This window comes from Pithys albifrons, chromosome 1 (genome assembly GCF_047495875.1).
Source record: "Pithys albifrons albifrons isolate INPA30051 chromosome 1, PitAlb_v1, whole genome shotgun sequence".
NCBI lineage: Eukaryota > Metazoa > Chordata > Aves > Passeriformes > Thamnophilidae > Pithys > Pithys albifrons.
The window spans coordinates 36420690-37574122 of NC_092458.1; the positions used below are offsets into that span (position 1 = coordinate 36420690).

At 36.7% G+C, this 1153433-nt stretch overlaps 1 protein-coding gene and 1 long non-coding RNA gene across 2 annotated transcripts; both read right to left on the reverse strand.

The window, feature by feature from the left end:
* Positions 1-13727: 13727 nt before the first annotated feature.
* Positions 13728-636776, reverse strand: GPC5 (glypican 5). Its single transcript, XM_071570483.1, is given in 11 exon segments — positions 13728-13888; positions 299852-299956; positions 299959-300010; positions 441342-441462; positions 526396-526518; positions 529423-529530; positions 530515-530648; positions 545656-546350; positions 620459-620497; positions 620500-620604; positions 636568-636776. Coding segments are annotated over 11 exon segments (1794 nt in total). The 5' UTR covers positions 636719-636776.
* Positions 636777-667731: 30955 nt separating this feature from the next.
* Positions 667732-697986, reverse strand: LOC139679089 (uncharacterized). The gene is made up of 4 exons (XR_011699130.1): positions 697888-697986; positions 685310-685385; positions 675168-675281; positions 667732-668103 (listed from the first exon to the last, which is right to left on the reverse strand). It is a non-coding gene; the product is annotated as an uncharacterized lncRNA (long non-coding RNA).
* Positions 697987-1153433: the final 455447 nt, after the last annotated feature.

A 1153433-nucleotide genomic window follows, 5' to 3' on the forward strand; every position in this document is an offset into this window, starting at 1 on the left:
TAGACTTAAAACAATCTATTTCAATTAAAAATTCTATATTTCAGGAGGTAGTGGTAAATTCACGTCATGTTTGTTATGCAAGCTGATCTTGAGTGTTTACAGAGAAAACTTTTTGGAGGTACAACACAGAGTGATTAAAAAAACTACAAGGCTCCCTTTGCTCATTTCTACTCTGTCCTAGTAAAAAAATTGGTTAATATAGAAAGCTTCCTGTTTTAACTTTTATATTCTTCTTCTAAGAGGGCTTATCCTTCAATAAGGGTAATAATAGTTGACAAAATTATGTCCCACAGAAATAAATATTTTATTTACCCCTTGAGCATTATTAGTGGGTATTTGTATAGTATGTTTTTCAGAAAAACTTTTGTGTTTACAAGATGATACTCCATTAGGTCTTCTTCCTTCTCTCAAGGAATTAAACTCGAAGAAGATGCTACAACAATCTTGGATTGCGATTTAGTCTTCTTTACTCTTCATTTTTATATCCAAGCAAACACATTTCCTTGACGCAATATGTTGAAAAAGTTTAACTTTCATATCTTCAGTGATAAATGTGAATTGCAAATAGTAATCCTGTCACAAAAGCACTTACAGTTATTACATTTTTATATGACTTTTATGCAGCAATTGTTATTTCCCTAGAAGCAAGACTATTGGAATTTATGAGCTAATGAATGAAGAAAAGTAGCCAACAAATTAGTGGCAATATAGACATATTGTTAGTTTAGCCAGCGGCAAGTAGTGTTTTCAGTACTGGCAACAGGCTTATTAGCCTTTGTATAAGGCATCTGTGATACTGGGTCATATCTTGAGGCAGCATTACCTTGTAGTCCTGCCCTCAAGCAGAAGTTTACCAACAAAAGCCTTTTCTTGCTACTAATTTGTTGTTGGTTGTGGTGGATTTGGTGATGTTTATTTTGAATTTTGGAAAACAGAATCAGAGATGTTCAGATCTTCAGATTACTACCCAGTCCCACTTGTCTGTTTTAAATGGCATCTGAAACAAGCATGGAACTCATCAATCCTTTGGAAATGGACTCCTAATGTAATATTTAATCCATTAAACATTATGGTTTTGTTCATTAATTTTATTACAAAGATTTAAAATGCACTAACCTTTCCTTTTAGATCCAGACCATCTCCATTAATATCCCTTGGAAATGAATTTGTTGTTTTAAAAGTTTACACTTAGTTGCAGAAATTTGAATTTTTGCATGCTCCTGTCAAATTAAGTTTGTACCAAACTCATTGTTAGCTGGAAGGCCAGGTTATGATGCTTTCTGCTCTCCAAGAAATTGGTTTTTTCCTGGTCCAATTGTGGCTTCATTAATATAACCAATCCAAAGTCCTGTTGCCAGTTAATTACTGTCATGGGTCTGATATAGCTGCAGAGTTGGCTGGTTGAAATGAACATATTGGAAAAAACCTGTATCTGCGATGTAGTTAAGTCAATGCTTTTTATTTAGTCTCTAAACCTTGGAAAGTCATCAAAATTGTTAAACTGTGTATTTATCATCAATTTAATTTCCTTCCATAATAATATTCAAATTCTAATAAATAGTTTAATAATCATAATTATATTCAGAATTTCTTGAGTTGATTAAGGCAGTCTTCTTTCACTCCAGCTGGACACCTGAAGTGGGGAAGAGTCATGTTATTTGCTATCTAAAAAATTCAATGATCTAAGCTCTTTTTATAGAAAGTTGAAGAACATATACGTCTCCAGGAGTGGTTCATTTTTCCTGTCATATAAGCTGATAGTAAAATGACATGTACTGCAAGTATCTCACAGATGACTAAGAGGGTGTTTGAACACGCTTGGACCAAACACTTTTTTTTCAGAAGACTGAGCTGAGGTGAGATGACTTCTATCTCTTCTCCCAGAACTGCAACTTATTTTACATTCTCATCAAGGTCTTTGACTGGATATTCTTCCAAAGATTTCAAAATACAAGTTTTTTTGTGGTAGTTTTCTGTGAATAGTATGCTTCCTTTGAGCAAGGAAGATAAAAATCCGAACCACCTTTTTCAATATTTCATGGAAAAGAAATGTGACTTTTCCTTTTGGAATTGATTTCTCCAAGTTTTTGTTCAATAGCTCAATTTTTTTATCAATGGAATAGCAGTTTTCTTCTAAGATGCTAATAAATTTCTATATACACCTAGTTTTATGATGAAAAACTCATGTAATTTAGTCAGGTTTGTTTTCTTCCAGATGATTTTTGACAGAACAGATGAATTTCTACACTAAAAGTCTCCTTCAAAGGAAGCAGGATCTGCTGTTACTTCTAGAATCAATGACAACATAAGTAATTTGATCTCAAATGGTGTAACTCTTTCTGAATAGTTTTGGTGAAGAAAAGTTATTCAGAATAAATAATTATTTCCTTTATGTGGGAGCTTATAGCTGTCAGCACTTGTAGAAGTGCAATAACTGGGATCCTAAGGTGTAATAGGATATTGGTATCTGTCTTACATTTGTTACATAATTTTTCTATATTATGATAAAACTTTTAAATCAAGATTTAGCAACTGGACAAAATACTTTAGAAGAGTGTCTAGACTGTTCTCACCTCTTTCAGTATAGTCTTAGGGATTTACTTGGGAATGTGACATAATCTCATTCAGGGAAGTCCTGCTGGGTGAAGCTGGAGATACATCAATTTAGGCTAATTCATCACCATTTCCTTTTTTTTTTTTTTTTGTGATAAAGATTAGGAAGAAAAATTAAACTCACTTAATTTCCCCTGCCCCATTTTTTTGAGCTTATGATTATAGAAAGAATCATCTCTTTAATGCTAAAGCATAAGAAGTAATTTTTTTTCCACCTTGGAACTCAACAGTTTTCTTAACTTCACTGCTAACGAAGTTATTACTCTCTATTACTTCCTTTTTGAGAAAAAGAAGACAGGAAAAAAGGATATAATTTAAGATGACATTTCTTTTTTGTAACTGTGGATCTTCTCACGTGTTTTTCAGGTGTATCAGTGTAAAGTTATATGCCTTTGACAGTTTGTATACACTGTTGTTAGAACAGACAGAAAGTTGAAAGTGAGTTGATCTTCACCTTGTGCATTGGAAGATGTCCAGTTTAACAATATCTAGGAAGATTTAGTTTAGTATGATCTAGTGTGCACAAGCCTGAAAGCCAGAATTGTTTTACATTGGTCCTGTTGCCCTGAGTTACTTTTAAAGTTATTTTCAAAGAAATAGTTGATAAAGCTTTTTAAAACTTTTACTTCTCAAAAAACTTTTTTGTTGTAGTTGGGATAGGGGAATATTCTGTAATTCTAAAATGGTCATTCATTCACAATGCCCAAGATAAATGTAAAATAACATTCAAAGGTAGAGAGAAACGTTAGCATACTTTCAAATTTTTAATTAACACATGAAATACAAAACAGATTAGGAGGTACAAATCCTGAGTACTGATTAAATGCACACAGTGTTAAGGGTTAAATGTAATCTCGATTACACATACACAATTAATAACTTTCCAATCTTTTCATAGGAGAAACCACCAAGTGTTCCATACTTATGTCTAAAGACTTCACACAGAATCACACAGAATATGCTGAGTTGGAAGAGATAGAATATGCTGAGTTGGAAGTGATCAAGTCCAACTCCTAGCCCTGCACAGGACTGTCCTCCAGAGTCACACCATATGCCCGAGTGTCATGCAAACACTTCTTGCACTCCATAAGGGTTGGTGCTGTGACCACTTCCCTGGGGAGCCTGTTCCAGTGCCCAACAACCCACTGGGTGAAGAACATTTTTCTAATATCCAGCCTAAAACTCTCTTGACACAACTTCAGGCCTTCCCTCAGGTCCTGTCACTAGTCACGACAGAGAAGAGATCACTTAATCAGTTCAGTAAAATTGCAGACCCCACACTTAACATTTTAGTTCCTTCATACTTCCTGAAATAGGCAGTTAGTTAAATGCCTCCCTGACATCCAATCCCATCAGATCTCAGAAGCTAAGCAAGGTCAGCCCCGGTTTGTACTTGGATCAGAGACCTCCTGGGAATACCATACCAAGTGTTGTAGGTTCTAGTCCTGAGGACTTCACTGTCATCATCCAAGCTCACTCAGCCATGGCAGATGAACCTTAGGAGTTAAAGGGTGGGGCCAGTTCCACGCATGCTGTGCCCCACCTTAAAAATCCACTGTGCAGGCTCAAAGGACACATCCACATGGGGAGAGTTCTTCCCAAATCTTCATTCATGAAGCCTAACCATACATACATACATACATACTTCCTGAAATTAATAAGTCTTTATTAAAGGCATTGCAAATGGGAAAACCCCATATATGCTATAATGTTCTTTGTGACCTCCTGGATGCTTGACTGGAGTAATTTTATAAATAACTCTTTTCATCATCTGAACCTGGGCTATGTATCTGCATGGTATCAAGGAGTGAAAGTTTGATAGCTTCTTTCCTTAGAGGTCATACGATGCTGTCTTAGGTGTTTTTATCTACTACAGGTTTTCTGCACAAGAAATTGGCAATTGCTTACATTGTGTCATGGATTTTCTATTTTGAGTTGATTCTTGTTATGAAAAAGGGAATATAAGATCTCACAATGTACTTACTCTGCCATAAAGTGTAGGGCAACATTAAATGTGATATTTGAATTTGGAAAATTCAATTTAATTCAGAGACTATTTTTGAAGCTTTTTGAATAAATGAGAAACAGCTTGAAGGGCAGAGAAGTGAAGGGCAGAGAAATAAAGGGCAGCACTAGGTGTGCAAGAAAGAGTTTTGTTTTTAACCTCATACTCTTGAGAGACTCTTCATGCACATATATCAAACACCAAAGATATAATTTGGTAAAGAGCCAATGTTAGGCTTTGATGTAAAGCCATTTCAATACTGTATGTGCTGCAACTCCCAAATCCTCAAGAGCATTATATTTAAACCATCTAGCAATGTTTGAGAAATTACAATTATTAAACTTCATGAAATGTAAATTTAAGTTTGTGTTAGCATTTGATAGCTTTGTGGGTCTTTTCTACAAGCCATTTTTGTATTTCTGAAATGTGTTGGAGTGACAGTGCAAGAATCTAATGCATTTTATCTTGACACTGAACAAACAACACCCGCAGCAGCACTGCAGTCTTCCTGACATTACACTGTCAAAGACTTGCCTTCAGCTCCATTTTGGAAGAAACAGTGATAGGAGTTGGTGAAGTTCAGTTTCTGTTTGTTCAAACCTCAGCCTCTTTGCTGAAATTGTCAATCAGATAATGTACTAGTCACAGAATGCCTAAAACTGAAGTGTTCTTCAACATAGTCCAGCAAAAATCTATCGAAAAAAGCAAAGAGTGGTGTTGCTTATTTGCCTAAAATTGTATAATGAATCTAAAACTGAAACATCTCATAATCAGAACCTTATCAGTTCTTTGGCATTCTCTGCAAATGGTTGGCATATCATAGAAGTAAATTTGCCTTTCTTTTCTAGGGTCTCTGATAGAAGAGGGGCTAGGTTCTCTGATAAGATATGTGCTATCATCCTAATAAATGAAAGTGGAAAAGATGACTGTGAAGAAGATAGTGTATAGAAACAGAAATGCCAACCATTACTGCCTACAAAAATGTGTATGATGGATATATAGAGAGTGTAACCTATCTAGCCACTTAGCAGTGAATGAATAAATGTTATTTTCCTTTTGAGACTGAAAAGTGTTTGAACTGATTGGAATTCCTCAGCCTTACTTGATTTGTCCTCAAGGGTTCAATACCTATTTAATTATGGATTTTCTAAGCAATTATGAGCAGTAAAATATACTGTGACAGTCACTATAGGAGAATCAGAAATTGCAAGATGGATGTGGTGAAAAGCAGTTTTGAGCAGCTGGGAACGGGAGGGAGCTCTTGCTTCATGAAATGCGGTTCCTCACTAGTTCAGGCCATACAAATCACATGATTACTTCTCTAAACATATCCAGGTCCATCAGGAAAAAGCAAGTTTGTGTTTGTGGTTTTATTGGGTTTTTTTTCATTTCCGTCAACAGGAAAACTGATAAATAAATTTACGGTTCTATGAATTTAGATGATTGTTCTAATTTCTTGTCTGAAGTCAGTTAAAATTACCAACTGATGTTAAATAAAGTATCTGTCTGAAAGTAAAAGATGAATTTTTCACACCAGCAATAATATCTTGCACTTGATGTCTAGATTGGATTCCCTCATCATACTAATTTTTTGAGCATAAATTTTTGAAGCAGACTCTACAGATCTGAATAGCATTGGGATTCCCCTTCAGAAGGCCATGAAAAAAAACTACAAAGAAACAGATCTGCTCTGCACTTCTACAGCTGGATTAGGAAAAAAGCGCTAAAATTTACAATTACATAAAATTGTAATTAAAATTAGCATGCAAAAGGAGCAACAGGTATAAAGTGAGAGAGACAACAAAATGGTTATGCAGTTGTGGGGATGAACTTTATTCATACTAGTTAATGGTTATACATCTGTGCTTTCATCTGTATTGCCAGAGAACTAGACAGAGTTCATATTTGTGCAGGGATTTAGGAAACATTTAGGGTAATATTTTTTTGCATGTGAATTACTACTTTGACCTGCTGTTGTTTAACTGAGAAAAACAAGAACAATTGATATTGATAACACTGGATCTTTTTCAGAGTCAAATTATGGTCTTTGGAACCAGATGTTTTCATGCACAGATAAGCAATGTTTCTTGATATAGATTGGTACACGGACTCCTGATTGACATAGCTATGAAGTATGCTTATTGCTCTAGAAATGAAAATGCAACAGTAAATGTTCATGTCATCTTTCTTTCCTGAGTCTTCAATAAGTTCTATGTTGTCTTTTGTTTTTAAAACAGAAAGATGCTCTTTCAAAACCCTCTTATGTCTTAAAGGAAAAGAAACCATGTTTGTTAAAAAAAAAGGTAAAAAAGGAAAAAAAGGGGGAAAAAAAAGGAAAAAAAGGACTTTGCTGGTGATCCTTAGCTGATATATTAGCACATGCCTGATTATCTGTAAAGACAAGCTTCTATGATTAATGTAACTTGGCACACAATTTTCCGTTTCTAATTTCTGCTGAAAGTGGTACTTGACTAGAGTTTCAACACTCAGAAAGAACACTGATTCCCGTTAACAGAGAGTTTCCACGTTAACAGAGAGTTTCCACTAGGTCCAGGGAAGCTATTACTGGTCTTGACTCTTCTTTCCTGGAGATTTCTGTCTTTACAGCAGTTATATGAGTGTTTCTCCTTGCCACAGCAATTTAGACCATAATGTGTTTCTACAAATTGCTAGGCTGTAAGCTGTGGCAACTCAGGAGCAGATGTGATACCTTCTAAGGGGACAACAATAACTTTTAGAGACAATAACAGGAAAAGCTGCTCCACCATCAGAGCTGAAAGACAGTGAAACTGCTCACAGAGAGTCTGAAATCTTACTGTCTCTCTGGACTATGTCAGGATTTTATCTGGGAACAATTACATTTAAAATGGATAAGCCCCTTAGGGAACAGGAATGAAATTTGTCAGGACTTCCATCACAAGTTTCTAACTATTGGGCTAATGACATATTCTCCCTCTTTTCTACTTTTTTTCTTTAAATTTTTGTTTAGTTGGATTTTTCTGGTTGTGATTTTATTGAGTGACAATCAGTAAATTTGGTTTCAAGCTTTTACATTAAGAAAAAAGCTGAAGATAACATCTTAGTAGACAATCAAAATAATTTGCATTTTCTTGGTAAACCACAGAAAGTGACATGATCTATTTTCTTCATTATTAAACTATCTACATTTGAAACAGGACTGATCATTGATCAGATTAGCAAGTATGTTCTTGAGTTTATAAACACTCAAAATAATATGATTTGAAATTCCAGTAATTTTCCAGAAACGTATGGAGAGTGCCTCTCCCTGGCTTTCTCCACAAAACCCAAAAGAAAGAAACTCTCATAACTATTTTTACTAATTTTCAAGGCTGCAGGTTACCCAGTTTAGGCCTATGCTACTGAAGAAGACTATGCAGCAGATCTAGATGGTGACCAAGTATCAGGTCATGTAGAGGCTCAGTACTGCTAGTGCAAATATCCAAATGCCCTGTGCAGCTAATGAAGAGAGATAACACTTTAGAAGTTGTTTTCCTTATAGGAAGAGAAGCTGGAAGGAGTTAACTGGATTGAATCCCATGATAAAAGTAAATTTCATCTCTTGTAACTTCACATATTAAATATTGGATCTCCTTGAACTAATCTCTTCTTTAGCTGGAGACCTACGTGACCCTAGATACCTTTCTCAGGATGAGAGAAATCATGATTTCAAGGTGATCCATTGATAGCCACTCTAAGGCTGTGTTTGCATTTGAGATGGCCTAAGGCATCTGCTGGGAGGTGGCAGAAACAGGGAAGGACATGGCTAAGAGGTCCACTGCCTCTGCAGCACCAGACAAGGGCAGGTGTCTCAGACCATCCTGGTGTAACTGCGTAGCCTTGTAACATGGCATTGCCAGGGGTAGTTACTGGCCATGATTGGTTTGTACTGAGTTTTCAAACCCTCTGGACTGGCACTCATCAGACCCACTGTGTGAATACTTCCTTACTTGTCTGCAGCTTTGTTTTGCTGTTTAGCTGTGACAAGAGAATTTTTTCTGATTTACCAGATGACTATAGCAAATTTGGTTTGCTTTCATTTGTCTTTGCATGAGACAACCATGGTTTTATACAGATAGCAGTAACAAGCAGTTATTCCATGTAGAATGAGATATTTATTACGCTCAGATAATGATGTAATGTAGAGAAATACAGGCTTAGTGCAAGAGCAGAGAACTGCAGACAGGGTGTGGTGTAAAGGAGGACAGGCACAGGATTCTAAAAGGCAGGGCACAAGGCTGGTACTGGGAACCCCATGGCCATAAACAGCAGGCTCATGGGCATTAAAGAAATGCAGATGTGGAACAGGACAAAAGTGGTTTTAAGGGTAACAAGGAGAACCAAGAGGTAGTATCTAACATATGTAAATGGCACCATATATAGTAAATTCAAGTGTAATTTGGAACAACAGAACAATGAATGAAAAGCAAAGGTATAAAAGTGCATTAGCACACATACAAAAATTACATAAAATTAATCCTGAGGTGAGGAAGAATAAAGCATCAATGTCATATTCCTCCCTTTGATGGTTCACAGATACTGACAACCCAACATAATCCCTCTTCAACTGTCTGAAATTTCTAGTTTTAAGGCCCATACAAACAGTGGAAGGCTAAGTATAAAACTAAAAAAGAGAAACTACATAGTTCATGTGTTAAAATTTATGTGCATTGTGACTCTTATTGAAGGTTTTTGTGTTGAAATATTTTAACCAAGTCAGTCTGCTTGCTTTCTTTTTCTATATTAGATCTAATAATGATTCTTGAATCCTACTGGCAGTAAATTCTTGACCTTCTAAGTATAGTGCATTTTCTCTTTATTTATAAACAAAAAGTTAATTGTAAATCAGGTCTCTATGTTTCACAAACTGGGCTATTCCACAGCGCAGAAAAGGCTCAGTTCCTGAGTTTAAGTTCTAGACTCAGGAGTTTAGACTCATTTTCCCCTTTGCCTAAATAAAGAGCTAGATCTAAACCACTTCTACTTTATGATTTTTATTAATCCATGGGTTTGTAGTGTTTTCTAGGGTTTGAAATTGCCAGCATACTTACTGTTTTCCATAAAACTGATATTTTGTATTTTTTATTCATAGATCACCATAAATAATGTACTACAGTGTAGAAATTTTTTGCCTATCTACACTATACCTCAGCATTTTTTGAAGAAATTCCATTGTCAATAGCTGTCCTCAGTCTTAGTAGTTTCCTAAAATGTTATAAAGAAACAGGATTTTCAGGGCAAAAGATTGGACAGAAAAATTAAGACACTATTTCAAAATACTCATTTTAACCACTTATTAATGTGCAATTATAATTGCATATTTGAGCACAAGTAGTTTCATTTTACAAATGCTGTTTAGATGACTAAAATGCTGAACTTTTTATCACCAAGATATATATTTCATGTTTTTTCCTCAGTCATAGAGGTAAGAGTTCACAAAATAAATCTTCATTTTCTGAATTATTTTTCTATTTGTTATCGTGTACATAAAAGAAGCCTAGAGAAGAGAATTACAAATTGCTATCAGCTCTAATTTTGTGATGCTTTTCTGAAAACAATCTCATTATATTAAGTGTATCAATTCAATTTTGCATGCAGATAATACAAAGTCAAGTTATACTTGTAGTTATATCCATGTGATGCCTAATGGATAAGGCATCAGTAGTATCTCAAATGTCTAAAAAAAGGACCTAGCCCATGCACTAATTTTTAGTCTCTGAAACTAAAAATCCCATATTTTTATATCTCACTAAAGAAATATATGACAAGCAACTTCTATGCTTTGGGATCATGTTGCTTTTTACCTTTTTGAAGGCCTGGTATGCCATATTTTGTTTCAGTCGATAAAACTCTGATCTTCTTTTTTTAAATATAAAGGTGAAAGTTGCAGGTTTCGTGAATACTCCTGTCTGCCAAAAACCAGTGATGTGAACAGACATGAAAACTATTTTTAACAGTCAGCACAAAGTTGTTACTTATAAATAAAAAAATAAAAGTAAATAGGAAAACACATTCTATACACTACCAGTCCCCTAATAACAGGAGACACAGGAAACAAAGGAAAGGAAACGACTCAGGGTAAGGTATACTGCATTATGTATTGAACAGTATGGTTTTGCCCATCAGCAAAAGAGATCTGTTACACTTTCATATGTGGCATGTGTATGAATAAAATCAGACTTTAATAGTATTTTTAATGGCCATATCCCGCTTGAGATACTGAAGTATGAATCCTTGCACCAGGTGCAATTATGAAAACAACTTTGCCTTATGTGTTTATGCCCTTCAATGTTTTGTTGTGCCTAATGGTGAGTCCACCCACTATAAATATGTGGCTAAACTTCCATGAGCATTATGGCCATGCCAGTCATTGTACCAACAGTATTGCCTTTGAAGATGTAAGGTGACCTGGATTGAGGAGATTTTTGGGTTGGAAAAGCAGTTTCACTGCATGATCCTGTAAACTCTTGTACCAGCACAAATGGGAAAGAGAGTGACATTGAGAGAAGCAGGAAAATCAGCAACTGCCACTGAGAAAGACCTCTATATGACTTACATTCAAGGGACTAACAATTGATTTAGACTACTTGACAAATCTGGAGGGACTTTGTCGTGACACCTAAATTAGGCATGCACAGTAGGTGATCTTAGCACAGCCCTCTGAGCTGTGAGGGGTGATGAGATGCATCGACTCAGTCCTCCCAAGCACAGAAGCTCAGCATGAACTTCCTCTTCAATGTGAACTGGAAAAGAGCTTCACGAGCTTCATATATATTGTTGCTAGCATTTCACATTAAAAAATACCAAAATAAAGTGAAAGATAAAGTTTCTTACTGCAAGATACACAAATTTGTCTAGCAACATTTGTTCATGTGTCACCAGGAACTTAATTAGAACTTAATTAATACATTGCTGACATTTTCAAGAAGAAAATCTTGGTTTTGCTAAGTCACATGAGATTTTTTCAGTGTGATATAGTTGGAAACAACCTTTATTTTAATTCCTATTATAGTCAATTTTGACTCAGAGCACATAGAAAAACACATCATTTTCTGGATAAGATTAATGTTTACACAATTATTTCAGAGTAGAACTGAATTTAAAAAAAAATAAATAGAGATAGCTTCAACCACATTTATTTCATTATCCTGAGAGGATGATATGGAAATACTAAGGTTAATCTGAAATCTTTTATAGGTTAATCTAAATCCTGTTATAATCCGAACACAAATATTATCTTACTAAAAATATAAACATACAAGTACAGAGAAATAAACAAGGTATATGTGCATCTAGTTGTCTACCTATGGAAAAAGAGAAATTCAAAGATAACATTTACACTGCTGTAGTAATGCATCATACATTATTAGTCATGAAAGGAACAACGATACTTGCTTCCCAAGGAAACAGATGCTTTTTGTTCTTTTTCACCAGCTACACATAGGAAAGCTGTCACCTTGAAATGTTTATTTAAAGTGCTAGGACATTAGTTATGAGAATAAGTACTTCCGTACCTTTTCCCCAGGAGATACAAGCACATTTAAAAACACAAGTACATCTACAGAAAATAGAAATGAACAGTCAAGAATCATAGAATCATTTAGGTTGGAAAAGAACCTTAATATCCTTGAGTCCAACTGTTGTTAACTCAGCATGGCCAAGTCCACCACTGAACCATGTCCCTAAGTGCCAAATCTACATGCCTTTTTACATATTGCCAAGGATAGTGACTGCATTGTGTCCCTGGGAAGTCTATTCCAATGTTTAACAACCCTTTCTATAAAGAAATTCCTTCTGATGTCCAACCTGAACCTCCCCTGACACAGCCTGAGTGGCTATATCCTCTCATCCTGTCACTAGTTGCCAGGGAGAAGAGGCCGACCTCTGCCTGTCTACAACTGCCTTTCAGGTAATTGTAGAGTGATAAGGTCACCCCCGAGCCTCCTTTCCTCCAGGATAAACAGCCCCAGCTGCCTCAGCTGCTCCTCATAGGACTTGTGGCCTAGATCCTTCACCAACTCTGTTGCCCTTCCTTGGACATGCTCCAGCACCTCAATATCTTTCCTATAATAAAGAGCCCAGAACAACACAGGATTTGAGATACAGCCTCACCAGGGCTGAGTGTGGGGGGAACGATCCCTTCCCTGATCCTGCTGGCTACACTATTTCTGATACAAGCCAGGATGCTATTCACCTTGTTGGGCACCTAAACACATTTCAGGCTCATGTTCTGTGGGCTCTTGAGCAGCACCACTAGGTTCTTTTCCATAAGGCAGTTTTCCAGCCAGTCTACTCCCAGCCTGTAGTGGTGAGTGGGGTTGTTGTGACTCAAATGCAGGGCAAGAGAATCATGAACACAGTGGATGGAGTCCTGCAAAGGGCAATGAAGATTTTTATTGGAACAAATCTTATATAAAGAGACAGTTGGGCCTGTTTGGCACAGAGAACAGAAGATAAAGAGTGGGGTTTTATCAAAGTGTATAACTACTGTAAATTACATAAGAGGAGTAAGGAAGATGAAGCCAAACTCTTGTCACTGGTGCCCAGTGACAGGACACAATCCTTACAATGGGCACAAACTGAAATACAATAGATAACATTTAAATGTAAGGACAAAAAATTCTGCTGGAAGTGCTCAAGACCTGGACCAGTTAGTCCAGACACTCTGTAGAGTCTCCACCCTTGGAGACATTCAAATACCAAATGGAGTTGGCCTAGGACAACTTACTCCAAGTGAGTTTGTTCTGAGCATAGATCTAGATGATCTCTAGGGGCCCTTTTCATGACTTGGTGATACTGTGATCTCTTTTTACAACTTGCTTTTAAGAGAAAATTATCATAGACAACTTATTTTTAACATTAAATATTATAAAAGAAAGCATGATTTGTGTGACTATACAGGTGTTTAAAAAACCCACTGGTTAAATTTATTACAAAAGAAAATTTGTTAATATTTACACTTAAGATCAGAGGCTGATATTATAGAAGATATCATAAATATTGCTATATTCACCAGATTCCTTATTCCAGGCTTGTGAGTGGAGATAAACAGATGACAATGAGATACATATATCAAGGCAGAGCTAAGCAGTTACCAAAGACTGAGAAATAGTGTTACCAAACTAATCAGCTTAAATGTCATATAATCAGCCATTCTTCTACATCCTGCTCCAGTTGTGTCTAAAGTGCTGCCATCGTTGATTTGATGAATTGTCTTTACGTCACTGAGGTTCATCTTGTTTGGCATCCCTGCTGAGACAAATAAAGACAATACAGTTGATGCATGCCTTGTCACTACTTGGCAACATGTTATAGCTAGAACAGATTTAAATATCCTCAGCACACAGACTGTCACAGTTTGGTTTCTAGTTCTCATGTTACTGCCACATTCAAAATCCTTTATAACTGAACTTAGAAACATGCACTGTTCTATACGACTATTTATCAGTGAAAGCAGTTCAGAGGTTTTCCAGCTCTGAACAAGGTTGTTCTTGTACAAATATATCTCAATAAACAGTTGCACACTGAAGTGTAGTTTTGCAAGTCCAAGTAGCACCTAAAAGTCCACTGCTCACATCTTTCTTGGATTTGGAGAAAAAGGGAAATAATTTAATATTAAATTTCTTGTGTCTGAGTCCCAATATTATTCCAAAATATTGTATACTTGATGGAAGGTATTCAGAAAGATGTAGTAGTTAATTATATAAAACATCTCTTTTGGCACAATTTAAATAGACTTTACAACATTGTAAGGCAAAACTGCAAAGCTAATTTTAAACAGGAACTCTTTCGTTGCGTTCCTAGATGAATTTTTTTACTTTTTTTTTGGCCTGGATAAATATTTCTCCACCTCAAAAAAGTACTTTATATGGAACAAGGATGTAATCACCCATTATGATTCCCTTGGCCGGTTAAACATCGGAAACAGAAGGTCTTGGAGACACACTGAAATGTGGTAGTGTTGTCAGATGCATATATCAGTTATGCATACTTCTAGACTAGCTGTCTTATCCTATATAATAACTTGTGGCATGCCACTATCAATCAAAATTAACAAGTCTAAATTCAGTGTTATTACATACAACAAATATTGACATTGTAATTACACTGAGACTGGAAAAGGCTTCATATAAAGCAAAGTCAATATTTATGTAATTAGGTCAATACATATATAATTCAGAAGGTAAACTCTACTGCTGGAACAGCAGCATCAGAAAGAAGCTCAGCTCTACTGAGCTGACATATTGATTTTACAGTCTGAGCTTCTGCATTAGTATTCATTGTTTAGGTGCTTCTTTCCTCTCTATATCATTAGGAAAGATGAACAAACTAATGAAAGTTTTTTAAATTTTTATTATTCAAAGGGACTATGATGAAGTATAAATATTTTAGTCATGGTGTTATCTTTGTTAAGCTGGTTTAACAGAAGCTGCAGAGGATAGTAATTTCTCAAAAGAACAATTTTTCTTGGTGCTTGTGTTAAAAGTACTCTTTTCTCTAAAAGATGTTTGAAAGATGCTCTTTGTGAACTTGTGTTCTATGTACTCAAATATCCTTACTGCAGCTTTAAAAAAATGCATTAGGGGAAGAGTCAACTAAAGTCAAACATGTCTGAAAAAGCCTGCTACATGTTGTCTGAAAAATCAAAGTCTTCTTTGCTGCTGTACTGAGCAGAATATACTGCTACTTTGTGTGGATTTATCAATCCAATTCTCTTGCCTGAAATTTGTGAAAATTAGCTCTGTAAGTACAATGCAAGTGGGTGCACCAGAAGGGAGAGTGACAATAGATGTAACGAAGGAGGGAATACAACTTTTCCTCATAATGCACATTTGGTAACCTGTATAGAACAAGGGCAGTCACTGAATACATTCATTGAATGTATGTTGCGTGGATCATCAATGACAAGGTATATCAAGGTGGTTTTTTCCAGGAAGTTTTGTAAGTAGAACAACAGCACAAAACCAAGTTTGCGTAATTTGTCCAGAGTTTTAGTGAGGTTTGATCATATTTCAAAAGACTAAATTCAACAGACAGTGGAAAATTCAACTCTCACTTACACAACTAAATAGTTCACTTAGTGCTGTAGATATAACAAAGCACATTTTTTCCCAGTGTATTTACAGATATGTTATCACAGTTGTGAAAGCTAGGTCCTTATCCAGGACATAATTTATAAAAGCTAATTATCATAAAAATTAAATATAGTTTCTAGGTCTTGCAGTTGAAGAAATAACCAGTTGTTAGAGTATGTGTTCTGAATATGAAGGAAATGGGATTAGATATTAATTACAGACTGCAGAGTCAGGTTTAATTTGTAGTGAAAATTTAATTTACAGTATTACGGAAAACAGAGATTTCTTTTGATGGGAAAATTTTTTTTGTTTTCTTTCCAGCCTCAAATGAAAACTGCAGACTTTGAAAGTTGCCATGAAAACAGAAAAGAGTGTTTTTAAAAAATGTTGAAACGTACCAATATATTTTTATTTGATCAATTTAGAATGTCAAAAACCTTTTAACATAATCTCTGATGTTATATGAATACACTGTTAGGATTGTTGTGTAAACACACAGCAAAACTTTATCCTATTCAGCCCCATATGTCTATGCTACAATTTTGATTTTATTGAAATAAGAAATTCAAAATATATAAAGAGATATAATCTTATAAAAAGAATCACTGAAAAGAAAAATAATAGCCTATTTGACTAGAACTGTGTCTTTTACTCCAGAATACTATGTTGTTGGGGGTTTTTAGGTAGTTCTAATAACTATCAATTTAATTCTCACACATAGGCTATATTTCTATTTCAATAAGTAGATTCTGTGGTCCATTATGCATCAGGATTTAAACATATATGCCACTTTTCATCAATCACAGTCAGTGATGAAAGTGATCCCTTCCTCTTAATGAATTTAACTTCCATAGTTCACAGCATACTCGCAATGAGAACTATTTGTAACAGAACAGATCAAAACCAGAGCAAACCTGTTTGTTTTTAGTCTCCTCAGATGCCTGAAGATTGAATTACATAATAGAAAAGGCATTAAGTTTTCCCTACTATTTCAAATTACCTCTGGTAAATGTCTAGTTTAGTATCAAAATCATACCGGAATTAATATTTCAACTGGAAAATGGTAACATTCAGAAGTCTCAGCTGAGATTCAGAGTGGTATTTTTCTGAAGAAACGTTATAACTTCAGCAGAGCATAAGATAAAAGACTTGAGAGTTAAAATCCAAATATAATATTAGCATAAGCCTATATTTAGCAAAGCTGACAAATATCACATACCTGTCCCCAACATCAGCTCTGAAACTCACTAAGTGGCTGCAGTTTAAAGTATTGACCTGCTCTGGTTTAGAAAAAAAAAGTCAGTAAAAAAATGTCAGCAAATGTTGTGGTAAATATTACAGCATCTCATTATACTGTAACAGTTGCAGATTATTTCTAATGCTTTTTAACTTCTTCTGAAGATATTTAAAGCTTGTGAGAGGTAGTGGTACTGGCAGTCTTGAGAGATGACCCATTGTGTTCTCCAGAATAACTACAGCAACAATACAATTTCCTTCCAATATTCAGCAAGAACCTTTAACTTTTGTTTGAAAAGTCAAAGGTAAAGTCATGGGATATTTTCATTTGACATGGGGCATATCTATTGAGATTGTCAAAATATTACAAATATGGGCTATGACTTTGGAGTAGTAAATGCTTGCCTATCAAGGGCCATGCTGGGACTTCATAATTTTAAAGGTTTTAAATGAAACATCTTCTGACAATGGCCCGGTTTGAAATCCTACCAGCAAGTTTGTGTGAGAGTGTCTAACCGCTTTGCTGTTATCTTTTGTCTGCTGAGTAACATGTAACAGAACTCTCACGGATTTTCAAGGCAAACAAAAGGTGCCAAATATGCTGCTGCAGATATTCTGCTGTTCAAAAACACAGAAAAAGAGTTAGAGAGGAGGAAAAACTGGATTTCTTTCAGTGCAATATTCTTATGCTCTGGAAGATTCAAAATACAGAATTTCCCACAAGCGTCAAATATGAGGAAAAAAATTGGGAAGGATGGGATAGTGTTTCAAATAGGAAAAAATGTGGAATGTTGCTTTTATAGGACAGCACCGTGATACTGGAGGCAAAATTCTTCTTAGAAGAAAAAATGATTATTTAATTCCTATATAATTGTAATTTCAGGATCTTTTAACACATGAGCCATGAAGAAAAACACTGATAACTACTTAAAGTTCTATCCCAAAATTTTTAAGAAAGGTCATGAGGAAGCTCTATGAGAGGTTAAAAAACGCATAAATCTCAGATGAATAGGCCAGTCCTCTGATTTGACATGGACAAATTTTTAAATATGAAGTTGAAAATGTAATTTAGAATAATGAGATACCTGGAAAAAGGTGACCTGTAGGTATGTTTGTCATGAATTTATAGATGTCAATAAAGACCAATAGTATTTTGGGGAAGTAGAAAAAATAATGTGGATGAAGCTGATAAACTAAACTGAAGAAGTTGTAGGGAAAGGCAAAAAGAAGAATAGCATAATGATTAAGTAGAATGAAGGGCAGTGATGTCAGAGCAATGGGCTCAGGAATTTGCAGCAAACAAGGATTAGGACAATCTTAACGTGTCAAGTAAACATCAACACTAATTAATATAAGTGTGTTTTTGTAGTATGAAGGAATTTGGTTTCTGATAAATAATAATAAATAATAATAACAACAACAACAACAACAACAACAACAACTTTATGTAGTTTAACTTAAAAATGCATTAATTTATTTTAACAACAAGACAAGGGAGAAAAATAACTATTTGCTGTGCATTTTCATTCCATAAATTAAAAAAACCACATTAGTTCACAATTTTTTTTTAAATTTTATTTTTCAATCATTTGCCATTTGGAACTTTAAAGCTTCTAATGGATATCTCCTCCCTTTATTTTGTAAAGGTTTTATTCCTAACTATAGGATATCATGAAAATATTACAAAACATAATCATAATAACTAAATCACACAGCTGTGCTTAAGTACCTCAGAAATACTTTAGTCATAACTAGTGATTCCTGTGAAAACTTTCATTTCCTACTTTATATATATATAATTTTATATGTGTGTGTGTATATATATATATATATATATATATATATATATATATATTCATCTACTGAAGAGCAGCCATATGTGAGAAAAAAAATACTGAATATATGTCAGATCATTCCCCAGCTGGCATATTTAAGCCATTATTCTTCAAAACATCACAAAATACTTCTGAGTATCAAGTGCTTAGAAACAATGGACTATCTGTACTATTATTCAAAGACTCTTCCATGTGAAGTTTGTGTGATGTTGGCCATGAAGTCTTAATGAGGAGGGGAAAAGATGTGTGAGAACTCTGTTATGCAGGATACCTGGCAAAGGATGAATTTCTGGAGGCTGTTTTCATGTTTTTATGACTGCATCCATACTTAGAAAACCTAAGGGATGTCCCTAAAAGGAAAGCATATGCTATATTATGCTTGAACATATGCCCTTCTTATAGTAAACATATAGCAGTGCATGTATACACCCTCTTCAGGAAATCTGTGTTTTTATGATGCAATGCAACTTTCCCCCTCTCCGTTACATAGTTCAAGTGAAACAGAAAAGAGCAGCATCGTTGGAATGGATGCCTGGAAAGGTTCTTTCCAACCTCAACAATTCTCTGATTCTGTGATTCTATGAGTATTAAGTGTTTCACAATTCAGGACTAGCATTTTTCCAGTGAAATTTTTGGGATCTTTAAGCTTTAATTTTAAAAGAAAGTAAATTTTGTAACATTGCACATATGTTTGCTATATCTGAGTTATAGATCAGTTTACTCAGCTGAATTTCTTAGTACTTCAAACTTGTCTTTCAATGAAGCTCCACTTGCTCCAAGGTTCATGATACAAGAACAGAAGACACAACCTTATTCATTTAGAAGTCTTTTACACTATGCAAGCTACTGCTACATAAAGATACATATAACTGGTACTCTGTCAATGCCCTAACAATGAAATAAATGAATTAGCCCAGAAAACAGCCTTCACTGATAATAAAATTGCATGATGTAAAATAATTTTTACTCCTCTCATCTTGTGTCTTTCTCTTAGGCCTAAAATCTTAACTTGTGGGCAGTCTCTTGTGTCAATTCCAATAGCTTGCCAGTAAAGGTAAGGCGCATAAGAAAAGAAGGTTCAAACCAAAAATAAATAGATTTTGCCAAAATAGTAATGTCTTTGTTTCACTATTTGAGTCTGCCTGTGACTGTTGCCTGATGTTTTTGAGTGGGAGAAACAATAAATATAGGGAAAAATTAAAATAATCAGTCCATTGGGATCCTTTACTTCTGGCATGCAGTGATTAATTTGTGCCTTTGAGCACAGGAATATTGATTATCTTTATAAAGTAGAGTGAATAATTCTCACAATTCTCATAAATTCATCTACAGCCACTTTGCCTTATGCAAGAAGAAACCAAAACAAAAGTGATGAAACGCCAAAATTAAAAAAAAATGTAGCAAGCTAAAAATATGCTTATGCCTTCTCAGTTGTATGAGATCATTTTTAAATATGAAGGCAAGAGTCCTTAAAATACATCCATTAACAACAATTCAGTAAACTTTTTTAAAAATCAAAAATGAGTTCATGTTTTGGCAGAGCAAAATTTCATCCACTTTGTTATAGTGGTTATTTGTTTTTGTTTGTGTCAGAAATTTAGGCTTAAGTGTGAGCATTACCCCAAATGCAGCACAAAGTAACATGATGTTGATGCTGAAGTGGTGAGCTTCAGAAGGATAATAAGAGATGATACATAAGGTGCAATTAATTCCATTTAGTTTTTCATATCTATAGAGCCTACATTTACACCTTGGGTTCATTTGGTTAAACATAGACACCTACAGACATTTTAATTGTAGGGAAGAGAGGTATCACACTTGGCATACAGCTGTTTATCCAAAAGCAGCCTGATGCTTGTAAAACCCTTTAAGGATATCTCGGACATCTTAGAGCATCTCCAGTGGCTTTTGACTCTTCCTTGCATCAAAGCTAGTTACAACATTTCCTATTAAAAAGAATGAAGAGAAACAAGTAAATGCAGAGGAAGGAAACAGAATGCTCCGATGTAGGTATTTACTCTGAATTTGGACAGATAAATCCTACAGTTAATCACTTAACAAGTTCAACAAGAAGTGACCAGTGAATTATTTTCCAAGATATTCCCTACCATCATGCTTTATATCTTTGATGGAAAACTCTAACTGAATGCCAAATCATGCAACCCTTACAAATGCATTACATTGTAGAAATTCTGGGTAGGAAACACAAAAATAAAATAAAATTCAATTTAAAAAGTGCAGTATTGATGGAGTTCATATTTGCTTCACCTGTAGTAGAATATTTTCACTTTTACACCTTAGCCCCTGCCTTTAATCAATTTAGGTTTTAGCATCTGGTGTTGAAGTGCAGGATGAAGGGCTGCATACTGCCATAAAAAATAGTCAATGTCTGATGTGTGCAAACATTTCTGAGAAGCCAGTGCTTCATGAAACTGTTTCCTGCTAAAGTACAGAAAACATCATTGGAATTATATTTACATAGATAAATATACATTCCAGAAGTAGATCCTTCAGGCAAAGCAGTGTTGAGTGGCTTATGTCTACTGTGTTCAGGGACAGTGGTACCTAGAAGAAACTGCTGAGCAGATCTCCGCTACATGGTACATGCCCTGCATGTCTTTTAAGGCTCACACAGTGATCTCCCTGGCTCAGAGAGCCAGTTATCATTTTGATTGTTTGTTTTTAGTTCAAAGTGCATGAAAAAAACATGAGAGCTGTGCTACAACTCACCAGGTGGTGTTTTTATAACATGAAACTGAAGGAACACATTACAGGCTCTCAGTTATGATACCCAGGCATGGGAAAGTGTTTTGAAAATAAAAAGTCTGCTGTTGAGGGACTCTGTAGGGCAGAGAAACCCAAGCCTTCAGCCGTCTGGTTTGTGTTGCCTTTTGGAAGAAGTCTTTGGAATGAATTATCCATGGAACTTGAAGTTTATTTTGGAGTGACAGACATAGTTTTCCTTAATGCTCAGCCGTTGAGTGAACAAACTGTTCATGCAATATGGGTAACAGGAACTGAAACCAGAAGACAACTCACAAGCTAAGTTACTTGACAATGCAGACATAGCCAGTGAAATCACTTAGATTTGGAGGGTTGCTTAGTATCATAGGAAGATTCTGCACTACGATATAAATCCTAGCAGCAAATTCTTAATGTCCCCATAAGTCTCACCTCTGAAATTGGTCAGTCATTTCTTTCAGTGAAATGCAATCATGTGGGTTTTCATGGCTATTCCTAAAAAAGTAGCCCATGAAATCCTAAGAATAGTAACCTGAGTATGAGTACCAAAAGACTGAACCTGAGCTATACACCACAAGGTGATGTGGAACACAGAGATAATACTTTAGGACCTAAACTAATTTCAAATTTATGTTTAGCTTGCCTCCACAAATGTTTGGGATTCTTGTGTCCATATGTGAAGTGTGATGACAACTAAACCACCATTAGATTTCTTTATCTCTCAGGGTAACTTTTTTGTGCTTTATCCACTGTGTTCTTAAGAGAAAGAATTTTCACCAGTTTTACTATGAAAACCATGTCACTGTACATGTACACAGTGCACTACGTTACATGTACACATATCACTGCAGCAGGATGAAAGTAAGAGGTATTTGAAACACAGTACATTGAACTGACAGTTTTTGCTCTGGGTCTATGCACTAGATATAGACACTGTTATGAAGAAATTTTCTGTGATGTGTACTTATTTGGAGGAAATAATTTGAAGTATAATTCTCTTTTTTTACTCCATATATTCTAACAATTGTAATAATACACAAGTCAACACAAATAGCAATTATAACTGCACAGAGAATATCAAGATGAAAGGAATCTCACCTACAAACAAAGGAATAGTATTACTGTTATTGTTAGAAAGCAATTAAGAAACCAGCCTAATGGCATTAGCTAAGAGAATTGTGCGTGGCTAACCATATATTAGAAAATGAATCCAACAAATGTTTAACTGCATGTATTTCATGAAATCTGTATACACAAGAAATAGAGTGTAACCAATAATCTTAACATAAGTCTGGCAAGTAATTTTAACTACAAGAGCAGCAGACATGAAGTCTCTAGTCCAGTATATGAAAGTTTTCTTTCAAAGTTGTCAGTGGCATTTGTTTCACATTATACTTTAATGAACTCAGTATTTTCATTGAGAAAACAAAGCTTTTATGAGTAAATGTAACACAAACAAATGGTGTCACAAACCAAAACATTTATATTTGTTTCGCATTCTTAAGAGTCAGAAAGAGATAACATTGTTTGTTGAAATAGCTAATATGTACTTTTTTACTGTGCATCAGTTTTAGCATATATAGGATACATGCTAAAACTGTATTGCTATAATAGCAAGTATTAGGTGTCTAAAAGACTTAGTTTTATTTTCCATACAATGCCTATGATAACTATGTCTGAGATGTCCGAGGTAAAGAGAACCACAATAACCTTCATTAGGTCTATTCCTATTGCTTTCTTGGGCAATAGCTTCTAAATTCATGTTCATTATAAGACATGTTCATTATAACTTCAAAACCCTAGGGTGTTCAAATCAGCATTGCCAATACTGCCTGTTTTAAATGAAGAAATCCATCTTTCCAATTCTTTTCGCTATTGCAGGAGTTTTAACCTTTGCCATTAACCTATGCAAAAGCTTTGTAATCAATACAAAATTAAAATAATGTAAAGTCCCATAAATCAGACTCTGTAAAAGTAAGCAAATTCTTCATCCTCTGAATTTTCATCTGATCAGTACTAGTTTCCTTCCCAGGAGTCACATGTCCAGATGTCCTATATAAATTACTGTCCTTTGAAACAGTTTACTCATGATTTTTTTTATATTCTTATTTTTCATTTTGCTGTAGGAGAGTTATAATCAACAATTCTGGTTTTCACAAGACTACGATCTAGAAGAGGGAGATGAATTTGAACTGAAACTCCTGAAAGTAATGGATGATCTTGGGTTGAGGAAGGATGTTATCAATTAGATCTATTAAAAAGATGAAATGTTTTTCAATTTTTTTTAATCATTCAGATTCCCCAGATTTATGGCTCAATTTCACTGTAGCAATTCATCATTCTACTGTTTGTCTGGATGATGTTTTTAAAATGAAAGTTTAAAAAAAAAAGTTACTCTTTCTTGGAAAATAAATCTGAACTAAATCAATTTCCATTGTTAAGATGAAATAACTTTGGTAATTTCTTTCACATCAGTCCACCTAGAAATTCCAGTCATTCCACTCTCTGTTAAAAGAAACATAACGTGTAGATTAGTTTAGTGCCCCCAAATATTGGTACATTAAGTACTTCTCCTGAATTTTTGTAGTAGAGAAAATTTAATGACATATTTCTACTATTTAAGATGATTTGAGACGGAACTGCTTAAAGCCATTCCCTTATCATGTCTGTCAGGCTGTGGCTATTAAACTCACCTGTTCCCATGCAGTGGCATATATGATCCCCACTGTGAACTCTTCACAGAGATGAGAGATTAGATCTGTGATTTTTCTTGATGATGTAGTTTTACTGCAGCTTGAACTTGCTTTTAGAACTACTTTAAAATGGGATCTGATAAGTGTTGGCAAGAGGAAGAAGGATCATACTGTTATAATCTGGAAATGTACTTAAACTGGCAGCTAATCATAACATCATAAAGCACCCAGAAACAGACTGAAAAAAAATGTATAATCTGCTGTTGATATTTGACCCAATCCCACATCAAAGACTGGATTACTGACAAAAGAAGGAAGTGTGAAGCTGTAAAGAAAGTAGATGTCCTTGACTCAATTCCTTCACTATAAACAAAAGCACAGCTTTTCTCCTTATGAATAAAAATGGAGTAAAGATATTCTATTCAGTTGCTCCTTTCTCTTCCTTTCTAGGTTTACTTTGGTTTACTTTTGGTTCTGCAAGTTTTAGCTCAGCTATTATGTTGGAAATATATGAAAAGCATATGACTGAAAAGAATCATCTTTTGGATGTTTTAGACATGCATTTTCTAACTAGATTATGAGGTTTTAAACCCCACAATTCTTCATAGAAGTTTTTCCTCTCTGATTTTCATTTCAGAAACACTTCTTTCTGGCAAAGTATTTCAGTTTATTCAGTCTAGATGAATATTAGTGATAAATTCTGTGGTGCTTACTGATGAATATTGATCTACATCCCTCAGTGTGTTTAGTGTTATGAAATGCCATAGCAAGTCTTGTGTTTCAGTGCATCCCAAAAGTAGAAGATCTTCAATCTGAAGTCACTAAACCTAAACAGTTAAATATCACAATAAGTACCTTCTTTAAGTTAAGAGATAACTGTTGGGCAATTAAAAGATTCAACCTGATATCTGTAGCAGTTTTACCTTTCCCTAGGAAAGCTGGCCTTGCAGAATTCATATCACTATGCAGATTTCACGCAAATATGCAGGTCCAATTCAGCAACACATGAAGAGTGTTGCTTCTGTTTGGCTCCCAAGCATCTGTCCCTAAATAGAAAGAAACTGCTTACCCCTCCATGCTCCCACAACCTATCAAGGCTGACCATTGACTTGATTTGCTCTGGTTGACTGACTGGGGGAAAACAGTTTCCAACCAAAGTAAGATATCAGTCTGTGGTCTTGCAACAAGGTGAGTAATGTAGTAACAGGTCTAAAGACAACACATGGGAAAGAGGAAAAGAAATAGTGAGGAGAAAAAGATTATTTCTTTGTTTTCCAGATAGGTAGCATGGCCATGTGGGATGCCAAAATAAAAAGAAAACCTGTATGGTTTCGAGAGTTTCTTTTTAAAAAATATGTTAGCTGTGCCTCCTCCATGCTTCTGACTGAAGGGGAAGGCCCGTTTATGCTACCTTTATTAATTAACTTAAACATAAACAAAGAATCTGAACTGCTATTTCTGGTTAATTTGATAATTTAGATATATTTTCAAACAGATTTTTAGTCACAACACAGGTCTTCAAAGAGAAAAGGAATAGGGATGAGAAACTGCTGAACTTTTACAGTTTAGGTTTTTAGCCTGGAGATATTGATCCAAGAATGAAAGAATTGAGTAAATAATGGATGAGGGTTGAAAAGCAAAGAGAAGAGAAGGGATAAAGGTGACCTCTATTTAATGTAATTCTGTGTGGACCTGTAAGTTAAAGACACTATAAGTTTGTTCTTTTTTTATGAGTTTTGTTAAATATAATTATTTTTAATTTTTTTAGTGCTTTGGAGGCACTAATTCTGGCTTTAAATTTCCTTCCAGTGGGACACGGTATGTTGAGCTCTACCACTGTCAGTGAAGAGGCAAGTCAAAAAGGTACAAGTGCTAATTTTCCATGCATCTTCCAAAAAATGTCAGCTGAATAAAAAGACCACCACAGGTTTGTTTTTCAGTCTGACACCCAGGAGTTTTGATTTTATAGAGAGATTAGAAGTCATGGCATAAGTTTGAATGATTTTTCATGGTGGTAAAAGAAAAACCTTGTTCAAATTATACCTATTTCTTATGCCTGAAGCAGTCCTGAAGCATTATCTTCTTAGGACAATTGGCTCTTACTTTGTTGAGGGACTCCAAATGGAATCTCTGAAGGAAATTAGCATTTGTGTAAGGTGAGGAATTAGAGTGTCTGGCTCCTAAAGAGAAAAAAAGAGTTCACTATTTAGTGAAAAAACCCTACATATTAGGAAAAAGTGAGTTAATTACCTAGATCTCCTCTTACACACTCAACGTTAAAATAATTTCTTGTATACTTTAAAGCATTTGATTTTAGAAAGTTAGATTCAGCTAAATCAGGTTTGTTTTATGTTACCACTGATACATATATTTTCAAAGGCTTATGGAAAAATTTGCCACAGCTTAAGGTAAGGGAGCAACAAAGACATTAAGAAAAGTAGACCACTGAGTTAGTACCATCAAAATCTGCCACCAGTGTAAGAAGAGCAAGATTGAATTTACACAACCTAGAAATCTGGCATGAAAAGACAGAAGTAATTACAAAACTAAAGCCATAGAATTGGAGTAGAATGAATGAATGAATGCATTCAAAAGCTGTTATAAGTTAAACAACAAAGGAAATTCTCCAAAAATAGTTCAGCAGAATAAGCAGATGAATTAAATGGCTGAAAATGCAGACTAGGTTTTTAGTAACTCAAAAAAACTAGAAGTCTGGGAATGTAATTTAAGTGGTAATCATGAAATCTTTTGCTGTGTGCTGTGCCTTCCTCCTATGTGCCCCCCTCCCCTTTTTTTTTTCATTCAGGCTCATGGATGAGTTGCATCATGGCATGCATCTCCTCCACACAGGAGGAATTCCAGGACATGTTCTGCACACTCCAGTCATATTCCAACAGTATCCGCAGTCAGAAATTAGCCAGTCAGGTAATTAGGGAGGAACAGAGGTTCTCAATGTATTTAATAGGGAGAAAAGTGTCAAATTCCACCTTTCCAGATACCAAATCAAAATTACATCTCCTCACTTGGCCAAGAAAGCTATCAGTAAAAATGCTGATTTTGGAAACAGTTACAGAAGGGTGAAAAGGGGGATGAATTCTTCCAGGGGTTGCTGCTGTATCTATCTGGGCACTGAGGGCGACTCTAGTACAGTCCATGATTTTGCTAGTGAGGTGTAGCCCTTAGCACCTGAGAAGTCTGGGGTTGGTGACAGAAGCAGTTTCTGTTGATTGCTCAGTGATACCCAGGCAAGTTGAGTACTGAGTTATATATACATAGTGAACAAAATTGCTAGGTGTTACTGAAAGCAGAGAGATATCTTGCTGTTTAAACCTTTTATTGTGACAGTGATCAACTTGCCAGATGTAAACTATTTTGAGTGGCTTTCTCTGCATATGGACTGTGAAAGCATAAATAAAAGAAATTTTCTTCATGCAGGTGGTCTGATTTATAAATAGGCAGTGAATAACTGATATATTTTTACACCTTATATTAGTCAAAATCCTAAGGAGGTATGATTAGGCATTGTTACAAAATTGTGAGTTTAAGGACTGATTTAATTCTAAATATTAAAAAACTCATTCTTTTACTTCTATATTTAGTGAATTGCAAGGTTGGTATTCTTTCAAATCCATCAGTAAAACCGATTTTGTTCCTTTTAATCTGGGACATGGAAAATTCAAGAATAAAGTATTATAGATGCATTGTATTTTGACTGCATGGTATTTAAAACTGCCTTTTGTTTTACACTTGAATTGCAATACCCAAAATAGCATGTTAGGGACAGTTAGTCAGTCTTATTCAGATTTTTGTCTGACATGAAAAGAAGTTGTAAACAGGAAAAAGAAGAGACACAGACTTAAAAAACAGTCCATTCCCTAACATATTTTTAGATGACACATCTGAACTGTGTATGGATATCTTGGTACAGTGAAGTTCAGTGGCCTGCATTATGCACAAAATCAGAATAAATGCTCAAAATAGAATCTTTTAGGCTGTAGACTTGATAGTCTATGTGCAGATTTAAATCCTCTTGAAGTGGAATTAATACTTATTAGCCAGATTTCTACATTATCTCTCCAACCAGCAACTCTCTAATTATACTGAATCAGATATAAGTGCTGACAAACAGGATATCCTGACATGATGAACTTGTCTTTAGCAGACTTCTGAATGTGATTTTTAATTCTTGGAGTATTTTATAATAATTTTCTTTTTGAAAATTGAAAGTAATTCAGTCATTTTAAATATTTAATATTCCCCATAAATTTCTTACATTTACTCAGTTTGCTATTTTTTTGAACTTTTAAAATTTGCAAGTGACAATAATTTTTTTCAAAGCTATGCAAAATTAAAACTAATTTAAAATATTTCTTATCATGAGACACTATGTATGTCAGAAGAACTTTTGTGCAAAAATGAATTTATCAGTTCAGAAGAGGTAAATTTCTGAAAACAGGACTAATCTAGCTGAATGCTGGCACTTAACTGAACTACACTCAGCACTGTCATAGACACATGCCCAAGCAAGCCTAGGTACTAGAAATTCTGTACCTTGTCTCCTCCCCATGCTTTGTATTCAGGTAACATTTTTCAAACTGTTCCTCTGTGCAAATACTTTTTCTGGGAAGATATTGTACCTCTGGGAGTGTATGTGATTTCTGCAGATTCTTTATTGGTGACAAGAACCTGAGAATCAGATGATAAAATAGAAGCCTTCCTCCATGCCTATTGTGTAACTGTTCTACACCTTTCTGTCTATTTCTAAAGGAGTATGTCAAAATAGTTCATGATCTAAATGTTCAATAACAGTATTAAAACTACAGCAAGGCTGTGCTCAGCATTGTTGCCCTGTGGGCTGATTATGAAAAAAAAAAGTACAGCTATCCAAATCTGCATCTCCTAAACCACTTTTTCAGCTCGTATAACAGAAGGTATGTCATTGTTGTTGATGTTAATATCTTTTCCAGTATACTGTTGTCCCAACGTTACTGTGATTTATAATCTAGCCCAGGTTTTCTGAAATATTTGGCTCAAATTAAAGTGCAACTAGAGGTGACCATTTGGCTTAAGAGGATTCATCATGCTAAATATGTAATTAATTATTTCAGAGTTTCCGGGCATGTTTCCAGATATTTTGAAGGAGAAAGAAACAATCATGTTCCTTATTTTATACAAATATATATATATATATATATGTAAAATCAAAGTAAATATTAAAGATGCTATAAATTGAAAGGTGCAAGATTAGCATGAACAAGTTTGCTCATGTTCATATCATTTGGTTTAGTTATGGCTACTCTTTACAGCACTGTCCCCACAGAGAAACAGTACAGGTATTTAGGGACATCCTGCCTCTAACAGTTTTGCATGACACTCAAGAGACTAAAAACCCAGAAGTCCCAGCCCAGTGGTCACTCTGCTTCCACGGAAAGTCAAAGAAAGTAAAATATGTGCCAATAAGCCTACCATAAAATTGATTACATCCACATTTGAGTATACCAATGATGGCAAGACTGGATTTACAAGGTCAGTGATATACTGACTGCCTCTGAGCATTAAGTGTGAAAATGCTAAAGTTTTAGGCAAGCTTGCTCTTAGGAGAAATATCTGATTTCTCTGAGGTGAGTTACACTGACATTCCATCCTTGAGAATAACTGTAAATTTTTCATGTGGCAGAAATACAGTAAATTTACATTTTATTTCTTAATGCACACATTTAGTTAATGATATATCAGTAGCAGATATATTTTTATGTCAAGATATATACTTTCAATATCTACTTTTCCAAAGCTATTGAAACCCTGATGCTGACATTTAAAAGCCTTGATTATGGTGCCCTTTCTGTGCACAGTACAGATTTAAATGCATCTGTATTTATTGATATGACTTTCCTATAAGTTCTGTAAACAAAGAAAAAAGAGAAATACATAACATTTTCACCATAAAACAAGTTAGAAGGCAACACCTAAGTATTGTTGTTATGAAATATTTAACTGCAAAAAATTTCGTTATTTTGATTCTATCCATAGAAATAGTCACTCTTCACTTTAATGTTGTGCTGCAAAACATTATAAGATCTATTCTGAATTATATAGACATAACAATATGCCTGCAATGTTGTTATAGGTCACAGGTTGAGACATCTTTGTATGCATGTTGCTGTATTTCACTGTTACAGAAGTAATGTTCTGAGACGGTTCTTTAACAGACTCCAAAAACAGCTACTAAGAGGAATAGTTCAATTAAAAAATACATGTAGGTTATCAGAAAATATAGTGAGATACTAATTTTTCTTGAAATATTTTTTTGTTTAGAAATAATTTTTGGTAAACCAGAGTAACATCAAATTTAACCGCTTTCATTGTGAACTCACTGTAATTAAGAAATATCATCATTACAGAATCACAGAATCATTTAGATTGAAATAGACCTCTGAGATTGTCAAGTCCAACCTACAACCTAACCCTACTATGTCAACTAGACCATGCCAGTAAGCGCCAGGTCCAGTCTTTCCTTAAACACCTCCAGGGACAGTGATTCCACCATCTCCCTGGGCAGCCCATTCCAACATCTAGTCATTATTTCTGTGAAGAAATTCTTCCTATGTCCAACCTAAACCTCTCTTGGTGCAGACTAAGACTATGTCCTGTAGTCTGGTTGCCTGGGAGTAAAGGCTGCCCCCCACCATGCTCCAGCCTCCTTTCAAATATCTGTAGAGAGTGAGAAGGTCACCCTTGAGCCTTCTCTTCTCCAAGCTAAACAGCTCCAGCTTGTTCATCTGCTCCTCATAGGACATATGCTCCATACCACCATTGTTGCTTTTCTCCAGACCTACTCCAGCACTTCAATGTCCTTCCTGAACTGAGGGGCTCAGAACTGGATATTGAGTGGAAATCTCATTGCAGTCTACAATTTCCTCATGAGAGGAAAAGGAGGGGCAGGCACTGGTCTCTTCTCTGTGGTGATCTGTGAGGACATGAGGGAATGCCCTGAAGTTGCGTCAGGAGAGGTTTAGGTTGGATATTAGGAAAAAGTTCTTCACCTAGAGAGTGGCTGGCTACTGAAACAGGCTCCCCAGGGAAGTGGTCACAGAACCAAGCTTGAAAGAGTTCAAGTGTTTGAATGGTACTGTCAGGGATATGCTGTGAGTCTTGGGGATGGCCCTGTGCAGGACCAGGAGGTGGACACAATGATCCTGGTGGGTCCCTTCCAACTCAGCATATTCTGTGGTTATGTGTCACCTCTCCAGTGCTGAGTGCAGGGGAAGAACCAGCTTCCTAGTCCTGCTGGCCACACTATTTTTGATACAGACCAGGATGCCACTGACCTTCTTGGCCACTTGGCACACTGTTCGCTCATGCTCAGCTGGCTGTTGACCAGCACCCACAGGTCCTTTTTTGCTGGGCTGCTTTCTAGCCACTCTACCCCCAGCCTGTAGCTCTACATGGGGTTATTGTGACTGAAGTGAAAGATTCAGCCCTTGGTCTTGTTGAATATCATGCTGTTGGTCTTGGCCCATTGATCCCTTTCTACCTTCAAGCAGACCGGCAGTCTTGACCCAACTTGGTGTCATCTGGAAATTGTCTAATGGTGGACTCAATTCCCTCATCCGGATCATCAATAAAGATATTAAACAGAACTTGGCCCAACACTGATCCCTCAGGGACATCACCAGTGACTGGCTGCCAACTGGATACAGCACATTCACCACCAGTCTCTGGTCCCTGCCATCCAGTCAGCTCTTAAACCAAGCAGGGAGTGCATCTGTCGCAGCCATGGGCTAGCAGCTTTTCTGGGAGTATGCCATGGGAGACAATGTCAAAGGCTTTGCTGAAGCCCAGGTAGACAACATCCACAGCCTTCCCCTCATCCACCAAGCAGGTCATCTGATCATAAAAGGAGGTCAAGTTGGTCAGGCAGGACCTGCCCCTCCTAAACCCATGCTGATCACTTGGTTGTCCTGTATGTACCATGTGATCATACCCAAGATAACTTGTTCCATAACTTTGCTGGGCACCTACTTCCTTCTGGGTTACAGGGGATCTATTCTTCTCATCCTTGTCTGGAAGGCCAGTTGTCCTGAGGATAATCAGTCTTACTGTTAAGGATATAATGTAACATCACTCTTCGTTGTATTAAATCCAAGTCATTTAAATCTATTAGGGATAAAGAATTTCTCATGTTACCTCATGAAACCTGAACTGAATTCTCCTTTCCAGACCAAATTTGAAGACAAATATTAGTGATAAAAACTTTATAGAAGAAGTATTTTAGTGTTATTTGTATAAACTTTTTTTTAAATTACCACTTCACCTACAAAATGAGTTTCAAGACATAAACCTAGAAGAAACATGAGACTTGAAGACCTGTTCAGCTTTCTCAACAACCAGACTTGTTGTGAAGCTACCAAAACACAGTTTAATGAAACAGAAAACTCATTTTTTCAAGAAATATTTCTTTTTTTATTTTTTCCTGTGTGAAATCTATTTCATAGTTCCCTGACAAAATTTATTTTTGTTTTGCACAGCAATGACTAGTTGATGTGCAAGAATTATTAACAGCTGTCATTTGTTTGTTTATTTATTTATTTACAGACTCTGATTGCTTTTGGTTTTGCACTGAAATCTAAACAAGAAAATTTCCTGACTACGATATTTGTGTTAGATGTAAAGAAAAGCTGAAAGGTTATTTTAATAAAACTTTTATTAAATGCAACATTTATGTAAGTATTTATGGATGGGCACTATTGAAAAATAGTATATTAGAAAGAACTCTTGCCCTGAATATGTTCTGTTCAATTCCAGTACCAAGCTGACTTCTCTCCAAGACTGGAATTCTTTTGGGGTCTTTTAAAAAATGTAAAGTGTAGTAAACCCAGTAACACTTGAAGGTTTTCAGAATCCACTTAAATATTCAGAGAATAATTGTTTCAAATATGTTTAGATTTTATCAAGTCTACTTTAATAATATCTAGCTCAAGACAGTATTTTGTCTCTCTCTTACTAATGATATCCAAACCACTAAAGTATCCCAAAGGGAGAAGAGCTGGAAGAATGCAAGACTGTCATGAACCACTTATTACTGGGCAGACTGCTTCATATCCATGTGTTCAGCACATCTATTTCCATTTGTTTCTGGCAAGAAGTAATCTGAAATGAAGTATTCACATAGAGGAAGAAACAAGAATAATATTCAATGATTTCAAAGTACGCAATAAACCAATTTATTCAACAGTACAACCAGAGATGTTTTCAACTGAATGTAATTATGTCAGAGCATCTGGAGGAAAATTCTAGGGGCAAGAGAGATTTCTAATATTTAATCCAGGTAATTGTGTAAATCTATGTATAACGTGCCTTCTGGGAGTACACAAATACATTAGTCAAATTATATACCTATCTGAAAAAGCAATATATTTGGGTAAAGGTTTTTTGCATTTGTTTCAATACTAAATGAAAGTGGATATAGAATGTCCTTCAACTGGAATACAAATGTAATATATTTTAAACTTACAAAACTGCTACCTTTTTGGTTGGTTTGGGGCTGGAATTGTAGTTGGTTGTTATTTTGTTTGTGGGTTTTGTTTGTTTCAAGCACTTACAGATGTAAACTCATAAGCTACCTGTGAGCTTGATGCAATCAGACTAGGCTGCTGGGAGCTGGGTAGCCAGTAAGAGCATGAACATCTCCAGTGCTGCCTCCCATCTGTGCCAGGATTATAATGAGGTTAGGAGTCCATACACACTACAAAAATTGTATAAATGAGGGAGACGGCTGTACAGCCAACAAGTTTACAAATTCAGACCTTCAAAATATCCCAGATGAGGGGATCAATTTTGCCTAGAGCTCCTGGGCATTGAGGGTACCTTCACAATCGATAATAAAGGTAGTTTGAATGGTAAAGTTGCCTTGGAGCCTTGGCTACAGTCCTTTGTTTTTAAAGCAATTTCTGAATAAAATGAAGGCATTGCAGTCTAAGGTGGACAAATTTCCAAAAGAAGGTCTTGTAACACAGCAAAAGTAAAAAATTGAAGATTTATGATATTCATCTACAAAGAATCTCATCCCTGTGTGTATAATTCCTAGCCTCCCATGTTCAGAGGTCTCTTCCATGACACATGTGATTCCTGCATTTCCAGCACAGCATATGCAATCCAGTACCTATGAATTTAGTGGATAATTTTGGTACGGGCTAAACATGTTTTAGGTACTGTTCAAATAATTTACCTATACTAATCTCCAAATTATACTGACCACCAATGTTCCTGATTACTGTTGATTTTACTGGTCACCAAAGAATCCAGATGAGAAAACAGATTCTTGAAGCATTTCTTCTCAGTGCATGAGAGATTTTTTTGTTGTCTCTCAGACTTGAAGAGGCAATGTAGAAAGATCACAATGGCCAGCAATAAGAAGAAATTACATGTCAGCATATGCACAAGTAAAGTAATGTACCTAGATAAAAAGGAAAACCTCATTCAAGTGAATACATGCTTGTGAGCATATGTGGGGCTAAATAAAGTGAATTTACTGCTCAGATAATGGGAAATAATTGACAAATGGAGCTAGCTTTGTTGAAAATACTTTAGATGAATAGAGGCTTCAGAAATTACTTTCAGCTTTTGCTATCAGTGTGGCTGTTCTCACACCCCAATGCCAAAGAGTAGGATGTACTTTTCTGCCAGACCTCTTTAGCTGCGGGAGTTTTCAGATCTTGAAATTTCCAACAAAGAAATTAGACTTAGTGCTTTTAAGCAACTGTCTTAGTGATTCATTTGAACCTGGACATAATACATGTTTTAGATGTATACATGCTTCTATATCTGCTCCAGCTATAATAAGTTTCCCTGCAATTCATTGCTAGGTGTTTTTTGGTTGCTTTGGGGATTTTTTATTCTTTTTCCTAGTACATCTGCTTGTACACTCACTCTCTGCCATTTTGTGAATGAGTATTCTCATTTCAAAAGCAGTACCTTAGTTTTTCCAATCAGCCTATTGCACTTAGAAGGGATGATAATGGAGCTGATGGGACATGGATTATAAACGGAGCTCAGAACAGAACCAAAGAGAATATGGATTTCCATGTTCCTCATGTGCTTTTGCAATAGAGGTCTTGATGCATAGACCAGCAAGCTACAGTGGGAGGCCTTTCGCATACTACCATAGGAAATTCCTTGCATGTAGAGCCATGCAGCATGGAAGAAACTAGAGTAAGGGATGAATTCCCTTGGGGAATGAACAAGTCTCCAATGCCTTTCTGATGTTATGTGCATCCCAAACTTGGAACCACTTGTCTGGAAAAATAGCAACAGCATTTATCTCCTGAATGGAAATATGTATGTGATTCATTTCTGTGTATACAGATGTGAAGGGCTATTTCAGGCACTGTCAGGTATCCTGTTTAGCTACTGATTGTAAGTCTAGAAGAACAGTTACTTCCTCTGAGACCTGTATTGTAGCTATCAGCCTCCTATCCTGGATATGTTTGTATACCTTAGAAGATGTTATATACCTGTCAATATAGAAGAATCCCAGTCTGTTGTCTTCCAGTTCTGGTGTCAATGAAAATTAGTTTCAGTTGGCATCTTTACACTTCATGGTCTATCTCTGCTTACCAATGTTTAAGGGTATCAAAGATATTCCGCTCTTTAACACAATCAGGTTTTAATTGAGCTTGCTCTTTACCTGTGAACAAATCAATTTTATCAAATGACAACTTGAAAAAAAGAGATGCCTCATCCAGATGAATATCCAAAGGAACATTTATCAGAAACTAAATGTTTCTAAATTTATTTCAAGTCTATCAGATCCAGATCTGTCGAGTAGAATGTGCAGTTCTGTTGATGTCTGACTGCTGATGTCCTTGGCTTTTATAAATGGGATGACGATGGATGCTGATGTACACTTGCAAAATCATGAGAGAAAAATAATACACTGGTTGTCTGAAAGTGTTAAGGTTGGCTCCTATTTTTCTTCATTTCTAGATTGTGTCATAATTTGAAGATATTCACTTGTATTTATATGGAAATGTGTACAACAAAGCCCTTCTCTTTCATCTCTTTTTAGCTCATATATTTCTCATTCTTGGATTGCAATGTATGTGTATATTATGTTTCTATGTCTATAGTTTATAATCCATTGCTATAAATCACATATTACACCATTACAGTTTGGACAAAGCATTGATATGAGTTAAAAACTTGGATTTTGTTGCATCTTCCTAAGTGGTGTATGATGATGACAAAATGAAAAATGACATTCTGATGTATATATGTTACTGAAACACAGATTTTATCCCAATATCCATAACATGTTAATTTTTTTTTCCTAGACAACTGTATATTGTGTCTAGTTATCACAGAAGTACATGAGGACATGAGGCACAATAATCAGGCACTGGTCATTCTGCCTGTAATTGAAATTTATCCCACTCAAAATTTCTGGAAAAAAATGAAATATTTGAAACTAGTCCTTTCCTTTTATTTTTAATCAAAATAAACTGACATTAAACAGAATTGACACTGTTTCTATCCAAATCAATTCCAAGAACTGTTGAGACCTGTATTTTCATCATAATTACCTTCAGTCAATGTGACTTTCAGCAGCAGAGAACTGAATAATGGATGCTAATGCATCAGTCCATCTCTACAACTCCTACAGCCCATTAATGCTACATTCATCCCCTTCTAGAGGTTGTACCTTTCAGAACATAAAAAGAACATTTCTTTTGCAAGTCCTTTCAATCTCCTTGTTTTCATGAGTATGTGTCTAGTGTTATACAATCCTATCTCATGAAAGTTCAGAACATATGTTGTAATGACAAGACTGTGCTCTTTAATCTACAATTCATTACACATTCTCTGATAGTTTTATTATCCTTTTGAATTTTATACCTGCACAAGAAACATGTTTCTTCTTTTTTATTTATTTTTAAGTACTTTGTGATACATATATTACAGTAACTGATTTACTTCCTGCTCTCTCCCTCTATACTCCATGTCAAAATATTGTGTGCATCATGAACAGTGGATAGTAGGATTATTAGAAGCAAAGTGAGCATCTGAAGGTCTTGTTTTATTTCTGCTCCAATTACTTGACATACAGGTCAAACCTGTGTTTATAGTATTTTCTTCAATATTTCCTGTAAATTTAATCTCTGCAGGGGGTAAAAGTAGTTTCATTTTCCACTGCCTTGCACACTATTTTTCTCTAGAATCATGTTGATTTAAAGCATAAATGACATTTCAAGTTTATCAGAATGCTTTTATTGAGATATCAAATTTCACATATTCATTAAAACTGAGTAAAAGTGTTTTTCTTGAATACATATCAAATAAGAGTGTGTATCCTGAGAAATTCCTGAATAGAAATATATGTTTTGGATGGAACTTAATATTTGCTTCTATCAGATATTCACTGGTGTTAGCAATATCTTCTGTAATTAAGGTTTTCTGAACCTTTTATTAATAGTGACAAGCATCATTCTTAAAAAAATTGGGTCATTCATACTCATAAATCTCTGTGGAATGGAGCCTAATTCATTTATTTACTTTTAAATGTTCAGACATAATAATTTAAATATATGTGAAAGAGAAACCAATAAAAAAATATGTTACTTCCCAAACATTTGCATCCTTTGCATTTACATCTTCTCTCATGGGATCATCAGTCCAGTTTGTTATGGTGGGGTTCCACTGGCTGAAAAAATGCACTTCTAGTGATTTGCGATGTCTTTTTTTCTCCACTGCAAATCTGTAACTATGCCCAGTTAGATAGCTTTGAGTACACTTACTTATAAAGTTGATTTTGTTGCTTAACATTTCTAAAGAATCCATTCTGGTCTGGGTCTCCTTGTTACAACTAAACTGCCTGCACCATTGCAGTCAGTTATTACTTACTGCTTAACGTGAGTGCAAGTACAAAACTTCTAGACTTTTTTACAAAACTGCTATTCTTAGAGCACCATTAGTGAAAACAAGGGCAGTCTTCCCTCTATAACAGTGATGGCATCAGACATCATATATTTGTGACAGAAGCAATATCTGATTCAAATGCAATTGGAAATAAATATCTTCTTGAGATGGGAATTCACTGGTTAAATTCACAGATCCAAGACTGTGAAACTAGGGAAGGCAAAGAAAGAACTACATGAAGAAAACACAGGGTGAAAACTTTGTCTGGAAAAGGGCATTCAGCTCAAAAGAAGAAAATGACAAGGGAGATTGTGGTACTGAGAAGAAAATCAGGTTTGTGAATGAAGAAAGTAGCTGAGCAAACAATGATAGAGTGGAATCTGATGAAAAGGAGTAGATCAGTTGGTGGGGCAAATTAACCTTGACATTAAGGTAGAAAGGAAAAGGTGAAAGAGTGGGAACAATGTTGAAACTGGAAGAGAAGTATTTTAAAAGTGTTAATTTTTGATAGCTCAATCAAAATGAATTACTACTGAGTTCAATAAGTAGCAAAAGCAGCACTAGAAAGCAGAGTTATCTTCTGGAATTGAAGAGACAGTGGGACTGTATAACTGCTGCTGTTGAGAACTTGTTTACTTTATTCTCATTTTAACCTTTAGTTGAAACAACAGAGTTTTTGCAGTGAACCTGAAACTTCAAGACCCATTGATAGTCACTGTAAGTACCTGTACAAAAATGAGGGGAAAAGCTATAGGGTTTCTTTTTATTCTGGAGCATTTTCTTCAACTTCTTTATTTAGACAAAAAAAAAAATCGCAAAAAAGCAACTCATAAATATTAGAGAATTATTATCTGACTGAAAAGTCAAACAGTTAAAAATAAAATATGAAAATCAAAGTTGTTTCTAATTAAGCATTGCAAGGGAGTGTTTTAAGCTACTGAAAAGAGATCATTTGTAATTCTCTATTGTCAGAAGGACCTGTGACCAATGGTCTTTCCAAACCCATTTTGAGCTACAGGCTGTAAAGCATTACAAAGCAGGGTCATGTAAGTAAATAATCATTTGGATCTGGCTTAAATTCTTCTGTCTGGTTGGCTTTAGTGCTGTTTAAGAATCCTGTGCATATTTATTGAACGGGTGTAAACAAATCCTTGCTTTCTAACCTAAGAGTTTTTAAAGTTCAAATTCACATGCTGCTCTTTTTCTTTGCCCGAAGTCAGTTAAAATTTCTCATTATTGCAAAGACAAGTAATATTCTCTATCCTGAATAAGTAATCATTTGTATGTGCAATTTACCACAAAGGTGCTTCTAGAGTTTTCATTGCTAATAAACTAATTCAAGTTTATTTTTAATAATGAAACATGCTCAGAAATCAAGAAAAACTATATTTACAGTAGCACTGATCAGACTAGTTTATCACATATACATGTCAAGTATGGAGAATCCTAAAGACTTAGATGTCAGATCACATTTGAAATTTGGAGCCTTTGTAGCCCTAAAAATAAATCTGTTCCTCTGTTATGTGCTTTTCGTAACAGTCTTCTGTTTACCATTGCAAGGTGACAATCAATGACACTGATCTGCCTGAAAATCCTGCACCCTGTTTGAATGTCTGCAATAGTGATAGAAAGCATGGGATTGGATACTATATGCCAACTGCAGAAATTGGATAAGAGCCTTTTTCTAAACTCAGTGATAAATAATTGCTCATTGCTATCCAACTTAGTCTGTTACTTTAGAAGAAAAGAAAGCTAAGAATAGGTCTATAAAATAGATAGTAACTCTCCCCTACAGGCACTAAAGAGTTCAGGCATCTAAATATCTTCAAAAATCTGGCTGAACACTCAAGGTAGACAAAAAAATTATGCAGGCAAGTCTATACAATTAGAATATTATTTTGTTTGAAATAAATCCCCAAGTTTATAATTGCTTTCTTTACTATGCTTTGAAAGAAAAATAAAGGTTTTGGGGCCAAGGCCAATTGTGTGAGGTTGAAAAATGCCAACACTTTGGCCAAAACAACCCCACACAGTGCTACAGGCTGGGGGCAAAATGTCTGGAAAGTGGTGCAATGGAAAAGGACCAGGGGTGCTGGTAGACAGCCAGCAGAACATGAGCCAGCAGTGTGCCCGGGTGGCCAAGGAGGCCAGTGGTATCCTGACTTGTATCAGAAATAATGTGGCCAGTGGGACTAGGAAAGTTATTGTCCCTCTGTACTCAGCAGTGGTGAGGATGCAACTTGGGGTCATGCATTCAGTTCTGGACCCCTCACCACAAGAAAAGCATTGAGATGCTGAAGCAAGTCCAGGGAAAGACAATGAAGCTGGTGAAGGGTCTAGAGAGTAATTCCTATGTGGAGTGGCCAAGAGAGCTGGGGTTGTTTAGCCTGGAGGAAAGGAGGCTCAGGGGTGGCCTTCTCACTCTCTACAACTATCTCAAAGGAAGCTGTAGCCAGATGCAGGTCAGCCTCTGCTTCCAGGCAACTAGTGATAGGACAAGAGGACAGAGTCTTAAGCTGTACCAGGAGCAGTTCAGGTTAGGCATCAGGAGGAACTGCTTCATGGAAAGTGTTAAGCATTGGAAAGGATGGGACAGAGATGTGGTGGAAGCACCATCCCTGGATTTGTTCAGGAAATGACTAGACTTGGCACTTTGCACTCTGGTGTAGTTGACATGATGGTGGTCAGTCAAAAGTTGGACTTAATAAACTTAGAGGCCTTTTCCAAGCTAAATGATTCTGTGATCCTGTTATTATCACTCTTAACAATTACCCAAAAGGAGTTCTAGCAAGGTGGGGGCCAGTCTCATCTCCCAAGTAACAAGTGCTAGGAAAAGAGAAAATGGCTTCCAGTTGCACCAAGGGGTTTAGATTGAATATTAAGAAAAATTTCTTCACTGAAATCTTTGTCAAACATTGGAACAGACTGCCTAGCGAAGTGGTTGATTCATCACCACTGGAAGTATTTTATGCATGTGTAGATGGAGTGCTTAGGGAGGAGGTTTAGGGTTTGGCAGTGCCAAGTTGACTGGACTCAAAGAACTTAAGGACCTTTTCCTGCCTAAATGATTTTGTGAGTCTGTGATCCTGTGCTTTGAGGTTTTTGTTATTTTTTTTCCATAAAAAGTAGCAAAGGCATAAACACCAGGATAAATATAAATAGGTAGGTTATTTCAAAAGAGGTAAAGCCAAGTTCAATTATCTGCCCCAAATATAACAGGGACTTGAAGCTTAGCATCCATCAGCCCAATCTATAAGCTATTGGTTTTTTCAATCTTTGTCTTTCTTTAAACCATTATGAAAACTCCAGTAATATCCACTTTCCATCATGTTTCTATTCTTAGCAATAGCATTTACCATGGAAAATATCACAACCAAGGCAATATGGCAAATCTTAAAACAATTTCCTCAGAAAGTAATAAGGATGACAGACCTAAAATGATCAGAGATGTCCCATTTCTACAAATAAATTACCTTGTTTCTGATATTGATTACAGTTTGAGGAATGCTTAGTTTCTTCAATAAATAAATAAAAACAGTTGAAGGTTTATATTTCAGAAAATTAAAGAATTATTTTTATTATTTTAATTGTTTTATTGTTTTTACTTTGCTCTTCAAAAGTACTGTTGTGAAACCTTAAACCTGTCTTAATATAGGAAAAAGTGACTTCTCATATGTGAACTATCATTTCCCCGGTCACCCTGAGTGATATTTTTCCAGAAGGAGAAGTAATAATTTTTCATCTTCCAAACTGGTCAGCCTATCCTGTAAACAATTCACAGGCTGAACTATCAGCCCATTCGGACTAAACTTCATTATCACTGTATTTCTCTCAGGAACAGAATCATAAAACAGTCAACATGAGCAATACTGTTGAAAGTAAACCCCACAAAGTAATAGATTGCCATGGCCAAAACATCTTAAAAACCATAATGAAAATGACAAGGACTAATTTTCATTGTCTCGCTGTTCCTAAGCAGGTTCATAATCTGAAAAAAATTCCAGTAAAAACTGATAATCTTTTTAAACTAGTAGATATGAAATCTAAGTACTGGAACCTAAAACATATTTTAATTCAGAGATTAAAAAAATAGAAAACAAAGCTACAAGCTACAGAGGAACAGTAGATAGATGTGATGACATTCTCAAGGCTAGATCCTCAGCACAAGATTGAGAAACACGAAGGCGTCTTCTTTCAATATCAGCCACTGAAGTGCAACTTTCTTTTCCATTGCTTTTAGAATGATAGACTCATACTTGGTCACATCTCTAATATTACAGGAATGAAAAAAAAAATACAGATTGTCCCAGAGAGAGAATTGGAAAAAAAATAATGCCACACAGAATTTCTTTCTCTATATTCTAGTTCACCTTCATGGAACAATAGTAAGGAGTATTCAAAAATTTAGTGTGGTTTGGTTCATTACTCTCAATAAGTAACTTTGTCTCTTGTGAAAATGAAAAGTGCACAGAGTTTTCATGAAAAGAAACTTCTGTACTTACAATGAAGTTTTCCTTAAGTTTGCATGAGTTTTATTTTGGTTATTGTTTTATTATTCAAAAATTGAAATTGAAGGATCTAGGAGAAATAGCAGTTTGGAATGACTGCTAATTTAAGCTTTTTATGTGCTCTGTGGCTAGAATATTTGGTGAGAATTTTAGAAAAGTTATTAAGTTAAATCGTATTTTTAATGAATTATTTTTCTTCTGAAAGTCTAAAATACTTCTCATTCTGCCCCAGTTATATCCTTGAATGAAGGAAGCTCTACTGTTCATCAAATATTTCAAGCTCTTGCTATCAACTTTCTCTGCTCATTTACTGAGGGTACTCTTTAAAAGTATGGCTATCACAATTCTATGTTGTCAAAGACAAAAATATTCAAAATTAACTTTGAAAACAGGTTTTTATATACGGGAATGGATATTTTGCAGCTGCGTAGAGTTGTTATGATCTATTCATTTTTTTATCTCTTCTTACTATAAAAACTGAATTTCCTCTCAGTTTTACTCATTAGGAAGAATCAGATTTGCATGTGGAAATTTAAAGCAAAATACTTCCAGTTAAATTTAAGTACATTTCTCCAGGTAAATTTAGACATTTCTGTGAAACAAAAGCATTTCTGTCAATGTCAGTGCTACAACAAACAGAATGTTAGGTGACAAATATATTATTCAACATTGGTCAAGACAATATCTCATTTGAGAGTAGAGGACCTATTCATTACACTTTACTGTACATTTTTTTTCTGTAGTGTCTTGATACATAAATCCATCCAAGATCCATCTCTACAGACTTAGGTAAAGTTAAGCTTTCTGCCTTTTCAGGGTAAACAGTACTTCTTGTGAAGGGATCTTAGCATTCTCCATATTTTTATGCTACAGAGGAAAGTGAATGAAGAAATACACATATGTAATAAACAAAGCCTCTCTGTCTTTCTTAGGAATGAGATATTTTTGTACCTTCCTACCTACTTATCTATTAGATGCACACAAATATGTATGTATATATGCATTTATACATATGTACATATATGTAGTTATGTATACATATCTATGCATAGCTGAAAATACGTATATACCTATTTATATATGTTATTTATTTTGTGTGTTTCATTATTTTTGTTCTTTAGGGAACACACAGATTCAAAATTTCATACATTATCTGTCCTGGGTTGAGCTGGCAAAGTGCCAACTGTCCAGGACAGAGTGAAAAGGGTTCCTCCTCCCCCCAACAAGCCAAGGGAAAAAAGAAGAGGGAGAGAGGGAAAAAAAAACTTCCAAAGCCAGGTCTATGCTGAAACTAACTACATGTATTTATACAGAAAAGAGAAAATTAAGAGGAAACTACAATGTAACACACACTTACACAAGTCATGTATAACAAGAAATAACTTCCCACTTCCCAGTAAACACAAATTCTACCATTTTAACTACAAATCATTCTAGAGAAGTTGGTTCTTCAGAGACAGACTTAAGCAGAGAGAAAAGCTAGGAACAAATATTTTACTTCCCTCAGATAACATGAAGTTAAGCCGGCGCTCTGGGCTTGGGCCTCCCCATCCCTCCTGGGACAGCAGAGTGTCTTGCTGGCACCACAGCTGTGAAGCAACTGCCCAAGCCACACCCACACACCAGCTCTTACCCCTTTTGAGATGATGCAATATGGTATGGAATACAATATTATTGGCTAGAAGAAGTCAGCTGTTAGCTAGCTCAGCCCAGCTCAAGTCAGCTGACAATTCTCAGGCCTAGCTGAACTTTAAAACCTAAATTTAGGCCCACCTGGCTAAACCCATAACAAGTATTTTTCATTTGAAAAATATTTTATTCTAAATATGCTTTTATTTTTTTAATCTATCTATAAGAGCATGAATGCAATGGCTCTGGGCTCATTGCACATATTTAGTCAGGCTGACATAAAATAGAAAACATGTTCTTTGGTAACCAAGATGGCAAACCACATTCTGGGGTGCATCAAACACAGCATACCAGTTATTCCTCTGTATTCAGCATTGGTGAAGCCTGAAGCGCTGTGTCCAGATTTGGGCCCCACTACTAAAGAAGAACTTGAACATCCTTGAAAGTTCCAGAGGAGGGTAAAACAAAGCTGGTGAAAGGGCTGGAAAGAATGTCCTATGAGGAGCAGCTGAGGAGTTTGGGCTTGTCTGTTTTGGACAGAAGGAGGTTGAGGGCTGACCGCATTTCTCTCTACAGCTTCCTGAGGAGAAGTGGAGAAAGAGGTGCTGATGTTCAATGTAGGTTCTTTCCAACTGAAATAGTCTGTTCTAAAAATATTGTTTGGACTTTGAGGTATAGCAATCCAAAGGATGGCATAAATTCTTACTAGATCTGTATAAAACTTCTCAGGTATGATTTTTTCTGAATTTTTAATATCTCTTTCCTCCTCATCACAGGTTCTATGGTTTTAAAATTCAGCTGTTGCTTTGCATTTGCTAACTACCTGAATACATGTCTTCCCGAGCATGACTAATGATTTGTCTGGGTTAATTTCATTAAGTTTTGCTGTCCAGAATATATTTTTTTCCATGAGAGTCAATCTCTTGTTTTCAAAATACATGCTTGCATAAAGAGGCAGGAAAAAAGATGTTTTGCTTTGTTGGAATTTCCACAAAAGATGCATGGGCTCCAAAAGTTGCATCTATGCCCAATAACTAGACCATATTTTAGTTAAAACTAAGTTTTAATTGATTTTCAGTTTAAATGTCTTTCTATCTTGAATATTTGTGAATGTAATGATGATTTTATTGCAAAAATAAAATAGAACAGAATTAGAAAAAGAAAACATGTTGCTTGAGAACACTAGCAGTTTGGGCAACATTTCAGAAAAGCACTTAAATGTGTACTTAAAAGGAAAGTTAATTCATTGAAAACAAACAGGCAGTAGACAGTGGATGAGACAATGTAGAAGACTGTCTCAAAAAGGGAAAGATCCCAAGACAGTTAGAATTTGGCAAGACAATAAAGCCTCAAAAATCAAGCTGAGGGAAATTGACCAAGATGGAATGAGCAGAGTTTTTAAGCAAGTTGTTTTGAAAGTTGTAATTGAAATTACAAGGTGTGCTTTGAAGTTTACAAAATAAATGTCTGGGATGTTCTAGATGTGGTTATTCTTGTGCAGTCCTACTAGCTGGAGAGATCATTAGACAATAAGGCAGTCTACAAAATCATGATTAATTGAATAGAAAGCAATGGTTAAATCTTCCTGCTGAAAAGGATGCAGATAATGGAATGAAAGTCATGATTTTAAGACAAAAAACAGAGAAGAACAGAAACTAAGAACCAACCAACCAAACAAACAAAAATCACACACAAAAATGAAATGTCCTAGCACAAAACATAAATGAGCCAGGATGCTGTGGACTTGATGAAGTTCAAGAAGCAAACCTGCAGAAGAAGTCCAGCTGTAACTATTAAATACAAAAGCCTCAGCTTATTTGGTTTGACATGTAGTTCTGTTTCGGACACCCCAGAAACTAGCAAGTGAGTGTTACGATTGAAAAAGACCTTTGCTTTCTCAACCAGAGATAAACTTGAGTACTTCAAGTGACACTGGGTATTCATGCTTATGCATTGGATGTTTACTTTAGCATGAGCTGAATCTCTCTTGAGGTTCTATTGACTGTCTTGGCTAGACAGTTCATTAACCATATTTCAGTCCATTACCTATAATTAAAGCTTAGACATCTAGCTCACAGCTGAGTAGTAGCATGGAGACATCCAAATGAAACTCTATTAATGTTTTGCTAAATACCAAAAGCAACTACTTCTGGCTCAAGAAACCCCTGAGTTGCAGACTGACAAGAACTGGGAAAATATTCCAGGAAAAGAACAATGATAATTTTTTTTTTTTTGTAAATTCTTACTTAAGCAGCTATTGTTTGTCATTGGAGATAGATGATAAGTCAAACAGATGAGATTGAGGGGCCCTTAACTGTCTTAGTATAACAACATAGGTGTCCTTATACTGTTCTCTGGGAGCATAGTGTGTTACGTATTGTTAGGAGTTAAGATCAAGTCAACATAGCCAAAAAAAAAAAAAAAAAGAACAAAAGAAAAAAGGATTGTCAAGCAATCCAATGAAATCCAGGTGAGATCAGTAGAAAATTTTCTTAATGTCTCCTGTGTAAAACAGTCTTCCTTGTGAAAGCATTGGAGGCTTGTTAAAATAAAGAACTCACTAGCTTCATGTAGTACCTTGAATTGTGTGATCTACTTTATATGAAGGAACAAACACATGCAAAATATCAAGGCACTACTAAGTCTAGGTATCTGAAACAGATTATTTTCCCCATTCTATGTCAGTATTTACCTCTATACTGAAAACTTAAGTCTTTACCTCACTTTCTTTATATGATCTCTCAATCTTCCCTACTTTCCCACACTTTCTTCACATGATCCCTCAAGCTCCATTTACAGAATAAATTTACAGAGATCCAGAGCACAGGTTTGATTGCTAACACATGGCTCTCTCTCCTTGGTAATGGCTGGCACACTCCCTGGCATGATTTTGGTCCACATTTCCAGACACAACCAGGAGTCATTTGAAGAAGAGAATACAATGCAGACTGTTCTCAACTGGAAGGATGATTAATACCCTTTTCTTCTAAGGCTGAAAAGGAGGAAGAGTTTGCTTATCTGACTTTAAAAATCCTTGATATTTATCTTCTAATCGGACCTATTCAGTTTTATTTACTAACACAGATGTAAACAAGTGTTTTTTTTTTTTTTTCCCCTCAGAAGATTGTTTAAATCAGTCCTCAAGCAAAGCTCTAAGCTACCAGGGTATCAGAACATATCACAGGTTTATTATCCTTTCTGTCTTATATTTGTCTTGTGCTTATTTTCACATTTATGTTTTAACTATCATCTGTGTCTGACTCTTCCATGAACTGCAGGTGGTTAGGTCAGTCTAGGTGTTAATACAAAACTCCACCATGTTTTCTGTGAAGCAGCTAGTTCAGGCATAGATCCTATGGATTCTGCTATTGTAATCTTCTCTCCCTGCAAACATAGACAGTTTCTAATAACAGCTGCATCATGATGGAGTACAAGGACAAAATATTTCCTATAAATAATGCATGGATCCTCAAAAAAATTTGTACCAAGAAGAGTTAAAGCTTTATCTTTAGAAGAATAAAAAAACCAAACCCTTTGGAGGAACAACATATTTTTATTCTTTTCTCATAAATTGCCTACCCCACTGATGTTCACTGGAATGGAAATAAAATAAATTCATGTTACTGTGTTACAACACCAAAATCTACACTGGGTTCTATGCACTAATGTGTGTTACACAAATCTGATAGTTAATCTATGAAATACAATGTCATTGTCCATGAATACTTATATTTTTGCAGTGCCAATTGGCATATTTGATAGTAGCAAAGAAAACTTGACATTTCAGACAAGATTTGAAGACTAAATAATGAATTAAAGCCTTAAAAACCTGACATAATGGAAGCAATTTCTCAGCTTGCTACTAATAACACTCTCACAAGTCACAGATTTTTAACTCCAAAAATTTAGGAATTTGTGACTGGGAGTTAAAAGACAACTGTATTCAAATTCACACTAAGGAACTTATTGCATGTTCATTTCAGTTTTAATAAATTGTTTTTTAGAAGTTACCAATTACATACAATGATTTCTATGGCTTTCTGTACCCTAAAGGAGAAATGTTAACAAGGTCAATCCTTTTTTTTCCTTTACTTTGCTAAGAGCTATTTAAACTACTAGCACATCTTAATTCAGCCAGGTCTCCGAGTCCATGCAAAATAAAAATTTCAAGCAGATAAAACTGTGAAATTTTGAGATATAAAATCTAAGTGACTTGCAAGTTGACTTTCATTTACACAACTGGAATAATGATTTTCTTTGAGAAATTATGTGGTTGGACTAATGAAGTGCATTTTAGATCCACAGGGAATGTGTCGCTTTTGCTTTAATGGAATCAAACATTTTCAGCGAGGCTTAACATTTCTTTCTTTGTGAATGCTGCTTTATGGAAAAGAAGATTTCAAAAAAGGAGGAACATAGCTAAATGGTATTTCCTCTAAAAATATCAGGTCCAAAGTAAAATAAGAGGAAATTCAGAGTTAAGGAACATTGCTCCAAACATTCAGTTGTGTTATTGGTGTAGCTGACAGGTGGGAAATAAGCAGTCTTTTGCCCTTTAAAATAAATGAGTTGCATGTAAAGAATGATATCTAGTGATTTAATTCCTTTGTGTGCTTCTTCCTGACAACAGACCACCTATTAAGTCAATAGATGAACAGACCTAATGTGAGCTGGAGATGAATTCCAAAGGAAATAGAGAGCCATAATTTACAACAAAGTTTAGCAGAGCACATGCAAAACTGCTTTCATTAATTTTTTTAACTGCAAAATATAAATAGGCAACAAATAACAAGTTACAGATGAAATTGCATTATTTATTCATTCATATGTTTGTTTACATAGAGATCTGAATATTAATCAAAGAAAAGAGATTTTGGAGGTGAAAGTATTCAGTGAAAACTGCTGGTACATATACATGTGCCAAATTAATATAAAGTGTGATAAACCCATTGTTCTTTGATATGCAACAGAAATATTCAAATAGTATATATATACCCAATTTAAAAATAGATTTACATATTAAAGGAGGAAGAATGTTATTTGTGAATGTACTATTTTTTGTGTGTGTACTGTATTGATGTCCTATTCAGTACATGGAGTTAAAACATTTTAGAAACCTTAACAGTCTGAATCTCCAGATAGAACTCTCTGAAAATATATGTGCATAATGGATAAAATATTTAGAGCAGATTGAAATTGAATTTCTCCCCAAAACTTGCAAAAAATTACAACATCTAAAAAAGATCACACTTAAACAAACACTGTGTAATTATTCTCTCATATCAGATGGATAAAAGGGACTTCTTTCTTACAATTCCCAGACATGTCAATACTATCTGCAGAACCCACGCGGTTACAGACATGCCATTAGAAGAAATTCAGGGGTGTACTATTTGCTCCTGTGCAAACTTTTTTGGGGGACATATAAAATTACTTATACTTTGTCTTCTTTATCAGTGAAAAGCAATAGCTGTTTGTTGGGGGTTTTTCCTCCTCTTGCTTTGTTTTCAGAATGAACATTTTTTTCTGGAATATTGTTTTGCTCCATGTGTCACCACGTGACAATTTATGATAGCATTAAGTTAAAGACTTTCCTTCTGACAAAAGAACAATTAATCAACCCAATTTATTTTTATCAACAGAGGGCAAAATAAGCAAATATTTACTTCAATGCCTTATATTTATAGAAAAACAGCTTGATAGGAACTATGAAGATGTGCCGATACAATTAAGGAAAAGGCCTAGTTCCTGAATATTCATATTATTTAATTCCTAACATGGTTCCTGTTAATGGTTTTGGTCTTTGCCAGATATTACAGTCCCAGATGATTCCTGGGCGTAACTCCTGAGATAACTTATCACAGGAATATATCCCATAAATTTGGGCACAGTCAGTCACCATCTCTTTTGGGTGTAAGAGAATTTAGTTCTGTGGGTGTGAGCCAAGTTGTACCTGTGATTTTATGCCTTGCTGTTGTTTCAATTTACAGTGCAAACATAGCCAGAGGGATGGTCTCATCCATCTTTGTATCCAGAAGAAAGAACAGCTAAATGTAAAATATTTCTTGAATGTATTTGTGTAAAGTGGTGTACTGGATCTGGCTGAGATGAAGTTAACTTACTTCATAGCAGCGCATATGTTACTGTGATTTGGATTCATGACTAAAACAGTGTTGATCACACACACCAGTGTTTTAGATATTGCTGGACAGTGTCTGCATAGGTCAATGCTTTCCCTGTTTCTTGCTCTTTCCTCACAAGTAAGTAGGCTAACGCTGACAAGAGGCTAGTAGAGGACACAGCTGGGTCAGCTGGCCCCAGCTGCCCAAAGGGATACCCACACTGTGTGGGATTGTGTTCATCAATAAAACTGGGTGGGTGTAGGGTAGGGACTATTTCTGAAGTAGCTATTGCTTAGAGACCAAGTGGGCATCGTTTGCTGATAGGAAGTGGTGAGCGATTGCCCTTGCATCACTTGCTGGTTTGTGATGTGTCTATTTCTTTTTTCTTTTTTTCTTTTTCTTTTTCATTTCCTTATTAAACTGTAGACTCACCAGTTATTCGCAATTTTACCCTTCTGGCTCTTGTTCCTATCCCCGTGTGGGGAGAATGAGTGGGCAACTGGGTGAGGGTTTAGGTCATAGTCAGAATCAACTGATAACAACTGTTTTCCAAACCCTGCAATAACAGAATTGTACAACCTGTCCCAACAGAGAAGCTGGGTTTTTCACAATATTACAGTTAATGTTGGCAAATGTTCATTTTGCAGTCCATAATAACCCTCAGAACTTTTTCTGCAGATCAGGTTATTTCCTGTTTTGAATTTGTATCACCGGATTTCCCTACAACCCTACAGTCCTCCTTTCCTCCTGCTGACTTATACTTTACTTTATACTATCTTCCAAAATATCTGTACACCTGATTCATAACATCTGAAAATTTAACAAAGATACTCTTTCTTCTACTCTCATGAGTGAAAAACATGGCACACCTTTGGATAGACTTTTGTGATACCACACAAAAATTTCTTCACTCTGACAAGGAGCCCTAAAATATTTTTTCTCTAATTTTGGATAACATTACAGGTTTTTTAATCTGTACAATATTTCCCTTGATTGTTTATAATACTGTCATGTGATAATTTTCAAAATCCTTTTAAAATAGTGCAACACTCCTTATATTCATAAATTGCATTCCAAATGTAATAGATGTTTAATTGGAGAGTTCTAGTTTCTGTTCATATCTTTATTATTACCAATTACAGAATGGTAGACTTCAGTATTTCTGAAAATTCACGCTTTCTGGAGGTATCTAATTGAATTTAAAATTTCACCATTATTAGCTATGGTAAAGATTAATAGAAAGTACTGCTTGTCTCTGAATTAAAAGCAATTTAGCAGTACAGGATGCTGACACAATTTTAGTTCACTTTAACCATCTGGAATTCAACAAAGAGCAAGGTCCTGCAACTGGGAAAGAATAACTCCATGCACCAGTATAGGCTGGGGGCCAACCAGCTGGAAAACACCTCTACGATGGAAGACCTAGGGGTCTTCCTGGAGAAAATCTGTCCAGGATCCAGCAGTGTGTCCTTGTGGCCAAGAACACCAATGGTATCACAGGGTGCATCAGGAAGAGCACTGCCTTGGGTCAAGGGAGGTGATCCTTTGGCAGAAAGAAAGGCACAAGAAAGCCATTTGCTCTTGAGTTAAATTAAAGGGCAAAAGGACAGAGCCTTTTTATTCCATGGTGATTATTCCCTTCATTCCCTTGCCTGTTACATGTCTCTTTGGTAGAGAATGAAGAGCATATACACGTAGCCCATCGCTACACTGCCAGTTGCAGGCATTGATCTTCAGCAGTGCTACTGGTACATTTTCCCTGAGCTTCAGCTCTGCTCAAGTCCCCTGCTGTGTCCTTCCCTATTTCGATGGACTACCTAATACTGAACAGACTGGGAAAGGATACTGGGAGGTGAGGTAAAACTCCTTACCTTCCTGCCTAGGCATATCCAAATGAGAATTTAATGCTTTCAAAAAGGCTTCCTGAGGAAAACTGCAACTATAAAAGAGAACGAAAATGTAGCAGTTTGAAACTGGTGATAACCCACCTTGTCTGATAACACAGGATTTCCGAGGCTTTTAATGGGGGCTAGGCTTGCCTCTGCAGCAATGAAAAATGTTAAAAGTTGCACCTTAAACATAAGCATTTTTTTAGAATAATGCTGGTAGATCTGCTGGCAAAAATACCCAAGTGAATACCTTCTTTTGGGACATTTGTTAAAAGAAATGAGTGAGGAGACGTATTTAATGTTTCGTCTTGTTTTCAGTCTGTTTTGATTATAATAAAGGGGATTTTTTGGTTAAAGAGCATAGTTACTTCTGTGTTTTTTTTCCTTCTAAGTAAAACTGATCCCACAAGAAAGGAAAGGATGGTCCTTTTACTTAATTTCCAATGAATGGCTTACTTTGCAAGGAAGAGGTCAATACCTGCCCCAGTGGGCCCAGTCTCACAGTGCAAGAAACATGAATGTGAATGTGGTGGGTAACAAGGGCAAAGGTACCTGAAATAATGCATCTTTCTGCGGCTTGTGGGATGCATTTTGCAGCTCAGCATTCACATATCATGGGGTGCTGAAAACTACAGGAAATCAGTTAATGATGTGGGGGTTTTTAAATTTTCTCACTGGTAGGGACAAAGATATACTCAATAAACAAATGGAAAATTTCTGTATTTCTATGAAAAATCTGTTGTCAATGTAAAATTAAAAAGAAGAGGAAGAAGAAAAATGATCCAGAGATATAGATCTGCTTCTTACTGTTCAGTTTTCCTATTAACAAGAAAACAGAGAATGCTGTCATCTCATCTTTGTTAGGACTTTGCTGATCAATTGCAACAGTTGTAAGCATTTGATAGTATAGCTTTGAAATAACCAGTCAGAATCACTCACAATTTCTGAAAAGGTGAGGATGAGGACATAAAAAAGCCCACCACTGAATTTTCCCTAGTGGATTCTTCTCATCTCCAAGTCCTTGCTTTATTTCTGACACTTCAGAAACTGGAAAATCACTGAAATCTGTGTCAAGATCTGAACCCAGATCCGTTCACTCAGTGGTCAGGTGCTTCTGTGCATTCCATCCATTGGAGCGCCATTCACTTCACAGGAAAGATGCAGCTCTGCAAGCTGTCTACTGTATTCCTGCCCTACAGGTAAGGGAAAGAAAGTTCTATAGTAGAAAAACACTCTGGCACTATATAGCACCACACAATGTTTTTGGCAACAGTTTTTAAAATCAGGCTTGAATTTTCAAAGCCAAATGGTGCAATAGAATTGTGTCCTGAAAATATCCCAAGACAGTGCATTAAACAGTCCATCCCATACCTCAATATTCTTACCAAAATAGCTAATTTTGTTGCAAAAGTAATGTTTGTTTTGGACTTAAATGCTTACTGCAACCAGTCCTGGGGTCCCCCCTACAAGAAAGACATGGACTTGTTTGAATAGGTTCAGAGGAGGGACATAAAAAGTTATTAGAATGTTGGAATCTACTATGAAGACAGGCTGAGGGAGTTGGGGCTATTCAGCCTGGAGAATAGAAGGCTCCATAGAGACCTTAGAGCTGCCTTCTAGCACCTAAAAGGGGGCAGCAAGAAAGCTGGAAAGGGACCTTTTATAAGAGCATGTAGTGATAGGACAAGAAGATATTGCTTTAAATAGAAAGAAGGTAGATTTAAATTGCACATAACTGTGATATTTTTTTAAGAGGAGGGTAGTGAGAGGCAGGGAAGAGGTTGCCCAGAGAAGTAGTGAGTGACCCATCCCTGGAATCATTCAAGACCAGGGTGGAAAGATAACCCTCTCCATGGCAAGTGAGGGTTGGATTAGGTGATTTTTAAACATTCCTTTCAATCATCTGAAATTCAACAAAGAGCAAGGTCCTGCAACTGGGGAGGAATAACTCCATGCACCAGTATAGGCTGGGGGCCAACCAGCTGGAAAACATCTCTACGATGGAAGACCTAGGGGTCTTCCTGGAGAAAATCTGTCCAGGATCCAGCAGTGTGTCCTTGTGGCCAAGAACACCAATGGTATCACAGGGTGCATCAGGAAGAGCACTGCCTTGGGTCAAGGGAGGTGATTCTTTGGCAGAAAGAAAGGCACAAGAAAGCCATTTGCTCTTGAGTTAAAGGGCAAAAGGACAGAGCCTTTTTATTCCATGGTGATTCTATGGTTCTATAAACATGAGGTTATAGACTTGCTCCAAGAATGCAATAAGAAATAAGCATTATGCCTCTAGAAGTTTCCGTCCTCTGGACTTATACTACAGTCACCCAAGTAACTGTTTTGAAACAATTCTGGACAAGGATCAAAAAAGAATAAAGTGAAAATTTTGCAGATGATGGTTAATGAGGAAAGACCAAAAAAGCTAGTAGGTGTTATAATTGAACAGGGGAAAAAAGCTTATCTAATGATATTTATAGGAGAAAAAAAACTTGTTAGCTGTCTATATATCTCAACACTAAAGAAGGCTACTTAGCAAAGTATATCTTTAAAGTCCAAAGATACTGGATTATTGGTGATCAGATGTCAGGATATATCGCCTTAATACCACGGAAAAGCTTCCTTACTCATGGAAAGGTGCGCATAACAGAGTGACAGATTTGGTTTTCCATTTAAAAAGCAGAATACTCTCCTTGTAGACAGATGCAGCAGAAAGATCTCAGATGGGTAGTCTGAAGTGTTGCTCACACTCAGGTTGCTGCATAGTTGAGGTTTGATTCCTGCTTCCAATTTACACAAGTGTAAGCAAAGAGTACTCCAGAAAAGTTCACAGCTGCTGTTAACTAAATTTAGCTGAATCAGGCTATATTTACTAAGACCTTGTCCACTATTGTTTTATTGCTAGTTCTCCTACTCTACTAGAATTTCTAGCTTTTTTTAACATGTGTCTCAAAATCATAGAACAATTTTGAGATGACAGAGAACTCTGTTAGCACTGTCTAAGGAATCAATACTTTGTCACAAAAAATAAGGAATAAAACCTTCCAAAGACAGATTTTAGACTGACTCCTAAGAGGGAGCGTTTGTCCCTTTGAAATTATTTTCCTTTATCTATTGATTTTGTTGGATTTGTGTCTCAGGATATCTTTTCCACACCAACAGACCCTTTGAAAGAACTGTTTTGTCAAATTGTATAAAATTATTAATTTGATCTAGGATCATTAATTTAGAGCATTGCAAAAATGAGATCATAGATATATTTTGGAAACTGAGATTTTCTTTCATTGACACAGTATTCTTGCTCCAGGAAATCATTCAGAATGTGAAGAGCTCTAGTACAATGTTCCAGGAAAGGTTGCTTAAATACTTTTAAATAACAAATGATCCTTTGGAAAATTTGGAGGTTTTATTTATCATTTAACAGTCAAATGGAACCTGAAGCAGTCAAGCCAGGGCTTTAACCTGTCTAGCCAAGTTGTTTATACATTATAGATGTTTTGTTCAATCAAGATGAACTTTTTATTTTTTTAACCTTTCATCCTTTACTCTTGTGTCTAGTCTGCTGAAAACTTTATTTTAAACTAAACCTTGAAGTGATTATGCAAGATTCAGGTCAATTACTTTCAATTTTAAAGTCAGTAAAAAGCTTCTTTCAGCACCACAAGAAAAAACTGAGTTTTACTTTCCCCAGCATGAAGGCCAAATAAGCTTTTTCTCCTCTTCTTGGAAACAAAGTACAAATCTGTGGCAAGAGACCAGGTGTAGAGTTCAAGTGAGTGGGAAATGGTGAAGGATGGCTGAAAGGAGTCACACAGATTTTGAGAGGTGTTTGGCCAGGTTGGGAAGCTATGGTGAAAAGTTCATGGCAGGGAAAGTAGGTTTTGGATCCCTGAGGACACCAAGCATCCCCTGAGACCTCTGTCCATAGCCCAGGGACTCCCAGGGGCTCAACTTTGATCCATGGCTTCTTAGTCCCACAAGACACCCATGAAGACCCTTGTGTGCTGCCCTTGGCAGCAGTAAAAGCAAAGGACCATGCCAATGGGAAAAGGCTACCAGAATTTTAGGCAGTGCACAGGGATAAATCATCTGATGTTCAAAGCTTCTGGCAAAAGAGAAAAGGTCACCTTTGGTGCGAGCGTCCTGCTTTTGACAGTGCATATGTCTTAGATTCAGCGCGATGAATGTAACCAGGGGAAAATCAACACTTTCAAAATATTGGTTTTTCCTATATTAATTTTTGAAATAGAGGTTGGCAGCAGGAAAGAGTTGACTCAGAACTTCTTAAAAAAGTGTTTAACAGTTTTAGTGGTGATTCATTTATTTGATGATAGAACACTTTTACATATTATACTTGTTTTCCTGAGGATGATCCTCTAAAGGCAGAAGATTCAGACCTATGTTCCATATAAAGAGTGTTTTCTTAATCAGTCCTTTGCTGGGGTGGAGATGGAGGAGTGTGGGCAATGCAGGGAAGGGGAAAATATTGCCTGCTTTAATGCAAATAACAAACTTTCTGAAAGCACAAACAAATACCAACCCGATCAATACTAGGAAAGTGAACCAAGAAATCATGCCCAAAGTCAACAAAGGGAGTTGAACCTTCATAATCTCAAAGTGAATCCACCTATAGTATTCTTAATTACGCATTATATCCCAGAGCTGCTATTCAAAACAAATATGTGAGGTTAAAGTAGGTATAAGTTATACTTTTAGACTAATTGATTTACACAATGTAGTATTCAAATTGTACTGAAAAAACACTGATATTTCTATAAATATACCACTTGTGTAGGAAGCTCAATCCTAGGTATTATTAATGTGGGACTTGAAGATCTATCTTTGCTGTTTACATTTTGTGACCACTGAGGACAGGACTGAAAGGTTAGAGCAGGCAATCACTTGCCAGTCACTGCTGGCATCTCTTCTGAAGGTTCCCTTCATCTCCTTCCTGACTGCAGTTATGAAGGAGAGCTTTGTTACAGGTTGTGCTTCTGTATTGCTTGTGGACTTCTTTCAATGTAAGCTGTGTGTACTGTCCAAATTTATAACTTCTGCCCACTTCAAAATGAAATGAAATAATCATACTAAAGATTTCTTTGGGTTCTCAGCCATGTTCTGAAGCATTTTGATATTTGCTTTTCTTCCTTCCTTTTTATTGAAAATTCCACCATTTTAATACTTACTCTGGCACTCCAGAGTTCACTGAATGAATTCATGCTTGTGATGCTTTCATCTTACTTTTCTGGCCTCTGTCTACTCTCTAACACTTGCCAAAACCTTTTATGACCCCATGGACTGAACTGCTTGCCTGTCTGCTTTTGACATTCCCAAAAGTGCTGTATAAGTGCTTTACATATGTCATATTCTCAGAAATCTCAAACCACATTACCTGTTCCATGTACTTGACTGTTTGGTCTGATTAATTTCACCTATTTGTGGCAAGTAACATAGACCCTTAAGACAGCAACGAGGTCACCCATGGCTTCATTTATAGTTAAAGGGAGGTAGCAAGGACCTCACCAGAGCAAATTAGGATGCTGTAAAAGTGTTTTAAGCAACAGAGGATTTTCTTTCATCAAAGCATATCTGAGAACCTAATATGATTGCAAACCTAAGTAAAATCCCTATAGTGAAGTGTTATGAATGAACTAGCTACTGCTTGATTTGGATTTTCTTCTAATTTACTTCATATAATGAGGAAAGACCTTTATGTCCCCAGACCTCAGCTATATATTCATGAAGAATGACTGTACTTGTTTGGTTGTTAGGACGTTTCTTTCCAGATGTCATCACATTACCTGCTCCTACTTTACTTGCATTATTAGTAGAATTTGTATTCCTATTTGCCTTAGCATCAAAAATTTAAAAATTGCAAATAAAATCATGGGATTTTTATATTGCTACATAATGGGGGAAAAATAAGCATATATCATGGATTTATGTTTTATTTTTTGTAGCACGAGTGTCTTTTAGCAGACGCTGAAACTAAAGTATAACATTTTCAGGTATATTAATGCAAGATATGAAAGTCACATTAGCAGGGATTTTGATGAAACTATCTGGAAGAATTTACCTGAATATATATTTCCTGAAGCAATCTCATCATATCACAATATTTTGGTCATGTGTGAATACACTCAGACACTTGTGTTTGAAATACATTTAATAATGTGTAATTCCATTGGTTTTCAAAATAACAAGGCTGAACAAATAGAACAGGAAAATGAGCTCCCTGGTTCATATGTACAGAAGGACTTATTTCATGTAATCTACAGAAATCTAGGAATAGATGTATATATATACACATGAATACTCTTTGGCTCATTTCCTTTCATTTACAAATTTATATTTTATTTTGCTAAAAGCAAGACTGCTACCACAAACTGCCACACTAAATGCAAAGTGCCATTCAACATCTGCTTTGTTTCACTGTCTGACTGACAATGTGTTCTGAAGCCCATACTCTCTTATCCAAAGCACTGTATTTGTATTCAAGGAGTATACGAATCATCTTAGGCTGTTAGACTTAGGAACTTAACACTTCCTTTCTTTTTTAAATAGATATGTTTGGCAATTTACAAGTAGCCTGGAAATACCTTGTTAGTAGAAAACAGTTGTCAAACATAAGTTCAAATCATCAACCAGAATGTCATTAATGCTGTTCAGGGAGAGTGGCAGAGACTCATGAAAAAATGATCAGTTCAGCAAAATGTGCAGCACCTTCACTTTCTTTTGAACAAGGTGGAAGTTACTTAAGCAGATCACTAGAAATACTCAACTTGTAATAGAAGAAGTCCAAATGGAAGAACTATCAATGATCTGGTAATTCATTTTACTTGTGCTGAGAATGTTTGTCTCTTGGTACCCCTCAAATGATGTTCCAAAAAAACTGGAGAACAACCCCAGGATAATTAGTAAGCCAGCACTACAAAGGAGTAAGCCTTTTAGAATATGTATAAAATTAGTACCTCTGATCCTTTAGCCAATCCATTAATTCTCCAATTAAAAAATGAAGCAAGGGTGTTACTTCATTAAAGCTTAAAAACAGTGAAATAAAAAACTGCAAAACCTTCAAACAAACAAAAAGCCCATTGCCTTGAAAATCAAAGACAAAACATTAAATTAGTTTTGTAAAATAACATTAATGTTCATGAAATATGTTTAAAGAGGAAATTGCTTTGGGAAGTTGGGAAATGTTCACATACTGCTGAATATCACATGAGAAGATGCAAAGCATAACACAGTTAAAAAAGACTAAATGGATCAACAACAGAGTTTAAGTGAGGACACTATTAAAAAAGTGTGGAAAAAACCCTTCTAAAAGGCCCTGAAAATGATATTTTACTTGGGAACTGCAAATCTTTTTCTATTTTCAATATTACTTTTGGTTGCCAGACCCTTTGACCTTTTTCAAAACAAACAACAAAAGAGACATTTAAAACTGGCATTACTCTTATTTAACTTATTTGAAGACAGGTACTCTCTGCTTTGTTTACTTTGGGAAGGAGGATGTTTCATTAGGATTTTCAAACCAAAGAATATAACTTAAAGAATATAACTTTTTTGACAAGGAATAGTTTTGGACATTTTTCTCTTTGCATTAGTTTTTCAATTGCATTTCCCATTTGTGTGATAATCTGGAAAAAGTATAATGAACAGGTGACATTGTTTGCATGTTCAAATTCACTAGAATTCTGTGAAATAACTAAAACCCACTGATTGAGGGCAGAGAAGCCTCTGTTCTGGCTATTTTTTTCAAGTGTAGCATCTGACATAATAATAGATATTCCCCCTACAGCCTTTCTTGCATTTATTTTTATATTATATCAGCTACAATAACACTGTTACTAGAAAATATTATTGTGTCAAGGAAGTTATTTAGATCCTCCCTATTTGTCATAGTTTTGATCCAGGCCTTCCTCGGTAACCAGTGGTAACTAAGGAAAGGCCCATTTCCCAGGTATTCCACACTTGGTTTTTTCCTACATAACAAGGGAATATAACTAAGAGAGAGACAGGAAGTTGCCTCTCTTCTTCTTCCAGCGAGGTCTGGAAGGAGTTGGTCTCATCAGAGCCTGAGTCCCTGTTGCAGTGATGGCTGTGATCTGCCACTTTGGAGATCAGGTGAGAGCTGGTTTTCTCTTGAGGAAGTTTTGTTGAGATTGTGTTTTGCCAGTTTTTAGGAGATTTGTTTGTGCTTGTCTGTTCCATTTCTGTTTTGTCCCTCCTTTGTCCCTATATCCCACTCCCTTTTCCCTTTTCCCCTCAAGAGCCCCCTGTTGTATATGTAGTTGTAAATGTTGGAAAATTTATACATTCTGATAAATATATATGTTCTGATTTAATTAAATTTCTTTCAAATTTTCAGTTTCCTGAGAGAGGAGTGCAGCTTGGCTCTTGGCAAAGAAACCAAGTCAAACCTAGACACTATTATATGCTATTTAGTCAGCAGAAAGCAACAGACACTGGTGTAATTTCACCAACTGAGCATCCCTTTTAGGTCTTAAGGGCAAAAGGGTGCCTTAGGCTCGCTCAGGTGGCACCTGCCCTACCAGCCCCTAACTGGCTGCATCACCTTTGCGGTGAAGATGAAGGGGGAACTGCCTGGAGGGTGCACAGGATGACCTGGCAGTCTTGTCAGAGATTGAGGGAGCTCCTACTCATTTCAGACCCACCTTCTCAGTGGGGGCAAATGCATGCATTATTTACTGGTAAATCTTTAATTATTGGTAAAATATAAAAAATTGATAGATCTTCTGTTAACTATTGGTAGATGCCCTGGCATAGTTTTCGTCCATGAGACTGGATAACTCCCAGGAATGGCTGGGAGCAGCGAAAGCTCTAGTTGCTGCTTCCTGAGAGCAGCTTGGATGCCTGATAAAAAGTTATATGGGATGTGAGACAGAATGACACTTAACTCAGATATGATTCTGGTGTGATCTAGGTGCAGGCAAAGCAAGGATGAATCCAGCTGGGACTATGGCTGGATGAAGAGGCTTCAGGTTTCCATAACAATAATAAGAACCCCATGTTTCACACCAGAAAATCCATGCTGAATTAACACATGCTGTTTACAGAATGACAATCTCTCTCACATGTGTGCAGTACACATTGCACTGTGTGACAAACTTCTGAAATGTATTTGTAGATGAATACACTATGCCACCTGGAGTTTTAATAAACCAAACCAAATTATTTTCTCTCCATCTCATATAATTTTATTTATGAATAAAGTGTTCAGATTTTGAGCAAGAGTTTATTTCCATGAATCATGAATAAGGAATTCATGAATAGATTTACAAGTGCTCTGAGGAAGGCTCATCAGCTATCTGGAAAGCACTATTAACTCTATAGTTTGCCAGTACACTTTGGATACTGGGAAAAGGACAAAGAAAAATGAGGTAGAAATGGATGCAAGAGCATTACACAAGTTAGTCTTTCAGAATATTTTTGAATGCCAATATTGTGGGTAACATTCATGAGAACTACCATTGCAGAGAAATCCACAATTGTCGTTCAGGGTTTTTTTCATTTCCTTTCCTCCCTCTCACTTGTGCCTGACTTAACAGCTATTTTGGCTGTTGCACAGCTTTACTACATCTTTAGAATTCTGCCAGGCTAAAGTACATTTAAACAGATATATCTGAGAGTTGAGGTCTTGCTATGTTGCTCCTGATGCAATTGCCTCTCTTTATGGAACATTTACTCTTTTTTTGTCCTGCCTTTTTATCTGGAAAATACACTGACACAAGAAGGCTTCTGTGGTGAAAGTGTATCTATAGATTTTTATTTTATACAGAAAGAACAAATAGCTACACCTATGGTTAAAATACTTATCCTTTAACAACACAGAAATGTAGCAAGTCAAAAATCTGAATATAAATCACATTTCTTAATAACAAACAGAATATGTCTGTTTTAGTCAAGCAAAGAAAGATTTCTACATTGGCAATATGAATGGGTCTTGAAATTGATAAAGGCTTTCCAAGATAAGAATGATTCCAGCTGAACCTGAAAGAAATCCATCTATCCAGAAAACAGTATGGCTTTCAGCTTTGTCTATCCACTAAACAAAGGAAAAATAAAAATAAGAACTACACAACCTGTGAGGATCTACAAGCATAAAGCAATTTATTCTTGCCAATGCTGTGAGAATGAAAGAAATCTCACTTGACTGTCATTCTATGTATTCTATTTTTTTTCCTCCTTGTGAAAGCCAAGTTACTACTAGTGTCAGTAAATTTAGAAGAAACTTTAAAAAAACTCCACTAGTTTGATTTTCAATTTTTCCTACAATATTAATTTAATTTATGTGAAATTTTAATTACACACACAAAAAACAAAAGTAAGAAAACTTACACATTGTAATGCTGCTCACGAAAAAAACCAATTTCAACACAAGCATCTGCTTCTGACGTGACGAAGTATTACATGAGACCAGTAAACCAGCTATGTGGCCTGCCATATGGAGTCTCATGTTTGCTGAAGCCTTGATTTGAGTTGTTCTTTTTGTTCAATACTATATTAGTTCTTGACCATGAGTCAAGAGGCCTGTGGTCCTGGATGAGTTGGTGTAGCAAGGCAAAGTTACCCCATGTTTATGTCCTATACAAGTACTTAAGCCTGGGGTTTGGGATATGAGCACCAGTTTCTTCTTGCAAGTCAACCATAGTCTGCTTTCCCAATAGAATTCCTTGCACTAATGTATGGATAGGTTACTTAGTAAAGTCCTTAAATTAAAATAATTTTCAGAAAAATGTGAAGGTTTTTTTTTTCCTTTTGAACTTTTTTTTTCCTTTTGAACTTTTTTTCATTTTATTTGAATTGCAACTGAAATGGAAACCATTAAAAGGAGAGTAAGCTGCAAGAGAGAAGAGTTACACATAGGTCAGGAGAAATATCCCATGGCTATCACTGTCTTTGTAGATGATTATATAGGAAATGTAAGAACAGCCATTTCTTCAGCTATTAAAAATTATTGAAGGATACCTGGAAGCCTGGAAAGGCTATGAAACTTCACAGATGACCAAAGGATGTGTGTAGATTCAAGATCACTCCATAGAACAATGAAGAAGAGGTGCTGCTTCATTACCAGCTCTATTTAACACTTAATCTCTGATTATATTTCAGACAAATGCTCATTAATGTTACATAGCAGAGACATTCTGGCTTGCATGAACATCAAAGGAAAAGTAAAATCTATAGGATATGAAGAGGATCTGGTGATTAACAAGGGTGCCAAGCTGTCCTTCCCAGTGTGCACACATATGAAGCAATCCCTGAGCCAGCTAGCACATGCTGCTGCAATCCAGAAAAGACAAACAAGAAGATGCATCTGAAAAAGCTAAGGAAATCAGAACAAAAGTACCAGTCCTGAAATCCTACATCCCTCTAATACAGACCCAGACATCTTGAAGGAGCTTAGAAAAAAGTGTACAGGTAGTCCTGAATCAAAAAGCCAGTAGCCCTTAGTAATTGGTTCACCAATCTCTTGTGCATGCAGGGACATTTTCACCAACTGAGGTGGTTGTGCCCTGGGCTCACTGCATGTCTCCACCAATCCCTCAGTATCACAGGACAGGATGAGCACAAGCCCTTGGAAAACCTCGGGATGAACCCACTGCTGAGGTCATATTAGTTGATCCAGCTCTGTGACTGAAGGGACTGTGGTCTGAGGGACAGAAGCCAGGGAAGTCAGCAGTGGTGGCAAACACACTGAGTGTGCCATTTTTCTTGTACAACCCACAACTGCTACTTCTGCAGAACAAGGGAAAAGTCTGACAATCTGCTACAGTAAATCCCCACCTTTGATTCATAGCAAAGCATCTAGAAAGCAGGATTTCAGGGCTGGTAGATTGTCTGGGACCAAGTGCCACAAGTGATGAGGGATGATGGATGTGTACAGGACTGGACTTTGCAAAAAAGTTGCTGAGCAGAAATCTCATTGGATTTAAGAGAAGACATCTGCATTCCAGGTGGAAGGTAAGCTGTTGCTAACAGCTAGCTGTAGTGAGGTGTTTTGGCATCTGCCAAGATGACATGCACAGGAAGTTTGTTCATTTATCTTTGAAAGGGGCAAAGTGAGGAAGAAGGAAGATGACCACACTGTGTCCAGCTATGCAAGCTCAGTACTTCAGAGCTTGCTGCATTTTGTAGCTCCATAGTCTGGGCTCCCTCTCCATTTGGTTTCTCACCTTATTACTTACTCCCATATACCTGGATCCTGCTGAGCCCCCAGAGCTAGTGGGAAGTTAGGGCTCTCAGTTGTGCTCACCTGGTACCACCTGTGAAGGTCAAAGTTGCTGTCCCTGCTGAGATATGGCCCCCAGTGAGGCTAGGTAAACTCCTGCTGCTACTTTCTAACAGTACTCCACAAAATAGTTTCTGTGTTTTCAAGAAAATCTTCACCTGTAGACAAAAATACATGGAGCAATCAATTTAATGGTGTCATGGATGGAAAAACACTTTTCATCACTGTTGTTCCAACTTCTATTTCCTTCTGTCACAAAGCAGCAATAATAATGTTTTCTTACTAAGGGCTTAAATTAACTTTTTCAGGCGAATAGAAAGTATTATTTTTATCAGATACATTTAACAGAAAATAATGTTTTTGACAATTGGTCAAGCAAGACATTGTCTCCTTTATTTTAAACGCCATTTATTACCTATAGAGTTTAGTGGTTTCAAACATAAAATCATAAATATCATTTAAGTTCTTTCCTCTTAATATTCGCTTCATGTTATTTTCTCTGGTGCAAGACTGACAAACCATTTAGCAAACAGTGAAAGGGCTGGTTTTAACTTTAGAAGTAAAAGCAAGTTCATGAATGTAAAAATATGGGAAATCTCACCCATATTTTATTAAAGAATGTGTTAATATGCCTCCAGGTAATTTTCCAGTGTGAAAATATGCAACTTCCATTACTTATAAAAGCACAAAAATAACTTGATGTACACTGATAAAAAAACAAAGCCTTTCAGAAAATAACAGCCAACTCACTGGGGCATCACTGACCTATTCTTTTCTCACTTATTAAATGAATCTGAGGACCATTTTGGGATTGTATTGATCGTGTTTTTAAAATGACAGGTAACCTCCAAATCAGTTCACAGACCAGTGTCTCTTAGTGGAGCACAGAGCTGCTTGTCAGTGGTGCCCTCAGAATTGAAATGGACATTGATGGACAAAACCTTCAACTGGCTGTTTAAAACATGCAGATTTCCCCGATTAGACTGGTCTTGTTTTTGTTGGAATTTTGTTGCCATTGCTGTTGCTTGGGTGTATTTAATGGGATCTTATTGATTAGCTGTTTAGTGTTACAGTGCATTAAAAGATTGTTTACAATGCCATAGTTAAGAGTTTGTATTCACTGAAACTGTAATACAAAGGTTTTTCATGCAAGTTTGTAAAGGGTCTTATGTTATTAGCCATAAAGATATTCTTCTCTATAATAGTACTCAGTGTACAAGCTTGAATTATTTCTGTTTTGAAAAAGCTTATACGAAATTTCTGTAAGTTAAGCAAGATTTTCTATTAAAATATGAATATTTTGCTACTTACAGTACAACTCAGTGAGATTAGTTTTACGGCTGTCAGTATACTTATAGTACCTCAAAATTTGCTGCAGCTTTTTAGTATGAGAAAGGTGAAAACAAATTATGATCAATCTTTTAGTCAGCTTCTATGATAATTTTATATTTGCCTTCATGTTTTATTTTAAATACAACAACCATGTAAAACGAATGTTTTCTTTAGAAATGGTGGGTGTTACATGCATTTTCTCAGAGACTGATTTTGCTCTTGTAATATGTCTACATCATACTTCACTATAAAGTGTTATTAAAAAATGAAATCTTGATCCCAATTACAGCAAATGTTTATTGAATATGAGTGAAGGAAGAAAAAAAAATTAAATCATGTATAATCATTCCTTGCTTTCTAACTTACTCTGTAATGAAGTTTTCTTGGTTTCGATTTTCATTTAAGAGAAAAGTGAATGTTATAAAATTGTAATTGAATCTAGATTCAACCACATTAGCAACTTCACCTTACCAAGATGATACGTTTCTAAAGTTCTGTCATTAAAAGCATTTACTTCAAGAATATTTGAAATTTCCTCTCCATTTTTTCCTCTTTGAATTAAATTACTCTCTTCTGTGTTTCACTCCAAAAGGATGTTAAATAAAATAGTTCTGGGCAGAAAACAGACTTCTGTGTGAGGTTATAGCACATCACTTTCTGCCTTTTTCTGACAATTTTTATGTGACAATAATTCTGTGTGTGATTTTGCCTTATGTCAGTTTCACATACCTAGTTTTTCACATTGTACATAATTATGACCTCCTTCAGTACTTTTTCCCCCATTTTAAAGTTCAACTCTCATAATTTCTGAGTGAAATTATTCACACCATTTGACATGAATCCCATTTATCCTTTTCCCAAATCCCATATTTTTAAGAGTTTAAGTGAAGCTGTGAATTTCATATATTGTCCTACAAAGGGAAGAGTATAATCCCGAAACTCTAGAGGTGACATTAAGAGTATCATATTCTGCTCAAGTGTAATACAGTCAGACTTCAGGCACATTTCTTTTGGCTAGGATGGACATAAGATTCTCTCTCTGCCATTTGAGCTGAAGAACCACTGCCCAGCTCAAAAGTCAAACAGTTGCATTTATCCTGCTCCTGGGAAAATGATTCTTGCCTCTCAGTAAAGAATATACACTCTGTTGTTGTGTGTGGAACATGAATGATACTCGGTTTAAGTTCAACCAGCTTGGAAAAATTTACTTTGTCTAAATGAATTCAGAGCTGCAGAAAGCAATTCAGACTACTTATTTTTCAAATGTCACCATTAAAAATCAGATGTTAGAAGTATCCCCAGGCAATTCGGTCCAGGTGAGCACTCTAGAAACAAAAAATTGTGTTCTGACCCACCTTTTTTCAACTTGAGAGAATTTGTATTCATGGTCACTGAGAGCATGTTAAACTGCATGCACAGAGCCCAAATGCTTGCCTTTTCTTATTCCAGACAGGCATCATTTCAGTCCAGAAGTGTTGGGTAACCGTAAATAAGGAGCCTGGTTCTATCACCTGATGATTAAGACACATGACAGGAGGACAGCACCAGGTGCTGTGCCAGGTACTGTTGTGCATTTTCCTGTGCCATTACTATGTAAAAGAGATTTTGAACAGGAATGGGAAAGCATGATATTCATTGTCCTTACTCCACTAGAAAATACAACCAGTTCTCTGTCACCTGGCACAGATTATTTTCTGATTAAGTGAAATAAAATTACAAGAGTATCAGAAAATAAATGCCACTGTAATAATACCTCAGTATTATTTGTGATGCATAGTTGCATCATTAGCAATCTATAAATGTCTTGTTAATCTCATAATGAAAGTCCAGAAACAAACTTTGGAAGTTAGAGGTGCTCTGAAATTCAAATTGCTCACAAATATAGTAATATTGAAAAAAGAAAATGTACCAGGATTTAGCCATCTTGAAATCCTTCAACCAACATCCACAGTGTTGGAAAACAATTTTGTGTCATCAGAGTGCCAAAATGGTGGCCAAGCAGAAGTCCTCTGACAAAATGTTTTGAAAGTGTAATTTTTTAAAACTTTTTATTTGTGAGGAATCTGTGCTCTTGAATTTTAAGGTCAGTGAATCAATTAATTGTCAGGTTTCTATTATTTTCAGGGCATGCAATAGTTGGGAAGTTACTTTGGAAAATTAAAATTTTATTTAATTTTATTTAATTTTATTTTCATTTAGAAAAAAACAAAACAAAAAATCTTTTCTTGTTTATTTTCACAATCTTTTCTATACAGTTTTTGAATTTGTTTTTACATTTTTTGTCTTGCGCAAAGAACTTCATTCAAGTTCTTGACAGTGGGTGAGAAATTTATGCTGCGTTCTATTCCATTGTAAGATGATGACCAAAGTGTAAGACACTTGATTTTAACATAAAAAGGGAAAACCTCAGTGGAATTTTCTACATAAATTAATTTTAATGGTTACTCCATCTCTTATTGCAAGTTATTCCCACACCAGTTTTACATCTTCCTATGATATATAGACCTTGGAGTTTTAACAATTTTGGGGAGGAAGGGATTGTGTCTTAAATTAAAGCCATACAGTTATTCTCGTGAGTGTAAAGTGTTAACCAAAGCTGCTGTTCCTAGTGACATAATAGCTTCATTCTATCTAATCTTTGCAAGTGAAGGGGTGGTATCTATTAAAATGATAAAATGCTTGGTAAAATTACATATTTAGAAAAGTTCCTATCAAAGTACAGGTGCTATAAAAATATGTCTTAGATGTATTTATGAGATTACAATGAAAGTAAGGGAAGAGACAAATTTCCTAGTTGTCTTCATTGTGTGCCTCTGAATAAAATTTTGAAGGTCTTACTAGCCAGGAGTGTCATAAATACAGAAGAACTTGAGACAAAAGCAATCCATGGCAAGGGCAAGTTTTCTGGTAGGTGACTGTGGTTTCACAATCTGACAGGACAAGAAGAATAAATAATCTAAGGTGAAAATAATATTCAACTTTTAGTTTTAGAAGGAAACCCATTTAAGTATTCCTTTCCTTAGTCTATAGGAGAACATCTATGGAAATCAATACAAAACTAATGAAGGTGATCAAAATTTGTAGCTTCTGAGGTAGCATGCTTATGCTCTTCATATAATAAATTAACAGCATTGTTGTACCTGGTAAGGCTGTCCTTCTGATTGCAGCTCTCATATTTACTAATCTGATGCACACTTGTAATGAAATGTATTTCATAATTAAATCAGTTAACTTCCCACAACAAAACCTTTGGGATGAAATCCTACCCCAATATATTGAACAGCAAAATGTCCATTTATCATAATGCAGATACTATTTTACCCTTTACATTTTAAAAATCTCACATTATGATAGCATAACGAGAAGCTGATTTACCTATACCATTAGCAATACAATCTTGTTCAGAGTTTTATGCTAATGTCAGCTTAATGTTGGCATCAGTCTTGAGGTTTCTTCCCATTTCAGTGAAATAAAATAGTCCACATACAATAATATAACAAACCCTAAGTAGGATGTTGGGAAATAAAACATGATTCTGTTATTTCAGGAACCCAAGCACCTTTTAATTACTCTATAAATACAACAGGTGCATTATTTAGATGGAGACTGACCTATTAAATGATGCACTAAGCCTTTACATACCACTCTGTCTTCAAAGTCTTAAGCTAACACAGAATAAGTACACTAAGTATGCCGATAAATTTGCATTAAATGAATAAATAGGTTTTCTTTCAAGGACTAAGAGACTGGGAAGGAAAATTTCCATGGTAGTGTGAGCTATATATGAGTCAAAAATGAAGGCTCTAAAAAGGAGATGGAGAACTTGACTGTAGAAGAAGAAAGAAAAAAAAACCAAGACAAGATAGACTTTGTGACTAAAAATTGAGTGGATAAATAAGTGTGAGAATAGCTTTAGCAAACAGGGGAAAAAATTTAGTATTTGAACAATTCTGTTTGTAACAAACCCTTCTAAACATCTCAGTGTGTAAGCTTCAATTCCCCTGCTTCATTTACACTTCTAGTTCCTAATGTGTGTTTGTTTGCTTGCTTATTTTTTTTTGGCACAACAAATGTTATGGGTCTCATCAGGAAAATCTTTCATCACAGCTTTATTGCAGCTTCATATTGACAACCTGAAGCATTCACAAATAGAGAATGTGGCACAAAAAGTCATAACATTGTCTTTAAATAGTCAAGAAGTGACATAAATAAATAGAGGTTTCTGTGCAGGCTGCCATCTAATTTCTGAGCTGTTATGTTATGTTTGCTTATACATAAGGCCTTTTTTTATAATCATGAGAACTCTAAGTGCATTTGAAAAATAAGTAGATAAAATATAAGATTCTCAGGTTACTGTGTCAGCAGCTAAGGTTTGAAGAAAAAAGTTTAATTTTATTGACACACTAAAATTTATGTGTCGATAATAGAGATTACTGGAAGCATCCTGTTTACTCCTGGGTATTTCTTTGAGATATGGAAGAATTTTAAAGATCAAAAAAATATGAAGACTTCACCTAAGAGCTAGACGACCATATTGGTTCAAAAGGACCAAGGTGAACATGTACTGCTAAAAGTATCTTATCCGGAAGTCACTGTAAATCTGTAAATAATTACATTCAGGTTATTACTGAATATTAAGTTACTATTTTTGAAAATTGTATACTGAGATTGACTATTTTAGAAAGAAATGGTACAGTAATATCTATTATGTTGCACTTTTTAACTATCTCTTCCAGGATACAAAAGAATTGGAACAAGCTGTGGTAAGTGATTCAGTGATTTCCCCAATGTCCTAGCGTGCATTTTGTTTACAGCTAGGCATCACAACAATCAAAGCTTTTATTTTACTTTTTTTCTTTTTTCTCCTGGGCAAACCCACTACAAATATTCAGCTTTTTGAGATGATGAGAAGGCATCCTGCAGTCCAGGTTATAAAATTTCTTCATCTATTTCCATTTTATAGACTTCAATAAAATTGGCTGCAGGTTGTAAAATGTAAGTCCTGAATCCTCCTCTTATGATGAAAACTGCACAGCTATGCAATGCATATCTTGAAGCCATGCTAAGCATCTATTTATTTATTTGTTTAAATAGCTACACATGTGGATTCAGACAACCAGTATGCAACCTGTGGTAGTTAAGAAGTACTTAATGGAAATCTCCATAGAGCCTCAGGGTGGTACATGTTTCAGCACCCTGGCAGAATTCTAAATTTCATGAACAATACTCATCAGACATTGGTTTCCTAAGTTAAGCTGTAATTGTGGAGCTTTTTTCTCTAAATCTCTTAGGGACTAGCATTTGCCATATCACAGCTTGTTCCTTCGTGCTGGTGAAAATGCCATAGATAGATTAAGCAATCACAGCCAAGCTTGCTTATAGAAAAGCATGTTCTTTGCAAAGGACTGCTGCATTTGGCATGTTTCTTACCATGGTCTAAAATATTTTTTCAATCAAAATGAAAAATAGCTTTTGAGCTTCAATGACTGTGCAAGCAACTGAATGTGGGAATTTCTGATATGATTGAAACACAAATGCCAGTTATAAAATATGCTCGAATTCTTGGTGGAAAGACCATCAAAAGAAGGGTTTCCATCTTTTTCTTAACGCACTCATCTCTTATGTTTTTCTATGTCAAATATTCCAAGTGCTCTGGTAGCACTGTGGTAGCACAGCTTGACATTTATCAGAAGTCACAACCTAAATAGATGTATGTAGTTTATAAACATCATTTATGTGCTTTTGAATTTAAGTCTTAACTGACAAAATTTATGTCTTTCGCATGGTGTTAAGTAAATCACTAATTCTGAACAACATCACATTTATTTCCCTGGAGTAAAACCATCATTTTGACATTAAATACACTGGAACATTCCTCTATAATATCCTTCTATTTTCAGCCATTCTTTGAAGTACTATATGGTTATTCAATTTAGCTGCACAGAAGCTACTGTAAACACCACAATCCATTTATAGAAAGTAAAAATAATGCATGGCGTTTCTAATCCAAGAAAGCGAGCTATGGTCATTGCAGACTAAGACATATACTATAGGTCATGTTGTGTTAAAGTTTTACTGTAAAAAATAATAAAAGGAAAATAAATTTTAAAAAGGTGGTTTAAATAGTTACTGGTCTCCTGAAAAAAATTTGTCTGCCAGGAAATTTGTCTGGGGAAGTTGAACACTTTCCCATTTAAGCTATATGGGCACAATTCTTATATTTTGAAATAAATCATATATAGAAGTGTCTTTGCAGAAAAAAAATCTTTACAGTGATTAAAATGTAATTGCTCGCTGGGAACTTGTTGCATAATTCAGTATCTGTCTCTATAATGGGAACAAACTGTAAGGCTGGAGCATGCTTTTAGATGCAGATTGAGCTCTTTTCTATATCCAAGATGAAAAGAAGCCTTGGACTTGTCTGATAACTACATTTGATTTTAGAACGAAAGAAGGCAGACAAATTGGGAAAGTTAAAATTCAAGATCAAAGCTCCATCACAGAATCTTTTACAAGGCTGAGAAACAGAATACAATGGCTAGGATGCTTTTATTCAAAGGTGTATCAAAAGTGGATGCTTGATTTTAGAGACAGTTTTTCTTTATTCTTAGCCTAGCACAGAAGGGATGCAACCTAGATGTCAAAAAACTAGATTAGAGGAGAAAAATAGCTGTGTTCAGGAAAGCCTTTTACTTGCCCATTTCTGAGGTCACTGAAGTAAACTTCAAAAGAAGATATTCGTATCCCTTATACTTTAATATATTAGTGTTGTCTTTGTAATCTATCTGCCAAGGATCATCAGGAGCCAAACTCCAGTAATGCTCAAAGTAGCTCCATTAAAAAATGAAACAAAACAAAGCCCCAAACACATTTTTTAGGCTTGGTCTCAGTCTAACATCTTTATTTTATATTCCAAAGCTTTAGAAAATTTAAAAAAGCAAAGGGGAAAGGTAAGGGATCTCCGATAACCCCTTTTCACCTAGCTGCTCTAGATTACTATTAAATCAGTGTTTAGATAACCTTAAGCACTCACTTTTATTGCTATTATTCCCTTTCTGGGTAGTTCTAGTGAACACAAAAAAAATTTCTTTTGTTCATATAAAAAAGAAATTTAGAAATAAAATTTCAGAGAAAAAAATGGTCAAGATCCTCAGCATATAGACACGACTTATTTATGCAGATCATACTCTTTTTGGACCCAGTGCTCTTGTAAAATTTTCAGCTTCTCAGAAAAACTATTAGATCACTAATATGTAGACTAAACTCCATAGCTTTCCATCCACAAAGATGATGTTACCTTAGCTTTCTCCATGATCAGTCAGAGCGGCTTCTCAAAAAACTAGTTCATCGGGTGCAGTGTCCCTCCCAGAGTTCTGGGAGTTCCTGTTTACATTACTCACCTTGATCATATTTCAGTATTCTGAGAAAGCAAAAGTATATGAAAGAATTGGCTGTGTTTGCAGTTGCTGATTCACCTGGTGAGAGGATGTGCCATAAATTGTGAAGCAGGTGGTGTTTCCTACTGGCTGATGGTTTGATGCCCAGGTATGTTGCATTGTCTTAGTCCAGATGGCAAACCCCATATATCTGAGAGCAGGGCATAGCCTTCTAGGCTTTGAGCAACTGGATGTAGCGCATTCTTATAACTGTCGATGTTCCTCAGAGAGCAACCTAGCTGCCCTCCCAAACTAATTAACTGTTGCCATGAAGCACCCAGCTGTAGCTGCAAGCACAAAACAAGCATTTTCTGCATTTGACATATCCACTGCCCTTTTTACCTTCAGTATCAGGTGCTTGATTTTTTTAATCTGGGAGCTGGTAAGGACTGATTTATTTTGTCTTTGTTATGTTGTGTGAAAAACAGACAGAGGAGTATCTGTGGTACGTGAGAGATGCTTGCACTGAAGTCCATAGTACTTCACAATACATAATTCGTGGTTACATAGTTGTTACATAGATCCAGATATGCCCAGGGCTCAATTGTGCTATCTCTGCTGCCATACTATGCATGTTCATGTTTGTGAATACAAATATATTCAAGTCTTTAAGATGATGAAGAATATATACCACAGTTAATGCCTCCTCCACAGAAAATATTTGAATTTCAGTTTCCAAAAGGAAGTCACTGAACCTGTGAAACAGGCCAGGAAGAAACAAAAGGGAAATCAGTTCCCTTGAACTTAGAGAACTTCAGCAAAAGACTATATAGTGTCAGCATAGGAAACATGATTCAACCAGCCAAGAGGGAAAGGAAAAATAAGAGAAATGTGGAACAATCGTGATAAACTTCTTCCCAGAACATTTATTTGTTCTGCTACATCTTTTCAAGGCAATTGATGACTAGTTGTTCAGGCTACCTACTGTCAATTTTTAGAGCTCTGAAAAAAAAATCAGTGTAATTATTCTGTGACTTTGTAAATGTCAGTGTTGTATAGGAAATGCTGTGGCTAGAAGCACTTCAGAGGACAAATCATAGCTGATTTTGGCTTAATAAAATGAACAATTTATTTAATGAAACAGAAAATGTGTTTTAAAAAATACAGTGTGTGGCAAACTATAAAATTCCACATTTGTTTTTTTTTAAAATCAAAACTTTCATTACTTTTTTTCTAAATCTCAGTTTGAAGTGTACTGTTTACTCAAATGTCTCCTCTTTTCTTAGTTTTACTCCTTTCCATGCAACAATAATGATTTGAGTCACAGCTGTTTTGCTGGAAGAACCTCCTCCATTTCAATTCAAAGAAGTAAATCTGCTAAAACAGCTTCAGCTTTAGATTAAACTAATCTATTTCACTTTGCACAAAAATGGACTGGAAATTAGCATGATCAGTTATGACGTCTCAGCTGCAAGGCTGGGAGCAAGCAGCTGTGAGAGATAATTCCATAAACTATTTCATCCAGAGACATAAGAGCAATTCTGTTTGTACCATAACATATGAGAAGACCTGTAAACTCTTAATTCATGGGCTAGTTGCAAGGAATATGAGTTTGTTTGTGGCTAATAATTAATAAGCAAATCACCACAGGCCTATTGTGAAAGTGGATTGCACCTTGCAAATAAATTACTATGGATATTTGGATACTGAAGAGTTTCTGTGCTAAAATGCATCTGAATGCAAATACAGAAAAAGTGAAATGCAAAAGCAGCTTTCAACAAGGCAAAAACTGCTAGCATAAGTAGAGTGATAGAAAAGCAAAAATCAGTGAGTGATCTATCAGCTGTTGAAAGGGCCATTTGACTGTTTACCAACTTAATGGTTAAAAAATTACCTGAAAAAGCAAATCTCAGTTGTTGAAAGGGCCATTTGACTGTTGTTTACCAACTTAATGGTTAAAAAATGACCTGAAAAAGCAAATCTCAGTTATTGTCAGATAATTGATGTCTAACCACAGATGCCTAATGATTTGAGATGCCTTAAGATATCCTCGCTGGCATTTCAGCTGCTCCTTCCAAAGAGTGCAGAATTCCCATGGCTTTGTAATTTTTGCCAGTCTTGTGTGATTATCTTAAAAACACTACAACATCTCAAGTGGTACTTGGCACATCCATTTAGGTAAATGAATTTAAGTATCAGAGCAGAATTCTCTCTGTAAGGGAGAAATACTTGATGAAACCATCAGCAAAAGATACAAAGTAAAGACTTTTGGACTTCTCATTCAGGCAAGGTTTTGACTTTGGTAAATGTTTAATCTGAGTGACAACAGCCCTCACCACAATTACTTGAACCAGATTTTGCGGGTCCTTTTCTGTGGAAACAGTTTAGTCTATTACTGTGAGCAAATACTACAAAACATGCAGAACTAAAATGAGTCTGTGAATTTCTAGCTGTGTGACAAAAGACTTGTTTGGTTTGTTTAATGCATGCACAAAACAAGAGTCTCTAAAAGCTTAGTGCATACAGTTTGAAACAAATGCTAAACTCCAAATCTGATGTCATTGCCACTATTTTGCAGATAAAAGAAGCAGCAGTGGCATGCACATGGTTCTTCTTAACCGGCTACCAAACTGTTTATTTTAAGGCAATAATTCTACTTTTAACATAAAAAATAGACCTTACTGGGGGTGATTAAAAGTAATGTTAGAATGAGGAAAAAAATAGTTGCTAGGAAATGCTAGTAATCGTATAGTAAAACTCTTCACATATTATTCTCAGCTATGCTTAAATTGTTCCTGACAGATTTGCCTGATAATGAAGTCTATATAATCTTCCCAACCACCTATTCAAGTAGCTCACTGCTCTTACAATTATAAATGTTTGATTGATTTTTCTAATATATCTTTCTTCTTTTCTGTTTTATTTGCTATTTATATGGGAACATAATATTCCCTTGCTCTTAACTTGTTCCCTCCTCATTGTGATAATGAATTTTCCCCAATACTTTAGTGCTTACAAAGGAAACATGAGTTTATCAATGAAAAGTTACCATTCACTTAGAAATAGACTGAGTGTATCTACAAAAATATAGTCTTCTCTCCACTGAGAACATCTAACACATTCTGCTACTTCAGGCTGTAAGACAATTAGTAGTAATACTCTTCTAGATGACTGACTAACTGCACCTATTAATGGTGTTCTGGTATGACTTTATTGATAACAAACCATAGCTACAAACAGTCATGTATTCAGCAGTTGCACCAATGGATATCTGCCTTAAATGACCTTTATCATCCTTCCAATTTGATGAGAAAATTTTGAAAGAAATACCTATACCTACAGGATTGCTGCATTTTTCTAGAGAACAGTATCTCGAAACTGGATGCTTTAGTGTATATACTTTAAACCAGTTGAGGCACATTGGATTGCAGCCTTCAGTGCTACATAATTTTTAACTATTATTGTCCAATATTTTGTCTTTAGAACTGAATGTTCAGATGTATTGAAATGCTGCTGTAACAACAGGTCAAAGTACATTATTCCAGAATATAAGGTGTTATAAAAATCACAAGAAAAGCTATGTTTGAAGAGGGATAAGTCAATAAAGCTTTCCAGAAGGAGATCTTGCATAAGAAATCATATGAACGTGTAGTACCATACATTTTAAATTTTCCAAGAGAAATTTCAAGGTATCCTAGAAAGGCTATTTAAAAAACCCAGACCAAACCAAACAGAAAAAATGTAATTATATCAGTCAGAGTAGATTAAAAAAATTGAAAACAAACCATAAAATAAGCAGTCTTCTTCCCAATAGAAGGCATTTAAATTAGGTCCCTATTTCTCCTAATATGTATTGTTCAGCATGATTGTTAATTATGTGAAAGAGAAGGTAAGTTGTGAGAATAAAATTTTCTGACAACCTTAAATTATTCATGATAATAAAAGAAAAATGTAAGTGTAAAGGTGTGCAGAATGATGTCAAAATATTGACTGACTAGGTAATAAAGTGACAAATGAAATTCAGTGTTGATTAGTGCCAGTTAGCCTGCATAGGAAACCAAGCCAAACTATATACAGTGACTGATTTTAAACAGCTCCAACAGAGGGCTGAGAGCTATAACTTAGTAAAGATGGTTATATGAACATTTTGATGTCATGTTCATCATTTAACAAAAATGAAATCCTAAGAACTATAAGATAATAAACAGGAAAAAAAAGCTGAAATAACTTTCATAAAATAATAATGTGTTGAAGTTTGTATATATGGACTTCTGTTTTTTCTTCATGAAATGAGTACAGTAGAACCAATAGAGATAGAGAAAAAGTAAACAAGTTTTATTGAAGGCTTCTACACAATGATGTCTGTGTAAGGTGAAGTTAAATATACTAGAACTAGAATTGAAAGAGGGAGCTGGAGAAGAATGTGAAATAGAATCATCTATATGAGAAATAAAATTGGATATCCTTATTCAGTGAAGGAAGTGGGGTCAGCATGATTTTTGACATGATGGGGGACTTTAAAAAATACATGATTAAACCATTGCACCCATCATTCTAAGATGTTAAGAAATTATTCAACTCATGAAAGAAAAGCATATTATCAGTCATTAAATATTAGGAAACATCACTGGACTGCTTCAGCCTGTCAGAAGTGGGGACTGTTCATGCAGGCAAGCATCACTCTATACATTCTGCATCTTTACATTTGCCTAAGCTTTTCACAGGAGACCCTTTTAAGAGATGAGTTACTGGATTAGATGGGCAAGGCTATGAGCTCAGTGGAAGTGCTGTAGAAACTCTTGTATTCTCATATCTGCATTCAGAAAATAACTATGATGGCCATGGTACTATCCACCAGAACATCTTCTTGCAGGAAGAAGTTTCAGGGAAGGAAAATGATGATTGATGATGATGATGATGATGATGCCACTTTTACTTCATCTGTTTTGTCACTACTCTGGGCAGATTCAGCCCCCTGAAGGCCTTAGAAGAGAAAGGCAGCTCTTTTTGATGTCAACCTCAGCCTCCCTATTTTATGCCTTTCCTTACTTATCCTCATTCCTTTTTCAGTTTAGGGTCCAACTGATTTTAAGCTGCCTTCACATCCCAGAAGACTGGTTTGAAAGCGTATCCAGCATGTCTGAAGGCAGCTGTAGAGCATTAGGACGTTCTCCAACAAACATGCCAGTGCTGAGACTTGAATGTTGTACAACTTAACACTGCTGGCCATGTGTTACAGGATCAGAGCCCGCAATGAAATGCTTTACTAGTCCTCTTTATGAACACAAAGAAAAATACCAAAGTGTTTTGGCTACAAAAATTTGTCCTTTTAGGAGGGATATTGGAATGCATGTTAGAGATTGGATGTAATGGCCTCTACTTCCTTCTTTGAGGGATGACAGGGCTTGCAGAAAGCAGGCAAATATAGCATGTCCGCTGGAAGCCTCACAAATTATAGGAGCAATGATTTTGTAGCAAACACAATGAAAAGCAGACTGCAAAGCCAGAGAAGCTTCTTGTACTTGCAGTGCTGGTTATTTTAACAAAAAGCCAGTTTCTTTTCAGAAAGAATAAGTCCTCTCACATTATTAACCAGCAGGTGGTACATATAGCAACACTGCATTCCAGGAATGGAGAGATAAATGTCATTTTTTGCTTTGTAAGAACAACCAATGGATCTTCCTTTATGCCTGAATTTAAAATATATTAAATGAAAATTGTTTTCACTGTACTTATTACAAGCAGAAACCAGAACAGGAACCTTTACTTTTGCTTCTGTTTTAAATCTACCAATTAAATTGTCTATTTCCCTGACTCAATTTTGTTATGTTTATTATACAAACACTGTTTTACTTCAACAGTAATCATGTTCCATTTCCTCACTTTTCCATTTTAGGATTCTTTTTCTCTATATGTTTGATTGTTTAAGTATATACATGGATATATAAAGTAAAACATAAGCAAATGAAACTCGAGATAGTGAATCTATGTTTGCATTATATAAATGTTCTACTTAGGAATGCTCCTGCCACAGAACTGTGGTACAGGGTTGGCTTTGTCTGGGATGAACTGAATTTTTAGAGATTAAATTCCTTTACTGGTCTATTTCACAGATGACAATTGCTAGGAAAGTACCTAAAAAAAAATCCCTTGCTTTGGACTACTTGCACTTTGGTAGCCAGTCTGCCCCATCTGCCACAACTTAGGGACAAACAGTTCCCTAAGGATAAGATCCTCTGAACTTGCAGTAATTTTTCACTGAGACTTGGTGCAACAGTTTTATGTGACATTTTAATTTAGACAGATCTGTTCATAGTCCTACTTGCAAGAAGTAGAGAAAGACAAGCAAAGACTGGAAATATAAACTCAAACAGTTGCTCTGCAAGCCAGTTTTCATTCTAATATAACCTGTACATGCAGCATACTCATTACCATGGTAGCAATCTGGTGCAATGCTCAAGTAATATTGGATTTGGTGTGTTTACCAGAGTGCAGCAATAGGCTGGTAAAGGCAACATGCATTTAAGGGGCATGCTGCTAAGTATACCTGGTGTAACACTGAGCCTAATAAATTCAATCAGTTCTGTGTTTGCCCGGTTGTTCTTGTACTGCACTCTGTTATGAAGTGTAAGCATAGACCATGATTTTTCCCTAAAAACTAGAAATACTCTTTTTAAAATCAAAGGTAGTGTACTTTCACAGTCTTGCACCATCTTGTATTTATGATTATGTTCCAAATTTATGTACCACCATAAACCCTGTTCATATTATGAACCTTTTTTATACACCAAATTCCTTTTTTATGCGTCATTGATCATGCTCCTTCAAGAGGAAAAAAATTAATTTTTGTCATCTTTTTAAAATGTTATCATATGAAACTGAGTCAGATATTCTATACTTAATATACTCTTAGTACAGTTATGTATGCTGTATTTCTGTAATTGATTGCCTGTACTGATAGGGCAGTAGCAAACTACTAATACCACATAGAGTATAACACAAGAATACTCTGTTAAACAGATGGTGCAGAGAAATGTTCTTATCATGTCACAGGGAAAAAAAGAGGACTTATTACTAAAATATTAAGAAGAATATCAGTATGCCTTCAATACTACATCAAACTTTTAGAGCAATGCAATACTTTACATAGTTGATCCTTTATCTCTGCTGTCTACAATGTTTGGGTAATATTACAAATTCAAGACAAAAAACAATTGAGCCCAGGGAGGTGTATGAACTCTTACCCTTTATGCCTCTTATTTCACAAGTACTTTCACTCTGAAATGAGCATGTGGGTACACCTAAAGGTAGGATGAAGAATGTGATCATATACCAATCCTCTACTAGAGACAGCAACACTTTATCCATAGGCTGATATTGGCTATCTCCTTAATGCTCCAGGTTCTGTAATCATGACAATCTCATTTTACATTAAAAGAAATACCTAACTTTCACATGACACAAAGTCTCTAATGTCTGAAGGATGTTTTAATGAGTGCTGTTTTTAAGCTAAACTTAGTGAGAACCCAATCCATGGTTATTGTATACTATATTGTCATGCTAATAATTCCTGCATGTTCCCATTGTTGTTTACTTAGCTTTTTAGCTTGTCGTTATAGACTAAATTTACTGCTGTATTTTAATTTGGGTACAACCCCTGTGCTGATACAGTCTTAGGAGTCAAAAATTTGTCTCAAGAGAAATTTTACAGTTGAGTTGCTTGCAAAGATTTCAGATAGTTATTTCTGATGAAGTGGCATCTTACATAACTTGGAATAACTGAAAAACAAAGGATAAACTTGTCATACTGATAGTTTAAATTAATAAAATGGAAAGCTTCTAGCCCCTGAACTCCTGTTGCTGCAAAAGGGCAAGATTTCCTGTTATTCAGGAAGGTTCTGAATAATCAGATAATTATTAATTCAAATCTAGCAAAAAGTAAAAGGGTAGCACACTTTTCATGTACATTCTTCATCAAAAAGGCACTAAAACTCAGATTATGAACCTGATGTTGGTTTAATATGATTTGAATCAAATGTGGGATAAACAATATATCTATGATTTGTCAAATTCTCTACCAAAGATTTTCAAAATATTTGAGTAGGGAAGAACTATTCCTTTGTCTCAGAATACCAATAGCTGGAAAGTAGAATTTTTAGAAAATAATGCATCAGAAGAATAGATTTTTTGAGCAATATGTAAGTGTATACAGCGGTTCCCTCTTTAAACACTTGACACCATGCAGTGGTGCACTATACCTGACAAATAAAAGAAGGTGCAGTATGAATAAAAATACCAATAAACTTTGTGGCTAATCCTTTCACAATGCAGACTTTACCTCCTTTTAAAACACAACTAGTGAATTCCACATACTCATCTTCTCTGGTGTTTTCAATGCTATTCATTTACAGGGAACATTAATTTCTTGAGAAACAGTGTGCTGCTTTTCTCTGTATCTTACTCTAGGTGCCTGTGAACTATTAAAATGTGCTTATCAAAGTTTTATGGGGAATAGTGCTGGAGGTTAACTTTATGTAATGCTCTGATAAGTCCTGAAATGGCAGAATTTTGGCTTGTCTTTCAACTAAGAAGTAAGTAAGCTGGCATTAAAAAAGAATTTAAACAGAGCTATGCACAAGTCTGATTCATCATTGACCTTATATATGAGCAGCAGAGAATGGGTACCCATTAGTGTATGCTCCCACCATTTGGCTGTGCAGCAGACATTTCAAATAGCAGTGTCTTAGCACTATGTATTATTGCTGGCATGCTGAAAGAAAAGAATATTCTATAAGAGGAGGTAAAAGGAAAAGGGAGTTGGTTCATGATGCAATATTTTTCCTTAGTCCACAGGAGCAACAAAAATGGGTGTCAGACTTCCCTGCAGGGTGAATTCTTCTTCCTGCTCAAGCCATTCCAGGAGAGATCATGGCATGCAGACCTGGAAAAGACTTGCTCTTATAAACTATGTTCCTTCAATCACAGTGAGATAGCTGACTGTTTTATGTCCAATAAACTGTGACACAATCTCCTTTCTTTATTTCCCAATGTGATAAAAGGTTTTCATAATGCACCACATAGTGTTAGTGCAGTCTCTACCACTGTGTTCTGTACTTTGCATCCCAGAATGGACTCCAGCAAATGTAAACAAGCAAACAAAACCTCTTTTTATCCTCTGGCCCTCTTCCTTTAACAGAACACAAATGCCACCTTTTATTGAAACAAAACAAAACAACGCTGTCAGTAAAAGTTGCTGTCTGTTGTAAAGCTCATGGTGTTTTGAACTTAACAAAAGGACAATTAAACCCAGTAAAGGAAATCATGGGGAAATTTACCATGAAAATAAAAAGCAGTTGAGAAACCTCCATATCAGATTTGTAATGGAGTTTGCTCTCTCTTCAGGGGAATGCAGTCAGTTATATGAAACATTCACACAATATTCTGAAGTTCCTTTCAGTAAAGTACAGGAATTGCAAGTGTCTTACTCAGTATGGAAGAATCTGAGGCTATCAAATATCTCAAAAACTATGCTTAGCTTTGGCAGTATAATAATTTCAGAGTTCTCATCTATTAACAGACACAAAAATAGTCAGGAAAAAATTTATTATTGATTTCATGATCAATGCAGCCTCCTCTAACAAAAACCCCCACAACTTCAGCAAAGATGGTCCTTCTTTGAAATGCCTGCACATAAAAATGAGTCTATTTTCAGGACTGTAACATGTTGCACTTGTCATGGAAAATAAAATAGTAACATACAGTATCCTGTTGAAATAACTTGTGAACAAGATAATAGAAGTATATAGGTGAGGTGAAGTTGTAGATAAGAGTAATAGTAAATTAACGAAGCTTTAAAAACTACAGAAAAACATTTAAACTTGCTTGTCAACTCCATTGGCACCTTTGTTCAGTTTGTATTTTAATATGTCCAGCTACACTTTGTGTTTCTTAATCCTTTTATTATGCCACAGAAAACTTGAATTTATTGTTTCTGGACTGGCTCTAAATTCTTTACTCCAACATCCTGCTTCCTTCCCACTGGTACTACATTAAGAATTAATTAATAAAGCAACATAAGCCTGAAAATGGAACAAATCACTCAACAAAAAATATTAATTATATAGGTCAGAACAAAGTTCATATGGTGTGGAACCATTAATCTTGTAATGGCTTGTAGATGATATTTAGGAAGAAATATGGAAAGCATGATACTTTTCAGGCTATTTTCCCAGCTTTAAGCAATCTATAACACAGGGACTTCCTCAAGCATAAGTGATATCTTTGTGTTGATAGATTTTTCTTCCACAATTATCAGAGGTCAACCAATCATTTATTCCAAATGAGTGACTTGACTGTTTGCAAGGAGTTTATTGACAAGAAAGTAAATGTCACAGTTATGGTTGAGAATGAAGTAATTAGGCAGTACATGTAGTCTAACCAGTTTCTGCACAGGTCCTTTAGAGGAAAAATAATGTGTTAGGCTGAGCTGGCAAAATTGAGCTGCCAATGTCCCAGTACAGAGTCAGAGTCCCCCTCACAATCCTAAGGGAAAGGGAGGGAAAAAACATCAAAGTAACACTTAAAATAGCAAGCTTTTTATATTTACACAAAATAGAGAAAATTAAAAACATAATACTATGTAACACATATATATACAAATGTGGGAAAAGAAGAACAGTAACTCCATCGATTTGCCCACTCAACAACACATGACCTTAGGCCACAGAAAATGCCAAAACACCCCAACAGACTCCCTCAAAGGACACCTGGTAAGAGAGGAGAAAAGAACGACGACGGAAAAATATTTACTTTCCGAACCAAAGAATTCTGAAGTGGTGGCGAGGCCTAATAATCCCAGCACAGTAATAACGTGTTGACTCAGCCTCACCCTTGAAGGGGACTGAGCTAAGCACTTTCCCACACTGTATTTATATTTGAGATGATGTCAGAATATGGTATGGAATACCACTGGGCAGTAGAAGTCAGAGCTGTCAGCTGGCCTGACCTAGCCCGAGTCAGCTGATAATCTGAGGCTTACTCTAAAATCAAAGCCTAAATTAGGCCTAGCTAAAACCATAACGAATAGAGAAAGTTATTTTTGTTGTTTCTCAACATAATGAGCTTATACAGTGTGACTTGGAATGTGTAATTTCAAATGCCAGGACACAATAGGGGCAAAATGTGCTTTATATTGCTTTGACTATCAAGAGTAGACTGTGTTGCATTTTATCAAAAAGGACACCAATGTCAGGAAAATGAATGAAAATACCTGTTAAAGTACAGCCCATCAGAGAAAAAAACTTTGAAAAAGAATTTGAAACCGTTATACATTGTAAATGAAAGACAAATTTGTAGTGACAGACTTTTTTACATTGTGTCAGAATAAAGCTATCTGTTTATTAAGGAAAAACATGACAAAAGAAGATCTAAATCCAGGATCAGTTCTGTCCCCCAGATTACATCAAAATCTTGAAACTCATATGGAGTGATAATATGTAATAAACTTTTGTTTACATATAATCTACAGAATCATCTAACAAAATCATAACTTTTTTTCATATTATGTGGTTTGTTAAATAAGTGCTCATATTTTTTCACATCAAGAATCTTAAATCCTAGAGATCACATGTTATAAAACCAATAAGCCATTACAGTTCTTATTTGACTGCTGTGCAAGCCAGGAGAAATATTCATTAGTTCATTTTTATTGAATCCCTTTGTTCATGCATAAAATCTCACTTTCCCACTTCTTTCCCCAAGGAGAAGACTAAAAGGTAGCTCTCACCAATCTAGCTTCCTCACCCTCATTAAAGCTGAAAGAGAAAGAAAGTATATTGTGCTTTCCCATAATCATGAACTAGCATATTGTTTCTTCCATATGGCTTACAGCCCTATCTCAGGAACATATACATTTGTTTGACCGCTGGATGACCTGAGATTAAACTGCTTGAGGAAAAAATAAGTAACAAGGGACAGCTTAAAGTTTAAAGCTAACCATACTCCAGGCAGGGGGATAGAGGGCCTGGTAGCACATGCAGTGGAAATAAGCCGACTGAATAAACCTTTCATGGAGCAAACTGATGACACTTTTCCCTCCCCGTACAACCAACTGCATAAACTTTCATCATTCCTGCAGACACTGTGCTTATAAGCAAATGAGCTCTCAAAATGTTTCAGGGCTTTTATGATAGAAACTTCTCAGGATATTTATCCAGAGAATATACATCCCCTTTTAAATGGTCTCCTAGAAAACAGCGCAAAACCAGTGCAGGATTTGCTACCAGACCTTGCTTCCACTGATGAGTGAATAAGACATAACAACTCCTTGAAAATCTCATCAGAAACCAGTGATTACTCTTCAAGATCTCTATGCTTGAAATATATGTCAAAGAAAGAAAAACAAGATGAGAATATTTTTACTGTTAGATTTTGGTGTATAATGTACCAGCACATTTTGGCAGACATGGAGATGTGCCTGAATGGAGGCACCCCAGAGTTATAGCTTGAAACAGATAAGAGAATTTGCTTGGAGTTTGTTTTTATTTTTCTTTTTTGAAACTTTTTTTGTTTCAAAGTTTGAATTATTTCTTGTCTATTTATTTTGAATATTTTCACCTCTTCTTTTGTGTGTGTGTGTGTTTTTATCTCACAGATCCCTACTGTTCTTCTCCTCTGTATCTTCCTTTTTTCTCCTCTTTGATGCTGAAAAGGAAAAGGAAGTGAAGCTAGTAAAGAAAAACAGAAAAAATATTCTGTATTTTTAAAAAAAATAATTACTTTTACATTTTATTTTTGGTAATTTTTATTCCTGGATTACAATGCATCTAATTTTTGTTGCAAGCTGTACTCACTGTTCCACTTTTTCTATCTTGTATGGTGTGGTATATGTGTTGTGCTAGAATGTCTTTGAAAATAGATAAAGCTCTTAGGCCCCTATATCTCAAAAACCTGAATGTATACAAGGATAATCTGAATTTATGACCACTGAATTTATTAATATCTTCTCCTCCTGTTAAAAGAATAGCAGTCTCTAGAAAACGGGACAGAGAGTAAAGGGGAAAGTTAAGCCAATACTCTCTCTTTGAAATACAGTGTTGAATCTGTAAATGAAATGCTGGCATCATGAAAAAGAAAGGGAAAACTATATGATTTCAGCAGAGTGTGAATTTTATTACTGCTTTAATGAGATAGCTAAAGAGAATTACATTGAACCCATCTTTTCTTTTCAGCAATGCAACCTTTAGACTCACTTTTACATATCAATGTTTAACCTATCCTTGTTTTATCATCTCAGAATATGTTTCACTGATGGCAGCACTAAAAAGGAGCGTAGAATATCATGCGGATCACAAAAGTAAATGCCACAGAAAAAAGTAATATTTCAATTTAAAACAAAAGTATTTTTTAACAAACTGCTATTCCCAGCTTTTTTCCTTATATCTCTGATCGTGATAGCGAACCTTATTTTACTGTGATATCTTCCTAAATGGTTGTAAATAATTGTGAATAACAGTGAATTTAAGAAACACTATTCTATACCACTTGATTTTCATATTACAGCAGGAAAGGGTTGCTAGCAACTCCCACATACAATTTTCCTTTTGTTCATTGTTTTTAACAAACTTCCACAGTCCTGTCCGCTCTCATGCTGTTGTCATAAATCTCTTGATAGCTAATATTTTACATAACTATCTAGCTCTTGAAAGTGATGATTATGTTAATAATTTCATATTTCATTTAAAAGTATGTCTAATGTCTAATCTTCACAGCTCTGAAGACCTAAGTAGGCCCCGCTTCACAAGGAAGAATTAGAGCCTTTTGCTGGCTTTCAAATCTCATTATTTTTAGACATTTGGGATCAGGAATTATGAACATTTGGGCAGTCTTCCCCTATATCGTAAGATCTATTTTAGTAGGACTCTGACAATTCTTTTTTCCTGGATGCCTTTTTTTTCTCTGCCTATAATTCATTTTCTTCCTCCCTACACCATTTTCCTTTTAGTTACAGTTCAAAAACTTGACGAGGTGCCAGTATCCACTTCCACAGAATTATTCATCTTATATTCACACTGATGTTACTAAGATATGGATCATGTCATGTGAGATGACAGTTTGGAGAGAATGGGAACATCCAAATGACTCCTCATCTCTTTCTGTCTTTTTATCAGCTTATTGATACTCCAGCTCCACTGGTCAAAGGAGATTTTTTTTCTAATTTGCAGGATGTCTTGTCCTTCAAAAGTGCATAAAGCTTCTCTAGCCAATAAGCTAATAAGCTTTTTTCTAGTCTTTTAAATTCATAATCACAGACTTTATTCCCTATAAAAACTTGCTTGAAACAAACATAGCAAATTTAAAATTAATAGTTAACTCTTTAGAGCTTGGGGTTAAAAAAAATGTAGTAGTAATAGTAGTAGTAGTAATATTAATAATAACAACAACAATAATAATAGTATCATCTAACAAATTAAGGAAGAAAATCTGTTGTACTCTGTTCCCAGATGTATCTATATATAAATCAACAGAAAGAAAGAAGTGTTCAGTATGAGGGAATTAGCAATACACAATATTACACAAGAATAATCTTACTGTACATTTTATTGGCAATAAAAATGTAATAAAACTCAATAAAAAGTAAAATGATTTAAAAAATAAAAGCCTTTTCTGTGTGCTATCTTGTGCAGTATCATTAGAATTTTCATTTCTAGACAATGAGAATGACTAAAGAAAACATTTTCTCACGTGTCAACACTCTTTTGTCAATATGTTTTTCTGGTGTATGACATCTTCTAGGCATTCTGCTAGATGGAATATGTAGACTATTATGTAGAAAGGGCTTCTGTTTTGTCAAATAATTTATTTAAGCAAACAAAAGAACAATCTATCATTTTGTATCCTTATCATAGAAGCGCGCACACACACACACACACGTATATATATACACATATATGTATAAACACAGATAATCTTTTTTCAATAGCACTTCAAGGCATTGTTCTGGGAAGATTGTTTTCTTTACCCTTGACTTATGTTAAGTATTCCACTCAGGTTATGGAAGATGGTTGTCTGATTGCCTGCCCTATTTTTCATTGCCAGAACAGATAGACTACGTTTATCTATTAAAAGCTCTCTGGAGCTACATTAAGCTTGGATACCTGTGGAGTTTGTCAGCACAGGTTCTCACACAGGTCACTGGCTGCTGGGGCAGCCTCAAGAACAGAATAACAAGCACTATTTGATATGGGAAACACACATCTCTGTGTCTTTTTCTTATCAGCATACTGATGAGAAACCCTTTGGATAATAAAATAGAAAAGCTCTCTAGGTAATTTTGGTGCTTTTTTCCCCCAGTTTTTTAACTTGTTTTGTCTTTGATACAAATATTTTAAATTTAATACATTTTTAGTGGTTGGGATAGTTATGTATCATCTTCAGTTCTTGGAGAGGTAACTCTGTCCAGAAAAGAAAGCTCCTAAGTACATAAATAGTTGACCACATGAAAAACAAGAAAGTGGAAATAAGATCCACTGGGGCCAATTTGGCATCAAATCATACTATGACTTTAAGTTTCTAGGGATTATATTGATGTTCAGGCATAGATGCCTACCAACTTGAAGCATCTGAGGAGGCAGTTTAGATATGTACTAAGATTTGAGTTTAGAGCTATAGGAGGCTCTATAGATGGAAGCTAGTGGGAGAACTCTCAGTATTTTAAAATGCACAAGACACTCATATTCAAGAAAATAAACTTCACCCCATTAATTTCTGGGGTTTGTTACTGTATTGTTATTTAACAATTCAGGTGCCCATGTAGAGGTAATGATTAAAGGTGGGATCCCCAGTGACAGCCTGCCTAGATGGTCCTCTGATGATAGTAGGTTCTCATACAGAACCTGTATTGGAGCTGGTAAACCCATACAGCTGTCTGATCTTCTCCAGAGCATCTCAGATATTACCATATACTTATTTATGGACAGCTGCATCAAACTTCTGTGCACACCTCTCTATAAACTGTCCATAAAGAAAGTAAACATTGTGAAGATACTGGTATTTTTTTCAGTATTGTGTTAGATGGTATCTCTACCATAATGAGCCATTCTTGCACAATAATAGGTGCAGGGGATTGCATTAAATTCTCATGATACTGGAACTTCCAAATTCCTTCTTAACTGAAGGCTTTCATTCCACTTTTGTACAGAAAATTTACCAGAACAACCAGAACTATTGTATCATCTTGTAGAGACCAATGTATACAATATTTTTATTTTCAGAACGTGCTGGAAATACCATACTGTTTTTGTTTTGTATATGCCTGCTGCTTTAAACCCTTGACATTTTAAAGCAAAAAGTGCTATAAATTTACCCATTAATGTATTTTCTGGCACTTTCCTATTAACATAGGACTCTTACTTCCACACTGTGCAACTTTCAGAGTGTACCATAATTTAGTTATAGATAAATATTTATCTGTATAGCTATAAACCATGGCAGATGTGCTATCAGTCTATGCATTATAACCATGGTCTTAGACTACTACCTAAAACAGATTCAGTAACTTGCCAGTATACATTGTGTAGTGTCTGGTTATCATCTGAATGACATTCCTTCATTTAATCTGTCTGTTTCTTGATTCATTAAAAGTATTCTGGGAAATATTTCCCAAACTAGAATTCCATTAAGATGACAATGAATAATTATGACAAAGTAGACATAAGTGAATCTTCATTATCATAATTTTATGGGGGTCTTTTTTGGTTGGTTGTGTTTGTTTTTGTTTTTGTTTTGGTTTGGGTTTTTTTTTAATTTTAAAGAGCTAGCCAGTTTGACTCTTCTTTCCCTCAAAAACTAGGCTTCTTTGAAACACTAACACTACTTCTAAATGTTGAGAATAAACACATAAACTGTATGGCTGTACCTTGCCATTTTAGTCAACAATTTTTTTCATCTTGTTTTAGACACTAAATTTGAGTGTCTAAAACCACACATTTGTGCCTTTTGACCTCAGATTTGTCTTCAGGCAAGATTCCCCAGTAAGAGAATATACTGTCCTCTGTAGGTGTTGCTAAGATGAATAGAAGACTATGGTCATCTACCCTGCAAACTACTGGTTTCAAGATGGCACAGAGCTTTGAAATCTAGATAGATTCTGTCTGTTCCAGTAAATAAAAAAGGGGTCAGACGTCAGTCCTGGGGCTTGGAGTCAAGTACAATAGGCTTGACCCATCCATCTCCTACCTACACTGCTTAGACCTATTCTCATCTACAGCAATATTTTCTTCCAAAAGTGGTCCAAACTAAAGTTAAGAGAGGGACCTAAGAGTTAAGAAACAAGTTCAGTCGAGCATCCACTGCTCAGTTTCGCTTCCTATACTCCCTGGTAGTGTAGGTGAATGCATTCATAATGAAACTGAAGGTATCACAGATTTGTGCAAATGCATTAAGTGAAGAAAAGAAAAAAAGAGAAAAAAAAATCAGTTATTTGTGTATACCTCCCCTATTCACAAATAGATGGTTGATGATATTTTTGTGGAAAGTGATGATTTAGGGAACCTTTTTGTTTCCTTCCTACTCCTAACTTGTGTGAAGATATTATTTGAAATTTCAGGTTCACAACTGTGTTCCACTACTTAGTATTAAGCAAAGATCATGTGCTGGACATGGTCTCTGAAAATGCAAAGGAAAAGCCCGATCACACTTATATTTACAATCAACTTTTTAATTAAATAATTGAGAATTAAAAGATAACTAGTAACCAACTAGTAGAAAAATATTTGAAAATTTCAGAACATGAATAATATAGAGTATGACACAGAAAATGTACAAGTGTTAGTGGGACAGTGCTACTTTCTCCTGGACTAAAGACTCTTGCCATCCTTCATAGGGTTGTTGCTGTATCCCTCCATTTCTCTTCAGTTTTTCCTCCCAGCTGACAGACTCAAAGGTCAGCTGAAGGATAGTTGCTTTAAACAGTACATAAGGCATCTTGTATGGAACAGTGTTTCCTATGGTGAATCAGGGACATCTAATGTTTTTTCTATACAATAATAGTATACATTAACTTGCTAAATATTAATAAATAATGACTTCTATTATGAGATAAAATGAGGATAAAATAAAAATATTAAAATATGTTTAAGGAAGCAAGTTGCATAATCTTTATTTGGATAGGAAATTTTAAAGTCTTCTGGTCATCAGGTCATCATAGGCTTTTCAGGTCATCAAGTCATGGAATTTTAAAATTCTGTTTCTGACATAATTAGATTTTAACAACAGTCTCCTACCTTCCTACCTTCTCTCTCTCTCTCTCTCTCTCTCTCTCTCTCTCTCTCTCTCTCTCTCTCTCTCTCTTTTTTTTTTTCTTAAGTTGTGGTTGTGCTTTTTAACTTTTCCTTACATGCCCACACTTACTATTACATGATCAGTCTGGGAAGAGAGATCTATGAGATCTGAATCCATTTGAATCAGCAAAGGAGCTTCTGAAGTGTGAAGTATGAAATGTGAAACTTTACACAGTAGTCATATATCAGAATGCACAGATCTAAGAAGCAGCATCCCACCTCACCCTTCCTTCTCAGCATATGCATTCTAAGCAAAGTATAGGCAAAATCTTACCAAACCAGAGCAGAAGTAACTATTGCTCTAGGAATATTCCCAGAAGGCAGAGGTAAGTTTTCTAATGAGCACGTGCCAAACACACTTCGTACCTTAAGACAAAATTGAAGAAAACGTTGGAAGAGTGAAGAGACATATATTAAGAGATTTTTAATGTTATTTTTGAGTCGTAATACCCTGTGAATGGATTTGATCTGAAATATGTTATGCAAATGTTTATATGACCCTATTAGCAAAGTTTATCTTAAGTTGAGAATTTGTTTCTTCTCCTGAAGTATACGTTCCTGATTCTTTATTTTATAAAGGTCAGGTCATAGTTTCTGGCATTTTATTATCATTCTGGCATTCACCTTCTATGATACTATTTAAAAGTGTTTAACAGCTAGAATACTGTTCATATTGAATTGGAGATGATGAATAATTCATATAGTCTGATCTAACTTTTTTTTTCTTGACATTAGATGATAATTTAGCTTAGGGTGCAATTAAAGATTTCTTAGATACTGATGTCCAAGGTTGTGGTTTGTAACATCTAGCAAATGTCCCAAAAACATGCTTTCACAGTTAATTTAATCCAGTAGCTACTCTTTGCCACTCCTATGGTATATGAAATTGCACTGCATGTGTTCATGGCTTCCCTAGATATTTAGCGTCCACTCATTAAGGCTAGCATGGAAATTTAAGCTGAAAGATTTCTTAGTATCCCATCATCAGGTTTGACAACCTTGGCATTTCCACATTGGCTTTGGGAAAACTTCCAGACTGGTAATTTTATTTTATGTCTGGGTACACTGCCTTTTCTTTTTAGCATAATGATTTCAGATATTATGTCCTATACAGTCTAAAACCAAGGCCTAAGACTGAACTGAGATCTACTATGAAACACTAACAATAATCTTATCAAAGGTGATTGGTCTTTGCCACTGTTTTAAACTTTGTCAAGATTTTATTCCTTTGTTCTGTTTCAGATTCAGTCACAGATTTCACACATAACCTTAGGAAAACAATTTGAGGGTAATGTTTCCATTTGGAAATGTAGGTATGTGCCTATTGTGCCTATTTCTCTTAAATAAAATATTTATAATGCCTCGTACCCCTGAAAGTGTGAGGCCTTGAGTGTTTAACATTTGCTGACGTCTGACTGAACTGGGGCATCAGAAGGTACTTGTCATTAGCAAATTCTAACAACCTTGAGATTCAATGACAGCTTTACTCCCACAGTTTTAAACCCATTTCAATTATCTGATTTTCATGTTGCTGCTAATGGATCCCACTGGCAGAATTAAGAATTGTGGCCTAAAATACACTTCTTTATTATTCTCTGAAGCTTTCTACTCTGGGACGTGTCAGTAGGCAGCAAATTTTCTTTATGCTGTTGTGATGCATAGATCAGACAACCGTATTGGTTTAGGGAGTGTCATGATGTTCATTTTTTCTTTCTGAAATCTCATTTATCTTCAAGGAGTCAACACCTTCCTGAGCTAGAGTCAGTCAATTAGTGATTGTCATCAGAATGCTGCTGATCTAGCCTAAGTCTGCTATCTACTTGTTATACGAATTATGATGAATGCAATGTACTTCCTGACAGTAAGTCCAATGATTTAAGGCTGCAACTGCTTCGAAGGTTTCCCAGATAATTTTTTTGCAAGTTGACTTACACTATTATAAACTACAGAATCTCAGAATTTATTTGGTGAAAAATCCTACAGTCTTTATTTTACTCTCAAGCAAAATAGTGAAATATCACACTTTTTCTTACTTCTCACATTGCATGGAAAACAGAGGTAATTACAATATAATAATTTATAATAGAACAGTGTATCTTTTATGAACTGCAATTTATACTACACGTATGACACAATTAATAATAAAATTATAATATAAAAATGTGCTTTTAATATAGTGTATATATACATTTTTTTCTGAAATGTTAGAAAGCCTATTCTCCAGATTCTTTTGAAAGCATCACATACACACTTGTTTTTTACAAAATCCCTCAACCTTCTGGATTTGCTTTCTGTAATTATAAATCATTCCATCAGTACAGCAGAAATCATCATAGTTTCCTTCCCTACTGTTCAACCTCTTGTGCTGCCTAACAAACTATATCAGAATAGCTGGGAAAATAGGAAAGAAAAGTGATTACTGGAGAGCAGACAATACTTAAGAAGGAGGATCCAGTTTAATCAGAAAGGAATTTTGAAGAAATTCTAAGTTTGGGAGGTGTGGGGTTTAATCTGCAGGAATTTGTAATGTGCTCTGAGGAAACAAAAGCAATTGGAAGTTTATAATGTAGATAACCAACAGGACTGTTCAAATGAAGGCATAAAATGAGTTATGTTAAAAGCAACAAAAACATAACTAAAAAAAGAAACCAGTCAACATAGTAGTTGACATTTTTTGAGCATTTGCTGATATTATGTGTCTCCAATGATTTGTCAGATCTTCAAAGAGATTTACAAACTTCAATTTTTGGTCCAGCCCAACTTTGTTGCCATTTAACTGTTAAGGAGTTACAGTGTCAAAGTCTTTTAAGTGCAGAGTGGAAATTATAGGGGTGAATTAATATTGATAAATTTGATCAGAGTTGGTGTAGGGATTCATTATGCTAAATTACACCAAGTGGAACTAAGTTGACTTTCACAAATGAACAGAAAGGTAATTGCTGCTTGTTTAAATGACTTACTCATAAAGCATATAGTCATGTCCCCCCTAAACTCCAGGTCAGAAATAAAGTCAGACTTAAACTTTTAAATCTGTGAGGTTTTGATCACATCATCCTCACTTACTTCAATAGGAGTTGGACTGTCAACCCAAAAGACGTCCTGCAGTTTTAAGAGATGGGCTACATAGAGAATTTCTAAAATCCTTTGTAACAGGTCTGCATCTCATATTTTAGCTGAAAGTCAAGTAGTGTAAGTAAAATAGCTCAATGGGTACCATGAAGAAAATTTCACATGCTGGTGAGCTTCATATATTCCAAAGTCTAAGGGAAGGTATAAGAGGGGGTAAAATGTATTATAGATAAGGAAGTCTGATCAAAATAGAAGTTATGGGCTCATTTTTTCAAGGCATTCTCTGTGCCTACTGCAGATAATATTTTGAGTTATTTCATACATTAAAATTACAAAATGCTTTATACTCAACAGAGGTCTCAAAAAAGTGCTTTGTGTACTCACCCAGGAGGCTATTCTTGCTGTCTTGGCAACTTCCCAGTATAGCACTTTTTTTCTCAGTGGAGGTAAAAAAAATTGTGTAGGCATAAATATAGCAAAAGGTAGGCAAGTCTCATAGCAATATAGACTGACAATGAGAACGGCAAATGAGGGAAAAGAATTCCCCAGTTGATTTTGAAGTCCTCCTAAGCAACCTGCTCTATCTGAACACAGCTAGTGAATGAAGTCTGCCTAAAATTAATTCTAGTGTAACAACAGGAGAGGAGAGTGGTAGTAATCTATGGCTTTGCACTAAGGAAAATGTGTCACCAGCCCTATGACATTTAAACTAAATATAGAGGCTGTCAGTTTAAATGCCTCAGCTGATCTCAACTACTGACATAAAGCAAAGAGACAGAACAGGTCTCTAAGATACTTAGGAGTCAAACAGTGAAAGGTTTTACGGGCAAAATACAGTATCCTGAACTGTACTTAGAAAAAAATTGGAAGACAGAAAATGCTATAGGACTGCTGGTGACAGAGCAAGCATATTCTTCCATAAATATACCTGAGAGGTTTTCAGATGCAGATTTCACTTCAGTTGTATACATCTGTAAGTTCTCCACTGGTGACTCTGGTACTATTTTGTGAAAAAAAAACCAACCCTTTAACACATACTTGCATGAAGACCACATGTATTCTGATAAAAGCTGATTCAAACCTTGAAGGTACTTCAAGTAATAAGGCAAACTGAGAAAAATTGTTTCAACACACTTCTGAAACATTTTTTAATTCTGTTTTAATTAGATATATGACTTCTCTTTGTTTCTGGGATAAGACCAAGGTATATTTATTATATCCATATAGATCTCATGTATCTTGCATTTGCATTACTTCAGACATGGTCTCATGTTGCAATGAGTGACCAGATGCATAAAAGATTCTGATGTGTAAATATTTAGATAACAATGAATTCATTCAGCTCTAAAAATCCATGATAAATGTCACACATAAACCCCCCAAACATTTAAAAATCCATAAAACTGTTTATTTAAGAAATCAAACAAAGAGAATAAATATATGTAACTTGTCCATCTGGACTGTTTACATCCTAAATATTATTGTAACTTAGTGATGATTAGCTGCAAAAATATATTCTTTTTAATTATTTGAAACATCCACCTTATGGCTTAGTGTATAATAGTCTGTATCAAAAAATTGTTTTTCTGAAGACATATTTTGACAAAATGCCTCAATTTTAGAAATAAAAAATAAATAAAAGTAGCTCTGTCAAATGCTGGCATCAATGAGTGAACTAGAAAGAAATGTCTTGAAGTTTCTGAAAAGCCTTCAAGTACATTCTTTAAAAATTCAACAATTTCTTCTAGAATTCTTTAACTTGCTAAATAGTTCTTCTTTTTCCATATGTCTAGTATTCTTCATTAGTATGTGCTTAGCAAACCTGCTTTTGAATGGTTATGAATCCTAATTTTTCAGATGAGAATCTTAAAGCACAGAAAATCTCTCATCAAGTGTCCCATCTTAGCAGATAAAAATTCCTATAGATATCTTGAGTTCTGTTCTCCTTAACCCTACTGAAAAACAATTTCTTTCTCTTTACCAATATCTTGGTGAATAGTAAATGATAACTGACAGGAAATGACAGATCTATTCAAATTTCCATGCACTGAAGTATCTACTTAAAAAGAAATTCCAGTTTAAGAATTGTTTTAAAGAGTTTTTAAATTTCCTGATTTGCTAATTAGTGAGTTCTGGTTGTTGATTTTCTTTTTTCATTTTACTTAGGTGACAAAAGGTCAGTGAAATGTTTTTTTTCCTCAAAAGCATAATGTTGTCTCCATAGAGTAATTCATGATAATTCATGGTCACGTGGCCTCTCAATCCACTAATTAAATTAATGAGACTTCACTGCTTTCACCCATGAACCCTTAATTTAAAAAGCTGAAAATGAGAGACAAAAACCCCCCAAACATATGGCATTATCAGTGTTTTACCCAAGAGAACTATTTAATAAGAGCTCTAGTTAATTTATTGTTAATAAAACCTAGTCACTTTCTCAAAATGCACATGATAATGTAGACAATCTGTGAATATTCTTACTTATAAAACTTATTCACCATTCTCTGCTTCAGCCTTGATGACTAATGCTTCATACCTCCAGTAGCAGTAAGGTGAAATATTCAAAAGAAAAAACTTTCCATTGCCATGCAAAGAATAAGAAAGTGAAGGTATTTGGAATAAAGCAAATGGTTCCTGGAGACTCCAGGACAGTGAAATTATTGAATTCTCCTAAATTAATGGCTTATTCTGTTCCAATTTCTTTAGTCTTAAGAGAACTTAGGGCTCTGCACAAGCTCTACTTTAATCTTTAATGTTCATTTGCCACCATTCAAAATAATTCCTGCTGGGAATGTATCAGGTGGCTTGTGTTGAATCCCTGCCTGAAGTGCCCTTCAAGACATCTCAAACACAGCAGCAGGGACCAGTCAAAAGTGGCACAATCCTGGAGGTACTTAGATAACACAAAAAGAACAGCTAGAAATGGCAAGTCTTTTATTTACAAACATCTAAATTATCTGAGTTTGCCAGTGGTTCCCTGCATGCAACTGCAGATAAAGAAATATTCAAGTGTTATTCACTGGAAAAACTCTTAATTCTTGCCATTTTGACATGAATAATAGAGCTGTAAGTCACCACAATCAGTCATTTCTCAGTTGTTCTCATTCACACAGCATCATCTGATTCCCTCTTGGTAGGAGTTCCCAGGTTTTCCCTTTAGGAACTAAATTAATGCTCTGCAGACGGATTTTAGTGGCTTAATTCCAAGCTCTTTGTGTTCACTGGCAATGCATTATATCAGTATATATCCAGAATAACTTCATTCAACTCCATGACTAGTTTTCTTTGAATGTTTTAAATAATCTATACTGTTTTACGTTTCTACTAATAAGAAAAAGGTGTAACCTGTTCACACAAAACAAATATAATAATACATGGAAATGGGGAGATTTAACTAAATGAATATATGAAAGCAAAAAAAATAACAGTTAATAATCAATTCAACTGTCTTTATATAGTGGATATATTGCAAAATGTTTATTTTTTTCCAAAGGGTTTTATTGAAAAATATTTCTTTATTACTAATATAAAAATTATAGCTCATGGCAGTTTTAGAACTGAATGATAGAACACTTCTTCCTACTTTCAATTCCTCCACCAGCTTTCCAGTGGTGGCAACTATGTAAGTCTTGCTTGCCATTTTGCATCCCTTCCATTAATAAAAGTTAATAAAAATGATGACAAATCATGTTTATTTTTTCACAGCCATGTGGGATTTTTCTCCGTATCATGTTTACATTCACTTGTTAAAGTTTAATTTATCCTAGATGAGGACACTCCTTGAAAATAATATGTGTCAGTAATTCATCCTGGGTGTTTTAATAAAACTAAACCATAATTTCTTTAATTGGATTATTCCAACATAATCTTCCTCCTTCTCAACACTTTGTTTATTATTCTGACCTTTCAGAGTGTGGGTTTCTGGCCACCCAAAGCTTAGCTTTCTTTTGCTTTAGTTTCCTGAAATAGCCACAAATAAGGACAGAAGAATGTCAGCGACTGCAATGCAAGGTCAGAAATGCAAAAATAAGTATAGAAAGGAAAAAGTAATTGCAGCAGCACCACTTTAAATCATCTGAAAAATTTGCAGAACTTTAAGCTGTTAAAAATAACAGTATTATACATATTTTACATGCACTTTTAATTGGCATCTGGAGAAGCTAGACACATTAAGCCATTTTATGTCTTTGTTCTGCATTCATTTCTTTCAAACCCTTAACCAAGTCATAGTCATTTTGCTTCTTTTCAGCAATTTTTACTTCCATTAAAATATTCACAACAGCTAGGGAATTTCCTCTACAGAAACTTACTAATACTTATTGTAATACAACTAGTACAACACCTGGGTAATTTGCATGACATTCAAAATAGGCCTCTTCATCACTTGAGATTTTAGGATGAATTCTTTGAATTACATTAGAAGAGCAAAGAGAGAATGAGAGTATTAATAGAATTTGATCTCCATTACCTTGGATCCAAAAAGAGGATCATATTATGCCTATATTAATGCTAATTTTTTATCTGATCACTTTCCTGGCATGAAGTATTTTAGTTACATCCTTATAGTATTTTAATGTGGATTTTTTTAGCTTCCTATTTCAAACAGCTGTTTTGAATAATATTTATTACTTAGTGCAAAACAAAATTAGTGAGAGTCCACAAAATCAAAAATTTGATGGCACCATCTGCTTTGGAGACTGAGTACAGTTGTTTTAGGAAAGAACTCATGCTGCACTGTGAAAACCCAGAATAACTTTTTTGACAAATACACAAGGTAAATGTTTATGCTATGCAATATATGAGTAAGACAGAAGCCACTTCCAGCAAACACCTTGAGCAAATCAATTGGACAGTACCAGATTTACCTCCTGCTTTACCATGGAAGCAAGCCAGGATCCTGCTACTTAGCCACCTCCCTTTCATCCCTAGTAAAACATACACAGACATAACAAGCAGCTCTTTGTCACCCTGACTTCCATAAAAAATAATTTTAAAAAAATTGCCAAGTCGACTGGAAGATTCCACTCAAATTCTAGTACTGTTCTCTTGTCTTATTTGGCTGGAGATAAACTTGGTCTCATGCATATCCACTGAAAAATAATTTAAAAAAAAACAATGAAAAGGCAGAGAAAGGGACTTGTGATAGTAAGCAAAAGCATTTTAAGCTAGTTTTCAGCATCGGCTTCAATGCAGCTATTTGCTCTACACAATACCTGTATTCAATTGGCCTAACTAGTTCAGATCATTAAGACAGGTCTTTAAGAGGTTTACCAATTATTAAAGAGGCATAATAAATGTGCCAGAGGAGGAGAAGAAAAAAAGAGAAGTAATGTTTAGAGCTGATTTACAAGTGGCAAAACCTGTGCTCCAGGTCTTCCTTCTCTTAAGCAGGTTCAGGTACCTTACTCTTTGGTACTGTGAAGACTCAAATGAGATGATTCTTTGCGCCTTTCACTTACGATGAAAGACTGTACACCATAAGCATAAATCCAGGGATATAATACAATAGTGTAGATTTGCTTCAACATCCCAGTGGATTAAAAAAATAATCATTTTTCTGCTTTATGTTCCAAAACTTGGGGTTTTTTTAAAGAACAATGAACATATAAACAGTATTTAAAGCACAGAACAGCATGTAAAGAATAGAAATATATTGTAAGGACAGATCAAAAGTTTAATGATGTCAAGAAATCATTTTGCCACTGTTTGTTTTCTGAGATTTTGAGCAAGACCCCACAAAAAGAATTTAGATTCTGTGGATTTTTCATCTCAGATGTTCTCAGCATTCATATCACAATAAACTGTTTTATAGACAGATAAACTGATAAAATTTTTGTCTTCTTAATACATAAATACATGATTTTATTATCTTTTTCCTTGTGCTGGTCTTAAACTCAGTCATTTATGTATTCATTCACTTCTATTTTATAAAAAGCTCTTTAGTTTTAAAACTATGCAGATGTTAATTTTGTGATTAAAAGGTAAATATGATATTCCTAACCCCTAGTGCATTATTTTCTCTTAGCTGAAGATCATAAAAAAGGGACAGTGAGGGATATCTGAACTTAATTTTGTAAATTAAAAACTTAGCAGTTCACCTTTTAATAGATTTACCTATGCACAGGGATTTATATATATATTCAGTAAAGACATAAAAGTGGAGATGGCAATTAAGAATTGTCCTATGGGATATTATCATATGCAGCCTTCTTTCCACATCTGCAAAAAAGCAAAGAGTTTCCTATCAGATGTCAAACACCCTAAGCACCACTGTCAATAGACATTAAAGTAGTAATCAGTTTTTAAGACATGCACAGCTCTGTGCAAGATTGGATTGTAGATACAATGAATAGTCTTCTCAGATTGCAAATTATAGCTGGGACCATATAAAGAAAACAGAGACAGAGACAATTTTACTGTTCTTCTGCATGTTGGCAAAAGTCAGAACTGACAGTACCCCCCTGAAAATTTGACCCTGCAACAACGCCATCGAGGGAGCTGAGTAGAAGAGAAGAACTGATAAAAAGTTTATTTGATCAAGCTAGCCTGGGATAAGTGACTCAGGAGAAGACATTCAAAGCACCAAATCCTTTTGTTTCTTAAAATATAGATGGATGACTGTACAATATTAAATTAAATGTCTAGGATAGAGGATGGGAATCACATATCTTGTTAGTACAGCTGGCCATCTTTCAAATTTGTGCTAGGTGAGGCAAAATTTCCTTCAGAACAAGGCAGAACAAAACTCCACTTCTATTGGGTCCTTAGCTTTTTTTAATCAGATCTTTAATTTACCCTTTGTAAGCATTTTGCATAATACATCAGAGAGGGGCTGATTTTAAGACACATAAACAAAGGCATCCAGTAAAGCATTAGTGCAATGAAGGGCTCCTAGGCTGAGAATTAGTCTGACCTTTATGAAAAGTGTCATGGCCAAGCCTTCAGTCTTGTAATTACAGGAACAGCTGAAGAATTAGCCTTTAGGACAAAAGTAATAATTCCTTTTTAATCACTAATCTTCTTAAATCAATAGCATCTTTTAGATTTAAGAAGGAAAATTTATTATTGAAATGCAGGTTTATTATTACAACACTAATGAACTCAAAATGGGGACAATCAAAAGTAATGAAAATGATTTCACAATATTATTTTCCTTAATGTCCTAATTTTAGGAATTGTATTTAAATGTTTGATTTGAGTAATCTATATCTCTGTAACGATATGTTTGATGTATTGGTTGCCTCAATATCTTTTTTTAAAGTGCCATACATACATGACAACATTCAATGATATTTTTGTTTGTTTGGTTTTATTAGAACCAGGATCCTTGTATTCAGAAAGGCACCTGAAGTAATTCTGAACAATAAATAGTTTTACAGGGAGTTAATGAAGAACTATGAAGTGGAGCACAGACATAACAAAAAAAGATATCACAATAGATAAAAAAGTAGAGCAGTGCTTTTCTCACAGGGATTTTGAAAAGGACTTGAGTTCAATTAGTGTTATGCACTTTAATCCTCATTTTCTATTTGCTATAAATAAATCAGAAAGAAATTTATCAAGTCAACTGATGAACAGCATAGATCACTGTAGACAGCACTAACCCCCAAACCTCTACAGGGATAGCAGTCATTCACCTCTATATGTCCAACTGAAAGCCATTTCTAAGAGCTTTAGAGCAATATAAAAAAGAAACATATGTGCTTGCACATGGAATATTCTTTGTTTATTTCCATGCACAGAGAACAAAGGACCTTTTCTTTGCTCCATATTTCTTTTTTAAAAATGAAATCTACAAAAGCTTTTATTATTCATATCTTATCAGATTCACCATCATTATTTTCAGTACAAATAAGGTTTGGAATCTAGAGTTGTCTTAGACTCCACCGTACAAGATAGACACGGACCTCCAAGACCAGATCCAGCAGAGAACCACTGATCTGGTCAAGGATCTGGAGAATCTCTCTTATGAGGAAAGGCTGAAGAGGCTGGGCCTGTTCAGCCTCAAGAAGAGACAACTGACAGGGGATGCATATAAATATCTAAAACATGGGTGTCAAAAGGATGGAGCCAGGCTCTTCTCAGTGGTGCCAAACAATACGACAAGAGGCAGCAGGTAGAAACTGATGGACATGAAGTTTCACCTGAACATAAGGAAGAACTTCTTCAGTGTGAGAGTGACCACATGTTGAAACAGATTTTCCAGAGTGGCTGTGTAGTCCCCCTCACCAGAGATATTCAAGAACTGTCTGGACACAATCCTGTGCAGCGTGCTCTAAGATGACCCTGCTTGAGCAGGGAGACTGGGCCAGATGACCTCCTGTGGTCCCTTCCAAACTCACTGATTCTGTGATTCTCAAGTTCATGTGACAGTGGTGCACATTTCTTTTGAATCTTCAAAAGCACTCAGCCTCCCCTCCACCCCTTATGATTTGAAGTGGTGGATTTCACAGGTTCTTATTATGCACAACCATGTCATGCCATCTGCAAGAGAAAAGCAGACAAGTTGGCTTAGCCCTTCCTTTAAGACCAGAGCATTTCTGGTCTTAAGAAAAAAGAACATTTCTTCAGGATTACTGGACACCAATGACCTGGCCTGAGCAGTCGGTGCAGCTTTGATCTATGGCCAAGTATTTAAATGTTTTGAATAACAGACTGCAGAGCATATGCAATCAGCACAATGCATCCAGAACATGTAAAGCATACTGTATGTGTTCTGGCCATCTGTGCTGCTCTCAGGCAAATGCTCAAGGACATCCCAATATGTCAGGCAAACTGTGTGAGCCTTGTACATCACATACTCCCAGCTTTCTTGAAAGCAACACTCAAAAAGCAGAAATGGAAGAGATCAATCTCGTATAACTTGATGTAGTTATACCCGTGTTACAATCTCCTTGCCTCCATTAGATTGCTCATTACCTGCTATTGTTTTACCACCATCAGAAAGGGTCATACATGAAAGACTGTAATATAGCCCAAAATGTACCATCTGTGTAGTTCACATCTCTATCCAGTTTATTTGCTTCTCCTAATTTAAACAGTCAAAATAACTTAAATATTTTTTTCCCTTGGAATCCTTTGTACTTTTCTAAATATTTCTATACAATCTTTCTGGAAGCGCACACTCCAAAGTGCTGCAAGAAGGTGAATGACTTGTTTTTCAGAACAGACTACTGTCTTGTTCTCAGCAGTGTCATTTGCATCCAGATCCTGATTGCTAGGACAACTGTTTCAGTGGAGAGGTTGTGAAAAGCCCAAGAATAAGAAGACAATACATCATTAATATACCTTGAGGATTCTATTAGTTTCTGGACCTATTCAGAATGAAGCCTTTGGGTATGACTGGAATTGATTTGTTTAACCATTCACCTTCTCTCAGAAAGATTTCCTGTTAGACTTGCATCCAGACCAGTTCTATAAATATGGTGCATACATACTGCTACCACAAGGCATGGGAGAGAATGCAAATGATCTCTTGAGACCAAGATGTGTATACCCACTGCATGCACTGCAGTCAGTCGTAAGATGTTGGCCATGTATTCAACTGAAGAAAGCTGATTTATTGAAAGATACATGGAAACAAGCTCTTTAAAATAGTTGGCCATACATGAAAGATGACTTACTTCTTAGATTACAGCTCTTCCCTTTTGTGAGATTGAATTTTTTTGTTTCAGATGTCACCATAATTTTATAAAATAAGAAGGCTTTATGTACATATCCTATATAAGAAGTGAATGTAGTTTTCAAAATAAAATCCAATTATTCCTTGCTGCTTGCTAACCAGAGCTTTACTGTCTTGGAGCTGTTTGTGATTCTCACACTATGTCATCAGTTCTAGTATTGCTGGAATGGAAGCCACGTATGTGGGACTCTGCCCAAGCTGTTCACTTTTTCCTACTTTTAAAAATAGAAATGGAAAAAAAAATAACCAAACCCTACCTAGGTGCCCATTTAATTTTTTTCCTACTGCTCCTCATTGTTTGTGACTCCTCAGAAATAGAGTAATGAAATAAAGGAACTGCTCAGGTCTTAAGGGACCTTGAAAGATCATATGGTCTAACCTTCCATACAAAACTGATTGAGACTATTTAGCACCCTGTCTAGTTGTGTCTTGAACCTCTAGTAATGAGGACTCCACCATATCCCTATGGAAGTTGTTTCAGGGGTTGATTTTGTTACTGTAAAAAAATTTCCATATTATATCCAGATGAAACCGCTCTCGATGCAACTTGTACCCATGTTCCTTGTCCACTCTATATGGCTTCTGTCATCTTGGTAGATGCCCTTTAGGTACTGGAAAGCTGTGATAAGATCCTCCTGAAGCTTCTCTTCCCTGTGTTGAAAAGACCTGACTGGTATCTTCACTTAGTAAGTATACCAAAATATGCAGCCATTATACTCTGGACTATCACTAACTTGCAGACTGTAGAACATCATTTGTCCTTCACACCTTTGAAAATCTCTTCTGTCTATTAAACAGATTTATTAACATCTTGGGCAGCACAGCATCTCATCTGACTGATTTGCATGTTAACTTTACCTTTACAGGTTTTTTTTTCCTTCCTAATGTGCTGGTTCAAAGGCGAACCAACAGGGGAAATGAACTCACCACGAGAGAGAGATTATAAGTCAGAGCTAAAATTTAATAATAATATTACAATAAAAACACTGACACAAAAGGGAAATTGCTTTCAACTCACAAAACCCCAGCAGTATAACCCAGTGTCCTGGGGCACAAACCCAAGGGGGTTTGTTTGCTCTTGTGCTGAAACCCCTGTGGTTCCTCCAAGTCCAGAGCAAAAGGAAATGAAAAACCTGTTGGTGCAGGCGAGGGCTATGGTCTGGGTGAGAGCGGGGATCTCCTCCTGTCAAGGTCCTGCTGCTGCTCTGGATCTGACGAGAAGTTCCCGAGGTCTTCTTACCCACCACTTATGTACCCTCAGGGAGCACCCAGTCCCTCCCCCTGGGCGGGGACTCACACAATGGGTGATCAATTCTGGGAGCCAGGGGGTATTGAACTGTTGATGGCCCACTAGCAGCTCCGTGCCCCTCAGGCTGGGTGTGAAGGTGATAATGGCTCCCTGGGCAGCTGCTGCTAATGGCCCATTGTCCTTGGGGAATGAATAGAGGGGGTAGAATACACAGCTTTGATCACCCCCCCACAGGGTTAGCTGGTCCCTCCTGCTGAACTAGGACACCTAATTATTCATATTACTTCTTTTCTGAAGAGAATTTTCAAATTAAAATAACATCAGCTATTTTTTAAAATTTTTTCATTGCCTGCATTATTTCATTAGATCTACTTTCTCCTCACTAATTCTTTTACTACTGATGTATTTGTATAAGACCGTCTCTTTTCCATTGACCTCTGTGGTTAATCTCAACACATTTTGATTTTTTGCTGCCTCTGTCTTATCCTCAATAGCAATAATATGCATAATATTACCTGTAAATCCAGATAGCATTATTACCATTACAAGTCAATGAATGCTTTCACCTTAGATAATAGTTTTTGCTGGGAAGTAAATTCAAAGATAAATGTGTTAAGGATGCATAAATTATTTTGCTTGAAGCCTCAGCAGGTACTGAGTCACAATCCATTAATCTTTTCATATACTCCTCAGCACGAACAATTACTATCCCACTATAATGAGTCTATAAAAGCAAGTCTAGTGATGGTATACATTAAAATTTAAAACAAGCAGATAATCAAAATTTTAGACAGTATTCAGAGAATCTTCTGGATTGATAGCCAGAACTAAAATCAATTTAGTACATATACAAAGAATCTTACCATAAATAGGAAATAACGCATTTTTGATTATGAATATTATCCCATAAGATCTAAATTACAAATGGTGATAAACTGATTTATAATGATGTAACTTCATTGACAGCAGAATGGATACATCTGCATAAACCTAGAATAATGCAGTATTATATTGTTCCTTTTACTAGCAATGGACGTAGCTATCTCTGTAGCCACTGGTTCACTTACAGAAAACAGAACAATGGAAAAATCATATCCAGAAAGATGCTTTATTTTATAAAGCATAAAGACTTTCTTGTGAACCCTCATGACAGCCATTGCTGCACTTCTCATAAAACCTAAGTGCGCTTCAACCAGGCCCCAGTGTGGGCCAATCCTGTTCCAATAAATATTGTTGGATAATTTGGGTGAGCTGCTGTTGAAAAAATAAAAAGTTATGTATTGTGAAATGTCTCTGAATTTTAAAATGTTAATAAACACTTTCTTTAATTATGTCTGTAAAAAATCAACCTCTGTCACTACATCAAATTGGTGCATAAATCTGTATGAAGTTGGTGTGCAGCAGCAGTAGAGCCATTGGAAGCACACTCTGGAATTAAAGGTTGCCATTTACCCTTTTGCTCTTGAAATGTATTAATGTTTTGATAAATAGGAAATTGGGTCTGGTCTTCTCTAATTTTGTCTCTTAATTGAACTTACAATAAATAGGCATAGTATCGACATGAACTAGGAGTTCCAATTGCTTGTTTCATTTCACAGATCATGGTTATTTCAACAACTGTAAGAAGCTCAGTTGTTAGAGAACTCAGTGTTTAAAGGCAATCAGAGATCCTTAAAGAAGAGCTCCATCCCTTTTCTATGAAAAAAATGAGTTAATCACTTAAATTTATTTCCTAATGTTCATTAGTTTTTCGATTATGATAGAAAAGCTATAACAAATAAAATGAGGACTAAAATAAATTTCTGAGTTATTTTGGATAGATTAGGTAAGTCTTATGGAATATTTCTTTTCTCTGATGAGATGAATCATGATGAGAACTGATGTGTTCATGGGTCTTAATATGAATTGGAAACTCACTTCCTGCTTGATTTATATGAAACAGCTAATTTGCAGAAATGTCTGAAAATGGTACATACAGAAGTAACTAGGACTTTGACAAATTAGTTCTGTAAACCACATGGTTAAATTTTTTAGGTTTATTAAGCACAGAAACTGACTGATTTGTTTTAAGATATTATTTATAATCATTTAGCTTCTGCCCGTTCATCTCTGTTTTAGCTATAATTTCCCCATTTTCTGCAAGATTTCTTTCATCATCAGGAAAAAGTAAAATTAGTACTAGGGGTTAATTAATGACTGTGTGTATAGCACAAGGCTCATGAAATAGGATAAGGAATGAATATGAAATCACTTAAGACATATAAACAAAACATTTTCTATATTAAATCATGTATTTCGGAAATATTTCACTTGCCAATTGAATAGACGGCTGCTTTTAAATGTTATATTTATCAATAAAAATGTTTTTATTGTTCTGACATTTTAAACTCTCTCATGAATAGTAACTCAAAACAATAATACAGAAATAAAGATCATAATATCCCAATGTTCACTTACTATAATGTGAATTTGTCTTTGTTAAAAATCTAAAATAAAACTTACTCTTTACAAGCATGGCTGTTTCACCATTTCTATGTTTTCATCAGTCATTAAACTGGTAGTCAAGTTCTAAGTGGGCCTTACTTTCAAAGAAATGAGTACCAAGATGGATAAGTTAAACTTTGCAATATACATAGGGGCTCATGTCAAGACACAGCATATTACAGCTTAATTTATGCTATTCAGGAAAGACCTTTGTTCAGCAAACAGGAAAACCTGGGTTTTGGTGGTGTTTTTTCTATCTGTGATTTGTCGGATAATTGTTCTAGTTGTTCTAGTTCTGTAAGTCACTTCACTTTGTTTTCTCCTGCAAAAGATAGATGAAATCCATAGGAGGTTTCACGCAAATGCTAGAAGTGCGCAGCACAGATGTTATAATGCTCAGCAGCACTCTGTGCACGCTACTTCATCATTGACAATGCTGCATGGACCAGAGATCATTACTGAACTTCTAGAAAGCAAAGGCAAAGGCACAAGTAGAAACAAAATTTGAAGGCCTGTCTGCTGCTGTACAAAACACTTGTGACAGCAACAGAGAAACCTGCCTCCATGCTCAGGCCAGGCACCTTAACAAGGGAGGAAGAAAGGAGATGCTCTGCCAAAATACGTGAGTCCTAGGGAAAAAAAGAGAGAAATATATGCAGAAAACCCAGCCACTTCACTGAACACACTGTGCAAAATGGATAAGATTAGTTGAGATCCTGAAGACAGAGTTGGAAAATGGTTCAGTGGAAAGATATGTCAGTAATAGCCACTTGACTGGTTACAATAGTACTGAAACCTTCTGCTCATCATCTTACTCAGAATACCTCAGACTTCTTCAAGACTAGGTGCTGTCCTCCCAAACACTGCTTGCTTTCTCAGATACTGGCATAATATTCCTAGCAGTGTGCCCATACTTCCCAGCCTCCTCAAGTGTAGGATCAAGTCAGACATGCTCTTTATTTCCCTCTTTTAGTTTGTCTATTCATGTAGATCTTCCTCCAGTTCTGAGTGGCATTAAACAATTAGTATTTTTTCCTCAATGGGTCTCCATTTCAGCAGTACCAGGCTTTTCAATCAGCTGCTGCTGCTCTTTGTGCTGCTGGCCCTGATCTAAAACATGTGAATAGATTAATCCCGGGATGAGCAGGGAACCTACAGAAAGGGTAGCACAGAGGTGGGACATAGAGGAAACGAAGAGCAGAGACTGTGGACAAATAATTTAAACAGAAATCATACCTGGTAACTTCAGAATGAGGATACACAACTCATTTGGAGCTTTTTGGGATAAAAGCTCAAATCACTTGCTGAAAAGGAGAGGGAATGCAAAAGGTTTAATTACTATTTCCCAGCACAATAGATAGAAATGTTGGGCCAATGTTTAGGTCTTCTGAATTGCTGGTTACAGTAGATTGCACTAGCAATGGCAAAGAAAAGAGATATATACTAATTGGTGCTTAAAAAGAATTTGTCCCCAGGAGCTAATTTCACTATTTTTAAACTAAGGGTAATAATAACTGCTGCTCAGTTCTGACATATGTAACAGCATTACACTAAAGAGATTCATTTGGCTGGTGTTACCATGTTACATGGTCTGTGGCCATTAGTAAATAGATGTAAAATTTCCAGTTGGAAAATTAAAGTGGAGAAATAAAGATGGAGTTAAGTGAACAGCATCTTTACTCCTGTGACCTTATTTCTGAAGTGATGTAAATGCAAGATTTATTTAAACCTTGAAAATCAGGATTCTCTATTAATTGGCAAAAAACAATGAGTGTGGGAAAATCTGTTATATAGTGACTGAAAATTTAATATCACTTAAACATGAATACAGACATCAAAAATGTTCACTTCACATGTTCTCAGTGTAAGCCCTGTAACCAAATGGAAGAAAATGAGGACATACATCAACTGCCTCTTGAATATGATAAAAATGAGTGGAGAAAATTCATGACTAAGATGGTGAAACAAGTCTGATGAGAAGCCAGGAGTTTTAATACCTTCTTTTACCCCTTTTATCTTTCCACTGCTTTTAGCTGAAGTGCCCCATATATATGAGCTGCACGGGAGTTTCTTTCGTATAATAACTCTAAAGGGTATTTTATACAGCCAAAATGAATAAACCCAACAGAGGGAAAAGCTGAAAACCAAGAGTTCCCATAGGAGGGAGGCTGCAATTTGTAAATACCTTTGTTGACAGAATTATAATGTTAATTCAATAAACAAATTGCACCAGAATAACCCTCATTTTGTGGCATCATTTTTCCCCAATAGAAATATTCTGAGAAAAGACGAAATAACTACATCCAGCATGTGGACTTCAGATGTTGAAATTTATATATAGACAATATCAGCTTGTTTTCATGACAGCAAATGAATGCAGAACAAGCTATTTCATGTGGTATTGTGAGAACAATCGAATGCAAGCAGGCACGCAGAGGCCTCTTTCAGGGCTTAGTAGGTTTCACCAGCTGTACCCACTTTCCAGTTTTGCAAGAAACACATATGAATATGTGTCAGCATATGCAGAGGCATCCAAAGTATATTCTCTTATATATAGACCAACACACTAGGAAAAGCCTTTGCCTTCTTCTTCCCTCCTCGAATTAATAGACATATTTTTCAGACCATAATGCCCAGAGATTCCATCGAGGAAAGAAAAGGATTAAATGAATAAAACAGGCAGCCTATACTTAGGAGCTTTTCTGTGTTAAGAAATATAGAAGCATTCTACTTCATCAAGGAGAAGCAGTGAGGGCAATGTGGAAAGAAATTCTTCATTGTTCCCTTAAAAGTTTTTATGACCAAAGTGAAAATAAGCTGTTAAAAATACTAGTCCAGATTTATCTAAAGAAACTGTATGAGAACACTGATGTCTTCTGTGGAAAGTGTTGTACTCTTCTAACTGCTGAAAACCCAAAATAAACTCCAAACCTTCTATTATTTACTAATTATATGCTAGTAGGAAAAAAAAAATGTTTAAGGCATCTGAAGAGTCCATGTCTCAAAGAACCTCCAAATTAAAATTACTTGTGACCTCACTAAACAAATTCTAGGATAAATATGTTCTGTGCTGTTTTCTTACACTTAGAGCAGCTGCTCTTGAGTCTGTGGACTGCACAGACTGTAATAAAGATATGAAATATACATCTTATCCACTAAAAAAGCTTTGTATATGTCTTCATAAATGCTATATAAACAGAATTTGTATTGAAACAAATGTTCACCCCCACTTTTAAAAAGCAGTGTATTTGTGAAGTCACTAAATACCTTTCCTTGTGGTTTATGTTGATATTTTTAGAAAAGAAGATTGACTGTATAGTTTGCTGCAAAATTTCCTTATAACCAGATGCTCTTTTGAGACCAGAGTCCTGCTGACTGGCACAAGAAGCATCTGGCCAGCTGTCAGGATTGATTTGGCTCAGTAGAAACCAGCAGCAATAACAGAATGGAGGAAAGCTGCAATTACACTAGGCAGTAACACTTCCAATTCCAATAGTTGGGAGCATAACCAAATATCCTTGACACCTGGTAAAAAAGAGCTGATAGAATTCTTGGTTCCTGCACTAGTGATAAAATATTTCATATAGTTGCACCAGTACTGCCTTGTCAGCACCCTACAAAAATCCTGCAGGAGTTAAAAGTGGAAACCTGAGAATAAAGACATTCAGAGACAAATTAAAACAACCTGCATTTCCTCCCTAATCCTTTTCACTAACTGTTCACACATAAGCCTTCACATGTTTTATTCTGTCTATTCACAGTGTCCTTGTAAGACATTCTTTTGGAACTTTTTGGACTTTGTTTAAAGTACTTAAATCCTCACAAGACAGAAATCACAGACTTTAAAGAGAGATAGGTTGGAAGGAAATTTTCTGCTGCCTTCAGTGAGAGCTGGCACCAGCTGCAGTTAGCTGGCACATGTTGGACTCCATGGCAGTATGTATGTGTCACTTGTTTGCTGTCAGCTCACACTGACATTAACCAGACTGCAAGGTGAGAAGATGCAAGGGGAGAGGAGAAAGAACATATCCATAATACTTCTGTCTGCCATCCTATTCAGCTGCTTCTATTTGTATTAGAAGGCCATTCTATTCTATGGGATTGAGAACACCTGTATAAATATGACTATTTAATCTGTAAGACTGCAAGATGTTGAGAGGATTTTAAAGAACAGAGCTCCTGAAGACAACAGGAATGTAAAATACCACCAAACTATCTTTCAGAAATCTAGATCCACCACCTAAGCTAAATTGAATTATTTCATGCTTAACTAAGTTTCAGTCTGTGTTATGGGTTCACCTAGGTGGGCCTAGATTTGGGCTCTGAAGTCTGGACTAGGCCGAAGCTGTCAGCTGACTTGAGCTGGGCTGAGCTAACAGCTGACCTCTTCTAGCCAGTAACTTTGTATTCCATACCACATTATGACATCATCTCCAGGGAAGCAGGAACCAGTGTGGGAGTGGTTAAGGCAGTCGCTTCTCAGCCCTCCTCTTGGGAGGACGCACGATGCTGTCCCAGGGGGGATGGAGAGGACCAGGCCCACCACTGGCTCACAGGGTACCTCAGGAAAGTAAAATGTGTTGTTCTGGGTCTCTCCTTTCTGCTTGGGTTTGTCTCCCTGGGGAATAAGCTTCTTCTTAAGTAATGTGTAGTTAGGACAGTAGAATTTGTGTGTTCGTTAAGAAGTTGAGGTGGGGAACTTGTTGTTGCAGACTCGTGTGAGTGTATATTTGTACTCTCTTCTAATTGTCTCTTTCTTTCTGTGAAAAATATATGTAGATTTAGCATAAATGCAGTTTGAAGTGTTTTTTTTTCCTTTCCCCTCTCTTTTCCTCCCTTTCCCTGGTGTTAGGAGGGAGGCTTTTCTCTCTGTGCTTGGGGGGGTTGGCAGTTGCTTATCTCAAACCAAGACAGTCTGTCACAGAGCCAATAGCAGCATAGTAACTTCACTGAGAACATGTGCTTAAGTGCAAGAGACTGCAAACTTCCTCTTGTCCTACAGTGACTACTGCTCTTTCAGTAGAAATACTACATTTTTTTCTGAATAATGTAATGTGGAGGATATGGAATTTCTTACAGAACAAAAAGAAGTGTAAGACTCCTGAAAAACTTAGAAAAATATGGAACTTGGGTAAAGAACAAGATTTTCTCCTCTAAAGAGTAAATTTATATCTTTTAAAAAATAGATAGCTTTCATATCATATGTATATATTATGGTAAAAATATTTCCCTACTGCTGTATATGTGGACTGTTTTAACTTTAATAGACACATATTTGTTATGCAAACAAACACATCCCAATACATCTCTACTGAATGCCTAAGTAGCTCACTATTATTTTTCCTTGTTACTAATTGAATATTGCTTTTCATTAGAATATTTTCTTGGACTGTCCTAAACAATCCTCCTTTACATATATAGATGCATCATTCTTTGATAGTCATGCTGGAACAACTGTTTAAAAAATCATCAAGAAAGGTGATGAACCACCCTGCAACCCTGAATTCTTGTTAAAACAGTGTGCTTTGATGGTTCCACTACCATTGTCATAACAGACTTGGTGTTTTCCATGGCTAAGCATGCAAGGGGTTAGATACTACTCAAAACATCATTACTTTTATTTATTGGCACTAAAAAGTCAAAGTAAAATTATGCCTGTCTTAATATCATCTCTTACTATGGTTGTTTACTTTAGCTGCTAAAATGCTCATGACAGGAAGCTGTCATTGTGTTTCTTTCTAGGGTAATGCACGATAAAAGTTTGGATTGACTCTGCTATGTATGATAACTCATGTGGAAAGAACAAAGACTTCCCCAGACTGATAAGAATTAGTATTATCTTGAATGAATGTGACAGCTGAGTTTTCTCAATAAAAAAATTGTATGCTCATATTATACAAAAGTGAATTTTCATTACCTGCTTCACAGAATTACAAAAGCAATTACAGTTGGATGGGACCTCTGGAGGTCAGCTGGACCAATCTTCCTGCTCAAGCAGGGCCACCAAGAAATGGTTGCCCAGAACCATGTCCAGATGGCTTTTGAAGATCTTCAAGAATGGAGAATGCACAACCTACATGGGCAAGCTGTGCAAGGGATCAATTACCCACACAATCAAAAAGTGTTTCCTGATGTTCAGAAGGAACACCCTGTGATTCAGTTTCTGCCCATTGACTCTGGTCCTGTCCCTGGGCACCACTGAAAAGAGCCTGGTTCTGTCCTTTTTTATACTGTCCCTTCAGGTTTTTACATACATTGATGATATTTTCCCTAAGCCTTCTCTTCTCCTGGCTGAACAGTCCCAGGTCTCTCAGATTTTCCTCACATGTGAGATGCTCCCAACCTTTAATCACTTTTGTAGGGCTTCACTGCGGTCTCTCCAGTATGTCCATATCTTGTGTAACATATAGCCTGTATGAAAATTTCAGTAGGTTTTTGGTATGTAGTCATATTTAGAATATTTAACTTGTTATAAAAATGTTATATATGAATTTTAAAAATCTGAATAAATCACTTGAAGGTAAATAGAGAGAAAAACAAATATGTCAACCAGAATTACATCACATCTAGTTGTTCTGTAATTTGCTATTTGTTTTAGGTTTTACAGAAAAAAAAATAAAGTTGCAGAATAGGACCTATTTTTTTTTCTTGAATGGATTCTATTAAGCAAAGAATAAAGTGTCTGTTTGTACCCTCTTAATGGATTTAAACCATTGGATCAATAGTGAGGGATAAAACTAAACCACTTAAGAAGGCATTTTGTTAATAAAATCCCTTGCACCTGTCTCTGTAAAAGAGGATAAACACAGCAGAGTTCTAGGGGGTGATTAAGAGAGCATCAGGTTGCCCTGAAAGGCTTAAAGGGGACAAATTAGCCTTTGCAGTACACAGAGATAAGGCAAAGAGTTGCAAGTCTGAGCTACACATTACAAGCTTTTACAGGCAGATTAAGAGGTTTTGGGGTTTTTAAAGATACCACAGGGATATCATATGACAAAATATCTTGAAGCTGTTTATATAACTAATAAAAAAGATGGCAAACTGCTGTGCTGGAGATACCCTTAGGGCTGCTTGTTGATCTTATTTATTGCATCCAGAATTATATTTGATTCATAGTTGTTGTATTCATTCTGTAGAAAGCCTTCTGGGATATGTGGGGAAAATGTGAGGATTCAGTATGACTTTACTGCATTTTAATATTAAAATGTACTGCTTGCATACTTTTATGAGCTTGTTAGTTTATAAATACAATCAGTCACCAAATCCCCTATGTTCATGCCCTTCACATTCTTATTCATTCTCAGATGGCAGCTGTCTTCAGAGTTTTGCAGAACTCTGGGACAAGGAAGCCCTTTTATCACTTAATCTCATGTATTATACATGGTTATTGACACCCCTATGTCGTCACAACTAACTTTCTGTGTTATGACAAGCAAGTGCTGAAGGAGCTCTGACTCCCTATGTGTGTCACAAAAGGTTATTAGGTAAACTAAGAGTAACAGGTTGTTAGTATTTAGAGAGGGTTCTAAAAGAGAATCAGAAAATGGCAGTAAATTGCAAGTTTTCACTGTGGGTGGAGAACGTCAATGATACTCAATAAGAGTTTCTGTTGGGCCCCATATCATTCAACATATTCATAAATGACCTAGAATATAGGTGAAAAGTGAAGAGAAAATATAGCTGATGATACTAAGCCATTTGAAATAGCAAAGAGCAGGACCAATTATGAAGGTTCCACCAAAAAATCTTATGGAAATGGGGTAGAAAATAGCAAAAAAAAAAAAAAAAGCAGTCAGTTTAGATAAAGTGATGCTCGTGTCAAAGAGTCATCTTACATTCTGGATTCTGACTGAACCACTATCAATCAAAGAAATGATCTTGAAATTATACTAGAGAAAATCATCAAGATATTATGTGAATCTCAGTAACAATAAGTACTGAGTTTTTCGAAATGAAACACAGAATAAAATGAAGAATGCCAAAGCTGTATTAAGCATTTTGCTTACTGTCTCTGCTGTAGGTACCCAGAAAGCAAAATGATATAGAGGAACTGGATAAAGTTGAGAAGGGCAACAAAGAATATTAAAAGCATGAAACAGTGTCTTTACAAGGGATAAGTAAGTACTCTGGGACTCTTCAGCATGAAAAAGAAATGACTGAGGGGGAAATGATAGAGCATGTAGAGAACTGATCTATTGTTCTCCGCCCCTTGACAGTAAAGGAACTAGTAGGCATCAAATGAAGCTGTCAGCTGTCAGGTTCAAAACATGGTTACAGATAGACTGTGCATTGCCTTGACACAGAGTGTTGTAGGTGATAAAAATGCAAATGGGCTCATAGGAAGAGCAGACAAATTCATGTCAGAAAAATCCACACAAACCTCTTCTGCCTCTGGTAGTCTAGTAGGATAGAAGAAGTAGTACCATATGTTATTGTGGTTTTTCTCAGGACATTTAGTACCTTTTGGAAAAAAGACATGCCAACTTAATCTTTAGTTAATCTTGTTTGATGTCCTAGTATCAATTCCCCCAGTGATGCCTATGTCTACAAGACCTAACAAGACAGCTGACAACAAAGGAGGAAGACAATGAAGGCATTTATTGGAAAAAATGCCCAACTCAACTTTTATCTTCCTTTTGATCTGTCTTTGGTGAACTGTTTCACCTAAGGTTATCTTCAAATCACTTTATACCTATAGGATTAAATTTTGTAGTCTAATGTGAGTAATCACTCTTACCCAACCAAATTTTCAATCAACTACATCGTATTGTAGGAATTTGAGAGATTAGTGATAACATAGTATTCCTAGGACAAAGGAAACAAAATTCTTCTGACTTCAGCTGTAGGTGACATGAAAGAGTACAATGGTAGAAAAAATACTCAGTGACAAGCAGTGGGCATGAGGTTCAATCTGCCCTACTACTAAAAGTGCAGATGTTTACATGTGAGCTGTACTTGTTTAAACTACCACTACAGTTAATACAGACTCAGGGAATACCTCCATGAGGAGTAAGGGAATGATTCAACTAATGGGAGTTTTCTTCAGATACATAAGCAAAACCGTATCATGTATTTGTAGTGCCCAGAAGCATTCTCTCTGAAGTGACAGATATTATACTAGATCTACAACTGAACTGTATTCTTCTGGACTCACAGCTGGAGGCCTGACAGCATGCATGAAAGCATCTCAAATATTTAAGCAACTTAATCACATCCTGTGTTTCCCTGAGGATGACGTGATCTGTCTCTACACTTCATCAACAGTAGCAATTATATTTTCATTCATTAAGAATAGAATAGCGTAGTAACAGAATAAATGAAATAGTTCCAATTGAAAAGGATTTACAATGACCCCTTAGTCTAACTACTTGACCAATTCAGGGCTGACCAAGTTAAAGAATGCTATTAAAGGCATTGGCCAAATTCCTCTTTAACACTGAGTCATTGCCCATCTCTCTAGACTACCTGTTCCAGGGTTTGACCTACCTCTCAGTAAAAAAATGTTTCTTGATATCTAGTCTGAACCTTCCCATGTGCAACTTTGACCATTCACACACAGCCTATTGCTGGATCCCAGGGAGAAGAGATCAGCAACTCCATCTCCACTATCCCTCCCCAGCAAGCTGTAGAGAACAATGAGGTGACCCCCAGCCTCCTTTTCTTCAAACTAGACAAGCTCAAAGTCCTCAGCCAGTCCTCACAGGACATGACTTCCAGCCCTTTCAGCAGCTTTGTTGCCCTCCTCTGGATGCAGTCAAGGACCTCAACATTCTTCTTAAATTGTTGGGTCCAGATCTGCACAGAGTACTTGGGGTGAGGCCACACCAATGCTGAATACAGAGGAATGATCACTTCCTTTGACTGGCTGGTGATGCTGTGTTTGATGCACCCTAGGATAGGATTTGCCCTTCTGCCAGCCAGGACACACAGCTGATTCACATTGATCCAGCTGTTGACCAGCACCCTGAGAACCCTTTCTGCAAGGCTGCTTTCCAGCCACTGCTCTCCTTATTTTCACTTGTGCCTGATGTTACTCTGTCCCAGGTGCAGAATATGGCATTTGGACTTGTTATTTCATCCCATTAATCATAGCCCACTGTTTCAATGTATCCAGATCCCTGTGCAAGTTCTTTTGTCCCTTAGAGTGTCAACAGCACTTCCCATCTTGTATCATCAGCAAACTTGCTAATGGTGTGTTCCAGTCGTGCATCCAGGCTGCTGATAAATGCATTGAACAGGTCTGGGGCCCAGGATTGAGCCCCGAGGAGCAGTGCTGGTGACCGACCGACCAGGTGTAGCCCCATTCATTACAACCCTTTGGACTCTGCCTTTCAGCCAGTTCTTCACACATCAGTTACAGTATTAGTAACATGTAAAGGTTTGCAAATGGATATAAAAATAGTCAATCCCCTGAAACTATAATTCTAAACATTTATAGTGCACTTAGGGTTGACACAAAATTCCACTGTGATAACATAAATTATATTTTCATGTTTCACAATTCATTGTAAATGCTTTAAGTATATTTAGAATCTATGTGTTATGGAAATGGCATATTCTGAAAATGAAGTAAGAATTGTTGTAGTAGTTTGTGCTAGGTTAGAATAAACCTTAACACATTCAAAATTAAATAAAGAGGTATAGAAACTATCTCATTATTCAGTAAGCCATTTGTAAATGAAATACGCATCTTTTAAATGAAGAGAATGCATTTGCAGTAGTTAATATGTTAAAATTATTTTTTCTCTAAACCTGTTTAAGTTGTTCATGTTTATAAATGTGTTAACTTTTCCTAAGTTATTGACGGACAATCCTTTAAGACACTTTGAGAAATCTATTTCTGATTTAAGTCTATTACCTTCCAGTTAAAGTAAGATTGTGTAACATAAAAAATGGCATAATTTTCTAGATTGCATATTTCTTATTTTAAAAATCTATAAAATATGAAAGATAGAACACAATTTTTAAATATTTATAACAAGGCAGATAGTGCCATTATACTTTGAAAACAAATAAATTTTCTGTCATAATTTTTATGGTAGAAATCCAATTTTCCAGTTCTGAAGGATACATATAGTATTGATACATTTTGAGATTCTGATGTCAAGATACTCTGGAATATCTCCTTCTGATTCCTGATAAAAATACAAAATGTTTGCAATGTTCTTTATTAGGACATACAGTCTTCACATGTCAAAGTAATAAACCCACAATATTTGTAAAGCTGCCTTGAGAATCTTGGAAACTGATATAGAAACCTGGAATATGTCACTTTTTATTAGGTGACTTTGCTGAATATACCCAAGTTCCTGTCTCTTTTTTATGGCACAATATAATTTATGGCTTTTACTTTTTGCTATAGATACTGTGTATTAATAGGACTGCAAAAGCATTTTGTGAATTATGGTGGATGCAGAATTTCAGGAACTGAAAATGCTTCAGGACTATATTTCCATGCTAGGGTTGCCTGCCATGGGAGATAGATTTCTTCTGCCCAAGCCCTGAAAGTGCTGTTTGCAGGGCCCCACCTACAGGCTTTGGAAAGACGCTTGTCTGCCAGCAGGGCTGCTCACCACTGGACAACATAAGCACTCCAGAATTAGGAGCGAGGAACTAGCAGGAGTACAGGGATAGGCAGGCATTATACCATGAGCTATCGAAAGGTAGCATACCTTATGTTTGTTGTATGCAAGATATACCCTTCCTGAATTGGTTTTTCATGTTACTTTCCATCTTCTACTTCCTGTCTAGAGTCTTTATTACGCAAGTCCTTGGGACTGTGAGATAAAAGTCACAACAAGGCAAAGATAGAATGGAAGGGTTCAATACTTTACATACACTTTGAAAAAGGTGTTAAAGCTGTTTTATAGAATAACAGTCACATATTTATTTATAAGCGGGGGCGGGGGGGGGGGGGGGAAATTTCAATAAAAAAGGAAGAAAAAGTCGTACCACACAAATATGTTTGGGGTTTTTTTCATAGTGCTGATATTTTCAGCCCTGTCCTTTGTTAAACTATTGTAACCTAGACCTGAAAGAGTACTGGTTTTATATATTTAATTATTTTTATATTAATATTTTTAATGACAGTAATTGCATATAAGATGAGCACCCTTTATGTTCTTCACTTCTAGTTTCCTTTTATAAATCACATCTCTGAGTTTGTTCTTCATATATATTAGGTCAAAATGTCTTCCTGATTTTCTTCATCCTGCCTCAAAGGTCACTGAAGAAAAAGTAGGGATTTCATATCTTTCCTGTTGAAAAGTACATAGGGACTGACACTAGTATTTATCCTCTGTAATGCATTGAATAATCAGGGAAGTAACTTTCCTCTCAGCCCTAAGTAGAAGACTTAAAATTAGATGGCAACAAAAAGATACCCAAAGAATTTGCTTACCAGTTTCACCAGTACAATATTTGCACAAGGACTTAGATCTTATTTTCACTATGACAGCCTGGACTGGCTGTGTATAGCAAAGTTACAAATGATGGGGTTTTTACTGACATTGCTCTTTCCAATGGAGGAAAAATGCACATTTTTCTTAGCTAGGTCAGTTGCCACTTGAATCTTAGAGAAGGAGGGGAATTAGTGTTAGTTTTTAGGGTCTTAATTATTGCATAGTTTCATGTTGAACTTCTAAAGCATCAGGCACTGCTGTGACAACATTAAAGTCCTTTTATGATATCTGTGGGGTGAAAGGTGGTAAAAATAAAATCAGATACTTCTTTTACTTAAAGTGATTCTTCTTAGGGAAGGAAGCATTTGATAAGTGCAGATTCATTGAGCTCCTCTGTAATGTAGATGGATCAAGAATTACTTGAAGGATGTGGAGGATGTTCATCCATAGGGATTGTATATACCATAATGAGACTAAGGGTGTAAAATGAGAAGCTAAGAAAACAGTGAAGAGTGGGATTAATTTCATCCACCCTCAAAACATGTTATAGATGTGTCATTGACTTCTCCATATGAATTAATTGATAATTATTGAAAGAAAGACTTCTGGTTACAGTTCCGTTCACTATGTTAAGATAATAAAGTCGCTTGATATCTAAGGCTAGATGATGTGAATCCCATCCAATCAATCTCATTAAAAATTTTAGTGGTCAGTGTATCTAGTTTAAGAGTAAGACAAATTAATGTGGAAAATAAGTAATTAAAATAGTAAACAAACAAGTAATCTAATTTACTTTCAGGAGCATTGTCTACATGTTTTTCTACAGCATGTGTGTGAGTTTGCAAACTGGCAGGAGCCAGACCAGATGGGGAGCAGGTAAAAAATTATATGGACAATCGTTGGACAGTGCTTGAACATGTTCACAGACCCTGATTTGTATACTAGTGCAGACATGGCTAAAGGTTCTTCCAGATGCCAGTGCATGCCCAAAACGTTGACAAAACCCCAGAGATGTTGGAGTCAGGACACTGAATGAATGTGCAATGAATGAATTATTGTGCTATGAACTGCAGCAAACACCTGTGCCCTATCTTCAGGGTATGGACGATTCCCTTAAGTCTACACAAAGTTTCTTTCACAACATCCTATTACTTAGATTTTTGTTATGGATGCTGAGAGTTTAACAGATTTCTATACATTTCTGTTATGGATTATTTCTTCTTGATAATCTGAGATACAGATGAGACTTAGAAGGGATAACAACCTGGGGAAATGTTATCGTTTTCCTTACCTCAGTGAAGAAGGCTAAATGGCTCTGCACAGCCTGGCTTAAATATGTACTGCACACTGTCCTGGATTGAGCTGGCAAAACGCCAACTGTCCAAGACAGAGTGAAAAGGGTTCCTCCTCCCCCCAACCAGCCAAGGGAAAAAGAAGAGGGAGAGAGGAAAAAAAACTTCCAAAGCCAGGTCTATGCTGAAACTAACTACATGTATTTATACAGAAAAGAGAAAATTAAGAGGAAACTACAATGTAACACACACTTACACAAGTCATGTATAACAAGAAATAACTTCCCACTTCCCAGTAAACACAAATTCTACCATTTTAACTACAAATCATTCTAGAGAAGTTGGTTCTTCAGAGACAGACTTAAGCAGAGAGAAAAGCTAGGAACAAACATTTTACTTCCCTCAGATAACATGATGTTAAGCCGGTGCTCTGGGCTTGGGCCTCCCCATCCTTCCTGGGACAGCAGAGTGTCTGGCTGGGACCACAGCTGTGAGGCAACTGAACAAGCCACACCCACACACCAGTTCTTACCCCTTTTGAGATGATGCAATATGGTATGGAATACAATATTATTGGCCAGAAGAAGTCAGCTGTTAGCTAGCTCAGTCCAGCTCAAGTCAGCTGACAATTCCCAGGCCTAGCTGAACTTTTAAAACCTAAATTTAGGCCCACCTGGCTAAACCCATAACATATTCCACCCCTTATTCCATACCATATTACATCACTCATATCTTCAATCTATCTATTCCCGCGCTTAAACAGTCTTTGTTCTTTCCAGGGCCATCTTCCACCCCTCCATATTGTAGGCAATAGTCCATTAGGATGGGGTAGGTACTTCAGGCAGGAAAAACAGTTCATCATTGGACACCAACACCAGTTCAGCTCAGGTCTTCTCCATCTGATGGTCTATGTCCTGCAACACAGAACTCGAAATGCAAGTTACCTTTTTTTTTTTTCTCAAGGTTAAATGTCCTTGAGGCACACATTGGGATTATCCCATCCCCTTCTCAGGGGTCACTATACCCTCATTAGGGTCACCATACCCACGCTGGGGTCACTATCCCCACACTGGGGTCTCCATCCCCTTCTTAGGGGTCACTATCCCCTTCTCAGGGGTTTCACAATAGTGGATAACCTGGGAAATAATGTCCATGGTTAAATCCACCCCTCGGCCTCGTCCACCTGCAGGTGGCCTGAGGCATCCTGGGCCCATTGAGCCAGGAACAACTCTCCCTTATGCTAGTCCAGGTGTGCTGTTCTTTCATTAGCTCAGCCTTTGGGCACATGAACATCCACATGATGAATCTCTACAGATTCTACTCAAGCAGCAGTGTCCTGCCACACACCAAAAGCCCACATGGGCCTTTCTATGCTTCAAATAATCTTCTTTTATCGGTCCAGCCACCCTCAGAGGGGCATTGGCTGTCATCTACAAGTCAGTGTAGAGGTACAGTCTTGGTTAGTTTTCTGGTTCAGCAATGTCCAGCAGACTTGGTCGTTCTCCTCCTCCTCTCGGCTGGAGGCAGGGCGGCTTAATTGTGGTTCTTGGCTCTGTTCTGGGATCTCTGTTTCAACATGTGGACAGCTTTATACCAGCTTTCTTACGTTTTGATTTCCATACCTGGACTTCAAGCACAGAAGTAGATGCACTGTCCCACCTTCTCATGCCTTTCCCCTGGTCACACAGGAAGGATGACAGTTCACCATGTGACTCACGCTTGGGGTTTGCTCTCTGTTGAGGTGAGGCAGGAGAGAAAGACAGCTCGCTTTGGCTGTAAGGCTTCTCCTTGCAGTGGCTGCATTCACAGCAGGTACGAGTTGAGCTGTCTGAACTCACAAAAACAGTCAGTACAAGGAATAAAACAAGTATCCAGTAGCAAGAGGACATTGTTTATATTAGATGTACCCAAGCAATGTAGATATCAAGGAATGTTTCTATAACAAAGCTCCCGGGAGCCCTGCCAACCTTCTGGGACACTTGCTAGTGGCCTTCAGTTTCCCGGCCGACGCACCAATTATCTGTCCTGGGTTGAGCTGGCAAAACGCCAACTGTCCAAGACAGAGTGAAAAGGGTTCCTCCTCCCCCCAACCAGCCAAGGGAAAAAGAAGAGGGAGAGAGGAAAAAAAACTTCCAAAGCCAGGTCTATGCTGAAACTAACTACATGTATTTATACAGAAAAGAGAAAATTAAGAGGAAACTACAATGTAACACACACTTACACAAGTCATGTATAACAAGAAATAACTTCCCACTTCCCAGTAAACACAAATTCTACCATTTTAACTACAAATCATTCTAGAGAAGTTGGTTCTTCAGAGACAGACTTAAGCAGAGAGAAAAGCTAGGAACAAACATTTTACTTCCCTCAGATAACATGATGTTAAGCCGGTGCTCTGGGCTTGGGCCTCCCCATCCTTCCTGGGACAGCAGAGTGTCTGGCTGGGACCACAGCTGTGAGGCAACTGAACAAGCCACACCCACACACCAGTTCTTACCCCTTTTGAGATGATGCAATATGGTATGGAATACAATATTATTGGCCAGAAGAAGTCAGCTGTTAGCTAGCTCAGTCCAGCTCAAGTCAGCTGACAATTCCCAGGCCTAGCTGAACTTTTAAAACCTAAATTTAGGCCCACGTGGCTAAACCCATAACACACACATAAAAAAAATTTAAAAAAATTGAAGAGTTTTTAATTTCATGATGCACATATGGTCAATGGCTCCTTTTGGCAGTTACGTTTTCTTTGTGAAGTGGTCTTTCCTTTTAGAAATGAACTCAGGCTAAATCTAGATATTTGAATAACAGTCTTGACCCATTCTTTTGGATGCCTCTGATACAAAGATATTTCATTCTATTTCATTAACCTTATTTTGCAATTTACTTTCTTTACATATGCACCCTCATTAAAAAGAAACCAGATATGTATTTGGAAAATGTTAATAACTAAATGATATTTCTATTTGCTTAATTCTGAAAAGTAGATAAGGAAGAAATAGTGCTAGAGATAATTACCAAATTTCAATATTTATAGAAACCAGGCACTTCTGTAGATAATAAGACAACTCTCAGTGTGCTTTGATGATGATGAAGTGCCAGTTTTCTGTAAATATTGAAACAAGATAATTATTACTTGAACTATTAATTATTTGTCTGGTTTAAAATCACAATGAATACAGTAAAATTGCCATTTTTTTCATAGAAATGTGAACCTAAAAATAAGTGTTATATTAACCTTTTGTATACTTTCTTTCTGGAAGTAGTTTGAAAAGTATTTTACAATATGTAATGAGATAGAATCTTTATAACACAGGCAAGGACAAATTTGTCAGTTTAGTTTTGAAGTTAAGAAAGCAGGTTTCCTATAAAATGAACTGTCCAATAGCTATTTAATCTCTGATCCTGCAAGCACAGGCAAACAAAGATAAATCTATTTGACATTTATGTGCACAAGTCTAGGTAAATAAGAGCACAGGACACATCCTGAGTCATTGAGTTCTGTGCTTTACATGCCTGCAATTACATTTGTCAATCTGAAAAGTATGTAGACTCTTTTTAAACCAACTGCCTTTTTTGTTTCTGCTAATATGATGAGAAGGCTATTTCAGAACCTACTTGTTTAGAAAGGAAACTCCTAATTTATCCTTAAAATTAATCCTGAGTACTTGATAAATATTTATTCTCATGCAATTATTGTTAAATACATATGAGATAAGTGCAATAATAAATCTTGGCGTCTACTATGCAAGGACTATATATTTGTTCTTTATATGGTTTGACATACAACAAAATTAAATAATTTTCATTTGTACTGAGACACTACATCCCTCTCTAAATGTATTTATTTTCAGAATGTCTGATAATGCATCAAGTTACACACAGAACTGCTTGCAGATAATAATTTGGAAACATAGGAAGTAGAGAAGTATTGAAATGCAAATTAGGACACCAAAGAAAATTTTACTTATGATAAAGTGATGCCTACAACACATTAACCTTTGTATTATTTTAGTGTTTGAGTATACTGCAGTCAGAATTATATTTTATTCATTTAAGACCATACAGACCACTTGCATTTAGGTCCAGACCCAACAGTATATTTTTCCCAAAGGCTGGAGGAAAGCAAATGTCACCCTCTGTCTTCAAGAAAGGTAGAAGGAGGACTCAGGGAACTACAGACTGGTCAGGCTCACATTGTTCCCATGGAAGATGATGGAGCAGCTAACTATGAAAACAATTTCCAGGCATATTAAGAACAGAAAAATCTTCAGGAGTAGTCAGCATGGATTCACTAAGTGGAATTCATGTTTGACTGATCTAATAAACTTGTTGTAATGGTTTGACCCATGGCTTTGGCCGGGAAACGAAGGACACTAGCAAGTGTCCCAGAGAGTTGGCAGGGTTCCCGGGAGCTTTGTTATAGAAACATTCCTTGATATCTGCATTGCTTGGGTACATCTAATATAAACAATGGTCTCTTGCTACTGGATACTCGTCTCATCCCTTGTACTAACTGTTTTTGTGAGTTCAGACAGCTCAACTCGTACCTGCTGTGAATGCAGCCACTGCAAGGAGAAGCCTTACAGCCAAGGCAAGCTGTCTGTCTCTCCTGCCTCACCTCACCAGAGAGCAAACCCCAAGCGTGAGTCACATGGTGAACTGTCGTCCTGCCTGTGTGACCAGGGGAAAGGCATGAGGAGGTGGGACAGTGCATCTACTTCTGTGCTTGAAGTCCAGGTATGGAAATCAAAACGTAAGAAAGCTGGTATAAAGCTGTCTACATGTTGAAGCAGAGATCCCAGAACAGAGCCAAGAACCACAATTAAGCCGCCCTGCCTCCAGCCGAGAGGAGGAGGAGAACGACCAAGTCTGCTGGACATTGCTGAACCAGAAAACTAACCAAGACTGTACCTCTACACTGACTTGTAGATGACAACCAGTGCCCCTCTGAGGGTGGCTGGACCGATAAAAGAAGATTATTTGACGCATAGAGAGGCCCATGTGGGCTGTTGGTGTGTGGCAGGACACTGCTGCTTGAGTAGAATCTGTAGAGATTCACCACGTGGATGCTCATGTGCCCAAAAGCTGAGCTAATGAAGGAACAGCACACCTGGACTAGCATAAGGGAGAGTTGTTCCTGGCTCAATGGGCCCAGGATGCCTCAGGCCACCTGCAGGTGGACGAGGCCGAGGGGTGGATTTAACCATGGACATTATTTCCCAGGTTATCCGCTGTTGTGAAACCCCTGAGAAGGGGATAGTGACCCCAGTGTGGGGGTAGAGACCCCTGAGAAGGGGATGGAGACCCCAGTGTGGGGATAGAAACCCCTGAGAAGGGGATGGAGACCCCAGTGTGGGGATGGTAACCCCAGTGTGGGGATGGTGACCCTAATGAGGGTATAGTGACCCCTGAGAAGGGGATGGGATAATCCCAATGTGTGCCTCAAGGACATTTAACCTTGAGGAAAAAGGTAACTTGGATTTTGAGTTTTGTGTTGTAGGACATGAATCATGAGATGAAGAAGACCTGAGCTGAACTGGTGTTGGTGTCCAATGATGAACTGTTTTTTCCTGCCTTAAGTACCTACCCCATCCTAATGGACTATTGCCTACAATATGGAGGGGTGGAAGACAGCCCTGGAAAGAACAAAGACTGTTTAAGTGCGGGAATAGATAGATTGAAGATATGAGTGATGTAATATGGTATGGAATAAGGGGTGGAATATGTTATGGGTTTAGCCAGGTGGGCCTAAATTTAGGCTTTAAAGTTCAGCTAGGCCTAGGACTGTCAGCTGATTTGAGCTGGGCTGAGCTAGCTAACAGCTGACTTCTTCTAGCCAATAATATTGTATTCCATACCATATTGCATCATCTCAAAAGGGGTAAGAGCTGGTGTGTGGGTGTGGCTAGTTCAGTTGCTTCACAGCTGTGGTGCCAGCAAGACACTCTGCTGTCCCAGGAGGAATGGGGAGGCCCAAGCCCAGAGCACCGGCTTAACATCATGTTATCTGAGGGAAGTAAAATGTTTGTTCTGAGCTTTTCTCTCTGCTTAAGTCTGTCTCTGAAGAACCAACTTCTCTAGAATGATTTGTAGTTAAAATGGTAGAATTTGTGTTTACTGGGAAGTGGGAAGTTATTTCTTGTTATATATGTAACTTGTGTAAGTGTGTGTTAATATTGTAGTATCCTCTTAATTTTCTCTTCTCTGTATAAATACAAGTAGTTAGTTTCAGCGTAAAGCTGGCTTTGGAAGTTTTTTTTCCCTCTCTCCCTCTTCTTTTCCCCTTAGCTGGTTGGGGGGAGGAGGAACCCTTTTCACTCTGTCCTGGACAGTTGGCGTTTTGCCAGCTCAACCCAGGACACTTGTATGATGAAGTGATTGGCCCATTAGAAGAGGGTAGAGTGGTGGATATTACTAGATCTTTGGCACTGTCTACCACAAGATTCTCATAAAGAGGCTGTTCACTTACTGGTTGGACAAGCAGACTATGAGGTGGCCTGCAAACTGGCTTAAAGTGCCTGGATCCGGACAGTGGGGATTGGTAGCGGAAAGTCCAGTTGAACACCAGATACTAGTGATCTACACCAATACTGGGTACAGGCCTGTTTGACATCACTGATGATCTGAATGATGGATGAGAGTGTATCCTCAGCAAGGTTGAGAGAGCTGGGACTGTTTAGCCTAGAGAATGAAGACTTGGGGGAGGATCATATTAATGTTTTTAGTGGTGCCCAGTGAGAAGACCAGAGGCATTGGGAAAAAATGGAAACTCAAGAGGTTCCCTCTGAACATCAGAAAATGTTTTTTGGTTGTGAGGGTGACAGCACTGACATAGGTTGTCCAGTGAGTTTGTGGAGTCTCCATCCTTAGAGATATTCGAAATCTGTCTGGACATGGTCCTGGACAACCACTTCTAGGTGGCCCTGCTTGAGTAGAGGGGTTGGTCCAGATGAACTCTAGAGGTACTTTTGAACTTGAACCATTCTGTGATTCTGCTTCTGTGATTTTTAAGCAAGTAAATGGACCGGTTTGCTGTGATATCAGATACAATGACAAAAGGTCATCTGATTTCCCTTCTTCTCTGAAAATCAAATATGCTTCATATTTAAAAAAAAATATTATCCAGATCTCTTAGAATATAGTGGTTCAGAGTTAAATTTGCAGCAAGAGGAAGGAGTGGCTGAAGGCCACATGTGCAGGAGCACTCTCTTGGGAAGGCATTTAGCCATCTTGGAGCCTGGTGTCCTCGGAATGCTGCCTCTGCAAGGGTTGTGCATCAGCAAACCATGAATTTTCCTGCACTCAGCAACATTCCATTTTTCACAACAATATGCTGTTCCTCCTATGCTTCTGAAGCACATCAGTGTGGGATTCTCATCTTACTATCAGTGGATCCCTTGGAAATGCAGTATAGTTAAGATGTGGCAACATGAAAGTTGGACACTGAACAGCCTTGATCTAGCATTTTATTAAAGCAAGGATGAGTTACTGTCAGTCTAAAAAGATGACTTGAGATGAAATATTCTTCCTTTTTGTTTTATATGAAAGCAACAAACTTTATAAGAGTTTACTTAAAAGTAAATAAAATATGCCTGCAAACTTAGGGTCATAAAATCAACTTCTTTTGATGATAACTATGTTTATGTGCAAATTAGCAAACCAGTAGACACCTTAGCTGACTCTTATGAGATTCTTTGGATGCAGGCTATTTTCAGTTTCTGGCTACAAAAGGTAACAGTTTTGATGGCAGAGGCAGGAATTATGCATCTAAACATAAGCAACTAACCCCATAGTACCCAAAATATCTGTCCAAAGCTGACAATCACACAGGTTTTAAGACAGAGCTATATTCTGCTGACTCTGCAGCTGGAGATGTATACCACAGACTTAAAAAAATGTAATTAAAACAATGTACATGGCACAGAAATAAAATCCTATGGTTATTATATGCAAAAGGTGGCAGTTTGCTTGTAAAACCAACAAAAAAACACAAAGCCAAACCAAAACAAGAAACAGTACATAACAAATATTATCACATCTCCAGCACTTTAAAAACTGAGAGCTTTGAGCCATTCATCCTAAGCACTACTGTATTATTTTTACTCTTGTTTAAATGGTTAAAATCCTAGTTCCACGTGGGCTGCCTGGAGCTGAGATTTGTGCCAGATCCTACCAACTTCAGACAAGGATCATAACTGTTCATAGTATGTTTGTAGTACTATAGTTTACTACAGCATATGTATTATTCAAGTACTCATAAAGAATACCATTCATCCATCAGAATCAGAATCATTACTGACCTCATCACTGTCTAGAACTACCTGAAGGGAAGTTATAGCCAGGTGGGGGTTGGTCTCTTCTCCCAGGCACTCAGCAATAGAACAAGGGGGCACGGACTCAAGCTCTGCCAGGGGAAATTTAAGTTGGAGATCAGAAAAAAATTCTTTCCAGAGAGAGTAATCAGGCATTGGAATGGGCTGCCCAGAGAGGTGGTGGATTCACCATCCCTGGAAGTTTTTAAATTGAGATTGGACGTGGCACTGAGAGCGATGACCTAGTAAATGGACTAGAGTTGGACCAAGGGTTGGACTTGATGATCTCGGAGCTCTTTTCCAACCCAATCAATTCTGTGATTCTATGATTATTTTTATATCATGTTGGTTTTAAGTATACTATGACAAATGTGGTAGGTATGAATAACAACACTAAAACAGATAGGTAGCACTGTTGTTTGATCTTACTTCTGCTTCTTTCATTGTTATAAAATTTTGATTTAATACCTTTGCAATTATTTTAAGCCTTACACGTGCCTATCTGCTTTTCTAACTCAGAAAATGCAATGCTTAAGACTTCATAGAATAGTAACAAACTGTGACGGGAGTTTGCATAACACTGAGCAAGAAGGATATTTTTTTTAGTGGGCTATCCCCAAGAAAGATATTATTTAGATGGATCCAAGCCACTAAATTTACATTATTTTCATTTTCCAGATGTATACTTGACCTTTTATGTTTGTTTATGTGCATATGTTATGTTTAAAAATATAAATTTCCTAAGCATGCACATGAGACAAGAGTAATAGGTAGTGTTTCTCTGGATTCACTCATGGGCACCAGAGAAATTTTCTGGCTCAGTTCCATCCTTTCTATGTTAACAAATCTAGACAACACCATTCATGTTAGCCTAAGAAGTAATAGGGCTCATCTGCCTCTGTTTCTAGGTGAGGAAGTAAGCAGCACAAGGCAGATTCAGTGTGCACCATCTGATGGAGCTGACTGAGCATGCAGTCTTGCTTCAGACAGCCTTCAGAAAAGATATCAATATGATCTGTAAATTAAATTGTTTTAAAAGAGTGGTTGTGTCTCTACCGTACATCTATCTCTGAAAATTAAAGCATAAATAGCTACACATAATCAAACCTTAAATCAAAATTTTCTGCATTTAATTTTTTGAAACAGAAATGTTGTAGGTGTTTTTAATAATAAAAAAATGTACTTATTGATTTGTCAAGCTTAAGTTTTAATCAAAATGTTTTTTTTTAACAATAAGTGTGTGGTAAGGAATCAGAAATTTTGTCCTTGCTTATTTCACTGAAGAAATATGAAGTTGAATTGCTTATGCCTTAGCTTTATATTTTTTTTCTGACTAATAGCTCAGTGAATCAACAGAACTGCATAGATATTTACTGAAAATTAAGAAATATAGTCCCACTGAATCAGGTAATCTATTCTCTGCATCCTTCTCTTTAGGCTATGTATACTGTGACAGTTAGGGGTCACACTACCAATTTGTCTATTCAGACCATGCTGTATAAAAGGGGACTAACACAAAAGAGAATAGAATTATTCCTCTGTAGAAAAGGACCTGAGAGTGTTGGTGGATAAGTTGACTATGAACCAGTAGCATTGCCTTGTAGGCAGGAGGGCCAGTATTACTGTGGGGTGCATAGAGAAGAGTGTGGCCAGCAGGTCGAGGTAGGTGATCCTCCCTTCTACTTGTCCCTAGTGAGGTCACATCTGGAGTACAGTGTCCAGTTCTTGGCTACTTAGTAAAAGAAAGACAAGGAGATACTGGAGAGGGTCCCATGGAGGACACAAAATCATTAGGGGTCTGGAGCATCTCTCTTATGAGGAAAGACTGCAGGAGCTGGGCCTGTTCAAGGAGAAGACTGGAAGGGAATCTCATTAATGCATATAAATATCTCAAAGATGGGTGCTAAAAGAATAGTGGCAGATCCTTTCAGTGGTGCTCAGCAATGGGATGAAGGGCAATGGCCATAAGCTAAAACACAATAAGTTCTACCTCAACATGAGAAAGCTACCACTGAGGGTGGCAGAGCACTGGAAAAGGCTGTCCAGGTTAGTCATGGAGTCTCCACCTCGGGACATCCAGAACCCACATGGGCACATACCTGCATAACCTGCTCTGGGTGACTGTAATGGTTTGACCCATGGCTTCCTCAGTAACCATTGTACCTAAGGAAGTTACAAGTATTCCACAGGTGTTTTCCAGGTAGCAGGGGAGGAGTGTGTTTTTGTTTTGGTTGTTCTGGTCCTTGGCCGGGGGAGCTGGTGGGAAGGGCTGGGGTCTGATCCCTCCAGTTGTTGGTGGTTCTCCTGTCCTGGGTGACATTGTTTCATGCTTGTTCCCCTTCCTTGAGGTTTTTAATTGTGTTTGTCTGTTTCATTTGTTTTTTGGGGTTTGGTTTTATTTCTTCCTAATTTCTGGTTAACCAGTCCCCTTTTCCCTTTCCCCTGGGGAGGGGAACCTACGTACTGTGTATACAGTGTGGTTGTGAATGATAGAAAATATAATTTCTTCTTTTTATTCAGTTCGGTTTTCTTTTGAGTTTGTTTCTTTTCAGGTTTTTTCCTTCCCTTTCCTGGGAGAGTTCTGGGAGGGGGGCCAGTCCGGGGTTGGTAACAGTTAGGCCAAACCTGCGACATGACCCTGCCTTGGTAGAAGGGGTTAGATTAGATGATCTCCAGAGGTCCCTTTCAAACCTAACAGTTCTGTGATTCTGTGTTAATATTATAAAATGAAAAACAATAGAATTTTGTGTGACTTGACAGCTCTTATTTTATTATAAGCCCATAGGTGCCCAAAATCTCATTTGGAAATTTACATATATAGCCAAGAGGTGCAACAAAAACATTTCCCTTGAATAACCCATTCACATGAAAAAGAGGTGTATGGCTCATTTTATGAGCTGGTGCTTGCTGTGGCTTCTTTGGCACCTCCTGTAAATTTGAATTGTGAATAAAATGAATCCAGTAGTAGGTTCAGTTGCCTAAGAATAGGTTTTGAGTGCCAGTTTAGATGCTCTGAAGTGTCCACATGGCCTCCAGCTATGTCTCTGGAAGGACATAAAAGGAAAGTTCATAGTCACCACAGGGGAAAACTAAAATGGAAATTGGCTATTTTCAAGCTTATGTAGTGCTATTTAATGTTTAAAAAAGAATATAAATACCAGGAACTTCTTAGATACTCACAGACATGTCTCATCTCTAAACTGTGTGGAGCTTATCCTATTCCTATGTATCTCACTTGAATTTGCATAAATTGCTGGAATCATCATGTCCAAATTCAAGAAAATGTCTAGTAACGTAGGCATCTCGTATTCAGAATTGTCCTGGGCATAGTGACAATATAGACAGGGTGTTTTGAGATATGGTATAAAAAATCAGCAGTTTTCTTGAAATTTTACCTGCTAGTTGTTACAGATGGATCAGCCAAAAGTGTAAATATGGTTTGTTCTCCTTCCTTTGAGGTAAAACAGGGTGTATTATAAAATCTATTTATCTCATATGATTTTTATGACAAAGTTAAATTATCTTAAATGTGTTAATTCATATTTTTTTACATTTATAATTTATGTATGTCTTCAGGCCACTTCAAGAGGTGCAAAAATATACATAAATGATGGTTCTTATAGCCCCTGAAGAAAGATAGACACTTCTAGCAATTCAGAATACAAACCTATTTTAAAAGTGATGAACTCTTTCTTCAGTATTCCAAAGAAGAGCCTGTAGGATTAGCTGCTTGAGATTAGTCCTAGCCCCTTCAGTCAAAGTTCCTGGCCTGATCCTGGCCTTTCTGGTCAATGTGCTTCTGGGCAATGCTCAGGCAGAGTTCAAGGGAAACTACTTGGAAGAATTTACTATCTGTGGGCAGTTTTGGTCAAAACTGGCACCCTGTCATTATTTCCAGTCCTCCAACACTATTATAGCAGTCTCATGCCATATTCAGAGCATCCTGCACACCCTATCCTATCATCCGTTTCATGATGTGCAAGATCTTATTGTGGTGAGCGACAAGACAGTCTTCCAACTACCTTAGCAAAAACAATATGCACAAAAGATAACTGCCCGTTTCAGGGTCAGAGGAGGTCCAGGGTTAGATGCAATGAGGGTAGAACATGACAAATCTGTTTTTCCTCTATCTTCAAGGCCAGTAAAAAAAAACATGTGCCTTATCTATTAGCACTTTGCTCCAATACTGTTGATTCTCTCCTTTAGCTTCTGGTCTACTCTAGTTTTGATAAAGAAGGCCATTTATATCATATTTCTGTCTCTTTGTTTATAATGCAAATTAAGAGACTTGTGCTGCACTGATTTCAGATCTTGTGAAGGTGTTTGTAGAGCCATGTCCAAAAACACTGCTAGCAATTCTTCCTAACAAATTCAATTGAAGCTACCTTCTTCACAAAATTTGATTTGTTCCCCAAACTATTTCACTGATGAACGTGTATATTCATAATATTTCAGGTTCCTGTTTTGAGAATAAATGTATACATATATTTATTAAAAACCAGTAACAGAAATACTATAGCTTACCATCAAGACAATATTTTTAAAAGATCAGCATGCACTTCTTTCCCCTCCACTTTCATAATATCTCTTTTCCTATTAGCATATTTATTTCTTAAAAAAACCAAAACAATCTTTCTCGAAGTTTCATATATTTACTATCACAATGCATCTGTCAGGGGACAACATTGGCACCACTCCTTATTGGATTTTTATGAAAGAATAAACATACTACACTGAAAGAAATGAGACAAATATTGTGCCCTGTATTTCTTCCAACATTCATTTTATTCCCTTAATTTCCTCTGAAATCTTCTCTTCGCAACATGAGCATATCATTATTGGTAATCCTGTTAGACTGAATATACTTCATGCATGACAATCTCTTCAGTGTCTCACTTCCATCTAGGATTTCTTAATCAGAATTTACCTGAAACTTAATTTTAGTTTATAACTTTATCTAATTTCAAACACTACTTTTCTTCTTATTTTTTTTAAATGCCACCTTTGACTAAACAACAAAAAAAAGGTTTTTATTCTTTTTTTAAAAGTGAAATACATGATGTTTATAAATTTTAAAGACTGCATTTTAAGTGCTTTATGCATATACAAGCATGATTGACTGGGAAAACATTATTTGAAACACACTCCTAATGGAATGGAATTAAGTTTACCCTTGTTGGAGATGCAAGTGAAGTTAGAATCAATAGGTATGCCAATAATTTTTTTTTTTTGTTAGTAAAAAAATCAGATAAGAGATACTATTTCTTCTTTTGAATTTTTGTGCATTTTGTAATGCTGGAGTTGTCGCTGTGTTCTGTTATTGTCACCTTGTTGCAGTTTTACAAAACTTTACAGTTAATAGAGATCCAAATGCTAATTTGTTTTGCAAGCCTTTCTGATAAGAGAATGGTTCTGCAGGATAAGTAACAGCAGGAACTGTATTTTTACTATTTGTGAAGTACCACTTTTTGCCAGAACAGATTGAACTTCAAAGCCTGGCTAAAAAACCATACGTAGTTTATTTATTTGGAAGATATAAGAAATAAAAGCCAGAGCAGGGGTTGCTACAATGGTATTTCAAATAAACTATAGTGACAGCCAAGTATTTATCAAAGGCTGAATATGCTTTTCATCACAAACTATTTCTCTGTTCCTGAAGTTAGTAATTGATCCCTAACTTAACTGCTTTATTGCTGATCAAACAGTCACACTTTATCCAGACCATGGAAAGAAAAGGATTCATATTTATGGATCTATTCCATCTTTTTATTTTCTTTAATAAGCAGTGTTTTTAATGGTTGCCTAATCATAAATTCTAGTCAGACTCTTTTAATTGGTTTTTGACCTACATTCTATTATGGGTCTGATTAACAATTCCCTAATCAAAGTTGCAAAACATTCTTCTTTGTGTTCAATAATTTAGAGATCCATGTGGGAGTTGTATTGTTGCTCTTAGGCTCACTGTGAATTCAGTTCATTCTATGCATGTAGTCTTGAAAATCACTTGAGCAAAAGTAATTTCAAACTCCAAAAAACCCCAAACCCTAGTACATCTAAGAATGCAATGGGTCTCTAAAGTGTACTTTTTCATTGTTAAAGAGACCTACAATTCAAACACTGTATATTTTGTTAATTAGCAAAATGACATATTTGTTCTACTAGAAGCTCCTAGGAACAAGTCTTAGGATTATTACTCTGAACCATGTGGCCAGAGTGCTTTTGGGATTATGAAGTTGTAACGGGCAGGTTTAGGAAGAACATTACCATTCATGAACAAGCCACAGAACATGACAAATAACCCTCCCTTTAGCATCCTCCTCCCTAGTGCCAGGAAAACAGGAGAAAGCTGAGGAAATATTTCCTGGTCACAAAATACTGCAGCATTGTGATTAAAGGTTTTTAAGGCCAAAGGTCTGCCTAAATCCCACTGGCCTCTAAATCACATTCCTTAGCCTCCAGAAAACAAGTCGGTGATGTGGACAGTCTTCTTGGAGAAAAAATTGCCCTATCAGAGAAGGTTTATCTTTCAGTACCACTGAGAAGGAAGAAGGAAGCCTGGAAAGCACCTCATTGGTCTTAGAGGCCTCAGTGACTTCTACCCTTGGTGTACTTCTTGATCATCTGAAGCTCTTCCTAAATCAAGGAATCTAACATGACAAGAGCCTCCTGATGTCCCTCCAGCCTTTTTCCTTTGTCCTTAATCCACACAGGAAATTGCTGGCTGGTTTAAGAAGTGCTTTAGGGAATTCTTTCACAATACATTTCAGTTGTCTTCTGGTTTATGCCTTGTTCACTATAAACGCAGAAAATCATTATACATCTGATCACTGTCCTCTTGGTGATTCATTCAAACAGTTAGACAAGAACTATCCCAACTTACTAGAAAAAAAACCCAAACAGTGCTGTAACTCAAACTGTCCCTCAGTATACTGACCCATTAATAATTTGGCGGAAAACATGGTAGTGCAGACAAAACTTTCCTCAAAAAAATTCACACAGAAGGCTAAACCCAAGGTATTTCAACTAATTTGCTGATGACCTTAGCTCCCTGGTGAGTTAAAGCAATACTCAAACCTTAGAATTACTTAATGAGCATTCTAAGACTAAAGATGAAGGAACAATCCCATGTGCTGATAAACCTGTGACATATTTTTCATAGCCAGGGAACTTTATGTATCAGAATAGACTTTTTTAAGGGATAGAAAATCTACCTTACATACATATTCAGTCTGGTGCCTGATGCTATGCCAGGCAGTTTCTCCTCAGGGAACTATGTTGAAATTAATTATAAATATTCAGCTTCTGACACATCTGCAGATTAATTAATACAATCCAGTAGATATTTCATTTTTGCAAGAACCAGACACAATATTTTCATTATCAAGAAGATAAAAAAGTATTTTTTAAATATATGCCTCTTGAATAGCGCATAAGCAGTAACACAATATGATTGAAATTATTTTAAAGAGCTATTAGAGCAGAAAATGAAAGCTGAAGAGATTTTGTGTCCTACATTGCATTATAGTCTTAATTTTCTGCAAATTTTAAAAGCATTACGAGTTTATTCTCATTCTGTACCTTTGTACACAAGCATACACATCTACTACTACAAAACCGCATTTGGTCCTTAGTGTTATTTCCCTATACTGCAACAGAAGCAAAATTTGTCACAATTTTAACAAAACCAAAACTCACATCTTACATGGCTATAGGGATTCTAATGCTATTTATAGAATCAACAGGGATACAAAATAAATACAGTACAAAATTCAGAATCAATCTGAAACTCAGCAGAAAGATTACACTAATAAAATTTAGACCAAATCAGGTAGACATTATAAACACAAACCTTACCAGGTGTTGTTTGAATGTTTCTACTAAAATCCCCAAATTGCATGCAAATGATAGAAACCGTTAGAGAAGACAAGTGGAAAACTCAGCATGAAATGTACTTTTATGTCAAGGTTATAAAAGCTACCCATTTATGTGACATATTCACTTTGTCAACAATAAATTAGATGCTATGTAATTTAATCTAAAACACACATTATGATTTCTGAAGCTAATAAAGGATCTGGAAAAAAAAAAACTTCAGAAAGCACACACAAAAATTGCCAAGAAATCACTAGGGGTCTTAAACTACAGAAGGAAGTGAACTCTAATTGCTTAAAATCTTTATCTACATGTTTAGCTGAGAAAAATGATCAAGACTGCAAGCTCAAAGGACATTCCTGCCTGTTGGGTTTAAAGGCAGGTTTAGATGCCAGCAAAGCAGGATATGATCACTTTAGAACAGCAGCTGTAGTGATACATTCTATTCAATTACATAATGAGAAAACAATTATTCTAATATGTGCCATGTTTCAGTCAATATGTTGCACACAAATGCCATTGAGCTATTTACAGTGTAACCTTTCATGGAAGAAAGTTTAAAAATTTTAAAACTATATAAACATGAAAAACAAACAAAAATACTCATTGTCAAGAAAGACAAGCATCTGAATTACACCATGGAGTGGGACTATGAAGTTAAATGTCAAATATTTTGAGGGAAAAAAAACCCTAACAAAACCACAACAAACAAACAAAACCCTCCAGAGCACCTCATAATTTTAAGAGTAGCTGCTGCTTAGAATGAATACACTAAGCAGAAAATATATGTCTTCATCTATATTAAAATAGATTCTTTATTCTTCCTCAGTACTCTTAATTTACAATAAATATTGTAACAAAGTGATAGTAAATTTGTACAGATGTAGTGAGTTGTCATCTATTCCTGACCCTGCTTTGGAAGTATATTACTGTCTTTATACATGAAGAGATGAAAAAAAAAAGATTAGGTAGGTATAATATAGCATAGATCATCCCATCTTTGGGTACAATCATCACTTGCAGTCATGACAACATTACCTTTGTGAGGACAAATGGTATCAGTATTAATCAATGTTGAAATTATATAGATTTGTCACTGGGTTCTCCAAGAACTCAATATCTAATATTATTTCTCTGTTTTACCCTGTCCAGTGGTGGACTTTGTAAGTAATGGTATTCTTAGTAGCATTTATGTGAGAGATATCAGCCCCAGATCTGAAAAATGACAGCTGAGAATTCCCCTCTTGTAACCTAGCCAGTGCTGCTTAATGTCCCTGTTTGCGACTGTAAGATGTCATCCTAAATAAGCCATGCTCCATCTGCTTCCAGAGAGTGGACCATTTTACAGTGGAAATATGCCTAGATCATAGAAAAATAGGATGATTTGGCTTGGAAGGGATATTAAAGATCATCTAGTTCCAACTCTCCTGTCATAGGCAGGGAAATCTTCCACTGGTTCAGGTTACTCAAAGCCCCATCCAACTTGACTTTGAACAATCACAATGACAGGCCATCCATGTGTTTCAATGTTCCACCATCCTCATCAAGGCAAAGCATCTTCCTTATGTCCATTGTTATGTCCCTCTTTCAGTTTAAAACCACCCCTCCTTGTCCTATCACTATGTTCCGTGATACCAAGTCCCTCCCCATATTTTCTGTCATACCTGTTCATGTACTGAAAGGCTGCAATCAGTCACCTTGGTGCTGACTCTTCTCTAGGCAGAACAAACCCAGTCTCTTAGTCTGTCTTCATAAGAAAGGTGTTCCAGCCATGGATCACATTTTCCGTCCTCCTCCAGACACAGTTGAGCATGTCCTTGTCTTTCTTATCCTGAGGGCCCTAGAGCTGGACACGGTACTCCAGGTGGATTCTCAAAAGAGCAGAGTAGGACAATCACCTCCCTCAACCTGCTGGCTACAGCTCTCTGGGTTGTGAGTACACATGGCTGGCTCATAATAAGTTTTTAATCCATTAATACCTCCAAGTTCTTCTCCTTAGGTTGCTGTCAATTCACTCATCACTCAGCCTGTTTCCGACTCTCTACTCCAGGTGCAGAACCTTGCTCTTGGCCATTTTGAACCCCATGAGGTTTGCACAGGCCCACCTCTCTAGGCTGTCAGGGTTCTTCTTGAAGGCACCCTGACCCTCCAGTATGTAGACCACACCACACAGCTTGGTGTTATCAGTAAACTTGTCGAGGGGGCCCTTGATCCCTCTGTTCATTTCCCGAACAAAGATGTTAAAATGAAAGAAAAAAAAAGTGTTTCTGTGTGCTGGAATTTATATTAAGTATGAGGTTTACTATTGTGATAAAACTTTCATCTTCTTTGTATTTTTTTTTCAGAGAACTAAGATATTCTTTACTCTTTCCTTTCTGCTCCTCTTCAGGCATTCAAAATCTGTTCTGTAGATTCCCTCTTTAAAAAAATTAAGTTTATTCTAAATGGGAAATCTAGGCTTAAAAATTCTGGATATAAAATTTCATTTAGTATTTATCTTAAAACTTGGGTGACTGGTCCCTGAAAATCAGTATTTGAATAGAACTAAGATTGAAATATATTAGAACTAGTGACTGGGGAAGCAAAAATACTTTGCTGTTGTTTTGTTTTTAGAATCAATAACTGGACTTTCACAAAAACTGAGGAAAACAAAATATTTACTGCTCAGTCCAGCTACACAACTTTTGCCCTGGTACTGTAATTCCCATTGATTTAGCAAGAAAAGCTGTCAAATTTTATATAAGTATAAAAATGAAGAATAGAAAATCCTCCAGCTTTCAGGAAGATTAAATAATAACTTTGTTTCGACTGTTCTTTAATTTCAGCTATTTCACACTAATGGCTATATTTTCTTAACTCACAACAGTCCAGCTAGGACACCTCATAGCACTGGGACAAAATTGAACATGGAGTCTATTTGCAGATTAGTTTTCTGCTTGGGGTTGGTAGGTACTGTATTTTTCATAAATCACACACAGGCCATACTGATTTATTTTTTCCCCCATGTTACAAATATTTTTCCATACACTTTACATATCTTGAACTCTAAAATGAGGACATCATGCATCATGTGTTTAACTGAGAAAAAAAATCTATCAAAGTTCTACACTAAGGGTCTCTTTATAGTTTGATAAAAAGCATCTTGGATTTAGTTTAATGCCACAATAAAAACGTTTCCTGCAGAAGTGTCACAGTTTATATCATGAAGTGCTATCACAGAGTGCAAATGGTTCAAGATTTTCTGCTTTTCTGCTACGTTAAGAAACATATCCATTACATTTTAGAGAGCTGCTGCTCTTAGGACCTTCTTTAGAGGCTAAAGAAGCAAGACTGAGCAGGGTCGCAGTATGCAGAACTACATGCTTACTAGAACACTCCTCTGAGTGCATCTTCTGCACCTCGTCTGTGTTACAAGGTTGCCAGAATACAACCTGGCAGGAACCATCCTAGCATGCTGCTCAGGACTAGGTACTTTTCCGTCACACAGTACTTCTCCTGAGCCTCTTGTGGGCTTAAGATATGATAATTATTCTGTGTACTTCTCCAAATGTTCTGTTACTCTGGGAGCAGTGTAATGAAGCTTGCCAAGCTAGGTTTTATTGAGTGAAATGGAGGACATAAATGATTCACCAGAGATATAACATGAAGACATACTATGTATTTTGCAAGCCTAGAGGTATGTCTTGAAAGCCAGAGGACATGAGTCAGTGCTGTCTCAATAATTTTGACTGTAAAAATACTCAGGAAAAAAATATTCTCAAACTCTTATGGTGGTTTGAATCACTGAGAAAATTAGCAATTCTACTCCAAATATTTTTCTAGGGACCTAGTTATCGAACATATCCAATTTTGCAAGAACAGTCTAGAATTGAACAGTTATGATGGCAGTTTATGCTAACCATAAATCCTAGAGATTGTGCCTCTGCAGGCATAGCACAGAATTTGAGTCTGTTAAAAAGCACGGCCTATCTCACTCACACAGAATCACATCTAACCACATCTAACCCTACTGAAATCTGGTATGCCTGGTGGGCTCTGGTTACCTCTTCTAGCAGTTTCTGCACAACTGCTAGGCTAACATGTTAAATAATTTTATCTCAAAGGTGTTCAAGGCCACAATGAAACCCTCATTATCCATACTATTTTGTATTGTATAGATTACAACTCACTTCTTCAGATAACAGAGAGAGAAGTCATATCTTACCACATGACAAATACTTGTTTCCTTTTACAGCAGGCTACTTTCTAAATATTTTTTTAAATAAAATTCCCCTAAAATTTGAGGCAAATATATCCATAAAAAAACAAAACAACCCCCCCAACAAAAGAAGCAAACATAAAACAAAAATTGCACAACCAACTATATTGTTCCATATTTATTTAATTCTGTCTCATGCAGTAAAAATGCCACCAGCTAGCATAAGTCAGGTCCAGTTGCTTCTAACTAGCTTGTCTGGCTTTTCAAAGTAACTCTATAGATGAAATCAATTTACAGAAGTACTTAGATAGCTATTTAAAAATAGCAATATGTTTAATAAACCCTAATTAAAAAAAACTAAAATGGCAAATCATGTTTATAATATTTTCAGAATCTATACTAGCAGTTTGGCTGTGTTGAAAAAAAGGTCATTTGGTGAACTAAATTTCACAAGTATCCAAATATACAGGGAAAGTAACTGTGAAGCTAACAAACAATTGTCCAACAGATGTGACATTTAAAAAATATCTGAATTTAAATATCCACTTCAAAGTAATTTGAATATGCCAGAATTTTCCCTGCTGCATTTAGCGGCACACTGAAGGAGCCAAAGTTACTAGAACTTGCTATAATCAGATTTATAGGGGAAACTTTTGTTAACTAGACTGTAAAATAAAGAAACTAGTGTTTTTGGAATTATATTCCATAGATAGATAGATAGATAGATAGATAGATAGATAGATAGATAGATAGATATAGATATATAGAGATATATTGTATCTGCTCATGACCACATAATTGTTAAGTGCGAAAAGAAAACATGCACATTGATCATACTTGTAACTTCACTGACATACATAGCTTTGTATCAAGAAATTTTAGTTGATAGCTACAACATATGAAAGTTGGAACATAATTATTTGGGATGCTCTACGTTTATTTTATACCTTTATGAAAATGCATAAGCCACAGAAGGTTTCTGTTCCATAGTCTGATCTGTACTTAACTGCATAATTTCTCTACAAAAAAATGCTTAATTCTTTTAAAGCTGAAAAGGAAGACTGTACATGTTGCTGAAACACCAGTTTCTCTTTCTTAATTTCTTGATGAAGGTACCAAACTTATATAGAATAGAAAACTTCATCCTGAAGAAACTGCATTCTCCAGAAACAGAGCTAAATATTTTCTGACTAGAAATATTTTTACTGAATTAGACAGATTGAAAACCATCTATTTAAATTTGCAGTAAGGGATGCACTCACTGGTAGTGAAGGTGACTTAATTTTTTTTTCCTCTATTTCCCTCCCACTCATTACTATCTACATATACAACAACAACAACAACAACAAGAATAGTGGATAAGTGAAAATGCAAACAAAAGCTTATACTATGTGTGCAGACTCTATCCTGACCTTTGAAGCATGTTACCAGCTTGCTATGAGAAGTGGCTGTGTGAACTTGAGCTTGGCAGCAGGTGTCTCTTGTTATGACATAGAGTTTAAACATGGGATAATAGCAAGTGCCTTGAAAACCTATTTGAAAACAGAGGACCTAGACCTACAAACAACCCACAGATGGTTAATTAATTACTGGTCATTAAGGAAGTACAACGTTGGCAGTGGGGAAAAGACTGCTTTCAGCATACTAAAGAAAAGAAAAAGGTAAGCAAGAAAAAATAGCTGAGCAACAGGATAAGGCACCTGTGTATGAAAGTAACACCCTCACTCTGTGTTGCAGTCTAGTGGGCAGAGATTAAAGGCTAAAACTCCCAAGAAGCAAAACACTGTCTAAAATGACAGGATTGGGAATGGGGGTATGGAGGAACAAGTATTTATCACAGGAATTATTTCTGAGGAATTGATGTGACATCACGGGAGTAGTGAGGGATCTTGTCTTCTTTTGGTGCCTGCTCCCTCCCTCCCTCTGTCTGTTTCAGGAGCCCTTTTTTCCTTTTGACCTGCTAAGGCAGTTATCAGGCTTGTGCATGGAAAGATGTACATGTGCATTCACACATGTGTGTGTTGTCCTTCCCTGCAATTTCCATGTATTTCTTCTCTGCAACACTCTAACTTGCTAGAAAAGCCTTGTTACACATGAGCAGTTCTATTGTTTTCTCTGCTGCCCTTTACCTTACTCTGTTCTCTTCATGTAGCCTAATATCATATAGTTTGACAGTGCCTACACTATTTTATAACCCATAATACATATTTGCTTGAATCTTAGCATCAGTCAAAAAATTCTACATGCTCTGTGCCAGGAATGTGTTAGAAATGGGTGATTGTATGTATATCTGTCAGTTTGGTATTTTCTAGTCAGTGGTCTAGTAATGTGTGTAACTACTATCCTCATCTTTGCCCCTGATCCATTAATTTGAAAAAATAACAACCTATTCTGTCACTTATGGAAGTTTGTTCTCTCCTTGGGGTTTAAGAAAATAATAGCTCATAAAGGTTACAACATCTTGATACACTTTATTTGTCTTAAATCTATTTTCTCTGTTTTTAATAAGTTTGACTTAAAGAAATTTGATGATTATGTGGATATCTCAGCAGTTAATTTTCAAGGGCAGGATAATTTTGCAACTAGAAATAAATGTTAAATAAGAGCTAACTAATATAGTAAAGAGGGAACAGGTAGGATTTACTTTTACCTGAGGAAAATGGGATTAAAAATGCAACAGCAAATTTCACAGGAAATCAACACAGTATCACAGAAGGAAGGAGTTTTTTAAGAGATATGACATCTCTGCTTTGTAGTAAGCTCTCTTGCTAGCTTCTAACCAATAAATATTTTTGCTTTTGTTATGTTTTTCCTTTTTCCCATTTTAGAGAAGGTGAAATATTTTACTGTGATTGAATAGGGTAAAGATTCCCAATAGTGAAATCTATTACACGTTGACACAGTCTCCAAAGGAAAGTAGTAGAAGCTTTATTGCAAAGTACATTTAAGTCTAGATGAGACAAAGCACTGGAAAATATTCTTCAGGGAACAATCCAGTGACTACATGAAATAGAAGACCAAATAGCTACTTCGGCTCTGATTTCTACCATTAATACCCATGTTGAATGGAAGATTTGTTACAGACCTGCTAGATCAGGTTAATAATGTAAAAAATCTTTATTTGACAACATTTTGCTCATTATTATAGATTCCAGGATTAGTAATTTAACCATACTTTAAAGAAAGCATACAATAATAAGGACTGAGCCGTAGCCAAAAATATCCACCTGATTCTAAGTGGTTGCTTTTCACACAGAACTAGAAAATCACATCAATGACCTGACTATTCTTCATAATCATAGATGCTGCCTAGGAATAACAATTCAAATAGCATGTCAATGAATATGTCCAGTGATGTTCTAATAGGCTGGAAATGGACAACAGAGACAGAAATAAAATGTTTTCAAATAAAACATGTTGATGTACCAAGTTAATTCTCTACTGACATAAGTATAATGCTAGTCTATATTAAATGCAGAGGTGATGCTAGAAGGATCTGGAAAGAACTCTGTCAGAAAACATGGAGATCTCATTCAGAAGAACAATGTTTACAATTTATCTTCCAAAGAGAATTTTAAAATTCTTATTGTTTGAGAGGTATACCTTCTTTCTTATTTTTTCCTTATTATTTCCACTTGCATTTGAGACTGTGGATGAAGTTACTGAAATGACTCATCTGTACTTATAATAATTCTATCTAAATACATAATAAATGGAAGTGGGTGGGAACACACAATTAGAAGCTTTAATGTCAGGATAGATAGAAACATGTCAGACAGTAACACAGATGCTCTCATTCCCCATCCTCAACAGAGCAGGGGAAGAAAATAGCATGAAAGATAAACAACGTGATATCACTTACTAATAAGTAAAACAGACTTCACATGAGCAAGAGTCTGTGAATGTTATCAGAGGGCTGGAACACTTCTTGAAAGAAAGACAGAGGGTTGGGGTTGTTTAGGCCAGAGAAGAGAAGGCTCTGGGGAGGTCTAACAGCCTTTCAGTACTTAAAGGTGGGCTTATAAGAAAGATGAAGCAACACTTTAACCCAGGGCCTGTAGTGACAGGACAAGGGACAATAGTTTTAAATTATAAGAGGGTGATTAAGATTGGACATAAAAGAAGGCAGTTTTTATGAGAATAGTGGAACACTTAACAGGAGAATGCCCTGTCACTGGAAGTGTCCAAGATCAGGTTGGGTGGGGGTTTGATTAACATGAACTGTTGGAAGTTGTCCCTGCCCATGGCAGAGGGGTCAGACTACATGATCTTTAAAGGTCCCTTTCAACCCAAACCCTTCTATGATCTGCAATGTGGGCACATTTCCTCTGTAAACTGGCCCACTCTCAGGAAGCAGATGGAGCATGGCAATTTAAGATGTCATATTACAGTCTCAACCAGGGCTGTTAAGGGGCACTGGCTGTTACCAGAGGTAAATTCTTAGCTTATTTTTGAAAATTAATGGAAATCATTGGCAATTAAAATAGATTTGGATAGTAAGAAATAAAGGCAAAATTTAAAACAGCTTCCTCCCATCTTTTTCTCAGATCCAACTGCACTCCTTCACTCCCAACTTCTCTACCTCCCCCTGCCTCAAGTAACAGAACAAGATGAGAAATGGGAGCTCATGATCAGTCTGTAGAAGTTTCTTCTTCCTTACATCTTTCCCTTCTCATAAGGGGTATTTCTAGGGGCTTCAGGCAATATCCGGTGTTCTGGCATAGGACTGTCCACTAGTTGCAGTGTGGATATCTGCTCCAGTACAGTTCTTCATGGCTTACAGTGAGACAACCTGCTTCATCATGTTCTTCCCCACTGTCTGTGGGGCAATGTCTTTTCTGATACCTAGAGCACCTCCTTCCCAGCTCTTTCTTTAATCTTGGCATTTGCACTGTTGTCCTTTCCTTTTTTATCCCCCTCACACTGCTCTTTGTATGGCAATATTTTCCTTTCTTAAAGATGTTTTCAGAGGCTCAGCTGATGTGCTCAGCTGCCTCCTGCAGTGGGTGTGTTGTGGAGACAACTGGAAACAACTGTGGCTGGCACAGGGTAGCCCTTGGTCTCATAAAGGTCACTCTGCAGCCCACCCAGTACTAAAACCTTATCACCCACATCCAAGTAGGAAGTAGTGTAACCAGTTTGAACTTCTGACCAAATATAAGTTTTAAAGTCCATTCATTTGAAAGGATACCACAGTGTTTCAAGGTCTGTTCGCTTCTCAGAGCTCTGTTTTACAGGATATACATTCCTGATCTTGCCTTATATATGGGTAGACAGAGTTACAAGGAGGGCAAACACTGACATTTGTGATGTTCCAAGCACTATTTGTTTAAACACTGCTCATGTACACATATGTGCCTTTTTCTGAAAAGGAAGGACTAGAATACTGAAATACATCTACAGACAGAATTTTACGCTGTATTTCTCAGTGGTATAATGTAACAGGACCAAAAGCATTCTTGAATGCTATGTACAATTCAAGTCCACAAGTTGAGATACCAGAAACTCACTCTATCTAATACTGCAAGTAAGGATTTCTATCTTATTGGTTATTGTTATGAAGGAAAAGCAGTGGGAACGTACTTCAGATAGAAACTTGTAATATTCCTCATCGTGTGATCATGAAAAGAAAGTTAATGTAAATTTTGTGTCTGTTCCCTGCCTAAATACTTTTCTTCTGTGTTCAGATATCCAAAGCTCCTTTGAATTCAGAAAATAACTTGAAATGCATTATCTGCCTAGAAATTTACAAAGTAAGCATCAAAAAAGGAGAAGTTGACTTTTAGCTCTCAAGGGCAATGCCATAAAAGCAGTAAAAGTCATCATGCAAAAAATCATAAGTTTATATCTGCATAAATTATTATATAATTCCCAGTCATATTCTGTATCATTTTGCTTCACCTTTTCTAGAATGTAGTTGGGTTTTTTTGGTTTGGGGTGGTTTTGGTTTTTTTTGGTACTTGAATTATTATTAAGATTACCAGTTGTATTTTTGGCATACTGAAAGGTATTATAAAGAGCTGTTTAATGCAAAAAGTTTAGGAAAATAGATATTTCCTGGGAACATGTAGTTCTTTCAAAGTAATTTGAAAATGTACAGTCATATAAGTCCCTTATCTTCTTGCTAAGATTTATGTTGAAACTGGTCTTTCTAGAAGATAATGAAAGAATGAGCTAAACCAATGAAGTATTTTTTAGAATGAAAACATTCTCTCTCCGTACCACTTTAGCAATGCAGCTATAGCATGAAATACTCCATTAGACTGCTTTTTCACTCTCTTGACTTCAAGTTGGCATGACCATGGGTTTTGTGTGAGGAACTGTTTTCTGAGCCTTATATAATTTTGGTTTACTTTTTGGGCTATGGAGTCATGGCAATTGGAGATAAATTTGTTCTTTGATATCAAAAGAAACTCTGTTTACTTACAGATTATGCAAAAAACTCTAAACCTAGAAAATATAATGTATGTGGTGGGGTTTTGTCGCAGGTTTGGCCTAGCTGTTGCCAACCCTGGACTGGCCCCCCTTCCCCCTCCCAGAACCTTCCCAGCAAATAAAAAGAATAAATTATATTTACTAACATTTACAAACCACACTGCGTACACAATACATAGGATCCCACCCCCCAGGGGAGAGGGGAAGGGAGAAAAGGGGATTGATTAGCTGGAAAATAGGGAAGACACCAACCCAACCTAAAGAAACCGAATGAATCAAAACAAACACAATTAAAAACCTCAAGGAAGGAGAACAAGAATGAAACAATCTCACCCAGGACAGGAGAACCACCAGGGACCGGAGGGACCAGACTCCAACAACCTCCCACCAGCTCCTCAGCCCAGGAAGGGAAAGTCGCAACAAGAACCAACCCAACCCCCCCCCTCCCCCACTACGTGGAAGACACGTGTGGAATACTTGTAACTTCCTTAGATACAATGGTTACTGAGGAAGCCATGGGTCAAACCATTAAAAGGTTTTCTTTTGGTTTGTTGTTGCTGTTATTTTAAGTCACTCATTTATATTTTTAGAAGCAACCTGGATAAAAAATTCATTTTTTACCCTTAACATGAATCTTTCAGAAACCCCTTTTTTGTACATTTAAATCACTACAAGGTAACTCATAGGAGAGGAATAATATCTATTGAGTAGCTAAGTATTTCACAGTCCTTGGAATATTTGCAAACGTACATTTAAATCTCTCTAGGAATTTTAGAAACTCCATGCAATAAATTCCTCTAATACTAGAACTATAAATATTACCTTATGAAACATGGTTCTGCCTGTGTTTTATAGCTTGACCTGATTTAGCTCTTGACAGTTCAGATACTACCTGTGAAAGACATTAGGCCTTTCCTTACTAAACTTGCGTATTGAGAATCATTCCAGAGATATAAACACAAGTGTTAATAAAAAGGCTTTAAACTGATAAAATAAAACTGAGCTCATTTTAAGTCAATACAAGAACAGAATTAAGTCAGACAGTACTGATAAAAACTTCCTGTAGTAGAAATAAAACAAAGTTTTACCAGAAAATTATCATCTGAAAATCAAAGATTAGTTATTTCCAAAATAATTTTTCAGTTCTGGGCTATCTAAATTTTGCCAAGTGTATAAAACAATAAGTGCAATACCAGTAAAGTACAGCACATCTAATAGCAGGCTGTAACTTGTATGTATGGAAGAATATAAACCAGGATGTCCATAGGGCTGGTCTTGCTCTTCCTCTTCAGAAAACTGCAGTGCGGGTCTTTTACAGCTGGAACTTATATTTGAAATGTGATGTCTGATGGGTACAGACAGACCATTTTTCCATTAAGTTGTTGAAGTCTTTCTTGACTTTTTGGAAAGTACTCTAGTGAGTGAAAAAGTATTGAAGGTTCTTATTTTAAACCTATTACTTGAGAATTTCTTTAGATCCTTCCATGTTCTCATATTGTATGATATAGTGCTAATATTCCTTATTCACCTCCATGATTTATAACACTTTTATATACCACCCGGGGTTATACAATGGTTTCTAAAGGAGATATAGAAGAGAAATATAGTATAATAGTTGCAAAAGGGAGGCTTTAATCTCAATCAAATGGAGAAGTTTTACCATATGTCTTTTTTAGGCTCTCTGTATAGAAGCCAGCTCAACAAAGAATAAGTAGTAGCAACTCCTTGTCAACATTCTTCACTATTTTATAAGTTTGGGTTTATAGAATTGTCCTTTTAAGTAAAAAAGCCCAAAGCCACAAACCATCCCCCTCCCCAACTCAAGTCAAAATTAAACAACTGTTTAGCATGCAATCTCTACAAGTACTTTTAAAACATATAACTTCTTACTCTTTTTGCTTACTGTCATTCCATGAACTCTCAGCTCCTGAGTCCATTTGCCATTATCTACTCTTGTCTTCAGTGTTAGGTAATGTACTCTTTGCTTAGAAATCACAGTTTATTTTTCTCATTTATTTGTTCTACACTCTTTCCCCCATCTTCCAATATTTTCTCTTCCATCTCTGTTATCAGCTTGATAAGGGTACATTGCTATCCACCCACATTTGTCTCCACTGTAGTCACTCAAATTTTCATCCTTACCCCCATGCATCTCAGGTGCTTTAAGAGATATGTGATTTTCCTCATGGAACTTTTTCTTTATTTCCCATCAATTTCTTAATGTCTAGTTTCTGGAACTTTCATGTCATCTGTCCACATCATTTTTCATTATACCATCTCTGCTCTGTCAAGTCTTGTTTTCTTTAATCATACAGTAATGATGTAATCCGATATTTTGAAATCATAATTCCTACTTTATTTTCAAGCTTCAGCCAGAGAGACTGTAAATATTATCCTGCAGTTCATCCTTTTAGAAGCCATGTCAAAAGTGTCTTAACAAAAAGAGTGAAATATAGGTATTTAATTTTTTATGGCAGGTTTCAGGAGCACCCTTCAATTCCTAATACTAACTAGTCACTTCATTTTACATATTCAATGTCTCATCATTTTATATTTTGAGATGGAGTCAATGTAACAGATCAACATGTTATTATTCCCTTGTTATAAAAGTTAATTTAAAGTACTGAAGGAAAGCATACAGTTGAGAAATCAAAAAATAAATACTAAAATAGAAACTTAAGTTTAGTGGTGTGTCATAATTTGGGTTTTGCTTTGGAAGAATATTTGAGACATGCTAGTACAAGAAAAGAAAAAGGTTACTTGAAGTGTTGTTTTGTTGGGTTTTTTTTTTTCTTTTCAAGCAAAACATGTCTCAGTTCTCTGGAAATGTAAGTGCAGACTCCTTTATGATACTACACAGAATGGCAGTATTTTGTTTGATTTGTTTGGTTTTTCTTTCTGGAATAAAGACAGAGCTTTTGTTTTGCATATTATTAGCTCCTTGAAATACTTATATAACTCACAACACAGTGCAAGAGTACTACTTTCCTATCCTTTCCCCTTTTGTGGTTCCTCAGTTTTCTACTCAGTCACAGGTCACCCTTTTTCAAACAACAGTTGAATTATTTCAAGTTTAATTCTGTCTTTTTTATTTTCTAGACTGCCAATAAACTTCTGTCCTGGTTGTGAAAAGAATGTGGTGCATTATCATATAACTTAACAGCTTGAAGACAAAAATATACGTCATATGTTTTGCATCCAAACATAGCAGAAGAGTAGTCACTTGTACAATTTACTGAATAAAGACTCGATTCTGCTATTTCTATTTGCACTGAAAGGTCTGTCAGTAAGTTGTAAAAGTACTGCTAGCAGGCTCTATGGCAATGACACTACATAACTTTCTATAACTCAGCCATGAAGACTATCTTATTGTCACCACAGGTAAGGAGCATGATGTCTACTCCAAAGAACTGAAAATCTGAGGCAAAATATGGAAGGCTTACTCTGCACTGACTTCTTTATTTCCTTTTCTGCATAGTTATTTTTCTGAACAATAAAGGATTTGCTCACTCTAATGAGGAACTTTATGTTTTCTTACACACTGAAATAGTGTAGCAGTGGATTCTCAACAATATGGATCCACTTAATTAATACTGAATTACTCTGGAAATCCTACCAAAGGACTTAAAACTGTTACAACAAAAGCAAATGAACTCATCACTAGTAATGTTATCACAATATGCACTAAATTAATAGCGGTTGGACACTCATTTTCTACAGATGCTGAACCCACTGTAGGATATTTCAGCTGAATCAAAAAATGGAAAATTAGAAATGTTCATTTAACTTATGATGGGACCAAACACCATTTTCATTTATCATCTGTAGAAAAGCATGTAAATTAAAACTTACAACAACTATGTAGCAAACTGCATTCATATTTCTCAGTGAGGAAGACTATGACAGAATAGAGTGGATTTTAAGGTATTTTCAATGGTAAAAAGAAAGATGAGTTAGAAACATCAGCTTGGAATTTTCCTTAAATAACAAGTGCTTGAGAAAATAAGAATTTTTTGTTAATCTACTTCTACTCTTTATAGATGTGGCCATAAGAAGAGCAGCTGCAACCCTGTGGGTAAAGAATGTCACGCTTTCCATCACTGCTTTGCAGCTGGAGATATTTAACCTGGTTTTGGCCTGTAGAAAAAAAAAAAGTTTGTGTAAGTCAGTTGTCTTTCCCTATCTTTAGTGTGTAGGAATAACAAAACAGAACAACAGTAATTACACAGACCAGAATACAACATCCTTCATGCAGCACCATAAGAAAGGAAGATAAAGTGGTAAGTCATCTAAGAATATATTTTTAATGCTTCACCAACAGGCACAGGTATTTTTGATAATTTAAATCTTGTCTGCAATTGCCTATATATAAAAATTGTCCATTCCTGAAAGCAGGCATTCTTTCCTATATCAACATTCTGCAAGGAAATTTTCCCAGACATTTATTTCCTCTCTACCTCCACCTAGTATTAATAACAGAGTATTTAGCAGAAGAGCTGGCTCTGCAGGAAGAGGCTAATTTGTCAAAAGTTTGTAGGCAGAAGCAAGATCTTTGGAGCCTGTCATCAACAAGGGACAAAATTACAGTCAAGCTGTGTATCGTAGTGTGTTCATTGTACAACATTTATAGTGGGGATGAAAAAGAATGTGTGGGGTTTTAATAGGTCTCCCTCAAGAAGATTGGTGGGAATAAGCAAAGTAAAGAGGGAAAAACTAAGCCAAAAGACTGGAAATTCAAACTGCAAAACAATGAAAAAGTATCAAGTCAAAAGCCAGACAAAATAAGCCCATTATGAAAATTCAGACAAAGTAGTCCTTAGCATTTCCCAATTGAAGTCCACTATAGCATGATGTGCTAACTATATAGAAACCATGCTAAATTAAAAAAAAAAAAAAAAAGAAAAAAAAAGAAAAAGATTTTTTAGGTACCTAGGTGCAAGTTAGTTGCCTAAAATTAAAATATTAATTAAAATTATTTAAAAATAAAAAATATATTTAAAGTAAGAATTCTACTTTTATAAATTCTCAATGTTACTTACATGATGAGTATTGTCAGGAAAGCTGGATTCAATACACCAGCTGAATGTTTTTAACATTTAAATGCGAAAGATACTTTAAGTACATTTACATTTTCCTATTTATTTTTACTATTTCAACTACCACTGAAATATGAGCCAGATAAGAAAGAGTAAGAATATAATGGAATCTATCTTTGGACAGGACAAACTATTACAAAAATTTCAAACCTATGTCTTTGCTGAGTTGATTAAACATCCTCTATACATTTTCAATTTACCATGCTGTTTTAATGCCAAATAATTCCAGACTTACCATAGCACTTTTTGTCATGGGAACTGCTACTTATCTTTCAGTGCAACATAATTTAATAAAATTATATTTTCTTCTAAATTGTCTAGCAGAAACAGATGGCTTAATACAAATAAGCCATTAACAATTAAATAGGGAATGCCAGACCAAAACATGAGGTATTTCTTGATAATGAGGACACCCAAAAATTCTCCAGGACATTTGTGGCACAAAGTGCTTTTCTTATCAAACAAGCAGGGAATCTATTTCACTTAAATTGATTGACACTCCTCAAAGGGAAAATATTGACTTTTATTAGACTCTTTTTCCTTTTAGCTTTTTCTTTCACTCTCAAAGCCTTCAAATAAATTGTTTCAATTGACACAAGCAAGAAAGAAATAAAACTCCTTTGCCCTGTGATGAAGCCTTTGCTACAAACAGCAATATTCACTGCAGTCTTAATGTGGAAACTCCAAAAGAGTAATAATTCACATTGAATTATTAATTTCAAAGTGCCCTGAAAATTAAAAAAAATCAAATTAAAAATACAGAAAGAAATAAAGTGAAAAAATTCAGTGGAGAAATGGAGCACTTACTAGGTATCTATCAAGTTTTCAGTATCATTTTGACTTTCTTCCTAACACAGAAAGAAAAAGAAAAGATTACTCTTTTTGTTTTTTTTTTCTTCCCTAAAACAGGTAGTTTAGTGGAAGTGCTTATAAACATTAAAGAACTTAAGAAGTGACTTTCAGTTAGCTGCCCTTCTTAATCTGCACCTGACTCATGTTTAGGTCATTTTTATGGTGCAGTATGCATGTGACTGGCAATGACAGTATGCCTTATGCTTCCTGACCATTTAGAATCCCTTCCTTAAAAGTCTGCATAACAAGGCTAAAGTTTAATTTTTTCTTTTGCTAATTAAGGGTACCAAGTAGTTTGAAGACAACTGCCAGATATGTGAGGACCAGATTTTTATACTGTTACTGATAATGAAAGCCATTTTTTCTTCAGTGTTCTGTTCACTGTCACTGTTTACCACAGGTGATGCTACTAAAAATGACAAAATGTTAAGAGCCATTCAAATGAGTCTGTAAATGTGTCCAAATTTTTTTTCTAAAATACACATGATTATGAAATATATTTGGAATAACACTTTTTCTTGGTTTGTTTCAAGTGCACATGTTTTCTTTCTACATATTCTATGCTTTAGTAGGAATGAAACAAAGACCAAGGCTAGTTATTTTTAGTAATTAAACCAAACCAAAATTATCAGAATGTGACAGAAAGACACTTTGGGTAGATACATAACAGGAGAAATAAACTGATGCATTTCTTGCTGGTTTTTTATCAGTTTGAGTGATTTCTTTGTCCCTGTAAGAATCTCTGATAAAATTGTTAGAATTTGAATGACAGCAGAAAAGGTGACTCAGTGTAGTGAAGAGCCCTGGATAAAGAACTTACATTCAGCTCCAGTTAACTTGTTTCCTAGCATCTCCTGCAATTAAAAAGTTCCAAAGAGAAATTTGAGACAATACATTTCAAAATGCAGTAAACATTTCAGTCTAAAACATGGGTAAAATCTCTTTTTTATGTCTTTTTTTATTTGTCTGAAGAAATGGAAGACATAACAGTAGTAATTTTCTAAAATATGTATGTTCTGTGATACAAGAAACACTCTCTGATGGTTCCTATGCTGTCCTTTCGAACACCTTCATTTGAAGAAGAATAACAATTTCCTTCTTATAATAGAGAATATTTTGTAATAGTTAAATGAAGATAAATTCCCCAAATAATACATAAAATTAGTGTCATTACTTGTAACATGTCACAGAAATCCTTTCTGAATTCTGCTGTATTAGACTATGGAACAATATATTCCATAGTCTAACAAGAGACTGAGGCATGTAACAGTAAGAATTCTAAAAAAAAAAAAAAAAAAAAAAAACAAACAAAAAACACAAAAACATTTTGATATAAGTATGCTTCCTCCAATCAAAAGACTTTATGAAATTGTCATAAGTCTGTTCTAATTCAATGTAAAAATGTCATGCATTGCCCTCCTTCATTTTTAATTCCTTTTCTATGTCTTTTTTATTAAAATATCTCCTTTAATAATTTCTTAAGATAGCAACATTAATTTTTCATTGCTAACATGTATAGAATTTAAAGCTACACAAAAGAGTTTAAAGTGTTTGCCAGGTTCTGTCAAAAAGAATAAATTACAGTTATTTCTACTTCCTAAATACTTTTTTCAGCACTGAGAAGAGGTGGAGCTTCTTTTCTATTGGATGTCAGAGTCTCCATCTGAGTAAATTCAACCTGCCATTATCAGAGCACCATAAGGCTTCCAAAATACTGTTGTATACCTTTCTTTGTAATATAACAGATACCTTGGCACAGTAAAAGAGACTAAAATTTTCATGCTTTTAAAATTAGGTCACAGACCAAGTCCAGTGTCCTAGTTCAGCAGGTGGGACCAGTTTATCACTGTGTGGGTGTGACCAAAGCTGTTTATTTTACACCCTCCATTCATTTCCCATGAACAGTTAACAATGGACCATTTGCAGTTGCTGCCCAGGGCACACCCAACCCCTCAGGCTGTGAGCTGGGTGTGAAAGACACCTGTGAGATAAGAGCTGTGATAACTCCCTTCCAGGAAGTTGTTAGCACCTCCACACCCAGCCTGAGGTGTCATGTCTGCTAATGGGCCATCAGTGATTCCAAATACCCCATGACTCACAGAGTGAGATTAGTCATTGTGCAACTCCCCTCCCTGAGGGAGGTACTGGGCGGTCCCACCTGGACCTGAGGGGATATAATCTTGGGGGTTTGGGGATTTGGAGGACCATTCGTTGGATTAAGAGGAGGACCAGAACCTCGACCAGACCACAGCCGCCATCTGCACCAACAGGTTTCTCAATTCTTTTTACTTTTGATTCAGGGGGAACCACATGGGGCTCACCACAGGGTCTAACAAACACCATTGTGTTTGTGCCCCCTGGGGCTGGGTTATACTTCCGGGTTTTGTGGGTGAAAACCAATTTCTCTTTGTGTCATTGCATTTATTGTAATATTTTTTAAATTAAATTGTAACTCTGACTTATAATCTCTTTTGTGTTGGGTTCATTTCTCCTGCCAGTTTACCTTTAAACCAGCACATCCAGCTATATAAAGGAAGAGATGGAATTAAAGAAAAAACATGCAATTATTTTGTGCCCTTGTACTGCAAAGAACAGTACTTCAAGGAACAGTTTTGCATCAGGTTCTAGCTCATGAAATATCCGATTCCACAGACTTACCAGCCAACTATCGCCTGATTTATGCTTTTTTTTATTCAAAATTGTTTGCCTTTATCATCCCATAATCAGAAAAGCTGCTATTACAATGACAGGGAAGTCAGAGCTATCATTTTAAAACTGAAACTATTCCTAGGTGACAGCCACAAAACTGCAATGGAACAGTGATTTTTCATTCAAACTTTACTTTTTTCCTTTTCAGCATTAATTTTAGACCCTCTTATTTAAAACTGTAAAACTAAACCCCAAAAGTTTTAGTTTCAAAATAAGGAGGTAATATTATAAATATGCTTAGTTTCACACATTATAAAATTGTGTCTGTTCAAGAGATAATAGACTTTCTTTTGGATGTATAGAGCAGTTGACACAACTGACCTCTTCCAGAGCTGTCACAGCTTGCAATGTAAATATGCATGAGATTCACATTTTTAAGCTGATAAAAGGCAAATTCAACATATTTGAAAAGTAAGGCTCAAAGGTAAGTGCTGAATCAATGAAAAGGCAAAGATCATCACAAAGCACAATGAGAACAGAAGAGGCCTGGATTTTGTGCAAGGACAAACTTTTAGATAAAATGAAGGACATTATAGTGGCAGTGGCTAATTGTCAAAAGCCATAAAGTGCACTTGTTCCCTTCTAATTTTATACATTCAAAAATATTCTTTCAATTGCTAAAAGTCATCTTAGCAGAGAGGATGAAAATGTGAACAAGAAGTTATCCCACAATGACAGCACAATAAGATCAGCAGAGTAAACAATATTAACATAATTATTACTGGTTCCTGCTGAGTTTTATGCATTGTGACAATACTTTTTCTAAGTGTCATCTGAGTGGAATCTCAGTGACATACTAGATGGAAATGGCAGTAGAAACAAGGGGGTTTCATTAGTGTGGTTTTTCTAACAGAGAAACTGGAACAGGGAAAGTAAAACTTCAGGAACCTTATTATAAACATTAACAACAATAACAAATCAAGCACAGTCACTGTCCTAAAAACAGACAAGAAAGACAGACAGATGAAGAATAAGGACAGCAAAAATATTATATAAACAAGATAGACCCAAAAAACGTGTAAGTGACTTTCTGTGACCTTGTCTTTATCTGTGAAACAAAGCAGAGAAAGGTAATGGAAAGAAGAAAAACTGCAAAATATTATCAGTTGGTAGAGAAAAGATAAAAAATAACAAAGAATGAGGAAAGGGATTTAGTGACAGAAAGGAAGACATGAAGATGTTAAGGAATGCAATAGCAATAGTTTTTGATTTTTGCTATGGAGAAATTAATGATATTATTAGAACAAACATATAATGTAACAATACGAGAACCATGGTACTGGATCAGAACAAACATCAGAATTTGGTCAGTTGCAGCTATGTAGGTAAAGAATGTAAGACACAGGGCAAACATGGAATAAACTGTATGCATAAGATCACTGCTCTGCAAGATGCTTCTGCTTTTGTGATCACAAACAATGGGGAGAAAATAAGCAGGAAAAAGGGTCAATGCAAATATTTTCCTCTAGTTTTCCTTTCTTCTATACCTACCGTGTTAGAGGTCAATTCTAAATCACAAAGTGCAGTCAGCAACTGGCCCTGGGAGAATGATCGGCGTGATGTGCAACCTTTGTTCTGGCAAGGAGGCAAAGACATGAGGAGAAAGCAATGAGCATAGAATCCATATCAAACCCAGGAGCCCTTGGACTATTTTTTTTATGAACCAGTTCATCAGTCCACTTGCTTAATGAAAAAAAAAAAAACAAAAAACCCCAAAACCTTCTTTCCCACAGTACTTTTGATATACATTATTATGTAACTACTGAATCTGTGACTACAGGATAATGTTCCCTGAATTTCTGCCATACTGAATAAAACTCAAACTCAGAACTTGATTTGCTGGAAACCCACACAATTAAAATTATTTCTATCCATATGTTTTATGATAATTTCCTATGTGAAAAGCCATAATGTTTTTTTACTAATTTTTCATTTAGCGATGTAACCTTTTAGAAATCTGCTTTCAATTCCCAAAATACATATCCTCCATTGTAAGAATAGCATGTTCATGATATCTGCAGACCCAAGATTTAGTACAGTTTGAGAAAATCCGGAAAAAAAAAGCACCATAAGGGTTACAGAGTTGTAACTCCTATGGCTCAGTAAGAGAGTTTTATTAAGAGGAGTTTCTAAAGCCTGAAGAAAAAACTGAAGACATGATAACTGCCCTAATATATGTAAAAAGCTTCTATTCTCAATGTCCATCGTGGAGAAGTCAAAAAGTATCAGACTTAAAATAAAGCAAGAAAACTTTAGGGTAGACTTTGAGAAAGATTTTCTGTCAGTAGAACATCTAAGAACTAAACAGGTTACTGAGTTAAAATGTAGAAACTCGAGATTGGCAGCTCTAAAGACCAGATCTGAGAAATCTGTCAGGAATGACCTTGTTAGAGTTGATAAAGATTAACTCAATAAAATAGAAGGATACCCCTCCAATGCTGTAACTCTGATTGCAGCTCATTATTTCAGCTGGGAGTAGATTGCACATGACTACTGAGACAGAGAGAAAAATGGTGTTAAGTATGGCTTGGAAGACATTAGTGTTTAAATACTTAAACACAGTTTTCACAAAAGAGAATTAATATATTTACATACGGACGTTTTTTATCTTGTTTTCATAAAAAAAAAAAATCAGTCTCTGAAAATAAATTGCTATTTGCAAACAGGCTGACCCTGTAGCAAAAACTATTCAATGAATGTTATAATTGTTGTATAACAAGAAAATTCATGTAACATTTGTAGATTAGCAGCATGTCAGGGCTGTGCCTATGCACACACCTAGCACACTCAGTCATCCATTCGCTAAATGGTTCCAGAAATTCACATCTTTTGTCAGCAAAGGCCAGACAAGGAACTGATGTGAGTCAAGGTGGCTGACTGAGCTGCTATTTGGTTTCAAAAACTGCATTCAACAAATTGTCACAGAACCTCTTCAGGTTTTAATTTCAGACAGTCTTGCCATCATATCCTTCCTCTAGGAAGCTCTTGCTGAAAGCAGACCAATAGTTACACACTGTATGTATGGATAGATGTCTTGATATACACCCTGACAGTCACAGGAACTCTCCCAGGCAGGTCCTTCCACGTGTGCATAAGATATTTCTAAAAAGTAATTTTTATAATATTTTCCTGAAGATATGAAAATGTTAATTTCATAGAATCACAGAATTAGTAAGATTGGAAGGCACTACAGCAGGTCATCTGGTCCAACTTTCCTGTTCAAGCAGAGTCACACTAGAACGCACTACACAAGACTGAGTCTGGGTGAGTTTTGCATACCTCTCTGGGCAGCCCATTCCTGTGATTCACCACCCTTACAGTGAAGAATTTCTTTCTAATATTTAATCTAAACCTACCCTTTCATTTAAAAACCATTCCCTCTTGTCCTATCACTACATACCCTCATAAAAAGTCCCTCTCCTATCATAGCCCCCATTTAAGTACTGGTAGGCTGAAAGATCTTGGAGCCTTCTGCTCTACAGGCTGAACAACCTAAGCTCTCTCAACCTCTCTTCATGGGATGGATGCTCCATCCCTCTAATCACCTTCACGGCTCTCCCCTGGACTTGATCCAACAGGTCCGTGGCCTTCTTATGCTGGTGGTCCCAGACCTGGATGCGGCACTCCACGTAGGGTCTCACGAGAGTGAAATAGATGAGAAGAATCACCTCCTTTCACCTGCTGGTCCTGCTTCTTTTGATGCAGCCCTAGATATGGTTAATAATCCTCAGCAATGTTCTAGACTACTTCATCTTTGGAAATATTCAACAGGCTATTTCTGAAAATGAAAACCTGCTCTTAGGTGCATTTGTCCAAGCAGAAAACAACATTACTGAGAGGATGGAAGCAACACGACATTAGATACCTGCCACTAGCCATACACTGTCACTCCTTTCTCTTGCTCTCTGTTTGTGTCAATTCTTGGTCTGCAAGCCCCTGGCAGAGTCACAGTCCTCTTATGTACTGTGTTTCATTTCAGCATTCAGTTGAGCTGCGTGATGGCAGGTGGGAGGACACAAGCACTCACTCCAGGGTCTGGTATCTATGTCCCTTGTTCCTCTCTGATGCTGGGGCCTGGAGAGCTCCATGGAAACTGGCCAAGGACACATGCAGTCTCAGGCCCCTGAGTGCACCACTCAGACTGTCCCTGAAAGCCTCACCCAGGACTGTTTGACCAGGGTCCACAGACCCCATTTTGGTTCTGCTGGACATTACCCTGACCTGTGAGAGTGCCTGTGTCTAGTACTCCGTGTGTGATGGCTCCAGCCAGGCCTGGACCAGATGCTGTGGGAAGCTCATTTCCCTCTTGGGCCCATACAACAGCTCAATTTTAGCCTCATCGCTGACACTATCTACCCCCATAATGCACCAGTGTTGTGGGCTGCTAGTGGTTCTGCTGCTGGCCCCAGCTTTGCCTGCTGAGCTCAGACCCTGTGGAACAGTGCTCACTGAGGAGGTCCTGACCATCCTTGGGGTTCTCCATGGTGCTGTTGACATGCACTTTTTGTGGACATAGCTGGTCCTCATGGCTGCAAAGCTCAGGATAGGACTGTTTCCTAGATCAGTCTTATTTTGTGATCTCTTCACAAAGAAAGGCCATGAGCAGCTGGAAAGGGAAGAACTCCCTCTCCACAGAGCTCTCTAGCACTCAGCTACCAAAAGGACAGGCTGCAGGCTGCTGAAGGTAGTTCATGGGAGATGGGCACATGGCCAGGTATATGCTGTGCTATCATGGTGCTTGAGGGCAACACAATTGCTTATCCCTGTGCTGGGGAGAGCCACATCCAGCCCCAGCTTTTGTTTTGCTTTATGGTGTATGTGGTTTTTGCTTTACCTCTTCAATTGTCTCTATCTCAACCCACAAGCTTCCTCACTTTTACCCTCCTGATTCTCTCCTCCACCCCACTGCATGGCAGTGAGTGAGAAGCTGTAAAGGACTTAGCTGACTGTATATGTGTATAAATATATACATATATATGTATAACAACAAACCTTATTTTGACCAAAAGAGCTGGAAAAATTCTTGGGTTCTTAGACTAACTCTATTTGTTTGTATGCGTTATTTCCAGCATATTAATACTTCCATTTTAATTTCTTACTTGATTTTGTAAATAGTGAAAATACAGCTCCCGCATGTCTAGAAAAGTATTATTATTTCAAAGTATTTCGTACATTGTGGTAACTTCATGTACTGGGCTTCTTGTAGTGTAGCTCTTGCAACTGTTGTGTTTTAAGCTTTTTTGTTTAACCCTGTTAGGCTGTAGCAAGTCATGGCCTTGTTCTAACATAAAGTAGTCACGTGCTTAACTTTGAGCAAAAGAAACATAAAAATCAATGAGCTAGGCAGATGTTTAAAATTAACCATGACAATAAATTTTTGGAGACTTAAAGCCTTTAAACTATATGTACCAAAAGTAATATAGTAACTTTCAAAGAATGACAAGAATTTTAATTAAAATAAAAATATTAGTAGCATCGAATTACTATCTCTGTTTATATTACTGAGTAATAACTTTGGACATTACCTTTCTCTTAAAAATTGAAACCCTAGACCCAGCCAAATGGAGTTTCTAATTTCTAGAAGGAAAAACCCTAATTAAGAAGCATATGAGGTGAAGGGAGCAAAGCAAGAGGGAATAGTACTCAGGGGTCAAAAATAAAATACTTTCTGAGCACAATGTTATTCAGAATACTTTTAGGGTTATATTCAAAATTGTGTTGTAATGAAGAAGTGCAAGTTATACAAAATTCAACACTTAAAAATATGATCCAAACACCTTCACCCACATTTTGTTTGAGTTTTTGCAGGTGCCTCAGTTCCTACTGTGTCAAATTACTCACATAGTTTGAACAAGAGTCACAAAATAAAACTCATAAATGGATTAAAAGAAACAGTCACAACATAGAATCTTTTCTTATTCCTGGTATCCCCAAGGCCTGTCTACAATGACGTACTTATGTTTTCTTTTTTTCTATCTTGCTGGTCCAGACCTTCCTGTCACTATTGGTTGTGCAACATGGTCCAGGCTCAGCCTGAGAGCTTCATCTGTCCCAGTCTGTATTCTAGGTGGAGAGGTAGGAATTGCATGCTTGGGTCAAAGGAGGCATGGGACTTGACCTTTTAATCCCTCCTCTGTGACCATCTAGTGAGTGTAGAGAACAATCTGGCAATACCTAAAAGGGTTGTCTGAGCTACATCAGTGAGTCAAGCTGAGTTAACATGACAGAAGGCCAAGCTGGCAGAAAAGTTAGTTTCAGCCTGAAAATCCTGTAGCTGCACTCTTGAGGTGATAGACACAATAGTGACTTATTAAGGTAAGTCTGGGGGATCTATATGCAGACACAAACTTGGTGTAATCTATTTTTTGACTGAATCTATTTTCCTCATAGTGTGGGTGAAGACCATGTATCATGCCTCTACCTCTCTGGACTAATACGCCATGAGATGTCACAGTTAACTAGTTACAATAGTCTTCCTGGGCAAGGATTTTGAGAAACATATCTGGTTTCATCGATTCCACTCCAGAATCCTAAATACTACATGCTGGTGCAGTATTTTCTTATACATAAACTCCTGGGGCTTAATTTTCTTATTACTTCATAGAAGGTATTTTCCCTGATCACAAGTAATTAGGGAATTTTGTTGAGGCCACATATATAAGACCAAGTCTTCACTTCTTCATACATTGAAAATTCTTCTCAATAAACCACCCTAGAGCAAACAAATTAGATAACCTGGTAGTCAAAATTAGAGAAGCAAACAAGTCCTGAATTCTTAATGGACTGCCAATCCTGGGAAAACAATTTTTTCCTTTAAACTTGGTCCGCAAAAACTATAGTACCTTTAAGATTACTTTGTTATGATTTTGAGGATTGCAAATCTTTCTTCTACTCTCCCACCTCCTCCTTTTATGGAGAAAGACATGGTAACACTGGCCTTAATCCTTCAAATAAATCAACAGGTCAGCCTTTGCTATTAAATAGAGCAATTTTAAATCTTACATTTTAGGGATAAACAAGTATCTCTGGAAAGTGACATTAGGAAAGCATTTTCAAATTCAGAAAGTGTGATTTGTTCTTTTCCATTGTCAAGACAATCCTGATAACGTGAAGGTGTTTGCTACTGCCCTGTTAATCTCTTTTTACAAAGAGCTGTCCATTCTCTAATCTTGTTCAATTTAGTGAAGGCATTCTGCTTCTTCACTGCAACAATTGCATTTATACAGAACTTTTAGGTCACAACAAAGTTCTTGGTACTTTCCTTCTACCTTTTCAATAATCATACCTACATGGTTGTACTCACATCGAACACTGATTGATCATGGTCTTAGCATTACTTGCCTAACACGTTTTCCATATAATTCATGTCCAGTTTCCTTTTTTGTCTAAATATATACTCTTGCAGGGATCATACAAATCACCTTCCATAATGTGATGAAAATCAGAGGAATCTCTTGATCTTCAAGCTCTCTGTGACAGAACTCAGGGCTAAGCTTAAGTCTGCCGAGTACTTTCCTGGCTCTATTAGTCATATTTGCTTCTGGCATACTATAAGCAATTCATCTGCCATACTTATCCAAAATTATCTTGCTAGGTGATCTGCCTGGATCTGGTCACAGATCCAAAATTTTGGGGTTACATGAACTAGGAACTTGTGGTAACCAGACACTGCCCAAACCCCAGAAAGGTATGGGAGTCTCTGGTCTAGGGTAGCTAGGAAAGAATGTGACCAAGAACGACTTCAGAAGATTATTATAAAATCCATAGAAGTAAATAAGCTAATAAGATGCAGAAATTTAAAAAAAAAAAAGCGGGCTCAGCAAATAAATTTTCTGCTGAAAGCTGTCTCAGAAAATATCCATTTAGTTTTGTTTGTTACAGAAATCATCACGAAGCTGTGTACCTCCTAGTCATGGAATACAAACCAGATAAGTCTATGTGAAAATAAGCAGATGTCTGATACATGTATGAGGCATGTATACTCTTTTATTACAATTTTATATATCCTTTAATGTGACAGAACTTGTCCCAAATATGGAACTTGCAAAGTCAGTAGGAACAGACACACATATAAAAAGGTGAATATAGGTAAATGGTATGTTCAATTAGGAATAAAAATAAAAAAAAATCAGAACTCTGAAGCAAGCCTTGCATCTTCTAAAAGGGTAATACAGTTTCAATTGACAAAATGTATTGAAATGCTTCTCAACATTAATCCATTCATCCATGAGTTTAGTCCTGAAACAAACACTTTCCTATATGGTTCATGATTCTAAGAGAGGCTGCATATTCTCAATATGAGATTTCAAGGCACATAAAGGATCCCTGGAGTAAGTACACATGTTCTAATGAAGTACATTAAGGCATAGAAAATAAGCTAAGAATAAATTTAAAAATATTGATTGCTTACAAATAATTCCACTCAAGTACTACTCTGGAATTAGGATGATCAGTTGTAACTAGCTGCAATTTCTGACCCATCAGCTAAGTTGTACATAGACTGACACAAGGTGAACAACAAAACTGGCACAGTGTGCAGGTGCATTTGGCAGGGGAGGCAATTCAGAGCACATTCTGTTTATATTAAAAGTCTGATGCAAAGCACAAGCACAGTGCTCAAAAACACTCTGTGTGAAAGGTGCAACATAGACTACAGAATCCCTGAGGGATTCTGGAAGGGCACAGTGGGCACTGTCCTTGTCTTATCTTACATAGGTAGTATCGTGGTCCAAGGATCTTGACTATCATAGAATCATAGAATGGCTTGGGTTAGGAAGGACCTTCAAGAATATGTAGCTCACAGAATCACAGAATCTATTAGGTTGGGAAAAGACCTCTGAGATGACTGAGTCCAACATATGACCTAACACCATCACATCAACTAGACCATGTCACTTAGTGCCACATTAAACTTTCCTTAAACACCTACAGGATTGTGACTCCAACTCTCCCTGGGCAGTCCATTTCAAATCCCCTGCTGTGGGCAAGAGCACCTTCCACTAGAGAAGTTGTTCAAAGCCCCATCCAGCCTGGACTTGAATGTTGCAAGAGATGGGACATTCACAAGCCCTTTGGGCAACCTGTTCCAGTGCCTCACCACCCTCACAATAAATAATGTCTTACTAGCAAAGAATTTCTTCCTATGATGATTTTGTTTAACTCCTAATCAATCAGGGCAGCAGTGGAGATATATTTGCCAGAGCACTCTGCCTGAACTTGACTATCTAGGAATGGTGAAGGAAACAAGAACTCTGTAAGAAGCTGAAAGGAACCAAACAGAAAAAATAGCTGATTCACTGAATTGTGAAATACCTACCTTAATGTTTCTTTGCTAAAAAAAAGGACATAAATGATAGTGGATACTATAGCTTCAGAGAATACTTTTTCTACCAATTGCTTAAAAACAACACACAAGAAGCAGATCCCTACTTTAAGGGGGAAAAGACATGATTTAGGCTGCCTTAAATGCAAATATTTGTGTTTGATGACATTAGTAGGTCTCTGCCAGAAATACCTGTCACAGACATCATTAAAGAAAATTAAATCAGTGACCTCCCTATTCAGTTGTAGAAGGGAAGACAGATCTGCTTTATAATGTATTAATTTCTTTAAATCACAGTCCACAGACAGTTGTAACAGCATATTGCTTCTGTATAGTGCCCTCTCAAAAATGTTTCAAGCAGAAATGCCATTATTTTTACGATTATTATTAGACTCTTCCTCTCTGCCTCTTGTGGGAAGGAAGTGCAGGGAGTTCATTCTCCATATGTTTGGCAAAACCTCATGGGAAATCTGCCAGCATTCATTTTCTGTTACTTTATGCCCCAGGACGTACTCTGATATACAGATCCAGAGTGGAAAGACATGTATTCTGAGACATCCTATTAGTGCACTGCTACACAAATGAGGGTTTATACAGTATTTTTTAAACCATGATATCAGCAAATTTGAAATATCAGATCTCAACTAGCAAATCTTATGAATTGATTTTTAAAACATGTAATTATAGGAAGCACAAAAGCATAGATTCTGCAATAAATATAGACCACAACATTACAGATGTATAATAATTATGGGCTTGTAACATTATGTACAGAGTAGAAAATCTTTTCTGAGTTAATGTAAGAAAGAAAAGCGGAAGATTCAGTTCAAGTATCAGAAAAAATTTAGACTGATTCCTACTTTATCCATGTAAGTTCAGCCAAGCATAATACATCCTTCACAAACTGTAAAAGCATGTATAAGCTCACTTTAGTGAGAAGAATGGTATTGCTGCTTGTCATCATAATAAAGGATCACCATAAGTTCATTTTCTTCTTGAAGCCTTTGGACATGCACTGTAACCAAACCTCTGGATGCCTAAGAACAGGATGAAGAGCTTATAGTAAGTTACAACGTCTGCAATGGGTAGAGAAATTTTAAAGCAGTAGATTTGATTCTATTAAAATAAACATCTCACATCGATTCAAATCTGTTCCACTTCCGTTAGTTAAAATTTGCTTAAATTAATTATAATGGAGAGTTTTCTAGACTCTCAGAATTTAATTTTGAATCCTGCCCACAGTCTGAAAATCTTCTTTGTAAAATCGTCATTTCCAAGATTTTATGCAACAATCAGTAAACTGTTAAGTCACAATCCATGCAGCATATAAGAAAAAACTTTTGTTTTTCTTACTGTAACTTTCCCTCAGCTACAGAAATCACTTTTTTCCTCTAGGGTGCTCTCCACTTTGAGTCTTCACTGTGTGCTTATGTAAAGAGAAATAGTAATAGAAAATGTTATTCCTCATTTAATTCTTATGTAAAATAATTGTGATTTTTATAATGTCTCAATCATGAAGTGCTAACTTTAATGCTCTAGTTGCAGGGTAAGTTAAGAACACCTAATGCAATAATTAATGGAGTGTAGGTAGGTAGTACAAGAATAATTCAACCATCTATTTTTTCTTCAAAATAGCTGAGGTGAACTGGCTCCAAAAGCCAGTGCAACACTGTAGCAATGTAACTTCCTTATCATGACATCCAAAGACTAAACTTTTCTGTCCATGTGCATACTATTCCATGAAGCAGTTATTTGCCCCTTTTACATGGAAGGACAACAATGAAGAATTTACCTTATTTTACTTTGGTCTTGTGGAAAAAATCACCACTAGGGAAATGAAATGCAAATTTGAAGAAAGCAGGGAAAGATTTTGAAGAGGTAAGATTTCTATTCAAATTTTATTAGAATTACTACTCAAACTAACCTGCTTGTTTTAGGCAAATGTACAAAGATGAAACAGTAGTCTGACCACTCAAAGAGGTGTGCTGGGTAAGGATGTACCAAATATGATCAAAATAAAGAACAGATCTGATACAAGCATCTTTTAGACATTTAGATTACAGTGCCTTCTATCTTCTGTCTTTACTTTTTTGGCCAGTTGACCCCTGTTCCCAGGTAATACCTCCTTGCCAGCTGATTTTGCTGCACCCAGAGCAGCCTTAAATATGTCCTTCCAGCTCTTTGTAAATGGTGGGATATGTGACTGTGGAACCACCTTTTCCAAAGAAAAACTGCCTGCAAGACTTTTGAGAAGAGTCATGGTCAGGTTAAACACAGCACTCAAACTGTGGCTTATCTTCTAGAACAATCTGCTTCTTACTGAAATGATAAATTCAGATACAGTGAACTACACTTGTAGCTAGAACTATATAAGCATAGTGAATTCATTATTAAAAAATGAGTAAATTAATGGAAGATCTAGATAATTTCTACTGGAGAAAATTGTGTAGTCAGTACCTCACAAATTACATTATTCATATGTGTGCATTCGTAGAGACAGTCTACAAAATTACCTTTAAACTTTTGCATATCATATGCTTTAAAAAGAGTCCAACAAGATCAAGAGTCTACAATGTGCTTCAAAAGACTATATTCTGCCTCCTTTCTTCAGAATGTTTCAGAAATTTTCATACTTTGTCTACATTCTAATGTAGCAACTAATGCTTCATATGTATTTCTAAGGTACATCTGGTCTACACAACTTTTATCTTTTGTTTTAATAATATATTAGGAACACTTCTGCAAAGCCCGTCTATAAACATTGCAGTGTTAGAACAAAAGTAGATCCAAGAAAAATACATCAGTTCATTTCACTAAATTGTTCTCATAAAGAAGGCTTTTATTTTCATACAGCTTCCAAGGTTTATAGGGAGCAAGCATCCAACAGCAAAAAGCATGTAGAAGCTGTGAAAGAAGACTTTGTCAAGTCTTTGTCATAGATCTCTAATATGTTCGCATATCATTTTTCTTCAGTTCCTGGGCTCTGTTCTGCCTCCTCTCTCACCTAAGAGCAGCCTTTGACTCCTTCCTTTAATTGCACACTGCCCTCTGTGTCTTCCAATCTGTTTACTGACCGAAAGTATGTGTTGGCATTTTGCAGCTTTTGAATAAGATTTGTGAAAATACTTGCAAAAATTCCTGCATCAGTGTTGTATAACCAACTGTATGAAGAACTATTTGCATTCACAGGCAGAAAAATTATATACCTGGTAACCTTTCCAGCTCTCCTATTCTACATATTCATTAAGATTGTTAATCATTTCTTCGACCTTCCCTCTTTCTTTTTTAAAGGTCACATTTGGTTTCAAATTGAAAAAGACCCTTTCTTAAATATATACGTGTATATATATTTGCATATATAAAATTTATCAAAATTTGTAAGTAACATGTTCTATGTCACTAGCAAAGAGCAAGCAGTATTTACTTACTTTTCCACTCTTTCTCAGACCATAACACTTTTGTGACTGATTTCTAGGTCTGTGTGATCCAACTCACAGGCATAGTAAAGAATGCCTGGAATAAATCAGTAACAAGTACTACAAATCAAAATGAAAAATTGGGTACACATACAAATATAATTTCAAAAGTTTTGGCAGCCTGCAGGATCTCAAAAATATATGTATCATGTTTATATTAGGAAAAACATTTTCCATTAGAATGAAAAAAATCCAGTTGATGTCTGTTTTTTCATATACAATATTAATGCCTTCTTTTATCTGTAATGTTTTATACTTTTTTTGTTTAAATCTCCTTAGCTTGTATTTAATCTTCTTAACTGAAGTGTCTAATTCACAATCTTAATTACCAAGGTTTTCTTCTCTAGCCAGTCACCCCTCCAGGGAATAATTTAGTAGACCTAAAGTCTCTGGAGTGGTTTATCACTTCCAATTAGCTATTGAGGCAGCTGAAAGTGCAAACTTTCCAAAATTACATGAGCTGTACAAGGAGTAACATGAGTTCATGCCTTCACATTTAAAGAAATACACATATCTGTTTATTCTCCTAGAAAGAGCCTTGTGGCACAAAGCAAAAAGTACACTAGAAATTTTAGAAGAAAGACAATTGTCATGAAGTTGTCTTGAAGTTTTATGAAGTGGTCATGTCAACAGTAAAATGTCAAAGGACTGAGTTTTTGAATGTGCTTAACACTGTCAGTGAAAGAAAATCTCCAAAGTCCCTCATCCCATCATTTTCTTTGTGCATGATGTGCATGGAAGCCAAGTAAAAGCTTCCAGTTTCAAGTAAGAGATTAAATCAGAAAAAGAAGAGAGCTTCTCTCTGAAAGTCTGGCTGAAGATGCTTAAAAAGATTGCTACTCTGTTACAACGCTGGCCTGTGGGACCTTTTGCAATTTTATGGTCATGATAGAAGCTAGTTTTTTTATACTGCTATTTAGGGAAAATATTAAAAATTAACCCAGTGCAAAGAACATGGTTTCTAATGACGAAGCTGATCATTATCCCTTTTTCATCCTTGAGAAATGGCTCATAGGTAGTGCTAAATGTAGTCAATTGCTACCCACTATCTTGTGCTGACAGATAGCCACTCTGCTCTGGAGGGCACTTGCAGAGAGAAGAATTATTTTTAGTTGCAGATACTTGGGAGCTTCAAGTCATTATTATGAATCATGTGACATTAAACACCTGTGGCAAGCTGCCACCTCTGACAAACCATTTACTGTGACCCATGAGTATATGCACAATTAATATCAGATTGTACATCATTAAATTTTACTGTCTGACTTATGAATGAGTTCTGCCCTACAGGCAGGGAAAGAAGAAACAACAATGATCCTGCTTACCTGCCTGGGAACATATAACTTACTTTTGATATGTCTTCCCTCATGACTTATAAAAAGACTGTTAATTACATTGGTGATATATCACCATACATTTTTTTTCCTAATAGGGTTTCAGTAAAAACTTACAGCTATTTATAGCAAATATTACTTCTACCATCACTGACTGAAATTTGTGTAATTTAATTAACTTATGCCTCAGTGATATTTTGAAAATGAAGTAGCTCTGAAGTAGCCATTGAATGGAACTTAATTAATATTCTATCAGAGTACACTGGACTGTAAACCTAATTCTCTCAATAAGATGACACTCTCAATGTAAAAAGGGAGGAAAATTGAACCTGTATTATAAAGTCCATGCAGTTCAGACACCCTGGTAAAGTAATTGTGTTGAACAATAAAGACTGATGGAAAAATAAAGTTTACTTGAAGATAGGTGTCATCCAGAGAGGGTAGTCTGAGTGACAGGGATGGTGCTGCATGTTTTGGGTACTCAAACTGTCTCAGAATTGATGGGTACTACAATTAATTCTCATTATTATGGCACATGTTCATCACAGCTAGTTTCCTCATCTTCTTATAATCTACAGCCAGCAGTCAAAATACTATTTTTGTTTTCACATTTCTTTAAAATTTGCTCTTTTATTTCTCTAAATGTAGACTTAGCCACCCCAGATGCACCTGCAATATTTCCTCTAGCTAGTGATCTAAACTACCTTTTTATTTACCCAGTCATAAAGAGCCTTTCTCTGAATTTACAAGGAGTTTTGTGTGACTAGGTAAAGGCTGCAAGATCAAATTTCTTCTTTCTTATCATTAGACACCTATAGAGTACCACAAAAGTGATGCAAGTTCCACCAACAGTAAAACCTTGATCTTAATTTCTATAATTTCAAGGCATTGTATTAATGTTTATATAAAAACAATGCATATCCATGCAGAATCAGGCATTTTGGGTGTTCCTACAGTATATCCATTCTACTTCACCAACATCAATATGAGACATAAAATAGATAGCCTATTTGCTTACAGATAGCATACAGTGTGGACTGATGTAGCCCAAGCCTGCTGCTGCCACGATTCAGAGAGTCAGGCTCTAGCTACTGTTCTTTGACGTCAACAGGAAGCTAAGGCATACTTAAAGAAAGTGCTATGTGATGTGTTTTTTTTCTTAAATAAGATGGGGTTTAGTATTATGTGAATCAGTCTCACAGCTTGTGATGGGTGCAGAGTGGCAAAAATGGTAGTTATGATTATTGCAACTGTTTGTATCCTCAGTGAGAATTGTTCTGTGGCCTTTTTTCATCTAAATGCTATGTAGAAAAGGTTGACACAACGGGAGTCTATTTTTCATCCCCTCCACACCAGGGAGAGAAAGTACTGCATCTTTTAAGCTTTGTTACAGGAATTTTAAGCATTTTTTAAAACATCAATATTGTTGCATAGAGATTAAAAATGGCTGAATTTTCAGAAGATACAGAACAAGACATATAAATGTTTGTTTAAAACAAACTTGGAGGGTGTGAGACACTGGATTATTATATGGGGTTAGAACAGTTCAAGGCAGGGGTATGGAACGAGGGTCAGGTCAGATCTCATGAGGTGAGGTCATGCCTGGTCCCACATGGCAGCCCCTGCAGCCTCACCACGTGATCCCAGAGCAGCCATCAATTCAAGGCAGCCCAGGAGCATGGCCTGCGTCACACTCTGGAGACACAGTGGCCAGTGGGCTGGAAGTCTCACCTGGGAGAGGTTGCCACAGGGGGCCAGAGCAGATAAAAATAATGACATGTGGTCTCCACATGCTTGAATCCACTATATCTAGACTCCTGTAGCTAGATCTGTGCTGGATCTAGGAATGGTAGTTATAGTTCTCCTTTTTCTTCTAATTTATTTTCTTAATATTTTGGGTAGCTGAATGGATTGGTTTCGCTAAGTTGTATGTGTTAGCACGTGCTAAGCCAATGCTTTGTGGAGTGCTTTGTTTTGGTTGTATCTCATCCCTTAAACTTTTGTGAAATACTCTTATCTTCCCTAAAGTCTACCAGTAAAAGTACTGTCTGATAAAATGTGTGTGGCTTTTCTCCTATGCACTCTCCCTTAAGGTGTTAAAATAACAGATGGTTCTTCTAAAGATTTGCCTGGTGAATTTTTGGCGCCTTGCATATTTTAAAGTAAAACTTTCTTGGTAAGCTAATAGCTCCAGTCTTGGAGTCTTATAGACAGGAGATAGGCTTTGCATGGGCCAAGTGTGGGCCATGTGCACTAGGTAGAATATCACCCAGTGTGAACAGGCCTCGATATAACTCTGCTTCTTGGCAGGAACTTTGCAGTGTTCCCTGTTGAGGTAATTTCAACCCATTTGGTAAGTGCGAAAGGACAGCTTCCCTCTAAATCAGGGAGCAGAGTTAATGAAGTCTACTGCAAAGGTATCAGAGCCAGCTTGGCCATGGGAGGAAAAAAAGCATTAAGTCATTTCTGATATGACTCAGTTTATGGGTAATTGGTAGTTACCCTCTAAACTACCTGGCAGTCAAAAGACAACATATTCTAATTTTCTGGCAGCCATTAGAATGCTAATGTCTAAGGTTGGCATAAATTAGACTTACCTGAGCCAATGTATTAAACACTGCTCTTACATACTTCAGCTGAATTGTTCATGTTTCTGTTACTGTGGATTGCCTTTTTTTCCTTTATTGCTGTGCTTCAATATAGATGCATTTTGTTTTAATTAAGTCATTACTGCTATCTTGTAGATTTGCATAGCACTTTCAATGTTCAGCTGTTATCTACATCTGTAATCCTCATCTCTATAATTAATGTTATTTTTATGATATTTTAATGTGAAATCACTTTGAAAAAGACAACTTTTAGCTGTTAATATAAGCTTTAAAGACATAAAGCTCCAAAGACTGGAAACTGCTGTGAACTTCAAGGCTTATTAGTGACAGCAACACACTTAGAGCTATGCTTACATATTCAAATATTTTCAGATATTCTGAACTGAGTATCAATGCTGCACAAATTTGCCCAAGTGGTTCAAATTTCCAAAAGCTCTCATAAAACTAGTAACCTTTTGGAAAAACTTGAATTTAAAGTGACACAAGAGGGATGATGCTGAAGTTTCAATAATTTCAAATGATCCTTGTTTATTTTTTTGACCAATAAAATGAATGAAGAAGTGGACAAGTTTAGATTTTCAAACAGAATAAAATAGAGCACAGAGACAAATCACTGATCCAGTATCTGGGAAAAAAATAGAAAATATTTTGATTTTGAAGAAGAACTTTTGGCTTCATAATCAAAACTACCCTGCTTTGCATAAATACCAAATCATTTATTCAGTTATTTCTGATTCACACTTTGCAATAATGCCACTGAAATTCACTAAGGGAGAAACCATGGACAAAATGGCAGGCAATGGAATGAACTCTGTGTGTATTCACTGGCACAGACACAAATGATGCAAAAATGTGCTCACCTTTTGCAATTAGTTCTTTTGACTCCTTTATGTACCTTCACAATAGTTGTTTTCACTTTCATTTACTTAGCACCATATGCCTGGGGATCTTTTCTCTTCCCTCTGAACTGCTGTAATTTTTTTCTTAAAATGTTCCCTGGCTTTCTTACCTTTTGATTCTATTAACTATAAACCAGATTGAGCATTAAAACTGGTATATAACATCCGAATTCATTAGGTATTTCATGTTGAAATGTAATTCCAATTGATTTTACACTGTAGCTGTCCTAGAAACTTTAATCAGATTTCCCCCTGCCATTTGTAATATAAAACTCTCTATTAATAAATAAAAGAAGACAAAAATACAGCAACTTAAGATCATACATAGGAACTCTTTGCAACCAGCTTATTATTTTTGAAACAATAGAAAACCTTCTTATACTATACAAGACTGTTTTTTCTTTCCTGATGGCAACTGTTCGAGTTTACATTAAATTGCATCTCCCTGTAACGAAAATCCCTTGAAGACAAAAAATGTAGAGTGCTTTCTTCTGAGATTAAAGGAGCCGTTTTCTAGGCTGATGCACAATCACATAATAGTATACATTTATTTTAAAACTTTATATTTCTGTACAGTTTTGTCATCAATTTTAATAAAAATTTCACTTTGGAATCTAAATATTATGAATAGATAACAGTTTTTTAATATGTCAGGGAAGATGAACTTGTCTCAAGTTAAAATGGAAATGAAAGTTTGAAATATATGTCTTCTAATTCAGTACTACCAAAAATAATTTACTGATAGAATTTGCTATTTATTTTGAAATTAAATTTTAAGTTTACCAAAATGATAATTTACCAAACTGCAAACACAAAAACATTTAGAATGTGTTTTCAACTGCTTATCTAAATACTATTTTTGGATTTTTTTGAAGACCACACAAATTAATTAAACTGTCTATAATGGAACATTTCCACCAATTAATTTCTCTATTAAGCTTTCAAAGGTGCAGCTAAGTAATGCAAAAGCTTTTGCAATTGTTCTCTATGCAATAATGAAGGCATATTGTTATTTGTTACTCAAAAAAATTGTAAAAATAATATAGTCATTGGCAAGCAAACAAACAAAAAAGCAGATAACCTGAATTTCTTTGTAAGAAATCAGATTTTTTTACTGAAGTGCACTGTTGAAAGAAACTTGAACAATTTTTACTATCACAAAAGCAATTTCCCAGCATGTGAGAGTACTTCATAGCATTAATCGGTAATAACCACATAGCTGCTCTATACTATTACTTAACAGTTTTCATTTTGAGTATTTATAGTAGGAAGTAGCAGGTGTTTTGAAAGTTAGGTGTCTTGGTCTGCTTGACATACATTCAGATGGATAGACCTATTTTAGTCTATCTGAGCAGGAAGCCTGGTCACTCAGCAAAGAATGGTCAATAAAAATGGTGAAATAGGTTTTCTCCCAAGGACTGATAGCTGGATAATTTGAGAAAAGGATGGAAAAGAATCATGAAATACCTCTGGATCGATGGCTATTAATTTAAGAGCAGCACATTTCCTGGAATGAAACAGTTGATGTTGTTATGTGGAACAATTACCATTTTCAATTAACTGACATTTCACATAGCTCTGAGACTAGGGGAAGACAATAACCCTCAGCACCTAATCTCAGCTCTGCTGTTAGGTGAGCCTTTTGTCAATACCTCTGTGCTATTATTTCAGAGGCAAACCCAATACACTCTGAGCAGTTACTTTCTTTGTCCCCAAACACTAAGAACTGCACAGAAACAGTTCAGGCACAGTTCAGATGCAATAAGCATTAAGAAAATAACAGTCTGCCATGCTAATATGTGTGTATATATGCATATATATATATATATAAATACATGTGGGTGGTTTTAAATATCTATATAGGTGGACCTTTCTTGCCATTTCATTAACAAGAGTAACTCAGTGAGCTTATAGAGTTATTATGGCGTGTCACAATAAAATGGTAAAGAACTATCAGTGATACAGCAAGCTATCTCAATAGAGTGCAATGAACTAGTCTTCTCATCAACACTATGGTTTATATCCCGCTGTGTAAACCACCATTTAATTTCCTAGGCTCATTTCTTATCACAATTTGAGATGTCCAGATAAGTCTCTATAATGACATAGCTCTTTTAAGCTGACTTTAGATCCCCATAGAGGCAAAAATTCAAGAGGAGAGGAGAACAATCAAGAAGAGAGTGATACAGGCTAGGAGTCAAAAGCTGCCAGTGTTACAATTTTGCACTAAATCAAATCTCAAGTGTGTGTGGGTTGGTACATTTTTCTTGGTACTCAATTTGATTATTGTTGGTTCCTCCTAAGAGCCAAATAGTGATTTTTGTGACATTGAACACAGGACATGTGAATGAAGGGCCCAGCAAACCCCAAAGCAGCTCATGAAGAGATGCAGCAGAGGATGGGTCTTCAGCAGCCAGTTTTAACATTGGCTTAAGCTGCTGTAGAAATATAGGTTTAGTAACGTAATATTTACACAACTAATCTAGGAAAAAAAATCAAAACCAAAAGCTCACAGTACTGTGCTAAATTCCTTGTGCTTTCAGTTACTTCTGCTTTTTATCAACTGATTTATTAGAATGAAAAAGACAAACAACCCAAGGACCAAGACAAGAATACAGAATTGTTCTTGTTATTTTCAGTCATTTTGAGAAGCACTAGAGACTTTAAATTTTTTAGAACCAAATGAAAGTTAACATACTTTAGAAATTTATCTATAGTGAGCCATAACATAGGGGAAAAATCAAAGTCACAGTAAAAAAATATGACGAAAAATTATAAAAATAATTAGCTGAATTGAAGAATAATTAATAGGATTGTGAAAGTACAAAAGTGGATGGGGTTGTCCTTTTAGCTTCTGACTAGAGTTCTGGAGAATGCAGGTATATGTTGATGCAAGGTTTGACTACCAAGAGATAAGCAATATTTTTTGTTTTATTTTGTAGCAGGGCAACTTAAATGTCTTTTTAACATATTGGACTGACCTAAAACGTGTAAAGGCAGTAGCTCTTGGCACAACGTAGAAACTATAAAAGGTTAAAAATTTCATCAGGAATTGAATAAAATGTTAAAGAATTATGAGGAATAAAAATAAATATCTCACTATTTCCCTAAGAGGTGGAACAGTTTTCAATTTTGACCTGTGTGAGATTAAATTATCACCCTAACCACAGATGTTAGTTTCTCCTAAAAACAATCCCTGGAATTATTGTTACTTTTTTATATATGTAAAATAGATTTTGCAAGTAATAGATACAGAATTGTCAGAAGATACAGCAAGTATTTATTTAGACTGGATATAGAGCTTAAGGAAATTGTCTGACTAATAAACTAATTTTCATGGAAGCTCATTAATCAGTATTATCTTGGGCTTTAAACATGTGGCTACTGAATTGAAAAACATATTTATTGAAGAATAACAATTAAACCGTTTCTGTACTTTATGCATTCCTATTTTTTTATTCTTTTTCTTTGTATCTGTGTGTGTCCAATAGTATTCTAAGCAATGGTACTAACATCTGTCACAAATGTGTTGTTCACAGTTGCGTTGTCTCTCTAAGGAGAACAGCCATGGGCTGTTTTGTTTTGATAGTTTCTAGTTTTGTTCCTCTCCAAAATCAGCAAGACAAACACACTTTTACACTGAAGAAGTCATTCCGAACTGCAGGTGACCTTCATTTTCAGGAATGGGTGGCAAGAGTTTGTGATGATTTGTTATCACTGCTAGTTATTAGTACCAGAATGCCTGGAAATTTTGTACCCAGCAGAAATTATTTTCCTTTTTGAGAGGTTTCTGAGTGTCAGAATTGTGCAAATATCAGCCCTGGAATTCTTAGATATCATTGGCTTGGTTCACTGAACAAATCTTGAACATCATTAAATATGTGTAACAGAAAATGGTTTCAATAAGTAAAAGACGTCTTAGATATCCTGTAATCCATATACGGTACATGAATCTTTGTAATAAGGTTCTGCACAGATATTTCTTACTGCAGTTAATGAAAAAGAATAATGATCTCAAGCTTGTTGGCTTCTCTCACAATGGGTTTGGTGCTGTTCCTGGGAATTTGGTACAATTTGGCTGTTTTCGTAACAAAATCAGGATGTCAGTTGCCTGAGAATTGGAAGACCTATCTTCAGAGGTCAATATAGCTTCTACACATGTGGTATAATAAATATTGAGCACTAAACTAAGTGACAATTTGTTTCTGCATGTTAATCTTTGTCCTAATATTTCTATATTTTCTGTTCCATTTTGTGTCTAAATTTGAGAAAGAAATATAAAGTCTCTAGCAAACAGCTAAAGGATCATTTGTTTTCAACTGTTAAGCACATCTCCTTGATGTTACTCTGTTTTCTTTATTATTGCTGGTCTTCTGATCCTCCATATTTGTATAATGCAACTATACAAGTCAATGCAAGGGAAATAAGGGAATTCTCAATGAGAATTCTCTGAGTTCTGTGGAAACTCTACCAGACAAAGTTACTTGCTTCTTGTTCAAGTTTTTTAAGTAACCTATAGCTCAATTACTTGGTAAAATGTCCAACAACCATCACTGGTTGATTTGTCAGATTCTTGAACTAGGAATGCTGTTATGTAATTACAGTAAAATTCTTCCTGATTGAAACTAAACTAGCATTGAATGTAAATAAAAGATATTATCCATAAGATCTAAAATACGTTAGTGTGCTCCAAATGTATATCAAATACTTTGTCTCACCCTTATCTATCTGACTTTCTGCCAGTACTCATGGCTTGAAGGCATTCTCTCCTTCTGCACTAGTACTTTTTGCATTAACTGGGGATTAGATTTTCTTGTTGAATTGAGGTAAACGATCTCACTTTTGAAATCCTCTAAGGGTCCAAACAAATTTAATCTTTCTATCTGAAACTTTTATTTCCTCATCCAGGAGGCAGTTTGCTTATTCTTCTTAATTAAAGTAAGCATTATTTCACTTGCTTAGGGATCTCACTTTATTAGATTAGATAACATCACCTGTAATTTAGTGACTAATAAATGTTTCCTCAATGAATTGTAAAAAATCTCATTTATCTTTCTACTTTGTCAATGAAGACTTTCACAAAATAGGTTGAAAAAAGTCACTAATTTCATGTGCTTATGATCTAGCTACGTGTTATTGATGACAAAAGAGAAAGTCCTTTCCTCATCTCCTTCCTTTTTTTCTGGTCCTTGTCCTTTCCTATTCTCCTCTCTCCTCCTTTCTTCTTGCCAAGAAATATTTTCCTTCTTTTGGCTTTCACAGGCCCTTGTCAGAACCTTTATTGAACTGACTTAACTCCCTAAAACTGTAAAAAACCCCTTCTGGAATAGTTTTAGAAAACTAGATCAGGTAACAATGTGGTCAAATGAAAAAGGTAAGATGAGGAGAGAAGAAGGGAAAAGCAAAACCTCTCATTTGTGGTGTCTGTGGACCCTGTGTCCTTGCTAAGAATTACGAGAATCATGTTCCTTATTAAATTAAACTACACTTCAAAAACTAACCTTTCCCTCTCCCTTCTCCCTCCCCTTCACTTTAGCTGCTGCATCTGACTCTTTGGATTCCTCTGTGAGTTTTCTTCATACATTAAATCAACTGAAAACTAAATTGGAAGTCAAAACTGGATCTTTTTTTTAGCTGAATTAGTAATTTTGTTTAAATTCTGGCAGTGCCTGCATGTACTTGGCATGGAGGAGGAGGTGAAACTGGAAAACCAAAAGAGAAAGTAGAAGGACAGAGGAACAAGGAGAGAGAAAAGGAACAAGAACCTCTGTTGCTAGCAGCAGCAAGCCATTAGAGGCATCCATGAATGCACAGATTTATTTTGCCCATTTCAGAAGTAAATGGCTCTTACATTGAATATTACTTTCTGTACCATCTGGACATTAATGGTACACATCATATAAACATCTAAGTAGAAAAAGCACCTGCAACATGGCAGGCTTTTTCTTAAGATCACCCGCAACCAATTTGAGGTGATTGTTCTCTATTATCTGTCTTCTAAGTTGGCTCTAATTGTGGGTGGGATTTTTCTTGCTTTAATTTACATGACCACATTGTAGGTGTCTATGTGTATTAGAGAGTTCCTTTCTGCCAGGTAATCTTAGGTATCTGGTAGTTTGAAGTGATATATGCTGTCTGAGATATTCACAGGCAGCACACAAGACATAGGACCTACAGAAGTTGTGCCTGTACACCAAGACACTAAAAATGGTACTAGTGACATACACTTAGACAGCTGAATCTCATCTCTTACAACATTATTGAAACACTTTCTTGGAGTATAAATCTAATCTTCATTTTAGAAATTCCTACTTTATAGGCCCATCTAAGTCTTCTGTTCCTCATAAATAGGACTGAATTAACAGCAAAGATGTGAAAGAGATGCTCAATAGCCCTGACTCTAGAACATGCTTTTTTCCAACTAGCTGGAAAAATTCTAGCTAGGGACAAGGATTTATGAACTTAAATGTACCTACAATGTATATTAAATGCGAGCATACTGTGTATCAAATAATAACTAATACTCTGTCCCACTGTACTTATTCAGGTTTTATCTGACATACACATGTTTTTGTATTTTTATGAAATACGAGTAGTTAATTTTATGCTTGAAGCTAATCATATGTGAAATATGTTGCAAGATTAAGATCTTTCACAATAGGCACTACCATCTCAGAATCTGTTTTGCTGAAGTCTAAATTAAGATAAGGGAACCACTATATTGAACTGTAGCTCTAAAAAGCAACGTTTTATATAAACCTCATGTTAAATGACAGGGTCAAAGTTCTTCATGATATACTTAAATTTATCTCCTCTTTAGCATTGAGCACCAGAGTAAATTCCATGTGAGACAAAACCAGTCACCTGGTCCATTTCTTAATATGAATTTCAGTTTCATATGTTCTGTAATTATAGGAAGTAAGCTTAGAAGCCAATGCATTTCCGAATTTTTCCATATTTTAGAAGGCATGATTTGGTTTCTTAGTAAGTTAGACATCCACTCCAGAGTTCATTTGTCAGGAGGATCTGATGTTCTTTGTAAATCATAATTTCTGTGAAGATGAATAATAATGTCTCACTACTATGATACTTAAATTCTTCCTTTTTTGCTCTAACTAAATAGGCTTTTAACATTATAATTGTTTGGATGAATGCTCCTTTTCAATCTTTCCTCTTTATTGAGACTCATACTATAAGTCTTTAATGAAACTGCTGATTAAAGACTATATATATCACCATAATGTTACGTCACAAAGGTTCTAGTTCTATCAGGAATTCCTCAAAGACTTTACATAGTCACAAATGTTCTATGTTATTTAATTGCCTTTTCATAAAGTTATTTTTACTGGTACAGATGTTATCTTTTCCGAGTATATACTTAGGGCTAAATCTTCCACTGGGGCCAAATCAACCAATAGGTTATTACACAGTGTGAAAGAAAACATTTCCAAGGAAATAAATAACAGTATACTTAATCTGAACATCAACACAACTGAATGTTGTGTACACAAATGGTTCCAATAAAAATGTGAAGGCATTTTTTATTATCAGAAGCCGTTACATTTAGCTGCCTGAACTTCTCTAAGATGATGTATTTGTGCTGTTGGAATAGAGCCATATCTAATGTTACAAATGCACTCCAGGTGTTAGAGGGAAAATGACTCTCAGGAATTTACCCAGAACTGCTAGAAAAAAAAAAAAAAAAAGGAGGAGATGGATAATTTCCTGTATTACTTGGACAGATGTTTAAGTCCAGTTGTTCTGGGAGTTTGCAATTTTCATTCATGCCACTGCAAAGGCTATGTCCTCAAAGTTATACAAGGAATTGCCAGACAATACATAGGCAAAATTAATTTATCAGGTCAGTCCTCCATACTGAGAATTAAGAGGAAAATGGGTGAATCTAATCTCTAGAACCCTTTATAGAAGATACCAGATACTACTAAGAGCCTCCTCACTGGAGAATTACTTGGAAAAAAAAAATTCAAGCATGATACAAAACCAAAGGGAGTCCAAACTATTATTTTATTATACTTGTAAGTTGGGGAAATGGACTCTTTCCTTGCTTTTGTAAGACCATGGTCAGGATTTTGGAAAACAAGATGCTCTATTTTCAGAACAAAATTATACAAGTCAAGACTTGTTTTAGCAGTCTGCAAGTAGGTGGGAGGTGGCAAAATACATAGCAGAATAAATATTGTGTGTGTGTGGCTCAGCTTCGCAAACAAAGATTTGGGAAGGGCTGTCCCCACGTGGGTGTGCCTGTCCAGCCTGCGCAGTGGATTTTAGGTGAGGCTCAGCATGCGCAGAACTGGCCCCACCGTTTCAGTCCTGAGGTTCATCTGCCACAGCCGAGCGAGCTTGTACAGTGACAGTGAAGTTCTCAGGACTAGAACCTACAGCTCCTGGCATTTCCCAGGAGGTCTCCCATCCAAGTACTAATCCGGGGCTGATCCTGCTTAGCTTCCGAGATCTGGCGGGATCGGATGTCAGGGAGGCATTTAACTGCCTAAGAGCAGAATAAATATTAATTGATCATTTGTTGTTCCGTATGGCACATTGTCTTACAGGAATAGCCAACCTTTGGCAATAACTGCCTCAAACTTACACTGCAGCTCCAGTTCACAATGGTTAATAAAATACAATAGGCAGAGAAAATTTGTATCATTCAGCTAATTGTCCAAGTGTATACATATAAGGCATACTATCATACAAACAGACTGGCATGGCAACTGTAATTTATTGCAAGTCTTAGTACCCTTACAAGCAACTAAGACTTTCAAGAAACCATCCAAGAGGACCTGATATATAAACAATCCCTGTTCTGTTATCAAACCCATGAGTGACTGCTAGAGGAAGAAGCTGACATCCTTAGTCATATTTTCACAGGTCAAAACACCCTATTTACTGTTATAATAAAATTCATGGTTAAAGCTGTGCTTTATATGAGCTGCCTGTTTTCATGTGTATGTAATGGTCTCATATTTTTTTCCTCAGTGACTGATACTTTTCATATCCATTTCTTTATATTGGAAATCCAGCCAGTCTTGGACATCAATACCTAAAATCCACATCTCATATTTTAGGCAGTCAGTCACCTATTGTCCTGCACAGGTCAGTAAGGTTCTGCTGTAATGTATTGAAAGTAAGGCGACAACTAATAAAAGTCTTAGTAAGAACTAAGAACTGAGTCCACAACCAAAGTGCAACCAAAATATTTCTCACATGAAAAACACTCTATTTACAAAATACCTTCCCATTTCACTGAATTTCCAAAGAAACTCAAAGATATGCTTCTGAACATGCCCTGAGCAGTCTCAATTTAAAAATCTGTTTCCCATCTAAACGGGTTCCATTAAGATGCAGTAATGGGGAGAAGAATACTGCCTAACTTGGGCCTTGATTTTATGGACCTAAAACAGTTGAAGGCAGTTACTCATGCCTTGCACACTCAGCCTAAAGGCTTCCCTTTAATGCTACCAGAGGGAGGGTTTATTCTCCTAACTTAGATTTTTAAAGTTAGGTGAACTAGATTTTATTTTGGGGATGACTTATTTATCATCATCTATTTACAAACATTTGTTTTATCAGGTGATGAACTATGCCTCAGAGCAATAGATTTCTTCCTATTTACAGCAATGACAGCTTCAGGTAACTGACTTAGATGTGGATACCTACACTATCAATTTAGTCAATGAATATCACCTTAGACATAGCTCTCTCTCTTCAGAGTACCTAATACACATCAGCAACACATGGTTTCCTGTAGAGATGAACATTTTCTTTCAAAGGGAAAGGTAGAAAGGGTGTTCTACCCAGTCATTATTAGGAGTATAAATTGGTAAATCTGAAATAAGTGCCAGATCAGCTCCCTAATGGAAACATTGAATCTCTTTGGCCAAGATAATGTTTCATTATGTGTTATATCCTAAAGCAGATGGATGGGGAGTGCAGCATGATCAGCTGGAGGTCAGGACACATTGGTAGGGAGTAGGAGACACAAGGATCTACATAGTGAAGACTGTGCTGAAGCAGAAAGCTCTCCTTTTCTCTTTCCTGTTATTCTCGCCACTATAAGAGATGAACAAAATCATACTACCTGTCTACCCTTATGGTAAAAACCAACATTTTTTGGAACCTGATCCTGTCAATCTTCATTAGGCATCCTCAGCTTATGCAACATGCAAGGCATTTGAGTGGAAAAACTGCTAAATCAGACCCTAAACTTAGTTGTTGCCAGATCGCCCAGCTGACATATTCCTGTTCTATGTCAGAGACTGATGTCTAAATACAGTGATATCTGAGATATCTGTGAGTTTTCAAGATACCCACATAATGCTACCAGGTTTGCTGAGGATATGTGGGGCAATCTGTGACCCTCTTGAGGTAAAGACTGAGGTTACCTTAGGATGTCTCAAATGCAAGCAGATGCCCAAATTGAGGCTACTGCATTAAATTGTAGATCTCCATTGATCAGGGCAGTTCGCATGTAGATGTCTAAATCTGAGCATCTTAATCTCACAGATTAATCTCTCTTTACATTCTGAAGCAAAGAAGTAATGGTGTTATTTTCAAATGTAGGTAACATCCATTCAAGTCTGCACTGAGTCTACTCCTAGATTCTTGCATCTTAAATGAAAGCTTTATGATACAGATTCTGTATTGAGGTAGAGTTTATGGTCTTTCTATGAAGAACTTTGTGTTTTTAGGTGGTGATAATATTTGATTTGCAGTGTGGCAGTGTTTATGGATGGGGTACATATAGAACTTTATTGTACATATTTGTGATTGCAGATTTGATCCAAAATATTATCTAAGATCAGTCTTTAAAAAAGCTTCCACACATACTTTCCACTCACTATCAATGGGTGAATCTAAATGAAAATATTGAGGGGAATACTACAGAAAGGGTAAGTGGAATTTGTTTGGAGACGTGAGTATCACCAACAAAACTGCTTGAAAAGCTAGAAACATGCATAACTTTTGTTGGGGGAGATATTAACAAGGCCAAATAAATTTATCCCATGAACTGGACTGGAATTTATTGAGGCTTAACTGTAGCTGGGCTTAGTACCACACTTGGTGTGCGAACTCATTAGGGAAGCAATACAAAAGAAGCTGGACAATCACAGGTTGTAATTCTAAGTGGAGAAGATTCCTCTAAAATATATGGCCTCGGCACATTCTTCTTACTCTTGACAACAAACAGTATCATCATAGGGGCTTTCTATCAAAGTAGTTAGGATTCAATCTACCACACTTTCCCTAACTCAGCTTTTGTAATGAGCTTTGAGAGAAATTAATCCATTATGGTCTATGCAAACATCTTCCCTGTCTTTATATTGAAGGTAAGTCCCCTAAAATGTGGTGAGAACAGGGCTATGACATCATATTGCCCAATCCTTACTTTCATGGAAATTGATGGATTTTCATTTTCACTTTCTTCATTTGTGGGGAAAGGGCTTTAATGATTTTCCAAGGAGAAATAAAATGGCTTTCATGCCTTAGACCTTAACTATCGTTACTCTTGCAGAAAGAGGAACATTAACACTGAAAACAGTGTTTAAGCACTTTAACATAATCTTTAATGCATTAGGCATTTCACTAACTCACTTTTCATGAAAATTAATTAGAATTTGGAAATAAGTATTAGATTAGGAGAATCAAGAATACTTTTCAAATTTCACTTTATATTGTGTTTTAAATTATGTGGGCCAAATCCTGGTTGCAGATTGAAGTTCTCCTGTCAAAATCTCCCTTTGATAGCAATAAAACATAACTGCATTTAAAGAAAGGATGTAAATACCAGGACTAAAGCCAAACCAGCAGATTCCATAGTTATTCCAAATGTGCACCTTCACAGAGAGCTTATTCTTAATCTTCTTTTGTCTGCAAGCATTTACAATTTTTTATCATGAATAATTTCTAGAGTTGGAGTACAATGGCAACGAAGGCACATATTTTATTTGATATAATGTCATGCCTTCTGGAGAATTCTTATCAAATGAATAAATTAATAAATACAAGTCCTGACATAAGGAATACTCCTTCTAGGAAATGATGAATCAGCAGGAAATTCTTGTCTCACTAGTAGTCCTCTATGAAAAACATATGAAACTTCTGTAACTTCAACAAAGTTAGCAAATGTTTGTAAACACTCTAGCCATCTTCCATGGAGTTGCATTCCTTTAGCACTTGTCTTTCCCAGAAGCATTCCCTCCTATTTAACAAAATATTTGATTTAGAAATCACAGCTGTTTTAGTAAATAGAAAAATCTGCATCTAAGTAACAAATGGTGAAATTGAGTAAATATTCACAATGTGCACTCCACTACTCCAGTCAATATCATAAGCATCTGTAATTTAAACATAATCAAGTGTTTCTTTTGTCGTCTTTGTGCTACAAAGCCTAAAATCAATTTTATCCATCAATGAGACAGTGAAGAATCTCATCTGAAAAATTTCATAGTAGATGGTTTTTTGAGTTTATTTTTCTAAATAAGTGTAATTAAAATCTGTCTCTAGACTCAACACTTCCTTCAGGAACTTTGTCTGCCATAGATAACTAGATACCCATACTTTTCTCAGTAAGGTACTTGAATTTGCAAGTTCCATTGAACTTCATTTCTTTGTATTGCTCAATTATATGACCAGTTTTCTGGATGGAGCTGCATGAAGATTTTAGTTACAGAAGATTTTTAGACGTATATGTGAATTTTTGCACCCCAAAAGTGTCAGAAATAGTAGAAAAAGAAGGTAAGTATTTGATCAGGATACATATTGTGTTTTTGTCCTTCACCATCAACTTTGCAGACTGGTATCATAGAGAAATTAGGCTCATAGATCCTTGTTATACACGTGTGTGTGTGTGTGTGTGTACAATGTTTTTAATTGTGCTGTATCCAGCAAATTTTTCATCCAATCATACCTTCAATAAAAAATGTTGAAAAGGTTTTAAAGAAGGTATTGCTTTAATGTTTTGAAAAGTAGCGAATGGAAAGAGGAGGAGGAGCCAAAAGCTGCCCTGTCTCATAGAAAACTAAGGCATGCACAAATACTTTCTTCATGAGTTCATGCTTTAGAATACCTCTCAGTTAACCTCTGATGTACACTAGTAATTCATGATGGAAGCTCTTTGGGATACATACGAGGTTTTAATCTATGCAGATGACTGAGTGAAGAAAGCACATAGCCCTTATAGAAAATGATGATGAACCCAGGACTGCAGCCTGTGAAGCCTTCCTTGCTTCTGGACAAGATGTCATCTAGACACAGCTGGAGATGCATTATAAATATTTCAGTCAACAATGGAAATTTCAATCAACCACAAGACACAGAATTGTAGGAAATAGACTTCCTTGTTTCTCATGCTCATAGAAAAGAAAATTGCCTGTATTTTCTTTGTGAGAAGTTTGGTATATTTGCTTTTAGAGAAACGGGGCAATTTCCCTCTGCCATCCAGGCCTTTCTCATGGGAAAGGAAGAACTTTACTTGAAATGTACAGCAACCATCATTTATATTAGAAGTATATCTTTGCTAAAATGTGGCTCTGTGCTACACCTTTTACATAACATATTTACCCCTCTCAAATGTTCAGTCCTTTCACTCTGTTCACTGCCTTTTGTAACAACAAGTGTAAGTAAGTATCCATAGCAAAGTTTTGTGTGCAAAATATGTATAATTTTTTTATTATACATGTTATAGAATTAGAAGAAAGGGATTTTAATTCTCTCAGGTATCTGTTGGTTTTAGCTCTTTAAAGAGATTTCAGGTTTCTATCCCTGTGCTAAAATAGTTAGGCCAGTTAGGAAGCTTGATTATTGACATCACTGTTATACAAAACAAAGGTAGCTGTTTTAATCTGTAGTAGATATAACAAAGGATTTTAATAAGTGCATACTCTGTGATAAGAATATAAAACCAAATGAACTCCATCTATGGTGTCTGTTCTTTTGATTATAGACAAAACATTTTGAATTTTTTGCTTCCCAGGCTTTACGTAGATATTTATTTCGATTAGAGCTGAATCATTTTCCAACAAATGAACATTCTCTTTGATACTTTGCATGACCACTGTCAAAGTAGTATTTCTATGTTTCACAAATATTAGACTATTTATTTTTACAAAATCCAATGGTGACAGACAAGTTATCATCTCCATTTCTACAGCTATGGCCAAAACCTACACAGTTTACATTACATCAGCACCTGGAACTCAACTAAAGGCTCGAAGTTCCAGTCCAACACCTTCCTGGTAAGATTATCCTTATAAATTTCTTGCAGACTCCCTTTATAGTTGCCATTTAAATCAACACTCTACAACACAAAGTGATAATTACATAACCTTATTTACAGCTCATCAACAGCATCCACAACTTGAAATAGGGAGCAACATTTTGTTTAGTATAAAGGAAATCTGTATCAGATGTTTTTATCTTTCCTAGAAGTTAAATCCAAGTAAAAATAATGTCATCATTGCTGTATGATATTAATCCAATATAGCTGATTATCTGGAGTGTGTATAGCATGATATGACTTCTAATAGAAAGTGGGGAGGGCATTTTAATAGATGAGCTGTTAGATATAGCCACTAGCATTCTTACCTCTTGAAATCTTTCATACGTATCCTCTTGTGATTGCATTTGATCGAAAGATCTGTGGGACTATTAAGGTCTTTTTTAGCAAAAGAACATAAGAAAGCACACTTGCAAAATAGACTTTTTATGTTCTTTCATTTTTAAAGATTATATTTTTAATGAAAGAATTACATTTTTATATATTAGGAATTTCCTAGGTAGTATATATTAATAATTTATATATAATTTTATATTAATATTAATATATTTGCATATACATTATTATATACCTAGTAATTAGATGTTTAATTCTGAACAAGTTAATAATGTCCCCTTGTACAGTCAGTGGAAAAGAATCTGCAGTTGATTATTCATTTGATCTCTCTCAGAATGAAATTTATTCTTGAAATGGTTGCACCTTTCCATTAAGTAAATTAAAATACTTTTTCAGACTTAGGTTTTGATATTTTTGGAGGCCTAAATTATGACAGATTAACTCTACCTATGCCTGTAAATATAGTTATGTCTGATCTGAAATAAATATTCTCATGTTTTTCCACTCCAATGCTATTTTGCAAAACAATATATATTATGGTACTGAATAGAATTATCTTTTTTTTGAACTGTACTGATAGCTAGTATACAAACACTTTTTTTGGGGGAAAAAAAAGGTATTTTTTAGCTATTTCTTTTTCTTTCTTTCTTTTTATGTGTACAATATTTTAGCTAATTCTTCTCATATTCTTTTCATTCTTTCCAAAATATTATACTACACCCTAAATTAGCATCAAGAAAGACTGTCCTCCAACTTGCATCTGTCACATGATGTAGATAACCTCATAGTTCTCATCTATTTCAATTAAATTTAAAAAATAGAAATTCTTTAAAGAAACTACTTTTAAAATAACACTGGATTTAGATTCCAATATCGTCCTGTGAGGATAAGAAACACTTTGTAACTTAGTACTTGGGTGCATCTGTCAGGCAAAATTGAAAAAAATACTTTCTGTAGTGAACAGCTAAGACTGTGGGGACATTTCAATGTGTTAGGATGCAAGATCGTCCAAGGAGATCTAAGTCAACCTAGGAGATATGGTTCATAGCTCAAATTTAGTCTGGAAACCACCACAAATTTGTAATTAATTCTTGATAGAAAGCGATTTTTAGAATATTATCCACAGGACTGGTATCATTTAGTGTAAGTCTAGGGGCTGATCAGAGTACTACCAGGGTAATTTAAATAAATGCATTTTATTTACAAAGCAATAGACCATAAGAAACCCACATTTGGCAACTGTGCTTTCAGGAACAGTAGTAATCAGAAGATGTTATTAAATCATTAAAAAACCAGTGTTAATCTGACCACAGCCTAAGAGGGGCCAGCAAGTACATTAGGATGCAAATTGGAAATTCAGTCCCATCTGGCATTTTCTGGGCATTCCCACAGAAATAAGCAAATATCTGTCACAGTACCTTGAGTGGTACATTTTCAGTGGTGTAGAGCAGTCAGAACACTGGACTCCCCAAACTGAATAACATGAATTATCCATCAGTTGTCATTATCACCTTTTTCATCTCATTCAGGGCCTGTGCAGGTACTGAAACCCTCCAGTGGGAGAAACAAGAGGCACAAATATAGAGGATTTTTTTCTTTCTTGAAGGCAAATCTGAGTATAACTGCTCCCATGAAAAAGATGTCCACTGTTCACAGGCATTATATAAAGCTGTAGCATGTATTTCACCTTACCACTTTATATTGTAAAACTGATGTGTTCTTGGTCTCCTACATGTGGCTATAGTATTGCCTTTCAACTAATAAAGACAAATTAGTTATTTGAGGACAAAAGCTTGGCCAAAATACTGAATGGTCAGCTGAGTGTTGGATATCTCCTTTACTAAGGTATTGCTGGTGTAACACATATCCTATAAGTAATATATCTAGTGTTATGTGGTATCAGTATTTAAATATATTTCATTTACTGTTTACCAACTTTCAAGATTTTTTTAATATAAAATTTGTGTTGCATTTTCAGGTTTTCTGCCTATTTAATATAGAATTATGCCTCATTTCAACACTTGGAATCTGAGTTAGTCAAGTATCTTATTTAATTACCACTGTGGGATTTTGTCCACCAGTTCTTAGAAACAGTAAATAATCTAACTACTTCTCAAATGCACTTAAAGATAATGCATCTGATAAAAGCCAGCGGTTTCTAGTTATCACCTTATGTACTATATGTGCCATGAGCACATACCTTTAAACATATTTTACAAATGGTATCTGTACTTGTGTTATGCTTTCTGGGTATCATTACAAAGTAAATTATGAAATTAGTTGTTAAACTGTGATTGAGTAACAGATTTCTAGCCTCTTGGATAAATGTTTATGAGTAGGTTTACCAAACATTATACTTTTATAAAAAAAAATTATACTCGACTACAAAAGAAACCCAGAACCAAAACCAATCAAACAAAAATGACCCCCAAGTTAATTGATTGCAAAGGCAGGGCATCAAAATAGTTTAAAATCTGTGCTTTCAGCTTTAGGGCTTGCATCTTCAAATACTGGGTAATTTTCACTTGTCTAAATACTAAAAAGCAATATACAGCATCTGCCTCGGTGTACCTGCAGCCTTTATTTTTCATGTAAAAGATGTTCATTCACCAGCTCTTAACCCATTTACATTAAGGAGCTTTACAGATTTGTTACATTTGGGAGCCACGTAACTCTAAGGCAATTCAGCCTTATGTTAAAGTATTTTATCTCTTTGCACTATCTGTCATAAGGTAGAATTCCATAAAGGAAGGTGTGCAATTCCCAGGGATTTCAAGGGCACTCAGGGTTCTAAATAACTTAAGGCATTTGGATCTTATTTTGTAAAACATTTAGGGATGAACTTTAACATTCTGCTGAACCAACACCTAAAGTCCGACTTTTTCCCTTTTTTTTTTTTTTTCCCCCACTTAATAGTCAACGCAAAGGATGAATAAGCAAGATTTTGTCAAATAAGGACAGTACAGAAGGAGACTGAGCTCCTGCAATAGTGGTCACTTAAGTATCAAAATTTAGGTAGGATGAATTTTCATTAATGTCAAGCAATATGGATCTACTGAGTTTGCTGTACTTTTAAGTAACCACTTCATCAACAGAAATATGGAAGTTTGGTTTGGCAGAAGCAAGTAATGGATCCTCTCCCTTTTTTATTTTTCATACAAAACAAAACTATTGTTGTAAGTAAGGAAGCAAAAAAGCAGCAAAAATCACTTAAAAATATTGAGTGCCATAATGAAAAACTTCAGTTAGAGGAATTTCTTTCCAGAATAATTTTTCTTCAAGCAGATTGAATATTAGTAGAGATTTGCTTGTAATACTTTTTGGCTAAGTGATATTTTATTTAACACATTCATTTATCCTCTCCAATTTCATCAGCCTACACAGTAATAAATACCAGATTATTTTTCATCTCCATAGCATACATGTAATTATTTTTCATTCACAGTTTGCTAACAATATAGGTTTTTAATGCAGCCTCCAAGAAGAACCTTGGCAGTTTACCTAGGAAAATCAGTTTATGTGGCTCTTGACAATAGTCTCACTTATTTAAAAATTAGTCTTTCATTGAAAAGTTTAATTCCTGTAAACAACATGTATTAAGTATATTTCAATTAATTTAAATGGTGGTATGGCAAAGACTGCAGACATATAGGAATGCTATGAAATAAATATTAAAGTTTACTTTCTTTTGAGAATAAGAAATCCAAGAAGCTTTTATAAAAAATTTAAATGGTCACTATTCGGTTCAAAACATAACATTACACTCAGCAAAGGTTTTATCTTCCAGTACTTGAATTTTAATGAAGTCATTGTGGTACTATTAATATCAATATTTATTATGCTACACTTCTAAGGAAATATATAAAAAATTAATTTAAAAGGGTAATTTTTCTATGTTTCTCATGATCATAGGCTTTTAGATGATCTCATGGATTGCTGAATACAGCTTCTTTCTGTTACATGTACCTCTATCCAAAATGTGTGAGACCTTACATAACAAGGAATTAGATTTCCAGTTGTTGCTGCTTCTATTGCAAGGATATTCTGGAATTTTACTTACACATCACTGACAAACCATCTCCTAAAATTCCAGACTAAATTTATTCATGATCAGTGACAAATGCTTGTTCTCATTCAACACCACCCTTTAGCTTAACATCTTCCTCTCTCCCTAGTGTTTACTCCCCTGATGTCTCTGTAATTTAACTATACTTCTTCTCCTAATCTTAATTTTGGTAAGCTAAGTAAATTAAATTCATTTGCTCTCCTTTTATACAATAAAATGCTCTCCTCTTATACAATAAAATGCTCCTCATCCTCCTGATTGTGTTGAGTTGTTTTTGCATCACCACATTTGAAAATTAACCTTTTTAGATTATGAATGACACACAGGACTCTAGATGAAGTCTTATGAGTGCAATGCCTTGCATTACAGTATTGCTTTCAAATTAGCCAACAACAAATTTCTTCACAGTTTTCCTGTATCCTGTATTAAATTCTTACTGAAAAAATTATGTAAGGTTATTCTCAAGGGTATTCTTAAGAAACACCATTCTTAAAATTTCAGCTCTGTATATCTCCGGATTGATCTCACTAATTTTTTCATCTCTACCAATTTTATGACAATTTATCAATCCTCATTTTTCCACCTTGAGATATGAAATCACATATAGCACCAATAAAATGTATTGCTGATAATGTTTGCTGCATTTGCTTGTTCTAGAGACTCAACTGATATATATATATATATATAAACTCGATTATTTGGAGATTATATTTATAAATGAATGCAGTATTTATCTTTTCAGGTCTTTGATTATTCTTTTCTACCTAATGTAATCTAAATCTTATAGAGGATAGTCTAATGTAATTGCCTGCATTGCTTTCCCTGACTTCTTAAGCATTTGCAATTCTTCAGGCATATGATAATGCTCCAGATTTAAAAATTATTCTATTCAAACTGCTTTTCATTTCAAATGTCAGTTGTGTCAGAATAGTCAGTAAGATATAATTCATTTTTCCAGAGAAAACTGAATTTAAGTGCATTGCATTTTAGTTTTATTTCTGTGTTAGCATTGGTAATTTTCATTTCTATACATTTATTCCTCTTAACCTTATTGTCTTTTTTCCCACATCTAACATCAACTCCTTGGTAAAAACTGGGCCATATTTCAGCTAGGAATAAATGGACACTGATTTCCAGATTACATACCATGTATCAGATACAAGTCAGAAGGAATGAATGAAGAAACACACATATGGGAAAGATGAAAATGTTTTAGCTGGTATGAACTAAAAGACAAGACATTTGTTTGGCTTACACAATGAGGAGACATTTTCAGAAATTAAGAAAAATCTTGCAAAAACCTATTTCTAGATTTGACCATGGGTACAGCAAATAGGCTTATTGTAATGAGTACTCACTTTAGATGAGACACTTTAAAAGCAAGGAGAAGAAACAGAATCAAACAAATTTCTGAGAAAGAAAACATAATATCCTTGTTAGAATCTAATAACAACAACACATCTATTGTTTGCTTCCTTGGTGTTTCTTTTCCTGGTAATATTACTGTACTTCAAGCATTAGCAAGTGTATTTTATACAGTATGTTCTTTGTCATAGTTTACCAGTTACAGGATTTTTTGTCTAATTATCAAATAACAGTCATTCAGTTTTATAGATTTTCAGAAAGTATGTTTGTACCTGGTCTAGTTCCCTACAAAGAATGCAAATAGCATTCTGGAGCTGCATTTTCATTACATATTCCAGATACTTTGTTTAGGACAAAACAGGTGGTTGTTTTGTTTTTGTTTTTTTTTTTTTTAACTATATCTTCCTATTGCCTATATATCCTATAGGAGTAATTTGGTCCCATATTTTCAACACCCCTGTGTAAGTATATATGTACAAGGTTTTCATGTGAACTAAATGACTAATCTTTTTTTACTGTAAATGGAGATTTACTCAGGAATACAGTCTCAGTGGTGTTGGGTTGCAGAACTCTAGGTATTCTCTTTAAAATCAACCAAATCATTTCTGCTCATGCTTTAGGCTGACTTGCATAGTATCTATAATCTAAAGAAACTAGCCATAAATAACTGTTGGTCATGTAAATCTAATGAAGTGCCATGATGTAGAATTGCATCATTCTTTTGTTTAATGTAGTACTGCTGAGTCATGTTCATGTCACCTTGTTGCAGAAAGAACAAGATGGAAGCAGAAAATGAAGTGCTATAGGCAGGGTAAAGTGCATGCAATGCCCATGACAAACCCTTAACGTCTGGATTAAGCCTGAATAAGAAGGTCTGATATTTATTTGTATATAAATATAAACAAATGAATATGCATATAAATAAACAAATGTCTGTATACCTGTTTTGACAGAAATAAAGCCTACAGAATCATGGAATCACAGAACGGTTGATTTTTGGAAGGGACCTCTGGTGGTCATCTGGTCCAGCTGCACTTCATGGACAAATGATGGAAAAGAAAGAAGTCCTATTAAGTTAAATAAACTATTTTTAAAAGGCCTGAAAAATGGGACCTCCTGTCTGAAGGCCTATCTGTTGCCCAACTTCTCCCTCAGTATTGAAGCAGAATACCATATTACTAGGAGCCAAAAATCAGAGGTAAATTTAAAAAATAATTAAAATTATTTATTTAAATAAATTAATATTAAAAATAATTTTAAAAGCATCATCGCCTCATGCATTTGACAGCCATATTATTAGTGTGGGTTGTTTTATATTTTATTTTATTATCAAGGGGATTCACTCATTTGAGATTTATTTATTTGAAACTAATTTATTTGAGAGGTCTTTCTCCCACCTAGAATACCTAGAAATTCTACTCTCCTCAGCAGCGATTTCCCATGTAAATTCCTATTTTAATACTTTTGATCCTGATATAATCCAGTACCTAAATCTCTGATTTTGTCTTGGCTCCTGAAAAAGATATTTTCAAACACTGGGTCTTTGAAAATGGACCAGACATTCTTAGCCTAAAGTTATATGTGTGCTTTTTAAAGATAAATATAAGGTTCAGATGAGAAGTAAAAGTAAATAACAATGAACCCTTCCAGAAATAACAGCCAAAACAACATTACAAGAGTATAACTGAAGATCCTTGACTTGAAGATGTTTTAGAGTGTGGGGGGTGGTGGTCTTTGCTTTGTTTTGTTTTCAAGAATAGGAAGCATTCCAGTAGGAGAAAGTAATTTTATACCAGCCAAACAGAAATTCTCACAAAGATCCATGGAATTATAACCTATATAGGGATTAAATAAGGATTACATCTAGCCCTATTTGAGACTGAAACCTTGATTTTTAAATTAATACAAAAATAGATCATGTTATACTATATGATGTATGGGAGAAACTGAGAATAAAACCGTGTCTTGGAAGAGGGGATTAATAAAAAATAATGTGCATATTATGTATCAAAAAGTAATTTACTTTCTTTTCTTTGAAAAGAAGTACATTTATTAATTATTTAGAAATGAGATAGTATTTTTGAAACAAACATGGAACAGAACATGTTTATGCTGAAAACAATTTCATTGTTTTAAAAAAAAAATCTTACTAAAAGCTCCTAGAACAAATTTCTCAAGGATCATAACATACTATTTTATCAGTTCCTTGGGAATTGAGAAAAAAGAACAAAGCAATGAAAATATGCTCTGATAAAAATACACTTTGAATAAGGCTGAGCACTTCCAACAAAAAATGCACCAATACATCCCTGACATAAAGACAAGTCCTGAATGTCTCAGTTGTGTGCACTCATGAGCCACAGCATATTTCCAGAATAGAAAAGTTGGGTTTTTTTCCAAGAAGTAGTAAGTTGTCAAAAGAATATTAATGAAGAATAGCTAAATGTATACAGTACCTAAATGGCAGGCAGACAACTTTAAAGCCTTTCAGAAATTTACAGAATATTTTATTTGGAAAAACAGTAACACTTTACCAGACTGCATAAAAGGTTAATAAACCAGGGAGATATACAGATGAGGAAGCTAAAGTTCTGCAAGTCTCACATGATTATCAGGATGTTTCCCTATGCTTTGCCTTTAGCTAATATAAGTTTTTTCCCCAATAGGAAAAGAAAAATGTCTTCAGTTTATTTTACTAAGTAAAAAATCCCTTGACCTCTAGTGTTTCAGGAGGGAGTAATTGTATCGATTTCAGAAACTGAATTAATGATGACAATTTATATGCATAACTATCCTTTAGTGCATTTCAGCACAACACTGCCATTTCTGTTCAATGCATTTGCAGTGTCCCCTGTCTTTTGTGTTAGGCTTCACCACAGAATGTATACAGCAAGGAATTGGATCAAAAAAATATTTCACGTTGCTTGGATAATATTTGGGAGCTCACTGCCAGGATAAGGATTAGAAAATGCAAATTGTCCCAGAAATACGTGTTGCTTCATCCAGAAATATGTAGCCAAATATATATTTACATATAGAGACATAGATATTCTATAGATAGATTGATGCAATATGTATGATATGTAATATGTATAATACATACTATTTATGCAAAGCATATATTTATGTAACAATATATATCAAGTGTGTGTATATATATGTATGTACATATATATATATGTATGTATGTAGATCAAAAAATACCAAGTTAACATCCTTCTGCATCTTTAAGCTAGTTCCCACGTTAAAACATAACCAGATGATAGGGATTGACAATGAGTGTATCTTGCCACAATAGAATGTAATCTATGTATTTATACAACTGTAAATTATGAAGAAAAATTAAAATATCCTGAGGGTATTTTGGAGAAAAACACAACCTTTCACATTATTCAGGTGATCCCATGTTTAAAGCTGAAAAAAGAAAAATTATGCAACTGGATAACTTAGCTTAAGCTTGCAATATACCCAGAAAATTCATTAATGGTCACATATTTTGTGACCCAAACAGGATCATCCTGTGCTAATGCCCTTCACTTGGTTTTATAAACTCTAATTGTCTCATATTTTTGTATGTTTAGTCCCACCAAAATCCCATCTGTATTCCTACTCTTTCAAAACCCCAAGACCTTCTTTTCAGTGCTTGTCTATTTCCCAAAGAGTTAGCACTTTAAAAATCCCACAGAGATTTCCAGCATTCTTTCTGAGCTCCTTAATCTCTGCCTTTTGACTTAGAAGTGCTGCTCAGGCATTTAAATCCCTATAGAAGAGGTTATTTGTACCAGTGATTGCTTTTCAAAAGAGATTCAATACTGGTCCCTAAAATTATATTACAACTTTGCCCTTTTTTGGAGTGAAAGGAGTAAAAAAATCTCACAGCATTTGGTCACAGTGCGGAGAAAATCATTAGAAATTCAGCATTGAACTGAGATCAAACTCTATAAAATGGTCATGAATAGAGAGCATTTCATACAACATACACCTTTGAAAGAATCATGAATACTTTGAAATTCCATCAAAACGTTTACATATCTCAGCCTGGCACTGAATTCCAAAAAATAAGGATTATATTTCATTAGGTACAATATCCAGATTCATTGTTCCTAGATCTAGATATATGACTATGAGAAGATGAGGTATCTCAATTATTCTTACTGAGTGACAGGCAATTTTTAATAAAATAAACACCTTTCTAAAGGATTCAGAAGTACAAGGAATGTACATAGGTTGTTTCCATATACTGCCTCAAGTGCAATGAGGTGAGTCACTAGTCTAGCGATCATCATGCACAAACACTATGGTTTTAAACTGTAGACTACTTCTTAACATAGCCCCATAATTACTCTTGTGCTGAAGGCTGTCAGTTGAAAGTAATGTGCAAATGCAAGCTCTGAAATGGGTATTAGACTAGTGCACAAAAATAAAATATATTCCAGTTCTAAAATGAAGTATTTAAATATATATTTAATCAAGGCAGTTAACCAGTAATGACACCAATTAATCAAGAACTGGAAGCACATTCACCGTGTAACCCCTCCCCCACACCAAATCCATTACATTTTGAAAGAGATTGATTGTGTTTATTAAAAAAGCCAACCCTGTAATTTAATTATTATAAGACAATGTCAAACAGCTTGTAAATTCTGTGACAACCAAAACTATGATCCTTTCCCAGACTTATGTCTTGTACGGTTAGTAGACATTTTACTGCATAAGGATTACAGGTTTGGGCACTACATGAAGAAGTAGGAGTTACAAATTAGAATAGGAAGAGGAAAAAAACCCATATTACCCCTACTTCTCCCCTAAACCCCCCCCCCCCCAAAAAAAAAAAAAAAGAAAATAGGAAAGTCCTGATCTTAATTTTTTTTTAAGTATTCTAAAAAATAGATCACAGAAACATATAGGCTCATGGAGACACAGGTCTCATTTTGAGATTCATTTTTATACAGATAACCAAAAGTGAGTTTACAAGACCAAATCAACTTTTCAGACCCAAATATGTTATGAGACGGAGAAAGATAAGATTTAAAAATAAATAAATAAAAGAAGACTTGACTTTACTAATGAGTCAGGTAAGAAAATAGACCTATCTATAGAAATTACACTAGCACCAAGTCTGTCTGGCAGATAATATGAAGCTATGTTCATGGGAAACACAATATTTAAATTTCAGTTTATTGTTTCAGTGACTAATTGGCTGACATTGTCTAGTCCTTTTTCTCCTCCACTTAAGTTAATTAAATCAGGATTATATATTTATTTGCACATATCTCTCTTTTTACAGAAACACTATGATGACTACTTAACTTCTTCCTCAGAGTTTTACTTTTTTCATAATCACTTATGATCACAGTGTAGTCCTGTGACACAAGGAAGAACAAGTAGCACACAGACTGATGTGGGATTCTGACAGACAGAAGTGTCCAGGACTGGACAAGAAAGAGAATATATAGTCAGATTACATCAGTTTGACACACAGGTATGAGAAAAAAAAAATCCAAGGACACAAGTAGGACAATTATCCTCTCCTCCATTTAGAAATTTTTTGTAATATTTTATAGTTTGCAGCATGTTATCCACTCAGGTACCTAATAAGCAATGCTTTTAGACAGAGGAAGCAGCTAAACAACAGATATTTGTAACAGAGGTGAAGATTTTTGAGCTTCATGAGAAGACCATGGGCTTGAATCTAAACTGCATTCAGCATCTCAAGAAAACCCCCAGTAATTTTATCATTAGTGTTATAGTTTTAGTTAAATGGGAAGGACTTTTTGTGAATGTTTACACACTACCACGTAATTTGGAGCATGGGGGAACCAACTCCCATCTGATCTGGATCAGAGGAGACTGTCCTTAGCATCTCAGAACCTGCCAGAAATGTAGGTCCCTGGAGTGGTACATCCCAGGAACTCGGGAGACAGGAGATAAAAGGTAGGTACATGCCAGAATTGACTTCTTTGTGTCTTTTTTTGCCCACTGAAGCATCACAAACTCTGGGAGCCTTTTTCCAGTGACTGCCCTGCCTCCGCTGTGGCCATATTTTTGCCTCAGTTGCTTCATTTTGACATCAGACCACAGTCACCTTGGCCCCAGCCAAGCTGCCCTGATGCAGCCAGCCACTGCCACCAGCTCAGAGACTTCCCCTCTGAAATCGACACTGCTGGACGAGGATTCCCCTCTTGAGAGTTGCCGCTGTCTCAGCCACAGCCATTTTTGCTCTCTTGCCTCTATAAAGAGCTGCTGCCCCATGGCCTGAGCCCACTGAGCCTCATCAGGCCCCAGCCCCAAGGAAGGTCGTCCCTGGCCCCGCCAGTGACATCCACATGGTCTGCTATGTCAGAACCCACGCCATTGCCTTGGTGGCATAGGACTTTTCTTCTGACAAAATATTCTTACAAGTTTTGTTTTAACCTAGTTGGGAGTTGGGCAGCTAGGTAATATTTTCTACTATTGTTGGTGGTTTTGTTTCTTTCCATTTTTAGTAAAATTGTTATTTTTTCCTTCTTCATTCAGATTACTCGCAATTTTTACCTTGTCTGAACTGGGGGGAGAGAAATAAAAAAAAAAAAAAAGAGGGTTCATCTTATTAGTGGTGTGACCTTCCAGACATATGGTCATTAAACCAAGAAAACTGGTCTGTATTGTTAAGCAATTAACACAGAAGGAAAACTCAAGCACTCTATTTCCAAATAAATATGAAGGATCTTAGGGAGTCATTATTATTCATATTTAAGATCATTATGGCTTAATTATTTTGAGATATTTGAATTATTAGGATATTTTTACTATTATAAGATATTTGGGAGCCTTGATTTTTCAGAAGTTTCATTAAGCACCTCAAAAATTGAAGAATTGTCAGGACATAATCTGGTGCAACGTTTTCCATGATGACCCTGCTCGAGCATAGTGGTTGGACCAGATGACCCAATGTGGTCCTTTCCAACCTGACCTGTTCTGTGATTCTGTGAAGGTCTTCTCCAACTCTGCTTTTTTTTTATATGACATACAGTATAGGAGAGATCTGGATAGACAAAAGAACTCAGCAATCACCAATTGTATGAAATTTGACAAGTGCAAGGCCAGATTCTGCACCTGGGATGGGATAATCCTGGTTATACCTACAAACTGTGAGATGAGAGGCTGGAGAACAACCCCCTGGAAAGGGACCTCTGGGTTCTGGTTGATGGCAAGTTGAATATGAGTCAAAATATGAGTCAATCGGCCAAAAGGGCCAGTTGTGTCCTAGAGTGTATCACACAAGGCATCACCAGCTGCCCAGGGGAGGTGATTGTTCCACTCTACACCATACTCATGTGGCCTCACCTCAAACACTGTGTGCAGTTATAGCCATCACAATGGAAGGACAAAGAAGTGTGTCCATAGGAGGGCAAACAAGATGGTGAAAGGCCTTGAGGGCAAGATTTATGAGGAACAGCTGGTTTGTTCATCTCAGAGAAGAAAACGGTGACCTCACACAGCCTACAGCTTCCTCAAGGTGGGCAGCAGATAGGGAGGTGCTGATCTCCTCTCTGATTACTAGTGATAGAACATGAGGAAAAGTAATGAAGCTACATAAGTGAAAGTTCAGATTGGACATTGGGAAAAGGTCCTTCACTGAGAAAGTGGTTGGTCTCTGGAACAGGCTCCTCAGGGAAGTGGTCAGACACCAAGCGTGTCAGAGTTCAAAGAATGTCTGGATGATGCTCTTAGTCATATGATTTAGTTTCAGGTAGTCCTGCAAGGAGTAAGGAGTTGGATACAATGATCCTCATGAGGCCCTTCCAACTTGAGATATTCTATGATTCTATGACTTTACTTTGAACAATTTTAGATTGCAATTTTCCTGAGGATCAAAAGGTGTCTCTACTGAGCTAAACAGGTTTTACTCCACACCACAAAACTCATTGATGATCGCTATGACTTCAGAATGAGCCCTTTGAATACAATTTGTCAGAGTAAGCTCTAAATCTACATCAGAAAAAAATTTAGGAAAGACACTGAGCAGGCTGAATGCCTCTTTCAACCCCTAAAACAACTGGACTGCTGCCAAATTTAAGATAATTTAAAGTCTAATAGCTCTTGACAAGAAGTTTGACATATTCTCCAGCTATTACAGTAATTTAATTGTAGTTATCTTACAGTATTAAAGTGTACTAGGCAATTTCCTGCAATAAGCTTGATTAAGATACCTCTCTTACATCTACCATCAGAGTTTTAAGTCTGCTTTAGAAGATGAATCATGCCTCACATGACCTGTTTCTTTTCATTGCCTGCAAAGAGTGTCCAGATGATTAGCTCATAGGTAAAACATTACTTTGTAGACAGATATATTTAGCCAGGTGAAGATTATGCTTCATAGCTACTATACATGTCTGGACAAGAATGATTCTCAGACTTTCAACTCACACTTTGCCTTTTTTCCATTTTAAGAAAAATCAGTGTTACACTGCAATATGATTTGGAACAGGAACTTCTCTATTTCCAAACATACCACTTCAAGTCACAGAATCATAACATATAAAAGTAGTTTCAAGTCACAAAGAAAGAAGCACAAAGTTGGGGTATGAGTCACATGGCACACATAGGTGGTAGTAGTAGTAGTAGTAGGCAAAAAGCCATATCAAAAAAGTAAATAATCTCTTCTGAGCATTATGTTCTTGAGCTTCTGCTTTACCTGTGGTATTTCCAAAGCATAAATTTTGGTACCAACTTAAGCACAGGGCCATGAGGCAAATACTAAACAATTTATTTAAATATTCCAAGTCTTCAGAGGCCAGACATTTTTAGTTGCAGAGAAGCACTAAGGCTATTAAGGTCTGATGGAAAAAAAACAAACCATAGAAACATAGAACTGTTAAGGTTAGAAAATATGTTTAAGATCGCCAGGTTCAATCATCAGCCTAGCATAACGTCCATGTTCACCATTAAAACATGTCCTCTGGTACAATATCCACACATTTTTTGAACACTTCAACAGCTGGTTACTTCACCACTTTCCTGGGCAGTCAATTTCAGCGGTTTAAAACCCTTTCCATGAAGAATTTTTCCTAATATCTAAGCCTCCCCTAGTGCAACCTGAGGCCATCTGTTTTTGTCCTGTCACTTGTTATCTGGGAACAGACACACACTTCATTACAACCTCCTTGCAATAAACCAGTAAGTTTTCCCCTCAGCTTCCTTTCCTCCAGGCTCCCTCAGCCACTCCTCATAAGACTTGTGCGTCAGTCTCTTCACAGCTCTGTTGCCCTTTTCTGGACTTGCTCCAGCATCTCAATGTCTTTCTTATAGTGAGGGGCCCAAAACTGAACACAGTACTTGAGATGTGGAAAATCAGTTTCTAATGACTTTAATTATTAGTTGAACCACAGCAAAATTCCAGTCTTGACAACACCAAGGACAATAATTCTGTTTCAAAAAGCACTTATGTGGAAAGCTTAATGAATACAAGTTTCTATGTTCTTCTTACAAGTCCCTTTCTTTGCCTATCAAACACAGTTACCAGCTAGTCTGTATAGTAGATCATTCTTAAATCTTGTGTTGATCCTATTTTTAGCTCTTGGCCTTATTGAACTTCATCCCATTGGAATCAACCCATCTCTCAAGTCTAGCCAGATCCCTCTGCAGAGCCCTCCTGCCTTCCAGCAGATCAACACTCCCTCCCAGCTTGGTGTCATCAGCAAATTTGCTGATGATGGACTCAATCCCCTCATCTAAATCATCAATAAAGATGTTAAACAGGACTGGACCCAACACAGACCCCTGGGGAACACCACTGGTGACCGGCCACCAGCTGGATGCAGCTGCGTTCACCAGCACTCTCTGGGCCCGGCCCTCCAGCCAGCTCCTAATCCAGGAAAGGGTACACTTGTCCAAGCCATGGGCTACCAGCTTTTCCAGGAGTACATTATAGGAGACAGTGTCAAAGGCCTTGCTGTAGTCCAGATAGACCACATCCACAGCCTTCCCTCATCCACCAGGTGGGTCACCTGATCGTAAAAAGAGATCAGGTTGGTCAGACAGGACCTACCCCTCCTAAACCCATGCTGGCTGGGTCTAATCCCTTGTCCACCCTGAAGGTTCTGTGTGATTGCACTCAGGATGAACTGCTCCATAACCCTGCCAGGCACGGAGGTCAGGCTGACAGGCCTGTAGTTGCCAGGGTCCTGCTTGCAGCCCTTTTTTGTGGATTGGGGTGACATTGGCCGACCTCCAATCATCTGGGACCTCCCCAGAGAGCCAAGACTGTTGGGCACACTATGAGAACATAAGCGTTTCTATAAGGTATAAGGTGTACTCTTGTTTCAAAATGAAAATTGAAAACGGGACACTTTCTCTTAAAGTATATGTAATGCCTCACATTGACAGTTAACATTGCAGTCCAGTATATACAAACTAACATTTTGTGATTCAAACCCTTCTGGTGGAGAAGAAGAAAATATTTATCTCTACATTTTACACCCATTCCTAAAGAACCTACCAACCCAAGTTCAGTTGTCAAAAATGCATTAAAAGCATATTCCAGGAGATGAAAATTCACCAGAGTATTCAAAGAAAATAAAACATCAGAGCAAATCCTCTCACTTTTTGACCCACCTTTATTCCTGTCTAGTATAAACAAAACTTGATGTAGGTCAAAACACTAAAATTCCATTCCCAGTAAGCTTCACTTTGGTAAATGGGATGCTTGCCTTGAATATTTTTGTTATTTTTCCCTCGTGCAGGATACTCTCTCAACATGTAAATATATATGTTGGGGTTTTTTTCATAAATCCAATGTGGATGGTTTTAGTTCAGCTAAAAAATGTTCTAGTGTTATTTGAATACTCAGGATCTTCAAGGTAATAATAATAACAACCTTCTTTCTTATCCTTATTGTAAAAATGGCTTTTCTAGTCATTTTGCCACTTTAGCATTGCAAGCAAAGCTAGGACCAGCTTCTAGCAATAGATAAGTTTCAACTGTTTTATATAGCCAGGTAGCATAAAAATTTGTATGTATAAATATGTCAAACACTGCTATTTTTAATAATATAATGTGAAAAAAAGAACAAGCAGTCTCCAGTGAACTTGTTTATGCATAAGCTGATTTTCAGAAGTGCTAGCCCTAAGAATTGCTGTTTGACAGACCTGCTTCTTTGAATGATGTAAATATTTATTTATCAAAGGTAAATTGTGAAAATGTGATTCCTGGCAATGGATGTGCTACAGTTCAAAAACAATTTCTCACAGGAGCTTTTTCACTGTATTCAGACTAATGAGCTTTTTCACAGAAATGCTTCTTTATACCTGAGGCAACAGAAAAGAAGATGGTAAAAATAGAGCTTGCACTGTATTTAGAAAGTACTATTCATGACTACAATACAAGACCATCTTTAATTCACAGAATTGACACAGATACATGAGATTTGAGACATGTTACTGAAGTCAATTAATTTAAAATAATTCGAATTAAAATTTGATTGGTTATGGTATGCAAGTGAGAAGTCAATTTTTCATCTCCATGATTTTTCCTCAGAGATTATAGTAATTCTGCTATACATCATTACAACTTTGAAGAGTGCTGCTGTTTGATGAGATCAAACATAATGATACAGAATAAAACAGAACACTCTAAAATGCAGGGTGGCTCAATAAAACAGCAAAATACTTCCATAGTTTTCAAGTGAATGGAAAATCTGATTTGGAAAGCTCTCAATTGGTTCTTCAACTGTTTTGGGGATTTTTTAAGGTATAAAAATATTTAAAGCCTACAACTGCATTTTTTTTACATATAGAAAAAGTAAATGCCAAGTAATTTTTCTAGGATTCCATGGAACTGCAAAAGCAGGTTTTGCCTTGAGAGATGAGTGTTTTGTAAGTAACTACATGAATTTAAACCATGAAACCTATTCTGCTACTATGTTAAACCAATAATTGGTACTGAGACAATACTTGAGGTTCATCCCACCAAATCTTGGACAGTTAATTAATTGGGCTATTTTTCTTTAGTGACTGGACTGGACTTTTTGCCTTCATCTGGATGTCAAGGACAAACTACTTAGCATCCTTGTCTGACCCAGGGCTGGCACTGCTTTAAGCAGCTTGGACTGGAAAGCTCCTGAAGTTATTCTAGCCTAAACTAATACTGGGGTTTAGAGATGTAATAAGAGCTAATAGTGTTTGCAACAGGATATACCACAGAAAATTATGTATAGCTGGGACAACCAATTTAAAGAAACCAGCCAAGCAAAGTAAAGAAACAATGAAGAAGGGAACTGAAGAAGATAAGCAAGCAACACTGAGTTGCTCTATAACCAGGAGTATTGTCATAAAAAAGTTTGTAAGACCGTCACTTTGAACTTTGGGTGCTCCAGACAGAAATGACCACCAGAGACGCTAGGTGAAGCCCCTCAGGGATCTTATAAGGATATGTATATATTCTAATTAGTCCTGGGAAATGTCATGAATATGTAACAAGAATGTGGGTAATGAAAAATGAATAACATGTAATTCTAATATATAAGCTGTAGTTAAGTTACGTTAGTGTGCTCTTCGGCAAAATGATTACCAATGCACCTGGCACACTGCAATCCACTAGTGCACCATAATGAAATAATGCCTGCCAGCTAAAACTCAAAAATTGAGTCTTAGAGAGTTTTTCAAGTGTCAGTTTTAGGCAATAGAACTATTTTGTTATTCTGATTGAAGAATGATACCAGATTTTCATTGGTTTAGATTCACAGAAAAATATTTTTTTCCAAGATTTTTAACATGGAAAATAACATTAATTTAAGTCATAGGTTTTTTCTTCAACATATTTCTCATTTTAATAATTCAGACATTTTTTAATTACCAGCTACAGAGGTTGTGTTTATGTCACCTACTTACATTATGCACTCTATATTATGCTATTACAAATGATGATGTTACCATATTAAGCATTAAGCTTAAAGTGTGTTCCCTCTGTCTATGGCATCCTTTTTGTTTTAGCAAAACATAATCATCTAAAGAAAGATATATTATGTCTTACTACATAATAGGCACTCTAAAGAAGTTTGAAGCACAGGAGAGGACTTTCCCAAAGCTGCATGAAGCCTATTTTGAAGGTTCGCTATGGCATTCATAAACATCCGAAATTTATTCTTCTTGGCATCCAAAAATTCCCCAACATTCTCAAAAAAATTACAGCATAAGTTTAGGAGAAAAAAACCCTTTCTTTCCTCATCTAGCCAGAGAACAATACACTTCAAACAGTAACAAACAGAAACATAACAAATCTCTTGGTTTTTCCGGAGTTCTATTTCCCCCCCAAACGTATCTCACACACAGCTGCTTTCCCAATTGTCACAGTGAGACTCTAAGATTGCTTCTCACTCAATCCTTCCTGACAGAGCTGACACTAAAAATCTGTCTTGTCCTATGACAGAGAATAAAGAAACTCATACTTCTTTCTTTGTATGGGTGATAGGGAGAAAAAATTAAATAAAATATCTCAAAAATAAAGATAATTAAAATAATAGCTTATGCCTAGCCACTTCACTATCAGTCATGTCACAAGTCCTGCATGCCATCAGTGCCACAAATCATTAAGACAGACATCTGTACTTGACTTTTATGGCTGACTGCATTGATAATAGCTCTTGTGATTAGCTGCAATGCTGTTACGTTGGTGAGAGCAGAGATATTCACTAGAAGGCTATTAGCACATTGAGCAGATTGTGGTTACTAATTTCAACTAACTTGTTTTCTAAAAGTCCTGTTCTCCCTTTCACCTGGATTTTAAAACAGATAAATAAATCCTGTCTCTGAATTTTCTACTGTCACACATAGGAGTATCAAGAGGATGAGACAGAACAGGATATGACTAGAGTAGAAATTTTGCAGGTGTTACAGAAATGAGAGTCTATCATGCCAGTTCATTTAAGCTCCATTTATGCTCAAAGTACTTACCAAGAAACTAAAAGTGAACAAGCCCTGCAGGGCCTATTCAAAAGGATTAGCAATAAACTAGCCCCCACTGTGTCACTTAAAAGTTACAGGTTCTAATTTCATGTGGGAGTTATTGGGAAAGTTTGTCTCTACTATGATTATATCAGCCTGATTTTATTCCCCTTGTCACACAAAGTCTTCTTTTTTTCTCATGCATAATTGGCACACGTCGTGGGTATGTCGCTAATCTGCACAATTATCTACCTACACTGCTTTTCAATTAAAGGATCAGAGTGCACAGAGCGATAGCATATTCTTGAAAGGCCGCAGTCTCTATATGCAAGCTAAGAGTTTTGCTGTTAGAAGAGTATGCACTCGTTTTTACCTGACATTTTGCCTTTGGTGTAGCTCAGCATGTACAAGAAATATGAAAAGTAATTCTCGTCTCTTTCACTGACAAATATTTAACAGAACAGCAGGGGATGAAAGGGTTGGTGGCCTTGGTTCTGAATTGAAATGTCAATAGTAGCACTATAAAGCAATGTCTGCGTCTTCTCACACTTCAGAGAAGGAAATCTGAGTGCTATCCTTATTGCAAGACAATTTAACATTTACCAGTGCACACATGGACACAGCAAAGAAACAAACGGCACAAAAATGTTTGATTTATTGCAAGAGGTTTTGCAATATATTATGAGCTACATTTTCAAAGGTCAAAAAGATATGCATACTGAACACAGAATTACAGACCGTACAGTACTACATGTTAATAAAATAAAGCATTTTTAATATCACATATTTTGTCCTTCCACAGAAGAAATCTATATTCTAGAAAGTCAGTATTTACATTTTGGAGGAAAATTATAAAGAATGCTTTTTAATTTTTCTTCAGGAAAAATAGGCTTCTAAATTTTTCTAAGTCTAACAAAGATAAGGCATTCTAAACAATTAGGCATTGCTTTAGTGCCATCTTGCTTTTTGCTTGCGTTGTCATTTTGATGACAAATCACATTTTTCTATATGATATCCAGCTCAGGACTTAATTCCTTTTGATTTCACTTCCTGAGCTGGTCAAAAAAGCAGGGTCTTACCCATATTCAAGCACATCAAAGTCCAGTCTATAAACACACTCTGTATGAATCCACAGGGAAGAGTGTCTGGAATTCCATCTACTATGTCATTTGGGGAATCACAGACACATAACCACTGTTTCCTATGTTCTTACCCCTGTTTTAACAACTGATCTACATGGTAATTTGCTTGCCTAGTCCAGTCTTGTGTACATGCAATAATTAACTTCCTAGTTTTTTGATTTTCACTAAAAAACCCTCTTTCTGTAATTTCACTGTTTATCTATACGTTCTCCTCACAGCCATGTGCTTCTCAACTTAAACTTCAGTTTCTGCTGTACAATGTATCATACTTTTTCACTTTTCATCTGAGCTTTAATGTTGCCTCTGCTTTACATCACCAGTAAAATCTCTTCCTCCATCTTTCTGCTTAATCTGAGTAAAAATTGGTCCTTTTTCAATAAATTAATTTTATATTTCATTTTGTCTTCTGTGGCATATTATTTAATAAATAACATACCTATATCTTAACTAGGTCTGGGTACTTTTAGACCTCATAGAGTTAAAAGGGGGTCTGGGATGTTAATATCACACTAACCATGTACAGATTGGATTACTGTGTGTCAAGGAGTTTTATGTTCCCACAGTCTTACCCCTATCTGATTTATTTTTTTATGAAGATTTGACTTAATTCTGCCTTGACCACTGTTTTTATTCACTTTTTTATTCAGCTATGTTGCAATCATTTCAAAAAGGAGTTTATTTCCTCTGCCCACTCTCTCACCTTCTTTCATAAAATTTCCTGTTATTATATTCTCTTGCCTACACATTTAGCATGGACTTTCTCTTGAAAAGTCATGAAGCAGTCCAGTAAATTTTACCTTCCCGTCCTAACCCCTTCACCTATTACCAAAGTCAATGCTTCTCATCTGCCTTTTTAAAGAGGTTTTATTCTGTTCATCTGAATTAAAGTAAAAGATTTCAAGGCACTGTTAAATGAAGGGCAGATGGTTTGAATATTCATCCATTATGAATCTTAGCAGTAAATTCTAATGTATTAATTTAATATCGCTCTGTGGCCCAGAGAACAGACATAGATTATGTAGATAAAATATGCATAGTTACCATGTCACCCTCTGCAGGTTTTTTTCTCCAATTTATTATGCTGTATATATTGTCATATATCACAAGGCAATGAAAAAAGAGTGCTATAAGTTTCCCCTTCAGAGGTCTTGGCAAGTAGATTCTAAACCTCACAGTTAATTCTAGCTGTTATCTCCATAAACTTAGTATTAAATAATGAAAAGCAATCCAAAGCCTGTTCTTTGTCCTAGATGAATGTGTATAAGGTTAGATTCAGTCCAGTGCCATCAACATCTAAGTGCCTGGAGTTTGACTCTACACAAATTATCTATGCATCTATCACAGCCAAAAGGCATCTGGGAATCTGTTCAATTTCTTTAGTAGAGACATATTGTGTAATTTGATATGCTTGACTGTCATCATAGCTTATTTTTCATATCTAATATCTTGTACTGGACCTCAATATACAGACTCTTTGGCTTAAATAATTCCAAAAACTCCAGATTCAGAAGACCAATTCTAGGGATGGAGGAGTAGTTCTCCAAACTCTGCTATGCTCACCTGTTAATATTTTCTTAGGTTTCACCAAAAAAACCCCTATTATTCTAGGAAGAGGGAAAATGGCTAAGGAAAGCAGGGTGTGAGAGACACATGACAGCATGCCATGCCTATATCCTTGTGGAGAACCAGCATGGTCTAGGCAGGATATTTTAGGGTATCTCAAATGGCAGATTTAGGTAACTAAATCCAACCCTATGCTGTTCATCTTCATTGACTGTAGTGGCATGGAGTGGGTTGGGTTGACCCTGGCTAACAGTTTGCTCAGTCTCCCTGTCTCCAGCAGAATGGGAAAGCTAATCAGAAGAGCAAGAGTGAGAAAAATTAATGGATTGAGATACAGACAATTTAATAAGCGAAGGAAGAAAGGATGGAAGGACAGAAGGAAGGAAGGAAGAAAGTAAGTAGGAAAAAAGGATGCAGTCTATGTAAAATATGTGTTTTACTGGGGCTTTCACCACAGGAATTTAAAAAAACAAAGGGAAAAGGAGAGAGAGAAATGAATGCTAGGCTGTCTTAGTGGTGATTTCTCCTGGTTAATTTATCTGTATAAGCAAAAGCAAAATTGTAAGAAATAAAAAAAAATGTAAATTAACCAAGTGAGCTGGGAAATAGAGAAATAGAGAAAGTGAGAAAGAAGGAGAGAGAGAAAGAAAGCTACCATACATAAAATCTGTTTCAGATGATTGCCTCAAAAGAATAATAATTGATATTATATTTTAAAACATAAATCAGTTCTTTTAATTGCAGGTCACTGTCAGAGTGTGGCTATGGTGGTCAGAATCACATAATTGTTTCTATTGCAAACATAAGTGAGATCACTGGGAGGAAGAGTTAGACTCTCTGAAGAGAAATGTATTGTTATAAGAAAACTTCAGATCCTTATGTGCCTTTTTTGTGTACCTTCAGAACCCTGATTTTTTTTTCCATAGCTATGATTATAATTACATGGACAAACAGTACCAAAGTATCCTGTTCTCCTGTAAAAAAAAAAAAAAATTAGAATAAAGAGAAGAGAAAAATACTTTTTTTTTAATCTCTTGTGGCTATAACACCTTGAGTACTATATTCAAAAAGAAGCCCTGTTAAAAAAAACTGTTAAAAAGACACTAAGGAGAATGAAAAATGTTAAAGAATCAACTAATGTATTATACAACCTCTATATCTTTGTCTCATGGTGCTTTTCTTTGAGTCTGGATGTGGGATTGTTATGACACTACTCCAAGTTATCTCTCTGTTTTGTCTGGTTAAAGATGAGTGACCAGAGTTTGCTGAGCAAATCTATGCTGCTCCATGTCAAGCGGGGATGAGAGATAAAAATCAACACACACTTTGGCGAGCCATTATTCAACACAAAGTTTGGGACATTCTAGGAGATTTTAAAACTCTACAAAAATAGTGAAGAGGAGACTGGCGTAGAAAGGGAAAGTTGTTATTTCTATAACTGAGTGAGAGATGAACACATTTATTGGTTTCTTTCATATCCAGAAGACCTTGTTTGTTGCTTATCTTGATAGGACTTGCCTTAGATAAAGCCATTATGTTTGCATTTGCCTTGGATTCCTTGTAGATTCTGTGGGAAGAGTAGATGTTTCATGCTGAAGAAGGTTATTCCTAACTCAGCAGGTCTGTCTGCAGTATAAGTTTATCTACATAATTTACACACTTAGTGTTACCAGAGAAAAGCTCACATTTCTGTCCCTTCCATGTGTCATTCATGTTTGATTCCTTTGTAAGCACTCCCTCAAGCTCCAGGAATTATTTTAAATTAAATTATTCTTTATTTTTAAATGTTGTGGGCTTCCACCTTAATTTCCTAGTAAAGGTGGCAGGGTTATTCCAGCTCATCATCTATCTTACAACTTAGCTTTGTGACGAAGCTCTCACATTTGTGTCTATAGTAAATGTGACTAATGATCACTTGGCAAAACTGTCTGGATTAATGAACTTGATTTTTTTGCAAAGTATCACCTCTGAATATGATAAGTATACATCCAGTATAACCATGTAACTAGGTATAATAGTGTATTTTAATAGTGTATTTTCTTATTGTATTAGTGTATTTAATAGTGTATTTTCACCACTACTTGGAGAACTGTAGTGATATAAACATTGTTATATCAAGTTTAAAGTATAAAAGCCTGCAATCTACATGAGAAGTTGTCTCAAAAACAATGCACAAAAAAAAAACACTCAGAGATACATAAATGCAGCAATGAAGAGGTCAGGACCATGAAACTAAAGCTTGCTACTTTTTCACATACTTCAAGAAAGAACTATTGACTACAAATTTTTAAGATTGGTAAAAAACTGTTGTGACAAGCTGAAAAAATTAGATTTCAAAAGGAATTAGACAGTATTGTTATAAGTATCTCTGATAAAATATAAATTGCAACATAATATTTTAAAAAAGCTTGCTGTTGTCCAAGTTGTTTTAGCTTTAGCTTAGCTTTGTATGAACAAATACTTTTTTGTTAGAATAATTTTAGTATATTTCTGTAACTAACAAATTGTTTAAAAATAGTATTTATTCTTTGTAGTTATAACACCATGAACTGCAAGAGTAATATGTTAACAACTCCCCATTGCAGCTGGGCATTTCTGAGTTATGGGATCCTACCTCCTATGATGCTATTTTCACTTCTTGCATAGCACCTTGTTGCTGGAAGACAGTGAATAAAGTCACTTTCCTGGCCCATTTAGAATGGACTGTTGCAATACTTCTGAAAGAAAACTTCTGAAGACATTGAAGGGACTTTCAGCATCCAAGGAGAACAAAGCAGTATTTACTCCTAGCTGCTTTTTAAGACAACACAAATGCAACATTCACTAAGAAAAAAGAAAAAAGCCTAATAATACAGGCATCAGAGAATTCATTCCCTGTAAATACCTAATTTTCAATGTCTTAACTACCTGCTAAGAGTTAGGTACTTTACAAAACTAACGAACATAACTCCATTTGTGTAAACTCTTGGTGATAAGCTCTCCAGTAAGAAGAAACAATTCAGAGACCAATTCATCTGGTCACAAGAGTTCTCAGTTCTTTTCATTGTTTATGCAGAGAGGCTATGCAAACAGTTGAGACTGGCTGCCTGTGCTTGAGATTATTACTTAGATATCATATCTATAGCAAAGAGCATTCAATACCCAGCTTCCCCCTACATTCACGACAGGTGTTTCTGTGTGTTTTTGAGTACCCCTGAGCACATTTTATTTGAATGCTACAAAAAAAAGCTAAATAGCTTTTTCAAATTTGGCTAATTGCTAATTTTATTATTTGCAACAAAGGATCAGTATCAGCTATGTCCTTTTCTCTACAGACATAGGGCAGAATATATTTTTTATCCCAGAGAACTTTTAGTACTTTTTGCTCCTATTTGGCTAAAACTACTGAGTTTATATTTCTGGTTTTGGAGTTGGGTTTTTTGGTTATGGGTTTTTTCTTGTTTGTTTGTTCGTTCATTTTGTTGTTTGTTTTGTTGTTGTTTTTTAACAGATCTTCTTCTAATGTTCTGGAACAAAATGTTTTCCAGTTCTGATGCTGTGGTGTAAGCTCTGGAAATTATAGTAACATGAAAATAATTTTGTATCTATTGTATCAATAAATTTTCCCTTGAGTAAAGATATGCCTCAGTTAAAAAGTTTAAATCAGAATCTTGATCTTCCCCATGTTCAAAAGTTTCTGACATAAACTTTCAGAACAGTCACATCAACTTCCTGAATACCAGTATTGTTGATCTGGAAGCATTATGAAAAGTGAAATTACTTTAGATAATTAGTAGTTTATCTCTAGCAGGAAACTAACTAGCTCACACTCCAGCCCCTCCTCATTAGGATGGAGAGTAGAACTGGAAACAGGTAAAACCTGCCTGTGGGAAATAAAATATAATATTAATATTTATTTAACTGCTACTGTTAGTAATAATAGTAATAATAATTTTGATGATGAAAAGGAGAGAGAGACAAATAAAACCCAAGAGAGACAAATGATGCACAGTACCATTACTCCATTACTCCATCCATTCACCAATGGCCATCCCATCCCTGAGCAACTCCCCACAGGTTATATGAGGTTCTACGTGAAAAAATAATCCCTCTGGCCAGTTCAGGTCAGCTGCTCTTGGCTGAGCTCCCTCCCATCTTCTTGTGCACCTCTTTGCTGACAGACCATGGGAAACTGAAAAGTCTTTGGCTTAGGGTAAGCATTATTTACCCACAATTAAAACATTAGTATGCTATCAGCATTATTCTCATCGTAAATCCAAACCACGACACTGTACTAGTAAGAAAATTAACTCTATCCCAGCTAAAACCAGGACAATATGAAAGAGTGAAAAAAACAATAAAAGTAGCAGAATCAGTCAGGAGCTATTAATCTGTAATCATCTGCCAGAAAATAAGAAGTCAAATTCATACTATTACTAGATTGAAATTATACAGAAATAAAATCGAAGCAAAGTTCTATCTATAAAATGAAGATATAGAGGAAAGATTAATTAATGTTAAAAAAATTGCTATCTGATAATTGTTCATAAAATCATCAATCAAATTTAGGAATTTTACAATTATGATTTACATATTCTAAGTACCAAAAATCATTTTTGCATATGAAGCATTTTTATTCTTTCTGCAAAACTTCACACAGCAGCAGTATGAATGGTATTTTTTTTCAAAAAACAGCATAGTATGAAATTTTAACAGAAAAAGTAATTCAAAAATTCTGCTTATTAACAGAAAGTAATTATAAATATGAGAAGCACACTACCAAAAGAAATGGGGAAGATTTAGGCCACATAAGAAAAAACTGCATGCACAATTTCATTTTTTATTAATGAGTAGTCTATTGGAAGAGATTTCAAAACCAAGAAAATACTGTAAGGCAATATTCCTCTCATTACTTTTATACAGTAAGCTCAAATTGTACTGGTTTTTATATATACATATTTTTATTCCAGATACGCAAAAGTAAAGATTTCCCTTTATAAAGCTGGATAGCAACAGTTTTAACAAGTCCCTACATTCTTATATTTAATTTCATATTGTGATTGATTCATATGAGAACTTTTCAGTGGCACAAAAAAGTAGTCACTGACTGACTTAGGCATACTTTATACATTACTAAGAAAATACTAAAAATACAAAAAAGTTAGAGATTATGTCCACCGTATTCTACTAAATTGTATTCCCTATTGCCTTCAATAATGATTTTATTTAGGTTTGTTACTAACTTGCTTTAGAGAAATTACTCTTAACAGTAATAAGTTGCAGCAAATACATGACTTTCAGTTAATAAAACACATCCTTAGTAAGCCTTTTCTCATTAAGCAAATATATTTAAAAGCACTATAGATCACAGATTACCAAAGGACAGCATTTTGAAGTTCTTTCTGGTTTTAAAAATGCATATGTAAAATACATGTGAAATCAAAACGCAGTGCTGTTACAAAATAATAGTGCTATTCTCTGGGGTTCCAGTGTTTCCCCAAAAGATAAGGAAATAATTTTGTGTGTCTTGATTTTATTACCTCATCTGTTTCTTCCTAATTTCATTCTACTTCTTTTTTTTTCTCTTTTATTATGCATTAGGAAAAAAGTAACCCCCTTTGTTATTATGTGTCCAGAGCATTTACAGATGCTTTCAGAACTCTTTTTACAGCACTTTAAGGATTAGAGAGTGTTTTTATTTCTGCTATTTTAAAGACAATTTTTTCCATATCTGGCAGATATTCTGCTGATCAGATTCAAACAAGATGAATAAAAGTATTCCCTCTGTTACAGTGACTCACAAGGTTTATCACTTAACTCAATAAACTCAGAATATATCGTGTATCTTATTGAACATTGGTGAATTGTATGCTATGAAGAATTTTCTCCTAGCTAGTTTTATACTATTCAGTTTAGAGACAAGAAAAGTTCAGTTTCATCAATCTGTCGATTTTTACTTTATTTAAACCAACCATTTTGAGAAGTATAGTGTTGTAAATTTGGACACCTACTTTTAAAGACTAGCAGTTACCTACAAGAGTGATAAGTAAAATGGTTAAGAGGGCTGACATACCAAAAATGCTTATATTATAGGTGTGTGTGTGTGTCTATGTGTATATTTATATATATATATATTTTTATATATATATATATATATATATATACACATATATATAATATCTCTTTACAGTGGGTCCTAAATATAATCATGGAATACAATTTTAATGTCATATTTAGCTCCCCTTAAAAACCTGCTTAGAAAGTGATTTTTCACGATAACTCAGTATGCTACATCAGTTCATAAAAGGATGGATTTTCACCTTGGGACATTTTGCAAATGCAATTTTGCAAATGAAATTTTGTTCACAAGACATGTATTAAGACAATTAACTTATTCACTGTTACCTATGAAATACTTGCTACTATCCTTCCAACTATGTCAAGTGCGAAGTCTCTGAAGTTGATTACTAGTCCATTGTGCAACAGCAAATAAAAACAAAACCAAAACCAAAAACAAACCAAAAAACCCCCCAAAAACCCCAACCAAAAAACCAATAACAACAAACATATATATTTATATGTAATAGGCTGGTAAAGCCCACCTTAATCCCTGGAATGTGACAGAACACCTTATCCTGGAAACTAATATGATAACCTTCTCTGATGAAGTTACTGGCAGTGAAGCAGGCACAAACTGAAACACAGGAGATTCCCTCTGAACATTAGGAAACACTTTTTCACAGTGAAGGTGAACAAGCATTGCCACAGGTTGCCCAGGGAGGTTGTGGAATCTCTATCCCTAGAGATATTCAAAAGCTGTAGCTGGTGGCTCTGCTTCAGCAAGGGAGTTGGTCCAACTGACCTCCACAGGTCCCTTTGAATGTGAAACATTCTGTGATAAAACTGACTAGTAGCAATGAAAGAATTTCTGCTTCTATTAATTTATTTCTCTCTATTCTGTTCCACCTAGCTCTATTTCAGTATCAAATTTCTGTGAAGGTGATTGTGTCTAGAAAACATAGTGTTTATATCCCAAAATGCATTTATAAGTCTTCCTGTCATTCAGGTCTGTCCACTTTACAATTAGATTTTTTTCAGAAATTGTATGGTCTTCCTACCCCTTCCAGTTTAGGGTTAGCAGAAAAGTTCTGACATCTAGTATATGTCTATTCGGCTGCAGTTTTTCCATCTGTCTTTCACTGTGAGATGAAAGAAGAGATGGTCCTGCAGATACCTAGAGGATAGATTATCTTGATCTTTTGGGTTTTTTTCCAAACTCCTTTTACTTGACTTCAGGTCAGGTGGATGCAACTGAACTGGGGGAAGCACTCTAAGAGTGCACCTAGTGTATTCCAACAACTAATCACTGAATAATAATAATAGTAATAATACTAACAATAATAGAAGTAGACTGGAGCTAGACTGCATTAAAACCCCTCAAATAATCATAGTGCTGATCCTGGAAAATAAATGCTTTTCTCTACAGATCTCCTCTTACCAGGTCACATTACTTGCTCCATTGCAAAGTAGTATTCCACAAGGGCCAAAAGAGTGGTTGCTGTCAGGCTTAGAGGAAAGGTTAGGTGGGTCATAACTTTTAACCTTCTGTTAATATAAGGGCAGACTTTTCACTTATTTTGTAATGGCTCCTAAAGAAACATGTTTATATTACAGTTCTAGCAATGAAGGTTAAAGTACGTTTTCCTTTTACATAAATTTGCATACTTAACCAGTGATGACCTGGACTGGAATTCTTGGAGAGCCCCACACATAGTGGCAGCATGTTCGCCCATTACAGGCCTCTTGGATCACCCAAGGACTCTACTGCTAAACAACAGTAGCCCAAGAGGTCTTCTAACTCAATTTTAGACATTCTGTAGATAAATAATAATTTTTCTATTGCAAACAGATGAGTAGATTATCATGCATCTTCTTATTTTTGTGTATGAAATTTTTAACTGTACCTACTACTTAGCTGTGCATTGGAACTCATCTATGAAAATATAATGATGCAATTTACCCAAGAGAACCATTTATTTTAGTCTCCTTAAAATAAACATTACTGAAAGATCCTTAGTATTTACTCACTAAGAAACCAACCTCATTTATACATGTTTCTATACAATAATGTACGGTATGCAAAATAGATTAAAACTGAAATAATAATGAATTAGTCTGAGCCAAACTAAAAATGCATAGCTCCATTATGAAATAATTCAACATGTAATTGTACATACTCTACATATTCACAGGGCGGTAGGATCGATGAAAAATATATTGTTTTCTTCATGGGTGTCAGTTAAACACTGTTTTAATAGTTAAGTTTAATGTTTATACATGCCAACCTATGCCATATATCAGTAGCTCAAATTCTTTAAGTTGTTTAGACTTCTCTTCAAGGTAGAAAGCTGAAGGATATCAGAAGGCCTGCAGAATGAGACATAAACTTAAGCCAACAACCTTGAGTCTAAGAACATTGGAAGAAATCCAGGAGACTGAGGAAGAGGAGAACTGATGAAGAGAAGGTCTCATCGACCCCAAACGGGAATCCTAAGGGGGTGGAACAGGGGTATGACCAGGGGTGGGACCAGGGTTGGACTGAGAGATGTGTGAAATAATGATTGGGTGGGGATTATTATAAAAGCCATAGAAATTAGAGCTTGGGGACATGCATGTCATCATGTATTCCTGTGGCCCCTAGGCCTGCTATTCAAGAACTTTCACTTTTTATCTTATCCAACACTAACTTGGCTCAGAGTCCTGCTTTGTTGGGGACTCTCATGGCACTAGTGTGTACATTAATTTAGGTGTCTGAAGACCTTGTCTACCAACATTCAGTAAATCCATGATATTATAACCTCTTCCATTAGTCATATTTCATAGTAAATACAGTTAGAACTTTGGAAAATTAGTTAATGCTGGGCAAGGAGTCAGTGTATTTTGATCTAATCTCCACTATTTGAAATGCTTTCTATCTCAATTTTTGTACCATTTTACAACTGAAGTTACAATGACTGCTCAGATACAGAAAGATAACTTAATGATTTGTGAATAAATAGTTTACTTGCATGTTTTATGTAGGTATCTGTTCAAATTTTCTATTTATCATCTGTCAACCTATTCTGTAACAACCAATGTAGAAATATACTGTTAATTTTTTGGTTTTCTAGAAAGATGAGTTCCCTTTGTACTTGCAGTCTAGCGTTGCTATGAATTCTACTTTATTCAGTTTACAACTAGAAACACATTGACCACTTTTTCAAGCATTTTGTCTCCTCCCATTTAATTCCTTTGACTCTGCACCTGGAACAGGGCAACTCTGGTTGTGTGTACAGACTAGGGAATGAGATAGTGGACAGTAGAGCTGTGGAAGGGGAGCTGGGACTCCTGGTCGATGGCAAGTGGAATACGAATCAGCAGTGCCCTGACAGCCAGGAAGGTCAACCATGTGCTGGGGGACATCAGGCACAGCACTGCCAGCTGGTCAATGGAGGGGATTGTCCCACTCTGCTCTGCACTGGTGGCCTCATCTTGAATATTGTGTGAAGTTTAGGGCACCACAATATAAGATATTAAGCCATTAGAGAGCATCCAAAGGATGTGCATGATGACTGCCTAGACTTGAGCAGTTTTCGGTATTGCTTCTATTGGTGGTGCTTGTAACAGGGAGACTAAAGAACTAGAGCAAAATGGCAAATAGACCATCAGTATTCCACTTTTCTTTCCCTTACCATGTTTAGGACACCCCCCTGCCAATTACTGCAAAGTTTTCTATCATCTTTGTGGCTGCATCCAGCCTGTGATGCTCATCAAATACTTCAAGAGTAAAAGAAGATAAATGATTTTTTTTTTTACCTCTACAGCTTCACAGTCTGAAAAGAAGTAATTTTAATTCAATTCAAAATTACCATTTTAAAAACCAAAATGTGCAGGTGATGGGTTCTTTTTAACCCATAAGTTTTTAAATATTCATTGATGCCCAAGTCAAAAGACCCTGAGGTTACCACAATAAAATAGAAAGACATAGAAAAGAGAATTCTTCAGAGTAATGCTTTCTTCATGGAATAGTTGATATGTTTCCTTAGGCATTTTATTTTGGCTGTTAGGACAAGCTGTAGAAGTAAAGTTAGAAGTGTGATTTTGTAGGCTATCTCTAATTGTTACTTATTGTCTGTCTCTTACCATAGAAGCAATTACTACTTTTACCTTCCTTTCTATTGCTGTGCTTGATAATGTATCACATGCCTTTTTCCCTTCTGGAGTTCAGCTTAAGATGTGCTGCATTCTTTAGCCTAATATTATGCTGAAGTGTACTGGATATTAATGACATAAGTTATCATTCATTCAGACAGCTGATATTGCAACATCCAAATTGTTCTATTCTTGCACTATGTTTTTATTTTTTTTCCATTAACATTCTATGATTATCGAAAAATATCAAACTGAGACATGTCCTAAAGTAATGACTGAATTTTAGGGGTTTAGAGACTAATCACTTCTTTCAAATTCAAATCATAAAAAAATACAGAAAGGAATAGCGGTGAAAACATTAGGTCTTGTTGGGCACAGCTAGGAGTCCTAATTACCAGCTGCAGAAACATGTTGCCTCATCAAATCTTCTCTAGAATTTTGTCAATCTGAACTCCCTGTATGCAAAGAGATTTGGTTTCAAAGGGAAACAGAGAGGCAGCTCCCACTCACTCCACCCTAATGTAGAGCAGGAATTGCCAACTCAGTCCTGATTTAGGCTGAGACAAAACTCAGACATCCACTCTTGAATAACTGTCCAATCCACAAAGTTACTATTCAACATTTTGGCAGTGTAAGTACCATAAAGATGCCTTTTCAATGAAATAGAGTCAGCAATTGTAATAGAGAACTTAGCTGTCTGAATGTAGGAGTGAGTTTCAGAGACTTGCAATTGCAAATTCAGAGGCTAAATCCACTTGAACCACCACTTCAAGAATACCCCTCTCTGGTGTCCCTTGTGCTTCTATCTTTGTTATCATGAGGATTGTGATGATACTCCTTGGGACTTCATTTCCCCATTTATATGCCATATGTTGAACTTAATATAACACTGAAGCTTCATCTTACGTTTTTCACAAACAGCACTCTATATGGAATATAGTATTATAAAACAAAGGGAATCAGAAGAAGCAGGAAAGGAATTGATAGTCTTGTGACAGAGTTCTAGACAAGAGGCCTGATTCCCTTAGAGTAAAGATATGAGGTAAACGTGATTCCAGTGCAGTAACGAATTAAGGCACACATACAAAAATCACTTTGATCACTTCTCAACTTTAGAAACAATTTTGAGACTCTTCCTTCCACCAAATAATTATCAAATTCTTCTGAAGAGATAGTGTTTTCTAAGTCATATTATGCGTTTCACTCCTCATTTGCTAAAGTTCTGATAACAGTTCAGACCTCTTAATCTACTCAAAATCTACTCTGGCTTGACGTTTTCTATTATGCCCAGGAAAAAAGTTAGAAATACAGTTTTATAAGAAGACACTGTGATGATCAGGCCCAGGTCTTGGCCAGAAAACTGCATCAATCAGCAGTTTGTTTACATGCACCTGAATACTTTTATATCCTGTCCTCTGACATTCATTGCCTTCAGTCTAGCTTGTCCTCTCCCTTACCTTCTCTTTAGCCTTTCCTCTAGGCATTCCATAGTAAAGTTTTCTTGAACCTAATAAATGCTTTCAAATATCCCAGTACAAGTTTGCCTTTTTTTCCATGAAACTCATTTTATTCATGCTTCCCTGTTTTTACTGTTTAAAAAGTTGTGGTTCAACCTCCTGAAGGTTCTGGGTGACCCCTTCAAAGACCTATAAGACAGTGATCTGAGAGCTCTGGTCTTTTCCAATGTCTCTGTTATCTTCTGGTACTTAGTTTGTGTATCTGGCTGTTTAATTTATTACTTTTCATGGTTCTTCATACTGAGCAGCCCATTCACAAGCTTGCCCCACAAACCAGGTATCCTTGCATTGCACTTACATACCCTTACACTCTGAGGCTCCAGATCAATCTGCAGATCTATCAGCTGTTGAGACTGGATTGTCACTCAAATAACTTACCACAGGACAGTGTTGAAAGAGAAATCTGATCTAAATAAAACCAAGTCAAGACAGTCAGTGAAATAAGCAACACTGTCCACAGGCCCAAGACCCATACAACATAGGAAATAACAGAATCACAAAAACAATTGGGTTGGAAAGGACCTCTGAGATCATCAAGTCCAACCCTTGGTCCAACCATAGAAGGGTCCCTGGAATTGAGTACAAAATAATCTTTTAATATCTAAAAAATTTACATTTTTGAAAAGAAAAAAAATTGACTTTTTTGTCAATTACCATTTAGCCAACAAAGCTATGTAACAGATCACAAATAAACTTTTCCATTTGATTGATAAATTATTATTTTACTTATATCACTTTTTATGGAATATTTATTTTTATGTGTATCAGTTTAGTGCATATATATTTCAGAAGTGGAAAAAAATTCTATTTTTCCATTTAGAAAAAGAAGATGGTGTAGGAAAATACCTTTTAAAGCAACAACACTTCTTATGAAATGTACCCCTTCTGTCAGAATCTGAAATTTAAATATTTTAAAATGAAGGAAGATAAATACCAGTGAAGGCACTGCAAAAAACACAAATAGAATACTATAAGCTCAGGATGAAATTTTTCATAATATATGGTGAAACTTCCAAAATATAATCTATATTTAAGTATGCTGACCTTGTGGAAAGTGCTGTTTGTTTTTAGCAAAGGTGCACTGCTTAGTTTTTTTCACTAAAGTTGCAAATGGAGAAATGTGTGTGAGAATTATTTATTAAAACTAGTTAAAAATGCAATATTCTAGTTTATTTTAATAAAACAGTAAGTTTTCTAAACAAAAATATCCAGAAGCAATTCTATTTTTTTAAACAGTAACCCACATTTTAAGCCATTAGTTCTTACTACAATTTTTTTTCAACTAACTCAGTTTTTGCAAGGAACTCATGTATAATAAAATGTGGATCTGTTGATTTATTGTAACTTTGACAATCAGCCTATATTTTCTACCTGCACTATCAATTTTTATGTCTAAAAATAATTTTAAGGCTATGCAAAGTGTTAAACATTACTAAAAAGTAGTACTGAAACTGTATTTACTTCTCCAAAATAAAAACAGGAGTGCTGCTAAATTTCAGAAAGTTCCCAATATTTAGTATGTTTATATATGTATTTGTCTAGATAGCTTAAATTTATTAAGTGCACTGTCTCTGAAGTCAGTTTTATTTTCCTGTTGAAAATGCACATGATTCTGTGGGAGGAAGCTAATGTCGAAAGACAGAGCAGTATCTCCATATTGTACATTAACCTTGATGTGCACTCTATCACAAAAGTCGTATGAAGAAAATCTGAATAACACTAGATGAGATCAGGTCATGATTTTGCAAAATGAGCAGAACTAAATTCTATAGGTATATTGTAATTAACAGTACTTATCAAATATATGGTGCTCATATGTAGTTCAAAAACACAATAATGCAATTTTAAAATGTCATCTTTGGGTTTCCCAGTAAGTAAATGCAACTGAATAAATGCTGTTTTTTGAAATAAGAGGCATTGACTTTTCACTGGATTATGAACTTCTGTTCCAACTCTGTGAATTAACCTGTGCAGAATACCTGGTCAGTAAATTACAATTCATTTTTTCACTTCCTACTAAATATAGCAGTGAAATGCAAATACTTATACTTAGATTTAAAATGTTTTTTTTAGAAAAGTGTACACTAACGGTTGGTATCATAGAACAATATCAAACTCAGCAGAATTTTCATGAAACTACATAGGGCACAGGAAAGAGTGTTATGGGGAAATGTTGATTTGAAAGTGTACAGGTTAAAGAACTCAGTGCAACTAGCATAAAATATGGTTTCAAGAAATACTTGCCATCGTCATGTGAAGTTCTGGACTTTCATAGAATCCTTTGGTGGTAGTCATGCACCTCTCTTATTCTAACATCTTTCTTTACTCCTTCTCTCTTCTTCTCTCTTTCTTTCCTCCTTCTTCTCTTCATCTCTTCCATTCTTTACTCTTTCCTTAATCTCTTGTGGGTAACTTAAAACTGATGGGTTGTGTTTTACTAAGTGTTGTGAGGGTTGTGCTGGGTATGTTATTGAGATGTTTCTGCCTTGGTTGTATGTTACTCCTGTGAACCTTTTGTCAAAATGCCTGTTTTCTCACTAAATTGAAAGAAAACTCTTGGGAAATGCATGCAGCAGATTATGTGACTTTAAGATATTAAAAACTAAAGGCACTGCAAGAGTTCAGTGGGAACTCTGGGACCCTTAAATATAAGTAAAATCCCTGGGCAGCACATGACTTAGTCCCAGTTTCTTACAGGTGTTTCCATATATCAGGTCAGAACCGTATGATCATAGAACCATAGAATTGTTTGGGTTGGAAGGGACCTTAAAGTTCATCTAAATATAATCCCCCTGCCATGGGCAGGAACACTTTTCTTTAGACCAGGTTGTTCAAAGTCTTATCCAGCCTGGCCTGAACACTTTCAGGGATGGGGGAGATGAAGTGTCCACAACTTGTCTCAAGAACCTGGTCCAGTGTCTCACCACCCTTACAGTAAAGAATTTCATTCCAATATGTAGTCTAAGCCTACCATCTTTCAGTTTAAAGCTGTAACCCCTTGGCCTGTCACTAAAAGCCCTGGGAAAAAGCCTTTCTATGTTTTTCTAGAAGCTCCTTTTATATATTGAAATTATGCAATCAGGAGTTCCTGCAGTCTTCTTTTCTCTGGGCTGAACAGCCCCAGCTCTCTGTCTGTCATCACAGGAGAGGTGGTCTATCCCTCTGAGAATGTTTGTGGCCCTTCTCTGCATCCACGCCAACAGGTTTATGTCTTTCTTGTGCTGAGAATCCCAGAGCTGGATGCAGTACTCAGGTGGGGTCTCACCAGAGCAGAGTAGGTGGGGAGAGGCATATCCCCCCATCTGCTGACCGTGCTTCTTTCAATGCAGCACCACACATGCTGTGAGTGCGTGTTGCCAGCTCATGTTCAGTTTTTCATCCCCTAATACCTCCAAGTCCTTCTCTGCAGGACTAGTCTCAATCCATTCATCCCCCAGCCTGGATTCTAACCAGGCAGAAATTTTGAAACCTGTATATTCAAATGCTGCCATCTGTATCAGGGCAAAATCAACTACAGCAAAAACCTTTTAGGTTAATCCTGTTTGACTTACCTGGGAAAACATATAAAAAGCACACCTACAGGCACAACAGCTGAGAGGCTGACATGGTGCCTCTGCTGTGAGTCTATCAATCTAGAGGAGGTAAATGACTACAGAAGCATTTCTAGCGTGCACCACAATGAAAACAAATACATTCATTTAAACCAGTAAGTCGTCTTTGCCTTCACATGAACTAGGAGAGCTCATATAGTTACAGAATAGAGACATTTTCAGAAAAAAATTTCCTCACTGCCTCTGAGCAACTGCCTCCTAGCTGAAGTGCAGTAGATGAATATAACAGTGCAAATTATTTTAGAAAACACTAACATATGAAATAGGGATATAAATTAGTGACTAGTAATAAGCTATCATAAAAAGCATGGTTTAACACATTTCCAGACTTATTGTCAACAGGTCAATAAAGTAGTTTAACTAATTCCAACAATACAGATGTCTCGCCTTTAGTGCATAAAAAACTCTACTACCTAAATTTTCCATACAATCAGTAAAGACAAATAGCCATTTCCAAAGATCTCTTGTTGACAACACAGTCAATTTAAGTTGGGAATCTCTTTCTACCTATTAATCATGTAAGTATACAGTAAAAGTGTTCTACCTTCTATCAAGCTTTAAATCTTTAAGGGTCAGAAACTAATAAATCAGGGCTGGTTCCTTTAGAAAGAGAAGAAAACAGGCATGTTCCCTCTCCATGACATTTGCATAACTATTGACACATGCACTTTAGAAGTGGGACACCAGGTCCTCTGTAGCCTCAAAAGCTAAAACAGGCCTCTGAAGAGACTCCTAGTACAGAGTATGTACTCTGCATGTGGCCAGGCAAGGGGCCAGCAGGAGAGCAATCAAAAAGGATCTGTGGCTTTTTTAAAAGGAAATTCACAGAAGTGGGATTCCAATCTTTGCTCTTTGGAATGTGGATATGACACTCTCCTAGGAGAAGGAAATTGTTCATTTCAAACAGTCTTTGTGCTTATGCATTCTCCACCAGCTCAAAACTTGGACTCTTCTCATGGTGTGTCTGCTGTAATTACTGTAGCAGGCGTTTTGGTGGCCAACTAAGGACCTTCACCCAGCCCAGACTGAAGAGGTTCAGGTTACACCTATGCTCCTAGGTACTGCTTGAAAGTTCTTTTCCGGGACACTTTTGGGCCAGTGAGGTAGGTGCCTTCTGGTAGGTGCTTAAAGGGTTGGGTGCTGCTGGAAAGTAAATAGAGTGAAGTGGTGGCTGGAACCCAAATGAAAATTTAGTTATCCAGTGTGTGTGTCATGCAGCATTTAAGGAAATCAGGCTTAGTCCTTCCCTCCTGTACTAACAAGTAGAACAAGCATTCCACAACTTCAATTTCTCACTTCAGTTTCAACACATAAAATTGGTTTGGGCTGGTTTGGAGCTTGGGGCTTGTGTGTGAGTGTCAGCCTCTAGAGAAACTGTTTCTCTGATGAGGAATAGACATTTAAGAGCATCTGTCTAATGCACTAGCTTCAGGCTAACCTGGATGCTGATCACACACAATTATTCGCTGAATGACTGGATGAGGGGGCCCTTCCTCTGATTAAAGAGGGATTCAAGACAAAGTGTTTTTTTGCATGTCAAGGGTCAATATGAAAGAAAAAGCTTCTTACAGGACTCAAGCTGTTATTCATTACAACCCTAATAAAATGCTCATGAGAGCGAAAAAATGTATTCAAGTAAGGAGGACAGTTCCACATTCCTTTCAACAACCAAGTTAACATGTAACAAGATTTAATGGTAATATGGAAAAAAATACTAAAGAAGAAAAATCAGCTAGAAAAATCACATATACAAATTTTACCTGTATTCCTCAAGGAAGGTCTACAGAGGTTTTAGGGCAACCCAAATATGCCATATTACAGATGACATATTTAGTGAATGTTCATATTTGAACCAATTTATGTATTTGGGGTTTTTCATATATTAACAGGATTTCTTCTTCCCTAAAAAAAAAGAATATGCTAAATTGTTCACTGTATTAGAAGGTCTGCAAATCTCGCTTTCTTATAGCAATTGGAAGAAGGAAAAATAACACCGTGAGATATCAGCCTTCCCTCATATCTGGGAAGAATTGCTTTGAGTCTCAGCAAGGGAAAGTCTTAATGACTCTCACTCTAATCCAGGTATAATCAAATTCGTTTACTCTGTGCAGCCTTGTCTTGGAGAAACACTTTTCTACTGAAAAGCAGAATGCAACTAATTAGATTGGAATTAAAGCTTAATATTTTCATCTACTAGAGAACTGTAACTCAAATTGAAGTTAGAGAAATTGGCAGGGTAAGTAAAACAAACCTGGTGTGGTTCTCTGGGCTGGGCAGTAGAACATCAAGCAGCAGCTAGAATCACTTTTTAATACATGGAAATTCATCTTAGAAAAGGTAACCCTTAACATCTCATTTTGTAAATAGATATGTTCTGAACACAAGAAACTGATTATTTTATGGTCAAACAAGCACTAAATTTATATGTGTGCCTGGGTTCCAAAAACATGGAAAAACAATGAGAAATTGTATTATTTGTATGTGGGACACTGATAATTGATATGACATTTAAAAAAAACATGGAAAGAATGGTAAATGAGAAGAGCAACTCATTTATTTACAAGGACAATTCTGGAGTACCGTTAATGGCTACTTTGCAATTTTAACTGAGAAAATAAGGTCTTTGATTTATTTAGTATGCATTTGAAGTTTGGACATTCTTTTCCCCATATTTAATGTGCTATTTCATTATTTGGAACATAAACTAAAATTCACTAAAAAAGTAAGAAGGACATTGAGGAGAAACTTTTATCAGACATTTAGATAGCAAGCTGAAAATACTTAACAGTTCAGACTGAATGGAAGTTTACGTTCAAAAATATTTTAACATCATATATTGAGGAAACCTTGTGCTTCAACTTCTATGTTTTCTTTACAAGCACTTTTAGAGATAACAAAATAAAACTGTTTATAAATGCATCCTTACTCCAGATTTTTTTTAATATTTTTCTTTGGATTCCCATTTAGCTCACTATGTTCTGTTTCACAATAAACACACCATTTTTTTTTAATGCTTGATATTTTCTGTCTTCAAATTAAGAAATTAGAAATCTTATTCTCCCTTGTTCTTCCAAACCTGTTCAGTATGAACCTCTATTTCATGAATTTCATCAATGCCCAAAATCTGAGGATGTTGGTTGAATTTCTGGGACTTCATTACAAGACTTATTTTTGCTCTTTCTGGTAAGGTTATCTGCAACTAAAAGCAAACAAGCTATGAAAGTCACACCTCACTAAACTAAGGGTTCTGATGAGAACATAAAATTATAATAAGGTTTTACAAGTGTTGGTTAAAAGTATGAGAAGAGAATGAAGACAGTTAAGTTTGTACATTTTTTCAAGGTTAGATCAAATATTAAAGAAAAAACCTTTAAAGTGTAGTAAGGCCATATATGATGGTATAGTAAATAAGAATGAAAACACATCAATTTGCAATGCAGTCTCATAACAATTGGTTATATTGTGTGAAGTATTAAAAAGTAGGTTGATGGAATTGATCAGCTGAGGGGAAATTGAATTAATAAAAATTTTCACTGCTAAATGAAAGATTGCCATGTTTCTACCTTCTCTTACTTCTGCAGTCTAAAGGGACATAAAGGAAGTCATAAACTAGGTTTAAACCAGCCAAAATGAGACATTATAACCGCATTTTTTCAGTATTTTTTTATGTGCTGAAAAACTATGAAGTCCGGAGAGAAATGTTTACAGGAGAAAGTCTGCCTAACTAAATTGCTATAAACCATTTATTATTACAGCAGTAAATAAGAAAAGAAACACCAAATTTATTAAATCATCTCTCTTGACATTTCATAAGCTCTAAGTATGACATCAAAATCAAGGTTTTATAAAATATTTGCAACCTAAACTATTGGTAGCATTGCAGTGTTATTTCTCTCAGAAAGAAAACCGGACAGTAGTCAGTAAAAGGAGCATTGCAATAATGAACTGGTAGGGAATACCTGGGAAAGTTACTTCTAGCTGGAAAAATGCTGAGCTTCCTCGGCCTAGGAGCAAACTCTTGTTAAACTGATGAAGACAGAAGAGGAAGGGCAAAAGAGTGAGGCTAGCACACTCTCCTGAGAGTTGGAAGAGGTAGCTTTTTGACTTTTGGTATCACATCTCCAACACCTGCTGTGCAAATAAGGGTGCTTCCAGAACCTTTTGCCTCACCTACTCTTTTGAGGTTGTTATAGGATAAAATATTATTCTCCTCCTCTGAAAAGGCTCAAATGCTTATAGTAAGGCAAGTAATAATGTTTATATATGATCTGCTGACTCAGGTCCCTGGAGAGGTGCTGCAAACATTTCTGTCACCATCCTCACAATTTTTAATAAACTCGTTTCAGCAGCTCACTGTTCTGTGTTGGATAATGTTAATATTATTCTAACTTCCAAAGGCACAGTCTACTCTGCAGCTGCTACACCCCTCTGGTTTGCATGTGGGAGTGAGAGCAATCTTCTGGCTGCTCGCCCTTGGTGCAGAGTGGGCACATACCACTGCAAGACAGAGATGTGAGGCCCAGATATAGAGCAAATGATTTTTCCTAAGGCAATTGCTGATGGCTATTCCCCTCAACTTCCCATGGTGATGATAATGAATCTCTAAATTGTGGGAAGGTCCTGCTTGGTTAAAATACAGGACTTTAACTGAAACTACTTATTCAGGAAAAGTCTTAAATACTAACTATTTTATAATATAAAAAGTTAAATTTCTTAAGAGTTCTAAACTACTCTAAAATGTTCTGCAAGTTAAGAAAAAAATGGTTTTCTCTTACAAAAAATCTTTAGCAAGAGAACAAGTTTTATTTGAAAATTTTATTTTCTCTTGCAACAGAGTTTTCTATAATCTTCTCATCCACTAGGTAATATCAGTTGCCTATTAACAAGCATTTTATGATAAATTGAGCTTCACTTGAAAACTGAGGTGGGTTTGAAGACACAGAAGTATGACTACTGCACTCATTCGGCAGAAAATAGAAATGAATATGACTGTTTTCTGGGCAAAGATTTTAAAACAACTTCTCATTCTTTACCCAAACCCAGTAAATGAATACAAATAGCTTAAATCATCTCAGCAAGGACAAATCAGATTTTTCATCCTTCTCAAACCATTTTACATTTATCTTGTAACACTGATACTCTATGATTAATTCAAAACAAGAAATTTAAACTATAATGGTCTTTTTAATAGGAACTTGCAGGAAATTTTTTAAAGGCTGCTAGCCAAAGGCAACATTGCTATTTTACTCTAATTTGAAGTTTGTTTCTCTCTCTCTCTGGATTAATTTAATTTTGAATAATTCCAATATGAATTAATGAAGGTATTTGTAAAATTAAATTACAAAACATATTGCACATGTCTTCCGTCATAGTCCTTCTTTTTCTGTTACTTAGACTTTTATCAGACCTAGAGAGAGTGCAAAGTGTGATGAACCTGTCCTTTGGAACATGGAATGCATTTGGCTTGCAATCAGTTTGAAAACCTAATACAAATTTTGCTTCTGAAATGGTTCCAAACTGTTGAGAATTTATAATTGCATCTGTCTGGAACATATTATTATATTGCCAATTGAATAATGTTGATCCGAGTTGGATTTCAGACCACTTTTACTTTGGGGAAAATCTACAGATACTAAATATAATTGTCAAAGAGTATAATTAAATAAGCACATCATTAGATGTCTTCATAGACTCATTTAATACAATTGAAATATTCCATGTTGAAAAAATATTTAAAAGTATCAGAGAGAAGAGAAAAATTTTTAAAATTGCCTCACTATATTGCTGGCAGCTTTATGAATTTTATCAGCTCAAAATTTTAAGCAGAGAAGTCACAAATTTTTTTTGTATTAATTCATGAATATGCTCAATGTTTACAAAATTGTTCCTCACTAAAGATTAAAGAATGAATGAAGAATAAATAAATTGTGACCTTCCTGCAAAACATTACTTTTAAAGATGGATCATGTAAGGTGATGCTCCACTGCATCCAACACATTAATAGTTATTAAACTGATGGAAAATCGATTGCATCATAACTTGTTCTGTACCAGAAAGCAACAGTAAAATGAAAAAAGAAAAAAAAAAAAGGACATTCAATTCATGCTTCCTGTAAATGTCAATGTACATCTTAATAGGAAAACCTTCTTCACAGACTTGAATGAATGAGTTGTGTACAAAAATTTAAAAACCCCAACAAAACAAACAAAAACCCCAACAAAATCCCACAACTGTATATATTCTTATAATGCACTGGTTTAAGAATTCACTGATTTCCAAGTTCACCTTTGAAGTCATGCAGAACAAGGGTCTTCAATATCCAAAAGAGCCTGGCAGGAGTATGATTTCTTCAAGTCTTAAAGCAGTACTAGGAAAACATGAATTCATATTACTGTAACTACTGTACAGGTATTTAGAAATAATTGTAAAAGGCAGCTAATGCCATTTGCCATGCCTGTAAGTTATTGCCTATTTACAAGAGTATACAAAATAAATAATATTTGACAGAAAACAAAAGTATTATGTAATTATTCTTAAATACAAGAAAAACCCCCAATAATAACCTAAAGACACACCAGAAATATAGAAAACAGGACATTTTGGATTCTGGGAATGAAAAATACCAGACACACTTACACAAGGATTGCTTTCAGGTAAAAGTTCTACAATAGTGGGTACTAATCTCTTCAAAACTATTCCTGCAAGGATTTTACCAGCAATGAAGAGCAAAGTAATACCTCGGTAATTTGAGCAGTCTGATTTTTCTCCTTTCTTCTAGTACAGGGTGATGATGACACTACCACAGAGATCTGGTGGTAGTTCTCCTTGTTCCCAGCAATCCACGACAAGCTTGTGAAATTTAGCATGGAGTGCTTGACCTCCATGCTTCCAGATTTCTGGTGGAATTCCATCAACCCCAGCTGCCTTGCCAGTTTTCACCTGTTGTATGGCCTTAAGTGTCTCTCCCATAGTAGGGGCTATATCCAATTCATGTTTCACCAGTTGTTGTGTAATGTGCTGAATTGCTGAGCCTTGGACTACACGACTGGCACTGAAGAGAGTCTGAAAATGTTCAGACCATCGATTCAGGATGGATGTTTTATCTGTGAGAAGTATTTGGCCATCTGCACTGAGTAGGGGGCTTTGAACCTGGTGTGTGGGTCCGTACACTGCTTTCAGGGCCTCATAGAATCCTCTGTGGTCACCCAAATCTGTGCATAGTTGAGTCTTTTCTGCAAGGTTGAGCCACCATTTGTTCTGGATGTCTCAAAGTTTTTGTTGGAGCTTACTACATGTAAGATGAAAGGCAACTTTTCTTACAGGGAGAGATGGCTGAGCAAGGTGCACTTGGTGAGCTGTTCTTCTTCGACAATTCTTAGTTCTCTTGATTGTTTTCATCAAATTAGTCTTTGTTTTTCTTGGAGGAGAACCCTAAGGACTCTTCAGAGGACTGCAGGATGCTATTTTTAGTATGTTGCCAAAGTGCTTCAGGAGAGGGAACTATGGGGTTATCTTTAAGTCTAATTTGAAGGTTTGCCTGGAAGCTGTCTCTCACTGTGGCTGTTTAAAGATTGTTACCTTGGAGCCTGTCTTAGGTTTGGGCTTAAAATAGAGATTAAGTTTGCAACGCACAAGGCGATGGTCTGTTTGACATTCTGCACTAGGCATCACTCGGGTATGATGGACATCACTAACATTTCTCTGTTGCACTAAGACATAGTCAATGAGGTGCCAGTGCTTGGATTGAGGATGTCTTCAGGCTATCTTTCTGCTGAAAGATAGTTTTGGTGATGGTGAGCTGCTGCTCTGCACAAAACTCTAGCAGGAGGCATTCGTTGTTGTTGCAGTTTCCCGACACTGTGCTTGCCTGTACTCCTCTCCATGCTTCAGAGTTCTTTCCTACTCTGGCATTAAAGTCACCAAGGATTATGATCTTATCATCTGCAGCAACCTTTTGGGTGAGGCAGCAAAGGTCGATGTAGAATTTGCCTTTTTCCGCCGGGTCAGCTTGGAGAGTTGGGACATATACACTAAAAAGAACAACATGTTGCTTGTGTAGTGGGAGGCATAAGGAGATAATGCAATCGCAATGACCTGTTGGCAGCTTTTCAAGTTTGGAGGCAATGGAGTTTTTAATTATGAAGCCAACTCCTAAAAGGTGATTTTGGTTTTTGGTTTGCATGACCAGTAGAGTGTGTAGCCAGCACCATGTTCTTTAAGGCTGCCTTCCTCATGAAGATGAACTTCACTGAGAGCAGCAATGTCAATGTCCAGTTGTGACAGTTCATGGGCAATTAGAGCAGAATGATGCCCAGGATGTCCACTATCCACAGTATCAAGCATGGTTCTGATGTTCCAACATGTGAGTGTCAATTTGAACACACCTTTGGAAGCAGGTGTATGCCTTTGTCCCTTTGTCTTTGTTTGGCCGCATCAGAAGATAGAGGGTGGCCGCAGTTATCCAACAGGGTGTGGAGATGAGCTTTGGTTTGGCCAGCTTAACAAGGCCCCTCTCCGTGTGGGGCAAGCAGTGCTCTCCTTAAAAAAGGCTGCTTGATCATTCAGGATGCTGCCAAACCAGACTGTCATCTCTGGCCAGTACTCTGAACCACCTGCATGCAGGGTTGGGTCTGCAGCTCCCAGCACTTCCTTTCACCTGCCATTTCGACCCTTGCCTGTCACTACACAGGGCTTTGCGCTGCTCTTCAAGCCTGCGCATTGCATTTTTTAGGTGAGGCACAGTGTGTGTGGAACTCGCCCCTCCCTCTACTCCTAAGGTTCGTCTGCCAGGGCCTAGTGAGCTTGGATGGTGACAGCGAGCACCTCAGAACATAGGTTTGGTTAGAGTTTCATTCTCTTAGATGGATGGCCTTACAGAGCTAAGTGAGCTCCATCTGCCTGGGTTTTGGAGTTAGAGTTGTTCTTCTCCTAGGATGGTTGCCCATCCTGCTTATGGACACACTTTGTCTGACTCTTCAGCTAACACCTGTCTGGCGTGGGAGACCCTACTGGACGCACATACCACACAGCACACAACCAGCATAGCACACAACCTCATGAGGGCATGCAAGCGTCTCCCTTGTGACAAGGTGGGGTTTGCGGAGAAGAATGTGAGTATGTACTGAATATATTTCCAGCAGTTCAATGATTTTAACTGATTGAACATATGCTGTGCATAAGAAAATCTTATATGACATGGTCATCTAATTGTCCAGAGTATTATATTAAGATATAATTACATACTAAGAACACATTAAACTTAAACAAGTAATACCACAAGTCATGCACTGAAATTGAGATCCTACTTTAACTCTGCTTAAAACAATAATCTGAAACTAATCCTTTGTGCCTGGTATTGAAATATCAGGTTTTCACAACTCGGGCATCTTGGAGTTGTTTGCTTCTAATGAGATGAGTAACACAAGCTGTTCACAGAGATCATAAGATCTGAGCTTTTCCATATGGAAACTTTAATTGCCAATCTAAATGCACCTTGATGAACATTGGTGTTCCAGGGGGTCCAAAAATGCCTTACAGAGAAGGGAGAGAGAAGTATTTCACAATTCTGTATGATTCAGCACTCCAAAAATCTATTTTGCTCAGAAAGCACAGGCATTTTTAGAGTTTGAGCTAAAGTGATAAACACTGTCCTAAATGCTGTTTCCTAAGTGTTACTTAAAGCTTTACTCTTTCAAGATATCTTTTTTGGTGCACACTTTTAAACAGCATATATATTAGAGATATGTCCTTATAAAGCAACTTACATTACATAGAGATTTATAATTTTTTTAGGCAAAAAATACAGCACAATGTAGTGATACTGACTTGCAAACAGAATAATATGGGGCATAATAAAAAAAGATAGATAGCAGGAAGTCCATTGAGAAAAATGGCATTCACACCAAAATCCTGCAAAGACTCCTACAGAAAGTGGAAAATCCCATGCCATTTAGACAACAAAAAAGGCCAATCTGAATTGCTTTAAACAATTTAACAAAGAGCTTGCTTTCTGTCAAATGTTATTTATTTCATATGCCCTTGTAATTATTTAGTAACTTACTGCAGAGAACCAGTCCTAATCATGTTTATTCTTAAATATTCTGAATATTGCTACAGGAAAAGCGATCGAAGGAGAGAGTCCCGCAGAGGTGGGGCAGTGCTGTTTTGAGCCAATCTCCTGCTCCACCTTGAGACTGGTGCTCATTCCACCCCTGCTAGCTCCCAGCTTACTTCTGGGAGAAGGGCTGGCTGTGCATATGTGAACAAAACAAGGAAAAACTTTAATTTACATAAGAGGTGTGTACCAAGTTAATTATAAAGGACACAGATTGGGCCTCATTCTTTTTTAACTCTGTCTTCTCTTTTTTGTCTCATCTCTTTCTCCCCTCTTTCACTGTCTTTGTTTATAGAGCATTGGCAGTGCATAGATTTGAATACAAACTTGTTGATGGCAATACTGGAAAAACAATAAATTATTTTCACATTGAAATGACTATAGCTAGTATTACCCCTTTTTCAACTTGGCAAAAACACGACATATTTTTGATAGCAATTAAGTGCTGTGTATCTGATCTTGTTCTCCACTATACTTGAACAGAGGTAGAAATGTGCACATAACAGCATCCAGCATTTCTCTGTTCATCTTCTCTCTGTGACACAATGAAGTTGTGATACTGAAAAATATTCTTTAAAGTACATCTTCACCATAGTCTCAACTTTTAATATGACAGTGAGAGTTAAAATTCTTTATTATTGGCTTATTAGAAATACGAGTACATATCAATTTTCTCCTTCAGTTCATCTGATCTGTCTAAACAACTAGATAACACATCAAGAAGACCACTATGTACTATATTTATGCAAACCTTTGCCCATAGGGAATTGTTTCGTTAAGTTTCCCTGAAAACGCTAAACATTTTTGATTAAATGCCCTTGGCACAAAGACCAGGACTATACTCAGGAGATCTACTGATGACATTCTCATCAGTACACAGAAGGACTGGCATATCTCACAGGAATAACTGGATGTTTCTGATGTATGAATAACAGTAGATTAGCTCAGCTGGTTAGAGTATGGTGGTAATAATGCTAAGGTTGTGGGTTCAATCCCTGTATGGGCCATTCACTTAAGAGCTGGACTTGATGATCTTTGTGGATCCCTTTAAACTCAGAATATTCTGTGAAACAAATTAAGTAATCAGACAAAAATCACCAATAGTATAGACAGACGGAAATACTTAGGACTGAAGAAAAATAATTAAGAAATTAATTTCTTGTATTAGTTAACTACATAATAACTATGAGCCATCAAGATAAGGCAATGGTGGACAACAGCAAGTAATATGCTGGTTATATCACCTGAAATATTTTTAAACTAACTCTACAGGGCTTCTGTTAGACCACATTTCAAATCATTACAAATTATTACCTTAGATCAGGCTTTGTACAAAGTCAAGTGAAAAAAACTCTGGTATAATCTACCAGTATAGGTGGTGGATACAAACATGCGCTACAAAACCAATGAATTGTGAATGGGCCATAAGGTAGCCTTTTTCTGCCCTCAGTGTTCCCAGCAGATCTCCAGCTTATGCATTTGGGGGTAAATAGAAAAAAACTGGTTCTAATTGCAGCAGAAATGGCACAACCTACCTACACACAGTGAAATTCTCCTCCCTTCTCCCAAAAATACTTGGATGCAGATGGCCTATTCAGACTTCCCCACATTTTGAGTCTACCATTAGCAAATTTGTGCATGACACGAGATTGGGTCAGTGTCAATCTGCTGGACGGTAGGAGGGCTCTGCAGAGCTGCATAGGTAGGTTAAATCCAACAGCATGAAGTTCAACAAGACCAATGCTGGGCTCTACAGATTGGCCACAATAACCCCATGCAGCACTACAGGCTGTGGGCAGAGTGTCTGGAAAGCTGCCCAACGGAAAAGGACTTGGGAGTGCTGGTTGACAGCAGCTGAACATGACCAATGGCATCATGGCTTTTATCAGGAATAGTGCAGTCTGTAGGATCAGGGAAATTATTCTTCCCCTGTACATGGCACTGGTGATGCAACACTTTGAGTACTGTATCCAGTTCTGAGTCCCTCAACTCAGGAAGGACATTGGCATGCTGGAGCAAGTACAGAGATGGGCAGGAAAGCTGGTGAAGGGTCTGGAGCACAAGTCCTATGAGGAGAGGCTGAGACAGCTGGGGTTGCTTAGACTGGAGAAGACATAGCTCAAGGGAAACCTTATCTCTCTTTACCTGAAAGGATGTTGTAGCAATGTGAGGGTTGGTCTCTCTCCCAGCATCTAGTCATAGGACAATAGGACATAGTCTTAAGCTGCACAAGCAAAGGTTTGGGTTGGACATTAGTAAGAAATTCTTCACAGAACTGGTGATTAGATATTGGAATGGACTGCCCAGGAAGGTGGTGAAGTTTCCTTAAACACTTGCCAGAAGGTGCCAACTTGTATTTAGTGCCATGTTCTAGTTGACATGGTGGTGTTAGGTCATAGGTTAGACTTAATGAAGAAGTCTTTTCCAAAATAATTGATTCTGTGATTCTGTGGTTTGTGCTAACATGCAAAGCACACCCAGAGTATGATTTGTTTCAGGCCCAGATTGTCCTATCCTCATGGTAGTAATTCATGGACAGTCAAGTGACAGTGTCCCAGACCAAGTTTTGACCTTATTTAGTGTAATACATAAAAATAATTAGTGGAAACTGTGAAGCTTTATAATTAACATTGCAACACAAAGCAGAGTTGCTACTCCATCCATGACCTTCCTAATATACTGGTTTTAAGACAGTATTGTATGTGTGTTGGGAAACTTATTAAGTCTTTTCATTTAAGCAAGAAACTTCCAGACTCCAAAACTAAAGAAAACCAAGCAAAAAACAAATTAGTATTTGCATATATAAACCAGCAAAATTATAGATCCATATCTACAAAGTATTTTTATTAGATACATGATTCCCTATCACTGAATCCACACCTGAGTGATCTGATGTTATGTCACTGAAAGTTTCTTGAATATGTTGCATAGACATCTGGCCTATGTTCTTCAGTTAACTAGTCACTAGTTAAAGTTCATGATCCATTGATCTTCTTTTATTAGTTAAAATATAATGAAGGACATCCTTCCAGATTTGGTTAAGGCAATTTACTGTGACTGTCCCTCCTGGTGTCTCTTTGGCACACGAAGTAGCTCTTTGAACTTGTTTCCTCAACATTTTAGGGGTGGTGTTGGGAAAAATATGTGTTTATATATGCAGTTAATTGAGACCAACAAAAGCTTTCAGACAGAAAAAAATGTCTTGGATTTTTGAAACAGGGATAAATTAAATACAGTAAGTGCTATTCTGCACAGTAATAGCATTCTCTTTGGTTTTGCTCATGGAATAAAATATTGTTATGAATAAGAATATAACCTGTGGTATGAAAAGTAATATTATTATGCTGACTTTCATGAACGTGAACGCTAATTATAGCTGCTAATCCAATGAGACACATTTCAGAGGTGTGGATAATCACTACAAATTTCACCTTTCTGTGAATATATAATGAAGCATCAGAGACTTATTTCTAAGCATATCAACTTCTGTCAAGAGATTTTCATGACATCAAACATTGATTAAGCTAAACTTAGGTCTACCATACAAGAGATGGCTTTGAAGTGCTCGTAGGCATCATTTAAAATGTATCTTTGCAGAGACCTCTACTACAGTGTGTGAAAAGAAAATAAGGGAATATGTCAACTTGCATAATGTACTTGGAAAGTACAAAGTAGAAAGTTTTTGTGCTTTTTGTTAATTTAAATCTGGAGACTGTGAAGGAGCAAAGAATAAACAAGGGAGATTATTATAATTAATTCTTTTGATGCTCATTGTTCTTACTCATGGAAAGCTTCTGTCAACAAACTGGGATAAACTTGACATGCTACTAGGATCTATGTGTGTGAGAACAAAAGCTCATGCATGTACATGCACTGTATGCACACTGTACATAAACATACACCAATACAGAGGTATGCTTCCCATTAAAGAGAAAGTCTTCAATATTTTTGCAAATTTTATATATTACAGACATAGAAAAATGCTATCCTAGTATCTAGTCTCAAAGTGCACATATGTAGCATATATACATTTATCTATTTCTGTCTGTTTTATCTCATGCAATAAAGTATTCTTTACATCAATTTCATTTTTCTGCTCCATGACCCTCCACTTCACATGAATCCACCTCATTCAACCTCTGTGCCATAGCGTGTATATATCTGACACCACAATTTCTGCTCATTTACTGAACAAAATACAGGAATTCTATCTTTGCCTAGTTCTTCCCAAAATCCATGAGAATGATAGTACATTCTTAGGATTTTGCAATGCTATATATGTAATAGTGTCTTTCTCTTTCAGATGGCCTGGTTTTGGCCAAGACAGAGGTTTCTCTTTCCAAGTTACCGTGATGTGTGATGGAGCCTGACTTTCCTGGAGATGGCTGAACACCTGCCTGTCCACAGCGAATCGTGAATAAATTACTCAGTTTACAGTAGACTTTAATAATAAAGTCAGTATAAGAACCCAAATAACATAAAAATGCTGCTCAGTATTTCATTAATGCCCAGAGAAACTCCTGTATTCGAATGCAATAAATCTTTTGGAAGAAAACAGAATAGTTCTTCAGTTTGTAGGAGGATCCTGTGATAAGTTCAGCTCATTTCTCACCGTATCAAGACATCCTCTTTTTTCACTATTTGCATTTGCAGTTAAGAGCACACTGTCTTCCAGGAACCATTGCTCCAAATTTTTACTAAAAGCCTTTTCTACACAATACTTTGCTCTGAGGAGTCTTTCAGCTCTCAGTATGGTCAACAGAAAACTGAGGTGCTCAAAAGGAAGCCTTTAAAGTAGTTATAACATCGGGGCCTCACATATCATTTTTTACATTGAATAAGGTTGCTATTTTCTAGACCTTTACTGTCACTATCCTGCTGAACTGCCACATGATCACTTGATAAAATTTTATGCAGAGGTTTTCTAGTATCCAGTCCCTGATGTTCTTACAGTCCTGAGCAGCTGACAGGGATAAATGCAAAGGTAACTGAGGAACTCAAGGATTGTGCTTAGGAGGGTCATTATGCAGCTTCCAAGGAGGATTCATGGGATGAAACAGACATCCAAGATGACTCCAAAAAGGCTCCACAGGCAATGGAGAGAAATATGCTCATCTAGGAAATGATTCACCTCAATTCCAGGAACTCAGTGAAATTGCCTAAACAAGTCTAGTGACATTTGGGCTAGGATATCCGACATGATGTTCCGCTGAGATGCCAGAAGGGCAAAATCCTGTTGCAGAACCCATAATATGTAGCAGGTGGGTTGAGGCATCAAGGAAGCAATTTTAAACATCTGCCAAACCCACAGTTTTGGATGCCTATGTTTAAGACCTCCAATTAGTTATAGATGTCAATGTGAGAAAAGATGTGCCCTAGGAATGTCTATTTCTTTCCTTAGCAAAGATATTCAGGGGCAATTAGATCAGATACGATGACTGCAGTCAAGTGAGATGAATAAAATTCTCAAAGGTAGTCAGATACTGCTTTGAAAAAGAGCAACCACAAAACATATAGGAGTTCTATTACTACTCTCTTACCCTGCCTGCAGGTACAGTGTAGCAACTGCAAAACTTCCAGGTCCTAGGGAAATCACGGGTTGTCTAAATACTCTGGCTTGGGGGCAATGTTCCTCTGATATGGTGTATTTCATTTTAATCACACTGTAAGGGGTGTAAATACTACTCATCGTTCTTTTTACAGAAAGGTTTTATTAAGCAAACCATATTTGAAGTTATGTGAGAATGGCATAGACAATTTACTAGCAATAACAAGGCTATACAAATTTCAGTCAGAAGATGCCTTTTTCTTTTTCACCTCTATACGACCTTTTTAAATTTAACTGCAAATCTCCAGTAAATGCAATGCTCCTCACTGTTGCTTTGAATTAATATTGTAATTTGTTGCAATTCCATTGATCTAATAAGATTGTCTGGCCAACACCATCAAACAACATAGACAGGAGAAACAACAGAAATAAAGTCAAGCAGAAAAAATTTAAAGGAGGTAATTATGATGCTTATAGATAACACTGTAATTTTTGGTTTTCTACTATTTTAAAGACCATACAAAAACATGTAAATGGCCTTTGGTGTCTAGGAACACATAAGAGGGTGAAACGGAGTCATTTATCAGGTCTGTTTGTGTAACTCTACATAACACATGCCCTTCAGAAACTGAAGCATGCCAATTGAGCATTATGTTTTGGGGATGTAATTTCAGTTCATGAAGTTTGAATGGCAGACCAGATTTACTGGAGAGATCATGCCTGCTCCATGAAGTGTTGCCACAGCTGAGAAAGGATTGTTCAGACCAGCTTCAAATAAGCAAGGCTCCCCCTTTAGCAGGACAGTTTCTGGTTCTCTAGAACTGTTGTGCATGATCCACAAAGGCAAATTAAGAAGAGTTTCAAAAGAAATTTCCAAAGGATCTTTATTTCCTTGGATATTTGGAATGCAGGCACCTATGAATAAAAACTATAAATATTTCTTTCTCTCTTTTTTTAATTATGATTCTTATGTAGGGAGATTGCAACCATGTTCGTTACACGATAAGGTCAGTTTAAGTTTTGTTTTTTACTGATGAATTGTTTGTTTGTTCTTGTTTTCAGTCCTGCCAATCACAATCTCAAATTAGAAAATTTATATTTTTATGTAAATCTAAAAATATGGTGTAAAACTAAAATTAATCAAATAATTTCCTCTACTAAGTCAATAATATACTATTTTAATAGGATTCACACTACAATTGAAGTGCTGAAAAATGTCCTGAACACTAAAGTGACTTTTTTTAACTGAGAGACATCTCCTTAGAGGATAATATCTCTGTTAAAAAAAAGGAGATAATTAAAACCCTTACAAGGCAACTGACACCGAACTGTACTAATTAGGAATTATAAAACCCCACAGATTATAAAAAAATAAATCTGAAATTTCCTCCCCAAAATAAACCAGAAACATTAAAGACAAAATATATAATATTCTAAACTTCACATACAAGCACAGATGTATTAAACAAAAAAACCCCTCCAAATCTCCAACTTTGAGTACAATTCTGATGTGTAAACAACACAATCACCATGTAGCATTTGCTGAGAAAAAACAGAATGATGAGATACAGTGTGGATCACAGATTATTGCACTTTAATTTCTAAATGAGCTTAGACATCTGTGAAATTAAAACCCCAGGGCGGACAATTTATGTGACACTATGTTGAGAAAGGAACAAAGCTTTGAGATGCAAATTTCAGCTTTTCATTGCGTCAGAGCAGGTAACCTTGCAAACAACCTTCACACAGACCAGTCTTCTCCACTCTGACTGATGTCTCCCATATGTATCTATTTCTCCTCTCCGTTTTCCAATCAAGCTGACAGCAAGTCCCTGTTCATTTTCTAAAGAGACTGATAAAAGCCAGGCTGGACCTGTACCTGTTATTAACCTCTCTTGTAACATTATTACTTATTTTTCTCCTCTGAGATAAGCAGTTACATTGCACTTGCTGATTTTTGCATGTGATGTGTTATTACAAAAAAATGGTACTCCAAATGTCAGCCTATTACTGGGTCATTAAAGTCAGGTCATGATATTTGAAAATTTGATGTTCTTAACCTTTTCAGGAATTAACCAAAATATATTATAGGATTATTTATTTTTGTTTGTTGTTTTTGTCATCCTTGTTGTTGTTGCTTACATCAATTATTCATGATACAAGGGTATATATTGTGCTATAAAAAGCCATGAAATCTAATTGATTTATTCACATTAGTGAATAAACTATTATTAAATAATTTATAATCTTTACATAATTATTTTCACTGGCCCCTTTGAGTCTTACTGATCATTGTGAAGGAATATTTTTGAGGTCCATATATGCACAAATAGTTACTCTAATGTCTTCTGCATATATACTAAGGTATGAGATAGAACAAGATGGGAAATGGCCTCAAGTTGCAACAGGGGATGTTTTAATTGGATATTAGGAAAAATTTCTTTACCACAATGTTGGAATATGATGCCCAGGGAATAGGTGGAGTCAACATCCCTCAAAGTATTTAAAAGATGGACATGGTTTAGTAGTGGACTTGGCAATGCTAGTTTAATGGTTGGATTAGGTGATCTTAAGGATATTTTTCAGCTTAAATGATTATATGATACCTTCATATTTCTTGCAAAATAAGACTAAATAATGGATAGCTCCCCTTTTATATTGTAAATTAAAATATTTGACAAATTATATATATATATATTTTAAAATGGCCCACCTTGGTATTTTGCAGATATAAGTGAAATGCAAATCTCAGATAGTGCTTGAAACACATTATGTGACAGAGAGGCATTCTGAGATGCCAGTAATTGTGATGATCTCTCAGACAGCTGCAGAGTCCAAAGACAAATATCTCTAGAGTTCATTAGTTTTTGCAATCCCAGCATCATTTTGTGCCAACAGCTGGGGAAAAGAAAAAATGGTGCTCAAATATTTGCCATGTTTCCTTTGAATTGAAACCAAAATTCTTCTGAGAAGCCATTCAAAACAGAGTTTATGAACCTAGACTCCATCTTCTACTCACATACTTAAAGTCAAATTCTCTAAATAAATCAGTTCAAGAATTTTTTTTCTTGACTTCTCTGCATAATACAGAAGTATGTGGTTTCTGCAGATAACATATTAGTATGTCAGTTGTCTTCTTTTTGGGTATCACATTAAAATATTCTTATATAAACAACATACAAAGAATAAGTTTTCTAAATGTATAGCTAAAATTTTAATTTATACGTATTTATTTTAATTTATTTATTCAACACACTTAACAGAAAAAGGTCACCTAGAAAGTCTTCTATGAGAACGTTCTTTGGTTACCAGCATAATAATTGTGGGGAAGTTACTAAAAAGCTCTGTGTATATATTTTTCACTAGATTTTTATAGATTTTTTTTTAGAGGAATACCAATGGCACATGGGCCATCTGCTGTCCACTTTTAAGAAATGAATTGTCTTTCCTCAACATTAAGGAAATATCACTCTTTTCCTAATATATCCTTCATGGATAAATGCTCTTGAAAACTTAAGACAACTCCCAAAGGTACAAATCAGTTTTTACAGTGACAATATTCAAACTCGCTTAAACCATGCAGCTGACAATACCCTGTTAGAGAAAATGGTTTGTGTGTCTTTTTTCAGACCCCTGAGAATCACTACTGAAACAAAATCTTCACAGATGCAACCATGTAAAAGGGCAGTTTTATAAAACATTGGTTAAAACAATCAGCAGTTCTTAAATTATGAACTGCATAAAACTGTGTTATTATCATAGCAATCACTCTCCGTTATGAGAAAAACAGCAAAAAGCCTTCATAACTTGTAAGCAATATAAGCTATATAAAAAAAATCCCAAAGTAATGACCCTAGCAGTCATGAAGATCTAAGATCCAGAAGCGATTTATTACCTCTCTGGGAAAGTGAACGGGCATGGTGTGATAAATTAATTTTAAGAAGAAATATTCTTAAGGAAAGCTTTCGCTTCATGTTAGCACAACAAGCTGTTGCCTCAGTTGCTGCTGTGACACAACCAACCAGGAAGAATGAGAGCTGCATCAGAAGGCCATTCACAGAAGGAAATATAAAATTCTTCCTGGTAGTCCTGTAGTGGGGAAGCAGGCTCCAAAATGTCAGCAGTGTGGCTCTTCAGTGAAAGCAGAGTATGCCTTTATTCATTTTCCTGGAGCATTTTGTATAGTAAATTTCTTTTGCCTTTTGTCATTGTGTTATTGCTACCAATGCAATCCAAAGTCAATGGAGGGCTCATTAGAGACACTCCTATATTTGAACTTTTTTTTTCATTAAGAAATCCTCAACTTTTCAAGTTTGTCTTAGATCTATGGACCAAGACTATATAGTTCTCTGGTGGCTTGATCCAATCCATCTATGAAATATTTTGGACCTTTGAATTTCTTTTTAAGACAGTGTGTATCTTTAATTGACCTTTACTAGGACAAGGCTGCATAATCTACGTTTACTTTTGAAATAAACATTTCTCCAGAGCTTTGACCCTTTCTTCAGGGATATGTTTCCCTGACACATATGAGAGATAAATTGTTTAAATGAACTTTTTAATACACAGTATCTAATTGTGGACTAGCCTAGCAGGCAGCCTCAGCAGGTGCATTTCTATCAAAATAATTTCACTGCATTTTCTATATAATTGAATTGACTAAGTTCTGCTGCATCATGATGTTTTCTTTCATTATAATGACAGCTGTGATATATTGCAAGTTAGTTGCTTGAGTGGAAGAAAAAAGTAAGAAGAAAAAATATGCATTTTAACCATAATTCTTCAAACAAAGCATCTGAGGGAGAGAAAAATCCAGGAACAAATCATTAACCCTGATAGGTGGCAAATAATCTGAAATGTTAAATATTTTTGTTCCAGAAGTACCTAGAGTGTTTTTGGAACATTCACCATATTGGGAGTAAAAAAAAATTCTTCTAACATTACTATGTGCACTCAAAATATTATTCCTTGCAGTAGAAGAAAAAAAATACTAATACCTTAAAGAAGCTCATGTGTTCTTCAGTTCTGCCTGGTAGTGAAAATAAGGTTTTCTTTTACCTTTCTTATCAGGAACACCCATCTCAAAACATGTATTAAATATAAGCAGAAATTATCGTATGAATCATCTGAGCGACATACTGTAACTGCAATTTTCAGCCATTTAGAAAGTGCCCTAAGAATAATTTGCTCTTTAAAAAATGGAGACTATTCACTAAACAAACAAACAAACAAACAAAAAAACTCCCAAACCCCAAACAAACCACAGAAAAAGAGAGTAAAATTACTCTGTATCTACATTTGTTTTCAAAAAATCACAAAGAGTGATATGCAATCGTCGGGAAAAGCAACTACAGAATTGAGTAGCTTTTATACTCTGCTGTATTGAAGTGTGTTGAATTTTCTAAAAATTGGAAATGAACTTCCTCAGATAGGACTTATTATACTACCATAATTGTGATTTCTTAATCTGAATATTAATTTATATTTGTAAACATATATGGCACAACATATAAACAGTTAATAAAATTATGGGGCTATTGACTGAGTAATTCCTTTCCCATTACCAGTTCTCAAAGATTTCACCTAAATTGAAAAATTCCTGTTGTTTCAAACACCTTTTTAATGCTTATTAGAAGAAGCTTTTATATTATTATCTTATACCCCCTCAAAACATGTTGCTTCTGTCAAAACCCTTTAGATACATGGAAATACTACTTTTTACCACTCACGTAGTACTTTTCAGAAACCAAATGTTGACCTTAGATACTTAATGGGAAAAATTTAGTTGTGGCAGAAAGGTAGGCTGAAGGAAGGAAAATGTAAATTAGTAGCATTCACCTTATGTAAGGCCCTTTGCTACATGTGGCAGAGCGTGTAGTGTGTGTGCTTCTATTACAGTCCTTCATCTGAATGACATACAGATCACATGCCCTTCTCAATAGTGAACAGCCCACTCCCAGCTTCTCTTTGCCTCTAACGTCAGCTAAAGGTTCAGGTATAAGATGGTGGAAGGTGAAAGAAAGCTCTCAGGAAACAAAAATGCATACCTATTGGGAGATTGTTGCCTCGAGGGTAATTCATCAGATTTACTGCCTGTTAACTGCACAGACTTTTTTTTTAGGACAGATGACAGGAGGAGCAGGCTTCAACATGAAGGCTATAACACTGCATTTAGTGGCAAAGCCCATTCCAGCCTGGAGAGTGAACCAAGCCCTTTATATCCATTGACCCAGAAAAAAATTTGCAAACCTGACTTACACCTAGACCAAAACATCAAATGTCTTTTGAGAAGTCAGGAGTATCCAAAACTTCCCTTGGGGGTGGTATATATTGTAGAATTCTTACAAGAGTACTGTGTAGTTCTGGACCAGCAGAATGAGAAGAATGTACTGAACACCAGAATTAAAGAAACGGAACTATGTCATAACTGTTAATCAGCAAGTTGGGTATAATAACTGGTATGACCAGTGGCTTTCCAGGATCCAGTTCAGCTGCCCACACACAGACACGATGTGTGGGCACTGCCTGATTAGACTGGGAGGAAGGCATCAAGGTTCTACATTTAATTACTTCATTGTAGATGTCTACAATCTGGACTTTTACTTGTGTCACAGTTTATTCATTTCCTTGACTAATCACTGATCTTACTTTCAGAAAACATGAATTCTGGCTAACGTTTCTTAAAATTCATTGGGGAAAAAAAATTGGAATACTATTTCAAGTATTCAAGTATTTCAAGTATTCAAGTACTCAAGTTCCTCAAAAGGGAAAGGGACGTACGAGGAAGAAAATATATTAAGAACTGCATTTTCAAAGGTTTTGAGAATTTTTTTCCAACTAAGTATCCATTTGTTTCCAAGCATATATGAAAGGTTTTCACAGATTTGTGCAAGTACATTGTATAGGAATCAGGGCAAACTTCAAGGGCATCATTGTTCATCCTTTACAGAGAGTAAAATTTATAAAAGTCACCTATCAGTCCTTACTCTTGAGCTTTAATGAACTCACAGAGCAGAAAAGTACATTTAAGTGAAAACACAAACATTATTTAATAAAGTTTTGGCACAAAGCTTAATATGATACTTAAAATTTACTATAATCTCAAAAAATATGGATGAATTCAAAACATCTATTACTTAATGTTGGACAAGTTATTAATGTAGCAGTAAATTAGCTATCAGAATCTGGAATCTTTCTGGTATATACTAGTATTACTGAATGCTGTAAAGGAAACTATTGTTCTTTAATTTTTGTCCTTGCCAGTAATACTCTTGCTGTCTTTACCTCTAGCTATTACCTCAAGGAAATGGATGTCATCTCAGTGAACATTGTGTTGCATATTAAATAATCTCAACTAAAAAACAATATTTACTTAAATGCACTTTGTTTATTTCTAGTAGTCAGCATCTATTTTTGATTCTTAGATAATAAAGGCATTGTCTGAAATTTATGTGCTTGTATCTAATCATCTTGGAGAATATTACCTTAAAAATTGCATGATCATTTACCACTTTTCTCCAATGTATTTATAGTTGCAACCCTATTTCAGAGATGCATTTACCTATGTGTCATGCATTTCCCAGCTCCATGCATTATGAGGATTTCCGGAGTTGAAAAATCACTGTAACATAGAAATTCCACTTCACATGAAAATCTGAATTTACTTAAAAGTTTTACCCGTCCAGAAACTAGCTCCAGATATAAGGAAATGAAAGGAATACAGGAGTTGATATGGCTCTATGGGACCTACATATCATGACCTGAAATTCAAATGGATTTATGTAAAATTCAGTGGAGGGGAGTCCAAGAGGGCACATTCACCTTACCTCTCAGACAGTAAGTATGTGGTTCATCTGACCTACAGCAAAGGTGTCTAAAATTTGCTTTTATATGATGCATTGGGGAGCTTTTGGATCAACAAGACAAAGAAATCATGGGAACAGAAACAAAACACCAGCTTTTCCATCTTCCATAGGAACAGCTACATTATCTAGTGGAACTATCAGGACTTCTGTTCCTTGATTTCACTTTTGGCTCTTCTGCCTAACATTGCTGGCTGTGTAGTGGTATGGCTTTAATAGAAAGATGGCATTTGCCTGTGTAGTCCAGAACTTGAGAACTGTCAAAACTCTCATAAGGATGCAAGCTTAAAACCCCTGGGGACAGGAATGAAAAGTTCCAGATATTCATGTCCTGAAGCTCTATTCCACTACTCAGATAACAACTGTTTGTTGAGAAAATGTTGGTATGTCAACACATGTTATAATGTCTCCTAAAATGCAAATTATGTCATAAAAAGTGAGATGCTGAAGAAACTCCCTGAGTGGAGATAGGAACAAGATGATCTATGTGACCCTATCAATGTATCTTAAAAGCTTATGTGCCATTTCTTTTCACATTTTGCCACAGACCAGATGTGCTTTGATATGCAAGATGTTTGAACAGCTAATTAATATTTAAAAGTGTCATTCTGGCATAATCTTTACAAACATACATTTGGAATGCACAGCAACCTGTCAAATACAATTTAAAAATAATCATATTCCATAAAATGGTTATGAATGCCTATATGGGTTGCATATGATGCAAATACTTCTGGCTTTATTGAAGACAACATATTTGTTTCTTTTTTTTTCCTTTTTTCTGTTATTTTTGCTATTTCTTCCTTCAGAAAATGAGATTGACCTTCAAATGTAGTGAAAACATATTCCCAAATAAAGGCCTTTGGAAAAAGATCCAGTACATCTATTTTCTTTAAAATACAAAGTTTATTCTTCAAAGACAGAAGTCATTCATAAAAACTTGCAAGATTAGTTTGTGGTTTAATTTAAATATAAATTTTAAGATTAAACAGCCTCCCACTGAAGAAAAGGAAGGCAGTAATTATTTAGTTTTTTAGAAAAGAAAAACAAAATTATATTTCCAACTCTAAAATATCACTTAGCTTGAATAAATATTCAGGATTTATTTAATTATATTTTCATTAAATTATAATTAAAGTTTTTGCATTTAAAACCTCAATGGTACCATTTGTATAAAAAGTTTTTGTAAGAACTTTTCTATCTACCAATTTTATTAACATTTATTTGGCAATTAATTTCAATTTCACTTTATTTTGGTGTTGACACAAACTGGACCATTTGTAACGAAATCTTACAAGGTTATGTTACAGATAAAATTTACAAAACAGAATCTTTCAGCTGCCATACAATTCCAAGCCAGCAGCCTGCAATCACAGCTGGAGTTATTATGACAGTACAGATCAACAAGAGACCAGCAATGATTTTTTCTGGAGCTGAAACTGCTATTGCTTTTATTTGAAATTGCAATAGGGTAGCCAATGCCATAATGCTTAGCAGTAGGTTTCCTTTTAGCTTTATCAGTTCTTTGAGTTTAACATCTCATTGAATGGAAGAATGTGGATGTTCACAAACTGACGACTTTTATAGCCAACACTTTCAGGAGCTTTTCTGCAACACTGGGTACAGTACAGTTACAATCAAGGAACATCATCTATAACATTTCCTTTTTAATTCATTAGCTAACATTGAACATGATAAGCCATTTATGTCTTTGTAACTTTTCTCAGACACGTATATTTAAATTTTCAGAAAACATAATAAATATTTATGTTTCTGTAAGTATAAGTTTAATCTGCAGAAATTGAGTTTGTTTTGTTCTTTTTGTCCTTTTTTTAATCCCAAAGTACCAATTACTAATAATATTAAATTACAGAATCTGGATGATAAGGCACCTAGTAGCTTTTCATTAAATCAGGACAGTTTGTGAAGCTTCACATGTGAAAAAAATACTTTGTAATGAAGACATCAATGGTGTGAGAAAAAAAAAGGTGTGATCTATTTTAATCGTAAATTGATCTCTTTTATTCAGGTCATTGACAGTGGCTTTATAAGTAAAGGTGGCATAGCTGAATAGCTTCGTAAGCTAAATATTTTCCATAAAATACAAAAGACACTGAAAAATGAAGGGTGAATGGAAAATAAACATAAATCAAAGATAAAATTAAACAATTGTATTTTAACAATTAACCCTAATAAAAAAGCATACTTTGCTAAAGTATTTAATGCAACAGTGGTAATACATAGCACATTTTACAAAAATAATAAATTGCAATTAGTGATGTTTTGTGTGAGAACGAGTACAAGTAATTTGCCCCACATCATACATGTAGGAATTTTAGAACTTTTCTTCCAAGTACTGTGCTAAAACTTTGTCTTTCTTGTAAGATGTTAAATATGTCAGATGAATCATTCTCTAAAACCCTATCCATACCTATAGATTACAAAATAATATACGTTATTTAACATTTAGATATTCTATATTGTAGCCAGTAGCTTAGAGAAATAAACTATATCCAATTTTCTCAGATAGCAAGTCTTAGTTAGTCAAAGCTTTTCATTTTATGATGGTTGGAGTTAGCTTTGCAGTCAGATATTTCCTAACAAGATCTTGCAATCAAATACGTATTCTCCTTGGCATGACTTCATACTTTCCAAAGTCCTACTTGAAGCTTGTCAGCTGGTTTATAGTTCTGTGAAGGCACTGAAAGATATGCTGTCCTGCCCTTTTCCAAGTGTATTTTAAAATCATTTTTTCCTACGCAAAATATAATGTGCCTAATTATGTAGGTGACTCCTATATTTAATGAAGCAGCTATGTATGGCACATAATGGTTAACAGCAAAATGTTGATTCATTAGGAATGACACAGTATTGCTGACTTTCAGAAAGGCATTAAGTTATATTATTTTTCATTAAATATTTGTTAAGATCTCTACTGTAGATATTTTATTACTAATCTAGTCACAGTGCATAATAATTTTTTAGGATTCAATCATTACTACATGCCATTTTTTTATAGTTAATGAGACATTATATTGTCCTTTAAAATGCACAGGCTATTTTATAAAAAGAATCTTAATATACCAGATCACCAAAGGGTTATTCATATGAGCATCATATTCTGCAATTTTTAAATTTCATGTATTTTTCAGTGAAAAGGAAAGGAAGGGGGCAACAGCTGACATACCTCAGCCTAGTGCTTCAGGGCATTTTTCTACAATTTATTAGTTAGAAAACTTCCACAAAAGAAGAGGACATTTTTTCCCATGAAGATAAAAAACCCCCAACATATTTTTAGTACATGTACATCTGTGGATACATCCAGTCTGAACTACAGATATATAGATATATAGATATATGAGTGAAGCAAACAGCACCAGGAAAAAAAAATTCTCTTCAGTGACACAACTCTATTTTCTTAATGGCTCTAGGAACGCCAAGTATGAAAAGGCTCTAAACTATACATAAAGAAAAGAAAAAACTTGAAACACATCTTTTGTAAAATCCCCCAACATTATAAAGGAAGAGATGTTGACATTCAGTAGACTATTTTCTCTCTGAATCTGCTGTTACAGCAATGTAAATTATAGCATTAGCTCACTAACTCTTTCAAGAGCACTTTTTCAAAGGTGATCACTTGAGTTTATTAAGGACATTGCCACTGTTTTCAAACTATGTTTTGCTGCACAAAATTGCGGTTTAAGAGGTTTTGTCATTGAAACAACTGTGTGCTTTCTGTCATAAAGTTATGTATTGCTCGGCTGCTATGTTGAAAAGTTTATAACTTTCATCTCTGATGCACTTGCATTCCTGAGAAATGTGAACTCTATTTATCATATGAAGTTTCTAAAACACTTCCCTGTGGAAGACAGGCAGTACATAAACATAAGATGTTGTATCACAAAACAGGAGAAATCTTTCTTTATTCGTATTCTGCTCATATGTCTGGGGGAAATCCTGGATGATAAAGAAGTAAATGGGAATGTTGCCACTGGCTTCATTGAATCTGGAATTTGACTCCCTAAATTTGTCTCCTCTTATCTTCAAGAGTCTCAGAACATTCTTGTACCTTTTTCTCAGACTCCTACTTTATTTCCTGATTATTGTTCTTCCTTTACAAATTTCCCCTTAGGTAGAAAGATGGCAGTGTATCTGCAAACTCATTTTGTGTTTCCATTAACCTAGACCACAATGGCATTTGGTAATGTTGCCACTTGTCTGTATCCCATGTAACTTTGAGGTTCCTCCCCTCAGTAACTTACAGCCCTTAGCTAGCTTTGAGCTAAACCCTTTTTCTTGATTTTAGGTGTAAATTGCTCCTTTGGGGAAAGAAAAGGCTCTGGAAGAGCATTCTCATATTTTTTAATGTCATCACTTTGAAAAGGCTTAATCGGAGCAACTGTAGCAATATTACATTGTAAATATTTCTGTGATAGTTCTCTGTAGCACCCATGGAGACAAACAGGTTTTGCCAGAGTCCAATTTATTCTTCAATGGATGTCTAAACATCTATTTGAGAGTTAAAGAGTCTGGGTAAGATAAAAGTGAGGAATGTTAGTACACACCACATAGTAGACTAAGGATGTGGTTTGCTCAGTCCTGTTACTTTTGAGTTCCTGTAGCAGTTACTTGCAGATCTGTAGCTTACTCTGACACAAAGTCTTAACTAGGCTTGTGTTACTACGGAAAGGATCCTCAAAATATATGGTGTGTGTCACATATACTAACATGACAACATTACCTATCACTTTATCAAGACATGTGCAATAGGTAGGCACATGGCAAAGCTCAGGCAGAGCTCTCTTCTGTATCCCTATTTATCCAGCATCACTGTAGCTAAATGTAATGTCTCAAATTTCAGTTGAGCTGTTGGCCTCTAATTTCATGTTATATGAAAAAAAGATGAAGATCCTGGAGATATCAGACATGACAAATTACTTTATATACCTGGAAACTTGGAAGAGCCTATGAGTAATAAGGCCCCATGGACCCTTAACATCAAAAGGAAACCATTTGAGATTTCTGTTGTAAAACAAAGAACAAATCTCTTTTTAGTTTCTTGCAGTCCATGAATTCTACGTGCATTATTAATATTTGTCCTTTTGCTTTTGGAGCAAGTACTCCCAATAATCATTCAAGTCGCTATAATAAAATCCATATAAAAAAGAAGTAATAAAAAACACAACATAGATAAAAGGCACGCTTAAAGGAAATGCTGGATAAAGTCTATGCTTGAAATCCTTCCTCCCATTGTGCGTTTTACTACCTTTTGCAATATCAATGACCTAATAATAAATGTGTAAATCTCTGCCCTCAGTGTAATATTCAACTAGGTAAACAAGAAAATTTGAATTTTCTTTCAAAAAATGGTAAAACATGCCTGTAACTGTTATAAGGATATTATTTGGAACAGCTTTTATAAAGAGATGTACATTCAAAAGACAGTCAAATTTTGAAGGATAAGTAGTTTCTAAATTCTACCCTTTACCCATTTATTTTCTCCTTTTTTTTCACTGCCATTTTCCCCTTCTAGTATTTCCATAATAAATATACTACCTCTAAGAAAGAAAAGTCTTTTAGTTCTAAATTTGGTAACACAGTTTTTGATTCAGTTTATCTGACCACTCTCTCACCTCAGGTCATCTAAGGTCACTGCTGCCCACTTATCCAGCTGGTCCACCCTGACTATGAGGTACTTTAAAAGCCTTACCCACCTTAATGGCTATGCATGCATTGCTAGATGAAACGGACAAACATGGTTCATTTTCTAAGCCTAAGGCCAAATAAATGGCCTAAGAGGGCCATGTCTTATGCTTAATCATACCTGTTCTACATCTCCATCAGATTTTAATTAGAAATTTCTGCGTTATGGTTTTTTTTTTTTCTTTTTAATGGACACAAATATATGTGCTGGAGCCTGTGAGCACAGCTTTCTGGTAGCATGAAACTGAGAATGTGGGTGAATACATTCAGGGACAGTTCAAGGTGCAAAGCCCAGAGACAGCACTGAACCACTGGGTAGTACACTATACCATGGCCAGGAGATAAATGTGCCTCCACTGTCCACTGTTCACACAGCCTAAGGGAAGACCAGCACAGCCTCTGCCTAAACTGTGACTGAATGGGATGCTGGAGGGTATGGTGAGTCCTTGCTTCTCAGGTAATTTTTAGCAACATAGATATACTCTCTGGATTTGTATAATTTCAGAGCATGCATTTGTGTTCAGGAAGAATAACTCAAGATTCTATCTTTTAAGATGTTCCAGTTACAAGATAAAATATCTATTCAGGAGAAGTAAGAACAATTCTTCAAAACATATAGGAAGACTCTCAGGAACTGCCAGGTTTTCCGCTGCTTTGCACCTTCCCTGAAAGTAGATGGCTCTAAAATCAGCTCAAAATGTGCCTACAGGATAAGGGATTATCTCATTTTTCCATGGAGGCAAAATAAAATTAGGTCAATTTTATAAATCACAAGACAACACATTCTCTTTACATCTCACCACTCAAGAAATTATTAAGGCACTTTCAGATACAAATTAAGAAAAAGTAGTGCAAGATATAAATAGTCCAATTTCATCTTTAGATCACATAAAATGTTGAACCTCTGAACTCCAAATTGTTAGAATGTCTCAAGGTCCATCCATCATTGCTTACATAACAAAAATATTGAGCTGTCACTTCCATACCTGAAGGCAATTCACCTCCAGTATAAAATTTAAAAAAAAAGTACAAAATTATTCATGTTGGCCTCTATGTAGCTTAATCACAACAAATCTCACAGATACATATTTTTTAACTAACTGTGATAAACCAGGTTGACATTAAGTACTTCTGCATATTTCTAGGAAGCATCATGGCTACTGATTTTAATTTTTTTCAAGAACAGACAGTTGGTGGCCCAGCTTTATTAAGGTCTACAAAGCATATATATAAACCTTTAAATACAGATTGCAATCCTGAAGTTGAACTGGCCTGCCTTATTCCTCCCGCATGATCCTATGAGCCTAAATGACATCTGGTAACACATCAGCCTGCAGAACTGGAACTGAAAATGCTATGAAATCATAATAGTGAAGACATCATTAAATGCTGACCATATGCACAATCCTGTATGCAGGTTTTGCTTGTTCTTTAAACAAAATCATTACCATATCGCAGGTGGACAGAAATATGTACCAAGACTTTTGTAACATTTAGTCTCAGCAGTCTCTTCTTTTCTGGCTTTTGCTTATCTAGCTTCTGTTTTTCACTGTTCAAGTCCTAATACACCTCACTAACTTAACTGAAATGTACAAAAATATGTAGTGTGATAGAAAATAAATTCTTCTCATTTCAACTTTCACAGAATATCTGTTTTATTAATAAGTGAGTAGTTATTAGAAGATATATAGTCATCATTTATTCAGGAACATATAAATGTATATGAATCATGGAGGGAGGAAGGGAAATAATTCCCATTTCCACACTTTCAATTCTATAACACTTTATCAGATTTTATAAATCTAAGCCACTCCATGTTTTATTTCTTCTCAACTGTTCATATTTTCTTGGAATTAAGTTTTTATTTATATATGAATCTCATAGCAAGTTTTGTTACCTTACAAAAATAAAAGTTGCCATATGCCTTCATAAACAGAATGAGTCACACTTTCATTTGCTTTTATGAGTTTGGTGCATCAACATTGTTTTTGAAAGGTGCAGTTTCCTACTGCCAAAGAAGTTTCAGAAAAGAATATATCATTTCAAACTAAAGTCCATTTCATGAGGAGCTATTCTTTAACTGAAGTTCGATTATTAATGTCAAGACTCTCAAAAATGCTGGAGGTTCATACAACCATTTTAATATTTTTTCAAAAGGTATTATAACTGGAAAAAGATGAAACCATTATAGTAAAAATCACATTGAACATAATAGTGACAAGCATACTGAACTATCTTCCCTTTACCTGTCCCCTTTTCTGTTGCTCTATGTTTTTATTTATAATATTTTAAACATTGAACTCCAGCTCTTTGTATCCTGGAAGTTACAGAAAGTTTCTCAATACAGTATCAAAATAGATAAAAGTATACGCATTTGAAATGGATATTTCTAAAAACTACATTAGATTTTCAATAATCTCACTGGCATATATCTATTCAGAATGCAACAATTCATAAAACAAAGCACAACTTCAGTCGTATTTAGATTCTTAAATATTCTAATCTCTTTTTCACAGGTGAATAGTGATAAATATAAACTGTTAATGTAATTTAGGATTCTGAATTGCTAATGTCAATTTACTTTACAGTACATAGGGTAATATATTCTTTATTATTTTGGGGGGTTTGTACAGGATAATTTTGGTTAATAACTGCAAAGTCATTCAAACTTGAATGAGGAAGATGTGATACACCTTAATATTATTCTTCATAATACATTATTGTTTACATAGATTTCTAAGTTGCTCAAAAACTCATTGAAAAGCTATGATTTCTTGATTTTCTTTTTTTTTTTAAGTAATAATAAAATTGGAGAACAGGAATTAGAGTGTTGAAAGCTCAGGGATAATTATATTTTTATGCTGGCTGCATTGGTGTAGAAGTACCATGAAAAATCACAAGTAATAAGTTTTAAAGATTCTCAATGCATATGAATTAAACAGAAGCAATATAATTTAACAGACTATTCAGTAAAACATTCTTACAGAAAAGGAATATTCACATCATGCCATCATCCCAGAGAATAAACTATACACCAGACACTGAAAATTTTAGTGTTGCCATTTAATGAAAAGATAAGAATTAGTGTACCAAATCTTCTTTAATTAAGATGAATTAATTTAAAAATCAATGATAAAAACTAATGTAATAAACTTGTAATGTAGTGGAAAATAGCTTTTTCTAGCCAGAGATTTTATAAATTAGCATTTTCTGAATCCTTAACAGAGGAGGGTTTGGGGAGTTTGAAAATATATATGTAACACTAAGCAAAATGCTGATCTTAGTTTAGAAGTCAAAACTTAATTTCTGAAATTAAGTGTTAGATACTATACCATGTTCAGAGTTAGTGAAAATACAAACTATTCAGAATTTCTGTGTGTAACAAAATACCTCTTTTACTGAGCCTCTAGAAGTAATATCAAGAAGAGCAATTAAGTAAACAATAAATGGGTGCGAATAACAAACAATTAGCATAATAACAGCACATTTGGACTTTATAAAACTAAAACATCAGAATTCTCTAGATGTATCCCACGTGCTCCAAAAACACAGGTTTCTGTTCAGTGGCAGTTTGAATAGCTGCCCCTTAGCTGGGTGAAGTGCCCTGTATTCACCTGGAAAAGCTGTTTGTGTGAGTGCATAGAAGAAACATTTAATTGAATGGTTGTCATTTCAGACAAGTCAGTTTCCCAATCCCCATTTCTGCACAGCTGCACAAATGTCTGTGTTAGCATAGAACTGATGCAGAGCCAGGAAAAGGTGGCTGAGGTGGGGCAATAATTCATAGGATGAAAGATACACCAAAAAAAGTTAATCATGAGCCACAGCTAGAATCACCCAAAAGCCCCACCAACACTGCAATAAATTGGGGTTGCAATTTAGGTCTCAGAGTGAGATACACACAGACATGTAGTTACAGCATTCCTGCCCTTTCCTTCATAAAGTATACATTTAATGTAAATAGCGTAAAAGTCAAGAACCAATTGAAAATTCTCACTGTTTGTATGAACTAAGAATTCTTCTTCTAAAAAGCACTCCATAGAAATGAAAGGCATGTTTTCAGGTATATCTAGCAGCAGAAATTAAAATTAAAAATGTTTTCTTTTTTTATTTAATACACTTTTTAGAGACTACCTTTTTTCCTCTCTTTTTCAGCCCAATAATGATGATGATTTTGTCATTTCTTTCTAGAAAGAAGCAAAAAAGAACACAGTAACATTTTTTTCACATTGCAGTGTTGCTTGGGGAACTAACAACAAACTTTGTATTTAGACACGCATCTCAATGTTTCTAGTATGAAAGTCTTCTGTGTTTTGCATGGAGAGTCTCTGTTACAGAGACACCATTTTATTCATGATGTTTTGAGCTTCTCCCAAGGCTAATAGAAAAAAGTACCCATATGCCAAACAACACAAAATACATGATTTAGGGATTATATTTGTATTTCCAATAAAACCACAGTAGCAATGCCTAATAATCTAGAAACAGAGAGGGAGGGTAGCAAGTCACAAAAGAAATTACAAGCTCTTTTGAAACACCGTATGTCCCAATCAGTTTGCATAAGGATTTGGGGAAGTTGGAGCTATTCTTAATCTCAGGTAAGAGACAAAGAAACAGCGCAGACTGAAACTTTCCTCTGACTATCCTTATTCTATTTCTAGCCCTTTGGTTCAGATACTCAAATGGCAGATGTAGCATTGCTGTTACATACGTGAAAGTAATGTGGTGTGTAGGGCAAGGGGACTCTTAAATTACACATAGGAGATGTTTACTATTTTTCTTGAGAAATAAATATTAAGAAATTGCCCTGAAATTCTACACTATAAAAGCTATGCAGCACAGGATAGTAAGTTTTCACCTTATGGGCATTTCTACAGGATCCCAGCACATTCAAGCTCATTCAAGCATATAGGACAAAAATTAAGTTTTAGCTCTATTTTTCCCTAGCTTCCATGTGCTTGACTTTGAACATATCAATTTAATTATTTTAATTTCTTTTTATATACAATATAGCAAAAAAGAAGTAATTGGATCAGAAGGCAGCTAAAAACTAGATCATTGCAACTTGCTTGCTCCTGGGCACTCTTTGCATGTAAAAGTGGAAATAGTTTAATTTCATTTTGGACAATTTTTCCTATTACTGAATGAATCACAGTATTAATGAACAATTTAATTGATTAAATAATCATACAAGTCATAATTTTTTTACTTATCTTCTATTTCTAATATGTAAGGAATTTTTATTTAGCTCTTCCTTATAACAGAAGCTTTATTTCATCTACAAAACATGATTTCCTCATGTATCATTGGCAAAGAGAGACTAAGAAAATTCCCAAACTCTGTGAGATCTGAAATAGAATCAACAACAGCAATGACTGGCAGGTTCTCTGACAGAAAATGCAATATTCACATGACTTCTGGAAAGATGCTGATCCAGCACAAATGAATCATTAAGTGAAATAAAGTCTTCACTGGACTAACATATTGACCTCAGTTTGCTCCCTCAGGGATCTGAATGTAAGACAGGCACTCTCACACTAGAGACAAAACTCCCACAGCTAGTATGAAGTTGGACCCCATCTTACCACAGATATTTGAAGTAGGAAACTTTCTGTCCTCACCAAGTAGGATACTATCAAGGTCTGGCTACACATTTATTAGCTTGACCAATCTGAAACTGCTACTCTGAAAATACAGTAGGTCAGAAGTCGAGTGAGTGTTTTCATATCAGCCACATGTAAAGTAACTCATAACTTTCAAAATGGAGCTAATTAAAGAAATTATATCTTCCCGCAAATCTGTCTTTCTTACACCCTTAGATCATTCTTTATCAGTTGAAACAAAACTACACTACAGAAGTTTTCACTGAATTGAGTCTGGATGACAGCACTTAGGAAGGTTGTCTTCCAGCCCCAAGGTATTTTGGGAAAAAGGAAGAACCCAGACAAGTAATTCAGAACCACTATGTTTTTTTACTTTTAATTGATCCAATTTTTTCAAGTCACAATTGGATTAATTTTATGTCTTCCTGTGTTTGAAAGAAGGCAGCAGGATCTGGCTTAATTCTGGATGTCCTGGGAGAGAAAGTAAGAATCTGCAATGATCAACATATGGTCAATGCCAGTTATTCCTTTAAAAGATGGGGTACAAGTAATCTATATTAGAAAAACTTCATACATAATTAAATTGTCTTCAAAGGAACACACGACTTATTTAAAATGACTTAGTTAAATGAAAAGCTATTTTAAAGGCCCTATGGCTGAAAAAGAATGAAATGAGAAAATACAATTCATAGTAAGAAAAAACAGACAAGTAAAGGCAGCATCGCAGTGCTTTAGCACTCTCTGGAAATACCATACAGGACCACCTTAAACTTACTTCTTTCAGTTCTGCAGATTAAAATTCTCTACCAAGCTCTCTTAATGTTGGAGAATGAGAAGGCCAGATTCCGAGCTCCATTCTAGTGATTTGTCACAAGCAGTTATGCTGTTTTCCATGGGGGTTTTTAAACCTTCTAACGTTATCTTTCTGGGCTTTGTTTTCATTTGTCTGCTTTCTCTTCCACTGATGACTTCAAATGTAATTTGTGTGAGGAAATAATGTAGTATTTGATTCACAGCCCTTAAGGCTTTGACAAGAAAGCCTCTGAAATGAAAGATTAAATTATGATGGTCTAGAAATTCAAGCAGGGAAAATGCAAATAACTATTGTTTCAAATCAAGTTTCACATTTAAGAAAAGCTCACAAACTCTGCTACATGCTTCAAATGGACAGAGATATTAAATTCTATAGGGGCATCTGGGAAAATGTCTCACATTGCAGTAGTGCAATACAGGAATGCATATCTAGGTAAAGTGTAATTCTGCCCACATTTCTATAGGGACAGATAAATATGAGGTGTTCTTGAAGGAAATCACTGTAGTAATTTAAAAGTAATTACACACTGTACTGAGGAAAACTAGGAGACAAGGACTCAAGCCTGAGAAAAAGAAAGTAGATTATCTGGCTTCTGGAACCCAAATGTCAGCAGAGTTAAAGGACCATTTAACACATTTGTTTCCTCCATGAAGCCCACTGGTGAAAGAGGGTCATTACCTAAGGATATCTTCCTTTCTCTACATTATATGTAAATCTATTGATGTTCTATAAGTAGAAACTTTTTTTAGAAAGCGTTTATAAAATTGGAGACCACTCCTTGCCTACCATGTCAAATTAAACAAGATGAGCACTTAATGAGTAGAAAAACTGAGAAAGGCAAGTATAATTATCTTATCTTGTCTCCTGCTCTGGTCTGCTTCAAATCCAAAGAGTACTCCTCCAGAACAAAATTCATAAGTATTTATACTTAAGTTGCACAATGTTCTGTTTGGAGAATTAACTTTGCTTCTATATACATATTAAGAGTACACCACTAGAAAACTTCTGCTACTGTGTTGAAATTTAATGGTTAGGGACTTAACATGTGTCAAGAGCTTAATACTTCATAATCAACACATGAGCTGCTCCAAACTGTGGACATTCCTCACAGACATCTTTAAGCAATAACTGAAAAAATTCTCATATTTTATAACTGTCTTGGAAACTACTGAAAGTATTCTTTTCCTTTAAACTTTAATCAGAGAAGTAGAATCTTTGCTAAATCAATAAGCAGGTAAGAGCTTTGATTTGTAACAAAAATTACTACATAACTGTGATTACCTATGATTTGCAAAAGTGAAAACTATGGAGATTTATAAATAATCTAGGTTAATAAACTGTCTTCCTCCTCTTCCCATAACATATTCTGAATTAAGATTATACATTAGAAGCAAAAACTCTATAGAAAGTTAAAACCAGTAATCATAACTTGTTTGTATAGGACAGATCTTTCATTTTTACCAGCACCTTCCTCTGCAAATCCTTAAAATTATTTCCTTGGGATTATGGTGGATTAAATGACTGTTCAGGGTAAGACTGGCAGAATTAGGTCCTAAGAGATTTCTTATGCTGTGATCCCTCAAGAAGGAATTATACTACTAAAATTATTAAAGCCAAATGGGATTTATCATTTAATATACACTTTAAGAAACATTCCTACATTAACATGAATACAGACAAGATGACTTAGAACTACATGCTTTACTTGTGTCTAATTTGACACCTTCAACTTGATCTTTGACAAAGGTATTACCGATTAATTTTATTTTTAAATCCAAGAAAGTATACTTATTTATATTACTGGAATATATTAAAATTATCAGCTCATAAAGTAAACCCATTAACAGAGGGGTTGAGTTTTTTTCATTGCTTGTTTTCCTTCGGGCTTTTTGCAGGGAGGTGTTGTTCAAATGCGGGAAGAGATGGAAGAATACAAAACTGTGGCCTATGTGAAAAGTAGAAACTGAGAAAGTAAGCTGTGATTTACTTCATGAAAAGAAACTATAACTTCTCATTATACAGGGAAAATGAGACATTTGAGATATGGAATGAAATTAATTTGCTTAATACAGCACATCAATAGAGATGATACCCCAGGCACTGTAAATATTATCCTTTTATCTACTTCTGCAGTACATAGTTTCCTACCAAAATGTTGCCATATTCAAAAACCATTCAAAATGCTTTCTGTGAGACTTTTTTTCAATAGAACAAATAAAGTATAGTACAGGTGCATCAAGAGCACTCTGGAAATCTGTGAAACTATAAATATTCAAATATAAATTTCTGTGATCTTGATTTCATTCATATTTCTTCACGATTATAATTAAAGGACACAAAAAGGTATGCCTTGCAACCTGAGATATCTGCCACTGGCAAGTCTATGAACCTAGGTGACCTAAAATTCCCTTATTCTTGTTTTCTTTTCATTTATGTCACTGCTTTGGTTTTGCTTTGGTTTGAGGTTTTTGTTGTTGCTGTTTAAATTAGCCTGCTAGTGTTTGAGAGGCTATTTAAAGTTTCATCTACAATATCACATAATGCATAATCTACAAGATACTAAACTGCATTCAAGTCTGAGATGGTGTTGGATGGCAGCATTTCTGGAACCACTGCATGACTTAGTTTTGTGGTGTGACTGAAGATGTAAAATCAGGGCCTGTGAGGAGCAAGGAGACTGGCATGTTTAAGGGCACACGTTTCAACAATAAATACTATGATGATGAAGAAGCACAAAGTATGAAAAGTTAACCTCAAATCATTTTTATTTTCAGTTCAGCTTCCTTAACATACCTTGGTTCAGTTCAGTTTAAAAAAAAATCACAGTATTTATATCAAACTGAAGGAGATTTGTAAAATACAGATATAGAGCATAATGTATGATGTAATTTCTGCTTGCACAAGTAGAAAGTGTTCAGAAAACCTAAGACTTATTGCATCATCCAGCTAGTAATATAGGTAAAATATTGCCTATAATCATGAGTGTATGCCACCTGCTATGTGTTCAGGACCACTGTTACTGCATGCAAATCAGTCGTTATTGTAAAATGACAACTTTGAGTTTGCAAGTTCCTCATCTGCATGTACACACTAGGGTCTCAAAACATACAAAGCCTTTTTTTTTCAAAATGCAAATTGGATTCTCACACCTGCTTGGATCTCTCACCTTCTTTAGAGACCTATTTGTTTCTTTTTATAGCCTCTGCCTTTATTTATTTTATTCTCACTGCTCATTATTTATATTCTTTCCTTAGTTCTCTGTCTCTAGTTTTCATTTTTCTCTGCTGGTTTCTCTTGTTTCCTTACTTTTTCTCATTCTTTCTTAGAGTTCTGTCATGCCATGTATCTTCTACTGACTGTGCTTCCTATTTTTGGTCAAGCATTGCTGGAGGCTTGACATGAGATGCCATGTGGCTACAAGAGGTTTCAGAGATATTAGCCAGGTCCCAGGCTATGGGAGTTCTTTCCCCTGGTAACCCTGTTCCCAGAAGTCATTCCACCTCCTACATCTCCAAGATATGTCATTCTTTCATCCTCTCCTGAGGATCCACTTCATCACAAAAGCCTACTCTTCTCCCAGACCTTTCCAAACCTGCCCAATAGATTATATGGACACTTTTCCGCTCAGTTTCCCAGTACAGAGCTGCTCAAATGTGGCTAAAAGGGAAGGTCTTGGTTCAAGCTGTTCTACTCAAGGAAATGAGAAGGATGAATAGGCTGGAGACCTCATGAAAGGATTTATGAAAGCCATACAAGATTGTGAATCTATGATCATAGTGCCATCAACCATTCACCAAACCCGTGGAGAAAGCCAACAAAATAGTCACAGGATTATTGCTACTTTAATCTAGATTCACCTTGTCTGTATAAGCATGTTGCCTAAATATACGGTGGCCCTGACTGCATTAGTAAAATCTTGCCACAACAGTAAAAGAGGTGGTGCTTTTAAGGTTAATTAGTCTATTTCCAAGGCAAAAATACAAAGAAAAAAAGAGCTAAAAGTTATGCCACTGACATACATGTGATTACCCAGGAAAAAAAAAAAGCTTATAGTCTTTCTGAAATCTTTTACTATGGTTTTTCTGTTGAAAGTAAGTTATGCAAACTATACATAAAATATTTTTGCATAGATTAATGAACTACAAAGAAGTGCAAAGTGGCCTAAATTGCACTTTAACATATTACTATTTCAATAATAAAATTAAAATCCTGGCAAGGGGATAGATGAGTAAAGATAAAAGATATCTTTGGACAAACTGGTTAGGAAAGTCAAACTTAAAATCTTTGAGGAGAGTGACTAACCAGATATGATTTGCCTCTATCTATATGTACATTTTTCTGTATATTTATGTCTTTGTGTCACTCTGATAATCACTGTCCATTGAACTCTATTTTGAAATATACATAAACAAACAATAGGGAAACATTGCTGACATGAATGTTTAATAACAGTCCTATAACTGATCATGACAAGCTCAAATCATCTGCCAACAAAGATGTTTCCCAGACCCAATGGTTTCAGGACTAGACACATGCAGAAAATAAAGGAAATTAGTTCTGGTTTTACTTCCAAGACTGATTAATAGGGTATCCAAAATCTCCCAACCAGCATCAAACAGTTTTGAATCTTCACAGCTCATTTTCCTTAATTTTTATTTCCTTCTCCAACTCAAACACCTTACTGATGACACAGTTCCCTCAAGAACTGTTCTGGCAATGTTCACGTTTTTCTTTCCTTTCTAATTTTAGTTTAATTTGCCTTTAGAGTACTTACTTTGAATCAGTACTATTTGATTAATAAAATAACATGCCTTCCAGAAACCAGAGCAAAACCAGGAAAACATGTGAGTGAGAAAAGCACTCACAGTAGTTAGGACAAAACTGTTAGCAAGAACTACTGAAACAAACGGTAATATATAATTAGTAGGTAACAAATTCTAGAATCCAAGGAGGTTATTAATCCTATAACTTCATAAAATAACTAATGTAACTCCAAAGTACTAATCATAGGTAGTCATGGGATAGGACAACCTTTTTTTTAAGGCACTGTGAATACAACTCACTGTTTCTCAGCTATGTAGCCTCACCCTTGGCCAAGTTAAAATATCAGTCAAGTTTTGACAATATGTCATCCAAGATGATGTAAATAGTTGGCAAGTAAAAATAGTATTACAACAACACATCTAAAGTTAGTCAAGTTACCATAGCTAAGTTTTCTTTTCTTATGTCCCATTAAAGCGAGAAGTGCAGACATACATATTGTGGTTTTCTTACCAAGCATGCAGCTGTAAAACATTCAAAGAATTCTCATAATATAGTATTACAACTTACTTATAATCAAAACATGCAAGAAAGTTAATGATTAAGAGAAATAATTATATGGAAACAATATAAGGAAGGTCATAATTTAAAAAAGGTGTTGCGGCAGTTGACAAGAGCAGGCTTAGTCTTGGCCAACAGTCCTCTTTCTGTTATTTCTACAAATGTCTTAGGAGATACTTTAAAGTATTTTCATTATGAATAAAATTATTATGAAATTATTCACTCTACTGTAGTTAACACTGAATTAGCAGTTTTACTGTAACCCTTGATTTCACAGGTTCATAAGTGTATAGTAAACGTGGCGTTCAGACTGAAGCTTGCATAGAAAAGAGAAATCATAAAACCAGTAATTCAACTATCAAGAAAAATTTATTCATTTGGTTTCAGATTTTGAAAGAAAATGAGTTCAGATAAGTATGGTAGTCTAAAAATTATTTTACTCTGGAAACTAATAAATACATTAAGCTTTAGTGTGTCTTTTTATGGTTGTCCTGTTTTTTAATGAAAATAGGTTCAAAATTACAGACTGATGTTATTTCATAATTTTCAGAAGTATTTTAAATTATCCATAGTCCTTTAGACATGAACACATCTTTCTGCCAGCAAATAATGTGCAGTGACTTTCAGTCTTTTTTAAAAAAGCCCAAGTGTACGAGGAGTATTTTGTCAAGGTTGACCATAGCAACTTTAAGTCTCTATCATATAATTTGTTTAATTAACAATTTAAAAATAACAATAACAGTAAGTAAATGCAGAAATAAAGATGTAAAGCTTTACAGAAGGAATAATGGCTTTTCAGAACTGATACTACTGTTTTGCCATATTGATCCTCACAGAGCCACTAAAGCTTCATCATATATGGTACAATAACTGTACCACCTACCATAACACAGATGAGAACTCAAGGTAAATAAAGTAAATAATTACCTGCTAAGGAGTTAGTTACAGCCTTGAACACTCAGTGGGTTCCAAGGCATGTATGTTTTGACTACACTAGAAGCCTTCCATTGGGCAGGAGGGGAATATAACCGAATTGGTCCTATTCCATACTCTCCTCAGGTCTCTGTTAAGAGACTTTTTCTCTTTCAAAGAACACAATTTGCCAAAACAAAATGCATAGCAACTTCTCTGTTGTGGTCAGTCACACTGGGGAGCTTCTTTCAGTGATAAACCTCTGTCCTCCTATTAAAGCCCAGTGAGTCTGTGGTTTTTATTTAATATGTAATACCACAGACCTGTGCCTGCTGCATGACTTCCTATGAGCTCCATCCCTTTTTTTTTTTTTTGCTCACAGTTCAAAGTCATGTATTTTGAATGGAGGTTATGGATTTCTGTTGAAATGCCATATCACAATGCACTGGTCATTACATCCTCAACTAGGTTTACATTGCACTGTCCCCAAGGAAATATGGGCCTGCAAAATTATAAACTGGTTCCTTTTAGTTTAGTTATTCATTGTGTAAGAGCGATGAATATTTTAAACACCTCACAAATGTTAAAGGAGGGACATTGCTTAGAGTAATTCTTGTTTTCAAGCTACTTATAAGTTTCCATCTGAATTATTGCTTGAAAATCACTGTTCAAAAATCACCCAAAAGGAAGGTCACAAGACTTACTTTCCTGTACCAATACAGACAAAAAAAGAAGTTGCAAAATACAAGGTAAAAGGACACCGGCAGGATAAATGTCCTTTTTTTTTAACTGGATGTTAGTTCCTTAGCTACTAATAACATTAGATTTGTAAGACTAAGCAATAAAAAGGTAATTTAATTTTCACCATTTGTGTTGTATGTTGCAAAATGTCAGTTTCTTCACAGACCAAGATCTACCTGCATCTGATAGTATGTAAATCAGTTCACAAATAACTCCCCAAAAGAAACAAAGAAACACAGCATTGAAAAATAACTTTATGACACAACTTATAAGTGAAAGGAGAGATGCAGCTTTGTGAAGTATTGAGCCTTGGAGTGAAATAAAGTAAGCATACTGAGTACAGGGTACATATCCACAAGGAACCAGCAGGGCTATTTGTTTAGTAATAACAAAATAATGGAAATTGACAAATTTTTCATCTCAGCAGAGCTTCTACAGTAAAAGAGCTACTACAGCAAAAGAACTCTTTCTTTTTACCACAGCAGCTGGAGGTGTCCAGACAGTTTAGAAATCCTGGATTAATGACGATTAATTCACCCTAGACTGTCTTTTCTGATTATAACAAATGTATTTGGAGTGAAAGAAATCTTATTGCTATCTGGCTACTTATAATTACTGGTGTTATAGTATGTGGATGATGCTAAGTTAATACTAAGAAAATAGATCACTTTGTTGTTCAGTGCTTAAGTAGTAAGGAACTGAAATGTATTATAGCAACCAGTCAATAGGTATTGTGTCTCAGATCATTGTTCAGAAGTGTCAAGCTACTCTAACTTAAAATATTCCTTTCTCTACTGAAGAGTTAAGGCAGTTATTAAATGTACCAGAAAAGATGACAGCAGTACAAGACAAGTTGTGAGAGCTCTTGGCAGCAAAAATGGAAAGAATGAATACAGAGAGACCAGTGCTGCTGGAAGCACAAGGCACAAGAACATTAAAATTGTTTAAAATATCATTGCAACGCATAGCAGGATCCAGGCAGAATGAGAGCCACCAGAATAGAGCTAATCTTAATATAAGAATATAGGAAAATGCACTGCTCTAAAAAGATGACCAGTTAAAAGTCTTGTGCTCCATGTTGTTTCTTCACTTTTTACAGAGCACTAAAGCTTCTAATAATAATTAGATCTACTATAGGCCACTATGGGAAAGGATGGGCATTTCAGTGCAGTTGAACAGACCTTTAGATCAGAATCATGGAATCATAGAATATCCTGAGTTGCAAGAGAACCACAAGAATCATTGGTCCTGCCCAGGACAACTTCAAGAATCACTGCATGTGCTGAGAGCATTGTTCAAACACCTCCTGAACTCTTTCAGGCTTAGTGCTGGGACAGTTTTACTTGGGAGCCTGTTTCAGTGTCCAGCCACCTTCTGGGTGAAGAGCCTTTTCCTAATACCTAACCTAAACCTTCCCTGACACAGCTTCAGGCTGTTCCCTTGAGTCATGTCACTGGTCACCAAGGAGATCAGCATCTGCTTCTCATCATGAGGAAGTTGTAGCAACAAGGTATCCCATCAGTCTCCTCCAGGCTGAATAAACCAGGTCACCTCAGTCATTCCACTCCAGACTCTTCACCATCTTCATAGTTCTACTTTGGATGTTCTCTAATAGCTTCATATCTGTCTTACATTGTGGCACCATAAACTGCACATAGGTGATTGCCAAGCCCTCTAAAGTGAGGCCACAACAGTGCAGAAGTAGAGCAGGACAATACCCTCCCTTGACCGGCTGGTGATGCTTTGGCTGATGCCCCCCCAAGACATGGTTAGCCCTCCTGGCTGCCAGGGTACTGCTGACTCATTTAACTTGCTATTGACCAGGACCCCCAGATCCCTTTCCATGGCACTGCCTTCCAGCATCGCATTCCCCATTCTGTATGTACATCCAGGGTTGTCCCATCCCAGGTACAAAACTGATTTCCCTTATGGCTGGTGATTGCCAAGCCCTCTAATCTGTTGAGGTCTCTCTGCAAGGCCTCCCTGCCTTCCAGGGAGTCAACAGTTCTTCCCTGTTTTGTGTCATCTGCAAACTTGTTTACTATGCCTTTGAGTCTTGCGTCCAGGTCATTTACAAAGATGTTGAAGAGCACAGGGTCTAACATGGAGACCTGAGGAACCCACTAGTGACAGGTCACCAGTTTGATATTACTCCATTCACTCTTACCCTCTGTGCACAACCCATGAGCCAATTGCTCAACCCCTGCATGATGTGTTTATCCAGTTGTGGGATGGACATTTTGTCCAGAAGGATCCTGTGAGAGACAGTATTGAAAGCTTTACTGAAATCCAAAAAGATTACATCAAGTGGCTTCCTTCGATCAGCTAGGTGGGTTAGCTTGTCATTAAAGGAATTTAAGTTTGACAAGCAGGACTTTGCTCTCATGAAGCCATGCTGACTAGAAAATAAGTTTTCCACATTCACTGTTGGCTAGAGTTAAAAATGGCAGTGCTTCCTTTCACAATAGACAAAGCAAAACCCTAATCTCCACTCCTCATATATTCATCACACAAGCATTAGTCATCTTTCATGGATTAGAGGTCATTGTAGTGGCTCTGATCCATAATGATGATATAGACTTCTTCAGAAAAAAAGAGAAGCTTCATCCCTTCGTTCCAGTAGTAGGATCATTGAGAAATTCTGTGACCAGCCACAAGATGGAGGACCTTGGTTAAGTGCTAGGGTTTTAAAAAAGCACCTAAGTTAATAACCTCACTTTAAACCAGAGAACTGGAGGAAAGACTCAAGACAGACGTTTGATTTACGAAGGAGCAAGTTGTACCCATACAGATAAAGACACTGTAGCAAATCTTACAAATAGAGTAAAACTAAAGCTTCTATCAAAACCCCTACTCTCATTCTAAACAAAATAGTCTAATTGCTGGTTACAGAGCAAAAGCTATAGAAATCTGACTGCAGTGTAACTGATACCTAAAAACGTTCTTTTTCTCTAATCTCATAGCATTGTCTGAGTTTCTTTTAAATAGATATTTTAATAGGAAAGGAATTTCAAAATTGAAAAATAACACATTGCTGTTTTTCAAAACTTAATTTAAAAATTTTTGAGACAGTCTTAAGTTCGTCACGTCTCTGTAAGTAGAGAAACAATTTCTGCAGAGGCTATGGTTTGCATTCAACAAAAACAGTTAAAAAACAAAATGAAAGTAAATTAAACTCTATGGGAAAATAAACACATTTTAAGACTTTATTTATTTCATCGTTCAATTAATTTATGTTATTCACAGAAGGCATGTTTCTTTTCATTGTCTCTATTGGGCATCCCAACTCTTAAGTATGAAACATTTTCTTTGAGCAACTGTTTTAGATAGCTAATAATCTGCAGGTAATTGACAGGGGAAATCTCTAGGAGTACCTCAGATGTTGTAAAACATTCTTCTACATTTGTAATAATAATGCTGAGTTTATACTTGCAAAGAGACAAAGATCTTTCCGGTTTAAGTTAGAAATTTGTTTTTTCAATCAATTACCTGAGTATTTTGAGTTGTCAGCATAGACTGGCATTATCCATGATGAAAATGGAACAGACTGAATTTGATTTACTAGGTTCATGTAATAATTGCTCTTAATCGAACAGGGAGAACACGTGCATGTTTAGACTGTGAAACAAGAAACGAAAAATTATACCAAAAGTATGAAGAAAATTACATGCAACCATTATTATATGACACAAAACACTCTCAAGACATTAATAATTTTTCATCTGTTTAGTTACGCTCTTAGAATTTTCCTCATGAATGTACTAGAGATTGAACTCTCCAGTGTTGCTAAGAAAATTTACATAAAAGTGAGTTCTCAAAGGACTTCTCAGATGCTAGAAATGAAAACTTGGCAAGCATCCCCACTATCAGAGTTTGGTAAACTAAATGCAAATGTAGTTTGTTGTTCTGTTTTTTGTTTTTTTTTTCAAAATGGAAGAATGAAAAGTTATGTACATAATCATATAATGCACTTTGTGCAAGGTATTTGAGTTATTACTTTTAAAAACCAAGAATTTCCTTTGGCCAAAGTGCTGTATCATCTTCACTGAACCAGTAGGCAGTGCTTTACAATCAAGTAGTTTTCACAATATCAAATTCTTTTTTAAAATAGGCACAAAACTAACCAAAAGCAAAAAAACAAAGACCAGTGATATGTATTACTGACCTCAACATATGTTTTGAAGTTCAAATCTCCCAAGTCTTTTCTAAAAATGCATTTCTATGTTACATATCTATAATCTGTTTATCAGCCAAACTCAACCCTTTTTCAGGTTTAAATTTTATTTATTCCTTTAGTTCATCAGAAATTAAAATACATTTTTCCAGTGTTCTCAATTATTTTGATGTACAGAACTTGTTAATTCACATAAAAAACTTTCAGAAAGAAAGAGGATTCCTTTCTTCAAAAGTAAATCATATTTAGACACATATCTCTGAGGTTGTAGTCTTCAAGAATCCTAGTTTCCATGAAGAAAACAAAAAACTTGGTCAGTTAGAAATTGCAAGAAGTTTGTTTAAAGTGCCCAACCTATTTTTGAACATCAGGTTTATTCTTGAGGCTGGATTTCCATGCAAATATATTTAGATATCCTTCAGTTTTCTGAGTCATCTCTTGTAATCATAGACAAGTAGCTACGTACAGAGAAAATTTCATCCAAGTTTTCTTAATTACATAGGGTTTGATCAATAAAATTTTCTTTGGAGTTATCCAATTTTTTTGATAGAATATAAAGTAAATATAGATTATTCTAGAATTAGGAATTGACTTTTAAAGTGAGACAATTCCCTTGTTATATCACTTATATTCATTGTTTGAACAAGAACAGAATAGGAAAAAAGTCTGTATTTCTTTAATACTTGAACTGAAGGTTAATTATATGTATAGCCTGGATAATAATAAAATTTGGCCTTTGTATTTCAATTATATATTTAAGGAAAAAAAGTGTTGATAAATGAAAAAAAATCCATTTTCTCTGAGCATAAAAGCTTAGGACTCTTTATAGTGCGACACATTGCAATTTTGGACATTATTTTTTCAACACAAAGAAAAGATCTTTATATTGTAGGCCTTCATTAGGGTATAGTAACTTATCATTCCATCTCCAATGGCTACACAGAGTTAAATTCTAGAGTGATGCAACACATGGCCTTATTTATTTAGTAAGCCAAATAAAATCTTCAAGAAAATAATCTTTTCCCTGTAGCCAAAGACATACAGTAACATTAGGTACGATATTGTCTCTCTTTGATAACTCAAGATTCATTATTAAAAAAAAAAAACAACAAAAAAGAACACAAAAAACAAAACATGAAGTAAGAACTTGTCCTGCTCATGTAAAGCAGGTCAGAATTTTCCTTGTGGGACAAATGACCTTGCAAGCTAAGTAATAGTTTTAAAATTATAATATAAATGCCATTGGAACGGATTTTAGATATTATATGTGTAGCATTTATAACCAGTGTGTATAGGTATAATAATCTGTCAATGTATATGTGGCAGGTGGACCTTTGTCAACAAACACCTAAGCCTCTCCCTCCTCTTCCCACAGGACAGAGAGAAAATAGAAGGCAGGCAAGAAGCACAGGGTTTATGGCAATAACGATATATAAATCTGGTTTCTTTGAACACAGTGTCTGGACAAGTCTACATGAGTATCTATCTAGTGAGTAACTGACTTTTTCTTATTTCAAGTTGTAGGCAACTCACTCGTTATCAGCAGAAATGGCAGCAATTAACTGGAAAAAGCCATCAGTAAGACTATTATAATATAGTGACAAATATTGAGCTATTCAACAGTCAGAAAACTGTTCTAGGAAAGATGTATTTTCATTTTATTCAGAAACATTTCTTTACATGAAAAGTAGATTTTCAAATATATTTACATGATTTTCCTTTTTTGAAAGATAATGGTGCCTTAAGACCTTTGTAAATATAATAAAAAAAATATAACCACTTTGTTCAAAGACAAGAATGTAGAAAAGAATCCAGAGAGAGATTAAGCAGCAAATAGAAAATTCTCAGTAATAGAATCTGAGACAATTATGGTACCAGTGATTGAATAACCTATCCATTTACCCTTTTAAAGGATCAAAAGAAAGAAAATAGTTTTAGAAGCTGAACACTTTTAGATATTATATGTAGCATATTAAATTAAGATCTTCCCTTTCAGACTGCTAAATCCTTTATGGCAAATACTCTATCTCATTCATATTTAAACTTTATGAGTTCATAGCAACCTCAGAAAAATCAGAATTAATTTAGGGGGTTTTAACGTTTGCAAAATGCAGGTTATATCATGGTCCTCAAGTCTACTAAACCTACAGATCATTATGGCTCTGAACACCAAGCAATCTATTTACACCACACTTCAACTGAAAATACAAAATTCAGCTTTTCATATATTTCTGAGTCTGCTCTTACACAGAGTTTCATTATGCTATACTTTACATAAAATGGAAACAAATATTAAAAAAACAAAAGCATTTTTCCAAAAAGCCTGCGAAAATATTTTTCTTAATCTGTGTCTGTATGTTTAAGAATGAAATACTGAATTATAAAGCCTTGTAAAAAGAGTATTGTTTGCCACATCACATTTCTGCAATGTAATCCACAGCACCTATAAACAGGACTACAAACAGAAACATTAACATTTCCCCATTCATGATTTTTTGTTTCTGATAGCCTAATACAAAATTAAATTTATGTTTATTTATAGATTTTAATCCACTAGTTTGTACAATTTAAAACAAAATAATTTAATGATTATTTGATTTTCTGATGTAATTCTTATGCTTTATTAAAAAAAGATTAAGAATATAATGACGTACTACTTATAAAGTATAATAGGACGATTAATCTCATTACAATTTTGAGAACTGATGATGCTTCTTTTCAAATAGCCTGAGTTGTTTCGTATCCATACGAATTTCATAAGTCCTGTCAGTCAAGGCTCAAGTAATTTTTTCAATCTAAGTTTTTATATTTATTGATATGGTTGTTAACATATATGTCTTTTCTCTCTGGAATTCAATTACTTTAGGAAAAAATATGTTATTGGCACTGTATATGCTGGCATATAATGCAGGACTTCAATAACTTCACTTGTTTGAAGACTTTTCTCTGTGATATGGATAGACTAAAAAAAATATCCTGTTGGGATAAGACCATATTGGAACATATAAAAATAAGATAAACTCAATTACTCATATTTAGGAGATCTCTGTTGTCTCTCAAAATGGTCTGTTTAATACTTTTTAGGCTTGGCGATAAACAAGAGGATTTTACCATCATAAAAATATGTATTTAATATGACATTTGCTAAATATGCAAGATGTTAATCCAAAGTTCTGATATAGGGAATAAGTGTCTTTTATACTCAATATTTATTACCAAATACATTTTGTGGAAGCTCTTAATATATTTGATATCTTTAGAACTATGAGCAGGTACATCAATGCTCTATCTTTGCTTTTCAGAAATTACAAAAATAAAATCCTGCTATGAAAATTCACCCTATGTTTCTATACGAATAATATATATTTGTATTAAATTTAGTTGTAATTTAATTTATCTATACACATAAATTTGAATTATAGGGTGTTTTTAGCAGTGGTTTTCTTTCTTTAGCTTTTAGTTCTGATTACTACTCAATGCTTAATTCCTTTCTAGAATTCCCTAACTAGACACGCTTTAGCAAAACAAGAATGTCAGAATGTCAAAAGCACATCAATCACTACGAATTCAAATAAAACAAATGGCAAGTAGGATTCAGGAGAAGTCTATCAATTGGATTTAAGAATAAGGGATATTTTTTTAAGAATAACCTAGAATATAGGAAAGGAGGCTAAAGAAAAGGAAGATATAGGAGGCAAAGTCTGGAAAGCAGACAGCTATTTTTTAACAATAAGGCAGAGTAAGATAAGTAATGCAAGATTTTGAAGCATTAGGTGATTCAGAGAAGTTCAAAGTAGGAAATATAACTTGATACCATGGTAGTACAAGGTTGGCACTGTTTTACTGTACTTGAAACAAAACAAAGGGGTAACAGAGAAGGAAGTACATTCATTTAATTTCTAGTGTGGATGTATTCATGTGTGTATGCACAATAGTTTCTGAGGGAGAAACATCGATACTCGAATTACAGATAAGATGGTGAGATCCATAAAGTGATTTACTGTAGAAATAACCCATAGTCTGACTAGAATGTTTTTCACAACATTGAAGTACATTGTCCTGCTTGTACCAGTGAGCTGTAGCACATTCTGTGTTGTGTAAATGGACAGAAAAAGCCCAAAGAAATAAAACAATAAATAAACCAGAAAATGCTAAATGATCGAATAATGAAAAGATACTGCATTCTCTAGAAAAAGCAAAGATTCCTCCTAAAATGCCAGAACTTGTCTTTGAAACCATTCCTTATTGGTAGCATAGCCACCTGGAAGATTTCTTCTTGACTGATAAAAGATGATGTGCCAAAGTAAGGATGTTTCTGAAATTAGTCTAGGTTCAAAACAAGTGATAGTATCTTGTAATTGCAAGGGGCTTACAGCCTACTCTAAAAAATACCTGCTGAGACTCAGATGTGAAGTGATAACATGTCAAGCTCCTAAAACTCAATTATGGCTTATAAATGTCACTAAAGGAAAAGATGTTCACTGATTTGGTTAAAAAAAACCCCACCACTTAGTAATTTAACATCCTCTGTTTCTGCATTTTCCTTTGTAGGCATTTTATTTCAATTATTCACCAAGGAAGGATCAGCTCTTAATTTTATAGGCAATGAATGTTAACACTTTGGAAGTGAAGATTTGAAAATCTCTACAGACCTTCTCAGAAAAGATAAAAATAAATCTAAAATATATTATTCAAGACTGCATTTCTTTAATTATGTATGTTGGACAATTTCATACCATTCTGCAGTTGAGGGATTTGGTTGGGTTTGGTTTTGAATAGGAAAATCATTGGCAGGAACAGTTATTTCTCTGAAATAACTTAGTGTGGCCATAATACTTCCTCACATCAATTTTTACCCATTCTCATTTCTAATGATCTCATCTGACTCTTTTTCTCTAATCATCTTCTTGCTATAGGAGAGTTTGAAAACATAGAGGTGTCTTCTGTTTGGATGTAAAACTATGTGTTGAACTTTATAGAGTCCTGTGAAGAGGTGATGGATAGCAGGCCTTAGTACACCTCATGTTTTTTATTTTAAGCACTGCATACATAAATTGGGACAAGTATAATTTTATTTTCAACTGAGAGAGCTCCACTAAGCACATAAGTCCATTGAAAAATTCTCTTTAATGACAACCCAGAACAAAATTACAAATCATGCATTCGTTACTATCAGTCTTTGAGCTTTTAAATTGACTATATATATTGTAACTAGCTGTGGAAAATAAGCAAAGATCAATATATTCACTAAGGAAGTAAATAGATAAAATTTCATACAGGTGTGTGGTCTAACCCTGGCCAGGAGACACAGCTTCACATAGATGCTAGCTCAACCCTTCCCAGATGAAGGATGGAGAGAATCAGAAGGCTAAAACTGTCTTTATCTCATAGATTGAGATAAAGACAGTTTAATAGGTTGAGCAAAAGTTGCACACACATGCAAAGCAAACCAAGGAACCGTTCATCACTTCCCATGGGCAGGGATTTCAGCCATCTCCAGGAAAGCAGGACTCTGCAATAGTAACTTTGGGAAGACAAACGTCACCATTTTCTCCTTATTTCCCTTCTGCACCTCTTTTGTTGTTGAGTGTGGTACCATACAGTACAGGCTATCCTTTTGGTCACTTGGTATCAGCTATCCTGGCTGTGTGCCCTCCCAGCTTCCTGTGCACCCTCAGTGCCCTTGCTGATGGGGCACATGGAAAAGCAGAAAAGGCCTTGACGTTGTGTAAGCACTGCTCAGTGATAGCTAATATGTTGCCGTGTTGACAATATTGATTTGGTCACAAATCCAAAATACAGTACCACACAAAGTATTACGAAGAAAAGTAATTCTATCCCAGCCAAAACCATCACAACAGAAAACTTTTTTTTTATTCTGGTCAGGGGAGAGATGTTGGAAGGATATATGCAGTTCTAATCTGATCCCTCAGAAGTCTCAGTCTTACTGAAATCCTTAGCCAGGCTGGATAAAGGGCATCAGAAGTACAGCTTCTCATACTTCAGATTTAAGAATCAATTGTTTGACCTTGGTTTGCAGAGAATTAAAAATTCCAGTGTATTCACACACTTCATGCATGAGGAGAGAAGGGAAAAGCAAATATGATGTGACAGACTATTAATCATGTTGCTTAAGGTTTCTATTGACCCTGAGGTGATAACCACAACACAGAAAACTTTGTAGAAGATAAAATCATTACAAGCTTTCTTTTCAATAATTAACTAGTTGAACAGAATTATCTTCTATCTATTTTTATCATAATTTTCCTCTTACATAGTTTCATCAGACACCATGCAACCTGAGATGATTCGCATAATTTTACAGTACAGAAAAGTCAAGTCTTGCTTTTAGTCTTAGACTGACTTTCCTTAAAAAATACATTCCTGTTCAGTGTGGGTCTAGTTCACATAAAACCACCAAGCACTGCCTTACTTTTATTATAAAGCATCATACTAATTAATTTCATGTGTTTATCTGAGCCATATAAACCCAAAAGGGTGTATGTAATTAGTTAATGTATGCTATTGGATACATGCTGCAAAACCACTACTACAAATAGGACAATAATTTCAATGTAAAGAATAAAATAATTCCATTAAATACAGTTGATTCAATTAAATCTTTAGTAGTTTATTTATTTATATTGTTATGAGGCCCCATAATTAAAGAATCAGAGCCTGGTAGTGGGAACAAATTTAGTGGAGGAATCAATATTTTATGTTAAATGTTCTCAGAAAACAATTTTGCTGCTTTTCATACAAGTAAGTGTACTCAGACCTAAAAAGCTAACTCTGTTCATTCTCCATACTGTATGACTCACGGCTAAATACTCTACTACTAAAAGAAAACTACAAGATCTGGTCACTTTTACAAAAGCAGTCTCCAGTCTCTGACTAATTTTTACTCTTCATTGTCTCAGAAAAGTATGAAAAAAGGAGCAGTAATCCATTAGCTGTTTCTTTGGCTCTTAAACTCTTGGCAGAAAACTGTAATTTTGTTTATACAGATTAAGAGAAGGAAAATAGAAGACGTCTGTGTTCTATATTCACTGAATTCATCAATATGATCAATATAACTTAACTTTTTAGACCAATATTTACTAAAACTGGAGATGGTCTCTTTGGTTTTGGAATGGGGTTTGTGGCCCACAAATGAAAATATGGTAATACCACAGTATGTAATATCCCCTTTCTCTTTTCTTGTCCTTGCTCTCACTCACTGGAAAAATGAACTTGGGAATAGGAATAGATACAGTAAGAGTTATGATGTTGACTATATTTCTCTACGATCCCAAAGTCTGTTGAAAGGATTAAGTCAGCTAAAGTTGTGTCAGCTGTCTCAAATTATCAGCTTCTGAATATTTCCTGCCCTTGTAAAGGCAGAGCTTCATGAGTCATGAGATTACATGAAAATGTCCTTTAATATATTTTTAGCTATGCTTACAGTTCTAGAGAAAATTTGGAAATGTAAACAGCTTAAAACAATAAAAGTGGAATAAAAGAAAACAAAATGCATAAAAATACTCAGGAGAAAATTCAAACCTATTCAAAATCCAATTCTGGAGCCATTAATTTTTACAATGTATATTCAGTGAAACCTTATTAAAGGAGCATGAGGGACTCCTTGTGCAAAACACAACAGCAGTGAGATTTTGTCCAAAGTAAAGGAGAGCTAGTAGCTGGCTTCACTTAGATGGGTGAAAATGAGATGTTCTGTGGCAAGAACATTCAGAGAGGACAGTAGGAAAACAAAGGATATGGTGAGGAAAAATACCATAATACACTTCAGAAAAAGAACTAGGTGATAGAGCACTTTTGAGACAGATGTTCTGAATTATGAACAAAACAAACAAATCTGCTATTTGCTTCTCACTATATTAAGGAAAATAATGAAACATGTACTTCTGTTTATTAAAATAAATTTTAAAAAAAGGTTATTTCAGTATCAATTTATCTGCTATGTAAAAATGAACACAAACCTGAAGACTCACTAAATACTTAGATTACAGTGAGAAATGAAGCACAGATCATATAATGAAAATTGACATGTCAAAGTTCGCAAGACAAATTTTCCAGTTTTCTGTAATAAGACAAAAAAATCACATTGCAAATAAAAATAGATAATTAGAGAATTTTTTTTAATTTTCTGAGAATGGTCAGAACTGAGGACTGCATGATCTACTAATTGCTAAATCTGCTAGTATGCTAAATATACTATTCAATCAAATAATTGATATTTACAATTTTTAATATTGATTTAATTCATTAGTGGATTACAATGACTGTAAACAATCTAAGAACACATTTACAGGATATCTTTCAATGAAAAAAAAATCAAAGGAAAAAGGCATTCTTAGTGCAAATTGAACCTTTTCAAACAAATAGCAAAAAAAAAAAAGATGGAAGTCTGAAAAAGCAGTATGCTTTTGCAGATAATGCCCTTAGATATTGCCACACACAACTTTAATAAACTATGCTGTGGTAGTTTTTATTTCGATGGCCATACTTCAGATGCTGTCTTATACATAAACTACTGATTTAGCTGAGTTATCAAAATTGAAGTATGTGAGAGGAGACACTCCCAATCAAACTGCAAAATTAACTAAAAGTACATTCCTGTTGTTGTGGTTTCTGCTTTGTTTTCTGTTGTATTTTAATAAAATACTACTGTATATTGCGTTTGCATGGCCAGGGTTTGATAGCAGGCGGACACAGCCGTGGCTGCTGTGAGCAGCTGCTAGAAGGTTCTCCCACTGTCCAACAGAGCCAATGTGAGCTGGCTCCAAAACAACAACAGTGGTAGCGCCTCTGCAATAATGTATTTAACAGTGAGGAAAAGAACCACTGTAATGACATCCAGAGAGGAGGGAGAATATGTGAAAGAAACAGCTCTGCAGACATCAAGGTCAGTGCAGAAGGACCAGGAGGAGGTGCTCCATGTGCTAGAGCAGAGATTCCCCTGCAGCTTGTGGTGCAGACCCTGTAAGCCAGGCTGTGCCCTTCAGCCTGTGTAGGTCCATGGTGGAGAAGCAGATACCCATGGGCAGCACATGTAGAAACCCACACCAGAGCAGGTGGATACCTGAAGAAAACTGTGACTCCATGGGAAGCCTGCACTTGAGGAGGCTCCTGGCAGGTCATGAGGTCCCATACAGAGAGGAGCCTGTGCTGGAGCAGGTTTGGTAGAAGGACTTGAAACCCCATGGGGGATCCAAGCTGCAGCAGTCTTTTTCTGAAGTACTATGGTCATGGAAGGGACCCACACTGGCGCAGTGGAAATGTGTGAGGAGTCCTTCCTCTGAGGAGAAAGGAGCAGCAGAGATAATGTAATTAATTTATAGCAACCCACTGCATTGCTGGAGAAGTGGGAGGTAGAAAAAAGTCAAAACCAAAGCTGAGCCCAGGAAGAAGGGAGCTGGGGTGGAATTTGTCTTAAAATTAGGGTTCATTTCTTATTACCCTACCCTGATTTCACTGATGTTAAATTTTAATATCACTAAGTCAAGTCCATTTTGCCTTGTCCTTATCTCAATCCACAAGCCTTTTCTTATATTTTCCTGTCTTCTGTCCTCATGGGGAGACGAATGAAGAGTGACTTGGTGGGCACATGGTATCTATGCATGATCAACCCACTACATAGTGAAATTTATATAACTTCATAAAAAGGAATATTCTGGAGTGGTCCATCAAAGTCTTTAATTTTAATTGCTGTCAACATTTTCTCAAAATATTTGCCAGTGTTGTTTTCCAAAATGAGAGATGGGCACAGCTGTGAGTAAATGCTTCATCAAAAATTATTTTGGATCCATTATAACTTTTTTATAGAGAAACATACAGATGAATACCATGCAGCAAAAGCAAAAATAAGAAGTTTAACACTGCAAAACTGATGTGCACACTGACATAATATTCACTGGCTGTATCACTAACTCTACCTATGAGTCATCAAAAAATTCCCTACTGTATACTAAATGCTTTGACTCATAGGTACCTAATATTGCTTCTGAATAATACATGTGAACACCAGTAAACATGAAACCCAGGGACTATGGTAGAAATTGAGTTAGGTACTTGTTAGTATCAAAATCAGGTTTTGATTTGTAACAGATGGGATACACAATTTATATACTTCACCTTTTTTGCCAAAAATGGAAAAAAAATTTGTGCATCAAAAAGTTTCTGCCAGTTGCATTTAAGATGTATTTTCACCTTTTATTTATATAAGTTAAAAATAGACATGTATTTTATAGCCTTAATTTTAGGGGGTGTGCTTAGTATTCACAAAACCAAAACATGCAAAGATGACAGACTAAGGAGAAGTACTGAAGAAAGATTTACAATGATAGCAAGCAAAACAAAAAGTCTCAAAGCATAATTACTACATAACAATTTTTGGTGAGTCTAGTAAGAAGACTAAGGTTCAGTCCATATGACTGACCATTTGCTATTATGACACCAATTTCGTAAGTGTAATAAAATCATTTGATAATTTCAGTAAAAACTTTTGATAGAAGAATATTTAATCAAAAATAATAATAGGCAGATATGTGAGTTGTAATTTTGGCTCATAGTAATCAGTTGTTCAATATTCTGTCACTTGATTAAATATCCTTTCTGGTTCCTCCCTACACACTCCTTCAGAAATTTGAAAGAAAGGACAGAGTGATCAGCTAGTGTTTCATGAAAAAGGCATCCCCAATTTCCCCATCACCTGATAGTGCTCAACATGCCTTTCAAAACCATAGCACAGAGACCAGATTTTTAATCCATAAAGTAACTTCTGAATTCTGATGAGAAATTCTGTTGTTACAGCTGAAGCCATGAAAAATTATTACTAACAGAGGAGCTACTAAACATAGTAAACAAGGAGAATAGATGTGCTGGATGTGGAAACACATCACTTTTGACCAGTGGACTACGGGAAGGCAGTGAACATGGGCATTTGGGATTTTAGCAAAGTTTTTGATATTATGTCTTACAGAGTTTTGGTAAATAAAATGTCCAGCATAGAGCTAGACATGTATGCAACATAGTGGGTGAACAACTGGCTGAAGGGTCATGCTCAAAGTCTTATAGTGAATGAGGTGACTTCCGTCTGGTGGGCAGTCACTACAAGTGTTCCCCAGGACTCAGTTTTAGGCCAAGTGCTCTTCAATGTTTTTATAATTGACCTGGCCACAGGAGTTAAATGTACACTAATTAAGTTTACTGATGATGAAATTAGGAGGAGCCATAGATTTCCTTGAGGTTAAAGAGGCCTTTCAGAGATATCATAGTAGAATAAACTGTTGGGCAATGACCTATTTTATGAAATTTAATTAAGACAAAAGCCAGATTCTGCACCTGGGATGATGTATTCCTGGATGAATGTATAGATTCAGGACCAATAGACTGGAGTGCAGTCTTGAAAAAAGGGATCTGGGAGTTTTGGTTGATGGTAAAGTTCATATGAGTCTGTGATGTGCCCTGGCAGCCAAAAGAGCCAACTGTGTGCTAGGTGCATTCAGAACAGTGTAGGTAATTGTTTTATAGAATTGACTGTCTCACTGTACTCAGAATGGATGCAGCCTCACTTCAAGTGCTGTGTGCAGTTTTGGGGTCCAGAATAGAAGATGGACATGAGAATATTAGGAATCTGTTCAAAGGAGGGTAACAAAGATAGTGAAATAACTGATTTTAAAAAACCCAAACCCACCTCTCTCTTTCCTCCAACCTCACCAAGAGTCAAATTGGGCCTTCTTCTAATCACATAGAAGTATCAGAAACTCTAAACATTAGCTCATAAACCTGCTTAACCTCAAGACACAAAGTCTCTAAATATTAACTGAAAAAAATTGATAATACAGGGCATAGAATTTTGCATTGTACAGTGCTTGTGAATAGCATTTTCCATCTTTTGTAGCAGAAAACCCTGCACAGCTTAAATTTCACACATGCACTCTGATTGTCCATTTCATGACATTCACATCTGACAGCAGACTGGAGTGTCCCACTGGAAAGCATATGTGCACACACTGAACATATTTGCTTTCTTTTTTATGTAGGCACTACCCTACTTCTGAGGACAAAAAATTAATTGGGAGCTTGTTCAAAGGAAGTGCTTTTAAAGTGCTTCCTCCTATTGTAATTCTTTTTAGATTATCAATTTGAGCCTTTTTGACTATCATGGGATGCACAGTAACCTTCTTTTCTCTTCTCCCCTGTCAACCGCAAGTAGCATAGGTGTCAAGAGGTAAAATGTTCAAATTGCTCCTAAAATAAAACAAAATAAAAGAGCATCATTTTAGGTAATTCTTTTGGGAAAATATTTTTTGGCTGCCCTGTTTCTTCATTGCCTGGGGAAAAACCTAGTTTCTAAAGCTAGTGATGGACTGCTCACTACAAGAATCTAAAAAAAAAAATTAAAAAAAGAACCATGACACTGCAGTAGATAGATGATCTCAAACCTCTCTGCGATTAACTGGATGTAGAAGAAAATTAAATAGCAACCTAAGAAGACTATTTTTTCAAAATGATTTATACAGTATATTAAACAGTGGGGAAATCCTTTCTAGAAAAATCCTTTGGAGTAAAACCAGGTATTCTTATTAATGTTTGGTACACTGCTGTAGCATATAAATATTCAAGGCAGCAAATACCAGACTAGGATGGCAGTTAATGAATTTATGCCATAAGATAACTATTTCCTTTCATTCCCAACATGTAGATATTGCAGAATCTCATTCTCTTCCCAAATTAAGACCCTGTATTTTTAGGATACTCACAGTAATACCTTCACAGGAGCAATCAATCAGATGCTGTATCTGATAACATTCTTGCCTGTCATCACTCTACTGTTTGTAAGCGAGTGCTACAGTGGCATCTTCTGGCATAGAGAAGAATTAATTGCCTTCTTGCCATGAAAGAACTTTGCTATTAAAAGGGTAAGTTAAGAAACAAGATTAAAGAACTGAAATAAAAAGCACCTGCTGTTCTTCAATGAGTCTGTTTAGAGCAATTGAAACAGCAATGAATGGTGAAAAATTAAAATCCTCTTCTTTGGTAAGTGGCCATTTGGACATGAGAGTTTATGTGTGAGGCAACTGCTTCTCAGGCTATTAGCATCCTACACAATGACTTATAATTATGTCAGTTGATATAACATGACAAATGCTAGTTAGAAAAAGAGAGGAACAGTAAAAAAGGATGAAATAGAGCAATAGATAGGACTAACAATAAGAGATATAAAATCTGATTATTCTCCTTTTGAATCCATATCTAAACACCTTTTACATTTTATGACTTGCATTTCTTAGAAATTGCTGCACAGTACAATAAGTTCATATTTATGGACTTGGGGATAATGAGAGTTGTTAATGAACTGAATATTAAATTTGAAATTTTAGTAGAAAACTACTTTATAACTCCATAAAAATGTTACTGAGCTCACAATTTTTAATCACAATCTCTTTAATTATATATTTTATTTTCCTTTTCTAAGATATATGCTATGTCATTATGCATCACACGTCTTGCTCAGTGCATTCAAATAAGAAAGGAATTTTGAGATGCAGAAGCAGCAGCTTCCCAAGTCCACTGACAATACCCTTAAAAGGCCATTGCTGCTGATCACAGATCACGAGAAGTTCCCATTTATTTATAGTGTCCATGTAAGTTTTTCTTTTGTGGAAGCTGTTAAGTATCAATGATGGGATCATTTTTACAAAGTGAAAGTACTGGGATTTTGGTAGTTGGTGATTGTGTCAAAGGATCTAATCCTGAATCTATCAAAATACTTGGCACAGGAACTAGAGCAGCTGAAAGGTCCCAACTCTACAACCAGATTTACAAGCAAACAGTTGTTAACTTACTGCAGACAGAGATGTAGAAAAAATAACAGATTTTGCAATCTGACAGGCCAAACTGTAGTGTGCGTATAGCAGGAGACCCTCATTTGAGCCCAGGGCTCTCCAGGGTGCTGCTTCATGACCAGGGCTGGATTAAAAAACAAGTGATTAAGCTGTGTTGGGTACTTCCTCAGACTATCCTCTTGACCTCACTTCCAAAAGTGATTCCCCCTTGATAAAGACAAATTAATCCCCCGTGGCATTTGACACAACAGTGCCCAGTGTGCTATTGCACTGGGTTTGTGTGAGAGACTAAAAAAAAATTATTAATGGCTTGAAATCACTCAGTATGTGTGTGTGAGGGGACAGATCAGGTTCTGCCAAGGTGGAATGGTGCTCTGCCTACCCCCAATAGCCCCACCTCCTTGGTGCAGCTGTCAGTCACTGGTACACAGTGAGCACTGCCCCACACCACACCCCTAATCCAGCCCCAGAGTGGCTGGCAGACCAAAAGCCCCATCTGGGTTGGGGTGGCTACAGTGGTCCTCTCGCCCTCTCCCTCCCCCTTTCTTTATCTCTGTCTTTCTCTCTCTTTCTTCTTACGTGGGTAGGAATTTGCTAAGTCAATGCTTTGTGAAGTTCTTGATGTTGATTGAATATTTGCTTTATTGCCAAGTTCCCTTATATTCCAAACTGTACCAGTAAAAGTGTGTTATTTTGACCTACTGAAATAGTTGCTATGTTTTTTCTCTGCATGGCCTCCAGGTATAAAATAACTGAAGGCCCTTTTAATAAATCTGTCACATGGTTTTGGGGCCTTACATTTTTTTTTTGGTATCACATGCCTTTGATGAGCTTGTGGGGTAAGCCTGCTGTCTTACACTGGCACTAGCTGTGGAGATTGTAGGGCTGGTCTCTGTGAAGAGAGACTGAGATGCCTCCTGTGGATTCACCACAGGGCATGGCTGAGGCCCATCAATCAAGATGGTGGTGCCTTGGAAAATGTATTTCACAGAGGGTAAAATGTTGCCTGGCACTGTGAGGAAGGAGGTGAAAAAAGTTGCCAAGTGTTGTAGTTTCAAAATCTGGCATGATTCTTTTTTTTTTTTTGGGGGGGGGGGGTGGCTGGAAGCCCGAACAAGGTGGCTTGTTGGAGCTTGGTTTTCTCACTACCTGCCTGAGCCAGCTAACCATCTAAAGCCTAAACAAAAGGAGTAGCTAATAGCTTTGCATTCCAAAGTGATGGCTGGGGACAGGACTGGGGGGGGACAGGTTTGAATTTGGTGAGATGAGGTTATTTTTTATTTTGACTTCACTTTTCCCTGGCTTGGGAAGTGATACAGAGAGGTTTCCTCATGTTCATTTTTGCGGGTGCCCCAAGCCTTTAGTTCCATCTGCTTTGGGTGCCCAGATGCCACTTTGCTGGTCTAGCATCAGCACTGGGAGGAGTCCCAGCTCGCTCTTGACTCTGCACATCCAGCACTGTTTCCTGCTGAGGACTGAGGATGGCCACCACTGCCTGGATTTTGCCTCGGACTCATCAGAGGCCAGTACCATCTGCAGAGGCGTTTCTAACCCCCCAGTTCCTTTAGAAAGATGGTGAGAGGGTCCTTGTGCTGCCCACAGGAAAGGTCCCAGTCCTTACCTGTGGCTGTCATTCCCAGGGGAACTCCAGAACCAATACCTCTCCCTGTCCATATTATTGCCCCACCAGGGACCAACAGCACTCCTGAGGTGCGACAGCGCCCCCTGCTCTTTGCAAATACAACTGCACCAAAGGGCAAAACTTAAAAGTGTTTATAAGTTTTGGTTATAGTGTTGTTTATTCTGTTCTGGTTTTGTTATATATATATATATATATATATATATATATATATATATATATACATACGTATAAAAATATCTCAGTAAAGAACTGTTATTTCCCTTTCCTAAATTTTGTGCCTGAAGTCTCAACATTCGTTGAGGGTGGGGAGTAAGAGAACAGCTGACTGGCTATCTAGCAACCAGTAAATCAATACAACACATCTCTATTAACATTCAGGACATGGAGTATGCCTCAAAATGTTGGTCCCTGTTCAACAGTTATGGTGAAGGTTGACCATCATTTGTGGTTCAACTACAGGGGCTAGAGGAGATACAGCTCTAGAGATGGGCAAATTGGGCAGCAGAGGCCACCTTCTTAGCTAAATCAATCTGCAAATAATAGTCTGTACTGTTAGCTTGCCTATATTTGATGTATAAGTATCTTTTGTATCTGAGTCTTAAAACTACCAGGGACAAGCCCATTGTAACCTGCGAACCTATTCAAGTTCCTTATTATCTTCATTTAAATATATGAGCATGCATGTTCAGTTATCGAATAAAAAATCCCAGATGTGTGCTTTTAACTATTCCATCCTTAACAAAGTTTTCATAAATCCCAAGTTCATCTGCATGTCATAATGTATGATCAATATTTTTGTCTATAACTAGATTGTGATGAACAATTTTATTAGGAAACTTCCTTTTTTTTATTTCAATCTATGTAAGACAACAACACAATATGTACTAAGTGATTATTTTGCAGCTATTTAGCTTATATGCAGCTTTTTCCTTTAAGAACAATTGTCATATTCTGATTTTGCTTCCTGGTATTTCAAAACCAGTGTTTTTTAACACTCAGCTGTCTCCAGTCCTTCTGACAACTGACATGTTTTCCAAATGTTGCTGTTTCAATCCATAAGGCTCTATTAAGAATATTATACTTCCTATATCACATCCCAAAGCTGATCATATAATGCACTCTTTGGCCTTGGAGATGTAGACTTATATATATGAGCATTTCTATTTAAGACTATAAACAGTCGGGAAAAAAGAAAAAAAGAAAAAGTGGAACAGAAAAAACTGTACAAGGACAGTTCTGCTTCTCTCTCATACATTCTTCTCTATTCAGACTTATTCAGATATCTCCATCAGACACTTTCCTCAAAAGTCTTCTCTTTGGAACTAGTTTCTTATTTTCAGATATTTTATTTCATTCTACCTCTGGTGTGAAGCTTATGTTTTTGCATTTTTGTTTCTCCTGGTTGAGTCTTAGAGACATTCTGGTCCTGAATTAAAATTACAGTGCTTGACTTATGTCCATAAATGGTTAGAGCATTACTGATAATAAACTAAAAACAAGGGATCCATGCCCTTTCTAGAAATTTGACTTATCTGTCCATAATATCTGTTCATGTTCATAACAAGCCCAAATAAATTGTCTTTATGAGAAATGTAACAGCTACACAGGAGACCCTTAATTTCAGCTTGTGCTGCAGAAGCAGTTACCTGGGGATGACCTCATGCAGCACAAACTTGAGAAGGAAGCCAAATGGAAGGAAAGATCGGTTTCAGGGCCCTAATGGATTTGACATAAAAAATGCCAGTGACTACATCATTCCACAAAGGATACTTTGATGAAGTCTATGTCTGTTGAGTTGTGGCATAACCTGTTTCTGCCACTGGGTAAATCACAATGAACCGGGAGATTTTCCCTTCCTTAAGCACGTCTACTGGCCTTGAGCAGTGTTTGCTTAATGAGGCTCTAAGTAAGAAAAATGAGACCTGTTTAGCCCATCTAATCTCACTGCTACTGGCCAGCATCTAGCAGGGTTGTTCTAGTTAGTCAGCCTTTGAAAACCAAGTGAATTTATCTCCAGCTTAGCTTATCTAAATGTAGATATCTACAGTACGAAGTTTAATGTGAGCTAGCTCCTGCTACAGTGACTGGAAATAGAGCTCATACAGTCAAGGAGATTCTTACTAGATTATGATAAGACTTTCAAACTGCATAAAGGCTAGCTTTATATTTTATCTCACTCAACATAATAAAAACAGTTAATTTCTACAGAAAAAAACCTCTTACATTTTATTTGAGGCTTTATTTCAGTAAGTAGAAATAAAAAACCCTCATGGACAGTGTTAAAAAAAATCAGAATTATGAGTTAAAGGAAGATCTCCTGCACATAGCAAAATCACAGATGAGGGCAACTGGAGATCAGAAGGTCTGTTTTTAAAAAATATCTTGACTTTTGGAATGCTTATTTGAAGCAAAAATTGACAGGTCTTTGAGGATTAGACATCAGTATTTAAAGAAAGTTATTGATTTATAATATAATTGCTTAAAAGGAACACATTTTATGGGAAACTGGTAATTTTTATTTTGTATAAAGGAAAACAATATAAATTCTCACCCACTGAATTCATGGAAGTATATGATAGGACAGTAAAGGTGGTTTGAACCCAGTGATCAAGAGTTTTAAAAAAATTTTCTCTTCATATCATCAATACATTGTTATGAAACACATTTCAAACAAGACAATAAATAATAAAAATATTTATTTATTGAATTATAACTAATGAATAACCTGATATAATTAGAAAAATAATAGTTGATGTGGGTTCAATGAAATAACACATGCAGTAAAAGGCTCCAAATTTCTGGTAACTTCAGAATTAGTGATCTTATTACAATGTAATTCCTTTTAAAATATAATTAGAACTTCATAACTTCTATTAAAGTCATTATATGGTCTCTCTGGAAAATATAAACTCATATGAAGTTGGTGAAATGATGCCTACAGACTCCAGGAAGAAGTTGATCAGAACTAATTTCAAATCCAACATATTAGCCTTATTATTTTACAATTAACAATACTTTGCATAAACTAGCAGTGCATTTTACCTTGATTTTGCATATATCAGATGCACATGCAAAAATAAAGAGTACGTAACCTAATATAGGGTAGATAAGGATTTTTGATGTCTTGTATGAAAAACAAATACATAAAGGTACACTTTTCTTTTTCAGAAGTTATTTCCTTGACGAAAATTTCAAAGCTCTTGTCTGTTAATGGGATGAAACATAAACCTTTTAAATTTTTATATTTTTTTTTTAGGAAAGGAAAGACCAAAATTCAGGTCAGACACTAGTGAAGTGGTTATTCTGGTTATGACCCACATGACAGCTGTATGGCTTTAACCACAGCTCTAGAGACTTAGCGTGATTATTTTCTCCCTCTAGTTTTTCCTGTTCTACCTAGATAACTACACAGGCTTTGAACCAGAGGGAGACAAAATAGGTAAAGCTAAGAGACAACATACATGGGATAGTATGATGCTTTTTGAAGGTTTAACTTTGACCAATGTTCCACTGGCTCATTTGAGGGCATTGGATAAGTAAATAGCACACCTTTGACGGTGTCATATAAAACTTACAATAACATTATCATAAGCTATTACTAATTGGGAGGCTAGCAGCATCTCATCCTTTTCACAGAAAGACTTATAATATGAGCTCTTATCTTTTCCTTGTCTTTTATGGAACTGAAAGTCTTTTAAAGAGAAAGATCTATTGTAATGACCATGAAAAATTTACATTTCAAGAAATTAGTAGTTACTTTCAGAAAGAAGGTACATATTGCCAACACATATGAAGTTCAAAGATTTTTGTGGATGCACGATCAAGTCTTGGCACAGAAATAGATAATGATTCAAATTATTGAAGCATAAGCAAACCCCAGTGATAAAAGTTTCAATGATTTTCACAAAAAAAAAAAAAAAGGGGATTTGTGGATTGCCCAGCATAGACCTTCACCAATGAAAAGAGTTTGCACAGGTAAAGTTGCTGGGTATATAATGACATGAAGTAGTTTGGTGGGCTTACTCTGGCTGGACACCAGGTGCCCACCAAGTTGCTCTATCACTCCCACTTCTCAGTTGGACAAGGGAGAGAAGATGGAAAAGAACTCGTACGTTGAGATAAGGCAGTTTGCTAAAGCAGAAGTAAAATGTGCGTACACATGCAAAGTAAAAAAAAAAAAATCAAAGATTTTATTCTCTACTTCCCATCAGCAAGCAATGTCTAGGCACTTCCCAATAAGCAGGGCTTCAGCATGTGTAGTGGTCATTGCAGAAGGTAAGTGTTGATAACAGAAAATGCACCAATCTTCCTCCTTCTTTTCCTAGCTTTTATATCTGAGCCAACATCATATAGTATGGAATACCCTTTGATGAATTTGGGTCACTGGCCTGCTTGTGTCCCCTCCCAAGATTTTGTCTACCCCCAAACCTGAATGGGGGCAAGAAAGCTGAGAGAGAGTGTTAGTCCTGTGCCAGCACTGCTCAGCAGCAACCAAAACACTAGTGTGTCATCAACACCTTTCCAGCTACCGGTGCAAAGCACGGCACTGTGAGGACTGCTGTGGGGAAAATGAGCTCCATCTCAGCCAGACTCAATACAGCCAGGGAGAAAAAACCCTAAGTAACTCCATTTGAAATGCCATGTGAAAATTTAGAAAAGGCTACAGCACAACTTTCTCATATATTATTTTGCAAAAAGATGTGACCTAAATATGCATATTATACATTTGAAAAAAAATTATGACATTTCAATTTTTAGTTGTTTCTTATTAAAAGAGGATCTATGTGCTCTCTCAGCACAACGTTTTCTTGTGATTCAACATTTGTGCTCATGTGAAGAATTTAACCTGTGGAACAGATTGAAGCTGTACTCTCAGGTTGAATCATTAGTTCAAAAACAAATAAGGGGAAGGGTTACATAAAATTTGCTGAGGGAATTCACATAGACATAAAGTCAAATATAAAATTTAATATTTTGTAACAGTATTACCTGGTATTAACACGTTACACTCCACATGAAGATTTTTATGACAGAACCTACCAAAACACAAAGAAGTACAATTGCTCTTCAAGGGTTTAAAGTTATCATATAACATTTAATGAGCACACTCACTAAAACATGGCCTAAACAGAGCAGTGCAATTATTACAAATTACCTGCATTAATAACATGAGGTTATATTTCGCTAGGAATTACCTTATAATAACACCACTAATTCTGAAGTTACCAGAAATTTGGAGCCTTTTACTACATGTATTATTTACTTGAACCAATGTATAAATATTTGCACTTGCAGTTACCAGTAAAGAAACAAACTTAGAGCAAAATACTACTGTTTATTGTTCTCACATTCATTTTTATATATTTCCTGAGGAAAATGAATAAGATAATAGATGCCACAGCTATTTATCTGGATGTCCTAAATGCTTTCTTATTACACAGCAGTAGAATGAAAAGTAGCCAGTGCCACTCTTACAAAAGTCCTAGGGAACAGCACAGCCTGCTGAACAAATTCCTACTTATTGCTTCCCAGTTTTAAGAAACTTCCAAAAAACGCCTACTGCTTACTGCTTTATGCCTCCCGAAGTTGACTACAAATGATATATTCCAGTTTTCTGATCTGGATTCTCTTGTGGAGGCTACAGCTGTTCAAGAGCTCCTTTTTGGAATAATCAGAGAAATACAGTATATGATATTGTGTAGTCAAGGTAACATACAGGTTGTGTGTCATCTGAACTACATTTAGCTTAATTTGCTATACATCAGAATAAAGTTGGTGTTGTGGTGGAGATGGACACTTCATGTGGTAACAGAACAATAAAAGAAAATTTATCAGCTGGAGAACACTAAGGGTCCAATGAAGAGGCAGGAAGGAAAGCTCACTCCTCTCCATGGATTCATGCATTTTCTTCTAATTTTCACCAGCATGGACACCCTTCCAGCTGTTTCCTTGAATAGAGAGAGGGGAAAAACCCCCAATTCCTTGTGACTGTTCTTCCAGATATGTATACACTTGTGAGCTGTTTGAATCAACAAGTTATATAATGAATGAAGAAATAATATACCATTTCCTTGTTTCACCTAATTTTAGGCCAAAAGCACAGAAGCAAGTACAAAGGTCCAGAAAGCCAATTAGAGACACAGTTCTTGCTCAAACAGATCTGACAATGAATAATATATCAAGTTTCCTACTGTGGACTACAAAATTATTTTTTAGAGGTACTGTTAAGGAAGGTGGAGGATAAAAACACCTTCTGTGTGAAAGTTTTTTGGCCTACAATGGGACAAAGCCATATTCTCTATTTCAAAAGGGGTGCATTGTTCAGTGAGTTCCCATATTTCCCACTTCTACTCCACAAAGATCTTTAGACATGTCTCAAAGACAAACCACCAGCTATAGACAAAATTTTGAGATGGGGAATACAGACTGTTTCTGTTTAATCCAACCCGTTCCACAAATACAGTATAATATCTGAGTGCAAAGGTTAAAAGTCAATGCAATATTTTGACCAAGTTTGGTGATCACTGAAAGAACTTTTATTTTCCTTATTTGTTTTTAATAGAATTGATATATTCTGTACTGAGTGAACAATAAACAGTGAAGACATGTAGCCCATCAAAAGATACCTGGATAAGAACACCTCACATTAACATTCAGGAATTAGGAAGAATACTCTTGTGTGTAAATAAAACCTGAAATCCTACTCAGACATAAGGGATGTCTGTCTTTACTGAGGTAGCACAGAATGCAGATGAGAGTTTAGAACAATGCAACAGATGGCAAACATCATAATGGAAATTTTATTGCCAGCTTTAAGTAGCTTTGGTCACAGAATATGCCATCAGAATCAGATTTAGAAGTGAAAAAACCAACTATACTGAAGTGGGTGAAGGAGCAGAAAGAGGAGAAAGGATGTTTGAGACTTGAGAATGCAGTATAATGTCATATAAGAGACAGACTGGTTTATTTACATGAAGATCACAACATAAAGCCTTTTCTAAGCTATTTTACCTTGATTGCATAACTGAAGAAGAAAATAATAATCTGTAGATTAAGTAGTCTGAGAAACAAAACACTTAGGAGACTTCTTTCTTCAGACAGGATGAATATCAGGTGAGATAAAAATCAACAAATATTCATCTGTATATACTTTAAGCACAAGCACATCCTTAGTATTTCCACATATTTGTGCCCTGAACTAGGAGATCTCTGCCTGTAGTAAAGAAACACCTGTGTTGCAATTGAAAATGAGCAAAGAAAGACAAACCAGTGGTAGAGCACTTTTTCAAAAATTAGTGATCTTGCTAAAAGTCTTCTGAGAATTTTGATAGATAGTACTGAGAACCTCAGAGGAGTGATATCAGGATTAACCCTTCCTCACAGAGGTATTTGAAAACAGATTCAAATCGGTATAGGTGATAAGTATTTGTTGTTATTACTGCTTCATTCTGCAGGGATTTTCAAAGAGGAAATTCATTGTGGCGCATGAAATAGTCCTGTGGGAGCTCCTGGGTTAGAGTAGAATAAAGCTAGCAAATGAAGTGTCAAGACTTTATACTACTGTTTATTTCATACATTTAAAGGGCACTATCCTTTCTAACATTATTTCTACAAATAACTGCACTAATTTACTGTATTTTAAAAGTACTTATGAAAGAGCACAGCAGTCACCACAATTGTAGCACTTTGAAACATTGAATGTAATGTAATGATTGACTGTTTGATATGAAACCCAGATTTTTTTCAAAATATAATATGTTTTAAGTACTAGTGTAATACTAAGGCTATTACTTCTGAATCACCAGTACCAAATCTCTTCATTGGCCTACTGAAGCCTAAAGGTTGTCATCACACATTTGTCAGTCTACAGCACTAAAAGGAATCAATTCTTAGTGGGGAAATAAGTAATCTTTCACTTCAGAAGCTACATGTACGCATAAAATTGGTACAATTTTACCTTAGCAGAAATATGTGCCCACCCTTCCTCTCTGTTCCTTCCAAGTCTGAGTATCATACGCATATTCAAAAGGCAATGACATGGCATCAAAAAAATCCCAACACCAAATAAAGCAGATGGCTCTTTACACTTTACATTTTTACAAAGCAATGCAAAATAAACTAAAAATGGCTAGTTTTGTGTCATACTTTTTCAGCTTATTAGGATGATTAATTTTTTTCTGATAAAGTCAGACACTTGGAGAAAGTGTCTGCAGCAGCTAACAAAAAAAAGACCTGCACTTCAGCTAGGACCTCTAGACTCTATTATAGTAAAAAATAGGTAGAAATGCCCCTTTATTCCCTGACTGGTTATGAGACAAAGTAATGTTGTCCAAAAATAAAGGAATGCAAAAAGTTTTCTTGATAAGGAATATAATGCTATCTGTATGTCACCACAGAGAAGCTAATGCTGAGGATCAAACATACTGTGGTCAATTTGTAGGCTTAGCTGAAGTTCAGACATACTTTTTGAAGAGCAGTAAGTAATACCACCAGAGTGAATATAACTTTTCAGTTTACAAACAAGGAGTTTATGATTTGACTTATCCTGAAATTGACACCAATCACCTGAAGCTAAGAAAATTATCTAAAATGTTACATAAATTGCATAAACATATATATTAAAATATCAGCTTAAATTATGATTCTATTTTATTTTTTAATTCTAGTTTGTCACATAAAATCATAAATCTTGAGAAGATAATTTTGTTTGCTTACTAAAATATATTTATTTTACTTTTTTACATTTTCAATTCAACCTTAAATTTGCAAGATCCTACTGAAGTGAGTGGGACTAAGTGATACAAAAGAAGAGTATTTCAAGTAGCTGTTTCATTTATCTTAAACATATGTTTAAGGGATTTCTGAAAAAAAATATTCTCTTGATCTATATTCTAACAAAATTCATACTCATAGAAAGTTTTAGTGGTTCTACGGACAGTCCACACCTGACACCACAGAAGAAAGTAGAACACCTTCTAGTGTATATTCAAGACAGATTTTAAAGTGAATTCCAAATAATAATTGCATACCAGCATAAGTCCATAAAATCACAATGGCTGGAAGGTACTAGAAACTCAAGATTTATGCACAAGTCAAAATATTGAACAGTATGGAATCATATTTTTGTTCTATATCCTAGAAAAGTTTAAAATGAAACACCATTACATGCAAGCTTCACTATGCCTAATACATAGCTTATAATTCTAGCAATTTACAAGACATGTAGTATAAAGAGAATATGAAGGCTAATTATAATTTTGACATTTTGAAAAGACTGCATTAAATATATCAATATGAAGAAAATTCTAATGCAGTAGAATAAAATATACTGTTCTTGCAATTCTTTCATCATTTAATACTTTCTTAATAGCTCTAGTCATATTCTAAGACTATTTTACAGTCTTTCAATACCATAGAGTGTCATTATCAAATAGATATAATATATCTAGCATTCAAAGAACATCTGGTTTTAAATATTTGATCTCTAGCTTATTTTTTCAAAGTTAAATCTTCAAGGGCACTCTCAGGAAGTAAGTATCCAAACTTTTTTTGAGATCTCTCAAAATCCCATCTGGAGGACCTCTAGCAGGGCTTGAAAATATGTAGACTAGGTATCAGTGCAAGAGGATCTTAGGCTGATTCCAAACTGACTTGTTAAGGCATGGCCCAGAATGCTTAGTCTCATTTTTCCAGCTATTCAAACAGAATTAGGCAACCATATACTACAGACTCTCTATTTAAATTGCCTCTTCACTGTTGAGTCAAGAAGGACTTGGGGTTCTCATCTAAGCCTGAAAACATGTAGCACACTCAAATTCAGTAAATATAGATACATTCAGGGATTTACAACAACCTTTACTTCTTGTCTATTAATACTGAATTTTGCAATACAAAATCCAAAATGGAGAAATACAATTTAGATGAAAAATTGCTTCTATTCCCACGTTCTCTTCCAATATTTCTACACTGCAAAGAGAAAGAAGACATGTAGACAAATGTCCTGATTCACAAAAGTAATTAATTTACTTGTTTGCTCATGATTGGAGTTCCATGCCACTGAAGTGCACAATAACATGATGTTTTAAAGAAATTTGTTCTAAATGTGTTTCAGAAAACAAAACAATTCAAACAAAAAAAACCCCCAACCAACAAACAAACAAACAAAAAAAAACCACCACCCAAACAAACAAACTAAACAAAACCCCCCACAAACCTCAAAAACAAACAAACAAAAAAACACATCAAAACATAACAGTAAGAAAAATGGAAAATGTGTAAGAAGCAGTAGTGGCATTACTGTTGAGTGCTTTAGTATGTTGGTTCCAGTAGTTTTCTAGGAAATGCAGCTACCAGCACTGAGCCTCATATTTCGCCACAGTTTAATCAAAAATGTATCTTTTTTAACTGCCAAATCTCTTATGTTAAAAGTATTACCTCACAGAGACGTCACTGTAACACCATTATTTGACTAAAATACTGTGTTGAGGTCAGTCTATATTATGCCAAATAAGTTTTAACGTGTTTTACAATGAAACTGATATTCATATTGATCCTGCGCTCACAGCAATCCTACAATTGCAGGCCTATTCCTGCAGATCTTGGAAACATTATGTAGACAATTTTCCCACATCTTTTCCAAGATAATTCAGTGGTTTGTTAGTGGAAAATATGCCAGTTCATTATTTAAATGCATGAAGAAAACAAAATCATGGACTTGCAGTCTGTAATTTTCGGGGTTCTTTTAAATTCTCCACTTCCAGATCCTCTGCAACCATCTTCATCATCACAATCACCACTGCTTTGTTCATCTACACCTCCACCCCTGTTTGTTGGAGATCCCATTTATCATATTTTGGAAAAGATTTGACCTGCAACAGCTGAAGACAAGATAAAGTATGAAAGTTAGCAGTACATATGGAAAGCACCAGTGATTACCGAAAATTTCATGTATGTCTATTCTTAAGGAAATTCCAGGGTCAACAAAATCAGAATTCTGATTCATTTTTTCACTCTGGCTTATAGACAGATTTAAAAGTGTGGTATCTGAAGATGTATAATTTATTTTTAATTTTTTTTTAAAGTACAAAATTTTTGTGTCTTTATTACTATAAAAGAAGATCAGGCACTGAATTCTGGCCCAGAGGCGAAGTGCAATGGATAGGTACAAAGAATCACAGAATTGTTAAGTTTGGAAGAGACATCTAAAGGCCATGTAGTCCAACTTTTCCTGAAATGAGACAGGACATCTTCAACTAGACCAGGTTGCTCAGAACTCTATCCAACCTGACCTTGAATATTTCCAGGGATGGGGCATCACCTCCTTGGGAAACCTGTTCTAGTGCCTCACCACCCTAACTACAAAAAACTTCTTCCTTATATCTGGTCTAAACTGACTTTCCTTCAGTTTAATATCATTACTTCTTGTTCTATCACAACAGGTTCCACTAAAAAGTTTGTCACCATTTTTTTTATAGGTACACTTAGAACAGACAGACAGCATCTGTACTACCAAGCAGCTGTACCTGGATCTTTTAAAGATCCATGTGGTCTCTACAGAGGCTTAGGGTACATTTATTATTTTGTGTGAATTTTTCAGTTTGAAATGTGTGAAATAGTATGACAGCTGTATTGCAGCTCTGTATTGGTGAATACAAAACATATCTGTGTGCTCTGCATGTGTCATACAGACATGTAGTAGAAGGAAAAAAATGTGTTAGGACAATATCAAATGCTTGACCAAGGAGCAGCAGACCAAACTAGTACAGTCAGAGGTAGAGCCAGCATGGAGAGAACTATTTCCAAATAACATCCAGGCATTGTTTAAACAGAACTAATAAATATGACCTAAAATAAAGCAAAGGGATAGGTGATACTGGCCTAAGCAGTATAGGTGATTTGGGTCCAGTACATAAGTTTGTTCTCTGCCTCCATTTTGTTTATCCATATCAATAGGGCCAATAATGGTCTTCAAATGGGTTTCAAATACTAGGGGGTATGACTGTCATGCATACAAACATATGCAATATGCCCTCTTCCCCCTTGATATTCAGTTTAGTTTACATGTCAGATAACATAAAAACATCATAATCTCTAAAGAACCAAGTTCTTACAAGTGTTATGAGTTCTTATAACTTTTTCTTAGCCAAAATATCAGTTTGTGGAGGCTTTTTCATTACACTTGCTTCAATCTAGCATGACTTCTTTACACTGGCCTAAACACTGCTGGCTCAGATTCCTTAATTTAATAATGTCATAGTTCTTTCTCCTGAAAGTAAATGCTAAATAGTCTGAAAGAGAATCAATTGTTTCATACCTTCAAAAATGTGGTTGTTTTGTTGTTTAACAAGATACTGGGTTCATATTTTCAACCAATAGACTGAGTTTATTTACAGATTTTGGAGCCACTTCCCAGGCAGTTGATTTGTTAAGTGCTGTACAGTGCCCAGCAAAAAAATATTGTAATCACTACTACAACCCATATAAATGTCAATAGTTTTATAAAAGCCACTTGCCACACTGTGTAAGAGCAGGAGAATGCCATTCACCACTGAATCAGCAGGACCAATTTATTCAATTTTAATTCAGAACTTTTATTAAGCATTTACATGCTACCTGAAAGACAAACTACCTAGCTAAGAGGAAAAAATGTTTCTTTGTATTGCTGCCCTGCTCCCTGCTCCTTGTGTAATCCATGCCATACGTCTGCCAAAATACTATTTATGGTAACAAAACACTGACAGTTTAATGAACTATATTCAGTTAAACAGCACACTTCTCATATTTTTTGCCCCAGTTCAAATCATGACACATTTCCAAAGCCAGATGTATAAGGTACTCGTTATCCCTGAGCTCTATGGCATAAATGTGGACAAGTACTTCCAGCATGCAGTTTTTCAAACAAAAGTCACCACCAAAGTTTCTGGAGTACACCATATATATATATGTGTGTGTGTGTGTGTGTGTGTGTGTGTGTGTGTGTGTGTGTGTATTTATATATAAATGTACACACATTATTTCATCCTAAGAACATGCATCCTCCTCTATACTCTGTAACTCATTCTTAAAAATATATTGGCTCAATAAAGTCTGCATCTTTAAATTTCAGCCCAACTTGTTTATTTCTTTCCTCTCTTTTTTCACCTCTTTTTTTTTCCTTATTCTACATTATTGACTTATGACAGAAACCTGAAAACCCAGATGATCCCACTAAATTCCTTTAAAGGTAGGATTAAGATTGAAAAAATGCTCTTCAATTTTTTTCCAAACTTTTTATTATACTTGAAAAAATAGATAATGAACAAGATCATTTGTTATTTAGACTTTGTTATTCTCTTCAGTCTCCTTAATAGTACAAGAAGAAATATTGTCTCCATATAAGTTCACAAATCACAGTGCTGGTTCTCTACTAAGTAACACTTGGATCTAATACAAATTCTTTATTTAATTTATACTATCCATGTACTTCTTCAAAGCTAGATTGACTCATATTATAAAAAAAAAATATAAAAGGCATTTAAAATAATTGTTGTGATGCACTTTTTATACAGTCATTATTTAGAAGGAAAATAAGTACATGTTATAACTGGAGAATTTTGAATACACTTACTGGGTCTTCCAGCTGAATAAGAAGGGTTACTAGTTGTATATTATGTGCCCCCATAAAAAGTACAAATGAATGTTCTTCCCATTGTGTCACAGTCTAAAATAATCTCTTTCTTTTTAAGTGTCACAAAATCTTTTCCAATCTACCAAATTTCTGCTTCAAAAAAAACCCCAAACCAAAACCCCATGATTTGTTGACTCATACCTTATTGTCTTTCAATTTCAATGAAAATAACAGCAAATATGGTTGGCAGTCATGTTAGATTGAGTTATGGCAAAGATTAGTTCACCGGTGTTGTGAGACTGTAGTAGACACACTAATAGTCCATATTTGCCGGGTCTTTCTCTTAATTTTGATGAACATTTATTGAACTAAGTATTTGAGATCTAAAAATAATATGTCCTCTGCCAGTGGCATTCTATTTTCACAGAAAATGTGTGTTCCACTACTATGGTATGTGTACACAGGCTACGGATTTGAGTGTAAGGTCCTTGGGAGTCTTCAGATTCCCTTCTTGACCACATAGCTTTGGCAAGTTTGGTCTCCCCTTTAGAACTTTCACTGCTCATTTGCCAAATACCCCTTGGCATTTTCACTGATGGCTTAGTGGAATGCTTTCTTTGACACAAACAACAATTATCTACCAGATTATAATACCAAAAAGTTCCATAGTAAATTCTGTGAAATTTCATCTTTTAGAATGAAAATGTTTGCATTACAGAAGTTACATTCTTGTAATAAAGTAGCTACAGGGTTCTTTAAATATATGACTTGGTACTATAAAACATTTCAGTAAACTCCTTGCTGCAGCATCTAAGGTATCTGTGAGAGTACTTAAAGCTTCTCTACATATCTCACAGTCTAAGCACAATTAGGAAAATTGTCACTAAGGATTGTGTGGTTGTTGTACAGTCCTATAGGGAATGGTAATATTTTGAGATTATTTAAAACTTTTATTGATGATCCAGAAAGCAATATCAAAACCAAAACAGTAATGACAAATCTTTTACTGCCACAAGAACTGGAGAACAACTAAATAATAAAAAGAAGTGACAAACTCTCTAAGAAAATATCTCTTCTGGCAAGTGAGGCAAACGAGTGAATTTTTAAACACATTCTATAATACAGACAAATGTAAATCTGCAAGTCTAACTATTATATTACATGCATATTAGAAGACAAAATATTCTGTTCTGTAAAATAATTGTGGGTGTCCTGGTAGCCAGCAGACTATGAATTACTAAGAACAGTGTTCTAGCCAAAGATTTTAATGGGATATCTTTGGGGATAGAAATAGGAATACTGTCACATTAGGATTGTTATATTACTCCTAAATTCCATTCTCATTTCCTTTGTTCAGAAAGGATGGCACAGAAGTAAGCTCTATTACAGTGATTAAAATGGAACAAAATACCCCTTTTGTTTTAACCAAGGAGCTCATCCTTCAATGCACCCCAAAAGAAGCTGCTCTCAAGGATTTATTTAACCAGCTTTAAAAGCCTTGTAAGTGCTTACATGGATTTGGTAGACCAAAGCATCTGAAAATAGCTAACAAATGAAAATCTTTCATTTGCCACATATTCAAAGTTAATCAAACAAATCTATACAATCAATATCATCCATTTTAAAATATCATACATATATTTTAAATGCATTATATTATAATTTATCAATAATAAACAGTCATTATCAACAGTCGTGGTAATAGATAGATAGATAGATAGATAGATAGATAGATAGATAGATAGATAGATAGATAGATAGATAGATAGATAGATAGATATTCTGGATCAAACATGCTGTGGTCTTAAAGCATTAAATAATTCTGGGGTTCAAGGGCAGGGTACGTATGTGGTTAAAGAGAATAAACAAAATGATCCCTTCTGCCTCTCAAAAATGTATGCATTCATATAACTACATATAGTTTAAATGAGAGGCTGCATTCCTTTTTATTTTCTTGTGCTTACAGGAAGTTACAAGTGATTTAATCTCTGTTGTTGTCTAACTCAGCAGGCAGCTAAACAAGAGACAGCCATTCATTCACTCCCCCTCAGTGGGATGAGGGAGAGAATCAGAAAAATGGTAAAACTCATGGGTTGAGATAAAAACAGTGTAATCAGACATAAAAGGAAAGGAAAAGAATAATGATAAAAGAATGCACAAAACAAGCAATGCACAAAACAAGCAATGCACAAAACAAGCAATGCACAATGCAATTTCTCAACACCCACTGACTGGTGACCCAAGCAGTGGCCCACCAGACTCTGGTCAACCTCTCCAGATTATAGTCCAAGCATGAATTTGTATGGTATGAAATCTCTCTTGGGCCAGTTGGGGCCAGCTGTCTCAGCTGTGTCCTCTCCCAGCTTCTTGTGCACCTGCAGCCTGCTTGCTGGCAGAGTGGTATGAGAAGGTGAAAAGTCCTTAGCAGAGTTAGCACTGCTCAGCAACAATTAAAATGTTATTGTGTTATCAATAGTCTTATCAGCCTAACCCAAAATACAGCACAATACCAGATACTAGGCAGAAAAATAACTCTATCCCTGCTGAAACATAGACAATGAGTAATGAATGATGAACACTGAAATGCAAGGAAATTTTTGTTTACGCTATCAAAACTGATGCCATACAAAAATCTACTATCCTATTTACTTATTCTGTATATCATATACTTACAGGGGAAACACTGATTCTCTATGAATTTTATTTTATTCTATTTCAATAAAAAATATCAATGTGTTACAATCAATGTGAACCAAGTTCAATCATAGTATTTCCTCTCTTTCATTTCACCTCAGCCTACAAAACCTTCACAAAAGGAAAAGGAGGGGCAGGCACTCATCTCTTCTCTGTGGGGACCAGTGACAGGACCTGAGGAAATGGTCTGAAGTTGTGTCAGGGGAGGTTTAGGTTGAATATTTGGAAAAGATTCTTCACCCAGAGAGTGGTTGGGCACTTGCACAGGCTCACCAGGGAAGTAAGTGGTCACAGCAACAAGCCTGACAGAGTTCAAATGTTTGGACAATACTCTCAGGCACCTGATGTGACTCTTGGGGATGGTCCTGTGTGGGGCTAAGAGTTGGACTCAATGATACTGGTGGGTCCCTCCCTGCTTTGCATATTCTGTCACTCTGTGATTTATGTGCACATCATAAGTGTTTCTGGATTAAATCTCAAAGGAAGCTAGAAGTGAATCCAATTCATCTAAATCCAAGCAAATCCAGAAGAATTATTTCTAGAAGTATTACTATCTGGCACTCTTTAAAATGACAGAAATAAACTGTGCTATTTTTTTCCCCTTTGCTTAGCATTACATACCTGAATACTTAAAAACACACCATTTCTCTTGGCAGATCTCATTAAAAAACTACTCGTGAATCTGTATGCCAGAGTCTCCAGCAGGGTTTCCTTTCCTGTACAAAAATGTGCATTCTAAATGTGAAGTCCAGTTTATATCGGGGACTGGTGTTTAGCTCACTAGTATTACAGCTCATAGTCCCTCACAATAGTATCCCATGAGGATTTTTGGAACAAAAAGCTCTAGCTTTGTGCGAAGTACATAAGTATAAGCACAAGCATATACTATACATTTTGTTCCATCATTAGCATGCTTCCTGGCCATAACAGATTTGAACAGATCCAACCACAAAAACGCTTGACTCCAATTTGAAGCTTAGCATAGTTTACAAATGATTCCCAACAGTCTGCCTGGTTATGGATAGCTCCTGACCATTTTCATTCAAGTAAACAGATACAATTTTGGGAGTTGTCTACAGTGTTGAATAAAAGAGAACTGGGCAATAAGCTACAGCAACAGATATTGAATTTCTCAGTCTTTGTAACTGATTTTATTTTTCCAACCAGTTCTCCTTGAGGTAAATCTCTTATTAAGAGTCTAATTGTAAGCACTGGGTATGTGAAGCAGTGTGTTCTCATCCTTGATCCCTTTCTTACTTAGCAATATAGATGCAGCTTCTAAATGTAGTTGTCTGTGGGAGAAAGCTAAAATGGACCTCCAAGAAGGACAGTGCTGGAAAGCAGCCAGACCGTACCAACTGCATATATGAAAGACTTTGGTTATGGGAGTTTGAAAGTTACGCATTTTACTGTACGTTCTTGGTTCAGAGAGATTTATTGTTATCTCCCTGTGTGGTTTTCACCCCTCACATTTATTTCCCGTGTAGCTTTGTCCTGATCTGTCTCCATCTCTCCGTCCCTACATGCAGCAGGCACATGGCTTCCCTGGACAGTGCTATGTTCATCCTGCCCACCTAGCCAGCCCCAACTCTGTCCTAGCCCCATTTGGTACCTCACCCATCTATCCCCAATCCCTTGCTTCCTATTGTGTTTGATTCTTCCATTTCCCCTATTGGCTAGCCAAATGCCAAATCACTGCCTCCCCCCCGAGCCCTTACCAAATCCTGTCCAAGTTCTAGCACCTTCCCCTCAGAATCCTATAAAAGCCTCATGACTGCTCAATAAAACATTTCCATCTCGAGTCTCTCTGAGTGAACAGCCCCCTCTCTTGCTCCCTGGCTTGGAGGGACCCGCAGGAACTGCCTCCTACCCCTAAATGCTGTATAGTTGTCTGTTAACAAATATCCTTTTCCTAATTTGTTCCATATAAAAATATTGCTTTATATCTGGGAGTGTATTTTTTAGCTAAAACCTCTCAACTCGAGTTCTCACATGAATTCTTTCACAAGCAATTACTTTTGTTTCCAGTTATTACTAGTTCCAAGTGACTACAGGAGCAAAAGCCTAGCTCTTATCCCTTGGTGCAATTCCTGCCACCACAGTTATGCACACTATCAACTTGATTTGCTTAAAAAAATCTTCAGCATTTTCAGCTTTAAAAAGGCATGTCTTGATAACATCTCACTGTAGATTTAAATCACACTCAGAAAGTTAACTGAGTAAGGCATTTCTATGATAACAAATTACAGCAAAATTAAACTCCAGAACAACAGCTTGTACTCTTATTTCCATCTAGGTAGTAGAAATAACAGAACAAAATCACATTATATATGATTAATGTTTACACACCAATGTTCTTTGCCCATTTCATCCATCCACAAAGAAAGCATAGCTACAAGCAGAAATAGATGGTTATAATAATGAGAGATAGAAATTTCAGAAAAAAAAAAATCAACGACAAAATTTCATTCATAATATTTCTAAACATATAGGATAATCATCTTCAGTATCCATTCTTTAGAGCCATGGATGTGCTTGTATTTTTTTTTAAACTGTTCTTTTCTCTTTATCTGTTTCATTTTATTCATTTGAAGGTCATCAGCATAACTCCCTCTCCTAGACATTATAAATAATTTTTTCAGAAAATTTGCAAATAGTTTTATCCTTTGCTTTGCCTCATGTGACTTTTAAGACCTTTTCCTCTTGGTAAGGGTTGATATTAATAGATATGACATATATTAGACCAGTTTTTTGGTTTTAATATTGGACAAAAGTAGCATTCATTTTCAGAAGGTGGAATTCTCTTTTCAGAACAGAATATATGAAACTCTAGACAGCTTAATATCAAGTAGTTTGATGAATGATTGAAGCCTTACAAAAATCAGATAAAGGACTGATTTAAATAACAAGGCATATTGTGATCAGATAAAGCTCATCCGAACAAGCATACCAGGATTTCTCATGGTTCTTGACTTCAGAATCATCCACCTCAGTGCACATGTCAAGAAATACACGTGTTTTTCTGTAAGGTGTCTAAGGTCCTCCATAGTCATTTGCGTGTTGGAGGTTTGATTCAGTCTTCTGACGCGGTTTTCTAGTGCCTTTTGAGAGGACTGAGAGTACCTGGGGCACTGTATGGGGGTAGAACTGTGACAGAATTTGCAGAAGAGCTCCTCAAGCAGCTGCTCAGGTCAAAAGACACAGAGCCACTGGAATGGCTCCAGGCATCCGTATACATGCAACTGGATCATAATCCTAGTTGGAGCAGCGAATTATTCATCTGAGCAAAGGGCTGTGTCTAAATTGAGATTTATAGAAAAGAAATAATTACAAAAGAAAATTTTCCAAACGAATTCTTAATTCTTTCAGCCAGAGAGTACAATTTTTGTTTGTTCGTTAACAACATGGCTTGCAGCACAACTAGGCCAACTGGACAAGAGAACAACGGGATGCCCAGCCATTATCTAGATGCTATAAAATTGAAAATATCACTGTTTCTTTGTATGCTCTCTCTATATATAAATGTACTAGTAGCGAGCATAAAGATGAAATTACTTTTGAGGAAAAATGCTGATTAAAACTTCGAATTAAATTTTCTGAAAAAAGTTTCAAACCAAACATTTTCATTGTTAACAACTAGAACTTAGAATACGACATAGAAAAGTAATCACAATTACAGTCAATTTAAATAATCTCATGCCTATCATTACACAGGACAGTTTTTCAAATAGGATAAGAAACTAAAGCATATTAAGGAAGCTGTGGAATGGAAGAGAATTCACCAAGCTCCAAGAATGCATGCATATGGACTTGACTACATGATCATTAGCTCATTATCATGAACTGGTTTCTACTACTAATAATAACAATTTGTTATTAGTCTGGCTGTTACTTAGAAATAAAAATCATGACATTAGCAAAACAGCAAATGTTCATTTTGGTTTTCTAACAATAAAATTTATTCAGTGCTTCAACAGACATGTTGAAAATAAGGTAGGATCGCGTTCTACAGCAAATTATCTACTACATGAGTTGTTCATCTGTGTGTTTCCAGTCCATGGCAATTCTGAACTTATATCTACAAAAGTAGAAGTTCCCTCAGTTTTATGACACAGATTGTTACTTAAGAAGAGTTAATGATCTGTAAACCCTAGTTTTATCTCATTATCAGTGAAAATAGAATTCTAAAGTTACAGTTAAAGTGAATTAAGCATCATGGCAGATAATGAAAATTGCAGACAGGCTATTTTAGGTTCTGATTTCTTCTTATGCTTCACAGATCTATAGGTGAAAGGGCATAATATTAAGACATTTAGAAGAACCTTCTGAAATGCTTTTCACTTTATAAGAATAACATCTTATTTGACATTTCTTCTGGAGGGCCATTCAGAACACATTATAGAAAAAGCTGCATTGCAATAATCAGTGCATCATGAGCACAATTGTGACCGGATTGTCAGAGGTACATTACATTTTCTATTGCTACCCTATTGTGAGTTGATAAATTGGTGATTTATCCAGAGAACTGATTTCAGTGAATGGAATTCAGTGGGTGGTCAGGGAAGGTGACACACCAGCAGTGCTGACTGACACACTACTTTCTCCTATCCACCAGCAGCATGATAAAGCTACTTTGGTCTTTCACTTGGTAACACTTCCAGCCATCACCTGAGTGGACTCTGGAGTGAGTGAGGAAAAGCAGTAGCTGCCTTGCAAATCTCATGAAGGCTAAGCTGACAGCAAGACCAAGACTGCATTTAAGATATCTGAATGTCAATAATTATTCTGTGGTTTTGTCATATCATTTAACAGAAAAACCTAGGAAACAAAAGGAAGAGTTTCCTGGTAGACAGGATTAATTTCCATGATTTATATATATTTACATCTGAGTTACTCATATCTTCTGGTATCTACTGATATGTTATAGTCAGCAGAAAGAAAACAGAAATCTTTAAGGCCCTTCTTCTGACTTGCTTCAGATTTATCTATAGGACAGGGCAGACTGCAACCTAAACCCACCTATTGCTCTCTACTGGTAAGAAAGACCAGTTCAGACATAAGTAGATATTTGGCTACATAAATCCTAAAATTTAGCACTGTTGAGAAGGGGTGCACAGCAATTAAAGCATCTCATAAGGAATGCAGTTTTGCTGGTACAATTATGCTGAAAGCTAGACACACAGGATTTATCTGGAAATCAGCTTTGGTTATTTGACCTGGGGAATCAGACGTCCAAACCTACCACTAAGATGCAATTCCTTTGCTCCTGGCTTTTAAAACTCCATGAAAGCCCCGTGAGCTGACCAAGCTTTCAGTGAGACTTTCCTCATGGTAGCACAGAGCACAGAATGTTGCCTTCGAGCAAAAAGCCTCTCAAGCTTCTGTTTAATCTCTACTGTTATTTGCTTGTATGCAAAATGAACAAATAAATTCCAAGAAATGGAATTATTCAGTTTCTCTCAAACAAGGGACTGACTAAATTTTTTGTCAGTTTGAGCACTTTGCACCATAATTTAGATTATTGAATAACTTTTTAAAATCATTTTTAATTATTCCAAGCAGCTTGAGAAATAAATTATTTTCTATATATTTTGACATCATAATTGAGCCACATGAGCATTTAATAAATTGAATAAAATCCTGTGACAGATCAAAAGTATGTTACATTCAGCCGAGGCACTGTGTGTTTAACGCAGAGAGCTTGGAAAATGAAAATATAGCGTGAAAGAGAATACATTTATAATTAGGAAGCAGTTACAGAATTAATTTTTGCCACATTCTAAAGTAGATGTTTTTTCTACAGTTTTATGACATTTTTCAGACATACCAGTTATCCAGATTTTTGTGAAGAAAGAGGAAATCAAGATGCAAGGGAAAGAATATGTTTAAATGAAATGGAAACTGATTGTCCAATAACAACAACAACAACAACAAAATCTCTCCTTTGAGAGTCTGATTAGTCAGATTTTGGCAAATGACTGTCAACAAAACATACTATAAAGGATGCAGACACAATGTGTGTCTCCTAAAACACTATGGGGAAGGAGTCCACAGTCCTGCCTTGGATATAAGAGGACCTCACACACCAGTCATATGCACTTTGTATGTCTCCATTAGTTTTTTTTCCTGAAAAGGATTTTAAAAAGTATTGCAACATGAAATAAGAGCCAGCAATAAGTAAATGAGTCTGTTTCTATTTACATATCATGCCAATCTAATATTGTACTAATTTCCAGGCTCTGTAGCTGAGTTATTCTGACAGGCATTCTTCATGATGTAGTTCAGTTATGAAGTTAGTGAGTGGTTATAAAGCCTGTTCTCTGACAACTGATGATGACATTGAGAAATAATTCACCCATGGTTTATCATTATAATCAGTCAGAGATGATAGGAGTCATTATCATTGTTGCCTAGCACATAACATTGAATAATCAACAAATTAGTGACACACAGGACACAATCAATTTTCAAAAGTAAATATTTTCATTCCTCAAGGAGACAGTTTATTGCTTTTAGTACCAGGTAATACATACCAGAATTAACTTACCACCACAAGTGGCATATTAAAAGTAGAATTGCATACTCACCTCTGACCTCCACAGCAGATGAGTGGAATTGAGCAACTCAGACAGCCAGCATGTTTATGTGGTGCTCATCATTTCAGGAATCTCACACAAATGACAGCGTAAGCTCCAAGACACTTAGGTATACCAAACCTTCAGCTGCCTCCAGTAAAATTGAGGCATATACAGATAATAAGAGCTGCTACCACAAGGGATTTAGAGATTTATGCTCTCTGAGAACTGGCTTATGTACAGTTGGCACAAAATTATTAACAACAAACTACTACATCACATCCTATTATGATGGAATTTTATAGGTTTCTAAACAAATGGCAAAATCTTTCACCAAAAAAAAACCAAAAAACCTTACTATAACTTTACAAAACTAGTATGATCCCAGAAACATTTGAAAGCAAGTTAAATATAAATAGAAAAATAGAAGGAATCTTTTACTTTCGCATTAGCCATTGCTCTATAGATAATAAAAGTGAAAAATGGTCCCTTACACTTAAAAAAATTCAAACATTAAAAATACATTTCCCTCTTCAGCAGCTGAACATGCACTTTTTCCTTAGATCACAGCATTTTAAATTGATCTAGAATATGATATGTCAGTAGACACCTATAACATTTAATAGAGAACTCAATTACTATGAAACAAAATCCTTCAGTATTCATTCATCTCATAATGGACCATAACTATGTTGTCTATAGGACAGTTTTTGTGGGGAGGGATTCTCTATGCAAAACTATTGCATGGGCTATCTCCTGCACTCCCTCCCCACCACCAAGACAAAAGAAATTATGCAGGAACTCAAAATAACTAAAATAACTAGTATAACTAATAACCAGGAATCTCCTTATATTAGTGAGATCAAATATCGATTACAAAACATACCTCCAATCTATGACTTTGTCTGGCCCAATCCTATAATAAGAGTTTACCGCAAAACACACCACAGCAGAAACATACATCCAGAATCTTCTGTATTATTTACCAAGTTTTTCATAAGTTCCAATATAGTTTCTTTATATTTTCAGAATAAATTCTTCAGACAGAATGCCACTTTTAACTCTAGTACATAATTTATGTCCCACTTAAACCTTACACTGAAAGTTTTCCAGTTGCTGAGATTTTGTGCTAGCACTCTTCAGAAGGAAAGTGAATTCTCAATGAGGGTAAAACAAGGCCTTCCTGCCATGCAATTTGCCCCTTCTCTCCATTCGTGAGTTGTCATTTATTTTCATGATTTCTGTATAATTATACTTCTCTGGTTATATTTGTGTAGTAAGGCTGCTTTGCATAAATTGGGACTTATCATGTATGATGGGCTGTATTTTAAATCCTCTTTGCCTCCAAAATATTCTTAAAATAGTTCCAATTTCCTAGTCTTGTCATAATGCATCATGCCTGTTTTTCAAAATCTTTAAGAGAATTAAGGTATCCTTGAAGTTTGAAAGTGATGGAGGAGGGGACACATATTACTTGAGAACAGTTTTCTTCGTACATAAAGAGGTAGACCATTTAACAACCAGAGTCTTCTCAGAAAGATTTGATAGAACAATTTGTTAAATCCCATTGGTTCCCGGTATATGTGATAAGATTATAACTTTTCTCAGAAAAGCTAGCTCTAAGTTCAAGTAGCTGCCTATGCTATTTCTCTGCAGCATTACTTATTCAGATGCAATCAAATACCATGGAGAATATTATAAAATAGAAGCCTTTTTTTAAATTCCTGAGAAAACCCAGCTCATCCATTTGCAGCTGTAATATGTGCGCAATAGTCTAATTATAGTAATCCTTATCTATGCAGACTATGTTATTAAATGTGACATATATTTTAATTGTTGACAGATGGCTTTGAATCATGCATAAATATTTATAAGGTCACATGTACTCCTATAGTTAGCACACACAAAAATTCCAGGTATATTAGTCTGTCTTCTGAATCCTTTTACATGCACATGCAAATTCAGAATTTCCACTATAATAACTATTTTATTGTTCATGTTATCTGAAGATATAAAGAAATCATTTTCTTCTTAAAGTGAAATGAATATTGCACAAATTACAGACTGTTTTAATTATTCAGGAAATCAGAGTACTTTTTCATCAGTACATTGTATTATGTTAGTCCATGTGCTCACAGTATTAAATATTGCCATTGTGCTGTTTATTCATAATGACCCATCTTCAGCCATCACCTCCACAGGAGAGATCAATAGAAACCTTAAAATCATCAAGAACAGTGCAGAAAAACAGGATCAATCCAGCAATTCCACTCACTGACATGTGAATCTAATGCATGTGTTCCTCTTATTCAGAACTTTAAACTCCTCATTTAAATTACATACAATGAAAAAGTTGGTTACTAACAAAACAAGCAAAAGAATTAGAAAATAGGCAACATTCACCAGAAGTGCCATATAGGAAATACATTACCTGAGCTTTTCAAAGATGTCATAAGGTAGGCTTAAAGTAATGACTAAGTGAAGAATGAGGCATTACACAAGTCACAAAAACTACTTGTGTACGTTTTCAGCTGTTAGGGTGGGAGTCACTTCATGTGGCTTTAGAAATCTAAATTCAGGCATCTGTGTGTGCAGAAAGACAGGCAAGTCCAGTGGGTAATTCATCTCAGCATGAAGTTATATGAAAGATGTTTATTGAAGTCAAAGGTCAGATTCTTTTATGATAGGTTGTTTTATTAAAAAAATCCAAACATCCCCCCCAAAACCAAAAACCAAACTAAACCACAACAACAACAAAAACACACAAAAACCTGCCCCCCCCAAAACCCAACTAACCAATTGTGTAGGTTTACTTTTTTTTTTCACTGTAGGACTTGTCTATTCAAGTTGAACACCTAAAGTTTACTTAAGTTGTAATAGTCACCTTTTATAGTCACTAGATCTTTTCTAGTCAATGGAAAGAAACAAGCATCTTCAAAAGTCTGATCTCGTCATAAAATAAACCATGTAAGGATTCATGGACATATGCATGACCAATTTTGGAGGGGTATTACTTGGCACTAAGTAGTCCAAAGGGGTCGAACTTTTTTTTTCTCCTGAGTTCTTGCACTAAAAGTTCATTGTTACAAAAACTACTCTTCTGCAGAAAATGAAGAAAAGAGGTGACATTTAAAACATCAAAGTGAAAATGAGAAACCTTAGTATTTAACTTCAAAAACTGTAACCATAAAGTGATGAAATACTAAGTTCCTTTCAAGAGAGTGTGATAATTTCTTCTTTGGAAGTCTGGTGAAGGGATAAATAAAAAAGGAAGGAAGAAAAGAAAATAAATGTCAACCATTTGATGTCAGTCTTCTTACCGTCTGAAAGCTAGAGAAAAAATATTTTAGAAGTTCTGAGAGTAAATTTTAAGCTATTTTTTATATTAATTTTCCTTACAATTAATACATTTAAGGCAAACTTTATGCATTTTTTGCACAGTGACAGTTGGCTTTAATTCTTTTCCTTGTGTCAGAAATATTTCACACAAAGCATGCCAACATCGGAAATAGATGAGTCAGCATCTAAAGCTTTTATGAAATACAAAAAAATCTTGAATTCCTTTGACATGAGCCATATTTATTGTATTATATTTTTTTCTCATATGGAGCATCTAACTGGGGAAATACTGGAAACTCCTATTCAATGCAGTTATGCATTTTTCATTTCATTAGATGTATGAATTTCTATCATTAAAAACTTTAATATAAAATTTTAAAAAACTTTGCTATAGCCAAAAAAAAAAAATATACTTCTTGTAAGGCCCTTAGGGTGTTTTTCCAATTACTTATGTGCATGTTTTAGCTGCTCTAGAGATAATATATGACAGATGGAGTCTGAATTTTGTTTCAAATGCTTGTGGAATTTATATATTGCACTAACCTGACAAGGATTTCATTACTGTGTGTGTTCTTTCTGCATGCTTTTGTAATGTCAATTTATGTAGAAATAGGAATCATTAAGAGATCAAGTATCAGTGCCAACAAACACAGAATGCTTTGGGTAAAATGTGAGTCAAAATATAAAGAAATGTTAAGTCTAAGGTTTATTTTCTAGAGTTTAGTGTTCCCATTTCTCTTTATATCTTTTAAAAATTGAATGTATAATAAATTTCAATTCTAGAAGTTGTTCAAGTCAGGACTTTGTTCTAGTTCAGCAGGTGGGACCAGTTACCACTGTGTGGGGGTGATCAAAGCTGTGTGTTCTACCCCCTCTATTCATTCCCCAAGGACCATGGACCATTAGCAGCAGCTGCCCAGGGAGTCATTAGCACCTTCACACCCAGCCTGGGGGGGCGTGGCTGCTAATGGACCATCAACAGTTCAGGGATACCCCATGACTCCCAGAGTTAATCACCCATTGTGTGAGTCCCTGCTTTGGGGGAGGGACTGGGTGCTCCCTGAGGGTACATAAGTGATGGGTAAGAAGATCTTGAAAACCTCTTGTTGATTCCAGAGGAGCAGGAGGACCTTGACAGGGGAGACCACCGCTCTTGACTAGATTACAACTGCCACTCTCAACCAGACTACAGTCATCGCCTGCACCAACAGGTTTTTCACTTCCTTTTGCTTTGGACTTTGGGTTTGTGCCCCAGGACACTGGGTTATACTGCTGAGTTTTGTGAGTTGAAATCAATTTCCCTTTGTGTCAGTGTATTTATTGTAATATTATCATTAAATTGTAGCTCTGATTTATAGTCTCTCTCGTGTTGAGCTCATTTCTCCTGCCGGTTTACCTTTAAACCAGCACAGACTTTTACATACAATCAATTTGATATGCATAATGTAAATGTTAGCAAAATACAGTTGTGTTTATAAACCAATACTAACAGAGCTTCAATCTATGACATATAAAAAAAAAATTATTTTTTTTTTTACTATAGTGTTCTTTTATATCCAGGGCTGGGCTATATTGCTATAAAGATTACAAGGAAAAGAAAACAGCTCTAATGTGAGCTGGTTGTGCTCCAGTTTGGGAGAAAAAATACCTCCCTAATCACAGAATCATAGAATGTTTTGGGAAGGGACCTAGTTCCATTCCCCCTGCCATGAGAAGGGACACTTTTCACTGGAGCAGGCTTCTCAGGACTACATTCAACCTTGAATGCTTTCAGGGATGGGGCATCCACTACAAGAGGCAAAGATTATTGGTACGAGCACAGCTTTAGGGAAGAAGATATGACTCAGCAATCAAGAATTTCTGTGTTTCACCATTTCTTAAAATTCTGTCAACAGAAGAACAGATATCACTGATTTTTTCATACTATAATTATGAAGGTTTCATGCAAAAAATTAGTGAACTTGGACTGAAACCTGTATCAGAGATTTTTAAGCTCTTAGTTAAAAGTCTGAAAGTTATACTCCCTGAAGACTCCTCTTCCTCCTCAAAGATCCTGTATTTTGATGTAGAAACACTGAATAAACTGAACTAGGATTTTTCAACTTGTACTTTAATCATCAAACTATTATTTGAGGGAAAAGGGAAAAATCAGCAGTTTCTTTTCTTAGATCAAAGTTAAAAGTTGTTTAGAATAAGTGGTTAAATTATCATGTCCACCAATATGAAGGAGCACACAGACAATGGCTGGAGGGCACCCAAAACAAACCAGATACAGGTGACCCTCTGACCACCCCAGGAAACCCTTAATCCATGGACTAGGGGATTACCTGTCTTCTGGACTCCATGGGAAAGTATCTTCATGGATGACCTCAAATACTGAAGGGGTTACTTCCTAGGAAATGTAAGACACTTTCTAGGATGCAGGGAAAGTGCATTTTGAGATTGTACAAAGCTTATTATGGAATGCTTAGGGCAGGAACAAAGATGGGGAAAGGGAGACATCAAGGGAGGTTCTGAGAAGGAATAAGCATGGAGAAATAAAGGGATGAAAAGGACTAGTCATTGGTAAACGGTGTCTCATCTGTACACTTGTGCTCTGTACACAACCTGCACAACAGCCTACCCTGTCTGCTCATTGGAACTCCATCTCTCACAACTGTTTAGGGTGAGACACTAGAGTGTATAATGGTCTGAGTGTCAGGTGCTGCTGCAGGGACAATTGGTCACACAGGTTCATCTTTCCATGATGATAACAACTGGAGGGACTGGAGTGCATTGATATTCTGGGGGTCCATATGTCACATGTTATTGTGTGATTGCTAGACTGGACTAGCTCAAGAGCCAGGAAAGAGGCCAGGGAGCCAGGCAGTGAAGCAGATACAAGTCTGGGCTGGATGCTGGAGAGATCTGAGGGTCTCTGATTTGGCTAGTGAAGGAATCAGGAGGCCATTTGCATGCTGATCTCAGTGTGTGAGACCACTAGAGACCAGAGGATTCAAGACTGCTAGATAAATGAAGACTGTGGAAGGATAGTTGATAGTCTGTGTGTCTGGAGATATGTGTGGGCAAAGGGCATCTGTCCCAGAAACAGGAGTTGGGCTGTCAGTCTGGGAGTGGGATAGCATGCTCAGGTGCCAGCAACTGGGGAGTTCAAAGTTCAATTAGTGGACAAGATGTGTCCAAAGGTTAGTCACTGGAGAGATATTGTGTATATATCTATTATACATATATATCTATTCATACACACACATATGTTACGCATTTTCCATTAACAGGTTTTCATCCTGACCAGTCAGAGAAGTGAATAGAATCAGGCAATTGATGCAGTTTGTGTCTACATGAGCACTGTGTTTTCTGTCTGTGTTGATTTACTGCATACAGCCCTGTTATGCTTTTATACATATTTGCAGCCTTGGTACTAAGTGAACCTGTGGTCATGATGTTGCTTCAGATTTGAGAAGCCCTGAGTGTTCAGTAATCTTTGGGAATGCTTGCTAAAATGGGCTCTCCAGGACAGTTGCATAGAGAGATATCTTATTTCTGTACCTGCATTAGCAAGGCTTTGTGGTAGCCACAAAGTTCTTCAGGGTAGGGCAACTTCACAAACGCAGAAAGCTTCATTTTGGAGAAATTAGGAAGTTTGAAGTGTCAGGGAAGCCTAGGTGCTTCTGGGGCAAAGAGAGTGAATGGGGAAAACAAATTTTTATTTAGATTATCACCTTCTGGATTGCTTTTTTACTGTTTTTTCTTTCATGGTGAGGGAAGGTCTAGCCTTTAGAGAAGATGAACACAGAATCCTGAAGAATGTCTGTAATCACAGTAGATATGCCTATCTGGTCATAGGCTGTCCAAGCTCTACATTCTGTTAGAGCCTTGTGTTTATCAGTGATTTTAAGATGGCAGTACAAAGACAACATAAGAAAAAAATGGCTATTCCTTTTGAAGAAAGTTACCTTTTCCCTGGGTTGACCTTCATTTCACAAAGCAAGTACTTTCAATACTTGATGTTGAGATTCAAATTCAAAGTACTTTTCCTTTTTTTTTTTCCCTAGTAAGCAAGGGCTCAAGGCCTGAAACTCAAGACCACATGTATAAACAAAACTGTATTTCTGAAGTGTTAACTGAAGTTCTGAAGTCTGAACTATTAACAAATTTGTCATATATCAATGGCTGTATGTTGGCTAGCCACTCATATGCTTCAATATACCTATATTAACTTCAACCAGTTTTGATATAAACTATCATTCTTGTTCTATACCATGATTGAATGCTAGAGTTCTAAGAGATTCTTTTTCTTCCTTTAGAACTTACCTCCACCATTATCTTTCTACGTCACAAGCAAAATCTAGACTATGCAGGATTTTGTACATATCACTACATCAACATAAATTAGGGTTACTATCTGGCCAAGTAAAACACAGAATTAATAATTTATTTGGTAAATCATTTTGAGAAGACCCATTACCTTACCAATTAAAATGTAAAGGTCAGCAGAGTAGACTACATATACTGCACAGGTCGCAAGGACACATTTGTGTTTCAGCCTACATTTCAGCTTTACTTACATGAAATTAACCTTTTAATAGTCCTTTATAACCCAAAACAATCGTAGATTGCATAGTGCGTTAATGCAAATTTCCTGATTTTTGTCCATGATTTTCAAAAACATGCACAATTTGGAAGGATTAATATTTGTTTTGTTATATTTTACTGCATTTTAAAAAAAATCTTGACTCTGCAATCTATACTTACAAAAGATGATGAGGATACACAGAGTAAAATACACAGAAAAAATGTTCAAATACTCATCTTCAACAGAATAATCAGAAATGTGGCAAAGAATGCAGCTTGCAGTAGCTCACCATATTTTGAGATATAATTTATTCTCATGTAATAAAACCCATCTGTTTTCACACTCTTGCTACTTCTATTATTTAATTGAGTCACTATCTCTCTTACTAGATCATTTTTCTCTGATTCACATCTTTCAAGTAGCATTAAGTCAGGACTGTTGAAATGAGGGCCAGCTATTACAGCACATATATTTTCTATCAAGAAAATTCAGAGAAATAAATGATCTAAGAGAAAAAAAAATCAACTATGTAGTTTAGACACTGGGGCTTCATTTTATGATTTCAATTATTTTGTTTAGTTATTGCAGTTTTAAGTGTTTTTGTGGTAATCAGCAGAAACTAATTAGACATAAAACTATAAGACATTCATTTTCAAACACTTAATTACATTGTAACTGCTGGTATTAACAGATTACATAGCAGTTTGTTTCATTGCTTCATTAAATGATTGCTAGAGAGTGCTCTAAAAGCAGTAACAAATGCCCACTAATACCCTCAGAATCTGTAGTAGATGTGAACAATTGAAGGAAAGACACAAATTATGCATGTTTACTTTCAAGTACAAGAGATAATAGACCACTATTGACATTGACAAAGTTGCAGAATCATGTCACAACTGATTTTTGTCACTGAAAACAATACAATGTTCCTGAATATGGATGAATTAACAGAAATGGGTCTAGCATATTAGCTCAGAATTGTTAATCCTCATAATTCAAAACAAAACTGAAGAAAACACTATGCAAACAATAAGAAAACCCAAACCTAAACAGCAGCCAAACACATCAGTGGAATAGTTCTTTCAGTGGAGATAATACTTCAAGGGCAAATGCAGTCCAATATCTGAAAGAGCATATATTTTAATTTTATTCTGTTATTTCTAGGCAATTATTGGGCTTTAAAGTACTACCAATTTGCTTGGGTAATGTCTGTGTGGCAAATTACTATCATGCTATTCAGATTTTATTTCCTTCAACATGAAGATTATAAAAATGAAGCCAAACATATCAGTGTGACATGCTACTGGAAAAAAAAAAACATTCAGAGAATGTCAGCTTAACCCTTGCAAATACTCCTTTGAGATAGTTTACCCCAGGAGTCTGATTTAACAGCAGAATATGCCTTGAAAAACAAAACAGAATAAAAAAACAGCTGGCTGCAGTCCTGTCAGTCACTTTCATGGTTTAGAAACCCTCAAAATACAAATTAAATATGCTAACATCAAGGAATTCTTAGATTTCACCACAAAAATCTGAACAATACCATATAATCTGACTCATGTTCTCCTGAAAGTCTTTCTGCAAAACAATCAGCATAATGAAAGACTCAACAACAAAATAAAAGAAAATAAAAAGCAAAACCAACCAATCAACCAAACAAAAGTAAGTACAGGACTAATGTCGCTCTTCCAAGAAATCATGGGAAAATATTAAAGACTGCAGCTTAATTCAGAGCCACTATAGTTTATCTGCTTTCCATGCAGGGCATGAAAATTAATTAATACATTTTTGTATGAGACAAAAGTAGAATGTATAGACAGTGACACATGTGTAGAATGATATGAAAAATTATTATTTGAACAGTAATATGAAGCAATTGTACTATTTGCTATTCTAAATATAAAGGAAAACTCACCACATATTGACAAAGCTGAATTTTAGCTACACACTGAGGACTCATTTCAATGCTGGCACAGATAATAAGTAGAATTCTTTCAAAGACTTCCACGGAAACCATGAAATGGATTTTGCTAAATCTCAATAAAACCTGAGTAATTTCTATAGTATAACAAAAAATGTTTACAAGACTGGGAAATATGTGTTGTCTTGATATTTAATTCAATTCTGAGTTTAGGAATTTTCTCCCAAGTCAGAGTCTTGAAAGGATGTTTAATTCACTTCTGAGTTTAGGAATTTTCTCCCACATCAGGGTCTTGTAAGGATTTACTTGTGCAATTTACTTGTTTTCTGAAGACTCCATGCAAAGATGTCTACACTATTTTAATGAACAAGTTGTGGCCATTGCTCAGTTCTCAGCAATAATCATCTCTACCTTCCCCAGTACCTTCCCCAGAATGCTGTTTTTGGAATATTATCCTCCAGACTGTATCAGCTAGCAAAGGTCATGACTTCCAAAGAAGATATTAATATTTAAATCATGGTAGATCTAATGTAAGTGTTTAAGTTGTGTCTGCAATTTCCTAGTGTGGATACAGCCATCCAGTCTAGCAGATTGATACTTCATGTATCAACATGAGTCCCATATTATAAAACAAATATTGACAAATAGATGACTGAGTTAGTCAGTAATTATGACATAGCTGTTGAAATGCAGAATTAGATTGCCCAGTTTCCAACCTCAAATTCATAGAAAAGGGGACATGGTAAATTTGAATAGCAACTCTACTGTAAATTTTTATACTCTTTATTGCAATACTTAGCCTCATTGAGACTCTAATCCCAAAAAATTAAAAGAAAAAGTCTTAATATAAAGCTTCTTTTTAATCAATAAAGACTTTATCTTGTTACAGAGCCTTGTGATTCAAACTCCAAAACTGTGAACTAGGCATAGTCCAACCATAGAGTGAAAGTTTTAAGAGCATAATTGTTTTAAATCTATCCTCTGTAAGAGCAAATGAATGATTTACTATGCAGAATTCAGACTACAAGTGATTGTCAGAAATGAAAATCAATAGTATGAGAGAAATCACAGAGAGAAATACATTATATTAAAAATGTGCAACAACCTCCCTGGAGAAAATTTGGAAATTATGTGAAACTTTTTCTGTAAAACATGAGGAGATAGCAGAGAAAGCTGGTATTTCCTTTTTTAACTTTTAAATTCTTTGTTTGAGCTCCAGGTAAGCCACAGCACAATTCAGCTTGGAATTCATGATTCATATTGTGCTCAGTGAAATACTTACTAATTGGCCATTATTGCCTATAGGCATGAAGTCAAAGGCATCATCAGAGTACAATCTATTTATTTATTAATTTTTATCAGTGAGGCTAATGCCAGGACCTTTAAACCATCTGCTTCACTTAACAAAAAAGTATGGACAACTGGTGATGTTACTACTGAAAAAATCACTTGGAAGCGAAATTTATGTTTCAATGGCAATTTTCCTCTTGAGTGCTGAGGGAAAGAGGCAAATAGCGTATGACAGCAAGCTCTAGAGTTTCTGTTCCAGAGTTCTGCATATTCTGAATTGTCTTCCAAGACAATAAGGTTTTTTCTACTTGTCTGATGGTACTCAGGGTACAGAAAAAGAAACCACTGTAAGCAAGCAAATCATCCATGATGTATGAATAGCTCAAAGTGAACACACAATGATTCATATGTTGATGACTGAAACAACTATCTGATCACTCACTCAAACACATCTGAGATAAACACCCTGGAAACTGACCTCACAAATAACATTATGCTTTAGTGCAGATACAAAATTTTACCTAACCTCTGTCCCTGCTACTTTTACGATTTCCTGGTTTATCCACACTTCAGGAATCTCCAGTTAAAGCGATTTTCCCAAGGCATTAGTAGAGGGCACAGGCTGTTTGTCAGGACAGACAGAATTGGGTCCTTGTGCCATTCTCAAGCACTGTAGTATCATGTGGAGAGTTTGCGTGTTATAGCTTGTCTTGCCAGCATCTCAGCTGCAACTCTTCCTGACCTGTGTGACTAAAAGATAGACCACTTCTTCACCTGAGTTTGAGCTGAGGCCTGTCTTTTAACAGCACACATGAAAAGGCAAACTGAGACAGAATCTGACATGTAAAGGAAACTGAAAAATTATCTGAAAGAGAGATATCTCTATGGACTTAAGTGAGGACAAAGAACCAAATCCTCCTGTGACCTTCATATTGCTTTAATCAAGCTCTGACTCTAAGGCATAACAATTCTTTCATGGGAGTTTTTTAACTTCTGTGTCCAGAAAATCATGAGGAAGCCATGCCGGCCCATCAGATATGAAGGTTTTATGCATGAGAAAGCACATATGTGTAACAACTTTCCTGGTTGTGTCATGTGACTATGTGGTTGTAGCCGGTGGTGCAAAGATCGCTGAGGCAGTACAGAAAGTCCACAGAGATCCAAAGAGCCAAACGTAGGTGAATGGCAGGACTACCTAAACAAAACACTTCCTAGAGTGAAGAGATCTTGAACATTGTATTGGAAAAAGACTGGGTTTTACATATGTAAAAAATACATTCATGAAAATGCCATTTACACATATATTTATTGCGTTTAACAGTTCTCAGAGAGAATTGATTATAAATCACTACAATGCAGTAGATGGCTGAGTACAAGATCAGTCATGGAGAGGCCATCCATGTGAAATGAACAGGATTTGGTCTTCATTAGGCAGGACATTCCTAGTTTTACATACATGACATAGTGCAACATATGTTGTGAATTTTTAATACAAAAGAGTATTGTCAGTTTCTACAGATCATGAATAGTTTGTGTAAAGAACATAGTTGTTATCTTTTATTTAGGAAAACTGGCCTGAAATAACTGCACGACCTGTTAGGATTTATATATGACATCAGAATTGCCTTATCATTTATTGTACTCAGCAGGCATTGTATGAAATGCCTAGGGAAATACATACTTTAGAAATGATTTCTGAAGGAAACTGTAATCAGAAATCTAGCTGCAACAAGTCTTGTGAAAATTGCTAAGGAATATGGTCCTTTCAAAATTAAATCTCTAATTGAAATGAAAATGAATTGAGTGCATAATCATGCCAGAAATATAAAGCTAAAAACACATATATGTAGAAGTGACAGATGGGAGGCTGAAATGGGCAACATGTCTGTATCAAAAGGGACAGACAGGAATGTATCTTCTAAGAGTTTTAATACAACTATTGTGAATGCTGGTGAGTACAGCAGGATCACATTCTCCTTAAATGGCATCTCCTATTGCTACTGTAAAAGATGCTACTGAAAGAGATAGAGTACTGAACTCAGTGGACCACTAATCTAAATGAACAGGACTCTCCAGTGTTCTTAATAATTTGATACTGAAGGAGTTAACAGAATATCCTTTACATAAGATTAATTAATATTGTATTAGTTTGGTGAAGGAAAAAAATATAAGAAAATTTAAAAGGGAGAAGAAATGCTGTAATCTAGGACTAGAATAAACAAGATGATATATTTTAATGTATTTTAATATTTTCAAGTTGTTGCTGCAGCTAGCATATTTCTGACTAACATAATTTTTAGCCTGGGGATACAAACAGACCTGCTATACTGTGTTTTTCCAAATACATACAGCATCTCATGACATAGATTATCATTGTGTATAAGCACCTTACTGAGCTTCAGACATATGAATTATAAGCTCATGGGGACACAAATACAAGGCAAACATTTGTACAGTAGTGGCTCAGTTGGAATATTTGTATTTGAAACAGCTTTTGAGCATTTTTATTAAGAACCAAAACCGAGTGGGAGGGATGAAGACAGATTACAGAATCACAGAATATGACAAGTTGGAAGGGACCCACAAAGATCATTGAGTCCAACCCTTGGACCTGCACGAGACCATTCCCCATTAGACCAGATGCAGATGTCTTTCAGAAATATGCCTTGAGATGCGTAACCATGACATTTGTGAATTTACACTGGAGACATTACCTGATGAGAAAACTGAAGGAAAAGAACAGATTTGGGGAACTACTTTGTTTGAATGATTCACATTTTTCTTCATACTACTTTGTTCACTAGCAGCTTTTAAAGTGAAGTTTTAAAAAGTCATTAAATCTTATTATTGTGCAGCACTCACAACTGTATTAATTAGCAGAAATGTTTTCAAGAAAACATTATTCACTTATCTCTTCAGACACCTACACTATACAAAAAGTTTGAATTAAAGACCAGAAGTAACTGGATAACGGTTAAGTTACTTAAAATTTTTAAACAGGGTTAGATTCATCAGTATTATTCTAACAAATTTCTGACTCATCATACTAAAAAAAAATATATGTTTTATTTCCCTCACACATGTCATGATTTAACATTTACAAAAAAACTAAGAAAAAAATAATTCCTGCACTACCCTGGACTGGGAATAACAAAGATTCATGCACTTCTTTCTGAAGAGTTCATCTTCTGGATGACTCTGCTGTTCAGCTGAATGGCCAAGCACATTACAGCTGATCCAACCTCATATATCCTAAGATTTATTCTTTCTAAGTAAAATGCAAATGTGCTTCAACCAGACTCAGAGCTAGCAGCTAGCAATATGTGTCAAAATACTAAAATTCTGATTTTGGTATTCTTTGTTTTGCTGTTGGTAGCTATCTTGACATACCTGTATCCCATACAGTAACTAACAGAACAAAAAACCTCTTCAATATAAAACCAAAACCTTTGTAGCCTTATATCAATTGTGCTGGTATCTGTAAAGGATGACTAAAAATCTTTCAAAGGTATAGGATAATCTCTGATACTGGTATTAATATTAAAAATGCAGACAGAACATGCTGCTAACATTCACAATTATGTACTGCTTTAAATTCAAGTAGACCTTTCAAACTGGTCTGCTATTGGGTGGCAGTGCCCAACATGAAAGACAGGAAATATGGTTTTGATTTTGCTAAAATATGAATGGAATTTATAAATTAATATATTTTCCCTAACAAGTATCCTGTCAGTAATGTTAGAGTGGAAGTTATTAGAGGGACTAGAAATATGACTAAGAGGGACTAGAAATATGACTAAGGAGAAGGAAGGCAGGAAGGCAGGCAGGAAGGAAGAAAAGAAGAAAAGAAAAAAAGAAGAGAAGAGAGAAAGAAAAGAGAAAGAAAGAAAGAAAGAAAGAAAGAAAGAAAGAAAGAAAGAAAGAAAGAAAGAAAGAAAGAAAGAAAGAAAGAAAGAAAGAAAGAAAGAAAGAAAGAAAGAAAGAAAGAAAGAGAGAAAGAAAGAAAGAAAGAAAGAAAGAAAGAAAGAAAGAAAGAAAGAAAGAAAGAAAGAAAGAAAGAAAGAAAGAAAGAAAGAAAGAAAGAAAGAAAGAAAGAAAGAAAGAAAGAAAGAAAGAAAGAAAGAAAAGAAAGGAAAGACTCTGCCTTTGCTCAAAAAACACAAATGAATGGTATTCCAGATTCCACAAGCAAGCTTCCCTTGCCTTTAATGATGCATAATGGGGCCCTCAGTCATAGCAAGACAGCCACATTTCCGTGTAGCACCAAGAACCCATTTACACTGAGGAAAGAAACAGCCACCTAAAACTAAAAGTTTTTCTGCATAATAGCTTTTTATGAAAGAGACATACGACCCAATTTCATTTTGACAGAAACCACACAGTGAAATGGCCATCTGAGGTAAAATGTTTCCATTAAAATTCATTTGTGCTGTGAGCTTTAATTCTTAATATAACTTGGGACATACAGAATATAGGCATAAATGCAGTAGCTAGTAACTCATGCAGAACTTAGCATGAAAGTTACTTATATCTAGAGTCCTTACCTTAAAGAAAAAATTGGCTACCGTGACATTTGCTGTAGTTACAATATGACTGAAAGGCAAAATCCTACTCTGCTTCCAGGCAGAAAAGGAAAAAATTCAGAAGAAAACAGTGTTTCAGTAAGGGTTTTTTTAAAGGGTTAGATTTTAAGCAGGCTGACTACATGTTCAACTATAGCCAAACACCACATACTTAGCTTCTTGAATATTTGCATCAAAGTAAATGAGGTAATTCAAGTACTTGCAGGATGAAATAGGTGTATTGAACTCTTTTACCATTGAAAAATCAGTTTGAACAATGAATAGCCTAAACATTTTGAATCTTATTCTCAGTAAGTGCAAATTCCTATTATCCCTCACAATTATTTTAACTCCACAGATTTACAGCCATTGAAGAAGTAGGGGAATAGGAATTGTTTAAATGCAACTTCTTGAAAGAAGTGCAACCATTCAATAATTATTTTCTCTCTAACAAAGTGGAAAGATAATTTGGAAAGTTATTAATAAGGCCTTCAGTCACCTTAAGTTGAATAGGCTTCCATCGGTACGATACTGGATGTAGATGCTGTTTTCTTCATTGAGGTCTACCGTGGCTCTTTGGAGCATCATGATGAAGAAGATTGTCAATAGAGTTGGTGCAAGAACGCAACCTTGTTTCACACCATTGCTTATCGGAAAGGCCTCGGAGAGTGCATCACCATATCTGACTTGTCCACACTGATCCTCATGTAGCAGGATGACCATTTTGAGGAACTTGTGGAGACATCCTAAACATTCCATAATCTGCCACAGACCTTTTCTGCTCACCGTGTTAAAAGCTTTGGTGAGGTCAATGAAAGTTATATAGAGTCCTTTGCTCTGTTCCCTACACTTCTCTTGCAGTTGTCTGAGAACCAACACCATGTCTGTGGTGCTCCTATTGGCTCTGAAACCACACTGGCTTCCAGGTAGAAGTTCTTCTGCAATAGCAGGTACTAATCTGTTCAAAAGTATTCCTGCAAGGATTTTACCAGCAATGGAGAGCAAAGTAATACCTCGGTAATTTGAGCAGTCTGATTTTTCTCCTTTCTTCTAGTACAGGGTGATGATGACACTACCACAGATATCTGGTGGTAGTTCCCCTTGTTCCCAGCAACGCACAATGAACTTGTGAAATTTGGCATGGAGTGCTTGACCTCCATGCTTCCAGACTTTGAGTGGAATTCCGTCAACCCCATCTGCCTTGCCAGTTTTCACCTGCTCTATGGTCTTAAGTGTCTCTCCCATAGTAGGGGCTATATCCAATTCATGTTTCACCAGTTGTTGTGTAATGTGCTGAATTGCTGAGCCTTGGACTACATGGTTGGCACTGAAGAGTCTGAAAATGTTCAGACCATCGGTTCAGGATGGAGGTTTCATCTGTGAGAAGCATTTGACCATCTGCACCGAGTAGGGGGCTTTGAACCTGGTGTGTGGGTCCATACACTGCTTTCAGGGCCTCATAGAATCATCTTTGGTCACTCTAATCTGCGCATAGTTGTGTCTTTTCTGCTAGGTTGAACCACCATTTGTTTTAGATGTCTCGAAATTTCTGTTGGAGTTTACTGTGTGAAAGATGAAAGGCAACTTTTCTTACAGTGCAAGATGGCTGAGCAACATGTACATGGTGAGCAGTTCTCTTCTTCTTCAACATTTCTTGGATCTCTTGCATGTTTTCATCAAATCAGTTTTTGTTTTTCTTTAAGGAGAATCCTGAGGTCTGTTCAGAGGACTGCAGGATGCTATTTTTAGTATGTTGCCAAAGTGCTTCAGCAGAGGGATCTATGGGGTTATCTTTAAATCTAGTTTGAAGGTTTACCTGAAAGCTGTCTCTCACTGTAGCTGTTTGGAGATTGTTACCTTGGAGCCTTCTCCTTGGAATGCCGCCTCTCTTAGGTTTGGGCTTAAAATAGAGGCTAAGTTTGCAACGCACAAGGCGATGGTCTGTTTGACATTCTGCACTAGGCATCACTCGAGTATGACGGACATCACTGACATTTCTCTGTTGTACTAAGATATAGTCAATGAGGTGCCAGTGCTTAGATCGAGGATGCATCCAGGTTGTCTTCAGGCTGTCTTTCTGTTGAAAGATAGCGTTGGTCGTGGTGAGCTGCTGTTCTGCACAAAACTCTAGCAGGAGGCGTCCGTTGTCATTGCAGCCTCCAACACCGTGCTTGCCCAGTACTCCTTTCCAGGCTTCAAAGTTCTTTCCTACTCTGGCATTGAAGTCACCAAGAATTATAATCTTATCATTTGCAGGAACCTTTTGGGTGAGGCGGCGCCAGTTGGTGTAGAATTTGCCTTTTTCCACCGGGTCAGCTTGGAGAGTTGGGGCATATACACTAAAAAGAACAACACGTTGCTTGTTGTGTAGTGGGAGGCGTAAGGACATAATACGATCGCAATGACCTGTTGGCAGCTTTTCAAGTTTGGAGGCAATGGAGTTTTTAATCATGAAGCCAATTCCTGAAAGGTGACTTTTGGTTTTGCATTTGCCTGACCAGTAGAGTGTGTAGCCAGCACCATGTTCTTTAAGGCTGCCTTCCTCATGAAGACGAACGTCACTGAGAGCAGCAATGTTGATGTTGATGTTGACAGTTTGCAGGCAATTAGAGCAGAACGATGCTCAGGACATCCACTATCCACAGTATCAAGCATGGTTCTGATGTTCCAACATATGAATGTCAATTTGACCACACCTTTGGAGGCAGGTGTATGCCTTTGTCTCTTTGTTTGGCCGCATCAGAAGATGCTGGTTGGCCACGGTTAGCTAACCAGGTCAAGGGATGGAGATGAGCTTTGTTTAGGCCACTTTTTCTAGGCCCCTCTCTGTGTGGAGCAAGCAGTGCTCTCCTTAAAAAAGGCTGCTTGGTTGTTCAGGATGCTGCCTCACGAGAATGTCATCTCCAGGGTCAGTCTCGAATGACCAATGTCCTGAACCGCCTGCATGCGGGGTTGGGTCTGCAGCTTCCAGCGCTTCCTGTCACCTGCCATTTCGACCCTCACCTGTCGCTTCAAGGCTTTTCAGTGTGGGTGAACACTTCGAGCCTGCGCAATGGATTTTTTAGGTGAGGCGCAGTGTGCACAGTACCGGCCCCACCCTTTACTTCTAAGGTTCATCTGCCACGGCCTAGCGAGCTTGGACAGTGATAGCAAATACCCGAGGATGTATGTTTGGTTAGGGTACTCTTCTCTTAGACGGATGGCCTTACAGGGCTAAGCGAGCTCCATCTGCCCGGGTTTGGAGTTCAAGTTGTCCTTCTAGGATGGTTGCTGTGGGGCTAGCAAGCCCATCCTAGCAAGACAAGTGGACACACTTTGTCTGACCCTTCAGCTGAGACCTATCTGGCATGGGAGATCCTACCGGTGGCACAAACCACCTCCAGCATAGAACACAACCTCATAAGGGCATGCAAGCTTCTCCCCCGCGACAAGGGGGTGTCCATGGAGAAGATTCATTTATAGCACATAAGGTAAATATCCTATTAAAGGTGATTGAGATCATGTAAATCTCATAATGCAGTAAAAGCAAGAAAAATAGTTAAGCTATTCACAAATAGTCATCTAATAGGTTTTTTTCAGAGCCTCAAAAACATTAAAGATATGAAAGATGCTAAAATATCAAAATCAAATGACAGGGATTTGAAAATGACATTATTCAAACATTGAAATAAATTATGTGCAGTACCACACTAAGAATAAAATCTCTTTGGAATTTCTTTCTTTCTTATATTCTTATTAAATCTATGAACTGGCTTCCACTGACATTTTAAAACCCTGTTTTTAGAACTCTGACAAGCTTTAAATAATTCCAGTTTGAAATAATTGATTCATGAGTAGTTTATCTGATTTACTTCACTACCAGATAGCTACGAAAAGACAGAAATGTTCTGTGTTATGAGCTGTGCTACTGGTTCTGGGTAAAAGGCTGGATTGCTATCAGCAGATTGTAAATAGCCCACTGAAAGTATTCTGCTTCCAGGAGCAAGGTTAGGAAAGTGGCAAGCAGGGCTCCCCTAGGATCAGGCCCCTTAGAAGTGAGGTCAGCTCCTCCCGCCCCCAGCCTGGCGACCGCCCCGAACGGAACAAGTCCACACTTGCCAGGAGTCCACGAGGAAAAGCCAAGTTTATTGCCGCGCGCTAGCTTTTGAGGAGAGCATGGGAATTCCCTGGATGTAGGCGGGGAAGAGAGGCGGAGACGGGGCAGCGTAACGCACTTCATTGGGTGCATGCAAACGAAGGGAAGGAGGGAGGGGAGGAGCGGCAAAAGGACCAATGGGAGAATGAGATGGGCGGGGAAATTCTACCATAGGGCTTCCGACACTCCGAGACAGGGACAGCTCCCGTCTGGACTCCATCGGCGCCTCGTGGGTGGCCCCGCCGGCAACCGCCCCCATGGCCGGGTCGGGCCAGGACAGGGGGCTGCGACCCGGAGGGTTTTGTGGGAAGAGGAAACTTGGATAAGGAACGACCAAGGGAAAAATAACCAGGGTAGCCACATTAAGGGTATAACATTTAGACTGGGGAAGCATCAATATAGGGTGTGAGCTTATTAGAGTCCTTATAAATCTCTTGCAGAGCTTCCATATTCGGGGAGCCGGGTTCCTGGACTTCGGCGTCCTTGTCTATCCATCTCTTGTAGTATTTTTGCCACTGTATAAACCCTGGGTCTCCTCCGACAGATTACTTTATGCATTGCACTTGTAGTGGCTTTTGGTAATGACAGCCCTGTAAATTAGCTCAATAAAGGAATGTAAAATTTATCTTTCAATAATCACTGATTTTTAGACTACATTAAAAGTGTTTCTGGGTTTGTGTTAGCTGTTATGGAATAACAAGTTCCCTTCAAGGTATCATGAACATGAACTTTGAACAGAGTCTCATTTAGTGTGATACAGGAATGCAAGCAAGACCTTCATTAATGTTTTCCCATTATCATATAACAAAAAAAAAAAGGAATCTGTCTCAAAGTCTACATTTCATTATTCAAACTCAAAGAAAACTTAATCTGGCATCAGTTTTTGGAGAACCATAAAGTGCCATATCAAACTTTTCTTATCAAAATTAACTTCCATTGAACACAGTAATGCTCTAAAACATTAGCTGCATCCAAAAGTATAAACATTTAAACTTAGATTTAAATTATTTATCTTTTTCTGTCTTCATCACATACTGCTACAAAACAATTTATAAGATGAATACAGGAAAAAACAGAATCAAGAACTGTAACTCAGAGCAAACACAACACTTTATCCATTCAAAATATAAAAAAAAACACACATAACTGGACATCTTGCTGGCATCAAGGTAAACACACTAGAATTATGCAAGGATCTAACCAGGAAAAGCATGCTGCACCCATGGAAGTCCTCTCCTGAAAAGTTCAAGAACAAAGTCACTTGCAATGTGGCTTTATTGAAAGTCCTTGTTGGTATCTGCCATAACAGAATAGCAGCAACTCTTAAATCCTGGTAATGAAAAAAAAAAAAGGACTCAATGTTTATGTCCAGTGCTGCCAATACAGCTATGAAAGTATCCTCTTCTTTAAAAATATAGCACTACGTAGTATTTTAAATATACTGATAGAAGTTATGCAAAAAGTTTTGAGGTAAATCCCTTTTTATTAAAACTGTTTCACAATCACTGCAAATATTATCTTGATCACGTGTGTTTTGTATGCTGAGCTAACTGTTGTGGGTCTAGGTTTGCTTTTTTTTTCTTTTTAATCTGAAAAAAGAAGAGCAGCAACTGGAAAGAAAAATATTTTTGTTGACTCCTCTACCTACAGAGTGAGACCAGTGGAGTAAATAAAAAACTGAGGCCAGGGATGAATGCAAAAGGTACAAATATGGCAACATAACACTCGATACTTCCCAAAAAGGGAACCAAATAAGTAGAAGCTGGAGGGAAATAAAGTCACAAATGGAAGTTGAACAGAGCGGAACTACTTTGGAAAAAGTCATGAAGGATTCACACTTCACCTTTGAGGATTGGAAATGTCAGCAACTGTGTTTCAAATACTGCAGAAGAGTTTTCACTAAGGGGATGTACCCAGTGCTGGAGCAGCTAGAGTTCAGTGCAGGGAATGGAGACACAAAAATATACCATCTTACGATACCAGTGACAGGACAATGTTGCAGTGACATATTGGAAGCTGAGTCTGAGCCATCTTGTCAGATTGTCTGCTTGTCCATTTGCTGAGGAGGAGCCATGGATGGCTCCAGGGACCAGGGCATCCAGACAGATTGCAGACAGATTGCAGACAGATTGCCAAGGAGCTTCTCAAGGGAATTGCGGAAAACTGAGAACTGCCACTCATCCCTACACTTTTGATGGAAAGCACACACTTCTGACATCAAAGAACAGAGAAGTAATCTCTGTGAAATGAAGTATTAAGATTTGGAACATGCTCTGGGGCATGTCCTCCACTTGAACTGCTGGAGCAACAACTAATGAGAATAAGCAGTTACAGAAACTGCTGACAAAGTTATGATTATTGAATGACAGCTACTTAAGAAAGTACTCCAGCTAGGTGTTTCAGATACTTGTTTATATGCAAAGAGTAAAGGCTATCTACATGTCATATATGGTCATCTTTAAGAAATGGCATAATGAGTTGTGTCAGCAACCGGACCTTGTATCTCCTTTTTTATAATTGCTTAGAGAATTTTGACCTGTACTTTATCAGATAAGGAAGCTGAAGAGAACAAAACTGTTTTATTTATGTTGTCTTATCTCCCCAACACAGTCCACAGACTTGTAGGCTGTATTAAGACTGTGTAATGTGGGAGTACTTCTGATTTTCTGGACTCAGACATTAACAGAAACCATATTCATAGAATCATAGAATCGATTGTGCTGGAAAAGACCTCGGAGATCATCGAGTCCAACCCTTGGTCCAACTCTAGTCCATTTACTAGATCATGGCACTCAGCGCCACATCCAATCTGCGTTTAAAAATCTCTAGGGATGGTGAATCCACCACCTCTCTGGGCAGCCCATTCCAATGCCTGATTACTCTCTGTAAAGAATTTTTTCTGATATCCAACCTAAATTTCCCCTGGCAGAGCTTAAGCCCATGCCCCCTTGTCCTATTGCTGAGTGTCTAGGAGAAGAGACCAGCCCCCACCTGGCTAGAACTTCCCTTCAGGTAGTTCTAGACAGTGATGAGGTCACCTCTGAGCCTCCTCTTCTCCAGGCTAAACAACCCCAGCTCTCTCAGCTTCTCCCAATAGGGCTTGTGCTCCAGTCCCTTCACCAGCCTTGTTGCTCTTCTCTGGACTCGCTCCAGCACCTCAATATCCTTTCTGAACTGAGGGGCTCAGAACTGAACACAATACTCAAGGTGTGGCCTCACCAACGCAGAGTACAGGGGAAGGATCACTTCCCTGGTCCTGCTGGCCATGCTATTTTTGATACAGGACAGGATCCCATTGGCCTTCTTGGCCACCTGGGCACACTGTTGGCTCATGTTGAGCTTTCTGTCAATTAGTACTCTATCCTTGGGGATGAAGAGTGGTGATATCTGATGCTGACATGCTACAGATTGAGGAAAGTCTTTTAACAGAAAAGAAATTTATTTGGAATCATCTGATGGCAAAAATCTGTCTTGCCTCTGCCAGTGCCAGCATATAAACACAGCCTTGGCCTTAATTTTATTCAGCTTTTAGCTACAAGACTGAATTAACATGGGTGATACTGTCACTGTGCACAGTAACAATACACTCAGACTCGGTTTCAGTGGAGGAAATTTGTGCTTACAGACTTCTACATGCCAATAATCTAGCAAGGTATATACAGAAATTACATTGATCATATATTTACTTTAACAACCTACATACTTCCAGATATCCTACTGGAAACTGCATACATATTCAATTTCAGCAGAGAATAGTTTCCATATTTCATTGGCAGATTCCAAATTTAATCTTTCTGATATGTGGATTTTGTTCAGAGATCTGCCAAGCAACTATACATCAGGATTTTATTTTCTTGTATTACAGCTCATTTTACACTTCAAATAATCCCTATGATTAAAAGACTGCCTATGATTATACTTGTTCCTTGGGGTTCCTCAAGGCTGTAAAGTACAGTTCAATAAAAAGGTTCATATAATCATATTGCTCACCATTTAGAAGACCAGTCTAATTCTTAAGAAAACTAAAATGATCCATTACCCAGTTCCATAATTTTACCTGTATCAAAGTAGGTTTTTCTTTTTAAATTATTTTTATTTTACCACCAGTAACTTCAAAGATATGGAGGAGCAGATCTGGTCTGTTAATTCAGTTTAAATAGAAAACTGTCTTGTGCAACAGATAGCACTCCTGTGAATTTTAATTGACTTAGTCTGCTGTACTACCAAAAGACTAACACCATTATACTGATACTTCGAAGAGCAATCAATCAGCCAGTGCTCCAAGTGAGCAGGAGCTGAGCTTTGGAAACTTTCACCAGCAGGATCACAGCTTCTGCACTTCAGAATGAAGGAAGGATTATTACTGTTTTTCTTGAGCAAAACAATAAAAATAAAATATAGAATACAAAATGGAAACCAAAATCCATTCCATTTGGAGGATAGGGAGGAGAAAAAGCCAGCAGATTATTCATGAAGTTTTCTCACCTATTTTTGCTCTGAATAATGTAATCAATTTCTGCATTACCATATTCACTTTACATTTTCCCATTTGACTGATTTTCAAATGGAGTCACTGTCACATAAGGGCCCTAGATAGAATTGCTATGTCTTTTCTGCTAGCTACTGCATTACGTTTATAATACAGTATCTAGTGTTCATTTTCTTTTTCCTTTTTACATCCTTATTTTAGGTTGTCTCTGACCACTGTCATTCCTATTCCTAAGTACACTCAAGAGTTTTCACACATTTGAGGATGGATTTTCATTATTTAACAGTAGTTTATTTCTTAAGTGCTCATAACTTACAATGTAGCTGCACAGTACACTGTCAGAATATTCATATAGGAGTATAATAATATTCTTTGAATTCTTTTCTTCATGTTGTACTCTAAATCTAAATCCCTGTGACATCTTTGCTTCATTAGTCTTGAGTTAGGACAAGAAATAGATAGGGTTTCTATTATGACAGGTTTTGAGAAATTCCTCTTATTTCATGCATAAGGGTTGAAATAGCTGGATTTAGAGTGGCATTGATAAACTAATTTTTAGCTTTTACAATTATTTGGCTTATTCTGCTTTGTTAGCAAAACTCAAAACTACAAGGATTAAATAGCATGTCAGAAATTTCAGACATCAAACCGTGAAACAATCAGAAAAGTCATAAAAACAAACCCTGCTAAATTAAATAATTCCAATTCATTTTTCCTAGATTTTTATATATTATAAATCCACAGTAAACTCTACAGTCTTCCTGTGAAAAAGTGATGGTCACAGTTCTCGATACTGCGAAGTTCGGATTATATGGGTGTCAGGTCAGTTCCTTCTCTCACACATTGGGAAACCATAACCTTCATGACCTACAGTCTCAGATTCCTGCACTAGGACCCTAACCAAGCCAGCTTCTCCTACCACTCCTTCAAACTAATACCTTTTCCATCCATTTAACTTCCTGCAAACACCCTTGTCACTGATAGCTGTAATCATCTCTGGGAAGGTATGTAATCCCACAGTCAGGAGTCATCACCTCCAGACAGTCAGTTATTACTCTGAGATTGCTGAGTGTCAGAGATTTAGATTTAAGACCTTCACAAGGGCAATTGTTAATCACTGATATCTCTATTATCTGAGGGATATAGCCTGCAACTAAGGTGAGCTTCTCCACATAGGCAGTGGGATCATATGGATAAATTTCCTGTAATAACATTTCAAGGCTAAAATGTGCTGGAAAGTTTGTAGGGTGGCCGAAACATTAGCTTTTATAAAAGATTTATGAATCAGTGGTGCCATATGTTTCTCTCATTTTCCAGAATTTCATAATCTAATCAGGATACTCTTTCTGAGACTCATGCCTAGACCAGATTAGTCCAATCAAGAATACTGACAATAATATTTCACAAGTGTTTTTTCAGAGAAATATGTGTGCATATTTTAATTTTCCCCCAAAGACTGGAGAGCTTGAATTTTGTTGTCCAAAAGAAAAACATTATCTTGCATTGTTTCATTGTTTATCTGCCAGTACACCATTCACAATTTTTAAAAGCATTAGTGAATACCAGGCAAATTTGATAAATGGACTGACATTTCTGTACACATCTTTGGGAATCAATGACTAACAGACATTTCAAAAAAGAAGAAGGGAAAGCTTAGTTGTGTTTGGCCACAATCAACTAATCAGCTGGGGAATCAACAACCTAACAGCACAGACATTAGAGGAAGGAAGTGCGAGTGTTCGGAGAACATGCTTGCACTATACTCTAGTAATATGCTTATGATGGTCTTAGGTTATGACTGTGACTATATTATTGATTAAAAGTTCATCTGGACCAAGTAAGAAATAACCAAAAACTCTAGTCAAGCTAATGAAGTAGTGTATTTTATTCCTTCCATATCTGTAATTTCAAATTAGAAATTACAAATTTTGACCTCCTTTATTTGTTTTCCTTTTTTTTTCTACTAAATTTACTGTTTTAATAACTGTGAAATATCTAGAAATTGTGAAGAGAATCAAGAGTACTATTTGAGAATGGGCAGATCATGTTTTACAAGTCCAGGCATATTACAAAATTTTCTTTAAAAATCTTATTGTTCAAAAAAGCTGTCAGAGTCTAGCAGAAAGAGAAATAAAAATTCTGTTAGAAGCTATAATACAAGTAAAAAGTTCTTTTTTTTTATATAAATAACATGTGTTGTTACTGAAAAAACATTCTGTCTTGAATGAAATACAGAGCCACTCCGACTAGAAAAGATTCACAGAGCTTTATTAGGCATCGATGCCACCTACTGGAAAACAATAAAGGCAGGAAACCCAAATGTGAGTAGTGCTCAAATACCCAAAAGAAAGAGTGAATTGTTGTCACATATAATCTCTAAACACATAAGCCTGGGGTCAACATGTGGGCCAGCTCACTGACAAAATAAGATCATGACACTGTTAGGTTAGTAACTTAAGAGAGTGTTTGCAATTGCATATACCAAAACAAAGAAATCTGTCCATTCCCAACTTTGAACTCTAAAGTAAAAACCAGAAATGATCAACAGTGCTCTCAGAATTCTGAAGTGTTAAGAGTTTTTTTGTACAAGGGACAACTATGCAAAATATTTGACCACAGAAGATATTTCCCTATAGCCTTAAGGCAAGGACATTTTCTTTGATGAGAGCTAAAACAGACCTTCCAATCACATTTGAATGCATAGCAATGTCTTTCTGTTATGACTTAAAAATCACAGAGCTGCAGATTGTAAAATAAAGTCACCATATTATATCAAGACCAGAATAAGTAGGGTCTCTAGTCTATCTCTAAGCAGAAAATAGATCTAAATACAAATTGTCTTGCCTATTATTTATTGATTTGAATGGGAGCCAATACAGTCACCTAGCAATATATGTTCTAAAGCAAAAAGTTTAACACTCCCACTCAGGCAATTAACACCTTTTGTTCTTTTTTCCTCTTGCAGATAAATTTTACTCGCACACAAAGTACTCTGTGCATATACACTTTTGAGTCAGTTCAAAGTTTTTGGCAAGTCAAGAAACTCCAGGTATCCTCACACTATATTATCCTAATATTATAGGTCAGTGATGAATGCCATTTACAACCCACCTACAAACATGAGAACAATTTTTAATGACAAACAGAAGTGTGAAAATACAAATTAAAATGGAATAGAATGATCATAGAATCATAGAATCAGATCCATAGTATATGTTGAGTTGGAAGGGACCCATCAGGATTGTTGAGTTTGGCTTCTGGCTCTGCACTGGACAACCTCATGAATCACACCACGGGCCTGAGAGCATTGTTCAAATGCTTCTTGAAACTCAGGCTTGGTGCTGTGATCACTTCTTTGGGGAGTCTGTTCCAGTGCTCAATCGCCCTCTGGGTTAAAAACCTTTTCCTAATAACCAACCTAAACCTCCCTTGACTCAGCTTCATGCCATTTTTTCAAGTCCTGTCACTGGTCACGAGAGTGAAGAGATCAGTGCTTGCACCGCCACTTCCCCTCATGAGGAAGTTGCAGACTGCAATGAGGTCTCCCCTCAGTCTCCTCGTCTTCAGGCTGAACAGACCAAGTGACCTCAGATGTTCCTCATACAGCTTCCCCTTCAGACCCTTAACTACCCTCATTGCTGTCCTATGGACACTTTCTGAGAGCTTAATATCCTTCTTATATTGTGGTGCCCAAAACTGCACACAATATTCAAGGTGAGGTCATACCAGTGCACAGCAAAGTAGGACAACTCCCTCCCTCAACCGGCTGACGATGCTGTGCCTGATGCCCCCCAGGACACAGTTGGCCCTCCTGGCTGCCAGGGCACTGCTGACTCATATTCAACTTGCAGTCAACCAGGACTCCCAGGTCCCTTTCTGTAGCATTGCTGTCCAGCCTCTTGTTCCCTAGTCTATACACACAACCAGGTTTACACCACCCCAGATGCAGAATTCAGCACTTGCCCTTGCTAAACTTCATATGGTTGGTGAGTGCCCACCTCTAATTTGTCGAGGTCTCTCTCCAGGACCTTTCTGCCCTTGAGAGAGTCAACATCTCCTCTCATTTTAGTGCCATCAGCAAACTTAGTCAGTATTCCTTTGAGTCCTGCATCCAAGTAATTTATGAAGTTGTTGAAGAGAACGGGGCTGAGGGTGGAGCCCTGCAGAATCCCACTAGTGACTGGACACCAGCCTGATGTTACCCCATTCACTAAAATGCTTTGTGCCTAACTTATGAGCCAGTTGCTCACCTATCACATAGCAGTTATCCAGCTGTGTGTTGAACATTCTTTTCAGAAAGACACTGTGAGAGACAGTATCAAAAGCTTTGGTGAAGTCCAGAAAGTTTACATCAGTTGGCTTTCCTAGATCACTTAGGTGGGTTACCCTGCCTTAATAGGAAATCAGGTTCGACAAGCAGGACTTTCCCCTTAAAAAGCCATGTTGATATAGAATATTCTTAAAGGGAATTAATTTGAAGTAATTGCTGTTTCTAAAATAATGTTTTCTGGGTTTTGTGGATTGTAGTATTTTCAACAAAAAATAAATCTTAAAAGTTATGCTTGGTTCTTAGTGTATCAACTGCTGTAGTCTCCCCAAACTAATACAGAGAACATACAAATACAGTACTCTAGACAGAAATAGAAATGGAGGAAACAAGAAAGAGCTTAGATAATGTACACTTGCTATAATATCTCAACAGCAATTAAAACTACAAAAAGGAAACTGAGTAAACATTTCAAGAAGAAATCCTGTATCAGATTTTAAGTTAATTGTTAGATTTGTTTTAATATTGCACTAGAACTATATGTCAATTCCTTATCAACCTCATCCAGAGGATTCTTGTCAGACTAGACTTTATTAATTTTATACAATATATATTTAAATAAATAAAAACCTACTCCAAAGAGAACTCTTGTTTCCTCAGTCTCATAAAATTTTTACGTTTTTGCAGTGCCATTGGCAAAGGTAGCAGTAAAATACAGGGGGAAGATTTTCAAACTGATATCCTGCTACACTATGAGCACATTCTAATGGTTAATGCACAGGAAAAAGAAGCCTTGTGAAAGGCTGCACAAGATAGGTATATACAGAACCAATAATGGAAAAAACAGTAAATCTGGTCCTAAAACTATGCAGAATATACTTTACAATTACTAACTGATCTCATATATGCAGTGACAGTGCATTCTTGTCAGCATAAGAGATAATGTATCCAGTTTCCATAATCTTAGCATAGTTATGGCAACATCAAAACAGCTTTAAAGCAAGTGCAGCATGAAAGTCCTTTTCTCTCCAAAACTGCATGTTCTGCATCAGTTCTCACTGATCTCAGAAAATTCTAGAAACAAGTACAGCAAAGTCAAGCCCCAAGTCTCCTTATATTGTTTTCAAGTACAACAGATGAATAGAACAGCTCTGACAAAGTACAGGTACAACTGAACACAGATGATACTTTGAGGTAGTAAGAATCCTGTAGTTAGGAAATCCAACTCTGTGATAGTGAATGAGATTATAACTACAGTGTTTAGGTGGAATGTGGATTGAGATTCCAGACTTCTCTGAGATGAGCAGAGCACAGACAGGAACATGAACATATGAATCCCAAGAAAGAATTCGTTTCATTGCAGTACAGAATGAGAAAAAAAAATATGTTGAAAATTAACTTTGGTTATTTTTCACTAAAGAGTAGATTACTGACAGTAACATTCACTTTCATCTTGGACATTTTATAATTAAATATTTCAACTTCAGTAGGTTATAAAAAACTTTATATTTTCCATAGCACCAAAATATTTTGACTGACTTCTTTTCAATTCGCAGCAATATCCACAGAGACTTTTCTGATACAACCCTGGTTTGGTGTTACTTGTACATTGTTTTCACTGAGCTATGCTGTTCTGACAGCACACGATTTCTAAGTCTAGCCTGCTGTCACTCCTTAATGTGCCTGCTCACATGAACCAGACATATGTTCATTTATATTTAGAGCATAATTCAACAAACTATTTAAGTATAGGTTTAAATCTATTGTTATTAGTTATTTATTTAAATAACTAAGAAGGTCTAGGGTTTAATGCATTTCTCAGGTTTCATGCAGACAGTATTCTTCAACTTTTATGTGAAATACATGATTTAAAAAAATATATATATTTGTCAAATCTTGTCCTTTCAGTTAGCACTGTTGGGAAGAAAGTGTGAAGAGTGAATACTAGCTGACATTCTGTCAAATCACTGCCAAAAGCTGGATTGTTTTAATCTCAAATAAGTCAACACACAAACACTGAATCATGATTAGCCATAAAAAGAAGAGATGTATAAACTAATTAAGATTCAGTCTTGATAATTATTAATTGTATTTCACTTACACATACAGGCACCATGATTTATTCTTCATTTTAATACATATAGCAAGGTAGGAAAAAAAGTCATCTCTGGTCTCATAATTTTGACAATTTAAACAGTTTTCTATAAAAAATAATTGCAAACATTTGTGAATTTATAGAAAACAATATTCTTCCACAGGGTTCTTCTGATTTCAATAGAAATGGAGCTCTGGAAAAGACCTACACGGCCAAATTCAGCAAAGGTCTCTATGCCTCCAGCAGTACCAACTTGAGTAACTGGGCTGTGTGTAGTGCTCATGATAATAATGACGTGTCTTTGACACTAAGCATGGAGAGCTCCACAGACAAAACATGCAGCTCATAGAGGAAATGTGCAGAGAAAAACTGGAGTGTGAAATACCATATTTTTTTACAGAGTTTAAGGATTCCATCACCAGGAATCAGAACCATTCTTTTGAATAAGTAATCAAAGAACCCACCTACTCCTAGGCTGTAATTGTGGTACTACATCATATAGGTATAGTGCTCTTCATTCTCCTATTGGAATTGCTTTAACTGCTTAGCAAAGAATTTAAGGGTGAGACACTTGAAACGTGGACTTGCTTTGTATACTTCCTACAAGGGCTGCGTTTTTATGCAGCGATGTTTAAAGCAAGGGTCCAGTCCTGTTTAACATCTTTATTGGTGATTTAGATGAGGGGATTGAGTCCATCATCAGCTAATTTGCTGATGACACCAAGTTGGGAGGGAGTCTCAACCTGCTGGAAGGCAGAAGGGCTCTGCAGAGGGATCTGGATAGACTTGAGAGATGGGCTGATTCCAATGGGATGAAGTTCAATAAGTCCAAGTGCCGGGTCCTGCACTTTGGCCACAACAACCCCCTGCAGTGCTACAGGCTGGGCACAGAGTGGCTGGAAAGCAGCCAGGCAGAAAGGGACCTTGGAGTACTAATTGACGGGAAGCTCAACATGAGCCAACAGTGTGCCCAGGTGGCCAAGAAGGCCAATGGGATCCTGGCCTGTATCAAAAATAGCATGGCCAGCAGGACCAGGGAAGTGATCCTTCCCCTGTACTCTGTGTTGGTGAGGCCACACCTTGAGTATTGTGTTCAGTTCTGGGCCCCTCAGTTCAGAAAGGATATTGAGGTGCTGGAGCGGGTCCAGAGAAGAGCAGCAAGGCTGGTGAAGGGACTGGAGCACAAGTCCTATGGGGAGAAGCTGAGGGAGCTGGGGTTGTTTAGCCTGGAGAAGAGGAGGCTTAGAGTTGACCTCATCACTGCCTATAACTTCCTGAAGGAAAGTTCTAGCCAGGTGGAAGTTGGTCTCTTCTCCCAGGCACTCAGCAATAAGACAAGGGGGCACGGGCTTAAGCTCTGCCAGGGGAAATTTAGGTTGGATATCAGGAAAAAAATCTTTACAGAGTGAGTAAATCAGGCATTGGAATGGGCTGCCCAGAGAGGTGGTTGATTCCCCATCCCTGGAAGTTTATAAACTGAGATTGGACATGGCACTGAGTGCCATGACCTAGTAAATGGACTGGAGTTGGACCAAGGGTTGGACTTAATGATCTTGGAGGTCTTTTCCAACCCAATCAATTCTATGATTCTATGATTCTATGATGAATTGTTCCTGAAATAAAATGCTGTTGAGTTTATGTTATGGTCCTAATGAACTGCCCATGCCTTAGATTTGGCACCTACATTACAGCCCAATTCATAAATGTAGAAGAGAAATTCATCTTTATTTTGTGTACAGATTTTGATATTGAGCAACTTGGTCTAGGGGAAAGTGTCCCTGCCCAAGGCAGAGTGGTTGACCTAGATGATCTTTAAGGACTCTTCCAACGAAAGCTATTTTAAGATTTTGTGATATCATCACTGCCATTACTATCACTATTTTATGAATTAAAGACTACTGAATTGTTCCACTAATCATAAAACTATGGTTAAACATTATTTGCCATGTACATATGTCCACCTTCCTGCATTTCCTCTGGCTATTTTCATTGAAATAAAACAAGATCTCACCTTTACCCTAACTTTACAACAACCCCCTCAGCAATTTTTCAGTTCTCTTTGGAAGTTCCCAATTCAATAACAGTAATGACAGCTTCTCCCTACATCCATGTCCCTTACTTGTCCTAATTTGGCAGACGTCCATCACAAAATGGTCCCTAAAATGCCCTGTTTCTTCGAGCGGTACTTCCTCTGGCTTCAGTAGTATTAGATCCCTCCCATCCTTTTGGTACATGGATAAATTAAGTAAAAAACATTGCAATGTTCTATTGTTGATTGACATCTATTTCTTTGTTCAATGTGTCTGAAGAAGGCTACAGGGTTCAGAAGGTTATCAGGAGCACTGGCAGACATCGTCGCAGGCTCTAGTTTTTTAGGAAACTGAAAAAATGTTCACATCTGATTAACAAATCCATTGTACTGGAGATGTATCTGTATGTATGCATGGCTTGGCTTCACAAACAAAGATTGGGAAGAGCTCTACCCACATGGGTGTGTGTCCTTTGAGCCTGCGCAGTGGATTTTTGTAGGTGAGGCACAGTCTTTTAACTCCTAAGATTCATCTGCCATGGGTGAGCAAGCTTGGATGGTGACAGTGAAGTCCTCAGGACTAGAACCTACAGCAGCTGGTATTCCCAGAAGGTCTCCCATTCAAGTACTTACCAGGGCTGACCCTGTTTACCTTCTGAGATCTGACGGGATCAGGTGTCAGGGTGGCATTTAACTGCATTTACTGGAGATACCAACATTTAGATATTCAGATTTCTAGGCAAAACCTATTTTTTGTTGCAAAGGTACACTGGACCACTGGACTCATGGTACAAACTGATTTATTAAAAATATTTTGCTGCAGTGTTCCTTTGAAAGTGTTTAACTTGTTATATTGAATTAGGTCGATGATGGGCATGTATCTGTACTGTAGTAAGAAACATTTTTTTAATTTTCCTTTTTTATTCCGGCAACAATATGTTCTATGGAACAATATTTATGGATCCTATACATTCATAAATGCCTGCTGGTAATGCACACTCAGTTTCCAAACTACTGGGATTCATGCTACAGGCAATTCAGTTTTAATGCACAAAAATTAACAGATTGTCTCCCTCTTGAATCCAAAATGGTACTCAGACATGTTAGTCCAGTTGGTAATGCTGCCTGCTGTTCCGGTTCATCTTGCAATATGGTTTTGTGGAATTTTAAGCCACGTCTTTCTCTCATTTGAATAGGCAATTTCCTTATCTGAAAATAAATTACTCCTGGAGGTATTTTGGTGAGAGAAAAAAGTTTCCAAGCATTTCTCATACATAAAATATATCAAGTCCATGTGAAATGCCTCAAACAGAACACTCAGCTTGTAGCAGAGGCTTTCAATTTTACCTTTTATTCTCTGTAATAGTTACAAGCCATTTTTCCCTTCTTTTCAGTATTTGAATGGCATATTTCATTTCACACATCCATTGCTTTCTGCCCAGCACTGTAATTCAGCTAAAGAAAAAAGCTCAGTATTTGAAAATGTCAGCTCCCCAAAAGATATTTGGAAGTCTGCAAATGTTAACCTTTCTAACATTTGCTTAAAGCCATCTGAAATTAATTTTCCTCTCTGCCTTCCCATATCTGAATGTGAAAGAACTACTCTAAGATGCCTATTTAAGCAGAAACTGATACAAAGTGTATCATCTCTTTGGGGAAAACAGGCCTCCTAATATATGTAAATAACTCCCATTCACATTACCATAACTGCAGAGGAACAGATTTTCTCCCAAGATTTTTATTCAGTAAATTAAATTCATACTAGCCCCTCTCAGTTCCTCTTACTTATTCTGATAAAAAATATTTTATCTGCTGTTTTGAGCACACCTTTTTCATCAGTTCACTGTACTTACTATTAGAGATATATAAATAGCTTTAAATAATCTTAGAACTCATAACATTTGTTTTAACCATTGATTATCAATTCATCAAGTCAAGATTAATGCCAGACATAAATCCTGAAGAAAGCTTTGAATTTATAACCATTAAGACTTTACTACTTAACCACAAAACCCAACTGAACAACAGAGTAAAATGCCTCAATTTGCTGGGTCATCATTAACATGCATGTGAAACTGTCTATTATATGTTTCATTGCATTGTCTCAATACAAATTAAAATGAAACTGCAGATCTGACTAAAAATAGTTTACCATGTAATCATTTCGAAGAAACCCAAGAGAGCTACAATTCTTTGTGAAGAACAAACAATGAACTTAAAATTATTTATGCTTGAAGCAAGTAACTTTTTGTTATTGATACAGTTTGTTCTCTCTATCACAATGGTTTTTAAAACTCTACTCCCAAAAATAAATAGTATTCACTTGACATAAATAGGTCCCATTTGGAGGAAACGATATGAGTTTACAGAGGCAAATCTGAACTTTTTACTTTTGTTCCTTCTGTGGTCTCGGGAAAAGGAAAAGTTCCACTCTTTCTTGCTGATGTATAGTCATAGCCTTCTGCAAAAAAATTGCTCTGGGCCACATAAATGGAAAATGACCATGGCAATCCGAGCCAATACTGGACAATGTGGGGACCTCAGCTCAGACCTTTATAAAGCTCTTTTTTTTCCCTTTCAAAATAGTTTTCCTTTCATAATTACATCTGAGCTCCATCTAGAATCCACATAATTCATTATTCATCCACAGCATTATCTTCCAAAAACATCCTGGAGCTTGATGTCTAGCCTTCCACATCCACTGCCCTAATACACAACCATCTCCTTAACCCACGACAGGTATATCTGAAGCCTGTCCCAACAGACAGCAGAGTTTCCCTTTTACACTCTTTGTCAGGAATTCCCTCTATTCTTGACAGGAGATTTGGAACATACATACCTGTACATACCTGTTGGATCTTCTCCTATGCTACTATTCTGAGAAGAATAATATCAATTGTGAGGCTTCAAATTAGGAATAGCAGCATTCAAGGTTACTTCCTAGGAGCCAATACACACTCTTCAGCATTAACATCCACTTTCCAAGAACACCTGACTACTGAGAAAATGCTTACCACTGTTGCAATCTGTCACATGTAGATTCCTAACGGGCACCTTCTGACGTGACCAATTCAATCTGGACCTGATGGTAGTCAAAGTCTAAAAAAATTATTCTTCCTCATTTCAGAATTATATGGTTTGCATTACTCACATCCCCAGCATCAGGCAGGCCTTAGTCCTCAACTCTCAGTAGGCAATAGGGGACTACTGAACACAATCTACTACCAGATTCAAGATATCTGGTTTCCTTCAGCTCTTAGGTCTTCCAACAGAGACTCGCCTGCTTCTATTTCCCTCAAAAAACATCAGTCTCTGTGTTACCAGAATGCCACTGTACACTTTGAAGATTACTCTCGTGCTCTTTTGGGCTGTACATCCATACTTGCAATTTTCAGCCAATACAGCACCCTGTGAAGCTAAAGATGGATATATAGCTTCAGGCAACTGACTCAGTGGCTAAAGACTTTTAGGAACCTTTATGAAGCCTGCATCCCTCAAACCATGAGGATTATCATAGCTTATTGCACCTTTCTTTATTTTTGAGAGAAGTCTGGAGAACTACATCATGTGAAAGAGTTCAAAACACCTAGTTTAACTTAATAAAGACTGGGGCAACTGCTGATGTCTCCCTAGTAATCAGGAAGGCGAGTACAACTGAATGTCACATGAAATACATGGATGTTCATAGGTAGTGTAGATTCAGCAACACTGTAGCTGACACCAACAGCCCTGAAAATTTATCCTTTGCTATGTGTCCTCAGAACAGGAAGTCCTCTCTGCTTTTCCCATCTACACTAAGGAAAATAGGTAATAAAAGCAGGTTAATAGAACATGTCCATACATTTACCAAACAAAATGGCTTTGGTGGTTCTGTTTGTTTGTTTGGTTTTTTTTTAAATCCATGCATATATGTGCATGCACGCGGTTAGGTGATGTGAGGGTACTCAAATCCCCTCCCATGTGCAATGTAAGTTGGGCCCTCTCTTACAAACCCTCCAAACGTCTCAAGGGGAAAAATTGAATAGTATTTTGGCCTCCCTGCTGCACCCTCAGATTGACCTAGTCAGACTGGAGAGGTGGATTTCAGACCAGTCTGATGTGACAAATGTTGGTTGAATGGCAACATGACAGATCAGAAAATGCTCAAAGTGGTTGACCAGTCCTTCTCTGTTGCTGCTCACTTATTTCACCTATGTACCTACGTAGCTGTGAGCCCCTGAGGGTTCATGTTTTCCAAGAAGTCTTCCCATCCATACAGAGAGGTATAACTGTGGGAAGAGAATGAGCTGTCACACAATTTTCCAGAGAAGAAAAGACAGCACAATTGCATCCAAATGCCAACTGATTGGCAATAACCCATTCTAAAAGGCTAGTGTAGCTTAAACAGACACAGCATATAAAAATCCATTCTGTCAAAATCTCTGAAGCTGTTGATAGCAATGAACTGATAAATCATTTCCTTTTTTCTTTATAAGGTTGACAAAACTTCTGCTCTGGAACCTAAAGACCATTAAGAGATGTATTGTTTTTTTATTTGCATCCAGTGTCTATAAATATATGTTGTCAAAACTCACACAGAAAGACACTATTTCAATATAGTACTTAGAGATATGCTTATCAGTCACATGTTTGCTTGAAACAAGGATAATGGCCATACTTTGAAATGAAAACAGCAACATTTTAAAATAGCTCTTTAATGGATTATCTGCTCTTTACAGATAGTTGTGCTAATTCTATCTCCCATGGTTACCAAATTTTTTAAACTTAGTTTAGATGGGATAGTTTTGTTCTGTGTTAGGTAGCTTCAAGGTTTATGGCTGTTTTTATTCAGCACAGAATGAAATCTACAGGTTCAACTGGATATGTGACACTAAGTTGGGGTTTTTTTATAACTAGTGTCAGAATGGGAAAATTTCAATTTATTGTGCTTTATTTTCATCTGCTTTTCAAATAAATGGTGAAAATGAGAAACATTTTCATAGGAGTGACAGAAACACAAATTTCCCTGATTGTAACAGTTCAATGTCACATGACAAATCTGAAATTCCCTTCAAGTCACAGCAAAACCAAACACAAAAACTGATTCAAATGGAAGAAAGTAGTTTCATATAAAGGAATTTAGGACTGACAAACAAAACCACTTTTCTTCTGTATCATTATAGTAATCATTATTGGTTTATTATTCCTTTCCTGGGATTTGAGATCTTATGGCAGCATTACTCAGCCTTTAAGAGGGAGCAGCATCAGGGAAGTGCCCTGCATGCAGTGCACCCCACTGCCCTGCTCCCAGCTGGAGTGATGGAACAGCTGTCACTGCAGATCCTGCCCTGCCACCCCATGGGGGACCCTGCCACCCCTGGCAGCCCAGTCCCTATGAGGAGCTTGCCCACACTGGCAGAAACCTTGTTTTTGAAGGGTGAAGACAAGACTCTAACCAGCTGAATTTCCCCTCTACACAGACCTGTGAGAATCCATTTGTTTGGACAAACTGAAAGGTCCACAGTATTTTGAGTTGTGTGTGCTTTTTCTTAACATGAATAAAATTAACTAAGACTGTGTTAAAGGTTCAAACACAGGAAGGTGGTGTTGGGAAAAGCCCCCTCAGAGAATTTTTCTCACCATACCAACACAAAAGGTTCAGGCTTGGAGTCCCAGGAGTGAGTACAAAAGATAGCTAATGACTTTTAGATTCAAGCTTAATGGTTGGGTGGGGTGAGAAAACAGAACCCCAGCACCTGGGAGTGGGAGAGGTTTTTCTTTCTTTGTTCCCTGTATGATGCTCTGACTTTCGGGGTTTTTTTCTTTGGGCAGCTGCAGAAAAAAGAGCCACAGCTTGCTGATGAACTCTCTTTATCTGGCCCTGCTCTTTGCTTTTCCCCCTCCATCACTGGGCACCCTGAGCTTTGGCAAGATAGAGAGAGAGACACAGCTGCTTCAGGACACTGCAGACTGCTTTTTCCCTCTTCCTGGGGATCGATTTGGACTGCAAGGAGATTCCTGGGAACTATCACCATTTCCTCCACTCCCAGCTTTATTCCTTCTTTGTTTGGGACGAAGGACAAAGAGAGAGAGAGACAGAGTTCATTGAGTGCTTCCCACTCATCTCTGCCTCTCTAGGAAAAAGACTGAGAATTCATCTTGCAGCCAGCTGAGATGTGACACTGACACTGTCCATAAATATAACTGCTCCAGGAGGAATCTACCATTCTGGGAGTTGTTCTCTTTGATTTTTTTTACCTTTGTTGCTGGGGGCGTAGCTTGCTTTGACCTGTTTAAAGTTATATCTATATCCACACATATATGTTTATATATTGTAGTTAAGAACAGTTATCTTTCTTATATCCATTTTTTGATTAAAGTTGCTTTTTCTTAATTTAATAAAGAGTGACGTGATTATTGTGGAGGAATCCTCTCCTCTGCTTTTTGGTTAACATTTTGGTTTTTCCCTCAAACTAAGACAGACTGCAAAATAAGAGTATTTTCGAACTGATAAACTGTAAACCTTAATTTTTAAAGTATCAAAATATTTTTATTCCTTTTTTCAAAATCAGAAGTTTGGTCAAATTCATAAATAGTCAGAAAACTGACTACTTCCAGAATAAGTCTGAAGCAGAAATCACATTCACTTTTCATAATCTGTTGTACAGAATATTTAATACTTAATAATATGAGGTGCAAATTAAAATCCTGTACATCCCAAAAATCGGTGAAAGAAATGTCAGTAAGATATGTAAAATGTCAATGCAAACTGTGCACCAAAGGATGAACTATTTTGTATAACCAAAAGTTATTCAGTTTTCCTCCATAAAGAATTAGACTGAGAGAGGTAACTTGCTGGCCACTTAGAGACAGGAAAAAATAGAGAATGACCTTTTAGAGATTGTGTTCCAATTACTGGTATTTCAGACAGGCTTGGCTGAAAAATATGGGCAATTTTCATGAAGTACTTCAGTCCTATCTGAAGATAATCATAAAATAACATAATATAAACAAAATACATGATTTCTATTTTATGACATCTTATTTCAGAGCATTCAATGTTAGTATTTTGCAACAAAATCCATCTTCTGGATAATGATGTCAAGAGACAAAAACCACAATAAATTACAAAAGTTCCCAGCTGGTGCTTAAATTTCAAAGCACACTACTAAACATGCTGTGTATTTTAGGTCACAAAAGCTTTGTAATGACTTCATGCACTGACACTTAGAAACACAGGAAACTAGAAATTTCTACTAACCTCTTATTAAATTACTTACAGAAAATGAAGAAAAAAAGAAAAAATCCTTCCCACTTATAAGAGAAACAAGAAAGTGTTTATCCACATATTTGGGCAAATATTGCTTTTACTTTTGAACATGTGTGGATAAAAAGTGAAACAAAATGATCAAAGCTTTCTCAAATTAGGATGTATTAGCAAAGTTTTCTCCCAGGCTATGCAGAGCTGCAAGTCAGGCTCTGTGCTGTTGAAGCCACCTATTCATCCTGTTGGAGAATAACTTTGCACTAAAACTTGCAGTATAACATAAAGCTGTAAGATTTATATTATTTAGTTACTGATAGGGAAGACATGCATCAAAATATGTTAGAAGTATGGTTCCTGAAATAACAGAAATTTTCCGTCAATCATAAGAAACTCAGTTCACTTCCAGATGTTGTGGAATAGAGTTTTTGTTCTTAATGATTTAATAGTGCTACTCTCATCAGAGTTCTTAGGAAGAAAACATTAACGTTTAATATGGCATTGTGGTCCTGTGAGGAGTGGAATGAATGTTCTGTAAGATCTTCTGACACAGTCATCTGTTGTATGGTTGTGGGCTGGGGGCATCAGAACTCAGTGATCCACATGACACCTTCCTAGCCTGTATTTTCTTACAGAAGTAATGACCACAGTTGTATAGTCATAGATTGAGCCAATATCATGTAAATAATAGTACAGACATTTCTGCTGCTGCCAAAAAGATGCAATTTTTGTGAATTTGGCTATCAACAGGGAATGGAATAAAGTTCACATATGAAAGACCTAAATGAGTATATACAGGAGAGATTTACTTGCAAATTGCCATGGTATGGGATGGTACTCCCCAATTCAATGCCCCCACTAAGACTTTCCGAAACCACATGCTGCTCTCTCTTGCTTTCCAGTTTTTCCCTCTCCCTTCCTGTTGCAGTGGGATAGAATTGAGAATCAGAAGCACAAAAGGCTAAAATTACAGACTGAAATAAGAACAATTTACTGGAAACAGCAATGAGACAAGAAAAGTAGGAGCAACAGCAACAATGCTAATGGCAGGGTAGAAGAAAACAAACAATTCACATGGGGAAAAAGCCCCCTGATAACAGACAATATTGGACAGCTCTCTCTACCATGTTTGCTCCCTCTGTCATGTTCTCTCAAGCAGAAGAAACCCCTTCTCCACCAGAAAAGATTCCCTTCCCACTGACCCTGTCAGTGATGTGAGGTAAGATAGAATAACCTTCATGTCCTAGCCATAACCCTTCCCTGCAACTGCAAAAATTAACCCTGTCCCGGGCAGAACCAGAACACAAAGAAGTACAGCATCTGTTCTGACTTTCTGACTTTTTTAGTGTAATATATATGTAACACAGACATTTTATAAATTTGACAAAAGAAACGAAACCAAACATCTCACAAGAGGTTATTTTCTTCCACTTCTCACTTTTTAATTCACCTTATATCACCACAGAGTCTTAGTATAAAAATTTGTAAAAACACTGAACCACATATTTTGCATTATGGCTTCTGGCACTGAAAATGAGATTAGAAGAGAGTCATGTTGAATCATTTAATTTGAAACTGACTTTCAGTCTATGTTAGTATACAAAAATTATTTTTACCAGAGATTCATTCAATTTATCCATAATGGACAAAAAATGAACATAGTTCACTGTGAATAGGCACAGTAATCAAAATGTTATAACAGAGGCACTGGGGAATCACAATCTTTCTGTTGAAGTAATTGGAGGTATTCATACCAGCAAAGCTTTATTTGAAAAATACCATAATTTGATTGGGATATATGAAAGTACACTACAAAAGTTGACTGATACACTTACTTACAATGAATATTTCCAGTTAAAACCTGCTAATTTAATAGGCAGATTCTCCTGACTTCATTGAGTCTACGTAAGGTGAAATAAAGGGATGTAATTGGCATTTACAGGTGTGGTTAGATACCTACACTTAACAATAGGAAAATTAGCCTAAATTGTTTAATCATAGAATCATAGAATCGATCGGGTAGGAAAAGACCTCCAAGATCATCGAGTCCAACACTTGGTCCAACTCTAGTTCATTTACTAGATCATGGCATTCAGTGCCACGTCCAATCTGCGTTTAAAAATCTCTAGGGATGGTGAATCCACCACCTCTCTGGGCAGCCCATTCCAATGCCTGATTACTATCTCTGTAAAGATTTTTTTCTGATATCCAACTTAAATTTCCCCTGGCAGAGCTTAAGCCCATGCCCCCTTGTCCTATTGCTGAGTGCCTGGGAGAAGAGACCAACTTCCACCTGGCTAGAACTTTCCTTCAGGTAGTTCTAGACAGTGATGAGGTCACCTCTGAGCCTCCTCTTCTCCAGGCTAAACAACCCCAGCTCCCTCAGCCTCTCCCCATAGGGCTTGTGCTCCAGTCCCTTCACCGGCCTTGTTGCTCTTCTCTGGACTCGCTCCAGCACCTCAATATCCTTTCTGAACTGAGGGGCCCAGAACTGAACACAATACTCAAGGTGTGGCCTCACCAATGCAGAGTACAGGGGAAGGATCACTTCCCTGGTCCTGCTGGCCCCGCTATTTTTGATACAGGACAGGATCCCATTGGCCTTCTTGGCCACCTGGGCACACTGTTGGCTCATGTTGAGCTTCCTGTCAGTTAGTACTCCAAGGTCCCTTTCTGCCTGGCTGCTCTCCAGCCACTCTGTGCCCAGCCTGTAGCGCTGCAGGGGGTTGTTGTGGCCAAAGTGCAGGACCCGGCACTTGGCCTTATTGAACTTCATCCCATTGGAATCAGCCCATCTCTCAAGTCTATCCAGATCCCTCTGCAGAGCCCTGCTGCCTTCCAGCAGATCAACACTCCCTCCCAGCTTGGTGTCATCAGCAAATTTGCTGAAGATGGACTCAATCCCCTCATCTAAATCATCAATAAAGATGTTAAACAGGACTGGACCCAATACAGACCCCTGTATTGGGAACACCACTGGTGACTGGCCGCCAGCTGGATGCAGCTCCGTTCACCAGCACTCTCTGGGCCCGACACTCCAGGCAACTCTTAATCCAGGAGAGGGTACACTTGTCCAGGCCATGGGCTACCATCTTTTCCAGGAGTATATTATGGGAGACAGTGTTAAAGGCCTTGCTGAAGTCCAGATAGACCATATCCACAGCCTTCCCTTCATCCACCAGGTGGGTCACCTGATTGTAAAAAGAGATGAGGTTGGTCAGACAGGACCTGCCCCTCCTAAACCCATGCTGGCTGGGTCTAATCCCTTGATCACTCTGAAGGTGCTGTGTGATTGCACTCAGGATGAACTGCTCCATAACCCTGCCAGGCACAGAGGTCAGGCTGACAGGCCTGTAGTTGGCAGGGTCCTGCTTGCAGCCCTTTTTGTGGATTGGGGTGACATTCACCAACCTCCAATCATCTGGGACCTCCCCAGAGAGCCAGGACTGTTGGAAGATGATGGAGAGCGGTTTGGCAAGCTCTTCTGCCAGCTCCCTCATCACCCTGGGATGGATCCCGTCTGGTCCCATAGACTTGTTAGGATCCATCTGGTTCAGTAAGTCAGTAACTACTTCCTCCTGGAATACAGGAGGGCTATTCAGCTCCTTCTCCCTGTCTACCAGCTCCAGAGGCCAGTTGTCTTGAGGGCCACTTGTCTTACTGGTGAAAACTGAGGCAAAGTAGGTGTTAAGTACCTCAGCCTTCTCCTCATCTTCCTTAACTATATTTCCCTTCAATTCCAACAGAGAATGGAGGTTTTCCTTGCCCCTCCTTTTGTTATTAATGTATTTATATAAGGACTTTTTGTTATCCCTAACTGAAATAGCCAAATTTACTTCAAATTCCACTTTTCCTTCCCGAATTCTTTTTCCTGCATGACCTAGCTCTATCCATAAATTCTTCGTAAGTAGCCAGCCCTTTTTTCCATAGTCTGTAAACTTTCTTTTTATCCCTGATTTCTTGCAGAATCTCCCTATTTAACCAAGCTGGCCGTCTTCCCCTCCGGCTGGCCTTTCGGCACACTGGGACAGCCTGTTGCTGTGCACTCAAAATTTCTTTCTTAAAACATGTCCATCCCTCCTGGACCCCCTTGCCTTTAAGGGTTGTTTCCCAGGGTATGCTCTGAATCAGTTTTTTGAATAGGCCAAAATCTGCTCTCCGGAAGTCCAAAGTAGAGGTTTTAACGGTGGCTCTCCTTACATCCCTGAGGACTGAAAATTCTATTATTTCATGATCACTATGCCCCAGGTGCCCTCCAACCACTACATCATCTACCAGCCCCTCTCTGTTTGTAAACAGTAGGTCTAGTGGGGCCTTACCCCTGGTAGGCTCATTTACCAGTCGATGAAGGAAATTGTCCTCTATACACTCCAGGAACCTCCTTGACTGCCTCTTCTCTGCAGTATGAAGCTCCCAGCAGATATCTGGCAGGTTAAAGTCACCCACAAGAACAAGGGCTGGAGATTTTGAGACATTCGCCAGCTGCTTGTAGAATAATTCATCTCCTTCATCATCCTGGTTGGGTGGTCTGTAACAGACTCCCACAAGGGTGTCAGCCTTGTTGGCCTTGCCCCTGATTCTGGCCCACAGGCACTGAACCTTGTCACTGCCGACCTCAACTTCAACAGAGTCAAGAGACTCTCTAACATATAAAACCACCCCTCCACCTCTCCTTCCCTGCCTGTCCTTTCTGAAGAGCTTGTAGCCCCCCATAGCAGCACTCCAGTCATGTGAGTCATCCCACCACGTTTCTGTGACAGCAACTATGTCATAGTTTTCCTGCTGCACTATGGCTTCCAGCTCCTCTTGTTTGTTTCCCATACTGCGTGCATTGGTGTACATGCACTTCAGCTGGGCCATTGATTTCATTCTCAACTCGGGCTCTATGCCCTTAGACCTATCTCTGGAGAGCCCAGTTGCCGTCCCTTCCCCCTTCAAACCTAGTTTAAAGCCCTCCTAACTAACCCTGCCAACTTATGGGCTACAGTTCTTTTGTCCTTCCTAGATAAATGAAGCCCATCTGCTTTGACGAGACTGGGCAACATGGAGTTTGCCCATGATCATAAAAGCCAAAATTTTGACAATAGCACCATCCCCTAAGCCACCTATTGGTAAGCTGGGCTTTCCTAAACCTCTCCTCATTCATCCCAGCTAGCACATATATAACACTTGTTTGTACTCCATTAATAATGGAGGTTTATAATTATTATTTTTGATAAATTCTATTTTTGTAGTGCCAAACTTCAGACCAATATTGAAACTTCTTTTTCAACAAGTAGAAAAAAAATTAAAACATAGGGATGTACCTAGCAATTGAGGATGTGACTTTTCAGGATGAAAGCTAGTTACTTATAGGATAATTTGAACTGACCTTCTATAACCCATAGCCTTCAAATCTGTTTTACAATATCAGCCTATAAATATGAAAAATGTAAAATTCCTTAATCACAAAGAAGCTAAAAGCAGGATGACATTATAGAGCAGCAATTGGTTTGCTGGGGGCCAAAGAGAAATGTCACAGTCAAGCTTCTGAATTCTTACTCTTGTCTCCTTGCTAATTATTTTTTAACTTCACTACAGTTCTGTGCTTTACTCTTGCAACTTCCTAGTGGTTTAAAGTTCAGTTTAGATTACCACATGCTGGTACCTGTAGTGGCCATGGGCTTCACATCTGTTTTAAGAGGGGAAATTGTCAAAGACAATCATGTAAAAGGCAGAGGAGGTAAAAGCCAGCCTGTAGGATATTTGATGGGCCAAATAGCCTTTACATTTCGGATGTAAGATGATGGAAAGCTTTCAGTTATTTCTATTGTAGAATTCTCCTGCCTGATGCTTTGATTAAATTCTCTGTTTGGAAAATCCAAGCAAAGAAAAAAAAAAACAGACATGAAAAAATCAGTTTCTTCGTTAGGTCATGTAACATTTTTTTACTCTCTTTAAATGACAGTTAACAACTAAAAAACCATAACAAAATATCACCCTAAAAAACAATTTGTGCAGTGAAGCAGTTATCTACAACAATCTCTAGCAAAAAATCAGCTGGAATGTGGTCTCAGCAGTTTTAATTAATCAATTAGGAAATATAAAATATATTAAAGAGATATCTCAAAATTAAAAGTAAATGCATTTATTTGGGGGCAAAAGCTTCATCCTTAGTTGTTAGAGAGATTTTTTCAAGTTAATACACTAGGGAAACTATCAAAAACTTACAGTGTTAGAAAACATGAAAAATATTGTCCCATTGACTTGTAGGAGCTTTTAGTACAAATTAAGTGTGTGTATAAGGAAGAAATAAAAACAACATATAGGAGCTTTCAAAATGAATACAAGAAGAGATCACCAAATACCCCTATGAAATTTTCAAGAACAAAAATCTCTCCAAAAGAAATAGCCTTTAAAGCTATTTAATTTTGTGGATGGAGAAGAAATAATAAATCCTCACAAAGTGTGTCTCTTTTGACTAGAGGAAAAAAAAAAGTACTGAGGTAATGAACAAAAGAGCAGATCAAAATGTTGCCAGCCACGAAATGGTTTTGTCATTTTACTCTAAAATGAATAATTTTGACAAACTTAAAAAAACTAGATATCCCATGGAGTTTTCAAAATCAGACTATGGTAGTTTCAGTCCCAGTGAAAGTCAACGGGACCTGTGCTTTTTAGACACACAGATTACTTTATTGAATATCTCCTCCTCTATGTATTCTTTTCTGCAATTACAGAAAACTGGTTGATCAAGACAAATGGAAAAGAATCTGTAGGAAAAACTCAACAACATTTGAAGAACTAAAATAGTTCAAGTTACAGATTTTGAAGGTTATATTTATGTCTCCATGCTAACACAGTGTATGCACTCCAGCACTCCAGCAAAATTCAATCACAAGTGGTACTTTTAATTGTTTCCATTCACCCGGCATACATACCAAAAACTAAACTCGACAGTTGTTCAAATGAGACTTTGTATGTTATTTAATCTCTGAATCCCTGTAATATTATAAAAATTATATTCAAATTATACTCAACATTATCACTTCACAGAAAGCCAACTTTCCTCTTAGAAAAGTTCTGTATATAAAAAAATGGAAGTCCTTTGGAATATCAATTCAAATCTACAAGAAAAAACAACATGAAGCCAGGTACCTTCATTTATCAAATTATGTGTTTTTAAATTATTGCTTGGAAATTCAATGATTAAAAATTTTCCAGCCCTTCTCCAGCACTTTCCATCAAAGAGCATGCTTTTACACTAGCAAAAGAACAGCAATGCAGCTTCTTTCTTCAGAGAATTAGGAAAGGTTTTATACAATACATCTTTTGATTTTGCGCTCAGTGATGAAGCTGTGCAATTTTCTATGTGGCTAATACATTTTCTCAAAATATTGCTTCTCTAGTTCCAGCTACATCACTAGGCAGCATTTAACAACAGACTTTTTTTTTCACTGATCTACTGTGTAACTTAAAAAAAAAAATTGGAGTCTTATGCCTGTGAAATACATCTATCACTTACTGTTAGCAATGGCTTGTAAAATTGAGCATTAAAAGGAGTTTTGGCTATCACTCTCACTATTCAACATGCTGCAACTGTGAATCAACATCAAAATTGCATTTATCTGGATTGCCTTAAAGCAAAATTAAGCATTGAGTTTATTAGTGAAATGCAGGACTATAGTTTTATTTTAAATTTTCATGTTCTAAATTTATTGAAATCAGCTGAAATGAAATTGGGACAGAGAAATACACAGTCATAATAAATATGAATTAATATTTTAGGAATTGAATGGCATGTTGCTATAACACCTCTGAACTGGCCATTATCAATTCCTGAAGGTAAATGAAGCTGGGAAAGAAAGTATACCTAACTCCTTTCTTCATGATCAGAGAGAATAGAGTCTATTTATTAAAAATTAACATTCATACAGTGTGCACGGTCCCTTTTCTGGTCTCAAAATCTTCACCTTTATTCTTTTTGGTGTATTGGGTTTTTTTTTCTCTATGAGTTGTGTAGTAAACTCAAAACCAGAATGATACGTCTACATATCTATCTCATTGAAAGGTCAATGAATCATACCAAATCTTTCAACGATGCAAGTTTTGACCTCAGGCTATTTCAGTTTTCTGCAGAGTTTGCTTGTACACAGCATGTTTTCTTTAGAGGCCTTGACGTACAAGTAGAACTTATAGCAGAAGCCTTTTTTTTCTCTCTTAAAGACTGTGATACAATGAAGGAAAAAACGTAGTAAGTAAAAAACACATTGCAGATTCATGCATAACAGTGCCATGCTTCTTTATATTTGAAGTCCAGTCTAATAAAAAACCCAACCAAACAACAAATTTAAAAAAACAATGAAACAACAAACAAATAAACAAACAACCCCTCATATGATCACTTATAATTACATCTATGCCCCTTTCAAGAGATGGCATTAAAAGGCTTATTCAGCGGAATCTCAGTATGTATAATAAGCATTCTGAAGGATGCTAACTTAAAGTCTGTATGACATTTGATATTTCCAGCTTCTTTAACCACCAACTCAGCTACAAGTATAATGCAGAAAATTCAAACTACCACTTAGCATGCATAGTTAATACAATAAATACCAAAAGTACGATCAGAGGAAACAATGTAAGTCAGATTTTAAATTGAAATGTTTTTCCAAAGCTTGACCTCAAATAGCAAGACAGGAATTCTGTTATGTTACAGACACAAAAATGAAATACATACTCTGCAAGGTTCCTGCTTCAAAGAGCATAAAATATGTGCATGTAATACAGGGAAAAAAATGGAAAAATATCACTACTATCCACATTTCAGAAATCCTTAATTTAGACCTATTGATATTCTGTAACCAGCTAAACATTTAATAGAATAGGACAATAATGGTGGAGAATTCATGTCATCATTGCCTAGATGACTGATCCAAAAAGAGACTCAAGCAGTGGTGGACGGAATACCTTGACTTCTGCCTCACCAGGCATTAGACTCAGTTTACTGCAGTGGTTAGAAGTCACCAAAAACATTTAGTGCCACAGAATCAGCCACAAAGAAATGCTGAAGAAAGATCTATCTAAAGTGATATCCTATTGTGGGGTCTAGGTAGGTACTTAAGACTTACATGTGAATAGCACATAGTAACATTTACTGTGAAGATCCAGCCATTTCAAAATCTATATAAGTTTAGGATATGTAGACAAAGAACTACATTTAGGCATGGATTTGAGAAGAGAGTGCCTGGATTTAGGTGTCTACACTGATCTAAGATATATTTAGTGTCTTTAAGCCATTGTCAATATAAATTTTAACATTAGTAATCCATGTTCCCTGAATTTCAAGGAAGTAATTCAATCACTGAACCCTAAACATTTTGTATAAAGCCTTGGCTGTGCAGATAATGGATGCACTTGATATTAAAGTATCTGATGCTCATGATTCCTTAAAAGCTGTGTCATTTTGTTCTCTATGTATATAAGCATATATTATTAAGCAATTACCTCTCTATAAGACAGGTATTGGTTTAGGGTTTTTTTCAGGTGGAATCAGCATGGAATGTTCTTAGGCAAAAAGGCCACCCTTGTATCTTGCTGAGACATCCCATCTGCTCATTAATTGAGGGGAAGGTAGAGACAAAAAAGGGTCACCACAAACGATTACATTGCTATATTTAGCACAGCCATTAAAATTTCTTTCATAAGAAGAATGTGTTCCTGCCCTCAGATCCATTCATAACCAAATAGTCAGAACCATGTCACAGGTTTGTGGGATCACTAAATGAATTCAATATAATAAACAAGCCAACCACAGAGAACTTGCAGTTGACCACAGAGCACACGTAAAACCTCATGATAACCCAAAACCAAGCACATAATGGAGGTGGCAATATCAGGTGGTGGTTTTTATTTCATAAAAAATTACTCTAAGATTATATTTTCAACAACTGCATTGGGCTGAATACATGTCTTCACCAGCAATCGTTCACTAATGGCTGTATATTTTCTTGTTGCCCAGGGGTAAAATGAAAGAAAAAAAATTTCTTTTTTTAAAATTTGTGTAAAAATGCCACTTCACAAAATAAAGCAACGCTTTGGGATTACTGAAATTACTCTGTGTGCTGTTAACCGCATTAGTTTATCACTTCCTTTCATACTATGCTCAAATAATAAATATATCTAAAAAATCCCTAAAAACCAAAGCCAAAACCAAAGAAAATATACTAATCCATAGAATCACTCAGAAATCAAAATAAATTTGAAGAGATCATTCAACTAGATTGCTTTTAATTAGCAATTTTGGACTTCTACTCAACTCTGGAAGGGAAAATCAATCATTCAAACAAATAAACAAGCAAGCAAGTATGTGTTACCAAGACATCAAAGATTCAGCTGATTCTCTGTATATGGAAGGTAAGTTGAATTCTCCTTCTTTTAGATACAGGAATGTCTGGGATTTTTGGAATTCAAAATTTACTAATAAATAAAGGAATAACCTTTCTTGAAGAAAATTTGGTGTTTTAATTATGGTTAAATTATGCAACTGTTTTTTGGCATAACATGTACAGAGACAGAAGGCTATTTTTTTATTAAAAATTATTAAAATTGTATTTCTATTGCAAGTACATTTATTTTTTTCAATACTGCACAATACCATCAAAAGTTATAAAAATAATTTTGAGTAAACAGTCAGAAAAACCAACTCATTTTTCTAAAATTTAGTATAGAATTAAATGTAAATGTGTCCTTTAAAATTTGGAAGTACTTCAAATTTTGATTTATAAACACAAGGAATACTACGTTCCTTTGAAAGAAAAAATGTACTGAAAATTTGAAGTAGTTAGTTTGATTAAAATAGGCAGGATATACAACTTTTAAAGTATTATATGTTTGAGTATAATATTATTAAACTAAGAAATGGCAAAATATTTAGTTTTAAGTATCCAGTAGTCACGTATTTCTTCAACTCTTCATCAGTTAGTCAAGCCAAAATCAGCGACTACAAAGAGCTTCAGATGCATTGAAGACAGTGACTGAACAGGGGAATTAAACTTCTAGTGTAAGTGTTGAAAAATGCCAAGCAATATGCATTTAAAAAAAAACAAAACAAAACAAAACAAACCCACTAAACAAATTATTTGTTTAGCAAGCTGCTCCTAAGTCATGGTGGGATCTATATTAGCTTCCATCACATAGAAAACTGATGGTAGAGTAATTATGGACAGACTGATTCTTGAATTCAAGAAGAGAAACAGGATGATGGGATTATTAGAAAATGACTAGGAAAAAGTATTTCTAAGAAAATCACAGAAGAACCATAGAATGGTTTCGGTTAAAATAGATCACTGTCGATCAGCCAGTCCATTTCTCTGCTCAGACAGGTGACCTAAAATATGTTTCACATGGCCATGTTGAGACCAATTTTTAGTATTTCTAAGGATGGAAACTATCCCTTCCCTGGGTAGCCTGTGCCAGTGTTTGGTCATTCTCCCAGTACAAATGTGTTTCCCAATTTTCAGAGGGAAACTCCTGTATTTCAGTTTGTGCCCATTGCCTCTGAATCTGTCGCTGTTCACCACAGAGCCTGGCTCTGTCTTCTTTGCACCCTCTCTTTAGATATTTGTCCATATTTATGAGATATCCCTGAGCCTTCTCTTTATATCAGTGATACCCAGTCATCAGGTTATTTCTGTGCTTTCTTTCTCATGCTGAAAGGAAGTATTGTAAAGGAAAAGACAACATATCCAGATAAAGGAAGGAATGCAAGAAGGAACTTGCAAATGTAGTAACCAGTGTGATGTAATCACCATGATGACAACACAGTAAATACATTCATTGTATATTAATTTTTTTTAACATAGTTAACACCTAATTATTTTTTGCAGACTGTATAGTTCTAGAGAGTAAGATCTATTTTAATATAAAATAATATGACATTATTTAATTTTTCTAATATAAGTCCCACATAAGTTCCACACAGTTTTACTTTTAGGCCCTTTCTTCTGAAAAAAAAATAATTCTCTTCTACAATGCAAGGCATTTTTCACATAAAATGTCAATATATATTGGAATAATACTGGGAATACGACACTACAGTATGATAGGCATGCAATTTAACACTGCTGGTTCTTTAATGATAGAGATGCAATTTTTGCAGTTAGATGATTTTTTTTTTTTTGACAAACTCATTACCTTCAGCACAAAGTTTTTTCTAGGGTGTAATATGAACCTTCCTCATAGATATCACATTTCATAAGTTCTTGTCTTATCCATCATGGCAATCAAGAACAATATTTTCCTTCCTCTTTAAAATAATCTTTCTATAGACCTGAACATTCTTATATTTCTCCTTCACCTTTTTTTTTTCATTTGTAGACCAAACTGTCTACTTCATTCTTAGACTGTATGTTAATGACCTCTGGGTACTGGTTTCAAGACATAATTTATACTCATAATATGGCTGCAGCACTCCAGCAGTATTTATGTGACAGTTAATGCTAGCAAAACCTGTGCATGAATTCAGAATGCTAAGAAATTACATAATCTCTATGTAAATGGGAACTTTCGATTTTCCTTTTGATATTTCTGTAACATATGCCCTATATGTCATACAGTCAAGAAATCTTTTTAAAGACAGTGTGCACTAAGAAGAACTTTACATACACTACAAGTATACTGCAAGAAAAGGACAATTCACATATTACCATTTCTGAGACTATTTGCTTAGGACTATTATTGCAGAATTAAAGTTGCCTCTGAAGGATAACCTAGACTCATTTTTAGTGTTCAGTAAGTTTCTGTGGAATTTTTATAACATCAGAAATTCTGCACTGACAAAATAAATTTCTTCTCTGAGTAGATAACAGTAAGTTGAAAAACTGAACTTTATATGATACAAATTGTCTAATAAGCTAGACCCTTTCCTTCCTAAATACATCTACACTTGTGTTTCTGGTTTATTATGAACTGTGATTTTAATGAACCAGTGAACCAAAAAAGCCCTTTATTTTAACCCATGGAGCTAAACATAGGTGTGAGTTTATGACTACAGTCATCTATATATGGAAAACAATTAGTTGGAACTTGAAAGAAAAAATCTGTTGTTTCTCACTCATAGCAGCAAAATGTTTTCAAATAGGTATAAATATTTATTGACACCAAAAATTACTAATTTGAATTTTAACAAAAAAGAATCATATGCAATATGGAAAAGTTACCCATGGAAAATAATTTTTAAGTACCTTTTAGATTAATTTTTCTAAAGGTGTACATTAAGGTTATAAAGATTTTCCATTTTTATATTTTGCCCAAACTAAGGAAAGTATAAAAACTTTTACTGTGTCATGACTCATACTGTTGGGATCTTACCATATATTTTGTGTATATTGGAAGTAAAGACAAGAAGAAAGATGCCTTGACATATTGCACACACACCAGTGCCACAAAAACCTAGCTTACACAGTTTTCTGAAAGCTGACTAGAGTTATTTACTGTGGGCACATAAACTCTCACATGTATCTCAGTCCTATTCAAATAAGAGCCAAAGAAGTTCAGGGAATTCTCTACTCATAACAACTTTGGAGAATAATTAAGAAATTCCATCAGTTTTGATCATGTTACAATAGCTGTAAAACCTGGTCCAGACACAGGCTTTTATTCAAAGAGAAGCTGTAATGAAATATTATGTGGCTCTCCAAAGAAATGAAATTAAAATGGAAAGAATAAAAAAAAAAAATTAATAATAATAAAAGTTACATAATTATGTAAACACAGGTAAATTTATATGCTTATTTTATATATTTGAAGTAAATTATGCATTATTTACATAAATAACATGAATATTGTATATTTTTTACTTACTAATACATTTTTTGGTAAGTAAATTTAATCTTTACTGGAGAAATTTATCTCATCACATTTTTGATGCTAAGAAGCATTTCATTATGGCTACTTGCAGGGTTTCACTGAACCACTGAACCATTCAGGAAGGGGCCTCTGGGAATGCTGTGCCTGCTCCCCCTGACTAAAAGATAGGATCAGCTAGAGCAGGTTGCTCAGTACCTTTTCCAATTACATTTTAAATACCTCCAAGCATACCAATCCATCTTAGGAAAATTACTAAGGATACCAATCCATAGCCTCTCTGCACAGTCTGTTATATTGGTCAAAGATTCCTGGACTCAGTAATCCTTGTGGGTCCCTTCCAACTCAACATATTCTGTGATTCTGTGATTGATTCTCACAATAAAGACTTTTTTCTTATGTTTACATAAAACTTTGTGCACATGGCCTATTGGTGGGTCTCTTAAATGTCACTGTCTGAGGCTTTAACACACCCACATCCAGCATCCATACATTCTGAGAAGTATTCCTTGGGACTTGTCTTCTGCAAGCTGAACACTCCTATCTCTATCATTCTATTCACATGACAGATTTTCCAAACCCTTCATCACCTGTATGGCCCTTTACTGTGGACTTGCTCTGGTATGTTCACACTTCTCTTGTACTTGGTAGTTGGAAATGGCCATAGGGCACTGCTCTCCAGATGTGGCCTAACCTGTGCTGGTTAGAAGGGAAGGATCACTTCTCTCAACCTGCCAGCAATGCTCTTCCTAATGCAGCCCAGGAAGGTTTTTGGCCTTTTTTGCAAGGGCTCATTGTTGGCTATTTTCAGCTTGTTTCTACCAGTACCCTGAGTTCTACCAATATCCTTCGTATCCTACCAGTTCTTTTCCTGCCTATGTGCTTTTCAATGGCCTTCCCACAGCATGTGTCGGTGTATTCGGTTTTTCTTTGCCAGGCAAACAAATATGCTTTTCCCCTTGTTAGGGCTCTGTCAGTCCATCTCTCCAGACTGCTGAAGCACTCCTGAATAGCAGCACAAACACGGTAAAACTTGTTTGTCATTTACCTGGATAAAATTAATGATCTTCAAGACATGAGGAAAATGCATATGTCCTGGGCATAAACAATATTCATTACAGTCTACATAGCAAACAAGTTTTTCTGTTTAGGTATCTGGACTAGATTACAACTACTCAAACATAATCAAAGTGACTTTTGGCCTTATCATGTCTTACATATTCTGTTTGATTTTATATAATGGTTTTCTAGAGCTAGTAACTTCATCAAATGTTAATCCTTCAGACTATAAATCTGCAGATTGGAATCGATATTGCCAATGTGAATGATAAAAAATATCCAAGATCAATCTCAGATTAACACAATAAGTCTTACAAATCATCAGATATTTTAAAGTTTAAATCAGGAGTACTTAAATACTTTCTAATTTTCAATTTTCCTTCCAATTAGTTTTGCAGTTTCTTCACTGATAGAGAAAATGCTACATTTTTTAAAGGAGCACACTTTCTCCTGGCCTTTTCTTATGCTTCTCCTCTCTGCACAGCTGGGAATGTTCTCATTTTCCCATTGTGTAAAGGACAGCTTGGTGTGTAAAAACAGATATAGGAAGCTGGCAAGGAAAGAATTTCATGTATCTGGATCATTTTTCTAAAGACAGAAAAATGGAAAAGAACAATACTGCTCCATTTCAGCACTTGGTCTGCATATTTATCTGTCAAAAAACCTGCATGTTTCCTAAAAGATGAGTTTCACTCTACAGATTATCTGCTCTTTTCACTGAAGTGAGGTTAAAAAAAAGGTTTCAAAGAGTGTTTACCTCTTGATGGTTTAAAGATCTTGTTCAGATTCCCAAGATCTGCTATGATGTGATGACTAAAATCATTTGAGGCCCTGATAACTTCTAGGTACAGACTGCCCCGAGTGAAAAGGGAGTTAGAGCATCCATGGCCTTTGTTGCAAGCATCACGTGATACAATGCATTTGCTCTCAGTCCTGCCATGTGCTTGCAGCCACTCAGCTGCATAGTTTCCTCTTCACACACTAGTGTTTCAGAGACCCTGCTTCCCCTCCACCAATTCAACTCAAACCAGGATTTCTCTCTATAAATATTCCCCTCTATAAGTATTCCTCTGCTTGCCAGTTCGCTCATTAACGGTGGAATCATTTAGCAAAACTTAAGTCTTACAAGTATGCAGAGACAAGGATGGCCTACCATCTTTCTGTCACATGTGTAGTTCACTGCATAAGAGGCTAAATGTAGACATAGAGAATCCAACCTTTGTTAATCTGAGGTGATTTCTAAGGAAATGGAAAATGGAGCTGTTTCTGTTGTCTTTTTCAACAATAGCTATGCTGCAATGGAACTTTGTCAAGAACTGAAAGAGAATTCAGCCTTAACATTGACACCTTATTGTGAATAACAGCCTGCCTAAGTGCTATAGTGACAAGTGGTGTCTGAAAATACGGGATTTAACATGTCATTTTGTTTAGATGTGGATGAAAAGCAATACAAGTCATTTTGCCAAAATTAGAGGTAAAAGTTATATATAACTTCTTGGGAACATATGTAGTAGGCAATCTACTTGAAAACATGTCCTACTATTTCTCCTGTTAACAATGAGTTGTGCACATTCTACATAACATTTCTGTGACTATGCAGATCTCCATCTCCAGTCTAAATTTATCTTGCCCTACTTCCCAATGTGTGTCTACTATATATTACATGGAATGGGTTCTAATTTTTGACAATATTTTTTCCCTGTGGGAGAACATTTCATATTGTCCACAGATCCATTTAAAAGTGATTATTTGTGAAGGGTTTTTTTGTTGTTGCTGGGTTTTGTTGGGGTTTTTTGTTTGATTGGTTGGTTTGGGGTTTGGGAGGGTTTTGGGGTGGTTTGTTTTTTGTTTTGTTTTGGGTTTGTTTGGGGTTTTTTTTGGGGGGGGATGGTTTGTAAAAGTAAGGGATATAAGAAGGTGAATTTGTGCCACTTAGTTTATATGTCTATTATTTATATATCTATTGAGGACATCCATCATTCATAGGAAAGTCTCGTTCCATTCTTCAGACACAAATAGAATGTGCTTTGGATATGTATCTCATGCTGATTGCTAACATGTACCTCATGTCGCAAGGATGATGATAATATATAAAATCTAGGAATTTGTGACAGATGTTAATAGGGAAAGAACACCAAACAGAGAGATGGCCACCATGAGTTTAGAGGTATAGTTAATGCTAGAGCTGATTACACCAAGGTCTGAACTGTTTTATAGAAAAGATCAGAAGAGAAGAAGCAAAGGGATCTGTATGGGATCCTTTAATTTTGACCTGAGGTGAAGAAAGAGATCAAGCACCTCTTACTCAAGAGTGGTGAGTAAACACAACGATAAATCTCCATGAGACATACAAATGTCATGCAAAAATGGTCGGGAGACCAAATTACTTGGCAGTAGGTTATTTGACTCTGCAGGGATGTAGCAAAAAACCCCCTCAAAACAGTGATGGCATCCTTTCCTCTTCTTTTAAACAAAATAAGATTTTTATATCATAATAATTTGATATTTGGATTCAAAGACTATAATATACAAAAGAAAAAAAGCTGTGCCTAAGGAAGATTTGGTGACAGCAAGACTGTGCATGGAAAAATATCAATTGAACAATGAGAATTGATCAACAGTATTGCTCCTAGCCTTGGATTCCTTGTATTTTGTCTCCATATATTTTGGATTCCACACCATCTCTGAGAATATTGGGAAACATTCATTGCTCAAGCTATATCTCTGAGAACTTTTTTGAAAGAAAACATCACCACTCTAGCCTATCACATAAATCCAGTGTTTGGCATATGAAACATAATAACCTTAAGCTGCAAGGATACTAATCTCCTAAAGTATGCCAAGATCCTTTTGAAGACCTTTTTTTAACTTAAACCCTATTCATTCTCATAAATAATTCAAACCAGATCCATTCCCCAGCCCAACCCCCCCCACTTTAATTTTCTGTATCTTATTTCAGTGTTTCAAGTCTTTGTCCAGACTTAGTATCAGGTCAAGTTCTTACAGGACCTAATTTATGTGTTTGAAAAATACTGGCGCAATGTTATCATTTTAGCCTCTTCTTTCAGTACAAAAATATGCTCTTAATATAATTCTCTTTTTTTCCGCTCACAGCTTCAGGGTACCTAGTCCTCAACATATGGACTATATGTTTCTGAATGTTATCTTTACACTCATTAAAACCATCTTTCGACTCATTATTTACATTGATTTTTCTCTTTTGTCCATTTTATACATACATACACACACTTCTGTTCTTGTACATAAATACAGCATTTGAACTCAAATTTCAAAATGCTGTATATGATAGTAATATCATCAGAGGACAAAAAAATAGCAACCAATTCTCTATCATTTTGTGAGTTGGGTGATTGCCAGTGCTGCATTGCTGTCACACAAGTTCATATACACATATTTTTGATCATCTCACAGGTTTTGGTTTGTTTTTTTCTTATTGGCCGAATAAGATTTTTCTTTAAGGTGAGTAAGCTTTCTTACTTGCAAATTTGTAATCTGCTGTCACATAATAAAACTTTCTTAAATTAAAATACATATATCTTTTCTTGATCAGTTTTCATTTCGCAACTTTGACTTGTGTTTCAACATCTGAAGATATAAAGGCTAATCTGTGGAAGTGCTGCACCTTCATGCTGAAAATGTATTTATAGTTTTCTGTTGACTAAAAAACTTTATGACAAATACAAAAAAAAAAAGTCCCTGACCTCCCAATACTCAAAGAAGAAAGATTTAACTGTTTTAATCCACAGGAAAATGCACTTTTGGATGATTCAATGAGTGAAAGTAAATAGAGGAGATTTATTTTCACTGGAGGAAAGGGTGAGGAATGACAGCTTGGCTACCCACTTGCATATTTATCCACCTAACTGACTCACACTTGTTTTAGACGCTGGTCCTTTTATTTTTAGTATATTTGCTTTGTTCTTGCAGGTGAAGGAAGCCATGAGAAAGATGTTTAATTGAACTCTGGTATGAAGGACAGACACAGAGAAAGCAGAATGTCTTCCAGCTTTCACATACAAATTACACGAAATCCTCAGGGATCTTTAACTGGAAGACATTTGGAGGAAATGAAATGCTAATGTGTGCAGTTGCGTTTTTTACATCTACAGACATCAAACATATAAAGACACTAGTTTCTGTTGCAGCAAATTCATAACAAATGCACAAGGTATAAGGTTAAATCTTATGAAATAAGGTAAGAATTCAATATCAAATCATGCACTTGAAATATAACACGAGCCTAGACATTTTCAGCCTTAAACTGCTTAAATAAATAACAAACACTTTTTTAAGTAGAAAAATATGGCACTACTGCAGAATTAGAGAAGGTCCTTTTTGAATACTACAATGTGAATTATGCCCAGGAGAATACAGTAAATGATGTTCTAGGATGGCATTAAAGTTCTTAGGCAGACACTCTCAATACCTTTATCCAGAGAAGAAAAATGTTTTAAGTATTTCCCACTTCAGAGCTTCGAAAAACAGTTCAGCAACTAGAAAAAGTGTGTACCACTAATGGAACAACCTGAGTCATGTCACAGGGGAAAACTCATCATCTTTTTCACACTCTTCTTTTTTTATAGGTTGTGACAAATGTATGCATGTGTATAATTGGCAAATTATGGTATTATTATGTAAGTTTTGTTACTGTCCTAAACTGTCAGAAGGCTGGTGTCTTTAAAAGGGAGCAAAGGGTAAACAGTCAACTTAGGAAGTAATGCTTTGGAAAAATGGTTTGAGAAAGCAGCAAATAACCACATAAGTGGACTTCTAGAAACATATACAATGAGTTGACAACTTATGTAAAATATATGCTTTAAAATAGGAGGGAAAACAATGGAATTTAAAAGGGAAAAGTTGATTCTGTGATTTTGGATGTTGCAAAGAACAAAAAAAAAAAAATAAAGCTGTTTCCTCAGTAACCTAATTGGGTACTAGCTGAAAACCTCACGGAGTTATCGCTTAAGATTAAGTGATGCCTGAAAATGGGATTTGTCTATAAGTGTTATCTATACCTGAATAAGGCTTATTTTGTAGTTAGCGAAGGGAATTAGCTTTTCTAAAGACAACTTAGATTACTAATGTTAAGGTTTTAATACTGAGGTGAATCATGCCCCAGTTCTTAACAAAACTAATGATGAACATATATTTTTCTCAGTCTCAAAGATAACTTATCAATGTGTACAAAAACCTGATGGGGATGCTTAAAGAAGATGGTGTCAATCATTTCTTGGTACTACTCAGTGACAGATAAGAGGCAATAAGTACAAACTGGAATTCAGTAACTTCCATCTAAGTATAAGAAAAAAACATTTAATAGTGACAGTGATCAAAGACCAAAGTAGGTCGCCCAGAAAGGTTTGGAGTATCCATCCTTGTAGATATTCTCAATACAACTGGACAAAGTTCTGGGCAATCTGTTCTAGTTGGCTCTGCTTTGAGCAGACTAGATGATTCCAGTGACTCCTTCAAACCTCAGCTACCTGTCATTCTTTGAATAAAAAGGCAATAAAGCAGTTAAAGTGTTATTCCTAATATTTAAATGAAACAAACAAAAAAACCCCAAAACAACAGATTATGCTCAAGACATAACCTTCTGCTGAAGAGAGGTTCTTAATACAGATTATGAAACTAAAAGCTTCCAAATTTTTCACTTCTCTGTTTACTGTGCTGTTCAGAATGAAGACTATATATGCCTTGGAAGAAATCCATCCTGATGCCTTCAAACTAGACCTACAGTCCTTGTAGCTCGTGAAAGCTGTTGTGAATTAGTAGGGCAGAATGAGAACCGTCCTGACGGTGGCACAAAGAGAGAGAGAGAATTGCAGCAACTCCTTTGATAGACTGGCCAAAAATTGCCTTTGTCTTACTGGTAGCACATCTTTTATTCTGTCCTCCTACTTCAGCTGTTGCCAGGCTCAGTTTCTTACAGTGTCTGGAAACAGAACCCTCAAGGTAGTCATTGTTCTTTTGGTCTTGTTTAGTAATAAAGCATTCTGTTTCTGAAAGTGGCATGTGTTTGTGGTTTTGGTGGGGGGTTTTTTGTTTGTTTTGTTTTGTTTTTTAAAGATAAATTCAGAACTTAAGGTTAAAATGTACTAAGAAAGCATTTCTTAGCTCTAGGACTATATCTGCTACCAAAACAACTTGTTTTTTTGTTTGTTACTATATACATGATATCGAAAAATGTATGCAAAATCAAAGCATGTCAAGAGAGAAAGCAAACTGCAGAGCACACGTTTTCATTTACCTTGTATCAACATAAAGGACCATTTTCCTTAGCAACTGCAATACTGAGGGGCAATGTTCCTTCACTGTTATTCAAGTTATTAATTCTGATACCATTTTCAACCAAGTTAGTAGCAAGACTTGAATGCATTTTAATGGTTTTTAAGAATACTCTTGATTTTCTCTGCAAATTAAATCTCCCACCATGTTAGGCTAAGCTCTTACTCCTTCCTGTGGGGATCACAGTGTGTTTGTGAATCCTCTAATGTCTGAGGTAATTGATGAAGAGATTGATATGGAGCAGTTCAGAGTGTATCCTTGAATGAAAGCAGTTTGGAGTGCACCCTTAAGGAGGAGCCACCTGTAGAATGTGGGATACTTTGTAGCTAGTAGAATGTTTCTATGCATGCTTAGCTGACATGATTAGGCAATAGTGTGATGACATGTTGGAATACAAGAGGAGATAAAAGGTAAAACTGTAACTAAAGTAGTTGTAAGTTGTAAGCCGTCTGATCAAGCTTTCTGATGCCTGCTGTGCCTGATCTCTTCTGGCCACCATTAGCACCCGCCTTACCCCCACAAATGGTGACCCCAACACCTGCCATCAGGTAGTTTTAGAATAAGAGACCAATTTAATGAAATTAGAGGACTCCTATTACTTTAATATCTATGCCTACTAGGTAATAAGAATTCTGCAGAGCATCTTTAATGCACTATATGTATTTAGCCCATCCACAGTTATGAACTTGGAAAAAAATCTCCTCGAAGAACACCTGCGGGATTCCAAAAATCTAAAGGAAAACAGAAATACTTATTATGGTTGTTTGTTATCAAATTATTGTTTACAGAAAAATATGTGCTTTAGTAAAAGTTTACAAACTTCCTGCCATGCCCCCTCCCCAACACCCCCCCCCCCCATCCATATAGCAAATATTAAATACTTTCATTCTTGAGTGGTTGTTCTCATGCAATCATGCTGAATTGTGCCTTCATTTAATCTGAGGTGCTAGCCAGATGACTGGAAGCTATCCAATGGCTACTTAGCAGAACCCAAATAAGATTTATAAAAAACTATTGCTCATAGTACAATGTTCACTCTTGTGAAATGTCAGTAAGTTAACTGGTTTATTCCAGAAAAGTGAAATTCATACTGCCAGTCGTAGCATATATCAGTTATAGTTACAGCCATGTACTGACATCCATCATCAGTCATTTTCCAGTCAGGCATATATGCACTGACTTTACTTTTGTTTAGAGATCTTACTTCCCATAGCGCTTGGCAGTTACTGTACAAAATTATAAAAAAAAATGCTGAGGTAGTATCATGAATTTTTGGTAGTTCACATACATTTTAATTACTTTTCAGAAACTTATGATACCAACTTGTTGCAAACCTATTTGTACCATGTACAAAGAGACCTTCCCATCTCAGGTGTTTCTCTTTCATGAAGTTGTCAAAAAGTCTAGGATTCAATATTTAAAGCTTTGTGAATTAATTTTTAACTGCTAGCTCTGAAAACAATAGACATTTCTCTAGACAAAATAATTGATATTCATGACTGTAGAAGCATAGTCACATCCTCGAGTTTGCATGACAGAGTATGCAAAGATGAGTAACTCTATTGAAATACGTAAGATTAAAATGCATATCAGCTAAATGTACCTTTTCATCTTTGCAGGTTGCAATGTGTTTTGTGAACAAGAGGATTAAATAATAACTTTGCCTACATAACCCCACAGGAGACCTCCGCAGAGGCTGACTTCTCTTTTAAAAGAAAGAAGGGATCATTTCTCTTTCTTGACTTGAGAGACAGGATAAGCATTATCTCCAGGGCAGACTTACAACCCATAAATATGGTTCCCCAGACTGTAAAAAAGACTACACTGAAACCACCGTACTGTCAGCCCACATATTCTGCTCTAGGTGGTTTGAGGCACTTCAGTTTCTGTGCTGCTTATGATAGATCTTATTCTAGGTACCTAAGTATTCACAGGATATTAAGGTCCAATGATATAAAATTTAGGAGTTGCAGCATCGGCTCAGGATTCCCCTTCTAAATCACAAGAAAATGAATCCTTGCTTTCAAAATGCTTGATTTGATATGGCTTGTTTCATTTGAACCAAAATCAGCATTTTTATCTTCAGGAAAATATCTCAGCCCCAAAGTCACGGAGCTCTCTGTCCTTTCTCTTTGGTGTTCCCTGCCTCATCTGGAAAAGGGAGATGTCAGTTTTCATGTTGGATAGGTAAATGATCAAACTTTTGGGTGGCAGAACATTTTTCTTCCTTTCTGATCCAATGCATGAATTTGGGATGGACATACATACATCTACTGACTGAATTTCTAGTCATTCCTTGCTGTCAAAATTCCTATTGGAACAAACACCTCCAGAAAGGGGTCTGAATAAATTACAGACTTATAATGTCACCCTGGATTTATATATTTTATATTTTCTTTAGTATATTCTTTAGTATATAAACTTTGCTGACTCAAGGTAGTTTGCATACTATTAACTGTCAATATTAGTACTAGGAAGAAAGCTATTACTAACTCAGATTTGGGGAGCTAAGCTATTACTTCTTATGGGACTTGACACAGTGCTGTGCTAGCAGATGAATCATCTAACTCAGAGATTCTGGAACAATACTTCAGAGATTTTGCTGTTCCCTTAAAAACAAACAAACAAAAAAAAAAAAAAAAAAAAAGGAAAAGCTCTTCTCAGTTGTAGACCTGCAAGCAGAACTGGCCCTGACAGCAGAAGAAGAACTATGGCTGAAGAAGTGATCGAATAGGGGCTGTAACTTCCAGGTATGTAGGGAAATACAATGAGCAGAATCTACCTGTGGTACTGATTGAGCAGAAGTATCACAGAGATGGTATGGAGTCACCCTGTATAGGAGTGTAGGAGTTATGCTGTTATGACTGGGGTTAACAGTTGGAATTTATGGATACAGTTACTTGTAGATTCAGTAGACTATACTGACATGGCAAAAAATCCTGTACTAGTTCTGTGTGTGTGTGCATAGATAGATAGATAGATAGATAGATAGATAGATAGATAGATAGATATGTAACATTTTAATTACTTCAAATTAAAATAACCTAATCATATTACATTACATTAAAATCCCCAAATATTATTTAAATATTTTTGAATATTTATAAAACAGTATTTTTAATTTCTTTCTTTCATACAAACAAGGAAATCAAAACAGAAAGCAAGATTGTGATATGTGTGACCACAACTAAGTAGCGACCTTCTGTGCAGTTTAGTCCATCCTTTTCTTACAGAGTCAAGTGCTGTCTGGAAGAAGTATCTACTTTTATCAACTCTCATTAAAACTGTGCAGACTGTTAGTTGGGAATATACACATTTGTCTGTATTGGAAATATAATTTGTCATTGGTTATGAGATCATGATTAATTTTTGTTTAAAGTTTACTATTGATTTCACATACTTTCCACTGTCACAACAATTTAAAATGTAATAAATAATAATAACAATGTTTGATTTTATCTTAACCTGTTTCTACAAAAATTATTATGGCATCACAACTGAAAAGAAACTACAAAAATGTGCAATAGTGATAGTAGACTGAGGAAGATGAATTACTACTCTATTCTTTAAACAAAATCATTTTTAACACTGATCCTACATACAGCTGTTCTGTAGGGTCCTTTGGAATGTTAGTTATCCCATGCATTCCAATAATCTGCTTTTGTGGAAGCCTGGTAAGAGATTTCAAAATATCAGTTGGAACAAATAGTTTTTGTCCAGGATTTCTATAGGGAAAACCTGACCAGAGAAAATGCAATAAACACCTTTCCATAAGCTGCATTTGGTTTTGTCTTAATGGCAAGGAACCAACAACATATATCACCAATGAAAAAATGGAGAAGCTGACAGCCATATGTATACATTGACAACTGGGAAATACAAGGAATTGCTAAAGGAACCTAAATATATTCATGAAACTTCTAAGGTTAATATTGAAGCTAATATATTTGCTTCCACTACACTGGAAACAAAATATTCTAACACTGAAATGTGACCTGAAGTTGACACAGATGGCTAATTCATCAATCAGTCATAATACAGCATGTCAAAACAGAATATTTCTGTTTGGAACAAAGCCAGGTGAAACACTCCACTGTAGTAATAAAAAACAGTTTCTTTCCTATCACTAAATAAAATTACATTAGATGACATATGATAAATATTTTAAATCTAGTTTAGATCCTATTTTTAAAAAATAAAATTTGGGTATTCATCATCTTGCAAACAGAAAGGCTACCAGATTATGTTCTCCCCCATATTTGAAATGGAAATTTGTTGACCAAGGCAAACATGGGTCTGTTAGTGTCACATCAATTTCACAGAAGAACCCAAAAGAAAAAACCCAAGAAAAATCTATATGTGATATGGTCTATAAATACTTAACAGATGGCAGTGAAATCACTGCCAGTTTAACTCAGCTTATGTATGTATGTCTACTCAGGCCAGATTTGTACATATATGTATCCTCATATTTACGTGCAGATATGATAATCTATATGGGTGCATAAATCCATATGCATAATCATCACTCAAGGCAAAGGAATTTACTGACAGAATCAGATTTCCCTAGAATAAACCACACCAGTTTTGAAGGTATTTATGAATCAACCTACCATTCATTTCAGCTTGCATTGGATAATATTAAAAAGTTGACATTAAATCATTCTTTTTTATCTTAAAATCTGAATCATATATTTAAACAAAGCAATATGACATTAACATTTATTATGCTGATATCATAGTGAAGAAACTTGTTTAGCTGTCTGTTGAGAGTCAGGAAAAATTCTGTGTGATGGTAATGTGGAGGGGTTTTTTTGTTTTTCTAGGAGAGAGAGGTAGTTTGGACTTATGCTTCCTTCCTTTTTCTGTTTTTTTTTTTTAATTTTTTCATTAAAAATTAAAAGTTCAATGTAACAAATTTATACTATTTGTTTATACTATTGTCATTTGCTGCTAGAAAAAAAACAAAATTTTAAAAACTTTGTAGAGGGCAGACATCATTTGCTTGCTAAAGAGTTTATACTGCAGTGGTTTTGGGAATTAACCTGCACGAGACTAGATGAAGTGGGAACAGAGAATGATGGTTGTGCATGCAAGTGAAAACCTTCCTGATTATTATGAAGCATCTACATAATCTGCAGTTTGACTAGAACAGAGGGGAATGTAGACAACAAAGTGTGAAGGGTCCATCACAAAATATAGAGAAATATTAATAAATCAAGAGAATTAAATATGTGTTGACTCATCAAGCAGTGGTTCTCTGCAGTAAAGTCTGTGCAGGAGGAAGGTTCTAATTTCATTCTTAGGATTCCTCTAAATCCTAAATTAGATCTAAAGCCTCATTTAGACGAATGTTGAGCTGGCTTGTTTTTCAGACTCACTACATGCCTCATATAGAGCCAAACATAGTATCATTAAACTACGTAATGAATTTCCATTTCATCTAGAACCAGCTTTGACCAAAAAAGCTTTTGGGGAAAAAAATGCAGACTGAGTAAGGAACTTAGAGATAACTAACTGATCTTTGCCATTATATGCTTTGTCTCATAGTAAGTTTTGGGTTCTGTTAATTTTTTTTTTTTAGTTAATATTTAGAAATCATAAAACATTATTTCATATCTGAACTCTGTGAAGTACATGAAGACAAATGTACTAATATGACATAAACCTGCAAAAACCTGCTGTCATGTACATTGCTTTTTATTCCAGAAGATTCCATGTAGAATACTGTAATTTGTTTCCCAGTGAAGACTGGTAGTGTCTTCTATAATGGATCAGTCTGCTTCAAAAGGTAATTCAAAATTTTTGTTTTAATAGAATTGAGAAACTGATCCGTGAAGGTCCTTAATGAGAATACACTTGCTCATAACAGCAGGACAGATAATCTTTTTCAATTTTCCCTTTACCGCCAATAGATATTTATAAAAGCAGAAAGGTTGGTTCATAGTGTGTACATGAAGTTCTTTTTATTTAGTTTTTCTATTTTTAGATAAAATGTAGATAAAAATTTTCAACCTTCCATAAAATAACTGGCAAAACAAGTCTACTGAACACTATATAAAGTTTTGGCATAGTGTAATTGCCCCCCACTACAGACCACACTTCAGTATTCTGCATAAGAAATTTGTGGAAATAAAAAGTAAGGCATCATGGGGTGACAGAGTTCTATGAGTGTTCTCAGTCTAACATGCTGAACATTAATCTCACAGGGCACATCTTTCACAACTTCATATTACTCGTAAAAAAAAATACTCCAGTTCAACTCATTGAAGAACAGTATTTACATTTACAGGATAGACCTGTGTAGTCTTTTGGTTTGTCCATGATCTAATGTGTGAGAAACAAATCTCCAACTGAAGGATTAGACTGAGAACCTCGGAATTTCATTGTTAAATCCACTTTGCTTAAAGAAATATTAATTTTAATTTTGGTTTGCACTGACTTTTAGCTTCTTTGGCTTCATCTGTACTTTTCTTGTAACTTCTATGGACATATCTCTTTTCTGCAGCTCAGTTGTTATAGACTACTCCCATACTAAGCATTTCCAGACTTTTCCATGTCTGACAACCCTCCAGGACCAGGAATTATTGCTGGCTTGATATCTTGCCTAACATATAGACCTACTCATCTGCAAGCCATTCTGTGACTTCCACATGTCATGCACAATAATGTTCTGTTTCACAATTGCAACAAAATGGGCCAATTCTTATATTCTCAGATTTTATTTCCCCATAGCCTGGGGCTATCTTCTAGATCATCTAGTCTGTCAGCTTAGCAGCACCATAATCACGCCTCAACCGTGTCCACAAGTGTCACATTCAGATGCTTCTTGAACATTTTCAGAACCAGTGACTTCACCAATCGCCTGGGCAGATTATTCCAAAAATTTCCAATATCTAATCTGAACCTGCTCTTATGCACTTTAAGGCCATTTCCTTTCATCCTTTCACTTGAGACAAGGCAGAAGAGGCCAACTGCCTCTCACTGCAACCTCCTGACCGGTCGTTGTAGAGATCAGAGGTTCCTCCTCTGGGTTTCCTTTTCTCCAGGCTAAACTCCAGCTTCCTCCACTACTCCTCATAGGATATGTTTTTTAGACTCTTCACCAGCTTCCCTGTACTTCTTTGGACAACTTCCAGTAGCTCAATGTTCTTTTAGAAGTGGCCCAAAACTGAAAACTACTCAAACTGCATCCTCACATAGTCAGAGATCTCTCTGAGTCCTAATCACAATATATTAATAGAAGAAAGGTGGTTTTGACCATCTTCAGGAAGAGGAAAAACTGAACTGATGACCTGCATCTTCATTGGTCTGTGAAGCCCTTTTAATAGTTTTTGTAATGTGGGCTATTCCCTTTATCTTTAAAAGTAAATGATGGAAGTTCAGGATTTTCGGTTTGTATTTTAGGTGTCTTTTTAGCAGTCCTGCTAGATTGGGCCCTCAGGAAATAATAAAGAAAAAGATACTAGTTTCATTTCAATAGCACATAAGGTACCATATGTTTACTGATATTTGTCACCTGTGTGATCTGCAGATTATTTTGCCAAGCTCCTCATCTCTTTTCTATCTCTCTGTTATGCCTGTATTTCTTTAGCATGAAGACAGATTAAGGAAGATGAAGGTCTTCCCATATTATGCACTACCTTAAAATCAATGCAATTACCACAAGGGCAACAGAGATGCATATTAAACATAGCCCACTGTTGACTTTCTCTCTCTGTTTTTCATTTGGTTTCTTTGAGAATCTGATAATTTCGTCTCTTTCCCAAATTTCTTATTATTTTGTTTTCCATTCATTTTCTCCCCCCTCTCTTTCTCTCTTTTCACTCCAAGCTTTTATCAGAGATAAAGAAATTCTTGCTTATGACAGACAGGATCTAGATTCCATCAAAGCTTATCCAGCTTTCAGCAGGAGCCAGAAGCTCTTGCTAAAATAACTTGCTTTCACTCATCAAGCAAGTAGCTTGAAGGAAAAAACAAAAAACAAACAAGACAGATTTGACACAAGATATAAATAAAGGCTTTCTCATAGTAACGAATTCTTTTAATCCCAATCAAATGACCACTTTGATGTTTAATGCCTATTTTGTCTCATTTGCTCTTTAATTACCAAACTCTGCTAAAACAAAGCAACAACAACAACCAACCAAACAAAAACCACTCAAGAAAGAAACATCACAAGTGTTTAACAATATTGTCAGTCATGTTAACTTCCCTAACTCTCTAGTTTCATTCTCTGTAGATAATTGAAAGAAATATGAATCCGAATGTGTAATTCATGTCTTTAAGACATATGTTCTACCACTCTGAAAACATATGGTAGAAGTTTCCCATTTTTTGCATTTGTTATAGAAGAAGTTGAGAGGTTTTGCACCAAAATTTGGGTTTTGGACACTTAAAGTTATGGGCCAAAAATCCTCTCAAAGCATATTTTTCATTAGTTTATATTCTGTGCATTTATTAATATATTCTATGGGTAAAGAGATTTAATGATATAGTTAATTTTGTGATTTAACAAGTATTACAGAATTACTTTTGTGTTCAATCATTTTCTTCATGTTTGGAATTTAAAGCAGCACTCCCACTAAAAAGTTGTGTGTTTTACAAGTAAAAAAACCCAACAAAAAAGTTTTTATCACAACAATTAAGGGAGAAAGGAAAGCAGATAACTTCTACAGGAAACCTATATCCATGGTTGCCACGTTGACATTGACATTGTGGGCTTTTTATTAGCATCCTTACAGAAGTGAAGTTTGAAATAACATCTGAAAGATTGATCTGCTCAGTATTGTGTTCATCAGTAATCTGGGTCAGAAGATAGAGATCCAAAGTCTATTCTTAAGAATATGACATTTTTAAGAAACACATAGATGGCTCATTAAACTGTTCTTTTAGATCAGATTCATAAATAAAATAATACTAGTGACTGCATCAGTATATTCTAATTCTTTTTCTGCATGGTTTTATTTACAGAGGTACTTAGGCAATTTTATTTGATAGGTATTACTGTAAAAAGAGGATTTACAGCCATTTGTGGTAATGTCAGTTCAGCCTTTGCATATTATGAATGTTAGCAAAGACTTAAAATGATACAGTTTGATGTAGAATTTCTGTATCTAAATTATTGTCATTATTATAGAAGCTCATATGGTAGTTTCTCAGAAACTATAACAACAACCACAAAGACTACAACAAAAACAGCAACAACAGCAAAAAAGGTAGTGAAAATAATACCTGTAGAAAAAGTCATATTACAGTATTCCATCATTATTAAAATCTCAGACAAGAACTAAGACTTGTAGGTTGTTCTCAAGATATTTTTAGGACTTGTTTGAAAGCACTGAAACTTTTGACTAGGTCAATAAAGCAAAATGAAAGGCATTAAAAATAAAAATACAATCTTTTATACTTCACATATCAAAAAAGCCCAAACCATTATTTTCTCCCCCTCCTTTTTTTTTTTTTTATTCCTTTGCAGAGTTGTGGGATAAAGCTTTGTAGCGCAATGATCAGGAGAAAAAACATCACAGACCCATAAAAATTGGAAATGTAGTAAATGATCCATACTTGTGCACAATTTCTTAATTTTATTTAGTGTTGACAGAGGCTAAAAGGTGGCCCTGCAATAACAAATATATATTCTCAAGGGAAGTCTCCTTACCATTAAATAAATGGTCAAGATCATTATGCTACAAGGACATACAAATCTTCATTGCCAGCACAGCCAGTAATAATGTTGACTGGAAAATGGAATATGCACTTCCAAAAGACAGAATGTAAAAGAATTTGTAAAACTTCTATAATTTTCAGAGCCGTTTTTAACCTTTTTTTTTAAGAATGTAAACAAATTATCCAAAATGAGTAGTGGTATTGTAGACTACTAATTTGTTAGTTCCTTTATTGTATAGGTGAAAAATCAGCCCATTTAAGCACTTCGATATTTATGTTAAGTAATGTAATATTTTATTCACTGCACATTGTGTTCAAGCACTTTATCCACTAATTATTCCCTTTTACTTTTCAATGAATATAGTATTGTTTAATAATGCAAACCTAATCTCAATTGTTTCTCTGTAAGCCAAATAATGACATTTTTTAACTAAGACACTACTTATTTGTGTAATTGCCTTTTGAGTTTAGGCTCACCTGATTGAGGACTATTAGACACACTAGGCCTTGCAGTGAGTGTTATGCCAGGATTATCTCAATTTAGGCAAATCAAGACTGATATTTTAAAAGTATCCCCCTCTTCATTCATACAGTTTTTCTGTTTTTTACAAGATTCTTAATAGCCTCCAGAAGCTCCGTAAATCTGATGTATCTGAAATCCTTCAAGTGCATGGGAAAAACTTAGATAACTTCAGTGAACTCAAACCAGACTCTGGATAAGAGCAGTAAGATCAATTTTCCCTCCAACTCAAAAGTGTTGTTTATTAAATCAGCAAAACAGAAAAAAATTACTGAAATTTTAAGTAAAAATATAAGCATATAACCATGAAAATAAAAATATCTTTCTTTTTAAAATCTAACAGAAAAAAAGATATTTTTGATATTGTCTCTCTAATCAATACTTTCACCTTACCAAGTTTCAATGTGCCACATTTTACTAACAGGCAGCTAGAGCTTTTCCTTATTGTAGTAAATCAATGCAAAATGTATAATTGGTTTCAGGTAGAAGTGAGGGACAGCAGGCAGTTGAGTCATAAAAGGGCAAAAAAGAGAGTTAAACACATTTATTTTATTGATTACTGTTGCCTATATCTGCAAACCCATTAAAAACTTGATTACAGAAGAGGGGTCCTTGATTTTCTTCTCATGTTGAACTGAAAAAGAGTGCACAGAAAAGGGAGACAGTTACACAAATGAACGAGTCTTGCAGAAAATATATTTACTGAGTGATTGAAAGCCTTATTAAGAATTCTGTATATCTGCACTTCCTTAATGTAGTCCAGCTCTTCAAGTATAAATATACCTAAATGCATGTATACTCTTCCCCAAAAAAAGTTAATATTATAAGGTGAGCTGTTAATATTTCATTTAACACTACAATTCAGCTGCTTTTCATTAAATGAAATTGTTGATGATTAATCCACACAAAGTTATACTTTAGTTATATTTCATACAAGTAGTTACCAAATTAAAGATTCACAAAAAGCCTAGTAAATTAACACATTTAATGATACATGTACACTTCTATATATTTTTATTTCAGAAGTTAAAATATCATTGCAGATCAGAGATCACTAAATTGGACTCAGAGCAGATATTCAGAAACAGGATTTGAAATCCAAAAAGTAATACTTTCTTGGGTGTGTAAGTGAATGGGAGAAAAAAAACACTTTTATTTTCTAGTTAGGAGTTTTTAGGTGGTATTTAAAATGTGTTCAGAGTTTGAAATTAGGTGAAATGTTGGTAGAACTCAGATGCAGTTGAGGGGTGACTATCAGTGACTTAGTGAAACAACTCAGGAGAAGATGGATTTTCTTTATCAGCATATGTACATTTGTTCTACATGAAGAATTATTAATAATATTAGAAAATTTCAGTAGTTCAATTAGTCTAAATATTCAGGAACATAATCAACTTTGGTAGAAATAAACACTTCAAGAGACATATTTTTCCAGAGTAGAGAATGTACACCCTAACTTCAGCTTAAGTCTTCAACTTAAAATATAGAATACCATGTGACAAAATGAGCTCCTAAACTTAGTGTCAAGAATTCCCCTCTGCTCTTATTCAGAAGGATAAAACAGGAAGGCATCAAATACACATTGGGGAAAGCTGGGGTTGAAAATTCTATAGTTCACATGCACTTGCTGTTCTGGTGCTCAATCACCTGTCCTAAGTGCTGTCACACAGTTGTACAGCTGTGCCAGATTATATGTGAGCTGAGTCTAACCTGAACAAACGGCACTAGAAAGTGTGAGAAAGCAGACTGAATCCAGAAAGGGCCATAGGAGTATCTAGTCTTTCCATGTGCTCCACAAATGACATACAACAAAGCATGGAAGCACAGAAGATCAGAACTTCCAAACTATATGCACAGGAAGATACTGTGAATAATCCAAGTCTGGACTATTCTCAGTAACTGAGAGACAACAGGCAGTTGTACTTCACTCCTCTGCTGCATTGGCTTGTGTTGTACCCCATGTGACCTTGCTTCTGTTGTGCCATGATGTAGAGAATGATATGGTGGAGTCCAGAAAAGCAAAAGTGACTTATTCCACTTGGCGAGGCTGAGGGAATAAATGGTATAAGGTAGGTTTATGTTCCCATAGATTCTGAGGCTACCTGAAGGCAGCTCACTCCAGCATTAACTTCAGCAGCATCAAGTCTTCAGATTTACAGCACCAATAATAATTCCCCAGACACCGTTGTAGCCACTAGAAATTCCCAGAGTACCACAGCTATTGCCTATATACCTTCCTTTTCTCAGAAAACCAGAGAGGCAGACTTATATGTTACAGCATCACAAAATCACTAACCTGGCCCTAAGCCCAAACACACCTATTACCATTTCAGCAGTGCTTCCAGACACTGTGTTACTCTGTTATTTCCTGTGACTTTTGCATTAAAAGAACCTTTAATCAGTCTGCCTTTATGCAAAACCTTTCTAGTTCTCTACCTGAACAGTACTAATAGTGCCAGCAGAGAAATATATTCAATGTCATATGTCAAAGGAAAGAATGAAGCCCCAGTGTTGTGCACACACGATACGCACAGAGGCATCTATGGTGCATGATGAGCATAATTTTGTGACACAGCCTGAACAATGAGGCAATTACAGCAACCATCCTGCATTTCACAATCACCACTTCAGAAAACATTTTGTATACACAGTCATGCTATTTGGGAAAGAACTTACTCTCAGAAGAGATAAGAGCTGATTGATTGAATTCTCTTCTGAGAGTATTTTAACCAAGCACACTTTATTACAGCTTACTGCACTTTAGTTTGTGTTTATGAAAATGAAATGCTGAACAGCCTTGATAGACAATGATGATGTCTCTGTCTGACACGACTGTTACGATACCGTGACTTTATTAGCACATAAATATTTTTCTATTAATTTTTTTGGATCATACTCAATTCTGATGCAACTCCAATGGTTTCACTAAGAAAACAAGGCAAAATAATGTTCTGCAGTCTAGCCTAATATTAGTCCAAAACTAAGTAAAAATCTTTAAAAATGGGATGTTTTCTACTGCTGAAATCAATCTACTTGTAAAATGTAATTTGAATTTAAAGTTATCTTAATTATCAAATTCACTTAAAGTTAATTATGTTTAAACCCACTTAATACTCTGTAATAAATGTTATACTTGTAATAGATAGGCTCAGCCCATTAAAACAATAATTTTTTTGCGAGCGCAATGAGGCCAATTTAAAAGAAAATTAATCTGTGGATGGAACAAGGATTGAATTCCAATAGTCTAATATCTCAGACACAATACACTTTTGCCAAGGGCACCTCCACCAGTAAGCTCCATATTATTCTACAGTACAAAATATACTGACTCAGAGAGTCTTTTTATTCCAGTACTATGGCTTCCAACCACTAGACTTGGCTTTCTATAGAATAAGAACTGTTCTACATTAATTGGTATTTATTTCAACATGAAAAACAGAAAACAAAACTAAAAGCTTGAAAACAAGTGTTTCTAATTTTAATTTAATTTTCAGCTGAAAAATGACAGCCAGCTCCGGGCCTCCATGTAATTTATGTCCACATTTTCAACTGAAGCTTGTGTTTCTAACATATTTGCAGCACACAATGAACCTTCCGTTGCAATTTACATACGCAAAAACATTTTTTAGGCTACTTTTTATGTAGGGATTAATACTTTATTTTTTCCCGGCAAATTTCCAGACTCCATGGAAAAATGCAAAAATAATTCAATGCATCACTTTTGCCAATTCGTCGGTTCTCTCAAGACTGGCTCCATTACAAAGTTAAATAAATATTTCACATTTACAAATTTGCATTTTTACTAGCTAGTTCTTCTCTGGAGCTAGCAGTCAGGTATTTCACCTGCTATTAGAGTCAGTATTATACACAAAATGAGACATTATAAACCTTATTTAAATGTTACAGTTGCACAATCAAACAGAATTAAAGCTGCGATATTAGTATATTTAAGTTTCTTGATCCATACGTATTGTAATCATCTAATAAAAGTTAAAATGAGAGTCCATGAAAGGGTCAAGGAGACATCTCCATAATACAGGATTTCTGTTCTATACTTCCAACACCAAAGAACATTATTTTTTATCTTGAAACCCTCTGTCTCACTCACTCTGACCTCTTGCTCATCTTCAGTCATCTTTGAACAAAGTCATAGTCACTGAGTCTCTCAGAAGACATTCTTTTCCTACCAATGAATTTCAATCCAAAGGCCTTATCTGGATTTTGGTGAGGCATTTTATTTCACAAAAGAAAACATTCATTTCATTCAGAGCAAACTGGTAGCACAGGATGACTTCTTGTATGAAACTCCATTGCTCATTTTAATCCTAAATCTGAAATTTAAGTGACTGAAGAACACCTCCAACCCTTGGAAAATGTTGAGACATAATTTTTTTCATCTTATGGCTTTAAATATACATTTCTCCTAAGAATGCTGTAATCATTTTCAAGTACTTGGGCTGGAAGGGAAGGTACCTATATTTCTATACCTGAAGTTCTCCCTCCACACATTAACAAGCACACACAGATATGTATTATGCTAGAACAAGCATGACTTGCTTCTTACCAATTAACATACTCAAGGCAGGAGTTCTACAGCAGTCATTTCTGAATTTGCTTAAATGAGTTACAACTACCCATGATTTTCTTGTTTCAAATGTTAATTTATTTAATGGTAAAGACTATATTATTGCTTGATATATGCACATAAAATACTGTCTAATTTCATCCCAGTCATCCTCTTTTTTATTCCTCTATTCTTTCAATCTTATTCATAGGTAAAGTTACTAGATAGCACACATAATGAAATATATTTACTCTCCATAAATAGAAGGTTTATATCATGCATCTTAATTTCCATACAAGTACAAAGGAGAGGAAATTAAGACTAATTTTGAGTTCTCTTCCCTTATATATAGCCAGTAATAAAGCTTAGTTAATAAAACACTACTTCTATTAGGGCACTGAACAACTACAAATCATCCCAAACTGATTTAAGTGAAGCTTTGTACAGTCACATAATCAGACTTCTCCAAGAGGCATCCAGATACTGTTTTGGTGTGCTTCTTTAATAGTACTTACTTAGTCTTTTAAAATAGGGATGTTATGTTTCCACGAAAGAAAACACAAGTATTAGGAAGAGAATCAAATTACAGAGTGTAATGTTCTACCTGTATTGTTCATCAGTGGGGTTTCTGCCACTTCTTTTCCCCCGTTTTCTTGTTCTTGCAGTCCTTAACATGTCAACAAGAGAGATTGCGGAAAATGTCAATTAAATAATCACAAGCTTTAGTTGCATGTGAGACACCTTAAAAAAGAAGGCAAAAATATCCTCTTTTCATCCCTTTTACTCAAACACACACTTTTCATGTGTATTTTGAGGTCTATTTCTGAATTCTAGTATTTTTGCTATAGCAAGTGGCAAAGTGTGATCTCTACAAAGTCATAGTGTCTACATGAAAGAGAAAAGGTGAGCAGTTAATGGGGTTCCATCCTGCAGAGGGGATTCAGGCACCAATCTTCTAACAAGATCTGATGTCTTGGAAGATTTGTTAGTTATAGCCAAGACCAGTGAAGCCCCTTGCAGGATGGCTTCTCAGTCGGTTGGAGGGTTACCTCTTCCTTATCACAGGCACCAATTGTACTGCCAGGAGTGACCTGGAGCTTATGGACAGTGTCTACAGAGCTCTAGGGTGAAAAGACATGGGTGGGTGATATTCTCCTTAAACTTCTCACTGAGGCAGGAAAGGTTTGAGCAGACATAGACCAAACCAGCTTGTCAGCACTGGATTGTGTGGTTATGTTGCAGATGGGGCTTTTGCTTTTGTGAGTATGGGGTCCTCTTTGATGAAGGGTTACTGAGCAGGGTAGTTTTGACCTTGACAAAATGCCAAGTATTCACCTAGTCAACAGTAGCTCCCCCATTTCCCATAGGTGAAAAAAAAGAAAAAAAAAATACCACAAAACTGCAATTGACAATAAGGCAGATTATATTTACACAGAAAAGAAGAAATAAAAACAACAACAACAACAAAAAAAAACAATACACACACACAAGAGTAAAGCTAAAAACCAAATATCTACTTCCCCATAAATGCGGCAATGAGGGATCTCTGGATCTCCCAGCTCAAGGCAGCAACATCTGTCCTCAAGGACTGCCACCATAATAAGAGCCAGAGCAGCTCCTCCTCTCTTTCTTTTATATCTGGTTTGGCATCATTTGGTGTGAAATAACTCTTTGATTAGTTAAAGCCAGCTGACAGCCTGTCTCTCTTTTCACATCTAACAATACAGAAACATAGGGACTACTATGAGAAAGTGAAGTTTGGCCTAACTAAACATATCACAACGTGCCTTGAAAAGAGCATGAGAGTGAAGGAGGAAGGGCTGTTCATGTTGCAAAGTTACTCAGAATAACAATGTCAAGGCTTAACTGTGATGACCTGCAGAAGTATTCTGTGAGTAGTTTGCCAATAAAATAACTCAGAGAATTTACTACAAACAAATGTAAATTCTTTCATATTGCAGAAAAAAGAACTCAACAATATCTAGGACAATAGAGTTTGATATAGTCATTACCACTTAAGCATATTGAGCTTATGGCAGATAGTTCCAGCAAAATATCAGATCAGTAATTAGAAGAAATACATACCAAATGCCAGAAATTATTAGGAAATGCTTTTAAAAAGAGACACAAAGAGTCTTAGAGAACATTGTTTACTGCATCAAAATTCACAACTCATACAAAAAAAAAAAAGAAAAAAGCAAACCAAGAATTTTGTGCTCTGAGCAATTAACTAAGCAGGCATTTTCTATAAAGAGAAGACAATGCCAGCGGAGGTGATACAACAGAGATTCAAAAAATAACTAGCTTAGATGTGGTGGACTAAAACTTTTTCAAAGCAAGAAACACAACATGAAATGAGGTCAGCTGAAGACAGTTTAATAACAACCTAAAGGGACATTTTGTGGAATGAAGCATGGAATTGTAGAGCTAATTGATATATGGTGCTGCAAATGCTAAAAGTTACCTGAATTTAGCAAGAAAACTTGATCAGTTAATGGAATCTAATGGTTAGTGAATATGTAAAAATGACACTGCACTTGAATGTATTAAGGAAATGTATTTTCCTTTTTCTTGCTCTTCTTCAGGCATTTATTTTAGGCAATACTGGAGATGGGACATGGGGCTGCACGGACCTTTTGGTCTGACCTGGGATAGCCATATTGAGCTTTGTAATACAGTTCGTCTGCATGCCATAATCACAGAATGGTTTGGGTTGAAAGGCATCTTAAAGATCACCTTCTTCCAAGTCCCCTGCCATGGGTTGGACATCTTCCACTAGACTAAACTGCTCTAAGCCCTGTTCAGCCTGGCCTTAAATACCTTCAGGGATGGAGCATTCACAAGTTCTCTGGGCAGCCTCTTCCAGTGCCTCACCACACCACAGTGAAGAACTTCTTCCAAATATCCAATCTAAATCTACACTCTTTCAGTTTAAATCCATCCCCCACTGTCCTTGCAAAAAGTCCCTCTCCAGCTTTCATGTAGGCCTCATTTAGGTACTAGAAGGCTTAAACCTCCTCTCTAGGGTGTGTTTGACCCATATGCCACAAGTTAGCCTATCAGAAAAGGTATAAAAAATGACAGAAAAAGCATCTCTCAAAAGCAATTACTGTGTTTACTTTTCTTTTTATATTGCAACAAAGGAAATAGGAAGGGAAAATTTCAGATATGTATTTTGTGCTAGATCACCAAGGGATGTTTATTAAATCATACAATATAAAAGTAAAGCACTGTGATATTCTGTTTTGATTTACTTTAAAAAATCCTACTTATTTTACAACTAGAAATTCCCCATGCTTTTAAGGTGGAAGGGAATAATTTCCCTATAATACTTGATGTATAAATAAAAGCTGACAGACAGTATAATACAAAATAAAAGTTTCTATTAGGTTCAGAATACATATTACACAAACACAGTCCTCATGTACAGGTATTCCTCATGGCCCTAGTCTAGATCTTAGTGAAATCAGTAAGACTATGTCCATTAAATCTGGTGTATAGCGTAAGAATTCAATGGTTTTCCAGTCATTTCATACTTTTAATAAAAAATTAACAAAAAATTATTGCTTGAATAGAGCATTGAAATGCATTATTTTAATAATTTATGGTCCCTCTCATTGTGTTTATATACTGGAGCCTGAAACCCCTCAATTAAACTAACTATATACATAGTTAAGACAGCAAGAATATATAAAATAAATGTAGCAACGCAAAGGAAAATTGTATTTTCCTTTTAGTTTGACTTTTGGGCATACATTTACTCCATGATGCCCAGAGGAAACTCAAAATTGTGGATTGATAAAAGAACAAAGAAATTAGGTACAGTCAAATATTACAAAAATAATAAACAAGATGTGGAAAAAAAGATACAGTTTTAGTTTTTGATAAATGTTCTAGCTCTAAGAATATCAATTGCCTAGAGAATTTAACCTATCAGTACCACAGATTTTATTCTTCTGGGGTTCTGTTGTAGCTAGTAAACTGTAAATTTGATTAAGCAATGACAACTTGCAAGATTTTATGCGTGATAAAAAGAGATGTGAAACTGTCCTTTGACTTTCTACATGAAAAATAACTCTAGTCCCACTAGAAATTAATCTGGCCAGGGCCCTAAAAGACAATGAAAAATGTTTCTATAAATACACTAGCAACAAAAGGAGGGCTAAGGAGAATGTGGGGGGGAAACACAGTGACAAAGCATGAGGAAAAGCCTGAGGTACTTAATGCCTTCTTTGCTTCAGTTTTTAATAGGAAGAGCAGTTGCTGTCTGAATATCCGGCCCCAAGAGTTGGCAGACAGGGATGAGAACATAATGAAGACCCCAAAATCCAAGACAAAATGATCAGGGACTTGCTACACTGTTTAGACACAAACACAAATCTGTGGAGCGGAATGGGATCACAGAAATATAGAATGACTAAGGTTTGAAAAGACCTCCAAGACCATCAAGTTCAACCACTGAATCTCTCATAAACTCAATCAGCATGGGTTTATGACAGGCAGGTTTTGCTTGAGTAAGCTGAACAAGATGACCCACTTAGTGCATGAGGAAAATGCTGTGGATGTTGTCTGCGTGGACTTCAGTAAAATCTGACACCATTTTCCATAGAATTCTACTGCAGAAACCGTAGTGGTGGTGAATGGAGTTACAACCAATTGCCAGCTGGTCATAAGTGGTGTTCCCCAAGGCTCAGTATTGGGCACAACCCTATTTAGTAACTTTACCAACAATCTGGACAAGGGGATTATGGGCACTATCAGTCAGTTTGTAGATGACACCAAACTGGGTAGGCGTGTTGATCTGCTGGAGGGTAGGAAGGCTCTGCAGAAGGATCTGGACAGACTGGAGTAATGGGCCAAGGCCAAATGCATGAGGTTCAACAAGGCCAGGTGCTAAGTCCTGCATCTGGGTCACAACAACCCCAAGCAGCACTACAGGTTGGGGGCAGAGTGGCTGAAACACTGCCCAGTGGAAAAGGACCTAGGAGTGCTGGTTGACAGCAGCTGAACATGTGCCAGCAGAGTGCCCATGTGGCCAAGAAGGCCAATGGCATCTTGGCCTATATCAGAAACAGTGTGGACAGGAGGACCAGGGCAGCATTCGTTCCTCTGTACTTGGCACTGGTGAGGCCATGACTGAGGGAACTGGGGTAGTTTAGCTGGAGAAATGGAGGTTCAGGAGGCACCTCCTCACTCTCTACAACTGCCTCTCAGGAGGCTATAGTGAGGTGTGAGTCAGTCTCTTCTCTCAGGTAACATGCGATAGAACAAGAGGAAATAGCCTCAAGTTGGGCCAGGCAAAGTTTAGATTTCACATTAGGAATAATTTCTTTATAAAGGGTGGTCAAGCACTGGAAGAGGCTTCCCAGGGAAGTGGTTGAGTCACCATTTCTGGATGCATTTCAAAGGCACATAGATATGGCACTCAGGGACACAGTGTAGTGGAAGACTTAGCATTTCTGGATTAAGAGTTGGACCTGGTGCTTTTAGAGGTCTTTTCCAACCTATACAAATCTATGGCTCTCTGACTGATAGGTGTGACAGGAAAAGGAAGATTTCCTTAAGAATTACTTTATTTCTTTACTCAGAAAATCGCTTTTGAAAAAAGTAGAGAAAAAAGGTAGCATCTTCAAGAAGAATAAATACAGTTGAAAATATCTTTATACTTTGGTTATACTATAATACTATATACTGTACTGTAATAATTCAGTTGATATGCTGGATAAATGACAAACTACCAGAAAAAAAATTTTTTTCAAAGTCTTTCAACAGGTGACAGACACCATAAACCTGGAATTTCTTTCCTTAGTACTTTATTTTTAGTTCTAAAAGCAGTAAAACCATTAGAAAAATGAATTGTCTTAATCTGAGAAGTTTAAGAAGATGAAACTTTTAGCTCTGTGTCAGAATTCAGTTACTAGTTTTGTTGTAGTGTGCAGTTAGCTGTGAAAATGATAACTTTAGTGAAAATCCTGTTTCCTTGTAGCCAAATGGAGTGAACTCCCAAGGGCATCCCCCATGTGTCATCCTCATTGTTCTTTTTCATTTGATCAAATTGAATCTTTCATGCTTGCTGAATACACAGGTGGTGCCTGCTCCTTGGATTTTCCATAGCCATTTCTAAAATTTATGTTTACATGTTTTCAGTGCTCCCTGAGGCAAACACAGCTCCACCTACTTTAAATCATTTTTGAAACTTAAAGTATTTTTTATCAGCTTCTAACTTTTGTTACTTTTTGCAGCTTACATTTTTTCAACATTTCAACATTTTCCATTTTTGCATTATACAAACATTCAAGAAGTTGAGAGGACAGTAGTTTTGAATGACACTCATGATAGCCCACTTTTCCACTGAGCATTAATGCAAGCTCATGTAGTACATGGAAGAGAAACTCTGAATATGTGACAAAATTGTGATGCCAGAGACAAGGGAATGTTAGAAGGGTGCTATTTGCCAATAATGGTGGTTGAGAGTACTTTTTCCATGATGACATCTTAACAAAATAGATGAATGATTACAAATACAATAGCCATGAGGTATTACTTGAAAGAGAAAGAGTAAAAGATATACCAAGAGAAGTTTACATATTATGGTAACTATAGACAAAGCAATACTGGAGTTTGAAATTGCCAGAAATAGAAATCCTAAAACTTTTTCAGATGTACTGCTGATGCTAACTTCATTTTGGAAAATGTGGTGATAGGCTTTCAGTGGGTGGAGGTGGAAGGGTGCAGAGAACAGTAGTTTGTCTCTTAAGTATGATAAACAATTTTAAAAACATTTTAGAAAGAAAAGAACAGAGTTCAGATAGCCCTCTCACTGATTTCCACTGCCTAGGCTTTTAGATTAACCTTTCAAAACCTGTATGTTTTGGTTCCTGCATTTAGTGTAGAAAGCTCCAACTCAAGGATCACCAACCTCAAAACTAACTATGCCACTCAAAAGCTAAGAAATGTGAATGATTTATCAATATGACAATGATGGTTCTTGGATAATGAGCCAACACTGCTGAGAAAACCAAAGTGCAGGGAAAGAAAACTTCAGTAAAACAAAGATAGAACATACATCTTTGGAGAAGTTATTTCACACTGCATTTCTGAAGTTTTAGCAACAAAGTTACAGCACTATAATGCATAGTTTTGCCATGAAAAGAAAAAAATTATTTAACCAGGCTTTTAGGATTCAACCACTTGAGCTTGGAATAAACCCACCATGGTGTGACTGCATACAATGCAGGAAGGCATTTACTCATCACTTCTTGATCCCATAGTATGAAGAGTTAATCTTCACATTATTGCATTGGTCAACCACCTTTATGACTAAACATTATTTTACCCTCAAATGTGTCTGACTCCTTTCTCTCATCATTATTTTTCATCAATTCCAGATTAAAGCTGAATTTCCAGATTTTTCTTATGAAAAGGAATTCCCAAATCATCCTCCTTTTTTTTTGCTTTAAATAACAGGTTTAATATGTTTACATAGCAGCTTCTAACTGAGGGATATTTTTTCTAAGCATAACAGCTTTGTATTCTTCAGTACTTTTCAACACCCTTTTAAAATCTTGACCAGCTCTGCATTTTAATATTGATCTCCTTAATGACGCATTTAAATTAAAAATACCTTTTCCTGCCTCTACTGTACACACTTTTATTTAAGCTTTCAAGGATGGCATTAAACTTGCCTGCATTTATTGTAAGACGGCTAAACATTTTCTAGGAGTACTGCTTGCAAAGGCAAGGTCACCAGTTTCATGGGTATTGCCTTCCCACAGAATATAAATATATGCATATCTATATAAGTTCTGAAATATAAAAGTGAGATAATGGCTTAAATTAATTGTTTTTTAATATTACTGAATATTCCCAGGTCAGAAATGAGATTTTTTTCAAGATGCTCAATTTAACTTAAAAGATTTTGGGTGTCACTGAGAATTTCTAAAATTTTATTTTAAAAAGAAGCCCTGTTTGTGCTACAGCATGGAGCAAAGATGAAGACTGATATGAGAAACAAGTACCTTCCATGGCTACAGCAATATTTTTTCACTCCCTTACTCACATGAGGAAATTCCCTTAGCAAGAATTCAGATGCAGCTAAAAGTGAATGTGTCACAGACATGTATTTATCTCCAAGCAAGGAATCTGAACTATCACCAGAGTCAATGAAGATCCAGTAAATTCAGTCTATAGATTCTACAGAGATATTTGTGTCACTATAAAACCAGACATTGACATTTGATCTGCTGGTTCTCTAGACACTATTGGTGTGCTGACAAGGGACTCAACTCACTTGACCGCAGGTATTGATTTTAGTGTCATCTAACACAGCAAAGTGTACCCTGTGTGGCCTCCAGCTGTTGCTCCTCTATGACATCCGTGGCCAGCCATGCAGGGGCCTGAGACAGACTAGGCCATTTCAGAAATGTGTGTGTTTGAGAAGGAGAATTGAGCTTTGCTGCCTGAGTATTTGAATGGCAAAGGAAGCAAATTCCACAGCATACCCAGATTTCTCCTCACACTTCTCTCCTCATCATCTAGATCAAAATATCTAGGGACAAAAATGACACTCTTTCATTAGCAAGTACTGTCATCAAATTAGGGTTCGGGAGGCAAGGAGAAATACTTTTATTCATATTACAGTCCCAGACAATATTCTATAGTATGACACTGAGACACTGTTTAACACTATTTAACACAGTCTTAGATGCCTCCCTGACATCCGATCCCATCAGATCTCGGAAGCTAAGCAGGGTCAGCCCTGGATTAGTACTTGGATGGGAGACCTCCTGGGAAATGCCAGGTGCTGTAGGTTCTAGTCCTGAGGAACTTCACTGGCACTGTCCAAGCTTGCTCGGCCGTGGCAGATGAACCCTCAGGACTTAAAACAGTGGGGCCAGTTCTGCGCACGCTGTGCCTCACCTAAAATCCACTGCGCAGGCTGGAAGGGCACACCCACGTGGGGACAGCCCTTCCCAAATCTTGGTTCACGAAGCTGAGCCACACACACACAGGTCAGGAAAACTAGTCACACCATTCATAGACTAAGCATACTTTTAGCACGTTAATATTGTACTTGGGATACAGAAATATTTGTAATAGGTAATTAAGTAGTCACGGCCACAGAGAAAACTGACTTAAAGCCACTACAAAAATTAAGCATTTTTATTCCATCAAGTCAATCAATTTTTTCTACTAGTTTTACACTAAATATTTGCAGTATGATTTGGAACATACAGAAGGGGGAATTATATTTGGGAATTATATTGTACACACTACATGAGGCAGTCATTAATCTTTTACAGATGGGAAGTTTGGGTAAGTTAAGACCAAAATTCTTCTATGTGATGAGTGTAAATTAACATGACAGCAAAATTTTATTTGGAGGATTTTTTAAAGGCAGCCTTCAATAGCAAATTTTGTAAGTTTAAATGTCTAAGCTTTAGGTGTGCTTTTAGTATTTATTAAAAAAAAACAATGAAGCAAGATTAGGTCAATCTGCTTTTGCAAACAACCATTAAAAAACCCTCTCATTATTAGATTTTACATAAAATGTATTAGATTTAAGATAATAAGTATATTAGATTTAATATTAAAAACAAACATTATAATAAGCAGTTTGGATTATTAAAACCTCATTTCAGAAGCCTTATTCATATTAATGTAATTTGTGTTTCACTTATTTATGACGAAACCAAACTAACTAGCCACTTTTTTTTCTTATGTATGTTTGAGTTTTTGAATTGCTAGCTCTGTGCCTCTTTTTCAGCTGCAAAATTAAATTAGAATGTATAATGGAACTATTTTAACTTTGGGTCCAAAATGGCACTTTTCTTATGCAAGGACTAGATTTACCTATAAATTCCACAATTAGAATTTAATATATTTTTCTAATTATTTTCTAATTTAATCATAAAAAAGCAAAAACAGATTCTACAAAGTACTCAGGAGCTTCTTTTTTCTTTTTTTTTTTTTAATTTAAATAGATGTCTTTCTATTTATAAAAAGAAAATTATCATTACATTGTTGTATTAATTCTAAGAGGTTTCTGGATGCGTATTTTGATTAGCAACTGATGCTCAGAATTATCAAGATACAAGAATTAAGAATATATTTAACACTAGGATGGAGAAAATAGAAGTTCAGCATTAAGGGCATGTTTACAAGCTATATGAGGCAGTTAAATTCCACCGTGATTCCCGATCCCATCTCAGAAGCCAAGCAGGGTCAGACCCAGTTAGTACTTGGATGGGAGACCTGCTGGCAATACCGGGGGCTGTAGGTTCTAGTCCTGAGGACTTCACTGTCACTGTCCAGGCTCACTCAGCTGTGGCAGATGAACCTTAGGAGTTAAAGGGTGGGGCCAGTTCACCTAAAAAATCCACTGCGCGGGCTCGAAGGACACACCCACGTGGGGAGAGCCCTTCCCAAATCTTCATTCACAAAGCCTAGCCATCGTCATCATAACAAGCTATATGGACACATAAATAAATATTCACATAATTTATTTATTTTATTTATGTTATTATTTACTTATTTCCTGTTAATTTGTGCACTATGCATTGTTACAACAGAGGTTTCTGAAAAAGTGAGACTTTTAGACACCTTAGAGTACATGCAAAACTTAATCATCATTTCTGTAGACTAAAAATTGGTGATACAGTTTGTGATGCCTTAATCATTTATTTTGCAGTACAACTATTCAAAATACATATATATGAACCAGTGCCAGCAACATTTTACATATTCAAAAGCAAAACTGACTTTATTCCTCCTTAGCCTTTATGATCAAAAGAGGAATTATTCTGCAAGAACCAAAGCTGCCCCTTTTGATTCCCGTCTTCAATTTTATTTTTTTTTTTCCCCCTGGTGGAGTGGGGTGAGGTTGGCTATTTTGGCTTTTTTTTTTACAGTGGGAAAGAACTTGTCTCTAAGCTCTGCCAAACTGAGTGGAACTTATATTTGCAATTATCCTGTCTCTTGTGAAATTCTCCTTAAAATATCAACTGAATTACTTAATTTTTAGTTCACTGAATTGCTTATCTTTAGCATTTGGACTAATGCCTACTTCCTCTATTTTACAAGTTAAATGCATTGCTTTTCCTTATCACAATATATGTGGCTTCTGAATTCTCCTCTTCCATATTAGAATCAGGCTGTATCTGCAATATTCTTGGGCATGAGTTTCTACTTTTTTCATTCATCATTGCTTTCCTTGCTGGTTCACTGTGCAGCAAAAAGTTTACCATACTCTTGATATTTTTTGCTTATCTTAAGCTGTATGTCCATGTTGAGTAATCTGTCTACAGTTGGTAAGTCCCCATAAGTATCAGGTTATATGAGAAACTAATGTCTTCCAATTCAGGGTTCTTTTTTTTCCAACAGTCCTTATTTGGCTAGGCAACTTAAACTTATGGTTAGAAACATATCATGTACCAAAAACTAGTATGTGGACAAGATAGCTGTCTCTTTTCTCAGGGTAAGGTCCAACACTAAAATCTTGCTTAATGGAATACAAAACTCTCATTTTATCAGTTTTTAGTTTTATCAATATAACTTAGTTCAAACATTTTATGTTCTTTTTCTCAAATTTAATGCATTTGGCCAAGCTCTTTTGTTTGAGACTATGAAGATAACAAATTGCCTTCAGCAGTAAATCTTAGCTAGGTGTTTGATCTGACTCAATTTTTCGTCCTAAAATGAACTTCAATGCTGACCTTTACTTCTAGGACTTGTTCTTCCAGTGGTTTCTCAGATCTGTAAGTTCCTGACACAGTTATCCTGGTTTCCTCACTGGCATTGCTGAAGCAATGAGTGAACTGAAGTGACTAGAATTTTATAACTGATGCCTCAACAAAGATTTCATCTCTGACTGTAAGTTACCTACTCGAATGCTTCTAGGCAAGTGTTGATTTGACTATTTGGAATAACTTCTCCCCCGGGCTCCATCTGTTCTTGTACAAGAGATTATCATTCCTACATTACTGGCAGTCAAAGACTTTGTGCTAGTTGCTGAGGCACTCAAATTCACAGACCAGAATATTCATTTCCTTTGTCACTGATTTTACTTAAAATAAATATAGTAATCTACAAACTGAGAGTAGCTGGCACGTATTTCTTTTGGCAATGCTGGATTCCTTTGAAGAGTGACTGTTTACAAGAATGTGTTGTGATAGGACAAGGGGAAATGGTTTTAAACTAAAAGACAGTTGGTTTAGATTAGATATTAGGAAGAAATTTTTTACTGTGAGGGTGGTGAGGCACTGGAACAGGTTGCCCAGAGAAGCTGTGGATGACTTCAGGTGTTTAAGGTCAGGTTGGACGGAGCTCTGGGCAACCTGGTCTAGTGGTAGGAGTTCCTGTACATGGCAGGGGAGATGGAGTTAGATTATCTTCAAGGTCCAACTCAAACCATTCTATGAGACTATGATTTGGACAACTTCTGGAGAAACACACAGTGAGAGAGATATGAGAAATGACCTCTTAAATTACATGAAGGATGACTTTGTCTGGAGTTATTGCCACCTTTTTGGAAAATATCCAGATATTGCTTTAATTCCTTTTGTGAGGCCTCAGCTAACTTTATTTTAAATTTCTGGGACATATTTGAATTCTTCATCCTCCATTTTCTGCTTCATTTTGGTTCAGAAACATACAAGCTCATGTACTGTTTCCATGGAAACTGAATCTTATGGTTGTCCTCAGTACTGTCTTATTTGACAACTTCATTACCCAAATACTGGGGCTGTGCGAGGTCAAACAGTCTTTATGCAAAACCTTTCATTTACAAATAATAAAGAACAAACTTGTTCCAAAATCTTTCTTTGTTAGTTTTCTCTATATTGCAGACTTTTAACTTTTCTCTCCTTTCCTTCAGTCGTTGGGGTTTTTTCTATATGTGCCAGCATATGCCTTTATTCTGTGAAGTGACACCAACCTTGGTTTGAGACAAAGGCTTCTATTGTTTCAGTCAACTAGCTGTATAAAAGGTTTTACAGCTTCTATCAGAACAGAAAAGATGTTCATATTCAGCCTCAGTGAGGCTGAAGCTGGCCTACAAGAGTTACAATAGTCACGGAAATCATATTGGTTTATAAGCCAGTTGCAGACGTTAAACAAAGCAAGCTTTCTTTTGTCTATCATTAGATTTATATCTTTCTTTTGAAACACCTACTATTAGCAATGTTTACGAATTTATGCCAGAGTAATAAAATCTTCACTGAATGGAAACTCAGTATTGCACTGGTATAGCTAAGCAACTTACTTTCTTTTCAATTAGGTATTTAAAGGAGAGGACAAGAAAAATTGTGAGGAATCTCCACATATTTTCTCTAGACAAAGTTAGATGATCACTCTGACATATTCCATTCTTTTGGTGGCTGGTTTTCTGTTACTGAAGTTTGTAATATCTGATTAAAATTCTCTTATGGTGTAGAGATGTTTCAAGGAGCTTATTTCTTTCCAGTGATGCTTAGCTCTTCTCTGGGGACACCCCCTTGTCATGGGGGAGAAGCTTGAGTGCCCTTGTGAAGTTGAGAGCTATGCTGGAGGTGGTTTGTGCCGCCGGTAGGATCTCCCATGCCAGACAGGTCTCAGCTGAAGGGTCAGACAAAGTGTGTCCACGGGCAAGATGGACTCTCTAGCCGTCTGGCAACCATCCCAGGAGAAGGACAACTCCAACCCTAAACCCAGGCAGATGGAGCTCGTTTAGCCCTGTAAGGCCATCCATCTAAGAGAAGGATACTCTAACCAAACCTGCATCCTGAGGTATTCTCTGTAGCCGTCCAAGCTCGCTAGGCTGTGGCAGATGAACCTTAGGAGTAAAGGGTGGGGCCAGTTCTGCACACGCTGTGCCTCACCTAAAAAATCCGTTGCGCGGGCTTGAAGGGTTCACCCACATTGCAAAGCCCTGTAGCGACAGGTGAGGGTTGAAAATGGCAGGTGATAGGAAGCAGCTGGAAGCCGCAGACCCAACCCTGCATGCAGGCGGTTCAGGATATGGGTCATTAGAGACTTGACCCCGGAGATGACAGTCTCTTGCAGCAGCATCCTGAATGACCAAGCAGCCTTTTCTAGGGACAGCACTGCTTGCTCCACACGGAGAGGGGCCTAGCAAAGGTGGCCTAAACAAAGCTCATCTCCACAACCGGTTGGATAACCGCAGCCAACCGGCATCTTCCATGCGGTCAAACAAAAACAAAGATTTCAAAGGCATACACCTGCCTGCAAAGGTGTGCTCAAACTAACACTCATATGTTGGAACATCAGAACCATGCTTGATACTGGGGATAGTGGACATCCTGAGCGTCATTCTGCTCTAATTGCCCACGAACTGTCACGGCTCAACATTGACATTGCTGCTCTCAGTGAAGTTCGTCTTCATGAGGAAGGCAGCCTTAAAGAACATGGTGCTGGCTACACACTCTACTGGTCAGGCAAACCAAAAACCGAAAGACACCTTTCAGGAGTTGGCTTCATGATTAAAAACTCCATTGCCTCCAAACTTGAAAAGCTGTCGACAGGTCGTTCCGATCTCATTATGTCCTTACGCCTCCCTCTACACAACAAGCAACATGTTGTTCTTTTTAGCGTATATGTCCCAACTCTCCAAGCTGACCCAGCAGAAAAAGACAAATTCTACACAGACCTGCACCGTCTCGCCCAAAATGTTCCTGCAGATGATAAGATCATAATCCTTGGTGACTTCAACGCCAGAGTAGGTAAGAATTCTGAAGCCTGGAAAGGAGTACTGGGCAAGCATGGCGTTGGAAACTGCAACGACAACGGATGCCTCCTGCTAGAGTTTTGTGCAGAACGGCAGCTCACCATCACCAACACTATCTTTCAACAGAAAGACAGCCTGAAGACAACCTGGATGCATCCTCGATCCAAGCACTGGCACCTCATTAACTATGTCTTAGTACAACAGAGAAATGTCAGTGATGTCCATCATACTCGAGTGATGCCGAGTGCAGAATGTCAAACAGACCACTGCCTTGTGTGCTACAAACTTAACCTCCACTTCAAGCCCAAACCTAAGAGAGGCGGCATTCCAAGGAGGAGGCTCCAAGTCAGCAATTTTCAAACAGCCTCAGTGAGAGACAGCTTCTAGGGAAACCTTCAAACTAGACTTAAAGATAATCCCATAGATCCCTCTCCTGAAGCGCTTTGGCAACATATTAAAAGTTGCATCCTGCAGTCCTCTGAAGAGTCCCTAGGGTTCTCCTCCAAGAAAAACAAAGACTTGTTTGATGAGAACAATCAAGAGATCCAGGAATTGCTGAAGAAGAAGAGAACTGCTCACCAAGCACACCTTGCTCAGCCATCTTGCCATAGAAAAAAAGCCGCCTTTCGTCTTGCATGCAGTAAGCTCCAACAGAAACTTCGAGACATCCAGAACAAATGGTGGCTCGACCTAGCAGAAAAGACACAACCATGCGCAGATTTGGGTGACCAAAGAGGATTCTATGAGGCCCTGTAAGCAGTGTACGGACCCACACACCAGGTTCAAAGCCCCCTACTTGGTGCAGATGGTCAACTGCTTCTCACAGATAAAACCTCCATCTTGAACCAATGGTCTGAGCACTTTCAGACTCTCTTCAGTGTCAACCGTGTAGTCCAAGGCTCAGCAATTCAGCACATTACACAACAACCAGTGAAACATGAATTGGATGCAGCCCCTACTATGGGAGAGACACTCAAGGCCATACAACAGGTGAAAACTGGCATGGCAGCTGGGGTTGATGGAATTCCACCAGAAATATGGAAGCATGGAGGTCAAGCACTCCATGCCAAATTCCACGAGCTTGTTGTGCATTGCTGGGAACAAGAGGAACTACCACCAGATCTCCGTGATGCAGTCATCATCACCCTGTACAAGAAGAAAGGAGAAAAATCAGACTGCTCAAATTACCGAGGCATTACTTTGCTCTCCATTGCTGGTAAAATCCTTGCAAGAATACTTCTGAACAGATTAGTACCCACTATTGCAGAAGATCTTCTACCTGAAAACCAGTGTGGTTTCAGAGCCAATAGGAGCACCACAGACATGGTGTTTGTTCTCAGACAACTGCAAGAGAAGTTTAGGGAACAGAACAAAGGTCTCTATGTAACCTTCGTTGACCTCACCAAAGCTTTCAACACTGTGAGCAGAGAAGGTCTGTGGCAAATCTTGGAATGTTTAGGATGTCCCCCAAGTTCCTCAAAATGATCATCCTGCTACATGAGGATCAGCGTGGACAAGTCAGATATGGCGATGCACTCTCTGAGCCCTTTCCAATAATCAATGGTGTGAAACAAGGTTGCGTTCTTGCACCAACTCTATTGACAATCTTCTTCAGCATGATGCTCCAAAGAGCCACAGCAGACCTCGATGAAGAAAACGGCATCTACATCCGATATTGTACTGATGGAAGCCTATTCAACCTCAGGCGACTGAAGGCCCACACCAAGACCCTGAATCACCTTGTCCGTGAGCTGCTTTTTGCTGATGATGCCGCCCTCATTGCTCACACAGAAGGAGCTCTGCAGCGCTTAACATCCTGCTTTGCAGAGGCTGCTGAGCTTTTTGGGCTGGAAGTCAGCCTGAAGAAGACGGAAGTTCTCTACCAACCTGCACCTCAAGAAGTCTTCCATCATCCTCACATCACCATAGGCAATTCAGAGCTTAAGTCAGTCCAGCAGTTCACCTATCTGGGAAGTATCATTTCCTCAGACGGTAAGATTGACAAAGAGATAGACAACAGGCTAGCAAAGGCATACAAAGCCTTCAGAAAACTCCATAAAAGGGTCTGGTCCAATAAACACCTGAAGAAAAGTACAAAGATTAGTGTCTACAGAGCCATTGTTCTGTCTACTCTCTTATATGGGTCTGAATCATGGGTCATCTACCGCCACCACCTGCGGCTTCTCGAACGCTTCCATCAGCGCTGCCTCTGTTCAATCCTAAACATCCACTGGTCTGATTACGTGACCAATGTGTCTGTTCTTGAACAGGCAGGGGTCAGCAGTATCGAGGCCATGCTGATGAGAACACAGCTGCGCTGGGCAGGGCACGTCTCCAGGATGGAGGATCACCGCCTCCCGAAGATTGTGCTCTATGGTGAACTCGCCACCGGCTGCCGCAAGAGAGGAGCCCCAAAGAAGAGATACAAGGACTCCTTGAAACAACACCTCAGCCTTGGCCATATTGACTGCCACCAATGGTCCACTCTGGCCTCCAATTGTGATTCATTGAGACACACCATTCACGACACTGCTGCTTCCTTTGAGAATGCACGGAGAGTCAGTCTTGAGGAGAAAAGACAACGCAGAAAGAACCATTCCTTGCCAATGTCACCTAGGGAGACGTTCCGCTGTGCCTTTTGTGACCGGACCTGCCTATCCCGTATCGGCCTTTTTAGCCACCAGCACGCTTGCAACAAGCGTGGGTAGTGCCCTTCCCAAATCTTCATTCGTGAAGCCTGGCCATGAGATGCTTAGCTGCTTGATTATCAGTTCATTTATGCTTTCCAAGGAATTATTTTTTTTAGACAGTGTAATTTTTGTGCAAGCCTGTTATCTCATTTGTTTGCAAAGTGACAATTAGTTCCTGACAATTAGTTCCTTGTCAGTCAGGCAATGAAATACTCCATCACTGATCTTGAAGTCTGTAGGATAATATATTAAAACTTTTGTAATGCTTAGAGGACTTTGTTTGGTTTTTGTTTTGTTTTAATAGAAAGAAATTAATGTTGACACATATGTATGCATGTTATCTGCTCCAAGGCAGTTTTTATGAATTACATTTACATCTACACTACTCTGCATCTGATTCTTATTTCATTTTCTTTGAAATTTTCCAGAAGAATTCTATTTTAGATAGAAAATTCCTCTGTGCACTTCCTTAAGATGCTCTCTATAAAAAACCTAGCTATATAGTGAGACAATTTATTTATGTTAGAAAACTACTATTAAATGGAAAATTAGATTAAAAATCTTTTTTAAATTATAGGAAACTCCACAATGACCTAATTAGCCATTAACACAATTATTTAGAATGGAGAAATTAACAGGACTTTCACCTTTGACATCAGTGAAAAACTTTTGCAGAGTAATCTGGAATATCTAAGAGAAAATCAGCTAACACAGCAGATGTCTTTAAATAGATGGTATGACTGATAAACTTTTAGGGACTGGAGTGATGTGAATGGTATAAAATCTGACTATCATTTTTAAATCAGGAAAGACTGAGGCAGTAGATAGAGGCAGCTTAAAGAAACTTTAGCACAGTATGTAGGGAAAAAAAGTATTTGGAGTAAAGTGGAACAAAAGTTGGGGTTAAACTTAGACTCTTGGATCAGTGGGAATAGTCAAAAGGCAGGAAAAAGAAGGACAAAACATGTTCTGCAACCCTGAACAGAACTTTGTTCCCATTCCCACACCTGTCTAGGCTTTTCTCCTAATGTTTACTCTGTAGAATTAGGGGGGTTTGCCTCCATGTTAGAGCAAAGCAACCTGCTAAGCTTATACCCTTTTAAAAATATTTTTCCATTAAGGTTAATAAAGTCTTCATAGCAATAGTATAACAATTCCCTCTTTATTCCTGCTAAAAGTAGCAGTAAAATTCGAAGTGATTTTAATTAATGTTGTCGGCATTAATGAATGTTTAACCGATGTAATACATGTATCCCCTTATCTACAATAATGGACTCCAGTAGCAAAACAAGGAAGAAAAACTATACAGTGTTAAAAGATAAGACAAGAAGAAGACCAGAGCTAACATACATTATTTACTAGACACAGGCTGTAATCCAAATCCTAGAAAAAGAAGAAATTTTGATTCGGTATTGCTGAGTTTAGCATGACTAACACAATATCCTCACTAATCCACAATTGCAAAGATTCACTTGATCCCTTGTCGAAACTATTTTTAAAGCTCCTAACCAGTTCCAGTTTTTATGAAGTGGGGTTCTTATGGAACATATTTATATACTTGGAACTATACTTGAATTTCACAAATATAAAAATGACAGGATAGGAAAATACACTATGTGAAAAAGCATTTAGCAGAATAAATTTATCTTTGAGCTTTAACAGGCAATTGCATGAGGACATTGATGAGGACAATCTTCATACAGGGCAAGAAGGAGGACGCAGAAACTGCTGCCCAGTCTTCCTCACCTCAGTTCCTGGAAAAGGTGATGCAGCACCTCATTCTCGAGGCCCTCTCTAGCCACATGGATAACAAGGTGAACAGGAAGAGTCAGCATGGATTCACTAAAGGTAAATCATGTTTGACCAAACTAATTGCCTTCTATGATGAGAAAACTAGATGGAGGGATGAGGAGAGAGCAGTAGTTATTCTTTACTTCAACTTCAGCAAGGCCTTTAACACAGTCTCTCACAATATTCTTATAGGAAAACTGAGAAAGTGTGGACCAAATGGACAGTGGACAGTGAGGTGGATTAAGGACAGGCTGAACAGCAGATCCCAGAGCATTGTAATCAGTGGCACAGGGTGTATTTGGAGGCCTGGCACTAGTGGTGTCCCCCAAGTTTCAATACTGGGTCCAATATTCTTTAACTTATCTATCAATGACTTGGATGAAGGGGTAGATGTCTCCTCAAGTTTGCTGACAGCACAGAGCTGAGAAGAGTAGCTGATACCCCAGAGGTCTGTGCAGCCCTTCAGAACTACCTTAGCAGATTGGAAAGCTGGGCAGAGAAAAAACATCAAAATTTTAATAAGGACAAAAGTAGGGTCTTGCATCTGAGAAATAAAAACCTCAGGCACCAGTACAGGCTGGGAGCTGACCTGCTGGAAAGCAGCTCTGCAGAGACAGACTTGGGGATCCTGGTGGACAACAAGCTGTCCATGAGCCAGCAGTGTGCCCTTGTGGCCAAGAATACAAATGGTATCCTGGGGTGCCTTAGGAAGAGCACTGTCACCAGGACAAGGGAGGTGATCTGCTCCTCTACTCAACCCTACTGAGTCCACAACTGGAGTGCTGTGTCCATTTCTGGGCTCCTCAGTAAAGAGACATGTAGCTCCTGGAGTGGGTCCAGCAGAGGTCGACAGAGATGATTAAGGGACTGGAGCATTCTCTTACACAGATAGGCTGAGGCAACTGGGCCTGTTCAGCCTGAAGAAGAGATGACTGAGAGGGGACATCATCAATGTCTATAAGTATCTGAAGGAAGGGTGCCAACAGGATGGAGCCAGTCTCTTCTTGGTAGTGCAAACAAACAGGACAAGAGGCAACAGAGAGAAACTGATGCATAGGAAGTTCCACCTGAATATGAGGAAAAATTTCTTTACTACGTGGGTGACTGAGGACTGGAACAAATTGACCAGAGAGGCTATGAAGACTCCTTCACCAGAGATATTCAAGAACTATGTGGATGCAACCCTGTGCAATGTGCTCTAGGATGACCCTGCCTGATCAGGTAGATTGAACTTTACCTACTCCATGATTCTGTGACCTTAAAACTTTAACTATACACAGTCATAGTAGACATCGTGAAGTGACATGTACATGTATATGCACAGTCTGCATGTTGCAAGGAAATTTCTCATCTCTAGATACATGAACACACATTAACTGTTCCTTTCTTGTTTTCCTTGATTCTCTTGTACAGTTTCTCTTTTCAGACACCTTCCCTCTTTGGTTTGTTTCTTTTGTTTGTTTGTTCCTCTTTTATTTCTGGGGCATATACTGTCTTCCATTTTTCCCAATTTTTTTCTTCTTGACTGTCTTGCCCCATTGAATGTTTATTAGTATCTATCTGACATGTCGTTCCTCTCCCTCTCCTCAGTCTCCTGCTGCATCTTGCCACACTTTTTACCTTCCTTTCAGTGAGTCTTTTTCACTTCCATTCATCTTTTACTCTTTTCCAGATCCTTTGTTTCCTTTAGTTTCTCTGCCATTCATTTACTTATTACCATTCAGCTTTCCATTTGTCACATTTACCTTTAGGTCAGACTCTTCAAGTCATCATCAAGTTCTTCCTGTGTAGTTCAAAACTATGTGCAGCACACACACAGAAGTATCACAATATAGTTTTAGGATGTTTTCCTATGCAAGCTTAAGTTACACATTCATTCATTAAGACAGAGAGGAATAGATGTGACAAGGCGGAAAAAAGTCTGAAACAGCATATTTGGGAGATGTAGCGAGGCAATATATTACTTTAATAAATTATGTATTTCATTCAATTTCAAGGGTTTTTTTGAAAGTGCCTTATTGTTATTCTGTTTATACTCTGCCCAATGTAGCACTTCTTGTTTATCTTAAAGACAGTCAATAAGAACTACTGCAGCATTACACAGACCTTCTCTGTCTTTTGTTTTCTGCATAGATATCAATTTGTTAAACAACCTGAATCTCTGATGACTTACAAAACAGTTCAGCTAATGGTCCATGCTTTAATGCACCTTATCAACAGCAAACATCTGCCTAAAAATGGCTGTGCTTTCATGAGAGTCAAGCTCTAGGGGAAATGTGAAGTTAGATGTCATTTTGCTGATTAGGTTTAAAACAAGGACTGAAAGATAAAAGATTCCTAGCTCTAAGCAGCAACTCCATGTAAATAATTTATAGTCCAAAAATAATGTGCTATTCTACACTCAGAGGAAGGAGTCTTCTCTCTGTGTCTGTTTTATAATCATTCCTTCAGAATTATTCTAATTAATATTCAAAGATTTCTGACTTCCTACCTATAAATGAGTTGCTTATTAGTATTACATAAGCTCTCCTCTTTTCGTTTGATGAGGCAGAGCACAACATGCTGTAAACACTTGACAGGAAAATACACGGTTTGGAATTATAGTGAAGCTATTTACCATTTGTGAAGTAACTTATTAATAATAGTTGCCTGCTTATGAAAACTCAAATGTTAAGGTTTTAACAGGGCACTCAAAAAAAAAAAAAAGGAATAGTAGTAAATGACCTAGAACCGAATTCTTTTTCATATAGTTGCACAAAATAAAATGTTCAATTTGAATTGCACATGTGTATGCAAGACATGCAAAAATTTTAGTTGCTTGAAAAATTCAGCACAGTAGTAAGAGAAGCAAATGCAAAGCTCAGAAAGCTGGTTGCAAATACCTTATCTACTATCAATAAATAACAACAAAAAAAAATAGGAACTTTTCATCAGTGCGCCTTTTGGGAAACAGGGGGACTGTTCATAGGATCATAGAACCATAGAATCTGCTGAGTTGGAAGGGACCCATCACCATAGAATCCAACTCCTGGCTCTGCACAGGACACACTAAGATCACACCATGTGCCTGAGAGCACTGTGCAAAGACTTCTTGAACAACACCTTAACTCAGTGGACTAAAGCTACGGTTGCCTTCCACACCCAACGTTTATTTGTCTAAAGCATGTACAAAACAAACACAATAGCAATAACTGTAGAGCAGTGATGTACTGCATGAAACTTCATAATTACATGCTGATTATTTTGACAAGTTCAGCTGTTTAATATCATGCCTGACTGCTCCTTTATGGCTGATGGTTTCCTTTTGTTCAATATGACAAGTCTCAATAAATTTGAACCCAAGTAAATTAAAACTCCAATTCATTTACTTTGGCTAAAATCCCACATGCACAAACCAAATGTGTGGTTTCGCTTTTGCTAATTCATTGGTAGAAACTTATGACTATTTAAGAATTCATCTAGCTGTTACATATGGCATAATTTTACTGCATAAGCATGTATATATAACCAGCAAGATCAGACTCAGATGCTATTTCTTGCAGGAGTGACCAAAGCCATTTCATATCCAAAACTATTTTTTTTTAACAGAGACCAAGACTTTGTTGTCTTTTAACATACATTTAAATCTGGTTTATACGGAGTAAATGTGACATCCTATTGATCAAAGAAACTACTATATTATTAACAGTTAGAATGTTTCCTAGAGGACACAAAAGGATGGTAAATAAATGAACAGTCTGTTTAGGCAACATCACTAAACTATATCAAGATTTAGTATTTTAAAAATGTAACTTAACCAGCACAGCACTGGGATGGAAAGGCAAAATATATGACAGTGTTTCATCTACTTAAAAAATAAACCTCAGTCACTGTTTAATTCCTATTAAGAGAATTTCTGCTAGGATCTTGCCTTTAAAAAGAATCAGAGTTGAGAATAAATTTTCTTAGATTAAAAGATTTCCACATCAATAGGCAGACATTCAAATAGGAAAAAAACCCATAGTTCTCCAAAGCAGTTCTGATTTTTGCATAGATTTTCCTTACATATGTAACATTTATGCTTATCACTGTATAATGGCATCATATCAGTTTCTGTATTTCCTCTAGATGTTGGAAAATTCTGACTGAAAAAATGTAACAGTCATAATAAACAAGAAACTGGGAAAGACAAAACAACTAGAGGTATAAAAATTTAGAATGTAGAACTTGTGTGGAAAACAAAAGAAAAAACATTCTTCCTGGAGTTGGAATTATTACTAAGTTTTCAAGCCCACACAAAAATTTGTGTTAAAACTCTAGACTAAAAAAACCCCACCAAAACAAAACAAACCCCTACAACAACAAAAAACCCCTAATGAACCAAAACAAACAAAAAGGAAACAAAACCATGCACAAAAGGGCAAAAGTTTATAAATTGTTCATGCTTCAATTTACCAAAAGACACTGTTTCTTTGAAAACATCCAGAAGAATTATTGACATTAATTATGAATACAGGACTTGGCTTAGCCAAGAAACTTAAGTCCCCTTTTAATTGTTTCATGAATGAAGGCTTTGTGCCCCAAAAAGCTTCTGATCTGGTTATATACAAAAAAATCCTCCCTGTTTTTTTTTCCTTATTAACACTACATTTTATCTTGTCTGGATGTGTAGACAACAAAATTTTTCAGGCAGCTTCTGATGTGCTTTTTTGGGGAGTTTGGTATTTTTTTAAAGATCACTTTGAATAAGCAATTCAGTTTGGGGATTTCAATCACTGTCATTTTGGAGATCTGTAAAGTACAAAGTCTAAGTTAGAAATGAGCTACCAAAAATTGAGGGGCTACTGAAAAATTATTTCTTACAGAAAAACACTCTCATGGAAGAAAAATTTCTCATGGGGAAATTTTGCACTGAATCTTTGGGAGATATTTTCTCATTAAAACATAATAAATGTTTGGAACACCTTTACTAACCAACCTTGTGAGGGCTTATATTGTTCATATATACCTAAAATAACATGGAAGGGTATTGCATCATGTATCACCTCTAGCAGCACATTTTTAAAATAGTAACATCTGACTCAAGTGCTGATGTTCCATAGAAAGGTTATAAATTCTACATGAGACAGTGCTGTTGCAGGAAACTTCAATAAACAGGAGGGTACAGAGCTTATTAAGTTTCAGAAATCCTAATGAGCTACAAATGCAGAAAAGAAGCTATTTGGTAAAAAAAATAACTATACAGATGCTTGAGGAAAGCTAAATTAAAAAAAAAAAAAAAGAAAAAAAAAGAAGTCTTCTAAGCTGCCTGGCGTTCAGAAATCAAACCTGCCTTTCGTTTAGCAGAAGAAACACATAGTTTTGTTTACCTGGACAGCAGTTGCTGAAAGTGTTTTAAAGAACTAAAAGGTGTGGTCTTGCTCATCAATTTTATTTAGGAGTCCAGCCAGGTGACAGACTAATTGCTGCAACGTGGGATCCATTTGTTCTCTTGTAGAGCAAAGGAGTAACTGGTGTATTTTTGTCACTTCCTCCTTTAACAGCACAATGAGCTCTGTCATCAGTATCTTGTGTGCTTGGTACTATGCTACAACTTTGTTTCTCCCCTACATGGTTTCTATATCCCATAAGCTATATAAAGTCATTTGAATACATACGACAGCAGCTCAGATGAAAAGCTGTTATTGCTCCTGGGATTCAACTATATCTGAACACAACATATTAATTCTGAAAAATAAAAACATTTTCTTTTAAATTAAAATTACAACAAAGAATACAATATGAAAGTGAAATTTATAATCTTAAAAGGAGAAAGCAAACAAAGATTCTTTCATTGTTACCTTCATTTCACTGGCCAATAAACAAGGAACTAACTTTGCATCTATTTGCACAAAGCTCTGATCATGCAAATGCTCCTAAGCAGGAGTCAAAAAATTATTAGAACCTGACCAGTTTGTACTGGGAAGGCCCCTAAAGATTTTAATGAAAGGTTTTTACTAAGAATTAAGGAAGGACTTTACATTTCAGCTTTACAGATTAAAGGCTGGGTGTAGAAGCAGGTTGACAGGATATTAATGACAATTCTATACTTTCTGTGGTTTACTGCTTTAATATGATAGAGATCTCAACCTTAAAATTAGAGAAAAGAACTGTGATGAGGCAGTTATGGATGTAAGTATATATATATCACTTATATGGATACTTATATACATGCATATACATAAAAAATACATAGCACTGGTAAAGAAAATAGAAGGAAAAAATCTGATGACCTTAAATTTGAAATTATAGGATGGTTCTCTAGCTTTAAAGCCGGTCCTAGTTTGTAGATATGCTCTGAGATCATTCAGTTTGAAATTACGTCCATCCTGAAGAAAGCTGTACTGTTTCTCCCCCTTACTGCTCCAATACTTCTGTGTAAAATATAGTGAATCTCACCCATTAGGAACTCATTTGTCATACTCTTTCTTGCCCAGTCATTCCAGAGAAACTCCCAGGACTGTTCAAGGAAAGTATATCTTGAGTACTAGACAGCAACTATTGTCTTTTAAGAGCCCTAAGATTCCATCAAGGTAGAGAAAGAAGAAACATAATCCAGTCCCTATCCAAGGAAAAAGAGACAATAGTAAAAACAATACTTTAATTTCATATAAAAATAAGAAGTCTCAGTACAAGAAGTCTGACTTTTTAGTAAGGCCATACATTTCAGAATTCCAGTTCAAAGAAGCTATTAACAACCAGCTACAAAAGATTTAGCATTGTCAGTAAATAGATATGGCTTCTAAACATTTTATTTCATAAGTGGCCAAAGAATATTGAATTTCAGTTTTCCTGGATTTTTTTTTGTTTATATGAAAATCTCATTGGCTGCATAAATGTACAAGAAGCAGAAAGCATGTTCCCCCAGAATGTTAGCACACTCTTAAAGAATCACATACATTTTTAAGTTTGCTTGAAAAAGAACAAAATAAAATATATGCACTCTTTGCAAAAAGACCTGCAGTTCCTAATTTCATAGAATCATGGAATCATAGAATCAATTCAGTTGGAAAAGACCTCCGAGATCATCAAGTCCAACCCTTGGTCAACTCCACTCCATTTACCAGATCATGGCACTCAGTGCCACATCCAATCTCAGTTTAAAAACCTCCAAGGATGGTGAATCCACCCCCTCTCTGGGCAGCCCATTCCAATGCCTGATTACTCTCTCTGGAAAGAATCTTTTTCTGATATCCAACCTAAATTTCCCCTGGCAGAGCTTAAGCCCATGTCGCCTGTCCTATTGTTGAGTGCCTGGGAGAAGAGATCAACCCCTACCTGGCTATAACTTTCCCTTGAGAAATTAAAGCCTTTAGTCAAATCAAATTTTAAAATCCTGTAGTTTCCTTTATTTTAGGTTTTTCATTTTACACTGAGGTCACCACAGTCACTAAGATTTTTTTTTCAAAATGTGTAGAATATATAAATTTTGCTTTCTTTTTGTAGCACACTGCAGGAAAAATAATTTTGGATGCTTGACTGTATTCTCATTCCTCAAACTAGAAAGGCCCAGGAGCACAGCAGAAGTGAACCATTTACATCCCAGGGAGCAGAATTTAATTTTATTTGAAACAGACATTTTGTGGCTATTTGTAAACAGTATTACTAAAGATCTTAAGCTTTCACAACAGGCAAAGATAAAATGTGCATGCATTCCCTGAAACAACTAAGAGATTATCTTCACCCTAAAAGAAATTATTAACACAATATAATGCAGAAAATAGTTTTCTTAAATACTAACATACAATGAGCCAGTGTAGGGTAGAGTATTCTGACTTTAAGTCCTTACCTATATGTATTTGGTAGAATAAAAGGAGCTAATCTATAACACCTCCAAGCTAAAGAGAATGAAGACACAAGATCAATGATGAGATTTCCCTCACATTCTCATCAAATTTTTACTGAATATCCTTTTTTCTTTTAACAAAATCATAATAGATCATGCATGCTAAATCATGTAATATGCTACACCGCATGTGTGCATGAATTTAGGACACAGGCATCTGCTGTACAGTGTCTTAACCGAGAAATGCTCCAATATGCTGTGATATTGTAGGTCAAACTTGCTGGAGAGACAGACTGAGACATCTCTAAAACTATCATCTTTTTTACCTCAAATCAATCAAAGTCTTGTTTTACAAAGAAATCTACTGCTGTTGAACTATGAAAATAGTTTTTATTTCTTCTGCTATTTTCAGTGGAGAAAATACCAATGTTTAGAATGAAATCAAAGAATAGTTTGGACTGGAAGGTACTTTTAAAGATCAATTAGTCCAACTCTTCTGCCATGGGGAGGCACACCTTGCACTAAGGTTATTCAAAGCCTTGACCAACCAGACCTTGACTGCTTCCAGTTATGGAACATCCACAACATCTCTGGGCGACCTGTCCCATTACTTGGCCTTCTCTTTGCAAAAAAAAATCTTCTTTATAACTAATCTAATTCTCTGTCGTTCCAAATTGGATATAAATTATGTGAGTCAGTGGTCAGGTCTCTCCCCCTTCATCTCAAAATGCAGTCATTTTATCACAGTAGAAAATTAGGATGGTCAGGCATGATTTATCTCTGGTAAAACAACTTCATTCCGAGGGACTACAGTAAAGTTGACAAACCTGTAGTTCCTTGGGTTGACAATCTGGCTTTTCTTTTTCTCCATTCACCAGGTACCTGTCCAGATCTCCAGGATGTTCTAAAACTGATAGAGATCAGCCTTACAAGGACACGAGCCAACTGTCTTAACTCTCTTAGTTGCTGCCTATAAGGTCCCAAGGATGTGTATGGGTAAATTTGTCCTTTGGAGCTGTCCCTTTTTCCACTCCTGGTATGCTGCCTTTATATACTGGAGCTCTCATGAGCTCCCATTTCAGCCAAGCCAGTCTTCCAGTCTGTCTCACTGTTTTCCTGAGTATTACCTTTTCATGCTGGAAAGATACTGTCCTTAAAAGCTTGACCTCCTTTGCCCTTAAAAGCTGTCTCCTATGGTATCCCCCTTAACAGTTTTCTGAATACACCAAAATCTGTTCAGCTTAAAGTCCAAGGTTTGTATTCTGCTACTGTCCTTCCTTACACCATTCAGGATACTGAACCCCACAATTCCAAGGTGATTGCAGTAAAAGCTACTGCTGACAGACATACCTCAGGAAGTTCTTGCTACCGACTATCAGTTCCATCTGTTAATGGATCCTTTAGCTGACCCACCTGGCTCCTCTACCAGGAAGCTATCACTGACCCACTCTGGAACTTACGTGAATTTTCCTGTGTTACATCAGGTAGAAGGGAGTTTAAACTCTTCTATAAGAGGCAGGGTCTGAAACAGAGACTTTCTCTAGTTGTTTAAAGATTAATTTGTTGGCTTTCTGATGGTGATCAGGTAATCTGGAATGACTTCCAACCATAATGTCAGGCTCACTGATCTCTCGTTTAATTACAGGTTACCACATGCCCTCAACCAGCCTGTTGTCTGATGTACTCAAGGGCTAATACCTTCAAGCTGCTCCTCAACATAAAGGGCAGCTTCTCCTCTGCTTATTCCCTGCCTGCCCTTTTGAAGAGTCTGTATCGGAGTCTGTTACGGAGCTATTACAGCACATCTCAGTGATTACAACATCAATAAGGTCACAATTGAACATCAGCACATGAAGCTTTAGTTCTTTCTGCTCTTTTCCAAGGCCCTATGTGCTTGTCTATATTTCAGGAGGGCTTATTTTGACCTGTTCTATTATTCCTTGAACATATCTTGTTCTTGCCACCTTGCATCCTTTGCTCTTCACCCCTGTATTTTGCTTCCACACTTAACTGGGTTATAATTTGCCTCCACAGCTGGGTGTAGTTTGAAGCTCTCCTCACCAGGTTTGTCAGACTGTTGGCAAAGATGTTTTTGCTCTGACAGGTAGGTCTTTTCTTTACCCATCAGTCCTCAAATTTGTATGACTTTTACCATGACTTTATTAAAAAACAGAATGAAAACATGGCATATGGAACCCAAAGAATTCCTTTGAAATCATAAAGAAAGTGCTTTCAGGTACAGAAGCAGTAAAATCACATTCACAAAACGAACAGTAATCCAGCCATTGAAGTAAATGAAACTGAGAAACATGGTCAAAGCTGAAAATTAAAAAACACTAAAAAATATACAGGGCCAACAAACAAGATTTTATCAACTGCAACAGTTTTTGATAAATCTCTAGCCTAAGTAAAGGGGAACTTTCATTTTGGTAATATATTGCATCTTAAAAATGAATTCAGTTTTTATTGATTTTGAAAGTAACACTTGCAAGTATGAAGGTAATAGCTTTTTGATTGATTCAGTCAGAATGAGTTAGGCTTTATGAATAAAGGGGAAATTAATCAGCAAGGGTTGATTTAGGGCCTCTTTCAAAATATGGATTTCCATTTTTGTGTGTCATTGTTCTGTTGTTAAAAACCTGATGGACTGTTTGCACTGAGGTGAATGATTAAATGTCTGTAACTGAAGTGACTGAAAAGTGAGGCCATGTTACAAGAATTAAAGCCTTCCTGAAATTAAATATAACAATCAAACCTAGCTAAGAAAGTCTTCAGGAACCTATAAAGTAAACAAGCAGAAATGGAAAATATTTTCCATTTCCACTGAAGTAGCTCAGAAAAGTGAACTATTTCAGAAATCAACTTTCAGCAGGTGAAAAAATTGTTTAGGAGGCAATAAAGAAATGTATTGAGGTATTTGTGAAAGGCATTCCAGCAAGTGACAGACTTCCAGTGTACACAGTACTAGTTTGACAAGTATCACCACATAAAGTTGTTAACCCCTGATCTTTGAGTTTCTTTTTTTTTTCTCCCTATGTAGAGGCAAAACATTTCTAGACTTCCTATGTAAAGCTGTTATTGAAATGGAGATTATTGGATGCTGAACTGGAAAAGTAGCCAAAGAGAAGGTTTTTTGCTTTTTTCTTCTCTGATTAAAAATAATTATTCAGAAAATGTTGAACTACAGAAGTGGCTAACAGTTTTGTGCAAAAATTCCTGAAAACTAATTTACCTTTATGCTACTGGACTGGAACTAGCACAGGACAGAACCAGATATAAAACTCCAAACAATGCTGATTTTCTTTCCCTTCAAGGAAAGACATAAGAGGCTCCCGTTATCTGCTGATTTCAAGCAGAGCACAATTCTGTTACAGCTATGTATCTCTAGCCCCAGAAGCAGACAGATCTTATAGGATATTTCGGTGCATATGTATAAATATCTTTATGTACACATGTATATATATAAGTGCATATATATATATATATATATATATATATATATATATAAATAAAACTTGTGAGAAGAAGAAACATAATAAGAAGATAACCTCTCCAGAAACAGTCATTAACTAGAAGTTTTTTATATTTGTATATACTACCATGTGTTTTTCCCCATAATTATGTATGAGACAGCTAGCTTAAATGAAAGAGAATGCATCATGGAATAGGTTTATATCATAAGACTTTGTTAATAATAACACATATTGTAATAATTAATGAACTTGTGGCTTTCAAATCTATATTTCATCTGTTTCCTGTAACTGACTTAACTAGTCTCTTTTAGAAATTACTCTTTTTTAAGACAACATAGTTTAAAAAAGAACAGTAAAATATGACTTTAAAACCTTGAGCAGTGATACTGTGACATCAGAGCATCTGAACAGAAAACTTGATCCTGGAAAGCAGTCTACACAATATGAAAGAAAACAGCCAATATATATATATATTAATGGAGTTCAGACAAAGAGTAAAGTGAGAAATAGAAGTGAGTATATTCAGTTTTCATGACGAATGCAGCAACTATGTTCTTAGATTTTTCAGATTTTTCTATAGTTGCTAAAAATTTTGTTTCCTAAACTCTACTGAAAAGGTCATGATTAGGCACAGAAGGAAGTCAACTTGTTCATATTGGTCGTGCTGTCTCCCAGGTCAGCTAGATACATAATAGTACAATGCAATGAAATAAGATCGATATACAGTCAGATTCATAAACGAGCACAAAGAAACAATAGCATGAGACTCTTCTGGACACATCTTTACTCTTTCCTGTGTTTCAAAGGGAAAAGTCATGAGTAGCAAGTACCTCACTGGTGTACCACAAGAAAACTATAGCAAAAGGAAGAGAGAACATGGTGTAGTTCTTCACACCCTCAAAGAACATATTCCTGCAGAAAATATTCATGCAAAAATGAAAATGGTTTCTTTTTCCCTTGAACATGGCAGATAAATGTCAAATTTATCATCACTCATTTTGTGCCACAGATGGCCTACTTAAAAGCAGGTTTGTGTTAAAAAGAGATAATAATTTCCAGATGCTTATAAAAGAAGAAATATTCAGAGAGTTTTCTTTAAAAAAAGCTTGACTATATATGGGTTTTACAAGGTAGGATTAAAGACACTACTGTTACAAAACATTAAGAGAAATAGTACAAGATTCTTTGTTTTGAAATGCACTGGAATATAGATGTATAGCCAACCATAAAATTATTGTAACTCCTTTCTATAAGAAAACCAAAAACTCTGTGAAGATCTTGGTTTGTTTTATTTTATCCTGTCAGTGTATTTCATAAATCTTGTTCCAGTCAGCTAAGTTAGTTAGAAAAAAACCCTTTGCATAGACTGCATCATGGATGGAAATACAAAAGTTATAGAGTGCTAGTGGGTGAGCCAGAGCAATCAGTTAAGGGTCCAACAAAGTTCTTGCCAAGTACCTGCAGATCTCTGCTACTTTGGCAAACTGTGTCATTGGGAAAGATCAGCTTAGAAACAGTCTTTCATAGTCTAAGGGATCTTCCAAACTTTAAATTAAAGAATATTGCTGATAAACCAAGCATGCTGTTTGGACAGGTGTTCTTTTTCCCACCTCTCAATATTCTCTCACCTCTGTTCTCTATGATGCTGTGCAGTTGCAATACTGTTTGCATGGTGGCTGTTTTATATAAGAGCTCATTTTTAGCTGTTGCAGTTTTCCTTTATTGCAACTTTTCTGTCTCACTAGCATCTATATGCCCACCTTAAATATACGGCAGGGGAGAAAAAAACAAAGTTTATCTGTTTTCTAGTCAACACTGTCATCGCTTCATTTACTTTTATGTTAATGGCGCAACTGTTTTCCAAATCATAATACCATCCATACCAAAAGGCTCCACAGAAAGTCAAACTGCAGAAAGACATAATTCACAGCACAAGGAGATTTAATTCTCCAAACAGTATCTCAGAAAAGTAAACAAATCCCAGGAAGAAGAAAGAAATATTAATATAAATCAGTATGGAGTAAACACTACATGTGTGTGTGTGTGTGGCTCATCTTCGCGAACGAAGATTTGGGAAGGGCTGTCCCCACATGGGTGTGTCCTTCCAGCCTGCGCAGTGGATTTTAGGTGAGGCTCAGCGTGCGCAGAACTGGCCCCACCGTTTCAGTCCTGAGGTCCATCTGCCACGGCCAAGCGAGCTTGGGCAGTGCCAGTGAAGTTCCTCAGGACTAGAACCTACAGCACCCGGCATTTCCCAGGAGGTCTCCCATCCAAGTACTAATCCGGGGCTGACCCTGCTTAGCTTGTGAGATCTGACGGGATCGGATGTCAGGGAGGCATTTAACTGCCTAAACACTACATATATTTAAACTAAATGATGGGATTAGAGAACCAAGCTTAAATTAAAATTTGTTTCAAAATAGAGCAAAACTTAACAGATAGACAGTAAAAAAAATTCACAATTAAGAACCCATAATTTCTCATCTCCCAGATCACGTTAAGACCACTGTCCCTTATTGTTTCTTTCTATCCCATACACTATGTTGTCTTACTGAATACAGTTTCATTCAAACTTTCATTAAAACCAGAAGTTAAAGGAAGATGCTGAATTTGTTCTTATCAGTAGAAAACTAATTGTTATAAACAGGAAATAGTGTGACTTTTCATGAATAGTGAGTTCATATTCAAAATTCTAAAACATAAAACCAAAAACTATATTTATTGAATTCTCTAATAATAAAGGACTGGTATTAATGTGAAAGAGCAAATTAAACATTATTTCTTAACTAAAAATAAGGAAGTGTGATTATATACATCCATCCGAGTGGACAACAGATAATAATATGTGTAAGACAATCAGCACTTTCTGAAAAAAAAAATAAAGAAGTAAAAGGTTTCAGTTTCTATTCTTCTATTTTAGATTCAGGGGTCCCATTGAGAACAGTGTGCAAAACCAGTCATTTTAAGCTATGTTAATTTTACAAACTAGTACCTTGGTAAACCTCAGTGGTCAAGGGATTTCTCAATGTAGTTCATGCACTTTTGTTAAGAACCAAAAAATCACCACTATTTTGAAGAAAAAAACAACGAAACAAAAACCAACCAACCAACACCCCCCCCCACCCCCACCCCCCCCAAATAATAAAAAAGAAGAAACAAAAAACAAAAGCCCATAGAAATACAAACACAAAAAATATTTTTGGCAAGAATAGTTAATATTTATAAATGCAGATACTTTTTGTGAAAATCTATGCCTAAGGAAAAATTGTCACTAAATCAAAACAAAGAATACTACTAAATATTTTTTCATTATAGTATTCACAACAATAATTGAGTGAACTTCCAACAGTTGAGTACTTCATCATGCAAAACAATTATGTCAGAATTTTCATTTCACTATTGTTTCTGTAAAACTAAATTCATAATAAGTAGAATTATGCAAGCTTTCTGGAAAAAAAAAAAAAAGAAAACCAGATCTACACTAAGTATAATCCATTGAAAAATAAAACAATCACTGAATGCCAAAGCTAATGGAAGTAGACACTATAATTAACCCATTTTGTTATTATTTAACTTTACTTAAATAGGGGAGAAAAAGACAAACCTTTGATCAAGTCTGATATGAATGAAAAAGACAAATGTGATAAATATCTAAACATCTTATTCAAAGCCTATTTGCACTTTTTCCCATCTCAAAACTGAATAACTAAGGGATTAACTGTTGGAAAGTACCTTGGGAGCTTAATATATATTTTTTCTTGGATCTTAATTTTATTTTTTTCAAAAAAACAAAACCCCCACAAACAAACAAACAAACAAAATGAAAACAAAAAAACCCTAACCCAACCAAACCAAATATTTAGAAGCTTTTACACAGTTCCAGCTAGGATAATATATACATTGGTTTACCAAGTTGCGGCACTAAAGTAAGATCAATTTTTTTCTATTTCATTTTGAAAAGTCTCAAGTTACCTAGAGGAGTTAAAAAAAAATACGGATCAAAAATTCAGCACTTCTATAGTTTCAAATGTTCATGACCATCAGGATAGCAAAAGAAATGAAATGTACACAAAATGCTTTTCTGAGATATTTCTGATTGCAAGTATTACCTGTCAAAAGTTCATTGTACAGAGATGAAGTTCCTCATGGTTCAATTCTACCTCTTTAACTAGGTAATTGTGAAATTACATGTAGAAATACAAATAGAGCAGAAAATCATTAAAATAAATTTACACAACTATTCAAGAGTCAGCACATACTCAATTTTAATAAAAACTTTTTATATATTTTAGGGAAGTGTGTGACGTTTGGCGAATACTCTGAGCCTTTAGTTTTACTGAGTTTACTGATAGTAGGATTATTGATTCTGTCAAGGCAACAAACTCTGAAATAAAATCAGTTTATCAAGAGCATCTTAGAAACATTCAGTTGAATGTGGAAGACACTGTTAGAGTAATATTTAAAGCAGTGTTGCTTTGGCTCTAAGTCCCAGCCATTATTATCTTCTTGGTTTCATTAAAAGCTCATCAAAACAACACAATCATAATTTCCTCAGTTTAAAAAAAAAAAGTAGCATTTTTTTCATGTTCATACTAGAAAAGCGGATAAAAGCCTTTTAATCTTTTATGTTCAAGACAGGCTATCATAACCAACTTTGGAATAGGAAAAACAAAAACATTTTAATATTTATATATGATTTGGAAATATTTAATGTTTAAGTGAAGCAGAAAAAACCTGAAAATATAAATATACACTACGTTCTTTTCGTTGCAATAGTATTAAATGATACATTTAAACACAAAGTCTGTAAAGCAATGAGCAAATGTTGAACATAATATTGTAGAGCAACAAGATTAATAAACAGTTAATTTATTTACCCAAAGTTTCACCAATCACACCAAAGTATAGTACTATATTAATAATAATACTATGCAAGCATTTACAGAAAAAAGGATAAAAATATGTAAAGATTAGCATATAGAATTTGTAGGTGATGCCAAAGGGATTTTGTTCTGATTTTCACATTTTGTAGATTTTAGGAACACAGTAGTTGTAGATTTTTAGAGGGTTAATATTTCTAACAGTTTAAGTTTAATGCCTTTCTATTACTACCCCTGTCCCAGACCAGGGAGCTCAAATTCCTTTAGTTAATTAATCTTGTTTAGACTCCTTTCCAAGGTAAAGAGCTGAAGGATATCAGAAGGCCTACAGAACGAAACATAAACACAGGTCAGAGTGACTCAAAAGCCAGAACTGGATGAACTCCAAGAGAGTGTGCCTGAAGAAGAAGAGCTGATGAAGACAGAGGGTCTTGACGACCCCAGTCCCAATTCCAGGGGTTGGACCAGGGGTGGGACTGGGGCTGGACTGAGAAATGTGTAAAGCAATGATTGGAGGGATCTTATTATAAAAGCCATGGAAACAAGAACTGGGACACATGCATGTCATCATGTATTCCTGTGGGCTGTAAGCCTGTGATATTAAAGGACCTTTACTTTTTATCTTACCCTACACTAACGTGGTTCAGAGTCCTGTTTTTGGGAGAGGTCACTCACGGCATCATAGGGAAAAACCAGTAAGTTTCATTTTTTTATGGTTTGTAATTCTAGAAGAATATATAAACTTGAAGTAGCTTCAAAACAAATAGTTACGTTCCACCCTTCCGTGAGGGCATGTGTCACCATATTTAATTGACATATGGAAAATAATTGGGAAGAAGATTATTGTGTGATAAGAATTAGTTCCTCGACCTACAGCAGTGCACAAAATAATAAGCCTTCTATGAATCGAAAATACTGGGAAATGTAGGTGACTCAAATTCATCTTTTGATGGGTTTCAACCTCATAGATTTTCTTAATTCTAAATGGAAGTCTGTCCAGCAAAAGCTCTCATTTTACATTTATATATTTCATCCTATTTCTAATATTTATTATTTGACTTCAGATTGCCAAATCTTGTCATTTCCAAATTTGTAAAACACCACCTTTTTAAGCCAAGATCATTTAATGCTGGCTGCAGTTTTTGAGGAACTATGCTAGAAATCTTTCTCCAGCCTAATAACTGCTCCTTAAACACAGGCGGTGATTTTTTCTTTTCTATTGTTTTCTTTTTAACTTAATTTCTTAACTACAAACTTTTTAATCCTTTTTCTTCCAACTAGGTCAAACTTAATTCATATAACATTTTAGCAACCATCATCCTGACACACAGAAATTTTTCTACGATACTCCTTCAATCAAAAATTTTACAACATGGTGCTTGTGTGGTATACTGACAATATATTATATAGCTCTGTCACAGGCCCTCTGTAAACACGTGTTGCCTCTTAGCATGTTTTCTGCTTCGTCCCTTACTCCTCATTTTTTTCTAAATTGATTCATGGTGGTGTGGTCCATCTTTAGGTATATGGAAGTCTGAACTTTGACTTCTACTTTTTTTATTTATCTTGATCATCTATGTTTCATTTCCATGACCTCGTTCCCATTCTTTGCCCTTTAGATTCCCTATTTACCATCATCTTTGTTAGTGGAATGTATGTACTGAAGCTCAGTTCTCTCAAACAGGCTTTTTACTAACCCTGATGAAACATTTTTTTTACTATTTGTTTTACTTGTGTCTGTGAGTTTGCCTTCTGGAGATTCCATGTAATCCCTGCACTTTTTAACAACTGCCTTCCATCAGGTCTCTTATTTCTAATAGCCTTTCACATTTTTATTTATCCATTTTGATTTGGATCTGCTAATAAGTTTTAGAAACTTACAGGTTTTTTGTGGTGCTGAAAAGCAGTCAACCTGTTCTTGGAAGACAGCTGCCTTAGGTCCACAGGAATAGATGCAAACAGAATTCAGAAATCACAATGAATGAGTTTCTGTGCCCTTGGTCAAACATATCTAAGAAAGATCTCAGTTTGGACTGTGGTCATTCTAGAATGACATTCTAGAGTATAAATCACACCATCTCAAGCCTGAATTGCTTCTAGAGGTGTCTTCCTAGTTCCTACAGAGAAAGTCTCAGTAATTAATATAAATGATTCAAGATTTAAATCATTCAAGGTTGAGCCCAGGCTACAGCTTTGCTTTCAATATCGAAGTAAGGATAGCTATTCGTGTTACTTTGTATTTTTCTAGAAATAAACACAGTATCAATATACTATTTTCTTATCCTGAAGGAACTTGCATATTTCACACACAGAATAATGGAACTGTCATATAAGCAAGAAAGCAAAGAAAACAAGCCTCAAAAATAATCACTGTACTGCTTGAAATATTATTTTAAATGCTCTGGCAAACAAAAGAGAGTGAGGTAGAGAAAGGAGAAAAGAGAAAGAAGCTGAGCAGCAACAACAACAACAAAAAAAAAAAACAATCCCAAAATTAAGTCTTGACCTGATCCACCCATTCTTGTAAAAAATAGAAGCACAGAGGAAAAGAGCACCATCTCAGGGTGTACAGATGATATTCCCTTTTGACCCATAATACCAGAATGTCTTATAGAAAATGGCTTTGAAAGTAATCAAATGAGATTTTACTTATAAATATTAGAAATATTAAATAGCAATGAAAAAATTTCCTATATTTTATGGTGCTTCTCCATGTAAACCAACTCATTTTTTATGCAAAAAATTGCCTTTAACATTTTAAGAAGTATTACAGGACAAATCCTCTAAATTTCTCTACTGTGATCAGAATCTAGGAAATAAATACAGTCCAAAGATTTCTGCTCTCAAAACAGTCCTCTCTCATTTTCTCAGACTATTTTCAGTCTTATTTAGACAACAACAAAACTGGTGTGACATGAATTGTCAGCAGTAAAAATTTTAAAATATTTTTTCAAGACAAGAGTTTTTGCTACAAATAACTTCTAAGACCACTAAATATGAAAGAAGAATGTAATTCACCCATTCCAGTTACTTACTCACTTACTTACTTACTTACTTATTTATGAAGACCTTTATGCCCAGATACATTTCCTCTAGGTTCTTAAAAAACATTTCTTCCCTTTTACTTCTCCATTGTGTGCAATTGCAAAATAATCTGAGCCAGGAGGGCGTTCTGAAGCAGTTGCCCACTAGTGCCATGGGGAGAGCTGCATTTCATCCTATTGATGATCCTCTTCCAACATGAGTCAGGTTATACTATAGTAGGAAGGAATGAGGAGTAATGGGTTTTGCTAAAGATGAGACCTGGTAGTGACTGGAGCACAGGGAGTGTGGGATGGTTTATTTAACATTTCCAGAAGAATGTGGAAATGCCATTGGAGGTAATGCTATACATTCTTACATTAGGCTAAAATAAAATATAGGTGAAAAATTTTATACCTGGGGCATAAGGAGACAGGTAAGCAAAACTCGCTATATTCAAGTGACCTAGAGAGCATTGTTTATGGCCTGACATGCAGACTGGGCAGTTCAGAAATCTTCAAGTATTAATTGAGTGGACAGATAAATTGCCAGAACACAAAGAGAGCATTAAGCCATGAACTGAAAATAATAATAATTCATAGCATATGGAACAAAACCAGAACTCAGAATTTCAAAAGCACTGTAAGATATCCTTACAGCACATTCTGTGAATTTCATGCACAACACTAGTGAAGTCTCAGCATCAGACAATATATCCTAATGGAGACCAATAATATTGGTCAAATAAAACAAAAATAAAAGAAGAAGAAGAATACAGCTAGAAGAATACAACTATTTGAAATCTTCCACAGAAAAGTCATAGAAAGTTTGTGGGGTTTTTTCATATGGGCTTCAACTGAAAAATCTGGAGCATTCAAGAAGATGCAGGCTATTTCTATTTTAAAATTAATAACCAAAACACACACACACACAAGAAAATTATACTGAGATGCAATTCATTGTAAGATTGGGCTAAGTTATGCAAATTTTACAAATTTAGAAATCTTCAATTAAGTCTTTTAAAACTGAACATGGAATCAACCTATTTTTCAATTTTTAACATTTTTACTTCATTTTTTGTTACTTTTAAATCATTTATTGGTAGGGGCTTTTTTCTTTTGTGCTGAAAAACAGTATTAGAAAAGGTTAGAAAGAGAAATAAATAGGAAACATAAAAAGCAGTGAAAGATATATGAAGTTAAAACAATCTTTTCAATCAGGTCACTTAAAACCAATACTTTTTTTTCTCTTTTAGGACTTCCACATAAATGCTTCTTCAAAATTTCCCAGAACTGTCATTTTTATTATTTACTATATTTTCATCAGCACTATTTCTTAGTGAAAACGTCACACAAATGCTTTTAACTTAAGAGCTGTCCTCCTAAATGGGAAGAAACACATCTTTTTACTGATGTGTATGAAAACAATTTTCTTAAAACTGCTTTCTGAGGTGACCTCTTCACATATAATCCCCAAGATATAGCAAACTGACTCTTATACTAGATTTAATTTCAGTTACACCAAAAATACAAATGTTTGTTTGCAACACTGCCAGAGTTTAACTACCCAGGAGAAAATTACACTTTAATCTGACTAACCCAGTACTCTGGAACTGCAAAAGGAGGCAAGTCTGCCTTTTCATGATAATAGTATGTTCTGGAAAGTATCTAAATGGATATGTCTGCACATCACCAGCTAAATCCTAATTTTACACTCTGGTCTTAGCAAATTCCTCATACAAGGCTTCCTTGAAAGTGCTGAAAGAAAATCAAACATAAAAAGTGATTTCTTGAAGGATCTACATAGAATGCCAGTATAAGCCATGTAAGCAATAATATATGCATTCTTAATATTACATGTAGCAACTAAAGAAATCATGCATGGCTATGTGAACCCTGTGAGTTGTTTGCATATGATATGTAATAATTTTTGGATAAGAACAAATATTAATGGCACATGCAGATTTACACAAAACCAATCAAAAGAGCTCTAGAGGTAATATTTAAGCTGTTAGGAAGAAAGCTGAAGACCGAACCCTCCACAGTAGCATTTACTGACATACTTTCAGTATCATAAATTGCTCCAAAACCAGAAGTAGAGGCAAATTTTAATCTACAATTGAAGCAATAGTGCAAGTAAAAAAAAATCTGATTAAGCAAGAACAGTAGACACTAGAAATTAAGGGAGCTGTTGCAGGAGGGACTAATTGCAGCTAAACTGTAAGGTAACCAGATGGCAAGCACTTCAAACAAGGCTTCAAATAGATTTTAAAGGCGTTGTCAAACAGAAGAATGGGGAAAGCTGACAGCAGTGATAAAATATGTACTAGAGATATAACACTGAACTGTGGCATGGAGGTGCAGAGTTTTAGAGAAGGTCTAGTGAATGAAAACCCAGAGAAAAATAGTCAAATGGAAAGTGGGAGAAAAATAGTTAAAATGGATCAAATTATTACAATAAATAAAAATACTTCCATGTAACTATTGAATGCCATGCTCCATGGTTATGATGCTATTCAAAATCTCTCTCAGACTTACTTGGAAAGCAGATTGTTACATTTCTGCATATTACAAGGGTTTAAATCAGGGGGTGAAGAAATAAAGAATGTAATGGATAGTTTTACATGCTGTGAAGTAGCCTTATTTGGTAAAGATCTGGTATAGAAGTTTGCATATTTTCACTAGAAAGTAATGCTGTTATATTTTTTGACATATTATGCCACAATTTGCGTTTGAGCAGATCTGTGTGCTTTGACATAAAAGCCCAAACAGAATAAACTTAGTATACACTTGAGTGAATAATTCTGTTGCAAGGCAGAGAAAGGGCAAAGCAGCTATGTTAAGATGGAAATTAAAGTTCAAGGTAACAGAATTTGAATTATACAACTTCTTTCAATGTTATTAGTGTGTTTTTATCATAGTCATTCATTATTTGCACTTTAAAATGACTCCCTATCTGTGTAGCATGCAAACAAGTCAAAATATGTTTCTCCATTGTTTTCTGCCTCTCAATACATTCTGCTAACATTGCTATGTCAGCTTTCGTGGAAAAGCTTCCTGCCAGAAGATCCTGCTTTTGTGATCGGTTTCCCCCATCTGGACTTGACTACGTGCCAAAAAACATGTGCAGAAGTTGGAAAAGCATTATAAAAACCTGAAGATGAATTCAGAAGTTAGAGGAACAAGAGACGAGAAACTAGGAAACCTTGCATGGTTTTCTCTGATCTCTCCTCTCAGCTCATCTTACCTTCCTTCCAACACCACCAACCGTCATCTGCCTCGAGAGAGAGACTGCTTGTCAGCCTGGAGAGAGAGCATCGGCCTAGAGCGAGACTGCCTGGCAGCCTGAATAGTCTGTGACTCTCTGTGGAGGTATATCCTTTCTCTGAATTTTTCTCTTACAGGCTAAAATAAAGCACCCTCTTTTGCAGCTACACCAGAAGCCAGTCGGTCCGGTAGTGAGGTGAAACAACAGCATTTTGCATTTCAAAGACTCACCATCTTCCTGCAGTCAACAGATACTGAAGGAGAAACTGCTTTCGCACCCCCACTCTTCCTCTCAGTTACATGGATAAGGCACTCAAGTAGTTTTTTCATGGTGGTATCTTTTCCTCCGCTTCTATAAATAATCTTAAGCATTTTCCTAACTTTTCTTATTTTTCCTCTTTTCCTTTCGCATCTCTCTAGCAATCAATTAATAAAAATCAGTTTTTGGTATTTACAGATAACTTGTTTGAGTTTTAATTTTGCTCAAGAGAATGATTTGAATTTGTAGTTCAATCTGCATCAAAATTACGCAGATCTGAACGTCACAGGGACTCACGGTCTGGCCCGGTTCACCTGCCTGTCCAAGACCCCCCACCCCTCCAAAGGTGGGAAAAACCGTTGGAAACTAATTACCCCTTTACCACTCTGTTACAATTCTTTTAGCTTCAGCAAAATCCTAATTCTGTTTCTAACAGAAGTAATAAATAACCTGCCTTGTAAAGAATTATATTAATGTCTACTCAACCATATTGCTATCAAAGTTATGATTTGCTCTACACATAATGTATTTGGACATGTTTTCATCTATGAATGCATTTTTTATTGTATGCTATTTTAGAAGGAATACAGAATCAACAGACTTATCAGGCTTTTTGTTGTTTCGTTTTGGCTTTGTGTTTTTGGTTTTTTGGTGGGTTTTTTGTGTGTGTTTTTTTTTTAATGTATCAATCAGCTAAATACATAGCAGTGTAATATTTCTTTAATGAAGACAAGGTCAGACACCTAACCACAAATCTAACAGGTAAGTATATGCTACCAACATATATTTGCATTTTCCTATATTATCTCTTGAAAAAAAACCCCAAATTAAAAATTGCATAGCACAGCTTAATCCTGGCATTTCTTTTTAGACCATAATGCTGAACAGCTTTGCAGATACATCATGCAAATTAAATACTTTCCCTTTGGTATTGAATCTTAACCACTTCCTGACTGGCTCTCTCAAGATGAAACTAGGGTTGTGCTGAGCAAAACTTGTGACCTTAAACTATATGTTGAGTTTCATATTCAGTTTGTTATCCACATAGATTTCACACACATTCTATAGGATTCAAAAGCAGTTCAATGTTCCATATACTATGCACCTGTTTTCTACAGTTTCCATCAATTCCAGGTACTAAGCAGATGAGTTCTTTAGGTAACTAACAGTCTTTCCAGATAACATGAGACTTGTGTTTATAAGATTTCAGAGCAACAGATTGCTTTCCAGACCGGTATTTCTTGTGCCTGCTGAACACATTGCTTATTTTACAAACTGACAAGGAGAACAAATTATGATGATGCCTGCAGCAAATGACTTGTTCTGTATTGCTGTCCACAGGTCACTGACTCGGAGGATTTCCAGGGACTGAGACTAAAACGAAATAGCCTGTCTCAAATAGGAAACATTCAACATGCTCAAAAAGAATGTAGAACTTTTCAGGACAGAAAGTCTATTGACATAAACTTTTTGCCATCAGCAGTTAAACACTGAAATACTACTGCTTTTTTTTTCTTGTTTGTCTGTTTGTTTTTTTGTTTGTTTTTTTTTTGGGGGGGGGATGGTGGTGAGAAGTTGCCCTGTTTCCTTCCTGCTTTCTGTTTTGTAATTGTTGACAAACTTTCTTCATAACCACAGCATTTATGATGACTGTTCCCTAGTGTACTACCTGGTGTTAACTGAGTAGGAGTTCACAGAATATCATCACAGAATCATAGAGTAATTTGGGGTGGAAGAAACCTTGAAAGGTCACCGAGCCTAACCCCCTTTCCCCAAGTAGTGTTCAGCACACCTGCGGCACTTGGACTGAGAACAGGCAATGCATTCCCATTGTATCTGTCAACACTTTCAGAACTGTCAGTACCTTTGAACAATTTCTGCTCATGTACAGAAACCATAGCCAGCAAATTAAAGTGGAGACACATTGCTCAACTCGCACCAATATACAAATGCACACACAGCACAGCCATCTTGCTTATTCCCTTCTTACATCAGCTTAGAGGAACTGCTCACGCAGGAACTTTCACAGTACCAGTGAGACCATAACTATGAGTCCTTGCAAATGCCACTTAGATCTTAATGGTATCTACTGTTAGTTCCAGTTTCTGTCCCACTCTTTTCAAATTTTTGTTGATACATTTCATCCTGATGTGATATTATTCTATTTAGTTGCTGAGCCCCTACTCTGAAGAGGTTGTCAATGAAGCACTATGGAATGGCTTTGTGACACATCAGATTTCTAAATTAGAGACACTATTATGGTTTTCCCTTCTGACAAGAGAATTGATATCCTGCTTTGCTTAAAATCTTATTTGATACTGATGTCTACATTTCTCTTCCCTTTTTACCAAATATGTTGTTCCAAGTGTGTCAGTTTGAGAATATTCCTTTATTTATTCCTTAATTAAGTAATCATATTGATTTCAAAAGTAGGCATTGTAATAGCGTACAGGAGAGTGGTGTGAGGGGTTGCAGGGTGGTTTCTTTGAGGAGCAGGTGGGACTACCGCAGGGTGTGCCCCTGCATCCCATGCAGTACACCATTGTGGAGCACATATCCACAATGGAGCCTGTGGAAACCCCATCCTGGAGCAGGGGAGAGTGTGAGGAGGAAGGAATAGCAGACATGAAGTGTTATGGGTTGAAGTGTTACTTCCTGTTTGCCTGCAGCAGTTGGGGGTCTGAGGGGTGGCAGAGAGTTGGGAAGGAAGGAGTGAAATCAAGCCTAAGATAAAAGGGTGTGAAGGGTCAGGGATGGGGTCTAGATGGAAGGTGGTTTTAATTTTGGTTATTCACCATCCTATTCTATTTTTAATTACATTAATTCATTAATTCAATCTTCTACAAGCAGAGGCTGTTTTGTCCATGAGAGTAATAGGAGAATGATTCCTTGTCTTTACCTCAACTGACAATCTTATTTTCTCCCTATCCTGTTAAGGAATGGGAGTTAGTGGGCAGGTTGGTAGGCATCTACCAGCCAGACAAGTTCAACCTATCCCAAACAGTATTTGATGGGATGAAAGCAATAACTTAGTTAATGAAGCTTTCTGCATAAAAACTTCTGTTAAAGGAAATTACAGTGAAAATCCGGAAAACTAATTCAAATGCAAAGACTCTATTGATATGAATCAGCCAACCTTTTTAAAAGCATTCAAGCTTATTCAAAGTAGAATACAAAATATTTGCAAGACAAACTTTCTTAATATTTCATAATACATCTAAGATAAAAATACTTTATAGCAAACTGCATCCCACATCAAAATACATATTTAAAGAACCTAAACAGTAGTTCTGTACAAGAACAGGATAAACCATTATGACTACAATTTGATAGTCAAATAGACAACCACCTTTGACAATATTGGGCATGGCATTCCAGTGTAGTTAGCAGATTGTGGCAAAATGGTCTAGGGCAGTTCCAAGTTATTTAAATAAGATTCACTGTACTGGATCAAATTCTAATAACATTATTGATATTTTTATAATTTCTAACATAATAAATACCATGGAATATTAATATAATTTTTAAAATCTGTTAGTGGGATATGTTTTACTGTCTATTATAAATGTATCACGTGCATTTGGGTTCACTGTCAACCTGACCTGTAAATGGAAACAACAGAATGAATAATGGTGTTTTCACTGGAAGTAGCCAAAGCTTGTATGTATCTCTACAAAGTCCAGTTTTGGTTCCACATGAGTAAAAAAAGATGTAGTTCTTTAGTCATAAGAAGAAAGAGTCTTGCAAGCTGAATTCCTGAACTCATTTCCAGTAGATGTGGTTGTCATTGCACAGTTGATTCTCCAAATGGGAAGGCCAGCAGCAAAAGTCATTCGCAATACCACTCTTGAAAATAACCCTCTATTGAAAGTATCCAGAGATAAGTCAAATGTTAAACTGGTGTTCACTCAAAATTAAGTGCATTTTCTGCAACACTTTCCTTCTCCCTCCTCAAAAGACATCACAGAAGTCAAATAAATTATGTTTTCCAATTAAGACAGACATTGACAGCTTTGTCTGCCTTTAATAAGATTGAAATAGATTATAAATTTCAGGATTTTTTGCCTTTTCTAATAACAATAAAATACACACATACCTCCCCCACAAAAAAAATCCCATGATATTTTCAACGAGAGATTCTCCCAAACCAGGTAGCTAGTTAAAAAATTAAATATCAGAAATTATGCAATATGGTGCAACCACATATATAACTAATGGCATGCCACCTCACTGTTGAAGGAAGAGATTTTGTATTCTCTGATGAAAGTATAGAAGAAAGCCAGCCCAGCATCAGAGCCCTGAAGCCCTCTTGAACTCTCTGTTCTATCTCTGTTTTATATCTATATCTATATCTTTATCTATATCTATATCTATATCTATTCCTTCCTTTTCCTGAATTGGGATTTTGAATTAAGGGCATCAGAAACTCCTTTTCACTTTCAGAATTGCTACTGCTTCCATAGGGTAGGGGGAAAAAAACTGCTTGCGTTCTTTGAGATCTATAGCAAAAATGACAGGAAGTTTGAGAAAAAGTATTAAAAAAGAAAACAAAAATCTAAAAATAAAAATAGAAATCCGCATCCAGATTAATATGTAGGTTAGTGTCACTATTCACCTAAGCAGCTAGAAAAGGAGGGCTTATTTTCCGTGCAGCTGTTTTCTTCACTAAATGGATAAGAATTGACAGTATTTCCCTGTTGCATCAATGAACACCTTTTTTCACAGTGCAGGGCTTTATAAGAAATGAAGTAAGAAAAAGTAGGAAAAATACAAACATTAGGAATTTATTGTTTAATTAGCATCATTTAGAATTTTATAAAAATTTGACCAATAAACCTAATTTCAGAAAGCTCTGTACAACGTAGGTTCTTCCATTTTAGCATGAATGTTATTTTAAAAAGATACTTCAGAAAACTGATCAGTTGTGCTAAATGAACGGGACTTTGATAAGACTTTAATAACTTTGGCATGCTAGTTAGTGAAAAGCAAAACAAACCAAGGAAAAGATTATTGTGGTTTTAATTAAATTACTCATCAAAAGAACTATGTGGCTGGTGACTCTTCTCAATTTACCTCCTAGACAACAGTGGGAGGACAAGGGCTGAACTTCATGCCCTCCTAATCACTTTTCTTTTCTCTGCCTTCCACCTGTAAACCTGTAGGTTTGAGTTTACACATAATTTTCCAGGACACAGAATCATCTCAGAATGTTCATATAACTTTTAACGTTTTGACTTAGAAATACCGAAAGATAAAAAAAAAAAAAAAAAAAAAAAAAAAAGGCTTCATACATCCATTTTCATCACAGAACTGAGAAGAAAACATTTTTGCTCTCAAGGGATACAAAAGTATGAGTGATCCTGCACTCTTTTGTGTATTTTTGATATTGGAAGTTGAAGCATATTTTAAAGTGAGGATGATGAATCTCAGAAAATAATTTCCCACCTCACCTCTAACTGTTTCATACTTTTACAGAAATTATGCCAATATCTTACAGGAAATGGTAATAATTAAGTATTTAACATATTATCAGCACCAGCTAGCAGTCAGAGACAGTTCAGGTCAATACAATGTGATGAACCAGCTCTCTGTAGATGTGATTCAAGAGAGGAACAGCTCAAATAACAAATATGGAATAGACTTATCTCTCAATAACACTGCATTAATTCCAGAAAAAAAGGGGAAAAAAAAGGAAAAAAAATAACACCATCAAGATAGTGAGCTATTCTCTACCTGCAGGATTGTTCTAACTTTGGAAGAAACCGAAAAGTGAAAAATGCAGTACAAATAAAATAAGCAAAGTTAACATTTAGATATATATTTGTAATAAGAAAAACAAAACCAACTTGTGAGGCACTCTCTCCTCTTGCAAAAATAATAATAAACAGGTACTTTAGGAGCAAACACAGCTATACAGTTCTAATATCAGTGAATGTTGAATGGCTGCTGAACAAATTGCATTGAAATTTTACTTTCCAATTATGTCTACAGGATACCTGTTCATCAAAGGTGCAAACTTCAGGTTACACCATATCAATAAGCATTTAAGAAGAGAAACTGCAAAAAAGGTTTGAAAGTGAGTCTCCAAGAGCATGTTACTGAAGAGTGCATCAAACTGTCTGAGACTGTCAAATGCTGTACTCTTGAGAATTCTCTCATTCCATGAGAAAGAATTTCATTTCAGTCATCAACAAAGTCATCAGAATGTCTGATTCGTGACCTTTATACAGCTGTTGGAACTATTCTATGAGGCAGAGGGATTCTAAGTATTAGATGATCATCATGATATTAAAGTCGAGGCACAAACTTGATACCAGTGGTGAATAGAAGTGCCACACCTTGAGTATGAACAATTTGAAAACATGGTTCTATGTATGTGCAGATGGGGATTCAGGTGATGTATTCCATCACTGTTTCCAATCTGTGCTTGAACAGCTCCTACAAAAAACATGTATTTGGCTATATTAACTTATCTGTGCTGTGGTCCATTGATAAAAACTTTAAAAAAACAGAGCTGGAAATTTTAGTTGTTAGTATGAAAAATAAGTGTCAAAACCAAATCTCATCTCACTATCTTTGTAACCTTTCTGAGCTAGGTAAATGGGCAAATGATGGCATGGTAAATAGAGTGCTTACCATTCCATAATAATGACCAGTAGTAAAGAAAAAAATAGATTGTCACCTTCATTTAATGTCTTATGAAGTAGTGACATTTACTTCTTAGGCATCAATTCAATCAGGGACAGGTCAGAGCCATTTGTGGAGAAAGCAAATATTATTTCATGCATACTAGTTAGAAGTACAGTGGTCTAGCAGTATAATATGGGATCCTTTCTAAGTAAGTTCAGACACATTTTTTTTCTGTACCTAGAAACTGGAAATAATTTATTCTGAAAGAAGCATTTAAATTTCCAGTATAGTCATTAGTGGTAGGTACCTCTGGAGATCTCCAGGAGATTTGGTCTGCCTAATTTAGACAGTCAGACATAGTATCTCCCTCTATGGAAAGATTTTCTAAAACTAGGAAGACTTTATTTACCCTGTAAATAAAAGTTCCACGTAATTTCTATTATTTTCAAAAGTGATAGATTTTTGAGATTGTCTTCTGAAAGAAGAAACACATTGCAATGACCAAGGTCCGATTGCTCATAACCACAGCTTATCATACTTACTTCATAACCTTAGCATCTCTACTTGTAGGAACAATAAATTAATCATGTTTTTAAATTATTGGGGAAGAAAGAAAAATAATTACCCTTATTCTTGGTGCCATATGCAACTGACTTTGCTTATCTTGATTGCCTATTAGAGTGATAACTGCAGATTGCAGTACATAAAAGATATGCACTGAACCCATTATTTTCCTGCCGTGAAGATAAATGAATGAAGAAGAGTCCATCATTTAAAGCTCTCCAAAACACCAGTCTGTACAAGTAAAGACTTTTACAGAAGAAGGTGACTTTGTCAAGTCATATTCAGCACTGACTGGTTCAGCAGAGTTCATGTCAGTTCCTCTAATTGCACTCTGTTGTTGCAAATATGAACCAGTGGAGTTCAGAACACAGATTATAGCCGTCGGGGTCCACTGGAATCAAAAGGTTCTATTGATTTTTTGGTAAATCTGCTATTTACAGAAAAAGGAGGATTACTGTGAGCCTCTCACAAAGGAGAACTGCCCAGAAACCACAGCCGGTTGAAAACAGATACTGTCACTTACACAAACAGTTTGCTTTCAGGGGTTTAAAGTTTCTACCAAGAGAGAACCTAGAAAACAGAGTATGTTTAAGCACTGTATACTTATATATTCTAAGGCTAATTCTCTGCTTGGGATTTTTATGCATTTCTATGTCTAACTGGCAAGAACAGAGGAGACACTAAGAGAAATCTGTTCTTTTCTGAATGCAGGGCAGAGTGGTCTTGGTCTGTTTTCTTGTGTACCCACTGCGATCCCCACAGGAAGGGATCTCAAAGATATCTGTTCTTCTTTTGACATTTGACAATATTTAGTCATTTTTATCATAAATACATTCTGTCTGATTTTCTTAGAACTCACTGCACCCTCCCTTATATGGGCTCTCACTCTACATCTCAAAATAGTCAATTTCTTCTTGCCTTCTTGCTGGGAATCTTGAAGTAAGAAGGGAAATTCAGTGCAACTAGTGATAGAAGTGGTCATCTGCTTTCAACACAAAGGAAAAATTAATCTTTCCAATACAGTTCCTATATTCTGTGTTTAGTAGAAAACATTACTTTTTCTGGTCTGGAAGGACAAAATGTATTCAGGAGATGCTTTTCAGTTAATCTTAAATTATGTATTTTAAATGCAGAACTGGTCACTATCCTCAAATTAGACCTTCTGTAGTTTAATTATAATTTTTTAAAACTTCAAGAATCATATAATCATAAAATGAAATACGTGCATATATGTTTGTATATGCTAAATATGTCTTGTTAGAAAACGGTACATTTCTAACTTGTGTGCTGAAAATGAAAACTTTTTGGAAAGGGGTCAGTAACATGACACAAGGGTGAAATCCTTCAGAATAGACACCTAACTGCAAGTGTCTACCGTATTGATGCCAGCATGTGGGCAGTGTACCCAAACTCCTTTTATATGGTGCAAGTCTGAAAAACTACTGTTCATCTTATCCTGAAGCCTAAATTTATACAGGGCCAAACGAGCACCTCTCTAAGGTCCATGGAGTAGATCTGCATAAAAGGGAAGTTTTAAACCCAAACTGCAGGTATCTGATTAAAGAACTGAATTTCACCCCTTCTGCAAACAAAGGTCACAGGTTATCACTGATTAAATTCCATTTCAGTGCAATTCATCAGTATTACTGTGGAAGTACCAGAAGCAAAGCTTCTGTGTCTTTACACAAGTTGATATTTACTAAGTGGCAGAGACTGCTCAGTCCTGAAGGCCTCAATATGATTACTGGCTGCACAAGCAAAAGAAAACCAGGCTATACTTACTACAGATACATCGAGTTCAGACAGGGGTTTAGAAGGAAGGACCATGTCTTATCATGATATGATAAGATATCTTATCATATCATGATATGATAAGACAGAAAAAAACAGTGACTTTAATATCTTGAATCTTGAAATGTTTAAAAGCTGATGTGAAAAGTCAAATAAACCTAAATTATCACTGACATTTCCTTTTCCTAATACAGAGAGCAAATGGCTGCATACAAAACACAACCAAATTAAAAAAAAAAAATAAACCAAACAAACAATACTTGTTTTAGCAAGGTTACAGCAACATGGGATTTGTATAAAAATATGTATAATTGCCTCCCTAAATATATTTAGTTGCCTCCCTAAATACCCACCTAACAGTCTTTGTCACCCTAAAGCTGAATTAAACTATATAAATTTCTATAAATTTCAGGAATTATTGGTTCTGAAAAACATGACAAATACGCTTTGTTTCTATTAAATTAACTATTGAAAATTGTGAAGTTCAGTAATATTGCTTGGATAGAGTGCTAGACTTAAGTATAACTCTGTCTATGTGTGAGGCAACACCACAATTCATTGAGTTCCCCTTATTTACCTATCCATCATGAGCTTAAGATGTAATTCATCCTTTTCATATCACAAAGGAGAAAAAGGTGATCTTCTGTATTTGAATCTCTAATTTACCCTCCTCATCGTCCTTTCTCAAGCAGTAAATGATACAGAAAAGCCTTTTTCTGCAGTTTCTTCAGCCCTTTTTTTTCTGAGGAAAAGCAGTTATATGTCAGGTCTCTAAGGAATTTGATGCTCTCTATCCCCTGACCCTATTTTCATAGTCAGAGCTACAAGAAAAGAAGCTATCCCACAGATAGATAACATATCTGCAGGTTGGTAAAAATTTCAGTATATAAATTATACATCCTTTTCTCCAAGACACACTTGAGTCTTTTGGGAATAGGGCAAGTAAGTTCTCAAAATGAAGTACTTTATAATGGAAATATTCTATTCCACTCTTTTAGATACTCACTTGAGGAGAAAACAACACAACTCCTAGTCTCTAGAGGAAAACAACACAACAAAATATACAGTGCAGATTTAATATCAAAGGAGAAGGGCATTCCTGATTGATGAAAGACCTTTGGACTTACCCAGTATGACTTGAAAAGTTTGTCTTTTCATATTATTCAGTATTTATTAATTAAGACATTGCATTTCTTTATAGGGAAAATTGCATTCATTTTCCCACCATTGTAGTTGCCATTTTAATAAAGAAGAGAGACAAAAGCATGCTAAAGATGGAGGAATACAAAAGATATTTCTTTTAGGAAGGAAGCAATAATGATTGCCTCTGAGCTCCAATTCTGATGCCACTTCCCCCAGAAAACAAGGCTACTTACAGAAAAGAAATTTTTCTATTTTGGTTTTGTTTTTTACGTTTTTTTCCTATTTCACCACTCTTTCTTTTATTGTCAGAGAAGAGCTATTGTTCACAAATAGACAAATAAGAACCAAGAGGGTTTACCATGAAGCTGTCAGTAATATCTCAACTACAGAAACCATTTGGAAAACTGTGTTTAAAAGCTGTCAAGAAGATGTGAAAACAAAATTAAAACAAGTCCTTAGATGGAACTAAATGCACTAGGCAAGGCAATGATGTCTAATATCTCCAATTCTCATGTCTGGGGAATGAGGTAGAGAAGGGGAATGGAGACTGTAAAGGTGCCAAGCTTGCATGCTCTCTGTAAGTAGCCTCTCCCTTTACTAGTGCAGGTGAGAGGATACTGGGTTAGATGGGTCACTGACAAAAATTGCCAGTAGAACATTTCTTGTCACTGAGTCTTCAGATCATAGTGAAAACTTGTATTTTTAAACTGAAATACAGAGCTGTCAGCAAACTAACTGTTGGCTTCAACGGAATTAGGCTTTTATCCTGTAATTCTGGCTATCTGTGCATATTGAAACAGCATGTAACCAAAGATACCTGTAATCCTGTAAACTTATTACAATGTTATGATTGTGCAGAACCATATTGGAATTAACTGCCATGTAAGCCTTAAACTAAGTTACAGATATGTACAACAGGTAATGAACACCAACTCCTTTAGCAAGCATGTGATTTTCATTAAAACTTCCCAGTTTTTCTATCTGGGAGTTAAACAAAAAAACCTTCCAACAATACTATTTAAGAAAGAACCTCAATTTAGTAGGAAGGTAAGAAGGAAATTATGTTTTATTTTATCTAAATATATGCACCCAGTTAATATCCCCAAATCATACTGTTTGTGCTTCTGTACAGTTATGGCAATGCCAAGCTGTGGTACTCACAGGTACAGATGGCCCAGATGCCAGTCTCACTTCCTACACTTATCTACCATATGCAAGCTTTTTAACTAAATCATTTTTAATAACTGAAGTGAGACAGAGAGCAACTGGTGTTTTGCTGTTGATGTGCACTCAGCAGTAACTTGAATTAACAAATAACCTTTAATGTACATTAAATTAATACTTTCATTACTAGAGTGGTAGTTATTATCTATAGGGAAAAGCACCTTACCTGAATAATATGTTTCAGCTTGTCAATAATTTGACTTATTACAGGATCTGTTCCCTTCACTTTTACTTCTGGATTTGTAGACTGAGCTTTGATTCCACTGCCAATCACAGGACGTGTATAGCTAGTTTAACAGAGAAACACACACAAAAATGGTTTAGTAACTTATTCTACTCTCAGAGAGTCACATTCTAGTTTGTATTATCTCTCATGACACCAACATTCCACTGTAATGAGTACATTAGTTTTGTGCATGTATTTTCCACAAAGAAGAAATGTAACAATACAATTCTACATTCTACAACTTCTGTTATTTATTATAAATTTAAGCTTACTGCAAAATTTAACAAGGAAAGTTATCGACTTTTTGAACCATGAAACATTCACCCCTATGCATGGCCTTTCTGTAAGTGTGCAAAAAGACTGTCCTCTCTTTCAGTTTTGTTACATACGAACTACATGATGATTGCCTAAATGTGTCACATTTCAGTTCTAAAACAAACTTCAGATCCTACACACACTGTATGTTCAGAATTAAACCTGAAGTTTCCTGGTGTTTTTGTGAGTGCACATGTAGACACAACAATTATTGCAGCACAACAGGCAAATTTTGCTAAAATTATTTAATGTTATGTAAATTATATATGTACAGATAAGGCCAAAATGTACTTAACATGTAAAAAAGAAGAAATAGAAACCAGGTATATGCTGATTCCAGAAAGAAGTGATGTAGTAAATGGAATATTGTTTCTAATACATCAAAACTCAAAATACAGAAACAAAACTAACAATTCTGTGGCTTATTCAGATGCAATTCTTCATTCAACTTACTGTGTTATATGTAATATTCAAGTTATGCAAGAAAAACTGAATATCTACCTTCTCATCACAGATATTGAACAATATGCAAATACCCTCCATATGCTACATTTACTCTGCATCCTCTGTAAGAGAATAGCTCTATATATCTCTGTCTCAAAAGTATTTTGCCAGCTGTTGTGCTGTAAGAAAAAGAAAGGAAATAACCTTAACAGAAATGGAGTAAACTCTAATTACCACCTGTTAGATTCACATATGAGCATAGAGAAAACACAGCACATTCAATTTTTGCAGGATTCTTTTTATGAAAAACATTACACGTTCTCTTAGTGCTGCAGAAATCCTTCCACATATGCTAAACAATCAAAGCCATTCATCAAACAAGGTTGCCACATATCAATAATATTTTGTCTTTGCTTAAATGAAATTTAGGATACTCCTAAGGAAGTGTATACATTGAATATATGAATGACTCATATTCTTCAAAAAGTGTTATTTCTATTTATAGCAGACAGCTTTTTGTGCAGTGTTGTAGTAATGGAGCTTCTTGCCAGCATGAAGAGATGGGGAAAAACTTTGGATAGTGTTGTGTAAAAAATCTGCAGCCTGCCTACTCGTCTTGGGTGATTGTTTAATGAAGCAATTTGAGAAGGGTCAACAAACCTTCTGGTAGTTCTTAGTGTGAAAAAGAAAAGCAAATGTAAAAACCTTCACCAAAAAAATCCTGTGACAGTAATTTGTCTAAGTCAAAACAGATAAATCAATAAGGAATTTATTCCAGATGAACAATGCTGAACTCACCAGAAAGACAAGTGGTGTAACTCAACATACTGGTTTAATGCAACACAGAAACAATGAAAGAGTCTTGAAGGTTATGGCTATCCTTTCTTTGCAGTGCTCTTATTTTCTGTTGCTCAGCATGCAAAATCTGTGTTCTCACTTTCTGTCATTCAGAATTCTTCAATTAACAGCATTTTTTCAAATGCTGTAAATCCAACTATTACATATTTGCCTGTGAACTGCATAACTTTGAAAAAGAGTACCCTTTCTCTTTTTTTTAAATTCAATTGATAATACTCATTTCTCTAACCACGCGGGGAGAAATAAATCATACAGAAGCTGAGACTTCCCTAGGCTACAATTTTATTAATTTAGCTCACCTGGGAATTATGTGCCAATGACTCATTCAAGAGTGACCAAAATTTCTTTTTCAGCTACTTTTACAATGAAATTCACAGCCTTGCACAGCTGATATTTGCCATAGAACTAACTGTCTTTTTTCATGTGACAGAAAGTAGCTGGGAAAGTAATGCTGCTCTGGTGAGTGGACCTAATATTAGGAGTTCCAATCATGTTCCCCAAATACTTCACAAATGAAATTCTCTACATTCCTCTTCTGCTCTGGTTCCTAAGGAACTGTTGGATTTACTCACTAGTAAAAATTTTTAGCAATTAATTTTGTTTTCTCTCTCCCATTCATGTCATTTTCTTACAGTCATTCATTTTCATATTCTCTCAAAGCAAAAATACATATACATCTGTTTCCCAGGTAGAAAAACTCTATTATCTATTAAAATTTATTTCTAGGGAATTATTGATTTCCCTTTATCTCATACAAACAATCAAATAAAGAAACCCAAAACCAACCAACCAAAAAAAAAAAAATTTAAAAACCAAACAACTTTTTCTGATTTACTCATTTACAATATTGTCAACTCTGTATAGCCCAATGACTCTTTTCCATTTTGTGTTAGAAGCTTCAAGTTATCCCAGAAACATGCCCAAAATGCATTTGAATATTCTCTCAGATCTCATGACTCAGACAATTCCTATAGAAAGTCCAGATATTCTTACCCAGAAACACTACCTGTATGACATCTCACTTAGCCTTCACCTCTTTTGCCCACTTTGGTAAGAAAAAGCACCTTTACACAAAAGGCAGATGTGCAGTATTAGTGGCCATGCCCTTCACCAGGCTACTTTTTCTTTCTTTCAGGAAGGAAATCCACTCTGTCACTTAACCGCCAAAAAAATAACTAGTAACATTAGTTACAAAAATTGCATCCTTGCTGGCTGCTCAGAGATGGAGTTTGCTTTTTCCAGTTAAGAATGGGAAAGAGTAAGAAGCTGAAGAAGAGCTGTCATGTTCATTGAAGCAATGACAAGTAGCACACTAGTGCTGGATAATACCACATCTCTAAGTCTACTGGCTTTGAAAAAATATTAGATCATTAGTTGTTGGCAGTAACAACCTTGGTATTACTTGTCCTTACTTGCTCTGAGCTGTTTAGCACCTTTCTACTTTCTGCCTCCTAATGTTTCTCTCACCAAAAGCTGGCATGATCCTTTCCAGGGCTTACAGAATAAAAGAATTTGTCATTCCCCCTGCTTTGTGCTGCCTGCAGGTCTACTTATCCTCCACAACAATGTTCCCAAACAGAACAGTGTTATCTTTCCACCTAAAACCTTCACAAATGCACTGACTGTCCCCAAAACTGTTCAAACCCTGTTCTGTGAACACTGACACATTCTATCACATTCTCTTGACATATTTGTCTGTTACAGGCCCCAGAAGACCCCAAATAACACACAAGACTATGCCAACAGAGAAAAGTTTGGACCTAAGGCTGTTATAATCACTACACATTCCAAAGTTTTATGGTTTATCATCAGCTTTACTACATGTATACCACACTCCCCTACTTGACTCTTAAAGGAGTTGATATTTCCCTCCAGAAACCCTTATCCTTCTGAAGTGCTATGTTATTCAAGCTTTGTAAAGTTTTTACGCCTTCAAGAGCTTTTAATTTTATATTCAGAGACTCCAAACTCAGATTCTTGAAGTTAAATTCTTGAATTAATTCCTGAAATGAATTCTCCAGGTTCTGGATCTCAGTTGTCATCCAGGAACATGCCTTGCAAAGTACATATAGAAAATAAGCAGGTGAATGACAAAAAATAAGACTCACTTGAATGCAATACCATTAGGAAGAATATTTTGCCCAAAAGTATGAGGTGTGATTGGCAAGGATTTGGCAGCCTGGGTGCTTCAGGAGTAGTTTCTGTGAGAAGCTGCTAGAAGCTTTATCTGATAAAGCCAATGCCAGCTGGCTCCAGGACAGCCCTGCCACGGTCCAAGTCCAAGCCAATCAGGGATGGTGGCAGCACTTCTGGGATAACAGATTTAAAAAGAAGAAAAGACTGCTGTGCAAGAGGAGTTGGAGTAAACAAATTGAGAATATGAGAGAAACAGCCCTGTAGACCAGTGGAGAGAAGTCTATGCTAGGAGCAGGTTTGCTGGCAGGTCTTGTGATCCTGTGAAGGATCGGGCTGGTGCAGTCTGTTTGTGATGTACTGCAGCCTGTGGAAAAGACCTTGCTGGAGCCCTTTGTAAAGAAGGACCCATGCTGGAGAGGTTCACGGCTGAGTGACTCCTATGGGACAGACCCCATGTTGGAGCAGAGGAAGAGTATAGGAGGAAGAATTGGTAAAGACAATGTATAATGAATTCCCAACACTCGACATACTGAAGAAAATGAATAAATATGTTTGCATTTTTTATTGTTATTTAAAATCCTAACCCATATTAAATTTACTTTCACTGAAAGATGATCCAGATTTGGCAATTTGACATTAAAAACTCTCACTTGAGTTTGTTGTAATTACATCCTCTGAGAAGTCACAAGGCATATTAAAATCTTTTTTCTTTCTTCAGGTGTATATTAAGGCACTGACAAAACCTTACGAAGTATTGTTTTATTGATTCTTATTGTAAAAGTAAGATTATGGAAGTCATACTCTTTTTTTGTTTAAGCTACTCTTTTGTTCTTGAAATGGCATCTTTGGCATAAAAAAGTTACAAATTACTTATATGTTATTGTTTCATATTCCATATATCATTATGTTTAATTAACAAATGTCTATAAATCTAACATCTTCAAACATTCTAATGTAACCTAAATGATCTGTCAAAGCTAAATGGGCTATTGGGAATCTGACCATGGCACACAAATTTTCATTCCCGTTGACTTACATTTACATGCAAAGTATGTTTCCCTTTAGTTGGGGGGAATGTAAAAATCTCAGACTGTTAGTTTGAGAGACAACATTTATTATAAAGTTTTAATACAGCATTAATAATTTCCTGTTTCTCTGAATCGTAATGTACAAGTAATGGCAAAAAACATTCGAAGGATCCCCACAGAGGTAGTCTGACTTGAGCAAGTATTGCTCAGACTTGAATCCTAAGGAAAGATAATGACAAATTTCTTGCTAGAGAAGTAATAGACCCACCATCTGTGCTCATTTCTGTACAAGCATGGTAATGCATCACATCACTTTAATAGGCAGACTTGGTCCCCAAGTACTATTCATTTTCATCAACATTAGGAAAAAAACAAGCATCAATATATTTGTATTCTATTAATATGTTTTAAAGTGATGAATAACAAGGTGCTCATTTCCTGAGCTCAATATATGAATATTCATATAAATTACCTATTACTTTCTATTGTACCTATGAATACAACTGGTGAGGTTTACATTTGATTCTATCAAAATCTCTGATAAAAGAGAAGATCATATTTTATTGGCTATCACCAATTTTGTGATATGTGCAGTTAATTCTTGTAAGAATCAGCCATTTTGGACATGGAGCTTAAGGCACAGCTGTATCTCTATATCCCTCCAGCACAAAACAATCTGTATTATATTGCAATGACAACAAATACATCACATACATATACAAATATATGATACATCATATTTATTGTCAACAACAGATTATTATTTTCCCTGTCGAGCTCCTTTTAGGTCCACATTTCAAGCAGATCAAAGTAACAAAAAGCGTATTAAGACAGCAAATTCTAGTCTCCAGAACATCCCTAAGTGTCCTGGAAGTCAAGCCTCTCCCAAGAGACCTGGTGATGTTCTACACTTCAGCAAGTTTAGCTGGTCATCCCATCTTGATACATCTCTTTCAACTGCTACTATCATGTTCTGTCATCACATTCTGGTCACTAGCAGTATTCCCCAGGGCTCAGTATTGGAGTCTGTCCTGTTTAACATTTTTATCAAAGGTTAGAGAAAAGGCTCAAGTGCATCCTCAGTAAGTTCACAGTCAACACCAAGTTAGGTGGGTGTGTTGATCTGCTGGAGGGTAGCAAGGCTCCACAGAGAGATCTGGACAGACTGGATCACTGGACTGAGGTCAACTGTGGTTGCATGTAGTTCACAAGAACTCCATGCAGCACTGCAGGCTTGGGGGAGACTGGCTTGAGAGCTGCTCAGCAGAAGGGGTCTTGGGGTTGCTGTTTGACAGCTGGCTGGATATGAGCCAGCACTGTGCCCAGGTGGCCAAGAAAGCCAATGACATTAGCCTGTATCCAGAACTGTGTGGCCAGGAGGACCAGGGCAGTGATTATCCATCTGTACTCAGTACTGGTGAGGCTGCACCTCGAGCACTGTGTTTGCTTTTGAACTATTCACTTCAAAAAGGACACCGAGGTACTAGAGTGTGTCTGTAGAGGGACAACAAGGCTTACTGAAGGGTGTAGAAAAAATACCTTGTAGGGAGCAACTGAGAGAACTGGGGTTTAGTCTGAAGAAGATGAGGTTCAGGGGGAATCTTGTTACTATCTACAACTACCTGAAAGGAGGCTGCAGTGAGATGAGGGTCATTTTTTTTTATGCTGTGTTGCAAATGAAAGGACAAGAGGAAATGGCCTTAAGTTGTGCCAGAGGAGGTTTAGATTATATATTAGAAAAATTGTTTTCACTGAAACAGTATTGGAATAAGCTGCCCGGGAGGTGGTGAAATCACCATCTCTGGAAGTGTTTGAGAGGCATCTGGATTTAGTGCTTAGGCATATGGTTTACAGGTGATAATGGTGTTAGGTTGATGGTTGGACTAGAAGATCTCGAAGGTCTCTTCTAATCTTGATGATTTTGTGTGATTCTTGGGCTTTTCAGCGTTTGGCTCAATTGACACTATTAAGAGCTACTCAGGAATTTCTGCATTAAGTTGTCAAGTTACAGGGTCATGATACTGAGACAGTGATGAAACGCTTCATCACTGGGGTGTGTTACCTTACCTCTGAAATGCTTGGGTGTATCAGGTTACACAGTTGTAGGAGGTTCATTTGAGTAATTGTTGCAACTGTACAGAGACACTGCCTGACAAAGCTCATTTTGTTCATCACTTTGTGGCAATAGGATTTCCATCTCCATTTGTGATATTTCATGTCAAACGAAATCTTAACTGATAGCATTACAGTCAATGACAGCAAACAGACAATAACCACGAACTTCTCATGTGGTAAGAAGGGAGAAAACTCTCCATAGACTTAATTTTCTGCATTTGAAACCAATTTTGTGTAAATGATGCAATGCTGACTTCCATTTGACTGTGTGAAGTGATAAAATTGTTTGAAAGTAGGTGTTTACTTCCGGTGGGTGCTTTGGAAAGGTCTAGAAAGTGTAAATATAATGTATGAGAGACCAAATAACTTTTAAAATTATTAACTGTATTTACTTTCCTGTTTTCATTTTCTTTAACTGACATTGATACAGTGACCAAACTGTAACTTTTGCAATATATTCCCTCCTTCATTAAATGGATTTTCTTGTTTGCAAGTTCTAGTTTGTAAAAGTAAGCACGTATGTACTAGCATTGCTAAGGGATTAGCTTTGCTCAGTTTCTCACATTAATTGAATTCTAAATTACTTCAGAACTTAGGTTGTTGGCACTTACAAGTTTCAAGCAACCACCTGTATTTATATAGTTTCACTGTGTTTAAGAATGGTAAAATAGCACAGTGTGCCCACCACATTTTGTTTTATTTCAGACATGGGATATGCTTTTCAATAATTTCTTCTCAGCTTGTTTGCTTTATGATTGCTGATAATTGCTGGTTTATGCCTGCTATTGCTTGCACCTTCATCTCTGCTGGGCATTTCAAAAATTTGGGTAGCTGTTAATTGAGAAATTAACAATTACATGAATGCCAGTAAAAAGTAAACATATGCAGCAACAAATGAGTAAGAGTGTTGAGCAGTGAAAAATTTAATTAGCAAAGATGAAGAAATCAAAGAATCACTGCAATCATTAAAAAACACTTGAAGCTTAGACAGGACGGTTGGCTGGTTTTAGTCTTACATAGTCTTTTTAAGAGTAGATACTGCAAAGTTAGCCTCAGAAGGTTTGTCCAAAATATTTTTCCCACAGCTATCAGAGACAGTATTTGTAGTAATTTTAGGATAGATCCCATTTTCCCTAGACCTTTTCAATACTTTTTAATTGATAAAAATCCCATTTAAAATAAAATGTCCGAGAATTTTTTAATGAAAACTTATTTTTAGGTCTGTAATTTGGTATTTATTTGAAAAAAATCCCCTGATTGTATATACATTTGTTAAATTTGCAGAAAACAACTCATTAAAACTTGTGTTATTTGTGCTTCAGGGAAAAAAATCTGTAATCATTTAAGCTAAAATATTACTAATAAAAAATATGCATTTAATTTTTTATCATTGACCAGACCTGTCTTGATAAAGGACAAAAAAATGCAGATCAGCCTTTGGACTTTTCTATACTTGAAAACTAAGTTATATGTCTTTGCAATATTCTTTTTAAATAGGTATTTAATTTAAAAATTGCTTATTTGGAACTAGGTTCATAGGAATATGATAAATAATACTGAAGTATGTAATAAAGTATTACAGAGCTTTTCCATGAATTTATAGGTGTGGCCCAGATCTTTTACTATTTTGTACAAAGTCTTTCATAATCAATAATTTCCATTATGTCCTAATCCTACAAAATCTCTTCTGAGATCTAAAACTCATAAACTCCCCCAGCATTCCATCATGATCTTAATTTGAACATGAACATTTTTGAGAGGATTTTATATGTAGTGATTGGAAGTCACTTCATCATAGCTTTTATGTTAACTGTGTCATCCAAAAATAAGTACTTATTAAGCAATACAAAGTGCTAATGCAATAACTTGATGTCCTGAAGGCTTCCTCAGGCAGACAGGTTTCCCTCCGAAGAGTTTTGAAAGCACAACTTCTCTCCAGTTGGCATGTATGGAACACACATTTAGAAGGATTGTTTTACTACGCATCTTAAATTTAGTGCAGGTTGTGTGTCTGTTAAGTCAAATTATCCTTTTAGCAAAGAATTAAACTTTTATTAAAAGCTAAATTTTCTTCAGAAGAAGAAATGCTATAGTCCACACATTGAGAAATAATTCTTTAAAGCTTTCTTCTAGCACAACAAATAAATTCTGATCAGAATTAAGAATCCATAAGTTGTGAGAGTTTTGAAATAAAACTACTTTGCCTGGTTCTGCATTAACTTGCTATGGCAATCTATTTCAAGTTAAATTTACAGATATTGTTTTTAAATACTATCTTTTCCGGCTGATTTTCTTATTCCTTTTCTTGGGGATTCTCTGAATTAATTAGTCCACATTAACTGAAAAAAATCTGGAACAATTCTGCTTCATTATTATGAAATCTTAAATACATTTCCCTGGAAATGCTGTTATTTCCTACTGTAAAGAAAATTTCTGCATTGCATTTTCAACTTCAGGGAACTTTGTTTTGTTTTACTTCAAAATTTAATCTTTGTAAGAACTTTTAAAGAATTCTCACTCAAAAGTTACCATGGAAATCAGTCTTCTTGTCAATTAACAGTAATCACTGTAATATCTACCTATCTGTATATATCTCAGTGGTATGTTGTTAATTTCAGGACAGACGTATTTTTTTATGTGATGCAAAATGAATGTCACAAAAAAGCATGACAAAACATGCCTATAATGCACCTTAACAAATAAATGTGTTCTAGTAATTGCAAGCTCTGTCAAAGAGAAAAAAACTGAAGAGGAGCTTTGAGACACATATTTCATTTAAACTAGGTACCTTGGGTAAGTCACATGTTTAAAATGGAGAAAATAAATTCTTATTACATTAGAAAATAACTAAACAGCAGACATATGCAAGTGCACTAAATCTAGATAAATGAGAACAACACTATCTCCTTCTTCTTTTAGCATTCTGGATATCTTCTAACAACTGTAATAATTCTACTGTACCTTCATTTAATGGAGGAAAGAAATGAGAGGTATTAATTATCATAAACAAGCACATAAATGTTTATAGTAAATAGCTGGTGAAACAAAGGGATTATCTTGGAAAAACAATTCAAACAACTTGGAAACACAAAGCTGTCAAGCTTAATTATCTAAAATTGAAAAACCTGCATCCCCTATAGGACACTAAAATATCTCTGCTTGGAAATGGCAAAAGGGTCATGTGACAGTGGCATTATGCACGATACGAAACTTTGAAGACAGAAGTATGACATTTCATATTTTGTCCAACATAATGCTTCAGTGCACAAAATAAAGTATCCTCTACAGACTTGGAATGTACTTGATAATTGTGAGACTGATGCCTGACACATTCAATACTTATCTCACAGCCCCATAGGGACTACACCACTACAAATCACGGTCAAAGGTGCACTCTCATAATCCATTATTTGTTATTGAGTGGTTTGGGATTTTTTCTTGAGTAATTTATGGAAAATTAGCAGAAAATGACAGTTAAGTTATGGTGAAGGACTATCAAGCAGATAATTAACCTGAATATGATTATTGACAAAAGAAAAAAAGGTCATTCAGCAAATAAAGGTCATATGCAGAAATCAACCTAAGCCACTGTGCAATGTTAAGAGTGAAAAGCTATTTCAGCAAATTCACTTACATGAACCACTTGATAGATTTTTGTCCTGTTTATTCTAAAGAATGAAATCCCCTGTGGTGGAAAAGCTGCTTTTTACTGTCCTTCTCTGTTGTCCGAGTACATTTAGAGTTAGCAAAGGATTGGTGGATTCTTAATAAGTCACTGTATGTATCCAATCCACCTCTGCAGCTTTGGATTCATTGTATCTTCCTAATTTATCTAAATGTGTATGAATGACGATGCAAAGTGGAAATCACTGACATGTATCCAACAGATGATGCTTTTCATCTGAAATGATTTTTGAAATGTATGTGTTAAAAGCAATTGTGTGGGATGGCGGCAAGGGGGAGTTGGTTGTTTCCTGTTGGTTTGTTCCTTTTTTCTCCCAAATAAAGCACTTTAATGCAATCTGTCACCATTTTCAATATTAGCAAATCCCAGAGAACATTTTTTTGAGGAGATACAAGATGTAATTCTCTCTTCATTCAAACCAGTTTGACACTTAGGCAAGCATCCTTACTGTGTATATATCTGTGTGGAACTGAGTGGATGTAAATACATTTATTTTAGCTTCAGTGGGTAAAGGTTTATAGGACAACAGTAGTAAAAATATTTTTACTGAATTAAAGGAAGATCATATTTCCAGGTCCTAATAAAAATAATTGCTTCAGTTTCATTTTCAAATGAATCACTGTATTTTTTTCTTTGTTTGGCCCCATTGTGACAAAATTACAATGCAAATGTGGCAGTGACTCAGTTTTGTCTTCTTCCCATTCACCCAAATCTTAATTAAATACAGACTTTAGACAAATATTATGTATTTTTCCCCTGAGAATGCCCTCCATAAGAAGAAGGAAGATTACAAAATTATTAGCAACTGTACACCACTTACCTATTTTTAGCTACTTAAAAATAAGACATCTATTGCCTCGGTTGCCTACAGAGTATTGAAAGAGAAGAAAAAGAGAGAGAAAGGCCTCTTGTGGGAAATACAGCACCTAGTCTAGGATGAAATGACGACTTGCCCTCTACATTGGACAACAATCTGGACACAATATATATACAACTAAACTGAAATTAGATTACATTAACCTTGGGGTATTCATTCCTAAAGTCATAAGCTTCCTCAAGCAAGCCTATTATTCTCTCTGGTTTTCAGTTTACTGTTTGTAAAGTCATCACAATTCTTACTTGTATCATGGAAGATACTATTAAAAATGAGATATTATGATGTGCCTAGTTATTTCAGAAGTGGGAATTGTATACCTGAGCACCAATAAGACATCAAAGAACTTGACTTTTTTTCTGGAACATGCAGTTCAGTGCATTCTAGAAAACAGTGCAGCCAATGACAAACTTTTATCTTCCTTTTTCGTCCTAAAGCAGCTCAAAGTATATAATTTACTGAAATTTTCAGTGGAAACAGACAAAGGACAAAACGTATAAGAAATTTATACAGATTATAATGGACTACTGGAAGCAAGGAAAAGAAGGGTTCCACTTTCTTCCTCTGGGATTAGAAGGAGAGGAAGTCTATTGTCTATTACAAGTTTGGAAACTCTATGAGACTGCTTTGCGTGCAGTCTGAAGTGAGAATCAAGCTAGATAAGGCTGTTCTCAGAGAGCTGATTTTTGACTTCACTTGTGATATGGCCTTTGTTACAGAAATTATGTCAAGTAGGCAACATGGGGTTCAAGGATAATGTAAGTCAAACAGGCTATCTTCCCTATGGGAATAGCTGTCAAAGCACAAGAAAATGCAGTCAAAGTTTTGCCAAAAATGTTTAACAGGGAAAAAGCACACTACAACGAGTATTGCATGATTGAAAATATTAAATGAACCTTGTGTTGCAAAAATATACATAACTCCTGTGTATAGTTATGTATTTCTATGTACATATGTATATATATGTATACATACAGATGTATACTTCTCATGATCTACATACTGAGACAAACTCAAGTATCTCTGCTTAGTAACATGAAATTATCAGAGTGTTTATAAACAATGGCTGGGTTTTAAAAGCATTGTAGTAGTAAGAACTTTCAGTGAGAGAAAAAAAACATGCTTCAGTATCATGGGATTTGTGTCTGTATGCATTTGTGATTAAACATTGAACAAGCAACTGGAAAATAGGTCTTTCACACTACAAGAGTGTTGCAGTGACATTTTAGTCATAAGTTTTAGGTCATTGACTGATGTCAGTAAAACCACAGCTTAATTTCTTATGCGAAATCTCTAGAGAGAGACTAGTTTAAGCATGGAATTCACAATCACCAGCAGAGTCACAGGAATTAGTACATTTCTTGAGCTAAACATTTTGGTTTTATCATTCTGGGTTTATCAATATACAGAAATTTTAAGACACCTTAAAAATACTTCTCTTCAGTCGGTTGTTTTATATTAATTCTGTCTACTCTGTGAAGCTTATTTCATTGTCAACTGAGATGATTAAACATAATGATTCAGATGACTGATGTGCCTCAGATTTATTTCATGTTGTAACTCAAGAAGGAGCTGGTAACAGGAAATTCTCCTCTCTGTTGACATCAGTGGGTCATTCACTTATGGGCTAATTTGGTCAGAGAAAAACCGCTGTGGTTTATTGCTAATATTTGGGGAGGAAATGAAAAAGATAAAAGTTCCCATATCTTTACACAAATGTCCTTATTCTTTGTTTTACAGTTACTGGACAAAATGATGAAATATGCATGACAGCAGAAACTGATATCCAGTTCCTAGCAAGCCATCCTAACCACTAGGCTAGAGGCCCATGGTCATTCCTGCAACGCTTTTTTCAACTCAGGAATCTCAAATTAGTCCATACAATTTGAAGAAATATTAATGGGACAGACTAAGAACTGTGTTTACTGATACTTGTAATGGCCTATATCCCTCTGGATTTTGAGATAAGCAGTAGCCCTGAACTCTCAGTCATTAAAAATTAACCTATTCCCTACTCTGGCGATATGGCTCTAACTGCTGAATTAAAGGAAGCAAGACGCTATCCCCAGGTTTTGGTGTTTGGGGTTTTTTGTTTGTTTGGAGGTTTTGTGGGGTTTTTTTATGCACTCTAAGCAGTTTCACATTCTCTGATAACACTTAACAGATTGCATATTGCATATGAAACAGTCAAATCATTTAAATTGTGAAGACCAAGGAGGTTGGTGCTTGAGCTGTAATTCAGCTTTTCCACATTCCTATCCCTGAAATAGGTTTTTAATGGCCAAGGATGAAAAAGAACTTGGGAAATGGTTTAAAGAGAAAGTGTCATATACATTCAAGCAATAAATAGATGGAGCAGCATGAACGGCCATACAAACTTTTGATGCACAGAAGGTTGTACTTTCTCCTTTAAATAGAGTGCAACTGATAATTAACTCCCCTCTCTAGGGGCTAGAACTATTGTATAAGTGGGTCTTAGCCCCAACATCTTAAGGTCATTCTGCAGCCTGTGGAGTCTCTCCCTGCCAATTTTATATTTTCTTTAGAAGACTGTGGTCTGTCAATAAAATACCTGTTGAAACAACAGAACTCTGACAATTTAAAAATACTTCTTTACAAAGGAAAAAAAGACTTTTTTTCTCTTGAGCATCCTCCTTATAGCATAAGGCCTGTTTTGACTAATTACACAAAAAAGATGCTTTACTATGAAGGAGATAAAGTCTAAAACATGAGTTATTAGGGAAACTTTACCATAAGTACTGTGAAGCTCTGGAATAGGTTCTGGAAAGGTTGTGGATTTCCCATTTGTGATTCGATGCTGACAATCCCATGCTGCTATGAGTCTGCTGTAAACACTCTAACAAGGTTTAGAAGCAGTAATTTAATCTGAACTGCTGAGCTCTACACACAAGACAAGAAGGTAAAATTCTAATACGCTACTATTGTGACTAATATAGTAACATGATTTACTATTTCAACTTTGGCCACTTCATACTTAATTCTGAGTGAGCACTGGGATGTATTTTTCAATATTTTCAATATTCTTCAATATTTTTAACCAATGTAGAAGGAACACAGTAAAAGTCAAGTAAAGAAAGAACACTTCGGACAAAGTATTCAGGACACATCTCAGAAATACTCATTATTCAGGTCACTGATCTCACTGCCTTGTTTTCAGAATAGGATTGAGTCCCCAAATAGCATTGAATATTTTTTTCTCAGCTTCTAGCATTAACAGAGAGCAGAATTAATGCAATCTATGTTTTCTTACTTAATGAAGACCCAATCTTATGCTCTTCATTCAAAGGAACTTTCAGTTTAAGATCCTGATTTTTCAAGGAGTCTATTCTCCAGGCAGACAGTGAAAATACAGAGCGCAATTACAAATAGGATTATTTTTGTAATATCGATGTTTTGGACATCTTAGAAAATACTGAAACAAAAGGTGCCATTTCCTGAGGTTTTTTTATTTCTTTGCTGGAGTTTTTTTTTTTTTTTTTAATATAGCAGCAATATTATAAACCAGAAGACAGGGACTTCCTAAGCAGTCTCTGATATTATTCGAGCGTGTTGCCCACCAAGACAGTTGTTTGCATGTCCTGTCCTGGCCCCCAAATTTCGTTTGTCTTAGATGGATTTTGACAAGTGTCATCCATGTTTATGAAATCAAAACCATTGTTCAGATGGTGAGAAACAGTTTCAGACTCCTTTAGACATTCTGTTGTAGATTTGCCAGCTCAGCTATGTTTTCAAGAGCTTTACCAATCCTTAGCAGAGGCAGGTAGGAGGGTACTAACAATGACTTTGAACACTCTAATTCCCTTTGACAAAGTTTAAAAATGAAACACATTTAAAAAGAAGTTTATTTTGAAGAAAGAAATTTAAAGGAAGCCAGAATAAAGCACAGAACTGAATTTAGATATCTCTCTTCTCAAGCTGTGACATGAACATTGGACAATTATTCCACTATTTATCTGTAATTTCACTAGTTTATTAAATAAAAGAAATTAAAATTACTGCCTAGTGCACCATCAGGAAAGCAGTTTTCTAATTGTAAAATCTGAGTATCAACAGAAACTTTGTAGTCACTGGAGAAATAGACGTTAATTACATCATTTATTTAGCAAATATTTGGTTAAAAATTAGATCTTCTCAGGCATGGTTACACTAAATCTACATTGTCCACTTTGTTTTTTACATTTTTATAAACAGAATCTATTACCAAATAAGGGAGGTGTCCTAGCATTCTTTCTTCTATCTTCTTCAAGAAACTATGTGGGGGGTTTGTTAGGTTTTTTTGTTGTTGTTTTGTTTTGTTTTGTTTTTAACGTGGATATAATATAATCAAACCCTGAGAAAATAAAAAAACCCACCTATTAAGATTTTAAAAATGCTTCTTCATTTAATATTTTCTATAAATATTTTATATAATTTCTAAGCATGTTTGAACCAAATCAATAATGAATTGCTAGAATATATCATACATATAATGTTAACTATACATTAGTTTTTTTGCCAGTTTGCTCCTAGGGATGACATCAGCCTGATGAACTTAACATATTTTTCTTTTTAGTTTGTGTCTCATTCTGTTTAACTATTAATCATAGATTGTCATCAATAAATAGTACCAGGAGACATATTTCACTAAATCATCAAAATCCCTTAACTCATGACACTTTTATTATATTTTCTCTCCTCTGTCCAGCTGAGGATGAGAGTGATAGAGAAGCTTTGGTGGCACCTGGAGTACATCCAGGAATAGCTCACTACAAATCTATGCAAAATAAATTCAAGAAGTCATGGAAGACATTTGAGATGTTCACAGTTTCTACAGTTAACACCTACAGCTTTATCTTGCAGATAGCATGGATCACACACTCATAATCTTGGCTGCACGCTGCTCTAGGGGTTGGTTTTCTAAACAGCTAAACTCCTTCTGAAAAGCTTTTATTACATTTCACTTCACTACTTCCTTTTCTTTTACTTAGAAGATCAATCATATCCAGAAGTATTCTTTCTCTCCCTCGGCTACGTATGAGGACAACTAAACTTAGCTCAGCTGCAGACATCTAGGATGCAGTTCAAATCCTCACACACAACTGACTAGTGTAATTTTGAAAGCCTCGGATGGCTTAGAGAGACAAGCCAGACTTCAGATCTGACAGAGGACGCCTGGCATGGCATATGGATGCAAGGTACCTAGAGTACCTCCAACATGCAAGGCACCAGTGTTTAGGTACCTCAAGTAAACCTTGCATGAGTGCCATGTAGGTCTTATCAACATAAAAGGCTATCAAAAGTATCACAAAAAGGCATGAGATCCCTTAGTTTAATAAACCTTGTGCCATACATACATGTCTGAACTAAACTCCAACCCTACAGACATGTTAGCCTGAAGATGAGCTGACATGACTTATGAGTCAAATCAATGATTTAAATAAAGGGTATTCAAATTAATCCAAAATGTTCCTCCATTTATTCCATTTAGTTAACTTATTGAACTAGGATCAATGATTTGCACTGAAAACACAAGCCATAATTTAAATTATCTCCAGGAAACTAAATTTAAAGGTTTAAAATATTTGGACGGAAGTCAGTCCCTGATTGAGATACTCACATTTAGATACAAAACTATTTTTTAGCTGCAGCTATAGATAACTTGAAGTCCCTTATAGGTCCTGCACTGTTCGTGCAACCCTGTGTCTGCCTCCAGTATCATATTGCCAAGGAACAAAAACACTCCCTGAAGATCTAGCAACACCCTCAGTGGAGTCAAAAAAGCAACATACCTTAAAAGTACATTTCATCAGCTGAACCACTTTGTAAGCATCACTAATTGTATTGATTAAGGACTTGTTTGAATGGCTTGAACACACAAGTTTCATGCTGTTTGAGATTCTGTCAGCTACCATATCTAGTCAACAGCTGCTGCTCCAGAACTGTGCAGATCTCCCATGGTATATATACCTGTTCCATACAGGTGATTCTAGTTACTCTGGGTATTGCAAATAGCACATTACAAGCATTGTACCTTATTAAACAAAAGTTCAGTATCATAAACCCTTGAAGTACATTGGGAAAACCTGACATACTTAGCCATGATTACAAACTGACACTAATACTAATATACTCAGCAACTTATAACATTGGTATTGAATGTGGTAATTTATTTTTAATTATTATTTAAATAAAGATTGCACTTAAATAACAATTAGACATAAATCAGACATAAATTTAGCTCTTGAGTTTGTTGTTTTGTTTTTGTTCTTGGGATTTGGGAATTTTTTGCTTTATTTTTATGCATTTGCGTAACCTTCATAGGAAGGTTTCCCATACTTTTGGAATTACCCTCTGGGTTTTAAGTGCATCTTTTGCCCATGCTCCAAGTTGGATAGATGCCAGCCAGTCCTGATCTGAAGGATGTGAGCTCCAGCTACTTTAGTAATCCTAATGAGAATACAGCCCCATGCTAACAAAAGTGCAGAGAGCTTTCCAGACTGAAGCTGGCTGGCCTTTAGCCAGCCTTGAGCATCAGTAGAGTAAGTGTAGGTTTGTCTGCAAATGGCCAGGAAGATGTTCTAAGTCAGATTTTCAGCATTTCATAAAATGATCACATTTGGCACATCCAGTTGTTGAATGGCAAAATTTATGAAAACATCTGTGCCTAATGTTTGAATAAACATTTCACATATGAAGAGACCTTTGTTGACATAATAAGACTGCCAACTCCACAAATATGCAAAAAGGAAAAATTAAGTCTCAGTGAGATCTGGGAATTTGGGAAGTGTCTACTGGATATAACAAGCACACATGCAGTTTTTTTTACCCAGAGGTACTATGCTAACTGGTGATGAGGTACAAAGATTAAAATGCTTATTCATTAGGAAGTGTGGACCTGATATCTGTGCTATATCAGAACTGGTTATCTTGGAAGTCACTTATTTTAAAATAATGCACTTGGATTAGAAAGTACTATATATTTTTAGAAAAACACCAGTGTAACATGTGAATGTAGTTCCATAATTTCATACTTATATAGTTTACAAATGTTAATAAAATGAAATTTTGCAGGAGATAAAACATGACATATAGGTAGTTATGAGAAATCATATTTATACCATCATGAGAATCCATTTTGTCAAGCTACATCACGTGAGAAAACAAGATTTTATATTTAAGCATGAATAGCAGGACTTTAGAAGATTTTGTCTGTTGCTGTGCCCTGTTTTTTTGTGCAAGATAACAGCTTGACACTCAAAACAATGTTTACTCATGACTATAATTCTGCAGTGTGAAATGCATGACATGTTACAATTTTAGTTACTGATAAAAAGATAAATGCAGCAAAAGTTTATAGTTCTATTTAACTTAACCAGAATCAGTTAAGAACTCCATCAATGTTAATTCTAATGATGCTGCCATTTCTGTTACATACAAAGAGGTAGTTTCCCTATTGCTATGCTGCCATGTATGTTTGAATAGTGAGAATAAATGGTACAAAATTTTTTTTCCTTATCTAAGCAAGAAATAAAAATTTCAAAATGCAAATGTTTTTTGAAATGTTATGTGAAAGAACATAATAAAAATCATCTGTGTTTCTTTTTCTGCTTATTATCACACTTGCAGATTTTATATTATCAACATGCAGGGGAGTGGAGCTCCTTATGTTTCGAGCAAAATTATGTAAGTTTATGCAAATTAACTTCTTCATACTTAGGCACACAAAAAATACCATCAGATTTTGACTATTGTTTAAGTAAATAATTCCAGGAAATATACCAAATAAAATATGCATCTTTTTCAATGCAGAAGAGATGAAAATTCCCTTGATTTCTCACAAACTTCTTACAGTGCAGTGCAATGTGGGATGGATCTTGTGATGTAATCCCATCATACTTTCATCATCTAGCATACACACAAATAGTCCAATATCCACATATACAGTGAACATATTCATACCTGGGAAATACATATATATAATCATGAACAGACATATATTTCTAATAAACTAAAAATAGAGCAGTTGATCAGATCTCCAAAGTGAGGTTTTACACACCATTTCTCAGGTCAGTGTGCTATAATGTACTGTTAACAGAACAAAGTGAATAATGTAGCGGTCAGACAGTGATTGTAATATAGAGTAAAAAAAAAACTTTTTATGTGCTTAAATAAATGGCTTTATCAGCTACTAGAGAGGTCTCAAGTGGGAGGTCATTATCTAGAGGTACATAGATAGGCCTGGGTTAATTCTGCCTAAGTAACTGTCTAAAAGTGCTAATACTGTATGCTTAGTTGCCAGAGTCCCACTGTAGTCAGCGGAGAGACAGAGGCAACTTTGAAGGGAAAATTATACCATGTAAGTCTGATTCAGCTTTTTAAGAGCCTCCATCTCCCCACTTGTGACAGCCAACACACCACCACAATGGAAGAAGACTCAGAGGAGATGGGCAGGAAAGATTAGCTCATGGAAGCAGATAAGGAATGATCACCAGTCACAGTAGAGAAAACTGAACTGGTATCAACATAGTGGGGACCTTTATTGCAGGTATTCATTGTAGCAATGGGTCTAGTCAGACAACTATGAGATGAGGGGAGAAACTACAGTGGATCAAAGTATAAATGCTGCAGAATAAATGAAAGGAATTTTCAATAGAGAAATGGGCTTCTGTTGGCTTTTACACACATGCAAATCTTTTAATTAAGATTTGATGAATAAAGGAAAAATGAGATGTTCAGGGTTCAGGCCACTGGATTTCAAGCGGCATGGTGCCCAGTAGGATTTCAGGGACTACACATAGATGTGTTTGATCAAAATTGGACAGTCATTTAGAAAACAATGTAACAAAATCACACTTTGAATAGAATTTTTCCAAATGGGTGTGTCCCCATATACTGATCACGCTGGCATGTTTTTATGAACTTAGGGTGTTTTGTGGTCAATTATCTTTCAATAAACAGTAAAAAGTAAAAAAAAAAAAAAAAAAGTAATGAAAGAAATCTCTGTTTCTCATCTGGGCCCTATCCTTACCAAGTAATAGACATTTTCCTGATAGTTCTGTGAGCAAATTATGACCAAAGTACACCCTCTAGAATACGTAACTGTATTAATCACATTAAAGAAAATGCAAGTGTTCTGCACGTTATGATTACAAAGAGAAACAGTACTATCAGTACAGGAGTTGCACTTCCGCAATCACCTCTGGCTGTCAAAATAACTGATTCTAATATGAAGATTCAATGGAGAAGAGAAAGTGCAACCATATATTATGCAGGGAAAAAAATTCATCACAGTATCATGTAATTTACAGACCAATGAATTGACTGGCCCAGATTCCTGAATTTTTAATTTTATCTACTGTCAGTACAATCACTGTAGTTCATGCCAACACCATATGTTACCTCACATATATGACTCTCCACTTCTATGCACTTTCAGATAATGAAGATCTAGAAGATCTCTACTCACTTGGCTGAATCAATTTTAAGGTTTAAAGAAACTTGGTTCTGTGCCTTCATGTTTCTAAGATTGCATTTTGTCCATGAACAGGCTGTGAGTATTAGATAGAAAACCCAATATATGAATGAAACATTCTTGCTTAAATAAACCCTTGGAAAAAAGGTTCAAATAGAAAGAAGTAGATGTAAAAACTTTTCTAGGTGGATGATTTGTGTTTTCAATTTAAAATATTCTTAAAAGCCATTTGAAATGAGAATCAAAGAACCAAAATACTAATGAGATTAAAGATGCGATAATACATTTTTTTCTATGGTATGACAAACTCTAAAACACATACAAGATTTATCAATATGGTTACCGAAAAATTAAGAATAAAACATAATTTTATGTTATAAATTTAAATTTTAAAACAAAATCTAACATATAAGCTTTAAGTGTAATGGATGCAAAGCTGGTATGTACAAGAACTCAAAAGCCAAAGACAGACATGAAAATGAGAACAGCTGTAATTTGTACTGGAAAATTTTATTTAAAAACATGAAAAAAACATGCTATCATCAAAGAACAATTTAAATATCTCTTATCCAAAATATAGGAAAAGATATATATATCTGTAGCATTATTTCAAGTCTACAGATATAGATTATTGAAAAAATTGTTACATTTTTATTAAATTCCCTTTAGTCATGTTAATGTTCAGCCACAGGAACTGTATTTGTTGGTATGCATCTGTACACAGGTTTCTGTATATATCAGCGGATTGTAAAAGGCCCACTGATACAGTGGAGAGGTTTCTGCTTCCAGGAGCCAGGCTAGGAAAGCAGCCAGCGGGGCTCCCTAGGATCAGGCCCCTTAGAAGCGAGGTCGGCTCCTCCCGCCCCCGGCCCGGCGAGCACCCCGAACGGAATAAGCCCGCACCAGCCGGAGGTCCACGAGGAAAAGCCAAGTTTAATGCCGCGCGCTAGCTTTTTAGGAGAGCATGGGAATTCCCCGGATGTAGGCGGGGAAGAGGGGCGGAGACGGGGCGGAGACGAGGAGGAGTGACGCACTTCATTGGGTGCATGCAAACAAAGGGGAGGAGGGAGGGGAGGAGCGGCAAAAGGACCAATAGGAGAATGAGGTGGGTGGGGAAATTCTACCTTAGGGCTTCCGGCACTCCGAGGCAGGGACAGCTCCTGCCCGGGCTCCAGCGGCGCCTCGTGGGCAGCCCCGCCGGCAACCGCCCCCATGGCCGGGGCGTCCCAGGACAGGGGGCTGCGACACAGAGGGTTTTGTGGGAAGAGGAAACTTGGACAAGGAACGACTAAGGGAAAAATAACCAGGGTAGCCACATTAAGGGTATAACGTTTAAACTGAGGAAGTGTCCATCCGAAAGCCCCCACGGTCCCGATCCAGCCGCTGCACACACTCCCCGGGATCTTGGACCTCCGCATCTTCGTCTACCCAGTGTTTGTAATATATCTGCCACTTGGTGAATTCCTCATCAGTCTGGTCTCCTCCGACATGTATATATGCAACCTTACACATCTTAAAGTAAGTAGTTTTCAGACTGAAAATTACTGTCATAAGGTGTTTCAGTCAATCATTTAAATCACTTCAAACAATTCAAACAAACTGAGCATAGTACTGTTTTATTTCCAAAACAGAAACAGGATTTCTTTACAGTACCGAGCTATGGAACAATAACTAACAGAATTAATTAATGGAGCAACTGGCAGTTGCCACCTTTTTAAAAATAAAAATTGGCTATCATTATAATGTAGGTGTGGATCTCATCCAGAAAGTGCTTGATAGGTGTGTTGAGAACATGCCTTTAGATAGAGCCTATAGGGGATTTAGTGAGAAAAAAACCCCTAATTTAATGATCAGCACTTGCATTTGACATGAGATGATCACACAGCTGCTCAGCTTGAAATTGCCTAAGATAATTCTGTCTATGCACAGAAACAGAACTTTTGGTTCCCTGATAAATTTTCTGATGGCTGCTGGTGTTGGGGTAGGTATTTTGATGATCACAGTTTTTTACATGTGCACATGAATTCTGTGGACCACAACAAATTTATTAACTGATTTATGATGCAGAAAATCTCTGGCAGAGGCAGGGACTGACTTGACTCCTGAAAACAAAGGCAGTTCATGATTATAGACCTGATCTGGATTTAAGAGAATGGCTAGTTTAATTCCCTGCCCTGTCACAAACTTTCTGTGACCTTGACCAAGTCCTGCTGGATACAGCTATTTATATGTGTAACTATCTCCAGCTTTTTTCTAAATGAATCAATGTGAACCTCTGAAGCAACAGAGTTGCATTTACAAGACATGTGAAGCATGACTCTTCCAGTAATTCCTTATCAGCCAGATTCCAGGACTGAAAATATCTAAAATAATTAAGTTTTAGCTGCTATGAAATCTACCTTAACAGGGAAAAAAAAAAAAAAACAAAAAACCAAAAAAAGAAAAAAAAAAACAAAAAACCAAAAAAAACCAAACCAAAACAAAAACCAAAAAAACCAAACCACACAACCAAAACCAAACCAACCAAACAAAAAAACAAAAAACAAAAAACCCCCAAAAATACAACACAAAAAGAAAAAAAAAAGGCAGCACCATTTCACAGGAGCACAGAATCTGCTGAGTTCAAATGGACACACAAGGACCATCAAACCCAGCTCTTGGCTCTGCAGAGGACCATTCCCAAGAGTCACACCAGGTGCCTGAGAGTATCATCCAAACACTTCTTGATCTCTGTCAGGGTTGGTGCTGTGACCACTTCCTTGGGGAGCCTGTTCCAGTGCCCAACCCAGTTCCTCTGGGTCAGGAATCTTTTTTTAATATCCAACCTAAACCTTCTCTGACACAACTTCAAGTTATTCCCCCGGATCCTGTCACTTGTCACTACAAAGAAGAGATCAGTGCCTGTCCCTCCTCTTCCCTTCATGAGGAAGCTGGAGACTGCAATGAGGTCTCTCCTCAGTCTCCTCTTCTCCAGGCTGAACAGACCAAATGACCTCAGCTGCTCCTCATACAGCTTCTCATCAAGCTTCATTGCCCTCCTTTGGAATCTCTTTTAATAGCTTAATATCTTTCTTATATTCATTAGCTTCTTTTCTGTTTAACACAAAACCAATATTTTTTGAAGGTACTTCTATCACTCTGATTGAGACACAATCCAGATGGTATTTCTTGTTAAATTTTACTTCTTACAGAGCTGTTAATTCAATAGTGTATGTTTAGTAAATGGGATCTTGGAAGGTACCTTCACTGAGTCGTGTGCACCAGAACTTTAAGTTGCTCATGGCATGGTAGACAGACATGGTTCCCTTGGAATTATTAACTAGGATTGAGCTGTGAAGTGGAAATTTGTTGTTAAAACATCTTTAATAAAAACATTTCAATAGGATGACTTGAATTTTGCTTTGTCGCTTCTTCAGTTTAAAGTAATAAGAACATTACACCAAATTCAAAAGAATGAAAAATTAAACATTTCAAAAAAGTCTGAACAGGTTTAACATGATATTACACACATTCAGAATTCAGATACTACTGTGAAAGTATACTAAGCTCTGGTGTCAAAATCAAAAACTCAGTTACTCTTGCATTTCTATTCTTATTGTAGCGCTTGCTTTAGTTTCAGGCTCTGGAAGAGCTGTTTGACAAAGAAACTGCATAAATAAACCTGTCATTCTTTTAAGCTGTGTTTTCAGAAAAAAAATCATGATAGTGAAATAGGAAGACTTTAAGAAGGCCGTTCATTTTACCCAGGAGAATACAAATCAATAAAAGTTCATAGCTCAGAGGTTCTCATTGATTGGAACATACTAGTAGCACAGTAATTTTAAAAACCAATGCAGGGTTTGCCAACCACACCACATTTTGTGATTGTAGACAATAAAATGCTCTGACCTAGAAACAGCTCTCTACACTACAGGCTGAATGTCATAATGTGCTTGACTCCAGCATGGATCAGCTAAATCCTGACCACTTGGAATGTATTTCAGAAAATTCTAATACAGACATTACAAAGGCAAAAAATAAAAATAATATTTCAAGGGAAATTGTGTCTTATGAAAAGGCACGTAAATGCCATGTAATGGCCTTTAAAAATGCACCAAACTAAACTCTTCTTTTCACTCATTAGATGTTGAAGACATTGGCTGTCACAGTCAATTCATGCATGCTGCTATGCCAGTAATTAACTTCAAGTCAGCAAGGGAGAAAAAAAACATCCGCTCCTATTGCTCAGAGACATATCTCAGTTAAATTCTCAAGCAAAAATAGCTTCCTCTATCAGCTGTTGCTGTGAAAAAAAATGCAGATTATGTCTGAGCAGTACTGTAACTTATTCTGACTCTTGGGACACACTGTGAATGCCACATTCACCGTTCCAAACCATCGAAATAAACCAAGAAAAAAATTCTACATAGTACATTAACTCCTGTAGAGCCAAATAAATATTGTTGAATATTTAACTGATGTATGAACACATTATATATTTAAAGATCTCCATTTTCATTCATGATAAAACCCACTACTTGGTTAAAAAACAAACAAAAAAAAACCCAAAATAACCCCATAACGGTAAAAGGCAAAAGGATTAAATTGACTGAAAAAAAAAATATACAGTATCTATAGTATCATCCAAATTTATTTCAAATTCAGACTAAACTGTAAAAATAATTAATTTTCAAGCATATGCTTGCTTCTGTATTTTAGCTATAAGTAATGAGTTCAGTGCAATACCCCAGTACTACAGTAAGATGAAACATCAAGACTAGTCTAGAAAATCTGAGAATGTGATTTATCTAATTTTCTCTTTCATGTACTCTTCCACTATGGAAAATAAACTAAAGCCTATTAAAGCAATGAGCCTCTTTCACTGGTTATAACTTGTTTGAATAATGCAATACAGCATATATAAGACGGAATAGAATAAAACTGATTATAAAGCACAAACATCATTAGAAAGAATGCAATGAAATTGAATGTTTCACTTGGACACAGAAAAGTCACCCCTAAGTTAGTCAGTCACCAGTTTGCAAATTATCCACCTGCCTTTTTCTTCTCACATTTTTACAAGGCAGTCTCTTTTACACCCAGGAAGATTGCACATGACACTCAGGACAAGGAAGACATGCACAGGATATTTATATAGAGCAGTTAAACAGGTAAAGAAGCAACCCTAGACTGGTTATCTGCTTGATAAAGTCTGTGTGGTGGTCAGGTACTCAAGACTCAGTTTTGGAGTGAGAAAAGCTGGACAACTGAAGAGCAACAACCCCACAATTGTTATTTTAATTCTTTCATATGTGTTTCAGTTTCATGCAAAAGAACAGGTTTTGCATGGATGAAATGTTTCCATGATCCATCAGCAGCTGTTATTCAGTTTGGCCTTAATCCTTTCTCATTTTCACAGTAAAACATGAGTATTCCTTCCCATTTCTCCATCACTTGTTCCATGCCCAAAATCTATATCCACAGGAATTGGTTTGTTCTGCAGCTTGCAAAGAAAAATTCCTTCCTTAGCCCATTCTAGAGAGGAAACTTCGTAAGATATTTTCTCATAGTCTGGAAACAGACTCGACAGGGAATGTTTCTTGTTTCCTCCTTCTTTTTTTTTTAAGTATGTCTTCCTGACTGTTCCAGATAGTTCACACTTGACCTCTGTCTCTAAAGCCATATAACAGGAGTAAGAAATTTATAAGAGTCCAGGTACGGATCTGCTGCTGAGTGAATCTGGTTCATTTCTCATCTGCTGCTTCTGCGTCCCTTGTTAGAAGCACTGGCTCCCATGAAAGGCAGATATTCCCATACCTTTCAAGCTTAATTTGATTATTTTCTTCTTTATTGCTTTCAGATAAATACTTCAGGATAGAAAAACTCACATTTTATTTGTTTGTGTATTTTTACTTTCTGTCTTTTTTTTCATTACATTCATAATAAATAAATTATATTTGCATGTTATTTAAAGGCCCATTAAATCCTATCCTTAGTGATGTGCCAGAAAATTATTTGGCTTCAGGCCATGTGAACAAATATTCCGCCAGCCTTTTCCAGTTAGCTAAGCTGACTGCTTGCTATGGAATTTTTCTCACAAACACCTGACATGTTTTCTCCAACATACACAGAGTCCTGTCCTTCTTCCTTACACAGAGTCCAATCTTTCCGTCTTTCATCTTCTAATCATTTTTCTTCTCCTCCTCCTAGTAGCCTACCCCTTATCACTTACATACTCCAGAAGCGAAAGGCTGTATGACACTGACAGAAGTGAACATCACTAGAGCCACTTAGATATATCCTCACAGTTCTTCCAGGTAGCAGTATTCCTAAAAGCAAACACTTGATGAAAAAACTGGTCTTCATTATATTTCAGTATACTCCATCAAGGAGGAAAGGTCTTACTATACTGTCCATCTTTTAATGCACTATACATTTAAATACAACTAAAGTAAAACAGAGGTTACATAAAAAATCAATTCTATCATCTCGCAAATCACTTCTTTTTGTTTTTATGCCAAAAGAACAGCACATCCTACAAGCAAGTGAAACTCAATTTCTAGACTAAATAGGCTAAAAAGTAAATAGAGATTCCTCAAGTTACAAAATTAATCATGACTTGTTGAGATTTCTTTGCCAGAATAATTATAACTTCAAATTACTGCAAGGCTTCATTTGCATATATCCCAACCTTACCAAGCTAAGAACAGTCAAGTTATGTTGTAAAAAGATACATCTAAGAATAGATATCCAAGAGGATCATTAGAAAAATATGTCTTTGTATCACCTGCCAGTTCAAAACATTTATGCATATGGTCATGGCTTAATACTTCCCATTGCTCTGCTCATGCTCATGTTCTCCTTTCAAGTCCCCTCCACAACTACTACTATGTTGGAGACAGTAAGCAGGGTGTAAATCACCCCCAAAATGGTGTTTTTATGATCCCTCCTGCTGTTGTTCATCCTCTTCCAGCTGCTTCTCCTTCTGTTATTTTGCTATTTTACAGAATAAAGGTAATAATCTGAATTTTGCAGACTCATCAGTTGACAAACATTTTTGAAAAAGAGTGCCATTCTTTAAGAATTCCAGTTTCCATAATGCTTTTTTGGTAATTTCCATAATTTCCAATCTGGTAGCCAGTTTAGTACTGAATACTATATGGGGGCTAATTTGGCATCAGGTTTTCCACTCTAAAGTCCTACAAGTTGCCAACAAGAGTATTGTCTGTAGTTGAATGTCAAACAGGAGACATGGCAGAATGAGCTTTTATGAATGATACAGAAATTTAAAGATTTTATTGAAAAATATTGACTTTTTTTACCTGATTACCACTGTGTTATCCAGTATAATTCCAAAAGCCTACATTATCCTCTTCGCTATGCAAAAGCCATGGCAACTGAGTAATTCTCTAGCCCCACATTCAAATTTGAAAGACTCATTTGGGAAAAATTGGTCCCAGTAGGCCATCTTTTCCTCAAAAAGCAACAGCTTCAACAGAACAGTCATCAAGTATTCTTGGCTATTATTTCAACTAATAGAGCAATTTAAGGAGCAGGTAATTGGGCACATCATGGATTCATCTGTTTTTCATTTCCAGTGCTTGGAAGATTAACAAAATTAATCTAACCAGCAACATAATCTTTAAGAGCTGAAACAACTATTTGGAATACTGCCAAAACTAAAGGTAGCATCTATATCTTGTAAATCAGTTCTTCAGTATATCTTTACCCTAATGACACTTACCACATGCTTTCTCTTTACATACTCAAAAGTAATCATGCTCTATTGTTTATGCAGGTGTTTGAATTTTGTCTCATCTTTTATTCTGCATTTAGTGAACCAGCAAAAATCTGAAGAACCACCATTTTTATAGTCAAGAGCACAATGAATCGTACCAGGTCAACAATGTGATTTTAAAGAATTTTTCTGGATTTACCTAAATTGAAATAGACTATCTTAGAATGACAAACCACAAAATTATGTTTAAAATTAAAAACAATGAAAGAAAATGGAAGAGGATAGATCTATCATATTTCACCTTTAAAAAGAGAACTTAAGAACACTCTTTTTTATTTTTTTCCTAACATTTTGACCCTAGTTAACAGTAACTTACTTGATGAAATTCCTTCATTTTGTTACAAATTATAACAGGCTATCTTTCTCAGGGAGAATATATTTCATTTCTTCCTCTCATCGTCTTTATAGTCCTTTCAATACGAAAGTTTGTTATCACATCCAATTAATCAAAACCAAATTGAATTCTCTGTACACTGGTCATATCTTTTTGATGCCTTAGTATTGGAAAAAGGAACACAATATCATACATTATGTAAAGAAGGACACAGACTCCCTGTCCTATGTTCATATTCTCTTCATATGCATTTTACAAGATCACAATAGTTTTTTTCCTTCTACCATGTAAAAACTCAAGGTAATATATAACCATTAAGGTAGGAAAAACAACAGAAAAGAGAATACTTATATCCTGCAAGGTCAAACCATATTTTGAACCGCTCCTTAGCAAGAATTTGGAGTTTGCAATCTTCTCTTTAGCAGCCTTATGATTCCCCCAGTTCTATTCATTTAAAATGCCTGCAGAGACCTTTTTCAGTCTTTACAGAACAATTGAAACTTTCCATCTTTCATGAGAATTCTTTGATGGTGCATTGACTACAATGAGGTTTAGAATTGTAAAGGCTTCTTCTATTCTTTGACCTATTCATTACATGAGATATCACATGAGCAGCCTTTGGAACTCCTGAATTTCTGGCCACATGGGAAAGAACTATGGTCATAGAGCACAACAGTTGCTTCCTGCTTAGATGATCCATTTTTAACCCACTCTCTCAGGTTTTCTTTACATTCCTATTGTCACTACATGATCTCCTGAACTTGTTTTTTCTCTATTATATTCTTAAACCCACGTTCAGCTACTGACTTTTGCTTTGCAAACCTTCTGCAGTTTTCTGCTTCTAAAAAAATACAAATTTTTCACAAATTTTCAGGCATAGTTATATCATCATTAGTTTTATATGAAAAAACACACCTACTGCCCAAAATATTATCCTTATTGTCTTTGCAAGAAACAGTCAAAACTGAATAGACACAGAATTACACCTTTTTATTATCTTTTCTCACTTCAAATTCTACCTAGAGTTTAAAAATGGTGTTCATCACATAGCATGTAATTTTTAAACCATAAATTTGTGGAACAGTCATAATTGTTTTGGCTTGTTTACACCTACTAGAATACAACTACAAGTCGTGTACAACACCATACCTGAAAAAAAAAAGTAAGATTTATATTCTACAAACATACTATCAGTTACAGTAGTTTTTATCTATTCTGAGCTGAAAGAAAATAATATATCACCATTGAAGAGTCAGTTGATATTAAGATGCTATAGATAATGAAATGAAAGCAAGACCATTATATGGTTTGTACCATTTTACTCCATTTAATTTGTAAGAATTAATGTGAAATTCAGTTTTACAAGTCTAAATATACTATAAAGTCAAATAAAATAAAAACTATTTCTTTCCATAGATAATGAAACTTTATTTTTCTAGGGATAAAAACATGTTTAGTGTTTTTAACTGTATTTTGAAAAAAAATGGTGCATTCCTCAACAGTGTTTCAACTTTCATAGAAGTCTGGTGTTTTAAAATGAAAAAAATCTTGAAAAAATACTTGACTTTGCAATTATTTATTAAATAGTACTTTTGTTAAGTATACGCACATTGATAGGGAAAAAAATGCACAAATTAATTATAAGTTCTTAAAATGCAAACTTATAATAAATGATCATCATTTGATCTTTAAAAATGAAAGCTTCTCTGTGAATACACACAGTGTCATAGTAATATGTTCTGTTTATGCAGTCTACATGGTCACATTGGTCTTGCAATATCGTCCTCCACCCAAACCCAAACTTTTCTCCATCGCAAATACAACTGTTGCAACAAATTATAATATGGTGTTTACTCCTGCACTGTCATGTAAAATGACTGGCCTGGACAAGTGTACCCTCTCCTGGATTAGGAGCTGGCTGGAGGGTCGGGCCCAGAGAGTGCTGGTGAACGGAGCTGCATCCAGCTGGCGGTCGGTCACTAGTGGTGTTCCCCAGGGGTCTGTATTGGGTCCAGTCCTGTTTAACATCTTTATTGGTGATTTAGATGAGGGGACTGAGTCCATCATCAGCAAATTTGCTGATGACACCAAGTTGGGAGGGAGTGTCGACCTGCTGGAAGGCAGGAGGGCTCTGCAGAGGGATCTGGATAGACTTGAGAGATGGGCTGATTCCAGTGGGATGAAGTTCAACAAGGCCAAGTGCCGGGTCCTGCACTTTAGCTACAACAACCCCCTGCAGCACTGCAGGCTGGGCACAGAGTGGCTGGAGAGGAGCCAGGGGGAAAGGGACCTGGGGGTACTAATTGACAGGAAGCTCAACATGAGCCAACAGTGTGCCCAGGTGGCCAAGAAGGCCAATGGGATCCTGGCCTGTATCAAAAATAGCGTGGCCAGAAGGACCAGGGCAGTGATCCTTCCCCTGTACTCTGCGTTGGTGAGGCCACACCTTGAGTATTGTGTTCAGTTCTGAGCCCCTCAGTTCAGAAAGGATATTGAGGTGCTGGAGTGAGTCCAGAGAAGAGCAACAAGGCTGGTGAAGGGACTGGAGCACAAGTCCTATGGGGAGAGGCTGAAGGATCTGGGGTTGTTTAGCCTGGAGAAGAGGAGGCTCAGAGGTGACCTCATCACTGTCTATAACTACCTGAAGGGAAGTTATAGCCAGGTGGAGGCTGGTCTCTTCTCCCAGGAACTCAGCAATAGGACAAGGGGGCACGGGCTTAAGCTCTGCCAGAGGAAATTTAAGTTGGATATCTGAAAAAAATTCTTTACAGAGAGAGTAATCAGGCATTGGAATGGGCTGCCCAGAGAGGTGGTGGATTCACCATTCCTAGAGATTTTTAAACGCAGATTAGACGTGGCACTGAGTGCCATGATCTAGTAAATGGACTAGAGTTGGACCAAGGGTTGGACTTGATGATCTCGAAGGTCTTTTCCAACCCAACCAATTCTATGATTCTATGATTCTATGATTCTATATGTGGTCATCAAAATTCACAACGTTTTCTGCATTATGGAAACAAACAAAAAAACAAACCCCAACAATATGAATTTAAATTCCTGATGTATGTTTACTACATGGATAAAAATGCGTTTATTAAAAAGAAATACATTACCACCTTCTAAATATATTTATAGCTCTTAGTCCTTAGAGGTTTATTACATGTCGTTCAAGTAAAGTACAACTGAAAGCAAGACAGTCTTATTCAAGAGCAAAAGTACCCTTAAAGAAAGCAGGATCATGTCCTCGGTAGACAGAGGAAGAAGGTGTTAAACAACCTTGTTTGAAATCAATATAAGTAATTGGTGTTTACTATTTAGGAAAATGAGGCTTTCCTGAGACAGTTCTAGTCTCACTAGGTTTTTACTCGACCACCAATGTTTCAATTATCATTTTCTTAATTAAAAATGTCTTGAGCGTATCGTTATAGTTGTCTCTGCTGAATAAGTAAAAGTTAATCATGGTGTGAGATTTCTCTGAGTGATCTCTTTATTATTTTTAACAGTATCATTTATTGACTTGGTAATAAAACCCCAAATCCCAAGCTGCAGATTTTTCCAGCTCTGTATGGAAAAATCTGAATCTCCAGCTCTTCAGCTGCAAGCAAATGTTAGCATTACAGACCCTGTGTAATCAGTCCCAAGTTTCCATGTCAGGATATGTCTGTTTATTCATTGTCAGCACTGACTGCTCCACTCTATATGTGTAACCCTGCCACTTTTAGGGATCAGACTCAGCTCAAAACATAACTTACTTGTCACAAGGTTATGATTCAGCTGGAGATCAGGATATCTGAACTTAATCACAAATATGGTGGCTGTGTTAAAGACAATAGAAATTTTATTCACTTGTGCAAACAGAAGCATTGAGCATTAGCTGAGATCTTGTGGATCTATGTTGGGCTAGCAAATGTGTCCCAGAAGCTAGCCTGTACCCATAAGGTATATGGACTGCAGCTACAGGCTAGGCAGGAAACACCAACTACAGAACAAAAATGGTGCTAAACTCCTCTCTTTGGACAATTCAATAGAGCCCCAGGTGTCTGACCAGCTGGGTCATTCTCCAGGGACCACCGACCAAGCTTATAATTCATTGGCTACAATAGAAGTATATTTTTTGATCAGTTCAACAAAGGATTCTATAGACTATTATGCTCATGTGTAAATTTCTCTTTTCCAATTGATAACTGATTTGTCCATAAGTCTAAATATTTCACAGCCTTGAGTAATAACACCAAATGTGTAGTTTATGCTGTTTACCTTGATGTGCCACAGTTCAGCATCTCCCATTTCATCCCACATCTGTATATCCTTCTCCATAAAGTACCACAGGTAGCTGGTGATCACATCTGTTAAATTTTTTGATGAAATATATGTATACTGCTCATTAGTTCAGGGTTAAATGCTAAAGGTATATTAAGCTCATCATTACTAATATTCTATAGGTCTACTGCCACTTGGCTCCTCACTGAGAGAAAAGAAGCCGTGGATTGTCCCAGGCTCTGTAATACACAAGCAGAACAAAGCTCCCAACCCAGGTTCTCTGAGTTACTTTTTAAAGGCTGTCAGAGGCACTTCACTTTCTGTGAAAACAAAAAAAAAGGTGAGCATAGGCTTCTAATGTAGGTAGCATTAACCACATTGCTTAAGCATCAAATCTGGATTTCAAATGCAGAATCTAAAAGCATTTGAGTAGCAGTAATGAATTAAATTCCATGGCACGTAAAGCAAACTATAACATATATATTGAATTTTCCACCTTAATTCCAAAGTCCTCTCTGCTAAATATAACACATCTCTCTTTGCTTGCTATGCTTAGTGTTACAAAGCATGGCTATAGGTGTTTTGCATTCAATTTATGACAAAATTCATTGAATTATACAACCTAATCTGTGATTTCAAAAAAGCATGTGTTTTCCAACTCTGCCATAAGAATCCATTTTTATTATCAGAATTGTAGTGACAATCCTGTCACAGAGTATCTTAATTCATCTGTTTCTTTGAGACGCTCTATCCATATGTTGTTTCAGACTACCTTAATGGATAATTTTGTATGCATAACCACATTCCACAAACACAGTGTTCAGCATACATTGAAAAATTGAAATATTTTTCAGCTCTTTTGCTAGTAGATGATGAATTCCTTGTTACTCTTTTTTTTTTTTCTTAGTAAAGTAGCCAGGGTACAAAAAACATGTATGCATTCTACTTAAAAGAAGTTTGATGTCTGCATCTGCTCTAAATATCTGCAGTTCTTTAAATCACAGTTGTTGCATTTGTCTTCAAATGTTTGAAAACATTCCTACAAGACCAAAAACTAGATAATAAAGTGCTTGTGACAATTGACAGAAGACAGGTTTTATTTTGAGAACCAGAAAGAAGAGCACTATGTGGAAAGAACTTTTGATCAAAAAAATAATGTGAAATGGAATCTGACAGAAAATATTTATGGATGATTCTTAACCTTTTATTTTAGATGCATAGACAGATTAATATATATATATAGACAGACAATTATCTAGTACATACTCAAACCATGAATTTTCTTGACACTTTGGACAAAAATATATGTACTTCTGTGTATTTCTAACTACTTCACAAGACAGGGAATTGTTTAAAACAACAGGCTATTAAATATGGGAGTTTATTAATAGGAGATCACTCATGATTTAACACTGTGTACTTTATTTTCTTTCGATAATAATAATCAAGACAACATTTTTATCAGTTGTTTGGTGAACTCTCCTGAAAAATAATTATATTAAAACCTTACATATTATGATGTTAGTGTGGGTAAGACCAAGACAGTCAAACACCAGCTGTGGTTTTTTCCCTGAAGAAGATCACAACTTCTATTTGATCAACTCTTTCTAGTCTGTACCCTCAAAAAATGTGTATTTTTTCAGATACATAATTTGGTCTAAAAGAACATATTGCTTTTGTCCATAAACACAAATTTCAAAGGATGTTTTCACTTGTTCATCTGAGAAAGTAATTATTTGTAAAATATGGTACAGAGCACTGTGAATATCCGATTTTAAGTCCTCTGAGTCATTAAATAGAAGAGTTGACTAAACTAGAGTCTCACAGAAAAGCCATTAAAATTATTACCAGAACAGCATATTCCCACTTACTTAAAGCTCTGATAAGAATTTTCTGAAATATTTGGGGCTGTTCTAAATTAATGTATTTATCATGATATGTGGACTCCAATTATTAAGGTGAATTCCGTGATTCTTTCTACTTGATAGGCCAAGAGACATACCTTCTCTTCAACCGGTGTAGCAGATAAATATACTTTTTAACAAACTTTGCACTACACTGAAAGGGTCTCACAATGGAGTCTTTCTTTCAGCAATCAATACATTCTTATAATAAAAAACCCAACCAACGAAACAAACAAACAAAAAACAACAAAACCACAAACCAACTATGTTGTCCTTAGGACACAAACTTGGGAAAATCCATACTTCAAATTATTTTAATTTCTGCAAGAACAAAAATATGTCTTCTCTTACATTAAAATGAAACAAACAAAAAAATTCCTCTCTCCTGACATATTTCAGTAATCACTTCATAGGCTACACATTAAGTTCTAATTCCATCATTACATACTGTATTAATCAGTTCCAAAATAAATGCTTTCAGAGTGCTGTATAGTATATAATGTAGTCCTTAAAGGAGAAAAACTATCTTAAAATACCCTTGCCATAATAATGCTAAAAATCATAAATTAACAAGAGGGAAAGGGAAAGCAAAAAGACTTAGTTATCAATGCAAGGCAATGTTTCAAAGTTATATTTTTTAAATATCTTTAGTATGTGAGAGTAAAACAGCCCCCAAACAATTACTCATGTTTGTAAACTTAGTTCTTCATTGAAATATTTATCTTTGAGATTCTTACATTAAACCAAAAATAAAGGTTTTACTTCTTTATGACAAAATTCTATAGTGAGCATGTTTCTCATTCATACTGAAGGGGAATTTCAGTGAGTGTAAATGTAATTTACAATCAAACAGATTTGAAAAGCTGATCTCTTCCTGTTCTGCAGTTACAGTCTAATGCATAATTTACATATAGCTGAAACATTAAAGTCAGATGAAATAATTAATTTTTGAAACCCTATATAAACTTAGTACCAAGTTTAATTCTTAAACAAGTTGCTAGGTGGCCTTTAATTTATATGATGTACAGTAACCTTTTCCACTGGTAAATGTGCAGTTTGATCTGCCAATTAAATTAAAAAGCTGTTCATTCCAGGAAAGATGTTCAAAGTATGAGCACATTTTTGATAGGAATATTGTAAAGCTTCTTTTCTGTTCAAAATGTAACAGGATAACTTTTCATTGTACTTAGCATTAACACAGATTTTATTATACTTGATGCTGTCCTTCAGCAAATGTCATAGAAGGAAAAAAATCAAAAAATCCACAGCTTGATAATAGATCATACTAACCACAGAATCATCTGATCCTGTCTACTGCAACTGAGAAATTTCTTTGGATTATTGCTACCTCCTTGTATTTTATTAAATCAGTTGAGCTCCACATCTGAAGACTGAGAAAAAAAAAAAGAATTTATTTCTGAAAGATGATGCTGAGTGTTAAGAACAACCACATGAACTAGAGAGGTTATAAGTAAAAATATAAACATGTGAAGTAATTTATGTTTGGTGATGGGCCTGAACTTTGATCTCCTTTCTAATCACAGCACCAATCCATGCATTTGTGCATATCCCTCATTTCCTAGATACCTGATCATCGATGAAGAGAGCAAAAGTTAGAGCAGAAAGTTTTGTAAAAACAAAATGAGAAGACATGCAAAACCAAGAATAATTTTCAGATAGGTCTAAGTGGCACACAACCCTAAATCTTAGTTTGGAAAACAACTAGGAATATTTTAAAGAACTCATTCACTTCTCAGTAGAAAATTTGCTAATTTAATCCACTTAGACACTGCAGCTTTCCATTGGCTCAATTTTTAAAAACTGTGGAAAAACACAAAAGAGCTGAAACATGTGCCATGAGATTGATCCAGATCTTTTTTATCACTTCTGTCTCAAAGGTGTTATTTTAATAGCAACTTGAAGCAGGGGGGAAGTCCATTATATAGTACACATATTGCTATATAAAACATGAACATACGAAACTTTTTTTTTTTATTAAATCCTTGTGACAGCTTTATTTTCACACTGTTTGACCTATTCCTACACAGCAAAACAAAAATGGTCAGAAAACGGAAAAAAAATATTCACTTGATACTAATAGATGAAAAAACAGGACTTATACTGTCATTGCTTTGATAAAATTTTAATGCACCACAAAGCCTTGTTGAAACAACTACCTAAACACAGAATCTATTTTATGCATTGCCAAGACAGACTCTTCACTGGTAATGACAAACACTCAAATAGTCACACTATTCTTTTTTGGATATACTCATACTTTCTCATAAGCATATCAGCAATACAGCAAAATGCTGGAACAGAGCTAAAGAAAACACCCCAAACACATACAAGTCAACATATATACAAATTTTAAAGCATAAGCAACGAGGACACCAGCAACATTAAATGTCATTTGCTTTTACTTTCCCTACAACCAGAAAAAGAGTGGATGGCAGCAGTGAATAAGAAGCACATGCCTTTACTCATAAATCAAATTTTTCTTGGTTTCACTCGCAGACTGCAGATCAATCTAACAGTCAAGCTCTCTTAGAGCCACCACAGGTGTTACAGGAGGATAGTGTATCCAAAGCCCTGGCAATGCATATCACTCAAGCAATTGACTAGAGTGTTTGCTTACCTAGGTAACATCCCCAGGTTTTCTTTTGAAGGGAGTTGGTGCATTGTTTTTTCTCACAAGACTTAATCAGGATGCAGCATAGATGTTGCAATCATTAAGGCATTGGTATGGCCAGAGAAAAAGACTAACTATGGACACATTAAGAAGTAGGCCTTGTACTTTTGTTTTTTCAAGCAGCTTGACAAATATGCTTTATTTAAAGATTTTGGTATTCCGCTAGAATCAGCATGTTTAGTTTTGCAATAAAATTGCACATCGGCACTAATGAATTGAAGTATCACTTGAGATGTGATAGAGCAAGTGGACATGATGTGAAGGTAGAAGACCAATAAAGTGACCAAGTGTTACAGTTTCAAAATCTTTCATGGTATGCTTTATTCCTTCCCTTATCAACACCTGGTTTGCGAGCTGGAGGCCAGGATATATGGCTTGTTGCAGCCCAGCCCCCACTACCTGCCCCCAGAGTGAGCAAATAGTATAAAGGCTAAACAAAGGGATGGCTGATAGCTTTGCATTCCAACATGATGGCTGGGGAGGGGATTCTAGAGAGGTGGAGGGGAAGAGAGGTTTCTAGGTTTTTGCCACATTTATCTTCGGCTGCTTTGTGTGCCAGTCACCATTTGCTGGGCTGGTCAAAGCACTTGGAGGGAGCTCCCCTGGCTGGGCCTCTGACACCGCACATCCCGTACCATTCTTTGGAGAGGACAGTTGCTGCTGCCTGGATTTACTACAGACTCCTTGAGGGCCCAACGCCATCTGCAGAGGAGTTGCTAACCACCCCTGCAATGTTTTTGGACAAAAGACGGTGAGAGGGTCTCTACACTGCCATGGTGGCCCATCCCCTGTGGTCACCATTCCCATCTGAGTTTTCAGAACCAGCACCTCTCTTGACCCTCAATCTTTGCCTCGCCAGAGACCATTAAGTCATCACAGCCACAGCCCCCTAGGGCCCAGCATCATCTCCTGCTGTCTGTCAATCATCATCATGGCCAGGCTTTGTGAATGAAGATTTGGGAAGGGCTCTCCCCACATGGGTGTGTCCTTCAAGACTGCGCAGTGGATTTTATAGGTGAGGCACAGCGTGCGCAGAACTGGCCCCACCCTTTAACTCCTGAAGTTCATCTACCGCAGCTAAGCGAGCTTAGGCAGTGACAGTGAAGACCTCAGGACTAGAACCTACAGCACCTGGTATTCCCAAGAGGTCTCCCAACCAAGTACTAACTGAGCCTGACCCTGCTTAGCTTCCAAGATCTGATGAGATTGGGGGTCAGGGTGGCATTTAACTGCCTTTGTCTGTTAATATAACTTCTCCAAAGGGGCAGAGATAAGACTTGATTTGTTTGAAAGTTTGGTTATGGTGCTGCTGTTCTGCTCTGTTTTTTTTTTTTTTCTTTTGGTCATGCATATATATATTTGTAGTAAAGAACTGTTATCCTTTTTCTCTACATTTTCTGATTAAAGTCTCTTAATTTCAAAGGTTTTGGTGGTCTTTGGAGAGAGACCCCCCTTTCCTAATCCAGTAGGATTCCTCACTTTCCTTGACAGACATCTTGGTTTGTTTTAAATTGAGACACCAAGCCAAAGCACTGTCTAAGAAAATGATCTTTGCATAATGAATGACTGGGACACAACTAGACATGTCAGTTCAGTGACCCTAGTTAGTGTAGCTATGTTATTAATGTTACTGAGTCAGTAGCAAACTGGAAATATATTTGAGACAGATTTGCAGTACTTGGGGCATTTTCTGTGATGCTATAAAACCCACACTGCCAGTTTACACCATGTGAGAATCTAATCCACTTATGGCAAATTCTTTTTATTTAGCTGAGCTGATTTGGGCTGATGTAAAGTTAGTTTTCTTCACCATGGCTAGTTTGGTGTTGTGCTTTGAATTTGTGCTGAACACAGAGTTGATAATATAGAGATATTTTTGTTATTGCTGAGCTCAGTCCTTATCTTCTTCTCATACTGCCACACTGGCAAGGAGACTGGGGGTGCCTGGGGAATTGGGAGGAGATAGAGCCAGGACAGGTAACTCCAACTGCTCAAAGGAATATTCAACACCATATGACATCATGCTCAGTATATGGCGGGGGGGGGGGGGGGGAGGGGGGGGAGAAGGGGGGAACATTTGGAGTGATGGTGTTTTTCTTCTCAAGTAACCATTACATGTGATGCACTACTGGAGATGTCTGAACACCTGGCTGCCCATGGGAAGCAGTGAATTAATTCCTTGTTTTGTTTTGCTTGCATGCATGGTTTTTGCTTTCCCTATTAAACTGTCTATATCACAACCCACAATTTTCTAGCTTTTACCTTTCTGATTCTCTCCCCAGTCCCAGTGATGGAGGAGTGAGTGAGTGGCTGTGTGATACTTGGATGCTGTCTGGGGATAAACCATGACAATAGCTAACCTAGTTTGTTGTGTTGAGTGTACTCCATTCTGTTTATTAGCAGGAAAATAAAATCTATGACCTTGGCTACTTTCCTGCAGAAACAGCACTTTATCTCAGGATGCAGAGATGAAGTATGTGATTTGAATAAAGCTGCCAAATAGAAAGCTGAGCAAGAAAATGCTCTATGGAAAATGTGGAAGTAATGTAATGGGAAATCCCCTATGAGTTTCGCAGGCTGGCAGGTGTGACTGAAGGCTCTCTTTTTCTGAAACAGTGATATTTTTAAAATCCTGAGTGTACTGAAAAAAAGCCAACCACATCTAAGACATCAGTATTTTGGTAGCTGCAGGCAGACTAAGGCCATGACAAAATATAGAAGTAAAATGGGAAAGAAATAGATTTTTTTTTCTTCCAATTTTCTGAGACTTGTGATTGGAATACTTTGATGGTTTCCATTATGTTGGAGTGTGCATAGATATCATGGGACTTTTTTTCTTACAGACTGAAGCAATCTCTGTCCCCAAATTATTTATTACAAATTTATATAACACAGCTGGTGTTCCGCATAAGCCACTGGGCATTTGTTGACACTACACTGAGCAGTTATATTTACAGTACTCAAGAGGAAGTGGTGTGGTATTTGTTTTTGAAAACTCCTAAAGCACCTGCAAAGTGCAATGAAAAATTAAAGTCTGCACTGCCTCACTGCAATCAGCAAATGCTGACTATTTAGAATTAATTTGCCTTGTACTATACGCCTGATATATTATAGTAATTTATGTAAACTGCCAGGTGAGGGAATAGGAACTTGCCCTGGCTATTCAGATATTTTAGAATGGTAAAAACTACATGAAAGTATAAATGGGAAAATCTTGCACTAGAAAATGTTGTTCAATCCTTGTACAGAAAAAGGAATGGACACAAACCGGGTCACTTAGAACAGGTATACCTAGTAAGGGTTATGGCTTTACTACTTGAAGGAACTATTTTAAAAATCACCACCTGAAACAGCAAAAAATGTCACCTTTAACTACTCAGAATGACTGATGCGACATAAATTAAGTTCATGTTTAAGATTTAAGTGATGTTTCAGTGTTGAATATTTATTATTGAAAAATAATAATAAAATGCATGTCTGCAGAGAAAATTAATTAATTTATATACACACACACATGTGCGCGCACACACACACACACGCACGCACGCACGCACGCACATACATACATATACCTAGAAAAGCTAAAGACACAGAAGACAGAAAAAAATTAGAAGTATCAGCATTTGTAATCACTGAAATATACATCAGTAATACTGCGGTTTTGTATATTTTGATATTCCAAGGACATATTCCTGGAAATAAGTTGAATGAGAAAATTGGAGGAACAGCTCTTCAAGAGAGCAGAAAGATTACAGGGCCTAACTCTATGCAGCACAAAGCTTACTAAACATGCAGCAATCATTATGTGAATTTGCTTTTGATAGCAGACCACAGATGAGGTTCAGCAGACCTTTTCTAAGCCTCTGTACTAATGTCTGGCTAGCTGGGTTTTGATTAAGTTGCCAAAACATAAAAGCACAGCACAATGAGATATATCAACTTTTAGAATTAATCATAATTATGGCACTTGGGTTTACTGAATGTCTTTAAAAGATTTAGGAACAGTATGTGCTACTTTATGGAATTGAGAGCTTACAAGAATCCCAGTTGTCTTTACCGTCACAGCATCATGGAATCACAGAATGGTTTGGATTGTAAAGATCACCTAGTTGCAAACCTTCTGCCACTGGCAGGGATACCTTCCACTACACCAGGTTGATTATTTATTCCAGTATTTTTCATACTCTGTCCTCAGCTCAAGTAAAACTGGTCTGTACATCTCACCATTTCCATACTGTGAGACTTATTTAAGATAAGCTGCACATTTGTGCATACTTTTTAAAGTCACAGTTTTAGAGGTCCTATGTTCCGTGGCCTTAAGAGGTTAAGTGGCATGTTTCAGCCTATTATAAAGTTTGCAAATTTCTTTGTGGTTGCATTGCAAGTTAAAAGTGTAGATCCTGACAGGTCACTAGTTCCCACTCGGTGGGGAATCCAGAGGAGATTTCACAGCTGTCACTAAAAAAGACTAATGCCCGGAGCCTGCTTAGGGGCAGACAATACAGGCCCTACCTCAACATAATCTCTACTGCTTAAAAACTTAATTTGAAAATACTCTTCACTAATATTTTACTCATTGTAAAAAATATTCACTTTTGGGAGGGTAGAAAGAGCACAAACAGCTTTTTTTTCCTTTCTTTTGATTCTATACACATATTTGCATATATACTAGCTTAAAACATGAAGTCCACCTTCTGCTTTTGTAAATCAGAGCATTTTCTATTATAACCCAACAGGAGAAAAATAAGTAAGTGTTAAACTTGTATCTCTGAGTGCCTGCTAGACAATGTTTGTGAAAAATGCTGACTCCAGCAATATGTAAGATGTAAGGAGTCCCTGCTTATCTGTAACAAAATAAAGAATACAGTACTTTTTCTGTTACCTTGTATTGTATTTCAGAAAATTGGTTTTCTATATGCCAGAGCACTTGCTCACTCTCTAAGTTGATTACTTAGTAACAGAAGTCAGAAAAGAAAGATTTATCAGCATAATTAATTATTTTTGCCTTGCATATAGTACACCGATGCCATCTACAGACATGCATAAAAGCATTCCTAAATGTATCCAATTCAATCTGTGGATTGGATATCAATTAATATGTTTATCTCACTGACTATGACTGGAATACTAGTAGTTTAACCATTGGAGAACAGTTCCTTCTTGACTGAGATCAAAGAAAAGGATCTCACAGTTCAGCAGAAACTGAAACAAGCTCTTAAACAGATTTTTTTTTATTTATAATACCACTATAACACCACACATACACCCTCCTCAACACACCATCTCTTCCTTTTCAAACTAAATTATTTCCTCTAATTTTGCTGCACAAGTTAAACTGTTCCCTTGCTCCCAGATGATATGTTTTGTTTGAGCTGGACAGACTGACCAAACCCTTCTGAGGGGTAAACTGTTCTGCTCCATCATATATATGGTTTCAAACACTGTCCCTTACTTGAGATCATCTCAACAAAACAGCTTTATCTGGGAAATGCCAGGAAAAGACTAGTGCTGCAATTCATACCCTTGAACACAGCCCTGTATTGCTTTTACATTCACAGATCATCCAAATCTTTGAAAGGTTCCTCTTCTACTCATTTGTCTTGATTTTAAGATTAAACAAATGTAGTCCAACATGATTTGGATTTTGGTTTTTAAACAAATGTAGACCAATGTGACTTGGATTTTGGTTTATAGCTTCTTTTTTTTTTCTTTTCTCTTAGCTTTCACCACATCCCTTAGGCAATTCTGTTATCTCACCTTTCAGTAAAATTTTGTTCCATGTACACTTTGTAGTGCAAAAACTGAAACTCTTTATTTCTGGAAATACCATACTGAATCCAGATGTAGCCACTAGTTGATTCTCAACAGCTATGCTTTATTTGCATTTCTAGTGAAACTGACATTGTACTGCCTCCTGTACTATGTCTGATGAAAGAGGGAGGTTCTAGCTGAGGTATCAGAAACCTGACAGCATGAATGTAACTGCAGTGTTCTCTCTGCTCTGATGTTGTACTTTCATCAATAAATTCATGTAAATAAATGAAACGGTCTTTATTACGCATCATGACATGATGTGCTTACAAAGTCAAACCTTTGGACGTTCATTATACTCATGGTCTCTTTTTATGTATGGGTAGACACATAAGAAAGGAAAGCAGCACAGGAACATCAAAGGTAAATTGTGCCTGACCCTCATATGGTCATCACCTGTGATGATGGCTCTGTGGATGAGAGGAGACCAAAGTATGCTGTTCAACCTGACTTCAGCAAGGACTCTGAAATGGCCTCTGAAATGGTATTCTTATAGCCAAGCTGATGAGATATGGTTTTGGTAAATGGACTGTAAGGTAGGTGTAATATTGGTTGGATCACTAAGCTTAATTAGTTGTGATCAGTAGAAAAAAGTTTAATTGAAAACCACTTCAGTGGAGTCAATGTTGGGGCTGACATTATTTAATGGCTTTATTAATGACCTTAACAAATGAAGGAAATGAACTTTCTTCAAGGTGGTGCATGATGTCAAATTGTGGAAGAGCAATCAGTATGCTGGAATTGGGGGGCAATTCAGAGATATCCCTTAGACTGGAGAAACAAGCCAGCAGGATTCTCTTTAAGTTCCATTAAGGCAAAGTCCTGCTCCTGTAGCTTGGCCACTCTATAGGACAGATGGTTTCTAGGTGTGTATTCTGAACAGACAGGTTTTAGTGTGAGAACCTTTAGTACAACAGCATATCTATTAAGCAGGACTCCTGATTACTGAATGCAATGTTAATAGCAGTTGGTTAAAAATTAGAAGAAGAAAAAAAATTAAAATTCTAATCAGCTGGTCTAACCTAAATTCATGGACAAATGTCCTATTCTAGGTTGGGTTTAACAGTAAATGATACAACTAGCTCATTCTCAAAGCAGGAATCCACATATGCGTACTTCTATAAAATATAGTTTTGTAGCTTAGTAAGAAAGGAAAACTCTAGATAAAGACTCTTTTTCAGACATTTTAGGAACTATTTATTTAACTTTCTGCTTTAAATTCAGATGAATATATGGACAATCAAGAATTGGGACAACAATTTGACTGATATTTTAGGAACATCTAAAGCCCAGATGAACCTTCCTTGATTGGATATACCTCAAACAGGTAAAAGTCAGTTCCGGTGTCTGACACCTCTACTTGGTGTAGCCCTAGTAAGTAGAAAAGCTCAGTAATTGTTTGCCTAGATGCAGAAACTATTTATTTGCACTTGTACATGTGCTGTTAAAAGAACAACATGAAACACAAGAGAAACAAACCATCACTGTGAAAGAGGCAAGAAAAAAGGGGGAAGGGGGGTGGGAGGGAGGAGGAAAACAAAAGGAATAAAGGGGAGAAAAAAGGGAGAAGGAATAGAGAACATTGAAACTAAAAATATTATTGGATTTAAGAGATATGAAGCTGAGAACTCATTGACTGGAAATAGAAAAACCCAAACACAGCTGAGCACAAGAAAATTAGACAAAGGGATCAGGAAGAAAGAAAAAAAACTGATATAAGACAGGAGGAAAAAATATCATTATGGAAAGTCTTTCTTTGGAAAAAATGTGTACAGTACCAAACATCAACACCACATAGAAAAGATGAATTCCAGTCAGCAGAATGCTAGACTATAGCTGCCAGGACAATGAAGTGAGGATTAATTCCACCAAATCAAAATGCACACCAAGAAGGATTTTGGCTTTTAAATCTCAGCAACAATATAAGCTGGAAGGAGTAAATATCCTTCCATAAACTATAACAGGATGTTACAGCTCTCTTTTTAGGAAAAGTGTGTTACCTATATAGAAGGAAAATGTTGGCATAAGAAAAAGCTATGGTAAATTGAATAATGAAAAAAAAATGTAAATTAAAGTGCTACTAACCATTAGTGAAACACATTTAATAATAGTATTCCAATCATGAAAAACAGAAAAAAAGACTAATTCGTTTTAAATTAGAACTTATTAAGGTTACAAAGGGACTAATACAGCAGTAGTAGCTGCTGACAGAAAAAGTGTACATGATCAAAGTCACCTACTCCAATTCTATGTTGACTTCCCAAAGTGGCTACAAAGCTGAAGCCTTTATTTATACTGTTTCTCCAAAGAGGCAGAAGGACTACCTAGACCTGGTTGAGGTTTTAGGATTTAGCTCATAGATTGCCTTTGAAAGGATGTGCATTTTTAGTAACCATTAGAGGCTCCTACAAATTTCATTGATGATGGAAGGAGTGGTAAAGAGAGACAAAGATTCTCTGTCTACAAAAGACTCTAAAAAGATGTGAGAAGAGAGTACAGAGGAATACAGAGTGAAATGTCCAAAAATAATAAACAGGTGAAGGCAGCATTCCCCTTTATGTAACACTTTATGTAACACAAAGCATTGATGTCTACAACTTGAAAGTAAAATTGGAGCTATCTAGGCCTTAGCACTGCTAGGGACTCCAGCTGTTCCCCACCTGCCCTGTACTGCCTCACAGTGTGGTGATCATAACAACTAATATTTCTGTCAAAATTGTTGGAAAGCGAAATATCCTGTACCCTTCATCTTCAACTGCATTTACATGGAAAAGTGAATATTCAGATAGTTATTAAGTAAATAATGCCATTTCTTTATGTCATACTATTTATGAAGAACTGTTTGCTTATTTATATATATATATATAAACACCTGTCATTCAGTGCCATTTAACTCTAATCCTCCCTGAGGGATTAACAAGAACCTCAGGGGTGAGGCATGCATACAAAGGCACAGTCGAGGCTCAAGTATGAGAGTTAGACTACAATATAGTATTTGGATGGAGGGTGGAGGATTCTGTAATTGAAGAAGAGAACTGAAAGTCTAAAGTCTTGTTTAAATTCCAGACGCATGTTGACAGGGGTAGGACACCTGTATGGTTTTGGAAAAACTTCTTCACTTATTGTTCCTATTTCCATTTGTTGAATGCAGTAATATTGTCTTTATCTTACTGAAACGTTGGGAAGACAACTTATTTAATGGAGAAATGACTGCCTAACAACACTGTAATTGAGAATGAACTTGAGAGTTTTCAAGTGGAGTTCAGTATTTGCCTAAATTGCAAATGTTTACAAGGAAAGAGAAGAGGGTATGTTGTTCATTCTTTTACTCCTTTGCCTGATTATTCCCAAAGAATATCCAGGAACACGCCCCAGGACAGCAATCATAGCATTTTCCAGCAAAGTGCAGACAAGGACAGTTACTTTGGTGCTTCAAATCTAGCTCAGAAGCTGAAGAGGTGAGTGCAATATATAAATTTCTAAAGCAAAAAGGAACTCATTATTCTAAACATTCTATATCAGTTTCTTATGATTCAATTGTATTCCCTGTATTACTAATAAAAAGACAAAAAAGATTTTGAGTTTTCTAATACTGACACCACAGATGTTGTTACCACATGGTGTTGCCACATCTCAATTAGAACTTAATTCAGAATGCATCTGTTTAGATGTATTCAATTTAGGATATACTGTAATCATTTGCTTTAAAGAAAAAATGCAAAAAACTAACTACTAAACTCTCCAGCAAAGACAGTGCAAGTTTTGGAGATGTAAAATTGAAGGAAAGATAATTACTTTTAAATGGTGAGTATCCAATACAGAGAGAGCCTGAATATTTCAATTCATTTTCCAGTATACGTGATCTATCTGTATTATGTTAAATTGACATTTGTGTGCTATGAACATACCCTGACACCATGACAAACAGGTGTTAAACAGCCCTTGCCTATTGCTAGTGAGATCTCCTAGCCTTCAAAACAGGGTGACTGCAGCATATTGCTTATTGGGAACAGTGCCTAGATCCTTCAAACTCCTGAATTATGCCTGGGAATTGCTTGGGGAAGTGCCAGTTTATACAAATCAAAACCCTTCCAGGGACTGTTCTAATAACTTAACAGGATGGATGGTAATTTTCCAATGCCCTGATACATTCCTGAACACTATTTTATACACACATATGAAAATACATATGTTCATATAACATATAGAACACATTAAAATACATATTGCTCATGTGACTAGAAATTCTGCTTGGACAGGTGCTCCTAATTTCACAGAAACTCCAGTGAAAAACTTCAAGAGATTATTTTGCTTTATCCACCTTGTCCTGTCAGACCACACTGGGAATTGCCAACAGAAAAGCAGGACATTTGGGAATGGATACCAGCTCAGCACATTCTAATGGGGAACTTTTATTTATGGAAGCATAAAGAACTGACTGGTATTGTAAACAGTAATTTAAACTTATTTGTTTCTGAATTTTAAATACCCAATGAAAAACCACCGTGAATAAATACAAAAGAAAACTATCAGCAGTAGAGGCACATGTCAGCACCCATAAAAATATTTAGACATAAATTATCCAGACTTTGGTCAGAACATATAATTTTATTTTTGTTCTCTAAGTTCACTGACGTCTTGTAACTCACTTTCAGACTGGTCTTGTCCTCAATTTAAGAAGCACTGCCATCATGAGCAAAGGGTGCAAAAGAATCCCTGTTATGTAAAAGAAATGGCTGCCAAGGCAGCTTCATATGTGTGAACTCCTTCCCTTTGAAATGATACTTTAACTTCTGGATCTAACACACTCCATAATTTTTCATAAAGGCTGTAAAGCCCATTTTCTCAAGCCTGCACTGGGTGGAATTTCTATTGGGGCAAAAAAGGGATGCAGTGGGAAATCTTTTAAGTCAGTCCACTGCTAATGAGTACCATCTGGCTGGAAGGAAAGCAAAAAGCTGCTGGCTTGATGAAGTTTGGTTTTTACCTGTTTTTCTTGTGTTTTGGAAAGGGATATACACAAACCCTGGACTGGCAATTTTTTGCAGAGGATCTTTTAAAACTAAAAAGTAACAAGTTTTTAAAAGTATAGAAAATTCAAAGTGAACTAATAGATAGTGTCCTTAATAAGTAATTTCTCTGAGTTTGCACTTTATATGGCACATAAAAGGCAATTACTATCTATAGCATTGCTTCTTACAATACAGATGAAAGCACTATGGCTGCATACATCATTCCCTCAGCTTTGCAAACGTGGACATAACCTTCCTCAAAATTTCCTTTGAATAACAAAGTTCTCTCAAGCAAGTCATGTTTAATAGCAATGTGTGGAGGACAACCTCCATGGGACGCTCTTCAGCAATTAACTATCTAATCTAATGCTTCTAGTTAGTGTAACCACAGCTCATATAGACCAGATGACTGAAATCCTGAATTTTGCAGCCAGAAACCTGACTATTCACTCACGTTAAAATGTAAGACCAACATGTCCTGGACTCTACTACCTAGTTTTAAAGCAGTTCAGTATACAACATATATACTGGACAGCAAATTGCAGTCATGTGAAAGACTCACAGAAAGGTTGGAGTTGGAAGTGACCTCTGGAAATCATCTACTACAATCCCCCCATGCTACAGCAGGGTCACCTACAATAGGTTACATAGGATAACATCCTGGTGGGTTTCGAGGATCTCCAGGGAAGGAGACTCCACAACTTTTCTGAGCAGTCAGTTCCAGTGCTCTGTCACCCTCAAAGTCAAGGATATTTTCCTCATTTTCAGATGGAACTTTCTCTGTTTCATTTTATGCACGTTGCCTGTTACCTGGTAGCTGCTGGGCACCACTGAAAAGTCTGGCCCCATCCTCTTGCCCAACACTAAGATATATGTATGAATGATAAGATTCCCTCTCAGTCAACCCTTCTCCAGATGAAAGAGTCCTTGCATGCAATACAGATGTAGTCATGTATAAAAACATCAATGTTTTTCAATATAAACCTAATTCAATGCTATGTACTGTGTCCAGCACCATTATTAGGCATCACTCCTTCCCCTTTTTTTCTTCCCTTCACCTTTGAGAGAATAAAAACAGTTTGAACCAGTGTTAAATCCAGTGGGCTTTGGAGTAGGTTTTTTTGGTGGCTAACTCCAAGGCAGCAGCAAGCTCTGAGTCCCTGCTCTACCACAAGCACCTACAACCAATAAGCCTGTGAATCTACATTTAAAAAAGGAAGATGTTGATACCTTTGCCCCATTCTGGAGCTTCTCTCCCTGTAATCTGGAGCCTCTGGTTTGGCAGTATGAGGTACTGCTATTGCATCACCAGACTACAGTGGTAAAAATCTTGGCTGCCAGACAAAAGGTAATGAAAATTTCAAAGGTACAAGGCTCTTGGAGTTGCAGAAAGTGGCAGAGCTGTCAGTGGAATCATAGCAGAAGCATCTAAGTGAGAAGAAAGATATCACCAATAACAAAACAAACAAATAAACAAACAAAAAAAGGGTTTTTTCTGGACATAAATAAAAGTGAAGGTTACAAATTCTATATATGTATTTTAAGAGAAAAAGTCCTTGCCAATACTCAGGAGGTTGTTTCTTTTAAAGGAGCTGGCAGAGGAGGGAAAGTGGTTGTTTGGGGTTTTTTTAAGGACAGAAGAAATACCTCTCACATTAAATATTTAAGAGCCTGTCAGGATAGAAGAGTAAACATACAAACATGGATGGCATTCTGTGTTCTGCAGTGTAAATGCCTCCTGAACTGCAAATATTTAGCTGTTCCATAGTCTGGTCTTTAAAAAGAGAGCTATATTTTCATCCTGCAGACCCAAAGGGAATTAGATGCCACACTTGCATTATGTACCAAAAGAATAAAAATGTACATTTATAATTCCCTTTCACTGCTCAGAAAAATACATTAAAATTACATTAATTTCTATGTACCTGTGTATTGATTTGCCATGACCATTTATAATTATTAAAATTTTAAAATTTTTAGTACATTAACCTAAAGACCAAGACTTGAATATGCTTAAGAAAAGTGCTTGCATTATATATGCTATCTTTTTAATAGAAAAATATACACACAGACACAATTGAAGTTTCCTAATACTAATATTGTGTATCATTTTGAAAAGAAAATGACAAATTACAGAGAAAATCAAAACCAATGCTTTCAGTTCTATGTATGTATGTGCATTTTATACAATATTTACAAGGCTGCCAGATACAGGAAAGAATCCAACAGAGCAAACAGTCCTGCATAGCATGCTTTGATCTGCTCCAAAGTGTTGTTTCAAGCATGAATCTTTCAGTAACTTCACCAGTAGTCACATGGACAAGGCAAGGGTTAGAGGAGAAATGGTCAGAGAGTTCACTCCAAAACCTTTCCTAAATCTCCTCTTCTGATAAGGTTTAAACAAGTAGCACAAACCTTTCTGCATCTGCCTCTCTGTCACAGCCAGTGCAGCAAGAGCTCCCCCCTTTGTTTTCACAAATTTTAATCACTTTGCTCATTTCTCACTCTTGAAAGAAAAAAGACAGGGAAAAAAAAAAAAAAGAAAAAGTGTACTATGACCTATGAAAGAGGTAAAACCAAACAAATAAACAAATAAAGAAAAAAAACACAGATCCAAATTCCTAGTTCTTTATTTCAATAGAAGGTATATAACATGAGTATTTGGGGATTTTTACAAAAGCATCTGCTCAAGTCAAATTGGTCTTGCTTAGGCAATAGGCTGTTTTGAAGACGTCAGCCTGGGGAGAGGTGACTGTTCAAGGCAAATACTTTAGAAAACCTGCCGTATAATTCAGAATCATTTATTTACACCCTCCCCCATGAAACTCTGGAACCTTCTGAAACAAATACCTGGAATTTCTTAAAAGGCATGGATTTCTCCAAGTGACTACCACTTCAGCGAATAATCTGGCCACTAAGCCAGAGCCTCTTAGGTTGAAAGGCTTCTTTACTGAAAGGTTATTGAAGTTGTTTATTTTATTGCAAGTTTATTGAAAGCTGTTTAAAGACCCCAAGCATACCCTGTGAAAATCAGTAATGCATATATATTGAAATGCAGTGAAAATAACAAGGAAAAACATACAATATTGGAAAATCACCTAAGACATTATCTAAGAAAATTTACTAATGCCTTTCAAAAAAATATGACCAAATTTTTGAGTAAGAACAGTAACTGCAATTCCAGTAACAATAGTAATTAAGGTAGAGACTGCTAATTCTCTTGCTGAGCATAGGCTGATAAGAATAAGGAAGATTTCTTATAGTACTGTAGTAGTGCTTGCTTATGGTAATGTGACTAATTCTCAAACTATAGCTGCATGAGTCAGGAGGAAAGTTGAAGTGTATCGTATTTTTCCAGAGCATGTTTTATCTCAGTCTTAAAAATAGTAGGAGGTGTTTCTATTATCACATTATTTTAAAGAAAAAAATATATTTCATAATAAAATTAAAATAGATTTGCAGACACTAGAGATTAATTAATGCTTTGCCTCAATTTTATATTTGCTCTTTCAATGGACCTGGCAGGTTGCTTCAAAATTTCTGACTCATTTAGTTGTAGCTCCACGATGTGGCCAATGTGAGAATATATTGAAGGAGAGAGAGCTAGCCAAAGCTTTTTCAATTCCTACACGCCTTCATTCCTAGTTAAACAGCAACAGCTTTGTCCACAGCCTCCTTTCCTACCAGAAAAGATTATAGACTAAGCCAATCTACTAATATTTTGGAGTTTGGGGTTTTTTTATTGTTGGGTTTGGAGTTTTTTTCCCCAATATTAGTTTCAGGAATTTAATAATACTAACTTCAGTAAGCTTAACATCTTTTTCTATCTTGTAAGATAACAGCTTTTACATAAGATGCAATACCAAAAAAAAAAAAAGTAAATACTTTTAATATAGTATTGACAAAGACAAAAGATACACCTGCCTAGTAGAAAAGCTTTTCATTTTTTAAGCAAATTCATGGTCTGATAAGACAGAAACTGGGGATATTTTAAACATTGCAGATGTAATTTCTTTTTCTGCTGGAACAACTTGCTATGTGAGATAAATATATTACTTTGAATTACATGTCCTTGATCATTAAATTCACTTACAAACAATTATTTTTCTATGCTGAGTTATTTCTTTGAGAGGCTTAAAGGTAAATCCATTCAGGTTATTTGTGTAGTGTCTATGTGCGTGCACAAGCTTGCTTAATTTAAAGCTGGACCACAGATCTAGAGTCTAATATTCCCTGAGGCTGATTGGAGACATTACAGATCTATTGTTTATACAGTACAAGAGCTTAATGAAATTTACAATTAGAATAAATGCATTAAAAGTTCCTTCAGTGCTAACTGCTAAAGTGATGACTACTCTGAGAATTTAAAAATACAATCAATTCTCTGCTACTGTTGATGAAACGATTCATTCTAGCAAGAGAGATTTTGAAGTGGGAAATTACAATACAGTTAAGGTTGCCAGTTTACATTATTTTATTCTTAGCTAAACCTTTCAGACATTCATAAATTGACCATAAAGATTTGCTCTGCCCTGAGGCTACTATGATATATATATTAGGCTGACAATCTGTTCCTTATTCAGCTTGCTGTGTCTAGATAAGAAGTATCACACATTATCCTGAGTCTCTCTGACAAGGGTATAAAGTTAAGAATCCAATGACAAATTTTATCCTGTCTTTTGTCATATCAATAGACAATGTTCTGTAAAATTTTGGTCACCCAGTTTTGATTATCCTCATGATAACTAAAGCAGTGATGATACTTTCTCAGAATACTTTACAAGCCTGATTTAATTGATATTCCTTATATCTCCGTAAGGCAGATAGGTAAGTGTTATTACCCTTATGTGGTGAAACAGAGAAAAGTAAAATGACTCACAATTGGCTGTACAATTATTTAATGCTATGTCAAGATTAAGACCGGGCTTTTCTGATATAACCCTATATACTTTCTTCTGCATTATAGTTCCTGTCACATTTATTAGTCAACGTGGTCCAGTGGGAAGTGTCCCTGTCCATGACAGTGAGGGCTGGAACTAGATTATCTTTAAAGTCCCTTCCCATCCAAACCATTCTATCATTCTGTGATTCTTTTATAAAAGTCTGAAATTAAGGAAAATAATTTACAAGATATAAATGTAAGCAGATGTAAAGCACATTGGTGTTGAGAAGACACCTTTTTGTACATATTTAGTTCTGTGATGAAAACTAATTAAAAACTGGTCTTGAATTAGAGTCTCAAATGTCCCTCTTAAAGTCACACTGGCAACATGAAATATATACTCCTTTCAGTCATAAAGCACCTGAAATAATAGTCATGAGAGAGACAGTGAGAAAAAACATTGGTTTTCTGAGTCTGATAGTTCTGAGAGTGCTTTGGTATTTTGGGTTTAGTTGGTACTGAACCTGAAAATGCTCTTAGCAGGAGCACTGTAACAAATTGTCATCTTTTCTTCTGCTCCTTCTATGATTACATGTTACTGAATACCCAAAATAACATCCAAGATCCTAAAACATTAACTCACTAAATGTGTCAAAACCTTTTATTTCATTTTAAAAGTACCTAAAAAAATTTCAGTCTTCACAAGTATGCGCTGTACCAAAGCAGACTACATGAACACTATCACAGACTACGTTTCACTTCAGTTTATATGATGCCATGAAGACTTCCTCGGAGTTAAGCTTTCTCATGAACTGTTTATCTTCTCTGTTGCATTATGCTCCTTGCTGCTTGACTCACTCTGCACACTACCCTGATTTAAAGGATGTAGTGATCTCTCTCACCTGCCTCATTTCAACAAATTTGTTTGAACACTTTAGTTTTAGAAAGGTTTTTAGGAATTCTAGTACTCCTAAAAGAAAAAATGAATTTTTTTTTTTAAGGAGAAGAATGTGAGAGAAGGAGAAATAGTTTTAAAAAGTAATGTATTGAACATTGCTTTAGAAGAAGTCCTGCAAATTATAAACAAGCAGGTTTTTTTTGATGCAATGGTTGCTGGTATGACCTTTAGCCAAGAGAACACACAGCTTTGCTGAGTTTTAAACTATTATTATCTCTGTATCTGTGGATTTACTTATCCGATATCAGGTGCTGAAGTAATTGAAAACAGTGTCTAACATTTCTGAAGTTCCACTGATAACTGCAGCCATAACCTTCTTTATAAACTGTCTGCTTGCATGGTTTTGGGAGCATCTTTCAGTGGAAAAGAGTAGATAATTTCCTTTTATCTTTCATTGTCACTTCATGCCTTCAAAGGCTGTAAATATACCCTATATTATAGCTTGAATAATTAAACATTCGTTTTTGTCTGAAAGGATGAGAAACTATCAGTTCAGGCTTTGTTTCTATACTTCAGAGACACAGGGGGGGAAAAAATCTAAGTGACTTTGGCTATATTATACTAGCATATAGCCTAGCACATATATATATATATTATTACAGCATAATTACAGCATCAGAGAAAGAAATCTCCTCTAAGGCATTTAAAGGCTGTGCCTAAAACAAAGACAGAGGAGGAGGGACAGCAAATCTACACAGCTAAGTATTCTCTTCAAACTCGACGTCTGTCAATGAATATTTATTTTATTCTTCTGCCCAGAAGGAAGGCTGAAGAAAGACTGAGCAAAAACATTTATTTCTGTCAATGAAGCTTAGTAATAAACTACATCACCAGAAGTCCTCTTACTGCCAGCTGTCATTCAGATGACAGGTCATTTCAATATATCAGTAGAGGGCCAACTGGCAGAGGGATAGAAATGACAGCCTTGCTTGGGCAGTGAAAAATATTTTCAGCAGAATTAGCAAGGGTGACATGCCTGTACATGCCTCAGGACACAGCTAAGGCCAGAGAAGGGATGTATTTGAGCAAATAGGCATATTTATTCTCTGTTTTCTAGTGAATGTAGAGAAGTATTTTTTCCAAATAGCACAAAGTATGTCAGTCAGAAGGAACTTAATGTTTGATCTGTTTGACAGGTTACCTTTTCACCTCTATGTTTATTTTCCAGTGTTAATCTTCCATCATGGCTCCTTTCCAACTCAGAAAATTCTGTGATTCTGTGATCTCATATATTTAACTCTTAAAAGTTTCAGCTCAACCCTGTCTTACTGAATGGCATACAGTGATTTCTTTGGACTTCTTGTCACCTTTGTGACTTTCTTTTTCCTCCCTTTCTTTTAAAATCTTTAGCTCTTACTTTGTTAGCTAGTTCAGATTCCTCTCAGTCTCTGACATTTTTTTCCCCTGCTGTGCATTCATCTGACTTCAAATCCTCTTAGAGGTTTAACTCTAGTTGACTTTAAAATTACCTGCTTATGGATAAAACTTTTATTTTGAAAACTTCACCAGCAGAATTTGAAGGTCCAGTTTGCAGTGCTGCAGTGCCACTGTAAGAAACTTGCACTGACTTTACCTGGAGCTGAAGGCATCAAAAGTTGCTGAAAATCAGTCTCTGACTGTGAGTATATGCAAATGAAAACTACTTGATTCTGCTACTCATTTTGTGCATTTCTTTTATTTATCTGTAGTTTTTAAAGTGTCTTTTGAGTATTTCTTTTCAATCCTGACTCTTTTCATCAAAGTGTTCAAAAAATCCTTCACTGAATTCTTCAATTTCATAGGTAGAGTGTGGATTTAAAGTGACAGATTGGAAATGAATTGGACTTGGAATTGATTGGTATTCCACATCCTACTTTCTGTTTACAACTCCAATATGTTGAGTAACCCTTTTCACCTATAAAAATCATATTGTAGAGTATAAAATATAGAGCACAGGATACACATAGCTTCTATTTCCCCCAATTCCTTAAAAGTAAAAATATAATCAACTCTAAAATAAAAACTCTATTTTCCATACCTGTAGTTATACATTACAGTAAGCATATATAATTTCTGGAAATTGCTTAAAGGAGGGAACTTGTATAAGGGCATCTCATAACAGTTATTCCCATGCTGAGGATTACATAATCTACAGAAGAAACTATGCCTGAATTAATGTTTCTTACTACACAGACACATGATCCTATCTGTCTCCTATGGAGCAGATATCACCCCATCAGTAATCATCAATACAGGCTGGACTGTAAAGAAACTACATTAATTTTTGAGCAGTATCTCTAGGAAGTATCAATAACGATTTTGCTATCCCAACAACATTTTAATGATTTCTAGATTTAAGTTTAAAACATTGTAAATGTTTAGTTTGCCCCAAAGCATGTTTTGCCAGTTTCTTTATGTGCGCCCTGTGTAGGCTCACAGACATAAAGTACTGAAAGAACTGTCTTCAACCATCCCAAGCTCTTCAACATTTCCCTAGAACAATGATAAAGTGCTCTAATGGCATTGTGGTATAGGTTTATAGTTCTGATGAGATTTAAATAATAAGAGGGTATTTAAAACACAACACCAACTTTCTATTTTTAGGCTGTTTAACAAACATGGGGTTTAACAAACTTTTTTTTTTTTTGCACAGGTTTGTTTTTATTGGTATTGTCTTATAAATAGTAAATTCACTGAAAGAAAATAGGAAATTGTTCAGCTTTCAGGCATTCCTACAACAAAATTTCCATGAACCTCACTGACAGTACCTGCCTTCCTTTACTGAGATGCTAACACTGAATCATCACTGAACATTTACTTGCCATATTTCTAATGCCACACACTGCCAAACTTTGGAGAATATCACAGCAAAATGCAAGTTTTCTCAGTAAACTAGTGAGCTTCTTTCCTGGTTAAAGGGAGAGCCTAGAAATCTCAGTGGCCACTGAAAGCCTTGCCGTATAACATGTTTATCCTCAAAATATTCTTAGAGAATGGCCTAACTCTACATATAGCCTAACTCTATATTCTTAAAAATCTTTAAGCCACCTTGCATCCTTAAGAGTAGTGCTGCTATTTTAAAAAGTGCAACTAAGCAATCTGCAGAAACAACCCTTCCCTATTTCTCATGACAGAAGGAAAGATGAAAGTGGCTACTCACACTGTGACCTGGCAGCATTCAATACTGTTTAGTATTTGGATATCAGAATGACAGGTGCCATATTAATATACAGAATTGCTTGATGACATAAAAAACCCTAAACAACAACAAAAAACAAACTGAACTGATCACTGGTAAACCAGTCTTTAAAATGCATGACTGCACTATGTTACTAATAAAGGCACCTCATAGGTAATGCTAGTGAAAGCACAGATGTGTTCTGAGTACCCTCTCCACATTCTCTTGGGAATTCTCTTACATTATAGACAGAAAGGAAAAAGGTGGAGTCTTCTGAGATTGCTCACTTGAGAATTCCATATTATAGCTGATGGCATGGTCATTAGCATGCTATTTCAGACATAAAAGAAGTATTATAGTATACTGAAGGAAAATGAACATAAATGAGTCATAAATCATTAAATTAACTTTTCATTTTTTGGAATGCATCCTTTTCCCTCCCATGATCCTTTCCCTGATATCACCAAAGAGTGCTTTAAATCAAAACAAAGACAGATAAGATGGAATATATTATTCAAGGCTGGAGTCAGACCTAATTTTACTGGCACAGCTGCACATAATGTGTTCAGCATCTCCATTTCCCTTATCTCACACATCTGTAGTGTATTACAAGAATTAATATTCACATGGTGGCACCTTTAAGGTTACAAGTAAAAAATAATGAAAAAAACCAAATCAAAAATTATGACTTTTATAAAAATCAAGAATTCATGCTTAGAAAAAAACTCTCTGAAAACACAGACACACAAAAAGTGAACATGCTGCAGAAAGGAGTTCTGCATCTTTTGAAATAACCCATCTCTGTAAATCCACAGAACAATTATATTAACCCATTGCATTTTAAATTACAGTATGGAATGCATTTTACTATATTTAGGTAAAAGAGTCAGAACTACTATGTTCTTAAAGTGTTGTGAAATACATGTTTCTAGAAGTTGTTTGAATGGTAATTTTCAATGATTCATGAAGGTCTAGGGCAAAAGGTGATGCTACCAAGCAGAGCAGATAGGCACTTAAAATGCTGAGATGACTGTCAAAAGAAATTAATAGGACTAAAGTCAGTAAGAAACGAAACTCCGTCATCTTTCAAGGTAATGGACAATTCTCCTTTCAATGACCTGGCTAATAGAAAAGAGTTAATGTACCAAATGAGCGTTTAAATATATACCAGGACATTTTTTCCTATTCTTTGGGAATCTTTGTACAGGAAGAAAGAAAACTATCACTATGAAATATTATCTCATACAAATTTTTAAGGAAAAGAGTAAGTATTTGGTTGGCTGTACACTGTCAGCATCACAGACTGTTTAGTTATGAAAATTGTTCAATTGCCTCTACATTTTCTGCATTTCTTTTTTGTCTGATACTCCCTGAAAAACAATTATAGATACCTTATGCATATTTAACTCCACAAGATGTAGACAAGTTGATTTAATTTCCCAGAGTCTTCTGTAATTTTAAAAATATGGAAGTGACCCCTTGTCCCAGATGCAGCAGGCTAGTTAAAAACACGAAAGGATGCCATGTATAGGCAACTAAACTGGTTTAAGGAATTGTTGTCACTATACAATGGTCTTCAACACAGTTGTTGACTTTCTGGGCTTTTTTCAAATTAATTTCCTTTCCTTTCCCTATTCTACAGTTAGTTTATCTGTCCTTTTAATAATTTGTCTTATAATATCTTTCATCTTTTGTACCCCTTCCTAAAGCAGTAGTGAAAATCTCCATATGCCCTCTTTTTCCTGCCGGCTACATGACAGTAACATCCAGTTCTGTTTTTAATTTAATGCCCACTGTGCAATTTTGCCATACAACCTGTGATCTGATCCAACTCAAATTGTGTCTTTTTCCACAGCACATTTCAATCCAATGACAGGAGTTAAGCTTGACCACAGCTGATTCACCAACCAGATCATCAAACACTGGACTACTCTAACTGGCTTGGGATTTTATCAGGACACGGCATCCTGTTGTACACATCAGCCCACTCCAAGGATTTTGGGAGCCATCCAATGATGTCAGACCATATGTATAAATATATATATATATATATTTGTATCAAATTTTTTCAAAACAAATATTGTCTGGTAAGATACTCATCAGAGTTATGGAGATTAATTATAAAGTTCTATATGTGAGCATAATTTAGATAAAATGACATGATGCCATGTCAAAAAACTTCAGTGAGGAGAGCCTGAATTATTGTAGGTTAATATAAAGATAGCTCCACAGCCACATGACTGGTGCACAACATCAGTAGGTACATCAGGGGTTTATGGCATTGCCAGGGAGGTAGGAGACAACTGATATTTACAAGTGAATCTGGAAGGCATTTTTATTAACCTCTTTACCCAACTGATGGATTTAAATTAGAGTTGATTCTAAAATTTATGGAACCCAGTATAGGTCCCCATTCTGCATGTTTGACAGTTACAAACTTAATCATAGATAGTATGTAAATAATTTACATACAGGTATAAATACAGAAGTAACTAATTTTATGCACAAATAATTAAATTTATATACTCAGTTATTTCAGCTATAAACAGGCAACCATTCCACAACAGTTTATAGAGACATTCCCAATGGTCATATACATTGAATACAATAACATTGTAAAGATTGATAATGTGTAGGTATTTGATTTTATTTTTTCTTTTCTGCACTGTATTATTTGATATTATAATTAGTATTTGGGGGAAAATGGTCAGGAAATATTAGTATGTGTTGAATTTTTTTTACTGGGTAAGGGGTTAGATTCAATATGCAATAGGAATGCAAGGAAGGTAAGGAAAATGAGTTTAAGAACTGGGTTTTATTACTCAGTATTTGCTTGGCTGGCTTTTGTAACTAATCATTGATACTTGTTTCTAGAATGAAGGCAAATATATAGCTGAAAACTGAAAAAATAATAGCAAAATAGAAAAAGCAGTGTACTGCAACACAGCAGAAAAAGGGCTCAATTAATAAAAAATATGGACTAAACAAAGAAGCCTGATAATTTCAAAACATATAATACCAGACAAATAAAAATTTTAATAGAAATCTTAGGAATCTCTTGGACACATTTAAATATCTCAGTTTTCTTTACATAAAAGCTGTTGCTCACAGATTGACAAATCAACAACTTCAATATTAATATTCTCAAACATGATTTGGGCATAATTTTTCATTGCTAGCAATTTTTCAGGTAATGCTTTACTAGTCTGTAAACTTCATTCCCTGCAACCAGATAGAAAATACTTAGAACCACTTCTGAAGTTCAATTGAATCTGAATGTTAGTATTTTTCATATTTCTTTCACCAAAAGATTAACATTTAAATTCCATATATTTTGTGTTTATTTCATCTGCCTTCAAAGATGTTTCATCTTTTAATATTTTTACCACCAAAAGTAATGTCAATACTCAAATTAATCATACATATGCCATCTACCTATTAGTAAAGGTACTGAGACAAAGTTTCTGTAACAGAAGGAGCAAATAGGACAATATTTTACCAGAAAAAGACATTGATATTCTTAAGGAAAAAAAATTTGTGGATTTATCACTTTAATGACTTCCAAGAATCATTCACATCTTACAAAATATAAAGGTTATGCTTTTAAAATAAAATTCAAATCTTGATTTTAATTATGACAAATGCATCAATACAACAAAAAAAAAATTATTATTCTTGTGATCAAATATGCATTGAAGTCCTGAAATGGATGTTTAATATAAAACACAAAGAAAAATCCTTAAAGTGTTCTAAAACTGTTCCGACAGACAGCCAAATAGGTATATGTAAGATAAACTCATTCAGCTCATGCCACATAAATATGATTTCATAATGGAAATGGAAATATTACTTTTATTGTACGCAGTTTGCTTTCATTGTGTGTCAGATATTTCTACCACAGATTGTCAGGGGTGATTAATATGAGCAGAATAGAAGAAGTCAGAAATTAAGTAACAGAGCTATTTGCATTTTCCCCAAGATTAGGTTCATGTACTTACCAGAAATTCTTTTCCCTATCAAGTGTACTTGTTCACGAAATGACAGTGAGCTACCAAATGCTACAGCCATGAAAACAGAAGGTTCAGGTACAACAGCAGAGAGAATATTGGTAGGTATGTCTTAATATTAAGCTTTAATACTGCCAGGGATTGGCACCTCCATGCAGGGCAAGGCAGACATGCCAGGTGGCCCTGTGAACCTTTTACATTGCACTCCTTTGAGCAGGTAAAATACGTCATTAAAGAGCTTCTTTAATTGAGCGGAGCCATACACAGGCTAAGGGAAGATGGTTGCTTCTGTATGGACATACCATTCAAAATCAGGAATGGGCATGAGGTATAGAACCACAGTTTAAAAATGGGGTTCATGGTGGCACAAGAATAGAACTTGACATCCTGCAAGCTGTGTAGCAATGTCTGAAGCTTGGCTCCCCAATATGGCACCTTAAACACCTCAAAGCAGCTATAAACATATTTTCTATTATTCTCAAGAGCCCTGCTTAACAGGGGAGAAATGAAGGGAGAGCAGACTTTGGCCTATTAACATATCTGCTTGGATTATTGTCATGGAAAATGGTCCTGGGGAAGGGATAGGTCCAGAAAAGCTCATTGTTTTTCAAGGATCACCCCCTCCAAGCTCATGAATGGTCTACCTTCTTGTGCAGGAAATCAAGCAAAGGGGACAGGAGGCCTACATGGATGAACAAGGAGCATCTGACTACCCTCAAACACAAAAAGGAAGTCTGTAAGAGGTAGAAGCAGGGCCAGGGCACCAAGGTAAAATATAGAGATGGGGTGCAGGAATGGAGGTAAGTCCAAACCTACCTGGAGTTGGAATATGGAAAGGGTCACAAAGGACAAGAAGAAAGGTTTCTACAGGACTATCATAAGCAAAAGCAAGCCTAGGGAAAATGTGAGACAAAATAGAGCCCTGAGAAATTAGCCCTAAGTCATCCTGCTCTGAGCAGAGGGTTAGACTAAATGTTCTCCAAAGGCCCTTCAACCATCCTGAGATTGCGTGACAACCCCAGCGTACTCATCTGCTATATAGCTGTAAAATTCTTGAGCCATGGCTGACTTCAAAGGTCTTTGTGTCCTGTTCCCCAGGAACCACTGACAGTGCAGCATTCATGGTTTTTATTTTTGCAAAGGAGATGTGAAGAATTAATAATGATTTTTATCCTGAATCTGATAAAGACTTTTCTGACTTGTGCAAATAACTGATTATCAAAATAGAGCAATTTGCACCTTTACTATGCATATCAGAGAATCTAGACAAGACTGCTGCCTTTTTAGAGAGAATGCCATTCCCTAGTAATGCCATTATAGATAGACTTAATTTAATGTGGAGTAAATGAAGTGCTGACAGAATAAATTAGATGGAATTAAGATACGTAAAGCCTCCACAAATCACCAACTTTCTTCTCAGACATAACTATCATTATTTATCTCTAACATAACCAGTGTTATTTCTTTCTATATCTTTCCCACAATAACCATCCTCTGTTTCCTGTTTTTATAGAACTTCCCTTGTTGGAATTATGGTGTCAATATCATAACAAAATGACACAAAGAGCTAACAACTAAACAGCCCCCAAACTCTCTAAGCATGCCACCACTCTCTGAGCATTGCTGTATGAACACCATGTCTCATAGTTCTCAGCAAGAACTCGCTCTTTCAATGCCCTGCTTATCCTGGATGGCCAGGCTATTTGGGCAGCCTTTCTGCTTGCTGAATAGAGTTGAAAATACACAAGTTTGGCATACAGCAGTACATGCTTACCTTTTCCTCAACAGTACATCTCTCTTGGAATATATTGTGACTGTGATGCAGCACAATTTCTTTGCCTTGCCTTGGAGAGCTACTGCCAAATCAGTTCCTCCAGTAAGCATATGGCATTTATTTCTGTCTACCCATCATTCATTGAAGCTTTCCCTAATAAATTTCATTTTTTTTGAGATAATTTCTGTGATATGCCAAGATAATTTAAAAATGTTATTCTCCACTACATGAGTCATCAAGGATCCTATACAAATACCCAAACCCACCAATGATATACTTCTGTCTTGTTTCAGGGTGCCATTATATCTTCCATAGCTTAACCTGTTCTTTTTGTCAGCAGTTTAATAGTTGAATTACAGAATCAAATGAGAAAAAAAAAAGGTACAGAACTTATGCTAATTTTATATGAATAACAGAAAAAACTATTAGAGAAAAAGTTATTATTTTATAGAAAAGACTTTCTAGTTTCATATAAATCCCAGCTCTTATAGTCTGATTGAGTTCCTGATTGTCTTTCTTTCCCTTGAATAGGCCTTTTTATATCTTGCTTCTAGATAGCTAGAATCAAGAAGGGGAGGAAAAGCTGCAGTGAATCACCTTCTTCTCTAGAGACCAAAACCAGGTCAAGTGTAACAGCCCAGTATCTGAAACATTGGTGTTAAATAAAAAGAACTAATGTATTTATGTATACACATGTTGATGTGGCAGTATAGTTGAAAATTCTTTACAAAATCAGTCATATCTATGAAATACAGAAACATACCTATTCCTCTGCTTATCTTAAGACCCTTTACACAAAAGCAAAACTTTCTATGTCCTCTGGTGAAAAGCACATGTGAAATACTTGAGAAATTATGTGGCTTTTAAATTTTCAGTCAATCTTAGTAAAAGCTTTGGCATAAATACATTTTTAACTAAACATAAACATGAAAAGAAATACTACAGTTATGGATTGCAAAAGTAGAGCTGACTATTTAACAAATAACTCTGCCAAACAGAGAGCTTCTTCCTCAAAGACTTCATTATCTAAAAATCCAGCTTTGCAAGTCCTTCTCTTATGTGTGTGGTTACACACACAAGCAGTTCCTTTGATTTCAGCAGTACTTCCTTGACTGAATTTACCTTCCAAAATGCTTTTTTCTTCTCCGAGTTTAAGCAAATGAGAAAGGCAAGGGAAAGGAAGCCTGTAACAAAGATGAATTGCAGGGATTTGGGCAAAGATTCCATGTTATCATGGGAGAAAGGTGGCTGCTTCAAAAGAGCTGCTTAGAGAAGGAGATTAACTCAAGGTTTCCCAATCATCTTGCTGCAGTCTGTCCAGCTCTGGTTGCTATTTAGGAGATTAGTCTACAAAAAAGCCCAAAGTCAGATGCCTAAAGCCCAGGTTAAAACTATGTTCCTTTATTCCCAGTGTTTGCAGACCAGGAACTGAAGCACATAATCCACTATGTTGTAGCAGTATTAAAATATAACCTTTTTTAGTCTCTAAGTCCACTTTGGTGATTAGAAAGGCAAAGTAGCAAACATGAAAGTTTCATCCCCAAAATGTTTTAGACAGAAAAATATTCAGCTTTCTTGTTCTCCCATAGTCCAGGCATGCAGAGATTCCAATTAAAGAAACATTTCCTTCAGAAAGAAAAATATTTTCATAAACTGTATTTGTGGTGATAGTGTTGCAGTCTAGCCATCAAAACACTTTCTATCACTAAGAAGTACTAAAAATCAAGTTGGTAAGATAAAATGTTACAATGTTAGGCAGTTTTAATTACTACATATTGTAGGTCAGACAAGTTTGCTACTTGGTCTTTAATACTAGCTAAATTGACACACACACACTCATATATGGGAATGACATATTTGCCTAATTAAGTTTTTGTTGTTAAGTATCATGTTAGATTTCATTTATAGAACATGTCACAGAGCAGTGATACAATCTTTTTAGTCTACTTGGTGAATATATTTATGCTTTCAGTTTATAGAATTTTCTTTTTCCCTATCTCACGTGTCAGCAGCCACACAAAGAAGATAGGTACATAAGTCAGTGTCATTCCACCTCTAAAGGAATCTGTACTTGTCATTATGCAAAAAAATAAAGTCTTAGAAGTTGCCAATTTTATGAAGGTATCATTGCTTCTCACGGGTTAAATAATTATTGTAAACAATTATGTCTTTATAATTTTTAAAAATTATGTAATCTTAGCAAATTGCTCATTTTTTTGGCTGAGGAAAAAATTATGTAAGACAAAAACTTCCCTAATATACAAATGCGTTTGCCCTCCAAATTTTAAAATTTACAAAAAGAAAGCTTCTTTGAAAATCATTAATGTCTTTGAATACTAATGAAGACTGTAAAGACTTTTTTCCTAGTTTTAAAATATTTTCAAATCCTGATATATCTGCTTGTAAGCAGAGGCTGAAAGAAAAGATCTTAACACTCATGCTTCACAGTCTTCAAAATATACATGTATTTTAGCAGGATGCTTGTACTGCATAGGTAAAAGAACAAAAAGATACTGAGAAAGTATTCCATATGGATTAAACCCCTTTAAGATGTTGCCTTATAAAAAATGGGTTTCAGTAATCAATTTTTAATCCAAAGAAACAAAAAATAATGATGCATGGTATTTTAAACTCCTTCACTAAGCAGTAGATCTACTTCAAAATGGAACAAACAGATGATCTGTCACTTTACCTTGTGATCCATCACTTGGTGAAAATTAGAAGTGTTCCTGACTGTGAACAATTTATTCAGTGTTCCAGCATTTCAGGCAATAGGATACAACCATCCCACAGTCTGAGTTCTTTTTCCAGCTCTGAAGCAAACACTAGGGAGTTTAATCCACTGTCACAGACATCTGTCCTTTCAAAAAGCAATGCAATCTCTAAGAGTGCAGAAATGCAAAGCAGCTGTTTCAAAACAGCATGAAGTATGTCTGTTAGTCTACTGAACGACTGCACTTGGTAGTTTTTCAGTAGGAGAAGAAAATCAGATTTAACCTACTGCAGAGCCAAGTGCATTTGGCGGCTCTTCTGTGAATCTCCAGAATTTCTTCCTTTTCACTGCCTATCACAGAATACAGTACTAGAGCATCCATTTGATTTGTTTCCTTTGGATTATTTATTAGCATTGGACTACTAGGTAACCTTTTCATACTGCTTACAGAAACGAGAGGACTAGCAAATACATTGCTCTCAGAGCTCCACTTTCAAATTTATGTTTCATTTAACAGACAAAAATTTCTGTGTCATTCTGCTAAGACAGTCCCTTTGTTCAAGGTGATCACAGTGTCAGAATTCCTAAAAATATCTACTCCTTTATTATAATAGAAAACCAGTGACAAGAAACAATAAATCAGTAGGCACTCATAAGATTTTGAAAATTATAGGATTTCATACCAATAACAACTTTGGTAAAAACCCTAATTGTTTAACTAGCACAAATTTAACTATACAAATTGTTGACACAGCTGCAGCTATTTCAGAAGAAAATGCCTATTATATGCAATTTTTTTTCCCCTTACGTGTACTAGATCCATTCTGCTGCACGCATCTTTACACCCATAACACAGAATCCACACTGAGTAAATAACTGTACCCAGGGAGCAGAACAAGCGAATCTTAATAACAGGCTCAGCAAGAGATCTCAGTCATTCTGGTATCTTTTTGTGCAAGACAGGCTGAGAAGGCACATGGAGGAAAAGCCACAAGTAATTTGTAGCATTTCAAAGTTACATTAACACCTCTAATTGCAACTGACAGGGCAATTAAGGCTGAAAAACATCCCAAAGCACTGCCTTGTATGTGATGATTGTCCCACTGAAACAACAGACCATGTATTCTATTTGGAGGAAAAGTGTTTCACTTTATTTTCCTCCACTGAAGTAGATGTCCCAGTTCATCATGCCTCATTAGAGGTTTGTGTTTTTGTGTTGCTATAAACATGATAATTTCAAACAATCACAAGCCTTTATATCAAGCATATAATTTAACAATTGCTGTCTCAACAGGGGTGTCAACAAGGTTCTTTTAAAAAAAGAATGCTAATTGTTACCTAATCCATTAAAATAACGAGTCCTAGAATAATGAACAGACAATACAAATATATCATATATTGCCTTTTTATTTTTTCCCTAGGAAATCCAGACAATTCACCTTACGTGACTGGGTCTGCCAGTCTTCATACACTCGTTTTGATACCAGTCTCCTTTTGTCCCACACGCATACACAGCTCCTGTGGCATAGCAAGTCCTGGCCAATATCAGCAAGTATCTAAATTTTGTAACAAAATAACAATTCAGCTAAAACACAGGTACAGATTTTTCTGTAAAAACTTGATGCTTAGGACCCAATATCTGCAACATAAATATCTATATGGGAGAGAATAATCCCAAGAGATGAATGCCCAATCGTAGTCATGGTTCATTAGATGTGATCTTCAGGCAGACCTCACTGTTGAGTTTCATCTGAAAGGAATGCTGTTTATTTTCCTCAAGGCTGTTCCACAACATGAACTGAAGTAACTGGAGATGACTGAGAGATTTGTGTCAAAAGCACACTCCTGATCTAAATTAAAATGCTAATGTAGATGCATCTGTACCTTTTTCTTCAAGTAGAAAGTAAGTGGGTAATGAGTCAAGAATCCTACTCCAGTTTCTGCACATATGCTCAGGATTTAAAATGAGTGGGGTTTTTTTTAATCTTCTGAGAGCTCTCCCAAATCTTAGCTGTTGACTATTTAATTTCCCTTCTAATAACTTGGTATATACATTTGTGTATCAAACATTAATAATATCTCACCATATTTTACAGAGCTGTGATTATAGGAACATAGGAAAAAACCAACCACAACAACAAAAAATTAAGACCAAATCTCACAACCTTATGCTGTATTGCAATCTTAAAGAATATGCAAGAATAAAAATAGTCTGAAGGCTGAACAATGATGTAACTAGTTATGACAATTATATAAAATAGAATAATAAAATCATTGATCTAAGAAAAAAATACTCAGTTCTAGGTCCAAAGTGTGACAGAGGTCATGTTAGCAGTGGATTTCAGAGTGTGCTTTTGTTACCTCTCCCAAATTATATTCAAGACAGATAGAGCACTGAAGGTAAAAAAAAAAATAAACAAAATAAAAAAACTCAACAAAACTCCCAAAAACCAAAACAAAAAAGCAAAACAAACAAACACAAACCAAAACCATAAATGTAAATGTCACAGCAACATATGGGCTTTTACAGGCCTGAAAAGCAAAGTGAATCCATTAAGATGCCACCAAGATGTTAAGAGAGCTGGAGAACTCGTCATATGAAGAGAAGATGAATGAATTGTTGTTTGCTCAGTCTCAGAATGACCAGGCTGAGGGGAATCTCACCGCACACTTTAAAAAAAAACACTAAAATATAGGTACAGAGAAGGAGGGTATAATCTTTTCACAAGGATGCACACTGACAAAACAAGAGGCAACACACACAAGTTGCTCAGTGGAAATGCTGTCTAGAAATAAGAAAAAAAAAGCACTCTGTGTACAGATGAACACGGAATAGGCTGCTTTAAAAATCAGCAAAATCTCTGTCCTTGAAAATGCTATGCAGTTTGGCAGTCCTGAATATCCTAATCTATGGCCTTGACTTGTTACTTAAGTTTGTACCAGTAATTCCAGAGGTCCCTTCCTAATCCAAACTTTTCTCTGTTTCTGACTCCTGACTAACAAAGTGATTTTTTTTTCCCTTGGAATTCAGAATTGCCATATTTCATGCACATTTTTACTTTGAAAAGGATAAATAATAACTTTTGTTTGTTTTCTCTTATTCAGTCTGTAAACAATGAGAGGGCGGTCCCATGGTGTAATGGTGAGCACTCCGGACTCTGATCACAAGGTCGTGAGTTCGAGTCTCAGTGGAGACCGTACCGGGCAGTTCAATGCCTCCCTGCCATCCCGATCCCGTCACATCTCGGATGCTCAGCAGGGCCAGCCCCGGTTAGTACCGGGTGCTGTAGACAGTCCTGAGGACTTCACTGTCAACTGTCCAAGCTCACTCGGCCGTGGCAGATGGACCTTGGGACTTAAAACGGTGGGGCCAGTTCTGCGCACGCTGTGCCTCACCTAAAAAATCCACTGCGCAGGCGCGAAGGGCACTGCCCCGACCTACCCCCCCCAACCTAGGGAGAGCCCTTCCCAAATCTTCGTTCGCGAAGTTTGGGCCATACAAACAATGAGAAAAGTACTTATGCATAGGTTTTATAACCTCCAAAGTTTCTATCTTATATGCTACAATTTGGCTTCATCAGTAAAAGACAGGGGTACACCAATGTGAAAAGGGCTTTAAAGAAGCAGAATCTCTCACAAGAAGTTTGGAAACCCTCCATGAAGCAGTGCAGGAAGAATCAGCCCTGCCTTCTCCCCCTCTCTACTGACAAAGGTTTTAGGGCAAGAAATTGAAAATACCAGGTAATAGACTAGATAAGGAGGCTGAAAATGTGAGGGAAGATTTGAAGACTTTCAGTTTCTGTTGCTTTTAATCTTTCTAAAGAAAGGAAGCACTCTTTGAGATTGTTTGCTTTGTAACTTGGCTTTTGTCATGGCAATGGCCTGTTACAGACTTCCAAAGGAAAGAGGATTTACCAGGTAACTTTCTCCATTTGTGTCCGATCTGCTCTTTACATCCTTGCCGTGGCGGATCAGGGCAGAGTGATGGTTATTCAGGGATTGATTCTGATACAGAAGATACTGGTCACTCTCTTCCATGTCTCTCTTCTTCAGAGTCATCAACGTCCTTCCTTTTTTTTCCCCTGTACACTAATTCAACCTTCTCTGCTGTTCTCCTTTTATTAAATACTCAGAGTATTTCCTCATGATGCACTACTTAAATACCACTGGCTGCCAACACTTGTCTATATTAGCTTTGTTCAGCAATTGCAAACACTTAGATGAAATAAGCACAGGATGAGTCAGAAAATTCAGTAATACAAACTGGAAAACAGGTTTGGGATTTGGGTGGTTTGTTTTTCTTTCTTCAAAGCTGTGAGCTGCTTGTTTAAACATAGATAAGGCCAAATGATGTTTGTGTTAGAAGCGATTTTAACAGCACATGGTACAATGTATAAGAAGATGAAAATAATGCAATAATTTTTCTAGAATACAGAGCACTGTTGCAAATCAGAGCTCTGATCCACTGCTGAGTTAATTAGTTTTTATATTAATATAAATGGAACTACATTGTTGGTATATGGCATACAGCACACTGGTCACACCCAGCAAATACCTAGAGAAAAGGGGCAAACATCAGAGGACCTTCTATCAAGATTCCCTGATATTTCTAGCTGACTTTTTACATCTAAATTAGAGCAACTGTAAACAACAAAAGTGAGCAGTGTTTCCCCAAAAAGACCATTCACAAGTATTTGCTTGCAGAATAAAGGGCTACTGGCCAGATGGTTAGAAGTAGTCACAACACCAAGCCAGTCACAGTTCAAGAAGCATTTGGACAACGCCCTTGGGCACATGGTGTGACTCTTGGGGATGCTCCTGTGCAGCGTCAGGAGCTGGACTAAATTATCCCTATGGGTCCCCTCTGACTCAAGACAACCTATGATTCTATAAGGCTTCTCAATTTGAGATTGCGACCAGGAGAAGTTACAGTCTTCTCCACTGGGTGGCAACCTAGGATACAGCAACAGCAAGAACAACTCTCTCCACAGGACCACCAAAACAAGGGATTTCGCTCCTGTTGCTATTTCACTTGGCAATGCTGTGACCATGTGGGGAAAAATAAAAAATAATCTTTGAACACACTTGACTGATTATGGCCCGATCAGACTTGTGCAGTTCGAACAAGCATTAACATAGTCCCCCAAAATCCTATTTTTGTTTAATTTCAACCATAATAGTGTTACAAAATGTGAACAAAAGTTACCATTAGAAGAGTTTGAAACCAATGCTGACTTTTCATAAGTGGTTTCACTCATGTTTCATGGTTACAGTTCTGGAAGTTTTTTTTTTTAGAATGAATGATCTTAAAAGTCACAAGAATTATAGCAAGAAAATGAAATACACAAATAAGGAAAAAGAAAAAAAGCCACAAAAACTACATCTCTGATTTCTTTAAAATACTGAATTAATTATCCCTGACAAAATTTCCTAGCACAAGACTACAGTATGTATCTGTGCCTCTTCAATGCCAATGTAGCATTACTTCCAGATCCACAGAAGTTTAAATGTATAAGCTCAGCATTATTTCAAATACACATATAAATGAGAAAAATGAACTTATTACACTGTCTATTTATCAGGAGATCATTTTCTAGGACTTGAATTGCTCTGTTCTTAGAGAAGGAATTTTTTATCTTTCTATGAAATGATACATCTATTTTATTGAAGGTTTATTTAATGTTTATGGAAAAAGTGGGGAGGGGGGGCGGGGGTAGAGGCGGAAGGACAGTATAAATCCCAAATAGGTTAAACCTTTTGGAGACTGATGGAATTATTAGAGAAAACTGCTCATCTGAACGACTGTAGGATCTTTTTACATATGGCTTCTCTTCGTGTATTCAACTACAATTGGTGTACACAGCTGAGACAAGAGCTTTTCTTGTCATGAGCATCTGTTTGACTCATCGTATGTGCTGTATCTATCACTGTGAGCTGTTCCAATGGCAGTGCGGAAGCATCTGCCACATAGCCTCTCTCTACAGAGAAGTTCGTATCATACAGGGAGCTGAAAGAAGGAAGCAGTGAAAAGCAAATCAGTGAGCTTCAGCTGGTGCTGAGAAAACCTTGGGTTTTTTCCTTCTGGTAACATTTAATAACTTCTAGTGACATTTAACTAAGGATGGTGCACAGTAGTGCACCTGTAACTATAGCTTGCTGAGGCGTCGGGTAGAAATGACCCATTTCTCTATTTTCTTTTTGGTAGCCATGAAATATGCTGTGAATTGCCTCTACATATTTATGCTGGTTTTCACAGGGGTAGTGCTAATGTTTTCTCTACCATGGCTAGCATGGGGCTTACACAGAGCCAAAGACTTTTCTGGCTTTTGTTCTGCCACAAAGAAGGTTGGGGGTGCATGAGAAGTTATGATAAGATACACCCGGGACAGATGACTCTAACTGACCAAACGAATATTCCATACCATGTGACCTTATGCTCAGTACATTAAGTGGAGAGAAGAAGGAAAAAGAGAGAGGATGTTTAGAATGATGGTGTTTGGCTCTCTTGGAGATGGCTGAACACCTACCTGCCCATGGGAAGCAGAGAATTAATTCCTTGTTTTGCTTTGCTTGCATGCTTTTTAACAATAAATATATTCCTTTACTACGCAATTAAAATTACAGAGGAGATCAAAAAGTCTAGCTATCAGTTCTTGAACTGATTGGTAAAAAAAAATCTTCCTTGAAAAACTAATCCCTTAGATACTAAAATATGGATTTGAAATTAAATAATTACTACCAAGATCTCTGTGAAGCTTGTGCTGTCAAAAGGCTGAAGGACAGTATTCCAGAATGACCTTTCATTGGGTTGGATCATAGTAGAATCTTTCCTCTGCTAGAAATATATGGTGCAAGGGGCCAGATGTCTTTATCTTGTGATTCCTATTCAAGGAATTGAAGAAAATACAGTGATAAGCTGTGAATACAGAGGCTTTTGCTCCAAAAATAACTGTAATGGCTTATGCAACTTATCTCCATTAGCTTCTGTCTAGAACACCTGTACCATTCAGCACTGCTTTTCTCCCATAGTGCGTTAACTGACCATGTTTAATACTTTTCAATGGAAAATGAAACATCTTTATATCAAAAACATTTCTGGGGTATTTATATTAGTTTTTCTTTATTTTAAACAGCTTCTGTACAAGGATTTCAGGAGTCATTGTTAATTTACTTTTCTTATCCAAGTAGAATAGAAAAAGTGAGTTTGATGTTGGCACTAAGCAATAATATTAGCTATCTGCCATGCTTTGTAGATTTCAGAAATACTTAATAACACAGTGAAAAAATGCAGTTTTACTAGACTGTAGCATAGGTTACGTCTATTACTTCTATTACTGTTGTACTTATGTGTGATTCAGAGGTTTTAAAGACATCAGGGTATGAAAAAGAGACAATAAAATGAGAATTGCTAGGATCCTAGTTATGTACAGGAACATAAGCATCTTTCAAATACTGTCATCATCATATTTGGAAAAAGGACATGAACATATAAATTTTTATAGCAATTATAAGAACTGTTTATAACAACAGTTTGTAAGAACAGAACCTTACCCAGAGAGGTTGTGGAGACTCCCTCACTGGAGATATTCAAGAACCATCTGGATGCAACCCTATGCAATGTGTTCTGGGATGACCCTGCTTAAGCATGATGGGCCAGAGGACCCACTGTGGGCTCTTAAAAACTGACCCATTCTGTGATTCTGTGAACTGGAGACTTAAAACCTGAAGTTCTAGATACATAACATCTACAGTGAAAATAGGCAGAGGAAACAGGAATACGAAAGTAAGTATTCTTTTAATAAACACCGTAACTCTCTCCAAATCCATCCCAACTTTATCTAACATGTAAAATGAAACTTCGACAAACTATGCAAAACACAAAGTTTTATTCCTAATTCAAGAATATGTTCCATACTTGACCAAAGGTACTGAAAACGAGCTACACTGATGTTTGGTACTGCACAATTATTTTATACAGCTGTAGTGGTTTTAGCTAGGCCTCAAATTGGCAGGCTCAGAGAATCTATGTGGATTGGGAGACAGCTCTCACCTGACTGGGTATCCAAGGAAGTATTTCATACCAGATGATGCAAACTTAAGATATGGGGCAGCAGTGGGAGGTGTTAGGTGAGTTCCATCATGGCTGCACTAAGAGGAAGACATCTAGCAGCTCCTCTACTATGCTAGGCCCTGCTTCTGTTGCCTCTGCTTGCATTTTGTTTGCATTCAGGGAAGTAGAAACATTTTTGTTGTTACTCTTTCTGTTTCTTGCTATGTGTCTCTCAGAGTACTTAGAAATCTAGTGTAATAGACTTTGCTTTGTATTAATTGGGGAGTGGGAAATTATTTCTTGTTATACATAACTTGTGTAAGTGTGTGTTATATTGCAGTTTCCTCTTAATTTTCTCCTTTCTGTATAAATACATGTAGTTAGTTCCAGTATAAACCTGGGTTTGAGTTTGTGGTTTTTTTCCCTCTCCCTCTTCTTTTTCCCTTGGCTGGTTGGGGGGGAAGGAACACTTTTTCTCTGTCTTGGACAGCTGGCGTTTTGCCAGCTCAACCCAGGACAACAGCCTAGCCCAGTGAGCTTCATAAATCACTGTGACTAGAAGATCACTACTAGCAAAAAGTGATCAATGGTGCTATGTAATATTACTTGGAGTATATGGGCCAACATGTGTTTTCAAGTGAAATATCTCAAACACTTAGGTGTAACTGTTCTGGATTGATCTCTCAGCTTTAATACCTAGTCTTTAGGGTACTTTGTGTTTTAGTTTCAGCTTGATACTCTGTATTAGCGTGAGTTTCTAGACTTTTATACTTTGATAACATAAATTCTACCACTACGTTCAGACTGATGCCCTTTTCAGACAAGGGGGAGAAACAAGTCCTTCTAGGAAGTTCTACCCAACCATTTGAAGACTAAACAAATTGCATCCAGAAAGGGTCCACTTCTCTCTACTGAAAAAGAGGCCAAGAGGCCCATTTAGATGTGCATTTGTTCACACAAATATCTGGAGGAGAAGAATAACACAAGTTTCAACATGGCAAGCTCTTATTAACAAAAGACAAAAATTATTTTAAAAGTTAACATGACAGAGATTCATGTCTCTCACGCCTTCAGAGGAGAAGCTGCATCTTACACAGCAGTATGCTAGAGTGCAATCCCTCCACCCAGAGGATTTTCACCAATACACAGAATCACGGAATATGCCGAGTTCAAAGGGACCCACAAGGATCATCAAGTCCAACTCCTGGCCCTGCATAGGACTATCCCCAAGAGTCACACCATGCACCTGAGAGTATCACCCAAACACTTCTTGAACTCTGTCAGGCTTGGTGCTGTGACCACTTCCCTGGGGATCCTGTTCCAGTGCGCAAACACTCTTTGGGGAAAAAATGTTTTTCTAACATCCAGCCTAAACCTCTCCTGACACAACTTCAGGCCATTCCCCCAGGTCCTGTGACTGGTCATGAGAGTGAAGAGACCACTACCTGCCTGCCCCTCCTCTTCTGCTCACGAGGAATTTGTAACTGCAATGAGGGCTCCCCTCAGTCTCCTCTTCTCCAGGCTGAACAGACCAAGTGACCTCAGCTGCTCCTCATACAGCTTTCCCCTCAAGGCCTTTCAGCATCTTCACTGCCCTCCACTGGATACCCTCTAATGACTTAATATCTTTCTTATATACCAGTGACCAAAACCAGTCTTGCTGGTAGCAGAGGGATCTTGTTTATTGTGGAAGAAAAACAGCTCATTGCAAAATTGAACTGTGTTTTATGCTTCATATTGTCTTTCTCTGTCTGAGGAGTATCAAGTGTGTATTTGGGAAGAATCGGCACTGCCTCCTGTTGCATAAATGTAACGATTTAGTTCTGTTGCTTTGATCTGTCCCTTATAGCTCCTGATAGGAAAACCTTAGGTGCTACCTGAACATGAAAACATTTCAGATTTGGACAGGACTATTCACACTAGTGCTTGAATGGGTCACTTACTAAGCCTGCAGCATGGCATATGTAAGAATGTATGTATTTCCTTTTCACTAGTTTTTGCTTCAGTCTACTTTCAGACAGAGTTGTCACTAAAGTGCTCACAGCAGATAAGTGCTTGCCTACATGGCTAAACTCAAAATACCACTTGGAACATATTAAATGCATTAACTAGGCTGTCTCAATAAATTTCTGTGTGGGACACTACAGTTTAAAAATTAATCTTTTTTCTGAACTAAAATAGCTTCAGTTTGGTTTATTCATTTAATGAACTGAAAAAAAAAAGAGCTAACATCAATGATTTCTAAATTCACAGTCTTCACTAATGCAGCTTAATCTTCCTGAGTATCCACATGTGAACAAATGCTAAAAAACTTTGACCCTAAAAATGTAGTGTTAGAATAGAAATAGTTACAACAAAATAGTTAATTAATATAAGCAAATTTGTGCCTCCCATCATGCAATTCTAATGGAATTCAAGTAGAAGCAAAGCTGCTAAGGAAGATAAGAAACCATAACTTTTATTAGAGGGCAAAATGATATTCTGAAGTATATGCTCATAGACTCACAGTTGTGAATGGCAGCTTAGTTTTACTTCATTAAAGAGGATCTAATGATTCTTTTGGCTACAAAAGCAGCAAGAAAAATTTGATACAATTGGAAAGAATAATATTTATTTCTAGAAAAAATAATGAACTCATTCTTTGAATGCATTAATATCATTTTTTATCATCTGTATTACATAAATGACAGTAAAAAGTTAATCTGTAAACATAAAAATCTACAGAATATTCATCACAATGAGACTACATAAAGCAATTGTTTTCTTACATAGAAAAAAAAACTTACTGTTAACTTTCAAAATTAGACACATAGGAAAAATCAGTGGTTTTCACATGAGACTGCCAGTTCATTTCCAGACCCCTAAAATCATCCTGCTTGATATCAAAGTCAGCTGTGAACACTTCCACTGTTGATGCAGGATGCTCAGTGAAAATCTGACCTACAGCTGTCAAGAGAAAAGTCTTCAGCAATGTCACATAGTAATAAAAATATTAAAGGAGTACCTGTAAAGACTGTGGTGCTGAACATCATTAAACTGAAGTTTCCTGTCTGGACTAGTAAGGCTGCAGTGTTTATAGAAGACTACTGTGGGAATTACAGTGAAAGAAGAACTCATAGGTAGTATTTCACAACACAAAATATTGTTGAAATAATTCATTGAGAGCTGCTATATTAAATTACCATGGCTAGAGGTGACAAACAACTTGGGGTTAGAAATATAAAATGCTTCAGATCAGTGTGCAAAAGAAGCCTCACTGTAAAATATCACTAAATTTATTATTTGAAAGAGAGCCTATATATAAAAGTTCAATTCAGTAAGAGCATATTTCTTTTATAAGAACTTCAATGAGGCATAAATGCACAAACTTTCTGTCTATTATAATCTACTATGAGTCGTAGTTATTAATTTTATACAAAGCTTATTTCTGAACTATGCAGGAAAGCCTTCTGCATGAGTTTTCCTTGATTTTGATATGAACCCTTAGACAAAAAGGAGAGGATAGATTTTTTCCTCCATTGATTCATGTGATAAACTGTGGTAAAGTAATCCTGAATTAATTAGAAAAATCTTGAAAAGCCATCAAATCACTAATACTAAATTCTGTAGACTACTTTTCTATGGCTGTTTAAATGGAAAACCAAAACACTCCAAAACAAAGGTATGATGTCAAAACAAAGGTCATTGTTCTTTGTCATGCCTATCTTTTCAACAGTCCTCGTGACTTGAAAAATGTAATTCGTTTAACATAGTGCTAATCATGTTTTTCAGTTTAAAATTCAATACACTTTGTAAATTATTAGCAACTTAATAAAAATTAATTCACCTGGTGATAGAACCCTTCTTTTATAGCCTCTGCTGTGCACAACAAGCCCAATGTTTCTAGAACAAACACTACAGAAAATTATGTATTTTCTCAAGCAAATAGAAAGAAAAATAGAACATTTATTTTGAGCTAATCTAATGCAATAGGTATTTTGCTGCTTTTATGTACTTAAATCCATTCCATTCTGAAGTGTCTTGAGATTTATATAAGCATATACTGAGAACTGATATTAACAATATTAAAGCAGGAATTACTTTTATTTTTATAACTCATGGAAAAATAGAGAACAAACCCAATTATTACAAACAAAGGGATCATATCTTGTTTCATGTCTTTTCTATGTTGATATAAAAAGATGTATGATAAGCCCTTATAAGCCCCTTTCATTCCTCTGATGAGTAAATAGGATCAAGAAGAAACTATTTGGGATTGGAGGGAGGAGGAGGGGAGAACAGTGATGTTGCTGATTAGTCATTATACATATCCTGATGTCAGTAGTTTTTCAAATGAAAATGCATAAATTGTAATGAAAAAATCCTCCTGAATTCAGGGAGGACTTTTGGAGCCGTCTACTTACAGACCAGATAATCTGATTTTTATTACAGTCCCAGTGTCATATGCTGGTGTTTTCATTTACAAGCTGTCCCTAAAGAGGCAGCAGCAATTCAAAACAAAAGTACTTCACATTTCAGGTGCTAGGATCTTAAAATTTATTGAATTTTATTGTCTTTACAAAACATTCAGCCCATGAATATCTTTATCCACCATTTATTTCTTGATTGTTTGTTCAGTGCTGTGGTATCTGAAAACTTTGGGTTTCCTTGTTGTGGAATGCTACCAGTGTTAAGATTTTTGAGTTCATGGGAAGATTGAAATTCACAGTTCTGGGTCAGGCATTTCCAAATTTGCAGATATTGAGGAAGTCAAAATTTAGAGTTATTTTTTTCTCTGTGTATCTGTTTCTGATTCTTGTTAGCAACAGCATATTAGGCAAAGCAATAAGAGCCATAATTGGTTGACTCTACAATTTAAGTTGCTCACACAAATCTTTTGCATATGTGTTAAGTGGTGCCTTTGATGGCAGTTTACATTCTCCCATATTATAAATTGATGACTAGCTCAAATGGAAAAAAATTAAAACCAATTCATTAGATCTTCTTATATCATTGCTTATCTTCTTCTGTTGGATAAGAACAGAATCAGGATTGTACTCTTGTTTGAGAATATTTAAGAATCAAAAGAGACAATTCCTTTCCCCAGCCTAAGAGCTGTGCTAAAGCTAAGCATTTATTTGATGATAGATTCTTATTATAATAACTTTCTAATAATTTGGTCAGTAATTAAAATCAATCATGCTGTTTAATTGCTCTTAATTTGGATACTTCAGGTATTCGTTTTATATGAAACTCTTCCCTCAAAACTTGATTACCTGTTTTTTTAATAATTCCCATGACTCTTCAATCTTTAAATACATGTAATTTTATTACTTTTCTCTCTCACATCTATTTTTGCTTCATTTGAATCACTGGTCTCAAGATACACAGTACATATTCTTCTCTTCTCTGTGGATTTTTAATTCGTCTCTCTTCACATTCTCACCAGCCTGTCTGGACCACCAGCGCTGTCTATCTCAGTCTATTTTAACAGCTCCCATTATTTTAGCTTTAATGCTAAGATGCTACAAAAGTTCCAAATGGATGTAACCAATTCTTCTCATGTGCTTTGTTACTGCATAACTCATCTTAATTGCAATTCCTCTTTTTCCATTGAAACTAAGGAATCCCAAAACACTAAATTCCAAGGTACTTCATCACGACACTTTACTGGATCTGGCTGAGATGGAGCTTGTTTCTCCACAGCAATCCTCACAGTGCTGTACTTTGCTCTGGTAGCTGGAAAGATGTTGATATCACACTAGTGTTTTGGTTACTGCTGAGCAGTGCAGGCACAGCACAAGCCCTGTCTCTCAACATTCCTCCCCCCACCTCCAGTGCCCCATCAAGGAGCAGGGTTGGGGGGGCTTAGTGGGCAAGACCCTGGGAGTGGCCACAAGTAGGCCAGCCCCCCCAAATTAACCAAAGGGATATTCTATACTATATGATGTCAGCTCAGATATAAAAGGTAAGGAAAGGAGGAGGAGGAAGGAGGGGCATTCATTGTATACAATGTTTGCCTTCTGAGCCACCACTATGGGTGCTGAAACCCTACTTCCCAGGATGTGGCCAGACATTGTTTACTGATGGGAAGTAGGGAAAGAGCCTGGTTATTCCCCTCTTCTCTTGTGCCCGCCAAAACTTTTGCTTTTGCTTTAGTAAACTGATTTATCTCAACCTACGAACCACTTTTCCATCTTATTTTCCCTCCCCTGTCTGGCTGGGAAAGGGAATGACAGAGCAGCTTGATGGGCACTGAGACACTAAGCTGATGACTTTGAAAGAGAAGTTCCAATTTCAATTTCAAGCCTGACCACTATAGTCATAAAATTGAGTAAAACAGTGCAAAGAATGAAGACTCCTCTGAGATGCCTTTTCTGTCATGCTACAGTGATGTGGATTCTCCATCCCTGGAGCTTTTGAGATGAGACTGGATGTGGCACTTAGTGCCATGGTGTTGGATCAAGGGTTGCACTTGATGATCTCAGAGGTCTCTTCCAACCCAGTTCATACTATGATTCTATGATTCATGAGCATGGTCTTGCACACTACTGATCCTATCAGACAGAAATATTAGGAATGTGAGGATTCTGGCCTCAGGTTTTCATAAAAGGATGAGCCAGTATTGTGTCACAGGCTAGATCCAGAACAATTTCCAGCTGTAGAATCAGGGGCCATATTTCCATGGCATTGTGATTTAAAAAAAAAAAAAAAAAGGAAGGCTTAAGCCAAAAAGGAAGCAGCTAAAACATATGAAATGTAAACTGTTAAGCTTTTATTTCAATACCCATTTTTTCTTTTTTCTGACCTTTTCCCATCCAGACTTGATAATCTCTTAGATAGTACTAGAGAAGGCAAAGTTTATAAGATTTATCTGATATACAATATTATAGCTGTTGAAAACCTTGAACTGCTTCCTTTAGAAAAATGAACAGGAAAGGAAAATAAAGAACTGCAAGGATCTTTTTAAAATGTATGTCTTCTGTCTCCATGGCTTTTTGCTACTTGCAGCGTGAAACACAGATACAGTAAGCAGTCTTAGCAACCTCTTCAGGTCCTGATACACCAGCATTACGTAGTTTACAATACTGTTTTCTCATATCAGGCCCAAACTCGCAGTCATCACCAGCTACAGCACATGTTTTTCAAACAGAAGGCAAAAATGGATGGAAAAGATGGAGACTCTCAAAACAGATAAAATCTATTTAACTAATTTGAACAATACAGGCTTTCCCCTATTAGTGCCAGAAAAACAGCACAAAGGAGTTCACCAGTATCTTCAGTTTTTATTTTACTAGTGGGAAGGCAGGGGGAAGGAAGGAAGGAAGGAAGGAAGGAAGGAAGGAAGGAAGGAAGGAAGGAAGGAAGGAAGGAAGGAAGGAAGGAAGGAAGGAAGGAAGGAAGGAAGGAAAAGAAAGGAAAAGAAAGGAAAAGAAAGGAAAAGAAAGGAAAAGAAAGGAAAAGAAAGAAAGGAAGGAAGGAAGGAAGGAAGGAAGGAAAAGAAAGGAAAAGGAAGAAAGAAAGAAAGAAAGAAAGAAAGAAAGAAAGAAAGAAAGAAAGAAAGAAAGAAAGAAAGAAAGAAAGAAAGAAAGAAAGAAAGAAAGAAAGAAAGAAAGAAAGAAAGAAAGAAAGAAAGAAAGAAAGAAAGAAAGAAAGAAAGAAAGAAAGAAAGAAAGAAAGAAAGAAAGAAAGAAAGAAAGAAAGAAAGAAAGAAAGAAAGAAAGAAAGAAAGAAAGAAAGAAAGAAAGAAAGAAAGAAAGAAAGAAAGAAAGAAAGAAAGAAAGAAAGAAAGAAAGAAAGAAAGAAAGAAAGAAAGAAAGAAAGAAAGAAAGAAAGAAAGAAAGAAAGAAAGAAAGAAAGAAAGAAAGAAAGAAAGAAAGAAAGAAAGAAAGAAAGAAAGAAAGAAAGAAAGAAAGAAAGAAAGAAAGAAAGAAAGAAAGAAAGAAAGAAAGAAAGAAAGAAAGAAAGAAAGAAAGAAAGAAAGAAAGAAAGAAAGAAAGAAAGAGATTGAGTGTACAGATTGAGGTGCTCTTTAGAGAGAAAGTAAAGATGCCTGCTCGGGTCATTATTGCTTCTACAATGTCAAGTTATCCTGAGATCCTGACTATAGAAGTTGAGCAACACAGGATTTACATAACCCTAGATTCAGAATCATAGAGCTAGAGGAGAGTTTAAGAGTTTATCCAATTTATCTACGTATCTCTAAGAAAAATAAGCTTTTGTTGCATCATTTCCCAGTGCTTTGCCTTGCCTGTTCTTAAACATCCTTCTTCAGGCAGATGCTGGACAACAAAACTATTTATTTTTTACCCTTACTGTCCTTGTCACTAGAAAACTCTCCCTGAAGTTTAAGCAGAATATATTTTAAATGCTTGCTATGCATCTTATCCATTATGAAATCAGATAATAGACACTTCTTCTTCTGCTCTCAACAGCCAGTTTGCACCTAACATTTTTTCTTTTCCAAGTTAAACACATATAATTATTTGATACCTTTTTATTGTAAGATCAATTTACTAGAGGTTCTCAATTGATTATAATAGTTCTGGGAATAATACATGAGTATGCCACAGTTTTCCTGAAAACTTTAGAATTGGAGTCAAGTGAAGTTTCACCAGGACCATTTTGAATAGCTTACCTTGTACTTTTGTATGTTACTAGTCCCTCTCAATCTGGTTTGCCCAAACAGCACATGGCCTTCAGTCCACATTCCCAAAGACTGACATATTCATTTACCTTCACAATATCCCCAGCCACAATCACCTCTGATGCTGGTTATCCCTCATTAGACTTAGCTCTTTGATTGATACAATCAATCAATTGCAAATATCATTTCCCAGCACAATCTCTTGGGCATAGCAAGAGCCTTTTCTTGATCAAACAAAAATTCCTTCTTTCCAAGTTTGCAGAATTCATATGTTTGAGTGTGTTTCTGACCCTGAGTTTGTCTTTCCATAGCCAAGAGAAACCTCCAGACACTGTACACCCAACATGTGTGCTCCTTTCCCACAGGCTTGTGTCACACAAGCACTATGTTCATGGCCAGCACACAGATGTGCCTAAGCACAAAGACTGCCTATTTTTTTCCCTAGATCATCACATCTGTAATAATAATAATTGCAGAAAACCCTTATCTCAGTCAAACTGCCAGAAAGTTTTTACCCTTTCTTCCTTTAAAATACAGTGCTTTTGTCACCTATTATTATCTGTGGGTAGATCCAATAATAAATATATTGCATTAATTAAATAATTTTAGTGAAATGAAATTACTTTTTAAAAATGCTGCGGTCTAGAATTTAGAGAATGTTTCATTTCTCTGTAAGGACCTTAGGGCCTCACCAATCAAAATCAAACAGTACAGTATTATACTATAAACAAAGTAACAGTATAATCATATAATGGATAAAATATAATAGTACCATATAATAATACATGTTTGAAAAATATAATAGATTAATAGTAAGTATGTAAGCAGCCAAAAGTAATGATACAAGAAACTGGTAAATCTGTAATTACGAGACACATACTTCAAATTGTTACTGAAACATTTTATAGAGTTTGCCATTTGGGGACGGGCAGCAAAACAAAAGCCATGACATACAGTTGAGATTAAATTAAATGAAGAAGGAACACAAAATTTTCTGAAGATTGTTGAAATTTTTGGACACAGGTTGCCAGTGAGACTATCAAGGGGGTCAAACACTCACTGGGCCTTGGTGCTGCCAAAGCACTGCACTGCCCAAGAAAATAAAGAAAAGTAGGACTTTAATTGTTTGCTGAAAGGATGTCCATTTCCTTCAATATCAATAAATAAATGACAGTTCCTACCTTTTTCAGAGATACATAGGGTGCAGGCCGTCCACTGTTCCTTCTAGTTGGTACCAGCTATTTCACACTATTAACTCACCTCACAGTCTTTAGTCACCTTTGATATGACCTGTGATACTACCGACTACTACTAATACCACTAATGTCATATTAACATACTGATTTTTATCAAAAATAATTGTAAAGAACTCTTCAATATTTTGGTCTCTGCCATTACAAGGATTTCCCCCTCAGAGAAATATTTGTTTTGGTGAGCAAAGCACTAATGCAAAAACATAGAGATCAGCTCATTGAAAGTCATTCTGCCATCCAGAAATGATAGTGTTTTCTAACCTGTGTAATATATTGATTCCAGAGATATACATCCAGGAGCAGAGCAGTTTATTACCTCTTCTTTGCCATTGCTGCTAAGTGATGTCTCCCAAGCTGCTGCATACATTTAAAAAATACTTGTATTTCACCTTTAAAATGTTTTATCTTCATGTTTTAACTTTTAGCTCTCTCCTGAGAAGAAATATATAAGAGATTACTTCAAGGTTTTAAGCTTGAGACTGTTATCACACACTCTACATAAAAAGGAGCATTTTAAAAAGAGTAAGCTCAAACAAAATTTCATATTCTTTTTCTCTAATTGTATTTTGTAAATGTCAATCTAGCTTCCAGCCTGTGTTTGGGTGCTGTAAAATTTAAGGGAAAATGTCAGGAGAACAGCAGAATTCTTTTTTTTTTTTCCCCCTCAAACAGAGATGCAGGGAGATTTTGTTTACTGTTTGTTTCCAGGTGAAGCCTGAGAGAAGGAAACCCATGCTGACTTACTTTTCAAACTAATCTTGACATAGATATAGGGAAACAACTTACTTGACTTGAATGGAAACTGGTTTAAAGAAACATGACTTACAAAACTAAAATAGTTAAGAGTTAGAAAGTACCTTTTTACAACATCTCCATTTCAGCACAGGAGTCCATCAGCAGCTGCCAACTCGTTACTGCACAGTTGATCAGCCAGGCCACCGTAAAAGGCTGTATAGAGCCGGAGGTGGTTCATAAATTCCCTGAATGGGAAACATGAGAAATAATTGACAGTGTCAATCAAAAACATTAAGCTGTACTACTATTGTGCATTTCTACAAGAACGTAAGGAATGTGCTTATTCCATTGCTCCCACTGGTTCCAGTGATACTTTAAATCAATTTGTCAATTTCATGTTAGATAAGTTTAATTCTTTTAGCTATACTTCTGTAGTTTACAAAGTGAATACTCTCACTGGTCAATTTTTTTTAAAAAAACCCTCTACTTTACTCCTGGTCTGGAGTTGCATAGTTGCGATACTTTTTCCAATGCTATAATTGGACAAATAAACAAAAAAGTGTTCCGAAAAAAGGCATGACAAATAAAAAAATAGGTGCATAAGTCACCTCTTTTTCAAAAGAGCTAGCAACTAGTCCCTATACATTTTTAAAAATACTACAAAGAGTATTTGTTAAGAGCTATGCAGTAACTCAAGATTTAGGTAAGATAGATTTAAGATGTAGGTGTTAAATATTTAGTGGAGATTTAAACAACTGTCTGAAAGATTACGTCTGTTCCACCATGTGCTGTGCTGGTAGGTTATAAATTATGTATTGCTATTTTAAATAATTGTCTAGATGCTGAGAGGTAATGATAAGGTTTTGTACTTAATTGAAAACAAACTAATTACTTTTTAGTTTCAATATGTTCTTCTCTGAATTACAATATTTAATACAAATTGTTTGCTTACATATTGAAAATTCTTCCTGGGAGACCCCTTCCTGCGGTGAAAAAATGAAAATATTTGTTCATTTTGATATAGAACTTCACACTTTACTGAGTTATCTAGGACCTGCAGGCACATGCAAAAGCACCACCAAATGCTGTACTCACAGCTCTGTAATGCAGCAAGCTTCATTTTATGTTAACTTTTTGTACAGAATCTGGAGTTGGGTAAAAAAGTCAAAAATAATCTATATATTTCCCTATATTTGGCCCACATAGACCTAAAATAGTATAAAGAATTATATTAAGTATTGTTTACTTCTAAATAAAACAGATAAAACTTCACTGATTATATACAACTCATCATTTAAAAAGTCACATGTTCTTTCATGCAATTAGAGTAAATATTTCACGCAAACCACAGTGATTTTGTTTTACTATACCTATTAAATGTGATGTGAGTGTTTTAGTAACTCTACAATTCTGAAAAATCTCATGTAGAGTCAATTTTGACTATGTGTCATAAATTCTCTATCTGCAATAGATTTTAAATACATAAATATTATTCATCCTCACTCTCTTAGACGTGCATAGTTATATCTTTTATTTCTCCACACCCAAAACTGAATCCAGTGTGCAGAGTGTGTTTGCATTTTCCCCTCCAATTTACATTGAATGGGACTGATTTTGGTTTTATCTATGCTTTACATTTACATTCTGGATGAAAACTAATGTTGGAATTTTGTCTTCTGAAGAAATACAAATAAATAAATACAGCTGTCATAATATCTTGTCACAAACTGGATTCTAACAGAAAGGTCATTCAGTTTATTAGTAAATACAACCTGAGGCAAAGTTAAAGTTAATAGAGAAGTAATAACTGATTTCAGCGTCAGCTGATGTCTGACCAAAGTAGTTAGAAGGGCAGATGGTATGAATGCCAGTTTTCACATCATCATCATCTTTGAGACCAGAGAGCATGTAATTATAGGCAACTGAGCACAAATGTGCAATTACAGTCAGTGGAAGCTGAAGATATTTTGTATCTGTTTATTTGGAAATGTTTGGGGTTTTTTTTTTTCTTTTATTGCATTCTCTGTACTGAAAGCTGTCTGCAATATGAAGTTCTGGAGGAAAAACCATTACATACTTTCAAGTATGTGTGTTGTGTTGCTATGGAAGGGTCTATTTGAGTTTTTTTAATTTTTGTTTTTAATTTCTCTCACAATTTTTGGCATCAACAGCAAAGGGAAATTTCTTTTTCTTCTTTTACCAAGTAGTACCAGAAAATACCAGCTTAGGTACAATGGTAAAAATAAGTTAGGAAAAGTTCAGGCAGAGGCATTCCACGATGTACTTTAAAATGCAATTTTTTACCTGGAGATGCATTTCAAAAACATTAGGAAATCACAAGTCACATATTTAATGAAATCTTTTCGTTCATTTGTTTTCCCTCAGATAACGGTCATCAATAAAGTCTCCAGTTTGGAGAAGTCTATTCTTTTCTGCTAAAGCTTGTGTAACTTGCTGAGAGCAAGCGGCTGCCAGAAGTACATAGGAAGTAAGTATGGTGGAGTTAGAGAAGGCAGGCTGTGAGCATTTGCTGAAGTTGCTCTTCCATGTGAGGTTCTTACAGTTGCCATGGGAATATAAAGTGAAATATAAAGTGATTGTGACTAATAAGGAAGGAGGTGATCCAAAAGGCAGCAACTGCAGATGATACCAGCTATGAAGCTGTTAAACTGAAATCTGTATCAGTGGATCTCAAACTTTCTTTCCCTTCCCCCTTTTTGGTGCAGAGCCTGTTGCATGCCGTAAGGTGTCTGCATAATCTCAGGCAGGTGGATATAAAAAGAAAATAATGTTGCTTTGTGTTGCCAACCACATCTCCTACCCCTTTGGGTCTCCCAGGCAAGCTCTCTTAGAGTCAGTTCAGTGTTCCATGTTTTGAAACATGGAACAGTTTCGGTTTAAGTGAGATTTTAGAACATGTTTTCTTGTTTGCAGAATGATAGTGACCAGAAAATATCAAGTACTTGCTTAGCTACATATAACTGAGAAACATGTGCCCATATAATGGGTATTCTCTGATGAATGCCTGTGCTGGCTAAAGCAAACTCCTGTTTTGTATCTCATTCAGTTCCCAGAATGTTTTCCAAAACTAGTGTTTGTACTTTGGTTTGGGCTTTTTTCTCCACTATTTGATACAGGAAGGCCCTTACACTAAGAAGAATGGTCTGCCTTTGAAACTCAAAGGCACTTTTTCTTCTCCAGACATCTGGAGTGAGCAATTATTCCCTGCAATTTTCTCATGTATGTTTCCTTCTGCACTGCAAAATTAAATGAGAGGAGAAAGAAGACAAAGAAAACTTATTTTTATTTTAGCAAACACTGTGACAAAAATTAAATTTCTGACTTTAACTTCATACTTTGCATAAAATAAGGCCTCCAGTCTCACTGCAACACTATCCTTACTATGCCTTATGATGCTATTACAACTTATGGTCATTAAAAACTTGATTAACTTGTCTAAATATAGACTGGCTTTTGAGATACCTTCAGCTAACCAGGATATTTGTGAAAAGCTGGAAGATACAAAACAACTTACAGGGCCCTTTCATCCTTCTTGGCAGGAGCAGATCAGTTGGGATATCCCAGGGTATCCTGAGTGGCACTGGATGCTAACTTGTACACAGGCAAATTTCACCCTGCAGTGCTGAGACAGGTTTAAACGAAATCTCCAAGCCTTTGCAGTCACCTCAATTCATTCCATACTGGCAAAAGAGCCAGAGAAAAAAAAAAACTAACAGGTCCTGCTGGAACAAAGCTTTCAAGATTTAGTTCCAAATGCTTGGTTGCCTCATTTTTTTACAATAGAAAGTTTTATGTAAGAAAAATATTTTTTTTTCTGTCTTATCAACTTGTACAAACAGTCTTATGTAAAAAGATCTAGTAATTTTTTGTCACATTTAATAATGCCTTCTGATGTGCAAAGTTAAAAGTAATTTGAAAAATTACACATAAAGACAGAGCGAACATTCATGTTCTACCAATGTTATCCACTCTCTTGAATACTTTAAACCACACCAAATGACTATGGTCATATGTTCATTATCTCAGAAAACAAAATCTAGTCATGAAATTACACTTTCCAAAATGTAAGAGAGTAGAGTCTGTTGCTGAAATGTTTCATTCTTTGGAGTCTTTCTTTATTCTCTAGTACTGCATGCCATTGCATTGAATAAAATCTATTCTCTTGTAAAATTAATGGCTTACTTTATTCTTTCTTTCTGGTTGTAAAATTTATGTCTTACTTTCTTCTTTGGGTGAGTGTTTCTTCACTGTCTCTTGAGAACATCCTCAAACCTTGATTATCTTTGTTCTGATCGAAGGAGCAACCTGGAGACTGCATAGGCTTCCTTACAGGAGGACCACATATCTTTGTCACCTAAAAGGAAAAAAAAGCCGCAAGATGAAGGAAAGCACATATAAGCAATAATTATTCTGTGTCTCTCAATTCAGTTTAAAACCATTTTAATAAGAAAGAAAGATCTGTAGACATTAAGCTAATGAAAGCATAATTAATTATCATACTTCTCAACATTATATTCATAATGAATGAGCAAACACATAATTAGTCATTTCTTAGTAGAAAAAGCAATAAAAGCACTCCTTTTTAAGGAATACCAGGTGTAAAACAAAGTCATCACAGGCATTTTATTGATTGTGGCTTTTTTTCTTCCCAAAAGGGAAGCATATTGCTATTCAGACTGTAAAAGTAACCTGAGAGAATATGATGTTTTGTGAACAGCAGCGTATTTCCATTTTTTCTGTAATATATTCCAATCACATTTTTAATGTGGATTGAACTTTGATTTCTTTCAAGGTTGATGAATTATTATGGAATGTTCAGAACAGTTACACAGAGCATATAGTGAAGAGTGAGCATAGTGGAAACTAGCATTACCATGTTGCAACATGTTAATTTAATGATCCAAGATGTAAGTTTAATGATTTGGACCATAGATATTGGAAACATCAAGGGATTTTATATCTGGGTTTCTGACCTAGATGTCAATAGATACAAATCATATTAACTCCTTTTTTTTTTTTTGGTGTAAAATGTGACACTGAGCCTTTTTTATAATAGAGAATATCAATTCATGTTCATAGCTCATTAATCTTCCTAGTTGCCAAATAAAAATAATTAGGGCCATATATATTTATTAAATAAGAGATAATTTATGCTGGCAATCACATCCGACAAGATATTAAGCAGACTGAACAGCACATATTTTGTGCATGCACTGGTGAAAAACTAACAGTGTATGGGATTTATGAAAACTTTGGTTTCAATAGGTAGTCAACTTTTTAAAAAGTAAAAGGGAGAGAGAAGATCACTGTTGGCTCTAAGACAGGTACCCAAATTTTGAAGATACCATGAGAAGGAGGAAGGAGTTTATAAGTTATCCAGAAAGAGTTATTGTTTCTTACTGTGTTTTATATCCCCACATGTGGGAACAGAGAAAGCAAATAAATCTCATTTTCAAGGGACCATCACACATTAAAGAGAGAAGTGCAAATCTTAGGGACCATCTTTCCAAGTAAGAACTGCTGTAGTCTTAATTAAGAAATACATTTAAAATTTAAAATAGAACAAACACATCTAATTTTGATGAGTTTGTTGTTATACATGGTGTAAGAAGTGATAATGTAAGACGCATTGAATGCACTTGCTTAGGCCAGTAAAAAGCAGAAGAATCAGCATTATTACTACACATGAACAAGCATTCACCTCATGAACTGAAAGTAAGAGTAAAGTCAAAAGTGAATAGCCCTTTTGGGTTGTGGTTCCCATGTCTTAGGCAGCCAAGTTACAGTCTGAATCCCCTTCAAACGAGATTCATGAATTTACCTGCAAGACAACTGTCTCTGGACATGTCACTAATGTTCTTTAAGGGATTACACTTTAAACATCACTTGAAGTATTCATTTCACCATTTCTTATCAGAGGCAGTGTCTGTGGGCAGCATCTTACTATATTTGTTCTTGTCCTTAAATTCAGTTTCCAACTTCTCTCACACTATTTTCCCCATTAGCTCTTCTTCAGAGAACATTATAGAACACTCTACCAGCTTACCTGGACTCTCATTTTCCCCGCTAAAAGTCTCTACAGTTTTTCTAGGCTTCATCCATCCTTATTTTATTTTTCTCCTTCAGTCCTGCACCTTGCCAGCCTCTGCAGCAGCCTATTCCATCAGTCACTACACAAATATAATGCAGATATACCAGAGACACAAAATGTTTTCATCCTTTTACTTGTCTCACTTTTTTCATATTCTCTTACATAAACTGATGCAACACAGGGAGCTTTATGCTTATGATCATCTTTTATGACAAAGCAACTGATTGTTTAAGCTCCCTCTGTACAAGCCTGCCATACATTTTAACTACTCTCTGTCTTAGCAAGAATAAAAATAAGGGTTTAACTGAGAGTGAGAGTCAGATCCAGATGTTTGGAAAGCAGGCTTTGTCTCATGTCAGGCATGCATTAGGTGTGTAGTTTGCTGTAGGTCTTAGATGCCTTGCATATCTGAAAGAGGAACTTTTGCAGTCCAGGCAGTCTTAGACTGACTGCTGAGTAGAAGCCTATGAGGGAAGGAGAAATATGGTAGAGATGACTTGCTGGCTAATACAGCCCCTAAACAGATAGAGTACCAGTTCTTCAGGTCAAGGGGAAAAAAGAAAGAAGAAAATTAATAAATGGGCTCCAATTACAGTAAACTGAAAAACTCCTATATACATTCAGCTTCACTAGAAAAACGAGAATGAGTACATGTGGTAAGTGTAATACCGCCTAGTTGTATTTCCTGTGTTTTCTGCATGGCTAAAACTATATCCATTAGCTACATTATTTCTTAATTTTTAGTCTTCGGGCTGCTAAATTAAACTTCCAAGTAAAATTCATTCAGGGTTATTATCACCAGTCCTGAGAGACACTGACTGGAATCATAACTTTTGAGAGAAGGGTAACGTTCTCACTACGCGAATCAACTAATTACAATTTGGCAGCAATATCTGACCAGAATGTGGGGTTTTTTGGTTTCACAGACAAAATCCTTAAAGATTGTGTAAATGATCCTCAACGGGGAACAAAAATACCCTGACAAAAGTGAGATTGAAAAATCACCAGAAATATTATTCAGGAGAGAATTACACACTCACTGAATTTCAGGAAGAATTGAAGACTGCTGTAAAATTTTAAAACAGACAAGCCTCAGCAACTTACTAAGATTTTTTTCCTTTGGTGAAATGTTCTTAAATACCTCATCATATCTAAAGGCATAAAAAGAAACCTCAGAAAATTATAAAACTCCCGATTTTCACAGTTCAGACAAACCTATTGTCATTATACTCAGCATGCTGCTATTATGCACAATTTGTATGCCACAGCATGATGACTGGGTTAATTAAAAGCTCTTGTAATAACCACACAGTTAAATTACAATTAGTGCTGCACATGAACTTTACGGCAGTTCGATTTTGCTTGGTGAAATTCCTTAGACTGTTAACTTATGGTTACTTACAATTTGGAAAAGTGGAACATCATAAACCTTTATATTTACACAGCATGGCACAATGATGGGAGCATCATATCAATAATAGGTGGACATTATCTTCTAAGTTCACAAGCTCAGTATGAGAAATCGAATCCATTGTTTTGGTTTGGTTTGTAGGGAGTTTTTTTCCCCACCATAGAAATTGTTCTTTCTGACCTCAGCAATTATATTGACATTATTTTACATCAAATGACTGAAGCAAACTGAATGCCCAGTCCTGTGGTGCACTTCAAACTAGATTTACCAAGTCTCAGTGGTTAGCTATGCCACAATCTGCTACTGTGCCAGAATTAAGACCCAGGAATCCTGAGATCCTCTTCTCCAATTTGGGTAGTAGACTGTTGTGAAATACACAAAAAAGATAAGCATCTTCTACCCTTGCAGTGTGTCCGTGGTTTTATTCACTCATTCTTACTGCTCTGCATGGAGGCACAGGGAAGAAAAAACTTCTCTGGACACAAAACCTCTTGGGCTTATACTCAGCTCTAGCTAGGAACCAGAACCAGGACTCTGGAAATTGCCCTTTTCTTTAGTTTAACCGTTTCATGCTTGTTTTTGTAAGCTCAGTAAGCATTGTAAGTTTTTCATACATATAAATATCCAGGATTTACTGTAAATGAGGTATGTGTCAAGTATTCACCAGATTGATCGAGTCTCTCAAACCTGCAAGGCATCATCAGGGCCATAGTCAATGCAGGCATTTAAAACTGATTTTATTTAACGCACATTTTAATTAGTGATTAGTATGGTGGCTTTCAGCATTAGCTGTCAGATCACAAATTTGCCACACCCCTTACAGTTAAATCCCCTCAATCACTCACAAGCGAATGGACAGCTGAAGTCTAATAACTTAAAAAAAAAGCTAGAATGAGATTGCAGGCTGGTTGAAAATACATTTGTTACAAATAAAATTGTGGTCAACCTAATTTCTTTTCTCTTCTAGAAATACAACAGTGAATACTTTGAGAAACACATTCTTGATAAGTCACAAGCATTTCTAGCACCAGATTACTAATCAAACTACCCAAAATACGCATTAAACATTTATGAAGTATCTTTGGTTTGTCTTATTACAGTTAAGCCACGAGAGGGAGCATCAGCATTTCAGTACTCCCAAGCACTTCAGCAGCCTTCTATTGGTTTTCTTGCTTGGAACAGTTGCTCATTTAATATCAAATGTCATTTCAAAGAAAAGTGCATTTTATTATGTGAGAGGGTAGACATGTGCATGGAAGACTAAAGTATTCCCCACAAAGACAAAATTCAAGTTTTTGAAAACAAGGAGAGCAATTATGTCATGCAAACATCCATTTTTATTTCAGAACAGGAGAAAAAGACATTAATATGAGATTGTTTCAGGAAGGAGTGGTGAAGTAACACCAGTGTTTGCAACCCAGGAAAACTATTGCAAAATTGTGTATTATTTCCTTTGCTTTCTTTGCAAATTCTGTGTTTCTCATCTGTGACAGTTGATTCTAGCAATATGCCTTGGGCATACAGAGCTAAGCAAGCTTTAGAACTACAGTGGCAAATTATAAATGTCATACCTAGTCTTAAGCATTTTACAGAGCTTGCATGAGAAGTCCAAGACCAGTAAAGAGGCAAGCACTGTGCATAAAAGCCTAGAGAATTAGAGAGCAAAGCTGACACTTAGAATAATGCTCGCTCAAATTACTAAACAATTTATAATCATCTGCAAGGCAACCCTTAAATAGGCTTGCCAGCTAATGATAGTTTCAAAGCAATTTTATTTGAAATTGAAATTAAAATATCAGGTGATACATAAAAAGGTGCATTTATAATTTTTCAAGTGAGATAAACTTGGGAGTGGTTTCAAGCTCAAGAAAGGGCAAATCCAATTCAAAGAGTTTGCCCCACACCCAAGCAGATAGTACTGAGAAAAGATAAAGGCCAACTGCAGACACACAAAATGCACACCCACTAGAAAAGCAGGGGTACCCTCATCAGGAAAAATGGAAGTAAATATACATTGCAAATAAAAGGAAAATATTTTTCTGTGATATATAAATTGAAGTACAAGTTGGAAATACTGAACTATTCGGTTTGGCAGTAGTGCAGCATCAGCGTCATTGCTGTACAACTTTTTGGGGATATGCCCCATCACTAGAAGTGTTCAAGGCCAGATTGGATGGGGCGTTTGTCTTGGTTTGAGATAAGCAACTGCCAACCTCCCCCAAGCACAGAGAGAAAAGCCTCCCTCCTAACACCAGGGAAAGGGAGGAAAAGAGAGGGGAAAGGAAAAAAAACACTTCAAACTGCATTTATACTAACACTACATATATTTTTCACAGAAAGAAAGAGACAATTAGAAGAGAGTACAAATATTCACTCACGCAAGTCTGCAACAACAAAGTCCCCACTTCTTAACAAACACACAAATTCTACTGTCTTAACTACACATTACTTAAGAAAAACTTATTCCCCAGGGAGACAAACTCAAGCAGAAAGGAGAGACCCAGAACAACACAGTTTACTTTCCTGAGATACCCTGTGAGCCAGTGGTGGGCCTGGTCCTCTCCATCCTCCCTGGGGCAGCATCGTACGTCCTCCCAAGAGGAGGGCTGAGAAGCGACTGCCTTAACCACTCCCACACTGGTTCCTACTTCCCTGGAGGTGATGTCATAATGTGGTATGGAATACAAAATTACTGGCTAGAAGAGGTCAGCTGTTAGCTCAGCCCAGCTCAAGTCAGCTGACAGCTTCGGCCTAGTCCAAACTTCAGAGCCCAAATCTAGGCCCACCTAGGTGAACCCATAACACGTTGAGCACGTGATCTAGTAAAAGGTGTCACTGCCCATGGCAGAGGAATGGAACTAGATGACCTTTAATGTGCCTTGCAATGCAAACCATTCTGTGATTCTATGATTCTATGAAATTTTCAGTCAAGACAGAGGACCAAGGAAGAGGCAAAAATGCTGAGAGTTTGCAAATCAGCTTTTTTTAATCAGAATTGTTTCTATGGTTTTGTAAAAGACTGTTGCCCAAGCTGCTGGATTCTAGGAGACACAGTCCCCAATTTTCATGTGTCTGAGACTCGTATCCTCCTTCCACCACTACATCTATCAAAACTATTGCTCCACTCCTTGTTCTTGAGACTGTTCTTATCAGTATTTAATTATCCCTGCTTTCCTTCTTAATTTTGCACATTCTGATTCTAAAATAAAATCTAATAGACCATTAAATATGAGCTACTTAATATACTTTTAATTTGTGTATTCTGGTCTTTAATTACTAAAGCTGTAAATGGTTTTAATTCTGCTGCTCCTTTCATGAGGGACTAACACTCAGCAAATCTGGCTGTAAAAATAGTTTCTCCTCTTGAATGGGGTTGGGAGGGAAGGAAATGCTCCTTTTTTCTTTAAATGGTTTAATGTCAGGGGAAATCCTAATGTTCTTAGCCAAGCTACCCTGTAGCCAGAACACAGCACTGCCAGTTCAAACTCTTCAAAGGCAGTTCAACAAAAACTGCTTCTTATGAGAGGCTGCCAGCTCTCCCAGTCCAAGTCTGCTTCAGTGGATGCCAAGGTGTTTCATTTATGTTCAGTGAAAACATTCTGTGGTTATTCTCTGAAAAGAAATTATATAAAACCGGCAGTAGCCCTTTCCAAAGATCAGCAGGTTGTGTGAAGTTTGACTGATTTATTTATGTTCTCTTATGGTTCAAGTATACTTTATTGCTCATTACTTCTGTGTGCCCTGCAAGTACAGCTCTGACACAGAGAGCTAACATTGTGCCTTCTTTTTGGATACAGGCAGAATTGTTCATTAAATCTAGTTTTAAATCTATTCAGGTCACCTGAGTAAACCAAAAGAAATTCAGCAGGAATGTGAATGGCAATGTGTCAGAGACTGAAACAGTTGATGGCTTAAACATTGTAAGATCACAAAAAGACTTTTGTCCACTGTAGCAAACTGAAAAGAAACAGCTGCTCACCCAGCAAAGCTTACCCCTCCCTGAACAGCCTACTGGGAAAGGACCTTCAGAAAAGATAAGGAGGTGTCATTGTCCAGCCATCCCAGGTGCAGACACGTGTGCATACCTGAAGCTACAAACTGGATTTCCAGGTAAAGGAACAGACTAATAACAGGCAAATTCTGTGAGGTGGGATAATCCTTCTTACCATGCCAATGTCCTCCCTTACATGATGACTCTGCAGTAAAAATCCCTCTGGGGAACCTCAAAGACATTTCACATCTGGCCTGGGCTATTCATCTCAAATGGTGGACCATGATGGACCATGATTGATGCTGACATAATAGGCAGCTGTAATATCTTAGGAGGTCTCACAGACTCGTGACACATCCCATGACACTCTCCATCATAAAACTCCCCACCACAGGGGAGGTACAAGGCATTCCCACCTGAGTTTGAAGTGTATAATACCTCATGAAGTCTTTGAGTTTGGCAGACTTCCCCCATCGCTAATGGACCATGGCCATTGCTTCAATCACCAGACATTGAGGACCAAGTTTCATCACTGGATCCACCGGGTGCTCACTATACATATCTCAGGACCCTTATCCTTTCTTTCTCTTTGTCTCTGTTATACATTTCCTTAAGTGTTATTTTTATGCTTTAATATTGCTCTACTACTATAGATGATAACAACCAAAATGGCAACATACCTGTTTATCTTTGAAACAAAATTGTTCAAAAATGCACCCTACACAGATATGTTTACAAACACCAATTATTTAGTGTCATTTCACTCTAATCTACTCCAAGGGATTTATTAACAAGGACCTGGGTTACTCTCCCTTTCTGAGGCAGGTCATAACCTCATGAAAGCTGAAATGGCGCTCTATAACATTTATCAGACATTACTCATTTAAAACACAAAAACATTTTACAACTTATAATACATAAAGAATTACTGAAAGCAAAACAATTTGGCTACATCAGCGTGTCTGCACAGTGTGTTTTTGTGTGCCTTTGTGGCAGGCTGAAATTTACCTTCCAGAACTGTGAAGAGCAGATCAGATTTGTAAGTAAGATTCTGCAACAGAAGTATGCAAGTTAATAAAATCATGCCCACTTAGAGCAACAGTCAAAATGCATTATTTCATTTAGTATAAGACACTGTCAATAACTCTTGATAATTGGAGGGTCACGTTCTCATGATAAGAATCAAAAAATCATCAGAAAAAAAAAGAGGAGGGAAAAGCCTACTATATAGTTAGTCAGCATTTCAGAGAACCTAGGTGTTTCTCCCCCAATCCAAAGTGCACCTTAGGAGATTAGTGGGTTTGCTTCCTGTATCCACATGTTAACTGTTTCAGTGTCATCTCTATTCTTTGAACAGTTTTCTCTGAAAACCTTCAGTGGCATAAAAGACACTCACTTATTTATACACATTTGTATCATTTCAGGGGCCAGAACAGTCCAAAACACTCATTTGCTTCAAAATCTCTGGATTTGCTCTTAAGAAAATATTACCCCTCCAGTACAAATATTTGGTAGTGATTTAAGGACCAACTAAGAGAGCAAACACTTTTTGGCTCAGTAGTTCACTTTGTGAACAGTTATGTTTCACAATGAAAAAGGGTGAACAAAGAAAACATATACATAGCTTTACAGAAAGGATTCTTAGCGTCCTTATTTGAAATTTGTTCATACCTTTTATTTGGCTCTAGGGAAGGAGTGAAAAGTCTCCTTTCTTTTTCTGCAAATAAGAAGTATCAGACTGCAGCATTTTCTGCCTTTTAGAGCATCTGTATTCCATTCAGTTCAGGTGCCCCGTGGACACATTGAGACAAGCTTGCCATGGTGCCAAAGAAGAGTTACATGTCTATCATGTCATCTAAACCAAGAACATGATGGCAGCCCAGACTGCTTACTCCACATTTTTCAGCCTTCTGAGTCCCTATGCAGTCAGTGGAAAGAGGAAATCCCTTTCAGATCTTTTGCCTAACCTTCTGATTAAAAAAAAAGAGAAAACAATGGAGGTATATTAAAGATCCTATGCCTTCCTGACCCAACAGATTCAGCAAAGTAATGATGGCACAGTCATATGCTGAAAGCTTCAGGCAGAATTCCACAATTTTACTCCAAAATTTCCTTTGCTGAAAATAATGGGGTTTGGAGGGTTTTTTATTGGGATTTTTATTTTTGTTGTTGTTCTTTTTTTTTTTAATTTTACTTTGGGAGTTTCTTTGTGTGCGTGGTTTACTTTTGTTTTGGTTTGGGTTTTTTTTAAGTATGAAAATATGGCAAGTGGCTCACTTGGGGGTTGTCTTCTACAGAGTGGTAATGGGAATACACGTTGCAAGTTAAAGGAATACCAGGCTGAGTCCAGATAGTTTGGTAACAAGAAAAACATAACTGAGTTTTCCACAATGTAAAATCTAGGCAGTATCTGTGCAATCTCTAAACCAAAGTTCATCTTCCCTCCACAGTTCATCATCAATACCTCCACTTCTATTGGGAATAAAAGTACCTACTTTTGATATATAGCTTAAATACCATCTCTTTTGAAAAACTCTGTTCTTTGAAAACCTCTGGGCTATCACTCTGTTGGGTCAGCTTTTATCATTCTGTCATGGGGAATTTTATTTAGGCTTAGAGGTTGTATAAGGTGTAATTCTTTTGCTTTGACCAAAGATCTGTGAAATAAATAATACATACTGATGTCAAGATTCAGCTTTAACAACATGCTGTCATGGCAATGTTCATCAGCCAGGAGATAAAGCCAGCACTCACATCCTACACCAGAAGAACTCCATGAAAATGACATGTGTGTCCTATCCCACCACAGCTGACTCAAAAAAGACAGGCTCTTCAATAAGTCTGTTTCCCTGATGCACCCACCTTTTAAATCATTTCACAGAATCACAGACTTATTTAGGTTTGGAGGAACTTCTTGAGATCATACAGTCTAACATCCCTATTCAATCAAGGTCAGCCACAGTTGTTTGTGCAGGTTCATGTCTAGTTGGCCTTTGAGTATTTCCAAGGATGGAAATTCTACAACCTCTCTGGACAACCTGCTCCATGCAATTTCATGAGTTTTGATTTCTGCCCATTGCCTCTTGTCCTGTCAGTGAGAAAGGCTGAAAAGAGCTCAGCTTCTTCCTCTTCATTGGCTCATATCATGTGTCTATGTTTACAAAGATAAGATTCCTGCTGAGCTTCTTCTCCAGGCTCAACAGTCCCATCTCTCTCAGCCTCTCCACATATGAAAGATGCTCCAGGCTCATGATCATCTTTGTGGAAGGACTCATTTCAGTCACTCCATATCTCTCTCATACTGGGGAGCCCAGAACTGGACACAACACTTCAGACAGATGTGTTCTCACCAGTGCTGAGGAAAATGGAAGGATCACCTTCCTTAAAATGCTGGTAACACTTTTTCAAATGCAGCCCAAGATGCTCTTGGTCTGCTTTATTGTGCAGGTGCATTTCTCATGTTCAAACTGGTATCCTCCAGGATCCTCAAGTCCTTTCTTCCAAAGCTGCTGTCCAGTCAGTCAGACTTCAGCAGGTACTGGTCCATGGAGTTATTCCTCCCCATGTGCAAGAGTTTTCATTTGCCTTTGCTGAACATCAGATTCCCCTCAGAGCAATTCTTTAGCCTTAAAAGGTCCCTCTGAATGGCACAACCATTTGGTGTATCAGCTACTCCTCCCAGTTTTTTTATTGTTTGCAAGCACATTAGAACTTTTAAGATTTTGATATTTTTGTTATTTCTAACTGTTTGGAATACTGTTAGAGATAGTGAAGACATAGCGCTTTTGAAAATCCCATTCAGAGTTTTTGTAGGTTTATATTACATATAAAAGTACATAAATGAATTTTAACAAATGTGTAGCACAAATTCCTCACTTTCAAAATGAAGAAATGCCAGAATTTGTCTGTGTGATTTTGTTGCTGTTGTTGTTGTGTTTCTAAGTCCAACTTTTTTGCATGCATATAAAGCTTATAGCTTTTAATATCATGGTCACATACTTCATTTCTCTTCAGATCTCAAAATCATCAGTGTCCAGAATACCCAATGAACAACTAATCAATAATCCTTTTACTCTCTTTTATTCAATATTAAACTCAGACATCATCGATCTTTTGGGAATCAAGAAAAATAGTCTAATGAAAAGTTTGGAGGAAAAACTTAATTATAAAGCCTTGTGAATTTTCTTTTCTCTCCTTTTCCTTTCCCCTTTCCTTCAGCTCTTGTCTAACATCAGACTCATTTCACTCCTCTCAGGTCCTCTGTTCCACTCCACTGAACCTTTCAGTGGCCAGGTTACTCAAACCATGCCAGCACAAGTCTTCAAACACCAAAACAAAACTATGGCTAAGAGTACAGGCAGCTCTCTTGACCAGCTTGACTGTAAGCTGCCACAGTAGTGTGCATACAGGGAAAGGGGTGAGAACATAGAGCTGAGAAAGGTGGCAGAGCAGGACTTGGGCAATCCAATGTGAGAGTGGCTTAAGCTGCTGTTGAACCACACTGTGAGTGACACAGGAACTTGCCCTTCCATGGCATGGGACCATGCCATTAACCCATGCATAAAGAGAATGGAAACACGCTCTTATCCTGGGAATAGCAGGTTCCACCCATACCAAAACTTCGTAAATCTTGCTAAAATCTATTTGTCCTTCTGTCTTAACATTGACAGTGGCTTGGATAACAGAATGGAGGTAACATGAAACAATTTATTACAACTTGTAAACAAACTTCCATGGGTTTTTTGTTTTGGGAGCTTTTTTTCTTTTTCCTTTTTTTTTTTTTTACATTTATATAATGCCTAAATATGTTATAAAGTTCTTGTGCTTTCATCCAGCTGTACAGTGCCCTCTATGGGGATCTCCTTGTCTATACAGAAGCTCAGAGACCAGCACAGAACAGCATGAATCTGCAAGGTGCTCTGTCAAAACAGGCGCTTTTAGCTGTTACCCAGTGTTTAAGAATTACACACCATCTTTTTCAGACTACCTTAATAAGACTTACTGTTCTTATTTCATATGATGCAGCTCTCTTAAACCTAAATTCCATTATATCTGCACAGGCATACACACAGATGCTTGCTAAAAAATTTCTGTTCCAACTCACAGCAGCTAAAAAGCATAGGGTCCACTATGCACTGAGCAATACCAGTAAATAAATTCACATACATAGACTTCAGGAGCAGAAGTGTCATTAAATATATGTCAATATGAATGTGTGAAAATACATAAATATGTGAATAGTTGCACAACTCGCACATCTTCATTAGATTCTGCAGAATAGCATAAAATAATGCCCAGGTATCAAGATGATGAACAGGTGTTGCACTTATTTGTCAGTCAGCAGAGCCGTGGGAGGTAGGAATTAAAAGTGAATTTGAAACATGAAGAGAAAGACAAATTCCAGTTGGAGACAGCGTGGCATTGCTCTGCTGACCCAAGCAGAAAAGGGAACAAATTGCAAATCACCAGAAGAAACAGTTTTGTAAAAGAAAGCCATGTTATATTGGCATTAGGGGTCCTTCCACACCACACAGAGCTTAAAGTATGAATAAACACTGGATTTAAATATTCACGCAACAGGTTAAAAAAAATCTTTTACATATGGTTATTTAAACAAACATACCCATGACTAGATACAAAACTGTACAACTCCATGCATAACTAAGCAGGATACTCTGTAGATTTTCATACTAACACTCGCATATGTACAGATGATACTTCCAAACATTTAAAGATTTTTTTTCCTCTGCGTGCTTCATAAAATATAATGAAATTCACTTTTAAAACTGCAGAGACTGCTGTGGGCCTAAGCAAGCTGGTTTTTTCTGCCACATAGTCATCTTTTTCCTGTCTGTTAGAATCACTGATGAGTTAATTGCTTATCGAAACTTGAAATAGTTCATGAGTCACTCTGAAGAAAAAATAATTAAATATTAATGAGCCAATTTCAATAGAATTCATGTTCTCTGCCTCTTAAAGCTGAAAAACTGTATTAATTACATGTCAGAATTAATTCTTGATAGCTAATAAATGGGAAAATATGAAATATACTGACCTACTAGATCACCATGTTTCAAGGGATCATTACATCATAGTCTTACTTGATCAAATTAAAGATCAAAGACAGAAAGGACTGGTCAATTTTAAGAGAGAAATTAAGTGAAAGACATGTCTAGGTCTGATGCAGCTTGAGTGAAAAATGAAGTATATTAGGTTTTAAATTTTGGAAGTAATTCTGTATCAGATGATTGTAATACAATAGAAGTAAACACATGATCTTAGAACAAATGCATTGGCAACAAATATCATTACATAAGAAATTTTAGTATTCTTTATAGTGTATGAAGGAAGAAGAGAGAAAGGCATAAAGTTTTCAGGAATATCAAAAGGATTTTATTTTGGATCAATATGAAATTTTCATTAAGCCAAAACACTGAGTGGAGAGCTCTTCATCCATTTAATTTTTTATTAAAACTCAGAGAAATATACTATTTTGGAGTGTAAATACTTTCATTTTGGAAACATGAGTGTGCTGAGAGATTTTTAAGTCTGGGCCAATGACAGTTCACTGTTGAAAATCCAAGTAAAAAACTTTTCAAATTAAATGACCCAGGATAAAACAAGAAAGACAAGTCCTTCCCTTGAGCCTTTCCTTGTTTGTTCTAGCTTGTTCCTGAAAACTGTAGGCAAAAAAAGGTCCCACAGAAATTGAAGGAGCAACAGAGCATATCCCTGAAAGGCAATTGTAGCTCTGAAATAACTTAGGCATTAGAGAGACATCAGTGAGCCACTTTTGAGCCAAACTGTTAGTGAAAAACCTTTTCCAAAAAACATGTTAGTTTTTCTCAAGGAAGTTCAGCATCTGGATATTATGGTTCATGTAGCTGGCTGGTATAAAACAGATAAAATGGGAAATTCACAGAATGAGCAATTTCCCGGTTACTCTGTGACTACAGTAGGATCAAGAACCCACTTTAACAGACTCTGAACCTTAGTAAGAAATGAAGAATCCTCTGCTTACTATATTAGGTCAAGTTTATTGTCAGAGGCCATACCAGCTGCTTAGAAGAAGACACTGCTTCAGCCTCAGCCAGTCACTTGTTGGGGTAGGCTATGGCAGTCCTGGAAGCATTACTGCAGCTCAGCTGATGCCACACAACAGGGACACACAGACACTCTCTCTAGACCTGTGTGTACTGCAAAACTAAAGGCATCTCCTCAAACAAAGTTATCCAATCCAGCATTTAACACAGAATATGTCACTGCAGGGAAGTTTGAATGTAGAATATATATAAAAATGCAATTACAAAATGTAATGTAGATAAATATAATAAAGGAAAAATTCATATTTTGACACTTACTTAACCTTCACAAAGTAGATATATTAGCTTTTTTTCCTAATGTTTAGCTAAATAGTGCAGACTTTTCCTAAAATTATCTCAAAATTCTTCACTTTATGCATTCACTAACAGAGCTCTCACATAACTTGCTTTTTCTCTTAAATATACATAAAGAAGGACTCATTTCATGTTACAAATGAACTGTGCTACTTCCTCTGAAACCTCAAAAATTATGGAAGTAATATATGCAAAGTCATAGGTTCTCTAAGGCAGGCCACTGGTATCTAAAATAAAGATTGTTCAAATTTATCAATAAGTGCACACAGGATAACAATGAAGTAATTAAAAAATTTTCTTTTGTTCATGAAAAATACTTTTTGTGCTCCTAAAAACTCTGGGGTCAAATAAAGCTAAATTCAGATACAAACGTGTTCCTCACCATAAAAACAGCCAAGTAAGTAATAGCATATCAGTCATACTTTTCCTACTGTCATGTTTGCACTGAGTGTGGATAACTCAGCTTCTTACCTGCTCAGACAACTGTGGCCCATGGATATGGGCCTGTACCAGAGCATCATTAACAAGCGAATGGAAGTTTAGAAGCACATGCTCAATGTCGTATGTTCCACTCATTGCACTTGAGAGCTCCTCCAGGGACTGAATATATCGCCGCCAATGAAGATCAACTTCTGCTATGTCAGCTAAGCAGCCTCGGATGATGTTGAGGCAGTAACCCATGCAGGGCTTACTCTGCAGCAGTCCTTGGCAGTGGGGGCAGTACTGCATTCTCAGTAAAGCTCTGCGGCGGTCTTTAGAGAAATGCATGTGATCTGTTGTATTGATCACCTCAATCCCCAAATTCAGAGCCTGCAAGAAGGTTCGGCTGGACAAGAGTGATCTTCCCATTTGCCCTATGGCCTTTTTGGGAACATTGCCAAAGGGCTTGATGTCTCTTCTCGCCATTCGGAGGCACTCCACATATTCCAGTGAAATGTCAGTAAGGCCAGGGTTAATCACATGGTTGTAGACTAATGGAAACAGCGTGTCAAAAAATCTCTTGACAAATTCCTCTGTGCTAAGCTCTGTGCCAAATACGAAGAGTCCAACATCAGTGAAAAACTCCTGAACACACACAGTAGCCTCAGCAGCCATGTTTCTATACGCAGTGCAGAAAAGTGTGCTTGTATAATTCTCAGCCAGTCTGATAAGCATTTCAAAGGTCTCTGTAATCAATCAATCAATCAATCAATCAATCAATCAATCAATCAATCACTGTTTTTAAGTTTTAAAAAGCAAGAAACTCAAGTAAGAACTTAAAAAAACTTACATTTATCCCAAATGAATTTTTGCATTAGAATTTTTTAAGTGACAAACTTCTCACAAACTATGACAATTGTCTTTTGTATATAGGAAAACACTTTACAAATTATGTTACAACACAATCAATAATCCATATGTTTTCTTTGCAGGTTAAACACAGCATAAAAAATATAAAAGGAAATCACTGTAAGCTGAATTAAGTTACAAAATACACCAAAGCCCTACTGTATCAGTCTACATATATAAATACATTAGCGCTCTAATTGTACGACTCATTCTGGAAGTTGTATCAGAAAGTTCAATATTCTCAGTCACTCCAAGTCATGCCTCTTACCATCCTAAATGGATGGGCAAAAGTAACATTCAAACAACATAAACTCTTCCATTCTATTAAAGCTTAACTTTTAAAAAATCAGTGTTCATTTCTTGTCTTCCAAAGGAAGCAGATGTGCCTAACACATGTGAGAATATGCTTTTAAGAAGTGTTGCTTGGTCTGGCAATTAGCGTGGTCAAGAACTGCTTTCCTCATACACTGATGGATACTCCCTCTCTAAGACTCAAGTTCTGCACAACGAATAAAGCCTGAATGGACAAACTTGCATTTCTTTGGTTAGGTGGCAATCCTTAAGCACACTGAGTACATTTTAATAAAGCAGTTGAGTATACTGGAAAAATATTCTCACCTGACTTGATCTATGATTTTAAAAACAGAAAATGAGTGTTTGCATTGAGGAATTTCCTAGATCTGCCTGAGAAGGTTGTACTTAAGGGAAGGCAAAGAGCAATATATAGATCAAAAGGAAACTTAGCTTAGAATTGAGAATAAAAACACAGAAATGCATATTACAACTATTAACAAATCTTAACCACTAAATGGCTATTACTCAGTAATTTTATTCATTCAAGCTTTACAAGTTTTCATGTGTTTGTTTTTTCACTTTTTTTTTTTAAGTAGGACTATAAAAATAAGATTAGGAAAAGCATGAAGTTAAATGTAGCAATGCATTCTCAATACATGGCTTGGAGGATGTCATGCCAGAAATGGGCTGATGAAGAAAATAAGCCAGCCACTGAGAATGCTTTAACAACTGATGTTTTTAAATGTGGTTTAAATGTACTAAATGTAAAAAGTGCATAGTCACTGCTTCTTCTTCCCAGAACCCCCTGCCAGGCCAAGGGGCTGGGAGAAGGACAGTGACCTCATATTTCCTGTCACCCCCTCCCATTGAATGTAAATCCCCTTACTCTTATTGGCAGGAATTCAGACTTCCCTCTTGTCCCTTACTGGTGAATTTGTATCCCTCCAAAGTCCATATAAACCTGTACCCCTGATTAAACCTCCTCTTTGTTCCTGCCTTTCACCGGTGGTCCCTGTGTGTCCTTTCTGGGGGGCTCTCAGAGACCACATGGTCGGGGTAAGCATGGAGCACACACTTCTCCTAGGTTAATGGACAGATAATCCAGGACCAGGAGAAGTCCCATATCATTGCAGATTTCCTTCAGCATAACGAGGCTACAAGAAACCAACCCTCATAGTTAAAGACAGCTAATACTGTCCAAACCGTGATGTTAAATATAGGCAGAATCAAATAATGTCAAACTTTGCCAAGCAATTTCTGAAGCAATCCAAAGTCTAATGGCAAGTCACTGACTGAAAGGAATAGTAGAAAACTCAGAAAAACTTTAATGTGAAAACCAAGACTGGCTATCACATGTTTAATAAATATCTATAAGAATAAGCATCTTGTATTATGATAAACAGTTTGTTCAGATCAGTGAAAGGACTCTCACCGACTTCAGTGGGTTTGAAATTGCATGCTTTGTGAAAAGATCACAAAGAAAACATATTAAACTGATACACGTATAGTTTATATGTAATCTTTGTTTCCTCCAATAAAAGTGAGATACATGCTTATAAATCTGTCATTCCTGCACTATCTGTAAGTCAGTTTCATATTTCACACTTCCCTTAAAACCAAATTTGCTGTGTCTCTCTTCCATTCCTCTAACATTCACACAAGTAGGAAAAATGGTGTTGACAGTAAAGAGTCAGAAAGTGAACTCCACTTGCCTGGGCGTTTTTTTTCATTACTATGTCACATACATATGTGAATATCTCCTTATGAAAATTCCACTATAATCATTCATACGTGCCAAATACCATAGTGATTCACCAAAGGGTTTAATTTGTTTCAAAAGTCAGACTCCTAAAGCTGGGACCCTGCATGGAGCTAGGTTCTCCACCAACAGAGACCTACTCAACACAGAAAAGCCTCTTGGATTAAGTTAACATGCAGAAGTGCCAGTTAAGTAGCTCCACAGCTGCCTGGATCCCCACCAGCACCTCATGCCTCATACCTGAGCAAGGTGATACATATACATAGCCAAGATGAGTGTGCCTTCAACCTCAGCACCTTGTACCCGAGATACCTGCACTGCACCCCATGTTTGTACATGTGCACATGTCTGAGAGACCCATGACCTGGAGCAGCAAATGAGGCACAACATATCAGACAAGGCATATCAGATTTATCAAGATGCCCACTTTAAGGCACCTGAACCAAGGGTGAGATCTCCGTCATCAATAGAGGCACTTTGGACACAGCTCACAAGGAGGAACAGATACACAGACAAATAAGTTACAGCTCTAAATATCTAACTACTTTACATATCATTTTTATTGGAGGGAAGAAGGAATGCAAAGAACAGGCAGTGCTAGTACAGAAAGTTTATTTAGTTGCCTAAGACTGATTGATACCATTTTCAATGGTAGATGCCATTTAGTTGCCTGTCCAAAAGGGCATGAGTATTCTGCAGGTCCTGTGTAGGCTCTGTATGGACATTTTGCATTTAAAATTATACTAGATGGCTGTGCTGAGACCACTGAAATAAATTCTAGATACCTAGTTATCAAAGACTTGAGAACTTATCATAGAAAGTCTTGGAGTAGCCCAGAATAGCAGGGACAAAAATTTAATTCAAATTGATTCTTGGATTAGATGGCTTAAACTAGTAAAGTGTGAAAAGTATCAAAGGTTTCTATGAAAATAGCTGTGTTTGTAACTGTAAATTCAGTTCTTTACACAAATTTTGCCAATGCTTCAGATAAAAACTGTAAGATAATATTAGTAAAATAGTGATGTTATAATAATCCTTACAGAATTACATTAACATAGTTTTTATGATCCTTTTAATTTTTTGTTGTTATTACTTTTCCGAGATGAAAACCATGAAGTATGTGATCTAAAATGTCTTTCACAGTCCATGGCTGCAATATTCTATTACCAAGAGCACAAATAGTATTTGAAAGAATAAATCATGCTGTACATAAATAATCAATAGATTTGACAACAATATGGTATAAACAATAACAAATCATCAATATTGAACTACATTGCTAGGGCCTCATCAACCACTAGATGGAGAAGTACAATAATCAACTGCATAATCTATTGACTATTTGTGCTTTTCTGAACAGGATGTTATGATACTGGGCACTTCTGTTTACAATTCTCCATCATGCCATTTAATTGTCATTCTAGGATTTCTCACAACATTTGTTATTCATGTTTATTCTACTGTCACATTTTCTACTTTATAACCACCAAGGCTATTCCAGAGATTTGTTTCAGCGCTCAGACAATCTGACAAACAGCAAAGCAGACCTATGTTTACTCTGAATACTGAATAGCACCTAATAATACCTTATGATGGCAATCTATGCCATTTATAACATGTTCAGGTACCTCAATGCCAAATCAAGTTATGCGGATTTGATGCTGCAAGTGTATCACAGATGTAGCAATGTGTTTCTCTATGTTTTAAAACTATGGGCTTAGACTAACATAATCCATTTTAATTATTCACCCACATAGAAGACGTGCTGGGTTTTCAATCTAATACACATAAAATACATCTTAAATATCTTGAGTTATACAAGCTTTTTTATTGTTGTTAAATGATTTACTTAAATCTGCAGGCTCAGTGCCTCTTTTCTCCATCCTTTATGAGAGCTTCGTGTTAACCACTATACAATATCCTATAGATCTTCCTGCAGTACTACTGTTAATAATGTCTAGCACTTATTGTAGATGATATGTCAATTTTACTTTTCTTTAGCTATAATTAAAAATAACATTTGTACACTCCTAGGTCAAAATGCAGGGTTGCCATTATCTTAACCCACTAATTTTTTGAAAGAACAGTACTATTTCTCTTCCTGATTTTGCTAAGAAGGAATAAAACACAAAGCTAGGGAAAATAACCTAAATGAGAACTTGTTTTATATGTTACATTTATTCACCTCATACTTCATATGAGTACATATATATACACATACTTTTTTATATAATAGTGTATTTAACAAAGTGATCACAAAGTGATATAAATAGCTACCATCATTGCTTTAAAATATTTGCTCTCTTCAGTTTCCTTAACCTTTCTGTTTCTGAGAGCCATGGGTAGTTCTGAATAATAAAGATGTCCCAATTTAACAATCAGTGGACTACTGGCTTTAAAAGAAAACTCAGAAGTATACAAATGCCTTGTTTACTAGAACAACTCACAAAGAGAACAATAAAGAAATACTGGGGTTTTTTTTCCTTCTTGGACATTAATCAGATTCAATGGAAATACTGCACAGAATGAAATAGAATTTGAATTGGATTTTAAACCAGCCCTGCAATTTTCATCCTTAATAGTTTCAGCAGTGTCTTTCTACTACAGATACCTCAGAAAATTAATTTGAAATAAATTTCTATGAAACTGTGTTGTTCTACAACAACTGCATTTTCTTAACTTTACCCTTCCTTCACACAGATGAATGTTCTATAGAAGCTGCTAAATGAGAAAATGCATGCTCTAAATTCCGAGCATCTGAAATAAACATAGTACTTAATGCAAAGATAATCTGATAAATTAAAAAACCCAGTATTAGTAGTGGGCCAACAAGTTATGAAGTTTTATAATTCAGCACTAATTCACCAGATCACATCAAATACTGTAAATTAATTCATACTTAGGCAAGGTAACATATAAAACTCAATAAAATACAACCACACAGGTTAAAACCTATCCTTGAATTATGGACATTGTATTTAGCAAGACTGCCTTTCAAAGTCCAGAGGGGAACCAAAACTGATGAGCCTGGATCACTTTAAGGATCAGCCCAAAATACATAGGAATCTAGATAACCAAATCCAAGCAAAAGATGGAAAACCACTAACATGAATATATTATGGTTTGAAAAATCCTATGAGAAATTATTAGCCTGTTGCCAGCTGCCATTAACTTTTGGGGATCTCATAAGTTTTCCTTCTGTTTATGAGCAGCACAAATAACCCAGAAGCATCAAACTCCCTCTTCTAAAGATTTATGCTCCAATCAAATGTATCTTGTATATACTGTCCTACTGGAGTCACGGTAACATATCAGGTACAGTATATGACCTAGATGGCAAGAATTATGAAAAAAAATGTGGAAGAGAAATGAATCCACACAGTATTACATTAATAATATCTCTGTTTAAAACACATGAAACAGAGAAATGCGTATAGATGGCAGACTTAGTGTAGCTATTCCTAATTACAAAGTAGTACACAGTGCCAGATATACTGTAAAATCCCTGAATCATTTCCTATATCAAAAAATAAGCTGAAAGAATAATGTCTACAGGACATATAAATGAATTATAAAGAATGAACTCATTACAGCATTGCCTATGAAGGTTATTTGGGAGAGGGATAACAAGGATCAGTGCCAGCAGAATAGAGACTTACTAAAACTGTTCCTCATTAACACATATTTAAAATTAATCTATTTCATAGATTGTAGATCCATCACTGAAGTCAGTAAGAAAAACAGATGTAACAAATTAAACCTGTAAAACAGCCAACTTTGTGTTGTGAAATGTTAGTAATACACCTCAGGCTTTACAGTCCAAACTACCCACAACAGACTTCAGATTTTGTCAGGTCTTGTTTGGCCTTGAATTTATTTATGCTGTTTTTGAAAAAAACAAATATTTTAAAAACTTGAATTAGAATCATTTGACCATTGTCTAAGTTGTCCTGTGTTCCATGACACATCACTCAGACAGTCAAATGTCAGGAGTTTCATAAATATCCTGTGATTTTGAGTTTGGTTTAGTTGTACTGTAATTTTTTAAAGTTGTGGTTTGTGTTGGTTTTCTTGGTGGTCTTTTTAGCATCAAGACACAAGAAAGTTGGTATATGACAACTTTAGCTGGAGTATTAATAGAAATTAGCAACCATAAATAATTCAGGCTATAAGTATTACTTACACTAGAAAGAACTGTTGTACTTTGAGAAGAAACAGCAAATTCTCTAAAATCCACATGTAAGGTCTGTTCTCATTTATTCTGATAATGAAACTCATTCCCAAGTTTACCAAAACATAGAATGCAGGAAACGTGTCCCAAAGCTAGGTGAGAGGAATTTCACTCATTACTGTGCTACGTCTTTTCATGAGTCTGAACTGATAATTGTACTTTTCACTCTTATTTTACAATCTACTTAATATCATCACTCAGTGTTAATCTTTGCCCAGTAATCCTGATACCAACTATTTTGCCATGTAGAATTTGCTTTGTAAATCAACAAATTCTGGTGTTTTTTTCTTCCTTTCTCTATCTTGCTATCTATACATTCAAGAAAAGGCCCAGCAGACAAATAGGACTCAAGTTCACCTGACCAAATATCATATCAATGTCTTGTAATTTGCTTGTTTGGGTTTTTTTAATAAAATGTTAATAATTTTCTTTTTTATCCAGTTTTCTGGAGTTACATTTCTTTTTATGACTTAATGGAAGTCACAACAGATTCAGAACATTTTTGAACTTTTCAATGAAACTTACTGCTTTTGTTTATAAAATATTTAGCCTTAGAATCTGCAATTTAACATACTCTTAAGTAGCAACTGGAATGTAAAATATTTAATCAGACCTTGATAGATTATATTTTAATATTGAATGACTTTCATATGAATGAATATCACAAAGTTATTCTTTTATCTAGTTATAATCAGTGATTCCAATTTTCTCCCCATGTGATGACCATGGAAACATTCTAGTCATTTTGTAAGCAACATGAGCAGATTGTTTTGTATGGTGCCAGGAGAAGAAATAACTAGCAATTAACAGAGCTCAACCAAACCACTCTTTCTCCTCTTGGATTCTGTTTATGTTCTCTCTGATTTTGCATTCTTCCGTGTATTTCACAGGAAATGCTTTCCCATAGAAAAATACTTCTCAATTCTGAATATATGGTTTATTACCCTGGAATGAAATATGCTCAAAGTTGCAAGCAAAACACTATGGGGAATCAGAGCTTTAAAACTGGTATCTTATAATGAAGTTATTTGAAAAACATTTTTACTTAAAATGTTGAGCAGAGTTTGCAAAAGCACATTAAATTGATACTGATTTAAGACAACCATTTTCAAACATTTGCTATAATAAAAAGGATGGCAAGTCATCTCAGATGTATAAAATGGTATTTTTTGAAAAGAGAAACTCGGGATTTGTAGCAGGATGATGCTGAGATATGGTGGTCAGAAAATTATCTGACTAGAAGGATAAATTCATTTCACATAATTTCAAACAAGAGCTAACAAGCACTTATAAGGCATGATTCATCTCTCTGACTTTAGATGAACTGCTCACTTGAAGTGATCATTCCACTCCCTTGACTACTGATGTCACAGTAAAGCCCTAAGACTTTTCTAGGCAAGTGGTTTTAAGAGAAAATGTCCTTAAACATAATGCAATACTGCAATTTATACAAATAAAGAGTTGAAATGATGATGTTTCTATAAAGTGGTAATAATGCTAGATAACTTACAAATTTCTTATGCACTCATGCAAATCTTTTTTCTCTACACATGCCTGTGAATATGCTTTTCTTAGAATGAAATAAAGCATATACTTGGTTTCAGAAAACTGTATGAGAATCACGACTATACATGCTAACTTTATAAAACATAATTGTCAGGGAATCACACTGAAATTACACATGAAGAGAAAGAACAACTTCAGGAAGATTTCCATAAAGCTATGATGATGACAGACATCAAAGCTTTTGTCTTTATATGTTTAGAACCTGACTCTTAATTTATTTTTTTCCAATTATCCCAGTTTTATGCTGTCAATATTCATTCAACTTCAGTAAGCTGATTTTTTATATATACAGGATAAAGTGAAATGTTAATCAGGTTCTAGCAGATGCAACATTTCTTGCACATCAAACAAGTAAATACATTCATTTTACATCACTGAATATTCAATCTCACACTTTCTTCTAAGTGTTGTTAAGGTTTGGTTAATGCCTGCATCTGATAATTTGAGGAATTCCACACTAAAAATTGTCATACCAGTCAATCAAAGGAATGTAAGGAGTTTGCTTACTTAACATATAACTACATGTAATGGTTTTCAAAGAGCCTCCAGAGAGCTTGGTAAGGGATTAGTTACATTTATTATCTTTCACCTCACTTTGCTTCCCTTTATATTTACTGTGAAACAAAAAAAACCAACCAAACAAACAAACAAAAAAAGATGAGAAAAATGTCTTTTAAGGCTGCATTTCTTAAATATCAGTGTTTTTCATAGATGATTCAGGAAAAATGAATTTTATTAGTGGATGTGTATTGTGTTGAAGTTAGTTCATGTTCCTCTATAACTACGGGATATCGGAAAGAAAACATCCACGTCCCCTTGTATAGCTATGGTATAACAGCGATTAGTGATCTAATCACTGGTAATGATCAGTGACATGCAAAATTCTGCCTAACACAGGTGATAAAAAAGCATTCGCGTCTATGCCATGTATTTCAGTACCTAGTTTGCAGAATGCTATAAAAAGGAATGAAGTATGCCCTTCCAAGTTTCAGACAGATTAATAAATGTAGCATTTCTCACTTGACAAGACAGAAACTCACAGGAGGTGGCTAACGAGGAAGATAAAAGCACTCTTTCACGATTACAAAGAGAAAATAGCACCTGCCAACCATATAAAACTCCAGTTCTCTAAACTGGTTAGGAAAGAACACACAGATTTAGTATATAGACTTATCAAAGCTAAGTAAAATTCAACTCTAGGGAAGTCTCAGGAAAAAGAAATTGCTTCTAGCAGGACTCTTTTATTCTGTGTATCTGCTTTTGATGACAATATCTTAAAACTGATATTGGATTGGAATAGTCCACTCTACTCTGACTCACCCTTTTTTACCCAGTATGACTTCTAACTTTAATACAGTTGATTTCTACACCAACTTATAACACACACTTTGGAAAGTCAGAACTAAATAATCTATATTAATGATCCATAGTTGCTAGTAGATTTGGTACTTAGATTGACAGATTCATGGAATCGCTTGGGTCTCACTGAGACCCCTCCTATTCTGTCTCCTGCAGGCCATGGATCTGCATGCCCTACCTCTACTGAGGTGGCTGACCAAAGGACTTGCCATCTGATTTTTCAGTCCATTTCTCTGGCCTCATGGCACCAATGAACAAGAAGTCAAAACCTGGATTTCTTTCTTTAGTCCAGATTTTTTTCTGTCATCTATGTATATTTTCAAGAAGCAGACAAGTCCACGAAAATTTTTTAAATCCTCTCATTAAATACCAGGCCATTTTTAATCAGATTATTATCTCACCTATTATTTTCTTATTTTGTTTTGTATGATGCTTTTTATTGCTATTAATGTTTAGTCAGAGCTCACTCAACGGACCAAAGAACAACAGATGTTAGATTTAAATGCAAATAATTTGTTTACTGTATAATTACATAAATATGGGTTGATATGGACTGAATATCATTAAATTACTCCCTTAAGCTGTATATCTTAATGTTCTTTAGACTTCAGCAAGTTCTTTCCAAACACAGAAAAGATAATTTGCCTTTTTAAATGCTCTTTTTTTTTTACTTTCAGAAAGATCACAAGTATAATCAGCACATTATCTAGTATGTTACTTTTACTAGGCAGCATTAATGGTGATACTAGGAGCTTTTCACAATGCTGTTATTTGCAGATGCTCTGCGAGGCCCTGTACTGCAAATGTTGCTGCAGCACTGCTGAGTCACACATTCTCAAGGAATGCTTTCCAGGAAGGAGCTGGAGATATTAGCTGACGGAGATACGTAACTCTTCCAAACTATAAGCCCACAGTGATTTCTACCCCATCATGTGACTTGCCCCATCATGCAATGTGATAAGGGGAACATGTATCTCACATCACTCAAAGTGGATTGTTACCTCCGCATTCCCTTTACACCTATGTATTCTAGCTCATGTAGGACTGGGATATCTATTACTAAAGAATGAAACCACACAGAAACACAGGCCTAGAAGGCATTTAAGATGTGCTCTAACCCATCCGTTGAACCCAGGGCAGGTTCAACGAATGATATGATCTTATATTTTAACATCTTCATCTGAAGAATTCTTAAAAAATGCACATTAACAGAGAGGCCACAATCTTCAAGAAAATCCTTCCGGTGCTTCACCATTCTCTCACTTGCTCTCACCAGTGAGAACAAATTATTTGCTTGTTGCCGTAAAAGTCTGTAAAAAAGACTCTGAGCCAAGTTTTGTAGGAGATAAGATAATGGGCAGGCACTTTAATGAGCAACCCCGCTCATCCAGGAATACATCGACGCGCGCGCGTGCAAGCAAGCTCTAAGTTCTATAGCTTTTATAATATAACCTATCCAATCACTACTGTCCACATGTCCAGTTCCACCTCTGTCCCCTCCCAGTTCCCACCCCTGTTGAATTGGGGCTGGGGTCGTTGGGACCCTCTGTCTTCATCCACCTCCTCTTCTTCAGCACACAAAGGTCTCTTGGACGCTCTCCAGGGCTTCGGGTCACACTACTCCATGTTTATGTTCTCTTCTGATATGCTTTAATCAGGTACCTTGAGGAAGAGACTAAACAGCTGGCAGATCTCAGCTGCCTGTTCTGGAGCAGGGGTAGAAATAGAAGGATTTTATGCTACAAGCTGCTAAATATTAATTCACTAAAATCTACAGCATTACATCTACTGTGTCTCTAAAATCTACAAAATATGAAAATTGAAAAATTAAAAAAACCCTTTCGGCATCAGCTTCTTCCTCCTTATAGGTATTTCAGATTAGATCCTCATCCAGTGAACAGTAGACGTCTCTAAAGACCAAACGTGTCTCCAAAGCAGATGTGTCTACATGTCAGCTAATGAGTAGAGAGGATGATGGCGTGATTCATCTGATCTAGTTTAGGTGTCCACATGGAAATAAGATGAATCATGCTGTTTTTCTCCTGTATTTATACACAGAAAGAGGGTGTTTGGTTCAGAGGAACTAGGAGATGAATCTCACTCCTGAAAACTGTTAGCAATCTTTTAATTTTATTAAAATGAACAGTTCTACTACTTCCAGTCATAGATGGAGCACATTCTGCCTCTATGTAGTCACACTTAACTCCAAAGACTTCCAAAAGGAAGTCTAAATTGCCCAAATTATGTGCTTAAGCAGACAAGCTGGATGTTTAGGAGTTCCAAGTTTGCATATAGTCTGCCTGATTAAGTATTTCAAAAATGTTTTGTTAAACTACTTCAGAATTGCATCGCTTCTCTAAGTCATGTTTTTCCTTGAGAAACACTAAGCTTTATACATCATTTCAACATAACAACTGCTAAGCCAGTCTCTTTGCAGTCTTCAACACATTTCTACCTCGTTGTGGAATCTACATATGACCCCGCCAAACGACATCCCTCTATTTTAATTCTACCTTTATTTTGCAGCCTGCAAATGTGCTCTTGTTGCCCTCACTCACTTGAGAGCACACTGATTACTTCACCATTCAACATAATAGTGCAAATGGTGTTTGTAGTTGCCCAAGAACTACATCTGAAGTGTCTTTTTTCTATTTTGACCGTGAATGCTTGCTAAGCAATCAAATGGACATTTCCAAAAACTTTAGCATCTGTTTAGTGGCAGTTTAAACAAAATAATTCCCTACTTACTTATGAGAATGCCATGTTGAATAGTATTAAGAGACTTAGGAAAGACAGTTGATTTAACATCTACGCTTCTTACATACCCACATTTTAGTTCCATTTCACTACAGGGAAATTAGATTAGTTAGACCCAATTTGCCACCAGTAAATACAGTTTCATTGTTATTGTTTGATATGTTATTGTGTTTGGCTTCTAAATAATTTAGCTTTTTATTCCCAAAAACTGAAATTAGGCTAAGCAGTCTGAAATGCTCTACTTTCCATCTTTTCTGTTTAACAAAGAAAACAAAAAACCAAACTTTTCAGTCTTTTGCTACCTCTAGAAATCTCAAGACAACTACCAGTGCGCTTCAGAATGTGTATATTAACAAAAGAAACCAATCAATGAAAACCATGTGGAAAACAATTTTGAAAATATTCTTTTCATCTTACAAATGCTGCTCCATAGCTGTACAAGGAGTCCTTTATCTGTTAACAGCCTGATCAACATGGGTGATAAATGGGCTTGTACAGAACTGTTTCCAGGGGAACCTGACAGGACATATGAGAACATTTTGCCCTTTTTCTGTGATGTCATATATTAACACATGTTTTTATTCTGTAATTAAAAGGTTCATTATGGGGCTTTTCATTTTATACATTCCAGTTCAGATGTGACTTTGAATGCATGCATGTCAATACTGATGAAAGCAGTGATATTCAATAAACAATTGACAATGCTAAACTCAAAACCCTCAAGAAAGATGTCAGATAAAGATCACATCAGCTTATTACCCATCACACAAGTATACAGGGTAGTGATTCATCTCAGCTACCATCTCAGCTAAATACCATATTCTCTTGTTCTCAACAGTAGAAAGATATACGATGTTTAAAGTATGATTCATCTGACACATTTTAGATGTTTATGGGAAGATGAATCATTGAAAAATATTTATGTGGGCATGAATCATGTCAAAAAAGTGCCTCTCATTTAATTTTCTACTGAGGGAGCTGACGGTGACAATCTCAATGATCCCCTCTATTATACCAATCATCATTAGTTTCATATATATAGCTTGGTTATCTTAGTTACAAACTTCTTTATACCTTCCATATTGTTTTGGTGTAACAGCTGCATCTGAATTTCCACTGTAGAAAATTAGATCAAACTCTGTTTCTTCCAGAGGTTTATTTGTCCAGAGTTTATTTTCTCGCAAGAAGATATTTTTTAATTATGTATTTATCTGATTTCCACTGCATGAATGCAATCCATGTCATATAAAAAATTTCTGGTGAAAGTAATGAACTCTTAAAGAAAATACACAAACTGTACAGAAGATGAATAACATACCTCTGCATGGAAGACACGCCATTTCTTTTTGACATTAGTTTAATGTTGACCCTATAGTCACACAAAATAAATGTGAATGCATCTATATTTATATATGCGTATTTGCCACTGAACCCATAACTAACAGCTTACTCTCAGGTTTGTTTTGGATCACTCCTACTAGTTCTTTCCAAGACACTTGCCTGTGGTTCTACAGACAAGCTTACAACACGGGACCATTTTGAAAAAACAGTATAGCTGAAAAACTGTGTAAGCTACAGCACTCCCCACATGCTTTCAATATTGCTCCATTGAAAGCTTCCCATTCCCTTTATCTTTCTGAGACCCCACGGCATATAGCAAAGCACTTGGGGTTTCTTTTAGTAGGTGCAGTACATCCTTTCTATCACTGAAGACTTAAAAGATGCAATTAAAAAAAAAAAGGCCATGTAAAATCGAGAAAGCACACACAGCCAAGCAGTACATGAAAAGGACGTGGTCATGCTGCTCTAGAAGGAGCTAGCCCTAAGTGGTGTGAACATGAGCCATACTGTATTATTAGGCCTGCAGTCTGATGTCTCCTGAGAACTGTGCACCTACAATACTGTCATAGTTAATATGTCCAGTTCTGGGCAATCTTCCTTCTGTAATCTTGAACGCAGTGCTGTAGTGTCCTCTCCTTCTTGTGTACCTTCCACATCACTTCTGAATTCTGTATTTGGTTCCAGAACTACTGATGAGCCTCCCTCACCCTCTGCTAGTAAAGATCAGATAATAGAGGTACAGGAGAGAAAAGACTGAAAGTAGCATCCCTACTCTCCACTCTATTTACCAAATGTGTTCTAAGTCCCTGCCAAATCCAGTTTCACAACAGAATCACAAACTATTTCCTGAACTGGCCACTTTCCTGGCAGTGACAGAGTGGACCACTCCACACTGCAGTCTATGAAGAACAGGATGCAAGAAGGAAAACCAAGGGCACTGATCTGCTGTTACCATCCAAGGAAAGAAAACTTTCAGTTCCGCTGGTATGTTTCTTTTAAGAGAAAGTCATGCACATTAGTCCTACTTTAATCCTAAGGGATGAGCAATAATTGCAGCTCTTGAACACAGACTGTTACTCTGAACACAAGATATACAAAAGATGTAAAAGCTTTCTCCATAACCATGAAAATTATCTGTCTATAAAACAATCAAATACTCCCTTCACAAATCCCACACATGACGGAGTGATAAGCTCCCAATTTAGCAAAAAATGTACTGTGAAACCAGGAGGAAGGTGAACAGCCAGGAAACTTCTGAGTCTCCTGAGACTCTTAGAAGTGCCCTGCTATTCTTTTCTGTGACCAGTAGTTTATGCATATTAAATATTACAGGAAAGTTCTGTTGTGAGAATTAATTTCATCTCTCTCTTTATTTGTGGGTCTTAGTGGGATGAAATTTACAGCAGTGATACAGAATTATCCTCCCCTTTCTTAAGAATTCCATGTACTGTTGTAAGCAGTTCAAGAAGCCTCCTCAAACCAGCATGACTGATGATAAAGGACTCTGGTTGGGGATGGGAAATTGCCCTTAAAAAGCTGTCATTTGACTTGAAGCAAATGGCAGAGAAGAAATCCCATTACCTTATAGCTGGCAGATAATACAAATTAATACACCTTAACACTGTTCTAAAATAAAAACATGACTAGTCACATGGTAGGAGTCTCAAAACAGAGCACATACGCAATGAATAGCACTGCAGTGTGCTTCTGAAGCTGCAATGAGCATTACTTATGTGAAGCTGAAACAACTATTTCTTAGATTCCCTGACTTATTCCTGCCATAAGGATTTTTTGAATCTTTTTTTTTCATTTGACATCTTGCTGCATGATTTGGTTCATCTGCATAACAGATTTTCTGGATGGCATGAACAATTGCCATTGGTGATTTAGGAGCCATTGAAAAAAGTAGCATTGTAAGAGCCATTGTGGATCAACTGGAAATATGGGAGTTAGAAAACTTTCATCTACATGAGAAAAGATGACATCCATATATATTTTTTGTGGAAAAATGCACTATAACATGAACCATTCCACTGAGCAGGCACAGGTCTGTGAGCACTCATATTACAGTCATATGTCTTTATAGATGGCACATACAAAAAAGAACTCAGAGGAGTAATGAAAAAAGGGCAAAAAATATATATTTTTTATTTTCTCTTTCAAGTAGAATGTTCCCTGCTTCTTGAGCTTTACTGATTTTAGCTTTTCTAAATCTGCAACACAGCTTTAAAACTGCAAAATTCTGGCTTTATTCTGTCTTTTAACTGTTGATGCAGTACTTTATGCATCCTTTATAACTTGCTGCTACAATCTTACCAAATCAAAGTCTTCAATAATAAATAAGCAAATAAAAAATAAATAAATATTGTTTTTCATTGTCTCAGTAAGTATATAAATATTGTTTTTAATTTTCTCCTGGATGGCTGAGTTTATTTAGGTATGTAAGACAATGGTGCAATAGTATTCTTCCTTACTGGTGTTCTGAGATGGGGAGAAATAAAGTGAGTAATATTTTCTCCTTTCTATATGTTTAAGAATTACAATTTGTAGTACCATAATAATGAGACAATTCCTGCCTAAGTGTCACCTTTTTAAAGTATAAAGGATTCATTTCACTTTAGCCATATATAAGTCAACATTTCACCTGTCCTAGCTATTTGGATAATCAGTGAGTTCAGAGAGGCAGCTCCTCACATTTTATTCCTGAGGCATATCTAAGATTACTGATTAATTAAAAAGATGCTTTAACTGTTCCCACTCGCACAGAAAACTTTGAAGGGCAATTCATTCTGATTATGGCAACTATCCACCTTAGGGTGGGATGGATTGCACTCTGGAGTTCCTTTTGTTTCTTTGTGAACTATGTTCAACCTAAATGAGGCAATAGAGTACATACTCTTCTAGCAACTTTATAGGTGACTAAAATCAGAAGAAACTAATCCCACTCACAGAGTCTGCAAATTCAATTGGGTTTAGTCCTAGGTTAATTTAATACTGAGTTTACCTACCCTGTGGGTCTTCAATTGCCACAAGAATGTATAGGGGTGGGGGGACAATGAGGGTTGAGGGATCACAGCGGGAAAGAAAAATAGTGTAAGATTCTCTTCGGTTTGAGAACCTCTGGGTATTAAACTAATTTTGCGAAGGCCTTCAAGTGCAAATGGCTAAGAACAGTTATGAAATGTAACTTTGCCTCTTATCTGATGATATGCTTACTCCTGATGAATTCTAAAAGCTGTAATCCATGACATAAATTAAATACTTTCAGTAAAGATTCCTTCAAACTCAGGAATCATAACTGGGAAAATAAAACCAAAGTGGTAAAATTTGTTACTGTTTTTGTACTGATTTTGTCTGGCACTAACAAGATCTGCTACAACTGACAATTACTTCAGTCGGACCCTGAAATGTCAGTTAGCATTGGAGGAAGGGGTGAGGAATCTCTTACTGATAGCCTATTAAATGTATTCAGCTCAGTGATATACTGTTAAACATATGTTATCCTAGCAGATTAGTGTTTTGTAATTATGTAGTAATACATGTATCTATATATCTACAAGTAATATATTTGGGTTTGACTTCAGTGAATGTGTGTTGCTTCATATACAGGTCAGTTATCCAATTAAGAATTTAAGAATACCCATTTTCCATTTCCAGAGTGAGGATGCAGCACACTGCTATTTCAATATATTTTTTTCCTAAAGAACACTACCATGTTGACATGATTGTTTTTATTCATCCCATAGAAATAGATATATTCCCATAGAATAGAAATACTGCAGTGAAAAGTCTATACTGTTCTGATTATATTTAAAATACCTTACTAGATAGCTACTATTTCCATTGCAGTGCAACTTGAAATAACTTTCTTAACCAAATTTTTATTTCTAAAAAATCCACCGACAATTAAGTATTCTGAATACCTTTACTTTCATATATTAAGACCTCAGAATTACATTTTTTTGGGTCTATCTGCATAACCAGCTCATTTCCTGAATCTGTTTTTGGATAAAATCCAGGTGTGTAGCAATTCCCTGTCCCAGAAAATATAAACTTCAATTTATTTCCCTGAGAAGGTCTATGATCAGAACATTCAGGAGAGCAAGATCTGAAGGCAGAAAGCCACTGATTATATAAAGAATAACAATCCAACTTTTCAAGAATGCTTATATATAAAGTTGAGCCAGCTATATAGATTTCTAATCAGCATCCTAGCATACTGAAGGTGAAAGAAAAGATTTTTGTAAATGAATGCTTTCTGGTCTTTCTCACTTAGCTAGAATCTGAAGAGAACTGCCAGTTTTACCAACACTTTGGCTAGCAGAGACTTCTACTTTCAGTGGAAGATGGAGAAAACAGCTCACCCAATTCTTCAGAGTGTACCTTTTTCTGATCACTTCTATCTTGCTTTAGGGAGATTATTTATTATTTAAAAGCTAATTCTCAGAGATATTCTGACAGTTATTTATAAGCATCAGTTGAAAATAAGACGCAACTTAATATATTTTTAACAGGAAAGTGCAGCAAAGGTTGTGATATCCATCTCACACACATGGGACAGAATAAATAGCCTAGTTCCACTAACGCTCCACAGATAATAGTTTTCAAACCAGAAGAGAAATTACCCAGTAACAGTTTCAAAGTTCCTCTGAGAAACATGATGCAAGCCACTACTGTGCTGGATCACCTATTTTTGTTTTATTACACAAGCATTTGCTGATCTTTGATCTCAAAGGCCACAGGGGAGACTGAGCTTAAAGATCTCATACTGTTCATAGTGATAAGAAGTTATTGTTTATTGATGCTACTGGCCCTTGATCTTTTTTTTTGTTGTGCTGTACTGTTGTCTGACTGTGAAACACACAGGAAATTCATTCATGTTGTGTTTTTGTGGAACTTTTTGATGACTTCTTCCCAGGAAGGAAAACCTGACATGGGACACTAGCAAGAGAGATACTAGATCAGATGCTGACTGGAAAAACTGCTGCATTTTCAAATAATGTGTTAAGTACACTTATCTGAAGGAAATCAATTATTTGGATTAACAGGGAGAAAAGTTTTCTTCTATTACTTAGGAAGCAGGAAAAGGAATCTACTTTGGAGAATGGAATATGCAAAGTTTTCAAAGCAGCTTGAATTTCAGCTTACATTTTCATGCTGAATGCATCAAAAATTGTTAAAAACTTATCTAATTCCTTCAGGTAGAAAACCAGTACAGCTGGATTTCTCGTATCAGTTCCTTGGAAGCCTCCAAGAAATGCCAGGGCTGTTACAGTATTTTAAGTATCTTCAGGAATTTACAAACTGCAACATCTGTACAGTTAGATAACAGCAGGTTTTCAGGGTACAGTTCTGAATGTAGACCATCAAATTTTCTCCAGCTTCTGGCATTCACTATCAAATGTAAGCATGTGGATGAGTGTGGGGTGATGGGCTGATAAGCCCTGATGGGTCGAGGGAAACACCTCAGCCTCCTGGAGGGATGCTCCAATCAGAGGCAAACTGATAAGATTAACATAGGGTGGAGTGTTGTTAAATAATGACATGGCCCCCCTTTGCGATATCTTCTATAACCACTCAAAGGAGCCACCTCTCCTCAGGCATCTGCATAAACCCCCAAAAAGATTGACTTTAGTCACACAACCACCAGAGGAAAAAAAAAGGTATAAAAAGAGATGCAGTTTAAAGTGCAACAGAGAGGGGAAAATGCCATGTCTCTGCTGGGGTGACTTCTAGCAGCTTGTCCTGCCTCCTTCTACCTCCTGGAACAATGTAGGGGTAAGAAGACCATGTGATTTCTATTTTTCTATACTTTACTTTCTTAATTTTACTTTCTTCTACCTTGATACTAATAACAGTACATCTTATGCTAACAGCTACTTTGATTCTTACTTTATAAGCATCTGCTTTACTAACTGTGTTTTGCAATGTGCAGTTTCTTTTTCAACATGTGTGTTGATAAGAAGCAGCTCTGTTCTTTCCTTTTGCTTTGTGTTACAGAAAGAGTGGTGTGCAAGATATTTTATTGTCTTATGCTATTGAAGAGTGTCTAGGTAAGTATTTTAGGTGGCTGTGCTTTTAGTTAGTAGTTCTTTGTTGCTAGTTTCTGTCTGTCGTGAAAATGGGATACATTGCTGTATTGTAACTTGAGTTTAGTGTGTTTGGCTCTGTAAAATGTGTTTTGTGCTGGTTTCTTTTGGGGTCTTTTATTATCAATTAAATACAATCTTGCAGCTAAATGTTATCACCGGCAAAGCAGAACCCAGAGTAACTGTCACATACTTGTATTAATAAATGTTATTTTGGGAGCTGTTGTGGGCAAAGTTCTTTTCTAGCTATTAAGCGTGGCTTCATATCAGAGGTTAGAAATCCTTCCAGCCTGGGTGCTATCCCTGTCGGTAGGCAGTGCTGGGTTCATAAGGCTCTAATTTTTCTGGAAGTGCTTATTTACCTGATGAGTTCTCCCTGGCTTAAGTGTGGCTTCATATCAGAGGTCAGAAACCCTCTGAACCTGTTTGAGCTCCATAGTCGATAGGCAGTGTTGGGAACATAAGGATCTGATTGTCTGGAAGTGCTTACTGCTAATAATTTCTTAATATAGTTAAGACTAGAAATCTTGCATTTCTGTCTCCCTCCTCCCTTTCACGTGACATTGAGTCATCTAAGAACATCATTGTTCAATGCAATTTGATGTCTTCCCATGAAGACATCAAAGACAGTCCCATGAAAGACAGTTACCAGCTGTACACATTAAGCCTATTCACTCACTTGTATCAAGAATATCTGCCAGTTTATGGGTTGATATAGAATATACAATTCAGCAGGCTGTCACACCTCACACTGAAATTTGTTTCAGACCTTAACGTTGGAAAGAAGTCTGAGCCCACTGAAGTTGGTTCTTAACTACCCTGTTTGGTGCTTAATTGCTCCTTTGGACAGTTCCTTGATCCAATGTTTTTAAAACAATTTGCAGACTTACAAGCTTTGCTTTAACTGAGTGTCGTGTCAAGTACTAGAATCTGAGAAAAAAATCTAAATTTTCTAACTGTGCAGTAATAAATAATACAGCATACAAATAACTTGTCATAGTTACAGCAATTGTGAGCAATTAAATAGCATTTTGAAATGGTGTATTTAATTGAGAGAACAGGTTAGACTGCTTAGACTATTAAAAGCTATGCAGGGTAAGACTGTATCCACTAGATTCTTATAGATGTTAACAGCAACTAAACTACTTTGTAAAAAAAATCCTCCAACAAAATAATGAGGCTTCTGGATCATGCAAAACTGTCTTCACTTTCAAGTAAAGTTCTGCTACATGTGCCATGTGTGTTTCAGTAAAAGAAATACTAGCAGACTCCACATTAATAGGTACTCTCATCATACATGATTTTATGATAGGGCATTGTACAGATTCTGTTCCATAGTACTGCAATATACTTAAGCTACAATGGGAAGCTGTCTTCGGAGATAATAGATTAAAATGTATGTTACTCAGGACTGAGAATAAAAGATATGCAAAGAGAAGTAAAATAGTTAATATTTCCCACAATAATGCAGGGTAGTTTTGATCAGTGAACAGTACTGAGAATTGTGACACTTCAAGTTCTAGTATCCCCAAAGTGACTAGAGGTTGACTACCTGTGAAGACTTGAGGAAATCCTGTAATACCCTCTATTTCATAGAGTCATAGAATCATTTAGGTTGGAAAACACCTCTAAGATGAGCAAGTTCAACCATTAACCCAGCACTGCCAAGTCTACCACTAAACCGTGTCCTTAAGTGCCACATCTACATGTCCTTCAAATACCTCCAGGGATAGTGACACATCACTTCCCTGGGCAGCCCATTCCTACACTTGACAACCCTTTTAGGGAGAAATTTTTCATACTATCCAATCTAAACCTACCCTGGCACAACTTGAGGCTATTTGCTCTCATTCCATTCTATTATTTTGCAATGTTAGGCTAATATTCTTACTTGTATGAGAAGGAGGCTATGAGGGTTGCTTATTATTTGATCTGCATGTTTTATAATACATCAAGAGATGTAAATATTTTATCTACACTTGTGACTAAATGAAGACAGGAAATTTGTCTGAAATATCATTAATATTGCATCTTTGTTTCCATATTAAATATATATATATATAAAAGTATACAACTTGCCATATGTGACAATTTTCTATTACTGACTGCATGTTCTGTTAACTTCTACAACAAAGAGGAAAGAAATATCTAGGCTATTGCACTAGTGTGAAGTTAGAAAGACTGAATAGATAAAGATAATTCTTACATGCATCTAAGAAATACCATCTGAAACACTAAACCAGGGATAATTCTAATCTCTAACTAAATATCTTTTGGGAAAGTGATATAGTGAAATGCAGACTGTCCAACAATCCCTTTGGAAGAACTGATAATAATTTGTTACACAGAACAGAAAGCAAGAAGACCAAGACCTTAGGAAAGAAGACAGATGAAAAGACAGACTGAGAAAAGTGAAGGCACAAAATGTGAAACAACTAGCAAGGAACATGCAAGGCAAACAAAGAAAAAGATCAATAAGAACATTAGCTGCAAGAGGAAGACAAAGGAAAGCTGGTTCACTATTCAACAGCGAAAAAAGCTATCAAGTTTAGTGCAATTACTTCTCCAGTAAAAAGGTTACATGCAATCAGGCAAATAATACAAAAATAACATAAAAAACAAAGCCTTTTAGACAGAAAAAAAAGAAACAGGCTAGAGAATACACCCATTTGTTAGCTGGCTTTAAATAGTTCAGAAATTATGAAATTCAGGGAATATAGAGGATTTGCTGAAGCAATTTCAGAAGAACTTAAAAAGCCCATGGATAATGAATGGGTTCCAGGAACACAGGGAAAACTCATGCTTATCTATCTGCCCTTAAAAAAGGGAAAGCAAAATAACGTAGAAAACTATATATCAGTCAGACTATTTCCTATTTCTAGAAAAATACTGGAATTTATCAGAAAAAACCAACAACAATAACAAAAAAAAAGACTGCAAGCCTCAGCAGAAGAGATGATGAGTATGAGTGAAAGAATTTTTTAAATCAATTTCCATGGGGTTAGGGGCGAATAAAACAAGATTTTACTTGTTTAATACGCAAAAACATGCTTCTGATATTAACAAAATGCTCTCCAAAGTTGTCATGAGCTGACTTAAAATTATTTTAACTAAGTTATACTCAAATGCAAAACCAGTTGGAAAATGATATTCAGAGAGATTAAAATGATTCCTTGTTAAACAAGAACATACTGATTTGAGATTCCTGGAAATCTACTGTTGGTCCAATCAATATAAAAGATGTAAATAATCTTTCTGCTGTAGACGGCTTTAAAACACCTTTCCCTTCAATATTGAATTTGATTTTGATACCAGAATCACAAAAGTATATGGATTGTTTAGAAGTAACAGAGGGCAAAATAACAAAATCATCAGATGATTTAAATATGACTTGTAATAAAATATACAAGTAATGTAAGTTGAACCCAGCCTAAAACTGAGGAAAGGCATGATAGGAGAGGAACAGAATAAATATAAAAATAGAGTAAAATGATGGAAGGAGAGGAACAGAATAAAGTATTCTTCATGTCCATTGTGGGTAGTACAAGTAATAATAAGCTTAAACTGTAGAAAGGAAGATTAATTTAGACATAAAGAAAAGCTTACTAGAAGTGATAGCTATGGTCTAGAACAGATTGCCTTTTGAGTGTGCAGAATATCCATCAGTGAGATTTTTAAAAACAAGGTAGATAAAAACTGTTCAGTTTTGTCTTTTATTGTCTGCAACCTACATAATTTTGAGAGATTTTGTCTTAAAAACATAATGCTGCCATTGTTTCCCAGACTTTACGGTTTGCTAACTTCTTGAGCTGGCTGTGGTGCTCAGGACCCTCACAACAAACCAGAAGAGAAGTCTGGTGATCCAAAGCATTGTGTTGAGATGGGAAGAAAATGCCAAGAGGAAATGTTGACTATTGGTTGCAAAGGCAAGAGAGATGAGAAGCTGAGGTTGGCAGGTGGGGTGGAAAATGGCCCAGCAAATAGAGAATCAAGGATCTACCTGAGCTCAGCTGTCTGATAGCCAGGGTGCCTGATAAATGAACAGTTCAGCATTGTTAATCAGAGAGCAGGGAGGAACTTTGAAGACATAACAAGATGCAGAAGTCAAAGACTCCAGAGACTGTGGTACGCTTGTAGAAAATGAGACAAGAGACAGGCCAACTCAAGAAGGACAGTTACTGGATTTTACATTGAAACGTTTTCATCAATCAGTATGTGCCTGTAGAATGTGAGAACTGCCACTGGAAACAGTGAAACTGCTTCACCTACCAAGTATTGAAAAGCAGTTTTCTGTAAAGGAATGAAATCTCAGCAAGTTGCAAGTGATCTTCGTTGCTTCTGTGGCTGAAGTCCTAAGAAGTGCTAAAATGAAAGAGAGAAAAAGAAAGGAAAGAAGAAAGGAAGGAAGGAAGGAAGGAAGGAAGAAAGAAGGAAGAAAGGAAGGAAGGAAGAAAGGAAGAAAGAAGGAAGAAAGGAAGGAAGAAAGACTTCTCTGCAAAACAACAGTTCACGGGCTTTTGTAAAAATACTTGTGTGACAATAGAGTTATTATTAATTTTTAGTACAAAGGTCTCAGTTAAGTGAGTGTGAGTAACATTTGAGTAAAGAAATAAGAAAGAATTTTTGACTGCTAATGTCTGATCCTCCTCCTTCTTATTAATGTCATTTATCATGTGAAGATAATTTGGGCCATGGCTCACACAGATGTTTTGCTCTCTCTTCCTAATGATTCTATATTCTTTATCTGCCCCAAAATTTCAGCTGAAGAACCAAATCTAGAGATAATTTTTCCCAGTCGTTGCACCAATGGGAGAGTACAGCAGCTATCAGCAATGCATGAGAGGCACAGATATGGATGCTGGTAGCACAAGGGCCTGGAGGTGCTGAGCAGCCCTGCTGGTGTTCCGGTGTGAGCAATCAGCACAGGTAGGACAGGGATTTGGAGGTATGGAGAAGCCCTGTGATGTGTTAAGAGGGTTTGCAAGAAAGTGGGATAAGGTCTCAGGATACAACATGCTGGGGGACTCAGTGTGGATAGAGTGAGTGTGGAGAGACTGAGCTGGAGTCTCAGACAAGACGGAATCTGGGATGGAAAGCTATATAATGTAGGTTTTATGGCTACAAGAGAGAAGGGATTATGAAGAGTTATGGGGCTTTGGTTTAGAGAAACCTTGGCATTAGAGCTAGCAGGACAGGGAGACTTATGTAAGGCTTAGTGAACCTCTGCATTGAGAAGTCTTCAAGGTGCTAGAGCAGCTGTGGTGCAGAAGAATTATGATTTGGCATGTGAAAGGCTCTGGGTCAGGGCAGCAGTGAGTTTTAAAAACTTTTTCTGCCCTCTAAACATCTATAACACAATCTTGGTATGAAGAGGGATCACACACCCAGCTTGTGCTCAAGCTGGATAAAACTACTGTGCATGCATTTACCTCCCTTTCACATTCTTCCTTTTTTTTTTATCCTTTTTTTTTAACAGAGAATACGATAGCTTTGCCTCACACAGAACTCTGGATGTCACTCTCTGAAGGATGCCTCAATTTCAAAATCTCCTATCCTGAAATTTAACTTATGAGGAATATTTCTCTCCCCTAGTATCTTCAGTGTAAATATGAAGGTATGAGCTTGCTGTATAGCCCCTCTTTATGGAGAGAAGTATAGTGAAAAATATTCCTGTATTAATCCTTCTACTCTAAAATGTACAACTAATATGGAATAGATCAGTCATGACCTCCAGATATCCATTTCTCTTGCCAACTCTACAAATTATTACTTGAGCGGTAGAAACTCAGGCTGAAAATATCTGTAATTAGATAAGCTGAAACACAGCTCTTTGCACCTTTTTTGAAAAAGGCTAATTATTCAATTACTGAAAAAGCAGTATGTGTTTTCCCCTCAATTCTTTCCATAGTCACATGTAATTTCATTACCTGACATAACATGCTTGAACAAAGTCAGATATGCTAGAAGCATTTACCTTTACCAAAGATGCCAATAACAAAGTATTCACGCTATTTTAGTGACTTTAAAATGCTTCTTAGGTCTTCTACGGTGGTGAATGGGACAATCACTAGGATGATTGCTCAGAGACATGGTTTAGTGATAGATCTGTCAGTGTTCCATTCGTGATTGGACTCAATGATCTTATAATCTCCTCCAACCTTAAGAATTCTATAATTTTATGATTAAGGTCAAATTATCATGAACTGGGGAAAAAGAAAAAAAAACACACACACACACACATACACCACCACCACCACCACCACGAAAAAAACCAAATTAAAACAAAACAAACAAACTTGCACATATTCCTAAAGAAATTACTCATGTTCCTAGGAAGAATGATTTGAGTAAGGTTTGAATACGCTAATAGGCACATGACCAGAAATGTGTGACCTTTCTGAGAACACTTCACAACAATGTTATAAATCAAAGTCATCTTTTAATCTCACCTTTTCCTCAAATTCAAACTTTACCACTCATAGTGAGATTAATCAGTGGAAAGACAGACATTTGCAGAATAGGTGTGTATTTCACATACAAATTCTAGATTTTTATTTTTTGGAAGTGGCATCCAGTGCAGAATAAATCTAGCCTATGACTCATTTTTTTCCATTGACTATGAAAGAGTGGGTCCAACTTATATTATAAAGGATAAAATGGAGAAATTCAAGGTGAAGATCCTGAACGTGACTTTTTCTATTGCTTACTGTAAGGCAAATTTTTTTCTCAACACTGAGACACCTGTACTTTAGTGCCTCTAGATGTTGGAAGTCTTGTAAAATACCTAGTGAGGAAATGCGCTACTGTACACAAGGTTTAAAAAACCTTGCCGGAACTTCCTTTAATTCCAACATATCCCATTTTCCAGGGTTTGTTATGTGCAGAATAGTATTACTTTGGAGGAATTGCAAATTGACTATAATAAAATTATATAAATGAACACACTGATAACATTTAAGTCTGGGTAAAATGTGGAAAAAACTCAAAAAGCAGTTTATGATGATAAAATAAATTAATTCATTCCAAATGTTACACCACCATAGGTTGCATGTTTCTGCCAGATGTTTCTCCTTACACAAACTTTATTATACCGCAAAGGGCAATTTGGTTTAATAAGAATAGTTTTTGAGGATAATATTTGTTCTAGAAAGCAGTGATTCTCTAACTTCACATTCTAATGAGAATCTCTTATTTCCCTTGATTCACTGGTGTTACCATTCATATGTTGACTCAGACAAAACACCAATTAGCTGCACACATACTGCAAGAGTGAAAAAGCAGGAAAATTGTGATTGGTGTCCTGACACTGAAAATTCTTGATTAATACCATTAATGTAGTGGAGTTCTTTGCATAAACTGATTGCAAGATCAGTAGTTTTAAAGAAGCAAAATTAACAAACAACCTGGAAAAAATGCAAGTATAGGATCAGCTTCTTTGCTTCTGTATGTGAATGTACTTCTCAAGTCCATTGAGTGGACTTCTTAGTGAAGAAGTCTAAGTACCTCTGCTGTTTAGGTTGTGTTATCATTAGCTGTTCATCTTTCCAGGCTATACTATTGTTGCAGCCCTTTTTCTTCAACATATATACACTTTTCTACACTATGTATTTGTCTCTGAGTTGCTACATATTACTCAGACAGTGCTTCAGATTAAGAATCTGAACTCTTTCTGATATTGACAAAATTCAAATATACATATACATGTGCTCTCTTACGTTTATGTATACCTTACTCTTTCAAGCTGCTAAGAAAAAAGGCTAAAGCAACCTAAATTATATGCTGTAAATCTGAAATTTAAAATAAGTGATTTTGCATAAGAAAATGAAATTATTTTCATTCTACTTTAGCTTGTATGGTTTTTTACATCTTCCAGTTACTTTGGCCAACACAGTTTTTTCTCATGAAAAAAATTAAGTCAGTGTTAGGTCTAGAAAGACTCAGATGCTTAAGCAAATAAAAGGAAGTCTAGTTTATCTAGTCTAGTAGCTCCCTTGAATTTCAATATGTTTTATGAAATGTCTATCAGAAACTGAGATCACAGGAAACTTACACAGCACATGTATCATGCATAAACTCAGAATTCTTCACTTCTCGAATTAGCAAGGCAAATTTTTTTTTTGTCTGTAGAGTAATCTCTACAGGTAAACCTCAGTTATAAAATTACATATTGAAAATACATTATCTTTCATTGAGTAGTGAAACACAGCATGTCAATTTTCTCAACTTGATTTCTAAAGATTTACCTTGTGATGTTGATTTACCTTGTAATGTTATAGAAAAATGGTGTGTCCTCTGGCCTCATATCCAACTGTTAAAGATTCAAACAAACAAAAGCGGGGCCGGGGGGAGGGAGTTGTCCTTCAGGGAACTTTTCTCTCCCTACCAATACAAAGGTTTTGAGAGTTGAAGTGTCAGGACCTAGATCAAAGGTGTGGTTGATGACTCTAGATTCCAACCTAATGGTGGGATGGAGATGAGGAACAGACCCCCAGCACCTGGGACAGGAAGAGGCTTTTCCTGTGTTCTGGCTTCACTTCATTTTGGGCAGCTGCTTGACTAGAAGCCACTGTTTAGCTGAACTGGTGAGAGCTCCTTTTGGGTCTGCTCCTTCCCCCTTCCCCCTCCATCTTTGGGCACCCTGAGCTTCAAAGAGAGAGAGAGAATGAGAGGAGGGTCACGGCTCCTTTGTGACACACTGCAGACATTTTTTTTTTCCTGGAGACTGACTTTGGCTTCAAGGGGATCTCTGGGAACTACTACCAACCACCCAACTTCCAGTGTTTCCTTCTTTGGACAATGGACAAGGAGAGAGTCTGCCCTTCCCAATGGAAAAGGTTCTATTCTGCCCCCACATGAGTCATAAGGCCAGCACCTTTTCCTGCCTCAGCTCTGCCTCACTGGGAAAAACTGCCTCACTGACCTTGTGGCCACCGTAAATATAATTGCACCAGGAGGACACTACAGTTTGGGGGGGGGGGTAGTTTTTGGTACTGGGGGAGTAGTTTGCTCTGGTCTGTTTATAGTCACATATATCTGTATCTATATCTGTACATAGATATAGTAGTTAAGAACAGTTATCCTTCTTATATACATTTTCTAATTAAAGTTCTTTTAAATTTAATAAGGGCTGAAGTGGTTATTGAGGACGAGTCCCCTCTTCTAGTTTTGGTAGACGCTTTGGTTTCCTTTAGACCAGGACACCAACTCATAAAAAAATCTCACAGAGAACAAATTCTAGTAAACTGCATATAAAAAGTTGATACAAAATCAACTCCTCAATTTTTCAATTCCAGAAACAGGTAACAAATAAAACAGATCTACTGACTTATGATGTTTTTGTACACAGTAGCTCTGAGGAACCACCTGTGAAAAGTTAATGCAGTTTAACAAATTCATAATAAACTCAATAACACTATTACAAGATTTTCGCTTTCACACAGAAATGAAGAAAAGCCATTAATCTGAAACTTTCATTACTTTCTCTGAGTTATTTTAGAAAAAAATACCATTTATGGAACTCTGAAAGAATCAGCTTACTTACTACATAAACAAATGGGGATCTATTTGGTATTTTTTAAATTGTTAACAGGAACATATTCATTAAAAAAATGCTTGTTTTCAGGAACCACTGGGGTTCCCACATTTCTCATCTAGAGAAAAAAAAGACTGATCAGAGAATCACAATTTCGGTTGCAAAGAGTCTTAAGATCTTTGAGTTCAACCATTCACCTAGCACTGCCACGTCCCTAAGTGCCACATCTACACAACTTTTAAATACCTGTAGGGATGGTGATTTCACCACTTCCTTGGGCAGTCTGTTCCAAAGCTGGACAACCCTTTCAGTGAAGAGATTTTTCTTGATACTCAAATTAAACCTTCCATCAGGCAATTTGAGGCTCTTTCCTCTCTTTCTATCATTTGTTTGTTACTTAGAAAAAGCGGCCAGCCTCCACCTGGCTACAATCTCTTTCCAGGTAGTTTTAGAGGTGATAAAGTCCTTTACTTCAGACTGAACAATCCCAGCTCCTTCTGTTGTTCCTCATAAAACTTGTGTTACATTTCACCAGCTCCTTTGCACTTCTCTGGACACACTTCAGCACCTCAGTGTCTTTCTTGTACTGAGAGGCCCACAACTGAACACAGGATTCAAGGTGTAACCTCCCCAGTGCTGAGTATGGGGGGGGATGATCACTGCCCTGGTCCTGCTGGTCATACTATTCCTGATATAGGCCAGGATGCCACTGGCCTTCTTGGCCACCTGGGCACACTGGTAGGTCATGTTCAGTGGCTGCTGATCAGCACACCCCCAGGTCCTTTTCCACTGTGCAGCTTTCCAGACACTCTGCCCCCAGCCTGTAGCACTGCAGGGGGCTGTGACCAAAGTGCAGGAACTTCGCACTTCGCCTTTTTGAACTACTGGCATCAACCCATTGATCCAGCCTGTCCAGATCCCTTATTGAGTCTTCCTACCCCAGCAGATCAACACACCCACTCACCTTGGTGTCAGCTGCAAACTGACTGAGCAGGCACTCGATCCTCTCATCCAGATCACTGATAAAGACATTCAACGTGACTGGCCCCAATACTGAACCCTGGGGAACCCCACTCATGACTGTCCACCACCAGGATGTAACTCCACTCATCATCACTCTCAAGGCCCAGCTACTCGGCCAGATTTTTACCTAGGGAAAAGTACATCCATTCAAGCCATGAAGAGGCATTTTATTTCAGAAGAATGTTTAAAAGCAATTTACAGTATGGATACTAATTTATATATTCTTTCTCAACTTACTTGTCTGTGCATTTTTAATAGCTAATTATCTAATAGCAGCAATTTAAAGAAAAACCAAAATTATTTCAACTACATTAAACACAAAGGCTATTTATTTTCATTTCTGACAGTTTCTGTCCATTTTTGTTTTTAAATTGCCATGAATGCATATTATCTTAAGGTAATAACCCTAAACCGATGAGTAAAATTTAGAAGGAAGTATAGATGCAGCAAACTGATAGTAATCATGAAAGGTAACAAGAACCAAGTTCCTGAAGGCTTTTCACTCATTTGATACATATGTATAACAGTGTAGCTAAGAAATACATCATCTTGTCCTTTGAAGTGAGGTTAAGATATTGATAACTTCATCAACATCTGCACCACTGTTAGTTTTCAAGACCACTTCCCACAGTAAGCAAAGACAGTAACTGGTTTAAAGAGGAAACAACTACAGATTTGGTCATCGGTATGATTTCTACTTTTGCCTTTGCAATTTGAAGATAAAACAGAAAGAAAACCCCTGTGAGTTGTACAGTAGGACTGACCCTTAAGTGACTGTCTAGTTACTGTAGCCAGTGTTTTCCCCAGCGTGTTATATATATGCTTGGCTGCCTTAATGAGAAATGAGCAATGTATTCTTGTAAAACATGGCACTGTAAGCATTTCTGGAAAATTCAGAGAGATACTTGAATTTCCTGGATATTTACCATTACTATTGAGGAGAAAGACTCCTCAATATTAGTGAAATCTGCAAGAGATGTCCTTCAGCATCATTTGCTAGAAAAGTGGTGTCCTTTTCAAAAAATATTTTAAATATTGTCCATTTCAATAAATATTTACTTGGGTTTTTTAAAGCATCGAACTATCTGACATAACTATAGAGATTTTAATGTTGAAGAAGAGGCACAGTTCCAATAAAACTTGTTGTCACTCTTGGCTGTGTTTGAGATTTTATTTTCGAGGGGGTTTTGTGGTTTTCTTTCTTTCCAAATTAACCTCTCTCAAACCTGTTGCACTGTTTACAACCTAGCATACTCTAAACTTAAATATTAATAAATATGTAATAAAAAGTTCATTTACAATAAACCCATTTGTCTTATCCTGTGCTCTTCCTTAGTAGGTGAATAGGTTTATTACTTATTAACAGTATTAGTTTGAATATCCCATTCCAACTGCAAAGCTTGAGAAAAAGTTTAAGAGGGGAAAACAAAACATAAATATTTGTACCTATACATGCAGAGCAAAAAGACAAATACTGAAAACCTACAATGCTAACCTAATATGTAGATATAAGTATATTTACATACATAGATGCAAACCTAACTTGTATCAAGGAAAAACTGCTTTGAGTGAATACAGAGTGAGAGAGATGTCTTATGATTACTTGTTATAGACTGCTTAGGGCTCAGCAGACAATTACCGGTAGCACTAATTGCATCCAAGGATAAGGACCTCCATATACATTAGACCTATTCCCCCATCATTCTTTCTTTTTTAATCACTGACAGTAATAACATTCTTGGAATGTGATTCAATAATTAAATATCATTTTACTTAGTGCACAGGCGTTTCTTTTCTAAACAAACTGTTACTACACTTTAATTTACTATTTTTTTCTATGGGTGTTCTCATCCTTAAATATTTAATTTAGGCTTTTTTTTTTTTAGAATAAATTACAGATGTAATAAACTGTGTTTAAATTCAGCTGGGTCCATTCACATATTTGGAGTTCACATATTTTGTTCCAACTGTTTTAAGTCCAACTGCCATTTACCCCTCCTATTTGCTAAGGGCCAGACCATAACTCAGGCTATGAGAGAGGAAAGCAGTGTAACAACTTTGCCTAATTAACCAAACCCAGGTGTGGAACAGTTGGCCCTTCTGAGGCTGCAGTGCTTCATCAGCTGTCGCTCCTTGCTGCACAGTGCACAAATCAGTGCAGCTGGAACACTGTGCACTGGCAGATAAACATGAGTCTGAGCATGATTTGAGAACAAAAGTAAGCCAAGGGCAGAAGTGGATTTCAGCCTCCTGATTTCATACCTGTCTTTCACCTGAAATGGTAGAACTCTGTCTCATCTGAGACTTGGAGTAGATCCCAGTGTGCCAATCTTCTTCAGTTTGCTCTGGACCTTCCTCCATTTTTCGGTTTGCATTACCCACCCCCCCCCCCCCCCAAGACTGTTTTTTTTAAAATCACTAGGCATGTGGCTACTTAAGAGTCATTAAAAATTAATATGCCTTATTTATTAATAAGCATGCTTTCTTTCAAGTCCTCTACTTTCTCTTGATATTCTTGTAAAAATTTTATTGACACTAACTGCTCTCGTTGACACTTATTTGCTCTTAGGTTTTGCTATTTTTACCTTTTCCCTGAATTTTAAAGGAACTTGGTTTCTTTTTTTCAGTCACATGTTTACACATTAAATAAAAGGGTGAAATATTGCATATGCAGTAATTACTTTACTGCTCTACATATTCAGCATCTACCCCTATTATCTATCTGATGGTCTCCCAAAAAAGTACTTATTGAAATAGCTACAGCCTGGATGGCTGAAAGTAGCAAATACAGATGGTTGAAAGGCCTGTGTGCAACAAGATAATATTGGGACTGTGGAACTATTAAAACAATCAGATGGACTGAGAAATATGACTCTGAAATACAGTCTTAGGGGTTTGTTCAGTTTTGATCAAGTTTCAGTTACTTCAGTTCCTTTTGTGATCTAATTATGGATCCATTCATCAAGCAAGCTATAAACAAATTAGCAGCATCTTTTAACTAAAATAATCATATAATTAGAGTGATTTTTAAAAATCTACATGTACAAGTATGTAAGTGATGAAAAGCAACATGAAATTAATTTGGATTTCAACTCTGCAGGTTTAAATATATGCTGATTAGAGGAATTAAGATGTAGTTTACACAACAGTTCTTTGAAGTGCATTTTTTCATCTGGAAAACTTGGGGCACAGTGCCCACCTCTTCATGCAAGATAGGACCTTTTTTTCCCCCTTCTTTCTTCCATTTTTAAGAAATACTTACAGCAAGTTGCAAGACAATAAAATCTTTATTTTTACTTTGAAAAAAAACTTGCAACATTGAACTGGAAGGGCAGTAAGGAGAAGCTGGCCCTCACTCTGCCCTGATAACTGTACCCACCTGATGTAAAAAATTATGTATACTGACATGCAAACCTTGAAGAGAATGGTGAGATTTCAGGTGCAGAAAGAGGCAGATAAAAGTTTCACATACAGCTTCAAAAATAGCAGCTCTACTGAAACATAATCCTACCAGAAATATCAATTCTATTTTCTATGAACACAGTTATCACAACACCACTGTAGAAAACACAAATCACCTTCTAATTGACAGAAGTTGATCTAAAAAGGGAGGGACTGACTCTGGTGTGGCATGACTTCTTGACATTAAATTCAGACTAGAAAGCTGACTTCAGTAAATCCAGCATTTCACAGCTAACATCTTTCAAGAAGTAGCACTTTACAAAAAAGATAGCAGAGTAACATCTACCCTAAATCCACATTAATATGTCAGAACCGGATAACGTCATTACCTAGTCTCAATGATTCCACAGCACTCAGAGGTGTACTACAAGACACAGTTTTCTTTCAAAAGTACACAAAACCCCAATTTTTTTTTAAAGTATTTTGATACTACTTATAGTTACAACTACAAAATTAACAATTAAAAGAGACAGGCAAGTTTTGTCTTTAATCATAGAACTTAGGTGTTATGTAAGAGAGTTTAGATCGTTACCATCAGTGCTAACTCTAAGCTGTGCTTTAAGGTAAGTAGGAATACTTGACACTAAGACTCATTGTGTTTGTCTATGCAGCAATCTTTAAGAGGAAACAAGTACTGTCAATGAAAATAATAGGTTAACTGATTTGGGATTTTTTTTCTGCTGTATTTGACTAATTTTCTTAACTCTAGGGCTGACTTTATTTAAGGTTACAACAAAATATTAATCAAAAACATTTGAGAGCTCTGATTCCTCTGCCTACTGTCTGATTGATATGAGAATGAACTGTACATTTCTCTGATGTTTTAATCTATAGGCCTGAGTTACTTGATCCTTTGTTCTTTTTAAAATCTAGCTTTGTGCTATATTTAATAATCTTATCATCATTCTCATCATTATTCTTATACAGATTATTGCACATGTTTAGCATTATTCTTACATAAATTTTAGAATTGTCATATCCTTTGTTTCTGCTAGGAAATTCACCTGTGAAAACTCTGTTAGAGATGAGAACTATCTAAATATATACTGCTATTCATGGCTATTTCCCAGTGTACAGAATTACTGTTCTACTGGGACAGATTAGCCCCAGAGTCAGTAATGCCCTGGAGGTGCAAAGGCATATGGAGATGGAAGGACTCACTGTATCCTGTGTCCTTTTGCTGTGGCTTCAAAGCCATGTTTTATCTTTTACACAACAAGCATTAAGGACCTCTTTTTGATGATCATTTCTGATATCTAATTTACCTTTTTTGTCATGTGATTTTTTAAAAATTTTCTTCAAAGCCACAAGATTATTTTAGTGGAAAGATACAGGAAGAATCACCAAAACAAATAACTTAATGTCCTACAGGAGTAAAGGAACACAAAAGTAGCATTTTCTAATCAATACACAGGCTACAAAACCAGTGCAATTCAGCTGTGGAGCAGAAATACTGGACTGACGCTAAACGGATGCATAAGGGATGGCAATTGGATGGGATTGAAACAAGCATGAAGAAGAAACAAAAGAGGTAGAAAAGGCACATATTAAATAATCACACATTTCTGTAGAGGTACAAAAGCAATGATGGCATTATGAACGTAAGCAGTAAGTGAGGGACGTAGGTAGGAGTCTTACATTACTACTACATCTGTAGAGCATGAGTTAGCCACACTCTTACACTTTTCCTTCATGACACAGTGTTGATAGTGATTTCCCAGAGATGCAAAGCTTCATTCTTTACAGAAAAGCGAATCCCATAAAACCACCTCAAAATAAAATGTTTCTAGTGGTCTGAATCATTCAAAGTTTGATTCAGGCTGGTTTACTCCCATGACTCCAAGCTAATAAACTTTCCAATCCCGTCATAGCAGAGGGTTTGTCCACAATGCAGGGTGTGAGTGTGCCTGACTGGTGAGACCAAGCACAACATCTGAGGTCAAGGGACTTACAAATGCATGTAGCTGCAGCCTCTACAGATTGGTGTCATGATATAGTCCAGGTCCCTGGACCTCATACAAAAAACGAAATTATACTGGTTGATGAGAAGTTACCAGCAAAATAGGGATATTATGTAACACAAACACCCAAAATGTTACTAGCAACTGAAAACTGACTCCAATCCTTCCTTATATTTCTATAACAAAAAATCTGTAAAATTTTATCTTCAGCAATTCACTTACATATTAAAAATAATGCTGTGAAAGAGTTAATAGGTAATTATTTTCATGATCAAAGTATATCCCTCTTATTTATCAAATACAAACAGTCTACCACAGCCTAAAGCACTCAAGTTACTTTACGATCCAGCTATTTAGATCTGGTTTAAGAATATTTTGTTATATATGTTTTTCTATTAATCATAAATATTCCTAATTTCTACAACTTTGAAGTTTCAAAAGGTAAACATCTGCTGTCTTTCAGATTTCCTTGCAGCGAAACACTGCTGCATGTTCTATTGGTATGTAAACAACAACTTGAAAATGAGCTTACTCTTCACAAGTTACTAAAACCAACATTTTCAAAGTAAGATTTTTTTTTCAAATGACAGAGTCACAACTTGTTACGAGAAATTCTCATGGTTAACCACAATGATGTGAACTTTCCTGTTACCTCCGGGTATTAGACAAAAATCTTTGCTTACTCAAGGAATTCCAAGCTCAATAGAAAATCTAAAGAACAAAAGAATTAAAACAACCACCTGATGCAGTTCAAAAGATGCAAAGAACTGCTTAGGAATTCTACAATATTACAAGAATATCTTTGCTGATCTACATGAAGCGTGACAGGTATAATCCAAGCTTTGACAAGAAAGATTATTAAAAGTACTACCACAAAGACTTGCTAAACACCAAACTATGCTGCTATTAAAACATCACTTTTTGATATGCATGCAACAACATTTTAAAAGTAGAAAATGACTCAATATTGCTGAGGGGAACCTTTACTGCACTTTATTATAATGTATCATTAATTAAGAATATGAGGAGTAGAATGGAATAACATTAGTACCCTATGTGTAATGAAATATAAGTATTGGACTCTAGATTGAGATTTAGAAAAATACTGGCTTTGTTCTTTATTCTGACACTGATCAGAAATAAATTTACTTGTGCCTTGCTTCTCTTTCTCATTTACTTATACTGTGAAATCTTTATGATTGAGACTTTGCTTACTATGTCTGCACAGCACCAGTACACTGCAGAACACACACTCAGAAAATGTGTACTTCGATGTAATCCAATAGCAATTTTAGTCATAATGAGCTCTTGTATTTATTTTCCATCACTACTTAATCTGCAGACACTCCTTTACACACTTCCTCACTTCTCCCAACATTTGTCTGAATAGCCATAGTTTGATATTACATATCCTATGTCAGAAGTCTCCTGAAACAAGAATATAGTCAACTGTTTCCTGCTTACACTCCTAAGCAACCTAAGGTCAAATTAAATTACATCTTCCTCCTGTCTAAATGCCTGAAAGAACCCTTGTTATTCAGTCTTCACCACAAGTACCTACATATTCTACAAAATCATGCTAGTCAGACATAATTTTGCTTAATCATCATTTTTTACACCATTTGCCTAGGAAGACAACTGTAATCTAGATGTTCAACTTGACAAAGTTTGAATGCAAATACACCATCTCAGGTGGATGCCCTGGTCAGGGTAAAAGCAAGGCGACTGCCTGCTCTTTGAGAGTATCTGGTCAAAGAAGCTATGAAGACATGACCAGCACACAGTAAGGGTGGACATGTTAAGGAACCTGTGGGGCAAATCAGGAGGGTCAAGATCCAGGCAGAGGTACCAGCTGGGTAAAGGGGCGATGTTGATACCTCAGGAATCTCACAAATGTGCATGTGCTTGTGAACTTGGAGAATGTTGTGTGTGTGCTGCACTAGTGACTTTCTGGGGCAGTCTGTGTGATCAGCCGCGTCAGTGTCCTCTGTGTGTGTGTGTGTTCCCGGGATATGTACGCAGCTTCACTACAGCTTGAACCTGCAAATCTAATAACCCCTAACAACACTAACACACAACATACTGCTTCAGACAATCCATCAACCATCCTTTTGGCATTGGAGATAAAGGCAGAAATGCAACACCCTTGTTCCAGTGCAGAATAAGAAAATGGAAATCTGACTTTTAATTTGTCACAAGGGCACTAAGCTGAAAGGGAAAAAAAACTAACACTGGTTTAATTTCTATCCAAAGATTCATGTAACATGCCCAGACTTAACAGGTAGAAACTGATGTCTGACTCTGGTTTCATAATTTCTTTTCTGAATGCTTGACATAAAAACATTTTTCAGATTAACAACATGTATTTTTTTCCATTCAGACTTGAACAAAATCTAGTTAACAACAATCCATATGTAGAATGCTCTTGTTCTTTTCCTTTTTTTTGTTTGCAACAGTGCAAAATTTTAAATTTTGCAATTTTAATTTCCAGTTTAATTTACTGTATATTATGTTAATGATTGGCCATGAAAAATATTAAAAAAAATTGGTAAACAAAAGCCACTTTAAATTAAAATTTATCACACACACAAAGTGTATTTTTATCTGCTTATGATTTCCTGGGAGAGGGAGGGAAATAGACTTTTTTTTAGCATATATTAAATAAATCAAATAATATGTACATGCAAAATAATGTTTCTAATTCGGGTAAAGATACATGATGATCAGCATCTGAACTTCAAGGTACTTCAAAAACATCAAAAGCAAAACCATGTAAAATAGTGTCAACAATACATTTTTAAAACATCACCATCTGTTTCACCTTGTGGAAGGGATGTGAAAGTACATCTTATGCATGGTATAATGCCATAAGTCAGTAAAGGAAGGTAGACTTCATCTTAAAATTAAAAATTTAGATATTAAAATAGGAAATATATATTTTTCTTCACAATATTTAATGATTCTATTTTCAGTTGCCTCAGAGCCAATGCTTTAGAGAAGAAAAATGTTTTTTACTTCATTTCTGTCTCATGAAAAAAAAAACCTCACTGAAGCTGTACCATTTATCATCCTGGAAGGTACTGTGCATACATTTGAGATGAATGTGAAAATATCATGTTTTGTTTGATAATACAGTATTTTTTAATTCGGTTCACTCTAAAGGTGAGGACTTGCATAAGGTCAAATAAAACAACAGAGAAACAAAAGAGAGAATTGAATAAGATATGCCATCCTGAACAGCCCAGGTTGGAAGGGATCTTGAAAGATTGACAGGTTCAACATCTTGTGGCAAAGATCAGATTATCAAGCACCCTGTCCAAATGAATCTTGAAAAACTCCAATGTCAGGGACTCATCTGCAGAAAAACTACTTACTCAAGGTAAAAAATTTATTTCTAAGATTGAGATGGAAACTTTCCTAGTGCCACTTGGAGCCATTGCTTCATGTCACCTCCATGTAGCTTCTTGTGAAGAGAGAATCTCTGCCCTATTTGTAGCCGCCCTTTAAGTACTGCTAAGCTGAACTTCAGCCCGTGTTAAACGCCCAGCCATTTTATTGGTGGTCCTCTTACTTTGTTTTTCTTGAACAAATTCACTTAAAAATGATTGAGAGACTCCATACAGAGACTCATTAAACATGTCTGCAGACCTTATGGAGAGCTGAAGGCAGCCAACACTTCAAGTTACACCTGGAAACCTCCTGTCATTCTGTTCAGGTGCATTCTCTTCACTAACTGTCCTGCTCACACTAACTCTTACATTAGTCTGTTAGGGTCATTGACTTGGCAAGATTAACATTCCAACTCAACTGAGCATTTAAATACGGGCTTATGTATATTGCTGCTTTGGAATGGATTTAAGCACACAGTTAAATGCTTGGTGTGACATGCCATAATCTTTGCAAACTCAAAACACTGTGTCATTTTTGCGTTATAAATGCTTCTAAACATTTCCACAGCAATATAAAACATACTGTCTTATTATCTCTAGTTGTTTGTCATAACTGACATCTAATAAAGAGATATATAGAAATATAATGGTTTACAGAGCTATAAGTAAGTGCTATATGCGTATTAATGCATATAGACTGCAAAGCTCTACTGGGAAAGGCTCCAAATATGCAGGTCTTAACTCACACCAAGAGGCTCTCTCCTTTTGCAATTCAGACATCTGCAAGGCTGAGTCTATAGAGATCCCAACATATAGTCATACATCCACAGTATCATTGTTGATCTCTTTCAAGTTTGGCTAGGTTTAGTTTTGGGGGTTTTTTTATACTAATATTTGATGTAAAAAAATGCCTAAAAAAGTCATAAGAATGCTCCCAAACTAGCAACGAATGTAGCTCATCTCCATTTACCTCATTAAATGGGAAATTAAATGTATTATTTTGCCTATTGCTGAAAGGATTAACTGTCACATTAAAGAGCCATCTTCATGAAAAACATAATCCAGATGTAACTAAAAGAACTCAGGGAATAATTCATGGAAATTCCAAAAGTTTTTGTACTTTTTAACTAGGATGAAACCTATTGGTTTTTACAACATTTCAAATATCTACCTTCTCCAGATATATTAGAGAGTTATTACCCTCTGGGATACATAATTCCTCAGGAATGGGAATAAATGCAGAAAAAAACCCATTTTCCTTGTTCTAATATACTTAGAAATTGATTAAAATACTATGTTGGTGCTCTCTCAGAAAGAACTAACTTCTAAATTCAGGCAGAAGAAATCTCTCTCTGAGGACTTTTGTGTGAAAAACTGTTACAAAAAACCCACATTTCTACAAGGGAAGAAGAAATTTGTGCCCAGTTGAAAATGACATTCCTACACTCAATATTACCTGTAGAACCTCTAATCTCTCTCTGCCTCACCAGCACATTGAATTTTCAAGATTATTCTACAACATTGTATTTTAATCCTAATCTGGGGTTTTCTTCAATTTTTGAATCAAATGTTGACTAATTTTCTGTAATATATAAATAATTATGTACTTTTTATTTGCTGAATGATAGGAGAAATCAAAATGTGAAAGTATTCCTTATTGTGAAAGTAATGATCCTGAAAATAATATAGAATGTGCACCAGTAAAACAATTATATTGTAATAACTAAGAAACCAACTACAGTGTAATCCATTTTATTTTGTTCTTTGTTGCTGCCATTAAGTTAGCAGGGAATAGAATTAAATAAGATATAATACTTGCCTATTAAAGAACAGTTGACGTAAGAAGCAATGTTAGAATATAGTGGGAAAGTGCTTGACTTCTTTTTCACTTTTTTTCTTATTAAACCAATTATTCCTGCACCATCTAAATCCTTCACAAGTAAGTTCCCACTGGCTGAAGCAAAACCCACTGCAGTGAACAAAATCAACCCATTTTTTGAAAGCTGTCTTGATGTTCAAAACATACACAATGTGCTACAAAATTCAAACAGATGCTTTCAGTTTCTAAGATTAAGAAAACTTTATACCCGTGTCTTCCAGTGGCATTATTCACAAAACCTGATCTCCTTCAGCTTCACTGTAGACTGAGGTCAGCAAGGACGTGATATAAAAATATGATGTTATTAATCCCCAAAATGTAAATCCATAAGCTTGCAGCCAACTCCGAGAGAACAGTATTTGTACTGCTGCCTAGTCCATTATTTTTCACAACGCAGTAAATTGCAAGGCTTTTGGCATCGTGGACTTTTGAAGAGTACTTTCTGTAACTTGAAAGTACACTCCGTGTAATCACATGTTGCATACTGAAAAATTTAAAGTGAGTAGTAATATGTGATTCTGTAATTGAATATAGCAAGAATTATCATCAAAATCTTTTGAATGTATACATTTGAAAGCCTGCAAGGAATTGGAAGTCTTTACAGATCCTCATAATATAAGCATGGCTTTTCTCTCTTGCAATTAGCAAGGTACATGAAACATAAGTACTGGCACTGTAACATGTTCTTACAACTTAGTGAGGTAACTTCCTATGAAGAGTGAGGGCTGCCACAGGTAACTGCAGATCAGTCTGAGTAACAAAAAAAGAGACCTGTACCTTATTCTCATTAAAGACATTTTTTCATCAGTTCTCTTGGTAATAAAATGTAGTCTTTGTTTCCAAATGCACTTGCAATATTTGGAAAATAAAGAAAATGGGGATGGAGGGAAAAAGAGTGTGAGAGACATTATTTTCCATGGTACATTTGTATGTGGAAACTAAAAAGTTGTCACTAACTAAAAGGATGGCCATGAATACTAACTATTCTCTCACATTAGCCAAGTGGTCAGTCCTGAAACAAAAGTAAAAAGCCTACCCTATATGGATTAATCTAATGTTTAAATTAATTTACTTCTTTGACTTTATGATAGAAAATATATATGGGAACTAATTGATGTAAATCCTCTTTATATTTTTACAGTTACCAAAAATAATTCACAACATAACACATTCCCCTACTTCCTGAATCTGCCTAACTTTGCAAGTGCCTTTTCATGCAGCATCCTCTATTATATACTCACTAAATACTCCACACAATGCTTGCAGATCAAAAAAAAAAAATTTTAGCATGACCAATCACTACTATATTCTGCTTTACCAAAACATATGAAGTGTAAATTTTGGTAAGTACACATGTGATTGCCTTCCGTGTGAATTCATTAAATGATTCATTACTGAATACAGCAATATTAAAGAAGAGGAATCTAGTTCTAAATTTCTAAAATTTATTCTTCCAAAATGTCCTAGTTACAGCGGCCAGGACCAGTTTATAACTCTGTGGGTGTAACCAAAACTGTAATCTACACCCTCTACATTATTTCTCATGAACTGTTCATAATGGATCATTTGCAGCAGCTGCCCAGGGCACACCTGACACCTCAGGCTATCAGCTGGGTGTTAAGAGAACCCTGAAAGCAAGGGGAGTGTTCCTTCATTTTTCACACCAATGTGTGATAACTCCCTTCCAGGAAGGCACTATCACCTTGACATCCAGCCTGAGGGGTCATGTCTGCTAATGGGCCATTAGGGACTGGCACAATAGGCAGTTGCAATGACCTAGACCATCAAAGATTCCAAAAATATCCCATGACTCACAGAGGCAAATCACCCGTTGTGAATCTCCCTGCTCTGGGAGAGGTACTGGGCATTCCTGTAGGGGGTGACAGTGTGTTTGTGGATTTCCTAATGTCTGAGGTAATTGATGAAGAGATTGATACAGAGCAGTTCAGAGTGTATCCTTGAAGGAAAGCAGTTTGGAGTGCACCTTTAAGGAGCAGAGAGACACCTGCAGAATGTGGGATATTTTGTAGCCAGTAGAATGTTTCCATGTATGCTTAGCAGAAATGAATAGCCAATAGTGTGATGACATGTTAAATAAAGGAGATAAAAGGCAAAGCTGTGACTAAAAAAGAAGCTCTGAGTTTCAAGCCTTTTGATGCCTGTTGTGCCTGATCCTCTTCTGACCTTCATTTAACGCCTTCCATTCTCACCCCCACAAACGGTGACCCCTACACATTCCCATCTTTGGGTTTTAGAACTCCTGGTACCACTTGTAAGGTCCAGAGGAGGACCAGAACCTCAAAGGACTGCGACTGCTACTCTCAACCAGACTGCGAGCATCATCCTCACAAACAGGTTTTCCTTTCATTTTACTTTGTATTCAGGAAGACAATGTGGCATTCAGCAGAGGGGCCAATGAATGTCATTCTGTTCATGCCCCAGGGTGCTGGGTTATAGTTCTGGTTGTTGAGGGTTAAAACCAGTTCTTCCTCTGTATCATTGTATTTATTGTTATCTTTTTAGTAAATTGGAACTCTGACTTGTAATCTCTCTTGAGCTGGGTTCATTTTTCTTCCCAGTTTACCTTTAAACGAACACACAAAATTATATACATTTTAAAATCATAAATATTTTGCCTTATTACCTTCTGTTTTAAATAAAAATAGTTCTATTTTAACTTACATTAAAGTTTCCCAATTAGAAAATAACAAACATAGTCACACTTGAACTGAAATAAAATTAAATTCATTTCTCAGTGTAGTTGTCACAAGTGTGATACTTACAGGAAATTAGTAACTTTTCCACTCAGAGTAACATAAATGGCATCTTGATTCCATTTAATTTCACAACAGCATGGTTGCCTCCAGTCTTTTTCTATCACAACTGAAAGGGGTGTGGACAATCTAATTTACTACAAAAAATGCAACATTTGCGTCTTTCTTTCTTTTCTGAACATTTGCTGCTTAAATGTTTTTCCATCTGAAGATCCTCGTATAAAGAATTTGGTGGAGAGCCCCTTGACTCTGCTTAATGCTCTGTAAAGTGTTTTTTACAGAGGGAAAAAAAAAGACTTTTGTTGAAATGCTCCCCTTGCTGCTGATGTAGAGGCTGAACAGAATAAGTAGACTCTGTACCTTTTTCAGGGGAAGAATTTCATGAGCTTTAAAGGATATTGCTCAGATCACCAAGATGTGCAAGCTCAACATCTGGCATGTGACCCTTCACATAAAGCTCTATTGTCACCTCAGAATAAATTATCCTTTCCCAGTAACAAACTAATGGTGTTCTTCATTGATTATGTTCTTCTGTGCAAGAAAAAAATACAAGATCTGTATCAGATTATCAATTTTAAAATTATTTCAGGCAAGGATATGGATCCAAACAAATTCTACATGATCGTGAAAACACATTACCCTTGTTAAATATCAGCGGGAAATCACTTTATAGTATTTAGATTTAAAATTGTTGTAATTTAATGTGCAAGCTAATAATCATATTATAAGGAAAACATAGTTCCAGTTTATGAGGCCACTGTTTTTTATTTTTCCACAGGTCTATTAAAAACCACATCATATTTGATGGTAGTTATTTTTTTCCCAGTGAAGATGATGACAAAAGAAATATTAATTTTTTATCCCTAATATTTGGAGAGTTGAAGAGAAAGCAAGAGTGGGGGAATAAACAGTCTCTTGACCTTTTTGGATGGAGCTTCAGAAAGAGAGCTCCATGGAAGAGAAAGTAGAAATACATGGGATATCTGCTTTCTGAAGTTTGGACACTACACTCATAAAGTAGAGTATCAGGTTTTCCTCCCCTCATGATTTCTGATTGTTTTTCTTTAAAAAGAGTAGTGACACTTTTTATTAGGGAAAAAAAAATGACAAGGGTTTTTACTACCAATACAGAAGTCCAAACTGCATCTTATTAAACTGAGGTATCTCCTTGCCACTTAATTAACAATACTTTGTAAGGGCAAGGGATCAGATAATCTCTTTCATATTTTTTGGTACTTTATGCCCACACAGCAAAAAATATTAATCAGTCCCTAATCATTACATGCACTTTCAAAATAACCTTTTCAAATCCCTAAGACTATCTGCATTTAAGATTCTTCTTAAAGGACTAGAGCAAAGATATTAGGCATTATAAAAACTGATTTTCAAGTAGAGGTTGTGCATAGTATATGATCTGATTCCACAAACAAATTTAAGCAAGCTTTTTTACAATATGAAAATGCAAAATGTATTTACCAGTACCTACTCAAACTAAATATTAGCAAATACTCTAGACCATGATTATACTTTACTAAAGTTTCTAAAGCATTCTTTTCAACAAATACTGGCAAGATGCCAGTGCAAAACACCTTGTTACTAGAATAGTCTAGACTTTGCTAGCATTTACAAGATTTTTCATGCTTGTCACTCAAAACAGAAAGAAAGAAAAATATCTAGGTTTTAGAGGTAAGATAATGGTGCTGGTAAGTAAGAGTTATTATATTGAATATAATAATTACAACCTCTGAAGAATTTTTTTATTTACATAGAATTAGATATGAGAATTATATATAAGAACTATGTAATGGTCAGCATTTTCTTTTGTATTCTTATGACAAATTTGCAATCAAAATTACTAAATAAAAACAATCTATTAGTGATTCACTCTAAGAAAGAACTCTGCAAAATTATCATAGTTTGGGGAATTTATTTTCCTTTCCTTAAACAGATAAGATTAAAAGTACAATGTCATTACTGTAATTTTATTATTAATATACTTAAGTTTATGTAATTTTATGATCCATGTCTAATAAAGTAAATAAACACATGAATTTTTAATATTATATGGACAGGATCAGAAAAAAGATCCAGCTATAATATCCTGTCTGAAGTGGTGGAATAGATTCCTGTTGAACCTCATAAGTGACTCTGGAATCATTCTCCATAGTACTTTGCAGTTTCCAACTATTTGAGACTGGAAGCCTTCCTTAGCCAGAGGTGGCAACTTTCCACTTACTAGTGAACTACCCTGTAGGTCTGAACTAATGTAAAATTTTTGCAACTACTCCATCCCGATGCCATCAGTGTCACAGTTCATGTGTTGTGAGAAGAACCATCTTCTAAGAACTTCATTGATGCTCCCTAAATCTTGTATTGAAGAACAGAGCAAAAAATGGAATGCAGATTATATCCACTGCATCTCCTTTATCCATTTAGCTGCTGATTGTTTCCAAAAACTTCAATAAATGTGAAGAATTACCTCTTTTTACAAATCCATATTGACTCTTCCCTGACATCAGTCATCTAATTCTATGTTCATTATTGTATCTACTAATAGAACCAGTAAATCCTTTTATCAGATGAAAAATATCTTCAAACTCTAAGCTGAATTGAAAAGGTTGTGTAAGCCCCCAAATACACAGAAAACTTTCCAAGCTCAGTGTATGGTATTTGATTCTCCATGTAATAGAAATTACCCTGGTGGCAAGCTTAAAACCAAGTAAGTGAAGTAAGTAGAGTAAGTGGTGACAACATGTTCTTATATGAACCTTTCATATAATTACATAAAACTTTACAACACATAATTCAAGGACATTCGTTCTTGTATTTATTTATAAAAAAACCTGCAAGTAAATAAAAAACAACAAAAAGAAGCAAACCAAAACCCAAGAATGTAGGGAAGCAACAAATTATGAAAAATACTAGCACAGTGCTACTATCCGCTACCCACTGTAGTACCACTGCATTAAGCCTTGCTGTGAAAATATCCAGGATTCTCTTTACACTTTGATGTGAAGTGTTTGTTTCTTGAAAATGTTCTGCATTGCACTGATAACACCCTAAACTGTTTGATGCAAGGCTGGTTACATGAGTTTCCCTTACTGAATTCCCTCAGGGCAGCTATAACCTATGGTCCCATAATAAAAGAAAGGACTAACTTATTTTCAAACTAAAAGGCTGAAATGGCAAATCAATAAACAAATAAAATTGTATTTTACACTCAAAAATCTCAGGACATATGAGATGTCAATGTCTTCTCTATCTCTTACATTAACAGACTCTCAGTTGCAGATTTTTCAGAAAAAAATCACAACATTTGAGTCTGTACAATGACACAGAAAATTGTTTCTCACATATTATCTTCTGTGGTTCTGAAATACATATTAGTACTTGATCACACTTTCATTAACTGGAAATGGCAGCCAGCTTTCCAGAACAGGACTATCCTGTAAATCACTGAAAACTATTGCAGTAGATTTCCAACAGAAGACGAGTGTGTTAAGGACTGAACACAGAAACCAGGTTTTGGTTCTGACAGTGATTTTCTTATAGCCCCTCAAGCTCCTCTTGATTAATCAGAAAACAAAGTTCTCTTTTCTTCTGATTCAACACCTAAAAGTCCTCATGTTTTTTTCATACTTTTATATTATGTACAACTACAATCTGTCCACCTTCACACCACCCTCATTTCTCTGCAATGTTTCCTGGAAAGCTACACTACTTCCTGTCTCATGTTAAAAGCCACTCGGTCACACTATCACTGGTTTCAGAAATCTTGTCTCTCAGTCTAAATTCATTACCACACCAACTGGAAAATACTGTAACAAACCTAACTTGTCAGACCTCAGTGAGCACATTTTCATTAACATGCAGCATCGGTTCCATTTATAACTCCTGATATATGTAAGAACACTCATAGTGTGATATTGTCCAATACCCAATTATATTTTCCATAAAAATATGGGGCAAACTTGGATGAATTTTGAGCTAACAACCTAAGTACCACTCACCACTATCTACTCATCTCTTGTCACTGCCTTCTTTGACAGTGTAAATTTGACTTTCATCTCAGGGAAAAACATTTTTAAAAAATCTAACAAAGAATTTGCAAATGGCCTCATTAGACCTCTGTGAAAACAACTGACATGATTCCTAAGCAACGAAATTTTGAGCTAAAATGTACTTGATTTAATCATTATGGGTTGAACAGAATCAAAAATAGAAATCCACTGAAACACTTACGGGTCTATCTTAAAGGTAAAGAGTTTGGATTTGTGTGTATGATTTACAATAGTAAGAAAACTTTTTTTATCAATTGCCAACATGGTGCAATTGAAGCCAACAAAATACATACATACAGGATATATGTGTACCCAAGTCCAAGTAAGACCTTCTTGCACATAGATCCTGTACATATATATGTCCCATGTAATGTTAGATTATTCCTCCCTCCTGATTAGCTTTAAAAAGCCTTAGCTATTCACTGAACTTTCTCTTAACTCCACGAACAGCCAAACCACAGTCACTTTTAACATATGCAATATTTCAGAAGGAAAAAAAAATGCCAGAGAAACATTTTTTAGTTGTTAAGTAGTGTTCATTAACCTTTTGTAAAGATAAATAGCCTATAGCTTCAAATACCTAAACAACTCTCTCCAGACATGTAAAGTAAAAAAAAGTACAGACACAATTTACAAGCAATTATGTTACTATAAATTACCTAACAAATTAAAATAAATTTTAAAAAACCCACATACATGCATTAAAAAAACCAGCTATCTTACCAGAGATACCAATTAGCTTATGAGAATTAGCAGGATAATTGTTTCTAAATTATCCTGCATCTGACAAAGAAATACCAAATATCAAAAACTCCAGAAGCAAATGGCCATTAGAATGTTTAAAAGGCAAATATTACTTTGATATTCAATACTCTCCTTGGAGATTTAAGCTGTCAGAAGATAAAGGGATCTAGCAATATTGGAATGAAAATAAAAGATCACATTTTCCCAAAGGAATTAGAATAGCTTTGTAAATTAATAAAGATATTAAAACTCCCCTACAAAAGAATGGCATCTTATTTTACTATGATGTATGCATAAATGCCTTTCATTTACACTGTTAAAAGGAAGATGAGCAATAGTTAAAGGCAAAGGCCACACTTTTATTTCAACGAAACAAAGTGCAAATGAATGGAAATTAGATGAATATATCAGAAGCAGATGGAATATATTCTTTGGAGGAAAAACTTGTAATAGGGATCTAAAGAAGAGTGGTTTTGGCATTACCATGCAAGATCAATAGATGCAGAATTGTTCACATACACAGGTAACTTTCAGTCATCAAATATACTAGAAATCAGTGTGCTAAATTTGCAGAAGAAAATTACCAATAAAAAGGCTGCAAACATTAAGAAAGATCTGTGAGAAATTAAGATTAACTACTGTTTGATTTGGAGGATGGTCAGGACAAGGGGTTTAGTCCTGCTCTGTCTGCCACAAACCATCACATCGTGTTCTGACAGGTGCCCTTGGCCACCATCCATGACATGGACTAAACTTCTTATCCCCTGCCATTCCTTTGCTCTGCTTTTCAGCACTTTGGGTCTTCCTTTCTCCATCTCAGTCTCCTCTCACTTATACAGCCCCTCTCTAGCTTTTCCCCTTTGATGCCTGTTTTGCTACATTCATACTAAAATTTGGAACATCTGATACAATTACCTAGGTAGCTACACTGGTACAGTTACCTATGTACTGCCAGCCTGGCAAGACTCTGCTTCTCTAATGATCCCTCCCATTACCTGTGACATTCAGCCCTTTCTCAGATAAGTCCCGCTTAACTACCCAAGAAATCCAGCCATTTCCCATTGGCAATTTCTGCCAGCTTTATACACTCCCATTTGTCACAAACATATATTTCTCATGTCATATCCAGTAGTTTCTAACACCTTATTTAATTATCTCAACCTCAGAACAGGAATCAGTCACTTCCCACAGCAGTAATGGTCCATTCTACTTCTCTCCATGGACTGAACAAGTAAAGCTGCTCTGTTTAACCTTGTACGTTACATGACTAGAATTGGGAGGAATAAATCTGAGTGGAAGGATACACCCACACAGGATTCTGCAGTGATCTAAGGTTGCTCTGCCTGCCAACTTGAACCCATATACATACAATACAAGCTGGACTTCTATCTAAAAGTTGTTCAACTGCCTATGTAGCCTCTCAGCAGGGCAACCCTTCCTTGCACTCCACATCTGTCCTTATTTTGAAATTCTTGACTTCAGACTTGATTTCTCATAAGATCCCTAGTCTGTATTCTCCTTCATTGCCCCCATGAAAAGCATAAACCCAGCAGTTTCTTTTCCTCTCAGCTAACACCTTTGCTGAAAATTTCAGCAACATGGACACCAAAATTTCTTTTATACATCAGAGGTCTCAAAATTTGTTCTTACATATTTTCAGCATAAGAAGTCCTGAAGATTGTCTGCCTTCCTCTCTTCATCTGATGTCAGACAGTGGGGCCTTTCTCTTTCCTCACACACACTAGAAAGTAAAAGAGTGAGGGCACCATTTTTCTGCTAGTTCCTCTTCCAAGATGTTGGAAATGCTAGGAAAAAAACCCAGGAAATTCTTGTAATTCTCTTGGCTTTGGAAGGACATGGCTGGATTGCAAGAGCACTTCATTTCTCATGTCAGGAAGGGATAGTGGGAAATACTGCCCCAAACAGCAGTGAAAGAATGCTGTCATTCCATCTTGCATCCAGTCTGAATGTACAGGGCTGACAACCAGTCTTCCATAAACCCACAGAATTTCTGTGTTTTCTGGGGGCTTAGTGCTTCTTGGTTACAGAAAAAAGCAGTTTATTTGACTTATGATGATAATGTTTTTTACACATAACTTAGCTGGGTTGGGTTTTCAACTTTCCATCTCTGAGTTTTTATTAGTGTCAGCACTATTTTGCATATTTTCAGGATCAGGATAGTGTAACATTATCTGAACACTACAGATGTTGCTTCTAACAAGTTCTCCAAAAGTTCCACTGAGCAGTAGGTGAAAGTTTTAAGTCCTTAGGACAAAAAATACCATAGATGATACTGTGGAAGAAGAAGTGCAGTCACCCCTCACCACACTCAGCTAATTATGGAAGGAAAAGCTGCAATAAAAGATGTGGTAAAAACTATCACAGACAGGTTCAGGAAAAAGCCCAATAAAAATATATATTATTAAGAATGCAGAAGAAGTACAGAGAAAATTCCACTTCTATATACAGCACCATGAGTTGCATCATAAAATCATAGATAATTTAGATCAGTAAAACTATTTGACAATTAGATAAAATGTTTTACAGTAAGGCACTTAGAGGCTTGCTTAGCTTACTGAAACTATTATTGAGAATGATATAATTACATTTTATGGAGAAAATGCTGGATATTATAGAGCTCTTTAACAGAAAAGTTGCTTGCATGCAGTGTGATTACCTGCTGAATCAAATTACCAAAAAACCCAAAGGGTTCATCTTTTCCTCCTGACAGCTTCAAACCAAAATTTAGCACTCTGTAAAATAGTTTCAGATATTCTACTTATTAAACTCAGTATAGATGTAGAAACATAATGATTGACTAGATGATCTACTGATAGATGTTAGCAAGAGATTTTGTCATAGTTCAGACAGGGTGTCAGCTGTCAAAAACTATGAGTAAGGAATTATATTAACAGGTCTGTGGAACAATAATACACTTTTCTTACATGCACCTGGTGAGAGTGATGGTGACTCCCAAACTTACAGCTGGTTATCAGAAAGTACAAAGCTACACATCACAGTTATGCATTATTACTGTAGTGGTGCAAGATATCCAAGCTGACACAAGGAATAGTGTCATAGCTAACTGACTAGGGGAAAAAGCTACTTTAACAGAAATAAACAACAGAATGCATTTGTTTAGGGGAATACTTTAAAATATGTCAGCCACAAAATGCAATAAGGCTTAAAAAAAGGGTCATACTTTCTATCTATTCATGCTCATTGCCATAGTGTATAAGCAATTCTAAGAAAATAACAGTTATAGCAAGATAGTTTTTTCTCTTCAGTCGACCCTCAAGTAGACCTCTGCAGAGAGCCAGCCAGAGAGATCTTATATGTGATAGAGGGACAGTAAATATATGAAAAAAGTGCCAATGTCACTCATCTTCCACTTTTTATATGCTCTGGCAGCTGTTCTGGCAGCTCAGTGAGTTCAGAAATACAAAATTCAGAGCTGATATCACATTAATTGGGGTTGATCACCTAAATGAAGACTGTAACCACTTCAGCTACCTCTGCACCAGTGGAGGAAGACAGGTACCAGTGGAGGAAGAGAGGAAGATCAGGTCAGCTTTGGGTGGTCTGAACCACCTTTGAAGCACAGGCTCTGCCCACCAACTAGCTGGTGAACTTCATGCCATCAGCACCTAATTTTAATTTCCTTTTTGTATTTCAGTTCAAAAATGACTGAAGGCATGTCACAGGCAGTTGTAGCACCTTTTCCTAGCATATAATAGAACTTCATGTGTTGTGACAATAATGTCAGAGGTCCACACATGGTAAAGACAGATGAAGTTGCTGCAGTTTCATTGAAATGGCCTGTAGGAATTAGTCTCTGTGATGAATGTTTCAGAGAGCACGATATGGCACAAGTCAAACATTATCTGAGAAAATGCTAACGGCTTAGGCAACACAGATAAATACTAGTTTCAATCTTCTTCCCAGGCTATGTGCTATTTATCAGTACAGATACAGCTCAAACTAAAGTTAGGGAAGATGAGTATTGGCTTAAGATCACACTACTGTCACCCTGGGTGAGAGCACCTAAGTGCTGAAGGTACGGCCATGGTGTGATGTCCCATCTCTGTGACCACATGTGAACATGTGCCTGAGAATCGTCAGCGTAAATCTACCCTTAGGCTTACTAGAAAAATTATGCTCCTTTTTGTTCAAAAGCTTGCTAATTTCCCATTTTATTCCATTGCTACAGTTTGTTTGCAAAGAGCTAAGAGCTGGTATTTGCAAGCAGAAGAAACTTTTCCTGGTTAGGAAAGCAAATATCTAGAAGGACCTACCACAGCTGGATCAAAAAGAATGTTTATGACAGCAGCCTCTCACATATGCCTCTCTTTTTCCTTCATTTTTAAAATCTTTCTAGAAAAAGGCTCGCATATGCCACATTTTGTGCAGTATTTCCTCCCCAGGAAAAGAAAACAACCAAAAAACAAGCGAAAAAATGAGACATAATTCACACTCCTGATTTATCTTTCATGCTCCTCATTTATAAGAAACATAATCTTAAGAAAACAATTACACTAAAAGCAAGAAAAGTCAGAGTGCTGCATTACTAAAGATTTTTACAAATCTGCTCAGAGATAGTCACACTTGACTAAGGACAACACATGTATGTTTATTTACTGATAAAATGAAAACACAAGAATTTTTTTATATCCTAATGCAAAAAGCAACAATACTTAACACAGATCTATTCAAAAGCTTATTCCTTCCAAAAGTTCCCACCAAATGTCTGGAGTATATGTGGAGCAAGAGTCAGAAGACAAAGACTTGGAAAAAATGTGTAAAACAGAAAGAATTGCTGGTATTTCACATAATTTCTAAATATATAATAATTTATAGAATAATTCCCACTTCTGATATTTTGCTGGTCAGATACAAGAGTAAGGAAATATAGCCCTTCTTCCTTTAATTCATAACTGTCTTCTGAATTATTATTTATCACCTTAAATATTATTATTTTTATTGGATAAAGCACATCTCTAATATTTTTTAACCTGAGAGAGATGTTAAACTACAAAACTGTGTTTTAATCAGATGGATGCAACTTTGAGTGATAGAAGAAATATTTGAAATTACATATTAGTCATACCTTCCATCACTGTAACTTCGAGGCACCTTAGCATTTATTCCCAGATTAAGTTCTGATGAATTTCAGAGTTCAATTCAGAAATTCTACAGTAATTTATTCATCTAATTTGTGGATCTCTCACGTTTTATACTAGAATTGCTGCTGTCAATTGTCTTGAGGAAAGTTTGTATATTAATTAAATATTACTGTATTTTCAGTCTGCACTGTACAGAACTCATGCAACAAGTTTGCAAACAAATCCTTATGAAGTACAATATGGTTCTGATGCATTTACATGATTATAAATATTCAATAGGGATTATATATTGACAAACTATGCCAGCCTTTTAATTAAATACATTTTAGAATTAGTTATAAAAAGCACTTAAAGTGACAAGACTGCCCTACTACTTCCCTTTCCTGAAATTAAAGTAGCTCATTTACCGTAAAACAAATAGGGTTAATAAGTACATCTTGGGATGAATGTAAGTATCTACTCTAGTAAGAAAGACTACAAAACCAGAAGTTATGACAGACCTGTAATCATAGATGCCTTTTAATTATAAGCACTGGAAGTCACTCAAAAGCACAGTGACTTAGGCTATGGTTTCACAAGTCTTTGGCTGCAGTACCAGACAGACACACAACTGTTTGTGCAGCTGCTTCACAAAGCAGATCAGGGAAAGTATCCAATTTAATTATAGTAACAGAAGGAAAAATTATCCAGCATTAGTTTCCTACTGTAGTTCATAAAGAAGTCACAGAAGTGGTTGGGCTACTACAAACAGCAGAGGACACAGCACATCCTGTAACAGAGTCAGGAGTATGAAGTAAGAAAGGAATGGGAACACCTTAAAGTGCATATCGATGCTAAAAATAAATAAAGAGAAATTTAAAAAGAGCTTTAGGAATAACCATGATAAAAACTGATACTTAACTAAGAAATTACCAAAAAAAGCTATCTCATCCTGTCTGAACAGAAGATTATTCCTCAACATAAATGGTTCTGATACAAATCAATGAAAATAAAGTGAAGTCAAACAAGACAAAAGTAGCTACACTTGTTAAAAGATATCTCCAATACTTAGCTGGCTTACAAGCCTTGGAATGCATTTTATCCTTCCAGTACCACACATGCGTACAAGGTAAGCAGGTATATAGGTAAGGAAGCTGAAAATAAAAGCCATACTCCCAAAAAGATAAAGTTCATACCAACTTTAATGCTGGAACCTATGTTAAATAAGGAAGTCAGGATTATAGGGCATCCCACAAATCGAACAGAGAGAAGCAGATTCTTAACTCAATCAGCTGAACTTCTATTTGCAGGAGACAGAACATAGATGTTAGCAACCAAAATACTTAAAGATAATTAATACCTTTTAATACCCAAATTCACAGTGGCAACCCAATTCCTACTGAAATTGATGTGACGTAGGAGATGAAGAAGTAGGCTCATCTTCTTCTGTGAGTTGATTACAAAGTAGATCAGAAAAGCTAGGCTCCTAACTTAGGTGTCCAAGTTGTGTGGAAGGAAGGTGGGTTTTGAAAACTATGGATTTAGTCCAGCTGCTCAAAACCACTCCACTTCAGCACAGACAGCAAGGAGTCTTGTGGCTCTAAGCTCTTTCTCTTGTAATTAGAGAAAGGTACCTCCAGGAATCCTGACTGGTGCACTACATTGTCCTTTCCCTTCACAGCCTACACTGGGAGATGAAGTGCCTAATTTAGTACAGAATTATTTTCAGCAAATTTTCTAAAACTTATAATCATTAAGTGTGAGTGAACAATAGCAAGAAACAGGTAGTTTCAATGGCAAGTTCAGATAACGTCTCAGAAAAGTCTTTCAGCACATCCTCTACAGGTGAATTAATTATATCAGTGGTTCCATCACTCAGCTGTCTTGAGTGAGTCAGTGCCACATCACCACGCTATCGAAATAATTTCAGTGAGGTGTACTCTCCACTTGACACGGCTCAGATGAAGCACATAAATCCTGGACATAAAAATCTTCACACATTCGATGTATTAACAGGGGATGGGAAAATACCTACCCTTTCTGTGAGAGTTTATTAAAAAAAAAAAAAAAGGATATAACCCAAACACTTAGTTTATGATGCAAATTCTCCTGCTTTTATTGTACCAGAACAGACAACTGAAATTGAATATTGATGGGTTACTGTGCTTCTAGGTTCTGAGTCCCAGCAGGGAAAACTGTTTGTCTATAAAATGTTTCTAAAACTACTTTTCTCCAGACTGATACTGCAGACTTCAAGGCAAATAATTTTAACTTTTGAAGCAAATGTAATCATGATGGTTTTCTTTATTCTCCTTGAACAAGAAGTATTAGAGTAACTATATTTATAAACCATTATATGCAATCCTTCAATGGTTATTTTTAAGAGAGCTTTAAATGAAAAATTTATAAATAACAGAGAACACTGGTTTTCACTTTCATGTATTTGTAAGTGTGAAGGAAAGGGTCGACCTGCTGGAAGGCAGGAGGGCTCTGCAGAGGGATCTGGATAAACTTGAGAGATGGGCTGATTCCAATGGGATAAAGTTCAATAAGGCCAAGTGCCGGGTCCTGCACTTTGGCCACAACAACCCCCTGCAGCGCTACAGGCTGGGCACAGAGTGGCTGGAGAGCAGCCAGGCAGAAAGGGACCTTGGAGTACTAATTGACAGGAAGCTCAACATGAGCCAACAGTGTGCCCAGGTGGCCAAGAAGGCCAATGGGATCCTGGCCTGTATCAAAAATAACATGGTCAGCAGGACCAGGGAAGTGATCCTTCCCCTGTACTCTGCGTTGGTGAGGCCACACCTTGAGTACTGTGTTCAGTTCTGGGCCCCTCAGTTCAGAAAGGATACTGAGGTGCTGGAGCGGGTCCAGAGAAGAGCAACGAGGCTGGTGAAGGGACTGGAGCACAAGCCCTATGGGGAGAGGCTGAGGGAGCTGGGGTTGTTTAGCCTGGAGAAGAGGAGGCTCAGAGGTGACCTCATCACTGTCTAGAACTACCTGAAGGGAAGTTCTAGCCAGGTGGGGGCTGGTCTCTTCTCCCAGGCACTCAGCAATAGAACAAGGGGGCACAGGCTTAAGCTCTGCCAGGAGAAATTTAAGTTGGATATCAGAAAAAAATTCTTTCCAGAGAGAGTAATCAGGCATTGGAATGGGCTGCCCAGAGAGGTGGTGGATTCACCATCCCTAGAGATTTTTAAACTGAGATTGGACGTGGCGCTGAGTGCCATGATCTAGTAAATGGACTAGAGTTGGACCAAGGGTTGGACTCGATGACCTCGGAGGTCTTTTCCAACCCAATCGATTCTATGATTCTATGATAAAAGCAAGAGTAGAATTTCTCACAATACCTTCCTTGTGAATAACAGCTGAGAAGTCTGGAAAGCAAACTAATTGCTTAACTTTCACATTATCAACAGAGCTGTCTTTTGAAAGTACAGTTAAAATCTCTGTCATCTGTTATGTTTGATCAAGTTAGTTTTGACTGAAATACTTGCAACTTGCACTCTCCAAAAAGAGAGCTCTTTATTTTCTTTAAAGGGTTTCAGACACCTAAGAAAATGACATTTCTTTTTACTTCTAAGCCTTTTTGGGAGAGGATGCAGGAAATGGTAACAGTAAGTGCTGCTATCAGAACAACACAAATGATAAAACAAATGGTGTCTAGTTAAAAGAATACATTGTAATTATGAGTTACTTTGATTTTTCTGATACCTTAACACTAAATATTAAAAGAATCACAGAATCACAAAATCAGTTAGGTTGGAAAAGACCTCTGAAATCATCCAACCTTTGACTAAACACAACCTTACCAACTAGACCACATGAACACCCCCAGGGATGGTGACTCCACCATCTCCCTGGGCAGGCCATTCTAATGTTTAACTCCTTTTGTGAAGAAACTCTCCTTCTGGTTCAGCTTGAGGCTATGTCCTCTCATTCTGTCGCTTGTTGCCTGGGAGAAGAGGCCAACCCCCATCTTGCTACAACCTCTCATGTAGTTGTAGAATGCAGTAAGATCACCCCTGAGCCTCCTATTCTCCAGACTAAATAGCACCAGCTCCCTCAACAACAAGCCCAGCTTCCTCAGAAAAGAGGGAGTATGTGGGTCTATCTCTACATATGGCATGCCAAACAGAATCAATCTTTCAACTCTTGATTCACATCAAAATATTGTCAAACATTCAGGATTTCAATTTTGCTCCTAGGTATGTTAAGAAGCAATAATACCTGAAACAGGATAAGGAAAAATTCCAAAAAAAAATATATATATAATTGGGCATTAGTCCACCTGTGCAATTCTACCCCTGACATCATATCTCTCTTTGCAGGAATCAAGATATTTTCAGTCCCTATTATGGGACTACTGACATCTTAACACATCAAAACAATTGTATAACTTCAGCAAAGACCCTAAAAGGATGTCACTATATTATATATCTCACTTTTTCTTTCTTGGGAAGCCAGATATCTGCATGCATTCCAGTAAACTACAGATATATACTAAGCTTTTCATACTTTCTGAGTAAAGAATAGCTTATTTTCCCAGTCTCATTGCATTCAGCTAATTCCTAGACAGCAGTGTTAAAAATGCTATTGGCCAGCAGCTTCACTGCCATCTACACTAATGTCATTAAAATCTGCTTAAAACCAACTTGGATGGGATCCAGCTACTTAACTATAAATATACAATGCAACAGAAAGAACCGCAGAGTGTCTGTGATAGTCAGGAAGATGTGGCACAGGATTCACAGGAAACCTGTGCTTCTGTAGAAGAGCCCTTGAGGCCAGGTAAGAGTTCTTGATTCACTGAATATAGTAGTAGATGTTTATGCCTAGGAAACCAAACAAAAAAAGGTGCCTAATTTGTGCAATACACGGGAACAGAACAGCTTTGCTTCTAATATTACTGATTTTAATCTCAGAGTCAAATGAAAGCACTAACTAAAAATTACTAAACTAAAAATAGATAAAGTTATGAACCTAAGAAGGAACATCAGATAAATCAGAACGCAAATGTACATGCACGAGTAAGAGAATGTTCTATTCAATTTAAAGAAGTATGACTGATATAAAAAAGGAAAAGTACATTTAAAAAGAACAAGGACCCTTCATGCTCTGAGAGCTGGCTATGGATTGTTATCTTTTCATGACTGGATAAGTTTGTGTTTCTAAGCATTTATTCTGCTGAGGATCTCACTACATCTACCAAAGGCATTATCAAGGATTCTGTCTATCCTGAAAGTGACTACCCCCTGTTTTGCCTTTGCAAAATAACAGGGCTTATTTTTGCAGTCAATTTTTTTTGTGAAAGTTGTGTAAAGATGATGCAGACAGACCACAATCTCTTTTAAAGAAAAAAAAAAGGGAAAACTTATCCATAGACACAAAGGAAAATTATTAAAACAAAAGATCTGTACACATACTGCAGCATTCTCCTGAAGTTAGGTATACTAGCGCTTCCTAGCACACTATTTGGGAATAGAGTTTAATCTTCTTTCCTGAAGAACACATTTCTCCCTCCAGCTTAGCAATCACTTTTTAGTTCGTTGTTCAAGCTCCTTTGTCCTTAGCCAAGCCAGTTATCTGTGGCCTCCTCAGGCAAGGAAAAATACAGTATCTGTGCTGTATACAGAGAGGGAAAAAAACCCCAGCAATATAATAGATCTGGATCTCCATGTTGAAAAAACTTCTAACACCCTGACTGTTTTCTTTAAGACATTTTAAAAACCAACAGAAGTGAATTAACTCTTTGTACACATTACTCACTCAGAGAAAAAGCAGTAAGATTATTAAAGTATGCATACATAAATACTAAGTTAAAAAAAAACAAACAACAACTCAAATATTTTTTCACATCTCAAATTATCTTCTTTAAATATGGAAAGAGCAAGATGGGGCTTCTCCTTGGGATGAACAAGCAGTATGGGAGCAAATATCTTTCACTTGTCCTGTGAAAGTTCAGCCAGTCACCCTCTGGCCTGGGATGAAAGACTCTCAGGGCAGGAAGGAGAGCAGGCAGAAGAAATCTACCTCTAGTGAATCAACAAAAACTCAGACAAAGACAGAAAGAACTACAAATTTAGTCCCTGCTATGAAGACACAGAACAAGGATGCCATGTCAGTGGTTGAAGCATTCTAGCTTTGACTGTTGTTTTGAATTCACCAGCTGTTTAAAATAAAATATATAAACATAAGAGATACCAGAGACCAAGTCCCCCTCTGTCCATTTCAAGGTAGGCATCTTTTCCCTCCCAGAATGTAAAGGAAGAGAAAGAAAATAAAGTGTGTGTTCACAGAAAAGTAGCAAATTAAAGCCTCAGGGAAGATTTCTACCATTGTGATCTCACCAGGTAAATACCTGTAAGCAGCTGCTATGTCTAATTTTTAAAAACTTGTCAAAGCTACAGGGCAAAAGAGCAAATCACAAGTAAAAACACTAGTCCTTTGTGTGCATTTCACAAAGGTTCCTCTGAGGCATAACTTTACTAGGTTAGTAACAACAAGATTAGAACAGGCCTTATGTTCACCAAGCAACTTGATACCAATGTTGAAATAGATATGGGATGGGAGCAGACATTATAAAACATTCTTTCAAAAACCCCTGAAGTAGAACTTAATTGAGACAACATTGAGTACAAGAGTTTTCTCTTTGGATTAACTTTTTTACATCTAAAGTATGCTATCTAACAGTACTGTTCTTACAACTCTGGTGACCTAACCACACAGATAATACTAGGATTTGTAGATAGTGATAATCATTCCTAAATCATGGAAGCTTGATTTTAAAGTTATTCTTTGCCTGTATAATGCTACAGATTTCATTTGATAACCTGGAGAGCACTTGGGGCAGGGATGGGCAGGGACGGTTTTGTGAGGTTAAATAGCAGTGTTTTAAGATGTCAAGATAGCAAAAGTATCTCAGTTTTATAAGAAACTAAGTAGTTGTCACACACCTTTCTCCATCTACGATCAAGTAATAAAAAGTTTGACAAAATCTTTAAAGTCCTGTTGTGTCGTAAAACTTGATAGTTTGAAGTCCATCAATGGATTTCAGGCTTTACTGCTTTCTTGTAAGTTGGAGGCAAATTCAGTTAGACAGTATGAATCCTGGTGAAGAGTGCAAAGAAAAATGGAAGAAATATGGCCATTATCTGTTGGTTTTTTTTAAAAAGCCTCAGTGAATAAAAGCTAACTGCACAGAGCAATAATGCCAGTGATGTACAAGTCTGTGATGTCCAAAGAAGTAAGTGAAATATAAATATGCAACATGTCTTGATGCCCCTAAAGCCAAGCAATCCAGAAAGAATTCATTAATGATACAAAAATGCCTGGACCCTAAGGTCCTTAGGAATTTATAAAGCAGGCAAAGGGAACCCAAATCAAGTATAAACACTTCATGTAATACTCACATTTGAGAAGAATTTCATGATACACATACCAGGCTAAATCCTACTTAGTCACAAAGATGCTTGGAGAGATTGAATACCTCTGCACAAGGGAGAAACCTGGGGGAACGCATGTGGAGTTGATTCTATTCAGATTTCTGATTAAATGGATATTACACATCTTTCAAAGAACCATTACAGTGCCAGACTGTGCTGTGATGAACGCCTTCCTATGCTCGTGCTCACAATTTTTAAGACTAGTGGAGGATTGTATAATCTGACAGCTGCTGTAACACACCTTAGGCCTGCAAAATAATTCTGTACAACAGAGGGCAGCAGATGGCATTTGCGTACAGCACCTCGTCAAAAGCTGATGAATGCTAAATCTCAAGAACTTGAGATGGCATTGATATTCTATCATCCTTGAGTATTAAAATTTATACCTTATTTCTCACCTGAGTCAATCTGGCTGAGCTCCCAGACAATGGCTCTTGTTATAGCTTCAATTATTAAGGATCTCTTTAGTACCAAGAGCACTGTAGCTACTGATAAGCTATAAAAATAAAATCCCAGAACAAAACACAGATTAAAGACTCTGAGGAATCATCAAATCTCTTATTCTTCCCCAAGAAAGGAAAAATGACAACTGTGACTTTCCTGACAGATGTTGAGGAATTTTTCTGTTTAAGAGTTAGAGAACTTTGATGACAAGGGATGTCAAAGCCTATGTCAATCATCTACTGAATATGTTATTCAAAATGCAGGAGAGCATAGATTTGTTAACAACATACAATGGCTCCCAAACCACCAGTTGCTCAAACATCATACCCAAGGGCAACACGTACATTTGACGTCATGCCCTAGAAACACTACTCTGATGGGTTACAATCATTATTTCAGACATTGTCAAGAAAAAAGAAAACATATGATAATAATCACATATTACAGAGCATATGGGCAGCAAATGATACAGCTCAAGGCTATGCCCATGTATGTGGTTACTCTACTATGGAAGCACTGGCCTAGATCCTGCTTATGCCTGGATGTTGTAAATGCACCTCAACCAAGCTAAGGTTACCTTCTCATGGCCAGGGATCACCCTGATTAGAAGATGCATTTACCAGTGTGGATTTACCTATTAGCTCACCAGATTTGTATGCTGAATTCTTCCAATAACTGAGTATTTACTCTGTCAACAAGGGCAAAAGAATTGCACTCACACTGCATCTCCTTATTAATAGATTCTGCTGACTGAAGTTTCAAGTAATGGAAATAGAGCTGTAGAGTCAATCAGCATGTTTTCCCCCAGAATTTGTACAAGCTCTAAATTTTTGAGTCAAGAGTAACCACTTCTACCTTTTCCTATATTATTATGGGAACAGAGGCAAGTTAGAAGGGTTTTTTTTGGAGAACTTTCTTAAACTTTGAATTAAACTTGACATGCTCTGCTTAGAATGATTTTCTTGCTTCATTTTGCTAGAACATCAAACAGAGTTCCCTTGGTCTTAAGAATTTTCATTTTTAACTTCTCAGGAAAATGCTGGAATGCTGTTCTCACACTGGTAAGGTTTGAAATTTACAGATGTGGTAAGTCAAACAACTATCATGTGCTCTGAATTCTCGACATGCACAGTGAGAAGATGCCATGGTTGGCCTTCTCTCAGTGTCACAAAAGTTACTTTCAAGTAAATGGGCCAAGTTAGGAAACTATTCCTTACAGCTTCTAGCCATACTGTGTTCCACTGCAGTTTAAAGATAGATGATGCAAAGAATAGAGGAACCGTAGTTTCCTGAACACAACCCAAACTTTTTTCTTTAGGTTACATAAGGAGAGTAGTGGCCTCATTTGAGGAGCAGAAAAGAAACTTTCTGGATTCTTTACAAAAATCACCTGATTAGTTTTATATATCAGATTCTCAATACTGCCTTTGATTTCCCCCTTCCTTTCTGATACTTATAGTCACTTTAGGCTGTAACCTTCTCAAGATAGGACTGTTGGTATAGCTGTACATTGTGCAGGTGAGGGAATTGAGGGTGTAAAGTTCTAGAGAACCGAAGAAATCAAAAAGACACACCTCTTTCTCTCTTTCTGTTTTCTTCTTTCTGCTTATTGACCTCATTCTATACCTCACCTACTACTTATCTAAGGTTCTTTTTTTTAGGATTTGTAAATTTCTTTGTTTTTCTTAAAACCGTTCCTCTGATCAGTACACAGACATAATCTGATGCTTAGATATTTTTTAAAGATCTTTAACTGGCATGGATATTTTTAATTATTTATGTCACTAGTATAAATGCTCATGATTGGTTTTGTAAGATCTCTTGAGTTTGAGGAAGATATGCAAAAAGATTGCACCTCTGTCCATCTTCCCACATCTGTTTGACAGTATGCTACTGTTCCAGTTGCATTAGGTATCACAGCAACTGCAGGAAGGGAAGCTGAGTATCAAAGAATTATTGCAGCTAGGGAAGCAATTCTGTAGTTAGAAGCAAGAACAAACCAACAATCATGATTTCTTTTTTCCCCCTACTACCTTGTCTGTTCTGTATCTAATGCAAAACCTGTGATGTTCCTGAAAAGGAGTAATTTGAATTGCAATTTTCTTTATCTTTTTTTTCCTCAGGCTCCAATGACTGTTCTGTAACACTGATGTTGTCTAAAACCTCAATATAACTTAGACCTTTACTTTTAAAATATCCATATCACTACATACAGTTCATGTAAGTAAAAAGGTGTAATCGTTGGAGTTTTTTAAATCCATTTAAAAGGGATATATTTGATCTCATTTCCTTTGACCATTATGGGGGTAAAAGTTCCTACCTCACATTTAGATGCTACATGTTGATTTCTACAGTTTGAAAGAGTGAACTGGAATCTTTTGCCCAAAATACAATGTCATTTGCTTTTCTCAAGCTTGTGCAGGATAACCTCCATGGGATCAGAAGATAAGAGAGGACAAACAGGACCAGCACTTTGATGTAGTGTCAGGCCTAGATGACAGACAGGACACCCTATGACAGCTAAAACAGTAGTAGATAGATGCCTGTTGCACAGCTGATTCAAGCCCCGAATCTCATTCCAATGATTTACTGTTAACACCTTTGCCTCTGATAGGGTCACACCACACTGTTATTTACAATTTTTGTTCTTAATTACCTTTTCTCCTCCTCATGGTGCCGTCCTAACTTCTTACTATTTCATCTTCCACATGCTCATCTAGTTGGTACCACAGTAACACAGTACAGAGCAAGAAAGCAAAATCAAAGTTCTTTAAACCGAAGGGATCATTAATCTGCCTCACAGTAGGACTAAGTGCAGTGAGTGGAGGAAGGGCTATCTTTAAAACTTAAATTATAATAAATACTCAAATAAGCCCTTATCTTTAAAAGAAAACTGCAGGTTTATGATTACCACGTAGAAAAGCAAAAGAAGCCTGCTTAATAAACCATTAAATATAAAATGGAAATATTAAGTGAAGAACAAAATCTTTCCCAAGGGGGTAATCACCATAAAATTTCCTTAAATATTAGCTTCTACCTAATAACACAATAAATAAAAAGACTTTGCATAAAAGAAATTACAGATTTGTATCCTCTACTCTGAAGAAAACCTATAAACTAGATGGCTATTTCAATTTATTTTTAAAATAACAAGAGCAAGTAATGAAGTATCAAGTCCCTCATGGGATTGATCAAAATTGAATTTGCAGTTTCCTGTATTATGCTGACAATCTTTTACAATAAAATCAGAATGAGAAAGGGAAATTCTCTGTGGGACCACTGAGCCAGGTAATAGCTTCAGTATAACACAGTCACATAGCAGAAAGCAAATTAAATGTACATAGAATTTTAATATGGTTGAAATAGGCCTTATTTTGTTCATAGCATTCTTGCTTGCAGCATTTGAGTAACAGAACTGGGAGCAAAAAAAATAAACATTAATTGGTGATAATCAGGTACTTTACAGTACCAGCAATTTGTTTAAAATAACATGAGGTGGAAATTGTACTAGGCACAAGCAAGAAAATTATCTTACAAACTACTTTAGGTTAAAATTGCCAAAGCATAATGGAAGTACAAAGGAAAGCCATCCTATAACTTCAAATTTCTAGCCCCATTCTGTAGATCTACAAACATTTTAAATTATAACTACTTTATCCCATCTTACAAAACACAAAGATCTCAGAGGTACAACACAAAGAATGTGGGCTACTTCAAATTTTTCATTACTTTCAGATACCTAGCAATAAATAAATATATTATACATACATAATGCATTTTACATAAGTAGGGAACAAAGACTTGGCATACTTCACTATAAAAATAAAAAATTAATTTGATTTGAAAGACATCTGCTCAGCCACATAATAAGCCTGCAAAAGATTTATGCTATACTTTGTACAAGTTCATTTCAACAAGCAGCCAGCCTGTGGCTATCGCAGTGGTAGGAGTGAAGGGGAACGTCCACTGGAATTTAGATCCATTTCTCTTCATTCTTTAGGGAACTTAGTTAATTGTCTCCCATTCAGCACATAATTACTTCTTTTTAAAAGTCTGATGACCTTGGATGGGATTCATTGAAAAGGACATCAAAATGGATGAGATTCAGACGTGGAAGTATATCCAGCAGCACATAGTTCATATATCCTTGAAAAATACTTGTCCTAAAGTGATTCAGGCTTGGGAGGTGAAACTGTGCTAGTGCAGACTATACTTACAGATTACAAAAATAAATAAAAATACTCACTGGAATAGCAACCTTCCTTTGTGGCAGAGAAGTATCCTAACAACCAAACTACAGAGCTATTTTTTTTCACTTTGCTTCTCTCCCAGTGAATACTAAGTAGCTGTATAAGTATCTGTATAGACCAGAACAGCTGCAACAGGGAAGTCTAAGAGTTAAACACTGCAAAACAAATAATCCAGAAAACAGCTAACTCTCCTCAGTAAAATGTGCTGTATTTTTAGACACTATCCAAAAACCCTGCACAAATGGCGACTGTGTAAGTGCTGAACAGCTGTACAGCTGAACTACAGTAAAACTGTAACATGCTGTATTGTGACCTGCATATGCATTTCACAGACTCACAGACTATTCTGAGTTGGAAGGGACCCACAAGGATCATCGAGTCCAACTCTTAAGTCAATGGCTATTTCAAATGCACTAAAATAGTGAATATAAGATGTCCTCTTCCAGAACTCGAAGCTCAGCAGATCTCTATCATGGCACTCCTCTAGTCTGCACAGACCTAAGTTCAAGCACTTAGTGCAAGCTGAAATTTGTAGAATTATTAAAAATTGATATTACCTGTGTCAATAGCTCTTTTAAGGATCAAAGTTACCTGTGACTGCTACTGACCCATTTAATGTTAGTACAAGTTTGTTTCACTACCACTGTTAAAATCACTATGTCACCTACAACATTACATGACACACATTCCTTTATGCTTTATTCAAGAAGAGAAAGAAAAGTACATATTCACTTCCTATTTTGCATGTAAGCAAACTGCCCCATTATAAGCAAAGGGGTGAACAATAGATTTCACAAAATGTGCACATAATCTACTTGCACATTTATATCTCTGTGGCAGGGAAGCAGTTCTCTCTAAGCAGTTAGCCAGCTTTCATTTACTTCAGGTTAAAAGGAATCACCTCCACGCAGTTGACAGGCTAGAAACTCAAATATTAGCTTATTGCTCAATAACCTACTCTTGTTCACAGACCTTACTCATGCCCTTGAGCTATGTTGGACAAGGTAGCCATAGGGTTTCAGAGCAGGAAACTTCTGAGGGCTGTTGCTTTGGTGCGTAGAATATGCTCATTGGGGCACAACTTCAGACACTTCAGTGTACATAGCTAAATATTTGAAATTTAGCTTTCATTACAATCAAGGGTGACACCGCACTCAGCTCAGTTGTTTAACCATCTCCCTCATTTTTCCTTTTTGCTGTTTTGACAAGATGGTTTTCTAATTTGAAAAATCTCTTAAAATGTAATCAGATTTACCCATTCTAGATGTAAATGTATCTATCTTTAAAAATTTCACCTAAAACCAGGTAAGGTTAGTTTACTTTTGTTGGGAAAGAAAACCGGTTTTACCTCTCACAAAACCTTTGAAAATGCAGTCCACAATATCACTTCTCCTAAGCACTATGTCAGGTTCACTGAGATGCAATTTGTTAAAAAAAAAAAAAAAAAAAAAAAAAAAAAAGTTAAAATAAGACTTTCTATGCTGTAAACATTGCAAAATTCTTTAAACTTCCAATGCAGAATATGTAGTTCATAATAGCATAATTACTAAGTATCTATTCAAGTGATGGTCTACAGATCTATTAGTTATATATAAAACAATTCCATGGTAAGAACAATAATGAAAAAAATTGTGCAGAAAGTTTTGAACAAATTAATGTTCTCTTAATACTGAGATATAATATTCAAAATTTAAACCCATTCTACAAGCATCTTTATGACTGAAGCAATCCGTCCCATTACGTTATAGTACAGAACTGTGTTATCTTCATGGAGAGAGATTAACAAACAAATCCTTTTTTGTTAAAACATAGCAACTATAGGTTAAGCTTGAAATTAGTTAAAACATTCAAATAACTTCACATTTCTTTGTAAATCATATTTTAAGCCTGTCTTAAGACTAAGAAAATTCTGTTGAGCAGTCTAGTCTATGCCCTGACCCCCCAAGCAGAATTAATCCTATTTACATAATTCTTGGCAACTGTGGTCTTGTCCAGCTTGTTTCTAAGACCTGTGGACATAGAAACCCCAAACATTTTGATCAAATGCATTTTAATGTTGCCATTAGAAAATTTGCTAATATTTGCTAATATTGAGCTTATATTTTCTTTGATGCAGAGTGACACCATTGGGTTTTTATCTACTATAGACAGAGTACAGATTAGTACTTTTTTCTATGTAGATTTCAGAGCATATTTTTGCTCTCTTTTATTTCAAGTCACAGATCTCACTACCTTTCTAAGAATCTTACAAATAGTTCCCTGCTTCACATTAGCATCAAACTGCAAATTTTTGTCATCTTTTGATCTATCATTACTACCAGAACTTTTCTAAAGAGCAGATCCATTCCAAGTTATTCCCCATACTGTTATGTCTTCCACAGTTTCTCCCCACTTAAATGGAGCATCTTGCATTTGTTCCTATTGAAACAGGAATGCTATTGAACAGCTTGTCCAGATTATTTTGAGTTTGTCTTCCAACATGATTTGACTTGCTAACTTTTTTTACTTTTTTCTTTTTCATAACAGAGAATAAAAATACTAAGTGAAAACTTTTCCATGCATACTTGAGAACCTTGGAAATCTAAAAGGCTGCAAGCAATTCTATCTTTGAAACACTAAATATTCATTCAAAACCTTTAGCTCTGCACTGTCTTCTGTTGGAGTTCAGTCTTCTTTCAAACTTCTACATTTTGTCCGCTTTCAGCTTCCTGCTTCCCAAAATTCTGAGAAACAAGTAAGAAGTAGGCATCCACAGTTCCATGAAAATGCACATTTTCTATTGCCACCACTACTCTGGAGGGAATAATGCTTTAAATTTGTACTTTATGGGGTTTTTTCTAATGTATAAGCACCACATAAAATATAAAAAAAAACTAAGTTAGCACATGTCTTCGCTGATTACTATGTTACACAAATATATACCCAAAAAGGTAGTTAGTTGGGTACTAACAAAAATATGATTATGAAAAAAATCTTAGTGCGCACCAAGACTGAACACTGCATCTGTATCAGCTTAATTGTAACTCAGACATTATTATAACTAGCAGAAATAATTGATGGTAACCAAACAGGCTGAGACAAGAATGCAGGAGTACAAGTGCACACTTAAAAAGTACAGCTTCAGAAAAGACCAATGCGGTGAAAACTGTTACAGAAGCCCATTAAATTCCTGTGTGTATATATACACTCCAGGAGGGCCTACAGGCACAGAATACAGGTAGGCAAATAAGTATCTGAAAGATAAGAATGAGATAGAATGGAAATAAATCCCTCTGTAATGGTAAAAGACTTTTTTGCAATACAGAAATAAAACCCAGGAGTAATACTGAAATTTTAAGTATTAATCTAAATCTCAATATAGCAGCCCCTAAATGCTGTTTTTATGTGTATCAGACACACTGGGTCCAATTCTAAGTTGCACTAGCATATAGCTTATCCTGCTTTTTTAATATGAAGGAATGAAAATACCATCTGAATAGATGATTTCTGAAGTTAGTAAGGTTTGTATAAGACATTTGCTCCTTAGACCAACAAGTGGCTATAACCACTTTCCTGTGTTATTAAAATTCCCTACCTCCTTAGTTTTTTTGTGAGCATGATGGTAGCTGTAGGGAAGGACTGCAGAGGAACAGAAAAGGAGGAACCAAACTCTGGTGAACCACAGACATTCTCGAGACCTTCATCCCTCAATATAACAACAGAGTGACAAATCACTTATCCTGTCCGCACTTCTGACTTTGAATAGAATAATTAATTTCAATTAATTAATAGAAGTTGGGATTCACCGGAATTTGGATTTTAGCTAATTCATGTCACACAAAATAAAAAGGATTATGAAGTTGACAAAGAAGAAAATGTTGGAAGATCAAAGCAGTTCTTCATAAATTATCTAAAGGGCAACATATCCCTTGAAACCATGAATGACATACAGCAGCACTTCCTGGAAATTTTCTCTTCTTAAAATCATTCTTTAGAAAACTTCACAAACAGAAAACAACTGAATCAGTGCCAGGGCAGATTTAGTTTTACAAGGATGAACAGAAATTCAGTTATTTCTAAATGGAAAGAAAGCAGCTCAGAAGCTTTCAACACATTTTCTAGTTCACACAATTTATCTACTGACTACAACTTTGTCATATTTAAATGTAGTAATTGTTCTGTGATCTCAAACAGTATCATATAACAGTTTGGCTTCATTTAATTCTGGTCTAGGATAAACTGGACATTGATCTATTGTGCAGTAATAATTCCACAAAACAACATGAAACTGCATCAAAAAAACCTGATTCAGTATACTTCAGAACATACATCATACAGGCATTAGATTTTGCCTATACAGCAGGATAAGTGTCAGGCAACCCACTATTGTAGAATGCAGTTTATTACCTCCTGCATACAAATGCACACTTGCCAAGTCCACTGTTTCAGTGACAGGTTGCCACATTCAGAAGTGATTGATGCTTCCATATTTATAAAAACTATTGTACAGTATCAAGAGTTACCAAATACAGTAGCCCAAAGAAAAGTCCATTTGCTTTGGACTCAACCAAATTCTTATCTCTAAATTTTTCCTTCAACCAGACAAGCTGCTATCTTGTTCTATGTCATACCTAGCCACTTTTTAAAGAGCTCTCTTGTGGAAAAAATAGTGAAGTGACACAGGATTTGCTATTCTGTTGCGCAGTGCTCCATCCCGCTGCAGATCACCAGATTCTTAGTTGTCTATTCAATTCCTCTCCACATTTCAGAAATTCTAGGGATTTCTTTTTTCCCCTACACAAAAACTGGCACTGTATTGTGACTACACCGTGACCTTGGTGGCAGTTGTTTACCTTTTGACTGGAGGTATAGACAAGCGTCAGTGTGAACTCTGAGTAACATCTAAGAACTGTATGAAAGCACTGTTTGTGTGTACATATGTATAGAGAGAGTTCTACAACATATAAAATAAAGGTTTAAAATCCATTTGTTTTTATGGTTACTAGAATGGAGATGCTACAGCAATCACCATATAGCATTCACAATCTTTACCTCAAATATTAAGATAAGAAATACTAAAAATGCAGAGATGTGCAAGAATGTTATCCTACTGAAATAACTGCCTTGAAACATGATTATCATAGAGCTTAAGTTCTCTAGTCACCTTTCCTGAGGGAAGAATGATTTAGTGCTCTCCATAATATATCTCCCACTTACCAGATTATCTTACTTAACTTCACTCTCACATATCCTTCTGTTATCAGTCCTCAAAGGTATTAAAAAGTAATAGATTCACAATGAAAAAAAAAAACACACATTTTGAAACACCTTGAAACTTGGGAAAAAATGTAACAGGATTCACTAGGAAGCAGTACACAAGTGGTGCTTTTTGCACCATATGGCTTGACATGTCCTAAGAGACATGGAATTTTTGCAACTTTTGAAAATTGCCAAGAGTTACTGTCAGCAGGCAGCAGTTAACACCACACAGACCCACTGAATTTTCAAAAACACTAGATGGTGACAAATATATGTCAATAAATGTATCTGAATTTACCCTCATATAAAGATACATGCACACACATACAGTTAATAGACAGGCAGACAGCTGCCTCATTCCACCAGCACTGACATCCTAAAGTACTTGGTAGTTAGATGTCCTGAAGTCTCAGGGTCTCTAGACTGTATTTAATCCAGAGTGAATGCTCTGGAGACCTCCAGAGCCAGATACAGATTACTGATTTTAACTGCTTACTTCTCTTTAGTGAATATGTAGGAAGCTGAGAGAAGCATGAGCTCTTTGTTCTGTTTGGATCAAATCCATCCCTTTTAGGCCAAGGCATTCAACCGCAACATACTTTGAAAAGTGGCAGGTGACAGCAGCAATAAAACCATGACACCTGCTCCCTTCTGTACACACCCCAACAATCGCCTTCGTGCTTTCTGCCCAGCTCCTGAGATGTCAGTCCAGTTGCCAAAGTAGCAGCAGAGGTAATCATGCTTCTAGCTGCCCAGTCCAGCCTCATCTAAACATAAAGGGGACTACTTAAAGATTTGACACTGAGACAGACATCCTGTCATACAGTAATTCAGACTGGAAAGGACCTTAAGTAGGTCTCCAATCCAAACTCCTACTCAAAGCAGGGTCAAAACTGAATTCTGACCAGGTGTTATGTCTTACTATGTTCCTAGAATTCAGAACTGAAAAAAAACATCAGCAGCGTCTTATCATGGCTTATGAATCTCCTTATCACTTATCTTGAATTTTAGTTATCAACAGCTGCAATTTTTCAAAAAAGAGTGGTATAGTCAACAGCATGTTTTTCCACAAATAACTACTTCAAGATTTTACAAGGTTTTAAATCTAAATACCAGAATCCATAGAACATTCTCTCTCAATCACACTTCTTTACGTAAAATAAAGACAAAAATACTAAAGACTAAAGCATAAATGTATAGGGTATATAAGATAGATATACTTTAAAGTACATGCTTTGAAAAATACTTGTTTAAAATGAAATGATGAAAGAAGGACAGTGGGAGAATCAGTCAGTGTTATGGTATGTATTTGGGAAGGATGGCTTGCAATCCTGCAACAAGAAATGCTCCCATGTGTTTCACAAAAAATAAAAACAACAAAACAAACAAACAACAAAAAAAACCCCAACAAAACTGTAATTCCCAGGCAGTCCTGAAACCATCCTTCTAGAGGGAGTACAACAGAATTGCCTGGCTACATAGGCAGGCTCCGTTCTTTGTGCCAGTGCTTCTTGAATTCCTTTCTATGCTGTAAATTAGCATTGCTATGAGAGTTAAAAGCACATATGTCTCATGTTAGCCTCTAACATGGTGTTTAGGGAATCCCTCTGGGCTGACAGGCCATACAGTTTGAATGTGCATTACCTGAGAAGGGTGTAAAACCAACCCCCTGAATAACTGCTCAGATTGCACAGAGGGATCCACAAATATTTCTCCTCAAAGGCATGTATGAATCCCTAACTTTCAGGAATAATTCACCTACAAGGGAGATGTAAGCAGCACACACTCTGAAAATATCCCTCAGGACATAAAAGGAACAGAACTATAGCTTTTGGGTACTGATTTCACCTGATTTCATTTAAATGTCCTTTCAATCCCATTCCTGTGAAGATTGAGAAATCTTGAGATTGCACAAGTGTATTATCTAGGTAGCTAAGGGTTGGGTTTGTGCATTAGTTTTTCTCTTGGACTGGGGAAAAGGAGAAGATATTAAAACACCAAAGCAGAGAGTACAGCCACTTATGTACTTATGTACAGTACTTAGGCAAAGTAGCTGGTTACTGAGCTCTGCTGACTCTACAACCCTAGGTCAGCAAAGCAATACAACATATTATACTTTTATGGTACAAAAAATAAAGCTAATACACAGAACTTGAAAGGAAAAATGAAGGCAGAAGAGAGGGAGGGAGAGATTTCTTTGCATATTTTACCAACCATCTCCTGATCATAAAACCCATTGACAGCTTCATTAAGCAGGCTAAAGGGCAAAACTCCCAGAAGACAGACAGCAACTCCAACTTGTTTTTAGCATTAGACAGCCTAAATTTTAAAAAAGGGAAGGCTTTAGGACTCCAAAGCCAACTTTTCTGTCCATTTTATAACTCCAATAAGCTAATCATTTCAGTTTCACAGGTTAACAAGAGAATCACCAGAACAACTTCCCAAGCCTCTATGAAGTTACCATGTTACCCTGTCCAATCAACTGGTCATAAAGGTCATAAGTACATATTAATAGGCAAATGACAAGACTGTGGGGCTTTGCCCTCAACACATATGAACTCTATATCCCTTTCTATCACATACAACCTCATATCATCACTATTTCTCACATCTTACCAGCTCCTATCCAATTTCTGCATTAATTTATGCCATATTAAATCAGAAAAAAAGTGAATAGAATATGCAGAGTAATTGTGAAAAGGGAATCCCACCATCCACCCAAGTAACTACTAATTATCTGATATCTTTCTCTTGTGCATTAGAACAACTATTACTCAAACTACAATTTTTTTCAATTATTTTTAGAAACTCAAAAGTTTACAAAACTAGATAGAAAAAATACACCTCATAACCAAACTACCCAAGTATGTCTAATAGAACAAGACACATAACATGGTGGGTAGAAATACAGTAATAACAAAAATATCTCTTTTTTAGTACTCCAGGCATTAAATTTGCATTTCAGTATTACCCAAATTAAAGAAGTTCAAGAGGAATGTCAAGTTACTGGTTTACAATTAAAATCAAAGCATCTTATTAAAACAGTGTCTTACTTTTTCTGAAATGTTTCAAAGTCACATTCAAAAAACAATGCTGTTTCTAATGACCTGCATGATTTAAAACTCATTCGAAAGCATAAAAGAGTAGGGAGAAGCTAAAAATTAACAGGTATCTTTTATTACATGCATAATAATCAAAGAAGAAAAGTATAAACAAGTTTGGAAACAAAAAGCAGAAAGCCTTACCTTGAAAAGCAGCTGCATTACGAGATATTAAGAATTTTCAAACAGCACTTGCTGTATATCTTGCTTTGCTGCAGTTTGATACCTTTCTTCCATCTTTTTGGTACAGCATGTTGGATTTTTAGAAGTACAAACCTGAAGATCAGTACCTAAGAAAATGGTAATAAGGTAGTTACACTAATTAATATAAACCAGAAGTATGCAAAACACAACACATGGAAAACAGTTGTTTTTTTTAATGGGTATTGACACATAAAAGAAATACCAAAAGCTTTTAAAGATATTTGGTCTTGTTAAATGGAAGGAGACACTAACTAAAATTCTGTGGGAAGAGAACACATTATAGTTAATTAATATCACAGAATATCATTTCCCTGACACTGCAATCTTGTTCCAGCTGTGAATATTGCTACCTAATGTTGATAAAATACACTGAATATGCATTGTACTTCACTATACACATGGTGTATGTCCCATCTCTGGAAACATCCAAGATCTGCTTAGATGGGGCTCTGAGCAAACTGACCTAGTCAAAGATGTCCCTACTGATTGCAGGGATGGCCTGCATAAGTCCCTTTAAACACAAACTATTCTGTGATTCTATCATCCTCTACAGTACTGAACTGCTGGACCAGCCCACAGCTCTTGCCTTTCTGTAGATCTTGGACTCGAAAGATCAAATTACTGCTAAATATTACAAACACACCAACTGAAAGCCCATTCCCAACAGGTTCCTAATAAATATGCTCATATTAACTTTTATATGGAGCAGACATAAATTCCAGTCCCTTACTGTGTCTTTCTCTAATGTCAAACATTCCCATTTATTCATCATGCTGACTTACTACTTCTTCAATTATAGGTTGGGAAACATTTCTAGAAAGAAGTATTTTTTTTCAAATTTGGGGCATGCTGAAATTCCAGAAGGGCAATTCAGTTCTTTTATAACTTTACAACTAGAGATAATCAAGCATGAAGACACCTTATTCACCTTTGTTGCTATCATGTGGTATTTAAAATCTTTTAAAATATATACTGTATCTAAGCAATGCTTTCTAAAATAAGGAACCAATATATCATGCAAAAAGAAATACGTGAGAATTTAAATACTATTAATACAAAATTTAACAGTCCAATCCAAATTCTGTTCTCAAATTCATTGTTTAACTGACAGATATCACAAGATTTCCAGTAAACATAGTGAGAAATGTTTTTTTGTCTGCCCTGTGGACTAAATTCTAATACTGTGGTTGTGTGTATAAGCATCACTCTTTCTTTGTAACAGGTAAAAGAGGAAGATTATGATTGGAATTAAAAAGGAAGAAATTAAAAATTTGACTTAAATCCACATTGCCCTTGACTCTATACCCACTTTCAGCCCTTACACCACCTCTTTGTACTTAAACTTTTATTTTCCTACCACGAAAATAAAACAACAAGATTTAACATATTTTTAGAATAATTTCTCTCAATTTTTCCTCTGATAAATCATTCTACAATAGTATGAATATAATTACGGGGAAAAGGAGGCCTTACACCTTTTATATCCTAAATATTGTGTTAGTTCTTTTAAGTAAACTAGGTGTTTTAAATACTATATTCCAGAAACTTAAGAAAGAAAAGTTAAGCTACTGGCAGCTGTATTGGAACATTCTGGAAGAATGTTGAAATGTTTAAATACATTATATGAAACTCATGCTCCTTTATCTATGTATTGGTTGAAGCACTTCAGCTTCAGTGAGAAGAAGTGCAATTATTTACATATAGCAATCCCAATTCTAAAGCAAGATCCCATTGTTTCATAGAAGATACATAAGATTCCTTAGAAAGCACATTTAAAAAAGCATGAGACCAGAATGAAACAGGCAAATTACATGGGCCATTAAAAATGTGAAGTTATGATAGTCCTTGAGGAATACTTGTCCCTACAGTATTGCACAAAGGTAATTTGTCCCATGACAAATAAACAAATTTCCCTTGCTAATTGGAGATAATATGGTCTCAGATTTGCTGAATATTTCTTTCTAGCATCACAGGTTTCCATCTTCACAATTCCTGGTCACTCCATCATAAAGCAGGTGTGGAAAGGAGCATACATTTGAACCTTCAGTATTACAGACTACAGAATCTACCTTAATTTTTAAAGGATCTTTTCTGCTTCATGACTTACATGATGTAAGTTTTCAGGCAAAACTAATTCATTTTAGTGAGGAGTGCTGCTAGGGAATTGACGTAATTCCATATTTATGAAGACATAAATTTGACTCCATAGACACAAGAACAGCTTACTGCCCATGGTAAAAATGTGTGCCTTGAAGTAAATCCATTTTGCAGACATAAGCAGCAGTAAATACCATTATGACAAAGGAAAAGCAGTACATATTTTAAGAAACCCTACTACAACACAGTCTAATGTTGCCTTCATGGTGGCATGAAAAAGAACACAACCTCGGCATGTGAAAATAAACTAAAGCAAGTGATATGCATGTAAATCTCTTTGGAGTGCTTTCCAGTAGCAGTTTAACAGACAGGGATTGGTACACCTACAAGCCACAACGCAGGAAGTTGAACACCTTCACTAGCGCAACAAAAAGTTAAAACTCTAATGCAGAGCTGAATCACTGAAGTTCTGAGAGTAAGAAATATTATTTCTTAAGTGTTATACTATTGCTACAAGATTTCTTTTTCTTGTATTGCTTATTGTTCTTGAAGGCTATTTATCCACATCATTTATTAAAAAAAAATACTAATTTCTATGTTCTTCAGTACACACATTTTTACAATTTACAAAATCATTTGTTCTGACTGGCTGCTTTTATGAATCTCTTGCCATGTGAAAACTTTAATTTTCCATCCTCTGATATGCTGATTCAGAGAAAGACTGAAAATAAACCTGTGAAAATAAACTATTCTATTAAATTATCTATTTGTTAGCTACTCTAGTATTTGTCATACATGTCAAAGAAAGTGCTTTGTGCCAGAATTGGCCTTTAATAAAGCTGCTACCTCTAAGCAACATGAGGTAATGAACATCTTAAAATAATTTTCACTATGAGTATTAAAAACCCAGTTCACCAGGGCTCTACAACCTCAGAATCCATCTAACTACTTATATAGAATCTCCCTCCCTAGTTATCTCCACTGCATGACCCACACTTCTCCAAGCCAGACTCCAGTCCTTTGACCCCACTGATTCCAACCTCCCAGTTCATACCAGCCCTCCAAACTGAGACCCCTGCACTGCTGACCATCCCTACCTTCCTATAGCATTTCTGTCTTCCCACATTCCCAGGTCTAGACATCACTTCCCTACTCCCAAAATACTCAAGACTCGTCTCATCCCACTTTTCCTCACAAACCAATGGCATGCCCTACAATAGTTCAAATCACAGAACACAATAGAAAAAAGCATATGTAGAAACTGCAACATCACCTAAGTGCAATATAAAGCTGCTCTTGGTACAGATCTGTCTGCAGAGGGCAATTGCTGCAGGGCAGCTAAAACTCCACAGAAAGCAGGGAAGGAGCAGAAGCAGGAATGGACCAAAGTCATGGGACAAGAAGCAATCACTTCAGATGCTTATGCATAACGCTGGCCACATCCAGGACTTAAAACAGGCAAAGCTGGAAGTTGAATATGAAAGTTTGTTTTTCTGTGACCTAAATCTGTAACTCTTAAGACACTTGTTTAAAAGTTAAATCTTATGACCAGAGCAGGGGTGATAGCTTTAGCACACTTTGGTTCTGGAAAGAGATGACAGATTACTCACAGGAATGGGTTAAGAGAACACATTAGAGGTGCATGACTCAAAAAAACTATGGATCAGTGACGTTAATGCTACCTGCTCCATGGGCGAGTTACACCACATGTTTATAAAATGCATATAACGTCAAGTGTGATAATTCCAATGCAAAACATGTCTAAGTTGACATTGTTTAAGAAAATAAAACTCTGCAAACATCCATTAATCCTTTCAAATCCCCTCACTCAAGATAAGATACATTTGCTGACATATTGAATACTAATTAATTTTATTAACTACAGTAAATGGGAATTTTAAAATAGCATATTGTTAAAACAACAAGCAGCAAACTGGACTAATATACCATTCACCTACAAAAAAATTAAAGGAATGATAAATAAGCCTGCAGCAATATTTACTCATCATACCAGAAAGGTCAAACACAGTTCTCTCTCCACTTTTTTTATTATTTCTAAAGAGCTTATCACACAAAGAATATCACAGTAAAAGACAAGCCAAGATACAGTCTGTAGTAGGCCAGCAGCAATACATCTAACACATGAAGAGGAAAAATGTTTATACTGCTAGCAATATTCACAGTATTGCATTACAATAGTCTTTTTTCCCATTTGGTTACTGCAAATTATCTTCTGCTTGTAAGACAAAGCAACTCACTACTGTTGAAAAAAGACAGGCAGTCATCTAATCATGTAACAGACACTCTAAAAGAGGAACCATGTTATTAAGTTCTTTGGACATATTTCAGTGCCACGCCAATTTCAGACTTACAGCATTCTCTGTTCACTTTTGCATGTTCTTAAGCTGTTCCCTGAAAAAATGAAAGGTTTTATTTGTGTCTGCTTATTTTAAAACAGATCCCTCTATTGTTAATTCTTTAAGTGTATTCTTTAAGCATATCCTTTAAGTTCCACTTGCAAATGAACACACAAACTGTCTAAGTTTTTCTGCTTTTAAGACTTCCTATGCGTTATCAATTAAATAATTAATTAATCCTCTTTGTGGCCTTGAAAATGTATTCCATATTGATATGCTAACTTTTTGGCCTGACTTCACCTCTGGGAAACATGCTCATTGGACACTACACTGAAGAGAAGCAAGTTGCGAAGAGAGTGAATGAATCTTGAGACACTGCATAGTTTGGTTTTCTTCATAGTCATGTTTTCAGAGAAGAGATCAGAAAGAAAGAATTAGTCAAATAACCTGACCTATTACAGTATGTCTATTGGTATTAGTTTAGTGGTCTCACATTGACAAACCAAGCAACTTTGTAATTCTTTGCAGTACTTGTTTTTTTTCCTTAAAACTCCAATTATGGTGTTCCAGGAAAGTATTTTATCTTCATAAAGAAGTCAGAATGACTTATAAGAAAAGAGTAGAGGGGAAAGGAAGTCCCTTGTGATACTAGTAATCTAAGACAGATATTTTTCTAGCCCACACACATGAATTTCGAGGTGTCTGTTACACCCTTATTAATACTACTGCTTAAACTTACCTTTGGTAACTAATATATCCTTAACTTAAGTACATCCAAATTGGAACTCTATAGTGCAAATACCCTATTAAAAGAGCATTTTGTTCTGTCAGATGGCCTCAGGAAACAAGCTGAACAGTTAGGCACAAATTCATCATTTCATCAATTCATAGTCAGACTAAGATCTGGATCTAATTATGAACTCCTATGTTGCTGAAACCTCTAAGGCTATTAGAAATTTTACAGTTATGATACATGTTAAACTCTTTTCTGACCTTGCCCAATGTCCATCTTTCAAAAAAACCATGACTAGCATCTACTGAAGAGACTGACACAGATGCTAACTCAGAACAACCCTGACTTTCCCTAAAAGCTGTGTATATCTTACAGGGGCAAAAACCACTAAACAAATAATTCCATTTCTAGATATCCAGGAGATAACCCACAGTTCCTATACTACTCTTAGAAGAGCTCTCTCTACTCTTCCTTCAAGGTACTCTTCCAGTTTACCGTTACCACTGAGATTCCTCAGGATTACTTTGGCTTCCAAATCCTTTTATTCTACCTGCCACTGGAAACAATTATTCTTAACATGCTCCTCTAATTTCCATTTTCACAAAGCATTCTGAGAATCCTGATTCATTCTTCATCTTAGGCACCTCTCTTCCATAAAAATTTAACATAATTATATATTTAGACATATATATTTATTTTCTAGCACACTTATTGGCAATTTTCCTATTTCTTGGTTTCATATTTTTGAAGTTTAATATGTCTAAGTACCTTTATTTTCTTCTTAACCTCAGAAAATGTTTAAGTATGATTATAAGAGTCCAATAAATCTGTCAGAATAACAAACACCTCAAGTTTGAACTAAAATTAAACTACAAAGAGAAAGATAAATTAATCTACATTAATTAAGCATCATCTACAGTAGGACTTTCTTCTGTTCTTCTTCACGAGCTGAAAACATGACTATGAAGGAAACCAAACTATGCAGTGTCTCAATGAAGATTCATTCACTCTTTTCACAACTTGCTTCTCTGCAGCAGAGTGTCCAACAAACACATTTTCCAGAGGTGAAGTCAGACCAAAAAGTGAGCTTATCAATATGGAATACATTTTCAAGGCCACAAACAGGATTGACTGATTAATTAATTAAGCAAGCAAGCATAGGAAGTCTTAAAGACAGAAGAAGTTTGACAATTTGAGTGTTAATCTGCAGGTGGAACTTAAAGAACACACTCATGTCTGTTTCTCAGGGCTAGGCTAGCTATTTTAGTACAGCTAAAGTGAAAAGCACTGAGAATCAAAATTTAATTAAAAAAAATAAAAGGTAGACACTTTTGTATTCATGTCATCAACAAGAATTTAGATTTTCTAGCTATTTTCTAGGGGTACATAACCAAAGGTCAATCATGGCCTTTAATGACTATAGTTTTGAACAATGTTTATGATCCTAAATACTAGTCTGTGTTATCAAATACATCTTTTTAGAGCATTACAGAAGTGTTTCCATGGTATGCAAAGCATTACAAACAATTATTCTAACTTTCTCTATAACATATGGCATTGCCTTGTTAAAGGAAAAAGTGAGGTTTGTAAGTGGCTGGAGTAAGTTTGATCCACAGACAATGGACATGAACAATGCCTTTTCTTTTTCTTTGTTCATGACATCTGCAAACATCCTGGTTTTTTACTTTTTCTGCGTGTTTTCTGCATGTAAGGATGTTAGGGGAATTAACTATGCAAGCTTGGCAGTTGGCTAAATGGCTTCAACTTTTACTGGCAAGCCAAAATAAAAGTTCTGGCTTGCTGCCCCTTAGAGAAAAGGATGGCAGCAGCCACAAAGGAAGAAAGAAAACACAACTAAAACTCGGCTAATTAAGCAACCCCTTAAAATATGCAGATTGCTCACCTCAGACTAGTAATTCATAACTTGTGATGATCCTGAATTTTTTTTTCTGCTTTGCATTGTGTGCAGAAGGGCAATACACTGTAATCACAACACATCAGTAGAAAAAGGGGCAGGGCTCCTGAATTTTTAACCTTTCAGCACCACAGTGGTGCTTGTAATTTGGAGAGGAAGGGTGTGTTTTCACTAGTAAAGTCCACTACTAATCTCTCATAGTGTATCCAGCTGCCAGGAAGGATTTCTGGGAGCAGCATCTGCTAGCAATTCCTATAATAATACACTTAACTCTGGAAAACAAACAGGCAAAGCTGGGGCCTGAAAATGCCCAGAAGAACTCAACACAGTTGGAATAACCAAGGCATGATGAAACAGCTTGAGCGGCCACTGTGCATCAGTGGACAGACACAGACTTGTCAGGAAAGATGAGGAGGGAAGAAGGAAGGTTTTTCTTCACATTAAGAAAACTGTTGAAGGTATGGAATGGACAAGCTGGTTGATGTCATGCGGTGACCTAGGACCAAAAATCTCAGTGAGGATGACATTGTGGTATGAACTTGATATCACGCAAAGTCAGGAGAAGGAAGTGGATTGAGTCACCTTTAAAGCAAGATCCTGGTTCTTATAAGAGACTTGAAAGCTCACAAAAACCGACAGAGGTAGAACACAGAGGGATACAAGCAAACCTGGAGATTTTTGGAGAGACTGGGGATAAGTTCTTACCACAGAAGCTAGATGGATCAACCAAGTATGGCACTCTTTTGGATTGAAACTAACATAGAAGGATCTAATCACTGGGAAGGTAATCAGCAGCAGCTTTGGCTTAGTGCCCACAAAATTATGTAGATCAAGATCTCTCTATTCACAAATAGCAAGTCTAAAAGAGCTTCTGTATTCACTGGCTCACTGAGAACTTGTAATAAGAAATTATCTCCTACAGTCTTCAAGGATTTCCAAGACTTGTTTGTCACAGCAGTATGATAGTGTCAGTTGACATCTGGAAAGTTGAAATGTCTCATAAGGACATTAGCCTCTGAAACTTAGCAGATAATAATTATATATAAATGTCCTCCCTCTGCTTGGAACTGAAAATGTAAGAAAGAAAACTTGGCAAAGTGTTTATTATCCCATTGCCTGAAACACAAATAACATTCTGTTTCATACAACATCATTTTAGACAATGACCATAATTTCATAATCAGAAGTGCATAGATGAGTTGTCAAACCAAGTGAAAATTAGAACTTGTACTATTCCTTTTCCTCCTACTGACTTGACATGTGTCTCTTTCACAAATAAACAGTAGCTTCATTTCTCAGAAGCAATGACCTCCTTTTTCCCTATGAGGATCTCGCACAAAACCTTGGTCCAATTTTTCCAGTATGCGTGACCTTTCACCCACCACATTTTAGCTATTAATAAATAATATACACCATAACTGGTCACATGCAGTTCCATGTGTACACAGGCATAGACATGAATAATACTTGCTTAATATTTCAAACAAATTAAGATTAGCTCAATTATCCAAACTCCTCTTAGTATTTAAAAGAACGTTAGGCACTGCTTAGCTCTCATATCTTTGTCTTTTGTAAAGCAAGAGCTAATACAAAATTTTATCTAGGCTTATCATGGGCTTTAGTATAGCTTAAAGAAAACATTTATACCTTCAATAAAACTCTAAAATAATAAAGAATATTTGTTTATGATTTCAGCTGACTCTTCAATATTATTTTATTCCCTTGTTTTTATGGCAAATATTTTTTTAAGCAGCATCTTTTTAACATGCATCTCATTCCCAACCCTAGGGGAATTTTGGTTTACACTTTTAAGACTGCAAATCACATACATATAAAGTACATTTTATTGATCTACTTTTTTACAGCTTGCTAAAGACAGTTGCTTTCAATGGCCAGGAAAAAGTAACCAAATACAACATGCAAAGAACTCAACTCGCTAAAAACTGAGCGATGGCTCAAAGTCTACAGTTGTTTTGTAGCTGTTTCTTTATAAAACTACATAACAAGCAACAGCTTATGGATAATATACCAGTAAAGGGTATGTAAACGAGAAAGTGAAACAGGTCATTACATTTCAGTACAAGCAATACTAAAAACCCCCCACACGTATTTTCTGTATTTTCACATCTAAAAACCTTCCCATCTTCCACAGGAATAGTTTTATCAATAACCAATTTTGAAATGCAGAGAGAAAGCATTTTCTGCTCCAATAAGGCGTATTGTCTTCTTTCAGTAGCACATTCTGATGGTTCTACATTGTGATCTATTTTGAGACAAAAGCACAAAAACAACTACAAGTTAAATAACTTGCAATAAAAAGCTGTAATAACATATATTGACAGAAACAGTTACAATACAAGAAAGGTTTTACAACTGAAAACAATCTAGATGGGTGTAGGAAAGACAGCTCAGGAAGAAAAATGTAATTTTTCTGAGGTGTAAGTTTACCTATCTGGAACTGATTTCAAACTTTTATTCATGGTCTCGGCCATACAAATCTGTATTCTCAGTACTTTGAGATAAACAAATGTTGACAGCATGAGGATGTTAATTGTCAGGAAGAGAAAATGCCAGATGTGTGGTAAATTTCTCCCTGTCTACTTAGACTTCCAAGAGATCAAATTTAGAGTCTGAAAGATCACAAAACAGACCGAGGATTGTCACAACAGAGTGTCTTTCAAAAGCCAACACTGAAATGCCATATGGTCTGGAAGTAATAAGTCAGTGGTTTATTTCAAAATGGATTTGCAACCTCTATCAGACATGAGTCCTTCTCATGCTCATCTTTTGATATTTGTTAACTCATTTCTGCTACAAGCACCACTCCAGACACAGCATTAAATACCATCACTGTGCTGGTTTAAAGGCGAACCAGCAGGGGAAATGAACTCACCACGAGAGAGATTATAAGTCAGAGCTAAAATTTAATAATAATATTACAATAACAACACTGACATGAAAGGGAAATTGCTTTCAACTCACAAAAACCCAGCAGTATAACCCAGTGTCCTGGGGCACAAACCCAAGGGGGTTTGTTTGCCCTTGTGCTGAGACCCCTGTGGCTCCCCCAAGTCCAGAGCAAAAGAAATGAAAAACCTGTTGGTGCAGGCGAGGGCTGTGGTCTGGGCAAGAGCGGTGATCTCCTCCTGTCAAGGTCCTGCTGCTCCTCTGGATCCAATGAGAAGTTCCCGAGTTCTTCTTACCCACCACTTATGTACCCTCAGGAAGCACCCAGTCCCTCCCCCTGGGCAGGGACTCACACAATGGGTGATTAACTCTGGGAGCCAGGGGGTATTGAACTGTTGATGGCCCCTTAGCAGCTCCGCCCCCTCAGGCTGAGTGTGAAGCTGATAATGACTCCCTGGGCAGCTGCTGCTAATGGTCTATTGTCCTTGGGGAATGAATAGAGGGGGTAGAATACACAGCTTTGATCACCCTACACACAGTGTTAACTGGTCCCTCCTGCTGAACTAGGACAATCACTATGGTTGTTGCGAAGTACTTCAGCATTGCTCAGTAAAAGAGATGGTGATCAGCCTTAAGCACCTGGCCCTGACTCTTGACACTGTTGAACTATCACCTCACTTCTTTCAGTGGCTCTTTTCAGAAGGCACCAGAATTTCTCTCACCTGCACTTCTACAGATGGTGCATTCTATGTACTGCTTTCAGAGGGCTCTCTGTGCAACTATGTAATATAGGTCTGGCTCCTTCCTCATACACTCCAAGACCATCTCCTATCAGTAGGCACCCTAGGAAGGTCAAGGCATCCCTCCACAGACCCACACTATCATCTCACTGAACAAAACATGTCATATTACCCTACAAGCGCTGCCTGCCAAAAGACCTCTATTTTTAAGACTGCTTGAATTGCAGAGGAAGTGAACCCACAGTGCCTTGGCATTACAAAAGTATCATATTGGTTCTTAAGATTCAAGGGCAAACCCCATCAAGTGAGGACAGTCCAACCCTTCTGCAGAACACCAGGCTTGAGCAATGAATCACAGAATCACAGATTATTCTGAGTTGGAAGGGACCCACAAGAATCATTGAGTCCGACTCTTAAGTCAATGGTCCATACAGGGGATTGAACCCATGACCTTGGCATTATTACAACCAAGTTTTATGAAGACATGAGCTAGTCTGTTCCACTCAGTATGAGAACCAGGAGTTGGTTGGTTGCCTGTAGCGTGCCCATCACTTTCCAGGCCATCCCACCCAGATCAAGTCCTAAGGCTACCAAGCACTGCTGACTTCCTAGAGAAGCTGAAAATGGAAAATAGAGATAGGGAAGCTGCTGTATGGTTAAGCCCATCCCATTGTTGATTTCAATGTAAAAATATTGTAAAGATTTTTTCACTGTGATAATTCTGTGAATCCAGAGGTGAAATGTTCACACATGCACAAAATTATACTGTTGGCAAAAGTCCTTACAAAACCAGACATCAGTTACTGATATAACAGAGCAATTTACTTTCTGTCTCTGACTAAATCCTTTTCCAGAGCTCTGAGTTACAGTTAAACAGATAATTAGGAATGTCCCTGCCTGCACACACCAAATAGAATAAAAAAAACTTAATTTGACTTCAGATAGAACAAAAATCCAAATTACCTGAATGTAAATCATACTAGAAACCCAAATTAAAATTTAAATATGATCTTGGGATTGCATCAAAGTACACCTGTTCTGGATTTTAGACTGGCATGTATTGTTACATTAAGTGGAATTAGCAAGAATATTTTAACTTGAAGTAACAAGTGTATCAAAGACCAAATTTTCTGAAATTATCTCCTCCTTCTGGCATGTTTTTTCTCATTTATTCAACTGCATAGTCATAATGATTTTCTTATCAAAAAGCCTTTGCAATAAAATTTATACTAATCATAGTCTTCAGTCTCTTTTATGCTTCTTGTTCTCATAATTGCATGCATGATCTTCCAAAGTTTGAAGAAAAGAAGCCTAGACTGATTCCTGAAAAAAACCCACCAAACTAACAAACCAAACCCAAAACAGTAAACAAACAGAAACCAACCAAACAAACAAACTACTGAAAAAAACAAATACCTCCAGCACACTTTTTTCCCCACTCCTCTGGCAATTGTTCGATTCTACAGTGACAGCAAATGTAGTATTCTCCAATAAGCCACAGAATTCAGCTTTTTGGTGCAAACAAAAGCCTGAAGTTTGTCCCCTGACATACCTACTGAAGTCCTTTGTCACGAAGGTGAGCATGAATGTTTCGTCTCCATTCTATTCTGCTGTTCATAGAATCATGTCATAGAACAGTTTGGGCTGGAATGGACCTTATAGATGATATAGTTCCAATCCTTCTGCCATGGACAGGGACACCTTCCGCCAAACCAGGTTGCTCAAAGCCCCATTCAGGCTGGCCTTGAACACTTCCAGGGACAAGGCATCCACAACTTCTCTGTTCTACGTATTTTGAGAGAAGGAAACCAGAGAAGAAATAATATTTGCAACCAAGATAACAAGGAGTGCTCAGAGCTCCCATTTAACCTGTCAGAAAAATGAGCTGCTGAAATCAGCTAAAAGCACTAGCTTTACTAGCATAAGTATGGTAAATGAGTGGAATTCTTCAAGAATTCTTCTTTTGCAGACAACAGGTGTGGGGTTTTTACAAATAATTCAAGCCATATCAATCCACAAAACCAAAACAAAAACTCCAAACCTAACCTTTGAGACTTTTTAATATTTATTTTATGCTTTGTATATTGTTTTATTCTCCATACAACAAAAAATAACTTACAGGATTTTAAACTGAAGTTTCTCTGTACAGTCCCACCAACAGTGCACTTGTAGCACAGAACCAGACAGGAAAAAACCCCAAAGTATTTTCACAACTAACATTTAAAATCAGTATGAAATGTTTCCATATAGCAGGGATGGGGCAGAGCATAAGTCTGTACTATAGTTCCTAAATCACTTCTACAAAAAACTGAGAACTGTTAGTCAGGAGTCTTGATTGCTGAGGGTCACAATAAAAATCTTGGGTTTGGTAAGTATATTAATTTATTTTGATTATTAGTTGCCAATTTCAACACTATGATATGCTATGCTATGTGAATGACAACACAAACTCAAATTTGTAGTTACCATATCCCTCAAGATCACCTTCACACATATATCTGGCATTTTTACATAGGACAGTGGTATTTTTTCTCATCTTTAAAGTTACACAAACTACATAGAGTAGCTGCAAAACTAATTATATAAAATATTGCATGTTTTTGAGCTAACATATGTTCAAAATACAGACACAGAGGCAGTCCCCAAATGAAATAGGATCACAATAGCAACACTGATATACGGCTGCTTAGTTTTTATTACTCCTAAGAAGAGGAAAAACATACCAATATGAATGGTACAGCCTTTTTATTTTAATACATGTAATGAACATAAGGCCAATATAAGCCTTATAATTTTATAGACTGTAGACGTAGCCTTCCACTCTATACAAATCCATACACCAACTAACATTCCTGATCTTCTTTAACTAGTGACCCTACTCCACCCAAAAGGTGTGGCTCAGCTTAAGACACTTAAATGAAAGTGTTCTTCTACAAGCTACATCTATGGTACCACTGAAATAAAGACGCAGAGGCAATGCAATAGAGGCATTTATGCAGCTTGCTCTGAAGTCAACACCAACATTTGACAGCTGAGTAGCTCCCAGATGCCACAGGCTGCACTGGTTGGGCATTGTGGTTGCCCACAGGGAGCATCTGAGACACCAGAGGTATCTCACCCATGACCCACTGTGCCTCCTGAAAGATGGTAAGTCTCCTAGAGGCATTGTAACTGCCAGCCCCATGGGACATTCTGGAAACTCTAAGAAAATGGTGCCAGATGCCTACATTTGAGTAACCAAATTAAACCTTATAAAGGCAGCTTTGACACCTACTTTCATAAATGGATGCCTACAAAGAGTGTCTGTGTTGTATGTTTGCATGTGTGTGTCTTCCACACAAACACATTTCTAAGTGCCACCAGAAAGGGTTTTAAAGTATGTTTACATCTTGCCTCAAAAGAAGGCTTAATATAGAAGATCAGTAGCAAAAGTGACATTTCTTTCCTCTTCACATTATGTTTTCAGCCTACAAACACCTTTAATAATATCTAAACCTTCTAAAACACTCATTTAATCTCCTTTTCTTTTGTTATTGCAAATTCTGGACAGATTTTACTATTTGCAATTATTTGTTTCATGTATCTCTGAGATCGGTATTACTCAGAGCAAGAACTCTGACACTTATAAAGGGCTCCTTGAGGGCTGGTATTTTCCAGGCTGCCCACAGCAACGCAACTCCTTCAAAGAGTGAAAGACTGTTGACCACGCAGTTGTACTGCACCACCTGCTGCCCACTGCTTGCAGGGGCAGCAGCAGAGAAAGGAATTCTCTTATTATTCTTTTATTATTCTTATAATTCAGAACCAGCTTTTGCTTCAAACAGGAAATTTAGAAAAGTCAAAAGAAAGAAATGAGAGTGAGTGGTGGTATAAAAATACTACACAGGAAGGGAGGAAATTAGAGGAGCAGAGCAGAAGAAACGTACATAAGGTTTCGTAGTTCGTTCCTCTTGAGGCAACATGTTTCCTTCCTATCCCTAATACACAAGTGAATGTATGGTAATCAAAATAAACAACAATGACAGAGAAACCATAATAGTTACACTAGGCTACTAATGAGAACAACACATAGAAACAGACCATGTAATTCATACTGATACTATTTTCAGAAATAGTCAGCATAAAAAAATTAATCACTTACGGGGCTTTAACTTGGATTTCACTTTCCAGACACCTTAATTTGCACAGTTTCTGTCTAATCAGGTTTTCCAACTGAAGTGTTTAGTTTCGTTTTAGCAAAGACAATTAAAAATCTTTAGCTAAAGACACCACAAGAAGATAACAATGCACGTTGTCAAATGTACTGGTAACCTAAATATAGTACTTTGAATTGCAAACTGCACACTACAATATTAACTGTGTCAAATTTAGAATTATCTGTCACGCTTAATATAAACATAGTATGTCTCAACTTGTAGAGTTAAGATAAACTATACAAAATTACCTTGAAAAAAGAAACAAAGAAGCTATTGATATTTTACAGTGAGGGAGACATCAATTCAGCATTTGTTGCATTGAGAAGTCATTTTATGACAAGGAAATATTGATACATATTTACTAGTCGGCCTGTTAACCAAACACAAACACATTTTATAGATACGTATATCGCCGACCATGAAAATACCTGTATTTTAATTTTGTGATTAGCACTAATGAAGTCAACTGGGGTTCTCATGAAACTGGAAACAAACCTCAGATCTAAGGACGTACATTATGCCTCGCAATGTCATTTCGTACCCTCTTAAAGAAAAGTTTTGGTTTTGATACAAATTGCTACTAAGGCACTCCTTTCACAGAAATTTTATTCCATTAGAGCGACAGATATCCAGTAGAGAAAATGCGCAGCCCCACGACTTGCAGCGGTGTTAAGTCTCATTCCACACCAGAGTAACTCCACCAGCCCCAGATGCAGCTCGGTGACTCTCCCTTGCCTTCAGGCAGTGACGTATCTGTGCCTGCCCGCTGGAGGCTGCAAGTAGAGCGACCCCCAGCTGAAACTGGCTCGCTCTCCTCTGCGCGATACGGCGCCGAAGGGAGTGGGCACAAGGGGGTTTGAGGCAGGTGTGAGCGTTCTCCAGTCCCCACAGCCCAAGAAGAGCGTTCTCTGTCCTAAGTAAGGGGCCAAACGTCCCACTCAGAGCACCTCGGACAGAGCCCGGATCCTCGGTCGCGGGTGACCCGAGGAGACACCCATAGCCGTCGGCAGCACCAAATTCAAACACGCCGTCCCCGCACCCCGGCGGGGGCAGCCCTCGGCCCCGCCGCTCCCAGTGCCTCCTTCCCCGGCAGCTCTCCCTTACCTGCCCGCGGGGACTCCGGGACGCCGCCCAGGTGACCGAGCCGCCGCAGCTGGAAAACTTTCCGGACCGCCTCGCAGCTCGGAGGCGGCTCCGCGCCCGCCGAGGCGGCGGCCAGGAGAAGGACGCCGAGGCTTAAGGTTTTCGCCCCCATTGCCCTCCGGCCGCTGCCGCAGGGAAGGCGGACGAGGCGCGCCGAGCCGCCCGAGCGAGGGGAGGCTGCGGCACCGCCCGCAGGGACCCTCCCCCGGCCCGGCCCCGCCCGCCGGACCACGAGGAGGTCCCAGCGCCCGTTTTCGCGGTGTCTTCGCACCGCCCCATCTGGGGAAGGGAGAAGAGCCCCTCGTAGAGCCGGGAGGGAGCGGGTGCGGGACGCGGAGGGGGAACTCGCAGGGAAAAGAAGCGATACAAGCGTGTGTGGGTAGCGAGTCCCGAAAAGCACGCAAAAAAGGGAAGACTTTATTTGTAGCGCTTTGGGGAACTACTCGGAACAGGCGTAACGCTGTCAGCGAAGTACGCCGCTAGCTTTGGCTTCAAATGCCAAATTTTTACTTTTCTGACAATAGTCTCCAAGAATTCAGCGCTCTTCGAAGTATCTTCAAAACTTACAGTTTCCTCGGGCAGAAGTGACAAAGTACCAGTTTACAAAACCTTCTCAGGTCTACAAACCGAAGTCCGCTGGTATCTGCTAGAGTAGCCGAGGAAGCTGGGACGCATCAGGTTATCTTTAAAACAGCTCCCTTGATGCCAGCGTCAGGAATTCCCTCCACGCACAAATTTAAATGTCACACATTACCCATTATAGCCGGAAATTTTTCTTAGTGTGTTTTGAAGCTGCCGGTGGTCATTCAGCACTGTAAAGCATTAGGCTTTCAGTTTAAAACAACTCTTTGATCTGTGTCAGCAGTTTCAACACAGGAGCGCAAAACCAGTTCTAAGTGTGATTTATTCTACACATTCATTTAAATACGGTTAACAAATTGACACATAAGTTATTAAGTTGCACTAGAGATCAACCATTTCACTGCTGAGCAAAGCAATAAAAAAATGGCATTAAAATTATCCAGTCTACTGAGTGACAGTTCATAAGAAGGGAAGAGGACTAGTATTTCCCTGTTTTGAATCCTCTATGCTCCTGGACTTGGAAACTTCTGTTAGCAAGCTCCAACATGTATTACGTGAAATGTCCTTTAACAGAATCTGTTCTACAGCTCATATATTTTGATGTATGAAGAGATGTATGAAGAGTGAACACCAATGAAAGGTTACAATCATCATGATAAAGTGAACTACAACAAATGACATTTTAGGTCCCCCATTAGCAAAAAGGGGGGAGGGGAGGAGGGGAGGGTGGAACCAGCAAGTCCTACTGCAAATAAAAAGATCTGGTTTAGGTTAAAAAAAATAAATAAAAAAAAAGTTCAAGACCTTGTGTGGAAGTTGGTAGGAGGCAGCAAACTCCTTATCAGTCAGTAAAATGCTTTTCTTTAAACAAAACACTTTTTTTTTTAATATTGAAAAATATCACTTACAAAAACAACCTGAATAGGGAAGCCAGAGAACATAAGATCTTATTCAGCAACTTAAAGATGGGAGAGCAAATTCTGGAAATGATGAAGTCCCATCCTCAACACCTAGCATGAGATGTGCAGCACTCACAATAAACACATGAAAGTAAAGTATTAGGAGACAAGGGGAAATTCCTGCAGGTTAAGAAATTTTAAGACAAGTATTCCTACTTAATATGAATGAATGAATGAATGAATGAATGAATGAATGAATGAATGAATGTTTCTCCTTTACTTCACAACCACATGGAAGTTTGCCTACAGATGATGTTGGGAAATCTCGAGAATTCTATGGCTTCCATTTGAACCAATACTTCCTTGCATCTTCCACTAGTTACAATTCAGAAAAAACCTCTACCCTCCAACTCTATGGGCTAAGGGAAAAGGAAGGGTTTATTGTAAGAAATTGAATATACATGTTTTAAAAAGCTCCTTCAAGATAAGGAAGATACTACTTTGGTCAAAAAGGTGAAGTGGGCTTTTGTTAGAGGATTGGGGGGTTGCATTTTCATTTTTTTTTTCATTTTTTAATAAATTTAGCAAAGAAAATGTGAAGGAAACAATTAATTCTGGTTCAGTTATGAGATTTAATTTCATTTTCTTGCAGGTTTTATTCTTCAAAGTTTCCATGATCTTACCATTAAAATGTATATTTAACAAACAAGTTTAATGAATCAAATATTCTGGAAAATGTTTCTGCCTGTCTTCAGTCCTATGCAGAAGAAAGGGACTTATTTTAACATGATTGTGTTTATATATATAAAGTTTATGAGATCATTAAAATTGGTCAGGAAGATACAAGTCTGTAGTCAAAGCTTTAACACATGTTCTTCATGGCTCCTCATGGATATCTACCTGTCAGCTCAGGATGACTAAAGAATATCCCTTCCACAAATTCTCTCTTTGCTTCTATTACTTAATCATTAACAATACCATTGTATTACTTGAAATACTGGCACTATGCCTGAGGAGGTTATATCTTTAATTTTCCCTCTAAATCACATTAAGGTAAAATGAACCATTTGTTGAGTCAAACACAAGTTACTTGGCTTCAATTGTGTAACTCTTTACTGGTCCCTTCTCAGGATGGAAATGGGAGTTTCAGCTTCCAGAGGATCTGTTTCCATCTTATCTTCTGAAATGACCAAATGTTTATACTGTATATCCTATCATGTCTCATGTATCTGAAAGTAGTTAAAATATCCATTAAGCTGCCTCATTGTTCCAAGTCACTCTTCAAATCTTTCTTTACTTAAATCTTTTTACTGTTATTTTTATGTATCACACTAGTTAAGGAAACTTTTTATTAAGAACATGGACTGTTGTGCTGATTAGTATGTTCACATCATGTCCAGTGGCAAATTCTACCCATCTATTTCTGGTCTAATACATGATCTCTGTAAGTTCTTGATTATAATTCTATCCCTTTGCTTTTTATACATCTTTGAACAGAGTGGGGATCCTAGCACTCAAATGGAGCTTCTTGAAATTATAATAATAGCATGGAGGGGAGGGGGAAACAATAGCAAAAGAAAAAAAAACAAACAAACCAAAACAGTTCTCTTATTTCAGATTGAAATAATTAAGATGATAAACTAGGACTTAGAGCTACACAGCATTTGTATTCCTAGCAGTGCCACACTCTTACACAAATGACCCCACAAACTTAGCAAGTTGAGTAAAACTTCATACACAACTTGTAATTTTAATTCATCTAATGGTCCATTAAATGTAGGACTGAAAAAGAGCTGATACTAGTCTTGCAGAAGTTTGACCTCATTTGGAGATGAATTCCCAAAGAATGTTGGTTGGGGTTTTTAATTTTTTAAAAGGGGGAAAATAACGAGTTTTAACTGAAAATCTTTTTGAAATCTTAATGAGAAATCTGTTTTGCTTCATGCTTGCAATGACAAGAGTTGTTACCTGAGACCTCGGGGGGTGGGGGTGGGGGAAGACAGATGAGAGACCACCGGGGACATTGATAGAAACCACAGAGGAGTATTTTATAATCATAGAATAGTTTAGGCTGTAAGGGGCCTTTAAAGGTCATCTAGTTCAACTCCCCGACAATGAGCAGGGACATCTTCAACAATCACAGTCCATCAGCATTGCTTCCTCCTACAAATGCTATTCTACTAGTAACTTATATAGAAATCTAAACTTCAGTTGACGCTTCTCCCATGCATTTCGACCCCAGCATTCCTTCCGTCCCAGCTCCCAGCATCTCCGAAACGCCCGCATGTTCTCCATCTTCTGGGCCAATTCAGTCAGCAGCCGTCTCCCAGAAAAAGGCCGCTGGCAAGCAGGCCCGAGGAAGTGCTGCTTCCCGTGCCGCTGGTCCCACGGGGCACCGCCAACGCCCGGGGAAACACGGGGCCACCGACGGCACCAGCTCCGCCAGTGCATCCCTCAGGACCCAGAGCGGGAAGGCCCTCCCACGGTGGGGGGAAGGGTCCTCTCCCCGCCGCCCCCCAGCTCTGCATTACTACCTTTCCCCTTCAAGGAAAAGGGAAAAGGGGTGCGCAAGTGCAGATGTGAGATCCTGCCTGCGCAAAGAGAACTTCAGTTCTTTACAGTAATTCTAAGTTCAAGCACTGACTTCGGAATACTGTATCCAGAAGGTAATTGCACATCTATTTTCATAAAGGTTTTATTTGATTAATAATTTATACTTCAAACATAGCTCAGCAGTCAGCCACATACTTTGAAAGTACTCCTTACTGCCAGCTACAGTTTCCATGGAGACTTCCTTAGAGAGGGTAGGGTGAACACTCAAACTCTTGTTTTCCTTTCATTTTAAAAACCAGTGCAGACAGACCTATACACTCTTAAAAGTCAGTAAAAGCTTACGTTTCCATTAGTAACAACTCTCAGGGATCTATTTTTAGATCACTAGTAGCTAGCTAGCTACCTGCTGCCAGTGTTGAGCGGGTGACACACCTCACCATTACGTCCCATGTGAAATGACAAACTAAGTGAAAGACTTCCTACTAAATCCCAGGTTCAGACCATAACACAGTACATCTTAGGTAAATGGGTATCAAAGAAAATTAATGCAGACACCTTCCTTTTCTTTAAGACCATTCAAACATTGAAGATACCAGTAACTAGCTGTTTCTTTCTGCTTGACACAGACTGAAACTTTACCCACCTTTCCCAGGTGAACATGTGAGATACTAATGTTTTTTTTAAAGTAACAAGGCTATGAAGTGAAATTGCTGATGTTACCTTAAGGTGCACTGTAGTGGCTGTAGCAGCTGGTCTGGGGAAGACCAGAACATCAGTCTGCTTCCAAGTAGGGTACTAAAAGGAAAGAGTACTGAGTTCCAATCTCTTTCTACACATGACCAATTATTTAATCTAAAAGTGCTACTACTGATCTCTTTTTGCATTATAAATACAGAAAATATAGCCACAACTTTCTATTCAAAGGCTATTGAACCTCTTCCTGAATTACATCACATGCTTTTTCCTATATATCACTCTAAAGCAGGATACAATTTCCATCAGCACACACAAAAAATCTATGAACTTGATAATGAAATTCTCAATACAAAGTCAATTTCCAATTTTTAAAAACTTAAAATCACACTATATGATGCTGTCAGTGTATATATGCCCATAATAACTTGTTTATGGTTACTTCTCCTGGTATTACAGGTATGAGATCTCCAAAATGCCTCAGTTACAGAAAAAAAGCTTCAAGTGGAAATTGGGATTACTGTGGATACCAAAGCTAATCACCACACAACAAGGCTTCATGAATGCTGTAATCCCTGAACTACTTGTGAAGCAGTACTTCAAGTTTATTGGTCATTTTTTATTAAACAAAAAAAATGAAACTAGTATCTGGAAACAATTAAATCCCAAGTTCTCTGCAAGGGAAAAAAAAACAAAACAGAAGTGGGCTTAAGGAGATACTTAGATATCATAAATTTTTGTACTGTCTTCTTGTCACTGAAAAGACCTACAGTTTTTCTTACATATACACAAAATCTTTCACAAACTGGAACCAAACAGCTTTCCATTAATGAGGAGATTAGTCTTAGCTCAAGGCATATCCTGGATGAGGATCTCAGAGTTGTATGTTTTTCCTGTCTTACAAATAGCATTAACTTATGTTTCATGGAAACTGTCTATTACATGTCAGCAACTTAGAAGCCCATTGTAGGAACAAGAATTAGACATTGCAGTATGTAAATACTTTGATATGTTACTCTGCTGTTGTCCACTGGCTGTTACAGAGTGCTGTATAGACAACATGAGCATCTAAGTTTAATCTAAATACTGAATAATACCTGGTTTCACTAAAGTTTATCAACAATAAGTTAAAATAATAAAAAATATTAAAAACTAGGGAAAAGTGATTGAAGAACATATTTGGAAAGCATTTTACAGGCTCAGAAGAAGAGCTAAGGGGGTTCTCCAGTGAATACTGAACCTCTACTATATTCCAGCTTTGTCTTTAAGTGCAACTTTCAGATGACTTTCATATAAAAAAATAGTTCAACAATCTTAATTTAAAAAGGAAAAAAAAAGTGGGGATAGGTATTGAACGGATACATTTTTGGAGGTTCACTTTGCTAGAATATGTTGTTTGATGAAACATTGCTAAAATAGTATGATACCATAGAGCAATCAAAACTGACAAATTCTGATCAGCAAGGCTACTTTTGTTCTTTTGTCTCTTCCAGGAGACAGAAGGAAACAAAACAAAAGTGTTTTGGTAAGGAATTACGTTTGCACATTGTAAAGGCTCCTCATGTCCTTTTTTCAGCCTCAAACAGAACTTCATGAGCACCTAACATTCAACTCCGTAGAAACAAAATGCTACGCATAGACAGCACTTGTGTGGAACTTTGGGTCACTGTATGATTTCATTGGCTGTGTCTTCTCAGGCTGCTTTCTACCTCACTGCATTTTGGAGGGGTGAGCTGTACCTGCAAGGTTGCATTCCCTATGATTTTGTTCTGCAGTGCTGTTCCTACCATAAACTACAGAAGTTTCAACAACAAAGCATGGCAGTAACAATCCAGATGAAAAACAAGCCACAAAGGAAAACAGTAACACAGAATACCTATACTACTTCAGGAGTGCATAACACAAATATTTCATTAAAAACAAACTACTTTTCCAAGGGGGGGGGGGGGGGGGGTAAATTCTACATTTTCCTTTTCTCTAAAACATGGAAAATTTGGTGAGTAATGTTCCATCTCTCCAGTCATATATTTGGGGATCAAAAAGTTGGAAAGAGTCATCAACAGAAGTTTCTACTCTCATTTCTACACATTTATCCAAGAGTTTCTCCAGACTTCTAGGACTAACATTTTACAGTCTCATTCATCTTATTAAAGTCATGTGCTTATTAAGTGTTCCTGCAATGATGGAAAAGACAGCTAAGCAGCACCTGCTCTTCCGTTAAGAAGTTATCATCTTGCTCTGTCAAACTCCACTTCCCACTAAATCCTTTATTTCCACATCTAAAGAAAAGCATTTCTTTTTAAGTACATAAGCATTTATGCAAGTCTCAGTTTAAAGACTGTGTATATGATCTTTGCTCATATCTGCCTCTTTTCCAGAAATGGACTGACTATTCTCTCCCTCCCTTTTCTTGATCAGGATGTCATCTGTCTTACCTGTATAATCCTGTAATAATATGGACCAGGGATGCTATTAGCTAAGCTGGTCTTAAGAATATTGTGACTGATTCTGAATCGGTACTTGGCAAAGAAGCCCCTTATAATTTACCTTAAGGTAGGTGGCAATAGTGGAGTTTATGATTATTTAAGACCTAAGAGGGTTGGAAGCATTTGGCTATTTACAAAGTTCCTGATTCCGATTTTCATTACATTTCTAACCAGTTCAGTACAGCTAGAACTGAATTAACTTGTTTCGGCATTATGTATTGTGATAGCTGCAAAGCGTTGGAGCCACCAACTGTTCAAACATGGCAACAGCTACCTAACTTCTGTTCAAGAGCAGTGGATACAAAACACATAATGCAAAGTAAGTTCCATGACCAAGCAGTTTCCCTTCATTACTTAAGACACAAGATCATATTTAGCCTATTAAAATTCTGAAAATTTTGTATTTGATTCAGAGTATACCTATCTCAAATGGTTATATTGCTACCTCTAAAGATATGACCTTCACTTAATACCCTAGAAGCCCTTCCAGTTATCTTTTCAATTAGACACTCAAATGAAAGACAGTCACATATAAATATGGAACAGATGTGGTTCCTTGTACACCAGTTAATGAAAACAAGTTCACGCAAGCCTGTGATAAAGAATTTTATACATTCTCACTGCAAACAATTATATCCAGAGTTTCTAAATACTTAAGGATGTTAATTAATATATTAATCAACAAAATGAAAAGAGACACTTCAGTGCATACAGTTAAAAAACCTGCATGTTCTGCTCAAAGTCTTTCTCAACACAATAGCCAATAGTTTTTCTTGATTTTTAAAGTTCATCTTGAACTTTTGTCTTCAAATCCAGAAGACAAATGTATTAAATAATGTATTAATTCCCCCCATTTCATTTCCTCACAGTGCCTACTTGAACCACAAATTTTTTTCATTGAGCTCTACCAACTCAGTTAAGGCAGCCAAACACCTCAGCTGTCCAAGCTCTGATAATTCTGTGGAGTTGAACATACTATTAACAAGTCGACTGATGATACCAAACTGGGAGGTGCTGTGGACTCTCTAAAGGAACAAGAGGCCTTGCAGAGGGATCTAGATTTATTGGAGCATTGGATAATCACTGATGGGGTAAAAGTTGTAAGTCTGAATACTAAATTCTGCATCCAGTACAAACTGGGAGAGGAGTGGCTGGAGAGCAGCCCTGCAGGAAGGGATCTGGGGGTGCTGGGCAACACCTCAAGTACTGTGGGTGGTCCTGGATCCCACAGTTTAAGAAGGTTGAGGTCCTTGAATGTATCCAGAGGAAGCCAACAAAGCTGGTGGAAGGGATGGAAGGCATGTTCTATGAGGAGCTGCTGAGGACTTTGGGGTTGTCTAGTTTGGAAAGAAGGAAGTTGAGGAGCAACCTCATTGCTCTCTGCAGCTTCCTGAGGAGGGGAAATGGAGAGGGAGGTGCTGATCTCTTTTGAGATCAGTGATGGGATGTGTGGGAATGGTTCAGACCTGCACAAGGGGAGGTTCAGATTAGGAAGCAATTTTTACTGAGAAGGTGGTCAATCTCTGGAACATGCTTCATAGAGAGGTGGTCGATTCTCCAAGCCTGTCAGTGTTTAAGAGGCATTTGGATAATGCTCTGAAGAACATGCTTTAATTTTTTGAAGTGGTTGAGTAGTTGTACTACATGGTTGTTATAGGTCCCTTTCAACTGAACTAACTGAACTATTTCACCTGAATTCAATCAGCACATGTGGAGATACACCTGGACAATGAGCACTTCTAAGTTTATAGAGAATTTTCACCAGTAGGCAATGGTATATAATGCTAATTTTCAGTTCACAAAGCATCTTGAAACAAGCTGAGTCTGTATCACAGCACTACAGTCTTGAGGTAGCAGACATAACTGAAAAAGCAAGATACTAGGTAAGTCAACTATGCATTTCAACTATGAGAAACCCAGAACTTAGATAAATTTTACTTCATCTTAATACTATGTTGCTCTCAGTATTATGAAATAATAGCTGAAGCATCTAAGAAATTATATATAATGAGACAGACTCCACAGTAAGAAGATCAACTCTCAGAAGTTTCATGACACAAACCATTCTTCAGTTATTTAAGCCATCCTGTCTCTGTTAATATTGCATGACCACCTAATTCCTAGATGGAGAAACAAGACTCACAAATAAACATGTAAAAAGGGCTGCTGCAAGATACAAGTCTGCTCACTCAGTATCCCAACTGTAAAGGGAAAAATATAACATATTCCCTTCATGTCCTTGCAACTACCTATAACTTCAGAACTTCTTGAATAACTGCTCACCATTTCTATAAACACCCTTAAGGGATTCCACCCCACTCCCCTCCCAGTTTTGTCTAACAGCACCCCCAACCGCTCCCAGCACAGCTGGGCATTTTCCCATGTTTGCAATCTAGCTAAGGTAGAAAAGCTCACCTTGCCAATATTTCAGTATTTCAAAAAGAGCAGAAAACCTTATGTGCTTCCAGGTCCAGCACTTGCACTGTTCATAGTTGCTTGAATGCATATAAGCCAAAACAAAACAAAACACACCAAACTTTCTTCTCCCAAACAGGTTTTCCTGGAAGAACTTCATTTCGTAAGCTCCACTAGTGAGAATGAGGGAATAATATGAAATGCCCAAATCTTCTCAAACTACAGCAAATTCTGCTCCATTTCCAGATCATTTGTAGCAGGTATTAGGCGGGAAGTAATTTTGCTAAGCAGCCTGTTCTTTGCCTTACATTTTGTGTACATAAAGATGTACTAGCTTTTGTATATTAGTAGCATTCCAACATGAATATATTTATGCACACAAAAAATATGTGCCTATTCAGAGACACATATATATTGTAAAGAGAGAAAAGGTATAGAGTAGGGAAACAAGAAGCAGCTGTGAAGAATGAACAATTTCTGAAGTTTGAAGGAAGTAAAAAACCTCCTGGTTTGTTTGTAACACATTTCTTAGCTCACTCAAGGACAGAGGTGAAGCATCATTTGGAAGCATAATTACTGTTTTTGACTTCCTATGCTTAGGGAAAGGCTAGGTCTGAAAAAAGAGAAATCACAAATATCTGTAGTTTTACTAAAGGCTTCCGCAAAATGATCCTTGGAATCCACAGTAGTTAATCAAATTCTGACTAACATACAGCAAGTTTCAACTAACATTGTAATATTCCTAAACAATGCTATAAAAGGTTTTAAATTATCTATATATGAATAGTGGACTAGAAAAACTTTAAATATAATAAACGTTGAGGAAGACCAATAGAAATGCTGCACTTTCAGAGTTGTCAGATCAAAAAAAAAAAAAAAAAGAGCCTGAGAACTCTTAGCAAAAGAGAAATGTTACACTGGTATCAGAATCGACCAATCAGATCAATCAGGATTATAAATGTTTACTCCCTTACTGTCCATGAAACTCTTGGAATAAGGTACATGCAAACTTCCTACCTATAAATCAAGTGCACCAGAGACCCAGACATCAGTGAAATTCTGATTCTGTTAGGACCATAAAAAGCCAATAGATGAGGATGTTTCCAGTGAGTAAAACAGACATACATCTCTAGTTAGAAAACAGAATAGTGAAGCAGCTAGCTGTGGCTCTTACAGGGTGTACAAATCATATGAGAGATTCAACTACTGATTAATGCACTGGTTCTACAAGTTACAGTTACCACATGAAAGAACACCACTTGCCCTACCTTGACAGTCAAACACAAGGTGGTGTTGCTGCCATATGGAAGCAGCACTCTTAGTACCTTGGGCACACTGAACACCAGCCTCAATTCCTGGCATCATGTATTTATCAAGTGCTGTTAAGGAAACTTTGCAGTCTGACCATTCACGAGTCAGTCACAATCCCAAGGTCAGACACTTTCACTGCTGGGACCGAAGCCCCTTCACAGTGGGCAGCTCCAGTGAGCCCATGGGTGCCATGCTTGACTCCCCACATACCCCACTTACAGTCAGACCAGGTTTCCCGTAGCAGAGGTGCAGATGTCTCATTCCATAACGCAATTTGTTCACAACGCACTAACACATAAACAGCCCGAGCTAGGGCCTCAGAGGAGAGACTCCCAACCAAGGCCCCCCGGGCTTTTAAGTTCTCACATTCCATCCAAGCCTTCGGCTTTGTGTCCATCCACCTCGCTAGTGTCACCAGCTTTCATCTCGTTTGTTACCCAAAAGGTCGACAACTCCCGGCTCCTGCTGTGTCTCTCAGCGTCCATTCACATGCCTGGCATCACGCATCTTCGTGCCCTTTCTTACACCAAAGGCTGGCAGTTCACGGCCTCTTGACTCCGAAGAGCTCAACCTGTATTTCAATCTGCAGCTTGTGAGCCCAGCTACCAGATGTATTTCTCAACAGTGCTGTCTTTAGTTCTCTGAATAGCAGTCGACTTGGATGTCACACCAAAGCAGACATCCATAAACAAGAAATTCAAGGCACTCTGGGTGAGCAGACTTTCACTAGTCATGCTTTCAAGTATGGGGCTGGTTTTACACACCGCCAAGGACCACAATCCCTAAGAATGCTTCTGCGCAGCAACGCCTTGCACCAATCTAGAATCATGGTCCCGGGAATACCATGTGGTGCAAAGCTGTTCCAGCAGTGGTTCTTAGGGTGATTGATCGAGACTTTTGTGTTTTAACCACTAAGGCAAACTTAACAAGTTTCTCTCTGTTACTTATTGTCTGAGGCAAAAATCAATCATTCAATCAATCAATCCTGCATGCCACAAACTTAAAATACCTGTCTCCCTTGTCCCTTAACTCCCACCTTAATTTCACTCTATAGTTTTTTCTTTTCAACATATAATCAAACAAAATCTAATCTTTGCCAAGCAGGGACTTTTTATAATCCTCTCTGCTTCCTCTTCTAAACTCCTTCCACCACCCCAACCTGACCCTCCCAAGTGGCTCTGCATGTAGTCTCTAAGCTCCAGAGGCTACTCAAGTAGCCTTAACACTAATTGGGCAGCCCCCCCTTTACCACATAGCTCTGTTATTTCCTTCTCTCCCTATTCTCAGTAGACAGGGAAGAAACAGATGCATGTTTTTATGCACCTTCAATCTAGGCTTTGTTCCACTGTGCTATAATAGAACTCTCTAGAAGTTAAACTTTTTACCCGTATTTGTTGTTTAAATTCTTTGGCCAAGGCTCCCTTGTAGGAAGGAGCAGACTTTCCAAGTGCCTTTTGGCTATAGGGGAAAAACTCAGATTATCACTAGCAGAACTCTTGAAATACATAGTTGATGTTTTACTAATATAGCATTTCCCTTTTTTTTTTTCTTGAATGGTAAGACAGTTCTTTTGCTTCTGCTATGTAGAAACGTGCTTACATTCCTGTTGGCTCCCCAATGTTTCTTATGAAAGAAATGTAAGGTGGAATGTAACCTAATTGAAATGTCTAGAAATCTGCAAATTTCTGCAAGTAAGTGATCCCTAACATACTATAGCTTTTCCATCCCCTAAGGGTAACAGGCCTACAAATCAATGTATTTTAGACCAAACTCCTATTTTAGTACTAGAGAAGCACTTAGCAAATGGACTTACACATATGCAGAAATGGAGAAAATAATTTTCAAGCTTAACTCCACAGTGACAGCTGGGAGGTATCTGCAACTACCTCAGTATACACAATGATGTCGACAGCTCCCACAAACTATTTCCCCAGGAAACCACTCACATGTCAGAGCATGAAGTATGGCTGTCAAGGCCAGTGATGCTGCTTAAATTTGGGTGGGAATCAGTAGATGAAGGGTAGAGCTCAGATTCCAGGTTGTGTCCAGACATGCTATTTTGACAACTGCTTTATGAAAGTAACTCAGAGAAACATCCAATCAGTGCAAAGTTACATTCTGATATACTAAGATATGTTGTCAGGAAACAACTTTGTGATCTGTGGAGAAAGTAGTGTTAATATAAGAGTACTGTCATCTTCAGTTGGAATCCAGGACAGTCGTTGAACACACCATCATAAACTACACCAGAAAGGATTCTCCAAGGCTTTGATTCCTTTTTCAACCACTCTCCATTCTCACAGTGAAAAGTTATCAAGACAAATCTTGATTTTTATGAAAAGGAAAAAAGTTTTGAAAACCACCAATTTCAAGTAGCATCCTATAAAGGCTCTGTTCTCTCCATCCATGAAACTCATGCCCCAAGGGGAACTCGTCACTTAGCCTCTCAATGGAGTAGTTCAACAAAACTCTGAACACTCCCAGATATTCTCTTATAAAAGCCAAAAAACCCTCCCGCCAAAGCACTAAGCTTCCCTATGTAAAATACATCATGAGAGAGAACAGGACACCTGAGAAAGTCAAAATACTCTTGAGCACATTCAACAGCCATGTTAGAATACAAGAAAGAACTGAGAACAGACCACCGGTCCAGCAAACTCTGCAGGTGGTTTTTCACCCTACTTCTCTGAAAAAAAGAAAAAAAATGACCCACCTCTGAACCCCTCCAAAAAACAAACCCAAATCAAACCAAAACAAAAAAAACCACCCCACAAACCTGTGGGAATTGGTTTACAATGTCTGGAATGGAGGAAGTCCTGCCAGAAATGGATTTGTGAAGAAAACCAACAAGCTACTGATAATGCTTTAACAACTGATGTTTTTAATGTTGTTTGAATGTACAAAATGTTTGTCAATACGTCTTTGTGCAGTCACTGCTTCTCCTTCCCAGAATACCCTGTTATCCAGGGGCTCTGGAGGAAGGTTGTGACATGCATGCTACCTGAACCCCTCTCCTATTGAATGTAAATCCCCTTACTCCCATTGGCCCAGAGCCAAACCCTCTTTGTTTCCTATTGGTGGTTTTTTAATCCCTCCAAGGCCCATATAAACCCCTGACCAGTAGCAATAAACCCTTTTTCTTCTCCCTCTCCGGTGGTCTCTGTGTGTCCTTCTCAGGGGCTTTCGGGAACCACGTGGTCAGGGAAAGCAGGGAGCACATTTTCTCCTAGGTAATGGAATAACCCTCCAGGACCAAGAGAATCATCATACCGTTGCAGATTGCATCCCTACAACAGACAGCCACACAGACACAGAAGGAACCCCGCAGGAACACAAACCCACACCCAAAAAATCAAAAACAGAGACACCAAATAAAAAGCACAAAAATTTACTTCACTCTTAGAATGAAACCAAGTTTGCAATAAATACAATTGTTGCAGTATTTATGAACCCAAGAGTGGCAGAACACTATCACCTGAAGCACAGTTTACCTTACTCTCTAGGTTTTCTTGGAGAAAGCACACTTCTAGCCTCCTCAACAAACAAGGTTCTCTTCCAGAAATTGTTTTTCCACCCTTTACTCCTGTACTCTACCCCTAAGGTTTTACCTCTATCCACCTCAACCTCCTGTTTAAAAATATCTCACAGAAATGTGGTGTAAGGTAATGTGTTTTTTGCCTCCAAATTCCAAGTGTAGTACCTATTTTGAATCCAACTACATCTTTCTACTGTGTTTTATTATTGTCTGAATTTAATAAACAATCCTTAAAAGGGACAAAAATAATTTTGAATAGTAGATATGAAGGAGTGAACATCTGTTGTCAGTGATCATTACAATCCTTAGACATGAGTTGCTAGGAAATAAAGAATCTTCCTAATTCAGAATACAGCTTCAAATAGGAGCTGACTCAGACCTGACCAGACAAAGAACATGCTTTCATTTGCACTGATCTCCATGGATAACCCATACTACTACATACTGCTCATGCAGTCTCCCTGAGCAAATCCTGGTTTCACTACCCTTCTAAATTAACCTCTCATATGCTGCCTGCTAGGATCTATTCATAACTCAACCATTTGGATTTAACCTGGCATCACTGAGTTTCTGCAAACGGACACACATGAATGGGGAGAACAGGAAAGAACTTCCCTGAATACTTTCCTAACACCTGGATATTAAAGCAGAGACTGAGGCAGAATGAACAGCTGAATTTCTTTTTAGCATTCGAGTCTCAATTTTCACCAACGTCTGACGTGTTCCAAGCTTATAGATTGACCATTGAAAATACTCCAAGAACCACTGTTATGTTTCTTAATCATTACTGTACTACAAAATACTCTACATTCATTCTTGCAGTTATGTCAGGAAGCACATTGGGGCTTTCCAAAACTTAACCAGTTCTTACAGCATACCCATGTGCACAGAAATCCAGTCAAAGACTTTTAGAAACACTTCTTACCTGTTACTGCAAAATCAGGGCTCTGTTAGAAGATGCTGACAAATATGAGCAGAGCTTGGTGACAGAGAAGATCATTAAAAACCAGCTGTAGGACCTTCAGACTGGAACTAAATTATTCACTGAGCAGCTCAGAGAGCACACCTTGCTCATGAGTTAACTAGCCCATGCAGCATTACACTGCAACAGGGGCTTGCAGAATTTCCATGTGATGGCTGAAAGGGAGCACCTCTTAGCACAGAATGCTAGCAAAGACTGTATCCTCCAAAATCCTTGAGAATGTAAGTATAATGCAATTTCAAAGAGATTCATAACACAGATACACTGATGCACAAAACTACATCCCAGGACTGTAGAATCTCACACATCTATTTAACAAAACACAACCACAAAGCTTTACCCCACATATGGTAACTTCCAATCATAAAATCTAGGCACTTCTTGTTCAAACAGTAGGTTTTACAAAAGCTTTTGCTAGATGAGAATTAAGGAGATTTTACCTGAATTAAAGCCCAGTTAGAAGAGATTATCACACACACTGACACTTTTCTGCAGTGAAGAAAGTTGTCCCTAAGCCATTCTAGTTTCATGATAAAACCTTTCAACATTTTTACCAAATGAGAAAAACTGATTACCCACCCAGTAGTGACAATTTTTGAAGTTTGACTGTGTAACTGGATACATAAAAGAAGCTTCACTTCAAGACTCAGCATATTTTTGGTCTTCAGAAAACTACTGGGAAAGTTAAACAAAGTAAGAACTACTTGAACCCAGGGTTTTTTACAAAGTTTAACACAAAAAATATCTTCTATTTCCAAGTATTACAGTAATATTCATAAGCTACAGAGTTACTTCACACATAAAACAGGGGCCTTTTCCAAAGTAGTGTGGGGTGAGAGAAATAAAGTAACACACAGACTAAAACTAGTCACTCATTACTTCTGAAGTGCTCATATTTTTCATCTCTGCAGAGAAGACAAAGAATTAGACAAGCAACTAGAAAAGTGCCAGTCCTCTAAAACAGTAGAAAGCAGCTTTCTCTCTGCATCAAGTACACTAAGCAGGAACTAGTTATTTTTGTTCTATAGCAGGGAAAAGGGCTGCCATAAATGCACTTAAAAGATGTGGGTATCTGGAATCTTTTACAGATTCTGTAACATGTCACCCAAAGGATTTCTTAATTGTTGTATGTCTTATCCATTGTTAAATTCCAACCATTTCTATCCCAACTGCTGACATGCCCCAGAGCAGGACAGTTGCTCCAATATTCTTGTCAGTCACAGCAGTATACAAGGCATACAAAACAGATTAAGTAATCCAAGTTATACTCATCTCCTGACTTAAATGAGCTTTCTACTATTTTCCCATCCACTCCTTTTTTTCATCTTCCCTACCTTTAAATGCAACCTTCATCACCTTCCACCTCTCAGGGAATATCATGCCATTTCCAAGAGGAAATAGGCCCACATATGACAACTGGGACATGACCAGCCACCACTTACCTGCAGATTTTCAAAAACACACTTCTTCAACCAAAATTGCTAGATCAGACATATTTTGCAGTGACTACAGATTTATATAATACTCTAGCAGTCATCACTTTTCCTTTCCAAACATTGCTCCAGCAATTCAGTCTATGCACTGATAGCTTGCATTAATCAGCTACCCCAGCTGACAATAACCAAATACCAGATACAACCAAAACACCATGTAACAAACTAAGCATTTCTTCAATTCAAAGGCTCAGCTAATTGTATTCACTGAACTTGTTTAAAAATCCTGTTCCGTGCAAAGCACACTGGCCACTTAAGGAACCATTAAGATCATTTTTTCCCTTAACTAGGGAGATTCATTTCCTCAGTCAAAGTGGATGCCTAAATCTGGTACAATTCGTGATGCTTAAAGGAATCAGTCCTTCAAGTGCTCGTCTCCTTGAGTCACAAAATGACATCAAAAGGTACCCAAATCACACAACTATGTCCATTTACAGCTTTGTCTGTAGTTCACTACCCATGTGAAGAATCTGATCCACTCCCAGAGCCTGAAATTTTTAACCAAGTAATCTGTATTTGGATATTTAAGACTAGAATTACTCATGGGGCACGTCATCCTAACAAGTTAAATGCAATGAACAAACCCTAATCCCTCTCTTGCCCTCACAGTGAACAAAAATACCCCAAAACCCAACACGTAAGCCCAAAAGGAGACTAAATTCACAGAATTGCTCATCCATTAAATGGAGTAGTTAAAATTAAGTTTTATTTAACACTAATAATGAAACGCTGTCAATAGTTTCAGTAGTTTTGTCTTCCTTACAAAAGTGCAAAAATCCAACTTAGAAAGATCCATTTTACAGTTCTGTCTTTACTCATGGGCCCAACTAGTCAGTTCACCAGTGAGAAATCCCCCACCGGCTGTAGGAATTAACAGCCTTGTATTATTGTTAAGATTAATGTATGAAACCCTTTTTTGTTTGCCCAGTTTCAAAATGCCTCTACAGGTTTCAGAACCTGTAGAATGCAACAATGACAGGGTACTAACGCGTTCCTAGCCTCACTGACTCCATGCTGGTAATTCTCATGCATGAGTTTAACAGGTACCAGTTTCTTCTGCTGACCGTATCAATGAAGACATGTGTTCTATTGATATAAAAGACAAAGGTGCAGCAGGTAACCCATCAGAAAGAGCATGATATAGTAAATGGATTAGAGAATTCTTCGAACAGCACAATCTTCCCCCAGGTGACAAGAAAGCACATTACCAGAAATTTACTCTACAGAGCAGATTTCCTAGCAAGGCTATGATGAAGAATCAAAACATGATGCAGTCCACTGCTTTATGTTCTCACTTGCTTAATCTTCTGTACCCATGACATTTCTGTGTTCTAATCACTGAATGCCATTTGCCTATTCACCTGAAGCTACTAGAACCAGAGAAAAGGCTCCAGGGAAACAATTCTAGTCCAGTGATTAGGACGAAATAGGGAGGAAAAACAAAGGCCAGTGATTCTCAGATTTGAATAAAGCTGAGTCTTTACCAAGTGAGACTTTATAGACAAGGCCACTTATGAATGACACACATAGAAGTCATGTACCACAGAATACGTAGTGTTGCATTTATTTTCTCAAGGCAGTATCTCAGTTATGTGGGAGAGATCCAACTCAGTGTCACAACAGCAGATGTTCCCTTCCAGTCCTGTTCATTTAATGACTATGAACAAGCTATTACTCAAAATGCCTATTCCTAACAGTCATTTCACTAGGTGATTTTGATTTTAAAAGTCAGCACAAAGAAAGTAAATCCTAAAGAACTGAGCTGGTTTTGCAGTATCATCCAGCAACAACTTAGTGGAGAAATGCTTATTTCCCAGCATGCTTTCAGATACCATGAGTATAGAGTTTTCTATGCTTAGCAGACAAGGTTTTCCTTATAAGGCTAACAGTGCTACACTAGAACTACAGGGAAGTATTAATACTGCTTGGTATTTCTTACTTTTTGTTTAGCAAGACAGACTAAGCTAAGTCCTTCCTGCATAACACACTTTAAAAAATATTTCATTTTAGGCAATTCCTAAAAATCCACACAGCTTGAATCTTTATTAGCACTAATCTCCCAGAAGTTCCTATGTCTTAAGAGTAATTCATAGCAGTTCATCTCAAAAATTATTACCTGTCTCAAAGCCAGAAGAGGCTTTCATTACATGTGTTTTAATAGACAAGGTAAATAGATCTGCAGAAAATGCCTCTTGGTATTTCTGGTGGATTTTAAAACTGGCACTTGTTTTAGCTATCTAATAATTTCTTTGTAGTCAAGTCTTCTGCACAAAGATCAGTGGCAAGGCTCAACTTATTTTAGCAAAACCAGATGAACTTAAGCAGTATTACTTCTCTGTCGACAGTTTTCTGTCATCTAGTTCAATGTCTCAGCTACACTGAAACCAACATACAAAGTTAATGATTATTTCTGAGGAAACATTCAAATGACTGAAAAAAACTCAATTTACACAGAACCTGACGTAAGACAGGACTATGCCCACTGATTACATATTCTTAAAAACATTACTGATGCATTTGAGTAAGTTGAAATAGAGGATAAAAGTATTTACAGGTATTTTATAAACAGAGCATGTGACTAATTTGAACTGGTAACTTAAGTCACTTAATAAGCCAATGCTGTACTGAAAGCCTGCAAGTAAGACTGATATTACAAAAGCAGTGCTGTAATTGCTCCTTGACTAAAGTAGATCTTATGTCTTTAAATTGATATATGACAGTTAAATAACTTCTGAGACTTGTACTATTGTAAAAGTATTTTTTGGAGTCCAGGCAATTAAAAGATTATATTAACAAATGTCACATGGTTTCTTTTCACACAGATATTAAAACTACATACACTGCAACATACCTGATAACACAATTTTTAAGGTTCCAGGGGCATAAATAACCTCTTGTGCAAGCACTTGGTTTTAACAAGTTTCATTGTCCACCTGTAAAATACATCTTCAGGCATATTTCAGAACTTGATACCTAACAAGGCAGTATAAACATGATCACATATTAAAGTGCTTCCTGAATTTTCACTTTCAAGAATGCTGCTTTTACACCTAAACCTCCCATCACCAGCCTCCTGCAGAGACTTACCATACAGAAATCAGGACAAGACGCACTTTATCTGCTGACTTCACAGACACAAGCTTCCTCCAATCAGCAAACTAAGAAAATTTCAAGCTTGGGAAAAGAATATTTTGCACAAGAAACCTATCTGAGGAATATATTCAGAAGAAATAGGGATAGAAAGAAAAAAGGGGCAGAAACCTAGCAGCACGTAAAAAGAACCTAAGTTGGCTTGGCTACTTCAGAAACCTGAAGACGCTAAGAATTTTCAACATCTTGCTAGAGGACAGAGTAATGTTGCAAGACACTGCAATAGTGTTCCAACACTCTTTACTAACAACACACTTAGCTTTGTATTCCATTTTGATTTGAAGAACATCAAGGGCAGCCTTGACCCACATATTGCTGCCTTTCCTACCACAAAGAACTCTACTCTGCTTTAGAGTACAGTACAGGATCTGGAAGTTTCAAGAAGCAAAATGAGTACTTTGAATTTATGGCATTAGTACTCTAGAAGCCTGTTTTAGAATTACATCCATTGATGTTTGGGCTATGAGGGTAATTACTAATATGCAGGTCATTCAAAAAAGCAAGATGTGTTGAATGCTCCACTTGCAGATTTTAGCAACTGTTCCTTATGGAGCTGGTTACCACATCTTCTCCAACCCATCTCAGCTTTTCTGAAGCAGTTATTTGCACCAGTTTTCCTTTAGAGAAGTTTTTCAGGAGGCTCAAGAGATGTTTTATTTCATTGCTATGCATCATATGTTAAGTAATTCACTCCAAAGGCTACAAGTTAACTACTTGTTTTATCTACATGAATGTAGATACTCCACAAGAAGTGGGCACCTGACTATAAAAGATTCTACAGCTGATGAATAAGGCTCTGCCTGTAATTTCATTTATTACTCTTGCATTTGACAAATTCTGGATGGAAAAACTAAGGCTAAAAAGGCACTCTACTACCATGTAGAACATAGTTTCAATATGACAAGCATTACAAAAGAAAGCTGCTGAATCCTTTGTGCAATTCCAATTTACAAAGCAAGATTACACTGAACAAGTTAAAACTACCACCCAGATTTTCTGATACCCAAGATTCATTTCTTCTCAACAAATCCATGAAGAAACTGTAAACATGCATCCACCTCAGTTTAATAGAAAAGTAATAACTTTTAAAAACAGTAATCCACATTTATAAATTTCAGCAAATACATACCGTCAGAAACAAATCCAATACATACAAACAAGAAGCCAGATACAAAAAGAAACAAACGAAAACAAACAAAACCAAAGTCTGGTTACAAAGAGAATTACATGACATTTTTTCAAGAAGAAACTTAGAAATTTTATGGATCAGTGAAGGAGAAATTCCTTAAGCTACAAAGGTGTTTCAGCCTCTATCCCCACCAACCTCAACAGGCCGGGACAAGTGCAATACCACAGACACACACAGCATTGCAACTGATCCCAACCTGTGTAGAAAGGGGTATAATTTTTCCACACTCACTGTCTGACTTGTCACTGCCACAGTCAGTTTTGCATGGATTTGCACAGCAGAGTATCATACAGCTGGATGCAAACCTGCAAAACTAACCAGAGAACAGTGTTCAATTAAACAACAAATACATTGTAAGACACACTTAATATGTAGTTCTACAGCTAGCAGTACTTTAAGTGCTTATAATGCAGTAGATTAGTGAACACTACCTGCACTATAAGCACTTTAGTGCTACAAGAGCTGTCATTCACTAGACTGCTGTTAAAATAAAGAAGGCCACAAAACATCCCATAACCAGCAGAAAGTGTTCCAACTCCTTGATGTAGATTATAACAGGCCACCATCAGCTTTGCATAGATTTGCACAACCACTCTCTTCTTGTAGTGCAACTATGCAAAACTAACAGAAGACTGCAAAGAAGAAAACTACTGGAACATCTACAGTCTCAACCTGAGTGACTGGATGAAGACATAACTTCTTATGCCAGAAGGAGCACTTAGGGCAGTAGATGCTAATCTACTTCACTATCTGCACTAGATGCACCTTAGTATAAAAAGCACTTGACACCACCACACTGTACCTTTCCATTCTCTGAAGTCCTGCAAGATCTCCTGAGGCAGTTGTCAACATAATGCTACAAGTGCCTTCACTGCAGTAGGTTCTATATATCACTACCTGCACTGTAAGCACTTTGACATTACTCTGACGCAAACAGCACTTTTTTAGCAATTCATGATATGTTGTCTACCTTGTACCTGCTGAAAGAAAAGAACAAAGTGAGTCTTTGATCAGGTTTAGAACTGCAAGCTTTGGAACAAACATTCACATTTCTGGGCTAAAGACCTGCTTCAGAGTAAACTGAACCAGTCCATCAGCCCAATCGAGGACACTCGTATGCAATGCTCAGAGTACCAAAATCAATGCTGATTGATAGCAGAAGAGCCCAATTGTGAAAATTAGTTAACTGCTTCTCCCATACCATTTTCAAAATGCCATTACAACTCGTGGAGATAAAAGTGACTGAGTTTTGACAGAGAAATGTGAAACTGGTAAGAGCTCCCACCAATTCTCCTCAATTGAAAGAAATTGTAAACCCAGTAAGTATTTAACCAAAGTTTGTACCCAATTTCAGGAAACTAGGAATTTTAAAATTAGATTCAATGTATTATACTAACAGCTTTCTGAAGTCCAGAAAGCATCTCATGACATGCCAGGTGCCTACCTAAGTTTTTCAATTACTCATTTTGCCATCCTGTTGAAATATTTGCTGTCATTGCCACAGATACCCTGTCTCAAATTACAATCCCTACAATATTTAGATTGGCCTATCTTAGCAACCAAAAGCAGGTTTAATGATGGCTGTGAAATATACTACCACAACCAAATTACAGCTACTTGCTAAACACCTGAGATTTAGTAAAGCAGAACAGTGCTATACTCAAAAGCTGAAAGAACATTTTATCCCTTGTTTAATAGGAATATGGTCTTGAAGAAACATGTAAACATAAAGCCTCCCTTACCTGGTACTTGCAGCCAGCTTAATATAATACTTTGAAACTACAATAAAACTGTAACTTGTTAGACTGCCTGAAAAATGAGCTTTGCTCAAAGAAAAACATAAAATTTGAAATATTAAATTTAAACGTTTTTAAAACTTTCTCACTATCCAGCTGCTTTAGCTGAACCAAGGGAGTGCTTAAGAAACTGGCATGATTCTCCTCTAAATGAGTGAAATTGTGGACTGCTACACATACCTCTAATCCCAAGGAACTCTTTGGAATTTAGTGGTCCTAACTGAAGTCTAAACCTGAGCTAAAAGAGTTGGTTCTGCCTCATCATCAAAAATACAATATTTAAAAAAATCAAAGCTTACCTTTGCCCGTTCAAAGTAACTTCTTCCACACACTGCTGCAACATCCACAGAAAGCTTCATTATGTCCTGCTGCACGTGTCGATACTGCGAAAAAAAACAAGCGGTTATCTGCTTTTGGTCGCTGAGGAGCGAACAAAGTCACCGAGCAAGCAAGTTCCCTAATCCAGGGCTCTCCATCCCCACTCTACTCCCCGGGAGGGCGCGAAACGCTCCATATCCCCTCAGGCGGCCATGAGCCTCCTCGTGCGACACCGGACACGTGGGCTCAACCCTCTTTCCCGCCAGTCGATCCGCGCAAGTCTCTGCGGGAGCGTCTCGGCGCTGAGCGGGTCGCACGGCGAGCGGGCCGTGGTGGCGGTGCCGCCGTGCCCGGGCCGGGCCCGCTCGCTCCCGCACGGCGCAGCACGTGCTCCGCCGAGAACACAGGGCCGGCCGCCAGGGGGCGCCGCCGCCGCGGCGCGGAGGTCACAGCCCGGCTACGGCGTGACACCCCACCGCCCGCGTGGGCCCCGCGGCCCGTGCGGGCGCGAAAGGGCCGGGCCCGCCCGCTCCCGGTTGCCCCGCGGCCCGTGGAGGGGCCCCGGCTGAGGGAGGGGAAGCGACTTCCCGGGCCGCCGCTACCCACATGCGGCTCCGGGCCTAACAGGGAACAATCGGCCCCAGCACGCAGCCGCCGCCATGTCCCCCGCCTCCTCCCCCTTCCCAGCAACATGGCGCCGCCGAGGCCCCGCAGCTGCCGCCGCCGCGCCGATTTCGTAATGAAGCTCGCGGCTCCCGAGCGGCAGTGGCGTCGTGGGGCCCGTTCGGTGTCCCCCGCCCGCCTGCTCGGAAGAGGCAGGAGGCCCCGCGCGCCGGCGGGGAACGGGAGGGTACCGGGAGGGGGGGGAAGAGGAGGGCCCGCCGCCCCCGCCCCTCCTGCGAACAAAAGCCCATGCGGAGGGGCCCGGGACGCGCTCGCAGCCCGCGGCGCTGCCCCCTCCCCGGGGCCCCGCGCCCCCTCCCCCGGGGGGGGGCAACGGTGCACAAAGCGCCTTGGCCGGGAACTCCCCGAGACCCCCCCAGCGGCCCGCGCCCTCCCGCCCGCCGCCTCTTTTACCGCCGCTGCCGTTCCCGAGCTGGGCGTGGGCGGCGAACGGAGCCCCCGCGCCGCCGCCGCGGCCTCTGCCCCACGTGCGGCTTTGTTCTGGCGCCGCCAGATCCCACCCGCAGCCGCGCCGGGCACGGCGCAAACTTTCCCGGACGGGCCTTTCCTCCGCGGGCCGCGGGGGCAGAAGCCCCGTCCGCGCCCACCCGCGGCCGCCGCTGCCATTGTGCCGCGCACGCCGCCCTGCCCTGCCCTGCCCGCCCCGGGGGCTCGGCCGCTCCCCGCGCCGCCCCGGCCCGGCGAGGCGCCCCGGGCCCGGAGCGCGGCGGGTGGGGGTGGGGGGGCGGGAAGGGGGCGGCGGGACTCACTGCAGCGGCGAGCGGCGCGCACGCTTTTTCAAATCTCCCTCATTCCAGCCCCTCCCGCCCCGTGTGCGAGCTCGGGAGGCGCCGCCGCCGCGGCGGCCGCTGCCATGCGCTCTGCTCCCGGCTCCCCCCGCCGCCCACCCACACCCCCTCCTGCCGCCCCGGCCACTCGCAGCGGCCCCGCCAGCACCCCCCGCGCCGCTGCCGCGACCGCCGCCGCTGCCTCCGCGCCGCCCGCCCGCCCCCCGCCGCCGCGCTGCTTCCCCGGGCTCGCCCCCCGCGCCGAGCGGCCGCAGCCGCCTCACAACAGGTTTCCTGTCAGCGACACGCGCGCGGCAGCGACACTCACCAGCCAGCGGCCGCCGCCACCATCTTCCCTCCTCCTCCTTCTCCTCCTCCTCCTCCCGCGGCCCCAGCGCGGCGTGGCCGGGCCGGCGCAGGGGAACCGCTCCGCTCCCCGGCGGGGCGGATGGGGGGTGGGAGGCGGGGGAGGGGGAGGGAAGTGGCGCGAAGGCAGGTCCCGGCGGCAGCACGGCCGGGCTCGGGGACCATGTGGGTGAATGAAGGGCGGTGGCTCCCGCCTCAACGTAAATATCCACAAGCCCCGCTCCGCCCTCATTAGAATAGAAAACAAAGTGCTTCCGAGCGCCGCGCCGCCCAATCGCCGGCCGCGGCCCCCGCCCCCGCCCGCCGCCGCCTGCTGCGATTCATCCACGCACCAGGCATGCACCGAGCCCGCCCGGCCTGCCCCGCGCCGCACGGGCACCGCCGCCGCAAACTTTGTCTCCGCCGCTCCGCTGGGGCCGGGCCGCAGCGGGGGAGCGCGGCCCCCGCCCCACCGCACCGCGCCGTGCCGCGCCGGGCTCCCGCCGGGGGATGGCGATGCCGCGCATCCTGCCTGCGCAGGCGGTGGGGAAGGGAAGGGAGGGAAGCGCGGCGTGGGGGATGCACATCGTGGCCCCGCGCTCTCGGGAGGGCCGGGAGAGGCCTGGCCGCAGGGGGCCGGCGGGGTTGGGCTGAGCTGGGCTGGGCCCGCCCGTCGTCGCCGCCCTGCGAAGTTGCGCTCGGTTGGAGGAGTGAGGGGGCCGCGCTCGTCCCGCCCTAGCCCGCGTTCACGGCCCGACGCGGAGCTGTGGAGGGGGTGGTCCTGCATGTGACTGCACTTGTCCCGGGGAAACTCGTGCACTTGGGTCCGGCGGAAAGGGAGGATAGGAAACCCGAGCGGCGAGTGTGCGGGTGCGCAGGTGTGGGAGGGCGAGCAGCAGCAGCAGCAGCATCTCGGGCCGCTGCTCTCGGCTGGGAGTGCCACCCGCGACCGGCGGACCCCCTGTGGGAATCTCGGGGGGCTGCGCTGGACTGTGGCCGGTGGCACCGTTCCTTGGGCAGGCTCCCTGCGGACGGGCCCCGGGAGCTCAGCCTTGCCCGGAGACACCCGCCGCTGCGGCCGCCCTGACGGCAAGCGAGGACCCGCGGCTGGTGGCGGCGGAAAGTGCCGGGGCCTGCGGGACGGATGGATGCTCTTTGTAACAATGCTGTGTAGATGGGGGGGCAGAGTGCTTAAGTGAAGCGCGCGACTAAGTTTTCCTATGGCCCTATGTCATCCTTGCCTTTGACTCAGTTTTCTGGATTCTGATAGAAATTGATAGTTGGGAGATCAACCTACATTTCCATTACATAGGTGCTTATTTTACAGACTCGATTAATCCTGTATTTAAAAAGGTGGAAGTGCCTTTACTTACGTTATTTAGATTATATTACATTATTTTACACAACAGTTACATTTTATAGATGAACATTTCTGTGTGTCATCATAAATGGAAAAGTCACCTTCTGAATAAAAAGACTAGAAAAACTGTAACCTGAATATGCCATTTCCAATGCCCTTTGCGGTTTCATTTGCTTTTCAATGATGTGTGCAGACAACACAATATTTGTTTCTATCAGTTACTGTAGTTACCTTCAGTATATAGCAGAAAAAGTTTGCCTACTCTCAGCTCATCTTGTGTTGTAGAATTTTCGGAATAGGACACTAGTAGTTCCTAAGCTTGTAAATATATTTCATTAGAGGTACAACATTCTCTTTTAGGTAGCTTTGCTGTGTTTCAACCTTCAGAATGTAATAAACCAATAAGTTGGAGTTGGAGGTTGGGAATATATGTGATGTTAAATGTCACAGAAGTTGATAGAGTTTTTACTCATCCATACTTTGTAGTTAAGGTTGGTTTTTTTCCTCTTAAATACATATTTACTGATGTACACAAAAAACTATAATTCTGTAATAAAGGGTCATTTCAAAAACATAGCTGCTTTTTAAAACCACGGTTGGTCCTAATAATTCTGAAGTTGTTCTTCCTTGCAGCTGTGGCTCCTTTTTCTGCTCCTTAACCTTATTCACCACTACCCTCACACCACTTGTGTAATTTTAAAAAAATTTTTCTTTCTTTTTTTTTAATGTACACCTGTAACTTTTGGTAAAAAGGCCAACAAAAGGCAATGAATAAGATGCAAATAGACTGATATTTTTGTTCTTACTGCTTTGGATGAACTCCATACCTTGTTGGTGACAATAGTCACGCTGATTGAACAGGTAAGGTTTCAATCCTTGTCATATCCAAAGATTCCAAATTGCTTTTGCAATTCTCATCAGAATCTAGAATAAATAAAGTGATAGGAAAAGTAACATCACAGCATACCAAACCATCCACTGGCTGAAAAGAGCGAACAAAAGCATAAGTGAGAGAGTACAAGAATAGTTTGTTTTCAGTGAACTTTATTCATTTGCAACAGAGGGGATATTGCCTTCAGGACCTAGGTGTGTCTTGTGTGTCTCTCAAAACAGCTAGGAGAAACACATTATTGAGGAAGAAAAATATATTATTTCACACTGATCCAAATGACTGGGCCCATAGGATCTGATCTGGCTCCTACTGGAACCAGTGGAATGGTCTTCATAAAGCCCCTGTGCATACAGATCACCCACAAGCACAGATGTCACTGTATTTTGTGTTTCATAGCTCTAGTGGGTTCTCTGACAGATAACATTCTACTAATTTAACTTTGGAATAGAATCCACTAAATGAGAACCACTTTCCTAAAGAGGAAAAAGTGGCACAACTGTAAGTTTTCTTAAAGGGAAAATTTTAAAATAGTAAATATTGTTCCATATCTTGAAGAAAATACTCAGAAATTAAGGCCTTAAGGTCAATCCTTTGATATGTATGAACTCATCTGTCCTTTACAGAGTGGTGACCATCTTATTTTTCTTTACTATGGTTGCTGAGCACATCACATTTATCATAATATTTACCTTCACAACAGTGTGACATGGCAATTACTATTTCTATGTAACAGATTAAGAATCTGATGTACTAAGGAATAGAAATTAGCATTTTCAAAGCCAAGGATAACATCTTAACTAAGGCCAGCTTGCTCTGTTTTAATTGATATAAAGACTAGGGAATAAAACACTATCCTTTATACATCACTCAAGATCACAGGTAATGTGTGTGTTATGGAGTACACATTACTAAGAAATCTTAAGAATTAGCTACTTTAACAAGCTGCCCCTAAAACAAAAAGAAGAAAATTAAAAATAAAACTTTAGAAATTTGTTAAAAATCATCTAGTGAGATGTACAATAGTGATGCCAGCTGTTTGTCCATATGTAGTTACTAAATTGGAGTGAGGGTTAGTAAAAAGAAGGGTTTGCAACATTCTTTTTTGGTGATTTTAGGGTCTTATTTCTAGAAAAATAAATTAACTAGGTAGTGACAGACCAGCAGAAAGTGCTCTAATTTGGTATTTTACTCTCAACTTTAAAAATTACCCTTTATAAAAATTATTTCAAACTGTTACAAACAGTCTGTAACAGAGGTGTCAGATTTACTAGATTTCAGTCAGAAAGGAGAAAACCAAATGAAAAATCCCCCAAATACCTTTTTATGTTTGCTTGGCACTGCTAGTGCATGAGCCAGTTAGTTAAAAAAAAACCCAAAACTTGCCTGAAGTAAAACATTCTAGAATTACTGATTTTTTTTCAGAGCTAGTTCTTACTGTTCCACTTACAGTTTCAAAAACACTAAATAAAATGGCCAAAACAGCAAACCAAATTGTTTAAAGAGGCTTCTCTGTTTTTTGTATTAGGCCATAGTTTTCAGTCATACCATTTTTTTTAGAATCAAGCCTTTAATTCCTTCATTTTATCATACGCAAATACATGAATCATAGTTTCAAATATTTATATTTAGAAGGAGGCATGTACTCTGTAGGGAGGTGAGTTATAACAAGATACAGGAGTCCTCAGTCACAGGCTGTTAAACATCTATATTTGATTATTATTCTTGGGAGCGTAGTACTGCTATCATTCAACCATTAATTTTATTTCCCAGTGTTTATGATGTTATCCTATCTGAAGATCAGTGTTTGTACAGACTCTACCTATTCATTTTACTTGTAAAAATGTTCCCCTTTATATGTTAGTTTCATTTGAGGTATGGAAGTCTTTAATCTGTGGGTATTTTTCAGGATCTGTGGAGAGATGAAAATTTAACAGCTGAAGTAGCATGAACAGAGGGAATGTTTATAGATGGAGAATGTTACATTTGCAGCACTGTTTCCCTTACCTCTGTCCTTTGCAGGTCAAGTTTTGTGCATGCTGAGGCTGAAGTGGCTGAGTACAGGCAGGAAGACCCTTAGCCTCTTCTGTCTCAAGCTGGCCAAAAGTGTCTGCTGCTGGGATTTTTATGGAGGCAAGTTTTGCTGCAAGGTGTGCCTTAGGTTTCTTGAGAATGCTAATAAGAAACTGGAAACACTCCTCAATAGGATGTTGAGCTATTCTGAAATCGTTTGGAGAGACGTTTGTTACTGTGACAGTGATCCAGACTCAGCTATAAGATGCAAACCTGTTGCTGGGAAGAGAAGGAATGAAGATAGGCTGCTTCATCTTCAACTATTCTGTCCTCTGTCTCGGGATTTTACTTTCTTGGCTGTTGAAACTCTCCTTGTTTACTGTTTCAAGTTGTTTACTGCCTTTCCTTTTCTTAGTTTCTAAGAAAACCTGTGCTCTCTTAAAGACACAGTCTAGAGGGAGGCAAAAAAAGCAGGATTTACTTCAGACTGAACTGGATCTAAAAATATGGAGACGGAGGGGAGGAGCCTGGGTGTGAGAGTGGTAAGATAGGATTTGGAAAGTAAGAAAAAGATGCTTAAGAACAGGCTTTGAAAAGAGGGGAAAGAAGAAGTTGTGAGCAATCAAGACAGGATCTCTCCATGATGTTTTGCTCTGACATGGTTCTTAGAAATGTTCAGTAAGTCAGTCCATACTTCAGCCTTTCTAGGTACTGATAGATGTAATTCTTACCTTTTGTTCATTTTGCATCCATGCAAACAACAGATACTCTTTTATCTGCTTTGTGAACATTCATAATTACTAAGAACATGTTTTCAAGCCTCACCGTGCTTTATTATTCAGGCTAAATAAGTGAACGAGCCACGAGAGGGAAAGCAAAATGGCTAAGTGCCTGTTGTACCCTTTCCCAAAATCTCCTCTTTGCACTCAATAGGAAAGTTTTTCCGCTGTTGTCTAGGAATGAATCCTAGCACATTAACACAAATAATTATGGGATATACTTTCACAAATATGTAAGAGCAATTCCTGAAATGCATGTCGTTATGAGACATTATTAACTTTTAGGGATTCCTGTACCTGGGTTAGCCTAATGCAGCCACCTGTGTCCTGAATTAATTAGAGAAAAAAGATTAACAATGAAAGAGTGGAAAAGGATGAAGATGGTAGATGGAAGGAATGGAAAAACATTTGTCCTCTAAGAATTTGGGAACATAACAATTAATAGACTAAGGAAGAGAAAGAATTGGTATGGAAGAGGGAATTATTTTGTAGTGAAAAGAAAATTATAAGTGGTGAAAGAACTGAGAGTTTGAGACTTCATATGAGAGCAAGAGCTGCATATCAAAGCACAGTAGGCCCTTTCAAATAATACAATAATACCTGTAGATGTTATTATAGATGTTCTTTAGAATTATATCTGTAAATTCCTGACATTTGTACTTGAGAATTTTATATGTCTAGCTGTCCCCTGAATCTTCAGGACTTAAACTGTACTTCAGGTATTCTGCTGAGATCCCTATTTTTTTGCTGGCCTTTGACTCTGAAATTAGTCAATGAGTAAAGGACCACTCCAACACCAGGAGCAAAGTAATACCTTATGGTGCCAATGCTAGTGTTTTTTGAAGCATTTGGCAGCTTTGTTGACCAAACATAATCATGCTTTCCAACCAGAGTCCCAAATATTTGGGATGCACAATGGACTGAGATGCTTGAAAAATATATGTTTATGGACAATGTTCAGTAATAATGTAATTCCACTTATTGCCTGCACTTCTACAGACAGTGATCATTACACACTGAAAGACTTCCTTTGACAACCCTTCCTAACGGGTGTATCTGGAGGTGGGTAGACTCATTGTATCCTCATCCCAAGGGAGAAAGAAGCTTTCCAGCCTCTGTGAGCTGTGTTCTCCATCATATCACCGCCACCTTTATTTTGCACTTCTGCCAAGACATTCATAGTTCTTTTCCTCTCCAGTGCCATCCTCTGCTCCTGCAAGCTCTGTCATGCAAACATATCTTCTTTTGAGGTGAGGAACTGTAAGAAGGATAAAGATGAAAAGGATATACATATAACTGTATTTTCTTATTTAAAATAATTTTAAGTCATTAGTCAAGGTAGGAACAAAGTTCGGGTATTTCTTTTCTCCCCTTGTATGTCGCTTTAACTCAGACTTCTTAGTTTATCTATCACAGCAAAATATAGTAATGTCATTTTTTCCCAACATTTTATGACCAGGTAGGATAGCTGTGTGCAGACTTCTGAAAAGCACTCTTTCTTATTAGTGAGAAAAATTACTCTGAAACCAAAGGGATTGTTGTTCATATGTATATATTGAAGACAATGGTGATTCTACCCTCCATTGTGGATTGTGCTGACTATATTATAGTAGACATATGTATGGATGCACGTATACACCAATAAAAATAGTAATGATCTCATAAGCATTCAGCTTGCTCTAATCTACTGAAAATATTTGGCCATGATTTTAGCTTTCACAGTAGCTTTGTGTCAGTAAGACTAATGGTTCTTAGTGACATCAGAGTGCATGTAGATGAAAATCCTTTGCCAGGTCAGGTCAGCAACTTCTGAGAATTGACGGCTGTTGCAAACACTGGTTCTAGAAGAGAGAAGATAGGACCTTTCATAAGAGGAAATTCTGAAATACCTATATCCCATTTTAGATGGCTGCAGGCTTTGAACAAAAATGTTTTCATTATTCTAATGATGAGTTTCACTAGATATACCTGAAAAGAAGTTGTCTGTATCTGTTAGTTCATCTGGCTTAAGGAGTGCTCTGTAGCTTGGAAGGTATTCCTGACTAGCCCACAGTCCTCAGTAAGTTTAGAGCAGACAACATTTAGCTGAATTTGATGGTTATTTATTGCCTTCACTACTTCTCTCCTACTCAGTGGCAGGGAAGCCACTGAGAAGTTTAGAACTGCGATAATGTAATGGGTGCTGTTACAGTGCTGACAACAAAACTCATCATTCCTTGTTTCTCCTTTTCTACAATTCATATTACATCAGTAGGAAAGATAATTCAATATCAACCAGAAATGTAATCTTGGACAGGAGCTATCTGGTCACTAGCATTGCAGTAGCAGAGTGGTGAAAGGGAGAAAAGATGGTTCTGTGCCAGCACCTTTGATTAATTAGTTTGACCACCATGTGTGATACATATTTTACACATGCAGACTACTTATACAGATAGGTACATATATATCAGAAGCAAATAAATACGTGTTTTCAACTAGATTTAGGCAAATTCTATCACTTTTTTGTCAACTTCTTCAATCTGTTCCAGTTGTGCATATCTCCATTACATTTTTGCAGTACTGTTCGCATTCAACTACTTTGAAACTAGTCCAGATTCTTTCATGAACAGAGAAAGAATCTTAACTTAATATAGGGTGTTCAAGAGCTGTGCCAAAATGTCGCATAGAACTTAAAATATTGAACTACAGCAGAACGAAGATCATGTTCTATGAGCTTTCAGGTACAAGTCACTTTCATGACCTTTACATACAGTATTTATTAGCAGAGTAAATTTGAAAAAAAAATTAATCTGGATCTTACTGTTTTTTCAGAACAAAGTAAATCCACACTTTTTTTAATCTCATATTTATCTGAAAATAGCAAAATATAGGAACAATTATAAATACAAATGCAATGAGTGAATGAAAATGTAGATATTAAAATAGTATTAGCACATGCTGTTCTGGAGGATACAACAAACATTATTTGAAAATTACAAATTCAGGAATCACAACTTACATATTCAGAGGACAAGATGACTATTTATTAAATTACAATAGTAATTAATGTAAAAATAATTTTGTTTATTCAAATGTACTCAACGCTTTTGTTTCAAGAGACTCCTTCAAATTCTATGGCGAATAATATCTTTTTGATGTTGACTTAACATTTTTGTTTTTAATATGTTATGCATATCTATAAAGAGAATGAAGGAGACCATTATTTGTTTTAGCAAATAAAATAAAGCAAAACTCCACTGCCCGTTACTTCTTACACTAGGATTGAAGCTGACCCAGTGTTTTTATAGTGCGAAGTAGGCCTGGAGAAACAGACTCTGCTTATTCATTGGATCTGCCCCATATATATGATCCATGCCATACCTAGTCTATTGATTAAAAAAAGTCTGCTTGATGTAACCCTAAATCATTAAACCTGAGGGGAAAAAAGAGCGTCCATGAGAGATTGTGGTATAGTTTTCTCAATATTTTTTTTCATCACCAACAGAGCTGTTAAATGTGTTTAATTTGTAAAAGCTCCTTATTTCTTCAAGGACATAAACAAACAGCACAGTTTCATATAATTTCAACATTCAAAAGTCGTTACATTAGGATTTAAAATAAAATCCCTAAACTTTTATGCAATCAATTACATTTGCTATCTTCATCTTTTTATTTAGGAAAAATTAACTACATATATTTCAAGTGATGAATTTCCTTAAATGAAAGAAAACACATGAATGAATTTATATATTGTACAAATTCATTATTTCAGTTTGCATGTGCGACACAAGGGTTTGAGTTAGAGGTTAGAAACTTGCATGACAATATTTTATAACCCTTAATCTTGACAAATAAGTTAAAAATTGAAGCTAATAACATTGAATTGTCAGCATTGTACATGTGTGTGTGTAAAAATAAATATCTAATAGTTTTGAAAATTAATAAGTTGTTGAGTGGTTGTTTTTACAATGAACAAAATCTGACAGTAATGTTAGGTTCAATCGATGGAGTATGACCTCAGATTTCTTAAAATAAAAAAAAAATAGACATTAGACACCAAAGAAATTTGATGTTTTTGTCATGGATTGTTCCACTAAAAATTAAAAATGTTCTAAATAGTTTGGCTGGTATGCCAAATAATTTGTAACACTTTGACCTAATATTATGATTGGAATAAAACAAATACAAGACAAATGCAGAGGTAAAATAGAATTTTTATTAAAAGAAACAAATAAAAATACCTCATCCTTCTCTAAGAATTAATTGTAATCATTAAGACACATAACAGTATGACTGATTAGATGTATCTTTAAAAAAATGTTTTGTAGTATAACACAGTAATTAAGTTTAGTCATGATTTCTTTTGGAGTAATGATAAAGCTATTTTTTACTCAGCTTCACCATTTCACTACATGAGCAAACAATACTATAATCTCTATTTTTAGATCTGATGAAATGCTGATTGTCCAAAAAATATCTTACCCTCGTTTTTTTCTAAAGAAAAAAAATAATCAAGATGAGCAAATTGTGTTCCACTTTGTAAGATAAAAAGTGTTTAATAAAAACATTTTCAAGAAAAGCCTGAAAGTATACTTTCTCTGCTTTTCTTGAAAATATTTTCTCTTTTATTCCATCACCTCTCTTTCCATCTGCATCACTCTGGGTTTTTCCCTCAAGAAGACTTCTCAGCCTATAATTAGCCAGAGCATAATGGTCATGTTTCTGGTACACAAACTAAGCTCACTAACAGCTACGTTAGGTATCACAACATCATGCTGCATTTTAGTATCCCATGGATGCACTTGCAAAATGTTGGTTTGTTTTTTTTCTTTTTCCCCCAAAACTGCTAAGCACCAGTAACTTGCAAGATGCTAAGTGTCCTACTCCTGATTGTTCATGCTGGGGTTTTAATACACTCATTGCATCCTTATGTGCCCAAATAAGAATAAATAAAAAATCTTAGTGTGACATTTTGATCACAGCATCTTACTTTGTTGTCATGAAGTTCAGAAATGTACTTACAATATTTATTGTATAGATGTATTTGCAAACTGATATTATGAGCATTTCTTAATGTCTCTTTCAGTTTGGAAGACTTAAAATGATGTTTTGATGTAATGTATAAATAAAAAAAATCGAAATTTATTTTCATAATGCATATATGCATATGTTATTTGGAAAACGCTATTGATAACAAGAAATCCATAGTGATAATTGGAATTAGAAAGCTGAAATTTACTTAGAGATTGTCTCATTTTTCTCTGATGAATGCAGAAAAGAAAATTATCCATGCCCTTTTTTTAAAAAAAATTATTTCAGCTTTGTTCAGTTACACCAGTCAGCTTCCTCCAGTAAGTTTCTCCAGTGAGCAAACAAGCAATATTAACAGCTTAAAATAATCTGAATTTAGGAGTCTTGCATTTTGTATAGGATGAACTGGATATTTTGGGGGGTTGCAATGTACCTATGCCACTGTGGCAGCTACAAAAATGTTTACTTTGTACCACAATTAGGAAGAAGTTTCTTAGGACCTCTAAACCGAAAACTTCAGACTCAAATGCCTCTGACTGAGAAGCATAACTAATATGAAATAATGAATTTGTACAACATATGCAAATGATTTTTTTCTTCAATTTGTTAGCTAAAACACTTTAAGATACTGCTTTACCAATAGAAAAAAAAAGTTGCACTACTCTATCTTTTTCCACAGCACAGTATCGAAGCAAAATATTTAACTTAACATTGACTCTTCTCAGTAGCTTTTTCTGGCCAATAAACATGGGACAGATTTATCAGTAACATAATTTTAGTAGATTTTGACACCTTATGGTAGCTGGTAACTTGATCCAACAAATGCAAGACTGAAGACAAAAACAAATTCCTTGCAGAAGAGGATGTAATTAAATTGATACTGACAGTATAAAGTGAATTGCAACCCAAGACCTTATGCTCTATCAAACTGAGGAATCAACTTTCATAGACAACAGGAGAGAATAAGAATGTTTTGGATGTAATCATAATAATAATGAGAAATAGATACAACAATGGGAGAAATATGATGATATGTAACTATACTTTCAAAAGATACAAAGGTGTTTTGTTAGTTCACCTTTACTCTTTGTCTTTATTCTGATTTTGAAGATTGTGGATAATGTGAGATGTGAATTCTCCTGTTTCTTTCCATATGTTCCTAGAGCAAAAATAGTTTCCCCTCTTCATATGGATTTCTCCAAATAAGGAATGAAGAAGTGGTAAATTAACTCCTCATTACTATAGAACAAATGCATGCTTCCAATATGCTGATTTGAGGGGAGGAGTGAGGAGACAGCTCTTTGGAAAACTCTATTTAAATCTGTCTTCTAGAAATTTGTCACTTAATTACAGATTTATTTTTTTAAACAGTATTTAATTATTTGTCTTTATACATTTAGAAAGAAAAAAAAAGAAAACAACAAAAATCCACAAACACCAAAAACCAGCCCCAAACTTATGACCTCAATAGGAATTCAGCAAGTTAATTAAAATAGATTTTCCAGTAAGTTTCATTACATTTCTAAATCATTGATTCTGGTAAGAATGTGTACAATGAGATAGAATAATTCTGCCAAAAATCTGCCACTGAAGGACAATATGATCCAAACAGCAGAGGTGACCAGGTATGAAACCAAATTAGAATGTCAGGTCACAGCTGAGCTACAGAATTGTAAAGGGATCCACAACAGAAACCAGAATATTTTTATTTGCATGTGCTGTTATTCAGACCTGTGGATCTCAAGAAATTATCTTTCGTAAGGGAAGATTCTACTTTATGTTTTGATGATTTCTTCAGCACCACTTGTACTTTAACGTACAGTGAATACAACATCTGTTACAAGGTGTAATAACATCTGTTGTCAACAATTGTAATTAAATAGACTAGGCTAGATGCACTAAATGATCCAGAATGACAGCAATTATGGGTCTCTAACACAAACATATATAATTAAAATTAACAACAAACATAGAATTATGCATCCACTAGGACATTAATCTCTACCATTCTTTGAAAAAATAAAGATGCTAGAATTTTTTCAAATGACTGTGTTATAGCTTTGTGGAAAACAAATCCCAAGGTATAGTATATTTTGGAAATTATGTATGTGAGTATGCACAGGTATGTTTAGAATTAAAGACATCAGGCATTATCACAGTGTTCTATTTAATGTCATTATAGTTTGAAATATGCTAATGTGTTTTTTTTTCCTTTCTCATACATAATTTTTTTGTAAATGAAGTTAATATTCAAATACTTAAATGTATTTTTGTCTTGTTAATTGAAATGTTTTGACCTTTAGAAACAGCCTATTTTCTCACATTCTGACTTGATATTCAGCTTGAGTTCAAAACCAGCATCTGCTTCCCCATTGTTTTATAAGAAGTCTTCTGCAGAATAATAAGTGATACATTCATTCCAAGCGCTGAGGTTAAAAGCAAGTTCCAGGCCTTAAAAATCAGTAAACAGAATTATCTATAATAGTTATTTTATTTGTGTCTTATTTTATTACATCAATAAAATGCATTTACTGTCTCAACATCTTTAGCCCTTCTTGATGCTGCTACCTTTCTTGGTGTCTTCATCTTGTTTATTTTGAAACCCTTGAATATTTTATTGTGACCAAATCTATACTTTTCAAGTTTTCATGCTAAATTTTGAAAGGTATATATTTTAATTTCTCACATGTAGAATTTGCTTATTCCTATATCTACTCTCACATAATAATCTCTGATTTACCTACTTCCTTGAAATGTATGGAAGTTGCTCTATGAGCTTACTTATGCTTTTATCCAAATTTATTGTGTTCTCAGTTCATGGGTTTGAGTATTAAATGTTCACTAGTTAATAATTGCTGCTAAGGAGAGTTGAATTTCAAACTTGTATAGTGTACTATCTCATTATTTGATTCCAGCTTCTATCAAATACAGACAATTTTTGTGGTAGCTTTTTTAGGTGTCTCTTCAATCACATGATAGTTCAACTTTCTCTTTTAAAATGTTTTCATGTGTCTGGATGCAGAATAAAACTTGAAGCCTTATATGCTGTAAAAATGAATGTAAATAAGAAAATTATATCACTCGATATTACTTTGGACTGGTGTTTTTGTTTGCTTTGTCAGGGCTGTATTTTGATTCCATATTTTGATTTTTTTTAACAATTTGCATTTTCAGGATGATTTCAGGTTTTGCCTGATGTTTCAGTTTTGTGAGGTTTTATCTTTTATTTGGTACTGATGTCTCATTTTTTTATAAATTATTATTTAATTTATAGATAGATATGCATTTGGCAATAGTTCAAAACTTACAAACCTGGAAAATGGAAAATTAGGAAAAGACTGCTGCTTATACTGCAGACTGCCATTAAGGACTGAGTTTCCCAGATGTGCTGGATGCCCTTCTTGAATATTCTGCTCTTATACATACCTGGAAATGGATAGAGAATAAAAAAATAGCTCAAGCATTATATGCCATTAAATACTGGATGCTACACATAAATCCTTGCAATACTAACCTCTACTGCAAAATTAGTTCTATCAATATAGGTATCCTGACTGGCAATTGGATGCTGTTTCTGTGCAAAGATATCCAATGAAAAATGAATGGCAAATAGCAAGATTCATATATCCAGCTAGGAAAGGCATAACTTAGATGCCCAAATACTGATATGATATGAAAATGTGTGCAGTTCTCTAAGTTGCTGTTCTCTGACTCCAGGAATGTTTAGAAATCGTCTCATTTTTGTATGGATGAAATTTTACACACAGCTTATGCATCAATATTAAAAATACCTGAGCATCAGTAAGCTCAAATAGAGAGAAAATTTGGTTTTAATTTTATGCATGTAACTACTTCTATTTTTTTATTTTTGGAGGGGCAGGTACTATTAACTGACATTAATCAGAAAACAATTGCAACTTTTGACAAAAGAAAATCTAGTAAACGCTTTGTCATACCCTGAGAATATGAAGTTTATTTATTCATAGTTAGAAACACAGAATATAAAGGCCACATAAAAGTGAAATGAGGTGAAAGAATCTATATGGATGACAGAAGTAAAATGCTTTCAAAGCATATATATGTCTGCATTTTAAAAAGATATCATAGAAATCAGACTCTTGCTTTTTTGTAGACTTTTTCTCATGTTCAAGCAGTAGCTCAACTAGAAACCGAACATGGGATTGCACGTGTGGTCTGTTTTCATAGATGCTTGACACTGTTTGATCGTGAGTTAATGAATTTTCTTTATTTGATTTGAAATAAAAGTTTAAATATGAAAGTATGAATCTACATTTACCTTATCTAGTACTGTAGGATTGTTATTAAAGTACTTGGTAAAAAATTACGGCAAACCAGATTCTAGTCCATATTTAATATTTATGTTGTGGGATAGTACTTAGAAAGTATGTTTTGTCTTCTTTTGATATTTTTTCAACAGAAACTGAAGGTAAGAGTTCCTGAGTCATCTCTACTTGTGGATAAGTGGACAAATGAAATAAATTAACCCTTAAAGCTTCAGAGCATGTGGGCCTGCACAGCCTCAGTACACCAGGGCTTAACCTCTCCAGACAACAGCTAGGCTGGTCTTTTAGAGCGCTTTTAATGACGACCACTTTCTCACAGTGTTAGCATAGTCAGTGTCCTGTTGGGTATAAGTATCTGTGTCATAGATTATGTTATTATTAACTTTTGGGGTGTTACATTTTATTGTGGTACAAAAGACAATATGGGGCCTCTCAGGGCCAAGCTTCACAGAAAGTAATGTGGGCATCAACATGATAGCCTGTCTTTACAGCTTAGAACAAAGCATAATAAAATAGAGTTCTTGCAAGCACCATCAGAGATAAAGGTGAAATCCAAAAATGCATCTTTATTTTGCTGCCAGATGTGCTCTTGTAGCTGAAGTTCTGAAACCTGAAAATACTGAAATTCAGGGCAAATCTTAAGTTGCCCATCTTCTCTACAGCCATTTGAGATTCAAAGTGTCTCCACAGCTACATGAAGAACATAAAACACTTACATGGATGGATGACACTACATTTAACAGGAATAATTGCAAGCATGACTTCTGTCATTCAGTGTGGTTGCGAGGTTCGGCCTTTTGCTAATGCTAAGTTCCTATACCACCAGTGAGTATGACAAGACAGAGTGAGAGATTTGTGTTCTTAAGTCTAATAAGAATCTAATCCTTAGCTTTATGGAGGGGGGGGGGGGGGGAGAGAGGAAGGGGGGGAGTGGGGGGAAAGGAAGGAAAAAGAAAAGAACTGTCACATAACTGAATGCTGCTGATATGAGACACCTCCACTTCTGTTGCCAGTGTCTTCCCAGTGTACAAGATAGTTTAACTGATTCATTGGACTGTATACTTGAATACTCAATGAATATTGTATTTCTCATTTTTTATCCTACTGCACAAATAGGGAAGTACTGTAGTCTGTGGATTTTACAGAATGGTTCCTTTTGTTTGTTTGTTTGGGTTTTTTTTGTAAATTCCAGTATTTTTTGTCTTAATGTTTTTTCACCCTGTTCATAATTAAACGTAAGTTTTTTCTATAATGTGTAGGATTTACCTCTACCTTCTAATATTATGAAGCTTATTTACTGTAAACATGTTGGATTTGTTGTGGTGGTTTTTTGGTGTTGTTTTTGTTTTTAACATGGCCTATCTGCCCATATTCATACCACAAACTAGACAAAACCAAACAAAACAGCAAAGCGAAAACCTTATTAAATGTTTCCTGAACCAAAACATAACCAGTGAGTTACATGAATTTGAACTGATTTCCTCATCAGTCACTAACTTCAAAATAATTCCAGTGTTCAGTTATTTTCAGGTGTCTGGCCATTATAAGTCAAGACCTTTTTTGGCCATAGGTGAAGTCAGGTCCAACATTGTTACTGGTATTCACCTTAATAAATACATATATGTAAACTGTAGGTATCTACACTTGACATAGCCATCTAGGCTCCATTTTTACACTGTAGTGAACAATTTCTTCTAGAGTGAACATTTTACATACTGAAGTCCGTAATATATTCCTAAAAGTGCCTTTCCCTTTCCTTTAAAAGAAGTCTACACCGACTAGCTCAAGTTTAGGTAATATAGATACCTAAAACTACCTGAGTTGTATTTACCAGTACTGGCAAGATGTTTCATTCTGTTTTCTACTCAATAGCATGCATTCATGTATCTATGATCAGCCACCAAAGCCTTATCCCAAAAAAGTAGCTTTCAGCCCTGCAACCCACAAGTACCTTTAATCACATTTTGTTCCTTCAACGGATAACACCATACGTAGGCACTCATAATACCTGATGTATCATGTATCTTCAAATCCTCCACATACCTGTGTTGTACAACAACACCCTTTTATGCTTTGGCATATGCATACTATAGTTGATCTGAACTCTGTCTAAACATGATACAACTTCCAATTTTCTAAGTGTCTACATTCCCATTTTGCTCAACCTTTCTTCAGATGTTCTGTCTCCAGAATATGGAACAGGATTATTAGTTAGAAACAACAGGACCTTTACTGCTATGTTAGTGTATTTTATTGTCTGCATATAGAAGAATTTTGAAGAGCTTCAAACTCAAGTGAGAAAATGGTATAGCTTTAAAAGTTTAAAGAAGAATATTGAATTATGTCAAAGTATACCTCCAGCTTCAGTCTGGGACTACACAGACAGGAGGTTTCTGTAGAAAGAAGATAAAGAGGCTCAAGGTATGTTACTAGAAAGGCGCAGAGGCAGAAATAATGACCTTCTGATGCCTTACCATTGCTCATTTTATGATCAGTTGTGGAGAACTTTGATGTGAGCACAGAGCTCCACTTAAAGCAAGGAAATGTGTAGCTTTGTAACTTGAATGATTGTGAAGATGTGATATGACATAACTTCAAAGAAATTCTTCTGAAAAAAAATGGCAGAGGCTCAGAACCTCTTTTGCTTAAAAACAAGATATTTTCTTTATGATTATCATAGACAGTATTGTGAAAAATTCAGCTTGTTAATAATCTGCAATCATAACATCAGCTGAGGGTGGCTGCAGTACCAACAAGCTTGTCCTTTCAGCCCTACTTCTACTTCCTTTTATTTATTTCTTTCAGCTATGTTGTTGAGGCTAGAGAATGCAAAATGTATTTTAGGATTATTTTGAAATTCAGGATAATAATAGTGCCTTAATGGAAAGAAGAGCATTATTTATATAGAACAACAGTATTTATATTAAGAGTATATGGCTATATCCTTAGTAAACAACACATTATGAGAAAAATGTGATTAAATACACTCAAACTCCTTGAATAATGCAACAGCCTCCTCTCAGCATAGCAGTTCCTCTATCATTACTCCTACTCTAGTCTGTTTCTGCACAGGGATAAAATACACTTTCCTAACTCCATAAGAGATACATGAGTTCTGAAATCATTTGATAAATCAAGGTTCCTTTGTAACTTAATTTTAACTTGAAATCCCTTCCTAGAATCGATTGGGTTGGAAAAGACCTCCAAGATCATCGAGTCCAACCCTTGGTCCAACTCTAGTTCATTTACTAGATCATGGCACCCAGCGCCACGTCCAATCTGTGTTTAAAAATCTCTAGGGATGGTGAATCCACCACCTCTCTGGGCAGCCCATTCCAATGCCTGATTACTCTCTCTGTAAAAAATTTTTTTCTGATATCCAACTTAAATTTCCCCTGGCAGAGCTTAAGCCCGTGCCCCCTTGTTCTATTGCTGAGTGCCTGGGAGAAGAGACCAGCCCCCACCTGGCTAGAACTTCCCTTCAGGTAGTTCTAGACAGTGATGAGGTCACCTCTGAGCCTCCTCTTCTCCAGGCTAAACAACGCCAGCTCCCTCAGCCTCTCCCCATAGGGCTTGTGCTCCAGTCCCTTCACCAGCCTTGTTGCTCTTCTCTGGACCTGCTCCAGCATCTCAATATCCTTTCTGAACTGAGGGGCCCAGAACTGCACACAATACTCAAGGTGTGGCCTCACCAACGCAGAGTACAGGGGAAGGATCACTTCCCTGGTCCTGCTGGCCACGCTATTTTTGATACAGGCCAGGATCCCATTGGCCTTCTTGGCCACCTGGGCACACTGTTGGCTCATGTTGAGCTTCCTGTCAATTAGTACTCCAAGGTCCCTTTCTGCCTGGCTGCTCTCCAGCCACTCTGTGCCCAGCCTGTAGCGCTGCAGGGGGTTGTTGCGGCCAAAGTGCAAGACCCGGCACTTGGCCTTGTTGAACTTCATGCCATTGGAATCAGCCCATCTCTCAAGTCTATCCAGATCCCTCTGCAGAGCCCTCCTGCCTTCCAGCAGGTCGACACTCCCTCCCAGCTTGGTGTCATCAGCAAATTTGCTGATGATGGACTCAATCCCCTCATCTAAATCATCAATAAAGATGTTAAACAGGACTGGAACCAATACAGACCCCTGGGGATCACCACTGGTGACTGGCCGCCAGCTGGATGCAGCTCCGTTCACCAGCACTCTCTGTTACTTTTGTTCTCAAGATTCATAGAAGGTGTCTTGAATAGTTAGCCTTTCCTTCCACTGGATCTTGCAGCAGAACATCATTTTAACATTGCAGATGCAACTAGAATTATGAGCTAGTTCCCTTTGTAGTCAGTGGTTCATGGTCATTCAAATGGATAACTCCTGTCTGCTAAGGATAACCAGCATGCATCGCCCTTACATGTTCCTAGTTTTCTACAATAAGAAACCTGGGTAACTAGTATAGGACACCTACAGATTTAGACTGCTATAGTTGGATTGCCTAAATCCATCCTCCTGTTAGTTATCCTTCCCAACACCCTTTCCACAGAGAAATATTTTTATTAGATGGAAGGCAAACAAAATTTCATATGTCTTCATGTTGTATTTTTGGAGAATGACAACAAATTTTTTTTTCCAAAGTATTTACCATTGGTATGACTGTGCCACTGGAGATTAATTTGACCTTGCAAAGAACATCAAGTCAAGGTTTGGCCACTGGATAATCGCTCCAGTGATCGTATAATGAATCTGAAGCACAGCGGCAGAAGTGGATGGACGTCTTGACAGTGTTGCCTTAAGTCAGACATACCAATGAGATAGGAGACATGCAGGAAAGAAAAAAATGAAGAATGGAAGGCAAAGAGACAGAGAGGAATCACAAAGAGACAGAGAGGAATCACAAAAAACAACATAAAATGCTTCTTCTAGAAGAGCTCTAACACGATTATGAAATGAACGGGCAAGACATGGATCATTCACAGGATATGCTTAAGAGAGTATGCAGTTAGAAGAGGGAAACCTTGGTGATATAAACATCTGTGGTTCTGTTTCTGCATAATCATGGACTACAAAATATGCAAGTAATATTTTGGAAAGGAAGAACTAGCAAATGAGCTGCAAACCAACAAACCAGTGGCAACACAGACTTCATTCTGTCTTCAATCAAGGCTCTGAAACTAGAGGAGATGTAGTATAATAATGCTTATAAGAGCCCGCAGTTATTATATAGGCTAAAACCTTAAGATTTTATCCTATATCTGATTCTTAGACATACCTGATTAGTTTAGTGTAATAGTATATACCTACTTTTATGGATGAACTGAATTTAAATGGAAGTGAAATATTAGAGTTGTATACAAAGACAGTGGATGCAATGTACCATATGACAGGCCAAATTTGCCATGCCACCTGATTAGTCAACCTGATTATAGTCTCCAGGCAGCTTGCACATGTGACTTAAAATAGCATCCCTAATGTCTTTGTAGTAACAAACCATGTCAGGAAGAAATTCAGTTGGTTGTTTATATGCAAACAACACTTTTGTAGGCCATAATTCATAACATCCTAAATTTGGGAAGCTGATCTACCTTCCCTAAGGATTGGAAGCATCATGATGTTCTCACCATGCCCCAATCAAATGAAAGGCAACAATAATCCTACAGTTCAGATTAGTCAAATAGATATGCCATCTTGCTAGAGGGCACCTTTCACCACAATCTGCATTGCTCAGAAAGGAGTTCAATTAGACAGATAACACAATCCAAACAGAAAATTTCCCAGCTGTCCAGTTTAAAGATCAAGTTTAAAATTGTTGTGCATCTTATTTTAAAGTTTATTATAACATGGATTTCTGCCAAGAGAAATAAAAGGCTGTTTTAAAGAAATATTTCAGTGATACGTATTATAAAAGACAGCATGGAAGAAACCATGAAATTGAAGGCAAGGGAATTTAGAATGAATTAGTTTAGACAGAAGTTTTATGAGAAGGAATGGAGACAAAAAAAATTTCTTTTTTCTTCTGTTTATATTAGGGTATTGCTACTTCCATCTGGTTACATCATTTTTAGCCTTTGGTCTTATTAAATGGTATAAATGGCACTAGCTGAAGTTGAAAGGTCTCAGAATCAGTAACCTCACAGCATGCTAAGCTGCGAGAAAAGCACATTTCAGAGCTTTTGTGTGTTTTGTGATACACAAAACAACTATACTTATGAAGCTTTCATTTTACTGTAACTTGGAAAAAATATACTGTTTTTTGAATCTATTATCACCCTGTTGGGCTCTCACTTGTAATACTTTGCAAACAGCCTAAGTGAATGTATTTAGAAAACCTTTAGAATGACAAGTCCTATTACTCTAAGCGTGGAGAGGGATAATGACAACTTTTGGAAAATTTTACTATGTAATGTTTGATGCCTTTCTGTATGTTTAACATGCTTTATTATTCCAATAATTTTTCTTCTTCAATTTTTTCCTAATAAGCCTTGTTTATAAAAATACCGATATAAGTAAACAAGCATGATATGAATAATAAATTATTATCAGGCCAACTCTGCACACATTCTCATAAAAGCTGGAGGCATCCTGAAAAAAACACTTATTTCTTCACAAATATCCAAAACTCTTGTCCCAAGACTAGGGACAAGACATTACTTTGTTGTCATCTTTACTGATCATTAGTACAACATTTTCAGACGAACCCCTAAGGAAACAAGTCTCCTGTGGCAACAATTGCTGTATGGGTATTGTATGTATATGCTACTAACTTAATTTCAGTCACTTCCTGCTTGATCAGTCACTTCGGACAGGGACTGGGAGCTGGAAATATGAAAAAAATGTGTAAGCTCTTACAGTTTTCATAAAAATAGGTACTTGGGAAGAGAAAACTATATTAATAAACATTAAAAAACCCTTCAGCATGAACTCAGCCCATCATAAAGACCAAGGACTGCAAAGGAGAAAGAATTGTAAAAACAAATCCAACCAAATAAACAGTTTTGCTAAGGCTAACTCACTGCTAGTTACAAACTTGTCAGTATAAGAATTCAATTTGCCAGACTTGGACATTTTGTTTCCACCCACAGCTTAGATAAGAGATACCTCACCAGCACTGAGTTATTTATCCCAAACTAGTCATACTGGCTATGACAGTAGTGCTGAATGATACAGGGCTAAGGACAAACCCACAGACCTGAAAGTGAGTAATGCTGAATAGCCGTGACTAATAGCACTGTTCACTCTCCAGGAAACTTAGGTACTTTTTGAGAAGGTCCGTTTTTATAAACATGAAATACAGGTGTCAGATTTCTAATAAATACAGAGAGAGTTCAGCTTCAGATTTTAATTGATTCTGGTGCTCACTGAACAACCTAAATGTCAGTAATTGCATCCACATCTTATACAGTGGATTTGTCTAGGAGAAAATAAGTTGGAACAATCTGAAGCACTTCCAGAGAGTAAAGAATTAAATATTTTAAGTAAGTATGTATAGAGTGTTTGAACTCATTCCCTGATGATTTTTCATTTCACAGTATGGTATCCATGGTCAGTGGGGCTAACAGGCAACTCCCAAGGATGAGATGAATTATCCTAGAAAAGACTTACCTCTGCTGTTGATCATAGTTGCAATGTATGCAATAAGCTTAGACTAGACAATCAGCTTTTAAACAGTTTAAATTAGGTATGATTAATCCCATCCTGGAAGGTACTGAACTGCTCTCAGGGTACCTGATTTCCTTATACAGTCAATGAGGAAGGCTAGGGTTTTTTTGAAGATCCAATAAGGAAATCCAATTAGCTTAACTTTGCTTGTGAAACTGACTCAGGCAGAATCACCCTCTTGTGAAACAAATTTTTAGTATTGACTATCCAGGAAATTAAGCACTTGTTTTAGAAATATTGCTTCAACAAATTCAAGGCTTTTGGGTGTCCAATAAAGATGAACAGAATCCTTTTTTCAGATTTTATTAGTGGTGGTGGTCAGTGAAGAACCTTAGCATCATTAGAGCTATTAAATTTTAGTATTTAGTATTAAAATTAATGTTTATATTGTCCTTTTTATCATCTTTACCACAATGGCAGAAGATTACAAAAAAACTACAAAAGGCATGCAGGGGGAGGCAAAGCGTTCTAAAATGTCATATTTTACACCTATACTGTTAATATAATTTGTATTATTAAGAACTTGTCTAAACTGAGGAACATAGGAACATTTCCCAGCTAGTGGATCCAGATGTATGATCCATCTGATTTCTCATTGGATGGCAGCAATTACAGCCCTTTGTTTGGATGAGTAAAGAAGAAAGTGGTGTAGTCAGTATGACCACTTACTTGGCACATCATCTTCATAATTTGTGCTGTGAAGATTTAAACAAAAGCTTAGGAAACCCTTATGACCAACCATGAGCAGACTTTAAGGAGTTATTTTAAAGGCATATTCTAAATTTGCCTTTCATGTTTCTGGATTATTTGTTTCTTTGTTTTTTAATGGCCTTTGTACCTTTCCAATTTTTTTCCCCCATTTTGTTCACTGAGCAGTTTATCTTCCTTTGCTAGGACAATCCTGTTTCCTCCTTTAGACTTTTCTGCAAACTTAAGCAGAATTGCAGATAACAAACAGATCCCATTAAAGCAATGGCACTCCCATTAAAGCGATGCTTTTTTATTTGGTTATCCTCTGGTTACCAATCATCTACAGCAAACCCTGAGGCTACATCTATGTGAATAAATAAAAAGGATACGGGCTGATCCACTGGCCCTGATGGCAGCAGCAAACACACCCATAAAGCTAAAATAATTTCTCATTCTCACACACAATGGCCTCTTGCTTACTGCCTAGCAGAGAACACCCTCTGTCCAGTGGTATTTCCTAGATAGAACCTAAACATTTTCTGACAGAACCTTAGTTAGAAAGGACCAAAAGCATAGAAGCTTATGTGCTAGCAAATCACACTGACAGGGGATTGCTTGCTAGTAGTTCTTGAGCATATATGCCATCACCCTGTTTATTGATACTGCAGACATAGCAGCAGGGTTCAGGCATGATTGAGGAAATAGCGTTTTTAACAATTCTTGTTCCTTAATGTTCTTAAGGTATAACAGCATTTTTATCTGTTGTGTAAGATAAGTTCTCCATATTAGGAGCTGACAAGTAGAGCTAAAAGAAAAATATCAATACCGTTCACTTCCCCCAGTACATTTAAGGGTTCCTTCCAAGCCTGTTTTTTTCTTCCTCTCCTTCCTCCAAAGGCATTCTAGAAAAAAATAGAGGGAAACAGAAACCTTTAATATAGATTCACTGTTTCCAATATAAAACTAAGACCAACCTTCTTCAAAAAACTAAGTGTAGTTTATATGGCATACAACATATCACTCACCTTAGCTATTGTATGTCACAAAATACCTAGAATATTTTAAAGTATTGACAAGTGGCTACATTCATCAAATTCTATTCCTGAGGAAAAAAATAAAGAAATACACAGAAAACAGACATGTCTGGAAATGGATCTATATTTTCAACAGAATTTTTTCAGTAGTGCAATTTTTGTCCAGAATCTAAGAATTGAGAGGTTTAGCTCATCATGGATTTCTAAAGAATCTGATTCAGAGGAGCTGCCACTGTCAGTGCTATCTGAAGGCTGAGATTCTAACTCACAAAACGATTTCATCTTTCTCAACATTTGTATACAATTTCAATAGCTTTTTCAATCTGTAATATCTGAGATCTTTTTTTTTACACATTGGAAAAGAATAGCTAGTAAATAATTCAAACAAAATTCAGTTTTAGTTGACAAAGTTTTGTCTGTAATGTCCTATACACAACACTTTCTCTAATGAGTTCAAGCATCCTTAACAGATGCAAATGATATTAGGCTGTCAGTTCCTCAGCCAAAACTATTTACTAGTGCCACTGTGTAAATTTCAAGCAGTCTGAAGTGGAGTAGAACTGAGACATGTAGTTTTCAATTTCTGGAGAACTATTTGTTTTAGACAGACAGAAAATTTAGGGTTAAGTGAAGTAAGTGGGTGCAAAGCCAGCCAAAATGAAAAGACTTTTCCAAACAGACATAGCAACAGTCACTGCACATACTTTGTCAGTTCTATAATTTTACTTTCTAAAAATAGGAAAGCTAGTAGTTAAATAATAGTTTTCAGAAAGTTTCTCTTGGTAATATTTTGATAAAGATGTCACTTGAAGATGACAATGCTACTGAAACTTTTAGAGCTGCAAGAGTGGAAAATTAAAGGTTCAGCCTGGGGAAGATATATTTACTTATCTATGAAAATATTAAGTATGTATTAATCATTGTTTCAAATTGACATCTGATGGATCATTCCACATCTGCTATAGCAGATTTCAGTCTATAATCACCCAATATCGCAGGTTTTTCCACCGGGGAAAATATCAACAGAATGGATATATTGTAAAACAAAGACTGAGACAGCTTGTCATGCTGATTAGGGGACAGCTGAACATGATTAGCAAGTCTCTTAAAAATTTGAAGACCCAGAAGAAAATAATTCAAAAGATGAATGCTTATCTCAGCCTGTTGTGCTTGGAAGCCCAGGCTTGAGATTTTGTTGAAATAATTCTTATTTAAAATGGATAAAACCGAAGAGCAGAGTAAGATAACACAGTCAGAACCTCAAACATGGAAACAGCCATGAGGAGACAGCAGAAAAGGAAGAGAGAGAATAGGTCAGTTGGAAGGGACTTACAATGATCATCTACTACAATTTCCTCTGAGAGTTTCTCTCATCCGTCAGAGATGGATGTTTAATTTGTAGAGTTAGATTTACTTTGTTGAAGATTTCTCTCTTCCCTCTGTACTATTGTAAAAACATGGAAACAGGTCTAGACCACCTGTTTAAAATTAGTGGTGTTAGAAAGTCAGATGACATGAACCACTGCTTGTTTTCTTTTATTAAGTTAATGACTGATTTACTAGGGTTTTCGAGATTTTTTTTAGGTTTTGGTGAAGGAGATACAATAATATAATTTCACATTTACACACACAAAAAATTCTTCCATTACATTTTTAATTTTCAGGATTCTTTTTCCACAAGAATTGTATTTTCCTGAGGTACAAGTTGATGTTAACTGTTCACATCAGTCCTTATAAATATATATAATCCTTTTTTACCTTACCAGTCTGTGATAGTTTTGCTCATATATTCTAGCCTTGCCTACTAGACTATCAGGTACAATTCTGTAAACTAATATATCTGTCAGTGATACTGATAAGATATATCTTAAAACTACAGACTGTCAGTGCTCTATTGGTTTTATATATGTTTTTGAGGAGTGACAGCATCTTCCAAACACAGAGGAGCCTCAGGTAAACATAGCTTTGGAACACGCTCTTGTTACACTATGTCCTTTCCAAACTCAGTATTTAGTATAGCACACTCTCAAATGCTAGTTCATATAGCACAGTTCTGGTTACATATACAGATCTTCCTGTTCAGCTATTTTTGTATAAATCTGGGGTTTCATGTATCCATTCTTTCTTGTAAGTGATGAAGATTTCAATTTGAGACATCCATAGAAATGACTTTACAGTATCTGTAAATATTTCAAAACAACTGTTGAAAATTAGAGAAAGAAAAAACCAAACAAGCCAAGTTGGAAAATAAAGGTTAATATTCAGCAATCCAACGTATTGTAAATAAAATTGATGCTGGTGTATTTTCACAGTTTTTTAGGCTCTGAGAACACAAATGATGGTGAAACTGTTGCATGTCAAGACATTATCCAATAAATCTAATTTATAAGGAATGCAGGCAAAATCTACTCTGCTGCAAAGCTCTAAAGGACGTCTGGGTGGCAAAGGTTAGGATGTGTGCCAGTCATTTCTCTCACAATCGATGGAAAGAAACAGGTGATTCTTTTGTGTAATTTATCACATATTACTAAAAAAACCTAAAGCTGGCCAGATAAATCGCATCCCAAAAGTCCTTCTCTCCCTTGGTTACAAGGACAGTCTAGGATGACTAGCTCAGATGCAGTTGTGTACAATGACTGATGTCTACAATCTGCAGAAAGGAATTTTACCCTAAAAAGCACTAGGGAACGAAGCTTCATGGCACCTGTATATCTGAAAATTTTAAGTGTAAAAAATATGAAACCTTTATGAAAGTTTCAAGTGAAACCTGAATTTGTTAATGTAGAGATCAATCTCGCATGCAAAGTAACCTATTCATAGAAAGAATAGTTTGTCTTCCAGTTTTAATTTTAAAAAGCAATGTGAGCTGGTACTACTTCCAGCCATTTTGAAAATAATGCATTAAAATATATGGAGTGTAATCATGTTCCCTATGCAGCTGGGATAAAGTGGGGGGCATTAGCTTTGTTTTATTTACACAGATAACAATGCAATGCTAAATTTGGCTAAAACAATTTGTCCAACTATGTCTTTTCTAAAATTCCTTTCTTAATTACCACTCTGTCCACATAATGAATAAGGACTGTTTGGTTAATTTTCATAAACAGCATTTTCATGCCTTAAAACTTAATAGTCTCTAAAATTATTTCTACCATTTAAAAATTATTTATATTCTTTTCATACTCTGAAGAGATCTAATTTTATACCTGCATTAAAGCTAATTTCTTCCAGGTTTATATCTATATTATTTCTATATTATTATTTGTACCGTCTTTTAGTACACCAATGTCATATTTGTTTAATTAATTTCTTAAACTTTACACTTCTTAAATATGAAAATAACACTTTTATTATCAGGAAGCTGTTTAAAATTTAATTCATGACTGGATGTTGCAATAATTAAGTAGCCACTGAAGCATTTCTAAAACAAACCCCCTTTGTTTATGGACTTTCTTCAAAAACACAGTCTCATAGGAAAAAACAAAAAGTAGAATCCAGCATTATTAGTAGTGAAAATTGCCATTTGGTGTAACTGGCAAAGTGATCTCTGTCCAAATGTCATTAAAAGCACCCTTCCAAGACTAATTCCAGAAGTGCTCAACTCCATTATAACTCCATTATACAAATTATGTGTAGACTTAATCATTCACGTGTTGCTATTTCCTTACCATCTTGAATGGTAAAAACCCCAATCTGTATAAAACATTTAACACTTAAATTTGTTTTCAGATACATGTGGAAATCTGAAATTAAATTAAATCTCAAAAGGTACATCTGCAGTATGAAATGCCATACCTCCCCAGTTTACTTCTGAGCTCTCATCTCCTTATCATTCACACTATGTAAGCATTAGCTCATTTATGGTCTTTTTTTCCTGGACAAAAAATCCCACAAACAAACCCAGTTTCCTCTGCAACAAATCTAGATACAGCTTTGGGCATACTTCATTCTGCTGGCAGTTCTGATGGTTTCTAGATGTAACACTACAGAGGTCTCAGCAGAAACCTCTGTAGTCTACTTGTGCATGCATACAAATGCATACCCATACTAGAGGTCTGATAAAATAAATCTGTACAAAACACAAGGAGTACTAGTTATTCATTATCACAACACTAAAAAAATAGAGAAGGTTAAGTGAGTTTATGTTGGAAAATATAAAAATTGGCCTTTATCCTGTAAAGGGTTGGATAACTTTTTTCTATGCTCTCTTTTTCCTGTTTAGCTTCAGCTGCTGTATGCCTATTTCTGTGATAGTGGAAACAGCCAGTGAAATCCCTGTGGAGGAGAGCACACTCCCACTCTCGTGTTTACATCTTGTTCCTGTGTGTTGCAGTGCCAAGCTTGCTGCTAGCATATGCACTGTCTACACTTAGCACAACAGAGAGGTAAGACAGATGAAGTTTTTACCAAGGCATCTATAGGTTTGGGAGGGATGGATCCCACCATCCACAAATGAAAGAACCACCCCATGAGGGTTCTCAGTGCACCTCACTACAGAGGCTGTGTGGATAGGACCACAATGCTTTCACACACTGTCATTCTCTGATGCTATTCTCAGATATTCCCATATAATTCCATTTATGTTGGTGGCATGAAAAGTTTGGTCTTTCCCCAAAAATATTTAACACCACTAATAGTGCTTGAATAAAATTCAACAAAGGCAAGTGCAGGGTCCTGTATATCATGAGGAATTACACCAGACACCAGTACAGGCTAGGGGCTAACCTGCTGGAAAGCAGGTCTGTGGAGGAGGATCTGGGGGTCGTGGTGGGCAACAAGCTGCTCATCAGCCAGCAGTGTGCCCTTGTTGTCAAGAATGCTAATATTATCCTGGGGTGCATTAGAAAAGCGTCACCAGGAGGTCAAGGGAAGTGATCCTGCCCCTCTACTGAACCCTAGTGAGGCCACATCTGGAGTGCTGTGTCCATTTTTTGGCTCCTCAGTACAAGAGAGACATGGAGCTCCTGGAGCAGGCCCAGCAGAGAGCTACAAAGATGGTTAAGGGACTGGAGCATCTCTCTTATAAGGAAAGGCTGAGGGAGCTGGGCCTGTCCAGCCTTGAGAAGAGACAACTGAGAGGGGACCTCATCAACGTATTTAAGTATCTGAAGGGGAGCTAGTAAGAGGATGGACCCAGGCTCTTCTTGGTGGTGCCAAGCAATAGGACAAGAGATAAAGTGCAGAGTCTGAGGAAGAACTTCTTTACTGTGCAGGTGACTGAGCACTAGAACAGGCTGACCAGAGATGTAGTGGAGTCTCCTTCCATGGAGATATTCAAAAGATATCTGGATATAATCCTAAGTAAAATGCTCCAGGGGATGCCACTTTAGCAGAGAGGTTGGACTAGATGACCCCCAGTAGTACCTTCCAACTCAGCCATTCTGTGATTATGTAAAAATGTCATTCTGACAGACTCCTTGTTTTTTTCTATTACCACTTCGCCTTCAGAGAGGATCAGTAAGGAATTCCATCAGTAAGGAATTCCCCTAAGCCACTCTTAGTACTTACTGCTTGCTTAGTTATCTTAAATTTTGGAAAAGGAACTAGTGTAGATAGCATTTACTTCCTAAGGAAAAACTTGATATTAATGGTTTTCTGTGGGTGAAGTTAACAGACTGAGCCATAGCACTCCTGATAGAAGCAAGCTGAGGGATCAGAGCAACGATGTGATGTAGAATGCAATGGTAAATATACTTTAGCATGAGATCCAGTGCAAGAGGTGTTAATTTTTACTTCCAGTCATTCCAACTGACACAGAGACACTAATCCTAAAAAAATTTCAGCAGATTTTTTTTTAAAGAAACTATTGTAAGCTATTTTACACTTTTGTAAATGAGCTCTTTGAAGAATGAGAAAAAAGATATTGAGTTGTAGACTTAATTGTAAGATTTTTTTAATTAATATCTTGAAATATGACTGCTGAGCCATAAACAGATAACTTTTCAGATCACATCTCACATTTCTGGATCTGAAAAGCCCCCTTTTTTCTTGGCTAAAATGCAGGAAACTTGAGATACTCTTTTAACGTATTCAAATGTATTGGTTACTTATAAATCAGTAAATTGATAAAAACGCCCTACTTTCTTAACTGCCACTGTTAAACATTGTTTATAAAAACGTAAGAAGATTTCAGCTGCTTACCCTTTCTTCCCTTGTTAAATACTGCTGTTGGTTATTTCACATTGTAGGTGCCAACAGTAATGCTTCAAATTTCTACTTTGACTGAAGTTAGTTTCTGAGGAAACTAAAACTCAATTTTGCTTCAAAAAATGAAAATCATGAAAACCCCACACCTTTCAGGACTATACTGGAATTTGCTAAATCAAATTTTTGTTGTTCAAGGCTTCTGTCTGCTTCTGGAGGAGGCCACTGAGTATCATCAAGTGTATTATCAAAAATGAAATTAATTTTGTGGTTTATATTGCTTCTTGAGAAATTAAGCTTTTTAGTCAGGAGTTAATAGTTACAGTTTTCATTGGCAGTGCTGCTCCTTTGTGGTACTGAGGTAGTTGTCTAGATTCAGATTTATGATTTGATTAGTCCTGGTATCTCTCCAAAGATCTACATGCAACCGGGAGGCATAACACCTGCTTCACAGAATTACTATCTTTTAACAGCACGTGATGTCTAAGGCAAAGCTAATTGTCTTTTTAATACTAAAAGTGCTTTCAGAATAATATCCACACCTATTGATCCAAGAGATTCAAAAGGGGTCAACTAATTTATTTAATAAATAGTTGCAGGACAGGGATGTCTGTAAGCCAATAACACCTGTAGTAAGGTAAACCAAATGATTTAAAGCAGGACATAAGGTTTGTCCTAAAGAAATATTCTTCCATCATAGAAACAAATGAATGATTAATCTCATTCACCCAGCTACAAAGGCATTTACAAATGCTGGGACATACAGCAATAATGTGTAAAAATAACAAACCGTGTGGTACTGTACTGTTTGTAAAAGAAAGATACAAAGTCTTATTGGTAAATGACACTAATTTTTTTCCTTTTCTGTATATTCTTATTTGTGTAGAGACAGAACTATTAAACTTGACAACCATAAAAATCACGGAGTTGCTAAATAATGGTTGGAAGAGGTTTCTGGAGGTCATAGAGTCCAATCTCCTGCAAGAGGACTATTAAGCCACTTCCAGGTCAGCTTCGATGTTCAAAACACTCCAAGGACAGTCCCTGATGTCTCTGGCAGCTCCTAGTCTTGAACAGCCCTCCTGACTTTTTTCCCCCCTAATGGCCAAACTGAACCTATCAAGATCACACGTGCAGCATTTTTTCACTCTTTACATCATCCGGCACTACTGTCACCTTCATAGTGGCCCTTCAAGTAATTAGAAGCAATCACTTAGGCCATTCATTAGCTTCCTTTTCCCAGGACCACCAAAGCCCAGTCCCCTGCTTTTTTGAAGGGTATGTTTTAGGCATCAAACATCTTAGTCACCCATTACAGGACTTGTTTCTTTTGGAAGTGGGGAGCACCAACACTGACTGTCATCTACCAGCTCCAAGTGCCAGCTAGAGGGGAACAGTCATTTTCTTTGGTCATCCTTTTCATAAGTGTGGGACAGTGACGGCATGCTCTGGACCCACGCTGGCCATGGCCTCTGCCTGGTGATTTCCTGCGGGACAGACGCGTTCCTCGGTGCAGCGGGTCCACGTTGGATGCTATGGACGGTGCAGACCTTGGTCCTCACCCGAAGGAGGTTTCTGCCAGTGACGCCACTCCTGGGAGCTTTGTGGCCGTGACCCGACACGGGACAGCGCGTTTCTCCAGCCGCAGCACCGGGCGGGACACCTCTGGGGGACGGCAAGGGGCTCTTTGTTCCCGGAGCAGCGGCGCGGGGTCGGGCGGGCAGCGGGCGGTTCCCGGCCAGGCAGATGTGGGACTCGCTCTCGGCCTCCCCCGGCTGCCACTGGCCGAGGAACGGGTGCCGGGATCGCCGCCCGGTTCGCGCCCTCCACAGCTCCGCACAGCGCACCCCTTGCCAGGACAGCCACCCCTCGCCCCGATCGGGAGACACCGGTCCCGCCCGGGCCTCTCCCGCCGCCCGCCCCGCCGGGCTCGCGGCTGCCCCCACGCGGCCGCCCCCGCCGAGCCAGGAGCGGCCGGGAAGGGGCCGGGACTGCGGCTCCTCCCGGGGCGGGAGGGGCACCCAGCGGTAGGGGCGTGCCCTGGCCGGGATGCTCCGAGGAACTGCTCCTGCCACCGGCTAAGGAAAGGCTGCGAGGGTGCCGGGCTTTCCTCAGGAGAACGGGCTCAAAGGAAATCAAGGGAATCAGATGAAATCAGAGGAATTAAGCCAGGAGCGAATTTCGCCTGCAGATTGTGAGTGTCAATAATCCCAGGCTCACACTGCGGTCAGCAAAGTGGTAACCCACAGCGGTTTTATATCTAAATTGGTTGGCACTCTCCATGTCACCTGCTCTGTTCATTCCGGTTTTTTGTTTTAGGAAAAGTGTTCCCCGTTGCTTAAGGAACAGAGTAATCCATCGTGTGCTGCCTCTTTAAGATGCTATATATGTAAAGTTTGGTTGCTAGGTCCAATTTTTTTTTCTTTTTTAATGGATGCCAGATGTAGGGAGAAAAAAGCAGTTTATGTTCCAACAAGCCTACGGAAAGGATGTACATTTCTAGCTGTTAGCAAAGCACTTGCTAATTACAATGCTTATTCCTTCCTTCTCTTTAAAACATGGATAACTTGCATAGTGTCCTTTTTGCTTTACTGACTGAACGTTATGGTACCAGTGCTATTTTTTTTTTGTTTTCAACAGTGCAGTAAATGTTGAAAATTCAGCTAAATTCTCTAAATACCTTAATTACGATCGGGAAGAGCTAGTTTTGATTTTTGTTTTCCCTGTTTGAAAGCTAGAGAAAGTGACATCTGAGTCGTGAACAGATGGCATCAATCAGTCAGCGCAAATCCTGCCTAACGTCGGTGTTACAGTATAGTACTCTACTCAAATGAACATAAATTTTGGACACCAAAACGATTTTTAAGGAAGTGTGTTGGAATAATTTTGTCCATGTGGCATATTGCTTTAGTTATTACATTTTTTTATTTTATTTTTTGAGTATCTGGATAAACAATTTTTAACTCATTTATAATTCTTAAATAAATTGAAGTTTTTTATTTTATTTAACAAACTCAAGTTTTAAGTAAAGCTTCTCATAACTATCTGATAAATATCCAATGGATTATTTCTGTTCCTCATATTAAACACTAAGCAGACTGGTTTGTCTTTACCTCTGGTCTAATTGTGGGCTCTTTTCAGTCCTATTTAGTCTATCTTGCCTTTTTGGTAGTGTATCAATCAGTGTTCCTCCTATTTTTTCCCCTTGCCAGCCCACCCTCAGCCCACGTGCATGGAAAAGGGGAAAATTGCCTCACATATTCATCTTCTCCCAGCAGGCGAGTAGGAGGTGTTTTATGATACCTTATTCCTCTGTAATAGGGAAGTCACAAATTTGCCCTACTACATACACTTATTTAAATATCTTTTTAATCCAGAAATCGTTGTATACAATTTAGGGGAAAAGGCAATTTTCAAGAAAGTAAGGAAAATTTCTAACTTTGTTCGAGATCTAGTTTATGTATACTTACTGATTAGGTTACATTTCCTCCTTTTTTGATAAACCCTTGTGAATGACTTGAGTAAAGGCTTCTCATGATTTTTTTTTTAATTCCCATGCAAGCTGCTGATGTGGTGTGAAAAAGCTTACAGACCTTCCTCAAGATTTAGAATGGGGAAGGAAACAACTTTCACTGTCCGTGGAGGCACAGCTTCTCTTATCACCCTTTTGCTGTGTGAAGTGGTACTTCATCACCACCTGGGTACTCAGGGAAGCCAAAACTCACCCTCTACTGCACCCCCTGGAACTCTGTAATCACAACCACAATCTGCTCCATGCTCCCTGATTCCCCGGCTCACATTTCTCGTGCCACCTACCATCACTGCCAGCTATCCTGTTTTTGTTACCAGTCACAACCTACTTGCTCCTTTCAGTTATTGTGAGAAGACCCCAGGTCTTCCGCTTTCCCACAGAGACCGGAGTGTAAGGCTGCTTCTCTCTGGCTTTCTCTTTTGAGCTCATGGTACTGTTTCCTGTGGGGTGACCCCGCAGCCTTTCCACCCTTGCTCTGAAGGCACCCTTCAGGAAAACAAAGTTACTGATTGAAATCGCCTCTGCAACAGACTGGCCAGGTTCACAGGCACCTCATTTCCAAGTGGATCCTCTAACCATGAGCATCTCCTTATCCAGTGCTCCTGCTTGTCCCACATTGAATCCTGGAAAGAGGATTTTGCCTGGAAGTGCTGTGAAACCCGGGGTCAGGACCTATTTTGGTTGCACTTCTCTCCTAATATCACCTGATGGCCTTCTTTGGGAAATTCACTATCCTTCTGAAGAGACATGGAGGCTCACAGTAAACAGAGAGAGACTAGCCCCTAATTCAGACACCAAAATACTCTTTGTAGGATCTCAGAGATACCTTAAGAGGAATCTGTAGAGTTTTCTTCACTGATAGATTAGTAAAGAGATAGTTTCTAATTCTGATGAGTGTTTCATCAAACAACAGGAATAAGAATAGCAATCAGGAAAAATGGCTTGTGAGGGAAGGAGAAAGAGATCTCCGTCATCCCACCTTTTGTTGGTGTTAACAAACCAGATGTAGTTTGTCATAGTGGGTGATAAATTTCAACCAAAGCCTCTTTAAAAACCAGTTGTTTTATTTTTTTAGTAACGATTATATTCAGAATACAGGCTCCTAATTCATGTGCTAAAGGTTTCTGCCTTTAGCTGCCTGACCTTCTTGTCCTGCAAAATGAAAATTCAGAGCCTAGTCTGGGCAATTTGAACATGATCCAGAGGCAGCTACCTATCAGAGAACAACCTGGCTCTATATTCTCAACTCAGCCAGATCTACCCACACCAGCTATAGGTACCACCTGTTACCTAACAAAGTATGGTGCACCTAACAAAGTATGGTACAGGTAGGGTACAGAAAAGCCTTATTGCATGAATTGTACTTAAGGTTCACATGCATGGAATTTGAATTTCAGAATGATATAATAAACCTTGTGACAGAAAATGCTTCCTTCTCACACCATACTTGTTAATGTAGACCCAGGCTAACATAAAATGACAAGAGGGATCATGTTTTCAAGGGGTTTGTCTTCTTCAGGAAAAGATAGCATTTGAAGTAGGAGAACAAGCTTAAAGAGTTGTATTTTTCCCCTTTGACAGATTATCTGGAAGGCATGAAAAGTCATAGCTGTTGAAGGAATGGTTTTAAAGAAAAAAAAAGCAACCACAATTCTAAGTGCTCAGCTATAACCAAACTGGAGGTGGTATGTTTTTTACTATAGACTCCAAATGTTACTGCATTTCTAAATCAAATATTTCTGATCACTGAGGAAATACATATTAATGCTTTTTACTTAAAAAAGTACTACTAATCTCTTTTAGAAATTACGAACCTTGAGTATTTTATTTCACAGCAAATTACTCCTACGTAATTTGAGACCAGTAAAAAAAGCTTGACAAATGATTATATCCAAAGAAGATATTGATACATGAATAAAAAGCAACACACGAAAACCAAACCAAACCAAACCCCAAAAACACAACCAAAAAACCCCACAAACAACAAACAACAACAACAAAAAACCAAACAGCCCCCCCAAGTCCCCACCCCCCACCCCAGCCCCCACAAAAAAACCCCAAGGAAATCTTTTCCAAAAAAGATTAAAATTTTAAAGTTAAATATGTTCTCATTTGTACAATGTACAAATGTACAAATGTATTTGTGCATGAGTGTGTGCTTGCAGATGGATGCTATAGCTGTGACAACTGAGAGATGTGTTTTAAATTATGCTGTGAAACAAGAAAATATACTGGCTTTTTCATTATTGACTGTTTAGGCATCTGTATTATAAACTGAATAATGTGGAATTATCTAGATTATGTTAGAACAGAACACTCTAGAAGGAAATGTAACCATCTTGCTTGAAAAACTGTGTAGCATGTTTTGTTTGCTTTAAAACTAACATTTTTATCTTCCATAAAAACTGCCAGTAAAATAAAGTGGAAATGAGCGCAGTCTACTCTGGATATTAACAACCTATCCATATTTTTATGATTCTATAGTAAAATGAGAAAAAATCATCAGGAGAAGGAAGTTTTAACGTGTTCTAGTTAAAAAGTTTGAGAAAAGATGTTCTAAATATTTTGAGGAGGAACAAATATTTTATCATCAGCTTATTTTTTCATCCATCACTTCAATTTGTTAAATCCAAGAGAAATTCCTGGAACTTCAAGAATCTGAACATGATGTAGGTAGAACAGAGATATTCTTACCTCCTTTCTAAAGAAGAAACAGTCACTTTGACAACAATCTTCAAGTAGCAAAGTAATTTAAAACCAACATTCACAATTTTAACACAATTTTCAGGCAAGAGTCACAACTTTTTATTGAAAGCACGAAGTGAAATGTAAGAAGAAATACACAGCTGCAGCAACAATAACAGGAAACCAGAAGAAAAAGGGGGTGGGTTCTGCCTCTTGATCTGAATATACTCGAGATAAAAGTAAATTTCACTTGCTTTGGTAAGTAGTTGCATAACAGGTGTCCTGACATTTGGAACATCCTACACACACACATATATGCAGAGATACACACACCAGGTACCTATTAGTGAGAACTTGGCTTCTTTATCTCTTTGGTAGTTTTGGAAGTAGATTCTCAATTATTCAGACCTGAGCTGATTTGGAAACTTGAGTAAAAGGACTTTTAAGTTTGACTCAGAAAATAAGAATGCCCAAGAACCCCAGGCATTAGTGCTTCACATTGGACACAGTCCTCCTTCTGCTTCTTCACTCCCAGATTTTCATTAAACTTAAAATTTGTAAAAGTTTGTATTACTCATCTTGAGAAAAAAATAAAATATTAGAAGGGTATATTATTTTCTAAACAGGAATTGTTCTTTTAAAGATTGGGACCTTTATAAATTCCCTAAACCTTCCCAGTTCTCTTAGAAAGTGTAACTGCTACTGCAGCAGTCTTATACGATGGCAAGTACATCCAAATGACAGCACTCCTTCAGTTTAAAAGCTGACTTTGATTTTGCTCATTTCTCTCAGGAAAAAAAAAAGTTGTTGTGGGGGGGGGTTGTTGGTTTTTTTTTGTTTGTTTCTTTGTTTGGTTTGGTTTTTTCAGTTTTTTTTTTTTAGAATATGCAGGAAATGTATAGAGCAAGAAAGCTCTGTATCCTCCACCCTATTATAGGTACATTCAAAGTTTCTTAGATTGCATGCTCTTTCTGAGCTGTGCATGCTTTGTTGTATGTAGGAATGTGTAAATTATTGATACCTTTGAAACTTTAGACTTTCAGCATTTTGCAATCTCCCTGAAACAAACTAAAAGAACCCCAGATGCCAGAGCACTTCTTCATTTCCTTCCATATGTTTGTAAAAATTACTAACGCACACAGAACTGTAGTAATGAAGGACTATCTCTCTCCACATCTGCAGTGTGCAACACAAGAAGCTCATTCTGGCACATCCTGACTTCAGCCTTGACCAAAAAGGAGTAAGGACAGAAGCTACTGGAGTGCGGCCACCAACACTTGCCCAGCAAGTACTGTAGCTATGGACAAAGATGATCTGATTAGATTATACTGTTCTTTAAAGATTAAGGAGCTTCCATGAAGTGATAAAACAGTTGAAAGTGGTAACTGATATTCTGATATAGACTCCTTTAATCTGATTTTTTATCCCCGTCTCTGTCATGGACATTTTTTTACATGTAACAATTAAAGACAGACAATTTAGTCCCATGTTCTCTTTGATTCATAATGGTCTCACTAACTGCAGTTCTCATGGTGCACAGAAATGTCAGTTAACTTGGAAGTAACAATAAAGATAAGCTTGGTTCTAGTATTCAAACCAGCTTTTAATTTTTCATTTAAATACTGCAATTAAAATAATATAGTACTAAATAAAACACCAATGAAAATAAGCAGTAATTTTTAATATATTTATCTAACAGATATTGCAATTTTGCCCTTTCATCCTGAATTTGAAATTCAGAGGAGTTTTTTTCTGAAGACATCAATCCTCATGCTTGTAATGATAACGGGTGGCAGAATAGTAAAATATAGCTGGTAAATGAGTAGTGCTTCAGTGTTAACATGAGCGACATAGCTTTGGGGTTTAGGTTTGTTTTAAACATGATTGCAGTATCAGAAGAAGTAGCAGGATCTCTTCTGTGTGCCTTTACTAGAGCAGATACTTTTGCAGTGTCTTCAATTGAACTGAAACAAGGTTTCACATTAAACTGACACATTTTGTTTCCCAGTTCAAAGGAGAAGGAAATTGGTTTTCTAATAGGAAAAATTACTCTTATGGTCAATTGATTCCTGTAAGTTTGAAACAGACTGTCACTAATCACTGGTGCACAGTGAAGGCAGCAGTGCAGGTGGAATTTTGCAACAAATACAGTACCAGGGAAGGGTGCCAGTGGAAAGAGAAGGTGGCACACACAATGGGTAAAAGATAAAGAAAAGAAGACAATAAAATGCAGGTTGCCTTGAAGCACTTAAAAGAAAACTGTTCAGGGACAACAACAAGGGGAAGATTGCTTGTAGTGAAATAATAAGACTATGAGGGAATAAGACCTCAAGAGTTATTTGAGACTCTTGCAAAAAAAGTTTTTCTTAGAAAAAAGTATTTGACATTCTTGCCTGTCACTCCTTTCACTGGCAACCTATATGGTAGCTAGTTATTCATTATCAAATGACTAATTATTATGGTATTTGTCATTGACTTAAAACACATTATGTACATGTTATTCTAGATTTGGTAGGACAGAAGAAATATGTGGAATATAAGGAGTTTTAGTTTTTAAAACATATATATAAAGCATGCTAGGTCTTTTATTTTTTTGAAATCACTAAATAACTGATGAGGAAGTAAGAAGTGTCTTTGGAGATTTTGTTAAGTTATGGAGGTTTAGAGATGAGGTTTGGACAAGGTGAGGAAACGTAACTTGCACTTATTCTCAATGTGTTTTTATCACATGTTATATACCTATATACATCTTCTCTTTCAGGAACATATGAGTTGTCTGCATACTAATTTTTCTAACCCTGTGCTAATCCTCCTCTTTTCCATGTATGCGATTTCTTGCCTATAGACAGGACCCTGATTTTCAGAATTCATTCTCTTTATATTCTAGTTAGGTCCTGTTACAGCAGCTCAGTTTCAGGATTGAACCACATCCCTACAGCCAAAAGTAACTTGGGTTTGACTATCAGAATATGCTTTGTAATCAATGATTACTTCAATTTGGCAAAATTATGCTTTTAATGACTGTGGTTTGTTTTTTGTGAAAAAACAATTGTATTAAAGTAATGCGTATAACCAAAACTAGCTAATCTTTGATATTAGATACATTCAGTATTTGAGTGTAATTTTTTTTTTTGGGGGGGGGGGGGTGTTTCTCTTCATGTGTACAAATTACATCAATCAGAACAAATTCTGTGTTTTTTAACCAGTCTCTATCTCCATCTCTATCTATGGTAGACAGAGTAAGAAATGACTATGTATCACCCTAACTTCCTCACATCCTCTGAATGCCCCTGAAAAACATTGCATGTTGAAAGTTTTTCAGCAGGAACCCTGATCTGGAGGCTGGAGGATCTGGACTGCAAAAACATCATGAATTCATTTGCCTCCAGTTTAGATACCACTGTAAGTCCTATATAGTAATAAAAACACAAGAATAAATAAAAGGTGCATGCAATATTTACTTTCTAAACAAGGTGACAGTATTATGGGAAAACATCACAAAATTTGGCAATTTCTGTACTTTCAAAACTGCTGTCAGAGCTTATTTAAACTGGCTCCTAGCAATGCCAGAGTACATGTAGGCAAGATAACAAACCATTATTAAGCATTTACTAAAGTTCACTTTCTTGTCCTCTTGTTTAGGTGGGTGATGTGGTTGCTCATGTCCATAGAACAGTAACAGAATCTGTGTCTAATATATCTAAATATATACAAAATCTAACAGAATCATCGATTTCAGAGAAATTGTATCTTTTTTCTTAAATCTCAAAGACTGTTGGTTTGTATTAAAATACGTATTAATCACCAGACAGTAAGTCTGCTTATTGTTTAAAAAACTAGTTTTCCAGTTTCATTTGTCATTACCCTTATGATGTTTTCTTGCAGTATGTTATTTACTAGCTACAATATTTTGTTCAATGAAACTGCCATTAAATGTCATGTTTGATATATTTTTAGATAACTAAACATGCAACTTGATATGCCTGACTTTTAATTGAAAGTGAAACCAATATAATTTTATTATTATTGTTAAATGATTTTATATTGCTAATGCTAATATATATAATACAAACAGACAAAGGCAAACTTAATGAAGTCTCTGCTACAGGTGCTATTGTCATATTATTACCTATGTTGTTACTGATCATCTTTTTAAAATAACAGCTTTAAGAAAAGTAGAAAAAACACAACTGGAATAATCTGGGTCTCAGAGGCCATCCAATTCCAAATGCAGCACTCATGTCAACAAAAGAAAGTTTTTCTTTTGTTTTATTTTGAAAAAAAAAGTTTTAGTTTAAAAACCATTCATTTAGTCTCCTGCTAAACTACACAGATCCACAGTTCTTTGAGGCCTAATTTTTAATTTTGAAGTCAAAGAGTTTCAAATGCAAGAAAACAATCCACAGAAGATATCAATTCTTATTGTTTTGTGTTTTTCAGGAGCAAAATGACCTCCAACCAAACTTGTTGCTGTGATTGCATGTGTTTTTTTCTTTATTTTCTGAGAAAATATAAAATTATATGCTGGTATTGCTTTGCTTCAGTGAAAAAGCATTTAATAAATATATAGGGCGTGTTTCAGAAAGAAACCAGAAGCGAAAATTAGGAAGTTCTCCATCTCCTCTGAGAGATATACTAAGACAATAATAAAAAAGCAGTGGAGGTTGGTGTTTCCCACACTATCTGCACTGGTTGTCAATATATGTATTTTTCCCATCTTGAAGTGGTAGAATACCAGCTATATATATTCATGTCATAAAATCACATGATTGAGGTTAGACTGGACCTCTATATGTCAGGTGGCCCAATCAACTTGTTCAAGCAGGGCCACTTGTGGCAGGTTTAACAGGACTGTGTCCAGATGTTTTAGTTTTTTGTTGTTGTTTGGTGGTTTGTTTTTTTTTTGTTTGTTTGGTTTTTTATATCTCTAAGGATGGAGACTCCACAACATCTCTGAGCAACCTTTGCCAGTGCTCCATCATCTTCACAGTGAAAAAGTGTTTCCTGAGGTTCAAAGGGGGCCTCCTGTACTTTAGTTTCTGTACATCGCCTCTGGTCCTGTCACTGGGCACCACTGAAAAGAACTTGGCTCTGTCTTCTTTGCACCCTCCCTTCAGGTATTTGTACACACTGATGAGTTACCTGCTGAGACCTCCCCACACCAAACCATCTTAGCTCTTTCAGTCTTTCCAAATAAGAAAGATTATCCAGTCCCTTCTTCATCAGCTTTGTGGTCCTTTGATGGGGTTTCTCCAGTATGTCCCTGTGTCTCTTGTACTGAGGACTCTAGAACTGTATGCAGGACTCCAGGTGTGACCTCATCAGTGCTGAGTGGAGGGGAAGAACCACCTCCTCCGACCTGCTGACACCACTACTTCTAATGCATCCCTGCATACCGTTTAACCCTCTTTGCCACAATGGAAGATCTCTGTTTCATGCTTAATTTGGTGCCCAGCAAGACACTTAGGTCTTTTCCACCTGGGTGTCCCCCAGACTGTACTTGATGCCTAGGGGTGTTCTTCCTCAGGTGCAGGACTTCACACTTTCCCTTGTGGAACCTCAGATGCTAGTGTCAGCATTTTTTTTTTTAATGTATGTCGAAGGAATTCACAATCTTACTTTGAGATAGTTAACACTCTCATTTTTTGCTATATTTTGGAAAAAAGATCACTGCTTTGCACATTCAGATCAGTTTGTGTTTAACTGCACTTGAGTCTGAGATAAAGAATATTTACAATGGAGTTTGCTACATGTGAGTTTTGTTGCACTAATTGACCTCATACCAAGTCAGATGTTTTTATACTTTCATTTTTATACTTTCATTTTCTATTTCTCTCACTTTTTCTGTTACACTCGAATGTATTCTTTTCCAAATATTTAAAACATAGCTAGAACCCTCTAATACAAAGGAATTCTATATGTAATAATTTTTTACCATTAGTTCATATTTAAATATCTTTAGAGTATTCACATTTATGAGAAGAATTACTGTTGAAAATAGAGATCTAGATTCAGCAAAATATTTGACACATAATTTAGTTTTGAGGTCTTAACTGTCCAAATGAGTGGGATGTCTAAACTACTTCAGTAACATATGTTGTATATTTTTATTGTATGTTACATGAGAGTCAGAACTTATACCTAATACCTTCAGTTATTTGTATTAGATTCATATATCCCATTTATTTCTAGGTACAATCAACTATTTAGCTATACAGCTGCCCTGCGGTGCATCTCAATTACTTCTATTTATCTAATCAGTGAAGTTAGTATTTTTGGTGTCACTATCTGAAAAGAAGGCTGCTTAGCCTTAATTAGAAATTCAGTAACAGGTTTTGGATGCACAAAATGAATTATTTAGAAATCATTTTCTTGTTGAGACACACAGAAAATTCCAATAATATTTATTTAGCTGATATATGTATATATAATTGGGTCACGTACACTATTCAACATATGGATACTTATGTCTTATTGCATGTCTTTGTGCTCATTCATTCATGTCCAGATGATTTTGTGACTATGGCACATTGCTTTACCTAGAAAATACAATGTGTCTTTTCCCCACTAAAATGTCAGAATATAAATAACACCTAAAGCCTCACACTTATTTGCAGCAACATAAATTTTTTCCTCTAGATGGCAATATATTGCAAGAAATGTTGTCAATGTGTTTGCAGTACTTTTAAACATTGAATTTGAGTCTTCAGAAGGTATTTAAAGTGAAATTACTCTTTCTTTTCACTTGATTTTTTTTTGAGGGTTGATAAGTGTAACACAAGGTATAATTGAGAAAACCTATAAAACTGGAAAATTAAATGAGTTAGGTAAAATCATCAGTTATAGTATATTCAATGCTTAAACACCTACCTATAATCAATGGTCATATGGAATTTTACATCAAGATAACCTGTAAAAGTACTTCCCAAATATGTAAGTATTTTTCACATATATTACTGTAAGAGCTGTGCCTTTTACATTTCCATATCAAGACTTGAAAATTCTTTATTGACTCATTAAAATTTCTGGTTTGATCAGTAATTACAATACAATGTAGCAAAAATAGTATTACAAAACAGTGAACAATACTGATACAGAAAATGATGTATACTATATTAGAGATAGCCATAATGTTGTAGTAGTGATGATCAAAGAATACAGCAAGACTCAATATGTCAGGTGAGGTGATAGCTTTCCTACATTGGCTGATATAAACAGGGTATTAAAAGAGACATTTTTCCAGACATCTCAATCAAGCACTTTTATTTTCCCCTTGTTCATACATTTTAAATCTGGCTTAATATTTCTCTAGTCTTGTATACTATAATAAAAAGATAGACTGTATTTTCTTGAAAGCATTAAATAGAAACTCAGGGGTTTCATGGTACCAATGCATCAGCATATAATAATCTGGAGCTTATATATTTTTATGTATGCTTTTGAAAAACACTGTGTGTACTTTCTGAAAAGTACTGAATCAAGACACTTTGAATTCAACCATATAACAAAACTGAAATATCTTTTTTTCTGTACATGAGTTCTATTTTTTTTTGTCCTATAAAAATAAATACTGAGAGTTTATTAGAAGATTTTCACCTTCAGTCATTTTAGCAGAATCTGACAGGCTGGTAAATCACTCCAGAAGGTTTATTCATAGTTCATTTTCCCCTGATACTTCTGGTATGGATTCCTGAGGAACTACTCAAAAGAAATATTTTTCCCCTCACTTTTGTAAAGTGAAGAGATGATCTGGTCACATGATCCTGAGGACCCTGAGGATAAGCTGTGCAGCTGGGGAGGTCAACCAGCTGTGAAGTAGGGCCATAAGAAAGAACATGAGGGGGCAATAAAAGGGGGCAGAAATGGCAGTTTTAAGGCAACGTCTGCAAATGTATGTAAGTTAGTCGTAACTACAGGATAACTCTGTACATTTAGGGATGGATTTCTCAGCACTGTATATTTGCCCTCTTAAAAAGGAAGTGTTGAACTGGTATTTTTAGCCTTCTGGATCTGATTAGGAGAAATGGCGGGATACCTGAGGCTAATAGATACTGAAACGGAAGGCAGAGATCAAGACAGCCGGGCATTGGCAGACACTGATAGTGGAAAAGCTGTGGGGATTTCCTTTGACATGGCAAAAGGATGAAGATGATCTCACTGTTGACTATAGGTTTTCAGATGTCTCAAGCAAGAAAATATGCTACCTGATTGCACTGTAGCAAACATGAAAGCTGCAGATATGTGAGAGTTAAGAGTGCAGTAAAGGAGTTTGCTAGCTGGTTCTTTGAGATAAAAACATGAAGGTTGAAAGACTAATGGATGAGTGGACCTATTCAAGGTAAGGCATAAATAGTGTAGGGAGATCTGTCGAACTTTCTGTGGACAAAATACTTGTGAAGCAAAGAAATTAGTGCAGGAAGAAGTGGAAAAGAACTCCAGGATCCCACTTAGCTAAGTAGAATGCAAAATTCAAAATTTGAATAGTGGCAGTTTCAGATATCACTGAATATAACATTACTGTGGCATACCCAGACTTCTGGAGCCTGTTTGTAGTGTCCAGGCCCAAAGTACTTCAAGGGCAGGAAACACTGAGCTGAGTTCTGTGGTGAAATCCTGGATGTTATGGAAAGAGACAGGGCATAACATTGCTACAGAGCTGTGCCTCCTGCAGTAGGTGTTGGTGTTTGGTCAGCAGTCTGAACATGCTTCATGCAATACTTCTTTTTAAACTCCTTAAAACTCTACCGTAATGCATTAGAAAACAATAGTTGCCATTGGGAGTTAGTGCTATGCTTTTGCTGCTGCTGCTTGAAAGTAAACCCCTTAATAAAACCATGTCCTTGATAGTGAAGAATGCTACACATTTAAGGCAGAGCAGTGAAGCACTTTGTCTGAACCTCCAAGGCTGTAGTACTACAGGATGTCACACGCATGGCCTCTGGGCAACCGTGTACATCTGGAGGATATTTCTTATTGTGCAAAGTTATTAGAGAGCAAGTTTGAGAGAAAATAGGACCAGGATAAAGGAAATGTTCAACCTCTGATCAAGAATAGAAACATGTAACTACTATATACCAATTCTTCCCACTGTTTTATTTCCTCTTCCCATGACTTAAGAAATTTTTTAGATCAATGGATCACTCAGGATTTAGGGTGGTACAAATATTCAGGTGTGGTGCAGCTCTTATGATACAGCCTTTTTTTGTTTATAGCCAAAGGGAAATATACTTGGAAATCTGCTTCACTTTGGTGATCTCCAGCTGCTAGATCAGCCCTGTATGATAACTTGCAAACTTCAGGCTTCTCCTATCAGTACTGAGATCTTGTCCCCCTTTTTTTCTGGAATTAGTGAGATGTGCAACAGAAGCATCAAACTGTCTTTACCATGACCATCTTTGTCACTTATATCTTTTAGAGAATTATTATGCCAAAAAGTGTTAATCGGTAATTATAAATATAGGTATTATTTAAAAGACAACTATAAGTCAGATGTGGCTGCATAGGAGTAATGGTTGGAATTCATCTAGCGAAAAGATTTCCAAGAGGCAAATCCTCCGTTGTCAGAACTGTCACCTCAGACTTCTTTGATCCTTACTGTGAAAAAAAAAGACAGATCCAAAAAGTAATTAATTTAATCCTAAATTAAGCATTTAGGACAGGTTTGACCAGTAACTTTCCCTTTCTCTCTATTGAATAATTTTAGACACTAAATTTAGGTAAGGTAAATCTCACTCAGTATCTGCTCTGAACAGCCATGGCCTGACTTGGTATGTGTTGTCAATAACCGCCCTGCTCTAAGATATATGAGGACATATGAGGACTTTTTTTATTGCTGTAATGAAGCTGCAACAGAGTTACAGCTGTTTAAATTGAGAAAGATCTGGCCTGTGATGTTGTCATAAAGTCTGTCATATTAAATGAAGTGACGCTATTTTCTTTAGAAGGGTACTGACACATTATATATGTCTGCTAACCTGTTATAAAATGGGGTTTGCACTAAGGCATCTAACTTTGTTAGTTATTTGCATATGCAAATTTCTTTAATGAATACAAACCCTTGGATGTTATGAAAATAATACTGCACTGCATCTTTTAAACTTGTTCTGACTATGCTAACTTTGTAAAATGGCGTAAAACAGCAGTATCTACTCACTTAGTACTTGTTTTAAAGAGGTAGTAAATGAGATAAAGGGCAAGGAAGATAACAGAGCTATTACCTTGCTGCAAAAGGTTGAAAAGAATTAAATTAATTAATTAAAGAATTTGATTCTTTACTCCATATTCAGAAGAGAAATTACTTCTATGAACTATTCTTTAATAATTCTGATAATTTATGTCAGTGCTACAATAGTTACCATGCAGTTACACACTGAGAAACATATTTTTTCCTCTTGGAAAAATCCTTTGTGATAATTTTATCCGGTAGATTCCTTTTCAAGAACAGGTTTTACTTGTATTACCTCTGACATAACAGGGAATGTATAATTCTTGAAATTCACATTGTCTTATCTGTATTTTAAGAGGTCTCATGTAGTGTCTGTACTTCAGGGATTCATTGCATTTTCTAGAAAGTGTGGAACATTTTCAATTCATTTAAGAGTAAAGTAGGATGGATGCTGGAGCATCATGTGTGATAATAGCATATGGATGAAATCACAGAAATAAGCAAAATTCCACATTGCTTTTGAAGAGCAGATGCTATGAAAGGTGGCTCCTGTTAGGATTGTGACCTGTACCAATATTAACCCATGGATTCAAACCAGTGCTGGAAATCCTAGACAGCTTTCTACAATAGCAGCTCTAAAAGGATCTTTCCTTCTGTACTTCACATACAGGCTCATTCAGCCTAGTCACTGAACTTACAAGGGGTCTGACTTGCTTTTGGCTTTTGACTAGAGCCTTTATGAAATTCCAAGTCTATGGCAAAAATGTCACAGCCGAGCTGTTCCTGATGGCAGTTATCCCCACTCAGAGAAGCAGATAGGGTAAAACATGCCCCAAATTATACTAAGTTCATTCTGGATGCTTAAATCTAAACTTTGCTTTGTGCAAGTATTAAACTGAGTTGTGAATGTTTCCCCCTTTAACATATTTAATGAGACAATGATGGTTAGTCTTGTTCGTCCAAAAGAGGTGTCTGTCCTCCCCAGTCTGCACCACAATGGCCACCACTTTGCTTTTGCTGGTTCTACTGCTTGCTAGACAAAAATGCCAAATCAGGGAGATAATCTGGCAGAAACTTAGCACTACACTGAAAGAATTTGTGTTGGCCCCGGTGCTGTCAGTTCCCAGAGCTGTCTTGATCCCTGGTTTCTTATGTATACACAGGGAAGACAGTTACAGTAAAGGAAGGATAACCTTCTCATTGGCAAATTCAATTTAGTTTAGATTAAACTAAATTCTCTGTACCAGCACAGTTCAAAGTTTCACACAGCCAGTGTGTTCTTCTCATAATTTAACTAAAACTCCCCGTGGGGAAAAAAAATCTGTTAAAACTTTAAGAACAATGTCCTTTTGCACTTTTAAAAGGAAGATAAATCAAACACTCTGACAATATATTTCTATTTTAAAGAAAAAAAATCCACAAACCCAGTGGATGAGACAGCAACCTCTTCCTCTGTTTTCACATTTGGGCTTCTGTCTGTCTACTGATATTGATTAATAGTCTACTCTTAGTTTTGCAGGGTAATTATATATGACAGATCATTAAGAATGCCTAGAAGGAGTGACTGAAAATTTTATAACTTCTGGTATTTCTTAAGACACCATTTGCCAAGGGATTCTGTTTCCAGTAGTAAGAGTCAGATAATAACTTACAAATTATTCTGACAAAAGACAGACAGTAAATAGTATGTATTGGAATAGATCCATTTGTTTTCATTAAGTTGCCATGAATTGCTACTTTCTTACTTACTTGAGAATAAAAAATCTGGTGTTTCTAAGTCATCTACTTTAAAAATCAGAATATGTTTCAGTAAGTTTTTTGTAATGATCTGGGCCAGAGTTTCCTCAGCTGTAAATGGAGACTAATTTTTCAAAAAGGTATAAGGAGACATAATTAACTAATATTTAGGAAATACTTTGAAAGCCACAGATGGAACTTTTTTAAAGGTAGCACTACATGAATAGTGTTCCAGAGAGCTGAGTTTGTTACTCAGCTAATATTCTGCGAAATATGTAAGTATCAATCAATCTGTAAAAGTGAAAATAAATGCAGAATTGCTCAAATTCACTATATCATGGAAACTAAATTAGCAGAAAATAGAATGGCATACTCCTGATATGGAACAGAATCTACCTGACGTTATTATTTTGAAGGAAGCTTCATCTTCCATATGTCAAGAATGAGTTTTTCTTTCATGAGACAGTAAAGAGGTTACTTTCTTTGCAGAACAGACCATCATAGGATAAGATTTGGACACATAATTGTAAAAAAGAACTTTTGCCTATTAGCAAAGGAACAGGCAAAGACACATTTTGTCTCTAACAGCACTAAAATACAGATTGATTCAGCTAACTTTAAGGGAAGTGCCTAGTTAAGAGTGCAATTGTTCTAATCTCCCTGAATATCCACTAGATAGATAGATAGATAGATAGATAGATAGATAGATAGATAATATATATATGTCTCAGGACAAGACTAATTGTAAGTGGTTTGAATCACCCTTAAATCTGCCTGGTCTACTCTACTTTGTGAATAGGGAACTTGTATTCCTGCTATGTTTGACTGTACTCCTAACATAGTACTTCAGTTGCTAAATTTATGTCATGAAAGGTATCACCTATTAAAGGAGAAGTAAGCAGTGCTAATAGCAAGTCCAGCTATTCTGCTTGCTTTTAAGAAGTGGAAAAGAAGGAAAACAAAATACAGAATGTAAAGCAACAACAGCAAAACCACAAGACAAATGCTGGCTTTCTGGTTATTGAGATCTACTTTATAGTGTTATCCTGTTTGTGAAAAGGTAAATCAGTAAAAACACTAAAAAAACCAGACACAGCACAACCAAAGGATTAATTTGCCAAAATTCTATTTGTCTATTGCTTTTATACACAGTGTCATAATACAAGACAGCTAAAATCACACAGATGAACCCTCAGTTTTTCAGGAGTTCCAAAAACAAAAAAGCAGCCTGCAGCTAGCTTTCTCCACCTATGCCTGGCATAAACACATTAGCTAAATGCTGTATTTTATTGCTAAATAGAAAGAACCAAACAGTGAAATTTTAAAATCAAGCAAGAGATAAAGCTGGCAGAAAAAGAAAAACAAAGAAAAATAACAACAAGGAGGGAGTAATATGGTCCAAAAATGAATAAAAGACAAGGGACCACGTCCAAAACCAGAATAGGTTGCAAAACGTGGTCAGAGATAAAATATTCCCAGTGGAAGTAAATGGGAGAGGCAGTATATATCATATTGCAGTCAAGTAGAAAATTCTGCAAATTGCCATTTACACAGCCACTAAATACCACTTTGTGTCTGCACTGTTAGCCATTTTTTGGCATTGTATATGTATTTCCGTGCTATTTAAGAGCTACTATTTTAATTATTTTAATCCTCTTGGTGGTGGCGATAGACTGTTATCAATAAAAATACGTAACATATGCCTACTATTGGCATCATCAGTCAGAGTACAGCAAATTTTGAATATGTTAATGTGCATTGAATGAGGCATGTGAGTTAAGCTTTTATACTTCATTTAAAAGTGTTTTGATTTTAAGTGCCTTTTAAGATCCCTCATAATTCCTTCCCAATATTAAAACAGGAGTCCATGTCAGCTCCCCAAAGGGACTCAAATATGGGGTTATTTGACAGAAATGTCAATAATGTAGGCATAGACATTGTGACTCTTGTTCTAGTGAAATGTTGCATGTGTACAGATACAGATCAACAAAATGGCTAATGCAATATCCAACTGCCACCAAAGTGAGATGTTTCTGTTCCTCCTATCCCTATTGCTGTGGTCCCCCTCTGCATCAATTTTAACATTTTTCAGACATGCTGAACAGGTTGTCTGATAATTTAACAGAAAATTAACATGCTAAGGAGGAGTGTAGTTTTCAGTTCTTTCGGAGGCTGAAATTAACTGAAAGGACATTTCTAGGAAGAGACAGAGACATAGCAGCAGAGCAGTGTGAGCTGCATGGCTGGGTATGCAGGCAGAAGGTGAGGAGAAGGGCTGGGTGTTTGCAGCCACCTCCTGTAGCATCAGCTGGCTCGTATCTGTCACTGAATTGCAGCCTGAGAGAGGGAAAACCACTAAGAGCATAAAAAAGTAAGTAACAAAGATGATGTAACTTCCCTGATAGTGTATCTACCATTGAGAAAAAGCTAAAGAAAGAGAGCATTTATGCTTATAGTTCCAACATTTCAACTGTAGGGAGGAATAATTTGTACATTTTTTATAAGAAAAAAAAATAGTATTACACCAAAGAAGTGACTGATTCTACCACCGTCTTCTTTTCTGAATGGAACCAGTTTATATTTTACAAATTTTTGCTGCCTATTTAGCTCACAGAAAGAATAGTTGTGTTGTCACTGATTGGAATTCTTTTAACAAAGTAGAAGCAAGTTCTGCTGAACCTAAGTAGATAAGTGAATCAGAGAAAAGGCCTGAGGAAATCTAAAATGGGCAAACTCCCCTATATACTCAAATAGAGACCAAATAATATTAATGACAATATGACAATGCCTCTGGAGCACACTGCTTTCCCCCCACCAAAAAAAAAAATCTGAAACAGGGTGATGAATGACATTTGGATTTGTATTTCATGCTTTGTCAAAGAAATTTCTTTGGGTGTCCAGAACTACTAGTGTGCCTTTTTTTTCTTTTCCAGGTGGAGCAGAATGTGTTAAGGCAAATCTCAGGGTAGTGTGCCAGACAGCACAATCCCAAAATGCCACTCAGCAGGGCACAGTAGGCTTGTGTGGGAAACTTACTGTACAGTATTATGGAAGAGAAGAGTGAAAGAAACACATAGGGTGATTCCTAAGGAGGGAACAGATGAATCGCCAAACTCATCTCGATCCTAAAGGATGAAGACCTCAAATGAAGTGTGTATGGTTTTTTGCAACCAACAAAACCCACCAAAATTTGCTAGATGGAGAACAAGACTGGAAAGACATTATAAGCAAAACTATTTTCTACACTCTATCTCATCTGTCATATTGGATGAGTTCTGTATTTTCAGAAGTATCTTTTCTACTTGGTGTTACAGTAAGATCAGGGAATTATTTTGTTATTTAAAAAAAATAAAAATCCTTGAAAATTCTGGCCCACTGTAAGGATTTTAAGAGTTTTCTCTTGTTGACCAGGGAAGCAGAACTGAGAAGCTTCCAGAGTAAAACAGGCAGAGAGAATAGATGACCAGAAACCTAACTGTCATTTAGAACAGGTTTTTTCCAAAGAAAACTTTGGTCAAATTACTAATACAGATGAGCTGTAAGAAAGAATGATAGAGTTGAAAAATCACAGTCATAGATCTTCAGGGGAAAAGAGCTACTTGCTTTTGTATTTGGAGTACCCAAAGAATTTACATAGGATTGGAGTATTTTTGCAACTGTTATCTATTTTTTGTAAATGAAGACTTTGCTGGAACAGGTTCAATTTGCAGTGATTAAATTTTAAATATTTAGGTAGAACTGGAATAGCACTTGAAACGGATTGAAAATAAGATTAGGTCCCTCTGAGTTCTGAAATTTGATAGGCTACAAACCTTAGAAGTACAGCCCTGTGACAGAAAATGATTTTTGGCTTTTGAGTGAATAGATCAATCAGGTTAAATTTAATTTGTGGAACAAGAGAGTGTAGCAATAATAGGAACACAATATCTGAGAGCTGATAAGTGGTGAAAATATATCCACAAAGAGAGCTTTAATAATATAGGGAGAGGCAGACCTAGTTGTTACTAGTTTTAAGAAATGTTGCAGCAGCAAAAACTGGAGAAGCAGAGGCTGGCCAAGAAATTCCCTTTTGCCATTATTTGTTTATTTAAGTTCTCATAGCTGAATGATAATGATAGGAATATGTAGCTACAGACTGGAAAGCTTAAAATATATTGGACAAGTGCAGAAACCGAAGATTTAGACAGTGATTTATTTATAAGCTAGTCAATAATAACTATAGAAGAAAACCATTCAATTGGTCCTATGTGGAAAAAGCAAGGACTGAGCATGATGTGCCTGAAAAATTCATATTTGAAAGGAAATTTGAGCAGTTAAAATAAATAATATTGCAGTCTCCTCTGGGATATTCAAGGTTCAGTGGGATGTCTGAGTATCTTACTGTGTGCCAGAGATTCTCCAGTCCCTGCCACAGTCACGGAAAGATACTTATACCCATGCTATTCACTGTTCTCCTAGTCCATATTATTCAACTGAGGTACCATCCTTTGTCTCATCCTTTGTCTACAATGCAAACTGTGCTGGGAAGCCAGTCATTCTGTGCTTTTACTCATACCTCTGTTGCACATTTCAGTGATGAATATTTTAATATTACTAAATTGGTTTAAACTAAACCAGGTTAAGAAAATAAATAAAACCAAAATAAAACATCCCTCTATTTCTTCATAAAAGTGGTAAGGAAAGAAATTAAAAAAGTGTGGGAATTTAGTCTAGTCACATTAAAATTATGTAAAGTCTCTGCTTCAGTAACTTGGCTTAGCTCCTTACATTCAGCCTTCGTATATGACTGTCTTTCTCTAGGTGTGAAGTATTCAAGCTCCCACAGGTAATCTCCTCTTCAAAGCATTGTCATGGGTGCAACTAAAAACAGGGTGAGCCTTAACTAGGGACTGACCCTTCCTTCCTTCCTTCCTTCCTTCCTTCCTTCCTTCCTTCCTTCCTTCCTTCCTTCCTTCCTTCCTTCCTTCCTTCCTTCCTTCCTTCCTTCCTTCCTTCCTTCCTTCCTTCCTTCCTTCCTTCCTTCCTTCCTTCCTTCCTTCCTTCCTTCCTTCCTTCCTTCCTTCCTTCCTTCCTTCCTTCCTTCCTTCCTTCCTTCCTTCCTTCCTTCCTTCCTTCCTTCCTTCCTTCCTTCCTTCCTTCCTTCCTTCCTTCCTTCCTTCCTTCCTTCCTTCCTTCCTTCCTTCCTTCCTTCCTTCCTTCCTTCCTTCCTTCCTTCCTTCCTTCCTTCCTTCCTTCCTTCCTTCCTTCCTTCCTTCCTTCCTTCCTTCCTTCCTTCCTTCCTTCCTTCCTTCCTTCCTTCCTTCCTTCCTTCCTTCCTTCCTTCCTTCCTTCCTTCCTTCCTTCCTTCCTTCCTTCCTTCCTTCCTTCCTTCCTTCCTTCCTTCCTTCCTTCCTTCCTTCCTTCCTTCCTTCCTTCCTTCCTTCCTTCCTTCCTTCCTTCCTTCCTTCCTTCCTTCCTTCCTTCCTTCCTTCCTTCCTTCCTTCCTTCCTTCCTTCCTTCCTTCCTTCCTTCCTTCCTTCCTTCCTTCCTTCCTTCCTTCCTTCCTTCCTTCCTTCCTTCCTTCCTTCCTTCCTTCCTTCCTTCCTTCCTTCCTTCCTTCCTTCCTTCCTTCCTTCCTTCCTCCCTCCCTCCCTCCCTCCCTCCCTCCCTCCCTCCCTCCCTCCCTCCCTCCCTTCCTCCCTTCCTCCCTTCCTCCCTTCCATTGGTTACATAAACATTGGGACTATACATGCTACTGATCTGAGTACATAATGTGATGTTACAAGAACTAATTGGATCCTGAGCCTCTCCATGTGCGTCAATAAGGGCCACCTGAATGACTGACAATCAGCATGGCCAAGAACAAAAGTACAGGAACAGAGATTATCTAATAAGACAGGAGTCACTTTCTAAAAAGTCAGTCATCCCTGTCAATAGATATTTGGGCATGGATAACACATATAATTTGGTCTTGCTGCAAGGGAGGGATTCTCAGTCAGTTATTAGGGAGCCAGAGTAAACTCTATTATAACTTCAGTGTTGTGAGATTGTTATGAACAAGTTGTGGGAAATATCCTGACAGAAAGGCAACACAGTTGTGTGACTATCAGAATTTATTAGGATGGTTCTTTTTCTGTTTGCAACACAGATCATCTAGGGCTGCATTTCTCAGTGTCAGGGTTTTACAGAAAGGTGTTGACCAATCACAGAGTATTAGAAAACTTGGATTGTTTTAAAAGGTGACAAAAATTATAAAAATCATATAAGTAAAAAAATTGTAATCTGATCTCTTTCTAGGGTTATCTCCAATACCTTCAGAGGGGGAAATTAAGAAGCACTTAGTGGGCTGGGTGTAGTTCAACTGCCGAGTTGCTACCAGCCCTGTAGCTACTTCAGGGAAGTGTGTACTTACACCTTCAGTGAGGAATTACAGCTCTCAGTCATGCAAGAAATGACTTGGCAGTACTCAGAATTGGCTTTCTGGTTATTGCATCTTACTGACAGGAATGTATCAAATACAGAGTAGTTCAAGAGGAAGTTGTATTTGAGTAATACTTCAGACATAATCATTTTAATAATTAAGACAAGTTGGTGTGTAAGAGATGTCATATGGTGGTTGCTGTGATTAAAAGATTAAGTTCATGTGTCCATGCTTTCAGTCCTGCCCCCCAGTAGTTTTACTTGTGTGCTCCTTTTGTGATGCAACAAAACAAAATAGAGTGCTTATGTTGTCTTTGATGACTATATGACATATCATCGTCATCATGGCTAGGCTTTGTGAACGAAGATTTGGGAAGGGCACTACCCCCGCTTGCTGCAAGCGTGCTGGTGGCTAAAAACGCCGATACGGGATGGGCAGGTCCGGTCACAAAAGGCACAGCGGAACGTCTCTTTAGGTGATATTGGTGAGGAACAGTTCTTTCTGCGTTGTATTTTTTCCTCAAAACTGACTCTCTGTGCATTCTCAAAAGAAGCAGCAGCGTCATGAATGGTGTGTCTCCATGAATCCCGTTTGGAGGCCAGAGTGGACCATTGATATGACATATACACTGTTCTCTAAATATCTGGTTTTGTCACAATTTCTTGGTTGCCTATGGAAGGAGCTTTTCATGATTCAACTTGTAGAAAACAATAAATGCCACCATGATATTAATCTGTGTATGTTTTTCAGACACATAATCTTATGACTTCCCCAGATCTATGTTTTATTTCCTCATAGAAAACTGCCTTTTTTTTTTTTTTGTAGGCAATCCGTTTGACTACAGTGGAAACAGTTATGATGAACTTTACGATTCAGAGTGAGTAAGAGTTTTGCAATCTTGTCCTTAATGTGTATCTATTACACAATTTATTTATAAAAAGAGCTTTTTTTTTTTTTATTTTTACCTTGGGAAAAAAGATCAAAGGAACAATTTTTCAATTGTCTGTATTAAATTAGTTAGGATATAGATAAGGAAAGGGGAAATTTTCTAGCATCATTGTTTCCCTATGTTTAGTACACATAAAATTTCATTGTGGGATTTGTTTGAGGATTTTTTCTTTTTTACAGCAGTTCTTTATTCTAACATATTTGTTTATATAGTAGTTATTAAAGATCAAAATTCATGAAAATGCTAATGTTTTCTGAGTGACTATGCGGAGAAAGTGCAGTAACTATTACTGTTAAAGCTCCCACATTGGCAGAAAGAATGAGATAAACTGGAATGTGTCAGTACTTCAATTCAGTTACAGTGAAATATAAAGAGTCTAAAAGAACCTTTGTTAGGTTTTCAAATGCTAGCACTTGGATTCATACCCAGCTGCGATGGCACAGTGCAGTACTGTCTACTACTGATGCCAGTTTCAATGCCATGGCGCAAAAAGGTTTCTGAATATCCCTAAAATCATTTGGGCTACAAAAGGAACCCCTCTCTCCAGTAAGTATGTCTTCTCTTCTTGCTGTGAAGACAGTACAGTGAAACCATTTGCTAATCCATTATCATTATCTTATGTTTAATTATCACTTTGATTCCTTTTTCTTTTGTACTTAACTTTTTTTCTGTTTCCCCTCTATTTTATACCTGAAACATAATAAGGTTCAATGTGATAAAATTAAGTGTTTATGGACATTATTGTCCAGTTACACACTCCACACACCAAAATTAAAGTTCACAGATTTCTGCTTTAGTCATTGAACAGAAGGGTAATCTGTGTATTATGGTTTTGAAAAAAAAAGAAGAATCTGGCTCCATACAAGAGAATCAGAATGGGAGAAATTTAATTTCAGTTCTGGGGAGTTAGTCATAAGAGCTAGGACAGTGGCTCAAATACCTGTGTGGGTTTAGCTGGGTTGGGTCTATCCCATTTTTCCCCTCCCTCAAAGCCTACCATTGTCATGGCATTGTGCTAAGCAGAATGGCATTTGTACCTGAACAGGTGCAGTTTAGAGTCAAGTGTGTAAAACAAAACACACCCCATTTTCAGTTCAAGTTCACAATTGCATACACTGGGGGGACTTTGTTCACCCATATTGTTTCCCCTCAGAGGTAAGCACAGCAAGAAACAGGTCATCTACTGCCTGTGCCTCCCTGTTCCAAATGTCACTGTGCCAGCAAAGAATAATTTTGAGTTGCAAATGAAACTCATTGATTTCGGTGAAGCCTCATTTTGATAAAACTGGGAAATTCAGTCACAAACGAAACTCCTTGTATTCTGTTACTGAAAAATTCAAAAACCTGACCTGTACAAAGCAGTGAAAGGTGTGGAAAAGCAAACTCTGAAGTTCATAGAGTTGTATAGTAAAGTTCTTCAGATCCTGAAAGAGCAAATACTTCACATAGAAGGAAAACACAACTCTGCAGCAGAATTTTAAAGTTCAATCAGGTATTGTAACCTTATCTGAAACATGAACAAAAAAGCAGTTGTCAAAAAGAAATGAATGGTCAGTTTCTGTCCATAGATGGCTGATAGTAATGGTAATCTACTTTTCATCTGGTTAGGTACATTTTTTTGATATTACCATTGTAAATTGGAGTGTGTTAATGATTTAAAATGCAAAACGAAACCAACTGTTGCTGACAAAACAACACATTATTTTAACAGTAAATCTCAACCAAGTTCTCTGAAGCACTTTTATGGGAAGCCTGGGGTCAGGCAGGACCTACAGAGTGAACTGTGACCTTAGATTGTAAGTTTTTGGGAACTTTTAGGTTCAGCTGTCACTCAAGAAGGGGTGTCCTTGTCTTATATGTGTGATTTTAAAATCAATTAATCAAAAAAAATAAACAGTGTTGTTGAAAAAGCTGTAAATACCTCCAACTGGGAAGTTAGGAGGAGGGCTCTTATTCTGCTTCTGGGGAATGTACCATGTTTTCTTCTATATTTACTGAATAGAATGCACACTGGGCCCCTGATGTCCTGTTTCTACCATATAAACAACTGTATTTATTTAAATAAGAACAATAAATATCTATGACATTTATAATTTGGGTTCATGATACAAATTCCCCATTCATATTTACATTGACACTTATATAACAGGAACACTGAAAGTCAAGGAGCTGGATACTTTTCTATGTATTTACTTATACAACTAGAATAAAATTTGGGTTTGTATTTTGGATACATTTTTTCTATTGATAATCTAAACTAAGTAATTTTAGTTGTCAACTGTACTTACAGATGATTTGCTAAGAGTTTCAGTGGAACAGTTGCTCATTAGTTTGTGACAAAGGTGAATAGTTGATTGAAAAACATAATCAAAGATGGCAACAAATCAATAGATTTTCAATGCTTATCTGCAGTTTGGAATATTTCTGTCTAAAACTAAAGGCATAATTTGAGTTGGATTAAATTCTGATTTCTTTAGAAAGGTTCTCTCTGCCTCAAAAAGCATTGATTAAATGTATTGAAGTAAAAATCTTGTCAGTTCCCATGTTCTTTAGCATGAGTTCCTGTAGTAAGCATCTAAGAAATGGTATGATTTATTTTTTTCATAACACTAGCTCTACCCCCAAAGTGACATAATTGGGAAATCCCATCTGTGCATATCATCTGCTGCCTGTTAAATTACTTTACTCAAATTGGTTTTGGTTACATCAATCAGCCTCAGACTTAATGCAATTCCTGAGGAGGTGGTTAACCTTATGTTGTAGTTTGGAATTATTATGTAAATTCTCTCCCCTGCCACTAACTGCCCGTGCCAGTAGTTAACAAAAAAGGTAGTTAACTGCTGATGACTTGGGTGGGGGCAGGTTGTCTCTTGTTCTGTCTCTTGTTCTTGGGGGCTACACACGGCTCGGAGTTGTCTGTGTGCTGGATAGAGGAGAAGCTGTCTCCTGGCTGCTGCCTGCCCCGGGACTGCTTCTGGCTGCTCACTGCTGCTGCCTCCTGCTGTTGCTGTTGCTTTCTTGCATCACAGCCTGCCCGCCCCGGCTGGGGCAGCAACGTGGGAGAGAGAACTTGCAGCTGCTTTTCCAGGACATGCAGCGGTTTGTCGCTTCCAGTTTTCCTTCTTTATTTGGGACAAGAGACACAGAGAGAGAGACAGAGTTCATCTGGGAACTCACCCTGCTGCCAGCCGGGCTGTGACACTGATACTGCCATAAGTATAACTTTCCTCCAGGAGGAAACCTGTTGGTTTCTGGGGCTTTTGTTGTTTTTCTCTTTTTTCTCTTATGGTGTTGGGGAAGCAGTTTGCTCTGGTCTGTTTACATATATATATATATTTCAGTTAAGAACAGTTATCCTTCTTGTATTAAAGTTCCTTTTCTTAAATTTGATAAAGAGTGGCGTGATTATTGTGGAGGAGGCCCCCTCCCCCACTTGTGGGTAAATATTTTGGTTTTTCCCCTCAAACAGAGACACCTTAATATCAGTTATTTGCAAGAATTTAAATTACTATTGCTCACAGGATAATGGGACAGATTACTTTCTAGGAATATATTGTTTCCTCCAGTTAAATTGAGTACTGAGATATAGGTAAAAAGCCACAATTTGTGAAGTCACGAGTTCAGCTCAGTCACAATAGAATGCTAAGATGATCTTCTCCACATTTAGAACAAGACAAATTCTTGAAAGTACTAATGTAATATTAATATTTCAGGTATTCAAAATGCATTTAATAACTTTAATTTGCTGAAATAAAATATGAGAAGAGATATCTCATTACCCATGGAAAGGATATAACTGTTTTTAAGCAGGGTGTAGTTTAATGATGGACTTTCAAAAATTGACCTCATGATGACCTGCTAATCAGCTGACAGAACCGCCTTGCATCCTCTGAGGTTGAATCAGCTCCTTCTGGATAACCCAAAACTGAACTTCATGGCAGACCCTAATTTCCAAAATTGGATGAACCTGATCAACTGAAATGTATTAATTTATTACGTGCTATCAAATCTGAAGTTTGAACCTTCTCACACCACTAGAGCTCCAAAGAACTGATAGTGACACAGAGCTATATCAGTACTATGTTTCATGTAGCCTTCTATTTTTATTATCTTTTCAGATTGTAATCTGAGTGTAACCATTAAGGCAAAACAGAAATTAGTACAAATCAATCCTTTTACTTCCTGATGATCTTTTTATGACTTATTGAAAGGATCAGATGACAGAATAATGTGTTTACTTTTCCAATATGTCTGCTAAAAAAAAGAATCCACTGAAATAGTGAAGTTTGAAGATTATGAGTAGGTAGTAACTGTGCTAAATAATAATAAAAGGCAAAACAGCCAAACACAGAGTGAATGACAAAAGTTATTTAAAATATAAAAACCACACACACACAAAAAGAAAAGAATGTTCTGTGTATTGTTCTGCCTAAAGGATTACTGAAAGGTTGATTTATGGAAGACCATACTAACTACATGTATAAAATTTTGGTTATTATTTTCAAATTGAGAGAAATAAAATATAACAATTCATTCCAGTTGACTGGACTTCATCTGTAAAGAACTCTTAATATATATTAAATATAATGCACTAAAAAAGATACTATAGTGAAACTTATGAAAAAGACCTGCACAGAGTTAGATTAAAAAAAAAAAAGATAAACATCTACATCAAACTACATACTGTTCTGGAAGGAAGTTAAACAGTGTTGAGGCTCAACCAGAGGAATGTCAGAGATGTAATCTGACACATACTAAGATGTCTCTCTCTGCAGTGGCCTTTGAAAGAAAATGTGTTTCCTCTCATTCTCTCAAGATTATACAATATTTAGAAACAGTCAGTAGTTCCAACTTTAGTACTTCAGTTGGTCCCTGATGTAGGTTACTCATGTATCATTTAAGAGTTGCAGTGCTAGTATAGGAAAAGTCTGAAAAAAATTTTCAGCATTAAAAAATATGGTAATTTAGGCTTTAGAATGAATGTAGGCAAAACTGTACATAAAATTCAGCCTGAAACTGAAAATCCTCAGAGTTAGTCTTTTACTTCTTGACAGCTAAATGTATTAGACTGTAGAATGGTCTCTCAAGGGAAGCAGTTAAAATCCAAATACTTGGTATTTTTAAAAGTAGGTTTGGTAAATGAGTATATGTGTAATAGCAAATAATGCTGCTTTGGCAAGCAAGAAGTCTGTATTGCTGTCACCCAAACTGCTATCTCATAAGCTTAAGTGGTTCAGTTTGTGTTTAACACTGGCCCCAGAATGTAGCTTTTGCTCAACTAAGCAATTGCTCAGTAATGCAATTTTGAGACCATACAAATAAGTTTTGCAGTTTTGAAATAGCATGGATAGAATGGACCATAGAAGACGTAGATTGGGTCATAGAAGACATTTTGTTTCTTGCCCTAGATCAACAACCTTGAGGTTTGTTTCTGTTCTCCTGTTTGTCTCCGTGATGCTTTTAGAATCAATTTATGAAACATAGAGATGGTGTCCAGAGGTCCCTTCCAACCCTAAAAATTCCGTGATTCTCAAACATGCATTTCCAAGAATGACCTTTGACATTCCCATAGTCAGGACCTAGCAACTTTTTTGGCCTTACTTCATAAAGGGAGAGCAAAGGGATTCATCACTGGCACACTCTTCTCCATAACCTTTCCTGAACAGAATATATATCTAATGATTTTGGCAATATAGGTAAGTGGAATAGTGAATTAAAATAGTCCGTTTTAGGGGTGATTGAGACTGTCACTGTTTCTCTACAGTGAGGTTTATGTCCCTGCAAATGAGATCAGAGCCTTTGGTTTCTTGTGCCTGACACCAAGACCCAGTTTTTCTCACATGCTCCCATGGAAAAGTACTAGCAGTTTCCCTATGATAAACTGAATTGCCAGGTCTTGTCAACTAGCCAAGATTACTACAATTGTTTGACACACTTGTTTCAATTGTAGATTCCCAGGATTTTAATGTGTATTTTGTAGATTTTTATAGGATGATATAAGTTGAATGAGTTTACCTAAGTTTCTCACATTTTAGGTGGTATTTAGAAGTCATTGAATGCTTTCACACACATTTACCAAGGACACGTTGTTTTGAAGAATACCTGCAAGAACTTGAACTGAGACAATAAAATATGTGATGGTCAAAACAAGAGAGTAAGCTCAGAGCCCTTGGAGGGGCTCCAAGGGGCATTTCTGAGGAGTTCTGAGGGTGGTCACCAGGGGAAATTGGTACCATGGGTTGGCTATTAATATCGCATATGTTAATTACTGAAAGTCATAAAAACTGTAACATTTGGCCAGTACGCATGCTTTTAGTGTGCACATGAAAGCTTCTAATAAAGGAATCTATCTATCTATCTATCTATCTATCTATCTATCTATCTATCTATCTATCTATCTATCATCTATCTAATCTATCTATCTATCCATCCATCTCAACTGATGCTGTTTTGAATGTCTTTTGCAGAATTTTTAGGCATCGGTTTTGATGCACTGGCCAGAAAACTGAATCTACGAGCTGGCTTTTCTTGATTGAGAAACTTCCATCTTGAGGGGATTCTTCCCTGCCAGCACTTCTCAGAGGATTCCTTCACATTCTATGGACCTGTGGGAGGTGAGGTAGATAAGTAGCTAGCCCTAGGAAACTGGGCATAGGGAGATCTCAGTAGGAGATCAGGGTGCTAAGGGGCAAGTATTTGTTTATGGTTTTCCTCGGTCTAAGGGCAAAGGGGTATCAGGACTTGGGAGGGACATCCTGGGGTCTTGTTTGGATTTTTCCTTTTCCTTCCACCTTTTCCTATCTTGTAATTTTCCCATGTGGATTTGGTGATGACCAGTCTGCAGCCTAGGCAAATTTGGCAGGAGTCCAAATTTGCACTTTGCCCAGGCAGGTTTTGGCAGGAGTCTAAAATCTGCAGTTTGCCCAAGCCTGCTCCATTAGGAGCTCCATTGGGGGGAAGACTTTTCAGCATGTTTCTCAGAGCAGTTATACGGAGTCGCAAAGTGGGGGGAGGGACGCCTCCTTTCCAGTAGCCTTAGCAGATTGTGCATATGGTCACTGATGGCATGGTACTGCAATCAGGATTAGTAACCTAAGGGTTGTAAGGTCAAATCCCAGCTGGTGTTTCTCATTGTGTTGCTGTTTGTTGCTGTTGTTTTTTACTTCAAAATATGGGTGCTTGGCACTCAACAGGACAGGAAATCCCTAAAAATTCTCCCCTAGGGCTTCTATTAAGGCACTGGTGGCATTTAGCTGCCCTGGAAACAGAACTTAAGAAGCAGGAGTTATTTAGACTAAGTATACATCTTTGGCCAGTGTACACTAAGAGAAAAGGAGAAATTTGGCCAAAGCATGGATCTTTGCAAAGAGAAATAGTGTTATAGTTCTTGTCCTCCTTACAAAAGGAAAAATGGTGGAGGAAGATCAGGTATGTGGAGTTATTTCTCCTTTTGGTCCGTCCAGATTTGAGGAAAGACTGTGAGTCTGAGAAAACATTGGAGGCTTAGCCCGAGAAAACACTCATAGAACTTTCAATTATGGTATTAGAAAAAAGGTAAAAAGAAACACTGCAAAAGGTTCCCTATTGCTCAAACCCGGACAATAATGTTAAGGGGAGGAGGCCCCTCTCCAGGTGTGTGGACGCTGTGGGTGGAGCTGTCGGGGACAGAGCAGTGGTAGGTGGGGGGCCAGGGATGGGTGGTGCTGTCAGTGCCGGCACTGCCCCTGTCATCAGCATCGCCCCTGCTGCGGCCACCGCCTCTGGTATCGGAGGCGACAGCCAGCCCCTCACGTATCAAAGGAGAGTGGGGCGGCTGAGGATCGTGGTGAGCAGAGAGGTAGGGGAGGAAGACATTGCTCCTCCCTTTCCCTCCCCTGCCTCTGCCACCAAGACTGCTGTTCACAACTATGCAAGAAGAGAGGCAGCTGTGATGGGTCTGGACGGCGTGGGGGTTGTGGGTGACCTCCCTTTTTGGGCGGCTGCTGGAAGGGGTCCCCTTGTCTCAGCAGCCTCTGTGGCTGCTGCAGGAATAGTCCGCGTGAGCAACGAAGCCTCTTTTTATGTGGCAGGGCAAGGGGCAGGGCTGGTCTATGTTACATCCACAGGGACAGGCGGAGCTTGCACGGTTGCAGGGGATCCACCTGGGTAGGCAGAGCGACACCTCATCAGGTTGACTCGGGGGAGCTCTGGGCTCTCCCAGAGCTGCCGCCTCTGCAGGTGGCAGCTGCAGATGGAAGTATGTTGTCTAGGTGTGATCACCCCCCCCGGCTGTTGCCAAATCCCCTGTACGGCCCTGCGGACCAGAAGCCTGGTGGGAACAGCTGTGACAGCGACTCCTGGGAAGCGGAGGCATCTGGTCGCAGCCTCGGACCCCCACAGCCCCCGTGGGCAGAGCCACTGACCACTTCTGGGGGTGCACAGAAGCCTCGGGTGCGCTGCTGGCTCGTCTCGCCTGCGCCGCCCAGGAAAGGTTAGGGGTGACCTGTTAAGGAAAAGCCCCCAAGGGGGGAGAATTTGGGGTCTTGCTCAGAAGAAAAAGTGGCAAGAAAAGTGGCTAACTACCCATTTAAAAAGTATGACATACTTCAGTTGCATCTTCTACCATTTTTCACTTGTTTTTTCTTAGTCATCTCCAAATCTCCTCTCTTACATTCAGATAGGTTGAAGGTTCCTTATAGAAGTTTGAGCAACTGGCAATCAGCATGACGCTTTCTAACACACTGGAAACACAACATGCATCCTTTCGCAGAAGTCATCAGCAGTACTGTTTAGCCTCTGCAAACTGTCTTAATTCCTAACCCTAAAAAAATCTGACTTGTAGGCTTTGTCTTTGATAAGGAGAACACAGCTGCCACTGCATTACTTAATGCCTTCTATTGAAACTCCTACAGCATCAACAAAAATTCATGATTTTAACATCTTATCTATACATTGGCATATTACAGGCAGCCTTAGGAGTCATAGCGAGCAAATCAAGCAGTCAGTTGTACTGAAAAAAGATGTGGCATGTAGGTAACAGTAATATCTTTTCTTAGAATAGCCTGTAGAGTTGGAAAAAGAACATACAATCCCTTCTTAAATCTGGTGTAGAAGGAACAGACTTCAAAGTTAAATATGAGTTGACAACACCTGCTCAGTTTGTTTTGATTTCTTTTTACATTTGTGCCAAACTACTGGCTAGCAGTAGCAGAAAAAGAAAACAGAAATGAAAAAGAAAACAGAAAAGCAAAGAAAACAGAAATGAAAAAAATATTACCTTTTTATCAGCTCATTTGATTAATTGTTTGCCTTCTTCCTGTACTTGTTCCTGCTATCAGCTGAATTATTTACTCCTGCCTGGTACTGGCTTTAGCATTCCATGTGGTTGCAGCACATTCAATTCTTTAACTTGACCGAGCCCTGCATGCAGCCCCCCATCCTTTTTTCCCCCTTCCTTTTCTGTGAAGTTAGGGGTTTTTTCCTATTTTAATGAGGTGAATCAGTTTATCTTGTGATCAAATTATCACAAGTGTTTGTTCTAAGTAAGCCATAGGAGTGTGGGCTAGTGCAGATGGAAGCAAAAAGCAAAAGTTTCTCCTCTGAAAAAGAAAGCTGTTCAGTTCCCATAGTGCTGCAAAACTGTACCATGAAATATGGGCAACTGGATGTTTGCCCCCAGGGGACAATGAAATTATTTCTGAAGCTTATGGACATTACTTTTTCCATATATCCCAAATAAATGTGAGAGTTAAATACATTGGTTTGTGGAATACTGAATTGGAAAAATAGGACCCAGCATTCAAAATACAGAGCCGCTTCCAGAGGTGGAAGTAAATTCTGTTGTTGGAAGAGGTTTCCTTTAAAAAGAAATTGAGATGAGGCAACATGGCAATATTTGTTTGAGCTATATGTATGACAAACTAGAAAAATTATCTACCTGTGGAAGACAACAAGACCCAGAGACAGATATATAAGCCCTTAGCCTGGGACACACTGCTTAGCCACAAAAGACTGGAGCGCTAGTAAAAATGAGATCTGGGATTCTAAGCAGTAGTGATTGTTTTAATTTGTAGATGTTTAAAGGAAAAAAAAAGTATTATTTGTACAATATTATATCACAAAAATATGTTTACCTAGTGGAAACCCCCCCCCCTCATAAAACTTTAGGTTCAGCTAATTCTTTGGGTAAAATAAAGGATTAATTTTCTTTATAGATAAAGCTGTGGACAAAAATATTGGCAAAACATGCTTATCTTCCTTAAACAATTATTTAAAAAAAAAAAAGAAAAAGAGTTGCTTTGATATTTTAGAATTTGTTTATCTGTTTATATGATTAGGAAATTTTGTGTGAAGAAATCACATAAAGGGTTTTTCATATAAATGTGGGAGTTTGGCCTTTTTTTTCATTTTTTACTCCCTAAAAGAGTTCTTTTTGTTACTTCAGGTACATATCTCCTGATCAGCTGCAAAGGAAATGGTATTGGATGAATGTAGCTGTATAAACATAATGAAAAAGGTAAATCACATGAAAATATTCCAGTTAACACTTTGATCTTGAATTGTTTTTTGCCTCAAATGGTAAAAGAAAAAATATTTTGAAACAGAGATATGTATTTATTTTTAAAATCATAAGCTCCTTTTAGAGTTTCAGGGCCTGTCTTTCTACTGATTCCGTTTTTCATGGTTGTTTACCTTAGAGAAGAAGCTATATTTGTGGAAAAAAGCGACCAGGGACAAACAGAAGATTTTAAATATTCTTTTCATGCTTTTACCTCCCTTTCTTCTGGAAAATTGATTAAAAGCATTCCTTTCAAATTCCACTTTTACCTTCCACTTTTCATTCTTACCCTATTTTTCATTTTTCTTTGAGCATTAAACTTTTCTTTTTAATTTTCAGTGAGGAAAAAGGAAAAGAGGAAATAAGTGTTTTGATTCTGTTCTCCAATTTAATTTTTATTAAGTGAAAGCAAATGTGGAAGGAAAAATATCCCCTTTGAAGTATTACTGTTTCTAAATTAGGAAAATTCAAAATAATCCAAAATCACAATCTTTTGCAAATTCATTTTTTACATAATTATTTAGCCATATTATTTTGTAACTTAAAAACAGTAAATGACCATTCTTCTCTTAGCTTTTTCCTGTGTTTTGTGTAAGCCTGGTGGTTCAGGACATCTTATTATTGCATATGTACAGCACACTTACAGAAACAAACTGTAAGCAAAGCAAAAGTATTTCCATACAACCTTTAATTATTATAATGGATAAAAACTGGTAGAAATTATAATGTAAAAGCTATCTATTGAAAATACATGCAATTACCTATGCAAAAAAGTTCTTTAATAATTGAAATAAATTATAGTTATGGAATTATCTGTTTTTACTTACATTCTGAGGACTTAGTATTTTAAGCTCTGACACATACCAGAATTTTGCATTTGCTTTGAAAGAAATGCCATTAATTTGGATTTATTATGCTAATTAAAGAGAACTAGAGAGGCACATGGAACTGATTACTTTTACATAAAATAAGCATTCACAAAAAATTAATATACAATTGGTCCTAGGAAATGTACAAGCTGAAATTCCTGTTCAGCAAAATATCCTGTGAGGTGAGCAGTTGTTCTTAGTGTAGTAAAAGACTGCGAAAAATTTGCATCTATTTTTATTTCAATATTATTTGTTTAATCAGAAATATCACTAAGTGCTTTTGGGTGATACTAAAATTCTAGTGCATTCTGTTACCACTCAAACCTACATTGCTCTGCCCCCTGCCCCATCCTGTTCCATCAACAACGAGCTTGTTTTTTCTCTGCAAAGCAGCTTCCTGCTTTTCATGAAAGCACTTCTTTCAGCTACCACCTTAATATTCCTTTTTCTCAAATAATTTGTATAGAGTGTGGAGTTCCTTTGAACAGCAGAGAGAGGCCATACAGAGAGCAGGACTGGGATAAGAACAGAGATAGCTGCCATCTGCCACTTTAGCTAAACTGAAGCAAATTGAAAAGGCTCTTCAGCACAAGTTCTTTCTATTTATTTGTTTAAGCCCATCTCATGGACTAAGGAACAAAACCCCTTCAGTTACAAATGCACTGTTTTTTGGACATTGTATCTTTCTTTTACTTATTTAACAGGGTTATTTTAGAAAATCAGTTTACTGTGTATGACACCAAATTCAGTTGGAACTGGGGAAAAAGATGTGATCCAAAGCCCATTGACAGAATTTGGAGGTTTAAAGTGTATGCAAACAAACCCAAAAGCTCCATATTTTTGACTTGAATGCTACGACAGTGAACAGGAACAATAATCCTGTAAAAGAAGAGAATATTCTGTTAGGTTTAATGCAATGAGAGGGAGCTAAGAAACCCTGCAAATGCTAGCATTAACCTACATGAGCAGTCCCTATTGTATTTATTATCCTTAGAGCAAGTGGGAACACAGAATATGTTTATGTCTCTTGCAGAACACAATGTGTTTGGGACTTCAATCAGTCACTAGCTGTAGTCATTGTGCTAGTCTTTTGTCTCTGTGAGTCACAAAAGACTGAAATCACTGAAGGCAAGGCTCAGCCTTATTCCACACAATTCTGAAAGATTTGTTATTTTTATGTTATTATCCTTTTCAAATCTGTACTTCACATCTGAAGAAAAGCTAAAGGCAAATCTTGGCCAAATTTATGGGTTCAGGAGAATAAAATCATGAGATGCAAAGAAGTAATAATGATTTCCAGTAAAGTGCCTAAGAAGCATGCTCTTTATGGTGTATGCAGAAGCAATTTATGTCCATGTAATTTTCTGGATAAATTTGTGTGTGCAACAAATAATTAGAAGTAGCTGTGACAGTTAGGGAGATTAACAGTAAAGTTTTAAAATTGGAAGTCCATTACTTAGCTTCTGAAATTTCTCTATTTAGATGATAAACTGTTTAATGGGATATACAGTCTTTTAGGTAATACTTAACCCAAAAACATTTTCTGTCTGAATTTTTCTCTTATTTTGCAGACAATGACATCCATAAAAACATAATAAGTCTTAGAACTATATTCTCAATATGAAGGTCAAGCATCAAATAGAATAAGAAACAAAGAAAAATAATAAGAAAATGCACCATATATACAGTTATGTATTATAGTGTGACCTTAGAACTATGGCTACCTCTAGAAATCTCAGCTATGTCTTCAGGTGTCTTGAGAAGTAAGAAAATTGTAACTATCAGAGGGTTGGGTTTTTTACAGAATACTTCTTGATCTATCTGCTTCTTTGGTTATATACGGGTATAATATTTTTGAGACACTGTCACGAAGAAGAAATATAATATATGCTGTATCTTCAGTGTTCTGAAATTAATAAAGGAGCTTGTTTGCTGTTGCTTTGTAGGATTTTTTTTGTCCCCCTTTTTTTTTTCTTATTTTGTTTCCTGTTGCAATTGCTTTTGTATGGAGTCAAGAAAATTAGTTTCTCTTAGGAAAATTCTCTTTTCTTCCAATTTAAATATATCTGTGTCATGCTATATTTGAGACAGAGCAATAAATGTAACAACTGAAGAGAAAATATATCCTGTCATTATCTACACAATAAATTCACTTTTAGAGAGATTTGTTTCAGCAGAGAAAAATAGAAGACTATTTTAAGGCAGTAATTTTAAAATTCTTATGTATGCAAACAGTGAAGGGAATTTATATTTTGAAACCCCTACAATTTAAATAAAGAATAATCCTAGAAGATTAGAAAAGTTTAGACAGTATGACTGAATATGTATTGACTGAGTGGGGGAAAGAGAATTGCATTTGTTAAAAGATTTTATAGTCATGGAAAGAATTAAAAAAATAATAAGGGAAAAGAGGGAAAAATTTAAATAAAACTGAGTAGTTCACATCCAATATTTACATTAAATTATACATTTGCAGAATGTTACTGAGTACAATGCATAGAATCAAATATATGTCTTTCATTTTATATCCAGATCTGTGGATAAGTTCCTTTAATGAATGGTATCATAGATCTTACTTGGCCAACCTGTGCAGATAAAGTGTTTGTAATTGATTGATACAATGATATAGAATCCAAGATGATTGTACAGAGCATTGAAGTCAAGTCATTCAACACCAGTTGTGGAGAATATAAAGTGAAACCTTGTAGTACCTTGAAGTTATGAGCCTGACAGTTTTGTTTTGTTGTTTGGTTTTGTTTTTTTTAGTAAAAGCTATAGATAACAATAATCTGACAGGAGAGAACTCTGAATAGCTGTCATTGTGGGGTCAATATGACTTGAAAATGAAACACAAGGAGAAACATTAAGTTAGTCACAGCACATAGGCATGGACAAAAGCAGGAAAATGAGATTTTTTCCTTTTTTACTGTGAAAACATTGAAGTGAAAATTATTTAAAACTTTTCAACCAAAATGATGCGTCATTTCTGTGAAGTAATTGCTAACTATTTTAGTCAAGTGGAAGCACACAGAGCTGGATTTGAGAAGGGGCTCTTAGTTTTCATCGAACTTGTTTTCTCATAGTCAATGTAGGTTTTTGTAATTCAAAAGCAGCAGATACAAGACACAGCTTAAGGCTTTTATATATATATATATGTAAGCTCAGAAGGAAGTGGTGGGCGATAAGCGATCAGAGATTCTTTTCTGCAGGAGATGGAGGCACCCATCTGCCAGCCAGACGTGGTTTTATGGACTTTTGTTGTTCTACAACATCTGGGATATTTTTACTCAATGATAATTGAATGATTGTGAAGATTGAGAAAAGCGTTCAATGAAGGCAAAAGGTAACTGTTATGCATATCTTCTCCAAAAGGAAAAAGGATGATATCTGGCAAAGTAGAGGGTGCTCCTCTGACAAAAGGACTTTCCCTCCTTTGGTTTCTGGGAAAATCATGAAGTTCTGAAACTGATAGGTTTCTAAATAGATGTGAGCAGTGTGCCCTGGCAGCATGCTAATAGCATTCCAGAATGACTGTAACCAAGAGGCTGAATATTCCCTTTGTCTTCCATTTTTCAGGCCATGTACAGACTACTGTATACACTCCTCACCCAAAGCAAGACACCATCAGACTGGGGCAAACCTAAAGAATGGTCACCAGGCTGGTTGGGAGCAGATTACTTGCCCTGTGAGGAGAGGCTGCATCTCAGAATAAAACTGAAGTACAAATATCTGTAATAATGAAGAACTATTTAAGTAGTACATCAAAAGTTTTTCAGCTAATCCAAACTGATGAAACTTCTCTCTCCATTAAAAAAAGTTATTAAATTTTTTTTGGTCAATATTTCTATATTGAAGAAGTTACAGGGTTGTTGATTGGCCTCTTGAGTCAAGTAGATTCAGGATGTACCTCATAGGGCAAAGACTGGATTACAGGGCACACATGGGATCATACAGACAAAATGCAGTAGAGACTTCACAAGCATATGTATCTGGAGAGCCCTTTAATTTAGGTGAACAGCGGCTGTTTTGCACTGCAGTAATGGTAAAATTGAGCTATTTAGAATCTAGGAACCTAATGAGTCTTCACTGTTGCTCAAAAAAGCTTTATTTGATAATAACATCACATTTTACAGTATTAGACCTAGGAATGCCTATTCCTTGTGCTAAAAAGCCATTTTGAGTCTAACAGAAATGGGATAGCTGCCTTGGAAGAACTCATATACAAGATTTTTATACGAATTACAGGAAATTTTCCTATCAATTTGTATTGAATTAGTTTTCATGCAGAAATTAAGAGATTGATTGTACATTTCACACATAGGTCAAGAACTCATTTTAATAGTTAAAATGAATAGCCTAAGTCAAGCATTTCAGCCTGAAATGTTAAAGGGGCAAAAACCCAAAAAGGCTTTTCTTTTCTGTTTCTTCAATAATTGCTAGTTATATCCTGAACAGGTATAGATGATCACATGATTGTGACACTTTGTATGTAATTAAAAAGATATTTATGAATTGTGATAAAAAAATTCCATGCAGGGCTAACACACATCCTGGAAGTGTCATAGGTAGTTCCTCTTAATGATTTATAATGGCTACTAACAGTGTGCCACATTGACCTGTGGTTTGCAGTGAACACCAACTGCCATCTGCACTGATATATTATCTGCTAACATCATTGCCTCCAGATACGATAACACATTTAGTAGAGAGTGGCAAGGCATTTCCTGTTTGTGATATTCCAGGTTAAGAACACTTGTGAAATTATTAGAAGAAGAAGCAACAAGTTAGGTGGAACTGAATTTTTTCAGGGCTGTGACTTTCAATGAAAATAAAGAAAGAAAAAATACCAAAGATCTGAAAAAAACATTTTAATTTCTCTTTCCCAACTTCCAGATTTCCACATTGGAAAATGAAATGTCAAAATAAAATGAGAGTTTTATAGTTGTTGTATCTCATATTTAACTGAAAAAAAGGTAAGCCTTTTCTTACCAGTGTAATAAGACTTCAAGAAGGCTTTCAGATTTGGTTTCAATTATTTTATTTAGGCACTCTCTTATAATTGTAGATTTACTTGTTCTTCCTTAATTATGATTTGTTAACATGAAAGCAATGGAAACAGTTCACTGTAAAGCAAAAGATATCACTGACCATGCCAGAGACACCAAAGAAAACTGTCTATCCTGAGCCCAAAACCAGAAATGCTGGGAACATAGACCAGAGATATCTGATTTTTAACCTTGTTTTCCTTTGGGCTTAAGCAGCCCATGAATAGCATGATACTGTGTTGCAGTGAATTGTGTGATTAGGGTTTACCGTCTTAAACTCTGATCAGATTTTAGGTGGCATTAGGGATGTGTCCTAATTAATGAACAGGAAGTGTGAATTTATGCTGGGTTTTGCCTCTACATGGGCATAATTTCATAGATTTTGATTTACATCTGTGCAACACTGCTTGGCATAGGCTAAGGCTAGAATTTTTCCTGTGAGAATCCCCAGATGGAAATAGTGCTGAATGCTTCATAAAATATTGTCCAATACATTGTGAAGTTTTAAGTGCCATTATTTCAGTGTATGGTACAGTGTATGTGGGACACAGGTGCTTCTCTTCATGGCTGGCAAATCCATATTGGAAAAACTGAACTTCCAGTGTATTGCAACCTGTGCACTACACAAAAATAAAATAAAAAAAAAATCCTGGGAGCATCAGGATCTAACTCTGCAACCCACTGCCAGGGGAAACATGTATCTAGCATGAACATTTGATTCTGCCGTGTATTGGTGGAGTTACTGTGCATTACCTGTAATTTATCTGAAATCCAGTTGAAATACCAAAAATCCTTGAAAATGTCTCTGAACAAAATTATGGTGAAAATCTGTGGTAATCTAAACTCAGAAATATACTTTCTTCACTGAGTCTGGAGTCTCATTGTACCCATCTCAGGTGGAACAGGTTTTTCATCTTTTTTCTGGCCTCTGTTAGTAATCTAGCTGGCAACTTCTGTATGCGAGAACTTTTGATTGTCCTGTATTTAATGAAATGCCTCCCATTTCTCTCCTTTCTCTAAATATTTTTGATTTTAAGAAGGAGAGATACATGCATTTTAAGATGGAGACTAGAACTAATAAAGAAGAGCAAAACAAATATTTTTTGAGCTGAGACCAAAAAACATGTATGGAAACTGCATAATTGCATACTTTGCTGTGTTAAACCACCTTTTATTAATATTTTTTTCCTTTAAGTTAATTGGGGGGTGATAGTATTGTAGGCTATTCACATTGTAAACCAAAGATAAAAATAAATGGAGAATACAAATTAAGGTTTCCATAGCAGTAGTCGTTTATGTATCTGAAGTGTTTGCAACTGTTGACTGGACTACTGTATACTTTGCTGAATAGTTTGTGCATTGATGAGTTAATGGCTTTATGGAAACCTTTAGCTATTATGTTTACTGACTACAGTGGAATAAATCATCTCATCTGAAGGGAAGTTATAGCCAGGTGGGGGCTGGTCTCTTCTCCCAGGCACTCAGCAATAGAACAAGGGGGCATGGGCTTAAGCTCTGCCAGGGGAAATTTAAGTTGGATATCAGAAAAAAATTTTTTACAGAGAGAGTAATCAGGCATTGGAATGGGCTGCCCGGAGAGGTGGTGGATTCACCATCCCTAGAGATCTTTAAATGCAGATTGGACGTGGCGCTGGGTGCCATGATCTAGTAAATGAGCTAGAGTTGGACCAAGGGTTGGACTCGATGATCTTGGAGGTCTTTTCCAACCCAATCGATTCTATGATTCTATGATTCTATGATCTCCATTTGGTATTGTTTTCCATTAGTTTTTCACAGCTGAGAAATTCCTATTTATTAAAGAATTTATTAAAGAATTTATTAAAGAGTTTCAGATTTTTTTTTTAACTACAGTTAATTCTTAGTTTCTTATATGTTTACTTCCCAGTGAAGTCTGGGTATACTCCCCTTTCTGTCCTTGGAGACCTTTCTCTCTCTCCTCCCTGCCCCCATCCCTAATTATTGTATCCAGAACTTGATAAAATAACAATATTTGGTGGTTCTCCATTGTCCTTTATGAACTAGAGAATTAAGTACACTTAATTTATTGTCTTGTGAAGCATGTACCACAAAAATCTTTAGATTGTTTTTGAACTATCTATACTTACATATATACATATATTTATATTTAAATAAATTTTTTGATCCTCTTGGTCCTGAAGACATTAACCACAGTCTTAGCTTTAGTAAGTTGGTTAGCTAACTAGCTTAGATAGCCTCTCCAGCTAAACTAAGTAAACTAAGAAAAAAAAGACTGTTGCTTTAATTTCATAACTGAACCCTCAAAACCAAACAATTTTATAACCTGAAAACTAAAGGATGTGGTGAAAGGCATGTCAATCACAGCCAGAAGATCATTGTTACCACCGGATCTGATTACTGCTGGCCGTTGTCTCCAGGAGGACAGGGTGTTTCAGTTCAGCTGTATTAAGTCCAAGTCACATGTCATTGAATCAAAAGAAAACCTTTTACAAACTCTGGATATATATTTAGGCATTGAATAAAGAATTAATGCAGTAGTAGGGATGAAAATGAGAATCTGGACTTCTAAAGTTGCTGTTGAGCAACTATTGTTTTATTTTTAATGCTGAGGAAACTGAGGCATGGACAATTACCTTGACTCTCAAAAGGGATTTTCCAGAGGCATTCTCAGAGAAGCTCCATGGATATTAAAGAATCACGATTCTCTTTTCCAATTTTATGAAGATTTTAGTTTACTACTGTAATGTCCCAAACCACTGCTGGTTTGTGGACCTTTGACTACTCTAAAGTAAAGGAATGCATTATATCATCTACAGGGTAGTCACCTTCATGCCTTATAGACAAGCAAGAGTAATTTATATTTCAAAGTCTTGAAAGGTCAGAGAACATCCTAAGTCTAATTTATTAAAAGAAAGTAGGTAGAGAAAGAAGTTTAGGAGTTGTTTGATTTTTTGGTTGGGTTTTTTTTTCATAATAAACTGGTTAACAACAATGATACGGGGACTATGGGTGATACCCAGTTCTGCAGTGCTGCTGCATCCCATGTTGTATGTTTAGAATTAGGCAATGGTGAATAACTGAAATTTAGACAAAATGAAATAATGATCTCCTATTAAATAATAATAATAATAAACCAAACAAAAAAGTTACGTATTGACATTCTTTGAATAAGTGCTTAGATTTTTTCTTCTGTTGAAATAGTATTTTTCTGTATATCTAAAAAAAAAATCAAAAATATCTTAAAAATAAAGGCATTTACTATTATTTTGCCAAAGAAGAACTAAAATAATATAACCAGTAAAATTTAGAAATTCTACTTAATTTTTCCCTTCTGTTGACAGATTCTGAATGGTACATAGAACAATACATTCACAACAAATCAAGAAAAATTACTTGTACTTGTCTCAAGAGAGGACTCTCCACACATAACTAGCTATCAGCTTTTAAGAATTGTGTGGGTTATTAATATGAAGCAAAACTGCACAAGTTTATCCTGCATTGCTCATTTCTTTAAATATTTAGTAACTCATACATCCTGTATATTTAGCTAATAGAAAAGAAAGCAACAGCAGATTTTATCTATGTAAAATTAACTAATGCAACCTGGATAATGGGCATTCTTCATGAATATAGCATCCAATGTTTACTAACAGTAATTAAATTAATTGTTGTTTTTAAACAGCATATGAAAATACTATAAATTACTGGTCACAGTTCAAAAAAAGAACTTGACTTTATTAAAAACAAGTACAAGTACTTTGTAAAAATGATGAGAAATCAGCATATGATGCTGGATTTTTTTTACTACTTTGTGTCGTCTGTGTACATCCTGTTTTTTATAGAGAGACACATTTTATATAACTACACACGTCATCAGTAGAAGCCTGATGACAGCAATTTAAACACCTCATTGATGTAGGCTACTCACAGTAATTTCATTTACTTTACTAGAATCCATGATTTTCAAATTGCATTTAGAACAGAGAAGTAGCCCTAGTTCCCAGTACCACATGTGATGAGTAGGTATTCTTCCTCCCGTCTTACATAATAAAAGATGAGCCTTTCTTTGGGTATACATGCAATGATGAATGCAAGGATACAAGAAATAATTGATACATAAGGAAAGTCTTCATCACAATTTTATCCATAGGGCAATTCCAATTCTCAGATAAGGGAAGAATTTAATTTTTCATCATTGACAGTTGAATTAAATGGTTGGTTCACGCGCTAAAATTTCCTGTACTGATGCATCCACGTTTAGTGACTTGAATACTATACTTATTACAGATTCAGTATTGATTGCTAAACATTCTGTTAAATATCTATTTATATCTTTAATCTCACTGGCTTTGTCCCAGTTTTCATAAACTTTCTTGTCTTCCAACAACAGTGCCAGGTTGTGAAAGAGAGGAAAATCACATTTTAAGTAACAATACAATGTAAAAATAAACCAAAATTAAGTAGTATAATGAGAACTTTGAGATGGGAATTGTCAAAAACCTGTGCACTTCAGAAGAACTCCATTGGGGAAAGCAGGCTGATACTTTAATGTGAAGGGTTTCATTGACTCTTATAGTAATCTATTAACTGTTAATATTTCATTAGGAAGCTCTTACAATAAGCACTATGACCACAGCAGGCTGAACTTCTAAGAGCATGTTTAATCCACATTATCTCAGTGTGAATTGGTACTTTAGCTCCAGCCCCAAAGCTGCTCTAGTTTAACAGCACAGGAAAACATATGTGTTTGTTCATATGGACAGTCTTTGGTGCACTAGTATCTAAATAATTTGAGGCCCTGATGAACTTCTCCCTAGCACCACTCCTTAATTCCACATATTATAGGCACAAATCTGGGGACCATGCCCAGATTGCTGGTAATTACTGGATCTTGGACACTGAATGAATTGTAAGTCTTACATTTTTTTTTGGCTTAACTGAACTTTTAGAAAAGAGAATGAAGAACAAAAGAATCAATTAAAGCCGAGAAATTACTTTTTCAAAGAACAGGCAGAACAACTATTTTAAGTTCTCAGAATTGAATGACAAACTTGTTTGAAGGATAAAATGTGCTCATATTCTGTCAAATTTTCCTAAAAGAATAGTATGATAGATAATACAAAAACACTATTGTAGTCATAGAAATAAAGGTGTTTATTGCTATGCATTTTTCTTTTGGCAAGGAAGTGCTCTTGTCACTTGATACAGCAAAGGCATTTTGGCTGGTTCCACCACTGACAAGATGGAGAACTTGCCTTTACAGAATTTCTGAAGCCCAGGGTGTCACAGGAAATGCAATATTATCTGTAGATAGATTATGGAAGTGCGCATTGCACTGTAGTTTCCTTGCTGACAATGGAAAATCAATACAGCATCATATGCAAGACACATGCATCACAGGAAGACTCAAAGGGATAAAAACTTCTTGATTACCATCTCTTTCTTCATAATTTGCTAATTATCTGGTTCTTTTTTCTTTCCGTGCCAAACTTCTGCTTCTAAACCCAAAGAAATTCTCTTCTACATCTTCTAATCCATTTTCCACAGTTCTCAGCTGTAGAGCAATAGAACAAGAGGTACTAATGTGTGAAACAAGGCCATGAAAGTGGTTTTCATGGACATGCTGAAAAGCAAAGCTCTGAAAGTGCAGGTGAATATATAAAAAAATAAATATGTCTTCTGCTTTCTGATTTCTAAATTAAGTATTAAGAGAATTAAGATAACAGGCTAATAGCAGATTGATTTTTAACTTCTTTTTAAACTGAATTTTAAATAATTATTTGTTGCATATACTTTTTTTCCCCCACTACAGGAGTTTTAGTATTTAGAAGGGAGATTTTTTTTGGAAAGTAGTTTGTTTTTGAGTTAAAGGATGTACAAAACTCTCTGAAGACTCAAAATTTTTCATACTCTTTGATGTTGAATCAAAACCAGTATCAAAATAGTCTAAAGCTAGAACAGTGGAAAGGAAATAGTTTAATTCTGCAACCAAGACTGAGGATTTCTAAGACAGAGTCCAGTGCCTCCTGTGCAGGTATGGGGACTTATAGGATGGAGACAAAACAATCACAGCAGCATATGAAAAAAAGATCTGGGGAAAACAGGGATAGGATAGGTGAGATGCGCCTCAGACAGTGTCCATTTTAGGCACACATGCACATCACCATATGACTAATGACTAATTCCAAATAGAAGATGATGATACTGAGTGAGAGCTAAGCAATGTAAAAATGTGACCTTTCTTCTTTCCACTCTTGTTTCACAGAAGTGTTAAAGAATACAAAGAAGAGTAAAACAGGTTTTTTCCTAAAAAGTACCTCTTTGTCGCTTTTAGTAAATCACTTTGACTGTAATCATTAGGCAAAAATTAGATTAACTATTTTGTTATATGCTGGCTGAATTTCATACAGATATATTTCATACGTGTTGTGAAGTAAATAACAGGTTTTAAATACATGGCTCCACACAGATATTGTGAAGACACAAAAAGATAGAAAATCATGATACTAAAAGATGTTGCTGCCAGTCTCATGCATAGAGTAACTTGTTAATTTGGCTGAGGCTGATAGGACAATTCTTTTCTGCTTAAACAAACAAGGTCGGGCTCCTCTCTTACTGATAACATTATAAAGTTCTGCTGTCAGTGGAGCTAAACAATTTTAAGACAGCAACAGGAAACATCCATGGCCATACTTTTCCAAACCAAGCAATAAGCTGTATCTCATGGAAATTTTACTTTTTTACATCATTTATGCATTCAGTGTATATTAAATGTTTAACATCACTGAAAAAATGAGAAGAGGTGGTGGAAACATGAAATCATGTAGAGCAGACAGACTGAAATCTGTTTTACACATTATTAGTGCTTCTCAGTTTAAACTGTGCCTGCTATTAGCTACCACAGTGCTAAGTGCTTTAGATAATGTATTTTTCAAGGAAATAAAAAAAAATAAAAGGGCCAGAGAGTGTATAGGTAGCTTCCATTAGCAATAATGGGAGTTTGGGCACAGTCACAATTTACAAAATCCTCAGTTTAAAACCTGTTTATCTGATAATGGTTGTAAACTGGGAGTGGGAGCACAGGAGCACTGAATTAACACATCTTTTCAGATCCACAGTCTTTGAAAAGAGGTTAATTTATTCTTTTTCTTTTTCTTTCTTTCTTTCTTTCTTTCTTTCTTTCTTTCTTTCTTTCTTTCTTTCTTTCTTTCTTTCTTTCTTTCTTTCTTTCTTTCTTTCTTTCTTTCTTTCTTTCTTTCTTTCTTTCTTTCTTTCTTTCTTTCTTTCTTTTTCTTTCTTTCTTTCTCTCTCTCTTTCTTTCTTTCTTTCTTTCTTTCTTTCTTTCTTTCTTTCTTTCTTTCTTTCTTTCTTTCTTTCTTTCTTTCTTTCTTTCTTTCTTTCTTTCTTTCTTTCTTTCTTTCTTTCTTTCTTTCTTTCTCTCTTTCTTTCTCTCTTTTTCTTTCTTTCTCTTTCTTTTCTTTTTCTTTTTTTTTTTAAGTTCAAAGTATATTTATTTTCAAGATTTTTTAAACCTGAATAGTATTTTAAAAACTGATATAAGAATAGGGGGGAAAATGTGTTTTGCTGTTTGTTTTTTTCCAGCTAAGAGAATAGCTTCAGTTATTTTTATTCTTTCCGTGTCATTTAAGGCCAGTCTTTCTACTCATGAGATTGAAAGCCCTTAATTAAGTGCTGAAAGTACATTTGGTTATTTTAAGGGTTACACTATGTTGTGTGGATGTTGTACAGACTGTGCCTTTTGCACAGGATTTGTGAAGTGGACATTTGTCAGAAATCCAGCAGATGTAGTGAATTGTCTTGGGAAGTTACTCTGTCAAACAATTGACAGTAACCTGAGGCTGAGTATTCATTAATTTGTTCAGTTTAAGCTGATGTCTTAAAAAGTAGTTTACATTTGGGTATTTGAACAATATTTTGTGTAATAATGAAAGTCTCTTCTGAGCCTGGAAAGAATGATCCTTACTAACCAGAGCCTCTTGAGGCTGCCACCTAGCGGGACAGAGGGAAAACACGGAATCGCACAGGAGGCAATCCATTGCATCAGTGGCACAACTTCAGTTTTATTACTTCTAGACGGTTTAGGTGGACTCCTTCCCTGGATCAAATTTAAGAATATATTCCGGATTATAACTGGTGAAAAATCTAGTTGATTAGACTATATCAGGACTTTAGATTTTTTTAGAAATATTTGCAAATACAATTTTTTCTTAGCACTTAAAAATGCCAGTACAAAATCACATTTCCTAGAATTGTTAAGTTTTGCATGAAGGCTCATGTATTCAGCACATCTGAAATCATCCTTAGCAGTTATAACTACAGCTCAAGCCCTACCTGCACAGAGTCTTAGCTGTGGGATCTCAGAGTCAGGTTGAGATAGTAATAGAGATACTGGTTTTAATAGATAGCTGAAGAGTACTCACAGCTAAGTGATTTAGAGAGATATTAACTTTCCAGTTATGATGTGGGGAATAAATATGACTTGGACTTTTCAATAGATTTGATTATTTACATGTAATAAAAGAATCCAAGAAGTGGAGTAGACTGAATATAAAAAAAACATTGGTTAAAGAAAGTAACATGAGATAGAATGATTCCAGGATTCAATTTAAATTGAACTGGGGGGATGGGGGGAGAGAAAAAAAGTTGGAGTTAAACTTTAAATTACTTAGCAAGTAAAAGTCCCTAATTATCCAAATAGTGAAAATCATCAAAACAAGAGAGTGTTAATATTTTTTCAACATTATCGCTGCTTAGAATTTTCATCTCTTCCATACTCCTTTTCATGTGTTTTCTGATTTGTCAGTTTTTCTAACTCATAGGTTTTAGCAAAGCATAATTTACTTATTCTTTTAAAAAGCAAAATAATACTCAATATTTATTTAGAGTATAACTAAAAAACAAAATAGAGGTGTGATTCTGATGTGCAGAGATTTATCAATGTACAAATCCTTTTCCATGAAAGTGAACATAATGCATTATGCCAAGATAGTGGACCAAATAATTACCTTTGTGGCAGAGCTGATGCTGGCAGTTTGACACAATGTGTTAATAATTTTGCAGATCTGTATAACATGAATTTCTCCTGAAACTCAGTATCACAATGATAAAATTTGGTCCACATGCCTATTATCTCTGCATCAGGACTGTACAGAGATCAGAAAAGATACACAGTTTGACTTTTGTCACTTTGCTTCCACTGGACTTCTTAATTACTGTGCTGTTACTTGTCTCTCCTGTTGTGAAGGTCATAGAATAATTTCCATGATATCCTGGTGTTCTCACAAGTTTCTGACACATTTCCCTTTGGAGCTGAAATGTTACATGCTTGGTCTCTGTACCAAGAGCAAAATCCCTGTGGTTGGTTTAAAGTCCTGAGAAAATTAAAAATAATAGACATTCTTTTTAAATTGTCCTTTTAAAAATGCAGACCAGGGAAGTTACACAATTGAGAGCTGCTGAAAAAATGGTCCTGGCTTCTATGGAGTAAATGGCATGACACAAACCATGGAATTCCTATGAATTAGAACATGTCTGCTGTAAGTCAGCACTTTGTGCTAGCAATCCTGAGATAACTGAATTGTATTTTATTCTTGAGTCTTCACTTAAAAAAAATGCTAGTTAAAACAATAGATAGTTTTGCACTGGGGCCTGAAATATTCATTGGATTCATCCAGCAATTAATTTTCATGTTTTATCTCAGAGGACTGTAAAATCACATTTCCACGTGTGAAAGGCTGGTGTAATAAGCTAATGGTTGAATTGAAGAGTTGTAGTTGATTGTTTTCCAACTGTTCAAAGTTGGAAATAAGAACTGGAAAGAAGCTGAGGAAAACAAGTACTTTCTCTTTTCCCAATCAAGTACCAAATAAGTCCACCAAAGTTGCTTACAATCATGTTAACTCATGACCCATACTTTTTGGTCAACTGTATCATTTGTTCCGGGCTGTAAGATTTTTAGGCAGGGTAACCTGGACAAGAGAGATCAAAGAGGAATTTGCTTAGAAGTTAGTTCCAATCTCCTATGAAATATGACTGCAACTGACTAAATGACCTGATCTACAGTTTGTTTTCTTCCCTCTCTTCTATCTATCTATCTATCTATCTATCTATCTATCTATCTATCTATCTATCTATCTATCTATCTACCTATCTATCTATCCGTCTATTTATTTGGATTTTTTTGTTTATTTATTTATACCACTGACCTACCAGTTAAGAATTGGGACAATTATACAAAAGCAACAGAATAATGACAGAACACATTACATTTTACATGAGACATTTTATTCATTACCATAACACCTAATGTTAAAGTGGATGTGTGAAAACTGCCAGGATTCAAGACATTATCAATAGCTTTAATAGGCAGTTCATAACACTAAAATGTAAATTCCCCATTTTTAATTTATGAGGTTTTTTTCCTAAATTTCTTCTTGTTAATCAGCAAATACATTATGGGGAAGAAAATGCCCACACATGGGATGTTATCTTTCTTTAAAAATCTCAAAAAACCTACCAGCCTCTTAGATCAGCAGGAAATCTGAAGAAACATGCATGTAAATGCACTTGAGTTGATAACAGAAGCACAACTGGTCTTTAGATTCTTTGGAACTAAGGAGCTGGTGACTTTAGGAAATCTAAAAATAGCATTACTAGTCCTGTATGATACATTCTCCCCTCCCACAAGGGTTCTTTTTAAAAACCCCACAGCACTCATATAATGAAAAGTAAAGAATAAAATTGTGGGTTTGGTTTTTGTTGTTGTTTGTTTGTTTTTAAATTATATGAGGCCATTGTTCACTAGGCAACTTAGGACAGGTAAAACAATTGAATATTTTCATTTATGACTTTCATGCAATAGAATAACTCCTCAGCTGACCTAAAAAACCACTCAGTTATTGATCTCAGAGGAATTAAATGTCTGGGTCATTTTGCTTATAGAGATATACTGTTCTACAACAGTACAACAGTATCTCATGGGAACATACTTTATTTTGATGGCTGAACTCTTATTCTCAGTATTTCAGAAACTAATTTTTTCACAAATTATAAGAAACTTGATGCTAAAGATTTTTTTTTTCAGTTTCAGGTGTCATATACTGCTTGGATTCATGTGATATTTTGTAACTGCATAAAATACTATATCTTAATCCACCTCATTCAATAAAAGGCAATATGTTCTCTGAAATTCAAAGAATATAATTTTAAGGATAGCTGCCTTATTTATTAGGTTATGGAATTTTATTCAGTTAGATATCATAAGTGACCTGGGTAGTCACTGTGTTCACAAAAACATGACTGACCTTTCTGAGTTTCATTGGATATTACAAGAAATAAATGCAGGAAAATAAATTGCCTAAGGCAAATTCATGGGCTACTCAAAATAGAAAATAAAGTGCCAGAAAATCTGACTTTGTAGCCCGTCCAAATTCTGAAAACAGATAATGGAGAGATAATCACTTTTATCGACAAGAGAATGTACTTGCATATGCTGATTTCACAGCGTTAACTGTGATTCTTTTGTTTTGTATTGAATTCAGAAAAAAAGCAATGTAAAATGAGAGTTCCAGTGACCAACGTTCTGTATGTTATACAAAGAAGCAATTACTAGTTATTGATAATTCTTTGAATATTAACTGACTATATTTTGTGGTGTCATTTTATTATTCATCTTAGAATTGATTAAACAACAGTTAACAGCAGAGGAAAGTTGTCATTTATATGCTTGCCTGTCAACCCACATTCATTAGCATTGTTGTTTACATACAGCTAACAAAAGGAGGTTAAAATAATTTGTGATCACAGCTACAAACAGAGAAAAATGTTCATCCCTTTGCAATCTGTGCAAGGAAAATATCAAAAGCATAGTCTATATGTAATGGACTTTCAAGGACAGAATGTTTCTATAAATGAATTTAATTGGGCAGTATTCATTCTTGCTCATGATAGTGTTTTGCAGCATTTCAGAGTCCAGCACTGCGAACGGTGAAGGCCATTGATTTTTTATGGTACTTCAGAATGTCGAGTGGTAAACAAAAATTATAAAAGGCATAATATGGTCCCAAAGTGCATGCAGAGCTACATTCATTGCTTTGGATTTGCTGATTCACAGAAACTGATTCCAGTTGTATTCTCATGATGATAGCTTATGATGATGATAAAAGGACTCCCTAAATAATTTCAGTCCTTGCATTCATTCTAGAGCTATTTTCTTTTTTTACTTGTGAAAATTGCAGATAGCATGTGCAGTTCTTACTAAAATATGCATTAAATAAATGGCTCAAACCACAGCTGTTCTGAGTTCTCTCTGCATATCTGTCATAGAGGGGCTTTCATTTTCTTCTGAGTCCATTGTATGTGGGGAGTGTGGTACCATATACAGCCTCTGTTTTAACATATGTATGTTAAAAACATAGAGTGGAATTCATCTCACTGTGTTTTAGAAGTACATTTTGCAGCTAACCATTCAGTATGCACTTCTCAGAGCCCGTTTAACTGATGTTGCAGCACAGATTTGAGATAAGACAGATAAACTGTGCCTGTAAGTCCCATTTTTTTATTCTGTTGACTGTGAAGGGAGCCTTAGGTGACCAGCTGAGAGATCTGCAATACGAATGTGTAACTTTAGTTGATATAATTAGACATTTATATTGTGATTCAGCTCATGGTAGGCACAACTGAAGAGTGAAAGCCCCAAGATCCTAGTAGTACAGTGTAAGAAATACCTTTATAAAAAAGCTGCAAATAGTTTTAAAGTGATGCTGGGTAGAAAGATCATTCGGAGATCATTCTGTCAGACCAAAATTACTTCCTTTTCTCCCCTTGAATTCTGTCTTCAGTGAAAGATAACAAAGCAGAATAGACAGGATATATCTGGTTTTAATCACAAGAAATTGCAGTCACTTAAGTTCTCATTGTTCATTTTTGTTCCCAGTAAGAGAAGTAAAGTGCCATGAATTATATCCTTTCTCTGCCTTTGTTTCACTAAACTAGGCAAGCCTGGTCTTTGTAGTTCCTTTCTTTTTTTTTTTTTTTTTTTCTTAAGCCCATGTGATTTCCTCTATATCTATTTGAAATTTTGTTCATCTTTCTTTAATGGGTTCATCGGAATTATGTACAGTTCCTCGGACTCTCAGCAGGACAGTAGAACTAATAGTTTCTTAGTTGGAAAGGACTGTCTTTGCTTTGGCTCGCTACACTGCCAACTCACAGGATCCAGGGAAACAAAATTGTTTTTCATCCTCTGTCATTTTAAGGCTGCTAAATTTTCAGTTCACAATATCAGTTTCCTTGTATGAGTCTCTGAATGCACTATCTAACACTTTTACTTCTGTACTTCCCATTTCACTAACCTAGCCTTTGACCAGTATTGAATATCCTCAGCCTTTACTTCATGTTCAAAATCCGTCTGCAGTTCACTGCTTTTAGTGTGATGCTCCTAAAATGAGAATGCTAAATAAAATCCATTTCATGAATGATCTGGAATAAACTATTTTTTGCCCATTTTCAATTTGGATGGTGAAACTTCATGTTCAGCATAACCTGTTCCCTTCACTTTTCCAGACCGTCAGTTCATTAGGAAGTAATTCACTAAGCTCAGTTAATTTATTAATTCCTCTACTAATCTGAGAGTCCTCATTTAAATGACAAACTTCTCAATATGGCATCACATGAAATGTTTTACTAGATTTTTATATAGTTGAGATCTTTTTCACCCTTTTCATCCAGTCCTCTGTCTGAGCCTGTAACAATTTTCTCATTTAGCAGCTGATTCTCATCACTGTGAGTAAAATGGTAAAGTATAGATACAGCCATTACCCCATCCCCTTTTCTATGAACTGCTTCTAATGCTACTTTTATTTTGAAGGTTCTCAGGGAGGAAGGAATAAAACAACATATCTGAATAAAAGCCTAGTTATTAAATCCACTGAACTGTTTTACCCTTGCTATTTTGTAGGAGCTGCTTAGCACAGTGATAATGATTCAGTGTTGTGACTAGGTATAAAAGCATCTAAAATAGTTAGGTTTATAGCTAAGTTTATGCATAGTGTAATTCTATAAAACCATTCCATTTACTTTACAGAAGTGTATGAAAATATGGCTTTTAGAAAACAGGTCCCCTTTCCATTCCAGGAGTATGAATAAGGGAAGATGACTTTTTGAAGACAAGCAGCTGCACTGGCAATATTTATGTTGTTCACTAATGCAGTAATTGGAGTAAAGACTGAATTTCTAGGGAAGTCATCATGGAAATATAGGAGGAAGACCAACAATATTCTTAGTGATGAGTAGGTTTTAGAATGAACAAATTATACCCTCTTTAGGAGGATAACAATAGATTCTGCTCAGCCTTTCATATTAATTTAGAGATGTAATTTTTTATTATTTTTCAGCCAGTTCGTGCCCAAGAAGCTTAACACTTCTTTCCCTCCTCAGTTCCACAAGCTATTTGACTGCCATCCCATGCACTGACATAAAACACCTGCAAACAGAGTAGGACTAGTTGGTAGGAAAATGCTCGTAATCAATGCCACAGTCTTTAGCAGGCATTCTGTTAGAGGAAGGTATTTCAAGTTTTAGGACCCAGTCCTTTTAAAGCTAATGTTTAAGTACCTATAAAATCAATGGAGAAAAGCAGATACCATTGAAAGACTCCTGAGATATATTTGTTCAGTATTCTAAATTTGAGTAAAGACACAAATTAAGTTATCCTGGAAGAAAAGGAATAAGACTCATGTATTAAGACAGATTTCTTTATCTGAAAATCTTGGAACACTCTATGCTTTACATTTATTCTAAAATACAACTATATCCTTGTAATCGTTTTACAGATTTTGAGATAGATCTGGTCTTGATCTCCAGCAATCAATGGTACTTATCTGTCTGTAATTTTATTTCTTTTCACAAATTATAAGAAAAAAATTCTTTCTTGTATAAACTGATGGTGGAAAATATATTGTTGATTTTTTTATTTATTTTTGTTTTGTCTGTATATACTCCTTTATCAGACAAAACCCCAAAAATATTTCTAGTAACTGCAATATTTTGCACAAAAAATTCATCACATGAAACCAGAATATAGTGTTAAATTACAGTTTCGGAGCTATCTCCTTGCACACTTCGCTGAATGTCTGCTCTAAAGTAACTGAGTCTAGGAAAGAGATAAATAGATCTTAAGTAGGTCAAGGAGTTTTAATTTCTTCAATGGACGCTAGATGGCAGCATTAATCAAGAGACTGCATTACTTTAGACCGTGTAAGGGCAGGAGACTCTCAGAGAATTGTGTGAAACATTTATTTGTAGGTTTTATTTTCCTATTTTGAAAGAGAATTCAGATTAAATATTTATTTCCAGTGTATGGAAGTTCCAGGGCTTATGACTTCATAAAATAGTATCTGTTTGTGTGAGTGGTACAGGAAAAGGCAAATAGTGCTTTCACAATGAAGATTAATTAAAAACCCATGAGAAGAAAGAGAGGGAAATGAACAAAATCTTGATGTAGGACTGGTATAAGTGGAAGGAATAAAGGATGCACAAATTTTAAATGTAGGAGTAAAGGTTGGAGAGGCTACACGGAATGTCAGCATAAAAATGGAGATTAGTGGAAAAGCATGGGGGATCATAGGATTTTTGAATAAAGAATCTGGGTATCAAAACAACAGATTTCACTCCTTATGTATCAACATTAGTGATGTGCTGATTCTTTAACTGACTCACCTACCATGACTTGCTATTATTTAGGAAGAAATATTATTAGTCTTTTCAAATTTAAGCTTTATGTTTTTTCTGTAATTGGGAAAGATGAAGTCATAAGCTATGCACTCATTGCCCAGTGCCTGGGTTTCAAATGCGTCAATACAGTTTGTTTGCTTGACTCATAACACAGTGATGGCTAATGGTAAAACGACTCACCCACCTGAGTCACTCCCCAGTCTTAGCAACACTTGCTTCAGGAGAGCCTTTTACCTTGAAATTCATCTGTCTGCAGACCTGTCACAGAACTGCTGGTCAGACTGTAATTCCCAACAGGATGCTAGAGCAGCCTGCCAATACTTCAACCTCTGAGCATCTGGAGCCTGATAAACTGATCAAAACTCCTTGAACTTCTCACTGTAAAGTAGGGCGACCTCTTGTCTTTTTGACCATAACTTCCTTGTTCAGTGGAGGGCAAACAAGACATTATGTATTCAATCTAACAGGACTCTGTTAGACACCAGATCAGTAACTATTGGGTCAGAACTATGTTGGGGTGTGTGTGTGTGTGTGTGTGTGTGTGTGTAGGGGACAGGGATGGGTCGTACCTCACAGAGGTGGTGCTGTATCCCTCATGGATGCCCCTGAGCCCACACAGGGAAGCCCCAGAGCAGTTGCCAGTCACAAAGAGCCTGGGAAAACTATAACCCCTCACAGCTCCTGGAGACCCTTACACAGCTCAGATTAGCAGGGACAGAGGTCCCTCATCCTGGCCTGTGCCCCCAGAGTGGCTAGGGGAGTCTCAGGCCTCACGTGGGGGGGTTGATAATGGAGATCAGAGCAGATGAAACCAGAGGTTTTGGGGTGCTAAGTGTTGCAGCCCTGACACCTGGACATGTGAGAGCTGGTCTGCCACAAAGTCTCAGTCCCTCTTTCTCCTCTCTTTTCTTGCTCCCTCTGCTTCTTTTTCTTTACTCCTTTCTTGATGCTTTGAGTGGCTTGAAGCTGGAGGGATTGGATTTGGCTTAAGTGTTGTAGATTGATTAAATCTTGTTAAGTATTGTGAATTGACTAGATCTTGACTTAGTGTTGTGGATTAATATGTGCTGGGTCAGTATTGTGGTGGCATGTTTTGTCTAGCTTGTGTAGTGTCCTTTTTGAACCTTGGCTAAGTTCCCTTACTTTGTCCCATAAAATAATAAGAAACCCCTTGGGAACAAGTTTGTGGCTTATTGTCTTGAGGCTATCTTGAGGTATTAAACAACCCTCTATATGTGTATTAAAGTAAAACTCCTGGTTGAGCTGTGAGCCTGCAGCTCCAAGGGCTGGAGTGTTACAGGCTCTTCAGCTTGTTTTTCCTGCTCAGCAGAAAAATGAGTGGTGGTGATGAATCAAAATTTCATTATGGTCATGAAATTACCATGAGGATAGTGCACAACATGGTCACATAGCCATAGATAAAGAGGAGTTTTTGGTCACTTCTGGTCAAAACAGGAGTTCATTTTAGGTGGGATTGAAACTAATAGTGTCATGGGCCATGGCTGCGCTTCCAATACCCCAGGAGCAGGGAATCCTCCACTGGCCTGCTCTGATACAATGTGGATCTGTGGCCTTGAACCTGACTGCTGTGGAAGCGTGGGATGAAAAAGAGGTGAGAGAAATTAGGGTGTGCCCCCTTCCCACCTTTGGGAGCTGCTTAGGCCTGAGATACCACATCTCTGACTGGGCTCATTCCTGCATGACCTGATCCTGTACACATTTTGTTGACCTGATGTCCTGGTCTGGCCTCTGTCTCCATCCCTAGAGAGGTGCCCAGTGCCTGAGTCTGGGGCTGCTGAAAGGGTGTGTAATGGCCCCTGGATGGCCAGTCCCTGCCCCACTGCCTAGGGTGGAGACTGCAGCTGGAGGCAGCACCATTGGAGAAAATAATTTTGAAATCATACTTGAACACAAAAAAAAGTCATCCATGCTGCATGCCACAAAAGGTTTGATTCTTACTCTGAAGTCCATTAGCAGCAACACTTTATGTGAACCATGGGAAAGAATTTTCAGTCAAACTCTGATCAGAATGGGAAAGGCCTCACACAGAGTATTCATTCCACTTTGGGCACCTGGTGTTAAAGAAGACAAGGATCATTTAGACAGAATTCAGTGGACAGAAATAAAAAATACTAAAAGATTTGGAAAGCATGGGCCAAGCAGAAGGAAAGCCTGTTCTGCACTGTTTGATCTTTAAGACAATTAAGATGTAGCTCTTAGGAAATGATCAGCTGCCCCCTGTATCTAACAGGTAAGGATAGAGAAAAAGCATGAGACACTAGTTTAATTTGAAGAGAAAAACAGGTTTATTTTTAGTATGAGAAATGTTCTAAGTTTGAGGATGGTACAACACTTTAAGACTGTGGAATGTGCTTCACCTAATTTTTCTACTGTCAGTTTTTAGAATGGTCTGTCTCTGTAATTTCAGGTCTCAAAATATCTTTGAGACCTTCATTTCAGTGGTATGGCAGATATGAATCTTATCTAGTTTTTTATTTTGTTTTAATATGTATATATTTTTTCTTATGTCTCCACCATTAGCACTGTTCTCCATTGTAAGGAGAGCAGAGCACTGGAGGTCCATTAGCAGAAGTGCTATGATGGAATCTTGCACTACAATGCATGCACAGCTCAAGTCCTTGAGAACAGGATTGTCCCTAATTACAATGTATTAAACTCTGTCTAAGTTCCTCAAACTATTACAACATAGTTATCAATAGCATCAAGTACACATCATTACTAGGCATTCACTGCATTACCTGAACTGCATGTGTTATAGCTTGTAATTTCATTAATTAGAAGCTCAGAGATATTTTATAGAATCTGGAAATCTATATATGTGATGAGGAGGCTAAAGACAGCTAACTTATTTTGTGGCTGAAGCTTGTGTTTATAGCTTCATAAAACATGGCCTGTAGCTTTATTGCAGCAATCATCCCTGTGGGTTTTTGTGACTACAGGTCTGTTTTTTAACTTTCCCCTGCAGAAAAAAAGTTGTATGGTTTAAGAGTATGTTGTCATCCCTATAGATTTTTCCAGAATACTGTGACAGAATACTGGATTCTATAAGATGGTTTAAAGTTCCATAGGAAGCTTCTTGTTCTATTTATTCTAAACCATTTTAGTGCAACAGAGACATGTTCCTGCTGTAGAATGCTTGCTGTGTGTAAGGGGTTTTCAACCTTAAATCATGAAGATCATTACACTGAAAATACTGCTACATAGCCAAAATCAACTTGAAATAAAATCCTGAAGTAAAAACACTCCTACATGCATTTTATTACTAAAGGAAGATAGAATAAAAAGCTAAAGATCAAAGAGAGTAGAGAAAAAGTAAGAGTTCTTCTATTCCTGTGTTATGGGTTCACCTAGGTGGGCCTAGATTTGGGCCCTGAAGTGTGGACTAGGCCGAAGCTCACAGGGTACCTCAGGAAAGTAAAATGCGTTGTTCTGGGTCTCTCCTTTCTGCTTGGGTTTGTCTCCCTGGGGAATAAGCTTCTTCTTAAGTAATGTGTAGTTAAGACAGTAGAATTTGTGTGTTCGTTAAGAAGTTGACGTGGGGAACTTGTTGTTGTAGACTTGTGTGAGTGAATATTTGTACTCTCTTCTAATTGTCTCTTTCTTTCTGTGAAAATATATGTAGATTTAGTATAAATGCAGTTTGAAGTGTTTTTTTTTCTTTCCCCTCTCTTTTCCTCCCTTTCCCTGGTGTTAGGAGGGAGGCTTTTCTCTCTGTGCTTGGGGGGGTTGGCAGTTGCTTATCTCAAACCAAGACATCCTGTGAAGCAGTTTTTACATTCAGTTAAGAATAGGTTCAACTCTAATTCAGAGGTTTCTCTCTATTTTTCTGCTTTGTCAGTACTACCTCTATTTTCCATTCAGACCTTTTATTTCTTGATCTCTAGGTCAAAAAATATTTCTATTTATGGTTTCAAAAGATATTATTACTTTTATGATTGCAATATTGAAGTGGTTGTAGTTTACTTCTAAAACAAATAAATATGTGTGATTATTACATGCTGCAATCAACGTTAAATGTTACATATTAAAATAAGAACAGTGCCAAACCCTATAAAATTGTATAAAAATTAATTTCTATAAGTGATGAAAATGCAGGATCCTACTAATAAATATGTTAATATTCCTAATAATGTTCAAGTGTTTGCTATGCCACAACATGGGAATGCTGATCAACTGAGCTTTTTGAGTCATTGTGCCAGCTACTCTCACAAAAACCATTAGATGGCAATGTTCACATGACAGTACCTTTGCAGAACTACTGGAAACTTTAAGGCATTGTGTATTTCTATACATTCATTTATTTCTTGTTTTAAGCATTACTATTTTATCGCTTTTCTATTTTTTTTTAAATACAAGGCTAAAAGAAACCACACATTAAAAAACTCCCTGAGGTTCTCTTCCTGTAATGTCTTACACTGCAGCTCAGAGCTGCAGCTCAGTCTTTATTACTACAGTTTCCCCAATAAACCTTCATTTAAGTAATCAGTATAAGGCCAGGCAGAGCATCAAGTAATGCAGATTTACGCACACCTTAGCTGTGTAATGGGGCATGAGGCAAAAGCACAAGACCACCTTATCTAGCTTTCCATAATGCAAACAAAATAACCATTAAAAAACATAAAAGGGTGGGATTTGAATGTATAGATCTCAATGTTGATTGAGATTTAATATTCTTAGATTTTAAAAATATTTTGAAAATGTAGTATCAGATTGCTAGTAAACTAATTCCCACGCATCTCTGAAGTTCTTTGATGACAATTAATTTTCTTCTAATACATTCATATTATTATGAACACACCAGGGTTTTATTTTAAATGTTAAAACAAAAGGGTTCTGTATCAGACTGATATGTTACTTCTTTTTGCCTTATACAATCTGTAAAGTCCAAAGATGTTACAACGCTAATACCAGGATTCACACTGTCTTCACTACCAGGTTATTACAGTGAAACTTCTGCAAAGGTTAGAGATCATGTTAAGCTACTTGGCTGGGTTTTGTCTATGGCTCAGCCTGCAAGTTTCAAAGAGGGAACCAGATCATCCACTGATGCAGAAAAAAAGTAGTATTTTGGAAGAAAAAGTTTGAGTATTCTCTGTGGAGATCAGAAGGGAGTTGTATGAAAAGATCACATTTTTGAAACATTGAGAAAGCAAATCCCCTAGAGCCAGGCAATAAGGTAGCACATTTCAAAACATAAACTGCTGAAACAGCTGTACGTTACATACACCAAAAATTCCAGAAAAGCTTTCCCTGTTAAATGCAATAATAGGTCAGAAATTTATAGCAGAAATGAATACTTGCAGCATACAGTGTTGTCTTAAGAAGTTTGGTCATTTCAGCACATGAGTCTGACTAAATGTATTGTCTCCATGGTGTATGTCTGTGTTAATAAACCTGGAATTCATAAGTGGAGAGAAAATAGACTGATGATGAAGCAGCTAGAGCACCTCCTAACTGAAGAAAGGCTGATGGAGCTGGAACACTTTACCCCAGAAAAAAGAAGGCTCAGTGGTATCTTATCAATGTCCATGAACACCTTCAGGGAGGGTGCAAGGAGGACAGAGCCAGGCTCTGCTCGGTGGTGACAAGTGACAGGACCTGAGGTAATGGGCACAAACTGAAACACAGGAGGTTCCCTCTGATCATCAGGAAGTGCTTTTTTTAGCTTTGAGGGTGACCAAGCAATGCCACAGGTTGCCCAGGCTGGCTGTGGATTTTCTATCCTTGGAGATAGAAAAACATCTTCTGGACATGGTCCTGGGTGACAGACTCCAGGTGACCCTACTTGAGCACAGGGTTTTGCAAGCTGACCTCCCTTCCAACCTCATTCATTCTGTGATTTTTTGAAATTTTTGAGATTCTGTTTAACTCACCCATTTTCAATGGCTAATTTAAGATGAGGTGAATCTGTAAAGTAGTTTCCTATTAAAAATCACAGTTTTTATGTCTAAATTCTAAAATATAAAATTCAGTATTAACATTTTAATTAATTTTGAATTCTCTGGGGAAAGGAAGACAATCTATTCCATTGTTTGCACCATATGCTGCTATTTAGCCTCTGACTAAGAAAAAGGTAGAATGTATGGTGACAAAAAGTAAGTATTCAGGTCCTTCCTTTCTGCTATGGACTCCTCTATTTTATAGTTTTTAATTCTTCTCTTTATTTGGCTCAGAGGTGTCCTGCATATGCTGTCTATCGTAATTCTATAAATAAGTGTCTAAACTTTTTACTTCCTCTCCCCTCCGCCCTTCCCCATTTTTTTTTCCTTTGAGGAAAGCAGTATATTGGTTAGGCATTCTAGACACCCCCTTAGGGAAAAAAGAAGCACTGTACTTTTTTTCCTCCGCAGGATATTTTAGTTGTTAGAATAGAACATACTCTTCTGCTTTCATTACAGTAAAATGAGGCTTCTCAATCACAAAATAAAAAAGGAACTACCTGCAATCTTTGGTCTTCTAAATTGACTAAAAAGTTTAATCAGAAAAATTTATGTAGTAGTTAAGGCCTCCAAAATGGTTTTGAAGACATACCATAAAGATTTCAGTCCAGCCAGGATCCAGCTAGCTTCCTTAAGGACTGTATAAATTGTTCATACAGAGAGGAAAACCTGTCTATTCAGAAATTTAAGGAAATCCAGGGTTCATCCATACAATCGAGCATTTTAAAGAAAGACTACATATTGATGTGAAGCAGCTCCTCAGTTGTTATAAATGCTCATTTTTTTTCCTACTATATAGCTGTGACAGTTTGTACAAGTGCACCATTTACACCATATATTACACCATAAATTTCAAATGCTTTTTATACAGATTTCCCATTGTCATCATTAGCATGTTGACATGGAGACATCAGACATGGACAAAAGTGATCACCCAGAGGAAATCACTAAGGTGGGGTGGTCTGCCTCAGGTTTTTCAGAAATGAATACCAGGAAATGGCTTGTGTTTGTTTGTGTGTTTCTTGGTTGGTTTGTTTTGTTTTAGTACATCTCTGTTTCAAGTGTAAAGCTATGTCAGGAGAGGATTTCATGATCCCTAGTTGTGGTATGTTTATACTATGTTTACCAATAGCTGCTTTTTTGTTTACCTGAATTTGAAGTGCCTGTGAGAGTCATTCACTAGAAACCAGATTTGAAAGACAGTCTAAAACTCCTCTAACTTCTTAAGAGATGCTTTCCTTTGGTCTAATATGCTCTAGCACTGGTTCTAGGATTTCAAAAGAAACAGTCTCAGACAAGAAGTAGGATGAGTTTGAAAGTGTCATTTTCAAGAACAAATTAAGAATTGTGCTTTGGAACCCAGTATGGAACAAGATGGTAGAATCAAGAGGCCTAAAACTAAAATGTGGTCAAATTTGCTCTTTTCCAAACAGGGCCACACAACTTTATGTTGTGATTTAACCTCAGTTGTTAACTAAAGCCCATGCACCTGCTTGCTTACTCCCCCTGCACCCTCTGTACCAGTGGGATGAAGTGGAGAAAACTTGTGGGCTCAAATATTAAGACAGTTTAATAGGTAAAGCAGAATCTGCATGCACAAGCAAAGCAAAAAGGAATTAGTTCACCACTTCACCTGGGCAGGAAGGTGTATTAGCCATCTCTGGGAAAGCTGAGCGTAATGGTCACTTGGGAACACATCACTTCAACAACCATTCCCTTTCCTTCTCATTCCCCTCACTTTATATACTGAACCTGCTGCCATATGGTGTGCAATATCCCTTTGGTCAGTTAGGGTCAGCCGTTGCAGCCGTGTCCCCTCCAAAATTTATGTACTCCTCCATCCTCGTGGGATGAGATGCAGAAAGCCCTTGAAACTGTTCAAGCATTGCACAGAAATACCAAAAACATCCTTGAGTTATCAACACTGTATTTAGCACGACTCAAAACAAGAGCCGCATAACAAGTTACTGTGAAGAAAACTAATGCTATCCTAGCTGGAACCAGCACTCTTCTTTGCACTAACAAGGAAAACTCACCTGAGGTTATTAACTCAGTTTCCACAGGTACTTTTTGAGGAAATTATGGGAAAATACCTGCAAGCCCTTGGCTGTCTTTAACAACCATTTTAGCAAATAAATTAAGGGAGAAAAATGTTTATGCATATAATAAATATTTTACATTTTGTTGTTTTGGAAATTTTTTTTATTTCAAAATCCATTTTTATTTATCTATTTTATTTAAAAATGGATTTTCTTTAGTGAATCCATGATAGTTGTAAATGAATGACCTATTCAATGTGATTTGCTATTTTTATATATATATATATATATAAATATATATATATATATGGGTTTTTTTTCCAATGAAAATACAACATCATGGTAAGAACTCTTTAGTTTTTTTCAAATGAATGAGGCAAATAAATGCAATATCTTAGGACTCTGTCACAACTGGTCTTCTGAAACTGTTAATATGCTCATGACAAAAAAGATGGGCAGAGGATTTTTAATGTTGCTGAGATTTTATTTGGGTGGAATATGTTTCTCAATTTTCAATTATTTTTCAGCATTTTTACTGTATTTTTTTTTGCGATTGTTGTGATTTGATTTCTGAAGAGCAAATGGATATTTAAAAATATTACCAGTAAATATTAAGTAAGTCTTAAAAAATATGTATTTCTGACTCCTCTATGATTGGAAGGACTGGAACATTTTATTTCAGAAAGAAATGGCAAAAACCTAACTTGAGAAACATTTCTTCTCAACTTATCTACAAAGCACACATCAAAACATGATCTAGTTCATCCTAGGTCACCCTAGTGATCAATGGAGAGAAAAATGTCACCTCCACAAGGCAGCACATCTACCTCGCAGATCTGTCAAAATTACATGTACCAGCTCCTCAAAATGCTTACTTATATCATTTGATAAAAGGGCCACATATGACAAATGGACACACAGAAGTTTTACTTTCAAATTTTCATGTAAGAACAGTTTGCTTATACTTTGCTAATTGTGTCTTCTGTACTTTTTAAAATCAAGTTCTCTTTTTAGATGCTTTTATTTCAGGTCAGAAGCAATGTCATTTTTAAGGGTTCGGCAGCTGAAGAAATGTAACAAATGTATTTTTAAGGTGAAATTAGTAATTTCTCTAATGCTTTGGCTCATGTATGACTCAGATTAAAACCTCTTACTCTTGGGATCGCTATAGTGCAAACCTCTCACTGATTTAAAAAAAGGATTTACAATGGTGGATGTCCATTTTGGAGAGAAAAGACAAAAAAGGTTGGGATTCTACCTTTCTGACTTTCTTGGATGTCTCATCCTCTGCTTATTCCTGTGAGCTAGAGAGGTCCCAAGGATAAGAGAGTCCAAAAATGTCCTCTTTATCCTCTGGCGCTCCCTCCATCAATGAACTATAAATTTCCATTTGAATTTCCATCTTGTTTTCTGTATAGAGTTCTGCTTTGTTAGAAATGTGAATTATGCTCTTAATATTTTCTAAAGCAGATTTCTAAAGGCGAACACATATTATTAATAAGTTTAGGTAGAACTTATTTCCATTTTAAATTCTAGTTTTTATTCATGCTGCTTTTGAGTTATATTGTTTGTATCAATCTCTTTGCTTTACATTTAAGAATTAAAAAACTACCACACTGGTGCTTAGTTTCCAGTTACAAAGCAAGCCTTTCATTTTGTAGATAGAACAGTTTCAAATCTACCTTAAGATAACCTCCTCTTCCTTTTGTGCATTTTTTTTCCCAATGAAGAATACAGAATTTTTTAGAAATTCAGTATAAGTAGTAAAACTTAAAGTTTTTCAGCAAATCAACAAGAATTTTGCAACAAGATTTTTGCATCACTGTAATTTAATAAACCATACTAGTAGGGTTTATATTTTTTACTTTACTAGTTTTCTCTAGGGCTACCCTTTCTAAAATATCAGGCTAAAGGTAGTGTAGTGGCTTGTCACTCCATGTTTATTGTTGATTGCTACAAAGTTAACAGAAAATTTAACTTCAGTCAACGAAAATTAAATTTGAGTTCAAATATTTTCACACAGATATTTTCATGGGTCATTATGCTTAATAAAGCTTTTCTAACATGTCAGTATACTTATGATTTTTAGATGTATTCTATGTTATAAAATATATACATTCCCTGAAAGTAATGAACACATTATCCAGACAATTTTGAGTAATTTCTGATAATTCTATCTCTTCCTTAAGTACCGTCTTCATGTATGCTCAAGGAAAATAAAATCAAGCTACATTTTGATACAGAAAACATACCAAGATAATTTTTTCACTCCACTGAGAAAGCCTATGCCCAAACCTGCTGGTCCTGAAAAGCAAAAAATTCTCTGACTTCAAGCTATTCTTCTCTGGGAAGGTAGGTAGGACCAGGCCCACTAACAGGAGAACAAAAGACACAATAATCAAAGGATAGCATGTACAGAGCAAAGGCCATTTTGCCGCCTTCACTGCAGGAGATGCCTGACTCCCTGTGGCTTCCCTTGCACTTTCCAATTTCAAAGGCTGACACTGCAGCAGGGTGTTTGACCTCTCCAGAACTAGTCTGATCACAAGAAACCCTGAATGTAGCCTTGTGTTCAGTGAAATAGCCCAAGTGAGGATGCTCAGCACCAGGAAATGAGCACACCCACAATTTCATTGAGCTAAATTAGGTCCCTATGCCTTCAGTTAACCCTCCAAAAGACTGCAGTGCTGGTGTTGGAAGTAGCCCACACACTCAGGCAGAACTTTACTTTTTATTACTTGTTTTAGTAGACTTGCAGGACTGCTGACCAGGGACACTGTGCTTGGCACTGTTCATCCAGACACATAAAGGAAGATAACGCATGGTTTGCAATTTCATAATGAAAATGATTGGGAAAATATAAAGGAAAAGATGAGAAGAAAATTTTCATAGCAAGACTAGTGGCATACTAGAATGAACTTCCAAGGAAGTGATATAATGAAGTCAGATTGTTAAGATTGGAAGTAAGTAGATGAAAATTAGTGGTCTACAGTTAATGAAAGATCAAAGCTGTGTCCAGTCATCACTTGTGAACTTAAAATCCCTGAACTTCACAAGGCTCTTTTTTGGTTATTCAAAATGTTTAAAGAACCTTGAAATATTCAGATAATGGAATAAGGATGGATTATCACAGGAATAATGAACAAGTAAAATCACGCTGCAAGGAACAAACATAAATTTAAGTAACTGGCCATGTTTGAACTGTCTTTGCTACTGCTTCTCTCTGGAAATTCAAATGCATTCTCAGACTATATATCCTTTAGTTTTGAAGAATTTCTCCAAAATAATGTTATTTTATGTATCTTGAAAAGGTATAGTGCATCTTGCAAATCTGCATAACCTTCTCCTCTGCAGATTCCATTTTTAATTAAGTCAATGAAAAGACTTATGTCAATCTAAATGTAATCTGTATATAATTTTTATAGACTTCTTAAGAATCATGGGGTTTATCTATTCCTGAAGATCTGAGAGGTTTCCAATTTACCTAATAAAATCCTGGAGCTAAGTAAAAAATCCAGGGGAAGTAAAATGTTCTTATCATGTTCTATGCCACTGTCTTTATTATGAACAGAAAATTAAGAGAGATTAATTATTATCAAATAATCTGAGATATGATATTGGCTTCTCCAGAGAAAGAGGATATACTATTTAGTGAATATTTTCTTGTACTATTCAGGGAAGATATCAAGTAATCTGTAAAAGATCATATAAAGAACTAACTCATCATATTCACATTTTGTTGGTTGATGAATTTTAAAATAATGTGAAAATGTGTCCTGCTGAAATAATCAGTGAAAAAGTCTTCAACCTCCTTCCACCCAAAGTAACCTTTGCACTTCAGGACTTTAAAGTAACCCAACAATTCACATGTGTCTTTTTACCAGCTGGATCTCTTTTAAGTCCAGTGGGAAATAAAAAATGTTATCCAACGCTAAAATTGGTTAAGGAAGAAAGTTCAACAGAACAGGTGAAGGTGATGATCTCCAGTGACATTAATCTGTGTTTCCTTAGGTATTCTTCTCTGGAGGATTTCTTCTGTCCTCTGTGATGTATTGTATTCTGTCTTATTTTTTGTTAGTAGTTTCCTGGATCACAGGTGACATTCCAGCAGTGGTTTATTTCTTTTTTGGGAGAAAATAATTGGCATGCCACAGGATTTTTTAGCAAAGTTGGTTTAATTCTGGTAAGTACATAATTCCTCATACTATGTTTTCAACAGAATCAAGGTAAGAGAAATAGATTAAAGGTTATTGATTCAATGTTTGCAGTAGCAAAGTTCTCTGGAGTGGCGGCTGTATTTTATTTTGAGTGTGACTGCACCTGACAAAATGGACTCATTCTTTCATGATCCCTGAGAGAGATTTTAGACAGTAGGGTAGTACAAATTAATATTATACATTCAGAAGCATAGTCATCAGAAAGTTTGTAAGAACAAAAAATATTGACTCTGCTTAATTTTCCTTTTTTAAATTTTTTGTTTGTTTGGGTTTTGTTTGGCTTTGGTTTTGTGGGAGGTTTAACGAATCTTGCACAAATCTGTATTCATGCGTGAACATCCTTGGACACTTGAGAGCTGCAAATTCTTAATATGAATTAGTCCCGCATTTTCCTTGCTAGCCAGGATAACAGCCTTTTTTACCAAAGATATTGAAAATTAATCTTCCATATAATATTTGGAGTTTCTGGGCATCAAAATCTTCATATAAAGACCTAAACTTTCTGTGCTACCTGCACATGCTAGAGCTGTTTATCTGAGTCACTCTTCCTTTGGCAATAGACTTGTCAAACTTGACTCAGTACTGAAGTGGAGGGGTCACATTTCTTTAACTCTTTAGATTTCCTTGTCTACCCATAAGGAAATAATTGACTAGTTTTTCCTTTGAAGTTGTGAAAGCCAGTAGGAGGTATAGCAATCACTCCCCAAACAGAGGTACTTCTCAGCTCTGCATTGTTAGCTTCCCTAGTGTGGAGCTGTCTACAGCTTGAAGGCAGAAATTGTTGGACTGATATTTTGAATTAATTGTTGTCTCTGTTACTGAGGCATATCAGTAGAATATTATCAAACAAATACAATTTTTACGTAGAAAAGCCTGCCTTAATTCCTTAAAACTATAAATTTCTGTCCAATTTAAGAATGCATGTTTTCTTGTTTGTTTGGTGCTTTTTAACATAAATTTGCACATATATTTGAATCTAAACTATTTCTATCCAAAAGTAAAAATTCGAAGGGATCTCAGAACAAGTTTTTCAGAACAAAAATTTCAAGTTTAACTGACATGGAAATAGACATTAAAATTATCAGTTTTCCTTCCACGTCTGAGGATAGACAAGAAACACTTCTTCAGAGATAAGGTTTTTTTACTCATATAGTACCTGTAGATAAAAATATTTTCAAAAAACCAAAGAAATGATTACTAAAAGAAAACATGCAGTAATCTTGTAAAAAGTCCTACACAGACAAATCCCAAAGAGTTTCCTTCCAGAAGGCTTGTTGCTGAATTGTGCTTTGTTGAACACAGAAGCTATTCAACAATAAGAGATATCTAAATAGATCTGCATAGAAAGCTTTTCTCTAAATGAGAAACCTTTTTTAAAGCATACTAAACAATAGATTCTTAGAGTTTTAGCACTTTCTAGAAACAGAAGCAAGTAAGACATTTTTTCAGTTCATGTAAACACCTACAGGAAAACTGTATGATCTGTCCATAGTTCCCTGAACCCTACTGCCAAATTTCAAATCTTCTCTTACACATTTTGCAGATGAGTTGAATCTGGAGTACATCTCTGCATTTCTAGGGTTGCCTAGAAAGGATTCCAAATATCATTGTTCTCCACCATCTTCTCATATAATAGCCATATTTACCTACTAATGATAATTGTCATCTTTAAGACATCCCTTTCAGAAATCTTGTGAGCTGATTAAAAGTGATTCGGATTACATATATCTAAATGGATCACAAAATCACAGAACATGCTAAATTGGAAGGGACCCATGAGGATCACCGAGTCCAACCCTTAGTCCTGCATAGGACCATCCCCAAGATTCACACCTGAGAGTATTGTCCAAGAGCTTCTTGAACTCTGTCAGGCTTGGTGATGTGACCACTTTCCTGGGAGCCTGTTCCAGTGGCCAACCATCCTCTGGGTGAAGAACATTTTCCTAATATCCAACCTAACCTCTCCCTGACACAACTTCAGGCCATTTCCTCAGGTCCTGTCACTGGTCACGACACAGAAGAGATCAGTGTCTGCCCTTCCTCTTCCCCTCACAGGGAAGTTGTAACTGCAATGAAGTCTCCCCTCAGGCTCCTCCTCTCCAGGCTGAACAGACCAAACACCCTCAGCCAGTCCTCATATGGCTTCCCCTCAAGACCTTTCACTGTTTAGTCACCAAAAAGAATGAGATGGGGTTATACCCACAGTGTACATATCTCAGAGATCTTGTCTTTACGTCCTCAGCTCTCTACAAGCCAAAGTGAATACCGCTGTCTCGGATGGCTTGTAGCTCCCACCCATCTGCTCCTTGATCCATATTTATCAGTACCCCTCTCTCAAAATCTTCTCTTTACCTGCAGGTTGGAAATATAACCACTTGGTAGGGTTTTTGTTTGTTTGCTTGCTTGCTTCCTTCTCTGGCTTTGGAGATACCAGTTGATCACCCTACTAGTAAAACATAAATAAAGATTTTTCACCCTTTCCATGTCTTGGGTCTCTTTTTTTTGTCTGTCTGACATGATTTATTCCCAGCTTGTTTCTTTTTGTACAACTGCTTTCACTGAAATCACATCTTCTCCAATAGATAAACTGAGTCATAGATAATTTTCAGGTAACACAGAACACTCATTCTCTGTAATGTCAAATATGTGAAAGAGATTACCGAGATAGATTTTAGCATTTTGATACTTTTAATGCAATTTATATTTATAAAAGTATTTCAAGATATTATAGATTTTAGAAAAGTATCCTTTTAATGGTGTTTGAAATGAACAGTGATACACTGAAAAGCTAGAGACTAATAGCCTATATAAAAAACCCCAAACACAAAAAACCCCAGAGTCTAAATCACAGAATACCACAGGCAATTTATAAGTGCCTGTGTGGAGGCAAAAAGATCCCTGGATGCTTGCAGAAGTAAGGGAAGGTCCCTAAGTTGGTTTGGGGGGTTTTTTTGTGTGTTTTTTTTATTTTCCAGAAGAGACAGTGCATCCTCTCCCCTACTATGTGATCCTAGAGGATTCCTGTAAGAAGATCTTGACCTAGCCTTGATTTTTTCTGTGTTAGATTACAAGGAGATGATGCAAGTGTACCTCATAACATAAAGATTCTCCCCACTTACATTGGGACAGACGTCTGCATTTCCAAATTTTAAATATATGGGAGAAGAAGTAAACCTTAATTATCAAATTATTGCTTTCAAGGATATATCCATGCAAATTATTTCCTTTGTTCTTTCCAAATGCTCATGCTGGGGAACATGATGATTGACTCCATATACTAAATTTTTGCTAGAGTCTGATTTTTTCTATAAGGGCTCCTCTGAAACAAAGGAGAATTTAGTGATTAGTGAAGGACAACAGATACCACACTTTCTCCTTTGCTTTGAGCATCTTTTGGGGCCATGTTTGGTGATAAGCTTATTGAATGCGTGGTGCAGATAGTAAAAAATCAATAAGAAGTTCACAGTCCAAGGGGAAAAAAACAACAGAACAAAGGACTGAAAATAGAGGAAAATAGAAATTCTGGTTCATTTTATGAAATCGATTAGGGATGTGGGGATGCACATTCTGATTTATAACAGCAGAGTTAAAAAGAGATTTGCAGTTTTGCAACTCATGTTAGAATCTCCGCCTTCTTCATTTTAGTAATGCTGTATTTGTTAATTCAATATTGGTATTATATTTTCTGGAGAGGGAGAAAGACTTGTGGAGTGGAGGGATCCCATATATTGAAATGGTTGTGCAGCTTATGCCAACAACAGGGATTTGTTCTGGTTTTGTGGCCATTGAAGCCTCTTTGAGGATTGAGGACAGCTTGTAAGAGACAGGATCCACCTGACAGAGTGTGGTGAGAATTAGCAGACAGATTACTGTGGGTCATGTAGTGAGTATCTGCTACAGACCTCCTGATCAGGAATAAGTGGCTAAAGCCTTCTTCAGACAACTAAAGGAAGTTTCCTTTTTACAGGCCCTGTTTTTTATTGGAAGACTTGAGTTTCTCTGATAGCTGCTGGAAGGAAAATACAGCAGGATAGAAGTAATGTGAGTGATTTCTGGATTGGTGACCACTTCTTGACACAGATTACTGACAACCTGATGAGAGGAGGTGCTTTGCCAGACCTGTTGCTAACAAAAATGGAAGAGCAGGCTGGTTGTGTGATGGTCAGGGAAAGGCTTGGCAGTGACTATGACATGGAAGAGTTCTCTGGAGATCCTCATTAGAGCATGGAAAAAGGCAAACAGCCAGATCACAATGTTGTACTTTAGGAGAGTAAAGCAGACCTTTAGCCTGTTCAGGGCCCTGCTAGGAAGAATCACAGGGGCAATGGCACTGAAGAGAATAGGGGTCCAGGAGAGTTGGTTGTTTCTCAAAGGACTCCACCAAACTTAAAAATAGTCAATGTCCCCAAGTACAAAATTGTGCAAATTCAGCAGGAGGTCTTCACAGATGAACAAAGCTCAAATACAGGAAGGAAGCATACAACGAATGGAAACAAAGATAGGGAATTCTTAAGGAATATAGAGACACTGTTCAAGCATGCAGGCAAAACGTAAGAAAAGTCAAAGATTATCTGGAGTTAAAAGTCATGAAGTATGTGAATGGCCCCATGAAGGCTTCTATTCATACATATACAGCAAAAGGAAGACAAAGGGAAATGTGGACCTGCTGCTGCCTGAAGCAAGGGATCTGGTGGCAAAGGACTTGGAAAAGGCCAAAGTATTCGTTGTCTTCTTTGCCTCAGTTTTACCGGTGAGATTCATCTTCAGCAATCCCAGTCCCCTGAGACCAGTTGGTGAATCTGGAACACAGGATATTTACCCTTGGTGAAGGAGAATAAAGTTGTATTTATACAACCTGTGTGTACTAAAGTCTGAGGGGATACACGTCCAGTATCCTGTCCAACCTCAACCATGGAGTGACTCTGACATAGAAGTGAAGATTAGTCTTTACTCACACAAACCCCTGGAAATCTAAATTGTATTTATTGACAAGCATGAGAAAGAGAATAAGGATTTCACAAGAACTGGGCACTTTTAAATTAAAAAAAACACCTCAGCTTTTCTGAAACACTAAGAATTAAATAAATTAATTATTTAGAACTGACCTGAATGATCTTATTTAAAAGCTTTTTGACATTATTTTATAGAGTTTATTCTATTTTGTGCTAGTTGCAGTTTAATAAATCAAAAAGACAGGTGAGAGGAAACAATACAAACCAACAGAGTAATTACTGAAGTCAAAATACGAAATGCTTTTTTAATCTTAAATTTGATTCATACTTGACAATAAAAAATGACATAAGCTCATTTTGAAATTGTAGAAGGTGTGAATAAAATGGTTTGTACCTCTTAAGCAATCTCTGGGGAATAACCTGATTATCTCAGTTCATTTCCAAAGTGAATGTTCACACTGCAGAAGCAATTCAGGCATGACTGAATCTGCTGTTTCACTGGGCCAGGGATCATGCAAGTAGATCTTCCAAAACCCCAGCCATCACTGACTGCCTCTAGAGATGTAAGTAGCCATTCACAAGTTGGACAGGCCCAAAAATCATTCTGAATTATACTGGGGACTTCAATAATTCTCATATGCTTGGACAGATATGCCCCTTGTTTTGTGCATTCCCTCTTTGTAATGACTAATCCTTCAAGGTGTGAAGCATTTTCCATGACATACAGGTCCCTGTGTGTAGCTTGAGCTAGCAGTATATACATTTTCACAAACAATGATTGGCAGCCCAAAATGAAATTAAAAAAAGACTCCAAATGATGAGAGTGTTAGCAGAAACTGACAGTAAGAGCAGATACTTTCCATCTTTATGACTGACATAACTATGACATGGTAATATAATCTTTGGAATAGTGTCATGATTTTACATCAAGCTTTAGTGATTTGAGGATGTATGACCTTTTTTATTCCAGAAAAGTAGTACAGTTAAGTGTTCATGCACTGCGCAATCAAGTCAAGGGAAAGTGATAAAATAACAATAAAAGCTATTATTTAAACTTATATTTAGTCAATGAAAATCTTGTCATCTGCAGACCCAAAGTGAGGTAACTGAGCATTGTAAATATTTTAACACTGGCAGGTTGTAAGGAGACTAGAATGCTGTAGATACAAGATGTAAACAGGATTTTTCTGTACTCTTGAGGTTCCCTTACTAAGTCAAATCAGTGGAATATGAGCCAGAATATATTGAAAACAAAATGATAGGCTAGAATATTCTGTTGCTCACTTCATCCTGACAGTTTTCTCTGTGATACTGTTTTACATTTGCCCTTAGAAAAGCCACATTGCCTGTCATGGATCACCTCACCGCCTTGTGTTCTATGTGCCTCAACATTGCTTCCGTGAGGATCTGCACCATGATCTTCTAAAGCACAGATGGGAGGGAGGCCAACAGGTTTGTAGTTACCTGTTTCTTCCTTTCTCACCTTTTTAAAATAGGAGCCATGTTTCTCTTATTGGACCTTTATTTGGTCTACAATTTTTTCTTATAACAATCATAATTCAAATAATCTGTCAAAAATTAAACCAATGAAAAATATTGGGGAAATGTTTACAAAACTTTGACTTTGTTCCTCTATTTTTTTTTTCTTTATTCTATTTTGTTTGTGTTTGTGTGTCAAGATGAAAAAATTCTAAGATTATGGTTAAACACTTTATACAAAAAAACTGCTGTGCAATTGTCAGGAACTTATGTGGCTACCCAAATTGTAATGTATAGCACTGGTAAATAAAACATGTAGAAAAAACTTGTCTTCTTCATTCAAGCTCCCAGTTGTAATTTGTAATTTTATGAAATAACCATGAGCAACAGAATTAGTAATGCACTTTCCTCTCTTCAGAATGCAGCATTAGTCTCCCAATGGATCTGGAAATTTCCTTTTAAATAATAAGCAATTTCTTGCTGTAAACCAAGCAATGACCTTTTATTTACTTCACAAATGAGTTTATAAATGCAATTCAGTCTTGGTGGACATGATGGTGATAAGCTCTCCAGAATCTGAACTGGGCAAAATTTCACGAAATGGAACACTTTTTTATCTATAAGTATGAAAGTCCCAGAAAGGCTGAACTGTGCAGAAACCCACACCAACTCAATATATTTTTTTTTTAAATGTGTAACACCGTCTTTCTTATATACATTAGCCCTTTAATTATAGACTTTGGGATCATATTAAGCTTTTATTTTCTTCATTTCACACTCCTGTTTGAAATCAGTACAAGTTCTGTTGAGGTAACGATACAATGAAGTACACAATCTGTTAAATTGAAAGCCTTTTAAAAGGTGCATAGGAAAATTCCTGTTAACTTTATTTCTGTATTCAGAACAGAAGTGTGTTTGAAATAAACAAGCTAACAAGGACCTAATTCTGCTTGACTTGATTGCTTTTCAGTTAATTCCACAGGGTGAAGTTTCCCATTTCAAGAGCCTTCTGTCTTGTACCAATATAAATGAATAATTACTAAAGGTACAATTGAAAATCAGATGTAGAAAGGTCTTGGAGTATCAATTGATTGCCCTGTAGCTCTTCAATTGAGAAATGAAAGTCCTTCTCGCTGTGCAGTGATAAAAAAGAGAACCTTTCCTACATATATATGAACATGTATATATATATATATATATAAAATGTACCCTAACAAAATGAATATGTGCATCTTAATATGTGTGTATATATGTAAATTTGAAATCACAGCTTGTCAAAGCTTAGTTACAGGTCACTAACACAATTTCAAGATGCAGCTGGATTTCTTTCACTGCAATCTCCTTTTATTTTAGCATTACAAAGAAAAGAATTCCTCAAGCTCTCCCTCAAAGAGACAGCATGAATTTTCTCATTTCTTCTTAACTGTGACTCTATTACCCATGTAATGTTTTTTGAAGATGCATTTTTCTAGTAATCCTGATCAACGGAGTGAGATGAAATAATATTTTTATGTTATATGTGAAACCGATTTTCTTCCCTTTCTGTTGTAGCTTGGTAACAGCCTTGCAGTTTATAGGTCAGTGGAATAAATACTGCAGATTAAAACTGCTGAGATCTTAAATTCTTTCTGATATTAACAAACATCATAGTAAATATTTATCTTTTATATTCTCTTAATAAAGGTGTTAAATAAGTATATAAAATAATAAAAAGTGCTTTCTTCAGAGATGGCTGTTCATTATATTCTTTTTCATATTAAAAAAACCTTAAGATGGCTATGACCTTTAGTCAATTTTACTGAAGACGATATATTACATATAACAAAGACCAAAGTTTATGATAGGTACAGGGAACATGAGATACATTTTGTGGTCCCCGACAAGATTTAAGACTTTAGACATGCATGCAAAATCTTTCACTTTTAACATAACTGATTGCCTCCTATAAACGAATAAACTAAAAATTTCTGGTCTTACTGTCCTTCTGGATTCAAAGGACCAGCAATGTTCTTGATCATGACTGAATTTCTTTATAGATGTCTACGCGTCTCTGAAGGTAAGACCATAGGATCTGATCTATAGAAAGATGTCTTGGCTTACTTTTCAACTCCAGTGTTTCCTAGCCTTTCATTAGCACATAATTCCTCACCTAGTAGGAAACAATTGCACCACAGAAGGCTGTGGACCATGAAGGGTAATAGGATAAGGTCTTTGCAAAGATTTAGAAGTCTGCCAAGGATTGTGCCAGTTTAAAACTGACTGATTCAGTGTGAAAAGATCTGAACAATTCTGACCTAAAGGTTTAAAGAGAGACCTTTTCAGTGAGAGTATAATTTAGAGCCTGTAATAAAAGTGTATTGAAAAACACCACAAGGAAGAAAACAGCCATAAATTCTAGAGCTTAATATTACATTACATGATGCTATTTTAGCAACATATCCTCTTGTCTTGCAGCAGACCTCCTTTGCCTCAAACTATTTTTAACTGTTTATTTTAAGGATTACAATGGTAGCTCATCCATAAAAGGATAATAAGAAAGCCATTTGTTTAATACAGCTGAGAAGGTGGACTTGCTTTCTCTCTTCCTATACATAAACATACACGAAGTAATACCAGGTCTTTGAACAGTGTCATAAATAAGAAATAAGGAGAAGACTCATGAAGAAAATTAGGCAATTTATGTGCAACGGATAAGTTCTCAAAATTCCTATGTGTAGTACCTTGAATACCTAATATGCACCCAGCGGTAAATTCTTCGTGCTCATTCATTTCTATTTCAGTGCAGCTCACTATGGGCCAGTGCAGTGCCTAAAACACTATGTAATACAGAAACAGGATGCTTTCTCCACTCTTCTCATCTGCAACGTTAGTCAGCCCACAGCTCAGAAAAATGGGAAGTAAGGTGACTTCCTCCTCTAGTCTAGAGCACAAGTCTTATGAGGAGCAGCAGAGGGAACTGGAGTTGTTTAGCCTGGAGAAAAGGAGGCTCAGGGGGAACCTAATGGGTGACCACAACTACTCAAAAGGAGATTGTAATGAGGTAGGAGTCAGTCTCTTCTCCTAGGTAGCAAGTTATAGGAAAAGCAAATGGCCTGAAATTGTGCCAGGGGAGGTTTAGATAGGGTATTAGGAAAAATTTCTTCACTGAAAGGGCTGTGGAGCATTGGAATAAGCTGCCTAGGGAAGCGGTCGAGTCAAAATCCCTAGAGGTATTTAAAAGATGTGTAGATGTGGCATTTAGGGACATGGTTTAGAGACTTAGAAGTGCTCAGTTAATGGCTGGACTCAATGATCTTAGACCTTTTATTTCAGTGGTTCAGTGGCTCTGCTCTATGACTCAAAGCTTGCTGGTATAACAAATGCAAAAGTTCCACTCAAAATTCTTAGGTGGCACATAAGCATTAAGCTCTGCGAAGAGACATTTTAATTATCTTTGATTACAAAAACATGGCACATAAAATAACTTTAAAATCTTTGCAACTGAGCTGTATTACACACAATGAGAAATATGACAAAAGTTCTCTGGAATTTCTTGGCAATATGCTTGTGTAAATTGTTATAAGCATATGTCTTGTATAGTCAAGATCACTGCATTTCTACTAGGTTTTTCTGTACTATTAAGATACTTTAAAAAGTAAACCACACATAGCTCTCATTGGTTTTAATGAAAGGGACTGATTCTCTCTTTCCTTTGAGATCTGTGATTAAGTCACACCTGGAAAAATGTATATACAGGGTCAGTGTCTCATCTGAGAGCCACGTGCACTGATTTGCACTGCCCAGACACACAACACCATTGCTTTCAATGATGTCCTAGAATTTTTCTTTCACAGTTTTCTATTGACCTTCAGATAAGATTTCCTGTTTTCTCCTATGCTTTCTGATTGTAGACTTCTAAGGTTTGTTTTTCTTATGTTCCAACTTTATGGTGTGTGCCCATGAGTAGAGATATTTGGAGGCATGCGACATGAATATAGGAAAGAGCAATGATTTCATACAGACTCACAATTGTTGCATTTCAAACTAAGATCTGCCCTTAGGCTTCTGTTTGAATTGCAGTGGTGTGAGTAACATGCCTCTAGGACAGCCAGCAATCTCTATGTGGATACCAGAGGGGAGTGTATCCAGACGTAATCACAGTGTGGACCTGCAGCACCAGCTGAGGAGGTATTCTTGTGAGGAAAGATCAAAGGGCAACTGTGAGATAAAGGGGAAATCTCTAGGGCACTTTCAAATGGTAAAAAAATCATCAGAGACTCCACTACAAGCAACAGAAAAGCACAGGCAGAGAGCCAGCGAATCTGCTTGAAGAGGATAGACTAAAATAATGTATTTCCAAATTTAGAGTTTGAGATAAGGGGATGGAAATTTCATAAACTAACTAATTTGATGTTGGTTTGTTTGTTTTTTTTTTTTTTTTGGCTAGGTTTTTTTTTTCTGTATGTATGTGTTTGGGGTTTTTTTCCTGATGAAAATAAGAAAGATAGACTTCATTCTTACCAGATGTATGATGTTGTATACTTTAATTCCATTAAAAGCACTACAGTTCAATAGTTGTCAAAATATAGGAAAGCAAGTTGGAATCTGACCTCAGGGCTAGAAATTAGGAGTTTATTGTTTTCATGAAATGCATATCGTTTCTATCTATGTGTCTACCTATAAATTCCCAAGTATAATTTTCTAAAGTAGCTGTAGCTTTGTAAGTAGGAAGGGAATTAGGATTAGCTCCATAACAGATCAGATCACCTCCCTGTTTTCACACTCTGACAGAATTTAGACAAAATGGCACTTGGTAAAGATGACAGCTGAGCATAATTTTTTTGATGTCTCATTTTCTGTGGATAAGCCTTCAGAGTGAAAGATTACCACAGACAAATTAGCAAATCACTGTCATGGAAATAATTAGAGTTTGACACCTTGCAGGTACTTTGTGACATGGTGATTGCTGCTTTAGTGAGGTTCCAAAGTGAAATTAAATTGCATCTCTTACCAACAGACCATAAATCATTATCCATAGTTCAGTGGGATATCTTCAGACCATTAATTTTAAAGGATTTATTGTAGTTTATCATATTGTGTACCTTTAGGGAGTCTTAATCTTTAAATAATTGCAGCAATAATTGGGAGGAGACATACATTTAGATGTGCTAAATGAACCAGGTTATTGACACTCTAAATCAACAGAATTATGTTGTATTGTTTTCAAAATATTTAGGCATATTTGTGGTAGCAAAATGCATTCTATAAAATATTATGCAAGATAGTCTTCATTTATCATCTTTGCTTTCTTAAGCCTTTTTCTGTAAAAGTAAACAATGTATTAGGACATTAAAACTAAGTATTTTTTACTTCATGAATCACAAAAGTATTTTGCTGTCATGCCATGCTCTTATTCCAAATGAAAGATTTCCTCAGTAAACACTATTCACCCTTATCCATCTATATTCCCTTTGTATTATTATGCTCTGTCCATATTTTAAACAATAAAATCTATCTTTGAATGTAAACCTCATCTAATCACAGCCTTTTAAAAATTATGCTGAATGTTAGCATCCAACTTGACTCAATTATCTATGGAGAATTGTAGAGAGTATTGAGAATATAATGAGGAGTGCTAAGGCTGCTTTAAAAACAAACATGGTAGAGGGAAAAGTGGAGAAGACTGCAGAGGGACCAGCTGACAACCGATTTCTCTGCTGTCTCACTGTTGCGCATAATGAAAATTGTGGTAGAGATGTCTGAGTCATGCCTACCATGTTGAACAACTGTGGTAGGCTGAGCTACTGACCCAGCCACTTGCTCACTCTCTTCAGTGGGGCAGAGGAAAAAAGTATGACAAAAAAGCTTATGGGTCAGGATAAAGATAGGGAGAATATTTGTCAATTACTGTTGTGGGCAAAACATACTCAGCTTGGGAAAAATAACTTATTGCTAATTAGAATAGATTCAAGGAGCAGGAAACAAAGACAAACATTAAACCAACATTTTTCCTCCATCCTGTCTTCCCATTTTTTCTACTTCCTCCAAAGCAGAGCGGGGGGGTGGCAAATGAGGATTATGGTGCTCCTCCATCCTCATCACCTTTTTCCGCTATTCCTGTGTAGGCTGTCCTTACTGACTGTAGCTTCCTTCAGGGAGTATCCACCTGCTCCATAAGGAGGTCCTCAGCTGGCTGCAGAGAAATACCTGCTCCAGCCCCTGTCCTTTATGGGTTGCAGGAAGTCTCTGCTTCTGTGCCTGCAGTATCTCCTCCTGCTTCTCTGCTCTTTCTTATCTGACTTTGTGCTGACCTTGGTGTTCCCTCTGCTATTTTTCATTCTTCTTTCCTTGGCTGATGGGCTCAGCTGTGTCATGTGGTGGGTCCATTTTGGAGCCAGGTGTCTGGCATTGGTCAGTCCCTGGTCTCATTTCACAGAGGCCAACACTGCAGTCCCCCACTGCCAAAACCTTGACATTACACATAAAATAGCTACACATGCACTGTCTGTTCCCTCTGCTCATTAAAAAAAAAAAAACCACAACAAACAAAAAACCCTTAGAAAATGCCTCAAAATTATGTAGAAGAGGTAGAAATCAGATGATATGGCTATAATATTTTTAAATAAAAAAGGTTTTCTGAGTTTTATTCTAGGGATGAGCTTGATTATTATTAGATTTTTCTTCTCTAAGGCATTTCTAGGTAAAATGCAACTGCAAGCTCAGTCCAATATGAGTCCTCTGTTGAGCAGAACACAACTAGAAGCGCTCAGAGAAGGTTGGAAGCACTGAAATATTCAGAGGATTCCCTTAAGGACTAGAGTGCAGAGAGCAGCTTGCTAAGCAAAAGAAGAGATTGTTAATGTTTTACTCATTTTTAGAATTGTTTTAATACGCAAAAAAAGCCACACATAGGTAAGTCAAGTGAGTCTTCCATACCATGCCCTTGGAAACCAGTCAGGTTGCACCCATCACAGAGATACCACACCACATGGCTTCAGGCTACCTGGACTCAACTGTTTTTCTGTTCTTTCATACCTCCAGTACACTGGTCTAGTTTCTCCTCTTCTCTCTATGGCAGCATTTGACCAAACAGGCATTTGACATAGGGTAATAATCCCAAACCCTACAAAATATTTTCATCAGTGTAGTAATATACAGATTGTCATGGGGAAATCACTCATTGCCCATGATCACCAACAACTTTTTTGTGTTTTGGGAAAAAAATAGCAAAGCCATTTAAACCTTGATTGTTTGGTGGTTCTGGGTAGTCACTTCTGTGGTCCAGCTGTCATAAACTGCTCAGCAAGACCAGATGCTGACATATATAGATGAGCTATCCCTTCTTGAAGTCCTCTAAAGGCAGTGGGGAAACATCAGGAAACAGTCAGACAATACACTGAGTTATTCAGATGAAGCAAGAAGGAAGCACTCTAAAATTTGCAGGAGTGAAGAGATTTAAATGCTTTGGTATCACTTCTTTTAGGACTTCCATGTTTTTACTTAAACTTTTAGGCTTTAGTCACTTTTTTTTCCTGGTCTTCGCAAGTGCTCCTGATGTTGTGATGTCATTGGATTCTTTAGTTCTGTCAAAAAATATAGTATATTCATCTACAGTCACATGGGTGCAATTACAGATCTAAACTCTGATGACTGTTCACCATAAGAAACACAGGGAGACCTGCAATTTTCCACTTCCCAAAGAGTGATCTTTTTCTTGTTCATTTCCAGCAGACACTACTAACTGAATAATGTGCTTATTAAATACTCTCTTTTGGGTTATGACTTTCTTAGTAATTATTAATGTTATACCAAAGCACAGAACAGGAATTATAGTTATGACTGGGGAAAGTTCTTAAAATGTACATTTGTCTTCCTGTATATTTCAAAATGTGAAGATTGCAGTAGTCTTCTGCGTCTGCACAGCCTCTAGTTATAGCACATTTAAGTAGAAGTTTCTTATTTCTTTCCTTTCAACTATTATTTAGCTAATGAGTTTGAGATACTTCTCAGATATTTGCATCTATTTTATTCACAGTTTTGATGTATTTGGGCCTGTTATTTTCCCTCATGGCTTACAGAATTCTTCTATCTTAGGAAAAATAAGTACAGATATTGAGGGGTTTTGCTTCACTCACTTTTTCACAACAATGTGAGAGTCATAAGTTGGCATTCTATATATATTCAACCAGAGCTTTATGTCTATCTTACATGTGGCTCATGGTTATATGCAATTCATCCAGTTAAATCATTATAACTTCCTATAAATACTGATCTAATTTATTACGTTTCTAGCTGTAAAATTACTTACATTTGCATTGGATGAGGGGAAGATGTATTAGAATTATTCTCTTTATTAGATAATGTTCATTTAAGTATTCTCCAGATAGACAAAAATGTAGTTAAAACTTGGCAAAGATGATACAGCCTTTAAGAACATCCTTGTTATTCTGCAGCATGGAGTGTGACATACTGTATAGAGGGCAGGTATAAGGCAGATGTGTGGCCAGTGACAGAGTGGGGTTATTCTAAGATGACTGTAGAAACCTGACATCAGCAATGCTGACATTACACCCAAAGAGGATGAGTTTATAAAGTTACAGCTAATACAGAATTCTGGACTGGAGCTGACTCACCTCTTCTCCATTTGGAAACTGGTAAGAAAAACTGCAGATCTGCTCAGAGCTCAGCCTTAGCACAGTGCACGCAGTGTTGTGTGTGGACAGGTGATCTCCTGCCACAGTGAATATATAGTGATGATACTGTGATGTGACTGTTCCCTGGCCCTCTGCTCCCTAGAGTCTGTAAAGCAACAGCTCTTCAAGATACACTAGGGACTTTTGCTGTTTTGGCTTTTTGGTCTGGAAATATCCTGTGCTTGTACAGGATTTGACTCATGACAGCTGAGAGTATTCTTCTTACCCAAGGAAACACAAGCTGTGATCAAAACAATTCTGACCTCTGCAGCATGCAGGAAGTCTCAATTGTATCCTGATAAGAAGAATCCTAGAAATAATAGACTTTAAGGCCAGCCAGCCTGATCCCTTGCACAGAACAGGTCATAAGATTTTATTCTGCAACTTCTTCAAAACCCATAAAATCATGTTGTTGCTGAATTCTTATGTGAAAGATTAAATCTTTTGAACTCACTGTCACAATTATACATTTTCCAGGTGAAGGTAACACTACTGATAGGGAAGGAGAGGGTGTGAATTCAGACCATTGGATGCAATAGGGCTGAGATAACAGTGGGGTCTAACTTCACTGAAGCACAATATGAAGAGTAGCAAAGCAAAAGACTGTTACAATGCTGGCATCTGATTCAGCATTGTTTTTTTAATTTTTTGGTTTCTACCTAGTACTCATTGCACATCATTTAAAAATTTTTGACTACTGTTCTGGATGGGTCAGTTGTTTCCATGTGAACTGCTGTTCTCACTTTATTTTATGAAATTGAAAAAGCTTACACTTTATTTTTTAGCATATAAATCCAGTTGTCTCATCCTGTACTAAATAATACATAAAAATGGAATCTTAACTAGTATACAAGCGTGAATGCATAGAGTGCTTGCTTTTCTTAAGTACAAAAAAAAAAAAAGTCCAGAATTATTTAATGGGCAGCTCATTTCTGAGTACAGGCCAAAACCACGCTGGAATAAAATATGAATATGTCAAAGCATGTAGGGGAAAGGCATGACTGAAAAATAAACTAAATGGTAGTTAAAGGGACTTTGAGCCTCCTAAGCTTTTGCACTATCCACTTTGAAGACCCTAAAATTAAAACAGTACAGAGTATCACTCAAGTTTTGAACAAATCTTTTCTCAAAACAAGATCTCCTTCAATGAACACATTTGGTAAATTCCCTTTTCATAGGTGAAACACTGAGGCATACACAAATGGTCTTTCAATTTTGTCTGTTTAATTAAGATTTTAATCCTAATGTTAAATAATAATAATACAGGCCATTTATCAGCTATTATTGCAAACTTGATTATATTGTTAACTGTCTTAATCAGTACAATTTCAGGAAATTGGAAGGGAGTCACAAGCCAATTAAAAAATGCACACTGTTCCTATTCTACTGCTGAATGAAAAATCTGCTGGCCTGAAGGTCAAATTTCATTTTGTGAAAGCCTTGCACAGAGATGTTTTTGTTTTTTACTGTCTTTTTTGTTTTCTCTAAATCTGAGAGGTTGTGCGCTTCTAGTTACATTTCCACAACTGTGCCCAGTAAATACTTAAACACCTGATGCTATTGAAGTCCAAAATTAAGAAACAAACTGACTGATTTATGACTTTGTTACTGGTAACAGTTTGGGAGGATTTTAGATCTGCCTCAGGTATATTACAACCTTCTGCCCTATTAATATAATGTAGGTCATGTAGGTCACAATGCATGTGCATGCAGATGCATACACATTCTTTTTAATCCCTGCTTCAGAACTCTTTTAATTTTAGCTTGTTAACGTGAAAACAAAAGCTATAATCAGAATTTTCTTATATTTCCTGTGAGGAAGAAGAGGTAGAAAAATTATTAAGCAGGAGGATTAAGCAAAACTATCTTAAGAGTTATACTACTATAAAATTGGACTAATGCTGTGTCTTTGAGAGAAAACAAATTATTTATGTTACTTTGAAATCACTGAAGAATATTTAAAGAAAATTACTTTTTCTTTACTTTCCTCTTCCTTACTGGAGACATTTACTGCTCATATATTATCTTGCATAATAGGATTATTAGTTGGAGCTCTCTGCTTTCAGAGTTTGGCATCATAAAGACTAACTAAATGGAGCAGAAAGCCTAAACCTCTTCAATAAAGCAAATCAGCTTTAATACCCAATTCTCTTTTTGATGCAATTCATTAATGCAAGTCACAACTACAGTGCTTCATAGGAAATGCAAAAAAAAAAAAAAAAGGCATTGTCATGCCTTCTCTCCTGTATTCTTTGAGTAGGTCCCCTCTTTCTGTCCTTCTGTTGCAACTATCTTGTTTCTTCTAGTCCCCCAATATTTGTTTGTCTTCAGAACATACCACATCTGCAATTAGGAGTAAATTGGGTTTTTTCCTGTTGCTCTTATTATATTTCTCCTTGCAATCTCTTTGAATATTTGTCTCTCTTATTAGTTATACATAGGCATTTACAGCCTTTATTAGCTCTAAATATATCCTTTTCTGAAAACTAAAGATAGAAGCCTAAATTTGATATAGGCACTGAGATGCTTTATTTTTAGAAATTGCTGTCTATCTTGTAACAATACTCTGGAAAGATACAAAGGAGTTCAGATCATTGTAGTGATATTGCTGCAAGAGTTTGTGCAGACTCACTAACACTGCATTGTGTAAATCCAAATAGGGGAAAAAGTACCCATACTATTTCCAGTACTCAGTGCAGCTAGACATGAAAATATTTGGAGTTAGTGCTAGCAGGTTAGCTGCATTTTGGATGTTCAGAGGTATACGTCTATAAATATACCTGGGAAAGATCAGATTCTGAGGATTATTTCAGCATAGGTCATTATATTGAGAAGGAGGACATAGAAGTTAACCAACAGAAAATATTAAAGATGAGGATAGTTTTCTCAGACTTTCTTCAATGAAGCAGCGCAAGGACTTAAAATAGCCAGTTTTGAAGTTCAGAAAATAGTTTTTCAGCCTTTATTTTGACTGATTTAGACTAGGCTCTTGAATTCCAACTCCAGCCTTCTGCTTCTTATTGGCCAAGATATGAGGTGTTTTGAGGCACCTTATTCCTAGTGCAGCTCCTTGAATGAATTTATTTCACTTCATAGTAAATACGTAGTATCTGTGGAACATGATTTAAACCCTCCTGTGTTTCAGCTGATCTTTGTCAACTGAAGGACAGACTACAAGACTATAAAATCAGGTTTGTGTTTTGTTTTTCTTACTGGATGATTTCTCCCCCCCTCCCCCCGCCCCCTTCCCCCCCCACCTTCAGGAAGGGATTTCTGCCTTAAAGTAAGCTGCATTTGTGGGGCTGAGGGTATTCTACATCTCCTCAGGCAGAGCTGAGAATTAAACATCAGTATGTTATAATAGGATGGCATAGACCTACCTGTCTTCCCTGACTGCATTTTAGAGGAAGCTCAGCACAATGGGAAGGGTCTCAATGGCTTTGGCTAGTCCATGTTGCATGAAAAATTGACCCCTGGCCTTACAAGATGTGTGGTGCTGATTGCCTCCAGGCTGGCAAGGGCTAGCTCTCTAGGTTGCAGATGCATCCTTAAGGGAGTAATTGGGATGGTACAAAACATGTCCAGGGAGTAAATGAAGGGGCAGTTTCAATGTCCAAGAGCTCAGTTATTGAGCTAGCTCCCTGATCCTTGTCTACCTGGTAGCACAGATGTCCTTGCAGTGCCTCTCTGTTTGTGCCTCCCAGCTGCTTGAGGAAAGATCAGGTAGGAGAGTATGTAGCTTGTAACTCCCTGTAGGACACAATTGTAAATACACTTGACGGCCCTGAATAGGATGTTGCCTGGGGATTTGTGGGTATGTCTGGAAGCAGAAGCTCAGCTGCCAGCCTACCAGCTTTGCAGAAGCTGTTTACATAAGTAATGCAAGAGCCCTGAGGATGCCTGGCAGCTGAGGCAGGCTCCTGAGGACCTACTTTTTAGACCTAGGCAACTACTGACACATAAATGGCACTTAGGTGGTTTTATGAGCACTAGCAAACATTTCAAGTTACTGAGGTTTGAGGCTAGTAATGTTTTCAAAGAATCTTAAATAGGATTTAAGCCAGCACTAAGAAATCTGAAGAGCTGACAAAATATTTTGCATATATACTTGCTTGGATTCTTTTTAAAATATCACCTTAGTGTGAATTGCTCTTAGAAATAGTTTTATGTCCCTATTGTAAAACACATGTATTTCTTTGTTCTTTGTAAGAATAAAAACTCTGATTGGAAGAAAATGCTTTTCTGCTTCACACACAAGTCTGAGTCTGAAGTGGGTGTAAGGTATCCATTTGAGTCTAATTACCAATATAGGCTGAGCACAGCCAGTCCAACAAAGCCCCAGCTGTAGTTTTTAATTGCCTTAAATGAGATCCTAAATAACTATGTGGAGTAAACCACAGCACAGAGAACACAATGTAACTGCATAGAAAACTCTGAACACCCAGGGCTCTAGAGTGCTCAATTAAACTTTCCTTGATTATTCAATAGAACAGAAGTGTGCAAATTAAAGGCTTTCATGCTGCAGCAGGCTACGACCTCATTCTCAAGTTTCAATATTGCAATGGAACTTAATTAAGGTATTCCCCATACAAAGTATAACCCTAGAGGTAAGTTTTGTTCCAAATACCTCATATAGGCATCTCTCCTGCTGTTAAGTGAATGGCTCTTCCTGAATCAAAATAAATATTGTTCTGGCAAAGACTCATTTTTATTGTATACATAGTGAAAAGTAACAGTATGAAATCATTAAAACATTTAACTCACCATGATGAAATATAGTTGCTGAAAGGCCTCTTTCTCATGTATTCACGCTGTAAAGAGCCTAAAAAATAGTTTGTGAAGAACTCACATTAATTTCTGATTCTGGAATAGACACTCAATTTAAATAGGAATAAACTGTATGGATATTTTAAGTGTAAAATGTTTGCTTCATTTAGGTCAGTGATACAAACCAGCAAAATCAATACTCAGTAAAAAGAACAGCTTCATCTCAGGATATTTGTTGGTTCATATAGTGTCACGATTTTTTTTTTGATAACTACAAAGCACACTATAGAGTCACTGCATGAAAGGCCTTTTAAATTCAATGAGTTATTCATTAGATGGACAGAATGCCAAACAGATTGGAAATGGTCACACGAAAATACTGGTTTTGTCCTTTATACTTAAAATTGCTGAAATATATTAATCACCATTTTTAAATTGCATTTTAAAGTGGAAGTCTTAGACAACACAATTTAGTCTCAGTACCAAGTTACTTCTCACACCAAAAATCTTTTTATACCATTGGGACCATTTATGCACCTCTAAATGTTTAAATTATGTGCCAAATTACATTGATAATTATGATGTAAACAGTATACTGTTTTTTTCCTCTAAAAAATTTGGTTTTTTTTCCAAATAATTATTAGTGAATTCAATTACTGAAAGGAAAAATACATTCCAATTTTATTAAGCAGCTTGCTTGTCCATGTTCAGCTAAGCAGACTGAGAAAGCCATGTCACTTTATAGTTTTGCCTTAGTTATTAGACAAATGGATCTGTTGCTTTATATTATTTACATCTTTCTTTGACATTTCTTTGTCTTTCATTCTCTTATCATTTGTCTATTATCTTCAATTCAATATGTGACATTAGAAGCTGATGGTTTGGTACCATTTGTTGATTGTACATCAGTTCCAATTCTTTTCAGAGTGAAACTTTCAATTCCATTTCAGGAAATTAAAAAATAAGAGTTCAACATTGACACAAGAATAATTTTCTTTGTCCCAATTATTTTCTTATTATGGCATGTAAGCTTTAATCAACTCTGAGACATCTAAAAGCTATGCGTTGTAATCTCTGATATTTAGGCATATACAACTGTATTAGATCTTACAACACTGAAGACAGAAATTTTAATTTAGCTTAAATACACTTTAACAGAATATTTTACTTCTGGACAGGTATATTTAGTATATTTTCTCAAAAGATTAGTCTTTTCTTCCTCAAATTAGTTACTGTGCAATAAATTCCTATTGCATAAAATAAATAAAGACAGATTTGGACACAGTTTTCTGATAATTCTCTTAAATTTGTGGACAATCAAATCACAAACACAAAAATGCATGAAATAGCTATGTAAGATAACTTCAAAATGCATCAAAACTCGACTGAAAAACCAACATAAGATTGGCTAAATGTCGAGTGAATTCAGAGAAGAAGTAGGCTTCCTTCTTTGTAGGCTGAGTATAAAGATTAGGATTAGCACAAGGAATAAATATTATAATATTAACACTGCTTAACAGTGTTGAAGACATAAACGCTTACTGGCACCAGTGTGCAGGTGTAAATGTTTGCCAGAGTTTTGGTAGGGAGATCTGCCTTAGCTGTGGTTGGACTTTTGACAACACCAGTTTGTAGCAAACTCAGTAAATGGCTGTTGTGGTCTCACCTGAAGCTACTTTGTAGCAACCAATACAACCAACAGCTGATGTCTGTACTTTATCACTTAATATGTGGGTGTTAGATCATGTTATCAGAGACCAGCACAGGCCTTTTCTCAGTCTGTTCGATTCTACCAGTATACATTTCACAGACTTTTAAAAAGATGACTATTCAGAGTCACTGAAGGCAGAGGAGAATTAGTCTGGGGGAGGGAGGAAGAAAAAAAAAGGTAAGTTTTCATCTGGTGCAGATAAGTTTGAGGTAAATACTTTATTTCATATGTATTTTTCATCATTATATTTTCATACTTCATGTACTTTTTTTAAGAGGGTTTTGACATATCTGTGTGATCTATATCTACATTATGTAGAATATAACTTCTGGATGTAGACATAAATATATATAAATAAAGTGGGAAGTCTTTATCTTCAGCTTGCTGTGAGGCTCTTTGGTGGCAGGATAGTCAATCAAGATAATAAAAATGCCTTTTCACTCAACTGTGTGTAAAATGGCAGTTGCAAAAATAAAAACCTAAATCTTATATTTATTGTATGTTTTTATGTATATAATGTCAGCATTGGTCATTAGACAATCTCTCTCAAACTATTCCAGTAAAATGTGGATCATGCTTATGAATTTAGTACTATTAAATGCTAGAGTGCAAATATAATTCTTCTAAATGTTTCACCAGTTGGAAAATAAATAATGAAAAATACCTCATTATTAAAATCTCTTCTGGAAAGAGAGACTAATACTAAGTGAGATATTGTATCATTAGGGCTTTCTGGGACCAGAAAGAATAAGGGAGCAAAGCACATTCATTAAATCAACAGATGATTCTCCAGAATTCTTTTGTTTGTTTCTTCCACAATCTGATGATTTTTTTAGAAACTGTAGTTGAAAAGCATTGTCTAATGTTCAGTCAGTCTAAAAAATAACCATGCAACAGCCACACAACTGATGCTTAAGATCAGTGCACAAATGTTCAGAAATTATTTTTATTGTGTAATTTTATAATATTATGAAACTGCTATTTAAAGTATTATCACTGGCTTCCAATTCCTTTTATGAGTTAGCAGTAGTGTAATATTTTCAGAAAAGCAAATGGAAAACAAGTATTCTTTGTTAAAAGAGAACTAATATGGAAGTACTACTAAGGAACATCTGTTCTCTTACCATTTTCAGCTGCCCCCGTTACAATAATCATCCTTTTTAATTGCTTAACACCTGTCTTTTATTGTATTTGATAGTAATTCTAAATTTAATGTAATTTCCAATCTCATATCTGATTTTTAAAATGTTTTATTTTTGTAATGCCCATTTACAAGCTTTATTACTTTAATACTTCTATTTAATCTTGAGAACCCTAAAAATTACTATGAGATTAATTGTGCAGGAAAGTAATGTTTCTCCTTTGTAGTCTAAAGTAGATACCTGCTCTTCAGTCTTTCTGGGAAAAAAGATTTAAAAAAAGAAAAAAGTGCCCTCAGATTGAATTGCTTCTTTTCAGTGGCAAACATTAATTAGTATGAAGATGTAGTCTTGCTCCTCAAGGTACTGCCACTATAGTATGTCATTGTTGAGCTCACTGAATGTCTGCGTATTACAAATACAACTAAGAAATAAAATCAAGCTAAGGTGACAATTTCTTTCAATAGAGCAACAGTGACACTATCTGTAAGACCTTGTTCTCACTTTCACTTAGCATTGGTTCCCACTTTCTGTCACATACTAACCTATGAAGTAAATTTTGGGTTTTGTTTTAAAACCCATCATACAGGACCCAATTTGGTATTCAAAATGAGGTTATTTGAAAGGACTGCTTCTCCACTGTACATAAGTACTATTTGTCACGTGGGGGAAAAAAAGCTGCTAAATTATTTCCCCCTAACAACCAAAATTTAGATCTTCTTTACTCATATATGGAAGTGTGTATAACCACTCACATATTGAGTGGTTATAGTCATCATTGGAATCACAGGAACCATAGAATAGTTTGAATTGGAAGGGGACCTTCTAAAGCTGATCTAATTCATCCCCTCTTAAATGAGTAGGGACATCTTCAACTAGACCAATTGCTCTGGACCCTATCCAACCTGACCTTGAATGTTTCCAGGGATAGGGCATTCACCACCTCTCTAGAAAATCTGTTCCACTATTTCACCACCCTCCTTGTAAATAAATCCTTTTTTATGTTTACTAAATCAACCCTCAGTTTGAAAACATTACTCCTTGTTCTCTTGCAACAGCTCCTGCTAAAAGTTTGTCATCTCTCTCGACCTGCTAACTGTGAGAAAACGCTAAAGTGCACCCCCGAGGAGGATGGTGCCGGCAAGTAGTGCAGAGCTGACCGACTGCATATATAAGACTTTAGTTATGGGAGTTTAGAAGTTACGCATTTTACTTGTACGGGGTCTTGGTTCATAAGGTTTTCTATATCACCTTCCCTCCTGCAGTGTTGTCACCACCCCTCCCCTATCTCTCGGTGAAGCTTTGTCAACAATGAGTCATCGCTGCCTCTCCAGGCATGGGGGATTGTCTCTCCCCGGGCCAGCACGGCCCTGCTTGAGGGGGGTACCCCATCCCCCGCATTGCCGCGGCAGCAGCAGACAGAACTTGTTGGGGCTTCTCCCTGCCCATCCGAACCGGGGCGGCACACTCTTCAGGACTGCTCTGCCTCGTGTAGGCGGCATAGTCAGCGGTGCCTTCTGCCCCGTCCTAACTCCATTGGTTATCGCACCTGTCTCTCTCCAGTTCCTGGGTTTCTATTGGCTTTGGTCCCTCCGTTTTCGCCATTCGCTAGCTGAGTACAGAAGCCACTTCCACAGTCCTCACCCAAGTCCTTTCCCCCCTCCGAAGCTTTTAAAAGCGGTGTGATTTTGCAATGAATGTGTTCTCACGCGTCTTTCCGAGTGAACAGGTCTTTGTCTCTTGCGCCCTTCAGCTCGGAGGGACTTACGGGGACCATTTGCCTCCCCACCCACGCTGCATAGCTGACCACACTCTTTCTGATGCAGCCCAGAATATAATTGGCTTTCTGGGCTGTGAGTGCACATTGCTGGCTCATGCCAGCCTCTCTCATCCACCAGCACACCTAAGTTCTTGGCAGGGCTGCTCTTGATCTATTTATACTCCAGCCTGTATTGTTATCCGGGGTTGCCTTGACCCAGGTACAGCACCTTGCAAGCCATAGGTCATACAATGCCCTGTCCCTGGACCTATGGCACGCAAAGCTGCTCAGGTGCAGCCAAAGAGTTACAATGAAGTCAGGAGTTCACCTACTTACATATGACTGAATCTATTGATATTTTAGTTCCCAAAATTCCCAAATGAAAATACTGAGTGTTTGTTCTTTTTTTACTACTGGCAATTTGGTTTTGGCCTGTATTTTGCCTTCATTGCTGCTGTTATTTTTGTTTAGTTACAGACTTATTAGTCAAGCCCAAACCTACAAGCTTGCTTCTTAATTGAAAGTTCAATCTCAGTGATTTCAATAAAAAGCTTTACATTCACTTCTTTAATAATTATCAGAAATTATTAATCCCGCCCAGAGCTGCATTTTCTCTTTTTCTGTCTTTTTGTTTCAGATGTTAATGGTAGTTTCATTATTAATAACAGGGATGTCTTTAATGTTATAGTTATGAAAGGTAAGCTGACATTTTATTGCCACTAACATGGGGAAATGTTAGCTCTAGTGGCCCATGAGTGTCTCTGTAAATACTTTGATTTGTTTGTTTCTCTCTCTCATGTCTTTTACTGTTACCTAACAGTCAGTGATCTGAATGAGTTTTCCGTAGATAAAGATTGCTATAGCTAGAATATGTTAACTATTATCTTCACCACTCCACTTCTCTAAAACAGAAAGTGACAAATACAGATGTTTTTAGTTTTTTAGATATTGCAAGGTGATTATGATATGGTTCAACACTGTAGTTTGCTAAGTGCTTACACATTTGAATATAATCATGAACTTGTAAGGAATGTTACATTGGTCTGCTACCATGAACAAGGTGCTGAATATGTCTCCAACATAATGAGTGCTACATCAGTCATTGTACCTTGTGGTATGTGGAGTTTTGTTCTGAATAAATTAATTTACAAGCTTCAGAAATTTATAATAAAGTAAGTAGGTATATTTAGTTATCTTAAAGTTTTCAGTAATATTAGATTTTTTTTTGTGATTTCTGATCAACTCACTTCCATTTAATTAAGAACTTGAGGAATTTTGCATGTGATTCTTCCCAGGGGGAAGAGGAGGGGAAGGGTGAAAGAGGGAAGTGGGAGGAGAGGTGATTAGGAGATGGGAAACAGAAAACCATAAAATTTCTCTTGATGCATTTTCTCACTTCTACGTCTTGCTAATACACTTTGGCTTTGAAAAAGGTATACTTTGAAAAAGTGCACAATGTTAACTGTGATTAATGCTCACCAGGACATCTAGATAATTTTTTGGGGACTGAAAAAATGCAAAAATCTAGTGGAAAATTGATGCAGTTGATAAGTGTACCTGTGACTCAGAAGTGTGTTATAACAGGTTGACTTAAGATAATGGAGAAAATAATTTTACCCTCTGCTGTGTTCTAAGTAAAAATGTTTCCAAAAGCTTGCTACCTGCTGTCTTTTAATATTGTAATTATGTCTGGGCAGGTTTTTACTGCTGTTAATCTGTGCCTTGAAAAGTTTGATACCAGTATGTAAATATTAAATTTTCAAACTGTGGGTCAGATAATTTAACCATTTCACCTGGGATAAGACTGTGAAAGGTAGTACTTGATTCAGCAGATGAGAAGAATATGGTGTCTGTTTTCACATAATCAGGTAGCAGCTAATAAAGGTGATTTCTTCCTGATCTTAATTTTGACCCTGCATTTCTTAGGTTGCACATGATTTTCCATCCCAAAGGGTTGTGTATACGTATTTTCAGAAGAAAGAGGATGGTAAAAGCTGGTGGCAATAAACTCTCTCTCTTATGTAGAAATTGTTTTATTCTATGAAATATTTAAATGTACATTAGTGTAGGGTCTTTAATTTTGTCTGTTAGCACAAGATCATAATAAACTCACTGCTGATGTTCTACTAAATGAAAAGCTCCAGGGATGCAGAACATAGCACGGGAGCTTCACACTGGCTAGGTCTCTAGCCATTGCTAAAGTTCATAGAGACCACTACTGTGAAATATTTTTTTCCTTGTTTCTTTTTTTTCCAACCAAATCCCATAATTTGTTGTGGGCAATTAAAACAGTGTCATGTGTTATATTGTCATAGTTTTAAGCATCATTGGAGTGAAAATATCCTCTTATGTACCTTAAAACCATGCAACTTACAATTATTGTCATGATTCTGCTTTAATTAGATTTATAGGGTTTAAAACTGCAAGAAAAGAAATGCCTGAAGGTAAGTAAAAAACGGGATTTTTAATCCATTGAAACTATGCTCCTTATCCAAATTTTATGTACTTATCAATGGCATATACCAAACAATAGAACAGTTTCTGATCTAGAAATGGAAGTGAAGACCTGGCAATTCTCCACCTATAGCCCATCTGGGAGCAAACTGGGCTCTGCTCCACCTTCAGGACTGTGTATAGTGTACTGAGGTATGCAGAGACTTCCTTTTCATTCAGGTCAAACAGTGGCTTTTTCCTAAGGTTATGAAGTAAAATAAAGACTAGCATTTATTTGAAACATCTGTGTTGACTTCAATACTTGAATTACACTATATTTTGATCCATTTTAGACATTGTTTTAAACTTTAAGAAATGTATGATGAGGCCACTAATTGTATTGCAAGAGCAAGTAGTGTTGCCAATTGACAACAGCTTATTTGTATATTACAAGCAAGAGTGAGGAAAGAGTGAAATAAAACCAACCAGCCGAGATCCTTTATATATGTTAAGATCCAGTAAAGTCACTCAGAAAGTCACAGAATTATGTTTCTCTGATTTTTTTTAATATTATTCAGTATTTTCCTACTTCTAAGTAGAAATTAATAGTTCTATTTACACAAAGGTAATGTGCTGAAACAAATATATGAAAAGGTGTGGGTAGTCTTTCATTTTAATGCCACCAACATTTTCTTCAAGCTCCAAATAATCTTTCTTCTCCTCTTTGGAATGTCTTTTAAGGTGTATAACTAACTTCAGAAGTTCTAAATTGAATGTACCCTATAGGGATAATGATAGCTTTCAAATCCCACAAACTGGCCTTCTTCCCAAAAATCAGCTCTTTACCATGTGAGGCATATTATTGTGCCAACTCCTTCTCTGAATTATTCTTTGGAGACTCTGTAAAATGGTTATATTAGAAATGAATAAAATAAACCCCTGGAAACACAATACAAAAGCCCTGAAAGCACTTGAATAATATGAAAAATGAGTTACTAAGCACAGATAAAGATAGTTATTGCTCTATGGAGTGTAATTCAGTAGGAAAGAAATAAAATTATATTTGAATGATGATTTACAAGAAGTTTCCTTTTATTTTACGTATGAAACTATAGTTTCGGAATAGGAAATTAGAGAGGTTGATAAGAAAAATATTTAATGAATAATTAAATATATTATGAATTTGTTTTGAATAAACTTTGACACACTCTTTGTTCAGTAGCATTAAATACATGTTATATTACTCTTGTCTGTCAGGAATGCACTGTATGGGTCCATAGGGACTTCTTTGGTCCACTACTTGGGAGGCAGTTGCCACATGGATTTTTTTTTTGTTATTTTTGGTCATTGAACTAGTTTTTCTTGAAGTAATGTCTCAGTTGAAGAAACATGAGTAGTAGCCAGGGGATGCTGATTACATGATAGGAAAGTTCTTTCTTTGTTCCTATGTGTTTAAAATTAAATTTTTTACTTCAAACAATCTCCTTTGATAATCCATTTTTTAAAAAAATATATATTGCTGTCTTTTCTGTGTTAAAGTAGGTTATGTAGGTCAAAAGGCTTGTCTTGTACAGTCCCAAGGGGCACTAAACTAGCATGAATCAAAAAAGTAGTGCTTCATCATTATCTTGTTGCTTATGAAGTCATTTGCATGAGTGCAAAGGAGACAGAAAATGCTACTGTTTTGATATGAGTAATACAGAGCAATAAATAGGTGCAGCTGCATAGGTGCTATTAATGGTAGGGAATTGTGCTTCTCCACATCCACTATTATATTTTGTAAATAGAAGCTTGTATATTGAGTTGATGGGTCTTGTTATCTGACTTATTCTGCTCATGGTTTATATTTTGCAAGAAGTGTGGAATCAGCCTAAAGGCATCAGCAAACATAAGATCATAGACTTGAAAGAGAAGTATAACTAATGAGCTAAAGGTTGCTTTTTATTTTTTTAGATAAGTATTATTTGTTCAATGATGTTAGGAAAATCAATATTTCTGAGGTAATATTCTTGTACATCAATATTCTTTTTAACCTAATAATTAGTTTCTTGAGTATGTGATTTACAGGTTATTAAAAATGGACTGTAACAGCAGGTGTATTACCTTCTATATGTACTCAATTAAGCTCTACTTTATCTATTACCCCCTAGTAGAAATCTTCAAGACCTTGTGGTAGTTCTCTGGCAGTATCAACTCAATGCTCAATAGGTCAAAATGCAGTGCAATGTTAGGAAATACTAGACTTATTGGGAAAGAACATGACTGTGCTATGATGTGTTCATCACACACACACACACACACACAGACACACACACACACACATATGTATATAGTTGTTATATATGTATCTAAATATTTGTTAGCTATGTTTATATATATATATAAATATTTACAACATATAATCACCCACATCTTGATTAATATATGCAGTTAAAGTCCACAGGATTTAAAAGGACAATAAACACCCACAACAGAATTAGAGAAGATAGAAATATGAGGAAGCATGTTCCAAGATAGGGAGGAGGAGCTTTGTAGATAAAATGTCTTTACAAAAAGAAAATCCAAGGTTTCACACAACTAAATATTTAATTCCACAGTAGATTAAAAAAAAATAGAAAGTAGTTTTTTTCTTCCTCTCCCTCTACATAGACAAAAAATAAGTTGTAGGGCTCCTCTGTGACAAGGCATTCTGGAAACCAAAAGTGCGTGATAGTCCAAAGAAGAGTATTGAACAAAATCATCTATTAAGCACCGTGTTCTGGGTTCAGCATCTGAACCTACAAATCCTAAACACGATGATTTCTAGTATTTGGAAAGATGTGCCTGTGGAAGATTTTCATACACATTTTCCCTTAACATCTGCTACTAGCTCCTGTTGAGGAGAAAATGATAGACTAGCGGATGCAGACACTGCATCGCTAAATAAAACATAGTAAGGGACCTTTTTTGGCCTTGTGGCCAACTGTGACATGTTGGCTGAAACCAAACTTCACTTGGCTCTGGATCTCTTCTGGGCTTCATGCCATGCTTTTTTTGTCCCTTGGATATAGTTATCATTTTGTGGTTTGGTTGGTTTTTTTGTGTTTTTTTTTTTTATTATTATTTGGTTGGTTTTTTGTTTTGTTTTGGTTTTGTTTGGGGTTTTTTTGCTTTTTGTTTTCCAGTTCAAAGTGTTTGAAAAAACACAAGGGCAGTCAGTGGGATGGTATTTTCATACCCTAGAACTAAGAATATCTTTTACAAGCTCTGGGATATGGTATGAGGACCAGCAGCAACACTCCAGGCTCTGCAAATCCTGTTGAGATATAGTGTGTGAAGGCAGACAAACCTGGTGCAGTCCAATTCAGACTACTTATTGGGAGTTGCAGATGGCATGTGATGTCTCCTGAACTATGCCGGGGCCCTGCCCCAAGGGCCGGTACTTGGCACAGTTTAAACCCAACCTTTGTAGCTAAGAGTCAAGCATTTCAGGTGATGAAACCGCAACTGCTCAGTCTTCTTGCTTTGAGTGCTTTTGTTTAGCAGTATTTCAGATGCACAGACATACCTTGTTTTCTCAGTGAGGTTATAACATAGCTTCTGTTTGAATTTCTGGGGGTTAGCTTAAAAATGTGATGTGTTTTCATTTTTCATCCAAAGAGAAATCCTGACATAAATTTCTAAGGTGTGGTCAGGCATGGTTGAATATTTTATTATTCATAAACATTTATTTTTTAAAATTGTTTCAAGTTAGAGTAAGTTAACCACAAAGTTCCTTTCCCCTAGATTTTTAAATCATTTTATGAGATTCAGTCTTACAGCTTCTTTGTTTCTTCTCTGGAATATATAGGTTTAATTCCTCAAAACCCTTGAAAAATTATTTAATACACTGCTTGCTCATTCTTTTGTGTCTTGAAGATGTAAAGTGTCATATACAGGCTGGAGCACTTCACAGTTTAATATCACACTAAAACAGGAATTGTGTTTATATTGTCAGTGATTTTCACTATGGTCTGTATTTCTATTCTGGTGCGTTTTCTACAGTTACTTTATTCGGTGGAAGAGTGATTTCAGACAATAGATACAGTTAAGTTTTATGCAGAACTAAGGTTTTATCAAGATGAAGAATGGAGAAGTTTAACAGAGCATGTAAGTGGAGCTGTGGACAAATGAATCATTTATCTGATCTAGCACAAAAAACCCCTATGTTAGAATATGGTTGAGGCAGTTAAGGATGTAGTAAAGCAGGATTTTTTACTTTCCAACAACTAGATAAATGCTTTTATTTGGTTGAGAGCCTTAAAAATCATTCCAGATGCTGAACACAGCTGGAGATGGCAATGACTATGTTACCCTCCATAAAGCAAAGCCTCATGGAGAGGACTGGCTTTCACAAGAAAGATATGTCACTTGTGCCAGTAGCAAGCTTTGTGACGAATGTCTCACAAGTGAGAAGTTGCCCAGGAGCCAGAGGCTTTCCACCCTTGCCTTACAAGAAAGGCAAAAGAAGCAAATGCTTCAGATTACAGAAACAACTCCAGAGGGCAAACCAGAATGCTGACCCTGATTTTCACTTGTTGCCATGCAGCAACAATGAGCACACAAAAGATGAATAAAATATAGGAAATTGCAGAAAGAAGGAAAATTTGAAAGAGACACTTACTTAGAAGATTAAAAAATGGTGAATGTATATACTGAAAAAAAATGCAGCAGCTTAAAAATCAAACAAACTCCCAGTGTTAAAATTTAGTCCAGGAAGACTTCAGGTTTTATTTGGGTTTGAATAGCATTGTTCCAAGTGTGAGTGTTAGAGGGAAGAGCAGTACACAAAACCTTACTTCTCAACAATGTATAGTCTCTGCGGCAGCTCCCTTGAAATCCCTCAGTTCGCTCCAGGAAACGATTGTGGCATTGTTCTTAGAGGCCATTAGTTGTCTGCAGGCTCCATCTCATCTATTCTTTGAATTCAGCAAGGCACTGAAGTACTACTCTGGGCCTTTTCCTAGTGATTCAGGACTACAGCAGGTGTAATTAGGCTCAGGCATGCTGGTAGGAAACACAGGACTGTTCTTACAGTATGTGTGCACTATAAATGAAGCTCCTGTTGTTATAAAAGAGTATGTTTTCAGTTTCCTGCCATTCCCACTGCAGCACAGGACTGTTCTGCAGCAGGGAATCCTTTTAGATAAGGGCAAAAAGAATGGACTACGATGGGTCAGCTTGACACGCTTTTATACGACCTCGGTAAGGAGTTCAAACAGTAAGATTAAAGATTTTTGAAGTGATGAATACCTAACTTAACTCTATGATGCTTTACAGTGAGGATTTTCTGATACTTAAACACACCAAAATAATACATGCTAACAGTGGGATTGTTAGAATTAAAAATTCTTAAAGAGATTATATGTGAACTCCTGGGCTGTACAAGTGTGCTGTATCAGTGTTCATTGTGCATTGTCTGAGAAACTTGCCTAGTACTGAGGTTTTCCTGAGGAAAACCCTGTGGCATTTGTCTGTAGATGTATGTCTAAATTGTAACTAACCTAATTTAAATAAGTAACTGTTTCTGGTAAAGTTAAATCTGTCTGATATGCATACAGATCTGACGGTGAGGTACATTAAAGATAAGATCTCCTTACATGCTACCTTAAGAATAGAGATTGTTGCAAATTTAATTTTCCTCACGAAAATTCAACGGATGGATTTTGCTCCTTAGAGTGAAACTCCAGTTCCAGAATTTTCAGAGGAGCTATAAAAGTCCACTTATAGTCTGTGGATACAACATGTACTGAACTGATCTTAGGGGAGAGCAGAATATTTGCTTTCTTCAAAATCAATTCTATAAGAAGGCATAATAACCTTGGTATATTCAGTTGCATAATAGCCTTTTATTCATTTAGTCCCAGTTCACTAAGGTATGGAAGGAGGTACAGGTACATCAGTTGAAATATGCTGAAATTAGTCCTTATGAAATGAAAGTGCGCCTAAAGTTAGTTACCTGTCAAAATTCCCAAACGAATTAGAGTCTTAGCATATGAGCTGCTTTTGCAGAGCCTTTATATATAATTAACCTCTTTTATGCCCCTGTACAGCTTTAGAGAACTATTGAAATACAGCATTAGAAGCATCAGCCCAAGAAAATGATTTTATTGCCATGTAGTATGTGCCCATCAGCAAGAGCTCTGATATGATCTCTTCCCTCTGCACCAGACCAAAACTCCTCTATCCTCTGTATACTCAAAGTGATGAACTCAAGAACACTAAATGTGAAATACTGTGGACAAAGAGACATATTTTCTGTGTAATTAAAAATAGTACAAATGCTTTTACTGCTAGAGATGATTTAGAATTCAGCTATGTTAGTGTTTGCTCTTAGATGAATGTTGTTTTATTTAATCTTATCATAAATAAGCAGTCCTACAGCAACAGACCACTGCTTTTGGAACAGCCTTATTAGGCAGGAATAAAATGTCTGAAATTAAATAATCTTCTAAAGCCAATACAAAAAAAAATTAAAATTAAGCAGTCAGAAAACTACACAAGATGCACGCTTCAGAGAATCCCTATTTAAAAACTGGAATGTCTGGATATCTCAGGTAGATTTAACCAACAAAATCAATGAAACTATTAGCTCAACATTAGCATCAAACATAGCTTCTGATTCTTAAAAAACCCTCACATATAGAATACAGTTCTTATATTTTGCAATCACAGGAACAAAAATCCTTCTTTCACCCACTCGAACCCTGCCTATCATGCTGTGATTCAGTGTGAGTTCAAAATGACCATTAGAATCCCCAGATCTGAGACTTTTTCCATTTGTTATCACTCCATCACTTTCATGATTAAGGCAGTTTGCTAAAATAGTGGCTGAAATGTTCTGAACCTCACAATAGCAGGTAAATTGCAACCTTAATATGGTGGTTGGAGAGGGGTAATCAGAGTACAAATTGTGACCAGATCTGTAATCTTTTTCTATAGCTGAATCAGGAAATGAGCCAGCTTGGAACAGAATTCTAGGCAGAGGATCTTTGATGAAGCGTGAAGACAGCTTTAGAGTGTAGGTCAGTTTTGGAGATAATGCTGGTTTATTAGGGTTTTTTTATTTGTTTACTTTTGGGTTTGGGACAAATTTGCTCATAATTTAATAAAAATAAGACATTATGGCACTATGAACACAAAATCCCCCTAAAAGCCAGCGTGTCCAGTAGGTAGAGCAGTAGCCATAAGAACTGTGATAGCCTGCCAGTGCTTCAGCTTTTGCCCTTTGCTTGCATAGTTTGTCGAGATGATGGGCCCTCTGGAGCAGACAATGTGGGTGGGGCTCATTTCCCAAATGCAGACTTCTACAACTGATCTAATCAAGCTAGGCCCCTTTCTAGGATGCAGTTCATTTTATCCTAATTTGCAGGTCAGAAATAAATTAGACAGATTGTGCTCTGGAATTGCCTATTTGCGTCCCTGGATTTTACACATAACCTGCAGTGAACAACTCACACTGTTTGCATCTCAGGTTAGGTGAGAGAAACTCTGTCCTCTGAATTGATACAGCAGAGCAAAATGCATGCACTCAGTGTGTGAGGAGGCTGCACTATTGTAGTGCTGTATAATAAAAATTATTTCCTTTGAGATATGTAGACATTGCTGTAGGCTGCATGTGTTTTTTCCCCCATGTTGATTTGCTCTGTGTGCAAGCATTTGCACATTAAAATAAAATAAAACAATATGATAATAATACCTTTTTATTGTAACATTTGACATCTGTGTTCACTGGCCACAGTCATTATAGGTGTTGCATCACTGACTTTTAATCAGTAATGACAAATTTTAGACTTCTAGAAATACTAATTGTGAGGCAGAAGGGTTTACACAGTACTTCCTGTCATGCAACCTCTTCTTTCTGCTCATTTTTTGTACTAACAGTAATGTTTCATGCCATAATCCATATTATTAAAGTAGAAACATCTGAAAAACATCCCTTTATGTAAAAAAGAATTCTTTACAGCTTTTAATGCATGTAAGGGACTGTTCAGGACTATCTCTTTTTAATACACCTTTACAAAGTTGGTTCATTTATGTGGCAGATTTAGGGATCTACAGTGAAATCCATCACTTCTAGTCTCCATTTCCATTGAAAGAAGCATAAGCCAGAACAGAACTACTGACATGAAGTTGCACACTTATCAGAACGGTGCACAGAGAAAACAAGAGCAGTAGTAAGAACTAATCATTTTTCAAAAATGATTTAAGCAACTTTTTCATTGCTGTCCCTAAGAAAATAAATGCACAAAAATTGCCTTTACTCTACTTGAATGTCCCTTACTCATCCTGCCCCCTCTGCTGGCTGATACGTGCAGGAACCCTTTTCATATGGCCTTGGTTCCTAGCGAGTAACAAACTGAAGAGGTTTATGGGTGAGTGCTATGAAATTCAGTGGAATTCAGGAACATTCGTCCTATGGTATTTAAAATGTAATTTTTTTTCCATGACGAGAAAGTTCTAGGTAATTTTCTCATTTGAAAGCAATGTAGACTTTTTGTAACACAGCTAGTAAACCACAGATGATGAGATTTTGAAGACAGCTTTCACCTTGAGTCTTCATGTTCTAAAATATGGATGTATAATCAGATGGGTTCTCCCTGTAGTGCCGTTGTCACTAGAAAAGGAAATGCTTTTTCAGTAGGAGTAATTGCAGTAGGTGTGTGCCATCCATGCAGTCCCTGGGGAAGAGGGGATCCTAAAGGAAACATTCACTGACTTAATCATTATTTTTCTGAACAGCAGCAGACCAAAGCAGGTTTGTGTTCATTTTTGTTTTGGTTTGGTTTTTTTCCCCTCAAGAGAAATCCATGATTCATATTTGTGTCTGTGTTTTGTTTGGGATAATCCATTTAATCTGAATGATAAAATCCACACAGGGATTTTAGAGAATCCTGAGAAAGTAGCTGTATGCTTGTTTTAATGACAGATCTGGAAAAGAGATTGAAGAATTCAGCTTTGGACCATTCAGTGAATGATTTTGATGTAGTGCTCTTGTAACTAGAAGTAATAATGTTTCACTGACCATGGATCAGAGAAAAGAGAGTCGAGGGAATTAGTTAATTCTTTGTGATTGGAACAATGGACATTTTTATTTTCAAAGGATCTGTGTCTTTTCTGCATTCTCTAGTGGTAACCCTGAGACCTGATAACTTAGTAGCAAATAGTCCTTTTATAAGATAGTCCTATCTTTGTGAGGCCATGACACTCAGCAGGTTGATCCTTTTCTTATGGTTTCCTTAGCTGTAAGTTAATTTAAGTGACATATTTAAACCAAAAGCCAGCCTGGGACTGAGTCTTCAGAAATATGATTTTTGAAAACATGTAACGTATTAATAATATATTTTTGTCTTGCATTGTTTACTTGTTTTATGTTCAATTTTGAAGAAAGAACCACAATGACAGAGATGTCTAGAAAGTCAACAGCTATTCTAAAAGTGATTTCTTATGATTTGCAGAAAAGTACTGGGCCAAATTTAGCCCTTTTGAGACAAAGAATAGGTTTTTATGATGAAGTTAGTAGCAAATTTTATATGTGCACATAACATACAAACCTGAATTCTTTGCCAGAAATAAAGAAGGCGAGCCTTGGATCAATATTTGGAAGATTAAAAAAAATGAAGCAACTTTCCTCCTTATTTGTTTCTATGACATCATGAATATTTCTTAAATATATATCAGATAACAGTATTAAAGTTTTTAAAAATGACTATATAGAATCATAGAATCAATTGGGTTGGAAAAGACCTCCAAGATCATCGAGTCCAGCCCTTGGTCCAACTCCAGTCCATTTACTAGATCATGGCACTCAGCGCCACGTCCAATCTGCGTTTAAAAATCTCTAGGGATGGTGAATCCACCACCTCTCTGGGCAGCCCATTCCAATGCCTGATTACTCTCTCTGTAAAGAATTTTTTTCTGATATCCAACTTAACTTTCCCCTGGCAGAGCTTAAGCCCGTGCCCCCTTGTCCTATTGCTGAGTGCCTGGGAGAAGAGACCAACCCCCACCTGGCTAGAACTTCCCTTCAGGTAGTTATAGACAGTGATAAGGTCACTTCTAAGCCTCCTCTTCTCCAGGCTAAACAACCCCAGCTCCCTCAGCCACTCCCCATAGGACTTGTGCTCCAGTCCCTTCACCAGCCTCGTTGCTCTTCTCTGGACTCGCTCCAGCACCTCAATATCCTTTCTGAACTGAGGGGCCCAGAACTGAACACAGTACTCAAAGTGTGGCCTCACCAATGCATAGTACAGGGGAAGGATCACTTCCCTGGTCCTGCTGGCCATGCTATTTTTGATACAGGCCAGGATCCCTTTGGCCTTCTTGGCCACCTGGGCACACTGTTGGCTCATGTTGAACTTCCTGTCAATTAGTACCCCAAGGTCCCTTTCTGCCTGGCTGCTCTCCAGCCACTCTGTGCCCAGCCTGTAGCGCTGCAGGGGGTTGTTGTGGCCAAAGTGCAGGACCTGGCACTTGGCCTTATTGAACTTCATCCCATTGGAATCAGCCCATCTCTCAAGTCTATCCAGATCCCTCTGCAGAGCCCTCCTGCCTTCCAGCAGATCGACTCTCCCTCCCAGCTTGGTGTCATCAGCAAATTTGCTGAAGATGGACTCAATCCCCTCATCTAAATCATCAATAAAGATGTTAAACAGGACTGGACCCAACACAGACCCCTGGGGAACACCACTGGTAACTGGCCACCAGCTGGATGCAGCTCCGTTCACCAGCACTCTCTGGGCCTGACCCTCCAGCCAGCTCTTAATCCAGGAGAGGGTACATTTGTCCAGGCCATGGGCTACCAGCTTTTCCAGGAGTATATTATGGGAGACAGTGTCAAAGGCCTTGCTGTAGTCCAGATAGACCACATCCACAGCCTTCCCCTCATCCACCAGGTGGGTCACCTGATCATAAAAAGAGATCAGGTTGGTCAGACAGGACCTGCCCCTCCTAAACCCATGCTGGCTGGGTCTAATCCCTTGTCCACCCTGAAGGTGCTGTGTGATTGCACTCAGGATGAACTGCTCCATAACCCTGCCAGGCACGGAGGTCAGGCTGACAGGCCTGTAGTTGCCAGGGTCCTGCTTGCAGCCCTTTTTGTGGATTGGGGTGACATTGGCCAACCTCCAATCATCTGGGACCTCCCCAGAGAGTCAGGACTGTTGGAAGATGATGGAGAGCTGTTTGGCAAGCTCTTCTGCCAGCTCCTTCATCACCCTGGGGTGGATCCTGTCTGGTCCCATAGACTTGTTAGGATCCAGCTGGCTCAGTAAGTCAGTAACTATATCCTCCTGGAATACAGGAGGGAAGTTGTCACAGCACCCAGCCTGCCAGAGTTCAAGAAAGGTTTGGATGATACTCTCGGAGACATGATATGACTCTTGGGGATGGTCCTGTGCAGGGTTAAGACCTGAACTTGATGAGCCTTATAGGTCCCTTCCAACTCAGCATATTCTGTGGTTTTATGATTCTGTGTGTGCAGAGTTACATTGTCTAGTCTTACAACTTTAACAATTTTGGGGGTAATAATTATTTGCATGAAAAAAAAAGATGTCTAGTCTTTTTAGTGCACTGCCAGTGAGAAACATACTTTAAATTGACAAAAGTCTTTTCAGTTTCTATGTATATGAAGGGAGATATAAGTTTGAGCACATGTAACTTCTCCCATGTGCACTCTTCACCTGAATTGTGAACAGAACAAGGCATGCCACCACCATGAGACTGGGTATTTCAACAGCAGTCAGCCATGATTTTCAGAGCAATCCTCTCCATGAGCATTGAAGTTCCAATGCCACTTGGTGTAGCACAGTGTTTAAGGAAAGGCTCTTCTGAAATGGAATGAGCAGATAGAAATGAAAACCAAAGGTTTATTTCTTAGGTGATACATATTTCTGGTAGACAGGAGTTTTCTTTTGAAGTTAGTGTCTAGTACCTAAAACACACAGGTGGTCAACATTGTTGCATTGTGGTCAGTGATGCTACCTGTAATTCAAATCCCCTTCTGTGGAGGGAGTGGGACAGGATGAGAGAAGGAAATTCCTCTTAATGCAAATCTTGGATAGCAGCCTTATATGCTGTGATACAGGTCACTGCCTTCTGCATTTTTATGGTAGCAAATCTTTATAAGCCATGCTGTACTTCCTCTGCTGTTCAGAAATATACAGTAAATCCCCTAGAGACTATAACTATATGAGTTTCTAGGACAGATATGTCTATTGCAAACATGTCATTGGATTTTGAATATTCTCAAAATCTTCTAATGTGCTTTGATTAACACTAAGCCTTCTTGGACTTGTCTGTGTGCTCTAGATGTTAAATGAGGCATTGTGTTTGCACAAACTAGTCCATGTGTTTCCCTGACTTACCTCAACTGGAATCCTCATTATTTAGGTAATGTAGCTTCCTGTCATGTTTGGGAGGGATTCTTGTCATACAGAATTAATCCAGACACTCTGTCCATATTGGGTCTTTGAGAAAAAGATAGGCCTTTTTGCATTAGTATGTTCTTTTTTTTCTCCTTCACATCTTTCTTTTTTTTTTTTCAGCAGAAATGAATGCAGTGCTATGTAGGAGGGTTTGGGTTTTTCACTGAGTACCTGAGAAGAAGCAGCAAGAGGGACAGACAGGCATGAGCTGCCAGGCCTGAGACTACATTTTGAATCCAGGTGATTTCTTCTGCCATATATGAAACTGTGATGTGTAATGTACTCATCCTGTGCTCTTCTATTCCGCAGTCTTCATGGAAGAGAAAAAGATGAGTATCTGGGCCAGGAATGAGTGGCAGCATCTCCCTGATCCAAAAGAGTGGGAAAGAAGCACTCTGAAAGTTGAAACACCCACTTGAAAGCAACCTATCACATTGATCTCTCTTGTTTGCCATAGTGTTGGCAAAAGCAAAATCCTTAGTGTCTATTTCCTTCCCAGGAAAACTGAAGTAAATGATGAAAGTAACATTGTTCATTCTGGTATTTTAATGAAAGAGACCGGCGTGATAGTTGGACTTGGAGAGTGAGAACTGAAAGTTAACCAAGAACAGAAGAGAAAAAGAACAGACCAAATTTTGCTTGATGCAATCCCCCCAACTGGTACATTGTATATTCACAGTTTAAAAGCACTTCTGAGCAATATTACAGAAAAAAAAAAGGAACATAAACTTAGATGCTTGTATAAATATATATATATTCTCTATATATTCCTGAAACAGCTGGCATATTTCAAATGAAACACATTATGTAAAAGTCCATCTTTTTCAATAGCATTTTCTTTTTCAAGGTAGAGGGCTTATTTATAAGACATCCATGTACACAAAGAACGATATAAAAGTTGTATGTATTGTGCACATAAGAAATGTCATAAATTTAGACAGATACCTTGAAAAAGTATAAAAAATTATCCTCCCAGGTGGAAATAGATTTGAAGAATATTTTGTGATTAAAAAAATAATTCTAACATCTGTAATGTGGCATAAGGTTTATTCAGCTAGCAGATGCTCTTTTTCAGGCATTAATCTGTCAGATTTCAGTTGTGAGGTAAGATGAAGATGTCCATCTTTGAATGCCACAGAGGAGAGGCACTGAAATAATGCCTCAGTGAGGGCTTGTCATAGTCTTATTCCAAGTTGACTTGATTTTTTTTTTTAATGCTCTTCTTTAGATGGGATTCTAAAAAGTGGTCTTTGAAGCCTAAGAAATTCTTCTCGTTTGTCTCCAAAGCTGACAGTGAGAAGTCATTAGAAGGAGCTGACCACTGAAGAAGCTTCTTCACTTCTCAGAATCTGGGTCAGTTGATGGGTGTGTAATAAGGAATATGCCAAAATCTGCCTGGGTAGACAATAAAACTTTGTCTGTACTCTAAAGAAAACTGTACTGATACAGCAGTAGTGCCTCTTTGACACCATCTCTTTTCCCAGGTGATGTTATTCCTGGCCTGATCAGGTAAAAGAAGCTGATGACTCTGCACTACTGCAGTCAGTTCACGCAGATTTGGTCTCTGCTGCTAAATAGGAAAGTCAGAGAAAGATCCATAACCTCAAAGCCTGTAGACATGCAGATATGCAGTTGGACTAATCCAGCACAGGTCCACAGAGAAAACACTAAAATGGTATAGATTATAGGGAAGCCATGTTTGAATGTAGACATATCTGTAGAAGCTGACAAAAAAACCCAACATTGCACTACAACTTAGAGTTATTTTTTTTCACTGTTCCTGGAAGTCAGATATATTAGTGAGGTTTTAATGCTGGAATTATATTTATATATTAAGAGAAGTATGCAAGCACTGAATAAACTCCAATATTTCACGCCTTCACTATGATGTTTGTAGTTGTTACTCACACACTGTATCCCAACAATGCCAAACACTCTAAAATTGTATATTCATTTTCTTTGTGCTGTTTAAATCCCCATTCTTAAACTTACAGCAAAGTGAAAATATGTTTTTAAAAAAATAGACACACCTTTTATAGACATCTATGCTTTCATCTTGTTTTTATCTAAAAGGTAATTTTTTTAATCTTTAATCTTTATTTTTTAATTTATTTTGTTTCTTTTCCAATCTTTATTTTTTTAATCTAAATGGTAAAACAGTCTACTTTTTTTTTGTTTGACTTTTGATTAAAAAGTTGGAAACCTGCAGTAATTTTTTCTTACAGTAGGTGGCAGAAGGAGACTACATATTTCTTTGCTACTTAATTTTGTAAACGTCTAAACAAAAGGGTGATTCTAATTTCTAAAAATCTGTATTAGTGTTTAGAAGTACATGCATGTTAAAAAAGTTATTCCTTCCTAAAAAATTGGTTTTAAATACCAGTGAATGCTCACAACATTATCACTAATAATAATAATAATAATAATAGAAATCACAGGTTAGAAACAGAATGTATTAAAATGAAATGATTTCTACTGCATTAACCTTGAAGTCAAAGTTGTTAATTTCTCATATTTTCATTTTCCTGGAGTTAAGAGTGAGTGCAAATGTTTCTGTGAAAGAACAGTTGTTATCATATGTAACAAGCCCCTTGCTAGATCTTGTATATGTTGTCTGAAGCTGTTTTCATTTCTTCTAGTAGCTGTATGCCACAATGCAGAACCTCTTTTGGTCAGAATAACTTTGCAGTTGTAGAATTTTAAAGAACAAATTAAACTACTGCACATTTTTTTTTTTAGTGGGAGCTACATGACAGACAATGTCTATGTCTTGTTGAGTCACAGAAGACCTCAGAGAGATACATAATACTTAAATACTCTTGAAAGACCAAGAAAAAGTGAATCAATATGAAAAGCAATATGAGTTACTGCTAATATGAATGACAGAAAAAAGCATGGACATTAGGTTTTCAAAATACGTTAAAGAACATTTTTCTAGTGAAGACATTAATGTTTGCTTGCTGCTTCAGCTTTTAATTTATTCCAGCTTTGTCAGACTCGTGCAGTGTGGGTTGTTCTATTATTTCTTATAGATGCTCTTACACTGTGCTTATCGGCATAATACCTGAGTGTCTTGCAGAAAGTGCATTGAATAATTAACATCCACTGCATATTTTTGCTGTCAGCTTCTCCCAAGGAGACAAATGTTTGTGAGAAAGGGGTTGTGGGGGGGGTGGGGAGGTGTTTTCCAGCAATTAAGACAATTCATAGGCATGAGTGATATGTGCTAGAGAGGGCACACTCCAAGAAATACATCTTGTAATTAGAGCGATCTGATGATTCTTTAATTTCTGTGGTAGGGCTTTTAGGTTTTTGTTAGCTGTATTTTCTGTACATTTTGGGTCTTTTGGAAAAGGGTTATGCAGTGTTGTCTCATGAGAGCACATTGATAGAAATTTTAGTGCATGTATGTGAATGCAGAAATGGTGAATGCTTATTTAATAGGCTTGCAATGAAATCAGTAGAATTACAATGGAAATTGTAAGGAACTTCTATACTGTTCTCTGTACAATTTCATTAATTGTTGCAGTCTTGCTGTGCTAATATATTTCAAGGAATTATTTAAATTTGTACTGCAGGAAGCAAGCATATATTTTTTTTTAAATTTCTTTCTTCACTCCTCCTGTCTTTACTCCCTTTACAGATTTCACTCTTCACCTACCTTCTTCCTACTGAAATTAGAGATGATTCCATTTGATCTGATCCTTCATAATTGTTAATATTTGTTGAGTGTATTTGTGCACCATTTACAAATATCTTCCCAAATCTTCATTTGCGAAGCCTAGCCATGACCAATATCTGGCAACACCAAGTGGAGAGGAATAGAAAATTTTGTGATGTATGCCTTATCCCCATTACAGCACCATTCAGAGTCTGGCATTTCTGCCTAATTATGTTTCTTCAGCTAATGAACAAAACCAAAACTCTTGTTCATCCCTCATAAGAAAATGGAATAACTGAATCAGATCAGTTTTTTTGTTTTCCATTTTTCTAACAGGTGATTATTTGTATTATCACAGAATCTATGAATCAGTCACGGTATTCCCATTACGTGTGGTAGTGTAGAAACAAAACAATCAGCATATAAAATAAGGAACAAGAAGTGAATTTGTGTTATATTTTGAAAGTAAATATGTCTTTATGCCCTTTGAAGGTGGAATTAGGGGTTTATGTCTTTTAAAGCACATTTTTAATTTTATTACAGCAAGGCAATCCTGGCATTTCATTCTTCCACAGAATGGAAAAAAAGCCCACCAAAACCCGCAGAATGAAAATGATGTTTGTAATAATGCTAAACCTTCCTTCATGAAACACTAAGGCTGAGAGTTTGCCTCTTATCTCTGTTTATTGACAGCTCTGCTGACTATTTATGGGAAGGCTGGTGTCTTCACAGGCTAAACATTGCCATGAACAATAATGAAGTAGCTGAATCTTTTTTTATAACCATGAGATGGCCTTAAGGAGGACATTAAATAATAAATAATGATTGTTGTGCAGATTTCCACCTCAGGTTGACGTGACTTGTAAGAACCTGTCCTTAGGTTTGTCTTTGGAAAGAGTAGAAGTAACACCTTATTTCTTTTTGAATTATGAATTCTAGCTTTCATTAAACCTCAAACATAATCTAGTCTCTTACTAAGCTCACAGAATGTAGTCCTGAGCCATTAGAATTTTCAGTTATGATGAATCAATATATGGGCCAAAGAACATGATAACATTTTAAAAATGTCTGCTGATATTAATTGCCTCAAAGATGGAAAATCTCTGGCAGTCAACCAAATCAAATGCAAATGCATCAATAGTGTCCTCAGAGAGAAAGAATTTTATCTATTCCTTGGACTGTATTTTTGCTTATTTAAATACTTATTAATATTCTGGTGTGTTATTCAAATTGCGGTGCATTATTCAAATTTGCATTCTGCTTTTTTTGCTTTGGATGGTATCTCATTTTTTTTTAATTTGTCTGACTCCATTTAGGCCCTGGTTTAACTGTGTCGCCATTTGTATTAATGTATTAAAATGCTACTGCCTGGTCTAACTTGAGATTGTGAAAATAAATTGTAATTATGCAATTTATGTCAAATTAAACACTGAGATTCCTGTAGCTCCAGTCCATCTGCTTTGACTCTGCACATTTGAGTGAATAAAATTCTGCTCACTGTTTTAAATTCTTATATGTATTTTGTTCATGGTCATCCTTCACGCAAGAAGATAATCATCTGGTGAATCTGAAAACATCCTGGACTATTATTCTGAATTTGGTCTTGAAAAGTGCTTAGGATGTTAATATAGGCTTTTTGTTCTTCTTTTACTTAGTTTTAGTTTGTGTGTTTGTTTGTTTGTTCTTTGCATAAGATGCATTATGCATTGCTATTATGCTGGGAAGGACAATTACACTGAGTGCATGGCTGCTGAGTATAGCCAATCCAGTGTTTGTGTCTAAATTGCAGCTAAAAATGATCCTTGATTTATATTTAAGGGCATGGTGAGCCCAAATTACCCAACTCTTTTCTTCCTCTGCAGTTCACAGTGTACTGTCAGCTTGCTCTTACATGTGCAAATGTCAAATTAATTCAATAGTAGACATGACCTGAAAGCCACATATAATTCAAGTCCCATGACCTCACCATAAGCCTGAATAACACTTATGGCTTGTGCATTTTCAGAAAGACATGCTATCTTTTAAATCATAAAGGAAACCAAAATATGCTTATCCAGAAGTTGTTTGACACAACAAAAGACAGTTATACTAACAAGAATATAAATTAAGACTGGCTTTATAGGTAACTCTTTCCAATGCAGTTTTAACAATTAAATTATTCTGCTGTGTGTGTGTGTGTATGTGTGTGTGTGTTAGTGTGTGTGTGTTTGTGTGAAAAGGAGGATGAAGTGGGGATAAGACAGGGAAGACTTCCAAAATTGCCAAGAGAAAATTGCTGTTCTAAAAATTGAGCAGTGAATGCAGAGGCTGGTAAGGCTTCTACCATTCTTCAGGCTGTTGTACAAAATATAAGATACTGAAGAGATGAGATGGGGATATTTTTTCCCTGTCCTGATGGAACCTATTCCAGTGACAGAAATGAAATGTGGGCAATGAACCCCTGAGAGGGAACACAGGAAGGGCTGTGATCTTGCAGTCAGACCTTTCTTCTGGAAAGATGAGACAGAGCAGTAGCCCTGGTATTTCTCTGAGATAATTCTGTAAGTTTTGAATTAAAGAGGTAGTGGCAGAAATAGAAACAGGAATGGAGAATATGGGCTAGAAAGAGGCTGTGTTTCTTTTGTCACCAGTTGCTGTTGACTGGCCTGGGTTTCTGATTTTTTTTTTCACTCTCTTTGGAAATCATGCTGTAATTATCAAAATCACAGAAGTTTCACAAAGAATTTAGGTGGATAGTGTTTAAAAAAACCCTTTTGGTTTTATTTTTCTGTATGTACATTTTTTATTCTAAATACCTGTTTATATAAAAGTGGCCATACTACACCTTTAATCCAATAAACATTGTTACTAGACTCAAATTTGCCCTACTTTAAACAACCAATATTGTCTGTCCGGGGTGTATATTCTCTCTGCAGTCAAGAGAGAGAAAGAGACACTTGCAGGAGCTCTCTCATCCCAAGGCAAGTAGAAACTGATGAGAAAAGTCTGAGAAGGGAAAGAGTGGAAGCCAATTCTTTTGCTCAGTGTTCTTAGTTGATGTGGTCACACCAAAAAGCATCATTGTCATAGAATCATAGAACCATAGAATGCTTTGGTTTTGAAGGAACCTTAAAGGCCATCTAGTTCCCTCCCTCCTGGCTGTGAAGAGGTACACCTTTTACTGTTCCAGGTTGCTCAGAGCTCCATTCAGCCTCACCTTGAACACTACCAGGGTTGGGACATCCACAGCTTTTCAGAAGCATCATTCTCTCTGGGAACTGAAAGTCTTTCTGGGCTTTTGGCAGGTATATAAAGCTGGAATTTCAATATAGTTATTATAAATTCTGGACTTTATTCAAGAAGGAAGGAATACTTAAGGGAAATCCCAATATAGGAGAGAAGCTGCCTCTACTTTCTTTTGGCACAAAATGTAATTAGTTGCAAAATACTAGTGAGAAGAGCTACAAATAGATACCTGCAGAGTATTCTCCAGTTTGGAAGCCTGTAATGGTGCTTTATAAGAGTTTTTAGGTGACAGATTATTTCCGTCAGTTGATGTGTCAACTATGATAATATTGTTAAGGGGACCCTTAAACTCTTGATATTTAATTTTAAGCAGCTGCTGGAAACTTTATGCCACACATCTTCTTAGGCATTAAGTCCAACTATTTAAAGTTTAAAAGGAGTTTTAACTCTCAGAAAATATATTTATGGAATTTCTGTAAGTATGGCATCTAGAGATAACATTTTGGTTGCTATTATTGTTAGTTGTTATTAATGTTGTTATTAATTCTAATTATCCTTGTAAGAATTAAAAATTACAAGAATGTGTTGTAATGCTTTGCTGAATTCTTACATGTATAGAGATTCTACTGGCATCAATTATTGTCTGTTATTGTCATAAATGATTATGATCAATGATATCTTGAAAAATATTTCAAGAACATTTGGAGTCCCCAGCTGAGCTCACAGTCTCATTTTGCCAGGCTCTACAAAAACACACAGCAACAGACCATGCTTCTCTTTCAGTATAAACAGATGTGAAACATAAGAATCTGCCAGCCTGATCTGATTAGGAGAGAGATACTTTTAGTTAGTACAAAATTAGTTCTTGTTTCATTTGACTAATGTTTTAAAAAAGGCAAATCACTCTGGCTTTAGTAGAGGTTTAGTTCTATCTTTTCAGCATTGTTCCAGATCTCAGAGGACAATTATTCATGTGTTTTCTACTTTACTCACTTTAAAATACATTAATTAAGTAATAAGACTTTAGTTTGACTAGCTACAAACGTTCATTAGTACAATACCTAAAAGTTTTCAGCAGTCAAATTATTGATCAGATAATAGATTAAAACAAGAAATATTGGCCAAAGAAAACCACCTTGCAAAGTTCTTATCATATACTCAAGTGATACAATATGAATTCATTAGAACTGAGTGATCCTGTGGAGGATCTAGCTCAGTGTAGTTATTTTGCAAGTTAGTGACTTTTATTGGATATTTTGTGTTCTCAAAGAACATGGAAAAAGTGATTCAACCTGTAATATTAATATCTGTAGGGTAACATATTCAGAAGCACAGCATGAAACAGTACTAACTTAGGATTTTAGATATAAACCATGCCTAATGAAGGCAAGATCCCTTATCACAGAGTGATCATAGAAGTTAAAAATAAAATTTTTTTCTGACTCCTTTTAATATAAGAGAGGAAATAGAACCACATCCTAATAGCATAAATCAAGGGGTATTTCCTTTCTATGTTTCATAGAAAGTCCTCTCTGAAGGTTTAAAGAAACCTTGTTTGATCTTGTTTATTTCCTTCTTTTGCTATGTTCTTCTCCCTTTGTTTCCATTTTGAGTTCCACCATGCCCCTAAAAATAAACAATTGCAGTTTTTAGTGATTATATTTGCACTGGGTTAGAAATAATTTATTATTCCCAAGGCTGAATTAAAATAATTTTCTGGACTATGGGTTGCTTCAACTTCATTTTCTTATTCAGCACAGTCTGGGAAAGTAAGAGGTAGAGAGAAACCTCATGTTTGACAAGCAAAATGCTGCAGTCTGTATCAAGGGTAAAGCTTGTACAGTGACCTCCTGCAGGATACATGTCTCAGCTCAGCACTGAAAATGTTTCATTTGCATAGACATTCACCTTATTGATTGCAGCAGAAAACAGAACAGATAATAAATGTGATAAAAGTCAGTGCTGCTCAAATGAGAAGTTGTTTTTAGTCTGCATGAAAGCTCAGTTGGAACTTCTGTGATAGGGCTAGTCTCTGAAAACATATGTCTCATAAGTGTTTTGTAGAAAAACTGTATGAAGTGATGCAGAAAGCTAAAGGAAGTCAAAGCTTTATATTCATGACAGCAAGACAGCACTGTAATTGGAAAATGCTTCCAATAAAATAGGAATGTCCTTTCCTTGATCTGACATCTTCAAAACATTTTTGGCTACTGTACTTTACAGTTATCCTGTGGCATGCCACATGCATTTTTGACATGTATCACAGTTGCAACAACTTTACATCTTTTGCCTACCCTATGCCTTGCTGTGGTTTATTACCTTTTCAGGCAGTTGAAAAGGGTATCCTGTGTCTGTACACATAGCAGGCTTTGAAGCTCAGATTCATGTAAGAAATCTTGAGATTATCAAATAAAATATTTTATTTTATGGATGTTATCACCCTTGTCTCTAAGATTGTTAACAGTAGAAAACATTGGTGTTTCTATTGTAGCAATTCATAGTGCCAGTTAAAGTTACAGACAAATAGGTTTGTTTTCTTCTGTCCTCATTTAAGCATCTGAATGTCAGATGCTTAAATATGAACTACTTAGCCTAGATCCCCTTGTCAGCCAAGTAAGAAAGTTATGTACCTCCTAGGGGTGAATCATTCATAAGTATTTAAAGTAGATCCCTTAAGTTTCCTAGTAGTGTCTTTCTGCCAGTAGGGGAACTTCTGGCATCAGATGTGAATGCAACTTTTTCAAATTCGAATCTAGTTATGCTAAACTTGTCCTTGAGCGCTTCCAGGCTTAGATGCCTGACAACACCAGAAACTGCAGTAGTATGAGGGACCATATAAACAAACAGTCCTTGCCTAATTCATGTCAAATACAGTACAACTGATACTGATGATTTTATGCTGGGTTTTGGTTTTTTTCCCCGAAGTGAGATAAGGTATTGTCACAGAGTGTTCTCACTTACTGCTCTTTTACAGCTGGCAACTGCAAATGGGTGCTTGCAAGTGGCCGTGACTCAAATGCCTGTTACCTAGTGAGGATCTCAAAAAAATATTTTGTGGTGGGTGTGTGTGTGTGCCCATGCATACACTACATATAAGACATTGGAAATTTAATAGAACAGCATCATACAAAACAAGAATAGTATAAATTACATAAGTTATGAAAATACTAACTCAAAGAGGATATTTAATGGTTATACATTGGAACATCCCAAAGTAACCATGATCAAGGTTAAGGGCCATTGCTGCTTGCTCCTGTTTCCTCCTTTTTATTCTCAGCCCATGATGCCACATGCCTATTTCTATGAGCGTGGGGACAGCCACCCTTTGACTACCCTGAGTTCTGTGGCACAAGTGCATGAAGTATGGGAACTCACTAGTTCTGTCACTGAACTTGATTTTTCAGCACCAAAAATCTGTCTTTCAATTTCACGAGAAGAAGAGTCAAAGCAGACAGAGAAGTGTAAAAAAACACTTCATGAATGAAATCACAGGAGTAAATGGGGTAGCAGGACCAATCAGCTCATTGTTTTTCATGTTAGCCCCATGTTGCTACATACCCAGCTCTGTGACTTTGAGGATAGCTGGGGGAATCCCAGCTGAGGTCTGTGCTCCCTGTGCCACAGTGTACTTCCCTTTTGTGATGTGTCTTGGTGCTGGCATTGGTGCTAGCATGTGTCATCTGCTCTTAGCCCAAGAGGGAAATGAAACTGAACAAGATTTTACAGGGGGCTTTCAACTTCTGATGGGGATGTATCCCACTACACCCAAGGCAAGAGTTACAACTGAGATACAGACTGTTTGGTATCAGCAGCTTTTTTTGAGTGCTGCAAATGTTTCTAACAGATTGATTTGAGTGCAGCTTTATCCTGGACAAATCCTTGGAAGATGAATTACCCAGAAAAAAAAAAAGTTAAACAGAATATTTGCAAATCTAAAAGGTCAAGTGAAGTGTAACTCAGCTGGAATATGAAGGAACTGATTCACAGCCAATTCTTGAGACACTGGTAAAATTTACTGGAGACTAGGTGATGATACAATTAAGAAGTATATGAGTAGAGAGTAAAAGAAGTGCTGAAATAAGAAATTAAACCCAGGTTTAAAAAATTTCAACCTAGTGTCTATATCATCAGACTTACTCTTCCTTTACAATTAAAAATCTGAAAGCACATTTTGCTAATACCTATGAGAAAAGTTAGTGACTTTTCCATACTTTTCCACTATCAAAACTGTGAATATAGTTGATATTTCATGCTTATTTTCTCAAGATATTTTATCCTTGAATATATGGCTGCTTTGTGGTAAAGTAAGATATTAAATAACACAAAATCAAAGTCTTCAGTATTGTTTGCCATCAGGGCAGGATTCTATACTGACATAAAAAGTAATCTTTATTTTTATACACCTGTCCATCTTACTGTTCTGCTTGTACCACAGAGTGTTGAAATGGAAATAGAACCAAGTCTAATGTTCAAAAGCAAAAGTAAAGTAAATTTTTTTTTTTTTTATTTTTATGAAGACCTGATAACCTCCAAAGGGATACTACTTGTCTTGTATAAGTGTTTTATGGGTTTCTCATTGTTTTTTTCCCCAGTCTGGGTTTTAAAAACTCTGAGCTGAAGACATTTGAAAATCTTCAGTTTTGTTTGTATGTTTCTTCTTAAGTCGCTGTAAAAACCCTTGGCTTGAGGTGTCATGGTAATGAATAAATTAACTATGGATTGCTATAAAGTATGAGAGTTATTACAACTGTTTAGAATGTGATTAAAATCTTTATTTTCCCTGTCTTTGCAAAGAGAAAATGCAGCATGCATTATAAATTCAATAGCAAGTGAGTACATTTAATGTTAGGGTTTTTTGAGATTACTGTATTGTTACCTTTTTTGACATTAAGCACCATTTTTAGTCCAAAAATAGTTTTCTTTAGAAGTAGTTTGTTACCATATGTGTTACTGTTAGCATGATAAAATTAAGAGAAGTTATATATTTATGAGTAGTAAATGAAAATACTGCTAACGTCACATTAATATTATTCTTGGAACCTTATATATTTTAAATATTCTGTAACATAATTATATAAAGGAAGTTCAGTTTTAATATGTCAGATAGTGTTATCATCTTACAGGAAGCCATGCAAGGTTAATAATGTCAGGAAATATCGAATGTTTTTGACTAGAAGATTAGACTTTTTATTTGGAAAAGAGCTTTAAATTTCATTTCAAAAGTGGATTTCATGGCCTATGAAATTTAAACGGTGACATTTAGAAAACATTCACTTTATTACAATGTAGTGAAAAATTATAGAGTATATGCTTGCTCAATCCATCACGTTTGTCTCTGGAAAGACCATGAATCTTTCTTCAGGTAAAAAAAGGTGGAATTCATTGAATAATCAATTCTACCAACTCTTCATCCTCAGGAGGCATATAGTGAGGCAGAATTATTTACTTCCTTAATTGTGTTCACTGGAGTTTGAAACCAAAACATTAAAATGTATTTAAAACTTTTTTAATATTTAGTGACAGTTTTCCCCCAAATAGTTTGACTTCCACATAGAAATTCCAGGAATATCTGCTAAAAATTAAACAGATAATGCTTGTAACTCTTTATTAAACTTGACTAGGTAATATTGTGATCCCAGGAACGGGGAGTTGTCTTATACTAGAAGATGCATAGTTACACTTAAGCTTCTTTGTAAGGAAGTTAATGGAGGAGAGTCACCTTTGAAAATGTGCAAGTGAAGCCTTCTAGCTCGATGCTCAGAATCTCTATACATACGGCTTTATGCTTTTTGTTTCATAAGAAAAATATGTGAACATTAAAATACTGAAGCAAAAGTAAGTGTTTTAGTTACCTGCACTGCCACAGCCCATCTCTGAAGAAGTGCCCTCAGCAAAAATATGGCCAGTCCTCTGTGCAGACAAAGACCAGCAGAGGAAATGAGAGAAGATGCAGAAAATTAGCCCAGCGGGTATGCCACTATTGTCTGAGGTAGCGTAAATTTTTATCACAGTAACTAGCATGCGTCTGTGTTTTGGATTTGTGCTGAAAGCAGCATTGATGACACAGGGATGTTTTTGTTACTGCTAAGGAGTGCTTGCACAGTATCAAGGCCCTTTCTGTTTCTTGTATGGCCCTGCCAAGTAGTTGAGAGGAACACAGCTGCAATATCTGACTGCACTTGACCAAAGGGTTTTCCCATGCCATATGATACCATCTTCAACATATAAAGCTAAGGGAAGAAGGAAGGAGGGGATGTTAGGAGTGATGGCATTTGTCTTCTCAAATAACCATCACACATGATGGAGCCCTGCTCTTCTGGAGATGGCTGAACACTTGCTTACCAATGGGAAGTGGTGAATGAATTCCCTGTTTTGCTTTGCTTGTGTGCACAGCTTTTGCTTTCCCTATTAAACTGTCTTTATTTCAGCCCACGAGTTTTTCTCTTTTACTCTTCTGATTCTCTCCCCAGTCCCGTTGGTGGGAGCCGTGAGTGAGCAGCTGCACGGTGCTTAATAGCTGACTGCAGTTAAACCATGACAGCAGGCTATCTTCAAGTACTATTGATAAAAAAGATTTGTTGTAAGGAAGAGGCCAATTTACTGCTTTTCAGGTGCCCTGGCTGTTCCTCACAAAGAGGTGGGTGGTAAAAAGCAACTATCCCTTACATTCTCTGGTTGCCCTGTTAACAATATATTTTTGCTAAGCATGTAGTAGCAATGCAGCTGTGACCTGTGATTCATTAGTATTATAGCTGGATAGATATATAAGAATCATACTGCTTCAGTTAGCATCAGCTGGGAACTGACCATTAATTTCATTAATCAACAACTGTGCCTCATGGACTGGTTGCAATTAATGTTGAGTAAATTGTGTATAACAACATGTATAAGCCCCAGCAGATGTTGTGGTTCTGACAGGGGTTTCCTTTATTTTTCTCGGTTAAAGAAGCTGCTTATGCCTCAAAGAACATTTTGATATAAATGAGAAAAAAAATGGAAGGTGGAAGAATAAATATCTTAAAGTCAAAGTTCAAGACTAGAGCCAGTAAAAAGCATAGATATTCAGCTACACCCTTCCCAAACCTTTGTTAGAAGTGTAATAAAAAGAAGATTGCTAGGGTTTTATAGAATCATAGAATGGCCTGGGTTAGAAGAGACCTTAAAGATCATAAAGTTCCAACCCCCCTGCCATGGGCAGGAACACCTTCCACTATACAGGGTTCCTCAGAGCTTCATCCAACCTGGCCTTGAACACTTCCAGGGATGAGGCATTCACAACTTCTCAAGGCAAACTGTTCCAGTACCTCATCACCCTCACAGTAAAGAATTTCTTCCTAATATATAATCTAGACCTACTGTCTCTCAGTTTAAAGCCATCTTCCCTAGTACTGTCACTACAGACCCTTATAAATAGCTCTCCATCTTTCTTGTGGGCTTCCTTCAGCCATTGAAAGGCTGCAATTAAATCACTCTGAAGCCTTCTCTTTTTCTAGGCTGAACACACCCAATTTCTTTAGATTTTCCTCATAGGGTAGGTTTGTCAGTCAATAAAAAAGGTGAAGATAAAGGCATGTTTGAAATTATCTTCCTCTCTTAGACAACTAAGTACCATTGATTTAAGAGCCACGAGAGACTAGATTCAAGTCTGGAACTGTTTGTTGCCCTCAACAACATATTTATTCTAATCTGAGTAATAACATCAGTCTTTTCTTTTAGGACAAGTTTCTGATAGTGTTCTCACTTACTTTTTAATAATAGTCCATATTACTTAATTTAGTAAAAAATTTGGAGAAAGTGAGAACTGGAGAGTGGAATTTAGTGCTCTTCTCAGCACAAAAGTATTTGAAGACATGTCATCCCTGACAGGGCATTAAGTACTAGATTATAAATTGGTACAAAAAGAGCATTCTTTCATCTCTTCAGCTGAACTGAAGTATTTGTGCAAAACAGGCCAAAGATAAGGCCCAAAAGGCAGAAGATGAGAGGAGAAAGCAGGTGACAATGAGGAACAAGTTATGAGTTTATTGAATACAGTACAGAAACAGAAATGTAGTAGATTGTCTGGCTATAGAAACTGCAGATCAAATGGCAGCAAATTGCTACTCTGGTTTCTCTTGGAAACTTTAGTATTATTTAAGCGTTTACGATCAATTTACTCTCTGTAAACTATCCTGTATAGTTTTGAGAGAATGAGCTCAGTGGAGCACAGTTGTTTGCCACATTCCCAAAAGAGGAAGGAATGTCCTGACATTTTTCTGCAGTCTTCTTTAGATTGTGAAGTCAGATATGTTATCAAGTGTAAGAAATAATCCAGAGGCTCTGAAAATAGGGATAGGATTTACAGGCATAAAAATTTAGTCAATTAACAAAGTTCATATAAAATGAAAGTGATTAATAATTCATAAGTACAGAAATGTATGAAATAGCAGAGAAACTGAGAACCTTCATTAGTAGGTGTAAATATTGCCTGTTTATTAACTGCCTGTTCCAGCTGAGGTGTGAATGTTTAAGGCCCCAAAACTTGCATACAAATAACAATTAAGATTGTTGAAGAAGAATGTAATTTTACACACTTGATTCTGACAGAAGTTGCATCCAAGTCATCCTCCCAGGTTAAGACTTCCAGTGATCTGGGGAGCTTAAAAAGCTTTATTGATAATAATGCTGATAGTATTGATTAAATGATGGCAAGATAAATTTAGAAGTGCTAAAAGTCTTTGCCAGTGTCTTCAGTTTATTCAAAAGGAAGTCTAGCTTCCCATTCTCTGGATTTCATTTTCTTATACTGTATCATTCTCAAGTTATAGAACAAATGTTTTGAGAGAATATATTTCTCTACATATGAAGTGCCATAAATACATTACATTACATTTTATAATGATCACTACAGGAACTACCCTGCAATTTGATTTGTACATCTCAACTTCACAGGTGCTTTCACAAATTCAGAAATTTTTATATATTAATATTCTACCAAAACTACATAAAATTATGATGGTTACCATTCCTTTAAACTTTGATTTTTAATTTTTTAATCACAATAAAATGCAGTCCAGCCTAATCTAATATTATGCCATTGTTCTGTATGTTGATGTTTGGAAAGTCTCAAGATTAAATTAAAATATTTTATAGCTCTTGTTTTTATCCTGTTACCATTTCAGATCTTTTAGTTGCCTTCATTTTTTTTAATTACTATTGTACCTTCAGTAATATTGACATAGTAGTTATATCTGATAATATTCAGACTAGATATTTAATACACAGAGGTAAAGAGATTAAATATGCCCCCATCAGTATCATAAGTTATGGATAGCCTTACTGTTATCTCATTGAGTGTTATTTACTTGCTCTTGATAAATGCATTTTGTTTCTGTTAAGCATCAACATTTTAGTTGTACATTGTTTCCACGGTATGACCTTTAGCTGGTATAATTTTTAACGTATTTTTTCCTAATATCGTAAAAATTTGTCTCTTTCAATTTAGCGTGGACTTCTCCTTTACTACAGAAGGTAGAGCACAAGATCCATTTTAAGTCTTTCAGCTGAAGAGTGATTTTTTTCTTTAAAATAAGAATTTTACAAAACAGTCTGTGTAAGACTACAGAGCAACACAGTTTCTATTTGTGTGTTCTACATATTCACTTGTACAAAAAGAGAACAAGGAGTTGCATCGTAATAAAGATAATAAATCCAGCCCCTATCTCCTACATACCCTTAACTGAGTTTTCTGTTCAAGAAAGGTGCTTTTCAGAAAAAAAAAAGTTTTTTTAGCAATATCTGTTTCTCTTGCATTTTATTGTATTTTCTTTCTTGATAGAAAACAACTGCTGATCTTATCACTTTACAAAATTAATTCTTTTCAAGTGCAGATTAATACAATATTGATAAAAGCCATTATTATGTGTGTATATATATATGTATGAAGTGAACAAAAGTAATTTTGTTCCTCTAGACCTCTAAAAACTGCAGTGTTATTGGCTGTCTCAGTCCCATTGATTTTCCTCATGTAAGCATATAGGGCTTTTTGTAAGTAATGAAATGCTAGGGTTCAATGTGGTGCATCTTTCATTAAATCTGCAGTAATGAAATCTGTTTAATAATGTGTATGACATTCTTTTCCCTTCCCTAACTTTCATCTGGTATGGAGATGTAATTGAATTTCTTTTCTTTCATATTTTCTATGGACAGGTAGTAAAATCCATGATATTTTTAACATATTGTGAATTTCATCTGTCTTTTCAAGTTAGAACCTTGATTTTATATATATGTATATTTGCTGCGACCAAATATAAAACAGATTAGCAAAGATACCTGTTCAAACATCAGATTAGTAGCCAGAACACAGCAAAGAGTAATCCAAAAAGGAATATTATTGTCAAAAAAACACAGGCAGTCCTCAGTCTTAAAATACTAAACCTTATGCATACTTTTAGATAAAAAAATAACCTATTTGAAGATCACGGGAACATTGTTGTAAATAACATTGAAGCTTTGCTTATGTTCTACATTGAAATGCATAAGTGTGGATACAGATTCAGTCCTATCTCATGAAAAGAATATAATACTGTAATCTTTATAAAATGGATAAAAATTCTTTTTTTTTTTTGTTTTGTTTCGTTTTGTTTTGTTATTGAGCGCTTGGAATATAAACAGCATTATGTTAAAATTTTCAAGTTGAATTTATAAAGAAAGATTCTGAGCCTTGGTCAGTACTTTAGATCATTAATCATGTGTGATGGAGAACTGGAACAGAGAAGAATGGAGACAACTGTCCTTCGTACTGCAGACATAAATACATATTAATTCAGAGAAAATGTTTTGTTGGGCAAAATACTTGAGCTTGAATTACAGTTTTGTTGAGGATATTAATGAATCACTGATGAACTGTAGAAAGCCTTTTTCTATGAATAAATAAATAAAGCAAAATGTCTCTTTAAGTATTGATCAGATCAACTTATTAAGCTTGGCACTCTCTTTACAGTGAAGCCCATTTTAATTCTTTGGTAAGGATGCTCTGCTTGTATATTACTTTAGTGCTGTGCTGTGTTAGAACTTTTGTGTCCATTTCAAATTCTAGATGAAGCTCATAAAAACAAAGTCTGTTTCTACATTTTCTTTCTATCATATAGGAAAGTTGAAATATTTTATATTTGTAGGAATATTTTATATTTCAACTGCACATAACACTTGAATTTTTCAAAGCTACTGTAATTCTATACCACGGCATGACTGACTACTCAGCTCTGATGGGGGTAGTGTAGGTATTCAGTTCTTCAGCTTCTTCTAGTTTGTATCATCTTATTTTTTGATATTTCAAAGTATTGATCCTCTTGTCTTCCTTTCTATTAGTTACAAATTCATTGAAGTGATATAGATCTGCAATAAATGGACATGTAAACTGCTGTGCACCGAAATGAAGGAGAAACACATGATTTAATCCTAGGAAAAACCTAGGGAAAACTATTGTGGAACTATGATTTTAAGAGGAGAGAATGGTATTGTGATACAGCATGACTGAAACACTAAAGGGGTTGTGTACAAGTGTTCTTCACTTACATGAACTGTTATAAGGCAGCTGCTTACCTCTTAGGTTTGCCTTTGACACAGCAGGGTGTGTTACTGGATAAGGGGTGGTCAGGGGATGGATACATGACTGCTCTCACTGCTTAAATGTTACCTTGTTCCCTGGCTCTGGGCTGGCCTGGCTGTCTCCAAGACAAAACTTGCCAACAGAGATCTAAAGCTACGCAATGTGAATACAACTCAGTTGGTGCTACTTTGCTTAGGATCATCCCTTTTTTACTACTTATCACTTGTTAGTGTGTTCTCATATGCGTGAAATGCCCCTTCTTATAGATCTGATGATGGAGACTTTTCCAGATGAAAACTTGTATGACTTTTTTTCCTGTGATACAGGACAGACCACTAGACATTAGTAAGTGGAGGATGTAAGTGTAGATATAACTCAAATCTGTCTTCAAGTGGTAAGGTATGAGAGGCATGGGGTGAGGGTAAATATTCAATCACTCACGGTCTTTCTTATTGCAGGCTTGAGGCCGGAGATCAAATGAGTCAGCAAATGCATGTAACCTCAGAACTGATAGTCTGTATCCTCTCTTTAAGATATCACATCCCTGTTACCCACAAAATAGCAACCGTATTTTTTAAAAGGAGTACTCCTAGAAACATGGTGCATCCCATGGCAGGAGCATGTATTTTGTATGCATCTATAGCCTGTAATCTTGTTTTATGTCTTTGTAATAGGCAGAGCATAGATGTTTGTTCAAAAATGAGTGTATATACTTTGAAACATTTTGGAATGTTTCAGAAGTCTTCACTGTAATTGCCCTGATTAAGGTTCAGAGTAATTTCATCTGTTTTCAGAATTTTGCCACCTCTAGAGCAGGCCAACCTCACATTTTTGCCTATGCAGACTTTCCTCTTAACTCTCTAAACAGATATTGTAACAGCCTGAGTTCTTATATTACCCTTTATGTTGCCTACTGTTACTTTTCCTTTCCAGTATGCTCTCTTCTGAAGTAAATACAAATATGAATAGCACTTATAGTTCAGTCTCTTAGAAGAACATTTCATTAACTTCTCTTTATTTGTATCTACTTAATGCCATTTTTGCACTCTGCTCCTGTTTATTACTGAAGGATCACTCTGCAGACTTTGGAGATTTCCTCTGTCTTTTGTGTGTTGCAAGGCCACTTAGCATACATTCACTTTCCTTGTCCTTGTAGGTTTTTTTTCTTCATTCTTGCTCTCCACCCCGTTCCCCCCCTCCCCTTCTCCCACCATAAGCCACTTATCTGAAAAGACTGAATGTATTTTGCCAGAACACAATACATTATATCTTCCTTGTACTCTGAAGAAACAATAAAAACAAAACATCTGGTTAAAAAAAAAAAAAAAAGGGAAGAAAACCAGCCTGTCCCTATGTATAGAAGAAACAGCATGATTAAAATAGTTTTAAGCAGTAAAATCACAATTTTGATTTTTTAACCTGAAGCTCTTACATTTACGAAGGCATTTAAAGTTCTGCAGTTTTTCTTGTTTTATTTTACAGATTTTGTAGGAATGACACAGAACTTATCAGCATTTATACATATCACAGATTATGTTTTGTTAACAGTAAATCTAAATTACTACTTATTGCCAGTTTAGGTAAAATTTGATTGAAGTGATAGAAGAGGAACCAGCCTGAGGAACCACTCACTTGCAAATGGTTTAAAAATTGCATATTAGCCATATTATATTGATTGCAATTTTGAACTCTTGCTTCTTTTCTACAGTAGCATCAGTTTAAATGCCTTTTACTGTTTTCTTCTTAGAAGGTACCACAGTAGAACAACACATTTTGGCAGCTTTGTGGGAGATCCCACTGGTATTGATTGTACTGGATGGATTCCAGTTCAAATTCCCATAAAACTTAAAAATAGATTTTGAAAGAATCCAATCGCTTTAAGAGAGCTTTCCAATGCAGAGGTCACTTGTAATAGGCATCTCACATGCTGAACGGAAACCTCACTCAAAAGCTAAAACTTCTGTCTCACCAGCTATTTATTGTCAACAGAGAGAAAGCTACAGTGCAATCCATTTCTGGTCAATAAATTTATTCTGCAGTATTGTTTGCTTTGGAGTTCCAGACCCCCAAATTTATTGCCATCCAGTCTCATCTAGAACATTGTCTTTCACTGCTTTTTCTTCTCTATAAGACAACTTCACCCCACACTCCCCCCACACTCCCATTTTAATATAGACAAGCCACATAAACCTGGAGTCAACAAACATGTATATCACAGAATCACAAAATAGTTGAAGTTGAAAGGGACCTTAGGAGTTAATTTGTTTCAACCCTCCTGCTCAAGCAGGACCACCAACCCATAAAGCTGGATTTCAAATTTTGGATGAAATGTGTGGAAATAAGGAATAGTGATGGACCTGGGTCAAATATAGTCACTGCCTTCCAGTTTCTGGGTTTCACTTTCTATATGGTGCTTCATTACATTGTGATTAGGTGTCATTTGGATCAGGAGAGCAAATGCTCCTAGATCTACACCTCACAGATAATGGAGGGGAAAAATGTCAGTTAATGAGGAGAAAGAAACAACAAAAAATAGACCTAGATAAAGGGAAGGTTTTCACACTCCAACTGATAAATGTCAGAGCACTTGTGGAATTCTCCCAAACTGTTTTTTTTATTTTTTTCTGTATGAGGAATTTAGTTTATTCATGCAGTGACAAGAAGTCACTGCTGTCAATAGATAGGAAAGAAATGGGACCAGATCAGGGTTCAGCATCTTCATGGGAAATCTGGAATGGTAAAGAATGAAGAAGATGACGTGTAAGGATTATTTGGAAGAGTGGATATATGGCCACTGTGAAAAACTATAGCTCATGTCACTATTTATTAAATGGAAGTGACTTTTTTGACTTTTGGGACATGTGATGTATTTCTAAGCACTCATCTACTGGTAAGGGTAGTAGGAGTGCCAGATATAATGTAATATTTTTATCTTCATGGAGGCAATAGCAAAAAAGACAGAAGGCCAAATAGAATCATCAAATCATTGTTTGCAAAAGACCTCCAAGACCATCGAGTGAAATCTTTGTTCAGACACTACCATATCAACTAAGCCATAGCACTAGGTCCAAGTCCAGTCATTTCTTGAACACTTCCAGTGATGGTGACTCCATCACCTCCCTGGGCAGTCCATTCCAATACTTAACTACCCTTTCAGTGAAAAAAAATTTCCTAATGTCCAACCTGAACTTCCTCTGTTGCAGACTGAGACTGTCATCTCATCCTGTCACTTGTTGCCTGGTAGAAGAGGTTGACTCACATCTTTCTACAACCTCCATTCAGGTATTTGTGGAGAGCAAAAAGGTCTCTTCTGAGCCTCCTTTTCTGCAAGCTAAACAAGCCCAAATGCCTCAGCTGCTCCTCAAATGGCTTATGCTCTAGATCTTAAAAGAGCTTGTTCGAAAATGTTAAAGATCTGATTTCATATATGTGATTTCAAGCAATAGCACAGATGACCTTCTTATGAAGTATTAGTTCCCCTCATTGTCTATTCCTCTGGTTTAACTGAGCAATTCCTGTCATTTGGTAAAGCAGTTTGACTGTTTATAATTAATTGTTGCTGTATGCTAGTGCTTTAAATGCCAGCACTAGTTGTGCCTAATGAAGAAAATGAAAATGAAATGGATAGTTCCTTATTAGAGGGGGGAAAAAGTACAAAGAACATTCAGTCTAGAAGAACTGTTTATGAATATAGACAAAAGAAAACAAATGTTATCTCTTAGGAGAGAACAAAAGAGAAATGTCAAGAATAACTCAAAAGTGGTGTTGCTCAGCTGAAAAGGAAGCCATTTTAGTTAATAGGGCCAAGATGTTACTGAAATATGTGCTACTCCTTCATGTTGACAAGCTGAGATAAAACAGAGCATTGTTAGAAGAAGACATTCTAAGAAATCTGAAGCAGGAAGTTAATACTGAGAAATCTCCTGGGAATGCTAAATTAAAAGGAAATAATGTTGCATACTACTTTAAGCTGGGCTATGCAAAGACTTAATTTTTCAGATTTCAAGGACAGTTACTGCAGAGGGAAAACATTTGGTGATAAAGAGCTGATTAATGATAAAAAATGCTTTTAGAATCTGCAGAAACTGTACATTAATATTTGAAAAACAAGGATGAACTTGCAAAGGGGTGTAAAAAACTAGTATTGATACTGTGTGTCAACAGATCTTAGTGTCATCACTGGCAAAATTTTTTTCTGAGGAAAACTGAAGAGAGTAGACACCAAGGAACAAAGGCCTTATGGACAGCACTGCTCCACGTTTGGGTCCCTCTGCCCTGTTTAGTTCCCTAGCACTATCCCAGCAAGCTTTAAATCCGCAAACTCGTCCACATATATTTTATGTTACACTTCAGATCTTCGGTGTATGTATCATGTCATCTCTGAGTCAGTTGTAGATTTTTTTGGAGATTCTGAACTAACAAAAATAGATAAAAAGTAACAACCAGGTCTTCTTGCCAGAAATGTACCGTATATGACTTGAAAAAGACATTTAGCCAAGTGATATACTGTGGAGAGGTGGCTAGGCATGCCACCTTGCCTCAGGGACAGAGAATGGTTCCTTGTTCTGCTTAGTTTACTAATATCCATGTGGCAATGTCTACTGGTCTGCTGGGCACCTGAAAGAACATTTGCTCTGTGACAGCTCTCTGAAGTGTAAAAAAAACATTCAGCAAGATCCCATCTCCTGCTGCAAAACAGAGGCATCTTGTGTTGTCCCTTTCTGATTTTCCTTTTTGGCACCTATAAGACATCACTGCAGTTTCTGGCACTGTGCGGTGTGATCTTTCCTGCCAAACACTACCTTCCCTCCTGATACCATTTACTATCAAGCATAAATAATTGATGTTTTTAGTCTAAAAACATTTATCTTAAACTGTAACAACTGTAACAAAGCAGGTGTGCAGTCTGACACATCCAATAAACTCTCCTCACAGAGGGCTCCATCTTTTCTGGAGCCTCTAAGGTCTCTGTTGCCACTCTTTACCCATGTAGCAAGAAACACCATATTGAACTCTCCATTCCTCAACACTTCACAGGCTCCATCAACAGCCTTGATAGAGAGGACAGAAATCTACATACAGTTTTCCACACAGTACACAGGTTCATAGGTCATACTGTTGGTGAAAATAGCAGTCTTGTACATAATTTCAGTCACCTTTTAGCTTAATAAATTATTACTTGAACATGAAATGGATGTCCTGGTTTAACCCCACCTGGCAACTAATCCCAGCACAGCTGCTCATTCACTGCCTCTGGTGGAATGGGGGAAAGAATCAGAAGAGTAAAAGAGAAAAACTGTGAGCTGAGATAAACACAGTTTAATAGATAAAGCAAAAGCCATGCACACAAGCAAAGCAAAGCAAAGCAAGGAATTCATTCACCACTTCCCATGGGCAGGCAGGTGTTCAGCCAGCCCCAGGAAAGCAGATCTCCATCACAAATAATGGGTACTTGGAAAGACATGCCATTACTCCCCCTTTCCTTCTTCATCTGGTTTTATAGGCTGAACATGATGTCATATGGTATGGGATATACCCTGGATCAGCTGGTGTCAGGTATCTCATCTGTGCAGTGCTGTCAGTCAGCTATCCCACTGAAGCTGAATGCCTAACAGCTGTGGCAAACCCCTAGGAAATGGGAGACAGAAACAGCAGTCCTTTGAAGCAGTAAAGCAATTTAAATGCTGTGTACAGCATGCTGGATTCAACAGAATCCCTTCCAGACTGAGCTTCTGGGGGAAATTTAGAAGTAAACTCAATTTGTGGAGAACAACAACTATTATAAAAGAGATATATGTGAAGATTGTAGGTTTGAAAAGAAAAAAAAAAGAAGACTAGGTTGATTTACACCCCTTTTCATACAGAATTAGATGCCTGAAGCTATAGCCAAAGGTCTGAGGATTACACTATGATCACATTATATTCTTTCATGAATTCTGGTTAAGGGTTTAAACCTAACAAAACATTTAAGTTCTGAAATTACTTCATAAGCATTAACAATAACATGGTAGACTGGAAGTGTATTTAAAGAGAAAGGTAGAGACACCTCAATTGTTCTTTCATGCTGAAAAATGCAAGGATTATGAAAATTATCTAGATAATATTTATGAAGCATTTGGCTTAGGCTAAAACTCAGTAATGCATGCGGAACTCCCAAGACTGCAGTCTTATTTATGGGTTAAGAAGAATGAAAGGGACTCGGAATGCATTTTCATGGGGGAACAAAACAAACAAACAAATTTAGGAGCTATTAATAATAGAGCAGGGATGCAGGGATTTTATTTTTGTACATACTGCTAGAAGTAAGTTCTGGAGCTACCACTATAAAATCAACACTTACCAGTAGCAAAGTTGTTAAGGGCAATTAGTTAACATGGCAATGCAGTGAAGAAAGTAGTAGCCTAGCTCCTCTGAGCCATATGTCCAATCACAATGGAAAATTTAAATGCCAGAGTAGTTTCTGTTTTGGTTTAGGTCCTTTCTCGTGTCTGTGTATGCTTGACTTGTAACATCATTTTGCATCTTTCATAGAGGTAGTTCTAATAGGAGAGATTAAACAAATGCTAGTAAGTTAATACACATAGAAGGACTATATAATTTTCTTTTGAGAATTCAGTATTTGAGTTACTCAAATCTTGAACAGTAAATAGTTTATCTAGCAGAATGATATTTCTACAGTGTAATAAGGAATACACCAGAGGACAAAAGTTAATTGAATTAAATATTGTTTAAGATTCTACTTATCTAACGGAGATTTGTTCATGTCAAGCTCACATTGGTTATAGGTAAGACTAGCTTAGAAAGGTCATAATTTTACACTTTATTGTCTCATTCCTAGATTTTGAACAGGATATTTATCCTTGTCTGTCTAACTATAAGACCATCATAAGTACCTCCATTGTATTTACAGATTAATAGGAAAAACACACAACACTGACACCACCCAGCACTAGCACTTTTAACTTGTAAAATGCCAAGATTCTGAGATCCTTATAAGAAACTGCATCTAAATCTATCCACTTTAAAGCCCCTTGTCTTATCACTACATGCCCTTACAAAGAGTCCTTCTCCTGCTTTCCTGTAGGGTTCCTTCAGGTACTGGAGACCTTTAGGTCTCATTCTGATTGCCAGCAAATATAAATCAAATATTTCTTTTTTCTCCCAAATGAATGTGTGGAGATAATTCTAGAATTGTGTAGTGAATGTTGTCACAGCAATAGTCCCTAGAAGTTGTACCTATAATCTGTATAACAGTTTTCCTATTTAGCACTGCACACCGCAGGCAAAGCTTCAGGGGATGTGTGTGATGACAATGGAAGTTCTGTGCATTCCCTCACTAGCATGTGTCAGCTGGAGTGAGTTACAGGCTCCCAGACCCCTCACTGATTAATTTGCTGGTTGTATGTTCCATTTTTTTAATGTAATCTTTTGGGTAGCTAGAAGATTGATGTTCCTTGAATTTGATGAATGCCTAGCCAAGAATACTGCAACTAGTACAGCACTATATATGTGTTTCCTTGTATATATTCCATATACATGCTCTCTATGGTGTGTTTGTTTGTTTGTTTGTTTGTTTGTTTCTTTGGCTTGGTGGGTTTGTTTGGTTTTTTGTTTTGTGGTGTTTTTGTCTTTTTTTGTCATGAACGTGAAAAATGAATTTATGGCTAATAAGAAATTAAAAAATAAAATTCAAACCACACTGTAAATAAAATGTAATGACTTGAGAGGTAGTAACTGCTCTCAGCCAGAGGCAAATCACTATAATCAATCAGTCTAAGATGAGTAGGCTCCAGTCTGAAAGAGATGGAGTTGCTGGCAGACACTTTTAATAATGTTGGAGGAAGATTGAGGTAGTGTATTGGTGTGATGTAGTAAAGTTGGATGGAATCTGCTGTTTCAGTAGTGGAAAGAAATTGTAGGTGTGGATGAGTAACTATTCTTAAGTATTCTGGTTCAGTCTCTAGAAATAATAATACTCCTTAAATTATTTCATTGGATTAAAATTATGTTGTAAAATGGCAGCAAATTCTGTATGTTGCTGAAAAACATTTGGAATATTTTTCCAGATGTTAAAGGAAGCAGTTTAGGTGGTTTCATTTCAGTCTCACCTTTAACTTTACTGAGAGAATAGATTTACAAAAATTTACATAAATTTGTGAAACTATGGCATATACATAACATTATGCATGTGCTCATTGCACAATTTTACATGTATTAACCGTTATCTTTACAGACACTGTGAATTTGAGCTAGAGACTTCTAGAGACAGTAGCATGGGTTTCTGTGATACAAACTATACCACATTACTGAGCTCAGATCTGTAGCCGTACCCTATTAAAAGCTGTATAGATGGGAACAAATTGAAATTATACACCTATAATCTAAAAAAATACCTACCCAAAAAGTTGTGCTTGAGTGAAGATGTGTGAGGTTCAGCTTCAACTTTTAAACACCTGACTACGGCTGTCTCGGTCTGGAACTGAAATGTATCTCAGGTTGTACTTTCTGACCTACAGTTTAAAAAGCTAAAATTTGCACCTATGTTTGTATTCTTTTTATGACTTTGACATCTAAGATATGACTTTTTCTCATGTACATTTTGTCATTTGTGAGTTTTATAGTTGTTTGTAACTATCTTTCATTTATTTTTCATTTAAAAAGCATCTAGTAATCTTCTTTAATTAAATCTAATTTTTTTTCCTCTGTTTTTCTGATTATTATGGAACATTTGTGGTATGATTTTTTAAAGCATTTTATTTTTTCTCTCCACTAGACAGCTAATTTATTCAATCCATTCAGTATGAGTATTTTGCAAATAATCTGTGCTTTACAAGAAGTTGGATCTTATCATGAAAAGCATGCTTTCTTCAGATTACACAGAAGAGAAAGTCAGAGGTAAGTTTCTGGTAGATTCAAAAGATTTGTTTTTAAACTGTTATGAAACTAGCATCACTGTATATAGACATCAGAAGTTGCTGACTTAGTAAAAATACTACATCTGCCTTGAAATGTTAATTTCTTTTTCTTCAAACCTTTTAAAAATGTACCAATTGATTGGATGATCTTCATTAAAGGAAAAAAATTACCTAAGACAGAGAACTTTAATGGGGTATTGCTGGTGCTAAGGGCTTTGCAAATCCCTGTATTTGAATAAGGTTTGCTACAACATAGAGCAATACCCTAAGATTATCTCCCACAGAGAGCTGAATAATCCATTTCACTGAGTATTAGGGTTAATCAACATATCTTTCGTCAAATGGGTAAATTTTTGCTCCATTTGCATAAGGAGAGCATTTAATACTTAAAATATATAGAATCATAAGGCATTGCCTACCTGATGCAGTAGGTACACCAAAATAATTTACTTAAATAAACAGCCTACGGACTGTTATGAAGGTACACACCTGGGCAATAGCATTTTAAGTAATGATAGTGTAAAAAAAAAAAAAAAGAAAAAGTTCACATAGCTTCTAACACATATATTTTTTAAAATTATCATGTTTCCTTAACTTTGGCTTTTTCATGTTTAAAGCCACATACGTATATTGTGGCACAGCTATCCACAAATGTTCTAACAGCAGACTTCAAAGGCGTACTTATTACTGAGCTGAAAACTTACAGTCATGATACTCTAAGTGGCATAAATTCCATTGCAGAGGAAGCATTTAAAGTTTTAGTTACATGAGCTATTCAAGGAGTTTTCCTTGAAAGACAACACAAAACATAATTAATATTATGGCATGTAAATGTAAATAGATAGGATTTTTATTTGTTTTTTGAATGCAGACAAATGGCAAACTGCAACATAGATAACTCTGCAGCGGCTGATATTTCTGAAAGCCCTAAAACCTAGTGGAGAGAGAGGATCATGGAGAAGCATCAAAGAGAACCTGCTGAACCTGAAAATATTGTCAGGTGTCTTCACTGTACTGGGTAAAATTTAATTGACAACCAAACTAAGCAATTTGGTGTTAAACCAAGTGTTTGCTATTTGCATTCTGAACAAAAAGGAAAATGAAGGGAAATGTGGAGGATGCTGCCAAAATTCAAAACATTTATTGTGCTCAGCAGTTTTTTTCAACTCTATCCACTCACATTTCCATGGTGGTAAAATCAACACAGTTATGTTAAAATGTAGTATGGTAAAAGGGTTTTTTGCCACAAGAAGAGAAAAAAAGAATCTTTTAGAAAGAATGACAGTGTTTTGTATAAGACAGCTAGGCCACTTTAACTTCATATACTAGAATAAATTGCCTTAACTGCCAGTTTACAAGAAAAGGAAGAAATCCTCAGAAATGTTATTTTTCTTTAAGAAAATGGTAGAAAAGCAGGTTGATTTTCATCTGGGTTACAAAGTCCTTGGGAGATCTTGATGTTTAGGCATAATTTGCAGTGTCCAGCGACATGTTTAAAAACCTGTGTGTAAGATCAGCCATTGGGAAACATCTGTTTCAGAGCAAGATGCTACATTGCCTGTGCACAAAGTGGTCCATGATGATTACTTAGAGAATAAGAAAACCATGACACTCCATTGCTGTGGGTTACTGTATGCTGAAAAGATGGTTTGCAATCTGTTTTCTAAGACCTTTTTTTTCTACATTAAGGAATGAAAGGCATAATTCTTTTACTATTTTTAGTCTGAAATTACTCTTTGCATCAGACAAACTTGAGTAGGAATTAAGCAATATTTTATTCTGTATTTGATGCACCCACAGTTTAGAATCAGGCTCATAGCTACCTCTACCTTACATCAGCTCCAAGTTTCTTTTTTAATTTCATCCAACTAGCAAGTAGTCAGAACAATAACAAAGACTTCTTAAAACTGCTACCTCATCCCCATTGGAAAAAAAAAAAGAAAAAAGTATTTGTCTTATGTGCTTCTTCACTGAATGAAATCTGGATTTGAAAATTCATGTATCATGGTATGCACAGATTAAAACCCCTTTCTACAGATTTTCTCAACTAAGCCTGAATATAAGCTCTGGCAGCTTTCTTGGAAGATTATTCACTGCCATTTCTTATCTTTCAAAAATGACATTATCACTTCACTGTAAATGTCAGTTAGCCTTTAGTAAGTAGGCCTAGCTCCCAATCTGATTACAGATAAAATTTGTTGTTAATAGTCCTGGTAATTGACTGGGCTACAACAAATTTCTAATATACTGTGAATACTATATATTGTCAAGGTGGGGAGGAGAAGACTGGTTATCATGTTTGTATACTTTACATACTGAAACTTATAAATGGTTTGTACCACGTAGTTACAAAAGATATTAATTTAAATATGTTAGCCGTTGATCAAGACAAGACACAATTGCCAAACAATTATTATAACAGTGAGTTTCAGGTCTACAACTGCAGTCTGGCTCTTGAGAGACTCTTATGTCACTAAAATGTCATCACTGTAAAAAATCTCATCTGAAAATACAGCAAATGTGGAGTTTGAAAAAGCATTAAAAGAAATATATTTCAAATCCTGTAAAAGCTTGAGAAAGAACTAATGTATTCACTTTTTTTTTTTCCTGTTTGCTTATGAAAGAGAAGCCAGGTCATAGAAAGATCTCTGTTAAGCTCATCTCAGATTCTGAGAATTAATTCCAGAGGTTGGATTTGAGATATCACTGTAATATCTATCCTCACTTCTGTAGGAAAATAAAAAAATAATAATAGAAACGGTTTAAATGTTTTCGTATCTAGAAGAATTTTGATTTATTTGTTTCTGTGCTAGCATCTTGAGTCTGTGCCACACCACACTCCATCCATCCCACTCCTAATTGTTAATTTCTACTGACTCAAAATGCTACTAAAAAGACCTATTATAGTGGCCAGATGAATGATTTTTATATATAAGGTACCACTCATCAAATCATTTGGGTTTGAGTTGATGAAAAATCTCAAAAGTAAGACGAAATATAAATGAAATCCCATTCTGTTCTGTAATATCTTTTCACATGCCATTATTGGCAACTAGAGTATGAATGATGGTCAGGAAAAATACTTATTGACATGCTAATCAATACTAGCGTGCCATAAGAGGATTTACAGGCAGGCAGAAATGAGAGTTAATCATTTCAGTGAAATGGGTTTTTTAGTTTGCAGACTTTAACCTCAGGACAGAGACTTGGAGGAGTGACTTTGAGCAGATCAAGGAAGGCTTTATCAAAGAGACAATAGACTCCATACTTCTCCAGCCAGCTAAACTTTATGCTGGTTTTGAGAAGAATTTTTCTGCAGTATACAAATTTATCACTTCTTAATCTGGTAAAATCAGGAGACTCTATCCAGGTTGATGAAAGACACAGGAGAAAGCTAAGTAAAAATACTGGCAATATGAAATCCCCATGGCACAGCTAAGGTCTGAAAGTCAAAGTTGTTTTTTTTTTTTTTTTTTTCCTTTTTGAAAATACATGAGATTTAATAATTTAACTTTTTTTTTTTTTTTTAGGAAAAAATATGTTATGTTTCATAGATTTCACTGAAATTAAGATTTAATATATGAAAGAACAGATTTTGATTGAGACATCCATGTAGTGAGACCTCCCACACTTTATTTGTTCTCTCCTGGACGAAAACTGGAGTTTAGTCAGAGCTCTGAAACAGTTTCTAATTCACTGAATAAGGCTTAAAGAAAGCACTATAGCTGTGTCTTCCAAAGGTCCATCCTGCAAACTTATAAACTTACATATTTATGAACCTGTGCACTTTTAACATAAAAGATCAACAGAAGAGGTAGCAATTGAAGACAAAATACAGCTCCCTTCCCCAGTTGCCCCTGAGAAGAGACTGCTCATGCTGTGACACAATAACAGAAATACATAGTGCTTTTGTGAATGCAGTGTACCTGGAAGCTTTTTCTTTCTTCACAAGTAGACATTACTTTCAATAAGTTCTTCAAGTTTTGCTTTTGAAGTCTTTGAGAGGTCAGAATTAGTTCACATAACATGAAAGAGTATTACTGAATAAAAAGAAAAAGAAAGTCAGTTTTAAATCCACTTCGAGTGTACCAGAACTTGTGGAAAAATGCATTACATATGAATAAACACTGTATGAACCTAACTAGAAAAAAAAAAGCAAAGAAAATGTTCAAATTTACACTAATATTTTAAGAAACAGAGTCCTTACAAAATAATGGTGCTGTAGCTAGAAATAAGCTAGAATAATCACTGCTTCCGTATTAGTTCATAAAGAGGTCAATATTTTTAAACTTCCAATTGTTTCTCAGTTTTGTTTTTGTCTAGCTAGTGACTAACTCACTACTGGCAAGAATAAGTCATAGCATGACAAGAGTTGTAATTTTTAATGTACATTTTTTTGGATTGTGACAAACATTTATCCATGTACACATTGAAAGATAAAAGAAATGTTAAGTCATAAATCAGAAAGTCATAGAATATCCTGAATTGGAAGGGACCTACTATGATCATCAAGTCCAACTTCTAGTTATGCACAGGACAAAACCAAAAATGCCTGAAAATATTGTCCAAATGCTTTTTTGAACTCTGTCAGGCTTGGTGCTGTGACTACTTCTCTAGAGAGTCTCTTCCAGTGCTGAACAACCCAGCAGACAAAGAATCTTTTCCTAATGTCCAAGCTAAACCACCTCTGACACAGCTTCATGCCACTCTTTTGGGCCCTATGGTCCTATCACTGCTCACTGCTCTGTGCCTGCATCTTTGCTTCCCCTCGTGAGGAAGACTACAATGACGTCTCCCCTCAGTCTCCTCTCTCCAGACTGAACAAACCAAGTGACCTCAGCCGGTGGTCATGTGGCTTCCACTCTAAGCCCTTCAGCATTTTTGTGGCCCTTCGTTGGAGGTTTTCTAAGAGCTTTATATCTTTCTTACATTGTGGCACCCAAAACTGCACACAGTATTCAAGGTGAGGCCATACAAGTGCAGAGCAGAGCAGGACAGTCCCCTCCCTCAACCAGTTGATGATGCTGTGCCTGATGCCCCCTAGGATACAGTTGGCCCTCTTGGCTGCCAGGTCACTGCTGACTCTCATTTAACTTGCCATCGACCACAAACCCCAGGTCTCTTTCCATGGCACTGCTTTCCAGCATCTCATTCCCCAGTCTGTATGGTCATTTGTGGTTGTCCCATCCCAGGTGCAGAATCTGGCACCTTCCTTTGTTGAACTTCATATGGTTGGTAACTGTCCAGCCCTCTAATTTTTTGAGGTCTCTCTGCAGGGCCTCCCTGCCTTTGAGGGAGTCAATAGCTCCTCCTAGTTTAGTATCATTACACAGTATGTCTTCCAGTCCTGTGTCCAAGCCATTAATGAAGATGCTTGAGATACAGAGCCTAAGATGGAGCCCTGTGGAACCCCACGAGTGACAGGTCACCAGCCTGATGTTCCCCCATTCATTGTTACTCTCTGTGTTTGACCCATGAGCCGAATGCTCACACACCACATGATGTGTCTATCCAGCTGAGGGCTGGACATTTTGTCCAGACTGATCCTGTGAGAGATAGCATCAAAAGCTTTACTGAAATTCAAAAAGATTACATCATCTGGCTTCCCGTGATCAGTTAGGCTGCAAAAGGAAATTAAGTTTGACAAGCAGGACTTTCCTCTTACGAAGCCCTGCTGACTGTGACTAACAACTGTGTTCTTCTTCAGATGTTCTTCATTAACTCTCAGAATAATCTTCTCCTTGATTTTACCAGTCACTGACTTGAGACTGACAGAACTGTAGTTTCCAGGGTCATCATTCTTGCCCTTCTTGAATGCTGGGACAATGTTAGCCAGCTTTCAGTCAACTGGGACCTCTCCAGAGTCCCAAGACTGTTCAGAAATCATATAAATGCCTCTCAATGACATCAACTAGATCTTTGAATACTCTTGGAGGAATCCCATCAGGCCCCATAGATTTATAGGTTTCAAGCTGGAACAGGAGATCCTGCACAACTTCAGGGTCGATTGGGAGTTGATTCTCACAGCCATGGTTCTCCAGCACAGCACACTGGGATCCCCTAGCCCATCATCAGTGTTGAAGGTCAAAGCAAAGAAAATATTACACTTCTCTGCCTTGTCTATTTTGTCTTCTTTTTTGTGGGTGACTATCCTCATCAAGTAACAGCCCAATGTTGTTTCTGGACTACCTTTTGCTTTTGACATATTTTTAAAAGTTACTTTTATTCTCCACCACACTGCCTTGCTGAGGGATGTGCTCTGCCTGCACTGAAGTTGTTTGAAATGAATGAAGAATGAAAAAATTACTTTATCTCAGACAGTCAGTACCTGCATATGTCACACAAGTTGTTAAGCCATATGCTAGCAGTTAAATGTTGGATTTGGAATTAAGTGAATCCCTTCATGTGTGTTTCATAAATTGCTTCCAGATCTTTTCAAATTAATCATGCAATCTCTAAACCATAATTTATCTTCAGATCTGCATAGTGAGTATTTCTGAAATATTTACAATTCACTGATTCTTGCTTAACTCTGTATTGCCTGCAGGTGCTTGAACTACATTTAATTTTTTGGCTGTAACAGAATAACTTTCTCAGCACCTGAAGGATGTGTTAAGAATTTGAATAATGTTTTAATGCAAAACTACTAACTCTGTGGGTCTGTCATTGAGTAAGATACTGACTCATATAGCAGAGCTTTCAGGTAGATTTGTCTGAAATGTACTTTTTTGCCTCTGAAATTTTTTGGTGATTTTAATTCTTTTGAAAAAAAATCTGCGGGAAGTCTTGGCTACACGCATCTTAAATTTTTATCATCTTAGTCTGGGCATGTGTAACTTTACATCAGCAATTCTCTTTGACTTTCCATTGAACGGTAGATATGAAACTTTTATGTTGATATGAGGATCATATAACTTTTGTATATTTTTTATCCTTAATTCTACTGACTGTAACGCATGCACCTTACAGCTAATTTAGGCTGAGATACAAATCTCAGTTATTTATCTGTGGTCAAATATGAGGACTTTTGTGCTTTGAAATTTTTGTTTAGAACTAGCCCTCTGAAGTCTTGTTCCCCTGGCTTGATTAAATTGAGTCTTCTGTAGCCACCTCAGTCTTTCCTGAATAAGAAGTTATGATTCCTGTCACTTGTTTTTGGTGGGAATCTCCTTCCTACTAGTACAATCCTGAGCTATTATCTCTTTTCACTCTGTGGGCTTTTTTTATTTTATTTTTAGATCTACACTGATTTCTGACTTAGACTTGGACAAAATGTAAATCACTAAGTTCAAGTGTGTGTAAATATCAATACACTCTAAAATTTACACCTAGGAAGTTCTCATGCGTGACTGTTACCTAACTGGAAACATCTAGGATGGCATTTAATTCATCATCACTTGATGGTTATGATTCATTTTGCCAGCATTTTGAGTGCACCACCAGACCTCATTGTCCCAGCCCAGACTCCACTGGGGCTCCCGCATCCTGTCCAGGGCCTGGGGCTCCATGTCCCCCCCTTCCAGGGCCATCAGCCCCTACCCCAATTATGCTGTACCAGGACCAGCCTCCAGCACCTCTTAGCCTGGCCCTGCCTGGCTCTGGGCCCCACTGGGCTGTGCCCACCTGCAGGCATCAGTTTCCTAGAGGTTCCATCTTATGTCAGTCTGCCTCAGTCAAGTGACTGGAAAATCTTAAAGTATTTCATACAGTGTTAGACTCCTATGTTTAGGAAATGGAAATAAGCCCCATAGAGATACAATCATGAGTCTAGAAGGATATTTAAGTAACAAAAGATTCAAATAATGGAAGTCTATTTTAAGGTATGATAAATCTGTCTGAATCCACCTACTGTACTTATTAGATTTTTCACTGAGTGTAACAGAAACTTAGTAACTTACATTTAAGTGAGTGAGGTGAAATCCACTCTCAAACTTAAGAAGGGATTCAATTACTCAACATTTCTATCTTGCATGGCATTAAGGCACACAGGCTGTTTGCAGCAATAAAACTTTTTGGAATAGCTTTGGAGAGTTGCTGAGGGAGAAGGGAATCAAAACTGGATCAGTTTGCTGCAAGCTGACCTTTTTTGAAGCAATGAATGGGATAAATTGACTCCAGAATGTACCCAGCTTGGAGATAGAAGAGCCATTGAAGCACCTCAGAGGAGAACAAAGGACTGATCCAGTTTGTAAATTCTGTGCAGATCTAATCAGCATTCCAGGTTTGATCATATTTATCAAAAAAGACAGACCCTTGAATTACCCAAAGTTATCAGACTAACCTCTTTATTACCAAAAGACTTCCTAAGCTTATCTAACCCTCAGACTATTACCCGCTGTTGGTTGTCCAGGTTGGAAGTGATGACATTAATAAAAGGAGTACCAGAGTAATTAAAAAAGATTTCAAGGCACTGACCCGATCTCTTCAGGGGACAGGAGCACAGGTAGTAATTGCCTCAGTTCCTGTGCTAGCTGGGATGAATGAGGAGAGGTTTAGGAAAGCCCAGCTTACCAATAGGTGGCTTAGGGGATGGTGCTATCGTCAAAATTTTGGGGTTTTTGATCATGGGACAAACTCCGTGTTGCCCAGTCTCGTCAAAGCAGATGGGCTTCATTTATCTAGGGAGGACAAAAGAACTGTAGCCCATAAGTTGGCAGGGTTAGTTAGGAGGGCTTTAAACTAGGTTTGAAGGGGGAAGGGACGGCAACTGAGCTCTCCAGAGATAGGCCTAAGGGCATAGAACCTGAGTTGAGAATGAAATCAATGGCCCAGCTGAAGTGCATGTACACCAATGCACGCAGTATGGGAAACAAACAAGAGGAGCTGGAAGCCATAGTGCAGCAGGAAAACTATGACATAGTTGCTGTCACAGAAACGTGGTGGGATGACTCACATGACTGGAGTGCTGCTATGGGGGGTCTACAAGCTCTTCAGAAAGGACAGGCAGGGAAGGAGAGGTGGAGGGGTGGCTTTATATGTTACAGAGTCTCTTGACTCTGTTGAAGTTGAGGTCGGCAGTGACAAGGTTGAGTGCCTGTGGGCCAGGATCAGGGGCAAGGCCAACAAGGCTGACACCCTTGTGGGAGTCTGTTACAGACCGCCCAACCAGGATGATGAAGGAGATGAATTATTCTACAAGCAGCTGGTGGATGTCTCAAAATCTCCAGCCCTTGTTCTTGTGGGTGACTTTAACCTGCCAGATATCTGCTGGGAGCTTCATACTGCAGAGAAGAGGCAGTCAAGGAGGTTCCTGGAGTGTATAGAGGACAATTTCCTTCATCGACTGGTAAATGAGCCTATCAGGGGTAAGGCCCTGGTAGACCTACTTTTACAAACAGAGAGGGGCTGGTAGATGATGTAGTGGTTGGAGGCCGCCTGGGGCATAGTGACCATGAAATAATAGAATTTTCAGTCCTCAGGGATGTAAGGAGAGCCACCATTAAAACCTCTACTTTGGACTTCTGGAGAGCAGATTTTGGCCTATTCAAAAAACTGATTCAGAGCATACCCTGGGAAACAACCCTTAAAGGCAAGGGGGTCCAGGAGGATTGGACATGTTTTAAGAAGGAAATTTTGAGTGCACAGCAACAGGCTGTCCCAGTGTGCCGAAAGGCCAGCCAGAGGGGAAGACGGCCAGCTTGGTTAAATAGGGAGATTCTGCAAGAAATCAGGGATAAAAAGAAAGTTTTTGGACTATGGAAAAAAGGGCTGGCTACTTATGAAGAATTTACAGATAGAGCTAGGTCATGCAGGAAAAAAATTAGGGAAAGAAAAGTGGAATTTGAAGTAAATTTGGCTATTTCAGTTAGGGATAACAAAAAGTCCATTTATAAATATATTAATAACAAAAGGAGGGGCAAGGAAAACCTCCATTCTCTGTTGGACTTGAAGGGAAATATAGTTAAGGAAGATGAGGAGAAGGCTGAGGTACTTAACACCTACTTTGCCTCAGTTTTCACCAGTAAGACAGGTGGCCCTCAAGACAACTGGCCTCTGGAGCTGGTAGACAGGGAGAGGGAGCTGAATAGCCCTCCTGTATTCCAGGAGGATATAGTTACTGACTTACTGAGCCAACTGGATCCTAACAAGTCTATGGGACCAGACGGGATCCACCCCAGGGTGATGAAGGAGCTGGCAGAAGAGCTTGCCAAACCGCTCTCCATCATCTTCCAACAGTCCTGGCTCTCTGGGGAGGTCCCAGGTGATTGGAGGTTGGCGAATGTCACCCCAATCCACAAAAAGGGCTGCAAGCAGGACCCTGGCAACTACAGGCCTGTCAGCCTGACCTCCGTGCCTGGCAGGGTTATGGAGCAGTTCATACTGAGTGCAATCACACAGCACCTTCAGGGTGGACAATGGATTAGACCCAGCCAGCATGGGTTTAGGAGGGGCAGGTCCTGTCTGACCAACCTGATCTCTTTCTACGATCAGGTGACCCACCTGGTGGATGAGGGGAAGGCTGTGGATGTGGTCTATCTGGACTTCAGCAAGGCCTTTGACAGTGTCTCCCATAATATACTCCTGGAAAAGCTGGTAGCCCATGGCCTGGACAAGTGTACCCTCTCCTGGATTAAGAGCTGGCTGTAGGGTCGGGCCCAGAGAGTGCTGGTGAACGGACCTGCATCCAGCTGGCGGCCAGTCACTAGTGGTGTTCCCCAGGGGTCTGTATTGGGTCCAGTCCTGTTTAACATCTTTATTGATGATTTAGATGAGGGGATTGAGTCCATCATCAGCAAATTTGCTGATGACACCAAGCTGGGAGGGAGTCTCGATCTGCTGGAAGGCAGGAGGGCTCTGCAGAGGGATCTGGATAGACTTGAGAGATGGGCTGATTCCAATGGGATGAAGTTCAATAAGGCCAAGTGCCGGGTCCTGCACTTTGGCCACAACAACCCGCTGCAGCGCTACAGGCTGGGCACAGAGTGGCTGGAAAGCAGCCAGGCAGAAAGGGACCTTGGGGTAGTAATTGACAGGAAGCTCAACATGAGCCAACAGTGTGCCCAGGAGGCCAAGAAGGCCAATGGGATCCTGGCCTGTATCAAAAATAGCGTGACCAGCAGGACCAGGGAAGTGATCCTTCCCCTGTACTCTGCGTTGGTGAGGCCACACCTTGAGTACTGTGTTCGGTTCTGGGCCCCTCAGTTCAGAAAGGATATTGAGGTGCTGGAGCGAGTCCAGAGAAGAGCAACAAGGCTGGTGAAGGGACTGGAGCACAAGTCCTATGGGGAGAGGCTGAGGGAGCTGGGGTTGTTTAGCCTGGAGAAGAGGAGGCTCAGAAGTTACCTCATCACTGTCTATAACTACCTGAAGGGAAGTTATAGGCAGGTGGGGGCTGGTCTCTTCTCCCAGGCACTCAGCAACAGGACAAGGGGGCACGGGCTTAAGCTCTGCCAGGGGAAATTTAAGTTGGATATCAGAAAAAAATTCTTTACAGAGAGAGTAATCAGGCATTGGAATGGGCTGCCCAGAGAGGTGGTGGATTCACCATCCCTAGAGATTTTTAAACACAGATTGGACGTGGCGCTGAGTGCCATGATCTAGTAAATGGACTAGAGTTGGACCAAGGGTTGGACTCGATGATCTTGGAGGTCTTTTCCAACCCAATCGATTCTATGATTCTATGATTCTATGATTAAACCTAAGAATAATAAGGGAGGAATAATAAAATAACATTTCTCCATTTATGCACCAAGAAATTTTACACACTTGCAGAACTTATCTACGTCAAAAGTGCATAACGTAATGTACAGGATCGATTAATAAAATTTAGTTAATCGGACACATGGGTCATTTCTGCCAATGACACATTTAGCTTCAGAAAGTACATCAAGTCAACAGGATTCTTTGCTGTGCACATGTCTAAATCTCTGATTTGTTTTCCTTTTTAAATAGAGAGGACAGCCCAGAACCTGAACACACAAACAAGCCTCTGGGGCTGCCACTTTGAATGGACTAGTACTAGCAAAATTTGCAAGGTAAGTTTGCAACACAACCACCTAACTTAGCAAATCTCAAGCCAGTATTATCTGATTGCAAAGATGTGATTACTAAAGTCTCATAGATTTTAAATGTAACAGAAATAATTCGTTAGATAGCTAACACAGAGACAAAAAAGAGGCAAACTCCTGTGAGCATAAGGGTACCTTTTTCAAAAAAGTTGATGTGTTGCATTTTAAAAATGGTTATAACATTATTTACAAATAATTCATAATAATTCAGTGTATTTTCTTTAGAAAAAGTTGTGATATAAAAAAAGGTATAGCTAAGTAATTTTTTTTTGCTAGCTTAGCTACAAGAGTTGATTTTCACAGGAATTAAAAAAAAAGGTTGAAAAATGAGAAGTTGTGTTCTTTTACATATTCATTTGGCTTTTTAAGGTCTTTTATTATTTATGTGTGAAGTCCATGGGTTACCCAGTGCAGGCAATTTACTCTGACAAACAAAACCTGCAAGTGTTAGAATATGATAAGAGAGTTCCTGTAACAGTGCCTTTCTACAAAATGTTCAACTTGCTATTTTGAAGCCATGAGAATGGCTGTTACTGCATTATCCATCTAGCAACTACTGTAGCTTATGGCAGAAACCATTCAGTTTAATGACTAAGATTAGTAAGTTTTATTCCATTAATTTTTCCACATTGAAAATACTTAAGTGAAATAAAGTAATTCTTAAAAGACCTCATAGCTCATATGGGAGTCATAGAACATGAAACATACCATATTCTTGAGAAGCTATTTTAGTATCAGAAAATGAAACTGTTACATTATTGTGATGTAAGTAACCTGAATTCTTTTAGCATCTGGCCCAGGAGCCTGGGAGACTGAGCTGGGAATCATAATCATGGCACTGAGTACTGCTTATAAATGAATAGTAAAAGGAAAAATAGCTTTTATAGGCAAGACACTTAGAATTCTATGACCTGTCTTCCAGAATTTACTCTTTTATACTGTCCTTCCAATACTTTATTCCTCTAGTATGTCCTAGCTTCTGGCAACTTATGCCAAATCATGTAATATGAAAATTTGATATTTTCCTAATGTTTGACTGAAAGAGAACAATGTGATTTCCTTCTGAAATGGAGGAAGTGATTGTAGAAAAGAAAGATCTTGCAAGCAATTTCTACCAAAATTTATTTCTAATGTATGAGACCTTCATATTCTGTGCACTTTCTGAAATCTCTGATGTGGATTCCATAGGCTCCTGCAAAAAGTCAGACTTTCACAGGTATTTGAGTGACCTCAAGAAGTATAGTTTTCACACAAGAAAAAATTCATTATTTACTAGGTCAATGGCTCTATTGTGAAAGTTACTGCTGACTAGAGTATAATAGTTAGAAATTAGGTCCACTTTCTTTGATATTTTTTCCTGTGTTTTTTTTTTTTCTTATGTTCTGCAAAAGACCCTGACTTAGAAAAGCCTGGTGAAAGCTACCTCTAGATCTTGAAAAGTAAAGACAATGAACAATATCTGCTTACCTTCAGTGCAACATTCACAACTTCACAGATTTCATCATCATCATTACCATTATCTCTATATCTAACTCTGTCTGCATTTTGCTTTTCCAGTCTGAAGATTCTTAGCTCCAGATTCCTCCAGATCCCTGCTGATTTCTTTCTTCCTCTCTGAAGTTTCATCTATTTTGTTACATCTATTTTGAAATGAAAGGACAAAATCTGTACAAAGCATTATAGATCCACATGCAATATTAATTTAAAGTAGCATTTTTTCCTTTATTATCTGTAATTTTTCCTATAAACTTCTAAAACTCAGCTTAATTTTTCATTACTACTGAACACTTGGCATCTTTTCAGAGAATCAAATGTACTTTTGGGATCTTGTCACTGAACAGCAGTAGTCAGATCAGAGACCATAATTGTATAAGAATTTTTTTTCTGTGTATAGCTTTAATTACTAAAACATTGTCTACCCTGAATTTCAGTGCTAATATTTGAATTCAATCATATGAAACCAAAGTTAAGCAAAAATTCAGATGTTCTGAACTGGAACAAAGTGTCATCCTTTTTCTATATGAGTAAAAAAGGACACTATCCACATATCTCTGTAGATACTGTATGTACTACAGTAAATGATAAAAAAAAAAGTTAAAAAAATGGAAGAAATGGGATCATATACTGCAAAGCAAGAAGAGTCTAGGACAGCTGCTAAAATATTTTCACCGTGGAATTGATTAATTTTTCATTATTCAATTAATTAAATTAAAAAAATAAAATGTTCTCTTAAAATTGATTTATAATCAAGGATAAGATGCTTCCTACCTTTTCAGTACCAAGTCACAGGGAATTATAAACTTAGATATACATTATTGGCTAAGCCTTTTTTTCCCATCTTCTAGTTTTGTCTAATTAAATCTGGGCGACATGACAAAGAAATTTCCCCAAGCACTATCTGATGTCACTTTTCCGTCAGCATAATCTCATTGTACAGTGCAGCTTGTCTGCAGAAACAAAAGGCAGTGCTAGATAGTGACCTCAAATCTATCCAAACCAGCAATCCACCCCAGAAAAGGGAGAAAAAGTAAATTAAAATTCTTGGCTGGTTTAAATTTGGCAATCTATACAGAGTTGTCTATATTGGCTTTAATGGACCATGATGATTTACACTGTTAAAGAATACATTTGGTCCAGGTAGCTCGGCTCCTAAGCTTCAGATTGAGATGCAGGTTAAAATATAGGTGGGAGCCTGAATCAAGAGACTGTGAACTGCCAGCCTTGGGGATAACAAAGGGCACGAAGATGCATGATGCCAGGCATGTGAATGGACACTGAGAAACACAGCAGGAGCCAGGAATTGTCGACCTTTTGAGTAACAAGACAGATGAAAGCCGATTACACGAGCAAGGTGGATGGACACAAAGCTGGGGGCAGGAGCCGAGGACTCAGGAGAAAGAACGAGAGTGGGGCGGGGGTGGACTGTGAGGATATAAAACCCCAGGGAGGGCTTGGTTGGGAATCTCTCATCGGAAGGCACCACCTTGGGCTGTTTTTGTGTTACTGTGTTGGTTTATGGAATGAGATGTGTGCGACTCCGCTATTGGAAATCTGGTCTGACTGTGTGATTGGGGTGTATGGGGAGTCAAGTGGGGCACCTGTGGGCTCACTGGAGCCTCCCACTGTGAAAGGGCTTCAATCCCAGCAGTGAAAGTGTCTGGCCTTGGGACAGGGATGTTTCCTTAACACCAGTTAAAAAGCTGAATTTCTTTTCTGTAATGGTTCTTAGCTTATACTGCAGAAAATTATCAAGAAGTTTTATTTAAAACTCCAGTATTTATACAAAGAGCAGTCCGAATTATCTATATTATATAATTATTCTTGAAAGTATTTAGTAAGGGAATTTCCTCTAAATAATGTTGCTCAGTTAATTTTTGAAGAACTTTACAATAATAGAGTTTTGTCCTCCTGGTCTTTAGAACATTTTGTGTCCTAGACTCACTTTATTTTCAGTTATTTTGATGTAAATCAAGAATAATTGCATCAAGTCACTGGAGCTATAGGACCACTTTAAAATTCTAAATAATAATTAATAGTGTATCTGGAGTAATCAGTTTGACTTAAGGAAACAAAAAGTGGTACCACGAAGTATTTCAAAGTGTATGTTCATATTTTTCAGTGAAATATGGGCAATTCCTGTGATGTGATGTCTAGAAAGCATGGGCCTGGCTGGGGGACAGGAGGCTTGCCAATAGTGGCTTTGATTGTGAAGATGAACAGTCCCTCCATGTACTGTAGATGAAAAGACTATTTTAAGTGAGGAAAGAAAGGATCAAGGTAGGGAGAAAGTGGTGCTGCACTTTTGGTCTGAAGCATAAAGTGGTTCTGAACTGGGAACTGGACCAGTTCTTCAAATGCTTCATTTGTCAGCTGTAATTCCCAATAAATTTTTCTGTGGTAACATAACTTTGAACTCATGTTGGTAATTTCCTGGGTGTCCATGTGGAAGCTTGAGTTGTTTAAATGTTTGTTTGTTTGTTTGTTTGTTTGTTTGAAAGAGTGCTAAGAAACTGACCCTGGCCAGCTTGAGTTTCAGTAAAAAATTGGCAGAATGGTTATTATGCTTGTCTTCAAAAGGAATTAGATCTTCTGAGGAGTATTTTAAATGGAAATGGAGAAACTACTAGTTAACACAGACCATGTGGACTTTCATGAATTTAAGTCTTTGTCTATCTACATGTTTTCCTGATCCAAAACTTCTACTCCTTCATAGCAACCCCCTTTAGCTGCTGACTATGTAAATGTTTATTGCTGCAAAACAGAGAGATTTTTAATATGAGAATATTAGTGTGCCAAAAACATTTTACATCTAGTACTGCACAATAAGTCTACCTCTACTGTAATTATCTACAGCTCGCTCCTTCACATACCTCTGCCAAGTCAGGTCTCTCCTGCATTCTCAGATGCTAATAAAACAGACTTTAGATTAAATAGATACAGTGAAAAGAGCCAAGGGGAGACTCCAGTAACAGGAACAACTATAGAAGCATCCAACATGGTCTTTTTCACATTCAGATTTGCTCTTTGTTCTGGACCACTGGTCTGTTTGGTACAAAATATGCCACATCCCGGCTAAAGGAGTATTTAGACTTATAATTGCAGAACCTGGAGTCCAGTTTCCTGGTTGGGCTGAACCTACTTTATCCAGTAGAACACCCTGGTACATAATAATATATTCTGTATAGAGTGTGATTTCCATATTCAAGTCCTTGTTTTTATGGTAGAATATATATTTAATCAAAGATCACTACGTATGTGTGGTTCTGTGTGTACATAAATGAGGAGACAAGAATAAGGAATTGAATTAAATCTTAGTTGTAGCTGTTTCAGCAGTGTTTTGGAAGAAATGAATCACCTCCTAGAAAAAGAGATTTTGTTATAAGTTGCAGTCCTGCACTAAAAGGTGTGAAGTCTGAAAATAGATGGAGCTTACTGGGTGTATTCTTAAGCCCAAGAGTCCTCTGTTCTGATTAACTGTCTAAAAGTTATCTGGTCATTCCAGGCAACCTTTATATTTAAAAGAGAAAAATTGTCATCTTTAAGGAATGATTCATCTCCTCACAGACTGAGAGAACTGGGCTGAAAAAGCTGAAACAGGAGAGGTGAATTAGTCTTTGAATATATCTGCTTCTCTCCAGTGATTAGACTGAGTGAACAGCTTGGGCATAAGGCAGGTAAATTCCATCCTTACTGTCCCATCAAAGTGAATCTTGCAGAATGTGGGGTTTTGATCCCTTCTTACCCAATTAACTCTTTTTTATCCTAAATTTGTTAAAACAAACAACACTTGATGACTGGATGTCTATAAATAAAGCATATAGCAAATGAATTTTTTTTTTTAAAAAAGAGAGGTAACTTACGTCCAAAGAGGATAGATGGAAAACTTTTGCAGAGAGATGGAAAACTTACTTGAAAGATGTCTTTGGTGGGTTCTGTTTTTGTTTTTTGTTTGGTTGGTTGGGTTTTCTTTTGTTTTGTTTGTTTATTTGTTTGTTTTAGTCTGGTTTTAAGATTAATTTCAACAAATAAAAAAGGGAATTGCAGAGCTCAGTTTGGTTTTATGTAATTAGCAGTACTATCCCCAAAGTGGGCTATATTTGTGCTGGAAAAAATATTGTAGAAAACAATATCATTTTGGAGCACTGTGGATTTTTTCTTCTGGAGCAGAGATGCTTTAGTAAGCACCTTCATAGAAAAGTGCATAGTAAAGAGAGAGAGAAAGCACACATATGAAAAGTTTAATCTTTAAACATCTGTTCCGTCTGCTTTTAATTTCTAAGATTTATAACTCAATTATAAAATTGTACCTAGTTTATAGCTGTGTTTATATGGAAAACATGCCCAGTTAAAAAGAACTCTATAATGACTTTCTATATTTGAAGCGCTAAAAGCTTGCTTTGGCTTTCAGTATAACAACTGTCTGGTTATTACTGCCTTTGATATGTTTGGTGAAAGAAGCATAGAAGAGATGAGAACATTAGTTACTTTGCTTAAAACCAATATTTACTAGTAAGAGGAAGAGCACAAGCAAAGATGGTCTGTATGGAAGAGGGCCACAATATGAAATAGATAGGACAAAAGTGGTTCCTTGCTTTCTTCATAGACACAAAAATTTAGGTCATAGGACAACATTTCCCCTCACCGTCTTTACAGTTCAAACTACTGTGACTGAAGATAAAGGTCAAGGGTGGTTGATTTGGTTTGGTTTTTTTTTTGGGGGGGGGGGTTGGTTGTGGGGGTTGTGGGGTTTTTTTTGAGCCATCAATGTGGTACTGTGTTTTGGATGTCTATACTAAAAGTGTCATAACACATCCGTGTTTTGACTGTTGCTGAACAGGCAGGTTCCTGTCGCAGTCTTGGTCTCTTTGGGAAGGGACCAGACCAGCGACGGGTGTTCGCAGACCGTCCACAGAGCTGTCGTTTGCCGGTTCCCAGGCCCCAGGTAAGGTTTGCCCTCGAGCGAGAAACAAACACCCAGGAGCCAAGGATGGTCTGTGATGATCAGAGGTGATCCGCTGATCTCCAGAGCTGATCTAACTTTATTAACAGAACCGGGGATTTATATAACCTTGGGTAGGGAAGGTTCTGGAAAGGGTACGGAGCTAAGGCGGAGCATGCAAATCCGCTACAAACTACTGGGTAGAAGAACTGAGGGGGTGTGAACAGGGGTGTGAACTAGGGACAGGCAGGATTAGGACCGCCCCTTGGAGGGGGCCGGCCAATGGCAGCTGTACCTTTGGTGACAGCTCCTGCCTGCCTGGGGGAAATTGCTAGAACAGGGAGAGGCAACATGAACCCAAGAAAAAGGGAGCAGAGGTAGTAACAGACAAAGTCCGTGGTAAAAAGACACAGTCCGGTTCAGGAATGGTCCTCCTGGACTTTCCATACATCAAATTCAGTCCGGCGGTCCCTTGCCCTCCTCCATTCCTGCATATCCATATAATCGCCATCTCCAACAGGTTCCTATCCCTCTCTCATTCCATCAGACTTAAGGGGAGAATGAAGGGGCAGCTGTGCATATGCTTAGTAGCTGGCAATGGTCAACCTATCACACAGTGAAGATATTTCTGGCTGATAAATGCTGCTGTGGAACTAGCCAAAGCAGAGTACTTTCAAGCAATTCAGGTAACATGTATCATCTCTTGTACTGAATGGAAGAAATAGAATGTGAATCATCTGTCCTGTTCCAGGTTTCCATACTATTATGAGATGAATCACCCTCTCAAAATGTGTTCTTACAATTTAGTCAGATGAATTCCACTCTCCATGTCACTAAGGGAGCTCTTGTGTAAGTGAAGGTTCAGCTAAGCAGGAATCTTAAATATAAGAAAATTATCATGGCAAGAAGAATAAGGTAACTAGCTGTGGGATGGCTTGGAGAACTGAAAGGCTGACAACATTACTACGCAGCAGAAAAAAGTTCCAATTTGGGAATACATATTTAGTAAACCAACATATTTCTTCTTTTCCTGCTATGTGGCAGCCAGACCGATGCTTGAAGGGACATCCACCTGTTGGTGGAATATAAATTTATATTTAAAAAAGTTGAGAATGAATTAATGGGCTCAGTCAAATCAGATCTTGCATTCACAATGGTAGAATCAGCAAAAAAACATGTAAGTAGGAGCAGATGACTTTGGAGGGAAGAAGTTTGAGTGACAGCTGAGGTGATATAAAACAGAACAGATTTAAACTGTAGACTTCTAAAAGAAGTAAGAACTGTTATCTAATGCAGCAGATAAACGTGCTCAACTGGGACAGTCATAATGACAGAGATTTGAACAATTCTGTGGAAAAGTTAAGAGTCAAGAAGGCTACAAGTGAAAAATAAAGAACAACATGAAATTATAAAGGTTTTGACAAAAACAGTGTATTTAACAGACTTTAAAAATTAGAATCAACTGAATATCATAACAGTATGTAAGAAATAATTAAAATTGTATTCTGTGTAAGTCCTTGAGTATTTGATGTTTCATGGTGAGCCATAGCATCTGTAATATATCAATGGCAAGGTCAGATATTAAAATTAAAAGTTAGTTTAGATTCACTAAGATTGTACTTTTTAAAGGATGCCTATAATTATTTTAATAGGATGAAATCTATTTCAGTACCTTGGCTTTATTCAAATTAAAATGAAGTCAACAGCTGTAGGCTTAGCATGAAATATTATATATTTTAGCATGCTAATTTAATTATAATCACTATTACTATACAAAAGGTTAATTATACAGCAGGAGAATAATGTTGTCGAAAAGTACACCAAAGCTCTGTAAACAGATACATACCTAAATATTGAAAACAGGTAGATGAAATGTCACAGTTATACTGATATTAAAAAACATTTTAAATTCATGCTATTTGCATTGTATGTGAGAGTAATAAAAATCCATGCCATAGCAGAATTGATCTATTTTCAGCAGAAGTAATATATAGCAGACAACTTTTTCATTCTGGCCTGCTTCATAGGCAATGTTCTATGCTCTTTGCCTTCTAAATGCAATTGAATGGTCCTTACTTTCTTCTGAATTCCCTCATCAATTTGAATGGTCCTTACTTTCTTCTGAATTTCCTCATCAATCCTATATAATAACATCTCCCACACTCCTCCATTCTCCTCCAACCATTCTCATATGAAGTCAGTGACACAATAAATAGAATAGACTTCACTTCATGCCTTCTGAGTACTTGGCCATACACATAATAGAATTACTTCACTGTTTCAAACCAAATTCTCAGGTTGTCTAGATATTCAGCACAAAGAAGCAACAGATGCTTAGGGAAGCATTTAAAGATATGGTATTTACTGTGAAATGCTAGTTTCATCACAGTTCTTCATTTTTATTTTATTCTACCTTAATGAGTAGAATATGGAAAAGGAGTGAGAGCTTCTGCTTTATTTTCATTGTCCATGAAAATTCATAATGTTGGTGGGTTTATTTTCTTTTTCCTTCAGTGAGCCAATTCTGCTTTCAAGTATGCATTCATAACTTCTTTTTACAGTAATGGAAATTGTCCGCCTGTATCTTCAAGTTGATTTTGTCACATTGATTTTTCTTGGCATTTCATGTAAGCCTAGAGAGAAAAAAAAGCAATAAATATAAACTTAAATGTGCGAAAACTTGTGGATTTATTGACAGTATGAAGTTTAGAACTACTCAAAGTAATTTTCCATGTTAGCAATTATTTTTAAGAGTGCTCTTTGGATGATATTTGACTAGCTGCTTTCACTTTTGAGAAGTGGAAACCATGGAAACCTGCTTTTAAGATGACTGTGAAAGAAGTTGTCTTAGAGCAAGCTTCAAGATTCTAGCAACAACTTTGTCAGTGACATGAACATCTTCTAAGATGGCTACTGCAAAATAAATTTCCTTTTGAAACCATCAGTAAGTTCAAATCAGTGAGACTTAGTTTTGATTTTTTGTTGTTGGCTTGGTTTGATTTTTTTGGATTTGTTTGTTTGTTTTAAATAATAAATTAGTCTAAAACATAACATTAGTGTTTTAACACAGTGATACAAAGTATTTTGGAAATACTTGATGTTATTCAGGTTTCCATGCTAATGCAAGTTTTCTTTCTACTTAAAATTTTCTCCTGTATTGATTAATTTATTTGCAAATATATACATTTAAAATATAATACATAATGTCTATGAAATTCTTAATGAAAAGTTACATAATCAAGCATTGACTATGCTTAATTTTAATTTCCCTTCTGACATTTTGCAATGAGATATTTTCTTCTTTCTGTATAGACTGAGGACACAAAGACTACATCAAGTTACATGAGACAGTTTATTTTTTTCTGTTAGATTTCCTATTGTTTCCTTCTATTACTTTCACTTAGAATCATGGAATCATCTAAGTCAGAAGAGACCTTTTAGATCATCATGTCCACTCAGCAACCCAACGCTATACCTGTAAACCATATCACCCAACACTAGATTCAGACATCTCTTAAATGCCTCCAGGGCTAGTGACAACGACACCTCTGAGCCTCTTCTCACAACTAAGCAAATCCAGCTACAACAGCTGTTCCTCATCATATCTGTTTTCTAGACCCTTCACAAGCCTGGTTGTCCTTCTCTGGACACTAACAGCACCTCAATGTCCTTTTAAACTGAGGGGCCCAGAAATGGACACAGTACTTGAGGTGCAGCCTCACCAGTGCTGAGTACAGGGGAATGATCACTTCTCTAGTCCTGATGGTTACAGTAGTTGTGATACAGGTCAAGATGCCACTGGCCTTCTTGGCTACCTGGGCATACTGCTGCCTTATATTGAGATGGCTGTTGACCAGCACTCCCATGTCCCTTCCTCTGGAACAGGTCCCAAGCCACTCCTCTCCCAGACTGTAGAAATGCCTGTGATCCAAGTGCAGAACCTGACACTTGGCCTTATTGCACCTCTGTGATGGGTTTGATCCATGGCTTCCTCAGTAAGCAGGTGTAACTAAGGAAGTGGACATTACGTATGTATTCCACATGTGTTTTCCATGTAAGAGTAGGAGGAGGGGAGATAAGAAGTAGTTTAGTCTTCCTTCTTCCGGCAAAGCTTGGAGGAGCAGGAGGAACCTAGATGGTCCCTTGATTCAGTTGGTTTCCTCGCGGTATCATGGTGAGACTGTATCATTGCCTGTTCCCTTCCTTTCTTAAAGTTTTTGATTTTATTTGTCTGTTTCGTTTGGTTTGCTTTGGTTTTGTCCCTCCTTATCCCTTGTTACCCGTTCCCTCTTCCCTTTTCCCCTGGGGGGGGGGGGGGGGGAGCAAGTAGTGTGTACAAATTGCATACGTGGTTGTAGAAGTTAGAAAATAAAATTTCTGTTTTAATTCAGTTCAGTTTCTTTTGAGTTTTTGCTTTTCTTTTCAGCTTTTCTTCCCTTTGCTGGGAAGACTTTGGGAGGAGGCCAGTTCAGAGTTGGTAAAAGAACTAGTCCAAACCCAGACACAGCTGTCCTTAGCCCAGTGATTGAGTTTGTCCAGGTCTCTCTGTAGAGCCTTCCTACCCTCCAGCAGATCAACACTCCCAGTCAACTTAGTGTGATCTGCAAATTTACTGGGCATGCACTCAGTCCCCACATCAGGTCATCAATAAAAATGTTTAACAGTATCAGCCCCATAATTAAGCCCTGGGGAAGACTACTACTGGCCACCTGCCAAACAGATTTAGCTCTATTCACTGCAACTCTGTGGATCTGGACATCGACAGTTTTTTAAACAAAGAAAATTATCCCATGCAAACCATGAGCAGCCAGTTTTTCTGAGATGATGCTATGGGAGACAATGTCAAATGCTTTACTGGAGTCTAGATGCATACCATCCACAGCCTTCCTCTCATCTACTGAGCAGATCACTTTGTCATAGAAGGAGTTCAGATTGGTCACGCAGGACCTTTCTTTTGTAAATCCGTGTTGGCTGGGCTTAATTCCCTGTTTGTCCTGCATATGTCTTATAATGGCACTCAGAATGATATCTTCCAAACCTTTCCTGGAGCTGAGGTTAGGCTGACAGGTCTGTAGTTTCTTGGATCATCCTTCTGACCCTTCTTGTACATGGCTGTTACATTTGCAATTTTCCATGCAGCTGGAACTTCTCCAGTTAACCAGAACTGGTGGCAGATATTTGACAGTGGTTTGGTTAGTTCTTTCACCAGTTCCTTCATTACTCTGGCCTTTATCCCATCAGGGTCCATAGACTTGTGAGTGTTTAATTGGCATAGCAGGTCACTATCTCCTCCTGGATTATGTAGGCTTCACTCATCTCCGCATCATCAGTTTCCAGCTCTGGGAGCTAGGTATCCTGATGACAACTGGAGTTGACAATAAAGACCGAGTCAAAGGCAGCATTAAGTACCAACTTGCTCTGGATGACAGAGATCAAAAAATAGAGAAGAAATACATGAAAATAAATCTATGTATTGGAGCTAAACCCCTCAGAGTGACAGAAAATCTGGGCAAAATGAGGGCAGAACAAACCCAAAGCAGGCTATAGACATTAGAGGAGAAAGAAATCAAAGACAGCAGACGAACAAGGGAGAATCAGTTTTACGGAGAAGGAAGGCAAAGGTGTAAAAGGCAAAGGTGTAAAGAGTGTCTATGGGCCAATACTGAGTCAAAAGTTCACCTCATTTTACCCCTTGTTGGTTTGCACTGTACTATTGTATATGTATTTGTGTGTTTTTGGTGTTTTGTGTTAATTCTCCCCAGAGTTCTGAAATCCAAGGGATTACAAGAGCAATGATTTCTTACTGTCATTTGAATAATCAGGAAATAATTTCTTACAGTAATGTTATCTAACTTCATCCTTATTCTTACAGGATTACATATTCTGAAACAAAGAGTCAAGGCTTTCTAATTATGCACTTATATCCCTCACCACTCATTATCTTCTGTTGATTTTGACAAAATCTTACTTTTGCCTGGTAATGTTATCTCCGCTCCTCCATTTATATTAAATTTCACTGAAGCTCAAATATTATACCTTACCTTAAATTTTAATTTTAAAAATCATTCTTTGCTATTATTTAAAAGTATTGTTATTTCTTATTATTTTAAGTTATAGAAGTATCTGGGAAAGAGCATAACACAGTTATTCAGAAGTGGTATACCATAGACACTTGTTGCAAATGGAATTTGCACTGGTTTCTTAAAACCAATCTAGTGACTTTGATCAAAATCATACTATGGGCACCGTCCATTTTAATTGAGAATGTTTTTCCTACATTTAATACAAATGGAATGAGAGTAAATGCCCGCTTGGACAGACATTACAGGTATTTAGACTAAGATGGTTGTCTTCAATAGGACTATTTATTTCACTGTATTTATTTTAGTCTTATAGCTGATCACAGAATCATTAAGGTTGGAAGAAACCTTCAAGTTCATCTAGCCCAACAGTCAACCTAGCATCAACATAATCACCCCTAAACCATATGCTCTAGTGCCACATCCACATGCCTCTTGAACACTTCTACTCTGAGTGAATCCACCACCTCTCTGTGCATTCTATTGCAATTCTTTACCACTCTTTCAGTGAGTATTATTTTTTTCTACTATCTATTCTGAACCTCCCCTGATACACTTTAAGGCCATTTCCTATAATGTTAATTTGTTCAGCCTGGAAAAGAGCACTCTACAGCTTCCTCACAAGGGGATGTGGAAGGGCAGGCACTGATCTCTTCTCTGTGATGACCAGTGACAGAACCTGAAAGAATGGCCTGAAGCTCTGTCAGAGGAGGTTTAAGCTGGATATTAGGAAAAGCTTCTTCACTCAGAGCATTTGGGCACTGGATGAGGCTCTCCAGGGAACTAGTCATGGCATCGAGCCTGTCTGAATTCAGGAAGCATTTGGACAATACTCTCAGGCATATGGTGTGATGCATGGGATTGTCCTGTGCAGGGCCAGGAGTTGGACTTCGACAATCCTAGTAGGTCCCTCCCAACTCAGCATATTCTATGATTCTATGTTTTTTCTCAATTGCCTCTTATTTTTTTTCTACTTTTCTCCATTGGTTTAAATTTAAAATTTTCCAAATAATTCAAACACATTATGTTTTATAGCATCCCTTCAAGGTATAGTGACATATATGGGGCATAGTGACCAGAAATAATAGAATTTTCAGTCCTCAGGGATGTAAGGAGAGCCACCATTAAAACCTCTACCTTGGAATTCCGGAGAGGTTTTAGGCATAAATGTTGCAATTCAGTGAATTCAAATTCAATTAGCACAATTCCATTGATATAAAAAAAAAATGTTACAGATCTATGACAGTCACCTGATATTATATTAATTGACTGAACTTAAACTATCCAAAACTTAGGTGAATCCTGCCAGGTGTTATCAGTAGTGTATCAATGGCACTTTTTATAAGATCTTATTTTGCCAATGGATATAATAATGTTTCTGGTGCCATTTTACTCATCCTTGCTTATCTGCTTGCCTGAAAAGGGTTTGCACTCATTTAGGTCAGGTACTATCCCTGCCACTTTTGTGTGGATGTCTTGGATACCTCAGATGTCTGAAATTAGCATAAGTACCTACGTTTATGCAAATAGAACAAGCACGAGGAATTTCTAAACTACTTCAGAGTGGAGATGTTCATAGTGGGATTTAGCTCCAAACTAAGGGGATTGTACACAAGCATTTATATCCAAGTTATGTGTCTAAGATCTCATAGGCATCGGAAGTCAAGGACTTAATTTACGTGCCCAAACGTAGGCATCCATGATCCTTTTATGTGCCCCAGGAGATACTCGTAACCATTCTCTAACCTTGGCCTCAGAACAGACATGTCTTCTGTTGGTCTTATGTTGCACCTGCCAGTTACATGAATGCATCTTTTGTTCCCCAGACTGTATGAACAAGAACTAGGTGGAAGTAAATCAAGTAAATTTAGTTGACTATGTATGGGTACTCAATTTTAGAGACCCATAATCTGGAGTTTAAATGGATTCACAAACTCTGAAGGAATTAAATTTACTAATATCAAGAACTGTCCTTTTGTCTGTTATCTGGAAGAGTGTATATCCTCTCTCCATGAATTATTCATGACAAGTGTTTTTTAACTTCAGTGAAAGTCAATTCAATGTAGTAATAACAGAAGGCAATACCTGGTGAGATTCTTAGCTGTTTAATGTTAAATTAATTGCATTTCCTAAGGGAAGGGGGAGCTTGTATACAACTTAAGTTAATTCTGATTTAACTACCAAGAGGTGACTTGTTCATTGTATCCCACCCTGCAGGGCTAACACAGTTTAGGAAGAGATTCCTCATATCTGTGCTACACAGTGTTTGGTCCTGGGTCTTGTTTGCATTGATGAGTTGATGTTTTTCCTGTTAAAAGTGCTTGAAATAATGTGAGATTATCTTTTGATCTATCAGGATTAAGTGGATGTAATATGAAACTGAAAGCATGCGTTGCATTTGCAAAAGGGTAGCATGAGGGATACGTGCAGACCTTTCAGTATACAACATTCTACTGTTGTAGAATTCTGTGAGGTGAAGGGATTCAGATGCAGTATACAGATACAGATAATGTTTTAGTCCACATCCATTTCTGTTCTTGAGAATCATCTCTGGAGTGTATCGTTCTTTGAACTGTGCTTTGTTTTCACCCTAGGAGGAACTACTTAGTTCACTTTGGAAGAAAGGTTGGTGGTGTGTTAATCCTTAGCATGGAAAATTGTGGGAGGAGGATGCAAGGAATCAGAATTTTAAATTAAGCAGAAAGATTAAAGAAGGTCTTATAATAAGTTAAATGAATGTTAAGTATAGTTTCTTTCAGGTTATGAGAATCATGATTCTAGTAGTATATTTTTACAAAAATGTTTGAAAAATGAATTTTTATGCAAGGACAATATATTCTTTCTTTCACACACTTTAAAACTAAATATCAAAATTCTTTCTTTTGCCACCATCAATTCTATTATCAGTGCAATTTTCATGTGAAAGTTATTGTGTTGACCAAATGTTAGTTAAACTGAATTCAGGCATTTAAATGGTCGACCTAAGTTAACATTCTAGTTAAGCTGTATGTTTTTTCCTTTATAGTGTAGTGGGTTTTCATGATAAGATTCTGGTAGAAGGATGGCTACAGAGGTGGCTTCTGTAAGAAGATACCAGAAGCTTCTCCTGTGTCCTGTAGAGCCAATGTCAGTCACCTCCAAGATGGATCTGCTGCCGGCCAAGGCTGAGCTTACCAGTAATGACAGTAGCTCTTTAGAATATAACATAGTTAAGAAGGGGTAGGAAAAACTTGCATAACAGCAGCCTGGGAGAGGAATGAGAATATGTGAGAGAAACAATTCTGCAACCATGATGGCCAGGAGAGAAGGAGGGGAAGAAGGTGCTCCAACTGCCAGAGTAACTTGTGTTGAAGACCATGGCTGTCCCTCTGAAGCCTATCAAGGTCCATGGTGGAATAGATACCCACCTGCAGCTCATGAAAGACCGCATGCTGGAGCACGTTGATGCCCAAAGGATTCTGTGGCTCCATGGAAAGCCCATGCTGGAGGAGGCTTCTGGCAGGACCTGTCACCCCTTGGAGAGATAAGTCCACACTAGAGTAAGTTTGCTGTCAGGACTTTTGACCTTGTGAGGAACTCATTCTGGAGCAGCCTGTTCCTGGAGGACTGTGCCTCATGGGAGACACCCAAGCTGGAGCAATTTGTGAAGAGCTGCAGTCAGTGGGAAGGACTTATGCTGGAGAAGTTGGTGTAAGACTCTCTCTCATGGGAGGGATCCCATGCTGGAGCATAGGAAGCGTGTGAGGAGTCTTGCTGCTAAGGAGGAAACAGGAAGAGACAATGTACAATGAATGGATCCCAACCTCCATTCCCCATTCCCCATTGTTGCTGTGGGAAGGAGGGAGATAAAATTGGAAGTTGAGTCTGGGAAGAAGGCAGGGGTTGGGAGGAGGTGTTTTAAAGATTTGTTTTTTATTTCTCATCACCCTACTTTAACTTGAATGGCAACAAATTAATGTCCTTGAGTAGAGTCAGCAGTTAGTCAGCAGCAAGAGGCACAGACATACATAGGCTACTCAGAATCAAATGAAGAGGACTGATCTTAGTTCTCCCTTTATATCACCCCTGCACTATTTAAAAGATGAGCCTAAACTCCATAACTTCAGGATCTTACTCTAGGGGACACCCCTTGGTCCCTTAAATTTTGTGATATTCATGCAGATCAAAAGATAGACAGTAAAAAAGCCTACTGATCACAGCAAAGAATTTAAAAATAGGAAAAATGGACTTGTGATACTCACAAAACAGAGTAATATGAAGAAAAGGCAGTGAGAATTTAGAGAAGATGAAGAACGGAATTATATCCTGATTAGCATGTATCGTGACATAGACATTCATCCACTTTAAGGTAATATAGCAAAACTGTATCTATGTATCAGGGCCAAAAACTATAGTGGATATGTAAGGTAAAGGGTAACTCAAATTTTGATTTCTTTTCTTTATTTTGCATTTACTAATCACTTCAGTCAGAAAAAGAGAATTCTGAAAAAAAAAAAAGAAAATTATATGTTTGTTTGTTTGTGGGTTTTTTTGTCATTTCCCCACCTCTCAAAAAAAAAAAAAAAAAGATGTACTGAATTCGTAGCTTCAGAGGAAGGGGAAAAAATAGTTAGGATATTGAAACACATTACATAGTAAGAATACGAACAAAGGCCCCTGAAGCCCACCGATACCAGAAAGAATTCAGGAAGAAAAGTGACATAAATAATGATGATGATGGCTAGGCTTCACGAAGATTTGGGAAGCGCTCTGCCCATATGGGTGTGTCCTTCGAGCCTGTACAGTGGATAGCCCTCCTGAGAAAAAAGAAGGCAAAAGATAGCACTAAAATCAGCTATACGTATGTGCTGATTAAGACACTAGAAAAGATGACAATACTGTCATATAATCAACCTGGAAAGAAAGAGATAAGAAGCAATACTTATGTGCACTAAGCTTTTATATTGATTTCAAACCTGGAGAACATCTAAGGCCAGCATTGTTTTGGGCAGATGATAAGAGTAGAATCAATCAGAAAGTGAATCTTACTTTTTTACTGAGTAGTGTGACTGATTTGATTGTTGTTCCCCTCGTTATTCTGTACAGAAAGACAAAGAATAGGAAACCAAGGAAACACATACTTTGAGACATTAGAGACCTGGAGAGTAGCTGCATCTCTGAAGTATCAACTGATTCTGTCTCCAGCTAACTTTTAACATTTTAGGTCCTGATACTGTGCATATCGTGAAATCTACTGAAGGCTGTAGGCTTCCACACGTGGTCAAGCAAAGGACTGAGGTTATCAGAATTTTAATCCTGAGTAACACACAGATTATAATTAGACTGTTATAACCCAGCACTGATATCTTTGCTAAAATGATCTTTGGAACAGGACTTATTATATTGAATATTTGAATTATGTCATATAGCAAGAAGGTGCTGGTTCTTTCTCTATGCTTAGATGAATACTTGTGCTTCCATCATAGGATATTCCAGTTCCCTTTGACTTCTCTGGTGTCTTCTTTCAGAGATTCAGAGGAAAACTGGAAGCATTATGTTTACCCAATCTGATCGTCTAAAAATGAGATTTAGCATACAAAGTTGGCTAGAATTTCTAAGATCCAGTCTAAGAATGATGATCACATTTGCAAAACAGAAAGCTGTCTCTTGGACAGTGAACACTGCCAACAAATCCTTCAAAAAGACTTCTTGCTCAGGTGCTCCAGGTAATGAAAGTGAGCAAACATAATATTGAAGAAAAAGCATTAGGATGGTGTCATTATCACTGTCTCTATTCTGAGTGAACATATTCTGGCTGTACAGGTGAAAATTACTGAAAATACATGTAGATTCAGGAAAGTTCTATAAGAAGTTCTACACACAAGGAAACTTGCTTCAAATAGACAGACTGTAAAACAATTCACTTAATTTACCCCAAATGAGGATAAAAATCTAATTTTATGACAAATGCTTGTGACGCAGCGGAAGACAATGAGCAAATCTAAGGTATTATTTATTTGTTTTAATCAGCAACTTTAATATACATTTATTAACAGGCTGAAGAAAATACTGTAACTAAAATGGCCATAACTTTCTTCATTGATTGACCCGTGGAGTCAGCACCAGAGTTTATAAATTGTTCATGATTGATTGTTCAATAACTTTCTGAAAATATTTCCTATTTTAAATTGGTACAGGAAGGTAATAGTCTAGTTTTTCATGACTTTTTTATGACTTTTTTCTTGCATATTTGTATCTGAGCTCCCAAGTTAATGATCTGATTTTCATAGTACTACAACATAACTAGAATATCTGGTGACTTTGGAAAATGGCCAGTTTACTTAAAGGCCATAAATAACTTTTTTAGAAGCTTAAATGCAAGCTTTTAGAGTTATGGTGAGATATTATGATGTATGCTGTGTATTATGCTTTCAACTGATTGAACCTCTACCTCTTGGAAATTAATAAAAAATCCAGTAACTTCTTTGTTTATTGAGCTACTTATCCACAGAAGCTAAACATGCTCAGACAATGAGTATTAATTGAACCACAGCTCTTTCTAGGAATGCATGGGAAGATGCAAAAGTAAGTTTTGGTGAGTAAGTTTTGGTGTGCATTAACTTTCTATTGGCCTAAGGAAGGAAGTGAGTCATTCTCCTGGATGGATCTGATGTTTGGCTTAGAGCAAGTGATTAGGAATATAGATGAAAAGCATGCATTTATCATTTGTGGTAGGTATGGAAAAGTTAGCTAAGTATGTTCTAGTTGTTCATGTGAAAATATTGTTATGCGTGCCTTTTGCTACTGAACCCAAACTACATTTGACAGTTACTATCAATCTTCATGTCACTTTCCTATTGTAGAATATCTAGATATGTTAGCAAAAAACATATTTTGAGTAAGTTCTGATACGACTTTCTAGACATTTAACTTTTTCAAGTATAAACATAAATACTCTACACTTATTTAGTTCTGATTTGCAGGTTTATGAATCCTGTAATTAAAATCCATAGTCTAAAATACAGATGACCTTCTGTGAAGGTAATTATTAATCTATCAGGTACCTTTATGTGCTGGTTTCTTCCTGGGGTGTTGGGAACAGTGGGGTGTCTCCATGGGGTGAAAGGGCAAGAGCCAGGGCCCGTTCCACTCCCCAGTCAGGAGCAAAGCAGCTGGGGAACACTGAGTCAGTCCCAGTCCTGAGTTTTCGTCACCTCCTTGGGGACGGGGTCAGGCTGAGTCTGAGCTGGGACCTGGGCCATAGGAGGCAGAGGAGGACTTTGGTCAATTGGAAACTGGTTCTGCTGCAGTGTCACAAGGATGGAGGCTTCCACATGAGGAGCAATTTGTAAGATTCCTGCTGTTTCCACCTGTTGGTTAGTGTGTGAGGAGGACATACTGCTCCTCGTACAAAGGAGGTCAGTGCCTGTTAATCATTTTCATGTAGTCAGGCTCAACAAAATGTCAATGCAATAAATTAATCAATAAATATATGCACGTTTATTATTTTTAAATTGGTGTGTCTGGTCTTTTAATACCATAGTTCCAAAACTCTGGAGAATTATAATATATGCATCATGCATCATGGTGTATACAGTGATGGATATGCATAAGTTCTGTAATGACTGCTTATAATACACTATCTCTATTGCTGGTTCCAAATTAAGACCTATAACATTAGTCAAGCTGAAACATTTATCATTTCAGGCAAAGTATATATTTTCTCCAACTCAGTCTTTCCTGGTAGGTTTAAGAAAGGCTGACCTCTTAAAATGGTTTTTAGAGAAAGATTTTTTTACTCCTTAAAGTAACATTAAAATTTTCTAAAGGCATCAGAGAAAGTGATGGAGGTTTAATTCTTACTAAAAACACAAAAAATCTGTTTAAAATATTTAAATCCTCATCTATTTTGGTGATGTAGTCCAATTCCAAATCGCTGTGCTTTTGACCATACCTCTACATCACTTAGAGGAACAAAAAGTAAAACAAAAAAATCCTTTTAAAGCATATTCATCAGTACTTTTAGGAATAAGTAAAACGAATAATTCCGGCAATATCTCAGTGGGCTTTTACATATTTTTTTAACCTCTTTTTACTGAATATTTTACAAGAAATGCTTAAACATGGAAAAACAAGGAATAAAGTCCATTTATTTTCACTTTTTTCTTTATTACTGTGATGATATTTTCCCACTTCTTTTTCTGTGTCTGATAAAGTGTCAATGTGATTGCTTTTGCTACAGATCTGAGGGCTAAATATGCGTTGTGTTTAAAATTGGACTATAAATATTTTTCTGGAGCTGCAAAATAAATGACAGCCCAGGGTTTACAACAGCTGCTGTGGTTGAATAAACCATGAAGTTTATATTATCAAGTGAATATCTGTGCTAAGGCTTTAGGCACATCTCAAAACTGTAGGACATTAAAAAAATAATTGGTTTTTATTAACCATGACATCCTACCAAATAAATTACAAGTAACTTTTGATGGATGATATATAAGTTTTTGTAGAGCTTTAAAATGTATCATGTATTTTTCTCAGACTGACAAACTTAGTTGCGACCTGGTTATCACACATTTCAGACAAATCTGCATCTTTTATCCTATTAAAAATTAGAACTTAATTCCTCATAACAGAATAATGGTGAATAACAGTTCTGGGTTCTTATGGATTTGGTTTTGCTTTCAGAAAGTGCAGACACCTATATGTTCATTTTTTATATTTGCAATGCACAGATAATGGGGACAGTTGTGTAAAAAGATAAAAAGGTTTGTAAAGTTGCTGAGAACACAGAAGAGATATTTGCTAGGCAAGCAATGGTTTGTGAAACAGCATGATATTTAGAACTGGAATAAAGACTCCTCTATTACAGAACGTAATAAGCATTTTACTTTTACACTGCTTTCTAAATGTGTCCATAAAATTTATGAAAAATACAATCTTACTCTCAAATCATGCAGAATCTGATAGTCAACCAGATAAGTTTCCATGCTTATTGCTGAATATGGTAATGGTAGGAAAGAACATAGAGGTGAAATGGGGTTTTTTATGAGACAAATGAATAAAAATAATGTGAGGATTGATGAGGTCTTGAATATATTTCCAAAGATGCACTCCATTGTTAATTAACCAGAACAGTAAAATTTAGTTTGAGGTAGCCATGCCAGAAATTAGGCAATAATATATAAATCTCCACAGGAAAAAAAAAAAAAAAGTGAAATCTTAATATAAGACATAGATTCATACCATTAGATCATTGTTTGGACCAGCTCTTACCTCCCATCACTATAATCTTGATATTCCTAACTCTATCTAACTAAAGCCTGAAGTCATTTTAAGTAATGAAACATTTGCTTTAATATTTCACTTGGACTAGAAAAAAAGGTGGGTGTCAGTAGCATCACAGACATACTTATGGGAATCCTTGAAACAACTAACAAATTTATCCTGGAAGAGAGATCTATGGATAAAATATATGATTAGTCATGAACATTCTTACAGTTGTTTCAGAAAGAAATGGCAGAAGTGTCATTCTAACTAGGACAGCTGTTAACTGATTGTGGAATCCACAAATGGATGAATATTGGATTTTTCAATACTCTATTAGATTAAGTCCAGTTGTCAATGGCCTTGTGAGTTCCTGTGCAACTTGTGAGGCACAGGTGAGGGCCTATGAGTATTTTATAAATGCTTGCGCAAGTCTTGCCTGTTGGCTTGTCCTTTAGGTATAGAGGATCTGCCTCAGGCTGAGCTATTGACATAGTGCCGGGTGTTCATGTGTAGATGCACTTCCTCTCCGTAACATTTGTTTCAATGATTTTTTTCCTAAATTAGATTTTCAGCTGAAGCCACCAATGGCATAACTACTCATGTAGCCCAGGCCAAGTTCTTGGGCTTTCTTCGCATGTCAGACTGATTAGCAGTTGACAACATACTTTCTCTCACCTTCTTTGTCTCCTACCTCCAATGTGTTATATTAACTGTGAAATCAGTGAAAATTATATAGCATTTGTCTGTAAGTGTTTTGTTTCTGAATTATTTCAATATGAATTAACCCAGTTAATTAAGCATCATGACAAACGTTAAAGTAAGAGCGAGATAAAAGAACCAATCTGTAATAGCAAAAGGAATAAATTTTTAGAACAGCCTTTCATATACTGTGGTGGTTGTACAAAAATGAGAAAGTTAACAGACTTAAAAATAGAGTTAGATAAGTTTATGGAATTGGCCATATGGCTTACTGTCTGCAGGAAAATAACCTATTAATTAGGAATTCTGTAAATTCCTACACTCTGATGTTTGATGTAGTTTTTTAAAGACTTGTCCAGAAATACTCCATCAAGAATTCAGATCTTACAGAGATTTTCATGTCCTACTCATACAGACTCATGCACAAATGGCTTGGATCCATAGTGTTTTCCTTTGTTTATAACTTGTTAACATTTATGCAGTCTCAGTTGTAGTGTCTGTTTCACAGATTGCCTGTCCTGGAGATAACTATGTATGTTTTATGGATCTACAGCACTGAGCCTCATTCTAGCTTCACATTTTATTCATCCTTACCACTTCCTTGGATCTCTCTGTGTTTTCCCTGAGCAGAGTAATAGTTTCTCTGTTTCATAGTTCAGTGCAAAATTTAATAGAACTCTAAACAGTTTCTACTTCTCTTTTCTGGAGGACATGAAGATTCCTCACTGCATTCTGTCCCATCATCTCTCTTTGAAGAGTCTTCATTTTATCTGCTGCCTCACTTTGTTTTTTGTGTGCAATATCTACTTGTAAAACTTTTCTTTTTATTGGCAAAAAAGTATCACAACTATTGAAAATATGTATTTTTTTATGTTAAGAGAAAATATGTTTTCCTCTTCTCCATACTTTTTTATATATGAACAAAATGCTATGTAGGAAAAAAAGTTGTAGGATTTGCTTTGAAAATATTATATATAAGGAAGGTAAAAATTCTTCCTAGATACAGATTATATAAAACAGTCTGCAAAGAGTTGCTAAAAGATTTTTTCCCCCCAAATCTCCAATCCTTCTCAAATTTTTTTCAATCTCCTTAAAAATACCTTAATTTATGTGTCCCAGTTTAAAGGAAACCAAAATATGTATTTAAACTAGAGAAGGGAACTTCTCAATAACCAACACTACACTCCTTTGGAATTAAAAGAAAAGAAACTTTAATTCAGAAACGTATAGAAGAAGGATAACTGTTCTTAGCTATTATTTATAGATGTATGACTATAAACAACAGATCGGGACAAGCTACACCCTGTGCTGTACCAGCACGACCCCCCCCCCAAAAAAAAACCAAAACAAGACATGGTTTCTTCCTGGTGCAATTATAGTTGTGGACAGCAGATGACAGTGTCACACCTTAGCTGGCCACGACACAGGCTCAGTCTTTTCCCAGCGAGGCAGAGAAAAGGCGGCCGGAAAACTCACATGCGGGCAGGATGGAACCTTTTCCATGAGGAAGAGCAGAGTCTTTCTTCTTGTCCTTTGTTCAAAGAAGGAAAAACACTGGAAGTTAGGTGGTAATGATGGTGGTTTCCAGCAATCCTGGTGCAGCTGTCCTCAGGAGAAGAAAAGATTTGCAGTGTATTCAGAAAAAAACAGCCATGACCCTTCCCTCTCTCTTTTCTTTCTCTTTCTCTTTTTCTCTTTTTCTCTTTCTCTTTCTCTTTCTCTTTCTCTTTCTCTTTCTCTTTCTCTTTCTCTTTCTCTTTCTCTTTCTCTTTCTCTTTCTCTTTCTCTTTCTCTTTCTCTGTCTCTCTGTCACTGTCTGTCTCTGTCTCTCTGTCTCTGTCTGTCTGTCTCTGTCTGTCTGTCTGTCTCTCTCTCTCATTCTTTGGAGAGGAGAAGGTGAAGAGCAGAGCCAGAAGAGCTCTCACCAGCCCAGCAAACGGTGGCTTTATAGTCCCTGCAGCTGCCCAAAAATGAAGCGAAGCCGAGACAGAAAAAAGCCTCCTGGGTCCTGGGAGTCTGTTTCTCACCTCTGCCTCACCATTAAGTTGGAATCTAGAGTCACCAACCACTCCTTTGTTCTTCATCCTGGCACTTCAACTCCCAAAACCTTTGTGTTGGTAAGGAGAGAATAATTCCCTGAAGAACTCCTCCCCCCACCACCTTTCTTTTTTTGAACCTTTAACATTATGACACTCATAAAATTAGCAAAATAATGCAAAAAAACTTGATGCCTAAACCACAAAAATTGATGACTGCTATAAAGCATTTAACTTCCTTAGTATGGGCTCAAGTTTTTCAGCAATTTTCCTTAGAGAGTAGTGGAGGAGCAACAGATAGTTACTCATGGTAGGTGTGGGGGTGTGTGTGTGTGTGTGTGTGTGACAGTGACACCAATGATTATGTTCATATTTATCCTTTCCCTGTCAAGAATTGTCAAAAGTAGATAATGAAGGATAGTGCAGACTCAGGTTTCTTAAAAAAGCTTGTAGGAAAGTGAAGAAAAAGTTAAGCAAGAAGATGCCTATCACAAGTCATAAATAATTCCCTTAGTCTTAAGTCCTTGCTGAAGTTGCTCATCAGCTTAAATGCAAATTTGTGAAATTCCAGGCACTGAAAACAGGGATTCTCTTGCTAGATACACTAACTGGAGGAAATCCTTGCTGTAAACTTTCCTGCTTAATAAAACCATCCTAGAAAATTATGTGAAATGTTGAGAAAGTAATACAGGGATAATTTTATTTGCTAGGCAAGCAATGGTTTGTGAACCAGCATGATATTTAGAATTGGAATAAGGATTCCTTTATTACAGAATGTAATAAGCATTTTACTTTTACACTGCTTTCTAAATGTATCCATAAAATTTATGAAAAATACAATCATACTGTCAAATCATACAGAATCTGATAGCAAACCAGAATTTATTAGTTTCTATGTCATTTTTTGCAAGATTTTCATAGTAAGAAAGTCTTACATTTATTAAGAATGTGACTTGGCTGAGCTGTGCTGTGAAAAAGCCAATCTCTTTATACTGATTCATGCCAATTAGTGGATTGAAATTTAGAGAGCTGACTCAGAATATAGTTTTTAAATGGTCAGCAGTACTTTAATGAAGATGTACAAGCATTGCTCCTTAGAGAATGAGGCATCAAATATCACTTCTATGAGTAAAAGTGAGAATCTGTCATCCTTTCATGTTCAATTCTCTTTTTTTTTGGAGTTTAACCCAGCACTTTTTAACTCCAAATTTAATGACAATTAAAGCGTGAAGAGATTATCATAAAAGAATACATATAGAAAACCTTTTTCTGTTTATTTCTTCTACAGTAAGATTTTAAATTTTACCCTTAGATTTCAAAAGTGATACCTCAAGTTCATCATTATAAACTGGAAATAGCATTACAGGTTTAACTGAAGGGCAGAAGAACATGGCTTTCATAACATACATCAGTGCATTTGCATTTGTATCAACATATTGTTGAACAACATAAGGGCAGTAAACCTTTGCTACAAAGATACTCCTCTGTAATTTAGAGTGTCTTTTCAATGTAGTATGTACTTGACTATATTTAATACAAATCAATAGTCATTACTTTTATGTGCTAATGTATGCCATACTAATCAAGACATAAATTGTACTTTGTTTTACCCATTCAGTGAATGTATTGTGTGCATTAAATGTATCATGTATTTCAGCTCTTCAGTAAATGTATTTGTAATACATTTATAGAAATCAGCATCTGTTTGTAAACAAATTCCTAACAGAACAAATAGATGAAATTATTTAATAACTTGTTTTCAGGATTAATATCACTGGTTGTCCTAGTTCAGCAGGAGGGACCAGCTAACCCTGTATGGGGGTGATCAAAGCTGTGTATTCTACCCCCTCTATTCATTCCCCAAGGACAATGGGCCATTAGCAGCAGCTGCCCAGGGAGCCATTATCACTTCACACCCAGCCTGAGGGGGCGGAGATGCTAATGGACCATCAACAGCTCAACACCCCCTGGCTCCCAGAGTTAATCACCCATTGTGTGAGTCCCCGCCCAGGGGGAGGGACTGAGAGCTCCCTGAGGGTACATAAGTGGTGGGTAAGAAGACCTCAGGAACTTCTTGTCGGATCCAGAGCAGCAGCAGGACCTCGACAGGAGGAGATCACCGCTCTCGCCCAGACCACAGCCCTCGCCTGCACCAACAGGTTTTTCTTTTCCTTTTGCTCTGGACTTGGGGGAACCACAGGGGTCTCAGCACAAGGGCAAACAAACCCCCTTGGGTTTGTGCCCCAGGACACTGGGTTATACTGCTGGGGTTTTGTGAGTTGAAAGCAATCTCCCTTGTGTGTCAGTGTTGTTATTGTAATATTATTATTAAATTTTAGGTCTGACTTATAATCTCTCTCGTGGTGAGTTCATTTCCCCTGCTGGTTCACCTTTAAACCAGCACACTGGTGAAGTTCTAGTTCTTATTAATTATCTTTCTTTATAACTGATTTTATATAGTTTAAAATAGTTTCTAGTATGTAAACATTGGTGAAATGTTGACATGGAAATTTATCATAGATTATGGCAGAACTCTTTTTTGCTTTTAAAATTAATACAAAGGATACTTTATAATGTGTAATGTGGTACTCAAAATTTAATTTTTTTCTAGTTATTACATGGTATAGGAAGTAATCTTTGAATTTGGGCCAAACTGGCATGGTAAGCCCATACTATACCCATTCAACTCACATGCATACATCATGATCACATCTTCTTTCACTCCCCAAATAAAGAGGGGAATTAAAAATATCTGTTAGGATTAGTCCTAACAGATAACCCCAAATGTGCCCCTGTCTTAATCTAGAAAATGCTGGTTTGCATGCACTAAATATATACTATGGTCTGTGCTAATAGTGAAGAGTGCGGACAACTATGTATCATTCCTAAGGTCCATGCCTGTGTCCTTTTTATTTTACATATATACACTTAGCCTTCCTAAGAAGTTTTAACAAATCAGTAAAAAAATCCCTCCTTTCAGAAGAGGGGGAGGGAAAGGTAACAAACCCTAACTACAAGAAAGTTGCATATTGCCCCACAGCAAGCAAGGAAAAAATACTATAGTCAAATTAGTTTATAATGTGATAGGAAGTAATATTATTTGATTCATGGAGCATTTTAGTTTAGACCTTCCATAAAAGTCCTGTTGATGTAACATAAGAGAATATAACAGCATAGGAGGCATCAGATTTCTAAGACACTGCCTTCTATTTGAGAAAACAATTCTACTGGAGTTGAGTAGCATCCCCATAATTTTGATCACATTCAAGTTTTGAAATATTTTCTTGTAAATAAAAGCAATTGTGCTTGAAATACTTGCTTTGCTGACATTGGAAGTGCTTCTCTTCACTGATAGGCTTAAATTCTAGGAGAGCAGTCCTTGTTAGCAAGTTGTGGGATGGTGCATCCTCTTGTCATCCCACGGCAGTCAAAATGCTTAAATTTGTACGAAGTTTTCTGCATAACTTCTCTCATTGTTTCTACATATCTAAATAAGGACCCCAGTACTCAGATGTAATGAAATTTGCATTTACCAAACCTTTGCAGAAACCAAACCTTTTAACTTGTCTGTCTCTTATAATGTCTAAATTCTGTTCTTGTGCTTTTGTTAAATATTGGAAAAGGAAATTACTGTAGAATATAAAGCATAAAGAGGAAATGAAGTCTAATCTTGCTTTTGATAAGGGTACAAAACTACATTGACTTCAATGAGAGTTCTACAAAGCAAGTTATTATAGATTTGGATCTTCGAGACTTCTGCACAGAGAGAAGTCATTACATTCTTTCTTACTTCTTCAAAGTCCCTAAAAATTTCAATCACAAAATGTAGATAGTTTTCTCAGAAGGCGATGATACAACCCTGCTGTGTTTTACCAACCCTATTAATTCATGTACTTTTTTGTAATTCTACTAGAAAAAAGCAAAGTATTTTATATTCTATAGGGTGTCAGTATTTGTCAGCTTTGTTTGGTGTTTAAAACCAAAAATCTTCAAATGAAAAAGTCAGTTGAGAATTTATTACTTAAAATGGTTGCTTTGAATGATATTTTAAATGTTTAAAGCATCCAAGGAATCCACGTGGAGTTGACAAATTGCAGAACATAACTGAAAAAGTGTTTTAAAACAAACAGGCCATGGACAATATATCTTCTGATATCTGTCTTTCATTTGGATTCACAAAAGCATGAAAATAACATGTCTGTGTTACTTCTGTGAATTACATTGTGAATCATGATAAAAAAAAGGAAAGAAATCCCAACCATGTTGGATAGATGAGTGATATACCGATGATTTTGTGTCTATCAAACACAGTTACTAAGTTCAGAAGTTGGCAAGAACCCAAGTGAAATGCATGTGCTCCCAGGCTATTAGTGTTCTTTAGTTACTGAATTATTCTATCCTGCACTTAAAGAACTGAAAATTATTTCCTTTTAAGGATTCTAAAATAGCACTTGACACTCTGATATATCTTGCACTGTATATTAAGCTTTCTATCCTTTCTTTGACAATAAATAGTGTGGAAACATTCACCTTTTCACATCAAGAGACTTTAAGACAGAGAAGAGAGAAAAGAAGTGCTAATTCACAGCACCAAAGCTAGTCACAATAGCTGAGTGATAAAGTGTTTTGACAAAATAGTTCAAAAGTGACATTGAAGTAATATTTCATTTCCTGTTTTATGCTTTTTAAACTATTAAGAAAAATCTACAATTCTTGAAGCCTGTATAAGATAAACTGCCTTCAAGATACATACTTCATCACTGAAACCAAATAAACATTGAACTCTTAATACATTTTTAGATCAAATAATGCAAGCCTTTGGGAATTGTGCAGACCAGTTGAAAACTAAACAGAAAAAAATGTAAAGACAATGATTATTGCAGTAATTTTGACATTAAAATACCAGCACAGTATCCACACCTTTTTATCCTACTTTTCAAGAGCTTTTGTTTGGTGTTTAAAACAAAAAATCTTCAAATGACAGATTCAGATGAGAATTTATTACTTAAAAATTGTTGCTTTGAGTGATATTTTAAATATCTAAGGTGTCCCAAGAATCCACATGGAGTTGACTAATATGGCATGGACCTACAGGAGACCTCGCAACTTTCCAGAGTAGCAAGTAGCTAGGAAGCCAAATGTGTGAAAATCTTTGGATAGTGATATCAAAACCCCCTTCTGATTAGATAACTGAACCCCTCCAGTACTGGGGCCCAGTGTCATGGTGGAAGCTGCAAACTGTGGCTGTGCCAGAGGAAAAGCTTATTGAAACTCCAAGGGGTGCAGCTGTTGCACTGATTCTGAAAACTTATAACTAGCACTGAAGGAGGGACCTCAATTATTTGGATACAAAAATTGATCAGGGGCTGTTTGATATTTAATATCAGATATACAGTGATGAAAAAGCTATGGTAGTGCTTTCGTAACTTGACAAATTGGCAATATTCATGGCTGTAGTGCTCCATATATTTACAGAGTAACACAAAGAGGAAACAATATTACAAGTTGCTTGACAGAAAGATATCTCAGTCCTAACACTGCCTCTAAGGTTTTGCCTAATCCCTCTGAGGGAAAAGATGATAGTTCTACTTTTTGTGGAGCAATTGTTCTGCAGGAATTGGATTTCAGCCACTGGTTATTTTCACATAGATCACTGAAAATCAAGAAGGCCTTTTGAAAATGAATGATTCTGTATTGCAGGACCAGTTCCATGACATATCTGAGCCTTTGTGTTAGAATGAAGAGAAAACCACTGAAGAGTGGAAAGAAATTTTTAAAAGGATATGAAGGACATAGGTTAGATACCTGGTAATATTGGAGAATATTATTGATATGTTTATAAAACCTGTGTCTGTGCTGGAGAAATAATGGGTAAGTACTTCCAATAAGCTGTGAATCTATGTGTATAATTGGAAAGCAATATCTTAATCTTTGCACCAAATACTTACAACAAATGTATATAAAATGCTAGGGGGAGCAACTAGGGAAAAATTGCATTTAAAACCAAACATGACAGGAAATAAAGAAAGCCTACCCCAATGTAAATACACATTTTATATTATTATTATTCTTTAGAGGGAGCAGTTAAGGTTTATTTTATATCCCACTCCAGCAGAATAATTGGAGTCAACTGCATTCACCTCCTAGCCCAGACTCTGTCCCTTATGCCATAATTTTTGGGACTACTATAAAAGCAATTACACAAACTAGTAAGGTCATGGAGATTTCTCCTCTGCTTATTGTGCTGTTATAAATGAAGTGACAGAGCCAAAGACCCACATTCTATATACTCCATTGGGGTTGCCCATTTTGAGCAATATTCTATAAATTAGTTTTCTTTCCTGATTCCTACTAATGCCATTATTAGATCACAGCTTCGTCCTTGCAGAATTAATGTGCTGATATTCAGAAGACACTGCTATGTCATCCTTTCAAGGAAATCTGTTCTCATCCTGCTCTCATCTAACACTTGCAAGTGACAAAGTCTGTGTAGAAGTTGTGTGTCGATGATTAAGTCCACATATGATCTAGCAAATGGACTAGATTTGGACCAAGGGTTGGACTCGATGATCTCGGAGGTCTTTTCCAACCCAATTAATTCTATGATTCTATGATATCATCTGTAGGAAAATGCTGAATAGGATTCCAAGGAAGACAACGCTGGACAGGCACCTTAAACAACTCAGAGACTTGCAGGTGAAGTTTTTAAAATGCAGTTTTAAAGTGCAGTTTTAATAGGGGTTTTTTGTAGTAATTCCCTGCCTAGTTCTGTTACCCACCACACCCTGTCCATTGTATCCCTCGAGCTTCTTTGTTCTCTTCAGGGGTCAGCCATTAAGCTAGTTTGCTCTGTCTTGGGCTGGGCGGTGCCCGCCCTCAACTCAGGAGCACCGGGGCTCCTAGGGCTTCCAAGCACCCCTCCCCTTTCTGTCCTGCTGTTCCAGGGTGGGAGACCCCGTATGTGGGACCCTGTGCCTAGTGGCTGGGGAGGGGGGGCAGGGCCAGGGCTGCAGCCAGCCCTGCCGCTTTCCTGAATTCATTGGTTAATGGACCTGAGACCCTACCCCTTCCTAAGTTTTCACCCAATGTAATCACGGACCTGGCTCCTTCCCCCTGAGATCATATAATACCTGGTAGATTGTTTGAATTAACACTCTCTTGCTCTCCTTTACCTGAAATTGCCTGGACTCCTTTGTCTCTGTCTGCCATCTCTGCATCCCCTCAGACAAAGGGGAAAGCAGAGACCTCTCTCCCTTCCCTCCAACGCCACATAATCATAAGCAGTCAAACACTAACATTTCAGAAGTGAAAATAGTAACTGTCTTTAATTCTGTAGAGACCATTTATTTGTGTTGATTCTGATAATTGATTCCCAATAGAATATGGTGCTATCCTGTCCAATAAATACAGTCTAAGGGACTGTGGTGGTGCATCTGCACCTCCCTGAACTTGGGCTGCTCTGCAATCTCAGGAATTCTTGTTAGCCTTGGCCTTGATAAATGGCTCCCAGGTGATGCCATTCCCCTTGAGCTTATCAGAAACACTTTCTGTACCAGGAGCTTCTGTTGCCTAATGAAGAAAAGGGATGAGAGATAATCAGTCATCCCATGATAGCCTTGGAACATTGCTTTCCTGAATCATAGCCAGACTGGAACACTATTTTTGTTGCCAGACTTTTGAAAAATTTCAGCAATTACCCTCTTGTGTTATGGCCCGGATGGAGACTGCAGATGACTAAAGCCAATCATCTTGTGACTCTGTAAACAGCGGTCCTAAGTGAGGGCCTTTGAGCTCCCCTGGACTGCAGCAGGCTGTGACCACCATCTTCTCTAAGAGGAACATCTTTCAGAGCTCACAAACCCTCAAGCTGGTGACACTCAGAAGACCATTGCTGAAAGCCAGCAATGGGGCCAGGCACATAGAATTCTATGACCTGGTACTTGTTGAATTTAATATTCTAATTTTATATATATATATGTTTATACAGTTTTGAAAGTCCATTTTGATGACTTCTTAATAGTAGTTTCATGTGAAAATGTTTGATTGCAAATAGTTTTTGTTTGTTTGAATACATATAATAAGATGAATTAATGTAAAATGGTGTAAAATATTTCTAGTTTCTTTTTACCTTTAAAAAATAAGTAAATAGCATACCGTACACAAAATACAAACAGAAAGTAACTGATGTAAAATTCATAGGAACAATGGCTGCACATTTTTAAAAATAGAAACAATGAAAAATTCAGTTCTAACATTATGTATTTGAAAAGATTTTTCGCTTTTTGATGACTTGAAATGTACTTTTAGATGCACAGCCTAAAGCCGTACTAATATTAACAGTCATCACTCCTTTAATTTCTTAGATGGTTTGTCTAGTTTAATTGTTATATATGAAATTGCTAAGTTTTTAAAATCTAAATAAAACACCTTGATTTCCTTTCAAATTCTTGTATAGAATATTTAGGTGAAATAATTCCACACCGTTTAGGATGGATACTTTTGTTTTTATCTGACCTTGTCTTACTGCCAATAGAACTGACATGAACACAGTTGAACGAAAAAGATGTTTAGCAAAGACGCATTAATGTAAACCTCCGTTTCAAAGAGGACAGTGACCATTTCTGAGCATGTCATCAGCTGGCAGCTAAAATGTGTAACTATATCAACCACACAAAACAGATATGCAGACAGAAAGACAGGTTATTTGTTTAGATTATTTTTACATAGGAATTTTATGCTAAGAATTTTTAGTGTGGCATATTAATAGCTAGAACAATAGCCAGAACTGCAGAGGAAGAGGCAAAATTAAATATTATAAAAATAATTTTAAAATGTCACTAATTTTAAACACTAATTTATTGGGCAACACTTTGAAGTTTAGTTTAACTTCATTAAATAATATGAAAATCAAAGACTGAAAAAATTAGTCCAATAGTTCTCCTGATTCTATTCTATCTGTATATAGATCTCCCAACTGTTCTTCAGTTTGCTTAAATAGAGACGGGATTTAGGTGCTTTACAGCACCAGCAATCTTTGCAGCTGTAATTACACTGAGACTCTGTTTAAAATCTAATTTGAGTTAAACTGGTCTATCTCTTGGTGTAAACACAGAATGAGAAAATCCATATTGCTGTAACTTGAAAAAGTCTTGGAATCCAGTTTTAGGTAACTAGTGGTAGTAATCATTGCTCACTGCCTAACTAAAACATTAGATGTGCTCCTAAATGAGGTTAATTCATTCTATGAAAGAGAAAATAGACCAAAAATCCTAGTTTTGTGAAATTTCTAATTCTCCTTTGCAAAATGTTGTTTGCATAGCAAGGCCTCTTAACTCATGAAACATAGCACCAAGTGATGAAGCTGCTTTGTTCTGGTACAACCTGTCTGGTAATTATTAGAAACTAGTGTACCATGTATTAGAAGTCATAAATTAAGTACACTTGGACATTTGAAACTGTATGAGAGCCCAGAACCAAGATTTTACAAGTTTGACAGGTTGTCATTGAACAAAGAAAAGGCAGAAGTCCAACAGTGATGAAGAGGTTCAAGACCACCCGAGGGATGAAGTCAGGAGACCACTACCCAAATTTCAAGCCAAAAGGAAAGCTTGGCCCAAGATTTTGTCCAGTCATTAATATGGAAATTAGAAGGTGTAACTATGAACTCAAGACTATAAATGGCTTATTTTACATAAAAATGACAGGCAAGTTTTTGCCCAGTATAAACTAGCTTGCCTCCAACTTGGTCAATAAATACCTTTGCTGCTAAAAAGAAAAAGAGCTTCTTAGCAGTTATTTATTTCAAAGCATTTTTTGCTATCATTCTACTTTAAAAAATTCCACCTAAATTCCCTATAAAGTCCAAGAAAGGAAGAATGGAACTACTGAAAGCAGTGTGTAAACATTCCTTAGTCATCCAGTCTCCACTGACTGCTGGGAACACAGATGTGTCAGAATGGCCATGTAGGCATTTAGAGAATGAGCCCTGTTCTGAAGAGTGGCACCAAGCAGAGCAATGTAATAAAACAGCATAGGGAAAGGACTGCCCACCTTTTACATATTGGTCTAGTTCTTTGCAGCATTCCTGCTGAAAATTAAAAAATTCTATTTTGTGCTGTTTTTTGCCTGACACTGAATAAAAGCCTTGCTATAACCGGGTATAACGGAGGGGGGGAAAAGGGGAAAAAAAGACAAACCTGAAAATGCTGTTGTGTGGTTTTGTTGTTATTGTTGTTGTTGTTTTCCTCTTTTAGTTCAGTGTAAATTATATTCAAGGGAGTGCAGTTAGCAGTTCCAGGTCACTGTTCTGCTACATGTCTTTACTCTCAAACATAGAGGGAAATCAGCTTTCCCCACATGGTGGATTTTTACCATGAGATTATTTTTCCAAAACATAGTCCACAAAACAGGTGTCTGACTGAAATTTCAGTGCTATTCTCTTCAAAAGGCAAGTGTCCACCTTCTCAAAAGAAGTATGCCTGATCATGCCTGGATGACATAGCTAGCTTTTAGCTAAAAAGAGGGAATTAACAAGGTAAACTAAGCTGGAAAAACAGGTGGACTGAACAGCTGTTTGACACTGAGTGAGCTTTAGGAAGACATGCCTTGACTGAACTTTCCTTTATCTATACAGAATCACATATACATCAGGGAACTGAAGAGTTTTTAGAAATGGAAGGATTTGAGGATTGGAACATATTTTATGAGATAGGAGTAAAGCTCCTTTATCTGACACCTCCCCGCTCCATAATAATAGCTGAATAATTCTTATCAGTTCTGCACTAATATTAGTAATGGAGATACAAAAGCTTTATAAGGCCTCTTCCATTTGCTTTGAAATTGGAAATGAAATGTCACCAGAATTTCATTCTGTCTTTTCATTTGGTCCTCCTTAGTCATGTGGTGTAATAGTATTTATTATGATGAACTCATTTGATTTAATGCTGGTATGTATAACAGACATCTCATTTTAATTTCTAATTAAATAATGATTACATTTCAGTATTCTATTGCTACTTTCTACAAGCATATTTCAAAAAACAACAAAGAAGTAAGTTGCAGCACATATAAGATTGGGGTATTGAAACTATAACTTTGTTTATAAAAGATTTACATACACTGAGCTTTATTTTTCATGAGCTCTTCAAGTACCTTCCCTGCAGTACTTCATGCTGAATAGAACTTTGTGAAAATCTTTGCAGGATTAGGACCTTACATACAGAATAAGATTTAAAGAAAAATATATAAAATATTTAAGTTTATCTCTGGAACAGATTCAAATATGTAAAGTACAGCCTTGTTTGCATGTACCAAAGGGAAGTTATCTTGTTTTAGGGGAACACTTTACGACCTAATCATTAAAGAATTTGGACATTTTATTGCCGGTTCTGCTACTAGTTGGCTTTGAAGCATTAAATAAATTTCTTAACATCTTTGAGCATCTATTCTGTCTTTTGAATATAGGAATACAATCAAATGCTATATTTACTATTTGTCAACTGAGTTCAGATTTAAGGAAAGAAACTGCAATAGAGATAGGAAGAATTGCTGTTATCTCATTTTTCCTTTCCTGCAACAAACGCACAAAAGCTTACATTCATTGACTTTTCATTTTGAATTGTATGTATTGCATCACTGATACACAATTTGTCCTCATTTTCAAGCCTTCAAATGCAACTCAAGTATTCTGAAGGTCTGAAAAAATTAAACCCTAAATATTTGATTCTTAAAAGTTAAAATAATATGCCACATTGTTAGAAGCTCTTGATTCACACAGTAGAAACAAGTTTGGATCAGAAAATGTAGTTTAGAAAAGCATAAAGGAACATAGTACTAATTAATATGATTACAGATTGAAATTCAATGGGGAAATTAGTGTAGCCTAATTTGCATTTTGAAATGAAAATTAACTTCATAGATTTTTTCTTCTATTAGCTGTGAGAGAAGAAAAGTGCCCACATCTGTACCACATTTGTAAATGTTTAAATCATCTAACAAGAAACATTGTTTTAACAAGTAATGCAATCTGTTAATTTGTGACATGATTAAATATGCATTTCTGTAAAAGCTTAAAACTGCAAGCATGTTTAATGAAATTTAAATGAGATTTATTTTTGCATATCCAGATATGTTATTAATAAACCGAGTGATTTAGACCTAATTTACATAGTAAGTGATTATAATTAAAATCAAATCAACATTAAATCACAGGAAATCTTTAATTTCTTATGTATTTTAAGGATGGAACCAAGATTATTTCAAGAGTAATGCCAGTGATGACCAGTACTACATATGAAACAGATGAAACTTATATGACACGTCAAACTATGTTAAAAGAAAAAATAACTTAAATATTTTGAATATTTTGAAAAATCATATTCCAAAATTTTGATTTTGTTATTGAGGTGCATTTAACTACAAAATTGAAACTGTCGAACAGTAAGACTGTTAGGAAGTGCTCAATTTTTGATATCTCTTTGGGGGTTTTTCCTTGTTTGTTTGTTTGTTTTTTAATTGCTGATATTTGGGAATATTTTTTGGGATATTCTCCTCTCAGGATTTCCTTTGTACCTATTCCATTACAAATAAATAAACAAATACAGAATAAAGTTTCTTTAAATTCCAGGACTTGGATTTAAAAAAAAATTGAAAAATATTAAAGGTAGGACAATTCATGATAAGGATATGCATGTTCACAAGGTATGAGCTGTAATACAGCCCCTGAGTGTATAAAATTATAATCCTTTTGTCATTGTTATGAAGGAAGAAAAGCTCATTTGGTAAATGCATTATTCTTTCAAAGCTTTCTTCTGCTGAATCAGATGATGGTCTCTCAGATCAATGAATTTCTCTTGCATCAGTCAAAAAAACCCATAAAAACCTGTTTACCAATAATAGGAATAGTGTCTTCAAATTTTGCATTATCATGGTTTTCAAGGTTTCTCTTTATACATAGAGTAGAGTTAATTAAACTCTGCTAAAATGCTAGCATTAGTTTTTTAGGTGTTCAGGTCACTAGTGCTCCATGTTTAAGAAATTGGAAAACTTGACACTAACTCCTTAGGTGGCTCCGTAAGAGAAAAAAAACCCACCTGTTTGTCTTGTGGTATTCTGGTGTTTCTGTACAGGTGCACTTTTTTATACAGAGAGGATGAACTCCATCTTGAGCCGTATCTGGAAATAATTGTAGTGAATAGATAAGGGTGAGGAAGACTTGGAATGATGATGGACCAGTGGGCTGGCAGAGCACGATTGTAACACAAAGTAAGCAAATCATTACTTTATGATCAAGTGTTCAAAATTATACTCAAAAATTATCCAACAGTGAAAGTTGAAGAGACTATGACCAGCAGGAAATGACAAAACTGTTCAGGCCTTTCTGAATTCCAGTAATTCTCTTCTAGTATTAGATCTATGGTGGCTCTGTCTGATTCAATAAAGGTTTGACTAATGAATTTCTGCCTCCAAAGGCATTTCAGGTCTCAATTTGTGAAATAAAATAATTGGAGACTATTGAGACATACTTAGTCCAGAGTTTAAACATCTGCAAAGTTCTTAGTTTGTTTCAGTTTATAGTGTTTTTTTGGTCTTTCTATAACATGAAATAGTATAAATGTAGAAAGAACAGAAAACCAGTTGCCTTGATTAGATTTTATCTTTTGGTTTAAATGCTTTCTTTTCTGTCTTGATATCAAATTCTCTTTTGAAATCGAAATGAGCACATTTCAGATTTATTTTCTATTATAAAACTTCTTGGCACAGTGCAAGAAGTGTTCACTGTGCAAGAAGTGTGTACAGAGAAACTCTAAAAGAAAAAGAGAAATTCCTGACAGCTTCATTGTATTTAGTTTTTTTGTCAGCCTTTCTATTATAAGCCTTGCATCTGATGTTTTTCTTAGTCTGTTGGCCTGCCACAAAGAACAGGATAGCAGCTGAGGTGTAGTTTAATTAGAGAACAAAAGGCATGACAATTGGTAAAATTATTCTGACATTAAAGAAGCAGAGGTAATATAATTATAAAATTATAACTATTAAATATTTACTCACCAAAATTCTATAAAGTTTTCTCATAAAGAGCAATGCCACTGAAGACAAAACATACACTTGTATGTACACAAGTAATTCAGTTACTTGTTACTATAACTAGCATAAGTGAACCATTATGGATTCAGAGAGAGACCAGTAACTTACACGATATGTTCTGTATTGATTTGTATTTACTGTGTGTTAAAATTGGTATGGCAGGCAAGATCTTGCAGTCAGTTCAATGTGTGCTTATCTTTATTATCTAAAATTAGGTACTTGAATAAAAGTTTACAAGACTGAGAATTCAGTGATAGCTGTATTAAACACCATTACTGTCTAAACAATGGATGAGTGTTCTGCAACCCCAGTGATCATTAAACAATGCTATTTATCTGGCAAAAGCATACTTATCATGTCCCAAGGTATAAGTCATATAAAGCACTTATGTGTGAGAAGTGTATAATATACCTCTATTATTATGGTAAGTAGTTATTTACACAAAATTTCAAAATTACTGTTTTTATTCCATTGTCCGTAGGGACCATAGGAGAAGGAACTGAAGGTCATTGTTTCCGCAGAGTCTTCCCCTCATTTCTATTAATAGTTATAAGAGAAGATTTTATTTTTTTTTTCATTTGAGTGTTAATGCTTTTTGCTTTGCGCTTATGTGCATGGGATCTTTATACCCAATAAGTAGACTATGAAAAAAAAGCCTCAAATTTGGATATGGGTGTGAAATAACAGTACAAATAAAAGAATACAATAATTACTGTCTTATACATACACATATGCAAATGTGCCATGCAAAAAAAGCAGCAAAGAATTGTATGCTTCATTTTGGACATTTGTACAAGTGTAAGTGCCAAAGGATTGGTCATGGAGGACAGGATCTGCCCTGTACTGAATAGAGATAATTCCAGATGACTTCAAAACAGACTCACTGTGGAATATGTGTGTATCTGTCAGCCAAGCTGGTGGTACCTTGGAAAAATGCACTTAACAAAGGGCAAATCTCTGTGCAGTCAGTGAGGATTGAGGAAAAAATATGAGAGAAAGAACCCTGGGAACAGCAAGGTCAGATAATAAGGAGAGGGAGGAGGTACTCCATGTGCCAGAATAGGAATTTCCCTGCAACCTGTGAAGAAGACCATAGAGAAGCAGGTAATTTGATGTGGCCTGTGGTTGGACGACAGTGCAGTAGGTATGCCTCTGCAACTCCTGGAAAGGAACACAGTGGAACAGATACTCACATTGCAGCCTGTGGATGACCGCAGGTTGGAGCAGGTGGATATACACTGAAGAAACTGTGGTCTATGGAGAGCCCAAACTGGAGCAGGGGAAATGCATGAGGAGAAAGGAAGGGTATATAAGAAATATTATAAAATGACAATTACTCCCCCATTTCCCAACCCCCTGCCCTGTTTGTGGGGAGGTGGTAGAGCAGTCGGGAATGAAAAAATGAAGTTGAGCATGGGAAGAAAGGAGTAGATGGGGGAAAGTGGGGTCATAGTTTTTCTCAGTTTTTCATGATCCAAAGACATTTTAATTAGCAATAAATTATATTTTTTTTTCCCTGTTTTTCCTGTGATGATAATTGTTAGGTCATCCCCAGTTCATAATCTTGATGCTTAATCTTTTCCATTTTATTTTCTCCCCCTGTCCCGTTGAAGGAGGGAGAGTGAGAGAGCAGCTGGGTGGGCATTTGGCAGCCAGTTGAGATCAACCCATAGCACACCATATTTATTATTCTTAACAGATCACTGTGTATCAATCCTTAAAATATCAACTTTTATTCTACTACTATTTATTTTCTAATGCAAAATGGCCTAGGTTCCCTAGAATTTTGACTATCATTTGGCAACTATGACACCAATATTAAATAATTCTTTCTAGGAACTGTAATTTGCTCCTTTTCAGGATAAATCCCATATTTTCTTCAAAACACTGTAGATGAGAATATGTAACTAAGAAAAAACTGAGATTTTCAGACTTATGTGTGTAGATTAAGTTCTGGATGACTTTTTTCTGGACATTTATTTCAGTTGTTTTCCAAATAATCATGATTATTAGGATTTTCAAAGTCACTAGTGATTTTTAGTGCCTGAATAAAATAAAACGAAAGGAATTTAATTCTGAAAGCCAACTATCAACATTTCATCAAAGCTTTTTAAACAAGTCAGTTTGAGTATCTGGTTGAAGGGACCTTGAAAGACCATCTGGTTCTGCTGTTATTGGGAAAGACAGCTTAGGTGAGATTATCTAGTGCCCTCTCCAAATGAATCTTGAAAAACTGCAGTGAAGAGGACTCTACTATGTCCCTCGGGAGGCTGTTCCACTGAATGTTTGTTCCCATGGTAAAAAACACTGTTTTCAGATAGTAATGTTGTCTTTAACAGTTTAGATAAGGCTCATGACACTTGATGTTAGCACCCGACTGAAGTACCTAGATTGTGTGTAAGTTTTATGTTCCATGAGTAGTCAATTCAGATGGCTTCAATTATGATAAAATCACTGGTTCCTAATTTTTCCACTCAGAGGGCTGGCTGTAAGCCAATGGAAGGCCCTAATTGTAAACACAGAAAATACAGATCGAACTAAACCCATTTAAATCTAGATACTTAAAAGATTGTGTCCTTAGCATGGAGGTACTTGATCTTCTTTTAAACTACTGTGCAAAACCATCAGTACTTATTGAGGTTTTTCTGAAAACATCATTCATGTTGCTGTAAATAGTGACCACTAAAACCTACACAATAGATTTTATTATTTCATTCTCTATGGGAAAATAGATTGTATCATATATTTTTCTTTCTCATTCACAAAAAGCTATTAGTAGTATTAAAACATTCACTTTTACATTTCTAATGTAATTTTTTTTCCTTGCAAGAGCACTCAGTAATATTTATTTTAAGCTATTTAGAGGTTGTGATGACTTTCCTCTCTGTTTTGTCTGTCTTTGTAATGTGTTAATTTTTATTTTCCTATTAGGCATTCGGGGGAAAAGGGACAATACCTTATAGATAATAGTAACAGGTACAATCACTTTTGAAATGCAAGTGTTATAAACTATTTAATAATTTCAAGACTTATCAGTGGGGAAAACTGATTAATTTTTCCACAGAGGTGGTAAAAAAACCCCAAACTACAATACAGAAATTCTCTTCCCTACCCACTCTCTCCTGGCAGTCAAGCTGATTTAAAATGGGAATTCTCTACCAACATTGCCCTTGAAAACATTTGCAATGTTCTTCATCTTCAGACTGTTAACAGTGTCCTTTCATGGCTCATTTTACTCAATCTAACATCTTCTCCAGATACCATTGATCCTGACATTGATATACATCATCTTCAGCACCTTGTAAGTCTCACTGGCACTGTTTTAGCCTGGTTAACAACTTTATCTAACTTGACCATAACAGTGTAAATTAATTACTATAGGTATTTTTTTTCCTGAGCTTGCTTTCAATTGTTTCAGGTATCTAGACTCTGTACTATAATTTTTATTACCTATGTATGTGAAGGGCCTGGAGGGGAAGCCATATGATGAGCAGCTGAGGTCACTTGGTCTGTTCAGCCTGGAGAAGGGAAGACTGAGGGGGGACCTCATTGCAATTACAACTTCTTCATGAGGGGAAGAGGAGGGACAGGTATTGATCTCTTCTCTGTGGTTACCAGTGACAGAACCAAAGGGAATATCCTGAAGTTGTGTCAGGGGATGTTCCTCACCCAAAGGGTGGTTGGGCACTGGAACAGACTCCCTAGGGACCTGGTCATACTGCCAAGCCTGACAGAGTTCAAGAAGCGCATGAATGATACCCTGGGGCGCATGGTGTGACTCTTGGGAATGGCTCTGTGTGGGACCAGGAGCTGGACTCAATGAATCTTGTATGTATCTTCCAACTCAGCATATTCTGTGATTCTGTGAAATCGTGAGTGCTTAAGAGAAGATAATACATCCTTAGATACAATATTTACAGACAGGAAGGGGTCCAGATGTCCCTCTGTCTCAGGAGCAGAAGAAAAGTCACCAGCTATACAGCCATGTTCACATAATGTCTTGGGTTGAGCTGGCAAAATGCCAACTGTCCAGGACAGAGTGAAAAGTGTTCTTCCTCTCCCCAACCAGCTAAGGGAAAAAGAAGGAGAGGGAAAAAAAACCACCACCTTCAAACTAGGTTTATGCTGAAACTAACTTCATTTATACTTCCCTACTGGCTAGTTTAGGGAGGTTGCTGATCTCAGTTCCTGAGGATCTACACATAACACACACACACACACACACACACACACACACATATATATGTATACGTGCGCACACACACACACACACACACACACATGCATATATGTATATTTAATGCAGCACAGTGAATAGTACTATATCATACTTTTCTCTCCTGCTTTTTGGGGAAGCTATCTGCAACTTTGGATATCTGTCTCAGTTTCCACACTTTAATCTGTACTACTAAGTCCTTTTTTCTAGGCATTCTAGTTCGTTCTTGTACTTTTTTCAACATGAAAAGGAGTAGGCAAAAAAAAGTTCTAAGCTACAGATTGAAGAAATATTAGGACAAAGGATGTGACAGATCAGCAGAAGTGACTGGAGAGAAAGAAAGGAAAAAAAAAGATTAAATTGGTATAGGTAGACATGGAATAAAAATAAAAAGAAGACAAAGTTAAATGTCCACAAAAAATAAAAAGACAAAGTTAAATGTCCACAGCTGAGTATTTCTAAAAACCAAGGATGATTAAAAATATTAGAAAGAAGAAACCAACGTAAAATAAATCTCTGAGAACCAAGAAAAGAGGATTACATAAATAAGTAAATTCTATTAAACAGTATTTAGGCAAAATAAAATTTAGCCATGCAATTAATAATATCTGTTAATTATATTACCATCTTATGAGGAATTTTTGCATTAGCTGAAATATTGGTATTATATGGAATTAACATCTCTTTCAGATTAATCCAATATGGTCTTTTTAGCATATTTGTGCTTGTGTCAGATGCCAGTTTCAGGATTTCTCACTCTGTATACAATTATTTGGCTGATCAGCTTCTGCTTTTGTTGCTTTTTTTTTTTTTTGTGATTTCTTCTCTCCAAACTTTCTTCTTTTGGCAGTTGTTCCCTCCTCTTTGTTGTAGTCTGTGAATAAGTTAATGTTGTAAATATGGAAAGAAACACTCTGGTAGGCATGGAAAAGTTAAAGGAGGGAATTAGAACTGGCAGTTACTGGGAACTGCATATACCATGGCACTGAGCCCATATTTCCTCCCTTTCCTAATTTTCACAATGAAGAGTCATCTCAAATATCCCTGCATTGTGCAGATGCAGCTACAAGTGCTGCTGAGTAGGATGGAGAGGCACAGAAACAGTCAGTACAAACCAAAGTACACAAGCTTGTAGCATTTTTGAATATATATGATGCATTTGGGAATGGTGGTAATGAGTGCTTACCCTGTTTAATAATGGAGCTGCAACACAGCACACATATATTATACCTTATATTGCTTCCAGAGGCAGCTCAGATCTAAAAGCCACTGTTCTTCTACAATAAGCATAAAGGAGGATGGCAGAAACAGATCCAAATGCACCATCAGTTTCAACATCTCACAGCTTATTAGCTCTGGTTTAAGGTTAGCTGCTCTTGTCCTAGGTCTCCAGAGCACCAAGTTCTGAGCAAGCTTATTAGGTCAGTCACAGTGGCAGGCAAGAGCTGTCACTGTGTATTTTTCCAGTGTCCCAGGTAATGAGCCCTTCTGACTCTGGAGCTTAGGAGAAACAGTTGAGTTGCTCTGCAAGAAGCTATCTGAGCCCTGCAAGCTGGAACTGAGGCAAGTCTTGCTAAAATGAAGCTGACTGTATGTGTTGGTATGTCTCCACCTCTGATTTTATGGTTCTTTTGGATCTAAGAATGTAATAAAAATGTCTTTCATATGGTGATGGATTGCTTTATTTTCTGCTCCTGGCTTATTACATGCTCATTTTACAGCACATTTTCTTACTAGAGGAGTGTCCTGGTGCTAAAGAATAGGGCTACCTGATTGGTCCCACTGTGACCAAAAAAAAGACTAGCTGTGTTGCTTGACATTTGGTTAACACCCATGTTGCTATGAACTGGTTCTTTCCTCTTCTTCTTTAGGCTCTGATCTCTCTCTGTGGGCGCTAATGTTTCTTTAGCTGAATCAGATATAGCTGAAAACAAACAAACATTTTTTTCTTTGTCCTTTTTTTTTTTTTCCCTTTCCTTTGGAGAGTTGTGTTTCAGATGTTCCAGTTCCTGGATTTCATAACTGTCTGAGTTCTGGGGACAGTGTAAGACAGGTAGACAGCAAAGTACAGAACCACATACTTAAAGCTTATTGCCCAGGACCATCTCCAGACAGCTTTTGAACATCTCCAAGGAATGAAGACTCCAGAACCTCTGGGCAATCTGTTCCAGTGCTCAATCTCCCTCACAGTGAAAATGTGTTTTCTGATGTTCAGATAGAAACTCCTGTTTTTGAGTTTGTGCCCACTGCCTCTTGTCTTCTTACTGGGAAACACTGGAAAAAGCCTGGCTGTATCCTCAGATATTTGTACACATTGATGACTTTTCCCCTGATCCTTCTGCAGGCTGAAGACTCACAGCTCTCTTTACTCACTGAAGAGGTTTTTCCAGTCTTCTAGTGAGCTTTGTGGTCTTTCAAGTCAAGGCAGTGCTGTGATTAATTTTGTTTTTGTGTCTCCATTCCATCACATAGTATAGAACTGAACAGGAAACTTTTCTATCAGCTGGTATTAGTATTACCCTTTCTCATGAACTTCCTTTCCACATGATCTTACCATAGGAGCAGAATGCCCAGATTACAAATATGTCTTTCTCTCTTATCAATTTTTCCAATGGTAGAAGTGTTAACTGGGTTACAGCAAGCTGCTCCTAGCCTACTGAAGAAGAAATGCTTTCTTTTATTTTTTTTTACAAATCATTTTTCAAAGTCAACCATGATCAGAGAACACATATTAACAAGAAAGGCCAGAGGAAAACATTTTAAAAAGAGAGAGAAAAAAGCTTCTCCCTCAAGGATCAATTGTAAATGTGAAGATTTTTGACAGTTCCAGGACAAGTTTTTGTTCCTTTTCTTTGATAGGCAATGTCCCTGGTCAGTCTGAGATCCAGCTGGATAGAAACCTATCTCAGTGGGTGATTAAAGATTTCTCTTTTTTCCTAGTGGTATTCAACAGTGCAGAAAACAACTGACAAATAATCAAACAATCAAAGCCTTATGCCAAAACTGTCTAGGTTACGCTGTTAAAATTGAAATAAAACCTTGGCTATTCACCCAGCAGACTAAAAAATGGCGGTTTGTTTTTTTTTTTTTTTGAAAAAGTGAGATGCAGGCTAAACCTGATCAAACCAACTAAAGAAAAAGGTAAATCTCTTAGAATTGTTACATTGAAATAACCCTGCAGAAAAGTTTTTGTTTGTTTGCTTTCATTTAGTTTGGTTTTGATTCCTTTCACATTCTTCTCCTCAAGAACTAGATCAATTTGAAGTGAAGCAATGTTGTTTGTTTTTTTTTATTTTAGAGTTAAAAATGCATAATTTGAATCACACAACTACCTTTGCTACACTGTAAAACTGACAGAGCTTGAGTTGTACATATGAGTGCTTTTCAGAAATTTTAGTGAAGTTATATAGGTGGGGAAAAAAAATAAAACTCATTGGGCACTGATGGGACTTCACTGTAACTCACTGCAGTGTGAAACAAAGAATATGTGCTATGTATCCTGGTGGGAGGGAAGCACATAAAAGCATGTAAGAGCATTTGAGAGTGGAAAGGTTGCTTAGTCAGTGTAAGAGGACAATTCAGGAGCAGCCTTGGTGAAGTCTTATCCCTGTTGCTTGATGGGAGCCGTTCCTGTGGTGAACAATTCCGCAAGGAATGATCAGTTATCATGTGGGGCAAACAAGCTGACCCAAACCAGTCAAGAACTGCTATGTCCATGACCAAGGGTCTAGTGATCAGACTTACTCTCTGACCCATATTACTGAGGTGCAGACAATTCTGTCTTTCTAAAACAGTTTAATGTTATGGAATAAGTACATGAGACTCACAGCTAAAAACAATTCTGGCTTTGTTTACTTAACTGCAAGGAACCAGAAATGCTCAAAAGCAAAATAAAAAATGATGAGACAGAGACCACTGTAATGTTTCAGCTAACATGATTTACTGCAAATAAATAAGAGAAAAAATAAAAGCAGGATTTTGAATAATGTCAACCTGTTTTTCTCAATGTCATTTAAATTGAAAACCAGTATTTTTCTGTCAGAGGAAATTATTTACATAATTTACTTCACTGAATGATTATGTAGCTGGAATTGAAAAATCTTAACTTAAATTGTCATTTTGTTTTCTTTTTTCCCTCCAATTTCATTCATTGATTTGATAAAAATGCTAACTGTGGCTATAGTCTTTGTTTTCTTTAATGTATACAGATAAATCTGCTAAAAAGTTAGACCATTCAAAACAGTTGATGCTACTGAGTCAGTGAATTGGTGCTTCACTTTCTACACCTCAAAAATATAATACAGAATCTAAATGCTGCTGTCTGTATGCCTTATTCAGTGTATAAAGAGGGTTTCATGTCTCAGTTTTGTCCAAATTGAATACTATCTATTAGATAGAATAGAGGTAGTCAAGAAGAAATGCTAAGTATGCAGATTGTTTGAAATCCTACCTCTTCTGAGAGGCTAGGCATTTAAATTATTTGGGACAATTTACCTTGAATCTTTTTATGATCATGGACACTTACAACCACTCTTGCAGAGAAAAGAACATTTTGCTCTCTACTTTGAAAAGAGGCAGTGCATACCTCAATTCTTTTTATTCCCTTGTATCAATGTGAGCATGAAGTGCAAGATCTGGATAAATTGGTCCTTTCTCCTGAGTACTGGAAAAAGGAGAATTCAAGGTCATGCCTATGCTCTCCCTGTTTAGGCTGAAAAGATTATCAAGAATAGATTGAGGACAGCCTATACTTGTTCTTTTATAGATGAGCATTCAAAACTGACAGTACCATGAAGAAAGAACACAAGAAAAATCCTGTACATAACCTACCAGATGAGAAATTCACATGAGAAACAGGTGTTCTTATATTTGCTCCAGTGAGGGTTCTCTTTTATATATTTTTTTAAATGTTCTATCTGTATAATAAGAAATGTACTTTGTGTCTCTCACTGGGATCAGCACAAAAGTCCTTCAAAGAAAAATACCATCTAATGTTTTATTTCACGATGACTTTGACTTTTTCTCTCATGTTTTAACTGTTACGGAAAAATAACGATGACCTACTAGGTCAAGGAAAACCATAAAAGTTACACTTGTATGACAGTAAACAACATCCTACCATGCAAAAAACCCACCCCTAAATCTAGGAGATAGGAGCCCAAATACATTCACTTTCAACCAAAAACTGAATTTAGACATGGAAATGTTAAAGAGGAATAGTCTTAAACAGTGCAGGTTCAAGTAAGTGTACCAGCAGTGCCAGCCATGGAGAGTGCAAAGTAGAAATGTGATTTTCTGGCAATAGTTAATTCTGTTCAAAACCAATAGGCAAGTAGTTACATTTAAGTGTTAAAGAAACAAGTGGGTATGCAAAAGGCAATTAAAGTGAAAAACCATTTAAATATGTAAACACTTGCATATTTCTTGTATATCTCCCATAGAATTTTATTTTGTAAAGTTGTACTGAGAAACACTTTGTGCCTGATGCCCCCTAGGACATAGTTGGCCCTCCTGGGTGCCAAGGCACTGCTGACTCATGTTCAACTCACCACTGACCAGGATCCCAGGTCTCTTTCCATGGCACTGCTTTCCAGCATCTCATTCCCCAGGATATCTGGTGGTGCCCCATTCCAGTTGCAGAATCTGGCACTTCTTGTTGAACTTCATATGGCTGGTGATTACTCAGTCCTGTAATCAGTTATGTTACATATGCAAGATGAGTCTAATTTATGCCCTATTTATTAATATGCATGTTTAGATAAGGAGGTCCTCATATTGGGCTAGAAAGCTTAACTATTATTGGAACATTTGTAAGAACTATTTTATTATTTTCCTTAGTGATAACCCATTAGTTTCTCTTGGCAGCAAATATATGGCTTAAGCTGTCTTTACTTATCATATATGCTGAACTAATTTTTTTTTTGTTAAAACTGAACATTAAAAACCACACTGAACTACAAATAAATATAAATACATTTTGTTCTACAAAAACACTCCTGCAGTTTGTTATTCTTTGGACAAAGTACAAATAATAGAACAAAGACACTACTGTTGCTCCTCTGGTTTTAATATTCTATTTATAAAAACCTATCATGAAGTTAGAATTCTTCAAGAATGATTCATTCATGTGTTAGTAACTGAAGTGAGTAGTTTTGAATCGCCACTGTAATGAAGTCTTCTTATTATTTAATCATTTATGAATAATGAAAATTTGCAATTATATTAATGATTATGAAAATAACTGTTACATCAAAGCATAAGGAATTCATTGAGACAAAAAGTCATTACCTGTCAAATAATTTCTCACTAATAATTTACATGGATTATTCTCTGACTTGAAGTTTAAATAGACAACTATTATTTCTTCTATGAAAGTACTACCGTCCATAAGGACTACTAAAAATGTTGCCATTTTAACAAACTGAAATAAGTAGGTTTAAAAGTAAATAACATATATATTCACTACTTTTACTAACATTTTCATTGGCAAGCTAGGAAAGAATACAGTATTTTTTCCCTTGTCTTTTCACGCTCAAGTTCTATTTTTCCAAGATTTCTTAATCTTATTAGCAATTTTGCATTGCAATTTAATGATTTCACATTTTTTATCAACCCATAGAGCCTTGCTGGTGATTTCAGGTATCAATTAATAGCTTACAGAGAAGTATTGACCATTTTTAATTTTCTGTTTAAATAATAGAATGCATGACCTTTACTGTCATATAATCTTGCACTTCACAGTAATAAAATAGAGACTTTTTATTCAAAACAAACTATTTTCTTGGAATATTATGTGGACGTGAATTGGTAAAATGAAAGCAAATCACCTCCTGACAACTGAAGTCCTTACCTTGGAGGCAATGTAAAATGTTGTCACAGAATGTTAACAAGAAATAATGATTGTTTTCAAAATTCCTACAACACAGCAGTGCAAACCACTCAGAGTTCAGCCATCTGTGGTACTAGTCCTTGAAAAACTCTTTTCCTTTCAACAGAGGAGATAAAATCAATTTGTGATTTGAGCTGCAGCCACAACCATATGCATTTAAAGTCAAATGAAATATTTCCCTGTAAAAATGAAAAGAAAGTACTGTGCACCTGTGATACAGATTTTTGATATTATAAAATTTTTGCCTTACATTAGCTTTTGAGCAAATAACTACTTGTACTGCAAACATAAGAAAAGCTGATATCCCATGCAAAATTTATGCACATTCTTCTTTGTAGTATTTGAGTAGTAACACAGAATTCAGCAAGATTATTCACGATCCTATTGCTTTTTTTCTTCTTCTATTAAGCATAAGAACAATAAAGTCTCATGGTAAGATTAAAATACAAACTATTAGTGATATTACTGGATATGGTAGCAGATTTTTAGAAAAATATTGTAACCCACAGAAGATCCACAGACTGATCCTGCACATCTTAAAACTTTCCAGACACCAGTGATTTCTTGCTTTCCTGAGCAAGATGTTGCATTTGGCCCACTGTTTCTTGCTTTTTTCTTTCATGAATTGGTCTGCTTGTCCTTACTTGAACTCAAATTTGCTTTTAGAGTTCACAACATCCTGCAACTGTGAATTTACATGAATTACACACTGTGTTCAATGTCAATGGGAATCAGTGTTCAGCTCCTTCTGTCTACAGGAATCTCATTCCACATATAGTCCTAAACTGGAGACAGAATTTGGAGGTCTTTGCTGAAATTTAGTGAGCTGGACCTTTGTAAAATTACCTATGTCTGGATAAATGCTGTACAGGAAGAGAAAAAAGCATACTTGTACTCTTTTTTGACTATAGGTGGGATAGTAAGCATCCTGAATTGATGATAAGTTCACATATACACAGAACAGCAATCGTCTATTGTTTTCCTTAAAATGTGCTGCTCTTGCTTTTATATTGTAATACTAATATTCAAATACTGATAAATTTTTACTGGTAGAGGAATGTCCAGTTCAAAGATTTCTCAATCACCTGCTGCTTGGAGTTTTTTGGCTTTTGTTTGGCAATCCTAAAACAATACGAGAAACAGAATTCTAAAGACTACTGAACAAGTTTCTTCTGAAAAGAAAAAAAAGAAAAAAGAGGCCTCTTGAATATAGATCAAATTTGGTTTTGGATAATGTTTCCCTTGACTTTGGTAAAGGATTTGGCACCGTATTCCACAGCATCCTCAAATATCAACAGACAAATTATGGGTAACATAAGTACGCACTGAGGTGGATTGAAAACTGGCTGAATAACCAGACCCACTTGGTTTTGATCAGCGTCATAAAGTCGAGTTGTAGGTGAGTCACTAGCAGTGTGTAACTCAGGGGCTGATTCTGAGGCCAGCACTTTAATATCTGCATTAATAACCAGGATCCTCGGGCAGAGTACACCCTCAGCAAATTTTCACACATGGTACAAAATTGGCAGTAGATGGTCTTGCTGCCATTCAGAGGGGTTGAGACAAGCTGGAGAAATGGGCAGAGAGGAGACTCATGAAGTTCAACAAAGGGAAATGCAGTCTGTTCTTGGGTTTGATAATTCAAGACACAAGGATGTTCTGCAAGCCAAGTGTCTGGTAAGCAGCTCTGCAGAGAACTGTAGGGTTCTCCTGTATAGCAGTAATCCTTTTTCATAGCAAAGAAGGCCATAACTGTAGTGGACTGCATTAAAGACAGTGTTACCAGCAGTTCAGGCAAGGCAATCCTTATTTTGTATTTGGCACTGGTGAGACTGCATCTGAGTACTCTTCAGTTCTGGACTCCTAGTATGAGAGACACAGACTTATTGAAGTAAGTCTAGCATAGAACCACAAAGATGGGTAAGGAACTGGAGCATCTTTCATATGAGGAGACCCTGACAGCTGGGACTATTCAGCCTGGAGAAGGGAAGGCTCAGGGGGGAAATTTTACCAATGCGTATAAACACCTGGCAGAAGAGAACAAAGATGAGGATCCTTTTACCAGAAAATATACTCGAGCTGACTCTGCTTGAAGTGGAGAGCTGGACTAGATAATTTCAAGAGGTCCTTTTCAACATAATTCATTATGTGATTCTTGAACCTTGTGAGGATTCTGTTGGTTCAGGCCTCAACTTTCTGAGATCCCTCTGAACTGACATTTTGCCACTTATTTTGTCTGCCACTCTACCCAGTTTAGTACCATTAAAAGCTTTACTGATGGCACAGTCCTATCATTGTTCAGTACACAGAAAAAGGTGTTAAAAAACCTAGCCTCAGTATTGACCCCTGGATACTCTGCTTGTCACTGGCTGCCATCTGGACATTATCCTATTGGTCATAGTCTTTGCACACAGTGATTCCATAGGTTTTCTGCATATCTAAATGTCCATCAATTCCTTCAGCCATTTTAGGTTTCTTCAGCTTCTCTTTAATCTTCTGTTGTTTTAGAACAGGACATCATGTATAAAGACTAAATGTTTGAGCAGTAAACACTGCTTTCCTTATGAAGCAAAGGAAAGAGGGAAGTGAAAGTATTATCAACCCTTAATGAGTGACTTCTTAAAAAAAAGAATGTTTTTTCTGGTAAAGCAAAATAGCATAAGATTTGTTCTATTTACTTGTTATAAACATTGTTAGTGACTGACGTGTTACTAGCTTGAATAAAGAGATTTTTTCAAAATGTAGTGCAATTAAGGTTATAAAATTAATTAAGGAAAATTGTTTCATTGACAGAGATTTTAAAAATTTGCTTTAGCTGCATATATGATATAGAAAATAATAGGCTTTGGAAAGTCTACCAGAGTGTGCAATTATCTAGGTAATGGGAAATTCTGTGACATTACTAAAGTCTGTTACTGGGAATTATGTTAGTATTTTGTCATGGTATTAAGGGCTTAAAAGTGGTGAACAAAAAACCTGCCAGTAAAAAGGGTTAATGAGACTTACACAGGTAATGTGCATGGAGCTTTAAAATGTAGTACTTGGGATATTATACTCCTCATGAAAACAAGGAATGGTTATATGAGATTATTCTTAATTCAGAGCCATAAAAAGGGCCATACGAAGTGCTATACAAGCACAAAAGACAAAGATTCTAGATATGTGATGCCCCAGAGAGAGCGACAGAGCCATTAAAACTCTCAAAAAGAAAGTTTGATTAGATTTAGTGCCTTGGCTCAGCATTGGCAATGTGTAGATCTAAATATCTGTCCAGTTTAAATTCAAAAACGGAAGCAACACCTAATCTCCAAAGCAACTCTTATCAATTGTATTTTGTAACAGCATCACAGCCATCAGAATTCCTAGAGAGTTTACAATTGGAAGGACAGGGCATGAGAACAAAGACATGGTAAAAACTAGTAGTCATGATTCTATTTAATTTTCAAAACATTCTAATTTATAAATGATACATGGAACCAACATGCTCCCACAGTGAAAGGAAGCTCGGAAATATTATCTGGCAGTATTCTTTTTGAGAATTTTCTTTCTGATTCTAGCAACCATTAAGCCACATTGTAAATTCAGTCAGCCTGATGCAAGCCCTCTTAAATATAATAGCTTAAAGTAATCTGTACTGCTAACAGCAGTGGCATATGTTTTTGCTTTTCATCATTCTACACATTCTGAGGTTTATATAAGTGTTTAGACATATCACGACACGCAACTCATCTAGTGGGATTTCTGTGGTATGACTTACACACACAATAGCTTGTAACTACCTAGAGGGTTTCTATCTACTTAAATATTTTTAAATCTGACCAGCTTTGGAAGCACGTGCAAAAGAACTGAAAAATGAGTAGCGTGGAGAGGGTGGGTAAAAGATAATTTGTCTTGTCTAGGCAAGAACTAGAAAAATGTTGAAGGATAATGCCTATCCATACTTTGTGGAACACTGCCAAGGAGAATTATGGATTCAAGCTCGCAAGATTCAAGAATTTTGAACAAGTATCCAAGGTCAGATCCAACATAGGTTACTACAAAGAAGATTTAACAGATCTAAGACAACACTCATTACTTATGTATTAATCCAGCAGCTAATCTATCTGTTTCTGTCTAGCTTTACACTTCCAAACTAGTCTGTTCCCCTTGCAACTGAGTTACCGCATGATTACAGGTGCAAGTAAGCACTTTTGATATAATACAATGGGATCTTCCTGTTTAGGTTATATGTGTTTCTTTTGCAGGCCTGGTGGCAGTAGCAGACAAGTTTCACATCAGAAACCACACAATTTCCACAATTGACTTAGGAACCAAGTTGTACAGTGTTTGTTTTCTTGTTTGTGTTACTAGTGACCCAGGAATTATTAAAGTGTTTTATTTTTGAAAACACCCCAAATTTTTCAAGGTGTGTAAAGGGTGTTGCTAATGCAGTAAATGACAACTTGGTCAGAAGAGATCTGTGCTTTGCAAAAGGTACCTGTTACCTGTGGCTTTGCTGTACCAGTGTCTGTATAGAACTAACTACAAAAAAAGCACAGGAAAAAGACAAGTGGGGACCGACCATTTTAGCTAAGAGCTAAATGGCTTATTCTGCTTGGGCCCCTATTCCCCCATGAGGAAATGACCTCTCTTAGGAAACTAGAGCAGCTGTAGCTTTAACTAGGATTGCTAAGACATTGATCTCTCTCTGCTACCAGGTTTTTATAGTTTTTCTCCTAAGTGAGATAGGATGATAATTTCTCCCTTATGTGTAAGCTACTTCCTCATCTTAAAAAGTAATGAATTCCCTTTCCTTATTGCTTATGAATTCATCTTGAGGGCCTGACAGCATTTTTGTAATGTTTTTGCTCTCTTTCCCTTCATTCTCTTCCAGAGGTATTTCTTTCTGCCTGAGGTTGTCTGAATGTTTACGGATTATCTGCTTCTCTACTGCAAACTCTCTTCAGTTACATTAAAAAAAAAAAAAAGAGAGAGAAAAAAAAGGCAGCAATTTTGGTAGACAGTCTGCTTTACCAGACCAGTTATCAGACAATATTTTTAATTACTATTTTTTCAGTTCATAAGTATTTTGTGAGGAGAAGTTTTGTCAATGATCATGTTTGTTATGGTATCAAGAAGAATTTCAAGTACTATTTTGTCTACAAAAAGCAGAAATTTATATTTGGAAATTTTTAACAAGCCTTGCTTTAGCTTACAGACTCAAGATCACAGTTCAATTTAAAAAACGCACCTAAAGATGACTATTTTTGTCATGAAAATGTCCTGAAAGTGGAGTTATTTGTTTAATTTTCAGTTAACAGGATCAATGAGAATTTTTAGCCCATGATTTATCTGAGATATAGCACTCTTCTTTTTAAAGACTGAAGAGAAGTATATGTTTCTATATACTCCATTAGTAAACTCAAGCTATGTTGATTTATGCCAAAAATCTATATATTGATTTTATGGAGCATTTGGGATTGTTTACTATCTATTACTCTTCCTTATAGGAAATGCAATGAATTTCCAAAGTATTTTATAATCAGTATTGAAACCTCTGAATGGCAGTTTTCTTAGATGAGATTCAGGACACAAGGGGGCTCCCTTGCTTTAGTTTTCTGGATTTTCTTCTACATTACTGATCTTGTACAAAACATGGTATTCCTTGGAATTATCCAGGACATTTTTATAAATCCATAAAGGTGCTTGAAGGGTAGTGTATTCTAATTTGAGGAAGAAAAATGTCATCTGATCATTTGTTTCTTTTGTTCAAAATAAATCATTTTTCTTAAACACAGCTTGCTACAAAATTATTATAAAAATGAAATCCTGTTAACTAATACATATTAAATCTAATATCTATGAAGACATTAAATTAAAAATCTTTTTATACCAGGTGGATGAGGTTAGTACAGTCTTTGCAAACAAGTTATCTTAGATGTATCGACTTTCTACAACTTACTATGAAGAATTCCACATTTGGGAAATGCTAAGTGCCTTTGTCAAAATAAACTTATTTGTCAAGGAATTAGTTAAATAAAGTATTTCATTATTGCCTGAGTAAGGTTGACTCCTCTTTTGCTTTTAAGGAATAATACCATTACTGTTGTGTGACACAGTCGCTTTGCCAGAGAAAAAAAAGCTGTCCACTTCCTGTGTTTCATTTGATTGCCTGTATATAAACTGAAGGTGATGGCTTCTTCACAGGAGGATCAGCTGAGGGTTTTTCTTACATGGATCTGTTTAAAGTATGCAGTCCCTTTGTGTCTTTGACATCCTGTGCAGAAAAGAATTGTTCTTCAGTACCTTCTTCTAGTTCAGATTCTCCTGTGCTTGTATTTAGGGTAGAACAGATCTCTTATTTTTAGTTATATTACATTTTACCCTTATATCACCATAAAAAAGACAGAACAAATTTCCTCCCTAAATATTTCAACTTAATTTCTTCCCCAGGAGGAAGAAATCAGCAAAACATACCTTTTTTCCCCTTACACGCTCTCCAAACAGTAGTTGACTAATATTATACCAAATAAATTCTGACACCTTCAATGATGCTGAGGAAAGGCAGAAAAGCACACTAATAGTTAAATGCTTCTGAAACTTGTGCAATAAAAATAATTGTGTCCATTTTAGGTGTAGTAGGGAAGCAGGAAAAGCCCCATATTCTTTCAAGATGAAAACATATTAAACAAATATCAAGAAAAATATTAGCAAGTCTCTCAGATCAAAAACAAGAGTGAATTTATTCTAGTTTTACAGAGATGTTAGAGAATTTATTAACTTGATTTTGATGACGGACTATAAAGTATTTCTAAAATGTTGGCTCACCTTAAGAGATGAAATTCTCTTTGAGAGAAACTAACTTCAAATAACTTATCCGTTAAGGTGTTTGGTTTGAGGCATCTATTTTTGCAAAAGCTCTTAGAAGTTTCAGGTCCCTCTGGGGTCTTAAAGCTTGTGCTGAGCTGGATAAAATATTTGAAAGTGAGGAAAGAAATATAGTCTAATAATGGTAGTTACTAAGCAAAGACATGTTTCAGGCAGGGAAAACAAGCTCTGAACAAAGTGTGGCTTGTTCAAATAAATGAAGGTAGGCCGTTGTACTACCCATTCCTGCCCCACCTTCCTGTCCAGATGAGATTAGTTATATCAATACAAAGTAGACATACTGTGAATACCAGCTTTGTGATTTATTTTTTATCTATCAATAATGCTCTAGCTAAAAAGGTCTATCTCTGCAATTTTTCCCTCAGACATTTTCATTAGGTTCATAAGGTCTTTTGCCAGAAGAAGGAGTTCAGGCTCATGCACACAAAGTTTTGTTTTTCTTTTCTTTTCTAATTAATTAATTAATTAGATTTTGTGGATTTTGAAAAGTCCTGTAGCAAAAATTTGTAGTTTGAAATATATTCTGAATTGGGGACCACATGCTGAGACTCTTAGTCCTGTTAGTTACCTCAGTATGGACATTAAGAACATTTTTTAAAGGTTCCAGATTATAGCAAAACTATATACTACTATGATGTATCTGAAACCATACTTATTCTGTTTCAAAAGCACAGAGTATGACTTTTAACTGTAGTTTCTTTGGTTAAGCAAATACTATACATGTCCTGTCAAAAAATAAGCAGCATTTGGCTGATTGCTTTCATACACTTGAGCATGTCAAATGCCTGAAGGCAAAAAATCAAATAACGTAACACATACAGTTCAAGTACCTGGAAGAGTCGAAGTAGGTAATGATATGAGTTTTAACTGAGCCCATTGAGCATCCCCATCACATGTGGAGATGGGTCATCGGATTCTTTAATGACACTTAAAAATATCTTCTGCTTTCTGTACATAATGAGGAAGTATTCTACAAATAATTTATCAGAAACAAGATACACAGGCTGGCAGAAAATGGATAAAATTGAAGTATTCCTGCTTTCACTTTTCCTGGCTACTCACTTATCATATAATTTGACACAGAGATGATAATGTAGGTAATTGTCCTGATAATTTAGCAGTTGCAGTGAGGATTGATTTTATGTATTTTTACATTGCTCTTGATTCCACAACCTCAGACTGGTAAAATATTCTGATTGCATTAATCCATCTGCAAGCAGAAGAAATTAACGAGTTTAGAGGTGGTATTAAGAATCTGCCAGGTTTGTTTGCATTCAGTACCATTTGTTTACAGTGCATGCATTTGGTGAGTTGAAGGAGCATCTGCACTGCAGTAGAGCAGAGAGTATCTGTGTTCAGATTTTCTTCATAGATGGCCAACTCACGGTTCAAATGACTTGGCTTCTTCTGTGCACCGACAGTCATGAGCTGTTCAAGCACCAGTGGCTCATCAGAACACCAGGTTCCTGGAACAAAAGCAACTTCCCACTCGAGTTGTTTTGCATGAAGCTTGCCCTCCTTCCCCCAGTATATGATTCCTTTTTTATTATTTTGTTTCAGCCTCCTCTCTGGTTACTCAGAACTTGGAGTCACTCTTGCATAGTTACTGAGAACTACCAGTCTGGCAGTACCAGTACAATGGAGCAGCAGGGTACTTGACTGATTTGTTGGCTTGCTTTATTGTAGAGCTTAAAATAAATTCCCATGAATTAAGAGAATAGATTAAGGTATACTTTTTTAAAAATCCACTTTTAAAAAAGTTTGTTACAGTTTTTAAGAACTGTCAGCCAGATTAAAGGAAATTAAGGTACTTCCAAGAGCAGATGAACACTCACTCACTGAAGTTTTTCAGAAGACACCTTGAAAGTTACTAGGTTTATCTTCACCAGTCCTGACAGGTATCTCTCTGTGACTTTAGAAATTTGCATTTTTTAAAAAACTCATTCTTTGCTACCAGAAGCCATTGTTTTTCTTGTATAACTATCTATTTTAGATCACTAAAAACCATGAAAAAACCTTTCCAGCAAGTAATCATATTCCACTTTTGGAGTCTATAATTCGCCAAAATGTACAGTAGTAAAGCATGTAGTGCCAGTGAAAAGCACTGATGACTTGTTTCTAATTTTTAATTCCTGAGCAAAACACCCCTTGTTTATGGCAATGTAAATGAACATAAACCATTAAATACAGCTCTGTTGAAATTCAAGAACCTCACCTTAACAAGCATTTCAGACCATATTATCTTTTTAATTCCTTTTGCCAACTAAGAATGAGGTTGGAAGACAAGAAGTCTGGTAGAAAAATTTCTGAGTTAGTGAAGAGCTCGCATATAATAATGGCATTGTACAAGAATGTCTGGATCAACTCCTACCTGAGCTCCATATACTTTTCATTACTGTGCATATGAAATCATGCTGCACTCTTGTAACCTTTCCCTGTGAACTGGACTTACACACTTCAGCCTGTTCCTATTCAAATGTAGGTATTTATAGTAGCATTTACAAGAGTAAATTGACAGAAAGATGAAGTATTTTGAAATCATTGCAAAATGTCTTTTTACCTGGTTATACAGATGTGCCTAAAGTGTGTATAGCCTTAACTTTAGCATTATTTTTACATAATTCATATAATGAAGAGTGTCATGACTGCATAACTATCAAATGAAATATTCTTTGTTGACAAATAATTTTAGAATATCTAAAGACCTATGCCAGATGGCAAAATCTATGCCATATAATTCTGTATTTAACTGGGGGTTATACTGCAGCTTTGAATAACCTGGCATGTGGGAGACTGGCTGAAGCCCAGAAGCCCAGAAATACAAAGTCAGATATTTTGGGGAAGTGGTATGGGAAAAAACTATTGAATGTTTCTCAAAACATAAAGGTAAAAACTGTCAGTCATAAGCAACAGGTTGACAGTGTCATTAGAATTCTATAGTGATGTCTTAGAGAAATTTTGGCAGTATATCAGAGAATGAAGAAATAGTGATTGAATATGCAGATTTTTGATAACTGTCTACAGCCTAAGCTGCTATACTGAAAACAAACCTCCCTGTGCCTGCCAGGAATTTAAAAATAAGTCTTGTGGAAAACTGACCTGCAGTCATTGATGAAATAGTAATTACAGGGTGTTGCAATATTGCAGAGTAAACTTGTGTAGTTTGCGGATTTCAGAATCCATAGTTGTCATGGATATCAAACAGAACATTAAAGAAAAGTACAGTTGACAAACTTCAAAAAGGTGTAGACACATGATTTTACAGACTTCATATTCTGAAACAGTCATAGGTGGAAGAGAACTCTAACTTTTCTTAAAAATCAAATAGAACAAATTCTAAGCATTTTTCTGTCTGTACTTGTAGTATGCTCTAGTAATACATCAATGGGGAAGGATAAAAACACAGTTTCCAATTCTGAGTGGAGATATAAAAACAAAATATAACTTTTTTCATTATCATAGTGTTTGTACATCCATATTAAATTTAGAAAATATCTCTACCTGTTTTTTATTATGGAGATGGATCAATACTTTATTCAATGATCAGATAAATATTTTTATGCATCAGACTGGAAGGATAAGGCAGTTTAACACTATTTGAAATGTCCTTTGACAAGGTGTGGTTGTAAGAGTCTTCATCGTTTAGCACTGCTGTGTGTAACTCTTTTAGTGGGTGTATAAGTAAGTTATTAAGTTTGCAATGATGTTACTCCTGGGAAGTTTTTTAGTACCTAAAAGTTTCCAACTGAAAAACTAATTTTAGAGAGTGGAAGAAAGAAGTTTTATTGTGTGGTTCAAGCCATTTTTTGTGCTTTTTTTTTCCTTGAGAATTGAATACTTGTGTTGGCCTGGGTTGCCTGGAGGAGCGACTTACCCACTCTGTATGGCATTTGATTTTCTCATTTCAGGATTAAAGACCTGTATATATGAAGATAACTTTAGTTTAAAAGTTATCTTTCACACTGACTGTCCCTTCATAGTATTAAAAAAAAAAAAGACAGTAAAGACTTACTTTTGATTTGAAATAGTATGTACGTGCAAATGAATACAGAAATAACTGCAGAAATTAACTACAGTCAATGTTATTTTAAGTGAAATTAACAATTAACCAGCAATAAAATTTATCCACAACAGGAGGGTTGGAACTAGATGATTTCTAAGGTCCCTTTCAACCCGAAGTGTTTGTACAATTTTATGATTTTATGATTCTATGACCATATGAAATGCAACAAAAGAAAATGTTGACTTCTGCTCCTGGGACAAGGTACTCCTGATTGTAGGTACAAATTGGGGAATGAAAGGCTGGAGAGCAGCCCCACAGAAAGAGATATGGGGTCTTGGTCAATGGCAAGTTGAATGTGAGCCAACAGTGTGCCCTGGCAACCAAAAGGGCCAATCATGTCCTGGAGGGCATCAAGAAATGCATCACTGGCAGGTCATGGGAGATGACTGTCCCACTCTGCACTGTACTGCAGCCCCAGTTTGAGTCCTATGTGCAGTTCTGGGCACAGTGTAAGAAGGATAGTAATTACTGGAATGCATCCAGAGAAGGGCAACCACAATGGTGATAAGTCTTGAGATCAAGACTTGGGAGGAGTAGATGAGGTCACTTTGTTTGTTCATCTTGGAGAAGAGAAGGCTGAGGGATGACCTCGTTCCAGACTACAATTTCCTCAAGGGAGGCAGCAGAGCGCGAGGTGCTGATCTCTCTGGTAATGAGTGATAAGACACGAGCAAATGGAATGAAACTGCATCAGGGGAAGTTCAGACTGGCCTTTAGGAGAAAGTTGCTTCACTGAGAAGATGCTCAGTCACTGCATGAAACTCCCTGGGGAAGTAGTCATGACACCAAGCCTGCCAGAGTGAGAAGACTACCTTGACAATGTTGTTTGTCATGCAGTCACCTGCAAGGAGCAGGTCCCTTCCAACCTGAGACTCCTATGATTCATCCCAAGTCTAGTTTGCTTCTCTTGTTAAAGAATACATTATTCCTAGGAGAAATTCAATTTTGAGCTGCCCAGGAAAACTGACTACATTAAGCTTAGCAATACCTTCTGTCTGGGCCTCCTTCCCCCCTCTCCCTGCCCTGCCATTTCTGATAATGGCTTTAGAATGCCTAGCTTGATATACATAAATAACTGCAGCATTAATTCAGAGAATTCAATGTTTGAGTTAGACCATCCAGCTTCCTTCTGCATTCTGTTCAGTGCTGTGTAACCTGATATTGGCTTGTTGTGATAGATAGGTCAAAATGTTTTGAGTACGAAAAAATATTTTGGCCAGTGATATTACCTTAGTCAACTCATATTAGGAATGGTTTATCCCATAAAATTTACTTTATTCAGTGATTTATTTTCATTGTTTTGTTACAAAAAAAAGTTTTATTAGTTGAATAGATATTAAGAATTGATCTTTCCAGAAGTACAAAAACAGTAGGTTGTTTACATGTGCAGTTACTCAACAGTAGTCAGCAACTGATGATTCGTTACCATATGCTGCAGTTTGCACAGTTGCTGGAGATTATTAGTTAAGAATTTTGATCTGATCTTAAAAGACAACTTATGAGTTCATGAATATTCTGAAGGCAAAGACCCCAGGCAGGATTCATCTCACTTGGCTTTAAACATATACTATTGGTGTTTCTGCCCTCAGCTCCACTTCTGTTCAACTGACAGAAATATGTGCATCTGTTGCACAGTTCATCTGAACAAATGTAGTCATAAGCCTTAAAATGAGATGAGTTGTACTGTAGAAGTTGTCATTGCTCTTCATGTTCTATAAGGGGAATCTAGACAGATGATCTGAGACACACTGTATAATGTACTAAAATGCAAACAAGATACCACCCTACTCCTACTGCAAAGCTGATCAGTTTGCTCTTTCAGCTTACAAACACTGAGAAGGACTGTCTCTCTTCCAATTCAGGCTTCCCCTGTCCTCAGTCCTTCACTAACTTCCCTTAGATGGTTCAAAACAATAGCTTGAAAACTTCCTCATATGAGAGATATTTACATTTCAGTGATGAACATACCTTCTACATCAGTTTTTACTCTTTGGCCTGTGTCTGATGGAGGTATCTCTGCACCTGTTGGTGCTACAGCTCTGCTAAAATAAAACAGAATTTGTGACAATGTGTCTTGGCTGTGAGGATGGACTGTGGCTGAACTGTCCAAAGATATGTGAGGTACCAGGATTTTATCCACAGAAATCCTGCCGTATTTATTCATATGCTACTGTGGTGGATCTCACTTGCAGGCAACCTTTTATTTTTCTCATCAGGGAACTGTATGGGTCTCTCTGGGAACGAGTTAACTTTCCCCATAGCAGCACTAATAGTGCCTACTTTGTAACTATAGGTAGAACAATGTTGGTAACACATCAGTGTTTTGGCTACTCCTGAGCCAGTGCTGCACAGCAACAACACTGCAACTTCTAATGGCCAGTAGGCTGAAAGTGATCCAGACTGAGAGGGGACACAGCTGAAACAGCTAACCCAAGCTGACCACAGAGGTACTTCTTATCACATGGCACTGTGCTTGGCATTAAACTTTATGAGAGACAGGATGAGCAGAAAGGGCATTTGTTATTAAGGCATTTGTCTTCTGGACCAGCTCATATGCGTATTGAGGACCTGCTTCCCAGGAAGTGATGTGGGAAGTAGAGAATAAATTTCTTTTCTTTTTCCTTTGCTTCTGAGCATGCTTTTGCTTTTCTTTGTTAAGCTGCTGTTGGCATAATTATTATTCAATATTTAAACTGAGGAAGAAGATGATTTTTCTAGGAAAAAATATTAGCTGCAAATTGTTTATTCGACTTTAATTATCAGATGAAACAGTAATAAATCATTCAGAGACGTTCTCACAAATTTTAAGCTGCCTTGAAGCTGTGTACACCTAAAATTTTCCTTTTTTAAAATGTATATGTTTAATTAATAACCATGTCTTATATATATGCCATAAATGGTTGGCTTCCTTTTATTTGAAACTGTGCCCAAAGTTTATTACTTTCCAGTGAAAAAATGAAAGATTATCCTTCATAAGTTTAAATAAACTGAAATTGATGACCCTGAGACAAATGGAAACAGGACAGAAAAACTAGTTCTGAAAGTTGCTTCATAAATAATTCATGACGTTTCTAGAAATAGCCCATAAGCTTTCTATAACATTTTGTAAGCCCTAAAGTTTTTATTGCCGTCAGTTCTATAACGCTGCAGTTGTATTCTACTTTTGCCAATATATAAAACATATAGTTGGAAGGGGGGGAAAGCAGGACTCTTCCCCATAATGCACATTGATTTTATGTTGTATTTTCAGGCATTTCTAATTAGCTGATGTGTTCAACATAGAACTTATTACCTCGTATATTTGTGAACTAACTAACTAGGGACAAAAAAGAAATGCAAAAACCCCCAGTAAACCAAAACAAAAAAACCAAAACAAAACCAGATAAAAAGATGTAGTTGCATCTGGATAAAAGCTTAGAGCTGATAGAGTTGCACTAAAAATTCACCAGAAATAATAAATGCCATTTGTTTTCAGATTCTTTCTTCTTATGTAACATATCTAAGTTTAGAGCATGACCCTCGGGACTGATTACCCACTTTGCAGAAAAATGCAGAAAAACATTTTACCTCTTTTCTGTTGATTGTGATAATTCAAAGCTTAGTTTTTATTTCATAGCTAGGGCTGAAAAGAGAAATAATTTCTTTCATTGCTGTTTAAGCATAAAAAATTCTGACATATATGACACAGTGTTCATGTTAATTTAAAATGGAATTCTTGCAAAAAGCTTTCCATAAGAATTCATCATCTTTCAATAATTTTACTGGTGAAATTTTATCAGAGTATTTTCAGATATCCAGCCTATAAGAGAGGAAGAGGATGGCTTTTGGATTTTTTTGTGTGTTTTCGTTATAATTTTTGGGTTTTTTTAAGGAAGTTTTCCTTCCTCTTTTTATTTGGCCAGTTCTAATTTACAAGAAGATCTCTTGAAAAATCTAACAGAACTATTAGTGTTTTTTTTGTAAATGATAATAATAATATAGAACAGCATGCTCATTCGATACGGGCAAAACTGGGAATAATATTTAATCAAGATATCATATTTAAACTCAAAGATACTAGGACACGTGTAAGTCACATTAAGGTGCATGAACAGTAATTCAAGGACTTTCCAAATGTATTTAACTTGGGAATCCATATTTTACAATTTGTCCAAACTTGCTGAAGACCTCCCATATTTTCAGGTGGAAAATTATTGTCTTAGTTTGAGGGAAGAAACCAAAATGTTTACCCCCCAAAAAAACAGAGGAGAGGATTCCTCCACAATAATCACATCACTCCTTATTACATTTTAAAAAAAGAAACTTTAATTAGAAAATGGATATAAGAAGGATAACTGTTCTTAACTACTATATATATATATATATATACATAAATATGCAGATATAGATATAACTGTAAAGAGACCAGAGCAAACTACTCCCCCAACACCACAAGTAAAAACAAAAGAGAACAACCCCCAAAGCAGTAGGTTCCTCCTGGAACAGTTATATTTATGGAAAGAGTCAGTGTCACACCTTGTCTAGCTGCAGGATGAGTTCTCACTCTTTTCCCAGCGAGAAAGAGATGAGCAGTGAGCACTCAGATGAATTCTCTCTCTCTCTGTGTCCTTTGTCCCAAATGAAGAAGGAAAGCTGGGAGTGGAGAGATGCAGTGTGTCCCAAAAGGCAGCTGTGACTCCTCTTTTCTCCGGTCGCTACCATGGTGGGGTGGGCGGCTGTGACGCTGCTGGCGACGGTGAGGCCGGAGTGGCAACTGGGGCCCCCAAATGCCAAAAACCAGGAGAAACAGCAGAGGCAAGAAAAAAACTAGCTTATTCCACAGGAGCAGAGAGAAGAAGCCAAACAGTTTTCTCTCTGACAGATGACACACACAGCTGCAACCTTCCCTCAGAGGTGTGTGATGTCCCACCCAAAACGATCAAGAAGGAATTGGTAGTAGTTAACCACTTCTTTTGTTAACTAATGGCAGGGAGAGAATTTACATCAAAACTGCAACAATTATTACACAAAATTACAAAATCACACAGTCAAAAAAAAGAAAAAAGGAGGAGTCTTATGGAAAGATAGAATTTGATTCTACATTTTACTTAGATGTGATTGGGTCCTAGATCTCAAAGTCAGTCTCCACTGTTTTATGTAGTGACAGCCTTGCTTTTACAGGCTTCTTTTACAGTCTCCCTTTTAGAATCATAGAATCATAGAATAACAGAATCGACTGGGTTGGAAAAGAACTCCAAGATCATCAAGTCCAACCCTTGGTCCAACTCTAGTCCATTTACTAGATCATGGCACTCAGCGCCACGTCCAATCTGCGTTTAAAAATCTCTAGGGATGGTGAATCCACCACCTCTCTGGGCAGGCCATTCCAATACCTGATTACTCTCTCTGTAAAGAAGTTTTTTCTGATATCCAACTTAAATTTCCTCTGGCAGAGCTTAAGCCCGTGCCCCCTTGTCCTGTTGCTGAGTGCCTGGGAGAAGAGACCAGCCCCCACCTGGCTAGAACTTCCCTTCAGGTAGTTCTAGACAGTGATGAGGTCACCTCTGAGCCTCCTCTTCTCCAGGTTAAACAACCCCAGCTCCCTCAGCCTCTCCCCATAAGGCTTGTGCTCCAGTCCCTTCACCAGCCTCGTTGCTCTTCTCTGGACTCACTCCAGCACCTCAATATCCTTTCTGAACTGAGGGACCCAGAACTGAACACAGTACTCAAGGTGTGACCTCACCAACGCAGAGTACAGGGGAAGGATCACTTCCCTGGTCCTGCTGGCCACACTACTTTTGATACAGGCCAGGATCCCATTGGCCTTCTTGACCACCTGGGCACACTGTTGGCTCATGTTGAGCTTCCTGTCAATTAGTACTCCAAGGTCCCTTTCTGCCTGGCTGCTCTCCAGCCACTCTGTGCCCAGCCTGTAGCGCTGCAGGGGGTTGTTGTGGCCAAAGTGCAGGACCCGGCACTTGGCCTTATTGAACTTTATCCCATTGGAATCAGCCCATCTCTCAAGTCTATCCAGATCCCTCTGCAGAGCCCTCCTGCCTTCGAGCAGATCGACACTCCCTCCCAGCTTGGTGTCATCAGCAAATTTGCTGATGATGGACTCAATCCCCTCATCTAAATCATCAATAAAGATGTTAAACAGGACTGGACCCAAAACAGACCCCTGGGGAACACCACTGGTGACTGGCCGCCAGCTGGATGCAGCTCCGTTCACCAGCACTCTCTGGGCCCGACCCTCCAGCCAGCTCTTAATCCAGGAGAGGGTACACTTGTCCAGGCCGTGGGCTACCAGCTTTTCCAGGAGTACATTATGGTAGACAGTGTCAAAGGCCTTGCTGAAGTCCAGAGAGACCACATCCACAGCCTTCCCCTCATCCACCAGGTGGGTCACCTTTCGTAAAAAGAGATCAGGTTGGTCAGACAGGATCTGCCCCTCCTAAACCCATGCTGGCTGGGTCTAATCCCTTGTCCATCCTGAAAGTGCTGTGTGATTGCACTCAGGATGAACTGCTCCATAACTCTGCCAGGCACGGAGGTCAGGCTGACAGGCCTGTAGTTGCCAGGGTCCTGCTTGCAGCCCTTTTTGTGGATTGGGGTGACATTGGCCAACCTCCAATCATCTGGGACCTCCCCAGAGAGCCAGGACTGTTGCAAGATGATGGAGTGCGGTTTGGCAAGCTCTTCTGCCAGCTCCTTCATCACCCTGGGATGGATCCCGTCTGGTCCCATAGACTTGCTAGGATCCAGCTGGCTCAGTAAGTCAGTAACTATATCCTCCTGGAATACAGGAGGGCTATTCAGCTCCCTCTCCCTGTCTACCAGCTCCAGAGGCCAGTTGTCTTGAGGGACACCTGTCTTACTGGTGAAAACTGAGGCAAAGTAGGTGTTAAGTACCTCAGCCTTCTCCTCATCTTCTTTAACTATATTTTACTTCTATTTCAATGTCCAATCTCTTCTGCTTTAACAATTTTTTACTTCAGAGCATTCAGATGATTTTTGACTTATACATAGGGACATATGAGACATGCATTTGCATTTTCTGAACTTAGGAAGATGTTATGGGAGACAATGTCAAAAGCCTTGGTGCAGTACAAGTAGATTTGAGGTAGACTTCTTTCACTTCCACAGTTGGGTTCTTGTCACCCCATCCTGCCATACCATCATAGAAAGTTGTCAGATTGGGCAAGCATTATTTCCCCTTGGTGAATCCATGCTGGCTACTCCTAATTACCTTGTTTTCTTTTATATACTTTGTGATGACCTCTGGACTGATCCATTCTATCATCTTTCCAGAGATAGAGGTGAGGCTGACTGGCCTCTAGTTTCCTGTGTCCTCCTGTCTTGCTTTTTTTTGAAGATAGGAGTAACATTGTCTTTCTTTCAGTCAGTGGGTACCTCTCCCATTCTCCTTGACTTTTTAAAGATGTTGGACAGCTGCAGAACAACATCTGCCAGCTCCTTCTACGCCTATAGGTGCCTCCCATCAAAGCCCATGGATTTACGAATGTTCAGTCTGCCTGGTAAACCTGTTTCCCAACCCTCTGCAACCCGGGAGAAGTCTTCCTTTCTCCAGCCTTTTTCTCTTCCCTCTGAGATCAGGGACTCCTGAAGGCCAACATCAGCAGTAAAGACTGAGGCAAAGAAGGCATTCAGTAATTCTGTTTTCTCTGTACCTTGTGTTACCAGGACATCCACTTCATTGAGCAGTGGCCTCCCATTTTCCCTAATCTTCCTTTTGCTGATGATACACTTGCAGAAGCCCTCCTTTTTGTCCTTGATCTCCTTCACCAGAATTAGTTCCTTGACCTTCCTTGTTGCATTCCTGCTTACTCTGATGATGTTCCTATAGTTCTCTCAGGTGGCTTGTCCCTTTTTCCACATCCCATGAATTTCTGTCTTGCATTTGAGATTCACTAGGCTCTCCCTGCTCATCAGTGCAGGTCTAATACCCACTTTATCTCGTTTGTTCATCATGGGGATACATTGGTCTTGAACTTGGAGGAAGTGGGTCTTAAATATTGACCAGCTCTCTTGGACTTCTTTCTCTTCTAGAGCCTTATCCCATGGAATTCCTCTAAGCAGGTCTTTGAAGAGACCAAAGTTAGCTCTCTGGAAGTCCATGGTCATAATCTTGCTTGCTGTTGTGCGACCTCTTTGTTCAATACTTAATGGGAGAGAAGCAGGGATGATAGTTCAACTTTGCATGTAGATGACTGGGAGGTGGGTGTTATGAATGTGGGTTTTTCTGTTCATCCCTGTTAGTCTTCTTACACTGCCACTTTTGCACTAGGCTGCTAGTTACTACCTCTGCCTGCTAATTTCCATTTTTTTCACTTACACCAGGGAGTTACTGCCACAATTGTTGTCTGACTTGCTGATCTTCCAGGTGCTTCCTATGTTCTGGCAATGAAGGACAAAAGTAAGTGCATTCTTCATCTTCCTTCTATTCTCCACCCACTGTCATGGCTGCAGACAAATAAAGCTATCTTTAGGGATAATATTCTTCAAGAAAAGATTTTTTTCACATGATCATTTGCTGACTTCATTTAGAAATACAGTGGTTTATTCAGTTTGGAAGAAAAAACAAAGTTCTGTGCAAAATTATTTGAAGAAAAAGTAACTTAGTGAATTAAAAAAAAAAAAAGGTGTTTAAAATCTCTATTGTTAAGAGGAAATGTGCCAGCAAAACCTCAGCTGTAGCCGTGAGGAGCTGAGATTCCCAGATTGCTCAGGGAATTACTAAGTAAAGTCCTCTGGGAAAATGTTTTTGCAGGTGCTGGGGCCCAGCAGTCCTGGTCAATTTTTAAACATCATTGCCTAAGGGCAAAGGAGCAGGCAACTATTAAACACTGGAAGTCAAGCAGGCAAGGCACAAGGCTGCCTTGGCTGAACAGGAATCTTCTCTTGGAAACAAGACAAAAAAAGGTATATGTCCAGTTGAAGCAAGGTGACAGAATAGGCGAGCTCTAAAATCAAGTGACATGGGAATAATACAGTGATGCTGCTTACCATTGTAGGGAAAAAATTCATGTGGCCAAAGCTCAGCGGAGTTGAAGCTGTACAGAAATGTGGGAGACAGTATAAAGAGTTTTTTCAAATACATTACTGGCATTGGGCAGTATAGGAATATCATTGGCCTATTACAGGATGGGGATGGTCACCTCATAAACAGGGAGAGAGATAAGGCAGAGGTGTTTGATGCTTTCTTTCTCTCTGTCTTCAACATGTATCATGGATCAAGGGGATCTCAGTGCCGTGAGCTGGAGGACCATGACTGCAAGAACAATCAACTTCCAGTTGACCCTGAAATCATGTAAGGTCTGCTGCTCAAGCTGGATCCCTACAAATCTATAGACCCTGATGGTATTCATCCCAGAGTCCTCAAAGAGCTGGCTGATGTCATTGCAAAACCTCTCTTGATGACTTTTGAGCAGTCTTGGAAATCTAGAGCGGTCCCAACTGCCTGGAAGCTATTGTCCTGATTTTCAAGAAGGCCAAGAAGAAGGATCCCAGAAACTATACTTTATATTCAGTGCCTAGTAAAGTTATGGAGAAGTTTATTGAGGGAAGTATTGAAAAACAGCTGAAGACAGTGCAATCATTAGTCACAACCAGCACAGCTTCATGAGAGGAAAGTCCTGATTATCAAACTTTATTTCCTTTTATGACAAGGTAACCCACCTGACTGATCAGGGGAAGCCAGCTGACATAATCTTTTGGATTTCAGTAAAGGTTTTGATACTGCCTCTCATAGGATCCTTCCGGACAAAATGTCCAGCACACAGCTGGATAAACACATCATGTGGTGGGTGAGCAACTGGCTCATGGGTCGAGCATAGATGGCAGTCATGGAAGGAGGAACATCAGATTGGTGACCTGCCACTAGTGGGGTTCCACAGAGCTCCATCTTAGGCCCTGTGCTCTTCAGTCAACAGCAAGTTGAATATGAATCAGCAGTGTCCTGGCAGCCAGGAGAGCCAACTGTGTCCTGGGAGGGCATCAGGCACAGCATTGACACTTGATCAATAGAGGAGATTGTCCTGCTCTGCTCTGGGGTGGCCTCACTTTGAATATTGTGGGCAGTTTTGGGCACCAAAATACAAGAAAGACATTAAGCTCTTAGAGAGTGTCCAAAGGAGGTCAACAAAGATGGTGAAGGTCTTGAGGGGAAGACGTATGAGGAGCAGCTGAGGTCACTTGGTCTGTTCAGCCTGGAGAGGGAGAGACTGAGAGGAGACCTCATTGCAGTCTACAACTTCCTTGTGAGGTGAAGAGGAGGGGCAGGCACTGATCATTTTCTATGGTGACCAGTAACGGAACCTGAGAGAATGACCTGAAGTTCTGTCAGGGGATGTTTAGTCTGGATATTAGGAAAAGGTTTATGTCCCAGAGGGCGGCAGGGCATTGGAACAGGCTCCCCAGGGAAGTGGTCACAGCACCAACCTGACAGAGTTCAAGAAGCATTTGGATGATACTCTCTGGCACTTGGTGTGACTCCTGGGGATGGTCCTGTGCAGGGCCAGGAGTTGAACTTGATGATTCTTGTGAGTTCCTTCCAACTTGACATATTCTGCAATTCTGTGATTCTGTTTTCTGGACACATAACATAATCTTTGTTTTATTTTGTTTGCATGGAACAAGACCTGACATGAAAGACAGATGGTGAAAGCAGGAGAGATGGATTGTGACAAGAATGGGAACCAGTATCTGTGAGAGATTGAAATGTTAATGGTTAGTGACTCAAGCAACTACCATTTGCAAAGGCAGCAGGGTGCTTTGCTGAGGTGAGGCTTGCCCCCCCCCCTCCTCCCTGTCCTTCCCCTTTCTTACAAAACCAAAGTGGAGGAGGGCAGCTTATTTTGTGTGGTAGTGAAACCTCTCCTCTGCATAAAAGAGAGGGAGAGCACACTTACCACTGGAGCCTACAGGCTGGGGTTTTAGCTAATTGAGGGAGAAGGCTGATAAGAAACAGGCCCTACAGAAGTGAGCTAGTGGTTTTTATCATGCCAATGTCCTCTCTTACATAACTGGTTCAAGTGTAAATCTACCCCCACCCTGCCCCCACCCTACCCTGAAGAAGGTATCAGGACATTCACATTATTCATCCTTTCTGATGGGGCATGACTGGCTCAACTACACTTACAGGAAAGGTGCCTGTGTCCTGTCTTAAAAGATGTCATAAACCATTCAAATACTCCCAAAGTGTCCTCAAACTCATTTCTGGAGCCTTCCACCAGAGGACTGTTCATGATCCACAGTGTTGCAACAGAACCACAGTGTTGCATCAAACAGTGTAAAACTCCCACCTGGGCATTCCCACATAAACCTGAGTGTATATTAACCCACTGAACTGTATGTTTCTGAGGATTCCCCCACCCACAACAGATCAAGGCTGTGACAATCATTTCTACTAATGAACATCAAAATTGTAACAAGCAAGTCTCGTCACTGGATCCATAGGTGGTGATATCTTTCTACTCCTATCCTTTCTTTCTCTTTCTTTCTTTTCCTTATATATTTTATGCTTTGTTTTAATGATTATATATTGCTATATTTTTGTAGATAACCAAAATGGTTACATAGCTCCTTTTCATTGCAACCAAATTGTTCTAAAATAAAACCTACATATCTATAAGGTTTTATAAACACTGGTCTTTCAGTGTAATTTCTCTCTAATCCTCCCCATGGGATCTATTAGCAAGAACCTGAGTTACCTTTGCCTTCAGAGGTGGATCTTAACAGTATATAAGTCATCCAGGCTAATACACTGACTAAATTTTCAAAAAGATATGGAAAACAAAGAGTAACAATTGTAGTGAAATCTGTAAATGAGAAAGAGATACAATAATATTAAAGCAATATGAGCCTTCAAATGTAGAAACATATAAAGCGTATAGTTTGACAGTCATAGATAAATACAAAGTGAATATAGAGGAAAGATGGAAAACTTCTAGTGGGATGAGCAGAATAAAGCAGACTGAAATACTTGTGTATTTATAATTTCCTTCACCTGACACTCCAAGCTGAGCATAGGCAAAGCAGGATCAAATCTTCACTCTCAGTAAACATTCTTATGACCAAGATGTGACTCACAGCGACATTTCATACTCTCCGATGTCTAAAGCTGTCAGATAACATTTTAGGTTGTCACCTTGCCATTTGGATAATTCTTTAGGCTGAACTTCTATGCTTTCTCATCATATTCAGTATGAGAGTAGCTGACTGAATAGCCAGAAAGACTTCTCACTGCTCTCCCAAAAGAGGCATGGAACCATTAAACTCTCCTTTGCTATATATATACACACACAAAAGTTGAAGATACATTTGTAGATACAAAAACCCAAGGGTTTCTCATATTAATTATTATTATCAAAGTGATTGCTTCTGCTTTCATTTTGGTTTGCTATATGGATTGTTACCTTTTGCATTTTTGAGCAAAAACTCTTTAGTGTTAGTGTTTTCTAATCATAGAGTGCATTTGGGCAACACAAGAAAACTTCTTATTAATTCCCACTTAATATGCAAGACAAAATGACTTTTATTTATCAACAAATCATAACTCCAGAAGATTTTTTCTGTACTATCTCATCAGTGATGTATATAATGATAAAACCAGTATTTTAAAATAAGTATAGCATTTAATCACATGGCTATTATATCAACCTAACAATTGATTTCATGGCTAATTAGGGATTTCCAGAATACATACTAAATTACCTGACATTATTTGTTCTTAAACATATTGCTGTGCACCTGATCTTCTAGAATTAAATTTGTCTGAAGAGGTGAAATTTCTTCAAATTTATTCAGTCTGACTTTTCTGGTTTTTTTGCTCTTTACCTTTTTATCAGTTTTTTTGGCATCAGGAAGTTTTTTATTACTGTATTTTTTATCCTGGACAACACTGAAAATGTATTTACTGCTCTGGAACCCAGGGAAACCACCCACTGATGAAGACTTCTCACTGGTGACAATTTTGGAAGTAGCAATCAGTTCTCAAACCCGTTTGAATAATAAAGACTGTATTTTTGCTTTGAAAGAATCTTTAAATAAGTGAAATATCTATGTTTTATCAATGTCTTAAAAAGCCTTACTATATTTATATTTATGTGAGCTGCATTTCATGCTTCTGAAAAAAGTAATGTCATGGAAAGCCCTCCAAAAATATACCCTAAAATTATTAGACATGAAATGGAAATCACTGGGAGTAGGAAAGTGAGTTTGAGTAAAAGCAAGCAATAAAAATAGGCTAGATATGAATAAAAAATATGGCTGAAAGATAAGTTCATATCTTTTACAGTCATTTAGGGAGGAAAGCATAAAATATTGTCCAGGGAGAAGACATGTACACTATGTCAACATCTCGTGTATTTCAGGCAACTTATAGAGCAGCTGGAAAAGAAGATGAAGGGTCTTTTGGAACATATGGTGGCTAACCTTTGGAAGATGTGTTCAAGTTTCCTTCTATTAAAATTAGGATTCAGAAAGAGTCTGCAGAGACCTGTGTCTTTCCCTGTTGGGGAGTCACTGTCTGTATGGGACAAATACTGAAGAACTAAAAGCAACCTTATTTCTTGTAGTAAGGTATTTCTATAAGATAGAGAAAGAGCAGATAAATGCATATGGGAAGGAATAACAAATGTAATAGTAGAAAGAAAAGAAATCATATATATCCAATGCTTTTAACAAAGCAGGAATCTCAAAACATTAATATTTTAATTGTCATTGATTTTAAACAGAATGCATTACAACATTTTCTTGGAGATTTCAGCTTTGATTCTAGAAAAACCTGGAATTTAACCTAGAGAAGTCTGAAGAGAGATAAAAGGACAACAGAGGCCAATTTAGATCAGCAGGAACATAAAAGTAATATCAAGATGTAAGCTCTTAAAAATGTAAACAATATACTATTGCAGAATGTTAATATATAAATAAAAGTAAATAAAAGCTAGTTCCAAATCACAAAGAAAAATGAATGCCTCATTGAAAGACATTATATGCCAAGTAATTGTGGTTTTTTTTTCAAATATATACTCAATAAACAGCATATGTGATATTTTCCCTATTTTAAATGTCAAGAAAATGGGCAGAGAAAGAAAAGACAAAGAACTGACAAATATGTCAACTAAATACACACATTGTACAGAGTAAGAAAGTAGAAAATCTCTCTGCTAAGAGGTATGTTCTTCTGTCAAGCTGTGGGTCTTCTATGAATAGCATCTTTCTGGTAGCTACCAAAAAATATTTAAATGTTTCTTTGTATGGATATTGGCATTCAGGCCTTGGAACAACCAAAGAACAGGAATGTGCAAAAGATGTCATGGAATTAATTGTTTACTGCCCTTTCTCTGGGCTCAGATGGTAGTTCTTGGAGGAACATTTTAAGATCATTCTGATTCACTCTGAGAAATGCAGTTCAGTTTTTAAATGTGAAATAGAAAATTCTCATAAAAGTGGATGATAATTAAAGAAATGCAGAATATTAGAAATGAAAGCAACATAAAATTTGTCCAGAAAACAAAACATAAGATTATAATTACCTGTTCTAAACACCTGATATTCGGTATGAACATAAGAATGAAGAATTTGAAATAAAGAAACATGAACAAATCTTGAAGGTCTGTACAGGTAATGTGCATATTTGTGTTAGGAAAAGAGCATTTTTTTTGTCTTCTGTAAAGAAATGGAATTACACAATCACAGAATGATTGAGGTTGGAAGGAACCTCTGGAAGTCAACTGGTTCAAGCCCTTTCTCAAGAAAATTCAACATTTTCAGCCTTTCTTCATATGAGAGATGTTCCAGCCCCTTCATTATCCCAGTGGCTCTTGGCTGACATGTTTCTAACACAGAACTGAAATTATCTCCTCTCTCTGAAATATTTTGTCTTGGACCCCTTTCCAGAATGATACTCAGAGTACAAGAAAACAATCAGAAACAATTATTTCTGAGGAGTTAATTCTGAGAAAAGAGTAAGATTTCAGAGCAACTACAAATACTCAGGAAATGAAACTTCAGGAAGAAAGTGACATGATTTATGGTGATAAATGAAAGTTACTAGGGAATAATGCAATGAAACAAAGGGCAGAAAAAATTAGTGTGAAGGTTACAAAATTTCCTGACAGAAAGAAATCAACCTCTGTATTTCTAAGGCAGTCACAGAAATTTCTTCAGGACTATAATTACTGCTCTGAACAAAATGTATCAGACCTTTCAGCCATCAGTGGTATGTTAGCAGTGCTACACACTAGGTGATTTAGTGAATCTTTATCTTTCTGATGATCGTGATTTTCATAACTTACTCTCTGTTTACAGTAACATGTTTTCCAAACTAAAATGCTGTTCAGTATTGGACACTATGCACCATGGATGCAGATAGAAGAAAATGACAAAATAAATATACAGATCTCTGCATTCTGTTATAATTGAAACATAAAGAGAATGTACTTTGTAAAATCTGCTACTTACCAGAAGTGGCCAGTGCATTACTATAAATGGATCAGGAAATTTTTGCTTTAACACCTCAGAACCAGTAAAGAAGTATAGTGTTACATAGAAAGCAAATTATCTCATCTTCAATAAAATCAACTGTACCTGGTTTCCTACACATTTGTTTTATTTGTTCTCTACAAACAAATATATTAATATTGCCAGGTTCCTCCATTTGCAACAGTTTATCTTCAATGTCCATAATTTTTTTTTGTCTTTTTTAACCTGGTCTACTTTCTGCCTGCTCCTTCAGTTTGCCTTTGTATCTGGTCCAGCTGATCCATGACCTTAGATGTTAGGAAGAAACTCTTTACTCAGACAGTGGTGAAACCCTGAAGCAGGTCATCCAGAAAAGACAGAAGTGTCCAAAACTAGGTTGAATGGGGCCCTGAGGCACCTGATCGAGTGGTGACATCCCTTCCCAAGATGGGGTGGCTAGAACTAGGTATTTGTCATGTTTGCTTGCAAGTTACTCACCACCTGCTCAGGCAACCTCCGGTGTCTCACCACCCTCACAGTAAAGAATTTCTTCCCTATATCTAAATATAAATCTAAATTTAAACCTACCTGCTTAACGTTTAAAGATATTATTGCTTGTCCTATCACTGCAGGGCATGGCAACAAAGTATCTCTCTGTATTTCTTATAAGCCTCCTTTAGATATTAAAGGTGACAATAAAATATTCACAGAGCCTTCTCCATGCTGAACAGCCCCATCTTTCTTAGATCTCTGAGCTTTTTCGTGGCACTCCTCTGACACTACTCCAACAGCCCCATGCCTTTCTTGTACTGAGGGCCCCGCAGCTGGATGAAGTATTCCAGGTGGGTTTTCACCAGAACAGAGTAAAAGGGAAGAGAGTGACCTGTTGAATACACTTAATTTTATGCAGCCCAGGATAGAGTTGATTGTCTGGACTTAAAGCATGTATTACTGCCTCATGTTTTAGTTTTCATCCACCAGTGTTTCTGAGTCTTCCTCTGCAGGACTGCTCCCAGTCAATATTTATATTGGGTATTGCTCTGACCTGGGTCCAGGCTGCACTTGGCCATTTTGTCTTTCATAAAGTTCTTGTGGGCCCACTCTGAATTCATAGCAGGTAGTATGTGAATTTGCTTTCTACGTGGAAAGCAAATATTGCTGCAGCAATATTCCTAGTGTGATATTTGTATGTGATCTTGGGCATTAGATACAAACATTTTTAGGCTATTGGGAAGCCCATGAAGAACAGGAGTTATCTGTCCAGATTAATGGCAGCTGTCATCAGAGATCACCCTAATTCAAGTCTTTCATATGTTGCTTGAATACAGAGGCTGCCTTTTGCACAAATGCTGCCAAATCCAAAAATCATGAAGTCTTAATGGTAGTAGGCTCTTCTCTGTCCTATGGGTCAATGTCCCCAGCCCAGTAGGTAGCTCAGGCAGTCAGTGAGTAGCTATTGTTACTTGGGGTAGTAATTAAATATACTCCAGGTCCCCAAAATCCGTACTTCTCTTCCTCAATCAACAATATTCAATCTCTGCCCATAAGAAAAACTCACCACTTGTACTCAGTTTCTGATTGCCCTGGACAATTGGAATATTTTTCCTTTCAATGTACCTAGCTCTGGGGAACCAGGGAACAGTATTAACAGCAGTGGTGTGGACTTCTCTGTCCCCCTTAGCAGCAGTTTCAGTTAAAATTAAAGGCCGAACTTTTACCGGTGCTGCAATAGGGTCAGGGTCTCTTCTAGATCATCATCATCATACGAAAGGTCCCCATCTGGTGTTTTGGGATCCTCACAATGTAACACCTTACAGATGTAGTGTACTGAATCAGAGGATAATTTGTATGGGATTCTATCAAGCAATTTTCCTAGATTTACTGCAGTTGTTTCTCTCATCTTTCAGATACAGCCAATAGTTTTTCTAATTGCTCGTTTTTATTTAAAGAACACCTACTCATTTTTCAGATTTCTCCTGTGTCTCTTTCTCAAACGACAATGATGTTTAAGTACTGCATTGTCTAACTTCAGAATTGTATATCAAGCTTTTCTGGAGGAGGGGAGTTTTTTGTTTTCTTTTGCATTCAAGATAAACATGTCCCCCAAACTGCAGGAATAACTCCATTACATTTTACCCTTTTTTTCAGCTGATTTATACATTGTTCTAGTTCCTCTACTACCTTGTTCTCATACTTTCAACATTTCTGGGCCCGTTTTAACGCTGTGTAGGATGGTGTACACTTGTATCTCTGCAGTAATTTAGGCATGACAATCCTTCCAACTAACCCAATTTAAATGTTGCAAAATGTAACTATAGGTATGACACTGGGGGCTTGAACAGTCCTTAAACTACAGGTCTGGTCTCTTTCAAAAGAGCCAGTCAGGTTTACAAATGGCTTGATTCATTGAATGCAACATATATGGTTCTTTGGGTCAGTTGGTGACAAATGCATTAACTGCATAGTAGCTATATATAACACTAACAATACAATTGCAATCGCAAACATAATATCCTGGATTAACACTCAGCATTACCAAAAGGTGTCCCTCCTGGGAAGGGTGAGGAAGACAAGTCCATTGATCTGCCCCTTCAAATTTCCTGTTGAATTCTCATCCCTCAGTGAGATATGAGATCAGGGTGCTTTCTGTAATTTATTAACCACTACTATGCAAAACTGTGGATGAGACTTTCCATTCTTTGTGGGCACATGGTATGAAATATTTCTTGGTAGGAGGTGTACTGCATTTTTTCAAAACATTTCTGTGTATCAGGCAGAAAAATGAGACTATGCAGCCTCCACTGGGTTTCTGTGCTTAATCACTTTTTGGTCTTCTATATGTTTCAACATGTCTTCCAGGAGGATGTGCTCTATAATCTTACTAGGCACAGAGGTGAGACTGGCTGGTCAGTAGTTCCCATAGTATTTATTTTACCCTTTTTAAAAATGGCATGATGTTTCACTTTTTCCAGTCATGGGAACTTTGCCTGACTGCCATGACTTTCAAACATGATGGAGAGTGGCTCAGAAACTACATCAATCAATTTCCTCAGGACAGTTGGTTACATCATTTTGGGTCCCATGCATCTGAGTATGTTCCATTTCCTAAAGTAGTCTTGAACCTGAGCTTCACTTAATATTCCCCAAGCTCATGTCTTGAGATTTAAGAATCGAGATGGGAAGAGTAAATACCAGGGAAAACTGAGACCAAAAAGTTCTTGAATACCTGTCTTCTCCATGCTGGCTGTCACTAGTTCTTCTTTCATATTTATAAGGAGGAGTACATTTCCTTTAATCTTTTTCTGACTAACATACTTGTAGAAACACTTCTTACTCTTCATATCCCTTGCCAAATTCAGCTCCAATTGTGTCATTGCTTTCCTTATCCCATCCCTACAAATCTGGGCAGTATTACTACATTTGTCCCATGATGTATGGTTCCACTCCTATGAATTATCTTCTTCCATTTTAGTTTGACCAGTAAGTGTTTTTTGAGCCCTGCTGTCTTCTACCTTTTTTGCCCACCTTCTTATGCTTGGGAATCAGGAGCTCTTGTGCTCCAAAAAGGGCCCTTATAGAGCTGCTAACTGTCTTCTGCACCCTTATCCCCGAGGGCATCTTTGTCTGTGCATTGCAAAACGGTACAGATAGCTTAAAAACGTAAATCAATTATTTAATAATTAGCACACAGGAAACCAAATAGGATTTAAGGCATTTATGTGTTCAATATGTCTGATAAAATAGACAGGAAACTTGCTTAGCAGGCATCAGTCCAGAGCAGTTCCACTGTTCCCTGGATGAGTGCTTAACATTGCTGTTTTGCCGTCTTTCACTAAATCTTCTGGCACTAATAAAACTGATGACACTGATCAACGACTGACCATCACTCTGTTGTTTTGTAAGCTGTGTTTTTATTTTTATTTCTTTCCTTTTTCTTTTTTTTTTTTTAGGACTACATTCCATATTCATGTTTTTCCGTATTGAATTCCTGAGACAGAAGTCTTTCTTAATTCTCCTATTTCTGTCTGCAGTTTTACCTTTCTTACCTTTCTATAAGCTTGCTAACACCTTTTCCTCCACACAATTTTTCAATTTCCTCAGAAATTTGACTCAGGGTAAAATTGTGCTGATTTAGTGCAGGATTTGTAAGACATAGCTAACCAAGCTCTCGGGGAAAATGGAAGCTGGGAGGATTTGCAGAAGGCATAAGTGTTAATCAAATGCTGAATGTGATAACCTCTCACATACAGGCAATGAATTCTGCTGTTTCTCACTGTAAAACAGATTGTTTTTGTCCGAAGTGGTTCTTGGAAGACAGAACAGAAAATAAATTTCGTGTTTTCCCAAGTCTGATTTTTTAAAGTAAAGATTTTACTATCCTAAACAGCTGTAAAGAGACACTCCATCTCTTTGATTCGCAGATAGTGATGCCAGATTTGTTAGATAGTTCTAAATGCAGAACCATGCAAATGTGCATATATACAGTGTCAGGCAGGAGTCTGGCCTCACCTAGACTTAAAGAAAACTATAATTCCTGAAGGTAACACTATTTTTTTTTCTAATTCTGCAAAATAATTTCTTTCTGTTTATTGTTAGGTATTAGAAGAGCAATTAGATTTGTAAGAAGAGATAAATTCCTCTTTGTATTTCTATAATTGCTTAATTTTTTTGTGTTTCTGTAATTTTTTAAATGTTGCTTTAATGCTTTCAAGCCACATAGATACCCCTTACAAAACTGATGCCAAAATGAAGGCAAAGGATTTGTTGTAATTTAAATTCTTTTAAAAATTTATCAGTTATCTTGTATTTTTTGTGCTATGTTACTGGAAATTACACTTTTAACCAATAGAACTTTATATCAGAGAGAAAGCTCTGAAGAAAGCAGAGTGCAGAAGGATATGTTCTGTTACAGTAGTTAATACTGCTTAATTAAAAAGATAAAATGGATCTCTATCAAGCACCCTGAACTAGAAGCGACTAAAGGGCATGACACCCCTCTCCCCAGTTTACAGTGTTGACGGCAGGATTGTGTGATTCAGTTTCTGAATGAAAATTAGGGGAATACATAAAAATGTAATTTCTTTTTTTTTTTTTCAGAGAGAGGCTGAAATACTTAGCTCTTTGTCTTCATAAAAAGGAGAGATGCTCCATGAGAGGAGGAAACTGGCTGGTTTTAGCTATAAAGAATCAGCAGTGATAGTGAGAACATTATAGAAATCTTAACACACTTCTAAGAGTTTACAATTCTTTAAGCAGCTTTGATGAGGGTGACTTGATGGGCATATTATGGCCATTGAAGATTTTGAAATTGGGATTTTGAAGCCCAGACATGGTTACTGAATCAAGAGATCTGACTGGTTTGTGACTAAAGCCATGCAGAACATTCTTTTTGAGCACTGGCATTTAAAATTCATTCATATCTTTTTGTATGGTGAAACCATGGTCAGAATTATAAACCAGAATTATAAAGTCTGTAGTTCTTAGTAAGAAGTTTCTGTGTTTAACCATAAATAGTTTTCTAGGAGAAAAAGAGTAGATTTTTTTTCTACGAGCTAGAACAGAAACAAATAATAGGAAGCTGAATTTATGCATATATAAAAATAGAACGTTTTGTAGCTCATGTTTGTTTACTGCAGTTGTGTCCAAAACTAGGCTGGGCACCCTGTGGAAAGGAGAAGACAGCAATTTATTTAGCTGATATAGTCCCTAAGAGGCCAAATAAGTTTTACATCATTTGTGAAGTATTGATGCCCGTCTGAATCAAAAAAAGAGCTTATCTGAAGACTTCTTAAGTTCTTTTGCATAGGCTAATAAATAATGCCTTGTGTATGATCTAAATATCTGTTTGAACTAAGGAAATAAAAAACATGTATCAGTGTTTGGTCAGTACCTTCTCCGTTTCCAGGAGTCATGTGTATAAATGACTATTATTACCAGATATGTTGTTGCTGATTTTTTTTGTTTTTTTTTTTTTTTAAGACCAATCTTTATTGATTCTTAAAAACTGTAAGTATTTGTAGTAGACCTTAACTTAATTTTATAAATGACTAATGGTAAGATGTTATTTCTCTCTATATATTTTAAAATTTGATAAATTGTATTAACATTTTTGTAAAAGTTCAGAGAATTGGGACATTTGTTATATTACTCAAGAATTGCAAGTATTCTATCTGATGAAGATTTTTTCATTTTAGCCTGAGAAATGAGAAAAAAAAAACAAACAAAGAAAAACAAACCTCTAGTCATAGTTTCTGATGTCCCCTCATCTACCATTAGAGCAACATATGGATGAAACATGGGAATGCACCTCAAGAAATTATCTAAGACAAGCCCAGGCATTAGTTCTGCATCACTACAGTCAATGTCAGAGTCATTTGACGTATCTGTGCCTTAAAAATGTCTTGTAAAGAAGATTGAGATTGACTCTCCCAGTAGTTCTTCAGTACCATCATATAGATTTTTCATGTAGTTTTCTATGAGCCATCACTGTTATCTGTCATCAGAACATAAGTGTTGTCAGGCTGTGCTCAGGAAAAGTATGGGTGAACTCCTCATGCTCTAATGTCTGATTTAAAACAGTATGAGAACAGGAATGAGATTTTCAGCCAGAATAATAGGCTTCATATTCAGATAGCCTCATGAGGGATTCACCTGTCTAAGCATATCTGTCTACTATCATTATTGATGCCCTAATAGTTCTGAGGCACCCACAGATGTTTGAAAGACAAAACACAGAACTTAGGAAAGACATGTGGCTTTCTTGGTGGCATCTGGAGATCAGACAGGAGGCAATAGGGTATAGAAAATGTATTAGAAATCAATTTTTAGAGAACAGTCATGCCTAGTTTATCTAAAATGTATCTCCTTATGAGGCTGGAAATCTAGCTTATGTGTCTATTATGAGGCCAGACTACCCTGAGTGTATCAGTGATCTCCACTAATTATAGTGGAGATCTAGATGCCTAGGTTACACACAGATAAGTGTATTGAATATATTTTAATTTAGATTAAACAAATCCCAGCCCATTTACCCATATCCCAGTGCCTAAGGTACATACCAGCGAACACATACAAGTCACCTGGCTTTTGAGACTGTTGCCTGAGATTTCAGCTTAGTATAAATACAAGAAACCAGAGTAGGATTCTCAAGTTAGACAGTTTATTTTTCTTCTTATCAGAGGAGTCTCTACTATATGAATGCCTTAAGGAAAACAAGGCTTGTTATGGCCCTTGCATTAGCAGCAATTGAAAATTATAGGTAATGTTTCTTCAACTGGACCAAGGAAAGCCAATATTCAGAACCCTGCTCTGCATGTGAAAGGTTTTCTGAGTAAAGTGGATAACTATTACCAATAGAAATTGGTAATGGTAATATATTGCAACTATTCCAATTTGAAAACAACAGAGTACTTGGTGTTTATATGCCTTCTGACATAAGAGGTGGGAGTTCAAATAATTGCTGCAAATCACTTGAAATAAAAATATCACAGATGAAAATAATATCTTTAAGGGCCAGTCTGTTGGTCCTATAGAATATCTGATATTAAAAACCAAAACTGAATTAAGGGAAATAACAGCTTATTTTGTCCTGACTATGATAATTTTTATATGACATATTGTAATGATTGTAATATTATAATTGTTGGAATATTGTAATAATATTCCAACAATTGTCTCCATCTCTCCTGAGCAGAATTAATTGTCATTGCCAGATGTGTCACCTAATGTAATAAAGAAGTGTTTATTTTGTGTCTTCTACAGTAAGACAGTAATGTTCTTTCAGAGGAAACAAAAATCCAGAAAAAAATTACCAAAAAAACCCCAACAAAACCAAAAGAAACAAGTCCAGCAAAAATTCTACTGAAGTTCTTTAGAAACTACCTGGAAAGAATAACAAAGAAAAGCCTCATCATTTGATAATGATTTTGCAGTTTAATAGATTCAATTGCCCTTAAATTACATGGAAGTATGTATAGAATTGCTCTAAAGAGTATATAAACATTTAGGATGTAAATTATGCAGGAATGTTTATGCTTGACTGACAAGGGAATGACAGGATTGATAAAAATTGTGGGAGATATGCCCTTTTAGTGAAACTCACATCTTACTGAACAAAAATGGCTTTATGATTAAGAGACCTAAATTGAGCAATTATTAAGCCTAGTAAAATCAGTCTTACTCCACAACACAACATGAAAACTCATAATCCCACCTACTAATAAACTTTTTTGCATGTATTTATTAACATGGCTATCCAAAGTGTGCAATATCATGGTAGACTTAACTCCAGACATGCACAACTATCATCTACCCTGGATGAGTTGCGAGAGATGTAAGGAAAATGAGGTCTGAATGTGGATTACTATGCTTAGTAACTAATAACTACTACTATTCACACATATATAGAAATCAATTAAAAATTATAATGACTTTAAGCTACAGAGATAAAAAAAGATGTCAGGAGGTCTTTAATTCTAGAATTTCCTACTGTAATTATTGTACATAAGTTTGACCTTATATATGTCAATAAGTATGTAACAATAAACATGGCTATTTATACATGCAGTTCTCTTTGATATCTGATACAAGTTAATCTTGGATAAGTATGCCACATATACTCTTCATATTTAAAAGCATCTCAAGGCTCATTAACTTCATGGAATTCAGATCAATAATTTTAGACACATTTCATAATCGCTTTAAAGCTTTTAAGCTGATTGTGCTTTATAAATCTTTCAAAAACATTACTTGATTGAATATTGTATTGATCACATTTGGTGTTTATTCTACTGCAAATTGCATGGGCTTCCATCCATGTGAAAGAAAATTTCCAACTTAAATTGACTACCAGGTTGACTGCGAATTTACAGTTACACTTACAGGCATCTGAGAAGAAAAATTATAAGAAAAAAACAGTTTTGCATAATGGAAATGACAATCATCAGTACTCATCTATTATTACTGATGTGCCAAATATATCCTTTATAAGGATCTTTATTACCGTATGGATTTCATTCAATTCCTCTTCTATTTTTCTCTTTATAAATCTATTGAAATTAGTTATAATCACAGTACAGGAATTGGGAAAGTTTCTGTTAATTTTCTAATCTTTGACAAAAAATCAAATTAAAAAAAAATTTATCATTGAATCTAAAAGAGTGTTTCTTGGTAGCTTCATGAAGAATTTTGTGATAAATTGGCCAGGACCAGAAGTAGACAGGCCTGGCATTTGTGGAGATCATGCAGCATCACAGCATTTCCTATCATGTGGAATGAGTGTGTAGCGGAAGAACTGCTAGTAGAAAGGGAACTTTACAGTACTCTTCAGTAGTTTCCACTCTGTGTCAGTGACTGTGCCTCTGCTATATGTATATATAACTCCACATTCATCTTGCATGCAAATGATGCATATGTATAATTATGCAAATGAATCATTACTGTAAAATTATTAGATTGCCTCTTACTGTTTACTGACTTGCATTTTTAATACATAGAGCTTGCAGCAGTTTTGACATGTCGGCCACTTCCTTTCTTTTTATATTTAACCATATGGAAGCCATATGAGGAGGGGCTGAAGGCATTTGGTTTGTTCTGCTCAGAGGAGGAGACTGAGGGGAGAACTCATTGCAATCTACAGCTTCCCCACGAGGGGATGAAGGACAGATACTGATCTTATCTCTGCGGTCAGCAATGACAGGACCCGAGGGAATGGCAAGAAACTGCACTAAGAAAGGTTTAGGTTGGATATTGGGAAAAGGTTCTACACCCAGAGGGTGGCTGGGCACTGGCAGAGGCTCCCCGGGGGAAGTCATCACAGCATCAAGCCTGACAGAGTACAAGAAGCGTTTGGGCAATATTCTCAGGCACATGTGGGATTCTTGAGGCATTTCTGTGCAGGGCCAGGAGGTGGACTTCGGGGATCCTTCTGGGTCCCTTCCAACTCAGCACATTCTGTAATTCTGTGATTCTATGATTTTGGTTTGTACTTTACTACGAATCTATGTATGATTTAATCATCACATGAAGTACCTGCACAATACAATGTCAGGTGGTAGCAAAAAGGGAGGCAAGTAAAACTTCCCAAAGATTACAATAAGTAGCAATAGAAAATATTTGTTGAACCAGCAAAAATTTTCATGCTGGTAAAAGTATTTTAAGTTATAAATGTCAGACACATGATTTGTAAAATTCATCAATGAAAATAATTTCTGACAGTATCTTTAACAAATATGTCTAGTGCTCAAATTGTAGAATTTTAAATTAAAGGTTTTTATTTTTTTTTCTTCATTTCAGTGGGACCAAGGATGTCTTTGAGGTACATGAGAAAAATTCTGAAAGCACATTTCACAGTTTTATAAGAAATCTGAACTTGGTGCACTACTAGGAACCTACACTCTAGTTAGATGTATTACTAAGTAAGTATGCGAAATAACTTCACACTATGTGTCATAACAGATGGGTGAAAGGAATCTACAGAGATGGGTAAATATGCACAAAATCCTTCTAGACAGAGCTACATTTGTAGGGCACAGAAGGAGGAGAACAAAGTTCTAGAAGCAGAAATGGGATAGAGAAGGGAAGGATTCTCCTTCCTTTTTACCCCTGATGATAGGTTAAATATGGGTGTTATGCTACTCCTCAGTCTGTACTTTCTTTATGTGCTCCTAATTAATTTTGCAAGCTTTTGAACTTGACTTCTAATATCATAGAGGTCTGGAGAAAATTATGAGACAAAAGCTGCCCACTAAAATGTGCACAGAAGGATAGCAGAATGAAAAGGGCAAGGCTTCTTCCTAAAAGAAGGAAGATACTTTCACTTATTTCCAGTCTAAACTTACTTTTCACAGACTTTGCACAAAAGAGATTGTCTTGGCAATTGGCTTCATCAAGAGGCTTTATTAGGTTTCTGCAGATTAGTGAAACTATTTAATTCAGAAGCTGTTCACAATTCCCTTCTTCTCTGTGAGATAACTCTTTTGTCCAGTCTTTCTTATTTGAATATATACACTAGGGAAATATATTTTTCTCTATAACATCATTGTAGTTTTAAATGTTTATATATTCATAGATATTCATCATTCTAGCAAGTTAGATTTATATTTTGCATTTCGCCTTTTGGGAATATTAAAAGTTTATTATGCTTCAAGGATCACAGTCATAATGATGCTTCATAAAAAGTATTGAAAGAGAAATCTGAAGATTTAGTTTTAAGTAAAGTTTTGAGACCTGGAAAAGAACTTCACCAGAATTGTGATGTGGTAACTGCAGATAATTTTTACAAGAGATGTAGCAGACATGAATCTTGTCCCTTTGAGGCATATAACTGTATAAATCTTAAGCCCTCAAAACATAATTTTAGATGAAAAATTTTTCACATTGACACAGTGTTTTTCTATTAAGCTTTATATGTCAAGTGTATTGTTAAATGTCGAAAAGTTGAGTTCCAAAAAAAAAAAAAAAAAGAAAAAAGTAGTATTTAAAGGCATATTTTATAGACATATATACAGACTATCACTCTTTATTTGTAGCACAACTACTGCATAACTGGGGCATTTCACTGATGACAATCTTTTTCCTAACTTGTGTTTTAAAAATTGTTTTGAACCTTGAGTCTTGTGTTTTGAGTGTGGACTTTCAAGGAAACAAAAGTAATGCTTTAACCTTTACAATTTGCAATATCTTTCTGACATCTGATTTATCCATGGAGTCTATTTGTTGAGATATATATACATATATATGCATATATGTACAATTTCTTACTTCAAATACCTGAAATGGGAATATCTTTTTTCATAATGAGATATTCTTATGGGGAATAATTAAGGTGAGAAAAGTGACCCCTAGTTCCTTAAACAGCTTTTGTGGAACTATCAGGGAGAGAAATAAACCAAACCACCATCTTAAAAGAATGCAATGGAACTGCAATTCCTTATTCAGAACTAGTTCTATTTTCTAGTTTGGTTGGGGGTTTTTTTTGTTGTTGGTTTTTTTGTGGGATCTTTTGTGTGTGTGTGTGTGTTTTTGTTGTTGTCGTGGTTGTTGTTTTGTTTTTCTTTTGTGCAATGATTTTTATTTTCTAGCCTTTTAGTATACCGTACCTAATACAGAGACGTGGGATTTATTTATTAGAAGCCTTTGATGGCTTTGCAAACATCTATGGTTAGACACAGACAAGCAAATAACTACTAATCCATCAAGAGATTCTTCAACATTTAATCCTGGAGTCTTAAAAAATAACTTTACTAAAGTTCTAAGTTATCAGCTGTCAGCTAAGTTGAAACTCCTTCTTCTGTGAACGCTTCAGAGCAGAGTTTTGTTCAAACGCTCAAGACGGTTCAACAGGAATTGTCAAACAGCACTCAACATTTATATTCAGTAATGTCTGTATTTTCAGCAGCAGATATTTAATTATCTGTACCAATTTATTATTTCTTTAATTTATATTTCTAATTTAATTAATACCTATATTAAGTCCTATGTAGGAAAGTTCAGTGTTGGAAATCAGGTTATTCTCTGACCCTAATCAACGTGTAAGTCAGGTGTTTTTTGTTCACTTGTGTACAGTTTGTTTATCTGGAAGCATTGGGAAAGTATGAATTACCTCTTTGCCAACTGAAATAAGGGCCTTTATAATGATGGTCCATCAGCCTGGTTCTTCCCAATAGGATACTTGAAATTAGGACAACTTGAAATGTACAGGCCTTTTGAACCACAATTCTACAAACTCCTTTAAAACCTTATGTGACATTACAATGGAGAAAGTAGTGTTAAAAAAAAGCTGAATTTCTGCAAAACATCCATTTGTCTTTCATCATGGGTATCTTTTATGATATTCAGTTCTTTTCTCATAGTAAAAGATATGAGCCTGACTTGTTATTTTATCATTTTCTGCAAGTGTATTTTGCTGAATTTAGCTCAGTACTTGTGTAAATTTGGAGCAAAATATAAAGGATCACAGTGTTTTCAATTTCTGATCCACCAAGTTGTTTTCCATCCCTCAGCCAAATTTAGATGGTTTGCCAGCTGAATTTACATTTTTAGTTGCAGTGGCAGATGTAATGAGAGCTATTACTGCCTCTCAGATGTGACAGACATCAGCTCTTAATCCTCTTGTGTGCTTATTGTATACTGATTATGAAGCAAGTAAAATGAAAAAGGACATTGCTAAGGTTCTTGGCTTGAACATTTTTATCTAGAAGGTCAGCCCTCACCTTATATGCAACATCAAACATATGGGCCAGACATTTCCCTACAGATTTTCTTGATACTGTTAAGAATATATGGTAGAGAGGACTTTTTAATAGAAAGCTAGGACAGTTCTTATGCTGCTCTACATTTGAGTACTCCTAAACCAACAAATCAGAAGAGAGCACTGTGACCAGGTCATGGACAACACCAAATTAACTCTGAATTAATTAATTTGAACTGCAGTATATGAATAAAGACAAAAATCCTTTCATCCCTGTCTTTGTTCCTTTAGGACAGCTATGCTGCATGGTGTTGGTTTTGCTTATCATATTTGGTTGCATGTAGGAACAAGGGGTCTAGAAAGAAAAGTCATGATACATTAAAGTAATACATGGGTTTTTTTCTATTCTTTCATTAAGCATAAAAGAGTTCTGTATGCCAGTTCTTCCTATTTTGTTTTTAAATATTTTGATTTTAAATATCTTGATTTTAAAGAAAACCAGCAAATATTCTCCCTTCAATAAGATGACATAATGAGCTAATATATTAAGGAAATCTCACACAAATATTCCTTAAAAATATCAGTTCAGATGAAATGAATATAGTATGATACTATACTGCTGGTACAGAGGAATTTCACTAAAGGAAATAAATATTGTAAGGAAAATAACATGCTCTGTTAAATATTGTGTCTGTATCACTGCACTTGCTCAGGGGTACATATGTGTGTGAAATACTGAGCAACAAAGAAAAAACAAATGGTAATATTTAACACACTTTTCAGTGGAAGAGAGAGAATTATGTTGATCATATGTGAGAATTTTGCCCATGGTCCCTCTCAGATACTTTTACAGACATTATTAGTATCTTTTCCTTCTGCTATATAGCTTTTCTGCTCCATCTGGGTAAAAGTATAACACTATCAGATTGACAGCTGCCTGAAACAGCTTTCTGGAAGTTGTAAACTGACTTAAAGACCAAAAAAAAATATTGCAAAAACTTCAGTTTACGTATTTTCATCATTGTAAAGGAGTGTGATAGATAGGAATGTACAAAAGTGAATGCTGATAGTGCAAGTCCTTAATTTTTCCTGCTAAATGGCTCTTCCAGGAGCAATGAGTTCCATAGGCATCTTTTAAAATGGAGAATCAATAAAATAGAAATATATTTATGTGGTAGAAATAAAAATCCATAATATTATATGCCTGTTCTTGTAAATTGTTCATAGAATCATGCAATTTTGTCTTTTCTGAAACATTCCTGGGCAAACATTTATCCTTACACCTGCCTATCTCTTAAACTATTGCTTTTTAATAATTTGCAGTACCATGAACACAAACTGAAAGTGAAATCCCCAAATAGATTGTTTTTATCTACAATTAAAAAATGTTTCCTTACAGTGAAAGGGCATCTATTACACAACCAAAGTCACCTAAAATGGAGCACAATGTTTCGTCTTACCCCTTGATTTCAAAAACTTAAATTGACATTTTCTCTTGGCAAAAGCTCCCACAAACTTCTCCCTTGTTTAGAATTGAGATTCCATGGCGGCTTTTATTAATGAATACCCAACATGATTATATTGAAATAAAAGGTCAACAGATATGAGGGCAAGATTAATTTTTGGAAAAGCAGTATCAAAATAGGACATGTCATCATGAAAATGGTGAGTAAGTGTGAAGTAGTTTTCAGTATGAAGAAAAATAATCTAGTAGAAAAAACTTTCTAGGTGCCTTTGAAATCTTCTGACTTCTTTAGAACAACATTCTATGTATTCCTGGCTTCTATTGTTACTTGTTTGACATTATTCTAAGTCAAATGTTTTGGCTTCTAGCAATCACCACTTAAGTCCTTATAAGAGGACTGTCAAGACTCTCATATTGAAGATTCAAACACCACTTAAAAAAATGATAGGCTTCTACTCTACTAACAGTTTCACTTTAATTCAGCAGAAATTGAAACTATTTGTGCAATATAATCATTAATAAGGTACCCAGACATCTTGAAAAGCAAACAGAAGATACCAATAATTTTACATTTTGAATAAAAAAGGAAACTATATTGACAAAGAAGCAGGAAATTATGGAAGACCTGATGAAAGAAGAACTCTAAGCTTCTTGACCTAGTTCACTTAGACTTTTTATTATATAGTGTTGCAATATCTTTGTATATTCTTCAGTCTGGATTCTGGTTGCAACTTGACACCAGAAAAAAAAAATCCAAGTTTCAACTCTCTCTATAAAATCAAAATTGCTGAGGATATAAAGCTAAGTGAAAGAAATATTCTTGAGTCTTCCTTTAGGGTGTGGGAAAGACATACTGAAACACTGTGACACTGTATACATCTCAGAGACTGCAGAATCCTACAGTTATGATGACATTGCTAAATAAAGGAGGTCAGGGGATTGGTCCATGGTCCAAACCCAAAGGACAGCAAACTGGTTTCCACCCACACTGCTGAGAAGTGGGATTTTCCGTGGTGCATTTATTTTGAAGAGAGCTCTTTAGGATAGTAGAAAATGATCTTGACAGTGAGCTGACAGTTAAATACTATGTGTATGAGATTCGGTGTCAGCATCCTTAGATGCCATGTCTGTGGTTAATTTTGGGCATGACCTAGAAAAGAAAAATAGAGTTATAATAGGATTGCTACTGGACTCTGCTTGGTATGGAAATGTAACTTACACTAAAGCAGATTCAAGACCAATCTTTCTAACTGGGAGTGTTATTAGCTGCCATTTGATATGAGAACCTGTAATATTATGTTTTATAGGAAAAAAAAAAACTGAACCCTCTCTTCCCAGGTGGACTAATTAAGTTCTTCAAAAAGCTCATTTATTTATTTCATTTATGAGAATGAACATTGGATGAAATCCTTAAGAGAGTGGCTGCTGAATGCACCCAGTATTCAGTATCAATATCTGGAGCCAGATTGCTTCTTCAAGTAATCTGTTAAATGAATGGGACTTTTATCAGATAACATATTCTCTTACATTGAAATAGAAACATAAAAATATTAAAACTGACAATTAAAAATCATTATAAATTCTTTCATATTTTGCTGACATTGGATTCCTACTAAAAATATCAGAATCTTAAAATTGAGTAACCCTCTTAACATCTTAATTTACAGATTGTGTGGATTCACAGAACAGTGTTTAGATAAAATTAAGGTTGTTACTACAGAAAATGACAGATAGATGACAATACTAGGGTTATGTTTGATTTTCTCCAAATTTGACTTCATTTGTTGTGATAAATAGAAATATGACAACATATTTCACTGTCAAAATATCTCTTGATATTTTGAAATAATTAGGAAAGGAATTAATTATTGTAAGTATTCTGAACCATTCAGAGGATTTCATGTTAATATTGCTTCCTTCAAGAACTTGAAACTATTTTGCAAGTAGTTCATGTTTTTAAAAAGAACAGATTTTCCATGTAAAGGAGTTTTGAATTCCATATTCCTTGGAATTTGAAGAGGTTAAAATTGCTTATTCATTGTTGGTACTTCAAAAAGAGGAGAAAGTCGCATGGAAGTTCTTGGATAAATTATAAAAGATATTTCAGGAAAAGTTTGCTGAAAATGTGAGAAAAATATCTTTAAGGTTAACTAAGTTTAATTCCTTTATGTATAAAAATTGAAGTGATGTGTTCAAAAATGCCTTGCTTTTTATTGTGTGGGAAATCTTGGATGCATACTTGTTGAGGTACATACTTTACAATGACAGAAATCATATTTCCCATAACAATAGTGCAATTAAAATATCTGAATAATTTATCAGTCTCTTCCCTTTACTATTGTAATATTCCAAACATTTTCTTAAAGCATTATACAAAACTGGAAAGGACCAAGGAAACTGAGGACAGTTTATACGTGAAATGTTCTTGCATAATAGAGGGGTTGCTATGGTGTGTCTGGTTTCTTCTTACAAGCATGGCTTGTTTTAAATTTCCTTCCAAACTAGCTTGTGCTTTCTGATATCTGTCTCTAAAATAATGCTTGTAAGTCCCATAAGCACTGATTCTTCAACAGGTTTCCTCAATGTCATTTTTTCATTAAATGGCTAAAAGCATGGCATTTCATTGAAGGCAATTAATTCAGAGCTTTGTGCGTTTGTAGTCTTGGCATTTTTTTGTTACAGGACTTAAGTGGTGATTGCTAAAACCCATCATGTGGAATCACCTCTGTTGTGCCACATCTATCTCAGACAGACTTTTATTTGGAGACATCCTTTAAAACACTTGGGAAGAAAATACTATGCTATAAATGTTATGAGCTAGGCTAATAGCAGTAGTAGGTTATCCTAGTATTTTTTGTCCCATATGGATTCATAGGGATTTATGCAAATGAGAATACATGCATAATGCTACAGTAATCTTAGACATAGTGTGACTAAAGTTTTTGACACATGAAAAGGAGGTGGATGCGTGAAATGTCTCAGTGCAACTCCTTGAAGATTGAAGCATTCTCTACCTAATTCTATATTTTTAAAAAAATTATAAAATAAATCAAATTGAAATTAATGATATTGCTCAATAGAATTTATCTGAAAACTAATTTTGTGTAATCTTGTTATTCTGAGTTCTCATTTAAGTTATGGAGGAAAACTAATGTAAATATATTAATCTGGAAATATGGTGAGAAAAAAAATCACTGACTCACGTTCTTTGTGGTGCTCATCACAATAGTTGACAAGCATACTGAAGAGGCAGTCCACGCATTTGAAACAGCATAATTCAGTGTGGATGAATGATAACTGTGATGGACAGTTACATAAAACAGAGCCTGTAACTATTCCTAACTCTGAGACCAAGTCTGAATGTCTTTATTGTACCTGGCTGTGGGTTTCTTCCAGGACACCTGTGATGACCCTAAAGCATAAGCACAATTTTAGGAGCATGTTAGTCTGGAGTGTCTGCAGTGAAGGGAGTTGAGCCATAGCCCAGTGCCTTTTGGAATAGTGCTAGAGGACTACAGAGTATGGAGTATAAACTGATACAGTCTTGTCCACACTGCCTTTTGGGGAAGTAGTTGAAAGGTCCAAAATGATCTATGTTATTCATACAGAATATGCCTATACTAGTAAATGAAATAGATCAGAGGCAGCCATCTGACCTTATAAATAAGTTGCAAAGCACAGCTTCTGTCCAATGTCGATGAAACAGGGTGGCCATAACCACACTACTGACAATAGTCTCAGTTCCATACAAATTTTGACTTGCTGAGCGTTGGTTCAAGACCACAAGTTAGGATGGGCTAATACTGAATCAAGGGTAATGTTAATAATTTAACTATGAGAATTTCACACCAGTGGTAAAAGCAATATGCTCCTGTTTAGTTTACAAAATATCCATAGAAGCTAGGGGTAAACTTTAGTGGTTGGATGATTAATGTGTTCTGAATTGAGCTGAAGCTTATATGAGCATCCACACTTACACAATAGTAGAGCACTAAACCCTTCCACACAATTGCAATCACAATTTTCAATTAATATGTTCTGAGTTGAGCTGAAGCTTATATGAGAATCCCCATTTACACAAGAGTAGAGCACTAAACCCTTCCACACAATTTCAATCACATACTTTCAGGTGATCTACAGTAGGGACAGACTGATGTCTGTCAGTTTGGGCTTTAGACAGGCTGGCGTACAGAGTCAGATCAGGTGGACTCACTTTTGGTAAGTAGACACAGATACAAAAACAAATCTAGTCTTCTATGAATTTTTCTTAGTGTATTTCAGGGCAAAATCAAATACATGAGTTTTCAGAGGTAATTCAAGCTGTCCATATTTGACTTGGCCCATAGCAGGATCAGATGTACTCAATCACTGTGGCTGGAAGTCATCTAGCAAAAAAGTATCCGAGCTAAGCATTTTAAATTTTTTGTAAACAATATAGATGAATAGGCACTCTGGGCTCACTTCAGCTGTCTAAATGTAGATATCTTGGGCCATTTTAGAGCTCCAGGATGACTATTTACATAGAGCTAGCATATGACAAAAGAAATACTTTACAAGCTGCAATCTTTAGAATTAGCAGATGGTGATGAGTTGGAACATCTTAGTATATATGAAGAGACATTAGATACCTAAGATCAGGCAACTGAATATGACTTTCCTACACAAAAGTAATCTGATCTATTTAGGTAAGAATGTTAAATTATCCATTGGATTAAAATCCGTATTAGAAAGGTATGTGTTTGCTTATTTATCAGTGCCTTTTTAGTCAGGAAAATCTCCAGCTTCCAAAAAATTGATGCAATAAATGGCTGTGGTGTGACATTGTGGAATGTCTACCCTAAATTTCTAAACTGTCTTTGCAGACCAACTATAAGTGATTATATTTTCAAAGACACATGTAGTAATTAATTTTTTGTTGTGATTTTATAGAAAAGCCACTGGGAAAGATTCCTTTGTTTCTGTATCTCTATTAAAAGCTAACTGTCTTACTGATTACATTACATCTAAGTGTTGTACTCTAGCCTGATACTGTGAAACCAAGTAAATATCAAAATAAATCTCATAATTGCTGAAAAGATTCATTAATGAAAGAGTGGGTATATTTCTTATGAATACTGTTCTTATATCACACTAAACTAATTTCAGGAGTACTTTGTTTGAATAAAGGTGCCAGTTCAGGAACACCTTCCCATCCTATAGTTTTTATGCTGTTGTGATATCTTATGATATACTATCATGAGTGTCACTGTACTGAATATTAATTAGACAAATTAAACAAAAAACCCCAAAACTTTATTTGCAGACAATATTCTTGATTTTGTCCACATTTTCCATATTTTGTTCAGAGTATTTTTAGATTCAGAGTACTTGAAAATACATCTACATTTCTTTTAAATTTAATCTTCCACCACAAGATTGTAAGATTGCAAATAATAGGCTGTCACTTTCCTTATTATCACATGCATATCCTTTCCTTCTCTGTAGTTTTCTTACTTGAGGGTCATTTTATTTGAATTTGAATGAGAGCAAAAGGGCTAACTCTTCCTGCCAAGAAACAAATTAACTTTTTATGTTGTTTAATAACTACATCCAGTTCCAAATGCCACCAAAAAGCTATTAAACAGCAAGCCCCTTGAACAAAAACTCAATGATGCATAACATACTTGATTAGATGTACTCTTTTCTGAAAGTGCCATTATTCTTAGGAGGCATATTTCATTACTGTTAATCTGAGTCTAAATCTATGCATCCATAACCACATAACTCCATCTGAATCATCTAATGTTATCTAGCTAATCCTAGGATGTCTTCTAATATTTGTGGGGTTTCTTGAGATATTTTTGAGGCTGAAGAGTGATATTTAGTGTTCTCTGCTACGGTTTCTTCAAACTAAGATCAATTGTGCCTGGGAAGAAAAAGGTTTTACTGTTTTACTGCCTACTCCTTTTTTTCTCTTCAGTTGAAACAAAGAAGTAGTCTTAGCAATTTCCAAGCAAACATTTATCATTTCCAATTACTATTGGTTTCTGTTCCTAGATTTACTGAATGCCTTTTTCCATTTGCAAAGCTTGTTATGAGGACCAAAACTGAAGTGTCTGGTTTGTCTACATTCACCATTGAACAATATCAATAAAATATGCTCTACAAAACCAATATCAGGTTGGGTGATCATCTTCTCTGTTTAGAATAATTTCTCCTCAATTGACAAGGTGGATTTTCTAGTTTTACTGGAATCTTGATTTAAATGTATTTCATGATTTGCTAGTGAATAAATGTAGAAAAATGTCTGCACGTGTAATGGTTTGACCCATGGCTTCCTCAGTAACCACTGTATTTAAGGAAGTTACAAGTATTCCACACGTGTTTTCCACATAGCAGGGGAGGAGGTTTTTTTTTTTGTTCAGGGGTTCCTGCCTTGGCCAGGGAGCTGGTGGGAAGGGCTGGAGTCTGATCCCTTCGGTTGTTGGTGGTTCTCCCGTTCTGGGTGAGATTGTTTCATGCTTGTTCCCCTTCCTTGAGGTTTTTAATTGTGTTTGTCTGTTTCATTTGGGTTTTTTTGGTTAGGTTTTGTTTCTTCCCAATTTCTGGTTAACCAGTCCCCTTTCCCCTTTTCCCTTTCACCTGGGGGTGGGATCCTACATACTGTGTATACAGTGTAGTTGTGACTGTTAGAAAATATAATTTCTTCTTTTTATTCAGTTTAGTTTCTTTTGAGTTTGTTACTTTTTTCAGTTTTTTTTCCTTCCCTTTGCTGGGAGAGAGTTCTGGGAGGGGGAAGGGGGGCCAGTCCAGGGTTGATAAAAAGCTAGGCCAAACCTGCGACAGCAGGTGATTTTATTGAGCCAACAAATTTATGCCCTTGTATTTTATATCTCCTTAAGACATTTTTATTAGCAATTAAAAATCTAAACATCATTCTAAAGTAATGACATAAAATCTGCTTTAAAAAGTAATCTGGCATTATGTGAAATTTACTACATTTTGCTCATGTAAAAATTTTGATAAATTAATTTAGAACATTAAAAATGTATACATTCTATTTAATAATTTCCTTGGGAAATAATGCACTAAGAGATGAGAAAGGTAGACTGTAGCATTGGAGGGCCAGCTAGTAGCTCTTCTTATACTGTAGAGTTTGCACAGTATAAGATTTTTAGAAGACATGCATGTACATATCAAGATTCATGAGGCCATTGCTACAGTACAATCTTTCCTTCTTTGTATTACCTTCATGCTCAAAACAAATCAATTTGAAGATGTTAGTTGAGTCCTTGTTGTGAATGTGAATGACTGTTGCGACTTTTTCTCTCCTTTGGAATCCTTCAATGGCCTTAGCAGTTCATTGACAAAAAAGACCTTAAACAACAGCATGGATTGAGAGGTGAAATTTGAATATTTATGTAAATGAGAGGAAAATGTCACTGCTAAAGAGAACTGCAATTTAAAGTGGCATCTTAGTCACATGTTTTGATTCTATTAAAATCAATGATGATAATGGTAACACTGAGTGTCCATGGGTAAAGATCATGGATCAGGATGGATGTCCTGATCGGTGTCTGTTACAGGATGAACAGGAAGATAATGCATTCTACAGGAGGCTGGCAGAAATCTCAGCATTGCCAGCCCTTGCAGTCACGGAGGTTTTCAATTTGCCAAATGTCTGCTGGAAATATAACAGTAGAGAAGAAGCAGAGTAGGAGGTTCCTGGAGTGTGTGAAAAAGAATTTCCTAATACAATTGGTAAGTGAGTCTACCAGAGAAGTGCCCCACTAGACCTCTTTGTGAAGAGACCACTAGTGGCCGTTTTGGGCATAGTGATCACAAAATTTTAGTTTTCATTTCTGGGTGAAGTAGGGAGGGTCACCAGCAAAACCACCACCTTGGACTTTTGGAAGTCAGACTTTGGCTTGTTTAGAAGGTGGATTGACAGCATCCCTTGGGAGTCCATCTTGAAAGGCAGAGTTCAGGAAGGCTGAATGTGTTAGATGATTGCCCAGTCCTCTAATCTGTTGAGGTCTCTCTGTAGGGCCTCCCTGCTTTCAAGGGAGTCAACAGCTCCTCCAGTTTTGTGTTGGCTGCAAACTTGCTTAGAGTCCCTTCCAGTCCTGTGTCTGTCGCAGGTTTGGCCTAGCTGTTGCCAACCCTGGACTAGCCCCCCTTCCCCCCTCCCAGAACCTTCTCAGCAAAGGAAAGGAAAAAAAAAACAGAAAAGACACGCACTCTAAAGAAACTGAACTGAATAAAAAGAATAAATTATATTTACTAACATTTACAAACCACACTGTATACACAATACATAGGATCCCACCCCCAGGGGAGAGGGGAAGGGACAAAAGGGGATTGATTAGCTGGAAAATAGGGAAGACACCAACCCAACCTAAAGAAACCGAATGAATCAAAACAAACACAATTAAAAACCTCAAGGAAAGGGAACAAGAATGAAACAATCTCACCCAGGACAGGAGAACCACCAGGGACCAGAGGGACCAGACTTCAATCACCTCCCTCCAGCTCCTCAGCCAAGGACAGGGACGCAACAACAAAACCACACCCCCCACCTGCTACGTTGAAGACCCGTGTGGAATACTTGTAATTTCCTTAGATACAATGGTTACTGAGGAAGCCATGGGTCAAACCATTACAGCGTCCAAATAATTGATGAAGATGTTGAAGAGCACAGGGCCTAAGGTGGAGCCCTGTGGAACCCCCACTAGTGACAGGTCACCAGTCTGATGTTTCTCCTTCCACAATTGCCCTTTACGCTTGACCCATGAACCAATTGCTCATCCACCACTTGATGTGTTTATCCAGCTGTGTGCTGGACATTTTGTCCAGAAGGATCCTGTGAGATACAGTATTGAAGGTTTCACTGAAATCCAGAATGATTACATCAGATGGCTTCCCTTGATCAGTTAGGTTTCTTTTCATAAAAATAAATCAAGTTTGATAAGCAGGACTTTCCTCTCATGAAATTGTGCTGGCAGTGACAGATGACTGCATTGTATTTCAGGTGTTTTTCAATACATTCCAGAATAATCTTCACCATAAATTTACCAGACACTGAAGTGACACAGACAGGCCTGTAGTTTCTGGGATCCTGCTTCTTGACCTTCTTGAAAATCAGGACATCATTCACCAGCTTTCATCACTTGGGACCACTCTGGATTCCCAAGAATGCTCAAAAATCATTGAGAGGGGTTTTGTGATGACACCAGCCAGATCATTCAGGATTTTCAGGTTAATCCTGTCAAGCCAAATAGATTTGTAGGGATCCAGCTGGAACAACAGATCCCACACAGTTTCACAGTTTGCTGGGAGTTGATCATTCTTGCAGTCATGGTCCTCCAGCTCAGGGTACTGAGACACTCTTGGTCCATCGTGCGTGTTGAAGACAGAGGCAAAGAAAACATTAAACACCTCTGCCTTATCTCTGTTTGTGAGGTGACCGTGCTCATCCTGTAACGGGCTGATCATATTTCTACATTACCTATTGCCATTAGTGTATTTGGAAAAACTCTTTTTATTGTCCCCAGCATTTCTGTCCAGCTTCACCTTCAGCTGAGCTTTGGCTACACAAATTTTCTCCCTACAGTGGCATGCAGCATCTCTGTATTCTTTCCATGTCACTTGACCTTGCTTCCATTGGGCATGTACCTTCTATTTTTGCCTTATTTCTGAGAGAAGATCCCTGCTCAGCCAAGTTGGCCCTCTGCCTCACCTACTTGACTTCCAACATTTAGGAATTGCCTGCTCCTGTGCCAGCACTGAGAGACCTCAGCATATGCAAAAGGATTTTCCCAGGGGACCTTACTTACCAATTCTCTGAGAAGCCTGAAGTCTGCTCTCATGTCCATCGCTTAGGTTTTGCTGGCACTTTTCCTCCTGTTGACAGAGATTTTAAACTCAATTTCTTTATGTTTACTTTGGCCAAGACCGTCACCAATGTCCACTTTGCTCATGAGATCCACTCTGTTGATAAGCAGAAGATCAAGATGGGCATCTTTATGAGTCAGCTTCCTTAGGACCTGTTGCATAAAGTTGTCATCCATGTCGGTGTCTTCTGCCATATCTCAAGTAAAAGGATGAGAGGAAATGGCCTTAAACTGTGCCAGGGGAGGTTCAGATTAGATATTAGAAAACACTTTTTTTACTGAAAGAATGTTAGACATTGGAATAAATTACCCAGGGAATAGTGAAGTGACCTCTCTGGTAGTGTTCAAGAGGCATTTGAACGTGGCACTTCAGGATGTATTTTAGGGGTGATTATGGTGGTGCAAGGTTGATGGTTGAACTCTATTATCAGGGAGGACACTTCCAAACTTAATGACTCTGTGATTCTGTTTCTTTAGTCTTTACACTTAGTGTGGGAGCTGTAGGGTAGGCTTGTTGGTTATAAATTAATTTTTCTAATCTTCCGTCTAGATTTAATTTTTAATTTACATTAGTAGAAAAATTTTTAGGGTTTGTTGAACTCATTGTTCAGAAAAAAACCCCACCCAATATAAAAGAAACAAAGAAGTTGTTTAGTCTTCTATAAATAAGATGTAGAGAGACACTACCATCTTGAAAAGATCAGCGACTGATCTACATAGCAACTAACTTGAGATGATGATGCTTATGTCTGTCTGACTTAGGGGAGAATTTAAGGACTTTTATTAATTTGCTTAAGAATAGTTGTCTAGTGCTACCCAAGTAGTGCTTCTTCTGTTTTATCTGCCAGTTCTGTCCATTGTGATAGCATCTGCACAGTCAGCAACTACAACAAAGAACTCTGGGGAACCATGTTTCTTTTCAGACTCCTGGATGCCAAATTGTATTTCCCAGAGCTCTTCAATAGCTATAGATACCAACAATTATTCATTGGAAATGATCCTCCAATGCCAGTTAATTTAAAGTTTATTGCTATAGATATTTATACTCAGATTTGTTGTCCCATTGTGCTGTTTTATAATGCAAGACAATCCTTTTCCTAAATAAAACAATTGAAAGTATAAACAGAAGGAGAAATGATGGAGTATAGGATATGTTGTGGTATCAGTTGATCTTGAAACTTAAGATGGAGGTTCCTAACCCAAGCATTTTTTTTGTTTAATCCCAGCCAGTAACCAAGCACCATGCAGCCACTTGCTCACTCCCTCACCAGCATGACTGAGGGAGAATCAGAAGGGTAAAAACTAGAAAACTCGTGGGTTAAACCAATACAGCATTGTAGTTAGCATGCTGTCAGAATTCTAAATAAGTGATTGAGACCATCTTCTACCCAAAATTGTGCTAGCAGTGAAAACATCAGTGAAAATAACAGGAACCTTGAGGATGTCTGAATACTTGACCAAAGACACAAAGAACATTAGACATGAATTTAACAGAAGACTGGTCAGTAGGACCACAATAAACACTAGATTTACTCACTTGAGCATGCTGCCTCCTTCCTATTGACCAAGGATGATATTCCATATTCTTACCAAAAGTACCACCACAGAAAACTGTATATTCTGAAGATATGAATTCACAGCCACTGCTTTTTAGTTCATTATGCCAAAAGGGCTCCAAAAGGAACTTTAAGTCTCCTCGAAGCTCAATGAAAAACAGAAAGAAGATGAAGTATATGTATTAAAATGAATAAATATCAAAGCTGTGCAATCTTGATTGGCATTCAAAAGGTGATGCTTTTAGGCAACAATAAACATTACAGTGCTATCCTTTTGTAGTATGAACTTCACTTGTTAAAAATGCCAACTTTAAAAACACCAACATTAAAAATACCAACTTGGAGACTTTTACTAGCATTTGCATTGCAAATGGTATATTCGGTATATAGAAAAACATATCAGAAAAATAGGTACATAGTTAAGAGAGTGATAAAACTGAGGATTTAAATTAAATAGTTATATAAAAATATTGGGGAGTACCTATATGTTTTTCTACATCTCAAACCTAGTTAAGTAAGAAGACAAAACCTGTGACCTATGTGTCCAGTCAGGCCCCTGTGAAGAACAATTTAGAATTGAAGCAGAGTTAGCTGACCTTTCAGAAAAGTTCTAAAATATGTAAGAAGGGTAGACACTAACACTTTGAGCATTTACAACAGCCTTTGACATGTATCTTGTGAAACATTTTGTAATATGAGATGTGTAAAAATTAATAGTTTCTGCTAAGGGATGGAGGGAGTAAAAACCAAGGAATTGTTGGAAGTGACTCTTAAGTGAATTCAAATGTTTTAATCCATTGAAGGATGATCCTTCTTCATTGTGAACTAGAATAATTTTATAGGAACACAGTAAAACTTTATCAAGGCTCTAATTCTTGTTTAAGTATTTATGTCAAGTGCTTTTAACTTGAATTTTTAGAATAACACCATTTGGCAGACACGAAGAACTTAATTCCAAAGTTGTTATCTCACATTAGTTGGGTCCTATGTGAGAGTACCCAAAGCTAATATTCATGCACATTTCAGAGCTCTCCTTAGTGTCAGGAATGAAGTTTAGAAGAACACTTACAAGATGCAGAAAGGGAGCAAAATGACAAACACAGGACTTTACACATGTCCTACGCTACTAAACAAACAAACAGGAACAAATTAACTACAAAAAAAGAGACCTGTACAATTATTTTAAACTCTTCCACAGCTTTTCTGTATACTTTCAAGTTCTATGAAACTAGAACTTCTCAGATTAGGTTGCATCTAACATCTCAACATGTGCAAGTTTATGATGCAATGATTAGGCTACTTGTGTCAATCTCCACACAAGACAATGTGTGAGTTTCACAGTCTTATCCGAGACTAACTATCGTGTTACACATGACTAATTTCTTCTTCCTTTTCTTACAAACTGTATTCTTACCAGCTCTACCAATTCTGACTTTTTTGTCTTCCAGTATATTTAGAAGTATTTATTATGAGGTGATAGGTGGATAGGGGCTTTTATCTTCTTGTTTCTTGCTCTGGTATGAAAAAAAATTTAGGTAGACAGACTACCTAAAGGTCAACTAAATTGCACTGAAAACATAAAAAATACAGTTATGAATTGGCCCGAAGTTACATAACTAGCAGAGGAAAATTGAGATTTTTACTCACTTTACCCGTTAGGTGCCATAATGACTAGACCTCAGGTTATTTCCAGGGAAAATTTATCTAACATTCCTGTTGAAGTTTGTCAAGTCAAAAAAAAAAAAATAGGGAGAAAGAAGACATATATGCTCTTGAATCCAACTAAAGTAGAGAATTGTAATTTCATTTTTAATGTGCTATTTTAAAGCCTTTAACAAATGGAAAAAGCAGATAGACATCCAAAATCTCTTATCTAATTCCACCAAACATTTTGTATAATATTACACAATAATTACATTACTGCCAAGAACTGTGAGGTAGTTAAATGCCATCCTGATATCTGAGCCTGTCAGATGTCAGAAGCTAAGCAGGATCAGGCCCGGTTAGTATTTGGATGGGAGATCTCCTGGGAATACCAGGGGCTGTAGTTTCCAGTCCTGAGGACTTCACTCTCCCTCCAAGCTCACTCAGCCGTGGCAGATGAACCTTAGGAGTTAAAAGTTGGGGCCAGTTTCGCGCATGCTGTGCCTCACCTAGAAACTCTACTGTGCAGGCTCGAAGGACACACCTATGTGGGACCCTTCCCAATTCTTGGTTTGGAAAGCCTAGTCATGATGCCAAGAACTGTGGAAAGACATGAGAAAATTATTTTCCTTGAAAACCTTACTGCCATTTAAAAAACCCCAACCAAACAAAAAAAATTAAAATGTTGTCTAGGATGGGGATTTGCAGAGCCTCATCTTGCCTGTGAAATCAAGGGATGAAACAAAACACTTTGACCTCATCATATAACACAGCGTCAGAAGATGCTGAAAGACTAACTGATTTTAAGCACTGATTCTACACTCACAGATACTCTTTTGTGTGATTCTTTTCCTGTTACCTTTCTATCATAAGGCATCATTTATTGTAGAACATCGATTATTAAATACCTCTTAGAAACATCATGTTTTATTCAATCCATATAAAATATGAAGTGAGATTTTCCCACTGTTTGTCAATAAATACTAATTTACAATGTAAAGAGGAAGAAAAAAGCCTCTCCTCTCAATTACTTTGTGTCAAAATAAGCAAAAACAAACGCTAAATTACTTCAAGAAAAGCAGCTGCCTGGTGCATACAAATTTTTTAGCATAGAGAAGAAAAACATAACTCACTTTAATTTTTGGTGAGTCCAAACACTACGTTTGCACTATTCTTTTACCTGTCTGAGCCTTCTGCATGCAACTTGTGACACCTGTTTTTCTCCATCTTCTTCTCAGTTAATACTACAGTAAAACACAACTGCAACAGCTTTCATCCTCCACAATTTAACTTCTTACTCCCCAGCTAATAATGTGCTAAAAGAATCAGAGACATTTTGCAAGGCTTCATCCTTCATTGATGTAAGGATCATACTTTGCATTATGTTAGGAAGATTAAGAAACAGATCACACCACAAGGGTTTTGTTTTTGCAATTCTAGGAAAAAAAAAAAAGAAAATGCCCCTGAAGGCTATATATACAATTGAAAGTATAAGGTATTCACTGAAAGAATGAAACTTCTTCCAAATTATTGTGGTATAATCAAAAAACTAACCTAGGGCATTGTCATGGGATCAAACTTTTCAAATAACAGAGTGCCAACACACAGGTCTGACACTTGGCAGTACTATCAGGTTTGGGGTTTCGTCTTACACAACGAAAATGAGTGGCCTGCTCCACATAGTTTAGAAATTAAAGAACAGAAGGCAAGTAACAGCCAAATATGTGATTTTGTAATTGTGAAAAGAAAAAGTAAAGAAAATTGAAAGTCAAGGCAAAACCGTGAATGTGGAATTATTTTTAGTTACATAGCCTTTTTATAGAAGAAAATTAACCAACTAGCCAAACCCTCATTTGCTTCAATTAAAAGAATACAGGTTAGAGAATTCTAACACACATCAGTCCTGAGAGAGTGAAAGGTCACAGCAGTTCTCTGATTTGAAGGCCAGCTGCTCCTCCTGGGAGATATGAAATGGACTTGTGATCTCAGCCTGGTGATTAGAAAGCAGATATAGAAGTCACAATTATAAACATTTACACATAAGGCAAAGGGGAAAGGCACAAATATTATGGTAGAGGGTGTTTAAAACCTTGTGTAGGAGTGGTCAAAGACTTCTTTATGTCCCTAAGCATGCAAACATTGAGTAGGATGAACAACATCACACTCCTACACAGATACTTCGACTGCACCAAGTTAATAATATGTGTGCTTTAAAACAACATAAATAAAATTCCACACCAGTGTTATCTTTAAAAGTAACTAATCATAGAATTTAATATTTTAAAGTGTCTAGTTCTTCCTTGTATGTGCATGTTAGTGGTAGCTACCATGACTGACACAACTGCTTTCAGAAATAAAAAAAAGATAAATTAGTGTACCAAGAAAAATAGAGATAAAAGCTAGAGTTAGGAAGTAAAAGTTATGCTTAATTTGAAGCAAAAGAACAGGAAGAACTGAAATGTTAGAACAATAGTTTGAATACCTCTGAGACAACAGCAGAATTGAAATTATAAAGACAATTTTTAAAAGCATGCCTAACTGCTCTATCTCTGTATCTCAGATTTGAAATGGTAACCATTTTCATCAATAATTTTCATTTGGAATTCTGTATTAAAATTTGTATTTCCTTGTCAATCTTCAAATCTTTTCTGAAAAAAATGTCATGCCCTTTTGCTAACTGATTCTGTATCATGTGTATCAGAATATATTATTTAGATATTCTTAAAAAACTTCTATTTTTCAGTTTTTAGAGCATTCATAATGTGCAGTCTTAAAATTTTTCTATTAAAATAGTCTTAGTCACCAATTTTATTCTCATATCAGTATACCGCCATTGATATTTAATACTTTGATTACTTCTGGACAATAAACAAGATATTTTTTTGTGGCAGTTTAAAATTACTTTGTTAACTTCAGAACCATCAGATTCATTATTTTGCTATTTCTATATGTATGTAATGAAATAACTTTGCAACTCCCTTTTTTCTAGCAGTGAGAAGAACAAAAAAGTAGTGATATTTATGTGTCAATATTTTCTATTATTCTTATTCTATAACAATTTGTGAATTAGGGAAGATAAAATGTAAATGTAAGTTATATTTACAACAAGTAATAAAAATTTACATATCCCATTGGGCATTGAAATACTAGAATAAAATTTATATTGGAAAAGTAATACTATTTGTGCAATTGTACACAGCACTGGGAAAGAACAAAACTAAAAAGACCTGCCAATGGTAGTGTGATTGACCTTGTCCCCATTCATACTTAGAAGAGAAGGTATTCTCCTTATATTTGCCACTGACATACAAACTCATAAACATGGCCAAATTATACATAAATTTCCTAGAAGTTAAACCTGAGAAAATGCTGATAGTAGCATAGTATTACTTCTTCCTGAAAAAACCCAGAAACATCAGAATAAGAGTTTAAATGTCTTTTCTGGCCTCAGAGGATGAAATCAAATCTCTGAACAGTCTGAGGAAGGCCCAGGCATGACAATTCTGATTTGAGAAAGAAAAAAACCAAAAAAACCCTCAACAAACTTAAAAAACCCCCCAAGTCCTTTCCCCTGCCTCCCTCCACTACAAAAAACGCCCCCACACCCCAAAAGTATTCACAGCATGTAATTTAGGAAAGAGTGTCTTTTTCCATACTGTCAAATGCATGTTTTTCTATTGGACATTCCATGTTTTCATGTTTTACATTTTTTCGAGTTTCAGAGCACATAGAAGAGGGAATCACTGACTTATTTAGGTTGGAAAAGACCTTTAAGATCATTAAATCAAAGCAAAATCTCAGGACTGTCAGGCCCACCACTAAACCATGTCTCTTAACACCACATTACATCCCTTTTGAACACTTCCAGGACAGACTGTTCCAATGCTTGACCCCTTTCAGTGAAGAATTTTTTACTAATGTTGAATCTAAACCTCTCCTGGTACAACTTGAGGTCATTTCTTCTCATCTTATCTCTTGTTACGTGGGGAAAGAGGCCAATCTCTCACCTCACTGCAACCTCCTTTCAAGCTTATGTAGAGAGAAAGATCTCTCCTCAGTCTCCTTTTCTCCAAGATTAGTCCAACTCCCTCATCTGCTTCTCATAAAATTTTTCTCTAGACCCTTCAGCAACTTTGTTGCCCTTTGCCGGACCCACTCCAGCACCAAAATGTCTTTTTTGTAGTGAGGGTCCCAAAACTGAACACATGAAATGTCTTTTTTTGTAGTGAGGGCCCCAAAATATTCAAGGTGCCTGTGAGACACTGGATTCAAATCTCACTGAGTTACATATTCACATGGGTTGGAGCCAACTCACTGCACGTGTGTGTGTGGGAAGGCCTGGGCTGGGCTTGCAAGCACATAATAAGGCCACCCCACACAGCAGGTGGCAGAGCCAGAAGGCTGCAGCCAACATGGCCAGGTCCATGCACAGACCATGGCAGCACCAAGAGCCATGTGGTCTGGGATGTCAGCCAAGGAAGGCTGGTAACCCCTGGAGCCTGTGACTGGCTGTGGCATGCTGCACTCCGGCCTGGAAGGCACTAAGTGCTTAATGACTGTGCTGGTTTATAGGCGAACCAGCAGGGGAAATGAACTCACCATGAGAGAGATTATAAGTCAGAGCTAAAATTTAATAATAATATTACAATAACAACACTGACACAAAAGGGAAATTGCTTTCAACTCACAAAACCCCAGCAGTATAACCCAGTGTCCTGGGCCACAAACCCAAGGGGGTTTGTTTACCCTTATGCTGAGACCCCTGTGGCTCCCCCAAGTCCAGAGCAAAAGGAAAAGAAAAACCTGTTGGTGCAGGCGAGGGCTGTGGTCTGGGCGAGAGCGGGGATCTCCTCCTGTCGAGGTCCTGCTGCTCCTCTGGATCTGACGAGAGGTTCCTGAGGTCTTCTTACCCACCACTTATGTACCCTCAGGGAGCACCCAGTCCCTCCCCCTGGGCAGGGACTCACACAATGGGTGATTAACTCTGGGAGCCAGGGGGTGTTGAACTGTTGATGGCCCATTAGCAGCTCCGCCCCCCTCAGGCTGGGTGTGAAGGTGATAATGGCTCCCTGGGCAGCTGCTGCTAATGGCCCATTGTCCTTGGGGAATGAATAGAGGGGGTGGAATACACAGCTTTGATCACCCCCACACAGGGTTAGCTGGTCCCTCCTGCTGAACTAGGACAAATGTGCTTCCCAGGATGTGTGGTTGCTGTAGACAAACTCTATAAAATGGCACACAGGGTGTCTATTTTGGAAAGTCTGTTTTTCTTCTGGGAACAGCGAACATGTGACCTCTTGGCAGTAACTATTTCTCTCTCTCTTTCTTTACTTCTTTCTTTTCTTCGTCTTTCTGTTCTTCCTTTACTCTTTTCTTTGCCCTCTGTGTAACTTAGGACCAATGAATTGTATTTTACTAAATCTGGCACATTGGTTCTATTGTGATGAGTACTTTCATGAACTGGGTTTTTGTGCTGGGTGTTTTAGTGAAAAGCTTTTCTTCAGTTATATGTTATCTCTGTTAAACATTTTGCCAAAATGTTTATTTTTCTCACAAAATTAAAAGAAATTATCTTAGAGAAAGCATTGCAGCATTTTCTCAGGATGTGAACTCAAGGCGGTAATGAACCAAAGGCTTTTAAAAAGTCTTAAATAAGTGTGACTACTCTGGACAGGTTGTGGCTTAAAATTCAGAGTGTAAGAGTACTTATCTTATTACCACATTTTGTATGTATCTGTGTTTAGCTTTATTCTTGTCTTTGATAGAAGCGTGAAAGAGATCCCAGTAACCCTTTCTCAATAAAGACCTCAAATTTTCGCTTTCTGAATAAGAAAATAATTTTGCAGTGTGACCTTAAATTCCAGCTTGTTCACTTTTATGTACACCTCATTCTCCAACTTCAGAGGTGTTGTTACATATATTATAGTCAATATCAACATTATCCTTGAATGAGTGATACTCATCTCAACCTGTGTTTACAGATATTATGACACATTTAGCTTATCTCTACACCATGCTGAGTTAATGGACCCCACTGTATCAGTCATCTCTCAGGATGGGTATCATTCATTCCTATTCAGAAAGGATTTTCTGATTTTCAAAAAATTAAAAAGTTCTACTGCTGTTATGCTAATAGTCAAGTCTTGTCTGAGGTGAACTGAATGTTCCGGTTATGCAGCTATTTTAAAAATTTAATCTGTAAATACATGTATTTGCAATTTAATTCAGATATATTTTCAGCTATGTAAACAAATGAGTTTGAGAACCTCATTTATCAAAGATTTTCTATTTAGCTCACTAGGTCTCAAGTTGTAAATTGAGTCAAAGTTAACATTTATTTTTTAAAGGTTGCTGTGTGAGTCTGGATGCAACTCTGTGCAATGTGCTCCAGGATCCCTTTGCTTCAGCAGGGACGTTCTACCAGATTACCCATTGTTGTTCCTTTCCAACCTTATCCAGTCTGTGATTCTGTGATTTGGATATAAGAGAAACCAGAGTAAGGGTGATAGATGACATTGATGTAATTTTCATTGGTGTTGAGATGAAGATATCCTTTGTTAACTGACATGTTTGAAATGCCAAAGATTAAACCCAGAGATACATTACATTTATTGAGGCAAAATAGGGAAGATGAAGAAGGGAAATAAAGATGTCAAAAAAACCCCCAAACACAAAGCTTCTAACAAAACAGCATTATATTGCATGCTGGAGTGAAACATTCCAGCCAAAGAAAATGGAATGTTGCCAAAGCTGTTAATTTATATTAAGTTGTTCAGCTCCACCCCTGTCTTGCAAAATGCCAACTGCCCAATACAGAGTGTCAGCTCCCTCCCCCTCCTGCTGAGAAAAACAGAGAAGGGAAAAAACCCAGAAACTCCAACTAGGTTTATACTTAAACTAATTATATATATTTATACAGAAAAGAGAAAAATTAAAAGAAAACTACAATATAACACACACACAAGTTAGATATAACAACTATTTTCCACCAATCATTACTCTACATTCATAAAGCACCCCAAAAGACGCCCAGCAAAGAAGAGAAAGAATAACAATAAAATATTTCTACTTCCCTGAACTAAAACAAAATGCAAAGTAGCAGTGAGCAGCAGCCAAGGCCCACCTCAGCAGGACAGTGGCAGCGTGTCCTGTTTCTACTGCAGACATGATGGAACTGAGTAAACACTCCTACTCTACTGTATTTATAACTCAGGTTTACGTCATCTGGTATGAAATATTTCTTTGGTTACTTAAGTCAGATGATACCTGTCTCTCCTAATCTATGTAGATTCTCTGAGACTGCTAAATTGAGGCCTGGCTAAAACTAAAGCCAAAACTACCACAATCCCTGAAATTATATTTTCAAAATACTAAATTCAAAGTATGTGCTCAAAATTCTTCTTAGGTAATGCTCTGTACTTCCAGTAATTTGAAAACAGATAAAAGAATGCTGATTTCATCTGTGCAAAGGATACTTATTTAGTCCCATCTAATACTGAAATTTTTTGTTGTCAAAACTGGCTGATATATTCATGGAAAAAATTAGAAAATTCACAGAAAATAAGACTACCTTGTATAATTATTACTCATAAGACCATCTTGTAGAGGAATTAACATCTAGCCCAGTGATGATTACCATCTGGAGTTCAATTTCCTAAATTTGGTATTCTTGAAAAAATAATTTTTATCTTTTTCTTTTGTTTTTCCCTGCACAAATAGATGAACTCATATACACAGATTCTATAGTACTATATTCCAAGATAGTAACAATTAATACAAGTTCATTATTTTACTATTCAGTGAGAACAGATAAAAAGTTTCCATTATAAAGATAAACCCCAATAAATTAAACTTATTCTCAGGCCTTTTCACATGGTCTTCAATTTAATGTCCATGGAATGTGAGATTATCTTCTCAATTATCTCTGAAGGGAAATTAGAATTTTTTTACTAGTGGTCAGTGGAGCTAGGAGGAGTCTCAGCTCTCTGTTAAATTGTCTGTGATGTTTATGGAATACTAACCTTGAGATTGTTTATCCAAACATTTCATCACTGAATAGTAAAGCAACTGGTAACTTAGTATGGTTTGTACAGTAATAAATCCCATCCTAAGAAGAATTTGCCATTGTATCATGCATATCTATCAACATGGTATTTATCTTTCTGCTGTTTTGCCCAAATCAGTTCTAAAGAAAATAATCCCTGCAAGTACTTCACACTCGCAAAGAGAGGGAATGTCATAGTTTAACCACAGTAGACAGTGTAACCCCACAAACCCAACCAAATTGCTCAATCTCCCCTGGTGGGATGGGGAGGAAATCAAAAGAGTAAAAGTGAGAAAAATCTTGGGTTGAGATAAATGTAGTTTATTAGGTAAAGCAGAAGACATGTGCACAAACAAAACAAAGGAAGGAAATTCATTCACCACTTCGCATGGGCAGGCAGGTGTTCAGCCATCTCCAGAAAAGCAGGGCTCTATCATGTATAACAGTTACTTGATATGACAAATGTCATCATTCCAAATGTTCCACCCTTTCACCTTCTTACACCTTGCTTTTATTGCTTGTGATAATTTCTGCTACTTTCATATGTGTTAAGATACAGATAACAGGGTAAAATAATTAATTGTTGTCAGATTTGATTTTGAGAATCCTATATTGTCATGCCACCCTGGTGCCCTATCCATCTGATCTCAGAAGCTAAGCAGGGTCAGGACTGGTTAGTACTTGGATGGGAGAACTCCTGGGAATACCGGATGCTGTAGGCTGTACCCCTGAGGACTTCACTGTCCAAGCTCACTTGGCTGAGGCAGATGAACCTTAGGAGTTAAAGGGTGAGGCCAGTTTTGTGCACTCTGTGCCTCACCTAAAAAATCCACCGTGCAGGCTTGAAGGACACACCCACGTGGGTATAACCCTTCCCAGAATTCTTTGTTTGTGAAGCCAAGCCATGATGATGATATTGTATATTTATTTGTAGGAGTAATAAATGTAGCCAAACTTTTATTTTCAGATGATTCCTTAGTAGTTCATTCATGTCAAGGAATGAGCCAGAGGCTGAACCTGGGAAAAAATCATTTGTGAAATCTGTAGTGAGATGACTCACATAGACCTTCTCTCAATATCACAATGTTTTCATGTGTTTTTTTAACACACTGTTGAAAGAATAGTGTATGTGATCATGGAGATTCACCATCAAAATATTTAATAACCCATACTGAAAATCTGTCTGGTGTGTCAGGACATCTTGTAAAAGTAAGGTAAAACTGATTTTTAAGATTGTGTTGAGAACAAAAATTAAGTAATGGAAATTTTTCAATTCTTTGCTTAGTGAGGAATTCTTGAGCAATCTAGTCTCAAGTTGTCTTTGACTCAACATTCTAGCAATCACATTCACTCAAATTTATGACTTTAAATTTCTACACTCAGTTTATTGGTATTGATTATAAATTTAATCAATTATTATTGTTTGTCTTTTTAAGTTTTTGAAGAACTGTAACTGTAAACCACTTAGAATTCTGCTGAAAGTTAAATGTAATTTTCTCAGTTCATAATCAGACTTCCAATTAAGAAAGAGAAAGGATAGATTTAGATTAGATGATAGGAAGAAATTCTTTACTGTGAGGGTGATGAGGCACTGGAACAGGTTGCCCAGAGAATTTGTGTATGCTCTATCCCTGCAAGTGCTCCAAGTCAGACTTGTTATGCCTTTGAACAACCTAGTCTAGTGAAAGGTGTTACTGTCCATAGCAGGAGGATTGGAATTATATGATCTTCAAGGTCCTTTCCAACTCAAGCCATTTTATGATTCTGTTCCATGAAATAAAGCAAAGTGGTATATGATGCAAACCTCATGTTTATATAAATAACTCTTCAGGTATTCTAACTTTTGCTATAAGGGTATATGAGCCAAAATTTCACAGAACAAATAGTTTATTAGATAATGCAACAGATATTGCTGTCTTTTTAATTTTCTTTTTTTTTCCCTCCAGGAAAGTCCAGATATTCATGAAAACAAACTGCCAATACCTTGGTTGTAATAAGTCTACTAGGTTTATTAGAGATAATGAAGTTATATAACCATATTATAAATCTGGCATAAAGTTTCTAGGGATCATCATCTCTTTTTTTTTTCCACCTTGTAGACAAAAAGTATTCAAAACAAAATGGGACAATCTGTATGAAAACCTGTAGTTGTTCACTTTGAGAAAACTGGATTACTTTGAAATTACATCTTTCACTTTTCACATCTGAAAATATCTCCCTTTTCCTTGTTTTAAAGATGAAGATCTGCTAGTTGAAGCTATATTTGTTTTTTATATGAATGTATACTTTCTTAAACAAACTAAACCCCTACAGTCTATTGGTTTAATGTCATAGCTTTAGAAGTTCTTAAACAGCTTTATTTTCAGATTTTCTTAAATAAGTAAAAAGGGACAAAATAAAAAAGAAAAATCCCAAAGAAATTCTAAGAAGAACATTAAAATTTATTTCATTTTATCCTCCTTTTCATGTGAACATTGAAAATAGATTTCTATGTACTAATTTTAAATGAAATTCATTTTCCTATAAACACTAAGATGCACCAAACTTTGCTTTCAATATTAAATGTTTGGAAAAAGAGTCAATCTTAAATTTAATAAAATTATTTGTACTTTTGTAACTGAGATTTTTTACATGATGCTACATAGATAAATTGAAGTATTTCTTGTTGCAAAGTGCTCTTATTTTACAGCATATTTCCTACCCTGCATAGTATCAGCAATCCTATGAAAAAAAAATTGTCTCTAAAGTTAGTTGCTTCTTTTATGTTATTATCTGTGTCCTTGGAAGTGTGCCTCCCCATTAGCTAATATACCAGCTGTTAACTGCTGGTAACAGATTTTGAAAAGCAATTTCTTAAAAAGAGAACTAATAGTTAATTAACTTAACATGTTTTTTAAGTATCTGACTGTTCTTATCATACTGACATTTATTATCACTAACTTTCAAACTTAGGCTACAAAATGAGGTAATTAAATAGTATTTGCTTGTGTAACACAGGACCTGATGGGTCCTCTGCAAATGTGTTTATTTTTCAGGGCATTGGAAGGTCAATAAAGAAAACCCAGAACTACTTTTTGGTGTTTATTTCATTACACTCACACACACACACACAAACAAACAAACAAAAGAGGAGATTATAACAAGGCTGTTTGAAAATTTTTAGTATTTACAGAAAATGTAGTCCATTTTCTCAAAAAGATCATGTCCAAACTGAAGAGGAACATAAATAGCAAAATACTGAGCATCACAATGTTAAATATTAATTGCTCAACTGCTGGAACAGTTTTCTTACAAAAAACATGTTAAGAATGAGAAGGAAAAGGGTCAAAAATTGAACATAAACTTCATTTGGAAGTCCAAAGGCAAAGTAATAAGGACAGGATGTTCCTTAAATGCTGTCCTCTTTGGATTAGGTATTTTGTTCACAGAAAATTTAGCATATTCTTCCACTTGTCATTACAACTTGTAACCTTCCACAGCAAAAGCCTCAATGTTTTCTTTAAAAATTGGACAGCAATAATTCTTTTTGCTATAAACAAAGTCTTTTAAAGGATGAAATAGAACACCCCATGTATAGATACGCAAGAATTTATTGTACATATTATTAATATTTTCATTGTCTAGTAAAAAAAATTATACTAGTCCAAACACAGTAACACTAAGAGCTCTTTAAACTGCTACACAGAATAAGTTAGTGTATCTGATTTTCCCTCTGTCATTAGGCTCAACCATCCAAAGATTCCCTCAGTTTGAAGTTCAGTGGAGACTGTCTTTCTCAAGAAAAGTTATGGGTTAACAAAGCAGGTAATCAAGTGTCCAAAGGCATTTGTCTGGAGAAGTCCAGTACTGATCCTGAGGGCCTGTTTCACTGCAACTGTGCCAAATGAATTTTTATACATTTTGTTTAAACAATCTGCTTTCCTCTTATTAACTGCTGGTGAAACATTGCAAGGTGCAGAAGAGCCTCCCTCACTCTCCTCTGGCACAACAGGGCTCTTAGTTAGGCAATAACTTCTGGGCTTTTACAATATCAAGACAGAGTTTAAGCTAAAGTAGTTTAGGCATAGACTAAAGACAAGTCAGGCAAATTCTGACTGTGCTACCCAATGAGTGCACAGCCTGTGGGCTGCAGGATTTTTACATCCAGAGCAGGGGTTTAGGCTGAGGAATGAGAAATGACTGTGTGAGGAGTTCTGTCCATGTTGTCTGAAGTTTTTCCACTTGGTTTAAAGCAATTGTGCACTGTGTTGGAGAAAAGGAGATGAGATAAAGTGAGTGAACAAGGGCTATAATCTCATGCTTATGACTTTCCTCTAAGACATCTGGAGTTTGAATTCAGCTTTGAGGGCTGATTAACTATTTGAAATGTAAAACACATAAATAGACACTCTCATTCTAAGTCTCCTCACACAGAGAAGAACATAAACCAAGAATATCTCTTGTACTGTGTGAATGTCCTGAGCACCAAATCCTTATCTAAAGGACCTTGACAACTCTTCTGGCCTCCTTCTTCAGGAAAATAGCAGCTAAGTGTGGGAGGGTTTTTTATGATGCTCATTCAATAAATATATTCTGTGAACATGCTCTTGCCTGTGCTCATTCCAAATTTCTGACCTTGAAAGTGAAAAAACCAAAAAGCAAAACTAAACCAAACAAAGAAAAAAGCAAACAAAACAAGCCTCATGAAGAGAGGCTTGATCTAGAAAGCAGTAAATCATTCCTTTCAAATTCAGAGGGCCTTTAGATAAAAATTTAAGCAGAATTTTGGTTACCTAAGGAATTTGAGCTTCCCAAGGATTCATATTCATAAGAGGTCTTGAGAGTCACAATACAGACTTAGCTACCTATACTTCACCTAAATTTGGCTCTAGGCATTGTCACTTTTTTGTTTTCATTTTTTACATCTTAAAAAAAAAAAGAAAAAAGCTTTTAACCCTTATTACATTACAATTTCCGTTACACAGGATAAGACAGATAACAGTTGGTTCCTGTTCATGCTCTTAAAACCACTGATTTTCCACTTTTTTATAATATACCCTAAGGTTAGGTTAGCTTTTGTAGTCATTTTGAACACTTCAGGTTCTTTTCTATCCTTTTCAGAGTTGAGAGGACAAGAACTGCACAACTGTGGGCAGTCACTGAGTTTGCACAGTGACATAATGTTCTGGTTGTATTTCTTATTTCCTTTCTAAAAATTCTTTACACTTCAGTTATTTTCTTGTGAATTCTGCCAAGCACTGAGATCATACTTTTATGAAACTCCCTGTCTTGATTCTGAGTAGTAATGGTCATCACCAAGCCCAGTTTTTAATATATGAAGGTGGAATAGTTTGTCAATATGTGCTACATTTTTCAATAGTCTACAGTGAACTTCCAATTTTATGCCTTATATTATATCATAACATCCTTCATAATCTACTGTGTTCTTACTCTCTTGAATAGCTCTACATAATCAGCCAACTTTTCATTCTTTCTCATCTGTTCATGTGTTTATACATATATATGTACACACACACACATATAAAATAAAACTATTTTGATTTATATGTAAACACAGCTATTTATATATATGTGCATCTATATGTATATATTAAATAGCCTTGAAGCTCTCCATGTGACTTCCCTGCACTGTGACAAAAAATCTTTTACTCATGCTCTCTTTCAGGCAGCAGTGTTAAATAATGGAGTGCTGGTACATGTCCCATTTGACCACAGCCTTCTTTCTCAGCTGGTAGCAAAGATATTAGTTTTATGAGTGCAATGTATGACTGCATAAAACTGCTGCCAAATGCTGTCCTGTTCGTTGGTGAGGCTCAAGCATAGGTGATGTAGCTAATTCAGCTTCCAAAACTCCCTGCCAAGATCTGATTGTGCCATCTGATGCCAGGGACACACCCCTGGTTCAGCACACCTCATAGTACTTTATTATATAGTATGAATTTATTGTTAGGTTGCTCAAAGTGTTTTCACAATGACTTTGGATGCTGCAGTTTGCTGCTGACTAGCCCCCTTTGAAAATTCAATCTATAGAATCACAGTATCCTTATGTTGGAAAAGACCTCCAAGATCACTGAGTCCAACCTTTGACTAAACACCAACATTAGTACTAAGTTCCATGTCCAGACATTTCTTCAACGGTGACTCGACCACCTCCCTGAGCAACCTATTTCAGATGCTTAACCATCAATTCGATGTAGAAATTCTTCCTGATGTCCAACCTGGAACTTCCTGGGTGCAGCTTGAGACTATATCCTCTTGTCCTGTTGGTAGTTCCTGGGAGAAGTGGCTGACTCTCATCTTTGGACTTTTCCCCAGCTTTTTTGTCCTTTTCTGGACCTGCCACAGTATCTCAATGTCTTTCTTGAAGTGAGGGGTCCAGAACTGGACGCATTACTTGATGTGCGGCCTCCCCAGTGCTGAGTACTATGTCACATTAGGCATTCCTCTAGAGTGTGTTTTCTTGTTTCATTTAAAAAAAGTAGCCCATTTCTGTGATATCAGAGTAGCTAAGCAAGTAGCTCAGATAGCAAAGTGTAGCAAGTAGGGGAAATTGGGAGGTATGCTTCAAAATAATTTTGTTCAACTAATACTCAAATGTAGATGCATGCACAGCAGGCAGTGGTGATTTCAGTGCCCAGGAGCACCACTGGCTGTCAGTGCAAAAGAAAGACAGATGATATGCTCTGTGTGATTCTTAGTAAAAATATTCTCTTGGGAAGAATAACCCCCACACAATTTTTTTTGCCAATCTCCAAGAAAGCCCCTTGGCAGTGAAAAGACTAGTTTTGTGCACTACAAAATAGCCTCTTGCCTTTTTTTTTTTTTTTAATTTGTAGTAGTGCAAATATAAGAACAATAGGATTAAAATGATAGCAAGAGAAAAGATATACTGATCTATAGTGCTAGCAGTTAAGGCTTGGCTGGTGGGAAAGGTCCTCCTTCCAGGTGTACATTTTTCAGTCAAAGACTATTTCTCTGAGGGCCATATATGAAAGATGTATATGCATTTGTTCAAAGTATAATTGTGTTCAGTGGAAGTGACTTTGTATGCTAGATAAATGCTTCCGAAGCTAGATGAATGCCATTAGGTGTGTCATGTCTATACTTGGTACTCAGATGAGGTCATCCTCACACACAGGAGACATGATTATGTCCAATCTCTATCTGAATTGCTCGAATGTTTGAGAATACTTACAGAGATGTTGTCTTTCTTGAAGTTTAGAGTCAAACTAAATATTTCAAGATAAAAAAAAAGATAAAGAAGTCAGAAAGTAGTTTGTTCACCTCTCAGAAATGTTGATGCTCTCCTTCTGGATTAATCCATCACTTCAGTGTCACAAAGTAGATTTTTTTTCTCATTAGGCTGAACTGTTGTTTTTTTGTTGGTTTTTTTTTTTCTTCTCTAAAGATCCTCTACCATGGGAGACAGGAGGTTCAGTAACAACCTCTAGAATGTCCTACTGTCTTCCCATTGTGTTGTCCATCCTCTTCTTGCCATAAGGTCTCATTTAACTTAAGATTCAAGATTCAGCCATACTCCAAAAATATAGCATATATTATATTATCTGCCAAAAGAAAGATTGCAACAAATAACTGCTAGCTTAAGAACAGTACAGATGTTTTTATTTCACTATTTATTATACTAATATATGCAAGTAGGAAGAAGAGTAAAAAATGTTCCTAATATGAGTAAATTCTATTTCATTTTACAACTTATTTTCAAGTCTGATAGCAAGATGAATTTGCATTTAATATTCATTGCTAGTGCGTAGATGATATATATTTTTAGAACTCAATATATCTAAATTTCTCTGAATTATAAAGGTCCCAACATTACAGTGCGGACACGTTTCTTCCATGAAATATAATTGATATGTTCGGTGACTGAGAAACTGATTTTGAGGGTATATTATTTCTAATTTGAAGTACATTTACAAGTGCTGCTGATAAGGTCATATTTCATAAACAAGATGTTAAATCTCTCCTGTAAGAAAGGTATTATGGTTTGAGAATCTCTTTTTTCTTTTTTTTTTTTTACTTAACTGATTGGTAACTCCTTAACCTCACTATGAAAATCTGAGCATTGCCTGGATAAAATATTCAAGGCTATTGGAATCAACCATTTGCTGTTTCTTTCCTTATGATCTAACACATATAGTTAATGAATGTCAGTTCTTCAACTCTGAAAGATTTAAACAAACAAAAAAGAGATACAAGACAATGCCATAAGCTTAGTGACCCAACAAAAAATGCCTTAAGATGGAAATTACATACTATTCTCTTATTTTGTTCATAACACTCTTTAGTTGAAGAACAGTATGAATCCAGATGCCAAATATTTCTGCTTCAATTTTACGTTTAAGTTTCACTGTTTTTCAATTCCCACACTGAGCAAAAATGTATTAGTCATATGAGGTATTTACAAAGATATAGAACTCAGCTGTCAATTATTCATTTAGGAAAAAAACCATAAAATTATTCAAATTCCTAACATCAGATTCAGAACAGAAAAAATGAGATATCCTCAGTTTAACTATTGAAACTATATTGATGAGAATTTTATCTAGATTGAAATAATGTCAGTTAGCTCAATTTTCTTTCACAAATGTGCTGATAGCAAACTGCAAAGAAACATATCTTGTAAAATATTGGACATTTTATACGAAAGCGAAATATTGAAGAAACTGATAGATACCACGGTTCTTTAAATATACAGTAAAGTATGTATGGGTTTTTAACAATTCAGTATGGTGTAACTGTGGAAAAGTAAAGAGACTTCAAAATTAATTGAGATTTCTAGAGCAAAGTAAAATCCTCCACTAGCTGCACAGGCACTAACATTTCTTAATATAACCAAAATATGAATATATTTTCATATATGCAGGAATTTTGAAGTTGCCATTAGGAATCTAGGTTAACAATTTGTGTGAAGCTTATATAATCTTAAGTCCTTTTTTTCTTCTGGAAGGATCATAAAGGCACCAAAGGTTGTTTTGCAAAAAATGATGACAGAAATGTTCATTTTTATTGTCAGAGTGCTAAGAAAAATAGTGATCAATCAGCAGAACTTGAATTTGTCTACAGATAGATGTGGAACTTCTTCCAGTCCCCCAGAGGGACTAACAGAAAGAATAACACTGATTAAACAGGCATCTGTAGCCTTTTTAAAAGGCTCCAAGAAAGCAATGAGAGATTTTTATTTATCTTTCTGTGATTTATATCAGGTTCTAAATTTCTTGGCCACTATGTTCAATTTCCCTGACCAGCCTGGAAAAGGAGAGGCTTCTAGCATTTGCAATATAAACTCCTGTTCTTGACCTTTTCAGTGACATAATTTATATATTTTCTGACTCTTCCCTAATGTTCAAAGGTCTTTGCTTCTCAGGGTTTACACAGAAGGTGTAACACTGAAAGATTTTGTAAGTAGCCTGTGAGATCCTCAGGGCAAAGAGTTTTTCTTGATTCTGTCTGCAAAGCACAAAGCTCACCTTCCACAGTATAAAAATAAATCTTACAATTCCCCACCATCCCCAGTAGGAACCTGGACAAATTTTATAATAAGTAGTTGCTTTGGCTTGCCCCATCAAGATTCCGAGCATCTTTCAGTTCATAATGAACTCCAGGGAAGGGTGTGAGGTTTCTCAGACACTTGCTGTGAACATTCAGCATCTTAAAATATTGAAAGCTCTCCAATAATATTGTATTTGCAGTAAAAAGAATAAATCCTTTTCTGCATTTAAAATATTTGTGGAATTAATGAAATATAAATATCCATTTTTATCACTTTTCTGGTTTTACCCAGCAACAAGTTCCAGACTTGTGAAGTAGTATCCTGTGATATTACATTTTGTTTCTTCCCTTCTGGACATACAAATGATGATTGAATTCATAATATGATGCCCTGAATGCATGCACTGCAGACTAGTCTTTCTGAATTAAGTCTTGATCAGAAATAAAATTCTTGGAGAAGTGTCCAAATACTGCTTTTAATACAGCATAACTTTAATAGAGGCTGATATGGACTTTGAATAACATTCACATTTCAGCTTAGAAATTACTTTGACGTTGCTCTTGATGTAATGAAATAATTATCAATGTTTGTGTTAAGAACTACATCACAGCAGTCTTTAACTTGTAAATGACAGAATAAATAGAAGTCCTTTAATTTTATGCATCTTAGGAAAAGCATAGACAAAAGCATTTCAAATACAGATTACAGATATAAGGATATATAAATTAATAATTCTTTAAATTCATATGTTCATAAAAGATTTCAAACCAGGTGAATTTTATTCAGACATTCAACAGAGAATACATCTCATGAATATGTAATGGTGTTCCAGTGAGGACTACTTTCTAAGATATATCAGTGGATCTGGTGGGTACTTTAAATATCTAACAATTGCTTAATCTCTCTTAATATGATAAGTAACTTTTTGGCAACAATAGAAGAATTTTGCACTTATGATAAGACTAAAATAGTTTCTGAAAACCTAGATTTAAATTCTGTGTGATTTTAGCAGAGTCAAAAAAAAAATCAAAACCACTTTGGCAGCCTTTTTTGATATTTGAGAAAGCTTCTGCTGAAAACTTTGAGAGAGATAAGTGGCTCTCTAGATAAGATGGTGAGTATCTAGACAAGAGATAAGTGGATATCTAGACAAGTATTTTGGATCTGAATTTGGGATCTGTCCTAGTTCAGCAGGAGGGACCAGCTAACCCTGTGTGGGGGTGATCAAAGCTGTGTATTCTACCCCCTCTATTCATTCCCCAAGGTCAATGGGCCATTAGCAGCAGCTGCCCAGGGAGCCATTATCACTTCACACCCAGCCTGAGGGGGGTGGAGCTGCTAATGGGCCATCAACAGCTCAACACCCCCTGGCTCCCAGAGTTAATCACCCATTGTGTGAGTCCCCGCCCAGGGGGAGGGACTGGGTGCTCCCTGAGGGTACATAAGTGGTGGGTAAGAAGACCTCGGGAACCTCTCGCCGGATCCAGAGGAGCAGCAGGACCTCGACAGGAGGAGATCACTGCTCTTGCCCAGACCACAGCCCTCGCCTGCATCAACAGGTTTTTCTTTTCCTTTTGCTCTGGACTTGGGGGAACCACAGGGGTCTCAGCACAAGGGCAAACAAACCCCCTTGGGTTTGTGCCCCAGGACACTGGGTTATACTGCTGGGGTTTTGTGAGCTGAAAGCAATTTCCCTTGTGTGTCAGTGCTGTTATTGTAATATTATTATTAAATTTTAGGTCTGATTTACAATCTCTCTTGTGGTGAGTTCATTTCCCCTGCTGGTTCACCTTTAAACCAGTACAGGATCCACAAAGTAGAGGTTCTCCTTTTAGGTCTTTGAAGTACAATAGTTCTCAGAAATACTATTTAGAAATACAGCAGTTGATGGCTTTGTTTCTATCAGTCTTGATAGGATTAAAATCTGCACATTTACATTCCCTTAGCAGTATTCTCATCAACAGTGAATATCTGATGAGATGTCAGTCCTTTCATTACCACTGTGTTGCCAGCTGAGGTACACTATGAGAATGTAGACAGTATCCAAGCAATCTTGAGAGGCAAGAGAAGGACTTGGCCATCAATGTGCATGCCAGCCATGTACATGCCAGCAATGTAAACACAAAGCCCAGGAAGCCAATTGTATCCTGGGCTGCATCAAAAGACGTGTGACCAGCAGTTCGAGGAAATTATTCTGGCCATCTGTTCTTGTGAGATCTTGCCTGGTATACCAAGTACAAGAAAGACATGGACCTGTTAGAACACATCAAGAGGAGGGTCACAAAAAGGATCAAAGGAATGCAAACACCTCTCCTATGAGGAAAGGCTGAGAGAGATAGAGTCAGAATGGAGAAGAGAAAGCTCTGGGAAGACCTTATTGTAGCCTTGCAATATCTATGGGGGGCTTATAAGACTGCTCTAGTAACAAGACAAGAGGAAATGGTTTAAAACTTAATGAAAGTAGATTTAGGTCAGATATATGGAAGAAATTCTTTGCTGTGAGGGTGGTGTGGCACTGGATCAGGTTGCCCAAAGAAGCTGTTGATGCCTCCCCCTGGAAGAGTTCAGGGCCAGGTGAAATGGGGCTTTGAGCAAGCCTATCTCATGGAAATTGTCCCTTCCCATGCTAGGGTGTTAGACTTGTTCATATGCAGACCATACGAAGATTTCTGTGGTGCATTTTTGCAATCAAAATACTGTTCTCTGACTCATCTTTATACACATTTGTGGGAGTCAGAGGATGTCAAGTAGAAAAGAATAACATTTAAGGAAAGGCCAGGATTAATTATGATATAAATGGATTAAATATGTGTTTTGGAGTCAACTGAGGGAGTGAAGCAGAAGAAGTGATTGATGTTGCTTCCCACTGTGCATTCAGAGGAGTCTGAAGACCATGTCACTATTAATTTGCTACCAAATATACCACAGCTTCTAGACTTGTCACAGTTGGAAATTTTCTAGGCTTGTTTTGCATAAGCAATCACTCATTTCTTTTCAAGTACAATTATATTTTTTTCTTACTCTCTGTATGAAATTTCAGGCAGGATCAAAGTCCTGAAGTGTAACGTTTCACAGTGTAATTCAGTAGCCTGTGTAGTTACTAGAATGTAGATTAATAATTTGATGTGTTCTTCTATAATGCCCTTAGTCCTGCTAAGAAGCTTGGATAAGATTTGCTCCTGAAATTTCAGTCACAGCAGGAAAGCAAGTAGGTGTTTCCCATTCAGCTACATTTCAAGGTTGAAATACTTGCACAGTGAATGAGTTTGAGGGTGACAGTTCCTTTGTGTGGTCTCGTCTTACTTATTGAGGCCAATCAAGGGATCATGAATTTTCCATGGTAGTTCTTGGCTGTTCAGGAAAATGTTGTTCCAAGGCTTTAGATGTTGGTTTGGAATTTCCTGTAGGAATAAACAGTATTTATTTTTCATAGCAAGCATGTGGTTCTTCTTAAGAAGCCCTCCGGAAATGCTTTGCCCTCAAATAAATAATTAGTATGTACTGTTTGGAGAAATTTGTATGCATGAATAATTTTGATTTAATTTTTTTGGAATGGCATGGTAAGAGAAATAAGGAGAGAGAATTAACAATTGAAAGGTCAATAAGACCATTTTAAAATATTCACGTCTTAAAATATTCAGATTTGCATTAAAGCAATCATTCATATGATAGTTGTCTTTCATGTTATATATAAGTGCAACTGTCATGCATTTTAGGCCCAAAGTGAAAAAATGAGCCTTTAGAATGCTACCACAGGTATCAATTTCTGTCTATTTAGCTAACACTTTCCTAAGCATAATTGCTAAGTATAAAGGAAAATATAACTATTCCTTCATGAGACTGGACCATCAAAATGGGACAGTGATAAAATCCAAGATTTCTAGAGGGACGGATGGAAGAAATGTGTGTGGCACTGCAAAACACAAATACCTTATTCCAACAAGAAATGTTGCAACCAAATGTAATAAAGTATTTACATTTTGTAAATTGTCTGTTGGGGTGAATCAGGTAGTTTCTCTTTTAATTAAATAGTAAAGATGTAAAATTAATTAAAACTCAAGTATTTTTACCTCAGCTGTTTCAGCCTGTCTCAACTATCAGGCTAGGAATCGAGCACTGATAAAACTGCACACTGATGAAGAAAAGAAAATCATTGGCTTCTCTGAGTTTCTTCTTGTAAATACCTTCTGAATTCAGATGTGATTTTGAGACATAGAGGACATGGTTGGTCAACAAGACTACTTGGATTGTATGCAGCTGCTTTGATATCAAGAAGGTGATTTGGAAAAAAACCTAAACAATTACAACCTCTCCTGAAGCACAGATCTGTGTATTGAGATATCTACATACAACCACATATGCATGCAAAGGTATGCACACACTTATATAGGCATATTTTCAGCTTGCTATAACTGCTCTAGCAATTCTAATGAATTAGGTAATGGGGGAAGTGGGATTATGCCACTAAGATCCTGTTGACTACAGGAGCTGTTTTGCAAGAATGTAATGCTGGACTCTGTGCACTTACTGACTTATGATCAACTGATTGATAGTATCTTACCTTGCAGGACTCACGATAATCTCTTGTTGGTGGGAATACTGCTGCCTTACATACCAGAAGCTGTCAGTCAATCTGTGCAAAGGGGGAACTTATAGAAGGTATTAGATAGGAGCAGGTGCCCTCCTAGACGTAGGCAATCTGTTCTTGGAAAAGGAAAGCCTTCCTAATTAAGATGAGTTCTTTCAGATTCTATGAAGCAGCCTGCCTTTCTCTTTGAAAGGCAAAAGCTGGGTTACGTCAGAAAATAAAATCAAGGAAAAATATAGAAATTGTCATTGAGAATCCAAATCTTTGCTTGAAAATACAGTGCATTGACATGTCACTCTGCTTTACCACCTATGCTGAATCCTTTCAGATTTTCCTTGGCTTCCATATCTAATTTCAGTTCACTTTCAGTAAGTCTAAATTTTATATAAAAGAATGTTTCTTTACTTTTTTTTTACTTCTTTTTGACAGTCTTTAATCCTCTATAGACTCCATTCAGCTACAAACAAGCTGTCCCCTTAGTGTCTTTTATTTGCTGATGTTAGAAAATAATTCCTTTTGCAATGAACAGGCATTCAAAGGAACGTAGCTCTTCCCTGAAGCTTCTTATAAGTAAAAGCATGCTCCAGAAACTCTGGTGCAGTCTTATGGGCCACAGGAAAACAAGGAAAAAAATTAAAAATCGCAAGTCTTGATCTCTTGTCACAGGCTGCAAGAAAACAAACAAACAAAAAAAAAAGAAATAAACATGCCTTTATCCAGAACAGTTTGGAAGACCTGAAAGCAGAAAGCAATGGTGCTCAGCCTATTTGACAGGTTGAAAAGGTTATGCCAACACATGTAAATAGGGTACTCTTAAATCTGATGAACAAACCATGGAAGATATTGCAAATATTTTGCCTGAGGATTTCAGCCAATTTAAAAATAATACTTCTTTGTAAATTAAAGAGAATGTCTTCATCTGGGAAGCCATAAATGACCTGAAACAATCCTTTAAATCATTGTGGTTTGAGGTTTTTTTATTATTTTTAATTGTGATTTTTTTATCTTGAAAATAAACAAGGGCTTATATGAAAGCAGAATAGTTTTCAGTAAGGATAGTGTTTTATCCATTTTTGATTGGTAAAACTGTGTGTTGTAGTGCTGGGTAAAATATGTCAGTAGTTCAAGACCATATGGCAAGCAGCCAGTCTGCTTTGCAATCCTGCTCCATTTAAGACTTTTCTTACTTTAAGTTTTATGAATTAAGCGTATCTGCAGAGACATGTTAACTAATTTGGTTACTAGAAAGTTTAAGAATGTGGAACTAATAGGAAATGAGTAAAACATTATCATTTTTTTTGTAGTGCTTTCAACTGGATCTCATTCTTCATTGTTCAACTCTAAAATGTCAATCTAGATTAAAAATATTAGAGATAAAGACAGCAAGTCTGATTCTTGAATCTGCTGCTGTGGTGCACAAAATACCCAGTGGATCATTCTTTTTTTCTGCAGGATAACTCATTCACTACAGCTTTTAAAGAAAATGAGATGGAGAGATGATAGCTTGAACTTTATTGCACTTGCATTCTCAGTCGATACTACACTTGTCTTCAGGGAGTTTTGCAAATGGGTTTTCAGTAGATGTACTGGATGTCCCTAGATTGAAGGATCACTAAGACAATTTTCTTTGCTCTCTCTCAGTAAACTCTAAGCCAAACTTAATCACCTGATCCTTCTTTCAGTTTCTCTTGTGCAATATCGAGTATATAATGATCCCTGCATATGCAAATATGTAATTAAAAGGGTCAGCCTACCCAGATAATATTGGAAAAGTTTAACTTTCCCTGGGAACATGAGAGAGGAAGAAAAGATATTATGGCAGAAAGTGAGTTACTCTTGACCACACGGAGTTCAGGCTTTTCTCAGCTGTTGTAGCTGTCTGTGCAACCAGCATCAACAAAAAATTTAATAAGAATTTAGGACTGTCCATAAACTTAGGACTCCTTTGGCAGGTGCTTTCAACAGGAGGTGCAGTCATAGCCATCAGTCACTACAGCAAAGAAATTTTCTTCCCAGGCCGCATCATGTGTCCTTAATAACTTCATCAACTGGTAAATGAGCCTACCAGGGGTAAGGCCCCGCTAGACCTACTGTTTGCAAACAGAGAGGGGCTGGTGGATGATGTAGAGGTTGGAGGCCACCTGGGGCACAACGACCATGAAATAGAATTTTCAGTCCTCAGGGATGTAACGAGAGCCATCATTGAAACCTCTACACTAGACTTCTGGAGGGTAGATTTTAGCCTATTCAAAAAACTAGTTCAGAGTATATCCTGGGAAACAACCCTTGAGAACAAGGGGGTCCAGGAGGGATGGACATGTTTCAAGCAGGAAATTTTGAGTGCACAGCAACAGGCTATACCAGTGTGCTGAAAGCCCAGCCAGAGGGGAAGATGGCCAGCTTGGTTAAATAGGGAGATTCTGAAAGAAATCAGGGATAAAAAGAAAGTTTACAGACTGTGGGAAAAGGGCTGGCTACTTAAGAATATACAAAGAGAGCTAGGTCATGCAGGAAAAAAATTAGGGAAAGAAAAATAGAATTTGAAGTTAATTTGGCTATTTCAGTTAGGGATAACAAAAAGTCCTTCTATAAATGCATTAAAAACAAAAGGAGGGGCAAAGAAAACCTTCATTCTCTGTTGGACTTGGAGGGAAATATATTTAAGGAAGATGAGGAGAAGGCTGAGGTACTTAACACCTACTTTGGCTCAGTTTTTAGCAGTAGGACAGGTGGCCCTCAAGACAACTGGGCTCTGGAGAAGGTAGACAGAGAGAGGGAGCTGAATAGCCCTCCTGTATTCTAGGAGGATATAGTTACTGACTTACTGAGACATCTGGATCCTAACAAGTCTATGGGACCAGACGGGATCCATCCCAGGGTGATGAAGGAGCTGGCAGAAGAGCTTGCCAAACCGCTCTCCTTCATCTTCCAACAGTCCTGGCTCTCTGGGGAGGTCCCAGGCAATTGGAAGTTGGTGAATGTCACCCCAATCCACAAAAAGGGCTGCAAGCAGGACCCTGGCAACTACAGGCCTGTCAGCCTGACCTCTGTGCTTGGCAGGGTTATGGAGCAGATCCTCCTGAGTGCAATCACACAGCACCTTCAGGATGGAAAAGGGATTAGATGAAGCCAGCATGGGTTTAGGAGGGGCAGGTCCTGTCTGACCAACCTGATCTCTTTCTACGATCAGGTGGCCCACCTGGTGGATGAGAGGAAGGCTGTGGATGTGGTCTATCTGGACTTCAGCAAGGCCTTTGACAGTGTCTCCCATAATATACTCCTGGAAATGCTGGTAGCCCATGGCCTGGACAAGTGTACCCTCTCCTGGATTAGGAGCTGGCTGGAGGGTCGGGCCCAGAGAGTGCTGGTGAATGGAGCTGCATCCAGCTGGTGGCCAGTCACCAGTGGTGTTCTCCAGGGGTCTGTGTTAGGTCCAGTCCTGTTTAACATCTTTATTGATGATTTAGATGAGGGGATTGAGTCCATTATCAGCAAATTTGCTGATGACACCAAGCTGGGAGGGAATGTCAACGTGCTGGAAGGCAGGAAGGCTCTGCAGAAGTATCTGGATAGACTTGAGAGATGGGTTGATTCCAATGGGATGAAGTTTAATGAGGCCAAAGTGCAGTGATTCCAATGGGATGAAGTTTAGTGAGGCCAAGTGCCAGGTCCTGCACTTTGGCCACAACAACCCCATGCAGCGTTACAGGCTGGGCACAGAGTGGCTGGAGAGCAGCCAGGCAGAAAGGGACCTTGGAGTACTAATTGACAGGAAGCTCAACATGAGTCAACAGTGTGCCCAGGTGGCCAAGAAGGCCAATGGAATCCTGGCCGGTATCAAAAATAGCGTGGCCAGCAGGACCAGGGAAGTGATCCTTCCCCTGTACTCTGCGTTGGTGAGGCCACACCTTGAGTATTGTGTTCAGTTCTGGGCCCCTCAGTTCAGAAAGGATATTGAGGTGCTGGAGCGAGTCCAGAGAAGAGTAACAAGGTTGGTGAAGGGACTGGAGCATAAGTCCTATGAGGAGAGGCTGAGGGAGCTGGGGTTGTTTAGCCTGGAGAAGAGGAGGCTCAGAGGTGACCTCATCACTGTCTATAACTACCTGAAGGGAAGTTCTAGCCAGGTGGGGGTTGGTCTCTTCTCCCAGGCACTCAGCAATAGGACAAGGGGACAGGGGCTTAAGCTCTGCCAGGGGAAATTTAAGTTGGATATCAGGAAAAAATTCTTTCCAGAGAGAGTAATCAGGCATTGGAATGGGCTGCCCAGAGAGGTGGTGGATTCACTATCCCTAGAGATTTTTAAACACAGATTGGATGTGGCACTGAGTGCCATGATCTAATAAATGGACTGGAGTTGGACCAAGGGTTGGACTTGATGATCTTGGAGGTCCTTTCCTACCCAATCGATTCTATGATTCTGTGATGCTAACAGCACTTAGGCAAAACAAGCCAGCTTTCCCTCTGGGCTCTGTTTATGTGAAACACATGGTAACTGAAGGATCAGGTCTATTTGGCTTTAGTGTGGAAGCACAAAACTGAACATCACTGGAGTACTGATGATAATGGCACTCGTTTCACCTCACACGTGTGTTATGCGTCTTTGTGTAGCAAGGGACAAGACTGAACTCTACCTGTGTTAGTCTTAAGAACAGAGAAGCAATTAATCAATGTGTAAAACTCTTGTTCCATAAGAAAGAGCGTGAATTAATTCACCGTCCTCTAATTTCAAAAATTGTGTCAATCTATAACTTCAGTTTGCATAGGTCATGATTAAAAATGTGATTACTCTTCTTGCACCTAATATTGATAATGATGTCACTTCTGGATAGTGTGTGAACATACTTGCCAATCAAAATTAGTTATATCTATTCTATAGCCAAGTCAAAAGCATTTACTTAGTTTCTACTACTGGAATGAGTGTGTAAAAATATATTAAAGATCTTCCCCATTTATAAAGAAATAAATGAATAAATAAACTATTAAATGAAAAAAATATATTTGTGAAGTAGGAAAATTGAAAATGTTATTGCTGTCAAAGATTAGTCTTTGAACATTCAAAGGTAAAGTTGAAATAATTGTAAACAGATGGCATTTTGGGTAAGCTTGACAATTAAACGGGGATGATAGAAATTGAATGAGAGTGCCTCACAAGAGCTAAGTCTTGAGTGATATTCAAGGTTATTTCCTCAAATGAAGTAATTTCTAACAAATTTTATTTCCTACTCTTCAAATACATTTGCTGTGTTCTATCATCAAATATATGGACTACCATGACATATGAATGTGATTCACTCAAAAAATAAAAAAAAAATCTGATTCTAGTGTTAATACAAGTTCTGTATTGATGCCGAAAGGGTTTTTGATTTTTTGATTTTCAGATTTTGTAGATTTTAGGAACACAGTAACTGCAGCAAATGTAGATTTAATGTGCTAGTATTCTGAGAGCCTAAGTTCAATGTTTATGCATCCTAACCCCTAGCATTTATCAGTAGCTCAAATTCTTTTAGTTGTTTAGACTCTCTTCCAGGTAGAATGCTGATGACTATCACAAGGCCTGCATAATGAAATATAAACATGAGGCAAAGTGACCCAGAAGTCAGAACACTGGAAGAACTCCAGGAGCCCAAGAAAGAGGAGCTGATGAAGACAGAGGGTCTCGCAGAACCCAGACCCAGTTCCTGGGGGTTGGAACAGGGGTGGAACTGGGGCCAGACCAAGAGATGTGTAAAGTAGTGATTGGATAGATCACATTGTAAAAACCATGGAAACTAGAACTAGAGGGCACGTACATGTCATCATGTATTCCTGTGGGCCTTTGGCCTGATATTAAAGGACCTTTACTTTTTATCTTATCCCATACTAATGTGGCTCAGAGTGAGTCCTGCTTTGTTGGGGGTCTCTCATGGCATCAACATATACATTACTTTCTGTATTTTACTAGTAATGAAAGGCATAGATTAAATTATCTGAGTATAACACTCTAGGGAATCTCAAGTCTCTGGCTGTGCTATTGAGTGAAGGTGATATAAGGACAGCAATGCATTAGCACTTTCATGCACTTATAAAGCTTTGTGAACATTTATATATCATGCCAAGTTTAGTGAATTTCTCTTTTATGTGTATCAAAAGGCATTTGCATGTTCTCTCCATTTAACTGTACTGTCTAATATAACATGTTATTTCATTATTTAGTTGTCTTTCAGCATATATTTACTTTTCATTGTACATGATCACACTTTTAATCGACAAATTTCCATGTATTTCTAACTTATTTAATGCACACTTTTGAAACTGGAGCTTGTCATGTAACACAACAAAAAAGCTTTCCGTTCTTCCTTTAAAAGACTATGCTTATTCAAACACTGTGTTTCATTAAAAAGTCAGCAGCTCTACTGGTTTAGCTTGTGTTTCAGAAGCATTTTTATCCAGACATAACTAATGTGTATTCATACCTGCAGTGCTGACGGTTGAAGTGCTGTCAGCTTTTGTTGGGGCTGCCCTCCTTTATCCATTAAATTACCTCAGGGGAAGCTAGCACATATAAGGCAACCTAAATTTCAAGCAAACCTCTGTCAGAAAACTTTTTTGGTAGAGGCAGTGTGACTAAACAGTGGGCAGAAGACATACTGGGCTTGTCATGTTTTGTCCAGGCACAGAGCAAATGCTGTCCATCCTGACAACTGCAGGCAGAGCTGTCAACATTGTTCTACACAGAATGTAAAGAAATTATTTATGAATTTATTTTACTTCACCTCCAGACACTGGCTGCTGGATAAACTGGCTGGTGGTTCACTTTTGCAAACTCTGTACCTGTAACATAATCCCCTCTTCTGTCTTCCTTTCATCTTCTATCATTGCTGGTGGGCTAGGCAGAGCATCCAATTCTTAGAATCTTTAAAGTTTCTTCTTTCAGAAGATTTATTTTACCTGAAAGTGCTTACTTTCGAAGATGTCATTTCACCTTGGTTTTACAGTAGGATTGATAAAACAGTGAAATCACTTTGAAGTGAAAATAGGCAAAATTAAAGCTTCTTGTGTTTAACCCACTTTTTAGAAAACATTTCAAGAGACAAAATGGCTTAAAAGCAGACATTTTGTCAGGAGCCATGAGCTTCAGAAAGGCTGAACACCAGCTCTCTAGCACATTTCTAATTAAATATGCAATTAAAAAGCTTTCAGTGGCCCCTAAGGCTTCCCAGCCTAGTTAATAGAAAACTTCTCATCTTACTTTAACAAGCAAGATAAAACTGTTTCTTTTTTTTTTTTTTAAGTTATTCAAAGTCAAATAAAATGCTTTCCTACTTTGTTTCCTCTCTGTGCTTCAAGAATGTATTGCACAATTAATCAGAGGCTCAGGATTTTAAAAGCAAAACAGTAAAGATAAGGAACACTAAATAATTTTACTGGAAAGTTAAAGTAATACACATTACATTTTAGGTATTTGGGGGTAGAGTTGAGTAATATTCGGGTTATGTGAAAGAGTCCTGTTTATTTAGTAATTATGTAGTAGGCTATTTTAAATATTTAAAGATTTGTATTTTAGTAAAAGAATTCAGATCACCTCTTTTCAGGGAAAGAATTTTTATTTCAGTTTGACTATCAACGTTTTGCCACTGGATGGTTATGGTGCAGCTAGTAGAAGTTTGATCACAGCATAAATTATGGGATGTTTTTCTTTTACTTCTTTGTTCTCCAAAGCTTTGGGTTTTTGTTTTTTGTTTTATTTTAGGGGAATCTTGAGATTGAAGTAGGGATAAAAGGTAGATATGAAAATGGCATGTGGACACCTATGGTGGATGAGTGTAAACAGAGTACAGGGGAGGAATGGACATGGTCCTTGTTTCAATGGGTAGGTCAAAGTGGGACAGTGTACAAAGTAACACTGGAAAGCAAATCAAACAGAAATGAACCTATGGAAAGTGTTCAGGGATATACTAAAAGCAATTTGTGTGTCAAAGATGCAGTTAAAATTAATCTAGGCTGTAAAAATTCTTATACAATATTGCTTCTTTTGAATTGTTGTGGTTGGAATGTTTCTCACACTAGCATTAATCATAATAATCAAGGCATTTAAGTTTAATGCCAAGTTATAAATTTCATTTGTAATTTATTCTCCTCACTGTTAATGCTTATTATTCACATGCAAATTATTCTTTGTTCTTAAAATTAATAGACATCACCTAAACCCACCATATGGGTTGCCCCATGGGTTGGACATGCAGTGGTGAAACAACGTATATGTAGCTTCTAATTCTTCACCTCATATGAAAATGAATCTTTAGGTCCTGAAATAAATATTTTGTGTTATAGTCAATTTTGTGTCCCAAAAGGTTTTCTACAATACCGTAATCTTTCTTTTTAACATACTAGAGTTTTAATTAATAAATAAGGAAAGAGCCTTACTGACAGATTTGTTTAGCACAGTAAATATCTGAAGGTGTTTTTCCCTTGGAAAATGCAATCACTTTGAATGTGAATACTTGCCAACTGTTTAGAAAACTTTCTACAGGGTTTAAAAACTTAACAGAATAGATTACACAAGAAATATATCTTCTTTAAATATTTTCATATCTTCCCATATGTATTTCTTGAAACTTCTTTTAAGCACTTTATCTTTGCTGGGGCATTATTTTAATAGTGATTCATCTCTTCGCGTGGCTACTTAATTTCAATATCTGAATTTAATGTAGACATATGTGACAAAGTAATAGCTAAGTTATTAATACTTTACAGCAGCAACAGAAATATCTATCTTTGAGATAAGTGTGCATTTTCTATCAATGATGACTCGGAAAACAAAACTGCATAAACACATTTGAATAAATCAAACAGAACTATTTTATTATGTCCCCAAGTTATTATGGCATGGTAAGTGCATGATTTTAAAATTATAGTTCCCCACAGTCTTCTGGAAATATGAAAACATACAGCACATCCTAACCCTGATCTCCAAGGTTGTCCAAGATAAATTCTTCTCATTTGTAGTTGCTTTTCTAAAGAAACACACAATTTTGGGTTTTTTTTATTTGTAAATATAATGCAACCTAATGACCAGTTGCCTGTGGTGAGTCTTTTGCAATGGTTAGAGATTCAGATTCCCATTCTTCCTTTTTCAATTTACTTGTGATTTAGTTAAGGAGGAAAATAAACCAGAAAATCATAAATCAAATGGTCCCTTCTATATTCTCACATATAAATGTATACATAATACATAATACAACTTCTGTTGTGATAAAGGTAGATTCTGTCTCACAAAATGGGCATAACATAGTAAGACACACATGGATTGCACTTGTTTCCTTTATTGACTGGTGTATCCTGTTTTGGGTTTGGTTGGTTGGTTAGTTTTTTTGTTGGTTTGTTTTTTTGGGGTTTTTTTTTTTTTTTTTTTGGTGTCCAGGAAGAATAGGTAAGTCAGAGTTAAATAAAATTTTCAGTTATGGAACTCTTGGAACTCCTTAACTAAAGAAGTAAACTCTTGAGATTCCATTTCTCTATTGATTATTCATGTTTTTCAATTCAAATTTTGTGTATTAGCAATGTTTTCTAATATTCACAGAAACATTCTGGAAGTCTAATAATTTCCAAAAACAGTAGAATCAAGATATGAACTCAGCTACAGCAATTTTGTTGCAGAGGGGAACTTTCAAAATGCAAGGGAGAAGGGTATGAAGAAGCATTATTTTACTGTGTATTTTCATTAAGACTTATTGCTGCCAAATTTTTGGTTTGGATTTGAAAAGACACCTAGGGGTAAAGGTAATTTTTAATAACTACTAGAGCTACAGTCCGGAAACATGTACCTCTGTGACTCATCCAAGGCCCAATGTATTGTTATTGGAGAAAATTTAATTTTAACTTCTAGAGCAAGTTTAATTTGACCTACGTTATTTAGCAAAAGATAAAAATATTAAGGATATTTCAATTGAGAAGAAAATAAAGAAACATAAATGAATGAGAAACAACTGTAATGTGCTTAACACAGTGAAATCTACAGAGGAGATTTCTGTAGCAACAGCAACAAAACTGTGTTAGCCAAAGGGAAATAATAAAAATAGAATAAGGAGTAAAAGGTGAAATGAGGTCAATACGTCTGAAAATGTGACTACAGCATTTATATTTCCTATATCTTTCAAGATAGTTGTAATTTTCTCTTATGTGGATGTTGATGTAAAGAAATGCTGAAGAGTTATTGTAGGTGTAAGGAGATTGATAATATCAGTCAAGTTGTACTAAAAGAAATGGCACAGATAGACAATATTGCTGAAGAAACCTGCAGTTTACCAGACCTGCACAAAGAAAAGGTATTAGCTCAATTATATTGAGACCTGTGTTTCAATATCCAAAACATCACAGTTGCCAACAGTGTTCAAAATGAGGTAATATTTATGCCAGAAAAAATACATCAGCTGCTATCAAATCTATACTATTGAGACTTTTCAGAGTAAATTAATTTGATACCAGTAAAAGGAGTTTGATGCAATTTGATAAAATTATGTCCAACAGAATCTTTGCTGAGATGAGCTAAGCTACTTGGTAGGTAAACCCGGAAGACTAAGAAATTATAAAGGTCCACTCCAAACATAAAAAAAGACATAAACGCCCTCACCATTCCTCAATACTAATTATTTATTTTTGAAGAGTCACAGAGTAATATTATTTAAAAAGGAGAACTCTAGACATAGGAATGTTTTCTCATATCTCTACAAGGCTATGGGTTTGCCGTTGCCTTTATCTTCAGAGTTGTTATATTTATAATGAAGGACATTGGACTAACTTGAACAAGATGACAGGTTCTAAGCTCTGTATGTTTCCCAAACACCTAAAAAAGAATTTTTAGTAAAAAATCATTTGCATTATGCAAAGACATATTCCTGTTAAACTTAACAACTTATTCTCTTGAAATAAAAATCCACACAAAACCCCAAACAATTTTTCTTGTCTAACAAATGAACAAAATAGCTTTAAATTTATTCATAAAAATGGTCAAATAGCTTAAACCATTTATTCATCATAATAACTATGGGAGTATTATGAATGAAATCTTCCAGTACCTTTTCTTCTGCGTCTCAATTTTCATGGGCATTCACAGAGATTTACTAGCATGTCTCCCATAAGTATATATCACATATCTAAATGAACACACTCTATTCTGAAAATGGAGATGTTAAGAGTCATTTCAGTGAACATATATTCAGGCAAGTAATTTATATTTGCCTTCTCATGACATTCAAGGGAACTACCGAATGTTGCATTTTCAGGATCAAGCTATTAAATGTAGCCCAGGAAAACAGACAGCTTGCAATCCTAATTCTAAACAGAAGAACTTTTAAATATGAACAAATATGACTAATTTTCAACAGTACTGTGGATTCATAGTATCTGAATTGAGCTTAGCAGTTTTCATTTATCAGTAACTTAGCTGGATTAATTTCCCAGTATTGATAACTGACTATATTTAATTTCTTGAAATTTGTCTTACATAATCAACTGGCAATTATTTGCTGTTTAACATTTCTACAGAATTAAAATCAAGGACATTCACATATGCAATAAGGTTATTGCATTGATCATAGAATTATAGAGTAGTTTGTGTTTAAAAAAACCTTAAGAATCATCTGTTCCAACCTGCTTAACACTGAAAAGAACAACTTTCACTAGATTAGATTGCTCAAAGAGCCATCCAGTCTGGCCTTGAACACTTCTAGTGATGAGGTATCCACATTGTCTCTGGGCAATTTGTTCCAGTGCCTCACCAATCTCATAGGGAAGAATTGCTTACTAATATCTAATCTAAACCTATCATCTTTCAGTTTAAAGCCATTCACTTATCCTATCACTACATGACCTTATGAAAAGTCCCTGTCCAGGCTCTATCATCCTGGAAGGCTTCTAGAAGGTCTTACCAGAGCCTTCTCTTTTCCAGGCTGAACAATCCCAACTCTCTCAGCCTGTCTGCATAGGAGAGGTGAGTGGCCAACCCCTCTGATCATCTTTGTGGCCCACCTCGGGACTTGGTCTAACAGGTCCATGTCTTTCTTATGGTGGAGCCATCAGAGATGGATGTAGTGCTCCAGGTAGTATCTCATGAGATGGAAGTAGAGGAGGAGGTCACACTGGCTTTGATGTTGCCCAGGAGATGATTGTCTTTCTGGGCTGCAAATGCATATTGATGGCTCGTGTCAAGTTTTTTATTCATAAATACTGCCATGTCCTCCCTAGGACTGCTCTCAGTCCGTTGTCCTTCTAGTTTGTATTTGCTCTGGGATTGTCCTGACCCTTCTAAAGGACCTTGCATTTGGCCTTGTTGAATTTCATGAGACTCACACATGTTAACTTCCCAAACCTATTCAGGGCCCTCTAGGTGACATCCTTTCCCTCCAGCAGGCTTGTTGCACCACATCTTGGTGGTTTTGGCAAACTTACTGAGGGTGCTCTCAATCCCACTGTCAGTGTTGCAAAGATGTCAGAACTGTGCTGGTCCCTGTAGCAAATTGATTATTTGTTCATTTTAATGTATACTCAAAGGAAGACAGGATGTTTTGAGGAAGTAGAAAATGTACGAGTTCCACGTACACATAAGATATAAATATAAAAACTGCTTTATTTGATGTCTTCATCTCTTGGGAGTCACTGCCATTTTCTGAAGAATTACCTCAAGAGAACTTCATTTGAAGGTTTCCTTGGAAAGACACTCCATGTTTTCCATGGGCTTTGGATCAAACCCTATATGTTGCAATGGATTAAAAGGCAAAGGCCATTGCAATTATGCAGATGGAAAACAGAACACTAGAATAAGCCTTTGTAAAAAGATTGGAATGACCTTAGGAGTTAAATGAAGTAAATATTTGAAGAATGTTGGTATTTCATTTTATCTGATTTTAGCTGCACACAAATTTTTAATAATAAATACATATTTTAATACAGACCAACTTCTTAAAGCACCAGAATAACTACTTTCATTTTCCCATGCTGGGGAAAGATTTAACTGTGGAATGTATTAGAGTCCCCACCTAAGAGGGAGGACATACTAACTTATTCAATACCATTGTTTTAAGGCACACAGTGTTATCACACAACCATCCATTCAGGTCATGATGACCATAAACTATCTTTGGCCAAGATCCTGTGAGCAATGTTCAAATGATGAAAGTATTTATATGCATGATGAATGTGTTGCATTACTGACTTGACAACTATTTTGGAGAAGGGATCAGAAATTACAAATGTCAGTTTTAGTCAGCTTGCATGTGCTGTGATAATGCAATTGGGAACTCTGTGGCAAGGAAACATTTTTCCTCTGAACAAATAAAAGAGTGTGTTCTCTAGAGAACAAGAAGGAAGGCATTCAAAACCATCACATCTGAGCTGTAAGGCTCTGTAAGGGTTTATGCTGAACTCAGCACTGAAACTCTGTATAATGAGTTGGAGCAAGAACCTCTGAGGAATGGGACTCAGACTAACCACCTGGGTATGAGCAGATAACTTCAGCAAACCAGAGGAAATCTCTTGGAACAGAAACATGCCTAAATATTTAAGTATGATTTCAGTATATTGTAGACTTTTCTGTCTCAACCGTATATTGCTTCAATAGTGTTACTTCCTTGCCTGTGAGCAGGCACAGCTATTCCTGAAATAAGATATCAAACAGTATCAGGAGCCGATGTGAATGAAAAAATAGATATTTATGTGTTTAATGAAGGTACCACAGGAGATCTTTTATATTATATTGAAATCATGAAAATACTCTTTTCCTACTTTTGTTCTGTTTTGTATTCAACAAAAACTCCGGTATTATTTCAGTTTCAATACTTTTTAATAACTGCATCAGTATTTTTTTGTTAATCACAGTTTCTTATCTCTCAACACAGTCCATCAATAGCTATGCCTGTCTCCAGCTGAGGAGGTACATTGCTGTCTCTAGAGTAAAATATCAAGACAGTGTATTTTGGTTAGCTTGGCTACAGTAAGCCTTCCTGGTTTAAATCCTCCTCTTCCACTTTTTTCAAAATTATAAAGCCCTTTGTTCTTGGTTCCAAACTACTTGAGAACCAAAAATGCAAGAATTTCTGGGAGAGCATAATGAAGGAAAAGTGTAATAGCTCCTAGACTTCTTGTTGCTGTGATTAGGTGAGAGGGGGAAAATTTCTGATTTTTTTTCCTGTTATTAAGTCCAACTTTCCACTCTATATATTATGTGTAAAGCTGCATAACATAAACAAGACTGAGGTTATTTTTAGTGAAATCTCAGACTACAAGCCTGTGAGATCTGTGGAAACATTACTTGCATTTGCATGCTTTTCCTTATAACACGATTTCTAATCTCAGGAGACCAATAGCAAGAATACTGTTGCACAAAGCCTGGTCAACAGTCCCTTGTACAAATGTAAGCATAACTCTGCTTATAACTATGGATTAGAAAAACTAGATATTTTCACCTTGTCTACATTTTCTCCTCTATTGACCCAAGTCATGTAAGGTGCACTAAAAAAGGATAATTTCCTAAAGTTACTCCAACACTTTCTCAAATCATGAATCTCTTACCTAATGACATTTTTTTAGATTATCAAATCACTGTTAAGAAGTTCTATACTGTGGGAAACATAAAAAAAAATGCTATATTTAATTATAAATAATTTCTATCATATATAAAACTCTATGAATTTATAACTTGCATTGAACTATAATCTTATTGAGAATCATGTTATTTGCTTTATTTAATTTTCAAAGTGAATGAAATAACTGAATATTTTATTTTATCTAATTTATTACATGTATTTAACTCCCATTCCCATTCCCGTGTAAAAGGGGCACCCCCTCTCCCCGTCCTGAGATGGTAATGACAAGAAGCTATGTCAGGTTTTTTTCGTTTTGGCTTAACAAAATTTTGCGTTATAGCTATTTTTCTTTAAATGGAATGGAAACTAAATCTATCCAGAAACTATGGAGTTAATATGCTAATTCTTTTTACGCTATGATTACTTCAGGCTCAGTTATTATCTAATGAGTACACAAAACCAGTAGCCTTTCTAGCTTCCTTGTTTACTTTTAAAAGAGAAACTTATCCTTGTGTAACTATATTTCAAGGGGTGGCATTTTAATTCCACTGAAGACTACTTGCCTCTTTTATTGACACCTTTACACTTCAAGACTGACATAGAAAGCATCCTTTTATGTCGTCATATAAGACCAAGACAAAGGGGACTGGAAAGTTAGGTCTTCAAAACATGCACACATTTTGACAAGTGGCAGAAATTTCTAGACTAAACTCTGTTCTTACCTCAGTGAAAAATTTCAGCTTATGACCTACCTGAAGCTAGAGGTTTATTGCACAAAAGCATTTGAATTAATATTTCTAAGACTGTGTTTATTTTAAGGACTTTTGGGATTGGTCTTGTCTTTAGTGGAAAACTTTAGTAGAATGAAGTGAAATTGTTTATCAGTAGCTATTCTGTTTTTGTCTATATTAAGAAAACTAATAAAAGTCATTAATTTTTTTTCTAGACAGATATAAACATTTTAAGAAGGAAACTCAGTGGTACTTTAAACTATGAAGCTGTTCCTTTTAACAAATAATGATTTTGATAGAAGTGAAAGGGAAAAACTATATCCCTTAAACCTGAGTGTCTAGTCATCAAAAGGAGCAGGGAAAGAGAATAGTTTAAAATTACGAGGAAAAAGAAAGGTTTCAAAATGTGAATATAAACAATGTAGTTGAAATTTATCTAGAATTGAAAACAAAACCAGGCAAAATAAGAAGCAACGAACCTGAAACCATGCTAGCAATGGAAGATTGATATAGACAAACATAATTAAGAGTAAAAAATACCTATGTAGGTGGTATTAACCAGAAAATACAAAAAAAAAAAACCAAAAAACCAAACAAACCCAAACCAAATCAAGAGAAAGGATCACAGAATGAAGTGTAAAAGTAGCTGAATGTAAAAGAGGATGAAGAAACCAAAGCTGTAGAAGCAGAAGGAAGGTCACACAACAGGGTATGATTAAGAAGAAAATTTTCAAGTATATGAGGAACGAAGGGTCAGCAAAAGAAACATCACACTCTTTGAGAGATGGCAGAGGTCATTTATTGTCAGAAGAGGCAAATATCACTTAGAAAATGGATTTGCTTCAGTGTTTAAAAACAGATATAAATTTCCCAGGTGAGGAAGAGGCAGAAATAATAAGGGTAATCACTTCAGGAAAAGTAATTAAGGCATCTAGCAGTTGATCAGACTGTAAGGCAAGAGGAAGTTCATTGAAAAATTCTTTAAAAAGTGTACAAAAAAAAAAGCAGAAACAGACTTTTTTCTTTTTTCTTTTTTTTTTCTTAATCCCTAGGAGTTCTGAAGAAAAGTATATATAAGTAACATGTGCATAACTAAGATGACAATAGCAGACAGAAATGCAGTTTTTAGTACTAATTGGTATTTTCCGTGGTAACTCATAAACTATTCATATTCAAACTTGATTATTTCAGCATGAGGGAAATGTTAGGCAGTTCTAAGTTGAAGAGAAAAACTGCTTAAATCTTCTGAGAATTTTATGTAAGATCTTACAGTGAAACATTTTGAAATTGTGAATACTAATTCTAGTAAACCCCCAAATAACTCATATTAAGTCAGTTAGAGAGTCATCCTTTAATTAGTTTTTGTGCATTGAATTTTCTTATTTTTTATAATAAAAATCAGTTATCAGTTTACCAAATTTGAAATTTTACAGTTAAAATTATTACTTGCCTGTTTTTCATGAAGGTCAGATTTACATATCATAAATGTCTATAAATGACACTGAATGCATTTTTCTCCCATTCATCGGAGGAATGTAGAACCATATGAATCAATACAAAATACACCAAAGTGAACAGGATTTTGTCAATTTACTTCAGTTTCCTTTCAATCAGATCACATTACATAACTATGTATGGAAATGGGTAAGACCTACTACAAAGAATTTCAAAAGTTTTGATTTCCAAAGAGTAACATTAGGAACCACAGAAAAAAGTCACAAAACATACATTTTCAGAGATATATGATTGGGATTTACAGTTATGCCAGCAGTGTTTTGAATTATGTGGTATGTGATACCCCTGCTACCCACCTTGTGATACTTCAGCTTTCAACTTCTGTGTAACTTGTACCTTGCAGGTTTCAGAACACCAACATCGCCTAGCCTATAAATTCATGTCAAATGATGATTTGAGAGTATTAAGGTGAGATTTAAGTGAGAAAAAGACACCTGACTCCCAATACCCTGCCCCTTGGTTGACATTTTTGGCGTAGGTAGCCCATTGACACCCTGCCCCCTTGATACCTTGCCCTTTGACTGATGTCGGCAGTGTGGGCAGAATGCTGCCCACGTTATCCATGTAAGTCATGTCTTTATAAAATTTCAGTGTCATCAGTGGAGCCAAGGGCTGGTGTGACTGTTGCCTTCATTTCTGTCATTGGCCATTGTTACCAGGTGACCCAGACTCTTAGTATCCCTGGCAGCCCGCTGGAGCCAAGGTATCACCTGTGAGCCTCTGTTTGCTCTTGGTCATTGAGTCAATGTCTGTATGGGCACATTAGCCCTCATCTTTCTTACTGTTTCATAGAACCATAGTATATGCTGAGTTTGAAGGGACCCATCAAGATCATTGATTCCAACTTTTGGGTCTGCACATGACACCCGTGATTCAATAAACATTTCAATAAAGATTTCAATTACAAAAAAATCTATTTAGATCACAATCAGCCATACATCAAGCAAATTTTTGAAATTCTAACAATTAAAGACAAATTGTCATTTTTGAAAAAATATTGAATATGGACTTGATTGCCAGGCATGGAAGTCAACATCTAAAACAATATTGAATTACAGAGTTCCTAAAAATAACTGCACTAGGTCATGTATATTTTACAAATGTATTTTTAAACATTTTATAAAGTTTTATTTTAAATATATCAAGATATAATGCCTAGTTCTTTTTATAATCTCTGATTCTGTAGTCCCCTTACTGTTTATTTCAAAAACAATGCCTGCCATATATTAGCTTGCATAGTAGAGGCTTGTGATATTCTGATTTTGTAACACTACACTTTTTCATTTTTATATAAGGAGTACTGCTAAAATAGCTTCCTTTTCTTCATAGCCATGACTGAATTACTGCCAAAAGACTGGAAAATATGCCATAAGTCTTGATGGATTTTTGGATCTAGGTAGTTACAATGAGTATATATGATCAGGAACTATATAAAACAATAATGTCTTTAGCAAGAGAAAATCACTAAATGCAGGTTCTGTGGAATATATCTCTGTTGTGAATTGTGATATGCAGACACAACAAAGCAGAGAATAATGGATAAGACTATTATTGGAGGTGATAGGTAATTCAAGATGAACAAGATTTGGGAAAATTCCAAGTATCCTCATTCATTCAATATCAGATGTCAATGACACCAAAGCATCCTTCGAAATTATAGCACACACATCAGGAAAACTATGTAGTAATAAGTTATTACTTTGAAAGAATTTGGTCTTATATTATTAAAACTAAACAAAACAATGAAGCCACAATAAACCAAACTAAACCCTCCCCAAAACAAACAATGCCCACTTACTCAGGTCTCCTGTAAAATGAAATGGATGGTGCTGGCCAAGAAGGTGCTGTCTTCTGCTTATGCATGCATGTATGTCTGTTTGCTGAAACAACCTGTAAGTAAAACTATGATGTTGTTTTTCAATGCATGAAGTCTTTAGTGACATTTATTTTAGTTTCTGTAATTAATAAATAATTGGTTTTAAAAACTAATGGGGAATGGTTTGGATTATTTCATGATACAAGTGCTGACCACATCCCATCTCAGAAAATGTGGTAAACAGATTTTATGCACAAAAGTCTCTCTGAAATGTGCTGAGAATTTTTTCTTAGGCAGATATCTGTGTATTAAATTCATTTATCAAACTGCACTTCACCTGAAACAGAATTCAAAAGCCTTCTTAAAAATCTGTACACACCAGTACAGTTTAATAAACAGCAAAAATAATATACTTCTTTCCTCTTTTTAGCAGGGATTTTTTTTTATATATCCTAGTTTTAAAAGTGGCACTGTACAAATGATCCAAATGACAGTAGTGTCACCCAGTTTGGGGTTTGTGGGGTTTGGTTGTTTGGGAGTTTTTTTTGTTTGTTGTTTGTTTGTTTGTTTGTTTCTCTCATTGTGCAAACTAAATGTAGAAGTTTGTAATGGGAAACAATTGGCCTGAAATCAGAACTATTATTCTTGACTTTTGTGCTCTTACGGTTACTTACTGAAACCTAGTATTTCTTCTGTGATGACTGTTCAAAGACCAACACCAAGCATATTTCTGCTTTTGTGAACTTGGAGTTTTATCAACATCTTTCTATCAAAAATTTCATCTTCTCTTATTGCTTACAGATCAGAATCCCTAATGCTGTTTTACAAAAGCAGTAGAAAAGATCACTGCAAATCTTTTCTTTCTCTGTTTATTTGAGAAAAGATGAGTTTTGAATGTGCAGATGTAGAAGGTAGTACAGTCTCTTCTAAATAAAATAAAAAACACATCAGTATCACTGAGATTTTCATGCATGAATGAAATTTGCAGCATCTTGGTGAACAATATGAGAAGCAATAACTAAAAATATTTTTTCTTTATATACTTGGAAAATTTCCTTCAGCATAAAAATACTTGGGGATGACCACTGGAGAACAATATGTTTGATACAACATGATTGTGTCATTTAGTCATCTTTAGTAGTAATTGTCCCTGTCAGTTGCCCTAACAATGTCAGTCTTACTACTTTTTGATAGACCTGCTATTAGCTGAGGCAGGAGAATCTAACTCTTACTAATTATATGTATTTTCAATAGCATTGAAATTATTGTTTGGAATGCAGGTTTTTTTGTTCAGAAATTGTAAATAAAAATAATTATAAAGTCTTTTCAGTTGTAACTAATGTGTATTTTTTCTTTCCTAATTATTTGAATATTTAGGGAATGTCCACTGCATGCAAGTATGCTGAAAAGAAAGGATGCTTCACTGACATTTTCACATATTTATTATACAATATTATGCTCATCAGCAAAAAATCTGCAGTTAGCATATTCTCAGAAGAAACCAGGGACTGCTAAATTTATTGTGGCCTGGGGGATGCTATATTTTATTTTAAAACCATGAATTTGAAAACTTGTGCCAATCCCTCTGGGTCAAACACAGAAACAAATACATTGCTGTATTTTCTTTAGCAATAATAATTATTATTTAATTTTCACAGCTCCACTTGAAAGCCAGACCGCTTCTGTAAGTGAGTCTAAAGTTCTAACGTAGAGGAAGGCAAAGATTAATAAACATATGTAGCAAAATATTATGTATTGGCTCCCTATATGCTGAGTAGAGAAAAGGATCTTTTTTTTTTTCTAATTAACATCCTCAGGATCAGACCCATCAGTGGCAATAGAAAAATGTTTATATTTTTTGGTATGTTTTTAAGTTTGCAGATGGCTGATGGTAGTTCCCATTTCCATAAGAGACCTAGTTCTGTTTTATAGTTACATTTAGAGAGCTTTAGCACCTCACAGTAATTTTTGCTTTTACGTGAACCATGGAAAAGTAAAAAAAATATTACAAGACTGTTTGTAACTGTGGTGATAACTTATAAATAATGCAAAAGTAATGAACTTTGTAAATAAACTTATTTTTAAGAAATACAATTTTTTTATTTCTTTAATGAACCTGTTTACAGTGCCCATCTCCAGAAATGTAATGGATTGAGTAAAAGTAAGCAGAGATTTCAAAACTTTAAAATAAATGATTTTTTACTTACAGGTAAATTCTGCTTAGCTCTTTATTAATACCTAGCTTAGTAAAATCAAGCATGCTCCTTGCTACCTTCTCATAGCATACCAGTTTACTGCTGCAAATTCTGAAGTATTTATGACAATATTGGTATCACTAAATCCTATCCTTCATAGTATTGAATAGATTCAGCTTATTCTCATCTGTGAAACCAAGAGTGAAATGAGTAGACATAAGACTTGGAAACTCCCTTCATGTCCTATTTTAATGATGTGAAAAGAACAAAAGAGAGTTTCTCTCCTGCCACTGTCCTGTCTCTGCTCCTGACTTCCTAGAGCAGGTTGAATTTCTCTTCCAGCCTGAATCTGTGGTTTCAGATTAATACATCCATGTCCCATCTAACTTTTTAAGTGGTAAAATACATTTAGCTTCATCTCTGTTCTGAAGGCTAAGCTGAAGATATAAATAGCACTCCATCAAAATTCTAAATAGAGACATGAGTTCTCTGAAACTATTTACACCTTCAGGGTCACCAGGGCAAGGCAACGTAAATGTACTCAAGCAGGTGACAGCTGTCTACTGCAAGTACCCTTAAACCCTGCTGTTTCATTTTCCCTGAGGAAAATGTTTTCAATCATCCACTTTTTCTGTGGAAATTCCCAGCCTTACTGGATCCTGTACTGCAAGTTGTCAAGCAGTAAGAAAACCAAGTCCTCTGTAGTTCTTTAAATAATTTACTGTTGAGTAGCTGATACTAGCCCAGAGATGCAGTGTGAGTTAGCACTTTAACTGATTGCTAAAAAGTTGATAATATTAAGTAATAGAACAGCCAATAATTATTCAGAAAACATATATTGTAATAAGTTGTCATGCAGTTATACTCACAAAGCAAAACTATATTCTGTATCTGGTTCACACAAGCAGATTAAAACCCAATCAGCAGCAGCATCTTGAAACAATATTGGCCTCCTGTCAGTTCAGATCAATGAGCTGTGGGAGAGAAGAACCTCTTTCCCTAGTGCAGAGTATCTCACCACGCTTACTTCACTGTGAGCTTTTTTACTATTTATCCTTCCCTGCTTTGGTACCCCCATGAGGACAGAGCAGATCATTTTAACTTCAGCTGGGCTGATGGAAGGTATATCCTCACAGAAAGTCATGTAAGTCCCTATAGAGGAGAATGCGGGTGCTCTCAGATCTCCCAGTTGGGATATATCATGCTGAGCTAATGCTTATGACCTCAGAGACTGCCTGAGCTTTTCCTCAACTGACAGCATGTCTTGTTGTGTGCCTACTGCACCATGCCATTTACAGCTGGATCCTCTTGTGCACTTCAATGACTACTTTAATTCCATGGTGTTATATCATCTTTCTGACTGCGGCTTTCCTGCCTGAACCTTGTATGTGTTAGTGAAGTCCTTTCCTATTCTGAAGAAGGCAGGAAAGACATCAAAGATGAAGGAAAGAGAGAGAGGGAGGGAGAGAGGATGACTCAGGCTTAAGAAAGTTTTTGAAAAATTCTGCAAAAAGGATTCTGTGGTAAAACCTTTTATAAATATCTGATGTGATACTGAGAAAATCACTGATGTTTCTCCCTTTGCTTTAATGTAGTATGGGTGCATTTTTCAAGATGAAGTACATAAAATTTATTTTCAGAAATGTCTCATCTTGACAAATATAATCTGAAATCAGCAAGAGCCAGGAGGCTTCTGAAAATGTGCATTTGAGTCCCCTTAAAGAGAAGGCATTTCCCAGGAGAATATATAAATGCTAATTTATTCAATAAAAGAAAATGTTACTCTTCGAACTAGTTATGTTTTCTGTAAGGTTAACAATCTCTGAGAAACCCATTTTTAGCTCCAGTTGACACAATGGGGAAAATCTTTAAGATTAAATTTCAGTGGTGGCTGAGATGTGGGCAAGGTCTGTTCATTGTTGGCAAAACACCATAATTTGATGCAGATACTTAGACATCTCCCCCAAAAAATGTTACCAGTGAATGTTACTACCTCTAGGGTTGAATGACAACTTAGAAAATGGTTTGGAATATTAATTTTAGAATATCTTCTCATAGCATACAAAAATCAACAAGGGACAGAAACACCTCTAAAAGCAAGAGTTACTGAGGTCATTTATCCTTTTGAGAATAGGAATTAGTGGATCAGATGGGCTGTCATTTTTCGTATTTTGAAGACTGCAACTACTATCTTTGCATATCAGTTTGCTCCTTTATTTCCAAATACCAGGCTGGATTTGGGGCTTTCATATGTGTCTTTGTGCTGCCCCTGTGGTACAATATATGTTTTGCTAGTGAATGTTCACACTCCTGTAGTCCTGAAAAACACACCAGTATTTCTGTGCAGTGTGTAGTTCTTACTACATCAAGTGGGACCTGGATATTAAATACCTTTGTCTGTCCAGTCCTTAAATCTTTATGTAAAGATATCCCATAGATAGAGAGTTGAGTACTACAAAAACCGTTAAAGTGGATAACAATAATTCCTTATTCAGTGCAGGTTTATGTAGTAAATGTGGATATATTGCAGGAGGAGAACGAGGGAATACTGAGTTACTGTTACATGCTGTAAGAAAAACAACAGTATGTGATAATGTCATTATTAGACTTAATACTTAATCACAATAATTTAGAATTTAGCCTGAGAATAGAATTAAGCTAAAGGAAACAATTTGGTGAACTGTGTAGTTATTGATGGTTTGATTTAGTTTACTTTGGCATAAGCTACATATAGGTACATAAATATTTGCACCAAGTAATCTCTCTCTGCACTAACAGCAGCATATACTGAATAAGTAGCCTCAGAGTTTGCTATAGACATATTAAGACTACATGAACTACTATGTCATAGTTTATGTGATTCTATGTATATATAATTAACTTCTGCCCTTCTTCCTAATATTTTGTCCCAGAAATTAAAAAAAAAAATCTAATAGTCAGATCTTCTGAGCTGTAGTAGAGCGTCTACTGCATTCACTCATTTCCACAGTCTTTTGGTATTATCATGAGACAAATGTGTAATGTAAGCACATAAAGAATGGAAAAAAAACAAAACTAGTAAAAGAAAAAATTGTAGAGTTTGAGCCAGCAGGAGTCTCTCTCGTTCTGTTATTCACAGAAGCACATGCAATGCCTCAGAAGCATTTCCCAGCTGATAAAGAACAGTAAATTTTAATACATTTCTTACTGCAGAACTAATTACAACTGTTGTAATATTGCTTACATGTATATGTTTTTCTATTTAGCACAAAAACTCAAACCTGCAACATAATGAATGTGTTTTTGCTTTTCCTTTTTTAATCTCAGCATATTAGGGAAGTTATCTTGATGCAGGCTACATTAGTCATAATCCTACCTGCTATTACAAGGAGAGTGTATGCAGTAGCTGAAGCACTGACAAATCTTCTTTAGGCTTTTTGTTTCATCAAAGATGAATAATGCATGTAAGAGAAGATGTTAGGATAGTACTCTGTTGATAATAAACTGATAGTAGCAAACTTCCAAAATGTTGTATCTGCATAAGTAGCGACTGTGGCTGTTTACAGTTATTCTGAAAAGGAAGAAAATAATAAAATGCTAATATTTATAAATTGGATTTTCTTCTTTTAGAAAGAAAACTTAAGGTAAAAAAAATATTATGCTTGGTCACTGAAGTGCAGTATGTGTAATTTTTCTTACAAAAATCATGCATACATTAAAAACAAGTTGAAAAATTTATGCTAAGGTTTTTTAAAAGATATTTTTAGGTGTTTATGAGTTTGGATAATTTTCAGAAGGGTTATTAACTTACATCACCTCTTCCAAATATTTGTAAATGTAAAAGTGAATTCTTAGGCAGTTATTTACAAGGAAAAATTACTGTGGGATTTTCTAGACCACCGTTGTTGTTTCCCAAAAAGTTTTCTGAGAAATCCAGCCTGTGGGAGGAAAAAGGGTATAATCATGTAAAAAAAAAAAAAAACAACCTTATTAAGTATTCAGAAAGCATATAAAGCATTTTTAAGGAAGAACATGCAACATAATGATAATGTGATTGGTTTTCCTGAACGTGTATACCCGTACTGATTCTCCAAATAGAATGTTATTCCCCCGTTGAGTAATGACACAAGAGAGAGCCCACACACTTTTAAAAAATAAGTTTTTGAAGGAGGTAAGGGACAGGAGATTGACAAGAACACAGAGTTATGAGTATGATGGTAGGAGATGGCTTTACAGCTACAATCACTGTAGTAGAGTAAGAGATTGTTAAGGGGCACAAATGGGGCCATCACTGAGTAGGGAGAAGTGTCATATGCTTGCTATGTTTAAAGACCAACTCTTCGGAATCCTCTAGTTTGTATGAATCATGCATCTCATACATAGATGCCTTTATTTAAAATATTAAATTTAGGTTTGAAACACACAGAAGCCAGACTGCAAGAAAGCTGGAGAGGGACTTTTTATAATGTCATGTAGTGGCAGTATAAGGGGCAAAGGCTTTAAACTGAAAGAGGGTAGGTTTAGATATTAAGCAGAAATTCTTTACTGTGAGGGTGGTGAGGCACTGTAACAGCTTGCCTAGAGAAGCTGTGGATGCTCAATGCCTGGAATTGTTCAAGTTGAGGTTGGCAGGGGCTTTGAGCAACCTTGTCCAGTGGAAGGTGCTCCTGCCTGTGGCAGGGGAGTCGGAACTAGATGATCTTTATGGTTCCTTCCAACCCAAACCATTCTCTGATTTTCCTTCTGTAGCAACTAAATACCTGAGGTGACTGATCTGAGTGATCAAAATGTCATTTCCTTGTGGTCTCTGCCCATCTCCACCATGTCTCAGTCATAGTTAACACAAATCCTTTTCCTCAGAGGAGGTCTTTCCCAGCCTGACACTCTTCCCCCTAACTCTTTAGAGTTGTACAAGTCACAGCCACAAAAATCCTCTAAATTGTGTCAGAGAAGTAACAAAAAGTCAAAGCAGTGTTGTGCACAGACATAAAGATCGAGTATGTGTGCAGACCTGATTAACAAAGTGCATTGAAACCCTGTTAGGCCAGCTTTGATTCCTTGAATAGTTAACATCACAAAAGAGAAACACTTGTAAAATATCGTGCAATCAGGAAAAGAGAAGGTAGAAAAGAGAAGGTATTCATTTTAATGTTGCAATGAAGAGGAAAGCCAAGAGCAGTCATTTTCTGAATGTTCACCTCTGCTTTCAATGTCAACCCAAAATTTTCAGGCTTATGGTGTTTTGTGGTTTTTTTTTTGTTTGTTTATTTTATTTTTGGTTGGGTTTTGGGGGTTTTTAGGGTTTTTTTTTTGTGGATGTAGAGGACCATTATACATGACTACATTATATAATCTCCTATTCCTCTAAATGCTTAAGTAATTCAGAAAAATATCTCATGGAGAATTTCTCTGCTTAATTTTATTCAGCAGCTTACATTTTGCATGAGCTGTGAGGACATCAGATAAGACTAGAAGTAACTTCCCAGATGCATTTCTTTGCAGTGTTTGATATACCCTTCCAAAGGACACTGCTTTTCCTTAACCTTTCTGTCTATGAGCATGTCTGATTCAGTAGAGACTAAAGCTACTTGTGTTTAAGTCACTTCTTCTGTAAGAAAGAAGTAAAGATACAGAAGAATTTCAAGGAGTGTTGGAAGGTATTTTATTGCATGTAAGGAATAGGATTTCCTTTATTTTGGTTTTGTTTTTAAAAAGCTACAAAGATGTATTACGGAAGTACCACACACCCATCCAAACATTTGGGATTTATTCAAACCAGGTTTTACCTCAAGATTTTAAGTACTTACCCTGTCTTAACTTTAAGCTTCCAGAACAATGCATCTTGAGAATGATATGCCTTAGAGACTGAATTAGAGTACATACTTGTAGACTTTTTGTGAAGAAAGTCTCTGAAGGACTGTCTTAATATGCTTTAAAGCACCTCATCAGTCTAAAAATGAACAAAAGGCATAATAAACTCAATTTGATGCCCGTGGTAGTAAGCATTGTAGACCTAGCATGAGGGACAATATTATCTGCCTTCATGAAGTTTGCAAAATGCACAAGAATTGAAATGCTCAACTTATTTGCCTTTGCCTTTTGGGAGATCACTATCATTTTAGTGAGCTTCTGACTGTACTCCAGGATATTGGTAATGAAAGCCAATATCAGATGCATACAGGATAAGACAACCTTATTGCAGTGCTGCTATCACACATCATTGCTATCAATTTGACCTTGTCAGCACACTGTGCAATATGTTCTTTGCTCTAGGTTTTATTACTGCTATTCTTACTGTCTGCAGGAGTTACATGATCTAATTGATCTCAACAGCACACTCACCCGCAATGAGAATAAGTGTTCTGTCTTCAGGCATATTATTGTAGTGATTTCTTGCATTTATCCATAGCTCATATCTGAGCAGACCTGTATGTGCATTATCATGCACTGCAATGTATTTTGCCTTTTAGATAAGATCTTGCACTGCCTGTCATTCACTCTCCTTTAACATGAGTAAAGAGCTTATTAGGGATGCATACCTCATCCTCTGAGATTAGCTGCTGTCAATGCATTTATGCCACCATTTATTCTAAAAACGTTGCAGGGAAAATGTCATTCAACAAACATATAGTTTCTGCATGCTTATCTTCAATATATTAAAATGGCATTCAGGTCACTGAGTTAAATTGAAGAGCTCCTGAGACCAGAAAAACCACAGTGTTTTCCAGTTCCAATGGCAGGGTAATAAAGAACTAAATGCATTATAGAAGGAACAATTACAATAAATAGATTATCAATTTTTTCATATTGCAAAATTTCAAGGAAGAACTAAACTAACTGTTACATTTGGAAAAATTTTCAATGGCCAGAGAAAGAAAACATTTTATTAGAAAGAAAAATCAGTATTTGTTGATCACCAGTTTGAATGGTGAGAGAGGAAAATGAAGAAAGCTGATGAAGGGCAGAGACTGAGATACCTAAATGGCAGACAGAGATTTAAGCATGAAACCAATAAATAATGAAGAGGCATAGAAGTTAGTACAAGAAACAGAAAAAGTTATAATAGTTTTGGAATAAAGATTGAACTCTAAATTTAAACTTTAACCTTGTAAGTACTGGGAATTTCATCTAATGTAATCATCTAGGTTTCCTTGATAGTCTGTGGAGCAGGTTATTCCAAAGGCTGATTCCTGTCTTCTGTCAGAGATACATATTGCTAAACAGTCTGAATTATAGATGCTTTGTTCTCTCTCTCTCTCTTTCTGCAATGACTATGATGAGAATTTAAACTGTCAAAATTTTACATAGCTTCATTGAGGAGGGATGTATTTCCCAAGCAGTATCAAGATGGTTTTACACCTACAGCAGTACAACCTGGCAGGGAAAGCACCTGGACCGATGCAACAAAATATGACACAGATGTAAGGTGAACTAAGGTCAAACCTAGCATGAAGCTGGCAAAAAACAACAGAAGAATGATTCCTCAGTGTAATTTGCAGACAAGTTGATTAAAAAAACAAACTAAATAAAAAACCCCAAAATAAACAAACCCCAGCAAAACAGTCTTCAATGGATTTATTACAGAATTACAGCTTGATGTTAATTTTGATAATCTGTAAACAGCCTTATACTGCACAGAAGAAGACATAAGAATGCATTTATTTAAACTCATTTTTGTTCCAGAGGAAATACCATGTTTTCTGATGAAACAGCTTCAATCCTTTGAGATGATGTGCTTTACAGTCAAATCTTCAGTGAAGATACATTTAACAATGTTTTCCCCTCACTTTTACAGACTGCAAGTTGAGGAGAGTAGGAATACAAGAGCCATAACATAGTTCAGAATAGGAAGAAGTCTAGATATAAGTATTTCTAAAGTCTTAGGCATTACTTGTTTCTAAATATACAGGTTTTAAATTAAATCAGTGCTATTTTCACAGGCATTAAAATTATCAACAACTCAATCATTTCTAGTGTTAAGTTGAAACACCTCACAAACGTAAAATTACATATCAGAAGATAATTCCATTAATATAAATCTTGTAGATACAAAATGGAAAAAAAAAATCATAAAAGGAAAAAAAAACATAAACACAGGAGAACAAAGAAAAGAACATAACTTCATACAGTAAAGCATTTTGCACATACTATAATATTGACTGTTTTTTCAAGTGCATCTATAGCTTTAATAGTTACATTATTCCCATTACTTTAATTATGTTTTATATTGATTTTTTTGGAAAACTATGAAAACAAACTTTTATCCTACCTTTATTGAATGATTTATGGTTTCTTCAGTGCTATATCATGATATATTAATTTTGTAGATTATCACTGTCATAATGCTACTATAGGATTACCTATATAAAAAGCTAATTTAGATACAAAAAGTAATTCAGGAAGTACAAAAAAAATTTTTGTAGATATACTCTGTATGTTCTGTGCTATAACTAAATAATAGATGCTTTTCTAATGTAATTTCATTAGTAGCATTGAGAAACTGCATAATGAAACATGCATCTATGTCTTCAACACAATAAAACATGGCTTTAGTTGAAAAGAAATATATTCTATGATGGCACTTCATTTAATCATTCAGGGTATAGTTACAATATTTGACTAAATGTCTGATATCTGTACTGACTGTCATAGGTTAAAGCATCATTCAGATAAAGCTGAGTCTTAAGACATCCCCAATTATTTGCAAGTTAAAAGAAATTGAGTAGATTTGTGAACTAAAAAAAAAAGTTAAAAAAAAGTGAACTTGCTTTAAGTTAGCAGAAGTTATATTAGTTATTGGTATTCCACAAGCAATAACGTTACAATTATTAAAAAAAAATACCTGAAATAAAAAATAATAACAGCAACAAAAGGGAAGCTAATGGAAAGTTGCAAAACCAGGTTATTTGTGAACATTTGTTTCAATTGCACGTTTTTTCTCTTCAACCTCTATCATACTCATTAGTCACTAAGACTAATGTTGTTATAAATAATATGTGTTTGGAGGAATGGTTATGCCTCTTTAACATTTGTTAACAATTTTTGTATTACATTTCTAAATGTAATAGCTTGCATTTATAGACAGAAGTTATTAAAATAAAAGCATGGACATCTGTCAATTGTCTGTGTCCACACTACTTGCTTGCTAAGAGCCGTAATGAGGTTTCAAAGTGAATCCTCTGGCCATCCCTGAACGTTGATTCAGCTTGAAAGGGATATTCATTTATAAGTCCTTGGTTATTTTTGAAGTTAACCACAAACAAGAGCTCTGATATCTGTATATGTATCAGATACACTTGACTGCTGGGATAAAGCTAAGTGTTTGAACCAATGATTTCTCCTTGTGGAGATCTTGATATAAGGAGGATGGTGGAGATATTTATCCAGGGGAACTGAGTAAAACTAACCTGGAAGAAGTAAAAGCCATATTTAATATCAAACATTTCATATGTTGACAATGTAGGCACTTTGCCTTTGGTACTTTGATATGGGAGACTTTTTCCTATGGAACAAAATTGTTTTCTATTGTGGGTGTAGCATTTGTCATGCACTATTTTTTTTATTTTCTTCACACTTAAATGAGACAAAGCAGTCAGAAAGGCAAAAAATTATATGTAATTGGGCATCAGATACCAAAACCATGTAACACTGCTGCAAATATTTAAAATGCATAATTTGTGAAGAATTTCAGAGATTAATTTACTTTATTCATACTCTGTATTTCAACCCACACTAGAATAATTTTGAAAAATAATTCTCCAGCTCATGGGGACCAACAAGAATGTTTTCCCAGCTTGGTACTAAATGAGAAAAAAAAAAACAAAAAAAAACCAAAAATTAAAACAAAGAAACAAAAAAGAACACTTCATTTACTTGCAATGGATTTTCTGACCAAAACTCAGTTGCTTATATAAATTGCAAGGGAGGGATATCATCACTTCACACTGAATTACTGCGGATGGACAACCCACACAATGGGGCTTCCTTATAGGTACTTATTTGGATTTGTGGATTTTGTGTGCTGAAAGAAAAATCAATGTCAATAGAATTCCACTCCATTATGTTTAATTTGTATTTCCACTTCTCCTTCCACATTCCATTTAAATATCTTTCTATTTGCAGACTGCCACATCTCTTTCATTCAGCACCTACCTTTGCTTAGTCAAGACTCTTCAGTTCAGACATTGATCTCCTTGGCTTTTGATGCTGAAGTGTCCCTAATGTTATAATCAGCTTTTTATTTAGAAGGAATGGGATATATGTCAAAATAGCATAGGCAAAGATAATTTCTTTTAGTGGGCCAGCAAGAGTTGATGTTTCGTGGCAAGAAAAAAAATCTCAAGACACAAAAGAGCTCAAGATATCTGAACTATACACATCTAATCAGTATGTTTGTTCCTTACAATTTACACTACTGTCTAGACAAAATACTAGAAACAACCTTTGCATACAAATAGTGCTTGCTAAAGATAAAAGGACAGTAGTTGGAGGTTTCTACTGACCTTGTTTTGAGAGAGATACTGGCTGAAACTCCTTTGCCAGAAAACCTTTATGCAGCTTGGGTAGCTAAAATGGAGAGGTTCTTTTGTTTTGAGAAGCCTGTATGTTCCCCAGCAGGCACAGAGACAGTGTATTGCAACTAATTTTAGCTGAAATAGAGGCCTGTAACATCTAGAAATTATAAATGGGTTGATCATATGAATATTTCTAACTTGAATAGAAGCACACTGAAACAATGTAAGTGACTAGTGAGGAAAACTGTAGAAGAAACAAGATAAGATATTGTGCTTGTGACTTATCCTGTCAAAGTGATCTCAAGACTGATCACCTTGTTCTCACCAAGGAGCAACACAGACCATAGTCATCAGTGGCATCGGTTAATGGCACCAGTGATGCAGAGTTGTGTAAACAGCTAATTCAAAGTAAGCATTGAAGGCAGATTGTACACTTTGTGTTGAGACTTTATTGAAGACAATTTGATAAATTTTGTATCAATATTGATTTTTAATAAGTAACTAAGCATTGGCATGAAGTCTGCTGATAATGAATGAATTTAGTAGACATTTTTTGAAATTTAAAGGTGATCAGCCTTGTGTGTTTTCTAAGGATACCCAACACAGTAATCGGGGTTTTTTCTCTTTTCATCTGTATGTGTATATATACACATATTTCAGTAGTAAAATAATATAGAATTGTTCTTGATTTCTCAAATTTGTACTGAGATGTAAACAGACAGAGATATTTGTCATAACACATGAGGGAAACTGAATCTGAACTTTAAATCTCTTTTGATTTACAAGTAGGTGTTTTCGTGTTATGCTATATCATACCATCTACAATCTTTGCCCCTGCTATTGCTTTTCTTGCATTTTCACTCTATTTCCTCTTGACATGATATAGTTTGGTTGTTTCCAGCAAACTGATTAAATAGAGAGTTTAGCTCATAAGTTTGTGGGTCTTTTGGCTTCTTTGCATCGAAAGTCATCAAGTCAGCATGCACAGTGAGTTCTTGCTTTCTAATAGTTTAAAGGGACATAGATGATTTTTTATTTCTATCTTGAGTCTCAAAAATTATTAAATAAGCAACTCAGGGATTTGCTCAAGTTATTTATGATATATAAATAAAAAAACCTTAGATATTCATGTTCTTTGTACTTTCTTGGTTGAAAACGAGTTTTAATGTTACCACTCAGTGATTCAAGACACAGAACTTTTAAATCAGAATATTACACTTAGTTTGTTGATTAATGAGCTGATTGTGGGTCTTTCATCCCTAATTTGCTGCCCACATGTTCAGTATTTGTTTAAATTTTCACTGTATGTTTCTTCTCACTAAAAAAAAAAAAACAAACAAAAAAACCACCTAAAAATAAATCAGTTCCTCTTAATCACAGAAGTCTCATTCTCTCAAACCACACATTAGGAACAAAGATAGACAATATGTAAGCCTGAAACATTACAGCATAAGAAAGGAATCTCACTTAAGCTAAGGTCATTTAATGATATATAGCATTGAAACATCTTGATCAAGATACACATAGTAATTTTATTCATATTCTGATCTGTAGTTGACTGTTTAGATGGTAAACTCATTGATATCCCCAAACTTTGGTTTCTTTTCTTGGCCCCATATTTTCTTCGTCCACCTGACTGTGCTCTGTAACTCAGCAATTTCTGTTCTGAAACTCAAAACCAGGAAGAAAGCTGATTTAGAGATATCAAGTGATATCATCCCCTCCTATTTTTTTTTTTAATGAAAGGGCCATTCTCACTGGTTCTAGCTTTCTGCTTAAGAAATTTCAGGAAAAAAAAGATAGCAAGGAAAATAAACAGTTTACAGTATTGTACCATGCTTTCCTATTGCAAACAGATAGTGAAGAGGTGATGAGGTCCAAGAGCTGAACAAGAATAAACAATTATCTAGGATAAATTAGTAGATCTGCAGTTCAGTTGGTATTAATTTCACCAATATGCTGAACATTCCAATTCCTTAGTGCTGGGATTCCAAGGGTATCCAATATATGGGTGTATAGCAAGTACTTTACAGACATGTATCAGATAAACAGCTAGATCTTCACAAATCATCCTTCACTCAGGTCATGTTATTATCAAGTTACATATAGTAGTATTTTATGCATTTAATATTTCTAATGAAATATATTAAATTATATTAAATGTCAATAATATAATATCAATTAGTAAAACATGGTAAATACTAAAAGCTTAAATTTTAATATTTAAATAATAGAATATTAAAAACAATAATTGAATAATTTTTTTCTGAACAGGCTTTTAAAAATCTAAGTGTCAATGAAGATGTTCCCACATTTTTTAACGAGTTCTACTCTTAAAATTTACATATGGTAACCTTAGCAGCACATAGCATGTAACAACTACAGCTACAAACAACTTACCTTAAATTTAACTAAAACTGCAAACAAAAGAAGTCAAGGAATTGAAAATCACAAGCATAAAGCTTAATTGCTTGAGAAGTATTTCAGTTCTTTCAGATATCTTGTCAAACATTTGCTTTTGAACTAGAAATACCCGATTCTATAATTAGCAAGTGAAATAAATTTCTTATGTTTAGAATGGGTTTTTTTTTTTTTCATCCCAAAATAAATGTCCGGGATGCCCTCCCTGCACAGAAGCCTTTTTCTTCTAGGAAGATTAAATAGAATACTTGGAGTGATTCATATATATCAATGTATTTGTCTAAGCCCTCCAGGTTTTAGATGCCTAAAGTCACATGAGAAGAATCATCACATAAATGTCGCTGATTTTCAACTGCTTGAGTTGTACTAGAAAACCTAGGGGAATTTGATCAACTGATTGCTACATAAACATAAAGGTGGTGAAAGGTTGCCTTGAAAAATGTGTGAAATGAACATGACTTAGAAATGTGATACATTGTTTCACTGCATTGCTCCCTAGCAAATCAAAGAGTTCACACTGTATTGCCCTTTATTTCATAAACAGAGGATTTATAAATAAGAGAATAGCTTAAAGAACAGAAGCTTGAAGCAAGATAGTTTAAAGAACAAAAGCAATATTGTCACCCTTGCAGACTAAAAAATATGAAAACTCCTTTCTAGAAACTAAACAAATGCATCCATAACAGGAAGTTAGTGCATATTAGGGACTAGTGGTGAAATACTGCAGAAATTGAGGATAACATCAGACAACCAGGACAGAAAGTGCATGTCACAGATTCTTCTTTTTAAAGAATTGAGACGTTGTTACACACCCTGTATCTCTGGCATTATTCCACCCACCTAGAAAATAGTATTTTAGTATGTACTATCAAATGTAACCCAGAAAAAAAAGGTCACAACAATGTTTTCATGTTAAGTGAACATGGGAGTTTAGATTTTTTAAAAAATATAAATACCAATTAAAAGTTGGCCTAGAAGATTATTTTTCATGGAGAATAAATTTTAATGGCCTGGAGTCTGGCTGCCTGACTAGAATATATTGCAGATTCAAAATCTAAACATACACTCATTGTGCACATTTTTGAAAAAAATATTTTCAAATATATAGTGATATGAAATTGTTATTATGCTTAAAATGTAAATATATTTAAATTATATTTTTAACCAAATATAAACCTTTTATACTGCATTTTGGTAGAGTGCTACAACTTATATAAGGATATGAATTTGTGTTATTTATCTTAGGGAGTCTTGGTGATCCTTGAACCATATGTGATTTCTTAATTTCTTTATTTTAAGCAGAAATTTTCAGATGCATCATAGAGGGAAAAATAATAATGACAGGTCCTGTTAACAAGAATCCCAAGTTAATTTTTCTACTTGGCACCAATACTTAGTTGAACAAAAGTGATATATCACTCCTAGATCTAGAATATGGATTTAGGTATTTGATTTTGACTCAGAAAGAGCTCAGGAATTGGATGTTCATGTTTTACTTTCTCCTTTTTTTTTTCCTATATGTTCTGAGAGGATTTGAAAGTGTTTAAATTTTTGCTATGTTGAAATTATTGTAAGTTGAATCAATTTAAAGAATGAATTCAGAAAAATGCAGGTGCTTAATATTTGTCTTTTTCATGCTGCTGATAAAATACCTAATATCTTTACTACGAGGTGAAAAATCCTGCAATCGAATGAAACAGAAACAGCAAGGGCAATTAATGATATATAGCAGTGATTCCAAACATGCAACTGATTTCATAGTTGCTTACTCCCCTGATTCCAAACACCTAAAAAGCAAATGTTTATAATATATGTATTTTCTGCATTTCATTAGCAATCAACCCCAAATACTTCATATTTTGCACAGGAAAAAAATTATTTTCAAATAGCATACAGAGAGCCTTTACACAGTATGAAAGTTGTTTTATTCCCTTGAGCTGAGGGAACAATTCTAATATGCAGTTTAAAATAGAAGCTGATGAATAATAATGTTGATATCTGTGGGAATCCAAATCTGAAGAGGTCTGTGAAGAGATATTTTGGTATTCCGTTCTGACTTGGAGAAGAAAATACAGTGTGTGGAATGTTAACTCCCATTTTAAGAACTCTTGGTTTAGTATAATTGACGACAGAATGTTTCCTGAGTTATTTTAAGGCAGAGCAGGAATAGTAAAGTCATAGCAATAGCTTGATAAAGAGATCTTGAGTTTATTTAAATAAATCAGAATTTGCACTGCTCTTTATTGTGCTCCTAAGCAAAGATCACAAAATGTGACTGTGGAAAAGATAAAATTCTGTAACTGAAAAAACAGACTCACAAAAGAATAAAGGCTGAGAAACACAACACGGACTATGATTTCCTCTGAGTTTACATAAGAGTTTCTTATTGCAGTCATTTCATAGACCAGAGATATTTAGTACACCTTATATTGTGGTCATGAAGGTAATATCAGTATTCAGTGCCTCGTAGAGAAGAAATATATTCATATACATATTTAAGCAAAGATGATCTACTCACAGTATGTGATTGTTAATGGATAAGGACCAAGACCTCCAAAAGTAGATAGACAAGGCACGTGGTTGTTATTGCACGTGAAAAATTCAAAATGATGATTTTCAAAAACTTATTCATTCAACTTGATTGATACTCAGGGTCATACTGAGTTTCTTAAGTCTCTGTCTAGTGAATAGCCCAATTTTTTTCTATGGGATCAGATATAGTAGTTTATTTTAGAACGGACATGTTTGTAGTACATTATACAATATACAAAACATACTATACAGAAGGGAAGAAGATGCTGTGTGAAGGTCTGTAATAAGTCACGATCCCATTTAAGGGGATGAAAACTGGAATACTTTATTGAACGCGCAACATGCAATTTAAGGTTTTTGAACAGCACATGCTAATAGGGAGGAAGAGTTATGGTAATCCAGGGAGGGTTTTAATTAGGGAATTACACAGTTCTTGCTAAGTTACAGAAACAGTCACTATTCTGTTATCTCAGAGATTTACATGAGGGAGAGAGTTTACATTATCTGATAACATTCATTCCAGACTCTTTCTTATCTTAAGGCTGGAGACAGCTTATCTTCAAGCTGAGAATCACCAGCCTTCTGTGTTCTTGGTGATGTAATTCCTTTCAGCTTTTGTTGACCAAGGTTCACTGTTTAAACTATCAATTTTCTTGCTGTTGGAAGCTAAACTTTCAGAACCTGACAGTGCTGATTTTATATCCTGTGGGCTTGGTATAAACATTCACCTGGTATATGGGTAATGTGGTTTTTTTGGTCTGTTGAGTAATTAAGAATTGTGATAAAATATTAAATTTTGAGTCTTTCCTGGTATCTTTAAGAATATCCCTTTCTTAAAGTTTATCTGTCTTTAAATGTTTTATTTTTCTAATTGGAAAAGTACCAATCAATGTCCTTTTGTATATTTTGCTTTCTATCATTGTATAAGAACACCCTCAGTATTTATTTTTCTTATCAACTGTTCCTGGGAATCTTAGTTCACATAAGCACAAAAGAAACGTAAACCCAACCAACCAACCAAGAAAAAAAAAAGCAAAAAAAAAAAAAAAGCATTCAAAAATACATATATGTTTGCCTTAAGAAAAGATTCAGAATTGTACCATATGTTGGTGGACTGTCAGATCTTAAGCTAAGGTACTTTGTACATTAAATATTTTGATATAATTGGGGCTGCCTTACCACCTGAGGATCTACTAAGTTGGGGACTACATTATGAAATGAGTCATAGAATCATGTCACAAATACTTGTCTGTAATGTTTAAACTGTGTTTAAAGTTCTCAGAATAATCTTTATCTCATTGTTCACATTAGTTGCAAGCAGAATTGTGATACCCACCACTAAAAAGATGAGGCATCTGGCTCTTTTGAACTCCTAATTTATTCAAGGCCTCAAAGAAATGAACAGAGAGGTAAGCAAATTTGAAGTTCTGCCCTACTGGCTATTTCAAAATCTGTACCCTTTTCAGAATAGAGGAAATATTATTTGGGAAGAGATCTAAAACATGTGAAATGTCCCAATTGAAAGCAAAGCTAAATTATTTTAACTTTAAAGATGTAATAACATTGCAGAGAAAACAAAAGGATTCTCTTTGACAGAGAATAACCTTCTGTATTGATAATGACACAGAGATTCAAAATATCTTTAAATAAACTTTTTACTTCAATGTCTCAATCATACAGTTCATGATAGCTGATCATGTGATAACATATGTTATTTGTTACAGATATTACTGAATTATGAATTTTTTTTCCTTTTTAAACAATCTCAACCTTGTTACAAATACAATAAACAACTTTCTATATTGAGTAGAGTGCAAGTGTCTGATCTACCATTAGACTCAGGCAAATACATTGCTATTTTCCATAGAAATTTAAGATACTCTGAAACATCATCATCTGAGGAAGGACACATGAAGATACACTTGGTACAAGCATGAAATTTGCTTCTAGTCTTACTATTTTTACTTATAATTTATGTAAATCCATTGATTTCAGCTAAATTGCTACATATTTACACATTTGTGAGAGACATCAGGTACATCCTAACTTTTACATGGTTCTGTTTTAATTCAATATCTGTCCAAGGACATTTCAAGGAAGCAAAACCGGGTGCTCAGGTCTTCCTAGCTATTAGTCCTGTGTATTACACCACATTGTCAGACTCCTTTTTCATTATCGCCACTGCAGTGTTGTGCAATTCCTTATCCTATCATTACAGAATACAATGATCCTTCTCTGAAGGATCTGGTCACTTTATTGGGAAAACATAGTACTCTTCTCAGCCATGGATGATAGTGTCAATGTCAAGGCCCTAGATAAGCCTTTAAGAGATGATGTAGTTCTGAATAATGGTCTAGATTTTGGGGAGGCAGACAGCATGCACTGCCTTATTATCAGCTACCAAAGGATATCAGTGCTAGGGATTATTTTAACAGTGTTTTTTTTTTTCTGATATAATACATCATAATAAGCATATAAACTTTACAAGTGAACTTCAGTAAATCAGTGTTGTAATCCTCTTTGCTTTACTACCAAGTTTCTCTACAGAAGAGAAGCCTTCCCATTGCAGAGGTAATCACAGTAACATTACTCAAGGCTTTCTCCATGCTGGTGTGAATCTTCTTGCAGCTTTTATTTTTTTTTTCTGTGATGCTGACAAACAATTAATGTGAACCAGTGCTCTGGTACTAGCTGCTGTGTCTTTGATTAAAGGCTGGGGTCCTTTTACAGTCAGATGAATAATACTCTTGTTGGAAAACCTAGAAAACTCAGAGCATTCACTTTAAGTGTGTGTCTGTCGTTGTGTGTATTTTTTAACTGTGGGAAAGCACAGTTTAAGTTTGTGCTGGAGAGCAGGCTGCCAGCACACAGATAAGTTACAGAATACAGAAGAGACTTGAAGTGGTCTTCTATATGCAGTCTGGGTGAGATCACCTTGGGTTAGAAGAAAGAGCCTTAGGCATAAAATCAGAACCCTGACACTTCTCACAGAATAAAACTTGTTCTGTTTTATTTACCAGGATTCTATTCTCTGTAGCTAAGAGAAAAGAAATATTCCCTTCCCAGATTTAATAAAGAAGCCCCTGTATTTTATTTAGTGAACAGACCATATAATCAATACAGAGATATTTAAACTATCTTATTATAGTTGCAGGCATATAACAATTTGTCTGATTGCATGTAGCTTCCATGTTTATTATGCATTCCCAGTGAGAAAAAACCCTTACAATTATTTCCTAAATAGAAATATCCTTTGATTAAAGTCCAGATACAGGTTTAAATTTTTAAAAAAGAAAATTGTCCTCAAAATGGTCTATTTGTATGTGCTGCACAAACCTTAAAACTTGCAATCTCCCCAGCGTATTAAATCCCACTGAGATAAACACAGCAACTTGCTTCAGTTGAGAAAAAAAATATAGACTGATTTTTTTTCTTCCTTTTTTTTTCAACATAAGTTATAACTCTGTACCTGTCTGACTATCCCTCTTAGAAAAAGATTCCTTATAAGAAATTCATCCTGTGTGTGAAAGGTCAGAGTCAGAGGCTAAGTGTTCTACAGCAAGCCTCCAGGCTTGTTGTTACAGAAGCCCAGAGGAGTAAAAACATGCTCAAGTCAGGGAATAATGGGCAAAGATAAAGAAAAACGCTCTGGAGGAAACAAAAAAAAAATAATACCCACCTCTGTGTTATCAGGGGAAGGACAGTAATTAAAGAAAAAAATCCATAGAAAGGAAAACTCTATTCTACAAGATTTAAATGTAAGAGCCTGTATCAGACAATGTGAATAATTCATATAAAAATCCAATGAAACTGCTCTCTCTGCAGTCTATTATTGGAATATATTATAATTATGCACAAATTAAACTACAAAAAGGAGTACTTAAAGATTCAAAATATAGTAAGGCATAGGTAAGCACAGTGAAATTATCTACACAACTTAACTTCATCCAAAGGTGGTGTTATCCATTAATCATATGATTCTATTTTTTATTCATGGTCCAAAGTGAACCTGAGGAATCATTTGTGAAAACACTACTTATTATTCACTCCCACTCTGCATGGGCAACAGTGCCTAAAACACAGACTAAAATGATTAAGTTTGGACTGCTATAGAGAAATTACTATCAGCTGATATCATACATATTTAATTGCAGATACAAAAATATAAAAATTATTTCTCTCTCACATGAATACTTAGTCTCTTTTTTACAAAAGAGTCAATTCCAATACTTGTCATTTCACACACAGTCAACTACAGAATAAGAGAAGACTGGTGTATATTACTTCCTCCTGTGGGAACTTTGGACTGTGACAGAACATGTCAGCTGGGAACCTGCATACTTCAAAAATAATGCCTTGATTCATAACGAAACAGACAAAAGCCAAAAGAATTACAAGGAGTTTCTTACATACCAGTAAGTTTGCTCACTACTGCAGATGGTGTATCTGCCATCTTAGGGATGACAGTAGCACTTGTCAGAACTAAATTACTGGGAGTATTAACAGTCAAATTGCAAAAGCCTACACTCTGCCTGTTCAGGATTCACCCTTTCATATATCTTGAGACAAGGTCACTTTACTTTGCCTTATGACATTATGAGTATTTTCTTACCCTTATAAGTGTAAAAGACATCATAACGGCTGTTTTGAGTATCATGTCTATGTAAGTATGTAGGAGCAAAAGGCAGGCTATGAACAATGCAGTCCATTTATTTCCTGAATATAAGATTAATTTTGATTCAGTGATATTGAACATAAGACATACTTGACAGCTATTAATCTGTAGTGTAATTATCATTATTCTTGCCAGCTGAAGATAATGTAAAAGGTTGTGCTGAAATATAAATAAAATTCCAGTGGTTCATAACTAATAACTTCAGTTTCTTATAAAAAATTCTCCCTATTACAGGTTATTCCTAATTTTAAAAATGGATAAAAACTGACTGCCCTGTCGAGAACATACAGCAATGTTTTTTGATACAAATATTTCTCCTGTGTGTTCATTTTTTTTTTACCTCTTTAGCAAAAAAATTTCTGAAATGTTCTTTTATTAACACTAGCAAGAAATTTGACTTCATTCTGGGTAATAAGTAGCTACATGAAAGACAGGAAAAGTAATGATATTGTTACTATTAAGCAATAATTGTATTTGGTAACTTGAATTTATATGACAAAATTGAGCCAGATGGATCATATCTTCTGTGAATCTTATGAGGAAAGTTTCTTCCTGCAGTTTCCATCAAGACAGAAATAAATAAAAAAAAAGGAATAATTTGATGAAATTATGATGGTGTGGAAAAAATATAAATAAAGCAAGACTTTTTTCTGTGGGTGTTTTTTTTGTCCATTTTTTTGTGTGCACTTTTGTTTTTTCTTGTTTAACTACTGTATTGAATACATAAATTTATGGCCTTAAACAGCGTTTATACAGAACAGAGGACAAAATGTAAATATCATTGTCTCTCAAAACTAAATACATTTTACCACAGAGCCAGGGCTATCATCCCCTTAGCTAGTCATTAGTAGTGACAAAACAGAGGAAATCACTTGCAAAGATTTTTTTGTTTTGTTTTGTTTTAGGTAGTTACTTATGCCTAAAACTTAAAGGTATGCAAAAGGTCAAAAGAGTAAATTACTCTGAAATATTTTAGAATGAGAAAAATGGGCAATGAATTTTATATTCTGACCTTTTGCAATGATTTGTGCTATAAGAAACAGCACTTAAATTTAGCTATAGCTCAGTGAATAAAAAATGCCAAGATTTCTGAAATGTTAATTTTAATAATTAATTACATAGAATTAGTTCTATGAACTCTCACAATGAGAAAATTGTGGTTCAGACTTTTTATATGTAAGTTAAATATGTGTTTCAGTTGAGATTTTCTCATTTTAGGGTGAATCTACTATTATTTGTAAGTAGTGTTGTAATGGACACTCCTGAGAAGGGTACAAACAAGAGACTTGCAAAATGGTGCCTAAAAATCCCCACAGAACAGATTCTGCAAAACGTACAGGTGTGCCCATGTCAGAAAGCCATTTCATCTTTGTCTTCTATCAGTTCAGAAACTTAGTTCTTAGTTTAAACAAATTAAAAGTATCAAAATAGAATCAAAGTTTTGTTTTATTCCTTACTCAGTACTACTCTTGTGTGATGGTGCTAACCAATCTCAGTTCTCATCGGTCTTGACAAGAGACAAGATAATTTAGCATGAAAGTCATAGAGCCTGGAGAAATGTGGTAGATGTACATTTTATATGGAAGGTGGTACCATAAGGAGCAGGATACTGGAGTTTTATAACATAACATAAAGAGCTGTAGTGGCAAGAGAAGAAAGGCAGTAATTAGTTATAAATATAGATCTATTTTAGAGTAGATCTAGAAGACCCATGTGATATCTGGTGAAAATCCAGGTCACTGGGTTGAGCATCATCCATGTGAAGCTGAGTGTCCACTCCTCTGCATGATTTGAGTTATTTAGGTCCCTCTTTCCCATCAGTCATTTGAGTAAATTTTCAACAGTTTGGCTTTAAGTGTAAACAGAAAATGACAATAGCACTTTTGAAAAAAAAAATTCATTGCAGCTTCACTAGATATTTAAGTTTTAGATTTTTGCTTTCAGCTGTGTTGCATAGCCATTTTTCTTAAAATGGATAGGGTAGGAAAATTGAAGCAGAAAGCAAAAAGTATTATTAATGCTTTATATAACATATTCTGAATGTCTTGAGCTTGATAAGTAGAGGAAAGTCTGCACTTATCCATAATATAATAGAATCATACTGGTATTCTAGAATAATTGGTGTGTTGGGAGCTGCTGTGAAACTACATTTATTCATGGATAAGAAGAACTACCCTTCGTAGAGATAAGGATTATTAATTGGCCTGGCAAGGTCTGAAGAGGAAAAAGGATAACAGCACAGAACACAGAGGTAATAAATAATCCTTCTATGCAGCTTTCATCACAAAAACAAATCAGCAAACAGTTAAAGATGCTATTGAATGTTATAAATACTGGGAAATGTGGAGTTACAGTTGCCACTTAATCCCTGATGTGTCAGTATCCTCAAAGTTACTGCAACATCTTTACATATTTTTAGGGTGAAGTGACTAAGTCTCTGACCTCTCTCCATTTTATCATGTGCTTGATCTTAGCAAGCTACTGAGCTGCATGTATAAATACATGCATTTCTCTGTGTAATCACTGGTGTGATGCTCAAACTGAGCCAGACTAATACAGTATGCTTGTCTTTTCAGTCTGTGATGCTGCTTATACCTTGTATAGAAATGGGCAAACAAATCTCTAACATTTTGCTCAGTTACTAGAAGACAATGAGAATTAAAAAAAACTTGTACGTTTGATATCTATGGTTTTTCAAATTTAACCTGACACAAAGTTTTGCATGTAGCTAATTTCTTCTGGTTATTTGAAATAGACCTGAATCATTCATAAGCCAGACACAAGTTCCACCTCTGAAAGACCCTAACATGTTATTTGCAAGAAATCAGAAGTGTATGTAAGGAAAGGAAGCAGTTTTAAATCCCAAAATCAGTCATTTGGATTTTTAGTTTACCAGCAACTATCATGCAGATTTACAAAGTCACTCATCCATGTAGGGCTCAAAGGCAAAAGAGTGCACTTAGTATATAATAAAACATTCTGTTCTGTGGAAAAGGAAACAATAAAAAACCCCAAGCAACCAAACAAAAAAACCCCAGCAAAATCCAGGGAGAGTAGATGCAAGGGGAATGTTCACAAGTTTCAGTGAAGAAATAATAGTACTCACCTTGCTAGTATTAATTTTGTCCCTTGTATGGTATTTCAGTTAATTTCTCGATTCATCCAAGACAGTGAGATAGTTGATAGAATACAAATCTTAAAAGATCAGAGGGAAGCTGGGAGAAATAGTACAGTAATACTTCTTGGTTACCAGCTGTTAAGGCAAACTGTAAACGATGCAAGGTAGGAGAGAAAATCATGTTCCCTTTTTTTCAGTGGTGGTGTAGTCAAAGTCAAAACAACCTACCTGCTGTTTGCATTTCTCTTCTAATCAGCAAGAGAACCTTGCAGCAGCTGTAAAAAACTACCAGATGATGCACATTTGTTTTTCTTTTCCCCAATTAATTTTGTTGACCAGCCTCTGTTTTGCCATTGACTGTTCTCAGGAATTTTGAGATCCTTTAACCAGTCTTCTGTGCAATCATATCTATCTCCATTATCATCTTCTCCCTTATCTTCTCCTCCCAAGTCCAAATTTCGCTGTTTTATTACTTTTGCCTACTGCTTTAATACTAGAGCTCTGTCATTCCTTTGTATCACATTGCACTGAATAATTCAGTAAAGTGTATAGATTCTCCCACAACTACAAGCATGGTAGTTTTCTGATGCGAAGTTCAAGGCATTCCAGGTAAACCCAGTTTATTTCAAGTATTTTTTTTCCTAAATATTTTTAACAAGTTCTGTCTTTTAATTATGTGCATGATGTAAAATGCCTTTTCCTTAACTTGTGAGTCTTTGTGGGCCATTACAATGATTCAATGAAGGTGGCTTATTGCTTGATGTCTTTTTTTTCACTTATTTTAAATATGTGTGCACTGTTTTCAAGACTTTGCTGTTAACAATTGTCTGCCTTTCCATTTATATTCAAAGCTCTGAATTTAAAATATCTGAATGCCTTTCTATTATATCTGAATTACTGAAGAATATTGATTACATCCCCATTTTGTCATTTCTTTAAGTGCTGTGCCACTTACTGTGGCAACTTAACTGTAAATTAATAACTAAATGCATTGCTTTTGGAACTATAAGAAACCTTTTCTATTTTTTAAGATAATATTAAATTGTCTTTTTTTTTCTCGATTGTAATAATACAGGATACAAAGATAACTTGAAAACACAAAATAGATCAATAACATGATATATATAGTTTATTGTATATTTAATGTCATTATTATGAAACCAATTCCTCCCAGAATAGCCAAAGTAGGGAATGATTTCTCATAAAAACCTGGTCATGGACATTCATTAAAGCAATCCCTATTCAGAAATACAATAGATGTTTTTAATAAAAACAGAGGTCAAATCACATCAAAAGAATATATGATAATTTCCATGGAGAGGTAAAAATTTTAATTGCTCTTTTAAAAGAACTGTATAATGACGTATGTGTTGTAGAGTTGTCTTCTACAATAAGAGAGAAAAAGATCATAATAAATTCTTTATTAGGCATTTAAAGTAAATAGTAATAAGCACATCAACAAATATATTTAAAAAACCTTTACACATGTTCAACCTTTTTAAGGAAAAAGAAGCAGAATTCCTGTGTTTCGAAGAATAAAATGGGAGCAAAAACCCAGAAATGGGATTTACTTCTATGATTGTTAAATGTTGAAGCATTATTACAATAAATACTTAGTTGAATGCTTATATCCAAGCATATGAGATGTCTGACAGAATTACCGTACCTGGCATTAACCCAATGGTGAATTAGGGCCTGAATGTTAAAAAATGCAGTATATGATTTAAACAGTTATAGAAGAAATATTCTATACTAAATAATGTGCTAAATATTTCCTAGAGGCTAAACCTTTGTAAATGTTACCTGAGGTAGGACTGGAAATAAAACCTAGATATTGGATTGCCTTTTATACAGAATCTGTAGACTGTTTTCCAAAAAGTGTATGCCCTGAAAGTTAGTTAAATATCAGAAGGTTGAATTTAGAATCCCAAGACTCTGAATAAGACAGAAAAAATGTCATTTTCTTCCCAGTGTTCCAAGTTGTCTTGTATTTATCCAAAGTACATATACTTTTTTTTTCATATTAGAAGCAGTTTGTCACTGCTGCTGGACTTCTAGTGTTGCATACAATGTTAGGACATAAAAGAATTGCTGCTATTTTTTCACATGCGGAGACACTCACAAAAATATATCTTGCATATGACTTCTCTCTCATCCAACACTGATTTTATCAGACCTCTGACATGCTTGTTCTCTACACTGTATGTGAAGAAAAGCTAATTTTGTAGAAACATTGAAATGTTTTGTCTTCAATCACGTGTGTTTTTCTGTTCCAGATCTAGAACTCTACTGCATATGGAACTTCATGCAAACTATTATTAAAATATTATGATCTCTGTGGAGAACAAGGATTAGATTCAGCTATCAAAATCATACAAAGAAACAACCAAAGTATCTGTGGGGGCTTGTCAGATATGGCACAGAACTAAAGGAAGTCTCTATTTTTTCAGAGCAGCATTTGAAGGTCTGGTAGAATTTCCTATGGTATATCAGAGGTTCATGTCAATGTAACTGTGATGCAGAGAATTGTGTGGACACCAGACCATCTGTAATGGCTGAATTAACCCACAAAATCACTGCCATGTTCATAATACATGTATAGGACTGGCACATCTGATAGAGTTCCTGGGAAAGACAGATACAGCCTCCAGTGAAGGAAGGGAAGCCAGGCTCAGTTTAGTCTCCTCTACAGTGGTACAGGTTCTGCAGTCTCAGAGTGAGGTATAGCAGAGGGTAGACAGCATTGGAAAGAACACACAGAGGGAGTCAAAGGTTGAGCTGAGACCAACACAGCCATTAAGTGACAGAAAAATCTGGATCTATTAATTCCTTTCCCCCCCTTTTTAACTTCAGAAGGTAGATTTACACAGTTTATACCATGTTGATTTTATTGCTATTATTAATGGAGCCACAATATGATACCCAATATTGTCCCACAAGAAATGTGTCAAATCTGTGTTAATAGGTAGAGACCTGATTCCTCTGTTTTGGGGGGATATTTTAGGAGACATGGATGAAAGTTATTGTCTTCCAGGAATAAAAATTCCTCCCTCTCCTTCCCCACTTTTTTTTTCCCATGCCTTTCATTTGCATGCTATTTGATAAGACCCATGGTAGAAAAGGTGGTGACTACTCTTTATTGCCACGTATTGATGATTCATATTTATACACCATCTGTTAAATTGGTACTTACTCTACATTCTTAGAGTGGCCAGAGTCTTCTTGCTTCTAACAATGGGTGGAGGTGTAGAGGATGAAAACCAAAGTGTTCATAGCACACTCCACTTGAGGCAAAAGGATGGAAACTCAAAAGATTTATAAAAAGCCCCTAATCCTGGGTTAGGTAGAAAAATGTCATTTCTGCTCCTCAGAAATCACCAAAACATACAAAATATCATTCAAATACTTCATGAACCTGGATTCCACTCTTTCTCAAACACTTCTGTCCAAAAAAAATATATTGTCACCAGTATGAACTAACTCCTTCCCAAAGACATGTAGTTGCAGAATTAATCCCAGTGATGTCTGAAAATAATATACTTTGTCCATATAATTAAACCCAACTGCAAGAATCTCATTATTCCATTTTGTTCTGTAAGATGAGTATTACTTATTAAGTCAACCACAGAATAATAACTTCATTTCAGAGGTTCATTTCCCATGTTCACTTTTCAAAGTTTCAAAAAATTATATTACTACTGTGGTAAATTTAATAAACTATTTCTTGAACTGATATATTTTTTAAGTTCTGAATAAATACGGAGGATCAAATTGTGGAAGGCTTATGCATGCTGAACAACAATTAGCTCAAATCATTACTTATTTTTCTTCCAGTGATGTTATCTTCAAACCAAAATATTATTGAGAATGATTAAGGTATCAAACTCTGCTGGAAGTAGCTACCAGCTTGTATTATTTTCTTTTAGGTATAATACTTTGCTGCCTTCCATAATTTTCTAGTATTAACTGAACTGTTACTGACATAGAATGGTAGATGATGGAAATTATTTGCACACCTTTTGTACTTGCTTCCTTAATATCTCAGACTCTATATTAGTTCGTCAGGAGAAAACAAAATCCTTCAGAATGTGTTTATTTAAAGAAAAATCATATACCTAATCCCCACCCAAGAAGAGAGAACAATATGAAAGTTTGTTAATTAAAGTCTAGACTGTAACTATATTAAATTCTGGTGATAGAAAGGGTCTTTTGTTCAAAGAAACTATGATTTTTAGACATGAATAAAAAATAGTCTTTTTTCGATAGTATAAATTGATCAATGCAATACAAATTCTTTCATTTTCTAGAGATTGCTTTATCACTCTGAAAATATAATTTCTAAAAATGTTCAGAACTGTTTTCTATACTTGACAAAGATAAGTCATTCATTTGCTTTAAAGAGAAACTCCAGTGTTTGGAGTCTATGCAATCAATCTGGTTTCAAGAGAAACACAGCCCTGTAAAAAATAGCATATAAATGAAAGGGACATTTTCTATTTGTTTCCAAATGCCACTCCTTTCCTTTGTAAGGTATGCTGTGTATCTGAGTGTATTTTGCTCACTATTTTCTCACTTAATAGCAGAAGTAAAAATTGAAAAATCAGCAATGTACTTAAGACTAATTTGCAATAAGTATCCCCCCTTTTTCAAAATAATTTTTGTTGATTAATTTTTAGAATCACAGAATCTAAGAATCATTAAGGTTGAAAAAGACCTTTAAGATGACAAAGTGCTGCAGTTCCTACAGTTGTCTGCACTTATACAAGGAACAGCAAACATAGGTGGTGTCTTTATCAAACACATTGAACAAAGACAGGATAGTATATACACAGCTCCTAAAATCCACTTCTCTTGCCATGTTCACTCTTCCAATGCCTCTCTGGGTCTTAAGGTCAATGCAATCATTTTAGTGCATATGTGGGGGTTCAGAGAGTCACCAGCATCTCTCTTTGCTAGAAAGAAGCATAATGTTTATTTCAGCTGTTTCTCTTTTTACCTTTGAGGGTTCCCTTTGGTTTGTTTTTATAGATTCAATAATATTTAAGCCTTGCTGTTGGTCTGCAAGTTACATGCAAATTTATACTATGATGTAGTGCATTTTATCTATATTAAACCCTTGTGTTTTTTTTCTCTCGTGGCTAAAACTTGTTGTTCAGCTCGCAGTCTGCATTCCTTTAACCTGTCACGAAAATGTTTCCTACAACCATGTAGTCTACACTGTCAACCCTGTCCCCGTCTCCTATTGTTCAATGCATATGTACCTTCCTCCACATCCTGTGTCCCCAGTTCCTGGGGCTTCTGCTATCAGACCAAAGCTGTATTTCTCTGAGCAACATCAATACCTCAGTCATAAGTAGCTTGCTATAAGAAGAGGAAATGCTTACTGCTACTACTTTTACAAAATCGGTAAGCCTAACATTGAGGTAAGCAAAGGTAGACTAAATCAGACAGACATTAAAAAGAAAAAAATAACATTATTTTTTTTAGAAAAAGAAAGACATTAAAAGAAAAATATTGTCACAGCTAATGTAAGTAGAAGTAAAGCCACAAGCATTCAACACAGGTTCAGACAAGACAAGATTGAGAAACCTCTGAGGACCTGCAAACTCAGAGGCTTGTTCCTAGCAATGGCAATACAGTAATACTGGGCTAGAAGGCTACAGTAGCTTTCAATTTATCTCTACTTAGCAGCTAACACATCTAGTGTCCCTCTATGGGCTTGTGATTAGGGAACTTTCCAGCTTCCATTTCCTGTACTACCAAATAATTATAAATAGCTTTATTTTTAAAGTAAATGCAATAAAACCTGTAACTCAGTAGTCCTTTATCCTAGGTGCAGTTGTATAAGGTATAGTGAGTTATTCCAGCAAAACAGAATGCAGATTTCTGTTCAGCTGCAGAGAATTAAGAATCTTCTTACTACTCTCATCCCTGGCAGTCTCTTTTTTTATTTGTTTTCAGTGATGACATCTGGTTCAAGTTCCCTCCCCAGAGGTATAGAGTTACTTCATCTGTATTCTCTAAAAGAAAAGATTTTTGACCAATGAGAAAATTAATTAAATTTAGGTGTCTTGGTCTAAGAAAGCATCTCCACCTGGCCAAAGTGAAGAGTGAAATGAGCTGGATTCAATTAATCTGAAATAAAATTCTCATGACATTTAAGTTGTCCTTGGATATCCCTCCTTGCTTTCAGCTCTACACAGGAATCATTCCATTTTAAGAAAGGAGAACTGATAGGTAGGTTACATCAATTACTGTAATGACTGCATATTTATTTTACAGTTACAGATGTGATCCACCTTTAATAACAGTGCTTTGAGGCCAACAATGATGCCTTAGAATTATATATATTGCATAACATATGCAGCTTATATGCATTATAGGCTTTTTGCTCAGAGTGACTACACAACTTTTGGCTAGTTGTGATCAAATTATGAAAAAAATCCATGGAATAGAGAAACTATTAGATTACCAAGAAAGTTACAGGAAAATATTTAGTCACAGGAATAAAACTTGTTTCTTCTTTAATGTCAGATATGGTTAACAGTAAAACAATTATGTAGATAAAAATAAAATATCAGAAAAAACAGAAACACAGGTCTTGACTAAGAGATCCATTAACTTGGAGAAGGCACAATACCAGTTGTATGGAAGAAGGCCGGTTAGAGAAACATAATGGGGACACTAAATGCTGAGAAATACCAAGAACCAGAGTGCAGGCATAAATTGCAATCACATTTTATGAAACTCATAGACAAAGCAGTGGCAAGTTGTTTGAAAATACTAACAAAATTACACCTGTTGATGTTCTCAGCAGGTAAAAGGGATTATTGATTCTGACTTTGTGGTAAACGTGTTCAAGTACTAGTTAAGAAAGTCTGAAAGAAACCTAAACCTACAGGATTTGTAGTTTCTGTCTTGTAGCTTTACTTGTTCTCACAAACAACAACACAACCAGAATGTGTTATGTTTAGAAATGGATCATAAAGATGTGGTAGTATGTTAATAATTTAGATGCACTAGGCAATAGGTTGTAATTTATGGTTTTTTATCTTGTACTACTCTGTTTGGAGCTTATAAGCTTATAAACATAAAGAGACAGGTATGGTATCTGTCTCATTAAAAAAGAGAAAAAAACAACAAAAAGGGACCTAATAGAGGAAAAGAACACATACATCATGTTTATTTATTATTTTTTTTAATTTAGTGATTGCTTTAAAAACTTTATTTTCTTGAGCTCTCCACTTCTAAGTTATATATTGATGACTTACTGCGAAAGCTGCATAAAAGTGGCCCCTCAGAGATGACTGAAGATAGAAATATACCAAATTCATCAGCCAGCTGTAGTACAATGTCTCAGTAGCAAATGCAGAGATATTTCTGGCAGGAGTAAGGCAAGCAACCAGCTAATACTGGCATCATCTGCAGAAAAGAAGCAGTGCGTTGATGGTAATGTGATTTCCTGTTTTTTTCTGGAAGAGTTCATATTCTTAGGGGCTGGTACAGTTCTGTGTTTTTTAGATTTAGTATAAGATCAATGTTGATAACACCGTGATGTTTTGGTGTTTCTAAAAACTACCTCTTTCTTAACAGTGTATACCCTTAGTCAAGGACTTTTCAGTGTCATGCTCCGCTGGAGAGGAGCAGCACAAAAAGCTGGCAGAAACATTACCAGGACAGGTGACTAGAACTGGCAAAAGGGATATTCCATACCAGAGGCCTACATGCCCAGTATACAAAAGAGGGAAGTTTCATGTAAGGGGGCTATTCAGAGTTACGGCTTTTGTCTTCCCAAGTAGCTATTATGCATGCCGAAGCCTGGCTTTCCTGAAGATGGCTGGACACCTTCTTGCCCATGGGAAGTGGTGAATGAATTGTTTGTTTTGATTTGTTTCTGTGCGTGACTCTTGCTTCAACCATTAAACTGTCTTTATCTCAGCCAATGAGTTCTCTCTTTTTTATGCTTGCAATTCTCTGCCACATCCCACCAGAAGGGAACGAGTGAGTAGCTGTGTGGTGTTCAGTTGCCAACTGGGGTTAATCAACAAGAGATATGAGATGGAAATCTTTAGTAGGGGTAAATTGTTCTGAGAAAGTTCTTGAAAATGAGAAACCTTAATATAGTGAAAAACTTAGATTTTCCAGAATAGAACGTTATTTGGGCTAAAGAGCACAATAATGAAAATTCTTTTTTTAAATAATGTGGTTCTAAGGAAATGACAAAATGGATTGCAAAAAACTTTGGCAGTAGTACCTTAAAGCTGAAGAACTGAGAACTAAATCTAATTCCAGGCTATGTTTCTACTGGTAAATACACGGGTCAGGGAAATTTTGCTGGTTTTAAGGCCAAACAGCAAGGAAGTCTCTGCTGTGCTCAGGGGACAGGCTCTTTTCTGTACGCTAATCTGTGTGATTCCTCTTAAGGTTTCCCAATAGCAACAGTCCCTTGCACATGTTATTCCTCGAAGTATGTCCTGAATTGTCTGCTTTTTAGTAATACCATTTGCAGACAAAAACCCAAACCCAACCAAACAAAAAAGTAAAGGATAAATTCCTAGATTAACTCAAGTTACAGTTTTCCCTCCAAGTGCATTACTACTTCAGTTTGCTTTCTTGTGAATGAATAATTTCCAGAATGAGAGATACTGACAGCAGAAGCCAAGTAGTTTATTTTCTAAGTAAAATGGAGAAGCTGTTTTTAACAAAGTTCTCAGGGTCTGTTATTTATATTATTTAGTGCATTATGTACTGTCTCTACAGCTGTAAGCATAGAACACATACTGGAAACTATACATTTACTAAAATTTAGATAAAGAACAAAGTGAGAGAGAATCAGCTTTATGGTTTAAGGTTTTATGATGCAATATATGAAGTAATTACCTACAAGAAGCATGACATTTCTTGTGTAAATCATTTCAAGAAAACTATGACTTTCAGAAAAAAAAAGTGAGAAGATTGTCTGCTTGAAGAACCGAAGTACAGATGGATAATCTGATCCCTTTATAACTGCAATTCTTCAGTAAACAGAGACTGAAATGCCATTTCTTGGAGTGACATTCTGAGCACAGATTCTACTAAAATGAATGTTTCATGGTTTAACAGCATGACTATTTTAAGTAAGGGTAATTAAAAATCAAATTCTAAAGGCATAATTAAACCCCAGAAATAGTTGCAAATATAAATTATCAATCAATTTTTGATGCTCCTTCATAAAATAAGAGTTGAAGACTGTCATGAATGATTTTTACTTGCAGTAATCTCAGGACATAAGCTACTACCTATTCAGTCTCATTTAGCTACCTAGGAACTGAATTATTCCTTAGTTAAAAAGGAACAGGACTAATCTTATCCTTAAATCCTGTCACTGATACACAAGATCCTGTTATATTATATCCAGTGTAATATCACATGGCAAGCAGTATACAGCTTCCACCAGCAATGTCTTTTATGGTGCCTGGGAGCTTCTAAATCTAGTAGAAGCCTGTCCTTGATGATGTAGATGTCACTCCTTACAATATGATCTTTTCAACACATACTTAGTCCCTTAGACATGCACAGTTTTCTATAAATCTGGTTTGATTAGATGATGAAGGCAGAATTCAATGTATCTTGTCTGCTGAAGATTGCAGATTGCTTTTTAGTAAAAGTCTGCTGATAAGAATAAAACAGACTCTTAGTCAGGATGAAGTAATTAGAAATTGGGCTTTTTGGACCAGAAGCTTCATTTTGCCTAAAGGAAAAATGCTTCTCAGGAAATGACTGATTCAAGATTGAGGCCTGTAATTCTATGTCCATTTTATGGGCCCATAAACTGAGAATCACCTTGGAAAAAAATTTACTTTATTTTAATTAATATTTTTGAAAAATATTTTTTAAATAGTTGAAGAAAGATAAGAATATTTGGTTTTGTCATTCTCAGGTAATCAGGAAAGAATATGGCCTACATTTGACTGAAAATGAACATCTTTGCAAAGGGCAAAGCAGCACTACATTTCTGGAATCACTGTTAAGGGGGCATTTATTCCAATTTTATCAGTTGGAAGTGAATAGGTATAATGAAAATCAGTTTAATTCTGTGTTGTCTTTCTTGCAAGAACGTAATATTTTCCCTCATACTTAGATGTTTCTTTTGCATTACATTCCCTGACTTTGTACTGAGTTTTTTTTCTGCATTCATTTCTTACCTTGGTTCACAGAATTAGACAGGGTCTTTTATATGAAACCACACAGCTATCTTGAATTTTGAAGCCAGGCTTTAGGAAACTTTTAGGGCAGCATCTTAAAACTAAATTTAGAAAATTCATTCTGATGAAAGTCACTTAAGCATGCTGGGAACTTGACTCTTTATCAATTATGCCTAAGCATTTTAATAACATTTCACACTGCTTGTGATTGCATACATAAGATGAAAGATGAGTTAGCTGTTTGGAAGAGGTAAATAAACTGAAAATGTAAATCAGTCAGGTAATTAAAATGCTGACTTACAGAAGCTCTCTACACTAAGAGGTTCTTTTGCCATGACACTTAACATTTGTGAAAAGGTCAGTTTTCTTCTTTCTGAAGCACTTAAAGTGTTTTTATTTTGATAATGATTGTACATGTCAGCCATAATATTCTTGGTTTCCCGTGTTTTTCTATCTTTAATTGGTACAGAAAACACTTGGGAATTTATTCACCTTCTTGAACACTGTCTAGCGCCATTGGTGCACAATAATATATAAAAAATAACTCCCAGGGATGGGAGTTAAAACAGTACTTGAGGAAAACCTGTGTTTTCTAGACTAGCAGCTTGATGCTATGTAGAATTTGATAGGGTATGTTAAGTGGCACTGGACCCCAGAATGCCGCTGACAAACATCTTGGTTAAACCAATACTAATCTAGTTCAGAAATAACTCAAAAGATGAATTATTAGTACTGATTGTACCTTCCCCACCCACCTTTTTTTTTTTTACGCACATCCAAAGAGCTAAACGCATAAGTTTTATAGCAAAAACTGGGGACTTTTTTCTCCATTATTTTTTTTAACATGGATGAAAACAGTGTTTTATTGAAATTTGCTTATATGTCAAATTATCCTCCATTCTCATACTACTTAGCCTAAAAAAAAAAACTTTGTTTCTGTTGCATAATCATTTAAAATAAGTGTTCTGTGCTGTAACATCAGCTCACTAAGTGACAGTTTAGAAAGCTTATTTTATATCATCTTTATCTGTAGCACCAAGGTTTGGAACCAAATTTGACTAAAAACTCTTAGGTTGCAAAGGCTCCTTGCACATTTTCTGAGAGATTTAATTAATAATTTTCCATAGTTGTGCATGCTTAATCTTATTAATATTCTCTGGCTTTTATGTATTTCCTAACTCTCCATGTGACATTTTATTATCCTCGAATGTTTACCTTTGAGATCTCAGATTCAGCTTTTGTCCTGTGTAGAAATCAGTCTTGAAAAAATGATTGATGTTATATTTGTATGTCAATTTAAATTATTATCACTCTTTCTTATAAGCTCCTTAAAAATCTATAGGTTTTGTTTGAAAGAATTTTTCCTTTTTTTTTCTTTTTTTTTTTTAAACATCTATTAAAATTATTGTTCATTCCATTATTTTATACCAGCTTGAGAATCCATTCCTTCCATTCCTATCAGAATGTTGTCTTCTGGTGAAAATTTTCCTTTAGCTTTCTTTTCCCAAGTAAATAAGTCCGCATTTTATTCTTGTTTTTCTATTACTTGTTTTTATTCTACTTAAACAGAGAGTAGATCACTAGTATGCCTATTTTCCTCTTGTGAATATCTACATCAGGACAGTACTCCTGCGAGGGCTTTTGTTGATCTCAAAGATTCATAGTTAAACTATATAACATATGGATATCTATTCAAGGAAATATACTTCTCTGCAGAGTCATAAATAAAGTCCCTTTTTTAGTTTGAAGTGTTGCTGGATTTCCTCTTAATTGGCTAATATGTCCAGATGATAATATGCCTTTCTAGGGAAACTCCTTAGTCATTCACACAAGTGTAAATCTAATACCCCTCATTAGGAGCAGTGTCCTGAGAAGAGAGAAGGCGTAGACTAAGTACTTCATCTCTGACTGTAACTTGCTTGCATACATACTTTACTGACTTTTAAGTTAACTTAGGACTTATTTTGGGTATCATCTTAGATAACCAAATGCTCTAGCATAATAACTTCTACCCACTTAGGAAGTAGGATAAATGCAGCACTTGTAATTGGTGAGCGCAAGAAAATACACCACAGATCGTATCTTTTCCTGTTTGTTGTCTCTGTGCTATTTAATAGAAGACTCTCTTGAGGTCGCTTTCCATGATTAGTTTTGGTGGATTAGGAGACCTAGCCCTGCTATTCTCAATTACAGTCCTGTTGAAGATTTTGGCTAGTAAATCTGAATCACTAGTGAAATAAGTACAAGAATTAAAACCAACTTCAGAAAATTAGGAGAACACATCTATCATGTCAAAGTTTCCCTTTTGTTTCACATGCCCTGACCTCTCTAATATCTTTCCAACAGTCTTCACAAGCAAGCTTTGTTACTTCTTCCTAACTGTTTTCTGTCTTTTATTTTCAAGTTGCATTAAGTAATTTTGCCTAACATTAATGCTGATTGGAATGCTTTAGTCATCCGAGATTTTAAAAAAGACACATTAGCACTAACTACAAAGGAGAGAAATACTAACAAAGCACATTATCATGTTTATTTTCCTTGTAACTGAACTGATGAGGTGTTATTACAGGCTAAATGCCATTCTCTTCAAGTTTAATTCTGAGTGCGACTTCTTTCTTAAGTAAGAAAGTAAAAAAATAGATTAAGGAAACCATTAACAGAATCTGTATTTTAGCTCCACTCTTAAAATATCATAGGAGTATTTTAATATTCAAAATTTATGCCCACTAGCAGCTAAACATACTCAATTTTCACAAAACTAGGGTAAAAAGGTTGTCCATTAATAAAGTGGCAATTCAGCCTGTTCGTATCATAACCATGAAACCGGGATGGCTCTTCTATCCCTTACACATGCTAACTCTTGTAATTACAGAAGTGTGGAAGACAATTAATTAATTCCACAAATTATTCTTGTCATACGTTCCTATTTAATATGTCCCAGTTGCTATTTAGAATTTCAGTGGTCTAATTAGGCATACCCATTTGTCACAGTCATATTTAAACAAAATAAGGTGGAGTTCTACTGCATAATTTATGTGATTTTTCTTTTATCCTTAAAAAAAGGAAAAAAAAGATCATAAGTCACTTGCTCAAAAGTCATTTTTTTGTTCTATGGTTCGTCTCTATATGTGATATCTCTGAATCTGCATTTTTTTTTTTGTTTGGGTTTTATTTTTGCTTTTGCTTTCCAATGTAAGGAAATAAAAAACAAGACTGGATAAACCCTTTGCATTTTAATTCTGAGTTGAATTAAGAAGCTGATTAGTTTGGAGCTCTTACATTTTTTTCCTAAACTTCTTAAATGCTCAAAAGAAAACACTTGTTTTGCCCAGTTTGGCAGTCTGCATTTGAATAAATTGTGCATAAATGGAGATATGCATTGTTTCAAATGTGAGTTAGATCTGTGCAAGTTATGGACCTCCTCAGCTCCTGACATTCCAGGAGGGCACGATCTCAAGCACATCTGACCATCTGTTTTGGGCAGACTCTGACATCTAGTGGAAGTTGTCCCTAGGCATGGCAGGATGGGTTGGAACTAGACTGTCTTTAAGGTCTCTTCCAACTCAAACCATTCTATGATTTCAAGTTATGCATCTTTAGGCAAGTAATTGATCTGCTTATTTCCATGAGTATTTGGATATTCAGCACCAAACTGAGACATCTACCTGTCTACAGACACCTACCTGATCTCAAAATTATTTCTAATCTGTGATTCTAGATAAGAAATACATATTTTAGGTGCCTCAAACTTTTATTGAATCTTTGGTCATTGTAATTAGATTATGCATGCCATTCAGTGGAAACAAATGGGTTAATCTGTGTGAGGAAATATTGCAAGATTTGAGCAGGGGTAGCCACATTGCTACCTTGAGAAAAAAAACCCCAAAAACAACAAAAAACCCCACCAGAAGCCCAGCCACCAGCTAAGCTCCACACAGCCATTTAGTCATTCTTCCAACAGTGGGATTAATGAAGACCTCCAAGGCCAGAAGTGAGAAAACTCATGCACTGAGATAAAGACAAAAGCTGTGGATGCAAGAAAAGCAAAACAAGGAATTCATTCACCACCTCCTATTGGCAGGCAGGAGTTCATCCATTCCCAGGAAAGCAGAGCTCCATCATGCACAATGGTTACTTGGGAAGGCAAACACCATCACTGCAAATGTACCCCCTTCTTCCTTCTTACCAGCTTTATATACTGAGCATGATGCCATATGATGTGGGATATCCCTGTGGTCAGTTGGGGTCACCTGTCTAGCTGTGTCTCCTGCCAACCTCCCACATGCCTCCAAGGCTGCTTGCCAGTGTGCAGGCAGTATGAAAAGCAGAGAAGGCCTTGGCTCTGTGTAAAGAACTGCTCAGCAATAAAAAAACCCCATCTCTATATTATCAACACTGTTCCCCGCATAAATCCAAAACTCAGGCTCCACCCTAGTCACTGTGAAGAAAATGAATTGTGCCACAGGCAAAATTGAATTAAATGGTTGTGCTCCTTTGAAACAAAACTACTCCTTTTTATAGCAAAAAAAAAATACTGCTCCTCCACCCCCCATATTGAAATCTGTGCCATCACAGACTTCCTCAGGAATAGCAAAATGTTACAGTGATAAGAAGATCATGATGCATAGCTGAACAGGCATTAGGGTATTTCTCTCTTTTGATGGAAGAAGCATAGTGTCCAACTCATCAGCACTCCAGCAAGTTCAAATATTTATACTCCTGATACTTTAAATGCCTTTATGTCATGTAATCAGTCACTTCGTCTATGGTATTCTTCCTAAAAATTCTTAGGAAATCTTTATATTATGTATATTATGTATACTTCTTTCATTATGCTGAAATTCATATGCTTGCTTTAAGAGGTGCTTTAACAATCCTTGATTTTTATGTATGTTATCTGATTACCATTTAATGCCTTTTGCTAAGTCAAATGGTGAACATAATGTTTTATTTTTAAGAGAAATAAAGTCATTTTACATAAAACAAAATAGACATTCCTAGAATTCTGTTATGGGTTTAGTCAGGTGGGCCTAAACTTAGGTTTTAAAGTGCAGCTAGGCCTAGGATTGTCAGCTGATTTGAGCTGGGCTGAGCTAGCTAACAGCTGACTTCTTCCAGCCAATAATATTGTATTCCATACCATACTACATCATCTCAAAGGGTGTAAAATCCAGTGTGTGGGAGTGGCTTAGTTAGTTCCATCATGGCTGCACTAAGAGGAGGACATCTAGCAGCTCCTCTACTATGCTAGGCCCTGCTTCTGTTGCCTCGCATTTTGTTTGCATTCAGGGAAGCAGAAATATTTTGTTGTTATACTTTCTCTTTCTTGCTGAGTGTCTTTTGGAGTGCTTATGAATTTAGAGTAATGGGCTTTGTATTAATTGGGGAGTGGGAAGTTATTCCTTGTTATATATATGTAACTTGTGTAAGTGTGTGTTATATTGTGGTATCGTCTTAATTTTCTCTTTTCTGTATAAATACATGTAGTTAGTTTCAGCATAGACCTGGCTTTGGAAGTTTGTTTTTTTCCTCTCTCCCTCTTCTTTTCCCCTTAGCTGGTTGGGGGAGAAGGAACCATTTTCACTCTGTCTTGGACAGTTGGCGTTTTGCCAGCTCAACCCAGGACAAATTCTTTGAACATTAAAACACTACATAGACTTGTTCTAGTCAACTCCTATGCTAGAGAAAGGAAAATAAAGAACAACAGCTACTTAGTAGTTTACTTACTAGTTTATATGAAATATGTCTTTGTGAATTGCCACGTGTTCAGATCCTTCTTTGGAAAACACACAATTTAATAAACTGGGTGTAGTGTGAAGAGTTTGGGCTTTTTTTTTTCAATTTTATGAGACATATTTAAGGCAGCATGCTTCAGGGGCTAGAGGAGTTTTTCATACCTTTGCTTAATGTATTTAAAATGAAAAGTCAGAAATACCTTTGCATGTCTCTACTTTTTTTTTTTTTCAGTTTCACTGGTACACAGACCACTGCAGACACAGTTGAGCATTAAATTCCAAACCATAGAGACATGTGATAGGATAGAATTCTAATATGAAAAATGATGAGGCTTTTGACATGCACTTATCTGATTTTTTTTTTAATGTAATATGAAAGTAGCATGGTATGCCAGGTGTGGTCATAGCCTTCTAATCTGTTGCAATTAGTTTCTGGAGTGGTTGCAGCCTTTGGCATGAGAGAAAACCAGACTACTTCCACTGTCTCCTGTTCCCAGTTTCTACTATTTAAAAATGTGAAAACAGGTATGCAGCAGAGGGATAGACAAGGGTCAAGTATGCAGTCTTGCATGCAAAAGGATTGAAGAAAAAGATGACAGCAGCTGATGAGAGAGAGGTAACAGCCTGTGCTGACAAGAGGCAATAAAGGATTGAAGGACAACTGAAGGGGTGTAGAAGGGAAAACCTGGTATAAGTAGTTGTGAAAAGGAAGAGAATGAAATGTCAATATCATTACACATATTGTTTTTAGAACAGACTGTGCTCATTCACAGCTGAAAAGGAAAACAGTAAGTTCTAGAGCATGTATAGAAAATACACATTTCTTACTTTACGAGCATATTTATTTTACTGAATTAAAGTTGATGAGAAAGAAAGGTGCAATAACAAGGAGAAAATTCCCTAAATAAACCATTTGCTAAATAAAGGATTCTCTAAACTAGAATAGTTTTGCTGAAGACAAAGAAACAGTATTACTCCATCTTCAGAGAGGAGTTAAAATTTTAAATGCTAAAGCTGAGGATTTGGAATTATAAACAATATGTTTTCAGAGATACATTAGTGCCAAAAGCCATGCATAGTCATAACTGTAATGAGTATCTGCTGGTAATTTAAATGAAAAAATTACATTAAAATACAAAACTTAATGATTTCTTAATGCAAAAATGTCAAAGAGAAAAATGGAAAACGAGGAAGCACATGATAATGATTATATAAATTATCCCAGTTAGTAGTTAGTTTTGGAATGAATGCATATTCTATGCGATATATATTGTTGCAACACAGTTTTTTCAATCAAGTTACTTTCTAATTTTCAAATTTTGAAATGTAATATGTAATTATGTTCTACTTAATATCTTCTATTTAGCAGTTGCTTTAACTATGGCCAGATGGACTGCAATTAGGTGTCAAATGGGAACATTTAGCACTTTCAAAATTAAACTGGTTATTCTAATTCTTCATGAAAATGATAAAAATGGAGATGGAGTATGAACGATGCAAAAGTCTTAGACAAACCACAGAACACCTATAAAAAGAAATGAGTGCATTTTCACAGTTCTCTCAAAAGAGCTGAAATCTTCAGGTAAAAACAATTCTACTGTGATAGAAGATAAGCAGAAGACAGAATAAATACCGGAATAACTTCCCCCACTTCCCCTCCCCACCTGTGGCCCCCAATAGGGAACATTTGTATGGCTAGCAAGTTTTTGTAAAATGTAATAAATGGAACAGAAATTACAAATGCTAGAATAAATCAGGCCCTGCTTGTGCAGTGTTGAAGATGTGTCCAGCCTCTGCAGATGAGGTGACCTAGTAGTCCTTTTACATCCTTGATTTCCATGGTAGTACACATCTGCTAATGAAGATGATTTAGGAAAAGAACTGGGTATGTATGAAAGTGGAGAAGGTAAGAAGCAGTTGTCTGTATACCTCTCACATTTGCCATTAAATATACAGTTGAGTCTATTATCTACCTTTAGCCAGCACTTAATCTAGCAATGTTTTGGGGTTTTTTGAACTGAATTTTTCTTGTTTTATTTTATCCTTCCAGTCTCCTAAAAATGTTTGGTTCATTATGGTAGATCCAGATGAGTGTTTAATAAATAGAATTTTTGTACTCTACTGAAGTGAGGCCATATGTAGAAAAGGATGAAAGATTGGTAAATAGAAAAAAAAAAAAGAAAAAGAAAAAAGAAAAAGAGAAATGGCTTTCAATATGAAAGGTTGTCTAAGAATGAAACTTTTATTGCTCTTTTGTCTGGTTTATTTATACATATTTTATTGAAAAAACACTGAACAGAAAGTAGAATTTATACTAAGTGCTGTAGTTGGTGAAAGTTCACAGCCCAGGTTTGGATACTAGTAACTTCCTGCTTCTTCAGTCAGAAGAAGGCAAAAAAAACCCAACCAAATATTCTGCTACATTAATGAGCATATCAACTTTTGATAATAGTCTGTAACTACATCTACCTTTCTCAATGTAAATGCAAAAGTTACATTTACAATTGGCTAACTGTAGGGAGTTCTTTGTCAGGTAAAAGGAACATTACTTTTCATATTTCAAAGCAGATAAACACTGTTCAAGTCTGAATATTGGGCTACATGCTATGAAAGAATTATATCTGGAAATATTAAGTATTTGGGATTGAGGAGGAGGGATGATAGGTTGTTGAACCAAACATTATCAATGTATTTCAACTTACCAATGTTTTATTTGGAACTTCATACAGTTTTAGCTTCATATTTAGCAAAAATTTCTGAGGAATTTAACAGGTTCATATTATTTATGGATAGAATTAGACACCCTGTGTTCCTTTTTATTTTGCTTTTTACATTTTTTAACATTAATATTCTATTCTTCAAATATTTGTCTCTTTTCTAAGATTTCCTGATAACGAAAGTGTTCCACTTGATCCAATTAGACAGATTTTGCTTTCCTTAACCTTCAAAAAGTGATGCTTCATATTTAATCTATGTTTAAATATCAGTTAAGGTGACAGTATAGCATAATTAAGGCAATTTGGTTCTAGGTCATAACTGCTTTGCTACTACTCCCTACCAAACGTAACAATGAACATTGTTAATTGTTTTCAGTATTCACTTCACATCATCCTGTCATTCCGTGATGTATCTTGAACTGATTATCCATGTAACTATTTAAAACCAGTGAGCCTGTCAGCATAATTAAGGCTTTGCTAAAGCAAGCTCTGGATTTTTCAGCCAGCTGTAATAGTATTTCAACGTTCATGAAAAGTGACCAACCAACCAACCAACAACCCACAAAAACCCACAAAACTCCAACAATAACAAAAGAAAAAAAAAGACAAAATAAAACCCCCAAATATAATAAAATCTCAAAGTGACCCAGAGAAAGAGTTATTGTGGCTTTAAAACCAAATAATGACTAACACAGATAGATGAATTCAGATTTTTAACCCTGGTAAGAAATGCTAATTTTCTTTAAATAATATTTAGTGTGAATTCCTTTTTTTTTTTTTAGTGATTATGCATCTTCAGTTGGATGACAATAAGAATAATTTCTTAAGCAGTATAAAAGGCAGTGCAAGTTATTAATGTATAACTTGTTTGCAATGTTAGCTCAAAACTATTATTTTGATACATGATCCTGAGTTTCTGAATTCTAACCCTACAGAACTAACTGTATTCATTCACTTTACAATGAACCTATGATAACAAGTGAAAACTTTATTATCTAACTTTAAGAAGTCTATCTTTAAGGAAATTAATCTTTTCCTTGATATATTGTGTGGCCAAGCTGGAAGTTTTTAAGATACCTGACTTGACTTTATAAGTGATCAGAAGAAAATATTCAGCATAGGAATCATCCGAGGACTCAAATAAAGGTATTCACCATCCCTCTTTATGAAGCTGAGCCCCTCCACAAGAACCCAGGGGGATCATTTGGGTCATATAAACAGTGACCTGGTGACCCCAGTACATTGCTTTTGGAGTCTCACTGACAAGTGTGAGCTCATAAGAGCATGCATGTGTGTCCACTAGGCTTAGGATACTGTCTTGAGAAAGCACAAGGAGCATCTGTATAAATATTTGGGCAGGTGGAGAGAAAAGCTGAAAAGCTGAATCACTGAATCACAGAGTGGTTGGAGCCAGAAAACACCTCTGGAGACTGATTCAGCCACCCCCTGCCCAAATAAGAGTATGTTCACCTACAGAAAGTTTCCCAGGACTGTGTTCAGTCAGTTTTTGGATATATCCATGGATGAAGACAGTACAACTTGTTCCAGTGTTCAGCTACTCTCACAACTGTTTGCTTATGTTCAGACAGAACAGTATGTGTTTCAATTTATGCAAATTCCTTGTAGCACTACTGAGGAGAATCTGTCTTTTACATTTACTTGTGCCTCTCTTCTTCAGGCTGAACAGACACGGTGCTCTCCATTTTCTCTCAAATGAAAGATGCTCGAGTCCCTTGGCCCCTTTTTTGTGACCTTTCACTGGACTCACTCCACATGTAAGTCTAACATATCAAATTTTGACCCAAATCTGTGAAAACTTTACTGTTGCAATGGGATACAGCCTACCCCCACGATCAGTGCTCTGGTAGATAAAACCTAGAGTATACCTACTCAGTTTTACCTCTTTAGGTTGCTCTTGTACACATGAGAAGGAAAGAAAGGAGAGATGACCAAAGTTGTCATGCAACTATTAACAACTTTATATTTGTATTACTTTTGGAGCTGAGCTTATAAGCTATAGAATAAATGCTAATGCTCTCTAAATATGGGTGTTCACTGGATCCATTATAGAGATCTAAAAGGGACCAGGGGAGATGAAGCCATAATTTTTCACAAGTGTGAACTGTGTGCACATCAAAGCATGGAAACCAGCTGGTGTACTTGTACTGCTTATAAATAAATTTGAAACTATGTGACATTGAGTGCCATGGTTCTCTTCTTATGGCTGCAGCATGCAAATTCTCCCATTTCAGACTGGTTACACATTTTATATTGGGCCATCATTTAGTAAAAGATATGAATGAGTTCACTGTATGAATGTGTCCAAAAACTTAGAAATATTCATTAATTGCAATGAATAATACTTTTAAAATTACAATTATCTTAATTAGAATTAACCCAAACAAATTACAACAAAGAAACAAGTTTATCAAATTGCATACAGATGGCAATTTTTGTTTTTCTCCAGGTGATGGTTTTGAATGATTTTTCAATACTTGTGACATTCAAATATTTAATTTAATATCCTTCTTTTGTTTAAGACAAAAAACTAAAGGGAAATAAAAATTCCCTTCAGCAATTCACATACACAGTCCAGGTAGTTTTGAGCTTAATGTATTGCTGTTAGAAAGTCTCTGGAGTAGTTAAGAGAATAGTTCTTTGTAACAAGTAGAAGAGAAAGTGTTTTGTTATGAGGAAACTGTGGAGGAGCAAAGAAATGTAAGGATGCATACTAATAGAGTTTTGTTTTTACCTTCAATTTATACTGCATAATTGAGGACACTACTCTTCAGGAAATCAGCATTATTATTACTGTCACATAGGGACTGATCAACCTTCCAAAAGTCAGAAGAAGTGGAAAATTAAAGATCTTTAAGTATTTTTTTTCTGCTGTGGGATTTTAAACTCTTGAGTTTTTTCTTACTAGCTGAAGGACTTTTGACCTTCGTGAATTAATGAATTATAGATAAAAATGAAATAAGAGGAAAGCAGTAAAGCTTGTATTGGCTGGAGAGACTATGAAATTTGTACTTTCAAAGGCATTACCAGTTGAATATATAATATTTGAAAGTTCACTTGCAATGTGCAGCTATTGAGTGGCAAAAATTGATGTTAAGGGGATATTTGTTCAGAGGACATATATCATAAGAAACATCATAGTTTTGCTGTGAATTTATTATTTTTATGTATGAACTGCATCCTATCTGTGCAAGATCTGGGTGGTTTCCTACCCCAAGGGTTTTGTTCTAGCTGCTTAATCTGGGCCCTGTACGTATTAAAATGGCTCTTTTCAGATTAAGAAAAAACCTAATAGCAAAAGAGGGGGCAAGGAAAATCTCCACTCTTTGTTTGATACGGGAAGGAACTTAGTTACCAAAGATGAGGAAAAGACTGAAGTACTTAACACCTTCTTTGCCTCAATTTTCAACAATAAGACAGGTCCTCCCCAGGACAACTAGCCTCCTGAGCTGGTAGACAGGGATGGGAAGATGAATAGGCCCCCTTGTAACCCAGGAGGAAGCAGTTAGTGCCCTTCTGAAAACCACTTGGATCTTCACAAGTCTATGGCAACAGATGGGATCCATTCCAGGGTGTTGAGGCAGCTGGCGGAAGAGTTCAACAAACTGCCCTCCATCATTTATCACCAGTTCTCACTCACTGGGGAGGTCCTGGATGACTGGAAGTTGACCAGTGTGACAAGAAGGACCTGAAGGAAGATCAGGGAAACTACCAGTTGGTCAGCCTGACCTCAGTGCCAGGCAAGGTTCTGGAACAAATCACCCTGAGTGCCATCACACGGCACCTACAGGGTGGACAGGGTATCAGACCTAGCCAGCATGGATTTAGGAGGGACAGGTCCTACCTGACCAACTTGATGTCCTTGCATGACTGGGTGACCTACCTGGTGGATGAGAGGAAGGCTGTGGATGTAGTCTACCTGGACTTCAGCAAAGCCTTGGACACCATCTTCCATTACATACTCCTGGAAAAGCTGGCAGCCCACGGCTTGGACGGGGGCACTCTCTGCTGGGTGGATGGCTGGGCCCAGAGAGTGGTGGTAAATGGTGTTCCATCCAGTTGTGAACCAGTCACTAGTGGGGTCCCACAGAGATCAGGGTTGGGCTCAATCTTGTTGAACATCCTTACTGATGTTCTGGATGAAAGGATCAAGTCCACCACTAGGCAAATTTATAAATGACACCAAATTGAGGGGGAGTGTCATTATGCTGAAGAGTAGGAGGACTCTGCAGAGGGACCTGGACAGGCTGGATAGATGGGCTGAATCCAAAGGCCAAGTGCCAGGTCCTGCACTTTGACCACAACAACCCCATGCAGCACTACAAGCTGGGGACAGAGTGGCTGGAGAGTAGCCAGGCAGAAAGGAACCTTGGGGTTTGGATTGACAGGAGGCTGAACATGAGCCAGGAGTATTCGCAGGTGGCCAAGAAGGCCAATGGGATCCTGTCCCGTATCAGGAATAGTGTGGCCTGTAGGATGGAGGGAAGTGTTTCTTCTGTTCTTGACACTGGTTAGGCCGCACAATGAGTCATGCATTCAGTTCTGGGCCTCTCAATTTAGGAAGGATATTGAAGTGCTGGAGCATGTCCAGGGAAGGGAATGAGGCTGCTGAAGGGACTGGAGCACAAGTCCTGTGAGGAACAGCTGAGGGAGCTGGTGTTGTTCAGCCTGGAGAAGAGAAGGCTCAGGGGAGACATTATCATTCTCTATAACTATCTGAAAGGAGGTTGTAGTGACCTCTTCTACCAGGGAATCAGCAGAAGAACAAGAGGGCACAGTCTTAAGGTGTGCCAGAAGAGGTTTAGGTTAGACATGAGAAAGAAATTCTTTACAGAAATTGTTTGGACGTTGGAGTGGGCTGCCAAGGAAGGTGGTAGAGTCACCATCTCAGGTGATATTTAAGAGACTGGATGTGGCAATTAGTGCCATGGTTTAGTAGATAAGGTGGTGTTGGATCAAAGGTTGGACTCAATGATCTCAGAAGTCTTTTCCAACTTAGCTGATTCTGTTATATATAGAGAAATACATAGGTATTCTATGTACATGTATGTTTTACATATATAAAACCTTCCAGCCAGAAACTTGGGGCATATTTTGATATTTTTCTCTGTTAAAAAACATAGTGGAATATATGATACACAAGGTGAAGATTGTTAGCAGAAAGGTAAAAGCTCTCACACTGTTATTGCACTCACTATTCTTGTCTTCAAAATGAAACTTGGGGCTCTGATTTGGAATTGAGCAAAGTGAGTGAGTGGGCAATGAAGACATCAGGGTAAGTTCTCACCATCTGTGATGTGCCAGTATATTCATTGTCATCCTGGTATTAAACCTTCCCCAGATATTCTTCTGCAGTTAAGTTTTTCTATTTTTCAAAGTGCTACATTTCAAGGTTTTCCTCTTAAAAGAGCGTTCTGATAAAGACATAGTATAGCTAAGTGGATATTTGAGATCAGAACTGGAGGTGATGCAAATCGAGACAGTTTAATACAAAAAAGGCATCAACTTCTAGTGAACCACTCTACCTGAGTTCTTTTTTCATCTTCCCAAAAACTAAGAAATACTAAAGATTTAATTTAATAAAAATTGATAAAATATAGTTTTAAAAGTATAAAGCAAGCAGATTAAGAAGAAAATCACTGGAAAAGCTTCTGTTTTCATTACTATGGAAATTTTTGTTACCATTTCCTAAATTCTGTGAGAGAGTGAAAAAAAAGAGGGAAAGAGATTATGAGGAGGAGTGAAAGTAATCCATTTGTTACAGTGGAAGTAAACATGTGTTTCATTTTACCTCTTAAGAACTGTCAAATGTTGGCAAATATATGACTCAATTGTAATTAAATGATACTTGTTTTGTGCAAACAAAAGAATGCTGAAACAAATTTTGGGTTCAGCAGCAGCTTCTATAGAATATTCAAGTCAAGAGAAATGCATACATTTGGCCTTTCTACTCCCTAGCTGATCATTCTTAGCCCTTCTTACACTGAACTAATATTCAAGCTTCAAGACTGGCCTGTCTTACACATCTGTTGTTTCCGCTCCTTCTGGGCTTATAAAGCAGAGTATAGCCAAAATGTTGCAGAAACATGTAATGCCCAGTCATGTTGAATTCTAGATTTTAAAACACAAGACTTAAAAGGTAAAGAATAACACTAGAAATTAAATAGATGAACTTTTTAATCGAAGTTTGTATTTGCTTCTCAATTTGTATCGACCAAATAGTTACACATATGCATAGGGTTTTTTGTGTTAGTTTCTGCTTTGTTGTTAGGTTTTTTCCCCATTATAAAAAACAAAAGCAAGAAAGCTTCAACATTAGGATATTAGTGAAAGGAGTCAGAATTAAATTATTAAATATCATACACCTACTTGAATACACCAAAACGACGTGTCTGTCAAGGATATTGTTGATCTTCAGTACCTTGCATTATTCATATCAATTATTATTTCATTCAAAATGATTTAGTAATTATGTGTGTCTTTGGGTTTCTCTTTCAAAACAGGTGATGCAAGTTTTAGACTTGCAGAATATGTGTTTATATGCAATCTGACATGAATATTCCAAGAACATAAGAAATTTTTTTCAGAGGCAAACTTTTCCCATAAAATCTCATATATTCTTCACTATACATATAAATATGATCAGCAGTCAGATTAAAAGTCTATTAATTTTATGTATGAGTGATGTTCGGTTAGAAATATTTGAAGGTCATTAGCATTTGTATTCTTTTGATTTGAAACATCTGTGTTTATTAACACATTTTAAGAATTACAATGTTTAAGGCATCTCTTTTTGTATATTCAAACAGAATCATTTCAGTCTGGGCTAAGCATGAAAAAAAGTTACAGATGTAGTATCTTTAGTTTTTTCCCTTCCCTGAAAAAGATGTATCAAATAAGGTAACTGTTAAAAGAAAATTAGCATTTCGATCAGTAGGAATTGAGATTTAACATTTTGAAGTTTTTAAACAAGCAAACCCTGTTTTTCCCAAAGGTCTGCCTTGCCATTTAAGCAATGATAAGCAATCTAGATGAGTGTGCATAATTTGTTCTGGGGCTTACCAATAATGAGACGACCAAATCTTCCACAGAAGAATAAGGTAAATTACAATCTGAGTAAATTAAGTGCTAAAACCGCAAAGTATCAAAATAGATAGATAGATAGATAGATAGATAGATAGATAGATAGATAGATAGATAGATAGCACAATAATAGCTTAATTGGATACACATTTGAGGCAGGTCCTGAAAAACAGACCTTTCACAAAGATACTCTCTAGCCATTGACTTATATGGAAGATGAATGTATATTTATTATTCAGAATAGTTTTAGCAACATTTTATGCAATGTAATTGTTATAAATAATTCTAAAATTCTGAAATATTATTAAATTAGATAACCCTTATGGGATTGCATGATAGACTAATGGGAGGCTAGTTCAAGATTATAAGAATCGTAATACTGGAGAAGAATTTTATGAGGAATTTTAAATTTCCTTGGAGAGGCTAGTAAATAGAGTAGCTTTTAAATAATTTAAAAGAGTAAAACAGGAAAAAAATAAATTTAGTACTGCAAAGGAGATTTATTTGATCTGGACTAGTTTGCCATAACATTTTTTCCTGTATAACAAAAATATAATAATAAAGTGGCTGTTGAAGTAAATATAACATTAAAGTAAACTGGATCACTTAGCTTTCTAAGATTCACTGTCAGGCAACACATGCTTCCTCTGCAAAATTGCACTTGCACCTGTTTTAAAAGATATAAGGTTAAAAAGCTATTTTATATATAGATAGGTGTTTCCAAAGCAGATTTAAAAGTAGTATTGTGATAAATATAATCATGTGATCAAACCACATTAAGAAAATAAGTTCTATGAGAATATATTGGGTGAGACTGTCATCAGATGTGTCAGTGTTCCAAGTTAATGTCAACAGGCAAGTGTATGCTGCTCTAATATTTTGACAGCTTTTTGTAGTTGTTTGATGGGTCAAATAGTTTTTGCACACTGTTGGATCTGTTACTCACTAAGAAGGAATATCCCACTACAGATATGAAGGCTGAGGGCAGCCTTGGGAGCACCAACCTGGAAAAATGAGAAAGATCCAGAAACATAACCACAGCCTTGGACTTCAGGAGAGTGGATTTCATCTTGCTCTGGGAATTTCCTGTGGGAAACTGCATTGAAGAGGAAGCTGAGCAAATTCAGCAGAGAATAAGTATGAAAGAACAGTGAACTTTCCAATGAACCCAAACACCTGAAATCCTGAAAACAACCCTGGGCCTTTTGCTCAAGAGGGCAAGGGACATGCTGAGCAAGGACATGGAACAGATTAAGGAATATAATTTCTTTCTTTGCTCAGTGTTCACTGGCAAGGCTCACCTTCAGGTCTCCTTGAGCACAGTAGTAGGGTCTGTAAGTGGAATGATGCAGTAGATCTATATAGTCATTACTATGTTATTTGAATTTCCAGAGTAGCCATAATTCTTTAAGTTTTAATGAATCCATGACCAAAAATGTACTAAGCCTAAAAAATGTGTTGAAAAAATACCATGTCTTGAAAGAATGGCCATCTGTACTTGGAAAAAAACATAGTGCCTTAATATGAACCATATTTCACACATGAATCTTCTTATGAGGGTCCCTCTTTAAAACCATGTAAATCTATCTGTTGGAAAACAGTAGATAGTCAGTTACATGAATGGCAATTTACGTATTTTTGATGGTAAGTGATATTTATGTGTGATTTTCTTAAATAATAATATCAAAGTACTTTACAAAACAAATAAATTAATGCTTGCCTGTGGAGGTAGTAAGTCTGATTATGTGCAGTCCAGGATGAAATGCCGTAAAATGGAATAATTGTGAGATTTATAAGTTTATTAGTTTTGACCTTCTTGAATGTTTTTCTTCCTACTTGCAAAATTAATGAAGTCTACAGAAATAAATTCTGAAGTTCCAGTACAGAATTTAGGCAGATGGTGATGAACATTGTAAGACACATAATTTGTTTTTAAGCTAAGAAGTATGAGGTATATAAAACAGGTAAGTCAGAATTTCACATGGAATGATGATTTGAGCTCAATAGTACTTTTGGATGTCCCGAGGTGAGTGAATGATTCTGAATAGCTATTAAACAAATCTTCACCTCAAAATTCAGTTTCCATTAAAAGTGGTCATTATGCAAATCAGTTTTTCTTTGCTTCTAGGTACAGGCTATAAATTTTGCTGCTTCTTGACTTAAAGAGGTAAACTATTAATTGAGAATTCTGATCAGCGTGGGCAGAAATAACTTTTAGTGTGTCAGTATATGGACTCTTTAGGTTTATTAGTTTTGGCAATATATCATCCATTTAAAACAGAAAAAACCCAAATATTTTCAATGATATAGAGATGAAAATAGTTTGTACAAACATACACACTCGGATACACTGGGAAAGTGAGTAATGTGAGACCAAGATCAAAAATTAGCTTTCTGTTATTGATGAATGAAAATATAGTGGAAAGTAAAAAGAAAATAGTTTTAAAGTTCCAAAAAATTACAAAACATGCAGAATTACAGTTCTGCCATTTGTTTCTAAGCTAGCTTTAAATGGAAATCCTCATCAAGTCAATTTAGGGATTGAATAAACCTTAGACAAGATCAGAAAGGACAAAATGCTTTTATGCATATTAATAAAAAATAAAAAAATAACAGTCAAGATTTTTTTTTTGAAAGCTCGCTCATACAGACAATGAAAACTTAAAATGGGTTATTACTCTTGTAATGCAAAATGGATAAAATGTGAAGGTTATTAGCATATTCATAGGATGAACAGTACAACAGTAAGTGAGGAATAATGTTTCTCCTGTCATCACATTTGGAAATTATTGTCCTAAGGATTCAGATCTACTCAGATATAGATTTCATTTAGACTTACTGTTCTTGATGTCCACTAATAAATATGTCCTCTGTGACTTCTAGTCCTGTTTTAATTCTATTATAGTTTTGGCCTGTATACACATTGGCAAATTTCACAATTTAATTATGTCAAATGTGAAGAAAGACCTTCACATCCTTCATTATTTATTTAAATTTAGACACCTGTTAAATTAATTTGCCTCTTTCCTTAAGTGATATTAATTCATTTGGCAGTCAAAATTTTATCTGTGTAAGACATTTACCTCTAATGCTTCTTTGCATTTACTGACATGGGATTTAATTTTCATTGTGCAGTGTCAATATAGTTATCATATATCTTGAAGAATTAAATGTTATCAATAAACTTAGTTGTCTTACTACTAATTGTTTTCTAGTACACTTACAAATATATTGAGCCACAAAGTTTTCAAATAGCCACAATTGTAAATGACCGCCAGAGTGAAAACTTTACTTTTCTTCAAACCTATTTTCAATTATGTACTAAGTTATCATCCTTTTACAGAACCTCCTCTTTACCTTATTTTTTTTCTTTTAAAGCCTTTGGAGATAAAGACCATTGTCAGATTTTGGAAATTTGAAAGTATTATGTCTAGATGACATGGACGGATATGGTACTTAAATTCTTTGAAATTTGCTATAGACTTATAGGAGTTTCTGATGCAAAATATTTGTAGTCCTTTCCCCATTTATGTTGCACATAGTAATCATAGAATCAGCTGAGTTGGAAGAGACCTGTGAGATCATCCAGTCCAACCTTTGATCCAACCCCACTTTGATTACTAGATCATGGCACTCAGTGTCACGTCCAGTCTCATCTTAAAAACCTCCAGGGTCGGAGAATCCACCACCTCTCTGAGAAGGGCATTCCAATGCCTGACCACTCTCTCTGTAAAGAATTTCTTTCTAATACCCAACCTAAACCTCCCCTGGCAAAGCTTAAGACCACGCCTTCTTGTTCTACTGCTGGTTGCCTAAGAGACCAACCTCCACCTAGCTACAACATCCCTACACATAGTTGTGGAGAGCGATAAGGTCTCCCCTGAGCCTCCTCTTCTCCAGGGTAAATAACCTCAGCTCCTTCAGCCTCTCCTTTTAGGATTTGTGCTCAAGTCCCTTCACCAGCCTCGTTGCTCTTCTCTGGATCCACCCCAACACCTCAGTATCTTTCCAAAACTGAGGGACCCAGAGATGAACACAATACTCGAGGTGTGGCCAACACAGAATACAGGGCAAGGATCAATTCCCTTGTCTGGCTGGCACACTATTCTTAATACAGGCCAGGATCCCATTGGCCTTCTTGGCCACCTGGGCACACTGATGGCTCATGTTCAGCCTCCTGTCAATCCAAACCCCAAGGTCCCTTTCTGCCTGGCTGCCGTCCAGCCACTCTGTGCCCAGCCTGTAGCGCTGCATGGGGTTGTTGTGGCCAAAGTGCAGGATCCTCTCAAGATCTGAATCAGGGAGCGGCTTGCGGGAAACAATCCAGACACACAGGAGGAGTGGTGGAAAATTGCCAAAAGCCTTTGCTTTCCGTTGGAGACTGGGTTTAAGGACAAGGATGAGGGAGTGGCTTGGCAAAAGTGGTCTAAACTTAAAACAGATATGACAATGCAACAGTTAATAACTTAATACAACCAACAAAAAGTCACTTGGGGACTGGCTCCGGGGTGGGGGTTCCGAACCGGTGGAAGAGATGAAGCCGTGTGGCAACCGTGTGTAACTGCATGGCGATGGTGGCTGCAGCTCGCCTCTGTCTGGCCGAGACCTGCGCCGCAGCCCAGTGCCGGGTCCTCCGGCCCGGCACCGGTCCAGCCGGGGCCAGCACCACACCACATTGCCCTCCGCTGGGGGCTCCAGGAGCTCCGTGACCTGCTGCGGCATTGTGCGGCGCTGCTGTCACTACACCTCTGCTGTTCCCAGGGGTGGTGGCTCTCCCCAGGGCACCACCACCATCAGCCGCCCCCGCCCACACATGTGGGCGGGGGGGAGCCCCCCCAGTGGGGGCTGTCCCGAGCCTAGCAGGGACCAGGTAGGGTCCCTCAATGTCGCCATGGCTACACTGGGGCAGGACCTCCACAGGAACCTTGGAATTCAACACAAAGTAACAGAACCAGGTTAGAACAGTGCAAACTAAGCCTAAATCTCTGCCTCTGTTTCTTCCTCGTCTTCCAGGGAAGGTATATCCACAGGACCCGGCTCTTGGCCTTGTTGAACTTCATCCCATTGGAATCAACCTATCTCTCCAGCCTATCCAGGTCCCTCTGCAGAGCCCTTCTGCCTTCCAGCAGGTCAACATTCCCTCCCAACTTGGTGTCATCTCCAAATTTGCTAATGATGGACTCAATCCCCTTGCCTAAATCGTTGATAAAGATGTTGAACAAAACCGGTCCCAACACTGACTCCGGGGGGACACCACTGGTGACCAACTGCCAGCTGGATGCAGCTCCAGTTCACCGACAGTCTCTGGGCCCTGCCATCCAGCCAGTTCTTAACCCAGTATAGAGTGCTCCTGTCCAAGCCATGGGGTTCCAGTTTTTCCACATAGTAATGTATCTATGAATTTTATCTTTAGTCAAATATGCAGGTTGACTTGCTGTAGTTTCCCCTTCACTGGTAAAGTCCTTTTTCAAAAACTTGCTATTAAATGCAATAATTTTAACTTTCTGACAAGGCTGGTTTAAGTAGATAGGATGTTGACATTCATATTGGAGCTCTTTCACTTCCTTTTGAGATCTCTTTACCTGGGTAAATGTCATTTGTCCAAGATATTAATTCTATCATTTGTTCTTAAACCTACATTTGATTTGGAGCAATTCATCTGATTCACCCACATAAAGAATGCATTCAGTATGAGAATATCCCACAGTGGATATTGTGAAAAAAATAATGTAATCTTTTTGATCTGGACTTATCTTCCTAAGGTGTTCCTTTTGCATCTCCCTTAATGGTTAAACACACCCATTGACAGATTTCCTAATTCTGAAGCTCTTAAGATGTTTTCAGCATTTGTTCCTACCCTTCTGACAGATTTTTGCTCAAAATATTTCTTGGAATGTCTTGTTATTATTCTAAATTTAACTTGCTAGCAGTGTGAGCTGGCACAGGCAGGATGCAGGGGAAACCATGAAACCACAGATGAAATGCAGTGAGGAAAATTATTTTGATTACCTCACCAACTGGAATATCCCCAAAACAGTACCAAGGTAGAAGCATACAAGTAAAAACACAAACACAGCAAAGCTCAGTTCTTACTAGAGAATCATCAAACCTGCTGTTTTTACCTGTGTTTCAGGGGTTTGTGCAGGTGTGGTTTACCACTGTGCTTTGAACATTCCCACAGCTGGGCAAGAGTCTCCAGCATATTTAATAGGGTGTCTCTAAGTCTATCACAAGTCTGTGTTATCTAAACACAAAGGGGTCAATTTATACTTGATGTAAGGAAGAAGTTTTTATAATGAGGGTGGTAAGGAACAGTTGAGTGCCCTGTCCCTGGAAACATTTAAGGTCAAGAGGGACTGTGCTCTGAGCAACCTGATCTAAGTAAAAATGTCCCTACTCATTACAGGTAGTTGGACCAGATGGTCTTTGGAGGTCTTGGACTCTTCCACTCCAAATTATTCCATGATTCCATGTTTTACTTTTCAATCTGTCTCAGTTTGAGACAATTTGAGAGGGTGGAGGCTTTGGATAAAAGTCTCCTCTCTTGGATTTAATACCCCTGGTTTCTCCAACACAAATAGAGAGACCAATATGCCTAGATGTAAGTGAAAAAATAGGTCTTTACCAAGAAGAGTGCTAATGACAATATTGATAAAACAGATAAAACCAGTTGATAAAGAGAAACTTCCCAAACCTGCCCACCAGACCAAACCAGGATGATAGCTGGCCTCTCCCACCTGGAAAAAACACACATGGCTACATGACAGAGACAAGATGAGCCACCCTTCCATGTGGTTTGCCTCCCCCACATCCAGAAAACCTGGCAGGAAGGGTCGGAGAGTCAGTGCTGGCAGGAAACAGTGGATAGTTGCGATTTGATAATGGCACATGCTTGCCTGGCACTGGAGTGAGGTTGCAGTGCCGGTAAATGGAGTTGGAGCAGGGCTGTGGACCTCCTCTGGTGACTGGCAGGACCTGTAGGACACCCTTTGGATCCAACAACAAGACTTGACTGTTGCAATTTCAATGTTACTTAGTCAAAGTGCTGGCTGTAGTCCTGTTGAAGTGGTGGTTGCAGTCTGGATCCATCAAGGTGGTGGAAGTCCCAGGTGGAGAGGGAAGCTCTGAAACTCAAAAGTTATATACATTCAGATTCAAGTAAGAACACATTTGGTGCCTTTCCTGGGGTGGGGAGTTTTCTGCTGTGTAATAACTACGAGTCATGGGATACCTCTGGAGTCCTTGACACCTTCTGGGATATTGCAGCTGCCTCTCATGTCAGTGCAGCCAGCTCCATTATGGCTCATTACAACTCATCAACAAGAAATGAATACCTTCAGGCTGGGTGTGAATGTTCCACTGAGTCATCTGTGTAAGAAAAACAGACACACTACTGGACCTTGAAAAAATTGCCTCTTTCTTCATCTTGTTTAACACCTGGCTTGTAGCCTGAGGTGTCGGATGTGCACACTCTCAGCACCTGGATGGCCACTCTGAACATTGTTAGCAGAGCACACTGCTCATTAAGCCATAAGCACCAATCATCAAGTCTCTTACAGCACTTGGACTGTCTCTGCAAGCACTCAAATTTTTGAGTCACTAGTCTCTAGTAGCTCAGTCTCTTTAAAGAAGGCAAAACACCAAAAAGCCAAAAAAGCATATTTGGAGAAAAGAAAAGGTGGATACCAGAATTTCTTTGTAACCCAGAACACAACCACACAAGGCTAAAGAACAGTTAATATATATGTGTGTGTGTGTGTGTGTGTGTGTGTGCTGTGTGTGTGTTTCAACACCTTAACTGCACATCACTTGAACATGTTTACAATCCTCTTCAACAACTTTCCCTTGTTTTCCCATATCACAGTTTATGCTGCTAATTTTTTAATTTGGATAACACTTCCACTTCTTATTTAGAATACTTGTCTTTTCTGCTAAAACCATTGGCTTTTGAATGGTTTTGATAGGTAGCATATATCTACACTGAATTTCTAATATTTAATCTTCACAGTGCCTTCATTTTGTCAGCAAGATAATGTTAATCTTTCGGATATTCTTTTTAATTATCTTCCTTAATTTTATGTACATGGTTGTTTTAAAATGAAAGTTACTAAGATTTCTTGTTGGGTTTGGGGGTTTTGTTGATGTGTTTGTTTGTTGGTTTAAAGATATCAAATGTTAGTGCATTACCCTAATAGTGTTTATTGAGTATGAAGTCCCACTCATTGCAGGACTAGGTCAAGAGTAGTGTCTCCATTATGGTTTCTGTTGCTAAATTTCTTTTTTTCCCTACAATTTATATTCTCAATCTTGAAATTAATGATGCCAATAATAAAAGTCTCATTCAAATTCAATAAGAGCTTAAAAGAAAAAAAAAGATCAGCAAGTTAAAGGATAACTTGACTGAAAAGGGAATAAAGCTTTAAAAAAGAAAAGGTCTGCTACATGGAGATGAAGAAGGGTCCTTCAAATCAATGTAAAATTAAATAAATCTTAGCTTTAAATAAGCAATGAATTAAAGAGAATAAAATGCATCAATTCTTAACAATAAAGCAGATGGACCCAAAACAGACACTGAAAGTAAAATCCATTTTCTACATGTGGATGGACCTACTATTAGGGATGTTTTTGTCAGTCCATCTAATATAGGTAGAGTGACTGTGAAGCACTACGAGAGCCCAAATGAGATGAGAAATATCAGAATATAAGAATACATGGATGTATAACAAGTCTCTCATTTTATTTATGGTATTCACTCTTTCCCTGGAGTTTTCCGTACTCCTTCCATCCCTATCCCGATCCATCTGCATTCTTTCCTTTTCCCTTCTCTGTTCCTCCCCTGTACATCATACAATACATTTGAAATAGTTCCTTAAAATATCACATTGTAAGCTTTACACAGGCCCAAAATTCTTCCTGCACCATATCAGAACTCCCTTTCCCCTGCCTCCAATAACAAAATTTATAGCCATTTAGGTAATAGACTGTCTTAATTTGCAAGGTATTCTCCAAATTTAGTTTTTTCCACTGAATTGGCTTTGTGAGTTATACAATGGGAACAATGGCCTAACTGCACTCCTTTGCTGGTCTTAAGAGTAGGCAATGCAGCATTCTATGTTTTTGTTGACTTTCTTACTGAAGCTCCTCCAGAAATTTCTTGTGCTGCTTGCACACTGCTTTACTGCTTTCGGCAACTAGCATATAATTTCAGGTCACTGTTAAGAATCAGGGCCTGTCATCAAGTTATTTTAAGATTAGTCTGTCCATACTTCCCTGCCTTGATTTGCTTTCTATATAAAGCCCCTCTGACTGTTATCCTTGCTCTTCACTCTGATCCTTGATATTTTTTAAAGTTTAAATCTTTCCTCATATTGTTAGCAAAGCTGTCTTTACCTCAATTTGACAAATACACCTTGCCTCTCACTAGCACTCCCTATTCTTCAAAGAGGGATCCATGGTCATAAATGCTGTAGTAATACCTGCACCACCAGCTGCACTTATTGTTGTTAATCTACAGGATGGATCCAGTCTCAGCCTTTTCCCCTCTACCTTTGGGAAAGAGGAAAAGACCATCTGTTTTCAGCTCAGCTAGCTCTAAAGTTTTAGTGAAGACTGGCCCTCTTCTTGGTGCTGAGGGTGCTGCACTAATTTTGTAAATTTGGATCCGAAGGTGGAGTCTGTCTCCTGATGCCAGAACTCACAAGCTTCCAAGCACTTTCATCTTCAGAGTATCATTCCTCCATTGGTACAAGTATAACCTCTTGCTATCCTTAATTCTTTGCACAGTGTTGTTCAAGTTCCAGTTTTGCTTGGGTCTCTGTGAAGACACTGTCAACCTTCTGTTGCTACACAGCCTACTCAATTCCTCCCATAGCTCCTTCACCTGGTGTCTCAGTCTGGACCATGGGCCAGCTCCTACAGATATTGCCACCATTGCTCCAGCAGTGGAGAAGCCTCCTGTTAAGGACCTGGATGGTGTCATCTACTCTCTGGAGGACTGCCTGAATCAAGGCTGCATTCTCTGAAGAGACAATGTGGTGTTTGAAATGGAAGACTGTAGCACCTAAAAATGCAGATTATAAGAAGCTAGGAAATAAAACAGAATTTTGAGGTCGGAGTGGACAGTGAGACCAAAGACAGAAAGCATTCATGTCATACCTTTTGCCTGAAACTTTCATCCTTTTTGTACTTTATTTACCCTATTTTAATTTCCCTTACACTGCCATATATATAATAAACATGTAATTTCCTTTCTGGAGGTGTACAGTCAAAATATATCTCACTGAATGTTTCACTTTGAATAATAATCATATTTGTTATATGTTATGAAGTCTTTTATTTCTAAATGTACAGAGCAGCAGAGAAAAAAAGCGTAATATGTACTTAAACCTTGTATATTTATACTGAAAAATATTACCAACTCCAGTGTTTTTAAAATATTTGGTCCCAACTTGACTATAAATCAACAGAGGTATTTTAATGGGCTTATGTATTAACAAAAAGGAGCAATTAAATATTTTCTTTTAAAATGTTTCTCTTTAGAACTGGCTGAGTGGTACTGAACTATTTTCTGTAACTGAACTTTTAATAGGAAAATTCTCCAGAATGCGTCACTGAGCACAGAATAGTTTAAATTAGCAGAAACAATTGAGGGGCATTTGTCACTGGGTAACAACTTGAAACTGTGAGTTATGTTTTCTTTTTTGGCTCTCTCCAATGGGATGGCATGTCAACATATTTCTCATACCACTGAATTTCAACAAAATTGGAATTACATTGAACTCTTTGGTACTTAAGATTGTTTACTGTTTAGAAAAGAAAGTTCAACTCCCGTAAAAAGTAAAGGAAGTGAGTACTTGAAATAAAACTGCCAGAAATTTAATTGTCAGGAATTTAGTGAAGACATACATTCTCTTGTGGAAACTGAGGCAATAGAAGTGCAGCATACATTAATTCAAGCATCAATTTTAATATTTTTTCACATAGTCAATAGGGGAAACTATTGGGGGTGGGGGAATGGGGTGTGTTGTGGAAAGCACATCACCAAGTACACATTTTATTAAAAAAAACCCAAAACCAAATAAAACACAATCCTGTCTATATAGTTATTTGTCTTTAGGTTTTTTCTCAAGATTTATGATTAAGTGTTTCTTGGCAAGAGAAATATGAAAATAAACTGACTTTGAAATGTTATTTTGCTGCTTTCCTATCATAACTGTTATTTTTTAATTTATTGATATGAAACATCACAATAAAGATTAGATATGCAGAATGCAAATCTAACACATTTTGTAGTCAAATGACAGGTATCCCGGAGGCAAAATGCTTATCATGCATACACTGTAAAATATGTGTTTGCTTCAGTCTTTTGAGATTCCTCAATGTGCAAACCAGATCTCAGCTGAAAAAATGTAATAGGAATTTCATTTCATATCTGTCATGAGGGAGTAAAAAAATATGGCTGACTGAATAATATTTACATGGAATTTTCTTTTTGTATGCTTCAAGTCTTTGAACTTATAAACTGAAAGCTTAATCAAGGACGTAAAAAGCGTTTGTTAAGACATGTTCAGATGCTATTACATTTGAAAAGACAGTTGCAAAGAGAAACTCAAGTATATTATATTTAAGACTTCTTGCTGAGATTAAAAATGAAGAGTCTTCAAATAAATGTAGATGATCAGAGTGAAAAATTAATTTACATGATTTCTAAGCTCTTTGACTAGTTATATATCAGGACTGCTTTGAAATGTTTGGTATTTTTAATTACATGTGTCAGATGCTCTGCATTTCAGAAATGAACATTCTAGCTTAAAACGAGATAAGGTGTTATACCTACAATGCAGACAATTTTGCCTTTTTTAAATGTGTAAGGGAATTCTACAGGAAGGAAACAGGTTATGAAGAAACACTGTTAAAGTTGGGAGGAAATGGTACCATGGAGAAGGACTAGAATATCACATAGGAAGCAACAACTGACCTTGATACTGAAGTAGGGCGACATGCAGGCTATACAGACAAGGACAAATATCAAATGAATTTCAGCTGTAAGATGACAGCTTACCACTGGTGACAAATAATGAAGAGAATATGTAGCCCATATTATTAATAGCGATAGAAAAAAGATTTCAAAAGAGATGTGACTGTCAGAAGAGTTAGCTGAAGTATATCCAATAGGCAAAGCAAATTTGTGGTTTCTCAACCATAGTGAGGTTTTGTTTCCGTAAACTACTCTGTCCATGTAGGTGCAGCAAAAGTTATTTGAAATAAAGCAGATGCAAAGATGGAGAGTGAGAAGAATAGTTATATAAATTTAAAAAAAAAACAACACCAAAACTGAAGAAATTTAATCCTTTATCCTAAAGCTGGAGGAGGATATGGATAAAGGCAATTAATAGATAAGGAATATATACAATTATAAAAAAGAAGGTGAAAATTTGTAAGACAATTATGACACAAAACATGTACTAAGTAGCTATGTGTTGGAAGGAAGTATTTTCAAAGGTTCTGGGAAACATTTCCATTTTTATACTGTTTAGCTTTTGTAGACATCCCTCCATTTCTATGTAGTGTTTTGATAAGGGCTAAAATGGGGTACACATTTGTAAAAAGCTGAAGAAAAATTATTTTAAAGATTGGTTATTGACTTCAAGTAATATAAAACTATTCAGTTGTAATATGTTTTTGTTTGGGTTTTGATTGTTTTGTTGTTTGTTTATTTTTTAAGAAAAAAATGATCTTTTTTATTTTTTGTAGTCTTCAGGCTAAAACGAAAACTAAGATTTTATACCTTTTTGGGGCAGGGTTTTATTGAAACTATATTATTTTCTTTAATAGCTGGCAGGATGAAGTCTATGTAAATATCTAGATGATATTTTGAATATCATTCATTTATTTTATAGTTCATGCTATTTTTTGCTACAGAATCAACTTGTAAACCCATTTCTTTGCAGAGATAGGAGTGTATTTATTTGTTGTATCTACATATACAAAATGCATTGTTTCCACAGACTGGTTTCTTGGAGTACATTAGGAACTGTAATCCTAAGCTAAATGGGCTAAGGGGGTAATCCTCCATTGAGGAATCTGATAAGAAAGTACAGAAACTTCCTATATAATCTCTTTCTCTATTTGGTCTGACTGCAACATGCTTTCCAGAATTTTCTGGAGAAAATATATCATTTTTAATATCAGTAGTCTGGTGGAAAAAGGAGAAATAAGACAAGGTCATGAAGACCTCTCTCTCTAGACTTCTAAATGACAAGAATTTGGTGGAGATTCCACACAAAGAGACAAAGTGCTAAAGCCTTTAAGTCATTAGTCCAGAGACAGAAATAATCAACAAAAAGAATCACAGGTTTTACATGTTGTGTTTGGGTTTTTTTTAAATTTTTTGGTTATTGTTGGTTTGTGGAAGGGTTTTCGTGTTTTTGTGGGTTTTGTGTGGGAGTGTGTTTTGGGGTTTTTTGTTGTTGTTTTGGTTTGGAGTGGGGTTTTTGTTGTTTTTGGTTGGTTTTTTAATTTTAAGCTATGTATTCTTATCACTACAATATGATTCAGTGATATCCCCATCTGTATATTAGCTTCAAGAATAGATGTCTTCCTCCATTTGAAGATCACCCTATAACCAATGAATTTAATTACTGTCTTGGGATGTGACTGCAGCTCCTCACTTGGTCTACAAGGGAAATGCTCTGACAAAAGATTGGAACTCAAGTATAAAGGATATGTACTCTAAACTTTGCATTTATAGACAAAATGTTAAACACATCTGTGCTGGTTTAAAGGTGAACCAGCAGGGGAAATGAACTCACCATGAGAGAGATTATAAGTCAGACCTAAAATTTAATAATAATATTACAATAGCAACACTGACACACAAGGGAAATTGCTTTCAACTCACAAAACCCCAGCAGTATAACCCAGTGTCCTGGGGCACAAACCCAAGGGGGGTTTGTTTGCCCTTGTGCTGAGACCCCTGTGGTTCCCCTAAGTCCAGAGCAAAAGGAAAAGAAAAACCTGTTGGTGCAGGCAAGGGCTGTGGTCTGGGCAAGAGCAGGGATCTCCTGCTGTCGAGGTCCTGCTGCTGCTCTGGATCCGACGAGAGGTTCCCGAGGTCTTCTTACCCACCACTTATGTACCCTCAGGGAGCTCTCAGTCCCTCCCCCTGGGCGGGGACTCACACAATGGGTGATTACCTCTGGGAGCCAGGGGGTGTTGAGCTGTTGATGGCCCATTAGCAGCTCCCCCCCGCTCAGGCTGGGTGTGAAGGTGATAATGGCTCCCTGGGCAGCTGCTGCTAATGGCCCATTGACCTTGGGGAATGAATAGAGGGGGTAGAATACACAGCTTTGATCACCCCCACACAGGGTTAGCTGGTCCCTCCTGCTGAACTAGGACAACATCCTTGAGCAAGTAAGGTACAGATTTGATAACAGCTAACTTCAGATTCAGCAACATAAAGAAAATATAGGTGTCTGCTCATTGAAACTTGATTTTCATTAGTGACTTATTTCCCCAGATGAGACATTTCTGGAGATAGGAAAGTTAAAATGACTTTAGACAGAGCAGGAAGTGACAAAAATAAGTCATATACTTGCAGGGATAGGCACTGTGCCCTATATGCAGCGCCACTTGAGTAGTAGTTTGAGCTCATGATAGAGTTTGGTTAAACTTAACTCCACTAGAAGTTCTCTAGTTTTGAGTAAAATATAAACCAATACAAGGTATAACCACATTGTACCTAGATTCAATTTCTGATTTGCATTTTTGCTTCTTGTATTCTTATCTTACCATTTCTTATATTCGCTAAGATATTGTTTATTGTCTTTCAAAGGTATGTTATCTTGGATCCACAAGTATTGACTTAAAGAGAACAAAATAACATTCTATCAAAAGCATAGGTAAAACTATAAAAAGAACCCTAATATGAACAAAGAAATAGACAAACAAAAAAAAAAAAACAAACGAAACCCCAGGTAACTCAAGTTCTAATTATCACAGACATTACTGGTGCTGATAAACACTTAATCATTATATGGAGAAGTAAGTAAGTAGGGAATGTGTTGCAATGCTGGCAGTGACATCTTGTATATGTTGCATTCCAAGACAACAAAGAATATGCACTCGCAAAGAGGATAACAGCCAGATACCATTAGCACAAAGTAAGATTGATCTATTTTTTAGGTTGCACCTAGAAATCACTTACCTATATTAGATAAGCATGCACTGAGTGCTGTCACATAAATGTATCAATGGTCTCCATAGATGGTCTTCTTAAGGTAATCTTATCCAAACAGTTGAAAAAAAAACAACTAAAGCTTCTCATGTTCTTTTGTTGGAAGGACTATAGTGTGAGAAAAATCACTGCCCTCCACTTCCTTCTTTTAGCTATTACTCAAGCACATAGTGAATGAAGGAACATCAGATTGGCAGTCTGTGACTAGTGGAGTTCCACAGGGCTCCATCTTGGGCCCTGTCCTCTTCAACATCTTCATAAATGACTTGGACATAGGACTGGAAGAGATATTAAGCAGGTTTGCAGATGACACAAAACTAGGAGGAGCGGCTGACTCCCTTCTGCAGAGAGACCTCAAAAATTTGAGCAATCACCAACCCTATGGAGTTCAACAAGGGGAAGTGCTGGATTCTGCACCTGGAATAGGGTAACCCCAGATGCTTGTACAGACTGGGAAATGAGATGCTGGAAGGTGGTGACACAGAAAAGGACATATGTGTCCTGGTCTATGGCAAGTTGAATATGAGTCAGCAGTGCCATGGCAGCCAGGAGGGCTGGGGAGCATCAGCCAGTTGAGGGAGGTGATTGTTCCTCTCTGATCTGCACTGGTGTGGCCTCACATTGAACATTGTGTACAGTTTTGGGTGCCTCAGTTTAAGAAAGATATTAAGCTCTTAGAGAGCTTCCAAAGGAGGGCACTGAATATGGTGAAGGGCCTTTAGGGGAAGCCATATGAGAAGCAGCTGAGGTCACTTGGTCTGTTCAGCCTGGAGAAGAGTTGACTGAGGGGAGACCTCATTGCAGTCTACAACTTCCTCATGAGGGGAAGAGGAGGGACAGACACTGATCTCTTCTCTGTGGTGATCAGTGACACAATCAGAGGGAGTCGTCTGAAGTTCTGTCAGAAGAGATTTAGATTGGATATTAGGAAAAGATTCTTCACCCAGAGGGGATTGGGCATCGGAAGACGCTCCAGGGAAGTGGTCACAGCACCAAGCCTGACAGACTTCAAGAAGGGTTTGAATGATACTCTTGGGCACATGGTCTACCAGGTGTCGGAGTCAATGCTTGTGGGTCCCTTCCAACTCAGCATATTCTGTGATTCTGTGCTCTACCATATCACTAAAAAAATCATTTTCTGTATATTTAGAGGAGTAATAAGGCCCATCATACAACTCCTATATATATACATGCGTTCACACACTACACATACGATCATGTGTAAGCACATGCGTGGAGGGAAACAAAATGTTCAAGTTTCAAGTCCTAGGCCATTTCTAATTAAGGAAAAAAAATCAGAAAAATATTTCTCTCTGTACAGCAGATCAGAAGTTTTCCTAAGAAACATTTGAATATGGAGTCTATGAACTTGCTACTGTCAGGGTTAAGAGAGGAGACCCAGATGTTCTGGTCCAGTATGATAATACCTAAATTCTAATGTTACCCAGCTTGAGGTAACCCATGATTCCACCCATCTGAGGTGGAATTCTTTCATGCAACTGCCCTTGAAGTAGGAGGACACCAATATGGCAAGCAATCTGTTATATGCCTTTATAGCTAACCGTCAGAGCTATTGGATTGTTGCTTAATGAATAAAAGAGTGGTTTTTCTTAACTTTTTAAATTAACATATTTCTTAGAAGCTTCTTACAGAGGAACAAGTTGGCTATTCCAAGGAATTAATATAATTAACAATGGCTTAACTTTTTCTTAAGTCTTAGAACATCTCAAGATCGGCAGACTTTTTAACTTATTTTTTACATTGGTGCTTTTTTTTTTATTTTCAAAATTTCTGAGAAAAAGATGGCTTTTACTTTCCCTGAAATGTGTAGGATGATAGTTACAGCTAAGTACATGCTGCTGCTATGCTTCAGAGATTATTTGGTTTCAACAATGTATTAGTTTGAAGAGAGGTAGCTCTATAAATCGCATAAGCTCTTTTCCTTCATCATACATTGGCACCCACATTCTACTCTGCCATGAAACAAGTGTGATAAAATGGAAGACAGTGTTGGTTACCCAAATACTTACCAGTTTATAGCTTGAGATCTAAAATGAAAGACAATCCATTTTATGTCATCCATCAGAGAGACTGAATGATACTTGATGTACTTCATGTAGTGATAGATGGGCAAAAGACCTGAAGTGAATCACTGAATGGGAAGTGCTCATCACTAAACCTCTGGAAAGTTCCAGCTCTTCACCATTTGTAAATTGTGGTTATTATCTAAATATGTGTAAGATAGAGAACCATGAATTGTATAACCATCTTTGAAGGGTACACATAGACTAGATACTACCTTCCCACACAAGTGCTCTCATGAAATTCAGTGAGACTGTAGCTTAGTACTCAAAAAAACCCAATGGAAGACATTTTATTTCAAAGTTGCTTTGAAATGACATCTTTTGCCAAAGAAGACAACCTCCTAAATGGTTTTGTGAACACTGAAAGTTAAGAAAGGTTTAAAAAACATTCTGTTAATATAATCTTCAAATAAAACCCAGGAAGCAATATATAAAATATAATCTGTGCCACTTGCATAATAAGGTTTTTGTGTATCTATTGACTAGAGCAATTATATATTTTTTTCCCCCAAGTTTTCAATATATGAAATAATTGAGAGTTGTTCTTATCTACATTTTTACTGGTATTATATATAGGGAGATGGAAGAAGAAAAGAATTTTGTAATCTGTACCATCTGGATAAGTTGATTTATTTGAAAGCAGAGTATTTCTCTGAGATATTTTGGACTTTCATTAGTCTGAACAACAAATTAAACAAAATCAAGTAGGAAAACTTCAAAACACTTATCTAAAAAAACTCTTCAGTCTTATTTCGTTTATTTCAACAAAAAGTCATATGGGAATGACAGATAGATTAGATAAATAATGTCCATAATGTTCTCATAATGGAATTTTTCCCTAACTGAATAGAAGACTGGGGCAATTTTGTACCATATCTTCAGTATTTTCTGACTTTTTTTTCTCAATAAAATGTATCCTTCTGATGTACTAGTAAGTAGGTTATATTTGTATTCATGCAGTAGAAGTGGACAGACAAGATTTCTTGGATTTACTAGGATTTTAATAAATGTAATTATTTATTTTTTCAGTATTATTTCACTTGATAAGAAAGAAAATGATACCATGATGCTGAAAGAAATAACAGAAAAATGGGCTTATCTGATTATTGTATTTTTTTCCCTGTTGTATGTAAATATTCAACAAAGGTTTGTTAAAATGCTTCAGAGAAATGGACTGTATTTTTTCCGACCTTCCCTTGTCTGTGGAGCTTAGTTTGAATGCTTTCAAAATTATAATGGTTTACACATTTCTCAGCTATTTAAAGACTATTTTACATTAAAATTTTTCCACTTTGATGGAAGATATTTTTGATTTGTGGAGTAGAATTGCTACTAATACTAATTACTACTAATAGGATTACTATGTAGTGCAGAACAACATGGATATTGTTTTGTAAAACAAGAGAGGCAGAAGACCAGCTTGGTTGAACAGTTGAACAGAGCACTCCTGGAACCCAGGAGGAAAAAGAATTTGCACAATCTATGAAAGCAAGGTGAGTCTTCACAGGAAGATTACAGAGCTATGTTTTGTGTGTTCAGGGAGAAGACATGAAAGGCTAACCCTCAACTAAAGTTGACACTGACTAGTTTTGTGTCATACACTGAGTCTTTTTAACTATTTTATTAGCAGAAGGCAGTCAAAGGAGCACATTTAACTCCTGCTTGTCAAAGATGGTTCCCTGACTAACAGGGATAAAGAAAAAGAGATGCGATAAACATTTCTGTATTTTCCCCTTTGTTTTAATCATCCTGATAGACTTTGTGCTGCCTGGTCCTATGAATCAGAGGACCATGACTGTGGGTGCACAATAAATTTTCTTTTGTGGACACTAAAATCATAAGGGACCACCTATACCAGCTGAATTATCACAAGTTCATGGGGCCTGGTGGTATTCATTTCAGAGGAGTTAGTGGATGTTATGGCAGGACCCCAAAAGATCTTGGGACATCATCTACCAAATGTGAGAAATAAAGAGAGAGGGTTCGTTGTGGGTGGTGTGGAATGAAGTGGTTTAGTTAATGGTTATACACTTTTAATTAAAGGTTCTGTGTTAATTGCCTTTGGGAAAGTGGGGCTGGACCTTTAAGGGGGGATTTCTCCACATGCAGGTTAGACAGGCGAGTTTGGCGGGAAGTCTGTGAGGCAGCAGTCCCAGCAGAGGGGTTGTTGCCAGGGACTATGCTGGTGTTAGGGCCTGATAGGGCAGCTGGATGCACCAATTGGCATTAATGGCACAGTAAGAAATTGCCCAAAGAAGGCAGTGAAGAAGTGAGGTAATGGTGTAACCTTGAATCAGCATGCAAGGTGCCAAACATGGACTACGGAGGGCTGAGCTCCCAAAGGGGAGGGAAGGGGGCGTGGCGTGAAGGAAATAAATTGGGGTGCCCCCCCCATGTGCTCCCTGGTGACTGCGCTCTGACGAGGCACCCTGTGCGCATGCAGTTTGGCCAATAAACCCTATTTTGCTTTGCTCCTTCAACTCGTCTTTCTGAAAATTTTTGAAGCCGAGATTTTTCTCACACCAAAGGTTTTGAAAGTCTGGAGAGTTGTCCACTGACTGGAAGCTGGCCTGCATTATTTCAATTTACAAGAACAGCTTGAGGGAAGACCTAGGAAAATACAGACTTGGGAGTCTAACCTTAATTCCTGGAAAAATAGTGGAGGAGATCATACTTGATGCTACTGAAAGACGTTGAAAGAATCAGTCAGAGTCCATAAGGGTTCAGAAAGATAAAGTTCTGTTTAAATAATTTGATACAGTTCTATGATAAGGTCACTGACCTAGAGGATAATTGGAAGGCTGTGGATGAACTTTTTCAGGATTTTAGTATGGATTTTTGATGCTGTCTATCACAGCATCCTTAAGTGTTATTAATACTCACTATATTGCTTTCCTTTTTAGCCAGCCACCCTTCTGCATTTGGGAAGACTGTATACTTGTAGTCCCTTTTGGCTTTATTGTTCTTCATCTTACTTACTTACTTAGTTGCTTCCTCTGTGCGATTAAACACATTGTTCTGTGCCTCTTTTGTAGTCATGTTACTCACATCTTTAACATTCTCAAAAAATTTCATCTAGCTATTCCATCACAGCATCAACAAAATACTTCCATGTGGTTGCTGCTTACATCATTTTAGTGTACATACATAGGGGTGTAAGGCAAAATAATATAAATTATATTCTAATTAATACACTTACTAAGTTTTCCAGATCTCTACTTTTTCTAACCAATCCCTAGGAAGGGCTGTCGATCCCATGCCATTTGTCTGGCACAGTCCTGCTGTGGAGAAACCTTCATGCTGAAGAAAAAGTATTGAGTACTGTAGAGTCTCTTTAAGAAACAAAAATCCTTATTTTTTTCTATATGTGCTTACTAACTTTGTTGGTGTTCAATTAATTTGAAGGGGAAATGTTTACCTTCAGGTCCATGCTACAGTGTGTCCGGAAAGAACAAAAAACTCTTGGGAGCTTCTTAAATTGAGAATTTTGTCTAGAAAAAAATATAAAAGTTTAATCTGCCAGTTTATGAGTATCTAAAATTATAAAACTGATCCAACCAGTTTTTACCATTTTGCAAACCAACATTCATACTGTGATTCAGATGTTCAGGCTTGGGCTTTACAATGCCTGAGTTGGGCTTCACTTTTAAGCCCATTAAGCATTTCATCTTATTCTAAAGAATACTCTCAAAACAGGGCAGTTACATTGTTCCTTGGAAGTGTCTGTTTCATAATCTTTACAAAAGAAACCACCCAGAACAGTTAACTGAGTTGTTGTGGGTCTTTTGCTGTTTTCGTTTTGCAGTTTTGTTTCTTTATTTATTTTCACTGGAACAGAACCCTTTATACTTTGTTCATTTTATTTCTAGCAATTTAAGCATCCACATTACAGATTCTTAAATTAGACCTACCTTAGTGAACAAGGCAGACACTAAGTAACACTATTCTAACTCTCTGACTGAACAATAACCAGTTTGTAAGGGTGTTCTACTCCTAACATAGCCTTTAAAGTGGCCTCTTCTGTCAGGAGTGCTCTTTATTTCCAAGGCAGATATGTGAAATGAAGAAAGGAACATGAAACCACGTTTTCAGTGTCTAACCTATGATATTGTTGGATTATTTTTACAGTTAATATTATTGTGCTTGTGCTGTTAACTCAAAGAAAGATAGTGAATTATCGTTGGTTCTAGGACAAATAAAAATCAAGTTAAGGCATACTAAAATATCTGTGTTGTTTAGCACTTGAATCATCTCTGAACCCCATGCTGTCCTGCAACCCCCAATTTTGTGTGTTCACAATCTGAAATAATAGAGATGTCTGTGTCTCCACCCAACAGAGTGGCATTTTTTTTCTGATCTGACAGTGCAGATATATGTTGCATGTCATAAAAATGTTGTGGGGAAACAGGAATTTCATCAGGGTGCCTTTAAAAATATATCTGAAGGCCTGCATAGTGTGGCATTGAGAGAATATTTGATGCAGCCTTCTGAAGAAGATTTTTGATTCTACTATCTCCTAAACTATGCCTAAATATTGACTCTTAAGAGTAATTTGGAACATAGAGAAACTGAGAAAGAGAGTAAGGTTGCAATGATTTAACAGAGACTATCATAATCTAGTGGAACTTCCCTGGCTTTCTTTTATTTAGTCCTGTGGATCCCTTGAAATCAAGTCTACTAGCTTCAAAGTTTGTTTTTCCCTTTAGTGTTTCCATGCTACTCATGACTTTTCTAAGCAATGCACAGTGATCACAATTCATTCCACCTATTTTTGACATTTAATTGATGTATCTAAATTGCCAGTACTATTGCTAATGACTCCAAATATTATAGGATATTCAGAGAGTTATTCAGCTAATCTTCAGTGTCTGTTCTTTCCTGATTCCTGAGAGAGTTTATGGCAGCTATTCTTTTAACTCAACTACTTTCAACTTAGATATGATGTATTTCAGTAATGCTCAGAGAAAACCCGGTTTACAATTACACTGGTTTTGGTTTGGACATTCTGTATTACTCTTGTTTTACCCATTCTCACTCAATTGATTTAACCATCTCCAAATTTTAACTGAAGGAACATATGAAGTTGTTTCCTCTTGGTGATATGTGTGACCTATAATTCAATGAAACACGCATCATGTGCACCTTTCACTACAAATGAAGGATGTTATGCAAACAATGCAGAGGCTCCCTTGCCATTATGACACCAAAGATAGATCACAAAGCACCTCTGACTTAGTACTCTTCTAAGTTATGTGTTCTTGGGAGAGAAAATGCCTTGCAGGTGATGACAGCCTGAAGGAAGATGTAGACACACAGGTATATCTGAAGATATAAAATATTCCAGATAATTATCTTGTCTGGATCTTATATTGCCTCTACCACCTTCTATCACGGGTCTTTAAACATTTGTCAATTAAATTGTTCATATTTCAGGACACTGCTAAGGGAAAGTGATAACTTACAGAAAGAATCTTAAGTGGTCCCTACAGCTTCTACAGGTATCTCTCAAAGGTACGTAAAAGCCGGTGCAACAGTTTTATTTCAGTTGCTTGATTTTATTTTCATTCCTTCTATAAAAACCCCATATAATTTTGGATATGGACTTAGTCTCATGTGCCTGCTTCTGTGCTTACAGATCATGAAGTTTTACCCATGATCAGAACTAAATTTTGGAATAGAAGAACATGAGATACAGTAAAGAAAATATGACTATCATTCATTTGAGTCTGAAATAAGTACAGAAACAGACTCTTCTAAAATCAGCCTTTCCAACTCTCTATTTAAGAAAATTCAATTTCATTAGGCTTTTATAGTAGTGCCACACTAGATACATTACTGACAGATATTTCTACCTTCACTTGACATACACTCTCCAAAATAATGAAACACTGAATTTAATCAAATATCTAGTAAAACCTTCACTTCACTTGTAGCCTCACACCTTTTCTCATTACCAAAGAGATTATGAATTTCTATGGGTCTCAGTTTTGATTTGTTGTGGGTCTTTTGCTGTTTTCGTTTCGGAGTTTTGTTTGTTTGTTTATTTATTTTGACTGGAACAGAACTCTTTATACTTTGTTCATTGCATTTCTAGCAAAGCAATCTCCTTGTGCAGCAAGCCTAAACAAAATTCAATTAAATACAACAACTGCTTTTGTCAAAATACTAGGGTGCAAGCACTGAAGTAGCTAATCAATTTTTCAAATATTTATGCTGTGTTCAGCTTTAAATGAGGGTTTATACTTTGAGATATTATATTAGTAATAAAGTTAGACATTTGATTACAGTAACTGATGGATCAAGCTAAATCTAACCATAAAATTTCACAGACATTCACAGGGAAAACATGATCAAACAGAAAAACCTGTTAGCAATCTCTCTAGGCATTGGATGTGTAAGAGTATACTCAAAACCATGAGTCATGAAAACACAAATAAGCGACATTAATATACTGCAACTGTGTGATCACAGATACTGCCGCTATGTGATCAAATTTAGGTGGAATTCAACTTTACATCATTAAAAGGACCAATTGGATTTCCAATATGATTAAGAGCTTTGTTTGGTTGTTTTTTTGTTTGTTTGTTTGTTTGTTCTTTTCTGAAAATACTTCCTCCAACATGGTACTGCTGCATTAATTTTAGAACAGTAATTCTACTCTAAGAGAAGAGTCACAGTGGTGTTCATTAAATGCAGATCATGTCATTATTCAACAGCAGTCTTCAAAAAGATTGAGAAATATAATGGTGTTGAGAAGCAGGGGAGAGAGAGAGAGAAAGAAGAAAGCTAAAAATTCTGTTTCTCATAGAGTAGAGAAGAGCAATCAGAGTGATTCAGCTGGGGAAGGGTGGGAGAAGGGGGAAGGGAAAAGAAATTTTCTAAAACTGTAAAACATTTGATCTAACAGTGTCGCAGGTTTGGCCTAGCTGTTGCCAACCCTGGACTGGCCCCCCCCTTCCCCCTCCCAGAACCTTCCCAGCAAAGGAAAGGAGAAAAAAAAACTGAAGAGAAACGCACTCTAAAGAAACTGAACTGAATAAAAAGAATAAATTATATTTACTAACATTTACAAACCACACTGTATACACAATACATAGGATCCCACCTCCCAGGGGAGAGGGGAAGGGAGAAAAGGGGATTGATTAGCCAGAGAATAGGGAAGACACCAACCCAACCCAAAGAAACCGAATGAATCAAAACAAACACAATTAAAAAACCTCAAGTAAGGGGAACAAGAATGAAACAATCTCACCCAGGACAGGAGAACCACCAGGCACCGGAGGGACCAGACCTCCACCACCTCCCTCCAGCTCCTCAGCCAAGGAAGGGAAAAAGAACGCACCCAAACCACTCCCCCACTGCTAGGTGGAAGACACGTGTGGAATACTTGTAACTTCCTTAGATACAATGGTTACTGAGGAAGCCATGGGTCAAACCATTACATTCTCCACCCCTTATTCCACACTGGTCTTTCCATGCAATCTTTGTATTATTACATTTGCTTATATCCCACACACACACATATATATATATATATAGTCCATATGCGGTCCTTCGAGGCAGATGTCTTGTCATCAAGGATCAACACCAGCATCAGTTCAGCTTTAGTCCATTGCCTTTTGGTTAGAGTCACAGTTCCAAGTTGAGGCCTAGTCCACAGTTTAGGGCTGCCTTATCGTTGGACATCATGGGATACCAGTACCGGCTTTGTTTGCGTTTTTCTCATCTCGTGTCTGGTTTCCTGCAAAACACAACTCAAAGCACATCATTAGTTCTTCCCCAAGGCTAGATTGCCTTGGGGCACACACTGGATCTCACCATCCTTCCTCATTACCCACCAGGTGTTTCCGGACCCTTGGGCAAAAACAATCCCACGAATGGGTTTGTCTTGGCCCGAGGGAGGGGTAATCCAGACAGACTTCCCTAACATGCCTCTCAAGTGAATCGCTGGAACTTTGTCTCCATCTACCGTGTGGAGGGATTCTGCTTGGGCAGGACCAGCTCGATTGACAGAGCCTCTGGTGTTAACCAACCAGGTGGCCTTGGCTAAATGCTTATCCCAGTTTTTGAAGGTTCCTCGACCTAATGCCTTCAGAGTTGTTTTTAATAGTCCATTGCACCTTTCAACCTTTCCAGCAGCAGGTGCATGATATGGAATGTGATATACCCATTCAATACCATGCTCCCGTACCCAAGTGGCCACTAGATTGTTCTTGAAATGAGTCCCATTATCTGACTCAATGCGATCTGGAGTGCCATGCCTCCACAGGACCTGTTTCTCAAGGCCCAAGATAGTATTCCGGGCTGTTGCATGTGGTACTGAATATGTCTCCAACCATCCAGTGGTCGCTTCAACCATGGTAAGCACATAGCGCTTACCTTGGCTAGTCTGTGGCAATGTGATGTAGTCCACCTGCCAGGCCTCTCCGTATTTATACTTGTCCCAGCGTCCACCATACCAAAGGGGCTTCAATCTTTTTGCCTGCTTAATGGCAGCACAGGTTTCACAATCGCGGATAACCTGGGAGATAGTGTCCATAGTTAAATCCACCCCTCGGTCTCGTGCCCATTTATAGGTTGCATCCCGGCCTTGATGGCCTGAAGCATCATGGGCCCATTGAGCTAGGAACAATTCTCCCTTTTGCTGCCAATCGAGGTCTACTTGCGACACCTCAATCTGTGCAGCTCGGTCTGCCTGTCTGTTATTATCTTGTTCCTCATTAGCTCGACCTTTGGGCACATGGGCATCTACATGGCGGACTCTCACGTTCAACTTCTTTACTCTGGCAGCAATGTCTTGCCACAGATCTGCAGCCCAGATGGGCTTCCCTCTACGCCTCCAATTCATCTTCTCCCACCGGTCTAGCCATCCCCAGAGAGCATTTGTTATCATCCATGAATCGGTGTACAAGTAAAGCCTTGGCCATCCTTCTCTTTCTGCAATGTCTAGGGCCAATTGGACAGCTTTGAGTTCTGCGAACTGACTCGATTCGCCTTTCCCCTCAGTGGCTTCTGCCACCCGTTGGGTGGGATTCCACACAGCTGCTCTCCACTTCCGGCTCCTCCCTACGATACGGCAAGAACCATCAGTGAAAAGTGCGTAGCGTGTCTCTTCATCTGGCAGCTGATTATATGGTGGAGCTTCTTCAGCTCGACTCACTGACTCTTCCTCTTCTTCATCTGCCAGGCTGAAGTTCCCACCTTCAGGCCAATTGGTTATAATTTGTAGAATTCCAGGGCGATTCGAGCTCCCAATTCGAACACGTTGTGTAATCAAAGCAATCCACTTGCTCCACGTGGCATCGGTAGCATGGTGTGTAGGGGGCACTTTTCCTTTGAACATCCAGCTTAACACTGGTAGTCGAGGTGCCAGGAAAAGCTGGGCTTCAGTACCAATTACCTCTGAGGCTGCTCGTATGCCTTCATATGCCGCTAGGATTTCCTTCTCCATAGGGGTGTAATTGGCCTCAGAGCCTCTGTAGCTTCGGCTCCAGAAACCAAGTGGTCGCCCTCGTGTCTCACCAGGCACCTTTTGCCAGAGGCTCCAGGAGGGACCTTTATCTCCAGCAGTGGAATAAAGTACATTCTTCACATCTGGACCCGTCCTGACTGGTCCAAGAGCCACGGCATGTGCGATTTCTTGCTTGATCTGCTTGAAAGCCTGTTGTTGTTCAGGACCCCATTGGAAAATGTTCTTTTTACGGGTCACGAAATAGAGAGGGCTCACGATCTGGCTGTACTCTGGGATGTGCATTCGCCAGAAGCCTATGGCTCCCAGAAATGCTTGGGTCTCCTTCTTGTTAGTCGGTGGAGCCATTGCTACAATCTTATTGATGACGTCGGTTGGAATCTGGCGACGTCCATCTTGCCATTTCACTCCAAGGAACTGAATCTCTCTGGCAGGTCCCTTGACCTTGCTCTTTTTGATGGCAAAACCGGCTTTGAGGAGAATCTGAATAATCTTTCGTCCTTTTCCGAAAACTTCTTCTGCTGTGTCTCCCCATACAATGACATCATCAATATACTGGATGTGTTCTGGGGCCTCACCCTTCTCCAATGTGGCCTGGATCAGCCCATGACAAATGGTTGGACTGTGTTTCCACCCCTGGGGCAGTCGGTTCCAGGTGTACTGCACGCCCCTCCAGGTGAAAGCAAACTGTGGCCTGCACTCTGGAGCCAGAGGAATGGAGAAGAATGCATTAGCAATGTCAATAGTGGCATACCACTTTGCTGCTTTGGACTCCAACTCATACTGGAGCTCCAACATATCTGGCACAGCAGCACTCAACGGTGGCGTAACTTCATTCAAGCCACGATAGTCCACAGTCAGTCTCTATTCTCCATCTGATTTACGTACAGGCCAGATAGGGCTGTTGAAGGGTGAGTGTGTTCTGCTGACCACCCGTTGGCTCTCCAGCTTCCTGATCATTTTATGGATGGGAATCACAGCATCTCGGTTTGTACGATACTGCCGCCTATGTACAGTTGCAGTGGCCATCGGTACTTCTTGATCTTTGACTTGGAGTAATCCCACAACAGAAGGGTCTTCTGAGAGACCAGGAAGAGCAGACAACTGTTTGGACTCTCCTTCAATCACTGTGGCTACACCAAAAGCCCACCGGTACCCCTTCGGGTCCTTAAAATGTCCTCTTTTTAAATAGTCCATACCAAGGATGCTAGGGGCTTCTGGTCCTGTCACAATGGAATGCTTTTCCCATTGGTCTCCTGTTAGGCTCATGTCAGCCTCTACCACCGACAGGTCCTGAGACCCTCCGGTTACTCCAGAAATAGACACAGTCTCTGTACTCTCATGTTCTGATGGCATTAATGTACATTGGGCACCAGTATCTACCAAAGCTCGATATTTCTGAGGATCCGATGTGCCAGGCCATCGAACCCACACAGCCCAGTAAACCCGATTATCATCCTCGTCCCTCTCCTCCTCCTGGCAGGAGGCAGGGCCCCTCTATTGTTGTTCCTGGTCGGAGCATTCTCCATCTGACGTGTGCGATGCTCTGTCAGAAGCTCCTTCATCAGCATGGGGGGAGTTGTTTCTTTTGCGTCTCGGAGATCGATGTTTCTTTTCTGGGCTCTTTGCCTCAACTATGTGGACAGCTTTCTTGCCAGCTACTTTCCGTTTTAATTCTTGCACTCGGGCTTTAAGCTTAGAGGTGGGTTCACCGTGCCATTTTTTCATGTTTTCCCCTAGTTCGCGCAGAAGGGCCCACAAGAAACCACGCTCACTTTGTGTCTTACTCCTGGGGCTTCCAGTTTTCTCTCGTGCTGCATGAGATGACCGAGAACGGGAGCGGGAATGAGAACGAGAACTGGAACGAGAATAAGAATGAGACCTTTCTTTGCGACCTCTAGAACTTCTGTGTCTAGGTTCTTCTTCATACACAGAGCGTCTAGTATTCCTCTGGTGGCCTCTAGTTCTCCCTCGTGCTGCATAAGGTGACCAAGAACGGGAACGGGACCGAGAACGAGAACAGGAACTTGAATGAGAATGAGAACGAGACCTTTCTTTGCAACCTCTAGAACCTTTGCCTCTAGGTTCTTCTTCATACACAGAGCGTCTAGGATTCCTCCCTACCCTTTCCCCACTGTAGAGGGACGAATGCTGGTAGTTAGAGGGGACCCTCATGGTTTCTGATATTCTCCGTATCCAGTGACACATTCTGTCAACGTGTATCTCATTCTCGTCCATACTTAGAGGGTATGCAGATATCAGACATGGCATATAAGACTTAGGGGCCCCATTCATCACCTTATCCCACATCGGCTGTGTGCATGGCATCTTCTCTGGGACCAAGATGTCATAGTAATTTGGATCGGAGTATATAATCTCCAGCATGGCCAGTTCCCGCAGATACTGGAGGCCTTCTTCTGCAGTATTCCACTCTCTCCGAGCACTCACCAAATACTCTTTAAATGGGTATCTTGCCCTCACGGCACGGAGGATTCGGGTCCAGAGACTGGATGCCATCTCCCCCTGTCCCATTTCCTGTTCTATTTCACGGTCTCAGGCAAGAGATCCCAATTGTTGTGCTTCATGACCTTCCAGCACATGACTACTGGCCCCCTGGTCCCAACATCGCACCAGCCAGGTGAGGATGCGTTCATCGGGCCACCGACTGTAATCCCTTCGTATATCTCGAATCTCCTTTGGGGTCAATGATCGTATAATTTCACTTTCCCTCATTATTTCCTGTCCATCTCTTCCACGTACTATTCTCTCTACCTGTGTTTTTACTCTTCCACTCCTTCGTGGAACCTCTCTCACTTCCTTTCTGACCCTCTCACGCGAAGATGGGGATTGTTCAGGCCGTGAAGATGAGCTTCTATGGTGTTCACTCCGGGAGGATGGGCTCCTACGTCGCCCACGCTGTGGAGAGAGACTTCTACTTCGTTCGAGACGTGGGGAAAGACTCCTAGCTCGTGCACCCCGTGAAAGGGAGCTCCTGCGTTGTTCATCAGGTCTGATGAATGGAGGTAGCACATAGTCCTTGGAAGGCCGGGGTAAGGGCCTTCCCCGGTCATCTATTCCCTCAAATGTAGGTCTAGTATGGGGAGGCGGAATCATACTTCCAAGGGAGGGTTGCCTTTGGAGAGGCTGAAACGGTCCTTCCTCAGGCTGACGGAAGCGCGTTGACCTCCTCTCTTCCTCCACTGGGTACTTGCGTGTGTAGTCAGAGCACCAATCGTCGAATGTTATTCTATCCCAGGATGCTCGCACCGTCCCTTTCCTTTCTCCAGGCATGCCTCTGGTCTCTTTTGGGCGTGCCCCCAGTCCCATTAGGTGTGCCCCATCCCTTGTGACCACTCCTCCCTCTCTGGCGGCTGCTCCCTCTTCTACTGTGACTATTCTTTCCTCTTGTGCCGTCGCTCCTTCCATCGTCACAGTAGTTTCTTCCTCTCTCGCAGCTGCTTCTTCGTCTACTTCTTCTTCTTCTTCTTGTTCCTCTTCTTCTTCTTCTTGTTCCAATTGCGGAGGTGGCTCTATGGGTTTTGTAGTCTCCTTTGTCCTCGTTGTTTTCTTCTTTACGGGGGCAATGATAATCTTCCGGTCCATAACTTCAGTTTGAGTTCCCACAGAGCGAATAGGAACTGTATCCGCGTCGGCTTGAGTTTGAGCTTCAACTGTGGTCTTGGTGGGTTTAGTAGGAATGGCCGCTTCCAGATCTGCAGCTTGAGTCTGAGTTTCCACAGAGCGAATAGAAACTGTATCAATGTCGGCCTGAGTCTGAGCTTCAACTGTGGTCTTAGCAGGCTTAATAGAGATGGCAACCTCCAGATCTACGGCTTGAGTCTGAATTTCTACGGAACAACTGGAAGCTGTATTAGCTTCAGCTTGTGTCTGGGTTTCAGCCGTGGTTGTAGCAGGGACAGCAGAAACGGCCTTGTCCGGATTTGCAGCCTGGGTCTGGGTTTCTGTCGAGCAAACAGAGACTGTATTTGCTTCAACCTGCGTCTGAGTTTCAGCTGTGGTTGTAGAAGGGACAGCAGAAATGGCCTTGTCCAGATTTGAAACCTGAGTTTGGGTTTCTACTGAGCAAACAGAGGCTGAAACTTGAGTTTGGGTCCCTACAGAGTGAATGGGGGCTTTGTTGGCCTCTGTTTGAGTCTGAGTCTCAACTGTAGTTTTAGCAGGGACAGTGGAGGTAGCCATGTCCGGGTCTGCAGCTTGAGTTTGGGTTTCTACAGATGGGACGGAGGCTGTATTAGTTTCAGCTGCTTGAGTTTGGGTCTCTACAGAAACAACATCGACCTCATGCTGTGTTTGGACTTCACTTTCGGTAGCCTGAACGGGGACTGCACAGGTCTCGGATGGCATATCTCCATATTCTATCCTGTCCTCAAGCCAGTGACAGTAGTCTATGGCACATCGATAAGCACTAGCCAGGCCCCAACACAAAGCAGAGACGTGCGTATACGGGTCCTCATAGGAAAAACACTCTTCTGATAAACAGCGGGCCACCTCAGCAGAGTCACACACTTCTTCTGGCGTGAACTTCCAAAGAGCGGAGGGTGAGATACGCCCTAGCACTTTACCGAGATCCGACCAAGGCCCATCCCACCCAGGGACTGGCCTGTCCAAAGCCCCTTCCAAAGTTCCAGCGAGTCCCCCAGAAGCATAGCCTTTCTTAGGTCTGAAACAAGGGAAGCAACAAAGTGCCAGCATTCTTCCAATCTTATACAACAGTTTCATTACCTTCATAAACACTAGTGCTGTCACAACACAATTTAGGTAATAACTGGGACCAATTGTAACAGTAGGGATCTCTCTCAATAGTCCATTAATGTCATAATTTAACAGACCTTTAATGTCAAGATTCAGGAGGGCCTTACATGGATGACAATTATCAGGCAGACCTAGGTATGTCCCTAGGAGACCTCTCAGAGTGGGAGTAAGCATTAGCACCATCAGTATGTAAAACAATAGAAAGACACTTAACAGGAGGCCTTTCACTACAAGAGACTGCCAGGCCATGCCAGCATGGTTGGACTGACCTCCTCTGGTACCTCTCAGGTATTTGCTAAAAAGGGTGAAAACCATTCTTTCTACTGTTTACCTTATGCCTGAGTCCTCTGTTCCCAAACAAAAACCTTGTTTATAACAAAAAGATACTCTTTTGATAATACCACTTCAGTTGGCAGTTCTCCCGGCCACTGTTCTCTAAACAGAGAATTATTTACCAAACAACTCAAGGTCAGTATCTCGGTGGAACCTCCAATAATGTCGCAGGTTTGGCCTAGCTGTTGCCAACCCTGGACTGGCCCCCCCCTTCCCCCTCCCAGAACCTTCCCAGCAAAGGAAAGGAGAAAAAAAAACTGAAGAGAAACGCACTCTAAAGAAACTGAACTGAATAAAAAGAATAAATTATATTTACTAACATTTACAAACCACACTGTATACACAATACATAGGATCCCACCTCCCAGGGGAGAGGGGAAGGGAGAAAAGGGGATTGATTAGCCAGAGAATAGGGAAGACACCAACCCAACCCAAAGAAACCGAATGAATCAAAACAAACACAATTAAAAAACCTCAAGTAAGGGGAACAAGAATGAAACAATCTCACCCAGGACAGGAGAACCACCAGGCACCGGAGGGACCAGACCTCCACCACCTCCCTCCAGCTCCTCAGCCAAGGAAGGGAAAAAGAACGCACCCAAACCACTCCCCCACTGCTAGGTGGAAGACACGTGTGGAATACTTGTAACTTCCTTAGATACAATGGTTACTGAGGAAGCCATGGGTCAAACCATTACAAACAGTCAATATCAAGTATGATTCTGCAAATATTTTAAACATCCATCTTCAGATGATTTAAATTTAATACATTTTCCGTCATTTTATTTGAAGAGAAACTGCCAGAAATAAAGGATTTTGCTAATGTTGATAGAAGTGACAATAAGTTACATTAGTACAATTTGTAATGTACATCTTGGTACTTAGTTTGTCCATCATCAATTAATAACCATTCATTTACAGAATGGAATAATTATGTTTTAAAAAGTCAAGAACAAGGAAATTGCTTGAAATAATGTCTTATGAAGAAGATATTAATAAAATAATTATGTTATGGTTCATTGAAGGGAGTGTGCTAAAACATGTAGTATGTGGATAGAATATCTGATTTGTGTGGGTATTATGGCAAAGTTTTATGGTATTTGGGTCATGCAACAAACACATCATCAGTGTATAATGTAAGCATTTAATTTTCTGAGAACACCTGAGAGAAAGAGAATGTCATTTCATATGGATTGATCTCCCAGGTGACTGTTTTGACTAAATTACATGATAAATGATCAAAATAAATACTTTAAATAGAGTTACTAATGTAAGGTAAATGACTACAATATAGAAATAAATATTTCTTGCCTTTTGTGACTAATTTACATATAAGAAATTTGAGTTCATAGCTATTATTGAGATGACAGAGTTAGGGTTATATTCAAAACTACATAACTCTTTATGTTACTCTTCTTTGGTTAAACAAGTTAAGGAAAAGAAAAAGCACCTCTGATAAACATTTAAGGTAAAATACAGTCCTTTTTATAAGTGCATGTGCTTGTTCTACTTGAACACCCAAATGCTCATAGAGGGAAAGAAGAAAAAGGTTTCAAACCTGCCAAACAGATAGTTTGATTTGTATCTATGTCCAAATGAGTCTCTGAAGATTTTATTTCTATCTGTTAATGAGCTGTATGTAGTCAAAATAGTAAGGAATTCACAAATTAATTTATGAATTATAAAACTATGGGTACCAGGAAATTTGCAGTTAGAAATAACTGTGAACTATGAAACATTTTAAAAAATAAGTATATGGAATAGTTAGAAGAGTATTTTATTCTGCACAACAGCAGAAATGTAGATGAGACATCAAGTTAACATCCTAAAGAGCAGTGGTACTTTTGTCATAACTGCTTTCATAAATAGCTCTAGAAAGTATCCTTTATTTAATAGCTCTGCACTATTCAACTTCCCTACAGTGACTGAATGATGACCCTTGCAACTGTAGTAATTAAACTTTTGAGTTTCAAAAAGGGCCTCTGACAGTCTCAAAATGAGAATTACAAATTAGAAGTCTGAGAGCCCAGCCCTCTGCAAAGAAAGAGTCTATTTCCCCTTGGCTTTTTAACTCCAGTTCAATCTTGACAGATAGAATCAGACATGACAAAAAAAAAAAAAAAACACAAAAAATCCCAAACAAGTTTAACATACTACATCATTTAGGCTACATATTTTAGGCTGGTAATTTATCTACATTTTCTATCATTCTAATCATGGTGGCATAAATATAACATTATGATTATTCACAAACATTAGTGGGAGAAGAAGCAATTGAATATCCATTATGAGATAGGCAATGATAAGGGTGCAATAAAAGTGAAGTAGAAAGACCAGTGGGTGGAACACAAGCTAACGGGAAATTCTTTTACCTCCAACCACAGTGTACCACACTACTGTTCTCTGCCAACCTGTACTTAAACCATGCCCTATTCAATTGTGTGCAGAGAAGGAAGAAGCTTGAAAAACAACCCAAAAGATTAGTATTTACCAGAACTAGTAGAGATATCTTAACCTTCTATCTGAGATGTAGTACAGATGAGATCACAGCTGTACCCACTCACCATTCAGCCTTCTGCTGAGAGGTTCTCAGCTATTGCATATCCATTGAAGACTCTGCTTAAGCTGTATTTTAGATGCCTAGATTAGAACCTCTGTCCTGGATACAGCACACAAACATTTTGAGGCACAGCTTGTGTCAAAGAGATCTACCATAAAGTGTTATTTGTTTCCTTGTAAGCCTACCCTACCTCACCTTTTTACTCACCATTTATTAGTTATTGCTGTCATAATTTCTAAAAACAGTATGCATTAGAAGAAACAATTGAACTCAGCTTTATTTAAGGGCTTCTAACCTCAACTGGCTTATTAAGCTAAGTAACAGTAATGAACAATTAAATAATAATTAGGTAATGACTTTTGATGAGGTGAAATTATAATTAATGAAGTTTAAATTAAAATATTGACCTTGAGTGATAATAAACCATGCTAATTGAAACTAGAAGTTAATATATTGTACTACTGACTTTCAAAACACTGGGGGCTTTAGGGTAGTATGTTTGGACTCGATGATCTTGGAGGTCTTTTCCAACCCAATCGATTCTATTCTATGATTCTATGACTTTCCTCCTTTACTTAATGACATGGGCTTGGCTCACCATCTTTTACCTTTAAGGGATGGACAAATGTATTCTCATAGATTTTGATGTAGCAGTTAAAAAAGTTATTGTCTTGTATGTTAAAATGCTTTTCTCCAATTTGTGTTTATAAAGCATGTGGAACATGGTCAGCAGGTCGAAGGAGGTGATTCTTCCCCTCTGTTCTGCTATTTTGAGACACCACCTGGAGTGCTGCATCCAGCTCTCGGAATCACAACATAAGAATCTTAGACCTGCCGGAGTGTACGCAGAGAAGGGCCACAAAGATCATCACATGGCTGAGCCACCTCTCCTATGAACTTAAATTGAGGAATGGGGTTGTTCAGACTGGAGAAGAAAAAGCTTCAGGTAGGTCTTCTTTTAGCCTTCCCGTATGTAAATGGGACCTATGATAGAGCTGGAGAGGGACTTTTTACAAGGGCATGTAGTGATAGGCAAGGAGGAATGACTTTAAATTGAAAGCAGTGAGTTTAGATTAGATATGAGTAAGAAGGTCTTTACTGTAAGGGTGGTGATGCACTGGAAAAAGATGCCCAAAGAAGCTGTGTATGTCTCTTCCCTGGAAGTGCTCAAGGCCAAGTTGGATGGGTCTTTGAGCAGCCTGGTTTAGTGGAAAGTGTCCTTGCCATGGCAGGGGAAAGGCATTGGAAGAACATGATCTTCAAGATGCCTTCCAAACTAAACCTTTCTATGATTCTATTATTAAAGATTCTATTATCTAGCAGTATTTTATTTTATTTATGGCAGAGTGCTGTTTAGCAAGGCATTTTAGATTTTGTTTTGTGGGAAATATTATTCATATTTTTTGCACTTCTATGTGAGGTTAAAGTAAGTGTTAGGGTCATTGAATTATTAGTGCTGTGAAATTCTATAAAAATATACACCAGTACAAGAACCATTTTTATTTTTCTTCTCAGCTATACTTTTTTTGAAATTGCATTCTCAAGTGACATTAAAAAGCTTCCTCTCATTTAAAATAATATTAATCCACATACTGCAGAAAAATGGTCATATGGATATTTGGATTTAGAATCTGTACTGCGTTTGTAAGACAAGTACATTTTTATTTACTAAGAGGCTTTTCACTTGCATGGATCAGCTTATCCCTCCGCTCTGCTCACCTTGAAAAGTAGTTTTTCTACAAGTAGTCCCCATGATTTCAAATAAACTCAATAATTAGGGTTTGGTTTGTTGGGGTTTTTTTGATGGAATGGAACACAGTTCAGGTCCCCTGTTGTTGTACTGCAACATACATCTACTAGATTTTGTAGAATTGCACTGATTTAGACCAGCTGAAGATCTGGCACACAAATCATGCACAAATGCTATTCTGGTACACTGGGAAATCAGTAGGGCTATTTGGAAAGTAAAGATCATCTGGAAATTCTGGAACTGTTCCTATAAAGCTTAAGCATAATAATTATTATTGATGGTATATTGCTTCTCTACTTTCAACAATGGATAAGGATGACAGAAAAATATATTAGAATAGATGTTTTGAGATTAACTTCTTTATACATAAAATACATTCCCTCAACTCTGATGAAGGTTTTATGCCAATGCTTTGCTAACGTGAGAGCTGATGGAGAGAGATAAAAATAACCTTGTGCAAAACATACTGAGAGGCTAGTCTGACAGAATAAATCTCATTTGTTTGTGTCCCAGCCACACACATACACTGCTGCGCCTTTATATTCTTGGCAGTATGGAACCAGGATCCTGAACAAAGACTCTTTTTCCACTTGAATTTATAATGCAACCAGAAAGGCATCTTGGTAAACAGTCACCTTCACTTTGACTTATAAAAATGTAATTGTTTAGACTGCCAATATAGTCAGTAGGAATGTGCCTTGAAGTAGCATTTCAGCACTGTGCTTAAGTGCTGCCATCTTTCAAATAAAGCATCTACTACTATTCAGATAAAGAACAAGAGATCATGCTCCTCTTTATATTGCTTTTGTCCTGTTCCAGTTTTGATTCTGACCTTCTCAGAAAGGCATGAAATGTTTTAGTGAGTCTAAGACTCACTCTTCCAGTCTCTATTGAAATGTAAGGTGTAAATGTTGATTCAGAAGGAGCTCTGGAGCTTAGAAAAATAATTTTTATCCAGATACACAATGAAATAGAACAGAGTTTGTCTAGAAACAAAAAGGTACACCTAAGTTAAAACCTTCTGATTTCAGTGCAAAATATCCCTTACATTTACTTCATGGACAAATTTCTGGTCAACATACAATTGTTGAAATGTCTTTTTCTTTTTTATTTTTTTTTGTAATCAAAACAACAGCATAATGATTTTAGTTCATTTTACATAGGAAAAAAGTTTATATAAGTTATTCATACATAACAAGGTCCAAATTCAAGAGGGTTCTTTTTCAGTTGTATCTTTTGATGAAGTTGTGTGAACCCATATTTATTTTCCATGTACTGAGTTTACAAAAGAAGTATTTTAGCACTGTTCTAGGGATCAACTTTATGAAAGTTTATAAGCACATACATATATATGTATATACATATATTCATATGTTTGACTGTTTTGAGGAAAAGAATCTGTTACTTCTCCTTGGGGTGCTATGCCTAACTGCATTTGAACCAGAGCAAATTTAGTGTCAATTCTGGAGGCCATGTTCACTTTTGACTCAGTTCTGCAGAGATCTGTGTGAAGTACTGAGAATCTATAATGTTCTCTGCCTTCACTGGCTTTCTCTAAGAGCTAATATTCACTCCCATGCTCAAGGGCATTTAGAGAATTATGTAAAATCAGAATGGATGGCTGAGGTATGTTATCTTCATTAGCCTCAGCTGCAAAGCCAAGCATTTAGGTAATTATGTCAAAACCCCCCACGTCTGTCATCTGTTGTACATGCAAAGCAAGAGAGAATTTTTGCTATCACCTGTTTTTCAGAGATTGAAGTTCTTTGTAATTATGAACTTCATATTCATCTATATTAATACTGGATTCCTGTGATTAGTGTGTATATATATATATGTATGTATGTGGGCAGTTAAATGCCTCCCTGACATCCAATCTCGTCAGATCTCGGAAGCTAAGCAGGATCAGGTCCGGATTAGTACTTGGATGGGAGACCTCCTGGGAAATGCCAAGTGCTGTAGGTTCTAGTCCTGAGGACTTCACTGGCACCGTCCAAGCTCGCTCGGCCGTGGCAGATGAACCTCAGGACTTAAACAGTGGGGCCAGTTCTGCACACGCTGAGTCTCACCTAAAATCCACTGCACAGGCTGGAAGGGCACAGCCACGTGGGGACAGCCCTTCCCAAATCTTCGTTTGCAAAGTTTGACCATACATACATATATGTATGTATGTATGTGTATATAGCAAATACAGAAACACATCCCATGTGTAAAAATAGACACTGAGATGAAAAGTGCAGGAGCTGCAGTTCTGCACAAATGTCTCTGATCACTTAATGACTCATAATGATGGCTCACTGAGAATCTGAGGCATAAAGTAATGAAGTACAGCTTGTTGACAGCCACCCACATATGACAGTCTATACAGTAATCCAATGATACAGGAACGATATGACGTTATAAGATTTTAAAAACTTTTGACTGAGTCAGAGTGAGGTTTCGACATATGACAGAAAATCCAACATGAAGGGGCCACTTCCATTATGAGCTCCATCTTAATTAACAACTGAAAATGAGCATACAGTTTCTTCTGGAAATGAACTTGTGGTTTGGTGCCTACTGGGCAATTGACTGCTTCAGAAGACTTTCATGTTATCTGTTAAAACTCAGCACCTATTTCCATCTCCAGTTTCAGGCAAATCCCATAGTGAAAATTTCCATACAGTGAGTGACCTCAGAGACCTGAGGGAATGGAAACTGCTTTATGAAAGAACAATTCCATGTCTTCTGCATGTTCTCTGGTTTTGCCTATAAATAAGATGCTGAATTTGCAGTCCTGTCTAACTTTGGGCAAGTGATGAAACAAGAAAAGTGTGCTCTCATGACACACAGTACAATACAATGTTTTCCTTTCTTAGCTCAGTAATAGTACTGTTGACTCAAAGAGCATCATTCTTCAAATGTGCATTTTTAGGGGACTATTTCTGAATATTCTTGTAAATAAAGTGCAAGCAGTATAATTTTGTGGAAGCAATTACAGTTCAAGCACCCTTATATACAAAGTTGTTTATGTAGAAAACATCAACTCAGCATTTATGATTTTTAAGCAACTTTCCCCTCCTTCAGTTTCCTCAGTATTTACTTAGCATTCATAGGCAACTCTTGGTACACAAAAACGCATAGACAGAAATGGAAAGAAAAAGAAACACACTTTCAGAAGCATTCTTTCTTGGAGCTTCTACTACATCTCAGTATTCTTCCAGTGTCTCTTACTGGTAGCTTCATGTTGATATGGATATCTCATACCTCTTTTTGTGCACTTAACTTTCCCTCTTGTGTCTGGACATCCAGATGCAACAGTCAAATACACGTGTTTTGAGGACTTTTTGGAACTGAGGTTTTCTCCTAAAATGTTCCTAGCATTTTTCAGAAAACACTTTTCTTATAGAAAAATGAGAACTTAAAACTGTATATAGAATAACTGTACTTATATGACATCCACATAAGGATTAATACATAATAAAAGCAGGTGATTTTGTAAGAAATTTATCATTCTTGCAGGCACTGGGAAAGGTTACTTTTTACAATAGAAGTATACCACTACTCAGAGCAAGGAATATAATTTGTTAGCAGAACACTCTGTTTGTCTTGTACCTGACTGAATAATAAAACAGAGGGTATAATGCTGAACTATTTTGGAGTATTAAAATTCCTATCTACTGAACAAAAATTTGATTGGCTGTCTAATGAATTGGCCTGCAAAAAAGTACATAATGATCGTTAGAGATTAAAAATCACCTGTGCAGACTGTTCAAGTGTTCTCATAATCATTTAAATATGAAGTAGAATAGATCAGAAGGCAGTTTTCATTGACATGGATTGGAATAGCAAATTTTTGCAAGCAGCTAAAATTTCATCCATAATTAACAGTGCTACTTGATAGCCACAAAATTAAGTCAGAAGGAACTGCACATAGACTCAAAGTTATATATTACAATCCTGTAATAAGAAAACTAAAGGAACTCTTTTATTTTTAATAGGAAACTTTTGGCATTGGACAATATTATATTAATAGCAATTCTAATTCTCTGCTGCTCTTTAAGATATGTTCCTACTGTACTGTGACTTGAAGAAATTGCAGTCAATATTTTGTGATTTGTATGGAATGGAACAACACATGTTCATTTGCACATGCACTCAGTGTAGTGTATCTACACACTAAAAATATTATGATTGCAGAACGCTCACAGTATAATTATTTCTCTCCTCTGCATGCAATATTTTAGTTTATGGATTGATAGTACTTGTTTGTTTATTTCATAGAATGCAATTAAATTAGGTAAAAAAAAGAACCAACAAAATAAAAACAACAAATCAAACCATACTGAGGTTTTTTCATAAAAAGTACTGGGTTTTCTGAAGAAGGCAGTGATGTGCTATTGCTTTTCTGCGATGGTACGATAAATTTATAGGGGCAGTCCCATGGTGTAGTGGATGGCACTCTGGTCTCTGAATCCCAAGGTCAGGAGTTCAAGTCTCCATAGGGACCCTCCCCTGGCAGTTCAATACCTCCCTGCCAAGCGATCCCATCAGATCTCGGATGCTAAGCAGGGTCAGCCCGGGTTAGTATCGGGTGCTGTAGACAGTCCCGAGGACTTCACTGTCACTGTCCAAGCTCACTCAGCCATGGCAAATGAACCCTTAGGACTTAAACAGTGAGGCCAGTTCTGTACACACTGTGCTTCACCTAAAAAATCCACTGCGTGGGTTGCAAGGGCACACCCACGTGGGGAGAGACCTTCCCAAATCTTCATTCGTGACGTTTGGCCATACATACTTACATACATATCCATGTACCCTTCTAGTCTGCCCAGGACTGTGGACAAATGAGTTTACCAACCCGCCTAACACAAGTCTGCATCTTTCACTGGAGAAAGCTCTAGCAATTGCCGTACCACTTTCACAGCATGAGAAATTACTTTCAGATTGATGTATCAAGTGACTGCCATATCAAGCAATTGCCATACCGATGCTTTTGCTACATCATAAATACCCTGATATCTCTGGAATGACAGTGCTCATTGGAAACATCTCAACATGTCTCTCTGCTCTACATTGCTTTATCTTAACATGGTTTTCTTTTCCTGCTCCATTTTGGTAGCAGACAGATAGACACAAACTGTAAACTTCCAATAAGTATATTCATCCAGAGGCATGAGGGAGATAACATATTGATGGGTCATGACCTTTGTCATCTTTCAGTTACCCATGTAAATACAGCCATCAAATGCAGATAATTCCTTTAAATACTCTTGGCTAAATTCAAACAGCCTTTCATAGGTGAATGAATGTCCCTGCTAAATTTCAGCTTTCTAACAGTTATCCCACAGCTCAAATACTTCAACATTTTAAAGTAGAATGCAGACATTATGTTAAACTGCCAGTAATGCTTTTATTTACCTTTTACAGATTCAAAAATTGTTGAACAATTTTTATTCAATAATTTAAAGAACATCAATTTTGCCTGATTAGATGACAAATTCAACACAAGTTACTCTGAAAAAAATTCCACCCAAAAAAGACTTCCATCTTCTCAGGTCGTATAATAACCATTTAGACATAAAGTCATTTGCACTATTAAATGTGGGTGGAAATCTAGACTGAAAGTACAAAAGTATTTTTATTAATATTTCTGACTAGGGCAAGTAGGAGCTGTCTGCTTGTGTAGCACAGAGCAGCCAGGCTGCTTTTATCAGCTTTTAGGAGCAGCTAATTACCTATATCAGCACCACAGCTGTATCTTACTAAGGATGAGAAATTATGTACTTCCCTTTATATAAGAGTTTGTTCAGTACTATGTCATGCACAATTACATTCCTCTATGATTACCAAAATGCCTGAGGGGGAACCCAAACCCAAAACCACTCCACAAAAAAACCCCAACAGCACACAGAACAATTATTTCTTTGAAATTACCTGAGTAAGTATGAATCATTGTTGTATGAGGGTGGGGGGAGGGAAATTCAAGAGCACATAGTAGCAAGCCATGCAGGTATTTTCATTTCCAGAAATTGCAATAATCTCTAATTAATAATGTGGGGTCTGTTCAGGAAAATCATCTTAAATATAAATATATATTGTATGGATTTATGTAATACCATTCCCCTTTGCCAAAATCAACTTAGATATTTTTTAGTTTTCCACTCTTAAGTGCCACATTGGGATTCCACTACCTTTACTCTTCTTATCATGTACTGTACTCATTAAAATCAAAATTAAAGTCAGAAATATCCCCTGAACAAGAGGTCTTCACCTTTCATAATATTCAACCTTTAAAGTTTTATTCTAATTGAAAGTTTCTCTTTTAGATAAGAAAGTGAAATTTTGTTTTAACAGTTCCAAATCATGTTTTGGTGTTTTCCAGGTCTTTACTCACATGTGCTCTGAGGGCTTCCTGAAATACATGTGCAATAATAGCAATGAAGAACTTGATGCAGCATAAGCAGGAAACTCCCTAGACATATTGCCTGGTCTGTGACATGAAGTACTAAAGAATAATTTGCATTGACCTTGCTGGCACTATTTGAGAGTTATGCTACAACCATATTAAATGTTAAAATACTAGGCAAAGCAACCACAGACTAGACAAATAAGCAAAGATAAATGGAGATTGCAGGCTAACTATCACTGGAAGACAGAATCATTGACATTTTGCTTTATTAATTCGTTCAAAGTTAAATAAAATGAATACTGGATATGTAGTATAGATCAGAGAACGAACCTGGTTTACTTCCATTTAGTTTCTTTCCTGAATAGTAAGCACAAGAGACGTATTTGTTTCCAAAAACATTAAAGTTATACCAAAGATATTTGCTCTGAATATTGACAGCAAAAGAAGAATGTCAAGTTCATGTACAAATTGATGTTATTTTATTCAGTGGTGAGTGGCGATAATATACTAGGTACTGCCCAGCTTTTCCTAAAAACTATATTGTGCTTCATATTTTATTTAGTTTGTGACAATCAAATAGAGTCTAAAGAACTGTTCAGTTAATTCTGAAATAAATACTTGGATTTGGTCTGCTGGGTAATTCTCCAATGACTACATCCACCCATTGACTAGTTCTCTATTATCTACAGTGGAGATTCAAACAACTGGCTCAGCAACACCTAGATTGCAGACATGTAAGCATGTATTTGGAGCTACCTCCCATTTCTGAATTGTACTTCCAAAACTCTTAATGTGCAGCTGTCTTAGCAACTCTGCTCCAAAAGTAATGATATCTTCTGTGATTTACCTTTATGTTGGTAAAGCTGGTTTCTTAACCTTTATAGAGGGGAATAATACTAAAGCTTCAGTATCCAACTGATATTGAAACTGATGGATAACACACAAAATTAAAATTATTGACATTTGTAAGACTTCAGCATCAGGCTTTAATTGCAAATTTTGATAAATATTAGTTGTGAAAAAAGTTTCTCGTTATCCTAAATACTTCCCTACAGATATTTTAGTTTGCCTTTAGAAAGTCCATTGATCTTTCTTCTTGGACTGCAATAGACTCTGATCTTTAATTTATTCTAATATTTTCTCGTGTAAACTTAAAGATATCACAATACTGGAAACTCATTAAATCAGGATGAGGATAAAACAGTTAATAAAATGATGAAAATAAAACCCCATTGTAATGCTTAGAATGCTTGCATACCATTAAGTTCGTATTTATGAAAAAGGTAAAAAAAATAGCTGGTTGAAGTAGACTATCTTCAGTCTTATGATGCTAAACATAAGAAACAGTACAAACAGACATTGCAACTACTGTAAACAATTATTCTTTAAAAAGTTAGGTGATTTTGGCACATCTATATATGTAGTGGAAAGCACCATCAATGACATCATAAGGATGTCTCAAAAGAGATACTATCACCTTCCTCCAGTCTTCTGTATATGAGGCTACTAACAAAACTAATTACTTGATTGTATTGTTCATATGATGATATTTAACCATTATTTAAACCTGCAAACAAGTCTTCATGATATGAACAGCTTTGTTTGAAGTGAACAATTGGTTTAGCGTTTGTTCATGATTTCTTTTTGTCTGTTTACCTTTCTAAAAGATCTTTGAAATTGCCTTGTGGAAGAAACATATTAAATATTATAAATTTCATTGCACATGGTACTCCCAGTTGAACAGAAATTTTTCTCCTCGTCAGAAATTGGTGGAGTTGTATTAAAGTGGGAAGACATGCTGATTTGATGGACGATTGCAGTTAGCTTAGTCTTGTCCTTATGCAGTAAAGTTGGTAATTATTTCACTTGTCTAATGAGAAGGTACAGTAGCATCAGGCTGAGTGTTTTTTTCACTGGGTAACAGTTTCTTCTTCGCTTTCTCTTGAAGAAGAAAGTAAGATAGGCCTGTGCAAATCCCAATGAATACATGCTAATTTTGAAGAATCTGGCACCTAGGTTAAAAACAAAATTATGGTAGTCTATTGTTGATTGTTTTATGATGAACTTAGACTACCCATCAGAAAAAAACCCAAACAAACAAAAACCCCCCCACCACAGTCAAAACTCTCACTACTATTGGTATATATATTTATTTTGTATAAGTTATTATTATCATTATTGCATGCAAATTGTTATTGTCATTATTGTCATCTGTGACACCCCCTCCTTCCCTCCCCCCCAAAAAAAATCTATAGAATATATACACACAATGTGAATGCAGATATACCAGATCTACTTCATCTATGCTACAGAATAGATCTCCAGTGAGAAGCCTCTTGCTCCTATAAGTGCTACAGAATGTCTCTCGCCTATATTTTTCCAGGGAAACACTCAACAGAGCTACTACACCTGCACTGCCTAGAACTTGGTTTTAAGTCCACTTTTGCCTCCATGTAGTGTCTTTTTAGCCCTAGGGCCTAATTACTGTTTTTCTACATGTGCATAATGGGATTTTGTCCAAGTAAAAAGTTTCTCAAACATTGTGTGGAATGCACTTTAGTTAAGTGAAATAGTGTTTTTACAGTATTAAATTCCAGGTATATATACATATAGTGTGACTCATGCTATGACATGAAAGCATTATGAAGATATTACAGGTGCAATATTTGCCAAGTGTGGATTATCTACAGCAAGTGTAGTCTTTGAGCCTTTCATTTTAGGAATAGCCTCTGATATACAGCAGAATTTCAGCCAAGTTTTTCATAGAGAGGACTAGGAATTGCAATGAGAAGACAGCTTGACAGTAATTTTAAAATTAAGCAGTGTGGATAATCAAGAGACAAAGACTCAGGGGACCTAATTTTCTTCAGTCTATTCTGCAGTATTGTCTCTCTTTAAGCTGAAAGTTTTGTACCACAGCTCTTATCAGAACTAACAGTTGGATAGAGCTGGAGTAATAGAGTTTAGGAAAAATAGAACCAAAGTGGAAAAAAATTATATATTTCAGTTTTATACACATTTCATGTTTTCAATCAAAGAAGATAATAACAAACTGGCTGGTACTAAATAGTGGGTTTAGTTTTAAAAAAGACACCCAAACCCCAAAATCCTCAACACCTCCCCTTCTCAATTCCCCCAAAAAACCTCACAAAAGCAAACAAATAAACAAAACCAAAAAAATCAAACAGCTTGACAGAATAATAAGTATTGTATTATAATGATTACATGTTGCTGTTCCAGTAACCTGCTTCAGGCAACGGCCCCTGTTTTCCTTCTAGTAGACTCACAGAGACCCAAGCGTTTATGTCTAGCATTTTGTATTGTCCACATGGCACACTGCTTAGGGATATAATCTGTCTCAATACCACTAAGTTCTTTGTACCTAAATAGGTACAGATCTGTCAGTTGGCACTGCATTTATCATTCTTGTTTGTTCATGCTCATTGTATGACCATGGAAGATATCACCCGCTTGGGAAGGGAGAGTTGATTTTTCTGATGATTAAGGAGACAAAGAAATTTGCTAATGGGAAGCTGTCCTGCAATGTACTTTTACATGGATAGGAAGAATCATGTAGTTTTCACTTCATTCCTTCTCCCTAGGCTCAGTTTGGGGTAGTTCAAAACATTTCACAACACATGTCCTGGTCTCTTAGCCCTCTGGAGCTTTCTTTGAGATACAACACTTTGCCATACTAAAAGTATTGGTCTTTTAAAGCTATATTCTTCATAATGTGGCCAACAAAATTTTATTATTTTGGTTGCCTCACATACATCAATGTTTATGTTTCTAAGGCAAGATACCAAAGGGTCAGTGAACAAGCATGTCCTAGAAGAGGATGATTTAGCACAATCAATGTACACTGTGTGTTGGAAAGGTCTCTGTAGGTAGCTGCTTGTGAACCATAATTAACCAAGCTTTCTAGGGAGAGGCCTAGCTGTCTCTTGTCTTAAATGAACTGTGTTCCAGAAGGGATCTGAGAAATGCTTTGACATTGTGGAATAAATGAACTGAAGACCGTATGCTCCAGTACACTGGAGCAAACTGGGACTATTTCCAAATGACACATTGCCTACATAACTGATGAATTTTCATAACTCAAGGTTTTTAAATACTTCCACTGTAAATACCTGTCAAGAATGGTTTTATTAGAGTTGATCCTGATACAAAATGTCTGACCTTCTGTAATCCTATCCTGCCCTGTTTTTATGATCCTATGATTAAATGTATGAAGAACCCCAGGAGCAAGAAGCTTAAATTTGGATGGCAGCAGGTTTTTATAGCGAAATAGCTTGAAAAATAAGGTAGCAGACCCATTTCAAAACTCAACCAACATGCTAGTATAGGTAGCCTTGTGCAAAATCAAACTTCGGATGCATGAGTTAATGTTTCTGAAAAAAAAATGAAGTTTGTTGAGTGCTTCAACATTTGCAGGAGGCAGAACATTGACACTACTTTGGACATTGACTCTAAAATTCAATTTAATTTGCACTTCAAATATAAAAGCTTGTTAACAAGGTGGCCCCAGCTGTAAAGCAATTGAAGGTTTATGGGGAATATCCTGAGGCAGAACTTTAGGTCCTCTAGACTAATTTGTTTTAATGATTACGACATGTGTTAATCAAGCTGAAAATATACTCTAACTCCATGAAATGTTTCTCTTTTACCAGAGGAACATTTCTATAAGGCTTTTTGAGGTAATATAGTGGACTAACAATTAAATAGACTTAAGTTACTAAATTAGATTGCTGAATATTCAGTCTGTTACAAATTTGTTTTGTTGCCGTAGAAGTCTGTAAAAAAGACTCCAAGCCAAGTTTTGTAGGAGATAAGATAATGGGCAGGCACTTTAATGAGCAACCCCGCTCATCCAGGAATACATCGACGCGCGCGCCCGCAAGCTCTAAGTTCTATAGCTTTTATAATATAACCCATCCAATCACTACTGTCCACATGTCCAGTTCCACCTCTGTCCCCTCCCAGTTCCCACCCCCGCTGAATTGGGGCTGGGGTCGTTGGGACCCTCTGTCTTCATCCACCTCCTCTTCTTCAGCACACAAAGGTCTCTTGGACGCTCTCCAGGGCTTTGGGTCACACTGCTCCATGTTTATGTTCTCTTCTGATATGCCTTAATCAGGTACCTTGAGGAAGAGACTAAACAGCTGGCAGATCTTAGCTGCCTGTTCTGGAGCAGGGGTAGAGATAGAAGGACTTTGTGCTACAAGCTGCTAAATATTAATTCACTAAAATCTACAGCATTGCATCTACTGTGTCTCTAAAATCTACAAAATATGAAAATTGAAAAGTTAAAAAAAACCCTTTCGGCATCATGTCCCCCCTTTTAGAAACGGACAAAACTCAAAATTTTGTTCGCTTCTACTTTCCATACTTGAAATTGTACCAAAGAGATGAACAGCATTTGCAACATTTGATCATGCAATAAGCGATTATGCAAACACTAATTATATATATTACTACCAAAAACAGCTGTTTCATCCAGGTCCAGTTCGGCAACCATGACGTGAGCTTGTGGAAAACATCATCCAGGCCTAATGAGACATTATCAAGGGTTACCTGATGCAGAATTTTGGTTTGCTTCCGAATTGCAGCCAGATCTTTCTCAATTCTTCCACTTTGGTCTATGTAGGAACAACAACTAGTGTTAATGACTTTACACACACCTCCCTGTGAGGCTAGTATCAAATTCAGGGCCATTCTATTTTGCAGAACCACACGAGACAAACTGTGGACCTCTTCTTTCAAAGCTGTAATAGCATCTGTGGTTTTATCTTGGAGGTTTTCGAGGATAGCTGAGATATTGACAACTGCTTTTTCTAATTCACTTACTCCCAAGGATGGAATTGCAGCTCTGACTATGCTGTGGAAAAGTGTGGGACGATCTATAAGGGGATTATTGGTTCTCTTTACCCTTCTGGGATAGATTCCTCCCCACCCTTCTTGTTCATCAATTTGGTCAAAGATTGTTATGTTTGGTATCACAGCTCCTAAAGTGCAGACCCTGTCTTTATTGAGGGGTAAAACTTTCCAGGCTTCATTTTCACAGATCCAGTACCACCCTGAGCCCTGTTTAGGGACTATTCTCCAGGGTCGTGCTGCCATTTTTATCACCATCTTTGGGGTTAACCCCTTGGTAGCTGTGCTGGTGTCACAATAGGTAGGAAGGGTGACATTTCCTGTAACATTAATATACAGACAGGGAACAGTTTGATCATCTTGACCGAGAATTACATTGCTCAGGGGTATTGAATAATAGGCTCTCTCAACCAGTTTCCATGTCCCCGGGACTCCGAAAGTCTCACCAAAGTTTGTCTCATTCATTAGAATACCAATCAGGGGCCAATCACTCTCATTATCATCAATTGCTGGTGTTTGTGTACAAATCCAGCAGTCAGTTTTGTGAAGGATTTTAGACACATTTTGCACCAGGGTCACATGTAAATTTTGATTCCACACTCGCATCATAGTTACCGACTGTACAGACCACATGAACAGAAGAAGCAGTCTAAGCCGCATCATCGTCATCAGTGTCTGGTTCTGCTTTGTCAATTGTCCCAGGAATTGATGCTTTCTTCACTCTGGAGTAATGGAACCAGGGTCCTTTCCCGGCAACTTTAACCGCAGTAAAAGAAGTCAGCAGGACTTGGAAGGGTCCTTTCCACTTAGCTCGCAGCGGATCGTTGTCCCACCATTTGACGTAGACCCAGTCTCCGGGCTGGAACTGATGAGCAGGTGTGTCTAGTCCGATCGGTCTGGATAGCTCAACAAATTTCTGGAGTTTCTGTAAAGTAGAGCTTAAAGCCATTAAATACTTTTGTAAATCAACTTTCCCTTTTATGTGAATGTCCCCCGGGAGGTGCGGAGCTTGGTATGGTCTCCCATACAGTATTTCATAAGGGCTTAAGTTATCCCTCCGCCTTGGTTGAATACGAATTCTCAGGAGAGCCAGAGGCAGAGCTTGAACCCATGACATGGATGTTTCTTGACAAATTTTACTGATTTGCATTTTGAGGGTACCATTCATGCGTTCAACTTTGCCATTCGCCTGAGGCCTGTAGGGGGTATGCAAGTCCCAAACAATTCCGAGGGTACGACACACCTCCTTAACTATGGTTGCAATGAAATGTGTCCCTCTGTCTGATGACATTCCCAGAGGAACTCCAAATCTTGGAATTATGTGGTTAAGTAGAGCTTTTACCACTTCCCTTGCTGTGTTGGTGCGACAGGGGTATGCCTCAGGCCATCCACTGAATGTGTCAACTAGTACCAGTATGTACTTATACCCTTCTCTGGGTGGTAACTCAGCAAAATCTATTTGCCAGTAATCTCCAGGAAAGTCTCCAGCCTTTGTTACCCCTAGCACCACTCTCTTGGTTGTGTCAGGATTATTTTGCCTGCAAATTTCACATTTGCTAACAGTGGATTGCATGACCTCGGTCATGCCTGTCCCTATGATTACCTTTTTTAGGTGCTTTAGAAGGTTTTCACTTCCCCAGTGTGTAGCTTCATGTTCCTGCAGAGCTATTTCTCTAAGGATTGGGGCTGTAACTACGACCTGTCCTGTGGGTGTAACTGCCCATCCACTTTCTTTAATTTCTGCGTTAAGGGACTTAATTAACTGCTGGTCTTTTTCATGGTATTTTGGGGTGAATCCTGTCAAGTCAATTTCTTTTTGTGGTATTACTGGCAGGATGCCTTTTTCTGCAGCCCTTTTTGCTGCCTGATCAGCAAAATGATTTCCCAATTCAGGGGCTGTTTTCCCCTTCTGGTGAGCTCTGCAATGAATGATAGACACCTTTTCTGGTTTCCAAATGCTTTGCAGAAGTGCATTAATTTGGTCTGCGTGTTTGATTCCACTGCCCTGAGCAGTTAACAGGCCTCTCTCCTTCCAGATTGCTCCATGGGCATGAACCACGCTGAAAGCATATTTAGAATCTGTCCAGATATTTACCTTCTTTCCTTCGCTTAGTTCCAGGGCTCTCGTTAATGCAATTAGTTCTGCTTTCTGGGATGATACATCTGCTGGTAAGGCTTTTGCTTCAATCACCTCATCTTTCGTTGTGACGGCATATCCTGTCAAACGCTTACCATCCTGCATGAAGCTGCTCCCATCTGTGTACAGCTCCCAGTCTGGATCCTCAAGGGGTGTGTCCTTCAGGTCTGGTCTGCTGGCGTAGATCTCCTCTAGTGTCTGTAAGCAATCATGCTCGGGCATGCTGTCAGTTAGTGTCGAGGACAGAAACATGGCAGGATTTACATTGGATGTTGTTTTCAGGGTAACATCATCCTGTTCCAACAACACAGCTTGGTACTTGAGCATTCTGCTAGGGGACAACCAGTGACCCCCTTTTCGCTCAAGCACTGCCTGAACTGCATGGGGTACATACACGACAATGCACTGCCCCAGGGTGAGTTTCCGAGCTTCTTGGATTAGGATAACAGTCGCAGCCACAGCCCGCAAACATCCCGGCCACCCCTGGCTGACATTGTCTAGCTGTTTGGAGAAGTAAGCCACAGCCCTGCGCTGGCATCCTAGGGTCTGTGACAGTACCCCCAGGGCAACACCTTGTTGCTCGTGTGTGAACAGTTCAAAAGGTTTGGTTAAGTCTGGCAGTCCCAGTGCTGGAGCTGACATCAAGGATTGTTTCAGCTGTTTAAATGCAGCTCTAGTTTCATCAGTCCATTCCACGACTCCTCCCTGGGCTGCTTTCAGTGCTCCATATAAGGGTTTGACTAATAGTCCATAATTAGCCACCCAAAGTCTGCACCATCCTGCCATGCCCAGGAAAGCCTGCATCTCTCTGACGGTGTGGGGCTCTGGGAGACGGCAGATGGCTTCTTTCCTGTCTGCACTGAGCCGTCGATGTCCCTTGTATATTTCCAGCCCCAGGTAGATGACTAGTTCCTTTGCAATTTGTGCTTTCCCTTTTGAGACTTTATATCCATTTAAACCCAAAAAATTTAAAAGACTTACAGTGAGTCTGATGCATTCATCCCGGCTTCTCGTGCCGAGCATCAGATCATCGACATACTGTAGGAGGATTCCCTCTGGCTCCTGCCTTCTCCATTCCTCCAGCTCCTTAGCTAGTTGGTTCCCGAATAGCGTTGGGCTGTTCTTATAGCCTTGGGGTAGAACTGTCCAGGTGAGTTGGGTCTTTCTTCCTGTTTCAGGGTTCTGCCATTCAAAAGCAAAGAGCTCTTGGCTGTCTTTATGCACAGGAATACAGAAGAAGGCATCCTTGAGATCAAGCACAGTAAACCACCCTAAATCATCAGTTAATGTGGTGAGCAGGGTATATGGATTAGCCACTACAGGGTGTATGTCCTCTGTTATTCTGTTAATTGCCCTTAGATCCTGCACTAAACGATAGCTCTTGCCATCGGCCTTTTTCACAGGCAGGATAGGGGTATTATATTTGGATTCACATTCTACCAATAGCTTGAATTTAAGAAACTTTTCAATTAGGGGTGCTAATCCTTTCAAGCTCTCTAGGCTCAAAGGGTATTGTTTTTGTCTTACCGGTGTTGCTCCTGGCTTGAGAGTGATGCTTACTGGTTCTGCTTGCCTGGATCTTCCAGGGTAATCACTGGCCCACACTAAGGGGATGACAGCATCCTCTACCTCTGCTGGGATCTCCTCGTGGCTTTCCTGTATGAAAAAGGTAGCTGCTTCGATATATTTAGTATCAGGAATTATGACTTTTATTTTCCCCCCTTTGCAGAATTTAATCTCAGCTTCCAACTTCTCTAACAAATCTCTGCCTAGTAAAGGCTTGGGAGAGTTTGGCATATAAAGAAATTGATGAGTTACCCAGTGCTTACCTAATTTAAACTTCAGAGGCTTAAAGAAAGGCCTGGTTTCACTTACCCCGGTAGCACCAACTACAGTTATAGAATCATGACTCAGTTTCCCTTCCAAGGTGTTTAACACAGAATAAGCTGCACCTGTATCAACCAAGAATTCAACTTCTTCTTCCCCCAGCTTAGCTATAACCAGAGGTTCTGCTGGGGTAGTAACCTCCGGTCTGCTTCATGCATTCTGACTCACAGTCAGCTGGGGGACTGGAGGGGGAAGAGGAGGGTTTTCATTCTTTCTCAGGTCTGGGCAATCCTTTCTCCAGTGCCCCTTCTTTTTACAGTAGGAACACCTATCATATTGGTAATGATGCTTACACCCCTTATTCTGGGTATTGTGTTTACGACGCTCCTGGCAGTTACAGTGTCCATGACCATCATCTTCTTCCAGTTCCAACACCTTTGTTTTGCCCTTTTGTTCTCTATTCCGGTATACCACCCAAGCTATATCCAGCAACTCACTAATATCCTTTTTGTCCCCTGCCTTCTGCAGTTTCCTCCTTATGTCATCTGCAGACTGGCCTATGAACAAATTAACCAAATGCTTTTTCCCTGTGTCTGATTCTGTATCTATGTCTGTGTATTTTCTTATGACATCTTTCAGCTTATTCAGGAAATCAGTAGGAGATTCATTTTTGTCCTGTTTTACCTCATACATCTTAGCCCAATTCACTGCTTTTGGGATAGCATGTCTGAACCCATAAACCACATACTCCTGGTATCGTGTCAGTGCTTCCCTCTGTGCTGGCACATTAGGATCCCATTTTGGATCCATTGGGGGAAATATCTGCAGAACTTCCCCCGAAATCTGCCCAGCTGCCCTCAGCAGCTGAATTCCAGCTTTTGCTGCTCTCTTAACCATTTCTTTCTCTGTGCTGTCCAATAGGGTGTCCATCAGCACTTCCAGGTCAAACCAATCAGGATCTTGTGTCTTTATTGCCCTTTCTACATAGTTAGCAACTTTATCGGGATTGTCTCTATATGACCCCACTGAAGCCTTCCACTGCTGCAGCTCTACCAGTGAAAAAGGAGTCTTTATATACATAGGACCTTGGTTTCCCATAGCCTGCCTTAAAGGAGCTTCTAGCACAAGCTTTTCCTTCCCTTTTCTTGTTCTCCTAGCTATGGGATCAGGATCTGATAAGGCAGTCAGCAATCTCTTCCCTACTTTCCTAGTGGGCGCCGCAGAAGCTTTCACTTTTGGCTTTACCACAGGAGCTTCCTCCTCCTCTGAGCTATCCGATTCATCACCTGAAGGCTCCACGTCTGATTCCTTATTCCTGGGCAACAAAAGTGGGGGGAGGCTTCCCCTCCTCTGTTCCCTTGCTCCCTGTTGCTGTGAGCTCGAAGCAGGAAATTCCCCCGCTGCCCCCCCGCCTCTGCCCCGTGGCTCTGTATGCCAAGGCGGAGCAGTGGGGACAACCCCGCCTCCACTGTACCCCCCTGGGTACAGATATAATCCATACGGGTAAGGAACGGGAGGTGTTAAGGGGAAGGAGGCATGCCTGGCCCTGCCTTCGAAGGCAGGATCGAAAGCTCCCAGGTTGTATGGAGAAGGTCTCTCCATTTTGGGTACCACCTCAACCCCTCCTGCGGCTCCTGCCACCACACCATCGCTCGCACTGAAATCTATAAGATCAGCTGGTCCTGCCGGCTTTGCCGTCCCTGAGGGGTCGAGCACAGCCCCTCCAGGTCCATGATCTCCCCTTCCCACGGGCTGATCTGTTCTAGCCGTGAGATCCGTTCCAACCGGAGCCTCTGCCCCGGCTCCAGCCGCTCCTATGGCCCCTGTTGCTATGGTAACCGCGCCTCGCTGATCGAACGCCCCGGCTTTCCCTGCCGTGCCTGGCTGCAAAGCCGCAGCCCCATCAATCGCTTGCAGAGCGTCAGCCCCGCTTCCACCAGCCTGCACGCTCTGTGCTGCCAGCTCCGGCCTCGGCAAGGGGACAAGCAACTCCCCGTCTCCAGCAGCCACCCCCGCTGCTGCTCCACCAGGTCCCGCCGGCAGCCCTGGGCTGGGAACTGCTACTCCAGCAGCCCCTGCCCCCACTCTAGGACCAGATCCAGCAGCCACCGCTGCCCCCGCTCCGGGACCAGATCCAGCAGCCCCTCCGGCTGCTCCAGCCCTCAAGTTTGGAGCAATTAAGAGGTCCCAATCCTCTTCTTTAGGAATATAAACCTGGCTAATATCCTCCTTCTTGGTTTTTCCATGCCGTTTCCCCTTTGCCTTTCCCAGAACAAACACAGGCTCTCTCGAGTCCCCAGCAGGGGAGCCAGCCTTAGAAATACCCTTCTCATACCCTCTCATCCATTCTGGATGAGACAAAAAGGCCAAAAACAACTCAGCATACTTCACTTCATTCCATCTCTCCTCTGTATGCAAGATCGAAATTAGCTGTAACACATCCTCTAGCACAAAAGACCCAGTTTCGGGCCAAACCTTTCCCCCACGCTTACAATGAAGTGGCCACATATTAAGACAGAGCCTACACAGTTCCTGTTTCTTCAAAGATGTTTCAGAACCAGTAAGAGGACTCCAGTGATCTAAAACCAAGCCTAAAGGGGAATCTTTTGGTATCTCGTCCTCTGAACTTTGGACACAGCCCATAGTGATTCTTTAGCAACACCACCACCAGTGCCTCAGGCTAAACCAAACAGCTTTGACTCCGGAGTTCACAAGAGGCGTCCCCCTTGCAGCCGGCCTCCCAGCCTGCTACCCTCCTGCAAATGCTGCGTGGTCTGCCCTTCCCGAGGCTCAAGGGACAACCCCGTCCCTCCCAGGCGAAACCCTCGCCCTCCCAGGCCAGGAAACTGGCTAGGCCTAAGGCCAGTTCTCCCTCCCGGCCCTTCCGTATTCCTACCAGGGGCAAAAATCCCCCTTTCCGTAGCCAAATGCCACAGAAACCCAAAGTAACTGCCCGTTATCTCACCTCCGTGGTCCGGACCAGGAATTTGAAGTGAATCAGGTCCTGCTTCCACCTTTCGGGCGCCAAACTGTTGCCGTAGAAGTCTGTAAAAAAGACTCCAAGCCAAGTTTTGTAGGAGATAAGATAATGGGCAGGCACTTTAATGAGCAACCCCGCTCATCCAGGAATACATCGACGCGCGCGCCCGCAAGCTCTAAGTTCTATAGCTTTTATAATATAACCCATCCAATCACTACTGTCCACATGTCCAGTTCCACCTCTGTCCCCTCCCAGTTCCCACCCCCGCTGAATTGGGGCTGGGGTCGTTGGGACCCTCTGTCTTCATCCACCTCCTCTTCTTCAGCACACAAAGGTCTCTTGGACGCTCTCCAGGGCTTTGGGTCACACTGCTCCATGTTTATGTTCTCTTCTGATATGCCTTAATCAGGTACCTTGAGGAAGAGACTAAACAGCTGGCAGATCTTAGCTGCCTGTTCTGGAGCAGGGGTAGAGATAGAAGGACTTTGTGCTACAAGCTGCTAAATATTAATTCACTAAAATCTACAGCATTGCATCTACTGTGTCTCTAAAATCTACAAAATATGAAAATTGAAAAGTTAAAAAAAACCCTTTCGGCATCAGTTTCATCTTGAAATATGAAGCTGTGATATAGAATTTTAAAGTCACAAGTCCTTTGAGGTTTAAGTTGGATCATGATTAGCAGCTAATTTACCTTGATTCAAATATTTTCCATTACATCTAGTGCTATGAGTTAGCAATATCTAACATCTATAAATCTGAAAACCAACATAAGCTGCAGATAATGTACTTGAATTTACAATATGTGAACATATGAAATAAAAGCTGAAATATGTTCATGATAAGAAAGGCTTAAATAAAACTACAGTGAAAAGTATCAGATAGGTTGACGTGAAGCTTCTTCCTTTCCTCTAAACTGAAGAAATATGAAAGCATCATCAGAAACTGGCTATGTTTGTGGTATATGGCTATTAGCTGAAAACTCTCAACTTAAATACTGACATGGCTTCAACACCTGTGGTTTTCTGTTTGAGATAAATGACATGACTGTTAGAGGAATTTAAAACACTGGATTATTAGAAGACTTCTGTCATGGCAGGGTTGGTGTTTCTTCAAAGTGCTTCTCTTTTATTTTAAGAACACCTTTGTGAAGTGTTCAACTGTGTTATCAGTTTTAATGCAGCTACCAAATAATTTTGTTCACCAGTAGTGGTCCGGCAAAAAGTATATTTTCAAAGACAGAGTGAATAAATTTGCAAACATCCTTGCCAAAAGGATGATTTTCCAGCAGATCATAGGCAAGGGCTAGTGATCAGGTATACTGCGATATGAGCTTGCTCCCACTTCAGAAGTCCATCTCCAGTGCTGCATATTGTTTACCTTCTCTTAATTTGAGGGACCTTGAAACATTAGTTACCAAAGTTCTGTCAGCTATTTCATGCTTCAATTATTATTTATTTTGAACAGTGTTTCTTTCAACAAAGCTGCTACAACCTCCCTCCTCCCCACCCCCCCCGCCCCCCCACCCTGCCCCCAGCTAAACAGTCTTAATGATAACTGCAATGACTGACATATAGTCAGAATAAATGGCAGCTTTTGAATTTCAATATAATTGTATATGCATCTTCATTGTCAAGGAGAAACTACTAATTAAGCAACAGTTCCACAGAACTGTCAGGTGTTCAAGGGAGTAAGAACTTCCTTGGTCTAAATTTATTTAAGCAGATATTCTTATTCCTAAATTATGCAATGTCTCTGTTGAGGTTACCACAAATCCAGTACAAAATTTAATACAGAATGCAATGAACTAGACAGGAAAGGTTCCTGTAGGGCCTTGTTGGCATAAAATGAGTGTTGTAAGGTTAGTCAAAAAAAATCAGCAGCAAAGGTATCATTGAAAGCAGGTTTATTATAAAGGCAACAGCACAACAGAATTTGTGGCAAGGTTTACTCTTCTACTTACTAAACAGTTAAAATACACTGAGAAAAAGCACACAGAAATATAAGATAAGTATCAGTCTGGACTGAAATAAATGCAAGACCATGTATGTGAAGGCAGTGGTTGTGGCAGGGGGTGAGAGGGCTGGTAAGTGAGACAAAAAGACAGAAGACATAAGGACAAAAGGCAATGCAGCCCAAAGGCCTAACAACACTTATAGCTTAACACTTGAGAGCATTAACTTAACACTCAACTTATGACTTAACCTAACGGCACATAACTTATAACTTAACTCTTAACCTATTAACTCAACAATTTAACTTGGATTTATGTATGATTTCCTATACTATGATAGTAACTTACAAATCTAAATTCCTTAAGAATTTAAGAAAATAGTATTCCTAGCACATTTCATATATCCAAATAGACATAAAGATTCTATACAAGATACCTGTGAAAAATTTCACTGTACTCCCATGAAATACTCATTTTGAATGTTTTTACATTCTTCTCAACAGGCTAAGGATTGAGTCTGAAGGAGTGAGTAGGAGGGAAAGTGCATAAATTATTTCTAAAAAGCAGAGTTATTAGGATTGTTTTTCCAGTAAGGCTGAAAAAAGGGAATCATTGAATTTTTGTTTGTGTATTAAATTTGTTACTATGAAAAATTCTGATTTGTATTTCTAAATTTAGAAAAGACCAGTTACACCATTTTCATAGGATTCTTTTTTAGCAAAGGTGAAAAATAAATGCCCTCAATTTTCATCATAATCACTGAGATCAAAAAGAAATGTTTCTTCAATATCCAGGATCAAAAAATTCACTTAATCTGAGATTCAGAATGAAAAAATACATTTATGACAAGTGCATTAGTAATAGCTGACACATAATGAACAGAAGAGTCAGATGTAATTGCCATTTGAAACTGCAGGTAATTTTGAGATCTACAGTTTATTTGAAGATTTTGTACATTTTATAGTAAGAAGAATAAATAGCGTTTAATATACTCTAAGCAAAGTAATACATTTCCTTATGACATATAAAGAAGCTAATTATAATATTAGGATGTATTTAATGATTGCAAGGACACATGACTTTTATTCTCTTTCAAATTACATTTTTATTATTAACATTAAAATACATAGAAAAATAAATACATATTACTCCTATAGCATACAGATAAAAGAATACAGACATAGTTACTCTAGAACAGGTAGGATATTCCTTTTCATTTCTTTGCTATACAGAATGAATTATTGGACATGAGATGAAGACAACCTCAGACTCCAATGTCTTTATTGTAATCCTTAAGAATCAGTTCAATTTCCATTTAAAGCTGAGCCAGCTTTCAACCAGAAATTTTCAAATCTAGGGAATCCAAAATAGTTATGAGTGTTGACAGGGCCAAACAGTATTTATTTAGCAAGAAAGTCAAGTAAAGGTAGCAGGTAAGTCAAACAAATTGACAGAAGGCAAGTCAAATAAAGGTATTTAGGCTTTTATTTTTCCCTTTCATTTTCCTGGTGCACTTTGCTTCTTCCTTTAAAAACCAAACCAAACAAACCAACAAAAAAAAATGTCACAGAAAAAGTATCATTTTTAGTTCAACATTGATAGACATAAAATTCTGAGAAAATTCAGTTAAAATTAACATGTTTTACTTACTATCATAGGAAAACCAATAACTCAGCTGTGATTTAGGTTTTCTTTTATAAAGCTAGTCATTGTATCAAAAAGTGGCTTTGAACCTGAAGTTTGACAGTCAACTGAAAATGTAGTCTCTGTGTCAAAACAATGTGAGAGCAAAAAACTCATCACTCTGTAGTGGCACAACATTTCTTAGAATTTGAAAATGGAGAAATAAATTTATTTTATCAGTTTTCAGTAACTTGACATTCAGGAAGTTTTATGTGCATGTTTTACAGATGTACATGAGATTTCTATGAGATGGTAGAAGATGGCTATTGTACAGTATGCCACTGTTGACACGTAGGGAATTCTAGTCATGAAAATTCTGCTTTGGCTTGATAGCAGTTCCAGGCCTAGAGTTTATTAGTTGATGGGGCCTCCTTACTCTACCAACTACTATAATTGCTATTCTGTTGTGCTGGGGTTATAACATTGGTGGTGGTATGTGTAACATCACTTTAGTTTATGTTTAGCTAAAGAGAAAAATATTTCAGATGCTACTGATATCACCCTGGATAAAACTAAAATTGGGTAGGATCCTACAGTCAGACGTGTAAGAGCTTCTCTTGGTCAATAGCAAATACTGTTACTAACCAAATTCTGCCAAAATTTCTTGTAACAATAACAATACCAATTACTCTAGGTCATATTCAGTCACCCTTTTCTGTTTTCTTACAGCTTTTCTTTCATATCTTTTAATCTTAAACTGTGTATTCAACCTCACAGTTTGAACAACCAATTTACAACTGATTTCTGTTGACTTATTTATAAAGAACAGAGGCCAAATATAATGGAAATAAACAGCCCTGCAGCTAGTGAACAAGTTGCACTTCTAAAAGTCTTTCTGCAGGATAAGTCTCCACAGCTTGAAAAAAAAATGTCTACAAAATACTTTAGTCTGTCTTTGAAGAGGAGAAGAGTAAAAAAAAAAAACAAACAAAGAAAAAAGGAGAAAATTTGTTAAAAAAGAATCTTAAAATCATCACTGAAAGTACTTAATAAACTTTCTGGTTTACAAATATATCTGTGCAAACAGGTCACATGGTATCAAGCTAGAAACAGATCCTGATGGCTTCAAATGTGGTACTTTTTTGTTTTGTTTTCAATTTAGGTTTATAAAAAGTAGCCTATTCACCTCCAGGAATGGCAAAAACCCAAGAAAACAAGTAAAAAACAATACCCTCCCACAACAAACAAACAAAAAACCCCAAAAGCAGGTAATAAAGAAAGGCAAAACAGTCACATCTAACAGACCTTTTTGTACTGGAAATAATTTAAACCCAAGTTTTGGTTTTGTGATGGTGTCAAATTTTGAAAATATCCAGTTAAACGATTTTCTTCTGGATTTGATGTTGCTTTTTTTTCTAGGACATACCAGGCCATTATTCACTTTTAAGAAACTCTCCAAAGAAACATGTCAAATTTTGAAAATTCAAACTCTGTTGTTGTTCTGTTGTTTTGTTGCCATAGAAAGCAGGAAATATATATTTCAGCAGAATGAGAAAATAAATGTCATGTGTCTTCTGAACAGAATTAGGTGGGTTTACTCAGAAAGAGAAAATGAAGAAGGAGCGACTGCGCAATTTTAGAAAATCTTTTTTTCTAATCAAGATAAAAAGGAGGCTCATTATCGTAACTGGACCCATAATCCATGGTTTCTTACATTTAAAATGCTGGACTAAACTCACTGCTAAAGAATGTGGTCACAAGTGCAATAAACTTATCTTTTCACTTTCTTATGAGAATTTTGTGTGCTATATTTTCACACCTTACAGTGAAATGTAGCTCTGAACAAATAGGTTTATCTCTTCTGATGGTAGATAATACAGATTAATCTAGATGCTGGGGACTCTATCAGTTTAAGACTCCACAAAAAAAGAGATGACAATGGGGAAAAAAAAAAACAAAACAAAACAAATCAAAAATTTCCAAAAAGCAAGAGTTTGCCTTGAGCCTGTTCCTACAATAGTGGAAACCTAGTACTATTGCAGTTCCTGGGATGTCGCCGCCAATGCCTAGGTGAGGACTGCACACACCAATGTGATGTAAAGCAAATCCCAAGTTTATTCAAAAACACAGGTATATATGACCTCAAGTGACCCCGCCCCAGGTGCGGTGGTCTGACTCCAATTGGTTGAGGCTGGAAACATGTCCTTTTAAGGTGAAAACGAAACTTGTAAGGTGGTCACTCCAGACCCACCTGAATCGGGCTGCAACATCTCCCCCTTTTGTTTCAAAGAACAAAGCAAAAATGCAAACAACAGAATACACATCATGCATATTGCAACTTGAACAGAAAGGCTGAAAATTTTGAAAATTGAGAAATAACATTTTGAAAATCTCATTTGCTACTTCAAGACTTAACAGGGTATTTGCAGGTTACACATCCCTACCTCCTCCTCTCTTTTCAAAATAGAACTTTTGGAAGGAGGTACAGTAACCTTTGTAAACTAACACAAACTAATACATGACACAAGACACGTATGTTTGGAATTTGCAAACTTACAACTAGTGCAAAACAAGAAACTTTTCTTTCACGCGTGAAATTGTGGGCTTTTTGTGCAGTCGTCACTGCACAAACCACTGTAAACAAACAACAAATTTTATTAAATTTTTTGCAAAGTGTTCAAGAGTGCAGAGTGACTTAACTTAGTAAAGAAGCAAGTTCAGTCGAGCTGAACTAAATCTCTTTATGTTCAAGGTCCATTCTCAGAACTTTTGTGTGGCCATCACAGAGGTTTGAGAATGAAGCTTTGATTTTTAGTCCTTATAGACTCTTGTTGAAGCAGTAAACAAGTGTGAATTCACAGAGAAAATTCACAAAGGCTAAACATTACTACTTACATTCTGCAGAAAATGGTCAGCAGCTGAGGGGACAGGTATCCTTACCCCTGCAGCCTGCTGGGCAACTTGGCAGTGCAATAAGCTCAAAACTGCACTTTAACTGAAAATTAACAGAATTTCAAAATACAGGCTAAACAACATGCTCTTGAACTGGACTGTTTTTGTTTGATTGGACAGTTAACAACTAGTCTTAGGCTACTGCTGCTTGTGGTTGTGGTTGCCATATGGGGAAGGCAGCCTGGCTCCAGTTTCCATGAGCTATTTGACTGGCTGCGCCCCATGGCTTGCAGCCCCTCTGGTTTTTTGGAGGTCCAGCTCCCCACCCCATGTTTGTTAGAGGAGTACCATCCTTTTTATATTTAGAATGACAATCTTGGGCTTTGTGACCAAGTCTGTGACAACGGTTACATTCTCCAGTGAACCTTTGAGTTCTACTATATTTTGGTTGTGCTGGACAAGATTTTGTTGTTAAATTCCAGGGTCTTTTCCCCCTTTTTTGGGTGGATTGTTTGCTAAGAACTGTGGCTAGAGCAGAAGCATGTAGCTTTGCTTTTTCCTCCTCTTCTACCCAGGGCAATCTGGCACAGGCTTCAATTAACTGTACCAAAGTAGCTGTAGCTGGTAGAGAGGCTATGAGCTGTTTGCATTGAGGATTGGCATTATTAATTACCAGATCTTTCAATAATACTGGTTTAATGTCAGGGGTAATATTTGGAGCAGCATCCAAAGCTTCTGTTACTTTATCTACAAATTCCATGAATGTCTGTCCAGGTTTCTGCATTATTTGCATATAGGGTAGAGAAGGTTTTCCCTTCTTAGGGAGATTAGAGAATGCAGTCAAAGCAGCATTCTTTGACTGTTGCAAAATATGAAAATGTAATGCAGCTTGTGTTTGTGGGTCTTCATAAGTTCCTGATCCCATTAGCTGGTCTAAAGATGCTAATTTTAAGGGATGTCCAGTTTCTAAGTGTATATTTTTTGCCTGTTCCTCAGTTAACTGCTCTTTCCATTTCTGTAAAAATATCATATAAGCAGTAGGAGGTAGAATAAACTCCATTAAAACTTTAGTGTCTGCTGGGATTATGTTATTGTATTTTATGAAGGCTGTGATTTGATTTTTTACCAAGGCATTGTCATAGCCGTATTGAAGGACTACACTGTGTATTTTTTGTGCAATTTTCCAATCAAGTGGCTCCCATTTTAAGCCTTGTGTAGTGTTAATCACAGGCGCAGAAACCAGGGGTTGCAGGGAAGGTGAAGGTGTACCTACTTCTGCAGCTATGGATACTAACTCTTTGTACCTTTGCTGGGTATTAAATGTGAGGTCGCGAGGTGGCTTTGTGACTCCATCTGCAGAATCTGGTACCTGGGTATCAGAAAGCTTTGAAATTAAGTTAACAGCATTGCAATTTCCATCTCCCCCCAGCATGTCCCAAACAGAGGCTTCTTTTTCTGTTGCTCTCCATTCTGGGATACAGCTGGTGGGTGTGGCTGTCGGTGATGGAGGCTGCGGATACCAGGTTGCCGGTGCAGGGGCAGTCTCTACCGGCTCGGGGGGTTCCAGTGCCGGTGTTGGCAGCTGCGGGCAGCGCACGGCTATCGGGGAGGGAGTCCCCGTTGGTGCTGCAGCGCTTGTGTCCTGCGCGACCGGCGCTGTGGGAACTCGCTCTCGGGACCCTTGCGCTATGGATGGCACACAGTGAAGGCAACGCCCAGGGGGAGCTCCGGTGGCTCCCCTCCACTGGGGAGGAGTCTCTCCCCTCTCCATGACGCGGTCGATCCACGCAGGAGGTGGTTGGGGTGGCGCGGGAACTGATCCGCCCCCGGAGCGGGCGAATTCGGAGCTGCCCCCGGCCCCTGCGGGCTGCGGGGGACTCGCGCCTGGCGCATGCGCTGTGATTGGCAGGCAGTAGGGAGGGGGGTTGGGCGGTCCTGGCGCCTCGTGGTAAGGGCGCGCCGTTCCTTTGTTTGATTTCGCGGGCTTTGAGATCACGTGGTCTCTTTGTTTTCCTGGCCACGCGGTTATGCCGGGCGGCTGTAGCCCTGCTGGAATGTCTGCCTCAACAGTCTCCTGCCGCAACGGAGCGACTCCGGCGTACCCGCGGGGCGGCGGGGAGCACGGCGGCGGGGCGACCCCAGCCCCGAGGTACCCGCAGGGCATTGGCGGCGGCGGCGGTGGCGGAGCCGGCGCCGAAGGTGGATGGACAGGGGAAGAGAAACTCCCTGGGGTTTGTCCCCCCCTCCATATGTCTCTCTCGGCCGAGGGCATTCCCCATCGCGCCTTCTCGGAGTTAGGATTTAAATAAAACTCACTCACGGTTTGGTTTCCTGCGGCGTGTCTCGTGGGGTTCCAAGGTTGCTGCTGAGGTCCGGCCGCTTCTACAGCGGCAGCCGGTGGTCTCATTCGCTGTGCACAGGCTGTTTCTTGGTAGTTGCAAGGCGGTGCAAAGACGACTTCTTGGCTTTTTGCGGTGACGAACGGCGTGGAAAAGCTTTGATTCCATGGTTCCTGTGATTCTGTCGGGTTTTCCGGAGCGGGAGCGGGCGGTGCCGCGTATGGGTACCGCGGTGGGTGTCCGACGGACGGCACGGGCGGCAGCGGGGTGGCAGAGGGGTACCGCGGCTGCGTTTCTGCGAGCGGCGATGCCCACGGCGGTGCAGAAGGATGTTCAGGGGAAAAACTGCTCTGCAGAAACTGACTTTTTTCCCTTCTCTCCGGTAGATCGAGGTTTTTACGGGCTCGTTCTACCTCTAACAGCATTTTCCTTATAGCTGCGTATGACGAAATGTGCGGCAGAAATTCTTCGGGTGCAGTTTGCACTAAATTCCACAAATCTGCCCCAATTTTATCACACACTTCTATGGAAAGCGTGGAATTGGCATCTGTTAGGTGCTTTCGAGTGAAACACCAATCCAAAAATTCCTGTAAGGCTTGTCTTTCAATGTTTGTTTTTGTAACACGAGCTAGTTTCTCAAATTTATCAAGCAATAAGTTCGTTTTAGTCGAGTTGGAATTTCCCATGTTTCTTTAACTCACCGGTTCGAAGGTCGTGGTTCCTTCAGTCCACGTTCTTCCAGCAGCTCTCAGGGCCACTACACAAAACTCCCAAGTTTAAGGGAGACAGAAGCTCTCAGGGGCTTCTCCACAAAGCACCCAAAAAAAACTGGGGCATAGCAGCTCTCAGGGGCCACTTCTTAAGGCTCTAGGCAGGCATGCAGGTGGGTTTCATGTTCTGAGACACGTTGGGGTCCACCATTTGTCGCCGCCAATGCCTAGGTGAGGACTGCACACACCAATGTGATGTAAAGCAAATCCCAAGTTTATTCAAAAACACAGGTATATATGACCTCAAGTGACCCCGCCCCAGGTGCGGTGGTCTGACTCCAATTGGTTGAGGCTGGAAACATGTCCTTTTAAGGTGAAAACGAAACTTGTAAGGTGGTCACTCCAGACCCACCTGAATCGGGCTGCAACACTGGGATCTCATTTTTATGATGCTACATGATTACATTGATAATGTGGTTGAGAGAAGAATAGTCCACTAACTACATAGAAAATATAATGTAACTGTTTCAAACAGTTTTAAATGTTTTAAAACCTTTTTTTCCTAATCCCGAATTTAAAATACTGCTTATTTAGAGATATGTGCATTATCAGTTCTATGCTGTTTGCTTGCTGACTTCAAGGAAATATTGTTAACCCAAAAGATAGGACATCAACAGGGAAAATTGGTAAATATCCACTGAGAATATCATATCTCCCTTCTTTACTGGCATGTATTCTAAAAACTGTAAGAAAAGCTCTGAGTTCAGTACATTTATGTTAACAGATGTTTCATAATCAGTGTCAAGGAACATTAATTTCTATCACAGACAGTTTAACTCAGTTTTCTTTTGATACTTGCAGCTCAGGAATCTACTGTAGTACTGTCTAGGGCTTAACAACTGAAGGGTGCAAAGCATAAATTCTCTTTTGTCTCTGGAATTAAACTCTTAAATTTACTGATAGTTTAAATAATTTAGATATTTATTACTCTTTTAGCAACTTCAATAATTTCAATACAATTTGTTTTGATTGCATCTACATTATGAGAAATTACTATATTCCCACTGTGAATTTACTATCTGCCTTGTTCCTCTGGATCTCTGGTTTTTTATAGATCTTTGACAGAGAAAAATACCACTGCAATACAAACCCATCACTTTCAGTTGTTTTTAAAGCTCACAGTCCAACATTGTGCAAGAAACAGCATGAGAACTGTGGAAAAGTAGGCATTATATTTGAGGGTTTCTTCTTTGTCTTTAGGCCATGTCTTTTATTTACTGCTGCACAGCAGCCCAGTTTCATTAGAACTGAATACTTGCAACACTTTAGCTCCAGCTCAGGTCAGAAGGCTGGGCCATGTGCTTGAGTACTGAAGACATGGCTAAATCTTGTCAGGCTGAGGTGTGCCTAAATCTGCTCAAGCCATAGGTTTGGTAGGATATTATATAAAAAGAAAACATCTCTACCTCTTGGTTTTTAAATTAAACAGACTTAGACTCCTGTCCTTTTTCTTGCTTTGCTTTTGGCATCTCAGTGAAGTCTGTAAATGCAGAAAGGTTTTAGAGCATTGCTTGTCAACTGTGTCCCTCAGGACATTAAGATCTTGTCAGCCTATTTTCTAATTCCAGTGGGTCTTGTTTGGAGAGTAAATAACCTGACTGCTCTGATAGGGGAAGTTATATCTACTGCTACAAAGGCTCTGAAGGAAAATTTCATATCAAAAAGGGAAGAACCTACTGAACTTAGGTAGACATTTAACAGGTGTCTTCCCAATCCCAAAAGCTGAACTGAAGTGATTAATTACAACAAAGTTTTTTGTTTCAGTCTGACCTAAATACTTTTTGTTAAAGACACTGCGGGGTTTCCTTTTAGTCCCTTCTGCAGCAAACAGAAATTAACAGTGTAAAACATCATCAACAATCCATTAAGACTGGATTATCATAATATCTGACCATTATACTTAATTACTTAATGCATCTCCGACTTTCAGCACTACTGGGACCTTTCAGAAGGTACAGTCAAGGCTTTTATGTCTAACAACATATTGAGAGCTTAGTACATGATACCTTTATATTATTTTTAATTATATATTTAACTGAGAGTGGAGTAACATCTCAAATGTCAAATACAGTTATAGTAACTAAACAATTAAAAATTAATGCATAATTATTGCAAACAACTACCACTGACTATTGCTTCATGGAACAGCCTTGATCTATGTCTCCTGAAGTTCAACCCTTTTAATGTTGTTTTTAGCTGGTGTTTTGAAGTTACATAGATGAATACTTTAGTCTCTCAAGTCATCATTCATTTCTTTAAAGGTGCCCTGTAATTAAATAATTGCAACAGTAAAGGTTTTTGGCTATTTTTGAAGTTACTTATTTTTAGCTTTGGCAGCAGAGCTCATTATCATAATATGAGCATTTCTCAAGTTTTAATTAATTCATCATCATGTCATGTCTTAAAGTGATGTCCTTGCTTGGTACACAGTGAGGATGAGGCAAAATTTTCAGAGCTTATTTACTGTTACCAATATAAATGCAAGCATAAAAAAAGTTAGGATTTATACAATCAAAAATTTTGAACAGCTGGAGATTGAAATCTGAGAAATATCTTAGTTTACTGACATTAATAGTCTCTGTTATTAAAATATCTTAGATAATTTGTTGCTGTGGTGGTGGGTTTTTTGGTTTGTTGTTGCTGCATTTGCTTTTTAGTTCTTTAAGCCTTCTGCTTTTCAAAAGTCAACCTGTATAATCTTTCACACAGATGGGATAGCATTTCATTGTATATAAGAGACTTCCTTTTTTTACTATTATATTAAGCCTATATTAAAATTAAAGGTATAAAAAGTGGTTTAAGGCAAATCATGTTATTTCTTATTGCATCCCACATATTACATTACAAGTTTGACTTTGGGAAGGACAAGTAATTTTGAAAAGTCTTATAAGCCACTGCTATGCAATTTCAAAATCTTTCTTATCACATTGTACAGTTATGTTTCTACTACAGAGCAGTTTTACATGGAAATATAGTTAACCTCTCAAAAAACTATAAAGGTGATTGTTTTCCTATATAGTAATTTTAATTTATAGCCAATGAGTGTGTTAATTTTCATTGAGACCAATTACAGCTGAAGAGTTAACATATCCAGCAAATTTTATAGAGTTTTCATCATTAATTGAAGCCACACACTGTGCCAACTAATCAAATCATGTCATTATGAAAGCAAAACTAAGCTTGATTATGAAAGTAATATTAAACTTTCAAGACCTATAAGTTTTAAACTGTAAAGTCTGAAGAGCCTTGCAGTTTGGCTCTGTCTGATCAAAACTAGAAATTCTTTTTGATACCCAATCTGGACCTCCTCTGGCATAGCTTAAGGCTATGCCTCCTCATCCTGTTGCTAGTAGCCTGGGAGAAGAAGATGACCCCCACCTTGCTGCAACCTCCTTTCAGGTAGTTGTAGAGAGGGATAAGGTCTTCCATGAACTTTCTCTTCTCTCTCTGCTAAACTAATAATGTTTCTATGTCTACAGGAGAATTGAATACTTGTTATACAAATGCCTTCTCTGTTTACAGTTATTTTCCTTGAATGTGATAGATGCTGGTTCAAGCCTTTTTCCTGAGATGCACCTTGAATAAAATTCTTCTGCTTCCTGACAGATAATCTATTATGCAAAAAAAATGGACATCACTTTTAGTTAGACTCCTGAGGACCCAGAAACATAGCTGCTAACCATCCCAGGGAGATTAAGTGCAGAGTGTTTGATAATCTTTTGCCAACATTTTGATGAAATGGCACAGTGGATGATAAATATTTTCCAGTGTAGCTACTGCTTCATTCTATAGAAAAATACCTAAAAATCTAACAGTCATCCTCATTTTGTTTGGGAAAATACAGGTTACCAGTTCAGAACATGTCATGGCATAACATCAGGTAGCATAAAGATATTTACACTTTCAAGACAGGACATGCACACAGCCGATGTGGGATAAGGTGATGGATGGGACCCCTAATTCTTATATGCCGTGTCTGATATCTGCATACCCTCTAAGTATGGACGAGAATGAGATACACGTTGACAGAATGTGTCACTGGATACAGAGAATATCGGAAACCTCTAAATTCCGGCATTCTTCCCTCTGCAGTGGGGAAAGGGTAGAGAGGAATGCTAGACACTCTGTGTATGAAGAAGAACCTAGAGGCAAAGGTTCTAGAGGTCGCAAAGAAAGGTCTCATTCTCATTCTCGTTCAAGTTCCCGTTCCCGTTCTTGGTCCCGTTCCCGTTCTTGGTCCCATTCCTGTTCTCGGTCACCTCATGCAGTATGAGGGAAAACTAGAAGCCACCAGAGGAATACTAAACACTCTGTGTATGAAGAAGAACCTAGACACAGACATTCTAGAGGTTGCAAAGGAAGGTCTCGTTCTCATTCTCGTTCTAGTTCCCGATCTTGTTCCCGTTCTCGGTCACCTCATGCGGCATGAAGGAAAACTGGGAGCCCCAGGAGTAAGACACAGAGTGAGCGTGGTTTCTTGTGGGCCCTTCTGTGCGAACTAGGGGAAAACATGAAAAAATGGCATGGTGAACCTACCTCTAAACTTAAAGCCCGACTGCAAGAATTAAAACGGAAAGTAGCTGGCAAGAAAGCTGTCCACATAGATGAAGCAAAGACCCCGGAAAAGAAACATCGATCTCCGAGACGAAGAAGAAGCAACTGCCCCCATGCCGATGAAGGAGCCTCTGACAGAGCATCGCACACGTCAGGTGGAGAATGCTCCGACCAGGAATAACAATAGAGGGGCCCTGCCTCCTGCCAGGAGAAGGAGAGGGACGAGGATGATAATCGGGTTTACTGGGCTGTGTGGGTTCGATGGCCTGGCACATCGGATCCTCAGAAATACCGAGCTTTGGTAGATACTGGTGCCCAATGTACATTAATGCCATCAGAACACGAGAGTACAGAGACTGTGTCTATTTCTGGAGTTACCGGAGGGTCTCAGGACCTGTCGGTGGTAGAGGCCGACATGAGCCTAACAGGAGACCAATGGGAAAAGCATTCCATTGTGACAGGACCAGAAGTCCCTAGCATCCTTGGTATGGACTATTTAAAAAGAGGACACTTAAAGGACCCAAAGGGGTACCGGTGGGCTTTTGGTGTAGCCACAGTGATTGAAGGAGAGTCCAAACAGTTGTCTACTCTAGCTGGTCTCTCAGAAGACCCTTCTGCTGTGGGATTACTCCCAGTCAAAGATCAAGAAGTACCGATGGCCACTGCAACTGTACATAGGTGACAGTATCGTACAAACCGAGATGCTGTGATTCCCACCCATAAAATGATCAGGAAGCTGGAGAGCCAAGGGGTGGTCAGCAGAACACACTCACCCTTCAACAGCCCTATCTGGCCTGTACGTAAAACAGATGGAGAATGGAGACTGACTGTGGACTATCGTGGCTTGAATGAAGTTACGCCACCGCTGAGTGCTGCTGTGCCAGATATGTTGGAGCTCCAGTATGAGTTGGAGTCCAAAGCAGCAAAGTGGTATGCCACTATTGACATTGCTAATGCATTCTTCTCCATTCCTCTGGCACCAGAGTGCAGGCCACAGTTTGCTTTCACCTGGAGGGGCATGCAGTACACTTGGAACCGATTGCCCCAGGGGTGGAAACACAGTCCAACCATTTGTCATGGGCTGATCCAGGCCACATTGGAGAAGGGTGAGGCCCCAGAACACATCCAGTATATTGATGATGTCATTGTATGGGGAGACACAGCAGAAGAAGTCTTCAAAAAAGGAAGAAAGATTATTCAGATTCTCCTCAAAGCTGGTTTTGCTATCAAAAAGAGCAAAGTCAAGGGACCTGCCAGAGAGATTCAGTTCCTTGGGGTGAAATGGCAAGATGGACGTTGCCAGATTCCAACTGACGTCATCAATAAGATTGTAGCAATGGCTCCACCGACTAACAAGAAAGAGACCCAAGCGTTTCTGGGAGCCATAGGCTTCTGGCGAATGCACATCCCAGAGTACAGCCAGATCGTGAGCCCTCTCTATTTTGTGACCCGTAAAAAGAACATTTTCCAGTGGGGTCCTGAACAACAACAGGCTTTCAAGCAGATCAAGCAAGAAATCGCACATGACGTGGCTCTTGGACCAGTCAGGATGGGACCAGATGTGAAGAATGTACTTTATTCCACAGCTGGAGATAAAGGTCCCTCCTGGAGCCTCTGGCAAAAGGTGCCTGGTGAGACACGAGGGCGACCACTTGGTTTCTGGAGCCGAAGCTACAAAGGCTCTGAGGCCAATTACACCCCTATGGAGAAGGAAATCTTAGTGGCATATGAAGGCATACGAGCAGCCTCAGAAGTCATTGGTACCAAAGCCCAGCTTTTGCTGGCACCTCGACTACCAGTGTTAAGCTGGATGGTTAAGGGAAAAGTGCCCCCTACACACCATGCCACCGATGCCACGTGGAGCAAGTGGATTGCTTTGATTACACAACGTGTTTGAATTGGGAGCTCAAATCACCCTGGAATTCTACAAATTATAACCAATTGGCCTGAAGGTGGGAACTTCAGCCTGGCAGATGAAGAAGAGGAAGAGTCAGTGAGTCGAGCTGAAGAAGCTCCACCATATAATCAGCTGCCAGATGAAGAAACACGTTATGCCCTTTTCACTGATGGTTCTTGCCGTATCGTAGGGAGGAGCCGGAAGTGGAGAGCAGCTGTGTGGAATCCCACCCAGTGGGTGGCAGAAGTCACTGAGGGGAAAGGCGAATCGAGTCAGTTCGCAGAACTCAAAGCTGTCCAATTGGCCCTAGACATTGCAGAAAGAGAAGGATGGCCAAGGCTCTACTTGTACACCGACTCATGGATGATAACAAATGCTCTCTGGGGATGGCTAGACAGGTGGCAGAAGATGAATTGGAGGCGTAGAGGGAAGCCCATCTGGGCTGCAGATCTGTGGCAAGACATTGCTGCCAGAGTAAAGAAATTGAATGTGAGTCCGCCATGTAGATGCCCATGTGCCCAAAGGTCGAGCTAATGAGGAACAAGATAATAACACACAGGCAGACCGAGCTGCACAGATTGAGGTGTCGCAAGTAGACCTCGATTGGCAGCAAAAGGGAGAATTGCTCCTGGCTCAATGGGCCCGTGATGCTTCAGGCCATCAAGGCCGGGGCACAACCTATAGATGGGCACAAGACTGAAAGGTGGACTTAACTATGGACACTATTTCCCAGGTTATCCACGGTTGTGAAACCTGTGCTGCCATTAAGCAGGCAAGAAGGTTGAAGCCCCTTTGGTATGGTGGATGTTGGGACAAGTATAAATACGGAGAGGCCTGGCAGGTTGACTACATCACATTGCCACAGACTAGTCAAGGTAAGCGCTATGTGCTTACTATGGTTGATGCAACCACTGGATGGTTAGAGACATATTCGGTACCACATGCAACGGCCCGGAATACTATCTTTGGCCTTGAGAAACAGGTCTTGTGGAGGCATGACACTCCAGATCGCATTGAGTCAGATAATGGGACTCATTTCAAGAACAATCTAGTGGCCACTTGGGCATGGGAGCATGGTATTGAAAGGGTATATCACATTCCATATCATGCACCTGCTGCTGGAAAGGTTGAAAGGTGCAACGGACTGTTAAAAACAACTCTAAAGGCACTAGGTGGAGGAACCTTCAAGAACTTGGATAATCATTTAGCCAAGGCCACCTGGTTGGTTAACACCAGAGGCTCTGTCAATCGAGCTGGTCCTGCCCAAGCAGAATCCCTCCACACGGTAGATGGAGACAAAGTTCCAGTGATTCACTTGAGAGGCATGTTAGGGAAATCTGTCTGGATTACTCCTCCCTAGGGCCAAGACAAATCCATTTGTGGGATTGTTTTTGCCCAAGGGTCTGGAAACACCTGGTGGGTAATGAGGAAAGATGGTGAGATCCAGTGTGTGCCCCAAGGCAATCTAGCCTTGGGGAAAAACTAATTATGTGCTTTGAGTTGTGTTTTACAGGAAACCAGACACCAGATGAAAAATACCCAAACAAAGCCAGTACTGGTATCCCATGATGTCCAACAATAAGGCAGCCCTAAACTGTGAACCAGGCCTGAACTTGAAACTGTGACTCTAATCAAAAGGCAATGGACTAAAGCTGAACTGATGCTGGCGTTGATCCTTGATAACAAGACATCTGCCTCGAAGGACCGCATATGGACGATATATATAAATATATATATATATATATATATATATATATGTGCGGGATTTAAGCAAATGCAAGAATACAAGGATTGCGTGGAAAGACCAGTGTGGAATAAGGGGTGGCGAATGTAATGGTTTGACCCATGGCTTCCTCAGTAACCATTGTATCTAAGGAATTTACAAGTATTCCACACGTGTCTTCCACGTAGCAGGGGAGGAAATGTTTAGGATTGTTTCTGTCCTTCCTTGGCCAAGGAGCTGGTGGGAGGTGGTTGGAGTCTGGTCCGTCCAGTTGTTGGTGGTTCTCCTGTCCTGGGTGAGATTGTTTCATTCTTGTTCCCCTTCCTTGAGGTTTTTAATTGTGTTTGTTTTGTTTCATTCGGTTTCTTTAGGTTAGGTTGGTGTCTTCCCTATTTTCTGGCTAATCAGTCCCTTTTTTCCCTTCCCCTTCCCCTGGGGGTGGGATCCTATGTACTGTGTGTACAGTGTAGTTTGTGAATGTCAGAAAATATAATTTATTCTTTTTATTCAGTTCAGTTTCTTTAAAGTGCATTTCTTTTCAGTGTTTTGGTTTTTTTTCTTTCCTTTGCTGGGAAAGTTCTGGGGGGGGAAGGGGGCCAGTCCAGAATTGGCAACAGCTAGACCAAACCTATGACAATCCTTTCTTGGCTGTGTGGTTGGTCATCTGCAATGTACCATATGGAGCATTTATGAGCATGTTCATCTTGTACTACTGAAAGTCTGACAGAAGTTACTAGCATTTTGGTCCACGGTTACATCAGCATTTCATAAGTGTTATCACTTGATTTAATGCACTGTCTGGGGAGAAATATACTAATCTTTTTTCTCTGTATGCTGGTTATTGTGCTCTAGATCATCTAACACATTTATGCCTTGTCTGTGAACATAGGATTTCAAAGGCACATTTGATCTTAGTTGAATGCTTGATAGCCCACAGGGGCAAAATACCCGAAAACACAGTTTGTAGATCCTTGATAGAATATTAGTCAGCATCAAAAGCAATGTTTAAAATTATAAGATTGACATTTTGTTTTTTTTTATATTTGTAGTCTCTTAAAAATTTTTGTTTTTACATCAGACAGGAATAACTGGTGCATAGGTACACATAGTGCTCCATAGATGCTTATTACCTATTGCTGCTCTACTTCTGTACTTCTAGCATGAATCTTCTTTTAAAAACAGACAGATGTTTTAGCTTATAAGTAAGACATAAACAAATAAACAAGAATAATAAGCTAAAGGTACCTATTTTCTGTCGTATGTTCCAGAAGGATAATATTGTCTAAAAACTTTGCTTTTCTCACTGACATTCAGCATTTAAGAATATGTATACATATGAACAGTCACTATTTGATGTGGTATTAGACTTCATTCATCTTACTATTAGTTTTGAGTCTACGTTGTTGAAACTGCTTATACTGCTGAGTTTCAGCCTGCACAATTCTGTCTTGTCTATCTGTATTTTACTGGGATTTGTTTTTAAAGAAGTCAATCTCAGATTTTCAGAAAGCACTTTAGTATGCAAGGAGCAGATAGCAGATTTAGACTGCATGCCCCAATGTCCCCAGGCCTTCCCAAAGGTACCATGCATCAAGTCTTTTATGTGGCTGTCAGAACTTTGAGTTATGTAATTATTTACTGAGGTATTGAGTTTACTGTTTGTTTTTTTTTTTTTCAAAAAACACCTCAAAAGTAAAAATTAGATCTTTAGAAAACTCAATTTGCAAATTACAACAGCATTAATGAGAGAGTCATGCCACATTTATTTGTTGCAGCTGTAGCTGCCCAGCAAGACTGTGTCAATGACTACTTTTAGCTAGCATTAAAAACTGGTAAAAAACAGTTAAAGAGGGGGGCAGAAAATTGCAAAAGACCAAATATTTAGAATTTATGCTGTTTCATAATGAGGCATCAGGCAATTCAGGTTTCCCAATCAGAAAAAGAGGTTTTTCTCAGTAAGATTATTGTAAAACCAGTTTCTTTATTTATTTTAATTGTTTGGAGGGACCTGGAATAAGATAATACAGTTTTCCACAAATGCAAATATAAAACCTTGGGATAATCCATAATTTGTGTCTCTTAATAATTTAAAATATGCGTGACTGTTTACCCTAATTCTTTCTCTTTGATTTTTGTTTTGGGGTTTTACATTTTAACCAATTCTCTTTTATGAATATTTTTAGAAATAGGTGAAATTATCAGATGCTAAGCTCTTCTGCTCTTGGACAAACTAACTGGATAAATAGAACACCAAATAAGTCACTCTCCTTTTGTTTTTCTTTCTACCCCCATCCCCTCCAATAATGAAGAGTCAATAAGGAGAAATATAAGTAAGAATAACAATTTACTGAAGAAAATAACAGTAACTACAAAGACACAGAGGAATTCACTTTAAACCAACAAAGGCAAAAAAGTGTTACCTGGTACCCCTTCCCAGACCACGAGACAAAAAATGGAACACAATGTAGCAAATGAAGTCCTGCAGTTTAAAAACCTTTCCCAAAAACAATCACAAAAAACCCAAAAAACCCCAACAAAACAAAAAACAAAAGAAAACCCTGAAAGATTATTTCATCCAAAAAAGAAGTTGTGTTACTGAGATACTGCTGTGGTGCCAGGAGTTTTTGTTTCGTGCATCGAGGTGGCAACAGGCTGTAGTCAGGTGCAGCTCTCCAAGGCGCATATCGCCTTTTCTTTTTTGCTCTCTCTCTCTCCACCCTCCAGTGGCTAGGTGGCTGTGGTGGCTACAAGTAACAGATAAGTAACAACTGCAGTAACTGCAGAGTTTTCCCATCCACAGAAGGCTTTCTCTCCCAGCATCTGCAGCGGCAAAGTGGCTCCTCCTTCTTCAGCCAGCGGTCAGGTTGTGGAGTAGCCCCGACCTATGGTGGTGCAGCTGCAAACTGCAGCCTAGGTTGTGAAAGCGGTGGTGTTCTTTTTTCTTGTGTATGGAATGGTTGCCCTTTTGGTTGGAACCCGTGAAGCAGCTCTGACCTGTGGCAAAGTGGCTCTCTCTCCCTACCAGCTGAAATGACAGTAGCAGTGCTTCTGTTTCCACCCTGTAGCTTTAAAAGGTGCCTGTCCATTCCTTTCTGCAGCTCATATGAGGAAAAACAGTTCTGCGTCAAGTCCATAAAAAAATAACAAAATGGGATAAACTACATAATGGGTCACACCCACTTAATGTTAAACCCCACCTCCTTTCCTATAGCTAGGACAAAATCAGAGAGTTGCCTAACAAAATCTTTCAAGTTAGTGGTACATATTTATTCCTTCACTGATATTGCTAAACAAAACAAAAATTAAAATAAACTATTGAACCCCCTAAACAAACACAAAAAACCCAAAGCACATTTAATTGCACATGTAGCAAGCAAAAGTTGTTCCAGTGAACAGTGATTCAGTGAAACAGATACAACTGTTTCAAGTGGATTTCTTTTTTAGGTGTGTCTCAATTTGAGATAATTTGGAGGGGCAAAGACCTTGGACAGAAGTCTCTTTCCTCTGATTCAATGCCCCTGTTTCTCTCCAATACAGAGAAAGAGAGAGAGAGAGAGATATCAAATATGCCCAGATATAAGTGAAAAAAAACCCAAACCAACTCTTCACCAAGGCAAATGGTAAACAACAACACTGATTAAACTGGGTTAAGCTAATCAGAAAATTCCCAAGACCAAAATGAGATGGCAGACGACCTCCCCCCACCCACTAAAACCTGGTAGAAATTATTTACAGGGTCAGTCTAGAGTGAGGCTGCAGTGTCAGCACAGGCAGCTGAAGCAGGGCTGTGGAGTCTCAGGTGGCTGGAAGGACTCACAAGACACCTCCTGGATCCAGCAATGAGACCTACTTGCTGCAGCTCTAGTGCTGGTTGTAGTCCTGATCTGCCAAGGTCATGGTAGAAGCTCCAGGTGGTAGAAGTCCTGTGGAGTAAGAGAAAGTGACTCTTAATCTGCTAAGTGAAATCCAAGAGTGGTCTTTTATTGGATTCAGGGTATGTGGGAACGTCTCTGGTACCTCCCCTGGGGCAGGGAGTTCTTCCCTGGATGATTAATACTGGATCCTGGAACATTTCAAGAGTCTTTGACAACTTCTTAGATATTACAGCTGCCTGTTATGTCAGCACAGGTGGATCTATTATGGCCCTCAGCAGAGATGAATACTTTCATACCTAAATACCTGTGTGTGAATTGTCCTGATGCCTCCTCAAAAGCTGTTATCACAGATGAGATGTTTGTATAAGGACAAAGAAACAATGCTCAGCTCCTACCCTGAGGCTGCAGGTGTGCATGCCCTCAACTGTTGGATTGCCTGAGTCATCAGCATTACAATTTTTTCACACTTCTGGATACATTCTCCTCCTTGGATAATAGAGCACTATCCTTATCTTAAGTCCTTCCCCTCAGTTTAAATTGGTAGACATATCTGAGGAAAAGAGAAAAGAAAAATTGGATACCGGAGGCTTTTTGTAACCCGGGACAAAGTGTCATAAATTTAAGGTCTTAAATGTCAGAGTTTTTGATAGGTTTTATATTTTGATGGCATTGGAAGTGGGTTGATTGATCAGATTCAGTTGTTGCTTGAATTGTTCATTGCTTGGTTTATTTCTATGCATAAAACCCCCACTAACTTTCAATTCATATTAATCGAATGTGTTTCCTCTCACTACAAGTATGAAAAAAAGACAAATATAATCCTACTTTAGCTAGGAGTAATCTATCCATTTTCTGTTCATGTAAAACACAGTTTTATGTTTTCAGAAGGAAAACAGTAAAAAAATAAACAGATTTCTGTGTGCACACTGTATATTGACCTGCAATTTGCAGCAGAAACTTACCTATGCAATGCATTACCAATAAGGTTGAAACTTAGAGAATTATTTTTATACCTATGCTTCCAGAAGTAACTTTTTCCTCATCACATGACTTTGCCATATTTTATTTCCCTAGAAAAAAGGGTAGATATGTTTGAAAATTAAAACTTTGTATATCTTCTCAGGTAAACTATTTTTTAACTACACTGCTTTGATATCATTTTTGTGATTTACAATAGTGACTGCAAAGAGAATCAGGTCTTACCCTTTTACAGTGCTTTAATGTCAAAGACATTTTCTTTCTGTCCCTCATGGTATATTTTTACACTTTTTCATGCTGCTGTCTTTTTCAGGACCTGATTCCACTAACTGCCTTTCACAGCATGTTGCTGAGCTGGACAAAGATATTTTCATCACCATGTCTACACCTCATGTCTTAAAGTCACAGGAGATTGAAAGGAAAGTTGTGAGATAATTGCTCTGACCTATTTACTGCAGCCTCCTGCTCACTGCTATACTCCTGCAGCCGTATTGTCAGTAGCCTGAAATAACAAAAAATAAATGGACTCATTACTGTGAGAAGACTCAAAAACATAGGAAAAAAGTAATTCACAGAAATATCAGAATTAGTAGTGGTATAACATGTAAAGTAGGGAAGCCTATATATTCATAGAAAAAAGGGCATTTATGATTCAACAGTAGCTTGTTAACTTTCTGCTGTTTCTTTAGATACTCTTTTCTTTAAATTACTCTTTTCTTTAACATGCACTCATGCATGCATTTAGTGAAGTTCAGAATCTTGTATAGTGTTTCTCTTGTTGGTTAAGCAATACAATGAAGCAGTGCCATTAGAGAGATATTCTCAAAATATTTTTAAAAATATTGTTATATTTAATAGCATTTTGTATGCAACAGATGGCAATGCTTTCATGTTCACTCTCTATTAATTAGAGCCTACTGTTGCTATCACTTAAATATACTGTGTCGCAGTGCCTTCAATAACTTAGTGTCATATAAACAAACAGTAAATAAATGTCCTTAATATAAGAGTTTATAATCAAGAAAGCAACTAGCAAAATCAAAATACCTTTTATTTTATAGGATGCCAGGGTCCATTAGATGTGATGTCAGTTATTCTTTATTCCACAGGAATGTATGCTTTTAGTCATCTTTGAGTGGAGAGTTAAGAAGGGGGAATAAACTTTATAGAGAACTTAGCAATGGGCAGGGCTTGTTGTGAGTGAAAATCAATATAAATATAGTATGAAACAAGGCACACATTGGTATATTGGCAGAGGTCAGCTGCAGACTGGCAAATTAGACAAGTAACAGGATGAGAAAGTTTCTCTAACATTTATTTTCAACAAGAGTGATGGAATTGTTTTCTGAACAGTGAAAAAGGTGCAATGTAATTTCTTGTAGCTTGCTGTACAATACTCTAATGACAGAACAAATTCAGCTCTCCTGACATATGTCCTGTATCTGTATTTTCCTCTGCAGTATTTCCCACACTTCCCTACATTTTTTTCCCTCTGACCTTGCACACGCTTCTCAGAATACCTCACTCACTCATTCACTTATTAATTACTGGGTACACAAGAATTGGTATATGTTGATCCATTTGTTGGTTTGTGGGTTTGGTGGGATTTTTGTTTGTTTGATGTTTTTTGGGGGAGTTTTTTGTGGGGTTTTTTTGTTTTTTTTTTTGTTTTTTTTTTTTTTTTCTAACAGGCCCAATAGAACAGAAATTAATCAGCTGAAGCCTTTCTCAGACTGTAAATATATGGGCCATGCTTTCTTTTCCAGACACTTGGATGATGAAGCACAAGATAAATAGTCTTTAAGTGTTTCAGTCTTCTCAAATTTTACAGAAATTGATCAACCATTTGAAAAAAAAATACTGTGGAACAGGTTTTAAGCAGACGGACAAATAAGTCATATCAGCTTAATTTAATTAAGGAGTATGCTAAAAATTAATTTATCTTTGTGGATTTTAAGGACACCAATAAATACAAGAAGTCTCATTTTTGTGTCTTGTGTAATTCCATTAAAATTATACATAATCATTTAAAATTTTAAATAAATCACCCTACTGAAATAATTTTAAGATCAACTAAAACCTCATAATTACCTAGACATGAATACATAGTCTCTGTTTTCTCCTACTGTGTGAAGAAATGATGGTTTTAAACATGGATGTTTCTATATTTCTTTTTTTTTTAAAGTCCTCAAAATTTGGCAGAATTATGAAAACTCTGAATATTAGAGATAGTTAGATGTGAAGTATTAACAGCTGGGAGGTTTTTGGAAACTTTTGATTAAGAATTTTAAGAAAAGTACAATCTGTTCTTTGTTTACTGGGAAAGAAAAAAGAAAATAAGAATTAGCAAACTATAAAAACCTCAAATCAGGGACTGGAAACTACAGACAGATAATGGTTCCCTCTGTCTTGGTTTAAGAATCATACTAGGGCAGAGACTCCAACAAACAAGCCTCTTCCCTTTTTCCAAAAACTCTCCCTTTTTCAGCAATACATAGAGACAAAATGAGGGGAGATATAAGTGAAAAATAACTGTTTACTGAAAAGAAATATAGCCACATCATTAACAATAGTAAGAGAATGGTTCCAACCAAAAAGAGACAGAGATGGCCTCCAGACTCCCTTGCTTTTGTACACAAACAAAACTAGTGACTGGAATGTGCCTTTCCCTTCCCTTTCCTAGGAAAACAAGGAAAAAGTACTGTGGCAAACAAGTTTCTGAAGAAATGCTTTTCCCCAGCTCTGCTGGGCTGTGCTCCACAAGGCTCCTCACAATTTGGCTGGGCTCAGCTCTGCTGGGGTTTGGGCTCTGCACAACTTGGCTGAGCTTGACTCTGGGCCGACAGCTCTGCTCAGCTCCTGTGAAATGGCGCAGCAGCTACAGAGTTGATTTTACTTTCCTTTTCACTCTAGTGGAGGTGCAGGCGGCAGCTGTGAGTGGTTCCCTTTCAAGAGGTTCCCAGAGAGAGTGCAGGGGAGGGTGGTGGTGTAGTGGTGGCTTCCGAGGATGGCTCTGACAGCCTGTATGTGTGTCTCTCTTCCTGTGCCGGGCTGACCAAAACCAAGGTCCAAGATGGAAGAGAGTTCCACTTCTGCCCTGGCTGCCAGCACTACCTGTGGGTTCTCCTCCACTCAGTTGTGGTGAGAGATTAGCTCTTAAAAGAACAGATTCTCCAAAATAATATTGGGAAAAAAAAGGAGTACGAAACAGAACTTAATTTAACCATGACACCTTCTAAAGAAGCCCTAGTTATGAAACCAGTCTTGGTTAGACCTCTACTTCTTCCTTGTGCAGAGACTGGAAAGAAATTTTCTGTCAGCCTTGGATTTCCTATGATAAGATAAAGTGTATGTGTTTATTCACTAATGGAAGAGAGAACTACTTCCACTGCTGCTACCATTTTAGAAAGCCATAAGAGTCTGCATAAATTCTATTCTATGTTTTGCAGTTACTGAACAAGATGGCATCTAAGGGCCATAGTGTTAAGCATCTAGTATCTCAAAGTACCAAAAGTAAGTAACACCTATTAAATAATAACTGGAAAACATTAGCTGTACATAAGTTATGCAAAGTGATAAAATGGATTTTGGAGTATGTTATTTCACCATATTCATATACTCATCTATTTGTATATATTAATTATCTAGAAACATTACTGTAATTTCACTTGTACTATGTCATAAAAGAAAAGTAGTTCATCCAAGCAGAACTATTGGATTATGTAAGTTAATAGATCATAATATGATACTGTAGCTAAAACAGCAAAGAAGATTCTTGGATCAAAATTGCAAGACTTTCAGGTAGTTGTGGAGAGAGGATCAGTTGTCTATATCTGTTTCTATGGAGATTACTAGTCTATTAAAAATAACATTTCTAGAGTACCTGTGTTCATTCAATAACTCACTACTTGTTTTCTAACGTACCAAAAGCTCCAATACAAATGTCACACATAAAATCAATTAAATAAAATAACTTATTTTGTGTGTGTTTAAAATTTGAATAATCACTGAAGACACAAGTGAGTCTGACTAGGGAGAAACAATAATAATGTTCAAAGAGAGTAAATTAGTAATCATCACATTAAATAAAAACTTACAATCACTTCTATACAAGCAGATAATTTGTTTGCACACGTAGTTTGTTCATGTAATACAGTAATATAATTTAGTAAGTATTAATGTGAAAGAAGACTACAGTCAAATGGTATTACAGTTATGCAGTGACCTGTAGGCATTTATGTGATGATGCAAAGGGGTTTTTTAGTAACAGAGGACTCTTAAAGGAAAAATCCATGTAAGGATGCCTTTATAGATACTTTTCTAGGTGGATGCCCCAAAAATAAGAAGCAAGGGAACACTGTATAAATTTTCATTAAATGCAAAATACAGCTGAGCCATAGTAGCTTCTGGTCTTATGGTCTTCAAGTATTTGGCTTATATCCCACATTAGAAAAAAATTTCTTTTAGCAGCTCTGTCTTGATATGTGCTGTAAAACGCTTTTTGTCTTCTGGGAATGAGGCAGAATGGAAGAACAGGCCAGAAACAGAAAAGTAGAAATGTCAGAAAAGCCTGATTACATGGTATATACAATCCTTTGCAGGTGAACTTTCTGATGGAGTACTTCTGTTCATGAATGTGCTCTTAAAATTTTTCATGTTTAACTCAGTGATCAGCATAGATGTTCTGTCTGGGTATACTAGAGGTTCTTCAATTTAAAATGAGCAAATAGGCAAACAAAACCTTCAAAAGTTGCAAGTAATCCTATCTCTTCACAGCTCAGATATTACTTACACTGTTCACTGTTTTATTGTTCTCATCAACTGCAGCATGTCTGTAATATTTTCAGTTAATTCCTTTGCTGGATATTGAAGTGGAAAAGTTCAACAGTAAACGTTGCATATTTTGAAAAAGTGTAGGCCATAAAAGCACCAGCTGTAAAACATGACATTAAGCATCTTTTACATCACTATGTGCTCAGCAAAACTCAGTCTGTAGCAAATGTTTCTGGAGTTACTATTTTACAGCGTGAAAACTTTGGGTCATTGAGTTCAAGACCAAAAAATCCAGAACACTTCTCTGAATGACAACTGGATGGAAACTGATAGATACATTGGTTCTTAGAGATCTTGTAAAATCCTTGCAAGAATACTTCTGAACAGATTAGTACCCATTATTGCAGAAGAACTTCTACCTGAAAGTCAGTGTGGTTTCAGAGCCAATAGGAGCACCACAGACATGGTGTTTGTTCTCAGACAACTGCAAGAGAAGTGTAGGGAACAGAACAAAGGTCTCTATGTAACCTTTGTTGACCTCACCAAAGCTTTCGACACTGTGAGCAGAAAGGCCTGTGGCAGATCTTGGAACGTTTAGGATGTCCCCCCAAGTTCCTCAAAATGATCATCCTGCTACATGAGGATCAGCGTGGACAAGTCAGATATGGCGATGCACTCTCTGAGCCCTTTCCAATAACCAATGGTGTGAAACAAGGTTGCGTTCTTGCACCAACTCTATTCACAATCTTCTTCAGCATGGTGCTCCAAAGAGCCACAGCAGACCTCGATGAAGAAAACGGCATCTACATCCGATATCGTGCCGATGGAAGCCTATTCAACCTAAGGCGACTGAAGGCCCACACCAAGACCCTGAATCACCTTGTCCATGAGCTGCTTTTTGATGATGATGCCGCCCTCGTTGCTCACACAGAAGCAGCTCTGCAGCGCTTAACATCCTGCTTTGCAGAGGCTGCTGAGCTTTTTGGGCTGGAAGTCAGCCTGAAGAAGACGGAAGTTCTCTACCAACCTGCACCTCAAGAAGTCTTCCATCATCCTCACATCACCATAGGCAATTCAGAGCTTAAGTCAGTCGAGCAGTTCACCTATCTGGGAAGTATCATTTCCTCAGACGGTAAGATGGACAAAGAGATAGACAACAGGCTAGCAAAGGCATACAGAGCCTTCGGAAAACTCCATAAAACAGTCTGGTCCAATAAACACCTGAAGAAAAGTACAAAGATTAGTGTCTACAGAGCCATTGTACTGTCTACTCTTTTATATGGGTCTGAATCCTGGGTCATCTACCGCCACCACCTGCGGCTTCTCAAACGCTTCCATCAGCGCTGCCTCCGTTCAATCCTAAACATCCACTGGTCTGATTACGTGACCAATGTGTCTGTTCTTGAACAGGCAGGAGTCACCAATATCGAGGCCATGCTGATGAGAATGCAGCTGCGCTGGGCAGGGCACATCTCCAGGATGGAGGATCAGTGCCTCCCGAAGATTGTGCTCTATGGTGAACTCGCCACCGGCTGCTGCAAGAGAGGAGCCCCGAAGAAGAGATACAAGGACTCCCTGAAACAACACCTCAGCCTTGACCATATTGACTGCCACCAATGGTCCACTCTGGCCTCCAAACGGGATTCATGGAGACACACCATTCATGACACTGCTGCTTCCTTTGAGAATGCACAGAGAGTCAGTCTTGAGGAGAAAAGACAATGCAGAAAGAACCATTCCTTGCCAATGTCACCTAGGGAGACGTTCCGCTGTGCCTTTTGTGACCGGACCTGCCTATCCCGTATCGGCCTTTTTAGCCACCAGCACGCTTGCAGCAAGCATGGGTAGTGCCCTTCTCAAATCTTTGTTCGCAAAGCCTAGCCATGATGATGATTCCAAACAAGGTTTCATTAAAGACAACACAGCAACAGCTTGAGTAGTATCTGTGCTCATTTGGATGGAAGGCAATTTTAATGGTTGTGAAGATTTATTGGACTCTGTAGATTTAAACACATTGACAGTAAATAGAAAATTACTGAATATAGCTGAGATGCAGACCTACAATGCAGTGGATGCTAAAGATCCTAAAGGAAATAGAAGATAAGCAGCTGAGGGACTTTGGATTGTCTACACAAATTAATAGTGGTAGTAGTAAGTACAGTAAACCTGTAAATTTATGAAAAATTTATTCTTCAATTAAGCACTTTCCCAAGAGTCATAAAACATAAAGTAACCATGTTACAGTCTCACTACTGCCATTTTTCACCATCACTGTTAGGCACAATCAGGCAAGAGACAAAACCGATATGAGCTTCAGTGAGATATAATATTAGTTTGGTGATATTAAGGTGCTTCTCACTGAGCAGTTTCTGAATGTATTTGTTTGAACACAAACTGAAGGTTCTACCCTTGTTGTAGAAAAGTTCCAATGTGTACACTTGTAGTGAGACAAGGCTGACTACACAGTAGTACAAAACAGTCTGTGCTGGACAATGTGCAATTATCAGATATCAGACAGCAAACCTACAGTATGCAAAAGCGCTGTCATCTTATAGGGTTGTATGTACAATCCTGAACTTAGTTCCATTATTATTGCCTCTGTGAAAACACAGTCTTATGTAAGGGCAAGGTTTTGAGTGAATTACTCAATTAGGAGCAGGATAGAAGGAGCTCCCTGAGAGGCAGAGGAGGAATGACAGCCTTTGTGTTTTAGACTTGGCTGAAAGTCTGTCATTCCAAGACATCATGGAAAAATGGAATGGCTGAAGTTAGAAGAAACTTCTGGAGGCCATCTTGTACAGCCTTCCTGCTCAAGCAGAGTCACTTACATCAAGTTGTCACAGGTGTGTGTCTAGATGGATATTCAATATTCCTAAGGAGGGAGATGACTAAACCTCCCTAAGCAACATGTGCCAGTGCTGTGATTTCAGATATTTAGTTCCCAGTTCCACTGCTATGCCACTTAGCAGCAAGGGCCCAAGGTCTGTGTCAGTATGTTGTCATAGTTTTCACTGACTTCACAGGGATTTTTTTCCAAGGATCCAAAAACACAGGTTTTGCCTTTTTTTTTATTTTTCTGTAAGAATTGAAGGCATTTCGTTTGTAGCGATAATCTAATTCTTTCAGTTTATGGTTTGGGTTTCTTTTTAATGGTTAGGGTTTTGTTTTGTTTTGGTGGTGTTTTGGTGTGTTTTGTTTTGTTGTGGTTTTTGCTTGTATTTTTTGTTTGTTTTTTTTTTTTTAAGGAAAGCCTTTTTCCTCTTTTCTACTGCTTGAATCTTCCTTTTAAGGCTAAAAGAGTCTGGGTTTCCACTGTAGACAGACATCTATATTTATATAAAATAAAGTTTAGCCTTCCCAGAAAGTTTTCATGAAGTCTATATCTTCAATAATCATCTGGTCACTTCACAGCATTACACATGCAGGGATCTGAGTCACCGCTGATCTGTAGCCTCTGCTGATCCTTGAGGAGTGGCACGCCCATGGTATGTATGGACCCCTCAGACAGGGCCTTGCACGGGGTTCTGGGGCTGCACCTTTCCCCCATGCTGCACCCTGTCTCCTTCTGGGGGGTCTCATTGGGGAGGACAAAGGGTGCAGAGGACAGAGCCCCCACAATGTCTTGGGCTCTACTAGTCATGACAAAAAGACAGACTTATGGGGCTGAAATTTCTTCTGCACACTTTGCATTTTGTGAAGAAAACAGGTACTACAAAAAGAGAGGGAAAGAGCTATACAGTGATGCAAAAAGGAGAATTCAGAAATATGCATTATAAATTATTCATAAGTTTCAGCACACTTGACTGCCCCTCTAAAATGCATAGGCATGTATGATGAAAAAAAAATCATCGAACCTGAACAGGGACAACCCAATAACACATTTAAGAAGGATATTTTCATACTGTTATGCAGATAATTCAGACACGAAATCTTCAAACAGAAAAATTACTGCTGAATGAATAAAAAACAGAAGTAAGGGACAAGCAATTGCTAAGAAATAACCCCTTCACATGCAATAAGAGTAAAAGTACATATGATATAATCTCAGAAGTGTTCACTTGATACCGGACTGACTGTGAGATAGGGACATTCAGAGTAGATATGCATTTTCCTTCTTTACTCAGCTTTATATTTTTTTCAGTGATGTCTTTGATTTTATAAAAAAAATAATGCCCTTATAGTAGGGAGATGATGAGGATTGAAAAAAAATGAGAAGCATTTTCAAAATTGTTTTTTGAACTAGGAATAATTTGTCATAATATTGAACCTCTTGCTTCTATAAATTTCAGTTGGATAAGTAAAGGAAGAAATTCTTTAAAAACTGGGGTGACCTGAAACAGAATATCACAAAATCCCCAAAACTTCCATCTTTTCCCACACAAAACCTCTTACTGTACAATACATGGGCATACTTATACATTTTCCCCATGTTCCCCACTACATCACATGTGATGATTCTTTGAGGTAAGCTTTGAGCAACTCATTTCATAGCAGGACATACTTTTGAGTCTTCTTTCAAAGTTCCATTTAAAATAAATGATCCTGACATATTTATTAGTAAGCTATAGTAAGTAGGCAGAAAGGAACTAATTTTTCATTTCAGATCTTCCAGTAAGATGTCTAAATGAAAACAAGGTACAACAACTACAACACATGGGTCATGGAGGTTTCTCCCCTAGCACAAGGTATCATAGCAGTATATAATGGTGTGAGTTGGAAGAGATCTTTAAGAGTCTTCTAGTCAACCCCTGCCCCTGGAGTGAGCAGAGATATTTTCAATTAGAGCAGACGTCTCAGAGCCCCATCCAGCTCAGCCTGGAATGTTTCCAGGTATGGGGCATCTTCCTGTCTTGGTAGTCTGTTCCAGTGTTGCACTACCCTCATAATAAAACAATACTTCTGTATATCTAGTATGAAGCTAGAGATTCTGCAGATGGGGATTCCAAGAAGTTTTAAAAGCACATGGTAAACGACAGATGCATTGTAGTCAGTGGGGAATATTATCATTCAGATGAGAAAAGTGGTATCAGGAATAACCTGGTCAAAAAACATGGCAAGCAAGGGACACTGGAAAAGCTGAGAATGCAGCACAGATTTTACTTGCACTGAGTATATTTTAATAAGTTTAACCAGACCTTTGTAAGCCCCAGCATGTGAGGGAGAATGTGATGTGATGGTCAATTGCACTGGATATGCTCAAGACGTGTAGAAGAAATCAGTGTTGATTAACACCAAGGAGCTTATAAATAGTGACTGATGGTTCAGGAGTGTGGAGAAAATAAAACAAGACAATAAATAAACAGAATTTTTTTTTTTGTTTAACATCACCAAAGAATAGCATGAAGTCTTGAGAACTAGCTCTAAAACCTCAAATTCCCAGAGCATTTACATGACTTCTGATTAAAACTCACTTAACCATAGATTTACTTATTTGTAGTAATCATGGGGCTCATCTGCTATGTCCTGTGTAGCTTGTAAGTCCCATCTTGGTTAATATGATGCATTTTATTTGTGCTTTGAAGTTATATAGCAAACTGCAATAGTTTCTTATCCTGCCTAAAAATTTCTGTAAGGATCAACTAGTGAGTGAGATGGAAGTACTCCATCAGTCAGCCAGCCCTGTTTGTCACTGGCCACACTCTTCATTTGGTATGCAGTCATGCTGTTCCTTCACAGAAGGTATGCTCAGCTGGTGGTGGCTGGAAATGCTTTAAGCAGTTGGAAGACACTGTGAGAAGCAGGGAAAAAGACAATAGCGAGTGGAAGTTTCTGCTTGTAAGTCTTGGTAATATACTGTGGTAAGGAAAATCAATACATTGGACTTTGATGGGTTTCAGTACTCTCCTGCCAGCACAGTGGCAGCATGAACAGCTCTAGTGAGAATGAAGTTCTCCATCTTGAAGTGATTGTTGAGATGGATACTTCTCATGTATATCTTCCCATAACATCAATTTCATGTAATATTTCTCATCCTTCAAGCCTATGGTATAGTACTGGAAAAGCAGTGCATCAGAAATACACAAAAGAAAATCAAGACACAGTAAAAAATAGCAAAGTATATTTAAAAAGCATTGTTCCTCACTACCAAATTCTCATTGATAATATTTTAACAGGGAAAGACATGATAAAAGATAAGTCAAATTTTGAAAAGCAGTACAAGTAGGACTCCTTGAATAAAAAGAATAATTTATAGATTTACACATATTGCAAGTAGCTATTAAAATATATTAGAATACATTGACATTTTTAATTAAAAATAAAATAGAAAAAGAAATCCTGAAAGAAAATGTAGAAAGAAAAAGAAGCAACGGTTTTGCAAAATATATATAAATATCTGAATATTGATATATGCCAAATCTAGAAGTAACTGGAGACCTTAAGCCTTTTTAACTTACTTGAAAAGGAGTGCCAGTTAATTAAAATCATAATTATTTCTATATATATATGAAGTTTCAGAAAAAAAGACATTAAAAAAATCTTCTGCAAGACTTTAAAAGAAACTTGTTTTAAATAATCTTGAATAATAATTTTGCATTGACACAATTCTCTTTTTTTAAATTGAAGAGAACTTTTCACAGTAAAAATAATTGCTTAGTTATGTAAATCATAATTATGTCTGGGACAACAGTGGTATCATCAGAATATGACATTTTAAAAGCACGTGAAACAGATTTAAGATAAAATTTTCAAAGCAAATATAAGAAAAATATTTTCCCCCAAACGTTCTATTTTAAACTTTATAGTTTCTTTTCATACCTCACTGACTGTGTAGCATGACATATTAATATGCTTATTATCCTTTAGTTACCAGGATGCCCTGAAAGGACAGATTTTTCAACAAGAGATGGAATTTTAATTAGCTGCCTTCCAAAATCTTTCTGAATTTGGTTGTCATGATGTCAGATAATCTTAGTTGGCCTCACATCTGTTATTAATACACCTTATGCAGTGCTGTATTCATCCAGTGTTGGCTTCACATGTGAGTAATATCAGGCAGTTGGTTAGGGCAGAAGAGAGCCAGGGTAACAAAGTGAACACTGGTCACTTGGGTACTTCACTTGTGTGAAAGTTGGGGAAGTTGCAGATGCTGCTCTTGAAAGTGTGGAATTGAAGAAACTTTGCTGCTGTTGAATGACAAGAAAAAAACAAAAGAACCAGACAGAACAAAACAAACCAAAACACAACCATACAAAAAAACCCCACAACCAAAACCACAAAACAAGTGGGTGAAAAGAAAGAAATAAAGGCCCTTATGATATTTTTCCCTTCTGATAGCCTTTACACAGTCCTTCTGTTCAGGGTTCCAGGGGTCTGTCTCAACACTTCATTATATTTGTCTTTTGTTTTCTTTTTCCTTTTTTTTTTTTTTTCCATCACAGTGCTTTTCACAACCAATCTGGTGTCTGCTCCTTTTGGTGCAGTAAAATTCGCCTTTGCTTACACAGCTAAGAAACTTTGAGTTTAGTCTTCGTTAGGTGTTCATTCACATGTAGAAATTTAGCCTTGTATGAGTGACACAATCTGGCCTAGCTTTTAAATTTCCTGCTACTTTATCTTTATCTCTTATAAAGTAACTAATGGGCTCTGAGCTGACCACTGTAACTGAACAGAATGATCTTGAATTTATAGTGCATAGTTTTGTGACATTATTAGCTCATTGCATAATGGAAATCAAAAACGAAACTTGAAGTTGGCAATTACTAATAAGAACATCATTATGCCATTTTATACATAAAAAATACATAATTCAATTGCTCTTCTCTATTTTTGGGTCCCATTAGTTCAAAATACAGAAATGAGAGAGGATGAAAAAAGAGATGAAAATGTCAACATTTTTCCTGTTAAATGTACAAACACACAACCTGTCAGTAACAGAAGTGGGAAAGCAGTTGTCATAGGCACACTGTGTACCTGCACAGCATCTGTGCAGTAAGTAACTGGACTGCATGCATTGATAGCTTGCTAAAATACAGAAGATGGCTATATGTACCTCTGGTAAGTGTGTTTGTAAATGCTAATGATTTTTTTGCTTCCTTTATGTATTGCTTAGGACCACAACTGTTCTCCTTTCCAAATTCTTGGCATGCATCACAAAAGCTGTTACCCAGGTTTGTGATACCAGCTGTATAGTCTGGCTGCACCGACTACCCATTCTGTTTTGTCCTCAAGTATGTATTCATCTTTATTCTCACTCTGGATTCCTCACTTTATCTACTCTCTATCACAAAGTCATATATGTAAAAAATGTGTATGTATAATCTTCCCATGAAGCAGCTCATACCATAAAAAACAATTTGAGCTCTGCACCTGTAAACTGTAAGTGATTTTATTTTAATATATGTTTTTATTCTGTCTTGTTTGTTTCATCTCCATAATTTCTAAGAATGACCTTGTAGCTTTCTTGCTTTTTATTTTCCCAGGATAAAACTGCAATCAGTAGGAACTTTTAACATTTTTTTTCCTAATGAACAAACAGCAAAAGGTTACTAAACTAGTAATTAATTCACTTAAACTGTTATTATAATCAGGGAAAATACAGTCAATACAGTTTTTTATTTGAGGGCTGTTTTGCAATCCAAATGTAAATCCCTCTTGCCAGAAAAGCTGGATTGCTCTGTAGTCCCTACTGTCAGTACTGAGAGGTATGAGGGTTGGTTTCTTGTAGCCTCGTTATGCTGTGTGCTGAAGGAATCTGCAATGATATGGAATCTCCTGGTCCTGGATTATCAGTCCATTAACCTAGGAGAAGTGTGTGCTCTCTGCTTACCCCGACCATGTGGTCTCTGAAAGCCCCCAGAAAGGACACTCAGGGACCACCGGTGAAGGCAGGAACAAAGAGGAAGTTTAATCAGAGGTACAGGTTTATATGGATTTTGGAGGGATACAAATTCACCAGTAAGGGACAAGAGGGAAGTCTGGATTTATGCCAATAGGAATAAGGGGATTTACATTCAATGGGAGGGGATTACAGGAAATATGAGGTCACTGTCCTTTTCCCAGCTCCCTGGCCTGGCAGGGGTTTATGGGAAGAAGAAGCTATGACTGTGCAGTTTTTACATTTAGTACATTTAAACCACATTAAAAACATGAGTTGTTAAAGCATTCTCAGTGGCTGGCGTATTTTCTTCATCAGCCCATTGCTGGCATGACATCCTCCAGGCCATGTATTGAGAATGCATTGCTACAGAGAGGGATCTTGGTCCACTTGCCTAAATGTAGACTTCTAGTGTTATCTGAGATGTCTCAGTGTGTTTGGGAAAGAGGGCAAGCACTTACAATCCAGGGAGATCTTTATCCTAAGAACTAGCAGTCAGAGACCAACCAGGTTATCCTGAGGCAAATTTTCAGGTGGTTGTTTACATTTAGGTAATTGATGTTTCTCTTAGCTTTCCACTGAATTGTAACAAGAGATGAGACATATTTGCACACAAGTGTCTTAAACCTTAATCAAAAATTTTTGGTGCAACTTGGGAAGCTGTAAGGTATTCTATATGACCTCCACCTGGTGCTCCAGATGGCTGTGGTTCTCTTGTAGATTCTGTGTCAAGTCTGCCAACCTCATGCAGGTACTATGGATTTCTCACAGTGTCTTGTATTACTTGAGATGCATAGTTTGAACACTGAATAAATTATTTTAGGAAATTAATATTCCATGTAAGAAAGTATTTGGTGCTGCATTTGCTTTTTCCTGGGCTATCACTGATGCTTTGAATGCAAGAGTAAGGAAAAATAAACAATGCATAGGTATGAAGAAATCTTTTTGCTACTACTCCAGTCTCAAATTTTTCACTTGTAGTGATTAATATATCTGATAAATCATAAGAAATTGAGACTTCTTTTTCTTTCTTCTTTTCTTCCAGTAATTAAGTCTTTGTTGTACGCATTGTACTCTGCTTACATTCACCATTACATACCTGTAGAATGCTGGCCTACACAGAACAGCTTTATTAAAATTCAACTGTTCTTGGAATTTTTCTTTCATTATACAGATGAACAAATTTAAGCCCACATAAAATCTTCTGGAACTCCTACAATGCCCAGTATCACACACACAAGACAAAAAAGTATTTCAAAGACCTATAGTTTGGATGCTTTAGTCTAGCTGAATAAATATGTTTATATTCCTTCCTTACCATATTAAGCAGTAAAGGATTTCCTTTTCAGCCCTCTTTCTTTTTATCTGGATTTATAATTTCTGCTTCTCTTTTCTAAAGCTTCTTGGAGATTCAATATATAGTGATTAGCATCTTAAAAGTGCACATTTACTCTCATATTTTTAGCGCACCCAAGAGCAAGGAGTGTGGGGTCTTCTCTGTGTTCTTGTGGTAAAATATTTCATAGACCTTTTATTCTATTGAGAAGGGTGTTACATCATTGCATTGCTACCATGGGCAATAGAATAATGAAGCACCTACACTGTATGAATATGTTTATGGATTTCTCAATGATCCATTTAAACTGAAGGGAAATATTCCAGGATATGTGTTTCACCTATTTATTATAAGACAATATTATAATATTATTATATTATTATATACTATTATAAGGTATTTACCTGGGCTAAAATAATAGTGAATGTATTTGTTAAGCTCTGCCAGCAGGGCTCTCTCTTGCATTATATTTGACTTCAATCAGGCTATTTTGATTTTGTGTGTGTAGTGTCCTTACATAGGCAATTTTAGCCCTGAAACAATAAGGCATTAGTCCTATTTATGGAACATATTAGCCAAAGAATTAGAGCATCTTTGTATTCTGTGTTATGATAGAAACATATTTCCAAGATTGTTTTTAGGTAATTTGTTTCTTGTCTAGTGATGATGTGCATATACGGTTAATGCTCAACACTTTTAACTGCATTGTCTCTTAGGAAATTTAAATAGCTAAAGTCATAAAATTTGAGTACTTGCTGCTGAATCCTCAAAATCTTAATGCATACTTTCAATAATGGGAAATTCTCATGGTAGTCCAGATCCCACATCTAGATAGACTCAGGAATAGGACATTGCTCCACATCCTATGGTTCCAACTAGAAAGAAAACTAAACCAATACAGAGGTTCCTCATTCTGAATAATCAGGGATCAGGATTATACCCATTAAAATAAATAAGGTTTACTTTCAGTTTATACTAAGTCAACTAGACCTTACAGGATCAAGAGACTTCCTTTATAGGAGCCAAGACTCCCACAGAACATATACACTGTACATTCACCTTTTTAATAAGTAATATTTTAATTTTTTGTGGGTTTTATTTTTAAAAACCTAGTACCCCACTGCCAAAGATATTCCTATCGATTTCTGTGTGGAATTTTGCAATGGTATTTGGAAATAAATATCTTGATAATTTTTTTTAACTATACACAAAGAAAAAATCCAATGTGAACAAAAACATCTAGTGACTTAGTGGTCAGTGGGAAGATATTTACTCCATTTATCTCAAATGTCTGTCCAAGGTTTTTAAAAGTGCTAATCTCTCCTCATCAGATACAGCTCTATCTGATTTAGAATAGTGACCTGTTTACACAGTAAAAATTTTGTGAGATGCTTCTGTGTCTGTCTTTCTTCAGAAATTACCCATTTTATGTCCAACAACTTTGTATATTCTTTAGTACCAAATTCTTGTCATTTTTAGAAACATTACTGTATTGTACCTGAAAATACTCATGTAGGGTAAAAGAAACATAGTAGTCAAAATGAGTGGCCCCAGAGTACATAACTCACTTCAGGACAGATACATTGCTTGGCAGCAACTAAGACTGGTATAAATTCGTTTTCAGGACTTGTGTCATTTTAAGAGTTGCTGTAATAGAAGTGTGGATTTTGCAGCTTGTTCTGTCTGCTATTCTTATGTTGTTACTTTGGAAAATTATTTCTCTGGAGTTTGATAGTGATGCAAACATTCAGCATTCCTAATGACTGTCCTTCTTAACTTTTATTTTGATTATTTATTATAAACGGTATCTGTTGTCTTTTTATGGGATATGCACATCTCAATGAGCACACAACAACTTTTAGTTGTTAGCAAGAACTTTCAAGTCAGAATTTTAGAGCAGAGATTTTCAGATCTGGTTACCTGTCTGTGTTCTAGTTTATAATTTTATTGAGACCCCTAGAAAATCTTGGGATGGATTCCAAAATCTTGAACACCCATGCAATACTTTTGAATTCAGATATCTAAGAAGGTGTTTAAGCAATTAGTTTTCAAAGTCTGAGATTGCAGACTTGCATATAGCTAAATACATTAAATGTATGTCACAGCAACCAGTGAGCCAAGATTCAGCTCATTTGATTTAGAACAATTATGAATTAGGTTAGAGAGTGACTTAAAGCACAGAACAAGATCAGTATCTTTGTGGTTTCTAGCTTCTTCCATTGACTAAAGACAGAACCTAAACCACTGCCTCTGAGGCAACTCAAGATAAAAGAAATTAATCCTTTCCTAAGTCACTCTATTATAAGTATGTTTAAAAATTGAAAGTATGCACTAAAGTTTCTTTTAAATACTGGATATTATTGAAGGAAATAAGGTAAATTAAGATTGAACTAAGGTTTAAATTAATTCTGAATCAGCGGACAGTCTGTAGATTCTTAGCTCTTTGCATTTGCTTTTAATTTCCTGTTAAGAATTATATCTGACACCAAGATCCAAAAATGATAAAATACTGTGAGAAAGACTATTATTGCAGAATATCTTACCATGAATGGGTCCAGACTAGAAATACTAGTCTTTTTTTATTATTATTTTAATAAAGTGAGATGAATAACAATATTTTATTCTCAGTGTTTTTCTAATGGGATGAAAAATAAATTCTGATAAACCATAGACCTTGATCAAAATGAGACTTCATGTAAGACACAAAACTTTATAGCATATCACGCCACTCTAGCAGAAATAAGATGTGAGAGCTAAGACTTTTTCTCCAATTTCCATATCAGTGCTGCACAATGCCAGGATTCATTTATGATTCTTTTGTTCATATCCCTGTTCCTTCATTCTACCAAGGTCAATATACTGTCATAGAGACAGTAACGACAAAACCCAGCAAAAATCTCAGAGTAAATTTTATTTAAGAAATCAATCTTCATTATGAAATAAACAAGACTATTTATAAAGGCTATCTCTGTAAAAGTATTATCGGTATTTAAGGGGACACATGCATACTTAAAGGTGTACATACTGAAATTGTGGAAGAAACATAAAAATATGTAAATTGTACTTCAGTTCTTCTTTATTAACATTAGCTGTTCCTAGCATTTCACAAGTGTAATTTTTTCTTGTAGAACCATATATAAAAATTGTGTAGGTTTGTTAGAGTAAGTCCATATTCATTCAGTAACAGTTTACATTTGCAAGACAACATGTTTAGAGGATTGCAGGTTCCTGAAGACTTGCTGAAAACAACAGGGGAGGAAGTAGGATGACAGTAAGACAAAGAATACCATTGCCAATTTAACACCCTTTTTCTCTTTAAGTATTAGGGGGAAAAAAAGGGAGGGGAGTCTGGCATAGGTTCATATGTTTCAAATGGAAAATTGGCATCACCTGCACTTCTGCCAGAAATGTGCACAGAGTCCTGAGTGACATTCATGTTAGAAATATTTTTGTAGAAATGAAGGAGCAATTAGCATGATTAACCATTCCACTTTAGCTTGACATATGCTCACACCTTTAATATTCCTTCAGCCACTAGGGATCCATATATTGATCGAAGACTGTGGGATTTTTTTAAGTGCTTATTCTTTTAAAGTGCTTTAAGTAAGAAGTATGTAATAGTAGCCAAAAGATAAAACGAAACAAAACAGTCAAACAGACAAACTGAAAACTATTCAGCGTCAGTAAACTCTGTTTAGTTATTCACTGATAAATGATATATAGGTGGTATTGGAAATGCGAAGATTGTGACCAAATTTGCAATTTTTCTGCAGAACAGGAAAAACACTATCCTATACCCGTGACTCTCCAGTTCATAACTTCTCTGATGAATGGTTTTAACTTCACATATATGTGCTTCCAAGCCTGTTTCTGTGGCAAATAATTTCAGTTTTATCAACATTGAACAAATTCTGCTTTAGCGAATAAATGGATTTCAACTCTGCCCATTGCCTTGCTCTGCATTGTGACGAGCTCTTGAAAGCTGAAACCAGCTTAACACAGACCATCCTTCTCTCACAGTGTAAGTCATCTACAATTTTCAGCTAAGTGTCCCATCATGAGAAGCTGGATCTAATGTAATTAATTTGAAAGGTCAATATATACTGCCATTCAGCTGCTACTTCATATGACTTGGGTCTCCTTCAGGTTCTGCCCTACATTCTGTCTCATGCCTTGTTTTCTTTAGTTCCTCTTTCCTGCACCAGCCATGTGTGGATATTTCAGATAGCCTGGGGCATCTTCGTAATACTGAAGAAGGTGAGTCTTATCTATTTCAGTCATCTACTCTTGTAGATGTACTTTGGAATCTACATCAAATTCATTCTTCAGAAACACAGTCTCCCTAAAGGTTGTCACTTTTCTTGCTCGGAGCCAGTTCCATGCAACTAGGGTACCTACAGAAGTGCAACAAGTCCAACCTTTGATTTAATCTGTTTATTAGAGTCTTAGTCTTTAATTTAATACTCACAATAGATCACTGAATTTCTTACCAGTTTCATTAAATATTTACCTTTTTGGTCTGTTGACATAGGTTTGACAAGATCTCTAAGTTTATTTTTAAAATCACATTAGCTATTATTGTCAGTATTCTGCTTTCAAAGTCAGAAAGTGAAGATTACTTTCAACAGAACAGATTGACAGCACCACTGTTGAGGTATAATGAAGCACCACAGAGCCACGTGCTCATTTCCTCCCAGTGGGACGGAGGAAAGAGAATCAGAACCGTAAAAGTTGGAAAATTCGTGGCTAAGATAAAAATAGTTTAATAGATAATGTAAAAGATTCACATGCAAGCAAAGAAAAGCAGGTTTCAGCCATCACCAGGAAAGAAGGTCTCCGTAGTGTGTAATTGTTTCCTGGAAAGACAAACAGCATCAATCCAAAGCTCCCCCTTTCTTCTTCTTCTCCAGCCTTATATGCTGAGCATGATGCCATATGGTATGGAATATCCCTTTGGTCACTTGGGATCTGCTGTCTTGGCTCTGCCCCTTCCCAATTTCTTGTGCACTGCCAGCCTCCCCAGTGGTGAGGCAGTACAGAATCACAGAATATGCTGAGTTGGAAGGTATCCACAAGGATCATTGAATCCAACTCTTAGTCCTGCACAGGACCATCCAATTGCTCATCACTGTTGAGACTGGTTTTGCTGCTTTCCCCCTTCCAAGGTAGTTTAAAGCTCTGTCAACATGCGCCACTAGCTCCTGTGCTAGAACACTTTTTCCCCTCTGAGAAAGGTACACTCTGTCACATTTCAGAAGACCAGGTGTTGAGTAGGTCATCCCATGGTCAAAAAGACCTTTTTTTTTTCTGAGTAGAAGAAACAGAAAAGGCCTTGGCTCCATGAAAGTATTGCTCAGCAATAACAAAAGCATCTTTGCATTATTAACAATTTTCAGCATAAATCTGTAATACAGGCTCTGTGAAAAAAGTTAACTCTACCTACTCCAGCAAAATCAGCATATGTGGTCAAACCACAAAACTAAAGTAAAGCAGTTTTAGTCATTAAATATTGTAGAAAATTGGTTTGATAAGGAATTAATACAATTTTCAGGAAGATGACATTGAGTATATAGTTCTAGAAGTCTATATTTCAAGAAGACAAGTGGCAGGAGAAAAAAAAAATAAAACAAACAAAACACATCAAAACTGAAACAAAATAATCAGTTAGATGAACACCCTTCTTCTCCAGAAATCCCAATAATGGTATATAGAGATGACATGAAGACTAGATAGAGCTGAGAAATATGATTATCAATAGAATAGATAAAGAAGGAAAAAATTGGTTTATTGTGCTATCAACCCTTCAACCAAAGGTGTTTAAGAGACATTAATTCATTATTCTTAAACTAAAATGTAATACTTTTATCTAAAACCAGGCTTCTGTAGGATAACAATATTTAGAACTTCTCTAATATAAGTTATGATCAATAAATCCTTTGAATAACTGTGATGGGTTGACCTTGGCTGGGTACTATACCCCCATCCAACTGCTTTCTTACCCTCTCTCAACAAGACAAAGATAGAAAATAAATGGAAAATCCCAAAGGTCAAGATACAGGGGGTGAGATCCCTTAAAATATGCATCAGGGGATTTTCATTTAATTTTCCTTTTGGTAACTTACTGATTGGAAAAAGAATTATTTTTATCTGTCTAGGAAAGTAATTTTGTTCAGTTATGAGATTTTAAACATCTGAAAAAGATTGCATACTAGTTAAGTGCCTTATCTGTATTAGTCTGATGATGAAACTGAAAATGAAAATAATCATGGGCTTGCTCATCCTTTTGAATTTTATATAAAGAATTGTTCAGTACATTACAGTATCATGTCTTAAGATTGCAAAACAAGACATCTAATGGTTGACTTAAGTGTTTAATGATGCTACCAACTTTGAAACACCAACAAAATATTTGGGATTTTTCCTGCCCTTTGACTGTTACAAGATATAGCAGAAGTCTGCCATGGCTGATCTTTCTCATATGTATCTACTTTCAAGAAATGGTTCCAGATGTTAGATTCTGAGCAGACAGAGGCACCATGTGCAGTTAGAATTCAGGCATCACAGCTCTGCAGAATGAAAATATTTCAAACACCTGCTTACTGTTGCCTATGATAGGATTTTTCTCATCTAATTCTCGCCATGTCAAAGTCAGGTATCTGGTTAAGTTACTGATGGAAACTGCTTCCACTGGTAGCAGAGAGAGAAGCATCTCCATCAAGTTGCTCATTTTTACAATACATGAAGGTGGAACAAGTCGTTCCCTGAGGGTTATTATGTTTCTTAATTAACTGTAGATGAAATCAGAATAACAAGAAGACAGCTTTCTGGAGACTTGAAGTTAGGTGAGATAAATCCTATTGTTTACTAATTTTCTCTAGACAGTATTTTTACTGTATGTGTTTTTGGCTTTCTGTAGATAAGATATGAATCATGGGCAGTTCTATGCAGCCATAATGAAAGAAAAAAAGCAAACAAACCACAGAGTATGTAATTAATGAAAATTTTCTAAAAGAAAGAACTGTTACTGGGATGCAAAAAAAACGGCTGAGAGATGTTCGAGTTTGCTGGTGTTGTCTTCCTTGCTCTCGGGAGCAGAGTTGACAGTGGCACTTATAAAAAACCAAGAAACTTATATTTTTACTCAGTCCATTATATTGTACAATTTTGTGTCTTATAAAGACACTTGCTTCCTTTCAAAGGTTGAAAGTGATCTTTAATCTCATAAATAGCATCTTTTTTAAGTGAATTTGAAATGAATCAGAAAGTTTCAGTTTAAGAAAAGGGAAACAATTTTTTGTTGCTTTCTTTTTTAATGAGAACTAAAGGATCATTATAACCTTTGTAAAAAACAACATGAGATTCTGTGAGCAAGGTACAAGTAAGAGAAAGTATGGCAAACTGTGTTTCTTTTCTGTTTCTGTAAAAGATACAGTGCTTTGAATGAAATTCTTCTCATTTGTGACCAGAAAAGTAGTGAAAGAATTACCTGTATGATGACTGCATTTCATTTCTGACATCTGTCTGCAAGTGGCACTTGTAGGAGACAGAATGACAAAATGACAGAAAATTATGTCTGAGACAATTTTCCATTGAATCTTGACCAAATGTAACTTTTCTTTATATCTAAATTATCTATGAATTTTGTGTGAATTCTGTTGCTGAGCCTAATTCATGAGTCAACATTTTCAAAACACGAAGTACTTCATTATATGGAAAACTCTTTAACATATCGACATACAAAGCTCTAATTTTGCAGACTTTCATAGATGCCAGAGGATCTATTAGAGTTGATGACAGCTGTGAAAAAATTACTCTAGGAAAATTGCCAAATTTAACACAGAGTACTATTGCTTTCCTATAGGCTTTATAAATCATCTCTGACAAAACCTTGCTAGGAAATACAATTCTCTACTATATGTGCAAGATGATGAAATATATATAGGATTTTTTTTTTACTTTTCCATAGTTTTTCCTCCACTAAAAACCCCAAAATTTATATGTATTGCTAATTATTGTTTAAATAATTTATTTTTCTTATATTTATTATAATTTATTTATTAAAAGAATAGATACCTCTGTACTGAGGTTGCCCTTATCCTGAGTAAGGGGGCAGCGTGAATGACGATCAGAACTCAGGCACAGCAGGTATCAGAAGGCTTGATCAGAAGGCTTACAACTTAGAGAGCTTCCAAGTGAGATTATTCAAGATAATTTCACAGACAGTTTCCTCATAGCTCATAGACCATAGTAGTTAGTAGTAGTTCCTAGTAGTAGTAGTTTTCTCAGTAACATCCACACCTTTTATATCCTCTCACATCCAACATGTCATGACATCATTGGCTAGCCCACTCACCTCACATTCACCAAAGCATCTAATTGGTCACAGGACCCCACACACACCGCAGGTAGCTCTCTTCTGTTTAAGGGAGAAGTCTAAACTGCTTTCCTTAAGGGATACACTTACAGTCACCCCTACACCTCTGTTCCAATTTCCTAAAATAGTTCTTAACATTCTTGTGTGGTTTTTCAGATTTTTGTTTGTTATTGTTGCTCTAGTTTTGAGGGTTTTTTGAGGGAATTTTTTTTTCTTTCAATATCTATGTATTCCCATGGAAACATTATTCCTTGTCTGTAGTATCTATTGTGCTGCTTTTCTGTTGAGTTTTGTTTTGTTTTGTGTTTTCTATCCCTAGTGTTTTAGTATTTATCTTTGCAATGGTGTTTTCTCAAAATACATCTCATTGATTCATCTAGGCATAGCATCTTTTGCTGTCACTGTCCTATTCTTTCTAGATAAAGGAAACTGGTTCTGCTGCTGTGTACCTCAATAAGTCTTCCACTATTTATAAGGCTACAGGAGATATTTATTTACTTCTTGTCATTTCTTTAAAAAATATTCTAAACCCAGAAGAACTGAAATCCTGTTTACATGTAAAAAACAGTCAGTTAAAAATAAAAATAAAAATAGCTGAAAGTATTTCCAGCACTTGTTCTTATGTCAAGTTCAAGAAACATTAACTAAAAGCTTTTCTTTCTTAGCAGTATGTTAAAAGCCTTAATATCATCATGGTGTAATGCAACACTAATTTGATGTGATTGAGCAATACTAATAGAAGACAATAGTAAATAATATGATGTGATGGACAGTCATAGTTGTTCACATGTTATTTTGATGGGCCAGTCTAAATAGCTAGTGTTTAAAAAGACATCATATCAGAATACATAGGCTGCATAGCTTTTCCAGAAACCCTAAGACATGATTATAATAATCAGCTTACTGCTTTGCACTTGCTGGAAGCTGTTTGCTATTTCTATGGGTTCAAACTAGTGCTTCTATGTCACCTCAAGAAATTTCAGATGAGATTGCATCAGAATGAGAACTTTTATTTGTAGAGTATTGACATATTTATGCATCAACATTGAATGTGCAAAAAAGTTGCTTCTTAAAATACATATTGCTTTAGAAACATAGTAAAAGAATTCTTGTGAAAAGGAAATATTTTGAAACTTCTCAGTGCATAGTCCATCACTCAAATCTTTTTTTTTTATTTGTAACCTCAGTGCCTTTTATGTCAATGTTTGCATAATTTTTGATTTAGTAAGCTCGAAGAATTATTGAACAACTATTTCATCATTCCAAGGAAAGATTACCCAAAATGGGTTAATAATAGAACTCGATAGGAGTTTGGATTAATCTTATTAGAGTATAAATATTTTTTTTCCAAAACCATATAAAACTGGAGAAAATAAACACAGATTTATATCTTTAGATAAAGAACTACATTCTGTATACCTTATGTATTAAATGGAATATTAAACTATGTCACACTGTTTTACAGATTTACAGCTACTACGTCTGGGTTTTCCTCCAATGCCAGAATATCTTAAGCAATGATTCTTTTTACAGATTTCTTAGCTCTGTGACAATCTTCTGCTGTTATTATTTTTCTGGGAGCTCCCAAATTTATCCATTTAGTGTCAGTCCATATTACAGATGGAAAGCAGTACCACAGAAAGGGACTTGGAGATTCAGCTTGATGGCAAGTTGAATATGAGTCAGCAGTGCCCTGGCAGCCAGGAGGGCCAACTGTGTCCTGGGGGGCATCAGGCAAAGCATCACTAGCCAGTCAAGGGAGGGGATTGTCCTGCTCTGCTCTGCACTGGGGCAGCCTCACCTTGAATATTGTGTGCAGTTTTGGGCACCACAGTCTAAGAAAGAGATTAAGCTCTTAGTGTCCAAAGGAGGAGAGTGAAGATGTTGAAAGGCTTTGTGGGAAAGCCGTATGAGGAGTGGCTGAGGTCAGTTGGCTTGTTGAGCCAAGGCGTGGTCACAGCACCGAGCCTGACAGAGTTTGGACAAGTCTCTCAGGCAGGTGGTGTAAGTCTTGGAGATGGTCCTGTGTGGGTTCAGGAGTTGGAGTTCAATGATCCTTGTGTTTCCCTTCTAACTCAGAATATTCAATGATTCTCTGAAATTCAATGGTGATAAGAAACATGAATAAAAAATAACAGGTTGAAAAAATCTATCTTTCTTTAATAACCATGTAGAGTTTCGTTATAATACAGTTTTCAACATCTTGTAAAAAAAAAAAGACTGAAACATAGAATAGTCTTCATAAATACATTGGTTTTATTTCAAGAATTTTGGTCAAAGAAGATAAAGACACTGGAGCCTAACACATCACATGTGTAAATGAAAATATTTGACTGGTAAACTCTGAGGCTGCGTCTAGTGTTTATTCCTGAATTTTAACCTATGATTGTTTACTATAAAATGAATAAACCTAATGTTAAGTTACTTCCTTCTGGATGTATTTATTCTGTCCTGAGTGGTCTTCTCTTTTGCCTTTTTTTAGACTATTATGTAAATGCATTTCCCTCCTCATTTCCCTGTGGTGACAGGGAAAACTGAAAAGTGAGAACTATGTTTACATATATCTTCAGGTTTGTGGGGACACTGACACACTTTTTTGCTAAGGCTTCCATTGTTCTAGCCATGAAGATATTCTGCAAAAGCTAAGGAGTATCTCTTACTTTCAAGAAGTTCTTCTTTACCATATTTCTTATCAGGTTACTTAAGCTGTAGTATTTTCAAAGCAAGTGTTTAAAATGCTATTCTTACACATTGACTCTCTTTAGTTTATGTGAAATGAATTCAGTAATGTGGTTTGAGGAAACTTTATGCAGTTTGAAGCTTACAATGTGAAAAGATGTTTAGATATTGTTCATAATAGCTACAGTACTTTATTCTGGTCATGGCTTTGGTGAAGTAATAAGGCCTACAGATTTATTGTTTTTCACATTAATAAAGAAGCAAACAAAAGAAGTAGGGAAAAAGGAATGTAAATATAAAGGTCTGGTGTTTGAGGTTTTTTTCATACCTACTGTGTGGGTTTTTTTAATTTGGAGAATGTCAGGTTAGTTTTTATGTGTACCACTAAATCTTTAGTCACATTTTTAACCTTAGACTCCCACACTTGGTTTTTATGTCTGATCTCTTTCTGAAACACTTCTAAGAAAGAAATAAAAAAGAGAGAGAAAGAGAAATGGAAACTCTCTTCAGTATGGAAAATGACGGGAACGGATCTCATAAACTTAAAGTGCAGAGGGCTGTAATGTTAAAAAATGTAAGTCATTATACCTACATGATGCAGTCTTTTCCAGAAAACTGAAAGAAGTTGATGGTAAAAGCTTTGCCAATAGTGTGATCACTAGCTAGATCAAGTCAGACTAGCTGGCAAGCAGGTGAAGTGACCTAGGAGCTGTAGAGATGTGTTTCTAAGACCAGGACACAGGAGGAGCTGGCCATCTGTGGAATCCCCCAAGCCAGTTGCTGGAGGGACTATGGCTTCTGTGTGTGTTTGTGTCCAGGGATAAGGCACATAGATAAGGATCCAGGACCACAGGATCACAGAATCAACCAAGCTGGAAGGGACCCACAAGGATCACCAAGTCCAACTCCTGGACCATCCCCGAGTTACAACATGTGACTGAGAGTATCATCCAAAAGCTTCTTGAACTCTCATAGGCTTGGTGCTATGGCCACTTCTCTGAAAAGTCTGTTCCAGTGCCCAGCCACCCTTTGGGTGAAGAACATTCTCCTAATTTCCAGCCTAAACCTCCCCTGACACAACTTCAGGCCATTCTCTCAGGTTCTGCCATTGGTCACTACAAAAACATCAGTGCCTGCCCCTCTGCTTCCCCTCAAGAGGAAGTTGTAGACTGCGACAAGGTCTCTTCTCAGTCTCCTCTTCTCTAGGCTTAACAGAACAAGTGCCCTCAGCCACTTCCCACATCACTTCCCTTCAAAGCCCTTCACCATCTTGGTTGCCCTCTTTTGGACACTCCCTAAGAGCTTAATGTCTTTCTTATATTGTGGTGCCCAAAACTGGCCAAACCAGTGCAGAGTAGAGTTGGGCAATCCCCTCTCTCGACCAGCTGGTCATTCTTTGCCTGAACCATATGAAATTCAACACAGGAAAGTGCCGGATTCTTCAGCTGGGATGGACAACCCCAGATGTTTGTACAGACTGCGAAATGAGATGCTGGAAAGCCGTGTCACAGAAAGGCACATGGGGGTCCTGGTCGATGGCAAGTTGAATGAGTCAGCAGTGCCCTGGCAGCCAGGAGGACCAATGGTATCCAACTGCAGCATGGACTGTGAGTCCAAGGGACAACTTCTGAGAAATCTGCAGCATATCAGTGTAGGTGTATGTATGTGTGTGTCTGTAGGTGCACACGTGTGTGTTAGCAAAGAGGGTCTGGAATGCACACAGAAATAGCTTAATAAATGGAACCAGAAAAAGGGAAAAACTAGCATCATGTATATATTTTAGAATTGTCCCAGGAATAAAATTGTCTAGTAAAAAACCCCAAACAATAAAAACCCAAAGAAAATTAACAAGAAGAAAGGAAATAAAAATGAAAATTATATTATATAAAGAAAGTGAGAAGTATACACCACACAGGTAGATTGAAAATCAGATTGAAAGCCATCAAAGAAGATGGGAAAAGAAGAATATTTATAGGGATTAGACTAAACCAGATTCTCGAGAAAAGAAACAATGAGGCAATGAAAAGCTTATGTGCATATCTTTTGAATTTGGAAATTAATAAATAAATAGAATCAAAGAATTGTTAATAGATAGGGATAAGTAAAGAATAGAAGATGGATTGGAGGGAATGTTAACAAAGAATCTGGAATGGGAAGAAGAGAAAAGAAACCAAACAAAAAAGAACCTTGGAGAGCTTTAGACAAAGAGTATTTTGTAAAAACTTGCAGAAACTTTACACTGAAAAAGAATAATGGTTTTGCTGGGAAGTGTTTTGAAATATACACAATAAGGTGTGAATTTATCACTGAATTCTCTGTTGCAACCACATACACCCAAGCATTCAAAATTTTATCTGAAGTGTGTTTAAGTATCCACTGTAAAATCTGCCTCAGCTCACAAAGCACTTTGCAGTTCCTGAAGCTGAGGAAATATATATATATACTTGCAGAAAGACTAAGAGTCACAGCTGTGAAGTTCTGTGAAAAGTGAGAAAGAAACATGAAAAGGGCTACAAGTCTTCTACTTTTAGCAGTATAAAATTTGATGATGTCTATGCCTAAGAGCAAAGAATAATAATTCTTCACACTTTTTCAAAAATTAGTGTATTGAGAATTTCTTCCTGTGCCAAAATCTGGTGTTCACCTAAACACTGTGCACTTGAGCAAGATATCAATAATGAAAATCCAAGATTTTAACAGCAGTGAAAAAACTTGAATATTCTGCCATGCACACTATCTTTTTCTGTCATCAGTATGTAATGCTTGATAGGAAAGTAAAAATCCTGAAACATTGTATATGAAGAGCAGAGAAAAAAATCTTCCCCCTCTGCTGTAGGTGATAAACAGAGCCATGAAATACTCATTTATTATAACAAAATATTTCAAAGATAGATGTACAGTGAAAGCTAGTGTTAGGGCTATTTAAATGGAAGCGAAAATAGGACTACAACTCAAAATAAAGCCCCAAACAACCCCTTACAGATAAATGCTTGGGTTTTTGGATGTAAATCCCTGCAAAAACAAGATTCTTGACAATATTTTTTTCTTCTGGTTTTTAGTGTTCAAGGAACTAAAATTTCCACTAGTTCCCTTGCAAAGCCAATTTATATGTCACTACGGGCAACTCAAATATATAACAACTTCCTTTAAAATTTATCTATTTATTTATTTTTATTTTCTCTGCACCTGATTAAGATGTCCTCTCACTCTTCAGTACCAATACTGTAATTTTTCTTTTTAATCTTCAAGACTAGTGTTATATACTTATTTTATTTAAGACTTCTGCTTATGTGTAATTTCTTCAGACACGCTTTTCTGAAGTCTTTCCAGGTATTGATTTTCTTTCTGGGATAGAGGCACCTATAAGAAAAAGGAGCATACCAGGTACAGGAGTTGGTATCCAGTAAGTGTATGTGATGTAATTGTATGTTCTTGGTCTATGGCATTTACCTCTTCTTGATCTGATAGCATTTAAATGTTTCCGTTATACTGAGGCTTTTAAGTCTGAAGAATGTAAGTAAAAACTGGAAACTGCTCTTTAATGAGTTACCAAGCAGATTATTGCACAAAAAAATCCCTTAAAAGAAAAAAAAAAGAACAGTAGGTGCATTTCTTTATTCATTCTAAGAAGTCTGTTTTATTATCTTTGTTCTTCTGGCTTCTCTTAAGTTCAGTTCTGGGCCATTTAGCATTTGTCTTTCCTCCAAAGCAAAGGTTTGTTCATGCAGGTTTGAATTTTTATTTTCTGCTGCTTTTAACAAAGATAGACTAATTTGACGGATGGTAATACTGAAATACACAACCCGCTGAGAATATCTTACATAGTTTAGAAATGTAATATGGTTATGTGAGAGTTTATCAGCATCTCTAGAACACATTAGTAAGATGTTTTGCAGATTTCTAGCAATTACTTTGAGGTCTTCAAAAATTATTACAGTTTTTCTCTGTGGGATGCTGAAAAGAATACATCTGTCATCTGTTCTTTAAGGGTTACATGCTGTCACCTAAAGCCAAGAGCACAACACTTGGAAAAGACATTTTGTTATCACCCGTGATATAACTGTTATCAATAATAAATGATAACTCTTAGTCTTTTATTGTTTGCCCTCATACAGATTACCAGCCTCAGAATTTTTTACTGAAACCTAAAGATCAGAAAACACTGAGTTTCTACACCCCATTTTAAAGCTTGTTTTGTTCTGTTTTGTTTACACTGCAGAATCATTTATGTTTCCTGAAAGTCATTTACCATGTCTACTGACTGTGTGTGGATGGGAAATCTTCATATTAAGGTAGAACTTGTTAACCTTGGATAAGGTATTTGTCAACCTTATTTATTCTATATTGCAGTAGAAACCTTTGATTATCACAAATCATTGTTTTGAAGAGACTTCAGGAGATCTAGATCAATTATTCCAACTTCCCAGAGTAGGTCTGGTTAGAGAAGGTTGCTGAAGGCCTTCATTAGTTGAGTTCATATGATTTCCAAATATCCAGAAATCTCAAGATCAACCAACTATTTATTTCCTCTTTCAGGATAATTGAAGCTGTGATACTGATGAATTTCCATATAAAGACTAGATATACTTATAAAAGACTGTAATTCCCTTATGTTTGTTTGTTTTGGGTGTTCCCCCCTCCCCCCCAATTTTGACTCCATGTAATCCTAATCAATAAATTGACAGAAATATTTTTCGCACCCAAAAATAATACTGCAGTTATTTCACTCTGACAATCTCTTAAAGGAATCTATGCTTTTAATAACATTAGTAAGGCTTGAGCATATATACTAAGCATAAAAGCTTTTCCTTACTTAATGTGCCAAACTTTTGCTTGTGTTTAAACTCATATTAGCAATGGAGAATTTGTATTACCAAAAAAAAATATTTGCAAAGAGAAGAAGATTAGTCTTAGCTTTGGGAGTCCTGAAAGGGTGAGTAGCAGAAACTACGTGCTTGCAGAAATACAACTCAAACTTCTCTAAAAGAACCTTAAATAATATTGAATAGAGTTACCATTGAACAAATACATTGTAGTTGATGATTTTAATACATAAAGATGAAGCTTTGTTGATGAAAAATATATTCATATTAGAATGATAATATCTGTGCTGTAGATTGAATGAAAGAAACATCATCATACCTGCACAAGACTAGAAGTATTTATTTAGATGTAAAAATAGGTTCAAAAAAATAACATCTAAGAGCAGGTAAATTAAAAAGGCACAAAAATGACAGACTCCATAATGATCTTAAAAGAAGTGTCTAGTAAATTCTTATTGTTAACATCATTAATTAATCTTTCTGTATTATTATTTTTCTCCAGTTCTCTTGTTTGTACTTAAATTGCTACACCTTTCCTTTTGCACTCTTCAGTGTACCTCTATGACTAAAGACTTCTACTCACTTTGAAGTTAGCAAAACTTTTTATGGCTGAACGACAAATTATGTCCCTTTATTAAGAGGTTACTGGAAAAGTGTTTAAGTATTTTAAGACTACAGGAAAAAAAATAAAAGAACATCTCTTCCCTTCTGCTGCTTTGTGGCATAGGCTTTCTTATTATTTGTACTGTGTTAACTCCCAAAGGCCCCAACCATGAAGCTGCATGTGCTACAAAGCTACTTGTGCTAAACATAGTAAAAACCCCAAACAAATGAAGACAATTTCTGCTCTCAAGAGGTTTTTATCTGTGCTAAGGTCACCAGATACCTTAATTTCACTAGAATTTGAATATTTATCTTAGAGGTACTTCTGAATAGAGACAACAGCTTTATTGCAATACATTTGAAGATTGGCTCACCAAACTCTTGAACAGTTTCTTGGAATGTATTATGATAACTAAGAATGCAGAAATTATAGTATGTTACACTGTATTTCTAAAAAAGAAATAAGCTTTCCTCAATTCACAAATATCCTAAAGGAAAAAGACCTCAGCAACAGAAAAAAAACAACCCAACAAGTATACCTATGAGGTATGAGTAATCTCCACATTAAGACATCTAAGTTTTGAAGTCTAATTTGTATGGGTTTTCACATGAGCAAGGCAGCTTGGTTGACTTGAACTTAGAGGATCAGATAATATTTGAGAGGTGTTTATTGGAATTTTTTAATGTTTCCTTTCTTTAGGATGGATTTCTGAAAGGCATATGCCATCTGTGTACCATACGTACTGGTCTATACGTAGACATCCTGAGTGTCTGGAAATATTTAAAGGTCAATGAATGTGCTGTATATCAGTTTGTCAAAGCAGGATATGGAAAATGATTCAGCTGTTCAAACCCAGTTAACTCAGACCATATGACAAATCCTTTGGTATCTTGACAGGTCTGTAGCAGCTGTCTTGTAACAAATACAGTTTCCATGTAATTTTGAGTCACACCTTCCAACTTCCTATACAACACCAAAACATGGTGTTAAAGCAGCAAAAGGCACTGAGTTGAGGTAACTGAATAAATCCTGAAGAAAAGTAATTTTGTATACTTTGCTGGAAGCACTGTACAATGGAACCCACCCAGGAAATGTAAAAATGAATAAAAAGTAAAATCATTATATTCTTCCGAGCAATAAAACATCTTTAAAGTATATTTTTCTGCTGTTTGTTTCACCTTTTTTTTTAATTATTTGTCTGTTTGGTTTGTTTTTATTGGATTGACTTCTTTGATGTTTTGGTTTGGTTTGGTTTTTTAAATATAAAGCATGGGGAATGTTCAGAGAGTATCAGACCATCAAGGCATTTGAGACATGTTTCACAATTTTCTCATTTTTCTACTAAATTAATATTGCTGCAAAAGTTTTCCAGTGAATACCTAGTAACATATCCTCAGACAATTGTTTGCATTGTGCATTTATCCAGTGTAGTTGACATAGCTGTGGAAAATATTTGTCAAAGCAGACACTCAGATAATAAAACCTCTTGCAAATGCAGTTGCATACATTCTGATAACAGTTTAATACTGTGCAGAAATAAACCAATCCACAGCAGAATTAAGAAAAATGCTTCTTCTTGATGAACTGAAAAGTCATGGAATTTGTTTAATTACTCAGTCAAATTAAGTGCTAAGTCTCCAACAAATTTCATAAATTTTGCAAACATGACTTTAATTCTTATGACCACTCCTTCTCCAAGACAGCTCAGTGAATGAAATAGGACAAATCATTGCAAAAGTGTCTGGATAAGCCATGAATTTTGTGGAGTAGTTATATTTGGGCAGCTAAGTCTCCATATATTGGGATTTTTTTTTCTTTTTCTTTAAAGATTTTAAAAGGGAAAATTGCTAGATCAATGCAATTTTATTGTTTCAACAATTTTCTCTTCATTAACTAAAAGTACAATTTCTAAGAGGACTCTTCCTGGAAAAGGAGTTTTAATCTGTACATGGAAATGTGTCACCAGTGTAGACTATAACACTGTAGACCTGTAATCACAGTACTTCCATTCCCAGTAACAGACCTCGGTCTTTGAAATAGGTCTGCATGGTTGATGGAAGGCTTGCTTTGTATGCATGTCTTGATCTGCCAGAAACTTTTGTTTTACCTTAGTTAACAGCAACAGTCTCACAGACAGATGACTGTTATTAGTTTTAGAAGTTGTTTTTCTTTGTGCAATTTTGTTGTTAAACCCCTATTACCATAACTTTAACTAATAGTGGTAAGAAGTAGCAATTCAGTACAGAATGATCTATGGCCATGGAGTATAATGCATGAGAATAGTCTCTAAAATGCAGGCTCAGGACTAAATGCAGGTCATAGAACACCAGCTATTGACCATGAAAGGAAAGTAAATTCCAGTGCGGGATGAAAAGGGTATGGTGATAACAAAGAGAAAAAAAGATCATGTATGAAGAAAAAGCAAGGCATACTGTGTATTAAAAAGTGTTTTAGACTGGTCCTTAGTGAATTCTAGGGGAAGGAGGAAGAAAACTGAACCATCAGCCTTGTACTTCTCCTGACAAAGAATTTGTCATGTTGAAAATTTGCTGCAATCCTTTCAACCCAAGTTCTTAAGAACCCAAATCAGCACAACAAGGGTTAGCAAAGCAGAAATAAGGAAAGATACTGGAAAGCTTGTGCATATTAGTTTAAACTATTATTATTGGGAAGCAGCACTAACAGAATACTTGAAAGGGTATGTGTTAATATCATGGACACTGGATTCATAATGATAGTATTGTTAGATTCTAAAATATATATTTATCAACAAATTATTGTGTGTACATATGAGCTGTATTTCCTTCTCCAAGGTAAGCTGCTTGATGTCTTTATTTTGGTATCTGGTCTTTGGGACTTAGTCGTAGATTGAATTTATTTAAGGAAGACCCAAAAGGTTTTGTCATAATCTATAAAATATTCCCATATATCTTAGTTCATTCATTCAGATTCTCTGAGACTGTTAAATAGTTAAACACATGCAAGTAGGAAATACTAGCATTAAGCTGAGATGACATGTTAATTTGGGGGTCTTGTGCATGTGATTTTTAACATAGTCATTATTTATAGGACAACATCCTTTATTTCAAGATTACCACAAAAAAGGGAGAAGGAAAGAGAAAAGTCACATTTCATTTACCTTGTCTAATGTGCTGATTAGTTCCATTAGTCAGAATTTTCATTCAGCCTTTTTAAATATCCATTAGGTAACACAGCGGTGGTGGTGACGAAATTCTTGGATGGAATCTAGAATCAGACAGCATATTAAAGTTGTACACATAAATACATGCATTTCAGTTAGGGAATGGGATCTAATTGCTTAAACCTTGGCCATCAATACATCTAAAATTACAGAACTACAAGGTTTATCTACATGTTTTAAATTGATGTTCCATACATTCATATTCCTGCACACTTAAATAGGTATATATTGTTCCTTTCCATATTACACAGAGAATGCTGGAGACATCATCCTATAAATAATTCCATTTTTCTTTTCATGCATTTTCTTTTTATGTTAAATCCTTCATAATGACCTCTCTGAGAACCACATCTATAAATATGTCTATGTTTTTTCAGAGGATTTTCTTTTTGTGCATTTGTTTTTTCTTCTAGGTTCCTTGAGGTTTATGGTGGTTATGGTTTTTTGGGTTTGAGGGGGTTTTGAGAAAGAGAGAGAAAAAAGGGCAAAACAATGAATTAGCATTGCCAATGTATTAAGAAATCAATAGAGAAAATTTTAAAAGGTAGAAATAGTTGCAAATATCTCATGCTATTTGGACACCAAAGGGAAGACTTATTCCTATACGTCCCATATGAAATCATTACGTATATTCAGAGTAAAAGAAGAAACATATTCTGATTTACTAGAAAGTGATATTTTGAACAACTCACTTATGGCAAATCTTATACTGAGTTCTTACACCAATCTGGAGTGGAGTACCTGAGACAAATTCTGAACACTTAAATTAGACACCCAGTTATCTTGAATGAATAACTGCCATCATCCTTATTGCTTGCAATTTAAAAAATTAAGTACTACAAAAGTAATTTCAGTTCTGAAAAAAAATTCAGTGTCTGTTTCTTAAACTTATAGGACATTTTCCCTTCAATTATTTTCTTCTAAAATCTTTACTTATTATATCTGAGCATGCAACAGCTGTAATGATGATTGATTTTATGATTCACAGATTCTTTGCCAGTGTAGACTCTCACCAAATCTTTCCTCTGTGATAAGTAACATTGCACATTGCATATATGAATTTTTCAACTTAGAACCAGTTATTAAATAACAGTCTAACCTTTATGTATAACATACATAAAAGTCTCAATTCTCTTATATTATTTTCAGTGCATTTTTTTAAAACTCATTGCCATCATCACAGTACATGGGTACTGTTACAGGCAGTGGATTGTAAATGAGAATGACTATACCATTTTACTCCTTTTTGCAGCCTGTGTGAAATTCCTGGAATAATTTCCACCAGGACAGACTCAGGATCTCTAGGAGGTCAGCTCTTAAAATAAAACAAGACTGTTTTCTCCACTATATAGGATTTGCTGCATATGTTTTTTTCACCTAAGTTCTACTTAGAATTTTAGAAAGCAAAAAATCTCCCCAAACTAAAAAGTTTAAACAGAAAACAAAAGTAATTCTTAATAATTCTAGTTGTACAGACTTGTGTGACTGGATCATAGAGGAAGCACACAGAACCGAAAGTTCCTCATTTTAACATCTGATTAATTTCTTAGTACCCAAAGCAGTTACAAAATATGACTTCTTATGACTAGAAAAATACTAGATAACCAGGAATACAAGATATTTATCACTGTATGTGAGTATATTTTTATGATAGGAAGGTTGATTTGTAAGATTTTTTGTGTATGCTTGTCTTGGTGCTTCTACCAGGAAGCATGGTCTCCGTTTAAACTACACTGCAATACACTAAGCACCACAGACTTTTCTCTACTTCTCCACCATGTCTATTCTCAGTAAAAATGTGAGCAAAAATGGAGAAATATGTGCTTCCAGGTCTCCCATGTACAGAACCTTGTCATTGGTGTCCATTGCAATAGGAGTATATCTGAGATCCTCGGTTTAGACATACATTGTCTGAGAAATTAGGACAGTATTTCCTGTCCTGGGATCCGCACTAGCTTAGTGTTTTATGGTAATAAGCTGAGTCAAGAGTATTGAATCACAAAGCATCTAGGGAAAGTAGAATCAAATAAACCTTAAGTTATTACAACAGTTGACTATATTAAAAAGCTCTCAGGAAGACAATTTTTTTTTTCATGGAAATTACAGACATATAGTCCCAACTGTTTATTCTCAATCTTTATGTGAATTTCCCACAGGTATCAGTTGGCACTCCATTCAGTGGCTAAAAGAAAAATTCAGTACTAAGCTTTTGTTAGAGTCTTCTGGTTAAATTTTCCTTTTTCATGTGAACAGAACAGATTTTTAGGGCTATTCTGATCTTCCTGCATGTGTAGAAACACCAGTGCCAGCAATAAGAGTTCTCTGCAAGGAAGAAGAGAAGAATAGATAATGAGTGTTCTATTGTGCAGACAGGAGAGAATTTAGTTTTAATGATCCCATTACTTTCTGCCAGACTGCTAAAAGTTGCTACACTGAATAAAATAATTCAAGAGGTGCTCCTTTTTTGGTCAAATCACTGGAGTGTCTTTTATGATTTTTTTTTCCAGATTCTTTGAGCAATTAGGGCAACTTAACAAGTTCCTTATTTCCCACTGGACACTGTAATTCACAACAAACTAATTATTATTTTATCTCAAAATGCTACATACTTTCATTGTTGTTTATTTTTAATTAAAAATAAGGTCCTGAAAGAGTCAATTACAATTACAAATACATGAAAGGCATTAAATATGACAATTTGAATTTTAAATTATTAACTATTACATTGGCATGCTAATCATTTCAGGAAAAAACACAGGATACTTGACTTAAATACTAATATAATTGCACTGCCCATTTCAACTACTGAGAAAATTTATGTAGAGCCTGTGCTGAATTTTAAATCTTGGAGAGAACAATAGTATAGGGGATTTGTATTTTGAAAAATTAAAACGTTCACAATGAGCAAATCTTATATCTGACCAGGGAGAGACAGTAATGCACTTATACTGTAACAGTGAAAAAACCAGAAATTTGAAAAGCTTTTCAGGAACCAATCCAACTACGTATTAAATATTGCAAAATTCACCCTTGCATAAAATAGTACAAACAAGACAGGCATCAAAATGTGTCCCTGGTGGAAACTAGTTTTCACAGCAAGATGTATACTAGAACTCTCTTATCATCAGTTGCATTGTGTAGTGCCTCAGGACCAGCAGAAATTTCATTGAAAACCCCAAGTTATTTTGTTTCTTTGTTTGTTTTGGGTTTTTGTTTGTTTGTTTTTTGGTGGTGGTTTTTTTTTTAGGTTTGGGTGTTTTGTTTTGTTTTGTTTTGTTTTAATTAAGGCACCAAACTGAATGTCACTGCTTTTCCCCCCTCATGCTCTATGAGAAGAACAAAGTTAGAGTCTAGTAAGCATATTGGTCTTCAGGATCACGAAAGAACCAAAGGAAAACGTGAAACATTCTATAATCTGATTGTTTCTGGGTTTAGCTTCTTTCCTCATAGAATGTAAAGAAATAGCTGGTAGGAGAAAAAATAATCAGAACACTTGTTCTGACACAAATGACAAGAATGCAACAGAATCTTTCTATCCCTCATGAGCATCAGACAATCATTGCATCCCATGAGAGATATATCCTATATAACAAAGGCAACAGTAAAGTTCTTTAGTTGCTTAGTTATGATTTCACAACTCTTCATGTCTAGTTTAATCCAAATTGCTGTGCAGTACTTAAGTTTGACTGGTTTTCATGGATACCAAAATATGGTGAATATCATTAATAACCTTTCTGAGAAACCTTTACGTCTTTTCAAGCTGTACTTTGCATGGTACCATTACTTGGGACTGTTAGTAATGGTCTATTTTTCACCTAATTTATTCTGTTGGAGTATATTAAAAATGTTTTATAAATACTCTCTTGGAATCAGCTCCAAAGATGAGCATCTTGACTGCATTTATAAATGGGCAGAGATGCCAAAGACTTTTCATAGTTATAGTCCTTGTATCTGTTTTATGTACTCATGAATATTTACTATTTTCCCCCATGCTGTTGAAAACATACCTAGAACTTCTGTTCACATGTATGTGAATACAGACTCAGATTTTATAATGGTGATTTATTAACTAATACAACTAATAAAATAAAATAATTTTTTGGTGATTAAAATTATTACATTGACAGTTTGTGTATTTCTTACAGGAAATATTTTCTCTGTGAACTCCTTTGTTTTATCAGATTGAAAAACCCTGAACACATAATCTTCTGGAGAATGTCAATAAAGTAACAGCTCTGTGCCTTGTGCAAATTCTGCTGTTGGAGCAGTCAAGGGGGAGAAAAAATTTTATGGTGTACAAACTTGCTGATAGTGGATTAAATACTGAAGTACATTACAAAAGAGATTATCTTGATTTATTGGGTTTTACTATTTTCTAAGTAAATCCTATTCTTTGGATGAGCTCAAACAGAAAAGGATATAAAAATGCATCAACTGCAGATTGTCTTGATAAATAATATCCTTAACACGTAACATTCTGCTGTGACTGAACTGGAAAAGGAGAGGGAGCATGGTGTTTCGAATTTCTATATATATTTTTTTTACACAAACTCATGGTTATTCCTATGAACATCTGCTCTTTGAATCTCTAGAAAGGAAGTACAAGTGGGATGGAGGGTTGTATGGACAAAGGGAGGGAAGGACAGAGGAAAGAAGGAAGGGAGAGAAGAAGAGAGGGAGTGAAGTAGGGACAGAAGAAGGGGTGGATAAGATGAAATTCAAACTATCTGCTGGATGAAATTTTAGCTCTTACTCAAAAGA